General features: G+C 52.3%; 359 protein-coding genes and 1 non-coding gene across 360 annotated transcripts in view; 181 read left to right on the top strand and 179 right to left on the bottom strand.

Moving 5' to 3' along the window:
• Nucleotides 1-965, top strand: part of N0V89_002523 (uncharacterized protein) — a gene marked incomplete at both ends in the record, with an annotated part of 3,054 nt that extends 2,089 nt beyond the window's left edge. The window contains one exon of the mRNA XM_056211332.1: nt 730-965. Coding sequence (XP_056074805.1) covers nt 730-965 — 236 coding nt within the window. The remainder of the gene's footprint in view (nt 1-729) is intronic.
• Nucleotides 966-1,968: 1,003 nt separating this feature from the next.
• Nucleotides 1,969-2,860, top strand: N0V89_002522 (uncharacterized protein; the record flags this gene model as incomplete). The annotated part of the gene is made up of 4 exons (XM_056211331.1): nt 1,969-2,008; nt 2,063-2,128; nt 2,182-2,481; nt 2,532-2,860. The coding sequence occupies 4 exons, from the start codon at nt 1,969-1,971 to the stop codon at nt 2,858-2,860; spliced, it is 735 nt and encodes a 244-aa protein (XP_056074804.1).
• A 1,295-nt stretch (nt 2,861-4,155) lies between these two features.
• Nucleotides 4,156-5,355, bottom strand: N0V89_002521 (uncharacterized protein; the record flags this gene model as incomplete). Its single annotated transcript, XM_056211330.1, has 2 exons — nt 4,156-5,180; nt 5,331-5,355. The coding sequence occupies 2 exons, from the start codon at nt 5,353-5,355 to the stop codon at nt 4,156-4,158; spliced, it is 1,050 nt and encodes a 349-aa protein (XP_056074803.1).
• A 1,390-nt stretch (nt 5,356-6,745) lies between these two features.
• On the top strand, nt 6,746-7,733 carry N0V89_002520 (uncharacterized protein; the record flags this gene model as incomplete). Its single annotated transcript, XM_056211329.1, has 3 exons — nt 6,746-6,826; nt 6,893-7,096; nt 7,155-7,733. The coding sequence occupies 3 exons, from the start codon at nt 6,746-6,748 to the stop codon at nt 7,731-7,733; spliced, it is 864 nt and encodes a 287-aa protein (XP_056074802.1).
• Nucleotides 7,734-7,965: 232 nt separating this feature from the next.
• On the bottom strand, nt 7,966-10,322 carry N0V89_002519 (uncharacterized protein; the record flags this gene model as incomplete). Its single annotated transcript, XM_056211328.1, has 4 exons — nt 7,966-8,136; nt 9,256-9,621; nt 9,671-10,122; nt 10,316-10,322. 4 exons carry the CDS (start codon nt 10,320-10,322, stop codon nt 7,966-7,968), a joined length of 996 nt encoding a protein of 331 aa, XP_056074801.1.
• A 1,693-nt stretch (nt 10,323-12,015) lies between these two features.
• N0V89_002518 (uncharacterized protein) lies at nt 12,016-12,669 on the top strand (the record flags this gene model as incomplete). The annotated part of the gene is made up of 1 exon (XM_056211327.1): nt 12,016-12,669. One exon carries the CDS (start codon nt 12,016-12,018, stop codon nt 12,667-12,669), a length of 654 nt encoding a protein of 217 aa, XP_056074800.1.
• A 186-nt stretch (nt 12,670-12,855) lies between these two features.
• Nucleotides 12,856-13,905, bottom strand: N0V89_002517 (uncharacterized protein; the record flags this gene model as incomplete). Its single annotated transcript, XM_056211326.1, has 1 exon — nt 12,856-13,905. One exon carries the CDS (start codon nt 13,903-13,905, stop codon nt 12,856-12,858), a length of 1,050 nt encoding a protein of 349 aa, XP_056074799.1.
• Nucleotides 13,906-15,761: 1,856 nt separating this feature from the next.
• N0V89_002516 (uncharacterized protein) lies at nt 15,762-16,070 on the bottom strand (the record flags this gene model as incomplete). Its single annotated transcript, XM_056211325.1, has 1 exon — nt 15,762-16,070. One exon carries the CDS (start codon nt 16,068-16,070, stop codon nt 15,762-15,764), a length of 309 nt encoding a protein of 102 aa, XP_056074798.1.
• Nucleotides 16,071-27,472: 11,402 nt separating this feature from the next.
• Nucleotides 27,473-29,750, top strand: N0V89_002515 (uncharacterized protein; the record flags this gene model as incomplete). Its single annotated transcript, XM_056211324.1, has 2 exons — nt 27,473-29,626; nt 29,685-29,750. 2 exons carry the CDS (start codon nt 27,473-27,475, stop codon nt 29,748-29,750), a joined length of 2,220 nt encoding a protein of 739 aa, XP_056074797.1.
• A 4,729-nt stretch (nt 29,751-34,479) lies between these two features.
• On the top strand, nt 34,480-36,072 carry N0V89_002514 (uncharacterized protein; the record flags this gene model as incomplete). The annotated part of the gene is made up of 1 exon (XM_056211323.1): nt 34,480-36,072. The coding sequence occupies one exon, from the start codon at nt 34,480-34,482 to the stop codon at nt 36,070-36,072; it is 1,593 nt and encodes a 530-aa protein (XP_056074796.1).
• Nucleotides 36,073-36,253: 181 nt separating this feature from the next.
• Nucleotides 36,254-38,398, bottom strand: N0V89_002513 (uncharacterized protein; the record flags this gene model as incomplete). The annotated part of the gene is made up of 2 exons (XM_056211322.1): nt 36,254-37,376; nt 37,425-38,398. 2 exons carry the CDS (start codon nt 38,396-38,398, stop codon nt 36,254-36,256), a joined length of 2,097 nt encoding a protein of 698 aa, XP_056074795.1.
• Nucleotides 38,399-44,581: 6,183 nt separating this feature from the next.
• On the bottom strand, nt 44,582-46,616 carry N0V89_002512 (uncharacterized protein; the record flags this gene model as incomplete). Its single annotated transcript, XM_056211321.1, has 5 exons — nt 44,582-45,202; nt 45,252-45,440; nt 45,491-46,036; nt 46,097-46,239; nt 46,574-46,616. 5 exons carry the CDS (start codon nt 46,614-46,616, stop codon nt 44,582-44,584), a joined length of 1,542 nt encoding a protein of 513 aa, XP_056074794.1.
• A 251-nt stretch (nt 46,617-46,867) lies between these two features.
• On the top strand, nt 46,868-47,989 carry N0V89_002511 (uncharacterized protein; the record flags this gene model as incomplete). The annotated part of the gene is made up of 2 exons (XM_056211320.1): nt 46,868-46,932; nt 46,984-47,989. 2 exons carry the CDS (start codon nt 46,868-46,870, stop codon nt 47,987-47,989), a joined length of 1,071 nt encoding a protein of 356 aa, XP_056074793.1.
• A 475-nt stretch (nt 47,990-48,464) lies between these two features.
• N0V89_002510 (uncharacterized protein) lies at nt 48,465-49,790 on the bottom strand (the record flags this gene model as incomplete). Its single annotated transcript, XM_056211319.1, has 6 exons — nt 48,465-48,652; nt 48,728-48,830; nt 48,879-48,979; nt 49,040-49,250; nt 49,324-49,587; nt 49,650-49,790. 6 exons carry the CDS (start codon nt 49,788-49,790, stop codon nt 48,465-48,467), a joined length of 1,008 nt encoding a protein of 335 aa, XP_056074792.1.
• A 1,028-nt stretch (nt 49,791-50,818) lies between these two features.
• On the bottom strand, nt 50,819-52,496 carry MUQ1 (choline phosphate cytidylyltransferase; the record flags this gene model as incomplete). The annotated part of the gene is made up of 5 exons (XM_056211318.1): nt 50,819-51,175; nt 51,231-52,086; nt 52,143-52,260; nt 52,308-52,416; nt 52,473-52,496. The coding sequence occupies 5 exons, from the start codon at nt 52,494-52,496 to the stop codon at nt 50,819-50,821; spliced, it is 1,464 nt and encodes a 487-aa protein (XP_056074791.1).
• A 518-nt stretch (nt 52,497-53,014) lies between these two features.
• N0V89_002508 (uncharacterized protein) lies at nt 53,015-54,655 on the top strand (the record flags this gene model as incomplete). Its single annotated transcript, XM_056211317.1, has 3 exons — nt 53,015-53,038; nt 53,098-53,870; nt 53,917-54,655. The coding sequence occupies 3 exons, from the start codon at nt 53,015-53,017 to the stop codon at nt 54,653-54,655; spliced, it is 1,536 nt and encodes a 511-aa protein (XP_056074790.1).
• Nucleotides 54,656-56,939: 2,284 nt separating this feature from the next.
• Nucleotides 56,940-59,182, top strand: ARD1 (N-terminal acetyltransferase A complex catalytic subunit ard1; the record flags this gene model as incomplete). The annotated part of the gene is made up of 3 exons (XM_056211316.1): nt 56,940-57,080; nt 57,357-57,862; nt 58,414-59,182. The coding sequence occupies 3 exons, from the start codon at nt 56,940-56,942 to the stop codon at nt 59,180-59,182; spliced, it is 1,416 nt and encodes a 471-aa protein (XP_056074789.1).
• A 3,554-nt stretch (nt 59,183-62,736) lies between these two features.
• N0V89_002506 (uncharacterized protein) lies at nt 62,737-63,712 on the bottom strand (the record flags this gene model as incomplete). The annotated part of the gene is made up of 2 exons (XM_056211315.1): nt 62,737-63,120; nt 63,176-63,712. 2 exons carry the CDS (start codon nt 63,710-63,712, stop codon nt 62,737-62,739), a joined length of 921 nt encoding a protein of 306 aa, XP_056074788.1.
• A 546-nt stretch (nt 63,713-64,258) lies between these two features.
• Nucleotides 64,259-65,035, top strand: N0V89_002505 (uncharacterized protein; the record flags this gene model as incomplete). The annotated part of the gene is made up of 1 exon (XM_056211314.1): nt 64,259-65,035. The coding sequence occupies one exon, from the start codon at nt 64,259-64,261 to the stop codon at nt 65,033-65,035; it is 777 nt and encodes a 258-aa protein (XP_056074787.1).
• A 2,355-nt stretch (nt 65,036-67,390) lies between these two features.
• Nucleotides 67,391-68,194, top strand: EFM6 (Protein-lysine N-methyltransferase efm6; the record flags this gene model as incomplete). The annotated part of the gene is made up of 3 exons (XM_056211313.1): nt 67,391-67,623; nt 67,673-67,705; nt 67,795-68,194. The coding sequence occupies 3 exons, from the start codon at nt 67,391-67,393 to the stop codon at nt 68,192-68,194; spliced, it is 666 nt and encodes a 221-aa protein (XP_056074786.1).
• A 1,668-nt stretch (nt 68,195-69,862) lies between these two features.
• On the bottom strand, nt 69,863-70,721 carry mrpl8 (54S ribosomal protein L8, mitochondrial; the record flags this gene model as incomplete). The annotated part of the gene is made up of 2 exons (XM_056211312.1): nt 69,863-70,456; nt 70,506-70,721. 2 exons carry the CDS (start codon nt 70,719-70,721, stop codon nt 69,863-69,865), a joined length of 810 nt encoding a protein of 269 aa, XP_056074785.1.
• Nucleotides 70,722-71,076: 355 nt separating this feature from the next.
• On the top strand, nt 71,077-73,913 carry RNR1 (ribonucleotide-diphosphate reductase subunit rnr1; the record flags this gene model as incomplete). The annotated part of the gene is made up of 3 exons (XM_056211311.1): nt 71,077-71,095; nt 71,185-71,342; nt 71,394-73,913. 3 exons carry the CDS (start codon nt 71,077-71,079, stop codon nt 73,911-73,913), a joined length of 2,697 nt encoding a protein of 898 aa, XP_056074784.1.
• Nucleotides 73,914-74,687: 774 nt separating this feature from the next.
• Nucleotides 74,688-75,099, top strand: N0V89_002501 (uncharacterized protein; the record flags this gene model as incomplete). Its single annotated transcript, XM_056211310.1, has 2 exons — nt 74,688-74,829; nt 74,906-75,099. 2 exons carry the CDS (start codon nt 74,688-74,690, stop codon nt 75,097-75,099), a joined length of 336 nt encoding a protein of 111 aa, XP_056074783.1.
• A 506-nt stretch (nt 75,100-75,605) lies between these two features.
• N0V89_002500 (uncharacterized protein) lies at nt 75,606-76,421 on the bottom strand (the record flags this gene model as incomplete). Its single annotated transcript, XM_056211309.1, has 1 exon — nt 75,606-76,421. The coding sequence occupies one exon, from the start codon at nt 76,419-76,421 to the stop codon at nt 75,606-75,608; it is 816 nt and encodes a 271-aa protein (XP_056074782.1).
• Nucleotides 76,422-77,022: 601 nt separating this feature from the next.
• Nucleotides 77,023-80,012, bottom strand: MLH3 (DNA mismatch repair protein; the record flags this gene model as incomplete). The annotated part of the gene is made up of 2 exons (XM_056211308.1): nt 77,023-79,712; nt 79,766-80,012. 2 exons carry the CDS (start codon nt 80,010-80,012, stop codon nt 77,023-77,025), a joined length of 2,937 nt encoding a protein of 978 aa, XP_056074781.1.
• Nucleotides 80,013-80,740: 728 nt separating this feature from the next.
• On the top strand, nt 80,741-81,976 carry N0V89_002498 (uncharacterized protein; the record flags this gene model as incomplete). The annotated part of the gene is made up of 1 exon (XM_056211307.1): nt 80,741-81,976. One exon carries the CDS (start codon nt 80,741-80,743, stop codon nt 81,974-81,976), a length of 1,236 nt encoding a protein of 411 aa, XP_056074780.1.
• Nucleotides 81,977-82,599: 623 nt separating this feature from the next.
• On the top strand, nt 82,600-84,254 carry N0V89_002497 (uncharacterized protein; the record flags this gene model as incomplete). Its single annotated transcript, XM_056211306.1, has 5 exons — nt 82,600-82,836; nt 82,888-83,290; nt 83,347-83,800; nt 83,848-83,978; nt 84,031-84,254. The coding sequence occupies 5 exons, from the start codon at nt 82,600-82,602 to the stop codon at nt 84,252-84,254; spliced, it is 1,449 nt and encodes a 482-aa protein (XP_056074779.1).
• A 3,238-nt stretch (nt 84,255-87,492) lies between these two features.
• On the bottom strand, nt 87,493-89,103 carry ADE13 (adenylosuccinase ade13; the record flags this gene model as incomplete). Its single annotated transcript, XM_056211305.1, has 3 exons — nt 87,493-87,959; nt 88,013-88,397; nt 88,501-89,103. The coding sequence occupies 3 exons, from the start codon at nt 89,101-89,103 to the stop codon at nt 87,493-87,495; spliced, it is 1,455 nt and encodes a 484-aa protein (XP_056074778.1).
• A 1,721-nt stretch (nt 89,104-90,824) lies between these two features.
• On the bottom strand, nt 90,825-92,122 carry N0V89_002495 (uncharacterized protein; the record flags this gene model as incomplete). Its single annotated transcript, XM_056211304.1, has 4 exons — nt 90,825-91,072; nt 91,135-91,232; nt 91,290-91,605; nt 91,672-92,122. 4 exons carry the CDS (start codon nt 92,120-92,122, stop codon nt 90,825-90,827), a joined length of 1,113 nt encoding a protein of 370 aa, XP_056074777.1.
• Nucleotides 92,123-93,224: 1,102 nt separating this feature from the next.
• On the bottom strand, nt 93,225-94,371 carry N0V89_002494 (uncharacterized protein; the record flags this gene model as incomplete). Its single annotated transcript, XM_056211303.1, has 2 exons — nt 93,225-93,483; nt 93,536-94,371. 2 exons carry the CDS (start codon nt 94,369-94,371, stop codon nt 93,225-93,227), a joined length of 1,095 nt encoding a protein of 364 aa, XP_056074776.1.
• A 10-nt stretch (nt 94,372-94,381) lies between these two features.
• N0V89_002493 (uncharacterized protein) lies at nt 94,382-95,175 on the bottom strand (the record flags this gene model as incomplete). The annotated part of the gene is made up of 2 exons (XM_056211302.1): nt 94,382-95,052; nt 95,172-95,175. The coding sequence occupies 2 exons, from the start codon at nt 95,173-95,175 to the stop codon at nt 94,382-94,384; spliced, it is 675 nt and encodes a 224-aa protein (XP_056074775.1).
• Nucleotides 95,176-97,214: 2,039 nt separating this feature from the next.
• Nucleotides 97,215-99,914, bottom strand: N0V89_002492 (uncharacterized protein; the record flags this gene model as incomplete). Its single annotated transcript, XM_056211301.1, has 3 exons — nt 97,215-97,733; nt 97,782-97,850; nt 97,908-99,914. 3 exons carry the CDS (start codon nt 99,912-99,914, stop codon nt 97,215-97,217), a joined length of 2,595 nt encoding a protein of 864 aa, XP_056074774.1.
• Nucleotides 99,915-101,407: 1,493 nt separating this feature from the next.
• N0V89_002491 (uncharacterized protein) lies at nt 101,408-102,565 on the bottom strand (the record flags this gene model as incomplete). The annotated part of the gene is made up of 2 exons (XM_056211300.1): nt 101,408-102,150; nt 102,199-102,565. 2 exons carry the CDS (start codon nt 102,563-102,565, stop codon nt 101,408-101,410), a joined length of 1,110 nt encoding a protein of 369 aa, XP_056074773.1.
• Nucleotides 102,566-103,133: 568 nt separating this feature from the next.
• On the top strand, nt 103,134-103,746 carry QCR7 (Cytochrome b-c1 complex subunit 7; the record flags this gene model as incomplete). The annotated part of the gene is made up of 4 exons (XM_056211299.1): nt 103,134-103,249; nt 103,356-103,464; nt 103,521-103,574; nt 103,630-103,746. The coding sequence occupies 4 exons, from the start codon at nt 103,134-103,136 to the stop codon at nt 103,744-103,746; spliced, it is 396 nt and encodes a 131-aa protein (XP_056074772.1).
• Nucleotides 103,747-104,737: 991 nt separating this feature from the next.
• MAG1 (3-methyladenine DNA glycosylase) lies at nt 104,738-106,032 on the top strand (the record flags this gene model as incomplete). Its single annotated transcript, XM_056211298.1, has 3 exons — nt 104,738-105,484; nt 105,575-105,624; nt 105,738-106,032. The coding sequence occupies 3 exons, from the start codon at nt 104,738-104,740 to the stop codon at nt 106,030-106,032; spliced, it is 1,092 nt and encodes a 363-aa protein (XP_056074771.1).
• A 3,430-nt stretch (nt 106,033-109,462) lies between these two features.
• On the top strand, nt 109,463-110,762 carry ecm33_1 (cell wall protein Ecm33; the record flags this gene model as incomplete). Its single annotated transcript, XM_056211297.1, has 3 exons — nt 109,463-109,517; nt 109,571-110,426; nt 110,477-110,762. 3 exons carry the CDS (start codon nt 109,463-109,465, stop codon nt 110,760-110,762), a joined length of 1,197 nt encoding a protein of 398 aa, XP_056074770.1.
• A 1,498-nt stretch (nt 110,763-112,260) lies between these two features.
• N0V89_002487 (uncharacterized protein) lies at nt 112,261-113,166 on the top strand (the record flags this gene model as incomplete). The annotated part of the gene is made up of 2 exons (XM_056211296.1): nt 112,261-112,343; nt 112,392-113,166. The coding sequence occupies 2 exons, from the start codon at nt 112,261-112,263 to the stop codon at nt 113,164-113,166; spliced, it is 858 nt and encodes a 285-aa protein (XP_056074769.1).
• A 3,436-nt stretch (nt 113,167-116,602) lies between these two features.
• N0V89_002486 (uncharacterized protein) lies at nt 116,603-117,766 on the top strand (the record flags this gene model as incomplete). The annotated part of the gene is made up of 2 exons (XM_056211295.1): nt 116,603-116,610; nt 116,704-117,766. 2 exons carry the CDS (start codon nt 116,603-116,605, stop codon nt 117,764-117,766), a joined length of 1,071 nt encoding a protein of 356 aa, XP_056074768.1.
• Nucleotides 117,767-120,670: 2,904 nt separating this feature from the next.
• Nucleotides 120,671-121,943, bottom strand: DES1 (sphingolipid delta-4 desaturase; the record flags this gene model as incomplete). The annotated part of the gene is made up of 3 exons (XM_056211294.1): nt 120,671-121,372; nt 121,427-121,705; nt 121,755-121,943. The coding sequence occupies 3 exons, from the start codon at nt 121,941-121,943 to the stop codon at nt 120,671-120,673; spliced, it is 1,170 nt and encodes a 389-aa protein (XP_056074767.1).
• A 1,232-nt stretch (nt 121,944-123,175) lies between these two features.
• On the top strand, nt 123,176-123,677 carry N0V89_002484 (uncharacterized protein; the record flags this gene model as incomplete). The annotated part of the gene is given in 2 exon segments (XM_056211293.1): nt 123,176-123,181; nt 123,201-123,677. 2 exon segments carry the CDS (start codon nt 123,176-123,178, stop codon nt 123,675-123,677), a joined length of 483 nt encoding a protein of 160 aa, XP_056074766.1.
• Nucleotides 123,678-124,754: 1,077 nt separating this feature from the next.
• Nucleotides 124,755-126,162, bottom strand: GDH3 (NADP-dependent glutamate dehydrogenase; the record flags this gene model as incomplete). Its single annotated transcript, XM_056211292.1, has 2 exons — nt 124,755-126,076; nt 126,129-126,162. The coding sequence occupies 2 exons, from the start codon at nt 126,160-126,162 to the stop codon at nt 124,755-124,757; spliced, it is 1,356 nt and encodes a 451-aa protein (XP_056074765.1).
• A 687-nt stretch (nt 126,163-126,849) lies between these two features.
• On the bottom strand, nt 126,850-128,193 carry N0V89_002482 (uncharacterized protein; the record flags this gene model as incomplete). The annotated part of the gene is made up of 4 exons (XM_056211291.1): nt 126,850-127,332; nt 127,662-127,989; nt 128,046-128,059; nt 128,119-128,193. 4 exons carry the CDS (start codon nt 128,191-128,193, stop codon nt 126,850-126,852), a joined length of 900 nt encoding a protein of 299 aa, XP_056074764.1.
• A 1,652-nt stretch (nt 128,194-129,845) lies between these two features.
• On the top strand, nt 129,846-130,580 carry N0V89_002481 (uncharacterized protein; the record flags this gene model as incomplete). The annotated part of the gene is made up of 1 exon (XM_056211290.1): nt 129,846-130,580. The coding sequence occupies one exon, from the start codon at nt 129,846-129,848 to the stop codon at nt 130,578-130,580; it is 735 nt and encodes a 244-aa protein (XP_056074763.1).
• A 679-nt stretch (nt 130,581-131,259) lies between these two features.
• Nucleotides 131,260-134,720, top strand: NUT1 (mediator complex subunit; the record flags this gene model as incomplete). Its single annotated transcript, XM_056211289.1, has 7 exons — nt 131,260-131,881; nt 131,983-132,233; nt 132,280-132,342; nt 132,388-132,894; nt 132,944-133,115; nt 133,166-133,525; nt 133,579-134,720. 7 exons carry the CDS (start codon nt 131,260-131,262, stop codon nt 134,718-134,720), a joined length of 3,117 nt encoding a protein of 1,038 aa, XP_056074762.1.
• A 370-nt stretch (nt 134,721-135,090) lies between these two features.
• On the top strand, nt 135,091-136,215 carry N0V89_002479 (uncharacterized protein; the record flags this gene model as incomplete). Its single annotated transcript, XM_056211288.1, has 6 exons — nt 135,091-135,140; nt 135,204-135,345; nt 135,431-135,517; nt 135,567-135,629; nt 135,732-135,980; nt 136,045-136,215. 6 exons carry the CDS (start codon nt 135,091-135,093, stop codon nt 136,213-136,215), a joined length of 762 nt encoding a protein of 253 aa, XP_056074761.1.
• Nucleotides 136,216-136,380: 165 nt separating this feature from the next.
• On the bottom strand, nt 136,381-137,598 carry MCT1 ([acyl-carrier-protein] S-malonyltransferase; the record flags this gene model as incomplete). Its single annotated transcript, XM_056211287.1, has 2 exons — nt 136,381-137,102; nt 137,277-137,598. 2 exons carry the CDS (start codon nt 137,596-137,598, stop codon nt 136,381-136,383), a joined length of 1,044 nt encoding a protein of 347 aa, XP_056074760.1.
• Nucleotides 137,599-138,593: 995 nt separating this feature from the next.
• N0V89_002477 (uncharacterized protein) lies at nt 138,594-139,723 on the bottom strand (the record flags this gene model as incomplete). Its single annotated transcript, XM_056211286.1, has 4 exons — nt 138,594-138,907; nt 138,958-139,061; nt 139,131-139,332; nt 139,378-139,723. The coding sequence occupies 4 exons, from the start codon at nt 139,721-139,723 to the stop codon at nt 138,594-138,596; spliced, it is 966 nt and encodes a 321-aa protein (XP_056074759.1).
• A 3,683-nt stretch (nt 139,724-143,406) lies between these two features.
• Nucleotides 143,407-144,102, top strand: N0V89_002476 (uncharacterized protein; the record flags this gene model as incomplete). The annotated part of the gene is made up of 2 exons (XM_056211285.1): nt 143,407-143,506; nt 143,555-144,102. The coding sequence occupies 2 exons, from the start codon at nt 143,407-143,409 to the stop codon at nt 144,100-144,102; spliced, it is 648 nt and encodes a 215-aa protein (XP_056074758.1).
• A 227-nt stretch (nt 144,103-144,329) lies between these two features.
• Nucleotides 144,330-146,673, bottom strand: N0V89_002475 (uncharacterized protein; the record flags this gene model as incomplete). The annotated part of the gene is made up of 4 exons (XM_056211284.1): nt 144,330-145,537; nt 145,587-146,056; nt 146,137-146,514; nt 146,567-146,673. The coding sequence occupies 4 exons, from the start codon at nt 146,671-146,673 to the stop codon at nt 144,330-144,332; spliced, it is 2,163 nt and encodes a 720-aa protein (XP_056074757.1).
• A 283-nt stretch (nt 146,674-146,956) lies between these two features.
• Nucleotides 146,957-147,540, top strand: DAD2 (DASH complex subunit dad2; the record flags this gene model as incomplete). The annotated part of the gene is made up of 2 exons (XM_056211283.1): nt 146,957-147,179; nt 147,404-147,540. The coding sequence occupies 2 exons, from the start codon at nt 146,957-146,959 to the stop codon at nt 147,538-147,540; spliced, it is 360 nt and encodes a 119-aa protein (XP_056074756.1).
• Nucleotides 147,541-151,592: 4,052 nt separating this feature from the next.
• On the bottom strand, nt 151,593-153,179 carry chk1 (Chk1 protein kinase; the record flags this gene model as incomplete). Its single annotated transcript, XM_056211282.1, has 1 exon — nt 151,593-153,179. The coding sequence occupies one exon, from the start codon at nt 153,177-153,179 to the stop codon at nt 151,593-151,595; it is 1,587 nt and encodes a 528-aa protein (XP_056074755.1).
• Nucleotides 153,180-155,842: 2,663 nt separating this feature from the next.
• SST2 (AMSH/STAMBP protein ubiquitin specific-protease) lies at nt 155,843-158,319 on the bottom strand (the record flags this gene model as incomplete). Its single annotated transcript, XM_056211281.1, has 4 exons — nt 155,843-155,956; nt 156,008-156,195; nt 156,243-157,341; nt 157,705-158,319. 4 exons carry the CDS (start codon nt 158,317-158,319, stop codon nt 155,843-155,845), a joined length of 2,016 nt encoding a protein of 671 aa, XP_056074754.1.
• An 8,453-nt stretch (nt 158,320-166,772) lies between these two features.
• On the bottom strand, nt 166,773-167,171 carry N0V89_002471 (uncharacterized protein; the record flags this gene model as incomplete). The annotated part of the gene is made up of 1 exon (XM_056211280.1): nt 166,773-167,171. The coding sequence occupies one exon, from the start codon at nt 167,169-167,171 to the stop codon at nt 166,773-166,775; it is 399 nt and encodes a 132-aa protein (XP_056074753.1).
• Nucleotides 167,172-169,903: 2,732 nt separating this feature from the next.
• N0V89_002470 (uncharacterized protein) lies at nt 169,904-172,279 on the bottom strand (the record flags this gene model as incomplete). The annotated part of the gene is made up of 1 exon (XM_056211279.1): nt 169,904-172,279. The coding sequence occupies one exon, from the start codon at nt 172,277-172,279 to the stop codon at nt 169,904-169,906; it is 2,376 nt and encodes a 791-aa protein (XP_056074752.1).
• Nucleotides 172,280-175,025: 2,746 nt separating this feature from the next.
• On the bottom strand, nt 175,026-175,784 carry N0V89_002469 (uncharacterized protein; the record flags this gene model as incomplete). Its single annotated transcript, XM_056211278.1, has 1 exon — nt 175,026-175,784. One exon carries the CDS (start codon nt 175,782-175,784, stop codon nt 175,026-175,028), a length of 759 nt encoding a protein of 252 aa, XP_056074751.1.
• Nucleotides 175,785-180,966: 5,182 nt separating this feature from the next.
• On the bottom strand, nt 180,967-182,276 carry N0V89_002468 (uncharacterized protein; the record flags this gene model as incomplete). The annotated part of the gene is made up of 2 exons (XM_056211277.1): nt 180,967-181,269; nt 181,314-182,276. 2 exons carry the CDS (start codon nt 182,274-182,276, stop codon nt 180,967-180,969), a joined length of 1,266 nt encoding a protein of 421 aa, XP_056074750.1.
• A 2,958-nt stretch (nt 182,277-185,234) lies between these two features.
• N0V89_002467 (uncharacterized protein) lies at nt 185,235-186,588 on the top strand (the record flags this gene model as incomplete). The annotated part of the gene is made up of 2 exons (XM_056211276.1): nt 185,235-186,204; nt 186,260-186,588. The coding sequence occupies 2 exons, from the start codon at nt 185,235-185,237 to the stop codon at nt 186,586-186,588; spliced, it is 1,299 nt and encodes a 432-aa protein (XP_056074749.1).
• A 1,579-nt stretch (nt 186,589-188,167) lies between these two features.
• On the top strand, nt 188,168-190,197 carry N0V89_002466 (uncharacterized protein; the record flags this gene model as incomplete). The annotated part of the gene is made up of 6 exons (XM_056211275.1): nt 188,168-188,207; nt 188,294-188,481; nt 188,508-188,918; nt 188,989-189,424; nt 189,475-189,861; nt 189,911-190,197. 6 exons carry the CDS (start codon nt 188,168-188,170, stop codon nt 190,195-190,197), a joined length of 1,749 nt encoding a protein of 582 aa, XP_056074748.1.
• Nucleotides 190,198-190,531: 334 nt separating this feature from the next.
• Nucleotides 190,532-191,120, bottom strand: N0V89_002465 (uncharacterized protein; the record flags this gene model as incomplete). Its single annotated transcript, XM_056211274.1, has 2 exons — nt 190,532-190,707; nt 190,766-191,120. 2 exons carry the CDS (start codon nt 191,118-191,120, stop codon nt 190,532-190,534), a joined length of 531 nt encoding a protein of 176 aa, XP_056074747.1.
• A 304-nt stretch (nt 191,121-191,424) lies between these two features.
• CDC10 (cell division control protein) lies at nt 191,425-192,626 on the top strand (the record flags this gene model as incomplete). The annotated part of the gene is made up of 4 exons (XM_056211273.1): nt 191,425-191,554; nt 191,628-192,190; nt 192,241-192,337; nt 192,388-192,626. The coding sequence occupies 4 exons, from the start codon at nt 191,425-191,427 to the stop codon at nt 192,624-192,626; spliced, it is 1,029 nt and encodes a 342-aa protein (XP_056074746.1).
• Nucleotides 192,627-193,943: 1,317 nt separating this feature from the next.
• N0V89_002463 (uncharacterized protein) lies at nt 193,944-194,516 on the bottom strand (the record flags this gene model as incomplete). Its single annotated transcript, XM_056211272.1, has 1 exon — nt 193,944-194,516. The coding sequence occupies one exon, from the start codon at nt 194,514-194,516 to the stop codon at nt 193,944-193,946; it is 573 nt and encodes a 190-aa protein (XP_056074745.1).
• Nucleotides 194,517-194,817: 301 nt separating this feature from the next.
• On the top strand, nt 194,818-196,737 carry RAR1 (putative methionine--tRNA ligase, cytoplasmic protein rar1; the record flags this gene model as incomplete). Its single annotated transcript, XM_056211271.1, has 1 exon — nt 194,818-196,737. One exon carries the CDS (start codon nt 194,818-194,820, stop codon nt 196,735-196,737), a length of 1,920 nt encoding a protein of 639 aa, XP_056074744.1.
• A 7,209-nt stretch (nt 196,738-203,946) lies between these two features.
• N0V89_002461 (uncharacterized protein) lies at nt 203,947-205,056 on the top strand (the record flags this gene model as incomplete). The annotated part of the gene is made up of 3 exons (XM_056211270.1): nt 203,947-204,735; nt 204,780-204,858; nt 204,908-205,056. The coding sequence occupies 3 exons, from the start codon at nt 203,947-203,949 to the stop codon at nt 205,054-205,056; spliced, it is 1,017 nt and encodes a 338-aa protein (XP_056074743.1).
• A 423-nt stretch (nt 205,057-205,479) lies between these two features.
• Nucleotides 205,480-206,211, top strand: N0V89_002460 (uncharacterized protein; the record flags this gene model as incomplete). Its single annotated transcript, XM_056211269.1, has 2 exons — nt 205,480-206,112; nt 206,161-206,211. 2 exons carry the CDS (start codon nt 205,480-205,482, stop codon nt 206,209-206,211), a joined length of 684 nt encoding a protein of 227 aa, XP_056074742.1.
• Nucleotides 206,212-206,677: 466 nt separating this feature from the next.
• Nucleotides 206,678-207,700, top strand: N0V89_002459 (uncharacterized protein; the record flags this gene model as incomplete). The annotated part of the gene is made up of 2 exons (XM_056211268.1): nt 206,678-207,500; nt 207,564-207,700. The coding sequence occupies 2 exons, from the start codon at nt 206,678-206,680 to the stop codon at nt 207,698-207,700; spliced, it is 960 nt and encodes a 319-aa protein (XP_056074741.1).
• A 1,156-nt stretch (nt 207,701-208,856) lies between these two features.
• On the top strand, nt 208,857-209,474 carry N0V89_002458 (uncharacterized protein; the record flags this gene model as incomplete). The annotated part of the gene is made up of 1 exon (XM_056211267.1): nt 208,857-209,474. One exon carries the CDS (start codon nt 208,857-208,859, stop codon nt 209,472-209,474), a length of 618 nt encoding a protein of 205 aa, XP_056074740.1.
• A 2,225-nt stretch (nt 209,475-211,699) lies between these two features.
• On the bottom strand, nt 211,700-214,201 carry N0V89_002457 (uncharacterized protein; the record flags this gene model as incomplete). Its single annotated transcript, XM_056211266.1, has 6 exons — nt 211,700-211,768; nt 211,903-211,920; nt 212,058-212,732; nt 212,781-213,542; nt 213,681-213,826; nt 214,114-214,201. The coding sequence occupies 6 exons, from the start codon at nt 214,199-214,201 to the stop codon at nt 211,700-211,702; spliced, it is 1,758 nt and encodes a 585-aa protein (XP_056074739.1).
• Nucleotides 214,202-215,911: 1,710 nt separating this feature from the next.
• N0V89_002456 (uncharacterized protein) lies at nt 215,912-217,314 on the bottom strand (the record flags this gene model as incomplete). The annotated part of the gene is made up of 3 exons (XM_056211265.1): nt 215,912-216,487; nt 216,583-216,802; nt 217,208-217,314. The coding sequence occupies 3 exons, from the start codon at nt 217,312-217,314 to the stop codon at nt 215,912-215,914; spliced, it is 903 nt and encodes a 300-aa protein (XP_056074738.1).
• Nucleotides 217,315-220,147: 2,833 nt separating this feature from the next.
• On the bottom strand, nt 220,148-220,765 carry N0V89_002455 (uncharacterized protein; the record flags this gene model as incomplete). The annotated part of the gene is made up of 1 exon (XM_056211264.1): nt 220,148-220,765. One exon carries the CDS (start codon nt 220,763-220,765, stop codon nt 220,148-220,150), a length of 618 nt encoding a protein of 205 aa, XP_056074737.1.
• Nucleotides 220,766-222,213: 1,448 nt separating this feature from the next.
• HEM2 (Aminolevulinate dehydratase) lies at nt 222,214-223,392 on the top strand (the record flags this gene model as incomplete). Its single annotated transcript, XM_056211263.1, has 2 exons — nt 222,214-222,423; nt 222,481-223,392. 2 exons carry the CDS (start codon nt 222,214-222,216, stop codon nt 223,390-223,392), a joined length of 1,122 nt encoding a protein of 373 aa, XP_056074736.1.
• Nucleotides 223,393-225,504: 2,112 nt separating this feature from the next.
• Nucleotides 225,505-225,775, top strand: N0V89_002453 (uncharacterized protein; the record flags this gene model as incomplete). Its single annotated transcript, XM_056211262.1, has 2 exons — nt 225,505-225,557; nt 225,613-225,775. The coding sequence occupies 2 exons, from the start codon at nt 225,505-225,507 to the stop codon at nt 225,773-225,775; spliced, it is 216 nt and encodes a 71-aa protein (XP_056074735.1).
• Nucleotides 225,776-226,307: 532 nt separating this feature from the next.
• On the bottom strand, nt 226,308-226,839 carry N0V89_002452 (uncharacterized protein; the record flags this gene model as incomplete). Its single annotated transcript, XM_056211261.1, has 2 exons — nt 226,308-226,622; nt 226,648-226,839. The coding sequence occupies 2 exons, from the start codon at nt 226,837-226,839 to the stop codon at nt 226,308-226,310; spliced, it is 507 nt and encodes a 168-aa protein (XP_056074734.1).
• Nucleotides 226,840-227,057: 218 nt separating this feature from the next.
• Nucleotides 227,058-228,058, bottom strand: N0V89_002451 (uncharacterized protein; the record flags this gene model as incomplete). The annotated part of the gene is made up of 3 exons (XM_056211260.1): nt 227,058-227,235; nt 227,288-227,564; nt 227,665-228,058. 3 exons carry the CDS (start codon nt 228,056-228,058, stop codon nt 227,058-227,060), a joined length of 849 nt encoding a protein of 282 aa, XP_056074733.1.
• Nucleotides 228,059-228,204: 146 nt separating this feature from the next.
• On the top strand, nt 228,205-230,006 carry N0V89_002450 (uncharacterized protein; the record flags this gene model as incomplete). Its single annotated transcript, XM_056211259.1, has 3 exons — nt 228,205-228,507; nt 228,552-229,253; nt 229,566-230,006. 3 exons carry the CDS (start codon nt 228,205-228,207, stop codon nt 230,004-230,006), a joined length of 1,446 nt encoding a protein of 481 aa, XP_056074732.1.
• A 3,826-nt stretch (nt 230,007-233,832) lies between these two features.
• On the top strand, nt 233,833-235,167 carry N0V89_002449 (uncharacterized protein; the record flags this gene model as incomplete). The annotated part of the gene is made up of 1 exon (XM_056211258.1): nt 233,833-235,167. The coding sequence occupies one exon, from the start codon at nt 233,833-233,835 to the stop codon at nt 235,165-235,167; it is 1,335 nt and encodes a 444-aa protein (XP_056074731.1).
• Nucleotides 235,168-235,733: 566 nt separating this feature from the next.
• Nucleotides 235,734-237,068, top strand: CIA1 (Cytosolic iron-sulfur protein assembly protein; the record flags this gene model as incomplete). The annotated part of the gene is made up of 1 exon (XM_056211257.1): nt 235,734-237,068. One exon carries the CDS (start codon nt 235,734-235,736, stop codon nt 237,066-237,068), a length of 1,335 nt encoding a protein of 444 aa, XP_056074730.1.
• Nucleotides 237,069-237,926: 858 nt separating this feature from the next.
• On the top strand, nt 237,927-239,360 carry PCT1 (choline-phosphate cytidylyltransferase; the record flags this gene model as incomplete). Its single annotated transcript, XM_056211256.1, has 3 exons — nt 237,927-238,714; nt 238,765-239,155; nt 239,205-239,360. 3 exons carry the CDS (start codon nt 237,927-237,929, stop codon nt 239,358-239,360), a joined length of 1,335 nt encoding a protein of 444 aa, XP_056074729.1.
• Nucleotides 239,361-243,067: 3,707 nt separating this feature from the next.
• Nucleotides 243,068-245,147, top strand: SOK1 (Protein SOSEKI 1; the record flags this gene model as incomplete). Its single annotated transcript, XM_056211255.1, has 2 exons — nt 243,068-243,991; nt 244,038-245,147. 2 exons carry the CDS (start codon nt 243,068-243,070, stop codon nt 245,145-245,147), a joined length of 2,034 nt encoding a protein of 677 aa, XP_056074728.1.
• A 488-nt stretch (nt 245,148-245,635) lies between these two features.
• N0V89_002445 (uncharacterized protein) lies at nt 245,636-246,127 on the top strand (the record flags this gene model as incomplete). Its single annotated transcript, XM_056211254.1, has 1 exon — nt 245,636-246,127. The coding sequence occupies one exon, from the start codon at nt 245,636-245,638 to the stop codon at nt 246,125-246,127; it is 492 nt and encodes a 163-aa protein (XP_056074727.1).
• A 40-nt stretch (nt 246,128-246,167) lies between these two features.
• Nucleotides 246,168-247,771, top strand: N0V89_002444 (uncharacterized protein; the record flags this gene model as incomplete). The annotated part of the gene is made up of 2 exons (XM_056211253.1): nt 246,168-246,452; nt 247,337-247,771. 2 exons carry the CDS (start codon nt 246,168-246,170, stop codon nt 247,769-247,771), a joined length of 720 nt encoding a protein of 239 aa, XP_056074726.1.
• A 1,122-nt stretch (nt 247,772-248,893) lies between these two features.
• Nucleotides 248,894-249,472, top strand: N0V89_002443 (uncharacterized protein; the record flags this gene model as incomplete). The annotated part of the gene is made up of 1 exon (XM_056211252.1): nt 248,894-249,472. One exon carries the CDS (start codon nt 248,894-248,896, stop codon nt 249,470-249,472), a length of 579 nt encoding a protein of 192 aa, XP_056074725.1.
• A 2,816-nt stretch (nt 249,473-252,288) lies between these two features.
• N0V89_002442 (uncharacterized protein) lies at nt 252,289-253,323 on the top strand (the record flags this gene model as incomplete). The annotated part of the gene is given in 2 exon segments (XM_056211251.1): nt 252,289-252,293; nt 252,306-253,323. The coding sequence occupies 2 exon segments, from the start codon at nt 252,289-252,291 to the stop codon at nt 253,321-253,323; spliced, it is 1,023 nt and encodes a 340-aa protein (XP_056074724.1).
• Nucleotides 253,324-254,553: 1,230 nt separating this feature from the next.
• Nucleotides 254,554-255,657, top strand: N0V89_002441 (uncharacterized protein; the record flags this gene model as incomplete). The annotated part of the gene is made up of 1 exon (XM_056211250.1): nt 254,554-255,657. The coding sequence occupies one exon, from the start codon at nt 254,554-254,556 to the stop codon at nt 255,655-255,657; it is 1,104 nt and encodes a 367-aa protein (XP_056074723.1).
• A 396-nt stretch (nt 255,658-256,053) lies between these two features.
• On the top strand, nt 256,054-256,971 carry N0V89_002440 (uncharacterized protein; the record flags this gene model as incomplete). The annotated part of the gene is made up of 1 exon (XM_056211249.1): nt 256,054-256,971. One exon carries the CDS (start codon nt 256,054-256,056, stop codon nt 256,969-256,971), a length of 918 nt encoding a protein of 305 aa, XP_056074722.1.
• Nucleotides 256,972-257,329: 358 nt separating this feature from the next.
• Nucleotides 257,330-257,997, top strand: N0V89_002439 (uncharacterized protein; the record flags this gene model as incomplete). The annotated part of the gene is made up of 3 exons (XM_056211248.1): nt 257,330-257,414; nt 257,514-257,694; nt 257,745-257,997. 3 exons carry the CDS (start codon nt 257,330-257,332, stop codon nt 257,995-257,997), a joined length of 519 nt encoding a protein of 172 aa, XP_056074721.1.
• A 157-nt stretch (nt 257,998-258,154) lies between these two features.
• Nucleotides 258,155-259,288, bottom strand: N0V89_002438 (uncharacterized protein; the record flags this gene model as incomplete). The annotated part of the gene is made up of 1 exon (XM_056211247.1): nt 258,155-259,288. The coding sequence occupies one exon, from the start codon at nt 259,286-259,288 to the stop codon at nt 258,155-258,157; it is 1,134 nt and encodes a 377-aa protein (XP_056074720.1).
• A 1,179-nt stretch (nt 259,289-260,467) lies between these two features.
• N0V89_002437 (uncharacterized protein) lies at nt 260,468-262,060 on the bottom strand (the record flags this gene model as incomplete). Its single annotated transcript, XM_056211246.1, has 2 exons — nt 260,468-260,572; nt 260,621-262,060. The coding sequence occupies 2 exons, from the start codon at nt 262,058-262,060 to the stop codon at nt 260,468-260,470; spliced, it is 1,545 nt and encodes a 514-aa protein (XP_056074719.1).
• A 399-nt stretch (nt 262,061-262,459) lies between these two features.
• Nucleotides 262,460-264,198, top strand: N0V89_002436 (uncharacterized protein; the record flags this gene model as incomplete). The annotated part of the gene is made up of 4 exons (XM_056211245.1): nt 262,460-262,622; nt 262,658-263,907; nt 263,958-264,047; nt 264,097-264,198. 4 exons carry the CDS (start codon nt 262,460-262,462, stop codon nt 264,196-264,198), a joined length of 1,605 nt encoding a protein of 534 aa, XP_056074718.1.
• An 811-nt stretch (nt 264,199-265,009) lies between these two features.
• On the top strand, nt 265,010-266,455 carry N0V89_002435 (uncharacterized protein; the record flags this gene model as incomplete). Its single annotated transcript, XM_056211244.1, has 1 exon — nt 265,010-266,455. The coding sequence occupies one exon, from the start codon at nt 265,010-265,012 to the stop codon at nt 266,453-266,455; it is 1,446 nt and encodes a 481-aa protein (XP_056074717.1).
• A 763-nt stretch (nt 266,456-267,218) lies between these two features.
• N0V89_002434 (uncharacterized protein) lies at nt 267,219-268,842 on the top strand (the record flags this gene model as incomplete). The annotated part of the gene is made up of 2 exons (XM_056211243.1): nt 267,219-267,792; nt 267,974-268,842. The coding sequence occupies 2 exons, from the start codon at nt 267,219-267,221 to the stop codon at nt 268,840-268,842; spliced, it is 1,443 nt and encodes a 480-aa protein (XP_056074716.1).
• Nucleotides 268,843-269,860: 1,018 nt separating this feature from the next.
• On the bottom strand, nt 269,861-271,406 carry GCD7 (GCD complex subunit gcd7; the record flags this gene model as incomplete). Its single annotated transcript, XM_056211242.1, has 3 exons — nt 269,861-269,933; nt 269,987-271,252; nt 271,309-271,406. The coding sequence occupies 3 exons, from the start codon at nt 271,404-271,406 to the stop codon at nt 269,861-269,863; spliced, it is 1,437 nt and encodes a 478-aa protein (XP_056074715.1).
• A 798-nt stretch (nt 271,407-272,204) lies between these two features.
• Nucleotides 272,205-273,705, top strand: NEM1 (Nuclear envelope morphology protein 1; the record flags this gene model as incomplete). The annotated part of the gene is made up of 3 exons (XM_056211241.1): nt 272,205-273,224; nt 273,277-273,505; nt 273,560-273,705. The coding sequence occupies 3 exons, from the start codon at nt 272,205-272,207 to the stop codon at nt 273,703-273,705; spliced, it is 1,395 nt and encodes a 464-aa protein (XP_056074714.1).
• Nucleotides 273,706-275,619: 1,914 nt separating this feature from the next.
• On the top strand, nt 275,620-277,374 carry N0V89_002431 (uncharacterized protein; the record flags this gene model as incomplete). Its single annotated transcript, XM_056211240.1, has 1 exon — nt 275,620-277,374. The coding sequence occupies one exon, from the start codon at nt 275,620-275,622 to the stop codon at nt 277,372-277,374; it is 1,755 nt and encodes a 584-aa protein (XP_056074713.1).
• A 1,964-nt stretch (nt 277,375-279,338) lies between these two features.
• N0V89_002430 (uncharacterized protein) lies at nt 279,339-280,004 on the bottom strand (the record flags this gene model as incomplete). Its single annotated transcript, XM_056211239.1, has 3 exons — nt 279,339-279,473; nt 279,535-279,839; nt 279,989-280,004. The coding sequence occupies 3 exons, from the start codon at nt 280,002-280,004 to the stop codon at nt 279,339-279,341; spliced, it is 456 nt and encodes a 151-aa protein (XP_056074712.1).
• Nucleotides 280,005-281,717: 1,713 nt separating this feature from the next.
• Nucleotides 281,718-281,810, top strand: N0V89_002429. The gene has a single exon. It is a non-coding gene; the product is annotated as a tRNA-Asn (tRNA).
• A 510-nt stretch (nt 281,811-282,320) lies between these two features.
• N0V89_002428 (uncharacterized protein) lies at nt 282,321-283,484 on the bottom strand (the record flags this gene model as incomplete). Its single annotated transcript, XM_056211238.1, has 4 exons — nt 282,321-282,351; nt 282,406-282,723; nt 282,775-283,239; nt 283,333-283,484. The coding sequence occupies 4 exons, from the start codon at nt 283,482-283,484 to the stop codon at nt 282,321-282,323; spliced, it is 966 nt and encodes a 321-aa protein (XP_056074711.1).
• Nucleotides 283,485-284,682: 1,198 nt separating this feature from the next.
• On the top strand, nt 284,683-287,613 carry N0V89_002427 (uncharacterized protein; the record flags this gene model as incomplete). Its single annotated transcript, XM_056211237.1, has 1 exon — nt 284,683-287,613. The coding sequence occupies one exon, from the start codon at nt 284,683-284,685 to the stop codon at nt 287,611-287,613; it is 2,931 nt and encodes a 976-aa protein (XP_056074710.1).
• A 996-nt stretch (nt 287,614-288,609) lies between these two features.
• Nucleotides 288,610-291,060, top strand: N0V89_002426 (uncharacterized protein; the record flags this gene model as incomplete). The annotated part of the gene is made up of 2 exons (XM_056211236.1): nt 288,610-289,114; nt 289,163-291,060. The coding sequence occupies 2 exons, from the start codon at nt 288,610-288,612 to the stop codon at nt 291,058-291,060; spliced, it is 2,403 nt and encodes an 800-aa protein (XP_056074709.1).
• A 447-nt stretch (nt 291,061-291,507) lies between these two features.
• ARO2 (bifunctional chorismate synthase/riboflavin reductase [NAD(P)H] aro2) lies at nt 291,508-292,857 on the top strand (the record flags this gene model as incomplete). Its single annotated transcript, XM_056211235.1, has 3 exons — nt 291,508-291,542; nt 291,599-291,960; nt 292,019-292,857. The coding sequence occupies 3 exons, from the start codon at nt 291,508-291,510 to the stop codon at nt 292,855-292,857; spliced, it is 1,236 nt and encodes a 411-aa protein (XP_056074708.1).
• A 758-nt stretch (nt 292,858-293,615) lies between these two features.
• Nucleotides 293,616-296,356, top strand: N0V89_002424 (uncharacterized protein; the record flags this gene model as incomplete). The annotated part of the gene is made up of 4 exons (XM_056211234.1): nt 293,616-293,689; nt 293,835-295,199; nt 295,250-295,786; nt 295,834-296,356. 4 exons carry the CDS (start codon nt 293,616-293,618, stop codon nt 296,354-296,356), a joined length of 2,499 nt encoding a protein of 832 aa, XP_056074707.1.
• Nucleotides 296,357-300,951: 4,595 nt separating this feature from the next.
• N0V89_002423 (uncharacterized protein) lies at nt 300,952-302,267 on the bottom strand (the record flags this gene model as incomplete). Its single annotated transcript, XM_056211233.1, has 2 exons — nt 300,952-301,958; nt 302,009-302,267. The coding sequence occupies 2 exons, from the start codon at nt 302,265-302,267 to the stop codon at nt 300,952-300,954; spliced, it is 1,266 nt and encodes a 421-aa protein (XP_056074706.1).
• A 4,065-nt stretch (nt 302,268-306,332) lies between these two features.
• On the bottom strand, nt 306,333-308,322 carry pnk1 (DNA kinase/phosphatase Pnk1; the record flags this gene model as incomplete). Its single annotated transcript, XM_056211232.1, has 4 exons — nt 306,333-306,812; nt 306,949-307,109; nt 307,162-307,211; nt 307,997-308,322. The coding sequence occupies 4 exons, from the start codon at nt 308,320-308,322 to the stop codon at nt 306,333-306,335; spliced, it is 1,017 nt and encodes a 338-aa protein (XP_056074705.1).
• A 37-nt stretch (nt 308,323-308,359) lies between these two features.
• Nucleotides 308,360-308,827, bottom strand: N0V89_002421 (uncharacterized protein; the record flags this gene model as incomplete). Its single annotated transcript, XM_056211231.1, has 1 exon — nt 308,360-308,827. The coding sequence occupies one exon, from the start codon at nt 308,825-308,827 to the stop codon at nt 308,360-308,362; it is 468 nt and encodes a 155-aa protein (XP_056074704.1).
• Nucleotides 308,828-309,777: 950 nt separating this feature from the next.
• N0V89_002420 (uncharacterized protein) lies at nt 309,778-310,194 on the top strand (the record flags this gene model as incomplete). The annotated part of the gene is made up of 2 exons (XM_056211230.1): nt 309,778-309,853; nt 309,908-310,194. 2 exons carry the CDS (start codon nt 309,778-309,780, stop codon nt 310,192-310,194), a joined length of 363 nt encoding a protein of 120 aa, XP_056074703.1.
• Nucleotides 310,195-311,472: 1,278 nt separating this feature from the next.
• N0V89_002419 (uncharacterized protein) lies at nt 311,473-313,280 on the bottom strand (the record flags this gene model as incomplete). Its single annotated transcript, XM_056211229.1, has 4 exons — nt 311,473-311,957; nt 312,201-312,312; nt 312,365-313,112; nt 313,276-313,280. The coding sequence occupies 4 exons, from the start codon at nt 313,278-313,280 to the stop codon at nt 311,473-311,475; spliced, it is 1,350 nt and encodes a 449-aa protein (XP_056074702.1).
• A 1,052-nt stretch (nt 313,281-314,332) lies between these two features.
• Nucleotides 314,333-315,204, bottom strand: N0V89_002418 (uncharacterized protein; the record flags this gene model as incomplete). Its single annotated transcript, XM_056211228.1, has 2 exons — nt 314,333-314,725; nt 314,857-315,204. The coding sequence occupies 2 exons, from the start codon at nt 315,202-315,204 to the stop codon at nt 314,333-314,335; spliced, it is 741 nt and encodes a 246-aa protein (XP_056074701.1).
• Nucleotides 315,205-318,117: 2,913 nt separating this feature from the next.
• On the bottom strand, nt 318,118-319,188 carry N0V89_002417 (uncharacterized protein; the record flags this gene model as incomplete). Its single annotated transcript, XM_056211227.1, has 2 exons — nt 318,118-318,558; nt 318,661-319,188. The coding sequence occupies 2 exons, from the start codon at nt 319,186-319,188 to the stop codon at nt 318,118-318,120; spliced, it is 969 nt and encodes a 322-aa protein (XP_056074700.1).
• A 2,362-nt stretch (nt 319,189-321,550) lies between these two features.
• N0V89_002416 (uncharacterized protein) lies at nt 321,551-322,501 on the top strand (the record flags this gene model as incomplete). The annotated part of the gene is made up of 2 exons (XM_056211226.1): nt 321,551-321,581; nt 321,636-322,501. 2 exons carry the CDS (start codon nt 321,551-321,553, stop codon nt 322,499-322,501), a joined length of 897 nt encoding a protein of 298 aa, XP_056074699.1.
• Nucleotides 322,502-323,493: 992 nt separating this feature from the next.
• N0V89_002415 (uncharacterized protein) lies at nt 323,494-325,241 on the bottom strand (the record flags this gene model as incomplete). Its single annotated transcript, XM_056211225.1, has 6 exons — nt 323,494-323,630; nt 323,682-323,837; nt 323,887-324,388; nt 324,438-325,024; nt 325,073-325,160; nt 325,206-325,241. The coding sequence occupies 6 exons, from the start codon at nt 325,239-325,241 to the stop codon at nt 323,494-323,496; spliced, it is 1,506 nt and encodes a 501-aa protein (XP_056074698.1).
• A 624-nt stretch (nt 325,242-325,865) lies between these two features.
• On the top strand, nt 325,866-326,726 carry N0V89_002414 (uncharacterized protein; the record flags this gene model as incomplete). The annotated part of the gene is made up of 3 exons (XM_056211224.1): nt 325,866-325,902; nt 325,957-326,408; nt 326,460-326,726. The coding sequence occupies 3 exons, from the start codon at nt 325,866-325,868 to the stop codon at nt 326,724-326,726; spliced, it is 756 nt and encodes a 251-aa protein (XP_056074697.1).
• A 443-nt stretch (nt 326,727-327,169) lies between these two features.
• On the top strand, nt 327,170-328,742 carry N0V89_002413 (uncharacterized protein; the record flags this gene model as incomplete). The annotated part of the gene is made up of 4 exons (XM_056211223.1): nt 327,170-327,232; nt 327,288-328,021; nt 328,073-328,319; nt 328,383-328,742. The coding sequence occupies 4 exons, from the start codon at nt 327,170-327,172 to the stop codon at nt 328,740-328,742; spliced, it is 1,404 nt and encodes a 467-aa protein (XP_056074696.1).
• Nucleotides 328,743-331,054: 2,312 nt separating this feature from the next.
• On the bottom strand, nt 331,055-331,885 carry DOT5 (thioredoxin peroxidase dot5; the record flags this gene model as incomplete). Its single annotated transcript, XM_056211222.1, has 2 exons — nt 331,055-331,479; nt 331,537-331,885. The coding sequence occupies 2 exons, from the start codon at nt 331,883-331,885 to the stop codon at nt 331,055-331,057; spliced, it is 774 nt and encodes a 257-aa protein (XP_056074695.1).
• A 1,043-nt stretch (nt 331,886-332,928) lies between these two features.
• On the bottom strand, nt 332,929-336,475 carry N0V89_002411 (uncharacterized protein; the record flags this gene model as incomplete). The annotated part of the gene is made up of 2 exons (XM_056211221.1): nt 332,929-333,096; nt 333,197-336,475. 2 exons carry the CDS (start codon nt 336,473-336,475, stop codon nt 332,929-332,931), a joined length of 3,447 nt encoding a protein of 1,148 aa, XP_056074694.1.
• A 432-nt stretch (nt 336,476-336,907) lies between these two features.
• N0V89_002410 (uncharacterized protein) lies at nt 336,908-337,300 on the bottom strand (the record flags this gene model as incomplete). The annotated part of the gene is made up of 2 exons (XM_056211220.1): nt 336,908-337,222; nt 337,280-337,300. 2 exons carry the CDS (start codon nt 337,298-337,300, stop codon nt 336,908-336,910), a joined length of 336 nt encoding a protein of 111 aa, XP_056074693.1.
• A 1,433-nt stretch (nt 337,301-338,733) lies between these two features.
• Nucleotides 338,734-339,485, bottom strand: N0V89_002409 (uncharacterized protein; the record flags this gene model as incomplete). Its single annotated transcript, XM_056211219.1, has 3 exons — nt 338,734-339,081; nt 339,199-339,431; nt 339,479-339,485. 3 exons carry the CDS (start codon nt 339,483-339,485, stop codon nt 338,734-338,736), a joined length of 588 nt encoding a protein of 195 aa, XP_056074692.1.
• Nucleotides 339,486-341,140: 1,655 nt separating this feature from the next.
• N0V89_002408 (uncharacterized protein) lies at nt 341,141-342,117 on the top strand (the record flags this gene model as incomplete). Its single annotated transcript, XM_056211218.1, has 2 exons — nt 341,141-341,474; nt 341,531-342,117. 2 exons carry the CDS (start codon nt 341,141-341,143, stop codon nt 342,115-342,117), a joined length of 921 nt encoding a protein of 306 aa, XP_056074691.1.
• Nucleotides 342,118-342,569: 452 nt separating this feature from the next.
• Nucleotides 342,570-343,361, top strand: N0V89_002407 (uncharacterized protein; the record flags this gene model as incomplete). Its single annotated transcript, XM_056211217.1, has 1 exon — nt 342,570-343,361. One exon carries the CDS (start codon nt 342,570-342,572, stop codon nt 343,359-343,361), a length of 792 nt encoding a protein of 263 aa, XP_056074690.1.
• A 1,976-nt stretch (nt 343,362-345,337) lies between these two features.
• On the top strand, nt 345,338-346,357 carry N0V89_002406 (uncharacterized protein; the record flags this gene model as incomplete). Its single annotated transcript, XM_056211216.1, has 1 exon — nt 345,338-346,357. The coding sequence occupies one exon, from the start codon at nt 345,338-345,340 to the stop codon at nt 346,355-346,357; it is 1,020 nt and encodes a 339-aa protein (XP_056074689.1).
• A 454-nt stretch (nt 346,358-346,811) lies between these two features.
• On the bottom strand, nt 346,812-347,293 carry ALTA12 (60S acidic ribosomal protein P1; the record flags this gene model as incomplete). The annotated part of the gene is made up of 4 exons (XM_056211215.1): nt 346,812-346,858; nt 346,908-347,046; nt 347,096-347,173; nt 347,225-347,293. 4 exons carry the CDS (start codon nt 347,291-347,293, stop codon nt 346,812-346,814), a joined length of 333 nt encoding a protein of 110 aa, XP_056074688.1.
• An 846-nt stretch (nt 347,294-348,139) lies between these two features.
• On the top strand, nt 348,140-349,936 carry N0V89_002404 (uncharacterized protein; the record flags this gene model as incomplete). The annotated part of the gene is made up of 5 exons (XM_056211214.1): nt 348,140-348,356; nt 348,419-348,500; nt 348,563-348,587; nt 348,770-349,687; nt 349,733-349,936. 5 exons carry the CDS (start codon nt 348,140-348,142, stop codon nt 349,934-349,936), a joined length of 1,446 nt encoding a protein of 481 aa, XP_056074687.1.
• A 1,346-nt stretch (nt 349,937-351,282) lies between these two features.
• On the top strand, nt 351,283-352,185 carry N0V89_002403 (uncharacterized protein; the record flags this gene model as incomplete). Its single annotated transcript, XM_056211213.1, has 1 exon — nt 351,283-352,185. The coding sequence occupies one exon, from the start codon at nt 351,283-351,285 to the stop codon at nt 352,183-352,185; it is 903 nt and encodes a 300-aa protein (XP_056074686.1).
• A 4,929-nt stretch (nt 352,186-357,114) lies between these two features.
• N0V89_002402 (uncharacterized protein) lies at nt 357,115-360,662 on the top strand (the record flags this gene model as incomplete). The annotated part of the gene is made up of 4 exons (XM_056211212.1): nt 357,115-357,769; nt 357,869-360,187; nt 360,236-360,463; nt 360,514-360,662. The coding sequence occupies 4 exons, from the start codon at nt 357,115-357,117 to the stop codon at nt 360,660-360,662; spliced, it is 3,351 nt and encodes a 1,116-aa protein (XP_056074685.1).
• Nucleotides 360,663-361,786: 1,124 nt separating this feature from the next.
• On the top strand, nt 361,787-362,350 carry N0V89_002401 (uncharacterized protein; the record flags this gene model as incomplete). Its single annotated transcript, XM_056211211.1, has 2 exons — nt 361,787-362,024; nt 362,094-362,350. The coding sequence occupies 2 exons, from the start codon at nt 361,787-361,789 to the stop codon at nt 362,348-362,350; spliced, it is 495 nt and encodes a 164-aa protein (XP_056074684.1).
• A 372-nt stretch (nt 362,351-362,722) lies between these two features.
• Nucleotides 362,723-364,479, bottom strand: ALG11 (asparagine-linked glycosylation protein; the record flags this gene model as incomplete). The annotated part of the gene is made up of 3 exons (XM_056211210.1): nt 362,723-362,919; nt 362,980-364,109; nt 364,166-364,479. 3 exons carry the CDS (start codon nt 364,477-364,479, stop codon nt 362,723-362,725), a joined length of 1,641 nt encoding a protein of 546 aa, XP_056074683.1.
• A 207-nt stretch (nt 364,480-364,686) lies between these two features.
• On the top strand, nt 364,687-365,760 carry N0V89_002399 (uncharacterized protein; the record flags this gene model as incomplete). Its single annotated transcript, XM_056211209.1, has 1 exon — nt 364,687-365,760. One exon carries the CDS (start codon nt 364,687-364,689, stop codon nt 365,758-365,760), a length of 1,074 nt encoding a protein of 357 aa, XP_056074682.1.
• Nucleotides 365,761-367,511: 1,751 nt separating this feature from the next.
• Nucleotides 367,512-369,046, bottom strand: N0V89_002398 (uncharacterized protein; the record flags this gene model as incomplete). Its single annotated transcript, XM_056211208.1, has 4 exons — nt 367,512-367,664; nt 367,717-368,167; nt 368,219-368,594; nt 368,653-369,046. 4 exons carry the CDS (start codon nt 369,044-369,046, stop codon nt 367,512-367,514), a joined length of 1,374 nt encoding a protein of 457 aa, XP_056074681.1.
• A 2,900-nt stretch (nt 369,047-371,946) lies between these two features.
• N0V89_002397 (uncharacterized protein) lies at nt 371,947-372,611 on the top strand (the record flags this gene model as incomplete). The annotated part of the gene is made up of 4 exons (XM_056211207.1): nt 371,947-372,044; nt 372,096-372,160; nt 372,211-372,238; nt 372,305-372,611. The coding sequence occupies 4 exons, from the start codon at nt 371,947-371,949 to the stop codon at nt 372,609-372,611; spliced, it is 498 nt and encodes a 165-aa protein (XP_056074680.1).
• Nucleotides 372,612-373,682: 1,071 nt separating this feature from the next.
• N0V89_002396 (uncharacterized protein) lies at nt 373,683-376,037 on the bottom strand (the record flags this gene model as incomplete). The annotated part of the gene is made up of 2 exons (XM_056211206.1): nt 373,683-374,054; nt 374,106-376,037. 2 exons carry the CDS (start codon nt 376,035-376,037, stop codon nt 373,683-373,685), a joined length of 2,304 nt encoding a protein of 767 aa, XP_056074679.1.
• A 4,839-nt stretch (nt 376,038-380,876) lies between these two features.
• Nucleotides 380,877-382,625, bottom strand: N0V89_002395 (uncharacterized protein; the record flags this gene model as incomplete). The annotated part of the gene is made up of 1 exon (XM_056211205.1): nt 380,877-382,625. One exon carries the CDS (start codon nt 382,623-382,625, stop codon nt 380,877-380,879), a length of 1,749 nt encoding a protein of 582 aa, XP_056074678.1.
• Nucleotides 382,626-384,898: 2,273 nt separating this feature from the next.
• N0V89_002394 (uncharacterized protein) lies at nt 384,899-385,777 on the top strand (the record flags this gene model as incomplete). Its single annotated transcript, XM_056211204.1, has 1 exon — nt 384,899-385,777. One exon carries the CDS (start codon nt 384,899-384,901, stop codon nt 385,775-385,777), a length of 879 nt encoding a protein of 292 aa, XP_056074677.1.
• Nucleotides 385,778-389,141: 3,364 nt separating this feature from the next.
• On the bottom strand, nt 389,142-389,979 carry N0V89_002393 (uncharacterized protein; the record flags this gene model as incomplete). Its single annotated transcript, XM_056211203.1, has 3 exons — nt 389,142-389,592; nt 389,679-389,880; nt 389,937-389,979. 3 exons carry the CDS (start codon nt 389,977-389,979, stop codon nt 389,142-389,144), a joined length of 696 nt encoding a protein of 231 aa, XP_056074676.1.
• A 331-nt stretch (nt 389,980-390,310) lies between these two features.
• On the top strand, nt 390,311-390,716 carry N0V89_002392 (uncharacterized protein; the record flags this gene model as incomplete). Its single annotated transcript, XM_056211202.1, has 2 exons — nt 390,311-390,361; nt 390,420-390,716. 2 exons carry the CDS (start codon nt 390,311-390,313, stop codon nt 390,714-390,716), a joined length of 348 nt encoding a protein of 115 aa, XP_056074675.1.
• An 884-nt stretch (nt 390,717-391,600) lies between these two features.
• N0V89_002391 (uncharacterized protein) lies at nt 391,601-393,361 on the top strand (the record flags this gene model as incomplete). Its single annotated transcript, XM_056211201.1, has 1 exon — nt 391,601-393,361. One exon carries the CDS (start codon nt 391,601-391,603, stop codon nt 393,359-393,361), a length of 1,761 nt encoding a protein of 586 aa, XP_056074674.1.
• Nucleotides 393,362-393,851: 490 nt separating this feature from the next.
• Nucleotides 393,852-395,004, bottom strand: ARG3 (ornithine carbamoyltransferase; the record flags this gene model as incomplete). The annotated part of the gene is made up of 2 exons (XM_056211200.1): nt 393,852-394,583; nt 394,642-395,004. The coding sequence occupies 2 exons, from the start codon at nt 395,002-395,004 to the stop codon at nt 393,852-393,854; spliced, it is 1,095 nt and encodes a 364-aa protein (XP_056074673.1).
• A 341-nt stretch (nt 395,005-395,345) lies between these two features.
• N0V89_002389 (uncharacterized protein) lies at nt 395,346-398,206 on the top strand (the record flags this gene model as incomplete). The annotated part of the gene is made up of 4 exons (XM_056211199.1): nt 395,346-396,183; nt 396,251-397,204; nt 397,277-397,621; nt 397,671-398,206. 4 exons carry the CDS (start codon nt 395,346-395,348, stop codon nt 398,204-398,206), a joined length of 2,673 nt encoding a protein of 890 aa, XP_056074672.1.
• Nucleotides 398,207-401,507: 3,301 nt separating this feature from the next.
• YVH1 (tyrosine protein phosphatase yvh1) lies at nt 401,508-402,932 on the bottom strand (the record flags this gene model as incomplete). Its single annotated transcript, XM_056211198.1, has 5 exons — nt 401,508-401,649; nt 401,761-401,889; nt 401,973-402,305; nt 402,595-402,816; nt 402,883-402,932. The coding sequence occupies 5 exons, from the start codon at nt 402,930-402,932 to the stop codon at nt 401,508-401,510; spliced, it is 876 nt and encodes a 291-aa protein (XP_056074671.1).
• A 2,118-nt stretch (nt 402,933-405,050) lies between these two features.
• On the top strand, nt 405,051-407,380 carry N0V89_002387 (uncharacterized protein; the record flags this gene model as incomplete). Its single annotated transcript, XM_056211197.1, has 3 exons — nt 405,051-405,508; nt 405,724-406,818; nt 406,882-407,380. The coding sequence occupies 3 exons, from the start codon at nt 405,051-405,053 to the stop codon at nt 407,378-407,380; spliced, it is 2,052 nt and encodes a 683-aa protein (XP_056074670.1).
• A 4,633-nt stretch (nt 407,381-412,013) lies between these two features.
• Nucleotides 412,014-412,576, bottom strand: N0V89_002386 (uncharacterized protein; the record flags this gene model as incomplete). Its single annotated transcript, XM_056211196.1, has 3 exons — nt 412,014-412,094; nt 412,153-412,419; nt 412,466-412,576. The coding sequence occupies 3 exons, from the start codon at nt 412,574-412,576 to the stop codon at nt 412,014-412,016; spliced, it is 459 nt and encodes a 152-aa protein (XP_056074669.1).
• A 572-nt stretch (nt 412,577-413,148) lies between these two features.
• N0V89_002385 (uncharacterized protein) lies at nt 413,149-414,413 on the top strand (the record flags this gene model as incomplete). The annotated part of the gene is made up of 5 exons (XM_056211195.1): nt 413,149-413,181; nt 413,235-413,412; nt 413,585-414,004; nt 414,058-414,319; nt 414,371-414,413. 5 exons carry the CDS (start codon nt 413,149-413,151, stop codon nt 414,411-414,413), a joined length of 936 nt encoding a protein of 311 aa, XP_056074668.1.
• Nucleotides 414,414-416,392: 1,979 nt separating this feature from the next.
• Nucleotides 416,393-417,836, top strand: N0V89_002384 (uncharacterized protein; the record flags this gene model as incomplete). The annotated part of the gene is made up of 3 exons (XM_056211194.1): nt 416,393-417,047; nt 417,213-417,371; nt 417,565-417,836. The coding sequence occupies 3 exons, from the start codon at nt 416,393-416,395 to the stop codon at nt 417,834-417,836; spliced, it is 1,086 nt and encodes a 361-aa protein (XP_056074667.1).
• A 393-nt stretch (nt 417,837-418,229) lies between these two features.
• On the bottom strand, nt 418,230-419,867 carry N0V89_002383 (uncharacterized protein; the record flags this gene model as incomplete). The annotated part of the gene is made up of 1 exon (XM_056211193.1): nt 418,230-419,867. One exon carries the CDS (start codon nt 419,865-419,867, stop codon nt 418,230-418,232), a length of 1,638 nt encoding a protein of 545 aa, XP_056074666.1.
• A 1,488-nt stretch (nt 419,868-421,355) lies between these two features.
• N0V89_002382 (uncharacterized protein) lies at nt 421,356-421,871 on the top strand (the record flags this gene model as incomplete). The annotated part of the gene is made up of 1 exon (XM_056211192.1): nt 421,356-421,871. One exon carries the CDS (start codon nt 421,356-421,358, stop codon nt 421,869-421,871), a length of 516 nt encoding a protein of 171 aa, XP_056074665.1.
• Nucleotides 421,872-424,279: 2,408 nt separating this feature from the next.
• Nucleotides 424,280-426,940, top strand: N0V89_002381 (uncharacterized protein; the record flags this gene model as incomplete). The annotated part of the gene is made up of 3 exons (XM_056211191.1): nt 424,280-424,339; nt 424,391-425,235; nt 425,287-426,940. The coding sequence occupies 3 exons, from the start codon at nt 424,280-424,282 to the stop codon at nt 426,938-426,940; spliced, it is 2,559 nt and encodes an 852-aa protein (XP_056074664.1).
• Nucleotides 426,941-429,909: 2,969 nt separating this feature from the next.
• Nucleotides 429,910-430,345, bottom strand: N0V89_002380 (uncharacterized protein; the record flags this gene model as incomplete). The annotated part of the gene is made up of 2 exons (XM_056211190.1): nt 429,910-429,946; nt 430,011-430,345. The coding sequence occupies 2 exons, from the start codon at nt 430,343-430,345 to the stop codon at nt 429,910-429,912; spliced, it is 372 nt and encodes a 123-aa protein (XP_056074663.1).
• A 4,520-nt stretch (nt 430,346-434,865) lies between these two features.
• Nucleotides 434,866-435,700, bottom strand: N0V89_002379 (uncharacterized protein; the record flags this gene model as incomplete). The annotated part of the gene is made up of 2 exons (XM_056211189.1): nt 434,866-435,230; nt 435,364-435,700. The coding sequence occupies 2 exons, from the start codon at nt 435,698-435,700 to the stop codon at nt 434,866-434,868; spliced, it is 702 nt and encodes a 233-aa protein (XP_056074662.1).
• A 1,019-nt stretch (nt 435,701-436,719) lies between these two features.
• Nucleotides 436,720-438,036, bottom strand: N0V89_002378 (uncharacterized protein; the record flags this gene model as incomplete). Its single annotated transcript, XM_056211188.1, has 5 exons — nt 436,720-437,152; nt 437,206-437,348; nt 437,403-437,624; nt 437,671-437,769; nt 437,827-438,036. 5 exons carry the CDS (start codon nt 438,034-438,036, stop codon nt 436,720-436,722), a joined length of 1,107 nt encoding a protein of 368 aa, XP_056074661.1.
• A 1,442-nt stretch (nt 438,037-439,478) lies between these two features.
• Nucleotides 439,479-441,118, top strand: N0V89_002377 (uncharacterized protein; the record flags this gene model as incomplete). Its single annotated transcript, XM_056211187.1, has 2 exons — nt 439,479-439,822; nt 439,873-441,118. 2 exons carry the CDS (start codon nt 439,479-439,481, stop codon nt 441,116-441,118), a joined length of 1,590 nt encoding a protein of 529 aa, XP_056074660.1.
• Nucleotides 441,119-443,183: 2,065 nt separating this feature from the next.
• CDC15 (Protein kinase of the Mitotic Exit Network) lies at nt 443,184-447,754 on the bottom strand (the record flags this gene model as incomplete). The annotated part of the gene is made up of 4 exons (XM_056211186.1): nt 443,184-444,309; nt 444,363-444,813; nt 444,887-445,691; nt 445,742-447,754. The coding sequence occupies 4 exons, from the start codon at nt 447,752-447,754 to the stop codon at nt 443,184-443,186; spliced, it is 4,395 nt and encodes a 1,464-aa protein (XP_056074659.1).
• A 3,980-nt stretch (nt 447,755-451,734) lies between these two features.
• Nucleotides 451,735-452,818, bottom strand: N0V89_002375 (uncharacterized protein; the record flags this gene model as incomplete). Its single annotated transcript, XM_056211185.1, has 5 exons — nt 451,735-452,401; nt 452,453-452,516; nt 452,565-452,591; nt 452,650-452,693; nt 452,742-452,818. 5 exons carry the CDS (start codon nt 452,816-452,818, stop codon nt 451,735-451,737), a joined length of 879 nt encoding a protein of 292 aa, XP_056074658.1.
• Nucleotides 452,819-453,161: 343 nt separating this feature from the next.
• On the top strand, nt 453,162-455,381 carry N0V89_002374 (uncharacterized protein; the record flags this gene model as incomplete). The annotated part of the gene is made up of 5 exons (XM_056211184.1): nt 453,162-453,168; nt 453,472-453,858; nt 453,905-453,977; nt 454,099-454,157; nt 454,207-455,381. 5 exons carry the CDS (start codon nt 453,162-453,164, stop codon nt 455,379-455,381), a joined length of 1,701 nt encoding a protein of 566 aa, XP_056074657.1.
• Nucleotides 455,382-456,205: 824 nt separating this feature from the next.
• On the bottom strand, nt 456,206-457,689 carry N0V89_002373 (uncharacterized protein; the record flags this gene model as incomplete). Its single annotated transcript, XM_056211183.1, has 2 exons — nt 456,206-457,371; nt 457,428-457,689. 2 exons carry the CDS (start codon nt 457,687-457,689, stop codon nt 456,206-456,208), a joined length of 1,428 nt encoding a protein of 475 aa, XP_056074656.1.
• A 717-nt stretch (nt 457,690-458,406) lies between these two features.
• N0V89_002372 (uncharacterized protein) lies at nt 458,407-459,963 on the bottom strand (the record flags this gene model as incomplete). The annotated part of the gene is made up of 2 exons (XM_056211182.1): nt 458,407-458,569; nt 458,615-459,963. 2 exons carry the CDS (start codon nt 459,961-459,963, stop codon nt 458,407-458,409), a joined length of 1,512 nt encoding a protein of 503 aa, XP_056074655.1.
• A 397-nt stretch (nt 459,964-460,360) lies between these two features.
• N0V89_002371 (uncharacterized protein) lies at nt 460,361-462,034 on the bottom strand (the record flags this gene model as incomplete). Its single annotated transcript, XM_056211181.1, has 3 exons — nt 460,361-460,700; nt 460,800-461,295; nt 461,344-462,034. 3 exons carry the CDS (start codon nt 462,032-462,034, stop codon nt 460,361-460,363), a joined length of 1,527 nt encoding a protein of 508 aa, XP_056074654.1.
• A 707-nt stretch (nt 462,035-462,741) lies between these two features.
• On the bottom strand, nt 462,742-464,866 carry N0V89_002370 (uncharacterized protein; the record flags this gene model as incomplete). The annotated part of the gene is made up of 4 exons (XM_056211180.1): nt 462,742-463,360; nt 463,414-464,460; nt 464,507-464,771; nt 464,818-464,866. 4 exons carry the CDS (start codon nt 464,864-464,866, stop codon nt 462,742-462,744), a joined length of 1,980 nt encoding a protein of 659 aa, XP_056074653.1.
• Nucleotides 464,867-466,426: 1,560 nt separating this feature from the next.
• Nucleotides 466,427-467,007, bottom strand: N0V89_002369 (uncharacterized protein; the record flags this gene model as incomplete). The annotated part of the gene is made up of 2 exons (XM_056211179.1): nt 466,427-466,687; nt 466,966-467,007. 2 exons carry the CDS (start codon nt 467,005-467,007, stop codon nt 466,427-466,429), a joined length of 303 nt encoding a protein of 100 aa, XP_056074652.1.
• A 7,169-nt stretch (nt 467,008-474,176) lies between these two features.
• N0V89_002368 (uncharacterized protein) lies at nt 474,177-474,578 on the bottom strand (the record flags this gene model as incomplete). The annotated part of the gene is made up of 2 exons (XM_056211178.1): nt 474,177-474,487; nt 474,572-474,578. 2 exons carry the CDS (start codon nt 474,576-474,578, stop codon nt 474,177-474,179), a joined length of 318 nt encoding a protein of 105 aa, XP_056074651.1.
• A 3,663-nt stretch (nt 474,579-478,241) lies between these two features.
• On the top strand, nt 478,242-481,585 carry N0V89_002367 (uncharacterized protein; the record flags this gene model as incomplete). Its single annotated transcript, XM_056211177.1, has 4 exons — nt 478,242-478,867; nt 478,918-479,545; nt 479,628-479,776; nt 480,100-481,585. 4 exons carry the CDS (start codon nt 478,242-478,244, stop codon nt 481,583-481,585), a joined length of 2,889 nt encoding a protein of 962 aa, XP_056074650.1.
• A 2,758-nt stretch (nt 481,586-484,343) lies between these two features.
• nrf1 (GTPase regulator Nrf1) lies at nt 484,344-484,773 on the bottom strand (the record flags this gene model as incomplete). Its single annotated transcript, XM_056211176.1, has 2 exons — nt 484,344-484,690; nt 484,740-484,773. 2 exons carry the CDS (start codon nt 484,771-484,773, stop codon nt 484,344-484,346), a joined length of 381 nt encoding a protein of 126 aa, XP_056074649.1.
• A 504-nt stretch (nt 484,774-485,277) lies between these two features.
• N0V89_002365 (uncharacterized protein) lies at nt 485,278-485,918 on the top strand (the record flags this gene model as incomplete). The annotated part of the gene is made up of 4 exons (XM_056211175.1): nt 485,278-485,283; nt 485,333-485,374; nt 485,424-485,498; nt 485,643-485,918. 4 exons carry the CDS (start codon nt 485,278-485,280, stop codon nt 485,916-485,918), a joined length of 399 nt encoding a protein of 132 aa, XP_056074648.1.
• Nucleotides 485,919-486,637: 719 nt separating this feature from the next.
• On the bottom strand, nt 486,638-489,048 carry MET6 (methionine-synthesizing 5- methyltetrahydropteroyltriglutamate--homocysteine methyltransferase; the record flags this gene model as incomplete). The annotated part of the gene is made up of 3 exons (XM_056211174.1): nt 486,638-488,605; nt 488,666-488,767; nt 488,818-489,048. The coding sequence occupies 3 exons, from the start codon at nt 489,046-489,048 to the stop codon at nt 486,638-486,640; spliced, it is 2,301 nt and encodes a 766-aa protein (XP_056074647.1).
• Nucleotides 489,049-490,345: 1,297 nt separating this feature from the next.
• Nucleotides 490,346-491,300, top strand: N0V89_002363 (uncharacterized protein; the record flags this gene model as incomplete). The annotated part of the gene is made up of 2 exons (XM_056211173.1): nt 490,346-490,454; nt 490,504-491,300. The coding sequence occupies 2 exons, from the start codon at nt 490,346-490,348 to the stop codon at nt 491,298-491,300; spliced, it is 906 nt and encodes a 301-aa protein (XP_056074646.1).
• A 971-nt stretch (nt 491,301-492,271) lies between these two features.
• N0V89_002362 (uncharacterized protein) lies at nt 492,272-495,748 on the top strand (the record flags this gene model as incomplete). The annotated part of the gene is made up of 1 exon (XM_056211172.1): nt 492,272-495,748. The coding sequence occupies one exon, from the start codon at nt 492,272-492,274 to the stop codon at nt 495,746-495,748; it is 3,477 nt and encodes a 1,158-aa protein (XP_056074645.1).
• A 4,017-nt stretch (nt 495,749-499,765) lies between these two features.
• On the top strand, nt 499,766-500,386 carry GRX5 (monothiol glutaredoxin grx5; the record flags this gene model as incomplete). Its single annotated transcript, XM_056211171.1, has 3 exons — nt 499,766-499,792; nt 499,843-500,116; nt 500,214-500,386. The coding sequence occupies 3 exons, from the start codon at nt 499,766-499,768 to the stop codon at nt 500,384-500,386; spliced, it is 474 nt and encodes a 157-aa protein (XP_056074644.1).
• A 572-nt stretch (nt 500,387-500,958) lies between these two features.
• On the top strand, nt 500,959-502,064 carry N0V89_002360 (uncharacterized protein; the record flags this gene model as incomplete). The annotated part of the gene is made up of 2 exons (XM_056211170.1): nt 500,959-501,175; nt 501,307-502,064. The coding sequence occupies 2 exons, from the start codon at nt 500,959-500,961 to the stop codon at nt 502,062-502,064; spliced, it is 975 nt and encodes a 324-aa protein (XP_056074643.1).
• A 595-nt stretch (nt 502,065-502,659) lies between these two features.
• Nucleotides 502,660-503,439, top strand: ALG14 (UDP-N-acetylglucosamine transferase subunit; the record flags this gene model as incomplete). The annotated part of the gene is made up of 1 exon (XM_056211169.1): nt 502,660-503,439. The coding sequence occupies one exon, from the start codon at nt 502,660-502,662 to the stop codon at nt 503,437-503,439; it is 780 nt and encodes a 259-aa protein (XP_056074642.1).
• Nucleotides 503,440-503,669: 230 nt separating this feature from the next.
• Nucleotides 503,670-505,290, bottom strand: N0V89_002358 (uncharacterized protein; the record flags this gene model as incomplete). The annotated part of the gene is made up of 2 exons (XM_056211168.1): nt 503,670-504,692; nt 504,748-505,290. 2 exons carry the CDS (start codon nt 505,288-505,290, stop codon nt 503,670-503,672), a joined length of 1,566 nt encoding a protein of 521 aa, XP_056074641.1.
• A 589-nt stretch (nt 505,291-505,879) lies between these two features.
• Nucleotides 505,880-507,370, top strand: N0V89_002357 (uncharacterized protein; the record flags this gene model as incomplete). The annotated part of the gene is made up of 1 exon (XM_056211167.1): nt 505,880-507,370. One exon carries the CDS (start codon nt 505,880-505,882, stop codon nt 507,368-507,370), a length of 1,491 nt encoding a protein of 496 aa, XP_056074640.1.
• Nucleotides 507,371-508,046: 676 nt separating this feature from the next.
• Nucleotides 508,047-508,666, bottom strand: rps23 (ribosomal protein S23; the record flags this gene model as incomplete). The annotated part of the gene is made up of 3 exons (XM_056211166.1): nt 508,047-508,225; nt 508,308-508,556; nt 508,657-508,666. The coding sequence occupies 3 exons, from the start codon at nt 508,664-508,666 to the stop codon at nt 508,047-508,049; spliced, it is 438 nt and encodes a 145-aa protein (XP_056074639.1).
• Nucleotides 508,667-508,966: 300 nt separating this feature from the next.
• On the top strand, nt 508,967-509,818 carry N0V89_002355 (uncharacterized protein; the record flags this gene model as incomplete). Its single annotated transcript, XM_056211165.1, has 1 exon — nt 508,967-509,818. One exon carries the CDS (start codon nt 508,967-508,969, stop codon nt 509,816-509,818), a length of 852 nt encoding a protein of 283 aa, XP_056074638.1.
• Nucleotides 509,819-510,297: 479 nt separating this feature from the next.
• Nucleotides 510,298-511,663, bottom strand: TNA1_1 (High-affinity nicotinic acid transporter; the record flags this gene model as incomplete). The annotated part of the gene is given in 2 exon segments (XM_056211164.1): nt 510,298-511,608; nt 511,628-511,663. 2 exon segments carry the CDS (start codon nt 511,661-511,663, stop codon nt 510,298-510,300), a joined length of 1,347 nt encoding a protein of 448 aa, XP_056074637.1.
• Nucleotides 511,664-512,909: 1,246 nt separating this feature from the next.
• N0V89_002353 (uncharacterized protein) lies at nt 512,910-514,256 on the top strand (the record flags this gene model as incomplete). The annotated part of the gene is made up of 1 exon (XM_056211163.1): nt 512,910-514,256. One exon carries the CDS (start codon nt 512,910-512,912, stop codon nt 514,254-514,256), a length of 1,347 nt encoding a protein of 448 aa, XP_056074636.1.
• Nucleotides 514,257-515,458: 1,202 nt separating this feature from the next.
• Nucleotides 515,459-516,641, top strand: CCP1 (heme peroxidase; the record flags this gene model as incomplete). Its single annotated transcript, XM_056211162.1, has 2 exons — nt 515,459-515,874; nt 515,930-516,641. 2 exons carry the CDS (start codon nt 515,459-515,461, stop codon nt 516,639-516,641), a joined length of 1,128 nt encoding a protein of 375 aa, XP_056074635.1.
• Nucleotides 516,642-523,779: 7,138 nt separating this feature from the next.
• Nucleotides 523,780-525,960, bottom strand: N0V89_002351 (uncharacterized protein; the record flags this gene model as incomplete). Its single annotated transcript, XM_056211161.1, is given in 2 exon segments — nt 523,780-525,933; nt 525,952-525,960. The coding sequence occupies 2 exon segments, from the start codon at nt 525,958-525,960 to the stop codon at nt 523,780-523,782; spliced, it is 2,163 nt and encodes a 720-aa protein (XP_056074634.1).
• A 70-nt stretch (nt 525,961-526,030) lies between these two features.
• On the bottom strand, nt 526,031-526,309 carry N0V89_002350 (uncharacterized protein; the record flags this gene model as incomplete). The annotated part of the gene is given in 2 exon segments (XM_056211160.1): nt 526,031-526,290; nt 526,306-526,309. 2 exon segments carry the CDS (start codon nt 526,307-526,309, stop codon nt 526,031-526,033), a joined length of 264 nt encoding a protein of 87 aa, XP_056074633.1.
• A 2,179-nt stretch (nt 526,310-528,488) lies between these two features.
• NAT2 (DUF1279 super) lies at nt 528,489-529,290 on the top strand (the record flags this gene model as incomplete). The annotated part of the gene is made up of 2 exons (XM_056211159.1): nt 528,489-529,089; nt 529,145-529,290. 2 exons carry the CDS (start codon nt 528,489-528,491, stop codon nt 529,288-529,290), a joined length of 747 nt encoding a protein of 248 aa, XP_056074632.1.
• A 6,632-nt stretch (nt 529,291-535,922) lies between these two features.
• N0V89_002348 (uncharacterized protein) lies at nt 535,923-538,022 on the top strand (the record flags this gene model as incomplete). Its single annotated transcript, XM_056211158.1, has 5 exons — nt 535,923-536,106; nt 536,161-536,194; nt 536,252-536,513; nt 536,593-536,719; nt 536,782-538,022. 5 exons carry the CDS (start codon nt 535,923-535,925, stop codon nt 538,020-538,022), a joined length of 1,848 nt encoding a protein of 615 aa, XP_056074631.1.
• A 1,746-nt stretch (nt 538,023-539,768) lies between these two features.
• Nucleotides 539,769-540,366, bottom strand: N0V89_002347 (uncharacterized protein; the record flags this gene model as incomplete). Its single annotated transcript, XM_056211157.1, has 2 exons — nt 539,769-540,020; nt 540,364-540,366. The coding sequence occupies 2 exons, from the start codon at nt 540,364-540,366 to the stop codon at nt 539,769-539,771; spliced, it is 255 nt and encodes an 84-aa protein (XP_056074630.1).
• Nucleotides 540,367-542,233: 1,867 nt separating this feature from the next.
• UPS2 (Phospholipid metabolism protein) lies at nt 542,234-542,861 on the bottom strand (the record flags this gene model as incomplete). The annotated part of the gene is made up of 2 exons (XM_056211156.1): nt 542,234-542,653; nt 542,709-542,861. 2 exons carry the CDS (start codon nt 542,859-542,861, stop codon nt 542,234-542,236), a joined length of 573 nt encoding a protein of 190 aa, XP_056074629.1.
• A 1,042-nt stretch (nt 542,862-543,903) lies between these two features.
• Nucleotides 543,904-545,078, bottom strand: N0V89_002345 (uncharacterized protein; the record flags this gene model as incomplete). The annotated part of the gene is made up of 2 exons (XM_056211155.1): nt 543,904-544,323; nt 544,731-545,078. The coding sequence occupies 2 exons, from the start codon at nt 545,076-545,078 to the stop codon at nt 543,904-543,906; spliced, it is 768 nt and encodes a 255-aa protein (XP_056074628.1).
• A 1,234-nt stretch (nt 545,079-546,312) lies between these two features.
• ATX1 (Cytosolic copper metallochaperone) lies at nt 546,313-546,601 on the bottom strand (the record flags this gene model as incomplete). Its single annotated transcript, XM_056211154.1, has 2 exons — nt 546,313-546,464; nt 546,514-546,601. The coding sequence occupies 2 exons, from the start codon at nt 546,599-546,601 to the stop codon at nt 546,313-546,315; spliced, it is 240 nt and encodes a 79-aa protein (XP_056074627.1).
• Nucleotides 546,602-547,250: 649 nt separating this feature from the next.
• On the top strand, nt 547,251-549,864 carry RIM20 (pH-response regulator protein palA/rim20; the record flags this gene model as incomplete). Its single annotated transcript, XM_056211153.1, has 4 exons — nt 547,251-547,258; nt 547,312-549,074; nt 549,122-549,524; nt 549,573-549,864. 4 exons carry the CDS (start codon nt 547,251-547,253, stop codon nt 549,862-549,864), a joined length of 2,466 nt encoding a protein of 821 aa, XP_056074626.1.
• Nucleotides 549,865-551,037: 1,173 nt separating this feature from the next.
• On the top strand, nt 551,038-553,264 carry CRZ1 (DNA-binding transcription factor; the record flags this gene model as incomplete). The annotated part of the gene is made up of 2 exons (XM_056211152.1): nt 551,038-552,244; nt 552,291-553,264. 2 exons carry the CDS (start codon nt 551,038-551,040, stop codon nt 553,262-553,264), a joined length of 2,181 nt encoding a protein of 726 aa, XP_056074625.1.
• Nucleotides 553,265-556,147: 2,883 nt separating this feature from the next.
• On the bottom strand, nt 556,148-557,179 carry N0V89_002341 (uncharacterized protein; the record flags this gene model as incomplete). The annotated part of the gene is made up of 1 exon (XM_056211151.1): nt 556,148-557,179. The coding sequence occupies one exon, from the start codon at nt 557,177-557,179 to the stop codon at nt 556,148-556,150; it is 1,032 nt and encodes a 343-aa protein (XP_056074624.1).
• Nucleotides 557,180-559,292: 2,113 nt separating this feature from the next.
• Nucleotides 559,293-561,135, bottom strand: PHO5_1 (acid phosphatase pho5; the record flags this gene model as incomplete). The annotated part of the gene is made up of 3 exons (XM_056211150.1): nt 559,293-560,545; nt 560,602-560,929; nt 560,983-561,135. 3 exons carry the CDS (start codon nt 561,133-561,135, stop codon nt 559,293-559,295), a joined length of 1,734 nt encoding a protein of 577 aa, XP_056074623.1.
• Nucleotides 561,136-563,177: 2,042 nt separating this feature from the next.
• N0V89_002339 (uncharacterized protein) lies at nt 563,178-563,972 on the bottom strand (the record flags this gene model as incomplete). Its single annotated transcript, XM_056211149.1, has 3 exons — nt 563,178-563,471; nt 563,524-563,620; nt 563,674-563,972. The coding sequence occupies 3 exons, from the start codon at nt 563,970-563,972 to the stop codon at nt 563,178-563,180; spliced, it is 690 nt and encodes a 229-aa protein (XP_056074622.1).
• A 2,248-nt stretch (nt 563,973-566,220) lies between these two features.
• N0V89_002338 (uncharacterized protein) lies at nt 566,221-566,984 on the top strand (the record flags this gene model as incomplete). Its single annotated transcript, XM_056211148.1, has 2 exons — nt 566,221-566,580; nt 566,631-566,984. The coding sequence occupies 2 exons, from the start codon at nt 566,221-566,223 to the stop codon at nt 566,982-566,984; spliced, it is 714 nt and encodes a 237-aa protein (XP_056074621.1).
• A 2,507-nt stretch (nt 566,985-569,491) lies between these two features.
• On the bottom strand, nt 569,492-570,108 carry N0V89_002337 (uncharacterized protein; the record flags this gene model as incomplete). Its single annotated transcript, XM_056211147.1, has 3 exons — nt 569,492-569,596; nt 569,653-570,025; nt 570,086-570,108. 3 exons carry the CDS (start codon nt 570,106-570,108, stop codon nt 569,492-569,494), a joined length of 501 nt encoding a protein of 166 aa, XP_056074620.1.
• Nucleotides 570,109-570,380: 272 nt separating this feature from the next.
• On the bottom strand, nt 570,381-571,076 carry N0V89_002336 (uncharacterized protein; the record flags this gene model as incomplete). The annotated part of the gene is made up of 1 exon (XM_056211146.1): nt 570,381-571,076. One exon carries the CDS (start codon nt 571,074-571,076, stop codon nt 570,381-570,383), a length of 696 nt encoding a protein of 231 aa, XP_056074619.1.
• A 1,043-nt stretch (nt 571,077-572,119) lies between these two features.
• Nucleotides 572,120-573,153, top strand: N0V89_002335 (uncharacterized protein; the record flags this gene model as incomplete). Its single annotated transcript, XM_056211145.1, has 4 exons — nt 572,120-572,352; nt 572,653-572,740; nt 572,775-572,965; nt 573,021-573,153. The coding sequence occupies 4 exons, from the start codon at nt 572,120-572,122 to the stop codon at nt 573,151-573,153; spliced, it is 645 nt and encodes a 214-aa protein (XP_056074618.1).
• A 3,074-nt stretch (nt 573,154-576,227) lies between these two features.
• On the top strand, nt 576,228-580,658 carry N0V89_002334 (uncharacterized protein; the record flags this gene model as incomplete). Its single annotated transcript, XM_056211144.1, has 8 exons — nt 576,228-576,570; nt 576,623-577,456; nt 577,510-578,060; nt 578,111-578,912; nt 578,974-579,158; nt 579,210-579,584; nt 579,694-580,046; nt 580,109-580,658. The coding sequence occupies 8 exons, from the start codon at nt 576,228-576,230 to the stop codon at nt 580,656-580,658; spliced, it is 3,993 nt and encodes a 1,330-aa protein (XP_056074617.1).
• A 989-nt stretch (nt 580,659-581,647) lies between these two features.
• N0V89_002333 (uncharacterized protein) lies at nt 581,648-583,143 on the bottom strand (the record flags this gene model as incomplete). Its single annotated transcript, XM_056211143.1, has 6 exons — nt 581,648-582,131; nt 582,221-582,449; nt 582,501-582,675; nt 582,724-582,791; nt 582,842-582,974; nt 583,024-583,143. 6 exons carry the CDS (start codon nt 583,141-583,143, stop codon nt 581,648-581,650), a joined length of 1,209 nt encoding a protein of 402 aa, XP_056074616.1.
• Nucleotides 583,144-584,992: 1,849 nt separating this feature from the next.
• Nucleotides 584,993-585,370, bottom strand: N0V89_002332 (uncharacterized protein; the record flags this gene model as incomplete). The annotated part of the gene is made up of 1 exon (XM_056211142.1): nt 584,993-585,370. The coding sequence occupies one exon, from the start codon at nt 585,368-585,370 to the stop codon at nt 584,993-584,995; it is 378 nt and encodes a 125-aa protein (XP_056074615.1).
• A 1,239-nt stretch (nt 585,371-586,609) lies between these two features.
• Nucleotides 586,610-587,764, top strand: N0V89_002331 (uncharacterized protein; the record flags this gene model as incomplete). Its single annotated transcript, XM_056211141.1, has 1 exon — nt 586,610-587,764. The coding sequence occupies one exon, from the start codon at nt 586,610-586,612 to the stop codon at nt 587,762-587,764; it is 1,155 nt and encodes a 384-aa protein (XP_056074614.1).
• A 2,403-nt stretch (nt 587,765-590,167) lies between these two features.
• N0V89_002330 (uncharacterized protein) lies at nt 590,168-592,147 on the bottom strand (the record flags this gene model as incomplete). The annotated part of the gene is made up of 3 exons (XM_056211140.1): nt 590,168-591,735; nt 591,783-591,873; nt 591,920-592,147. 3 exons carry the CDS (start codon nt 592,145-592,147, stop codon nt 590,168-590,170), a joined length of 1,887 nt encoding a protein of 628 aa, XP_056074613.1.
• A 1,500-nt stretch (nt 592,148-593,647) lies between these two features.
• On the top strand, nt 593,648-595,553 carry N0V89_002329 (uncharacterized protein; the record flags this gene model as incomplete). The annotated part of the gene is made up of 2 exons (XM_056211139.1): nt 593,648-593,651; nt 593,719-595,553. The coding sequence occupies 2 exons, from the start codon at nt 593,648-593,650 to the stop codon at nt 595,551-595,553; spliced, it is 1,839 nt and encodes a 612-aa protein (XP_056074612.1).
• Nucleotides 595,554-596,373: 820 nt separating this feature from the next.
• On the bottom strand, nt 596,374-597,507 carry N0V89_002328 (uncharacterized protein; the record flags this gene model as incomplete). The annotated part of the gene is made up of 3 exons (XM_056211138.1): nt 596,374-596,510; nt 596,566-596,714; nt 597,053-597,507. 3 exons carry the CDS (start codon nt 597,505-597,507, stop codon nt 596,374-596,376), a joined length of 741 nt encoding a protein of 246 aa, XP_056074611.1.
• Nucleotides 597,508-598,246: 739 nt separating this feature from the next.
• N0V89_002327 (uncharacterized protein) lies at nt 598,247-600,115 on the bottom strand (the record flags this gene model as incomplete). Its single annotated transcript, XM_056211137.1, has 3 exons — nt 598,247-599,289; nt 599,350-599,922; nt 599,968-600,115. 3 exons carry the CDS (start codon nt 600,113-600,115, stop codon nt 598,247-598,249), a joined length of 1,764 nt encoding a protein of 587 aa, XP_056074610.1.
• A 913-nt stretch (nt 600,116-601,028) lies between these two features.
• On the top strand, nt 601,029-602,904 carry N0V89_002326 (uncharacterized protein; the record flags this gene model as incomplete). Its single annotated transcript, XM_056211136.1, has 2 exons — nt 601,029-601,197; nt 601,616-602,904. The coding sequence occupies 2 exons, from the start codon at nt 601,029-601,031 to the stop codon at nt 602,902-602,904; spliced, it is 1,458 nt and encodes a 485-aa protein (XP_056074609.1).
• Nucleotides 602,905-604,593: 1,689 nt separating this feature from the next.
• N0V89_002325 (uncharacterized protein) lies at nt 604,594-605,088 on the bottom strand (the record flags this gene model as incomplete). Its single annotated transcript, XM_056211135.1, has 2 exons — nt 604,594-604,933; nt 605,000-605,088. 2 exons carry the CDS (start codon nt 605,086-605,088, stop codon nt 604,594-604,596), a joined length of 429 nt encoding a protein of 142 aa, XP_056074608.1.
• Nucleotides 605,089-605,748: 660 nt separating this feature from the next.
• N0V89_002324 (uncharacterized protein) lies at nt 605,749-607,523 on the bottom strand (the record flags this gene model as incomplete). The annotated part of the gene is made up of 3 exons (XM_056211134.1): nt 605,749-606,181; nt 606,404-606,854; nt 606,908-607,523. The coding sequence occupies 3 exons, from the start codon at nt 607,521-607,523 to the stop codon at nt 605,749-605,751; spliced, it is 1,500 nt and encodes a 499-aa protein (XP_056074607.1).
• A 2,923-nt stretch (nt 607,524-610,446) lies between these two features.
• N0V89_002323 (uncharacterized protein) lies at nt 610,447-611,121 on the top strand (the record flags this gene model as incomplete). Its single annotated transcript, XM_056211133.1, has 1 exon — nt 610,447-611,121. One exon carries the CDS (start codon nt 610,447-610,449, stop codon nt 611,119-611,121), a length of 675 nt encoding a protein of 224 aa, XP_056074606.1.
• Nucleotides 611,122-611,819: 698 nt separating this feature from the next.
• On the top strand, nt 611,820-612,612 carry N0V89_002322 (uncharacterized protein; the record flags this gene model as incomplete). The annotated part of the gene is made up of 2 exons (XM_056211132.1): nt 611,820-612,040; nt 612,093-612,612. The coding sequence occupies 2 exons, from the start codon at nt 611,820-611,822 to the stop codon at nt 612,610-612,612; spliced, it is 741 nt and encodes a 246-aa protein (XP_056074605.1).
• Nucleotides 612,613-613,364: 752 nt separating this feature from the next.
• Nucleotides 613,365-614,276, bottom strand: N0V89_002321 (uncharacterized protein; the record flags this gene model as incomplete). Its single annotated transcript, XM_056211131.1, has 1 exon — nt 613,365-614,276. The coding sequence occupies one exon, from the start codon at nt 614,274-614,276 to the stop codon at nt 613,365-613,367; it is 912 nt and encodes a 303-aa protein (XP_056074604.1).
• A 1,614-nt stretch (nt 614,277-615,890) lies between these two features.
• N0V89_002320 (uncharacterized protein) lies at nt 615,891-617,146 on the bottom strand (the record flags this gene model as incomplete). The annotated part of the gene is made up of 5 exons (XM_056211130.1): nt 615,891-616,330; nt 616,383-616,680; nt 616,727-616,780; nt 616,829-616,972; nt 617,042-617,146. 5 exons carry the CDS (start codon nt 617,144-617,146, stop codon nt 615,891-615,893), a joined length of 1,041 nt encoding a protein of 346 aa, XP_056074603.1.
• Nucleotides 617,147-617,855: 709 nt separating this feature from the next.
• N0V89_002319 (uncharacterized protein) lies at nt 617,856-618,614 on the bottom strand (the record flags this gene model as incomplete). Its single annotated transcript, XM_056211129.1, has 1 exon — nt 617,856-618,614. One exon carries the CDS (start codon nt 618,612-618,614, stop codon nt 617,856-617,858), a length of 759 nt encoding a protein of 252 aa, XP_056074602.1.
• A 1,515-nt stretch (nt 618,615-620,129) lies between these two features.
• N0V89_002318 (uncharacterized protein) lies at nt 620,130-621,798 on the bottom strand (the record flags this gene model as incomplete). Its single annotated transcript, XM_056211128.1, has 3 exons — nt 620,130-621,026; nt 621,074-621,676; nt 621,724-621,798. The coding sequence occupies 3 exons, from the start codon at nt 621,796-621,798 to the stop codon at nt 620,130-620,132; spliced, it is 1,575 nt and encodes a 524-aa protein (XP_056074601.1).
• A 742-nt stretch (nt 621,799-622,540) lies between these two features.
• Nucleotides 622,541-622,861, bottom strand: N0V89_002317 (uncharacterized protein; the record flags this gene model as incomplete). Its single annotated transcript, XM_056211127.1, has 1 exon — nt 622,541-622,861. The coding sequence occupies one exon, from the start codon at nt 622,859-622,861 to the stop codon at nt 622,541-622,543; it is 321 nt and encodes a 106-aa protein (XP_056074600.1).
• A 1,796-nt stretch (nt 622,862-624,657) lies between these two features.
• Nucleotides 624,658-626,027, top strand: N0V89_002316 (uncharacterized protein; the record flags this gene model as incomplete). The annotated part of the gene is made up of 2 exons (XM_056211126.1): nt 624,658-624,921; nt 624,975-626,027. The coding sequence occupies 2 exons, from the start codon at nt 624,658-624,660 to the stop codon at nt 626,025-626,027; spliced, it is 1,317 nt and encodes a 438-aa protein (XP_056074599.1).
• Nucleotides 626,028-626,502: 475 nt separating this feature from the next.
• Nucleotides 626,503-627,829, top strand: N0V89_002315 (uncharacterized protein; the record flags this gene model as incomplete). Its single annotated transcript, XM_056211125.1, has 3 exons — nt 626,503-626,511; nt 626,592-626,709; nt 626,913-627,829. 3 exons carry the CDS (start codon nt 626,503-626,505, stop codon nt 627,827-627,829), a joined length of 1,044 nt encoding a protein of 347 aa, XP_056074598.1.
• An 838-nt stretch (nt 627,830-628,667) lies between these two features.
• Nucleotides 628,668-629,280, top strand: N0V89_002314 (uncharacterized protein; the record flags this gene model as incomplete). The annotated part of the gene is made up of 2 exons (XM_056211124.1): nt 628,668-628,819; nt 628,866-629,280. 2 exons carry the CDS (start codon nt 628,668-628,670, stop codon nt 629,278-629,280), a joined length of 567 nt encoding a protein of 188 aa, XP_056074597.1.
• A 710-nt stretch (nt 629,281-629,990) lies between these two features.
• Nucleotides 629,991-634,686, bottom strand: N0V89_002313 (uncharacterized protein; the record flags this gene model as incomplete). The annotated part of the gene is made up of 6 exons (XM_056211123.1): nt 629,991-630,763; nt 630,818-630,974; nt 632,709-633,795; nt 633,844-634,103; nt 634,153-634,355; nt 634,410-634,686. 6 exons carry the CDS (start codon nt 634,684-634,686, stop codon nt 629,991-629,993), a joined length of 2,757 nt encoding a protein of 918 aa, XP_056074596.1.
• A 579-nt stretch (nt 634,687-635,265) lies between these two features.
• Nucleotides 635,266-635,902, bottom strand: N0V89_002312 (uncharacterized protein; the record flags this gene model as incomplete). The annotated part of the gene is made up of 2 exons (XM_056211122.1): nt 635,266-635,766; nt 635,870-635,902. The coding sequence occupies 2 exons, from the start codon at nt 635,900-635,902 to the stop codon at nt 635,266-635,268; spliced, it is 534 nt and encodes a 177-aa protein (XP_056074595.1).
• Nucleotides 635,903-636,486: 584 nt separating this feature from the next.
• N0V89_002311 (uncharacterized protein) lies at nt 636,487-638,088 on the bottom strand (the record flags this gene model as incomplete). The annotated part of the gene is made up of 1 exon (XM_056211121.1): nt 636,487-638,088. The coding sequence occupies one exon, from the start codon at nt 638,086-638,088 to the stop codon at nt 636,487-636,489; it is 1,602 nt and encodes a 533-aa protein (XP_056074594.1).
• Nucleotides 638,089-638,989: 901 nt separating this feature from the next.
• N0V89_002310 (uncharacterized protein) lies at nt 638,990-640,793 on the top strand (the record flags this gene model as incomplete). Its single annotated transcript, XM_056211120.1, has 3 exons — nt 638,990-639,399; nt 639,456-640,386; nt 640,524-640,793. 3 exons carry the CDS (start codon nt 638,990-638,992, stop codon nt 640,791-640,793), a joined length of 1,611 nt encoding a protein of 536 aa, XP_056074593.1.
• Nucleotides 640,794-642,837: 2,044 nt separating this feature from the next.
• UTP25 (rRNA-binding ribosome biosynthesis protein utp25) lies at nt 642,838-645,153 on the bottom strand (the record flags this gene model as incomplete). The annotated part of the gene is made up of 2 exons (XM_056211119.1): nt 642,838-644,938; nt 644,984-645,153. The coding sequence occupies 2 exons, from the start codon at nt 645,151-645,153 to the stop codon at nt 642,838-642,840; spliced, it is 2,271 nt and encodes a 756-aa protein (XP_056074592.1).
• A 227-nt stretch (nt 645,154-645,380) lies between these two features.
• On the top strand, nt 645,381-646,421 carry N0V89_002308 (uncharacterized protein; the record flags this gene model as incomplete). Its single annotated transcript, XM_056211118.1, has 1 exon — nt 645,381-646,421. The coding sequence occupies one exon, from the start codon at nt 645,381-645,383 to the stop codon at nt 646,419-646,421; it is 1,041 nt and encodes a 346-aa protein (XP_056074591.1).
• A 712-nt stretch (nt 646,422-647,133) lies between these two features.
• On the bottom strand, nt 647,134-647,670 carry N0V89_002307 (uncharacterized protein; the record flags this gene model as incomplete). Its single annotated transcript, XM_056211117.1, has 1 exon — nt 647,134-647,670. One exon carries the CDS (start codon nt 647,668-647,670, stop codon nt 647,134-647,136), a length of 537 nt encoding a protein of 178 aa, XP_056074590.1.
• A 723-nt stretch (nt 647,671-648,393) lies between these two features.
• KSH1 (Essential protein suggested to function early in the secretory pathway) lies at nt 648,394-648,658 on the top strand (the record flags this gene model as incomplete). The annotated part of the gene is made up of 2 exons (XM_056211116.1): nt 648,394-648,396; nt 648,449-648,658. 2 exons carry the CDS (start codon nt 648,394-648,396, stop codon nt 648,656-648,658), a joined length of 213 nt encoding a protein of 70 aa, XP_056074589.1.
• An 890-nt stretch (nt 648,659-649,548) lies between these two features.
• N0V89_002305 (uncharacterized protein) lies at nt 649,549-651,447 on the bottom strand (the record flags this gene model as incomplete). The annotated part of the gene is made up of 1 exon (XM_056211115.1): nt 649,549-651,447. The coding sequence occupies one exon, from the start codon at nt 651,445-651,447 to the stop codon at nt 649,549-649,551; it is 1,899 nt and encodes a 632-aa protein (XP_056074588.1).
• Nucleotides 651,448-652,975: 1,528 nt separating this feature from the next.
• Nucleotides 652,976-653,686, bottom strand: N0V89_002304 (uncharacterized protein; the record flags this gene model as incomplete). Its single annotated transcript, XM_056211114.1, has 2 exons — nt 652,976-653,579; nt 653,637-653,686. The coding sequence occupies 2 exons, from the start codon at nt 653,684-653,686 to the stop codon at nt 652,976-652,978; spliced, it is 654 nt and encodes a 217-aa protein (XP_056074587.1).
• Nucleotides 653,687-658,330: 4,644 nt separating this feature from the next.
• N0V89_002303 (uncharacterized protein) lies at nt 658,331-659,125 on the bottom strand (the record flags this gene model as incomplete). The annotated part of the gene is made up of 1 exon (XM_056211113.1): nt 658,331-659,125. The coding sequence occupies one exon, from the start codon at nt 659,123-659,125 to the stop codon at nt 658,331-658,333; it is 795 nt and encodes a 264-aa protein (XP_056074586.1).
• Nucleotides 659,126-659,191: 66 nt separating this feature from the next.
• On the bottom strand, nt 659,192-659,713 carry N0V89_002302 (uncharacterized protein; the record flags this gene model as incomplete). The annotated part of the gene is made up of 1 exon (XM_056211112.1): nt 659,192-659,713. One exon carries the CDS (start codon nt 659,711-659,713, stop codon nt 659,192-659,194), a length of 522 nt encoding a protein of 173 aa, XP_056074585.1.
• Nucleotides 659,714-660,318: 605 nt separating this feature from the next.
• On the bottom strand, nt 660,319-662,065 carry N0V89_002301 (uncharacterized protein; the record flags this gene model as incomplete). The annotated part of the gene is made up of 2 exons (XM_056211111.1): nt 660,319-661,985; nt 662,059-662,065. The coding sequence occupies 2 exons, from the start codon at nt 662,063-662,065 to the stop codon at nt 660,319-660,321; spliced, it is 1,674 nt and encodes a 557-aa protein (XP_056074584.1).
• A 413-nt stretch (nt 662,066-662,478) lies between these two features.
• RSM25 (mitochondrial ribosomal small subunit component) lies at nt 662,479-663,294 on the top strand (the record flags this gene model as incomplete). Its single annotated transcript, XM_056211110.1, has 2 exons — nt 662,479-662,837; nt 662,889-663,294. The coding sequence occupies 2 exons, from the start codon at nt 662,479-662,481 to the stop codon at nt 663,292-663,294; spliced, it is 765 nt and encodes a 254-aa protein (XP_056074583.1).
• A 2,333-nt stretch (nt 663,295-665,627) lies between these two features.
• N0V89_002299 (uncharacterized protein) lies at nt 665,628-666,734 on the bottom strand (the record flags this gene model as incomplete). The annotated part of the gene is made up of 1 exon (XM_056211109.1): nt 665,628-666,734. The coding sequence occupies one exon, from the start codon at nt 666,732-666,734 to the stop codon at nt 665,628-665,630; it is 1,107 nt and encodes a 368-aa protein (XP_056074582.1).
• Nucleotides 666,735-666,997: 263 nt separating this feature from the next.
• Nucleotides 666,998-667,812, top strand: GET1 (GET complex subunit get1; the record flags this gene model as incomplete). Its single annotated transcript, XM_056211108.1, has 3 exons — nt 666,998-667,084; nt 667,155-667,341; nt 667,427-667,812. 3 exons carry the CDS (start codon nt 666,998-667,000, stop codon nt 667,810-667,812), a joined length of 660 nt encoding a protein of 219 aa, XP_056074581.1.
• Nucleotides 667,813-668,897: 1,085 nt separating this feature from the next.
• N0V89_002297 (uncharacterized protein) lies at nt 668,898-670,745 on the bottom strand (the record flags this gene model as incomplete). The annotated part of the gene is made up of 4 exons (XM_056211107.1): nt 668,898-669,480; nt 669,506-670,246; nt 670,298-670,397; nt 670,460-670,745. The coding sequence occupies 4 exons, from the start codon at nt 670,743-670,745 to the stop codon at nt 668,898-668,900; spliced, it is 1,710 nt and encodes a 569-aa protein (XP_056074580.1).
• Nucleotides 670,746-673,945: 3,200 nt separating this feature from the next.
• On the bottom strand, nt 673,946-675,608 carry N0V89_002296 (uncharacterized protein; the record flags this gene model as incomplete). Its single annotated transcript, XM_056211106.1, has 2 exons — nt 673,946-674,124; nt 674,180-675,608. The coding sequence occupies 2 exons, from the start codon at nt 675,606-675,608 to the stop codon at nt 673,946-673,948; spliced, it is 1,608 nt and encodes a 535-aa protein (XP_056074579.1).
• A 713-nt stretch (nt 675,609-676,321) lies between these two features.
• N0V89_002295 (uncharacterized protein) lies at nt 676,322-678,155 on the top strand (the record flags this gene model as incomplete). The annotated part of the gene is made up of 4 exons (XM_056211105.1): nt 676,322-676,821; nt 676,891-677,106; nt 677,156-677,342; nt 677,391-678,155. The coding sequence occupies 4 exons, from the start codon at nt 676,322-676,324 to the stop codon at nt 678,153-678,155; spliced, it is 1,668 nt and encodes a 555-aa protein (XP_056074578.1).
• Nucleotides 678,156-678,932: 777 nt separating this feature from the next.
• On the top strand, nt 678,933-679,393 carry N0V89_002294 (uncharacterized protein; the record flags this gene model as incomplete). The annotated part of the gene is made up of 2 exons (XM_056211104.1): nt 678,933-678,951; nt 679,044-679,393. 2 exons carry the CDS (start codon nt 678,933-678,935, stop codon nt 679,391-679,393), a joined length of 369 nt encoding a protein of 122 aa, XP_056074577.1.
• A 657-nt stretch (nt 679,394-680,050) lies between these two features.
• N0V89_002293 (uncharacterized protein) lies at nt 680,051-681,199 on the top strand (the record flags this gene model as incomplete). The annotated part of the gene is made up of 1 exon (XM_056211103.1): nt 680,051-681,199. One exon carries the CDS (start codon nt 680,051-680,053, stop codon nt 681,197-681,199), a length of 1,149 nt encoding a protein of 382 aa, XP_056074576.1.
• Nucleotides 681,200-687,178: 5,979 nt separating this feature from the next.
• Nucleotides 687,179-687,793, top strand: N0V89_002292 (uncharacterized protein; the record flags this gene model as incomplete). Its single annotated transcript, XM_056211102.1, has 1 exon — nt 687,179-687,793. One exon carries the CDS (start codon nt 687,179-687,181, stop codon nt 687,791-687,793), a length of 615 nt encoding a protein of 204 aa, XP_056074575.1.
• Nucleotides 687,794-697,516: 9,723 nt separating this feature from the next.
• Nucleotides 697,517-699,229, top strand: N0V89_002291 (uncharacterized protein; the record flags this gene model as incomplete). Its single annotated transcript, XM_056211101.1, has 1 exon — nt 697,517-699,229. One exon carries the CDS (start codon nt 697,517-697,519, stop codon nt 699,227-699,229), a length of 1,713 nt encoding a protein of 570 aa, XP_056074574.1.
• A 43-nt stretch (nt 699,230-699,272) lies between these two features.
• N0V89_002290 (uncharacterized protein) lies at nt 699,273-700,374 on the bottom strand (the record flags this gene model as incomplete). The annotated part of the gene is made up of 3 exons (XM_056211100.1): nt 699,273-699,308; nt 699,367-699,932; nt 699,978-700,374. 3 exons carry the CDS (start codon nt 700,372-700,374, stop codon nt 699,273-699,275), a joined length of 999 nt encoding a protein of 332 aa, XP_056074573.1.
• Nucleotides 700,375-701,290: 916 nt separating this feature from the next.
• N0V89_002289 (uncharacterized protein) lies at nt 701,291-703,164 on the top strand (the record flags this gene model as incomplete). The annotated part of the gene is made up of 6 exons (XM_056211099.1): nt 701,291-701,510; nt 701,558-701,944; nt 702,045-702,423; nt 702,477-702,709; nt 702,759-703,000; nt 703,054-703,164. 6 exons carry the CDS (start codon nt 701,291-701,293, stop codon nt 703,162-703,164), a joined length of 1,572 nt encoding a protein of 523 aa, XP_056074572.1.
• A 389-nt stretch (nt 703,165-703,553) lies between these two features.
• Nucleotides 703,554-704,090, bottom strand: N0V89_002288 (uncharacterized protein; the record flags this gene model as incomplete). The annotated part of the gene is made up of 1 exon (XM_056211098.1): nt 703,554-704,090. One exon carries the CDS (start codon nt 704,088-704,090, stop codon nt 703,554-703,556), a length of 537 nt encoding a protein of 178 aa, XP_056074571.1.
• Nucleotides 704,091-705,266: 1,176 nt separating this feature from the next.
• On the top strand, nt 705,267-706,186 carry N0V89_002287 (uncharacterized protein; the record flags this gene model as incomplete). Its single annotated transcript, XM_056211097.1, has 3 exons — nt 705,267-705,703; nt 705,757-705,924; nt 705,973-706,186. The coding sequence occupies 3 exons, from the start codon at nt 705,267-705,269 to the stop codon at nt 706,184-706,186; spliced, it is 819 nt and encodes a 272-aa protein (XP_056074570.1).
• Nucleotides 706,187-707,678: 1,492 nt separating this feature from the next.
• On the bottom strand, nt 707,679-708,904 carry AQY1_2 (Aquaporin-1; the record flags this gene model as incomplete). Its single annotated transcript, XM_056211096.1, has 2 exons — nt 707,679-708,452; nt 708,503-708,904. 2 exons carry the CDS (start codon nt 708,902-708,904, stop codon nt 707,679-707,681), a joined length of 1,176 nt encoding a protein of 391 aa, XP_056074569.1.
• Nucleotides 708,905-710,798: 1,894 nt separating this feature from the next.
• On the bottom strand, nt 710,799-712,968 carry N0V89_002285 (uncharacterized protein; the record flags this gene model as incomplete). Its single annotated transcript, XM_056211095.1, has 2 exons — nt 710,799-712,830; nt 712,964-712,968. 2 exons carry the CDS (start codon nt 712,966-712,968, stop codon nt 710,799-710,801), a joined length of 2,037 nt encoding a protein of 678 aa, XP_056074568.1.
• Nucleotides 712,969-713,496: 528 nt separating this feature from the next.
• On the bottom strand, nt 713,497-714,941 carry N0V89_002284 (uncharacterized protein; the record flags this gene model as incomplete). Its single annotated transcript, XM_056211094.1, has 4 exons — nt 713,497-714,044; nt 714,094-714,441; nt 714,489-714,803; nt 714,860-714,941. The coding sequence occupies 4 exons, from the start codon at nt 714,939-714,941 to the stop codon at nt 713,497-713,499; spliced, it is 1,293 nt and encodes a 430-aa protein (XP_056074567.1).
• Nucleotides 714,942-716,442: 1,501 nt separating this feature from the next.
• On the top strand, nt 716,443-717,315 carry N0V89_002283 (uncharacterized protein; the record flags this gene model as incomplete). The annotated part of the gene is made up of 2 exons (XM_056211093.1): nt 716,443-716,832; nt 716,884-717,315. The coding sequence occupies 2 exons, from the start codon at nt 716,443-716,445 to the stop codon at nt 717,313-717,315; spliced, it is 822 nt and encodes a 273-aa protein (XP_056074566.1).
• A 4,783-nt stretch (nt 717,316-722,098) lies between these two features.
• On the top strand, nt 722,099-723,347 carry N0V89_002282 (uncharacterized protein; the record flags this gene model as incomplete). Its single annotated transcript, XM_056211092.1, has 2 exons — nt 722,099-723,155; nt 723,205-723,347. 2 exons carry the CDS (start codon nt 722,099-722,101, stop codon nt 723,345-723,347), a joined length of 1,200 nt encoding a protein of 399 aa, XP_056074565.1.
• Nucleotides 723,348-724,247: 900 nt separating this feature from the next.
• On the top strand, nt 724,248-725,457 carry N0V89_002281 (uncharacterized protein; the record flags this gene model as incomplete). The annotated part of the gene is made up of 4 exons (XM_056211091.1): nt 724,248-724,336; nt 724,386-724,848; nt 724,897-725,091; nt 725,143-725,457. 4 exons carry the CDS (start codon nt 724,248-724,250, stop codon nt 725,455-725,457), a joined length of 1,062 nt encoding a protein of 353 aa, XP_056074564.1.
• A 970-nt stretch (nt 725,458-726,427) lies between these two features.
• On the bottom strand, nt 726,428-726,813 carry N0V89_002280 (uncharacterized protein; the record flags this gene model as incomplete). Its single annotated transcript, XM_056211090.1, has 2 exons — nt 726,428-726,539; nt 726,653-726,813. 2 exons carry the CDS (start codon nt 726,811-726,813, stop codon nt 726,428-726,430), a joined length of 273 nt encoding a protein of 90 aa, XP_056074563.1.
• An 884-nt stretch (nt 726,814-727,697) lies between these two features.
• On the bottom strand, nt 727,698-728,519 carry N0V89_002279 (uncharacterized protein; the record flags this gene model as incomplete). Its single annotated transcript, XM_056211089.1, has 3 exons — nt 727,698-727,817; nt 727,872-728,150; nt 728,205-728,519. The coding sequence occupies 3 exons, from the start codon at nt 728,517-728,519 to the stop codon at nt 727,698-727,700; spliced, it is 714 nt and encodes a 237-aa protein (XP_056074562.1).
• A 1,981-nt stretch (nt 728,520-730,500) lies between these two features.
• Nucleotides 730,501-731,356, bottom strand: AQY1_1 (Aquaporin-1; the record flags this gene model as incomplete). Its single annotated transcript, XM_056211088.1, has 2 exons — nt 730,501-730,950; nt 731,015-731,356. 2 exons carry the CDS (start codon nt 731,354-731,356, stop codon nt 730,501-730,503), a joined length of 792 nt encoding a protein of 263 aa, XP_056074561.1.
• Nucleotides 731,357-734,350: 2,994 nt separating this feature from the next.
• On the top strand, nt 734,351-736,138 carry N0V89_002277 (uncharacterized protein; the record flags this gene model as incomplete). The annotated part of the gene is made up of 4 exons (XM_056211087.1): nt 734,351-735,041; nt 735,099-735,223; nt 735,273-735,724; nt 735,772-736,138. The coding sequence occupies 4 exons, from the start codon at nt 734,351-734,353 to the stop codon at nt 736,136-736,138; spliced, it is 1,635 nt and encodes a 544-aa protein (XP_056074560.1).
• Nucleotides 736,139-737,445: 1,307 nt separating this feature from the next.
• Nucleotides 737,446-739,607, bottom strand: N0V89_002276 (uncharacterized protein; the record flags this gene model as incomplete). Its single annotated transcript, XM_056211086.1, has 5 exons — nt 737,446-737,729; nt 737,785-738,092; nt 738,141-739,006; nt 739,121-739,470; nt 739,529-739,607. 5 exons carry the CDS (start codon nt 739,605-739,607, stop codon nt 737,446-737,448), a joined length of 1,887 nt encoding a protein of 628 aa, XP_056074559.1.
• A 2,144-nt stretch (nt 739,608-741,751) lies between these two features.
• N0V89_002275 (uncharacterized protein) lies at nt 741,752-743,169 on the top strand (the record flags this gene model as incomplete). The annotated part of the gene is made up of 2 exons (XM_056211085.1): nt 741,752-741,950; nt 742,004-743,169. 2 exons carry the CDS (start codon nt 741,752-741,754, stop codon nt 743,167-743,169), a joined length of 1,365 nt encoding a protein of 454 aa, XP_056074558.1.
• A 961-nt stretch (nt 743,170-744,130) lies between these two features.
• N0V89_002274 (uncharacterized protein) lies at nt 744,131-745,159 on the top strand (the record flags this gene model as incomplete). The annotated part of the gene is made up of 3 exons (XM_056211084.1): nt 744,131-744,462; nt 744,510-744,640; nt 744,957-745,159. 3 exons carry the CDS (start codon nt 744,131-744,133, stop codon nt 745,157-745,159), a joined length of 666 nt encoding a protein of 221 aa, XP_056074557.1.
• A 179-nt stretch (nt 745,160-745,338) lies between these two features.
• Nucleotides 745,339-746,701, bottom strand: N0V89_002273 (uncharacterized protein; the record flags this gene model as incomplete). The annotated part of the gene is made up of 5 exons (XM_056211083.1): nt 745,339-745,531; nt 745,591-745,785; nt 745,834-746,015; nt 746,065-746,618; nt 746,665-746,701. 5 exons carry the CDS (start codon nt 746,699-746,701, stop codon nt 745,339-745,341), a joined length of 1,161 nt encoding a protein of 386 aa, XP_056074556.1.
• Nucleotides 746,702-748,059: 1,358 nt separating this feature from the next.
• On the bottom strand, nt 748,060-749,196 carry N0V89_002272 (uncharacterized protein; the record flags this gene model as incomplete). Its single annotated transcript, XM_056211082.1, has 3 exons — nt 748,060-748,365; nt 748,674-748,870; nt 748,923-749,196. The coding sequence occupies 3 exons, from the start codon at nt 749,194-749,196 to the stop codon at nt 748,060-748,062; spliced, it is 777 nt and encodes a 258-aa protein (XP_056074555.1).
• A 3,143-nt stretch (nt 749,197-752,339) lies between these two features.
• Nucleotides 752,340-754,112, top strand: NMNAT2 (Nicotinamide/nicotinic acid mononucleotide adenylyltransferase 2; the record flags this gene model as incomplete). The annotated part of the gene is made up of 2 exons (XM_056211081.1): nt 752,340-752,412; nt 752,461-754,112. The coding sequence occupies 2 exons, from the start codon at nt 752,340-752,342 to the stop codon at nt 754,110-754,112; spliced, it is 1,725 nt and encodes a 574-aa protein (XP_056074554.1).
• A 451-nt stretch (nt 754,113-754,563) lies between these two features.
• Nucleotides 754,564-755,544, top strand: N0V89_002270 (uncharacterized protein; the record flags this gene model as incomplete). The annotated part of the gene is made up of 2 exons (XM_056211080.1): nt 754,564-755,171; nt 755,265-755,544. 2 exons carry the CDS (start codon nt 754,564-754,566, stop codon nt 755,542-755,544), a joined length of 888 nt encoding a protein of 295 aa, XP_056074553.1.
• Nucleotides 755,545-756,093: 549 nt separating this feature from the next.
• Nucleotides 756,094-756,475, top strand: N0V89_002269 (uncharacterized protein; the record flags this gene model as incomplete). Its single annotated transcript, XM_056211079.1, has 2 exons — nt 756,094-756,097; nt 756,258-756,475. The coding sequence occupies 2 exons, from the start codon at nt 756,094-756,096 to the stop codon at nt 756,473-756,475; spliced, it is 222 nt and encodes a 73-aa protein (XP_056074552.1).
• Nucleotides 756,476-759,431: 2,956 nt separating this feature from the next.
• N0V89_002268 (uncharacterized protein) lies at nt 759,432-760,838 on the bottom strand (the record flags this gene model as incomplete). Its single annotated transcript, XM_056211078.1, has 1 exon — nt 759,432-760,838. One exon carries the CDS (start codon nt 760,836-760,838, stop codon nt 759,432-759,434), a length of 1,407 nt encoding a protein of 468 aa, XP_056074551.1.
• Nucleotides 760,839-763,031: 2,193 nt separating this feature from the next.
• On the bottom strand, nt 763,032-763,880 carry N0V89_002267 (uncharacterized protein; the record flags this gene model as incomplete). Its single annotated transcript, XM_056211077.1, has 1 exon — nt 763,032-763,880. One exon carries the CDS (start codon nt 763,878-763,880, stop codon nt 763,032-763,034), a length of 849 nt encoding a protein of 282 aa, XP_056074550.1.
• A 761-nt stretch (nt 763,881-764,641) lies between these two features.
• On the top strand, nt 764,642-765,716 carry N0V89_002266 (uncharacterized protein; the record flags this gene model as incomplete). Its single annotated transcript, XM_056211076.1, has 2 exons — nt 764,642-764,743; nt 764,865-765,716. The coding sequence occupies 2 exons, from the start codon at nt 764,642-764,644 to the stop codon at nt 765,714-765,716; spliced, it is 954 nt and encodes a 317-aa protein (XP_056074549.1).
• Nucleotides 765,717-766,151: 435 nt separating this feature from the next.
• ASN1 (asparagine synthetase) lies at nt 766,152-768,266 on the bottom strand (the record flags this gene model as incomplete). Its single annotated transcript, XM_056211075.1, has 9 exons — nt 766,152-766,194; nt 766,244-766,851; nt 766,901-767,436; nt 767,465-767,657; nt 767,714-767,862; nt 767,915-767,950; nt 768,001-768,053; nt 768,108-768,158; nt 768,241-768,266. 9 exons carry the CDS (start codon nt 768,264-768,266, stop codon nt 766,152-766,154), a joined length of 1,695 nt encoding a protein of 564 aa, XP_056074548.1.
• Nucleotides 768,267-769,178: 912 nt separating this feature from the next.
• Nucleotides 769,179-770,344, bottom strand: SCS2 (phosphatidylinositol-binding protein scs2; the record flags this gene model as incomplete). The annotated part of the gene is made up of 6 exons (XM_056211074.1): nt 769,179-769,748; nt 769,801-769,916; nt 769,968-770,026; nt 770,083-770,105; nt 770,182-770,252; nt 770,305-770,344. 6 exons carry the CDS (start codon nt 770,342-770,344, stop codon nt 769,179-769,181), a joined length of 879 nt encoding a protein of 292 aa, XP_056074547.1.
• A 632-nt stretch (nt 770,345-770,976) lies between these two features.
• N0V89_002263 (uncharacterized protein) lies at nt 770,977-771,906 on the top strand (the record flags this gene model as incomplete). The annotated part of the gene is made up of 1 exon (XM_056211073.1): nt 770,977-771,906. One exon carries the CDS (start codon nt 770,977-770,979, stop codon nt 771,904-771,906), a length of 930 nt encoding a protein of 309 aa, XP_056074546.1.
• Nucleotides 771,907-776,725: 4,819 nt separating this feature from the next.
• On the top strand, nt 776,726-780,451 carry AXL2 (polarity establishment/cellular polarization; the record flags this gene model as incomplete). The annotated part of the gene is made up of 1 exon (XM_056211072.1): nt 776,726-780,451. One exon carries the CDS (start codon nt 776,726-776,728, stop codon nt 780,449-780,451), a length of 3,726 nt encoding a protein of 1,241 aa, XP_056074545.1.
• A 375-nt stretch (nt 780,452-780,826) lies between these two features.
• DRE2 (electron carrier) lies at nt 780,827-781,823 on the bottom strand (the record flags this gene model as incomplete). Its single annotated transcript, XM_056211071.1, has 2 exons — nt 780,827-781,134; nt 781,187-781,823. 2 exons carry the CDS (start codon nt 781,821-781,823, stop codon nt 780,827-780,829), a joined length of 945 nt encoding a protein of 314 aa, XP_056074544.1.
• A 278-nt stretch (nt 781,824-782,101) lies between these two features.
• On the top strand, nt 782,102-783,573 carry N0V89_002260 (uncharacterized protein; the record flags this gene model as incomplete). Its single annotated transcript, XM_056211070.1, has 4 exons — nt 782,102-782,257; nt 782,606-782,738; nt 783,032-783,188; nt 783,339-783,573. The coding sequence occupies 4 exons, from the start codon at nt 782,102-782,104 to the stop codon at nt 783,571-783,573; spliced, it is 681 nt and encodes a 226-aa protein (XP_056074543.1).
• A 636-nt stretch (nt 783,574-784,209) lies between these two features.
• N0V89_002259 (uncharacterized protein) lies at nt 784,210-788,462 on the top strand (the record flags this gene model as incomplete). The annotated part of the gene is made up of 5 exons (XM_056211069.1): nt 784,210-784,515; nt 784,572-784,638; nt 784,695-786,482; nt 786,526-788,025; nt 788,080-788,462. 5 exons carry the CDS (start codon nt 784,210-784,212, stop codon nt 788,460-788,462), a joined length of 4,044 nt encoding a protein of 1,347 aa, XP_056074542.1.
• A 1,443-nt stretch (nt 788,463-789,905) lies between these two features.
• Nucleotides 789,906-791,594, top strand: YCK2 (Palmitoylated plasma membrane-bound casein kinase; the record flags this gene model as incomplete). Its single annotated transcript, XM_056211068.1, has 4 exons — nt 789,906-790,110; nt 790,344-790,492; nt 790,541-790,946; nt 790,993-791,594. 4 exons carry the CDS (start codon nt 789,906-789,908, stop codon nt 791,592-791,594), a joined length of 1,362 nt encoding a protein of 453 aa, XP_056074541.1.
• Nucleotides 791,595-792,835: 1,241 nt separating this feature from the next.
• On the bottom strand, nt 792,836-794,809 carry SWC4 (swr complex subunit; the record flags this gene model as incomplete). Its single annotated transcript, XM_056211067.1, has 3 exons — nt 792,836-794,453; nt 794,511-794,628; nt 794,698-794,809. 3 exons carry the CDS (start codon nt 794,807-794,809, stop codon nt 792,836-792,838), a joined length of 1,848 nt encoding a protein of 615 aa, XP_056074540.1.
• A 786-nt stretch (nt 794,810-795,595) lies between these two features.
• N0V89_002256 (uncharacterized protein) lies at nt 795,596-796,491 on the top strand (the record flags this gene model as incomplete). Its single annotated transcript, XM_056211066.1, has 2 exons — nt 795,596-795,650; nt 795,719-796,491. 2 exons carry the CDS (start codon nt 795,596-795,598, stop codon nt 796,489-796,491), a joined length of 828 nt encoding a protein of 275 aa, XP_056074539.1.
• A 1,017-nt stretch (nt 796,492-797,508) lies between these two features.
• On the top strand, nt 797,509-798,364 carry N0V89_002255 (uncharacterized protein; the record flags this gene model as incomplete). Its single annotated transcript, XM_056211065.1, has 2 exons — nt 797,509-798,298; nt 798,345-798,364. 2 exons carry the CDS (start codon nt 797,509-797,511, stop codon nt 798,362-798,364), a joined length of 810 nt encoding a protein of 269 aa, XP_056074538.1.
• Nucleotides 798,365-799,468: 1,104 nt separating this feature from the next.
• ERP1 (emp24p/erv25p- protein) lies at nt 799,469-800,237 on the bottom strand (the record flags this gene model as incomplete). Its single annotated transcript, XM_056211064.1, has 3 exons — nt 799,469-799,618; nt 799,672-800,057; nt 800,111-800,237. The coding sequence occupies 3 exons, from the start codon at nt 800,235-800,237 to the stop codon at nt 799,469-799,471; spliced, it is 663 nt and encodes a 220-aa protein (XP_056074537.1).
• A 2,921-nt stretch (nt 800,238-803,158) lies between these two features.
• Nucleotides 803,159-804,187, top strand: N0V89_002253 (uncharacterized protein; the record flags this gene model as incomplete). Its single annotated transcript, XM_056211063.1, has 1 exon — nt 803,159-804,187. One exon carries the CDS (start codon nt 803,159-803,161, stop codon nt 804,185-804,187), a length of 1,029 nt encoding a protein of 342 aa, XP_056074536.1.
• Nucleotides 804,188-806,283: 2,096 nt separating this feature from the next.
• N0V89_002252 (uncharacterized protein) lies at nt 806,284-808,680 on the bottom strand (the record flags this gene model as incomplete). Its single annotated transcript, XM_056211062.1, has 1 exon — nt 806,284-808,680. One exon carries the CDS (start codon nt 808,678-808,680, stop codon nt 806,284-806,286), a length of 2,397 nt encoding a protein of 798 aa, XP_056074535.1.
• Nucleotides 808,681-815,636: 6,956 nt separating this feature from the next.
• N0V89_002251 (uncharacterized protein) lies at nt 815,637-816,362 on the bottom strand (the record flags this gene model as incomplete). The annotated part of the gene is made up of 2 exons (XM_056211061.1): nt 815,637-816,274; nt 816,326-816,362. 2 exons carry the CDS (start codon nt 816,360-816,362, stop codon nt 815,637-815,639), a joined length of 675 nt encoding a protein of 224 aa, XP_056074534.1.
• A 1,455-nt stretch (nt 816,363-817,817) lies between these two features.
• N0V89_002250 (uncharacterized protein) lies at nt 817,818-818,969 on the bottom strand (the record flags this gene model as incomplete). Its single annotated transcript, XM_056211060.1, has 2 exons — nt 817,818-818,444; nt 818,493-818,969. The coding sequence occupies 2 exons, from the start codon at nt 818,967-818,969 to the stop codon at nt 817,818-817,820; spliced, it is 1,104 nt and encodes a 367-aa protein (XP_056074533.1).
• Nucleotides 818,970-821,775: 2,806 nt separating this feature from the next.
• N0V89_002249 (uncharacterized protein) lies at nt 821,776-822,927 on the top strand (the record flags this gene model as incomplete). The annotated part of the gene is made up of 2 exons (XM_056211059.1): nt 821,776-822,035; nt 822,180-822,927. 2 exons carry the CDS (start codon nt 821,776-821,778, stop codon nt 822,925-822,927), a joined length of 1,008 nt encoding a protein of 335 aa, XP_056074532.1.
• Nucleotides 822,928-823,133: 206 nt separating this feature from the next.
• CHL4 (chromosome loss- protein) lies at nt 823,134-824,666 on the bottom strand (the record flags this gene model as incomplete). The annotated part of the gene is made up of 1 exon (XM_056211058.1): nt 823,134-824,666. The coding sequence occupies one exon, from the start codon at nt 824,664-824,666 to the stop codon at nt 823,134-823,136; it is 1,533 nt and encodes a 510-aa protein (XP_056074531.1).
• Nucleotides 824,667-825,646: 980 nt separating this feature from the next.
• N0V89_002247 (uncharacterized protein) lies at nt 825,647-826,851 on the top strand (the record flags this gene model as incomplete). The annotated part of the gene is made up of 2 exons (XM_056211057.1): nt 825,647-825,923; nt 826,307-826,851. 2 exons carry the CDS (start codon nt 825,647-825,649, stop codon nt 826,849-826,851), a joined length of 822 nt encoding a protein of 273 aa, XP_056074530.1.
• Nucleotides 826,852-829,477: 2,626 nt separating this feature from the next.
• N0V89_002246 (uncharacterized protein) lies at nt 829,478-829,889 on the top strand (the record flags this gene model as incomplete). Its single annotated transcript, XM_056211056.1, has 2 exons — nt 829,478-829,483; nt 829,566-829,889. The coding sequence occupies 2 exons, from the start codon at nt 829,478-829,480 to the stop codon at nt 829,887-829,889; spliced, it is 330 nt and encodes a 109-aa protein (XP_056074529.1).
• A 773-nt stretch (nt 829,890-830,662) lies between these two features.
• N0V89_002245 (uncharacterized protein) lies at nt 830,663-833,080 on the top strand (the record flags this gene model as incomplete). Its single annotated transcript, XM_056211055.1, has 1 exon — nt 830,663-833,080. The coding sequence occupies one exon, from the start codon at nt 830,663-830,665 to the stop codon at nt 833,078-833,080; it is 2,418 nt and encodes an 805-aa protein (XP_056074528.1).
• Nucleotides 833,081-833,615: 535 nt separating this feature from the next.
• On the top strand, nt 833,616-834,587 carry N0V89_002244 (uncharacterized protein; the record flags this gene model as incomplete). The annotated part of the gene is made up of 2 exons (XM_056211054.1): nt 833,616-834,198; nt 834,253-834,587. 2 exons carry the CDS (start codon nt 833,616-833,618, stop codon nt 834,585-834,587), a joined length of 918 nt encoding a protein of 305 aa, XP_056074527.1.
• Nucleotides 834,588-835,997: 1,410 nt separating this feature from the next.
• Nucleotides 835,998-836,639, top strand: N0V89_002243 (uncharacterized protein; the record flags this gene model as incomplete). The annotated part of the gene is made up of 1 exon (XM_056211053.1): nt 835,998-836,639. One exon carries the CDS (start codon nt 835,998-836,000, stop codon nt 836,637-836,639), a length of 642 nt encoding a protein of 213 aa, XP_056074526.1.
• A 347-nt stretch (nt 836,640-836,986) lies between these two features.
• Nucleotides 836,987-837,993, bottom strand: N0V89_002242 (uncharacterized protein; the record flags this gene model as incomplete). The annotated part of the gene is made up of 2 exons (XM_056211052.1): nt 836,987-837,778; nt 837,823-837,993. The coding sequence occupies 2 exons, from the start codon at nt 837,991-837,993 to the stop codon at nt 836,987-836,989; spliced, it is 963 nt and encodes a 320-aa protein (XP_056074525.1).
• A 968-nt stretch (nt 837,994-838,961) lies between these two features.
• On the top strand, nt 838,962-840,602 carry VAMP8 (Vesicle-Associated Membrane Protein 8; the record flags this gene model as incomplete). Its single annotated transcript, XM_056211051.1, has 1 exon — nt 838,962-840,602. The coding sequence occupies one exon, from the start codon at nt 838,962-838,964 to the stop codon at nt 840,600-840,602; it is 1,641 nt and encodes a 546-aa protein (XP_056074524.1).
• Nucleotides 840,603-840,633: 31 nt separating this feature from the next.
• N0V89_002240 (uncharacterized protein) lies at nt 840,634-841,155 on the top strand (the record flags this gene model as incomplete). Its single annotated transcript, XM_056211050.1, has 1 exon — nt 840,634-841,155. The coding sequence occupies one exon, from the start codon at nt 840,634-840,636 to the stop codon at nt 841,153-841,155; it is 522 nt and encodes a 173-aa protein (XP_056074523.1).
• Nucleotides 841,156-841,385: 230 nt separating this feature from the next.
• On the bottom strand, nt 841,386-842,617 carry N0V89_002239 (uncharacterized protein; the record flags this gene model as incomplete). The annotated part of the gene is made up of 3 exons (XM_056211049.1): nt 841,386-842,028; nt 842,134-842,380; nt 842,458-842,617. The coding sequence occupies 3 exons, from the start codon at nt 842,615-842,617 to the stop codon at nt 841,386-841,388; spliced, it is 1,050 nt and encodes a 349-aa protein (XP_056074522.1).
• Nucleotides 842,618-845,606: 2,989 nt separating this feature from the next.
• N0V89_002238 (uncharacterized protein) lies at nt 845,607-849,504 on the bottom strand (the record flags this gene model as incomplete). Its single annotated transcript, XM_056211048.1, has 2 exons — nt 845,607-849,184; nt 849,237-849,504. 2 exons carry the CDS (start codon nt 849,502-849,504, stop codon nt 845,607-845,609), a joined length of 3,846 nt encoding a protein of 1,281 aa, XP_056074521.1.
• Nucleotides 849,505-850,457: 953 nt separating this feature from the next.
• COQ2 (Para-hydroxybenzoate--polyprenyltransferase, mitochondrial precursor (PHB:polyprenyltransferase)) lies at nt 850,458-851,303 on the top strand (the record flags this gene model as incomplete). The annotated part of the gene is made up of 1 exon (XM_056211047.1): nt 850,458-851,303. The coding sequence occupies one exon, from the start codon at nt 850,458-850,460 to the stop codon at nt 851,301-851,303; it is 846 nt and encodes a 281-aa protein (XP_056074520.1).
• Nucleotides 851,304-852,123: 820 nt separating this feature from the next.
• N0V89_002236 (uncharacterized protein) lies at nt 852,124-853,128 on the top strand (the record flags this gene model as incomplete). Its single annotated transcript, XM_056211046.1, has 3 exons — nt 852,124-852,191; nt 852,242-852,645; nt 852,761-853,128. The coding sequence occupies 3 exons, from the start codon at nt 852,124-852,126 to the stop codon at nt 853,126-853,128; spliced, it is 840 nt and encodes a 279-aa protein (XP_056074519.1).
• Nucleotides 853,129-854,554: 1,426 nt separating this feature from the next.
• On the bottom strand, nt 854,555-855,163 carry RPL31B (60S ribosomal protein L31B; the record flags this gene model as incomplete). Its single annotated transcript, XM_056211045.1, has 3 exons — nt 854,555-854,761; nt 854,858-854,932; nt 855,056-855,163. 3 exons carry the CDS (start codon nt 855,161-855,163, stop codon nt 854,555-854,557), a joined length of 390 nt encoding a protein of 129 aa, XP_056074518.1.
• Nucleotides 855,164-855,684: 521 nt separating this feature from the next.
• N0V89_002234 (uncharacterized protein) lies at nt 855,685-856,735 on the bottom strand (the record flags this gene model as incomplete). Its single annotated transcript, XM_056211044.1, has 2 exons — nt 855,685-856,657; nt 856,731-856,735. The coding sequence occupies 2 exons, from the start codon at nt 856,733-856,735 to the stop codon at nt 855,685-855,687; spliced, it is 978 nt and encodes a 325-aa protein (XP_056074517.1).
• Nucleotides 856,736-856,882: 147 nt separating this feature from the next.
• Nucleotides 856,883-858,124, bottom strand: N0V89_002233 (uncharacterized protein; the record flags this gene model as incomplete). The annotated part of the gene is made up of 2 exons (XM_056211043.1): nt 856,883-858,090; nt 858,121-858,124. The coding sequence occupies 2 exons, from the start codon at nt 858,122-858,124 to the stop codon at nt 856,883-856,885; spliced, it is 1,212 nt and encodes a 403-aa protein (XP_056074516.1).
• Nucleotides 858,125-858,916: 792 nt separating this feature from the next.
• On the bottom strand, nt 858,917-862,678 carry BUD5 (Ras guanine nucleotide exchange factor bud5; the record flags this gene model as incomplete). Its single annotated transcript, XM_056211042.1, has 1 exon — nt 858,917-862,678. One exon carries the CDS (start codon nt 862,676-862,678, stop codon nt 858,917-858,919), a length of 3,762 nt encoding a protein of 1,253 aa, XP_056074515.1.
• A 7,208-nt stretch (nt 862,679-869,886) lies between these two features.
• ALG10 (glucosyltransferase) lies at nt 869,887-871,675 on the bottom strand (the record flags this gene model as incomplete). The annotated part of the gene is made up of 4 exons (XM_056211041.1): nt 869,887-870,623; nt 870,669-870,809; nt 870,857-871,265; nt 871,565-871,675. The coding sequence occupies 4 exons, from the start codon at nt 871,673-871,675 to the stop codon at nt 869,887-869,889; spliced, it is 1,398 nt and encodes a 465-aa protein (XP_056074514.1).
• A 218-nt stretch (nt 871,676-871,893) lies between these two features.
• Nucleotides 871,894-872,690, top strand: PSF2 (DNA replication protein psf2; the record flags this gene model as incomplete). Its single annotated transcript, XM_056211040.1, has 2 exons — nt 871,894-872,007; nt 872,085-872,690. 2 exons carry the CDS (start codon nt 871,894-871,896, stop codon nt 872,688-872,690), a joined length of 720 nt encoding a protein of 239 aa, XP_056074513.1.
• A 758-nt stretch (nt 872,691-873,448) lies between these two features.
• On the top strand, nt 873,449-874,007 carry N0V89_002229 (uncharacterized protein; the record flags this gene model as incomplete). Its single annotated transcript, XM_056211039.1, has 2 exons — nt 873,449-873,520; nt 873,567-874,007. 2 exons carry the CDS (start codon nt 873,449-873,451, stop codon nt 874,005-874,007), a joined length of 513 nt encoding a protein of 170 aa, XP_056074512.1.
• A 2,289-nt stretch (nt 874,008-876,296) lies between these two features.
• On the top strand, nt 876,297-877,000 carry N0V89_002228 (uncharacterized protein; the record flags this gene model as incomplete). Its single annotated transcript, XM_056211038.1, has 2 exons — nt 876,297-876,575; nt 876,626-877,000. The coding sequence occupies 2 exons, from the start codon at nt 876,297-876,299 to the stop codon at nt 876,998-877,000; spliced, it is 654 nt and encodes a 217-aa protein (XP_056074511.1).
• Nucleotides 877,001-877,155: 155 nt separating this feature from the next.
• On the bottom strand, nt 877,156-878,339 carry PEX19 (Peroxisome chaperone and import receptor; the record flags this gene model as incomplete). Its single annotated transcript, XM_056211037.1, has 3 exons — nt 877,156-877,254; nt 877,306-878,060; nt 878,111-878,339. The coding sequence occupies 3 exons, from the start codon at nt 878,337-878,339 to the stop codon at nt 877,156-877,158; spliced, it is 1,083 nt and encodes a 360-aa protein (XP_056074510.1).
• Nucleotides 878,340-878,650: 311 nt separating this feature from the next.
• On the top strand, nt 878,651-879,227 carry hus5 (SUMO conjugating enzyme Hus5; the record flags this gene model as incomplete). The annotated part of the gene is made up of 3 exons (XM_056211036.1): nt 878,651-878,685; nt 878,738-878,898; nt 878,950-879,227. 3 exons carry the CDS (start codon nt 878,651-878,653, stop codon nt 879,225-879,227), a joined length of 474 nt encoding a protein of 157 aa, XP_056074509.1.
• Nucleotides 879,228-879,923: 696 nt separating this feature from the next.
• On the bottom strand, nt 879,924-880,996 carry N0V89_002225 (uncharacterized protein; the record flags this gene model as incomplete). The annotated part of the gene is made up of 4 exons (XM_056211035.1): nt 879,924-880,127; nt 880,196-880,283; nt 880,492-880,745; nt 880,862-880,996. 4 exons carry the CDS (start codon nt 880,994-880,996, stop codon nt 879,924-879,926), a joined length of 681 nt encoding a protein of 226 aa, XP_056074508.1.
• A 790-nt stretch (nt 880,997-881,786) lies between these two features.
• Nucleotides 881,787-882,150, top strand: N0V89_002224 (uncharacterized protein; the record flags this gene model as incomplete). Its single annotated transcript, XM_056211034.1, has 2 exons — nt 881,787-881,827; nt 881,883-882,150. 2 exons carry the CDS (start codon nt 881,787-881,789, stop codon nt 882,148-882,150), a joined length of 309 nt encoding a protein of 102 aa, XP_056074507.1.
• A 795-nt stretch (nt 882,151-882,945) lies between these two features.
• Nucleotides 882,946-885,548, top strand: CEX1 (Nuclear aminoacylation-dependent tRNA export pathway component; the record flags this gene model as incomplete). Its single annotated transcript, XM_056211033.1, has 6 exons — nt 882,946-883,068; nt 883,121-883,258; nt 883,306-883,937; nt 883,987-884,281; nt 884,328-884,531; nt 884,580-885,548. The coding sequence occupies 6 exons, from the start codon at nt 882,946-882,948 to the stop codon at nt 885,546-885,548; spliced, it is 2,361 nt and encodes a 786-aa protein (XP_056074506.1).
• Nucleotides 885,549-886,995: 1,447 nt separating this feature from the next.
• N0V89_002222 (uncharacterized protein) lies at nt 886,996-889,551 on the bottom strand (the record flags this gene model as incomplete). Its single annotated transcript, XM_056211032.1, has 3 exons — nt 886,996-887,169; nt 887,591-889,347; nt 889,404-889,551. The coding sequence occupies 3 exons, from the start codon at nt 889,549-889,551 to the stop codon at nt 886,996-886,998; spliced, it is 2,079 nt and encodes a 692-aa protein (XP_056074505.1).
• Nucleotides 889,552-889,955: 404 nt separating this feature from the next.
• On the top strand, nt 889,956-890,814 carry PEP12 (SNAP receptor; the record flags this gene model as incomplete). The annotated part of the gene is made up of 2 exons (XM_056211031.1): nt 889,956-890,252; nt 890,302-890,814. The coding sequence occupies 2 exons, from the start codon at nt 889,956-889,958 to the stop codon at nt 890,812-890,814; spliced, it is 810 nt and encodes a 269-aa protein (XP_056074504.1).
• Nucleotides 890,815-893,938: 3,124 nt separating this feature from the next.
• MVD1 (diphosphomevalonate decarboxylase) lies at nt 893,939-895,129 on the bottom strand (the record flags this gene model as incomplete). Its single annotated transcript, XM_056211030.1, has 1 exon — nt 893,939-895,129. The coding sequence occupies one exon, from the start codon at nt 895,127-895,129 to the stop codon at nt 893,939-893,941; it is 1,191 nt and encodes a 396-aa protein (XP_056074503.1).
• Nucleotides 895,130-895,511: 382 nt separating this feature from the next.
• CYT2 (Cytochrome c1 heme lyase) lies at nt 895,512-896,282 on the top strand (the record flags this gene model as incomplete). The annotated part of the gene is made up of 1 exon (XM_056211029.1): nt 895,512-896,282. The coding sequence occupies one exon, from the start codon at nt 895,512-895,514 to the stop codon at nt 896,280-896,282; it is 771 nt and encodes a 256-aa protein (XP_056074502.1).
• A 421-nt stretch (nt 896,283-896,703) lies between these two features.
• On the bottom strand, nt 896,704-899,222 carry SEC23 (GTPase-activating protein S23; the record flags this gene model as incomplete). Its single annotated transcript, XM_056211028.1, has 4 exons — nt 896,704-897,515; nt 897,569-898,556; nt 898,604-899,023; nt 899,127-899,222. The coding sequence occupies 4 exons, from the start codon at nt 899,220-899,222 to the stop codon at nt 896,704-896,706; spliced, it is 2,316 nt and encodes a 771-aa protein (XP_056074501.1).
• A 4,662-nt stretch (nt 899,223-903,884) lies between these two features.
• N0V89_002217 (uncharacterized protein) lies at nt 903,885-904,797 on the top strand (the record flags this gene model as incomplete). Its single annotated transcript, XM_056211027.1, has 3 exons — nt 903,885-903,906; nt 904,034-904,360; nt 904,646-904,797. The coding sequence occupies 3 exons, from the start codon at nt 903,885-903,887 to the stop codon at nt 904,795-904,797; spliced, it is 501 nt and encodes a 166-aa protein (XP_056074500.1).
• A 1,721-nt stretch (nt 904,798-906,518) lies between these two features.
• Nucleotides 906,519-908,257, bottom strand: NOP15 (nucleolar protein; the record flags this gene model as incomplete). The annotated part of the gene is made up of 4 exons (XM_056211026.1): nt 906,519-906,776; nt 906,832-907,333; nt 907,408-908,122; nt 908,221-908,257. The coding sequence occupies 4 exons, from the start codon at nt 908,255-908,257 to the stop codon at nt 906,519-906,521; spliced, it is 1,512 nt and encodes a 503-aa protein (XP_056074499.1).
• A 303-nt stretch (nt 908,258-908,560) lies between these two features.
• Nucleotides 908,561-908,967, top strand: N0V89_002215 (uncharacterized protein; the record flags this gene model as incomplete). Its single annotated transcript, XM_056211025.1, has 3 exons — nt 908,561-908,650; nt 908,702-908,778; nt 908,823-908,967. The coding sequence occupies 3 exons, from the start codon at nt 908,561-908,563 to the stop codon at nt 908,965-908,967; spliced, it is 312 nt and encodes a 103-aa protein (XP_056074498.1).
• A 1,181-nt stretch (nt 908,968-910,148) lies between these two features.
• On the top strand, nt 910,149-910,994 carry N0V89_002214 (uncharacterized protein; the record flags this gene model as incomplete). Its single annotated transcript, XM_056211024.1, has 1 exon — nt 910,149-910,994. One exon carries the CDS (start codon nt 910,149-910,151, stop codon nt 910,992-910,994), a length of 846 nt encoding a protein of 281 aa, XP_056074497.1.
• Nucleotides 910,995-913,611: 2,617 nt separating this feature from the next.
• On the top strand, nt 913,612-914,740 carry N0V89_002213 (uncharacterized protein; the record flags this gene model as incomplete). Its single annotated transcript, XM_056211023.1, has 3 exons — nt 913,612-913,752; nt 913,802-913,850; nt 913,905-914,740. The coding sequence occupies 3 exons, from the start codon at nt 913,612-913,614 to the stop codon at nt 914,738-914,740; spliced, it is 1,026 nt and encodes a 341-aa protein (XP_056074496.1).
• Nucleotides 914,741-916,640: 1,900 nt separating this feature from the next.
• HLJ1 (Chaperone protein dnaJ) lies at nt 916,641-917,853 on the bottom strand (the record flags this gene model as incomplete). Its single annotated transcript, XM_056211022.1, has 3 exons — nt 916,641-917,206; nt 917,291-917,527; nt 917,574-917,853. The coding sequence occupies 3 exons, from the start codon at nt 917,851-917,853 to the stop codon at nt 916,641-916,643; spliced, it is 1,083 nt and encodes a 360-aa protein (XP_056074495.1).
• A 1,067-nt stretch (nt 917,854-918,920) lies between these two features.
• UFD2 (Ubiquitin conjugation factor E4) lies at nt 918,921-922,366 on the bottom strand (the record flags this gene model as incomplete). The annotated part of the gene is made up of 3 exons (XM_056211021.1): nt 918,921-919,648; nt 919,700-922,130; nt 922,361-922,366. 3 exons carry the CDS (start codon nt 922,364-922,366, stop codon nt 918,921-918,923), a joined length of 3,165 nt encoding a protein of 1,054 aa, XP_056074494.1.
• A 463-nt stretch (nt 922,367-922,829) lies between these two features.
• On the bottom strand, nt 922,830-924,368 carry N0V89_002210 (uncharacterized protein; the record flags this gene model as incomplete). The annotated part of the gene is made up of 2 exons (XM_056211020.1): nt 922,830-924,342; nt 924,364-924,368. 2 exons carry the CDS (start codon nt 924,366-924,368, stop codon nt 922,830-922,832), a joined length of 1,518 nt encoding a protein of 505 aa, XP_056074493.1.
• A 1,783-nt stretch (nt 924,369-926,151) lies between these two features.
• RHO1 (GTP-binding protein Rho1) lies at nt 926,152-927,039 on the top strand (the record flags this gene model as incomplete). The annotated part of the gene is made up of 5 exons (XM_056211019.1): nt 926,152-926,219; nt 926,299-926,326; nt 926,451-926,648; nt 926,699-926,833; nt 926,887-927,039. 5 exons carry the CDS (start codon nt 926,152-926,154, stop codon nt 927,037-927,039), a joined length of 582 nt encoding a protein of 193 aa, XP_056074492.1.
• A 1,390-nt stretch (nt 927,040-928,429) lies between these two features.
• N0V89_002208 (uncharacterized protein) lies at nt 928,430-930,044 on the bottom strand (the record flags this gene model as incomplete). The annotated part of the gene is made up of 2 exons (XM_056211018.1): nt 928,430-929,569; nt 929,625-930,044. The coding sequence occupies 2 exons, from the start codon at nt 930,042-930,044 to the stop codon at nt 928,430-928,432; spliced, it is 1,560 nt and encodes a 519-aa protein (XP_056074491.1).
• Nucleotides 930,045-930,824: 780 nt separating this feature from the next.
• N0V89_002207 (uncharacterized protein) lies at nt 930,825-933,447 on the bottom strand (the record flags this gene model as incomplete). The annotated part of the gene is made up of 3 exons (XM_056211017.1): nt 930,825-931,382; nt 931,647-933,002; nt 933,217-933,447. The coding sequence occupies 3 exons, from the start codon at nt 933,445-933,447 to the stop codon at nt 930,825-930,827; spliced, it is 2,145 nt and encodes a 714-aa protein (XP_056074490.1).
• A 327-nt stretch (nt 933,448-933,774) lies between these two features.
• Nucleotides 933,775-934,808, top strand: FMT1 (Methionyl-tRNA formyltransferase; the record flags this gene model as incomplete). The annotated part of the gene is made up of 2 exons (XM_056211016.1): nt 933,775-934,021; nt 934,072-934,808. The coding sequence occupies 2 exons, from the start codon at nt 933,775-933,777 to the stop codon at nt 934,806-934,808; spliced, it is 984 nt and encodes a 327-aa protein (XP_056074489.1).
• A 450-nt stretch (nt 934,809-935,258) lies between these two features.
• Nucleotides 935,259-936,683, bottom strand: N0V89_002205 (uncharacterized protein; the record flags this gene model as incomplete). Its single annotated transcript, XM_056211015.1, has 3 exons — nt 935,259-936,063; nt 936,134-936,371; nt 936,431-936,683. The coding sequence occupies 3 exons, from the start codon at nt 936,681-936,683 to the stop codon at nt 935,259-935,261; spliced, it is 1,296 nt and encodes a 431-aa protein (XP_056074488.1).
• Nucleotides 936,684-937,208: 525 nt separating this feature from the next.
• PTC5 ([Pyruvate dehydrogenase [acetyl-transferring]]-phosphatase 1, mitochondrial) lies at nt 937,209-938,933 on the bottom strand (the record flags this gene model as incomplete). The annotated part of the gene is made up of 3 exons (XM_056211014.1): nt 937,209-937,320; nt 937,376-938,398; nt 938,446-938,933. 3 exons carry the CDS (start codon nt 938,931-938,933, stop codon nt 937,209-937,211), a joined length of 1,623 nt encoding a protein of 540 aa, XP_056074487.1.
• A 387-nt stretch (nt 938,934-939,320) lies between these two features.
• On the top strand, nt 939,321-941,372 carry N0V89_002203 (uncharacterized protein; the record flags this gene model as incomplete). Its single annotated transcript, XM_056211013.1, has 1 exon — nt 939,321-941,372. One exon carries the CDS (start codon nt 939,321-939,323, stop codon nt 941,370-941,372), a length of 2,052 nt encoding a protein of 683 aa, XP_056074486.1.
• A 449-nt stretch (nt 941,373-941,821) lies between these two features.
• On the bottom strand, nt 941,822-942,527 carry N0V89_002202 (uncharacterized protein; the record flags this gene model as incomplete). The annotated part of the gene is made up of 2 exons (XM_056211012.1): nt 941,822-942,039; nt 942,089-942,527. 2 exons carry the CDS (start codon nt 942,525-942,527, stop codon nt 941,822-941,824), a joined length of 657 nt encoding a protein of 218 aa, XP_056074485.1.
• An 82-nt stretch (nt 942,528-942,609) lies between these two features.
• On the bottom strand, nt 942,610-942,886 carry N0V89_002201 (uncharacterized protein; the record flags this gene model as incomplete). The annotated part of the gene is given in 2 exon segments (XM_056211011.1): nt 942,610-942,863; nt 942,880-942,886. The coding sequence occupies 2 exon segments, from the start codon at nt 942,884-942,886 to the stop codon at nt 942,610-942,612; spliced, it is 261 nt and encodes an 86-aa protein (XP_056074484.1).
• Nucleotides 942,887-944,341: 1,455 nt separating this feature from the next.
• N0V89_002200 (uncharacterized protein) lies at nt 944,342-944,971 on the top strand (the record flags this gene model as incomplete). The annotated part of the gene is made up of 1 exon (XM_056211010.1): nt 944,342-944,971. The coding sequence occupies one exon, from the start codon at nt 944,342-944,344 to the stop codon at nt 944,969-944,971; it is 630 nt and encodes a 209-aa protein (XP_056074483.1).
• Nucleotides 944,972-945,605: 634 nt separating this feature from the next.
• N0V89_002199 (uncharacterized protein) lies at nt 945,606-947,067 on the bottom strand (the record flags this gene model as incomplete). The annotated part of the gene is made up of 3 exons (XM_056211009.1): nt 945,606-946,328; nt 946,408-946,917; nt 947,065-947,067. The coding sequence occupies 3 exons, from the start codon at nt 947,065-947,067 to the stop codon at nt 945,606-945,608; spliced, it is 1,236 nt and encodes a 411-aa protein (XP_056074482.1).
• Nucleotides 947,068-948,746: 1,679 nt separating this feature from the next.
• N0V89_002198 (uncharacterized protein) lies at nt 948,747-949,602 on the bottom strand (the record flags this gene model as incomplete). The annotated part of the gene is made up of 2 exons (XM_056211008.1): nt 948,747-949,173; nt 949,226-949,602. The coding sequence occupies 2 exons, from the start codon at nt 949,600-949,602 to the stop codon at nt 948,747-948,749; spliced, it is 804 nt and encodes a 267-aa protein (XP_056074481.1).
• Nucleotides 949,603-949,819: 217 nt separating this feature from the next.
• N0V89_002197 (uncharacterized protein) lies at nt 949,820-950,926 on the top strand (the record flags this gene model as incomplete). Its single annotated transcript, XM_056211007.1, has 2 exons — nt 949,820-949,880; nt 949,932-950,926. The coding sequence occupies 2 exons, from the start codon at nt 949,820-949,822 to the stop codon at nt 950,924-950,926; spliced, it is 1,056 nt and encodes a 351-aa protein (XP_056074480.1).
• A 2,532-nt stretch (nt 950,927-953,458) lies between these two features.
• On the top strand, nt 953,459-956,662 carry N0V89_002196 (uncharacterized protein; the record flags this gene model as incomplete). The annotated part of the gene is made up of 2 exons (XM_056211006.1): nt 953,459-954,795; nt 955,264-956,662. 2 exons carry the CDS (start codon nt 953,459-953,461, stop codon nt 956,660-956,662), a joined length of 2,736 nt encoding a protein of 911 aa, XP_056074479.1.
• A 126-nt stretch (nt 956,663-956,788) lies between these two features.
• On the bottom strand, nt 956,789-958,463 carry N0V89_002195 (uncharacterized protein; the record flags this gene model as incomplete). Its single annotated transcript, XM_056211005.1, has 5 exons — nt 956,789-957,352; nt 957,400-957,435; nt 957,475-957,631; nt 957,685-958,216; nt 958,295-958,463. 5 exons carry the CDS (start codon nt 958,461-958,463, stop codon nt 956,789-956,791), a joined length of 1,458 nt encoding a protein of 485 aa, XP_056074478.1.
• Nucleotides 958,464-959,415: 952 nt separating this feature from the next.
• N0V89_002194 (uncharacterized protein) lies at nt 959,416-960,624 on the bottom strand (the record flags this gene model as incomplete). Its single annotated transcript, XM_056211004.1, has 6 exons — nt 959,416-959,575; nt 959,630-959,688; nt 959,742-959,870; nt 959,919-960,135; nt 960,190-960,516; nt 960,569-960,624. The coding sequence occupies 6 exons, from the start codon at nt 960,622-960,624 to the stop codon at nt 959,416-959,418; spliced, it is 948 nt and encodes a 315-aa protein (XP_056074477.1).
• Nucleotides 960,625-961,546: 922 nt separating this feature from the next.
• N0V89_002193 (uncharacterized protein) lies at nt 961,547-964,492 on the top strand (the record flags this gene model as incomplete). The annotated part of the gene is made up of 7 exons (XM_056211003.1): nt 961,547-961,564; nt 961,621-961,683; nt 961,729-962,298; nt 962,664-962,731; nt 962,785-963,413; nt 963,472-963,493; nt 963,544-964,492. The coding sequence occupies 7 exons, from the start codon at nt 961,547-961,549 to the stop codon at nt 964,490-964,492; spliced, it is 2,319 nt and encodes a 772-aa protein (XP_056074476.1).
• A 4,803-nt stretch (nt 964,493-969,295) lies between these two features.
• Nucleotides 969,296-971,917, top strand: N0V89_002192 (uncharacterized protein; the record flags this gene model as incomplete). The annotated part of the gene is made up of 2 exons (XM_056211002.1): nt 969,296-970,458; nt 970,558-971,917. The coding sequence occupies 2 exons, from the start codon at nt 969,296-969,298 to the stop codon at nt 971,915-971,917; spliced, it is 2,523 nt and encodes an 840-aa protein (XP_056074475.1).
• A 211-nt stretch (nt 971,918-972,128) lies between these two features.
• On the bottom strand, nt 972,129-973,913 carry N0V89_002191 (uncharacterized protein; the record flags this gene model as incomplete). The annotated part of the gene is made up of 1 exon (XM_056211001.1): nt 972,129-973,913. One exon carries the CDS (start codon nt 973,911-973,913, stop codon nt 972,129-972,131), a length of 1,785 nt encoding a protein of 594 aa, XP_056074474.1.
• A 543-nt stretch (nt 973,914-974,456) lies between these two features.
• Nucleotides 974,457-976,198, bottom strand: NPR2 (Nitrogen permease regulator 2; the record flags this gene model as incomplete). The annotated part of the gene is made up of 3 exons (XM_056211000.1): nt 974,457-975,511; nt 975,572-976,051; nt 976,144-976,198. The coding sequence occupies 3 exons, from the start codon at nt 976,196-976,198 to the stop codon at nt 974,457-974,459; spliced, it is 1,590 nt and encodes a 529-aa protein (XP_056074473.1).
• Nucleotides 976,199-976,511: 313 nt separating this feature from the next.
• N0V89_002189 (uncharacterized protein) lies at nt 976,512-978,377 on the bottom strand (the record flags this gene model as incomplete). Its single annotated transcript, XM_056210999.1, has 5 exons — nt 976,512-976,933; nt 977,001-977,234; nt 977,285-977,389; nt 977,431-978,162; nt 978,218-978,377. 5 exons carry the CDS (start codon nt 978,375-978,377, stop codon nt 976,512-976,514), a joined length of 1,653 nt encoding a protein of 550 aa, XP_056074472.1.
• Nucleotides 978,378-978,956: 579 nt separating this feature from the next.
• ATG2 (autophagy- protein 2) lies at nt 978,957-985,620 on the top strand (the record flags this gene model as incomplete). The annotated part of the gene is made up of 2 exons (XM_056210998.1): nt 978,957-979,118; nt 979,174-985,620. The coding sequence occupies 2 exons, from the start codon at nt 978,957-978,959 to the stop codon at nt 985,618-985,620; spliced, it is 6,609 nt and encodes a 2,202-aa protein (XP_056074471.1).
• Nucleotides 985,621-990,027: 4,407 nt separating this feature from the next.
• BGL1 (beta-glucosidase) lies at nt 990,028-992,116 on the bottom strand (the record flags this gene model as incomplete). Its single annotated transcript, XM_056210997.1, has 2 exons — nt 990,028-991,846; nt 991,896-992,116. 2 exons carry the CDS (start codon nt 992,114-992,116, stop codon nt 990,028-990,030), a joined length of 2,040 nt encoding a protein of 679 aa, XP_056074470.1.
• Nucleotides 992,117-992,969: 853 nt separating this feature from the next.
• Nucleotides 992,970-993,860, top strand: N0V89_002186 (uncharacterized protein; the record flags this gene model as incomplete). The annotated part of the gene is made up of 1 exon (XM_056210996.1): nt 992,970-993,860. One exon carries the CDS (start codon nt 992,970-992,972, stop codon nt 993,858-993,860), a length of 891 nt encoding a protein of 296 aa, XP_056074469.1.
• A 1,081-nt stretch (nt 993,861-994,941) lies between these two features.
• On the top strand, nt 994,942-995,913 carry N0V89_002185 (uncharacterized protein; the record flags this gene model as incomplete). The annotated part of the gene is made up of 3 exons (XM_056210995.1): nt 994,942-995,308; nt 995,359-995,461; nt 995,511-995,913. The coding sequence occupies 3 exons, from the start codon at nt 994,942-994,944 to the stop codon at nt 995,911-995,913; spliced, it is 873 nt and encodes a 290-aa protein (XP_056074468.1).
• Nucleotides 995,914-999,459: 3,546 nt separating this feature from the next.
• Nucleotides 999,460-1,001,428, bottom strand: N0V89_002184 (uncharacterized protein; the record flags this gene model as incomplete). The annotated part of the gene is made up of 4 exons (XM_056210994.1): nt 999,460-1,000,109; nt 1,000,161-1,000,402; nt 1,000,982-1,001,205; nt 1,001,366-1,001,428. The coding sequence occupies 4 exons, from the start codon at nt 1,001,426-1,001,428 to the stop codon at nt 999,460-999,462; spliced, it is 1,179 nt and encodes a 392-aa protein (XP_056074467.1).
• A 638-nt stretch (nt 1,001,429-1,002,066) lies between these two features.
• N0V89_002183 (uncharacterized protein) lies at nt 1,002,067-1,003,647 on the bottom strand (the record flags this gene model as incomplete). The annotated part of the gene is made up of 2 exons (XM_056210993.1): nt 1,002,067-1,003,164; nt 1,003,225-1,003,647. The coding sequence occupies 2 exons, from the start codon at nt 1,003,645-1,003,647 to the stop codon at nt 1,002,067-1,002,069; spliced, it is 1,521 nt and encodes a 506-aa protein (XP_056074466.1).
• A 2,196-nt stretch (nt 1,003,648-1,005,843) lies between these two features.
• Nucleotides 1,005,844-1,006,743, bottom strand: N0V89_002182 (uncharacterized protein; the record flags this gene model as incomplete). The annotated part of the gene is made up of 1 exon (XM_056210992.1): nt 1,005,844-1,006,743. One exon carries the CDS (start codon nt 1,006,741-1,006,743, stop codon nt 1,005,844-1,005,846), a length of 900 nt encoding a protein of 299 aa, XP_056074465.1.
• A 7,912-nt stretch (nt 1,006,744-1,014,655) lies between these two features.
• On the top strand, nt 1,014,656-1,015,832 carry N0V89_002181 (uncharacterized protein; the record flags this gene model as incomplete). Its single annotated transcript, XM_056210991.1, has 2 exons — nt 1,014,656-1,015,485; nt 1,015,535-1,015,832. 2 exons carry the CDS (start codon nt 1,014,656-1,014,658, stop codon nt 1,015,830-1,015,832), a joined length of 1,128 nt encoding a protein of 375 aa, XP_056074464.1.
• A 695-nt stretch (nt 1,015,833-1,016,527) lies between these two features.
• On the top strand, nt 1,016,528-1,017,766 carry N0V89_002180 (uncharacterized protein; the record flags this gene model as incomplete). The annotated part of the gene is made up of 1 exon (XM_056210990.1): nt 1,016,528-1,017,766. The coding sequence occupies one exon, from the start codon at nt 1,016,528-1,016,530 to the stop codon at nt 1,017,764-1,017,766; it is 1,239 nt and encodes a 412-aa protein (XP_056074463.1).
• Nucleotides 1,017,767-1,018,447: 681 nt separating this feature from the next.
• Nucleotides 1,018,448-1,021,741, top strand: N0V89_002179 (uncharacterized protein; the record flags this gene model as incomplete). The annotated part of the gene is made up of 1 exon (XM_056210989.1): nt 1,018,448-1,021,741. One exon carries the CDS (start codon nt 1,018,448-1,018,450, stop codon nt 1,021,739-1,021,741), a length of 3,294 nt encoding a protein of 1,097 aa, XP_056074462.1.
• A 1,984-nt stretch (nt 1,021,742-1,023,725) lies between these two features.
• On the bottom strand, nt 1,023,726-1,024,664 carry N0V89_002178 (uncharacterized protein; the record flags this gene model as incomplete). Its single annotated transcript, XM_056210988.1, has 1 exon — nt 1,023,726-1,024,664. The coding sequence occupies one exon, from the start codon at nt 1,024,662-1,024,664 to the stop codon at nt 1,023,726-1,023,728; it is 939 nt and encodes a 312-aa protein (XP_056074461.1).
• A 993-nt stretch (nt 1,024,665-1,025,657) lies between these two features.
• Nucleotides 1,025,658-1,026,578, bottom strand: NIT3 (Omega-amidase nit3; the record flags this gene model as incomplete). Its single annotated transcript, XM_056210987.1, has 1 exon — nt 1,025,658-1,026,578. The coding sequence occupies one exon, from the start codon at nt 1,026,576-1,026,578 to the stop codon at nt 1,025,658-1,025,660; it is 921 nt and encodes a 306-aa protein (XP_056074460.1).
• A 913-nt stretch (nt 1,026,579-1,027,491) lies between these two features.
• Nucleotides 1,027,492-1,028,265, top strand: N0V89_002176 (uncharacterized protein; the record flags this gene model as incomplete). The annotated part of the gene is made up of 1 exon (XM_056210986.1): nt 1,027,492-1,028,265. The coding sequence occupies one exon, from the start codon at nt 1,027,492-1,027,494 to the stop codon at nt 1,028,263-1,028,265; it is 774 nt and encodes a 257-aa protein (XP_056074459.1).
• A 93-nt stretch (nt 1,028,266-1,028,358) lies between these two features.
• N0V89_002175 (uncharacterized protein) lies at nt 1,028,359-1,029,549 on the top strand (the record flags this gene model as incomplete). The annotated part of the gene is made up of 1 exon (XM_056210985.1): nt 1,028,359-1,029,549. The coding sequence occupies one exon, from the start codon at nt 1,028,359-1,028,361 to the stop codon at nt 1,029,547-1,029,549; it is 1,191 nt and encodes a 396-aa protein (XP_056074458.1).
• Nucleotides 1,029,550-1,030,543: 994 nt separating this feature from the next.
• On the top strand, nt 1,030,544-1,033,829 carry N0V89_002174 (uncharacterized protein; the record flags this gene model as incomplete). Its single annotated transcript, XM_056210984.1, has 6 exons — nt 1,030,544-1,030,672; nt 1,030,722-1,030,798; nt 1,030,848-1,031,034; nt 1,031,085-1,031,711; nt 1,031,760-1,032,022; nt 1,032,068-1,033,829. 6 exons carry the CDS (start codon nt 1,030,544-1,030,546, stop codon nt 1,033,827-1,033,829), a joined length of 3,045 nt encoding a protein of 1,014 aa, XP_056074457.1.
• A 623-nt stretch (nt 1,033,830-1,034,452) lies between these two features.
• Nucleotides 1,034,453-1,038,760, bottom strand: N0V89_002173 (uncharacterized protein; the record flags this gene model as incomplete). Its single annotated transcript, XM_056210983.1, has 2 exons — nt 1,034,453-1,038,322; nt 1,038,461-1,038,760. The coding sequence occupies 2 exons, from the start codon at nt 1,038,758-1,038,760 to the stop codon at nt 1,034,453-1,034,455; spliced, it is 4,170 nt and encodes a 1,389-aa protein (XP_056074456.1).
• Nucleotides 1,038,761-1,040,950: 2,190 nt separating this feature from the next.
• N0V89_002172 (uncharacterized protein) lies at nt 1,040,951-1,042,453 on the bottom strand (the record flags this gene model as incomplete). The annotated part of the gene is made up of 1 exon (XM_056210982.1): nt 1,040,951-1,042,453. One exon carries the CDS (start codon nt 1,042,451-1,042,453, stop codon nt 1,040,951-1,040,953), a length of 1,503 nt encoding a protein of 500 aa, XP_056074455.1.
• A 624-nt stretch (nt 1,042,454-1,043,077) lies between these two features.
• Nucleotides 1,043,078-1,045,913, top strand: URE1 (Urease; the record flags this gene model as incomplete). Its single annotated transcript, XM_056210981.1, has 7 exons — nt 1,043,078-1,043,098; nt 1,043,179-1,043,265; nt 1,043,316-1,043,342; nt 1,043,392-1,043,775; nt 1,043,825-1,044,606; nt 1,044,654-1,045,545; nt 1,045,593-1,045,913. The coding sequence occupies 7 exons, from the start codon at nt 1,043,078-1,043,080 to the stop codon at nt 1,045,911-1,045,913; spliced, it is 2,514 nt and encodes an 837-aa protein (XP_056074454.1).
• Nucleotides 1,045,914-1,046,781: 868 nt separating this feature from the next.
• Nucleotides 1,046,782-1,048,382, top strand: N0V89_002170 (uncharacterized protein; the record flags this gene model as incomplete). Its single annotated transcript, XM_056210980.1, has 3 exons — nt 1,046,782-1,046,856; nt 1,047,044-1,047,646; nt 1,047,795-1,048,382. 3 exons carry the CDS (start codon nt 1,046,782-1,046,784, stop codon nt 1,048,380-1,048,382), a joined length of 1,266 nt encoding a protein of 421 aa, XP_056074453.1.
• A 1,215-nt stretch (nt 1,048,383-1,049,597) lies between these two features.
• On the bottom strand, nt 1,049,598-1,051,053 carry N0V89_002169 (uncharacterized protein; the record flags this gene model as incomplete). The annotated part of the gene is made up of 2 exons (XM_056210979.1): nt 1,049,598-1,050,316; nt 1,050,366-1,051,053. 2 exons carry the CDS (start codon nt 1,051,051-1,051,053, stop codon nt 1,049,598-1,049,600), a joined length of 1,407 nt encoding a protein of 468 aa, XP_056074452.1.
• A 1,116-nt stretch (nt 1,051,054-1,052,169) lies between these two features.
• N0V89_002168 (uncharacterized protein) lies at nt 1,052,170-1,055,379 on the bottom strand (the record flags this gene model as incomplete). Its single annotated transcript, XM_056210978.1, has 4 exons — nt 1,052,170-1,053,947; nt 1,053,997-1,054,173; nt 1,054,229-1,054,509; nt 1,055,222-1,055,379. The coding sequence occupies 4 exons, from the start codon at nt 1,055,377-1,055,379 to the stop codon at nt 1,052,170-1,052,172; spliced, it is 2,394 nt and encodes a 797-aa protein (XP_056074451.1).
• Nucleotides 1,055,380-1,055,448: 69 nt separating this feature from the next.
• Nucleotides 1,055,449-1,058,204, bottom strand: MRD1 (Multiple RNA-binding domain-containing protein 1; the record flags this gene model as incomplete). Its single annotated transcript, XM_056210977.1, has 4 exons — nt 1,055,449-1,055,787; nt 1,055,844-1,056,983; nt 1,057,174-1,057,929; nt 1,057,980-1,058,204. 4 exons carry the CDS (start codon nt 1,058,202-1,058,204, stop codon nt 1,055,449-1,055,451), a joined length of 2,460 nt encoding a protein of 819 aa, XP_056074450.1.
• A 279-nt stretch (nt 1,058,205-1,058,483) lies between these two features.
• On the top strand, nt 1,058,484-1,060,420 carry N0V89_002166 (uncharacterized protein; the record flags this gene model as incomplete). Its single annotated transcript, XM_056210976.1, has 7 exons — nt 1,058,484-1,058,520; nt 1,058,579-1,058,601; nt 1,058,653-1,058,686; nt 1,058,740-1,058,774; nt 1,058,825-1,058,851; nt 1,058,902-1,058,971; nt 1,060,086-1,060,420. The coding sequence occupies 7 exons, from the start codon at nt 1,058,484-1,058,486 to the stop codon at nt 1,060,418-1,060,420; spliced, it is 561 nt and encodes a 186-aa protein (XP_056074449.1).
• Nucleotides 1,060,421-1,063,391: 2,971 nt separating this feature from the next.
• Nucleotides 1,063,392-1,063,837, top strand: N0V89_002165 (uncharacterized protein; the record flags this gene model as incomplete). Its single annotated transcript, XM_056210975.1, has 2 exons — nt 1,063,392-1,063,394; nt 1,063,457-1,063,837. 2 exons carry the CDS (start codon nt 1,063,392-1,063,394, stop codon nt 1,063,835-1,063,837), a joined length of 384 nt encoding a protein of 127 aa, XP_056074448.1.
• A 503-nt stretch (nt 1,063,838-1,064,340) lies between these two features.
• cat1 (catalase 1) lies at nt 1,064,341-1,066,790 on the bottom strand (the record flags this gene model as incomplete). Its single annotated transcript, XM_056210974.1, has 4 exons — nt 1,064,341-1,065,981; nt 1,066,030-1,066,096; nt 1,066,267-1,066,553; nt 1,066,605-1,066,790. 4 exons carry the CDS (start codon nt 1,066,788-1,066,790, stop codon nt 1,064,341-1,064,343), a joined length of 2,181 nt encoding a protein of 726 aa, XP_056074447.1.
• Between the last annotated feature and the right edge of the window lie 7,166 nt (nt 1,066,791-1,073,956).

Genomic DNA, 1,073,956 nt, shown 5'->3' with positions numbered 1-1,073,956 from the left:
CTCATCATTGTGTGTCCGGCACTACCCTGCGCTTGAGGACGCGTAGTCGTACATGCGAAGGATTGAGACTGGTGTGGATTTGGTGACGTGAAGGTTCTACGCAATACTCCCTCTGAACGCAAATGGAGAAAAGGTTTGTTCCATTCAAAGCCTATAGATGCTGACAATGTTACCAGGAAGTTGCCATGCTGCTTTGTTGTTGCCGACGTTCGAAAAGATGCAGAGCCTGTAGTCGAATTGCTCGCGTATTTGATGCGGAAATCTACGGATCGAGCGCACGCAGCACGAGCACACTTGCGCACCAAGCCTATAAAATCCTGCTTTATGACTGCGTGTCCGAGGCTCTTGGTTCCGTGACTCCAGCCAGGCGCCAAGCGTATGGCCCAAGTGCAGGCATGAATGCAGTAACACGCGGCCACCAAGAGAGACCCGGACTCGTGAGTGTAAACGCCTCATCCTTCCTAATTTGGGACATCCCCTGGTCCTTTTGTACGTACTTTGCTTCCTAATGTGCGAGATCATGAAGCGTCATTGCGTGTTTCGTGGCCAAAAAGCGGTCTGATAGTCCAGAGCCGCAACAGACGAGGTCATGGCGAGCTCTTCCGCACGGTGGATGACAGTATAAGAACTCCTGATGTCTCGCAAGATGGATCGTATCAAGCTCGCACCTGACTATTCCAAATATCACTTGTTCTCGGTTCTCGACGATGCGCTTCACTCTTGTGTCAGTCCTGGCTGCCCTTGCCGCCGTCGAGGCTGCTCCGATCGGCGACGAACCAACTGCTACAATCATGGCCTCTTGGGTCGGTGACGAGTCGATTGCCACAGTCATTGCATCTGGGGTCGAAGCGACGGGCTACTATACGGGATACACCGGATACACTGCGACTGTGGACGCATCAGCAGTAGCAGAGGAGACAGCTCTAGTCAGATACCGTTTTACCCCTGGTGGCAACATTGTGTGAGTTGTGACTCGAAATGAAGTTATGGAGGCGCGAGTTGACGTGTAGCAGCGTGGATCAGGTGTAAGGATGTCAATTGATGCTTGAGGGAAGGGGGAAGCGCTTCGACAACATCTTGGGTAACCATGTGCGCAAGTTTCATTGATCGTAGTGGCATAAAGGTACCGTAATATCGGCGAAGGGTTTCGGTGGAAGTAGAAAACTGGGAGGCCATCTAGGGAACTGACGCGGAGTTGATATCGTGGTCCAACAGTCACTCATTTGGAAATACATTCGTTGGAAGCTTTGTTTCACTCGCGCTCACTATCTCTCGTTTCCGTTGTCAGTCTTACCGTGTCCGCTTCAGACTACACACACTCTTATTCCCAACGAGCTCGCGCATGGCGTGCGTGGATGGCGGAATTGCCTTTGCGGTGACGTGGGTTTGCATCAATGAAGGCTCTATGTGATGCAATACTCGGTGGCAGGTAGCTCAGTGTCAAAAGCTGTGACTGGGATAGAAAGGTCCACGGTAGGAGCTGTTGGCAGGCAGTTTGCAGATTCAGCAGCACATGTGCGCAATAACGAACCCTTGACCGAACCCGCCTATTATTGGCCAGCCTCCGCCCATGCCACGGTCGCTACTTAACGCTTTGGGCAACATGAAGACGCCTCCTCTCGTCAAGTCTACTCATCCCCAACCTGAATGTGACGTTGATTGAAGGCCAGAGTACTTTACTCGAGGCGGGTCACGTGTGCTCTTATTATCCCCCGCAATTCGACGTCATCGGGCCGTGCCAGCCAACACCATGGCCGGATCTCACGATCTGCAGCTCGCCCGCGGCAGGCTTATCCGAAAAGCAAAATAGGATAGCCTCTGCACTCTGCACCCGTGGAAAAATCTTGTTTTGAACGAAGCCTCTCCTCTTGCCTTGCTACACGAATACATAAGATCGTGTACGGCACTATTGGAAAAGAGCGCTAGGACGCGCCATCCGCACACTACAAGTACCTACAAGCACGCGATATGGAGGAGCAAGTCGATCGTCTCGTAAAGAAGGCCTGGGGTGAGTCCTTGCCCCTCCCCACGTTGCATGGCACGACACACTAACACACGAAAGAAACATATCAGAACGTTCCGCCCTCAAAGCGCCTCCTCATCGCCGTATCAGGGATACCGGGCTCAGGTACGCCAGGTGTTCTACTCACCCCTAGGAAAACCTCTTATGCCTCGACGCAGGCAAGACCACTCTCGCAGCCATAGTGTCCAACCGCCTCAACGAGCTGCATGCTCAACACTCCCCTGGCACTTCCAACAGCAACCCGCTTTCAGCCTTCCTCCCTATGGATGGCTACCACCTCTCGAGGCGGCAGCTCGATGCCTTACCTGATCCTGTCTCGGCGCACGCTCGCCGTGGGGCCGAGTTCACGTTCGATGGCGACTCGTTCCTGAAACTTGTCAAGAAGCTGAGGGAGCCTCTGTGTCCCGAGACGCAGACCCTGTTCGCGCCGTCGTTCGACCATGCGATCAAAGATCCGGGCAAGTGTGACTAAAGTGGGTGTATGTCGTTCACTAACCTGTCCTCTTAGTCGCTGATGACATTGCCATTGCACCTTCGATCCACATCATCATTTTCGAAGGCAACTATCTTTCTCTCGACAAGGCGCCCTGGAGCGATGCCGCAGCACTGATGAATGAATTATGGTTTGTAGACGTTGACATGGAAGTCGCTAGGAAGCGTCTGATCCATCGTCACGTCAAAGCAGGCATCGCGGAGGATGCAGGAAGCGCCGCTAGAAGGGCAGACGAGAGTGATCTTGTGAACGGTAAGGAGATCATAGAAAATAGGTTGAAGGTGCACGAAATCGTTATCAGCGAAGATGATGACGGATGGAAGCCGGAGGAACAAGATCGGTGAGAGAAGACATATCGTCCGCATAGTCAAGTCATTAGATAACTGCGGCTTGTTAGTGGAATTCTGGTAGCGAAGGCATTGCAAGGCTGTTCCGGGGACAGTAGAAAAGATTCACTCGGCTGCACACACCGTCCCGTAATACGAGGTTTCTCAACTCCAGCCTTTTTCAAATCCCCAGTCACCTAGAAACCCTACTTGTTGCTTCTGCATGGCGTAGCTTGGCTAAGACTGGGACGCAACCTGGCTCCTTAATGCTGGTCAGCAGAAAGCCATTGTTTGAACGTTCGAAGGATGTATCATAACCTTTTCAAACATAATAAATCTGTAGGGCAATACATCTCCTTGCGGTTCATTTGTATTCCGTCCATTGGTTTCCTGAAGGAAGAATGAATGTTGTGATTTATACATAAGGTGACGATGAGGAGCTGCCCGTGGACGATGGTGGGAGGCAGCCGGGTTGGAAAAGCAGATGCTGGAATAGCCGCATGGCATTGTACATCTTGCGGATCATCGATGGATCTCGTTCGCTATCACTGCCATCCAGATCCGCACCGTCTGCACGTCTCACACCAGGCTCAACCTCAGCGTACGACGAGGCAATTGAACTTTGATCCATTACAAGGTATATATATCCGCTCGCACCTCTCACTCTACTCTCGCGGCAAAGCCCGCTTCGTTCCGAAAACCTAGTAACAAACTCTAAGAAAACCTTCAGTCCAAGTGAATGCCGCACTTTTCTTGTACCACCTACACGCACGTGTGTACACATATATACGTCGCCGCCCTCGCACAAACACGGGGTCTTCCGCTTTCCGTTGCACCCGTCACACGGTACAACACAGTACAGCATACTGCCATCAAACCACCCCTTCAAGAGCCGATACCCGCGCTCGATGCAGGTGAAAAGGAAAAAACAGGGACGATAGGACCAAACTCATCTCGAAGAAGTGCTGCAAAATCGCCGACTAACGCCACCGTGGATATTTAATCGAGATGCTGTTGACAGAAATAGGAAAGACATCAAGAGGTCTTGTGGTCAATCAGTGACCTAAAAGTTCTGTGCGATGCCGCTGTTTCCTTGTTGAGGGAACACGGACGGATTCTCGATCCTCGTGTTCCGCCGCGCAGACACGTCTCTTATGATGGGCTGTTGGTTTCCACCGTACGAATTATCATACGGGCCGGAGGAGGGATAATAGTTACCATTGTTGTCGTAGTACTCCTGCGGATGGTTCATGGGGAGGGGAAAGTCGCCCGAGTTGTCTGATCGGTCGGCGGCAGAATAGGATGAAGAGGCGTTAGACGGACCGCGATGGACACCGTCTTTGTTCTGGCTGGCAGCGGGGAGCGGCACCCAGGGCGCCAATGCCATCTGAGTCCATCGTCTCCCTTCGGCCGTTGACCAGAGGGTCGCCAGAATGGGCGTCAGAATACGCGTTCGTAGGCGATCCGGGGTTGGCGAAGACGTCCCCAGGGTTGCTGTTGCTGTCCGAGTAGGTCATGCCGCTGGTGAGGGTGGTAGAGGCCTTGCGGTTGGAGCTCGTGGTGGTGTTGCCCCATCCTCTGTATCCGCTCTGATCCTCGGCCATCTCCGACTGCATGCCGACTGCAGGAAGAGTGGGGTCCTCGTTGGGGTTGAAGCCATACTCTTCCACCTCTTTCCTGCGCGCCTCCTCTGCACTCTTCTTCGACTTGCGCTTCCGCCAGAACCAGATTCCGGCGAGCAGCAGCAGTGCGACGACAACGACAGGAATGACGACGGCGATGGCCGTCTTCCCGGCGGGGCTTAGCCCGCCAGTTTCATGCTTATTCGATGGGTTTTGGAGTGATGCGGGGTCTGTTGAGACGGTTCCCGAGCTCGTCGGCGATGCAGCATCTGTCGTAGGATCCGGCGTGCTCGACTTGACGATGGTTTGAACGACGGTGATGGGTGTCGGGGTTTCATCGGGTCTCGTCGCGCTGGGAGTGACGACGGAAGTGACAACCTGGGTCGACGTGGGTGTCGGTTTGGCGGTGACAGTGGACGTCGTGTCTTGCGGGTCGGACGAGGGTGCAGCGGACGATGGTTGCGCTGAAGAGGCTGGTGCATCGGTTGAGGACGGCTCTGGTGCCGACGACTGGGTTGCTTCGGTCGACTGAGGTTGTTCGGTCGACGCGGGCGGTTCGCTGGTCGGGAGCGACACAGGCGATGAGGTTGCCGGCTCGCTGGTCGGCGCTGAAGAAGGCTCAGTTACGGAATCGGACGAAAGTGGTGGCTGCGATGAGGGCTGCGAGGGTGCGGCCGAAGGCGACGGGCTCACAGAGGGCTCAGCTGTGGAGGAGGCTGCAGAAGGCGATGTTGGAACAAGGCTCGGTTGCGACTGAGAGGGAGAGGGCTGTGAAGGAGAGGATTGCGCAGCAGAAGGCTCGGGCGAAGCAGTAGAAGGAGAAGGAGAAGAAGAAGGTGTCGGAGAATCAACGAAAGGAGACGTACCGGCCGTGCCGTTGTTGGCAGACATCGCGGTAGGTGGTGAGGAAGAAAGGGTGGGATGCGGTGAGGTGGCCCTGTGCTAGGCAATTGAGGCCTGAGTGGCAGTGGTTGCTGTGTCAGAGAAGCGATACGAGCGGCTTCCTAGTCGTGGAACGTGTCAGGCAGGAGCGATGAGCAACGCTTCTCGGCACACGAGTGGACGGGAGCTCGCGAGTGAGATGGTGTCGCTTGTTGACGAGTGATTTGTGGAGAATGGCGGCGAATCCAGCAGCGCGAACTGGGACGGTCGACAGCGCGCGCAGAGGAGTGGAGAAAGCAGCGAGGAGGAGGCGACGATCGCAGGAGCAGCCTGCCCGTGCTTCGTGTTGACCCTGGCGAGCTTGGAACACGCGGGACCGGGACCCGGCAAACAAGGCCTCACGTCAAGCCTTCAAGGCACGCACCGCAACGGGGGGGCTCGACGGTCAGGATGGCGGAACCACACGATGCATGCGACGAGGGCGACGAGAATGAGGGCGAGGACGAGGACGATTGCAGCGAGGGCAGCGTGGTGGTTTTCCTCTTCACGGGGCAAGGGAAGCGCCGCGCGGGCGACGCCTCCAGGCCAACTCCGCTCCTCGTGTGGGCAGTGCTGACGGCGCCAAAAGACCCATCTCCTCAACTGTTGCCCATCTGCACGGCACCACCGCGTTGCTGAGTCGCATGTTCGCAATTGCATCACGTCGCGCTCCTCCACTTGCAGGGCAACCCACCGGGCCCGGCGTCATACTCCACGTCTCGTCGTCAAACAACATTGTGAACCCTTGCTATTAATACCAGCGTTTCCTCGGCACGTTACACCCCCATCCATGCAACTGCTGTATTGGACTTGCTGCAATCGGCTGTCTGTTGTAGTCATCACCATCAGGGCACATCTAGCTCAGGGGACCCGAGGCTGGCTGAAGAGCGCCACACGGTGAGGTGTTTGGCACTGAATGGTAGCGTACCAAGCAGCACCAACATCGGACGACTATGCCCATCGCCATACACACTTGACGCCGCAAACACGATCGGGTGAGCGTTGGGTCGTGTTGCCGACGGCGGGCGGCTGGCAGCCAAGACGCTTGCATGGCGGCGCGGTTGCCCATGCGAGCATTTGGACGTCTTCCTTCCCGTCGGCTTGGTCTCTTCGTTCCATGTGCTACCGAATTGCGAACTCTTCTCTTTGAATCTGCGAAAAAAGAAGGCTACCCTGTGCTCAGCGGGCACGGAGCTCACCCAGCAAGCCAACCCTCCCAATAGGCTTGGCGCGGCCGCGAGGTTGTCTGTGACATGACCTCATCATTTCGCGCCCATCTCCCATTCATGGGTTACATGCCACTCTCTCAACAGCACATCGCACACAACAGCTGCACCTCAGTGGAGAACTTTGAATCCCAATGGTCCTCATCCCAGGCGTCCTGCCGCCATCGCGCAGCACATGGCAAGCCGCGTGCACACTGTTCCAGTACTTCCCCGTGGTATGTTAGGATTTGAGCATATTGTGCGCAAGACCGTTGCGACAACATGGCTCACTTGCTGTGCAGGTGACATCTCTCCAGTGGGTACTGGACTGGTATCCAATGGGCAAAACGTCGAATAAGTCGCGCCTCAACATCCCCGGCAAATGGGGCTGGGCCATCACCGAGTCTACGGGCTTCGCTACCCTCTTGTACATCATGTACACGCTACCTGAGCAACAAGGCATCAAGACGCTGCCGTGGGGCAATTGGACAATGGCGGGCTGTTTCGTGCGTCCCCCTCGCGCATCCACTTCCCCTGCTGTGCACTAACCAAGATTCGATACAGACAATTCACTACGTCTACCGCGCCGTCCTCTCTCCGCTTGTCCTCAACCCAAGCATGTCCCCTATGCACCCCATCCTCTGCCTCGGCATGGCCGCCTTCCAAATCTTCAATGCCATCTCCATCGGCGGCTGGCTGGCCGGCTACGGGCCTGTCACTCAAACCGACTGGCAAGGTCGCTACTGGTCCATGGAAATTGGGCTTATCATCTGGGCGTGGGGTCTCCTCGGCAATGCCTTCCACGACGACGACCTCCGTGAGATTCGCCGTTCCGCAGACCGCAAGCAGCGCAAGGAAGCTGAGATGACTGGCAAGCCCGTCGAAGGCGTGGAGAAGGTGTATATGATTCCGAAGAATGGTCTGTTTGGCTATGTGCTGTATGCGCATTACTTTTGTGAGTGGGTTGAGTGGGCGGGATTCTGGGCGGTGGGCGGTTGGAGGTGTCACCCCGCGAGGACCTTCTTGGTTAATGAGATTGCGACCATGCTGCCGAGGGCATTGCAGGGGAAGAGGTGGTACGAGGAGAAGTTTGGAAAGGATAAAGTGGGAAATAGGAAGGCGGTTATACCTGGGTTAATATGATTCGCCCGTGTCTACTGGCTATTGAAGACGACTCGCTGCCATTCCGCGTCCCACGTCATGTCCACAACGATGCTGAACATCTAAGAAACAGGAAGTATATGAGTACATCGGAGATTTTGTTGGGCCAACATGTCCAGCAAGCGGAAGCACTTTCGACATATGAAAGTACAATCGTATGCTAATAGTAAAGAAGCGCCCATCCAGATGGCTTGAAGAGCTTATCAAGTTAAGACTAGAACTTGTCGCCGTCATTTTCCCGGACCTTTTTGTCTTCCTCGTGCTGCCAGTCCTTCGTGGTGCTGAGCCAGTCAGCTCGATACGTTCCGGTCTCTGACACGAGATCGAACTCGAAGCCAGCGGCATGGAAGAAGTCACGTAGGTGGAGGGCTCCAGTAACAGAGGCCTACGACGTTAGATCTAGCCTCTACTTGTGGAGGTTGTGTGAACCAAAGTGACGGCGATAAGAGCTTTGCAGGGAGCCACATAATTTATCAGCGTAGTTTGGTAGTACTTTAAATACTTCGTTACCATCACAGAGACTTTGATGACTCTATTCAACCTCCCTGAACGTCTCTAACTCGTCCGCGAGATGTGCTGATACTATTACCAATTGGCGAAATTATATTTCCTTATTATAGCATAGATATCCTTTACTATGCCCTTATTATATAACAGCTCGCTTACTATACTATTCTAGTATAGATCTCTCGTGTAGTTATTATAGATCTACCAATCTATTTACTAAAAGAGTATGGGATCTCTATTTGTACTATGTCTCTATCTTGAAACAGCAAATTGAGCTAGTTTCTATACTATAATAGACATCCTTTGGTCTATAGTGTTTTACTCAGCATCTTCGTCGTTTCGTGTAGTCTTTCCGTGATCTGTACACGACCAAGCTAGCTGCGACTGGAATAATCTACTGCCGAAGCATCTGGCCGCAGCCGCTGTGAAATTTGTCACGCAGGCGACGGACTGTAATGCCTTAGGGCGTAGAAAATAGGAAAATTTGTTGTTTGGTGGATGTAAAATGAAGTGGGATTACTGTCTTCTCTAGGGGACCGATTGCTTGGGGTTAAAGGTGGGCATTCTGTTATACACTCTAGGAAGGAAGTCTATGGCGTATAAGGGATTTTGAACCATAGCATTACTTGTAGATGGCTGCGCCCTGAGGATCTTAGCGCACAATTGCACTATGTTAGCCGCCTAGGACTATTGGTCTTACTTTGCGTCTGAGTTTTGCTTAGTGTTGATCGAAACGAGTAATAAGTAGATGCCAGGGAGATAGCATTGAAGCGCCTGATTCAACCATCCCCCCACATGCAGTTCTAACCAAAAAAAAAAGGTAAACGGTACCGTAAACAGTGAAGCAAGTGTCCTACCAGAAAATAAAAGTAGGCAAATTAATCATGACCTGTAGCCCTCTTGAATTAGCGCATCTATCCTAAGTTGAATGGGACCAGCCTATATGCGCTTATGCTGAACCTAAACATATTCCTCACTAGCATTGTCCACCTAATACATCCAGGCCCATCGGCTTGAGCACTGTCGAGAGATTGATAGGAGGATCAGTAGGATCCTTGCAGTAAATGTTCTTGTCGTTGTGGTACTTGATGTTGAAGACTGCTTTCCCTGCTTGAGTGAATGTTGCGTAGTCTGGGTAGTCCCAATTGCTCTCCTTGTCGTTTGGGTCTGTTTCGTGGCACTGTTCGTTGACAGCAAATTCGATAACGTTGAGGGCATTATTGGAGATCTTAAGTGCGTTTTTCAGACCTGTGGAAAGGTTGTACTTGGTTGCGGTTGCGGAAAGCCACCTGACGTAGTCGATATACACCTGATTGTCGTAGCTGAATCTATCTTGGTGTGGCTTCCCTTTGCTGTCATTGCTCTGCTAAGGGTCAACATGGCACGATGAGTTTTTATGCCACGTCACTTACGTAGCTATTGATGTTGTCAGGATCAATAGCATGACATCTAGCCTCGGCAGCTCTCTTATTCCTAGTCTCTATGATTGTCTTCACGTTGGCACTCTTCAGATCAAGCCACCACTTATCCCACTTATCCATCTTCTTCCTATAATCCGCTGGCTTGAACAACTCCTGGTCTTCACGCCAAGGTTCGTACGTACCAGCGCTAAAGTAGCAGACCACCGTCTTCGTCTTCGCAAGCTCTTTGATCCAGCCCTTTGTCTTCTTCAGCTCTGAGTCATTGTCCTCAAAATCGATATCGAGAACAGCTCCTGTTGCCGCCTTTAACTGCGCCAATGGGATGACCGTGCCGTTGCCATCATTTTCCTTACCTTGGAGGACAATATCCCAGACAGTGCCCGCTGTGAAACGGTCGTCTTTGCGGCGGAAAAGCGATGTTGCGCTAGCCAAGGTGCTGAGCACTAGAAAGGTGAAGTAGCGCATACTGTATAGGGATTGTAGGTAGATAAGATGGATCAAAAATTGAAGGTGTTGAGGCTGTAGGTGGATATTGTAAAATTCGAAGCGAGTGTTGTGATGAGTGTGAGATTGAGGGTACGAAGTTCATTTCTATAAATCCCTCCATCGTGAGCTTCGAAGGCTCATAGGATACACGAGCCATGATCGAATGGAGAATACGCATTGCGTGGGGCGAAGCATAGAAGGATTGAAACAAACATGCGCATAAGTCTTTGACCCTTTTGCGATCCTTCTTTGTAGGATGTAGGCCGAAGCCAATCGCAAAACGTAAGCCCATTATACCCGGTTTAGTAATCTTCGAGAACGTTGTGCCTACGTGCCAGCTCTGCATAACCGGTACTCGACCAAGCTTGCCCTTGATCATCTTGATTGTAGCATAATCGCTTATGGGGCGGTGGCTGAAGGCACGCAGTGGCTCTAGAGCGAGAGGGCTGACCTTTCTATAGCCCGCGTATTATATTATATGCATGGGACCATCGCTAGGCTTTACTGTAGCTGTAAACCTAACTGGTACGTCTACTTCCAGTTCAATGCCTTTGGAATTGGGAAGCAGTATCCATGAGAGTGTTGCAACTATGCGATAACATTATGTATCCATTCTTCCATGCTAATGTTCCGATGTTCAGTGAGCTTGATCTTCGCCGTCGATGAGTGGGCTGATCCTTTCCTCTTGCTTTTGTGTTTTTTGAATCGCGAACTTCATTCCATTGCTATCAATCATTTGCGCTTGTAGAAAATGACAGGGGTGGTTCCGTATTCATTCGCGCGATAGGATTATGAACATTCGTGCTCGTTCGTCAGACATTCCAGGAACTGTGTCCGTGCAACACGAGATTTTGTGACCACTAGTCAATGCTGTCAGCACTTGTACTAATCTTAGAAGATTGGATTCTTCCCGTAGCGCAATGATCTTGTCAAGGCCTAGCTAGTGAAGGCGACAACGTCTTCTTGCGGCTTATGGGTTCATTTTGTTTGACGTGAGGATCGAAGTCTGCGCATCCAACACCATGTGTCAGAGCTTTCGTGTGGACTGACTCCTACTCCAGTCGCCCAGCACCTGTGCTGTCTATTCCGGTCATCCTTCCCAGGTTGCAATGTATCAGTGCCTCCACGCTCACTTGACCACGACCGCCAACTTACAGTCACTGTGTTCCTTATAGTGTGCGCTGCACGGCTACCTAAACGTTCATTAGTAGCGACTCATTTAGCCAAGAAGTATGAAGCAAACAGCCTGGAGATGCTATAGTTCTCTTTAAAGGTCTGACGCCGACCAATGTTCTCTTTCGGCACTTCTTATCTCGTGTTTTTAGGCAACGTTCGTGGGAATAGCTTTGATATGACGTGTTAGTGTTATGATAAGTGGCGATACCTAGGATAGAACCGTGGTCTGTAATGTTGCTACTTAGTAGCACTAAGAGCACAGTCAACCTCTATATCCCCTACTTCACCGCCATTCTCCTATCTTCCACGCCCTTGTCCATATACGAGCCGATCATGCTTGCGCCGCTGATCGGTGACGCCAGGGAGTGACCAGTGTTGATTATGATTTGGCCGTGATGAGCGCGATTGACCAATCTTCAAGAGATGATTAAGGATGGTCGTCAGAGTCCGTTTATACTGCCTAGAATGTCCCTTCAACACCATGAAGAAGCTGTTGGTATTTTCAGTGTATGCTCGAGTCACAAGTGCTATGACGTCATCATGAGAAGCCCACCCAAGGCTACCTACATAGGACAGTAGCACTTGTGCTGTCCGGCTCTGAATAACCACGGATCCAAAAGACACAAGCAACTATTAACTCCAAATTTTATCAAACACACTTTCCACACATTGCAATGGCTTCCACAAATCAGCCATTCCTCGACCGTGTCTTTGCAGCTAAGAGCAAGGATGAGTCGCGCAAACTCTACGACCAGTGGGCGGCGAGCTACGATGCGGACATGCAGACATACAGTTTCACAGCGCATCGTATTGTTGCCGAGATGATCCCGAAATACCTCAAAGTTGCTCCGGCGGACACAAGCATAGTCGATGCAGGCTGCGGTAGCGGTCTTGTTGGGGTCACTCTTCAGGAACTAGGTTTCAAGACAATTGACGGACTAGATTTGAGTGAGGGCATGCTCAAGGTCGCGGACAAAACTGGCGCGTACCGGAAGCTGGAGGTTACAGACCTGACACAAAAGCTCGATATCGAGGATGGTACTTACGATGCACTTACGTGCAGTGGGACGTTCACGCATGGTCACATAGGGCCGGAGCCATTGCCGGAACTCACGCGAATTATAAAATCGGGTGGTATACTCGTTGCTACCGTTCTAGAAATCTTCTGGAAAGAGGGGGGTTTCGAGAAGGTCGTGAAAAGACTGGTGGACAATGGCACGGTCGAGGTATTGGAGAAGGACGTGCACAACTATAGAAAGCTCGGGAATGAGTCAAGTGGCGGCGTAGTGTTGGTGTTGAGGAAGTTACAACATGTTCAGTCTGTTTGATAGACCAGGTCAGACAAGGAGAAAATTTAACGAAGTTTCAGCGCAGGCACACTGAGTAGTCATTCCAATGCATTAGGTGTATCGAACTCTTAGGTGGATGCAAACGGTAAATTCGCTCTTGACGACGTTGCCATACGTATGGACCGTAGAAATAACTTCTAGACCATCCAAACCGAATCTGAGCCTCTACACTACCCCTAGGCGCTTCCCAACCCAACTGATGCTTGCAAATGACGCGGTGATACCGGAAAAGATTATCATTTTTCCATATCCACTGCCGTATGCGAACCCTAGCTGACCCTTCCAGGTATCGGCTTCGACCAGTGCTCCACTCACAGGTCCAGAAATAACGGATGCTATGCCCTTGCCTGCTGTGAACAGTGCGACAATCATGCCATTCTCCACAGGATAACTCCGACGCACCGGGTTGGCGCAGCCAGACCACGTGGCGGGGAAGCCACCGGCAAAGACCCCATAGGTAATAGCAAATATAAATAGCATAGGCTGATAGACCGAGAAACTCCAGAAGATGAAAACTGCCACCATAGTGCCAATGCAGGAGATCATAATGGCTGTAGTAACATGGTATCGATCAACGATCCATCCAGTCGCAGTTGCACCGACGACAAGGGATACATTGCACAGAGAAACTGCGATAGTGCCAGTGATGTTAGGCCAGCCCCGTTCAGCAGCGAAAGAAGGCATGTACAGAATGGGCATGAAGTAGCCAAGTCCCTGGCAGATATTTCCGGTCTGGAGGATCCAGAAAGCTGGGCTCTTGAGAAATCTCATGTCAAAACCGCGGGAGACTGGCCCAACGGCATTTCGAGCTTTCGGGCGAGGCTTCAAGCAGACGAGCGATGCCGACAAGAAGAGGAAGCTGATGATAGCCCAAGCGCGCATCGCGGTTCGAAACCCCCATTTATCAAGCATCCACTGGCTTAATAAAGGGATGACAACGCCTCCTGTGCCATCCCCAGCAATGAGCACCCCGAATGCTAGGCCGCGCCGCTTTATGAACCAATCATCAAGGTAAGAATATACTGGAAAGAAGAGTAATGAGCCTCCTAGGCCATAGAGAATTCCCTGTGTTGCGAGTAATTCTGCGACCGAGTTGGCGAACGAAGCGCCCACCATGCCTAACAACATGATGGCAAAGCCTATCAAGCTGACGGTCGTACGCCATTCTGGGTACCACTGAAAGAAGCCGTACACGATGGGTGAGGTCAGATACATTATGCCCTATGACGGATTAGCTCGAAACTGAGTATCTGATGGAAAAACGAACCGAACCCGTTGTACCAATAGCCGCAAGACCCGATGTGTTACCAGCGAACTGCGGTTGCCGTGAATAGTATTCTTGGAAAACGCCGAACCCATACACGAACCCTGGATAGATGTTAGCCTGAGTGCTGCACCTGTCGCACTAGATCGTTGCATACCCCAGATCAAAGCTCCTTGAACGAATACAGATGCCAGGACCAGATACGCATCCTTGCCTCCATCTACCGGTGGGAGATATCGTTCGGTTGGGTCAGACACGGCTTCAACCTCGGGAAGGTTGGTCACTTGCAACTCATGCTCATCCATGACCAAGCTATCGGACCTCGAATAGGTAGGGTAGAAGTGATTGGATTGACCAAAATTGAGGTGTTGTTCAGGAATCACTTCAAATATTGCCTCTTGTCAGACGCGCGAGATACATATGTATATACCGTACTCTACTGTAGTGTTCGTAGCTGATTCCGTGCCGGTCAGAAGCCGCCTTCGGAGTAAAATTGTGATAATGGAGCAATCGGCTTTCAATGTGCGGCCCACCACACTACTTCAATTTGTACGTTGTGGGCACGTGGGTCAAGCCGAAGTGGGGAACTAGGGAACGTGGCTTACTAACGTGGCTCCCGTTGACGAACAGGTAAGGGTCAGCCTCGCTTTTTTCTTGCCCGACTTCTACATCAAAAATTACCCCATCCAGGCTGAGATGCAGTGGATATTTTAGCACATCGGCCTATCCAGAGCTCCTAGATCTAATTAGCCTCCTAGCTTAAGTAAACGCAGCGTTAGAGTAAGAGAGTATTTTATCGTACTTCTCTTCGAAAGGAGAAATACAAAATTGAGCAACTTTGTTGGGAGCGGTAGCGACGAATCCTCGCCAGGCCACCGCGTCCGACACTGGAAAGTTGAATTATTCAGCGCCAGACCCTAGCTTATATGTTCACACGAAATTCAATGCAAGCTAGCTAATGAAGCGATTGCAACGGGAGTAATCAACAATTACACTAGTGTAACCACTTGATCATGTGTGGATGAGCAATTAGCTTGATAGCGCATGGCAAAGATCTTGGGAGAAGTTCGGTTTTTGTTTTAGTCAATGTGGACCTGAAGCCCTCTGGATTGAAAGCAAGAAAGGAATACAAGCGACCAATATAGTAACCCGTAATCAGATGTGCGGGCTTGGAATCAAAGGAAGCAGAAACCAAGATCCAGACATCATTGATGCGATCTGAAAAACCAGTACAGGGTTGTTTCGTTTTGTTAGAACTTAGATGGTACTTGCCTTACTAAACTGGAGCCTCACTCTGTCCATGCTAGTTGCCTAAGAGTTCGGACTCAGTCGAACTCGTCGAAGAGATTACGAAATAGAGGATATTCCAGCTATGCGCAATCACTTGCACCAATCCAGAAGGAGAATTGACTAAACATCGTGCAAGGGTACTCAAAACGTATTGACCAAGTACGTCGCCTTTAGCATAGGTACTCAAGCATCGTTTCAGCGCTCTCCCTCTTCTGAGAGCGTACCCTTGTGCACATCGTTGAGATTGCCTTCCATCTCGATAACGCGCTCAGAAGTTTAACGTACTGTGCGAGACCCTTGATGGTGCGTCGCCCATACTTTAGGATGCGATATTGATCTTTGCGTCAAGGACGCTAAAGGATGCTTGAAGGTTTAGTCGAGTCCGCCTATTCTCGTTGTGATCCAAGTTCACAGGAAGATTGCACATCTTTTCTCCAGTCCCAGTGCTTTGCCAACTTCTGCGTTCGTCTTATGTGCATGCTTATCTCGAATCTTTGCTCTGTCGCTCGCTTTTTTGCTATTGTTGAACGGTAAGAATATCTGCGACAAGGTTCAACAGAGAGTCATTTTTGATGTCCTTGACTGTGATCTTCACAGTAATAGAGTCCGGACCATCCTGCTTATATCTGGTCTGGAACACAAGGTAACCAAGGACATCCTTGATTTCTTCCTTGATCTTCTGGTGCAGAAGAGTGAACTGGCTATCGGTAGCACGCAAAAGGGCGGGCCGATTTTCCCTAAATGATGTGACAACCACATTTCCAGCTATCGATTGCTCTATGGCAGCATCCTGTTGAACTGTGAAGCCCGGGAGAAATGTCATCATTGTCCGACTTCTCGAAGCTCGCCAAAGCCAAAGATTTAGATCTATAGGAGTAATAACAATGTACTCAGCAGAAACGGTGAGGGTGCTCTGGGATCGCCCTCACTGTCTGGAATTGCTGACTGGCTAGCCCGAGATAGTTTGTAACTCGATTTTAGCTCGGTCCACATAGAGCTTGTGGAATGACACGGCAGTATGTGCACATTACCTCCTTTTTAGCTCCCCGGCCCACTTGCTATATCATCCACTTCCACTGTCATAAGGACTATTTCTGTCTGATTAGCTTTCTCGTCGAAACATCTTCGCATTATGCTGTACCGTCAATCCTAGCGGTTTGATGCTGAGGGCCTTCATTTTGAACCAGTGGTGTGCTTGGATATGGTCGTAGTGGTGGCTGCGGAGCAATTGATAAGGGGCTTGACCAAGGCGTGGGCGATTAGACGCTGCTGCAGATAGAGGTAATTGCATTGAACAGACTGTCAACGCTTGTTTGACACGGCACATCCTGCAATCACCTCCCGTGATAGTTCATTCGTACACCACCGATAAGCAATCTCCACATGGCGGACAAGCAATTGAATTCATCAAGCAAAGCATAGCGTGATTCAATAGCAACCCATCTCTTTTTGCAACGCCGCGGTGATACCCCGGTTCTACAACTACGTTATTCGGAGAATTGTGCTCGGAGAATTGCACACGCCTAAGCGTAGCGTTCCTTACACTTTCGAATTCTGTAAAGTTCGGATGGGCCGAACGTAGAAGACTGTCTGATACTGTATCCTCGCAGACGAGCAAATAACTGGGGGTGGCGTGTTCGGAACAAGGATGTGTTTGGTGACCGCAGAGGTACTGACAAAGGATCTGGAGAATGACTCGATGGAGAAAGCGGAGTCGAAGTACTACACGCAGTGATACCTCCGCGGAGCGGAAGCTTCTTCCTGCATAGGTTTTTGGACCTCCGTTACCAGCTGGTCCCTCCGGGAAGAGCGGGGTCTTCGTTCCCTGAGTGATTGCGGCTGAAGAATTCTCCTCAGACAAGAAGCTAAAATACTACGTCAACAGCAGCCTCCAAGATCAAGTGTCTAGATAGAACTGATTACGTCATCACCGTTGATGTTATCGAATTTGGAGGTGAAAAGTGGGAGTTGATGACTGTAGTTACGACCCTGGGAAAGTTGCGAAGGATGTAACATGAAAGGCGAAAATTCAAATTAAGGTGGTAGGGTAGCATTTGGAGATTGCATGGAACTGGCGAGTTGACCTAAAGGAGGAGACAGCATAACGTGCGTAATAGGAGTGGGCTCTGGAGGAATGGGAGCTTTCGCCATCTTGCATTGATGTATCGAGACGCGGATACCAAGTGATGAACAATTGACTTGAATGTGCACGATTGATGTGGTGATCCGTCCTGAGCGTTTGCAAGTGAAGCAGCACACCATGGTCTTTTTATTTTTGGATGATCTTGGTCTGGACGCGGACTATGGTGGTAGGAGGTGAGAAAAATAATCCCTGCCTTTGTAGAACCTGAGACGATGTAGTCTAAAGTTGTTCGCATCCACCTAGCGTTATTGGATCATGTTGTGTAACACGCACATGTTCGTCCTGTCTACAAGAATATGCATGGAGGATGTTGTTGTTAAATCCAGAAAGGGTAGCTAGTCCTAAATAGGTTAAGGTTAGTTCTTGGGCAAGACTTACTAAGGGGAGGAAGAAGGGGTTCTTATTAATATAGAAGTATCTTGTAAAGTGTAATAAGTTAATAAGGGAGGCCTAAGTAAATCTAAATAATAGATTAAAACTTAGGTTAAATATAAGTATAAAGGTTTATCCTTATATTCCTATATAGGGATCTTACTTAGTTACTTAGGGGCCCTAAATAACTAAGTAGGTTACGTAATAGCTCTTAGCTACTTAGGTATTTAGGAACCCTAAGTAGCTAAGTAAGTTATATAACTACTATCTAAGTAACTTAGCATGTCTTTATCTTATTATAACTCTAGCTATTATATCTTCTACCTTTATAAGCGCCTAAACTTCCCTACTATTATTTAGTTTATAATATTATCCCTCCCCTTCTTATTCTTTACCCTTAAAGAATTATGCCTACTAACTATTATCCTATAAAGCGTTATTACGACCTTATTTTTACTATTAAAAACTATAGTATTATTATAGTATTAAAGTGCTTATTCTATTAGTTATACGCCTATGTTTATAAGGTCCATATTAGTTTAGGAAAGTATAGTAAGTGTTAGAAGTAAGGTTTAAGGTATAATATTACTATTACTTAGAATAAGTTTTCTTAGTTAGTTACTAAGAAGAGGAAGTTAGAAGCGTAGTTAGATAAAGTATAAAAGGAGTAGAATACTACTTTTAAAGCTATATATATAGCTTAAGTAAAAGAGGATTAGTTAAAGAAGTAGTTATTATAGAATAAGAAGTATACTAGTAAAGTTATTATAGTAGAAAGTATAGTATTAGTAGAGTTAGATAAAGATTCTATTTAGCCTACTTAGCCTACTAGTCCTATAGAGCTTCGCCCCTTAATTTAGTTAGTAATAGATAATCTTTCTTCTAATTTCTAGGAAAATGTTCCTTTTATCTCTAGTAACTAGGTATATTTTCTATATTTTCTATTATACGACTAGTTCTATTAGTTTTACTTATATTTTTTAACCGCTTATTAATAGTTATCTAGATTACTTCTTAGTTTCTAAGTATTTTTACTATCTAGGTATCCTTTCTATTTAATAAGGTACTATTAGCTTCCTTTATAGGTTCTTACGTGTATAATACTTTTAATTTTAAATTTAGTTTCTTCTTTAGCTCTATAATAGAAGGTAGTTTTAACTAGTGTCTTAGGGTCTACTAGTTCTAATAGTAATATATAGAATATAGGGTGTATTCTTATATCTAGTAGTAATTCTAATCTATAGTTTACTAGTAATATTTATTTGGAAATGTAAAATAGTCTAACCTTAATATAATCTAGTTTCTTATGCTTTTTCTTTTAAGTTTAAAGGTTCTTTATAAGTAGATATGCTTTATCCCTTTCTTTAGCTAAGGTACTATTTTTCGTTTCTAGTTTATATATAAAATACTTTACTATTAAGCTTTCTTAAGGTTTCCTTAGAGTTTATTATATATTTTTTTTATATTATCTACTATATCTATGGCTTCTTTTGCGTTAATATTCGTTAGTAGTTATTAATTAAAGAAATTTAGATATTTTCTATATATAGTATAGTAAGGTGTTTACTTTATTACTATTAATACCTTATTATTATACACTAATTATGCCATAGGTAGTAGTAAAACCTAGTTATTTTTCTATTTATTATAGTATATTTATAGATATATTTCTATGGTTTAATTTATTCTTTCTATTTTTCTATCTATCTATAGATAATATGCTGTAGATAGTTTTTATTTTATTCTAATAAGTGCTATAAATATTATCTAAAAGTTTAATATAAAGAGCTTATCTCTATTACTAATAATTATCTTTAGAATACTATGGTGTCTAACCCACTTATCTTAAAAAAGGTAAGCTAGTTCTTTAGCTATTATATTCTTTAGACATGGAATTAATTCGATATAGCTTATAAATTAATATATAATTACCAAAATGCTATTATACGAGGTTTTCGTGGCTAGGTTAATTAAGTCTAGTATTTCTATAATAAAGTCTATAGTAATATCTTTAAAAGGTGCCATTAGTATTCTAATTAGTTATATTTCTCTATACTTAAGGTATGTGCCATATTTATTTCTCTAGTAGTCTATATATTTATAGATATATACTATTACAGCTTCCTTAATTCCTCTAAACGTATAGTTCCTCTAAATTAATTCTAATATTTTCGTAATGCCTAGGTGTCCATATGTTAGGTTATTATAGTATTATCTAATAATCTCGGTTTATAGTTACTTTGGTACTTCTTAGTTTATAACTAAAAGTTAGTTAAGTTCTGCTATTAGTTTAAGAGATCTATTTTTATTTTTATAAAGAATTACTAAGTAGGTCTTAACCTTTTCTCCTACTAGATTACTTTATCTACTAAGTGCGTCTACTTATCCATTTTTCTTTTCTACTATATAGATAATTTTAAACTTATATTATCTAGTAGTCTACAACCATCTTTACTATTATAGTGTTAGTTCTTTTATTATTATAAACCTAAGTAGGTTTTTATAATCCGTATAGATTTCTAGTGTTAAATAGCTAAGAGTGTATATTCTCTAGTGCTTTAAGGCTTTAATAATAGCGTAGAGTTCTTTATTATATATGTTATATTATATTTCTATGTTATTAAATTTACATAAGTAGTAGGCTATTAGGTGCCATTTACTATTTTATTCTTATTTTACATATACTCCTAGTGTGAGATTGCTTACGTTAGTTTTAAATTATAGTGGTTTATTATTCCTAAAATAAATAAGAACTAGTTCTATAATATATACTATCTTAAGGAGTTAGAATAATATTCTACACTTATCTATCTATTTAAAAGGCGTGTCCTTTCTAGTAAGATTTATTAATGGTATTATAACCTTTACGTAATCCTTAATAAATTATTAATTAAATCTATAGAATTCTAAGAATTCTTAGATATTTTTTATAGTTTTTAGTATAGGCTAGTTTCTAATACTCTCTATCTTACTTAGTGCTATCTTAATTCCTTCTATAGTAATAATGTGTCCTAGGAATTTAAGTTATTTAATATTAAATTAGTATTTCTTAAGTTTAATCCTTAAGTATATCTTATCTAGTGCTTTTAGTACTATCTATACATATTTAGTATAGTTAGATTTATTTTTAGAGAAGATAAGAATATCGTCTATATATATAATAATAAATATATCTAAATATTTATAGAGTACATTATTAATAAGTGCTTAAAAGGTTACTAGTGCGTTAGTAAGTCTAAAAGGTATTACTAGGTACTTAAAAAGTCTATAGTATAATTAAAATGCTATCTTCTATTCTTTACCTTTCTTTATTCTAATTAGGTGGTATCTATCTCTTAAGTCTATTATTATAAAGACTTTTACTTATAAGAGTCTATCTCTAAGTTCTAAGATATTAGGTAATAGGTATCTATTTTTAATTATTATATTATTAATTACTTAGTAGTTAACGCATAGTCTATCTAATCTATCCTTTTTCTTAATAAATATAAAAGGACTTACTACTAGTAACTTTAATAGTTTAATATATTCTTTTACTAGGTTTATCTTAATAAATTTATATTCTTTCTAGAGTTCTTCTCCTATTTTACTATATAGTGGTCTAAAGGGTGGCGTCTTCCCTTCTTCTAGGTTAATTATATAATCCTAGGGTTAATATTCTAGTAGGTTTACCTTTCCTTCCTTCTCTATAAATATATATATCTATACTTTATACTTTCTTAGTACTTCTAAGGGTATACTCTCTTCCTTCTTCTTATACTTTATAACCTAGTAGTTCCTACTAGCGTCTACTAAGGGTAATTTCTATTTTTTAACTTTCTATTATAAGTCTATATTATTAATAATACTCTTATCCGCTATTAATCTCTATTATTATATAGGCTTAGCTTATAATATACATTTATAGCGTTCTAAGGATAGCGTTCTTAAACCCTAGTTAATATATAGGTTATACTTCCTTAACTAGGGTAATCCTAATATAATATTATACCTAGATCTATCTAGTATATTAAGTGTAATTATCTCCCTGTGTCTATAGATCTAAAGTATAGTAGTAACTTTATAAGTAATATATAGCGTGTTTAGTATTTAGCTTCTATTTATAATATAGATAGGATAAGCTTTATTCTTAAGTATTAGCTAGAGTCCTACTTATAGTACTACTTCTTAGGATATAAAGTTTTCTAATATACCTAAATCTAATAGTACCTTAATCTATATTTCCTTAAGCTAAACTAGTAGCTTAATTAATACCTTACTATTAATAGCATTTAACTCTCTAATAGTGTCTTCTTACCTATCTATAGGTCTTTAAGGGTTTCTTAGGCCTTAGGGGCTAGGATTTAGTCTAAAAAAGAATTATTCTTAGGAGCTAGATAGTCTATATTCCCTTTTTATTATTTTTTTTACTCCTACCCTTCTCTTCTTCTACTATAGTTATTCTTCTACTATAGTTTCTCTTTAGAAGCTTTACCTTTCTATACTATACTTATTTCTATATAAATATTAATAACTATTCTTAGTTAGTTAGGGTTCTTACTAAATCTATAGATATACTTATTATCCTAGTATCTACTATAATTAATATTTAGGTAAGTTTACTATCTGTCTTAGGTATATATTCTATTATAGAGTATACTAGTTACTATATTTTATATATTATTTATGCTTAGAAAGTATAATCTTTCTTACTTATTCTATAAATATTTATTGCATTTATTAATTAGGTAATTATACCATTCCTAATAGTATTATTATTTATTTAGTAGTTAATTACCTCTATATAGTTCCTTAGCTCTATAGTAGGTTAGGCACTAGTTATATCTATATTTAATCTATTAGATATTCGAGTGCTATAGGTTTTAGTAGTCTAGGTAGTACTTTTATAAATAGTCTAGGTTCTTATTATAGAAGTGTTTACTAGGGTCTTATTATATATATCTATAATCTACCTATTATCTATCTTTCTTTATAATAATTTCTAGTCGGCGTTTATTATAAGCTTCTAGTAGTATAGAGAATAATAGTAAGATTATTATAGGTAATAATAATATATCTCTATCTTATAGTTAGATTAGTGGTTTATCTAAGTATTCCTATATATTTACTCTATTAGTAAAGATTACTTCTTTACCTTTAAACTATAGGTAAGGTATTAGTATCTACTTAACTTTCTTATCTACTATTTTAGATTATTCTTCTTCTATATCCTCGTAGAGTCGTGAATTGGTTAATAACTCTAATCTAGATTTATTATTAAGTATAAGGTTATTAATAGCATTTATAATAGTCTATTCTTTGTCCTTAATCTCCTTTATTAGGATAGTAAGTATATTTAACTACCTAATAACCTTATTCTTAGATCTATAGTTCCTAGCGATATGGCCTAGTTTACTATATATAAAATATGTGTAAGTCTTAGTTCCTTAGTGTTAGGTTCCATCTAAGATATACATATTAGGCTTATAAAAGCCTAGTCCTTTTCCTTTTTTTTTTACCTAAGTAGTTAAACTAGATATCTTCTATTAGCTAGTATCTATAGGAGTCTTATAATTAGTATTAAGGTCCTTTTAGTAGTACCCTATAAACTATAGGTACTAGTTATCTAAAACTAATATTCCTTAGGTTACATTAAAATTCCTATTATAGTGCGAACTATTCTCTATTAATCCTAATTAATTTATTATATAATTTGTTAAGGGTTCTAATAATTTCTCTACTACGTAGAAGTTCTTCTTATAGAGGTTTCTTAAGACCTTATTTATATATTATTATTAGTAACTTATTATTCTAGTTAAGTTATATAGTATTCTTACGGAACTCTACTATATACTTAGCTACTAATTATTATTATATTATGGTTTAAATATTTTATACTATAATAGGTACTTTATTAGCAATTCTAAATATCTATTTAAGGTATTTCTTAAAATTAGTATAGTCTTTAATAATATTAACCACGTTTATATAGTTATCTACATATTCCTTGTCTTTATTATTATAATCCATTTCTAGATACTTAGTTATATAGGGTTAAATCTATTCTCTAGTATTACCTCGCATATAAGTAGCTATAAAGATAACCTTTTATTTATCTTTAGGTTATTTATTAAGTTTAAAGAAATAGAGGTCTAACTAAAGAAGCTAGATATTAGTATACTTTCTATTACTATAATATAAATTAGGTTTATATACTTTACTCTTAGAGTTACCTATTAGAGTAATAGTATTATTATCTAAAGCTATAGAAAAAGTAGGAGTCCTTATAGTTATATTAAGGGTGTTTAAGATATTAAATTTAGAAAGAGTAGCTAGTTCTAAATAGGTTAAGGTTAGTTCTTAGGTAAGACTTACTAAGGGAAGGAAGAAGGGGTTCTTATTAATATAGAAGTATCTTATAAAGTGTAATAAGTTAATAAGGGAGGCCTAAGTAAATCTAAATAATAGATTAAAACTTAGGTTAAATATAAGTATAAAGGTTTATCCTTATATTCCTATATAGGGATCTTGCTTAGTTACTTAGGGGCCCTAAATAACTAAGTAGGTTATATAATAGCTCTTAGCTACTTAGGTGTTTAGGAACCCTAAGTAGCTAAGTAAGTTATATAACTACTATCTAAGTGACTTAGCGTATCTTTATCTTATTATAACCCTAGCTATTACATCTTCTGCCTTTATAAGCGCCTGAACTTCCCCACCATTATCTAGTTCGTAACAGTTATACTGAAGATTAGTAATGCCAAAGATGTAACTCTTCGTTTACCCTGGACAGGATTGATAACCGAGCAGTCTATATTTACTCATCAGCTCGTACGATCAGACTACGCGTACATGTCGCCGCATGCTCACCGCCCTTAAATCAGTGGTGACTAAGATGCGCCGGTGAGATGGCTGGCACTTGTTTCCACGTGGCACGACGGGAGCCCGGGAAGAGCTGACGCCTCAGACGCCCTACCCCACATTCCCGTAGATTTCAGATTCGCCGCCTTCGCTTACCTAGTTTACGTTTACGATTTTGCTGCTCGGGTCGCGAAGGCAGCGCCGGAAGCTGGGTGTTGCGAAAGGTCTGCGATTAGTGCTCGGTTTAGGTCAGCCTCACGCAAAGCTTCGATGTGGATCGACTACTTGTGTCGGTGGTCGTTTGTAAGATGATCGGAGTCGGAGTAGAGGCCGTGGGTTGTGAGCGTTCAGATTCGTGGGAAGTAAGCGGAAGAGATTGACGAGTAAGGCTATGTTTCTGTGGGGGCACGGCCCGAGCTTCTCCTACAGCCCTACCCGACGCCAACAGAATATTGCATGAGTGAGCGCTAAGCATTTCACGAAGATGGGCTACAGCCAATATCCGAGCGTGCGCGGCGTATGCACCGTATGGATACTCGGAGGTACGGGGCTATACGAGGGAGGGCATGGACCAAAGCACTCTTTCGGAGGAGAGCAACGATGTCGGCCGATAGATTGCGCCGGGGTGTTGATTTCCAAACAGACGTCCATTCCGTACGACAGCAACATTCCTCGGTAGGTTTGATTTTGGAGACCAAGGTGAAGATGTGACGGAGGCGAGGTTCGCCGGGCTGAAGATACGAACGCTCGCTCATAAAAGTGCCGACCCTACACCGGCTGCGCGACTGGGAACGGATGCTGACGTCGAGTGAAACAAGCCACGCAGAATGTTGAGTTGGGTTGCAAGATTTTCCTGTTGCCCTGCATATGCGGACCGCAAGACGCATCGGCAGTAGTGCGCGGCAGGCTGGGTTCCCATACCGCACCGGAACGGTAAAAGGGACAGTGAGAAGAGGAATCAGGACCGAGTGAGGATTGGTCATGATTTGCGAATGCAATGTGCCGACTGCAGCACGAGTCGAGGAACGAGGCAGCGAGCGTCATGATCGACATTCCAAATTCCCCAGACCAACTTAAGCGGAAAGAGAGTTCGCTGGGTCGACGCAGGGCAAGCATGCTTGGATGCTTTGGGGTCTCCAGCCCCGCACCGCCCTGGCATCTCTGACTACCCGTCTTCTCGGATTGGGGCACCGTGACGCTAGGGCGACTGGCGCCCGCTGAGGGGCCCACGGCCGTTGATCTCCAATATTGATATGCGACAACAGCAGCACCCAGATAAGTGGCATGTTCAGACGTGTTTGAGCCACCAAAATAGAATGCAGACGACGGGAGCGTGGCTGATAAGCATGCGGTTATTCCCGAACTGTAGGACCGTAGGACCAAGATGATGTCATGGCGTTTAGCCGACGCCCACCACGACCTTGGCGGCTTCACCCACGGCGCAAGAGGGCCAACGACGCTGCTGCGTTCTTCTGACTCGGGACGTTCCTGTCCATGTTGTATCGGCAGCAGCGCATCCGCTGCACCGGCGCGTCTGGTCGGCAGTCGCTGCATCGCGTCGAGACCGGATGTGGCTTCGCTCGGAGCACTGCCACAGACCCTGCCAAGACGGCGTCTCCGCAGCCAATCGTCGAGGGCGTGGCTCGTGGCCGCAGAATCTTCTCCCAGCACGTTGGCGGCACCCGCTCTGGCTCGACAACGGCTAAACGGCGGCCACACGCTGCACCTGTTACGCCCTAGGTGCTGTGTCCAGAACGCAGAATTTTCCGTGCTCCCCGGTGAATGCTACCGGCCCGGAGACACCGCAGTGTCCAGTGTCCATGTTGCGCTACCACAGCGTCTCTGGCGGGCACCCTGTAGGCACTGCTCCAGTAGACCCGGCTGCGGAGATGCTGTCTACACAGTAGTGTCACGAACCATTGTAGACGACCATCTATTGTACTGCCTCAGCTAACGCATCCCAAGACGTCTGCATGGCCCATCTCGGACCATTTGCATTGCGCGTCACGGTTCCAGAGGAGCTGAGAGGAACGTGTCAGTACCACGAGGCCCTCGCACCGCAGAGGAGGGACAGGTCACGCGCCGTGGCAGGTGACTGCAGAAGCCCGCATCTGTGGCGTTGTCACCTCGCAAGAGGCTCCGTCCCCGTAGAAGGTAGGCCTCCACGGCATGTCGACCACGCTGTCCTGACGATGCTAGCGACGAGTGGCCTGCGGCTCGCGTATCTTGCCGAAGCACTGGCTGTGGCCGTGTACTGCAGCAGTTTGGCTCCTCCGGGTCGTCGACGTCCAGCACCGTCTCCGCACGCCGTTCGCTTGCTAATCGATACCGCGATGCACGACAGGGCTGCATCGCGCCGCCCTACGCCTATTGCTCGTTATATTTGGTGCAGCGCAACGACACGCTATCGGGTGCAGCATCGAGGACTCGGATGGCAGCCGAAGACGTGCACAGCCCTCTATCGATTTTTGCCGGGGTCGTATGCAGGGCCATTAGCGTGCATGCGGGCTCGCGGGCTCATCGTTCCAGAAGGGTTGGTGTGGATGCCGAGCGCCGATCGTGCCTCCAATCGCGGGCGACCCCGGTCTCGTTGCGTCATACGCTGTGGATATGAAAGAAGTCATGGTCCGCGCAGGTTCAGCACCAGCACAAAGGCCGAACACGTTCGCTCAGCATTTTACAATCGTTCCGGCCCAAGGTACAAATCTTCTTAGCCCCGAGTTTCCGAGCGTAGCCGGCTTCTCAGCATTCCACTGCGTTCCATACTAGATCACATCATCAAGGACCGGCCTACTCTCGCCGAGTCATCACTTGGTCATCCGGTATAAAGCATCTCGCCACCCGCCGTGGTCCCTTACTTTTTCTCCGAAAATATGTTAGCACTACCACAGAGACGTCAACACCTCCCACAGACCCACCCTTCCGCTACTCTTCCTTCACCTACATCACCGCAACAGCTTTCCTTCGACCAGCTGTCGCAACAACTCTCGGCACAACAGCTCTACGACCAGAAACTGCTCAACGACTATCTCGAGTCACAGCGGACCTTCGCAGACTCTGCCATCGCCGTCGACGAGGCGTCCAACTCGTTCATGACGAGCGCCTACGACTTCAACCCGTCCATCAGAATCCAGCAGTCGACCCCTACACCGCAGCTACCTGCAGCTTTCCCCCAGTCCTCGATGCACGCCACCGGCGCAACCATCAACAACTGGCACGCATACCAGAACTTGTCTGGCAACGGCCAGTCGCTGCAGACTCCCGCACAAAGTCGGACGGGCAGGACGCATCAGCGCGCGTCCTCTTCGTCATCGGTAGGCTCTGCAGGCTCACAGTACCAGCCTGTTGGTCCGACCGCCAGTTACCCGTACGTCGCGCTCTCCGACAATTTGCCATCGAGCTCAGCTCTACTCGAGTTTGAGTCATGGAACAAAGCTGACCAACATTCAAGAGCCTTCTCGAACGCCTCGAACCATCTTCCGACACCGACGCACACCCCTACACAAGATTCCTTCATGGGATCCAACAACTTCAACAACTACACACCGACCTCGTCTGGCATGGACCCCACCATGGCTGCACACATGTCCATGAAGCAGGCACTCATGGATCAGCATGTACCTGAAGAGGATGTCCCAGGCTTCGTACACTCGGCGCGACATTCAGTATCGAGTTACGGCCACGACTCTCCAGCCACACCTCACACGAGCCATGGCGATGACATGGACTTCAAGATTCCCCCCAACGGTGAGACTCTCCGCAAGGTTGAATCCTGGCTGTTTAATCAGTTCATTGCTTACGATGACGAACCAGAATTGCGACCTGTTCCAAAGTTCGAAAGAACATATACCGACGTTGCTGCCGACTACTCGTTTGACCCCAGCAGTGTAGCGCAAACACAGTCAATACCCCCAACCAAGCCAGCGGCAAACACGCTTCTGTCGCCCTGGCGCAGCAGCAACCCCAACGACATTGTCCAGCGTAGCCTTCAGGCAGCACAGATGGCGCGATCCCAGTCTCCTTCGAGTTCGGCATCGCGTGGTGACTCACCGTTCCGGAGAGGGTCGCCATACAGGCAACCTACCAATTCATTCAACTCTCCTCGCGTCGCCGTCGCAACCGCAGCAGCAGCACGTGAGCAGAAGGTTGAGGCTGATGCAGCTTACGCAATGAAGTCGCAAATGCAGTCAAACGAGGATGCGGTCAAGACAATCTCACCAAAGGACGCGTTACTGGACTACCGAGAAGCCGATGATGATTCCAAGGTGCCATTGTTCCCGGATGGTGGCGCAAGCGAGTACGACCACCAATACAACGGTGGCGACCAATACAGAAACGCCACCCAATCCACCTTTGACACAACATCTGGACAGTCTTACCGAAGAGACAGTTGGGCGACACCTCAGTTTTCACCAAACTTCCCATCGTCTTCGGCTGGCACTTCGCAACCTTCGTCGACTTTTGCATTTGCAGCCCCCTCGATACCAACCAACTACAACGAAGTGTCCAACTTTGCGCCCACCTCGCAGTATCGCACTGCTACCAGCATGGCATCTGCACCGGACGCCAATCCTGAGTTCCCGGCGCATCTTACGTCCATGGAGTCAAGCGCCAGCGAGGCGGGCCTCGAACCGGGTAGTCAGTCGAGCGACCGCCTGGTGAAGCCCGCGGATTCTAGCGCCGACAGTGGGACGTACACATGCACCTATCACGGATGCACGCAGCGCTTCGAAACCCCGCAAAAGCTGCAAAAGCACAAGCGCGAGGGTCATCGCAGCTCTGCGACGACGATGGGGTCCAGCATGACATCAGCGGCTTTGTTGGAACGCAACTCGCAAGCGGGGCCTCACAAGTGCGAGCGAATCAACCCCACGACGGGCAAGCCCTGCAACACCATCTTCTCACGGCCCTACGATCTCACCAGGCACGAGGACACGATCCACAACGCGCGCAAGCAAAAGGTCCGATGCGCACTGTGCGTCGAGGAGAAGACCTTCTCCCGCAATGACGCATTGACCCGCCACATGGTAAGAGTCCACCGTCAGGACACACGTCACAAGCGCAGCGCATACTGACTCCAGACAGCGCGTTGTTCACCCTGAAGTCGACTTTCCCGGCAAGCACAGGCGCCGCGGAGGTAACCACGATTAATCCTTGATTGCTCCTCGGACGTTGTTTATTAGCCTGGCCCCGCGGCCACCAGCCCGATGACGTCTCTGGTATGCGCCTGATCCTGCGACACGGCACCACCTCGCATTGCATCAACGGGCGTTTCTGCTCAGTCCAACGTCGAGGCCGCTTCCGCACCGAGCTGATTCGAATTACGAATCTGATCCTTTGCCACGATGGCCTCATGGTGGGCGGCTTTTCGCCTAAAATTCCTTCGTATCACTCTTGACCTTGGTCGTGCGACATTTCCGCTCCGCCCGACAGTCCGGTCCGTAGGCGTTCACCAGTCGGTTCTCGCAGGTCGGGACCGGACACGGTCTGGCTACTCTTCGGACTCACAGTCCGTTTGCACGGCGTGAGACCTCGTCTTTTCTTATTTGCTTTTTAAGCTGGTTGTAATCAAACTTTGGCTTCTTCGGTTTCGCGTTCAGCGACGGAGTAATGATTTATGAGTACGAAAAGAGCCGGAGATTGATTGAACGCGAAATGCTACGACTATCTAGACAGCACGGCGGCCTTGTTTATCCTGTTTGTTTGGGGGCACGACGCGTGTCCGTCCTATTGTTTTGTTCCTCAGTACTTTGTCGTAATACCTCGTCGCTAATCGCGGCCCTTCTACTGTACATTTACTTTCTGTCTATCAAAAGTCAACTTTCCCGTCACTTTCCCATCGCTCAAATTGCCTGTCTCCCCTTGTACACCAATTCCGAAAGCACTTCGATGTTGTTCCCAGCAATTGCTTGTACAACAAAGCACTTCGTCCTCACAATGTATCACCGCCCTGCACGACCTTCACGCGCACATGATACCCCGAAAGCAAGGGAAGCTTGGTTGTACCATGGTTGGTCATCCGCCACGCACACTCTAGAATCAATCTTCAGTCCATCACACTGTGCGCGCACCATCAAGCTGATTCAGTGACTTCGCGCGCTCCGTGAATAACATGGTACCATCTAGACTCTCGCAAAGCTATGCTGTGCTGTGCACGTATCCTATCCTAGGTACAGCGGTTTCTCTTACTCGCATCTGTACGATGCCTGGCCCCGACAACGCGGCTAACCTAGCCTGATGCTCTCCTCCCTACGCCGTAGACTACTACCTACCCTCATACTCGGTGCACAACGCAACGTACACTAACGCTATAGACGCCCGCCTTGCAGCACCGCGACCCTTGCGCAGCTGAGCCTCGCAGCCGCATCTGGCCCGGGGGGCTCGCATGCTCATACCGCATCGGCGGGCGATGGCATTGTTGGTGTTGTACTGGCGCCTTGTCGGTCAGCACTTTATTCGTGCATCTGGATCTGGACGGTTGAGGCGCGTGTCAGGCCAGATGTGTGTGGGAGAGTGGGCCGCAGCACAGCCACACCCTCGCTCGGTTTTCCTCGGATGGGACGCTGCGATTCTACCATGCAGCTCCCTAGGCCTTCTGAGACAATTTTTTTCCACGGCCGAATGCTACCCGTGGTGTGATGAGATGGTATCGAGATGGATGATTTCGACGTTGCGTGTCGGCGGACATTCGGCGCGCGATGATTGGCGTCATCACCAGACAGGCTTATCGATGGATACTACACCACCAATATCGTCTTCTGTCGCTAAGATTATTGCCCGTGGAAATCTCTTCACGTCACGCCCACCTCCGCGGTCGCTAGAGGGCCTTCGTTCCTGCTGAAACGCACAAGTCCAAGCGCTGCGGGATGCTGCTTGCGCAGACGCCGCCCACGAAACGTCCGCATCGTGACATCTGGGGCAGACTCAAGCGCACACCATCGTCATGCCTTATCAGCCGCCAGACTGCAGCCTCCAGCCTCCAGCATTTACGAGCACTTGGCGCACGTCTTCCCTTTGCTCCCCTCGTTTCATCTTGTCCGCGATCCAAGCGCACAATGACACTGCTACGGATCACTGATTACGCACCAACGTCACGGAACGCAGCCGGCGGATGATGTCGCTTCCTATCGCTAGCCAGGAAGAAACGTTGCGCTGATCGTGACGCTATTGTCGCGTGACTGCGCGCGCTGATTCGTTGGCGGGCCAAGGTGGAGGGATCGGCGTAAGGCGACTATCACGATCATGTTGGACGATGCATCGAGATGGTGACCGCTTGTCGTGAGGAGTTGGCTTGTGTCGGTTGGTACGATCTTCGTGACGAATGAACGAGAGAGCCAGAGAGCGTCTCGACAACCTCGGTGGATTGGGGACGAGGGGACGTTTCGATCTTGACGTGCCTCGCCGCAGACCAGACGAGAACGTGTCGGTAGGTGCATGCGTTTGCTGCATCAAGTTACCCACGGCACCCGCGTGTCTTTCGGTAAAGTGGGGTGCCTTGAGGTTGACGTTCGGCTGTTAAGACTTTTATGTCTCGATCTTTGAGGTCTCCGAATTCCAGAGGTTATGGTCGAACCACGTAACCTCGGATTCGTCGTCGGCTGTTGCAGACAGATTACTGTCTTCTCACACGCATGGAATCGTCCTGTCCACACACTCAAATATTTCTCTTCTCGCAATGTCCTGATATAGACACCACTAGTGTTCATTCTTACCTGTCTATGCGCAGATCTTGATCTAGGCATGAGCAAGCGCTTCTAGCAGAATCTCTGAGCTACTTGGAACACATTCTTCAGAGCCCGGGAAGACCTGTTGCAGGCGCAGATATCTTGACGGCCTACACAGCCTCAGCGCAAGACCAAGCACCAGCAGCTCCTGCCCGCCCATCCTGACAGTAAACTCCAGGCTACCAATCAACAGGCGTCGAGCAGAGGCCAAGATGACCACCGTGTCGCAACGGCATCGGTAACGGGCCTCTTCAGACCGCCACGCGAGTTTCGCGATATGGTATACGCAGAAATTTGGAAAGGCTCAGCAGCGATTGATTTAGATCACGTCATCCAATACTCATATGATGGTCCAGACACATACGTGACCGCTACATACCGTGGAGACTCAACGATATTTCGTGATCAGCGCGCCAACGGTTTCCCCACGATGGATTAAGCCTTCACCATGAGTTTCGAGAGGAGCATTTAGATCGATACTACGAACGTACCCTGTCTGACGTGCGGACGACATTACGAGATGCACCTTTTCGCTCACCGCCTATTAGATTGTACGATCGCAGCCCATTCTCTCTCGTTGAAAATCAGTTCGCCTGCAGCAAACGGAACATTCGTGCACGAGCAGACTACCATCTAATTTTCCAAGCACAACACGTCAATTTCCAATGCCCAACCGCCCTGCCGCATATGCTGAAAGATTATTCGGTTGACTTTCCAGCACTCTCGGGCTTTGTAGGCCACTCGCCAAGCATTGAAACGGTAGAGTTCCAAATGTACAATGTTGACTGCGAATCCCCCATCCGTTCAACTTGCTAGAGACTTCACTACTCAAGGAAGGTCTAAAGTGGCTTCCTATATATGTGATTGCAAGGTGCACATCAGATGTAGTCTCCGATGGTAGCACGACTATCGAATTTCGCGGCGGACCGATACTTGGCCTCTAGCCCTGGCGACAGCTATCCTTTACGAAGGCCACACGATGACGACATATGAAGAACAACAAAAGGTCAACGGAAAGCGAGTCCACTATTGCGAATTTATGTATAAAAATCGCGAGGCTGTTCGCTTAAGTCCATGAGAGAGATTTTTGCCCGATATGAGATGATGTGTACGATTGAGGCTTGCTCGAAGGATAAAACACAATAGATGATATCAATGCAACTACCTACTGGAACGATGATTACAGAGGATTTCGTGGCCGTGCTTGTGGAGTACGGAGAGCCCAGCGCAACACCGAATTTGGAGCTCGGGCACGAAAAGAGTCCCAACAAGTTATGGACGAGTGCCGAATCAGCAGTGCAATCAGTTGGAGAACAAGCTAATGTGATTTTTCTGGACGGGCCCTGCAACGAATGGACAGGATAGTGTACACACTTGGCATTGTGAAGCGGACCGCAGGGGCTCGAGATATTCTACCTAGCCTAGCTTGGTGGAAAGCCATATTTGGCAGTGTATCCAAGACTTAAATACTAGTTTGAACGGTTCATTGCGTGGGCTTTGGCAACGCATGCATTCACGCATCTGCCCTGTGTATATGAGATACCTACGCTTCATGCCACGAGTAGCGTATTTTCAACATCTGGTGTCTGAAACCGTCGTGCCTTGATAAGTTCTCTTCGCTATACTGTCGCAGTAGCAACGACATGTAGACTGATAACAAAGTGATAGGCAAAAGAAAAAGAAATGCCGGGCTGCGGCCGACGTCAATTTGAGGAAACTCGAAGGTGGAACATAGTGAAACAACGATCTGCTGTTCACCTAACCCTTTACAATAAGTGCAACCGAGACTGGGCAAACCACATGTCTCGACCCTGAGGAACTCTCTTGGAAATGCAAAAGTATCCGCGAGGCCACCTGCTGACATTGCAGCCCTGGAGCTCTTAAAGACGCGGGCGGGATGCAATCCGTTGATGGCATTTTAGCGTCCACGGGTGCCAAGAGCTCACGTGAAGGATCCGGACGCGGCGGAAGCTACGGTGGAGCGATGACGATCCCGCTAGCCCCCCAAAACATTCAGCGGGACGAGATCCTACTCATATCAGGTCTCAGGCACACCTCATCCCCCTGTATGGTTCGCAATCCCAGGCCTACCGCTATGCAGCTCTTATCGGCGCTTTGTTTATTCGACTGTTAAGGAGACACTCAGACATCCAACCATGGCGGAGGCTGCGCCAAAACCATCGAGCTTCCGATCGAAGTTCGGATTCGGCCGAAACAAAGATGCAGCGCCTCGCGGCAAGCTCAGGAAGAAGAACGCCGCGCGTGTGGATTTCGACGTCAACAGTGTAAACTCGCATGATACGTCAACCAGCGACGGAAAAGTACTGCTTAACCCTCATAATACTCGCCGCTCAAGTAGCATCACGAGCACGTTGTCGAGACTGAGCACTGATTTCACACCATGGAGGGCCAGCTCGGAAGGACGTTCACAGTCTGTTGTCTCGAAGAAAGGTCCGCGCAAACTCAAAAAGCCCGCCCACCAGGCTCCCGGGCGCATAGAGCTCGATAAAGATACTGGCGAGCGCAAAGACTTGACAGAGATGATGCATGCCTTTGGGTTTACTGAGAACGCAGACGACACGGAGGAGCTTGTGCAAGTGGAAGAGTGGGAATACGACCCTTCACAACCGGACGGTGCCACTTTGCTATCGACAATGGTCCCCGAACTATGGGGATTGGTCAGCGACCATCTCACCCCTCTCGACATTGCCAATCTAGCTTCAACATGCCGTGCCATGCATAACCGACTGGGTGAAGTGTCCTACGAATTGCTGCGCAATCCGATGCACCTACCGCACCGCGTTGCTTTTCTACTTTCAATGGACAAGAAACTTCCGAACCATCTGTTCTGCTTCCCTTGTGCGAGATGGCACATACGCGCGACTCCAGGCTTGGAGAAACTCAAACCACCAAAAGTGCTGAACCCCGTATATAACTGTCCAAACAGCACGAACAACCTTATGCCACCACCTCGGCTACGCATCAGTGACTATCGCTGGTTACCATTCACGTTCGTCCAGCTCTATAAGCGTGCTTGGGAGCATGGGCCGGATTATGGCATCCACGTTAACTCGCTGGCTCGGAGATTCAAAGACCTTGAATCAAAGTGGACTCACGAAAGCATGTTCCACATCAACCCAAGTAATGGCCACGTCTTGATGCGAGTCAAATCGCAGGTCTTTGTAGAAGGCGGACTGCAACCAGCAGCGAAACGCATGCTCCTCTTCAGTAGAAGTGACTACACTCCTTATTTCAGCGTATGCGCACACTGGCGCAAGGGTATATTGACTTCGATACCCAAGTGCGCCCTGGATCACATCCCCATTCCGGAAGAGAATGTTTACGTGGCCACGTTCAATAAAATGCGACATGCGAAACTATCTGGCCCTACTGCGCTATGTGGCCACTGCCAACCCATGCGCCGATGCGTCGACTGCCCAACGGAGTACCTCTTCGAGTTGAAGCTTGTTGAAGACAAAACAGTACAGAAGATGGGTCCAGAAAGGTTCAGACAGGTGCTACTCGTGACGCGGTGGAGCGACTTGGGCCCAGCGCGCAGCCCTCTAGACCCGGAATGGGCTTCCGTGGTAGGCGAGCACGATGAGTACAACAGTTTCGAAGAAATTGGAAAGCGAGCTGTGAGCGGCATTTTTGAGAGTGCGTTTACAGATACAACTCCTGGGCAGCGCATCCTGAGTCTCAATCCTGATGGGCTCGAAGATGACGAGGATCACGGTGATTGGTATTGAGCATCTTTCAGCGGCGCTTTGCAGACTTGAGTATGCACGTATCATTTCAGGCAATTGCACTGTACCAGGCATTCCAACCGTCCTAACGGTCCCATGGAAATTCACCACAAGGAAGTTTTTACCAATACTCATTGATCATCACAGTTTTTTTAGTCCACTTCCGCGGGCTGAAGCTCAGTATCTAATCATCCTGTTCATCCTCAAACCCCTTCTCGATCGCTAACACCATGTCGACATGCTCTTTAGTCAAGGATTTTTGGTCTTCAAGCGCCAAAAGCTGCGCCGTCTTCACCAAGTTCTTAATCTGCCTTCCATTCAGAGGCACTTCCGCAAGTTCGTCAAGGTCCGACGCGTTGAGGTGTGACGGCATTCGACCGACAAAAGAGCTCCAAACTCGGCGCCTCGACTTGCTCGTCAAGTCGGCATACTTCATGTGAACGTGTATTCTAGATTGAAATGCCGCATCCATGTTGTCCACTCGGTTGGTCGTCAGGAAAAGGGTGCCTTTATAATACTCCAACAAGCGCAAGAAGATCGATACTAGTCTATTCCTGCTCAGATCGTGTACAGACCGTGCTTCTAGGAAGACATCGCACTCATCTATTAGCAGGATGGCTTTCCACTTGGCCACAATTTCCAGAATGTTGTTCAAGTTGTACTCCACATCGTCAGGGCGAGTGCCGAGATCTCCAGCGGACAGCATGTACAACGGAACCTTCATATTCTCGGATACCGCCTCGGCGGTCAATGTTTTGCCAACTCCTGGCGGACCCGAAAGCAAGAGAATCATACCCTTGCCCTTGCCAGCAATAACGTCATCGAAGTGGTTGGCAGTGGCAGCCTGACTTTTGGACAGCGCCAACACAAGCTTCTTCTGGGCTGCTGGTAGGACGAGGTTGTCGAACGCCTCGGTGTTCCATTTGATAGGTTGGACGTGGTCGATATAGAATGAAAGCCACTTTTTGACCGTCAACGAATATCCGCGCAAGATCGGCGTGCACAGCATATACTGATAGTCTGAGAGTTTCACAGGTTCCGGATCAGACTTCTCTTTCGCCGATAGAGCCGTGTTCCGCTCTGTTGGTGGGTCCCAGTATGGATCGTCATCGCAGTCGTAGTCGTCCACTTGGTCACCATCGTCATGCGTGGTGACCTTGGCCTTCACCTTGCTTTTCAAAGGCACGGTATAAACCTTGCACTGGTACGGTTGCTTGCAGAAGCTGTCCGTGTCTATGATGATGCGGCCTTTGTTCTGCACAAGGATATTTCCGTCATCGGTACGTTCGATTGCAGGGCCATCGTAGCTGAGTGGAGTTAGTCTCCGTCCGATTCCAGGGAGGCGCGTCACTTACCCTCTGTAGTGGTAGCCGGACAAGGCGGCAAACCGCTTCCCGCGTTCAATAAGCGCATGTTTCAGTTGCTCCTTCTTGGGGTGGAATGCCAGAGGAAGGATACGCAACTCACTGATCGGTTGGATCCCCTCAAACTCTGGCAGCTTCACAGACTCGGATGACCAGCCAAAGGACTTGCCGTTCCAGTCGACAGACTGGCATTTTACGTTGAAGAAATTTCCTTCGTCCGTTTCTTGATAGGAAGCACTCTTGAGTCTGAATGCAATCTGCTCGCCCAAGCCGATCGATGACAAGACAACAGAATCAGGCTGGAATATCGTCCATGCATGCTCGTATGTCACGACACCATGGTCTACGTAGTCTTCCAAGGCTTTGATCGTTTCGGCACATTCTTTCTGTAGAATATCGCGCAGCAACTTCATGTGATCTCGAGTAACCTCCTCGAGCTTATCGTTTTCTAGGTACTTGCGGATGGCTCCCCATCGGTGAATGAACGGTGCGAATGGAGCCTTGAAGACTAGCCGGTCCAGGTTGCAGTAGACGCCGGGATATCCGTCAAGGATCTCTGCCAACGCAGTCTTGAGGACCTGGGACTGAATTACAATAGAATGGATTTCGTATCCCTTGCGGCTGTCTTTGCTCTTTTGTTGACGAAGGACGACCGCATGACTAATTGTGTCCTTGCCTTCTGCAGGCTCTGTATCTTCAGGTTCCTTCGCTGTCCAGCTATCTTCCGGCGAGCCACGATAGATGTTGGCGGACGATGTCAGTGAGCCGGGCGGGACGTCGTTTTCAGATGACTCTTTCTCAGCTCCTTGATCCTCAGTTGAGCTTGTCTCCGGATTACCGGGTTCAGCTGCTAAGTCGCCGGCATTGCTACTAGTAGAAGAGGACGTATCTTTCTTCACAAAAGTATATCCTAGATGGTTTGCAAGAGCTTCGAGCCCTGGAGGAGTCTCTGTATCTGGCGACATGGTGAAGGAATTGATATTGAGTAGGTCTGGGTTTAGCAGCTGGTCGCAACGCTCAGGCTTCCTTATATGCCTATGCGCCGCCCTACTTGATACACCACAATATGCATCGAAACTCACCTTGGGCCGCAGCTCCGTAGACCACTATTGGCGAGCGTTGCGGTTGCCTGCTTGTTGCCTATGGCGGTGTGACTTGCATTGAGTATTGAGGGTCTCTGCCCCCACCTTCGCCAGCTGGAGCCTTCCACTAACCTCGAATAGGCTTGATTCTGGCGCTCCGCCCCAACACTTGCGCACAGCCACGAGTCGCATGTATTACACTCACATTTACAAAGTACGAGAGCGTGAACTATATTGGGGTACGGTTGAAGCTCTAGTTCATTCCCCCGACAGCTCTTTGGAGTTGTATGTCGTCCGCGTTCTGACTTGTTTAGCGAAGTCTCTTCGGTCTCAGCAATTGCCCTATAATTTGACATGGGCGTGTATCGTTACAGACCTATAGATCTGGAGACTCAGTCTCGACTCCAGAGACTGGTAGCTAGAGCCAGTCGCGATCACTCGCCTATCATTCGCTCGCTGGTAGAGACGAGACTTGCTTCTCCCTTGCCATACGATGCCCTCTCACACGTTTGGCACAACTCTATAACCGGACCACTCACCAATCTTGAACTCGACGAAATGGGGTATGGCTGAGCCATGAGCCCCCTAGAGGTGTCTCAGTTAGAATGAAAATTAGTGTGAAGGATCTGGTGCACCACCGCGATGGTTTACCTGCTATGTGCGCTGCTGGAATTTGAAGGCCAAAGGCGACCATGCCCTTCGATGTAGTGGAGGCAGAGGTTGCAGGAGAGCTATACACCGCCCTGCAGCGCCTAGGCTGCTTGTATGTGGAAGAAAAGAGCAAGCAAGTCAAAGAATTGGGGCATATCTACAAAAATCGAAACCAATGCGTATTTGGCTGGGCGATGTAGCTTCGGATGTTGGAAGATTAGCCTCTATGGCGCTCCATGGAATGACCGACCTTTTCTCGAGCTTACGTCTGAATGGAAACCCAGATAACCCCCTGTCTGACCGGCATCAGTCCCTCGCGGATCCGGCCATGCAAGACGTCAATCGGAGCTGTGTCAGCGCTTTGCATCGCCGGATCTAGGCAAGTGCTCTGTTCACGTCCGGGGTAATGAGTGTGCTTCGAAAATTGGACCTCTAACAACATCTCTGGGCCGACGCCGATTTCACCGCCGACGCGACTGTCGGTCTGATAAATCAACGGCGTTAGACAGAATTTGAGCAAAAAAGTGACGAGGAGGTCTACCCCACGGAAACTTTCGTCGTAGATATTCTGCAGCGACTTCGAGCCTAAGTGCACGGTAGTTCACGACAAGATGTGTGTGTACTGAACCTGGCCACCGACGCTCGTAGTTACGCCGCACCAGAATATTTCCTCGATGCCAACAACGTCTTCAGTATTTTATGTCAAGACATATGTCAGGGCTCGTTGAATTAAAGGGTCCTGGATCATTGCACCTAAAGTGCTGATGTACCTGGGATACTACTTCCATCGTGGTCCCAGACTGGACTCGAAGATGCTACCATAACCCGTTCTATCTGAACACGCTGCGGTGCAATGCAGCCGGCCCGTCGAAACTTTGCATCCCAAGTCTCTCAACGCGACTCTGCTCTCAATATACGCGGGCGTATATTGGACACCGTCCACCAAGTCGATCGTACCCGTGACAATCCTCGCAACACCGTCCAGATTCCGAGCCACGGACAACACAAAGATATGGAGTGGGCCGGGCCTCCTGAATGAGCACCGGAACAATCTCCGCCATTGGGTCGATAATGGCATGGTCATCGCAGCCGACTTCGAAGCACTATGGCGCACATTTGTCTACAACCAGGCGCCAGGAGGCGAGGTTCCTCCCCTAAGCTGGGATTCACAGTCCGCAAGATTTGTAGCGGGTACCAGAAGGGGTTACACAGAGTATGAAGAGCTGTAGATGGAAGGAGTCCTACGTTCGTCATCGTTCATGAGACACAATTACAGGAAGTGGGATTCGTCCGAAAAGTTCGATACAGTCACAGCGTTGCAGCTAAATACGTGGACTTTTTAAGGGCAAATGACACGTGAGGCTACAACCGCCATCTTTTAAGAACGGATGCTGGACGATTTGGATGGGTACCTAAGGATTTTCGGCAAGGAGCTGTGCTAACAATCATCGATGGACTAGATGTCCCTCTTAGAATTGGGTCTGTTAAGGGTGGTTCCGAAGTATTAGTAGAGTTTTATGCGCACAGCGTCATGTATGGTGAAAGATTGGTCGAAGGAATAGAAAGCACTGAATCCGCCTGGTTTGAAGGACTTATCATAGGCGATGTTGCTTTATGCGAAGCGCTATCATGGAGCGGATAAATCGCGTTACAATCACTGTTGGGGATGCTTATGTATCTTCAAGCTCTTCTTTTGCTGCCATTGTTCTACTACCACGGGCTAGCCATTCACCTAACCCAGCGTAAGCTGGCTACTACGATCGGTGATATTTTAATTGACACAGATCAAACCAGCACAACCTCAAAGGCTCAGACCACCACACAAGTCACGAAGTTAAATCCATAATCGCTCTGGAGGCGATCCCTCGCCTCCAATGCTTCAAGTCGAGAAGCATCTCCCAGGTTGGATAGTATACTGCATGCCATGGTCGCAGTACGCCGCTCTATAATATCACTAACTATCACTCACTGCAGCATCCATAACCTCCAGTGTGCAAGGTCATGATACTTATTCCATACAAGCTTTCCATGGATATTTCCAAATTTCTGATCGACGTCTGCGTAGGATATGTGCCACGATCCGTCGACGGCTTTACGGTTTCATCTGAGCCAGCGGCCGAGGTTATGCGCCTGAGATTCGTCATAGATGGTCCAGTCTTTTCAGGAGCCTAGATAGTCACCGCTAGGCCCGAGGGTGGCAAAGGTGACGACCAGCAGGGCATTGAACTGTGTATTGGTCAGTCTGGACGAGCGTTGGAAGGACTGGTCACGGCTTCTCACCAGCTATTCTAAATGCGATACTGATACAGCTTCATCTCATCTCAAGCTCATACTAAGGGGCCTCACTCATTCCACGGCTTTTCGATCCATCAGGAGGTATGCTCACGGTGATCTCGATCCACTAGATCCCGTTCGTCGTGGAATCTTTCCTATTGTGAAGTGATTCGCTCACCCACATGAGAAAGATCCAGCTCCATCGATGCAAGAGAAGAAGCTCGCATGCCGTCCATCTCGCATAGCTGTGTGGCACTTCCAAGATCAGATGCTCATCAATTCTGCTGTCAAGATAGGCCTTTCTATTGGCATATTATACCACCGTCCCATGCATCAGTTTGCCAAGAATGGATCATTTCGAACACAGACTGAGTTGACATGCTATGTAGACTGAGAACGACACTCCATTTAGTGAAGCTCGTGGACTCGAAGTCCGGTCGGGGTACGAGGAACTCGTTTTTAAATGAGGAATAGCCGAGAAAGCTCCGCGTTGACACTGCAACACCAAGTGGATGCTGCGCCTCGAACGTCCCGCAAGAAAGCGTATTATATTCCGAGATTGCACTTGCGAGTTCCCTGCGCCCACGTTCGTGCGAGTACCAGTCAGGTATGATGTGTAGGGACTGACCTTGGAATACGCGCGTCTCATATACTGTACCAATTTCTCACCTTAAGATACTGGAGCGAAGTATCCTTCAGCAGTACGAAGTTCTCCTCTATTGCTGGAGGACCAAAGATGACGCCGACACCAAAGCGAAGATCTTTGTCTAGAACTTCAAACTTGGCGCGATTACATTTTCGTTCAAAATCGGTCAAGTCGTTGGAATATCGCGCCGTAACATTGGAATATCTAGCCTCAAAGCGTGCACGAGAATAGGCAGGGCCTTCGGACATATCATCGCAGCGTCGACGTTTGACTAAATCGTAGGCGACGAAATATTCCTGAGCCAATTCTCGGTTAAAGAGGCTACAAGGATAGTTGTGGTCGATCCAGGCTTTTACCTCTATATATTGAGAATTTCCGTCTTCCAGCGTAATGGCTAAAGTGACGATTCGCTCGTGGTGTGCTCCTTTAGTGTCTATGGCGATGTAGATCAGCTCTTATGACCGTTGAGAATTAAGAGGAGTAGAAAGGCCTTCGAACTCTACGCTCCTGGTAATGATGCCATCTTCCTGACCCATGAGAGATATGCTGAGCAGTCTACAGCCTTGCTTGGTAGTGTCAACGCATTTTAAAGGCATGATAACTTTGCCATTCGACCTGTAAAGTAAGGTCCTGATGTTCAGTCCTTTGTTCGTGACCTTGAATTCCGGATTCCGGCTAATAGGATTCTGCGATCAGAAACCTACCTAGGTAGTGAACGTGAGAAGCAACCCGGATGCGAAGCAAGAATACTTGTGACACCATTGAATTGGGGACCCGCTCGGATGCTGTCCTCAAAGACTTGCATCCGGGCATGATAGAAGCAATTTACAAGCCCGAAGACAAGTACCCGGGGGTACGTTTTCTCAGACCACAAGATAGCATCCTGGAAAATATTGTTAAGCCGTTGGTCTTCTTGATCATCTCCTTTTTAGTTGTTCGAAAGCACGCACGCCGTCTTCGCAGTACAATAGGGGCGCGTTAATCTGGAAGAGCACAAGTAAACAATACGCCATGTCTTCTTCGCGGGTTGTTTCATGCTTAGCAGCCCAGGCCAATTTCTTTTTACCACACAGAACTCTTCCACTTCTCTGCTGCCATCCAAGACTTCCCCGGGAATCCTTGTGATGATTGATAGGGTGCAGGCGAGAAATTTACAGGTGCCGAAATAAGACCAATTCTTGTCGTAGAAGTGGACATAATCGGGGGGAAGCATCTCCTGAAGTGTCCAACCACGTGTGAACCATCAACACTCTGCGAGGTTGCTAATAACAAAAGCTTCTAAAGACATGCTTTCAGAGCTTGCATCAAAATCACTAAGAAAAGTATAACAGATCTGCGCTTTCGAATACCGGCTATACATGCTGTTGGTCGCTTCGCTGGGCTCAGCAGAACTACCTTTACCGATACAACAGCTGTCAATCCATACGTAATTCAATTCGTCTTCAAGTCCTCAATCGCAAGTGTCATGGATCTTTCGAGAGGCCACTGGATATGATGCATAGATCTGAAGATTCTCAAATTCTTTGAAGGGAATCTCATATAATCCCAACGTGTGAGAAAGAATAGCGTATCGGGTGGGCGGTCCCCGGGGAACCTCGAAACGCTTCGTGTAGGCGTTAATCAACCTCATTTTTGGGCCGAGTTCATGAGCTGGCGGCAAGCTACCTAGGTAGGGAGTAGGTGCACGACGTTCAGTCGACTGCATATTTTTCCAGCAACGTAGCTTCAAACAAAGTGTTGTAGCTTATCGTGTGCTTCGTTGTGCAATGTTTGAGTGTCAAGAGCAAGTGACGGTAGCAAGGCTGCGGCTGAGGAGATTGCTTCTTCGCGCTAACAGATTTGGCTCATACGATGAGAGGCAATTGACAATGAAAACCTACCGTATGATGTCGCCAATAAGAGCTTTTGCCAACAGTTTCCGACAGGCAGCAAAGCAGGGCAGGTCGGCGCTAAGCAGGTCGAATATAGATATCTCGACGTACTAAATCAATTGGGGAGGATATCATAAAACGTCACCACACACCCAGAAAAGAGTTCGTAGAATACCCTTCTGATGAGATTACCGCTACATCCGACGGGAAATCGCTTGTGCAGTGCGAAATGAAGGACGGATAGCTTACTTTACCCAGTAGCCTATCCTACCACCACCCCCTGGTGGCTCGATCAATGCACTTTGGCTCATTGGTTTGGGCGTATCCGACTTCACTGTTCGAGGCAGTCGGCCGCTGATCGATTTGCATGTACAACATGGACATGATTTCTTATTCTTAAAGATGTATGCACACCAGACTTTTCTGGTTCTCCTAAACCACACTTACCAAGTTCAAATTCCGGGTATCTGAAAGTCGTGCTCGAATGTAAAGACAAATGTAAATGTATCAAACGACGCCTCAACCTGGGCTCTGTCCTTCCGTCCATATCGTTCCTGCTGCAATCCTTCCTGGTATGTACCGTCACAACCCTATCGTTCGACTTTTGTCGTAGGGCTTCCTTCTTCAATCTGTCTTCCAGTGTTGCGTGAGCCGACCATCGTCGTCTTCTTTGCTCATCTTCAATTCGATGGCATAAATAGCCATGGTGATCCCTAGGTTCACCCATCGCCAGAGATTCCCACCAGTCTCACCGCCTTGGTTCTTCCACCACTCGCCCTGCACAGCACTACCGTTGGCATCTCCGTTTCCGCTCGCGAAATGCTGCATTAGTAAACTCGTGTAAACTGCTATTATGATACTTGGGCTGAACCAAGTAAGGAATCCTAGAATTTTGGTTGTATCGTCGTCGTCATCGAGGCTTGGTTCTTCGGATAGTGCTCGGGCACCAGATTCCCGTATCGCGGGTATGATGCGAGCGGCGGCGTAAAGAACGAAGACGCGGTAGGCGAGCGAGATGATGACGGACAGGGAGATGGTCATTACGGCGCCGACCATGAGGTTGAAAGCTGTGTGCATGATGGTTGGGAGAGAGCCCAAGGCATGGAGAAGCGTCGTGTAAGAAGCCATTATGATTGGAGGCAGTGGAGGTAAGGCAGGGTCAGAAGGCGCATCCGCAGCGGCCGAGCCCGGCGCGGGCTGGTAATCTGTGAAGATTTGGTAGATGCAGAGTGTAACGTAGGCGAACTGTGGAGAGCATTAGCTGGAAAGCGAGGCAGATGTGTGAGCGACGTACGAGGAGGGATGATTCCACCGGATTGCCTTTGCCACTGACGATGCCCCATGCGCATAGGAATATGGCGGTGGTGATAGCTACACCGATGAGAATGGCATCTACGTTACTAATCTCTGGAAATGTCGTGATCCGCCAGAGAAAGTAGACGGACGATGAGATGATAGAAGCGGAGGTAATTAGGAGGCCAATCTACACAAGGTCAGAAAGGCTCTCATAGACGCTACAATCTTTCTTCTTACCATCCAGCTGTCCCCCCGCTCTCCGTTCACAACCCATCGTGTAACCTGACCTGAGGCCTGTATGACCAACAAGCTGCAGAAGCCTTCGAGGATCTGGAAGACCGGCGTGCTATACCTCAGGACGCTGTCCCAGGCGCCGATTGTTGCCGATTGCAACAGCCCTTCAGGGCCGAATATCCACTCATAGAGACTGGTCTCCTGCGACCTCTTCCCGCCAAACGTCCGCTCCACCCATCCTGAGTTGTTGTCCGAGTCGACAGAAAACTTGTTTAGACTCCAGATCAACAGCGTTCCAATCATCAACCACTGTGTCCAAGCAAATAGTTGACATAATGCCCACCTGAATCGGGAGGTGGCCGGCGTTGCCAGGCGCAAGGCCGAATACACAAAGTAGTATGCACTAAGGGACAGCGAGAAGGCGAGTCCGCATGTCCGGCCGCCTATGTCGAAGGCCAGCGGTATGGTGAATATTATGGCGCCGAGGAAGCATGTCGAGGAGAGGACCCGGGTGAGCCACATCTGCACGTCTTCTCCGCCAAGCTCGTTCTGTACGAGCTTGGTCTCTGACGTGCACTACGGCTTGAGAAGGGAGCGACGCGCGCGTACGACGCGCAGCCAGCGCGCAAGATTGCGGAGGCGGTCGAGCGAGGCACCGTGAGGGCGGGCGGGCGTGGACCGAGTCGGTCGAGGCAGAGGTACCGTGTCGGGTCGGGTGTCTGGCGACTGCTCGTGCTTGGCGGCCTGAGTGGCTATCTTCACGTGTCAGAAGGCGGTCAACGAGAGCTCCACAGCGGTCTCGCGTGTCGAACGGCTGCGGGGGATGGCGGGAGGTGATGTTTGGCACAGGCGACCGAGGAAGCTGGCCTTCTTGAAGTCCAAGGCAGGCTTCCAGACAGGCACGCAAGGACGATTGGCTCAAAACGCTGGATGATGTCGCGTGCGGGAGCCGGGATCGCTGCACCGCACTCGCAGCGTGCGCCCGGTGCTGGCGGTCAAAGTGGAGATTGCCGGCGGGATCACTCACAAATAGAGGCAAGTCGCAGGAGTATCACGGGCGTGCGCAGGTCCTCGCAGCGCTCGAACTGCGGGCAAGAAATTCAAAAGGACAAGTTTCTGGTGTCGACATGGCGTGGGTGGAGGGCTCGCTTGCCTGATTCTGCATAGCGCCTGCCGCTGGCGATCCAAGCGGACGCCACATCTGGCCCGCCATGCTGCTGACCGCCCGTGGATTTTCCGGCCTCACGTCTTCCCTGTTGGTGAATGTCTGCGCTGAGAACCCCCTTGACCCGCGCCGTACCCCACGCCCGCCTTGCCGTAGTGCCTCAAGTCCTACCTAGCGGTGCTCTACGACCCCCGCCTCTCTCACGACTACGCTCAATGGCAACGGAGAGCCCCGCCAAAAAGCTCAAGATGGACGGCCCCCCATTGATTGGCACTCACAGGTACGTCTCCAGGATTCGTTTGGCAGGTACAACTCTGATCGGTGGGTGCAGTGGCCACTTCCATGCTGACGAGGCTCTTGCTGTCTCTATGCTCCGTCTCCTTCCTACCTACGCCAACTCGCCTCTCGTCCGCACCCGCGACCCTGACGTCTTGAAGACATGCCACACCGTTGTCGACGTAGGCGCCGCATATGACGAGAACGCAAGGCACTTCGACCACCACCAGCGCGAATTCGCCACCACGTTCCCCGGTCACTCAACCAAGCTATCCTCCGCTGGACTTGTATACATGCACTTCGGCAAGGATATCATCTCAGTCGTTACTGGTCTACCACGTGGCGCTGACCTCGACATCCTCTACGAGAAGATCTACACCGACTTTATTGAGGCCTTTGACGCCAATGACAATGGTGTGAATGCGTTTGACCCCAAGGCTGTGGAAGCCGCAGGTCTCACCAAGCAATTTGAAGACCGTGGGTTCAGCATTGCCAGCGTGGTCAACCGCTACAACTACTCCGTCTCCAAGGCTAAAGATGAGAGCAAGAGCAAAGAACTGTTGCAACAAGAGGAAGACGCCCGTTTCGCAAAGGCCTCTGCGTTCGTCGGCGAGCAGTTCATCATCGAGCTGACCGACCGTGCTACTGCCTGGCTCCCCGCTCGCAATACCGTCAAGCTCGCATACGAAGGACGTCTCCAGTATGATCCTCAAGGCCGCATTTTGGTCCTTCCCGATGGCATGCCCTGGGCGGATCACCTCTACACTCTCGAGAAGGAATCGCCAATTCCTGACGGTATCGCTCCGCAAGTGCTCTATGTCCTCTTCCCGGAAACCAAGGAGCCAGATAGCAAGTGGCGCATCCGTGCCGTCAGCAAAGAGAATGGTGGCTTCCAGAACCGCAAGGACCTGCCTGACCCATGGAAGGGCGTTCGTGACGAGCAGCTTTCCGAAGTGTCAGGTGTTCCAGGCGGTGTCTTCGTGCATGCCGCTGGTTTCATCGGCGGTAACAAGACATTCAAAGGCGCCTTGGACATGGCTAAGAAGGCTTGTGAGTTTTAGATAATCTTCCAAGTCAAATAGCTGGGGGCAAGAGGAAGAAATATGGCTTGACCATCCCATCAAAAAGTCTGTTTAGATTACCTGCATAAAGCATGGTTTGGCGTTTGGGCATGGCATGGCTGGCACGATACCACATGAATGTCATGGTTAGATACCACCTTTTAGGTAAAAGGTAATCGTCGCATCGACGATCGTTTCTTTGTCCTGGTTCCGCATTGCCGTGTTGCTCTCTGAATGCTTCATCCTTATCCCCTGACCCGAGTCACTCTCTACTGTGAACTTGATGAGCGCGGACGGAGATGGATAGGACAGCGCTGATTAAGTTTCAGTTTCTTCTTCATTTATCGCAATCAAAGATATGCTGAGTGCGCATCACTATAACAAAACGAGTGGATTCAGCTACCTAATAATCTCACGCCAGCGTCAAATCAGTCTAGCAACCCCAAGCGCCTTCCTACATATTGCAGACAGCGAACTAAGCAGTCATACCCGGCAAAGCCTTCAACCACCCCTCATGGTCCTCATTCACAAACTCCTTCGCCTTGCAGGCGTTCATCTGCGCCACGCTCTGGCTCTTGAGTGGCTTGCCGTTCTCACACGCGTTGAACATGCAGCTGCTGTCCATGGCGCGCTGGAGCGCATCACCTTTCCAGCCGAACATGTCTGTCCCCTTTGATGAGCTGGCATCCCCAAGACGAATACAAATGAGTGGAGGGAAGGGGGTATGGGACAACTTACAATCGGCGTGTGTGCCGTATGCGTGGCCTTCTTGGTCGCCATAGCTGAAGACGAAGGGATTGGAGCCGTCTTTCGGCCACATATCTTTGAACTCGGCGGTATCCTGGCACAGTGTCAGGCTGCAAAGTGTGAGGGGCAGGGGCAAACGAACCCAGAGCGTCTCATACGCAAGCTGCGGCACTCTCACTGGATGGCTCGAGGGGCACGCACCCCCTGCAGCAAAGCCTGTGGGTTGGGTGTCGTACATGTGCGCTGTGTCGTGTCAGTAAATACTCCTCGTATTGTTTCCCTGCCCCTGAAGGGTAAGCTTACCCTGATGGTCAGGAGAATCAAGGTTCTTTCCATCCCAACAACTTGGGAAATGGTGCTCTGTCATCAGACCGCCCTTGCAAGGCTTCTTGGGAAAGTCGTCAATTTCGGGGAAGCGAGTCGACTTTGTGTCGAGGCAGGTGAAGCGGAGGCCTTTGTGCTTTGTTAGGCCGTCTTTGCCTTGCGTGGGGCTACCGACAGTCATGCGGAATCCCTGTATATCTCGTTAGCAACTCTTCAATCCTGAGAGCCTCTTACATAGGCCCCGAAGGAGAGGGTCCACGTGCGGGCGGGAACGCAGTGATCTTCTTGTTTCCGTTGGAATTGAAGTCCTGTTGGGTGTAGTAAATGGTCATGCCGCCATTGATACCCGCGGGCAGAGCGTCGTTCTCCATGATCTTGACGCGCTTGTAGCTACCGTTTGTGTGCTTGAAAAACAGCACTGCGGTCCAGTAGTTGCTGAAGTCTTCGCTGAAGGTGCACGTCGTGCAGGTACCCTGGTTGCCGATGTCGCCGGTCATGTTGGGGCTGAATGCATTGCCGCCAACGACCTTTCTTGAGGTCAGCATAGGAAGAGATAGTTGGCAGATGGGTCATAGAGAGGAGGCCGTACCTGGTGCAGATGTGCTGAAGGCGACACGTTCGATTGTACCACAGGGTCGAGCCTTTGAATAGTAACAGTACCGCATCCAAAGCGAAGCGCGGCCTGCGACTGCTTGAGCAGCGCGACCAGAGCGAAGGGAGACCACCTCATTGTCAAAGTGGTGTCTTCGATCAAACCCTAACCTGTAAGTAAAAGTCTCTGAAGCAGGGACGGGAGGCGATGCCAAGGAGGGAAACGCAAAGCTTATAGGAAAGCTTCGGCTCAGCAGCGTGCAGCGAAACGAAGTGAAGGGAGGATGTGTAATTGCCACGCTTCTCGCCCATCGCGGTTCGGAAGCTTGATGTTGGGAGGAATGCTGGGATGTCGTGGTGCCGGATATTGGGACATCGTTTAAACAGAGTGCGGGTGAAGCTTCACCCCGCATTTCAACCTGGATCATCAAGGTGGATCTGGGGGACTGATACGTCAGGAGCAGTGTAATTTCGGACGGTAGGCCCACGTCCAGGTGCGATGGTAGGCTCGTAAACAGATGAGTGCCGAACCTTGCATTTACCGTTTGTCATCTGCCGGAGCTTCTAAGGCGCTGAGCGGTCATCTATACAAATTGGCTAGGGTGGTTGGATGGCTGCATCGTTGGCTCTGTGTGACTATCTCGTTAGCACGAGCGCAACGGCAGCTAAAGTTCCGTTACCCCTAAGATAAGATGAAGTCCATCGATCAAATCAAAGCTACTATGCGCTGGAAGGCGGTATTGTTCTCGCCAATGGCGTGCAGCCTGGAAGTAAACTTTATGCCCGACGGTCCAGGTTGGAGCGCCTGAACAGAGGCGATGTGTATGTGGTGCCTTTCCTTCCAAGTTTTAGCACTCAGCATCGTCATCAACCCTCCACCAGATACTTCAAAGTATATGATGGTCATTCCATGATTGCGTGTGATAAACTCAAGAGAGCATCTCGTCAGTGTAGTAGGCGTCTGCATGGTCGAAGATAGTCGCCCTAAACCCAGGAGTCATGGGAAACGTGTTGAACGTTTCAATCCTCTCGCTCAGGTGCTGCGGTATCTTCTTTTCGGTCTCGGTCCGATGCGTCAGGCTGATACAATGGATGAATGACCGTCGACTTCCTTTCTCGGCTGCCCCTTTGCTAGCTTTTCCCTGCGTTCCAAACCGCTTTCGTGATCTATAGCCCAAACTGTCCTTCAACTTCCTTTCTCCTCTGCTCCCTCTCCAACTCTTGTCTCCGCTTCTCTGCCTCCTCAGTGATGCCCTTCTCGCCCTTGGTACGTTGTCTCTCTTCGTACGCCGCCCTGCTCTTCATGATCCTCTGTACAATCTCGCCGGCATTGACGTTCTGGAAGTTGTGGTTTGCGATTTCTTGGTAAATCTTGAGATGTTTGGCCGGAGCATAAGGATCGTAGGTAAGAGGCATGAAGGATGTTATTCCGTGGTAAACAGCGGTAGGCGTTCCGTAGGGCATGGTAGTCAGGAAGGCTTTTGAAAGCGAAAACGGCGAGCCGAAGACGACTGCGTCGATATACTGCATTGATCTTAGTCTCATCAAGCTTCAGAAGGGAAAAGGAGTGACTGCGTACCTTGCATTGTAGAACGCACAATCCGCGCTCGAAGATGTTCATAATGGGGTAGTTGATGCCTTTCCAGTGATTGATGACTTCATCGTCGTGAATGCCAGCAATGAGGAAAAGGGGGCCGTAGTCGCCTCCGTGCTCATCTATGCGCTGCTGGCGGGCCTCATCGGAATACCATCCTCGTTCCTTAGCGGCATCTTCCTCTGTCTGGGTTACGATCCGCAGAAACTCGATGTGTCCTGAGGAAAACAGATCCCAACCACCATCGGCGTATACGATTCTCTGGCCTGGCCGCACGCCCTTTCCTTCTACGAGTTGGCGGAATTTCCCCTTCTCTTCCTTGACGGGGTGATGGTGCGAGTTTAGGTTCGAGTCGACACGAGCTGCGCCTGGCCGCTGGGGATCTGCAGACGAGCTCTGTGTCGTGCGTCGGTACTTGGCCGGCCGTGAAGCATGCCAGTACCATACATCGCACCCCGGCGCCAAACCCGTCGCGTCCGTCGCGTAGTCCTTGATCCGCTGCAGCATTGCCGCTCCTGTCTCTTTACGCTCACTTTCGCCGCCAGGTCCTTCCTCGCCAGCGAGCCTCTTCTCCAGCGATTGTATGAAGTGTGTCTTGGTGCAAAGCAGCATACGGCCAACCAAGTCGGTCGTTGAGATTCCCGGCGTCCGCTTGACGACCTTGAAGCGCCCGGCTGCCTTGACATAGCGGTAGCAGTCTTGGCCGCTGCTGTCGGACGTGATGTCGTCGCCGTGCACGACGTACCAGCAGCCGTAGTGGGAGATCCAGGGTAGCGAGGTGACGTAGGGCGCGTTGGGTATGGCACGCGTGGCCCAGCGGCAGGCTTCGACGGCTGTGATGCTTTGCAAGAGTCAGCAAACGTACCATGGGTCCTCATGCACGAGGGGGGAGTGTACCGCTCGTCGAGACGCATCACCGTGGGGCCCTTGTTCTCGAGGATGGCTTCGTCGGAGTGGACGCCGACAAGGAGCTCACTGCCCAGTTGGCGGGCCTGCAGCATGGCACCAGCATGGCCTAGGATGGTGTTCAGCAATGTCCAGGGTGAAGAGCAGTTCGCGCACCATGATGGCTGAAGTCGAAGCAGCCGTCGACCCAGATGCGGGCCTTGTCGACGTCGACGTCTTCCTGCGGGCCAACAGGCCACTGACCCTCGGAGGGGATCCATTCACCCTGCGCGTCTTGGTCAGCGAGAGGATGCGGCGAGAGAGGTTGGGGGCTGTATGGACCTTTGCGCTCTGCCTGCGTATCATGGCGGGGTCGGTCTGCGGGGTATGTCGGACAGGCAGGAATTGGAACTCGCGGCGAGATGCTCGAGCTAGCGACTGCACGTGGAGATGAATGTCTTGGTATGGCGCTCGGCGGGATACGTAATGCTTCCGAACAGCATGCGAGAGGCGGCAAGCGCAGGGTCCCAAGCCGTCGTCCCAGGCCGGCTCAGCGCTTGTTCCTGCAGCCGTCTGGGGTCGTGGCTGTCCCTGAAGCAGCCCGTAGTAGCGTGTAGCAGCCATCAACGCGTACAGTCGCGCGCGTGGGGGGCGTGTACATGTTCGCAACCGCGGACCCCCTCGACAAGTCCGACGGCTCCCTGCAAAGGGTGGCTTCAACGTCGGCCTCGCGCGGTCGCACACCTCCCGCTCCGCGCTCTCCAGAACCCACCGTCTGCACTGTCTCCCCGTCAATGGTGCCAACATCTAGCATTAGCCCCTGATCGTCTCCCACCGCCCGGGTCTAGAGGAACGCAGGAAGCTTAAGCGCACCGTCCCATACCATGGCCGAAGAGCCGCTCCCAGGCGTGCCTGCCACGCTCCAGCAGAGCATATTCTCGCGCAGACCCTCCTTTTTCGGCGGCAGACACAAGCACAATCCTCCAAAGACACCCACCGCATCCCAGCTGCCGCCGCCCACGCGCACCGCCGCCTCGCCGCCGACCATCAATCTCCCGCCCGTGTCCCCATCGGCGACGCTGATGCCCTGCTCCCCAGCCAATACGAGTTCCCGCCGAAACCCCCCTCGACGCCGCCCCGCCGCAAGCACGCATCGCGCCATAGCATTTCGTCGACACTAGGAGACATTGGCACGACCCTGCAGCGCTCACGAAGTGCGAGCCTGCGCACAAACGACTCAAGCGGCACCACGAGCAACGCTTCCACATCGCGCACGTCCTCGCACAAGAGGACGCCCTCCGCCAACCTGGCCACCTCCTTGTCCCCCGAGAAACCTTCCTCCCAGCCTACCAATCCCGCCGCCTCTTCAGCACGCCCGGCCTTGTCCATATCAACCTTCTCACGCAGTACTAAGCAACGCTCGGCGGAGAATGTAAGGCCAGACACTGCCGTGGGGGCGGGTAGCAGGCAGGGGTACGACAAGGAGCCGCTGTCAGCAGTGGACAAGCCGAAGACGCCCTTTGGTCGCGCGAGGTTTCCGTCAAATAACAATGACCCTCCGCCCTTGCGACGCCAGGACACCGGAACGTATGGAGGCAGCACTATGAACTACAATGCCGGCGGATTAGGCCCTGCGGCGCCCATACCGCTACCAACGGGCGCAAATCCGAATATCATATTCCAGCATATACAGGAGATGGCTTCGAAACGAATCTCAACATTAGATTACCTTCGGAAAGCGTATGCTGCCCTTCATCCGACCAGAATCATAGCTAACAATCTCTAGACACGAAGGCCGTATCTACTGGTTCAACACGCTCCTCTTCTCCCGTCCAGACCTCACGCGCCTCCCCTCCTTCACACCCCGCAACCTCGCCCGCCGCGCAACACACTACCTCCTCCTGGGCTTCTCCCTCCCCACCATCCTCGACCTCAACTCCTCAAACCCCACCGACTACCTCAAAGCTCTCCTCTCTCTTCTCATGGAATTCGAACAATACCAAAGTATACACCCAGCGGATGGTTCTGCACCTGCCAGTCTCGGCAGAGGAAGGATACCGGGCATGCAGATGTTCAAGCGGGTGAATGCCAGCGTAGGCGGAAAGGGCCGGCGCAGTAGTTCTGCTGCTGGCATAGACTTCACCGGTCTGAATTCCAACGAGCCGTCAGCAGGTATGGATTCGCCGCCTGAAAACGACCTACTGCTGCCGAACGAGTCGTACTTGTATCTCCAGACGCCGAGTCTGCCTTTTGATCCCGATTTCTTCAGCACGTTTGCGACTCTCTGTGATGTCTTGATTGATTGCTACACGAAGATTCTGAATCTCTTGAGCACGCCCGAAAGCATCGTGCTTGCGGGCGGCGGCGTGCCTAGCACGGTGGGGGAACTGTTTAACAAGGCAGATGCGAAGGTGCGGAAAGTCATACTGGCAGGTGTGGTAAGGGAGTTTGAGGAAGGGTGCCGCAGCGGTGTGCGCGCGGAAGTTGGTGGCGTCGGTAAAGTGGTGCTTGGAGGGCTGATGTGAGCGCTTTCCTAGCGAAGCATTTGTGATGACGGTTATGACATGATAGCATGATATCCGGGTGTGCATTGTCTATGGCGTTGTTTTGTTTCTCCTACATGTGTTGGTAGAGCTAGCATACCTGGCGAGTTGCTTCCTCGAGTGAGTGGGCGGGCGGGCGAGCTGTAATCGATCGACTCTTAAGTGTTGGGCATGTGCAGTCATACAGTGATGTACGGTCTTATCGATGCCACAGAGTGAACGGAAGAGGGGGAGGCAAAGTCTATTAAGGTCGCCACTCCGTGCTTGCGATTGCAGGGGCTATGTTGATTTCTCCGTTGCTACATTGAACGCAGTCGTATTTTTCGAGACTCAGAGATTGTAGTTGAAGGTCAGGTTCAGAAGCAAGCGGTGAGCTCCGAGTAGGCACTGTTAGCTGCAATTTTCAAAGGCCGAAGATGTCAAGGTGACAGCTGGCCTGTTGGACTTCTAATTGGGCCCGGGACGAACACCCACGATCTCAGCGGCTGAGGGTGGGATTGGAAGAATGTTAAATGTCCTTCTCAGGCTTCTGATGAAGTCTATTATCGCTGCGGTCACAGTTGAGAGGGCTGGACAGCGGATGTACAGACAGGAGTTTAAGTTGAGGAAGCGAGGTTTTGAACTTCCTACCTATGGTAATCAAGTATCTGATGAAGACCATCAATTGCAGTGGAGGAAGTTGAGATTAACATTGATCCACCCCGACCCATACTCGTCTTCCGCCGCCTTTTAAGGCAGCTCACCAATGCGTCACCGTGAAGACCTGGGCAATATGCTATTTACCAGTCAGCCCTCACGCTCGCACATCCCGCACGCACACACATACGCGCTTGCTCTTCTCTTACAGAGTAGCTTGTGCAGTCACACCGTCACCATCACCTTCTTATAAAAGTGGTATTACTGTGATCTGATGTCACTTAGAAATAGCGAGTATAAGAGAAGTAACACACGGGGCAGCCAAAGACATTGTGCATGCACAGCATCATCCACAGCTTGTAGACGGGACCGAAGAGCCGGATGACGTGGCGTACAATGACGACGATGCCATTTCTTCGATACAACTCGACCGACGATTACGACCGCTTTGTCAAATGGGAGAATTCACGCAGCGGCCACAGGAAGAGGAGGAACAAAACTATTCACAACATGTCGCGATACTACTATCTGCTACTAGCCACTAATGCTATAGATCAGCGTGAAATAGCCTGTAGAAGCTAGGTAAAGCAAAGAATATCATACAATAGTACCCTGCTAGGCCGCCATCTAAGCAGATGTACATATGTATATTTCATCATTCCTGCTGTATAGCGTTATAGCTACCCATGACAATTAGGCCTTGAACTCGAGCGCGCAGCTCCGTTCTACTTCAGACTTCGTACTTACGGCACGCTCGCTTTAAGTGAAGAGCTCATGAAGCAACATCCTGAGGCCTACCAGGGTCAGCGGTTATTACGTATATTCAAGTGAGGTAGATACTTTAGCGTATATGAGGGAGAATGTCCATGAATAAAACCTTCCCTGTTTCATTTTCGAACGTGCTATACTACCGACATACACCGTCACCATCAGAGAAGGGCTCCATCCCTGCACATGGCCGGTCAACCTCATGAAAAAGTGCAACATGCGCAGAGATTGCCGGAAGCTAGGACAGAAGATAGAAAACAGAAACGCCATCACACCGTGCTCGTATCACCAGGGCCAGTTGGAGAGCTTGAGATCAAACTGTGCTGCTGTCTTGGATCGAACGAACATTGCCATATGGGAGCTGCCCTTCCTTGAGTGGCTGTCGAATATTGAGATAAGGGCCAGCCATCTCCAAGAGACGGCAGTCCAAGAGGTGGCAGTCATGATACAAAAGATGAGATGAGAGGGCACGAGCAGCGTAGACAAATCGTTGCGATGGACGCAGTGACCCAGTTGGGCAGAAGTATTGCGCAGCAATGTCGCTACAGTCTTAGCTGGCGGATATGGACGTTGAAGGCTAAAGATCCTCTAAAGACCTAGAAGTCAAAATGCGCATTTGGGCAGCGCCCATCGACGAAGCCAGGGTACTCTTACCTAATTGGCCCACCCCACAGCCTGCACGAGCCACTTTTTCTTGAGAGAGCTCATCCACAATCGATTACGCCCACCACAACGCGCCAGACCACCAAATCTACCTTCTCAACGCCATTACTCCGGCAGCTTCACTCGAAATACTTTGGGGCAATCGAACAAGGCTTGGTCGAATCAAAACCTTTAGATTGGGGTCAAAGAGCCAGGCAAAATGGATATTCGTGTGTTGAGGCCAGACGACATCCCGCACGTGCAGCTGGCGAATATCACGAATCTGCCGGAGAATTACTTCTGCAAGTACTACTTGTACCATGCGATGAGCTGGCCGCAGTTGAGCTATGTGGCTGTTGATGTAAGTTACATTTCGCCTGCTATCCCACCTGCGGTCGAGAACCTTGCTTGAACTTTGTTTCGAGGAAAATAGTGAGTGTCATTGTGGTTCTTGACGGAGATGCCGCGAAATCGGAGCATTAAACAGATGGATCTTTGTAGAGGCGTCTGACGAAGTGCTGTGGGACGTGCCGAACACCGAAAAGGATATTTTCGCAACATAAATACAACCTTCGCTTCGATCATGGCTCATTACCTTCACATAGAACCAAATTGTGCACATCGCTAATGATTATAGGTCTCTCGTCCTCCGAAAACCCCTTACGATCCCCCAAAGATTGTTGGCTACGTTCTTGCTAAGATGGAAGAAGACCCCGCTGACGGCATCCCCCACGGTCACATCACCTCTCTCTCCGTAATGCGCACGCACAGGCGCCTTGGATTGGCCGAGAAGTTGATGCGCCAGTCTCAGCGTGCCATGGCAGAAACCTTTGCCGCGCACTACGTCTCTCTGCATGTGCGTGTGTCAAACCAGGCCGCGCTACATCTGTACAGAGACACGCTAGGCTTCAAGGTAGACAAGATTGAGGAGAAGTACTACGCAGATGGAGAGAATGCTTATAGTATGCGGATGGACTTGGGCGATATGAAGGCGGAACTGAGGTTGAAGGAGGATGGGGAAGAGAGCGTTGGCAAAGATGAGGGGGAAGCAGTGGGTGATGAGAAGGGTGAGCCCGAGAAGAAGGAGAAAAAGAGACTGGTTAAGGTGGGGAGGCAGTTGGGAGTCGCAGATCTAGTGGAAAGGTGAGGCTGCTGCCGCGTAAAGTGAATCCAGGAGAAGGCTGTAGGCGAAGTGGACTATCTCCAAGGATGGAATATGTGTGCTAGTATACCTGCGAGATTTACCACAAATGTAGAGTAGGGCGTAAAGCACCCGGCATGGAGGATCGACTGCCCGGTGATGGGCGTACAGCACCAGAGGTATATGTACGACTCAGCACATGAAACATGAGCATCATACAAGAGTTTGTTCGCGATGTTCGTTGCTCTTTCGTTGTTGTGTACCATAAGTAGTCTGCCGAAGTAATTGCACTTGGGCCTCGCATGTAGGGTCATGTGATTCGGCGTTTAGAGGCACGCGTTTCTTAACCCCGCCTCAGCGGTCCAAATTTCGACGCGTCGCTCCACATCACCAAACACATTCGACTATCGCAAACAGCGACCCTTGCAACAACGGTTTAGACCGTCCGCTGATCTTGGCCCGCCCAAGGTGGTCTTCCAGATTACGTCTCACGCAACATAATTATCCGGAAACAATCCGGAAATCTTCTACCTTACTTGCACGTGTCGATGAGCTCCGCACTTCCCTCTTCAGGCGCAGACCGCGTGGGCGATACCACTCTGTTCATTGCAACGGCAGCTTCCTACACTAGCGATGGACCTACTTTGCCAATCATTGGAGGTGCAGGAGAGCATCTGGACTGGGTGGCTCCCAACCCAAAGGATCGACCAATAGAAGATGGAACGGTATCCAGGCCAACAAGAAAGCAACGAACAAATGGCGACCTTCCGACTGATTCAGCAGGTCCAGGAAGTGGAGCCCAGAAGACAAAGGCCGAGGCCGAGGGATTGTATAGGCCATGGAATTTACTGCCCGTTGAAGTGTTGCAGCAGATGGGGGAAAAACTAACCGGGAAGTGGGAAGAAAAGGTTGAGGTGGTGGTGTGGACGAAGAACCAGAACGTCAAGAGTGGGATTAACTGCCTTAGGAGCTTGCTGGGTTTCGAAGTGAACACAGAAGCTGACGAAAAGTATGGACGTGAGTTGAAGGAAAACAAGGACGATGGACTTGTCGCAGTCTCAGCGTACGGCGAGGGTACGACAAAATTAGTGGGCATCGTGGAGGTAATGAAACGAGTCGTTGGTGGAGTTAAGCAGGATGTACGGGACGGGAGTGGAGAGGCGTGGTTCACGTACACATGTCTTAGCAGCACGAGCGAGAAGGACGTCAAGAACAAGGTGCCGGTGCTTACAATATGGTTCAGCCGAAGGTGTATCCCAGAGCTCAAGGGCGCGTTTGGAGAGCAGACGCTCAAGATCAATCGTACGCCTGCCACAGATTGAGATCACTGCTCACAGCAAGTACGACCACTGCCTACTCAACCACCCTCATTCCCTCAACCCACCATACGTACCAGATTAGAAGGCCCTTATTCCTGGCCGTTCGCGATGTTAACACGAGAATTCCTCAGTCCAACCGCCCATTCACCAAAATCTACGCGTGTTCGACACGCACTTCGGTCCCAAGTCGGGCAGCCCATCCCACCTTAAGGCGCAGTTCAAGCAACACTCGTGCTTCGTTCTCTTATACCATAGTAAGTTCGCCTATTGGCGTGTAGGTCCCGAACCTATCTTACAATAACAACCTACTCCAGCCAGTAGACCATTTTGCTCTTCATAAAGTCATGTTCCTCGACCGCGAGCACCGACTACGACTCTTACCGCACATTGGGTCTGGCTTCTCAGTAAGATCGCTGTTTTATTTACAATCGTTATCTGGCACGCACCGAATTTATGGCTTTCCTTTCTAACACGCCGCGAGCCGTAACCACCAACGCGTCTACCATGAACATGTCGCCTCTCAGCCTTCCGACCGAGGCTTTGTAGTCTGTGAACCGCGTGCGCACGTGGACGAAGTAGTGGTCCGGGCCTGGCATGGATGGTGTAGCTGTGGGAAATAGGCTGCTTTTACGCGTTGACTTGTGTTGCGGGCTGCTTATTAAGTGGTAGACCTGGTTGCTGTAACGTATTGAGTGATTGGGAGAAGCACGTTAGAACGTAATCGCGCTTTATGTGAAAGCGAAGGATTTTCTACAGTGGTCGTCGAATTGACATGACAAATTTGATTCCACGAACGGGGTATGAGTCTGCGTAGCGACTTAAGGCAATCTTCTGCGACCAAAGCAGGATGATTGTATAAGGATTATGCTTGCGAGAAAGCCGAGATAACCCTCCAGAAGCTCAATATACCGCTCGTGAGCCCTCTCGTCGATATCACTGTTGACTTCCATCTTCACACATTCCACTGTTTCACAAGTCACTTCCGAAAATGGTCGTAGATGGGAAATAAGCAAAATTGCACAGGTATAGCTGCGTAATCGCCTTTTTCTGACCAGAAATCGGCCTCGATGGCGAGTATGTGTCCATGCTACTTATACCATCTAATTTCTTGTGTCATTTCCCGTGGCTCTACCAGGTGATTGGGTCTTATCTCTTCAGTCGATAACAATCTAATAGGGGGGAAGTTGTTGAGTGAGGACACCAAGATAGTCGGTAAGAATTTCATAATTGACTCTTGAGTAGTCTAGTTGGCGTTGGTGGTATGCGCATGGTTCAATGGTTTCTGCGCCTCTTGACCACCATGTTGTATCTAAGCTTCCGCCCAACAATTCCGTAGCAGATTACACTTCTGCCTCATGTTCACCTGGCCGAACACTGGGGTAGGGACATTGTCTTCAGGGAGTGAGAGCGTATAATGGTCCAGTCTCAAGGTCGTGAATGGAACAAGAGGGGATGTCTTCGTCAGGGAGAGATTGAAGGCGTGCTTCTTCATGTAGGCCATCGTATCCGCTACCTTCGAGAATACGTGATGTTCTCTTACTCTTGTAGGATTCAGGTAGGTTGTATTGAGAGTCCGTGCTGGCGGACGGTCCTTGCTAGATGCGCTTTGATACCTTTCTTTATACCGTGCTGGATTAGCCAAATATCGGCGTACTATTTAGGCTCTTTTGAAAGGCTGACCTTTTTCCAGCTGACCCTCTGGCTGTCCTTCCCCGGGTAAAATTCCCACTCGGGACAACTGTGGGTGATGTAATAGGTCTCTTGGGTGCTTGCCATGCATATTGGTGATGCATTGCTGTAGGCGCCTTGATGGCAGTCGACCAGCGTGTAGTGTAGGAATACCAGATCTCGTGAGTGATGCTACCAGATGCCCCTTCAATGTGTCAATCGAATAGGCTTGGCGCATACGGGACGTAACGCTATGTATTGCCCAGCTGTCGTGGTGAGGTCGAGGTGAGTCAAATGCCATGTATCATGCGAGCACTAGTAAAGACACACATGTAAAAGAATGGCTACAATAGGGTGGTAAGATAAAAGGGTGAGTCACAGGGCTGCATACAGTGTGAATTTCTCCCCCCGTCGAATACTAAACTGAATGCCAATGTAAATCTTGTTACTCAGCCCAAGCTGGTTGACCAACAAATAATCGTAAGTGCCAGAAACACTTCTACAGCTCCTGTGTAAACGGTTCTCCGGAACACAAAATAGGGTCGCTCTGTGGGCAACTTTTAGACGATATATAAATTGGTTCCTGTCACGCGACACAGGTAGGCTGTATTCTGTACGTTGGAAAAATTCGGTTGGACACCCCATCATCGCGATGAATGGATACTTGAAAAGCATCCCAATACGTCCAAATGATGGTAGCGCAGAAGATGAACTGAAAAAGGATGGCCAGAAAGCGATCGATGGAGCAACATGCCAGGGTAGTGCATCAGCCCAGGCTTGACGTTTGACATCTGCGGTAAGTCGAGGCCTCTCATTCCCCACATCGACCAGCAGGCACAAAAGTTCATAAATTCCCCTTGAGTTATGACTGTCATGTTAGCGGTTGTAAGTGCAGCAATTATGTCTTTGCAATACATTGCCCAGAATAGGTCTTGAGGCAGCCACAGCTCCAAGCCGCGTTCGAGTAGGGAAATGCCGAGCCCGAAGGCGTGCCTTGATTTATTGGTCAGCAGCAATAAATTGGTAGTATGTTTTACATGACTGTTTGCGGGATGTGACGACAGTTCAGGCCCGTGAAGGAACAAAGCTTGACAAGACGATGGCAGTAAGCAAGCTAGCACCGAGAGCTACCAAAGCTGCCGTAACGAGAGATGACATATTTCGATTGCTGACATTTAGTGATTGTTGGCGATTGCTTCATTCCTCGGTCTCCAGTTGTTCAGGCCTCCACGAACTGCGCATGATCTATTCCTGTCTTCCACCAACCACTTCCTTCTCGACCAGTCGCAGAATAGCGTCGGAAAAGCTGTCCTTGAACCTGAGTAGGCTCGCCTTCAAAGGTTTGTAACAGGCGTGGAATTGATCCCTCATTCTGTGAAGCGCCAATCACGGAACCAAGCACTACTGCCGAGGTGACCCAGAGGTATATGCCCGAAAATGTAACGCTATGCTCCTTCACGTTCTGCCAATTGTTTGAGCTCGGGTCGAATACTAAGAGTATTGAGCCAGCCGCCGATGAAGAATACTTCAGCCACGAATACTGGAAGGGCCTCGGCAGTCCTGCCGGTGCCAAACAGTTCGCCATTTCCTCATGTGGTACATGACGAATCTCGCTCTCAAATGCAGGATGTGTTCGTAAGTTTATACTAGGACTTCTGTTAGCATATGGTAATATCAGTGATGCTATCCACATACTAATTGCTACAGAAGCCCTGCATTTGGTCGGGTTCCCGCATTCATCGTACGAAACCATGAGCGAGCGCTACCAGCCTGCCTGCATATTCGCCTTCTTAGTCCGACTATCTAAATATTGCAACATTTCCCCATGACTTTCGAGCTGACATCAGTGGATGTGTTTTTGACCTTCGAAGCCATCGTGCTACGTCCTCTCACAGTTCGTCGTGCTGCCTTGCCTCACGCTGCGCCTCCGCCTTCGCCTCCACGTACTCGGGCGCGTCGCTCCCGAAAACTTGTCCCGAAGCCGCTTTGCCTTGCAGGATTGTAAGCAGCATATGTTCGACCACATCTGCGATGATCTTTCTGCCTTGTAAATAAGTAAAGACATTGTCATTCATCGGTGCATGCACAGCTAGTGCCGGGATTCCGCCATTTACAAGACCGAAGTTTGTCGCCATAGGTCCGTATTCAACTGAATCCGCGATTCCAAAAGTAACATACTGCTCGTATTTCTTTGCTATGGGCGTGAGCTCGTGACGCAATGACGTGGCTTCGTCCTTCGTGGTGGCGAATATATAGGCAGAAAGCTTGCCAGGCTGACGAGGTTAGAGAAATCTCGATATATGTATGAGGGTGCTTGATGCAACTCACTGCCATGTAAGCTTCCACACTGCGTTCGCTAAAGTCTCCTATCACCATCTTCGGAGCCGTTGCTAAGAAAGCCACCACGTCTTCTTCGGTAAAATTCCCTTCGAAAACTTTGTGGTCGCCATCACCATTCTTGTAGCATACAATGGTTGGCATAGTGACGCCTTCTGTATCAGCAATTGCTTTGTCATGCGTAAAGCCGAAGACGAAATCTTCATAGAATCTTTCTGCAATGGAGTTTAAGACTCTCTTTGGTTTATCCGACTCTGCAGACATGAACGCGACGAGTACAACATCATCAACCTTTTTTAAGTTGCTCAACTCTTCGCCATCTCTAATAGCCGATATTATGGCGTACTCGTATTTGATCAAGAAAGACCTGATGGCATGCTCCGTCTTCCGGCCACGATATCTTCTCAAACTTGTCTCTCCACTTATGAAACGATTCGTGGCTGTACCTCCTAGGAACAAGCGTATTGCAGGGTACTCGTTTACATCGTACCTTCGACACAGCTCCACATCGATGTCGCAGTCTATCATAATGACTCTTGCGTGCAAGCGTTGGTCCATGTGCAGCTTTTCGAGAAAACCGTAGTGGTTCTTTCCGGATTCAAACGATCGCGATGTGAAAACCAATAGGACCCGACTACTATGTCCAATCTGAGATTTGAGATCGGAACTCGTAAAGTCTGCCCATAGGCTTTGTGGGAAGGCGGTCGCCGAATGAAATGAAATGCTAAGCAACAGAAGGCATATAATAAAAAACATTCTGGTTGTACTGTGGCCGGACAATAACCAGGTAGGAGGGAGGAGTAATTGATGATTCCTAGCAATTCCGAGAAAGCTTTGGGGGTCATTGTGTTACAAGGGCCCCACCCCTCGGGGCGCAGATCAGGCACAGCCAACACATTGCGAGGTGCTGGAACCCACTTCGTTTCAGAACTGTGACGAACAACATCAGCCTGAGAAATAGTCCACCATGTTCGCAGCGATAGTCCGAACGTCAACTCTCCAACTTCCTTCAAGTTTCATCTCAAGCAATTCATCGGACGGAAATCGTTCGCAAGCGCACACACAAAGAATAGAATGTTTACTCGGTTGCTCCCTCTACCTCTTATAGCTCTTGTAACAGCAATCTCAGCCAAGAACTACACATGTCCCTACCACTTGTACAGCGTTCAAATATTCTCCGAGGACCCGCTCGTCATTTACATACCTGGTTTCTTGACAGAAAGCGAAGCCCGACACCTTGAGTCTGCGTCCGTAGGACGTTTTACCTCCTCGAAAATTGCCGATCAATCTGGTCAACAGCAGCTCGCCTCAACTCGCACATCAAAGTCTGCATCACTACATAGCGATGAAGTAGTTCGATGCATCGAGGAGCGCGCTTTGCAATTCCAAGGCTACGATATCCCGCGCACACATCTGGAACCGTTGCAAGCAGTGCAATATACCCTGGGAGAAAAATATGCGCCGCATACGGACTGGTTTACTTCTTCGCTCCAAACGACCTCGGAGTTTGGCGGTAATCGTCTTTCGTCATTCTTTGTGTACATCAGCACATCTGATGACATTGTTGGCGGTGGAACACAATTTCCATTGCTCGATGCACCGAACGATGAGCGGTGGTGCGAATTTGTGAACTGCGATGCTGGCTGGGAGGACGGCGTTACATTCCGGCCAATCTCTCGAAACGCAGTGTACTGGCGCAACCTTCGAGGTGGGAAAGCTGGAAAGGGGAGGATGGGAGACCGGAGGACATTACATTCTGGACAGCCCGTGCAAAGAGGCACGAAGCTCGGGATGAATATATGGACGAGGGAGGCGGAATTGGATGGTGTCTATCGGAGTGAGATCATTTGATGAGATGAGGAAAGATAAGATTCCGTACCAGAGTAATGTCTAAGAAGTCGTAGTCATCGCAATGTTTTCAGAGTAATTTAAAGTCATCATATATTGACATGTCTCATAGCATAATCATCGCAAGCCCAATAGCAATCGCGCCAGTCATCATGGTCCGAATGGGAACCGTCGAGGGTATTGTAGCTGCTGTACTTGGAGCCACTTTTTCCGTGGCGCTCGTACCAGATGTCGCTGTGCACTGATCCCCACAAGAGTAGCCGTTCGGGCAGCAGTCGCCACCCAAGCTTGCAGCACAGCTAAACCACGCACTTGGGCAATTTCCACCCTGTGGAGCGACACTGGCACCACTCGGCGCGACAACGACTACTCCGTTGGTATTGACAACCGTAGTACTCGCGGTGGGTACACAAGAACCAGTCGTTTGGCAATCGTGACCGACGCGACAGCAGCCGGAAGGATAATATGCACTACATACGTAAAAACCTGTAGGACATACAGAACCGGTGGGTGAAGAGGATACGGCTGGCGCAGTTGTGATTCCAGGATCACTTGTCGGCCGGACAGGCGCAGAGGGAGCCATGGTACTCGATGTGTCATCGCCGAGACAGGAAGCGCCGGTCGCACAAGTCCTTCCATTCTGACAGCATCCTCCTCCGACAGATGCTGGACACGAGAACCACCCTGTACTGCATGTATGTGACGTTGCCGGTGTCGGTGTAGGCGTGGCGGATGTGGAAGACGAGGACTGCGTAGTGGGGACTACAACGACGCTGGTCGAGGAGGCAGCGCTAGATGCTAATGTGGATTTTGGAGGCTGGACGTAAGTCACAGATGTAGCGATCGCAACGCCTGTTAAGAGGTCAGTCCAAACGCCGCGCTCTCGGTCGTGCGCCACTTACACCCAACACCCGAGCAGCCGAATCCAGGGAGACAGCAACCTCCGTTCGGAGACTCTGGACAGCTGGTGTAACCTTCATCGGTATTACAGCTTATGCCTCCACTACAACTTTGTCCACTCGGGCAACAACCGACAGGCCCAAATCCTTGATCAGATATCTTCACGCAGCTCGTCCCCGTGCCGCAGCAACTATCCGGTTGTCCGATAGATGAGCAGTCGTTCGTGCCATTAGGGCACTTGAAGCCACGCTTCAAAAGCGTATTTCTCGTCCGAAATCGTAGATACGAGTCGAGGTGCAGGCTTTCCTCGACTGGTCGCAAAGTTACCTCAAACTGTCCTGTTATGTTCGCTAGATCCCCTAGAACGATGTCTGCGCGCTTCTTTCGCTCCTCTTCTTTTACGTCGGTGGCGAATATCCAATTGTCAAACATGAACATTTCACCTGCATTGCTGCTCATTTTCTTGACACCAATAGGTTTTTCCTTTCTTATTTTCTCTTGAACTTCCAAACTGCGCTTCACATGGATCTCGTCTTCCGGAAAGTACTTCATGTGCTTCGGTAGGTTGTGCGGCCATTGTGGTTCGGCGGTGGCAGACGTAGCGCAGAGGAGTAAGATGGTAGGTGGAAGCGCGAGCAGGCTACGTAGCTTCATGGCTAATCTCGAAAGCTCCAACGCCAAAGTGGTGGCACAAAAGTTCCGGTTGCCGAGAGGTAAGGTATGCAGGTGAACAAACAGTGGTAGGTACAAGGACTCGATCCCGCTGCGATGAGATCACTTCGGTGGTTGGGCGGTAGCCTTGAGAAATTGACGAGGCTGGGATGCGTTGGCAGCAACACGATGTCTGTGCCGCGGCAACGTGCACAGGGTACACCCTGAGACCTTAGTTCGAGTCACTCGAGAATTGCAGGGAAGGAAGATTCTTGAAGCGGACGATGCAATGGACCAAAGTGAGGAAAGCCGACGTTGAAGATGTCATTCCGTTCCGTTCCGTTCATTCCGAGCCCTCGACAGGTGGGTACAGTAAAGCAGTTAGCCTCTCAACTTGCGGCAAGCCGGGGGAGGCAGAGATATATTCTAAAGACCTGTTGTTTGCCCTAGAACACCGTGTCTCAGATTTGATAAGAGTTCATAGTTCTGCGTGTCTGCCTTAAGTATGCCAGTTTCGAGGTAAGACTACATTGGAGGGTCATCAGGGTTGCTTCACCATTGCTGCGCTAGTATTCGACAGGGCCGTCTCTCGTAATATCCTGGGATAGGATTGAATGCAGTACAGATGTATCTGAAACAACCAGTTAAGTGCAATGTTCTCTATGCGTGCGTCACAAGTAAGAGAGAACCGCACCGAGGGCGCGCTTGCTCCTGCCCTATAACATCAGGTTATACCAAATGCGGCTAGTCATCCTAAACTTTCCCCTCCAAAGTTGTCCTCCATCACTTTGTTCGAACAGCTCAACTATGTCCGAGAGCGAAGACAACGGCGTCTTCGGGGTGAGCGAAGATCTCGTCCCGCCTGCCGTGATCAAGTCCGCAATCGTTTCAGAAGTGGACTTTGACGGACTGTTGTCCCCACCACTGAAGCTTCAACAAGATTTGAAGAATGGATGTGGCGGACAATTATGGCCGGCGGGCATGGTGCTCAGCAAATACATGCTGAGGAAGCATAAGAGTGATTTGGAGGGAAAAGAAACGTAGCCTTCCCCGGTGATTCATAAGTAACGTGCAGCTAACTTGACGTAGCATTGAGTTGGGTGCTGGTGGTGGTCTTGTAGGGTACGTCTAATTAACGCTCTGTCTTGGCCTTCAAATCTTATATGAGGATGTTACATCTCCGCGACTGAGCTGCGAACTGATGATTATAGCTTGGCCGTGGCCCTCGGCTGCAAAATTACAACAACCCTCCATATCACCGATCAAGAACCTATGTTCGAGTTGATGAAGCAAAACATTACCCTCAACAGCCTCACCTCGAAGGTCTCCGCCACAATCTATGACTGGGGTACACCTACCCCCGTGCGCCTACCGAAACACCCAGACATCATCTTAGCCGCCGACTGCGTTTATTTCGAGCCAGCGTTTCCACTGCTGCAAGAGACGCTCATGGATCTGATTGGAGAGAACACGGTTTGCTATTTCTGCTTCAAGAAGAGGAGAAGAGCAGACTTGCATTTCATGAAGGTTGCGAAAAAGATGTTCGATGTGAAGGAAATAGAGGACGACCCAGATAAGGAGGTTTATTCAAGACAAAGTCTGTTCCTGTGAGACTACCTCAGCTGTCATGGATTCCCGGAGATATCGCTAATCTCACACAGGTATCGCATCACGAAGAAGGCTGGAAAGGGCCTGATCATCGGCAATGAGGTAACATAATGCAGAGTTTGGCTGCTACTACCATACATAATTCATCATCTGGTAGTTAGCTGCTTCTTTCCCTTGTCCGCGCCGCTTGATCGTGGAATCCATGCGTGATAACAGCTACACACGCGTATACCAAGCGCGCGCGCCAGATTTCATGGTATGCTGCAGTGCGTATACCCTTGTTCACTAAAGCGCTTAGGTACTTCCAGTCCCCTTGATTGTCGCGTGGCTGATCGATTGATGTCAGGGCCACCGTATCAGAATATGCCGCCAGTATACAAAAGTAAGCTTCGGGGTCAAAAGTTTTCCCATATTTCATGTAGAGGCGGGCAGTATTTGAAACATGTGTAGCTGATGGCGCGTGCCACAGGATGACAGCTTATTTATTGTTATCTCAAAGTATCCGAGAACTGCTATCCAGCCTGTCCCTTTCCTCAATACTGGGCTGCTTTGATATACACACTCCTGTTGAATGTCTTCCGGTAATCCACCTAGGCAACTCCTGTTGTGGATGTTTGCAGCATATTTACAAAAGCTAGGAATATTCCCGCCTACGCCCCTTCAGCTAGATGTCAACATGTTGAGACAGCGCACGCCCAGCGTTGCACCTCGATGCTTGGTTCAGAGCATCGAAATTGCTGGAGCAAAATTTGGAACAGTTTGATGTTCTCGACCTCTATACTTGACGAGCAGACAATCAAAGACTTGGCACTAGAAGCTCGAACAGCCGAGCTTACAGCATTCGCAACTGATCGAGAACGCGTAAGCGCTAGTAATAGAGAAACAAACGAGCACTGCTTAGAGAAGAAATCGATAGCTGCACGACCTCAAAGAGAGAGCTTCAGATCGAAGAGACAGCCTACAAATCCAGAACAGCATCTTGGTCGACCAAGCTGAGAAATCGAGAGTATATATTGGTGAGGTATTGGATTGACTCCGCAACCAGCATACCTCGCCGCCTAGGAGAGATTCGGTGTGCAAAACAACAGACAAGCAGGCGAGACTTATCAACACGATAGATGCCGCCAATATACAAGAGGTCGCGATGCACGACGACAATGCCGTTCACCCTTTCCGTAGTCAGGGATCTTGAAGAGGACGTCAACATCTTCCAAGCCCGACTCCTATTCTCTCAAGCCGTGACAGAAAACCTAGAGGCACAGCTTTCTTTAGCCATCAACGCAAAAGAGCACCTTCAACGCAATTCCTGAAGTTGCGCGCGAAGCTCGACGGCGGAGCGGAACGCAATGCAACATTCTTGTCGGAAGTATCTTTCGAGCTGCGATACTGCCGGAGAGTCATGGGCCTTTCGAAGACTGAGAGTGTGGGCGATGGCTCGCCACTGGGAGTGGTTCTACCGAGGATCTAGGACCTGCTCTGTTAGTGTATAATAAGAAGTATTTCGTTTGTAGTCGCTGAGGGAATATTAGCGAGGAATGGGCTTACATTGACCCTCCTATCCATAGGGCATGCTAATTAGTCTCCAGGAACGGTCTGCACTGAGCAATGAAGTGTTGCATATAGAATATTGAAGTCTACTATGAAGACAGTATAGTACAGGGAATCCTCGCTCTAATCCAACTGAAGAACTTCAGATATCTTCCTTTGCTTCGACTGTGCCTTCTCCTCTCTTGACCGCGCAACCTCCTTGGCCTTGTTTTTGTTTCGTTCCACAATATTTCGTACGTTCCAAATCTTTGTGCCTCGCTGAAGCACACCGCCGTGTAATAGCTTAACAGGGTTCGGAAGCTCGCCATCGTTGATCGCTTCGGGGAAATGCATATCTCTCTTATTCCTCTCTTCTAGCAGGTATACCCTCTTCGGGCCCAACAGTGTCCTATCGTCCCACTTTTTCTTCTTGCCTTCCCTCATTCGTTCGACCATGTCCCGCAGATGCTCTACGCCTTCTTTCCGGAACTGTGTGACCTTCTTGACGTTCCTAGCTGTAAGCTCGTTCATGCGCATACTCTCCGGTAGATTTGACAATGTCTTCGCTGTCATGGCAAAGCGCATATCTTTGGGACCGTCCACTAGTTCTAGAATGGCAGATTCGGCTTGATCTTCCTTTGTAGGTTCAATGCGGAGGACACGTGTATAACCGCCAGGACGCTCGAGGTAGCGTTCCCTTATGGGCCCGAAGAGCTTGGGGACTAGTTCTGTAGGTTCCTGGCAATGGTTTAGCTCAGAGTCAAGAGAGCTGCATCAATTGCCGTACGAAGAATATCTGATGCGCTCTCCGCCGCGTCGCTTCCGTGTTCTTCTTTCCCAACGTAATCAACTTCTCCGCCAATCTTTGTGCCTCCTTCGCCTTGTGCCATGTCGTCGTTATCGATTCCTGTTTGAAGAGCGATGTGACGAGATTTCGGAGGAGAGCTTCTCGATGCGACGACGACCGGCTGAGGTGACGGTATTTCATGTGCCCGCCCGCCATGATGGGCAATTGAGGTTATCAACGACAGGAAAAGAAGAAAATCGAAATGGTCCCAGCTGCAGATGACGCGCAGCTCCCCAGTTGCCCACCGTTCGATGCCCTGGCGGTGTCCTGAAAAGATTCGGCGAAATGCGCCGCCTAGCGCGAGGGCACGTGCGCTGACCAAGCAACCACTTTCCACTCTAAGTGGCAAGGAAGGCGCGTCGTGACCGTGTAACCGTGCGTGTACCGCGCGTGTTTTGCTTCGACGCGTCTTGATTTAAAAGCCTCTCACCCCTCTTCCCGAATCCGCTTCCACTCCCATTCTCCACGCGTTGAGATACCCATATACAGCTAATTACTTTACGCTTCCAAGATGTTTGTTCACAAGCGCGGTATGTACAACCTGCATGCATGATTTCATTGCTGTTTCTACCCCTGCTGCCACCTGCATGTCGTTGACAGAACTGATATGGTACTTCAGATGGACGTAAAGAACGCGTTCAGTTCGACAAAATCACAGCTCGTGTGTCGAGGCTATGTTATGGCCTCGACCCGGACCATGTTGACCCTGCTGCCATCACAATGAAGGTCATCTCGGGCGTGTACCACGGTGTCACGACGGTCGAGCTGGATAACTTGGTACGTTGGATGTTCCCCACTTGCGATGGCATTCCCACTAATAACTCCAAGGCCGCTGAGACAGCAGCATACATGACTGTCACCCATCCAGACTATGCTATCCTCGCCGCACGTATCGCCGTGTCGAACCTCCACAAGCAGACAAAGAAGCAATTCTCGTCTGTGATCCATGACCTTTTTAGCTATATCAACCCAAAAAATGATAAGCACCAACCTATGATATCGAAGTCCGTCTACGACATTATACAAGAGCACGCTGAAGAGCTCAACTCGGCTATTGTATACGACCGCGATTTTAACTATCAATTCTTTGGATTCAAGACCCTCGAGCGATCATACCTACTTCGCATCAATGGCAAAGTAGCCGAGCGTCCTCAGCACATGCTGATGCGTGTAGCTGTGGGTATTCACGGCGAGGACATTGAGAAGGCTATAGAGACCTACGACATGATGTCGCAGAAGTTCTTCACACACGCGTCACCCACTCTTTTCAATGCGGGTACACCTCAGCCTCAGATGTCCTCTTGTTTCCTTATCGACATCAAGGACGACAGCATCGAGGGCATCTACGATACACTGAAGACCTGTGCCATGATCTCCAAGACTGCTGGCGGTATTGGTCTGAATGTGCACTGCATCCGTGCCACTGGCTCGTACATTGGAGGAACCAACGGTACTTCGAACGGTCTCATCCCTATGCTCCGTGTCTACAACAACACTGCTAGATACGTTGACCAGGGTGGCAATAAGCGTCCGGGCGCCTTTGCCATTTACCTGGAGCCTTGGCATGCGGACGTGTTCAGCTTCCTTGACTTGCGAAAGAACCACGGCAAGGAGGAGGTACGTGCGCGTGATCTGTTCTATGCCCTTTGGGTACCGGACCTATTCATGAAGAGAGTCCAAGAGAACGGCGACTGGACTCTGTTCTGCCCCAACGAAGCTCCTGGCCTCGCAGATGTCTACGGTGACGAGTTTGAGGCTCTGTATGCCAGGTACGAGGCTGAAGGTCGTGGACGTGAGACTGTCCGCGCCCAGAAGTTGTGGTATGCTATCCTCGAGGCTCAGACGGAGACTGGAAACCCCTACATGCTTTACAAGGACGCCTGCAACCGCAAGAGCAATCAGAAGAACCTCGGAACCATCCGCAGCTCTAACCTCTGCACTGAGATCATTGAGTACACTGCCCCTGATGAGGTAGCTGTGTGCAACCTTGCCTCCCTCGCCCTTCCTAGGTTTGTTGATGAGAAGCAAGGCAAGTTTGACTTCCAGAAGCTCCACGAGGTTACGGAGATTGTTACTCGTAACTTGAACAAGATCATTGACGTCAACCACTATCCTGTTCCGGAGGCTCGCAAGAGCAACTTCAGGCACAGGCCTATTGGTCTCGGTGTACAGGGTCTTGCTGATACTTTCCTGGCTCTCCGCATGCCTTTCGATTCTCCGGAGGCCAAGAAGCTCAACACCCAAGTTTTCGAAACCATCTACCACGCAGCATTGACCTCGTCCTGTGATTTGGCCAAGGAGCTCGGTCCTTACGAGACATACGAAGGATCTCCTGTTTCTCAGGGTATCCTGCAGTATGACATGTGGAATGTCACCCCTACCAAACTGTGGGATTGGGCGCCGTTGAAGGAGAAGATCGCTCAGTATGGTGTCCGCAACTCTTTGCTCGTTGCGCCCATGCCGACAGCCTCCACTTCTCAGATTCTTGGATACAACGAGTGCTTCGAGCCCTACACTTCAAACATCTACTCTCGTCGTGTTCTGGCCGGTGAATTCCAGGTCGTCAATCCTTGGTTGCTTAAGGATCTCGTGGACATGGGCCTATGGTCCGACAACATGAAGAACCGTATCATCGCTGATGGTGGCTCCATCCAGCGCATCCCCAACATTCCAGACGAAATCAAAGCCCTGTACAAGACTGTCTGGGAAATTTCACAGCGAACCATCCTTCAGATGGCCGCTGATCGTGGTGCTTTCATCGACCAGTCTCAGTCGCTCAACATCCACATGAAGGAGCCTACCATGGGCAAGATCACCTCCATGCACTTTGCTGGCTGGAAGCTTGGCTTGAAGACTGGGTTGTACTACCTCCGAACCATGGCTGCGTCTGCTCCTATCCAGTTCACTGTGGACCAGGAGGCTTTGCTGGTCGAGGACACCAACGTCGCTCGTGCCCTTCCAACAAAGCGACGAGGCCTTGGTGTCAGCACCTCGCCATCGCCGACTCCTGTTCCTCGACCAATGTTCGCAACCAAGACGCCAAATGGTGTTCCCACTCCAGGGGCAACACCGCCTATCGGCTCTGAAAACATGCAGCTGAACGGCGCGACCAAGGATGCTCTCGCCTCCAAGCCTTTCAAGGCTGATGTGCCCGAGGGTGAGAGCCCGAAGGTCATTGCAGCCGAGTCAACTGGCAAGCTTCCTGACGACGAGGCTCTTCCCGAAGCTGCCTCCAGCCAGGAAGAAGATGGAAAGGAGAGCGCTGATCGCGAAGGAGACATCTACTCTGACGCAGCCCTTGCTTGCTCGATAGAGAACAAGGAGGCCTGCATCATGTGCAGCGGTTAGATACGAGGATTTACGATGTGACGTGTACAGATAGATATCTTACGGGAATGAGGGCAGACGACTGCCTTGTATGATTCCCACATGTGTATGGTCATGGCGTTCATGGGTTCTTGATTCACGCGGAGGATATGGTTCCATCTACGAAGTTGGCTCCTTGTTTAGGTTAGGCATTACTTAATCCAGCAAGCATTCTTTACACAACGTACAGTGCCTCAACAAGTATCTGAATACCCTGAATTGTATTGGATGAGCTTTGCGATACTCAGACTTTTGACCTAGTACTACTCGGTTAATGTGTGGTCAACAGAATCAGTTAAGCAGTTGCAACCTCGGGGCTTCCTGTTCCGTCACCCCGCATCGTGCTCCGCGGCGCCCACGCCCTACCGTACGCGTTTACGCCTTTCAGGTGACAACTTGGACATACACCCTGCATCCGGTTCTGAAACAGCCTTCGGCGTTCTAGTCTCGAAGGCATGTAGGTCTAGCGCATCCTCTATTGTCCCTCAGTTCGTGCAATCGCTCACCAGCACAACACAGCATCAACATCAGCATCAGCATCAGCAGTGGTACCGACGGCCACTTCTCCAAGCTCCCCACCTACCCCAAGTCAAGACCCCACTCCAGTCGTCCGCCCGCATGCCACCTCACTCAATCCTCCGACCCTCTACCCGCATACCATCGTCCACAGCAGCACCACTCAGACTCCTTGCCTGTCGCGCAGGACCTCGACTCGTGCAACGACCGAACACACAACTTAAAAAAGAACTAAGGACAATGGCATCTTCAACAGCGCCGCTGCAGGAATGGCTCGTCATAGCGCCCGACTTCGAAGGTGTGCTGAATAAGCGACTCGCCGTGAGAAATGAGCACCTTGGCGGGCTGAAGGCGGACCCTGAGGACTTCTGGCTGTGGGGTGGTGCGTTTCTCCCGTCATTCCACTTACTCTCCACTCTCCGCACAATATATAGGGAGTGGGTGCTGATATTGAGCAGGCGCAATGCTAGAAGAACCCGTGACGGAAGGCCAGACGCCGAAGATGAAGGGATCTACGATGCTGATAGGTGCGAAGACGAAGGAGGAGGTCATGGAGCGGTTGAAGCAGGATGTTTATGTCAAGGAGGGGGTGTGGGACTGGAGCAAGGTGCAGATCATCCCGTTTAAGAGTGCGTTGAGAAAGGCGTTGTAGAGTGAGACTCGTAATAAGAGTGCATATGAGCAACGCGGTGCCTACAAGAGCTTGCACAGCAGGAGCGCACATGCGCAGTCCTAAATGATTAGCGCGTGGCGACCGAGCAGAGTCATGTATCATAGCTAGCATTATAGCTCGATGCTTCCTGTGCTCTTGTGGTCGCTCTGTCCCATGCGTGAGCATCTACATGGGATGGGAACATCCATAACAGCTGCGAGCCTTTCTAAGAGCTGCACACTGACGACCCTGTAAATCTCTACGAGATATTATCACTAGTGGCGTCGTAAGTCCCGGTATGTCGGGCCTGTGTTCTGCATGGATGGCGGGTTCGCACATCGCTCCCTCCACGAGGTCCACTGCACAGGTGGCCGCCTTCTCGTCTCCCGAGTCTTCAACACTTCAAATCACCAGCTCGCTGTGCCTTCAACCAACCTCGCGCGTACAGCCGTCCTCCGCGGAAGGAATCATGTAGACCTTGGATACCTTCTGTGATTGCGACCGTTTCACCCCCCTTCAGCCGCGTTCCTTTCCTTCTCCGCCTGCTCCAACAGCCCCGACACAGTCGTAATCGTCCACCCCTTCCTCTTCATTTCAGGCACAACCTTTCTCAGCATGGGAACCGTCCAGCTCCTCCTATCATGACATATAACAATCCCACCGGGCTTCAGCATACTCAGCACATGCTTCGCATTGACCCTCCAATACGGTATCTGCGGATCATGCGGATAGATATCACCCAGTACCAATCTGTACCCCAACTCCTTCGATAGGCCGCGCATGCGCACGGAAAAGAAGCCCGACCCGGGGCGGAAGTACCGTGCCGGTTTTTCAAGCTTCGCTGAGGCATAGGCGTCATCAGTCATTTTCTCCACAGTTCGAATCTGCGACTTCAATTCAGCGTTAGAAAGCGAGCGCGACGCTTCATCATGCATGGCGTGATTCCCCAGCTCCATGCCCGCCTCCACCAATCTTTTCAACTCCTCTTCCCTTCCTCGAACCTGCCCACCGATCACAAAGAACGTAGCTTTTGCATCATTTTCCTTCAAAATGTCCAGGACCTGGGCGGTATAGTAGCTTGGCGCGTCGTCGATTGTTAATGCGATGACTTTCTTTTTGACATCCGCATGGAACAGGACATCCGGCCAGCGGGATTGGAAATATTGAATTAGCAGTGATGGCGGCTTGTAGATGATGTAGAAGGGGATTATGAAAGTTAGGATGGTGAGGAGGGCGATGAGCATGGTCATGAGGCGGAAGCGACGTGCGCGCCGGGAGAGGGTTGTAGGGTACCGAAAGAGGCGGATTGAGGGGCGTGGCATGTTGCAGGTGACATCTTAAGGAGCAAAGACTGGGCGAGACATGTTCATGTTGTTATGTTGGCTGCACGGCTGCGGTGGAGGAGTTATACGGCGCCCCTGTTTAGGGTTTAGGGGCAAGGAACCCCTGGAGCGCAGTACGCCACGTGACGCTCCGCTTAAATATTCTCCGACGTCGAAACTTCGGTTGCATTGTTAAAATCTCGAGATCCATCTCTCTTCGACATCTAAGCATGCGCGAAGCTCTGTTGAACACTGTCATCGACTTTCTGAGATGGCTAAGAAAGTTGCGTTCCAGATGCCTCTTGTGCGTATGTGTAGACAAGATGCAGAATTTTGCGCTTCCAGCCTCCTTCCGGGTTGAAACTCTTACAGGTCTTGCTTGCGCACGAGTATCGGCCTCATCACGGAATAATTTGTCACGCTTGTTCGAAATCTTCCACTTCGACACAGGCCCTCTATGGACGTTCCAAGAGCAACTGAGCGTTTAATTGACCTGGCGGCCTCGACTATGTGGCTATTCAGGTCTCATTGCGTTCATACATGTTCTCATTATCTAATATTCCATGTAATCCACGTATGCGAAAATGTGTGTTTGGGTATCCTACTTCATTTGCCGTCGCTTCCAAATAGTGATAAAGTCACCAGCTCCTTCGGTGTCTGTCGCGCTGTCCGAGCCCAGCGCCGAAGCAATGTCCACCAGAGGGACCATACTAGGCCGACCATGGGCGCACATGAATGGAAACACGCATTTACATAGCTTCCGCACCAGTTCTCTGCATTCTTCCATGCTGAGCTCATCGTTGAACATAATGGCCGACCGGCAGGCGCGCGAATTAACCAGATCGATCAGACCCTCCGGACAGCTAGCAATACGTCTAACCCATGCTGCTCGGTCGTTCGAAGGTCCACCTCGTCTCTCCCACTCGTCTGCAGGCAGAGGAAGGCGGACAGCATCTGCGTACTTCCAAACAGTGGTGCGGAGAAAGGCGATAAGAACTTGCGGATCTGCTTTGCATCGCTCGGATATCACTGGTGGCAAGGCTGTCACGGAGAGGGTCGATTGACTCTTCATCGATGAAGTTGTTGAGGTTCCCACATCGTATAAGATACCCCAAGTTGCGAATTTTGCAGCATGTCTCTTGAATTGCCCCTGTTCTAGGGCAGATAGCGCAAAATGGATTGGCTTACCCAGAATAGAACAAGCTATATGCGACTCATGGCCCAGCTTGGTACGGTAGTTTTGGATACCCTTCGACAATGGCGCACACATCTCTGTGAGCAAGGATTCCACACGCGTGCGTTCGTCCGCCGCGTGTTGGTCAATTAGAACCAGTATATGCCCATTAGCACCCAACACTTCGGTGTTACCTTCACATGACCCCATCTTGACGAGAATAAACTTCCTATCAAGCTGAGCCATGACTTCGGCATTCTCAAGACCGGCCCTAGATAGCTTACTCGCATTAGACGTCGACAATGCATGGATAGTTTCGTCATTGTGACTCCGTCTGCCGAAGTGATTGCTATGATTGCTATGATTGCAGTCATGGCCGTTTCCATCTTTGTGAAGGAGGGCTTGCTGAATCTTTGTTTCAGCAGGCTTGAAAACTGGATTATCCCACGTTCTCAGGAAGCCATTGAGCCAAGTGTTTGACTCGATACTTGGTGTGGTCGATGTCGGACATAAGCGTAGGGACTTGTTAAAATCGCTGAGTGTGCTTCCGCGGACATGTGGAGAAAGGTCGGTCTGAGGCCTAGCCAGAGGGCGTGGGAGCACGCAGCCCGTTCGAGTGTTCAGGAAGTACGTTTGCTTGGTTATCGGGTCTGTCCAGGGAACCGCTTCGTCGTATTTGCCCTCGTCTACACAGCGAACTTCTGTTGCTGAGATATCAGGCCTTGTAACGCCGTCTGAGAACCCCGCAGGTACTGGAATAACATTGAATTTGGCGAAGTACGGAGCGGTAGAATCTTGAACATTTGAGCTCGGATGGTTCGTTACCTGTTGTGACGTCCAAACGTCTCTCTTTATACCTAAATTGCCCAGATGAGTAGCGTTGCCGCTCTTGATGCGAGACCAATCACGGAAAGCTAAGTGATGATCTCGTTCCGCGCCTTTCTTGTTGAAAGGTGCTTGTGACCGTTTTCTCTTGCGGCTGTCTGTCTCTGCTAATTTAGACATTGGTGGGGTCGATACAGTACAAGTTCGAGAGATAGGCCCGACTGGGCGTGTTTGGTGACCTGATAACGCAGTCTCATCGTGCTCGGCATGCTTGGAAGACGTGCCCGAACTTGATCGATGAGCATGCTTTGACGACGCTTTGCGAGGTTGAAAGTGATGGACAGCTAGCCACTCAGTGATCATAGCTTTCAAAACCTCCATGACGATGCTAAGGTTTGCTTGATCTTCACTGAAGAGAGTGTCGGTTCGGTTCGAGTGGTTTTGGTGTGGAAAGGACATGCGCAAATGGAACATGGGGTATCGGTCAACGCCCTTTCGCGCTTTCACTTGCTTATTTGCGTACCCGTCATGCTTGAAGCGATTGTCGTCTTGTCTTTGAATTTTCTCATCCTCGTCCACAGCTAAGCCGTTCTCGACAATGCCGAAGCTAGACAGAGCGAATAAGCGATTGACCTCGTCATAAAGTTCATTGCGCCCGGTGTCGGCACTCAATGGAGTAACACCGAGTGAGATGAATTGGACACGCTTGCTAGGCGCAGGATCGCGCGAAATAGCGCCCTCTATACAGATGGTAGAAGTGGACGCAGATACAGGAACCCATGAGGGCCACTCGTCGTGATGGATGTAGCTCGCTTGCGTGAGGACATTGAGCACAGAATGAAGCCGGGAAGGGCGTCTCCTTGTGCCGTGTTTATTCTGACCTGCAGTAGAGAGGCTGAGGGACGTTTTACCGCCCGCATCTCGGACCCGCAGAGAAACGGGCTTGTGCCAGCTGAGCATCAAACCCGTAATTTCCCGTTTCAGGATCTCCCACAAACGATCGTACTCTGTCCTCTGTTCTGCCGCAAGGCCTCTCTGCTTGACCCTCACAGGGAGGTTCCCGAATAGATTACGCACTGTCACGCGGGTGCCATGTTTTCCGTGAAGCTCGTGTACTGACGAAGCTGGTAGTTGCCGATCGATGATTGTAGAATGATGCAGCGACAATGAGTTATGCGATCGATGCTCGTGGTGACGAGAGGCAATGGTCAGAAGGGACATGGCACCGAGGGATGCGAGAAAGGTGCCGTTGCGGCCGAGGCATTCATCCTCAGAGAAATATCTGGAGGTGCCTGGAGTGGGTCAGTATATATGTTTGATTCTCTTGAGCAGCATCAAGACGTACAGTACAACTTCCCCAAGCCCCCTTCCTCACGAAACTCGGAGGGGGCAATACCGAGACCATTGTCCTCGACGAAGCATCCTCCACGAGCAAAGTCAACCGTTGCCTCTACTTTGGAAGCTTTTGCGTCCAGAGCGTTCCCCAACAGTCCCAGTACGACGTCAGTTAAAGAAACAATAGCGGTCGACGATTTGATCTGAGCGACCACCTCCTGTGGCAGCGGCAGAATGACAGTCTGGCGGGCAGACATGCAAGGCGTTTCCCCCGAAACGTCCTTCAACGCATGGTGGTCAATAGAGCTCATCCCCCTCGGAACTGGAATCTTAAGCCAGAAATGGCCATGAGGCTCATGCAGCTGTGCGGAGCGTGGCAGACGCTTGGATGAATTTTGACCCCAGGATTAAAACACAGGCAAGGCGCTGGCTCGTCACGGCGGTTGGCTGGTGCGGTACCATCAGTGATCGCTGGTGCATGAGTGGAGAAGAGAAGAGCTCCAGGCTGCAGCTTCGTCGCTCAAGCGAAGGCGCGGCCCGCGCTTCAAAGGACCCTGGCCCCAACGCATCTGGAATAGTCGACCGCCGCCTCCGCAATCCAGTGAACCCCAAGCCTCAACACCGAACGCTCTGCAAGCACACCCGCGCAGCCTCAGGGACATCGCAGCAACCTCGCGCCCAAGGTGTCATCCTTAAACTACATTCAGATTCTGCAGCTGAAGTGCATCGGCCCTTCTTTCATTGCGCCACTTACTCTACCAGCCCCTCGTCACCTCGTCATTGCCCAATCTGTTACACGTGGAGGCGATCCAGCCTGTGAATATTTACCCATCGGGATGGCCACCGCTGAGCCAGCGTCGAGGCCTCATGGTATGTCGACTGGCTTGAAATCGAGCACAACCATTGCCATGTTAATAGCCCTTCCGACCTAACGTTCTCCCCCTTCGGTCTTCACCGCGTCTGAATTGTGACGGGACTAACACACATGACAAAAGACCGACAAGCGCGCAAGCGGCCCTTCGCGGGCTTCATGAAGCGCCTCGCCAACCTCAAATCCTCGTCCGACTCGCCCAGCGCCTCGAGTAAGAAGAGTTCGGGCAGCACACCGTCCAAGTCGAAGAAGGCAGCAGCAAAGAACAACCCGTACCCAGAGTCGGGCCACGGAAACGGTAACGGGAACGGTAACGGCAACGGCAACGGCAACAGCAACGCGAATGGAGATCGCCTCTCCTTTTCCAGCCCCGTCACCCCACGCTCGGCCGAGAGCTTCACTTCAGTGGATGAGAGCAATGACGCCAACCAGCATCGCGCGCTCGCGAAGAGCAACAAGTCTACTGCGCCGACTGTAGCCACGAACCCCGAGACGGTCCACTCAGGAAGGTCCAAGGCAGACACAGGCTTCAGCAATCTGGGCAACAACAGCACCTTTTCGTCGCCGAACCACTCCGAGCGTTCCCTCACCACTACCTTGACGACTATACAATCGACCGCTCCTTCAAATGCATTGGGAGGGAGCAATGCGCAGAACGCACAGCCTGCAAATGGACTGCCTGTGCAGTTCTCACACCAGTTCCCAACTTCGCCACCTCCTTCAGCTATTCCTCCCCATCTGAACCCGCAACAGCCACAGCCGCACTCTTACCAGGCTGCGACCGCAAACAATATCTTAACAGACAATGCATCTATCCTGACGCTAGCATCCTCTTCCAAGCGCCGACGTCGAAACTCGCTTGACACAAATGCTTCCGTCCGCGCCCTAGCACCGTCCTCGGTTTGGGGTGGAAGTCGAGAATCGCTTCCCTTGAGTGTCCTGTCCGGCACGGCCGACACCATCTACAGCCCAGCTAACAGGCCTGGTGGTGTTAGTGGCTTCGCCAACGCGGAACGCGCAAGCGTGTATTCGTCTTCAGGGGTTGCGGCACCCGCTTTGCCCAGCGAGCGCAACAGCTATTATGCAAACAAGCAAAACACGGACGGAATGAGCGTTCGCAGCGGACTGTTAGGCCATGGCCGGACCGATAGTATCAACGGCAGCATTGGACCGAACCCTGCAAGCCCTCTCGCTAGCCCCAGGGAGACGGCGGTACCGGCCAAGATGAGTCGACGAAGCTCAGACTGGCAAGATGCGGGTGAGGGTAGCGTTGCGGGAGATGAGGCAGATGTTCCAGCGAGTCCTGTCTCAGTCGAGCATAATGATAAGGGAAAAAGCCAAGTGATATGAGAGAACGGCGTAGAAAGAAGGGCATAACGGTGGGGCTGAGTTTCTACTTGTGATGATACCAGTTGGGTGGGTTGGAACAGGACCAGGTGTAACAGGAACCAGGCCTGGGTGGTAGTAAACAGGTCGGCCATCGACTGGCGTTATGGGTAACTTCCGGAGGCTGGGCCAAGTTCGTTTTATGATTTCATGCAGTTATACCCTGAGTGCCTTGAGTGCGTTAGTCCTAAGGACTGGACGTTACGTCGATCGGACACTACTAGCAGTACTGCAGACCCTCAAGCTCCCTTCTTTCGTGTTCGTTTCGTTTCTCGTATCTTTTCCTGTTCATCATCATTGTGTCCATGCTTCGCCAAAGAAAGAGCTATACGTACCGTGGTGGCAGTGTGCCGAGCCAATTGAGATCACACGCAGTACCAATGAAGTGGGACTAGGACATTCGTTCATCTTCACCTTCACTGCTCTCTGCCTAACTCACGGCTTCTCTCCCGCTTTGTCATCTCCACGTGGTGCGCCTTCCTCGTGCGCTCGTCGCCTTCTTATCTCCCGTTTGTGCCACCTCGCCCTCCACGACGACACCATCACACTCCTTTGCCACCCACAACAAATCGAACCTCGCGACAGCCATGGACGTCTCTACTTGTGCACCCGCGACCCCCGTCGCCGGCGGCTCACTGCAGATCACTGTTGTTGCCGACAGTGACTTCGTCATCCAGCTCACACCAGCTGCCAAACCGCTCGTGGAGAAGACCACCAATGCCGCGCCGAAGCGCACGAGGGTGGTGCAGTTCCGCGTCTCGAGGGCGGTGCTTCAGCAGCATTCGGCATTCTTTCAGACGATCTTGGGAAGTCGTCCTAACTTGGTATGACAGTATTTCCATTCATGCGTGAGCCATCGTGCTAATACGCACCAGGCCAACGTCACATTCGAAAACAAGGGCAATGGCTTTGGCTACGCTCTCGAGATCTGGCTTCGCGCTCTTCACAACGGAGCTCATACGCTCCCCAACAACCTCAAGGCGACTCACATTGAGCGCGCTTGGGTCGCCATTGGCGTTGGAGAGCAATTTGGCTTTGCTCCTCACCATATCGACAAGATCAAGCCGTGGTTCCTAGAGTGCTACCAAATTGCGCTCAACAACGGCGGCCTCACACCTTTTATTGCTTGTTGCCTCGCCTTCCCTTGCAACGTCTTCAATCATGCCGAGGGCTTCATGAAATTGACCAAGTATCTCGCGTATCACACTAATGGCAACATATTCACAATCAACCCGTCCAGCTTCCATGGACTCAACCAGGATGCGCGTACTCTTGACGGTGAGACTTAAAGATTCGTGAGCTTGCGCAGTGCGGAGTAAACTAAATGACACTAGGCCCTCTTACTACGGCTCGAGCCCACATCCAATCCATACTTGACAAAGAGCTCAACTTCGCACTTGACAAGCTTCACCAGGCCACTTGCTCTTGCCGCAAGGAGACCGCGTTCGACTACGTTGACGCTTTGAGGGCACTCGACTGCTGGCCGATCGACCGCGCGGTGCAGAAGTATCCGCTCGCAGAAATTATTGATGAGCTCGAGAAGTTCGAGTTCACACCGAAGAGCATCAATTGCGAGTCCGGTGCCTGCGCTCATGACTTCAAGGACTCCGTCAACATCGCTATTCGTAAGGCGAAGTTTGCATTCGACGGACTTTGCCTGGACTGCATGGAACGCAGCCAGATTGAGCATGTCGACGCTCAGACGCGCCAAGCTTTCCTTGACAAGAACTCCCCGTTCAAGGGCTGTTGGGACATTGACTGTCGCTTCGGCCACGGTCGCGCTTCTTGGTAAGCTTGCATACGCAGATATGAGCTGCCAAGCTCACTATCCATAGGTATTACTCTTGGATGGGACCCTCTTCTGTGCGCCGTGATATTCTTAGCAGGTACCGCGAGGAGAAGAAGGCGCTTGGCATTACCAAGGGCGGCCGACGTTCTCGACGTGGCCCTCGTGTCACCAAGGATAGTGAGTCATATCAGGCCAATTCTACTATCGAGGCGTTTACCGAATGAAGCAGATAGTGTTGTCCCTAGTGCTCGCCTCGCAGCCATGTCCGTCAAGACACAGGCATCAGGAGGCATGAAGAACACGACTAGCGAACAGGAGAACAATGACCATGAGGATAAGTACGACCACGATGCGGACGAAGATGATGAGTTCTTCGATGCTGAGGACGCTTCTGTTGGAGGCCACACTGTTACTGACGATGCTGATGTGCTTGATCACGACGACGTGAACTGAACCTCGCGCAATACGGCCTCTTCTACGGTATTGCTTCTACAACTGCTGGCTCAAGTTTCAAAACTGGTGTTACTTGAAGTACTACTATTTGTTTGGGATGGAACATGCCATGGAACAGCCACGGATCAGGAAGTGGAGCATGTCAGAGGCTTACTTGACCGGTCTCAATGTATTGAAGTTCGCACGTAACTGTCACATTTCGAGACTCTATCTTATGCGACTAATGTAGCATATGACGCAGACGAGCTCTATGTGAGGTGTTTCGGGAATACACATCGTAAGATGTCGCACCGGCGTGGCGTCTTAACGATTAGCATAGTATACTACTTCAAAAGAATGAAATCGAGATCATTGAAACTAGCTTCGCCAATGTCACGTTTTGGAGTGCACTCGACACTGCCCAGTATATACCTCACAATGACTCGCCGTTGCAGTTTGTCGATCAAGCTTAATTTGTGATGATCGAGCCTCTTTTGCAGATATTTGTTCACAGGGGAATATACTAACTTCAGCGTGGCATGGCGACGTTACCAAAGTGGAAGTGCATAACTCAGAACTAGTCGCCCTCCAAGTAGAGGTGAGAAAAACATACGACCTAAGTCTCGATCACATTAAACAAGAGTTGGTCTTGCCCACAACGCCATCCTCCTTAACATGCATCCACTCCATTGGCGGGCTCGGGCAGCGCTGACAACAATCGGTTTTACGGCTCAATGGTGCCTAATACAATTACGCATGCTTAGAACGCTTCTTTGAAGTAGATGGTATACTGTAGAGATTAGTTTAAAGCTTATATAGCTTGTAATACAGATACGTCTCCTAGACATAAAGGAGGCTAAAGATTTAGGATCCTCGGTAATCTCTTTTGGTAACCTTTTAGTATTCTGGCTGTAATAAAGCTCTAAAGCTACTATAGTATAGTCGCTAGTATGATTGAAATTGTATCTTTAGTATAGTACGTGTAGATAAAAACCTCGTACGGGCCGCATATTAAGGCGAGTAATGTGGACTGTTGTCAGCGCTGGGTCTGGGAGCTTGATTACCAACAGAAGCTTGATGGCGAGGCCTTCCTTCCAGATGCCGGCATAGGTGTCAAACTAATCCTTAGGTTTCTCTCCGCGGTATGCTGCTCTTCCTGCGAGGCCTCGTCACAGTGGCCTTGGCTATCACTAACTCAGCGTTGCTCATAGGTAGGGGCGTTTTTGAAAAAACCCTTCCCGTCATCCATACCTACGTATTGGACGTGTCCATGAAAGGTCAAGGAGTGCATAAGTATGACAGATAAGTGTACGTACTACCTTGAACGGTTGGAGCGCACGGCGGACTCGGTACAGACGTCTGTATGCTCACTTACGGACGGAGATGCCACCCAGGTATCGAAGGATTAATAAGATGGTAGTCGATTTGGCTGGTACTGGACCGATTCATGGAGTATACAGGCCGGGCTTGCGGTAGGTGTTTGAGATCCCTGGGTCTTATTGTGTTGTGCAGTCTCATTGATAAGATAGCGAGGTTAAGTTACGCATAATCAACAGAGGTCCCATGACCAGCTATGCTCAATCCAATTTTTTTTAACAAAGGTCCAAGGTCAGCACAGCTCCAATTAGCAGAGGTCCGATAAGTGATCACCATTTCTAAAACAGAGAGCATGATTGCGTCATAGGTCAGTCGTCATCAAGTTTAGTGTCGTGTCATTTAACTGTATGCATTTTGCTCACTGTTCGAGATATTATCAGTCTCACCCGCCATCAGTCTCCATCACACTTCAAAAGGTCGTTATACTTCTCGATGATCCAACATCATGTGAGAATGCAGCATATATTCGTAGTACATCCTCCAACATCTGTGTAGGTGTTGACACGCCTATAATAGAATTCCAGAGTGATTTACGAAACACATGCATGCCTTCGATATATAATAATCCACACCACTTAGCCAACTCACAATAGCTTAACTTCAATATGATATATGCTTACTCACCAAACATCCATTTTAGGGATTGACTTAGCACCTAATAAGCATCCAATCTCCGCCATGCTGCAGACAGAGACCTGGACAGGAAATTTCCGATCGCAACGCCAACTTCTTTGATTATAACCATGGAGGGTGGTAATTCTTCCAAAGGAACCCTAGCAACATAATGTAATCAATACGTCAACATCCATCTCGAGGACTGCAGGTTGTAGGATTGCATTCTGAAGATTACCAATACCAATTCTTACACCAAGCTTTTAGCCATACATGATTCATGAGGAGACAACGAGTCTCGTGCAGATTTATCTTCTTCCCATTGCTACCCAACAGGATCACGAGCCTCGCTCGCAGACCAGAGCCTACTGCATAATGGTACTTAGTCAGCAACTCTGGCATCTATCTAGAGGAGAGTACTTTACTTACCGTTTCTCCGCAACCTCAACCGCGTGTGGGTTGGAGACATGAACCATCGCATCACCACTGGCATCAGAAGTTACGTCGGTTTCTGCATCGATGGCCTCAATGTCACTGGCGGATAGACCTGAGACCCAAATTCCGCGAATGTGATCTCGATCGGCATGGAGAGTCTCGTCGTTGGGAGTGGCTGGGGGCGGTGAGCTGCGACGGCGTCGAGCGATAGAAGCCAATGCCCTGATATGCCGGGGTGTACTAGCCCTGAGCCTGCCATTGCGCTTGGTCTTCTTCTTCTCGCGCCTGTTTTCATAGTGAGAGGCGTCGGGAGAGTTTTGGTTGTCTACCATGTCTACGTTAGAGACGTGGTTATCTCTTAGGCAGATATGGAGAAGTAGAGCGAGGACTGAACTCAGTGTCTACTTGGTGTTCCGCTTGGTTCGTCTAAAGAAGCTGTCTTGCTCGGTTGGCGAGCCATTCGGTGGAGTGGAAGGGCGGTGGTCGGCGTCACCGGTATTTTTTCCAGCGTTGAGAACTGGAGCTTTGCGTTTGGTGGCTGTCATTCCGAGAGGAGGTGAATGGGCTAGATTGCTCGCCGTTGAGCGAGGGTATCGGGGCTCGGTAGATTGCGATAGCTTGAGATCTTCGGATGTTCTAGTATGATGTTGTAATGGAAGTAACGGTGGATAGCGACATATTTAATTTTTACAGAAGGCATGGTGTCTGCGTCAAGGACGTGCAGCATCATGGTGTCTCCCTGAGCAAACACCGTTGTCTGATTCATTAAGCTACTCGTAAGTAAGACATCTGGTTTCTTGTTTCGAAGGCATCCCAGAATATCTGTCCCATATTTTTAGACATGCAGCTCGGCCGCCTCTCCAAGCTTCAGCTGTCCCGCATCAACATACTTTTTCAACGCAATCTTGACTTCGCGGTCATAGAATGCCTCCACCTGCTGCGGACTCCGTCCGATGAACGTGCTCGGATCCAGCAGGTTGTCCAGCTCACCAAGAATAGGCTTGAAGAACTCTGTCCGCTTGATCCTCTCTATCAAATCGTTGTCCCTACCATACTGCTTGACCTCTGCGCCGGCCTCGTGAGACAGCACACGGATCTCCTCGTGGGCATCTTGTCGGGAAACACCCTTCTTGACAAGAGCCATGATGACGTTCTCGGTGGCCATAAAGGGCAACTCTGCGTCGACGCGCTTGCGGATCATGGCGGGGTAGACGACGAGGCCCGAGGCGATGTTGTTAAGGAGGATGAGGGAGGCATCGGCGGAGAGGAAGGATTGCGGGAGGGCCATCCGCCTGATTGCGCCTGAAAAGGTTAGCGTGTCACATCTTAGAGTTGCTGTACGTGGTAAAGCTTACTGTCATCCAGCGTCCGCTCCATCCACTGTGCCGCATATGTCGCGCTTGCATCCGCGTTCAAATTTCGCAGCTTACGGCCGAGCGAGCACAAGCGCTCGCTCCGCATAGGATTTCGCTTGTAGGCCATTGCGGAAGAACCGATCTGTGTTGACTCAAAGGGCTCCTCTAGCTCCTTGAAGGAAGCGAGCAGGCGGATAGCCTGGCCGATGTTCTCGCAGGTGGATCCGAAAGATGCAAGTGCGTTGAGCACGTCGACATCGACTTTGCGGGTGTATGTTTGGCTGGAGATGATGTAGGCGGAGGAGAAGCCTGCCTTCGTTGTTACAAGCTCGTCGAGCTTCTCGACCTTGTCGTGATCGCCTTCAAAGATTTGAAGGAAGGAAGCCTATCGCCATGTTAGTTCCGTGTTGCGACAGAGTAGGCAACACAAAGCCTCGATACCCAAGCTTGGTCTCTTCGCTGTGCTGTCTTGTAAGGCACAGACGTACCTGTGTGCCAGTGGTTCCCTTCACACCACGGAATCTCAGATCATCCCTTGCGCGCTCCAGGTTCTTCAAGTCCTTCAGCAGGTCCTGAATCCACAGACACGCGCGCTTGCCCACAGTCGTCAGTTGCGCCGGCTGCAGATGCGTATATCCCAGACACGGCAGGCTCTTGTGCTCCTTTGCGAATGTCGACAGTTTCTCAATGACCGTGGCCAACTTGGGAAGAAGGAGGTCCAATCCATCGCGGAGGAAGATGAGGTCCGCATTGTCCGTGCAGTAACAGCTTGTAGCTCCCCAGTGAATGATTCCCCGCGCGGCCGGTGCCTTCTCTCCAAACGCAAACACATGTGCCATAACGTCGTGCCTCCGCTTCTTCTCTTCTTCCGCCGCAATCTTGAATTCCTCGTCCTGTATGATCTGGTGTTGCTTCATTTGCGCGATCGCTTCGTCGGAAATGTCGAGCCCGAGCTCCTTCTCCGACTCCGCGAGCCAGATCCAGAGATTTCGCCATGTGCTGAAGCGATTACGCGGGCTGAAGAGGTACTTCATCTCCTGCGAGGAGTACCTCGAGTTGAGGGGATCTTGATAAGTATCGTTGGGAGACATGACTGCTGAAGACGTGAGTCAGTGACGTGATCTGGGGCGTACTAGATGCAAAACGCAGTGTCCAAAGTCTGAATGCTCTGTGCTGCTCAGCAATTGGCAATGCAAACGCCAATAGAGGGCAGCTCGCACTCCTCAACACGGAGTGTATGCGAAGTGTGGTGACGCGGTCCTTCACAGCTTCATATGCCGCCCACGAGACCCCAAGAAACACGCGACAGACGTCCCTTCACCCGGGATCTTCGGCCGCAGGATTCCATAGCCAAGCAAGCGACGCGCACACATGAAAAACACGCAAGCACATCAGGTAAGATCTCACGCGCAAAGTCACATAGCACAGAAAATGGAAAGAAAACACACCTCAATGGCCTCTCGCGGTCGGGTCGGGCCTCGAAAACTTTTGGTCGGAAGTGAAGATGGATGCGCAAACCGTGAGCCGTGCAATTGAGTGTTTATGAACGGGTGGAGCTCCGTCTGGGGAAAGATTTGGGCGTGTTGGGCGTTGACGAGGCTCCCCACCAGCCCACCTTCACGCGTCGCGCAGAAAAAGTTGTGCGGTAGGGCGGGACAATAGCCGCCGACAACCGGAGCCAAGAATGTGCAGATCGACTGATGGAGAGGTTCGAGACCGATGAGTGTCTATCCCGCGGAAGCACGTTTTGAATAATTGCAACGAATGATCTCGAGCATGTTTGCGGCTTGGAGGGGAAATTACGTCATCAAGGTTGGGATGGTAGCACTACTTCACATGCTGCCGTGTTGTACAGCGTCATGTTCAGCTTCCTAGCAGGCGATGCTTATTTAGCTGCCAGCCCAAGTTTATCGACTTCAACCCAGCATCTTGGTGGGGAGTTGGCATTAATTCTCAAGCGATTGATGTCTCTTCCAGGAACGGTTCACGGTGACGGGTGAGCACACAATCGAAGAATACTGCAAGGAACGATTGCCATAGGTAGAGCTACCTCGCCGACCCGCACTCAATCTCCTTATCATAGTTTCCTTCACAGGCCATCGATCACCCTGAGCATTTGCTCTCACACTTTGTGCCTAGCAGTTGACTCTGCCTTCTGATGCCTTGACTTTGAACTTCCCGATTAGACATCTCGCACAACATGTTGCTTGCGGTGATAGTTTTGTTCGAGCGACCAACTTTACACTTCTGGATGGTATGATGGCGATTCTATATCGAAGAAACAGTGGTGAAGAGGAACGTGTTAGAAGTGGTTCGTCTATTATGTGCTCAGAGTGGGTAACATCATAGTTAGATCCTACAGGTGCAGACTCCGCCAAAGGGCTTGCTGGTGGAAGTATGTCGTGCGAAAGAATCCTCCTAGGGCTTTGTAGCTGGGTACTTGCTAGAGGTAGTTTAGTAAGTAGCACAAGGAGAGCTTGGCCCTGCTCTTTGAGAGGTGAGGAGGGAAATAGTAGACAGGTAGGATGGGCATATGCTTACTGTAAGACCTATTTCCAAAGTCCTTGCTGTGGATATCCCTCTGAGTGACAGAAGCCCGAATGTTGGGTCAACACCCAACCAAAGTTCTCCGCAACCCGATCTATAACTTTCGACGTCTTGACATTACTTTATCATTAAAAATGCTTCAAGGCCATTCGTGGAGGTTAGATCCAAACAGGTAGTTATAACAGAACAGTCCGCGCAATGTAAAGATCCAAATGCCAAACCCAAATGCTTCCCATATATACGCCATCCTCTGCATTCCAACATCTTACTTGTCCAGAGCCTGAAATTCAATTAGCTCCACAGTTGCACCCTCTTGGTATGGCTCGGACCATAGCGTAGGTCGGGTATGTAACCACTGCATGCGTGGCATCCGCCGATTCGATTGCACCGTCCACGCAGGGTAGTCTGACTCGGAGTGCGATAGCCAGATTCGCGGCCAACGTTCAGCGACGAACGCATCGTCCAGTGCGCTCTGCTCGCGGCGCAGTCTCCGCCGTAAACGTCTCAGGAAGCCTGGCCATTCCGTCTTCCGAATCTGAATCTTCGTTTCCCTGCCGACTTCCCCTGCGACGCACCATTAGCACTTCTCATCATGACCCCATCCGTCGCCGCATTGCCCGGCATCTGGTACGCCTTCTCACTGCCCTTCTTCCTCCCCGTCTTCACATCCCGTCTGCTCGCACAGCAGCAGCACAAACCTGTTTGAACTAGCCACGCAAAGATGGCGAACGCGGACGCTGTCCACATAAATCCGAACAAGTAGCTACCAATCGAGGACGAGATGTTGAGCTCGGAGACAGAGGAGATGACGTTGCGGAAGATGACGAACATGACGGTTGCGATGACGGAGGCGGCGGTGCAGAGGAGCGCGTTGATGAAGGTGAGGATGGCGACGGGGAGGGTCCACCAGCGAGAGAGGATCGAAATGGGCATTAGGAAGATGAGAACGAAGGAGAGGCAGGTCGAGGTGAGGAAGAAGCCAAACATGACTCGGGAGACGATCTTGATGAGGTCGAGGATGTCGTTGATATCGGAGGGGAGGTTGACTATGTGCAATTGTCAGTCCATCGACATGCCTAGCTAGACAAGTTGGGTGGGTGTGCTAGACGTACTCGAAGCTCCGGCCAACAGCTCACTACTCAAGATTTCCACGGGATCGAACCAGTACAGGGTCTTGGGCGGACTGCAATACGTGACCCCTTGGTTCACATAGCCCTCGCAGAATCCCCACAATCCAACCTGGTAGAAATCATGCAGTCCCAGCGTTTGCGCAATTGTGTTGATGAGCGCAAAATTGGGTACGCTCGCCGGGATGATATTGCTAACATCGATGCGAATGAAATACCAATCTCGTAGAATAGATTTGTTCTTGATGCCGCCGATCTCGACAAGGATGAGGAAGATGACGGTGACGAAGAGGAAGAAGGACGTGAGGAGAGCCCATATCTTGCGCGTGCGGGTTGCGCGCTTGACTTGGGCTTTGGAGAGCTCGGGGATGATGGTAGGGGTGGAATCGGAGGATGCAGTTACGGAGTTGTTGCGGCGGCGACCAAAGATGCCCATGGTGTCGAAGGAGCGAGCCCCAGGCTCAGGCTCGTGGGTGGATAGGACAACAAAGAAAGAATATGGATACAGAAAAGAAAGGCGAATAGAACATGGAGTCCAAGCCAGACATCTAGGGCCGTAACGCGCGGCCGTCAGAGCTGTCGATGGTTTATGGAGAAGTCCCCAAGGCCGCTTCTGGCTATGACATCAGCATGGCCTGGCCGTTCTTTCCATTTTGCGCCGCGCCATCCCGGCGAGCGACCCGCTAACGACACATGGAAGGCCGGACGCTGCTCGAAGAACAGCAATTGGCAGGAAATAGGCCGGCTGGCTTTGCTGTGCGATAGCCCCTGCGTCTGCGTCAACGATTGAGGCCAAGCAAAGATGACGTTGATCCTCATTGTCTTCTGGTGCCAGGTCTCGAAGGCTTGGTGTTTTGTGGACTTGTTGTTTGCAACAAGTTAGGCTGAGCGGATGATCGATGGGTCCTCTGCCGTGCCGCTGCTTGGTGTTCCGATCAGCCGCATGAGGTTTCGACCATGGCTGGAATGCCAAGCCCAAGAGACTCGGGTCTCGACGGACCCTCAAACCCTTCGGACATGGCCATTCACTGCTCTCACACATCTTCACAGTTGTGAAAAGTTGTTGCACGGAAGATGCCTCTATTTTGCCCTACTCAACTCAGATTCCTTCAACTTCTTTTACAACACTTCGTTTACAACATCGCCGCTGCCACCACTCCTCTCACGGAGCCGCCCATTGCGTCCTCAGTCCGCCAGTGATTCGCTTTCCAAAGTAGAATAATATAAATTACAGATAGTGAACGCCTTCGATCGCCGTCCTCCGCTGTATAAGCCCTACAGGCGCTGTCGGTCGTGTACACTACGGAACCGCTCGCAAATAAGAAGTGAGATCACAAAAGATATGTACCCAAGAAGAGAACATCGGTGTTGCTGTCGCTGTGAGATCAAAAGAAAGCCGCGCTGTCTATGCCATTGACGTCGTCATGTCCACGAGAAGGAAATCGATGAGCTTGTGAGAGCCGAAACAGGAAAATTCAGCCAGTGAGGCGGGTACTTGTCTTAAAAGGCGCATCAAAGTCACAGTAGTCGAGCCTTCACTATGCTGGTGCTACCATGTTGAGGGTGGGCCGCAAGCTCATGGCCATGTCATCCTGGGTGCCAACCATCTCCTTGGGTATCCTGCTAACGCGGTAGGCACCGTTACGGACGGCCAGTCTTGCGGTACCCGACATCCCTGAGCGATTCGAACGGATAGAACCAGCGTCAGACGCATTCGAGCCGCCATACGGGTCGCGGATTTTCGGTGGAGGTGCAAAATCCAAAGCAGTGAAGTTGCCTGATTTGCGGAGCATGTGTCTGTGACGATTAGCTTTGGAATGAGTGATAACAAGAGCGAGGGGATACGTACGGGCTAGGGAGAACGGCAATGTCATCGAAAGAGCTTGCCAGCGGGGTGTGGGGCCTCACTGAGGGACTGTACGGCCTGGGGGTTCCGAGCGGGCTGTCTGGCCTCATCCCGTTCTGTCGCTCTCTGAACGAGACCGGAGGCGCAAAATCAGCGGCATTGAAGATTCCGAAGTCGTCCTGTAGCTTTCCGGGGGTGGGCAGAGAAGCGAGAGGCGCAGGAGGAGGCATGGGCTTCCTGGGAGCTGGTAGACGACCGCTCATGGAAGACATGTTGCGCGGCGGGAGATATGATGAGCCCAGTGAGCTCTGAGACATGTGTGGTCCAGGTCCACCGCGTGACTGGTTAGTGTTGCTGCGGAACCGTGGTGGTGCCCGCGGAGGCGGTGTCATTGCACGACGAGTGACAGGCTGCGCGAACGGAGCTGTGGGCTGAGCGACGATGAAATTCCCAGTCTGCGGGTCAAAGACACTACCGTCAAGGTACTCTGAAGTATAGTCATCGTAGTAATCGTTGTAGATCTGGGGACCTGCGGGCTCGGGCTTCGAGTCATCGAAGTACTCCTTGTAGAACGATCGGATGCGGTTTGCGCGTTGCTCGGGGTCTTCGTTGGGATCATCGTTAGCCGGGGGCAAGGGACGCAGGCTCATCGACAGGCGGTTGGTGTTGTGGCCGAAGTCATCGACCCCGAGGCCACCATTTCCTCCATTCTGGACGATGGAAACTGGACGGCGCGGTTGAGGGGCCAAAGGAGCGGGCTGCTCAGTTTGAGACTCGCGAGGTGAAGGTGGAGTAATCTGAAAGCCTTCACCGTAACTTGAATCACTCAACATGCTCATCGTGTTGCTCTCAATGACCAAAGCGTTCTGTGACTGGACGCGCGGAGGTGGGCTGGGGGGTGGTGGTTGCGCGAGCCTTGTTGTCTCGAACAGGAGGAGCAGGAGGCGGAGGCGGGTTGGCGGCAGTCGGAGGAGCGTACGCGACATAGGCATTGGCAGGTTGCTCGATGACAGGGTCATTCTTAACCGGAGGAGCAGGTGCAGCAGGGAGCGGGTCCTCGTAGTGCGGGTTCAACGGGCTCAAAGGTGAGACTGCCTGCTCGGGATACTTGATCTCAGGAACGGACTTTTCGATTGAGCGCTCAGGCGATGGCGAGGTGCGCAAGGGCATGGATTGAGACATCCTCTGTGCGTTCTTCAGCAGACTGTTCTTCATCTTGTCACTCTGGTTAGTCGAAGACGAGTAGATGGAGCCGTTGCCGTTGCCGTTACGGCCGGTGCGGCTACCGCTGCGGATGCTGGCATCGTCACCGAAAGTCACCGGGCCGTAAGGGTCGTACGAATCCTTGGTAGACCGTGAGAGGGAGTGAAAAGATTCGCGCGAGCTGTGCAGGCCAGCAGGTAGCAGGTAAGGGCTTGAGAGATCCGGTTCCAGGGACAATCCTCTTCCATGCGACTTTTCAACATCCAGGCCATTCAGCTTCATCTCAGGGCCCTTCTTCCCCTTGCTAACAGCAGGGTCTATCCCGAAGTCCAATGACTTGTACTTGTCCTCCTTGTCCTCAGCGCGCAATTTTTTTTACATTTCTCCGGTGCAGGAAGACGAGTACGACTGCAGCGATTACGACAGGCAAGCTGACACATGTTAGCATGATGAAGATGCCGACGACATGGCTCGACCTACGTTACGGCAAGCACGATGAACAAGGTCGGGGTCTGTGTGGGCTTGTGGCAGCCGTCGTCCGAATCGTTCGTGCATGATGCACGCGGCACCAGCCTGGCTCGCGTGGCTTCTTCCACCAGCGCCGTGGTACTTCTGGCAATCTGTCCGACATCCATGCCTCCTTCTCTCCTTGTATGGCGGTGGAAGTGCATGTGATTGTGGTGTGCCATGGTGGCGATGCTCGTTTGATACGTGTGCGAATCGTCGCCTCTTGATCCGAAATCAGGTGCTTTGTTCTGATCGTGTAGTGTTCGAGTTGATTCGAGTTAGGGATTAACAGGGTTAGGTCGTTAAGCGGTCGTATAGCGATCGACTGTGTGAATGTGTATGTTGGTTTGGGCAGTATGTAAGGAGTGACGGTGACTGGCAAAACACAACGCTCTCGAGAACCCAAAAAAGAATGACTGGGGTAAGATACGGACGCCGGGCTCGCGAGGGCGAAGGGCAGAATTAGTAAAAGAGCGGCTCTCACAGTGTGAGGTGAGGAGGAGGAGCACAGTCGGGCACGAGGAGAAGAAGAAGAGGCGCCCCAGGCAAGCTCATCCGGCGAGGGCGTTTGATTGGCCAGGGGGTCCGTGGCCACAAGGTGCGCCCCTGCACGGGAGCTAGAAGGCCTCTCCGTTTGACGTCGGGGTGTTTGTTTGGAGGCGCTGACTCGGGCGCATTCCGCGTCCCTCTGTCCAGCCACGCAGCCGGCCTCTATGCTTCGTGTGCGCGACCCTCGACGGCCATGCGCTCGCGGTGCTCCTGGTGCGAATCTCACCGGGCTGCACAACCGTCCAGGAGATCGCGCACGGCGGGTTATTCTTGCATCACCCCAGGCGGCGTATGCAAGGTACGAGGCCGTCGGGGCTGCTGATTGGCCGGTCCGAGGAAGCCAGACATGCCCCCGAGCAACCCTGGACGCCTCCACGCCGACTCGCCATGGCCAGCGACACCACCGCCATGCTCTTGCCCGCCGCCCTGCTCTTCGCCGCCCTGGAGAGACGCTCGACAGCGCCGCCACTGTTGCTGCATCGCACCAGCTTCCCTTCTGCATCCCAAGACCCCCTGGCGGCAGTGCATCTGTGCTCGCGTCTCCGAACAGCTCAGCAGCCGCCGCGCCCAGTCCGCGCAGGCCTCATTTCCCGTAGCCTCGCCCAGTTGGCCCCGGAGCGGAAATGGCCTGCCCCATGCGGGAGGTGCTGCGGCCCATCATTCGTTCTCGAGCTTATCCACCGCATGCCAGCCTTGCCGTTCCCTATCGTGCACAAACACCACGCTCGCCGGCCATGCTCCATCCGGCCTCGACCATGGCCTCGCCCCAATCTCAGCAAATTGTGCACTCTACGATTCAGCAGAGCTGATGTCATCCTCTAATCCGCGCTCGACCGCGCGCTGGCCAAGCCCTCACCACACCGCTTGTCCTACCGAAGCTTCCACGGCCCGTCTCTCGTATTTTTGGAGCAGAACCCACGCGGTCAAGGGTGGCATAAGATTCACAAGCTGCCCGGACGACGCGGCTCGCTTTGGCTTCCAATTTGCTGTGCAGATGAAGGGGCATCGGGAGCAATGGCTGGATCCGAGAGATTGCTCGCTGATCCTTCGCTTCTTTCGCGCGAACCAAACTCGGTCGCGGCCTTGACTTTGTGGCTATGTTTCACATCGCTCTTGACATAGAACGGTCACGAACATGGCTTGCATACGAGAGCATCAATTGGTGGCCTGTTCAGTGCGCCGTCGCGCCTAGGTGTCACCACCCTCACATTTGCACTCACGATTTAGCATCTCAATCCATGCTTTCTTCAGTCGAACGGTCGCTCGAAGTAAGCGCGAATTGCTTGTGAGCAGACTGAACCAATGCAACATATCTGCCAATCTCATACAATGTTTCAAGAATAGCAGTCGCTGTGACAGAGACTGAGAGTGTCAAACCCAGACTTGTACAGCATGCCTGTCATCCAACCTGCGCATGCTATGCTTATCGCCCGCCACCTGCCTGCGACTGCGTCGGCCAGCCAGTCTCGCTCGATGCCACAGACGGTCCATTGTCCACCTTTTCAGCTTTACCTTGTGCAGAGGTAGCCTGCGAACTGTATCCCAGAGTTGCGAAGCTCGGCTGACGCAAGGCTTGCGCGTTTACAAGAGGATTGGGAGCGAAATGAAGTTGTCTGTGTTGTTTGGGTGAAAGAAGTATGCCTCCCTCTTCTTGTCGATGGTATCGATTCCGTGCATTCAATGTTGTGGATCGAGATGGTTGTGAGCTGGTCGCATTCGTCGCTCTTCTCTGGAGGCTGGACGGTGCTGCGTCCAACTTGGAGTACTGAAGCCCACGCCTGCGACTGGACCACGTCTTCAGTTTTGGATCGTCCGGCACCGCCAGAAACCACTTCATGACCTTGTTCGCCTTCCTGAGGATTGAGGGTGTCGTCGATGTTTTTGCGCGTACTCCAAACATGTTTCTGACGAACTCGTCCTTCTGCCAGGGCTCGTGCAATTGCTGTATTCAGTCAATCCACAAGCTCGGCGCATCAGGGCGTTAACTCACCTCAAATCCCGTATCAGTCGATGCTTGGCTAATCAGGAGTTCCAAGATTCTATGCTCTTCCCTGGCTGCCTGCAGGTGTTCTAGTCAGTGAATGCTCAAGGCTTGGCATCGCTCGTGACTTCTCACCCATTCTTTCTCCTCGGGCGGTTTTCCCACGTCTTCGTTGATCATCCTCATCCTGGTCTGATAATTGCCCCACGCAATGCGGATCTCCTCGCGGAACCGCTCCTCTGACTTCTCCTTCGCTTCTTCCTCGGTCTCATGACTTTCTCCGACCTCTGTGAGAGCTTCTCCTGGAAAGAGCTTTGCTTCTCTACCTCGATGCGGTTTCGAGCCTGTTTGCGCTCTCAGTTGTGCTCTTGCCCCTGCTTCACTTGCCGAATCTTCTGGAGCTATCGATAAGTGGCTTCCGCCCTGCCACACGGAGCGATTCGATGGCGCCCGAGTGTCCGGCGGGAGAGCAATATCGGAAGAAAGCGCGCTACCTGGCGGGAATAGATACGGTCTTCCATTCTGCCCATCCGTCACTCGTAGAGGAGGATTAGCTACTTGGCTCTGCTCAATCGGTCGCCGATGCTTCCGCAGCGATCCCTCGATGCTCTTCCTGAGATCTCCACGGGTTGGTGTGACAACCAACTCTGTCTGGGGAACCTGTATGTACCCTGACGGTGGAGGTTGTGATCCGCTTTGGTGGCTAGGCGAGCTAGGACTCTCGACCTCTGGGTTGCCGGGACTATCTGACGCAACTGACCAAGCTTGAGGCTTGCCCAACTCCTGAGGATACCTGTTCCAACTATCTGCACTCCAATCGTCTGCAAAAATCCTATCCCGAATATCTCGAATCGGTGACTGCAAAGGAGACCCAAGCTTTCGCACCGTGCTAGTTTCTTCGCCTCTCCTTTCATTGGTAGAATCCTCGTCGGCATATATCCCGCGTACTCCACCGCGCAAGGGTTTAAAGCTAGGGCTGCCGCTATTCCACTGTTCTTGCAAGTTAGTTGTTGGTATTTCCACCGTTGAAGACGAATAGCGGACTGTGCTTTCAGATCGATCGGACCCGGTTGTAGAAAGCTTTCTAGGGTATGGTTCGTTGTGACCTCCTGTACTTGATGGAGGCGGTGACGGGAAGTTGTTAACGGACACTCGTGAATCACGGCTATCCGAGGATGCATGCAGTGTTCCCCGACGCGTTTGTGAGCCCACATAAAAGCTCGCGATAGAGCCTTCGGGTACAATAGACGCCGTTTTCCCAGAGTCAGCCGTTTCGCTCAACCCGTCACTTGAGAAGAGCGAGGGTGGCGCCAGCTTTTCCATTCGCTGTACACGCAGCAATTGAGAGTCGCGCGGTCGTACCAGCGTAGCCTGTGGTCCTTCAAAGCAGCGCGGGCCAGGGATAGTGGCAGCTCCATTGGGCCTTTCTGTCTGATCAAAGGCGTCTGAAGGTCTGCTGATAATTTCCGGGCGTTGTGGCAAACTCTTCGCATCGCTCGGCCTCTTCAGCCCAAAGAACTCCTGCATCCCGCCACCACGCATATGAACAATAGTCGCCTCGCTCACCTCACTCCCACTTCTGACTCCATTCGTCGGGCTCTCCATTTGTCCCTCACCATCTTCGATCCTCCAAGATACCCTCCCCAGCTGCTCCTCAGAAGGCCTCCATCTATACGCATTATCTTTCCCTTCTTCTTCCCTAACTTCCTCGATCTGATCTCCCAACTCACCAGGATCATACAAACACCTCATCAAAGCATCATGCGTCTCCCTCAGGTCCCCACTCACCTCCACCATTGCCCCTCTCGTGTTCGGACTGTGCGTCCTTCGTGTCCGCCACTCAAGGTCTGTCTCGTGGAGCTGACGGTTAAAGGCGCGTTTGCTGGCTGCAATGGAACAGCGAGCGAGGATTTTGTCGATATTATAGTGAGTAGAGGTTTCGGTCTTGGGAGAGAGGACGGTAGAGGGCCCAGTAGAGCTGGTCGTGGTAGTAAAGGTTCGGGACCTAGCGTGATCCTCGGCAAGGAAGCCTGCGAGACTGAGGTATGAGTCGGGTTCGTCGAGGGGGACGGCTTCATCGACGGGAATGAATGGAAGAGACGGCGTGGATGAGAGGACGGGACGGTGGTTGTCAGAGGGCATAGTAAGATCGAGCTCGCTGGTTGATGTAAATCGTAGCTAGGTTTGAGTAAGAACGAGAAAAACAATTTTGCATAGCCGGAAGACGATCATGCATCGGTGCGAACGAGGCACAGTCGCTTTGTTTGCTCAGAGGCGACATTGTGAAAGCGGTGTCTTCGAGACGTGAAGTCTGAGTGGCTCGTCTATCGGAAGAGTGTTTGCCATGCGGATATGCCGCTTTAAAAGGTGCGGAGTCGTAGATGGAGACGAACGTAGATGAGTAGGGCAGAGCGCTCATACTGTTCGAATTTGATAATACCAATCAACCCCCCTTGCGTGATTATATTCCGTAGCCCTCATGATACTCCAATGCTGTGACCACAGATCATGAGATGAAAACGCCGATGACGGTCATGATGAAGATGATCAACAGCATCAAGAGGGCACCATCAGGGTGTAGGCCGTACTCTATAATCTTGCCTTCCCTTACACAGCTCCACCTGTGGCTCACTACTCACATGCATGTTTCTTGAAACACTCCTGATCTGAGCCTTTATCTTTCGAACTATGATTTCGATCTCAAGTACCAAGTCTGTTCCGATAGCACGATTCGTAAGAGAAACACGACCGATAGACACCAAGCCCAAACTCTCCTCTTTTCAAGCGAGCTGATCGCGTGACAACAAAGAAAGGCCCAACTCAGCGCACTCCTACATTGATGAAGAAGATGTTATCCACAATAGCACGGTGTTCAACGTTTTTATCAAAGGCGTTAAGAGGAAGGCTTATATCTTAGATCAATATCTGTCACATTTGAACAACGAAGCTGAGGAAGCGTACATTATCCCACACAAAAACCATGAAATCGGACAGATGATAGCCGTGTCTTTGTCTAAGATGGTAGGACGAAACATGGAATGTAGCAGAAGGCGTTGATAAACTTCTGTCGATCCGTATTTGTCGTATATTACATTGAGCAAGTCTGGAAAGCTCTGCAGAGCGTGAGCAAGTTAACGTGGAGCACAACGGGTATACCAAGTTGGCGGAAAGGGCTTGGGATGGCTCGCTGAGCAATACATGACCCGTGTTAATCACTTTACAGGGATGCTAGGATCAGTCATCCAGTAATGCAAGTTATTTTCACATGTGCTGTGTCCTGCACTGTCGAGTGAGCCCCTGCACTCGTTCACGGAATTATAAGACCACGGTGAGCCTACAAAGTCGAGATAAGACCAAGAATTGGTATACATTGCCGTAAAACGTGCCCAAAGCAAAGAGAAGGTACTCGGATGCCTCTGAACGCCGATGCCGTCGTGCCGCCCAAATGCTGTATATACACGAAGACGCAGAACGTAATAACAAACCAGGCAATGCTCACTCGGGATATCGCGCTCCCAAACACAACGCCTCAGAACAGGCCCAAAATATGTGGTGTTACTAGTCGACTTCGAGATATGACTTTCCTTTGCACTCATCGCCAGGGCTTATTGCCCATCATTGAAAAGTGGTCAAGCCTAAGCTTGCATCTCCAGCCCTTCCTGCTTGAGCTTTTGATGCATCGACCGCAGTGTCTCGTATGTCATCATCGTAGTGACAGCTGCCGGTACCGCTCGAACCATATTCGTGCCCATGCCGTTGTAGAACGCTCTCCAACCCTCTTCGTGCAGTATTGTGGTAATGGTCCGCATCATACCGCGATACCGAGGGATGTTAATCATGCCGTCAGAAGAAGCTGTGCCTGGACCCCTTGTTAGGTATCGAGCTTCTTGGTGACTTCCTCGGAAGGCTACATCCTCGTGTGAGGCGGAGGGAATCGTACGCTGTTGTGTCTGCAATCTGGTGCGAAGAACCTCATGGGGATATGTCGCAGAGGTTGCGCAGATTTTGCTTAGGATCGTTGCTCCTAGTATACCCGACCAATGCATGTCGTTGTCGGACGAGGTCGTTTGACCCATCTCCAGACCAGTGAACTTCATCTTGAAGAACTCATACAGCGGAAATTGAATGGCGACGTGAGTGAGACCAAGTAACGCGGGTGTTAGGCCCGAGTAGAATGCTCGCATGCCTTCGTTGGCGTACATTTTGCGGAAGGCATCGAGCGTGTTCCTGTAGTGCCATGGCGGGCGATGTTCGTCAGAGGCGCGCGCACTCACTTGGGACATCAACCTCGTCTTGATGACCCAAATAGGGTTTGTCGCTAGCGTCGAACATGCACCGGCGGCAACCGAAGCTGATACTCGTGAAAGCCATTTGTTCTCTGCACACTATCAACAGAGTTCCAATTCTGCTAGGTGTTCACACAGACCTATTCGCGTATAGAAGAAGTCCTTTGACCAGTCGTACACGCTCATATAAACGGCCCAGGTGGGCACATAACCGAGCAGCATCGGCCCGAGCCCTCTGTACATGCCCCGAATGCCATCCTGAGTCCAGATGACTCGCGCAGTGCCTAACAGACCCTGGTATACGATGCGCGTGGCCTTGCCGTGGTGTCGTGGGCGCCAGGAACCCTGGGCTTGCAGGCGAGTTTTTATGACGTCGAGCGGGCAGGTTACGATGCCAGAAGCAATACCGGCGACAGCACCACAGGCTGCATTCACCGAGGAGTTGGGCAGGGCAGCGCACTTGAGAGCCAAGCTAGAGTAGGGTGAGCTCCAGTTTTGATCGTGCATAGAGGAGCGGTCGCGGGAGGAAAGAGCGGTCGGCGGCGCATACCGTTCTCGCGCACTGTTTGGGGACGGCGGCGGCGCGGGATCGTCGGCAGACATTGCAAGGGCTGGCCATTGGGGAGCAGTTAGAAGACACTCGATAGCGACGTTTTGCAGAGAGCGCCTACAGGCCGTCGTCCCCTTCTAAGTGCCTCAGTGTGCGGAAGCCCCGCAGCACTCGGTGACACAATAGCTAGCGATTGACCAGCTCCATTGACCACCGGATCCCGGGTAAGTGTCGTATGGCGGGGGTTCGGAGGGTGCGCTGCCGAGAATGAATGGAGCGTCGCAGCGAGCGGTTGCGAATGCGGTTGCGGTGGGAAGGGTACTCGGCGGCGTCAGCAGGGTCGTAGCTGTGAAAGGCGGACGGGTGGGGGCTTGCATGCTCGCAAAAGCTTCCGGGCCTTGGCGCGCTGGGTCCAATTCGCTTCCTCGCTTTGAAGACCTCACCACTGCAACAACTCGCACCCCCCATTGAACCGCCGCCACTGCCCGCCGAACTCGCAACGGAACCGAAAGACACTCCTTCGCCATGTCTGCGCCGTCTCTCGCCCCTTTCATCCTCAAACGCCCGTGGCTGCAGCGCTGGGTGGCGCCGCTCGCCAAGTGGTACGGCAACGCCGCTGGCTATAGGCAGCTCGGTCTGAGGTACGGAAGCCCTTTCTGCGAGCCAGTCCGGGCTGGAGACTCTGAAAATACTTGACTTGGTTCTCTGTTGAGTTGGAGCGATGCGCTGACGCTGGTTGTTCCGCAGGGCCGATGATATTCTCCCCGAGGAGAACGACGTAGTCCAGCTTGCCCTCAAGCGCCTGCCTCCTAAGGAGGCCTACGACCGCGTGTTCCGCATTCGTCGAGCTTTCCAGGTAACATATACCACGTAGCCAATGCTCTGGGATGCGCTGTTAACCGAATGCCGCAGTGCTCCGTATCCCACCAGCTCCTGCCCAAGAGCGAGTGGACCAAGCAGGAAGATGTGAGAAGGACTCGAAGCCGAAGTGGCACTGGAGACTTTGCTAAAGTGTATGCAGGACACTCCTTACCTGAGCAACATCATCAAGGAGATCGAGGTTGAGATGGCGGAGCGTGAGGATTTGGAGGCCATGGTCGTGCAGAAGAGGGCAGCGAACGCCAGCAGCGGACATTAGACGGACGGGAAGAAGTGTATATACGACAACTGACACTGACAAGGGGCGTGGAGGTATCGAGCTGTGCATTTAGAGTGTACTATCAAGAAATTTCCTATTGTCATGTATTGAATGTTCCTAGAGCCCATCAACTCTGTCACCGCTACAGGAATCACTTCAATGGGCTCTTCATGTGATTGTTATCGGAATCAGAAGGTGAAGTGATGCTAGCTGCGGTTTTGAAATGCTTTTGAATGCTTCTCTGGGAGACATGCGCGCTGCGAAACCTCGGAAGCTCTGAGCCAATCATATGAAAGACAGATGTCAGAAATCCTTTTCGAGAATTTCATGACGGCTCTTCTCTTTGACATGGAAAAGTCTACTGTTGAACTCATTGGTTCATAGCTATGAAGCCGTTCATATTGTGGATTTTGTGTAGAACTTGGACTCGGTCAATCATAAACCTTATGTAAAGCTGGCTATGTAATCGTCAACGGCGGAATATACGTGTCGGAAGCCTGCAACGACGGTTGGATCGCAGCCAAACGTGCCTGGTACAATTTCAGGGCAATATGTTGTCTGGTAAGATACGTCCGGTGCTTCATTCACGCCCAAGCTTAGCTTTGCCCTCCTCACTGCAATAGGGAACTGAAAATTGGTTCATGAAGAGGACGAAGTCACCATTCGAGGTCAGCAGAAATGAATATGCCTTGGTCCCAAAAGACTTATCATCCATTACCAAGACACAATGCAATTCGTCAATACGAGGTCGCATTGACTATCTATGATATTGGTCAGCACGAAGTCAGGTGCTTCCGCGACCGACCAACTTCAAGGCCCCGCGACCGCGTCAGACATCCGTCACCCGAGAAACTTCATGCTCAGCCGCACAACACTTCAAAGAATACACACATCTCAAGACGCGCATTCGTCGCTTTCGTGGTAAAGGTCAAATGCTAGGTTACTAAAGTCATATTATTCATCGCTTGCACCTCAATATCACTGTTTCACAATGGCTCTACGGCGCTCAGCCCGCATCTCCACAGCTTCCGCGGTACCAAAGCCAGTGGCATACAGAAAGATAACCCCTACACCATCCACAGAACCCAAAGAAGCCACCAAAAAGCGAAAAAACCGAGCTTCAAACACCGCTACGTCACCGCCCGAAGTATCTGAGGTGAAAGCGGCAGAGTCCATCTTCGCACCAGACCGTCAACCTATCTTTGCAGTCCCAGAGCTCCCTTCTACACCTCTCACGAAACGACGGAAAGTCGCCTTGGAATCACCTTCCAAACCTCCGCCATTCACGCCGACTCCGTCTGGCGTGGGCTTGCTCGCTCACACACATGCTTCGGAATCGGACCACCCCTTGGAAGACCTTGGCAACCTCAAGCCTCGTCCCGCAGAACCCCACGCCACCAACGCGCCCTTGTCAACCCCAGGCGGATCACGCGTGACAGCATACACCTCATCACCAGCGAAACCTTCCACACCATCAGCGTCGCAAGAAGCAGCCGAACCCTCGCCAACGAAGAAGCGTAAGGCGAAGGAGACTGTGCCGCCAGATGTCGGCGTGCTGAACAAGCCGACCGCGACGATTGACACGCTGCTTAAAGATGCGGAGAAGTCTTTGTGTAGTGTGGATCCAAAGTTGAGGCTCTTGGTGGAAAGACATAAGTGTAAGATATTTAGTCCGGAGGGATTGAGGGAGGTGGTGGATCCATTTACGGCGTTGAGCAGTGGGATCATGGGACAGCAGGTATGCTTTTATTATTCCAGTTTCACTAGAAATTGTGTCAATGACAGAGCACGTTCACTTAGATGTTAAACTGCTAACACTATTACACAGGTCTCAGGACAGGCTGCTGCCTCGATACGCAAAAAGTTCACTGCACGTATGTCATAGTCTGCGTAACTGACACATCGCCTTCCTTCACAAGAATGGAATATTCACAAAGCGATGCTACCAGTGACAAGCTCACAAACGCCCATGGACTAACGAATGTCTACAGTATTCCCGAAAGCCACCCTTCCTTCCCCAACCCCTCCCAAGTCGTTGCTAAAGACCTCCCCACCCTCCGCACAGCCGGCCTCTCCCAACGCAAAGCCGAATACATCAGCGGCCTCGCCGAGAAGTTCGTCTCTGGAGAACTAAGCGCCGCCATGCTTATTAGCGCGTCCGACGAAGAGCTCATCGAGAAGCTCGTTGCCGTGCGCGGCCTCGGCAGGTGGAGCGTCGAGATGTTCGCTTGCTTCGGGCTCAAGCGCATGGACGTGTTCAGCACGGGCGACTTGGGCGTGCAGTAAGTGAAAGGTCCTCGCCCCCTGAGGCGAAACACACCGCAAGATCTATCAGAAGTTTACTGACGGGGGTAAACAATGTAGGCGCGGGATGGCCACGTACATGGGCCGCGACACATCGAAGCTCAAAAACAAGGGCGGCAAATGGAAATACATGAGTGAGGCAGAGATGCTGTCCATAGCGTCTAGGTTCTCGCCTTACCGGTGCGTTCATCTCCGTGTCCTTCCTTGTTCATCTGCAGTGATTTCGTGCTACGAGGGTGGTTTAGTCGAGGGGCGCGATGCTGATCTCACTTAGATCGCTGTTTATGTGGTATATGTGGAGAATCGAGGACGTTGACATCAGTGTCATGCACACGACTTGAGTCGAGCACGCAAGTAAGGTTATAATACATGACATAGGCGAGGATGCATAAGCGGTGGCCGATGAGAGGGTCATTGTGTGTTGTGACTCGGTTGTGAAGTGCGTAGGTAGTGGAGCTCTTGAGCCGAACGAATGGCTGAAGAAACAAACGATCAAATACAAGTGCAAGTACGCACCGACCGCACCTGTCAATCATGTTGTGTGCGGAGCGTCATCTGCAGCGCGTACGAATTCGTATTTCTGTGTCATGGCCCCGGAAGTCGGTGCACGCAGGTCATCCTCACGTAGTACGGCTCCGCTTCAAGATCGCTCGTGAAGGAGCAAAGCCTAACGCGGATAGCCATCGTCTTTCTCTCGTAGTTGACTGCTCTCATCCTTGATTGGTATACAGTGATGCATGTGCAGCGAGCGATGTGACGTCCGATGAGCGCACGTATGGAGTAGTGTGCGCAGCCAGATCTTGTGTGGTACAGATAAAGCCTTCTTGAAGCTAATATGAAAGATTTGCTGATACTCGGGGATGTCGGCTGTGTTCCCTTAGTCAAGGCTATTGGTGGGATGCATTAGCGATGCACGCACGAGTCACTGCGAGGGTCTTTTATCATGGTTGTATTCGTCGCAAGAATTACTGTCATCGAGAGCTCGTCTCAATGTCATGATGTACCACCAGACGTGGGACGGGACGGGCCGATAACACCACTGTCTTGTGCGATTATGTGAGAGGGATTTGCCAAAGGTCATCATGGGTTGCGAGGTTACTTCGTTAGTAGTTGCGAGTGCTATTGTTAGTGGACCACCTGGTGTACATCTATGGCAACTACTCGACAACAGCGGCCATGGATGACAGCCCATCAACATTCCACACACATTAAGCATGCCGCATCGGCGATCTCGTCCCGCGGGGAGCTCGGCGCGCGTGGTACAAGACCAGCCGAGAATGGACATTGTGAGACTGGCCTTCACCTTACCGCATCCTACCGTTCAGACCATGTCCATCTCGTACTCGTCTTTCCGCGGCTGCACACATGATCCGATCCTTCTCGATCCGAGATGCTGCTGGCAGCCGTTGCAGAAGACCAGGTCTCTAACGGCGTGGCGACGGGTTGTTTACAGGGCATTTAGTGGTAGCGAGTGTTTTGAATGTGAGATGTGGATGTGACCGGGGTAGCAACCGTGGTTCGAGCAACGTAGGGGAGCGTCAATGGCACTGTGCGACTTCGACTTGACAGAAGGGGAGTAATGTGCGAGGCAAAGGATTGCTTGCATCTCATCCACTCGGAGCGTAAGACTCTGTAGAAAAACAACAAGGCTCAGTCTGATGAGCAGGACTGCAGTAATGGTGGTACAAGGAGTGGTGGAAAAGGTCGACGCAAAATGCTACGTTGGAGGGCCGGAGAAGCGCATCTCGAGGGCATGAGCAGTGATGGTCACACGGGAATATTGGCGTTCCATTCCCCTAATGCACCCCACCCTCTCCCATGGCAAGTGTGACCGCCATGTGCAAGGCTGGTGTAATCACCAGCGCGGGTACAAGGTATTGTCTTACGACGTTGCCGAACGAGGTACTGCAGGGCGTTGGCAGAAAAGATCAACGTCAAAGCTACAGTGATGTTCTCTCAGTAAAGACAATCAGAGTGTTATCGGGCAAAAGCGTCCGATTTTCGGTGCTGTATCTTCGCACTTTGGTTGTTGATTCTGATGTTGTCACAGAGTGGGGAGGGTTTTCCAGCATAGAGGTCGTCCCGAGGGCTAAAGGTGCGATTGGTAGATCAAAGCTGGGTCTGAAAGTTCACCACGGCGGATATCCGACTCCCTATGATGGCATACCTTCTCAAGCCGAAGCCAGACCCCAGCTTCACAAGTATCTTGCAGTGTAAAGCCGGAAAGAGATTGGGAGCAACATGATTAGCCCCAAGATTGCGTTTCATGCACAGTACGGAAGTGCCGGCGACTGGTTTCGGAGAATTTCCACAGCGTCCTGTGCAAAGTGTTGGATGGTGAATGTGAGGGCTCTGAACAGCTGGCCAAGCGGGAATTGGCACTGGCAGTGGTCAGTGGGAGTGCTCTTCCCTGGTCTCGTCACGGTCGGGCACGCGAAGCTGCAAGCGACAGAGATTAATCGGCTGGCGATGATGACAACAATGAGATTGCGCAAGTGCATCCGTCTAGCGTGCTGGGCGATGTCAGGGAGTGATGTTGATAGCAAGGCCACGCCGTGCTTGATTGGAGGTGCAGGCGAGGCGAGACCAGGCGACGGTCGAGGGCAGAATACTGGATGACGGCAGCGAGGAGACCATCCGGCCCACTCGCAAACGGGCTGAAACGCGGACGGAGTGCAACTGTCGACACGCTGCTGATGTCCGACACAGACGACGGGGCCTGCCTCAGCATCGCCGTCCATGGGCGTGCGAGGTGGCGGGACATGGGCTCGTGGAGCGTCGGGCATTCAGCCGGGGCATGATGCGACTTCTCGTCGACCACCTTGAATGAATTGTGAGCTGTGGCTGGACGTGCTCGAGCCTAATCAGGATCTGCACACGCCGAGTGGGGAGCGTCGCACGCCCCGGTCGTCTCATGCCGTCGCCGTCTTCATTCCTGGATGCGCGACTCCACGTAAACAGGCACCGCCGGGCGCGCGCTCCACTCGGCGTGGATGCAGGCAGCGCCAGCGCGATGGCGAGCGCGCAGCAGACAAGGCCAGCGCGGCGCGGACACGACGACGACGAGTCTGTCGGCGCGGCGCGAGACGAGATGACCTGGAGGCCGAGCGTGCGCCAGTGTGAACCGGCTGGTCGCGCCCGCCCGATGCGGCTAGCCCGAGCATGGTCCGCGCCTCCTTTTCAAACACACTCTCTCCTGCCTTCTGCCTCGTCGTCGTTCCTCATCCACATTCGCTTTCTTGCGACTTCCCCTGCCAACCGTCCTGTGGGGTCTTTATTAATTCTTCCAGTTTCTTCCTTTCCTCGTCAATCGCTCAGCATCTTCAGTGTTTTGGAATTGGACCATATAGCCCGTCCTCGTCGAGAGCAGTCTTAATATCGCACAATCCGTCTCGCTTTTCGTTCCGCCGACATGTCTCTCTTCAAGGTTGCGCTGCCTGTCCTGGCAGTCGCCGGCTCTGCCTACGGTATGTCTTTGCCGCCTCGCTGTCCACCCACCTCCTGCTGACCTGCTCGACAGCCGCCTCCTGCAGCAACTCCGCTACCACAACCATCCAGAACGGCGGCGATGCCACCGCCATCGCCGCCTGCACAACTTACTCCGGCAGCGTGGCTGTCGCCACCGGTGTGACTGATGACATCTCCTTCGATGGCAACTTGAAGACCATCGACGGTGACTTGGTCATCGAAGCCAACTCCGGCATCCAGCGCTTCGGAAGCTCCAGCCTCGAGTCCATCTCTGGCAAGCTCACCCTGAACGACGTCTCGCAGCTCGCAGCTCTGTCTTTCCCCCAGCTGACCGAGGTCGATGAGCTCACTCTCAAGGGTCTTCCCAACCTCCGATCCTTGGAGTTCACAAAGGGTATCACAAAGGCCGACAAGCTCGACATTGAGAACACGAAGCTCCAGGACTTGGCCGGTATCGATCTGGAGGAAGTGTCCTCCATCTTCATTGCCAACAACGACGACATCAACAGCATCGAAATGAAGGTCACCAACATCACCGAGTTCATTACCCTTTCTTTCAACAACGCCGAGGTCAACGTGTCGTTCCCCAACCTTGAGTCGGCCAACAACATCTCCTTCCGTGCAATCGGTTCCTTGAGCATTCCCTCATTGTCCAAGATCAACAGCGGAAGCTTCGGAGTTTTCGAGAGCGACAATCTCGCAAGCCTTTCGGCCCCCAACCTCACCAAGATCGACGGTGCTCTCGTCATCGATAACAACAAGGGCTTGAAGAACGTCTCCTTCGCCTCCCTCACTGATGTTGGCGCCAACCTCCAGATCGCCAACAACACCAACCTTCACGAGATTGACGGCTTGCCCAAGCTCAAGAACGTCCAGGCTGCGCTCGACATGAGTGGCAACTTCTCCAAGTGAGTACATGCGGACAACAGACCGCCAACGCGACACTAACAGTCATCAGGGTCGAGACGCCTTCGCTGGACTTCGTCAAGGGTGTTTTCAACCTGCAGTCTACTGGCGACATTGGCACCATCTGCACCGACTTCTACGACCCCCTCAAGTCCAAGGGCAGGCTCCAGAAGGGCAAGTATGTCTGCGAGGGCAAGCTTGACGAGGCCAGCACCGCAGGCAGCACTCCCAAGAGCGGCTCGAGCAGCGGCGACGACAAGACGGGCGCCGCTGTTGGACTTGCCGTCCCCAGCATCTCTCTTGGCCTTGTTGGCCTGGTTGCCGTCCTGTTCTTGTAAATCAATCAGCATCCGGGACGAACGGCCCACAAAACCGCTTGGAAACCATCCTATCATCCATGTTCCTTTGGCAGCATGTTAGCGTCCAGCGCGCGAGCGCCCTGGTAGGCGACCGGACTTCGAGTCGTGGATGTAATCGGGGAGAGGAGTAATGGGCAACATGCATCAGGTGTCGGGCTTGATGGCGAGAGCTTACTAGATTTTAATACGTCACGCACTTTTGACATGACTTCGAGACCGATTGTGTGGAGCGTGCAGTTGACGGTTCGGGTACGAATGGCATTCCACGAAAAGTGCACTCCTTTCCTTTCGTGTGTATAGGTTCTGGCGTCTCACTGTTGTATGCTACTGCGGGAATACATTGCATGGTTATTTTTTCATCTAAAACTCACTCCATTGTTCAGCGCATAGTGACGTCTTGGCGCACGTCCTCTCCTGGTCTCTCCCCTCGATCTCGCGCTCATCATCTGATGCAACATTGCTCGAGCCACCGGGGAAACGGCGTGCCTCCCATGCGCCTGTTGCCCATGTTCAAGCGCCTGCACGTATGGTGTCACCTGCTTCTGTTCTAGGCCATCCTGGTTTACAGGCCGCGCATGTCTCCCCACTGTGGTCACCCTGAGCAGTCGACACCCGAACCAGAGTCCTGCTGGTCATGCATCTCGAATGGGGTGTGTGCAGCCGTCCGCGAGCCTGGTGAGAGGGTACGGGCCCGGGTTTCCTTTTGTCTGATCGATTCAGCCACGATCCTACCCAACGCTCGAATCGAGACCGGGTGGCAGCCTGCATCTACAAACAGCCCGAGAACGGACAAAATGGGAGCCTGCATCAAGAAAAATCTCATGGGACACAGTATACCTGCAAATGCACGTTCTGGTCTGTCAATGTCGCTCTACGTCCCTTCGCATGACGGCGCCCGTTTACTGTCAACATGTAGCGCCGTTACCGGAAGCGCACACTGGAGCACATCTGGCGGTGAAAGCATCCTTGCGTTTCTTTGGCTCGCCAGAGCGTCGTTCCCGATATCTCATTCAAGGGATACCCGGCTTGCGGGGCACCTGTTGAGCAGACCGTATTGTTTCATCGCTGCGGCATTCGGGTCCTGCAAGGGAGACGCAGTGGCGCACCCGCGAGATTCACGCCTCTCCACATTCGGTACCTTTCTTGGCAGTCGCTGTTGATGGCTGTGAGCGCTCGACTCTATGTTTGTATGCAGGCTGCGCGGGGAAATATGCCCATGGTACCGCAACCGCGCAATTTACATGGAGGGTTGCAACGACCTGGTCAACTTCCGGCTTCCGCGCAATGCAGCTAATGCTTGCTGCATAAGGATGGAGCAATGGCCTTCTTCGCAGTACATAAAAGGCGCTGAATCCGGCGTCGTCCCGTTATTGTGCTCCATCTTCCTAGCTTTTCGTGGACGGCCACTTTGCTTTTCGAACTTGTTGCTTTCACCTTTCTCTCCATCAAACCCTAGAACACCATCACGGCTTTTCAAATGGCACACCACTTCAACGTCGAAGGCGATAACATCAAATCGGAGCCTTCGACAAGTGAGCACTCGCTATGGCCTCCTACTCGGTGAGTTTCTCTACCTTCATCGCAGCATGCAATCACTTACTGTGTCAGGAATCGAACAGGACCGTTACCACCGATTAGCGAGTGGTACAACGACGGCAACGACACCAGGCGGTCGTCGACAAGTTCACTTGCATCTTCGACAGCATTGATCAGCGAAGCACAGTCTCCAGTGGACCCTATCGGCGACAATCATCTCAACGAACGAGCCACACGACGGCTATATCAACTATCTGGACACATGCTTCCATCTCTCTACCAACCTAGCGAGCACGACTCCAGCCAGCAGCAACGCTGGAACCCATCATCGTCATCTTCTTCTTACCCTTCCCCAGGTTCAACTCCTGGACCCGAGGATCACGTTGTCCAGAGGTCCAAGGCCAAAGCCAAGGCCAGGTCTGCAAGAGGAGTGACCCAGGCACCAGACGCCACCTCCATCAAAGACCTCACGCCGGAGTTGATTGGTCAGAAGAAGGTGAAAGCCGATCGTGAAACGGTTGCTCGATTCGAGCAGAGTCAAGCCCTTGCGAGAGCTTGGGAGGAGTGCTTGATCCACAATCCGGACATGCTACACGAAGGCGTGACCAGGGATGGCAAAAAGGGCCTCAAGAAACTCAAACGCAACAACATCGACGACAGGATCGTAAAAGCTGGCTTACTACCGAACCAGATCAATAAAGATCTTCTTATTGATCTCATCACGATCATGCTCCGCAACCACCGTGCAACAGCCATTCGCGAAATCGACAATCACCGGAAGCACGGTCGCTACGACGATGCCCTGAGGCTAGAGAGGGAACTTAGGGCGGTTGGCACCCATCTTTGAAATCACAAAACACGACAATGGATGATTTTCTTTTGTCAGTGCGACAGCATAGGTGGTTTCCTCACCCAACGGATTGTGTTCGCATACCGATGACAGCAGCTCAGTGTGGTTTTGTTCAGCAGCAGTCGCTGCTTTCTCGCAGCATTATCAGCGTCTTTCCACTCGACGCTGAAGTTCGGTGGTTTTTTCTCTCAAAAGCTTTACTTCATCCTTACTACAACATCCATCAAGCTGGTACATCTCCTACATACTGTGTTTCTCATTGTTACGATTGGCATGATTTGGCGAGCATACCGTCTGTCCTTCCCAACACACGATTTCTTTATTTTGGTACGAGCATCACTGCAGCGTTTAACGGCCCTTGTTCGCATTCAGATCAACCATTTTATACCTTAACGTCTAGTATGTAGCGTAGCTTACTCTTTGGAGGAGCACAAAATCGGACTACCTACAGCCACTCGTGGCCATGCAGGTGCGGCAGAAATGAACGTTGATTCATGACAACTTCCGTAAACCATCTTTGCAACTTGCTGATCATCGTGTTCAGGGTCGCTTTCTGAGCAGTGGCTGTTTTTTTGGCATTCACTCCTTCACGATGAACCGCTGTTCCCACAAGGTGCCCAGGTGAGGGTCCCGGCATGTGACATAAATTCCCGCAGTTCCATACATCCCAGCGTGACATCTGTATATACAGCTGATCTCATCTACCCAAATCATTCCAGTGATCAGCCGTCTAAAATTGACACGATTTCTCGCCAAGTTAGACCCCTCAGCCTACCGCTCGTTTATCGCTTACCATCACCAAAAAGCATCTATTCCTGCAATAGCGTGGATTTGCTTTTTGCGGCCAAGGCGGAGCAACTGCAAGGCTGACTTCATTCGTAGCACACACCGATCACTGTCGGATGCTTCTTCTGGTCAGCGCTGACTCGCGCAGCGCGAGCGCTGACCGATGATGGAGGGCGAGGCTGGCGTATGCGGGAGGAGCTTCCGATCGGAGGGACGAGGGGATGTATGGTTGAGTTGCCGCGACCAATGAGGTTGAAGGAGGTGGAGAGTGGTGTGACTGTACTTTTCGTTGGAGAAGATGGATTTCGACGTTGTTTCTTGCTGTCTCAAGACGTCAGGCCTCCAATGACCTTGCGCAGCCAGTTCTTTCTCGATGCCATTGTAAAGATTACTTGGGCCAGTTCGAGCTACTCTCGTCACCTTGTTTATCGTGGCTAGGTAGGGGAAGTGGAGACAGAAGAGGGAATAGATGGGAGAAGATGCACGTCAAAGGCGCTACGCCTTCGCTACACTGACATCCGCGAATCCCGCGCGCCTTTCTCGGAAAAAAGATGTGGCTGCAGCTCCCCTCAAGTTCCTAAAGCCTCGAATTCTCTCGTCCACCACTTCCGTCTCTCACCGACTCTGACCGCTTCGTAAAACTGTCACAGATCCCTGATACTCGCTCTTCCAACTATACGGGTGCCAACGCTATCCTTGAACAGATGGTGATGATTCGCGGGCCAGCGTTACACATCGCGGAGCTGTCCTCGTCCAGTCATCTGGAAGTAGATGCGCAGGTGATCAGCACGGACACTCGACTTGAGCGGAAAGAGTTTGGGACGGACATTGAAGGTCGAGCTTCCTCGCTACTGGTGTTACACGGTGCTGTGCAGGCTTGCGGGATGCTATAAAGGACACTGTCGTGGTGATTGATTGGGATCCTGGCCTTGACTCGGTACCGCTCGTCGATAGGATACTGCTTCGGATGACGAGAGCACAAAGACAGGCCTGGAAGGCTCGAGATTGGTCGACGAGTTACAGGACGATCAGGGACGGAGTGGCAAAATGCTCAAGCGCTGTGCCACTACTTAATATTTGGGCGGCTGCCGCGCGGAAGAAGAAGATGCACAGCACAGACGAAGCGGATATGCGCGCACGTTGAAGTGAAATGAGGCTGGTGAAACAATTCACTGCAGTGGCCTGTCGTGTAGTCTGCGAAAGACAGTCTGCGCTCTTAGACAGGACGAGAGCGCGACTTCGAAGGCTGGTGTTAGTCTTCTGGGTGAAACAGAGGCCGAGATTGCATCTGCAACGAGACCAGTCACGTACGTCGTGTATTTAGCGTCATGTTGGCTTGTCCATGAACGCATGCATAAGGATCGACTGCTTTCAGGTCGGCGATGGCCTTCGTATCTAGAGCCGAAAAGATCTCGCAAAGGTAACACAAAGGACAACTCGCCTTGGCCATGATATCCGAGATGAGGATATACACTTGCCGTGGGTAAGTGCGCCCATCTCTTGAATGATTTACGATCTGTCGTTCTCATTGTGATGCAATGAGTTCATGGGCTTGTACGCCAGGGTCTTGTGCGATCCAGCAACGGGGACAGGCAACGGCAGCGAGGCCTGTCCCGGCCCGTCTTTGTGCTCAGAAGTCCCCGAAAGGTGACAATTCAAAATGCTTGGTAAAGTGAGCTTGGTTGGACACGGCGAAAAGTGTTTGTGACTGCCAGAAAAGCGCTTCCTTGGTCAACAGGGTGGTAAATTCACGAATGAGCTATACTTCACGGTAGATGCTGATAATCTGCACCGTACCGAAAGGCTCATCAACACAAAGATCGGCGCGGTGTGGCGGCCGGTAGGTGTTTGATTTGCAATCGATGTAGCACGAGACGAACGTGTCATCGGTCACTTGGAATCGCGTTCGTAAGGAATTCGACAGCGCGTGTGACACATTGAAGAAGCACCTCCAATTGACCTCACGAAACCCGGGGCTGCCAAATGTCGAAGCTTCTGAATCGTCACTGCAGGACGGCTGAGCACCGTCGTCATCGGCGGGCCGAGGAACGATTCCTTTAGCGCGCGGGATGGTTTACGAGGTGCAATGTAAACACGCTCGCGACAACAGCAATCCCGCATTCGATACGATCACCCGTCGAGTTTCGCTTGGCCGGTAGCTCGTTCTGTATCTTGCGAAGACCTTCGTTCAGCCGGAAGTTTGAGATCCAAATCGTTCCTTCCTCACGTTGCACCGCACCTTCCTTGCAAACGGCCGCTGGCCTACGCACCGCGCAGTACCATTCACTCGCCCTTCCCCGTTACGACTACGCAAGTCGAACCCGCAGTCAAGCTGGATCCATTTCGCCTCTCACCCATTCGCAAGAAGCGCGACGGGGACCAGACGCAAAACATACGGCCACGCATCAGTTCTGTCCGCGTATCGCAGAGCAGGGGCGACGAGGAAGAGGAGAAGATCATTTCGGGTGCCGAAACGACTGGAAACATGCTCGTGCCCAAGGGCTACTCCTGGAAGGCTACCAGAGCGAGGCTGCTGCCGAGCAGACCGGCGTGGCATACCCTGCGGAATCCGAAGACATGGGCGCTGTTAGGCGTCGTCGCTGTGTTAATATTGCTATGGAGGTCCATGAGATCGACCGCTGGGAAAATGCAGAGGTATGGACGCAAATATTTATGCGATCTGGAGGCTCACATTCAATGGCACATACGGAGTGCGCAAGAGGGCGGAAATAGCTGACTGAAGATCAGGTTCTACTGCTGGGGACCCGCGAAATCGCCCATGCACATGACGGCAAATGAAAACGAAGAGTGGTACAGACACCGCCAGACGCCCGTCATATTCAATCCACACAAGCCCATCGTAATCAACGATACCTCGATTAATTACGTGAACCTCAACGGAATATATTCAACGGTCGATGCGATCAAGAAGCAGGAGAGAGTGCTCATCCTCACGCCAATGCGCGAGGCATCTAAACACCTCCCTCAGCATTTCGATCTACTCAGCTCCCTGACGTACCCGCACGAGCTTATAGACCTCGCATTTCTGGTTGGCGACAGCGAAGATGATACAATGGCAGCGTTGGCGAAGGAATTAGAAAGGGTGCAAGGCAATCCGGAGGTTGCTTTTCACTCGACAATGATTGTGGCAAAAGACTTCGGTGTCAGGTCGTCTCAAGAAGTGCACGACAGGCACAGCTTCGAGGCGCAAGGCCCACGTAGAAAAGCTCTAGCGAGGGCAAGGAACTACCTGCTCGCCACAGCGTTAAGATCGGAGCACAGCTGGGTGTACTGGAGGGACGTGGACATCCACGACAGCCCGCCGGAGATCATTGAAGACTTCATCCTACATGACAGAGACATTCTCGTACCAAATGTCTGGTTCCACAGGTACAGGGAAGTCGGCGGTAAGATGGTCGACGTCGAGGGCCGTTTTGACTATAACTCCTGGCAAGAAACCCCCGAATCGCTCAAAGTTGTTGCCAACGTGGAGAAAGACAAAGACTTCATTCTTGCAGAAGGCTACAAGAATCTCAAAATCTTCGGTCTCCGCAACCACATGGCACTCCAAGGCGACTGGCGAGAAGACAAAGATGTTGAAATCCCGCTCGACGGTATCGGTGGCGTCAATATTATTGTTAAAGCCGATGTTCATCGTTCCGGCATCAATTTCCCTTGCTATGCGTTCGAGAACCAGGCTGAGACGGAGGGCTTCGCTAAGATGGCGAAGAGGGCTGGGTATGGCGTCTATGGCCTGCCGAATTACGTGGTGTGGCATGTTGACACGGATGAAAAGCCGGGCAACGCGTGAAGGGTCGGTGTTACTATGAATGATTCGCTGTTGAACGGATACTATCTCGGTGTTGAAATCCGAAAGGGAAGAGCGAGAGGAAAACATATCTACGGAAGCGCTCCACGATATTGCATATAGAGGGCGTTTGTTGTCATGCATTCGCATGTTCACAGGGAAGCGTTAGAATAAGCGTTTGTTTTGGATCATAAGGCCATGCACTGCTCAGGTCTAGCTTGCCCATGCATGATGGTCTGGGTGTGGCATTAATGATCAATGGTTGTTGTGGCTTGTTCGTGATGAGCATCATCGTGGATCCTGTTTGGGCCACCATTGCCCTAGTTGACCCATAGATGGTCGATACATTCATAGAACCTTTACCTCGCTACACGGACCTCGATAGTCTTTCAGTTGCCGCAGACGCAAGCTTCATGGTCATTTTGATGGAAGGTGTGTCCGCGTGGAAACGCTCGGGCTATCACACAATTGCACTCTTCGTTTGATAACCCCGCTTCTTCGGCACGCCATATGAACTTAGTCATTGCAATTTACGATTGTGATAGACCTTCAAACGCTTGGTTGATCTTGGAACCTGCTTGTATCTCCTTCCGCAGCTTTCTCTTCCTCCAATTTCACGACCCGACCCCGACCTACACAAACTCGCCAACGTCGCGGCCCACTTCATGCACATGAGTACGATCCTCTACTTTATCACAGCCCTCGCGCTGTGCCTCTCCACCGCCGGCGCGCCTTATCCTTCACAGCTGCCGCCCAACGTGCACCTTGACGCCATCCCGCCGCATGCCCATAGTAGTCTCAAAGTTCGCGAACAGCGCGGCGGGGTTTACCTCTGCCTTGGTGAGAACTGGGGTCCGCCTTGCACCTACCACCGTCCGTCTTTTTATCCTAACTACCCTCTTTGCTGGACGTCTTGGGGTCTCGACCAGCAACTCCCCCGAAAGCCCATCGGGTATGCTAAACAACAAACTTCCCTCCACAATGTCCAGACATGCTAAGCTAAAGATTAGCTCCATCGGTCCAAATATAGACACCAAATGCTACGCCTTCTATAGTATCCATGAAAACAATAACACCGACTGCACGAGGGGATTCGACTCGGAGCACAGTGGATACGATATATTGTGGTACCCCGGGAAATCGAGCAACTTTCCTACTGGCCATTGGGGTGTCAAATGTGTGTTCGACGGAAACGTTATGGATGATTGGAATGCTACGGATGAAAACTTCAGGCAGTATGCACCGGAGCCGGAGGGTTAGGTTTGAGTCGGGAGCTGCGAGGCAATGTTTGGAGTGCGATATCAGGATGTGCGTCTACTTGAAATGATGATCTATTTTCCAAGGCACGAATAACTAATGTGCTACTTTCTTGTCCGATGGTACTTAATACGTAACGCGCTTAGATGTTAAAGGACGCATCGACAATGCGTGAATATAAAAGAGTTTAAGAGCTTACAAAGGGCCGTCTCTTGTATCAAAGGCCCTGGTAACGACAAGCAATTCACTCGCATGAGTTCGTTCTCGTTCTACTTCCTTGGACTTCCACGTACCCGCTGTGAAGTATCTACACGTGCAATTCAACCGGTGCTAACGGCCAAGGCATGCTCACCTTTGCGATGTACTTCGACGCCTTGACCATGTTCCTCGCCTTCTTCATTCTGCTATAGCGCAGTTTTATGACGCTCTTAGGTACGTGCATTCCTAGTTCAGACCTGACAGCATAAATCCCCCCGCAGTTTCTTCAGCAGAAGCGACAAAACCGCGCTCTACCACCCACGCACGTTCGCTAAGCAAGTCTGCCTCCAGGTGCGCGTGTGCCAGAACTCACTATGACCAATGATGCGAATAGACTTATGTTTTCAAAAAGCGCTACACCCCGATCAATCTCGATGATACCTACTTCGCCACGTACAAGACTTTATTTCGGTCAAGACGCCCAGTTCGAGGCATCAAGTGCATGACCTTTCAAGGACGATGGGTTCAACCAGGACAATAGGTCCCATGGTATGGTGTATGATCTCGCTGAGCTATCCTCCTGGAGACTAGAAGCTTTTTGTGAGAGAAGCTGGAGTAGATGGTGGGCTGGCGTGACTTCTCATGATTATCGGTTTAACGGGCCTCAATATGAAGTGAGTAAGAACCTAATTCAGCTTCTTAGTGTTTTACAAGTCAAGGGGAGACGACCAAATACTGTTCTAGATATACCAAGTGTGCATAAAGCAAATGTATGTTGAAGAGCGTTCCGTTCGCCAAAACAGTATAACGTATAATTGGAGCTGCAAACTCGACAAAGAGTTTAGGGTTATAGACATTTGAGAGATTGGAGATGACACATTCTGAACCAAGGACAATCCAAATGGCGAAAAAGGGAATGTATTGCAGCCGCATCTGACCTTTTGACTCGAGATCACTGGACGCGTTCGCTTCTAGTACATGAGGTTGTCTGCGCTTGAAAGCTTTTTTTGGGCGGTATAGCGTTGATCCGTGGAACGGGTTGATGGACTCTTCTGCGCTGTGAGCTTGACCCGGGGACAGGATGGACTGGACTGGGATGGATGTCGTCATGCTGTGCGTACCGATGGGCAGTTTACGAGTGAACTTAGTAGTAGATGATACTCGAAAGGACACAACTCTAAAACTGCGTGCGGTCGCTTAATGGCTAATCAAAGTTATGTGATCCCTTACATATTGCGACGCTCCACATAACAGCCTATGCTCACAGATCCTAGTGCACCTACATTAGAAGCCGGTCTTCCAAACCGTGTCGCGATCTTGCGGATGACTCAGCCTGGGAAGCAGCACACCATACACCAAAGAAATTGGGAGATGGAGAATGTGCTCTTGAAAACCGTTTCATTCTTGCATCAGTGTAACGCCTACAAATGCTACCATAAGCTCGAATCGAGTTTACAAGACGCCCGGGATGGGCCCATTCTTCTCGTTGGCACCCAGCTCTTCCTCGTTCCAACCGCTGCCACCACCGACCCTCCTTCCACCTTCCTCCCTCTTCACACGGCACCACAGGCTAACATCCTTATCCCAGATGAACTGCCATATGACATTCACCCAGCTCTTATGCACGGGCAAATCGTCGTAGAACTCGTGCGCGATCTTGTTCAGCTTTGGGAGGCGCGTCCACGGTACAGCTGGGAAGTCATGGTGCTCGTTGTGCAGACCAACATTGTACGTGAAGAAGTTGAGCACGCCGTAGTACGAGTACGTCTCCGGAATCGGGATCTTGTTCGCTGCGTTTAGGGCATCCTTGCTCGGCTTCTCGAAAACGTAATGCTCTGCTATGAAGTGTCCTGCGCAGGGGTGCAGGGAGCCTGCCAAGAAGCTGCTCAAGATCATGTATCCGAGTGCCTTTCCGCCGATGAGTTGTACGAGCGCGTAGTCGAAGACAACTTGGGTAATGACGTTGAAGAGGTGGATTTTGGTCAGCGGGAGCTGATAGATGAACATGGGGCGCAGGGCGTAGAAGAGGATCTGGAAGGTGCAGAAGAAGGCTTTTCCGCCGACGGAGTCGAGGAAGAGGGCTTCGAAGGCGGTGGGGAGGTCGGTGTCGAGGCCATTGACGCCGAGTGATTTGTGATGGGTAAGGTGGTATGGCTACTCCGCGTCAGTCTCCTTGCGAATGCTACCTGCAATAAAAGCAATGCATACCCTGAAAGATGCGCTATATGGTATTCCAATTGGGAGGTTGGCAAACACAGCAAATATTCTATTCGCTAGCGGGTTCTTGAAGGCCAGATTGTGTGAAATCTCGTGTATGGCGAGGAAGAGGTTTTGGTTCGCTGTGGCGCCGATAATGTAGGCGGTGAGGAATGTGGGCCATGATAGAAAGGGCTTATCGCGAAGGAGGATTGCGCAAAGTATCTGCAGAAAGACGACGAAGGCGACGACATACTTGGTGAGGGGTTCGGGACCGCAAAGCTTTGTTACCTGCAAGGCTTAGCAAAGCGCGTTATAAGCGAGTAAAAGCATTATTAACCTCTGGATGAGCTTTAATGATAGCTTGTCTCCTCGTCCGGTGAGGCTCCTCCGTGTATGTCCAAAAAAAGTGGTCGTGTTCATTCTGGGTAGCGGTTTGCACGTTTTCCTGTGTCCCGGCCTTGACCGTCAAGCTCCTCTTCGCCGGCTTCCTGGGCTGCTGGGTAGCTGTAGTGACCGACGACTTCATTGTGCCTCTGGAAAAGACTGTAGTTGGGTGGAGGGAGGAAGTGTGTAGACAGCAGCCGTCTTGTAGTGGTGCCACCAGCTGTGGTCCCTGAGCCGCGAACCGAGCGAGGGGATCAGCAGCGGTGTGGGCCGATCATGGCGCGGTGATTGGCTGATTCAGTCGCCACTCCGCTGCGCCCCACGCTAGCCCAAGGAACCTTGGAACATGTCCGACGTTCTCGCCTTTCGAATGCGCTGTAATCTTATCAGATCGTCTTAGCCGTCCAATGTATGATTTGTATGATTGTGCTGAGGTCGAGAAGCAGCCCCATCGATGCTGTTGCTCCATTGGTGCGATCCGAGTTCCATATCCACGGCGACGATGCTGAAAGGATGTGATGTGGGTGTCAAAGAAAGACTGCATGTATCTGTGGATATTCGAATGCCACGCGGAAGTCCTCGAAGGAGTACTGCGTGTATGAGCAAGTTGCTGGATGCAAGGGAAAGGAGTTGCCTTTGGCTGGGTGGCGATATCAAGCCACCCCGAGTGTAGGACCTCATCACCATCGAAGTAGGACATGCATGATGATATAGAGCCTGGTATCTGTAACAGGAACGGACTGCAAAAACATATGGTTGACCTGACAAGCAGTCGATGTATTTTTCTTGTACGTCTACAGCAACGAGCCTCCTCCACAGTCTCTGTACGGATCTCGCTACTGAGCTTGAACACTTCGACACCCATGATCAAGAGAGGCGCAGTTGCGAGGTTGATCTGGCCCACGTCAAGGCCAATCGTCTTGCTGAGCACCTCGTATCATCCGGTCTAAAGAAAATCTTGCACAACGGTTTTGTGCCTTGTTTGCCCAAGTTAGTCATATACGCGTTCGAGCATCTTTCGAGTGATCTACTCCTTCAAGCAATATTGACACACACACTCGCTCCTGGTATAGGGAAGACCATACGAAGGAGGATCTGCAGCAAACTTCCCTACGAATCTCTGTTGGGAGCCATGGCGAAGCTCGCCGAATTCAGAGACGACAAGCCAGCCAGGAAGCTCTGTTACTGCAGCTACCATATCCGCTACGATCGTGGCAGAATGCTGAGGGACGCAGGGTCATCCTCGAGGATGGTAAGTCGAAAGGCAACCTCCAGTTTATCTGAGTCTGACATGATGAGTCCAGTCGAGCCTACGACATGTAAAATTTCCGGTTCATTGAATGCCCTCCTCCACTTGTACGTCAGGGCAAGCTAATGTTTGTCAGTCAACATCGTCTAGAGCTGGCTCTACACCGGAAAGATCCCTAAGGATAATGATGGCTGGCTGCACGTTGCAGAAGTGAAAGGAATGTCCGAAGATCATGGATCGCAAGACGAAGCAGTTGAGCTTGCACAATTGAAAGCAATTGTATTCGGCGACCGCTTTCTCGCCTTCAGCTTTCAGGCAGCCGTCCAGAAGCGACTCGTGAAGGCGCTCGTCAACATCAATAACCCTGCGTGGTACGCATCTGTCTTGTACACCTATGCGAACATGACCAAAGATAATCCGACCCTCGATCTGCTTGCAGGATTACAATTTCGATTTTGGGATGAAGAGACAGATGATGCCCACCCCAAGGAGCTAACATTGAGGCCGGGGCTACCCAATGATCTTCTAGTGCGTGTGATGAAGAAGTTTGCCGCACACCGAGGAAAATCTAGATCTAGATCGCAGGATTTGGATCATTCGGATTATCATGTTCGTTCTCGCGATTAGACGAGAACCTTGGTGAGATTGGTGGAGGAAGATAATAAGAGGAATGCGTGGTTGTGACTTGACTGGATTTGTGAGGAGTGGTAGATTTTCGAGGTCGAGTTGTTATAAGATAGGGACGATGGATTTGTGGTACGAATACTTCGGCGAAGAAACGTAAGTTGCTGAAAATGCTTTAAGAGACGAAGACGACGGATGTGGACCCAAGGGAGACGTGCTTCAGCTGTAGTACCATAATATTGAAACGATGTATCTAAAGGCGGGCGCAATTGTGACAACGCACCACGGTGAACGAAGAGCTTGCAAGCGAAAATCATTCCCACACCACAGACATCGGATTTGCCGTCTTGCCTCACTGCCTCAGCACCCTCAGCGAAGTCGCATGTCCAACTCCCGCGCACACTCCCGACCCGATCCCACCCGGCCTTCATCTCCCCCCTCCGATATCGTCCACCCCTCTGCATCCCTCTGCCTTTCGCTCTCCGCCAGGACTTCGCCTTACACTATACTACGTTTAGCGCCCGCCGCTAATTGGTCTCCCTTATCGCCCCACAGCCGGGCACCAGTTACTCGATACGCGCACGCGATCAAATTGCCGCATGTGGGAACTTCAGCGCCAAGGTACCGGAGGTAGAGCAAAAGTGCTGTCATGGCGTGGCCCTGGCGTGGGATACGAGCCTCGGCTGGATGTTCTGGGGGGTCGTTTCTCCGCGATGAGAAAAGAACGTTTTGCTTTTGCTTTTGCTTTTGCGAGGGGTTGGTGAGGATTGCGGGGCTGCTCGTGGTGGCATTTTGTTTTGTTCAAGATACCTTAGTTTTGTACAAGGGAACGAGTGGGCATAGTATCCTATGTTGCGCTTGGAATGTCTTATCTGGTTCGCTATAGAGTTTCTTGGTGCAATCAGGTTTCACACTACGTACGTAGGCAAAGGAGAAACGTTCGTATATCATGCCGTAAGATTCATCAATGGTATCTAATATGTACAAAAGCCGTGACTTTTATTTCCTCCTCGCTAGAAAATGTGGTATCCCATTCGCCATGCTCCTCAATATGATACAAGGAAAAGCGCACGCTCATATTCAAGCAGTGCCCCACCAGTCGCCCTGGTCGTGCATAGCAGCAGCAACCTTCTTGAAGCCAGCAACGTTGGCACCAGCGACGAGGGACGGGAACTCGCCCTCAGCAGGGGTGATGTACTCCTTAGCGGTCTGAAGGCAGTTCTCGAAGCAGTCCTTCATGATGCCAGCAAGCTTGGCGTCAACCTCCTCGGTGGTCCAGGACAGGCGCTGGGAATTCTGAGCCATCTCAAGACCGGAGACAGCAACACCACCGGCATTGGCTGCCTTTCCAGGAGCGTACCAGATAGCGTTGCCCTGGTTACTCTTGCGGTGGGCCTCAAAAGAGTCGATGGCCTCCTGGGTGCAGCCCATGTTGGAACCTTCGGCGATGAACTTGCAGCCAGCGGCGATGAGAGCCTCGGCCTCGTCCTGCGACACCTCATTCTGGGTCGCTGAGGGAAGAGCGACGTCGACATTGCCAACGTGCTTCCAGGGGCGCGCACCCTCAATGTAGTTGTAGGAGTGGCCCTCGAGGGCAGTGAGAGCCTCGCGCTTGAGCTTCAGAGCAGCGATCTTGGAGATGTCCTCGGGGGTGAAGCCCTTGCCCTCAGTAGCGATTAAGGAGCCCTTGCTGTCGGAGAGCGAGACCACAGTACCGCCTAGCTCAATGACCTTGAGAGCGGCGTACTGGGCAACGTTTCCAGAGCCAGAGATGGCGACCTTCTTGCCAGAGAACGACTCCTTGCCGCCGGAGGCATAGTTGATCATGTGCTCGACGTAGTAGACGAGACCGTATCCAGTAGCCTCGGGGCGGATCAAAGAGCCACCCCAATTGAGTCCCTTGCCGGTAAGAACGCCCTCCCACTGGTTGCGAAGGCGCCGGTATTGGCCGAACATGTAGCCGATCTCGCGGCCGCCGACGTTGATGTCGCCGGCAGGAACATCGGTGTCGGCACCGATGTGCTTGGAGAGCTCAGTCATGAAGGCAACGCAGAACTTGCGGATCTCGTTGTCGCTCCTTCCCTTGGGGTCGAAGTCGGCACCACCCTTGCCACCGCCCATGTTCAGGCCGGTAAGAGCATTCTTGAAGATCTGCTCGAAGCCGAGGAACTTGAGAATGGAGAGATTGACGGTGGGATGAAGGCGGAGACCGCCCTTGTATGGACCGAGGGCAGAATTGAATTGCACACGGTAGCCCTTGTTGACCTGGCACTTGCCGGAGTCGTCCTCCCAGACAACGCGGAACTGGATGACACGCTCGGGGATGGAGACGACCTCGAGGGCCTTCTTGTACTCGGGGTTCTTCTCGAAGAGGGTGGAGGACTCAAGGGTGGAGACGAGCTCTGTGGCCAAGTTAGGATCATATTCGTGGCGGTTGGTGCAAAGTGTACCCACCCTTGTAGGCTTGCTCAAACTCAGGCTCGGCCATTGTGTATGTGTATCGACGGAGTGGGTATCTCAAGAAGTAAAGTGGTTTGAGACCGAGTTTGAGAAGATGAGTAGCTGGAGAAGGTGCGAAGGGCAAGCCGTATATATACACACTCAACAGCTCAGGCTCCAAGCTCCGTCTTTTACCTAGCCGGTCCGTGGCAGAGCGCCATTCTCAGTGACAGCAGAAAATGAACATGATCAAAGCAACGTCAGCGGCCTGGGCGATCAAAGTACGGCTCGCGCTCTCAGTGGCCAATTGCCGGATGTAGGGCGGCATCATGTTTCTGGTATGCAAACCATGGTGTACATGTCAAAGATAAGGAAGCGGCGGGCCAATGAGAGCGAGGCGGCGACGAAAGCACATGACTTGGCCGCGTCTGGACGAGCGGCGGCGCTGTCATTCCCTTGACCGTTCTCGGCGCCGCAAACGAATCTTTACGTGTGGGTTTCAGGGTCCATGGGACGCAGTGCCAGACGGCCGCGGGGTTGCAGCGCGCCGTCATGGGCCGACAACGGCGTGGGCTCGAGCCAATCACACCCATATTCCTGCTACGAACGCCTGATCCCTGCCACACCTGGGCAGCCTCCATCCCAAACCCACAACCCCCCGCCTGCACCACAGCAGACACTGCCCACGCATCCCGCGCCCGAAGTCGCGTCTGCCTGCCTGCGCATCCCGCCGATATCACGCTGTGTCGGTGGGGTCCCTTGGAGCGTCAGCACCCGGATATATTGGAGACAATTTGGCCACCGAAGTCGCTTCCCTCCTTCGTGGGCGCTGCCCGACGGGAAGTACGTACCAGTCAGTGACAAGATACTCGTCCAGCGCGTCCATCTTCTTCATGTCGCTGTCGTCGATGGAGAAACCCTGCACCTCACCGTTCTCGACCATCCTCGTCTTGTTCACGCTCTTGGGCAGCGGCACGTACCCATGCTGCAGGCTCCATCGGACGAGCAGCTGGCCCGGCGTGCACGAGTACTTCTTCGACAGGGACGCAATGACGGCGTGCTTCATCTTCAGGGCCCTGACGAGCGGAGCGTAAGCTTCCACCACGATGTCGTGCTCCTGGCAGAAGTCGGCAATGTCGAAGCGTGTGTTGAACGGATGGATCTCAATCTGGTTGACTGCCGGAAGGATTCTGGGCTTAGAGTCCAAAAGCTCTTGCAACTGTAATCCATCAGTGATCCGCTCGTAGGTCCGGATCATGCACGCCGCCGTATCTGAGACTCGCAAAGCCACACAGCCTCGCGCGTAGGACCTTGCAACTGAGAATCCTGCTTGCAGTCGGAGAAACGCGACTACAAGTCAGATGTTCCAATCACTCAGCAGCTGCCCACGATGAGAAAGGTAGCTACTGTTAGTAGCTAAAGGCTCTCTGTTGCTTGGGCTCTCCGGGACCACTGCCAAACATTTGTCATGAGACTGCGGCTGTAGGCTCTGCAAGCTCATGTTTCACATACATAGTCCCAAGTAGGACACCATGGGAAAGTACTAACATGCTTGACTCCGTAGTTTGAGACGCCACCAATTCTGATCTCGCCGTCGTCGATTGCATCCTCGACTGCTCTCCAGCTTTCGAGGCGCGCCTTCTTGCCCCCATACGGAGAGTGGAGCAGGAATAGATCGATGTAGCCAAGCCCGCATTCCTTTACGGACCGCGTGATTGCTTTGCGGGCGGCATCGTACGATGAGTTGGATGCCAGCTTGGAGGTGAAATGGATGTCTTCGCGCTTGAGCGAGTCTGTGTTGTCGCTGCTGGAAAGAAAGTCGGAGACTGCATGCCCGCTTTCCTTCTCGTTGTGGTACATTTGGGCACTGTCAATGCTGTGCACGTCTATTGTCAGTTGCTCTACAGTGGCTATGAAGCGACGTTGGCCTACCCTCGATAGCCGGCCTGCAAGCATATGAGCGCATGATACAAGCGCTGCATCCATCAGCAAGGAGGGCTCATACCTCCAAAGCCCATCGGCACGCTTGATAGGTCTCAGAGCCGGAAGTCAAGTAGACACCGAGATGAATGGCAGGCATGGTTAGCCCATTGGCGAGCTGCTACGGCGTCAATAGGGAGGTTTGTGCAACGATGATATCACTATCCTTTGTGCGCGAGGCCAGCGAGTAGGACATGGTGGAGTGTGCGGTCTAGGAACAGGCAAGATAGACGAATATGCAAGTCGGACGCCACGATGCTGCGGCTGTGCGATGGAGGGTGAATGAGTCGCAGATGTTCGGATTGCGTGCAGGACCAGCGTAGCACCGAGATCGCGCTTCCCAGGCTGTCGGGATGCGCCCGTGGAAAAACTCGCCTCCGGGCAGCCATTGCCGTCGATGACGCCCGCTCGGCGGCCCGCGGATGCCATTGGACGGCTGCGGGTGCGGGCCTGAGTGAATCTCACGTCACCTGAGCTGGCGAGCGCGGTGTGGCTGTGCAGCTCCCGTGTCGACTGCTCGAGACTCGGCTCCAGACAAGCAAAGCGCGCGTCTCGCGCCTGGAAACGCAGCGCTGCGACAAGCCAAACACCAAGCCATGGAGGCTGCGTGACGCACAGGTCGACCGTGACAGCTGCCAGAGAATATTGCCTTCCGCATTCAGGCTGCGCTGAGCAGCACGCCGCATTGGTCGGCGACGAAGACAGCCAACCGCGCCCGCAGCCATGCCTCCAGCTCGCCGGGCGTGTCTGCAACGAGAAAGCCTGCATTCGCGACGGCACACGGGCGCACGTCGCCGTGATGGAAATCCTCCGAAAAGCACGGAGCAGAGCTTGCAACGTCTGGCCGTGCAGCGGGGGCCGCCGGGGTGGAGGGCAGCCAGGCCTACCGCAGCAGAGAGGCGTTTGGCGGCGCATTGTCGATTCCAGTCGGTCGGCGACCCTGATTGCACGCGTTCCTGGGGGGTGCATGACAAAAGCAGGAGTCGACGTTGACATGCGTCCAGAACGCGGCGGCGCCGGGCTCGCCGCTTTGGTTGTGCTGGCCGCTGGCTGGCGGTGCCGACGCATGGCAGCGTGTCCGCGGGCGCAGACGGCCAGCCGCGACGGCACCAAGGAGAGCAGCGCTGTTGGTGTTGACGCGCAGCCCACACAACCCACGCCCAGGCATCGCAGCGGCAGCCAACAGCCACAGCACCGCACCGCACGCGCGGCATCTCCGCCGCCCGACCTGGATGGCCCGCCGCGATTGGGGCCGGGCTACCAGACGCAAGATCCGCCGGATCAGATCGCAGCCAGGGTCAGCAGAGCCGAGCACGCCTCGACTGGATTCGACTTGATGTTCACCAGGGATTATTTTGGAATAGAGTGAACCGCACCGGGGCTTCAATATTCGACTATAGGAGGCGCCCGAAGCCACACCTTAACTCTCAACCTCAAGGCCGAGATCGAGATATAAGGGCCCATGGTTCGCCAGGTACTGCCCTGGTTCCTGCAACGCCCGCCAGCCTCTCGACTCGTCGCGCCTGCCGCTCCAGCACTGCAAGCGCACCCTGTCGTCATCCTCGGGGTCGCCAATTCTAGACCCTCTCTCCTCACCACCCCCTCGGCAGTGCACGATACCAGCGGCCGTTCACTGTGCGTTTTGGGTGAGTGCTGAAACACATAAACTGGTGTTCCCGCTCGCTGGCCAACCAGACGTGCTGATCCCCTTCGTCCCTGCAGTAGTCCCGTATACCCGATATCACAACCACCATGTCCAACCTCCACGGTTTTGCAACCCACTTTCCAGCCGGCTACCCATCCTTCCCTCCAAGAGGCGGTCCTTTTCCCGGCGCTGCGAGCTCGTCTTCTGGAGATTCAGGGCCCGCCAATGCGGGGCAACCGCAGTTCGACATCTTCGAGTGGCATCCCGCGTACCAGAGCTGCCAGCGATACTTTCTCGACCACGCACAACACGACAACGGCGTCCAGGCCGTCGCCGCGCTCATCAACATCTGCCTACCGTTCCAATGGACATCCACACCCATTGTGAACTCTGCCGGCCCCATGCCAAACGCATCAGGACCTGGCGCTTACAACCATCCGTGGCCAAGGCAAGCTCCAGTGAACAACGTCCGGGCTCAGCCACCTCCTACGTGGGTTTCCCTCGTTCCCTACATACGCCGACTTGTCATTACCGGCATGGACAAAGACGGCATCATGCATGGCTTCTTCGGCGAGGACTGGCGGAAGGGAGTCGGTCCAGTGCACGAGTGCGAGCGCCGCAACTATCTTTTCACAGCCAAGAGCACCGAATGGGCTGAGGTCAAGCATCATTACGACATGTCTCCGCATGAATCAGTCCCCTTTCTCAAGCCATTGCAGGACGCTCACCTGGCAGAGATTGAGGGTGCCGAACAGACGTGGAGTCAGTGGCTGGCAATGCAGGACTGGATGGTGGGTCCTCGGGCGCCCAACCTGGATGGGGAAGCCAAAGGCGAGGCTTGATCGCGAACCGACCGGACGGCGCTGAATGGCGGCTGTCACTTCGGCCTAGTCGACGATCGGGTCCGGGTCCGGATACGAAGCATGGCATTGTGTGGGATCTAATTGCATGGCGTTGGACAAGGGTTTGGGCAGGCATAGCGACCATCCCGTCTCTCAGGGACTGCTCTCGGTTTCGTTATATGTACGACAGCTTCATCTTCTAATGACAACACGTCAGATCAGATCTGCCATGTGCCGCGTGCCAGCCTGATGGTGTGCTCGTGTAGGACAAGGCGCAAGGCAACGATCTGCATGTCCACGCTTTTTGTACTACCAGAAGCCACAGCCGTTTTCTATCGCCTGCGGAAGCTGCGTGGTGGATGCAGAATAACGAATGGGGCGGCTGCGGTGATTCCTCCATCTGTGCGACACACACCCTTCCCATTTCCAATTTCAGCATCGTCCAATTATCCTCATTGATGGTGCATCTTTGCACGCGAGCTCATCGACCTGACTCGTCTGGCGCCGCGGTTCGCGTGGTGCCAAGGTCGGCGTGCAGTGGACCCTGGCAGCGATCTGCACTCCTCAAGCTCTCTATTGTCGCCAGGCTTGTCCTTATTTCTACAACACACCACGCCTCAATATTCCTAGTACACCAGCCGAAAGCCCGGCGCCCCGTCCCGTCGCCCCCTCATGGACGATGGATTCCTTAGTCAAGGAGTGGGTTTTGTTTCTTGACAAGTGCCTGGAAACCCGGATCCCAATCGACCTATTCGCTGCCGCAGCGACTCAGCTGCACACGCGGTCGCCCCTCCCCGGACGCAAGCTTGCAGCATTACTAGTGAAGCCCCGAGCTGCTGGGGCGAACAGTGTTGATCCGCGCGTAATCGTCTATGCTGAGCGCCTGCTCGCTCTCAACAAGGTTGACGCGTCCGATATCCTTTCCGCGGCTTTCCAATTCTCAAAGGATCGGACTCTCCAAGCAAGCGACAACACCAGTCCCAGGGATCCATCAGGATGGCAGAATCCGCCGGAGCTGGACGAGATATTATTCCATCGCCTGCACAAGTCTTTCTCGGGAGAACGACCCGAACGACCAGTTACCAATGCGGAAGGAGTTCGAACCCTAAAAGCAGTGACGAGATGGATGTCAGCAATGGTCACGTCGCATACAAACGATTCGATGCTACAGGCTATGACCGGCATCCAGCAGCAGCCTCAGCAGCAGTCGATCAATGTTCGCGAGGGCCTTGGCATGCTTGTGGTGGGGCTGATCGAGAATGGCAAGATCCTGCAGTTGCTGAACCGGGGTGAGCTTAAAGGTGGGTCGCTTCCCTCAGCTGAACACGGGACAAAGCCCCTGCCCGTGAACCCGCTTGGAGGTTGAATCCGTTGCTTGTACACGTACTCACATGCCGTGCAGATGTGCGAAAGGGGTTTGCCCAAGCGCTCACGACCTTTATTCCGTTCCTTGCACAGACTTCCATTCAGATCTCGAATCGCCTCGAGATCTATCAGAAAGAACATGACTTCAATGATAAGTCAAGTGTTGGGCCCAATGGGGAGACGAACGAGAACTCCGGGCTCGAAGTTGCGGCGCTGCAGCTTGAGGCTGTGATCGATCTTCCTCAGATCAACACAAGAGCTGGACTCTACATATTCCTCAATTCATTGGTAAGTGCGCTGTTTGCAGATAGCTCCGATATATTGACCTGGATAGCTTGTTGCACGTCCACTGACTGACGACATTACTATCAATAACTACTTGCATTCGTTTTACAAGGTAACACTGGCTGGTCTCATGAGCGAATGCAGTTGACAACAGTAGATGGACGCTCAAAGTATGGCGACGGATCTGGTCACCGCGTCCTTCGACATACTGGCCAACGCTATGTATCGGAGTGAATCAACCCAGACGATGACTGGTCTGAAGTCGTTCCTTGTCAACAAAATTCCTGTTCTATTGACACAACTCACTGCTCCGCTATACGCTATGAATCCACAAATATGCATAACGCAGGCTCTCAGTCGAATAGACCCGAACGCTTTCCCCGCCTTCTCCCAGGGATTTGACGACATGTTGGGTAACAATAGCTCTCTTGCAGATGTGCGGCAAGACTTTTTGAATGCATGTGCTCTGCACAACCTTATTCCAGCGAATACAGTGGAGCGTTTACTTGGGGAAGCTCCGATGCAGGGCCCACCAGCAACGAGATACATCAAACAAGATCTATTGAAGCAGTGTAAAGACAATGGCGACAAGGTGGTCACATACATTGAAGAATTGGAAAACTTGGACGGCAATGCTGGCGCCATAGTAGCCGCTCTCGCTGATGTAGGTTGGATCGCTACTACAATGAGGTTCCTTTGCTGACATTGAATAGTTTGTAGCGCACCTCTGCGAGACGCAAATGTCCATGTACCTCAAAACGCTGTGCAATGCGCTTTCGAAGAAGACGACAGCACTCGATGTAATCTTGCAATTCACATCACCTGCCAGCATACTACAACCGCTCTGTCAATTCTTGGATGAGTGGCATTATGAAACTGATCAAGGTAGGCTTGTGTGTTCGACAGCATCGACAGACGACTTACAACGCAGATAGAGTATCAACCAGTGTACGACGAATTCAGTGCCATTCTTGTCCTTGTCCTAGCCTTCGTATATAGGTACGAGCTCACTCACGATGATCTGGGGATCGGGCACGACTCTTTTGTCGCTCAATTTCTGGAACGTGGGCACCGCAGTATTGCTCCGAACGAGTTGACTGAAGAGCAAGGCAAGCATCTAGGTGGCTGGCTCCGTGGTCTATTTGATGCCGACAAGGAAGGACTCAGTAATGATGTGTTCGCATCCTGTCGGCCTCAAGAGTTTTACCTCATAGTGCCTACACTCTTCAACCAGACTGTAATGGCATGTTCTGCGGACGTTTTATCTTTGGATTCAGTTAAGGGCGGCCTAGAGTGTAAGTGATTGGCTATCGAATACGAAGATAGAGGATCGTTAATTGCTTTTCAGACCTACACGAGACCTTTCTTCTGCCATCCCTCGTGGGAGGCCTAACGTGGATGGCCTCGCACGCGCTTACGCAGACACACCAGGAGCACGATGCGCTAGTGCAGATATTCCACAAGCTGATCAGGTCGGCCCCCACATCGGGGGATGCACAGGCTATGCATTCCACGATCCTCTCGATCGTATCGGCTCGGCTTGAGAGATGCTTCCGCACCCTAAAGCAGCGCTACCCCGGGTATAGCACGGATATTGACCAGCTTCTACAGGCTATCAAGCCTAACCTACACTACACTCGCTCAATTTTCTCACCTGCACCCCAACTGGAACAGTGGACTACTGCGACGAACAACACACTCGCTTCTTCGCTACGTCATACCGTGCAGCAGCTCTCCCAATGGGCCACGAATGCTTCCATTCAATTTAACCCGCCTAGCTACACCCATCGCCAAATCTATGCCTCTGTAGAGCTGCTTGGCCCATCCAAAACTCTCGGTATTATCGTCGACGAAGTCAAAGCTCAGACTGACGCAGGCAATGGCGCGGCAGCACTCAATATCGGCGTCACTCTTATCTGTGCACCAATGATCAAGAACAGTGTCTTGCCGGTTGACTGGGTGGGCAGCTCTGCTCCTGTGACTCAGCCTCCACGATCACGATTAAACCTACGTGAAGTGCTCAAATTCGAATTCGACAATGCCGCGAGCCTGGTATCCACAGATCAGTTAGCCGCCGAGACAATTGTGCGCCTGCATCGCCGTGTCGAAGCTCAACTCGCAATTATCGCGCAAGCTGGGCTCTCAACTGCCAACGCGGATCTCACCAACGTCGGCATAGTGCAAGCGCCAGGTCTAACCTCTGAATTTGACAAGGCCATGAATGACGCTGCCGCTGCCTCAATCGCGGCAGCGGGAGCAGATATGACCGATATCAACAAACAATTGCAACAGAACATCGACCAGTCATTGGACCTTGGCGGTGTTGGTGCGGGCTTGGATTTGAGCGCCATGGGAGTCGATGCAGGCGCAGGCAATATGAGCGCCGACCTGGGGAACTTGCCAGACTTAGATTTGGATATGGGCGACATGGGCATGGGCATGAACATGGAAGGAGACGATGATTGGGGCCTGGACTTTGACAACATGTAGACTTCGCAGCCAGAATTTGCGCGGTGAGTTTGCATGTTGGCGTTGAGCGTGTTTTGCGAGCAAACATAGACACATATGAGGAGTTGCCGTCATTTCAACCTTTGGTCAGTATGGAAATGATGTAGCAAGCATGATAAACTAGCGTGGTGCATTGCCGAGGTAACTCTTGCTCCTTTTGGTGCGGCTCTCGAAGGAGGTACACCCCGCCATCCATAGTAAGCCGGAAGCTATGCCCCACATCCTGGACCTTGACAATAACATCCACGCACCCCGTCTGATGACAGGAGATGTCCGTATTGTATACTCGTACATGCCACGTCTCTGATTCGATCGCCAACAAACACTACAACCACACATCCACAGACTAACTATGCCGTACGACCTTAAAGGCAGGAACGTACTCGTCACGGGCGGCTCTGCGTGAGCTTCATTCTTTCCAGTTCATGGTCACGGATGATCAGTTTACTAACAAATGGGTTGTAGCGGTCTCGGCGAAATCATCAGCATATCATTCGCGAAAGAAGGCGCCAACGTTGCAGTAAATTACTTCAACCGACTCGAGCCTGCGCAGAACGTAGTAAAGGAATGCGAGAAGCAGGGAGTCAAGGCTGTAGCTCTGAAAGGCGTACGTAGCGACAAATCCCCGTTCTCCTGACCTCTTCAAGAGCTTCGTGGAGAGGCGGATGAAGCGGCGAGCCTAACTGGAACAGGACATGTCCAACACATCAGAATGTAGGAGAGTCGTCGACGAGACGATCAAGCAGCTCGGCGGCATCGACATCGTGATTGCGAATGCGGTAAATCCAAACACCCTGTGACCCTACGACCACGTCCTAAGAGAAACAGGGTTGGACGCGCTTCAGCAATTTCACCGATCTCGATTCCATGTCTGAAGATGAGTGGGACAAAGTAAGCGCCCCTCTTCCTTCACCTCTCCCTGTCCTCAGACTCATCCCTCTCACTTTATCACCTCACACCACCTAAACTTTGCTTGTAGCTAATTAGCAACAGTGCTGGGCCGCTAATGTCAAAGCGCCCCTCGCCCTCCTCAAAGCGGCAAAGCCCACCTTCGAATCCAACCCTGACGGCGGCGCCTTCATCAGCACGGGATCCATCGCCGCCGTCTCCCAGTCCGGCTCTTCGATGCCTTACGCCGTGACCAAAGCGGCGCAACTGCAGCTCATCAAGTGCCTAGGCGCGACGCAGGGGCCCAAGATTCGGGTGAATACCGTGTTGCCTGGGTTGCTGTTGACGGAGTGGGTATGCGGTCTCCCGTTTCCATGACTTTCCTGAGGGGTGCAATTGGGCTAACGCGTGGGTGCAGGGTAAGAAGTATTCGGACGAAAAGATTCAGTGGGCCAAGGATACAGCTGCGCTGAAGCATGAGACTGATCTCCAGGATTGTGCGGATGCGTTCATTATGTTGGCGAAGAATACGAGTATTACGGGTGCGAGAATCCAGGTAGATGCAGGACTTAACGTGCAGGGGACGTAGAGTGGTTTTCCGGAGGAGATGTCTTCCGTCATCCAGTAAGCGCAGGGATGTTGGAGACGGTATGTATGTCATGATATACTTCATCACACTGGCAATGGTTCGACCATGTTCCCTTTTCTTCTGACCTTGTCTCGAATCGACAGCGACCGTTGCCATCCCACTCACTCACTCTTCTTCGCATATTTCCGTGTCGTCCAGTGCTCTTACAATTTCCTCTATGTCTTGAGGGCTCGTGATACCCCACACACCGCCGCCCTTAACGGCGCCTTTCATACCAACTTCTTTTCCAACCAGATTTCTTCCGACCTTGCCAGGTCCAATGCCGATCCACCGCTTCACTTTCTCGTCCTCGTGCAAAAACTTGATCGATCGCCACCACTGCACCGTCTCAACGCAGCTTCTTGCCAACAGATCCTTGAGCTGATCCTTGTTCTGGAACGGCCTTCCGGACACATTCGAAATGCAAGGCATGATTCCGGGCCACGTTACGATATCGCTCCCGTCCGGCCTCTCCTTGTACAGTATCCTCTTCATTGTTTCTTGCGCCGGCTTCATCAACGGGCTGTGGAATGGCGAATCGCTCTTCAATCGCACTGCCCTAGGGTCATGGCCGCCGAACTGCCGCAAGTTTGTCAACAGCGTCTGCATCCTCTCAATGCTTCCGCTCAGTACAATCTGGTTCTTGCTATTAATGTTCGCGATGAGGACCTGTTCAACGGCCGGGATATCTTTGGAATCGTTTTTGTAGTTCGGCGACGATAGTTCGAGGAACTCGCGGAGACCGGCGACCAGTGCTTTCATGTGCGCTTCCGATTCGCATACCAGCGCGATCATACCGAACTCGCCGCCTTCTTGTTCGACTGCCTCTTGAGTACAGCGTAACATGACTACAGATGGGGGTAAAAAGTCAGTGTAATGTTCAGCAATCAGGAAGGTGGGTGAAGTAGGTGTTCTGGCCAGCTGCTAATGTCTGAGGCTTTCAGGCTTTTAGAGGTGTAACGCTCGGAGTCTTAGACAATCGCCCAGCTTGAACACCCACATTGTACCCCGACATTGCGTACCCTCTGCGCGTTTCCGCACCATGCGCAGCGCATCATGGAATGTGAGATATCCGCCTGCTACCAGGGCCGCAAACTCGCCGAGCGAGTGGCCCAATGTGATGTCTACCCTTTCACTAGTTTTGAAGCCGAATTCTTGTTCCAGAATGCGCAGGATCAGGATTGAGGTGGCCATGATGGCGGGCTGCGAGTTCTGGGTAAGATTCAGCTGAGCGTTGGTGCCGCCTTCTATGATCTTAGTGAGGGGCACATTGAGCGTGGCATCGATCTCCTCGAGGATGGGTTTTGCGGTCCGAGGGAAGGCTTCAAGCCAGGGTGTGGCCATCCCGACGCGCTGCACACCTTGGCCTGGCTTTTGTTAGCATTGTTAAGGTTGAGAGTGCGCTATATATGCCGGGAGATGATGATAGTATACCTGGAAAGAAAATGGCCGTCTTAGGCCTCTTCGAAGTTGTTTGGGTGCTGCCCATCCCACGCCGTGCTCTTCCGCTTGGGCGGACTCCTCCACAACGCGAACATCGCGTTGCAGCTGAGGAGAGCCTGTTCACTGTGCCAAGAGTGCTAAACATTGTTCGCGGGGTTCGTGCTATGAGAAATCAGGCGGCATTGTTCAAATGTATGAGTAATGGAAGCTTTAAGAGCTGTGCAAGATGAGTGGAGCAAGCGTGGGTTGAGGGTTGGTGAGGGTACCGGTAAGCTGGGGTTAGCGCGGGCCCAGCTGTCAGGGATCGTTCCACTGCCGAGGTCACGCTTTTCCGAAATCCCCCTTACACAATATTCCGCGCCACGTACCCTTCGCAACTCAGGAGAACAGTCGCCGATGGAAGTTTCAAATATCGTGGACATCAAGAGCCTCGTGCACAATACATCAATATCACAGAGTACCTAAAGGAGGGAAGACTACGGATATCTCGAGCAAGATGTCCAACAACATTCAGGAACAAGCAGATTGAGGAAGAATGTGGCGTTGTGAACTGTACCAGAATATGAAGAATATCTCGCACGATCATGTGAAGGCGGGAGAGATACGTTCAATACCTGTTATTGCCCCCTAGAGACCCTCGTAGATGGATCAAATGCTGTAACTGTGCGCTTAATAGCAGACAGGTACCTCCCCACTGGACCCCTCTCATTGTTAGAACATCCACCAAGATGATATCCTACGGTATCCCCCACTCTTCGCAAAAGTTACATCGTACTGCAGACCGAGCCTATCGAAAGACTATGCACACTGGGACGGCGTGAGATGGCCAATCCATGACCTGATAATACCAAGTTCGTCTCTAGTGGTTGCGGATGTTTCGACAAATTTAGTATACCTCAGTCGATCATGATGATTTCATCTTCTTGTGTAAGCTTGCGTCGGTTGCGTCGCTGCTTTCTCAGATCGATTGCGCCAAGCACCTCTACATCATTGTCAGCGTTACTAACTAATACCTCATCATCTCCGACCACAGTTACGGACTCTGAGCGTTCGCGCTTGAGCCGCTGACGGATATCTTCTTCACGCCTCCAGTGCGCGACCATGCGCCGAAGCGCCTCTGGGCTGGAACTCTGGAGAACATCATCATCGCAATCGATCAGTCCCTTGGGTTCGGGGGTATGCTTGACAACGTGAAGGTCTTTGAGAGCCTCTTCGGAGAATTAGACAGACCAACATGGTCCCAGAGCGAGCAGGACTTACTCAACGAGCGATAGTAAAAGTGGAAGACAGCGAAGGCCTCTCCGTTCTTGGCGTACTCGGCATCAAAATACTCGATTTCGTCGGTCGCCTCGGCATTCTCCAAACTATATTTGTTCGTTAGCTGCGATTTTGTGAACTTGAAGGTCTTGGGGCTCAGCCCAGAAAGGACATACCTCATCGTATGTGACAGTGCACCACCTTTCAGAGCCTTCTCGTGGACAGTACCCGGATCCTGCACCTTTCTCTCTGTGATCTCGAAAGACTTGTTCAAACGTGTAGTCTGAATCTGGTACATATGAAGCGATATCGTGCCGGTGTCAGCGAGTCGTTTCTTCTGCGCTTTGACTGATGCGGCCGGTACATCTTCGCCTGCTGCTGCGTGTTAGTGAGACGTGTGTCTGAGCATAAAGCTGCACTTACTGATGTCGAGCTCTGCAAAGCGATACTTCTGCCGGCGAAACTCTTTCCTGGTATTCGAGATTGGACCCTCGCTTACATGACCTTCCTGATCGTAGATCTCCGCTTGCCGAATGAGAGGTTCGTCTAGGTCATTACCGTCGATGGTGATGACTACTGAAACTGGCAGATCATTGGGGGATGGGTGGGAGAATCGGAAGTGGACCTCAAAAGTTGCACCAGACTCTGCAATAATATAACGCTCAATGTTGTTACGGGCGACCGGTCCGCGGTCGTCATGTTCTTCGCAAGGCTGTCCGTTGACCACGATCGACGCTTCAACCCCAGGCACGTCGTGGTGCTTGGGCATGGTGGATGGTGCGTAGGTGGCGGAAACAGTGGTGGAGTTGGAAGAAAGAAGGCAAAAAGGAAGGAGCGAAATCCGAAATCACGAGCTTGAAACGTCATTTCCATGAAGGCTACACAGTGCGATATTAGCGGTGAAGGCAGCAAAGCACAGAGCGAGGTGAGTGAGAGACGAACAATTGTCTCGTAAAGCAAGGTGCTGCGAGCTATCGATTGGGAAGTAGCGAGTACTCATGATATCCGATACGACTGTATCTCAGCTTCATGGTTACCTGCTTACTATGCACATCGGCTGGATTTGCACTTGTACGGATCATTTAAGGACTATGCTAGTAGGCCTTTATGGTGCTGATAGCTTTAAGATAATCGGAAGGGATCGACGATCTCGAACGATCGAAGATGAACAACGCAATGACCGAGTGCAGATCTAAACCTACCAGACTTTCACATCTCATTTTGACCCAGAAAACTATCGGCTTTGATGGTCCACTTTCACATCTCGACTTCTAGAGAATTGTAAATTCGCAAGAATACCACTCTCACGGCTCACTCCAGAGACCATGTTGTAAAAATCCACGTGCTCAGGTACAAAGTCTGAGGTGGGCTCAGGCGTGGACAGCAATTCCTCAATCGGATGTCGTCCTGCCCACATTAGCTCTAGATCACAAGGAGGGTGGATAAATTTTACTGGTAGGGTTCAAGTCCGATTCCTCCACGAGGATATTTAGTACGCGGGGTCGGGACGTAGTTCAAGTGTCAGTAACATCACAAAGACTGTGGCTGATGTCTAGAGAGATCTCAAAGAAACCGGAATCTGTGCCAGAGGTATCTATTCTGGAGGTACTAGCAGACGTCCGGTACAGTCGGTGTAGCTCATGTTGTTCCAGTTTATTGAGTGTTATACATGCGACAGCACGCTTCGAAAATACGACTTGACCTTGCGAGAGATACTCGCCAAGATAGTAATCAACTGAGTTATTAACAGCTTGCTCGATGTCTTCGTAAAAGCTTTCAGTGGGTCAATAGCGGAATTGGACGTTTGATTAGGTAGCCGCGATCTATCCACGATCAGGATATGGGTACTATATTCGAATGAGGGGGCCTGTCTTCAGCACTTTGGTGAATCGCGCGCTGAATCGCGAATTTCAATGAATTAGACCACGACACCAGGCCATTCCCGTTTTCATCGCAAGTGGAGTTTTTGCATCTCGACAGCTTCTTCATCGGATCGACTGAAATGTCCTCGTAATTACCTGACCACGGCTCACAGGAAGCCTCTGACTTAGCGAGATCTTTGGCCGTCAGGCCTTAGAAGCAGGAGCATATGTCCGAACGAAATATCTCGAATCGGCTTTTTCGAAGCCGAGGGATGTTGGAGGCGGTAGTGTAACCGGTCAGGGTTTTGGAAGGCTGCGGAACGCATGTTGTGCTTGGTCGTTTCGTTCCCAGGGGTGTTGTAAACTGGTCTGATAGGAGCACGGATTTGCTCGCGTTTATATATATTGGGGAAGTGCGCAAGTCTGATCAGGTTAAGACGACAACACTTGGGACAAGCAGATGAGCTGGTATGAACTGACGTATCGAATTGGAATATGTGGACATCCCTTGAAATGAACCGCATATTTGTGTGTCTGCAGGGCAAGGTAGTATTACGGGATCTTCCTACAAAGCGTAATACATCGGTGCACCATCAGAATGATACAATTTGATAGAGGACTGAAATTTGAATCACGTAATCGCCGCGAGAACGAATTGCAGAGCATGTAAGGATAGACTGTGAGCAGGATCAGGATGAGCTGCATAGTGTTGAAATAGTGATGAAGCGAAAGGTAAAAACCTCTAGACTTCGATTAGAGGCTGTTTATCGCAACGATTAGTCATACCATATAAGATTTCGCAGCACAGTCGCCTGTTCGAGACAGAGCACGTTCTTAGTCCTACTCGTATCACTTCCACCAAGCCAACATGCTATCACCTTTGAGGAGAAGGCTGATTGTTGATGATGCTCTCCACCTGCAATGTATTGATGCCCCAACTAGCAGATTCTGACATAGCTTTCACTGTCAGTCTGTATCCCAATGGACAGTGCTGAAGCGAAGATTCACCTGGCAGAGCAGTGGATACATCCGGGTGGTCAAAAAACTCTTCAGCAGCAGTCGGTTTTCCAGATCGTCTTGGATTCTTGTCATCGCACGCCTTTCGATTTTTTCGTCTGCTATTTGTCGTTGTAGCTCGGCATGACCATCACTCAGCAGCCCAGTAAATTGTTCGTACTACGGGACATCCGATGCTGAAGCTTCGAAAACAGTTCCAGGTGATGCTCAGACATTGGTCCTGAGTGCACGTCGAATCCTATTGAACGTCAGCGTTGAGCCTGTGCGAGATGCTCAATGCTTGCCATCGAAGTCCTTGCACGTCGCCAGCATTTTTGGCTCAAAGCGACAGCGTTACTTCAGAGACAACAGCATGGACATGGCTATTTGCTGGAAATGCGTGTCAAACAAGCTCCAGAAAACCTCGCAGCTGCTCCCAACTTCTCTATACTGGGTATCCCGGGTGTTTGGGAGAATTTCCGGCGGAGCTCATGAACCATGAACACAATGGCAGAGATAGTCCCGTTACACGTTATCGGCAAGTTCGGGATATAGCGTGTACAAACTAGACCGGACTAGTTCCCCAACAGAAGTGATAGAAGCAGCATTGGTCGGAATCTTCACGCTGACCGAGAAAGCTAGTCGCCGTGATAACGATCGTATCTAGACCGCCTGCACTCTCGAAGCCTTGAAATCCGATAAGAGCAACAGCTGGAAGAAAGTTCCCATCACACAATCTTCGCGTGTCTATGAAGACAAGTCTTATTGAATCCATCAAGGGCGAGCCGTAATCGGTAGCATACCGACGTATCGCATGTTGTATCGCAGATATCAAGGAGCTCGTCCAAGATACTAGGTTTGTAGGGGTGTTTCTCCAGAGCAACTGATCTTTCAGCTTGTTTGTCGCATAGGAGCATCCCGGCTGAGGAGGTCTTATTGACTTCTGCCGCAAGAAGCTGCAGCGGAACCAAGCCCCATGTCGTTCGTGATACCACCAGATATTCATGATGCCGTGCGAATCAGGTAGTTTGGGATGCGGTTGAATTCTTCCTAAAGACGTCGAAACCGTCCCCAAGAGCTGAGGACAACTGGATGCCCTCGATCGCTCGGTCGCCCGCCATCTTCGCTTCGTGCGATATCAGGAAGTTACGAAACGATGGACACCACTAGGGGTGAGAGCCTGGTCATATATATCTCGACTCATCTGAGCCACGATCGCAGTAGCGCACAACAGGTCGTTTGTGATCAAGGTTGTTATGGGCTGGCATGTATAGGCATAGAAAAATCACTAAAAAGGCTCCAAGGATACAAATGGAGAACATCAGAGCATTAACATAAACCCCACATGCAGGTATGTCAGTTCTAGCGCGATTCGTTCTCCATCAGATCGTGTCGAGAAGATGTTGTGTTGATAGTTCATGCGGGTGAGACGCTAACCCAACCGAAAAACCAGGGTCCAACAACGTCATCTGTCCCCGTGCGATAACTTTCATGCACGGTTGTCTATACGTCGCCAGAAAGTCGCGGGTTACAAGGCATTCCTTATTCGTGCAAGGCCACCACTACACACCAGGACACTCACTCAACGCGTATCATGTCTGCACAAGCAGCAGCAACCCGCCTCCGCCGCACCTTCCAATACCCCTCCGAATCCGACGATGAAGACGCCGTAGAAGCGGGCATGGATGAGCAAGGTACCTGGCTCTTTCCCATCACTCTCTCTAATATTAACACCTATACAGACCAAGCCGACCTCCTCACCAATCTTACAACCCACGACACGCGCACAACCTCTACCTACACACATCTTTTGCTCGTTCTCCCATTTCTTCCAATCGCGCTGTACATACCACTGCTATTTCGGTTCTCCACCCTTCCCGCCACCGCCCTCGCAATACTCTCCTTCCTCGCATCCGCATACATCCTCTACTTCCTCCCACTCCCACCCCTCCGCATCTCCGTTTCGCATGTGCTCGACCTCCAGTCATCCAAGCCACAGTCCCGATCAAACCCAACCGAGACGAAAGCACAGACACGGTCTATGCCATATATCTCTGACTCGACGGCGGAGTTGGTAGCACAGTGGATTGTTGTAGCAAATGGGAGTTTGTGCGCGGTACTGGCAATCGCAGAAGTACTACAGGACCGGCCGTGGGGCGAGGGAATGACGGTGGGGGGTGGGTATCTGCCCGGATTGGTATTGGCGGTGGTGCTGTTTGCACGGAGGGAGTTGAGGGCTGTGGATATGACTGAGTTGGAGAGGTTAATGTATTCGAGCAAGAACACGTGATATGAGCTGAAATAAAGAACGGCCGGCAATGATGAGGCGATTTGCTTTAGGCAGCAACAATACCCAGATATGAATTGCAGAAACGATTTAGAGGATGGGGAGTGGAGGCATTGATGCCGTGAAGGTATAATGCATCCAACGCCACCGCTATGGTAAACGCAACAAACAACATCCACAAGATCAAGCAGAGCGACAGGTATGCAAAAGCAGCTTTGTATTCAAAACCTTCAGACCATCATGCTCGCCCTCCTGCTAGTCGCCCGCTCCGACCGGCCTTCCCTTACGCCGTCCTCTCTGCTCCCCAGTCGTGAATTACTCCTACTCGACGGTAAAGTACCGGCCTTCCTCTCCTTTTCTTTTTGTGACGACCGCGCAGCCGCCGTGCTTCTAGCTAAACCCGCCGCAGGCGCGCCCGTCTTCGTTGCCCCGCTACCGGCCCGCTTGTGTACCGCCGGCAGCCCACCGTTAAACCTTGCACTGGGCTCCGTGCGGTCTTCGGATTCTGGCGCAGAGACCAGAACTGAGGAATGTCTGCGACGTTCACGAGCTGCGCTTGCAAGACTGACATTGGGGCGTAAATCCGTTCTTGTGAGAGCACCGGCAGCCGGAGACGACTCGTTGAAATCGAAGATGGCCATGTCGCTTTCCGGTCCTACCGTCATCTCTGATAGCTTACTTTCCTTCTTTTCCTGTGATGTCTGCTCTGCTGCCTCCTTCACTGATAGCATGCCTGATGAGGTGAGCGACTTCCGCTTTGCTGTACTCGTCTCCTCGATCATCTTCTCAATCGCCCGCTCAACGGCTACGGAATTCAACTTCGGTCGTTCGGGTTTCGCGTCCTGAGACCCCTCTTTGCGATCGAGTTTTTGACGAAGTGGACTCCCCATCTCTGCACCGTCACCGCCTCTCGTCTCAACTACGGCGCCGTGGGGCTTCCATGGAGAACCTTCAGGCTCTTCCTTGATAATGACGTGTGCTGAGCTCGGTGCAGACTTTGGTGGCTCCACACTCGTTCGGCGGTCCACTACAGCATCCACCAACTCTTTACTCGGACGGCGCATCTTGGTGGCTAGGCTGGGCTCTTTGTAGCTTACTTGCGGTCGTGCGCGGCGGGACGGGCGACTGACAATTCCTAACTCACTCATCGAAGAAAGATCACCTGGCGGCGGCGTGTCTTTGGATTCTGTCTGCGACGTAGAAGGTTCCACGGATGGCGGAAAGTAGACAGATTCGGCGGCAGGGGTCTTAGGTAGCAAAGATTCGAGGTGAACTTCAGCAGTAGCGATGGGGTCGGGCGCCTCTTGCGGGATCATGTCGGGGAGGGTATTCCGACTAATTGTCACCCGAGGACGAGCTGATTTTTTCTTTTCGGGCTTCTCGGGGGCTGAAGAGCGTTTTTTCTTTGGAGAGACCATGGGATCGGTGTTGACAGGTTCTGGAAAGAGTCAGTCTTACTATTCTATGCTTCATCACATTGTACTTACTACTCGAAAGGATTGGCCTTGTGAGAGCTAGAGGTCGCTCCCCGTCCGTGTTGTCCTCATCAGTAGAAGCTGGCGTGCCGCGTCGGCTGAACTGGAAGGGTTCCGCTTGAGGCTGGCTTTTGTCATCATCTTCTTGCACGCTAAATTTGCGTTTCGCTCCGGTTCTGACTGGCTTCTCTGGCACTTCTTCAGACTTCTCCTTGGGCTTCTCTTCAGGCTCCTCTCTAGGTGACTCAAATAGAGACATTCGTCGAATCCTTGGCCCACTCTCTCGTCGTTTCCGTCGCGGTTCGATGTTCATCGGCAGTACCACCTCTTCGCCATCGCAAGCAATATCAGATTGTACATCATCAGATGGACTATGCTTGAACGCGATGGGCTCCTCGATGTCGAAGTGCGAAACTGGTGGGGGTCCTATGTCTGGTGACTGGCTGTCCGGAGCATCGAGGATGTCTTGGAGTTCTTCCGCGCTGTTCATGGTTAGCTTCTTTTTATCGACCAGCGTCGTGACCTGTCGGACGGTGCCATGGTTGATCAAGTGTAAACGTACTTCATAGTCACCCGCGGATACGCCTTGTACTCCGTGATTGTCGGCAGCATGGCATTCTCAACTTCCTGCAGCCCCAGGGCGCTTCGCCACTGCCTCTCTTCCGGATTCTTTTTCGTCGCAGTTTTGACGTTGCATGGCGCACTGCTTCCTCTTTGTTTCAATTGTCCCAGCCCCGCTACCAACCCTCCGAGCTCTTGTATCTTTGTCTCTAGCTGGTTCTTTAGAGCATCGATGGTAGAGAATGAGGGTGAACGGGGTCGTGCCTCGAGTGTGTTCTGAAGATGTAGCACTTGCTGTGCGAGCGAGCAGTTCTCTGCGACAAGGCGCGAGCGATCGTTTTCGAGTTGGCGAATATGGACTTGTTGTTGCGAATTAATCCTGTTACCTATTAGTATTTTTCCATTTTCGCCTGCTATGCGTGTAGACGTACTTCGCCAACTCGCGGTTTGTTCTTAGAAACTTGCGCTTTATCGCATCGAGGTCCCCGTTCGACAGCGCAGGCGCAGGCGCAACAGGTGGCTCATTTAAGCGCGCCATACGCTAATGTCTAATGTAAGGTTATTTTGCGAAAGTAATGCGTGTTAGGCATTGATGTTGCGCGTGGTGATTTTTGGATGTACTGCGTCGTTCGTTGTTGCCGCAGCGTCATGCGAGGCGAGTGTTTGTTTACCGTAGCAACAAAGCGCTAGCCCGGAGTGATATCCCTGCAACTGTCCCCACGCACTGCGGGACGCGTGCGACCGTTGAATACACCGAAGACAGATATCGACTGCACGAATATATCTCATACTTGGACGGATGTTTTGGAAGTGATAATACAATGGCATACCCTACGCGCACACTCCCCTCGCACATTCGCAGCCAGTCCAGCTCCCTCGGCGGATCACAGCCCCCCGGTCAATCGCCCGTTCTTCTCGCCCGCATCGCAGAGAAGAAAGCCGAGCTTGCCTCTCTCAAAGACCTGCAAGCTCTCAGCGCAGGCCTCGCCGACCAGATGCAGACGCTGGCCGAGAAATTGTCGACGCTGTCCGACGGCACAGAAGGTTCGTCTTGTCGCATCCCACCCTCACCCTGCCGCGGGGCAGGCCGTTACAGGAACCGCGTGTTCTGGCTTGGCTGTAGTACAGTACAGTACTGACGTGTTGGCCCTTTAGCCGTCGCAGCGGTGTTATCGAACTGGCATAATGTGCTTAGAGCGATAAATATGGCGTCCAGTAAGTTCCCCTACTCGAAAGATGCTATGCGCGCAGAGAGCTGATTTGAGCAGCCAAACTCCCCAAGCCGAAAGAGGAAGACGATGCAGAGAAGAAGACCGAAACGGAGCTGCCGCTTCCCCAGACGCTCGTCAGAATTCCCACGCAGCATGCGCCCGCAGTGTTGCCCCACCCGACTCCAGAAGATTGAGAATCGGATCAAAGGGATACTCGACGCCGACGTGTCGTCTGCATTACAAACCCGAGGTGGACGAAGTGGACGATGAGTGGACTTGGAATGCTTGTACACATTTCTCGGACCGACGACGCATTTTGCAACGCTGAGGCGGCTAGTACCTATTGAAGTCAGGCCGCGATGCAGCGGGATTATGCACATCAGCCACATAGCATATGCTTATTGGCTATGGTCAAGTAGGCTTTTGTTACAGGCGAAGAGGACCATCCAGCCCGGAACGGAAGAGGAAAATGTGTCGAAGAGTAGAGAGAGTAGCAGGCTTAGTGCTTCACGACCTCGGCGAGCTCGCAACCCTTGAGCTATTGGTCACCGATGCGGCTTTGCTGTACTATATCACATTCTCAGACGAAGTTCTTCAGGCTATGTATAAGCTGCTTCCATGCTCTGCTGAGAATAGGTGCTCAATAACAAAGTGTTATTCATACTTCTGATGTCGTCTATTGTGGAATTTCGCTCTCATTATGCAAGCAGTGTTTCTCCGCTCACACGTCCCTCCGCTTATGCAGTCGTGAATCGTTACGAAAACGCCAGACGCCACGCTAAATTTCGTAAAACATCATCGTAGCCTTCTGTGCGTGCTTCAAACCCACGCGCTCCCTGGTTTCAGCAGACAATTGCCTCATCCAACGTGTTCAAGACTATCATGTCAACCTCCTAGGCTATTTGTTCTGCTTGGGCATCTTCTCATACGCATTCGGACTTGGTCGCCTCCTTGCTACCTTCCGGGGCTGTCCTGATGAGCCTCCATTTGGCTTATCATGATCATGTTCGCCATGGTCATGGTCATGACTATGCTGTCTCCGTGCCCTCCTACCATTCCCACCTTTCCTCCCACCAGCAGGCCTCGCCTCCCCATTATCCGGCCCGCTACTCGAATCCGAATCGCTGCTTGAATCGCTCGACGACTCATCCGAGGACTCGCCTACCTCGCGTTGCGGGTGGTAAATGCAACAGACTAGAGCCCACAAGTAAGTACGTGTGTAGCGAATATGCGATGACGCGCGAACCTTTCGATGACTTCTTCCCCATCCCCTCATTGTCTACAACGTCCTCTGCCCATTGAATGTGCCTTTGCTCAGCTGGCTCTGCGCGCAAACGTAGGGTGCCTGAGGGTGTGTTCAGGCGGAGAACGGGTTGCGTGATGATTACGCTGCCGTTGGTCCGATTGGGTTGTGCGGGTTGTACGCCCATGTTGTTTGTGTTTGACAAGTTGTTTGACATGTCGGAGGTGAATGCCTCGAGGCCGTGGGGAAGTGGAGATTTATGTGTTAAGGGCCGCGTGGGTGGCGTTGGTGAGATCTTTGGTAGTCGAATCGCAGATTGGCTCGCGTGCTCGGCTGTAGGCGACGGTGGGCGGTTTCAGGGAGTATCCAGGCGCACCGCGATCTAGTGGATGTGGCAAGGGCCGAAGAGGAGAGAACCGGGGCTGGGTTTAGGGTATGGGAGGGTGAATGGGTGTCTGTGTTGGAGGGTTGTGATTGAGCGATTGCTTTACTGGTCTGTGCGTCATCGCTCGGCACCGCTTGCCTCGCTGCAACCGCTATTTAGATCGATCAAACACAATGGCATCATTAGCATTCAAGTGCAACATATTGCTAGCTCTGCTTAGTTATCCTATTATATGACCCCTTTCGTTAGCCCCATAGTAGTGCGCACACTAAGTAGACAAAAACTTAGCTACACGCACCTTAGTAAATCAATTGATTTGAATATTCTCTGATCCTTGCCTCTAGCCATTACATATTGTGGTGATCACTTCGCCTGCATGGCGCTGAAAGATGTCGTCCCGCTCTCTCTTCGACGCAAAGCATCGCACCGGGACCTGCTTTGCACCATGTCAATGCTATAATCAAGTACCTGAGGTATACTCACTGTGGAAAGCTCATGAGACTCCAACGCTATCGCTGCGACATGAACCGCCGAGAGCTCACACATTGTCCGCCTTCGTCGGCATTCCCTTGCCCGTCTGTGTTGGTACCACAATGGAAGCGTGACAGCGATGCCACTCTCTCCGTCTTCTTTGGGCGTCCAAAACCGTTGTTTCCACAAGCAACGCAGCAAGCCTATGGAATGAAAACATTCATGGATCGTCCCTCCGCACACTTCTTGTTGTTGGCTTCTGCGCTTTCCATCAGCCAACAGTGAGCAGTGGCATCTCAACCTATCATAACCGCAGGCTTTGTTGCCGACGTAGTCAACTTTTATGCCAGCAAGACCACGGCCACGTTTCCAGGCAACGGGGAGAAGTGCAGAGCGCTGAACCCGTGCGACTATCACGATCACAATAGTGGGCAGCAGCGAGAAAGCTGCTTCAAAAGGGTGCGTTTTGACAAAGGCGACGAGTTGTGGAACTCTCAGCCTCAGCGAAGTGGGATGACAAGAAGTTTTTTTAAGACTCACGATCCCTTCACGTTTGTGAACAGACCAGGCGCAAAAATAATCTCCTTGGGAAGTATCACTGGCAAGACGAACAAAGAATCAAGTTTCACTCTTCAACAAAAGTATTCAAGACATTATCCCTGGTAAAGTATAGCACGGCAGTAATGGTGGTACCTCTTTCCTTCGGGTAAAGTGTTCTGTACGAATAAGGAGTAGCGATCGATCAACGAAATACTCAAGTTCTACCTTACTTTCTTGCACTTGCTCCATACGTTACTCCTAAAAGCAATTCCCTTCCCAAGCTCGCGATCGCCTGGCCTGCTGTCTTCACCGCCAACTCGTCAAAGCTAACGCCAGATCCCACTGCGTTCACTATCACTATTAGTGCAAGATTAATCTGCGAACGAAGCGTCCTACGGCCGCAACAACAGCACCGGGATGACGATGAACAATGAGGCCGCAATGAGTGCCCGTGAGTCGCTTAGAAGGTAAGCATCCGCAAGAATTACGCGCCAGCACACGCTCGAGGAGTTGTCGGTCACCGCACTATCAAAAGATACGTGCATATACTCACACCACTTTCCAGATATTTTAGACATGAACTGTCGACGTCGTCGTGTTGACTGTTGACCAAGCTCCTGTTCGAGTAAACCTGTCTCGAATTCTTTGGGGCCCTTGCGAGGTAATATGCGCCCACGCTGCCCGCTGCTGACGCCAGCACGACAGGCTATCTCAAAAGCGAAGACCTCAGTGTGGCTCTTTGGTTCAGAGATTGGCTGGCGAGCTGCTGGAAATAAGATGAAAGGACGAGGGAGGACCTCTGGCTGGGGTATACTCACCGGGACCCAGAGAACGGTGGACTGCAATGGATATACTTGAACAAAACCGCATGCCGATCTGCTCTCGAGCCCTTGTTCTGGGATACGCACGTCCATCGTGGGTTGTACTTACAAGTCAAAGACCAACTGGAACGGTTGATTTGCCTGTACTCATTCGCCAATAAACATGATATTCCTCTTCTACGGAAGAATGCTCTGGACCGTATCAGTTGGTCCTTTCATCACGAACGAATCGATCCGCTGATGGCAACTATGGACGGCGCCAAGAGCTCTCCCTACCTCCACTTGTAGAGTACGCTTACAATTGCATTCGCACTGACTCTCCTCTCCGCAGTATCCTAGTCCGTGAATTCTTGTCAAGACCCAGTACGCCACAGTCCCTCTACGCTGTCCGACGTGTCCCAGGCCTTCATCATTGATGTAGCGACCTTCTACTCCGACTGCTTCGGCAAGGGCGTGCACATCAAAGATTGTTCGCCATGCGACTTCATGGCTACACGACTAAGAAGGAAAGGGACTGTTGTAGATCATGTGTCACGTTCTCATCGTGCTGTTGGGCATTCTTCATCTCAAGCGATTGGGCACTGTTAAGATCTGCTCATTGAGGCGAACGAAAGTGGAGTACAGTGCTAGGTCATAGACATTGAACGAGCTTGATTTGATCAGCGTGCACTGGGCAACAGCTAGAGGACATTGTATCCTGTATCGTGAGTAAGATTAGAGTTTATCCACGCCCCTTAAGGGTATGTTTACACGATCCTGGATCTCCCCGTGTTTTTTAATGACTCTCTAATCAGGTCTCAGCACAGCATCCCCAACGCACCTCACCACGTTCTTAAAGAACCTCCTCCACTCCAATGGATCCCCACTGGCTTTCACAAACCTCACCTCACTTACCTTTTCCCCCATTATGGTCACCCTTTCCACAACAATATGCCCATTAAGGCCCTGCCGTCGACCATCCGCCATTTTCACGCGCACACTCGCCTTCCCTGCGCGGTTTATCTCTACTAGGTGTTCATCGGAGATAGGGGCAGCGGGAACGCCGAGGCGGTGCAGCGCTTCGATGAGGAGAGGAACGAGTAGGGATACAGCGAGCGGAGAGAGGAAGCGCGAAAGCGAGTACGAGGGCATGATGTCGCCGAATTTGCGCGCCATTTGGGTGAGCGTCATAGGTATGGATGGTGTGGGGTGGAATTGCGACATTGAGGGGTCCTGCGAGAGGATGTCTTGGGTTGAAGGCGAGAGCTGGGAGAGATATGATGGGCCGCCAATCATGCTTGAAGCAGGTGCTTGATTGCACATATTGGGTTGTGATGCTGGTACGCCGTCCTGAGAATATGTGCGCGCTGGACGCTCCCAGTCGAATGGCGTATCTGCTAATGGGGTCTCTGGCTGTGTGGACGAGAGACCGTTGATATTCGCTGGGTTGGCACGTGAGCGATGCGGGTCTGAGTCGATGTCCATGGCGTCTGGATCTTGTGAGAAGCCGCGCTGAGACCGCACTGGCGGGCGGTCGACGCCGATGTGTAGTTGGGAGAGCATCTGCGAAGCCAAGCCGATCTGATTGGTGGTCCTCCCGTTTGATGCAAGGAATGGGTTCTTCCGCGTGTACCAGGGGTGTGTGCGTATCTCGTCGAGCTTCATCCTCTCATCAGGATTCAGCTTGAGCATACCCCTCAGCAGCGAGAGCAAATCTGATGGAATTTTGTCCCAGAGCTCGTCCTTTGTCCTCCCTTCCGTCTCCACATACTGTCTAAACTCATCGCTCCGCATCGTCGGCTCTTCCCACGGGGTGTTACCCACCAGCAGCACGAATAGTACGACGCCACAACTCCAGATATCGCAGATATTCGCCTGATAACCAACATCCAAAATATCCTTCCTCTTGCTCCGGCGTCCGCTGACGATCTCAGGCGCGATATACGGCGGACTCCCACAGACGGTATTACACAACCTCTTCACCCCATCCTTCTCGAAAAGTGCCGCCAGCCCAAAATCCGCGATCTTCAGATCTCCATCAGCGCTCAACAGCACGTTCTCTGGTTTGATGTCCCGGTGTGCAATACCTTTTGAATGCATATACCCCAATGCATCGATCAGTTGATGAAAATACACGTGAGCGACGTCCTCGCCCACACCCTCATCCGCCTCGATTTTGTCGAAAAGATCGCCGCCATCGGCGAGTTCCATGGCGATCCAATGCCAGTAGTGGTCTTCACCGTTGGCAAGACACTGGATGATGTGTGCGTGCTTGCCGAGGTGCTTGTGGATGGCGACCTCCATCTTGATGTGTTTTTCTGAGAGGCGGCCATGTTTTAGGGCGTGCTCTTTGTTGATGAATTTGACAGCTATGACGGGGTTGGGTGCGTCCATGGGGGTTGCCTTGCGGATGCTGTGTCGTCACTATGAGCATGACGCTTCAAGAGCGAGCGTGCGTACTTACGATGCATATGCGCCCATTCCTATCGTCTTGCTGACGATTCGAAACGGGAGGTTCCCTGGGAGCGGGGCAAGCTGGCTCTATCCTATGTTAGTTGGCTTTCCCCTCGAACGACGACAATGGTTCATGAGGGTGGATATCATCCGGAAGCATTGGTGCCCCACGTGGGGTCGAAACAGCCCTGGAGTGACCTGGAAGGGGAATATAGATACTTACGTTGGGCGGGGCCGGGGCCGCCATTGTGCACTTGTGGCGGGAGCTGAGCACTGAGGGGATTTCAGAGGTGTGTTGTATCAGATTGTCGATGCTGTCGTCCAACTGGACTGGGATGCGGAACTGCTGCCTGGTGCCTGGGTTGCTCATAAAGCCGTCGCGTCCGAAAACACGCGCCTCAGCAACTATCGATAAGACGCCTGGTCACATGACCGACTTTTCACCTGCACCGCTAATCTCGAATCTCAGATCTCACGATCTCATCGAAGATGCCACGTGTGCATCGATCCAGTTGTCCCCATGGTGGTCATATCCGACACGCAGCACAAAGTTCCATCTAAACTGCCTTTCCCCATCGGCTAGCAACGACCCAGTACTCCGGACCCGAGGCCAACTGGTCAAACGACGGCCGCGAAATGCAGCACCAGTCCAGCAGTGCGCCACAGGGGGGGATCTTTTCCTACACCGACACCATGACACGACCGACCCACCAACCCCGTTGGAACCTTCCAAATACTGCGTGTGAAAAAGTTTTCGCGCGATACCCGCCACCCGGGACGTGGAGAGCGCGCTCCTCCAACAAAAGCTTCGCAAATGTTGAAGCATGGCGAGAAACATGTAGAGTTGTTTTTGACGGGGCTTCCTCTCCCATCCTGTACCCTCGCGCAAAAATCCCATCTCAGCGACTTACTACACCGACCAAACGTGCCGTGTACAGTACCCGCTAAACACATTCCGCATCCGTGGTACAATCGGTCCATCTCGAACTCTGACTCCCACCAAAGCCTCGGCGCAAACATAGACGCTAATCGAATTCCATTGTCTTGTCCACGACTCAGTAGAACAGCCCATCGCTCCATGGACTCGTATGCTACGTAAGTTGGAATGAAAGAACAACGTGCGCCGCGCTTGTCGCGTCATGTCCCACGTGCGAACGAACGCGCTTGCAGGTGGCAGGGACGCAGTTCCGAGTCCACGGGCTAGAAGGCTCATCCGCATCATCCTTCTTACTCTGCTACTATGTACGCAAGCTACCTAGCTATACAGTCTGTACTTCCCCGCTGCTCCGTAGATCCAGCACGAAACCATCCTTTCCACTGGCGCGCAAATCCTACTCTACGGAGCCAACGCGTATCGGTGCTACTTCCCCTCCAATTCGCTCCTCATTGAACCGTCAGTCTAGTATCGTCAACTAAAGCAGAGCCATCTGCAAACTGTATTTGCACACGTGCGAACTCCGATCCATCTCCTAGAAGGGTACTAGATAAGCGCCAGCACGCAGTACCGCGCCCATTAGTACAGCGTGGCCCTCAAGACTACCGCACGAAGTAGCAGGCGGCATAGGCGTGCGGAAGCGCGCGCAGGGCACTGTCGCCATCTCAGATCTAGTCTAATCTCACCCGCGAATTCGAGTAAATCACCCAGACGGATACACGATGTGGCTAAAACGTAGGGCGTGCAATGCAACGCGCCCCGGGTCGGCCATCCGTGCAGGCCGCGAACGGAGAGTATGATAGCTGGTGCAGCAGAGTGGATTGGTACATGTTGGCTCAAGGCATGTGAATAGTGCATGTCGGAAGGGTACAGTGTATCGAAAGCGTAGTGGTGACGATGATGCTCGAGCCCGGACGTAACTCCCGTCGCACGCTGATAGGTAGCAGCTGGATCAAGTCGACGCATGTGAACATGGTTGATCGTTGACGTGCAAGAACGAACAAAGACAACACCACACCGTGTTACGCCAGTGAAGTAGAAGCTGTGGAAGCCATCTATTGCCCTAGTATTAAACTACACGCGTCAACGCTGTCCAACCCTTATCCATAGCCCCCTTTCTCAAGCCTACTCCATCCCGCTACTAATGCAGCAAATACAAAGTCAATGTGGGTCGAAGCCAAGAATGACTTTTCAAGAAAGATATATTCGATGAGCCGAAACCGAACGTCGAGATCGGGTATCCAATCCAATCACGCAACATCTTTTAGCCAACTTCAATTGGTGCCCATGTCGTATGCCCAAGCAAATGGAACTAGAAATCCCACAGAAACCTCAATGGACTCATAACGTAAGGCGGATTTCCGTACAACAGGACTTCGTCGACCGTATAAATGGTTGATCCGGGAGAAGTTTGGCCAAAAGGCGGCGAGCCGTGAATCGGGTGCATAATATGCTTCAAGGAAGGGAAGGAAAAGCAAGAATATCCGCCGCCGCCCAGATGCTGATGTTTTGACCTGTCCGCAACGCCAATGTCTAAATTCAAGAATTTCGAAGAAAACATAATATGCAATCGAAGAGCAGTGAGGGGGAATAATGCATCCGCTGCTAACACTTGCCGAAGATGATCATAGATGGCGGTCGTGAAACGGAAAATCGTAGTCCTGCATGTTTATGCTCGAGCGGATGTTCCTGATGTGGCTGCGTAGGCGGCAGCTGCGGCCGCATCGAGTCCACGCAATTGCGGGCCATACTTGGGGTGCTTGATGAATTTGGGAACAGAATCCTACAGACACGTTAGTAAGGTGTCCGATTTCTTTGGTGGCAAGATGCTTACGCTGGACATCAGCTTGAATATCGAGTTCTGCGCCTTTTCGAATAGCGACGCAACCTCTACCAAGCTTTGCATCATAGCGGTATCGTCGCCAACGGCGCGGGTCATGCGGGTGGCTAGTTGCGTGCGGAGGGCGTGGTCGATGTTGAGCTCGTTCGGTGAGCCTGGGGCAAGGAAAGCGTTGTATAGACCTATGAGGTTAGCATCTAGAAGAAGTTGTAGAGGTAGAGCAGCTTACCATATGCAGCAGCCAAAGTTTCGCGAATTGTCTCGATCTTGTTGTCACCCGTGGCATTCACGGCTGCTCGATACTGCGAGTTGAAGTCCTGTACCTCGATATAGAAAGACAGATTTTCTTCACACATAGTCTCCTTCAGAAACTCGCGGTACAACAGGCGCCAAGACGGGTTGCGGATGATGACGTTCGTCCGGTTGCTGTTGGAGTCACGAGCAGCGCCGTCTCGAGCTTTGGCAGCATTCAAATCTGCCGGCGCTGTCGTGTCTTCACTGAGGTTCCACCCAGCAATACGCTCGCCATGCTGTGTGATGTAATACTGCACTTGCTTCGCAGGCTGGAATTTCTCAGACGAGTTGCGTGCGTCGACCGGAGCGATCAGTCCTAATTGAAGAAACATGGAACAAATCTCAATAGCTTCGCGACGGTCGACCATGGTGGAACAGTCCATAAGCCACTCAGCTGCGCTCCTCCCGTTGAACGTGTGCTCATACGGCCGGCTTTGTGTCGGCTTGTGCTTGATAGTCCGTACGCCTACGTCGCACTTGCCAAACTCATGAATCGAATCGGAATCCGACGAGGTTTCGTTTGCGCTGTTTCCGACGAAGCGACGGAAGATGATCTCGACCGTCTGCTCATCGTGGTGCAACTTGTCGGTGTCCGTGCTGCGCTCGAGAATGACAAGCTGGTGCGGATTGCGATTGGATTCAATGACAGACTTCACATGAGTGGACTGGATGCCGTTGCGTGCACAGAAGCGTTCTAGGATGTGGATGCCTTTCGGTGTAAGTTGCCACACTGAGCTCTTGTTGTTGAAGTCAAATTTGCCCTCAACCGACTCGATGAATTTCGCCTCATAGAATCTCGTGCAAACTGAGCGGGCCATCTCTTTAGCCATGGAGAACGTGGTAGTTGTAGTCGTAGTAACAACACGAGAAGCATCTTTGGGATCCGGCATGCGGTTGGACTGCGAGAACTTCAGGGAGCCCAGGTTCGTTATAGCCTCGTCAGAAGTGAAGGTGAAGTCGATCATCCTGAATCGCACGCGATGCGGGGTGAGCGGCAATGACACCATCAGCGTGGAGAAGAGATCCTTGAAATCCTACATGAAGGTCAGTAATTTCCGATACGCTCGGTGCTTGAGTTGTATGTCGAAATTTCCCACAACCCCAATGGTGCTCTCTTCGACATGAGCTTGCTGTGTCACCTTGCACATCGCACGTGACGAGATTGAACCTCCGCTTGGGAGACATGCCATTCCGATTGGCGTCGTTAAACAAGAGAGTCACTCTTGCTGCCAGTCGGCCCTTTTGGCTCCGCTGCTGGGGCCCGGACTGGAAATCGGTTGCAGGGGTCATTTGGGAGATGCCAATGAGGCCGGAATGGGCCAAATTCCAGAACAATGACAGAATTGACCGTGTCCATTGTCTGTGCTCGAAGTTGGAAGGAAATATTGTTCACTTACCCTGGTGTATGGGCGCTCATCGTCCGTCATGCGGAGGAGCCGTGAGGAGGTTTGATGCATCTTCTTGTCGCCTGCTTTGGCTGCCTTTGTGGGCTGTGGGAGCTTGTCCAGCTTGCCGGTGGGCTCGCTGTCGAGAGACGTGTTCGGGATCGAGGCTGCGGAGAGGGCAGACCTAGAGCGATCGCTGGCAGTGCTGTCGGGCTCGCGGCTAGACCTGATGCTGGCGCTGGTAGAAGACTCGCGGGAACGGAGGTCTGGTGTGGGCGTGTCGATGCGGCCACGAGAAGAGGACGTCGAGGCACGCGGGGCAGCCGGGGCGAGGAAAGAGGTTGGAAGGGCGTGCGAGCTGCTGGTGGTGCGGACGTGGGAGCCGCTCGACTTGCGTAGGAGCGGAAAGCGCGAGGCGAGAGTCGACCGGCGAGTGACGGGCTGTTTTTGAGCAGTGGCAGGCGCTGTGGACGAGCTGGCTTGGGCAGCAGCGGCTCTGTCAGACGAGGCGGGCGTCGTGGGGTGCGGGACGGCGGCCTGGGGTTCAGGGCGGGCGTTGGCGTTTGGGGGTAGGGTGGCGGCGGCGGAGGAGCGTGTGTGAGGAAGCAGAGCTGTGTTCGTAGACATCTAGCAACCGGGGCAGAGGCATAGAAGTCGCAGACTGGAAGGGAGTGGGACTAGCCAGGGTAGCCCGTCAAGCTCGAGGTGTGCGTGCGCTGGGCCAGCAGAAGAGCGCGGGCCAGCGACGAATTCGACGGCGCGGGGCTAGGCCCAAAACGATTAGGGAGCACGACGGCATTCCACGAGGACAATCCCTGCCAACACGCGCGTGAGCCTGAGCCTGAGCGGCCAAGACGTTTCACGCCACGGAGCGCCGCCGCGCAACAACGAGCAGCACAGCACGGCGCGGCACAGCGCACAAAGCAGCCGTCGACGAGGCGGGCGCGTGTGTTGTTGCCGTGCGGTGCGCGTCCAAGGTCGACGGGCAGCGCCCATGGCCGTCACCACCCACCGCGCTGTATCACTCTTACTCAGACACCAGCGCCTCCGATGGCGCCGGGCCCAACGCAGCCTGTCTTGCTCCGTGGCTCGCATGCAGGCGCGTCCGCGAGCAGCGCGGCCGTCGCTGCGACGAGCAAGGTGTGGTTACGCCGCCTTTGGCCTCCGACGTCGCCTCCAGACGGCCCCGTTGCCGTGTAACTGTTTGCTGCTTGCGGAGTCGGACAGGGTGACGTCCAACCACCTCAACCATCCGCCGTGGAACAACAAGCCCTGTTCCGAGAGGTGCGGAGGATTGCTGATGTCCTGCCAAAACGTGGCAACCCACGTTTTCCTCTCCCCGGCCCGGCTAGCTGCGCACGCAGCGACCCCCATTCTGACGGCGGCCATGCGCAGAGCGTCCTTGTCCTGTGGTAAGCAATCCCCTCGGGTGGCCCCAGCCAGCCCCCGACCAGCCCACCAGCGTCGGTGACAAGTGATGCATCTGCTGGATGGCAAAGCGCTTCGGGGCTCACCAGGTGCTGATCGCTGACCACGTGTACGACCCACGGCCTGGATGCGAGACATGTTCAGGCTTGCCGGGGCCCGCCGCACCCGATCTGCTGGAGACCCTTTCGCACGCCGCCCTCGCGCCTGGCCCGTTGCAGCATGGCGCCAATCTTCTCTTCTTCACCTGGCCGCTCTGCAGGGGCTCTGCGCGAATGGGCGTCGACGGAGCGTTTCACGGGAGCGCAGATCGCCTCTAAATCCCTTGAGCTCTTGCCGTCTGCAAAAATAGCCAATCCTCCTCTCCCAGAGACGTCGCCAGCATCGCTGGACTCTCCGAACAGAAGACGCGAAAAAGGCTGTGGAAAAGCAAGCACCCCCACGTTTCAGATCCGGGGCACACGGCCAAGGGGCTCCCCGCATGCTATTCCCGGGCGTCGCCATGCCGTCTCCTGCCGTGGCGAATGCTGCATGTTTTCCGTCGCGTGCATTGCGCAATATGGCCGCTCCACGTTCACATTCGACTTGCCCCTTGTGCATCGGTGCTATTCCCGCGAGTAGCCCTACCGCCCGCCAAGCAAAGACCGTGACACTCGCATGTAGAAGAGTGTACTTTGCTCCCTTCATGGAACATTCTGCGGGTGCGTGCTCCAAGAACACAAACAACAGTCCAGACTCGTCCGAGGCTGGGAACGGCCACGGAGCGACCTCTGGTCGTTGATGAACATTCCTCACGTGCAGCAAGCAAGGCGTCTGCTGCCGCATTGCCGCTACCACCACAGCAAGAGTTGCCGCTGTGCATTGCCGTTGCTGCAAAATCAGCTGTTGTCAATCCCTTTCATGGACCGACTTTGTTGAGGGGACCTTCCAGGATGGCTTCTCGTGTGGCCTATCGCACCCCGCCCACCGGACCCTGCGCCCAGGCGGCAAAAACTAGCAGCCCGCTTATTGAGTCATGGGCTGCTCTCGTGGCGCCAGGATCCGACACGTGGAAGCCCTCCTTTACGGGCCGCTGGCGTGAACGCTCAATCGCCGTGCGACGTCGTCCTGCAGTTTCTGAATCGTTCCTACCATCATGTGTCACTCCCAAAAAACCCAGCGTAGCGCCTCTACGAGCATACCATAGTAGCATCGTGGGTCGCTTGGCCGAAGAGGCGGGCCAGACGTGCGACGCTTTAGCCGAGGAAGAAGCCAGCGACCTCATCTGCAAGGGACACATGGTGCTGTGTACCTGTCATCGGTGTAATCTATACTGTTTATCGATGCTCGTAAGGGCTTCTGCATGATTCACTCGCTGTAGTCTTCCATTCTGCGTTTGGGAGCGGGGCACATGTTAGCGTACATGTACACGCTGCTCGAGTCAGAAATGTCGGTGAGCACTCGACGAACATGGAGGGGGCGGTGGATTGGCGGAATCGTGGTGAGGGCAAGGTCTTACTCGCAAAGCCGACTTGTTTTCCGTGTCCTGGCCTGAGCCTTGATGCCTCAGGCAGCCCCGCCTGTCGAACAGGCATCGGGTGTGGGGCGGGCATCAACATGTGTGTCATGGTGAACGGAGTCCTGCGACAGAGCCTGGGCGGCAGTGGAAGAAAAAAAAAAGACATTGAAAATCTAAAGGCCTTCCAGAAGAGCACCTTGCGGTGAACATGAGCCTGCCAATGCTCGGTCGGACTACTCGGAGGGGGCTTTCCCAAGTGCAATCAGCCCTGCTTTACGCGTCAGATACAGTGCAGATCTTCCGCGTTTCTACATGCGCGCTGGTGACCCCGCCAAAGTGAAGCGGCATCCGTTTGTTGTAAAGCTGGGCCGAAGGTAGGAGCGGCAGGCGATCCTTGTGCCGCCACCTACGGCTGCCTCTTGCTGAGAGCGAGGGACCAGGCCGAAGTTCGCCGAAATTGCTGCACACCGCGCTAGCGGATTGTGACATGTTGCAGGCTGCGCCTGGAGATCTTCGGAACGGGGTTTGATGCAGGACAAGGTGTGAAATTATTGATGCTTCAGGGTTGGTTGGTGCATCTGTCGGCGGCAAAAAATGCCTCCGAAGGGGCCCTTGAGCGAAAGAAGGCACGCTACGCAAGCGTCGTGTCTGTCTCTAGAGTACTTTTAGCTTTGTGTGCTTGTCTCTATAGTCGGTTCTATCTCCACTGCATCGCTAACAACCTATACATAAATCGTACGTCCTGTTGACTAACGATACCCACTTGAACCAAGCGACATGCGACATCGCCTACAACCCGCGGGAGATCAGCGTGCTCCTCAACCCAACGCCCAGACTTGCCAATGTACGAGAAAACGCGCAGGCCTGTTCCGCGGACGCTCCCAGCTATCTGACTGCTGGCAAGGCTTTGGAGACACTTCGCAGACGCATGCCCGAAACCGACCGTTGGTGCCTCTGGACGACACCAAATTACCGCCCTCTACATGCAGTAGTACGTTGCAGCCATCTACGGAGATTGAACCCCATTTCGCGAAGAAGCTCGCTCTCGCGTCCCTCTTTGGGTCTATGTCATCGTGCTCCAAATGGCACATAATGACTTTGAACCCCATCGCAACTTTACCTGTCATCACTCATACATGTCCAACACAATCCCACGTGGCAGATGCTTCCCTTTGTCACGGAGTGACCGACCGAAACTTGAGGTAGCTGATCCAGCCCAGAGGTAAAGCCTGTGCACCACGCAATCCCTTGAATCCTACAGATCCTGCCAACGTGCCACTGACGCAGGGGCACACGACATTGCATTCTCGATCAAGGCTCCGAATTCCCGGTCGCAATTCCCCGTGGCTCGCTCGGGACATTCGCTGGGATACGAAAGTCTTCCACCGTTTGGTCGCCAGTTATAGAAGGTGTTCTGGAGAGTCGGATGCGGAGATGCTAAGCGAAATGAGGGAATGGACGTCCGGGTTGGTAAAGGGGCGTTTATGTCAGCGCAAGGGTATTACACAGTGTGGTAGAGTCTGGAGCGTGCCCAGACGTTGATGTCAATATGCGAATCTTGCATGGTGTAGATGGAACAAGCAGCGCGTTCACTTCGGTGGAAAAGCGGCTTTGCGATGATTCGAGTAGGTAGGAAACACAATGAACGGCATCACAGTGACAAATGGTTGTGTCCAAATTTCTATCCCAGTAGCAGGGTCATCCTCTCCCGTACAAGCTACCCCAGGAAGCGTCTAAACGCAACTGTGCAACGCACTCACATTATATGAATAAAGGCCCGAATATCCGAGAAACACCGCGACTTGCATGCCAAACCCAAAAATCGCGGAGGCATGTCCGCGATTTTCGCACCGAGATACCCCTTTGGAAAGCACATGTGTATCAACAGACGAGTCGATGCGAATTCTAGCCTTTACAATACCCCGGGTGTGGCCGTCGGCGTGGCCATCCTGACACAGATAGGCATAGTTTCATGACTCTGTCGCTCATTTACACAGTAGTAGCAATCGCAACCGTTTCCGCAACGATCCGTATGGTCCTCCGTACTTGCGGTGAAGAGCCGCAACCCAACGGTACATGTCAACTAGACACACGACTCAAAACTTGCAACAGGAACTAGCGCCAAGTATACCCAAGGCATTGGTCGTGTACGAACGGCAAATCGCGTAGTCTCGGTCACGGCCGTGCGTCCTGAGAGTGTGGATCATGTATCGTAGTATATCGAGCGCTGGTCCTGGAGAATTTGGCATCTAAACCTTGGAAACATCCAGGATGCAACTATGCCATCCGCCGCGACTATTGAGGCGTCAATACAAGACCACAGCCATACCCGTAGCTGTAGCTGCCGTGGGAACCGAGACGATGGGTTATACATAGGGTACGTAATCGTTGCAAGGGTCTAGGTAGTAGTGTGGCTTGAACGACGACCCATCATGAGGGAACTGGTGGGCGAGCGGACCCAGACTGGGTAGCTGCTGCGGAAGAATTAAGGATTATAGCAATAATCCTTCACGCCGTTGATCGAAACGTCGAGTGGATGCTGTCTGCGAAGACAATCTGTGTTGGTGAAAAAAGCGGGCGATCACGTCCACTTCTAGCATTTGACCTAAATTGAGCGCAGCAACTTTGCGCAATGAGACCTAGGGCACCTGCAGCACAGTACCCGCCTCCGGCTCATGATAGAGGCGTCGATCAGTCCCATGCTACTAGTATTGAGGATAGACCCCACCAATATTTTGACGCTCAGCAGGCAATCTGAAGGGCATTGGCTTGAAGTACTCTTGTGATTGCATGTTACCGCTATGCCGAGGCAGCCTCTCCATGTAGTTCCACAGCTTGATCAAGGATGCTGACTAGACCTTGATAGGCGGTACGCACCATGTCTTCAACAGATTGGCGGTATTGGTTTTCACCTACCTCGTGACCTCAACAAAAGATGCTTCGAGGTAGTCCGGCGATCCGTGCTTAGAAGGAGGGCAAGCCTGCCCTCGATGTCATCTTCGAAGTCTCACAAAAGCCTCAAAATACATTCATGACCAATCTGTCCTTCGGAACATTACCTAAGCAGAAACTAGTATTGTCCGCCTGAAGCTTGATTTGTAGCAAACGGATGTAGGGAAATGTCTTCGACCAAGAATGAGGATCGGGGCTGCCAGGCTATTCGAGTACGGAGGATTAGACCTAGATAAAACACCGTGTCAATCCAATATCTGGTCAGATGACGGGTGTCTTGGACATGTGGTGGCGAAGGATTATATATGGCAAGTGCATACGTGAGCCGAGGAGGTGCAGCTGATGTACGCTTACTTGCAGCATGTTATCGTTTCCAGAAAGAAGTGACCTACGCCCTAAGGTTTATTCAGTAGGAAAGTAGAGAGATTTTACTCTTCGTGTACGTGCAATTACTTACTTGTCTTTAACAGAGGTAGTTGTAGTAAGAGGAGCTGTCAACTAGCGTTGAAATGGCTAATGAGATATTCGAGTGACCAATAAGATCTTCCAGATAGGAAAGCCCTTCTACCTTTCCATTGAATGAACCTTGAGGCGCGCGCTACGTCTTTGTGGAGAGCACCGACAACAACGGTACCAGGAGACACATCGTGGAAGCCCGCTGTAAGCGGTGATTAGAGATCTAACACAGCGTAGGGTAATATTTGCCCTGAAGAAGTGAAGATGAGCAGCTTACAAGAGCGAGATGTCACGAGCGCTCTGAAAAGAGTTAACAAATCGAGCGGCAAAGCCTCCTGATTGGTTTCATTGCTGGATGGGTGCAATGCGCTCCGGCATTGTACCAAACTCGATTATCTTGAATTTACCCAGAGACGCAGACATTCGCCCACTTGGCTCTTACAAACGCTTTCGCGCAGCCGGCGCATGGCAATTCTGTTATGAGCGAATGCTCAATATCACTGCCTTATCCTTAATACATGCAATAGAACCGTATGAGATATGGAGAGCCAGAAGGATCTCAGCATATATGAGCCTCTTCAATGTTCCCGTTCATTCCCGCCACGGTTAGCCAACCATCCAGCCACGAGCCAGATGATACCTGGTCAGTCCGTACACAAGAACTGTATTCTGAGAGCTTTGGCGATTATACTAGCAACATGAAGGCCGTGTCTATCGCGCGAGAAATATGGGGCGGAGCCCAGGATACTCAGGGTCTACTTCGTTCCTCGACGCAAGCATACTCGCGGTTCTTCGATCATACACCCACAAAAGCGAGACGGTGGATTTCTTCAAAACCCTGCTCTCATCGTTGCGGGAGGTAACAAGAGGCGAACTGCGGACTCATGTACCATGGCTTCATATCCACCGAAGGCGATCGATGACCTGCAAATGCCTTTGCGCAGTGGGGACAAAACAACGGACGAGGGACCAGATGCACTCAAGCACGCGCTTGGGTTGGACAAGATGCCGCGTAGCTTAAAAGAGCATCTTCATCAGCGCTTCAATATTACTGGCTTGATGAAATTCTATGGGGTGTAGAGATCACTGTCGACTACGAAGAGAGCAAGAAGCTGAACCTTAAAACAGCCAGCTAGAAGCTTAGCAAGATCCTATCGCAGGAGAAACTCGACTGTGTATGGTTGAGACTCTGGTCTCGTTCGCCCAAACACTCGGATCCTCCGCGGACGGAGATCAATGGACAATAACTATAAGGATTCAGAGAGGGTCGTATTTTCGGCAGACAGTGCTGCGAATGTCCATGTCCCGATGTCGGCTCTTAAACCAATCGAAAGCGTACTGGATCAATATCGTTATCGTTAGTTTTGCGGTCACCTTACCACGGAATAACATGTGGAACGGCTTCCCGTAGTAGGATAGGTTCTTATTGATAGATATTCATCACCCTGATAGATCTACTAAGGTTATTTGACCAATCACCTACAGGCCGATAGTCATACATCTTATGAGAGCCCACTTTCCCACATATTTCTTTGGTGGTAAGGTGGCCACAAAATTTGTGACAAGCAACGATAGGAGTAATCGAGGTCTGGTAGAGGCCAGCGCTACAGACTTGGCAGCCTCTTTCCCTCTTCTGCGTACACATGGTTCTAGGAATACATTTCTAGAAAGCTCCTGTGCTGGATAAGATCCCTGCAGTAGGAAGAGTAGCAGCTGTTCCTCTCCGCTGCCCGTGGCTTAGCTCTAATGCGAACATTTAACCCGATTTCTAGGGTACCTGGACGATTGCTCCTTGCCCGCGTTAGACTACTTCGCATAAAGCCATTCCGTGTCTACAGAGGAGAGGGACAGCCCAAGACTACCGTGGTAACCGAAGAGAGACCCAAGCAAGAATTGAACCTATAGTCCGTACATCGCTGCGACCTTAGTGAATTACGCATCGCCTATCGAAAAGCAGTGCAAATATCACTGTTGGCTCAACACCATGGCAAGGAACAAGAAGAGTCGATCAATCTCTCGTATCATTCGGACTAAGCTAGCACACAGCCAAATAAGTTTCACACTTCAACACCGTCAAACTTTACGAAGTCGAGGGAGCGTCGATCTGACCAATGGCGCTCTTCTCTTTCAAAACAAGCCGTATCTGCCAGGAGCGAAGTCCAAAAGACCAAGGGAAATGCTGACAATCGACGAGTGCAGTTGATACCTTCGGAACATCCTGCGTCCATCTGAAAGAGGCCGTTTTCCAGCGCCTTTTGAAAACGGCAGGCGAAGCACGACGGCCTTCCACCCCCAAGCTTCGGATTCCGCTGCTCCTCGTGAGAGGGCGCTATGATTTCGCAGAAGCTATTCTCCGCCGTCGCTGTAGATGGCGTTTACCTTCTTCCCTGGTGTTGATCTGGGTGCTTCAGGCTTCACGAGCCATCGGTGCCAGATGTTATCGCATGAGGTAGGCCACGTGTTTCGCGTGCTTTCTCCTCTGATATTAATCTGGGTGCTTCAGGCTTCACGAGCCAGCGGTGCCAGGTATAGTCAATGGTCCGGAATCGCTCAGACTACGGAGATGTACTGAGAGGAGCAACAAGTGCAATCTGCATTTGGATGGGAAAGCCGAGACAAAAAGAGGGCATGGTAGGACAAGAGGAGAGGGTATATTGCTTGATGATGCGGCGATGAAAAGTAAATGATTGCCAGGTCGCTTCAGGCTCGAAAGCCAACGGTGCTTGGCGTTGGCGATGGCTGAGGCTGCTCAGCGTACCTGCTGTCTCTTGATTCGCTCGAGCGACTCCTGGTCAAAGGTGATTTTGGTCGGTCGCCCATTTGCCATCCAAGGCTGAATGTGACAATATTCTATCCAGAATTGGCCGTCCTCAAACTTGTCGTAGAAGTTGACGTAGGACGGCTTGGTGAACTTGTCTGAGCCAGGCTCGAGTGTCAACAAGCGGGTGGAAATACCGAGCACGCCCGGGTGTGGTCTGACACCCTGAATCGGTGCGATACCCTCCTTGGAGGTTGCTGACTTCTTGGCGAACGTATCGCCGTTTTGGAACGAAGTAACTAGTTGACACTTGACCATCTCTGAGGAAGCCACTTCCTTCTCAAGGATCACCACTGGGTGCCCCCAGGGCTTGTCGTCTCGTTTCGCCATCCTCTGGTGTAGGATTGAGGTTTTTGGCACCTGTGCTTCGTCGGGAAGGTGCAAAACTTGTCCTGGACGGAGGTCGTCAAATGTCGGCTTGGCATTGCGACTAGGTGAGGGAGTTTTGGATGTTGATTCCCTCCAGTTGGGACGCTCCCTCCAACTCTTACTGGCAGCTCCGCTCCCGTAGGTAGGCGGCGAGGAGCTGTAAGAGCTTGTTGAACTGCACGATGAAGAGCTCAATCCACTAGAAGCTGAACCCCCTGCGCGAGCTGGGCGCTGAAGAAGGAGGGGAAGGAGGAGTGGAAGGGAAAACTCTTTTCTCGGAGAAGCCTAGATCTTGCTTTGATCTCCAGGAGTCTTGCGAGAGACGAGCACCGGGTCTCCTGGGTGGAGGAACATACTTGGCGGTGGCAGCATCGGAGGCTGGCTCACCCGAAGAGAGAGGAAGCGAGCTGGTGGCGTTGATACCCATGCTGAGGGATGGAAAAATGAATAATTATGGCAGATGGGCAATGAATCGTGCTTGGATTTGGTCTCCAGAGAGTGTGATCAAGGCTATGGAGGAACACACAAGGAAAGAAGAAAAGACTGCTTTATTAAGAGCACCTTCCTTGCGGCAAGAGGTACAGAGACTTCAACAAGACAGGAAGAGATATGCTTCGATATCTACTCAACAGGTTCCTACCAGATACACGACTGCCAAGTTCCAAAGAAAGCGGTGGATCGGTAAAGAGTGCTTATGGGTTTTACTACCAGATCCAGGAGCCTCACACGTTGAAAAAAGACGGCTGAGGCTACCAAGTACCGTGGAGTTCGGTAAGAGCAATGTGTCTGTGGCAAACATTGGAATCCAACGGTGCGGCCGGAGCTTGGATGAGAGCGAGAAAGCGATCAGAACAGCACGATAGGCGTCCACAAGAAGCGAAGAAGTTGAACGTACCATGTCTCGGTGTGGTAGCGGCAGTAGTAAGTGCGTGGTCATACCATCGTGTCCACGGGGACATGCAATGCCATTACACCGCTCTAAGACTTTGCAACTCGCACTTCACTTGGCCTTGTACCGGTTTGAAAGGCTGAAAAAGCGAGCGGGGGGAGGGACGAAGTTGATGCTACCATGTGCACGGCTTTGCGTTGCTTGTTTCAACAATCTCTGCGAGCCTGATCGGATCGTTGACCATGCGCAGGAATCCGGTTGAGGCTGGACCCTGAAGCCATATCACCAATCCCGCTCCCCATTCCCTGAAACTATATTCGCTGTGGTATCGGTATCGTTACTCGAAATAGGCTTGCTGACGTGCATCGGTGGTCCGATGCTATGGTAACCACCCCCGGTTCCGACGGTTTTATGTTAGTCAACGGTCGCGTGTCGGGTGGGTTCCGTGGGACCACAGCATCGCACGCGACCAGCGGCTCAGTAACCCATCGTCTCAACGCAACGCCGCACACACTGTTCTGTTGAAGGAACCTTGGAGTCGCGGACGGACATTCAACACAGCGCATTTTTCTTATTGCTTGTTACCATCTCTTATTGCCGGGCCTGATCTGCCGACGCGGGTGCCGGCGGCTCGCTGGAACTGGCCTAGACGTGCATCACATCTTTGCCGGTGCTTCGTGCATTACACATAATCATGGCGACGTCTCTCGTACTTCTGTATCTTTCTGCCACTTTTTGCACCCTTCGAAAGACCCAATCCGGTGACCATGACCGAGGCTCGCGACTTGGCCGGTGCACCCGACCAAAAGCAACTGCCACCCGAATCGAACCAACAAGCCGGCGTCGTCGCTGATCGTCCCGCCCAAGCAGCAGTCAGCAGCCATGTACCAGTGGGAGGGAGGGCCGCATGGAGCGTCGTCGTTGGCGGGTGGTGCGCCACTTTGGTGAGCGTTAGGTGGAACAAGGCCGCTGGTGTCTTCTAAACAGGGTTTGAGAAGGATTACCTACAGAACTATTCGCCTAGCGCAATAGGATGGAGTATTTCGTTGCAAACATTCTTCATGTTCGTCAGCGCCCCATAACTGGTACAGCATTCGACTCCTCCGGTCCACGATGCATCATCGCCACCGGCAGCTTCCTACAGCTTCTCGGCGTCATGGCGAGTCTTCCGTGTATATCAACCCGGAACATTCATCGCCTTGAACGCGCAGCGTGAGGGCGTACCCACCAACATCACCAACTACCTATTATCAATGTTAAACGCTTCGAGCGTAATTGGTCGAGTAGTAGCCGGATGGGTAGCAGATCGCGCAGGCCGCTTCAATACCATGATTATCACTACTTTCCTCTCCGCATTATTTTTTCTTACGGCCTGGATTCCGCATATTCAACAGCGCCGTTCATAGTGTTTGCTGTGCTCGTCGGCTTCACCAATGGAGCTTATGTTGCACTTACAAGCTCATTGGTCGCTCAGATCTCGGACATCAAAAGGATCGGGACGAGGAACGGAACGAATTGGTTCATGTATGGGATTGGCGCTCTGATTGGGACGCCAATTGCCGCTGCTTTGATTCAAAGAAACAACGGCGGATATGTGCACGTGCAGATCTTCGCTGGCTTGGCTACGTTCGTGAGTGGATGTCTATCTGTTGGATCACGATACGTTCAGATTGGCTTTGCATGGAAATGAATCTCAATCTTCAATAGGACAGGATGTGGTATCAGACGGCATGTTAATTTTTGAATTGTGCGCATGCCAAACCTTTGGTCCACCATCCTGCTTCACTTCTTACACCATGGCTATCTACGCTTTTGGAATCTCCACCTCAACCTTATATGTCTTTCCACCCTGTATCCCCTTGATAACCCCACCATGCACCACCTCCCCCTCCGAAATCACCTTTACGTCCTCTCCGTCGCCTCTCTTGACACTAACCTCAAACGTTGCGCCCCTGAATGATCTCGTAACCTTGATGCCATCCCACGCTTTCGGCAACAACGGCTTTACGCTCAATCCATCCTTTACTCCCCTCAGCCCACACAAGCCCTCCACAAGACTCCTGTACACCCAGCTTACCGTGCCAGTGTTGAAAAGTTGACTACTCCGTCCAGCAGTGCGAGGATATAGCCTGTATCCTCCACGGTAGTAGTTGGGAATATACACGGGTAACTGTCCGCGCTGGATGTAGTCCTCCTCGCCAGGACCGGGTATCATCTGGCGAAGGACGGTAAACGCGCGGTCGGATTGCGCGATGCTGTACAGGGCCCAGACGTAGAAGGCTCCTGCGTGGTTGTATACGCTACCGTTCTCGCCTTGGCCGGGATACTTCTGCGTGACACGGCCGACGTCCTCACGCATAGCCGTGAAAGGTGGAGCGAACATTACGACGCCATAGGGTGTGCTGAGCTGTTCATCAACCTGGGTGAGCATCTTGGAGATCTTTTCATGCGAGGCGGCGCCACCGAGGATGGACCATGCTTGCGGATTGAGCCAGATGCGGCCCTCCTTGTCATCCTTGATCCCAAAAGTTACGTTATCGTCGGTTATGCCACGGGCGTACCAGTTGCCGTCCCAGAAGTGTTTGTTGGCACAGTTGTTTACCTCTTCAGCGCCGGTTCTATACTTATCTGCCACGGAACCTTGCCCAGCTGCTTCGCAGACTTCAGCCCAGAGGTTGAGAGCGTAGGCAGTGGCTACGGTGAGCCAGCCCGAAACACCGATGCCCTTGGGTCCGACCATGTTCATGGGATCGCACCAGTCGCCTTGAGCAATGTAGCTGAGGCCACGGCGGTCTCGGGCCGAGAGTAACCAGTCCATTGCGCGGCTGAAGCGCTCGAAGACAGTATACGTGTCACCGTGCATGCCGGGGACTTCCTCGTCGAGAAGCGCGTAGTCGCCCGTTTCGTTGAGATAGATCTCCAGAGCTATGGGTAGCCAAATACAATGGTCTGTGTGCGGGATCTGGTTGATGTATTTCAGTTCTGCGTCTTCGGCCAGTAGGATACCGTCAGGCATGGCGCCAGTTTTTTCCTGCTGCGAGATTGCCCTAAAGATAGCTGCACGTGCTACTTCGGGCTTGATGAAGCTCATTCCCATGTTATCTTGAAGGTAATTTCGCGTTTGAGGATCAGTCGTAAGACGGTTCACATCGCCATGGTAGTAGACCTGTCGTGGGAGCCAATTGTTGACGAAATTGTCGAGATCCTTATCAGGTGTTTCAATCTTGAGGGCTCCACTTCCTCTTGCGATGTAGTCTTCGTATTCCTTTGCAGTCTGTGCAAATTGCTCTTTGCCCAAATACGTGCTCTTCATGTTCATAATTTCTTTCTCATCGTAAGCTGGGCCAAACAGAAACCTGTACTCTCGCTTTTCATTCCCCTTAAGCGCAACTCGGTACTGCACAACGGCCGTAGGTGTTTCGTAACGAGAATCGCTGTTGCTCAGCTGTTCTTCCTTGATGGCCTCTGGATACTGTAAGTTGCCTTCGCGCTCGAAAGCCCATTGCCTGGATTCCCATGCAACGGGTCGTTCTTCGCAAAGGAAATATGTCTTGTCCTTGAGGTACTTCGTCTTGGGGTAGTCTGCTGCTTTCTGGTAGGGCGTCTTACAACTTCCCACGATACCTCCAACTTTCTCGTTGTACTCCGCTTCCTGATTCATCCATGACATGTAGCCGAGCGGGAAGTAAGGGTAAATGCTGAGCTTGCGCTCGCGGTTCGAAATATTGGTGACTTTGATAGACCACAGCTCAGCCACGTCATTAGTAGGAATATGAAATGACATCTCGACACGGATCCCAAAAGTTTCCAGAGTCCAGGAAATGTCGCTCTTTCCTGCAGAGAATATGAACCTGTCGCCCTCGTCCAGCTTGCGGCGCACAGGCTCATAAGGCGCCGAGAAGACGTAGCCGGTTTCTTCATCCTTGATGTACACAAAACGGCCAGGATGATGGTCGTAGTAAGGTTGCTCCGGCTGCATGAAGGTCTTTGCTTCCAACGTTGGCGCATACGCATATTTTGCAGGTTCCGGCTGCATATACTGTGCAGTTGCGTATCCCCGACAAGTCACTTGGATCATCATCTTTTGATTCCATAGAAAGGCACCGGCTTTCGGCATTGCCGTTGGGCTGGTGAGCTCATATCGGTCGCCATCGGCCGTTGCTTGGAGGAGAGGAGCCATCTGTGATGTGCAAACAACCTGCACAAGGTCTCAGAGAAGCTGCTTTGTAGCCAATACGTGGCATTACGTTCGACGGGACAATGGTCGGTATGGCATAGCAAGGGCTTTGGCTTACTAAGGATTTAGTAGGTGCGGTGGAACATTGATTGACGCAACGTCGGTTTCGTACAGACGCAATATGTGAGAAGAATTGCTTGCGTTGTTGGATGACGAAGCGGAAGTTATGCACTGCTCGTCTGACAGCGAGAGTAGTGAATGGTGCGCTGAAAACGAACAGCGTCCCACAACAACACGCAATCTACATAAGAGGAATGCAACCACGAATGGAAAGATAATTAGAGTCACCTGGACGTTCTTTATACCGTTGTTTTGTCGGTGAAGACGAAAAGCCCGCGTGGGGCTTAGCGAGTGGGGCGAATCCTAGAAAAGTAATTGTCCAAGACGGAGGCGGCATCCCGGACCGTAACTCCTCTGCCGATTTGTTAGCGATTTTTGGTCTGCGGATTGAGCCACCGGCAAATCAGTCATGTCACCATTGCTTCGAAGTTTCGTGAGGTTGAGAAACAAGGATCAGCGACTCTCAACGGCATTGCTATGTGCTATTGTGTCACGTCTCACATAGCAACAATGACGTGAGGTTATTTTCTTTTTGTGCGACATTAGTAGTCAAAATGTAGTAGAGACTGAAGAGGGTATGTGAATGTAGTCCGCTTTGACCAGATAGAAGCGACGCGCCTGACAGCATGCCTCCCACGTGGCTCGGAGGTTTAGTCAACGTGTGAGTCGTTCGCGAAACATGCAATACAAGATCAAGCCTCTATGTAACAGGGGATAGAGATCAAAGCCCAGGTTGTACCGGGGGAAGCGATACTGATCGAGCGTATACGAGGTCTTCAGGGGGCTCCCAGACTCGGTATTCATCATCTAGGGAGCTGTCAGTCTAAGTGCGCCTGCATGTTGGTGACTTATATGTGATTATAGCTCACTGCTACCACCTCTTTTGTACCACTCATTTGGAAGAGAAAACGGATGTGTGAGGTTGAAACGAGCACCAATTCTACCGGTATTACCCTCCCATCGCCACTTTCGTGAAGAGGATGAGTAACAAGAAAAGGCACCAGAGAGGCTCACGAGTTTGATCTAGGGCGCTGCCTTTGTCCAAAAGCCATTCATCGAACCATGAGGCAAGATGTTGACCGGAGCCGGCTGGATAGACCCACAGATGAAGTCCGAAGACGACGTCTGCGAAGCGCCCAGTATTTGGGAAACCATTCGGTACTGTTCATGGAGGTACTGAACTCGGAGTTGATAGACGATGATACCAAGGTGAAGTCGAGTAGACGCGGAATTCAATCATTTGTCACCGTCTATCTGTCAGTGAGCGAGACAGAAACGCCTGACGTGGAAGAGAGTGCTCGTTCACAGGTGCCAGATGCAGGGCCGACCGAGTGACGGCCAATGCGTCCGTTGCAAAGAGCCGGCGCTGCAAGACAAACGTGCCTCGAGATACCGTGATGCGATTGCATAGGTAGATCTGTTCGCAGATAATATCAAAGTTGATGGCAGAGTGATGGAGACGAGGACAACGCCCACTCGGTTCACAAAGTGTTAGAACGGTCCATTAGCGCGTCAACGACCCGTGCGCGACGCGTCCTATTCTAGACTAGCGGAATCTGCTTGCCTTATCCCTGATCTCCTGGGTCGGCGCGTTACAATCCTGACAGATGTGCCAACGAGACACGATATCGCAGTGCTGCTCTTAGGAAAGATGGTCTGGTAAACCTACCTTCCAAAAATATGTCAGTCCCGGTTCCTACTCGCTTCGCCCAGTCGAGCGCGAGCTTGCCAAAGCGTTCCACGGCTCCTCTCTGGATCGCTGCTCAAGCCAGAGGCATAGGCTGGAACCACATGGCCTGTTCCAGGACGAGGGTTGGTCCCGTGTCGGCGGTATCGACGATGTCTGTGGCGTTGTACAATTGACGCGGATGTCCATCCCCGCGGTTCGTTTGAATGTTAGACGGTATGGCAGATCTCGGCGCTGCATGTAGGTTTTAGGGATGCTTGAAATAAGGAAGTGACCAATAACCATACCCTTATCTCAGTCATCGTACTGGAGCGGTGTCGTGCGAAGGAAAATGTAAAGTTGTGTAAAAGATGGTCAAACCGGTGGGGAGGATGCTCTCTGGGTGCTTCCTCGACTCTCATTAACCTAACATGACCGTATAAATTCGATTTTCTCATACCGCTGCTCCATTTGCGATCCTTTCGCCAACCTTCACCTGAAGTTGCCAAACCCGTTCATCCAACAACACGTCACCGCTCCAGAGACCTTGAGCCATTCAACGAAGAGCTCCACTGCCTTGTATTTTCGCCACTTCTGATCAGATCGTGCCGATATGCAGCTAGCGTTTCAGGTGAACTCCTGCTCATGTTAAGCCTAGTTCTACCCCGATTCAGAAGTATTTCCGCCAAACCGGTCAGTACCCCCGTCCTTGTACGCCCGTCAGATCTCCAGGCACGCGACAGAAACAGATCACGCAGAAAAATATTGAAAATGCAGGTTCACCTGCAAAGGGACCATTGTGAGCCCCGTATTTCTCTTGAGTATAGTGTGTAGTAGTACAGACTGGAGCCAATCAATGGCTTCCGGTCCGTATCATAAAATTTTCTGAGCCGCCACGCTCCAGGCGTACTATCGGGCCTAGCGTTCGCATTATGCTTTGCCTTGATTACATTAAATGGAAGTCTAGAATTGGCCAGGGTGGTTGTAAGAGTGGCTGAACGCAGCATTGAGGGCATCGTAGTCGAGCGTGACAACGTTTGCTGGCTGAAAAGGGTCTTCAGGAATGGTGCCCAAGAGGGGGTTCCAGGCAGGCATGTCGGTCATGGGATCGTAGATGGCGGCAAAAAGCGGGGCAGCATGCTGGCTCTGAGGAAATGTTGACTGCTGAGGTGGCTGTTGAGGATACCGATCCTTTTCTGGCACAGGCGGAGGTATGCTTGGAAGCTTTTTTTCGCGCAGGCCGGTCTCGAAAGCCAGTCTTGCGATGGCGGCCGCGTCTTCGGACGATGTGTAGAATTCGAGAAGGTCTTGTAAATGAGGTTGCGTGTTCGTGTCTGGATAGCCTTCTGATCGGCCAGTAGTTGACGCTTTCCAAGCAAAAGGGTTTTTGGTGCGGTGCTTGGTCTCTAGTAGACGGCACCATTCTTGCAGTATCTCTGGGCGCTGAAGGAGGGACCATATCACCCTTGAATGCTTCCAGTCTGCCATGGTATTCCCTCTCCTCTCAAAATGCTCGCTAATATGGTTACACCTCTCCGACCAACTCTTGCTGAAATGGACACAGAATCCGCAGCCCCAGCCTGTCCGTGCCACTCGTTTCCTCCTTGCCATCTCCACGTGTCTTTTGGGCACGCAGACCTGACAACGATGACTCCCTTGATGGTGGTGAATGAAGTCCTTGTCGAGAAAGTAGATGTTGAGGCATAGTTCACACTCAAACATCTCTGTGCGTTCTTGGTAGGTTTCCTCATGTCGCTTCCAGTCATACTTCTGCTGGAAGCCTTCGCTGCACGCTGTACACTGGTACTTAGGCTCCTTTGCAGAACGCCGAGATCTCTTGTTCCGTGACACGCACGTCAGGAAAGGCTCCCTGTCTTGGGAAGGTTGGCGTTCGTGCGCTCGCTTAGGGGTTGTAGGTACCAGGGCCCCTTCCGGCGGTGGCGGCGAAGCGACAGGAGAACGCGCTTCTAACCTCTGTTCTATTTGAGCATTGTAATTCTCCGAGGAAAGTTCAGAGAAACGCGACCAAGTCGTGTTCGTGGACGCGACAGAGCTGCGAGGTTGCCATGACGAAAAAGCGCTACCGTCCGAGGACCGGTGGACTGAGGAGTGGCTGGACTGAGCGGAAGCAGATTGATGTCGTTGGTGCGAGCGAAACGACTGATCTTGAAGGCCTATGGAAGGGTAGTTCGCCGAGAAACCGAATGGGAAGGCTGCATCCAAGTCAGTACGATCCTTTACGATTCACCCCCGACTCACCATAAGCGTTCTGGTCGCCGTACAGCGGCTGATGTCTAGAGATGTGCTGATGCGGTTGTGCTTCGAAATACGCGCCAGGCGGATCTGTCTCGAAATCCATCTCTTCGCTCGAAGCTTCTCTTCCAAACGCAAAGGGCGAATACGGGCCTGAAGACTGGCGCTCCATCAATCAAACAGAAATTAAGGAGAGGTAGGCAGATGATCAAGGTGGGAGAAATGGTCAAAGAAGGCAATGATATCAGTTGCCTCAGGGAGGAAAAGGCGGACTGGTTAACAACACACAATCTGGTTCGCGTAAAGGGTGCTTGCGGCTGAGGCCAAAGCCTCGCTCGAGGTAAGGGTAAGCATGCATCTTCACCTGAAACGTTGATCGCACGAACGCGCTTGTTTGGCGGCCGCGTTTCGTTTCAAGACTTAGGCACCGAGCCAGTGGGATGACGTGCGGGCAGGTGTGGAATGCACTGACGGCGCAAAAGCCTCTGCAAGACAGCGGCAAGGTCCGCCGTACTACATACATGGTTGTTTCTGTGGAGCTTTTTGTGCTAGGGCCCGACAAGTTGTGAGAAACGAAGGAGGCGCTGTCGGGGCTGTTGGGTGTGTCCAGCTGGATTGGCGAACAGGCTGTGGGGAAGGCTGAAACGAAAGGCAGACCCCACGCCGGACGTTCGCCAAGATGTCACTCCGCCATCCCAGTAGGATTAGGTCATCGGCAAAGTCCACACACGACCGAATTACGAGTGATGAGCGGAGTCATTCTTGACTGCTACAAAGTCTCAGCAAGCTGCCTAATGATGCAGCAATGATAGATCGTTTACTCCTACCATATACAAACACCTAGCCTTGATGTGCTTCTCCACGAGTGTCATCCCAGCAATGTCATATTTTTGGAAAGTATGCAGTCCGTGACCACTGTCTGTTAGTCAGCAGTCGTTCAATGTGCCGTTGCGATATTGGATATACTGTTGTTGAGTCCTTGCCTTGGAACCCATGTCCGTCACACGTAGGTGGCAGTACCATTTGCTCGCATTGTCTTTTACACATGGTACTTTCAAAGTCGTGTAGTGATGGTCTTGTAAACCTATATCTTGTCTTCACCAGTCGGTTGGGTGCAACGGGTGACCCTTAGTACTGGCGAGCTTTCAGACCACGATGGAACATATCAACATGATCGGTGTAGTTGCTCGAAACCGAAGCTTTTCAGGACGCTTCTGAAACGGCCCTGTTCACGCGCCAGTCAAGTGGCATTAGAGTGTCGGCGTTACCGACGATGATATCGCTTGTACGAGCGATGTGAGAGCGTCTCGAAGCAGCACGCGTATGGGTGGCGGTGTACTGGATGGGCATAAAACCTGCGCGAGCAATCGCATAGCTCTACCCCAATTCTTGCGTTCCCTGATGCCCGTCTAGGTGTGGTTCAGCACTCCAAAAGACCTCAGCGCTAAGTTCCAACCCGGCGTCCGTCTCATCTTCAATTGTATCATCACAGTTCGTCGGACCGCGGCTGCTCCGTGTCCTTGTCGCGTACGGGTGGAAAGAGCTTGAAGTGCGTGTAAAGCGCTGCGGGATGAACTATCTTAGCCGGCGCCTGATGGGGCATCGTTGATGTCTTTGAGCGTCTTGTCACCAGATGAGCGGAAGTGCAGGAAGGTATGTTCAACGGGAACAAAGCCGTCATCGGACAACGAAGAGCGTAGCCGGAGGCCAGGCGAGCCGGAGGTATGGCTAGCCTCAGCTGAGACCCCGCTTAGGCAATGCTTAGGCAATGTTCGAAGGGGCTGTAGGATCAAAAGTATCGCCGGGTAGCAATCTTGCCATGAAAGGAGACAGTTGGCCGGAAGCCTGGCGCCCTGCATTCATGAGTGGTATTGCGGTTGATAGCAGAAAAGCGAAAGCAGTTGAGATAGGCAGAAGCAGGCAGGGTCAATTCGTGCGCTCTTTTGTTCACATAAGCCACGCTATTCCCTTTCTCAAGCTTTGGTGAATTCGCGTGCAGGCCACTGTCGCCTACTCAACAACACTCACTTGACTTCGCTGGGTGCCTCCGGCTCTTGCCCTCCTCCCTTTGCTCTCCTCCCTTTGCTCTCCTCACTTTGCTCTCCTCCCTTTGCTTTCCTCTCTTTGCTCTCCTCCCCTTCTTTGCATCTGCAGCAAGGCTCGATGGGAATGCCCTTGCGCGCATTTGGGCATGACCCTTCGGATATGACTGGTACAACACGTGAGGGAGTATGGCCATGGACAAGTCTTTTACCCACCGACGCAGGCTCATCACGAAGAAGGTTTGGATGGCGGCTTGAAAGCTTTGGTGTTTCGAAGAGATGCTGCAGGTGCTGCAGGACCATGGCGACAGGGCACAGGCTGCCCACGCCGCAGCTCTTGCTTCCAAGTACGTCGGGCATTTTGCAATCGCTAACCTCCGCCCCTACTTAAGACCTTGCAGAGAGAACACGAATGTGACCTTCCACCTCTACACGGGGGTCCACGGGAGATCGCAGATCGCACCTTTCGTTCAACGACATTCGCAGCGCACAACGCCTTCGCCACCAAGAAGACGAAACGAGCCTGTCTCCTTCCTTCAAAACAGCACCTCAACAAGCCTCGAAGCCAAGCATGGCGACTTCCGCGACAATATTCCTTGTTGATGCGCATGCCTCTCTAAAAGTCTTGGTTACTTATAAGCGGAGCCTATTACTCTTACGACTTGCTCTTCACCATACGAGGACCACGGCTCATGCAGCGTCTAGCGCAATTAGACCTAACAGAAGAGCTCTAGAGAGACAGCTTACCCCTGTCGTAGCAGCAGCGATAGCCAAGTCGCTTTATTACCATGACGGCAGGTGCAGACGTGGCAGCCATTTCACGTAGCCTGTCGAGACCATAGCAGGTATCCATTCACCACTTGGTCCCCGTCGAAGGGCTTCAACCCGCGAGCCACTGCACACCAGAGCAGCCAGATTGCTACATCGAGCGACGTTGTACTGGCCGCACACGCAAGGAACGAGTGATATTTCAGGCACATGCGCTATGCAGAGAGCATGCACGTGTGACACACATACCCGCCGGCTCCAGACCCACACATCGACAAACGCTCCAGATAGACCATTGGAGACGTGAGCCTCGATACCTTATATTCACAGGCCGCACCAATCCGGTCGTCTTACTTCTTCCGGTGCTCCGGAGGGTTCAAGAGGGAACTGAATTGAGCCATTCCTTCTTCGCAATTCCCCCTGTTAGTGAACGCTGTGATACCGACGGGATCCCACCACACATACAAACGACAGGTCGCTGCGAGGATGGACGCTGAAACGAGCCCACATATTCTCTCTTCACATTTGGACGGGCTCTGCCACACGGATCCGCAATGTGTGGAAGTTGTAGACAGCTTAACAAGTGAGATTCCAGAGTTGGTGGAGATGAACAACTGCCAGCCTCAGACCCAGTGGTGTTCCCGCCCAGCTGCATCCTTGAATACATAAGTGGCCCACGAGAGCATCGCAAAGGAACCGTTGCAATTCTTAGCCAGTCCTGTTATGCGAGCTAGTGCGTGATAGGGCCGTCCACCTTCGGACCCCGCATTCCATGTGACGGCTCGAATGCTCGTTCTCAGAATGCGAAGACTAGCAGATGCCTTAAAGTAACAATGACATGGAAAAAGCACTCAGCTCTCGTCCCTTCCGAGTGCGTTGTGAGTGCACAGAGCTCTTGGCCACTCCGACGGAGCTATCCTGATAGCGGAGCCTCGCACATATCTTGGTCTACGAAGAAATCGAAACCAAGCGCGCAGGCAGAGGATCAAAGCCGTTCCCTAAGCGCTCACAGATTTGGCATTTGCCGTTCGAGTCCACGCATGGGTTCTGCAAATATCGTGGAAGGTGGAGCTATCCGTCGAGGAAGGAACCGTAAAACTTCCCTGTTCCCTGCAGCTTGCAGTGAATTCATAGAATGATAACAAAGGTCATACCGTTGATTAAAATCCAGCGAAATTCGCAATCTTATAGGGAGCAGCTAAGGATCGCGGATAGCGACAGCGCTGGTTGACTACACCTTCGATTATAGCAGCTGCACAAGAAGTAGCAGGTCCTGGATCTTTCTTGAGCTTCCAGATATCCACAAAGCCGAGCGCAAGCAAAATTTCAAGATTCTCTGGTACGATTTACTTCCGTTCGCACGGTTCACAGACTAGGCTCTCATCCTCTCGATTCAAATCGAACAGACAAGATCTGCGAAATCGAAGCAGAACAATCATTACCCGGCAGTTCAGTGACGGTGCGTTGTGCATGATTGAACAAGGAAGACTCGATGAGCATGGCTATCAATTGTCGTAGCTCCTCTCAATCTATAGATATCGGTATTTAGGCACGCAGGCAAACCTCGAAGTAAGATGTCGCGGGTGCCATAGGTTTGGAATACCGCATAGCAGATGCCGTGTAATGCTTCTTACGCGAAATGGCGCAGTGCGAGTAGGTCATGAGCAGATCAGCCAGATCTTCGTCAAGGCCGCCTGCTGACGGTGCGTTCATCAAGTGTCCGCTTGCTGTCGGCAATCCAGAAGGGGGAGTTCCACGGTCCAGGGTCTTCACACAGACGACAACCGATTTCCTTGACCATCTCTTAATGTCGCTTTCCCCGAAGATCTTGAGTGAAATGCTCAAGGGCCACCAAGCTGTGGCACGGGAAGGAGAGTCTCCAAGCGGTCTGCGATGACGCCATAATCGCTATGCCACGGCTCGATGCGACTTTGCAGAAATTGAGTCCAATCCCCAATGTGCCGCAACTTCTGGCCAATTAGAGCCATCCGAAGTTCCTCAAGCATCTTGGCTGGAACACGGTCGCCCTTTGTTTCTATGGCCTGTATTATGCCGTGGCGTACGTCGACTTCGATCTCGGTGCGAGCTGGGCCCTCAAGAAGGAGGGTGAACTGTGGTGTTTGCGACCACATCCAATCATGTGTCTATGCTTATCAGCGCCGCTTTTATGCACAATGGGCTCACGTACCTTCAGCTCGTCGTAGCCCTTCTTGATCTCTGGGATCTTCAAGTGTTCTTCACCTAAAACTTCGATAATGGGCGATTTTCCTTGATGACGGTACATGACCGAAAATTCTTGCTGAAGCCGCGTCTGGAACATCTCAACATCTAAGCCGATGTTACTGACCGGCGAGCTGACGCTTTCAACCCCTTTCGCCTGGATGGAACTCTTCGCGGGCGAATGTAGATATTGCGGGATGATGTGTAAATTGGGAGATGCAAGGAGCAATGTCGCATGGTGTAAAGCTCTTGCCCGAGTCAGCTTGTACGCAGAGCCAGACACTTTCAACGGCCTAGGGCCTTCTTCATCGATGGTGTATGCCGTCTGATGGGTATCCTGAGGATCGGCTGCGTGTCTCTTATGGCCCTGGTCCAGCACGATGTCATGCCGCTCATTGACTCGGGCGCGCTCTACACCGACCTCGCGGAGCGCACGAACGACCATCTCAGCGTGCTTGTCCCTTGTGAAAACGGTGCGCGGACACGTAATGCTCCAATTGAGGTTGCCCTCGTCGTGGAAGACAGCGCCGCCACCAGAGCGCCTCCGCACAAGATCTACATCACCAATAGCAGGCGGCTCCGTGTTCTTGGCTGTCCTGCCTGGCGATGTTGCTGCTTTCAATATGCCCAGATTGACCTCCGACCATGGATTCTGATTTCTGCCGATGACGACGCAAGGCCGATTTGTGTAGAGGAAAAGCACGGTAGAGTCGGGCGGCGAGGTGCGCAGAATGTAGTCCTCGATAGAGAGATTGACGAAGGGGTCTCTACTGCGAGAAATGTAGCTCTGCACTCGGTTTGCGGGATTCGCAAGCTGCTCAGCGAACGAAATGTAGGCGCGGTGGCGGATGGACATGTCTCTCGAGTGTAAGGCCGTGTTAACGAAGATGGATCGAAGCAGTCGGCATCCTAGCCCTCGAGACGGAGCCATGGTGAGCGTTTGTACATGGCGTTCGTTAGTGGTGATGGAGGATGCAGGCGTCCAACCAAAGGATCGGCCGTCATAGCTCCCGGTCATTTCGGGAATAGCGGGGCGCAATCTCTCCGAACGTCAAGCGTCGACGACGATGCGGCTCCTCGATGTCTACCATCCTCATGCGCGCGTGCCCGTGAGGCTGTTCGAATGCGTGGTGGAGTCTTGAGAAAGGGAGTCGGGCGGGGTATCGCCCAAGAACCATGGCTCGGCTGAACCCTACGAAAACGACGCACAACATGTCAAACGTGGAACGCACACGTTGCCGCTACGTCGTCCACGTGCAAAGAGGGGGCCCAGGTGATACTGAAAACGCTTGTCAATCTGTACATATCATCTTTAATAAGAATTTTCGGATGCATATGCGGCCCCTCCTATCCTGGTATCGAACTCGAGGAGAGCATGAGACGAACACCGAGCGACAACCCCATTGATATGCCACGCGTCATCACTGTTGTAAAGAGCTATCCATTCGAGTATATGCGGGATGGCGCATCTTTCAAGTACTTGCCCTCTGCCTTATGAAGAGGATGTCCTGTCAAAACCTGGAGACGGATCTCCACATCAGATATACGCATTCTGCTTGGACAACTGCACACCCCTTTCATTCGATATTGCTCCTTTGCGGTTGTTTGGCATGCGAACTGCAGTTATCGCAGCTGTATAGCCCCAAGGACGAGCTAGGCAATACTGAGCATTCTGATGAACAACATATCTACCACTGCTCGCCCTCTTTGGTAACACGGACATCTGCGCCTGCTCGATACACATTGTGAACGTGCTCGAAAGTCTTGCCGGCCTATGTCGTGTTTGCTTGATTAGGTCCCTCATCAATCAACGACAAGAAGCCCCACCTTCCTTGAGATACTGCGAAAGACGCTGCTGTCTTGCTATTGCTCGATATCTGAATAAGCTTTCCAGTATGGTCATCTCGCAAGACGGAATCTCTTCCGACGAACATGCCGACATTGATCGGGTTCGATGTTGTGAGGAAATTGCCTTCCCGGGTTCTGATGCTGATCTTTCATGTAGACAGATGTTTGTTCGCACCATCCAGCAGCTGTTGTTCTCGCAGGTGTTGCTGCTACCAGATGGATTGAGGGCTATCCAACTGAACAGCGGCCTTGCGGTTGGCTGCAGACTCACCGTGACAGGGCAATCCTCGCATAGTAGAAGCCCTCAAGCCTACCGTTCCTCGCCAGGCCCACAAAGTTCCCCAGGTTGATGCTTTAACGACAACACAAAATTGCTCTGCTCTCGCCGTTGCCTGGCACCCAGCTCCAACAATACTTCCTATTTCGTGTCCGTATATCAAAACTACCAAAGCCGCCAGAATACCAGCATCTACAGAGTTTTGTGTCAGAAAAACCGCTCATTTCGCTACGTTTCATTAATCAAACTCAGTGCTCAGCATTGATAGCTCAATATCGTTTTCACAAACGCTACCGGTCCGAATCCAGGACCCGACAATCATTTGGCATTTGGCCCGACTAACAATCTAAGCTTCATAAGCGCAGCGTACATTACATAGCTAAATCGCCTCCATTGCGCCTGATATAGAGGAGATGAGCGGCACAACAATTTGAGCATTCTTTCTACCTCTTTCTTGACCTTAGAGATTACCCACTGAGGTGAGGTACATTTTGGTTCAAATTAAAGCCCAAAAGCTGAATCTACTATAGCAGCTTCAAGTGGCTATCAAGCGCTTCGAGACGCAGGGAGAAGATTATCTGGCACAAGCATCAGCATACCAGGTCGCCCTTGTTCAGTGGGTCTGTTCAGCGTCCAGGGGATATGCAGCGGTGGATTCCTAGCGGAGCCCAACAACTTCCCCGCTCGCTAAGTATCGCTCGTGATATTGCTCTGATGTTGCGACTACTTGTGCGCTTGGCAAGTTGTTTCCCGTCTCCTTCCTCGCACCTTACCTACCACTCGACAAAACCCCTCCTGTGCCCAATCTCGCGCCATCCTCTTCTGCCGACCATACTCGGTTACCTCGCGCTCCTCGCTATGCTCGCGCTGCTTTGCGGCATCCTTGGGCGCCCCGGTGGCTCCGATGGCCACGACATCGTCTTCTCTGTCGTCATCACCCTGCCCTCGCGCTTCTCACGGCCTCGAGCCTATCCACTCATGGCCATCGTAAGGTCCACAGATTTGCCCACGGCTTACCGCCACTACAAGTTCGCCCTCGCAGGTTCGTGCGCCCTCCGCCGTGAAGCCAATCGCGTGATGATCACAAGGGCTTACACAAACGCCTGCTCACTCAGCGTTGTGCCAATCTGGGTCCATACCGGTCAGACACTCTAGCAGCCATCCTGGAGATATTGACCATCCGGTCTACGTTCAAAATCTACCTGACGAAGAGCCAACTGGCGAGTCCAGGGATACTAGGCTTTTGGAAGTGGTCTAATGTACGAAGAGGCTTGAGAGAGCTGATCGCTCTTGGAAGCTTGTGGGGTGTGATGTCCGACGAAGCTATGGACATGGTTCACGTTCTCCCCTATTAAAAAAATCGACAGATCCGTGACCATTATAATAGCTACTTCAAGGAGTTGCAATACAGAGGCTAATAATGAACATGTTACCTGACTATGTGCAGCCGTGCTACTTGAAAGACATTCAATTAAGCTTTTCGGCCCGCTGGTGTGGCACCGGCCGATGTGTCGGACATGACTCGGTTCCCCACATTCCGCTGCAGGATAGCACCATTTCGGACACCAGCATCGGAGGTCCATTGTCATGGCTCGATTGTGTCAATTGGGCATGGGAATATTGTCGGAAACGTGGATGCGGCCCGCTGACTGAATGCAGGGCGAGAGATCGGACCTGGGTTCGTCTCAAGATGTTTGGTTCGGTATATCTACGCTCACGCCCGTCTCAAAGACGCTGTGACGGACGAGGGCACGACACGACAGCATGGCAGCGCCGATCGGAATAACTAGACACAACGGCACTCCGCCCTCACCTCTACCCATCGTAGTAGCAGGCGGCGGTTGCGTGGGCCTCCTCCTCGCGCATCTTCTCACACAGTCAAGCGTACCCAATCGTGTGATCGCAAGTATTGCCCTCTTCCATCAAAATATCCCTACTAACCCATCACTTCCAAAGGTCATCGAACCCGAGCATCCTGATCCAGCCTCCACCCGCGCAATGGTTCATCAACCCCTCATGTTCCCACTTTTCGCACGCATAGGCCTCATGCCTGAACTTTCTCGCCACGGCAGCTTCTCCTCCGGTCTCTGCTTCCGCACCAGTGCTAAGAACGGATCGAAGTTCATCGCAGGCAAGCAATTTAGAGAGGGCGATAAATCACAATTGCTGCTTCCGCAGGGCAAATTTAAGGAAATTTTGATGTGGAAAATGGAGGAGGTGGGACATTCAGAAGTACGACTAGGCTCACGCGTCGTGGGATTCGAGGAAAAGTCGGGCAGCATCGAGGTCCGGATCCATCATGAAGGAGGGAAAGAGGAGACTATAGAAGCCGAATACCTCATCGGAGCAGACGGCGCAAAGTCTACCATCCGGAAAACACTAGGCCTCACATTCGACGGCGAAACTCTTCCCAACCAACTCGTCGCGACTGACATAATATATGATTTCCACGCCCACGGCTTCTTCGATGCCAACTTTATCGTAGACCCTGATAATTACGGGCTCATTGGGCGCATAGACGATAAGGGGCTGTGGAGAGTAAGCTACGGTGTTCCGAACGAGTTTTCAGAGGAAGAGGTTCGCAGAGATGCAGAGGACAAGTTAAGAAAGATGCTGCCGGACGGTGGAAAGAGCGGGTTCGAAGTGAAGAGGATAGCGCCGTATAAAGCGCAGCAGCTATGCGTGGAAAAGTTTTGGACGGGTAGGGTAGGGCTATGTGGGGATGCAGCACATCGTGAGTTCCCCTTCTCCAATAAACCCAGAACAGATAAGAATCCAATACCAGTCAGTAACAAACCCCTACGCCGGCCTGGGTCTTGCGTCCGGCATCGCAGATGCGTCCTCCCTCGCCGAAGTTCTCATCCGTGTTCTCAGTCATCAATCCTCTAATCCTCACAAACTACTTTCTTCGTGGTCTGATGCACGACGGCAGAAGTTCTACACGGTGATAGACAAGCCTTCGCGCATGGCGTACGCGAGGGTGAAGAATAAGGTGGATACGGAGGATGAGATTGTGGCGCTGTTGGCGAGGGATCCGATGGTGGGCGCATTGAAGAAGGGGATGCCTGCGATTCCGCCGCCTATTGAGACGAGGGGGGAGGAGTTGGTGGGGTGGTGAGGTTGTCATGTAGAATGCATGCTATGTTATCAACATTGAATATTATGCTCCTCTATGATTCTTGTGGCTCCACATATGAGTTGACGGACGATGACGGAAAGACTCAGTTAATTATACACTAATCGATAAGCAAGACGGTTGAGTGGCGAGGGTTTGCAAACGAGTCACATCTGCCGAACAAGTCGCTAGCGAAAACGTGCAAAGGGGGTACATCTTAGCCTATCCTTAATGCAATTTGAGATATTCTACGTACCAATCCAATTGAGCTTTAGACCAGAATGTACACTAATCGGCACATAGCGACTCTTTCTATCACGCAAGACCCTGCTGGTTCATAGTCAAGTAACACAGTCCCAGTTCTTATCTCATTCAACCATGAACCAAAGCAGTTGAAGTTGGGCTGGTAAGCCCCGTCCGCTGAGGGCTTTGGATGTACAGCTTGACTCAAAGTCTACGACCTTTATCCAAGGATAGGAAGAGCCGATGAGTACTCCTGGCGGACACCGTGGATAAAGTCAGACAACTTACTCGCGAAGTCCACGTGAAACATGTGGAGAATGAAAGGCGAGTCAGAAGGAGACGTGAAAAGTTCTAGAAAGTCGTTTTGAGCCTGCTCCAACTTTTAGGGGTTTCCCCCATCCCTACATGAAAGACGCATGCCTTTGTAAGAATGGATCGCTTAAATGTATTTCGTGCGTCACCATGTCCTACCGGAAGTGCTACGATCGAAGCCTTCAAAGCCGTACTCAGCGAGAGCTTCGTGATATCTATGGCTCCAGACAGAAGTAAGTCTGAAAGTGAGACATACGACAATGGAAGTAGGGATGATGAAATTAGTGGTGCTGAAGCAGCGACGTCGAAAGCTGCGATGATGAGGAGGTCTAAAGAACTCAGCGATGATAGAGAACACACTGGTGGCGGTGAATCTGGATGCGGACATAAGAACATGACTCTTGGCTTACGGCGAATATAATACCTTCAGACGGTTTCAGTGATCCGGACTGCAGTCTGTCAGCATAGATGGGTTATATGGTTGGACGGCTTGAAGGCCGTTGCAGTAAGCTAGATGCCATACCTGCTTCCAAACGCCATGTATGAGCTTTCTCCCAGTCCCATGGTTGCATTTATCCTTACCAGCTCAGCTTTTACTTGTACCGACATCTCTAGTAACATAGCAGAAGCAGGAACGAAATAACGAACCCGAACAAGAGGTAGATGATGGAGACAGCAGAGGCGAAAAGTGGCTTGTAGAACCGCATATCGAAGACTTGAGCTATGACGAGTGTCTGAGATTGAGGTCTGCCAGTGTATGGCCGACAATCACATTTACGTGGAAGGGTGTCGGGCTCGGCAGAGAGTCGTCTCCACAAGATAGACTTTGAGGTAGTCATCGTGGCTAGTGCCAAGTGGCTCGACTAGCGCCACAGGTGCCGAACTGTCGTTATGGACACGATGTGCCAAGTCGAAACATTGTCAACGCCGAAACACCAATACGCCTCACTTGCCTCTTTCCCGATGCGCCTGTCCTCGGATACAACCCTCCTTTTTTCTTCCTACCGATAGCTGCGCGCCATTAAGCATGTCCGCTCCCTCGACATCGGACCCGCTGAAAGAAAGTGGTACGTGAGCCGACCCTTCCGTTTACCAAGGGTCGATCCGGCGAGATTTAAGCAGTAAACGTTAGTCTAAACTGACCAAACTGCAGGCGCCGCCTCCAGGTCCAAAAAGAAGAAGACCAAAAAGAAGGGCGGAGCACATGCGAATAAACCCGAGGAAGTCGCGACTGCGAATGGGCATTACGAGAAGCAAGAGGAGCAGGATGATGATCCGGACGACGAGGATGAACATTCCGTACGATACCACCTCAACCTGCTGGATGCCCAGGCTCGATCAGTAAGAATGCAGCTAACATCTCACAGAAGCCAGCTGTTCAGTCGCATGAGGGCGACGTTGACGATGAGCAACCGCTCTCGCCCACAACCGCACAAGCAAATGGCGCCAACCCGCACTCCATATCCTCTGCCGTAGCTCTCGGACTGTCACGGTCACGGTCACAGCAAGGGCTCCCGCCCTCTCCCCCACCATCCGACACCAGCGCCCGCCTAGACGCAATCGCGAAGGAACGAGACGCGCTACGACAGGAGGTGACAGAGCTAAGGAAGAGCTTAGAGAGCATACAAGAGAAGCACGAGGAAGAGATCGGCACTCTGCAGGGTGAACTGGAAGAGGCGAACGAGAACAAGGATCACTTCGAGACGCAGTACAAGAATTTGCTGGGAAGGGTGAATACCATTAAGACATCACTGGGAGACCGATTGAAGGCCGACGCGGTAAGTGCGAGATGGGCTTCAAACTAAACCAAGGTTGGGCATAGTCGGGGTGGTTACTGACAGTGACCAGGCGAGAATCGAAGAGTACCAGACCCATGTCACGGAGCTTGAGGAACAGAATCGCGAATTGCAAGAGGGTAATACTTCGTTGACAGAGCAGCTTCACAAATTGCGGAAGGACAACGAAGCGCAGGCGGCTGAAGCTGCAACTTTGCGTAGCCGATCGAGTCTCTCACAGCAGAATTGGATCAAAGAGCGCGACGAACTTATCTCTAGAGAGGCCTTCGCGAGAGAAGAGTTTGAGAACGCGAAACAGGCCATGCAGGACTGGGAGGTCTTGGCTATGAACGAGCGATCGATAAGAGAAAATCTCACAGAAAAAGAGACCGAACTGAAGGAGCAGATAGAGTCATTACGTGAGGCTTATGAGAAAGCAGCGCGGGACCGTGACACTAACAACGAGGCGGTTGAGGGCCTTCAGAAAGCACTTCAGGAGGTTCAGAATTGTAAGTATATGCGCCTCGCCTCGACCTCCAGCGCTAATTGGCTGTTGCAGTACGCAAGAGCGAACTGCGGAGATCGGTGGAGAACTATGAATCGCAGATAGATGAGCTCCGTAAACAGGTGCAGGCCGCACAACAAGCTGCCAAAGCATCTAAAACGACACTTGATACCACCCAGAAAGAGCTTGAGAGAGCTGTACCTTTCGAAAAGGAAGTCAAGGAGAAGAACCTGCTGATAGGAAAGCTCCGACACGAGGCGGTGACGCTCAATGAGCACCTTACCAAAGCCCTCCGCATACTAAAGAAGGGCCGTCCAGAAGACAATGTGGACAGGCAGATCGTGACGAATTACTTTCTCCATTTCCTGTCCATTGACCGTTCGGATCCGAAGAAATTTGAGGCCTTACAGCTCATTTCTGCATTGCTTGGCTGGACCGATGGTGAGTTTTAGGCTGAGAATAAGATTATACAGTAGCTGACCCTTCCCAGAACAAAAAGAACAGGCTGGTCTCGCCCGCCCTGGCACCTCGAATAGCAGTTTGCGGATCCCCATGTCACCCTTCCGCCGGACACCATCCACGCCATCTCTTACTAGTGGCATCAACGACCCCATGCTCATGGCCAGCAGCTCCAGCAACAAGGAATCATTAGCGGAGCTGTGGTCTGACTTCCTGGAACGTGAGTCCGACTCTCGCAGAGGCAGTGAACCCATATCTCCACCACCGAGAAGCGATACGGGTAGCGGATTAGGCATCACTGAAGCCGAGAAGAGATGAAGAAGGCGGGGTCGATTCTTGAAATGACGGCGATTTCTTGTATTTACATAGGGTACCTTCTAAACGCATGTATTGCATTGAGCATCTCAACACATGTCAGGGCAAGCCGTCGTGGTATTGCCGGGGTGGACTCGAAGCGTTCTGGGATTACAATTGCGCCATGCGTCAGAGCATGTTTGATTGCCTAAATGGCTATGATACATTTGGACTACAAATCTCTACCTGAATGGTTACAGATTTTTTCCCGTTCTTCCCGTCCCATAGCGCCAGGTTTGCCAGGTATGCCAGATATGCTAGGAAGTACACTAATGTACAGTATCAAAGATTACTCTCATCATCTCTTAATCCAGTTCGTGTGCTGCACAATGGGCTTATCGTCCCTTGGATCGGGCTGGACCATGCGTGCCCTCTTCAGCTCCTCACGTTTCTCGCGCTTCAACTGCTTCTCTTGCTTCCTTGTCGGCATCCGTACGGACCACCAATTCTGGCCGAAAATGTTGGATTTGATCGCTGCATTGACAGTTAGTTATGACTGACTACGGTAAGACATAACAGCCGCAACACCTACCATCCACACAGTAGGGACACAGAAAATGTGCCCGTTTTACTCTCCCGCACGCAGAACACTTATTAAGATTCGTGAGGTCTTTCAGGCCCTTGCCGGCCATGAACCGCGTTCGCTTCTTCATGTACGATGTCTTCTTCTTCGGCACCGCCTTCAAAACTCCCTCCCAGATATCTGATAACGACGGTATCGATGGCAGCGAGAGGGGTATGGCGAGTGTAGCGAAAGGTGTGGGTAACGTGCGGAATGGCTGTGCTAGGCGCTGCAACAGCGGCAAGTTCAGGACGGGGCGCGCGGGGCCATTGAGTGCGGGCAGCAGCGTCTGCCACAGCGGCGGCAGCGGGCGGGCAAGAGCCATGGCGATGGAGTGGACCGGATGGAGATAGCGCGTGTTTTTCCGTTGCCGGCGATAAGTTTTTGGTGTTGAGAATTGCCAATGCACCCCAGTCCCAAGCTCCCTCACCCTAGCCACGTCTAGGGCTAGTGCGCTTTCGCTTCGTGGCTGCCCCCTTTCCGCGCCAGCAGGTGCGCCAGAAAGTCCACCGTGACTGCCCTGCATTGTTGATACACACGCCCGCCCTCACTCCAGTCTCACAGCCTCATATCATCTCCCCAGGCCACCCGCACACGAAGCCGCCGCCTCGAGGCCCACATTACCCGCAATGGCTGCCGCATATGGAGCACCGCAGCAGTCGGTCTACCCTGAGAGCTATGTCGGTTTCGACAGCATCACCAAGCAGATTGAGAAGAAGCTCGTCAAGAGGGGCTTCCAGTTCAACATCATCTGCGTCGGTAAGCTTCACGCGCGCGCAGCAGCATCTTGTAGTGAGGCTCTCGGAGAATTGTTGGGCTAACGGCTGCGCAGGACAGACTGGCCTCGGCAAGTCGACCCTCATCAACACCATTTTCGCCTCGCACCTCATAGACAGCAAGGGTCGCATGCTGCCCGACGAGCCCATCCGCCAGACCACCGAGATCCAGGCTGTCTCGCACACCATCGAGGAGAATGGCGTTCGTCTGCGCCTCAACATCGTCGACACCCCCGGCTATGGTGACCTGATCAACAACGAGCGCTGCTGGGACCCCATTGTCAAGTATATCAAGGATCAGCACAGTGCCTATCTGCGCAAGGAACTCACTGCTCAGCGTGAGCGCTATCTCCAGGACACGCGCATCCACTGCTGCCTGTTCTTCATCAACCCCTCCGGCCACGGCCTCAAGCCCATCGACATTGTCGTCCTCAAGAAGCTGAGCGAGTTCGTCAACGTTGTTCCCGTCATCGCCAAGAGCGACAGCTTGACGCTTGAGGAGCGTGCCGCTTTCAAGGAGAGGATAAAGGAGGAGTTCGCCTTCCACAACCTGCGCATGTACCCCTATGACAACGAGGAGCACGACCAGGAGGAAGTTGCACTCAACACCTCTATCAAGGTAAGCACCTCCACAATATCTGAAGTGGTTCACAAATTAATTCTGCATAGAGCATCATTCCCTTCGCTGTCGTGGGCTCCGAGAAAAACATCGTTGTGGAAGGCAAGCAAGTTCGGGGTCGCCAAAATCGTTGGGGCTTCATCAATGGTATGTCCATTCCACTTCCCCTAGCTTCATACTTACTAACGGCTTTGCAGTTGAGGATGAGAATCACTGCGAATTCGTATACCTCCGCAACTTCCTTACCCGTACCCACTTGCAGGACCTGATCGAGACCACATCGCAAATCCACTATGAGTCCTTCCGTGCTAAGCAGCTCCTCGCGCTCAAGGAGAGCTCCGCCGTTGGTGGTGGTCACGGCTCGCGTCCCATCTCACCTGCCGCAGACCGCGAACTCAGCAGGAACAGCCAGCGGATGACCATGAATGGGTACTAGGAGTTCCCTACTCATAGTCGGGTCGACAGCGTTGGGGCCAAGACGGCGGGACTTCCTGGGCCAAGAGTCGCCCCGATGATCGATCCGATCAGTTGAGGGGTTCGAGGGCAAGGCGCAGGAAAGAGAGAGGGTGGTTTGCGGTATGATACCAGTGCAGGTCTTAGCACGTTGACTTAGCCGAAGGGGCGTTCGTTGTGGATTGCAAAGCGCTATACATTCTAATAACTTCTTTAGTAAAGCATGGATTATTCTTCACTTCGATCTTTCTCCTATGTTCAGCAGAGGTGGGGGTGGTGGATTTGGTAGACCAAGGCTTAGCTGGTTATACCTGGGTTGAGCTCTAGGATAGCGGTGGTAATTGAGACAAAAGTGCATTACGAGGATGTTATGGTGTCTCAATGTGCAGCATTGGTCGTCTTCACCTTTCACCCTGCTATATCGGCTTCTACACGGTCTCGTGTGACAGCGTAGTTCTTTCCTTCACAGCACCCTGCACGCGGGACGTCAGACCATTTCCCTAGGGCTCGTTTATGTCGCGTGACCAGATCGCCTGGAGGGGAAGTTGCGATCTAAGCTTTAAGCAACGGAGCCGCACCGGAAAGTGTTCGACCTACATTGATACTGTAAAATTAAATGGGTTTCACTGCAGGCACATCACATCAAAACGCTTCCCGCGAAGGCGCAGAATCAAGAGCACGATAATACAAGCACAGAGAACATCCGATCCACTGGGCACCACCCGAAGAATAACGCATGCATGGCTTCAAACACGGAGCAGCGTGTCGCCAAAGATCTTGACATTTTGTAAACGTTGATTGGACCAAGATGGGCGACACAGTGAGCCAAGCTCTACCGAGGACATCATGTGTAGTTACCAATGCCTCGTACTAGACTCACAACGGAAGCTCGCATTATTCCGTATCAGTAGCGGCTTATCGGTTCGGACCTGCGGTTGTTAGACACAATCATCGGAGGAATGCAAGTCCATAATGGCTGCATGATGAAGAAGGATTATGCTGGGTCTGCTGGCCATTGTGTTATGATGAATGCCTGCAGTCTTCATTGGCGACCTCCCTTCGTCCCTGTCTGTAGGGTGATATGATACTGAGCGTTTGATTAGGCTGGCGCTGGCAGTACAAGACCACCAGGACCACACTGGTACGGGAGCGAGGTCGTTCCAACGGCATGCAAAGAACGGAGGTAGGCTCTGTACCAGGGCACAAAGAGTCGCTGCCCTACGTGGGTACGTGGAGCTCCAGTGGCGAGTGCTTGTGCGTCTCCGTCTTCATCTTCGTCTTGCCTCGCTTCCGGCAGCCTTCAGCTCAAGAACCTGGACCCAACAAAGTCCTCGATGCTGTCATCCCCCTTCTTCTGCTTCGCAGCACTGATGCGGATATTCCCGGCCGCAGTCTCTGGCGCCTCTCCATCCGGCGATGATGGGCTTCCTGTCTCGCCAACGATGCGCTCAATGATCTTAGCCTTCGCCCGCCCGCGCTTTGACCGGTCGTCAAAGTCGGCAACTGCATCCTCGGTGTTCAGCGTGCTGAAAGTCGCGGGGTCGGTCAGGGCGTGCAGCATCTGGATGTGTTTTTTTAACCGCTCGTTGACGCTTAACGTTGGTAAAGCCGCTTCATTCTCGCCATTGACGAGGTCGTTCTTTTCGGTGGTGATGGTAGTGGCAGAAGGTAACCGAGCTCCCCAGACGGCAGCTCTTCCGTGCAGCTGGCCCAAGGCCGCGAACTTGTCGAAGCCTTTTTCGAGACCGAAGATCCGGCCTTCGATACGGCCGGCGTGGGAGCCGTCGGCGGCGCCTTGGGCGTAGGCGGTGGTGTAGAGGTCATCCTCCAACGTAAGGAGGAAGTCAAAAGGGTCCGGGTTCAAGTGAGCCATGGCTGCCGAATGATTCCACGGACGGGACGTTGGCAATCCACGGAGCCAGAGGGTGTCGCGTGCTAGCGCGGAAGTGAGTCAGCAGGGTCTGTGGCGGTGGTGGCGTGGCGGGGTAACACTGCGTTTTCGAGGTGTTGGTGGGGCAGGTGCAGCTGCGCCTGTGTTGGAACGCCCAAAGTTCGGGGACTAACAATTTATGAATCACACTCAGCTTCTTCCCATATAGCTGACTCCCGCCCCCGCTCGGTCTCTTTGTCCTGGCCTTCCACACATACACTATATACCCCTGATCTCGCTCTCCATGGCTGATCCAAAGAAGAAGATCCTGCCCATCGATGGCGAGCGCAATGTGCTCATCACCAGCGCACTTCCCTACGTAAACAACGTCCCGCACCTGGGCAACATTGTGGGCTCCGTGCTCTCCGCCGACGTCTTCGCTCGCTATTCACGCGCCCGAGGTTACAACACGCTCTACATCTGCGGCACCGACGAGTACGGCACCGCCACTGAAACAAAGGCCATTGAAGAGAAGGTCACGCCCGAACAGCTGTGCGCCAAGTACAATGCGCTGCATGCCGATGTGTACAAGTGGTTCAACATTGGCTTTGACCACTTCGGTCGGACTCCGACGCAGCAGCAGACAGACATCGCCCAAGACATCTTCACCAAGCTGCACAAGAACGGATACCTCGAGGAGCAGACCACAACACAGCCATACTGCGAGACCCACAACAGCTTCCTGGCAGATCGTTTCGTTGAAGGTACCTGTCCCCTGTGTAATTACGACGATGCCCGAGGTGACCAGTGCGACAAGTGTGGGCATCTTCTCGACCCGCTAGAGCTCATCAAGCCTCGCTGCAAGCTGGACGGTGCGACGCCTGTGCCGAAAGAGACAAAGCATGTATACCTCTTGTTAGACAAACTCCAGCCCTTGGAGGAGGAATGGTTCGCAAAGGCCAGCAAGGAGGGCAACTGGAGCTCCAACGGTGTTCAGATCACATCTAGCTGGTTGAAGGAGGGTTTGAAGCCGCGAGGCATCACCCGCGACCTCAAGTGGGGTACTGCCGTCCCGCTTGAGGGTTATGAGAACAAGGTCATGTATGTGTGGTTCGACGCATGCATCGGTTACGTTTCGATAACGGCTACCTACACGGACGAGTGGGAAAAGTGGTGGCGCAACCCGGAGAATGTGAAACTCTACCAGTTCATGGGCAAGGACAACGTGCCCTTCCACACCGTGGTCTTCCCCTGCTCCCAGATCGGTACTGGAGACAAATGGACCATGCTGAACACCATCTCCACCACCGAGTACCTTAACTACGAGCACGGAAAGTTCTCCAAGTCAAGAGGAATCGGTGTCTTCGGTAATAATGCGAAAGAAACCGGTATTCCTTCTGACGTCTGGCGCTACTACCTCCTCTCTCATCGCCCGGAGACTGGTGACACGGAATTCGAATGGAAAGGCTTCATCGACTCGAACAACAACGAGCTGCTGAAAAATCTGGGTAACTTCGTCAACCGTGTCATAAAGTTCGTGAACTCCAAGATCTACAACTCTGTCGTACCAGACTATACCAAGTTCACAAGCGAGTACTTGGGCGAGCACAAGAAAAAAGTCAACGAATCGCTGAAGCGATACATTGCAGAGTCGGAGGACGTCAAGATCAGGGCCGCCCTCTCGACAGCGCTCCACATCTCGAGCTTGGGCAACACGCTCTTGCAAGATAACAAGCTCGACAACGCCTTGGCCACAAACGAACCGGACAGGTGTGCTGCCGTGGTCGGTCTGGCACTTAGCCACATCCATTTGCTCTCCTCCCTAATCCACCCGTACATGCCCGACACCACGACGTCCATCCTCGCCCAGCTAAATGCCTCCTTCCTCACCATTCCCGATGATTGGGAAGCTCGCTCACTGCCTGTCGGCCACAAGATCGGCAAAGCGGCTTACCTCTTTTCGCAGATCAAGCCGGAGCGTGAACAGGAGTGGAGGGAACAATTTGGTGGCGAGGAGGCACGGAAAGCAAAGGAGGAGAAGGCCGCCAAAGCTGCGGCGAAGAAGGCAGAGAAGGAACGCAAAAAGGCGAAAAAGGCTGCGGCTAAGGTTGGAGAGGGTGTTGAGGCCAGCGAGAAGGGTGGAAAGGGAGAGATACCCGCTGAGAAGACGGCTGTTGAAGAGGTCGCGGAAGGCGTCAAGCAGACGAGTCTACAAAGCTCGTAGTATGGAATTCAATATTTTGGGCGCGTTGGTTCGTCTGTTTTTCTGGTTTGTATTAGTTGTATTAGTTACGAAGGAGCGGTTCGGGCTGGTGGTGGGACAGATAGGCATAGTAAAAGCGGGGTCTGAGGAGTTTGAAACGGCGATCAACAAAGGGAAGGGGAATGAGCGGGTTGTTATATCGCTCAGCTAGTGAAGTCGCATCTCGAACACGACAAGCATTTCTGGTATTGCAATCCATTGCCATATGGCCAAGTGGCTTATGATAGGTCCGATTCTACCTCTTTTGCACATGCCCAATGCAGTGATCGTTGCTGTACTTCGACTACTTAATAGCGTTAGATTGTGCAATCTATGTATCGCGAATCCCTACCACAACCTCCGTCCGGAGCCAATACCACGGCTATGCACGGTGGCATTGTTTGTCAAGTGTAAATTAAATTAGATTAAAACACAGAAGCATCTACCTACGATAGTAGATACAACTCCGATTGCGTCAACATCGACCTTCGAGACACTACGTTGTTTTATCCCTTAACTTCAGCTCCTTTCCGATCAAACTACAGAATCGCAAGGAATCCACAACATTAGCAACGCAATACTCGTGTGTTTGAGATTGCAGCGAAGAAAGAAGGACCACCTTCACCGTCCTTACCACCGCAGCACAATGCGCGCGTTTCTTCTGCCACCGCTCATCGCCCTCGTCGCCGCGCGAACAGTAGCGCAAATACCTACACCACCCATACCGCCGCCTCCACCATCTGAACTTCCCTCACCTCCTTCAGGTGCTCCTACAACTCCACCATCTCAACTCCCTACACATGGTCCACCACCAGCATCGCTTTCCATACCCACACCTCCGCCAGTGCCATCACCATCGGTACCCTCGTTTCCTGGGAATGTCAAGCCATCTACGCCTGCAACACCGTCTGCGGCCACGGTGAGCCTGGCGACGCCAACTCCAGCAACGCCGACGCATACCAGTCCATCCACGCCCTCGATCTCGTCAGCGGCAAGTCCTTCGCCTGCGGGAACTGGGGCAGGTGTGAAGAGGGGATCGTATGGGTGGGGACTAGGAGGGATGGTGGTGATTGGGGCGGTTAGAGCGTTGCTGTAAGGTTCTCAATACCAGCAGATGTTTCAAGGTGGATGTTAACATGGATGTGAGAATTGCGTAGAAGCATGTGAAGCAACATTTCAAAAAATAAGAGTGTACATAAAAAAACTACCATGAGCTTGGGATAGTCTCGCCTCTCCTGAGGATGATATGGAGGTTGAGAATACATTTCAAAGTAGAGAGGTGTCGCACGCTTAACGTATGTGATGACTAGATCAGCGATGGACAAGAGACTACAGATCCGCAAGTACGCGGTGTTGTCGTTAAGTGGCCATCATCTTCCAAAAATAACTTTCGTCATGGTGGAAACACTCCTGCCAGGAACGAAGTATTACGAAGGAATGTTGTAGAACTTTTTAACCCCCCATGTACTGTTCCTCTGATGCATTCATGCCCAGCATGATAGACGGAAAGCAGTGAACAAGCGAACTTTCCGAAGTAAGATATCGAAAAGCGGGTGGAGGTAAACATCCCGAGCAAACGCAACCTATGGCCTAAACTCGCATTGTTCTCGAAACTTGTAATTCTTGCAAACACCCTTTTCTTCTCTAATAAGTTAAAAATTTGCCATCCGTTCTTGCTACTCACGCGTTAGCAAAAGAAGCATACTGACATATACGCTTTTCAGACCCTCACGATGTCCAATCTTCTGCGCGAGCATGAGATGGGGAAAGAGGAAACGCGATTCGAAGACTACGACAGATCACAATGACTACAATGATGACGCTGGCTCCAAAAGATCTCAGAGTCGCCCGATGAAGAGGGAATCCTAGGGGTTCCACGTGGTGACTCTGGTGAGCTGGTGGATGACGCTGCACATAGCGTACATTCTGAATGCATGTGGTCAAATGCATTGCTCGGGTTTCAGGATCCACATGCGTTAAACTACTGGAGATGTCCTGCAGGACCGCTTTCATGGTGCTATATAATAATGGTGTCAAGTATGCTGCTATCGACTTGAACCTGCGGAAGGATACCATCATCCCTGTCGGCAAGAAACGTAACAAGCATGTAGAAGTCTGAAAATCATTGCTTAGACACTACGATACCTGCGTCTCAATAGTCTCCTCGTCTACATCATCTCGCACAATAATTCCCAATGGCTGTCGCCTTGGAAGGAAACTGTAGTCGACCTGTGACATCCAGAACATTAACTCCGCTGTCGAGCTTCGCGCCGTTCCCCATGCCTCCAGTGTCGTACAACCCCCTAATAGTAGTAATCTGAAATTGAGCGTCAGCATGGAGTGCCCTCATAGCACTTGAAATGTCCGCCATCACGCTTGAGAAGCTAGTGTACGCCATTGTGCCTAGGAAGCCTCCATCTAGAGCAACAGCCAGTGAATCAAGCCTCGCCGTCTGCTACACTCACGAGTACCACCGTGAATAATTCAGGGCGTACTAGGTCTGGTCTGGTCGCCACGCGAGTCCTCGAGGCGATGGCTTGACGACTATATGTTTGCCCGAGCTCTGAATGCGCTGTGAAGCGCCGGAACTTCTTGGATCTCAGACCTTCCACCCAGCTGCGACACTTTAGCCTGCATGAAGCAATAGCTGTGGAGCTCAAATATCACAATATGAATTGCATATTTTAGGGGCCCTGTGCCGCCTTTCTCGACTTAGACTGCAAGACTGTAAGTGCAAGTGATCATGCGGGTGGGCGGTGCTGAACGAAAACGCTCTAAGTTCACCCAGGTATATAGTGAACTCTATCAAACAGCCTCATCGACACCACTCAGCCATGTTCAGGATCTTTGAATGCCCTCTAGAAAGGTGCACTCTTGGAAAGAACTGCAGTACATGCATCCTAGGTGGCAAGGGATGTGCGGGGAATACGGGGGACGGTTGATGTTGCAGCTGCTCTCCTTTCTAAAGTGCATTACATGGATACGCGGCACCAGAGAGGAAGTTCGGCTACGTATAGCAGGTGCCTAGCCGCAGGCGTCACAGCCACGTCGTCGCCAACGCATGCGTAGGCGTGGTGTACACACATCCGAGATGCGGCACAGTCGCGAGCAAAATGGCCCCAAGAGCCGTGAGACTATGAACCCCGGTACTCGGCAGCTACTGGCCTGTTCACAAATTCCGGTTTCTGTGTAGGGCGCGTCTGGTCGCTGAAAGGATGCGGCGAGTAAGTTTGCTTGCCAACAGTAAGTTTAAAGTCTAGATGTTGGTGGTCGGTATCGTGATATCGTTCGCTTGACGACGCTTTGGCGGCGCAGTCATCCCGCCGATGCCGTAGGCAGTAATTCCTTGGATGTTTGGACTGACACATTGCTGTCAGGCGTGACATGCGATGCACACCGACTTGGCAAAGAGAATGAGCTCAAAGGCGTTAATTTTGGATAATGCGGCAGAACAATGGGAGTCTGTTGTGGCCTGCAGCTTTGTACTACCAAGCAGGTAACCTGTCCAGCCTTCGGGGATGCGACTGGGTGTGCGTCGACGGAATTAGGCCACGTTTTGACGGTCTGCGTGCGGTGGAAAAGTGCGTCAGGCCTCGTCATAGCTGAACTGATCAACACTTTCTCGGTCAGATTCCTGGCATGCATGGTGCTGAATCTAGTACTTGGTGAAAATACCAGGGATAGCGAAGGTGTTCGCTCATGTACGCGAAACCGCATGATGTCGGATTGAGGCTGCGGAAGCAATCACCTTGACCTCGCTTTCAAGAACAATGTGGACGTTCCTTCCTATGTGCAGCCATTTCACCGATGGAAGGAGAATTTATGCGCGCTTATGCTGGAATACATAGCTGCCTTAGCCGCGTCGAGCGCCATGGAGAGCCATGTTTAAGCGTTTAGTCCTAGTGCATGTGCTGAGAACGAATGGCGGTCAGCTACAGCCCATCGTAACCGGCATGGTTTGTGTGAGACCCCGCAACGTCGGTTCGATAAGTTGCACAGCGCATGGGAACGATGGAGCTTTCGAGGATATGGTGGACATGCTACGCACATAGGCGACAGGGCATGATCAAACAGCGCGCCGCCTGCCCTCGCTCGCCTCTAACAATTGTAGTGTTCGGTTGAGACGAATTCCATATGCATCATGGGATTGCATTTTGCAAGTGGCTGTCTGCGGCGGAGTGGCACAGCTCTCTCAGGGTCGTTGCTAATCCGCTTTGAACTTTTGCTGACTGCACCAGAGATTATTGTTGATCGTTTGGACAAAGACTGAGTGGGTCGGACCAGGTTTCTAGGTCAAGACATACTGAGGAGCGTGCTGAACCGAGGCAACCGGCGTTCTCCGCTAGTCGATGAAGGCATGCCGCATCGATGCATTCGAGAAGCCGTGTAGTCCTTAATCTCAACACAGCCCTAGAAATGTGGTCACAAGAGCTTCAGCCTCCCCTGTAAGTCTGGGGCGTTTGGAAATATCGATTTCCGCCAAGCGCTGCGTCGACCAGTAATCGGCCCAGGACGACCAACATGACAGGTACGGAGACTTACTTGCTGCCAGGGCCCTGGATCGCGGCAAGGGAACAAATCCGATACTTTTGCGGCACAGGTTCGTTGACGAGATCAGAGTTGATGTAATAAACAACAATCCCTTCTGGAAAGGGAATGATGAAAGATGGGACGCAGACTGGTGAAAGTCAGCAACTCTTGGCTTCGTGGGCGAGAAATCCATCGATCGGGGACGCGAAGTTAAGCGCGATTCAAGTTAGAGTCAACGGGCAGACTGCTCGGTAGGCAGATCAGGCGCGAGCATGTACATAAGCGCAGAATCCTTCGCGTTCCCTGCTGACTGATCCTTCATCAAGCGAACGGCGGATGACGACAGTAGCGGTAGAGAGCGCATGCATCCTAGTACGGACTCGGTATCCAACGCGGGAAGGAGGACGGCCACCATTTCATGCCGGTGTGAAGTACATCCGGCGTCTTGCGGAAGTACAGACGTGGAGTCTTGCTGTACTGCCACCGTCCCAAAGACTCGACTCGCTCGGGAGCGGCCCGGGCCCAGGACGCAGGATGCATAAAGGAAGGGTGGCAGACTGAGTGCAAGCCGACGCAGGCGGTAGAGAAGATGGAGCTGCGCCGCAGATTGTTGTTACGATGGACATAGACTACCCTGGCCCACGGTACATGGGTACATGTGGCAGAGTACTAGAACAGGGTATAGGGCCACAAGGCACTCTGTCTTGGACGCAGGACCGGCGCTGGGGTGCGCTTCAAAGCGAGTCTATAAGCAGAGCATACTGTATAGCCCCCCGGTTAAGTTGCGACCGTTTAGCCGAGCACTTGGCCAGCTGCGTCGACGGCGCGGCCGTGGGATTGGGAGGGTGAGCGTGTGAAGGGGCGCGTAGGGGTGGAGTGGAGCGGCTGCAAGGTTGCTCGCGGGCGCTCGTACCGGCAGACCGACGAAGGCTGATTACACACGGTAGACGCGAGCTGGCACGCATGCGTCGAGAGCGAGACAAGGCAGCCAGCGGAGACATTGGGAGGACGTGCGCGGCGCGGCAGCGTGCTCACACAAGGCACAGGGGCGATGACAAGACGGGGATGGCGCAGGAGGCGAGGCGTGTGAGTGAGTGCTTCGAGGCTGCAGGGGGACACAGGGTCATGGTGTGACTTGGATGCGCGCGTAACGGAGAGACAAGACGGCTCGAGGAGGGCTGGCCGGCGGTCCCCCATACGCTACCAGGGCGCTAGAACAACGGGCCCCAGGTCGAGCGAACGGGCGGAAGGGCCCTTTCTGCGCGCGACGAGTGCGGAGGCGATGAAACAGGCTGGCTGCGGGCGGCTAGCGGTGGTGGTGGTGCCGGCGGCGGTGCCGCGGAGGTCGACGTTGGCGCCCGCAGGCAGGAGCGACGCAGCGACGCAGCGACGCAGCGACGCAGCAACGGGCGCAGAGGCTGCTGCGGAACGGGCACAGGCACGGGCGCAGGCACACGCGGGGGCTGGCGGGCGTCGGCGGTGGGCGGTGGACGAGGGCTTGGGAGGCGTCCGAGGTGCAGTTGGACGGTGGGCGTGAGATAGGCGCGCGTCGCGGTTGCTCAAAAATAGGGCCTGTCTCACCCGCACGGCAGCCGGCTGCGCGGGCCAATGGGGGCGGCCCACGGCCCTACTCTGCTCGAGACACTCTCGACGAGATGCGCCGCGACCCGCGCTGGGCTGCCGCTAACGCCCATCCTCGCCTCCGGTCGCTCCTGCCACCTTGCCGGGCCCGTGCGGCCTGTGCGCGCAGCTGCTAGCGCTCTTTCGACCCCTGTCGGCCCACAGGCAAACAACCCTCCTCCACAAAAGAATCCCCTCCGTAGGGCTCAAACGTGCGTTTTTCGCGAAAAAAACGTGGGCGAATGTCTTACAGATGCAGGTCCGTGCGGACCCTTTTTTTCGCGCGTCCGCACACGCTCTTAAGCGCATTTGGCGCGGTCCAGCCGCGGCCGCTGAATGGCGGATAAGCGCCACGCTAGAGCACCCCTGCGGCTGTCGCCCAATCACCACCACCCCGCGCGCTCGTCTGCATGAGGGCGTGCAGGGCCCCATCGCATCGCAGGGAGCCTCGAGTAGATCTCCGCCTGGTGTGGCCGCCCCTCGTGCCCGAGCTGTACTCGAGCCTGCTGCCGCCCTTATACACCGCTCTCGCCATCGGCGTGCGTGCGTGCGTGAAGCTGTCGCCGTTGCCGTTGCCGTTGTTGCTCAAGTCCAAGTCCAAGTTCAAGCTCTCCACCATCAGTGATTGCGTCGGCTGCGTCACCCGACCTCGGATTCCAGCAGCCTCACCAACATTCCGTCGCCCGGACAGAGCACCCTCATCTTGCTGCCTGCCTTGCCCGCACCCACCGGATTGCACCGCAGCGCGGGAAAAGAGCCGGACACCAGCCATTTCACCACTCCAAGACCACTCCACCACCGTTCCGTGGCCATCTCCATCCGCCTGTAAGCGCGAAAGCCGCCTCCCCAGAGTAGGACAAGGAGACACCCCGCTGGCGTGTTACTTTCCTGCCCTTAGAGACACATTCCCTCTTCTGAGAAACAGCCCAGACCTGGCGGGGACGGTCACTGCAATCCAGCACTGAGTATAGACGTCATCACCCAACGAACGCGGTTGTGAAGACTGCCCTCTGTGCTGCTCCTGCTTTCCACCAGCCCACCATGCCGTCCATGGTGCATGCACCATTGATCAACCCTGGTTTCTTCAAAGACAAGACCGGAGAGCACCTAGCCTCTGCCTTCACTGCCGTGAATGGAAGGAACTCCCCGCCTTCACCACCGCCCAGACTAAATGCTTCGCACGGCATGACCACAAACACCCAGCCGCGACCCGTATCTCGGCATAGCCCCGACCACCCACAGGAGCTGAAGCCCCGCATGCCTGGTAGGGACAATTGGAGCCCTCCGCGACCTACAGTTGCAGCTGTTCAGCAGAACGGCCACCAGAACGGCCACCAGAACGGACACCAAAACGGACATCGGAACGGAAACAGTTCGAAATCACCAAATCTATCCAATCACGACAGTCCACCTCTGAGTCCCGGCAAGAGGAAGAGATCGACCTCAACCGAGGGCGACCGCTCACATCCTTCTCCAAACGGCGCTACAGGGCAGCGTCGCCGCTTAGACTCACATGCTCCCATGGGCAGGAGCGACTCACCTAATACCATCGCCCAAGTTCAACAGCTGGTAATGGATCATCCACAGGCCCGCACTCTGCCTCCTTCTGACAGGATCGATACCGAAAGGTCTTGGGCCCCCTACGATGGATATTCAGAGCCCCATCCCCAACACCGCGATCTACTACGCACTACGGATTCAGACTCGCATCAAAATTCCGCTAGCCAGGCGCAAATGAGTGCAGCAGATGCCCAAAATGGCCTTGAACGAATCAGCACGACTGAGATCACAAAAGCGGGCGTTCAAGTGGACCACAAGAAGCGGAAGAGGGTAAGCGCAACCCACCAGGATCAAGATGTATCTAATTGGGATAGCAATTCGCCAACCGAACCAAGACCGGCTGTGGGACATGCCGGCGGCGCAAGAAGAAATGTGACGAAACGAAGCCCGAATGTGCGTTTACTACTACGTTGCCGCTAAACTAGATGCTGATCTAATCAAGGCAATAACTGCCAACGCGGTGGCTTCATCTGCGAAGGCTATGCCAACAAGGTGCCGTGGCCCAAGAACGGTACACCGAGACCGGCTGCCCCCCTAGTAGCCAAGGATCGGTTTCCCCCTGACCCGACACAGCAGCTCTATCATAGGTGAGCTCCCCATGCCTCCTGCGAATATCACTCATCTGACCGCCTCAGTCATGGCACCCCTCGGGAAGGCTACACCGATTCCACTTCTCCAAATGGGACTGATGGCGGCCGCGGTCGCCCAATTGTTGTAGAAGAGCACGACCACCCATCTGCAAGAAGTAATTGGACGAATGGATGGAATGACACACCCCGCCCAGCATACTCGCAGGAACAGCACCCTCATGCTGAATACGCGCCTGCACCCCCGCCTTCCAACTATGGACGGCCTCCGTCAAGTGAGCATCATGTACCTTCATCCACTTCTGCGCCACCACCTCCACGACAACACACCGCTCGCAATTACCACCATACTCAAGAATCGATGGCAAAGCACCTCAACAACAAAGGCACTCCTATAGCGAATGAACTTCATTTATCGCAGCCGCCGATGATGGTTTCCCACAATGCTTCTGCTGGTCCACCGCCGCCCCAGCACTATGCACCGCCTCCACCGAGGCATGAGAAGAGCGAAAAGGCAAAAATGTTGAATGAGGAGCCCTTCCACCCTTTCGATAGAGAACTCGTTGCGGAGCGCGAGAAGTGCAAGAGCGCTGTGTATCGCTTCAACAACACGAACAACCCTCATCTAAAGATATCTCCCGATGAAGTGGAGCGGAACTTTCGGTCGATCCTGGCAGCAAGCTGGACCCAGACTTTTGGTGGCAACGCACCTACAGGGCATTTAGGTAAACCAGTCGTCGTCGAAACACCGTTCTATTGCGACTACGGCTATAACATTCATATTGGCAGCAATGTGGCCATAGGAATGGACTGCAAGTTTCTGGATTCGGGTGATATCACGATTGGCGACAATACGACCATTTGTGCGAACGTGACGATCGATACAGTGAAGACACCAAATGACCCAAGAAGTGTCAAGGGTTGCGGCCCGTATCGCACCTCGACGGCCGCAAAAGTCCACATTGGCAGAAATGTATGGATTGGAACAAACTGCCTCATCCTTGCTGGCGTCAGTATCGGTGAGAACGCCACAGTCCACCCCGGGTCTGTCGTCGTCCGAGTAAGTGTAAAGAAGTGTCACTCTGAAAACGGCAACTGACATAAGCAGGATATTCCCGCCGAACGCCATGCGCGCGGCCCTCCCGCTGACTATGTTTAATTCTTATATACCTTTTGCGCATCATTTGTTCTAGTAACCCTGTGTGGGCATCAAGGCTTTGTGGTGTTTTGTATTTTTGGCGGATACCCTGTTTTTTTGTAACTACTTTTTAGAGGTTTAGGGACTGGTGAACGATCAAAAGAGAGGCAACCCTGTGTAGGATAGGATAGAACTGGCAAGCCCACGAACTGGACAAAGGAACGCCTGGAAACACGCTTTAGCGCGATTCGGAATCATCAATCTTTGTTCTGCTTTACCATCATTGCCAACATATGAGACGAAAACTTTTGCTAAAGATATCTCTCAAACGGCCCCTGGGACGACATGTTCATGTATGGAGCCCTGGAGTAGAGGGCTACACGTGACCTACCACTATGGATAGCGCGCAACGCTCGGGCCAGCCTTTCCCAAAAATCTCCCGGATCCATCACCACTCCAATCCATCAAATCACTTCCGACCACAACGATGCGGCCCATGGCGCCTCTCAATTGGGGCCTTTTGCCCCCGTCGTTTCTTCTGCCGTCGTCAACGCGCTCCTTACTTTCTCTGATATCGCTCTCCGCAGCACCCTCACATACGACCATCCGCACCATCAAATCAGTCAATACCCCCCGGCCCGACCGCTTCGCCCACCACCCCAAGAAGCCTGCCTTGAACAGCACATCCCGCGCGGCGCTTGCCCGGAAAGTAGCGACCACCCCCCTCCGCACCGGCCTTCTTGCACAGAAATGCGGCATGACCGCCGTCTTCGATCCCGAGACCGGAAAACGCACTGCTTGCACGGTGCTGCAGCTCGACCGCAATGAGATTGTTGCGCACAAAACGAGGGAGAAGAACGGGTACTGGGCTGTGCAGATCGGAGCCGGATCTAAGCTCATCGAGAACACGAGTAAGCCTATGCTGGGCCATTTCGCTGTCGCGGGAGTCGAGCCGAAGAGATGGATCATGGAATTCAAGGTCAGAGGAAAGGAGGGGCTGGGGCTTCCCGTTGGGCAGACAGTAGGCGCGAGCTGGTTTAGTGTGGGGCAGTGGGTGGACGTCAAGGGCATAAGTAGGGGGATGGGATTTGAGGGTGGCATGAAGAGGCATGGATTCAGCGGTCAGCCTGCGTCCCACGGTCAGTCGCTTATGCACCGTGGAATGGGTTCCGCAGGAGGTTCGCAGGGCTCCGGTTCTCGAGTGCTGCCTGGGAAGCGCATGGCGGGCAATATGGGCAATGAGAGTGTCACGGTGAAGAATTTGAAGGTGCTGCAGGTCGATGAGGTGAATGGGATCGTGGTTGTCAATGGTATGGACACTTATTCCATCACAGACTCTGAGGAGAGAAATCCTTACTAACGATATCATGTAGGCTGCGTTCCCGGTCCCAAGAACCAGATCATCAAGGTCCAAGATGCGATAGGCAAGCCGTGGCCTGCAGGTCCAATGAAGCTCGACGAGATAATACCAGCTTCAATTGGCCCAGCTGCGGCAGCTTCTCCTGCATAGAATAGGCTAGCCGATGTTGTACATATATGGACTGTATCATACCACATCTTGTAATACCACAAGAAGGAGTTCTAGGAGGGGACAGACATATGTTCGCATGGCGGCGAACTACCTATTGGATTGCATCTGTAGCATATGTACCACCATCTCGCAATGTAGAAGTGGAATATCAGGAAAGTACCACCCATGTATCTAGCGTAACTCATCGCAGTTAACCGGATGGGCGCTGCAACTCCACTCGGAACTTCGCCACCTAGACCGTCAGGCTGCGAGTGACAATCCATCGTGCCATCTCAGCACCATGAGGCTCCTCAACTGCGCAACTCTAAAGTTTGAGGAATCCATTAACAAACGCATACCCCAATATATGATCTCAAGTCATACGTGGGAGACGTGGGAGACGTGGGAGACATGCTACAAAGACTATTGCACCATAGACGGAGTTGAAGGTGGTGGAGAAGTGGATGACGGTGGATATGCTCAGCCATTGCTCAACAGTGGCCTCGGAGCTCCGATGCACCTTCAACGTTCTTTCGTTGATCGAGGGAGGTATATGGCTAACCTCTGTGGGGTCGGGTACTGGATAGGGAAGGTTCGTTGGACGAACACGTGGCGGTGCAGCGACGGTGGGTGCCTTCCTTCCGACTTTGGGCCACAGAGCCTGAGCCCAGGAAAGCAAATGCAGGCGTACGCACCTTGCTTCCCTTACTTACTCCAACTTTGCTTCTACTTCGGCTTTCCAACTGGCTCTATTATATGCGCCAGGGTTTGGGAGCTTGAGATAGCGACGTGAGTCGGGGTTTGCGAGATACGCAGAATGGCTTTCCCACGACGTGCATACCGCCTTCATGTGAGCGGTTGGAACATTAAATATGACAGTGGAAATAGCAATGGGTACGATGATCGATTATGCGACTTCGCTTCCTCAGCGAACAATCACCGAGAACCCCACGTCTTCCTTGGCCTTCGAAACTACCATTCAACGGAAGAGTCGCAGTACGACAACCACTCAGCCTATGATCGGCACAGTCACCACCAAGAATGGTGTTACTCGCGAAGTTCAGATTACATATGTCCTCCTTCAGCAGCCCGTTCCAGCCGATCGGATTACATTTCTCCCGCCCCCAATTTCGAACGATGCGACTCTTCGTACCCAATGGACACAAAAGTCACAACTGATGCCGCAGCTTTCGACAGAGCTAAGTGCACCTCTGCCTGGGAGAAAGCGGACTACCAAACGATCAAAGAAGGTGGTTATAGAGAGGTCTTCATTAAAGGCCACTGCCTCAGCATATACGAACCTGGCGATTTTAACAAGGCTAAAAACCTACTTGATGGGTATCAACGAATCGACGCGGAGACTGCAGGCGAATGCATGCCGGTATCGGATTACGGTTTCTACCGTGTAAACGGATGCAGCAGAAGACGCCAGAAAAGCATTAGATCCTATCACAACGACGGCGATAATAACGATTTCGTGAGCGATCATGAAGATGACAGGCGTGTCCTGGGCGGTCGAGCATCCAATTCGGCATCTCGAGCATCCGGACAGAGGTATGTTGCCTACGAAGAGAGCTTCGTCAGCGGAAATGGCGACGAGCGAGACAGCTTCGAAGTGTCGGATGATGGTAGTCATTCTCCAGACTGTGGCAGCACGGATGCTATTGACCATTACAGCGAGTCAGGCGCGGACGACAACAATGATGAGATAGGTGGTGACGACCTCGTGGATAACGAGACCATCGACGACTACGATGACGATGACTATGATTGATCAGGACTCTTGGGTAGAGCAATCAGGCTGGAATGGGATGGACACGTGGTAACACCGATGCACGAGCGTACAAAAGGGCGGTTAATACTTCTCAATTTTACTCCAGTCAAGTTCAGCGACATCGAACCTAATGCACTGGCCTTCACTGTATCTGATCACAGAATAATGTATACCTTAAATCCAGTCTAACGCTCCCTCGATATATCAACAGCGGCTTTCCATTTGTATGACATCTGTGAGCCGCTCGACAACATCTAGTCTCGCATCCACCGGCTACCATCGATCATGCACTACAAATCGACCCACCTGTATCTCTCCGACATTTACGCGCACGGTGGCAGATTCTCACGAGCCCGACCCTTCCAACGACACAACCGAACAGTCCCCGAGCTCCATACAACAACCATTTCGCTTCCTTGATCTCCCTAACGAGCTGCGCGTTATAGTTCACAAGGTATTTGAGGTTAAGGTAAAGCGCCACGATGTTTATAGCCCAGACCTTAAGACGCCCGCACAGCTAGACGGCACAATAATTTTGAGCAATTTCCCTAGAAAAAGCCTGCTCTAAGCTAACAGGCAGATATACTTAGAAGTGTAAGATATCTTTAATGCGTAGTTAGCTACTAGAAGCATCAACGCCTCGAATTATTATATACAATATCGAACGCTTTACGAATTTCCTAGCGATGGTAGTAATATCTCTCAGCCACAGCGAGAAAGAATGTCCAGTCAATGATACCAAAGATGCTAATTCACCTGCTTGCCACGCTTTGCATTAATGGCACCGCAATCTAGGAGGTCATAAGGAAGCCCACAGATTGCTCGTTATAAGGCCCCAGCGAAACAATTTGAACTTGGGAACACGTGGATAGTAGAACAGATCCATACAAGGCTGCAGCAGAACGCTACCGACAACCCAGGTAATATCATCGAGCACAATTTAGACGAGTTCTCCTATCCTTCCAACCTATCACTCATAGCCCAAGACTGCAAGACAGCCATAACAATCGAGGTTTATTTACATTTGTCGACAATGTCCAGTGTCAACCCCGCTGAGAATTTAGATGCTATATGCTATCAGTACTCCGATTTCCGTCTGAGCCGTGCCTTATTGCTGGATAAGCAAGACTAATCATACTGTGCATGCATAGCTTATGACGAAGGTAAACAGAGAGTGCTCAGATTGTTTTACAACGCAGACATCTTCGCCTTGTAAGGTGTGGAAATAGTCTTATGAATATCGGAGTTGGGAGGCAGTCAAGCTTAAGGCGCTTTAGAACTGTCCGAAACGGGGAAAGACGAAACGCTTTAGCTAGGGTGCCTCTATAAACAGGTAAGGGCTATCCGGAAGCTAAACATAAGAGAACATAATTGGGAGCTATGGAAAGAAGAGGCTTTCGTGTTTACGAGCTTGAGCAATGAAGATGAACCCTGGCGTTATATCTCTTCTTTCCAGTAATTCTGAATGCACCAGAAGACTCAGTGCACCCACATTAACGGAAGCTATTCTTGTCCTGATAGTGTGAAGGCGACACTACCGCTTTGGCCTCCTCTACACTACATAGGCAATCCGGCAAGGCAGAGACCTGGCGCACCCAGGCTCTTGACGAGACGAGGGCCTCCATAGCTTAAATTAGCAACAGAACGAAGTGTGCCAAACTTCTACCAATACTCCTAATCAGGTTCGAGCAGTTTATGTTTTCGAGTTATCCGACTCGCTATTCTATAGAGCGCCTCGATGACAATGTCCTAACTCAAGAATGGATTCGTAAAATCATTAGGAGATTGGACAGAATGATCTATCAACCCCTAACGCTATTCGGGTACGACCGATGAAACTATACGTAAAGAGCTTAACGTTATGCCTAAGCTATGAGAGTATAATCTGAAACACCTAATCTATATGCGTATGTCACTCTGATGACTGAATTGTACACACTATAAGCTTCTCAGAGTCTGTTCCTAAAACACGCTCAAGCGACAGGCCGCGGCTTATGTATAAGCTAGACGAACCAAACAGGGAGATAATTTACACTACAAAAATTGTGTCTACATAGAAATTGTGCAACTTGTGCGACGATTGCCACATACCAGGCTCGGACACCCGGAGGGAGTTGGTTGGTAAGCTGAAAGACGAACAACGCTCGATTACTGACGCGGAATCTGCACCTCACTACAGTACCTCAAAGACTGATTGTGGACACTTGGAGCAAGAGGTAAGAGAGCTAACTTCCCCCCAGGATTGCCGCAGCTTGCTTCTCTGCCAGCGCATACACTGTCGCCATCGGGTGGCCCTAATGCGCGGGTACAAAGTCAGTATGAGTTAAGACGGTGTGGCGAGTGCCTTGTGCATGTCTCAGCCTAGCGAGAAAGGAATCTTTCTTCTAGCACAAAGACACATTCACTTTGTACCTGGTGGTGTGCTTACCGGTGGCAGAAACGGTACCTACGGCGGGCGTACAAAGTCAGTGTGATTCGAGACAGGCTGGACTGATACCTCGTGTATGTCTCACGTAGGCAAGGAAGTAATGTTTCATCTGCCCCAGAAAGACGCATCCACTTTGTACCGATGGGTTCACTTACTGCGCTCAAATCGACCACCCTCAGCCTCTCGATGCCAAACACCCTGCCTTGAGAATCCACAACCGCGTTCGGATCCCCATTCTTACCCATTTTGCAGGTACTACTCGCGTGGAAGAAGATTTGGGCCGACTTGTGGATATACGACAGGATATCCTCGTCCGTCTGCGTTGCATTACCCGGCGCGACCTCTTCGCCGACAAGGACTGCTTCAAGACTCTTGTCAGCAAAGATCTCTCGCGCGCGTCTGACTGCGGCAATGAGGATTTCCTGGTCGCGGGAGTCGCTGAGGAAGTTGATGTGGATGATTGGCGGGTCGAGCGCCGATGCACTCGAAATCGACACTGTTCCCCGAGAGAAGGTGTTCACGAGCGCGATGTCGATGCCGACGTAATCACTGTCGTCTGGTGGTACAGGACCAGGGTAACCTTCTGTAGCGAGAATCTCGAGGTCAGGCCAGTCTTTTGGCACGGCGGCATCGAGGTCTGCGGCTGTCTTGTTTGAAATCAGCCGACGCGGGACTTTTTCCCACCCGATGATCTCGCCTCCCGTGCCGGAGAGGGGACCAGTACCATCACGGAGGAAGGAGGCATCGGCAGCGGCGCGCTTGGCCACAGTGTTGAACTGCGTGGAGCTGGGGGTTTTGACCTTGTGGACGACAAGGGCGGCGGGATGGTCCTACTATAATCAGTGGTGGAGAAAGTCAACGACAGGAGGGTGGCTTACGTGCAGATTCTGGCCAACTCCCGGCAAGTCAGCAATCACCGGGATGCCGTACTTGCTCAGCGTGGCCTTCGGTCCAATCCCACTAATCATCAGCAACTGCGGACTCTGGAAGACTCCCGCGCTGAGGATGACCTCCTTTTTCGCACTCAGCTTCGTGACCTTACCCAACGTATTTAATTGAACGCCCACGGCCTTTGTACCCTCGAATAGAACCTTCGTCGCCATGGTGTTAGGATACACAACCAGGTTTTGGCGCTTCAGAGCCGGCCGCAAGAACGCCGTCTCCGCTGAGTCCCGCACCATTGTTTTGGGGTCTACGGAACGCATGTCCCAGCTGCTCCCAATCAATTCGCCGCCTATGTACCCTGAGATGGCCTTCATCCCCAGCGCCCTCACCGCCTTCAGGGCCCAGCTCGTGAAAGGACCAACATAGTTAGTGTAACTAACGCTCACCTCGCCGCTCGTTGCACTTTGCCCAGCAGGGTCATTTGGAGGCGTGGAGTTTGAGCTCCTCTTCGACGTATCCACTTTGTGGAAGGTGATCGATTTGTCGAAGAACTTGCGGAGATTGTTCCATGCGAACCCGTCATCGCCCACGTCTTCAGCCCATTTGTCGTATGAGCCTTTGGTGCCGCGCTGGTAGCCGATGTGGTTCCTCGCTGAGCTTCCACCCAGCGCACGACCACGAGCGTAGTGGATGGATTGGTTGCCGAAGCCAACTTCGGGCTCGGTGGTAAACATCCAGTCTACGAGAGGGTTTGCCTGAGTTGCGGGTAGTGTTAGTGTTGATAAAAGCTGAGGGTGATTGCGCGTATGCAACCCTACGCTCCATGACAGACTACTTCAAAGGCAGGCACAAGGCGACAGGGTAAAGCTGGGTGCAGTCAAAGGAGCGCTCACATCATCGAGAGTCATGCCCGTGCCGGTCCAAACATATCGCGGTATGTTGCTGACGTTGCCGTTGGAGATCTCGTAGAAAGTACCGGCTTCGATGACGGCGACGGTGTTGGCTAGGGAGGAGGAGAGACGGTTGGCGAGGAGCAGACCTGTCATCAAAACGATTAGCCACCAGAATATCAAGTAATGTCTGTGTTCTCCGGAAAGTTTAAGCGATCGGAGAGAATTGCGCGTGGTCGTGTCTGAGGGGATCGAGCGGGTCATGCTAGGGATTTCGCTCACCCGCAGTGCCGCCGCCTACGATCACATAGTCGTACGATGTATTGACGCCAGGCACGCCAAAAGATTGCCCAAGGAGCCTAAAGGCGGGGGTACAAGGTCAGTGTAATGTTCAGTGATCAGGGAAGTGGGTGAAGTAGGTGTTCTAGCCAGCTACTAGTGTCTGAAAGCTCCAGACGTAGAGGTGTAAGGCCTAGAGTCTTAAAAAATCGCTCAGCCTGAACACCCACTTGGTACCCCGACATTGCGTACTGTTGACCGGATATAGGGTCTGTAGGGGAGGATAAAATAGGGTTAGTGAAGAGTGAAGCAAGTAGGACAGGAAGACAAGTCTTAGTATGTCTGGAAATCATGCTGTAAAGGTAAGACGAAAGGGCAAAAGAGGCTTGAAGCTGTACAAAACAAAGAAGTTACTCGAAGAACAGCGTGGCCTTGATGCAAGAAACTGCTTGGCTCCCTGGATCTTTATGCATCGAGAACACTACCGAGCAGTAAGGAGCCTTATATACAGTGGTGGAAGGGGACCGCGGCCAGAGCTCATGGATCCTTTGAATCCGGTCTGCGTAGCTGCCTTTGGTCAGTCGATTCCACATGGCGTCGTTTACGAACCGGTCTGTTCCGGAGTGACAGCCTCCAGCAGGCGGAAGTGAACGAAGGAGCCTCAACGCAATGTGGCAAGACCACTACGCATCCTACACCGCATTTACTGACCATCCATTGGTGTGTAGCTGAGATCACTTCCGGTGCGAACGTCCTCAGCAGCTGTGTGGCTTGCCACGCGTTCCACCACCAACACCGCCCCTGTGAGAAAAATGACTTTTGTCTCACACGTTCATACAAGAGATCTAGAAGCCGCGAGAATACATAGATGCACAAATAAGTCTTCGCAGTTCACTTCTCATCCTGTTGTATGTGCTTTGGACTCTGGTTACTGCAAGGGCAAAGACAAGCAAAGTGGACACGAACAAGCCGTCGACCAACCTCTAGGCACAAAGCTTGAACGGACGCTTGTGTATGCGCGATTCCTAAAACTCCGGTCCGCATGTATCCGTCAGGGAAACATTTGCTGCCACGTGCGGATCGTGTTTCCAAGGTTTTCTGACAATGTTTTCCAGATCCCCGGAACGCGAAATGCAGGCACAGATGCATGTGCGAGATTTCTGACATTGCTGGGATCCGATCTCAGCAAATCCGAAAGGATTAGCCTCAGAGTAAGCATGCAAGAATTTACCAGCGTTTATTTATTTGTGATGGAGTTGCTGTTTCGCTCTTTCGCTGTTTCGCTCTTTCGCTGTTTCGCTCTTTCGCTGTTTCGCTCTTTCGCTGTTTCGCTCTTTCGCTGTTTCGCAGTGTCGCAGTGTCGCAGAGTAAAGGATGCGACTACTTGTCTCGGATTCGCCACATTTGCACTTGGCCAACACGAGCGCACTCGAAAGCAACCAACACAAGTAACTCGACCGAGTTAGGCGCCTCGATACAGGCAGATATTGTAGGGTTGACGCGATTGTCGAACAATCATATTTAGGAATCCTTGTGTAACGTATACGACGGCGACCGAGTGCTTACGCTTACATCCCCAACCTAAGCTCGTGTAGTTCGCAAAAAGCGGGCGGATCGCAGTATTTGCTACAGTCGAAGATTGGTCGAGAACGATGTTGATTTGCTACCGGACTTAGTAAGACGTACGTCTGAAGCGAGACCCGTAGCTGCGGCTTTCCCATGCTATTATTGTATCCTTGTGGTGAGCAAAAGACAGTCTGAATGAGTGATATCAGACTGTGTTCGGTCTAAGCATTTCAAGAAATTACACCAGTAGGCCTCGCACCTATGCCCATATCTACCCAAGATATTCGGGCATAAAGCTGGTGCTAGTTATTGGAATCGGCGCTTTCAGCCCTAACGGAGTTCCGTCCGGATCGAAGGGCAAAAGTCAACATCATGCTCAGTGGTCGGGATTACATCTTCCCGGCGGCGATCTCATGTTCAGTCAGTGACTGATCGAAGCTTTCGGTAGCCATGTCAGTGTCCAGCTGCTCACCAACCCTAACTAACTGGTTTGCTGGAAAGTCAAAGTCGCTTTCGAAAGATAAGAGTTGTGTGAAGCCCTCGTCTTGGTATTCAGGCTTCTGGCATATCAGACACAGTCCAGCCTGGTCCACCTCGGTCCATAACGTTCCGCAGGATGAGCACTTGAGCAAGTCCCCGTCCTCGGTGAACATGGCGACATCGTTGAACTCTGATAGGTCGACGTCGATGCTGCTGAGTGACTCGTCTTCGGATGATGATATAATCCAGTTGGCTAAAGGTTCTATACGGTAGTGCATCTCTAAGCCCTGGTTGCAATTCCAGGTGAAAGCTGCAGGCTTGTTCCATGGTGTTCTCCATCTATCAAGCAAGGTGCTCTCCTCGCTTGAGCTTTCCAATAGTGCTGTAGCTTTCCCGATGTATATCAAGTAGTGGCACAAGAGCCGCAGCAACGCTTCTTGCTTGGACTCCTGCTTACGCCATCGCGATACAGTCTGATCGAATACCTGGACGATCTGTCAGTTCTATGAGGTCACGTGTTTAGTGCTAGGCGCGGGGATCGTTCACCCACGTCTGAACAGGTATATCTCATTCCTACAACAGTGCCCAAAAGCAGCAGGAACACGGACCGTAGCTTTGAGAGCTTGTCTTCAGACGCTTCGATCTCGGTTGGGCGGACTAAGGGGTCCAGTGCCCGCAACAGTCTGTCCCCTACACAGTCGCGCACCGAGCGTATTTCTTCGTCCGTGTAAACGTCGTAACCGGCCTGCATACCGGTAGTGTAGAGATGCGTGGTCAAATGCACAAACAGTCGTAGGTATCTAGCGAGATTAGGGTCAAGTGCATTATGCAGCAAGCTCGCGTTTGAGCTGCAAGCAAAGACGCCAACGACGCTGAATGAAGGTGACGAGTCGTCCTCCGATAGCCATCGGGCAAGATGAGAAGTGGCCGCATCGACGTTAAGAGCGAATGGAATGTGGAAATCCAGGTACACATCGTCCATTGAAAGATGGTCTATGATGCTCTCAATTCGAGATTGATTCACATTAGGAGTACCTAAGTTTTCTCAGCCGACAGCGCCTGTCACCAGTCAAGCGTGGAACATACCCTCGTAGTGCCTTCGAGTTCGTGGCGGCTCGAGCAGCTGTCACGCATGTTGTACAAGGGTCGTCACCCGAGCACTGGTAGCGGTCAGCGTGATGTCCGGATGCATGTAAGAGACTTACAGCTCGTTTGAGGAGTCGACATCGTAAACAAGCACCTTTTCTTCTGATTCCCTTGACTTCTGCTTTCCTCTTGGGAGAGAATGCCGATCGTCGATGGAGACTGACATGGTTGCCGTCGATTGTGAAGCAAGAGAAGCCCCCTCGAGTGGTCAAGGCTTGGGATGGTTTCCGTCTCTTCGGAGGCGGCTCTCCTACGGGCGAACCACTGCAACCCTTTCTGGAGGGGTTGCGGGGCCCCATGTTGTATCAAGTCCCGGATGCCGTGCAAATTACGAACGTAGATGAGCCAAAGTTTGCACCGCGCAGAGATCGTCGTAGCCTCGTTACGTCAAAGTGAACAGCAGCTGTAGATGTACGAAGCAAGAGAGGAGACGAGGGAGGTGCCGTTGAGTGCAGCGATATTGAAGCGTGAATGATGGTTCCGGAACGTTGTCTGAGGAGCGCAGGATGCAGGATGCAGGATGCTCTGATTGGTGGTCGGCTCATCTTCGAACCTCTTACCGCACCCCGGATACGGCTAGCGGGATCTATTGCCCAGGGCAGAGGTTAGCCGAGGGGTCCCCAACGAGTGCCCATTGTTGAGCCGTCAGTTTCCTCGAGACCGAGCATGTTCGTCAACATTTTGAATGGATTGTACAGCAATCTAACGTGGCGTAGATTGAATCCTTGACTCCTCTATAGTAGTTTGCAACCAAAACCCGAGAGTCGTTCCGCCCTTCGCTGAGCAACTATAGTACCTCAGCTGTGGAAATCAAAGAAATCATAGAAATCATACCGGATTCGACACCGATAGGAAGTCGCCGGTCTACGCAGTGTATCAATCAAACCAACTCTCAATACTCACCAAAACAGACGACGGTTCGCGTTTGCCCCATTACACGTCGAGAGTAATCGCTTGAATCAGCGAGATCGTTCTACACTCCTTACCATGTACGCTCGTTGCGAAAGATCAGCAACCACGAGCAGCAACACCCCACCCAGATCACTCCATTTCCCTAAGCGCAAAAGGCTGCGAAGCCGGAGTTCAACCCACATCCGGGAGCCAATTCCCAACGTGCGCCAATCGCGCACATCGCCAGCCCTCTAGACATTCCAGCTCCACGTACAGCGACAATTTCCTTCGCGTGTATATCTGATCCAGAAGTGGGGATGCAGATGACTGTATGTGGTGTGGTGCACGTGTGTGGTTGGTATGCCGATGGCGGGGCGTACGAAGGCGTGCATCTGACGGTCTTGTCCAGGCCAAAGCCTCGGTATACGAAGCACGGCGAATTACAGCTGGACATGCATAACCACACAGTTTGCAGGCTTCCTTATTGGCTTGCAGGTTTGCGACGTGCTCTTGATTGCCAGGGTTACTCCTCCTGAACGCGCCCTCCACAAGGCTTACGATAGCAACAACAGGCGAGCCTCAGCGATCGTCAACTTTGGATATTGTGACCAGGATAGGGCTGATGCAGATGGTCAGCACTATACTCGGTCTGGGGGAACACCTAACCAACGTCGACCTAGCCAACATGCCCGAACTAGGGAAGCTTCTCCTTACCTCGAACGTCTTCTACTTCCTCTGCAACTGGGCCATCAAACACGCCCTCCTGCTTCTCTATTCCGGATTCACACGTGAGCGCACACACCGAATCTCCATGTACATTATGCACGTTGTAGCTTTCAGCTTTGGCCTTTCTAGCGTAGGCGTCGACCTCTTCCGCTGCCGTCCTTTCAACAAAACCTTTTATCCTGAGATACGAGTGTACTGCTTCAATATGCATGTGTTGTACTACTATAACTCAAGCATGATGCTGGCGACTAATGTGGTGCTATATGCGATGCCGGTGGTGTTTACAAGGGTTTTGATGTTGAGAAGGACACAGAGGATGGGATTGAATTGTTTGTTCGGGCTGGGTGGGCTACAAGTGCATGGCGACATCATACCTTGATGCTTGCATTTGCGTGGGGAGACAAGAAGGCTGACGAGTGTGGCAGAGTCTTAGCAGCAAGCGCTGCACGCGTGTGGGCTATCCACATAGCTGCCGTCAAGCCTGACTTTACTTGTGACTTCTCCTCCGCGTCTTCATACGCTCAACCTTTCTTCGGACATGCCTTGTGGATATCTGGTTAACAGCCATACAGTCCGCTTCGCGACCATGATGTTCTTCTCCGTGATTAGAATCACCTTGCTATCCTCGTCGCCTGCGCCCCCTCCATCAAAAACATTGCCCTCCTCATCTTCCCAAAACTCACCTCCTCCCACGGCAAAATCACCTCACGTATCACGCCGCCCACACCGTCCTTCCCTTCCTGGTCTACGCGCTCGAAATCCCGGGCATCCATCCCGCTTGGTGCTGTCGACCTCGAGGGCGGACAGTCGCAATCTCCGAGCAAAAACCAAGCGATGAAGACCTCGATTGTTAGCAAAGAGGACAATATTGGTGTATTGAGGGTGGCGCCGGGTGAGCCAAATGAAATGCATAGCAGAGATGGAGAGAGGAGAGCGAGTAGATGGTTCGCGAGGTGGTATGAGAAGAAGGAGAAGCAACGTGCGGTGGACAGCACGGAGGATATGGGCTTGTAAACAAGGAGCATAGCTCTACTGTTAAGCGGGAGGAAAAGACGCCTTGCAGATAGTGTGTTGTATTGCTAGATACACATGATGGTTTTGAAGTAATACGAGACGCCGGACATCAGCGTGAATGAAGAGTATAACAGATGCGTGAGAATGGTAGAACGCCGAGGGATATAGGATTAGCAAGAACGCCATGTGAACGCCCTATTATCGTGTGGCCGCGGAACCAAACAGTCAAATCTTCGGCGGTGTTTTACCCGTCCTACAGTGGGACAAAGGTATCAAATTCAGTGGGGGAAATGTAGGACGCTGGGAAACTGTCAGCCACCTGAAGCATGTTAGGACGAGGATACTACGTACAGAAAGAGGGTGAGAAGCTAGTGGAGGAAAGACTCGGAAGCACGAACGGTAGACTCAGAAGGGCGCATGGTCTCCCAGTCGCCTGAGGTGTCTCCCTCATCGTCTTCGATCTGAGGTGCAGGTTGGCTAGGTAGGCAAGCGGTGCCAGTCTTGATGTGCTTAAAGTCGGTTGGTCCGCCTATGACCAGCTCCCTCGGCTTCTCAACCGGTTCTTTCTCCTTGCGGAAGGGCTTCTTGAGCGCCTCAAATAGACGTCGCCATACAGATTCCTTCCTCTTCTCATCACCGGCCTCCACATCGCCACCCTCCAGGTCGCCCATGCTCCTAGAGCACCTAAGCGCCTGATGTGGGGCGTCCTCTGGATTCTCGGCTGCGCCTTGCACCCTCACTGTGGAGGGTACTAGCTCTTGCGTATTTGGCTTGCGGGGAATGGGTTTAGCCGGCGCGGGTGGAGGTGGGAGGGCGGTGAGTTCTTCATCTGGCTCTTCTATGGGATTGTGTGCAAGGGTGGTCGTCGACTTGGCAAAGATATTGCGCTGGTTGGTCGAAGGTAAGTTGGTGGACGACTTTGACTTGAAGATCGTGCTGTTGAGTGGGAGAAGGTAATGAGACTTCTGGTGTTGGAGTGCGGGCATGGTGGCGGTTGATAGAAAAGCTGGGTGTAACACCAAACGACACACGGGTGGATGGACGGTTTGCGGACTGCGCATCAAAGCTTGCAGAGACAACAGCTCTCGAGTGTCTGCGGGAGAAGCAATGGGACGGGCGGCGCGTTGGCAGCGTGGAGTGGCCGTCAAGTGGAGCAAAGACAAGAACTGAGCAGTGGGGTGGTTGGCCGCAAAGGCAAGGGTTGAAGGACACCCAAATTTGCCGTGAATATTGCACCATTTCCCGTGCGTGTGCAAGCGAAATGAGACGTGATTGTAAAGATCGGGGAGGCAGTTGATATGGTAGTGAACGAGGGTGCCTGATCAGAAGACAAGATGAACATCGAACTTACAGCAGCAAACGTGCGGATTGACTGTACACTTGCTATGATGTCCGCATCGGTCTCACACTTGACCATGACGGGTGTGCAGATGTCTTTTGAGATGTCTTTTGAGCCGTCTCGCAACGAATCATGGCGACGTAGCGATCCATGGCGGCGCAACGAGCCATGGCGAGACAACGATGCAGGATTTGCGGTTTCCGAAGCCATGTTTGCATTGTCTTCGAAACAGCAAAGTTACGAGCTCTACTATATACAACCTCGTCTGTAAGTGCCATGTCCATCGAGCCGTCGAGAAATTCTTCTACATGGAGCTGCACGCTTCCGCTGTGTACCATGGAAGCCGTTACGCTAGGAGAGCGTTCCTGGCGGCCGAGACGAGAAGTCGAAGCCGGGAAAAAGCCCTTCGAGCTACTGTGGGTTAGTGTAATAACATTACCAGTGCCGTCTTTGCGGGCTCCCGCAACAAGCACACGGGCGTGCCGTGGAGATGTTGCGCCGTCGTAGAGGGGGTACAGTCCGGCGGACGATGGCGTACTCTAGGCCTGGTGTTTGACGTGGGACGACAGCTGCCTGGGTCACCATTATTGGACAAGCACGAAGAAATTCCATCGGGTACGCAGAGCAGGACTTCGATCCGACTCTTCTCGTCGTTGACATGCGTGAAGTGCCGTATGAAGCCTTGCGATGCTAATCAGCCGTACTAGGTCACGACCAGCGCAGCCAATCAGCGGCTGCTTATACAACGGCGGCGAAGGCTTTTTGCGGTTGCGCAACCCACGCGTCTCTTGTAAGGCCCTGCTCACTTACGAGGATTTGATCTTCAGCTCCTCTTCTTCTATCCCTCGCTAGTAGTATTGACTTGAGGTGCGTGGGTGCCTCACAAGCAGCTCGGAGTGAAACGTCCAAGACCCGTCTCGGCTCGCGGCATCCTTGCAACGGCTCTAAATCCGCCACCTCGTGCCCTCACATTTACTGCGACACCTCCGCAACCTTCCAATCCACCTTACAACCCCACGTCCCGCCCATTGATATTGCCTCGGCGCCTGTATTCCGACTTGGAAAATCTACCACCTGCCTCGGTACCCTCGCGCAATGTCTTTCTCATCGTTGGTCTCAGATATTGCGTACCGCAAAGATGCGGAGCGCGGTGACGACAAGCAGTCACAGATCTCGCGGGCCCGGTCCTACGCCAGCACCGCAGCGACAAGCGTCAGCATCACTGGGGACATCAAGAGCCAGCTTCACGGAGGATATAGCCACCCTCTTGCTCGCGCGTGGCAGGCAGAACGGCAATTGACAAAGGTCAGAGCTTCGGAATGAGCTCAGTTCCGCGCTCGCGGGAGCTAACATTTTCCACAGTCTATGCTCATCTACCCTCTCTTCATATCCGACCAGCCTGACGAAGAGACCGTTATTCCCGCCCTGCCGAACCAGCACCGTCGTGGACTGAACAAGCTCGTGCCGTATCTGCGACCGCTCGTAGAGAAGGGTCTAAAGTCGGTCATACTGTTCGGTGTGCCTCTTGCACCGGGAGCGAAGGATGCATTAGGAACCAGCGCTGATGACCCCAAGGGTCCGGTCATAAAGGCCATTCGATTACTCCGCCGCACATTCCCCGACCTGTTCGTGGTCGCCGATGTCTGCCTTTGCGAGTACACCTCACACGGTCATTGCGGTATTCTGCGCGACGACGGCAGCCTTAATAATGCCTTGTCGGTAGACAGAATCAGCGATGTCGCCATGGCATACGCTGAGGCAGGTGCTCACTGCGTCGCTCCTTCCGATATGAATGATGGCCGCATTCGAGCCATCAAGCTCAAGTTGATCGAGGCGGGCATTGCCCACCAAGTCGTGCTGATGTCTTACTCGGCCAAGTTCTCTGGTGTTCTATACGGACCATTCCGCGATGCGGCAGGCTCATGCCCGTCATTCGGCGACCGCAGATGCTACCAACTTCCTCCTGGCGGCCGTGGTCTCGCCCGAAGGGCCATTGTCCGTGACATCAACGAGGGTGCCGATATTATCATGGTGAAGCCCGCTAGCCAATATCTCGACATTATCAGCGATGCCAAAGACCTTGGCAAGGACATGCCCATCGCTGCGTACCAGGTGTCGGGCGAGTACGCTATGATACACGCCGCAGCCAAGGCCGGTGTATTTGACTTGAGAGCGATGGCCGAAGAGGCAACTCAGGGTATCTTGCGAGCGGGTGCTTCCATTGTTGTGAGCTACTTCACGCCCGAGTTCCTTGACTGGCTGAGCGAAAACTAGGCCCCTATTCCTTTTCTTAACTGCATGGTTGAATTACATTTCGTTCCAAAAAGGCTTCACAGAGCATGGCGTTACATATCCAGGGTTGTTCATGGTGGGTTTTCCTTATGATCATCATGTTGGATGGTCCGTCCACGTAGACGACTCTCCATTTATTGGGGCCACAAAAGGTTTATGTTGAAAACGAAGTTGCAGAGTATCTCACGATAGATAGGTAACTCTTTGGTTGATAGTCCAAGCGAAGACATGCTGGGTTTGACATACTTGGATCCCCTACTCAGATGCTGTGGTCACGTTTAGAAGTGTCATCGGTCTAGCACAAGGCCGAGAATATAGGCATTCCTTCTCGATGCTGGTTAGCTACTTCCGGGAGCAATTGTTTTTATTCTTGCTTCGGAGTAAAGTAGTTCGGTTGAGCCCAGACATTGTTACCGATCCGGCTCGACTGCTTCAATGGGCACTGCGCCACGCGACTCTTGAGACTCATGTTGCGTATCAGAACGGGTTCAGCAGAGCATCGTCATCAATTGCACCGGCGATGGCGACAATTCTTACTCGCCTCACTCATCCTCCACCAACCGGGGAATAAAGGACTTTCTCCAATTCGAATCATCTCGATCGGGAAGAGATGAGGCTGCTTGGGAACGATCGGCATGGTGGCATTTTCTTACCTAAGCACGCTGCCTCTTCACCCACCCTTTGCTGTCGGCAACCCTCTTCCTAGTTCGGTAAAACTCCAATGTTCAATTGGCCACGCTCACTTGATAGTCTGGGCGCAAGGCGGTGAGGGCGAGGGTCGGCTTGTGCAGGGGAAACTGCAGCAAGGCATTGACTGCGGCTTCTAATGGATAACCTTATTGGCGGACGTCTTCGGAAGTGATCAATCGATTATCATCGTCGACCGGAGTATCGTGGAGCGCACGTGTGTTCTGGACACAACTCGAGCTCAAAAGCAGCCCAAGACTGCAACAGTATCGGCGCCTCAGTTAAGGTCTGACAAGCAACTTGGAGTTGACATTTCCTATCTATGGGCTACACAACGCAAGTCTTTCACCGGTTCACGCGAGCGAATAATACGCGAGTCAGCTGCTCTAGGCCTTCTACATTCCGCTTCGAGCCGCGTAGCTGGGTGTTTCGCGGCCCTGAACACGACGCTCGCTGTTGGTTGGTGTCCCAATTGAATCAAACGATATGCAGGGTCAATGCAGGGTCCAGCCCACTTTTTGCCGGTAGTCGGAGACATGCAGACGACCCGGGGTTTACCAACGCTCTTGAGAGCCACGGAAGCATCCCGGAACAGGACTCTCTTCGCAAAAACCAGATAAATTCGAGCAGGGCTTGAAGAGAATATACAATTTGCCTTCGTAGCACTCAAGATCCGGTGCGCATTGGGACCAGAGACGCGAGGCAATGTCCACCGCCGAGAACCATAGCTCACGCGTTGCATGTATTCCGCGACAGGCCCTAGATGTGGGTCCTGGTATCTCGGCTGGTCCGCTTCACGTCTATCAAACTTATCAGAGTGCAGCTATTCCGGGAAGCACCCTGCCCTCGGCGTGGGCTCAGCGGTCCGAGCTGACGAGGAGTCAGACACATTGGCGCATGTATAAAGCTGCCTTTGTGCCCTCGTGGGAACGGACAAAGACGTTTTGTTATCGTTCAATTTCTGTCTTGGCTTGCTGAGTGGTTTCGGTGTGTAGAGATCTAAGGATTGGGCGGAAGATAAGGGCGTACATGCCGTCTCGGACTTTTACGGACGAATCGCAACACTGAGCATCTTTCGTCGGTGTTTCTGGCAAAGGGAGCATCCAAGAGCATTTCGCATATCTCAAGAGTTAAAGGTGAGTACTCTCCTGTTTCCAATTCCCGCTCAGCCATGTTGCGCCGAGAGGCCCTGAGTCGCGACGTCCACATCTTACATCTGGCACTTTAGCGAAACGGTCATGAGCAATGCAGCGCAGCGGTTGCGCGGTATACACAGTAAGAAGGACCTGCAACTGACAGGTATCTCAGCAATACGTCGATTTCGATCTCCGGCGGCGTATCCTCAGCTCGCTGATCGACACGCGACACACCGTTTAAGCGGCAAACCGACCCTACCAGCTCACCAAGATGTGCTCCTACACCTACTCGTGGTACTACTGCAACCACGACTACTATATCTGGTAAGCTTCATTCCTCCCAGCCTTTACAATCCTACCATTGCTAACACCCTCCCAGGGCCAACAGCATCGAGATCTGCCACAACCGCCTCCTCTCAGGCTACTCCTATGACGCCTGGAGCATAGACATGTGCAAAAACACGACCGTCGAATGTGGCGGCTTTTCCAACTATACTACTGCCACGAGTGCAGCGAAGACATCAGCCTTGAGTTCGAACTAAGCGAATGTTAGGCGCGTGGTCGACGCTGGCTGGTCGGACAGACCAGAGAGGGTCTAGGTCCGTCTAGGGGACACACCGCTAGATTCACCGCCTTTCACACCACGCAAGTGTAAGGAAAGGGTAAGTGCGAAGGCCTACCGGGAGGCACGGCACGACGAGAATCTGCGAGAATGTTGCGCGCTTGCAACCATGGCTTTTGCGTTGGCTGTTGGATACCATATTCTTTCTCGCGGCTTTAGCGAGCATTCAACGCGCGGGTACTACTTAGCGACTTTTTGATTTTTGGGTTGGCACTGGGCAGGGGCGTTTAGATGAATTTGCTTCGCTTCAATATACCATAGTTCGCGTTTTAGTTGCGCGGTAGATATTCCTGCGCAGATGAATGCAGTATGCAATATTTCTCAAAATCTGCTCGGTCTCGATAAAGCCTGGGATGACTCGCCCTACGATGTGTGACAAGACTCTGATGCAAATATTCATCACCTATCTTGTCGTTGGGACTTCGGTGTAATATACAACATGTACAAGATCGCTACTCGGTAACGCTCTGCTCCGCCGACTTGGGGCTCAGGCCTACACCCTCCTCCTGCAGCGTCTCCTTCACCTGTTCTGCTCTTCTCCTCGCGTCAAGATACAGCATAAATTCCTGGTATGTCCTTGGCACGACCCTGATGTTCTTCTTCACAGTGAAGGTATAGTTGAATGTTCCCGTGGGTTTGGATCGACCGTGCTCAACGTCCCGCACTTTACTGTCCACGCGCACTTGCACCCTCGAGTATTCGCTTTCAGGGTCGAACTGCTCGCCGGGGGGCCCCAATAAGCGGAGGATCCGTGTAAACGACCGTTGCTGTCATGTATAATATGGAGCCGACAGGCACCGGATTCTGAAACGTGGACGGGTCGAGCGATACGAACGTCGGGCGAGCGTGTGCGAATGCAGCGGCGGTCGTGAATGCCAACTCGAACGTCTGCTTCAGCAGGAAGCCACCAAAGATCATGAATTGATGCCTATTCCTGTTCTGGGGCTGCATTATGGTGGCGTTGCGGAGGATCGTCGTGTCCATGAAGTGGGCGTTGTCGGGCTTGCGGAGCTCGTCGTAGGGGTCGTGACTAAAAGTGGGGGTACAAACTCAGTGTAATGTTCAGCAATCAGGGAAGTGGGTGAGGTAGGTGTTCTGGCCAGCTGCTAATGTCTGACACTTTCAGCCTTAATGGGTGTAACGCTCCGAGCCTTAGACAATCGCCCAGCATGAACACCCACTTTGTACCCTGACATTGCGTACTATTGAAGCTGTTTCTGCCAGAAGGCGTGTATGAGGTCGGATTCGAGGTCGTTGGGACTATGTTTCGTCAAGGCGATCTCTTTGCGCTGCTTGCGGACCTTGGAGTTGCGTTCGCCGAGCGCATAGAGGCGCTTTTCTTCGGGGGTGGAGATTACGAGTGGGTTTACATTGACCGGCCTAGCATGTCAGTTGTCATGCCAATTGCAACTTGGAACTGGGAGTGTTATACTTCTTTGTAGAAGGGTCTAGAGCCACCATGGTCATTGTGCAGTGAATAAGGGTGTCTTCGTTCTTGATGGGTTGGCCGTCTTGCGGCGCCTTTGCTACTTGCATGGTGATCTCCATACTGCTCCTACCAGTTGCATAGGTGACCTTCCCAGACAGTTCCAGATCGCAGATCTCGGTTAACGGATGGTTGATCACGATGCGATCGCAGCTCGCGGTCACGGTGGTTACATCGTCGCCTGTATGCTTGTACGCGATGACCCCGGAAAGCGCATCGAGGTCTAGACGCGCAGGTACGAAGTCAGCTAAGTCATCAAAGTGGAGATGGTACGAAGTGTTTATGTCTAAGACAGATCGACTTCGTGCCCGGGCATTGCGTACCCATGAATATCGTTCCCAGGCGTATATGCCCCGAAGAGTTGAGGTACGTATCGAGCAGCCATGGGTCTCTTGCAAGCGGAAGAACAACTTTGTGATGGCTGTCGTTCATACGCTTCGGTTCCAGTTCACGTTCCTTGGGTGACTGAGCCGTGGCAGAAGCCTCGGCGCTGCTCTTGCCTTTCGCTTGTTGTTCTCGCAATGCTTCGATCCATGGTGTCTGTAATCGTTGTGCCGTGAGCTCGCGGAAGACGCCGTCGGTCCGGCCGGAAGAGGTATTGCTGAAGGCGCGAATTGCCAATGGTACAGTAAAAGCTCGCTCGGAGAGTTGCTGGGTGCAATTGCCCTCGAGACCCAGGCTCAGACGACGCAGTGTTGTCCTGTAGAGGTGCGCCATGGGTGGTGGGTGGAGGGGTTCTGTGGAGCAGGCATGAGTCGGGTGCACCTGCCGTGCATTAGGTCTTGGCCTGAGCATCGGTCGTCGCCCACCTCATCACCTTCATTAACCACACATGAAGCCGGGCGTGCACTCGTTACGGCATTATGAACAGCGCGCGGACTGTGGAGTTAGGACGCGCAGTCATTGCATTGCAATCGGCAAACATCGAGCTTTGGCTCACAACATTGATCACTCTCTCACCAGACACGATTAGACCTCCAGCGCAGCAGAACAGCGTCGATCTTCAAAACTTCGAAGCTACTGACCTGCTGGAGCACCTGTCATTAGGCAATGTTTGGGTCAGACGGGGCAACGATATGCACATGTTTCTCGACTGCACGAAGCTTGGAAGACCTTTGGACAGCCACCATCTTCAGCAGCTTGGAGACAGCATTGTGAATGCTCCAGTGAGTGATGATAGCTTGTATGAGCCCACTTACTAACAGGGCAGGCGTGGAAGCGGTTCGGTCTTTGTTTGTCATTGCCTCTCAACTATGAGCCGACCTATGGAAAACTGCGCGTGAACATTGACCATTATGATCCAATTGAAAAGCCACTTACAAACGCGGACAATAGCAGTGCAAGCGCATTTGGCACAGACATACGACCTCCAGAAGGAATTCCAATCCTTCATTTGGAATCGATTGAGATCATCATGGCGATCTGCGAGACCAAGAATCGTGCGATGGCACGAAAACGTCCCAAGCGGAAAGCGGCAAAACCGGTATCTGATTTCGGCGAAGTGGAAGTATTTTTTGAGGATGCGAATCCCAATGCAGAGTCCTCGTGCAAATCAGATCTACTGCGGGGTCCTGGTTTTCAGAGCAAACCTGCGGATCAGGGTGATTATACTCGTGTTCAAGCGCGCTCGTCGGAGACACCAAGCAATCTAAACTTTGAAATGAAACCCGGCTCCCCAAATCGTGGCAAAAGGAAGGGGCATACAACTAGCTCTGAGCTTGCTGCCATCGAAATCCCAGACCCCGCATTGTCACAATCAGAACGCATCATGGTTCTGACCGATGCCGGTCTACGTTATTCGATATGCCTCCACCTGAGGGGTTCCACAGCTAATCTCAGAGTCAAGGCCAATACTTTCATCTATGGGCTGTCAAACGTCGCTCCAGCTTTGTGGCGGGCCGGATATATTTCTGTATGTTAGTGTTTGAACCGAATGAAACGTCAGCCGCATACGCTGGTTGCTGACCCTATGCAGACATGCGCGCATGTGATGTATACTGCGCCAACTCTTACTCGCTCACTCGATCGTATAGGCTTATCAGCAAGATCTACAGCCCTGAAAGGCAAAATCGCAGCACTTAAAACATCTCCTACTGGGAAACACCACGAACAGGGTTTAAGCGTCCGTAATCTAGTCGGTGATGTGACATCGGCTATCACTGATCGGTTATGGTGCCACGTCCAGAGAACTCAATTGCTCAAACTAACATTGGGCTCTATTCAGGCCCTGTGCGACCCCGAGTTTCAAGCCACTTCGGCCGAGGCAGCAGTAGAGATTCTAGAAGAATACAGAAACCTCGGCACACGACATCCAGACGAGAGTGGTGAACGGATGCACGGTTTGACGCGCAATGATCTGTTCGATTTGGAACAGTCCTTTGTACAAGGCCGCACGAATCGTACTGATAGCAATCACGCCGTCGAACCGAACACTATGAACAGTCAATGTGGAAACAGCCTCTGTTCAGTGTCGACGATCAGTCAACCCTTGGACGACGGAGTAGCTGGAGAGGAAGGTTTGTATTTCGAGTGTGACGAGTCAGTCAAGCAAAACTTACAGCAAGCCGATCGGAATTCTTGCGAAGTCGCCGGTGCAGAAGTTACATGGACGAGCGAATTGGCTATCCCACGCACAGACGATGAAAACATGCTGTTCGGTTTCTAAAGTCGCTCACCCAAGCAGCAGATGATGGAAATGATTTGCATTGGTATTGCCAGGCGGAAGAAATCTCGAAGAGGAAGGCTGGAACAAAACCTTGTGAGGTCAAGTGACTCAGCGCCTTCATATGTACATGAAAAGCAAAAGGAGATAAGTCCGTGCTCTGAAGTGCCTCGCTACGGCCCAAAGATACCGTGCATGATCACGCAATTCCACGTTAGCGGTCTTCTTTCCGCGGGACGGCGACTGTGTCAAGAACATGGCATGTAAGTCGTTGGCTTGCATCGAGACACACTATCTAAGGACCTGGAAAGAGTTCACGTTACGCCCGGTATGAGTAATTCGTCGACACGGTTCTACTGCTTCCGATTACGATCCGTTGGGAGACCAAAATATGTCTTCTCTACGTCTCTCAACCTTTTGAGAGACAGAGCTCAGACCGCTCAAGTGGTCTATAGCGGCAGATGGAAGGGTTCCCTCTATAATCACTGACTCATAGCGATCCTGGCACACTTCAACGTGTGGCCCCAGGGATCGTCGAGCTTCTTCACGTGACGTCCAGCTGATTTCTGGGGTCCCTCGATTTTACGATCTCTAGTGTCGTTAATGCGATCCGGCCCCACCTTCAACCACCTGCAAGCTGTTGGGCGAAACAGTGTTGCAATCCTAAGCTTGTCCTGCTAGAAACCTAAGGCGACCCAATAGGCTTGATGGTGCCTTGTGACAGCCTAGTCTTCCTCGTGTGCCGGCAAAGTCACTGTTCTAAGGATCATACTCTACCAATGTTGATCGATTCTGGTGCACATCAAAGAAACCTTTTCCCAGCGCACGTCGAATGCAGGGCAATTCATGATGTCGCAATCTACAATCGGGAATAAGACTGCCCGGATGATATTGGACGCGTTCCTGGATCTCGATCGACGGCAGGGACCCTGGCCGTTCGGCACACGGCAGAGGCTCGCGTAAAGCGAAGCAGATCAATCCTTCGCGAATTAACACAGGCCAACAATTGACAAGCGCCAACGACCTTGCAGCTGAGACAAGCGAAACAGGTTCTTGTTCTGGAGCGATAGTTTCAATTATCCCCATCACTCTTACTGGGAGGTTGTCGTATGCGTACATACAAGTCAGCCTGTACCTGTGAACAGATTATCCGTGGCTCTTGAGTCGAACGCCCTGTGAGCAGATACTATGGTGCAACACCCGCATATTCAAGAGTGCGCGGGTCTTCGTTGAACATCAAATCCACAGAAGGGCAATCGAAGCCTAGATACAGAGACTAGAGACTGGTGCAATTGCTCTCATGTCCACCATGTTGGCTACCCTTGTTGCTGCCGCACATATGGTAGCGAGCTCGTGCGTTCAGGAGCTTACACAGTCTGAAGCCGCCAGTCCGGACCAGCGTTCGGGCTAGGGAAGATTAGTCGCGGGGTAATCGCACGAAGATCTCTTCCCAAAGACTCGGAACACCGCGGTGTGCGATGGCTTCCACTATTGCTATGTATCCATTGCACGCCTTACATTCGTACGCGATCTTTCTGATTGACGACAACCTGAGCCTGTTTTCTCGCGGAGTAAATAGGACTCGGGGAGTGGCTGCTCGCCCACAGTGAGTGCACGTTACTGCGAGGACCTCGGTGAAGTCTGCGGATTTGGTTGGCTCTGAGGGATTAACTTTGACAGACTGTACTAGCTGAGAACCTATGCTGGTCAGGCGGTTTTCATCGTGGCCCGGAAAATTCTAGTATCTGTCCGAAATGACGCGCTTTCAGCTCGATCCGAGATGCGGGTAAGCCACACGACGGGGTAGAACTGCTGCAGCCGTGAGGCGGCGACTCTTCCTGGTATGCTCTGCCCGGGCTTCTGTCGACACTTTCGACTGGCTATGGTGAGCCCTAGCCTCGAACTCCACCTGCCGCCTGGCGTAACAAGCAAACCCCGTCATGGATAGGGATAGATTGGCGTGGTGTCCGAAACACGGCTTGCCTAACCTGTCGCTGACTTGAGGTGTATAGAGCGGGACGGCATAGAAGGCATGAAGTAGCGGCAACAGGCTATCTGCGACATGCAGAGATAAACTAATCGGTAGTATTAGGGACATTTTTGGCCAGGCCAGTCCTCGTATATACAAGGAAGCGACGCCCAACCTGCATGGTTCGCATATTTCTGCAAGCTGCCAGACTACTTGTGACGGTAGAGGCTTGCGCATCTCAGCACCTCGCGCCTTCGGAAAGTGTACCTGAGGTCCCACATCGCGAATCCCCTTTCAAGTTCTGGATATCTGCGGTAAACCGTATCCGTCTCGTTTACAATCGTGCGCTGTCGAAGTACTGGCTCTGCTTGATCAATGCGCCCATTATCGCCTCGGTATCACACTGTCAAGCCACTCGGAACACAGCACAGTTCGGCAAGCCAGCTTGTACAATTGGAAAGAGGCGAGTCAACCTGATATCTACATGTACGTCTTTTGATTTATTGTGATGGTATACTTGCTAAGTATGGCCGAAGCGCTTGATCGAAGTCATCTCAACGATATGGTTTCAACTGTCGAAGAGCAGTACCCAATTGGATCGAGGCCGGGAATTCATTATCTACCCTATCTGATTTTTATCTCATACATCGTGAGCTTGGTAGGAGCGTTCACAACGGTTGAGCTTCTCCATCGACGAGTCTCTGGGTCAGGATGGCGCAGCTGGTAAGTGTACTTCATGTAGTGCAATCATGCAACTCTGGCTCAGTCCTAATTCCGCTGCAGGATCCAGCTGGGTGCTTGCGCAGTTTCGTTCGGCTTAGTGGCAATCTGGTGCATGCACTTTATCGGTAACCGTGCAATTATCCTCGGGGAAGGCGAAAGTGAGATTCAGCTCTACTACAATGCGACATACACGACCGTCTCGGCGATTCTACCAATTGTCGTCATTTTTCTAGGTCTCCTGGCCGCCGATGGATTCTACAAAAGCAACAAGAATGCAACGACACGCTATGTGGCATTGTTGGTTTGTGGCATTATGTGTGGAGCCTCTGTGACAGAGATGCATTACCTGGGCAACCAAGGAACGACTAACTACCGACTGAAGCCAGTACCTGAGTACATCGTTGGAGCTGCCGCAATAGCGATTGGTGCTTGCCTAATCGCATTCAGCCTGTTTTTTCACTGGAACGGACACTGGGTGAACAACATTTGGCGCCGACTCGTCGTTGCGTGCTTCTTGGCTGTTGCGATTTGTGGAATGCACTGGACCGCTGCAGCAGGAACATACTACGAGCTTCGCGGATATCATCAGGGGCCCGGAAATGCGCGCAACATCAATGTCATTATTGCAGTGTGCTTGGTAAGTAAAAAGTCGATCAGGTCAGTTGATAAGACTGACAGCTCTAGTGCTTGGGAGCGTGCGGTATATGCTTTGCAATGGGCTTCATTAAGCAGAGGCAACAAAGAAAACAACGAGACCGTGCGAAGCAGGTTGTACTTGCAGTCGCAACCTTTGATTCGGAGGGCAGACTCCTCGTTACGCCCGGGGGGTTGTTGCCTTGCCAGACAATCACCCGGCAATTCCACCAGAGGGTAAGCAGCACCTTACTATCCGTACTGTTATATCCCGCTCAAATAATACAGACCTTTGATGAAGAATTCAACACGCGACATCCTGTGTTTCAGTGGCTCTTCCGGGTATCTCGACACTGGGGAGGTATCGTCGACCTCATCCCTGCGATGCGCGACCACCTCCAACACACCGGTTATTTGCAGATAAATACACCTCTGGGAAGCCATAGCCGAGACTCTATGGGCACTGAAGAGGGTGACCCCACCTACTCTGCAATATTCCGCCAAATGTTCTGCGTTACTGCCCAGGATATCGCAAGAAGCATGGAGACTAGACTACAAGATCTTGGTCAGCTATACGAAGATGTTCTCACCACAGGCACGTTGCTCTCGAGGGCCATATTTAAGGATGGTCAGGGGAAAATAATTATCGCAAGCGACGTCGGAGTGCCGCAGAAAGATGTCGAGGCTGGGAACAACAATCCCGTCCTCTTTGGCAGAGGACAGCTCCTCGTCCTAACGCGCAAGGTTAATAAGGAGGAATCCAATCGACTCCAGGACATTGGTTATCGTTTTGCTAGCACCAATCAGATCGGAGACCATCTCGCTGGAAGCATGCAGATTTCACGCCATGATCTCAACGGTCTCATCGTACGCCTGCAGACTTACTGCGAGAAACGGGTAACTATTCCTCAGGCTGGAACCTATATTGCCTCATTCCTGCTTCAGCCATCTCCAATCTTGAGGGGGCTGGATGTTATTGTGTCAAAGGTGTCCCCTGACAGGCTTCCCATGGTGAAGTTTTTGTCACACGAACCAACCCCAAGACAACTAAGAATTTTATCGACGTTCAACGGTCTTACCCTGGACGAGTGTCTGGCTCGCATCAGCTCAGTCTCCGGCTCAGTCAGTGAAGACGAAAGTTTCACTGAAAAGTTCCGTAATCACATTCAAGAACTGTTCGCCCAAGTGCCCGAGCCGGCACTCCGCCACGCTACCTTCTCATCTCAGCAATTGGACATTGCGCATGGGGTTTCCGGGCAGAATGAGGCATTAAAAGCTACACTATTCGCCTTTTGTGGAATCAAAGAAGTGTACAGCCAATCTCTGCAGAGCGAAAAGCTCCAGTACATTCCGCTGTCGTTCTTCAAGACGAACTTGAGGAGTTACCCTGGCTGTCCTGACCATGCCATATTGGCGCACGAAAATCATAAAGAGTTCAGCTCGCTTTTCGCCCCTGTAGACGAGAGTTCGGTCTCGGGATCGAACGCAGGCGCAAAGTGGGCCAGCATCTTCCATCCCAAACGCAGGAGTACGTCCGAAACTACCATTCCCACCGACAATAGCTCAGAGAAAGGCTTGGTACATATTTCGCAAACAAGCCTGGATTCTCCAATCAACGCAGGCACTCCCTTTGGAGGTATCATGGTCAGCCAGGAGGTTGTAATCAGCCAGGACGCAGACGCTTCCCAGATAGAGCTGCAAGATATGGGAGTGCGATCTCAAGCGGGTGTGGGCGATTGCGAGCAGCTCACCATGGCGGATCGCCTGCTATCGATCACGACATCTTTCCGCGATCCTCATGCCAGGATGCTGGCAAAGGAGCACGCTGTACGGCGGTAAGCTTCGGCTCCGCAACTGCCTATACGCATCTTCCCTTAATGTGCTTGGCGTCTTTGGCCTAATATCTGATATCTGATATCCTATACCCAGGGAGGTCTTCTGCATTTGTTACATTGGTTCACCTGGCATGGTGAGAAGGGGAAGATCAGACGAGCACAGATGGCGGTGTTGGGCGGAGTTGGAACGCAAGGTGTAACGGGCCTGATGTTATACGATTTGATGTGAAAAAATATCTCCTCACGCACAAACTCTATATTCTCGAAAATGACAATGGTACAGTTTGTACAGACGCTTAGCGTGATAAGCATCGATGTGATTTGCGAGAGGGGCAGACAAGTTTTAGCGAGGCCGACGTCAACACGAAGCTTCGTTGCCCCACGCACGGTATAACCAGCAGCTTCAACTTCCTCGATAGCTCTGAACCCCACCACAAGCTTGAAAAAGCCCCATCTCACACACCGCGTGCTCATGTGGCCTCCTCTCCCCCTTGTACCTGCACACTTGTCTTGCCCTACTGCGTTCACCTACGACCTAATCACACCCTCTGTGCTGTCCTCCGCACCCTAATGGCCTCCCCACCCTCCACCGACGATGCGTCCACGCCGAGACATGCATCTGCACCCAGCCACACCATCCGCGCGCTCGCAACGCTGACCCCTCCCTCCAATTCGCGCACCTGGCAAACGGCGCCCCATCCATCGTCGCCCATTGTCGCAACAGCATGTTCCGACCGCACCGTGCGCGTTTACAGTCTCACCTCCTTCACACTCCTCCACAGCATCACCGGCGGGCACAAACGCAGCGTACGCAGCGTGTCTTGGAAGCCGCATGTGCGGGGGCAGGACGTGCTTGCGACGGGGAGCTTCGATGCTAGCGCGGGGATCTGGCGGCGACAACAAAACCGCCTCGAGACGGAGATCACTGGAGAGGGCGGCGATGACGAAGAAGAGGAAGATGAATACCAATTCGCCTGTATACTTGACGGTCACGAGTCCGAGATTAAAAGCTTGAACTGGAGTCCCAGCGGCCAGTATCTTGCTACTTGCAGCAGGGACAAGAGCGTGTGGTTATGGGAGGAGCTCGAGGAGGATAATTTCGAGACTGTGGCTGTGCTGCAGGAGCATGATGGCGATGTCAAATGTGTCGCGTGGCATCCCGAGGAGGATCTGCTGGTCAGTGCGAGTTACGATGACACGGTGAGGCTGTATAGGGAGGATGCGGATGATTGGGTGCAGGTATCGTGTATCACGGGGCATAAGAAGACGGTGTGGTGGGCGGAGTTCGAGGGGAGTGCTCTGTCGAAGAAAGATTTCCGGGCACAGCGAGATAAGTTGGCTGAGGAACAGACAAGACATATGGAGGAGCTGGAAAAGTCGGGGCCAAGGTTGGCTACGTGCTCAGATGACTGCACAGTCCGGATATGGAGGCGGAAAGCGAGAGAAAGAGGGCACGGTACGAATGATGGGATACCGAGTATCATCCGCAGCTCTGCTATCGACGAGGACTGGTATGAAGAAGCTGTACTTCCCCAGAGGCATGAGCGCGCCGTCTACTCCGTCTCATGGTCGCAGCGAACTGGCATGATTGTATCTGCTGGCAGCGATGGGAAGATCATTGTGTACAAGGAGAAGTGGAAGACACCTTCACCAGGCAAATTAGATGCAACGAAGGTCAATGGCGACGGCAATACTACGGTCCCGGACGTTGATGCGCCGCTTACGGAGTGGGTTGTTGTTGCGGAGTTGTTCTCGGCGCACGATGTTTTCGAGGTTAATCATGTTGTTTGGGCGGACAGGGCGGACAAGGGAAAGAGAGAAGGCGAAGAGGTTATCTTAAGTACTGGTGATGATGGCGAGGTCAGAGTTTGGGTGCTGGATGAGCAGCAAGAAGTTGCACCATAAGTTACGTAGGCTGACTGGAAATTAACGTCTCCAGAGGTCACTTCGCAGATGCTACGTGCTCAAAGTATCAAGTGAAACCGAGCCTTTAGTAGAGGCCACTCAATGCTTTCACTGCAAGGTCACTGTCGTCATGTAACTCTGACGTTCAGTCGGACTAGCATTCATACACAGCTGGCAATGCGTTCTGCGGAGAGTGCCGTTCGCTGTGCCATGTCCGTAATTGGGATGCATGCGGCTCTTCTGCATCGCTTGAGTTGGCAGAAGGGAGCAGGAAGTCGCGTGCTGGTTGCCAGGGTCCTGCATAGCAATTGTGCCGTCATACACATACATAGCCCTATGAAAATAGATGCACATCAACACGAGGCATGTCCGCCATCACGCGGAAGCTGAAGTTGTCGTTGAGGTGGCCGCACGTGCTTGAGTGATGAGTTTCAACTGTTCAGCCGGGGCCCGGATGACGCTGGGCCAGCTTGCGGCCTCCGTCACTGCCAAGGAATGATCGAATCAGGGAATGGGGTTTCGCGAAATTTATGGACTGATTATGGGATCGCGTCTCCTTGCGATATCGCGACATATCCATCATCTCTTTGCCTTATCTCCTTTCATCCTATCACCTGCTGCTGTGTCGCAAGCTTCGGCTCCATTGACGCTTCACCCACCGCGTCCACTAACGTCATCGCACGCGCCGGTTTCTGCGACCTCAACGCTTTACCAGCGCCAGCTGTCCTCACCAAGCTGAAGTGCAAGCTTGGTCAACGCGAAACTTCACAGTGTTGGAAGTGCACCCACCCGCCGACGTAGTCTTCCGCAGCCGCACCTATCCCAAAGCGTCGCACTCGTACACACGCCCCGCAGTCAATGCCGCCAAAACGAAAGAGGACCAACACCGTTTCTTCTGTTAAGAACGTAGCCATGGACGTCCCCCTCACGCAGCCATCGTCGCGCGACGCGTCCGACGAGGGCGCCGAAGACTCAATCCTCCAAGAAGTCACCTCCAAGAAGGAGCGACAGGCGGATTCGCATGTGTCCTCGAAGCGAACGCGTGCCGATAAAAACGGCGACGGCGAGAACGGAGACATTGAAGGCCATTCGGATCGAGCGAGTAAGAAGAGCAAGATCAGCAATCCTGGGGACCCAGATGACCACGGCGTGAATGGCGAGGCAGGGACCATGAGAATGGCACCTCCGCCCAAGGCCGGCCTGGTTGATCCTGTGGGCTACAAGACGAACCCGCCGCCGACAGGACGTCCCGTCAGAGTGTATGCGGATGGTGTGTTTGATCTCTTCCATCTTGGCCATGCGCGAGCGCTCCAGCAAGCCAAGACGGCCTTCCCAGACACCCATCTCATTGTTGGTGTTACCGGAAATGAGGAGACACACCGCAGGAAGGGACTTACTGTGCTTTCTGCTGCGGAACGCGCCGAGAGTGTGCGACACTGCAAGTGGGTAGACGAGGTCATCGAAGACTGTCCCTGGATCGTGACTGCAGACTTTCTCGAGAAGCATGGTATTGACTACGTTGCCCACGACGATCTGCCTTACGGCGCAGACGAGGGAGACGATATATACAAGCCGATCAAGGAGAAAGGGATGTTCCTGGTAACCCAGCGAACCGAGGGCCTAAGCACTACCGGCATCATCACGAAGTTAGGCTACCTACGAGTTGCCCGCGGAAGCTATGCTAATTCTCGCACAGGATTGTTCGAGACTACGACCAGTACATCGACCGACAACTCAAGCGCGGTACTTCACGCAAGGAGCTCAACGTCTCCTGGTTGAAGAAGAACGAACTTGACTTCAAGCGCAACATGGTTGAACTGCGCGATAGCATCAAGGCGAACTGGGCTACAACCGGTCAAGAACTTACAAAAGACTTCCGCCAATTCTGGCAGTCTAGCAGACCGGCGAGTCCCGCCAGGACCCCGACCCGTGAGCGAACAGAACGGGACCTGGCCGCAAGTGCTACTTCGCCCTCTGCCTTGTCGCATCTCAGCCATCTGGAGATACCTGGCCGCGCCACAGAGCGTGGATCATCAGAATTTGCTGCAGGTTACAATCTTGGTCTGATTGGTGGTGTACGGGCCTGGGTGAGTACTAGATGCTATTTTGGGAAGGAATGGTGTTAATATACAATAGATGGCTCGCAGTCGTCGCAACCTTAACGACAGTCGCCCGCCAAGCCCTTCCGATGAAGACCAAGATAGTCCGGACGAGCACATGGACGCAGGCACAAAGGAAACGCCACGTGGTCGCACTGGCAAACAATCGTCAGAACTGAACGCGAGGTTGTAGCATCCGAACGACCCCCAGCGTATGGAAAGTTGTTTTCGACATTTTAGCTTTTGCACGTGGGTTTTCCAGCATTTACATTTCGTGCTAGCAAGTTTGACCTCAAAGTTCTGATGCATCTGGGCAGTGAAGAGACGCATCCCCGGCTTGAAGGGGAGAACACTGCTTCGCCGTACGATATACGTCATTCACACGTGGCTCGCCTATGGTTCAGGAAATTGCAGCTGCGCTGGCAACTGAGGCGGATGGGTTGCACATCTCATTCGGTTCGGCAATCTTGCTTGGCCCTACTGCACCTTCTACTTGTAATAACGGTTTCCTACGATAGACTGAACGTAAAGTGTTTCCTATCTGTGCTCTGCTTGCGCTGCAGATACACACACTGCGTCGCTTGCTCTCAACGGAGCGTGTTGTAACTAATACATAGACTTACACACACGATTCTGATCGCCTCCGATTTGAACATGTGAAAAGTCTAACCGGTGAAGTCGTAGATTTGGCGATGAATTGTCGTGGTACAGCAATCGCAAGGATTGCGATTGCTCCCGTTGGGTTGGACTGCGGGAGGAGAAGTAGGCAGTGTATGTTGTTTCCCTCAGACGTTCTTTATATGATGTTTCCCCCCACGCAAAGAGCAACTAAACGCGCACTTAGTTTCGCAATTTGCAAAGCGGAATGGATTGCTCATGATTCTGTTGTTGTCTGACACCCTATAAGATATCGTAGGATCTTCACGAGAATTAATCGAAGTCACTGACCGCCAGCATCTACACCAGATCACCGCATCTAGACATCCCAGCCAAGAACACAGCATCGTCGACATACCTCCTTCCGCAGAAACGATATCGACATCCCCACTACTGACGTCCGGTCCCAAGATCCCCCATCCGCGAGCACTTCGCCAAACATCCCATACAACGGTGCATTAACAACACCGCCACTTCCCGCAGCATCGACTCCTCCCCACCCAACGTACCACCACCAATCGATGTGCCTCGTCATCTACGTTCACTCCACTTGCGGCTGTCCGCCCACACCCGTTCACCCGTACTTGGAGTTCTGTCCATCCGCAAGATCAAGCGAGCGGGCTTGTCCGCCGAGGGCACGGAGAGCGAGAAATTTGTTTAGGCCCGGGGCGTGTGCATGGTGTAGGGAGGTGAAGAGGGGGGAGCTCATCAGGGAGAGGATCGAGGCAAGGAGGAGGGGGTGGTGGCGGTAGGCGCTAGGGTGGCAGAAGGTTTAGGGATGAATGTAGAGGAGAGAGCGGGGGAGTAACTCGGCATCACATCAGCATGGGCAAGATGAGAAGGCGGACTGGAACGACTTATGACATTGCACAGCGTGGCGGTAAACTGCCTTAACGTTTGGAGAAGTTGTGCAGGGCAGTGTCAGAGTTAGCAACATTTGGGTGTTGCTGCGGTGTTCTTCTGGACTGGGCCATGCACTATCGCGTGCAGGATTATTGTATGCCGAAGCGACTTAGAATATGCTTCCCACGAACCAAGCCAAACAGAAGCAAACATAGGGAAATGGAGTGTATCAGCTCCATCGCTTACTCTGTGACAACTCACATGGGCGCTTAGCTTTGTACGTGTCTCACGGTGATGAGGTGCAGTCTGTCTAGCACGAATCTATCGACTTTCTTCAACTACCGAAGAGACACGGCAGGTCGGTACAGAAATCAGCAAGGTTGCCTCCTCTTGGGACGAAGAATTCGTGAGGCGTCCAGCCCGGTCGTCGTGGAGACTGCTAAGCTTGGCTTAGGAGGTCGCTGCCTGGGAGGAAAGGTGCGATGCTCAGCCCTACGTGTACTACAAATATGGGGCACCTCTCCACCACTCCAGCACACTTGTTCCACTTGTTCCGCTGTCCGCTTAACTTTGAGCGGGCAAGATTCACGACGTCTGCGCAACGAAGGTACAAAAGCCGGCATGCCCCAGGCATGATGCTTACGCAGCGTACAATGCCGGGACAGCATCGTCTCACAGGCTCGATGTGAGTCGTCGCCCTGTACCTCAGGTTTCGCAACGCCGGGAAGTGGCCCTGGAAGACGCTGGCGGTGGGTCATGCTATCTTTTGCACACAGCAGCTGCGAGTCATCAGACGGGCATTGGCCAGGCGATCCGCCAGCCATTGCGAGGCAACAGAAGACCGAGGAGCTGCGTGCCGGCGGCATATAACGCACCATGGAGACCGCGAGACGGCAGACGGGGCCGCGTACTGGGCATGTTTGACGACGGCATGCTTTTGAGTGAAGCTGTTCGTACGCTCAGCGGACGCAGCACTGGAGCCTCTCCCCCGGCAGCCGGCAGCACGTCGGACGACTCCCTTGCCTCAACCTCGAGGCGATGCAGCATGATCGTCTTGCGGGACCGCGTCTCGTCCAGGACGGAACCCTTCTGACGCGAATGTGTACATGATGAGCAACGGGACGAGCAACAGCAGTCGAATCGAAGACGACGGACAAGGCGCGCAACGCAGGCGCTGGCTGCAGTTTGTTTTGCCTTGGGGCGCCCATCACCGCCCTGTTTTGCGCGCCGTTCCCGGGAGTCGAAAAAGTGAGGCTGTTGGCGGATGCGGCTGCGGCTGCAGTGAGCAGCCAGCCAATCTCGCTTTCCTGACGGCTCGCCTAGCCCAAACCGGGCCCGGAATTCACTCTCGTCGAAGCCTCCATGATCCCCTCGCTGCGTGTGACAGCTGCCGTCGTGGGTCCACCAGCTCCTGCGACGCTCTCTGGCGGGCGGAGCGGCGAATGGGTAGCGGTGTGGGCACTGGGAAGGCCTGCCTGCACGCTTCACAAAAGGACTCAGCAGGCCGACGTCGCGCAACGGCCACGAGAGCCCCAGCGCCGTCACCCCAGTGGCGATCCGCCTCCGCGCTGCATTATCGAAAGCACGGCCGCATCGTCGCATGTCCTTTAAACAGGACGCAAGGGCCCCGTCCTTCGCTGCCTGGACGTTGGAACCCGCGCCGTCCGCTTTCACCGACACATCGCACCAGCAGCCAAACCATCGCAGGAACGAACGAGTCAGCGCCCGCTTTGAATTCCGCAACACACACCTTGCAGCGTCGCATTCTAGTGAAGCGTGCCAGCTAGAATAACACGTTTAGTATTCCTATCTGCCTTCTCTGTCTTCTCTCGCTTTGCTTTTCGCGGCAAAGCCTTTTCGTCCAGAAGTTCTCACGTAGAACTTCGTTCCGCAAACGTCCTGTCTCCCTTCCGCAAACGTTCTGTACATCTCCCTTTGAGCACTTCGCCATCTCACCGCTTGCCTCGACCATGTTAACAGTGCACAAGCCCTGATCTCGCGCCCCAGACCTCACAGGCCTGAGCACATGCGAAAGGTACATCTTTCCACAAGCGTGAAACAGACACTTTGCCGCGTATCGCAGCTTGTCTGTCTGACTCGGCACGCCTGGCACCTATGCGGCTCCCCGATCACTCAGTCAAACAGCCCGCGAACACGTCTCGATTGTGTCTTCGCAAACCGCGTGCCTTCTTGTACCGTTTGGTGGCTGACATAGTCGCAGTTGAGGAGCAACGCTTGCACTTTGCTTTATTTTACATTACCGCTCGCTTCCCCAAGCATACCAAGTCTCCTCTCTCCCACCCTTGCAGCTCCGCCGTTGGTCCCTCACACGGTCGTTGCGAGCCCATGAAGACACGCCCATCCAGGAAGAGCTGTGACGGCTTGCGTCGTCGCCAAGCCATGAACGCGCAGACTCCCGCCGGAAGTAGGGCCGCTGACACCTTCTTACCGTTGTCTACAGATGTGGAAGGCACGTCAGTTGGCATACCAGCCAACGGGGCGACGTGGGACACCACTATGGTGTCCTCAGAGGGTGTTACACGCGATGGAAACCGACACCACCCAGAAACAACGTCACCTATCGACGAGTATCAACGACCCCGAACCCTTTCCATGGCTGAAAGAGATATTGCAGAAGAACTCGTCGAGTTAGTTAGGAGTCATGTCATAGGGATGAAGGGGTATGAGAGTGAGGCGCAACGCGACGAGCTCGTGGCCGCCTTCAGACATGCAACAACGCTACCTCCTGTTACAAAACAGTCTTTAAGCGAGCTCGACATACAAAACATCATCAGCAACATCAAACTACGCCACGACGTCAACTTTGACAAAGACTTGAGCTTCCGACCAAACAACGAGGGGCCCAGAGGTCAACAGAAAGTACGATACTCGGACAGGTATTGGCTAGCGTTGGAAGCTGAATTGCACTTGTATACACGCCTCTTTCAGGGTACGCCACCATTTCGACCTTCGGGGCAGGTAAGCGCGTCTGTATTCTTCCAACGTGCACAAAAGAGGGTACCGAAAGTGTTTGAGACGATACACGAGGTTTTGAAGAGCTTGGTGCCTGATAGAGACCACCAGAGAGTAGACGAGCATTTGGATGTACGGATGTTGATGCAGGAGATTGAGAGAGGTGTATGTGATATGGTCGCCTTGGTAGAGTGGACCGCACGTCTTCTGAAAGAGCACTGTGCTCCTATGCGGGACGAATGGGTCGACAAAATGGTGGGGCTGATGCGTGACGGTGCTGCAAACAACAACCTGAAGACCATTGTTGCGAGCCTTCAAGATTTGGTAGGGATGCTCGAAACGATGAAGCTTGTAGGTGTACTTCCTCGCTCCGCGTGTTGAGAGCTAACAAGGATAGGATGTGGCGAACCATCAGATACGGAATCTCAAGCCGTTGCTCATCGAAGATACCATCAACTATGAAAAGCACTACCATTTGGACCGGATCGTGAATAAACGCTCAAAGATCAACTTTGAAGCAGCTCAAAGGTGGTGGGCTGGTGTTATACAGGGCCTTCAAGTACAGCACTCATCCGCAACCAAAGATGTAACCCGGACAAGATTGGAAATGTTCTCGCAAGCAGTCGTTTCCAGTTTGTTTTCCCAGGACATTCAGCAAGAGCTTCCGGACACATTCTACCTCGACACCGATAGGCTGCGAGCCTTGAAGTCGGAAGTTGAAGACTTGGTTCAATTCGAGATCTGTTTCAGCATGTTCAACCAGTTGCGGAAGGGCTTTGGTCATAATGGAGCAATACCGAACGCGACCAGAGACCACGTTCGCTCCTCATTGTCTGCAATTATGGGGGAGTCCATGGGCCACGGCTCGCAAGCTTGGATCTACAACTCAGAGTCACTGTCGCTCGAGATATATCGCCAAGCGCAAGTCATTGCCGGACGATCTCCAATCTTCGACCATCACAATCTGCAGGCCACGAATGAGTGCCTTCGCTCACTCTTCTACAGCACCTTTACATGTCATGCCTCGACACTGGAAGCTGTCCTCCTCGTGCAGGTTCTCGATCACATCAACAAGCATATCAACTCCTCACCTACCGAGCTCTACAACAGCCTTGTCGCATCGCCACCACCAACCTCTACACCTTTCATTACCGCACCACCCACTATTGATACGTTACCCTTCTACAACACGCCACAGGATAGGCTGAGCGATATCTCCAAGCGTATTTCACACATTGTTCTTTTGCACTGGCGTATCTGGGCACCCATCGCATACGTTCAAGACAACGCATCAGGCGCCACCACCCATCTCCCTCCTCCACCGCAACCAGCGGTCACACCATCCGCACCATCACAGTCCGCATCCCCGCCACCACCCGCACCCATGTGTCCTGCACCGGCCCCTGAGCATGACGTACCGGTAGTTGGCATGATGAAGACAGGCGAACCGCCAGACCCAGGATCAGGCTACGAGAGCAGCGTCTCTGACCAGACGAGACTGCCTTGATACGTTCATTTTCTTTTGTACTATACCCCTATTTTTTTTCTCTGGCACGGACTTCCGAGATATTGCATCTTTGATTGCATATGCATAGCGGCGTGTTATGGTTCAACATTAGCTTGGGAGTTAATCATGGGGTTCTTATAGGGTAGGTTCCGATAGGTCAGCATAAAATAGGACAAGATAGGAACATCAATGTAGGCTTTACTCATCAACTCTCCGTGGGTCGGTCTTTTCGTTCATTTGTCTCAAGAACTAGCCGCTAAGACTATCGCGGCCGTTCCCGATCCACCTAGAGGTACGCTATCCTAGAAGTGGTAGTGATGAAGCTCGTTCGGATAAGCTAATCCGTGTGCGGAGTAAGCAGGGCCACAGCACTGCTATGAATAACCTCTAGTTCACCATATATCCAGCGATATAGCAAGTCGTGGTATAGCCCATCCTTCTTCTCCCGCTGATTTGTTCTTCGCAATTCTCTACATTACCCCTCCACAATGTCGGCATCAAGTCCAACAAGCGGCAACTCTCAATCATGGTCCGGTCCAGGAATCATACAGTCCTACATAAAACTACGGGACGACTCCAAAATCTCGCAAGAGACTCTCGAGAAATGGGTTTACGACGTGTATCTTCCCGCCGTCTTGAAGACTGGTATCGTCAAAGCGATCACATCGTGGAGAGCCGCGAGTGCGAAGTACGAAAGGGGGTGGCTGATAGTGTTCGATGTTGAAGATCTGGAGTTAGTGCAGTATGGGAATAGGAAGCATGTGGGTGGGGGCTTGCATGTAATTTCAAGGACTAGCGACATGTTTTGGACGAATGGGCCGGTGGACGATGTTATCGATTTCGAGTCGAGGATCTTGGAGAAGGTGGAGCTGTATGGGGATGGTCGGGATTCGGCAGGTGCGTCTCAATGCTTTGCCAAGAAGGGATCCTCTCTTCTCCTGGATGCTTGCTCAACGTCTACCGTCGTCAACCTTGGCTGACCAGGAGCTAGATGATGTGACTACCATGATTTACGCAGCCATGCAGCCGGCACCTGGTGGTGAGAAAGATCTCGATGCTTGGTATAGGGAAGAACATAACGAGCAAATGTCTAAAGAACCGGGATACAAACGGACGACACGATATAGCCCGCTCTTCCAAACACGTAATATTGGGAAGCCGAGTGGCTTGGATTTTGTTGCTTTCCATCAATTTGGGGAGGGTCACAAGATCGGTACAGAAGTAGAGCCATTGGAACCTATGTCGAATTGGACGAAGAGGGCCATGAACAATTGCACGTCGATTGATGCGGCGGTCTATCGTAAGGTAAAGACTTTCACGCTATGAACGGTGTATTGTAGTCAATGCCTGAGGAAGTTCTCTCGGCAGACTGTGTAACCCTCCTCATCAGAAAAACTGGATCAAAGCGTGGAATGCCTTTGAGCGCGTTCATCACTTTGATTTCTGCCAAAGAAGGCCAATACAACGCCTTACCGGCCGAATAACCCGTACTTTTTGGTACACTGACCATAGTACTATGTGCAGCTAAAAGCTATGTTACTGGATCATCCCTATGGTTGCCTGACGTAGGGCAATGCAGGCAGATCCTCTGTACCACCAAAATGCTGACTTTGACTTAAACCTAGCGATAAACAGGCGCCTTCAGACATGGAATGATTCAAGCAGACGTTCGTGGTGTCCAACAGGAACAATGCGGAGGGACACCGGCGGTCTAACCGATTCGGGTTTGGCGGACGTGACGTGCCACTTACGTTCTCTGGTGTCGAGTTTCTCAATAAAGAGGCACCTTTCCCCTGCTGTGTGCGACTTTTGTCTGCTATATAATTCAATTGATCCACTTATTTCCCTAAACTCAACGCGATCATGGACAATAACTCGCTAGCCGCGTTCAGAGATGGAAGGTGACCAACGCTCACCCACACATAGAGGTTCAACACGATTGATCCATTGCCATTAGGTCTGGACAGCTTCGGAAGCTCGCCGAAGAGCACCTGCAGCATGAGTATATGGACCATTGCGATTGCAACATGATCAAAATTTGACGTTTCATAGCTTGAACCAGTCCGACCGCGACATCCTGAAGAGTGCAGGCAGCAAAGTATCGACCCACGCTAAGGTGGGCTCTCTCCTGGGCCTGGGATTTGGTATCTATTGCGCCTTCAGGTTGCGATCGATGCGCATGTAAGTAGAAGCCCAGGGATGGACAATCTAATGACGTTGACTCCCAACCTAGGGCGTATTTCAACGCTTTTAGGGCAATGGAGAAGCCCGTGGAAGTTCGATTCGCTGATGGTCGAACCGGTACGAAACAACGGTCATGCGCGCGGGAGAACTTGGATACTGACGACGGCACAGAGCCTATCCCAGATATTACCAACCAACTTGCGCCATCGAAGTGGAGTGATGCAGCCACGTACTTCTTCTTCTCCCTTGGAGGTCTATTCCTGGGCGGCGAAGCGGGTTTCTTGAGCGGCACCGCGTCCGCGTCGCGAACCATCACTAAGGATCCCGAAGCCAAGGAGCGGATAGAGAAGGCATTCAAAAACTATCGCATTGACGCGATGAAGCAAGAGATCCAGCAGCTCGAAGGAAAGAGCAAGTTCGAACAACTGTTCAGCTCATAAAGCGGCGCTTTGTAGATTTCCGAAGAGAGCATGGAAGGGACTCCATTTCGACAATGACCTCTAGCGTTGAGAATCACCTTGTATATAATGTATGCTCATGTCAATAATCCATGACCCATCAACCACCAACTACGCAGACTCGTGCGAAATGTCACGGTCCCAAGACAAGCCGGTATCCGATCGGCCGCGCGGCTCCTGGAAAGATTTGGTAGGACCTCCAGAAGCTGAAAGCTTGACCCCTGGGGTTGTGGGGCGCCGCCGCACCAACGACGTCATGTTTCTTCACGCGCGAATCTACGATAGCCACAATCGCGTATTGTTTCTATTCGACCTGCACGTGCTCCCCTCCGTCGTTTTCCCTGTATGTCCACGTCGTTTCCGTGATACCCCTTCCCTTCCTGTACAGTGTTCGTGCAAGCCTGCGATCGCGAGGCAAAAGTAGAGCGGACGGCTTGGCAAAGGCTCAGCAATCTTTTGCGAACATTGGCGCCAGGAGATATCGAGTGGACTTTTCCCGTACTTGTTGGAAACCTACGAGCGACAATCTCAACGTGAGATAGTATGACGGGGCTGTTGCTCCGCTTTCTATGGCTTGCGAGCCTTGCTACAGCGCAATTAGAGAGCACCTCTATCGAGATCGTTACAATCACGGGAAGCAGTGCTAGAGTATCCAGTGGAGAGGCCCCAGCCGCCACAGTACCTTTGGACTTCGATGGGAGCACAATAGCAACCACCGGCTTAACCAGTATCGTCTCAGGAAGTACAGGCGCAATGAACACTACAGCGTCCGGAATGTCGTCGGAGGCTCCATACACACAAATCGTGGGTGGAACGAGATCACCTGCATCAACCGTATTGAGCGGAAACGCAACAGCTACGACTTCGACAGCCGCCGCACCCGTGAATACTCAGCCCTGCAATAACTACCCAGAATTCTGTAACCGAAAGTACAGCAACATCACTGAGGTCTGCGCACACAACAGCCCTTTCGTTCGAGCAAGGAATGCCGCAGCCAACCAGGAATTGACAGTGACCCAGCAGCTCAATGATGGTGTTCGAGTGTTGCAAGGACAGGCACATTATATCAACGACACTCTCTATTATTGTCACACTTCTTGCGACATGCTCAATGCAGGCACTGTGGAAGACTATCTTCGCACAGTCACGGAATGGGTCGCGGCGCATCCTTTCGATGTCATCACCATCATCTTCGGTAATTACGATTGGCAAGATACGGACGAAAACGGAAATCGAACTGTTACCTCTAAGCAGTTTGCGGAACCTATCCAAGCTTCTGGCCTCAAACAGTATGTCTATCAGCCGCCCAAGACAGCCATGGCCCTGGATGACTGGCCAACACTCGGAGAGCTCATCATCTCTGGCAAACGCGTCATCACGTTTATCGACTATAATTCCGATACCAGTGCGGTACCATATCTATTGTGGGAATTCTATAACATCTGGGAGACCCCCTTCAGTCCCACAGACGATGACTTCACATGCGAGATCCAGCGCCCGGATGGCCTTGCCGAGAACAAATCAAGGGAGATGATGTATATGGCCAATCATAATTCAAATGTGCAAGTCAGTATCGCGGGGCTGAATCTCCTGATACCAAACACAGCGGAGCTTAACAAGACCAATGGTGCGAACGGGTCAGGCAGCCTGGGTGAAATGTCGGACAATTGTACATGTCAGTAAGCATTGTTCAAGGATGTTTCCATCGAAGCTGATGTTGATGTAGACATGTGGGATCGCCCACCCAACTTCCTTCTCGTCGACTACTATAATTACGGATCCCCGATCAACGGCTCGGTCTTCGAAGTTGCTGCGCGTGCCAATAATGTGACGTATAATCGCGAGTGCTGCGGCAAAGTAATCAGCTTAGGTGCGATACTCGAGATGTCTTCGTCTACTTATTTGGCCTGGCTCATTGCACTCGTAGCTATATTATTGCTATGAACTTGACAAGGGCATGCATGACAAATCGCTCGCGAGGCGCAAGCAACATACTATGTTATATAGATAACGATGTCCGTGTGGTCGTCTTGATCGGGTATTGGTAGGCTTTCTCGTTTGTAGTCCCTTTGCATAGCGATTTGGCTGGGAAAAGGGATGTTCAGTATGTGATCGAGGCCTCATCATCTGTGTAGAGGCAAGGTCGTACGAAAACCTGTATATTGATAGGATAAGCTCAAGTACAGCATGCACTTGACACGTTCTGGGAGGTGCTACGACGATTGGACGGGGTCGCTTATAGCTCGCTAGACAAGGGTCAGGACAGTGTAACGGGAAAATTTCCACCACTCGGTTACCATTTCTGGATAAAGTCATTGTAGCTATTGGCAACCTCTTTGGGATTATTCAGGGCGTGCGGCATACCCTGCGTTCCCCGCACGCATCGTTTCCACTGCTGGGAATAGAGCTTTACTAGAGGAACTGTTAGTTTCATTCAGGACCGTCACAATTCGCAGTTGGGCCCTTTGACACTTGATAGGTCTATCCTGCTAAGCTGCAAAGCTATGTCTCTTCTATATGGCTTCGGAAATGGAATTGCCAACGGGCTATCCTTCAGCTTGGTAGTTTAGAACATGTACCCGCAATATCTCACTCAACTGTACAATAGTAAGTTCTAATACATATCATAGAAAGATCCTATGCACAATCCGTACGTCATCTACTACCCTTTTAGGAGAACACTGTCCATACGAAGATGCGTGAATAAGCCATTGATAATCCTTCGGCAATCGGATGCTGCACTGATCCACTCAACGGCTATATACTGTACAGCATGGAATTGCGGAGCCTCGTCCTTGTTTCATCAAACGTCTTGGTCTACCTTGTTCTAGCAAGTGCGCCGAAGAGCCTCCGCATAATGCAAGTGCTGCGTCGATGCCGCCCTTCTGCTAATCGACTCTTCCACTAGATGCGGCTTGTAATCGGTCCGACGGTTTGAAGTGATCTGTATAAGAAGTGTAACATTGCACCTATTCCAGGGCACCACGCGCAACAAAGCCTCGCAACTGATATATCCTAACATAAGCATCTTTAGCTGACAGGATGCAATTCTCGGCCATCTTCGCCTTCGTTGCCGCCTTCGGGCTCGCCTCTGCTTCGGCCCTCCCTCAAACCGCTCAGAAGTCCGGAACGTGCGGCCTCGACACATATAACAACCAGTACTTCTGCATCATCGAGGGAGTGGTAAGTATGTTCCGTGATAGTGACTCCCAATACTGACGAAGCGTGCAGTCCTACGGATGCGAAACAGGGTCATGTGCTGATCGCAGCGGGGCGGAGTTTCCCTGCAGCGGCGGTGATGGTCATTACACTTGCCCTGCGTAAGAAGGGCCAACGAATGAAGTTGAAGAGGTTGTCGAGACGAGCTTTTGGTTTCATTTCATTTGTGGGGAAAGCTCTACGTACACAAGGCTCGCGGGAGCTTCATCTTCACTTTCTCGTCGATGCCATATACAACTGTCTCGCACCTTCCTCCGGGAACGTGTAACGTGCAAGTCGCAAATTTATCAAAAGCGATCATTTAGTACGTCAGCCCAGCCAAAGTGATCGAACCACGAGCTGTACATGTACGGCAGCCGAAGCATGTGTGAGGTTTCATTCACGAAGCTGCGTGCTCTGCAGTAGTTGTCGATCGGCTGTGGATGTCCAAAAAAGTAGATGTCCAAAACCGACAAAGGCCGCAGCTGCGAATGCCGCGTATTTGCATACAGCACATCAGAAAACAACTGCCATGCTTGACGGTGGAAGTCACAGTGCACGACTTCCCTCTCACTGGGGCACCTTTCCGCATACAGTTTAGCGTGATGTCCCGAACGAAATCATGATTTGCCTTCATTGAACTCCGCCACACTCCTCGCAAGCATCTCACCACCTTCAACGCGATTTGACACCAACATGTATGTTTGATGATCTTATAACCGATTGCGCTAGAGGCACACCGCTTTTCGTATTGGCTCATCAATTGCTGCAAGGTCAGCACCTCAAACGCATACGTGTTTGCCCTCACACGTGGGCTCAAACTGGCACTTGTCCTCCTCCTACCTGAGCGACTCTGAAACGCTGAAGCGCAACTGCGCATTCCAGCCTTTTCGTGTACTAAATATACCTGGACATCGTCGGTAGTCGTCGGCAAAGAGGCAACATCGCGTACTGTGGGCTGTGCTGAAGGCAACTTCGTCGCTTGCAAGCTAGCCGCCTTGAGTAATCGGGCACACGTTTATACTGACCCCGCGCTTCCAGTACTCTTTCGACGTTCAACCTCACTCGTTTCGAGGCCTTTAGCAGTCCTCTTCGTTCGCTTCTCAATCCGCTTCACGTCCACGGCAGACTGCAAGTGTTACAGCCTCATCCTACTCCACCGCTCAGACCCCACACCGTCACTTGCGGGGGCGGAATAGCAACACCTCTGAAAATCCTGGTTCACCTCACACTCCGATCTCAACTCGTCGCTCGCTCACGGAAGCTCACCATCACTTTTCAGACGATCGCTAAACATCACAATGACGTCTTGCTGTAGGACGTGCGACCATCGACAGCATGCGGTCCAAGACTTCTCAAGCACAAGGCCCCCTCTTGAGGTCATTCTAATACTCTTGAAATTCAAGGCCGCCGTTGTTCCCACGAATATGGCAGCATATACGGCTCTCAATATACTGTTGAACAGCATCACCGATGCAGCCGAAACCACTTCACATCCGACGACCTTTACCACATGGTCGCCCTGTTTGTCGAACCCGAGCGCAGTTGCCATTCTCACCACAGCAAGTGAGACTTGTTCGGAGAGTACCTCGGTGGTCTTTGCAACCGTGCTCAGGCACTTGTCGTCACCCCCGAGTGTTCAGCACGTGTATCTAGACTTCTCCGTCGTATCACTTGCTGCATCATCGCCCGATGAGAGGATACCATGCGATGTTATCGTGCTGCAAGCACCGAACCCTGGCGTGGCGAGTGCCATCGGGAAGCACTTTGGTTGGGATCCGACAAGGTCCTCACTGTCAACCCAATTGGGCGCTTGTGGCCCGGCCGCCTTCAGTAGACCAGGAGATCTTATTCATGATTTCTGGGCCTGGGCTGAGCTCCACTCCGGTGCTCCGACATCTCCGTCGAGCTCAATCGGAAGTGGATACGATAGTTTCGATGGCAGACCAACGCTGCGAGCACAGAACTCTGATGAGAAGAATATGTCCTTGTTCTATGCCGAGGACGAAGAGCGGAGCAACATGGATGACGAGACACTCGTGATGATCTTCCAATGGAGCAGTCACGCCGATGCTGATAGATTCAAGCATCCCTTGCAGAAGAGCCACGGCCAGAATGGGCAGGAAGTCAGCAATGACATGTGGGATAGACATGTCGCACACCCTTTGCGGCAGGCAACAAGCATCGGTGCAAAGGCGGACATGTTCAAGCTCGAACTAAGAGGTGTGGAGCCGAGGATGGGTAAAGCCGCGGCTCGGGAGCGTAGCGGGAGCAGGAGGTTCAGCACCATGGCTTCGGGCTTTGGCGAGAAGGTTAGCGGATTATGGGGTCGATAAATTCAGTATCGATAAGTCGTAGTCGATAAGGGGAGGAAGGAGGCTACCGTGGGCGAGAAGGAGGGAGGATGGACCGAGATGAGGAACCGAGGAAGTAGAGGTCGGAGTGGCCGCGTTATATGCCCACAGTGGTGGCCTTGCAGGACGAAGTAATACTGAATGGGGAGGTAATGTTGACGACCATTGGGGGTCTGATGGAACGGGGCTACATACACCCCACATAACAACCTAATGCAGCAGCTGTGGCTTGGGATCATGAAGATCTCTCAACGGTTGTTCGTCATGGCAAAGACTTACCAGGTACTCGGATCCAAGCATCGGCGCTCCTTTTTCATCGGGGGCCTGGGACGACGGAACAGTTAGGCGTGCACGGGGACAGCGGACGGGCGTGCCTGAAATGTGGCGCCCAGCACGAGAGGTTACCCTACAGCGCACACGTACAACTTCGCTCACCACCCACAGCCACACGGCGAAAAACTCTGCACCGTGATTCCTCGATGCGTACAAGAATGTGGATATGTGCACGAATCACAGCAGGACAATTTGAAAATGTGCGTTCACATAAGCCGCGAGGGAGCGTTATTTGCACGAAGTCCGTAGGCTACGACGGATGCATTGGAACGTTACTGCTACGGAGCGTCTATTCGTGAGCGAGTCAGCCTCGTAGGTCCATCCCACTGTGAAGTCATGCCTCTGGCTTGCTCACGCGCCAATCTCCGCGGCGCCAATTTCGAGCCGCAGTACCTGCCCAAGTGAGGCTCTGCACGAAGCTCAGCTACTCCCTTGGTCCAGGTGGTCTAGCGATGGGGCTGCTGCACTGGAGTGCAGGGATGATGCAGCCGTGCACCGCAGCCACAGGTGCCGTTTGTGGCGCATGAAGGATCTATTGGATGGGCGCTCGGCTTAGGCGATCAGCCGGACCGGACTATCCTTGCATATCGTGCTACCTTGTGCTGAGACCAGAAAAGAAAGAGGTAACGAGGGCGAGTGTAAGGCACTGTACTCGAGTAAGGCTTGAATGCGAGTAGGGTGCGGCACCGACCGCACCGACCGAATCGGATGTGCGTGCGATATCCACCATGACTCTGGCCCCAATACTGCTCAGCTGCGTGGCAGATGAGTAGTCTTTATGCGGCGCCGGTGTGGCTAGTATATATGACTTCTTGAGCCGCGGAATGGGAAGTCAGTGCAGGAAGGTCGCCTCAAGATTCGGTCTGAAAGATTGTGACCATGGCCAACTATTCTTACCCTTATCCTGATGAGGCCTACGGAGCGTATACGCACGCTCATGCCGGATATGGGAACGCCTCTCCCACAGCTCCCCGGAGAGCATCGACACAGAAAGAGCTCCGAAGAGTTGATGAAGCAGAAGTGGTCATTGGGCGTGTTTTCTGGCTTCCTCCTCAGGAAGAATTGCCTCCAAGAGCAGTGCGGCGGGCACATGGAAAGGGCGCCGTCGAAGAGGGCATATACAACCACCCTGTGGTCGTCGTATCCCGACCGGCAGAAGAGCCGCAAGTCGTGCACTTCCATATAGTCAGCCAGTCCCTGCCCTTGTTCCGCAGGAACATCCTGCTTACCAACCCCCAGGTCACCTCCTTCCAGGGCAAACGCCTGCATGAAATATATTCCAAAGACAATGAGTTCCACGCTTCGCGGCGATCATGGTATCTTCCCATATCGCCGTCCCCAACTCATCCACATGTCAATTCCAAGAAGATGCAAAAGCGGTATCCCACCTTGGAATTGCAGCATGGCGCTACACTGCGCTGGGACTCTTACGTTAACATCCGCCACGTCTACAAGATAGACTGGACGCTGCTGAAACCATATGCGAACCCGGATACGCCATATGTGCAATCTTTCCGCTTCGACCGGGAATCCTGCGACAAAATGCTAGCCAAGACCAAGTTTCTTACGAACTACGAGCCCGAAGTACAACATCCCGTTCAGTCCTTTCCTCATATTGAAAGACCACCTTATCGACAATCTGGGCGCGTGATGATGTCGCATCTGCCGTTGCGCATTCCGGAGACGCAAGCGTACTCCAGAGGCCAGGATTATAGCCCTCATAGTCCTAGAGCACCGTCGCTGTACTCACCTAAGTCTTACTCGGATGAAGGCAGTGTGGTCGGATCGGAGTACTCGGGTCTCTCTCCGATCCTGCAGCCGGATTTTGGCGGGCCTCAAACTGAGTTCGAAATGAGTACTCCGGTGCCAAAGAAGAGACCGCCTGATCGGAAGCTGAGGAGAGCTTGGCATATCATGATTTGGATTCTGAAATGGCTTTGGAAGACGCTTTGTAAGATACGAGAGAGGTTCCTCGGGCGATAAGCTTTGTTGTCGGAGTAGGAGTTGCCGATTTTCTGGGTGTAAATGGCGCCATTGCTCTGACCATTCCGTTGTCGGCTAGTGCATATACCCCTGCGTCACAGTTCTAGAGTAACACCACGCTTTGTTGGATTCTACATACTTTTTGTAATGTATTTTCGTCTTGATTACACTTATCCATCATTTCGCAGTCAAGAGGATCAAGTACCCGCTCCAAGGTTCATCGCTTGAGCAAGAGAAGAAAACGTTCGTGAAGCTACGGGGAGCCTATTGCGGGGTACTCCACAGTCAAACTCGACAATAACACCCTACGGCCGGAGCGCAATTTCAAGCTATCTTGTTATAAGCTGCACCGACTCTCCATTAATTCATCCAGTCATCATTTTCTCTACGCGTACAATGTCAATCAAGAATGTCGGCCTCGTAGGCGGAACCGGCACGATCGGTGAACCCATCCTCGAAGCACTCAAGACGTCCTCCTTCAACCTCAGCGTGATCAACCGGGCAGGCTCCAAGTCAACATATCCTGGGACTCACGTCGTTACCGTACCCGACGATCTCAACGTCCCAGATCTCACGCGCCTATTGAAGGAGAACAGCATCGACGCCCTCATCCTAGCCATCAAGCCCGCTCAAGTAGCCCAGAACAAGCGCCTCATCGAAGCCGCCTTCAAGTCCGGAGTGAAGCGCGTCATCCCCGCCGAGTTTGGCAGCGTCGACTCGGCAGACGCCAAGACGCGGGAGGTCTACCCTATCGCGGATTGCAAGAAGGAAGCGCGCGACTACCTCATCTCGCTGCAAGACCAAGAGCGAGGTGAAGGACAGGGAAAGCTGAGCTGGACAGGCCTCGTGCCTGCGCACTTCTTCGACTGGGGACTTGGCAATAGCTTACTTTGCTTCGACGTTGCGAAGCGTAAGGCGTATATTCAGGATGGCGGCGATATCAAGTTCAGCGCCTCTAACCTACCATTCATTGCGAAGGCTGTAGTGAGGGTCCTCGAGAGGCCAGAGGAGACAGCGAATAAGCTCCTGTATATTCAGAGCTTTCATGTGACGCAGAACGAGGTGTTGGCTGTGCTCGAGAAGATCACAGGTAAAAAGTTTGAGATTATCAACCAGAAAAGTGAGGAGAGGTTGAAGGAGTTGAGGCCGAAGATGTTGGAGGGTGATTTCCACGCTACAGAAGAGACGGTCGGCATCTGGGGCCTTGTGGCGAGTGATTGGGAAGGTAAGACTGCGAATGGTATGCTGGGCCTGGAGGAAGAGAGTCTTGAGAAAACGGTTAGGGAGGTGTTGGCGAAGCAGTGGAGGTCTTAAAGGGCGGGCGGGGTACGCCTGAGTTCAGAGCAGGTGCGAATTGCGTGCGCAGCGATACAGATTAGCATACGCGTGCATTGCCTAGGCATAGACAAAATTGTGATCATGGCGATTAATATTCGGGGCAACCACAGTAGCTCGGTAGATGGCGGTGTGCCCAAAAGTTCAAGATTACTGAACTGTGCTTGATTAGTTTCATAACCCTGCGGAGCAGAGGTCTAATCACTGGCCACCACATCAAATTCTATAATCATATAGCCATCGATAAACGACAGCAGAAAGAGTTAACTTTGCCTACACTTGTGCATTTGAGTGCTAAAACATCGAAATACTTCACGCTTCGACAACTGCTTTCGCGATGCCTCTTTGGATAATCTACCACCCACGCTCGACCTTCAAGTCCGAAGACGAGAAAGCGACTCTGGCGAAAGACATCACGAAAAGTATGATACACCCACATGCCACTCTATATCGACAGACCTGTGACAAATCGACGCGCTTCATGCGTGTTTTGTAGCCACCTTCTCACAAGTATGGTATAGTCTACACAGCCGTCCCACTCCCGGCCTTTTACGTGAACGTGCTTTTCGTCCCCCTCGACGCAACCAGCATCTACGTTGGCGGCGTCGCCCGTCCTTCATCCCACACCGCTGCCAACGGCCCGGGTCAAGACTCGAACGTGCCTTTCATCAGAGTCACCATTCAGAACATCGCACGCAAGATGTAAGCCCTCACATCTACTATCCTTTTTGCTCGTATTCTCACTTTCGCAGCTCCGACCTCAAGCTAATCCCGCAAAGCCGATCCGACGAAGTCCGTGACAGGTTCCTGAAGAGGGTCGATGAAGCCCTCAAGCCGCATATTGCGGATAAAGGATACGACTGGGAGTATAGCATCGAGGAGACGAGTCGTGATCTGTGGAAGATACAGGGGTTCGTGCCGCCGATGCCGGGGAGCGAGGCGGAGTCGGAGTGGGCGAAAAACAATAGGGCGACGGAGTTCGATCCTGTAAAGGGTAATCTCTAAGATAAGAAGCAGGAAGTGCAGGTAAAAAAAGATTTGGAGAAGGGGAGAAGAGGACCGAGCAGTCATCACGGTTGTCATCCGTTCATCAATTGTACGTCTACCACGACTGCGATGCCAACTCATACGCCAAACATGCAATCAGCCGCCATAGGTAGTATTACATTACAACACAAACATCAAGCTTCATCAGCCTCTTACTCTTCTTCTCTTTGGCCGTCTGCTCTGGTTGCACCTCGCCCGCAGGCTCTCTCCCCATCTCCTCCCTGACTATCCTCTCTTGTGCGTTTTCCCAGAATTCGATTTCCATATCCCTGTCCTTTGCCACTTGTACATACCACTCTCCCCACTCTGGCCCGACCAATCCACCCACGTCTCTCCTCCTCCCATCAATCTTCTCTTCTGCGTTCTCTACATCGTCTTTTGCACAACTAGGACACAGCGTACTCAGCGGAACCATGCCCGATGGCCGTGGCGTGTTGTAAAAAAGGTACAGTCTGTTGTCGAAAGGTGAGTACCAACCTTCCTCACACCCCTTCTTCGTACACGGCCTCAAGGAAAATCGCCAATCCCATTCCTCTCCCCACGCCTCTTTTCCTTCCTTTCCCTTCGTACTCCCCGACAATGCAGAAGGAAGCACGCGCTGCTTCTGCCACACCTTCATACGCTTCGACTCCTCTGCCCTCTCTTCCCTCACCTGCTGCACATAGACCTCGAACTCCGCTGCGATCGCACCCAGTGTTTTACGCCCGCAGTTCTGCCGCATGGACTCGTATGTGATTTTGACGCGCTGGTTTGCGAGTTTGAGGTCTTGGTGGGCGTGGAGGGGACAGAGACCGCGCTTGCGGATGAGCTGGTAGGGGGGCTGGAGGAAGTAGAACGTGGGACCTAGGAGTATGGGAGTGTAGTGATTTTTGCAGTCGGGAGCGAGGCAGGGCAGATAGTGCTGAAGTGGGTTGTACTGGGATGGAGGGTCGGATGGTGTGGGTGGGGATTGCAGGACTGTGGGTGCAGAGGCGACAGACTGGAAGGAGGTAACGCGGGTGGTAGAGCGGCCGATTTGGAGCGAATATCTTCTAGAGTCGAAGGGTGAGGGTGGTGGAAGTGGTGCATTGAAAGTCTGGCTTTGCCTGCGAGATATGGGTGCTGGTGCTGAAAGGCGCTTGTGTATCCTCATTTTGGCTGGCGGTCTGGCGAGGAGGTCCAGTGATGCTCGAGGTTGAGGCTGGTATTCGAGGGATAATGAGCCATCTTTACGTGGCGGGAGTGGCGCATCTAACTCGAGTGCAGGCATGGCAGGCGGAGGTTCGGGAACCGAGAAGCGTACCACACGAAGAGAAGTAGTAGACTTGAACGTCTTCAAGATTGACTTCGGCGATGACCTTCTTATCTTATGGTCTGATATGTGGGAGGCTGAATTGACAGACGAGCTGCTCGACTGCGGTGCTGTCGACGCAGGAGTTGTACCCAAGGTATCTTAGAACCAGAGAGTTAGCGCGTCATTGCTGTTCGCGGAATAAGGGATGATATACTCTCAGGCGCGGAATGGCGCATGACGGTCAACGTAAATTACGCCTGTTGTTTGAAACGTAGTGGGTGGATTAAACGGGGGTTATGCTGGTTGAAACGCGCTTCCTATATTCGGAAATAGGGGAGCCTCAACTACGGTGGATAGCCACTTGATGATCTGGTGGCGATTCACACCCTCAACATAACGAGGAGGGATACATGTGTTCTTGTGACATGCCTTGGAGGGACACCGCAGGCCTCGTCTCACTTATGAGGTGTCGGTTGGGGGCCGATATGAAACGTTGAAAGCACGTAGGGGCGGCAACACTAGCGATTCGTTCGAACGGTTACTGCTGTGCGATGCGTCTACGTAGCTAGACAGGTAGAGTCAGTCATTTGTTCTGCTCGCAACGAAAATTGTTCAGCGAGTGTAATCATAGAAAAGTTAAAGTCGAGAGAAAGCAAGTGTGCAGAACGTAGAAAAGCACTGAAGAAAATGGCTTGACAAGACATCTTCGGAAAAACAAGCACACGAAACTAGAGGCTGAGGGTATTGCCCCATGGGGCGTTCAGCTTAGTTGCGAATGGGCGCGTACGCGAAGCCACGCCGGCGTAGACAAGGAACGATTCGTCTTCCATGTGGGGTCATTCGTATTCTCCTCCAGCACTTTGCTTCAGGCTCACCGGAATCCAATGGGGAGCGCGAGTCGTTACGGCACTACAAATTGCGCCATGTCATCGAGTTTCCCTGCGCCCAAGTTTAGTAATCGCCGCCGCCCAGGATGCGGCTATAGCGCCATCGTTGCACTAGAAAAATAAGTAGAAGGAAAGCGATGAACAAATGAATCGTATAGTCTAACGGTCTATTCAGCGCGCTGTATGTTCTTGCGGTACTTCTGATACATTCAGAATGAGGTTCGCTAAATATTACAAGCAGTACAAGCCAGACAAAAGCGGAAGGATTCTAAAGCTTAGCACTGAACTTCTCTTTCTTCAGCATGGCCTCGGCAACAAGCCTGCGCTGGATTTTGCCCGTGGCGGTCTTGGGCATAATATCGGTGAAGAAGATCTGTCGCATTTAGTGTTGGATTTGCAATCGCATGTGATTCAACTTTACCTTCTTCGGGAGCTTGAATTTGGCGACGCGCTCTGCCATCCAAGTCTTCAGCTCGCTAGCGTTCAGCTTCTGCCCTTCTTTCACGACGACAGCTAGGCCGACATCTTGCCCATAAATCTCGTCTTCTAGAGCAAAGCTGACAGCCTCCGAAACAGCTGAATTTTGAGCGATGACGTTATCAAGCTCGATTGGGCTAATCTTTTCTCCGCCTTTGTTGATGAGCTCCTTGATGCGGCCAGTGATGATTACATAGCCATCAGGGTCCTTCTTGCCCTGGTCGCCGGTGCGGAAGAAGCCATCCTTGGTGAAGGAAGATGCGTTCGCTGCCGGGTTGTTGAGGTAGCCTTTGGTCACATTCTCGCCTCGAATGCAGATCTCAGCCTCCTTGCCCTGGGCTACCTCGTACCCGGCATCATCCAAGATGACGATCTCGACGCCTTGGCCCACACCCACGCTACCGGGTTGTCGCTTGCCAGGCGGCAGTGGGTTACTAGTCATTTGATGAGCGGCCTCGGTCATCGCGTATGCTTCGAGAACAGGAGCGCCGAATGTCTTCTCAAGCTCATGGAAAACCTTGGGTGACAGAGGTGAGGAGCATGAGCGAATGAACCTGATCCTCGGCAACGGGCTGGGAGCCTTGTTCCTGAGTAGGATCTGGTGGATCGTAGGAACAGCCGTGTACCAGTTGGCCTGGTGCTCGACAAAGTCTTTCCAAAAGTCGGAAGCAGAGAACTTCGGAGGCACAACAACTGATCCACCGGATGCTAGTGGCGCAAGGAAACCGGCGAGCAGGCCGTGAACGTGGAACAATGGCATGACCAGCATGGTTCGGTCCTTGGGCGTAAGCTGGTATGTCGCCTGGATGTTCTTCATGGTGCGCAACAAGTTTCGGTGAGTCAGTGGCACCGCCTTGGGACGGCCCGTAGTGCCAGAGGTGTGCAGCACAAGGGCAACGTCATCTGGCTGTGCAGTCTCGACCAAGGCGCGCTTTCCAGCCAGCTTGCCCATCTCCTTGATATCCAAGACCACCTCATGGCCGTTGTAGTAGCACTCAGCAATGGCCGCATTGTATCTGCGCGCGGCACGTACCGCCGCCGCATCCTGAGCGAATGCGCCTTTCGGCACAAGGGCGATGGCCGAACTCAAGTCATCGATGTAAAACTCAAACTCAGACTGTTTGTATGCGGGGTTCAACGGCGCGGCAATGGCGCGCTGCCACGAGGCGGCAATGAAGGATACGATGAATTCGTACGTGTTCGGCAGAGCAATGGACACTGCTGCTTCCGCGGAAATGCCAACATGTGCGAGCTTCTGCTGGAAAGTCTTCACGTCGGATGAAAGCTTCTGGTAGGAGACGGTCAGAGCAGGTTTGCCAGGGACGATGATAGCGGTGGACGTAGAGTCCTTCGAGAAGGCACTCTCAAGAGTTGCGGGAGCCATTGAGTCTATTAGTGTACAACGATAAGGGGAATGTCCTACGTCTGTGGTCAATCGATGGGCACGCCATAGGCGCAATAGCACTTACTATAGTCTAAGAAACGGTCAGGTCACAAGGAACGTCTGGAGAGGAAGCACGCGAGCCAGCTCGTATGCATTAGAGATATGGACTGATCTAAACTGCCGACAATATCTCTGTGACGATAGTTCCCGACCCGAGGACGGGAATCGTCACTACACGTGACTCAGGGTCCGGGCTTGCGGCGCCGCTAGCTCCCAACGTGGGCGCGGTCCATTCAACCGCAACCACTCCACACGAAGCTGAAGCTGAAGCTTCACATTGCGATTTCTGACCAGACCACATAGCTATCTCGGCCAGCGCAGGAGAAGGACACCGCTACCATGGCATCGCAGCTACCCAATCCCTATGGCGCTGGCGCGAAAGGCCTTCCTAATCCATACGCGGCAGCTACCGTCGCGGAGTCTGCGCCTGTCAAGTTCTCAGAAGAGCAGGCAAAGGCCGAGCAGAAGAAAACACCTGGTATCTACTTAGAACGCACGCTCTGTACATGAACGTCGAAGACTTATGTCAATCTACAGCCTTTCACAACCCGCACCACATTAGACGCCCCCAGGCGAAGGGTGCCGTTGTCAAAAAGCCTGCCATAGCAAGACCCGTCATGTCTGCTTCATCTTCCTCGGACCCTCCGCCCGAATCCGCGACCACAACAAGCCAGCAGCCGGGTCTCGACTGGTGGCGCAGTACGGCTGATGACGATGCCGCGGCTCTCGAATATAAGAGAGAGATGGATAGGCAACAGAGGGAGAAAAAGAAGCAGGAGAAGAAGTTCGCGAAGCAGTTTGGCTGGTGGAAGGGGGACGCCCCCTACAGGCCAGATCGACCGTCGAATCTTCGCGCGTACAGGGCGAGCGGAGCCTATCGCTTGAAGGTGGAAGCCTTCGCAGACTTTTTAAAAACGCAGGCCAGACCTGACAAGAGCAGCGAAGCGTCTCCCGATGTTACCTCTGCATCCTTTAGGACCCTCGACACTGCGTCCGCTGCGTCCAAGCCTTCGTTTGTGCCACCGGCCAGCTACGATCAAGACCGCACATCGAACTCGCCCATTGCTTCGGATGTACAGAGCGAGGAAGATCCTTACGCTCGGCGAGTGCGTCTTTCGCGGGCATCCGCACTTGACGCGCAACCACCGCCACCGCCTCCGCCTCCGCCTCCGCCACCAGCACCCACTGCCTACGCAGCTGTCCCACCTCTTCCTCCTCCACCGAGTGAAGCTCCTACGAACATCCCACCTCCTCCACCGCCAACGTCCGCGCCGTACAATCCAACAATATCCGCGTCTCCTGCTCGCTACAATCCCACCATCTCTGCGCCTCCAGTGCGTTACGAGCACGCTACCATCTCGGCACCGCCCGTCCGCTATAATGTACCCGATCCGGCAGATGGGCCGCCACAAGAAGAACGACCGGCAAAACGACCGAAGCTCAGCAAAGCAGAGCAAATGATGGCGAAGATGGGCTACAAAAAGGGTGAAGGTTTGGGCAAGAACAGCGATGGAATCACAACGCACCTGGAAGTGAAGGCGCGCAAGGCAGATAAAAGAGTGGCTGAACCCGACGAGTACGATGAAAATGGAAAAGTCATCAAAAGCCAACAGGTCTTTGACATCCTTGGTGGCCATACATCCAAGCGGAAAGAGCCGGACAGATTCGGACAAGAATCGAAGGTTATTGTTGCCTGGGGATGTGTGGACGGCATCAACTGGAGAACTGATGCCGATCGCGACGATGGCGGTGTACGACAAGAGATGGGCCAGACGTTTGATGACAAGGTCAGTAGTGCCTCATCAAACCATGTCAGACTTTTACTGACAATGAATAGTTTGGTAGAATCGAGCGCATCTATGTGAACTTGAGCAGCGATTCTCAGCCGGTGTACATCAAGTTTGCGTCTGAGTTGAGTGCTTTGAACGTAAGTGTTTTCTTCCATAATGTGATGGATGTCTCTCTGACAGACGCAGGCCGTTAATCGCTTCCACGAAGGCTACCAGTTCCGCGGTCGCAACATACGGGCACATTACTACAACGAAGCCAAGTTCGAAGCATCAGTCTTCGATCACTAAATTTCCGCCTAGTCCACCGTCATGGCTTTGCATCCTGACGGTCGTTCATTCTCACGTATCTGTTATCCTTAGGATGCTTCTTAGTTTCTTTGATACGTACGGTTCGCAAGACGGTAGCTAGTACTTATTATTATGAGCAGCTATTGGTCGCGTTCAGGCCATCAGTGACCCCCGAGTATATATCCGTGTCCATGCACGTTTTTCAGCGTAGTGTTGCTTTCACCTTCTCCCACGCCTCGCTTTGGCTCTACTTATGCGCAACTTGATCTAAGCTCGCTTGCCGTTTCGTCCCGATGATTCATAGCTGTCTGCTGGTTGGCGTTTCCGCACATGACGTACAAGGCTGGCCGTGCATACATATGTTACACTCTGCTGTTCATGTTCGCATCGTGACTTCGATTGATCGGTTAGTTGTAGCCAGACCGGCACGTTTATTTAGGTAGCTGCTATTTCTCGCCTACAAGAACACTTGCGCCGAAAGCAGCCAAGGCTTCGGCGTTCGAACTCTGCCGCTCATTGTCGGATAATGTGCATCTTCGGCCGCCTTTGCCGACACTACTTTCCCCCACCACTCAACGCAATTGGCTGGATGCCGGCGCTGCTGATGCTAAAGTCGCAGATCGCATTGGACATGCACGAGAGCGGTTCCAGTGTTTGTAATAGATTCATGACTCTGCCCGGGAACAACGAGCTTTTCCTTTTTTTGCGTTTTCCCAGCCCTTCTAAGAGTAATCGCCTTAGCCTCCTCCTACAGCCTGGCACTTGCTTCCCGGGGTAGGTAGTGGACGCCTTCAGGTACGTTCAAGAAAGAATGCCTTTAGCTAGCGAGGACGTCCGCGACGCAGAGAAAAACCCGACCAATACCGACAACGTCATTCCAGAAGATGCAAGCCGCGGATTAAGAGCATGGCCCAGCACGCGCGACGACGAGATACAAGAAGCTGAAGAGGCACAAGAAGAGGATGTTGAACCCCACGAAAAGGCAATGGAGCAACCGAGTGGCATCTCAAAGGTCCTGTCGAGGAGGTCTGCAGCGTCGAGTTGGAGAGACCCTGGGCCTGCGCCAGACGGTGGGTCAGCCTGGATCCAGGTCCTTTGCACCCACATTACCGTCTTCAATACTTTTGGTTTCTTCACATCCTTTGGTGTGTTCCAGACGTACTATCAGACAACGTTGGGCATTTCTCCATCCACTATTTCCTGGATTGGCTCGTTACAGGTCTTCCTACTCTTTGGCATTGGCACATTTACCGGCAGAGCGACAGATGCAGGCTTTTTCCGCCATTCATACATTGCTGGCGCTGTGTTCCAAATCATCGGAGTCTTCACAATGGCTGAAAGTACGAAGCTTTGGCATCTGTTCTTATCGCAAGCCATCTGTCTTGGTATATCGAATGGTCTGCAATTTTGCCCAGCCATGGCTCTCGTATCGACGTACTTCGTGAAGAGAAGGGCTTTCGCGATGGGCTTGACAGCGCTAGGATCCTGCACGGGAGGCGTCATCATGCCCGTCATTGTCCAACAGTGTCTCCCACGCCTCGGCTTTCCATGGACAATCCGTATCATCGGCTTTATCATGCTCGCTCTCAACGTCGTCGCCATTACCCTCTTTCGTACACGTCTCCCACCACGCAAGAGCGGCGAAATCGTGGACTGGGCTTCCTTCCGTGAGCTACCCTACTCGCTCTTCTGCGCAGCAATGTTCTTCAATTTCTGGGGGTTGTACTTCGCTTTCTTCTACGTCGGCGCATACGGTCGTAACGTCTTGGGCGTGTCGTACCAGTCTTCTATCAATCTCTTGCTGGTCACCGTCTGCATGGGCTTCGTCTTCCGCCTCCTTCCCACCTACTACGCCGACAAAATCGGCTCTCTCAACGTGCTCATCCCATTTGCCTTTCTCTGTAGCATCATGATGTACTCCTGGATCGGGATCCACAGCATTGGCGGACTGTACACCTTTGCCGCCATCTACGGTTCCGGATCCGCCGTCATCCAAGCGCTGTGGCCTGCCATCATCGGTAAGTGCAGCAAAGTGCAGGATTTGAAGAGAGCTGGTGTGAGAATGGGCATGGCGTTTACGATTGTGAGCTTTGCGAGCTTGACGGGACCGCCGCTTGCCGGGGCGCTGATTCAGTCTGCGGGCGGGAGTTACACGTATGCGAATATCTGGGCGGGGACGAGTTTTTTGATTGGAGGGTGCTTGTTGATTGCGACGAGATGGGCGCTTGTGGGTATGGATTGGAAGGCTAATATTTAACGTCTTGGAAGGAGGCATTGCTCTACAAAGGTACCACTGATCTTTCGACATGAACTTCAGATATCCAGGAATTCAGAGCTCACTAAAGTTGGATCAGACTTGCTACCAAGCCACTGTCCACCTCAGCATGATGTTGCCTAGTTGATCCAAATTTACACGCCCAACGCTTGCTTACGACACAAATGTATACGCAACGCCCGCGCAATGCGAGCCTGGTAAATTCTTGTTCTGAGGCGCGTCGCAATGAAGAATCACGTTCTACCTTCTTTGAATGGAGACTCCCCAATTCTTTTGTAAGATAGCAAGTTCGCGTCTTTCCGACCAACCAATATCGGAAGCTTCTGTGTTGATAGTCCGGAACCACAATATGCGAAATCGTCTCCACGGGCTGTGACGCGCTTAGCTGCCCACAAAATCCTTGCTGCGACCGAATAGCAGCTTTCGACGTGTGTTCTTTCAATATGTGACTTGCTATTCTTGTTATAGAGGGGAAATGTTCTGAGACTCCACTTAAGTGCCCCCGCCTGCCCCATGCGGGCTACTGTTATGTACGCCACCCCGGAAAACTCGGAGCGAGATGGAACTTCTACGCGCCTACTCGTCGCTTCCCGACGCCGCCATGACGAAAATCCACATAGTGCAGTTGAGTCATGGGCGTAGTTGCAGGTGCTGTGCCCCTCCCCCAGTGCTCTACAAGTAGTTGGAGTGCTGCTGCCTTCGTGACCTCTTCATCCTTTCTTGATCACTTCTCCAATGCATCGCCATGCGTGTTCCGCCGCCCAAGGCTCCAGTCGACGACAACGACCGTACTGCTAAGTTCGTACACTCGGCTACCGAGCCTGAGATAGAAGTCTCCGTTAAGTCCGGGACAAAGCCGGAAGATGCCCTGACCGTCACCTTTACTGGAGGTATTCGCGCGCCTTCGCCAAACCCATCGTTATTGTCGGTCGAGGATTTCGGCCTTTTGGGACGTGGAGCGGATATGGGCCATGGTCGTAGACGTACTTCAAGATCACCTGTGCCGCCAGCGAAAACTTTGAGGGAGAAGCTGAAAGCGTTCTGGCTTGAAAACCTTGGGCTTATTCTGGTTTTGGTCTCTCAGTTGTTCGGCACTCTCATGAATGTAACAACACGAATGCTAGAGGTCGAAGGGAATAATGGTAAAGGCTATCATCCGTTCCAGATCCTGTTCGCTCGAATGAGTATAACAGCCGTGTGCTCGACGTGGTACATGTGGTGGGCAAAGACGAAGGACTTCCCTTTTGGAATTAGAGAAGTGAGATGGTTGCTCGTCGCGAGAGGCTTGTTTGGTTTCTTCGGCGTCTTTGGCATGTATTGTAAGTATACGATATTTTCATTGCTTGGCATACATTGAGGACCACTCAATGCTTAGGTATAATTGGTTGCATCATCACTACGTTCGGTGGAAGCATGTATACCACACTCGGGTAGGTTCAGGTATAGCTTACATTACTAGCATTCAACTTCCTACACGAACTACGAGCTAACTTCTCGCAGACTCTCTCCTCTACCTCCCACTGGCAGACGCCACCGTTATCACCTTCCTAGCGCCCTCCCTCGCCTGCTGGGCGTGCTCGTACCTCATCCACGAACCTTTCACCCGCATGGAGCAAATCGCAGCCTACATCTCTCTCTTCGGCGTTGTTCTCATCGCTCGCCCCGTCACCCTCTTCACCTCCCTCCACAGCAACATCGACCCCGTAACTCCTGCCAGCGGAGACGCGGATGTCGAATTCATCCCCACGAACGGTACCGACCCTAGTCATCGCCTTGCCTCATCCTACGAAAATGTAACACCAGCACAACGTGCATCAGCAGTAGGCATAGCCATGCTTGGAGTTATTGGTGCGGCAGGTGCCTATACAACTATTCGATGGATTGGAAGACGAGCTCATCCGCTCATATCTGTGAACTACTTCGCAATGTGGTGCACGCTCGTTAGCATCGTAATGATGTATGTCCTCCCGGACGTTGGTTTCCTCCTCCCACAAAGCTGGGTCGACCTCTCCTACCTTACTTTCCTCGGCGTGTGCGGCTTCATCATGCAATTCCTCCTCGCTGCCGGCTTGCAATACGAGAAATCTTCTCGCGCGACTAACATGGTATACGTGCAGATGCTGTTTGCGCTATCATTTGACAAGCTAGTATTTGGGACGACGCCAAGTGCGTTGTCTATTGTTGGGTCGTCGTTGATTTTAGGGTCGGCGATATATGTTGCTACTCACAAAGAGGATCCGAATAAGAATGAGGACAGGAGGGAGAGGGCTAGTGGGGAAGAAGAGACGGGCTTGATAGATATGGAGGCGGAAGGCGAGAGAATGTCTTATGACAACGACAACGAGATTCAGATGAGGACGCTGAGATGATGATGACGGTTTGGGGAGACGGCATTTGTTTGACGCATTGAGGTAAAGTGTACACAGTGGAGTTGCATTTGAATACGCGCATATGGAGAATAGCATGCTTAACCTCACCTGCATTCGATCGTGATAGGAATAGGAACAATTTGGGCCTGAACCTTCTTTGGATACTTGCAGTATGAGGAAAAATGACAAGACTTGCAACAATTCCGGGAGAGTGCGGTATACTGCGGTATACAATGCCCAGATTAGCAAATTTGGGAAGTGTCAATCACAGTCGGCTACTGAGACCCGACTTTAGATGTCGCACGAAGAAGATTGCGGCTGCTCTAAACCACCACCACAACCCACAATGGCCCTAGGCCTGACCCACATTGTCTCCCTTCGCCCTCCCTCGCCCTCGTGCATCCCGTCCTAATCTGCCCAACCCACTCACCCTCCCCATCGCCCTCTCCTGATCTCTCTCCCCCTCAGCAGGGCCAACCTTCCGCATCCGGCAATCGTTCGCCGGAGAAGCAAACCTCATCGAAAACTGCGGGCTTGTCGCCCTTCCACTAGCCCTGTCCTGCACCAATCAGGTAGCTTAGACTAGACCACTTGCGGGCTCGCGCAGCATCGCAGCAAATCAGAGCGGGCATGTGAGGTGAGGGCATTAGTTGGAGGGCGACGGGCGAATATGCCACGGAATGACAAAAGGGAATGTGTAGGGCGAGGGAGGAAGGCAATGTGGTGGGCTGAGGGCGCGGGTGACTTGGGTAAGCGGGTAGGGTGGCGGAACGGGTGGGGAAGTTTGCAAGAAGCTGGAGCATGCTAGAAACATTGCCATCATAGTTGGCTGAAGCTCACCGCTTGGCACTGTCGACGCTACACGTAAAGACTACTTTGATATGGGTATAATCTGGTTGCAAAGATCCACCTACAGGCTACAGCTAGCCGAGCCTGCCGGAACAGGAGGCCAAGACCTATCGTACGAACAACGGAGAAAACTCAGGTTACCGGTGATGTTGCTTTTGCGAGTATGCACTCATAGGGTGATGTCTTCCGTACGGTAATGGTCTGCGACGATCCGGTAAAGGTACGAGGGCGCATGTCCGCCGCTATGATGGTCAGCACCAGTTCTATGAAGCAAGATCCACAAGCTGAAACTTACAGGTTAGTAATGTAAAGGTTGACGAGGTCTGCCGGGACGTAGTCATACAGCGGGTGCTCTACGTCGACCTTGTCTACGAATTCGCCGTCCTCATATGGCACAACTCTTCCAGCATCCCCATATTCGATGAGCTCATCTATGTCGAAGGGATATACGGGGCTTAACTTGTAGACGCCGCTCAAGACGACCACAGGCGTTTGATGCTCCTTGGCAGCCTTTGCAATCATGTGGGCACCCGCGGCTGCGACGAGACCGCCATTAGCTAGGACGGTATGCGTCGCCAAGATGACCTTGTTGACGCGGGACATGATGGCGAAAACGTGGGAGTCTGGGATAACGTAAACTGGTATGCCAGTAGCCGTGAGAGGCTTCCATGGATCTTCATCCTCATCCAGTCGCGTTTCTCGCTTTCGGCCTGTAAGTAATATCCCGTGTGTTGCGGTGTTGTCGTGCGGGTACGTCTCGGCGTGGACAACAGTAAACTTGCGCTTCTTCGCGGCACTGAGCAAAAACTTTTGAACGGTCGTTGACGCAGTATGTGTGAGTATGATCTCGTTCGAATGGATGTGTTCCAGCGCAACACCGGCGATTTGCTCGTCCGACTGCTCTAGCTCGTCTTGCAGCTCCCGAATGCCATCCATGACTTCACTCTTCAAATCGATGTTCGTACTTCTGCTAAGGTCTGCCAATCGTTCTAGATTCAGGCTATTTGCAGTCTTTCCATCAGGGGATGTTGCACCTGTTGGTGTGCTGGCATTGGAATCTTCAGGCTGCGAGAACAAGCCGAAGAGAGAGTTGACCAAAGGCGCGGCCGAAGTAGGAGCATATGAGGTATGGGAGGTGAGGAGCGGTGGTCTCCTAGACATTTCAGAGGAGTCAGACATATCGGACGTCATGCTCGCATCCATGGGCTCTGCCGCTGCATGCCTGAGGGGACTGAAGGTCGATATGCTGGAAGAGAGGGTTGGTCGGGTCATGGAGTCGTGTTGCGCTGGCGAGTGGTGACCGGCGTCGCTCCCGGCATGGCTGTCGCCGCCCGTATTGTCGTCGAGCACCTCGCGCACCAGACCCAGCACGCGCCGTACGATATTGCCTACAACCACCTCACGCGGTTGGGCTGCTGTGAGTCGCCGGCCGACCTGGCGTATGCGCTCCACAAGCTTCGCTGCGTCCCGTCCTTTGAACTCGCCCACCACTCGGAGCATGAGGGCTGTTGTAGCAATGGCGCATGGTCGGGAGTTACGGATCTGTCGTCGCTTGAGAAGGCTGCGAGGTATTAGCGAACCGTCGCGCTACAAGAGGAAGCTGCGACTGTGACTGACGATATGAGGTGCTCCACCGAGGGGTCGGCGGGGGTGGTCTTTAGTGATTTGAGAAAGGACGTGAGTCCTGGGGCCAGCGGCGCTATGCCCTGTGCCATGATTGCAGAATGCGCAGGCGGCGCGCTGGCGGGTTTGAATCGCGTGTGTGGGAAGCTTCAAAGGCGGGCTCTGGTGTAGATAGCTGTTCGTTTGGGTGCACTATAAGCGGGGTGCAATTGGCGGCTGTTCGAGTGTGCGCAGGGTTCGAAAGCAAAGGCGTAGGCTTGTCACTGGACCCTTTGTTTTAACTGGGTTATTTTGAACGCACGTGGCGAGACAGGAGGAAGCTTAAGAGTGGTTGCGGGCGCAAAAGTTACGAGTATGAGTCTTTAGAAAGTTGGGCGGATGTGCAAGTGGCCGATTTCCGATGTCTCCATTTTCGGATGTCTGCAGGTGCCTCTGACATCGTCATTGCTTTGGGTGGTCCGCGCATCCCTCTTTCCACCTCAAAGCCATCGCGCTCACTCTCTTACAGGCCCTCGGGTCGCTCTTCCTGCTCTTCTCTGCTCCGCGCCCCCGACAATCGCTCTCCCAGCTGCTTCGTCGGTGGCCGCTGTGCTGCCTGTCTAGCTAGCTCAGAACGCCTCTCGGCCCCCCTGCAAACACCGCGGTCATACGTGCCGCGTGCGCTGAAGTCTGAATAGCCAGAGAGCACAGGGACATCAGTCTTGGTTTATGGCTGTGAGCGGAGCATGAACGTTCTAGCACACATCGGCAGCACCCCGCCAGCGAATCCTCCACGTTCACGAGCCTCGTCAGAGAGCAGCATCTTCCACGCCCAACCTCGGCTAAGACCGCTTGTTCAATCGAATGATGCGGGCGCAGGACCCGTAACATCGACAGACGTATCGGAAAACATGGTTGCTAGACGGCAGGACGGTGCTAGCTATACCCAAACAGACGCGACGCCGTCCGACTTCGATGAGAAGACGCCGCTCCTCCACAACGCACAAGAGCCCTTTCCTGCGACGCAGAAATCTAAAAGGTGGCTGATACCTCAAAGGATAACAGACGTGTTTGTCGGTGGCGTCAAGCTGCTCCTCACGCCCATTGTTGTTACCGGGCACTACTTGGTTGCGTGTTTTCACTATGAAGACGGGCGTTTCTCCCTGATTGCGCCTGTATACCACCTCAGTCATCCTTTCACAAGAGCTCGTCGGAAGAAGCGGATTGCCGTGACAATGCAAGGATCAGACTCATCCGACACCCAAGAGAAAGGGAAGCGCAAGGGCAGAAGCATCACCGCCACGCAGAAGGTCAAGCAGCCTCTCAAACGCTCGCCCTCAAACGTCTCAACATCAACGGCAATCACATCAGACTCGGAGGTGGAGAGCGAGCGACCTTCATCGAGAGATGGCGACTACGACGCGCCTTCTCGCCATACGCGATCAAAGTCGACGACTTCTGCGAGCGAAGAGATAGCACCCGCAAAGCGTCAGATACGAATCAAGCTACACAATGATGAGGCACTGAGACAGCGCAAGGCAGCGAAGAAGGCCAGCGTAAAAGGAAGCCCTACTCTGGTGTCGGTCGAAGCTGCAAACGCACTGAAGTCGCCTGCTAGCCCTATAACCTCGAAGCAGCTGACAAAGTTCCCTCGAGCGCCACAACCCCCACGCCCCCTTGTTCCACGGCGCCAGCCGTCGTATTCTGCAGCTACTACCACCTCGGTCGGGCCACACCAGAAAACGTTGATTCTAGATCTCGATGAGACGCTGATCCACAGCATGGCCAAAGGCGGCCGATATACAACCGGCCACATGGTCGAGGTGAAGCTGCAGCAGCCAGTAGGAGCGGGCGGCCAGATCATCGGCCCGCAGGTCCCAATCTTGTATTATGTGCATAAACGACCACATTGCGACGAGTTTCTGAAAAAGGTAACTTATAATCTAGAGGGTAGGCGACGTCCGCTAATTCAGCTCGCCACAGGTGTGTAAATGGTACAACTTGGTAATCTTCACCGCTTCAGTGCAGGAGTACGCAGACCCAGTCATCGACTGGTTGGAGACGGAGCGCAAGTATTTCGCGGGAAGGTACTACCGGCAGCACTGCACGTTTCGCAATGGGGCTTACATCAAGGATCTGGCTCAGGTCGAGCCTGACCTCAGCAGGGTCATGATCATTGATAACAGCCCTATGTGCTACGTTTTTCACGAGGGTAAGGCGATTCCCGCGGACACACCGAGCAACGTGGGCTAACGATCGACATTAGACAATGCCATTCCTATCGAAGGATGGATCAATGACCCTACGGATCATGGACTTCTGCATCTGATACCGCTCCTTGAAGGCCTTCAGTATGTCACCGATGTTCGCGCCTTGCTTGCTCTGCGGTTAGGTCAGCCGCAAACTGCCTGAGGAAATCGTACTGCAGGCAATTTTCGCTGCACGACTTTCAGCATTCTGTACACGCGGCTTTTTAATTTCTATTGTATTATAGAAGCGGCACCGTTGGTTACAACGGAACAGTCGCAGGTTGGAGAGAAGAAGATACCCAAGATACCTTTCATGAACGCACGCGTACGCGTTCCTGCTCCACACTTTGATACGGCGCCGTCGCCCATTCTGCGCTTGCTTTTGCGTCCGACAGGCGTTCCGTCGTGCCGGTCAGAGCATGTCAATCCGCGGATTGAGACTCTCCGATTCGGCCCATACCCTGTTTTCACCCACGCTTCTGCTTGGCGCCCCCATGCTTCGTTCTTCTCTTTGCTAAGCCATTTTACATCAACTCATTCGGCTTTTGTCGCTAACCTGTACGTACATCGCCCGCTTATCGTCCGTTCAGTATCCGCTGCCACGCGCCCACGTGTACCGCTTTTCGGTAACCGTCTGTGCAGTTGGTGTGGTTGCATGCAACCTACCCCGAATCACGACATGGCCTGGTTCAGCTCTGAATGCGAAATTTCATGTCCCACAGTACTATGCTCGTACCGACTCCCTTTATCTCACAGATTTCGATCTTCGATCTGGGCCCATCTATGAATGTGTGTCAATGCATCTCCTGAATCGGTTTTCAAATTACAAATTCAGAGTATTTATTACTCAGGGTATTACGAGGCGGTGTCGTGGCCGACTGACTTCGCAGCCATGGACTTAACAATGGTGGGAGTTGATCAACTTGGTCTTCAATGTCTGACTAAGCGACCCCGGCCATGTATGCAACTCTAACCTAGTTCAGACTGCAAGCAGGTATGTTCTATTGCTTGGGAAAGTTGCAGAACTGCTTGAAAGCATAACCCATTCATTGCCGAACTACGAACCCTTCTTGCAGCTCGCAGAAGGTCTTCACGTTTTCGCGGGCGGCATGGGTACGAGCAACGTGTGGAGCCGTTGTCGTATGCTTTCACAGACATCGCGCAGTTCCTTCTAGAGCTCCATCAGAGTTTTACCAGGACGTCCCACGGTATGTGACATTTACGTATACATTTCTCCTCGGGATGCGCGTTCGTAAATTCCCATCTCAAAATCATCCGGTGGGCATTACCACATCGGGCACGCTCAATGTGGCGTTTACGTGAATGGACGACCAATAATTGGCGCACGTGAACAAGGGTTTCACGTTGCAAAAGTCGTACAGCTTATTGCGATTTCCACGCATGTTTCGCGTTGACCCAGCGATCAGGCAGGAATGTAAATTCTCAAGTAACAGTTTGCAGGGGGGGGGCAATACGCCATAATCGCTTGTTTTCGCCTACATACCTGTGGCGGTCGCTCGACTCTCGATTTGCGCAGCTTGAGACAAGACTTGTGAAGAACAAAGCATGGCTGGAAAAAGAGCTTGGGAGTACGGAAACAGAGTACGCGACAATAGAAAACTGCCGCGCCGAGTACAGAGAGTTCCTTGACAAGCAAAGTGAGGCGGAGAGCGAAGAGCTTAGGCAGCAGAAGATGGCGAAGCGAAGTACGTCATTCAATCTTGAACGAAGTTTATACTGATGTTTGCACAGTGAGAAGAATTGATCGGTTCAAGGCGTGGCTAGACAGCAACTGCTCTTATCGAGGAGTCTACGAACATCGACTTAGACAACGACATCCCAGTACTTGTGTGTGGTTTCTCAAGAATGAGGAGTATTGTCGCTGGAAGAACGTTCCATTTGATAATGATGATTCTGCCAATGGTGCAGAACGCCTTGAGAATGACTGGCAACATAGAGTGCTCTTCGTACAAGGTAAGCCATTATTTGGTGATCATATCTTGACTAGGTTTGCACCGTCATGCGATGATAATCACCGGCACGCTATATATCCCATTACGCAACATAATCCAGGCTAATGAATCCAGCTGAAGCAGGCTTCGGCAAAAGCGTCCTTTCTGGTACAGTAATTGAGGATCTCAGCATCGAAGCAGGCAATCTAAGCATTGACGACGAGCTTGAGTCGCCCTACACCGCATTCTATCATTTCAACGCAGCTCACTCGTATTGTATTCACCCCGACGATGCTTTCCGAGCGCTGACAAACCAGCTCCTACATACGCATCGCCATGACCGATCCACGATGGATGCTGTGTCCTTACTCATACGCAAACTTCCACCTCAAGCAAAAGCAACCTCGGACGACGTTCTTTCCGTCCTTGCACTTCTTCTTCGACAACACCCAACCTTTCTTGTCATTGACGGTGTTGATGAGTGTAGTGATATCGACCTATTGCTTCGATCCATTCCAGAGCTTTGCCGCAAGTCTGATACACGCGTTATCCTGTTCGGCAGACCGCACATCAAGATTCCAAACGAGTATCACAAGTGGGCTTCAGATGCGCCTCACATCATATTACTCAACGACAACAGCAACAATCACGATGTAACAGCTTATATCATCGATAACCTCCATGAGCTTGCCGACCAAGGCTACTTTGGTATATCCGTGGACAGGTCATTGATCACAGCTATTGCGAAAAAATGCAAAGGCAACTTTCTCTGGGCGAGCTCGCTTCTGAGATTCCTACGATCGGACGTCATGACTCCCGACGAACGCTGTGCGAAGCTGGAAAAGCCTTATGAATTGAATGGTTTGGAAGCTATATACGCCCACATTCTAATATTGCTCGAGTTGAGACCAGACGCACAAAGACGCTTCACCGCCAGCGTTTTCCGATTGCTGGCGTTGGGGGTTCACCGGCCGTGCATGCGAGGATTCCAAAAAGCTGTCAATGTCACTCCCGGCGAACGTACTATCGACTCTGGCCCCAATTTTGTCATCAACGAAGCCATTCCTTTCCTTACATGCGGCCTAGTGGAAGTCACACCCTGCAACATGATATTCACGCACAAGTCCTTCAAAGAGCACCTTCAGGCTGTTGACGCTCAGACAAGTTCGTTCAGTCTCCAAGATGAGAGTCTTGCGCACGCACAGCTGGCTGCCACCTGCATCTCGTTCCTTGCATTCGACATCCCTAAACGACCATTAGGAGATAACAACCCCCATGTGTCTCAGCTGTTGCTATCGACACAGCAGGTACGAAGTAGTGGTACAAGCATGCAGACGAATAAATCTGGCGATAGCGGATACAAATCTATGTCGTCTGCTCCTTCAAGCTCGCAACACCAACTCGCAGTCCCGGGATCGTCGACTACACCTCTCTCCTCGCTACAAGCACCATGCCAGCCAGATTGGGACGCCGACCTCCCCTTCCTCCGCTATGCCTCCCTCTGCTGGCCCATCCACCTAACCCGCGCCCTTACCTCCCCTCCTCCCTCTTCCTATCTTCCGCCCGGGCCACCTCAGTATCCCTGGCTCACACCACTCTCAACCTTCCTCACCGACCGCGCCGCAGTGACCACCTGGGTCGAAGCCTCCTGGCGCTACAAACTCCCACCCAACCTTTCGAGACTAGTGCCGTTGTTAGAAGTCGTGAAGAGTAAGACGCCGACGGCTACGGCGGAGGGAAGGGAACTGAGGTGGGTGGTGCATGGGGTGAGAGAGCTGAGTGAGGGATTGAATGCGGTGAGAGAGGGCTGGGGCACAAGGGTCAAGGAGAATCCAGGGTTGGTCTGGGGTGGAGAGGCGGACGGGGCATGGTGTAATTAGAGGGTAGGTGGGGGGAGTGAAGAGGCTCGTGATATTAATTGAGGTGCGTTGTATTTAGTAAAATGAGTGAAAAAAGTGTCTACGGCGTGTGGCCGCATGACGTTAAAAGCCAACGAGAAAGGAAGCCGCGGCCTATCTCGACCTCCACTTTACTCATTCACAGCCTCGCACCACCACCACAACACTCACCCGCATTGGCGCCGCGCTGGTGACAAACACGTAGGGGCCGCAAGGCGGCTGCTGAGAGTTCGCAAGGCTCGTCATCGCTTCACGATCCAACTTCTACCACCGCCACATCCTCTGCGATGGACGACACCGTGATAATAACAACACGCAGACGCCGCACAGCAACTTCTGAGAGTCCGCCAGACTCATCACTTCTCCTTACGCTAGCGGCTGAGTTTTTGCACCATATTACTTATGGGGGTTCACTTAAAGAAGATCACGAAGCGCATCACAACCTATACATGATATCGAAGGTTCTGAGAGATGTGGCGCAGCTGGCTTTGTTTGATCTGTTTAGAATTTCAGAGCCTAAGTGGGACTTGGAGATATTAATTCTTAAATCTTGTCTAATGGAACAGATACGGTTTACTAGAGCAGTACTTTAGCGACAGGACCTTGCAGCAAGTATCAAAGCCATCATTCTCAATTTCCAGAGTCTAGCTTAAATTCACGAACCTTCGCTGAACACCGAAGATAACCTACTCCTTTACAAAGCTTATGGCGACATCTTTCCAGGAGCTAAGTTCGAGAAGCTGATAAGGAAGGTCAAATAGTGGGAATCTATGAATAGTAAAACAGTGACGTTGCTCCTCTAGCAATCTTGTCTAGCTGACCTTAGAATCTTCGGAGTCTGATTTATAGTCCAGTTCTTATTTGTTTATATATACAGCCTTCTCGATCCAATTTGAAGCCCTTACTACGAGCATCCAGGACTCTTTCCTAGTTCTAGAAGATATTTCTATTTCCCGACCACCTTCTGCAAACGATATCTTTGGGTATACACAGCTATTAGGTTCCACTTTCCACCTCGCTCTCCCGACTCTGCGAACGTTTTTATTGCCTTCTTTATCCTCAACTAGTGACTTGAAACTATTCTGTACTAGTACGCCTCTGTTTGTTAAACCGCACTTACGTTAATACTGAAGGATCTTTTGGGCTGCTAACACCATGCTCCAAGATCAAGGTTTTTGAATTCGGCACAGACTAGTCTAGCGATACTAGTGGGTATAAGGGGTACGATGGTGTCTCGCTAGAAGACTTTATAGCTACTAGAGAGAGTCGAAGCCCTTCGTTGAAGGGGCTAGACATTAATCTCACGAAAATACAACGACAGAGTTCTCTTTGGCTACTAGAAGACCAAGGCCGAGGATGAATAACCAACGATGTTGACTTCCCCAAGTTCGGTTCCTGCCACCAGTACAGGGAGGAGTCTTGAGTCTTTCAGTATGGATGCCCTCCGACTCGGTCCAATCGGCAATTTACCTCCGAGTATATTCTGAAAGTAATTTCCGCGGTTTTCATGGTCCGGAGCTGCACAAGACCTTCGGTCGTTACCTATGTATGTAGCTATGAATTATTCGGATGCCTTAAATGTACGAGGACAGATACTAGAGCGATGGATACCTTCAATGTTCATGTATCGAGATGGTCCGTGATTACGCTGGCTAACAATGCGAAGCAGAATTTGGCCGTCAGTAGCCATGCAGTCGTCTTAACTCTGCGTCCAATTCGCCATGGCACTGCAGTGCGCGCATGGCCATAATGTGGAGACAGTACCTTCACCAGAGAGACAGCACATAGTTAAACAATATTGGATTATGCATTTCATTTGAGTGATATTGTTACAATCATGCTTGAATCAGGCCTCATAAGGCTCTTCATAATCTCATCGAAACCGGCACATCAATCTATGACCCAGGAAGACAAGCTTGTCCTAACACCGCTAACAAAGGAGACATTTAGTCGAAGGGGTTGGTCCTGGTGCCCCAGTAGGTGAGGAACAGGGAGAGACCGACGGTCTCGAAGACGCGGGCAAGAGCACCGACGGCGATAGTGTCAAGGGGACGCTTCTCGGTGAGGACCTGGGAGACAATCTACTTCGATGTTAGTCTAATTCTTTCTTACATTTCATGATTTGAATCAGAACAGACGTACCGAAGGGGCAGCAGAAGCGAAGAAGACAAGGGAACCGAGGTATGCAGCGCCCTTGTAGGTAAGGGTTCCGGTAGCGTTGATGAGAGCACCAACACCGTAGGCCTGGATAGCAGAGCCAGCGAGGGAAGATCCCCACGAGGCGGCGGCGGTGGCAGCCTCCTTGGAGTGGAAGAACTCCTCCTTGGTGTTCGCAGCCTGGGCGCGGCGGTAGGAGTCGCCGAAGACGGGGCCGAGGACGGCGAGGGAGACGGCATGGTTGAAAGCGGTGCCGAGGGCGATGGCCGACGGCTTAACAGGGGGAAGGTCTAAAGGGTGGCATGTTAGAGACGCTTCTAGGACTGTTGTTGATGCGATGTGCGAATCGGAGCTGTGGCAGAGCTCGCGCAATCGGCGATGGTGGCCTCTCGCGCTGTTGTTTGCGCGCAACGCTCGCAGAACATAGAGGGAAGCTTACAGTGGAGAGTGGCCATTGTGATGGATTAGAAAGTGATGAAGTGTGTTAGGGTGATAGATTGGTGATGGAAAAGCGTCAGGTGTAGTAAGAAGGTCGAGGGACCAGGAACACGCCCAGCTTTTGTACCCCCAATGCGTGACGGCCCTTCACCTGACCCCATTGATTCGTTACGTCATAACGACGCTCCTCAGTGGTGCCAAGGCCACAACAACGCGCTTCCAATGGCAGCCAGCCCCAATCGCGTCACCGATGCGGCTTAGTGGCATCTGTGCGTACCGCAAGCTGCTCCAGATTGTCCATGATGAAATTGCAAAGGCCATGGCGAGATCGGTCGGTAGATGGACGTCATTCCTGTTTTCGAGGAAGGATGTGGCCCAAGCTTCTTAGAGCTCCTCTCAACCGAGGTCAAGCGCGCCGGTTTGAGTTAGGGCAACACGTGTGCTGTTTGAGAGAGACAATCTTGGAATTCCTACGAACGAGTGGGAGCTTATGTGCGAGGCTGGCGACCCTTGCAAAACCATTGTGCACATTTCAGTCCATCTGCATTGCGATGAGGGGTTACGCCTCTGGTCGTTCCCAATGATGTTCAGAAACCAGTCACTTCTGGGCGCAGCACTGTGCCTCCTCGCTCTCATCATCTTCTTACTCACGCATGTGCATACGAATGCGTTTGTCTCAATCCTTGAAACATCAACGTTCAGGAAGGAGCCACAGATCGCGGTCACACCCCCTGACTACGCACATTGTTTTGTTCAAATTCAACGATGGTGTAACCTCCGTCGATCTCAAAGATGTAAAGACCTTCTTCCTGAACCAACTCATAGAACTAACAGCATGGGAAGATCACCCTGCAGATGCTTGGCCTCCAAAAGTCGTGCATCCATCCTATAACTGGGGCACCGTACATAAAGTCAATCACGGGCGGGAAGGATAACTCACCCGAGGGCTTGCAGGTACTGCGCTAATCTTGTGGACATTTCAAGATGACTTTGCTGATGATTGTGATAGGAGGGTTTGAGCCATGCATTCATCGTGCAATTTTCTTCCAACGAGGACCGTGATTATTACGTCAACCAGGACCCTACACATGATGCATTCAAGAAGGCTGGGCCTTTCATCGAGAAGGCGGTCGTTGTGGACTTTCAAAATAGTGTATTCATGCGGTCGGAATGACGAATTTAGCACATGAACCTTACTATATTATCTGGACGGGAGACGATGCTCAAACTGACACAGAAATTGGTAATTTATGAGAGAGCAATCGCGTAACAGTCTGAAGACTCGCTGTAGCTTGTACGACCTCGAAGTACCCAAAGCCGTATCCGAGGTGTGACAAAGGACTACCTAGGTATCAATGGATCAAGTCGATATACAGCAAGCTTGCTGTCCTTTCAAACTCGTTCCATGCAAGTTTGCGCTGGGCGTGCGCTCATATGACTACATCTCGGCTCGAACATTTCTGAGGGTCTTGTAGAACCATCTCATCTCGAGAACACCAAAAAGCATCCCCATCCCATGCCCAGGTGAGATCGTTAAAACGTGGCGCTAGCTCCTCGCTACCGCCGCCAATCATTCCACAGTTCTTCTCACATTAGCCCCTCCTAATCGAGATACATCCAAAAGAATTCTTGCAGCGTCCTTTTCTCCACTCGTTCACCGTCTCCTCTAGATTAAAACTCCAATATATTTTGATAAAGAAGTCAGATCTTCATCAAACAGCAAATCAACATCCTCCGTGGCGCAATTGGCTAGCGCGTCTGACTGTTAAACTAGTCTTGGTTCGGCGATCAGGAGGTTCGTGGTTCGAGCCCACGCGGGGGAGCTGCTCATACTTTTAATTTCTTTTTGCGTTCAATCTTCCTTTGGAAGGAGTGATGACGGTGTTGTGGTGGGTTAGAGGGGGGTTGAATGCGGGAAGGTTATTCTTTTACGCTGGAGAGAAAATAACAGTTCTAGGGATCGTAGTAGGTTGTGTGGAATTTGACTCTTTTCCGCAACATCTACTCCTAAGGTGTGTGAGGGTCTATCCTGAGCGAGCTGTCCTAGCTTCGGACCAAGGCGGGGGAAATCGGAGGGTTTGTAACAACAAAATTTATATGAGTTGGCCACTGCCAACCTGGACATCATTCGTACTGAACAGCGTCATTATTTGGGAACTTCTTCGTGTTCGTGCGATAGTCAGGCGGCTATACAAGTAGTATGCAGCGCTCTATTATGGCCCATCATGGGCTCCAATATTTTCCAAGATCAGTAACAGCTCCAAGTATTCAACCTGCAAGAGCACTCGGAGCGGTGCTGGGGTGATGTAGCAGGTATTAACTTCATCCGTCGCTCACTTTGCAATCCCCACCATCGAGTCCTGCCTGCACATGTAAACATGCGCAACCGTGTTGTCATTGACCCCAACATCAATAGACTGAGAAAGCATAGTCGCCTGACTGTCGATCCTATTCATGTCGCCTTGCTGTTCAGCCTGGTCCCCTCTACTCTTTCCCATGTGTCGCATTTTATAGGAGTTATAGGGTCGTCCTTCGCTCTCACAGTGCGCCATTTCCCCGCTTAGGCAAGGCAAGTAGCGCAGTAGCGGACGCAGAGTCGCGATGCACGCCGCCGCGATTCCGAGCGCGATCTCGAAGTTAGAGTAGTAAGCGATGGGCGCAAGATTATAGAGGAAGTCGTCCCGATTCTGGTACTGGAAGAGGAATTTGACCCGGATCATGGTGGCGATCGAGGCGCTGTATCGCTACTTAGCATTGTCAATCTGCTAGAAGAGGTGGGTTTCGTACATTACGCCGAGACCGAGCATGATGCCGATGCAGATCTTCTGCTTCAAACACAGAGATAGCTTGTAGACGATGACAGCCGGAACGATGGCGCAGACAAGATCGGTGGTAATGCAAATGACGCTGAAAAAGATGCTGACCTGCGTCAAGAGCGCCGGCGAGCCACATGATCCAGCCTTGCCGGCGCGAGCGTTGTCTCTCCAATTATCCCCCAAGTTCTTGCAGCGGGCAACCCAGACGATGATGCGGATGAAGGCAGCTATGACTGAGACGTGGATGACGCCTTTGAAAATCCAGCGGTGGACCCTCTCTCGGGCAATACGGAGCATGAAGCAGCAGATCGAACACTTGACGATGGTGGTGTTGACCGTGTATAGCAAGCCAATAAAGAAATGCCACTTCATGCCATCTTCGTATTCCGCGACGTTCAGGCTCTTGTGGGCATCCACGGGGTCGTGAGAGTGGTGACTGCCGACCCGCGAGAATGGGATTACAATTGGCTGAGTCAAGAAAAGAGCCCTTGGAGGTCAGCATTGTATCGTAGATGCTCAGGTCACTTACCATCCGGCAAGCATCAGCCAATCATCAACACCCCATGCTCGGATGAGCAGACGTGCCCATACGCGCAATCCGAAAGCGATCGTGGCAGCGGCGACAAATACTGCTGTCGCGATGAACACCTTTAAGCCGGTGCCTTCGAGCTGGGGGACCATTGCGACCAGCGAGTGCGAGGTGGGGAAGCAGCAGGGATCGAGGAGGGTCAGAGATTGTTTGTTTCGGTAGAGCTCCGCTCCAAAGATTGTCTTCCATGGTTGGGGAAGTGGATTCACCTGCGATTGTAGCGAAGTGCACGCGACGCCAGACATCCGACATCTGCGACCGCAGCCATGACATAGGGACGCTCCTGCTAAGACAAAGTGCTGGTCATTACCGGTATATCTACTAGTATTGGTGCGCTCGTATGCGGCGACCTTTGGCGGAGTACCTGCCCATGCCTGATGTGGGGGTTTGCATGGCCAGTCGCTGGACTCTAAACAGTACCTCGATGCCGTTCACGACCAAAGCTCTCGTATATTCAGGATCATTCGCGGCGGTGATCCATGCAGCAAGCGAAAGGGTTGAGCAAGTGCCTGTTGTCACAGCTAACGTGTCGTCGATTCGGGCGAACTATCTCTTGTTGTGCATTGTAGCACTGGACGAAGCGTATGGCGTTAAGAAGCTGTGAGCACGAAGCCGTCCGCGTGCCTGCATGATTGCTACGCTGGGTTTTCCCTTGAACAGCGCATGGGGATGCAGTAGGTCTCGCAAGGAGGAGCGTCGGTCGCGGTCCCGCCGCACTATCTACGGACGGGCGGCCGTGCACAATCTCTGCAGGAGTGATGCAATGCTTACTAGACGGAGGCAGGGGGGCCAGATTGTTTTGACCGAGCCAACACATCGAGAGGCCTGGAGGGACTTTGGTGCAGAGAGCCGTGGCTGGACGCAGGCAAGCGGCGGTGTGCGTAAGGCTGAAGCTTGAGCGGGAGCGTTGTCGATCCCCTTCGACGCGTTTCCTCGAGCTGCATGTCATCCAGCAACACTAGCTTGTGTCCAAACTCCAGTCAGCACAAGCTGGGAAGGCATGGCCGACCCTCCCCAGCCACCAACAACAACCGCCCTCGCCCTCCTCCCTCTACCTGATGCAGCGCACAGAGAGCTCTCGTCCCTACCCCTCGCTTCTGTATTCTTCCGCCGCCGTTCCACGCCTTTCACTTGCGCGACCGCTTGCGGACGCAGACAACCCTCCGTGACGTGCTGCGGCCGTGCTTTGTTTCACTCCAAGATTATACACGGAACTGCTACAACACCAACAACTCGACACACTCGCGCGACTCGATTACCCGACAGCTGAAGATCACGAAGCAGCCTTACATGTTCATCATGGACGGCTCGTTCTCCGACCCCGAGCTCGACCTGAGCGACGTCCAGATGCCTCCCAACGACGACATACCAGAGGAGGCTGAGATGATACTTTCAGACGGCGCCGAGAGCAGCCATCCTTTCTCTCCTCCCCCGCGCATTGCTGCCCGCTTCTATCGCCCATCCAACACCCGCCGGAAGTCGTCCGCAACCTCGTCCCGTCGCAACTCGATATCTTCCACACATTCACACACGTCCACTCGCTCCTTCCGCAACAGCTGTCAGAGCCACCATATAGCTCAGCATCTACGGCGCGCCTCCATTCTCGAGACCCGCAAGGCCAGACTGGCAGATCGAGCTGCCCACGCAGAGCAGGTCCGACTGAGGGCTGCGTTGGCAAAAGCCACGCCCCGCAACTCCAACATTGAAGAGAAAGCGTTGGCAGCACAGCAAGCTCGCGAACGTCATTTGGCCCAGGTAGCTGCAGCATGTGCCGAAGAAGTTCGTCGCGCAAAGAAAGTCGCAGAGGATATGAAGGAACGTAAGGCCGCCGAAGAACGGAGGACCCGCCAGGAGATGCAAGACAGGCTCGCCGAGGCTGAAAAGAGGAGGCTGGAGTATAAACGCAACACTCGCAGGCCGAGGACTGCCAGCTCACCCCCAGCCGATGCGAAGAAGGCCGTCACCCCTCGTGCAGTCAGTGCCGAAGAGGCCGCGAAGCGCATCCAGGCAGCTTGGAGAGCCAGAACTAGGAAAAACATCGTCGATGCATGGTTGGCGTTTGGCTTGTCCATCGACAAAGTTCACGACCACGGGTTCGAGGAGGTGACAGCCTTGCTGAACGAGGATAAGGTACTGGCAGCTACGGAACAAATCATGACCCTTTTCGGGCTACTTTCTGGCGAAGACACGACTTCACGTGGTTCGTCCGTACGGACCTTCCTAGCTGCCTTTTTGATCCTCGGCCATCCTGCACAAGTACTCAGTCGCGACGGCGACCAGGAGCAGGACCTTATCCAAAAGGCTAAAGACCTCATCATGGCATTTGAAGCTGCACTCAGCAAGTTGACTACGTTTAACTATTATACCCCTTCGCCAACACGCCTCGAGACGGTCGCACTTGCGCATGGTGCGTTTATGACAGCGTTCAACCTATGGAAGGCACGAGACTCGTCCGCGCTCATCGAGACTATGGTGGCATCCTTCGTAAGCCTTGATGCAATCTGGCAAAGCGTGAAGGACGAGACGGTAGAAGTCGTTGCTGAGGAGTACAAGAGTGGTATACGAGATAACCAAGCGATCTTGCTGAGCAAGATAAAGCGCCTTGCAGGCCCCGATCGTGCCTTGCAGCTGATCAGGAAAGCTATTCGCGAGTCTAGACGGGCGCGCCCTAAACGAGGCCCCAGCGGCGAAGTTGCACGTCCACGCGTTGCTTCGCCTACGCCAGCGTCTACCATATCGGAGGATCAGGTTTCGACGCAGGCGCAAGCGGCATCGCAGCTGGTGGCGTCGGACGTTACGCAGGCCTCTGAAGGGCATCAAGCCAACTCGCTTTCCAAGCTTTTTACCTCTGTTCCAACCAACAGGATCCTTGTCCACGAATTATCCATTGACAAGGAATACCGCATCGACGCCTCACCAACTGCTGATCTCCGCGATGCGCTAAACCGCGAACTCTGCGATGCCATGCGCCAGGGCATCGAGCATGGGGAAGGAACGGTATGGACAGCGGCCATGGCGGAAAACATTCGCGCAAAGCTTCTACGTCTCCTGAAGCCGGGCAACACCATGCATGCCTTGATATCTGAATCCTTGGACGCCGACCTCATCAGCCAACAGTCTAGCCAAGGGATGTTCTCCTACGGGAAGTTCTTTGGCTTCATGGCGAATATCCTCCCCAAACTTTGCGCGCCTTTCCGTGATGTTGAGGTCAAGGCTTTAGCAGATGAGCTACAAGAGGAAGGAACGTTGCCTGAGATGATCGAGAAATTGTTCAAGCTCCTTCATACCATCGACCTCCTTTCGTTGGACTACTCCAATTTCCTTCTTATGCAATCAGCTCCAATCCTGATCAAGGAAGCTCCAACGTACGAACAGCGAGAGTTTACTGAAGATCTAGAACAAGGGAGGATTACGCTGAAGAGGACACGGCGTTGGTGGAGAAGTGCCGCTGTCAACGTGCACACGGAAGCTGACAGACGGGATCCGTGGAGCGAACCGTTGCCCATGAACAGACCGACACCTCAAAAGATCTATGCTCGTGGCTTGATCGACCTCGCCATAGCTACACCTCCGTTGAGGGATTCTGAGGTCCCCGAGACGCTCGAGCTTGACCGAGGTCGCCTCGCTCGTATACGTGAAGAGGCTCTTCGCATCACAACTATTGGTGGCATCTTGCTCACGGCCAAAAATCTCTTGAAGCGCGACGTGCGCTCCCAGTGGAAGAACGAAGCGAATCGTATGTGGGAGACCCTGAAAGACGGTTATCTGAAGGATCCAACAACGCCATCCAAGATCTCTTCGCTGCTTGAGTCATCGCACGCTATGCCACCTTCCACCCGCGCCCAGCTCGCCTCGACCATCACACGCCTCCTTACGCAAGCTGACTCGGGGCGACTTTCTGATCCTGTCATGAAAGTTCTGTTCCAGCGTTTGAAGACACACATCTTCAACCGCGTATCAGCCAGCAGCTCTAGCGAGCGTGTCCGGGCCGCAAGCACAGCTACTGAAGGCCTTGCCACCACTGGTCTTCCAGAATTTGTGTCGCAGGTTGGCGACATCTGCGAGCAGCTGAGCAAGGTTAGTGACGTCGACCGGAAGGCGCATGGCAAGTGGTACGAGGAGATTGCGGAAGAGTTAGAGAGACTTGGTGCTGAGGGTGTAGACCTTGCGGGCACATCCAGCGCGGAGTCGGAGGCTTCTGCTGGCAGCTCGTTCGAGTAAGCACTCTTGGAGGCTTGAACTCGACGTTTTCCCATAGAGGACGATATCCTGCGTTGCTTAGGGCAGGTACCATAATCTTGGACGTTGTCTCGCCTTGGTCGTTTCTTCGTTACCTTTCATTGTTCATGCCTTTCCTGTTCTGTTTTGGTCTGTCCATGTTACCGCTTGTGTCCATCTTTGGATTCGTTTCTGCTTTTGGTCATCCGGCATTTTGGGGCTTTCTTTCTGTATATGTCCTGGGTTTGGATAGCCTCTTTGTATGGCTTCGTGATATCAACCTGGATTCATTGGCTGGCGAGCATATGGAGATGACCAGCCGGCGTTGGCTTATGAAGCATACGATGCAAATCACATACATCTTTTCCTCTGCAGTGGCAATCTGCTCTAGCTATTGTGTCTTCTGCAAGTGATTGCAGCGGTTCGATGATACGTGCAAGGCATACGCTTGTGACTGTTGCCCACGCTTCTGGATTGTGCCGAGACTGGTAAGCTACAGAACCACGGAGCTCTAGGTTAATCTGGATTACAGCGCAGCACCATAGCCTACTCTATTAAAGAATAGATCTGGTGCTGCGCTGTAATCTAGATTAAACTGGGATCGATCCATTAATCCTTTGATGAGTGCTCTTCGGACCCGGGTAATCGAGCAGCTATGTCATTACGAGCTACTATCTGAGCGAGTCTAGATTCGATACAGACGCACGCAACGCGTCTCGCAACAGTACACTAAACGAGATACGATAGAACAAAAGCAGCCATATGGGAGAAAGATTTAGTGCAGCTTACGTGCTTCTATAGACCAGACGCGGGCGTGTGAACCGTGCGCACGAAGCCATCCCTGGCCCTGACGTAGCTAGTGTTACTCGTCTGCACCCCTGTCATGCCTGCCTCTTATATTGCTCTCCGCACCACCACTTCAGCTGCCTGTACATGTCTTGATAACGCTCCCGAGCGTTGCAACACTTTTACTACTGACTTCAACGCTCATATTTAGGTATGAGCGGTCTACGCGCCCATATTGCCGGTCGTTTGCGCAGCTCATCGCAGTCGCTTTCCGCGGTCCCTCCGAAACAAGAATCGCCGGACTACTCCCACGAGCTCGCCAAACATGCCGCCTCCATACTCTTTCGATCGCCCATCCCGTCGCGGGAGAATAGGCCTGTATACATTCTCAATGCCGCTGCTCTACCCGACACCAGAGAAGAAAACTTCGATTCCCTCTTGCCGTACGTGCTAGCGCGACTCCCCGAAGAGGATGAGCTGGTGAGGGGTTTCGAATATGAGGTTGTATTCTTTGCTGGCGATTCAGACGGCTCCGCTACTTCGAAGAAGAACAGGCCGGGCTGGGGCTGGTTCATACAGGCATATCATGTCTTGTCAAGAGCCATGCGGAAGCGCCTACAGAAGTTATACATCGTGCACGAGAAGACGTGGGTTAGGATCCTCACCGAAGTATTCTCTACGATTGTAAGCCCCAAATTCAGGAGGAAGATCATACATGGTACGTCTATATCCCTTCAAGTACATGTCTGCCGCTCATGTTGTGCAGCATCTGACCTGACCAATCTTGCACTGCACATTCCCATCGAAGACCTGTTGATCCCTCCCTCTACCTACCTCTACGACCGACGAGTATCCGATGACATTTACGCTCCGTATGCAAGCGGCCGCCGGGCCTTTGGTGCTCGCCAGCCTCTGCCCATCAGCAGTAAGGGCACACCACGATTACCACGAGTTTTGCGAGAGACCACAACTTTCCTTCTCTTGGAGCAGAACATCAAAGCTGAAGGACTATTCCGTGTGCCACCGCACTCCAAGCTTCGAGATGTGCTCAAAGAAGCTTACGATAGAGGCCAGAAATACATCGTTTGGAAAGATAACGGTGCCGTATTGCAGCTACCGCCCTACCCGCATGCTGAACATCAAGACGAAATCATAGCCGAAATCGACCCCAGAGATGCCTATTCGGTATTTATGGCCGCTGCACTTGTCAAGGCTTGGTATGCGGATCTCCGCCAGCCTGTCTTCCCGCAGTCCTGTTACCATGAGCTAAAGCGGCTTCATGGCAATCCTGATGATATCCTTGACCTCGAGCGACTTAAGGAGCTCTTTTCTCCTTCCTCCGAATGGTCATTCCTCCCCGCCATCTCCCGCGAGATTCTGGTCAAACATCTGCTGCCTACTTTGAGTGCAGTCGCAGCTCGCGAGGAACAAAACAAGATGACACCGGAGAATTTGGCGGTGTGCATCGCCCCCGCTCTTTTACATGGTCCGGATCAACTCGAAGATGCTAAGATGTCCTCCATCGTACGGAGAATATTCACAGAGGCGATCGAGTCATGGGCGCAAGGGCTGCGAGAAGCTTGTGGTGAGAATGAAGCCGCTTTTAGAGCCGCTTTAGAATTACCGCAGTCTCAGAGCGATTGGGAGGATCCTCTCGAGCAGGCGCAGGGGACGGAAGAAAGAAGGTGGGATGAAAACCACTCAACTGGAATCGTTCTGCAAGACAACGAGAAACCAACGGAGGAACCGCCTGCCCTGCCACCGCGTGCTGGCATAGTATCTGGTCGGGCTCCTCACGACAACGCTACGAAACGTAAACCAGCTCCTCCACTTGAAGTTCCTCCTCGCTACTCTACGGTTGTTACCGACAGTCCTATAGATGCTTCTCCTGTAACATACGGTGCGACTATAGACGGTTTCGCACCGCGACGCAACGAGCCCAACCACAACACACACTTACCCGACGTAAAAAAATCCGGTACGAGTTCTGGCGATTCTTACGCTCCTCAACTTATACTTCCCAAGAGGAAAACCCTGACAGCAGAGCAGATTGATAATGCTGAAACTGCGATCGCGCTAGTAGATGCACGAAAAGCGTCAGAAGAGATGGATGCAGAAATAAGGGTTCCAAAACCGTCCGAACTCAAGGGGTCTGCCATGCCTCTACCAGGTCTGCTGAACCTTTCCATCGGTAGAGCGGGAGCGGGACCTGCAGTGCCTGTGAAGCGCAAGGCCGTTTCTGGCACGTACACTGCATCACAAGATTCGTCACCAACAAGTGCGACATCAAACGAGTCGCTTTCAAAGGCACTTCCTACATCCTACAATGACTTTCGTCGGCCCAGTCTTCCAGCGAGCGCGAACCGCACCCTGCAGATAAACACGCTGGCACGTCCAATATTTCCTACAAACCCCGTCACCAACCGACCTGCATCCAAGTCAACTTCGCTTCCGGTACCTGCTCCAAAGCCAAGGACTCCGTCGCCATCCTTGTTGCAACGAATGCCATCTTTCGAGACCTCAAAGCAAGAGCAAAGCCTAGCACCACCTAGCATTCCTCGTAGGCTCAATATGAAGAAGCAGTCGGTGGATGACTTGAGGCGGCTGTATGAGGAGAGGGCTGGAACTGCGAGCGTGCTAGTGGAGGCAGGTCGGAAGCAATAATTAGTACCCCTTCTTTCTATCACGGATACCCCAGAACAGGCATGATACATCTTTAATGTTTCTTTGTAAGACCAATAGCGAGACTTCATCATCGGTTTTTTTTAATATTCTTATGGACATTTCTGCAGTGCCCACCCCACCGACGCATCCTGATTCGCCTGTGGATGGGATGGTCAATGAAACAATCAGACAAACAGTAGTCTGATTTAGCTCAGAATGTATGAGTGGATAACTAATTCATGAAAACCTTCCCATCTAGCTGTCTGCTTCTTCATGCAAGCGACCCCGCCATTGGCCCATGCGGGCAATCCCTGCTCCCGACGTCGGCGCCGAACCCAGTGCCCGCAGTCAGCCCACCGAGTGACGCTACAACAACCCTGCCTCTCGCAGATAAAATTATCGACTAAATCGTGACTCTTCGACCCGCACCAGCGCATACCCACAGCCATGTCGACTTTTGGCAACTACTTCAAAGTCACCACGTGCGTTGATATGCTCGCCCTTGGCGTTCAGCGCAATTGACTGATATTGTGCACAGCTACGGCGAGTCCCACTGCCTATCGGTCGGATGCATAGTCGATGGCTGCCCGCCGGGCATGGCTCTCTCCGAGGCAGATATTCAGCCCCAGATGACGCGACGACGACCAGGACAGAGCGCAATCACCACGCCGCGTGATGAGAAGGACAGGGTGGAGATTCAGTCCGGTACAGAGTTTGGCATTACGCTAGGCACGCCGATTGGCATGCGCGTCATGAATGAGAACCAGAGGAAGCAGGACTATGGGAACAAGACCATGGACATCTATCCAAGACCGAGCCACGCAGATTGGACGTATTTGGAGAAGTATGGGGTAAAGGCTAGTTCGGGCGGGGGAAGGAGCAGTGCGCGCGAAACGATCGGTATGTGGCCTGCACGGCAGTGCGACTTGACACGGTGCACGATACTGATGGTGCGTAGGACGAGTCGCCGCGGGCGCAATAGCAGAGAAATACCTCCGCGAAGCCTACGGCGTCGAGATCGTGGCCTTTACGAACTCAATAGGCAACGAATTCCTCTTCCCACCCTCAGCCGAACACCCTACATGCGCCACAAACCCCGAGTACCTCAAGCTTATCGAAGTCATAACGCGTGAGAAAGTCGACGAATTCCTGCCGGTACGGTGTCCCGACGATGAAGTCACAAAGCGCATGGAGAAGCTGGTTGCAGATTACAAGGAGAAGGAGGACAGCATCGGCGGCACGGTGACGTGCGTCATCAGGAATTGCCCAAGCGGACTAGGCGAGCCGTGCTTCGACAAGTTGGAGGCGACGCTGGGACACGCCATGCTGAGCATACCCGCGACGAAGGGCTTCGAGATTGGCAGCGGATTTGGAGGCTGCCAGGTGCCCGGCTCAATTCACAACGACGCCTTCATCAAAGCGCCGGCTATCCCCGCGGGTACCGGCCACGCATCTGTACAACGCCCACGTCTGACAACGAAGACGAACAACTCGGGCGGTATCCAGGGAGGCATCTCCAATGGTGCGCCTATCTACTTCACGGTTGCGTTCAAGCCCCCGGCAACCATTGGCCAGGCACAGACAACCGCAACCTACGACACTTCGGAGGGAGTGCTGGAGGCGAAGGGGCGGCACGATCCGTGTGTGGTGCCCCGTGCGGTGCCCATTGTAGAGTCCATGGCGGCGTTGGTGATGATGGATGCGGTGTTGGCACAGCAGGCGAGGTCTGCGGCGAGAAGTCTGCTGCCGGCGCTGAAGGGGGTGGTACCGGTTCAGCAGACGCAGAATGGAGTCTAGACGTAGATACGCGAGGGGGATGAGTACAAAGTGGTCGCTTGTTCAAGCGGAGACGTGGGCGAAGAAATCAAAGATGCACGTCAACGAAGGTCGGAGATGGGTCTTCCGACCTGCTGGGGTCTCGCGCGGATATGTATGCAGTTTTATCTCCGGACAGTGTTTTTGATCGATCGATTGTCTGTACCACCATGGTTGCCGTGCATGATGCCGATCGGCAAAACTCAATTTTATTGCTAGCGCGCCTCAACGACGACCTTGGAAGGCGGAAGCGGGACGAGACAGGCGTGGAGTCGGGCCAGTGTGGACACGGCGACGAGACGACAGCACAGAGGCGGTGCGAGGGTGCAAGGAGAGTCGGGGAGCTCGCGTCGCTGCGACCAGGGTAGGGCGAGATTGTCACAGCAAGAGACATGGCAATTGGGACAATGTGCATGTATTAATCAGCAGATGCTCGATACGAAGTGCCCGCGACGGCAGAGTGCTTGGCAAACCCTCTCCGCAGACCCGCTTCCGGGCACGCGGCGAATCAGAGGCGTGTGCAGACGGACGGGCACCCGCGCATGGGCCCTGAATACCTTCGTCCGCGCTGCGCTCGGCTGGTCTGGTCTGGAGGGTGGCATTTCGCCTTACCGTAGCTGGACGTCACTAATACGTTTGTCGCGGTCCAGTGGCCAAAGCCGCATTTCCCATTGTCTCTAATGTAGGCATGAGGCGACCCTGGCGACGCTCCTACGTGCCCTCTGCCTCCGCGCAACACCATGGCCCGCGGCACAGCCATCAAGGAAGAGGATGCCACCGGGTCCGCGGGAGAGCCCAAGGCCAGCAAACGGCGGTGCGTGCAGTCGGCCTGTGTGCCCTGCAGAAAGCGGAAGTCCAAGGTAGGCAGTCCAAGCATCTGGTGACCTGACCTTCGTTCCGCGGACGCGTGCTGCATCCTGCATCCGCTGCCGCCGCCATCTTGCTCGCCATCACAACAGAGACACGCTCTCGCAGGCTGACCCGCGACCACAGTGCGACGGCGGCACCCCCGTGTGCGCAACCTGCACCGCCGTCTACAAAACACCATGCCACTACGACGTCGAAAGCGAGAGCCGCCGCACAAAGGCAGGCACCAAGCGCGATGCCTCCGTCGTCGCCTCGTCGTCCACGCCCACGCCCACCAACGACAACGCCGAATTCCTGCTCCATTCCATCCGCACCCTGCCCGAAGCCGACGTTAACGAGCTGATCCAGCACATCCGCAAGGACGCCCGCCTCGATGTCGCCTCGCTCGCCGACACCTGGCGCAAGACCGCCGTCCTCCCGTCGAGCACCCCCGTCGGCGAGCCACAGTCGTTTGTGAGCGAGTTGTCCATGTTGCTGGGAAAGCCTGCCATGACCCGGTCGGGCGAAAGCAGGTACTTTGGCCACACCAGCAACATGTCACTCGTCCCAGAAGATGAAGACGATTCGTGCGCCATGCCTCGTGCCTCGAGCCTCGCGCGCAAGTCGCCAACCTGGACTACCATTACCGACGATATCGGCTTGGTCGAGCGCCTGCTGGACCTTTATTTCCGCTGGTCGCACTCCTTCTACGTCGTCTTCTCGCGCGAATGCTTCTACAAGGACTTCCGGAGCGGGCGGGAGAAATACTGCAGCTCGCTGCTCGTGAACGCCATGTTGGCGTATGGATGCCATTTCACGGATGATCCAGCAGGAAGAATCGATCCCGACAACTTCCGCACCGCCGGCGACCATTTCTTCGAGGAGGCTAGAAGGTTACTCTATGAGAATGAAGCCTCCTCGCTCACCACTGTACAGGCGCTCTGCGTCATGGCCATGCGTGAGCCGTCGGCCGGACGGGACTCGTCAGGTTTTGCCTACATGGGGAGATGCATGCGCATGGCCATTGAAATGGGGCTGCATCTGAAGAATTCGGCAGCGCCTGCCATGGGACTCACACCTTCCGAGATTGAAGTGCGCAAAGTCACCTTCTGGGGCATCTTCACCGTGGACACTGTTTGGTCGATTTGCATAGGTCGGATATCTCAACTCCCTCGAGTCGCCATCACTCTCGACAAGCCCATATTGGACGAGCCACCAGGCGGTCTTCATGCCGAAGCCTATCCAGGCTCATTGCAGGTGCCACCTGGCACTGTCACCAGCCGCATGTTTCTCCAGGAGTTCAGTTCTCTCTCAGAGCTGATCAATGATAACAACTACATGTTCTACGCTCCTAGTGCTCGTTTGACAGATATCAAATTGATAAATTGTCATAACAAATACTTGGAATGGTTCAGAAATCTGCCGGCACCGCTGAGACTCGATGATGCACAACCGCAACCTCATATACTTGTACTTCAGTATGTGTGCAGCAAATTTTAACATGGGAAGATCCACTAACATTCGCTAGTATGCTGTACCACACAGCCATTGGCCAATTGTTTCGTCCTATGCTCAAGATCGATCTCATCAACTTCAGGTTAAAACCCCGCGATGCGTGTATAGAAGCCACGAACAGTGTGTCTGAACTCCTCCGCCGGTACCGTTCACACTATCCCATGCGTACCTCTCAATTGGTACTCACGCACATCCTGTTATCGAATTGTATCGTACATCTCACCTTCTCGAAAGACGCCCAGTTTGCTTCGAGCTCGTACCGCTATCTCGTTGAAGGCCTTCAAGCGTTGGAGGACATGAGCGTTTGTCATTGGTTTGGAGGCCGAGCCTGGAAGATCATCTATGAAACCTCCAAGGCTTGGGATCTAGGTTTCCCGGAAGAGTTGAGGAACAGCAAGCTGATTCCGAAGGCTGGCACTGTGGCGGGAACGTCGGAATCCTCTATAGTGGTTCCGCGAGTGAACACTGAGGCGGCCAAAACGAGCCCCAGCGCAAGATACAACTCTATACCTTCGTCGGCTCAGCCCACGAGGAGGGAAAGCCTGAGCATGTTCGCCCGTCCTAACCGCAAGAGCTTACAGCTACCCTCTCATCCAGCCTCATCTCAAGGAGATGGTGTGCTCCGCAGCCAGACTCCACATCGAGGGTCTCTCCCGCATATCGTGCCTTCGTACTCTCCGATTTCTCCTACCCCCCAAAACGACCCCTCATCGAACTCACAACAGCCCCCTCCACCACCGCCGGCTCAGCTGAGACCCTCTTCTGGAACCCTCTTCCCCACTTCGGCATGGGCGTACCCATCCTCCCTCGCAATGACTACCCTGTCGGTCCTATGGCTCTCGACAATATGCTCGGCAACTCCAATGAGTGGGACCGGTTCTCGCGTGACGGTTTCAAGATGAGTGAGACGTGGAATCACGACCAGGCGAATGCGTTTGGAGGGAGTGGCGAAGAGGGGTATCCGCAGGTCAGTGGGGACAGTGACGGGTTTACGAATGCGGAGGTGGCGCAGTTTAATGGCGCGAGGCGTATGCCGGGGCATGTGAGTGAGGTGCACCAAGGGGGTGGGCAGGCTTTTGATGCTAGTTGGTGGGGCGAGCAGGGGAGTATGGATCGATGACAAGAGGGTAGGAGGGCGAAGATTCGACTGAGGGGGTTTGGACGTTGGTGGGAGTGATGTTGGTAAGAAGGGGGAAAGCAATCGAGCAGCCGCTTGCGCAGCAAGCACTGCGACGAGAACGTTGGGAGAGGTAGTTCTGCATTTGTGGTGTACTGTCCGCTTTGTGCGATCATAAGGGGGTACACACGGAGTCCGGCGCTTTGTTTGGTCAAGCATGGGCGGGTGTTCTCTATTCGCGATGTATATATCTACAGCGTGGGATATGAAGGCCAGAGGATAAGGCAATTCTGGGTCATGTACATCAGGCTTAGGGATTCTGCGGTGTATGCTGTATATATCAAAGCATGTGCCCTACTTCCATCAAGGTTTGCCTACATAATCTATTCAACTCATTGGAGTGTGAAAGTATATATCTCACCCGGCAGCCTTTCAAATTGAATTACCGCCTGTGAAGCTGTCGCTTGCTGAGGTTGTCTGAAGAGCATCAGGCGCTGGTTGGGACAAGCTCCACGAAGAGGAACTTAGAGTAGCTAATCGTCTCTCGTAAAGAGGAGTAAGTCCTGTTAGGACATATTCTAAGCTCGATGGCAATCAAGAGTTGGTTCTACAGGTGAGGAAAAAAGTATCAAATCGCAAATCACCCGCCTAGGAGGTAATGGGCACTGAAGCATACTAGGCTTGACATTTGGGTGCGAGCAATAAACCCATACTACTCCACTGAGTTGGGTGTTCTATCCTGGCATCGCAATCGGGCCGTCGTAAATCATACGAGCAATAGTCGAATAGGGTGTCTGTCTAGTGTGTTATTGGTGGCTCAACAGGCGCTATTTTCTCAACTGTAGTCGCCACAACAATGAGCCGACTGCCCGTTCTCTCACCTTACCAGCTATCTTCCACTATCGTATATTACTACAGCAACCTTTTGAGTTGACGATCTCTACGAGGACCCACCCCACGAGCCGAACATGTCTGATCATGCTACTAAGATTGCGGAGCTCATGAAGTTGTACGATATCCTGCCACTATACAGCCCAGCAGCTGAGATCCTGGTCAAGTTGGGCGAAAGTATGTGATATAAATGTCAAATACATCGAAGGCACGGTCATATTCGCCTTCGAGAGACTACTGCTAAGCTTTATAGCATTGCACGCGGAACTAAATTGCCGCCGTCGACACGAGCGAGCCTGAAAAATCCTAAACGCAAACATCGAGTTCTTCGTCAAAAAGCTCGGGCAATTGCAGAGCGAGTGCAATGGGCACACCGAGTTGCAAGCGAGAGTGGGTGAGATGGCCCGAGCCAAGCAAGAGCTAGAGCAACATGCTGGATATTACACGAAGAGATCGCCGAATTGCAGAAACATTTCGAGCGAATGACAAGCGAAAAGGTGAACGAAAAGATCAGGAAGTTACAAGGCTCCGCTTGAGGAGAGGCATGGGCAGTCGACTGTGCACACTGACATCGAATGAAGAAATCAGATTGGACATGTCCTGAACTTCAGCGAGGTGTCTGCGAGCATGATGGAGATCCGCATATACATTGATATCAAGAGAAGAGTCCGAAATGGACCTCCCCTAAACTAACCCGTGGGGTTGCAGCGAGAGAGTATGGATGATCAGGTATAAAGTAGAGTCACGAGCGCGCAGTATCCTATCTGCCGTCTTGAGATGACTAAGTATAGTGAAGATTGCGAATAGAGTTGTAGGTGACCGCAACATCTAATATTACAGTGATTAGTCTAGGCCCAGGTTTTCTTTTGTCAGTTCGCTTGAGACAAGTGGCCATGAAGAAGTACCATAGAGGTACCATAGGGGGTTGGGTACTTAGGAGAGTAGGCGGGTATGTTGAAGAAAGAAGGGACTGTGAAAGACAATTTCAAGCAAGATGGTAGTTTTCATAAGAAGAGATGAGTGGACGTAAGTTCTGTAAAATATGTCAAGGTGATTGGCTTACTAAATTGAGAAGTTCTGTCCTCTATTGAATCCAAACGAGCCTTTGGTTGACCAAGGTGTTTAAGAACATAGAATGATCCAGCGTCTTAGTCAGGTTGAACCCGAAACTAGTAAACCCAGAGACTGGCGCAGGAAGGTGCCGGTGATGCTGCAATGAATTCGCAACTACGAAAGTCGGTGAGCATTCTACGCACAACGACAACGCTCTCCTGTATCACTGCCTGATCTAAGGGACAACTTCACCCCAATAACCCCCTCCCCCAACCACCTCATCCTGCTACACACATCCCACTTGCGCCATCAACCCACAGAACCCTCAAAGTCACACGTCTCTCTTCCTCGACCCATGCACCCCGTTCTATTTTCTAGCCCCCTCTCTTGACCCAATGCACCACTATTCACCTCTCAAATGCGCCACCAATTCCCAACTCGTGCCTTCAGTAACTCCCGAGCGCCTGACACCGCCTCACAGGCCGGCTCCCGATCGTGATGGGCATCTTGCTTGCTCTCCCTAACCACCACCGTACCTCCGCATTTCCATCATTTTCTAGACGCATCGCCCTTCCTTGCCGTGCCCGCATCTCCAGAGTACTGTACGTCTTTGATATGGAGGAGGGGAACAGGCCCTGCTTCTCAACAGTTACAGCTGCACTCCCCGCCTCGCTTGGAGGTGTGTGTTTCAGCCACGGGTGCACAGCAGGAAGGCAGGTCGTTTAGAAGGTACGGATCCGGCATAGTGAGGAAGTGGTGATCAGTGGTGGAAGATCAGGCGGACGCGTACCGGGCGGAGGGGCGGGTGTAGGCGAGGGACATGCGGTGCGAGGATGGGCCGGTGTTCGGTTATGCACTGAGGTTGGGATGTGTGAGGGGAGTGGTGGGATGGTGGAGGCGGTGCTTTTCTGGTAGCTCGGTGGCAGGTCGTGCGTGAGAAGCTAAGGCGTCTAGGAATGCCAGAGAGGGAGTGACATTCCCGAAGCTGAGCTCTTAGGTGTCGTTCTTGTAGATAGTAGGCGAGTTCTGAGTGGTCCTGTCAAGACGAACACAGCAATTACAGTACCGAACCGGCACGAGCAACGAAAACACTCACATATGTCTACGCCTTTCACCTGCAAGCAATTCCCCATGTACACCCACCACCACCACAATTGCACCGCCGATCACAAAGTCTAGATGTTCTCCATCGCAAAACCCTGCACAGAATACGCAAGAATCCTAGTAATCACTGTAGCACAAGATCCTTATCCCGGTCTGCTCGAACCCAACCGCCCAAAAGCACTCCAACGCCTGCATCCAGGCATTTGGTCGACCTGAGACATGGCTTCTCAGACTCCTCCAGATTACGTGTCTACAGCGTGAAGTTGATTGAGTCGTCCAAATCGAGACCTCGAATGGTAGGTGTGTGGGTGGAGACAGGCCCATGGCAGCGGTCAAGACGAGACACGGCGGTGCCGCGTAGTATAGGAACAGAGGCCTCAAAGACACGGCATGGCATGACATGACGTGACATGTGGAGTAGCTATTTCACCGATCATCAAGATGGAAGTGCGCACCTGCGATAGATGAACGAGAGCGCAGCAAGCGTACGAGTGCGAGATGCTGCGCCCGCTTTTGGAGGCGCCAGGCCAGCAGTCACATGTGCGCGCTGCCACGTCGCTGTGGGTGCCAGCTAGCTCGAAGCATACACAGGCGGATGACAGCGCTATCGAAACATCACCGAACAAGTAGGCAGGACCAGGAAAGTGAGTGTGATCTCTTCGAATTCTTGATTTCTCCCCATGCTTCCAGGAATTGAACACGAGGATAGCAGGCCACCCCGATTGTCCCACCTGACACATTAGGCTTGACAATGTCGTCCACATCTATGTACTCATCGTAAGATAGTCATACAGGAAGCCATGGAAACAGTTGCTTTTTCAATTGGGTCCGCTCATCACCCTCGAGACCCAGGCTGCGCTTGCCACTGAGTCCCAGACAAGGACGAGGGGTATAGCCGCCAAAACTAGTGAAAAGAAAATCCCCCTTGCCCTTCACTTTGCTTCCGCAAAAGTAGACAACAGAGATTAAAGACTAAACAGCATACATAGCGCTTTGGAATAGAAACCCTTGGCTGACGAGCCTTTGTGCCGTCGCTGCGTGAACATGCCGTTATTGTAAACGCTCGATCCACCAACCATGCATTCTCGTGATTAAAAACGCCAGACTGCTCCCTACGAGGGAGGTGATCCAAACCCGGACCAGTCCGCAAAGACAAACCCTCTAAAACCGTGGAAATGTGAACAAAGGAGATTCGTGATAAGGAGCGGTCGTGGCTCAATGAGCTACCAAAGACAAGGTCATACAAGTCGTACCTCGTGTGCCGTTGGCGAAAAGGGTATTGTTACAAACATCAAACAGAAGCTTAATGGAACACGAATATAAACAGGGAATGTATCGTTCAGTGGCCGCGCATCCCGGTGGACGACCTGCCGAGGAGCGCACCTGGAAATCTGAGATCGCTGAGGAATTTGAAGAAGGCGCGCTTGCGGGGTGGCGTGCGTTGGAGAAGTGGTGAGGCGGCGATCTGAACCATAGGACCAACAATGTCCTCGTCGCCGAGCTTTGGAAATTTGCCCGCGCTCTTTGGGTCGTTCAGCGTGGGCATCTTACTAAGCGGGGCTGGCTCCATGGGGGGACGTCGGCTCGGGATCCTCACCCAGCTCGGTCGCACGGGAGTTGGCCAGATCATTGTTCTTCTTCCACAGGGCGTCGATCTCCGACCACTTCTTCTCGCATAGCAGGTAGGCTTTTGACGTAGGACCATTGTGCTCAGCCATGCGCACCTGGTGCTTGGTGAAGTTGCAGCGCGCTTGTTCCCAATCAGCAAACAACTGCCGGAGGGCAGCCGCATCGCAAACTTCAGGTACGTAGGGTTCTGGGTGGATGGTAAAGTTGTTGTGCCCAAGGACCAAGGCCCATTTGTCATCAGGGACGGCCAACGCGAGCGACGGGATCTCGTTGGAGGGCACCATGGGACTGATGCGGGATGTCTTGAAAGATGCGATGGAGGCCTTTGTCGAAAGTGGTGGAGTGGGATAAGCGCGAGCTGCAGGTGTGTCCACGGGGGTAGAGACTAGAGACTGCATGGGGTCGACCGTCGCGATGGTAGGAGATTGAAGGGGCGAGTGGGCAGGTGCGTCATCAAAGCGAGTCTTGACCAGCAGTGGTGGTAGAAGAGGGGTGGTTGCGTAACGCTCAGAATCGATTTCGTCAGCGTCCATGTTGAATGCGTTGGCCTTTGCAATGTCGATGGGAGAGGAAGCAATGGACTCAGCGAGCTGCTCTCGGCTGGTTGACGCTGACATGGACTTGGGTGGGAAAAGTTCCATCGGATCGTGACCTTGGGCCTGGTGGATGGAGCTGGTGATTGACGATGCCCGCGTCGATGGCGCTCTGGAGGGAGTTGCGCTCCTTGACTTGCCATTGAGGGTCGACGCTCTCTTGCGCTCCCGCATCTTGCGTGAGAAGGAAGGAAAGCTACGCTCAAGCTTGTGGGTGACACTATGCGCCGAAGCTTCGGCGGATCGCCTGCGCTTCGAGTTGGGCGACTCGTAGCCAGAGCCTGCAAAGTCGTAAGCATCTGCGACGGCAGGATGCTCAGAGAGATCTGTGTCATCTGATGATCGAATTAATAGTGCGCGAATCGATAATGACGCTTCAACTTACAGTGGCATGGAGAAATGGTCACGTAGTCTTCCTCACGCTCAACGTCTTCGGTGAGCTGGGGGAGCTTCCCCGATGCATTAGGGCCAAGAACATCGGCGGGCTCATACGACGGTGGACTTGACGACAGTGACGAGGTAGAGCTTGGGAAGCGGAGATGGCCGCGGTAGAAGCTCGGGGTGGGCGGCGTGGAGCATTCGGAGGCAGAGTAGAATCCAGAGTCGGTACTCGAGTGTACTGACGAGGCGGGGTCGTGAGACATGTCGAGAGAGCTTTTGGAAGACTTTCGCTGGGCTACCAGCTTGGGGAGGATCAGAGGTTTCATGTCGCGCATTTTGAAGGACGTGATTTTTTTTCGGGGCGACGTTGGCGCTCAGGCCATGACCGGGGTGAAGTAGAGCAGCGCAGGCAGGGTATCAGGCGGTCGGCGACTGCAGTGGTGTGAACCGGTGCTGGGTGGGAGGAGTGGCGGTCCGGGAGGTCTCAGAGCGGTGCCACGACAGAGGACCGAAAACACGTAGGTACCGCTGGGTGTTTATCCTCGCGAGAGCGTCAGCGCGCAGGCGTCGGCTATTGCGCTGCTTTGGGCAGGGCACGTGAGGCGAGGGCGGCAAGTGGAGCAGAGCAGGAGCAATGCAATGCAGGCAAGCGCAACAGCTCACCGGCGGTTGGCAGCCGCAGCAGCAGCGAAGAGAGCGGTGATGGTAGTTGGACAGCGCAAGGTCAACAAGGAGCGTGGGCGCGCAAGAGAGGGTTGTCGAGCAGGCTCGGGGTGGGCGGCGCATTTGTGTGGGCGACGTGTGGTGCTGGCGTTGGGGTTGCAAGGGTCGGGCAGCTGGAGCTAGCCCGTGAGAAGAAAAACCGAGTCGGGCGTGCGCTAGGCCCGAACGGTGCTGGTGGCTCTGGCGGCGGCTTCGCCCAAGAGCTCCCCGGCGCGGCCTCAGTCCCAGCGACTCAGCGGCCCGCGGCCGTCGCACCTGCTGTCGTGTGCAACGGCAGCCTCCAGACGACGCCGCCGCCGCACTCCACGGCACCATGCACCATGGCCTCTCCTGCTCGAGTTCGCCCGCACGTCGCACTGCGCTCGTCCGTGTTGCTTACTTTTGTGTTTTTTTCTTCTTGTTGGAGGCATCCAGGATGCGTTGGTGGGCCGATTTGCGCGCTCCACCCCCGGCCCACCCTCTGCTGAGGACGACGCTGCCCTGAGTAAGCCATGCAGGAACAGCTGGATCCTGAAGACACGGCAAGCCGAGGCCTCTCGTGGTGACGAGACCCGGGGAGTTGGTCTGGAGGACGGCTGGCGGATCGTCACTGGCCAGCTGGGCGCCTTGGGGGGAGAGTGCCTGGCATCTGCCGTCCCTACGCATGCTTTGGCTCCAAACAAACAAACAAGTCCTTGTTCCGACCACCAGCGTCCCAACACTGACTCGACCTGTCCAGACAGTCTTGCGGTGCCAAAAGAGGAGGCTGGCAAGCAAAGGCGAGCCAAAAAGCCTTCGGCCGGGCGGCGAATCGGAGCAGACGCTGCAGCAAAAGCAGCCGTTGCACCCGCGCTGATTGGCCTTCGCTCCTGTGCGCCCGACTCCCCTGCAAGAGGCACCGTGAGAGCCCTGCTGTCACCAGTCTGCCATCGACGCCAGGCACAGGCTGCCAGATTGCCTCGCCTCGCGCTGTATCGGCACGCGCAGCCAGCACATGGACGCGCATGTCGCCGGCCAGCCAGACGTCTCGACACCGCACTTCCTGCCGTCCACGTCGTCAGGCTGCTGGCCAGCAACCCGTGGCAGAGGGCTCCCGATTCGTGGGCGCCCAGGACCGTGCCGCGCTGCGAAGGGCATGCGATCGGCATCCCTGTGGTCCGGAACCGAGCCCAAAGCTTCCTGCTGGGAACAAGGATGCGCTGGTCGTTTGACGTCGCTCACATCATGACGAAAGCTGACCTCACTCTCACCACCAACGGTTGGCCACGGAGCAACCGCTAGCCACGGGAAGGGAAGCATGCCTCTCGCCTCGCACGCCGTGAGCGGGCCGGCACAACAACGTCGCCAACGCCCAGGCTAGCAAACCATAAACGGCTGGCAACGCCCACCTGCATGCTGATCAAAGCATGCTTCGCAGACCGCTCACAGACTCTCTCAGGTACCGTTCCCCCTCTCACCAGCAGGAAACCCACATGAATCCGTCAGCGTGGCATTGCCTCAGCAGCCCACGCCAAACAACCTACGGCCATCGGCGTCGCTTGCATTGCCCAGAAGCAGACAACGTGCCAATGTGTCAGTCCGTCCCAAACGTCACAAATATTCTGTGTCAGTAGTAGAAACTAAAAGCACCGGAGCCCAATCACGGTATCCACCGCCACGGTCGAGAACGTGGTCAGTCACTGGTAACAATTCTTCCATTAGCCTACCGGCGTGCTCTGCAGACCCCCACATGCCGAAGGCCACACTCGTCAGTCTTTCCCGTGCTCTAGCCATGAGTAGATATCTAGTCAGACATAGTCAAGCTTCTAGACGCCATCGTGCCGTCAACGTGCGTTCCGCCAGCGTGCAGTTTTACACTAACCTAGCATCCAATCGAAGCCCGCCATCGACGTCAAGCTCGTCCACCTTTGGAAAGCTACATCGTTCTCCATCCGACGGCAAAGAAAGGCTCCTTTTCCAGTTTCACGTCATTACTCAGAGCAGCAAGTCGGTCTCTGCGTTATGTGATGCAATCTTTGAAGTACTAGATAAGCTTTGGGACACTGGATCGGTTCTGCACCTAGGCCCAATGCGGACGCTGTGGACATTGATGGGGCTGGCTGCGGTAAGGCAGTACGGTCGGTGCAGGAACGTCGGAAATAATGTCACTCCTGCCGTACCTTATTGAATCGTTGATGTTGGGAGAACGAGTGCATCTCGATATCGCGTGCTCGCTTCTTGCTAGCCAACTACTGGTCTGTGTTCCCCTCCCGTCTGCACCCCACCAACACCTTTTACACCAACATGTCGATCAAACTAAGTTTCGAGTCACTGATCGTGTGTAGAAATTACTCGGTCCGATAGCTGGACTTTCAGATAGACTGATCATGGCCACGATTATTCTGCAGCATGCAGGGAGTTTCGTTCCCATCCCGTCCCGCTGACGACAACCACGGTTCAGCTCAGCACCGTCGCATGTGGCCACATGTGACTCCGGCGCCGTCGCCAGCCTACTCAGAGCCAGAACATGCTCCATAGTCTCTTTTGTTCTTCGGACCCCTCGAACTAGTGAGCCAATCGTCAGTGCCGTATCACACAGTACACAAGACTTTACACAGCCCCTCGGAAGCACGTACTCGAAAGTCAACTTTGACGATGTCTTGAAATCCTTCCGAAGCTGTGATTTCTTGGTACTTCTTCTTGAAGCTCGCAAAGGCAATCTTAGGCAGAAGTAGCCGCTGCTCGGGATTGGTCTATGCAGGATCGAATTAGCAGAAGTGGTCTCGGAGGTACTTTACAGCCGTGCCGTGTGTTGGGAGTGCTCATGTACTTTTCCCGTACTCGCTTAGCCGGGAAAGTCCACATTACCACTCGGTGTAGATCGCCGGCTACTCCCAAGACACAGTAGGGAACGACGCGCGAACGCTGTTTACCATTGAGTACTTACGTCAGGACCAACATTCAGCGCGCGGACCGTGTTGTTGTGCTCGCACAGTTCGCTTGAGGCAGTGAATACAATGCAGCGGATGGGAAGTTTCAATCGCTTGGCCAGGGCGGTCCAATGTGCCCTTGTTTCTCGGTCGGCATTTGTGTTATCTGTGTACCGTGATCAGGTCGTGCACGCGCGCTACAACTAACTGTAGGGCGTAAACTCTCTTACCGATGACTACACTCGTACCCTCTCCAATCAGCTCTTCAGCTGCCTTGATACATTTCTCACGCTGTGTAGACAAGGTTACTCAGAAGTTTGTGGGCAATGTGGGGACCCGGATTAGCTTGTTGAAGAACTTACAGTTTTGAGGATATCCTGATTGACGCGTGCATATCCTAGTGGTTGCAAATGCCTCCAGTAGAATGAAGACTTGCCTGCACCTGGACTGCCGCACAAGAGAACAATCTCGAGTGAGTTGGCCTTCGAAAATGGCTCGGAGGCTACAAGGCTAGAATTTAGCATATGAACGGTACACCAGATTTCATGTGGCTTGGAATCCTGGACTTACTCGCGTCTGTTGATATTGCAGCTGCCTCTTGGAGAATGACCGTTGGGTCGAAATCTCTGGTGAATGGGCTGGGGTCTTCGTCCAGGAAGTACTCTTCAGGCGTATAGAAATGTATTTCCACGTTAGCGGCGAAGTTTCTGTGCACTCTTAGCACTTTCGCGAACCGAGATACCGTCCGAAAGTTTCAACTGACCTGTCACCGCAGGAGAAGTCCTTCGCTCTGCTTCCAGATGCCTTGCGGCCGGCCGCGTCACCGACGAAAAACGAATTGTCGAGATCCACGGCTCCTGCTCTTTCGAGATCATAGTCCTCGAGCAGCTCTCCCCACATGCCTAGTCGAGGCTTGCGGTACCGGTCGTGACTAGTGGCTGCATACACCGAGATCGGTAAATCGAGCTGCGTGAACACTGCCGAGACCTTCGCTTTGAAATCTGCCAGTCGTTTCTGATCACTCTTGATCGTTTTTGGGTCTGATTTTAGGCTGATTCCCGCTTGGTTGCTCAACACAGTGACGAGATACCTATTGAACGGCAGAATGGAAGTTAACACGAATGGCCTAATAAAGGCAGGAAATGCAATTCCAGATCGTACCCGTCTGCGTGAAGCTTCCGTAACTTCTGCGGAATGCTATGGTACCACCATTTCCAATCAGTGGCATCGCGCCCAAATTTCTTTCCCGAAGCAGATGTGATCAATGTTGAGTCCTACGACGTACATGATTAGCAAGCTGTCGCGATCAGCCTAGCAAAGATTGGCAGCATACAAAATCGAACGCGGCTATTTTCCGCTTTGCTGTAATGGTCTTGGGCAGCTGCGTAGCAGCCTTGTACCGCCCGATGAGCAGGCTGTCATTGATGATGCGCCATGTCATCCCATCAGGCTCTTTCTTCGAAAATGGCGTGAAGAAGTTTGCGACGGCTTTGCCTGCCCTTGTGTTAACCTGTGCGCTATTGCGCTATGCTGCATCAACACTCACTTGTGGTCAAGGATTGCTGCTTTCGCTTGGCGGGCGGTGGAGAAACACCTCTATCGCTGGAGCTCGGCCGCTTTCCCAATCCTGGACGTTCGGGCATATTCAACACAAGGCGTAGTCTCTAGCGCATAGTGGTTGTCATAACGTTTCGTGAGGCTGACGAGGTTTGCTGAGTTGGAAAGTTTGTGGGAACGTGGTCCGAGTCGCGACTGGCGCAAACACGCTTTCGCGATGGCACGTGCATCCCTAGGTACCTACTAAACCTCGAACAATGTGATGAACCTGCAGCAGGAGTTCACTCCGCAACAGTCACAAGTGATAGGGCTGATTTTGAGACAAGGATTCACACGTAGTCTGAAAGAACCATGCTTAGGCTCGCACCGTTGAAATATAGAGTTTCTCTAATGAGCAGACTTTCAAAGCCCGACCTCGATAACTGCCTCAGCGTTGCGACTGACTTTGAGGCTCTTGTCTTTCACATCTTGCATTGATCATGAACGTTTGAAGTACTGCTACAAGGTTGTCAAACTTTACACACTCTGTTCGTGCAAGGCACAGCGTGTGGTAACTCATAGTACCATGCATTGTACGATCCACCTACTTCTTTGGCCACTCACACAGTAAACAGACATGAAAATGCGGTAGTCGACATGATGAACATGTATGACTAGTGTAAGGGGTATCATAAGATCCGTGACCATACTTTATGCTCTGCCTTGCCGCGCAGGCCCTTGAAAATTTGTGCGATTGGAGACGACCTTGGGACACACTGTTCTCGATGTGTAACCTGCCGGTTCAACGAGGCCTTTGAGCAGCCCGAAGATGCGGAGGGCGGTACCTAACCCGCGTATCGAGCGAAAGCCTGTCTGGAATGTCCAACTCCACGCAGCCTCTCATCTGCTTCTGGAACTCTTTCAGCTCGTTCACACCGTCCTCCAGCACAGCCTGGTTGTTGTAGTCCTGGACGCGAACCTTGGCTTCCAGAATGTATGCGCCGCTCGGGTCGAAGGGTTTGAGGGCATCAAAGGCCGGCGGGTCCACCTTCGGCGTAGTTTCTAAAGACCGAACACCGGGCTCGTGAAGGATGCGGTGCAGGAAGATGACGACGTTACCGTGGACAAAGCGGTGCCCTTCTACGTAATACTCGGAGACAAATCCATGCATGGTCAGCTATGCCAGTGCGAAAGGGAGTGCATTCTGCTTACTGATGAGGACCTGTCGCGACCATCCAGGCGTGAGGGTCACCCGAAAGAAGGTCGGTCGACGAAGTGAGACGGGCAGAAACGCCTCTATCCCCAGTATCTGGCAGGTCTTGGAATTCGAAGGACCATATTGCCTCTTCGCCGGACTCAACGTTGGCCGACAAATGCTTGTTGTCGGCCGGTTTGTCGTTTGCGCGTCCCAGGTCCCCCTCGTCCAGCTTCTGCACAAGCTTGGTGTAGAAGAGATTTTTGACAGTGCCCTGCTTTGCTGGCTTGCCTCCTACAGTCTGGGACCCTCCTCCACGACCGAGATGGGCGCCTGGCTCCTCTGGCTCGCGTGTCGGTTTGTATATGATGTGCCGCTCCAGGACGCGGCGGGGCTGCATGGCAGCATGCCCGGCGAGGATCTTCAAGACTTGGTCATGGCGAGGCGACGGGAGCTGCCCGTACAGTAGCAGCTCGTGCATGGAGGTTTGTGTACCTTGTGCTGCCGCGGGATGGGCAATACACAGGCCGACAGTCCGGGATGTGGGTTGTGGGTGCTTCGTGGGGTTGAGAGGCGCGTGATTGGCGGCGAGCAGCTGTAGGACCGAAGCTCGCAAACGCCGTCACGGATAGACTCGGTCCAGCGTCCATAAGATGGGTGACTTTGGCGTAATGTAGTCAATGTCAAGTTACAATTTCATGTGTACTACAGACAGATTGTATTCACTCGAACATGAACAGCTGTTCTGTAACCTGCGTTGTGGTAACACACAGTGGCAATCTGGTCTTCCCGCGGCAAGTTGCCATCCGGCCCTCCCTGCTGACGGGCGCCTCCAATTACTTTGCCGTGTGGGCTAGACACGCAGCGAACGGTCAGAGGAGCTTCTCCGCTTGCGGAGTTCGGTAGAGGGTAGAGGCAAAAAAGTGTCTCGCGACTGTGTCTGCGAAGGCAGCGCTCATCCGACCATCAGTCGACCCCGCGGGAACGTATCACAGATCCATGACTGCGCTGCCCAAATGCTCGTGACAGAGGGCGACAACCGACAAAAGAAGTAAGACTTCACCAAGCGTCACCAATGACTACATGATTCGTCCGTGGGAGCCCCGGAATCTCGCTTTTGTTGGCCTGATGCAGGCCGTGGGCACATGGGGCGAGGGCGAGGGCGAGGGCGGACGGCGTGCCTCGGTGCTAGCGGGCCTGCTTGCATAACGTGAATTATTTATCGGCCGCTTCCTTGGTGTACTGCGCGGCTCCCCTCCACGATAACCAAGACTACTTCTTTCACCCCGCCCCAACGCCATCCTCTCCTTCTCTGTCCGATCCATCGCATCTACCTACGACTCGTCTCCAGCTTCCCCTCCCGTAAAACCCTTCATAACTGCAACACCGCATTTCCGTTCGGCTCCGACACCGCTCCATCACGCCATCACAATGAATGCTACCAAGATCCTTCAGCAGGGTCGTCAGCCCATGATCCGCTTCCTGGGCAAGCGCACTACTCCTAGCAGTGAGCTGTTCCCTCGATAAGTGCCAATGGCGCGCATAGCTAATGCGCATATAGAGATCGACCACACTCCTCAGGTCCATCCGGCATCGCCCACCCACTCCCTTCCAGAGTCGTTCGCAAGCTACCGCCAGAAGGCACAGCAACACGGCCCTCTGAACCAGACGAACAAATTTTCGACTAGCCACATCGGCGCTTCTCCGGGCTCCTCTCTTGGACCTGTTGAGGCTGGAAAGGGCACCTTCTTCGACCGCTCCGAGCTTCCTCAGCGCTTCCAGCGGATGGCTTGGTCCGAAGCCGAGATTGAGGCTATTGAGTCTGGTGGTGCAAGCCTCCACGCATGAGCGGTCAGCGATTGACCGACGATATCCGCTGCGCCGGGACGTAATGGATGAAAATTTCTTGTACACACAACAATCACGATTCAAGGTGAATCACGACTAGGAAGTAGGCGGCTCAACACCCGCCACGGAAATGAGATACGGGATGCATTTCATAGCGGAGGTAGACTGAGCACGTCATGGCGTCTTATACCCTGTAGATCGGTTTGAGGGAGGCAGCATTGAACAGCGTCCTGGAGAGGACCTTCAACGAAGGCATTGGACAACTCTCTACTTTTTCAGTATGTCAATGAATACATTGAAATTTGATTGTTGGATTCCTTCGAGTTTCTCCATTGATGTCGCTAGCTACTGTCCAATGAGACGAATTCCGAGCATCCGGGTTCACATGCGGACCTGAAGCACTGCACAAATGAACAGCATCAGAACAGCTGCGATGACTACCACAGTCCGGCATCATCGCTTTGAAGGCTTGCTTACAGTGCGTCGCAGTGCTCATCGCGCTGTCTGACACTGACTTCAACTTCGCCTACGGTTCTCCCGAGCTCGGCGCACTCAGACTCCAAAAATCGCACCTTTGCCCGACGTTCCGAGTCCCCAACACGATTCCAGACCCCACGAGCTCTAGTGCGGAGATTGTTTCCATACAGCCTTACAGTCACAGGAATTACCTCTTATCAATGCCATCTCTCCGCCTAACCTTCCCCATCGGCCGATCGCGTGCTCACCTGTTCTCCGCTAGAACACTTAGTGTGAATTCCGCTAGAGTACCATCGGCCAGCGCTGTGCTCCGCCGCTTGTTAAGCCGAGTGGGTCGGCTTTTGTGCTATTGCATGCATGGCTGGAGCTTGGCGCTGGCGTTGGTGTTGGCACAATGTTTTCCGTCGCGACAGTCGAACAGGCGTGTGCTGGTCATTGTTCTGGATGCCTATAGCGATGTAAGTATGGATGTGAAATACAATTAATTGTTGTTAACAAACCTTAAGTAGTATGCAGCTAATGATGTAGATCATCTTCTAAAGGGCTTTGATGTGAATAACATTCAAGTCAAGCCTGGGCTCTTTATGCTCGACATTCCGCGAGGATTGCGTCATCAGCCGCCTATTGTGTTTCTTCGTCTTCAGTGTCTAAATTAGTAGTAGGATCGTCATCTAGGTTATTATCTTCGGTCAGCACAGCTTCTTCCTCTTCAGAGTCGCTGACAACATGACGACGGCTCGATGCTGATTTAAAGGCTGCTGGCTAACCATTCTTTATAATCCAATGGAGACATTATTCGTGTTAGTTATAACCCCCAAACCTGTTGACTAGATTGCCCTGGTCGGACATCTGCTCCATCCAACAGCAATTGAGAACAGTGCAGCGCTTGATAAGGTTGACAAAGTCATAGCCAGCGTGCTTTGATACTTCGTCTGATAGAGGCCCTGGTAGGCGTAAATCGAACTCATCGTTCCATAGCCGTCCAAACGGGACAACTGGTATAGCGCTGGGCCCTTTCCACTCCATACGTGGAATCTGCTTCTTGAGGAATTTGAGGGCCTTGTCGATGCGCGAGAACGGGAAGACACCCTGATACTCTGATACACGTGAGAATACCGACTCTGGACCACGGTGCCTTCGATGCGTGCCTGCAGCCAATCGTAACCAATGGAGCTTGTCCTCTGGCTGTAGGGAGCTCTTGATGAAACAGACGCTGGCGTATTGTCGTGGTGTGAACGGAGCGTCCTCTCTGATACTGCTAGGGGCACGGGAGACGTGCGCATTGCCTAAAATTGGAATAACGTCCGTAATACAAATGACAGGGCAATTCTGGAACTTTCGCTGTGCGTCAACGTCGTTGTTGCCGAAGGGAACGTGCATTGTTGAAAATAGCCCATGACTAAATATCATTCGATGTACCAAACGCGTGCTGCCCATGGCTGTGAGCGATACTGGCAACAGGTACCCAGTCGGGGGTTCGTTCTTCCACCGCAGAAGCAGGACGATCTGGGGGACTGTGCATTTGGAACCTGTAAAGTCCTCATCACCAGTTAGGTAACTGAACTTTGCGCTGCGGTTGCACGCCGGTGTCCTAGGCTCATTGATCCGATATGGTGTGGCGCGGTGAAGGTCGACATCAGCCTATAACACTGTAAGTATGGATGTGAAATACAATGAATTGTTGTTAATAAACCTCAAGTAGTACGCGGTAGATGATGTAGATCATCTTCTGAAGGGCTTTGATGTGAATAACATTCAAGTTAAGCCTGGACTCTTTATGCTCACATAATGCTTTGGCGTAAATAACATTCAAGCCAAGCCTGGGCTCTTCATGCTCGACATAATGACTTCTCATTCTCTGGCGCCGACCGTCTGGACAAAGCCAGGACTCTGATCCAGTATACCCTTCGCTGCCTCGACATTGGTATAGTACCTTGGACAACTCAAGGACACTCAACAATTGGTCGTAACTTGTCGCTGTTTTGGGGCTGCAAAGGTAGGCGCTTGGGTCGTAGAGGTCTGCGGGTTCCTCAATAGTTGAGTGCACAATCTCCTCGTCTCTAGGCTTGACATCATCAAGCCGATGCGTGATGGCGGGAATGTCTGCTATCATCTTGTACAAGGGCGGAAACTCATTCCAATTTTTATTTACAAATGTGAGCTTTTGTAGGTATAACAAGGGATTCGGATCATCTGCAGACAGGAGCAGTGCCACCTTGGCTGGCCATATGGAGGTAGGCAACGTGGTGCCTGGTTGGTGGCGTGCTGCACGGCCTAGTCGGCGGATGCCTGCGTCTGGATCGTATTCATCCGTCTCTTCTGCGAGGATTGCGTCATCAGCCTCCCACTGTGTTGCTTCGTCTTCAGTATCTGAATCGCCAAGGGGATCGTGATCCAGGTCATTATCTTCGGTCAGCACAGCTTCTTCGTCTTCAGAGTCGCTGACAACATGACGACGGCTCAACTGTCAACGCTTGGCGACCGGTTCGCAGACATCGTCTTCATCCTCGTCGCCAGCATCGGCGGTGCCATGTAAGCATGCGGATGCTAGTAGCCTCAATTGGTATTTGTGGAAGATGCCCTCCGCTTCTACGTATATTGTACTGCATGTCTGAAGAATGTTGACGCCAGGGAAAGTTCGAAGCACGAGAGTACCCGTATTCCCATGGATAGGTTCAGTGGATATGCACACGTTGCCGAATACGGAGGTGCTCTGGCCTATCCTTCGTTGATTTCCGATCGAGACTGGATGGTCTCGATCGGAAATCAATCACGAAACCACCGTCAAAGGATCGAAGGCAGAGGCTGGCCCTGCCTCTTCGTCGTTCGAAAAATGTGCTCTGTGAAACGTCGCGCCAGTTAGCGCGAACGTTGAAGGTCGACCCGCAGCAGGTGGGTCAAACACCGTCGGAGTCGGCTGCACGAAACGAAACGGTGGATAGCTAAAGTTTATTGTGATGGATTATTCATGAAAGGAGTGGATTGCTATGGCAACATTGGGGGCGTTGTCGGGAGGGAGCGCTCTGTTGTGGGAGGGCATGAGGGTACGACCACCACAAGATGCCGTCGCGCTTGGCCACACTTTTGGTCTACCACACTTACAAGCGACAAAGACTGACTACCACAAAGAACGGTCGTAGGGTACCAGATAGGCCTGCATACAAAGAGAGCACCATCGTCGCATGAAGCGATGGCGCCTTTCCAAGGTCTCGTGTTTGCATCGCTAGCATAGACCATACATAGACCTCAACATGACAAGCGCACAACGACAGACATTGGAGTAGTAGTGTAAAGCACGATAAGATTTTATAGGTTAAAGGTTATGCGTAACCCGACCGCGAGTCCCATATCTAAAACCAAGGCTTATCCCAACCCCGATCCCTAAGGTGGTATACAAAGAAGTGAAGGTCAAAAGTCGCGACCAAGGATTGAAAGAGCGAGCGACGAGAAGTCAAAAGAGGTAGTACATGTTCTTCAGGTGTCTTGTCTTTCAAATCAGACTCCCCAAAAGGTTATTGGTCCGCTTACATAGCTCGTGTCTCGTGAAAAGCTGAAAAGCGCTGATCCTGCCTGCGCCAGAAATGGGTATAAGATTGAGGGGCTGCGCTTAAAAGGACGGGCAGGACGTGGAGTCCTATTGTGGAGAAGGGACTGTAGTACTCTAGTTGATGAGGGTGAAGGACATGCCGGACTCGAGGCGGTCTCCAGAAGCACCGCCCTGGCCACCGGTGAGGGCTTCCCAGAGGGCGGGAGTGGCGTCGAGACCTCCCTCGCCAGTGCAGCCGGAGCAGCGGTCTTTGATGGTGGCGTCGGCGCTCTTGCCGTTGTAGGTTACGCGGATCCTCTGGCCGCACCACTTGTTGGTAGGGTTGCCAGTGGCGGTGTCGTAGGTAGAGTCACCGAAGCCGGCGACAGCGAGGGCTGCGATCATTTTGGTATCATCAATGGCGTCACCGCAAGCACCAGTACCACCGCCGTAGTAGTTCATGGTGAGGGAACCAGTGTAGGTCTCGCCGCTGCCGCTGCCGCTGGAGGGGTCTTGAGTTGGTGCAGCCTCAGCAGGAGCAGTGGACGAAGGAGCAGGAGCCTCGGAGGTAGGTGCCGGCGAAGAGACTGGCTCAGGAGAGGGAGATGGGGTGGGCTCCGGGAAGGAGTGGGAGAGGGGAAGGGAGTCTCAGCAACAACGGGCACTGCGGAGCTTGACGGGACCTCAGGCGCAGGCTCGGAGGTAGGAGAAGAGGCAACGGGTTCGGGAGTAGGAGAAGATACAACGGGCTCAGGAGTAGAGCTGGAGACCTCTGGGGCGGCCTCAGAAGAAGTGACAGCAGCGGCGGAGCTGGGCTGCTCGAAGAAGAGGGCCGGAGAAGAGGTGGCAGCGGGGGCCTCGGTGGCCTGCTGGCCGTCCCAGACAGTGGTGTAGACAACGACGGTCTCAACGACAGTGTGGGTCTGGGTGGCATAGGCACGCTTGTCCACGGGAGCAGCGAGGGCCAAAGAGGCCATGAGGGCGGAAGCGATGATGGCGGACTTCATTTTGACGTGTAGGTGGATTTTTGAGTGTGCTAGATAGCAATGTGGTTGGATAAGATGTCCAGAGAGGGTGAGGATCGGCTAGCAATCCAAAAGTGTGGTTGATGAAGGTGATTTTGTCCTGTTGCAGGCGATTCTGCGGTGTGGTCGTCTGTGACTGGGAGTCGTGGACGGAGTGATAGGGACTGGACGAGATGCTGGATCTCGGCGATTCACAATGAATGTGTGGGAAAGAACGAAGTGGACAAATGCAAGACCTCAAGCCTGTAGAGAGTGGACAGGAGGAGGGCAGCGAGTGTCTTTTAAAGAATGACGGGGAAGGTGGGTGAGATGGGGGAAGTCAAGGCAGCGGACAAAGGCTAAGGCGGTGCGGACGTGGACACAGACGGCGTCTTTCAGCGCCAACAAGCAGGGGTGGCACGGCTGGACCGACACGAACAGCCGCCACGCAGGGCCGACGGCCATTGGCGTGCGCTGTCCGGGGCCCCTGTTTGTGTCGTCGGTCCTTCTGCGCGGCGGGCCCGGGTGCGCTGCGCTGCGTGAAGGCGACTCAGCAACGGCAGGCTCTTCTGCCCGTCTCGCGCGTCTGCAATGCTCCTGGGTCGCAGCGCATCCGTGGCGGGCGATCCATTCCGCTGCCATGTCCGCCGCGGGGCTGCATGTGGTGTCTCGCGGCGCCCAGTGCAGCTGATGTGGGCGGCCAGCGCAATTTGCGTGCTGCTGACGAGTTTCACGCACCCAGTTGCAGCTAGGCGCGCCTCCGTCCGGCAGGCACGCAGCCACTCAGCGCGCGGTTTCAGCGGGATCGCCAGGCACAGTTTGCTAGCGGCCCGAGTCGCCAGGGGCAAAGCAGAAGCAGACGCCAGCCGCCGAGGTCCTCACGAGGAGCCCCCGGGCCACGTCGAGCGCTCGCTGGCGTTGCGCCGTCCCACTCGTCGTTTGTCGTCGACAGCAGCCAGCATGCGCTTGAGATGAAATGCGGGCCGCCCGCTGCCCGTGGCCAGTGGGAAGCCGTCGCGCCTGTGCAGCTGCACCTGCTCCTGCAGCCCTCTGCGCCGCCAGGAAATCTCTTATCCGCTTATCGATAGCGATTGCGCGACCACTCCACCTGTGCTCTGGACCACCACTGCACACCGCTGCCACGACCGACGACGAAAAGTCTGCTGGCCGCAAAGGGCCTCGTCGTCGCCAGCGAGCACTTCTGCCTGGCCACCACTACCCGAAGCGCACCACGGCGTTGCTGGCCCTACCCGGTTGGGAATTCCAGAAACCATACTCGACAGCTCCACGCGGGGTGCGCGTTGTATCTACCATGCTTTGCCATGCTTTGCCATGAGCCTTGGGCCTCGTGGCTCCAAGGTGCGGCTGGGAGATCGGTGGGACTACGGGAACCCGCTACCGGCTTCGACGTTGGTCCCGCTTTGCTGGGTGAATGCCGTCACGCCCGATCCATCTGCGCATGCTCACCAACCGACCATCTGCTCATCGGCACATGTAAAAGAAATCCACTAGAAACCCACTACGGGATCATCACCCACGGTCCAGACTCTTTGACCTTCATCGGCGGCGTGTGGTAGCGCTTCGTCCCTCATGCGCCGTGGTCGACTGGTGACCGTCTACATTCCTCGTCTCGGCACATGTCTATGCGCCTGGGGTCGCACGGTAACACCGTGCCAAATGTACTTCATGTGCCAATTTCTCTATCTGGAATGTGTATCGAAGTAAAGAAGAGAGGGTGACCACTACATCTCATACGACGCCATGGTCAATGGTGTAACTGGCAGACGACTTGTCCTACCTCGCTTCTGCGCACGTCTCTGTCGAAAACAAGATGCGCTACCCGGAAAGAGCTGCCGAGGAGGAGTTTCCACAGTGTTCTCGTACCAGTGTAGACTCCTTCTGCCTGTGCACACACTAGGCTTGTTGACGCCAGCCATCTTCCGATGCAAACTCAACAACTTTACGCGAACAAGTCACACGGGAGAACGGGGCCGAGCACGTACGGTATGCGACTAAACGGCTTTGCTTCTTTGCCTCGTCCATTCATTTGTCGTGGTGGGCAAGCATACTTCGTTCGCACGTACGAGTGAACTAATGCCCAGATTCTACGTAAGACTATCCGCATCATACATAACAGTAATGCGTACAGCACCCCTTCTACGCGAGTAGCATACCTCCTCATCCTTTTTCGTTGCGCAGGTGATCGCCACTGCAGCCGCCTTGCAAGGCAAGCCAGGATCTGCACCACGCAGTAGGCTCGTTCATCTCACATAACTGAGAATCTGAGGCACAGTCGCACCGCACTGCAACAACACATTTTCCGATGCAAAATAACATCCAATTTGAACACGCCTGCAAGTTGCGTCATGATCATGCCTCACGTTGAGTGGTCGGGCCCACCGAGTACGCCCAGCCATTGTCCGGAGCTTCATCTCCGTATCACTACGGCCGCTGGGAGCTTTGTCGATATCTGACAAACTTGGAGACAAGCGCGAAGTGGCTGTGTAGTTGTCAATAAGGCCTTGTAACGGTCTTGATTTGCGGTGTGGTGTGATGTGCTTTGTTGGAAATTGACATGTTTGATCGCTTGTGTATTAATGCGCTCCAACTTCGATCTGTGACTCGATCGCTCTGTTCGATTCTCTTCCTTCGAGACAACTCTTTCTGTATTTGGTCACCAAGAGAGCGAGTCCGCAGAAGAAAGATGCTTGTTATGCACTACGAATCGCCTGTCCTACCCCAGCGACATCAACATGGCGGCCACTACTGATCCCTTGCTGATCATGCTCCACGTTTTGGTCTTTGGCCAGCTTTACTTCAATTCAATCCCGCAACTTTCCTGATTTTCAGTTTGACAACTTACACATCTTCCTGAGCTCAATCAAATCACCTTCTCAACAAAACTACTGCTGTCATTTACTCCAAGAACGCTAACCATTCTCCCCCATCATAATACTTTTCCACACCGTCTGGATGCTTCTGCCACGAAAGACTCGCATTCTTCTCCTGACCCCACGGCCCCTGCACCCACACATAATTACTGCCATTCTGATAATACCAGCGTCCATGTTTGTCACTCCACTTGAAGGGTGGCAAGGTAGGTGAGGATGGCTCTGCTGGTGCAGGTGTGGCCGCATCTGTTGTTGGTGTCTGGGACGGCGTAGCCGCAAGTGATGGCGTACTCTGAGTGCCCAATAACCGCGGACCGTTCCCAAGGAGCACCATGTTGTTCCAGTCATCGCCGGTCAGATCCTCGAAATTCTGTGTGCCCTCTTCGAACTTAATGGTCACGGGATTCTTGACCTTGAGCTTCTTGTTGTGCGGTGTCCAGCTCCAGCCCATAGGGGTTGTCCACGGCTACATTCCATTCTCGTCAGCGCAGTTCCTTCTTCGATTGAATAAACACGAAACCACGTGTAAAAACTCGCACTATCCTCTTCAAAGCAAGGAACTACTCACCTTCTCCGCACTGACCACAAAATCACCCTCACTCAACACCACCGCCGCCGCCCTACTAATCTTAAACACCCCCGACTTCGCCCTCCCATCCTCCTCCATCTGCCAACTCAACTTATTCAGCACCTGACTCCCCTTCTGCAATCCGCGATGTCCCTGCATCTTCCCACTATGCAACTGCGTCCAACTACTCTGCCTCTCCGCGCCGACACTTGTCTCCACGCCCTCCACCATCGGCATGCTCACCGCAACCTGCCCGGTACTTTTATTAACATGCTCTTCGGAAGTGGGGTTGGATTCGACGTGGACGGGGCCGTAGTCTGTGATTTCAGGATCGGCGTGGGAGGCAGAAGAAGTGAAGAAGAGGGTGAGCGCTGCTTCCATGAAGCGCTGGTCGCGCCCGTACTGGATGTCGAATTGGAAGCGGAGGAGACAGGCGGGTTTTGCGCCGAGCTTGCCCCAGGTGTGGGACGTGAGTGTTATCGTTACGCCGCGTTGGTCGCCGTCGGGGCGATAGTATAGGACGGGCATGGTGGCTTTGGTCTATTCACGTTGTCTTACTGCGCTTCTCCTCTACCAATATCTCTTTCGTCATTACCAGTCGACTCGTGTATGAGGTCTTGGAAGGCTTTCTGGGACATTCGGATGTGATTGCGTGTTGCATGTTTTGTGTTTCGAAAGGGCTAGCGCATGGGGCGGATTGACGAAATGCTGACCGAACACGTTGGTCCGTTGACGGCCATTTTCTTCATTCGTCTACGCAAGCAAAACCGCATGTCGCGCAGGTATACCAGAAGAGTCTCCGCTGGCCATAACTTGACTCGGTTCCTCAACAGAGAGCCTTGTGTGGCGGCGCAATCGCGGAGTTACCCGTAGTCTTCGACTTACACGACTACTGGGACCATTATGTGGCATGGTGCGTGGGCGTCCAGAATAACACTGACCGTTGATATATATATATATACATGGCAGTCATATTGTCTAGACAGTCTCGTCGTGGTAAGATCATTTGTTAATCCTATCAGTTGATGCGCCTAACGTATCGCCGGTGCGTGATCATTAACAGTACACATCAGTCATCACATCACTAGTAGAGCAGTGTCATCAAACTCATCTCATTCAAGAGCATTAACTCGTAGGCGGGGTATCATCAAACAGTATCATACAACCGATCTTGTCCGCATCTCCACGGAATCCATTATGCAAGACAATGCAAAATATGCCTGTCTTCTCTCTGCAATTGTTTTTGTCGACTTGCACCACTCTAGTAGACACGACGAGCGTTGCGCCCGTCAGTGCCATGCATGCGGCGAGTGCCAGCAGCCTGGAAAGATCGTTAGACGTGTACCGTTACGTTACTGACAAGATCGAAAGCTTACCTTGAGGCCAGGACGACGTGTCAAAGATCCCCTGAGCTTCATCAAAGCACCAGAGACCTTGTCTCCCATCGTAGCGTGGCGCTTGTGGTGATGACCAGTGGTAGCGCCATGGGGACCAGCGCCGTGGGTGGTGCGAGTGGTCTTGGTCGTGGTCGTGGTTGTGGTGGTCGCTGCAGGAGCACGACGAGTGCTGGTACGAGTACCAGTAGTGCGAGGGCCCATGAGCCTAGTCTTGAGGCTGGGCTTGGTGCGGGTCGTCCTTGTGGTGCGGGGAGCGGTAGTGTTGTGGGTGCGGCGCGAGTGTGTCAACGGCATGGTGGTCGATAGATGGTAGGTTGATGGAGTTGGCTGAGGTGGTCTGAACTTTGGATAAGTATGCTTGAGTTGTGGCGAGTTGAGCTGTACTTGTGTAGAGCAGATAGTTGTGTAGTGAAGTGACGATAGAGTTGAGGCGATACAGGTGATTCTTTATACACCTCGTCCTCATCAGCTCTCTTGACGAAAACAAGATACCTTGTGCTGCGCACCGTAGACGGAAGCGATCACCCAGCCTGCGCACTGCCCTGCGTCATTGCCAATGTCTCACACCGTGGCGCATGACGAACGCAGCGGCTTTCGTGAGTCGTGTGGCTGGTCCCCTGCTGAAGGTATCTTCCATTGCATTGCCTGATTCGGCGTCCAGGGCCAATATACTGCATTTTGATTGATGGACATTCGCTGGGAGTTCGGGATCGGGAGCGCATCCTTTGTTCTGGACCCGTCATAGCGTTAGAGGGTTGTTGCTGGACCCTGATTTCGGAGGTGGGTCTACGTCATACTCCATCCCCATCGATAACGGCCGCTTGCGAACTTGGTAATCTGGAGCTGCGAAAGGCTGGAGATTGTTGGACGGGAGATGAGGGCACTGTGAACGTGCCGCATGACCGATGGAATGTAGGGCACACCCTGCTATCAATAGAACACGGTCGATGGCGTAGCACGCAACGCTCGGGTCGGGAGGAAGGGGTGCGGGGTACTCACCTCTGGCCATTCTACCCATCTCCTACCCATCTCCTACCCATCTCCTACCCATCTCCTACCCATCTCCTACCCCTCAACACCAACTTGCTATCTACAGCGAGCCGTGTCGTCGGATATTCAATGCCTCTGGATGGTCCATATACTACAGAGCGAAGGCCTGTTGGACACTCCTCTCGCTCTCCATGTGTCGGAGACTGACTGAGCTTCCATCGCACGTCTTCGACGGCCACGCATCATCCTTGCCGTCTGCGAAGTGGCACGCGTAGGACATCACGGTAGAGAAGCCCGAGAAGCAATAGGTGGTCGTCACTTCTCATGCAAAGGGCCCACAGTTCGCAGGCCAAAAGACGTAGAGTGACAATTAGGCTACGTCACCAAGAAATCATCGATCTGAATAAAACTTCCACCTCGCGCACTCACTGCACGCTTCACACAGATCTCCACACGATTTCCCTTCAAGAAATATCGAATTTCAAGTTTCGCAACCCATCACAATGTCTTCTAGCAAGGGCCAATTCGAGTCGGGTAAGTAACATGGAGTACCACGCGGTAACAGCACCCAAAGGCTGACACGAGCAGGCTTTCAGCCCGAAGTGCAACACCAACCCGTTCCGGGTCTGGAAAAGAATATGGACCCGCAGCCGCTTTACGACCAACTCCCTACCGCCGACGGAGGCAAGCAACCCTACAGAGCCGCCGGCAAGCTGGAGGGCAAGAAGGCCATTGTATCGGGAGGGGACTCCGGGATCGGGAGAGCCATTTGCGTGCTCTACGCCATGGAAGGCGCCGATGTCTTCATTGCTTACCTTCCCCAAGAAGAAGACGACGCACAAGAGACTAAGAAGCTTGTCGAGCAAAACGGACGAAAATGCTACCTCCACGCGACCGACCTGACGGACCGCGGAAACTGCGAGAAGCTGGTGGCTGAAGCCGTCAAGCAGCTTGGCGGTCTGGACATCCTCGTAAATAATGCAGCGTACCAGATGGTGGTCGATGATATCAAGGACCTGAAGGAGGAGCAGTGGATCCACACCTTTAACACAAACATCCACCCCTACTTCTACCTTGCTAAGTACTCGCTTCCCCACATGAAGGCCGGATCTACCATCATCAACAATGCCTCCATCAACGCGTACATCGGCCGTCCTGATCTCCTCGACTACACTTCCACCAAGGGCGCTATCGTTGCTTTCACCCGCGGCTTGTCGAACCAATACGTTGGCAGGGGTATCCGCGTCAACGCCGTCGCACCGGGTCCGGTCTGGACTCCACTCATCCCAGCTACCATGGGCGACGAACAGATCAAGCAGTTCACCGCGCCTATCGGCAGGCCGTCGCAGCCTAGCGAGATCGCAACGTGTTTCGTGTTCCTGGCGAGTGCGGACAGTAGCTCTATCAGTGGACAGACGATCCACGCCAACGGTGGAACCATTGTCAACGGCTGATTGTGCATTTTATAAGCGAGGTTTTATGTTAGTCAATGCTTGAATATGAATCTAATGATCCCACTACACCCTTCATTGTTTATCACAAGTTGACGTGTTGAGCTACTTGGTAATTGCACATGAACGGGCGTAGTGACGCATGGGTACATAAAGTGCTGCTGGTGATCCGGAACAAGACTTCCAGATGCACTTGTGACATCAAGGTAAACCCGAATCCATGATTCTTAACGTCACTCGAGGCTCTTGTATATTCGATAAGCGCCGTGTCCATACTGCACCATGTGTTCTACGTCGCATCTTTTCGCCCGTGGCAGCTCTGGTGAGCCATCACGCTGGTTTCCTAGACCTGTCGCCCGCAACGTTATACTGGCAGCTGCACAATCCGTGACACCTTCGTTGGACCAAATCACAACATTTTAGTCTTCATCTTCCTCCACGCTCACCCCCCTCAACAGTTTCTGCCTCACGTCATCGCGGCCGAGCCGGAGCAGGTACCATGGGGCCTGTTTGTGCGGCACACGACAGCGTGATTCCAACAGATTCTTGACATTGGAGTTGATCCTCCAATACTCATCATCTGAATCTTTGCCCTTGGGCCTCGAGCGATCCATGCAATCCAAGCAGAGACCGTCAAAATGATTCAGAGCAGCTTGTCGCGTCATCTGAACGGCATATACCCAATCTATGCTCCGGCACCAGCGGCAATTGGAGTTATAGCTGAATGTGGATTCTATCATTCGGTCGAGGATGTCTTGGAAAGATGAACGCTGTAGAGCATCGTCGATCGTGAACCACTGGGAATCTGGGCGAGAAAGAACCTTTGGTAACGTAAAGAACGGATGCGCGCCTCAAGGGCATACCTGTTCAACGACCTGAAGGAAAGACGATCAAGGTGATAGGGCGAAGACAACTACTTCTGAAGCCCGCCAACAGAATGTCATGATCAGCATCGACCTATGATTACTACTCACACAGTGTCACTTCATAGTAAGCTAGGACTGCCCTTCAAGCGTGAAAGTTCCCGTCTTGCTGATGAGATACTCAGCCACAGCGACGTCTTTGCCAGATTCCTTTCCGTAACCTGATTGCTTGATGCCACCGAATGGCGACTCGGCGGCTGAAGAATTACCTGATCCTTAGTGAGCAGCGCCCTCGAACCCTTTTTGGGGGTTTCACTTACCAGTGTTCAAACCGATCATACCTGCTTCGAGATTCTCGAACAACCTCCACAGCCGATCAACATTCTTGGTGAAACAGTACGATGCCAAACCCATGCTTGTATCGTTGGCAGCTTTGACAACCTCTTCTTCTGTCTCGAACTTGAGAAAGCTACAAACTGTGACGTGGTAAGCTCACGTCCCTGTGACATCCTCCGACAGACTCACGTGGTGCAAAGATCTCCTCGCTGGCGATGTCCATGTCTGGAGTGACACCCGTGATCACAGTAGGCTCGAAGAAGTAGCCGCCTTTACCGGAGACCTTATGGCCACCAGTATGGATTTTTGCTCCCTTGGACTTAGCATCGCTTACCAGAGCTAGTGCTTTCTCAATGCCTCGCGGCGTGGTGACTGGCCCCATAGTAGTCTCCTTCTCTGAGCCATGGCCCACAACGATCTTCTGAGTCTCAGCATTCCATCGTTCGAGGAAATTGTCGAAGATGCCGGACTGCACATATATACGGTTCGCAGTGATACATGCTTGGCCGGCGTGACGGTACTTCAATGCGAAAATCTGGCTCATAGCTTGGTCGATGTTCGCGTCGTCGAATATGAGGACCGGACAATTACCACCCAGCTCGAGAGTGACCTTCTTCAAATTGTCTGAGCATATTCTCGCGACAAGCTTTCCAACACGGGTGCTCCCGGTGAATGAGACCTTCTTGACCAGCTATTGGGAGTTAGCACAGGAATAACCATGTTTGAGATTTTCTGCTCACCTCATGCCGACATAAAGCCTCACTAAGTTCAGGAGTCTTGTCTAAATCGGTGGTCAACACGTTCAATGCCCCCTTGGGGAATCCGGCCTTATCTGCAAGGTACGCTAGTGTGAGAATTGTGATGGGTGTTTCTGGACTAGGTTTCACAATCATCGTACATCCGGCCGCAAGTGCAGCTCCGGCCTTCCTCAAGATCATAGCAATTGGAAAATTCCAGGGTACCAGCGCTGCAGCGACTCCAAGCGGTTGCTTGATTGTGAAAACACGTCGATCGGGCAAAGCAGGCGTAAAAACGGACCCTTGAATACGCTCTGCCTCCCCAGCAAACCACCAGGTGAAACCGGTTGAGTAGTCGATTTCCCCATAAGCTTCGGCGCGCGGCTTGCCGGTTTCGTACACAAGAATCGTGGCGATATCTTCCTTGTTTTCACGAATGAGCGAATCCCATTTGAACAGCATCTGCGCTCGTGCTCGGGGACTGATCTTTCTGTATTCCTCAAAACAATTCTGTGAACTTTGCACAGCTTCATCTACATCCGACGCATCGTTGGTCGGGCACTCTGTCCATGCCTTTCCAGTACCAGGGTCTTAAGATCGTTAACGAGATAATTGATTGTTCGGCATGGGGGACCCACCGACTACCTCGAATGTCTTGCCGGACTTCGACTTCCTCCATTCTCCATGCACGAAAGAGAGGTTGTGCAGGAGATCGGGGTTATTGAGCTGTTTGATCAGCCGCGAATCTCCTTACGACACTTACTTGCATACCTTGCAAGGTAGCTCATAGTTCTGTGCTGAACCCATCTTTCCGTGCGCTTAGTGCCGGTATTGTCTTCCGAACAGATCGTCACAGATTATATGAGCGAAAACGGCTCCGAAATTTGACAGTGCAGAGGAATTGTAGTTTGAGGGGTGGCTGATCAGTTCAGATTCTCAAACCTTCCGTTTGAGTTTCCAGTTGAGGGGTGGACCCTCTTTAATGTATCGGAAGGCGCTCTGCTCATGTTTCGGAGGGTGCAGCTACGACATCTATTTGACCCCACCTTGTCCGCACCCGAGCTACCATCGTCATTCGTCAGCACCGCACAAGACCGGAGATCCGGAGTGGAGGTGGGATGCACTTGCATTCAAAAAGGATATATGGTCGTATGAATGGATACGCTTACTCCAACGACGTCAGTGGTTCCCCTCACTACGAGGCACGCCAATAATGTAACCGGCCTCGGTAAGTGCCTCCTGATGAGCAGATTGTGGGGATAGAAAGGCGCGGAGAAGACCACGCCTTCTGCTACTGATCATTAGCGTGACACTGCACCTCCTCTGTCCCTGACCCACGCCAAACCTCTTCGTGAAGACGCTGTCGATTATTCTCGTTTCGCATCCTCGAACGACTATCAGACGACACCTTCTAACCTCATCATCGTCAGAATGGGTCGACTCGACGGAAAAGTTGCTCTCGTCACTGGTAAAAGGGTACCGGGTTGCGAGTCCCTCACATGATGCTAATGAAATTCAACAGGAGCTGGATCTGGATTTGGAAAGGGTATATCTGAAGCTTTCGCCGCAGAGGGTGCCAAGGTACTGGTTTGCGATATCAATCAAGACGGCGGTAACGCAACAGTTCAAACCAACCCCTTAGCCATGGCCTTCCACAAGATGGACGTGACGAAAGCGTCAGACTGGAAATCCGCCGTCAATGCAGCAGTCCAGAAGTTCGGGAAATGTGACGTACTTGTCAACAATGCTGGAACAAGCTACAGAAACAAACCCACGGTTGATGTCACAGAAGAAGAATTCCAAAAGGTCTTCGACGTCAACGTCAAGGGAATATTCCTCGGATGCAACGCGTGGGTTTCGCAGGCAATTGAGAAGAAAGAGGGTGGCGTGATCATCAATATAGCCAGTGTTGGGGCATCTCGACCACGACCGGGTCTGGTCTGGTATAACGCGTCCAAGGGCGCCGTCGCGAACGTATGAATTGGCAGTCTATGCACAGTAAACTCACACTGACTTTACATTCAGGTCACGAAAGGCCTTGCAGCGGAGTATGGACCGCATCAGATCAGAGTTGTCTCCATCTGCCCGCTGGTCACCAGTACAGGACTATTCTCGCATTTCACAGGCGTTCCGGATACACCTGAGAACCGAAAGAACTTCATATCCAACGTTCCCATGGGTCGTATAGGGGAGGTCGAGGATGTTAGCTCCACGGCAGTTTTCCTGGCAAGCTCTGATGCGAAGTTCATCACAGGTGTCAATCTTGACGTAGATGGAGGTCGTTGTATCTAGTAGCGGACGCATATGCGTATACCAATACCTATCATGATGACACCCGCTGTGACAGCTGAACTTTTCTTCACCTAGATTCGATTTCGAAATGGTAAGACACTGATAATGTTTGGAACTGAATTCTGGTTATTGACTGCGCTGGGATGTGGACAAGGCATCAAGTGAGGCACCGAATAGTGAATACGATAAAACCTTCCCGGTGGCGCATATTATTTGAAGAACAAAGTCTACACTGAACCAGATCTGTGTCCGCATGAGGTTTGCTTCGCATAGATTGTCGAACGCTTTTGGCACCTTGTCTTCGAACTTGGAGAAAGGCGCGGGTCGAGTGGTCCGTGCGACCGTAACCGCGTTGCTCTTGGAGCTTGAGACATCTTTAACCCCACTCGCAAACACCTGTATTGCGCGCCCTCACCCCCCGAAGTCGCTGCACAGTCTTCAAGATGGATATTGACATGGACATAGACTACGACGCAAGTGCGCAGCATGCGACGGAAACCACGCAGGTACCTAAGCCCAGCGCGCCTGGGCTGACTCGAGAACCTAATTGTATGCGCTCAGCAGATAAATGAGACAATTGCGAACGATGCGTCTTTGCCTGCCGCGTACTACGAGAACCTCGATGAGCGACCAGGCCGGCAAGTCGAGCAATGGCCTGAAAGCCTTAATCTCCAAGGCGTGGACAACTTCGATCCCTCGGACGCCATTTACTACCTTATAGAATCAGGCGTGCCACAAAAGATCAAGCAGCAACGCTGGGTTAACGACTCGTCTCTCAACCTCCAGTTTCACAGCGCCGAAGACGCCTCGCTAGCTTTGCAGCAACTCACCGACCCGGAAGCCGGAGACCCTGCATCCATACCGGCGGACGCTCCCCGTAAAGCGAAACCGTACAAAGACCGCACACTTATCATACGCCAAGCGAACTCTGGGGATCAGAAGCTACGGGGCGCTGCTAATCAAAGCAAGTACTACGAGAGGAACCCAGATGTTCGAGGCGGAGAGAGGCGTGGAGACCGCGGCCGCGAGCGAGAGCCGCGACGCCGTGCACCCCCTCGCAGAGACTTTCTAGACTACGGCGAAGAAGAGCCTGCAAGGGACAATATGCGAAGGTATAGCGGTAATTATCATCCTGCTGGAAACGTGCTGACACTTCATGGCCGTAGTGGCGACGAGCAGATGCGCGATGGCTCCGACTACGAGAACCGAAGAAACCGAAGAAACGGCAATCGCAATCGCGATGATGGTCGACTTAGAGCCTCGGACGTCGACTCTTATCGGCCAGGTTCCAAGAGGTACGCGTCAACGTGCTGGTTCAGATACGGACTCTCACTAACTGGCTATAGTCCACGAGAGTCACGGTTTGGACGCCTGCGGGGCCGCAGTGCTTCGCCAGCATCAGGCGACGAAGGTGACGGGCGATATGGTTTCACGGAAGCAGGAACATCCACGCGCCGTCAGTACAGAAGTCGAAGTCGCAGCCGGAACAACCGCCGACGGAAGGAGCCTAGCGTTGAGCGGTGGACACACGACCGTGCAAACTACGACCGCGAGCAGGGCCCACCTGCCCGCTGGGCGAAGGACACGTCTACGGTATGTCGTTCCAACCGTTTAAATTCGTTGCTTTGAGCGATCGTCGCTGATTGGGGTGATTAGCCGCGATATGGTGATGCTTTTTCCAGTGAGAGCAAGCACCGTCGGTCAGACGCATTTGACGAGACCGCGAACAGGAGCGGAGGATCACTTCTGTCGCGCATGACCAAAGATGGCCAGCCCCTCGCTGCACAAGGTCGATCCCTCGCATCTCGTATCACACGCGATACGGATGACTCTTCATACGGACGACTTAAAGATGATGACAGCACACCCTCATACGCTGATTTCCCGGAACCAGCACCAAGACGAGGCTTGGCCAGTCGCATCACTCGAGACGACGACGATTTGGAAGGCATCAACATCCGGGGAACCGCGTCACAAGGTGGCTTCTCCATTCGAGGCGTCGCTGGCGGTGCGTAATACACCACCAAAGCATCGATACCTGATCACTTTGATTCCCGTCGGTTGCAAGTCCAGTCCGTTTGTGGTGTACTGGAGCTTACGTACTTCAGAGGAGAAGACCGTCTTCGAAATACCTGTTGGCCAAACACTGCGCGTGACGGACTGGAAATTACATGTACCAGGAGCAGCCCATGGTTTGGATAGAATCATAGTGAACATCAATATCAGCCCATTCTTCAGCATCCTGTTTACGATATCCTCTCTGGCGTAAGGAGCATGGGATTGAGCATATGGATTTATGCATGAGAGGGTGGGTGGCGACGGCGTCTACAGTAGTAGAGCGGCTTCTGTGACTTTGTTTTTGGGTGGGAGTAAGGACAGCGACGGTTCCTATTAGTCAATGAAGACTTGATATAATACTCTTATGTGCACCACTCACTGTGGGAAACCTCGTCCCGTTTTGTGTGTTACTGATCGATGCTCGGGTGAGCTACATCTCTAAGCCATCATTCCACCATGACGACTATGACCATTACTGACGTCTCTTATACAGCATATGGAGGAGTTCAAGTTGGCTCCGATACTAAAGGATATATCGAAAGACAGACCGACAAGACTTAACGTTTGGACAAGAAGTGACGTGTGTGAGATTTGGCTTCATATAGACATCTGAACAAGTACCATGCAGATGGGCATGTGCTTAAAGACAGACGTTGTACTCGTTATTCTGCGAAGATTTTGGATGTCTTCTCCATACATATGCGCCCGATTTTCTTGAGCATGCCATAACGTCCACCGTGATAGGGGCCATGGAGTCACCCTTATGCCCCCGATCCCCGTGCCTGACGTTTCGCGCGATCTGTAGCCAACACCTTGCCCCAGGAGTTGTTTAAAGGATAAGAGGACCCGCGAAAATGGGTGGGCTGTACATAGAGCGCCAAGTGAGGTCGGCGTTATATCCGATTGGGGTTGAGCTCGAGGAGATAGACGACATTCGGTACAATGAACGACAATTCTAGACGAGACCTCCATGGCATCAAATCAGCACTGTTTTGATCTACCACCTCCTCCGCCGAATCTAGAGCCATAAGCCTGGACTATCTGGGTTCCGGCTCATGTTACGTGTCTGTGGCAAGTTCCAATCAATGTCTGCCTGCGACTTACGTATAGCAGAATAGAAGGTGCGGACAAGGTTGGGCCTCATATGGCTGTCAGATTAGTGTCCCAGGTTCCACTGGGTTATCCGCCGAGTATTGCCTTTAGGGACGGGCGGAAAACATCCGGTCGTTGTGGATTTTGGACGCACCCTCTATGGCGAGAAGTTGGCTTTTGTTTGGACATGTTACAATCTCGATCGAAACAAGTGCCATAGTGAATATAAGCGCGATCAGAACCCCTCCATCCTGTTTTCGGATGCTCCAGCTCCTCGTATACAAACGCAACAGACATAATATGATGTTGCGGTCCTCTGTCTTTATGTGATCCCATGGACCATGCTCCAGCTTACTTTTGAGAAGAGAAAGGCCGAGAAAAGAGCGAGTGAAGAAGGTGGAGAACTGTGTTCTCTGCCTCCGAAATGTTGTAGCACAGCGCACAGGAGCCATACATCATTCCAGTGGTCTTTCGGAACACTCCATACGACTCCATGGGCTCGTGGGTTGGCCATTGTCAAACCGCCGAGTTGCACCTCTCACTGCGCAAGAGCCACAAAGCATTCACAGTGTTCTTCTTGGATCACTCCGCGAGACTGGATCGAGAGCGCTGCGTAATATCGGAAGGATTAAGCCGTACACCTACCGAAAGTATGCCCGCGCTGGGTTCGAACTCTTGATACCCATGCAAACGCTATCGATGTCAGTCTTCGATGAGTACGTGCTGAATGGCGGGAAGAGAGCAGCGTCAAGCATTACGTGTGCCATACGTTGTAGTGGAGAGAACAGAGCATGTTAATAATAGGTAGTACTTTCGAAACATCCCACGCGACTTCATCTTCGCCTTGTATTCCTTGGAGCTATTGCATTGTACAACTCCCATGCGTACCCCGGTATCAAAGTGAGTCATTTGCTACCCATCAAGCCGCTGAAGATCCGAATAGGTTGACAGAGCGGGTTGCCATATATCACGAGTCATCTGTACAATCCTGCGATGCTCGTTAACAGGACCGTGTGGCATGGTATTCAGTGACAATTGATGATGATGTAGACGATTTTCAATTGATTGCAGGATCAAGCAGCCTACGAAGCCCAATTACCGAACACATCTAACGCCAAACGGGATTCGTATCCGAACAGTCTTAAGGAAAACGCGCGACCAGCAGGATGATCGAGCGCTTAAGCATCGACCTTTGCGGCGGTATCTGCGACTTCGCTGGCTGTCTTCGCGATCTCTGCGTCTTCACCGTCCTTGACCGCACCATCTGTGACTGGAGGCGCGTTCGGCCCATCAGCAGTAGTGCTCCCATCCACGATCTTCTTAACCACGGCAAATGTTCCGTCAGGGCTTCCTGGCTCGGCCGCAAGAACCTTGCCAGTCTTGTCCACCACGAACACACCACGTTTAGCACTCTTTGGTCCCTTCAAGCCAATGGCCGAGATGAGCGACTGGGAAGGATCGCAGAGAAGCGGGTAAGGCAGGTTCTGCTTGGTCTTGAAGGTAGTGTTCGACTTTGGGCTGTCGGTGGACAGTCCGTAAATTGAGAGACCGCCGACGGTCAAGGGCTCGTACGAATTGCGGAAGAGGCATGCCTGCTTAGTACCTGCGTAACAACCCGTCAGCGCGACGCGCAATCAACGTGCTCGAGGTGCGCACTCACATCCAGTTGTGGAAGCCTTAGGGTACGTAAAGAGCACGACACCGCTCTTGCTCTCATCCACCAGCTTCGCGAGCGTGGTCTTGGTTCCCTCATGCGTCTCGACATCGCCACCGAAGCTGGTGAGCGTGATGGTGTCACCAACCTTGGGCGCAATTGCGCCCTTCGCAGGGACAACGGAGTCTCCGGAGGGCTCGCCGTTGGACTTGCCGGAGAAGTCCTTCACGGCTCCGACCTTATCCTTGATGGCTTCCTTGACCTTCTCCACCTTGGACTTGGGCGCCTTCTTCTCCTTCTTCGCTGGACGCACGGGCGCGGGAGGGGGCGTCTTGCGCTTGCGCAGCTCAACCATGATGGTGGATTGCGAATAGAGTCGCGTAGCTTTCCGGTGGTCAGAAATGCGGTCGCGACGATGTACACGCGTCGACGATGGTGCAGAAGGGAAAAAGGACAAACAGCGCGGAGGTGGTTGGTATCAGGTCTGATGGCTGCACGAGGGCCTGGCGCTTACTCTGCGGCGGTAACACGACGAGCTATCAAGCTGCGGCGTACAAGGAGGCAAGCGCGAACAGCTGCGACGGAAGGGGCTCTGGTGTATCAGCAGACGGGAGGAAGCATGTCAGTCCGGAGCACGTCTTCAGGGCTAAGAGGTGGGTGGGAATGAGGACAGCCTCGCTCCTTGGCAGAGGTCCATTCCATTTCGATATTAGGCAGATTGCTCTGCCGGGTTTGCTTCAGCTGCGGGAGCACTTGTGGAGGCGCGATGCAAGCTGATTGGATTGAAGAGCCATCCGGGGTGGAGGTGAGAGTGAACTGCAGGAGCTCAAACCGCCGGGAGCCAGGACGGAAGTAGCGCCGCTGACCAACCACTTTCGGAGACGAGCATGGCCTCCGCCGCGTCCACTTCATCTCCAACTCTCTATGAACCCGTGCGACGATCCGCTTGCCCTCGCTACCAAAGCTGCAGTGGCCGTCGACGACGCTGTGCTGCCCCACCATGATCAGCTTTCGCAGGCCTGTCTCCCTTCACAATCTGCCTCGGTCAATATCCAGCTTCTGGAAGCCATCATGGACGTCACTCATCTTGGAATCATCCGTTAGTCGCGGAAAGCATTGCATAAGTCGGACTGCATGCACAACCGCAAACTTCCTGTTCGGCTAACTATCGAAGTGCGTGGAACATGCATCCGACCTCCAGCATCTGCATCATGACTCGCGGCTCTAGAACCCAGAACATGCGCCGCCGAGAGGCCCACTACAGACTACACAGCGTAGCTACCAAGGTTCAAGTAAGGCCTAACCCAAACGTGCCACGCTGAGATGCTCCATCACGTTCTTCGTGCCAATTCCGAGACCTCAATCCTTGCTGTTATCCGCCATCTCAAGTGGAGAGGACTACCTTCGCTCCTCAATCTCTTCGCCCTCGTCACTAACATCCTCTTCCTCCTCAGCAAGTATCTCATCAATCTCGCGCCTCCTCCTCTCTTTCTCCGCCATCTCTTCCTCGGAAAGTCCAAACCCTCTCCTACCATCCAAACTCTTCTGAACGATCGCCCCAGGACCCTGCCTCTCCTCGTACCCCATATCCACAGCCGTATCCACGTAACACCCCACCCTCCCACACACTTCCCCTCTCTCTCACGGTCATCGGCCCAGGACTTACCCTCCACCTCTTCGTAACTTCCTCCTCCCTCACCGCGCACCCTGTCATCAGCCCGAAAACCTGCGACACCTTGTCGTACACGAACTTATGCGGGCCGTCCACATCATCTGGATTCCTCAATATTCCCTTCCCAGCAGCGTAGCGCGGGTGGTTTGGTGGCGGGCCGTACGTTTCGAGGACGACGGCGTGCGAGCGTTGGACGCGGCGGAGCATGTTCTCCCAGATGGAGGTCGGGAAGAAGATTGCTTTTGACAGTTTAAGAACTCCTGTCCCTTTATGTGTGTAACCTAGGATCAGACAGTCTGTAGCGCCTGCGAAGTTGCTGTCGTGGCCTATCACGATTTGTGGGAGGTAGATCTGAATCGGTATGCCGTGGGGAGAGGTCGCTTGAAGGGAACCAGCTTGGGGCGATGTTGCCTGGAAAGTGCCGCTTTGAGGAGAGGCGAGCGAGAGGTTACCCGTGAGGCCGGCTAGGGGTGTCATGAGCGAAGCACAACTGTGATTGAGCCCTGCTGAAGGAGGCGTGAGATGACGAGGTTGAGACAGTTGTAAGGCTAGATTGGGAGGTGGGGGAGCGCGGTTGGATCCCTGCATCTCAAGTGCGAACGAAGTTACGGCTGGACTTCGAGGAGAAGCGTACTCGTTCGGAAACGGTAGCAATCGCGAGGCTGGAGAACTTGGTGCGGGCTGAGGTATACTGGATGGTCCTTGATCTTGACCTGGTGAGATTTGACCTAGTGAGATTTGACCTAGTGAGATTTGACCTTGTGAGATTTGACCTTGTGCAGGCATTGTAGTTGGCGCAATGTTCCGACTAGATTGGAGAAGGGCTTGCAGCGCAGGTGAAATTGCTCGCGGGCCACCATTTCCCTGCACTGAACTTCCAGTCTGCGGCTGTGTGACCGTAATCGCTGGGATGTTGCCTGAAGCAGACAATGAAGAGTTTAGTAAATGTCCGTCTTCCCGATGGTCGTGAATTGGTGCGTTCTGGGCTTGAATATGTTGAGTGCCAAGAAGATATCCAGCCATTGCGTTGGTTCCTTGTGCATCTTGACAATCCCAAATGGCTTGCTGCACAAAAGGTGTTACGATCATATTAGGTAGCGAACGCTGCTGGGATAAGCTACTCGTAGCTTGTGCCCCGCCAGAAGGAACAGCAGTCTGCTGCGTTTGCGGTTGCGACAGTCCCATACCTAGTGTGTACGCGCTGGAGAGTGGTGGTCCAATGTATCCAGACGATGGGTTCGACTGCGCAGCAGCTTGCATTGCAGCTTCCATTGGAAATGGAGGCGGAGGGCGTGCCTGTGATTGTATCTGCGCTTGCTGCAAGCCGATCTGCGCCTGGAACTGCGAACTCATCAAAGGATAAGCGGCACTACCGTGGGCAGCCGCAGGAAGATGAGGCGACTGCATCTGCGCCAGTCTCTGCCAGAGAAGCTGTTGCTGTGACTGTGGGATCGACGGAGGAAGAGCTGCGTCAAGGTTTGGAGGAAATGGGGGTTGAAATCCCACTTCTGTAGACGTTCCATTGGTGGGACCAGTCGCTGAAGACTGTATTCCCCCACCTATTGTAGGCTGCTGTGGTTGTGGTACCTGATTATGCGTAAACAATTCCGGGTTGTTTCTACGGATAGCTGCTTGCGCCTGTGGGTTCAACAGTGGCATAAGGTTGGCTAATTGGGTAGGATTAAGACTTCGCAAGTAAACTGCAATGTTTGGGAACGCAACAGGACCAGGCTGTGACAGTGGGGTCGGTTGAATAGGGATTGGCGGAGCTTGTGGAGGAGTTAAACCAGAAGTTGCATCCATGGCATCGTTGCTCTCTGGTTCACGCTCATCTGGGTCGATGTCGTCCGAATTACTATAGTTATCCTCGTCTTCGTCGTCATTGTCCGTATCTTCATCACCGGGAACTTCCCAACGAGTACGCGTTGGCATAGGACGTGCGATAGCATGCTTAAAAACCTTCGACTTCGGTTTTCCCAACATTGGAGGAGGAACGGCCTTCACAGGAGGGTCACGGTCCTTGTTGACCATACCCTTCACTCTGGCTAGCCATGCAGCGACCTGGTCCGGACGGCCTGAGGTTACTGGGGGTGGCAGTCCTGGAGTTGGTGGGATAAGAGCTGGTGGAAGAAGGGAATTCGGATTCACTGTATTGGTCGTTGCAGCTATCCTTGCTTCCTCTGCTAGCTGATTACTGATGGCGATCTCGCGTTGCTTCTCACGAAGCTCCTTCATGCGCTGGTTGTCTAAAAATGCCGCGTGAGCGCAAGGCTCCTCTTTGTAGTAATTGAGCCAGCCATCTCCGTTCATGTCTTCAGGAGTATTCATCGGGCTCATGGGCTGTAGCTTCTTATAGTTCGCAATCTGTGTCGCCGTGACGCCAGCCTCCTGCAACAGCCAGAACGCGCGTTGTCGATTCTTGAAACACGCTGCATAGTACTGCTGGCGCTTTTGATAATCGTGGGGAACATTAATTAGCGGTGGGAGAGGTTCGTCGTTCAGATTGATCGGTCGTTGAATGCCAAACTTGACCTCCCGATACTCCAGGCGCTCACTCTGTTCCGTCAATCGCTCCATATCTTCCAAGGCTAGTGGCTTTTTTCGCTTCGTGAACCTTTCGCCCATCTCTTCTGCAGCTTTTTCAAGACCGTACTCTTCCATGTCGTCGCTGTCGTTATCGAACAGCGGAAGCGGGTGGTACTCGAACAGCCACAGGCTCGGGATCTCCATGCGTAGCGCAGCTTTCAGCGCCCGACCGCCGCCTTCGTAGTAGTCGACCCATTGGTAGAGGAACTCAATGTAGTTGGGCACAAGCTTGCTGTCGACCTGCACGATATCGATGAGGATCCGTAACATATCTTCCTCTTGGAACATGTCCGGGTGGAGCAAACGACGCTCGATTCTGGTGTACGCAGGTGGCTTTCGCTGTGTCAGCTCATTGGTTTGCGCCGCAGAAGATAGGGGGTCTAATCGTGGTTTCTTCGCCGCAGGCGTACAGGGCGCATCTGCGTTTGGTTTGTCCACCTCCCATTGCACACACCAGGTCCAGGCCTCTTTGTGCTCAAGCTGTGCGCTCCGTGCGTAACGGTCGGTGAAATCCTGAAGCAGCGCCATATAAACCTCATGATTGGTGTCGACTTGGTAAACAAGTATGCTTCGGACGTACTGCTCGTATGGCACGAGCGAGGGAAACGGCTCCACATTGCCAAGTACATCCTGCAGATTGAGGTAGCGGTCGTCAAATAAGTCGAGAACCTTGCCGTGTGACGCCATCGCGGGGAGAGCGAGAGCGGGGCGAAGTGGTGTTGCGACGGTAGAAAGGTGGTGTTACTTATAGTGGTGGATAGTACGGCGGCGGGGCAAGTCGACCGTGACAAACGCGGAGTGGTGGGCGGCTGCAAACGAGTCTATTGTGACAGAAGCAATAATATCTGCGTTGTCAAGGAGACGTAGAAAGGAAGTGAAAGTGACGGATAAACAGGCACGTGGAAGGGAAGAGCACGTACGAAGTTGCAAAGGATCAATAGGAAACGCGCAAATCCAGCCAAAAGCCATGAGAAAGCCATGCAGTCGAATACAGCACACACAGCACACAGCATCTACCATTCGGCCTCGTAACTCAGCGTCGCTAAGAAGGGTATCGCCACCCACTTGCCCACACTCTATACCCATGATCGCGTCCACAGTAGCAGTAGCCATTCACGTCTATTTCTGTTCCTTGATCTTGTGCACAACTGCACCCATCCTATCCTCTGCATTCTCTCTGACTCTTCTCCAATCGGTCTCGTAGACGCCCTTCAAGCTTGTCTCGAGAGCTCTATTCCACTTGTCCTTCGCCATCTCTGCCAATCCTGCGGGAACAACACGCGCTACCGGTTCCGGTGCTGGCGGTTCGGGTTCGACTACGTTCTTCAGCACGTTTTGTTGTTGACGCAGGAGTGCGGCTTGTGTGATGCGGTTTCTCGTGTGGAGCGATATGGTAAGGTAGAGGACTGAGGCAGTCAGGGTGAAGCCCCCGAGCTATACAATGCGTTAGGAAGATCTCTTGGCGTCGAAAATGTGACCGCAGGCACTTACAAAGCCAGTTGTGAAGCCCATAGTGGTCGTGTGGGCGTGTGTTGAAAGGTTATTGAGCGGCGAGCGCGTAGCGACGCCAGGTACTGCGCGCAAGGCCAATGAGTGGGGAGAAGAGACCGGATGAATTCAGCCGGTGAAGGCCAGTACGAGCAAAGGGAAATAGCGGATGCGCGTCGCAGTCAATGAGGGCCGATCTCGCGATCAGGTTCAGCGTGCAGTGAGGTCAGACGTCCGTAATGATACGGAGCGGGTTGGTTCGGAGCTTTTGTTCAGACTCCCCATCCGGGCATGTGCCCCAGGGTTTCATGCCTCAGTTACGGAGCGAATTCATTCGGAACACTTTCAAACTTCCCTAGAATTGCAGGTGTGAAGAGTGTCCTACATCGGTAGTGATTACTACTTGGTGAGATAATTTCATGATCAAAGCCCAGCACGGCCACAAGTATTTACCTGAGGAAGTACGGCAGTACCGTAAGTAGCTGTTGTATATGACTCAAAAATTCACTTGACTGTTAAGAAACTGGCCATGCCTCTGAACTGTCCGTGATTAGGAGAAGAAATCGGTAGACCACGAACGCGTGCTACGGTGTAAAGACCTGAGGCCGCCAGCATGTACGTAAGGAACCTTGGAAGGCGTGAAGTCACGACCCGTAACGGTCGACGACGATTCATAGGGTACCAGAATTTGTATAAGTTATGTCCGTTCATAGACTACGGGCAACTACTCCACACTTATCACAACTGCGCTATAATCACAGCAACCGTCACGCGCAGCACCATAACGGACGCACCCATCCTACTTCCCGCTCCTTCATACTCCGTAGGCTTTGGACCCTTCTGCGCTGCCGCCTCACTCATTCCATACGTCTCTTTCCCTCGTGGCACAGGGAAGTCCTCAGTTTTCAGCGCCTAAGGCCCATACGGCTCAAAGCCCCCACTAATACCTACCATTCTTATGCCCCGTAGAGCCTTTCACACACTTATCCTCAAGCTGTAGGAACGCATCCCTTGCCTGATCCATGCGGTATCCGGATCCGAAAAGCTCCTATGCGTATAGAAGATCCTGCAGTCGGCAGCTTCGTAGATGTACTGGAGCGGCGTAGAAGTTTTGTCTCCCTTTCGCATCTCGAGTTGCACTTGGGATCGCGTCATGCCGTCGCCGGCGCGCTTTTGCAGTCTGACACAGTTTGAAAAACTGGGAAATGACTCCTGAAACTCGATACTGTACTCTTCGTTTTTGGGGTCGAATGTGATGATCTTGAGGACGGCGATGTCGTCGTAGCCCTCGCCTTCCAGAAAGTATCCGGCGACAGCACCGCTAGTGGCATAAACAATTGGTTCTGGGAAGCGTGCAGGCACACCTCGCGCTTGTGTAGTCGGCAGCTGTGGTACTCGCCCTTTGAAATGACAGCCGCTTCTCCAAGCTTGCTCTTGTACTGCGGCTCCCAGATATCCTAGTCGTTGTCACCGGCACGCGCACCAAAGATGTCTCCCTGACAGAATTTTTCGTGGAAGGGCTTGCCTTCCTTCACGTCTGTAAAATCTTCATTTGTCCACGCCGTGTTTATAAGTTCGATAGTTGTCCCGTTGGCGAAGGTAATGTTGGTCTCAGCACCATCAAACCGAGACTGGACCATAAATGCCCCGGGTGTAAGAGTATCACCCTTAGCCCACAGGCTGTTGATTCGACCATCGGTGTCACGGTATTGCTCCCATTGCGCGAGGTTCTCGAGGTATTGCCAAGCGTCGTTATCGTTGATCTTCGCGACATCTGAGATTTTTGTCCTCGGTGATGTTTCCATCTGCGACCTTCAGTGCATCGAAAGTCACGTAGAGCTTCGGCACTGCCACACCATCGTCCGGCAATGCTACGAGACTGACATCCCACCGCCAGTGGAATATCTGCAGGGGTCTGGAACGTAGTTGAGATGGTAGTCACCGGAGCGCACCGTGATCTTTTTGATGGCCACTTGCACCTGGGACTCACTCTCGAATATCTCTAGATTGATCTTGATCTGGTCCAGCTCAGTGATGAGATCTAGTGAGCCGTTTTCCCGATCGGCAGGCGGGTTCTTGAGCCAGGTGATGTCGTAATGCCATTGCCATGCGATCTTCAATTCGTCGATAAGCCTTTTGTCGCCTTCCACGTCCACTGATATTCATTTCAAGCAGTGGAACCCCGATCTTGCAGGGAATGACAAGACATCCTGGGTCCGTAGAGTTGCAATGTATGCGCAAAGGTTCGGCGTTGTTCACCCCTGGGTTGCTACATGCACCAACAATGGCCATTGAGCCCAGCAGCAGACTTCTCCGCATGATGCTGAAATTGACAAAGAAAGAGACGAGAAACTGAACAATACTTCATAAAGTCAGAACGATCTTCAAAATGAGTGACGAAAAGAGACGAGTGAATGCAAGGCGGCAGTATTGTGACCGAGAGCACGCGATCAATGGTACGCCACGCAGCATATGTTCGAAGGGTCCTCTCTATCCTATAATTAAACAGCAGTTGCATCCTACCTCCAGATGGCAGCCGAGCATCGTCTTGACATAAGTGAAAGTGGGTTTACCCGGCCCCAAGGATCGTGTTCCCGCGAATAGGATGCATCTAACCCCTAGCGACAAACGAGCCTCATTTGTAGAAGGCTGAGCGAAGCAGCTGCCATTGGAAAAGAAAATGCGCCGTATTACGCCAGAGCACGATAGAAGGTCCATGCGTGCGGCTTGTCGTGCGATAGATTGGCGATGTGAGTGGTTTCAGTGAGCGCTGGCAAGCCACGAGTTTCTTCCGAGACAGTCATGCTGTACACCCTTCATCAGATCAGTGCAGAGGCAATCTATAGCAATAGCGTCGCAGTGCTCTCATGATGCTCCGAGTTGTTGATGAGGATGCGCTTCATCTGGAGTCCAGAGGTAAAGCATGGGGCCAGTACGAGGCCTGCGGGGCTGAGGACCAAACATTTGGCGGAGGTGCTCTCTATGCCACAGAAAAGATTATCCTTACTAACAGTAAGTTTAGACTGCACATCCCTTTCGACGGTGCATCGCCGTTTTGCTCCTTGAGTGTTCACCACCTGGATGATATACATGTGTTATCATCGATTACGAAAGTTCCTTCCCGACCTTATCATGGCTCTTGGTAGCTTTTCACAAGATCTCAGCTAATCTAGATGCTATAGCAGACTATTTATTGGCCAGATTCTGTTGAAACTATATTTTTAGGCCTGGTAGACGTTAGAATAGGGCACCAAGCTGTCAAAAAGCCAAGTAGGCCAATGATCAGCCTCCTATAGTATCTAGGTTGGCTGAGATCTTGTGGAAAAAGTTGCCCAGAGCCATGATAAGGTGGGGAAGGAACTTTCGGAAAGCACCGATAGGCAGACCCATGGTTGTGACTCCCATCTGATCGTTCACCGGGACTGTTCGGGGTCAGGGCTGCTTCGCTCGAGTATATCGTGTCGTATAGTGAGACATGACAGCAACCGATACCGAATCAAACGGCGTAAAAGGCAGACTATCCTTGAAGCTGACCGTGAAGCTGCTGAGGAACATCTTGGCGAATCGTGGTACTAGTTGAGAGACGTAAGCGGGCACAGCAAGTTGGCGAAAGCTTCGCGCAACACCTATCTTGAGTGTTTCAAAGGCTTGGCGAAATGCGCGAGTCAGGCCAAGCTGTTCCTCCTACTATTGCAACTCAAATAGGATTTGCACCGCCTCATCTAGTGGGATTGCTTTCTGATTCGGCGCGGAAGCGGGGACAAATGGTTCCTCACGGGATCTGTGGTTCCGAAAGAATTTAAATGGTGTGTATATTTCCTGATTATTTAAAGTGACCGCTGGACGGTCGATGTAGCAGTAACGATGGCTTCCACGGATCCTTTCCCAGTCGTGGTACATCGCATTGCCTCAGGGACGCCCAATATCGTCGCGTACGAGAGAGCAGTCTGGACGCAGAGGAATGCACTCGTCTTCATTGGAGGCTTTACAGAAGGCCCCCATACCAATCTTGTGGTCGATGCGATCGTACGCAAGTTGAATGGTTCAGCATTCAGTGTTTGGGACCTGCGCATGCGAAGCTCGTACACTGGATTTGGGTATTCCAGTCTGTCCAACGATGTGCAGGATATATCTGCTCTGGTCTCATACCTTCGTACGCTTGGCAAGCAGAAGATCGTCCTTTGTGGAGCGTCTACAGGTCTGTACCTTTTCTTTCATGTCTCACATATAGCTGGAGTGTCTTACAACATGCAGGATGCCAGGACTGCCTCGAGTATGCGGACCGCGAGAAGCATAAGAGCGCTCCAGTAGACGGCTACATCCTTTTGAGTCCCGTCTCAGACAGACAAACAGCGGGCCTTTTGATGCCTCCAGACGACTTAGAGAGGGCCAACCAGCACGCCCAGGAAATGATCGCCGAGGGCAAACCAAACGATGTTATGCCGACTTCCTTTATTCCTTTCATCTTCACATCCCCAATCACGGCATATAGATGGAACTCGCTCGCAGCCAAGGGAGGCGATGACGATTCCTTCTCCGCGGATCTCGATGATGCCACCGTCAGTGCCAAATTTGGTCGAATTGATAGTCCTATACTCATGCTTCCTGGCAAAGAAGACGAACTCGTTCCACCTTCTGTGGACAAGAAGGAGCTGCTGAGTCGATGGATCCAGGCCTGCCCGAAGGGAACTGTGAGCAAATTGTCGGTTTTGGTTCCCGAGGCTGACCACGTCATCTCCCATCCTGAGGCGCAAGAATGGGTTAGTAATTCAGTTCTGCGTTTCCTCGAGGCCCTGCTAGAGCAGTTCAGTTTGGAGCAAGGAGAAAGGCAGTCATCTTAATCAAAGTAGATCAGCTGGAAGTTAGATCAGTATGCGTCAGATAAGCTACGCTTAGCTTTGTGCCCAGATTGTCGGTCATGGTCAATCCGGCAATAACTCAATCGATCGCACCAGAGAAGCGTCGAGGTCGACTTCCGAGTGATCTACCGCAATATAACATGGTGATATCCAACGATATGCATAAATATCTTCACGAAGAGAGTTTGAGTGCGGTCTATTAGTTTGTGTTGTGAGTTGTTCGGCCGGCCTTCACGTGCATAAAAATTACGTAATCGCCACGTGCGTACCTTTATGTAGGTGGTCTCGCCGTTCATAAATCCAACACAACTCGCCTCCACCACGATTGATTAGAAGATTTGAATGCGTAGAATTCAGCATTTCTATCACCCTAAAAAGTTGCATCTCACCGGTGCTAAGCTTACTGAACGCTGTTCGTGCCACAACACCACAGCATGTCCGCTGTTATAGAAAACCTCAAACCACTGCATCTAAAGCCGGTGCGCAATCTGGATCCAAATGCGCTACCCCTTGAGGATTCGAAATTGCATCTTCTACTATGCGCTACCGGCTCAGTGGCCACTATCAAGATCCCGAATATGGTGCAGGCATTGTCGAGGCACGCAAATATCTCGATTCGCCTCGTCTTTACCAAAGCCGCCAAAAACTTCCTCCGGGGGCAAAGCGCGGAACAGCCAACATTAGAGGAAATAGAAGCTCTACCGAGTGTAGACGGCATATATGTCGATGAGCATGAATGGAGTGAGCCATGGGTGCGCGGCAACAAGATTCTCCACATCGAACTACGGCGCTGGGCCGACATCATGGTCATTGCGCCACTCAGTGCAGGTACACTCGCGAAGATCACACAGGGCTGGTCAGATAACTTGTTACTCTCTGTTATACGCGCTTGGGACACGACTGGCGAGGTGGACCCCGTGCGCAACCTTCAAGGCGACAACGGCGATCCGGAGGGAGCACGGCAGAAGAAGAAGATTCTGGTTGCGCCATCGATGAACACCGCCATGTGGAAGCAGCCTATCACGAAGAAGCAGGTGGACATATTGGACGAAGAGTGGGGTGCAAAGAATGGCGGATGGTTTGAGGTGCTCCTACCCATGGAGAAGCAACTTGCATGTGGAGATGTAGGAGCGGGCGCTATGAAAGACTGGAGAGAGATCGTGGAGGTCATCGAAGACAGACTGGGATTGAACATTGGTCACGAAGCTGACGCGCGCTCGGTTTGAAAGACCCATCTACCAAAGACGATGTTCAAGCACCGGCATCTCGATCTCATTTTCCGCCACAAGACGTGGACAGTTATCAACACCGATCAACACCTCTACTGTGCCTCAAAGTCACCTGCGCCGTTTCGGGACTAGCCAATACTCCATTTGAGATAAAGCATGCATGTCATTACTTATCTGGCGTCATATTTTGACGGAGGAGGGTATGGACAGCCGTTCTCAATGCTGGCAATCGATAGTTTGCAAAATCAACGTGGAACGATGGCGTAAGAACTTTTGCAATGCACTGATGCATACCAGGATAGGCCTGCACGAAACTCGGTGCCAAGATGGCACGTGGATGAATTGAGGTGAATGAGGTGAAGTCACCTTAGCCTGACCCGCATCGCACTGCGCCGCATGGAGCTGGAGTCTTTGCATCTGACACTAGACTCCATGCCCTAGAAGAGCAAAAATGTTCACACCTTAATGGTCGTTCATTTCAAGACTCTATCCCCCAAGCCTGAACACACTTAACAGGATGGACGATCTACCTCAGGGATTGGACGACCGCATCAGCGATCTCCTCAATCACAGTAATCTGAAAACATTGACAGTCTTGCGCAGAAACTAACACACTGCTGAGCGCGCTGCAGGGGTGTACAATCGCTTCACGCTCTATTGGTTCGACGAATCAAGACAACGATTTCATGATCTGCATGAGAAACATTCACGTCGACTCATTCTTTTACGCCATCTTGACGACCACACCGCGCTGTCAGGTCTGCGTCTCAGGAAAATAGAGAAAAGGAAGAAGAACGACGTAGTATGCTCCATGCGAAGTTACGGAAGACGGTGAGGAGTGGCATCGTTACGATGTCTACATGGACATGGCCATTTGACCAACAATCAGCGGCCTGGGCATCGTTCCGAGTCGCGGCGTTCGAAGAAACACTTACGCCATTCCTTGCTGCCTTCGCTAAAGCAGCGGCCCAAATGGCGAAGGTGGAGGAAGGGAGGTTGTGGGCACGCTTGGAATGGAATGTCGATGAGATCGAGCCCCTGGTGGATTTTGATCAGTATGTGGCAGAAGATCCTATCGAGCCTCTAGCATGAGATGTTGCGTATGTTGCACCGGGTATGAAAGCATTGACACACAGCCCGGTGTGGAGGTCTCCACGTTACGGCAGATGTGGGGAAAGACGGCGAAGTGGCGACCTGGCCGCGAGTTGCATGGTGTTTTCAAACGATCGGAGAACATGACGTGTTAGAATTGATAAACAGAGCAGTGGGGTGATAATGAGTATGGGAATGGCCTCGTGGCTCGCAGAGTTTTCGAGCGCCGAACGATTGTGGTATGGCTCGAGTCGTTGCCTATCCTTGTCGCGACATCAATTGATGTACGGCGACGTCGAGAATGGCACCGTGTACGAAGTTCTACCAAAAACAGGCCTATCCGTCCTATATACATAGTATGTTCCAACAATCCTTAACTCCTTCAATGTCCGAAATTCTCTAGTGAGCTTCGCCCGCACCGGAAATACCCGGTATGTCCGCTGCGCCTTCAATTGATCGTACTGAGTCCCAGCATTCAACCACTATCCTTGTGCTCACTAATTCCCTCGCGGAACGTCCCGTAAGCACAAGAAGCCAAGCCAGGACTCCGGGGAAGGTCCCGGACATACAATAATTCTTCAATCCGGAGACACCTCTAGCGGGGCAGCTGTAAAACATGATGTAGTGAACATCCCCGGTAGAATTGATTCGGCTATAAAAGCCCATGAACGCAACCATGTCGTCACCTCATTAAGTTTCAGCACCTCTACCTCCAATACTCCTCCAATACTCCTCCAATACTCCTCCAATACTCCTCCAATACTCCTCCAATACTCCTCCAATACTCCTCCAATACTCCTCCAATACTCCTCCAATACTCCTCCAATACTCCTCCAATACTCCTCCAATACTCCTCCAATACTCCCTTTCCACTACACGCCATGTCTCTCAAAACAGCTCCCCTAGGCAAAAATGGTCCTCAAGTAAATCGCCTTGGCTTCGGCCTTATGGGTCTCTCCGTCTTTTACGGCAAGCCCAAGCCCGACTCCGAACGTCTCGCCCTTCTCGACGCCGCGTATGAGATGGGGGAACGTTTCTGGGACACGGCTGACATGTACGGTGACAACGAAGATCTTCTAGGCAAATGGTTCAAAGCCAACCCCAAGAAGCGCGAGCACATCTTCCTCGCTACAAAGTTCGCCAATCGGAAAATGGACGATGGATCTTTCAAGATTGATTCAACACCGGAATACGCCAAACAAGCTTGCTACAAGAGTCTGGAGAGACTGGGCCTGCCAAACGTGGATTTGTACTACGTGCACCGTCTGGATAGAGTGACGCCTATTGAGAAGACGGTCCGAGCGATGGTGGAATTAAAGAACGAGGGTAAGTTCAAGCATTTAGGGATTAGCGAGTGCAGCGCCGAATCTCTCCGCCGCGCGCACGCCGTGCATCCTATTACGGCCGTGCAAGTCGAATATCACCCGTTCGCATTGGACATAGAATCGGAGCAGATCGACCTGTTGCGCACTGCGCGCGAGCTTGGCGTTGCCATTGTTGCCTACTCACCACTGAGCCGTGGAATGTTCACAGGGGCTTATAAGTCTCCTGATGACTTCGAAGAGGGCGACTTCCGTAAGAAGGCACCGCGCTTCTCGAAGGAGAACTTCCCGAAAAACTTGAAGCTTGTTGACCAATTTGCTGAGCTCGCGAATAAGAAGGGTGTTGCGACAGGGCAATTGGTGCTCGCTTGGGAACTCGCGCAGGGTGAAGATGTCTTTCCTATCCCAGGCACTCAGAGGTTAGAGAGGCTTAAGGAGAATGTGGATGCGTTGAAAGTGACTTTAAGCAAAGAGGAAGAGCAGGAGCTGCGGAAGGTCATGAACGCTGCGGATGTTGCGGGTAACAGGTACATGGACTCTTACATGTCACTCACCTATGCAGACACCCCGCCACTGTAGAATATTCTTGGGAAGGTCTGGTGGTAGTAAATGTTGATAAGGCGAAGTCTCGACCAAGTGCAAGAGTGGCCCGCTTTTCGACTAGCTGTTGCTACTGTGGTGCCATGTTCGCAGGTGAAAGACTGATGGAGATGTTCGACGGAGGCAAAGGAAACCAAAACCGACATTCGTGGTTGGTCCTGTTCAAGTGATCCGTTATATTAGTGTCCCACATCACATTTTGCCATCACATTTTGCCAAAACGTATTTTGCACTTTCGAAGTTGTTCATTGAAACCCCACCACCTTAACATATCTCATGACGCCGTCATATATTCTCCCAGGTGATATGCCAGTATAACAGACAGCCGATGCTTGTCTGCCCCAAGGTTGGGAATATGCGTGATAACATCCGCTGACCCGTTTTGAAAACCCCGACGAAGGCAAATGGCGAAGGAAACGTGAAGAGAAGGCGCTTAGTCGAAGAGACCGAAACCCATATCCTCGTCGGACTCCTCCTTCTCTGTGATTTGTTAGCGTCCGCGCATTGCTCCTATAGTGTTGTGACGTACCCTCCTCCTTCTCGGCAGCCTTCTCCTCGGCTGGTGCGTCACCGCCGGCAGCGGCGGCAGCACCACCGGCAGCGGGAGCAGCACCGCCGCCTGAGCCGACGTTCAGGAGCAGGTCCTTGACGTCCTTGCCCTCGAGAGCCTGTACCATATCAGAACCATCTATCTTGCGATTTTACGATTGTGCGCACCTTGGCGAACAGCGATGTCCAGATGGGCTCGACATCTTCGATCTTGGCGGCCTTGATGAGAGACTGGAGCTTGTCGGCCTGCGCATATTAGCATCTGCAATCCCGCTGCGATTGCGCGGCAGCCCGTACAGTGATGTCGACACCGTCATCCGCGAGGATGAGGGCGGCGTAGGAAGAGGCGAGCTCGGCGTTAGACATTGCGACTGTGGTCGGTTTTTGTCGAGAGTGGTGATGCCGGAACGAGGTGTGTGAGTGGTGTTCGACGAGGTGTTTTTGTGTGGTGTAGACGTTTGTGGAGGTCTGCTTAAGCGAGAGCCAATCGGCGAAACCAAAGCGACTCCGCCGAACATCTTGGCTTTACAGCGACCGAGGCCGTGTTATAGATCTGCATCCTTTGAATATCCCGAAAGATGTCATCCCGATACCGCGGTTCGCCCAGCGCTTTGCAAGTATACCTAATGAGCTGTAGCGAATACGCACTTCCGGAGTCCAAGTACCTTTAGTCCTCGAGGTGTTGGAATTAGCCCACGCAAAGAATCCGCGCCCTGGAAAGTACATAAGGGACCGTTATTGCGTCCTCTAGCTAATGTGCATCAGTGGCAGCAATTACGGGCAGGAGTTGAAATTACAATTCTAACCCAGAAAAGGTAGATGTGATGCCTATGCGCCTAAAGGGTGCGATGCCCAGGAGCTATGCTCGGATGTGGTGCCCAGAACCTCGTATCAGCATAAAGAAACCTGTCCGATTCTTTGTTTTTGCGATATCAGGAAGCCGGACAGCGGAATGCTTTGAATTTCTCGTAACCCGCTTTCTATCGTTGGCTGTGATCAAGTGGAACCTTGGAAATGGTGTGTTTTCGTGACTACGAGCTATTCCGGGTCCGCGCGGAAGCAGGCGCCGAGACGCCGACGGGGCGACGTCACTTCCCCTCATGCAACTTTCCCAAACGGTCCACTGTGACACCTGACCGCTGCTACATCTTTTGTTTAATTCCAGTCTACAACACTTCTGCAGATCCACCCCACACAAAACCTGCAGCCAGCATGACGGACTCACCTGCGCCGCGCATTCCGTTGGACCCGAAAGAACAGCCCATCCTAGACAAGTTGCTCGCCGTGCGGACAAACCTGGAATTGTTGAAACAGGACCGCTCAACCTATGTAAAGAGCCAGGATGTCATCGGCCTCTACGACCAAGTCATCGAGCAGGTAGAAATTTTGAATCAGATCCGAACAACGAAGCGGCTCGAGCAGAACAGAGGTTGGTCATAAGATTAAGATTCTGTTGAGAGGCAATATGCTTACGAACCCGACTTCCCATAGTCGACACCGTCCTCGACGACTGCTTCCAACTCGTTTCGCTGGCCTATATGACGATAGGGAAGAATCATGAAGCTCCCGCAGTGTATGTACTTCCGAACGGTCACTCTAGACCCTCCTTGTGGTCACGTGCTCATGAATGAATAGGTATTCAGTCATCTCAACAGTCAAAGTAAGCTACGCGCGTATATCTTGGACATTTCACCCCACCTCAAACCTTTTGTTGCTTTATCATAATTCAGAAGCGACTTTTGTAACTTCCTCTCTGTCCGATGGGTCTGCGTTGTCTTGGGATGTCGATCACTCCAACCTGATGCTGCATGACACCTAGGCGGTTCTGCTAACGGTCTACAGCGTTTACTGGACCACCTTGAGGAAGCCCACTTCTACTCCGCAAAAGATCTTGGAGCTATCGGTCAGATGCTGCAGAATGCGCGGCGCTACATGGACCGGGGCAAGGACACATATACTCCTTCGCTGTTGACATTGCTCGAGGCACGAATCCAAGTCTGCGAAGAAACGATAGCTAGGCTGGAACTGGCGCATTCCCACCTTACGCCAGACTTGAGCCCGAAGTATGAGAAGCTTGTTTCCATTCTCAGGTCATTGTGTGCATGTAATACTAGATCAAAGTTTCCCGAATCCGAGGTCGACGAATTCTTAGTACAACTCAAAGAACTTCAGACAGAGCTTCGACCATATGGAATTCACGCCTTCTCTGAGGAACGCGAAACGAAGGAGGAGAAGCTTACGGAAATGATCGAAAAGCTCACCTTCACCCAAGAACACCCAGAACCTGCTCCAGCAGCAAAGGATCTCATCGAAACACTTCTGCGACGGAACTTTTTATGGACCAATCTAATGAAAGAGAGGAAAGGCCGAATCGCACCAGCCTTCCAGGAGATATACGACAAGCTTTTGGGCATCCGTAACAAGTTGGAGAAACTCTCTCTAACTCAGGCGTGGTCCCTCCGTGAGACGGATCTATGGAATTTCCAACGGCAGCTGGACAGAATTGATGAGGCACGAATCGATGGCAACTTCATCGACGCGCTCGGCCGTCCATCGGAGCTGTACGAACAAAGGACCTTACTCTATCTATTGCGCAAGAGCTATGCCATGATCTTTCAGTTGATCGCCTCCTCAGAGCCCGTTTCGGAAGCGCTTTTGCCCATCTACAACCAACTCACAACGCTCCGGAAGTGTCTTTTGGAGGTGAAGAAACTCGGAGGTGTCTCTTCCCCACGGGAGCTGTATCCTTATAGCATGAAGGTCGGACGCTGGATTCACATAGTGAGCTCTGCTAACGTCAGACAGTTAAACTCCATCGATAACATGCGCGTGGACGGGAAATTCGTGGTTGGTGATGACATTCCAGACGGACAAGGAAGCGTAACGCAGCTCCTTGAAGAATGCTTTGAACTAGCGTACGAGCTCCGCAACGATGCAGAGGACAGCAGCTCGGCTGGAGAACAGACCCCAGCGAGTGAAAGTGGTCCCGAAGGTGTGACTGCGGCATGATCGCCAGACTTTACAGGCGCACAACGCTATGCTTGATCCTGAAGCGATGAGGCTTCTCTTCGTCCATTCGCCAGGACGCTTTTGCACTTTGAGGTACCTTTGGATGATGTTTGTTGATCTTCGCGTCGGACCGTCCCTACCATTATTACATTCTTACGATGTGAATGCAACCTGGGCGAAAGGCTAGAATGTTTCACGTTGCATCCTTTCTTGGGTTTTTCGCTGGGTGGCTGTTTGTTGGTGGACCGGTTTCATTATACTGTTTGTATCCATAGCTGATATGTCGTCTAGTCTAGCTGTATTTGATTAAGCTGTTCTATCTCGTTTTCAGGCCGAGGTGGAGGTGGAGCGTCTGCATCTTTGAAAGTCAGATGGTCGCCATACGATATGCCTTTTTGTATACGTCAGTAACCCGAGTCTTGAACCTGAGGCTTTTGATCGGTCTCACAAAGCTCTTCACCAGCTGGTATGTCCCGTAATGCGCGATACGTGATGATCTGGCGCAAGAGATCGCGTTCCCAAACTACATTCTGCTCTTGGGAGGAGTGGTTAAACATGGAGCCGAGGCCAAATATTATTGCCTGGGTTTTCTGCTTCTTGCCCTCCCTATGTCCTAGGGGCCAGTTGCTTGGAAAGCGGTCAACGACTGCGTTCGTTCCCACCGGGATGTACCTACTAGGTGTAATGATATACAGATGTATGCTCTATATGCTTCACATTTTCTTCTATCCCAAGTAGCAAGACTGGACATGTATCTATCACAGTTTTGGCGGGTATGTTCTTAGTTGCAAATACACCTCTCCCTGTAAGCTTGTCAACCCTCGTTTCGGAGGCATGCGGTATTCAAGTCACCTGGGCAGACCTTTGGGAGTGTCTGTTACTATTTCGAGATTTGGACAGCGTTGAAGCGGGATGCGCGCAGAGCCCATCTTGCAATGGGGCATGACTGACAACAAGGAAATGAAAGCAATTGACGATTAGATTAGGGTTTATGTGAAGGATTGTTTTCGGAAGAAAAGAGCTAATTTTCAACTATAGCGCGGATGCATGGCTTAGTGCCGGGGATCGCAGGCGAACCAAGGATCCACAGCACCTCAACTGCAGGCAGGGATCTGAGAGCTTACGATGACCTCACAGCTCCTCGACGTCGCGACACAACATCATACATAATCTTTAGAGTTACAGAGCATATTCCACGATCGCCATGCGCTGTGTTTAGTGCAGCTGTATCCTCTAGTACGCGATGGCTCACCAACACCACGCCTCCACCACCGATGCGCTCAAGACTCCGCACTCGGTGAGCTTGAAAGTCCTACGGTAATTCTACTACCTGTGTTCTGCGCTGCATGTCTCTACTGATATACACAAGCCTCTCCCGCCCTTCTCTTACAACACAATACCCGCTGCCCGCCTCGGAGGCATTGGGCATTGCACCCACAGCATCGCTGGCGTACCCCTCCTCGCGCACCGACGCCAAATTCATCCTCTCGCCCGTCCTTAATCTCCCTGAAGCCTTCGGCAGCGCCTATGTCGGCGAAACATTCTCCTGTACACTATGCGCGAACAACGAGATCGAGGCAGGGAACACAAGTAAAGCGGTTAGTGGGGTGCGAATACAAGCAGACATGCAAACACCCTCTGTGCCTAAGGGCACTTCACTCGAACTCTTCGGCCATGATAGAAACGAAGATTCCCTGACCAAGAGCAACGAGGAAGACATCGGCCCAGGCTCAAGTCTGCAGAAGATATTACGCTTCGAATTGAAGGAGGAGGGCAACCACGTCCTCGCCGTGACGGTCACATATACGGAGACTGCGCTCGCAGGCGAGGGCAGACCGACCGGCGGCAAAGTCCGCACATTCCGCAAGCTATACCAATTCGTCGCGCAGCAGCTCCTCTCTGTGCGGACGAAGGCGGGAGAACTCGCGCCCGGGCGGCACCTCCTCGAAGCACAACTGGAGAATATGGGGGAGGGTGCGGTGAGTCTGGAAGATGTCAGCGTGAATCCGAATGAGATATACAAGGCCACGAGCTTGAATTGGGATCTCGATTTGAAGGAGGGGAAAGAGGATGTGATGAAGCCGGTGCTGATGGCGAGAGAGGTCATTCAGGTTGCGTTTTTGCTTGAGGAGAAGGCCAGAGAGAAAGTATTGGAGGATGGAACGAAGGCTCAGTTGGTAGATAACAAGAAGGTTCTGGGGCAGTTGGCGATACAATGGCGGACGGGGTTGGGGGATCGGGAACGTTGAGTACGGGGTGGTTGACTGCTAGGCGTTGATGAGCATGCGCGCATAATCATCCGGAAAACGAGATTTCCGATAGGCAGTGAGCGCAGGCGCCAAGTAAGAGATCGTGCCGAAGAGAGCACTAGAGAATTGGGCTGGTTCTGGAACTGAACGATCCTGATCCGTACTCGCCAATGCAGGTCAGGTAATGAGCTCAGCAAAACGAATCCCATGGTAAATTGCACGAGTTTAACGAAGCTATCCATGGCATTCTTCAAGATGGGGGCCGCCTACGTAGCCTGCGGTGGCTTGCAAACTATGCCGTGGCACCAAAAGCAAGCACGCACGCTGCAAGTCGGAGAAAAAATATCTAGGCGATCACAACCTCGGGCGCTGGGAAATTCAGACTCTTCTAGTGGGATCGATTGAAAAGCAGTGTGAGCTTTCATTGCCCCCCTGCGGAATACTCATTTACGCTTTCTGCGCATCAGTCACATCTTCCACTTCACTTCCCTCCCTTCTTATCCCTTATCCACAAAAATCCCATGCCTAACGTCAGCCTCCGCCTGGTACACCGTAACCTCATTTTCGAAACCAACACTAGGCGCAATGTCCTCCAGTGTTCGGTCAGTGGAACTCTGCGCTTGGATCAGAGGGGAACTCTGCACTAATGAATTCGGTTTTCGGATCGCTAGGGTCGGCGTGTAGACGGTCGAGGATGATGCGCGCTTCATCGATGCGGTCTTTCTTTATGAGCCAACGGGCTGTTTCGTGAAACCAACAGAGGCCTGCGAGGAGCAGAAGAGCCATACGAATTGGACAGCGATAGGTGATCGCCATGTGCTCTAGCCGCCTGTGTACACTCGATCATATTTCTATTGTTAACCTTCAACTAGGACTGACAGCCCTTCCAGGAGTAGCCTTGGAGTATCATAAGCCACGTGAGCCAATTCAGCCTTCAGCCGTGTATCCGAAAACAAGACCAACAGCGTGCATGTCGACCAGGCCTGCACGCACCTTTACAGGACCAACTTCGTTTATCCATATCTAGACAATCACTTGATAGATGCTACAAGGAAAGATCGTCGCTAACTGGAACAGCAGCCAGCACCGTAAATGCCGAGGCACCAGCGCAAAGTTGAAAGGCGATAAGAACACCTATATGCGTACTCCCAACCAGCAAGGCGCCAAGAACAATCGCTAGGACTGTGCTCTATCAACAAGTATCAGCAGTATCAGCATAAGTGCGCGCAAAGTCTATGTACAGTGTGGACTGCTCACAATAGCAATGCCCCAATTTTGTCCATATCTGTCGGAGATGTTTGGCAGGAGCAGAGCACCAATGACATCTGCTTGGAAACAGTTCATTGGTAACTGCTGTCGTTTCCGTAGCATTTCTTCGCTGCCTTGAGTCGAGTTCAAGGTGGTCGATGAAAAAAAGTTGACCTAAGCATTATTGAGAGCTGGAGTGAAGTATAGATTATCGGGGCAGAATGGAGAACACTAATATTAAACGATAACGGAAGTAGTGTAGCCATATGACATGGGCCTAAACTCGACGAGAAGAGATAGGAAGATGTTGTACGCATTGATGTGTTGTGTATGATGTCAAAATACCGTGGTTCGACAAGTTTCAAGCCGGACTAGAGCTATAAAACGAGATCGACCTTTCACTGGATTGTGCATTGCTTCTTGGAAGCTGTAGCTGCTTGCCGTGTACTCGCATCAGCTTGCATGACCCATTCTGCGCTTCGTTGTAGCAGTCGCCACGCGCTTACAGCTGTAGACCTGGTAATGCCTTGTTAATAAACACGTTGTTATGGTATTGTTTGATCAAGACTTCTTCGGTTTTTTCTTTCGCTGTTCATGAGATGGAAGAATTTCCGAGTTCAAATAGAATGCAGGGTAAAACTCTCCGAGCAGATAAAGTTGGCTTTGAGATGGCAATAACGTCCCGCCTTAGGCCAGATCTTAAAATTTATCTGAGCGCATAATGTCCTATTCTTGGGGTTCGACATTTTGATCTGGTTTTATTAGCCACGCTGATTGACCTTCTACACAAGGATATGGTCCAACTGCGCACTATCATGACCTGTTTACCCTAGGACCACATCAGGATTAGCACTATCCCGCATGTTGTACTGTATGTACCACTACGGTATGGTAGGTGAAAAGTGCATAAAGCACATTGAGAGGCCTACACTGGGTGATTACAGAGCTTACCACGATTTTGCACCCCCCAGCAGGGCAATTGGGTCATCTCCTGCGAACAACTGGACCGTAGGGTAAGTTTATGGAGGCTCATGTAAAACATCGATACATCGGTCGGTGTTGCGTCTGACAACGTTGGATAAATCTTACGACTGTACGCGCGTCTTAGATAGAACAGTGATACCATGTTGGTGATAACGAGATAAATTTTGGTTCAAGTCTATACATAGACAGCTCTCATGCAATCACCGTTCCTCTTCGAATCCGAGTCAGTGTCGTCCCGACGATTTGTCACACGGGAGGATCATACGTAGAACAGGTCGTCGGCGCTGGAACTGACTCTGGGTTTTAGTTTTGTTGCTGGTATCAAGGGTGACCCTTTCCTGGAAAAATTTTGACATATGTAGGCCCGACTATACCTTGTTAATATGAACATGGTGGAAGGTGGTCTAAGCGTTCTATGTGTACTCTGCGTGTTTCTTTCATGTATGCTTTCCCATTTGTTGTAAGATTAATGTACCAGCAAGTAGACGTCTTCCGATGCGTAGACACAACGACAGAGTACAGTTCAGTGATATACGAAGTAGTGTTGAGAGCCGTCATAACAAATCTGTCCGCGAATCAATGCAGAATTCGAGCTTTATCTTCATGTTTCAGATGAATATTGGATCTGACATCCGGGCACGTCCAGTGCGACACTTGCCTTTCGATACAGCAATACTGTCCTGCATGCAAGCGACACGGTAAACGGAGTCACCCTCGGCTGGGCAGATCGAGACCAACGCCTGTACGCGTATGGCATCCCGCAGGGCCTTAGTATACACCCGTCACGATAAGAGTTGTTTGTGAGCCGATGCATGATGGCTGCAGAACCTACGCCTCCAATACATGCAATTTGTACCTGCATACAAGGCAGCGGTTCCTGGACCGCATACCCGGGCCGTAACGAACGTTTCACCCGATATCGCGGAAGAAGCTTCGATGGTCGCCATGAGAGAATGCAATGCTCGTCGGAATTTGCTGGATTCATTCCAGCGCGATAGTTGACAACAAGAACGACGTGTCGTTCTGATGACCAGGGATACGGCTGGATGGTTCGGGCCGCGGCTAGCATGCTGTGTATGTACGAGGACGCAGACGCACACGGAAGATTAATTGCGTAATCAGCGAGTAGATTAACGCTGCTGCTGCTGCAGTCAGCCGGAAGCGCAGTGCAAACGTGGAGACGGACATGGCATCGGCCTTTTCTGACCGGGCGGACTCGTCTCGACGGCATTCCAACGTGGCAGAGCATCAGGCGAGCTTGTTTGGCAGCAAAGCAGAGGGTTGAAACACAGGCAACGGGGAGGAGCCCGGTGGGGCAAATTGGACGATGGCTCGAGGGATTGGAGGAGGAGGCGAGACTAGAGCAAATCGCGAGGACCAGGATGTCCCCAGACGGAGCGCGGTGCAGGCGGACCGTGCTCTTGCGGGACCGTCTTGGCCAGCCCGCCCTCGATGCCGAGATGCGAGAGACGAACGGGTTGAGGGTCTCTGTAGGTGGATGAAATGAGGTGGGCGATCAGCGCGGAAGTTGGTTGTTCCAGAGGGCGCGCTCGGCGAGGTGGAGGCGGGATGGATTGCGATGGTCAGGATCGTCGGTGGTGAGGCGTGACAGTCGTCGTGGACACACACGTCTCAAGCCTGGAGCAGCATGGCGGATGGAATCGATATCCAGCCAGCCCACAATTGCACGCAGGGCCCCTCATCTACCCCTGCGCCCAAGACGTCCTATCGTGCGGTGTCATTGTCGTGTGCGACGAGTGACAGTTGACAGGCTGCTGCTCGGGTCGCACCCCCTATCCGTGCCCTGGCAGAAGTGCCTCTCGGTGCCGGACCTCGTCTGATGCACACTGCATGCTACATAGCATAGTATGCTACTATATATTGGCATAGCGGCGGGCGCGAGGGGGTTCGGCGGCCCCTGTCGCGCTTGCCCAGGGGAGCGTCCTGTTTCGGCAGGCAGTAGGGAGCACCCGTCTCGATCGGGGGCAGTTGCGGACTCAGGGCTCAGGGTCGCGCCTGCCGCTGCCGTCCACGCCGCTGGGTGAATGCCATCTTCACGCGTCGGCGCGGCGGGCACACGGGGCCTTGCTGGACGACGACAGCAGAGCGGCGCGTGGCCGTCGTCCAAGGGCTCGTCCAAAGGCTCGTCCTGCGTGTCCGGGCAGCAGCCAACGACGCGCCATCCCGCCGCGTCGTGCCTTTTCCAAATGCTGGCTGCCCGCTTGCAGACGACCCGCCCTGTGCTTTGGCGGCGATAAGCAGCTAATCAGTAGAGGAGTCGTGCCCTAACCGCGGGCTTGGGCCAGCACCGTCCTCGCTGGTCCAAAATCTCGCCGCCAACCCCAACGCTCTCCTGCACCGAACTCCTCCGCATCCAATCCTCCTCCGTTCCTGCACAAGCCGCCTGAATCTGCGCCCGCCTCGCAACCCGCACGCCCATCTGTATTCCCAACAACCTTCGCCGGCGCCCGTGTTACGCGATAACGGCTGCGACCAAGCCTGTCACCGTCGTACAGTCTCAAGCTTTCCCCGTGCATAACCTGCACGCCGCACGCACAAACCGTGCGAACGAGCGTCCAATTCCAGATGCCTTGATCGCCTGGCCGCAACCTCGACCTCGACCTCGACCTCACCACGACCTTCTTGCTGCCTTGTCCTTCGCCCTCGTCTTGGATATCACATGTCCCAACATCTACAATGGCTCCCGCTCCCGCTCCCGCTGCAGATGTCACACCGCCGCTCGCCGACTATTTCTTCATATCTGGAATTGAGTCCTCGCAAGTCTACGACGAACGCACACAGCCCAAGCCAAACAGCCTCAGCACCATTCCCTCGCCGCTGTCGTCGCCCCCACCGCTAGACGTAGACGAGACCATTGAAGAAGACCGCGCTCTGGAGACCGATTCGATCCGCCCAAAGTCACAGGAGGGTTTGTCTCTGTCCAATGGCGACACCAGCAGACGCGCATCTGCCCGTCTGAGTTTTGAGAATCGCAAGTCTACTGGCACCATTGTTGGGCCGGATTCCAAGCAGACCGCCAGCAATCGAAGTAGCGCGACAATCAAGGGCGTGCAGCTGGGAGGGTCAGGGCTTAGCGATCAGGACTTTGAGAATGCGTTGAGGAAATTCGCCTCGGAACGCGACACGTTTCTCGAAGAGATACAATTTACAGCAGGTGTTGCACAGCAGAACAGGGCGACTCCCACCAAACCGCCGCGACCGCGGCCGCAGCGGATCCAGCAACAGCAGGAAGATGGTGTTGGAAATCTTAGATCTGGCGTGGGCAGCATTCGGCGGCGCCTTTCGACTATGCAGAGCAGCCTCAAGAGAACATCCTCCGTGGCACGCCAGGGTAAGTCCAAGCGTAGGGCGCGATGCGCCGATCCCGGGCGATTGAAATCGGGCGTTTTGTTTGCTTGTGAGATCGGAAACATTACTGACATGGGTCCAGCATCGGTCCGCACGTCAAAACGAATGTCTGGTTACAATTCAGTCATCCCAGCCCCACAACCCTTCAACCCGGAGCCGAACATGCATCCCCTGCTACGTCGTTATGAGCCCGTACTACTGGATCGCTACCCGCCCAAGAACATGGTCGAGGAACTGAAGCGCAGGAATCCCTTCCCGGATTACGTTCCAATGTTTGCTTTTCCCAACGATGTCACGGTGGTTTCAGCAGATGAACGACCGAAGACTGGGTGGCATGGATTTGCTATGACGAATTCAGACGGTTCCAAATTATATGGTATCTGCATGATCGTCTGGCAGCCGCTGAATGCTGAGGCGGCTGAAGGGCTGGAACGACAGTGCGAAGAATGGCGGCGATTGCACATGAACCAAGAAGAGCGCGAACTAGCCGCCAGTCTGGGAGAGCGATTAGCACTGGAGAGAGCAAAGCTATCAAGACTCTTAGCAAAGCTGCCTACTGTAGCATCCGAATCTGAGGACCGCGAAGCTCTCGAGGATGAGATCAGTTCGGTAGAAGAGAAGATTGGCCTGATGACAGATCTCCTGCGGCCAGTGAGGCATGGTGCAGCTTCCAAGATTGAAGGCCTCACAGACGGTGAAACTGGACTCTGGATCCCGCGCGCGTACGGAGTTATGGGCCGAGATGCCAGTCTGACACCCTTCTGGAAAGAATGGCTCAAGGCCGTTGTTGTACCCATGACGAATGGCGTCGTACAGCGAGTGCCGCCTAGCTCTCCACGAATTGGCATGTGGCAGCCCCTCGAGCGTTATGTTGTCAACTTGTGCGCAGAGGCTCTTAGTCCGATCAACTCTATCACACAAGTCGAGATTGCGATCCGCGAGCTTCGTCTATACGCCAGGAAAGAGGCCGTCAACGAGATTCCCGGGTCTCGGAACATCGACATCTACGCTCTTTTCAGATGCTTGTCCATTCCAAACATCGTCTCTTTGTTCGAGTATGTTTTGGCCGAATCAAAGATCATCCTTCTCTCCTCGCATACTGCCATGCTTCACCTTGCAAGCATGGCAATAGCCAATCTGATATACCCTTTTAAATGGGCTGGTGTATTCATCCCGGTCCTACCTGCACGTCTAGTCCAGACCATCGAAGCACCTTGTCCGTACATTGTTGGAATCGAACGAAGATATGAACCCGCGGACTACCCTGAAGATGACTATGTTCTGGTCGATTTGGACAACGACATGATTGGTACAAACGGTGGACAAGCTCCGCCGCTTCCGCGACAACAGCGGCGTAAACTTACATCTCTACTGCAACACTCTGCGCCACATCACACAAGATATGGTGTACCAACAGGACCTCCCGCCTACGCTGTTGAATCATTTCCGTACGATACCTTTTGCTCCGAAAACCCAGGTATCTTCTCGCATCGGGCTTATACGCTGTCCGTACAGCAATATATTGGAATGAACTCAACTTCATTTGGTTCAGGTCCTCTGCCATCTAACCCCCGGCCCTTGATATACAACGCTTTCTTGCAATCAAGTGTTTCGAGTCGAGGAAATGACAGACCATCTACAGCAAGTACAGTCAAGACTAGCCAACATTCTCCCCCTTCACCTAAAATATCCCCGGTATCGACAACCTTCCCTCCTCTACCTAGTACGCCTATCTCACGCAGTGACTCTGGCTATGCTCTTCAAGCCAACTTGCGAGATCTACGCGAAAAGCGGTCCGGACATTTCGATACGGCCTCTCGTAGGAGCTCATCATTCGGCTTCGAGCGGGTACCTCCAAATCTGAGGAGACCCAGTCAGACCTTTCTTGGGCATGCTCCCAGTGCATCAACTTCGTCCTTGAGCCATGAGCTCCGTGCGCCATCTTCGTACGCCCCATCTGTATATGCACAATCAACCCTAGCAGCATCTACCATAATGCCTGGCTTGGCGATGCAACCGGTTCGGAATACGGATACAACACGATGGCAAGAAGGACACTGTATGCAGTGGAGACCAATGGAGCAGAAAGCAACATGCTCCATCTGCGATGAAAAGTCTGATGAAGGTTTATACCGTTGCTCTGGCTGCAGCACTTACGCACACGGGAGATGTGTAGACACAATCTGCATGGTATGCCCCTCCGCTTTCCGCCCCGATCAGGTTCGAGCCTCGTTCGTAAGATGTTTTGCGAGCCTTTTGTATACATACCGGAGGTACATGACTCCAGCAACCGGTGACCAGAAAAGGTCCGGTTTGATCTATCACTTCAAGATGGATGAGTTTGTTAAGAGTCTACCACACGAGAACGTGCAGTACGTCCAGATGCTCCAACAAACGCAAGGTACGTTAGGTGCTTCATAAATACGAGTCGAACACTAATCGAACCCAGGCTTCAACGAGTTCATTCATGAACGCGAGAGTACGCGTTCTGATGATCCTTCGGTCAAACTGTTCGATGAAGTCATCCTTTCCAAACGAAACCGCGGAAAGGCATCATTCTTCCACAAATCGAAGATAGATTTCCTCTCCGACAACAGCGATCACCTCTGGCGCACAGCTGCGGCAACTCCGCCGAACTCACGATTTCCGGGAGACTACCGCGAAATCATCACGCGCAGTAAGCCACTTCTCCATGCAGTCGGCCCTCAAATACTAACGGCCATACAGTTCCCGCCAAACTAGATCCTACCCTTATGAAAGAACCGCGCGTCATACAGGGTATCCCGCGCATACCCATGGCGAAAGCACGACGAAAACCCATACCCTCGATGCTCGGTCCTAACGGCGTCAAACACCCCATAACCCCACCATCATGATTCTTATTTATGCTACGACCGCACGAAAGTATCTAATACCCACTCACTACGCCTCTCATCTTTCGTTCCCAGATCTTGTACACTATTCTCAGCGACGGTGCCCCAGGAGTCCGCTTGGTCGATAACCTAGGCGATTGGTTTCTGGTTCAAATCAATCGTTGCGTCGGAGGTTACTAGCGGTGTTTTTTGTGTAATTCTGATTGCCTGCATTCGCTTTTGGTGTCGGCTTTTGGCCAATTATGTTGTGTTCTGTTGTGCTTTGGATACCCCATCACGTTGCTCAGGGGCAGTGCTGGCAGCTCATTCTGATGCGCACGAGAACTTTGTCTTGGCTCGCTTGTTTGGTCTTCTACACTGCTCGCTTTTGAGTACCTTCTGCGCTTGGTCGTGGTGAGAGAGACTACGATGGTTGTCTGTATATCTTATAATAAGTGCAGTCTGCTTTATGGAGGGAGCCTAAGGCTAGGATGAGAGCCTGGCAGAATCAACGAATGCGCTCTCAGTATTCGTGTCTAAAGATCCTGTGACTCCAACGTCTCGGTAATATCCTCGCCCACAACACGCGCAGCCTTCGCATGTAGTAAATCTAGCGGACGCAGTACTACTTTCGAAGTCCACAGAAAGTATGTCAGAGGTATCGGATCGGAGTCGTTTCACGGACTTTGCGCGCACCTCGTAGAACCCTGGTCAACCGGGTTGAACTCAGCTCTCAACACATCGTGCAACTTCTCTCAACCATGCCTAGTCTCCATCCAATGTATCTGTATCTTAGTTTTGCGCCGATGATTTCAATCACGAGATCGTGGTTTCCCAATATCTCTCGAAGACACGGGAAAAACGCGGTTCCTGGCACCCTGGCTAGCCGCTAGCGCGTTTTACCCCGAGAATAGCACCCATGCCCAGTCCGCCGGCCCGTGCTTTCCCCTGATGCTGGCCGCCTCGCCGCGCCGCACTCAACGTCTTCTCACCAACAAACGCCGTCACAGTCACTCACTCAATTCTTGCACATTCTTTTCTTGAGGCCGTCACTCATTACGCGGTTTGCTAATACCCTACCTACTACGACCTTTGCACGCTCTCTGCGCCACACTTTCGATACCCGATCGACCATTTGATAATCCAACATGTTCACCAAGACCCTCTTCGCCGTCGCTTTTGCCGCCGTCGCTTCCGTCGCCAGCGCTGCCTCCCCCCCAGGCTGCCTCCTCGGCGCCGTAAACACTTACGACACGCCTTCTGACATCAAGGCCGTGTGCTCCGCCAAGGACATCACCACGCAGATCAGCAAGAAGTGCGGCGACAAGGCCGAGGACGCGCTCTCTGCGCTTGCGGACATCTGCAATGATGCTGGTGTGAAAGTTTGTAAGTTTCGCTTTCGCCAGAGAGGGAGAGTAGCAGGATGTGAGGGTGGAAAGCTAATTAAATAAACAGCGACCAAGCTCCCGACCAGCGCGTCCGGGACCGCAACCCCCACCGGTACAGGTGCCAGCAGCAAGAGCAGCGGTAGCGCGGATAGCACCGTCTCTGCGTCTCCTTCGTCTTCGTCTTCCTCTGGCTCGACCGAGAACGCCGCCGCTTCGGGCACGACGTCCGGTAGCCCGGCCGAGAGTACTGGATCCGCAGGTACATTGGAGATCAGTGCCGCGGCGCTGTTGGCCGGTTTAGGCGTCGTTGTTGCGGCCTTGTAGGAGTCTGGGCTTGGTGGTGATGGGTGACATGTAGTGGAGGTGGTGGATTTTCAACATGGCTGTGAATATCTGAGAGCCGGCGGGCACACTGCCGGATCTGCTTTTCGCTGGCTATATTATACCTAAGTGTCAATATGGAGTTCATTTGGCTTGGAAATGCGTCTTTTGTCAACGTACGCCATATGCTGTGGTCTCATTTCTTGCACCGTGACATAGCACTCGACTAACACCGATTGTACTTCATCTGTCGCGGGCTCTAACAAAGATCTTTGTGCCGCATGCGTGGAAATTCTCTCTCCCCCTCTATCTTACCAAGGCTATTCAGCGTACAGTCCAATTCGAAAAAACATTTGTTTTCATTGGGTATGACGGCTACTTAGGGTTCCTAGCAACCTGCAGCATTACTAACCGATCCATATTCGACAACCATTTTTCTGCGAAGCCGCGATCGGTAAATCTCTCTGCCGACTTTCTCGCTCGTTTCCGCATCGCCAATGTCTCCCCTCTGCTCAACGACAGCGCCTTGCAGAAGCCTTCGGCGTATTCTTCAGCAGTAGAAGCGTGGAACCCTGTCACGGAGTCATGATACCATACTTAGACATATGGAAGGAAAGGGCAGGGTATCTTACCAGTAGGTTGACCATCGATCGGAACTACAATGTCCAGCTTTGGGCCTCCAGAGTTGTTGACCACGGAGAGTAAGCCTGCGGCTTGGTACTCGACTACGCCAATGCCAAAGTGCTCGTTCCACATGCTGTTGACGCCGACGCTGGCTTTGCGCATCCATTCCAGCATCTGCGGCCACGTCGCATCACACACGAACTCGACATCGTCTTTGACATGCAGCTCGTGTGCTAGTAACCTCAGCTTATACACGCGAGTCGCGTCATCAGAGTCGCGCACAGAGCCTATCAAGACGAGCTTTGGGCGCTGCCCGGGGTACGAAGGCATGTCCGGGTTCGAGCTGGCGAATTTGGCAAAGGCGTTTAAGATGAGCGTGTGGTTTTTCTCTGGGCGGAACTGCGCGATGTAGAGCAGGTAAGGGCCGCGCTGGTTCTCGCTTTCGACTGAAACTTCGACCTCAGTTTCTAATTCTTCCACGGCAACGGGCGGGAACACGACGTCGATGTCGTGGTCGGTGGTCTTGTTCCTTCGGTTGCGGTACGGGCCCCAGAGGGACTTGATGTGGGTTTGGGTCCAGGTAGAGTTTGTCATTACAACGTTGATGAGACTACCTACCTTGCTGTAGAGCGCGGCGAAGAGGTTCCAGTACTGGCGCTTTACTAGACCGCGGTATCCTTGGCCTGCTCCTGCGTTTACGCCTTGGCCTCCTACGTTGAGGGAGTCCAGCATGTCGGTGGATATAGTGGGGTAGTGGACGTATGCGCCTGTGGGTACTGACGGGAAGAGGAGGCTGGAGAAGGCTAGTGAGAAGGCGTAACCCATTGTGTCGATGAATATGTCGGGAACAAGCAGCGTGAAGGCATCATAGGCGAGAATTACGGAGCCTATCGACTGGCCCAGCAGCGTAAACCGCGGCCAGGTGCTGGCGAGGACATAGTGGCGTGTAGTAAGGTAAAGGAAGTGTACGGTCGGAGGATGGAGACGGATATTGAAGCGGTCTTTGACACGCTTGAGTATTGCGGCCTTGTCGACATCGTGGTCGCCCGTATATACTATGCAAACAGCTTCCGGCCAGCGCTTCTGGGTTGCGCGGATGGCGGCCCAGAGGACCCGCTCGCCGCCGCCTCCTGCATTGCTGTGCACCAGTATGTAAGCTACCGTGTTCTTCTGATTTGCCGCAGCAACGCCTACCAGAATGGGTGGAAGAAGCCCACGATACCACTCCAGTCCTTATCCGCCTTTCCGCCGTTCACCGCGCTCCCCACCATGGAAGTCTCCACCTCTTCCCACTCGTCATCTCCCCTGCTCTTCTCGTTCTTGTGCTTCGCGTCGTAGTCTTGCTGTTCTCTGGCTACCCGAGCTAGCAGAAGTTCTCGTCTGGTTTGGGATGACCGGCGGAGGTAGCTGCCCAGCAACTGACCGACGTTGCGCAGCACGGAGGGGAATAAGTAAAGACCAACAGCGAGAGAAAGCAGGATAAGAGAAAGAGAGGGTAGGAGAGCCATCACAGGCAACGCCGGGGGTATCACAGACGGAGGAAAAGCAAAGAAGAAAAAGAGACATGTGACGAGTTTCAAGGGACAGCTGGAGGTGGGATGGGGCCTGGCCGTGCTTTTGCGTTGCGCCAACCCGACAGCCTGGTTCCGCCGCCGCAAGCTTCCGCCGAAGTGCCATTGCGAGACTTTTGCAACATTGAACACTTCCATCACACCATGCTATCTTCGCGGATATCGCAATCGCCCGGCCGTCAATTGCTCTCTAGAGCTCCGATTGTTCCACCTACAGCCTTTTACAACCACCGAATCCGCGCCTTCCACGCTACAGCTCCCCGCAAAGATGCCGCCGTCGACGCACTCCTCTACCTCCCCCACGAAATGATATCCTTGATACACGCCTACGTCCCTTGGTATGCCACGCTCCCGCTATCTGCCTTCATAATCCGCGGCCTCCTCGTCACCACCGCCGGCTCGTACGCGCACGCCCTGACCGCCCGCTACATCGGCACGCACCCAGTGCGACAGGCACTCGCCTACCAGAAGCGCCAAGAGCTCATGCTCCGTGGCGGGTACAGCAACCCTAAGCAAGCCAGAACCGCCATAGCCAAAGCCGTGAAGGAGGAAGTGTCCGCGCTAGATAAACGCTGGAACTGCACCATCTGGGGCCAAGCTAGTTGGACGATAGCACAGATACCGATATTCTTCACCATGGCCGAGATCATACGGCAAATGTGCGGGACAAGGGATGGGCTGCTGGGTATAGGCTTGAGTACATTGGGGTTGAAGAGCGGGACAGGAACGGTGCATGGGGTTGCGTTGGATCCGAATCCGTGGTTCCAACCTTCGCTCGCAGACGAGGGCATGCTGTGGTTTCCGGACCTGCTTGCTGCCGACCCGTTTCTACCGTTTTGTGTATCCGCACTTATGTTTACCAACGTGTACATGTCCAAGCAGGGGCTCAGCGCGGACCCGGACGCAGCGCCTACATTCTCTAAGATGGTGAGGAGAGGCCTGATGGGTGCGAGTCTCTTGGTTGGGCCCTTGTGTCAGGATCTTCCTGCCGCTTTGATGCTGTATTGGGCCGGCAGTACGTCGAGCGTCATCCTGTGGAACTTCTGGCTCGACTGGAGATACCCAGCACCACGAGGCTTCATGGCCTGCAAGCGACCGCTGACGATGCTGGGATCACCGGGATCAAATGCGAAAATAACGCCTGGCCTGGGGTTGCCAATGACTAAATCGAAAACCATGATCCCGCAGATGCAAGGAAAGAGGCGGCAGCGCATCTAAACTTGTATATTGTAGAGATACCCGTATGCTATGACTTTGTGTAAGATACTGTGGCCACATCCGTGCAGTGGTCGCTTGAGGCACGGCACCATTCAGGGAAACATCAGGAATGATTGTAGAGTATGCAACCCAAGTGGATCCCTGAGAAACCTGACAATTGATCGAACGTCTTGTGAGCATTTATGGCAACCTGGTACGAGACCTTCCTGTCCGTACAATTCTCCGCAAGCAGCATGTACCCACGTTACAATAGAGTGGCTAGGTAATTCTAGCGGAAGCTGGTGAAGTACAAGAGGATGTCTTTCCAGTTAAATACGCATGTTACACGGTCGCCGCACAACGAGGCTTACTGAGTCTGCTAATATCCCAATCATGAGTCAAAACATGAAAGCATGAGCAACTCGATATCGCTTTGAATTGAGTTACGCCACCGACCCACACCCAGAATGAAACAGCGGAGACGTATCCACACGGCCTCTATCCTGTTCCACAACATGCGCAAAAAGTTAGGCAATAACATACAACAGCAGGGATTCTCGCATCCTCACGGACCGCAGTACTAATCCGCCGGTGCATTGCTTGTATATGGCTGAGCGAACGGGAAGCCTTTTTCAATGCCCTATGGTCGTATGTGGTAGCTACAGAAGATTTGGATATGTCTCGCAATTTTTCTTTTACTTGCTGTGCTTTGCAAAACTTCTGCACCCACCTCTCCATGGTTCTAGCATACTTTCTCGTACATTTCAGCCAATCTATGTGCTATAGAACTCTAACCATTGGCTGAACTATGTTAGCTCTATACTTTTGGGCCTGGTAGACGTTAAATAGGGCACTAAGCTGTTAAAATTAGCTTACTAAAGTGATTAGGCCAATAATCAGCCTTCTATAGTACATAGATTGGCTGAAATGTACGAGGAGGTATGCTAGAACCATAGAGAGGTGGGTGCAAAACTTTTGTAAGGCACCGATATGTCATTGTCTATCTCGATGCTCGCGTCGTTGATATAGGCCATGCGATCATGAGCCCCTTAATCGCTACTAAATACGTCAAAATAAGGCAGCAGGCGGGCGGCGCCGCGTGACGCGGATGACTTTACAGCCATCTAGGCTCAGGTACACTTGACTAGGAAGTGCGTGAGTATCGTAGCCTAGAGCCATAATTCACGCCGAAAGGTTCGTTGAGGTGCCTCGTGTGCTTTGAAGACGATATCAAGAGGAATGCATCGTTCGACAGATCGCTTTTGAATTCTCGGCAATGCATGCTCTAGAGTAACACAACAAACTTAGTCTGTTTAGACATTAGGGGTTGACCAACTCTTTCTGTGAGTTACCGTATCTTAGCAGCCAACGCGCACCTTGTTACCAGTAAAAGGTTTCCTCAGTATTACTAGTTAGTAGTATAACTATATTTATAAGGCAAGTAGATAAATAGATAAGAACAAGGTCATATAAGATGTAAGTGAACAGAAGTAAGATACGCAATATAGAGTTTGACCACGCAGCTCTTTCTACTATCAAGAACCTTTTATGTATTCCATCGTTCTACCAAAGATATTACTGGTTCACAATTTTATACATAACTTTTGCTATGAATGCTTCCTCAGAGCAGGTAATAAAGTGCCATAGGAGAATCTTCTGGCTCCCGAATCAATGACCGATATTCTCTGAAGGCGCACGCATCGCGTACGCATATTCCCTATTTTAAGCTCGCCGCGAGAAACATTGCTGAAGCTGCTCAGATTGCTTTCTAATCAAGCCAGCTGTCTCCGCTTTAAATTACAGATGACATCGTACTGACCGCGGAAACCAGCATTATAAGTCTGCCACAATCGGTCGTGCGCCATTTCGAACGTGAACTCACGAATAATGGTAGCAGAGACTTTATATGCCTGAGCAAGTGCCAACTACAATCATGTTAAAATATTTCAAAGCATTTGTCCGGCACTTGGGGCTTACATTTCGTCCAATGCATGTCCTTGTCCCAGCGCCGAAGTTGATCATCGCCTTATCCATAGCGTGGTTCCTCGTTTCACTCTCCTGCCACCTCTCTGGCTTGAACTCCCTTGCATCCTGGCCAAATATTTCCTCGTTGAAGAGCACAACGGCGGGGTTCATGCCGGCGCGGTATCCGGCTGGGATGTGGTAGCCGCACAGCTCGAATCCTTCAGCAGGAGCATGACGCGGCATGGTGACTTGGAAGCTAGGGAAGATACGGGTACACTCTTTGATAACTGCTGACAGATATTTAAGTTCGTCTAGGGCGCCGTATTGGACGGGGTGGGAGAGGGCGCCGCTTTCGAAGGCGGCATCGATTTCGACACGGAGCTTTTCAAGGACGCGAGGATTCTGCATGAGTTTGTAAAATACTGTTCGGAGAAGGATAGAGGTCGAGTCTGCGCCAGCGGTGCTGATGGTGCTTTAGATGACTATGGTCACTTTGAAGCTTTCCAAAACTTACATTGCAACCCAAGCCTCCGAACTAACTTCCTTGTTAGTAAAGTTAACCTTCTCCCCCCTGTCATGAACAATGTGAAGAAACTGTGACATGAAGTCATTACGCCTAGAGGTATCCTCTTCGGTCCTCTTAATCGCATCATCCAATTCCTTCATGGCCGTCACACGGATGCCATCAAAAGCCATGATGGCTTTCAACAACTTCGGTATAAGAGGCGCAGCTAACCCTACAAGTGGCCTCATATAAGTAGGAGTAACTGTAATGATACCCAGAAATGGAGTAGCAGTGTGTACGGCGTTGATATAGCCGCCGTGATCGTGCCTGTGTTCCAGAAAACCAAATTGCTTGCCAAAGATGCAAGTGCCGACATTCTCGAATGCTGGACATACTTTGTGAGTAACAAGCGTGTCAATCACCACGAAGATGGCCGGACTTACCAAACATCTCTAGCCAATTGCCGAAATCGAAAGCCTCTTTCCGGTCGGCGAACTCCCCGACCCTCTGCAGAAAGAGACTCAGCACGCCATCGATGGACTCCTCATTCTTCAGTACGCTAGTCAACCCATACACGCTTCCCACGATACGCCTGTACTGTGTATGAGTCTTCTCATCGAGCTCCGTGAACAAGTCCGTTCGCGAGTCCAGAGTAGAAGGGCGCCAAGCAGTGTACCAATCCGATTTTGAGTTCGGCTTCTGAAGCGGGTAGATCTTGGAAACAGCTGTCGGATCGGCTACGGCTACTTCGTTTGGCGCGATCCGGATGATCGGTCCGTACTTCTCGTGATAGTAGCGCTGGTATTTCTGAATGTCTCCGGTGTACATGCGGTACATGATCCATGTTCGGGAGACGGATGGCCAAAACGGGCCGGGTATCTTAGCCAGAGGGTGAAGGGTTCGTGCATAGATGATCCAAAGTGCCCAGTACGCAACGAACGCCACGGGTAGATAGTTCGTAAAACAAGTTTTCAGGCCAACGCCTAAAAGGAGGTCTTGTAGGAATGCCATCGTTCAGTCCGAGTAGAATTAAGGAAAAGGGAGCCAAAGGTGTATGGCCTCAAGTAGAGGTTACCAAGCGCTGGAAATACTTCGTGCGAGACCCCGCCATGCAAGTCGTGTACGGACTACGGACTGTGGGATCTGTCATGCATGATGGTGTGAGGTTGTGCGCAACGCGAGGCGTTGTTGCACAGGTCAAATTACTAGATCGGCGGGTGTTATTGGTCCCGAGGCGCTGTTAGCATAAGATGGTCCAGGAACTGCATTGGGGCCGTTGGCCAGTGTTTCCCACACACAGCGAGAAGATTGGTCGCAGTGGGATCCATCGTAGATACTTTGCAATCATCATGTGTCAGAAACCTGACTGGAAGGCGTAGCGTATCGGGGACCGTCTCGTATTGGCAAAAATTTGACACGGTTCGAACTTGGTGAGCGAGGCCTACCGATCGTCGACCTATTGATTCAAAGCGCCAGTTTTACACCCCGACTGTGAGAGATGCCATCGCAATTGAGGGCACTCAAAAGCATAATCGGCCAAAAATGAGTTCGTTGTAGACATCTTCCCACCCGTGGTAACGCTGGAAAACGCGAACAAAGCGTACATTTCAACGAAGACGCAAGAAGATGATACAACGGAATATGTAGAGGAAAAGGACGAGAAAAATTGGGGATTGAAACAAATCATGGAAAATAAGGCCTAGCTGCGGAAACTGGCTGACTACCCGTGAGATGACTACTCGTGAGGTGACAAGAATTCTGACCTCGCATACTTAGTCTTGTGTCAGAACTTGTGCACCATTGATAAAACACAACACAACCCGACTTAGGCAATCTAACGGCGACTTGTGTTCCTCGGTGCGTCTTCTGCAAGAGTCCACGCACGTGACGGTTGTAGATCCTCGTCCCCGTTGGCATGTAATCAAGGCGCAACACTGTGCGCCCTTGGCTGCCCTCATCCTTCAGCACGCGCCGGAGCTTGGAGCATGATGATTACTTGTAGTCATGTTCGAACTAAGAAGAGGGTATAGGTCTGATTGCTGCCATTGTATCGTTTCGGGGTATGTAGCTGATGACGATCGGTTCGGGCCGCAACAACGATGAACTACATTAGTGCTTCGGTACCAGTGTCCCGTTATCGATTTAATACACCTATGCCGTAACGTCTATCCCGATGAAAGCTATCTGGCCAAGTTCGACAGGCTCCTAGAGATCGCCTACGCGCGACAGGAGCCCAACATGCGATGGTGGCTTTGACTCCTTCCCGTGCCGACATAGCGCAATGCAGCGTACGCACGGAGAGGCTTACGGAGCTGTCTCAGGCATGATCAGGTTGGATCCTGGCTTAGAATCGATTGCATATTCGAGGCCCAGGGGACTAGTACGATTCCCATCTGAGATGCAGCGTGTATCTCTTGGACTGCAGGATAGGATCAATGACGCGAAAAAGGTTTCAGGATTTCTATGCAGGCACAGAGATTGCTTGCGCTATGTCAATCTAATCTGGTAGTCAGCCGCTTGAGCCCGAAGCCCGTGGCCGTGAATTCCATATCCAATGAGAGGTGCTCGGAGTAAATGTCAGAACTCGTCTCAACAATGGTAGCGTAACGCGTGCGCATATATCCTACCGAGGGATTGCTTGTAAGGTGTAGCACCCCTTCCCCAAAGCCTTGTGGTATGTCACTAGTCGTTTTTGGTGAATATTCCAGCAGCATCCAGTGATACGACAATACCTTTCCCGTCGCTCTAATACCGATTGATTTCTACCAGAATGAGGTGCGGAAGGGTTTTGGGGGCAGGGCAGGCTCTTATGAGTTGGTTAGCATCACCAGTAATGGCACAAGCTGGGCTACCACAATGCGTAGTGAGTGCATCGATGGTGCTCGAATAGACAATACGCTCACTGACCTCAGGAAGTCAACGTGTGTTCAAGCGGCACGTGCGAACCAAATCGACTGCCAATTGAGTGACACAGTATGCATCTGCTCCAACGAGTCGATCAATGCCGCAGTCTATGCCTGTGTCAAAAGCAGTTGCACAGTCAGAGAAGGTTTACGTAGGTACTCCGGCCACGTGGTTTTTCGCATGATATGTCTGATCCGGGGCTAGTCGCCATCAAGTCGCAGAACATCCAGTGCAACACTCCAATACGCGATCGCTCGAAGGCATTGCTCATAATTTCCATCGTCATTGGCGCCACTGCGCTGATTTCCGTCTGTATGCGCATGTCTGTCGCAGTCAGACAAGGAAACTTCGGCTGGGATGATATGGCCGGTCTTGCCGCATATGCTGCTTCCATTCCTGTAACAGTAGTGTGCTGTGTGACGTCAGTACATGGATTTGGGAAAGATACATGGACTTCTCCTGTGGAAGATATCTTCTTGACGCTGAGGGTAAGCTGCTCAATTGACGAGCGACCTGTTTTGGAAGTATCACTGATGTTGTACAAGCTCGTCTACGCAAGCCAAGTATCATATTTTCCGGCATCTGGCTTCACCAAGCTTTGCTTTCTGTTCTTTTTTCTACGCATATTCCCAGGGAGACGAATTCAGAGAGGAATACGCACACTCATTTGGGCCACAGTCGTATATATTGTCGTCTTCATGATAACCATGATTTTTGCCTGTAAGCCCATATCAGCTGTGTGGACATCATGGACTAAGGAATCGACGCCGGAATACTGCATCAATCAAAAAGCGTTTTATTACGCGGCAGCCGGCTGCAACATCGCGCTTGACATGTTGGTCGTTGTAATTCCAATTCCGGAACTCTTGAAACTGAAGCTCAGCCGGAGAAAGAAGGTGCTCCTGGTCGCCATTTTCGGCGTCGGTGCAGTGTAAGTGCGTGCAGCTCATCCAAGTATCTTGAAGGCTAATAATACTCACAGTACTGTTGTCATCTCGTGCATTCGACTCTGGGCGCTGGCGACGTACGACACTGAGGTCAATCCCAGTAGGTCATCGAACCCTTTCTATAACTGCGCGGTTTACTTACCTATTTAGTGTACAACAACGTCCTCTCTGGGGTATGGTCAGTCCTAGAGATCAACGTGGGGATTATATGTATTTGTATGCCGTCATTTCCGCGCTTCTTGAGCCAAATAGTACCGCAAGTCTTCGGGACAACTCAGCGCGACTCCCGCTTGTATGGGGATGCTGGGACGCCCAACGCATACGGGCGTAGCGGAAGGAAGAGAAACGCGACGCATGCCAACATGTTCGATATGTCAATAGTCAAGACTGTTGATATGACCGTGGAAGCTCAACGCGCATCCGATGAAGAGGTCCGCTTGATTGTGCTTCAACAGAACGAGAAGGTTGCGCAGAGCTCAACGGGTAGTGCTGATGGTATCTGGGAGACACCAATGCAGCCGCCGGATCACATCTATGACGGCCGTTCGTAGATACGATCGTATGTACTTGTACGTCTCACTGGAATACAAAGGCTTTCGATATCGAGATTGATTTCCTACTCCATTGTAGGACTGATACGTTATGCATGACATCATCGTATCCTGGTTTCAGCTCCTTCTCGGTCGCATCAAACAGAGACGATGGCCAAACCTCTAAAATTTTAGAACATGATGATTCAGCACAGATATGGGCAAACCGAGTCGACCCAGCATGGATCGTGAAGGAATAGCGCGACGGATGTGTCGATCGGTGATTGCACAATCTACAGTCTTGACAGAAGTCTCCGGCAGCCCCAGCTCAAAAGCGATGGATTTTGAAGATTGCTGAGACGCAGAGACTTAGCTACGTTCTCTGCGACTAATCTAGAGGAGAAGGTTCTCTTATCGTCGCGTGCGTGCTTAGAGAAATTGAACAGGCAGATGCACCAGGACCACCAAAGAGTGATTCAAACGCCCTCACCAGCATCGACATCACTAAGAAAATAACTGCGCATTTTAGCACTGGCCCCCTTTTTTTGTTTTAAGAAGAAAAAAAGATTGTTAATAAAAAAATTATTTCTGGTAAAGAGCATGGTCGTCAGTCACAGTCGATCAAGACCAACGGCAACGAAACACAAGTCATCCACCTCTCAAGGGTTGCAGCATGATGGTCGTACGGAGCGCACCGACTGAGCAGATTGCGTGACAAAGGTTTGCAGCATTGATCGGACATGGTCCTGAGCGGCGAGCCTTTCGACCTCAGACTTTCATCCGCTGCTAAAGTAGGAAGGTAGAACTCATTCTGGCGTTTTAATGGTTGAGGTGGGACGGTACCGATGCGCAGCGGCCCGTGCCGAGACATGTCACGTTGCAAACGCCACTCGTCAATTGCGAAACCGCTATACAAATGAATTCGCTGATAAGATCACCGATCGTGTTTAGTTGCCATAGGTCCTTAGCCAATGCAACAGGTAAAGATATATACAAGAACGAAGTTTTAAGGCACAGTGGCCGTCGCCAGAGAGCTATCGAAGACGCAGATCACCTTCCACTTTCGATAAGCTATCGCACGTCAAGGCTCGCTTAGTACGAGCCGTGAACGGGGATGGCGGGAGCCGCAGAAGATGAGGCAGCTGAGGTAGAAGCAGCAGCCTCAGTTGCAAGTTTAGTCTGCGTGAGGAAACCGCTGGGGGCAGGGAATCCGCCCGTGGGGCGACCACCAAAGCCGCCCGTGGGACGAGGACGACCGCTGAATCCGCCGCTAGGGAACGGGAACCAACTGCTGGGGAAAACGCCAGTGGGATATGGGCGGTGAGGATGGCGGCCAGTGCCTGAGGAAAGGGGGTATGGGACGTTGCTGGAGCCTGCCTCGGAGGTGGCTGCAGGTGAAGATGATGCCTCAGAAGCGGGAGTGCTGGGCTCGACAGGTTGGACAGCAGAGGAGGGGCTCACGGTCTAACAATATTAGCCTTTTCCTTTTCATAGACTGGAACATAATGTACTTACCACAGTGACGACCTCCTTCTGAACAACGGTCGTAGTGGCGACAGGTGCACAGACATCGAAGCTCGAGCTGATGATAGGTGCCGGCGCTGCGGAGTTGATTACGGAAGCCGGAAGCGAGACTGTAGCAACGGAAGACGTAGGCTGATCGGAAGCTGTGCTAGACTGGATGAGGATTGAGCTCTGGAAAGCGGCGTTGTTGGTGGTGGTGGGCGCCGGAGCGATACCAGTCGTGCTGGCAGAGGCGGCAGGAGCACCGGAGCTTTCGAGGACTAGGGAGGGAAGGGCACTGTCAGCATCTCCTGCGGCAGCGGTGGAGGATGCGATAGGGGCGGCAGCGGAGGTCTCGGTAATGGGGGCGGCGGTGGAGATAGCGACCTCATCGACGCCAGTGGCTGCGGCCGAAGACTGAACAGCCGATGTAGCGGGAGCCTTGCTCGAGGCGGCAGGGGTGGCAGAGCTAGTGGGGGCAGAGGAAGGGGCAACGGAAGTAGAGCTGCTGGAGTCAGAGACAGAGCCACTGTTGCTCATGCAGGCAAAGCTGATTTCGGAAACGCTGTCAGCCCTCTTAAACCAGCCCCCCTGGCTGGCAGCATTGAGGCTCCAGTCCATGTCGACGTAAGGCCAACAGATCCTGCCATCGCTCATCGTCACCATATCACCAGCAACGTAGACGTTGGTGCTCTTAACGGCCTCGCCAACCTTCTCGCCGTTGTTGACAAGCTGGAAGTAAGAACCGGTGAAAGTGCCCTCGCAACCGAAAGCAACGAGCGGGCAGTTGGGCTCAGCAATTTCCTCCCAGGTAACAAGCGCATTGCTTTTGTCAAAAGCGGCGACATGGGCGTTAGAGTGATCAGCAGTACCAGTTGTAATCCAGTTGACTTGGTCATCGCCGGAACCACCAAGCTCCTGGGTAGCCTGCTCGCCGATGAGGGTCTTCTTGTCCGAGAAGCGAGCGATGGCAACGTTACGGTTGGCGGTGCGATTGACGGAATGGGTGTAAGGGGCACCAAGCCAGTCATTAGTGGTGAGGTCCTTCGCACCCTTGGAGACCCAGGTGAAGATGTATTCGTCGCTGTCGACAAATCGGGCGAGATTGCTGTACGATCCGCTCATTCCACCCATGGCCTCGTTGGACGCACCGTTGGTGACATTTTCGTTCGAAACGCGCACTCCAGACATGTACTGAGTCTCGGTGTTCAACCAGATGTTTCCCTGGTCTTCGGCGCAGATACTGGCGAAAGGAGCCTCGTCGGCAGCCTCAAAAGCAATACCGGTGTTGTGCGAACATCCGAATCCGTTGCTCGTAGCACCGGCAATGTTCTTCAGGGTACCATCATCGGAGACGTACTGGATAGTGTCGCCAAAGTGGCCACTGGCGGATCCATCGTAAGCAGTGACGACAAAGTAAGCACCATATGTCTTCGCGGTCTCAGAGTATGCAAGGTCACCATTCAGATCAGGAGAGGCAGTGTGGCCGCTGCTGTTCTCAACATCTGGGCCACCGAGAAAGGTCTTCCAGGATTGTTTGCCGGAAGTGTAGCGGTAGAGCACAGCGACCGGATCTGTGACACCGGAAACCGCCTCGTTGGTTAGAAGAGCGAAACCATCGTTGTGAGCTACAAGTCCACCAGCCTCCTTACCAGTGCTCACAGACACCGCGGTACCGACGGAAGCAAAGGTGGAAGGGTCGACCTCCTGAATGTGAACACCAGTATCGCTGGAGTCTAGGTAGGCGAGGTATGCAGACTTTCCATCCGGTGAAACGGCAAAAGGCGTGCGGCGATGGTGAGGGTAGCCAGTCCAGTAAGCATCCTTCACTGGGTTGAAGCTAGACGAGAGCGACAGAGATCCAACGTGGGTCTTGAGACTGCTCTCAGAAAGCGCCGACACTACGGCCGTGAAGAGAGAAAGAGTGAAAGTCGAGTGCAACATGGTGCAGTAGGGTCAAATATGCAAAAAGAATGACAAGAAACGAACGACCAGCGATCCCAAATGAGTGACAGAAAACGGAATGATTCAAAAGCCCGTAGAGAGAGGATATAGACAGGCTTCGGACAACAATCATCTTATAGCTACCCAGTATTGAAATGACGCATCGCGCCATGCAGTTCTAGACCCAGGGGCTTCTCGGCTGACCACAGTTGGCATGGCGGACACGGTGCCGTGTGTTTATTGAACAGGTGGAGCTGGAAGTTCCTATTTCCACATTGCGGGAAGCACCGCCGAAGATCAATGGTGGAAAGTTCTGCAGGATGATTGCATTTGTTTCATAACGTTTCGCTAGAGGGAGATCCCACGTGACGTACCATTTTAGGTTAGCTCATTGCCGTGATAAGTGTCTTGTCTCGTTTCAAGTGGCGCTTTCATGCAATCTGCACTTCCTCCTCATGTGCACGTTGAAAGACATCGCTACCCGCCGCGAAGGTGCCTAAGCGAGTCCAGCAGCCTGGCTTTAGACCTGCAAGCCCGAGAACGAGACCTGATATCCATGTGTCATACCGTGCGACGCCCAAGCAAAGCACAGACGCTTTGAAATCCTGGGGAACATCGCCGCATTGCGCTCTTCGGACCGTTTGTGCCGTGTGGTCCCCTGCGATGTCTTCCACAAGTAGACAATCGTTTTGGATGGTGATCGCACTGGTACCCTTCAGGAGCAAGACATATTCCCACATACCTCCTCTTTGCGTAGAGAGCAGGGTTGCATACACGACGGGCCCACGCACATGGATTGATGCATCTGATAGAGCACCTAGGGGATTCAGACCGGTGATGGAGACAGATGAAGAGACCAGGGTGATCGCTGGCACAACAAATCGGCGTTCGTCTTGATCTAGGGGTGCGAAGGCCACAGGGGTGTCTAAGCTAGCCCAAGAGAAAGATGGGGCTCGATATTTGTCCAAGGAGAAATAATGCGCCACGGTGGCTGTAGATGTCGACCAAAGAAGGTCAAATGCCAAGTTTGCTTCCCATAGTCCAGCAATATATCTTGACGACGTAGCTTTCTGAATTTTCCCAGCGATGCCCGATATTGCTGGTAACTTATCGTATCGGTGTGTCAAGTTTCTCCGGGAATACCGTTCCACGACGCGATGCCAGGCATCCCATACCGCCTCAGGGGCCTTGTTCAGTTTCTCCATTGCCTTCGGAATCAGTGCAGGTGTGGTAGGCAGTGATTTTCGCGATGGTGAGCATTCGCAGCGGAAAGATGTTTTGCACTCGAAGAGCAACTCTGTTTTCGTGTAGTGGAGGATCCTCGTGCTGAGGACGTGCTCCTGCAGTGCCCAAGCTCTTGTGGACAGTGGTCCCACCAAAGTTGCTGGTCCTTCTTGACTATTTGGGTGGTGGTCTTCCATCCTTCTCGCGCGGATCTCCATCTGATCACCTGCCGAACTCTCCAACCTGAGCTTCACGGGCTTCGCTCGATCTCGTAAAGAGCGGTAACTTGCATCAGGCGAAGCAGCCGCCGATATCGTAAAATAACTGTTCTCGTAGATATTTCCCATCTTGAAAGATTCGGTCTCCCAATCACGAGCGGAGTCTTGAACGATGCAGAGTGAATCGATCCAAATATAGCGTAGGCCCATCTGTCTTGTGATGATGATGGCATCTTGGAACAGGGGTGGTAAAGAGTCGAAAGGAATATCGACAGACAATTTCCTCCAGTTTGCCTTCGTAGTCGTAAGTGGCGAGCCTGTTCCCCAACAGTGAGAGAGAGCCGCATAGTCCATTGTCTTCCCTTGAGTGTCAATCAGACGGATGGGTGCGGTTGCGCGCCCGACGTCAAGTAGTCGCTTTGGCGTGGATGCGGACGACTTTCGAGGTAGGTGGCATGCTCCGTGTTTTGGATTTGTAAGGCAGTCCTGAATGCATCTTCGTGCAAAGTCGAATGTATCATCAGAACCAGAATTTGAAGGGATGCGGCGAGCGGTACCCAAAGTTGACCAACTGCGAGATGCTAAAACTTTTCAGTCACATGCGATCTAGCTAGAGCAAATCGGGGTCGGCCCCAATCGTGATAGTTGCTTTTACTATGGGCTCAAAAGTACACTTACGTTTGGTCGTGTAGATACTTACCACTTCACCTCTCCACTTCTCTTGATCGAGTCCTACTTCAATGGTTCCTTTCTCCTTGATGTCGACGTTGACTCTTTGCCTGCTTCCTCTCCAGCTGTCAAAGAATGCATCTAGGGCTTGGCATAGAGCATTGCAGAAGCGGCACCCGCCTTCCCTTGGACGTCTGATCTTTGACAAAGCGAACGCATCCAAGACGAGAGACAAAGTCGCAAGGGCTCCTGTCGTACGTTCCGTGAGGTAGACAGAGCTATTGTGATCGCGCGGGTTTAGATTATGGCAAGTTGGACATATATTGCGGCGTGGTTGGGTCAATGCTCTCCGGAGGGGTTTCTTGGGTGGCATCGCACCAGTTGAGCGAACGACACACCGAACCAGCCAAGGCGCGCAACTATCTCATGCCGAATGAACAAGCGAGAAACCGCGATGAATGAAGGAGAAGAAGGCGTCGTCCGATGAACGCTCAGTAGGTGCGAGACAGACGGCGGCGTGTGCCTTGATCTGCGCCGCAAACTAGTGCTCCAGTAAGCTTAGCGCAGCCGTTAAGGCGGAACAAGGACTGGCAGCACCGTTTCCTCTCCACGACCACACCAAAGGCACACGAGCTAGCATACGACGAGACTCGCGCCCCAAAATTTGCCTTCATCGTTTGTTCAGGAGTTTCGAATGCGCATACTTTGCGCCTACAATGATAGGTGTGGCTGAGCAGCTCCAACATCGCACATCGTCTCATCATGCGCGCATACGGCAAAGTTCCCAATTGATATCTCTACTTTTCGTCAAAAGAATTGCCTACGTGCTGCTAAGCAAATGCATTGAGAGCGTTACGCCTACAGGAACCCGCAATCCGCAATAATAGTATCCCGAGCATCCTTTCCAAGAGCATCATCCTGGTCACTCAAGCGTTCCTCCACATGATTGGCCACCATCACTTTCGGCTGAGTCGGCGCTTCGCATCTATCAGCTAAGAAAGTAAGGCACGAAAGTCACTGTGGCTCGTGCGAGCTGAGTCGGTCGTCTAAGGAACCCAAAAAGGCACTGGATGTTTTAGACGCGGCGGCTGCGTGGTCGGCGCGACGTAAGACTTGCTTCTTGGCGCAGTCCGTGTAGCTTCACGACCTTGATGCGTGGATCCGACCCTCTAATGGCTAGAGACGCCGGGTCAACACCCTCGCTGGTTGGCCGGTTGGTTTGAGGCTGGAGTTTCGAAGCTTTATGACGCTTTGGAGGCCGTGTCATCCAACACTGACCGATCGCGTACAAAAGGTATTCAGTATCTGCTGGTAAATGTCGTTTCACCAGCAGCTTTCCATTCTTCTTCGATATATTTGTTCATCTTTCCAGTCGCCTTTTGACAAGCACGGTTTTTTTTTTATTACATTCATTCCATTGGCAATCTAATTCTCTCGTTCACCATGTACACGAATTTCTTTGCCTTTGCTCTCCTCTCGTCCTCGGTGTTCGGAATCGAATTTTCTCAAATTGCCACCCATGAATTCGGCGCAATGCTCAGGCGCGGCAATGCCCTTGTAAAACGTCAAGGCTACTATCCTTCCTCGACACCCTGTGGTTCTGGAACCACGTGCGCAGAAGCGTGCGGAGCAGGACAAGTAGAATGCCCTGCCGAAGCTGGTCGCGGAGTCTGTTTCGATCCTTCATTATCTCAATGCTGCCCTGATGGGTCTGGATGTAAGCCGCTCACCACCTCGAATAATTTACATGCATCCTGACCCCTTGCCCAGACTCATGCGACAGCGGCTACTTCTGCTCTTCCGACGGACAAAGGAATACCTACTGCTGCCCCAACGGCATGGATCTGGGTACCTGCGCTCAAGCATACTCACTTACCGTCTCGCTCATCAGTCAAACGGGAACCATAGCTATTCCTTCAGAAACGGGGATGGCCAGCCAATCTGCTTCCGCTGCCGTACCAACTTCCACAACGCCGATACACATTACCCGCATACGTTCGTCCTCTTCTTCGCCAGTAGAGGAAATTAGCATTCCGACTACGACCGTATCTGCTGTTGTTACTGGGAGTGGGAACGGTACATACGCTACGGGCTCTCCTTCGGTGGAGTTTCCCGGCGTTGCTACGAAGGCGGAGCTGGCTAGTATTGTGATCTTCGCCGGCTGTGCGGTATTTGTGGGTGTGTTTATGATATCATCTATTTAGTTTGGGTCATCGGTCAGAAGAGGCAGCCGTCGCACTTCTCTCCCACTTTGATGCAGTTCTTAGCCCGAAAGAACTCGTAAATATACTCATAATGATCTAGCACATGGGCCTGCACAGATATGGAGCTCCTTCGTTTGATAAGCAGTACGCTCTAGTGTAAAACAAGGCACACCGTTTTCCTCCACGTTTCAGGTTGTTTGCAGTGACCTCAATAGAAGCTCAATCACGTCAGCCCAAGGGCGCGTTGCGAGCTCACCACGATTGTGTCTGGTCCCGAAGTAGGCTGTGTTTCTCGAAGCAGCGGCCTCGAGGTCTCGTTCTTACACAATGCGCTATACCCAGCTCACCTTGATTGACTCGGAGTGAGGTCACTAGAACTGAGCTCCAGCGGATCGAGGATAAGTATCAACATGTTTCATCGGCGTAGCGTCTTCCACAATTTTTGAAGCAAGCATTAAATTATCATTACATTATCGTATCGATGCATGAATCGTAGTAGCCATCTGACAGCAACAATGCAACATCTATATCATCACATAAGCAGCACCAAGCACGGCAATCAGCGTCTTGCTCCATCCCATCTTCGCCGCAGCACCAGGGAACTCTACTTCACCAGTCTCAGACGGACTGAGGCCAGCGCCGGTTGCGGTGAGGCTGCCCGAACCATCCTCAGTGGTTGCATCCGCATGGCTTGAAGCATCCAGCGTGACCGGAATGGTGGAAGTCCTTCCGTTGCCGACTATGATGAGAGCGGTCGAATCAACGGAGAACACGGTGTCGGAGATGGTGATTGCAAGGTCGCCGGGGCCAAGAATGGTACCAGGGCCAAGCACAATGCCGCCATTCGTAATGGGGAACGCCTCGGTGCCAGCGGTGACGGCGGCAAGAGTGGCTCGCGTCGTGGGAATAGCAATGGTCGAAGTGCTCGAAGGTCCAGCGACCACCACACCTGAAGATCCTACGCTTAGGATGGTGTCGTCGACGGTGATAGGAGCTCCACCCAGTGTCAAGGTCGTTCCGCCGATGACAATAGTGCTCGCTTCGGGGTCGAGGACTACTGGCACGCTGCTGGGGCCAATGTGGACGGTGACAGGCTCGGTGCCGAAGGGTACCTCGGTGCTTGTTTCGGGAGAGACAATAGTGAGTCCTCCGGTTCCAATGTTGAATGTCGAGGACGAAATAAGCACGGATGCACCTCCGCTAGACAAAGTAGTGCCTGGTTCAACGACAACACCGCCGGTCGGGTTTATGGGGAGCACAGTCGAACCGATGGTGACAGCTGGCGGCGTAGGATTGCTTGCACCATTGTTTGCGGTACCGGTGGGGTTCGCGCTAGGGTTGGTCGCTGGGTTCTGGCCAGTAACAGGGTCCTGAGGATCATTTGGCGATGGAGTTTGGGTGTTCCCGGGAATAGGGCTTGCAGGGTTGTTTGGCGAAAAGCCCTCAGTATTACTTGCGGCGGGGTCCTGAGGGTCGTTTGAAGAAGAACCCTGGGAGCTGCTTGGAGTAGGGTCCTGAGGATCGTTTGGAGCCACCGCTGACGACGAAGGTTCTTGCGGGTCGTTGGGTGAAAGGTCCTGAGTAGCGGATGGCGCAGTGCCCTGAGAGTCGCTCAGAGACGGCTCTTGAGGGGTGCTCGGCTCGGATACTTGGGGCTCTGCGGGAACCGGCGTGCTGCTTGGCGCAGAATCTTGAGGTTGGCTAGAAGTCTGGGGGTCGCCCGGGGTAGGATCCTGTGGATCAGGGCCTCCAGTGTTGCTTGGAGCGGGCTCTTGCGGATCTGTCGGTGTCTGTGATGAACTTGGAGCGGGGTCCTGCGGCGCGGCAGAAGCGGTAGGATCCTCGGGTTCTCTGGAGCTCTCTGTTGGTTGTGGTGCAGAAGTGGCAGTGGGGATGTCGCCATTGCTAGATTGTCCGGGAGCAGCGGATACCACAGGTTCAGCGGAGGTTGGCGTGGGGTCTGCAGCAGCGGAAGTAGAGGTCAGGAAGTTCGGAACACCGTGAAGAGCGATCGGAGGATCAAAGAGGCCATAGTTATCGAACTCGCAGCTGGCCCAATTAGGATCCAGCTGACGAATTTGACCTGGCATTGACATGGCGGGCTGGTAGCTGCCCGGAATGACCTCCGTACAGGCAACCCTATTATTGGCGCAATACGATTGACCCACATATGCGCTCCATGGCACTGGGTCCTGGAAATCCGCCCATTCGATACTGTACGGGATAATATTGTGAGGGTACCCACGAACACTGTAAAGATCCGACGATGCCATGGTGATGATGCGAGGCTTGTTGAACTTCGGCGCAACAGAATTACGGCAGCTATCCAACACAAACGGGTCCGCCAAGGATATGTACAAGTTTCCCTCATACATGGTAACACCATTGACAACGGTGTAAGATCCGGTTGTGACTTCCGTGTAAGCTGAGCAAGGTGAGTACACTTCTTGCATTTGACGAATTGCCTCTCACTTACTGCTGTCTGGGTCTGCCGTGATCGTGGCCGAATTTTCCCAACCACCTGCTGGCTCGTCGGTACACATTTCACGACTCACGTTCTTGGTAACGGGGTAGTAGTAGAGGTCTATGCTACCGTACTGGAAGGTACAGCCAGTTGCTACACAGGATGAACATGCAGGGCTTTCGGGAAACGGCATCGATGTAGTGCGGTTCTCGTACTCAGCCAAAGCAGAGGACCAGCTTGTAATTAATGGAGAACAATCGCTGCTCGCGATTGTGCAGTTCGGTTCATGGGTCGGGAAAGGTGCGTTCGTAATCGTACTCGTTACATATTCTGTGCTGACATGTGTTGTTTCGATGATATCTGTAGCGGAACCGCAATACGAAATTGCACCGGGAGTGGTGCCGCATGAGCTGGTACAGGTGTACTGTTTCGTCGAAAAAGTTGTATTGTCATATTCGGTGGTTGTGGTGAAGGTCTTATAATACTGAGTGGCGGAGACCCATGAACGAGACGCGCTGCTCCAGTCCTCCGACGACTGAATGCAGACTAAGGCAGGGTTGGTTGCGGCTGTATCAGTTAGCTCCTGCTTGTCTTGGTCATACCTGCGCCCATGTACGAACCAGAGGTTGTCACGTTCAGATCGACGCTGCCAGACGGCGTGATGGAACTGCTAGCGAGCTTAGAGCCTGAAGAAGTCGTAGGCGGAGCGGTTGAGTTTTGCAAGCCTGCGAAAGTCAGCTCACATTCTGTATCTTCTGATGTGACGACATGCCGGTCTGGCTCACAAGGCTCAGAAAAATCGTCTTCACTAAGGTACCCGACATGCTTGACCACAAGTAGCACTCGGGAAGGACTTGTATAGAGCAGAGCACAAAGCTAGACCTGCAGATGGTGCAGAGCCGCTATTCATTAGAAGACTGGAACCACTGATCCCAGCGTTGCTGCGTACGTACCACACCACCGATATTGCCTAGACACACTTGAGCAGAAAAAAGGCCTAGCTCTAGTATCGGAGGCCTAAGTGCGGATGCGGTGGCGTCTCGGTGAGGCTTCTGTGCGCTGGCTGATCATGACCCTGGGGATCGTAGGGCTGATCATACGAGGGATGCATTTGATTTGCTAATGAATTGCAAAGAAGCAAAAATCACATGGGCCGCACGAGAGCCTGCCGGCAGCCAGCGCCAAAACTGGTCGCCGGGAGTCTGTGCAGCCAGACACCTGGATCGTGTTTGGGGTCCAAAAAAACCCCGAGCCAGTCATCTCACCAGGCGTAATGGTCCTTGACATGTTTTAGGAAGTAGACTTGTAAGCGCGGTCACTAAGGAAGCTTATGTGATCGTTGTGCGACTCATCGAGGAATGGACAGGCACGACTTTGCGATTGGCGGAAAGATGGACCCGGGAGATGAGAAGCACATGAGTACCTTCACATATGGGCAAGTGCCATCAGATTGGCGTCGAAACCTTCGCGGAGTGGCCCGGAAGGGGTTTGGTTCGGGAGGGCCTGTGGGAACTCGAGTCGACAACTCACCTCTTTGCTGATCCGCCGGACATGCTCGAGTCAATTTCTTCGACTTCTTCGCGAAGACTTTGTGCGCGAACACGTCGATCCCTTCGGCGAGCTGCACTGAAGCGGCAAGCGCTAGCCGTCAAGCTTCATGAGGACTGGTCCAAGATGACGCCACAGTCACATGATGTACCAGCCACAAAGCCACACCATCGGCGTCCGGAAACACCGATGTCATGACGGAACATTCTCGCAACGTCGCGACCGCTCGAGCACTCTCTTGTAATCGAACTACCACGAACCTCAGAGAGTCGCCTCCACGCTTCCAGATTGCTCCACGCCCCTTACGAATCCAGCGATTTCTCATGCTCGCACACGCAAGCAGCCGCTGCCTCGAGCCGTCATTATGTCTATAAAAGCGGGTTCCGTGCTCCCCAGATCGACCATCATCAGATTCTCAGATCGACAGTTCAGATCTGCACCACCATCTACCGCTACTCTTGAGCCTCTTTGATATCCTTGCAAATATAACGTCAAACAACTTTACACCAACACTACTAGGGAACTCACCGCCCAATGGCCTTCTTCCTTACCCCACGCTTTGCGCCAGCCTACACTGCTCAGCAGTGCAATCCATGGGCCTGCGCCCCACGACCACAGCACTCCTACCGCCGCGCTACGCGCCCATCGTTCCCTTCATTCGCGCCATTCCTAAGCGAGGTGGATGAATTGATGAGCGCACTCGATGAAGAGACTCGACGGGAAGCGGCCCGCCGCGAAGCACTTCGTCAGCGCCAACAGCGCAAGCGCATCGTCCGAGCGCATTTCAACGTGCATGAGAACCAGGGAGGATACCAAGTCGATGCTGAGATTCCCGGCTTCGAGCAGGAGCACATCGAAATTGAAGTGACGGACGACAACACCCTGAGACTCTCAGGCAATACCGAGAGGAAGGTTGAGCAGCAGCAGCCACAGCCCGCCGAGACATCTACCAAGATATCAACAAATGAGGTTGACGCTCCTCATGACGCCATGGACGGCATGACCCTCAACAAACCCGAAGAGGCCACCGCTTCCGGTGCAGCTACTCCCGCGCATTCCGACACCGAGTCGCATAGGTCTTACCAGGCCACCGTAGAAGACGACTTCGAAGACCTTGGTGCTGAGACTTCATCCACCATATCTGCTCATATGGACTCTGACGCACCCAAAGAGTCCAAGGGCAAGGAGAAAGCTGTTGATCAGCCCGCCACTACCAATACCGAGACCGCTGTGCAGCAGCAACAGCAGCAAGAGAACGAGGAGCGGCGTTTCCACGGCTCCTTCGAGCGAACGTTCCGCTTCCCGGAGAGGATCGATGCTGTTAATGTGACGGCCAGCCTTAGGAATGGTCTGCTTAGCATCACTGTCCCAAAGGCCAAGGCTCCGGAGGTCAGGAGGATAATAATTCAGTAGATCGATGGACTAGTTGCGGAGGAAGACGGCAATATAATAATGGTATCTGGACATGTTTCGATAGGGCTTTGGGCTTGTTGTACGATACTTTAGGTATCGGTAATGGAATGGATCATGAATAATGCAAACTCAATACTGTCTATAAATCTACGTGATGTTCTGCTCTCGTGCGAATCTTCGTCGTTCTTTCAGACATGCGTAATGGTGACCGTGCGCTTTCGCAGCTTTTGCGAGTGTTGCGGCCCATGGTCCAGGATACTGTAATAAACCGTTGGAAAAAGAAATCCCGACATTTTAGAGCTTAGTTCATTATTGGTGTAGTTGAGGAGGTTCAGCCAAGATTTCCAACCCCAATCTTCAGTGTACCTTCCCTACACCACTTGCTTCGACTTCATATAGGACGCGGCTCACACAACATGTGCCATGGCAATGCTCTTGCCTTTGCCCTCACCGTTGTACAGCGAACACAAATCTAGAACAAATGAGACTGGATTTGAGCCGGCGCCGCGTGCGACCGCCGCTTGAGGTCGACGATGGCATCTCGGATGCAAAGATAGGAGCACGATTTTGAGACCTTCAAGACGAATGGCGCGCAGAATTGTGGGTTGGCCGATGGAGTTGGCCATCTTCATTGGATTACGTGTAAATGTGCTTATGATGGTGGCACTGACACATGATTAGCTCCTTGCGACCGGGCGTGCTAAGTATTTCAATCGCTATGCATAGGCTTTGGTGCGGTCGGTGGAACGTTCAGTGTAGTCGGCTGGGGCGCTGTGACAGTCTTTTACTATTTAAAGGCACTCATAGGCGCGCTGTGTTTTGCGCCGATAGCGATTACTGCTTCTGCCTGGCTGTGGTTGTACGATTATAGTGAGTGGAGGAGGGGAGGTGCTGTGAAGATGGCGGTCTATGCTGGGCATTGGATGATGGTTTCCATCAGTGCGTTTGTTTTATTGGGGGGAGTTGTGGGATTTTTGAGCATGTTAAGATGGCGTGCGCGGATGGGACGCTTGGTAGACCGTTTAATTGTGCGGATACCTACATAGTAGTTTGGGGTTACATGGGTAGCGTGTGGGGGCGGGAATATAGCTTAGAAAGCGCTCTGATATACATCGCACAGACTGGTCTCGAGCATGGTATGGACGGGTTGCAATATAGTATCGATGAATCCGCGAGAAACATATGGGACGAATGACATGCTTCCAGGGCGGCCAAGTCCAATCTCCCTTTTCTTCCTTCCAGGCTGCCGACTTCCTTTTTCGGTAACGAGTCTTCAATCTAGCCCCTGATAATTGAAATCTTGAGCCTTAGGGTGTCCTGCTCCGATCGCGCACGCCGAACATATACGAGAATCCTTCAGCTGGTGCCTACCATAGTTCAATAAGCCAATTCATGCTGTGACAATTCCAAGTCTAGTGCAATTGCGACCCCGAGTAGCCGTGAAAATATATGAAACAAGGCTTCTTCTGCAGTCGTACATCAGCTTCATCGACATCACGATTATCTCGAAAACCAATACACAAACCAAAACAGCTGCACGATGATGCACCCCTTTACGCTCGCCCTCGCCCTCTTGCCCATCCTCAGCACTGCCTACATCGTCGACCCACCCACAACCACAGCTCCCGATACCATAGAGGACTGTACATATTGGGCCATCGCCAACGAAACCTCTAGCTGTGACTCGTTAGTAGCCGAGAACACGTATCTTCCACTCACCCTCGAGCAATTCAAAATCTACGTAGGCAACTCCCTGATTGATCCTTACCTGAAAATTAAGCATTCCAGAACCCAAGTCTGGCTGATAGCTGCGACCTCATCGTCGGCAACTCGTACTGCATCGAGCAAAACTTTGGCATACCCCCTACCACTCCCACTCCCACTTCTTCTTCAGCAAGCAGCACCAGTGCAGCTCCTACTGCGACCCCAACGTCAGTGTTAGAGATATGCCAGGCGCAGGGTAGTTATTCACGGTACTGCGACCGCTGTCTTTCGCGCTGCGCGAATGAGACGAAATATATTGCGGAGTGTTTCAACAGCGTCTTTTCCACAATCAATTACTACGACAGCCAGTGCTGGCAGCATGGAGGGATTGATTGCACGAATAAAGCGGTTGATATCGTGTGTCCGAGGCAGTAGGGGGTGGAGGCGGGAGATGGAAGGCGGAAACGTAAAGGGGTGGCGATGAGTAGAGTATTGTATATAATGTGAGATACAAGAGCAAACGCGGCTGGTGAGGAATAGCAGCTTTTTAATCCACGAGACTGATGCGCTTACGATTGCACGATCGTTGACCACTGAAGGTGGAAGTCCGTCGCAGGTTCATGGCTAGGAGCGGCGTACTTTTTCATAACTAGTGACTATTTGCGGTGAATGATTATCGCTTTCTCAGGCACCTGTTACGCTTGCAATATCCGTCTATTGCATCACTCGACAGCATCGATCAATTGGCGTTCCATACGCTTCTACGAAAAGCGTCCCATCGACTGCGATAGGCTGCAAACCGGCTATCTAGATATTGTATCTGACCTCAACGCATGCACCTGCGCCTCTAACGAAGTTTAGGAAACGTCTTCCGTGTCGGCCTCATTATTGTTATCGTCAATGGCGGAGGCTTCGTCGCTGTCTTATTGTGTGTGGCGTCCGAAGGTTTTGGTTCGACTTGCACGGCCGAACCAGGGGTTTTGTGGAGAGACTGCAGGAGCCAGAATACGAAGATGATAACAACCGCCACTGGCAGCAAGCTTGCCAGTGGTACAGCGACTCCAATGGCTATTGCAACTTTCTGAATGCATACTGTAACTGTAACCTTGACATGCTAAACTTACGAACATCGGTTATCTCCATCCTCATTGTTCCAGAAGACTTGCGCCGGCTCGAATTTGACCGGCCGATTAAACCCCCGGATCGGGCTGCCATACCTTAGAAACTTGCAGATACCGGACGTACCAATTTAGCGCTGAGCCTATCCAATCACGATACACAGCAATAAAAGTGGGATTTACAGCCTTTTACTGGCCCAAATTACTTTTAGTACGTCCGTTATCTGCGAGACAAACTACTCACTGCAACACTAGGGCTACTCTCCTCAACTGAAAGCGCCATCACTATCCTGGCACTATGCGAGGCATTCCGGTCCACGTTTTTTGTTCATACTGCTAGAGCCATGGCTATGCGTGTGGTGCGGCGTGCCAGTGAGTACTGTGTCATTAGCATAGATTCAGACAGGTTGGGGTTGAGAAGGGATGTCTGCTGATCGCTTGTTCATGTGATGTTCATTTTGTACAGTAGTGGGTCCCTCTATTGCCCGCGCGCAAGCTATTGCAAGAACATAACAGTAAGGAAACAGAAAAGGACAGTTCGATCACTTCCTGTACCACATTCTTGTAATCTTGGTGTGCCTCATCTTCTTCTGCAGCTGGAAAATGCCGTACATCAGGGCTTCTGCCGTAGGCGGACATCCAGGGACGTAGATATCCACGGGCACGATCCTGTCGCACCCTCTTGTGACTGAGTAGCTGTAGTGGTAGTAACCTCCTCCATTTGCGCAACTACCCATGGAGATGACCCACCGAGGGTCGGGCATCTGATCATACACCTGTCGCAGGGCCGGAGCCATCTTGTTGGTGAGTGTACCGGCTACTATCATGACGTCGGACTGGCGCGGCGAGGCACGGAAAATGATACCGAGACGATCCTGGTCGTAGCGGGGTGCGGACAAATGCATCATCTCGACGGCGCAACAGGCAAGACCGAAGGTCATAGGCCAGAGCGAGCTCTGTCGAGCCCAGTTGGCAATCTGGTCGAGTGTGGTACTATCCGATGTCAGTTTTGCTTCCCTCCAGGCGATAGCCCGCCTCTTCAAAAAGCGACCGGAAGGAGCGGGGATAAAAACACATACAGCGCGTATTGCATGGCGCCCTTCTTTCCTTCCTGACTCGGCAGCGGGACTTCTCGCCGTGCCTGCTTCATCGGGGGCGGTGTTCCGGGCGCTCCAGCAACGAGACCCGGCTTCTGCATGGTCGTCGCATTGTTCGAAGACGTGTTTGAGAGGAAGGCGACGCTCCCGGCGCGGTAGGGCAGCAGCGCACTCGTCGGTTTGGCTGTCCACTTGGTTAGCTCCTGGCTGGCGGCGCGCTTTGGCGGCGGTGGGACGCACCTCGGAGGACCATTGAGGCGGCAGACCTCGTAGACGACAACATGTTGGCTGTCGAAACAAAGGAAAGGGCCCGAAGAAGGAGTGGAGAGCAATCGGTCGTGGTGGCGATGGCCGAGAAAGATGCAGTGGTGAGGTCAAATCGTCAAGCTTGGGCTTGGCAAGAGCGTCCGATTAGCTTGCCGAATCAAGTCGACGCTGGTTGGTCGGTGCAGCAGGCGCGAACCACTACACCTCCGCCATCACTGTTTCGGACACCATCGGCGACACCATCTCCTTCATTCGTTTGTAGAAGCCGGACTCAACTTGAACGCCTAACAGTTCTAAGGGCACGCGAGGGACGAGGCGGTGCTTGTATATACCTCTGGGCAAACATCATGTCGAGCAGAGTGCCATCAATAGCATGCATAGGGGTCATCGGCAGACACGTGAGCATATACACTTTGTCATAGTCTTCACAAATACATGATACTGATCCCGTTACAGAACAACCCGCTTCACATCTCATTGTTTCCACCGGAGGAGCGAGCACCGTTGGAATTCCAGTTCCTCCTGTCATCATGTCTAGACATCTTCGAAGCCCGCCTGCCCCACAAGACTGTCGACCAAGACTTTGGACTTCTCCAAGCCGTCGATGAGCGGTTAGCTATGTACGGTTGGCTGACCAACACCGGTGTAAAGTTCGTTGTGGTTGTGGACATGGAGGGACGGCCAGCGAATCCGTTAGATACCAAGTCTTCGACAGCAGTTGGGCTGCGAGATGCGGATCTCAAACCAGTATGAGCACATCCATCCAGACTCGCATCAATATCTGACAATCCCAGGCTTTTAGAGCGTTGCAAACAGCATACATTGTGCTCTTGCGCAATCCATTTTACAACCCGGACGAGCATTCACCGGTCACAGCGAACGGCGAACAGAGATATGGCTCGACTCAGATCACCAGTAAGATGTTTATTCAGGAAATCAAAAGAGTAGGCGATGCATGGGCACCTGGAGTCAGCGTGATTTGATCCGGGGGTCGATTGAAGATCTCGCTGAAAGCTGCAGCATTTTCAGGCGTTCTGGGCTCGTTCAATATTTTCTCTTCATCATTCATGACTACGATGTCAAGAGCTCCTTCATTCGAACCTTTGCTGAACATTTTTTCGCGACGCATGCGCAACCCGGCCGATCTTCGGATCTAATGCCCAACCAAATGTTGCTTAGTGCCGATCTCATGAACGACGACCCTTAGCCATCTACTACAGACAACCATTCTTAACTCTTCAAGCTCCAAATGCCACCCAGAGCGTCAAGCCTAACAATCACCAATCCTCTCGTTCTATACAGGAGTCTTATAGCGACCAATCGCATCCAGCCTGACCCTGCACAACATCGCCTCGGTACAGTGCATGACATCAACACCGTGGCCGCCAAGACAAAATCTAATATTACCTGCAGCCCTTCATCTTCAAAAGCTCTACGAAAATCTCATAGACTATGAACCCAACATCGAATATTCAGATCGTCTAAAACAATTAAGTCGTGCCGTTGGTGCCAGTCGAGATGCCCCTCCAGAACGCGCACCGCTTGGCACAAGGGGGATATGGACATCTCTCCTTGCGCAGAAAGAAAAAAGGGATTCTCTCGCTTTAACACGCACTCTTACCAGTCACGAAGCTGCCATGGCGCTGCAAACCCCGAAAGGCTTAATGTTACACGGCGACGTTGGGACGGGGAAGAGTTTGCTTATCGACCTGTTCGCCGATTGTCTGCCCAATCGCAAAAAGCGAAGATGGCATTTTAACACATTCATGCTGGGAACTCTTTCGCGTCTGGAGGAACTCCGCATGTCAAGATCTTCTCCACCCTTGGACGGAGTCGCTCAAGACGAGTACAGCTTGTTATGGCTAGCTCGCGACCTTATTGAGGAATCGCCCGTCCTTTTCCTCGATGAGTTTCAGCTTCCAGACCGCGTGGCATCCAAGATTCTATCAAACCTTATGACTAGTTTCTTTCAGCTTGGTGGCGTCTTGATAACGACGAGTAACCGCATGCCAGAAGAATTAGCTAAGGCTGCGGGAATGGAATTTGCGAGGCCGATTTCAAGACTAGGTCGTTTGGGATGGAGGATGGGTATGCAGGGCGTGGTGGGAAGAGACGATGGACCGGGGCAGAAAGGCGAGTTCGCGCAATTCTTGGAAGTACTGCGGACGAGGTGTGAGGTTTGGGAGATGGAAGGCAAGCAAGATTATCGGAGGATTACAGGCATGGAGGGATCTTCTGTCCGGTCGGTAGAGACCACGTCGAGGACCAACTCGCGAGGCCCAGGCCAACAAAGTGCTATCACCGAAACCGACGTTGCTTCCGCGCCAACAAACTCGGAAGTCACCCTCCCAAAACACTACCTTCTTACACCCTCTCCCACCGCCACAGAGGCCGAGGTCATTTCATACCACCAATCCCTGACTGCAAGCGCCCATAACGCAACATCTACACCAACCTTACAACGGATAGCGTGGACTTCCTTCGCCCTAAGAGTCTACGGTCGACCCTTGCACATCCCTCTGCAATGCAACGGTGTTGCCCTTTTCAGCTTCGACCAGATCTGCGGCACCCCTCTGGGACCCGCAGACTACATTACCCTCGCCTCAACTTACTCCACGATCATCATAACCTCTGTCCCGGTACTCACCCTCCTGCAAAAGAACGAAGCCCGCCGCTTCATCACCCTCCTAGACGCCATGTACGAAGCGCGATGCCGCCTCCTTATCGCTGCTGCTGCTGCGCCGGATGACATTTTCTTTCCCACCTCGCCCTCGACGGAGAGTACCGCAGAGGAGATAGTGGACGACGCAGTGCACCCAGAAACCTACTCAGAAGTTCACCAAGACCTGACCAGCCCCTTCCGGCCTAATATCTCCTCCTACAATCTCTCTAGCTCTCTGCCGATGGACAGCCTAGAAGACGACCCACCCAACCGCTTCCGCCGCGCAGGCTCCTCTTGCACCGACGAGTGCCGCGCAGGCACCCACGGCCCAGACTTCGCCAACATCGCCGGGCTGACGGGCGAGGACGAGCGCTTCGCTGTCAAGCGCGCGGAGAGTAGGATATGGGAGATGTGCTCGCAGATTTGGTGGGAGAAGGAGGATCGCTGGCGGCCTTTACCGATGGATTCGAGACATTGGGAAAAGGCGAAACCTGCGAGTGGGGACGTGACGCCTGTAGCGGAGCTGCAAGAGCGGGCGGGCGCACCAAACGAAATGATTCCACATGGTGCGAGCCCATTTCGGACACGTGAGGATGCGCCGCCGAAGATTGCGTGGACGCATGTTTGGGGGACAGTGAAATGGGGGAAGAGAGCTGGTGCGTGGGGCAAAGGCGTTGAGGGCTTGGAGGAGCGGAAACGAGAGGCTGAGGTTGGGAAGGCCGAGCGGAAGCAATGAGCTCATTGCGGTGACATGCAGGTTTTTTTCCTTTCTAGAGTCATGAGCTCGTATCATATGTAGTAAATGAGCATGTGTACCCTGTGCTACCTACCCCAGGCTGAACAAAACGGCACCCGAACTTTTGACCCAGTTGCAAGAAAAAATCCATTTCACCCGTAGGCCCCGGCTCAAAGTGTTTTGATTCGGCTTCCAACCGATGCACCGTCAATGAGTACTGACGCAATGATTCTAGTCTCTGTGCTAGTCTTTCCATGTGTCGGTCGAAGGATGAATATTGTTTGAAGTAGTGCAAGTATTTGGCACCAGATCATTCAGACAAGGCTACTTATGAGACCAAGTTTTCTCGGGGAGATAGAGAGTGCGTGGTGGGCGTGGACGGTGGTCTGGCGGGTGAGGTGAAAGACGAAGTCAACATTTCTTTGCTTTAGTCATGATGAGATGTTGCTCTCTGTACTGGGGTCCATTTGACTTGATCTTGTCAAGCGCTTCACTGTATCTTTCCCTTGTTCACCACAAATGACTCCATCACAGAGATGGCAGACCACAGCCTATTCTCCGCTTCCCGGAACACCACGGATCGCGGACCGTAGAATACCTCATCGCTGACCTCCTCAGGATGTCGAGGCAGGCAGTGCATGAACGACCAGCTCTCCTTCGCGCCGCCCCGCTTCGCTAGCTCAGATGTGATCTGGAAGCCTGAGAAGGCTTTGAGTCGCTTAGCGGACTCCTCCTCCTGACCCATCGACACCCACGTATCCGTCACTAGGATATCCGCATCCTTGATCGCCTCTTCTGGCACCGTAGTCTCAATCAACTTCCCTGCCTTACCCTGGGGTGGGGTCGCAGCAGCCTGCTCGATGACACTTCGCATCGCCTTAGGGATTTCATACCCCTTTGGCGTCGCAACGGCGATGTCCACACCTAGCTTCGTAGCGCCGATAGCGAGGTCGAAGAGGACGTTGTTTGCGTCGCCGACCCATGCGATCTTCATGCCCTCTAAACCTAGCGAGGTTGTCGAGGTAGATGGGTTGATCTCGGTGATTGTGAGAAAATCGGCAATGGTCTGCATGGGGTGGTACAGGTCGGAGAGGGCATTGATGACGGGGACGGAGGAGTGCTTCGCGAGGTCTGCGACGTCGGAGTGGGGGCCAACGCGGGCGACGATGGCGGCGGTCATGCTAGAGAGGACGAGAGAGGTGTCGTAGAGGGACTCGTTGACCTGTTCACGACTGTTAGCGATTGCGATAAAAGAAGCAATGAAGGAGGCGAATGCGTACCCCCAATTGAATGTCGTCTTTACCCAAGAACATGGGACTTCCTCCAAATGCCGCAATTGCACCTTCGGTCGACACCCTCGTGCGCGTACTCCGCTTGCTGAAGGTCATGGCTATTGTCTTGCCTGCGAGCGCACTTGAGAGGTGGGGCCAGCCATTGCCAGACTTGATGTCTGTCTTATGCTTTCCAGCATTGCGAACGAGCGTTGTGAGTTCAGCCGGTGTGAGATCCGCTATTGAAAGCAGATGTCGGGGTGCGAAGGGTGATGTGTGTGGAGCAGCCGGGGAGCTGGAGCTGGCGTAGGAGCGGTGCTGCGTCCGGACTAAGCTTCGGAGGGTGCCTGTTGCTGGGCGAAGGGGAGGCATGTTGCTCAGACGAATGCACTCGAAAACGTTGAGTCCAATTGAAGCTTTATACAGCCAGAGGAATCAATGTTTGAGTCACACGCCCTGGCGGTGTTTTTTTGATGGAGAGGCTAGCATGCCTCACGAATCTGGGGTCGTTATCGCTACACTTGGATCTACCCCTGCTAGCGCGCCTCGGCACGGCCCTCCAAGTCAAAGCCCAGTTGATGACGCCTCAACATGCAGCAGCCCTTCGTACCTGAAATATTGTGCTCCACCCAGGCCCTCTTTCCTACGAAACCGTATGAGTCGCATCACCTAGCAGCTGGCCTCTGCGCATCGCTACCAGACGCCCTTCCGCCATGGACACGCCCGACTACGGTGGTGCCTGGGGCGACTCGACCCGCACCAACTCGCGCCCAGCTTCTCAGAGATCAGGCAAATCGTCACGCACAGCACGCTCGCATACCTCAGAGAGGAACCCAGATGAGGTTTCGCCGCTATTAGCAAGACCACAGGGTGATGAACATGAAGAGGGTGGAGATGATGAGGAGCACGCAACCGCCACCACGTCGCTGCTTCGATCGCTCAGCAGCGGCTCGTCAAGTGGGAAGAAGGACGATGATAAGAGGCCGTTCTGGAAGAAGAGATGGCCTAGCATTGTAGCGCTCGTTATATTGGTCATCGCGGTGGTGTTCATAATGCTTGGATTCCTGGCGACCGAAGGCATAGAGGAGTATGCTATGCAGGCCGCTGACTTCAAGCCCACAAAGCTATCCCTAGACTCGTTGACGGACACCGGTGTGCGGGTGCAGGTAGAAGGATACTTCAGCATGGATGCTTCGAAGGTGGAGAAGCAGAGCGTGCGTAATCTCGGTCGCTTTGGCACTTGGATCGCAAGAGAGGTCGAGACGGGGCCGACCGAAGTCTACGTCCACCTGCCCGATTATGACATGGTCCGTGTAGGCACAGCCAAAGTCCCTGGTATCAAGGTGAACATTCGCAATGGCCATACCACACACGTCTCGTTCTTCGCCCACCTCGAGCCGGGCAGGTTCGATAAACTCCGCAACGTTGCCAATGATTGGATGGACGGTCGATTGGGTCAGATTCGCCTGAAGGGCAAGGCCGACGTGCCCCTGAGGTCTGGTCTCATACGACTTGGTTCGCAAACCATCGTAGAATCCTTTACATTTCAAGGTACGCGGTCCCCCTGGGGACGTGGCGTTGCTGATACGAACGCGTGCTAATAGTACCCCGGTTGCAGGAGACAAGCTTCCTGGAGTCCCTCGGTACAATATCACAAGGCTCAATCTTCGAGAACAACGAGAAGGACGGAAAGGAATGGGTGCAGATGTTTCCATCATGGTGACCAACGACTTCCCTGTCCAGCTCACCATTCCTTCTGTTGCTGTTGATGTGCTCGTTGACGGTTGTCTGGAGTCCGACAAGCACATCATGGTTGGCACTGCCGAAACTGCGCAGCTACAAGTAGAACCGAAGCGTGACGTCGAAGTTAACGTTACTGGGCGTGTGGACACGCTGCCAGAGGCTCTGACCGAGACATGTCCTGGTTCTTCTAAATCACCACTCGACGCGCTCCTTGGAGACTATATGCATGGTCAAGACGCCAAACTTTACGTGCAATGCTGCAACTTCCCCGATCCGGAGACTCCCGCCTGGGCGCACAATCTTCTCAAGGATATTACCGTCCCTATTCCTCTGCCTGGCCACGAGATGGGAAAACTCATTAGGAATTTCTCCCTGGCCGACGTTCACTTCGACCTTCCAGACCCCTTCGCCGAGCCAGGCACTCCGGATGCTGCCCCTAAGATATCCGCTGTGGTCAAGGTTGACATCAACATCCCCAACGAGATGAACTTCCCCTTGAACGTGGACCGCGTCAAGGCTGACGCAGATATATTCTACCATGGAAAACTGCTTGGAACTCTTGATCTCAAGAAATGGCAAGATGCCAACTCCACCCGGATCGATGCACACGGAAGCGACGGTCCTTCCCTACTAGTACAATCTGATGTCCAGAAAGCTCCGATCAACATCAAGGATGATGACCTGTTGAGCGAAGTCGTCCAAGCACTTATTCTCGGGAGAAAGGGCGTTACAATGAAAGTCAAGGCCGCGGTCAGCGTCAAGGTGGATACCCCCATGGGCGGATTTGCAGTGCGGGAGATACCCGCGGAAGGTGTCGTCCCGGTCAAACGTTCGTGACCCACCCAGTTCGTGCTCCAGGTCGAATTTCCCTTCGGGGCAATCGCTAACACCCCCTGACCAGCAATTGGAAGCGGAAATGGCAACGGCAGTGGAGGAGCTCACAATATCAGCTCACTTGCGCCTAAGATCGGAAATCTTTCGATTGTTGACACCTCGCGGACTTCTATCACTCTCCAAGCAAGCGTTAATATCACTAACCCGACTAATTACTCGGCCACCGTGCCATACCTCAACATCAATATCCTCGTCAACAAGACGGTCGTAGGACAAGCCGTAGCAAAAGACGTCTACGTATATCCTGGCAACAACACGAACCTCCTCGTAACCGCCGTGTGGGACCCCTACACGCACAGCGGCGCAAAAGGAAAAAAAATCGGGAGACAGCTCCTCTCGCAGTACATCTCCGGTACGTCTCCCTCCTCGCTCCTTCTGAACCAAAAGGGTAACAATACAAGGTTGCAACGTCTCCCTCACCCTCCAGGCCCACAACGGTACCATCCCAACCCAGCCTGCCCTCGGCGCCATCCTCTCCCGATTTCCCATCATCCTTCCCGCCCCCCACCTCTCCACACCAAAGGACCCCGGAGAATTACCTCCCGACGAAGGCGATCCCCCCGACGACGGCAAAACTCACTTCATCCGCTCCGCAACCATGCACCTCCTCACCTCGACTGCTCTCTTCACCCTCGCGTCACCCTTCTCCAGCACTACAATGTACATCACCACCCTCAATGCAACCGCGTTCTACGACGGACAGCCCAGTGGGAAGATACTATACGAGCTGCCGTTTGCGGTGCCGCCGGGGCTGAGCGAGACGCCCCGCTTGCCGGTGGACTGGAGCATTGGGAGCGTGGGATATGATGCTATTCGGAAGGCGTTGGGGGGCACGTTGAGGTTGAGTGCGTTTGCAGAGGTGGGGATAAGGATCGGGGCTTGGAGGGAGCAAGTGTGGTATAGAGGGGGCAGTATTGGAGCGAGTGTGAGACTATGAGGATGTTGTCAGGACATGTGTGGAAGCGCGCCGAGATTGAGACGCAGGCGGAATTGTTTGCATACGTGTACAAGACTTTTTTTTATTGTATTCTTTGGGATGGTTGGGAGAGAACACAATGGCGTCGCTTGCGCTATTGCTACACAATTTCAAGTAGATTTTTATAGAAGAAACGATCTGTACGAAAGTTTTCTGTGTCTACGTTTTATCTATGCTTGCTTCAAGCGAATCTCGCTCTAGGGACTAACCAGCCAAGAATCATGTGCAAAGAGATATGCCAACACCGCTGAAATTATTCACACTCGCAAACAGAGCCTTGCGTGGTGAGGTCGCCGGAAACAATAGCAGACGTTCAAGAGTGGAACGCTTTATCCTTTGATCGCCACCTGTATCGACTTTGTCTTTGCTCTTCCACAATTTTGCGTCAGCCTTCCACTGGAGCAGAGCTTAACAATAGCGGGGTTGGAAGACTAACGCACAAGTCGACAGATGGTTCTGGACGTTACTGCGAAGCGAGTTTATTGCGTTCTGTATGTGGTCGATGCGGTTTCGGAGACATTGATCCGGGTCTATGCTGGTATGAGGTGACACCTGCGCCTTATCTCGGCAATAACCCCACGGCAGTGCAGACTTCGATAGAAACAGCCTATAATGAAGTAGATGCAGAAGGGTTACAGGTCGTTCTGGCCCAGATACGTTGGCAATGCATGTGACTCAGTTCTTTCTATGAAGGACATGCGTGCGTTATGCATTAGATAGGCACATGGCCGAGACATCAGGCACGAAAAAAATAAGTCAAGGAGCATTTTTGGAGCCGTTTTTAAGCGCATCGTATTTCTTGCAGAATCACAACTCACGGCTACGATGTTGTATTCACAGTCTTGCGCCCTGATGCGGTGAGCAAGGCGTAGACACCGAGCAAGGTAGAATCGCCCAAGAAAGTCGGTAACCTTCCAGCTTGCCCGTACCAGGAGACCTGCCATAGGTTGATCCTTCTACGACAAGATTACCAGGGAGCCATCGTGCAGGTGAAACCTGCAGCACACTAGCCTGACAGGCAACAGTGCATGTCCATCACGCATTGAAGTGTGATATAACAGCACGTGAATGTTGGCGATTGGTGTTGTTTCATAGGGGACTGCTGTGGGACAAGGTAGCCGCTTGCCACCTTCCTTTCCAATACCAACAGCATCCACATAGGAGAATAAGCGCGAGCCGCGTCCGTCATGCAGACTTGTGGCAGAAAACAGTGACAAGCCTTCTTGAAAGAAAAATTTGTGGTTGTGCGCGGTCTGCCTTCGTCCGTATGATCGGCCGAGAGGTGGATGGGCTCGGAGCTCGTGTTGAAACGCGACGCTTTCAAATCTGCCTTGGGCCTGTATTCTAGTAAACACAACACCAACGCTAGAGCTAGATAGACTGCAAATCGGAGCGCCACTTCGAGCGTGTGATAGTCAGCTCATGGCCTGCGCAGATATTGTTGCCTCCACTCAGCACGAAATTGTCTCGCATCAATTAACACCGCTCAAGATTTTCGCCTGCCGCCTCATGTACAAGCTCATAGCTCGTCAAGGGTGATGTCCTGCCGACCGCCCAAAGCTGACCCCAGTGCAACGAACGGGAGAAACGCGGCACCCAAGCGCGTGAGGCGTTCCCTATACAAGCAGGGTGCACGGCGTGTTGTACAACATGAAAGCGGGTCGGCTCGTACGCAGGCGTAATCCATCTCCATGCAGCTGATCTGTTGTTCCGTTATGCGTTCGCCAGTTTGGGACGGCCGCATCGGAGGAAGAGAGGTTATCGGGCGTGCTATTCCTTCGCTTACAGCCGCATTCGGAGAATGGCTTGATCCTGCGATCGACCGTGCGGCAGATTGATGTAGTAGCCATCGAAGACGTGTTGGCACCCGCAGTCAGGATCATCTTCATTGGGGTTGCGTTCATGGTAAAGTACGAACGATATTCATGTCGCCCGTTAATGCCGTCAGCATCTTGGTAGGGCGCTCTGGCTGCCTGTTCTCATCTGGTGTGTTGTCGGTACCAATCGCTAAAACAAGGGAGTCACGGGTGCGGAAGGAAGGAGCACTTACGCCCTGAACAAGTCGGCTGTGCATGCCCACCCTGACGGGGTCTGTCAATGTTCGTAGTAACACATACAGCTTGGGTGATCATATGCTGAGTTGTTCAAGAGTAGTGGGAGGAGAGAATCATTGGAAAAAGTCAATGCAGGACGCGGTCGCGCTTTGGGTTTTGCAGGCGCGAGGGAGCCACGTGCTTGGAAAGAGGAAGGTGCACACGAATTCACGATGGAGAAGACGCGAGCAGACGAAACGACACCATCCTGTGCCAACGAGGATTTCCGTGTGAGCTTACAGGGCCGCAATGCGGACACATTGGCCCTGTTGACAAGGTAAACATGAGGCGCGCAGTCCCTGCTCCGAGGAGCTAGGAATCGCCTGTTCGAACATCGCAATGCCGAAACAGTTCGGGTCTCGAACACCAGTACATGTCAAGTGTAGACATAGTACTGCAGAAGAGCATAGACATATTGTAGGAAAGAGAGTGCAAACTAATCGTTGATAGTGAGCGACGTGACTGAGCTTGAAATTAGTAAATGGGACTGGACCAAGGCGAAAGTGGAAGATACCTCCATTACTCCGGAGTATTTCAAATGTCTCAAGCGATCAGGACCGGAGTGGAGACTCTGTACGTACTTTACCACATGTCGATGAGCAGTAAGCCACAAGTAGTGCGAACTTAACGTTGATTAGGAAGCACGCAACCGACAAAGTCCGATGTAAACAGCCGAGCAACCATACGATGGAAAGCTAGTGGTAGTGTAAGGCAAAGACGCATGAGTGCCTAGGCATGAACTTCGACGCGAAAGTAGTTCCACTATCTCAATGTAGCTGCTCGATTCGGTAGCGTTGTGGTGGCTTAGTCGCTCCATTGGGCAGCTAGGAACTGCGCGGAAGCACGGAAGCTACACATCTCTCTGCCGAAGAACTTTACCCAAAGATCATCAGTGGATTCGGCAATGCATCCAGAGTTCCGGGTTGTACGAGGCAGACTGCAGCTGTGTCGTACATGTGCATAGTGCAACCGGTCCGGGACCACGCCTCGTGTCAACCTCTCGAGCCCTGGAAACATTGCGGTCACGTGCGAACCCGACGTCCACGAATAATCACTCGTTGTATCATGTCGGGTTCCACAGAATCCTGTGTACTCTGCAAACCCGGGTAAATGCATCTGAGGCCTCGTGTGTCGAATATGCGTAATGAAAGCAAAGTCTGGCTGCCTATCTATAGATTCTGCCTTGGGGTGTTGGCATTGGCTGGCGACGACACTGCGAACCCAGGAGGACGACGAATTTCAGAAACCGTGGTCTTCTTCACTTCGTCGATACGACTCTTCGAGAGGCTGATTCCAGGCACAATCCACTCGCTACAGCTGCATTGCATGCCTTGCCAGGCATATTTTCCTACGTTAGTACGGCATTTGGGGCATTCAAGACGCCCGTCCAGTTTGCCTTGTTCGAGCTCTGAACGCATCCACGACAGCGGATCCAAGAAGTAGTGAGCACAATCGCGAGATGTTTCTACGGTAGATGGTGTTTGGCTTTGATCGTTGGCACTCTTGGATGAGCCGTGAGCGACTAGATATTGTGACGTTGCGAGAGGCCGCCTGCAGATGGGTGAGCGTTGAGCCAAAACCGGTGGCAACGTCGATGATGGTCAATCCGTGTTGATTGAAGAGATTTCACTGACCTGCATTTGCGACATCTCAGCTCGAAGTTCGCAGCCTGATCGGTAACGTGCTCATCCTCGAAGCGAATCTTCTCTGCTTCAGGAGCTTGACCGACCGCTCGACTCAGCTCGATTTCGTGTTGGTATACCCACCGTTGATAGGCAGGCGTGTCCTCGACGTTTTCTGGCGTGCGCATCTGACCGTAGAGCTCCAATTGCTTCATGAATCCATCGTTTGGCTCCACAATCGACCGGGCTTGTCGTACTTGCAATAGCGCTTCGGAGACGCTGATGTGGTGCTTTTGCATCAGATAAGCGACGACACATGTGGCCGATCGCGATTTGCCCATGGCACTAGAAAAGTGAAAATGGTTGGCATCTCGAAGTCTTGTGCGTAGTGGCTGGAAACAAGTGTGGCAAAGAGGCAACGCGCACTGGATCTCATGACAAGAAATATGAAGCAGGGAACATGACAGAGATTGCGGTGCAGGACGCGCGTGCAGACGTGCAATGTCAATAAACGGGAGGCAAAAGTGCAACCATGCAGCCCCCCTTGGATGTTGATGTTGTATTTGTACCAGAAGGGGATTCGTTGTGGATGGTCGAACATGCAGGTCTCAGCTGCACTAGGATCTAAACTTACCAGTGTACAAGCACCCCGCCACCGCCATCGAGACCTTCCTGGATGAAACGATTGGTGGCGGGGAAGTGCTCGAGCAGGTTCTCGTCTTCGACATCGTCAACCTGGACGGCATGGTGCCTGAACGGGGTGAACAGGTCGTCGTCGAGTGGCATGCGCAGCACGGAGAGCACGTGAGTAATGTTAGCCTCCTCGAGAGCGTCACGCTGCGCCGGCGTGAAGATGCTATCGATTCGTCAGCCTCTCAGACTCGCGAAACGCACAGCGGAGGAAGATGACCGGGGTCCGTACCCGCCGATGTAGAGCTTCAACTCGCCCGGGACTTTGTCGAGGAGAGGCATGGCTTCCGGTTGGCAGGCCGACGATGTTCGGAAGGCGTCCACAGGCTGTGTGCGTAATGAGGATACTTGACATAAGCTGGCGTGGGCGTAGGCGTGAAGGTTGCTGGTTGCGGCTCAGGAATTTTGCACCGAGGCTCACCCAAGGTGCGCGCGCTTGGTTGACCAGTGACAGAGGCAGGCGCCACGGTGTAGAGGCCTGCTTGGGAACAGCGCAGCAAAAGGCAAAACGGTTGCTCAGTATCACGTCGGCGAGGTCAAGGGGACGGACGCGTTTAGAATCAGCTGGCGCGCTTTTAACTTGCGGCACGGCGTGCGATTCTGAGGAGCGCCACGCTCAGCCCTACGCGCTTGATGGCTCCGGCGGCAGTAGCCTTCTCCAGCTCGTGGGACCAGCTCACACTGCACGGTAGCGAACGAAGCGAACGACAGCGGAGCGCTGGGCAGGAGGCGGATGGAACGGAGTGTATCTGTCCATGTCACGGCAACCCCACACTCGCCCATGGCCCAGCGTGCCGGAGAAGCAAGCGCTACAGAAGACGCTGACTCCCACGACTCTGTCGGGCGTGCCACCATCATCGAGTGCTGGCCAGCGCTGCACGGCGCGCTCGGCAGAAGGTGACGGTCATGGTGGATGCCAATCGTGGCCCGGGAGGGCAGGCAGTGGACATGCAAAACGGATCGTCGGTCAGATCAGCGCCCGGATGGGGTGGTGCACAGAGGGAGAGGGGAGCGGAGGTCAGCAACGGACATGATCGATGGTCAGCGGCTGCACATGTAGCATCACAGCCCTACGTGCTGCGTGCTTTGCTTCTTCGGTCCGTAGCGAGCACGCCCGGACCCCTTCCCGTCCAGCTACCCGCTTCGTCTTGGCCGCTCTTCCGCCGGCGCCTGGAGAGAGCGAGAGACGTTGGCTTGCGATGCGGACGAGAGCCTGCCACGCTGCGTGCGTGCGGGTGAGCGGGCAGCACCCGCGCTGTAGATAGATTGAGTGCTCTGGCCCGGGCGCGAGTGAGCTCTCGTCCCACGCTGCCGGGCAGCACGTCTCTGCCGCCATGCCACGGATGAAACCCTCCCCTCTGCAGCAGCAGACGGCGCAGAGCAGCCAGCAGTGGTCGGCTCGCCTGCTGCTTTCTGGAAACCGACGGCGTGGTACTTTGAGCATGCGGTCGACTACGGGCTGCAGGCAAGTCTCTCCATCCATACCATGCGCACCCCCTGCATCTCCACCACGCCTACCCAGTCCGCTGAACCATCCGTGCCAGAATGGCTGGTCCGCCGCCAATCGCCTGGCCCGGCTACTGAGCAACGGTGCGTCCGGGATGAGTGCACAGGCAAGGCCATGGCTTTATGCTGAGAGGGCCCCCGTGGGATGCGGGCTCTCAGTCGTCTTTCCTGCTGCAACCTCTGACCAGAACCTTCGTCCTGCCAACAAGCCCCTGAGCCTCGTCACCCTCCTGGACCTGACCGTCGATGCTAGCGTTGCTGTAGCGGCCTGCTGTTGCTACCCAGCGCCCTGCCCGCTCGCTGCTGCGGCCGTCTGAAGCATTCCTGCTTGGAGCCCGCCTGCGAATGGCACCCGTCGACACACCGACGACACGCTTCGCATCGACTGAACGGCTGAGAGCCGCCGGAGCGCACTCTCGTCAGCTCACCACGCTGCATCACGCCAGCCAGAGCCGCACTCTGTATTGTAGGGTCCGCATCCGTCCGCAAGGCTCTACCTAGCTTTAGCCTTTAGCCCTACGCCGCCGTAGGGCTGCCGCCGCCTCGTCTGGACTGCATTGGCCGCGCTGACTGGCCCATCCGCCTCATCCCCCCAAAAGCCCTCCACGCTCCCTGCGCTGCCTGTCGTTGCGTCGTCGCCGCCGTCAACCTGCGTCTGTCGCCCGACGTCTGCCCCTGGGTCGGCCGTCCCGGCGCAGGTAGGTGTCGCAAGCACGCACTCTACTTATAGCCTGGGCCTGTGCACCCTCCCGCCTAGGGCTGCTCGACGAGCACTTCACAGACCGCGCTCGCCACACTTGCGGCATTCCTGTGGCGACGGCCACGCTTCAGCTGCCCAGTGTTGACGAGTGCGCGCCCCTGGCTCCCAAGACGACGTCAGACCTCACCGCCATCATGACCATGTCGCCCTCGACCCCGAGCATACGTATTTCTGGCTCCTCGCTGCACCGCTACCCGCTCCCCCACCACCACCGTCCCTCCTATCCGAGCCCTCCAGGAGCCATGGCCATTCCTCGGGCGCGGCAAGATGTGCCGCCTCCGTTGCCGCCGCCGCGTTACATTGGCGAGGAGCTGCGCGAGAGCGGTGTGGATCCAGGCTGGACATGGGGCAACAACACAAACTATTCGAGGGACACTGCCTTCAAGGGAAACCGACATGGCGCCATCAAGCCGGGCTCGAGTCTGCTGAGTGGAGCTGGCAGTGATGTCGCGTCCTCGCACGAGCATCCGGCAGAACACCTTTTTGCTGCAAGGGAGTCGCCTAGCGACCGATCTTTTGACGACGCGGACAGCTTGGAGCAGAGTGACGAGGACTACGGCGGGAAACCTCGGCAGAGACCCTCGAACCATAGGTACGTTTCAAATTTTGCCTTGTCGCTTCAGTTGCCCTTTCCCTTTACGTGCGCATGCTCTGTCCACCTCAGGGAACAATGACCCCAGACGACGGACCAACCGCGCCCGTTGTTGTGCCGTACGTTGCAATAGAGCCCTCAGACATGCGTGCGCAATGCATGTCTGGCATCATCCCACATTCCCATGACACAATGGCTAACAGAGCATCGCGCAGGTTCACTAGCGAGCGACAGCTGGGACAAGGACTTCTCGAAACATCGTCTCACGCTTACGACAAGCAGCTCCTGTCCAAGATAGGCGGCCCCAACACTCCCACGAGGACCACGGCGCCCTCGCTCCCAGCCACCTCTCAAGAACCTGCACCTAATGCGCACACCTCCTTCAACAAGCTGAACGGCCGACTGAAACCTCTCTCGGTGCCCGATCGCCTGCAACAAACGTCGCTCGAATCGCCCGTGTCCCGGTGGCCTCCTTCAGGTGCCGTGTCACCTGGCTTTTCCGGCTTCCGCAGCCCTGTGTTCGACTCTGGCTCCGCGGACGCTCATCAGCGGAGATTCGGCAGCATATCGACGCCCGGGCTGGACGACACTAGCTCCGTGCACCGCGGCAGTTACGACCATAGCATGTTTACGGAATCCGAATTTGGCGTGGAAGAGAACGGCATGCGGGATTTGAACATCAACGATCGCAGCCCTGCAGGGTCCGACGAATATCACCAGGGGCTAAAAGGCGGTCTAAAGCGACGCGCTTCGTCCCCTCCCTCGGAAGCTGCGCGTGAGGATCGGCCCACAGCTGGTGGCAACACTGACTTGTATCACCGCCGTTCTGCACAAATGCTCGTCAGCCGCAATGCGCCGCCTACAACGAACACAGCACGTTACCCGACGATTTCTCACGGGTCACAAAATCAAGGGTCGCTGTCCTCCGTGTCAAGTCTCGGTCAACGCACGGCTTCGTTCGCTTCTTCCTTTGGGTTTTCTGCAGCCAGTAGTTTGACCAGTTATAGCGGGGATCAACGTCTCTCGCCTAGTGCGCTGTCCCCCTCGGCGGAAGCGGAATTAGGCCCCGTCTCGCCATATGCAGCTAGCAGGTCACTAAACCCTAGCCCGCGTGGTTCGCTATCGAGACCGCACCACCAGCGAGGCCTCTCCGAGAACGAACATCCCCAGATTCACAGCGTGCGGAAGATGTCCACGGACAGTATTCTACACTCACGACAGAATTCGATTGGGGGTCGTATCGTGGGCTCGTACATCTGCGAATGCTGCCCCAAGAAGCCGAAGAAGTTCGATAGCGAAGAGGAGCTGCGGTAAGTCATGCCCGGCACTTGCCCACCGCCATTTCATCAAAACATTGCTGACATAACCCGCAGTGTCCATGAGCTCGAGAAGCAATACACGTGCCAGTTTTGTCCAAACCGTTTCAAGAACAAGAACGAGGCCGAGCGACACCAAAATTCGCTCCACTTGCGCCGTCACTCTTGGTCGTGCGCCGCGCTTGCAGGCGTCCATGCGGCCTTTCACCCATCTTCAACCCACTCTGGCGTGGCTGATGTGTGCGGATATTGCGGTGAGGAATTCCCATTACCTCCGAATTGGGACGCCAGGACCGAGCATTTGAATCACGTGCACAAGTTTGGAGAATGCAATCAGGCTAAGAAGTTTTTCCGAGCGGACCACTTCCGACAACATCTGAAGCATAGCCATGCTGGGACAAGTGGAAAGTGGACCAACATGCTCGAGAATGCGTGCATGAAGGACGAGCCCCCACCAAAAGAGCGCGTTGGCTCCATAGGATCAATTGTGGGGCAATCTTCTGCCCCGCTCGCCCCAAAACCAGGCACTATTAACGAAGTACACGAAGAATCATGAGGCGTTGGACGGCTCTGCTTGATTTGCGTTCAGCGTAGCATCTAAGCATACGGGTCGATGGCTGCATTTGCTGCATTTGTGTTACAAAGTTTCCACTACGCTACTGAGGAGCGTTCCTTTTCCATCACGGCTTGCTATGGCCACTAGCTGCCGCTCTCTACCTCGCATCGGCGATATTTACTGATACTCACCTCGATCAAAATCACCGGCGTCTCCTAAATGATCTGTTATGTCAGTTCAGCATTATTACTTTTCGGTATAACGACCTCACGACTGTTTTTACTCTGCTTTTGGTCGCCAAGTAGTCGCTCGCGACTCTTACGACGTTTGCTTGGTGCATTGGTAGGAGTTTTGATGGTGCGATGCTCCTGGTCGGTGTGTTTTGGCGCACATAGATAGTTCCACACCGATCACTTGCTTGTCGCTTGTATCTTTCTTTTTGAATTGGCCGGCAGCAGCAGCAGCAGCAGCATCATCATCATCATCATCATCATCATCATCATCACGTAATGAACATTGTCAGAATACCATTTCCCCGATATCGAGCGGCTTTGTGGGACGCATTGAAGGTTGCCATTGAATAAGTCCATCAGGCATAGATACGCATGGGATGAAAAGATCACTTTCACATTCATTGATGCCTTCGGTACCCTTCAGTCTCGTTCTCTATCTCCTTAACATTTTACCACTTCGGAGCACCAATCTATCTCCCGCAGCAAGACCAGAACAATGTACACAGTATCCAACCAACTTGCTCCAAACCATCATCAGGTCATCATCGTCTCTCCCCGCGTCTTCGCTCATGCGCAAGGGCGCATTCGTGGCTTACGCTACGATACAGCTGCGCCAAGCCATTGTGTCTCGGGGAAGCGTGACAGGCAGCCCGGAGGACGCAAACTCTATGCAACAAGTGTTTATCGATTGGAATGCAACGCTTACTCCAGAGTCTGTGTAGTGCGTGGGGGCCCGTGCTCACCGCAGCTTGAACGCTCGTGGCTGCTGCTGCATTTAACGCGCTTTCGCGCACCTGTTGGCCAATGGAGTAGGTCCATCCACAACGCCTTGACTCCGCGTGCATTCTTCAAAGGATCCGAGGAGTGAAGCACAGACTCGTCAGAACGCTCGTCTTCGCGGGATCCTTGCGGGCATCCAAACTTGTCCATACAGACAGGGACGTCAGCATCGCCATCAATCGATATCGGTGTCGTGTCACATTTTGCGCGGCCCCCTAGCCTGTATCGCCTAGCCATACCTAGTAGCCGCGCGCCATACTGTAAGATGGCATAGTGATACAGGACTGTACATGTGCATGGAGGACGGGAGTGAGCGTGGCCTTGCTTGCACGCACCTTGCGAGTTTGCTAGCGCTTACGTGTGGTGCGCGGACGACTTCGTGCCTTACGTCGTGATGGTGAGAGTGACGACGAGTCGAATGTAAGATGGTCCTTTTCGGGTCAAGCTGCCGAACATCGGTGTGTTATGAGTATGCGTATCGCAAATGGGGCGTAGGGCGTATCGGTTGGATGGTAGAGTTGCGTGATCTGTTGATCGGTGCGAACCTTGCGCGTTATTGACACTTGCTCGTTATCGTCAACGAAGGCGTTGCCAAGGTATTGTGCATGTCTTCGATTTACTGGTGCTCGTGATAACAAATGGTCTCCTATCGGGAAAGAATACTGCGATATGGGGAGTGCAGAAGTAACTCGCGTTTTGCGAAACGGAGACATAGCGGAGGCATCCGCGTTGACCCTGGCCGAGCTGGACGCCTTTTTCTCGCTGTGCGTACTCGCTGAGACTTCACGATTATAATTACTCCACAACTGTGTGTTGACGGAAAGAAGCCGGTATTCATCACCGTGGTGGACGAGATGCGACCCAATTCGTTCCCGCGGCCTCCATTACCTACTCTGCTCCCTCAAACAAAACTGATGAGTGTCTACAAGCGAGTCAACGGACGCATCTGATTCGTCTCTCGATGGTTGACTACCGCCTAACCTTCAAGCAGTCATAAGCTCTACGAGCAAGAAGCTCATAGATCACAGATGGCGTCACGGAACGCACCGTTGTACGTAAATAGTAAGGCTATGGGAGAGTTGCTTTATCGGGCCTTTTCCAGCGGTGTGTACGGTTTCTATCGGTGGAGAGCGATGGATTGGTGAAGATACTCGTACCTTGGTTCTTTCAGGAATGTTTCTCCGAGTTATGTCGATAATCGTCGAAGCTTTGATAACATGTTGCGCACCGGTATCTCTAGCGAAGATCCCGGAGGCCGCTGGCAGAGAAGATCTATTGGATCGTCGTGATCATTCGATGGTCGGTCGCCTTCATAACGACCGGCCGTACCGAAATCGCTATTTTACATGCATGCCGCAGCTTCAATTTGCGTTCACGAAATCCACGCGTAAACACGAAAACACCATCCCGCTGCTTCCCGATTCCCGCACCATCTCGTATTCGAAACAAGCCCGCCGTCAACGTCCTGGCCACTTCCAGCCCTAGAAACAACGTTTGTGGGGCCGCGGTCTCCTGCAGCCCTGCTTATTGTTGGACGCTCCGAGGACCATCGACGGATTGCTTTGTTTGTAATGTCTTAAATGAAACATGAGGCTCTTGCCTTAATTGTACTTCACCAGTACGTGTCGGTTATGTTCCAGGGCGCGTTGCAGCATCCACAGTACCCGTGGGGCTGATATGAGTTTTCGTTCTTCTCGCTTAAGATTGCTGACGTTCCGAAGATGCACGTTTGCGAAATATGGGGAGTGATTTTTGTGTATTGTTCGGCGTAAGCAACGCGCGGGGTAATGCAGGTGTATCTGGATAGCCGGCCGGGCGCAAGTTGTTCCGCAAGTATAGACGCAAGCTGACCGAGAGAAAGACGGGATAACGAGGCAGATGCAGGTTCGCGCAAATCTTTGCTAGCAGGTCACGGACCAGTCGTATTCTCCGAAGGATGCGCAGGTTTGGTGCTGGCATATTGATCCTACAACCGTTGGGTGCTAAACGCACACATTGTTGAAGTTCTGGGACAGAGCGGCAGAAACAACAGCCTCTTACGTTCCTCGATATCTAGTTTCAGGGCAATCCATGTAGTAAATCCTTGGTGTGTACTCAGACTGGGCTTAGGGAAAGCCACACCCTTGAGGGCATGGCTGTTTACGTTGAACATTGTGTCGGCTGTCACATGCGGCACCCGGTGGGAAGATTGAGATCAGGGCTCGACTCGCGAAATAGGGAAACAAGCGAGCAAGCGCGCTTCTGTCCTGAGGTATGGCGGCCTAAGGTTGCAAGGGTACTTCGAGCCGCCCCAAGGAAAGCATCATCGTCAAGGTATACGGAAGCATGACTCCGAGAAGTTACCATCGATCCATCCTGCAGGCCAGCTCCAAATCAGACAAAGGTGTCCATGCAGACCCAGGTATCGCGTCACGCTGGCAGCTCTACGCGAGATCTAGCCCTATGGAAGGGGAGCACGTCTTCAGCTTCCAAGCTATCGCAAGGCCTGTTACACGCAAGGCTTAGCGTTGGGGGCCTGAGCGGGATGCATGAATCTGCTGCCGAGAGACAAGTACATGATGATTGGACTGTATGTCCGATCAAGCACTCTTTGCTCACGTAGTAGTATCAAGCGGTGAGAGCAGGTAAAGTGCTGGCAGTTCAGCGGACGGCCAAGAAAGAGAGTGATACCGCAGCTTATCTGGTGTAGGGGAGCAGTATCTGTCTGCGCTGATGTTTATTATCTCGTAAAGAGCGCTAATTCATTCGTGCAGACTCGCAAGAGGCTGGTGATCCTAGATTTTGTATGCTTGGCTGATCCTGTTCGCTCCTTGATGACGCTGACAGACCACAATCTTGTAGAGAAGGTGTTTAGTTTATCTCAGTGTTAAGGGACACGCCTAGGGCCCCGAATGACAAAGTACTCTGCCATGCGTCCCGCCGCGAAAGGGCAACCTCGGGCCCATCGCGTTTAGGTGTTAGACGTTCGTCCGCCAAGGCTATCTTTGCATGTATTTGCGAGAAACGAGAGGAGCGAACCATCGTGCGTAATTTGCGAACGCAGAAAGCGAGATTAACTTTGTTTCATCCATCCAGATCAAAACTATGTACGTAAGCTTCGAGATGTTTCGTTGCACTTGCGATAGCTGTCTCATATGTCCTTTATGTTCATTTCGAGCTGATGCGCAGGAGCTGTAGTCAGAAGTCACAGTAAAGCGAGCCCCACATGTTTTATATACTCTGTCTGTTGTTTTGTAGCTTTCATAACTGACCGCGAAGCACGTGTTGTGCATGACTGCTAAATGCTGACTGCAGTAAACAAACGTGAATGGACCCGGGCATTTGTCGCAAGCGAGTACTGACTAGCTTATACGTGATGAGCTCGCATATGCCAAGAAAGGTTGCCCCGCTCGAAGGCTTTCATGCGATAGGGATTAAAGACGAGCTAGCGGTTTTCAGATGCCATCGCGCAATGTTGGCGGTCATGGTATGCCGCTAGGTGGAGAAGGAAAATTCGCGGGATTGCTTAACCGTTCTCGATTACGTTTTGCGGCTTCTGCGTTACGTATCCTGTCAATCCGCATCTGATGAAAGTTTCTGTAGTATATCAGCAGGCCTGTAGGAGGACAGTGGGACGGGAACTAGCTGTACTTGCTCAAGGTGAAGATGCGGGGGCCAAGATTGACCTGGGCCTGGTCTTTGGACTTCGAAAGCTCGTTGATCTGCAACGCCAGTCAGTGATCAAGGTCATAGTTTTACGTGCAGTGAACGCAATCGAACCTTGTCGTCTTTCGCTTTTTCATCTGTCTTGTTCTCCTCGTCTGTCTTCTTAGCATCTTTGTCTTTAGCTTTTTCCTCATCCTCTACTTTTTCTTTGCGTTTTTCACGCTTTATTCGTTGCTTCTCTTCATACTCTCTCTTCACTTTCTCGATTTCAAGGTCAAGCTCTTCCTTTTTTTTGCGAGCTGCAGCTGCCGCGACTTCGTCTGCATCAGGCTGGCAGAACCCACGATCTGACAGGTGCCCAACGCAAATGTAGAAGAAGTCCTAGCATCGTGAGCGCGTTCCAGAATGCTGCGTGGGAGCTCGTCACCTTGTTATCCGGCGTGATCAACACACTAGTCGAGGGCTTGTAGCAGACCCAACAAGCTTTAGCTGCGCCATCGGCCACCTTGCGATGATGCCACAGGTTCTTCAGTGACATTTTGAAGGGTGGCTTGCGAGTGCAGCGACTAAAGTCCCCTCCACTGGGTGCAGGCAGCTAGTCCAGATGTCTAGGGATCTATCAGGCACTCTGTAGGCGTACCCTTTCGAGACTTGTGGACAGGAGCGAATGGGGTAGTCAAGAATATGTGTGAGAAAGTCGATCGTGGTACGGCGAGATTGCACGGATGCGTCAAACGACAGCCACGTCGCGCAAGCAGGTGGCCTGTCGTTGACTTAGTGTGGCGCTGTGAGGCTAACCCTAGTCCCAACGCGGCCTAGCGTATCCAATCACACCAATGTCAGTGTGACGGCTTTTTGTAACACCCTTCCTTCATTACATTGCACATGTCTCTAGCCAAGGCATCGAAAGCGTTCACGAATATTCACTTCTCTACAAGAATATCTTGTGCAATCTTCCAGTCTCGTACTGGCAGCCTCGAAACCGCCAAGCCGTTGCAGGATCGAATTTTTCGTGCGCCTTACTTGCATGCTCGGAATGTTGCCGCAGGTATTGACATTATCGCAGGCTTTTTACCCTATCACAATTTGAGGTTTGGCAGCTCGTTCGCTATGGAAAACGAACCACAATTCAAGTACATCGATGTTGGTCCGCGGAACCCCAATCTGCCCTATAACATTCCGCTAATTAGTCGAAGATTGGCATCAACCTCACAGATCCTATATTTCGCGGTGTGCATCATGGAGCCCAAAGACACGAAGATGACTTCGAGGACGTCATCCAGCGTGGTTTAGACGCAGGTTGCAAAAAGTTCATGGTCACAGGTTCGGACCTAAAAGAGTCGGAAAACGCTCTCGAGATAGCCAAAGCACATCGTAAGTTGACCGATGGGCTATGCAGCTACACCTTCGTTCTTGCTTCTACAACTATGCTTAACAGCAGGCTCGATCTTTTAGACACCGCTCATATCTGTGTACTTCTCTTCCCTGATCGTTATTCTTCTGCCTAAGCTAAATCTACCCGAGCTGTTATCGCTGACATCATCAGCCGGTCTTTGCTACGCAACTGTGGGAGTTCATCCCTGCTCGGCAAAACACTTCGATTCTCACCCTGAAGGTGCCGACGCCCTCCTGGCCTCACTGAAAAACCTTGCCCTATCAGGTAAACAGACTGGTCATGCTGTCGCTTTCGGCGAATTTGGCCTTGACTACGACCGCCTTTTTCTGACGTCAAAAGAGCAGCAGCTCAAATATTTCGAAGCGCAGCTCCAAATTGCCGTCGAAGTCCAGCTCCCGCTATTCTTACATTCTCGCGCAGCAGCTGAAGATTTTGCGCGATTGCTAGGTGCCCGGTTGGAGGAGCTGCCGAAGAGGGGCCTTGTACACTCTTTTACGGGCACGGTGGAGGAAATGCAGAGGATTGTAGACATGGGATTCGACGTTGGTGTGAATGGGTGTAGCATGAAAAGTAAAGTTCGAACTACCGTTTTCTAACGGCATGAGGTTGACCTAAATATCTAGCGGAGAAGAACATCGAAGTAGTTCGCGCCGTGCCGTTGTCGCATCTACAAATCGAGACGGATGGACCGTGGTGCGAAATGCGGCCCTCTCACGCTTCAGCGAAGTATCTCAAGGATGCACCACCGCTCCCGAAGGCGGTCAAGAAGGACAAATTCGTCAAGGGCGCTATGGTCAAGGGGAGGAATGAGCCTGCTACTATTCCGCACGTAGCATACGCGATTGCAAAGATCAAGGACGTTAGTGTGGAGGAGGTTTGCGAAGCGTAAGTGTCAGGTCTATCGGTTTGCAATGACAGTAACTAACGTATCTGCAGGGCCTGGCGCAATTCCATCGAGATGTTTGGATTGGGGGAGTAACAGGAGCGAAGTCTCGGGTCAATCAGCGGATTCCAGCCACTGATTGAGATTCGCAATATGTAAGGAACAAAGTAGACCTGCAGGTATAGAATACAACTACTATTGAATTTGACCTTATTGATGTTCCGAATTTGCTGAGTTCATAGAGGACAATATCTGAAGAAACGATGACCAGGGCTACAGGCCGTAGATTTATATACACCAACAGTGCTCATGCGCCAGGTCTTACAAAGTCGTAAAATACAACGACGAGCACTATTAGGGCAAGATCATGCTGTTTTATTCTTATATTCGTAAAACAGTGCTATTGTCTTGGGGTTATCTAACCTATGTCATATTGCGGTTAAGAACTGTCTGCCGGTGACAGGGCCAGCGAGCAGAGTGTCCGCTGTACCGGCAAATGGAGTGGTCGAAGCAAAAGCGCCCGACTTAGTCGCCGAAGCGGTAGAAGAACCAGAAGGTGTCTCAGACCGAGAAGCTGTGGAATTGGCCTCGCTTGTAGATTGGGCAGAACTGGAATTTGAACTCCCCATATTGGCATTGGATGTTTCCTTTTCAAACGTTTGAACCATTTGGGCTGTCACTTACTCTTCACTCTGCGTTGCCCAATTAATGCTGCCAGTCAGACTGGAGTTTTGCTCATCTTCCAATAACTCGCAGCCCTTGATGCTGGATGCAACCGAAGCTTGTTACACGATACGTGCCGTATCGGCATACGCATCGATGTTATTTTCGCTTGTTGGCGCATTCAAGGCTCCTACTATGCCGGTTCTGCAGTGTTCCTGTACGGCGCAGTAGTACCACACCTACATTCAAAGCCACTAACATTAAGATTTTCAGTGGGATAGTGCCCTTATGTATGCGTACCAGATCCTCGCATGTGGCATCGACTACGAACCATACGCCCTAAGGGAGGTCTATCATCTTAAGTACGCGCACGATCAGTTTGGTATCACGAACGTTCAGCCGCACAATTGGGCTTTTCTTTATGTTATTGTCGGAAGAGCATGAGGGAAGAACAATGTTCCGCATGAGCGCCCAGAAGGCGAGGTAAGCTAGGCTGGAGGGGGAAGCGACAATGCAGAGGCGCTATAAAGATACTGGGCAGGCGGTACCTCAGCCTTGTGCATTACAGATCGCTACCTTCCTCTCAATCCCATATTCGTCTCTATCCATTCGCAGACTCTGGCCAGCCCTAGGAAATGGAGCAAAATCAATCTCGCTCTCAATGAGAACTCCAGCTTCCGAAGGGGACCACGCACAGCTTGTCACCTCGCTTCTCCCTCTTCACATCTATCAACGATTCGAGCTGTGGTAGATATCCAAGCTATCTATACATAGCGCAAGGGATGGTACTGGAAACTACGTGCCCTTGTCGCTGGACCTTAAACGTTGGACATATAGATGCAGCATTTGAGCTCATCTCGCGACGACAAAGCTTCCTCAGATCAGGCTAAAGACCCGACAACTATTGTCATGGACCGACCAGACATCGACTGGCGGCACTCGCCATAAGGATTGACATCGGAGAAATTAATGCGGTTAGCAAAGTGAGCAAAATCAGGAGTCATCGCACATGGCCGGCTCATGATTAGGGCATTCTGTACATTGATAGACGCCGCAAGTCTGCTGCCTAGTCGACACGTGTACAATACATAATTTGCAGAGTCTGTGGTGTGGCTCACCGCAGAATGGCACGCGAAGAAGGGTTGCTTCTACCTTCTATGCTTTAGTTTCACGTCCAGGTCTGGCGGGGACGAATAAACTAGACAGCAGAAGAGCTAGCGTACGTCCAGGATCCTGGAAATTCACTGTCCCAGGTACCATTTGAGGAATAGTCCGTGGAGAAATGACCCAAATCGTGCTATATGAACCCTTTGGACTTTCCGTGTTCTTGTTGCGCACCTTCCACCTAACACACTTGACGGTAACAACTCTCTCGACTTTGTAACCTTTTCCAAGCAAGCGCAGTGAGAGCGATGAGCAACATGCGAATCTGGGCCTTTCTCCTCGCCGTGCTACCCTCGTGCTGTCTAGTGAGCACGCTCTCATTCAGTCATGACTTCAACGGCACCGTCCCCTCGATTCCCGGCATCACGAACTTTTCTTATCCGACTGCCTCTAGCCACATAGAATCCGGCTTCGCAGACGGCCTCGTCAATACTGCCATCCACCAGCCCTGGCCTTTCTTAAGGGGTTTGAAGTACAGCACACGCACCATCCGCTACTGCTATGCGGACCAAGCCTCCCAAGATGCAATTGAGTGCAAGGTAAATGCAGCGATGAATCTCTGGTTTGAAGTCCTCGGCGGGAAACCAGGCCCAGATACCGGGTTCAACTTTTACTTCTCGCGGGCCTTTGCTCAGGGCAATGTCCAGTTCTGTTATGCGAAAGACTCGTACAATTCAAAGACAGCACAGGGGCAGTGGAATGCGGCGCTGCATGATAAACAGGATGCTCTCGTAGTGTCATATCGGCCCGTCGACGAGAACGGAAACAAGCCGGCAACGTCGGCGAGTCTGGGCTACACGCCAGATAATGCCATGTTCCCGTGGCAGAGCCGACAGGCGAGACATTACATGCAGATCGCCGACAAGGACGATGTGCCTAGGATTGCGCATGAGCTGGGCCACGGTGAGTAGTACAGCATGTTCGACGTTTATCTCTGCTAACGTCACCATTAGTCTTTGGGCTTATACATGAGCACCAACGCTCTGATCGTACGTCATTCCATCTTTACCTGCCCTTCACTGTGTCAGTAAGAATCACTCGCTAACTTGCCTATGCACCGAAAAGGAGACACGGTGATTGAATACCGCCCCCAAAACATCGCAGGCTACGCCGATGCCCTCGCCGCAGCCATCAAAGACGGAGTGCCCGAAGCTGAAGCCCGCAACAAGCTCCGTGACGATGTCGCGTTTTGCCAGAAGTACAACTTCCGTGGGTCTGCCTATGTCAGTAAGTCTCGCTCAATTCCGTGACATGTGCAAATATAACCTATGCACAATACCATAGCATGTTCACAGCCACTCCACTCATCCACACCCATTACATATCGACACATTCACAGCCACATCCCGCCCCGCCCCGCTGTCCGCCACCTCATGACCATCCACTCCCTCTCCCCTTCACACCACTAACCCACACCCAGAAGGCAGCGACCAGCCCGGCATCATCCAGGGCGACCCCACCCAGGGCCCCCTCGACTTCGACTTCGACTCCATCATGATCTACCCATCCGACGCGGAAACCGACACAGCCGCGTGCCGCAACGATATCGCCAAGTGCCCAATGGTGCGGCGTGTAGGCCAGGACCAGAATGGGAACGCAAAGTTTGAGTACTTTCCCGCCAAGTACAAGCCGAGCGCGAAGGATGCTGAGTTTATAAGGAAGCATTATCCATGGGAGCAGACGGAGAACTAGACGGAGGTGAAGAGAGAAGCGGCAGAGGGAAGATAGAGGATGGGGATTGGAAGAGTGATACACGCGTAGAGGCATGTTGAAGTTACAGGAAGGTGCTGATAGCTAGAGCAGCATATTTCCCACATCGTCCTGAAGTATATGAAGGGCTTGTGACAAACCGCGATAAGCTAATGGCGTGTAATGTTACAGTCATACAAACGATTATAACGTCGCTTGGGAATGCAACATGATACCCGGGGGATGTCGAATGTGCGATATGACTAGAGTATGGTACAGTTGCGGATGTAGTAGATACAGCAACCCAATAATGCGGTGATATACAACGCCAGAACGCCTGCTGAGTGATTATCGAGCGCAGCGTCGAAGCCTCGATCGTCGAAGCGCGAAAGAGTACTACTTCAACACATCTCTAAACCTCAAACTCGGCTTGGAACCAGGGTCAAACAACGGCTTGATAACCAGCCCAACCTTATCGCCCGCCTCCTCTTCCTTAGCCTCAATCAGCGGCGCAAACTTCGGCGGTGCCCACTTGAGCTTCTCCCTCTGCTCTTTGGCCTTGGCTTCCATCTCCCTCCATTGCTCCCTCCTGATATTCGCCTTCTCCAACGCCAACAGCACCCTCCGTTGATCGTGCACCCTCGCCAGGTCCCTCAACAGTTTCGGGTCAACCTGCTTCTCTTTCGCAACATGCTCCATGACCTCACCAATCTTACGCACGTGCTGCGCTCTTGCATAACCCCTGAGCATGACCTCGTGCGTAAATTGATCGGGTTCAATTCCGCGGCTGCGCATGATGTCAAAAACACGTTCTGCGGCGAGTATCTGTTGGGATTTGAAGAACCCTTGCATTAAGATGTTCCAGGTATACACATTGGGGTTCGTGCGGTGTTCGGACATGTCCTGGACGACTTGGGAAGCGTGCTCGAAGTTTTGAGCACGGCAGAAGGAGAGGAGGAAGGTGTTCCATATAATGGGATCCTTAGCGAGCTTGGAGAGGGTGGGGTCGTGGTTGGTCTGAACTAGCTCAGTGAAGTTCTGGTATAGAGCCCACATATGGTTTTTGTTGATATTGGTAGAAGTAGCTTTCAGAATCTCGAGCTGGAGCATGATGTAGAGGGCCATGGGTGGAGGGTCCATAAATGCGGACTCATTGAGAATATTACGCGATGATGTTAGTGAACTTGCGCGAGAAAATGTAGAGTTGGCAGACCAGAAAGGTTCCAGCGGGCGTGGAGAGAAGAAGCGAAGGTAGGTTTCTAGGAGCTGTTCAGAACGGGCCAACGACTCTTCTGGCTGGTGAGATTCGCGGTGAAGCCGAACGAATTGGAAATATAGATAATCCGCCGCAAGCCAAGGATCCCTCACCTCTTTCGCAGTCTCGGCACAGTAATCCGCAAAACCATTGAACTTGGAAGGGTCGGCTGTCATGGTGCATCCATGGAGTAAGGTTGAGAAAGTGACCTTGTCGGGTTTTAGACCGTTGTCATCGAGCGTGTTATACACCTTAAAGGCGGTCGTATGGTCGCTCGCTTCCATGGCGTTATGGATGATGACGTTGTAGAGAAGAATGTCGAGCTTGACGCCAAAATCCACAAGGGTTGCGACAATGCCGGTTGTCTCGTGGTAGCTTTCCTTGTTCATCATGCTTCTGTGGAGAGTCAAAGCACACGACCAACGAAATCTTAGCTCGTTCGCTGTCTTCACCCTGATCTTCTCAGTTCTTGCCTCTTCAATGATACTGCCAAGGCATGAAAGGGCCTGCCTGAAGTTGCCAGCCTTAGCGAAGGTGTTGGCATAGTGCAGGAGCACGTGGTGACCAATATATGTACCCGACTCCTTCATAGTATCAAAGACACGCCGAAAATCTTCAGTGCTGGCAAGCTTTGCCACACAGAACAATAAGTCCTGTGAGCAGATACGTTTGTGGGGCGCCAGATGCTCGTTGAAGGTGTGGTAGAAGGTAGGAATGAACTGGGCTTCGTTCTGCTTCAGCTGTTTCTTCTGGGCGATTGACTTCCAGGACATGTTCATGTAGACTCGTGCTAGATGCTCGAAAGCATCTGCTATGATCCAAGGACTTAGACTTTCGACGCAAGGACGGTGCGTCAAAGCTTGTAGAAAGGGCAGGGCCCGATGCGGAAACTTGTCAAGAAGATATATGAGCAAATGAGGCCAGTATTGCTCTCTCGTCTCAGTGTCAAAGGCGTTCCAGTTTCTCCAAACTTGACCGGCACCGGTTGCAGCTTCGTTACTAAACAAGCTAGCTGTCCATGAAGCACATTCTGGATGATGCCGGAGGACGATTGGATAGGAGCGCCTGTTCAATCTCGCATAGACGTTTCGGTCTAATGCGGCAAAAGCCATCATGATATATTCCCCGAGCGAGGTATTCAAGAAATCCATTGGTTTGTGAAGGTTCAAGATCTGTGCTTCCTTGGCTGAATGAGCAAGAATTCGACGGCGCAGTGACCTATATCGACCGTCCATTTTCTTTGGAGTGTCTCCATGCTTGGATAATTCATGGAACCGGTAAGCTCTGAAGCTACTGCGAAGAAAATCCAATCGTCTCTGACGACGCCTTTCGGATATGACGACAAGTTTCAGCCGGGCTGGTCGTTTATTCAAGCCTTCAGATGTTGGCTGCGTACGGCCGGTAAAGCGTTGGAGACCTGCATTACTCCATGGAACGACTTTACCCCATACGGAGACCACTTTTCGGATTCTTCGGCGTGGGACTGCTCTTTTGCCCCTGCTCCGAACTAGTTTGGCATCAGCTTCCAGACGCTTCCCGTCTCTCCGATCAAAAAAGCGCCCTCCGATTCCTCGTATCCTCCCATCTGTGCCTGCCGTACTGTAGCTCCGCAGCTGTTGCTTTGCAAAGCTAAAGATTTCGGCATAGCGTGCACCAAGCGTCGCTCTCTCCTTTGTGTTCCCTGCTAGCACAATTCCTCTTGCGTTGCACCTCTTCTCCTCTTGTATTTTCTGCGACCTCCTATCATCTTGGTGGGTGTGAAGCTGAGCGTCGGCGAAGGCTCGAGGTGCGAGGAAGGGAAGGAGAGGTGACGTGGCGCTGGTGGGAGGCCTGGCATTTCGAAAACAGGCGGAGCGCATGGGCAGAGGGAAGAGATGTGGCCTTCATCGAGCCATGACGCGCGGGACAAGATATATGCTGAAGGGAGATGGTCGCGCGAAAAAGTTTAGGAGGGTGCACGGACGCGAAAGTCGAAGCTCACCTTCGAAAGCGACCACCACCCTGACTGTTTGATTGACGACACCAACTTCAGCTTCTGTGAGTTACAGATATAGGGAGGACATCAAAATCGCGCGATCTCAAAAATCAGCATACCAGATTCCGACAGCGCAAAACGTGCGTTGCGCCTGCCACAGACCATTGCGCAACTGCATCTTCGATTCGCGATCGCGATCGCAACCACGACACCTTGCGACAAGGTCCTTGCGCTTTCTTCAATCTAGGGCACACCTCTTTCCCGTGTGCCTCAAAGCTCAAGGCGACCCAAAATGTCCTCACACGAGAAACTCTCCGCCGCCGCCAACGACCGCAAAGCCCGCCTCGCGCAACTCAAATCCCTCAAGCGCAAACAAGCTCCCACTGACGACGCCTCCACCGAAGATGACTCTGCAGCCCTCACGAGAATATCAATGGAGCCCACATCAACAGATCTCGCAATTGTCGAAGAGCTCTCAGTATCATCCACCTACCTCTCCGGCCGCAACTACGACCCCACCACGCGCAACGTAAAACTCGGCTTCGACGCCCTCCCCATCTCAGACCCTACTTCTACCCTCGAATACAAAGCCGAGCAGCTCGCGCTCGACATCAAGACCGCACAGCAAAAAGAGCTTGCCGAAGACAAAGGGCTTGACCTGTTCAAACTGCAGCCGAAGAAGCCGAACTGGGATTTGAAAAGGGACCTAGGTGAAAAGATAAGGGGGCTAGAGGTGCAGACTGAGAATGCGATTGCGAGATTGGTAAGGAAGAGGGTGGAAGCGCAAAAGAGGGGGCAATGGGAGTGAGGGCGGGGGCGAGAAGGTCGGGATGGAAGGGAGGAGTTGGTGGAGGCAATGCATCTTAAAGAGCAAGAAGAAGAGGCGGACAGGAGGAGGGAGAAAGAGGACGAGGATGTGAGTTGAAGGGTGACAGACGGAGGGACACATGTTGACAATGATTCGAGAGGCACAGCGACGTGTCCGGCTCTACTTTGATAAAAGTAGATGGACGTGACGGCATTAGCTGCACAAAATAGATGCTGCAAGATGTTACAGTGGAAAGATTCTGAGACGGGACCGAGTGTAATGCCATGTTTGGCCATTATCGCAGTACCGAGGGTATCTAGCTACTACAGCCGACTGAGAGTCTAAATCCAAAAGCTGTTGGCTCCGAGCCATCTGATCTACACGAAGCGCCAATGATGACTGTTTAAAGACATCATAATACTACGATGAGAAAGGTTTCTCTGCACGCCACCCTTCAGTCTCCCCCGTCTAATGGCTCTGTCAGAAGGACTCGCGTCCTGCATAGGCGAGTTCTTGCATGACACCTATTCAGCGTCCGCCCTGCATCTGCCTCGTCAAAGCAACCCGCTTGCTGTAGGGACTTAGACTACGCTCTCTTGATGGTGCCGGCTGTGGTGCCGGCTGTGATGCCGGTGCTCTTATGGGCCCAGGGTGCCGAACATCGGTATCAAATCGATAGCGTCCACCGCCATGCGCATTGTCGCCGTTCATGCCTCCATTGCGATTCTTGTAAGGGCTTGGGGACCTTGACATGCGCCGTTTTAAGTATGGACTTGGGCTTCGTCGACGGTACGGGGATCTTGACCTAGATCTGAATGAACGAATTGGGCCTCCTCGTGGAGAAAGCCGGTTCTGAGGTGGAGTACGATCGCCGGAGGTGTCCATACGGTCCAAACGGTTTGGGCTCCGAGACGGCGGCCGAGACAGTGAAGGCTCCGGAGTTGACTGCTTCCCGTGTGCCTTTCTGCTCCCGCTACGAGTTCGACGTCCTCTGCCCCTCGTATAACTGTGACTTCGCGAATAGTATTTTCGAGGGGGCTTTCCGTCGTGAACCCTCGTCATACGACATGTCCATGGGGCTTGAGCGCGATCGCGACCTTCTCCGACCTCTTTCGTTTTCTGGGCTCATGGAACTTAGTCTCCGCCGTGTGTTGCGTTCCGCCCCGTCTAACGAGTGGTGCGACTCGGATGAGATAGACCTGCGACCTCTTTTGCCTAATAACTCTCCACCACGAAGCGACGCGCTCCCATCCTTGATATGCCTAGGTGACCGCGACCGCAACCGTGACCGGTCTGTGGAGATCGTAGATATGGAGTCAGAATCAGACACGGAGGATGCCGATCGCGAGCGTCTTCCTGAAGTTTTGCGGCGTTCCTCCTCTTTATCTGCCAGTATCTTGTCGGCTAAGCCCTTCTTGCGTAGCAAGTCACTTGGTACGTCTTCAGTTAGCTTCGGCTTGAGCGATGGGTTCAGAAGCTGCTGGGTGCGCGAGGGTCGTGGTTTGTATGGGCGTTCTTGCGCCGAAACGGTGCACTCGTATGAATAATGGCCTTTCTGCAGGCATTTCTGGCAGGTAGTGTTTGGCGTCGCTTTGGAGCGGCCTCCATAGCCACCACGGCGGCTGAACATGGCTTGCCAGGTGGAAATACTGGCGCGGGTGCGCGGTACCGTAGTTAGTTGAAGATATAACGATTTGTATTGGAGATCTGGAGCGAAACGTTGGACGATGAGCTTCCAAGCTGACTGCCTGGTGCGTAGTACGGTGCGGCGCAAAGTTCGCGCAAGTATTCGTCCGGCTCTTACGGTGGAAGAAAAGGGCCTAGGACCGACGCAAGGTGAAAGGCATTACCAAGGAGATCTCAGGATTATGTCGGCGGGCGAGGCGACGCTTGGTGCCAGCACAAGCAGCAAGCTGGAGTAGTTGCTAGTCGCGCGAAAGCGAGCAAAGTCGTAGCACGTGAATTGCGCCTGCCGCCAAGGACAGCGCACGGTTCAATTTGGGACAACGTCGAGGCTCTATCATTCCTCTGGCTCCACACGCCCTCACCCCACCCTGCCAGCCCTGCGACCCCCGCTGCGACGCCTCGAACTGCCACCGAGCTCTTCATCGCAGACACGGGCTCTGCGCGCTGCCTGCTGCTTCTATACCTGCCGACTACCCTACGCTGGATCGAATGTCGACTGTCCACGATGTGCAACTCTCTGGCCATTGCAGTCACTTTCCTTGAACAGCCTATTTCCTGAGACCTTTTACAAAAACTTCGAACACGTTCCTTTTGGTCGACTCGACCACCTTGCGGCTTTCCGGCGTTGGGTTTGGGTAAATTTCAGCGGGGCTTTACAACTTTTTCCCCGGTGCCTTCTGGCCTTCAACTTTGAGCAGATTCCTTCCGGAGTCCTTTCAATAATGACGTCCGCCGTGCCAATTTCTCAAGGACAGACCTCGGCTCGGCCCTCATTTGCAAAAGTGAGTAACATGACTACTGTTTGATCTGGAATGTATAACTAATTCTCTTAGGTCGCTGCGCAAACGTACAAGCCACAAATGCCCAAAGAACAGGCGCCTAGCGTCAAGCCTTCCATTGCAAGCCCGCAACCCGCGATCTCTGCGAACGTCATCAAGCCTCCGACTGTCGGCAGCGCAGCGTCCGCCGTTCGCGCTGAAACAAAAATCGAGTTGAGCGAAGCGAACGGAAATGCTGGTGACACAGCTTCGCGCGCTGGAGAGTCGGCTGGTGCGAGTGGAGAATCGGCGGTGGTTTTGCCGAGTCTCAAAGAGGAGGATGCAGCAAGGCTGCGCCCATCCATTGCTCTGGTGAAGTTTTCGACCATCGAGGACAGTAACACGCAACTGTCTTCGTCTGATGGCTCAGCAAAGCCTCCGAGCCTTGATGGGAAGAGTGTTGCGTCAGGCACCACTTTCGCGCTGGACGAAAAAGAGTCGCTTCGTCCCGACGACAGTGCAAGTCTCAGAGCTGTTGAAGAGGAAGACGTGACGTCACCGCCTGAATCCAACGCTGCTGGCTCCCGTGTAGGGTCTGACAGCGAGGCTCGCGCTTTCCGCGCCCAGTTGCATGAGATTGCGGTCATGGGCCCGCAGCCCCAGCGAGGAGTGCCACCCGGTCGCTTCCCAGTTCCGACTCCTAATGGTTCGCACACGCTCTATGATCCAAATCAACCCCCGAATGCCATTGGACGTTCACTTTCTCAGCCTATCGTTACCGGTATGCCCCAGGGCGCCGGCCCTCAAACTCTTCCAGCTATACCAGACGAAAAATTGATCGAGGCGTTGCAGTCGCCCAGAGACCGGCTATTCGTCGTGAAGATTGAACAAGACTTCATCGACTTCATCAAAGACTCTCGGTAAGTAGACATGATCAGCTCCCGTGGCGTGCAATTACTCATCGTTTCTAGGGAGAGCGAGTACTGCCTTCCCAACTGCAACACCTTCTATCGGATGCTTGCGCACCGACTTGCGGATTATTACTTGCTCGGTCATGTGGTCGACAATACTATGACTGGCGTGAGGATCACAAGGACACCTTATTGCAGAATACCGCCCCCACTTTCGCAAATGGTCGATGCTACTAAGAGCACGAACACTCCTCCTGTCGACCTTCCGGCTCGCAAAATAATGCGCCGCGGCGACGACACAAGATCTGGTACTAACACAGGAGCCAACTCTGAGAATCCGTCCAAGGCTGCATCTGAGGTAGATGGCAGTGATGGAGGGAACGACAAGACCGACGGTAAGAGAGACAAGTCATCAATGACACGAGAAGAGCGCGAAGCAAGGTATCGAGAGGCTCGACAGCGAATCTTTGGAAGTGCGGAGAGTGAAGAAGCTGATTCTTCAGACGTCATTGCACAGCCTGAAGAGAAGGATGCTTCCAGATCAAGCTCTGCTTCCGGGAAGAAAAAGAATAAGAAGCAGCGCAACCAAGATGATGACGATGGCTTCGAAGCGCGCTCTCGTTTCAACGCCTACTACCCTGGCCAGTATGCTGTTCCTGGCTATACTGGAGACGGTACTCTGTACTATAGCGGCTATCCCACGCCAATGACCAACGCTCAGTATTCCCCCATGGGCCCCAACGCGTCTCCGCCTTCGAACTACGGCAGCCCATACCCAGCCGTGCCACAGGATCCTCAGGGTCAATACTGGTCTAGTCAGCAATTCCCACAAGCGAACGGGCCCATGATGTATCCAAACTATGGCCAAATGCAAAACGGTCAAGACTTGTCCAGCGATTTCCAACGAGGCATGCAGTCGTTCCAAAATGCCGGAATGCCCAGCCAAGTGACCCCTAAGATGGCGACTGCTTCAATGGCTGGCTACCCTGACCCTTACGCTCAGCAGCCTCCGAACTCTGCGATGAGTCAAGGTTGGTCGCCCATGAGCCAACAGCCTTCGTATCCAATATCTCAAGGCTATGCTTCGAACGGTCCGAACAATCGACCCATGACTGCACCAATGCAAGGTGCGGTTCCAGGCGCTTATCCTTACGGACAATTTCCAGCTCCTACATTCAATGGGAAACCCAACCGGAATCAGCATCCGATCCCCGGCAGCTACCAACGTCCACAGTTCAATCCTCAGAGTCAAGCCTTCATACCCGGCGGGCGTAATATGCCTTATCAGATGGGCATACACAATGGCCCTCAAATGATGAATGGTTACGGCAACTACCAAATGGGCCCCCCACAGATGGCGCATCAGATGCCTAGGCCCAGCCCGCCCACCGCTAACAGTGCGACATTCGGTCCTACATTCGGTCCTACATTCGGCATGATACATTCTGTGTCGAACAATGTCAACTCGTCGCCACCTAACCAGTCTAACTTCTCGTCTCAGAATGCAACGCAATTGCGGGGTGGCGAGGTGCAAGATTCTGGGTTGTCGAGTCAAAGTAGTATTGCAAAGTATGGTACACCTTCGAACCTCCCGGCTAGACCTCCTCCAACTCAACAGCAACCACCGAAATTCACGCTTCCCGGACACAGTATTCCACCAGGATCTCGGTTGCCAAGCAACCCACCGCCTCCTTTTGGGGCCAATGCTTCTTAATTGGTATTCCATGGTTGTTACAGATGCGATGAAGACGCACTTTGCCTGATGACTCCACGATTGTGTAGTCTTAGCATCGCGACGGTGCTCCGAGTCGGCTTTCTCTTTCACATTGTTTGCTCGGTTGCGGTTCTCTTGCAGAGTGCTGGCGTTCATAGGCGGATAGGCATACCTCTAGCACTTGCATCTCATAGGTATGGCGGAGTCACCGATACGCTCTTAAACTTGGATGGAATGTTCGGCTCGGCGGTGAAGGTAATGTAGCTTTCATATCATACATAGCTATGAAATTTCCCCGTCCATGACCTTTATGGTACCGTTCCAACTCATGACGCAGCCTATTGTATGTGCGATAGTGGATGCTCTAGAGCATTACCTTAGGTCTGGATCTACGACGCCGCTCCGACAGAAATTCTAGGGCAATGAGGTTGCTTACACAGCGAAGACGGTGATCGAATGACTCACCCGGTAGGTAGACTCAGGGTTCAGCCATTGTTCTATGTCTAGACAGTCATCGAGTTCCTGCCCGAGGTCCTGTTTTCGCGGCATAGAAAAAGACTTCTCTGAAGCAAGCAACGTCCTGTACACGTCCTCGTCAGAATATTGTCCATGACAGCGAATATGGCTTAGAGAGAACGTACTGCAAGTGCCGAAGCACGTGATTAGCTTTTGCATAGAGCGGACTACGATCCTGTAGCCCTCGAACCTCGCCACAGCGGCATTGAAAAGCGGTGGGGACGGAGGAGATCCTCGGTAGAGACATGTTCCAACAGACATGATGCGAGCATGATTGAACCGTGGACAGCACAGGTCCCCTTAACACCCTTCTCGCAAGCCACCGGTGATGCTGCATTCGCGGAGTCTCGAGAAGCTGTCTGTGGATATCAATTAGTGTCGCGGTGGAAGTGGTATATTCTATTCTAGACGTTGGGCGGTATTGTCCACTTGCCGGAAAATTGGGCGGTCAGGTCCGAGCTAGAGTTGGTGAGCGCGGAGCTGTAGTACGCACCAGTGCGCGTAATACCCGTATCGAGTAGACTCGGCGCGCCGTTGGGAACGAACGCCGCGTCCCAGAGTTTCTGCTCAGCCGCGTTGGTGCCGTTGGCGGCATCTAGTGCCTTTATACGGGTCTCATCTAGATCCCCAGTCTCTTTAGAAAAGTGGCCGTAGATGGGGGCGGAGAGCTTGAAGAGGCCGATTTTGAACTTCATGTCTTACATCTGCGTAGGCGCCGTTGTAGTTGAATGGGATGGCGATAGGATAGTGTGGGACAAGATGGCGCTGTCATTGACGTCGATAGGCACTGTAGCGGCTGTGTTGAGACATGTTGATGTCGTGGTAGAGCGTGGCTTGGTAGGTGTGCAGCATTTGGAGGTCGGCCAATCACCACCGCCGGCGGTACTCGATTTGGACGTAGTCGAGGTCTGTGGATAGTATGCGTGACATCGTGGGGTGATGCTGATGTTGAGTGCCATACCTAATAGTGGCTAGCATCGCTCTGCGCCTTCGTTGTGAGCGATCGTCCATTTCAGGAGCAGTAGAGCTTCGAGTGACCGAGTCGGTGGTGAACGAGAGAGTTGTCTTTGCACATACGGGCCACAGCCATAAGACGGTACTCGTACGATGTGGCCTCAGCGTCTCGCATAGAGGTCTTCGGCGGCGAGAAGCTTGTAAGCACAGCAACGTCATATGCATTGTCTTGGAAGCAATGGAATAGCCCAGGAAAATCAGAGCAAGCCATGACAGAGTTCCCCGTTCGGAGAACTCTCGAGTACCTACTGGATAACTCCGAAGATTGAGATTGAAGGTATGTCCGTGCGACAGCAAAGACACTGCACGTTATATACGATGGCACGAGGCCAAAGGAAGTTCGTGATTGCATAGTAACTTCGATCACCTGCAGGGCTCGCAACCGATGGGCTGCCGGTAGCGTTGTTGTCTCCTGTCAGCTCTCACATCGCTCTTTCTCGTACCGTTACTAGACTGAGAGGCCTGACATCAGAGAGAGAAAAAAGGATCGGAGAGGAAGGAGAGGAAGGAGAGGAAGGAGACATAAGTTGAGATGTAAACGACTTTGGACTTTGTTACAAAGCTTGTGGGAGATAACCGTTAATTGATATCGGAGATCTTGGAGATAACCACCTAGCCTACTAGTAGTCTAATTATGTACCACTATTGTCCGCTAGCACTCTATATTAATGCCACTTTTACGATCGTCGTCAGATTATGCTTAATTAAGTATGTATTAAGAGTCTAAGCGGAAGATACGGTACGAAAGAAGAGTTGGGTATTTTGGGTGGATACAGCTCTATGTACTTCTTGGAATTTACAGAGTCTATATATGGGTGATCTATCAGTGTCTCTTCCTTGGGAATATTATAAGAAAGAGATACTATAAGGCAAACTCGGTAGGTAGTTCCTCAAGCTACCTATAGCGCTGTGACGACATCTTATACAAAGGCATGTTACTGCAGGATTTTTGTATCTTCAAATTGAAGATGTAATGGGCACTGGTTTTCAATTGAATGACGTCTTCGTAAGGCAGGATCCATGCAGTAGATACTATAGGTATGGAGTGAAAGCTCACGGGATCGCAAAACTATGAGGCATCCATCGCGCATATCGTAAGTGAAGTCAGAATGTGCACCGCTGATTGCATCGAAGTTTCCGGATTGCTACTAGGGGGACAACACCATCATTAAGAGATCCATGAATGTTTTGGATGCCAACTTCACCAGCATGAGCAAATGGCTCTGGGATCTACTGCTTTCAACTTGCTAGATTCCTAGCCCCGGTGGTACACTTCTCATCACGACACTTACTCACAGTGCCTCAAAGATATGATCTTCATTCGAGTATCGGGATTGACTACGGTAAAGACGGGGACTCTGAAGAGTAGGTGAGATTCATACTACAGAAGTATAACGGGCCAACAGATCAGGATGGTTCACCATCTCCTAGCTTCCACATTACTTAACAAGAGCACCCACAGTCTTTGCAGTCACCCTTTGCGCACGGGTCATTGCTCGAGCACTGCGCATCGCTCGAGCATGTCTTCCACGGGCCCCACCCCTCAGCAAGCGCAATCCAGCACCACTGGTGGCCACCACCGCATTCCTTCCAGCAGTATCCGTTCTTCGAGCATCCCTTGGATTTTCCGGAGTCGTTGCATTCGCGCTTGAAAATGCTGGGAGTTCCGTCATGCTTCCTCTTGTTCACACTGGTGGTTTCGGGGTGATCGCGGCAAGTGCGGACATCGTTGAGGTGGACGTTCTCAGGGAGATCACCGGGCTTGATGTTCATGCGACCAAGCTCGCCGCATTCGAGTGTTTCAGGGTCGGGGATGGCAGTGGAGTAGACGGAAGCCAGAGAAGCGGAAAAGATAAGGATGGAGGTGAATTTCATGTTGTTGATTGCGTGTGGAGTTTGTAGGTGCTTAAAGAGACAATCTGTTTCTTTGGCAGAGTAGAAGTGAATATCGAGATACGAAGACGAAGTGATGATGGCTGATGATGTTGCTACTGACACAGCATTCACAGCGATACTTATAATCTTCCAGTGCGCCAAGATTTCGGTCTATGTTCGTTTCTTCCTCGTGTAAATGAAGGGATCTTCTGCTTAGCTGAGACCTTGCCCGCCAGATTTCTCGACGTTGTTGGGCTGTTGTGGGACAGAGCATGACGATCTACATTCACGAATGTTTCCATAATAAACACGTATAGTGGGTCATACCTAGGTAGCAAATGAATACGATGACCGAAGCCCGAGCCTGCAAATGTATATCTTGATGGGGTAGACTACGTGTGGCATGTACTAGGCCGGCCTAACCAATTCGGGGGCGTAAGTGAAAGATTATGCACGCCTAACGGCTCGGCACGTTTAGCGAGAGCGTAGTCCAGCCTTGGAACTCTATATTCGGCAATCAGTCACGTACAAAGGAATTGGCTTACAACATGGTAGACTTGAGCACTTCGGTCTGAGCCACTTGTAGAACGTCCGGCTAGAAAGTACAAATTACGTAAAAGCAGGCCTGATGGACGATACACCTTCACTCATTGGTCAATGCCCCTCACCTAGCTTAGGTAGGAAGTGGAGAAGGGTACGGTTTGCTCACTTAGTAGTTCGAAAGAGGCTTTGACAGTCGAGGAGTACTCTGGAAGAGTGGAGACTGCGTCTGGGGTCGGGGCCGGTGAACCCACTGTTAGTACATTCTACGGTGGCTCAAGCATAATAGTACGTAGAATTTTGTCTCCCAAAATCGAGATCATCTATTAACATGAGGCACCAGGCCTTTCTGAAGCTCCAGTGTTTGCATAGAGGATTCCAGCATCCCTGCATGACTTGTCGCACATTGGTAAGCCTTAGGCCAAAGCTGCCAAATACTGCATGATCCTTTAGCGGTCCTGACTTATGTTTGACAGTACACAATCTCACGTTATTTTGATGTAACTGTAGACCGCCATTTGACGCGCGTAACAGATCCTTAGTCTTTGGAGTGGTTGGCCCATAAGAGCAAGGCGTCCCAACTGTCGCTTCGATGAATGAGAGGATGCGCGTATCCATGTCCAAACACCGGAACTTCAAAAAGGTCTGTTGCCCCATGTCGACAAGATGATGCTGTGGTCCCTGAGCTGGTACGATCGATTGCTCTACTATTGATGAAGCCTTCAATCAAGCCTTCGGCACTGATGAAGGCGTCCGGACCTCAGACGGGAAAGCCACCGTCAGACCATCACAAGAAGGCGAAGCCGAACGTGAAGATGATAGTATCATAAGACCCCGAAAAGAATATGCGGGCGAGATTTGGTGAGACTTTTCAACGCTCTCTGCTAAAGGAGTGATACCAGAGTGGTGATCGATGCCGTAACACCGAGACATTCCTTAGCATGTATCTGCAGGTCTGAGAGCTGTAGTCAATGTACGGATGAATATAACGTGAGAACCCCAATTTCCGAGCGTTGATCCCACATGTATCGCGGGGCTATCCCTGGTCTTCCTGGAAACCTTCCCACCGGAAAAGTCCTCTTATCGAACAGACCCAATATAGCTCACACCGTGTGACCCAAAAGATCCTCCGTTGACACTGGATGCGTGTAGAACGCAGGTGCAGGTGGAGAGATCACGGCACCGTTTTGATCAACATGTTATGCAATTGATCACCACTCAATGGACAATCTCTCATCGTTAAGACGAGTCGATGCCGCTCCTTTAGAACTACGTCGGCTGCCCGGGATAATGAATCATTGTAGTGGCTAGTGCTTGTCGCGGAGAGCGTCACCATGCTGCAAGGTACTAACACCACTCCACCGACACGAGATGAGCCACTTGCAATGGGTGCTGCCATGTTGTGACTGCTGTAGATGTGGTCGGTGAGACCCCTCAATTTGATGTTGTCAAGTCCTTTTCGTAGTTCAGGGTGATTCCCGCCCATTCGCTCATGAGTTGGATCTCGACATCAGGCGCTGGAGATCAACGGGGGCTTTGATTCCGAGTATTGAGCCTGTGGCTCTAGTCAATACCACGATGATGCGTTTTCGTCTTCTCAGTGGCGCCGCTTGGGGAGAAACCTATGAAGGTCGGTCGTAAAGTTGATTGCATATGTTGTTTTTCCACACCACCCACGGGTCTAGACAGCTCTTTGCAAATTTTAGCTGGTCTGTCTACTGAGGACGGGTAGTTGAAGTGCTAGCCCTTTAACTTTCTAATGATTTAATGCCTTATTCTAGCGTTTATTAGGCTTAGAAATCTATTTTTTTAATAGAATTTAGCTTTTAACTAGTCTCCTATAGTACACAGACTGATTGAAATGTTGCGAAAAGGTACTTAGAGCCTAGAGAGGTGGGAGAGAAACTTTTGCAAAGCACTGATAATGAGTCTGAAATATGTTGTGATGATGTATCTGAGCGAAATTGTTTTTGTTATTACGTAAAAGCCCTTTTGGTTTTGGGAGAAGAAAGCTAGATTACATAGAGTAATTTAGACTTCGATAGGTTCTACTTCCTATGTAACATTGGGTGGTGCATCAGAGATACCTAGGTAGATCAGCGCTGTATCGGAGACGTGATATGATCGCTCACACGTAAGCTGTAGGTTGCGGCATACCTGATGAGGGGTCCGAGGTATGTCTCCGATTATTTGCATTGAGCTCACACTATGGGTCGGGTCGACCGTCTATTGACGGCTACAGACATGTAAACGTCAGTTGCCACTTCTCTTTAGTATAAAGCAACCAAGACCTTCGCAGATTGTCTTAAAGTGCGAATCTTATTTTCCAATGGAAATACATATTCCAAACCAATTGCACGAAGACGCAAGTCATCGGCGCAGAGTTCCGCCGCTTCGTCCAAGAACTTCACTAGCAGTATGACCTCATCTCCGTCTCCACGAAAGTCGGACCCGACCTCAAAGTTGCCGCTATCATGCGCGGAGTGCATGAAACCGACAAGAATTGCTGTCGAAATGGTCTGGAGCTCATTCGAATCTCACTGCCGCCGGTTCGTGGTGCAAGTCAACAGGCAGAAACCGAGGCCCCTCAAGACAAACATGAAAAACTTTCAGCGCGCAGGTTGGCCATACTATCTTCGGCTTCAAAACCTGGATTGCATATCCCAACAGTGTACTTGGTGGGAGACGACATTGATTCTACCAATATCTGGACCATTTCTGGCCGTTGCCAACTCCGTGATGGCGAATACTTCTTCGATGAACACCCTAGCATTGGCCTCGTTCCTTACGTGTCTCAAGGCGAAAAGTTTGGCCAGTTTCACACCCAGGTGGTGCGATGCTGTCTGTTTGCATTTGTGTTCGAAAAGCAGACGCTATGCCAGGTAGCCTTGTCCAAGGGAGATCATCCAAAGGAGCTTCTTGACAAGGTCCTGAGCCGCTGGGAAGAGTATGGGTTTTAGTATGGGTTTTAGAGGGCTTTCATAGATATGCCTGTTAGCAAGCATCAAGCAAGGAAAGTACGGTTCAAGATCACTGTCCTTACTGATCTTGTGCTGCTAGGATATACGTAGGCTTCAAACTCAATTTGGTAAAATCGCGGCTCGGATTGGTGCTTGATGCCGGTCGATGCTATGAGGTTGGACCAATCTCATTTGTACATTTCCTGCCGCTTGTGGTCCAAAGACTGTGTATGTATCAGCGATAGGGTATTTCTCCGGATAGATGGGACCTTCCTGGGGCAAAGCAAGCTCAAGCAAGGCCTTACAGGCAACTGTCTGCTGAGGTGTCATGTTTCATCTCTGTCGGACCGGTAGACCTGTTCATAACGCACCGAACGATGGGGCATGTCAAACGTCTCATCTATCTTTCGGCACGCGATCGATCTCGGAACGACTCCGATCGTTGATATCGTGGAAGCATCCAATCAGGAAACGCAACCACAGACCCAAAGATCTTGCGCGTTCGGTAGGGATTCTTCCGAACCGTCTCTTATGCACGCACACATTATTGCCGTATGCGAAAGCGACCCGCGACCTTCCACGCGCGGCACGTATTCAGCATGCGCAAGGCAGGAGGTCGATCAACTTCTTCTTCCACAATCTCGCTCAGGTCCCTGTCATTGATGGATCCCGCAGGAACGTCCCTGTAATCCCAACCATTCCACCTGCACGGGCGGGGCTCTATTGGGGGCGTTCGGCCCTCAAGGTGCAACGATGGCATGAAGAGCGGGTCCGATCACACAATAATCATGTCGATCCTAAGAGCTGATTCTGGCCTTTACATTACCTTCTGAAGGGCACGGTTCGTCGAGGCTGTACTTCTGAAGTCTGATCTCGCTACCAAATCAACACAGCTTTGATCAACACAGCTTTTAGATCAGCGCTCGCGCAAAAACCCTCTCAAGGTCTTACGGGACCACGTGCACTAGTCTGAGACGTGATACAAAGGCTTGCACAGATGTGTGCGCTCTTGGACGTTGATTACTTAGTAAACAATGCAATACCATTCTCACTTGCACCAACCTGTACAGTCAGACCACCCTTCCCGTAGAACCCACGGTTCTTTTCGCCGCATAGCACACTTGCCACGACATTTTCGCCCTCAGATTTGGCCTGCTCTACACCCCACTGCACCAGCAGTTTGCCTAGACCCCTGCCTTGGAAGTCGGGATGCACACCGCAAACATGCAGGTCCCAGCACTCGGCACGGTCGCCGGACCAGTACTTTTCCGAGTTTGCTACAGCGGCCGTGAGCCATTCGGCATTCTTAGGGTCCGCAGCGCGATTTGGGAAAAGGCGCAGCGAAAGGGAGTGGTAGAGGTTCAGTGCCGGACTGATCAGGTTGCCTGATGGAGGGCGATGGTCAGTCGAAAAGCACTGACAGGCGGTATGTGGATGGCAGTGGGCCGGTGGGTTGAGCATGGACACTGTCAAAGTGTCTGGGTGCGCAACGGAGTGACAAAGCGTAACAGGACTCACGGGGGTCCACTTTGGCCAACTCCCTCCTCTGTCCACCCTCGCCTAACCTCCGCCAATCAGCAGCGCCCGCAATCCTTTCTTTCCCATGTTCGTGTACGGTGACAAGGACGAATTGGTGTCGCCACTCCCAGAACCGTTCACGCAAGCCGCGAAGTAGAAACCAATACACGTCCTCGGGATGCTCGTTGCGGTTTGGGTGCATCAGATGTCCTATGATGTCGTCGTCGAAGAAGGCGGCGTGCCATACACGAGCCATGGCCGGTAGGTCTGACAGCTGGGCCGTGCGAAGCTGCAAATTAGGACGGGGGTTGGCTGATTTCGATGTGTCTGAGGCCATGGTGGTTGGAGGCAAGGAGCCGTCTGAGGCTTAGCTTTGGGCAGGTAGTATACGTCGAACAGTGGATGTATGAAGCGTGGCAGTGGTGATGGCCTGCAGATGGCGGGAAGTCTTGTTGCTGAAGCTTCACGGAGCGAATACGATGGCGAAGGCGGCTTGACGACGACGCACGGGAAAGGGAACGTTGGGCGATTCTAGACTGGCAGCCCTGTCAAGAGTGGCGTTCGCTAGGCTGTCTCGAGGTCTTTGGCGCAACTCTGACAGGCGATAACGGAAAGCTGGTCGCGGTTCGTAAGAGAGGCTGCATCCTACACATGCGCTACTCTGCGCAGGGCAAAGCTCCGGCGCGGACGCTACCGCGTACGGGCGATTGAGTTTGTGCCAAGACCAGCAACGGCGGAATCGGGACGGGAGATGTACGACTGACTCGGGGACGAGGGATTTCTGAAGCGGGACCTTGATGCAGACTAACATTCGATGCGGCGTAGCAGGGAGCAAATCGAAGCGTCGCCTCGGCGCGCATGGCACGTCCCGCCCGCCCCGACGGTGTGGGGGGCACTGGGGGCTACTGAGGTACCCTGCGCGTCGGTTGATTAGAGGCAACCGAGTGCACATGCGAAGGAGACGCGAGGATGCGAGACGAAAGGCAGCCCCAAGTCAACGAATGTGGAATCGCAGGTTCAACAACGAAAGGGGAATTGCAGGCTCAAGAACAAAAGTGGGATTGTAGGCTTAAGAACGAAGGTGGAATTTAAAAACCGAGGTAGAATGGCAGGCTCAAGAACGAAGGTGCAATGGCAGGCTCAAGAGCCCACGTGCAATGGCAGGCTCAAGGACCCACGTGCAATGGCAGGCTCAAGAACCAACTCGACACCGAACGCGACAACGCTCCTCGCAACGCTGAGCTGAGCCAAGCCGTCGACCTGCCCCGAAGAGATGGCGTCGCGGGGCCGAGGGAAGGATGCCGGCCCGTCCAAGGCGTGCCGCGATTGGTCGATGCGAAACCCCTCTGGTGGCCCTTACGATCGCACCACGGTCCATACGGTTTCCTTGCGAATGATCATATCCTGGCTTCCACCACTGCCGAGCGAGCTTCTCTCGCCGGCCTGGCCCGTCTGAATCTGTGTTTCGAATTTGGTGTCCATGTCGGTGGCAGCCTCGGTGCCTGCGCCTGAAGCCATTGCCCGGCTTCTCGACTCGGTGCCCATGTTCTTCATTTCGAAGGTTCCATTGCCGTACGCCTTGGCCGTGTAGCCCCAGTCGGCTCCCCCCCAGTTCGCAGACAGCGAATGCAGGAAAGCCTTCAGGTTCGGTATCGTCGTCGAGATGAGGGACCATGCAAGTAAAGTTTGGTGCCACATGAGCGTCGACACCACGTCGAATGGGGACGGCTGTGCCTTGTCTGTGTACTTGATCCGCGCGCTCAGATGGAACATCGAGAAGATGATCACCCTGCAACGAGTCAGCCCTGGTCCCAACCACCTGGGACTGCCGCCATCACCTACAAGATCCTGAAGCAGAACGCTGCAATGACGCGCAGTTTGTAGCTCGCCTTCATCTGCAGCTGCCATACTAGAAATGCTGGCAGCACCAGCAGAATGACTTCGGTCACAACATCCAGCGCTGTGATTGCACTCCATCGCGTCTTCTGCAAAACACTAAGTCTATCAAGTCTCGTTGCTTTGGGGAACGTCCATCATACCTGGTTGTTGCAGTGTCTTGTGAAGGAGCCCGAGGAAGGGCAACCGGCACTGCTTAGCATCACCGTCGCAACCCCGCAAAGAACCGTGAATCCCAGCGCAATGTCGCACAGCCGGCTAATGCTCTTGTGGTCTCGCACAAAAAGACGTCGTAGTAGCAGGATGCCAGAGCATTTTGCAAGGTACAGCGCCATCAGTAACAAAATCTGCGCTGCGAAAGACAACTGGCGGGCTTTAGCTTAGAGCTTCGGTCATGACTGGCTGACTCACGCTTGCTGTCGTGCTGAGGTTTGGAACATTCTCTGCTATTTGACCTAGACCACTCTTGAGCGCCTTGAAGAATACGATGGCTTGTGCGAGTCCGAGCAACTGCACCGAGAGGTTAGCGACAAGGTCTACATTGAGAACGCTGCTTCTGCTACTCACTGTGCCCGCGACAATCAACGAGTCATCCCAACCAAACACTCTTCTCTTGATGAACACTCGAATCGTCAACACGCCCACCGCGTAGATCAACCCAAGAAGTGAAGTAATCCACAAGGGCGCACTGTGGTTCTCGGGGCCGTAGGGCGCAAACCGGTTTCCTACCGATGTGTCCATGGGATCGATCGTGGTTGCATCTGCTAGGGGGTCCATTTTCACAAAGTCGACCACTTCCAGAAGTGATCAACGGTAAGAAGGTCTGTCCCTGACTCCTTATATCAAGTCGTTCGTTCCTCTGTGTAGAGACTTGGCCTGCTAAGTCTGCTAATGAATACTTCAATACTTTCCCGCTGCAGCGGCCGGTCTCAGCCTAGAATCCTCCACCTGCATGTGTCCTGTTCCTGTGCACAACTGACGGGACCGTGCCGAATCGCTTCCCCGTCGCCGGATCTGCTGATGCATAAAGCGTTGGCAAGACGAGTGACCTTCCGTCCGCTATCGCTACACGCTTCAGGCTGATGCTTGGGAAGACGGACGGCTCCTTCTTCTCGCAGGGTTGATATCGAATGAGCATCTTGTCGCCCGCATGGATGCTCCTTTCGTATTTGACATGCCTGATATAGGAGGGTTTGTTATCAGCATGTTCGTTCCTCTAGCACCTCCCAGCGCCCCGGCCGCCCGCAGTAGCTCTGGATTCCATCGTTCCAGACGAGATGACCTGGTTTCGAAGGAAGTCTCAAGGACCCGCGCACGGGGGAGGCCTCCAGCCTGGTTGGTTGCTCATGGATGCGATGACATGTTGGTGCACTCCACCGTGAAGAGACTACAGCGTGGCGTGCAATCCCAAGCCGTGAAGCACGCAGTCCTCAGCCGTCCACGCCGTCGTACCATGACGGCACCATATTGCGGCCGTCAAGGGCTGCTCCGAGGCGGTCCCGTACCGTGCTGATGGTAACGATGCCTTTACGATTGGCCAATCATGGACCCCGGGACCGCGTTAATCATGGGAGAGAGCGCCGCAAGTACAAGGGTCGGAGTTGCCTCGAAATGGTACGAGAATTCATCCGCTTGCGCTAGAAAGACCATGGATGAAGACTTTTTCCACTATTGACAGGCCCGAATGCAGACACATAGACGCGCTTGTGCATACGTGCAATGTAGGTTGCGGCACAGTCGAAATAACATCTTCTCCACTCTGCACGGTGGCACCGAACGGCTCGCCTGATGATTGCGCAAAATGAATACACTGCGAACTGGAGGAGCACATGTTGTGGGTACGGCAGGTCTCAGATACGGGAGCAGCCAATAAACACACCCCTCGGTTAGAGGCGCCCTGATCCTGCAGCAACAGGACGCGAAGGGATTTGGTCTCGACGGGCCCACTCCCAAAACCCACAGCGACATGCTCCCATCGCGCTAATCCCCATGTCGGCACTTTGGGTCTCGCAATGGGAGTGGCCGCGAAGCTCCTTCTGTACCGGCACTTGACGAGGATGCGTCCCTTGCACCGAAGCGCATAAGTCGGCAGGCGTCTGGACATCCGCGTTTGACTCGTCCTCCGTTATAAAGCTGTGCTTCGTGCCTCGCGAGACGTTGGCAGCAGGCATCTTCTCTCGATACGCTCAATCTCCTCCTTCTACCTTCTCACTGCAACAATGGCAAGTGTGGAGGAACACAAAGCTCCCATGACGAACGTCGACAGCGACCCCTCCCTTTCGGAGAGGGGTGAGCCCAACCATCTGGTTTCTGAGAAAGATGGAACCAGCGCCGATGTGCAGGACATGGCTCGTATGGGCAAGCGACAAGAGACACGACGAAACTTCAGACAGGTGACCATCCTTGGCTTCACTATGGTTGTTTTGTCGTCTTGGGAAGCCATCCTGGCTACCTCTGTGTTCGCTCTAGGTAATGGTGGAACCGCCGGTCTTATTTGGGGTTACTTCATCATTTTCATTGGTTTTGGCTTCGTTACTGCTTCCCTGGCCGAGATGGCATCCATGTAAGTCGGAGATAAACCTTCCATCGAGAACGGCAACTGAATAGGAACAGGGCTCCCACCTCTGGTGGACAGTACCACTGGGTTTCCGAGTTTGCACCACGCAGCTGCCAAAAGTTCATCAGTTACATCGTTGGATGGCTGGGAGTCTTGGGCTGGCAATCCGCTGCCGCCATCACCATATATCTTTCCAGCAACCAGATCGTCGGTCTTATCATCATGCACAATCCTAGCTACATCCCGAAAACATGGCACGGCATGATGGTCATGTGGGCTATCCTCATGGTCTGCTACCTCTTCAACACTTTTTTCTCCAGGAAGCTGCCGCTAGTCGAAGGTCTTATCGTTATACTCCACGTTGCTGGATTTTTCGCCGTCATCATCCCTCTCTGGGTCATGGCTGACCGCAGCTCCGCCTCCGACAACTTCACGCTCTTCGTCGATAACATGGGATGGAACAACGTGCCTCTGTCGACCTTCATTGGTCTGGTTGGCGCTGCCAGCTGCTTTGTCGGTGTCGAGTCCGGTGCACACATGTCTGAGGAAGTCCGCAATGCTTCCGAGGTCATTCCTCGTGCTATGATGTGGACCTGGCTCGGTAACGGCCTGTTCGGTTGGATCATGGCTATCACCTTCTGCTTTTGTGTGACAGACACCATGTCCATCCTTACGACACCCCTCGGAGTCGGTTTCATGCAAGTCTTCCTCAACACCACTGGATCCACAACCGGCGCTACCGTCTTGACCGTCATGATGCTTACTATCGGTGTCTTCGCCTGCGTTGCCGTAATGGCCACCAACTCGCGCCAGCTCTTCTCCTTCGCCCGTGACAAGGGCCTCCCTTTCTCCTCCGTCCTCGGCCAGGTGTCGCCTCGCTTCGAGATTCCCATCAACGCCGTCTACGTGACCGTTGCGTTCGTCACGATCCTCTCGCTCGTCCAACTCGGATCTACCGTGGCGTACATGCAGATCGTCTCCCTCGGTACCGCATCCATGATCACAACTTACATCATCTCCATCTCCTGCATGGCCCTCAAGCGCATCCGTGGCGAGCCTCTTCTCCCCTCCAAGTTCGATTTGGGCAAAGCTGGGCTGGCCGTCAACATTATTGCATTGATCTTCCTCATTGTCCTTTGGATCTTCGCCTTCTGGCCTACCTCGCCCAATCCGACCGTGGAAACAATGAACTGGGCCGTCTTGGGATACGGTATCGTCATCATCTTCGCCGCTGTGTACTACTTCATTCGCGGCCGCCACACATATTCCGGCCCTGTCGAATACGTCCGCAAAAGTGCGTAGACAGGTGCTAGCCTGTAGGTCGATATACTAAAAGCGTTTCCCTGTCGTACATATTTTAATAGACTGAATCAGAGCGTTTACCTCCAATATCGCCGCAGCTGGTGGTCCTTTGCCGATGTTGTGAACGTCGTGAGGTCGTTGAGAAGTTGGGACGCTACTGTCACGGTTCGCGCCGGCTCCTGTGGGGTTCGCGCTTTCCGCGGGGTGGATATGTCAGCGCTCCATCACCTCTCTACCATAATGCTTTGAGTTTCTTCGTACTTCTCCTGCGGGATTAGAGCAGCCATTAGAGCGAAGACACTTGTAGTATACGCTTCAGTGGACTCAATGTGAAGTACGACTTGGAGATTACGACCTCCGAATGTGAAAGCCGTCAGGCGGACGAAGCCATGGGCTATACGTGGTCTAGGGCTATCTCCTAGGGTATCACTCTGGCTCTCTGCAACCTTTGCTACACTTCGTAGAAGCCGAGCGTTTGAGCCAAACCTCATTCTCGAACCCAGTCCAATACTCCGAAGGCATTGACGACCTTCAACCGACTTATTAAATGTATTCAAGGATCAAATTTGACATGATACTCAAGCGCATCCCCAACAAGCTAGCCTAAGCACAAAAGCAGACACCCATCTTGTGCAATTCGCGAAGCTACATACCCACACGTGTCTCCTACAGCGGCTTCTCTACAGCGTCATTGATCGCACTAGAACTGTACCCAGACTTGCTGGCATGTGAGAGTACCGCCGTAATGCAAAGACCTCGATGCGCTAACACAGACGGCGGAACGAGATGTCTTCCCCGTTAAGCCACCATGTCGATCACGACCGTAGCCATAGCAGAGCTAGCAAGCTCGGTTTTATATCTCCGCATGACTGACTTGACGGCAGTACCTACGGATCGTTTCTCGTACTCGACAACAGTGGCGCCTCGGGCTGCCTCCATGCCCCTATCGCTTGCTCGAGGTCCCAACGGGACCTCCAAGATTACGTGGTACACCAACGGCTCTGGTTCTCGGCTCAATCTTAGTGCACATCCGTTGGGTTTGTCGATCCCAACTCTCCTCGTTTGCTGCACCAGTACTTTACCATATCGCCGGTGTACGTCGTTTTATGGACAAACAATGGATAATATCTCGCTTTCGCCAAATGTCCTCTTCATTCAAAAGCAGACGCACTGTTCTACAGCTCAGTCTTCGATACCGTCACCAGTAATCGTTTACAACAAATGGATTGAATTGTCTTCGTTCTAGAGCTCCGTGAGTCCGTATGCTAGGAACAGCTCCCAGTACACTGTATGATCTAGGTTCAGTCTTTCACAGTGCAAGCTATCCTTTAGCAAGCACTCAAAATAAATGAACCGTCGTTGCGCTGTGTTCATCATCTGTTCATTGCGTGCTGCAGACGCTACGCTGGGTCCGGTAGTAGGACATTTTCGTCGAAGACAGAGCGGTGCTGCTGTCGTTGAATCTTACTCAGAAGACCGGCGACGCACCCCGCTCGTTTCATCTCTTCTTTCGAGATTTGAACATTATTCGAACCTTTACCATTCGCCCAACATTAAACATCACCCATCCCAGCTCGTTCTACTCTAACTCGTCTTTCCTCACAATCCGATCTCCCATGAAAGCAAATGTCAGGTTCAACCAGACAACTGGACATCACTTCTCACAACAACCCCGCAACGATATATGATGCAGAATTCGCATCGTCAGTTCTCGATGCCATAAGTACGCCCGTCCCTCAGTCCTACTCTACCATAACCCCTCATGGCACATAATAACCCCAAGAACGCCTAGGCTATGCAATACCCCAATAAAGATGCCATGCCATGCCGTGCAAACAACCTCCCAATATTTGACAAAGGAAAAAAAAAGTCAAGTCAAACTCCACGACCAATCCCCATAAGACTCTCTTCACTCTCTAACGCTCCTCAGAGTGTCAAAATCGCTGTGACCGCGCCTACGCCTGCTTCCCCACCAGCGGGTATCATACTTGGACGCCTAGTCCTGGCCCGCGCCTCTCCTGCTTCTTACGTCTGGCATAAACATCGACATTTCCCTGTTGGAGTCCTACTCCTGCCCACCCCTCCTACTGTTTGGCCTCCCGCCCGCCCCATCCGGCCCAAAAGTGCTCAATTCCCCACCACTGGTCTCCCTTCTGCGCCTCACAATCTGCAGTCTGGGGAGGGGCGTTGCATTTGCACTACCACTGCCCGTCGGCGTCACATTTTCCTCGCCCGTGCCACCGCCCTGGCTAGCTTGACTCTGGCGTCGGCGACTCACGGCTTCAGACAATCTCCCTTGTCGCGCTTTTGGTAGGCGTGACTTCCCTGACCCGTTGGCAGTGGAGGGAGTAAGCGGACTGTCTCTTTCGCTTTGATTTGAGGCGATGCGCGAGAGGGATGTGGTGTCGCGGGACGGTGGGCGGCTGGTGTGCGGCGTGCGTGACGAAGTTAATGTGATCGGTGAAGACGCCATAGTAGGGCTGAGGACATTGACAGCCGTCGACGCGCGGACTAGTGATGGCGCTTTTGGGGAAGGTTCTTCCTGGAGATCCCAGATCCCGGCTGTGGAATGGCTTCGGGTGATGCGCTCGCGGCCGCTGCCGAGTAGAGTTGGGGTAGGCGGCATAGGCGGCACTGGTGGGATCGCGAATGCGGATTTCAGACTGTTTGGGGTGGGCGGCGTCATGCCTGACACAAGAGTAGAGCCGGTACTTGAGCCTGAGCCTGCGCGGGTGCCTGAGCTTGACGCGGGGCGGCGGAAACCCGAGGCGCGGGAGGTGCTGCGCTTGGATACTGAGTCGCATGCTCGGACAAGCTCTCCAGCCATCTGTCTTACAAGCACAGCGTGGTCATGCTCGGAAAGATGGACGATGGTGTCGTAGACGCCAAATTGGCGGATGAGAGTGCACTCATCTTCCGTGGAATCGCATATGTCCCTGAGAATACGGAGGAGGTTCAAGCGAGTAACAGCGTCTTTGTGACCGAGCTTTTGCACTGTGCGCGTGAAGATCTCGGGGACAGCTAGCGATGCTGCGATTGGAGGCGAGAGACGAATGAGCTTCTGAAGGGGCTCGAGCATATTCTCGAAGTTTGATTGCGAGAGCTCGGGCGAGGTGTAAGAGCTTATGATCGCAATGCTGAAGTTGGACGAGAGAAGATATTGCTCTACACGAGCGGTCTCTTCCTGAAGCCTGGTGCTGTGTTAGTGCCAGGTTGTAAAAGCGTCAAGATGAAATGAACGTACCAAACGAAAATCGCATCCAATGCCGTGACCTGCCAATTGCGATCAGACAGCATGCTGATGTAGAACTGCAACCCCTTCGCATCCCACAACATCTTGCGCGCTACCTTCCCGCTATGTGCCAGCTCACACAGTATAGGCAGAGCAAATTCTTTCAATGGGCCGCCACCATTCACAACCTCCTTGAGCAGAGGTATGATGTCTGACAATGCGGCTTCTTCCTGTCTGCTCTTGTTGTGGCGGCAAAGGTTGTACATGGTATTCAAGACTTGGTTTGAGATCTCCCGATGGTTCAACTGGTTTTGCGTATTCCTAAACAGCTCGATAAGGGTGTCGATTGCGTTCGAGTTCTGCAGCGCCTCGTGGGTTGAAGAAAGCATGCTGAGGTTTTTGATGAATTTGAGCATAGTCACTTGGTGCACCGGAAGCATTTTTGGGAGGTCTTTCAGTACCCCTGCGATTTGTTAGTGATCTGTACTTGGGAAATGTTTCAACTCTGGGGTTGGAAGAGAGGGCGGGGCACTTGCGCTTCAGGATCATGCGGTCCGCTACTAATTCTTTCACGAAGCTCTCGGCTTGTGAGAAAATCAGAAATATGCTGACAATGCGACCCTGGATGAGCTGTGCGACCTCATCTCGCTCGTTGATGACCCTGTTCAACACCAGCGAAAGTGGATAGAGAACGGAGTTGCGCGACAACAGCCGACAGAAGTCATTCTTCGGCGCGGAGCCCTGCAACTCAAACACGTTCCACACACCATTAACGCCGATGAGCACCAAATCTCTTTCTTCGTCTATGTCCTCCTCTAGAAAATCAACCAGAACGTTTATACCGCCACAGCCAACAAAGATCTGTAGTGTAAGTGTACTGGTCTGGTACATCTGTCGCACAAAAGCTGCAGCCTCTTTCCGGATCTCGCTAGGATATTTCTTCGATGCAAATGTACAAATAGTAGGAATTCCACCAAGCATGGACAGCGACTCTTGCGATTCGGCATCCTCATGAATGATCAAGTTGATGATTTTCAACAATGGCAAAACTAGTTCGTTAGGTGGTATCTCTCTAAGGATCTCCAGTATAGGTAGCATGCCATGGGATCGGAGGACGATAGAACGCTTCTCAGGTGATTCATACAAAACCTCTAAAAGCTGGTCGGCGATCTTGAGCAAGTCGACGTCAGGTTGGTTGATCTTCAGATCACCTACAAGCATCTCCGTCTGCTTTGTCAGTCGGTCATCACGGTCGCGGGCAACATTGTTTTCCATGTTGATGTTCTCCAGGCCCTCGTCCATGTTGGCAAACGGGTCCAGATCGTCGTCGTCGGCAAGCATCTATTCCTATTAATGCACACATACTTTACGACATTTAGTAGAGGACATACAAAAGATGACGACATCTTGGAAGTGATCATGGCCAAACTACTATGCTCTGAGCCACTATCACTTTCAGCTCTGCTCGGCTTGATGTCGCCGAAGACGTCCGAAAAGTCGTCACGATCGTCCTCCGCATATCTTAGCATCTCAATTTCTGACTGTGACCGCTGCATCTTGCGCGAAGAAGTTGACGAGACAGAACGCTGGTGTGCGCCGTTGGCCCTGGCATCTCTTGTTGATTTCGGCGCTGTCTTCAGATCGTTGGGATGAAATAGCTTTGGAGAGAAAGTATCTGCTGGTGATGGTACCCTACTGACTTCCCTAGGAAACATAGAAGGCGGATTGGCGATCTGCATAGCTTTTAGCTTCAGCTCGAATGCGCTCTCATCAGCTACTGTCAGATCCGAGTAGTCTTCGATCGAATTCTCACGGAACATCTGCGATGGCCGGGCGAAGGCGGCCGCTTGTGCTCGCGGTGCTTGCAACACCTTGGGTACACCACGGAGGAACGCTGTTTTGGGTTGACCTTCCTGACGCTCTAGCGGTTCTTCCGTGATAGTCGATGTGGATGTCGATCTTGAAGTTGATGATCGGGCTCTTGTTGACGGGGGTCGCCCAACGTCACTTTGAGCGAATACACTCGGGGAACCTCTCAAGTGCTGCAGATTGAGCGGACTCTTCACCGTGGCTTCACCATCGAATTGTGACGGCTCTTCCATTACACTGGCAATCGCCTTCAGCTTGTCGCTTGAGAAGAGACCGCCAAAGTTGTCCTGAGGTTTTAAGTGAGGCTGGTGGAAGGCGCGAGGCGATATGCTCTCAGCAAAGTCGTCGTCCCAGTTATCATCTTTGTCGATCTCTGGTGAACGGAAGGACTCAGCGGTAGGCCTTTGCCTCGGGATGTTCAGGTTCACATTCACCGGGACTCTGCGCGGCAGTGGAGCGGCGGCCGACGTCCGACGCAGCGCAGGTTCCGAATCGAGCCTCTCGTTGTACTGCTGGATCTGGTTCACCGCTTGGTTGAACTCGGGGCTTGTTGAAGCGACGTCAGGTGCAGTCCGCTTCGTGCTCAAGATCCACTTGTGCTGGAGCAGACGTCTGGCATCGATACGTAGATTGGCATTCTTCTGGAAGCACTCCATGAGGAAGTCTCGCAAAGCATTAGAGACGCTGCCAGGAATCGGTGGATGGTCGTCATTAACGATACGGAAGAGGGCTTGCATAGGCTGCAGGTGGTGGTAGGGCGGTTTCCCATCTATCAGCTCGATGATGGTGCAGCCCACACTCCATATATCGGCGGCCGTGGTTGCGCCAGACATTTCGATGACCTCCGGTGCCATCCAGTATGGGGTTCCCACAACGCTCGGATCGTCGAGCCCTGACTGCTTGGTGGCCACGCCGAAGTCTGCCAGTTTGACCAGCCCCTCCTTTGTAGTCAAGATGTTCGCACCCTTGATGTCGCGGTGGATGACACCCTGCTCGTGCAGGTACAGTAGACCTTGCAGCACTTGCGACATGAAGAGGCCCACCAGCGGTTCCGGAAACTTGCCGAACTTCTTGCAGACGCTATGCAGGGAGCCGTTCTCGCAGAACTCGAGGATGATGTACAAACTTTCGGCACTCTTGACAGACCCCTTGTACTTGACGATGTTGGGATGGGTCAGGCTCTTGAGCAGGTCGATCTCGAGCATGATGGTCTTGAGGTCCGCCTGGCCGAGCGTCTCCAGCTTGACCTGCTTTATGGCCACCGTCTCGCCTGTGCCCCAATTGAGGGCGCGGAAGACACTGCCATGGGCGCCTTTGCCCAGCAGCTCGCCGAGCTGGTAGTCCTTGAGCCCCGCGACATCCTGTGCGGCCCGTTGCGCTGTCCCCTCCCTCCGATTGCCGTCTCTGCTCGGGGCGCGGCCATTGGACGATGAGGAGGCCTTCTTGTGGTGGCCAGACGAGCCATTGGAGCTGTGCTGGGATGAGCGCGAGCCTGAGTGTGCGTGGGCCGCCCTGTTGCTCGGATGTGAGACCATGGTGGTGGCCTGCCTGCTGTGTGCGTCCCAAGCCCTTCCAGCTGCCTCTTCCTACGCAATTCTAGGTTCGCGGTCGTATCGCTCGGCGGTTCTGGGTTCGTTGGCGACGGGATTTTGTCGTCTGCGCATCGAGCTTCGGCAGACCACAGAATCTGCGCACAGGCGCTGGCTGTTGATGTTTACGGGTGCTCGCACGGCCCTGGGGCGGTCTGCGGGGAGCCCCCTCGCCTGCTAAGGAGGTGGTATAGGCGTCGCGTCCTGGGGATCCTGGCTGCCAAAGGTTCTGGTCAATTGCGAACCGCTACTCTGCGACGTTCGGAGGGGCAGCACGCGTCGCATCGGCGAGGCCTAGGCCTGACCATGCAGGGTGGCGGTAAATTGCCCTGGTGGGAGTAGAGGTCGTAAGAGGAAAGCCGTCCAATGCCAGGGTCGCCGTCGAGATTCGAGGGTTCGAAGGTTCGAGGGTTCGACTACACATCGCTTGGCATCACTGACAGCGCATCACATCGTTGCTACGTCACAATTGACCTGTCTATCCATTCCCATGCTGATAAGAATTCAAAAGCGACAAACAGGTCGCCCCAACATATGCTGGGCTATCTATACGCGTCTGAGACGACTTTTGCGGCAGGCTGCCGAATCGAGTATGCTCGCGGCCGAGCGGGAGGCACGCCATCTCTCCAAGGCTACGTGCATGTGCATTCACTGGTCGACGATTGATCGAGTCCTTGAACATGATGCACGCCTAGGCGAGTCCGGGATATCTCCCATAGGCCATGGGCAAAGGAGCAATCGCGATAGGTATGCTATGCGGGGGATGCGGAGATCGGAATGCAGCCCACATCAGCATGGCGTGGCATGGCATGGCGCAGGTACACAACGGGAAAGACCCCACGCGACCAATCACACTCGGAACATTAAGGAATACCATTACTACGGCTAGTTCTGGACACACTCACCGGGGTGTCATCGGGGTGAGTTGCCTTCAAAGAAAAACGACGTCCGCAATGGGCTATACTGCAAAGGCTTGAGCGACCACATCCGAAGTGTCCCATCAGGATTCCTGTCCTGCCTACCCATCGCCTCATGCACAATTGCTTCTGCGCACACCATGCTTTCTTCGTCATCGGACCTGACACTGTATATACCAGACCCCCATTGCATGAAATCGTCTATGCGCATGTGCCGGCTAGGAGCTCGTCCGATCGTTGGTACCATGTCTCTTGCCGATGACTTCTTGGTCAGGGCTGGTCGCTCGATGATAGGCGTGCTCGGTGTTTTTGGCATTGAAGGGCCGTTAGGAGAGAAGGGCTCCGTAGCCGACTTTGGCGTAGACATGATTATCGGCATTTGGCTGAAGAAGCGTCGAATCATTGGCCTTAGCGTAGGGACTGTAGCTCCCATTAGATGGACACCAGGCTCGATTATTGACCAGTTGGTTGTGACTACGGAGTGGTAGGTGATGTCTTGGAATAGATCGGTGCGAAGGAAGATCACAAAGCGTAGCACAGCGGTGACGATGCCCCTGCGTATATGTTAACGTCACCCTCAAACCCGGCAATAGCCTTACAAGGTGCTAACAACGAACGTCAGACCGACGCCGAATCTTGCCCATATCCCACCGTTAAGCTTGAGAAGTGCCGGCAGAGGTATCAAAAGCAGAGCTGCATCCGTGACAATATTGGGAATGCTGAAAAAACGCATAGCAGTTGTGGGATCCATAGCACATTGAGCCGGATGCGTGAGATCCCATGAGGAAGCGAAAGGCCGGCAATTGGTGAAAGCTGTCACGACCCCAAAGACTGACGTCCCTACGATAGCTGCAGCGGTCGCATACAAAACGTATCTGGCAATCTTCTCGTCGAAAAGTCGAAAGTATAAGCAGAGAATTGCGAGCTTCGGAAATGGAACCGATAGCACGTAGACAAACTCGTGAGCTTTGATGAGCTTGAACATCCTTTCGACTGTTTGAGGCCGCAACGTATGAACATGTCTTCCAGCTCCGCCCATGGTGAGCTTGACTGCACAATCTTAGAAGTGGGCTGCTCTATGTAGATATACTTACATATACCCATGACCACTCCACCAAAACAGAACGCATAACCGAGGAGGATCAGAATATACACCCCCTTGGTGTTATTCTTGTTGTTGCATTTGTTGTAGTGCCATGAAAAGACGAAGGCGATAACGAAGAGCGTTTCCAGAATGGCGAAGGCAATGCAGACATTCAATAGAGGCTGACTAGCCTGTCCCGCGGTCATATCGATTCCCCACGTAGATGTGGTGCTCATAATGACGCTGCGGATGATGTCCTCCCCTTGACAAGACAAACTTAGGATGCTTGGGAAGACATCCCAGTGCAGGAGTGAAGAAATAATTCGCTCAGAAATAGACTCTAGACGGAGAGGAGTTTGCAAGTCACACAGGGCGCCCTCTGATTGCGTGTTTTCCGAATCCTTCGCTCGTATCAAGTTGATCAGCAAGCTCGCGGCGTAAGATGATGTGCGCTCCCAGTGGCACTGAGGTCTAGGGCGGGGCGTATATTCACAGTCGTTGAGGCGGTCCTTGATAAGCGCCTATTGTTACCCAACACCTTCAATCAGTCTGCATAGGTATGTGATCGAGGATTGAATGAAATAACCAGTAGCCCAGCTATTGAGTCCTTGGTGCGAGTGGTGATATCGTGGGGCTAATCGAATCGGGAGATGATCATTAGACAATGGCCACATTTGCGTACGGCGTACACATACTGAGACAAGGTCCGTAGCATCGGATGGGAGGCGTCATTGGGGCTTGCTTGTGAGGCACCGCGCAGGCGCCGCGCAAGGCGTGTCCCGAAGTGGCAAGGTTCGGTGCCCGAGACCTGCACGATATGTTCTAGAATGGACAGTATGTTCTGCTCCAACTCTGGTAGGTCAGCAACGAAGGCCGGAAGCAAGTGTTTGGGCCCGAAAAAGGCGACTGAAACGCTCATTTAAAGACACTGAGGACTCCACATGAACGGCAGATGCACGTGTGACCATCGTGGTGTAGTTGCAGCCTTGGTTACACCAAATCACCTATTCGCTGGCCAGATTGAACGGGTGGCCAAGTCGCAGGGCTGATTCGACGTCAGTGACGGATGCGCTCGGTGCGGACCGCAACCCGCCTTACTATCATACTCCTTGTCCGGCGCGTCTTCGAGGCGAGCCGCTTGACTGACCGGATGAGGAGACATGGTCGTAAGGTACGCTACTATTCGTGTCATGTGCAATATTGTTGTCTGTTTATGTTTGAGGTGATGCGCATACAATACTGAGCTACATAGGGTACATTCGTCGAAGGTAGTGCCGACTCTTCTCGGATGAACAGAGACATCGGAGCCTTCCATCAGAACTATGTCTTAGCCGAACGGTGTCCAGAGAGGCTCGATCCAAGCACTGACGATACAATCATCTGGCGGACAATCTGGACATTCAAGGGTTCGGGTGGACGATGATCATCTTGCGAGGATGGTGGTGGCGGAACTTTGCCCTGGGGCTGCCGTAGCTGCATGCAGGCGCAGCGGGTAAGCGCCGGACATACAGAGGGACCGTCAATCGCAGGGCTGTCACATCGAAATAGCACACCACGCAGGCTCTGATAGATTGGAAGACGAAATCTGCGTGAAGTGGTTATGCGGGACGCAGCGTGTACTCGCGGCTCGATGTGGTGGGTAGGGATACGGCCGTTGAGGCTGATTGCATTCGTAGTAGGATTATGTACCAAGAACCTTGGTCATCTGACCGCGCGTCGGACTTACTGAATTTGTCATGCACGGTTGCAACTCTCGCAAACAACCCCAGCTACCGAGAAAGGCAGTGAGACAGCGAGACACACAGAACGCAGTCAGAGCCACATTTGTGGCGTCTAGTGAGATGTTCACCTCGGTGTCTCTGGGCACGTATCATTTTGATGATCCCTTTCAATCCTCCTAACGCAATGCACACAGCGCCATTGTCCTACCTTCCAGCGACAACGTTCAGAACACCTCCATCGACGGCAATAATCTCCCCGTTCACGTAAGCGTTCTTCGTCAGGAACAATACCGCCTGTGCCATCTCCTCATCCGCTCCGGCTCTTCCCATTGGCACATGGCCCTTCTCCTGGATCTTCTCATCAGGCATATGGCTCTTCTGATGCTCGTCGCTCTCTTTCACCGTCATCTCGCTTGGGAAGTAGCCCGGTGCGATGCTGTTGACTCTGATCCTCGCCTTTTGAAATTCTGCTGACATCAACTTGGTCAAATGTACGGTGGCGCCCTTCGCAGCGTTATAGCTAAAGTGACCCTGCGCGTGCCTCATGATGCCCGACATTGACGAGATGACTATGACGGAAGCGGCGAGGTGGCCATGCGTCTCTGTGCCGGCTTGTAACAGCGGAAGCAAAGCAACGACGGAGAAATATACGGAGGTCACGTCGGTGTTGTAGGTCTGGTTCCAGCCTTCGAACGTCTCATTGTTCCAAAGCTTGGCCTTGAGATCGGTGGCTTTTTCGGCGTCGGGCTCTGCCTTCTCGCCGGAAATGCCCGCAGCAGCGACCAACAAGTTGATGTACTTTTCACGTTTTGACAACTCCTGGTAGAGATTCTCAAGGTCGTCTTTTTTGGTAACGTCGCAGGGGCCAAGACTGCTTGACTATCAGACGCTGTGATTTGGTGCGGGCTGGGATGGTACATACGGGATAATTTGGCCTCCTCCATTCGGGTCATGCGACTTCGCTGCAGCCTCGAGAGCTTCCTTGCCTGTTCGGGTGTCAGTCTACGCGAAGCTGCGATATCCTTTTGACTCACGTCGACCGGTGATGTAGACCTTAGCGCCTAACGTCATTCGTCAGCCTAAGGCACCATTCCAGGATCATGTTCTAGGCAGATTTACCGTTGGCTGCTAACGCTTGAGCAGACATCAAGCCGATGCCAGATCTGAATGGGTCAGTCAGTTGCACGCCACGGTGAATGATTGCTGCTCACCCTCCTCCTGTGATGACGCAAACATAGTCTTTCACCGAGAAAAGCTTCTCAGCTCTCATGTCGTGAGTTCCGGCCATGGCGAGGTATGTGATGGTGCGAAATCCCACGAAGCTGTTTCGTGTATTGCCAATGGACCTGGTGAGTTCCGGTGAGATTGCAGATGGGAAAGTGGAATTTTCGATTACATAGTGATGGCGATTTGTAGTATGACGTACTGTTAGCGACAGCAGAGCTAGACCATCCCAAAAGTAGCTGGCACGGCGCTAGCCACAGCAGCGAGTGCGAACGCTTGTGAAGGTTGCACGACCCGGATGAAAGTGCACTTGTTGAATGCATCCGCTCCAGAAGAGCCCTCTTGGGCCAGACTGCGCTGTTACACCGCCGATGCCGGCCACGTGCGCGAGGCAGACATGCGCAGAAATGGCAGGTACGCCACATCTGGTCTTTCCCCTCGGCCTCTTCACGCGGTGAAGGCAGCCGCCCACGTGAGGCGAACATGCAATAAAACACCACGCCTGCTGCGACAGCCGCCCGACTCGCAACCGCGCGCGGCGCGTCTCAACCGACAGGTACTTTGGCTTCTGTGTCACGCCCGAATAGCCAATACAAAGCCCCAAATCCCGGCTCCCGTCGCACTCGAGGCTGCCATGGCTTCCATATCACCCACGCCAGCCAAAGACGTTGCCATGGCTCCAGCGCATGGGAAACAGCGCCGGGTCGAGCTGTACAGGGGAGCCTGTCACCACTCCGGGCCTTGTCCCAAGTCACCTCAAACGAGCAACCGCGGATGCAAATCCTCTCATCGAAGTTATACAACGGTTTCTGGCTCATGTCCAACCTGGCAGCGGGGCCAATATCGAGAGGATTGTCGCTCTGGTTGCGCTTTACAAGGTGGTCTCGCCCGTGTGGCGCTACGCGAAGGACCTCTTTCTTCGCTCTCTCACGAGCCGCATCTCAATCCCGGAATACGACCCGGTTGCTCAGGACATCATCCAATGGGTTTCCGCAGAGGTCATCAACAAGAACCCTCTGAGTACCAGCGCGACAGTCATGACCGGAGACATGGGACGATTTGGGGCAGACATGTACGGAGGCTATTTTCCGGGTGGTAGGTTACGTACGTCGTTGATGCCGGAGATTCCTAGCCGCTAATTGGTCCTTAGAGATACGAGGCCAGCCAAAGCGGCAATCCGATGAAGTGAACTGCCTACCGCCAGTGGGGAAGAAGTTCTTCTGGTGAGTAGACGACACAATTCATACGCTACTAGCAGCAGGAATGCGTTTCAGCCAAAAAGCGATCAGTACCTCACCGGGGTTCTGGGCGCTGTGAATGGCAATCAGTGCTAATTAATTCTAGGGTCGGCTTTCGCCCGTTCCTATTCGCTCGTACTGGCGCCGCCATCAGTTCAAAACACCGTATGTTCCTCCTCCCCCAAGTGCAACCTCACAACTAATGTTGCATCAGACGGCGGACGCGCGCTGATCGATTACCAAGGAACACAGCAAAACTCGGTCGTTCTCTTCACTCCTGGGTGGAGTCTACACCCATTGATGGAATTCGTCAAGCACTGTCATGATTACAAGCTCGTTAACAGGGCTGGTACAACGAACATCTACTTTTCTAGCGGAAAGATGGATGCTTACAGCGGCCACCTTTGGTCTACCGTCGTCAAAGCGAGGCGTAAGCTCGATACCATTGATATGGATGACGCATCGAAGGCCGAGCTGGTATCTGATGCCGAGTACTACTACAGCGAGGAATCAAAGAAGTTCTTCGCAGATTGCGGTATACCTTATCGTCGTGGTTACCTCTTCTATGGCCCACCGGGTACGGGAAAGACGAGCTTCAGCGCCGCCCTTGCCGGTCACCTTAGCTGCGATCTTTATCTCATCAATCTCGCGACGGGCGATGTTAGCGACGGATACCTCCACCGCCTCTTTCTAGCATTGCCTCGCAAGTGCATAGTCGTTATCGAAGACATTGATAGCTGCGGCATCGGTCGCGAGCAAGGTCCCGCGTCGAGCGAGCCGAAGCACCTACGCAAGTCGTCAGCTCCAGGAGCACCCTCAACCGTGTCTAATGGTTTGGTGTTCTCTGGTCAGACTCCCGTGCCGCAAAAGCGGAACATGGTGACTTTGTCCGGCCTCCTCAACGCCATCGACGGGAACGCCTCAGCCGAAGGGCGACTGCTGATCATGACCTCGAACAACCCGGATATTCTAGACGAAGCCCTTACACGTCCTGGTCGTATTGATATGAAAGTTTGTTTTGGGAAGATGATGGCCAAAGCCCTTCGGGACATCTTCAAGCGCCTAATCGGTCGCGCCGCGATTGCGAGCAAGAAGTATACGGAATACCAGATCGAAGAGTACGCGTCAGAATTCAGCGCGAAAGTCCCTCCGGATACCTTCACGCCAGCACAAGTTCAAAACTTTCTTCAGAACTGTCGAGGCGACCCCATCAAAGCGATGCAAGGAGTCGACGCATGGGTCAAGAAGACCCGTAATCAGGCACCGGAGGAGGCCATGAAGGACAGTGCGTCGCTCAATCCGCCGCCTGCGGTGGCCGAGGTGAGTCCGCAGCATACCGTGCTGCCGGCCGCGTTCGAATCCCTTGTCACTAGCCTCCACGCCAGTTGACTGATGAATGGAAGTCCCTCCAGGAAGATTTGAGAGATACATGGATCACAGAGGAGGAGGAGGAGGAGTACCTTTGTTAGCGCGACAAAGCCTGCTTGACCTACGACTATGAGCCATGCGGTACCCGTCCTTAAAATTTCGGGCTTTATGGGATACTCGGCGGTGATGATAACTTGGCAGTTGTACACAAAGATACTGATGCAGTGTGCAGGAAGTGGATAGATAGGTTCATGTCGAATATAAGATTCTGTTGATCCGTAAACGTTGTCACCAGACAGGGATCACCCCTAGTTTGCAATGTATCCTGCTCTAATCGTCTCGTGCAATAATTACTACCTACGAAGGAGCGAGTACGCTTCTATTGTTGCCTCACTTAATCACGCCCTCCTCTTCCTTGGTCCCTGCATTCGTGGAATTGCCGAACCGTCTACTTTCTTGTGAGTTCGACCGTTAAATGCTTATGTTATGTGGGATATCACAATGGACGAACATGGAGATATAACGATGCCAATGCAGATGGGACATGAATGGTCTATTTGATCCAAATATATACAGAAAACAACAACAGAACGAATGAAAGAGATAACTCCTCCAATGCAGTGCGAGAACAGTACTGTGGGCGGTAACTGTAATACAGAACAGCGCAATTCGATGCAGGCTCCTAGCCTCCCTGTCCTGTAACGAGGCTAGGAGGGTTGGTGCGAGAACAGTCCAGTGAAGGGGCAGTGTAATACAGAACAGCGCGTCGATCGTAAGTTCCTAGCCTACCTGTTCTGTGACGAGGCTAGGTCTACTGAAGCTAGCATGCTCTAAGCGGTGCTAGCCTACTGATGCTGGTTCTTCTGCTGCTTCTGAGCCTGGCCCTGGCCTTGCTGCTGCTGACCCTGAGCCTGCTGACCCTGCTGGTTACCACCTTGCTGACCTTGGACGTTGGAAGGCTTGCCAGACTGCTTAGCAGCACGAGAAGGCGCAGCAACCGACGAGGAAGCAGCGCCAGAGACAGTGGTCAACGTAGTGCCAGCAGCGCTAGACACAATAGTCACAGCAGCATCCGAAGCGGCATCAGAGCCAGTAGCAGAGGCAAGGTCGGAGGAAATAGCACCAGAGGGAGGAGCACCAGAAGGCATGGTTCCGTTGCCAGTTCCGTTACCGGGCGCGCCACTTCCACCTGCGAACGAGCTGTCACCGTTGGCAACACCACCGTCCTCGTAGTAAGTAGCAGCAACAGCGTAGTACTCGTCGTCGGAGTGATCAGCGCTAGCATTAATACCAATCTGGATCCAAGCAAGCAGACCATCCGCCGCGCTGTCGCCGAGGTAGACAAATTCCGGGAAGGGATCGTATGTAGCGTCCGCCTGGACGATGCTCCACATGTCCTCGTCGTTGGTGGTACGTTCGACAGTGTTGGTGTTGTACGGCTCGAAGGTCTCGACATCGGTGATGAGGTCTTCAGGGTAGAAGAGCTGGCCGATGTGGGTGACGGCGCCGCCCTCGGTGGTGCCGTTCTCGCGAACGGTCACATTGGACTTGGTGAGCAAGTGGGTGTGGGTAGCGCGGCCTTCGTAGTGGCCGGGAAAGATGGTTTCGAAGGCTACAACACCATCTTCGTCCGTTGCTTGGATGCCGCGGAGGAAAGTACTGTCGAGGCCTCCTTGGCCGGACTCGACGCCGGAGTAGACACCAGTGGAGTTGCAGTTCCAGACGTCGACGTAAAGCCCGCTGACGGGCTCGCAGGTGTTGATGTCGATGTATTGGACGTCGAGGTAAAGATCAACACCAGCTTGGTCCTCCTTGACATCCGAGCGGACGAGCTCGCCGAGGACGTAATAAGGTCCGGCGGTGTTTTCGGGAGCAAGGATGCACGAAGTGTTGGCGGAGAAAATGGTGGCGGGGTCGGTGTTGAGGGAGTAGTCGAGCTCTCCAGTCATGTTATGGTTCACAGTCTCGAAGCTTTGGAGGTCCGAGAGATCACGACGCAGCTTCTTGGAGTCTTGATGAAGAGTCAATTTTCGGCCCCAGCAACGGTTTTGGGGTCTTTAAACTTACTGACAGAGATGCCGCGCTTCTCACGAAGGCTGTCGAGAGCGTTGGCACGACGCTGGACGGACCTGGCCATCAAGTCACGGTGCTTGAGAGAGTTCTCGCACGCTCCCAAGGAGCGCTTGGCGGCAGCAGCACGCAACTGACGAGCGTCAATCTGGCGCTTGATGTGAACATGATCATGCTTCTCGCCGGGGTGGGCAGCGGCAAGGCTGAGAAGAGAGGCGGCAGCCAGCGCACTGCTAACGGTGGAAGCGAAGTTCACCATTGTGGAAGCGAATGAAGATATGCAAGACGAAGCGTCGAAAGCGAATGGCAAATGCAAAGGCGATGAAGAAGCGAATGGAACGATGTGTTGATCGTGATGATATTATCGAGTGAATGTCGAGACGGTCTTATTATAGCCAAATGCAGCCCTCCACCACCCGCCTCTGTGCTCAGATCTGTATTGCAGACTCGTCATCTCGAATGACGCGGCAGTTGCCCCTCTGTCGATGGGTGTTGGACGAACTCGGGTGTGCGGCCGTGACTCGTGGCGTAGGAAAGCCACTGCCGCGGTGGAGAATCGACCGAGCTCATCCACAGCGGAGCATCGTTTCAACGGCTGTCCTATGACAGGAGATAGAAATGGTACGCGTCATTGCAATTTTGCACGTCGAGAGGCGTGTTCTACGAGGCTGTCGAAACAACGGACGAGGCCAGTGCTCGGACCGAGACGCGTTGGCGTTAAGTTTAGCTCTGGAGCTATGCCACTTTTGCCGTCTTTCTGGGGCCGTTGACAACAAAGCAGATGTGATTGGCACGTTGGAATCTCCTTCACTTCTTGGCGCTTGAAAGTCGTCGCAAGCTTTCACCAAGCTCATGCTGCACGCTGGTGCCAAGGTGTTCGTGAGCCTCGCCACCGGCGGATTGATGCTAAAAGAGGAGTAATCATCCGCATTCGAGAGCGCGTCATTGGCTGAGCGCAACATCGACGCATGCTCGTTCAGACAATTGCAACTTTGGGGGCACCTTCAGTCGCCGACTGCAAGCGCTGCAGTCTTTCTGGCGTCATCTCGTAGACATCGGGCAGACCTGTCGCAGCCCAAGACTCGCCATTCATGACCTTGACAAGTCCTGGGGCGGCAGTAAAAATCCGTGCCATGCCACTTCTCCTGTTAGCTACCCATCCGTTACACGAAAGGGATACTTACTGTCCATGATGACCAGCACAGATCCACTGCCCTGGCTTTCCAGGCAACTCACCCACGAACGGCACTCCGTCTGCGCTCAAACCGATAATGCCACTCCAGCTATAATCGAAGCCTTCACCAGGCCCGAGTTCTGCTTCCTTCCAGCCCTCCAAGTTACTCTCGACGAACTCGCGCACACATTCGGTGACAGTGTCCACCCTTGCGAGACCATCATCGATGCAGTGCTCTGGATGCTGCTCCACCCATTTATCGACTTGTTTCTGTCCTGGATTCGATCCACCAACCATCACGACGCCGTCGGCGGTACATCGAGGATTGATGCTGAAGAGGCCGCCATCTGGAAGCAGAACACCGTAAGAGTTCTGGAGAGCCTTGGAGCCACTCAAAGCTCGAGGCGGCACGACTTTGTTGCACATGTGCGGTTTTGGCGTGATGACACCTTTCAGTGAGCGCTCCAGAGCTGCGCTGTAGGCATTGGTCGCGTACACCACGGTATCGCACGCGATATCTCCTCGCTCTGTATTGACGACCCATTTTCGCCTTCCTAGTGAGTCCTCTGCAACATTCTTTGCTAACGTGTATGTCTGGAGATGTATGCCGTTCTTAAGATTCTCCCGCATAATGTGTGCGGTAAGTTTCCACGGCTGCAGCGTCGAGGCATGCCAAGCATAGCAAGCCTTTGCCTTTTTGATTCGGGATATCCTCACGGCTTCTGCTGGGTCATGTGTCACCTTAATGTGTTCGACCCTGCCCCCTAGGTCCCTATACCTCTCGAAGCATTCTTTCGCGACTTTGGCGACATCGTCATCCAGTGGGACATCGTAGGTATCACCTACCCAAAGATCACAATCGACATGATTCTCCTTGACGTATGCAACCAGAGCCCTCCACGTCGCAGCCTCATTGTTCATAATCTTGATAGCTTGCTTTTGCCCATACGCTTTCTCGAATTTTGCGAAATGCCGCCACTGGTCTGGTTTGCAGTGACCTGCATTTCTTCCTGTCGCACCAGAGCAGAATTCTCGAGCTTCTAGTACAAGGACAGATTTCTCCGGCCAAGTTTCCAGGTGATGCTTTGCGATAAGCGTACCCGAGATTCCAGAACCGATGATGACGGTATCCGTTTCCTTGGGTAGTTGCTTGGTAGTACGATGATCAAGCAATGGGTCTGATCGAACTTGCTGGAGCCAGTACGAAAGCGATTGTCCACTTTGCTTTGGGAATCCGGTCCTGCCAGGCGATAAGGGCGTTGGTGCGTGTTCATCTACGTTAAGCACGGCTGGGTTATCTGGCAAAGTAACTTCGGCTGCGCTACCGGTTCTCGGGCTTGAAGATGCACTTTCCTTCATGACGCTGATTAAATGGGATGTGAAATTGAGAAAAATCGCTTCGACGTCGCGAACATTGAAGGTGGACGAGGTTGCTAGGCAGCTGCGACGAGAAACGGATTGCGCGATCGGGTATAGAGCAATCGCGCTTGTTATATCCGCGAGCGACCGCGGTGCCTCAAAGCGTTGAGCTCTTCGGAGTACTCGTACAAATCTATTTGGCGATAAACGGATCGAACTGTTGCACTCCGATCATTCCGATATTGCACCTTCCCAATTTGTGAACTGCGAATAAATATTAGAATCCTTGGAACAACTCCGTAAGCCCACACAAGCTAAGAACGCGGTTTACTAAATGAGAACCTTGCCCTATACCTACTATCTTGGAAGTTACGCTACGTTTCCAATCACACGTTATTTATGTGGCTACTCTCCCAAATTCCAACCCATCCTCCAAATTCGCCCTGTTCGCAGCCCAACTGTCGAAGAAATAGTTCTCCCGGGGTTTCCATGGCCCTGTCTTCCCAGCGTGCGGCACCTTGCTACTCCCCGCCTTGATATATGTCGACTTGAGATTGAGCACTTGCACCGGATCCTTCTTCTCCTCTTCGCTGATCTGTGGAGTGGCGTTCGAGTACTTGCTGTCCTCCAGATACTTGTATAGACGAACAATGAGACGAGAAGAAGTGTCTGCCCCAAGCGTCCATGATGCGTTGATGTATCCAATGATGAGAGCGAGATTTGGCACATTACTGAGCCTAGACGCGCAGGTACGAAGTCAGTTAAGTCAGAAAGGTGGGGATAGTACGAAGTGTTTATGTCTAAGACATATCGACTTCGCACCGGGCAATACTTGCATTGTAGCCCGCCAGGTGTAGCAGTCCGGGAGATGAACGGGATTGCCGTCAAGGGTAATAGGGATTCCACCGCAGACCTGCAGGTTGAGGCCTGTTGCTGTGACAATGATATCCGCTTCTAGCTTCTCGCCGCTGTTCAGTTCAATGCCATCTTCTGTGACGGTTTTGATTGTGTCTGTTACTATGCGAGCTTTGCCTGTATGGAAGGCACTGAAGAAGTCATTGTCAGGTACGAAGCAGAGTCGCTGGTCCCAGGGATTGTATTTTGGCTGGAGGCTCGGATCCATTGGAAAATCTTTAGGTAAGGCCTTCTTTGCCTCGCTACGTATAAACCAGCGCATGAAGTTCGGGAATGTCTGGCATAGTAGGTAGAGAATGTACGGTACGAGGACGAATTCGAAACGGAGCCATTTGAGTACCATCCATCGCGGGAGTACCCGTTGGTAGTACGGAAGAGGATCTTCAGGTTTTTGCTGGGGCATATTGAAAATGTATCCTTAAAAAGATTGTTAGCACTTTCCAGGCTCTCACAAAGCTAACTTACCAGGGCTTCTCTGAAGTTGCGTCACTGAACCGACACCATTTTCCACGACAGCCGGGAGTATCGTGATGGCGGTTGCACCACTGCCGATGATCACCATTTTCCGCCCCTTGTAATCAAGATCCTCGGGCCAGAATTGGGGATGCACTCTAGATCCTTGAAAGCGCTCCAAGCCTTGAATATCTGCATTAAGTGGTTTCTCATAGTTGTAATATCCCGTCCCCATGATGACGAACTTCGCCCAATACACCTTTCTCCGGCCCTCATTGTCGATCTCCAGCCTCCATCGTTGCTCATCTGACCGCCAGTCTGCGGCCGTGACTTTATGTTGGAACGAGATGTTTTTGTCGATACCGAACTTGCGTGTGGTTGACCGCATGTACTTGGTGATGCTCTCGCCTGTCGCAATTGGATTGGGCTTATCCCACGGATTAAAGGGGAACCCGTATGTATGGAGATCTGAGTCCGAGCGGATGCCGGGGTACTTGAAAAGAGACCATGTTCCGCCGATCTCGTGGCGGCCTTCGAGGATAGTGTAGGTCACATGGGGCAAGGAGTGTTGTACGTGATACGCGGCAGTGATTCCGGAAACGCCAGCACCGACTATAACAATGTCAACGTTGTGAGTATTAGATTCCGCATGCCCATTGGCATGTTCGTTGCCAAGTTGACTGTTGAGGAAGTCTCCGTCCATGATGGCCGGTGAACTGGTGATGAAACAGAGCGTGAAAATCAGCGAGAAGAGAGACACGGCTCAAGGCAGAAGTGTCGCACAACAGGACTAGAGTATATGTGGAAGTGGCGTTCGGCTTCCCCGCTGATAGAAGGTAGCTAAACAAAGGCAGTATTTGTGGAGAGCCGAGCACTGAGCATACACCTCTTCGGCGTGCAATGCACACGCGGCTGCCCTCACAGTTTATATACCCAACCCTTAGCACCATGCAGACCATCATGAACCAAGTTGCCCTGCCGCGGAGCAAAGTGCCTTGCGAGCTCTGCGACTGGGTTGGAGGCCAAGGTCGTGTCGAGTGAGCGCTTGCGACTCAACAATCTCCCGGAATGCGATTGGTCCCCACACTTCGTGTCTGCAATGAGGTCACCACCCATAGATACCTCGGCAACGTTATTATAGTATGCTTTGCTACGCCTTTCTTCGGACAGGACTACGCCGTGTATGCATGTCTGTTACGACTTCGAACGTTGCTTGACGGTTTCGTTGGTTTGGACTGCCTACATGCAGCCTGCCAAGCTCTCCTCGGGCATCATTCTTGCAACCCACAGATCTTGACTTAACTTTTCCATGAAACTATTATGGTGCCAACGATACAGACCTAGCGGGTAAGGCCTGGATTCTAATGCTAGCCGATATCATCTCAACACCGCATTCGACGTCATCCTGCTCTACGCTCTGCCTAGCAGCAATAGCTCGCCTTCTGTTCCGCTGTCACTCGTAACATACATGCGCTCAAACCGATCCTTTGCAATTGACACGGGCCTGAAGCACTGCGTCGTTGAGCAATGCTCGACCTCCGGATTCCACAAGATGTCCGTATAGCCCGTAACATTACTCTGCGCAATAATACTCTGCGGCACGAACCCGTTTGGGCCTTTAACAAATGGTACTTGGACTACTTTGAATCCAGTTGGCGGGTTACGATTCCACGATCCATGGAAGCTGACATACAAATGCGTGAAATTCTTGTCGAAGACAGCGTCTAAGGGTGCAGAATGCGCTTGTATAGCGAGTTTTGCAGGCACACTCTTGGTGTTGCATGTTGCATCTGCGAAGGTCGCGTTGGGCGTGAGGACGAATTGGTCGCCGATGGCAAACTTGTGGTCCGTGATAAGGTCTGGTGCCCAGACTGTGTAGCAGGTAGGGTAGCCGTACCACTGAGTGTTCTCTTTCGATGGGTCACCGATGTAGTTGATCTCGTCAGCTGGGTTATCAGCATGAATATCGACGCTTGCGCCATCCACTGTCCGGAGGATCTCATCGGATGCGTTTTCGACTTCCCATAGCCTGCGGGCTGATCAGTACCGACGTTCATCGATGGTGGAAGCATGAGCTCTTACCCCCCATCAGCATCAAAGGCCATCCCCACGCCATTTCGCAGTCCGTACCCCAATTGATATCCTCCAGTAGGATAGTTATAGCCATCAGTAGGTGTCAAGGTTATATCGAAAGCCTTGATGCAAGATCGACCAACTTTGACATTGCCTGCATCATAGTCAAAGTTGTCGTTTGACCCGTGGGAGACAACGAGCAAGTTCGGATGCTTGGGTGGGAATGCCAACGTCCGCGTCACATGTCCCTTGTTGTCCATTCCGGAGATCACGATGCGTGACGAATTCCCCACACTGCTTGTCGCGGCGTCGTAATCCCAAGCATATACTTGAGTGGCTGAGCTTGCATACAGCGTTTTGCCGTCTTGGCTAAGCACGATGCCGTGATTAAGATTTCGCTGGGCAAGGACAGTTTTTTCAACAATAAAACAGCCGTCATTCCCAACCGTATGCGCAGTGATACCCAATCCGTTCTGAATTACCAATAGACGACCGGCAGTGTCGAAAATTAAACCCCTAGGCTGCACCAAGTTTCCGGCGACTTTGACAGCCTTCCATCCGTTAGCGGTCAACACCGGGGAACGAAAGGTCGAAACTCCAGCGCATGAGCTCGGAATCCCGGTCTGGACGGGACCTGGTGAAGATGAAGGAAATACACTCGTGCTAAGTGTACTCGGGCTCGCGCTGATAGACGAGGTGGGAGCTGGGGTACTTGTAGTGGCTGGCGGCGCGTCCGGAATCAGATTCGCTGCGACGAGTTTGTCGAAGTCCACGTTCTTGCCTTGAGTGAGGTCCAGTGACCAGTGACCGAACGAAGAGTGTACGTTGAATACTGAAGTATTCTTCGCGGGCTGAATAGGTGCCTTGTTCGATAGGCCGTGCGCAAAGGGTGATGCTGCACTGCTGGAATCCAACGAGACTATCTTGCCCTCTGTATCTTCCCATTGAGAACAGCCTCGACACCGCACGTTCAATGTCCAATGTGTGTCATTGTAACCAGTCCCCTTCAGGTATGTGTACTCTGCACCAGTATACGCTTGCGGCATACTGAGTCCACTAGAGGCTGTAAGCTCAACGATCTATCGACATATGTAATACTTACAATGCCATCCGTGAGGAATAAATCACTGTATTTGCAGCCTTGTTGACCCACCCAATGGTGAGTGGAACATATGGCATTGTCCCGCCCCACGAGAACCCAACCCATCCATTAGCGACTGGCGAAACAATCTGAAGCACGGTATCAAAGTTCGGGGAGCTTTTGTCAGGCAGAGCAATGCCAATTGTAACGCCATTGCCGCCTGTCCACCCTGAGTAGCATATCGAGCTGGCTGCATCGCAGTATCGCTTCGATGTCTGACCGAGCGCTACATGTACTCAGTATCTGTACGTAAAAACAGCTGGTGGACGTACCTGAGCCTGCAAACACGAGGGAGCTTGCTAAAAATGTGTGAAGTTTCATAATGAATGGAGAAAGTGAGCCTTCAGTAGAAAGAACATCACGGCGAAAGGTACCTGCGAACTTTATCGCTCAGTCCATGCACCGAATACAAGCGACCGGACATGTGATTCTGGAAAATTAATCTACGGTCACAAGCAGACAATACATATGACGGTCGACGGGGACAAGGGGATATAAAGCGCAGTAGCCAATCCCGGTTACGCGATTGCACATCTTCGCTATCACTGCAATTTTGTCGAACACCGCCAAAAGCGCAGTTCGCAAACGATCATTTCCTTGTAATGGACGTTGGGACGGCTTCCGGGGATGGCGGAGTGTCGGGGTCTGCTCTGTGCTAAGCCTCAGATTCGCCAAATATCCTGGCGATAGACGTGAGGCCATGACCGGTGACAGCAACTGTTGAATAAAGGCGCAAACCGAGTGGAAAATGATCGGAAGCGACGTCACCAGGACACTATTCGATGTGAAAAAAAGATAGCTCGTGATCGCTGGCCTCTGAACTGTGGGAAAAAGCCTCTCGTTGCTGGTAGGTATGTCGGCAGGGGCAATGTTTTCGAGCGGTTCGCGCAACTTGAGGTGATTGCCCACAGATGAAATCGCGGGCGATGGTTTGATGCAAGCCTGACCCTATGCGATCATGATGGCGTGTCCGTGGTTTGGGCGCGGCCACGTTCTCCTAAGCCTCCCAGATTGATGGGGCTGAGACTATATAGATTGACGACTTTAACCTTGAAACGTCAGCAGAAGATTAATTGAGGATGCGGCTCCCGGTGTTCCGATGTAATAAAGCCTACATCCCGAGCTTTGTCCCTTTGTATGTCAATCAGACCGAACGCTAATAATTGAGATGATGTGATGGTCGTTGCGAGAGGAAGGATGAACGCGTCGTGCGCGCGCCCCTGCTGCTCACAGGTACCGACTTCGCTATCAATCGATTGCGTTCATTTTGCTGCATTGGACGATGTTCTCTAGCGTCATCTCCACGACGTGATGATGGGCTTATGTTGGCATAAATGGAGATGGTCGAACGACGGTGTTGATGTAGGAGGGATCGGCAGCTGACGAATCGAGGTGATGCGGTGCGCACAGACCTTTGCCATTACCACGGAGGTTTTCTTTCAGGCGCCTCAACATGTGCTGTTAGGCAACGTTCGTGGGAATAGCTTCAATGTGATTTGCTTTTTGGTTAGTGTCCTATTACGCCGTGATGCCCAGGATAGAAACATAGTACGTGATATAGCTGCTACATACCTATGTAAATAGCACTGAGAGCGTACCTAAGTCAAAATCTACATTCCCACCTCACTTCCATCCTCATCTTCCACGCCCTTGTCCACATACGAGCCGATCATGCTTGTGCCGCTGATCAGTGGCGCCAAGGAGAGCTTCCGCCTCTCACCATGGAGGCGCGAGCTCGACTGGAGTGCAATAGACGAGGCAGCATTGGCATATATACAATTTCTTTGGGAGAGATTCGTCATCTGTCTGGGCTCGCCTCAACGATTGAGTTCAACGGGAGAGCTGACACGACCGCTGCTTTCTAGACCAGAGATCCAATGACTAGATCTTGGCCTTCAGAGGCGGGTTCGTAACTTTCCCATGTACGTAGCTAATCTTCAGGAACGCTTCTGACGCCTCACCCCGGCGCTCGTTTCTCAACAGCCTATAAACGCCCATCTTTGCTCTACCTTGGATCTCCTTAGCCTTCTTCGACGTGACGTCAAGCATCTCGCTCGGCTGTGCAATCTCGCCGACAATCCCGTCTGCTAATGCCTCATTCCCAGATCGCTTGTGAGCATCAAGCAGCATCTTCCGTGCAAACTGACAATGGAGCTTTAGCCGCGGAAGCAAGGCTACTCCGGGCAAGTGAGGACCAGGGTTGACGGGCAGCATGCAGAAGTAGCCGCGCTCTGACTTCATGATTCGATGGTCGTGAGATAGAGCAAAGGACATGCACCGCCAGATGTGTGGCCGGTTATTAGGATCATTGTTGGGAAAGGGTAGTCGAGGAGTGTTGCAAGTAGCTATGTGTCGTCAATTACAGTTATCAAAATAGTTTTGCAGGTATTTAGGGGGGAAATAGAAATTTGACAACATACTGGAAAGAAACCATCAGCGTTGGCAAGGGGATTCGCTTCCATTTCATCGAGGTCTAGTCCAGTGCACCAGAACTTCTCTTCGATTCCTCTGATGATGAGGCACCTGTGCGACTCTGATCTAAGCTCATGTTCTATATCTCGTAAAGCTTTGATTTCCTGCGCGTACCGATGATGGATTTTGAGGTGGCTTCTGCATCTTAATGACATGGGCCTTATCCCGGCGGTCAACGTCGAGGTTCTAGTACCATTCTACCGCCATGCAGTCATCGCCGCGCTCAATGCGGTCTCGAAGTCAACTTTGCGTAAATAGTTCGTTGATACACGGCCTCGAAGTATCGAAGTATAATGCCGTAGCACCCCGCATGAGATGGGGAATGGCGGGATACGTAGTGGATTAGCGTAACCCGGGGAGAATTGGTGATTTCTTCACACTATCCCCGCGCTCACACTCGACGACCTGACGCGCAATAATCTCTCTCTCTCTCTTCCATGTTGTCTTCCATGGCTCCAGCGCTACATTGCTCGCCAACATAGGAATCTATAATCTAGATAACCGGACAAAGTAGCAGCAAGCTGCTTAGGAGGAAGGAGAAATCAACGTATATGGCAATGGGACGTAGTACTAGAATGATCAATTGTACCCAACAAGGGACATTATGGAAGAGATATCGAAACTTGGAGTCACGTGAATCTTTGAGGGATCCAAGGCGCCCGCTCGCTTGCATAGTGTCACTTTTGGCTTACTGTTTGCAGGTTTGCACCATCGACGACGCACGCCCGTTAGTCATCATTGTAGGCGAATATGTAGCACATGCTAGGTGTAATTGCAATGTATGGGGCTTGCGGTGAGTTAACGAGAACATTGTTGAAGCGAATAGTGCTATAAGGAACCACGGGTCCCCTATGGGGGGGGCATGCGCACCGCCTGTACGAAGCAGGATAAGGCTGATGACCACAGCATCGCATGAGCGAAGAGACACGATCGGTGGTGTCGAGAACGTTGGAATCGATTGGAATCGATTGCAGTACAGGACAAGGCGAGAGATTTGTGGGCGAATTTCCGTGATGGGTATCTGGGTCCTATCCACATGGGAATAGCAGTCGCCATTCCTACTCTGTGCGGTAATTGCGAAGCCCATAGCGCGTAGCAAACGGATGGCGACTGTCAAATTCACCTGCGCACTTGCTGCATTCGATATGGACGACCGGCCAGAGCAGGGATGTACTTGCGGTAGGCTTGGCCATTCCATACCAATTTCTTCTGACCGTGTGTAGCTTAGTGTGGATCTATTCAGCGAACTTCATGGTGAGAGGGAACAGTGTGCGTGGTAGGGAAGGCGCAGGTGAAAGAATCTGCTCCCCTCGACCACCACTACCAGAGTGAAGGCGACTTTCACCCAACCACACTCTGACACATAAAGCTCCCCAGGCTCCCATTCGCTGAATCCGACCTCGTGCCCCACTGTAACCCGCTGCAGCCCCAACAAGCCACGATGCATGATAGACTTGAGATGCGGTGCGCTGCACGTGGCCGGCAGGTATCACCCACCATGTCCGACACCTCAGAGTTGTCCGTACTGTCGCGATCACCAACTCAGCCGTCTGCTACCAGTGGCCGAGAGCCCCCACCCGCCCTTTCGGACTCTTCCAACTTGTCGGTGTTATCGTGCTCGCCGTCGCCGCCGCCAGGCCTTCTCGAGAAGATTGCGTCTTCAACGAATTCGCCAACATCAAGACCCCCCAGGCGCGGACCAAAAGATCACTTCTTGTCCAAGAAAGCTAAGCGAGGGGTATCGCCTAATCCTCCAACTCTGTCAGTTGTCTTTGTCTTTGCATTGTTTCCTGTGCTGATCGAAGTAGCTCGTCGAAACGGTTGCGTGTCTGGCCATCGAGTCCTAAGAAGGTCGTCCGGAAGAAAGCACCTGCTAGTCCTCGTTCCCCACGAAGCCCACGGAGCCCACGGAGCCCAGTCACACCCACAGATCCAGTCCCGACCAGTGAGCCCAACGGCACCGGCTGCCTTGATCGTCTGCCCAAGGAAATTCGACAAGCAATCTATGCCTACTGCCTGGATATCGATGGGCCAGTCTTGATAAAGGAGTGTTGCGGTCCAACTTCAACCCGCCGAGCACGAGCTAGTTGTAAAAAGCACGGGGACCACTGCAGCAAGATCGGCAGGGGAAACGGCCTAACACTATACGAAGAAGACGAAGGAGCGAAAAAAATTTATGGTCGATTCTCAATCCTCTCTGCGTCGCGCTCAGTCAACGAGGAAGCGTCCTGGGTACTGTACACCCAAGGCAAGCTCATCGTTCGGTCGACCTCGACCTTGCAGGCGTATCTTAGCAAGAAGCAATGTACCTTCTTCCGGCTGCCTAATCTTCCCGCAGGTGAGTGCGTTGAAAGCATGTGGCTGTCGGCAGCACGCTTTCGCAAAGTGTGCTTCGAGCTTCCGTGGTCGAAGATGACAGTGGATGATCCGGTCGAATGCGTATATCGCCTATACGAAGCCAGCGCGTTCTTAATGAAAGCCTGGGACCTTGCGAAGGAAGCAGCAACATCTCTGCGTACCGTCGATGTTCAGCTCCATGCGCTCTATACGGCTAACCTTCCCTTTAACTCCGGGACCTCCTTCAAGACGGCCTACGAATGGACCGCATACCATCAACCACACTTGCGCAATGGTTACATTGCAGACTTCGAAGTGATTGGAGAAGAGGCTGTAAGTATCCTCGAACGCCTGGTCTATCTTGTGGGCCGTCACGGCGGAGAGTCCCAATGGAGTGTCATCGCACAGGCTCCTCGCGGATATGACAAGGTGGGCTTGGCTAAGGAAAACGACGCTTCAACAGACTTAGACTGCGGAGGAATCGCCGCACTGCGTTCGCTAGAGAGTTGCTGTCGCTTGAATGACATCGACTTTCAGGCCACCAGTTGAGCATCATGATGTAGGCTCAAGAAGCCAAATCACCACGAGTGCTTACCGATACACCCCTAAGCTTCTCAAAGGCTTCCTTCATATCGACAAGCTGCTTCAACTCTCTAAATTTACAAGATTCAGCCCTTGTATGGGCCATTAATCTATTTTTCATAATATTTATCTCGGCGCTGAGTACAGGTGGATGGCTCCATTCGATTAACCGGTACTATTTGGATCGATCTTTCCCATTTGGATATCTGTGGCTTCCTTGGGTACGCGTCCTTATTCATACTATTTTCAGTCATCTTAGGCTAAATGCAATCATCTTTATCACCATTACTGCGAACGTGATGTGAATTTCTTCGTGGTACCATGGGTAATGCGTTCGTTGCGGGGAGGAAATGAACGGTCCAGGTCTAGGGGCGCACCGTACTGAGTGCTCTGATGCAGATAAGTCAAGCTGCTTGAATATTGACGCGCAAATGAAGCGTACCAGGCCGACCCCTATCCGAGGGATCCTCGGATTTCTTAAGCTCGGGCAACACTAGGGAGACATCAATGCTTTAACGAATTGACGAATAGTTGCTGTTCGTCCTCACCACTATCCGTAAACACCGTCGTTCTCTTCATTACTCCGTCGGAATAGACACATTTGCAGCCATGAATTTGCTTTCATTGTCGCTGCAGGGCTACCATGTCTTCTTCCATAGCTCGCCCTCCTCTATCCTATGCTTCCGTTGCAATGTCCTTTCTTTACGCCATGAACGAGCTTCCTTCACCGTCTGAACCGACTATCAGTCGAGGAAACGCCGATGTCTACCCCCTGTTGCGGCCTTTTACTCAATCACCGGGATACCTGCGGCCGTCTGTCCCTAACAGTAGTCCCTTCACTTCCAAAACTCTTGACAAATCGTCGGCATCCGCTGGCCGACCTCGTTACTTGAGTCGATAGCCAAGCTGACGGTGAACGTCCATATGGCTTTCGCTACCACCTAAGCCATGAAGTCCACCGAGTGCTCAAGTCTTTTCCAACAATTCTCCAACAATCGCGCCAGCTTCTCCGTAATCTGGGGATTTTCTAGCTTGGCGAGTTTAAACGGCCGGTAATTGTTGAACATTCTGCCAAGGAGTATCTTGACCTCTCGGACCGTTCTTGTGCACGTATGGATGTGTGTGAATCTTCCACTTATAGAAGTTATAGTATATACAACAGTACAAGCTCGCGATGCACTGTTTGTGTTTGCTAAACTGGATAGCACCGCAAGGGATGATGAGCTCAATGAGATGGTGTCGAGATATCGAATGTCACATACGTTCAATGCCTCTGAAGTGGGCCATAGTATGCCGGGAGGGTACTCGTAAAACAGTATGAGACTCGGCACTCCCGCGTAGACTTTCGTCCTGTTGTATACCACCGTAGAGCATCATGCCGTGTATCTCGTGATGCTGTAAGGAGGACGAACGAGCGCGATTGAGCATACTGGAAATCTCTAGGATTCGCGCTTCAAAAGAGACACAGCTTCTCTATCCGACCAAGAAGTCCGCAGCACTTTCGCGCTGTGTTTGGGCGATCGATTTCGAGGGCGACTCGAAGGTTTTCAGGCGGGTCTCAGCTGGGACCACTTCCAAAAGACCAAGGCTAAGATCCTGTTTTCTTTGCTCTGCTTTGTCACGCCTTTTTCGACGACTGGAATGCGATGAACCCAATGCAATCTCCCCATCGATGTGTTCGATCTATGGAGCGAACGTTAAGAAATCAAGCGGACCTCAGGTATGAGTTTCGAGCCTTCTCCCTCGTGCCCTTCAACGGGTCGAGATCGCGAAGGCATGGAGTCCACGATGCCTAGGTATCGGCCTCCTGTGACGCACCACCATAACACCAACTTCCCAGGACTACAACAGGTTCACCTAGCGGGTGATAGGTGTCTTTGATGCTAACCCCGCTCCCTGGAGTTGGAGAGACAACCCCCACGTGGAATGTTCCGTCTCGAAGGATCAAAGGATCAAGCCATCCTGGATGGACCAATTACACGCCTGCAACACAAGCCTACGAGAACCTGATCTGGAAAAGGAGCAGATTGCGACTCGCAAATCGCGGTTGGTAGCTTTGTGCACGATCAGAAATGCGCAAGCTGAAGGACTTTGGCCCTGAGCTAGAATATGCTGTCATCTTAAGTTTGGGTCAGATCCAAGAACCAAGCGGCGTCGGTACAACCATCTGTTCTTTCTCCCACTGCTATGGAGTTGAAGCAATTGCAAGTGCCTGTCATCTTGGTGTGCGTTCTTGCAGCGTTGATTGCGACGTTTGCGATCGTGTGTCGCGTGTGGGCACGCGCTCTCACCCGCAAGAATTGGGAAGCCAACGACTGGCTGATGGTGGTCGCATATGTAAGAAGCCTCAGATGTCGCTGGAACATTGTGCATGTGAACATGATTTAATCAAGTAAACATAGATCGGACTACTTGGCGAGCTTGTCGATGCGGTCGTCTTTGTATTCGTTCAGTACTATGGCGTTCACATCAAGGACGTACCAACAGCTGCTATTATGCAAATGAAAAGGCATCCTGAAGTCAGCAGCCGATGACCCGCCCTGATACTACCGCTAAACGAAACAGAGCCGCTATATACTTACGAGCATGGCTTTGACAGCAAGCGTGTTCTGCAACTTATCAATCACACAACTGTACACGACACTCTTCCCTTACACACGTTTTCGCATTGTCTGTCGCGTGCTCCTTGCCTTGACAATAGCCTACTACATCAGCTTCATGACTGTGCAGTTCTTCTCGTGCCCCCAGAACATGAACAACGCACTGGCAATGGCCAAGAAATGCGCGGAAAACAGCAAGACTGTCTGGGTGGGTGCTAGTGCAGGTGCCATTTGTATAGACTTGGGGAATGTGATCTTGCCAATGCCTCTACTCTGGCGCCTGAACGTTGAGTTCGAGAAGAAAATCCGCTTGACGCTGCTGTTCGGGCTGGGCTTTTTGTGAGTGGACCAACAGTCTATGAACCGACCTTCCTTGTTAATTAGATGTCAGCATTCTCTCCATTTCGGTAGTACGAATGTACTTGTACCGGCATATGGATTCGACCGACTGGACGTATCACACTGGACGCATCATTCTGTTTAACGGACCGGAGCCTGCCCTGGGTATACTGGCAGGCTGTTTGCCAGTCATGTCGCCTTGTCTGCGCATAATATCGGATAAGCTCAAGAGCTACCGCCCCTGCAAAGTCACAAATGAGGAGAGTTTAGAAGTGCGTCACTCGGAGCACCCACCAACTATCGGACATGCGAAGAGGATTTCCTTGAGAGCGATGGGGCTTGGTAGCGCGGCTGGTGAAGGCTTCGACCGACTTGAAAGTCAACTCAATATTGTTCCGCAGGCAAGCGATACAATTACGGCGGCAGAGAAGGAAGAGGAACATAGTGTACCTATTAGAAGACAATAGCCGTGGAAGATATAGCAAATTCAAGACAAAACACGAACTATCATCGCTGAAGAAGCCAAAGAGAAACTCATGCCTAGTTTAGCGTGTCAGAATCACTTTCATACCACTACAGGCTGTAACCTGGTTTAATTTACCTTCGCATGTGCAGGCCGAGGCACCTGGTATCTTCCCGGCACGAGCTCCCGAACCAACTCTTCAACGAGGAACTTGATTCCCTCGTGGCTCATCTCCGCGAAAGGCTTGCCCCTCACCAAGTCGCTCATCTGGGTAGACCTATCAAGGGATGAGTAGTCACGTCTTTCTAGGATGCATTCGGTGTTGATGGAACATGTCAAGATCAAAAAGCCAGTACTTACCATGGTGTGGCATCACCACCTGCCGCCTTCGCACGTATAACGCCCAATAGGGCTTCCTCATAGAGCGCGTAATCGCGCTTCAGTTCAGCGCGAATGGCCTCGAGGGCAACGTCAAAGCTTTTCTTTCTTGCCTCCTTAGTGGTGCGGGGCTTGCTTCGCTTGCTGGTATTATTTCTTGGTGGCATCCTGGTGGGTGTTGCTTGCGGCGAGTTGGCGTAGAAAGATTTGATTAAGAAAGTGGAAATAGGAGAAAGCAATAGCTGTTCAGAGATACAACACTTTTTAGGTCAATCCCTATATACTAGAAGTTGTAGGCAGACATACCTGGACTTTGCTATTGTGGGATAGCTACAATAGCAAACGCGTGCAAGTGCCAGCTCTTGTGATGCGGCATACAGTCACCCCACTATGATCGGTAAATATATTGGAACATGGTTCACCCCCAGGACATACGAAGGAAGAGCTCTATTAACATGCTTTAGTTGAACCAGTTCACTCCTCTGACCCAGTAATCACACAGGTAGCCTGTCACAATCGCATAGAACCCCTTGTGTAGCACGTCAATAACCTGCTCGTTTATCGGCCATGTCCATGGCAAAGCGCTCGTTCCCGCCGTATTCTCAACGACCTGATCCATCATGATCCGGATTCCCGCGTGCACAAAGCTTGCGACGGGTCCGATGATCCCATAGTACGAAAGCACACCGCGGACGCCACCAGCAAGTATGCCCATACCATGGTGATGGATATGATTCAGCAGATCGATGTGACGGTCGTAGAAGGCGGAGTCTACGCCGAAATGGTTACCGATTGTGCGGGCCGGGACGTAAGAGTTTGGGCGATGAGTAATGAGTTGCTCGAGGACGTTCGTACCGGCCATGCTGATGTCTGTTAGCCCTTCAGGTTTACTGATATTTTTCGGAGTCGAGTGCGTTTTGTCTCTATCAGATCGTTGGAGATATGCGCTGACTTACGCAAATGCACCAATGAAGCCGGCCCCTAGCCCGATGGCCACAGCTGAACCGAAGCCGACTCTTGGAAACGTCGGGTAAGCTGATTTGTGGTCGACATAGGCTCAAGGGACGTGTGTCAGCTCATATCTGGTGGGTGAACGCATGTTGTCAAGTCAAATACAATTACTTACAATAGGTACCTGTAGCAGAGTGGTATTGAGGCATTGCGAAGGCGGTTTGGAGGGCTTTTGGAGAAACAGCTTAGACGATATGAGTGACCGATACAGACTCAACGGGCACCCAACCGTATATGTCGCGCCGCGATTGCCGTGACGTGAAAGTTGCGACGCGCCAACACGAAGGTATTTGATCAACCTGACGTCACTGGTAGCACATATAACTTTGTGTGAATCGACAACATTATCTATCATCTTCTGAACCAAAGAAATCTAGAGTCAGCCTGTTGGAACTATGTATAGTAAGTGAGGGTTTCCAGGGTCGACGGTATGCATGTAATTGGCGGCTAATGGATCTTTGATCATCTCACGCATGAAGTAGAACAAGTCACAGAAATGGGGTCCTCGGTAGGACCAAGGACCACATCTTCACCCGCTGTCCGTTGTGATCGGTGATAATGAAATGACATATTGTAAAGGAAAGGCATGCAGGTGCATGCTGAGGCTGGTATTCAGTTTGGACACAGGTATGATGCCACATGGTCGATCGATCCGTTCGATAAGCCTTTGAGCGTAGCCCTAATTGTTCACTGACAGATGGATTGCAGAGCGAGTGGCTACCCGAGGGAGACTTGAGCGACGCAGAGAAAGTGATATGTCGATGTGAGAGAGCGGTGTATGAGGGCAAACGAGTTGTGGAACCTCAACCTTGGAACCTTGGAACCTTGGCGATAACGGCACGTGACATACTAAGCGACATTCTAGCTTAGCGGGTTTTGAACTCGGCTTGGCAAGTTTGCGTCGTGGTGCTTCTTCCCATGCCCTATTGCCGGTATAGTTCATGTACTTCTGCAACGTCTTTCTGCGGCGCGAAATTCAATTTCTAGCTTTAAGTCGCCGTCATTGAAGTATCGACTAGGCGTAGAGTTCGGATCCTGGTCCGAAGCATGAGGCGGCACTGGAGCCGTCGCAACGTAAACCGCGGTTCCGGTGGAAAACTATCACACAGCTTCGTGCCGCGCGCACGACAGGTCCTCTGGCTGTCGATGTAGCTGACTCCTATATCTAGTCTCATGATCAGGCCCAGTCAGGAACCTGGGTTCTCCAGCGATGACACTGGTATAGTTCCAATGTCTGTAAAGCCACCCACGTCGCAGTCCCATTCAAACATCATGTCCCCGAGAGAGGACCGTAAATCATTGTCTCTGCACGACGTCAGCTCCAAGACTCTTCCTGTACCTGTACTTCGGCCGCCACCGCCTACGCGCGTTGGTCAACAGGGATCGGTCTGCATGACGCCCATAACAGCCCTCGTCCGCGTGCTCGCCCATGGAAGCTTCAACTCGTGGCGTTTCTACACGCGACCCTTCGTACCGTGGAACTGCTACCGCAATCGACACTTTACACCCCTAATTGCCGTCCTAGGAAGGTAGCAGGATTGCATTGACCCATGTCGCAATTGACGAGCCCACGTCAGGCTGCAACGGTGCGCGTTGATTCTCTGGTAGCGAGGCGTGGGTGGAAAATGAATGCGCGTGGACTGGTGACTATTAATAGCCCTTTGTGTCACTAGGTCTATGTTTGGACTTTCAGGGATTCAGCGACTTGGGACTCTGGCATCGACGTCACAGGTCGCCCGAGGCTTGATGGAGTGCCTCCTGAACGAAAGAGTGGTAATTAACGTCGGAGAGATTGCCGACTCATTACCATCGCCGGTAGGCTGATCATTTTGCGGGGTAAGGGGCCATATAACCGAGCCTCGTCCTCGTCTCGAGGACAGGATAAGTTCGGCGTCGAGACACTTAATGTTGTCCAACATGATGCTGATCGTGGGTAACAAACGCGATTTTCGGGACAGAACACAGATAAGCAGGATGACTGGCCTTTCAGCGAATCACCGCTCTCGTTCAATTTGACGTTATCGGCGCCGGGACGTTTGGATCGACGTAGTACGTGCAGCACCTGATTTTAATCTTGAAGAGAGCATATACAGGGGACGTAGTTACCTAGGGAACTAGTTATCCAAGTCACTGAGCTGCTATCGCTGACTAGGCCCAGTGTATCACAAACACATCATATAAAATGCGTCCGCCTGGCTATCTTACAGACCTCTCTCTAGAACGAGCCATATCTTCTCTACAAAGAACAAGCTTTCCCTCGTTCAGACTCGATACTAACTGTCTCCTGATCGATGGCCTCAAGCAAGATAAGACTTCTGACTCGGCAGCCATCATAGCCACCCCAGGAATCGACGTCATCTTAGAGGTGACTGGTAATTCTGCCGTTGGAGTCCGCGATGCATTGTTGTGCTGCGAACATAAAAGCACAATTGTTTTGATCAAAGTCGAGGTCGACGTACTTGCCAGGACCCCCCACTCATACGCAAAGCAACAGAGGTGGGGATCATTTACTCGAACCACGTATGGTGGCCAGCCCGCCCTCATTACCGAATTGGCGGACTGGGCACGCACAGCAGGCTTTGATGTCGTTTGCGCGGGGAAGGGCACAAAACACTTACGTCACTATCACTACTATACCCCCTGACACTGTATGGGACTACTACGGCTTCACAAAAGAGTGGCTCGCGAGCGACGACTTTAACGCCCTTATGTTCAACTCCTTCCTCGACGGTATGAAATAAGCGCTGGAGATGCGGCTGTGGCGAACAGCTGTGCTCTCACGCCTCCTTTGCATGGACTTGCGTTCCCACCCTGCGAAGCTCATGACCTACTCCAAGCGCTCAAACCACGTAACGTAGGTAGTCAGCTCGAAGAGAAAAAGATAGTAGAAGTAGTTAGCTGCGCTGAGGAAGAGGGTCGAGCTGTATTTGGCGATCTACGCTGGGGTATTTATGTCGTCATTGAAGTACCAGCGCGAGTGCTTCGCGCAGTATGGTGTCAAGACTGACGATAGTGGATGGTATGCTGTGAAATGTAAGCCGTATCACCTTATTGGGTCTGAGTTGGAAAGACGTCGAGCTTAGTGAGAAGAGCCAAGCCGTCGCCGTGAGGAGAAAGATGGAAAGTATTCATAGGAAAGAGCTTTAGACGGTTGGTAAGCTCAACGGGGCCCTGGAAACGAACGGGGTATAGTACAAATTCGAGGGAGAAACAGCTTCCTTCGTGCCGTCTCTCTATCTTCGCGGTGGGCCACGTGACGTGACCTATTTCAGGTTCTGCAGTGTCCAGACAACGAGGACCGCACTCTCATTACGCACTTTCTATTGTTCTGCTTTCTTAGGGTTTACTCCGCGTCGCTAGATCTCGTATATTTTTCAGTCATTTGCGTCAGGCGCTCCTGACGGCTCGCTCCTTCCTGCTCAACCGAGCAGGGACTACACGTCCTCGGAAATTCGAGTAAAGAACATCCAGAACCCCAAACAATGCTCCCACACCTTGCCACCACACCCAAAACATGGCGTCCAAGCTATGTTGCACGACGGAGCAGGAAGGACACCCAGACTCGCCAGAACTTCCAAATGGTCGCATGACGGAAGCTCCTACACCTGCCCGCCTACCACTCTTGCCAAAGCCGGTTGGATCTGTGAACTCACGTTTCACCAGCGCTCGAACGGAAGACCTTCACGAATTACGGCAAATATTCGACAATGCGAAGGACAACGAGCCGACCCGGTTGTCTCCGACGAAGGCGGCTGCTCGCGCACGCTTCACAAAGCCGTCAATATACAGTTTGCACTCGATTCACAGAATGAAGAGCATGCGATCACTTATTAGGCGGAAGTTTTCCCGAGACCTCGCCAAAAAGCCCTTTGGAGACCTGGCTCAGTCAAACGAGGGAAAGAAAGCTGCGAAATCAGCTCCTGAGACCGTCATCAAGCAACACAAAAGTAGACATGATGTGCAACTCCAGATCACCAAAGACGACCTGAGGAAGGACCTCTTGAGTGACAAGCGGCGTGATGAAGGCGGCTACGACTCTGACGCCCAGGTGCTCGACGACATTGCAAAGAATATCGGGAAGAAGACACCGAATAAGAGACCGAGCATCCACAGTATCGATTGGACGCCCTCTACAACGAGGTAGGATGTGACCTCCCAGAGTGCCCCCATGTACATCGCTGACCCTCCAGCAAACCGACACCCGGCTCATCACCCAAGAGCCGCCAAAGCTCCGACCGCGCCAGAGATCTGCAACCGTACCACATCAAGCCAACTCATTCAGTATCACTCACGACCAGACTCGGTCAGGTGTTCAGTTCTCCCAACCTGCAAGCCGATACTTCAAAGGCACAAGAACGCAGAATGCGGCGCTCCCACTCGGCCACCTCGATCAGACTCCCTGAATACTCCCCGTCACCACTGAGACTACCTAGTCTGAGGACACACGATCCAGATGGCATACCTTGGTCGGTGGCCTTGAATGAAAGTCTACGGCTATCACACTCTCCTATTCCGCCACGACCCCTTACGCCACAACAGTCGCGCGCTTCACTCAAAGTGTTCTTGAGTAACAAGCGATCAATCACAAAGGTCGGAACACAGGAGATTAGCGTTCCTAAAGAGGCTTCATACGACAAGGAAGCAGAGCAACCAACGCCTTCAACGGTGGTGCAAATCCACGTGCAGGAACCAAACGCGCTGCCTACGCCTCGTCAATCTGGTTCCCTTGGAGTGTTCACGCGAGGCAACCCTACGTCCATTGCGCAGGAGTCAGCAAAAGAACCAGATGCGATCGAAGAAGATCAGCCACGTCGATCTGTTCACCTTTACAGTATGCGGATCTCGCACCATCTGCGATCAGGCTCATTGCTTTCTTGGAACACTTTGACAGATGGATCAGAGCTTCCGAGTCCAACCAGTCCGTTTCGCGATCGTTCCTTTTCTGATCTCAGCAGAATCTCCAAGTCCCAGCGGCAGCCCAGCCGACACGAGCGACAGACATCTAGCTCAGGTTTTACAAGTTCTCGAGTACCTACCAAGTGGGGTAAGGTCTTGACTAACGACATACGGGAAGACAAGTCGTCCATCTATTCTAGCAGACCGCAAAGCCCCCCTGAAAGCCCCCTTGAAAGTTTCGGTGGGTCGATGATCAACGTTTCACAGACACCTAAACATGCGATCTCGACTGCGCGCTCATCGCTAGACCTTGATAGATTGAGACGGTCCAATTCCTACCCGACTGATAACGACGAGACTCCGAAGCCTGTACACAGGCGTGGTCTTACAAATCTTCGCGATGTTACTAGCTATTCCACACTGACACGGCGTTCGAACGAAACATCACGACTAGCACGTGGCAACAGTGTGGCAAGCACGAAGAAATCAAAGTTTCGCGAGGAATTCAGCCCTTCGCCACCCAAGAAGAAGTTGATTCCGTCAGCTTCGATTATGAGATTCTTCACCCCGAAGCGTAACAGTTTGCACAGCCAGAGTGAAGCCAGAGTGAAGCCAGGCGGCCACCTTCTCGAGGTAGACGGATCGCTCGAAGTACCGGGTGCAGCTACGCAACGTGAGCGCCGACAATCAAAATCAGCGGTCAGCCTCGAAGCTGAGCAGAAAGCGTTGGGTAAGGATAAAAAGGCGAGTCCAATGTGGGAACGAGCCTTGCAGAACTATCAGGATGAGAAAGCTGCAATGTTACTACCCAAAAACAAGGAGCTTGCTACTCATACAAGTCCATTCCGAGAGAGGAGCGGAAGCGTATCACAGCCCAGGGTCAGTGAGGAGTCGAATAACGCGAAGTTGAGCGCTTCCAAGCGGTTTTCCGCGCCGCTACTTGGCCCTCCGTCACCAGGTGCCGCAGAGTTCGAAGACTCGCCGTCGCTTTATGTTAGACGTACAGCATTCCTCGGAACGGACCCCAATGCTCTCGACCCTGATCAGAAAGCTCATTTACACTTTACACAGCAGACTGACACTATTGAAACTGTCGGTGCGTGGGGTCGTTACCCGTCTCACACTCGTGCGGACCGTACCTTTTCTGCTAGTCATCAAGATCAAGTCGAGACGCGCGACTTTGCATTAGAGGCAGCCATCAAGTTTGCATTGGATAAAACCAACGTTGGCGATGACGGTGATGACGGCGAAGAAGAAATTGATCCCGCAACACGTCCGATCACGCCACCCCTTCTACCAGGTCAAAAGAAACGGAAGAAGAAGAAGATCGGTAACACACGCATGGCAAAGAGTCGATCCATGACCTTTGGTAAATCGTTTCTCAAGAACTATGCCAAGATCTTCAGAAGCCAGAGCATTGAGTTTCACAGACATGGCCAAGGCCATCGGAGCTCCATTGCTACAGGTGGCACGCTGGAATACCCGGAGCTTGAGATCATACCAGATTTGTGGAAGCGCGGAATCATCAAAGAGACAAGTCAAGAGTCGAGCCACGGTAATGAAGAGGCTTGTACCGCTCAAGAAGAATACGGTCCAGGCGACAAGAAGGGGAAGGGGAAGATGAAAGAAGAGGATTCTACGGCGACGCTTCGGCCACTTCCTACCAGTTCCCGGCCGACCACGAGCAACCAATTGCAGGCGGGTCTCGATGGGACAAAAGACATTGCACGGGTGTGGTCTGCATACTACGAAAATTGCCTACCGAGTTTCCCGCGTGCTAGCACCGAGCTAGACTTCAGTGCCGAGGACTTCGGAGCAACGACTCGTCGCTCGCTCGAGAACAGGCGCGCTTCTATGCACTCTCGCACCATGCCTGTGCGTTATGTCAAGCACTCTCGTAATGCGAGCCGCATGAGCCACCTCAGTAGGGTTTCCTGGCACATGATATGCGATGTATGCTGATCACATCCCAACTTCTAGGTATTGTAAGTCATGGAAGTGGGAGGCCAAGCTTTGTGACTATGGGTGAGAACGACGTGGGTGAGCTGGAACATGATCCGAACTTGCCCGGGCACGTGCTGACACCGCAGGCATTGACGAACAAAGTATGGTTAGCGTGCGGCGGAGTACGATGGATTTGATCTCCATGTACAAAGAGCAGGAGGACACCGAGATGGAGAGAGTCTTGAAGATAGTGCGGACGGAAAGTAGGGGCGGTACGACTTCGAAGAGTTTGTGAATGACGAGTAATGTGTAATCGCACGGTTTACGCAGAGCCCTGGAGACGACGGGGTCAGGTGCACCGGTGCATGAATGAGGGCTGCAAGGGGGAAGAGTAAGTGGTTGTCGTTCTAGGAGTAGAATTATGGGATAGAATATCATGTAAATTGGTTGACCTGGCGGTGATTCTCGAAGCGCTTACTGTGTGCAGGTGTCTAGGTTCCTTCCAGATAATGTAGTGTGGAATGGGAAAACCGTAACAATTTATCGCAGGTACTAGCTCTGTATACATATATCAGTGATCAGAGTGACGATCAAAAGAAGCAGTGCACAATGTAGGGTTTAGCCTCAAAATCTAATTGTGAGCGGGTGAAATCAGCGGCAGAAGTGCTAAGACGCAGTAATTCGAGTCCCCAATGGCATACTGATGCATCTGGTGTTAAAACTGCAGGTGGTAGTGCTGCATGAGACCAGTCAGTCGAATTGATTTAATTTCAAAGAAGGTATCTGTTATTGTCCGTCGTCCTTGCATCGCATACGTTGCCCACTCTGCAGAATGGCCCGTGCCCCTGTGCCCCTTTCAGACGCATACGCATCTTAAGGAAGGCTATTGGGAGACCGAGCACATAGAAGCCCAAACAACGCTTTCAATCAAGTTGACATATGGTTTTATTCCTTTTCAACCCAAGGTCCGACTGTATTCTCCTTCCCAATCACCCTTGCTGTTCAGATTCCTTGGTGGATCCGTTCCTATATGCCAGGCATGGGTGAGATAGTCTAGTTATTTGGAAAAGTAAAAACTAGGATCTTAGAATTGACGGATGCAAGCACAACCTTCAGCATCTTCATCGTGGTCATCGTAAGTACGAAGTTCCAATGGTTCATCTTTTGGGTAGCACAGTAGAGAATAGCATAAGTCATAGATGGTGGTGTCGCGAGGAGACTACTGCCAATGCAGAGTGTACAAACGTGTCGAGGAGTTCCGTGAGCTGCAAGGATTAAAAGCCGCAGGCTTCGCAATGATTTCGTTCGGAAAAGACACAAGTCAATCCAAAGAGCGAATTGGGGGGTACCTTTCTTAGAGCTTGTGGCGGAAGGCTCGACGGAGAAGGTGCTGAGGGGGCAATTGACTTGCTGCGTGCGAGCCGGCTTTGCGTAGAATCGGAGATCCAAGGAGAAGAGTTCGCAGACTAATGGCATCCATATTTCTTCGACTTGAGTGTTGAATAAGTCGTCTCGCCGCTACGTATGCCACGGTAGAATCTGCGGAAGATCCACTCCCCTGTTTGCCACTCTGTAGCCCACGCTAATCAATGTGACACGCCGTCCACAAGCGCCCAAATAAACGTTTCAGACCCGAGGTGCCCGAGGTGCCCGACAGATGAAGAAATGTGAAGACGTGGTGACATGTAGAGGAAGGAACGCGTGGAGGGCAGGGCGCGGCAAGAGCGAACAAGAGGCAAATAATTGTCTGGAACGGAATCCGAATTCCACGCCTACTCCAGTCGCCTCATCGTCGGCAGCTTACTCGAGTCCTTGTACAACCTAAGAATGAACGCCAGTGCATCGTCCACAAGCGTCTCCCTACATCGAGGCTGATCCCCATGTTGTATAAGTGGATGGGTATGCGTTCTTCAGCATCGTCGTAGTGCGGTGGGACGCCTAGCCCTTGGATGATGTCGCTCGTATTTAGCTCGTACAGCCAAAAAAAGAAGCCCAGCATAGTCCAGCGCGAATAATGGAAGTAACCGTGCGGACAAGTCGCGCAGGTAGGGTCTGCGTCCTAGGGCAAGTGATGGTTCACTTCGAATGTCCAGCCGCGGCAGTGGCAGTCGAGGAGGGCTTCGTGAACGAGGAATTCCTGCCATTGATAATGAAATAGACAATCTTGTCGGTTGATCCGCTACGAATCGCCAGTCTGTTAGCCTAGTCGATGTTCGGGATTCCTTACAAGACGCCGTAATTTGATTCGTGATTGACCGCGGCGCGTATGCCCGTTTCCAAAGCCATCTTCGCACGATGTGGATGAGGCAAACGAGTTGCCCAGGCCAATAAGATCTCAGCGGAAGAGACCCTCGCTCAATGAAAGAGCAGACACTAGTTACTCCAGTGAGAAAGCCTGGTGGACGAGAGCGGTGAGGTAATGGAGGATTGCCTAAGACCTGTAGAATGGGAGGCTTCCAAAGAAGACCGATAGTGAGTATCAATGAGATAATTGAATGCTAATGTCCACCAATAATAAACATGGCCGGACGATATGCCCTGACAATGTCAGTATAACAGTTCTGTAACAATAATACCCCGTCTTCACACTTCCCAGCAATCATTGTCTTGGTTTTTCAACGTTCCAATTCGTAGCGAAAGCAAAAGCCATACGCGTATACAATCGTCCCACAGCTCTGATCTCACAAGCCTCGCCTAACGTCCGTCTCATCCTCTCTTCTCCTCAAACTACTAATACGCTCTTCACAATCTCCGCCTTGACGCCATCGTAGTCTCTCTATTTCTTGTTCTCACTCACGACCCTCAACACGAAGTTTACTACTACCGCCGCAAACAAGGCAATCGTCAATACCGTCGGGCCAAACCGATCATCGAACCCACCCTGTCCCCTCTGCCTGATGCTCTTCGCGCGCCAATGGAACGTAACCAGCGCATACGCCATGGCGGCCATAGCAACGAGGGTGAACAGGCCAGCGCTAATCTGCCCGATCTTGTCGCCGAAATTGAGAAGACCGACGGCGAGACCGCCCAGGATAACGGTAAAGTTGAGCCATGAGAGGAAGGTGCGCTCGTTGGCGAAGAAGACTTTGGGCTCGACACGGGTGGGGAGGGCGATGCGTTTGCCTACAACTAGGTTAGGAATTGGAAGTTTTTGGGAGGGGAGCATGCGTACCCGGGGCGGTTTGGAGGAGCGGTTGGGTGGACATGACGGCTGGGTGACCCCGCTAGCGGTGCTCGACGGATGCTCGACGGAAGTTGCTGCACGCGGTTTTCTGCGTGTGATATTCCCTCTCTAACGATAGACAGACAACAATGCGCCTCGACAGCGGAAATGGCGTGCGGAAGGAAGAATTGCGTAGACCGGGGTGGATGAAAGATTCAAGCTTTCAAAGCGGAGACGTGCGCAAGCTCGTCCTTTGATCAGTGACGGAAGCTGCCAGCTCCCCTGCCCGCGCTGTCCAATCAGGGCGCCCACGTGATGGCCCTCCGTGAGGCTGCGCTAGCGACTGACCCATGCTTTTTGGGAGGCTCGTGCGCCGCTGTCTTGCATTGTTTGCACTAGAACTGTCTCGGCGGGCTTTGCTGGCAAAAACATCCCGAGTAAACACCAACACCGGCCTTCGCATACATTAACGTGCACTTTATTGCGACGTTTCCCAAGCTTACGCTGCATTTCTAGATACCCTACATTACGCTACACACACATCACAATGGCTGTGAGTCGATTAAGGGGATGATGGGAAGCAAAGACGCTGACCAACACAGTCCCCCCTCCCCACAGAAGAGCTCACCGAGATCGTCAAGAGCGTACGCACCTCTTGCTCCACACCCACCAATATACTGACTTGGATACCAGACCGTCGAGGCAGCGCTCGCTTCAGCAGAGAAGTACGAGCATGAGAAAGTAGCAGACTGGAACACCGCCATCATCGTACGTCCCCTATCCTTCAACCCCATCCCGCCTCACGCGACACTTTCACCTCACGCCTCCCCCAACCCCCAACCCCCAACAAGCTTAAGCTCCCGCAACAGCCAGCCATCCATGCATGCCTTGCGCTGACATGCCCACCAACAGAACAACCTCCTCAAGACCTTAATCGAGAAGACCACCCCCACCTCCGAGGACGCCTCCAAGCCGTCACAACCCACCTACAAGTACATTGCCCACAGCACAATCATCCAGCACCCGGGCGCGCCCTCGGATGGTGGCGCCGCCGGCCGCCGCGGCATGCACAGCGCAGTCGGCGCCTTCTGGAACACAGAGAAGGATGGAACGCTGAGCTACAAGTGGGACGGCGCGGAGAAGAAGGGCATGGACGTCGTGGTCAGTGTGAACTGGGTCGGTATCTAAATAGGAGGAAGGGAGAGGAAGGGAGAGGGGAGGGTTTGAGGAACGAAGAGGATACATCCAATGTAAAGGCGGTAAGAGAAACTATTCTTGCATGCTGGGGGTGTTACGGAGCACTTGAGGACTGCACATAGGCGAGTTGGATTCAGTAATTACTCACTACTAAGCCCAATTGCGGGGTTGCACAAGAAGCTCTACGTCTCGGAATCTATCCTGGTCGTTGCAGTTAAAGTCCAGATAGGACGATGACAATGGTTAGAGAACCGCGATGCGCACATCGCCATCACCAATGCCACCACAAAGAAGAGTTTGAATGAAGGTGCTGATTCCATTGATTCGCGTGCGTGTGTTCCGCAACCGCTTCCTATCAGCTACCAACTGCTTATAGCAGTCTTATCTTTTCTAAACCACCGAGTAGATTTAGATTTGAAAGAACCCGAATGCCAAAGTAGGCCGTCAAATCATCCCAAATATTACGCCAATATCCATCCAGATCTCTATGAGTTCTCGACCCGCCTGCTCATGAACGCCGATGTTGAAGGCGCTCATATAAGTACATCTCCATAATGACCCCTCCACAATGCAGGTTGAACAGGTTGAACTACTTTTTGGTATCATAAACACATTAGACACATTACACCCGGCCACCTAGATGATAGGCAGCCGGCGGAGAAAAGTCTGAGTAGTGGTTAAAGTACTCAGAACTTGATGCAGAATCCCGCTTAAGCAGCGTGCTTCTCGCGGTAGAACTTGGCCGAGTTGACCATGTTGGTAAGGGCGGCCTTGGTCTCCTTCCACTGGCGGGTCTTGAGACCGCAGTCGGGGTTGATCCACAGCTGCTCGGGCTTGAGCCACTGGAGCATCTCGCCGATGCGGTCCTTCATCTCCTGCTCGGACGGGACACGAGGAGAGTGGATGTCGTAAACACCGGGGCCGATGTGACGGGGGTACTCCTTGTCTTCGAAGACCTTGAGGAGCTTAGCGTCAGACTTGGAGTTCTCGATCGACAGAACGTCAGCGTCGAGAGCAGCGATGGCGTGGAAGAAGTCCTGGAACTCGGAGTAGCAGAAGTGAGAGTGGATCTGGGTAGAGTCCTTGACTCCAGCGGCGGACAGCTTGAAGGAGTCAACAGCCCAGGAGAGGTACTTCTCGCGCTCCTCGCCGGCACGAAGGGGCAGACCCTCACGGAGAGCAGGCTCATCGATCTGGATGACGTAGACGCCAGCAGACTCGAGGTCAACGACTTCGTCACGGATGGCAAGAGCGAGCTGCTGTGCCTGGACGGACTGGTGGACATCGTCACGGGGGAAAGACCATCGGAGGCAGGTGATGGGACCCGTAAGCATACCCTTCATGGGCTTCTTGGAGATGGAAGCGGCGTATTTGGACTCCTTGACAGTCATAGCAGCAGGGCGGGAAATGTCACCAACAACAATCGGGGGACGGACGCAGCGGGATCCGTAAGACTGGACCCAACCGTTGGTGGTGAAGGCATAACCGTCAAGACGCTCACCGAAGTACTGCACCATGTCGTTACGCTCGGGCTCACCGTGGACAAGAACGTCGAGGTCGAGCTCCTCCTGGATGCGGACAACATCCTCAATCTCCTTCTCGATGAATCGCTCGTACTCCTCAGCGGTGATCTCACCCTTGGTGAACTTGTTACGCTGGATACGGATCTCCTTGGTCTGGGGAAAGGAACCAATGGTGGTGGTGGGGAAGATGGGGAGCTTGAGGTGGGTCTTCTGGGCGGCAAGACGTTGGGGGAAGGGAGACTGACGCTCGTGATCCGCGGTCTTGACGCTGGCCTGTCGGTCCTTGACGGCCTTGTTGTTGGTGCGCTTGGAGGTAGCGCGAGACTCCATGGACTTGGCGTTGGCCTCAAGAGCCTCACGAACAGCAGCAGGGCCCTCAGTGACAGCCTTCGCGATCACGGTGACCTCAGACACCTTCTGGACGGCGAAGGAGAACCAATCCTTGACCTCAGCGTCGAGCTTCTTCTCGGCCTCGAGGGAGTGGGGAGTGTGCAGGAGAGAGCTGGAGGTGGCGACGATGACACGGTCCTTGCCGAGCTTCTGGATGGCGGACTCAACAGTCTCGATGGCACGCTTGAAGTTAGTCTTCCAGATGTTACGGCCGTCGACAACACCGGCGGAGAGGATCTGGTTGGAGCCGAGCTTGCCAACGACGGCCTCGAGTTGCTCAGGGTTGCGGACAAGGTCGACATGGATAGCCGAGACACCCTGGAGAGCGGGGAAAACATCGAAGTTGTGGACAACGTCACCGAAGTAGGTGGCAAGGACGATCTTGGGGAGACCGCTGGCGGTGAGGGCCTCGTAGGCGGGCTTGAAAGCATCCTTCACCTTCTGGGGAAGGTCCTGGACGAGGATAGGCTCGTCGATCTGGACGGTCTCGGCACCAGCCTCCTTGAGCTTCTTGAGGAGCTCAACGTATACGGGGACGAGCTTGGAGATGAGGGAGATGGGGTCGACGGACTGGTTACGGTCGGCCTTGCCGAGGTGGAGGAAGGAGACGGGACCGACGAGGACGGGGCGGGTGTTGATGCCAGCCTCCTTCGCCTCGAGGAACTCGCGGACGGGCTTGGGGTCGGAGGAGAGAGAGAAGGTCTGGTTGTCCTGAAGAGTGGGCTTGACGTAGTGGTAGTTGGAGTCGAACCACTTGACCATTTCCTGTGCCGTGTGTCAATGACCGGCCGAGGAAAGTATGCGGAGGGTATTCCGGCGACTTACGAGCGAGGGAACATCGACACCATCCTTCTGGTGGCCACGGCCCATGGCGAAGTACTCATCGAGAGTGTCGAGCTTAGCGCTGGAGTATCGCTCCGGGATGGCCTGGTAGTTGTCAGCAGAGTGGATGCATATCTGGGAGTGGTAGCACGCACGTTGAAGAGCTGAATGTGGTCGAGGAGGTGGTCGTAGAAGGCGAAGTCGTTGCTGGGGATGACATCGACACCGGCATCCTTCTGGATCTGCCAGTGAGCAAGACGAAGACGCTTGGCCTCCTTGATCAGCTCATCGCGAGAGAGCTTGTCCGCCCAGTATGCTTCGTTGGCCTTCTTCAGGTCACGGTTCGCACCCATGCGGGGGAAACCGAGCACCGATGACTGCACCATGGTGGGGGTTGTGTGAGGGAAGGAGGGGTATCTAGAAGTGGTGTGCCTGGTCTGAAGAGCAATGGAAAGGAAAGGAGCTCGTCAGAGGAAGTGGTGTAAGAGTGAGGGAGGACAAGAGAGGCGGACCCAGGATGAGCACAATATTTGTAGGGCGGTGTCGTGCTTTTCTATCTTTTTCGCTGGCGTATGAGGGGTGGTGGTGCTAATGGCCGCATTAGGGTTAGGCAAGGGAAGGAACCTCGAGTGGCCCCTGCTTGCCCCGACCTTTGCTTCGGCTTCCGGCCCATTCTGTAGCTCTCGTTTCCAACACGTCCACGGTCGGGCTTTGCATTTCTAGTGCTGTGACGATGCAGAGGGCTTCACACGCCGGCCATGTCGAAGAACCGACCTCTGCTGGCCGACTGCCCTTCTTCGGCCGTCCAGGAAAGACGGCACGGCGACTTCGCGCAGACTTTGTTCAGGTCGGAGCTCCGACAAAGAGCTCGCTTTGGCGCGGGAGACTTTCCGCCGATTTCGGAAAGATGCCCCTCCAGATGCGACAATGTGCGTAGCGCGACACTACGATCGACGACTCAGGCCCGTCGTCTGAAGCGCTGGTGTCGTTGGTGTCGGTGGCGTCGGTGCTTCTCTCACGGGCACCCACGCACCAACAGCAGCCTGGGGACACCGTCACGTTGGAGGGGCATTGGGGGCTCGCCGCCGCTGGTCAGCCACGCTGTCCAACGCTGCGTGAGGAGTCAGCGAAGCACTCGGACTCCGTGCAGTCGCCCTGCAGGACCACGTTCATTGGTCGTGGGCCATCAGTACGTCCAAAGGAGACGCGCAGTTGCAGACGATTGTGATATCGGTCTTGTCCACAGGCCCATTTCCAACCTTTGGGGTCATGCATGGCGCGACAACCGGATTTTCCTCGCACTTCCCACTCAGCCTGTCTGGTCTTCATCGGAGAGTTTAGGGATATGCTCTTAAACCTGACCCAGTTCCCGTGCTTCTCAAAGCCGGCCTCTGTCATTCTTCAAGACCGACGAGTCTCGACTCCAGCATGGTGAACCCATCGTCCCCTCGACCACCTTAGCTTCTATTAGGATGCCTCGTGCATCAGTATTCAATCCATCATGTGCTTGCAACTTGAACAGGCTGGCTGCGGAAAAACTGTTCGGACAGTCTAGACCCGGACTCCACAAGTGCCCCTCCAGGACGCTACCCCGCCATGGTGGGAGGTAGCAGCAGACCCTCTGAAGACGCGAGCACTCACTGTAATTTCTGACTCCTATCTGTTCCTACCCCGAGCATCATCATGTCCAGACCCGAGCATTCGCGAACCTTCTCTGCCACGAACCTGAGCAGCGGCTCGGGTTCGCGTGCACTGCAAGGACGAGTCGGCATTGTTACTGGAGCAAGCAGAGGTATGCAGACGATCCTGGTCGGTGATTGCCATTCTCATTGATGATACAGGCATTGGCGCCGCTATTGCGCGCAACCTTGCCAGCAAGGGCCTGAACCTCGTCTTGAACTATACGTCCGATTCCTCCGAGAAGATCACCCAGGAGCTCGCCGAAGAGCTGCAATCCCGGCATGGCGTCAAGGCCATCATCGTCCAGGCGAACATGGGCGATGAAAACGGTCCGAAGCACATTGTAGAAGTTGCGAAGAACAACCTTTCTCATCAAAAAACTGGCAAATTCCAGATCGATGTCATCATCAACAACGCTGGTGTCGCGGGTAATAATAGGATCGAGACAATAAACTGCGAGGACTTTGCACGGCAGTACAACATTAATGTGCGAGGACCGTTACTCTTGCTGCAGGCCGCCTTGCCATATCTGCCCAACGATCGATCCGGCCGCATCGTGAACCTTTCATCTGTCAGTTCTTCGCTTGGATACGTCAGCCAGAGTGTCTACGGTGGCACGAAAGCTGCCCTCGAGGCCATGACACGGACATGGTCCCGCGAGCTTGCTGAACGCGCAACCGTGAACTCAGTCAACCCTGGGCCAGTCGCTACCGACATGTACGGTACCAATGACGAATCGTTCATCAATTTCAACCGGCCGTTCCTGCAAAGCACCCCCTTGGCCACACCCAGGAAGGAGTTTGAGGGCGACAAGACGGAGTACTACGGATCTGTAGGCGGAAGACCAGCTTATAGCGAAGAGGTAGCTGGCGTTGTCGGTATGCTTTGCCTACCGGAAGCAGCATGGACCACGGGCAGCGTGATCTGCGCGAATGGAGGCATGAGGTTTAGTTTCTAGAGAGGCAGTTTCGACAATCACGACAGGTAGCACAATCTAGAATCAGATAGTCGGTCGAACGGGCGATCTCGGTAGGACAGCACGTTACGACGTACAGCATTCGAGAGACACCAGCATGATTCGAGACATGAGAACACATGGAAATACTGCAAACCCGCAACTTCGTAGTCTAGCAACGCGCTGGCGCTCTCGTGTGCGATGGGACGATGCTCGCTAGCACTTATTGCCCCCTGCAAAACCTGAAACCTTTACCAAGAGCATTAGCAGCGTCAACAAGAGACCCAGCAAGCTGTCTTGGGGAGGAGCACATGCGTCGTTCTCTTGTTCCGCTGGAGATCGTTGGAAAGGGTCCACTTGGCACGCGCAGGTGTAACCACCCCAGCCTCCCTACCTAGCTGCTCTACCACTTTCCGCCTCAGCACTGCGGAGATGAAATTACCGTCTCTTATCGTCCGAAGAACCGTCAAGCGTAGCGGTCTTGCGACGCATGGCCATGGCTGGGCTCGGGCAGGATGCTCGATCGGCTCGGGGCGCAACGCCAAGCGAACGGTTGCTCCGGGCAACTCGTGTTTGCCCGTGCGGCATGTGCGGGACCACCTCGTCTGGTCGCTGCCATTGGGGCTGGCTACGCCCGCTGCATTCCTGGACGGTGTTCCGTGTCACGGCGATTGGCTTGGACATCCTTTTGCGGCGGATCACAGGCTGGCTCGGCGCCCGGGTGGTGGTGCGCGTAATGGGTGGCTGGACCTGTTTACTGACCCAACGACCCGCCTCCCTTCGCAACCGTGCATGAACTGCGCATCTATGATACCACTCGACTCTTGCCAGTCTCTTCCCCAGTACCGTATCTACATCGAGCTTTGTGCTACCCTTTCCTGCAACCCTCACCAGCGTGTGTGTTCGATGGAGGGGAAAAGAAGAGCAACGGACTGAAGGTCCCTCACGATCGCGAACCCAAAGACCCCACCACCATGCGTCGACTAACCGCACCGGTGCCGACCACACTCTCCCGGCCACCTTTCGCATCGTTGCGAACTACCCTACTATGGGCCGCGCTTTTCCTGGCGAACATTGATGCTCAAGCGTATAACCCGACGAGATTACTCCTCAATGGCTCTCGTGTCTACGTCTTCCAGCCGTCATCCAGCTCGTCCTCACAGTTCGGGCTCGGTACTATCGATATAACCTCCCGTATCGACTCGTCCCATCTTACCGTCACCACCCTCTATCCCACGTTGCCCTTCCTCGACTCGGACAAACAGCGACCGTTCAACCCCGTGCTGGACGATGGAGGGAATATTACAGTGTATACGGGCGACTGCACGTCTGGGGCAAGAGGAGGCGAGGTGTGGAGCTTTGTTCCAGAAACGTCAGAGAAAAGTGGGAATGGAAGCTGGAGGCAGGAAGACATCACCTTCGCCCAGAATGACAAGCATGTCTCTGACATAGGGCCAAGCTACCTCAGCGCGGGCATTTCCTTCTCGGCCATCGTCGATGGAGATGCCACCAATACACAGGCCTACTTTTTTGGTGGAATGTGTCCATCGCAGGAGAGAAACAACGCAGACTGGCAAGCGAACGCCAATTACTCCAATTACATGGTTACCCTTGAGCCATCGAAGATCACCGCAAAATCGCTAGAATATCGGTTGGGCGCATCCACTAGCCGAGGACCGCCAATTGCAGAAGCTGGCTTCACACTGACTGGCTTGTCGCCAAGTTATTCTAATCGCAGTGATGGTACTCAAACACAGCAACAGAACTTCGTCCTGGTAGGAGGCCATACCAGCGCCGCCTTTATCAACACTTCACAAGTTGCCCTGTTCTCGCTGCCTCAGCAAGGATGGACATTCGTTCCTGTCGATCAACCGGATACAACACAAACAGATCTTGCGATTCGGGCAGACGTTTCAGCGGTGGACTCTCGATCCGGACATAGTGCTGTTCTAAGTGATGATGGTCAACACCTGGTCGTTTTCGGTGGCTGGATTGGAGACATCAACACGCCCGCGAATCCTCAACTGGCTGTACTGAACGTTGGTGATGGGTATGGTGGAGAAGGCAATTGGGAGTGGACTGTACCATCGACGTCTGGCTCAGGCCTGTCTACTTCGACAGGCATCTACGGTCACGGTGCCGCTATGCTTCCAGGTGGTGTTATGATGATTATGGGCGGATATTCTATATCCGCTTCGAGTTCACGCAGGCGAAGGGCATCCACCAATGACAACCAACGACCGATGTTTCTCAACATTTCCTCGTACACATGGACAACCGATTACTCGCCTCCACCTGAGATGAGGACCGAGCAGCCAGCGAAGAGCGGACCTCTTGCTACTACCGGCCAGAAAGCAGGATTAGGTATAGGCTTGGGAATTGGCATGGCCGCTGTACTCAGCTTGATGGCCTTTTACATCTTCTATACGCGCAAGTTGAGGAGGCAGCGCGAGTTCCGGGAGAGTCAACTCCATGAGCTAGCAATGGGTGCGCACCGATTCACTTTGTCGCCTAGCTTTGACGGTCAAGGTGGACAGGCGCGCTATCTCCCAGGCGGGGAGGACTCACATTACTATGCATCTGCTTCCTCTCAAGATAACTCCGTTTGGGGACGAAATAAAGCCCACGACGCGGAGCGAACAGGGCTGCTCGTTGAAATTCCCAGCCCAACACGCGGATTGCGCCGCGGTCTGAGTGGGAGAGCTAGCCATGGCGGTGCCCGTTATGATGATAAAAGAGTCAGGGGTTCTGGTCATATCCATCCAATCGACGAGGAAGAGGAGCAAGAGCATGAAGCCGCCAACGAGAACACCCGGTTGACGTCTCCACCAGAGATGAGTGAGCGGTCCACCGATCGGGGCCACTCCATTTTCGACCATGCGCCTAACTTGGATCCTTTCGTGCAACAACATCCCCTGCGTGAAGATGACGGCGCCTTCCATTCTGCACCTGGTTCTCCGGTGCGAGATGAACCCGATGGTCACCATAGCTGGCAAGCTGTCGCCGGCGCCCACCTTCCTCGACGTTCCAGCCCTACTAACCATGGTCGTGTATCTCCCTCAAAGTCCTCAGAACGTACTGGCTCGAACCTAAGTGAGCGAAGTACATACTCCAACCTCTCTTCGTACTCGAATACCGGAAGCTTCGGACGCAGTGCTTCTATGCGCTCTACAGCTGTTCTCAACGCTGTTGCCCACGTCAATCCTTTCAAAACTCCAGATGCCAGCCCCACAACGGATAACATGCACCGTGGCAGTAACGCCTGGCAAGCCTCAACTGACCCTCGCACACATTCGTTCACTAGTATACGGAGCAATGGACGGACAACTAAGGAAGATGCAGACTCGTTCACGACCGCGCGATCTTCATTCATGGTTCTGCAGGCGGAAGGCGAAGCTCTCTTGGGAGGAAACCCAGAGCAACGCACAAGACCCAATACCTCGTCAACATCAAATGGCTCGAATAGTCAATCAAATCATACGGAGAGTGGTATGAGTCGCGCGGGCACCGTCACCGCAGCGACGTCCGCCACAGAAGGCTTCACACGTAGAAGGAAGAGCTGGCTAGGCAGTGTACGTCGCGCACTCGCAAGATCAACATCCTCAGCCGATCGAACACGATCTCTGACTGCCGCAACAATGCACTTCGAATCCTACACAGACAACCCCTCCCCCGAACCCGTCGAACAACGAGCGACGATTGAAAACAGAAGATCTATGCCCGCCTCCACACTCCCCCGCCGCGCCGCCTCCGACGCTTCCTTCTGGCGCAACAAACGCGGACGACAAGACTGGCTCGAAGAAGAAATAGCACAGGACCCAAACGACCCACGCGCCAAGTGGAAGCGGCATCCTGGTGACGATTGGGGCGCCCCTGAGGACTTTGCTCTCGCAGAGCGCGAACGGCTCCGCCGCGAGTGGCGCGAACGAGGAAACCTCCTCGTCAATTTGACAGACGAGGATAGGCTCCCTACGCCTACCACGCCCATTGAACCGGGCCAGCTCGGCGTACCAGGGCACTTTGGTGAGAGGGAGCGGGATCGGCCGCGCACGCCGGCTGACGAGGACGAGTGGGACGTTGAGGCTGCGGTTGAGAGGAGGGTTGTGCAGGTTATGTTTACGGTGCCAAAGAGTAAACTTCGCGTCGTCAACGCGGATATTGAGACTTCTTCACTGTTTTCTTTGCCGAGAGAGAACTCGAAGGAGAGTATAAATGATGCGATTGCGGGGGGGAGTGTTGGTGGTGGTCCCCGGGGTTCGGGCTCGCCGAGTCGCGTGAGGGATCTAGCGGGGAGATTTGAGCAATTGAGTAGTCCGCCGAGGACGAGTCCGCGACCGTCGCCAGCGCCTTCAATCAAGTCGGTAAAACTAAGAGGGAGGAGTAGCGTGGCGAGCTTGGGGAAGAGAAATGGGAGTGCAGAGAGTAAGGGGAAGGGGAAGGCGCTCGACTAACAGGAGAGTGTCGGAAAAGAAAGCGCTTGATGAATGATGAGTTTTTGCTTTCCCGGGGGAGATGTAGTTTAGGATATGCTTGAGGACGCTCGCTCTGCATGTGTGATGAAGCGATGTTTGGATTTGCTTTAGCGTTTGGCGTCGGGATGGCGTAATGTTACGATAAAGGGGTATCGAAACGCCTTTTTGGGCCAGAGGAATGGGTATATAGACGAGAACCTTGACGTATGAACCTTTACTGGGTGAGAAGATTGAGAGTGCGAATGTGCTGTATGAGTGTGAGGCGGGCTTGATGCGAGTAGAGCGAGTGGGTGGATTGACTTTGTTGACGTATGCTTTATGCAAATGAGCCTGTGATGTTCTGCTTTTGTATTGCAGGTGAGGGTTCGTTATCAACTGAATGGAAACCCAAAAACATACTCTAAACGCCCACTGGAAGTTCAAGACACGCAGGATGCAAAAATTGACAGGCGAGCTAGGGAGAGGTGGGGTAGAGGGTCTACACACGAGTCGGAGACCCCGGTGGGTGGTTACAAAGTGTGAATTCGATGATGGGATGAAACTTCCCGCATATGAGCATCCTAGGCGAGTTGTGAGATAAAAGCGTGGTGTGATTATCCTGTGATATTGGATTGCACAGATCGTAGCCAGGTCGTCTATGTCCAAATGAGGGAAAATGGGAGCCAAAGTCAAAGCAAGGTTTAGTAAGTTCTTCAAAGTCATATCGAACAGAGCTGCGGGTAGTGGTGTCTACGGTTTCAGAGAGACAGACATTTGCTTACCTGACAAGAGCTCTATGCTGGTAGCGTATTTGGATCTAGTAATTTGCCGTGATTATGCACATACGGGTGCAAAAAGGTAATGAACCATAAACAAAAATGTGTAACTCATTTTGTAAAGCTCTGTTTCAAGTAGGAATCGTATATGCAACATCGATGCTTTCGCTAAGTATCTCAATCATCTCAACCCTGATGCTACATGCAAGTCGTCCTGGTTTTATCTTTTCGGATATGTTTCACACTGCTTGAGAATGTCCTGTACAGAGCTTAGTCTTGAACGGCACGCACGAGAGACGAAGTGCAGGCTAAACAACGTCTTGTACACGACGTACCTCACCGATTAATTCAGGTGCTTGAAGGTAATATCGCTCGTTCTGTAACAGTATGAGATATAGTCTTAGAGCAGATGGAGAAAGTGAATTGACCTTCAGTCGACAATTTTCCACTCCATACCGCGCTTGACATATCGCGAGCAGTTTGTCTCCGTCTAGGATGACCTGCGGTTCTTGAGGAGCTTCCTGTACCGGCTCAGGTCTAGGGAATCGAGCGATTTCTGTCGGCGGTGGGGTATGCAAAGATCTTGGAGGTATCGAGATATGTGAGGAAGTTGGAAACTTGAGGACAATCCGGAAGATAGATAGCTTTACATACTTCGTGGCGTGGTCAGGCGCACAATTTAGCACCTTTGTGCTGCTCCTTGCCATACGTGGGCAATGTGGCTTGCAAAGCTAGAATTTTCTATCACTATAGATGATAGATGCTACTATAATTCATATTAAAGCCTGAGGCAGTCTTGCCTTAACATTTGAATCTGGTGATTATGGAAGCTCTAAAAGACCTATAAGTTGGCTCTAGCAAGTCGACAGCACTTGTTGGCATTCTCTGATGCACGACCCGATGATCGCCCATGGCTTTCTTATCTTAACTCGGCAACAGCAAGATACAGGGCTAGAGCTACCCTTGCAGATGATGTCTGCATTGGCGGGTGCTGAATCCACGACGCACTATGAGGAATCATTGGTCTTCGAAGATTTTCATTCTACAATCATCTCTACGAAACGAGTACAGGGCAGCAGAATCTGGCTTTTGTTGGTCCAAAGCGATGGTAGGATACCCTACTATGCGTAAAAAGAAACATGCGGAACGTTACATACAGTAATTAGGTCGGTCTTGATCAATGGCGACCTGAAGTTTCGCAACTTTGTTGGGTGGACAACAGGGGTGACTAGACATTTTAGTACATCTGGCATCGATTGATAGTAACGATTAACGAGACCTATCGCTCATCCAGAGACCGAAGACATGCCATATGCAGCAATGGACTGGGCTGGAGCAATGCCGGCTGGCATTGTTATCGAGCGAAAAGTCACCTCTCCCTCTAGCAAAATCGTCGGAGTTGACGGTAGCTTCGTATAGGGCACCAGAGCCACGGCAGCATACATCAAAGATTCTGCATAACCATCATCAGAGCGAGGGTGGCTGGCACGTGGCGCCAGCGCTTCGCTGCATCTTACCCTAAGTCAGACTGTTTAGAAGCGTTACGATACCTTCAACAACACCGATGCGAACTTGTCGAAGTTCAAATCTCTTGGAATACTCGATGGACCCGATGCAGCCGCACTAGCTTTGAAGAAAAGAAACAACATGAAGTATGTCGTTATCTGAGAGTCCATATCACACACGGACAAGGTGACGTTTTCTTCAACTGACGTCGAAGTGGGAGCTGACCAACCGATCGAACCGTCATGAGAAAGCAAAGAAGCTTACAAAACAAGTTGGTCTTCCAGACCTGAACAAGACTTGAGCAAATCTTCGATTGAGCATTGGAACAGGCAACCACTCATACTACTAAACAGATAGCAATGCCTTTCAAAAGCCGATTGCAAGATTTCGAACGCATGGTCCTGGTGTCCGGGAAGCACGCATTAAGACCCCGCATCATCAACTTGAAATACAATAGCAAATTCTGGGCCGACTCTTTTGGACAGGTCAATGCAATCATTGTTTGGTCAAGGTTTTGGCAATCTGTACAAATTAGTAGAAACAGTAGGAGATAAACTCTGCGAAGGCGGGATGATAGTTTCACCAGGTCATGGATGCCATACCATGCTATGTCGCTTCTTAACCGGTACAAGGAGTACAAGTGGAAAGAGGGCGATGTTAATAAGGAGACGGCTGAAGTTGCTCATGGCCTTTGATGGGATCTCATCACCATATAACCGTATCTCGTGGACCGAGATGCAAGCAAGCATTTTTGAGTCGTGAATAAATCCTCTGTCCCAAGGGCAAGAATGTCAATGGTTCCACTTGTAGGTAGCGACCTCGTCATGATTGCATCTGACCACGCTCACGAGAGTGCGATAGGGCGTACACGCGTATTCGCACATGGAAACGGCGCAGTGAGATTTAGTGAGATTAGCTACTTGGACCAGAGCATGTTGGATGCCCAGCATATTTCGGAGATGTCGAATCCTGTGAACAGGATTCAAGACAGCGGGCTAGGATCGAATCTTGCAGCGTCCCCGGATCCTGGTAGCTCTGCTCGCGTCGCAACATCTAGTGCGATTGAGAGGGCGACGACTCGATCGCAACTACTATGTAATAAGAAATTGCTGGAGCAAGTGCAGTATATCTAGTGGACGTCGGCTCTGTCGCAACAGCGAATACGCAGCAAGCACCTCCTTTGCGTCAAATGACAGCTCAAGAACCATCCCAGACCAGCGCACTTCGGGTCGAGGGAAGCTCTTCTACCATTGCCAGCGTTTAGCAGGCCAATTCGTCGCCCGACCCGAAGTTGGGAAACCATTCTGTTAAGCCGGGCCGTGCCTTTCCAAAGGCACCCAGACCATCAAAAGAAAGATTAAAAAAGAATGCGCGGAAAGTTATTATCGCGCAGCTCAAAGTGAACAAATCATTGGCGCTACTATGCGCTGTGTGCCTTCGTTTGGTCGGTTTGGTACTACGTTGGAGACAGGGATGTGTATGTCGCCCTGCGCCGTCATAAGAGAGACTGAAGAGCGAGTTCTTTGTCGTTTCATCAATACTATGATGAGCATTTTGAATTTTTCGTAAACTTTGGGTATTCGAAGTGGTAATTTGATGATGTGCAATTAGCGATTAGTGATATCACCTCACCTCTTGGCGTCTGACCTCATCCAAACAATTTGCGGCGAACGCTCGGAGGTTTACCAATCCACCATCTTTTATCCCTCCAACACCAGCTTCTGCAACGTTAACCATGTTCTCAAGACGAGCTTTTGCACCGGTAAATCATTCACCATCACCCAATCAACACAACTGATCAATTGCGAACAGGCCTTCCGCGCCGCAACAAGGGCGACCCGCCTCCCCTCCGCCACAGCTCCCCGCTTCCTCACGCCTATGCAGATGCGCATGCTCTCCGATGATATGCGCCAGGCAATCGACAAGGCTGTTGCGTCAGCACCCGTAGTTCTGTTCATGAAGGGCACACCAGAAACTCCGCAATGCGGCTTCTCGCGAGCAAGCATACAGATTCTGGGCATGCAGGGGGTGGACCCGGAGAAGTTTACGGCATTCAACGTGCTCGAGGATAATGAACTGAGGTCAGGTACGTTGGCAGCGATGAGCAAATCCTGCACTCCCCGCAAGTTGAAGGCGAAGCAGTGGGCTAGGGTTTGGGAGAGGTCGCTAAAGGAAAGCTACAGGCATCAAAGAATACTCAGAGTGGCCGACAATACCCCAACTTTACGTCGACAAGGAGTTTGTCGGAGGATGCGATATCCTTATGACCATGCATCAGGATGGCTCGTTGGCCAAGATGCTAGAAGAGAAGGGTGTTCTGGTACCGCCGGAGAACGACGCTGAGACGCCGAAATAGGGGTCATAACGAAATAAATAGAAGAGTGGGAGACACGTCTGCATTCATTTCTTCGGCGTGCAACATGCGACGGACGACCGAGGATGATCAGCGGCAGACTCGATGTAAGATTGATGTATCTATAAGCTGTATAGGAAGTGTTGCCGAAGACTAAAATTGGATCGTGGGTATAGATTGATACAACCAGCTCCATACCCATTCGACGCGTATAATTCGACTGTTCGGAGCACCTACATTTGTTACGCTTGTTCTTAGATTGGAATAACATCCAGTCATCTACGGCTCTCCTTAATAAATGTCATGCTTCCTTATTCGTTGGTGGTCGTTGCACAGTTCCGGAGGCCGATGTCTCGTGATAGCGTGTTATCTAGGCCGCACCTTCCTCTTTCTCGATTACAGGTCGTCCCTGAATTTCTCACCTTCATACTTCACCTCACAACTTCAACAATCCAACTGACACTGCACCTTCTCCGATACCTGCGTTCTACGCTCTATCTTAGATGGCGACGACACGTGAATACACAGCTCTGCGCTCAGGTCGAACGGCAAACGCGGTAAAAGTGAAAGACACCATGCCTCCATCCTCGAAGCAAACAGTATCAGCAGCGAGCATCTTCAAACAGCACCCAAAAGTCGTGATAAAGTCGAAGGCTACTCCGATTCTCCACGCGTCCAAAGTGCAGAAGCCGGTCCGCGCAAAACCGGGATCAAGCAGCAGCCCAAGAAAGGCGGGAAAGAATGGCTGGAGGAGGCAGGATGAGCTGCACCCTCTTGCAGCAGCTTTTAACGGTAAGGCTGCCTCCGTCTCCCGTTCTATTCGTGATGCTATAATTTGCATTTTCACAGGGCTCTGCGGGACAACACTTTGCACGGAGATCAATGGCTTTCTGTTGTACCATCTCACAGCTGACCTGCTATAGACACAACGCGCGCATATCGCCAGGCCCTACGTGATAACACCACGAAGAAGCTTGACGACACGTTCTCTCACCTTCTCAATCAATTGCACGATTTCAACATCACAACCTCATCGTCCCCTCCCCGGGCCTCCGACCCGAACGCCTCACCCCAGAGAATCACGATAGCGGACAAGGCCGATCGTACTGCTCAGAAGCTCTTCATGCCGATCGGCTTATATGAGGTGATGGTGGCCAGGAACGACTTGAATGGGACAGAGTATAGAACGAAGCAGACAGTGGAGGACGGGCTCGCGGACTTTCGGGTCAGACACAAAAACAGGATGGGCGAGATTCGCGATTTGGAAAAGAAATGGGAAACTGTGGTTGGTGAGGTTTGGAAGGTCGGCATCAGCTGCCTCGGCGAAGACGCTATGTCTGCCTTGCTGCTCACGCAGTCAACATCTCCATCACCGCCACCTGCCCAAGTGGAGAGACACAGCCTGATGCTTGCCGATATCGATTCAAAGCCTGTGCGGAAAAAGGTCAAATTCGAAGAGCCAGCCGCCAAGCTGCCGAGGTTCCTCTCCGCTGCTTCTAGGTATCTGGTCATACCTGTCTCGGAACAGGTCTCGAAAACGGATGTCAAAACGCTCAAGGAGAAGGTCAATGAATTTGGCACTGAGGATATTGACGCACTCGCGAAGGTCAAGAAGGATGGAGATAAATGGTGGGAGAAGAAGCAGGCGCAGATGATAGTTGCTCTGCAGAAGGAGGACTGATGCTCATCTTGATGCTTTTTCCGAATGATGACAGCTACGTCGAGATGAGACAGATCAAGAACCCTCGAAGCCGAAGACGAATCATCTATAAAGAACGGTATATGGGATGATCTTCGTAACGTAGGGCGAGCATAGCATGTATCTTTAATTTTCAAAAGACTGAATGGCAATGTACAGCAGATAGTTTTACTTCGGTATATCGTATGGGTCACATTCAATGTGAGCAGTCAATGATACTTCAAATACAAGGATCAATATGACCATGCTTGTATGAGGCTCTAATATGCATCTACGAGCGAAATCGGTGTCACCATCCTGGGAACACTTGTGCCCGCGCCCGCCCGCGATATGGTCCACACGTGATAGCGCGTGCTCCAGGGCTACCCCATGGTGACGTGCCATTGGCTGTATCAACCCCGCCACAAACACGCACTCCAAAGCTCCCGTTAGCTCTCACGCTCACTCTCACTACTGCAACAACCAACAATCGTGCAAATGCAATGTACGAACCGATTCTGCGATAACGCGTCCATCGTTTTTGGTTTTGTTTTTCCAAACTCAATTCTGACACTTATCGCGCCTTTACGGCAGCACAATGGCACCACCGTCTGCCGCCCTCTACACACCGACCTTCTTCCTCGCTCTTCTCACCACCCTCCTCCTCTGTGCCTCACTGCGTCTCCTTGCAATACTCCCAGATACTCGTTTCAGCTCTCCACCCCCGCGCCGGAAATCCGGCTCTTCTACGAGAATCTTGATCGTTCTCGGCTCCGGCGGCCACACCCAAGAGATGCTGTATCTACTCAAAGACCTGGATCCACGGAAGTACACGCACAGAACATGGGTAGTCAGCAGTGGTGATGCGTTTAGTGTCGGCAGGGCGGTGGCCTTTGAGAAGGCGCTTGAAGAGAAGGCGGAAGGCGAGGGGGAGCAGGTTAGGGGATGGAACATTGGGTCTGCACACTACGACATAGCAATCGTACCGCGCGCACGCAAGATACATCAATCCCTCATTACGACCCCTTTCTCCTCGCTGTACTGCTTGTGGGCGTGCTTTAGACCGCTCCTAATCCCCACCACTTCTTCCTCCACCTCGTCCATCACCGACGCAGATCTTCCGGACCTCATCATCACCAATGGCCCCGCCACCGCATGTATACTCATCCTGGCCTCGCTCATTTTGAAATTCTTCAACGTACAAGGGGCGAGTAGCAGAGGCAAATGTAAAACGATTTATGCAGAGAGCTTTGCACGGGTGAAAACGCTAAGCCTGAGTGGGAAACTGTTAGTGCGGGTTGTGGACCGGTTTTTGGTGCAGTGGGACGGGCTGGATGGGGTGGGGGGACGGGCGGAGTTTGTGGGTATATTGGTGTGAAGTTGTGGAGGGATGGAGGGATGGAGGGAAACAAGGTGCTGGACCATGTTTAGAAGCTATAGTGCAGGCGTTGAAGAAGTACGTGCAGAGATTTACAAAAATCATACCGGGTCGTGCTATGCGATCAATCGATGTCTTCTATCTTCGCTTTACATACTTTACTCTACCTTGCCTATCATACAAGCTGAATATTTACAATATGCTACATTTCAACGTACATGCATCAATGTCTAATCCAGCTCCGCCACGGCTTCACCCTTCGCCGGACTCCTCGCCGCCCTCTTAGCCTCCATATGCCTTCCCAACGCAATCATTAACGCCTCCCTATCCACCTTGCTCTTCTCCTTCGCCTCCAGCTTATTCTTCCGCTCAACCTCCCACCTCAGCTGCAACGGCGTCTTCATGCTCTCAGGCACGCCCTTCCGCCTGAGCTTCTCCACCTTCGCCGCCTTGCGCTCTGCTCGCTCCTCCGGCGTGACCTCCTTCGCGTCTGCGTACCAGTCTTGCTTATCGTTGCGCTCAGCTGTATCGACTTCCTTGGCGTGCTCCTGGATTTCGGAGGTGAGCTCGGACGGGAATGGCGGGTAGACGAGCGTCGGGTAGAAGGAGGAGGTGTGGGGCGAGGGCTCGGCTTTGTTGCGGCCGGTGTCGTCGTCGTAGTCTGGGGGGAGATTTGCGGGCGAGCTGCGTGGGAGCTCTGGGACCTGGTTGACTTGGTCGAGCTTGGATTGCAGCTTTTCGGCTTCTATTTGATCTTCGGTCTGAGAGGTCGTTGCGGTTTGGTCTGATTCTTTGCGCTTGGCGAGCGTGGATCTGAGGGTCTTGATGGGAGATTTGAGCTTTCCGATGAGAGATGTGTTGTCTTCTTTGCTGCTGGTTGACTGGGCGACTTCTTCTGTTTCTGGGAGGACAGTCTCCCAAGGCCATTGAATGCGTTGGCGGGTGCCGGCGATGTAGCGGTTGAAGATGGCAAGCCCGGTTTCAGGGTCGAAGCGGTGCTCTTCTGGAAATTCTTGAGTGCCGTAATCGATGTCCGTGAATGGGTCTCTACCCGTGGTGTGGCGCTCCATGACGATCTTATCGACGACAACATCGTTCCAGGTATGTACCTCGTTGCCGTCTGCATCCTGACTTATCATCCGGTAGGGAATTACAAGGCGAACATCCTCTAACGGCAGCGGGACTTCAATTTCGCGTTTCGATTCGGGGATCTCGCCTTCGGGGGTGAAGAATATCCGACCATCGGTGTAGTGCTGTGCATTCATGTCAGATCAGATGGAACATTTCGGGAAAACAAAGCCGCAATACCTTGTTGATGTCTTTGATCAGAATCTCGTGCGACTCGGCAAGAACATCCTGAACAACACCAATTTTGCCTTGCTCTCTGCCCTTCAAGACCATTACACGGTCATCGACAGCGACGGGGAAATATTTTTTGTCGTCCACCACAAGCGGATATTCAGGCTCCACACCCTTAGCTTCTCTGGCCTCGTTCTTGCGCCTCCACGTGTCGACGGCGATAGGTGGTCTCCTCAGCTGCTCCATGCTCAAGACACCATATTTGTCTGCTCCGGGACCAACGGCGCGATTCGGTCGCAGCGGGCCCAGCTCGTAGTCTTCCCTAAGATTCCTCTTCGCTTCTTTGATGGGCTTAACGACGTTATCTTGTCTCCATTTCCTGACTTCATTGAAGACCCGTCTGTCGTCGAAGCGCTCCTTTACGATTTTGTGGCGCTGTTCGCGGGCGCGTTCGTGCCATCGGATGGCGCCTTTGACCTTCCTTACTTCTCTGATCTTTGCCAATTGCCTTGCGGTCTTCGTCGACCTAGTGGCGGCCGTCATTTGGGCCATTATCGATGTACCGGTTTCGGGGTGGTGCTTTCAGAGCGGCGCTATCGAGACATTGGCGACGACAAAGGACGCGCTGTAGAAGGAATGGAGGGACGAAAGGATATGAGACGTCCGAATACCTCTCAATTACCCTTCCTTGCCTACGTATTGGAGTCGAATCGATCGTCGTGTGAGAGCATGAGCTCCAGCGGAACAACCATTTTTCGCGTAGTTCCCGGCGGTGAAACGCGGCAGAACTTCCCAGGCGTGACGGTGCACCGTCCCGAGCGCGCATTCCGCCGCAACGATTTCAGTCCCTTGCTTCTTACCATGGTGAAGCTATTGCGCCGCAGGCTACGATGCCATGGCTGCGGCGAAACTTCATCAAATGAGCGATCAGGCATCGCGAGAGCCTGGGTCTGCTCGTACTGTGAAGCAGTCAACCACGTGGACAAGGTACAAACGCCCGCGTTAAGTACAATGTAAACATAAAAGATCCACAATCTAACGTGCCCTGCAGCGTGGACAGATTACCGACCCACCCGTCGAGTTGACTGCTCAAATCCAACCGTTATACAGCCACCCCGTGCGCACGCCGACCCCCGACATCATGCCCGCACCCGTAGAGTCGCCCTTTTGCGAGCGCTGCGAGAAGAACCAGTTGATAGTGAACCGATCCCTAGCTGAATACCTGCCCGAGGAGGAAGATCCGCATTACTCAAAATACGAGAAGGCACTCCCGCAATATCAAGCTCAGCTTGAGGAGCGATACCCACCCGTCTGCGAGAATTGTATCGAGAGGGTCCAGGTACGCATTCGGCAAGCTGGCTACGCGACCAAGGCAGAAGAGCTCCGGCGCAAACTGGATCAATCCAAAAGGTATCAGAAAGAGACGCCAACTGTACGGCAGACCTGGACGCTTGCGATCATATGGCTGGGGAAGTGGGTATACATTACCAGCGTCATCGCCGCCGTCGTCTGGCACGGTTTCGGCGCGATCGCGTACTTTGACTTCTCGGAGCGGAACTTTGACTGGGCACTTTGCCTTTCGGAAGCGGCATATATGAGGGAGGCTCACCAGAGCTGCGCTGTATCATCGCCGATTCGGCGAATGGTGTTTTACGCTCTTGTTGCGGACCTACTCACCATCTGGTGGAACCCCAAGCTGGGACAAAAGATGAAGCATGCCAACGGGCGTATGCGCGGACTCTTCACTACGTGGATGATCCGTTTGATTGTTCTTACACTGGACTCAGTCACCTATCTACTTCTCAAGGAGGCCTCCGTCGAACAGGGCGGCTTCATTTTAAACGAGCGCGTCGACTTCTTCCATTACACACATCTCATACTGTTAGCGGTCAATATCCTTGCCACTGCCATCGGCTGGAAAACAGTCAGTATCAAATACGTCTCCACAAAAGAACTCCTCCGCCCGCTCGACGCGCACCTCCCCACCGCACCTCGCAGCAATCAGACCACACCCCGTAAACAACACACGACCCCCCTCCCCAACAACACCAGCTTTGACTCCATGGCCGCCGGCTTCGCCTCCAGCTTCCCATCCGAGCTCAACGCATACCCGTCTTCGCCCACCCTAACCGCCACCTCTTACGCAGCGACCGAAGACAGCGACTTCACCCCTTGGTCCAATCGCAAAGCATCTATTGCTTCCTTAAACAGCCAAGCCGACGCCATGGATTGGACACCCACACATTCGCGCTTCTCCTCCCACGCTCCGTCCCTCATTCCCTTCAATCCCCCGCCAGAACAGCCATCCCCAACCAAGACCCAACCCGTCAACATCCTCAAGCACGGCGCAGACGCGAACCCCTTCAGCCGTCGGATCCCCGGCGCGCCCGGCTCATGGCATAAACCCGCCTTACCACCGCATCCTGAAGAACGCAAGCGGAATTTCTTCGAGGAGGATAGGGAGAAGAACAGGGAGGCGGGTATGGGATTGAGGGACAGGGGCGTGCCGAGGAGGGTAGAGAGGGAGGCGGAATTGTTTAAGGCGCCGCAGTTCAAGTATGATGCTCAGGGGTATACGAGGGCGAGGGAGACGGGGTTGGAAGAGGGTTTTAATGATTTGTTTTCGAAGTGAGATGGTGGGAAGGTGAGGAGACGTGGAGTGGAAGAGGGAAAGAAGGAATGGGTTTGGCATTGGGCGGCGTTTTGTTTGAGATACCCTCTCTTGTACTGATTGATTGTCTAGCCAAATGGCGGATCACCGTGCGTTACAGCTTCGTTTGACACGATTCGAAGCGCTTTGGCGTGATTGGATATTTTTTATTAGAATCGTGCAATGCTGCTTGTAGTATGCGAAAATCAGTAACCTAGTATACTATCAGGTTATATCTGGAGATTTGAAGAAAAGGCTAGTGGTGGTGTGAGAGTAGACCAAGCATCGTAGGATAATTCCGGGCAAGTAGCTTGTATGTGTCTAAAATATGTGTGACGTCGCGGAGTGCGTAGTGGAGACCAGGTCGTTTGTGTCGGCGGTGCGCCCTACGACAACAATCAATGACCTCTCAGTGCCAATGTCAATAACGAACGGGTGAAGCGAGGGAGTGGTGATGGGCGCTTGATAAGATAGGATTTTCTACCTAACCTCAAGCCAAATCATGATCTTTTCACATGCCGATATAGTGCGGGAAGAAGCCCAGAAGATCCCCAAATGCTAAGACTCCGTTGTCCTTCCTTGATGTCCGCAGATCCGCAATTCATCGCTGGTCGTTTCCCGTCCCCGATATCCCATTTCCTTGCTGCTGGCGAGCCGCTTATGACCTAGGCTTCTCCTTCTTCTCCTTCCACAGAGCCGACAGACCAACACCGGACACCTTGACAACCTTGAAACGCACACCGGGAATATCACCCTTGGCCTTGCCCTTGCGACCGAAACCGGCGAGCAGGACTTCGTCGTTCTCGTCCACGAAGTTGAGGCAACCGTCGTTGGGGACTGTTGTGCGTTAGCCGAGCTCACGCCACACAACTCTTGGCACCATGTTCATCCTCTGAACGTGACTGCGGTGGGCACGTACCGAAAGCTGTGACCTTCTTTCCGTTCTTGATCAACTGTACCCTGACGCACTTTCGGATAGCGGAGTTGGGCTGCTTGGCCTCGACACCGACCTTCTCGAGGACGATACCCTTGGCGTGAGAGGAACCACCGAAGGGAGATGACTTGTAGGCGGTGCCGAGGAGACGCTTCTTGTAGTGGAGATCGGCCCATTTGCCCTCACGGCGGGTGTTCTGAAGCTTGCGCGCAGCATTGAGACCTCTCGGCTGTCCTGTACATAATTGTAAGCTTTGGCGTCGATATAGCGGGCGCAGTATGCGAGCCGGCAGGGTCTCGTGCAGGAGAGCGTGTAAAAAGCTGCGGATGCGTACCTTTACCCATGATGGCGGTATTGTCGATGCAATCGCTGGGTGGGGTGGATGGTTAGTATGGCGGACTGAAGAAGTTGAAGGTCGCGGGACGCTCTCGCGAAATCGTTTGTGTGGGCTTGGCAAGAACGGAAAGCGCTAACGCTGGAAGGCACTAGTGCGAAACGTCCCTGCCCCACTGCGAGGCTCCATCATCACGCGTCCCTTGTAGGTGCGAACAACATGTTGCGCGACGCTGGTATGTTGCACTGAGTGTACTCGTGCATGCATTGTTACGTGCTATCTCCATACGTTTTTGAATTGGTACTCCACAATGTCTACCAACAAGATCACCAAAGTCCCCTCCCGGCTCCCAGCGCCTGCTCTATTCGTCGGTCCGCCTTCCCACAATGCCTCTGCTACATCTCTCCTCCCAGGCACAGGGGCTGATAAAACCTCACGTGTTCCTCTGACCCGACAACGTTCTCTGCTGTCACCAGACGCCAAGCGACCACCCCCGCCAACTACGTCCGCATCCACCTACGACGGCGACCCTCTCAAACTCACCTCCTCGAACCCCAATGCACCCTTTGTCCGCCATCAGAAATTGCAGAATGAAGCTGCAGACGCCGAAGCGTCATCGCGCGCGGAAGCCATATGGGCAGAGATGCAGAACACACTGGAGGAGGTGGAATTGAGCGCCATCAAGGGACCAGGCATGACCGTGTTCGGCAGCGAGCACAGCCGTGCTTTAGAAGACCTTCGCAGAGCACAGATTGACCTTGCGAAGGCATGGGCACGCTCAGAAGCTGAAGAGCTAGACCAGTCTTCGGAGGAACGTAAATCTGCTAGCGACGCTACAAACCACGTAACTGATCTGCTTAATATTCCCGAACGCTCCATGGAGAAACCGAGTCAGGGCTCTCCGAAGGCGGGTAGCAACCTTGGCGGCACGTTCGAGAAGAGCAAGCTAGAAGAAGAAACAGAAAAGGACATTGAGCTTAGCCGGAAGAGGAGAGAGGCAAACGACCGGTACTTCGAGAAAGTGAACAGAGGAGTGTTGGAGGTCGTCAACAGACTGGAGGAAGTCGCAAAAGCGATGAAGACGGTTGAGAGCGAGAGCAAAGAGATCTGGAGCGACAGTCAGAGTGCAGAGACAGCGAGTGAGACAGCACCAAGCGTATGATGATGATGATGGATGCCATCGAGAAGCACATGTGAGTGCAAGAAAAGAACGCCGGGTCTGATCAAATTGGATGGTATTGTTCGCTCTCTGTCTGCTCTTGCGATTTTTGCAAATGCTGAACATGCTCAACATCGAGTTGTTTTCACAGCAAGTACCTATAATCCGGATTCAGATCGCCCATCTCCGTCTTCTCATACTCAGTCAATCCCACATCGCTGACGCTCTTATCCCGGCTCCGATTCGCCCATTGGCACATGAAAAAGTACACCATGCAGCTGAGCGCGCTCAGTGACACAAACGCAATACAGATGGAGTATCCCGGAATATACTTTGGCGCATCCTTGTCCAAGAATGCATACACGGCGATAATACCACCTGCCAAACCCGAAGGTACAAAGTCAGTGTATGTCTCCAAGAAGTGGGGATAGTACCTTGGCTCGTGTCTCAGCTAAGTGAACAAAAGACTCTTTACTTGTGTATTAGATACACAGACAAGAGGGGTTTTCCCCGGCTTTGCTGGGAGACACATCCACTTTGTACCTGAGAGACTTGCCTATGTTTCCGAAACCGACTTGCCAAGCCGATCCTATAGCCCTTCGATGATGCCCACCAAGGTTCATATTGAACCAACATACGATGACAGGCATAGCTGTGTAACAACCCATGGCGACAAGGAACAGTGCTGCATACTGCAATTCGCGGTTGTTGTGTACGGATATGAGGATCGCGAACCCCGCGATAGCGACGCAAATGGGGAAGATGCAGAAGAGAAATCGGTGCTTCAACCGGTCCGAGAACCACGCAACGGTCATTGCGAACCCGAAAGCTGCTGCCCACGGTGGAACAGAATGCAGCTGCGTCTGGATCTTGCTGTATCCGTAGCTTTGGATGATGGCAGGCGAGAAATACGCGTATCCGTATGCCGGGACGATAAGACCGAAGTACATGAATCCACCAACAATGATCTTCGGGTCCTTGAAAACGCGTCCGACGTCTGCGAGCTTGATGGGTCGTTCTCGCGCACTCCTGCCTTGGTCGATGCGCAGCCGGGCCTGGACAAAGTCGCGCTCCTCATCTGTCAGCCATTTGACTTCCTCGGGAAAGTTGGGCAGCAGAAAGAAGAAGAAAAACGAGACCACGCAGGTAAGCGTTCCCTCCAAAATAAAGATCCAACGCCAGCCGGCGTATCCACGCATACCGTCCATCTTACCGATAGCGCTAGCGAGCAGACCACCAAATGCACCAGCCAAGGTAGTGCTGCTGAAGAAGAAGCTGTACCGCTTTTGCGCCTCTTTTCTTCGATACCACATGCCAATCAGATAGAAGGCGCCCGGGAACATGCCCGTCTCAAACACACCAAGAAAGAATCGTGTCGCCAGCAATCCCGAATAGTCTTGCACGAGACCCTGGAGCATGGTAACAAGCCCGAATCCAAACATGCATATCGAAAGCCACACCCTGGGCTTCAGCTTCTTCAGTACGATGTTCGAGGGAATCTCGAATAGGATATACGGCACAAAGAATATGACGAGGGCGTTGTTGTACTTCGTTTTGACGAGGCCGAGTTCCGTAGAGAGACCAAAGACATTGGCATTGGCGATGTTGACGCGGTCCAAGAAGGCCAGTAGGTACATGATGCAGAGGAAGGGTATGACATGCAGATCGATTTTGGTGATCAACTTGCGCTCCGTCGTGTGCGGCGGGCACACGACCAGGTCTGGGGCGTCATCGTCGTAGTTGGCATCGTATGGCGGGACCCCCCGCGTTGTCGGACAGATTGGGGTGTTCTTCTACGCACAATGAGCATACCGTACTAGGTGAAAGCGCGTCAAGCCATTGGCTCATTGTTGCTTACTCTCTTTGTGCGAAAACATGGTTGCGGTTCCAATGTGTGGAGCAGCACGGTGTGGAGCTCCCTCGCTTTATCACAATGCCGCACCCTGAAGATTAGCACCTCACCCCTAGAGTCAGCCTTCGTTCCTCGCAGCGCGCCAGATGGTGCGTAATATAAGAAGCTCCCTTGTCCTCGGAGCTCGGATGCAGACAACAGCGCAGCTCTTAAGGCCGACGTCGGTCGCTTGTTCTGAGCGGCCCTGTCGGCACGCCCCGCATCTGCTTGCCGCGCTGGGCAGAGGCAGCCGCTTCTTTGTGGGCTTCAGGAAGAAGCTTGTGCAGAAGAGGAAGCTATCAATCCTTCCCCAGACGGGTGGGCCAATCACACGAGTGGCGGTCCCCAGCTACGATGAACGAAGCCAGCGTTGCCGAGTCGTGCGGCAACAAACACGAGCGTGAGCAGCGTCACGCTGTCAGTTTCTGACGCTGCCGATTGGCGTCCCTGCAGAGAAATTGTCTGGAGGCGTCCGCGGTGAACGAACGATGGTCACGTAGGATGGGGCCAGCCCCTGCTGCACTGCTGACCAGCATAGAAGACTGTGTGGCATCGTGGTCCCGCAACGTCCATGGCCAGCAAATTTTCCCTTTGTCCTTTGCGGTTGCCGCACACATGGTGGACACAAGCTAACAATGCTCGCTGCAAACTTGATCGTCATCCGGCCGTCGGACCGACAGCCAACAGGGATTTCTCTCGTCGGATGTTTGACGGGGAGATCGACGCCGATGTGGCGTGGGCTCAGGCAGCTAGCGCGAGGCCTGTGCGGCATGGAATCATGGTGATGCGAAAGTCGCATCGCGCTCCTTGAGCCTCAACAGCCCTGCGTGATGCACTCGGCGACTCGCCATCCGTGGTTACCACCCATACACCCACAGGCTGATGTCCACGCGCGCCCTTGGGCCGGCAAATGCGGCGGATATATTTCTCGCTTAGTCTAGGTCTGGTCTGTTCCGGAGCCACCAGACCTGGAGCGGGAGCCAAGTGTCAGAGCTGCAACTTCCAAAACCGACGTCGACCGTCCTAGCCTTCCACTCTCCTTCCGCTCGCCTCGCTGTCTCTCCCCTTCGCCTCGCTGTCTCTCCCCTTCGCCATCCGCGCTGTGAACGCTCCCGCGAATCTATGCTGCTGCCACCGACGTCGCCCCAAGTGCTGCATCGCTCGTCTCTCGCAACCCCTCAGCGGCTGGTCTGCTGACCAGAAATGGTTAATTCCAAGGATTTCGCCTTCAGAGTCAACAAGCAAACGCCAGCAAACGGTTCGTTACCGCCGGCCTATGGCACCGTCATCGACTGTCGCCCGGCGCACGGAAGGCGGGGGAGAAGTGAGAAGGAGGTCAAGTCCCGCCCAGTGAGGCTAACCAGAGTCCCGGGCCCGCATGGCGTGGAATGCAAAAAGCGCAAACGAGATGGCAAGGATTTCAAGAACGACGATGGAACCGCCACAGCCAGTAAGGAGTCCAGTGTCGACACCATGTCCACCGCATCCGTATCCACAGCATCAACCGAGCGGCCGCTTGTTGTACGAAAGTCGCAGCCTGCGCCTACCAGGTTTCGCAGAGGTACCGTTCTAAAGAAGCAAGTCGATCTGGACAGCTGGTTTACCATTCTGAGGTTTTCGGATCCGGCGCAGTTGCTGGAGATGCGCACCAGGATTGCGTCATGTTACCGTTTCTTAAGAGATAATCCTATGCTATGGAAGCACAGCAGAGATCATTCCTACGACGACAGTCTTCCGGACCCACCTTCCGTACTTTCAGAATTCCAATACGCCCATCTGCGGCACGGCCATGGGTGCATGAGCTGCCACAAGCCTTCGACGCGCAAAACATACTGGGCGTTCCTTCGTCGATGGTGCAAGACCTGCCTCCACTCCAAGATTGTTAAAGAGCACGAAGTTATAGCCATGCTGAAGGAGGCGAGCGAAGAGCATGTGCTAGAGCTTCTGAAGTGCTTACCTGTGGCCATCTTCGACTCGTGGGAAAATTACGTGGGCGTTGGACCGGGAAACACGCATCCGCAAAAGAACGTCTACATACTTCAAGACGTGGAAAATCTTCTCGCTGAGCATGGCAGAGAACGGGACGAGAACCCTGCAACGTGGCACGCCGAGTGTAGAGTGTGGATGAGCGAGAAGGAGAAGGTCATTCAGGAGCGTCACGACTTTGCGCGTAAGATGGAATTTTGGGAAGACCACGCGAGGCAGGTCAAGTCGTCCGACTTTCAGGAAAAGAAGATGGCACGGAAGAAGTACTTCAAGGAGAGGGCTGCCGAGCTGACGCCTCCGATTACCGAAAAAGAACTGCAACTGTGCCCATCCTATCGGCGAGCCGTCGTTATCCCCAAGATGCCGAACATGCTCTCTTGGTCTCAGCTCAAACCCAAGGTAGAAAAGGAGGCGGCAGATGTCAGGAAGCGATGCTCGACCCCAGATCCGCGCCGTTTGCCTGACCCGATGTCACTGGCTCGTGAGCGGGTACAGCACGGCCTGCCCTTTTTCTCACATCCTAGCAGCAGGACTACGACACCGAGTACGGATCCTTTCTTCTGACGACCATTCAGTGGGGCATGACGAATCACCGGGAGATAGACACTTGACGATCTCATGACCATGACAGATATGCATACCCCTTCCGTTGCATGGTATGGAGTTTATATGGGAAGAGGGATATAGTTGAGTTCACTAGGCATTGCTCATATTGTTTTTGTTGATTCGCATTAATGGTATACGTACGGAGGCCTTGTCGTTATCTCGGGACATGGTCACTGTTTGGCGCAACGGCATAGACGTGTAACCTTTGTTGGTTCATGAGCATGATTCTGTTTTTTCACTGTTGATGATACTTTACAAGCTACTTTATAATGCAGGAGACGCGACTGGTAGCCTAAATATAACTTTGATACCCATCTTGATAATGCGCTCGTCGTGATACGGCATGGGCGGGAGGTGGAGTGATCGGCCCACTTGCCGCTATTGTGGGCCGAGGGCTGGCTGACGCTGCTTAGCAAGGGATGCCGCGAGCAAACGCATCGGATTACACCATCAGGCAGCATCTAGACGCTGTGACTTTGGACTCCACAGACATGGCCTTGCGAATACCCTCGGCGTCTGTATCGCAGTAAGTAGGAAGTGTTTCGGAGAGCTGAATCAATGCCTCCATAGATGCGGCCAATGTAGCGGGCCGTAGCCAATCACAATGTGCGGAAGTGCGATGACACAGGCGCATGCGCGTGAGGGGAACATGAGGCTCTGCGAGAGACGCTTCCAATAAAGACGTGTCTCGCCCGCGGCGACGTCCCAAGTGTTTCCGAAGACCTCGCCGTGCCCTCGCCGTGCCCTTCCACGTTGGCTAAACACATGGCGAAACCATCGGCGGAATGAGGCAGGCCCTGATTATCAGACCGGCTTAGAGAGCAGCATGATTCTAGAAAGAAGGGTCAAGCGGAGAATAGCGATTGGCCGCGGCACGCGTGTCGACCCACTTGGATAACGTGCCGGGTCGGTTTTTGGTCAAGAGGATGGAATTTCCAGCGTCTTTGCCTCTCCGTTTGGCGAGATAAGTACCGTTCGCATCCGCTCCGACCGTCTTGCCTTTTGTCTCTCGCACACTCTCGCCGCCAATTGAGCCCCGGAAGCCACGACAACCTGACCATCGTCACTGTCCTCTCTTATCGTGAGACACTGCGCGACTGACACAGATACCGGGACCCGAGCCGAGACACTCCTTTCGATATTGCTTGTAGCCCAACACAATGGCATCCGCTTCGCGAAGCTTCACCCGCGCTCTGCGCACCGCCGCGCCCACCTTCCGCACCACCTCGACGCGCTCTGCCCGCTTCGTTGCGCCTCAGCAAGCTTTCCGTCAGCAGCACCAGCGCCGCGGCTATGCTTCCGAGGAATCGGCAAAGGACAAATACGAGGGCAATCCCAATGGCATGCTCTACGGTGCCGGTGCTCTCGCCGCCGCCGCCGCAGGTTATGGCATCTACCTCATGAACCCTGAGCTATTCGGCCAGTCGAAGAAGACTCCTGCTATCATTTCCCCGAAATTCGAGGACTACCAGAATGTGTACAACGCGATTGCAAAGAGGCTGGAGGAGCACGACGACTACGATGATGGCAGCTATGGCCCGGTTGTCCTCCGTCTGGCATGGCACGCCTCTGGAACGTGAGTATCGATCCTTCCCCACGGCGTAGCAAACCCATCATTGACCACTTCGCAGCTACGACAAAGAAACTGGCACCGGCGGCTCCAACGGCGCGACCATGCGCTTCGCCCCTGAAGGCGACCACGGCGCCAACGCCGGCCTCAAGGCTGCTCGCGACTTTTTGCAGCCTGTAAAGGAGCAGTTCCCCTGGATCACCTACTCCGACCTGTGGATCCTCGCCGGCGTCGCCGCAATCCAAGAAATGCAGGGGCCTAAGATTCCCTACCGGCCCGGTCGCGCTGACCGCGATGTTTCCTTCTGCACGCCCGACGGCCGTCTTCCCGATGCTTCCCAGGGTGCTTCCCACATCCGCGCCATCTTCGGACGCATGGGTTTTGGGGATAAGGAGATGGTTGCCCTGTCTGGCGCACACGCTCTTGGCCGCTGCCACACCGACCGATCTGGTTTCGATGGACCATGGACCTTCTCTCCTACCACTTTGACGAATGACTACTACAAGTTGCTGCTCGAGGAGAAGTGGAGCTGGAAGAAGTGGAACGGCCCGAAGCAGTTTGAGGATGTGAAGACGAAGAGTCTGATGATGCTGCCGACCGACATGGAGCTTATCAAGGACAAGTCATTCCGCTCGTACACTGAGAAGTATGCGAGGGATAACGACGCTTTCTTCAAGGACTTTTCTGAAGCTGTGACCACCCTGTTCGAGCTCGGTGTGCCGTTCACACAGAGCGAGGACCAGAGGTGGGTGTTCAAGAGCTCATTCGATTAAGCACTGGCATTTTGAGTGGGGCTGGTGTGGGAAATAAAGAGATGATTGCATTTGGGAGAATGATATCCTACTAGACCGTGTTTAGAGCGCGTAGACTAGACGCATGTGGGCGCACCATAGTTTTCCTTCATCTTGACGTCCTGTCTTCTTTTAGATGTACTTTATATGTGCATTAGCATTGAATGAGAGTGGCGGTTGAAAGTTCAGATGTCCTCCTGCATTGCTTGCTGTATTGGTACCACGAATGGCCGCTCACTAAGGACCAGAGCTGCCTCGCGCCAACCCCCGCTTTTCACGATCATCCATCCCCTCCTCATCCAGATCATGTCAAATGCAGCTGAAATGGCTCCGCAGTTCCTATCAGATATCGTTTTAATTTTAGGAGACTGTCGTTTCGTAGCACCCGCCAGCAACTCCCGTGTATGCAACACAAGCCGTGAAAGAGGGACGAATACACGTTACGCGGTACTCGGGCAGTTTTCCCAAACTACATTGAGTATTGCCATCTCGTATACTCACATCTCCGTCGCAATCTAACCTTTAAAGAAGACATTCTCATATCTTTCCAAGGCATCTTGAATAACCTGAGCTCTACTTTCAGCACCTTCACTCAAAGCATGCCTGATCTCTTTTTCACCCTGGCGCTTCTCTGACATTACGAGGAATTCTGCAGGAGAAGAAAGCCAAAGAAGGGTTCCGTGGGTCTGCTAGATGCAGACAAAGCTTCGTGGGTGTGGACGGGCTGGGTGTGCGAGACGGAGTGTAGTCCTGAACTGCGGGGTATGACTTCCAACAAAACGATGACATACAGGTAAGCGACCGGACTGTTCCTGGTACCGACTTTACGGTGGTCGATGATAATATGCAAACCGGGGAACAAGTGGGACACTAGATTGACAAATCTTGGGCTCAGCATCAGAGCACTGAGACCCGCCTGAGACGGATTGGGACGACGCTCTATTCATGGGATTGTTGAGAAAGCACAACGCTTTTGGACCGCGGCAGGCAACGCTACTACGAGTTCCTCGTGCGGCAGGACCCCTCACTACTCTTCTTCTGCCAAATCCCACTGCCTGCGTCTCTGCCCTCTCTCCTTCCTAGCAAGCTTGCGTCGGATTCTCGAAGATTACTCCTTTCGCACCGAAATACCACCTTCAAAATCTCTACCGCAGCTTTGAGCTATTCAGACCGGCGCAAGGCAATCCCGATACTCAAATCGGAAGGTCGTTCGCGTGGTAGGTCATACCGGTACAGTGCTTGCATGGAGAGTCGTGTCTTCCCGGAGAAGTCGTATGTCATTTCAAGGGATTTCTATAGGTTTATCAATGTGATGATGACGAAGAAGGTAAAGGAACTACGCATGAGGGTGGGGATTGGGAGGGTGGTGCGGGCCGCTTGGGCGCGGGCAGAACGTAGAGAAGAGAATGTGCTTCTGGAGTGATGGTTGGTCTTTTGTGCAAGCCTCTCTCTCGTAGGAAAAGTTTAGTTGGCATTGAATACGTGTCGAATCTGTAGTAGATGTGGCGTTCGTATACTCTAACCTCGCGCAACACATGGTTCCGGAGCTGTTTCTTGAGGATAGCATAGGTTTGCCTAAGCATTTACTCCGGTCCGCACTTTTAGACTCGAGACAAGAGATGATGCTAAGACTGAAGAGCCTAGAAGCAATAGAGAAGCTCGGTCGCGAAGAGTCTATTCAGTCAATGTCCTACGCTATAGAGTATTTGCGTGTAGATTTCGGATGACTTGGACTGGAACAGTACAAGATACACTCTCTGCGAGGGCAGCTGCCAACTAGGCTCCTACGTATAGAGAATTTAGATGCAACAAGAGATTCTTATTGGGGGGTTCATACCTAATGTATGCAGGTCAATGGCTCGGCTCTAGCGTATAGAAACCTCTGTTCTAACATATGAATCTGACTGAATAGACATAATGCCTACACGGGAACTGCGTACAGTCCTCCCTCCGCCCTCGGCTCGGAGCCCCAGTGTCGGGTCTGTCTACGAAAATCTCCAGGTCGGCAGTGGCTAACTCTCATATACAAACAATATCGTCGTTGCAATCCCTTCAACCCTCCCGCCTTGGTCCGAAGCTAGGCCTCCGAGCTGGGGGGAGGCTGTAGTCGAGCCCTGTTCTACGGTTTGCTTCCTTGACTGACCAGGCTCTGATGTCCTCGAGTTCGTATAGAAATGCGGGGTACATGTATAGCCGGATCGGCAATGCAGGTACCAGTCTCCAGCACCAGCACTTGAGCGGCGACTTTGTTCGCCCCGCATAAGAATGCGAGATCCATAACTTGTCTGTCTTAGCCTTGTAAATGATGGTGTTCCGTAATCTTACGTTGGCGCTGCCACTTCTACAGTCGACTATAGCTGCTACTTCCTCATTCCGCGAGTCATGTCTAGGCTTCGACGCAACATCCTTCCAAAACAACTTCTACGCTTCGCTTTCATGAATATGTGCCAGCAAACACCACCATCCCGCTCGATGGCATGGACTCGACCTGCAGTCGGCCTAATCAGCTCTTTTCCGTAGAAGCGTGCCACGTAGCCCTTACGATACCAACCACCAATCGCTCTTCAGTTATTGTCGAGCTATTTCTTCCGCACCCCACTGCTTGGACTGGGCTTGATGTGTGGGTTAGTGAAATTCTTTGATGCTAAGCTCGTACTTGTAGCTAACGTAATATAAAATCCCAAAGACGCATTTTAACAGGATTAGAACCTGTCGCATGCCGTCCAAAGTTCAAGTTCTTCACCTCTTCTTCTAGAGATCTCTTCATAAGTAGCCCCACCGTGATCAGTCACCGACAACCAATTCCGTCGACGCTTTGATACGGAGAGGCGGTATAGTCATCTTCCACTGGGGATGAAAGAGAGATGTGGAGAGCTGGATAAGTGGATGAGGTTCTTCCGTGTACCCGGTAAGGAACATTGTTCTGGGGTGTAGGTGTGTGGCAGATTGGTCAAAGCGGAACAGTAGCACAGGGAATCGATTATACGCCGAGGGATAATGTTCTGGCTGCTATCGTGGAGTGGGTTGAGGAAGGGACAGCGCCAGATGAAATAGTCGGTACGCGTTTCGTCAAGGATACGGTGGTGAGTGGTGTGGATTTCCAGAGAGCGCATTGTAGGTATCCGTTGATGAGTACGTATGTGGCTGGCGATGAGGGGGCATTGGAGAGTTGGGAGTGCAGGTAAAGGTCGACAGAAAAGGGAGTGGTTCGTTTGTTGCATTAATCACGTCGACGATCAACGATCAACAGACAATGTGTGACTCTACCCTCTCTCAAGAATGCCAAGCAATCTATTTTTTTGGCGTCTCTAATTGTTTGCAAACTGGCACGACACACGCATGATGCGGCGAGGTCTGAAGATAGCTAAGCCATTCGAATCTTTCCAATTGAGTACACTCTGCCTGGACCATTTCATCAACAATACATGCAATGTCTGCTGATCGATGCAGACTTGACCAATCTGAAATAGGAACCTCGTGACGGAGTTGCAGTCAGCAGCAGGAGGGGAGGTTCGAGTAAATCTCCGAAGGATAGGAGGAAGGTTGAAGACCATACTGGATGAGCAACCTCTGAGCGACGGCTCTTGGGATGTTTGTTGATCCCCAAGGGTCGTCACGAAAGCCGAGCTGTCGGTTTCAGATGCACACTGCCTACGACAGCCATTCCAGGGTTCTGCACCGATATCCTTCGGACCAAACATCTCGTACCAGATCTACCAGGACTGATCCGTTTCCCCGCCAAGCACACCCCTGACCCTCGCTTATACCCACCTCGGCACGGTAAACATCAATTCTCCCTCGGTAGCCAGCTACTCGCTACACTCTGAATGATGCTGCTCTCGTCCAATACCGGGACCACGATACATAGGTACATGCGCCCACACTATCGGAAGCGTACAGACGAGACCTCGAGCCAGGTTACTCTCATGCATTAACGGGCCTATCCGCTCCTCGTTTGCATGCAGCGGAGCACATGCCGGAGGGCCGACTGCTCGCGGTTTCTACGCTGTTTGGTGGGTAGCGGATGCAGCAATGTACCGATGGTAGGGAACGTTTCGCGCTGGTGCTGCGCCATGACTGCCAAAGGCGAAATTGGGTTTGAGAGGCTGGATGGGGACATGGTCAGAGTGCATGTGGGAAATGCTCCGGCGAGGGGAGGCCTGAGCGGATCGTGGGCGGACCTGCAGGGAAGGCCGCGGTCCGTACTCAACGTCGGCTGTCTGAGAGTCATGTTCAACAGGTGAGCACCTGTTCCGGCCCTCATCATTGGAGTTGAAGGCGCGCTCTGGACTCTCCCCTCCTGTAAGCAAACTGATCGCACGACGATGAAACAACGTCGGTCCCGCCGTCCCATTGTAAACGGCCTGCAAACGGCCCTTCTACAACGAGAAGGCCGCTGCCATGCCTCCGATACGGTAGCGGTGCGTCCACTACACACGATGGTAGCGGATGGCACAAGGTCAATTCCGTAGAAGCTTTGTTGGGCGGCGACAGACTTTCGGCGCATCTGCATTCGACGCGGTGCGCCGGGGAAGCGCAGGTACCCCACACGTCATTGCCGTCAGTCGCCGGGACGTTGAGCGCACTGCAGCGGGGAAACGGCAGGGCCCGTTGTACGAGGCTCGCTACACAAGCACACAGACTCGGCCGAAACTCCAGCTTTGGTGCAAAGGCTGCGAGGCGAGGGGTGGTGGTGGTGGAAAAGAGAGCTCTTTGGCAGAGAACAGCCATCCTTCGGCGCCACCAACGGAAACTTCGTCGTACACGCCACCGCCAGCATGCTGGTGCGAAGTTATCCCGGGAAATGTCAGGACAGATCAGCATGCTCTGCGGCCGTGTACGAGGCGCATGATGTGCGAGCCGTCAAAGGCACACGACTCATGTATCTCTGGCACGGCCCGTCACATCTGTCTGCGAACGACGTTTGCCAGCCATGGCCGTGGTCTTTTCCTGACCCCTGGCCATGACCCACCTACGCCACGTGTGATGCACGCAAAGGCAATCGCGCATAGCAATGTGTGAGGAGCCTGCTACGCGTGGCAAAAAATTGGGTCGCGCATTGGCGACATCTCCCAGCCGACTTTGTCGCCGCCATAAACGCAAACTTCTTCCTTGTTATAAGTGGACTGAGTCGGCTTGCGGACGGGCGGACGGGCGGACTAGTGGTGCACGCCGTGATATCAATTCGAAGGCTGCCGTATCGTGTTACACCCAGCTGGCAGCTATTGATGACAGGGACAAGGTTGCGAAACATTGATGCCCATGATCGCCCATGGATGATGCCGCGAGTCAGGGCGGCATGCACGCTCGCCCATACGGCCTACCCAGGATTGCCTGTCGCCAAACATGGTCCTAAGGAATACAATAACAGGAAGGAGGGTGCTTAGGAGTGGCCACATGCCGTGGTTCTATCGAATTGCATGCCGTGCCAGCATCGAAATGACACTTCTCGACGGCGCCGTCTTCCCCGCACCACACGTCCGGAATCCATGGCGAAGAGACATCATGCTGTGCTCTCGTCGGAAATCCTGGTCTACCGGTCTGGTTCCATCCCCCTTCTGGTCTGTAAGCTTTGATTCTTCGTAGCGACCTGTGGTGCGTTTGATTAAACTCTGTATACGAGAAGCTGTGGAACGTCATGCAGCTGGAAGCATGCCCAGTGAACCCAATTTACTTGTCATAGCACGTTTGCGACTACTGTTCGCCAGGCGATACCTATTTCAGTTTGACAGCCAGGTATGACAGCTCTAGCTCGAGGCCGTGTTCGGGGAACGCAACGGTAGTCTGTTCATCTCCCGAGAATGTGAGCCAATCATCATGCATGATTTTGATCGTCCTTGGAAAGCTGCACTCAATGTTGAGCTCAACGCGGCGGATAGAACTAGTCGACGTTTGGATTGACGGTGCGTCGACTCTCGACGTGGGTGACCCGCTGATCAAACTTGTAACATCTTTGGGGTCCACATATGCATCGCGTCCGTTATCGTTGAGGTCGCACATGAAAGACACAAGTTGCGCCACGCTTGGCAGATCTTCTCCTTCGACGCGAGATCTCACGGTTACGGGGTAGACAATGTCGCTTGCAAAGGTGGAAAAAAAAATCGAGGGAACCATTCAGGGGGGCGGTGGTGGATGGATCGAGCGCCAACACTGTCAGTGCAAACATGTCGCCAAGATGAATGTGTTGCTTGCAGGCGAAGGTTATGCTATGCCTGTCTGTTTCCGAAAGGCTGATCTCATGCACCGCTTTCAATTGACGCAGCCCTGGAAACTGTCAGTAACCGCACAGGCGGCATAAGTGTAACCTGTATCCTCAGAGAGTTTGATCACGTCAAGTGCACAAAGACTGCGGCAAGACTGGTAGGTTACCTCTTCCGTAAGATTTGGTAATATGCATATGGTCACCAATGCGTTCCAGGGCTTGCTTGCCGGCGTGGTCTTCAAGTTGAAGCTCGCTGGGCGTGGGGTGTCGGACAGGCCGGCACAGCCTCCGTTCCTGTTGTGGCTGCTGTGGTAGCGGATAATGCCCGGGGCACACATATACATTAGACCATCATTCCCTGGGCGCACATATATATTAGACCGTCATGGACGGAGGAGCGTCATGATGCTGGCATTGAACATGTTAGTAACAGTGATATAGGGCGGGGCAATGGACTGACTGGACATCCAGTGGTGGCGCATGACCTAAGAGCCAGCACACTGGCAACGTCGTCCTAATCTACCGGCGCGAGCTGACGTATGAAGTCAGTTTGCTAGAGCGATTCTGCGTGTCTGTTTATGCAAGCGACCCGTAAATACCGGATACGGATTGATTGAAGACGCTGTGTCACCAAAGGTTACAAGGCGAGTCGTTGTAGGTACATATCGGGAAAGCCGACAATGAGATGAAATGAAATGGCAGGGAGGGTGGATACATGATTTGATGTAGGATGTATGCGTTGACTATATTTAGCGACGTGAAACATTTGGCCGATCGGTAGAGAAGGCGAGAATCCTGCGGCGCGCAGACGCGCCGCAAGCGACAATAAGTATTTGTTGTAGACGGAACACGGCATCTAGCCAGAAAATTGATCAGGTGCCACTTAAGACACCTAAAATGTCATCTCCATCCATGCCTCTAATATTGTCGGAGTGGACCACGGCCAAGCATTGCTTTGATTCCAAGCTTCGCGTACGTCTGCTTGCCTGCTTGTTGTGGCGTGGGTGGGTCGTTTCGGACCACAAAGGTATCGCTTCCAACGCTTTCCGAGTCATATACGATAGAGTCATTCGCGGCAAGAATGTGACGACGATAAAGACTCGTACTTGGACTCCCAGAAGCAGGCACGCCAGCCAACGAGTAGGACTGTTCAGTGCTTCCGGATCCAAACGATTTCTTGAGAGCTGGAGCACCAAGATAGTGGGCAGTCCCATTCTGGTTATTGCTGATCTGTGCGCCTGCAAACCAAGACGTATAGCCCGGTATCTGACTATAATCAAAGGTGTCCGCTTCTGTCGGGAAGGCGAGGTGGCCCAACTTCTGCACGTTTTTGGCGCGACTCATCGTTGCATCGATGGTGAAGTTGCCGCCTTCCAAGACGTTATAGGAGGACGATACCCTGAGGGGATAGCTGAAGCTCCGGGAATAACCACCAAGAGATTCATGCTTGCCTTTTGTGGTTTGGGACGTGTTTTGGTCATTGCCACCATTGAATAGTTTGCCCTTGATCGCGAAGCTGACATTTTGAACCCAAGTGACGTTCCGCGAGCCTTCTGATGTGATAACTGTAGACTTGACCGAAAAGGATCTTGAGGCGTTTACCGAGTAGTCTAGAGCTTGGACCGATCCATTTGTTCCCTTCATGACTGACGAGGACACGCCAAGAATAGGCTCGGGCGCTTCGATTGTAGAGACGGTGCCTTGCGTGATGCTGTCGATCTTGTCCAACCACAAAAACACCTTCCCTGTCACTACCCAATTCGAGCCCACCGTTTCCGTCAAGTATGCGTTCCCATACTCATCCTGGTTGATTCCTGCTACCTTGATTTCAAATGTATGCTCCTGGCCGTCGCAGAGACTTGGAAGGAAAGCCGATATGTCGATCTCATCCTCTTGAAGGTCAAAGGCATCAATGCCGACCACGGGCCGCCAGAAGCCAGGGACAACGCCACCGGTGAAGATCACAGGAAAAGGCCACGCTACCCCAACTAAAGTTCCATCGATAAGAAGCTGCAACTCTCGGAAAGGTGAGTATCCGTAGAGGGTGGTCTCATTGCCGAATACGGTAGTGTCAGAGGAAAGAACATTAGCCCACCAGAACTCTTCGGTTGCTTGACCAACTGCCGAAAGACTGACAACAGCCTTTTTGACGTTGCGTGGTAGAGTGAGAGTATCGACAGCTTTGGAATCAGGCACAACGAAAGCGCTAGATTTGTCCAGAGAGGACTGGTGTGCAGAGATTGGAATGATAACATTCGCTGCATCGATAGTGTCTTCTGCGGAAAAGAAGGTAGCCGTCAATGTGGTTTCCCACTTCCCAGTATAGGTGTCATCGATCAGATTCCCCAGGTCGAAGATGATCTTTTGCGGCTCCCGGAAAAGCGACAAGTAGTTGCTCATGTCTTTGACATATGTCCAGACGATTCCGTTTTGCGTTGGCTCGGCGGTTGATGTTCTCCAAACTTCGGTGTCGTTGAAAAACATAAGCGCGAGGCGGTCGAACTGTCTCCCTGCAGAAGTAACGGTGAAGTTGATTGTGACTCTATTGAACTCGCATTCGGGCGGAGTGTAGTTTCCTACAAAAGGGATTCCGTAGGAGTAGGCAAATTCGTGAACCATGAGGGACCTCTCGCAGCTCTTCGGACTCAAGACAGGCGGTGATACTTGTAGACATTCTAACAAAGGCGCAGTTTCATTCGGCGCGCGGCCGGTCAAGGCAGAGCCGATGCGACTCAGCTGAGACTGCGGCAAGGCCAGAGAAGCTGTGACGGAATGCGAAAGGATCATTAGCATTAGGAAGAAAGATATGGAGGACAGTGCCGCTCGATGTTGACATGCTCGTTTTCCCTTCCACCCTAGCCAATTCTGCTCACCGATTCCCAGCGACGCCGGGAGCTCGAACGCGCCCATCTTTTGAAAATAACCAATCCGAACTTTCCCTCCGGTCTTCTCGAGCAGGTTCGCTGATTTGTGTACACTCCGATGGCGCCGTACTGAGGTATCTCTGTAATGAAAGCCAGGTACAGGTTCCGCGGACGCCGCGCAGACCTTGATAATGTGGAGATATGATAACTGCGAACGCATCAGCACCGGGAGCATGCGAGTTTAATGGAGGAAAGCACACAAACCTCGCTAAATAACAGATGCAAGAAAGAAGTAGGCGATGCGATCAGCTTCGGCCACGATGGTTGTCCCAAAACCGTTTTGTTGCGCTCTTGATGATTTCTGAATCGCCGAACCGTGAACGATAGTAGTTGATGAGGGCGAATTCGTCTTGTGGGAGGACGTATGAATTGGGATGCGCTTTTAACTTAGCGTGAACCTCGGCCAGCTTCCTCTCGAGATGCTGGGCGAGACGTTGGTCGACACCGCCAGGAGAGTTTTGTGCGAGGAGAACAGCCTGTCCCAGGGTCAGACTCCCCATGCCCGCTATATATTCTGCACCCATGGTGGACAACGATAGTCGATTGCTGGAATAAAGTAGGTGCGAGCGGGGTGTGTACAAGAAAGGAAGGCGCGATTAGATAGTGGGAAAGAACTTAGGCACAATGTGGGAAGGGCGGGCAACCACAGGAGATAGGGTCGAAATATAAATATACGTACCAGACAAGACGCACGTGGAGGACAGAGCCCAAGTCAGGTCAACGAGCTTAGTTTGAAGCTGTAACCCACTGGCGACGGATGTGCTCCGTTTCGGGAGCTGTCAACGCTGCAGCTGCAAGCCTACCCGCGCAATGAACGCATGTGCCAGCAGCCCCGGTCCTGCAAGGAAGCGATAATGCCTGAGCAGTCGCAGGGATGGACAAGAGTCAGCGGAGCTCGGTGGGGGTGCACGACGCTGTTCCTGGCGAGGACACGCCTTTCCACCGTGCCGGAACGCTGAAGCAGCCCAGTGCAGACGATGAGCGCGCAGGCCAATAGGGGGCTAGGGCGGGTCGCTTTAGGGTATTTAAGATGGAATTTTGAATTTTAAGAACAAGGTTCTTTGCACTCGTCAGATTGTCGATTCGTAGGCTTTGGGTTGCGACTGGTGCCGAAACAGGGCCAAAACTTTAATGAACCTTCGCGGCCGTGTCGCCGACCCGCGCAGGGAATACTTCGGGGAGCGTTGGGTAGCGGACGCGGCGAATTCGACAGCCCATGGTCTTGTCAGGACTCAGGAGGGAGCGTGCAGACCTCCTGGACTGGCGATGATGCGCGAGGTTGATGCCAGGATCGGCAGTGGAGACGAAGACGACACGGCGGCGGGGATGTGTCGTCGCAAGACACTGACCAAGTGCTACCGACCGAGTGCCACCATGCCGCGGTCGAATTAGACTGCTGGAGCGTTTGCGAACGGCTGCACTGCTGCAGGCCCGTCGGCGTCAAACGTTGCTCATCCCGGGCGCTGCGTCGTGCCCGTGTGCGGTGCCATTAATCATGGCCCCACCCTTGTCCCGAGGGTCGCAGATCGACCGTTGACGGCTGATTGAAATGGCGAGCGACGGTCAAAGATTGGGCGCGGCCAAGTGCTACGTCAAGCACTCGGTGGTCCCACGAGCTACGACGCAGTCGCACGACGAAGTCCTCATGGCCGCACCGTGTGGAATCAGACGTCGGGTTCATGCAGCATGCCCCGCAGTTTAGCGTTTGCGGTGGGTGAACTGCCCACGCGAGCAAGAATACGGCATTTATGCGGCCTTTGCGACGCTGCCGCCAGCGCCTATCGTGGCGGGACCATCATGGGCTAGCATTCTGTAACGGCGAGATCCACGGCGGCTTCTGGCAGTGCTTCGGCAATTTCAAAGCGAAAGCATCAGACGAGGACGACTCGCGTGACCGGCCGTGCTGCGAGACAAGTCACCTTCTGCAGTCGAGATGAAGACACGAATCCGTCTCCTGGCCGGCCGACTTGAAATAGATGGGGCGGCTTGTGCGGATCTCTTAGCTCCAGCCCAAGTCGTTGATGGTCGCAGGGGTATCGTGCTCTTCACGCGTGCCCGTGCAGGCCCACAGACTGCCGTGTCGCTTCCCAATGCTCAGCGACGGTGCGCTGGTGGTGTGTTTGTCGAGCGCACTCCTCACTTCATTTCCGCGACCCTCGGTCTCGTCAAACGGCGAAGCGCCTCCCATTTGCAAATGAGGCGGAAAAGCTACGTTGCCCCTCGCCCTCTACGGCGACCGGCGACCGGCGACGTCTGAAGAAAGGCAGCTAGCCGGGCGTCGCATTTGCAGGGACGCTCCGCCTGGTACTCGACCGCTCTGGCGAGCAACAACAGACATCCCGATGCCGTGTCGTGACCGCAACGAAACGCCCATGATCCGGGGCAGCAACGTGGTGGGACGGGTTTCTGGAACTGCGGTAGAAGCATGCACGCGCCTGCAGAAAGGGACGAGGAAGAGCCGATACAACGCCGCGCCGTGGTCATGGACTGGACTGCAACGCGTTCCTGAGCGGGGAGAGCTGCTTGACCTTGCATCGGAGCGTCGGCGCTCCGAGCGCCAAGTCCGATGGACCCCTGCTCGAAAAAGACGACAGCGTCGTCACGGTCGCGTTACCCTCACAAGACAAGTCGCGCGCAGCAGAATACAAGCAGTTCCCAAGGCGCCATCCCCGAATTTACACACTGCAGTCTCCGCCGATTTCGATGAATGCGCCTGCCGTCCGCTTCTGGACGGAGCAGCTCCTGTTTCGGGGGGCTTTCTCACGGCCAGCCGCCGCCAGCCGCCCCCAGACATTCACTCGCGCCTTCTCCCACCTCCACCTGCGAGCCCCGCACGCAGTATCTAAACGCAATCCCGTCAGTCTCCTCCGCAATGTGCGTGTACAGGTGAACCCACGCTTCAGGGGCTTGCGCTTCAAGAGCGATAAACCGCCACACACTCCCGATCCAACGCCACATCTTGGCAGCCCCGAGCCCGCACCGTCGCTCTCACAACGTCTGAAGAGGCTCTCCAAACAGTATGGATGGTTGGCAGTGGGCGTCTATCTCGGCCTATCAGCTGTGGACTTGCCCTTCTGCTACTTGGCCGTGCGGATGCTGGGTACCGAACGAGTGGGCCATTACGAACATGTGGTCGTAGAGGGGGTTAAGTCCCTGGTACGGATACCGTTTCCCAACCTATTCCAGGGCTCTCGGGACCTTGAAGGTCCCATTGCGGAAGAGATTCGGGAAGCTGCCGAGAGGGAAGAAGCACTCGGACACGACGGAGCCCAGGTCGTGGGGGCGAATGGAGGTGCTGAAGCATGTATGAGACCTTTCGGTTGAGATAAGTCCTGCTGAATACACTAACAAGTCCGCAGCGCTCTGGACCCAGTTTGCTCTAGCCTATGCTGTCCACAAATCTCTCATCTTTTTCCGAATCCCATTGACCGCAGCCGTTCTTCCCAAAGTCGCAAAGACACTCAGAAAATGGGGCTGGAACGTTGGCAAACCAAAGCCAACTTAAGCTTCAAGTCCCCCTCCGATCGCCACCATACCGTCGGTCACGTATAGTCTACTCGAGCATCGTTCATGGCATTGGTAACGGTGCTCAAGGATCGCACAGTGGCTCCCACATGGGCAGTGTAAGAATATGTAAGATATGTGTACATGGACCTCACGATAGTCCCATTCAGCATAGCGTTTACCCTTCCAGGCGAGACCATCTTCAATATACTGAGTGGTTAGCCTTCGTTCAGGATATTTCTCTTACCAATCGACATTCATGTTTGTTCGTTCTCTGCACGCATTACCCAATAATGCTTTTCATTTTCTACGGAAATATTGCTTGCTTGATGTGACACGATTACGGAGACAACCGCAAGTTTGCCATTGCGCTTGAGGATCACCATGCGAAGGAACCAGATCTCTGGTTCTCGCTTATCGTATCGTTGACCTTTTATACTAGTGCGACGCGTGGCTTTTGGACTATGTCAGGTTTCTCAGATGTCTAGATGCAAACTCTACATGAGCGGACAGCACCATACCGAACAGTGGGTGCCAGAAACCCGACACTACAGCTATGCATCGTGTCACACGTAGTCGCGTTCGTTCCACGCGCAACTCCAAAGCCAAGGACAAGCAAGGTCTTCGCATCGAAGTGTACCTCTTCGAATATCTTTCGAAGGCTACTTAGTCGATCCCTCCAGGTACTCATCATCGACGACCGCTCGACGCCAGACCACGTGGCGAGTCTAACATTCGGCCATGCTTTTGCCTCGAACTAACCAACGCAGGATGCCACATTGAACAGATGCGCATAACCGTCTTATCCAGGAAAAGCAACTGAGACTACAACACGTCGCCAAAACCCGCTCAACGTGTAAGCTTTGCAAGGCCTTCCGGGACCAGAAGGGTTGCATCAGATTGGCTTCCAGGCAGAAGGGCCTCGGCTATGAGGTAGTGCAGCAATGGTGGAGACACAATGGACGAATGACCAGCCGTGCCGCCCGATGCCCGTAGATCGCTTTTCAAACGCATCGTCTGTTCGACGCTCTTTCAAAGATGGAAGCGCGCATCCATCAGACCACCCAATTGAACTCATAGCCCAACCTACGATCTGAGTACATTCTTGACAAGGACGAGATTTGTAATTTAGGCTCAGGGCACGTCGCCCTTATCTTTTTCAAGACCTGCGCGGAGCCTCCCCAGGGGACCCTTCGACACTCCGTCTCAAAGCTGTCAAAATAAAGTTTGTACCGGCGCTGCAGGTGATCTGCGTTCCTTTTGCATGGTCTGAGCTAGCCATCCCTAGCGCAGCCCTATTGTAAGACATCGGCCGCACTGACAAGAAAAGCTGAACAACACGCTGAGCTTGTCTTCTGTCTCGCAACATGTAGTGGGGTTACCAGACGTTCTTGGGCGGGATCTTGTCCGCTCGAACCGCGTGTGCATGGGCTGGTTGCTGTTAATCTCCGCACCGGAAGTCTGACCTCGAGATGAAGTTGCTTATGAGATGATTATGGGGAGACGATGGGCTTGGACAAAGGAGAAGTGAGACGGGTTTGCCGTTAATGCGGGTGTCATACGACATTGACATGGTGGTTTGTCCTCGAAAAGCATATCAGAGTATACTGTGTTGCAGTGGGTCCATTTTCGTCGGGTTTCTGAAGCTCCCTAGCTCAGGCTGCTAGAACTCTCTACTAAAGTAAATTCTATTTCTTATAGCTAGACCTTACCGATCTACATCTAAAGGGATATTTAATTACTACCTTCTAATTTTACGTCATCCCTGGTCTCAAGGACCCACTCTGATTGATTATTTACCGCTACAACCACAGTAGTTTCGAGGCGTACCATCCAGTGAGGCTAACCATCCGGCGAGGCTTACCTTCCAGCGTGTAAAGTATTCGGCACACACCGAGCGTTGCTCAGGCATACGACACAGTACGAAGTAGGTTACCAGAATGTGCTCAAACGCGATTCATGGTCACTGCGAAGCTACGTCAGTGACTTCACGGCACTTCTAGCGTTGGTCCGATCCGATCGGGCGCCAAGGCACTCATGATTCGGCTTCCCTTCGAAGAAACGTACACTATACGAATTCCACGCCAGCGAAACCTTGCTTTGGTTTTCAGTTACGCCGTGTCCGCTCTTGGAATGCGATTCCGCGATATATGATTGCCCTATCTGAACGTTCGCAGGGTTTAGAGGGCGAGTTTCGGAGCAGTGCTTCGGCGGGGTCTAACGCACTTCCGATTCGAAAGTAGATACCCTAGCGTCAGCAGTGCTGCCAAACCTCTGCCCGCGTTGGGCTCTGTTGTATGGAGCAGCAAATCGACTGCGAACATAGCTGCTCAGGAGCATTGTCAACATAGCTGCTCAGGAGTAGCTTCAGAAACGATCCGCTCAGAAGCGACTACTCCCCCATCAGCTCGCAGTTTAGACCCCGTCCGCTTAGGCACCTACGGATTCAACCCGCTCGCCTTAGAGCCGCGACGCCGCTGTCTAACCACGCTCGAACCTATCCTGGCCTGACTTGCGCTTCCCAGCAGAGTGTCAGCGCACGACTAAGCCGACCATCCTTTTTCTTACTACTTTTGTTGTACCATCGGAGCTACTTGTATCCCCGCCTTGAAGTCAAATTGTGTTCCCCTCTTGTAATTGGAAACAGATCGCATTCGCTTTGCACCCATGATTTACCGGTTGTTTGGTACCTTTGTAGACATGCTTTAGGCGAATGCCTCCGTAAACGGCTAGTGATGCAGGGGATGCGTCTGCAGGAACTACTTCGGTGAACCCCGCCTTCTGCGGGCTTTGCAGCTGCTACAACAATGCTCATGGAACCACGTAGATACTGTACACATGGTGCTGAATGAGGTTCGACTGTAGCACCTTGAGGTTTGTTTGCCAACCTTCCAAGGTTGGGTCTGTGTCATGTGACCCTATATTCGAGTAAACACCGGGCTTCCACTACGTTGTCTATACTCCTCGAGACGAAGAACAGTCTTTCTGTTTCCGAGGTGACGAATCGCTGGCCTTCAGTCCTGCACTGTTGTTAGTGTACCTTGACACAACTGGTAGCCATGCCCACCGCTTCAAAATCGACCCTCAGCCGCGTCAGTAATGCACTGGAGTTTTATTGGCAGAAATTCTGAGCAACACGTGTCTATGTCGCTCACCTTCCTGGCCTAGAATTTCCAAATACCTTGCAGAGCGTTTTCCGCGTGGACAATGCTTACCAGTTGCTCAACAACTTTCAAACTTCCACTAGTTATGCTCGTGAATTAAGTTCCAATATCGCAGGCCTCATTATATCAGACGAACAGCCAAGCATTCGATCCACAAATTACATGTTTGGTTTCGGCGTCGCCGCATCCTTCACTTTTCCGCAATCCCACTTTTCCAGAGCGTCTGAACTGCCAGTCTTTATTCCCGGCCGTCTCTACCTTCCTATCTCCGGAATGCTGCTCCACCTTTTCATCAGGTCTAGATCTTAAGGTCAGATCGCACATTCTCGAGATTCCTCGGACGTTGCGAATGTCCTATGCACTGCATAAGAGTGCACATTCTGTGGATGCTCCCAACCCCACGTTCATGTCTTTGCCTGTCACACAGGCAATTGTTGCAAACGTCCGACGTGTTTATTTTTTTCCCTCTAACGTTCCTCTTGGTCGCAAAACACAAGCCGCCCAGTAAAACGTCGACGCATCAAGGTATCCATTCTGCCAGACATTAGACCAATTGAAGAGTACTGTGTGAGGAGAATCCCCGGCCAGGGATTGACCTGGGGCTCTTGGCTTCTAAATAGCGGCCCATGATGGTTTGCTTCTGACTTTTTTTAATCAATGCTTCCAGATGTCCATGTTGTAATATGCAGAGCAAGAAAGAGAACACAGAGCCTTTTATACACGTTTACCTTCTCGTACTCACCTCCTCTCGTCACTTCCTTGTGATGTTATCTACCGTTATCACCCTGCCCAAATGTTGTCTGCCATCTACGTCGGGAAGCACTTCCAGACCGCGAGCACATCAATTCTAGCCGGCTACCTTCTTTAAATACAACAGGTAAACGAAATTGCAGATCGCCACCATAGCTTTTCGACAGTCTCCACATGGCGGATCCTCTCGGAGATCCTTCGAACTGTGATTTTCGAGTGAAGTGTGAGGAACAAACGGTCTCGGACGGAAATCATTTACACTCCGCTGCGTGATCTCCTAGCTTCTTTCCAAACTCCTTAGAGAATGGTACCCGTCATCCGCATCAAAATCTCAGTGGCTGCTGTCTAGAAAGACGATTCGCGAGAAGCTCAGACACCAGGAAAATACATGAATTTAACCGATCATGCTTTTAAAAAAAATCACTGGGGATCATCGTGGTCATTGATGTCGTAATGTCCTATAACAGCTTCCAGCCATCGCATAGCGAACTTTCTGAGCAGTTTGAGCACCGGTCACAGCGGTAGTGTGAGGAACAAAAAGTCTGCAAAAGAGAGCGTCTTGGTATCTCCCAAACTATTAGATTAATTAATATTCTCAGCGTCAGTCCCTTGAGGGCGGTGCTGGATACTATCACATGTCCCTGCCACTGTGATCTGCTATCTGAGATTCGAGCAAACTCAAAGAGTGAGGAAGACCTAATGCCCGCACCTGATGTCTTTGATGATAATTCCAGACAGCCACGGAGGGTATATGGAGACTTCGATTGATATTTTTCAGAAACCCGTCAGAGCACATAGTACGGCAAACACTACTTTTTAGAGGGCTATTAGAAGGTAGTGAGCAATGTAATGAAGAGTGAAGGTAAGGGCATTGCATATCGCGGACTGCCGGTTTTCGTAGCCTGCCCTGGATCTGGATCAATTTACACAGGTGGTGCTCGGTATTGTCGTTTTCTCTACAGTCTTTGCGTGGTACTAACGATTCGGAGTATGGCTACACAGCGATCAAAACCAGAAGCTCACACACTCCTCCATCCCCGCTGTTTCTAGAGAGCCATCAACGCACTGCGTGACGGAGTTCGAGGGCAGGTTTCGGCATTTATTGTCGCGCATGAAAACACCACGCGGTTCGCTTTTTAGTTATTAAGTACTGTGTGCCTTGAAATTAGAGTGGAGTTGAGAGCTTTGTACGCAATCTCTATCCGGTTTCTACTATCCCTACTTTTCTTTGGCACCAGTGTTCTCCACCATCATCATTTTTCTCTGCCCGTTCATTATAATATCCGACATGCGTTCAAGCCACGGTCGCGAGTCCTTATCTAGAACTTCGACTCGGATCCTGAACACTCACTTGTTTAAAACATGTCGGATAAAAACTTTTCTTTTCGTGTATCCGGAAGAGGCACATGATTCGTGTTATTGTTGTATTTAGGCTACGGTGATCAAAGACTGTGTTGTGCAGACACGGACATCCTATATAAGAAGATTTCGAATACATTGCCTTACACAGTCTCCTGCTGCTAACAAGTAGCGCTTATCCTCGTTAGCTTCACCTCTACCGCCGCTTCATGTTGCTCAAATGTGCACAAAAAAAAGAGCCATATGTAAAAGCCGAGGACATCTTGCGAGTATTAATAGACACCTGTGTCACTTTGTGAACTTTTTCTAACAAAGCACCAAGGAATCTCATGAAGCGTTAAACCATCGAATTCCAAGACTGCGACGAGAGAACATCATCCTAATCCCTCTTCTTTCAAGGCCGTGGTCTGCCAAAGTGTGTACGGCCCATCGGCCAATAGTTATCCAATATGCAACGACAACCGAAGGCACACAATCTACTAGCAGCTGTTTCGAAATTAAAAATCTAAGAATGAAGAGGGTACGAGATTAGATTAAAGTTACGTTTTCCTTTAGGAATAGCCGGTTTCATTTGCTGTTCATGGCCATTATGATCTCAAGGTTCACTTGGTCTGATATCGTGGGATTCAAGATTCTCCCAGCAACCAGAAATAGGTGCATCTTGGTAAGTCAGCGCATGTCAACGCACATAAAAAGGCGAAATTTGTAGGTTACGTTGGGTTGGGAAGATATGAGCTGTACAGATGAGTGCACAGGTGGGTAATGCAAATTCGCATATGCATGTGCATACCATACCTACGATGGGCTGGAAGAGAGGCAAATAAAACTATCATACAGAGTCTAGTATCTAACACGGTTCTCTTGCTCTGGTCAAGAGAATAGATCGCGCCTTCGACAGTACCTTGGTAGACATAGTGTCTACATCCGCAAGCGAGACTGGCCATCGGATTCATGACTCCGACACATGTGAGCACGTTTGTAAACACGCGCTAGCTATCGCATGGAGAAATGACCTAAACAGGAAGGAACACCACCTTTATCGAGGTTGACAAAAGGCCTCGGGTACGCGAATGTGTGGGCGATCACGTGCAAAAAGGACCGAGAGGGGCTTGGATGTGGAGGCTCAGCCCCTGGAAACCTTGGATTGCGCCCGAGTGCCATCACCAATTCCCTTTTTAATCTATATGCCGGAAACGATCACCGGCACTTTGCACAGTTGCTGCGATCGAAGCCGCCACGGTCGAAATGATGGCATGCGGGCGCGATATATTAATCGTGGACGTGGGGACTGATTTGGTTCTCCACATGTTGCTGGCGTAGGATCTTGGCCTCCATTCTTTTTTTCCACTCGTTTACCAATATGGTCGCTTTTTCACGATTAAGCGTTGCGTGGGCAGTCATCACAATTGGTGCTCATGCGCATCCGCTGTTCGAGGGTACGTTGGTGCAGCGAGCGGAGAGTCTGAGCAAGGAGTACGATTATGTGGTGGTTGGCGCCGGCGCGTCGGGCCTAACGGTTGCGAACCGATTGTCGGAGGATCCCGGTACGTTCGAGTCGCGTACCTGCATGCGCTGGTAGACTAACGATTGGCTTGCAGCTGTCACTGTGCTTGTTATTGAAGCTGGGCAATTGTAAGTTGTGAAATAACAGCATGTTTTGTCCGGAAGTCGACTGACAGTATCTGCCAGCGACCAGAATGAAGACTTCGTCACCGTCCCAGGGCTTGCAGGCGGCGCTGTAGGAACAAAGTATGACTGGAACACGTCGTACACTGCAAATGAAGCTTTGGGTGGCCGTGTAGTGTCGATTCCTCAGGGGAAGATCGTTGGCGGCTCGACGAAGCTGAACCGGATGGTTTTTGATAGAGGGTCGAAGTCGGATTACAATGCCTGGGAAACATTCGGCAATACTGGGTGGAACTTCGAAACTATATTGCCATACTTCAGGAAGGTGCGTCCGGTCAATTTTCCATCTGTTGATGACATATCGGGAAGAAAGCTGTCATAATCAGTGTCTAACGGCTTCACAGAACGAAAAGTTTACGCCGCCGACGAAAGAGATCTTGGCTGAATACGACATCAAATGGGATCTTGCGTTCCACGGCGACAATGGATATATGGATGTCTCATATTCCCCCTTTTTCTGGCCAACGACCAGTAAGTGCTGGCCGTGCAGCCTATCGATTGAAATCAAAGAGCAGCACTTACAGCGTCCATAGAAAACTTGATCAACGCAACGAAGGAAACTGGAATCTACATCCCTAGTGACCCAGCCAACGGGAACGCCTTTGGTGGCTACTACTGCCCTCACAACTTGGACCCTGTCAATATTACGCGGGACTCTGCTGAAGAAGCTTATTACGACAGCACTACCGCGCGCAAGAACTTTCAAGTCATTACTGGGCAGCAAGTTACGCGGATCATTACTAAGACGGAAAACGGGACCGTAAGAGTTACTGGCGTTGAGTTTGCCAGCTCCTCAAACGCGACACGCCAGACTGTCAGCGTTTTCCAAGAGGCTATCCTCGCTGCTGGAGCGCTACACACGCCTCAGCTGCTTCAGGTATCCGGCATCGGAGACTCAGCGCATCTGAAGAGCATCGGTGTGAAAACCGTAGTTGATCTCCCAGCTGTCGGACAGAACCTGCACGATCACGTCTCAGTTACAGTCGTAAACACGCTCAACACCACACTCCTGACCCAAAGCGCCCTTCAAAACGCCACCTTCGCCGCCCAAGCCCGCCAACAATACGACACGCAAAAGCGCGGCCCATACTCCTCTCCCACGGCCGACTTTCTCCTCTTCCTCCCCGTCCCCGTCTATTCCAACGCCACAGCCTCTATTCACGCCCAAGCCACCGCTGGAAAACCCTCAGCATCCCTACCATCTGACGCTACTGTAGAAGTACTCAAAGGTTACCAAGCCCAGTACGATTCCCTCACTTCTCGTCTCCTCGCCAATGACTCCGGAAATCTCGAAATCATCTGGGCAGACGGCGTCATGGTGCTTGGACTCCAGCACCCCTACTCGCGTGGCAGCGTCAAGGCGTCTTCATCGAGCATTTTCAATCCACCTGTTGCTGACTCTGGCTTCTTGCGCAATCCGTTGGACGTCCTTCTCCTCCGAGAAGGTATCCTTTTCGCGCGTCGCTTTATCACTGCTCCATCGCTTGCTGCGCTACACCCCTTCGAGGCCGCGCCCGGAGCAAATGTCACTAGTGACGCCGACTTAGACGAGTACATCCGCAGCGGGGCATCTACTCTGTATCATCCAGCTGGTTCTTGTAAGATGGGGCCGAGAGAGGAGGGTGGTGTAGTGGATGGGGAGTTAAAGGTTTATGGGGTAAAGGGATTGAGGATCGTGGATCAGAGCGTATTCCCGCAGTTGCCGGCGAGTCACACGATGACGACGGTGTACTCCATTGCCGAGAGGGCAGCGGATATTATCCGTGGAATATAGGGTCATGTTGAGAAGAGGAGGATAGCATTCGAGCATACGTGAAGACTTGTTCATGTCATGCCAAAGCCAACTACAGCTTCGGGCGTTGTGCAACTTGGAGTTCGTAACAATTTTCTCTAATTGCGAACCATGGCAATCCTACTTATAGATCTGCAGGAATCATATTTCTCGCTCTGTTATTTGTACGCACATTTCAGAAATAGTAACGAATCTAAGTCAATCTCGAGCATCTTAGGGTTTGGTCGGGTTGATGAGGACGATGTCAAAGTTACGCATCAGCTGTGTGGACGCAGTCAGCATATGGTCCATGAATGACAACTACATCGAGGAAACATCATCAAAGTACCTCGAATACATTTTTCTCCAGCTCAAGCTGGGCCACTGGCCTGCTTAAGCACTGGAATCTCCCCGTGCCCGGAAACGAGTTCGTTCGTACGGATCATGGCGACCAGCTTGTCAGGGACCGAGTTCAACCATCGCTCGGGTCTGAACATCTTTGCGTCGTTATGAATACGCGCAATACCCAATGGACACACCACCCGGCAAGAATATACCTTCACCCTTGACAGCAACAATACTTGTCACCTAGAGGTGTGTCACGCGAGAAGATATTGACAGCTGGTGGCCAGACTCGCAAAGCCTCTCGGATAGCCGCCTGGAGATATGGGAGCTGTTTCGCTTCTAGAAGCGTGATGATGCCTTTGCCAGAAGCCGGGGCTTTGCCATCGCGAACGATCTCATCAACTTCCTGCTGCAGCTTCCTAATATACACGCGAGTTTGTCATGATGTATAAGAGGGCTCCAGGAATACCACTCGACGTTGAATCAGTGCCCGCAATAAGCTGCTCCAGGGCTGCTGACCACAATTCGTCGGCTGACAAGCCATGTCGGGTGAAGGAGGCTAGCATCCCTATAGACTAAAGGATGTCTATGACTGTATAGAAAGTAGCTCGATTTGCTGCGTTAGTATAGAAACATAGTATAGAGAGAGATTCTATACTATTCTAGTGAATATACCGATAACACTATGATGGCTAGAAGAGAGATCTATACTATCCTAGCATATTGTAGGAGCTATCACATAACGGTAAAAGTCTTTATTACATAACAGGTCATGGTGAAGGATATGTTGATGTTCTTGCACATGACTTACTCAGTGAAGTAACTTAGTGCTGCAGCAGCTCTATGAGCGACTACACCACCTACTGAAGGACCTCAAAATCAAGCGGATTAGGAAAAAGCAAAGTTCATACGCGTAGGTATTGTTTTAGTAGCTGTGCCTATGTGGGTGAATTGGCTGTGGGTGTTAGGGATAGGTCACGGAGTTGACGATAAAGGAGCGTTGATGGATGTTAGCTTTGATGCAAGACTTTTTTCCGAAGCTTCAATATACCTAGCTAATCACGGAGACCTCTCTGTTAGCTAATAGGACTCCTTAGTGAGCTATCTATTATAGTATAGATTTGTAAAGTGGCTAGATAACTTTTTCCTGTACTAGTATTTTGTATAGAAAAACCATACTACGGCATTATCAAGATTCTCTACTATCATAGTACCAAACGTTCATACTATCATAATTTGTAAGTTAGTTTGTAGTGATATCGGATCGTTGATCAGTCGAATTAGCCGCGCGCTTGTTAACATAGCGGAAGCATGCCGCGATCACCTTGCCAAACCCGTTATCGTCGGTGGGCGACGGTGCAACAAACTCGCCAATGAAAGGGGCATGGGCGAGCCAGCTAACGCCTAATGCAAGGGCAGTATTCCCAGCGGCCAGACCCCCCTCCCTAGGTCTGAGATACGGTAGTCATCAACATCCGAGTTTTTCTGTAGCATGCCAAATGTCTTCCCGAAAGCGAGGCCGCTGGTGACATCCAAAGTCAAGTACTGGATCTTTTCGACGAGGTCTACAAGAATGGCTCCAGCTTCCGAAGAGAGATACTTGGTACGGATGAGGTCAACGAATTCTTCAACCCTCAAGTGCTCTGGTCGACGGAGCTTTCGATATGCAGATTTTCTCTTCCGGAATACTAGAGCCCACAGTAAGTACCTGTGTTATCCTATGATCGAGCTATAGTAGCTTATTCCTGGTGCCACCTGCTTCCGTCTTTGCTCATATTTCGCATTATCTGTCTAGCTAAAGACATGTCCCTCCGATACTCGAGACGGCGTGCATTGTACTACCATTCGGAGCGCTTGTATTCAGGTTCGCTGTTCACATGAATCCAGACTTCATGTGAGGGCGTGACCAGGGTGTTGGTTGCCACTCACACAATGGGACCTGCCGGTATTGCCTATCAGTGAACGAACGTATCGTGAAGGACCTGCATTCGGGTCTTACCATGTTTCCGGTTAGCATCCTCGCAGAATTCGTGGCAACGACCCTGGAGCATTGCCCAGCTATAGGCCAGTCGCTTATGCCGGTCCAGCGGGAACCACCAAACTGGCGAAGCTTACAGTAGATGATGGACTTCCTAACGACAAAAAGCCGCAAATTCTTATTTCGTCGACGATCTACTAAGCAACAAATACACCGGAAAAGGTCACAGAGGTACTTCTGATACCTTTCGAGCCACCCTTTTATCACTAATAGTTCCTAATGGGAGCTCAGACAATCCGAATGAGACCAAATCGAAAACGATTGATGGCCCCCCTCGTAATTCTCGCTTTTTCTTTCTACGGAGCAATCGAGACTCGGTTTGAACTGGAGTCAATCACTGACTGACGTTGTAGTAGAGGGGAGAATGCATATTTGGACACCAGCGAAGTCATCTGAGTATAGATGTGTGTAAAACCACTTGTAGTATAAAAGTCTCAAGACGCTATCGGTTCCAGATTTGATATTCAACTAGTCAGACATTGGCCGCTGTTGGACAGACTAATATACAACATGAAGTCCCAACCTCGACCCTTCAGAGCTCAACCTATCTTGTGCATGGACATTGTATCAGTGAAATTCTGAACAACATACAGGTATCCATGGCCTACCCACGTATAGTGCTTTTGGAGACCCAACGAAGCAGCACAAGTAGGCTGGTAGTTAGTCTTCTAGACGATCATTCAAGCTCACATATGAGTGTTCAAAGCTCTTTTGAGACAACCAACGAAGTTCACCTAAGATCTGCTGGGAAATTCTAATTAGACCGTGGTCGCCGCCAACGTGAAGGAATAATTCACGGTAGGAAACGTGGCTTATGTATGCGCCTTCACATGGTTTCCGATTGTCTCAGTGGTGCGCGCCAACACCATTAACCCCACAGCCACACCCTGCAGCGCTTAAAGGAGCATGAATAGAAAGTAGACTACCACTGGAAGCACATGGAACATTCGCTTTTCATTTCTAACACTAGATACCTACATTAAAACTATCCATGGTACATTTCTGCTAATAACTATAAGACAAGTATATGGGGTCAATCCACGGAGTGTCTGATGTGACCACCGGACATGCACATGGAGTCGTCATTGCAATGATCTTAGGTCATCCGTGCAGCACGTAGAAGTGGATCAGTGATGGTTTCACACCAAGATTGCAAAGTTGTCCATGTCTTTGCTTCTCTTCTAGACCGGTAGTGTTCACGTGTATCGTGCAGAGCAAGACCCAGCGCGGGATCCAAGGCTTTATATACCACGAGCCATCCCATGCCTCGCCCTGTCGAGGTGGTGATCACCATGACCAACACTTGCCAAGTAAACTGGTTGCTAGGGACTTGCATACCCCGGACAGGAGACCGGTCTACTCGCCCTACGTCGACATCCCAGCCATCCTTACCCCACCTGCCAGGGTTAACGTGTAGGGCGAATACACAATACTCGTGGGCGAGCAATGACGGTGAGTCACACAAACTTCTCACCAGTGCAAACAAACAACGACCGCGCAATGCATGCGTGGGTTACGTTCTAATGCGTGAATATCAAGGACTTGCACAGCGCCAAATGCCAAGATCTAGACGCGAATGATAACATAACTTCATAAATTACTCGCCAATCGAGCGTATCTATCGTGTCTGCGAGGCCGGGGGTCTACTCTATTCCCAGGCCGAGAGCGGGTATTACTTCTATAACGCCATGCCCGAAATGCTTTTGTAGATGGAGAGACGCGCTAATTGATGGACTTTTGAGAGGAATGACGAGAGATCTGACAGGGAGGAGAGACTCGCTCGCTGAGACGCAACGTAAAGCAAGAAACGCAGCAGGAGCTAAATACCCCCTTATATTCTTGCCTCCCGCAGTATAGGCGACTTCTGTTCTTGGAAGGCTCGTCGCGACATCTCAAGCACCATCTCAAAGCCCTCGCGTCCCTTCGCCGCATTCTGCTGGAACCGCTCCACCGTGACTTCCTCCAGCTTGTTCTTGATCTTTGCCCAGCCGCCGCACAGTGCCGTGACCTCTGCTCGTTGCTGGAACTTCGTCTTCTTGCCAGGGTCACTCGAAGACGGGGAGTAGATACATGTTTCCCGCACGTTGAGCAGGTCCGACCATGTCATGTTCATCGAGCAGAGGGTCACGGACCGCTGCGAGGGGTCGACGTAAGAGGTTTCGTACACGAGGGAGGTGTCTTGGCCGCCGAGAAGGGAGAGGACCCATTTTGGGGCGGATTGCTTGCAGGTTATTAGACGTTCTGTTCGGAGCTGGGCATTGCGTTAGTGATGTGAACATGGGAGGAAGTGACGGGTGAAGGCTTACGATGCCAGTGGATGGATCCACAGTCCGGGACAAAGTGTCCACCGCGATAACGTGCTTGCAGCTCTCGTTCCAAGGCCCGTATTTCCGCCAGTTGCTCGTGCTGACCTCTTCCCATGAGTAGTCGAACTCGGTGTTTTGCTGGAAGATCTTCATTGTGTGGGTTGGCGCGCGGAGCGCGGAGCGGTGATAAGGAGTGTACTCGCGGTGGCGGTCGTGTGCGAGATGAGAGCCGCGATCGGAGATGTTGAGAAGCGACTTGGCGCGATAGGATCCGGTGATGCAGTCGTTGGATGTGGATGGAGGCCGGTGATGGCGTTGTAGTCGTGAAGGAGGGTGTTCGCAGGCAAAAGATGGAAAAACGCTCGTCTCGGCAAGGAGCAAGGGCCACGCGAAAGCCGGAGTGGTGGATCCGTGCGGTGTCGGGGGCTCGGCGTGGGTTCCGCAATGATTCTAGAACGTCAAACAAAGGCTGCAACGCTCTTGTTTTTATCTGCGTTGTTGCAAAGTTTCAGTGACGATATGCACAGAGAATAAGGATGCAAAAGTGCACGCGAGCAGTGTGATAAGAGACTTCGGTTGTTGTTAGGCCCTGGATGGAAAGCGGCGGCCCTGGATCTTCACAAGCCAGTAAAATCAGCCAATGACGGCCTGCATAGTCAGCCTCTGAGCACATCCCACTCGTGTGCTTCGCCCGAGATCTTCCGATGACGTCGCATTGCCGGAACTGCTCGCCTTTCGTTGGACCGATGCGACGAGAAACTTCGGGCGTGGGGAACTGTGGATTCGTGCGAGCATTTGTGGGTTTCGTGAATGTCCATCCCCGGATTTCAATCTTCTCATATGCGTCATAGCGAAGATCGACTCGTCGTATTCTGTCTTGAAGGCCGATCTAAGGAATTCACGGCGTCCGGACGCTCTCAACAATTGCGGACAGGCTACCGGGAGATGATTCAAAACAGACGAAGTATCGGGCAATGTAAAATATTTGCCGTTTATTATACAATAACGTACAAGTACATGGTCCGAAGAGCTGTCCATCCGGACGCTACGATCCAGATCCTAATCTTACATATCGTTGAGCTCACAACGCCGTGTGCGACTCATTCACCGGCGCTGTACGTGCCTCGCCGCACCAGAGGGGGGTATAAAGAGGAGAGGTACAAAAACGCCTGAAATGCCTGATACCCAAGTCTCATTATTCGTCGTCTTCATCAAGCGGAGCAATGCCCGCCGCCGTCAGGCCAAATTGCACAGCATCCCTGCGGTCCCAGAAGTACTCTCGCATCCATGCTGCTACCATGTCCAGAGCCGAGATCGCCGAAGTGCTGCTCCAGAGGTGGTCGTGTCGCGTCCATGGCATGTTCTGCCATATCGTGTCAGGATATCTCTGTCGAAGCGTCCGGAGTAGACTTGGTGGGCCTGTTGCGCGTTTCTGGTAGAGGACGCCTGATTGAGCCAACCTGAGAATTCCTGAAGAGACGCAGAACACTGCCGTCATGCCCGGACTGGCCGACTGGGTGGTGAGGAAGGCGGTAGCGGAGACTGGCAGTTCGCTTGCTGAAAATGAACCAGGTATGACCAGGATGTCGAACTGAGGCGCATCGTCGAAGGAATTCTATGCGGTCGTTAGTCTGCGAACCTTTTGACTCAGAGATAGCAACGTAGTGAGGGGAAGGGTAACCTTTCTCCTTGCCAGATTCTCTCAGCAAGCCGAGGAAGCAAAACCATGGGAATCCGGCGCGACCAAGGAAGGCTCATTGGCCAGGAGTAATGGCTCGTGGGTGCTCGCAATGGATAAGCAACCTGGATCAACCTCGCCCATACAGTTCTACATCTGTTACTCCAGGTTCAACTCCAGGAAGGCTGCTGCATTAAGGTTCGCACCTGGATGCTGCATAGTTTCTTTAGGTGGGCGTATGGTGGATCCGAAAGTAACATGCAGCAGAACTCATGTGCGAGGTGTCCGGCTTGTTTCGTCACCCATTGTGGCTCGTGATCACTAGCTGATACAGTCTAGCTCACCGTCACTGGCATTCGAGCGCCGGAGGTGATAGCAAAAGATCCCTCTCCGCTCTCGTTCACATATCGAATATCGAGCTCGTCCACGGCTTGGTCTTGAGCTGCGGCCGGTGCATTTAGTCGAGTGAGTCCATTCCTTCCAATCTTGGCCAAGAGGTCGACCACGGCAAGATCCATCATTTGGATTTGCTCATTACCGAAGATCAACACGCCGATCTTCAAGGAGGACTTCGATGGTGGTGCATAGTGGATGTTCAGATCCTCTTCAGATGTGGAGGACGTTGTGCAGAAGTAGAAGAGGTCTGCAGAAGATGGAAATGATGTATATCCTCTTGATGATGGGGAAGGCATGAGGACATATATAGCGAATACTAAAAGAGAGTTGTCGGAAACACAGACGATGATGCAGAAGTGTGGTGACGGAGGACTGACAGTGGTGTGATAACCTTACTTTGCAGCCTGACGGTGGTTCTTATACCACGACAATGGAGCGGATTAGTACCTCCCCACGTCTAGGAACCGGAAGTGACTCTGGATCCTGACACATTACGCCAACATAGTCACACGCCTTTCTGCCTGCTCAAAAATATACGAGTGGCTGCCCGTGCAGATCCAGCGGGTAGTTCAGCCCCAGGGCAGGAGTGGGTTTGACCGCTGCAGTCGCTAGCGGGATGACCGAAGCGACACCTACCAAGCATCGTGAACGGCCCGGGAGCGCCACAAACTGCGCGTACAAGTGCTATGGGCGACGCGACTGTTCAAGGTGTCCTTTTGCATAAGATTGCGTTGCGTATACTAGTGCGTCACTATGGTGGTAGGAAGGCTGGCGGCTTGAGAGGCTCGCAGGCAGCAGAATTCGCTGACGTCTGGTTGGAATAAGCTCCACCGGGACACGGAACAAGTGGCAGGATCCCTGAGGGCTGAACCAGAGTTTGGGTCAGCGGAATGCCTCCAATCTGATTAGATGGAGGCTGTGTGAAGGCTCGCGAGGACAAAGTCGGGACGCTTACGGCTACTTGTCCCTCTGAGGAAGTCGATGGGGGAGGCCCGGTATTCCAGGCACGAATTCTGCTGGTCATCCGCCTCTGTGACGGCAGCTTTCGGGGCAGCAAGCCCAAGGAGATAAAGCTGTGCGAGGGTGAGTCAAGGTACTGTCCTGGACGGAGCTCCGACTTCTCCCGCCGCACGCGACCGAAGCAAGTCTCCTTCCAGAAGGCGCGCTCGACAGGACACCGAGACGCCGAAGGGCAGGCACGCTGGGTGACTTCATGCTTCATGCTTCACGGAGAAATGGCTGCGAAAACGGCTTGGCTTGTACGGTTTACCTAATGATTTGGCCATCTCCCTTGTTCTTAAAACGCAGGGTCCTCCACGAAGGTCTCTCTTCCTGCTTCACGGACCAGTTGCAAGCTTATGGGACGGTTCGAAGTATTTCATTCAGATCTATAACTCCAAGGCCTATCCAACACTGCAACGCAATGTGAGGCTCGCAGAAGCCTACCATATGCAGATAACCCATCGCTCGCTGAAGAAAACCTGGTATACCGAAGATGCAACCCAACAACCCAAGACATGCAGTGCGGGACTAGACATCCCTCGTCTCGCCGTCGGCGGTGCCCGACTTGACGGTCTTTCCAGTCTTCTTGATCTTCTCGAGAACGGCGTCGTAGCTGAGCGAGTCTTCGGTAACGATCTCGGCGGTCTGGCTCTCTAAAGACACGTTGTAGGACTTGACACCTGGAACAGTGTTAGCCTATGCAGTCACGACCACGGGCTGTGTGCGCACCATCGAGCTTCTTCAGCACGCGCTCCACGGCGCCGGAGCAGCCGCCGCAGCTCATGGCGACCTCGAACTTGTAGTTGTGTTCAGACATGGCGTGGATGTATGTTGTGTGTTTCGGTGCAGGTATGGTATGAGCGAAGTGGGCTGGCGGGGTAGGATATGTAGCTATGTCGATATTGAGGCTAACTTTGGGCAGCGGGCCGCTTTATATGTTGGTGTCCGGCTTGAATAAGGGAGTTTCGTGACCGTGTTGCAATCGGCTAGATTACAATATACTGGGGCTCCGCTGCTGACAATTCACTCTCTGCCCGGAGAGTTGACACCTGCGGCGATTCACCACCGTAGCGGCCCCTCGCTTCCAAACGGAAAGGTGTCAACAGCCGCCATGAGCACCCAAAGGGTGGCGCGAAACGTGCTCATTGCTTAGTGAGTGCGAATGCGGATGCGCCACAGGTGCGGCTCGTTGTGCAGGTTACAGGTGGATTATGCCTGTAGAGGCATCCTGCAAAGCATGGCGTATGGCGTGCGACCTCTGTCAAACCACGACTGCACAAGACCATGACCGTAGTCCACTGTTCAGAGAAAAGACGAAGATGATCGCGTGTGCGTGCTTGCCTGCAGCTGTGCCCCGCGTGCCCAGGCCCGGCGCCACTTTCAGGGCCCTGCCGACGTCACACTCTTGCACAGCTCCTCTACCACCGCAGTAAACAATCGCAGCGCACCTCTGTATATAGCCAGTGATGGCTTCGTAAGTCCTCAGACCACTCGGCTCGGCTGTCCGAATCTAACCCTCATGCGTAGCAATATACTGTTCCTGCCATTTCGGCGCTCGCACTCTGTGAACCTTTCCGAAGCCATCAAGCAGTACATTTCGTCCAAATATGACCAGCACCCCGACATGTTCACGAAGGACCTAGAAGCTATCGAGAAGATGCGCTCTGTGGCCGTACACGCGCAGGAACCCCATCCTAGTAATATTCCAAAGCTTCAGACGTACGCAGCCCAGCTCGTGTGGATAAGTGGAAAGTTTCCAATCGACATCGGCGTCGAATTTCCATGGTATCCCGCCTTGGGATACAACACAAATCGTCCTATTTCTAGGAACAACATCCGATTCGAGCTAGCGAACATTGTCTTCAACATCGCGGCCATGTACTCGCAGCTCGCCATGTCATCGAACCGAAGCACTCCGGACGGATTGAAGGCCGCGGCCAACAACTTCTGTTTGGCTGCGGGCACCCTCGTCCATCTACGCGATATCGTTCTTCCGGAGCTGCGCACCACACCACCTGAAGACATGGATACAATGACGTTGGAGTGCTTGGAGAAGCTTGTGCTGGCGCAGGGACAGGAGTGCTTTTGGCAGAAGGCTGTCAAGGATGGTCTCAAGGACGCAACAATCGCGAAGCTCGCAGCCCGAGTGTCGGACCTCTACAACGAAGCTAGCGAGGCAGGCATACAGTCGGATGCGATTAGCAGCGAGTGGATACACCACATGTCGGCAAAGCATCACCACTTCGCTGCTGCTGCCCAATTCCGCGCTGCATGCGATTGCTTGGAGAAGCGGAAATACGGAGAAGAGGTAGCAAGGCTACAGGATAGTTTGGCATGCGTCAATGAGGCCCTCAAAGAGCAGCGCTACATCAACAAGATTGTGCAGGGAGATCTGAACGGACTGAAAAATAGGGTGACAGAAGACCTGAAGCGTGCAGAGAAGGATAATGACATGATATACCTGTTACCGGTTCCCCCCAAAGCAGAGCTGAAGATCCTTGATCGAGCCAATATGGTGGTTGCACGAGTGCCGAAAGAGGTGGCTGATTCGAACTCGCTGCTAGGAGATCACGGCGAACTTGGTCCCGCACTCTTCTCGAAGCTTGTGCCTTACTCTGTTCATTTGGCGGCCAGCATATACGCCGATCGACGAGATCGACTGGTCAATAGCAATATCGTCGAAGAGCTGGAAAAGCTGACGGCCGAATTACACGACATCTTAAGGAGCTTGAACCTGCCTGGCTCACTTCAAGCGCTGGAAAAGCCCCTTGGAATACCTCCTGGTCTCATGGCTCACGCGGAGGAAATTCGACAACAAGATGGGCTGAACCGACTGCACCGCTCGATGAAAGATACCAAGAAGCTTAAGGAGAATGACGCGGCTATCTTCCGTGAAGGGTACGATATGCTACATTCAGAAGCTGCAGAGGACGACGCAGCTCGACTCAAATACGGAACCGACCGATGGTCACGGCCACCAGCACGGCAAGCGGCCCCGAAGTTGTACGCACAGATTGATGAGATAAACGGCTACTTCAAGGCCGCCGAAGGTAGCGATTCGATTGTGGGGACCAAATTGACCGAAAACGAAAAGCTTATTGCCCTCCTCAATGGCTCCGACTATGACATCGAGAACTATGTACCTAGTGGACGGCGACCAGCTATCACTGGCGATGTCGAGAGGGAAGCTGGCAAGCTCCGGGGAAGCTTCAACGAAGTCAGCCGTCTCGAAAGCAGGAGGAGACGGAAGGTCGAAGCGCTGCGGACGAAGGCGAAACAAGACGAAATCAGTACGTAGCCCGCGTTTTATCGATGATGCATGCTTACGGCCTTACAGATCCCGAGCTACTGCGCGAAGCCGCTCGCTTAGAGCGGGAGTACCCTATGCAGAACATCGAAGCTGCACAATTCGAGGCGCTGTTCGATAAGCGGCTGCAAATGTACGACGTTGATCTGGAAATGGTCAAGGAGGAAGCGAGGGAGCAACAAGACGCGATACAACGACTACAAAACGCTAATGCGGCTTTTGTAAATGCTCGGAGAGGTGACCAGTCCACCAAGCAGCGTGAACAGGCTCTTCAAAGCCTGGAAAACGCATACTACAAGTACAAGGAGATCATTGCGAACTTGGACACTGGACGCAAGTTCTATAATGATCTCTCCAAGATTGTCTCCAGGTTCCGGGACGATTGTCGAAGCTTCGTCTACCAACGAAAGCAAGAAGCTTCGCAGGTCGAGGGGTACGCTCCTGCTTCACCACTTTTCGAACACATGCTAACGAAAATTAGTGACATCGCAAATTCAATGAGCGCGCTTAGTCTCCAGCAAGCCAACGCGAGCTCATTACAGCAACAACGCCAGGAGGATGCCCAGAATCCACAATACGGTGCAGCAGCTCGAGCCGACGAGCCATTGACAGCCCCCACACCTACACGGGCCAGCGTAGGACCCGGCATGTGGACACCAGAAATGCCCATTCGATTTGCTGCAGTGCCGACGGCGTCTGGCGGCGCGCGCCCTGCAAATGGACCTGCGCAGGATGGACGATGGGATCCTACCAAAGGTCTGAAGTTTGGGTAAATCTCCGGTAGCACGAGCGGGTGTCTCGTGTGGACGCAAGACAGCCTCACGCACGATAGATGCTGTAGCCGCAGTGTAGCGATGATTTCTGCTGGAACTCAAAGCTACATCAACACCGGCCGGGCATAACAGCGCACAAATAATCTATTAATAAAGCAGCGGCTGATGATGTAATAAAGCCGTTGGAAAGAAAATCCCGATGCTGGTGGGTGTCGCATGTGGAGTGGGTTGGACATGATGTGGAAGTGGGAAATCTGCCTCGTGGGGAGTTGCGCCTTGCACAGCCCCCCGAAGCGGAACGATGCACGGTGGTGGGCCGTGATTTGTTATCGCGGGCATGATGCGGTCGCTTACGGGGATCCCAAGAGCCTGACATAATGGGAGCAATTGGATGGACTTCAATATTATTGAATATGATCGAAGTTACCGGGCGGTTAGGCATGGCATGAGCGTGTGATGCGGGTGCAAGTGTTTGCGACACATGCGACTGTTCAATTCAATATTGCCGGAGATCAAGAGGGTGTGATGGTCTTGCGCTTGGGAGATATTGAAATTGACCGGCGAATCGAGGACACAGTCAAGACGAACAGCGTGCGGACTGACGACTAGCTCGTCTAGTGCTGATGAGGGTCCCGCGAAAGTACACTCTGTCGACCACACGCAGGGAGCCCCCTTTCATCACCCGAGTGATATTGAACGGCAAAGACACCAGCGTCGCAGCGAAGCTTGTTCTTTAAGCAATCCCCATCTTTCATGCGATCCTGTGCACGTTACCGATCCTTCCTACTCGGTCGCCCACGCGGTATTGCTAGGCGAATCGTCTCGTTGAGCACTCGGCGCGCCGTTCACCGCGGGATCATCGCGGGCAATCCAGTCGCCCGCCTCGCCTTGAGCGTTTCAGTGCTGAAACCAGGCCCCGCTGGCACATGTTGACGTCGTGTTGTTACTTTTAGCAGCTCGCGCCTGGAGGCTAGTGTGGTGGGCTGTGTCGACGCCGCGAACTCCCCAACGCAAAGGTCAAAAGGCCACAGCCACCGTTCACCAGCCGCACCACCCCAGGGGCTAGTGACGGACCACTCAGAACGAGGCGCACGAGGCTTGTGCGAAGAGCGTCCTCGCAGTCGCATCACCCCAGGAATAGACACACGCGCACCTCACGCCCGCCAATCCACCATGGATCGCGGCCGCTCTCGCTCCCCGTCTCATATAAGGCACCCGTCCGCCAGTCCTGCCGGCCACCCACCGTTCGGTACGTCTGGTCTCGGCCTCGATCAATCGCTCTCGCAAGACCCGGGCTCCAGCTTCCACCAGGTCACCACTGCGGGGCAGCCCTACGACCAGTCGCAGTACCTCACCACCACGCAGCCGCAGCAGTTCGCGCACCCCGCCGCCCTCGACCAGAGCTTCCTGCAGACCAATAACTCCTCCCACCACGGCACCCCGAGCCCGCACTTCGGGCCCCAAGGCAACAGCATCGCGCCCGACCCGCTCAACATCAACAGCAGCAGCAACAGCAGCAACATCGACTTCAGCCTCTTCCCCGACGCCAACGCCCACTCGCTCAATCAGAACCAAGCCATTGACCCCTCCTTCCTCAGCAACTCGCTCGACCCGCAGCTGCTCGACTCGACTCAGCCGCAGAATCAGTCCGTCAACCCCTCCGATCTGATGAACCAGATGGCCACCACGCAGGCGCACTCACCCACGCCACCTCACCTGCTGCCCGGCATGAACCAGCGCAGTCCCAGCCCGCACGCATCGCCGAACATCAACCAGGGCGCATTCTCCTCGCCAGGGCACTCTCGTCATGCCTCGCTAGACCCCAGCGCGGCATACGGACAAGCGAACGAGTGGGGCAACATGGCAGCTTTCAGAGGACACCGACGAACACCTTCAGAGACCTACAGCGATGTTTCGTCGGCACACGCGTCGCCGTATCTGGGCAACCAGGACAGCTTCGACGAGGGAAACCCATCGCCGCTGCTCAACGCTCAGAATGACCCCTCCCTGTTCCAGGAGGTCATGCAGTTCGGCCAGTTCAACCTCAACGATGCTCAATCGCACATCAGTCCCGGCCACAGCCCTCACATCTCTCCGCGACTGATGCCGCAGCAGCAAGCACTCCCGCAGTTCCAGCCCGGCACCTTTGGCTTGGACCCCAATCTGCAGAATCAATATGCACAACAAAGCATGGGCGCATACCAGGGACAGGAGCCATTCCCGTCGATTAATCAAGTTGGTCCCGTGCCTGAATTTGGCCAGGCCGACACCATGTCACCGCCGGAGATCAACATTGATTTCGCGCCACCCTCGCGGCAAGCGAGCTTTGAGCCTCCAAAGCCGGAGCTGCAGACCGATGCGCTTAGCCCGCCCGACAGATGTAAGGACTTCGAGTGGTATTCATTTCGATAACTAACAACAAGCAGCACGCAGCCGCAACCGAATACGCGCCAAATCGGACCCGTTCAGCAGTGCTAGCTCCCGTGCCTCAACTCCTGGCCTTGATCCGCTCGAAGCAAATAGGTCACTGTCGCCCGGTGCCGCCAAGGGCTCCCGCTCACCGTCACCTGGTTCTACGAAATCCTCACGTCGCTCCTCCACCTCTAGTGTGCCTCACCGTGATTACATTCTTGATCTCGCCGATCCATCCCGACCAACTTCGAATGCGCCCGACGGCTCGAGTGCGAAACGGACACAGAAACACCCTGCAACCTTCCAATGCAACCTTTGCCCCAAGCGTTTCACACGTGCCTACAACCTCCGATCACATTTGCGCACTCACACTGATGAGCGTCCTTTTGTCTGCAGCGTTTGCGGCAAGGCTTTTGCTCGCCAACACGATCGTAAGCGACACGAGGGTCTGCACTCGGGAGAGAAGAAATTCATTTGCCGTGGTAATTTGAAGGACGGTAACAATTGGGGATGCGGTCGACGCTTCGCTCGTGCGGACGCTCTTGGCCGACATTTCCGCTCAGAAGCCGGTCGCGTATGCATACGTCCACTCCTCGAAGAAGAAGCCCAGGAAAAGGGCCACTGGGACGGCCAAAATCAGGCCATGGATAACTCCAACGGCATGTTCGCGCCCATGCCCCACCAAGGCTACCCAGGCATGATGGCCCCACAGCCCGGCTACGAAGCTTTTCCCCCTGTTAGCGGCGGCCTAGAGCCCGGCCCCGTCCCGCAATATGGTCTTCCCGCCGCGCTTCTTGCACAGTATCCTGCGCTTGCAGGTCTAAACTGGAATGAACTGTCTGCTGGGGCGCCAGAGGATGTTGACGATGTTAGTGGCAGGAGTAGCTTTGATGCTAGCAGTGGAGGTGAGATGTTTGACGACGACGGAGAGTCGTATCCTGCGCAGCAGTATGGCTGGGCGAGCGACTATGAGGCTAACGCGAGGTAAAGGGCTTGGGATTTCTTACATGTGATCTTCTCCTTTTCACTCACGGCTCGCTTAGTCGCCTGTATGTGACCTGAGGTGCGATTTCTTGACGACTGATTTTACGATGTACGGACGATTCTGATCTTCACTTTATTTTCTCGGATACCACTGTCATTGCTGGTTGGCTAGGCGGCTTTTATGAGGTGTTTGTTTGCGTGCGCGCAGTTGGGGTTGCTATACCCGGATGGTTCACGAATATGAGTGCGCGGATTTGGAGTTCTTCTGCCTTTGGGCACGCGCCGTCTGATGCTATATAGAAATAGAGCGCTGGATCTAATGCGAATATTCTGCCACTTCACTATTATTCCGTATTGAAACCAGCTTTTTCGAGCCCATGGCCATCCATTGGCGGCTGGGTACGTCCCCACCAGATCCCATCGTCCAAGATGCTCCCTCTATGCCCAAGGACCATGTAACAGGTCCACGGACGTCACGATAAGCTCACTCACCCGCCACCGGTGTAAGACTGACGCCAACGGGCAGCCTTATCTGACCCATACCAGGACAGGTAGACGGGTGGCGCAGGTTAACGTGGCGGTGGTGGCGCGTAAGCTGGGTGGCAATGAGTTGGGTTGGGGGCCGAGGCGGACTTGGTGAGTTGGAGGGTGGACTTGGGACCTGGGGAGAGGACTGGATGTTGGGTTGAGTGGAACAATAAGAGAAGCACGTGTAGGGCCAATGCCGCCGTGTCGGTGGGTTGAGCGTGGGTGAGGTACATTATGTGCGGGTGATTGTACGGGACGGTTGGTGGGACAAATATCCATGTATAGGCCGGAGATTCCGCGAGGATGTTTGTGTGCCGATTCGAGACTTATGAGAACTGCTGTGAGTACGACGGTGGGTGGTCGACGGTATTTCATCGTTGTAGGGAGTGGACGGACGAAGAGTGCGCAAGCGGAGCTGGTGTAGTGGCTATGCACGTCCACGTATAAGATTTGGGGTTTGGAATTCAATTTCGAGCTTAGGGTTTTGGATGTGAGGGTGAACATGCGGGTTCGAGGCTGATGTGTAGGGAACGCATTGGGCTCTATGTACGTCTGGGATAGGATCGGGACTATGCTGTTGGCTGGAGGAGTTGATTAGAAAATTGTAAGGAGCGTCTGAGCCACGAACTCGATTGGTGAGCAGCAACGTAGTGTGGGATGGAGGAAATGGGGTAACATGATTATGCGAATGGTATTCAAAATATTGCCGTGCTTGAAAGGTATGAGAGACTGGAGTGTTAGTACGTTGGATACTTGGAGTGTAGCGTGGGAAGAGTGAGCACTCAATTTGAACGCTGTGTTGTGTGTAGTGTGTCGAAACAGTCCAAGAGTGATCAGTGAGGAATAGTAAGGTCAAACAAAAGTTCTACATCGTGAGCTTATATTCCACCCTAAGAGTATGTTTTTCCACGCCGCGCCCAAATTCGACTATACTGATAATACAGACTGTGTTGTCTTCCCCAGGCCTGTCCGCTCAGCAATTCCGTCTATTGATTCGATTGACATTGAATCCAATTTCAGACGAATCATCCTTGTTGTTCCCGTATTTCGTCTCCAGCCACCGGCCTCGCAGATAGCAATATGAGTTCCTGAAAACTGTCTTTGCCCTGCGTTGATTTGCAGTCCAATTTTATCAGGGAGTACCTAGCCTACCATTCCTTTGTCGTTGGCGCAAATTTGGAACTCGCGAATTCCATTTCTCGCATTTCCAGGCTCCAGGTTGCTTTATAATGACACGGCGGACTTGTCTATTCTGATCCTCAACCCGACCGAGAACGTTCAGAATTATGTACCGAAAATCCTTTCGTCGAGCTAGGAGAGATATGAGTCGTTCTTTCATAAGTAAAGGCCTTGATCGCGTCATTTTCAACGGGGAGGCGAGCGATGAATTCGCATAGTTGGGTTCAGATCCGCATCAAAGGGGTGGGCCCTCTTCAAATAAGCCTGCTGAGTCGCAAATGGCCCCGGAGGTACTCGATAGTGTCATAGATAATCCAACAACAACAAAATTTCTGCCAGTCCTTCATTGTCACCACGTCCGATTCGGCGTCAGTATCCGGTGGCTCTGGAATGTGTACTATAGAGCGGGACCCGGTACAACTTACTAAAACCACCCGTCCACGACCTGCTATGACAACTTTGCCTTCGCTGTAATGGTGTCGTCGGCTGCTAAAGCAGCGCGATATCGAAATTGAGAGTGGGAGGCCGTCTACATACAAACTATCACAAACAGTTTTCAGGAGTCCGGAAAAGGCATCCCAAGCATCATCCGCATGTTCTGACAGCCTCCCCCTCTCAATTCCAGTCTTCGACTGTTTACATAATCCGAGAGCGTAATATTCGTTCCACGACCGTACGACAATCTATGCAATCCCGTCGTAGCCTGGGAGCCAATCACATTAGCCCGAGAATACCAAGGACGGAACGTAGTATGAGAGAGCTGACATGCGAGATGTTTGGTAAAGATTCAAATGCTGTGATGACAGGAAAAAGCACGAACGGAAGGCTCACGAAATGGGCACCTGAGTGGACATGAAAAGCCCAAAAGGACGATACAGCGCCTAGGTGGGGAGTTGCATTTACATGTCTGAAATGCTGCTAAAGATGAAGCCATATAATTCATCAGAAGTCAAAAAATTGCTCGTGTAGGCCAATTCAAGAAGAACGCGTTAGCTGTTGTAATCGAGAACGAGAATTGTGACATTATGATTCGGAAAGACGGAACAGACGACAAGAATTTCCTGTTTTGGCTGAATCACCGCTATTGCAACTTTATGCAACTAAGTTATGAAATCGTAGTGACGTCCGGAACCGACGATCTCGTCGAGGTCCTCGTCTTGTAGAATTCCATCGAAATTGCTCAGAACTCCAGCGACACCTTACCAATGGCCTTGCCACCCTCAATGATATCGTGCGCTTTCCTTACGCCTGCTTCGTCAAGCGTTAATTTTTGTGTGTTATGGCACTTCACTTCCTTATCGTCCAATAGATCTCTTAGACGCTCTAGGATCTTGCCATGACTCTCCGGCTGCACGCCATAGTACGGCTTGGTGCCTAGCAGCGCCCAAACGAAGGTCAAGCTCTTAGCCATGAACTCAGTCCCATACATTGGCATCTCTTTGTCTTGCACAATTGAGCAAACTTTCCCGAAAGGCGTCAGTATCTTAGCAGCAGGCCCAAGGTAGCCCGAAGTTGGAGTATGCGTGATGAACACATACTTAATCGGAAGGTTCAGCTTCAATTGCTCAACTTGCTTCACCAGATCCTCGCGATGATTAACGATATGTGTGGCACCTCCAACCTCTTTCGAAAACTTGACGGTCTCCTCCCTTGAGGCTGTCGTCACCACAACAGGTAGTTTCAGAACGTGTCGCGCAATCTGGCTCGCTACACTGCCAACGCCTCCTGCTCCATTCACGATGAGGATGCCAGCGTCTTCTCCTTCCTGGATCTCCATACGCTCTACTAGCGCCTCCCACGCTGTGATCCACGTCAACGGCATACTAGCAGCTTGTCCCCAGTCTAAGCTCTTCGGTTTGAATGATACACTCCGCGAGTCAACGATTTGAAGTTCTGCGTTACTGCCATGTCGAATGGGTGAGCCAGCGTAGAAGACCTCGTCGCCAGCTTTGTATTTTCTGACATCTGGACCAGCACTTTCGACCACACCAGCGGCGTCGAACCCAAGGATCTGAGGAAGTCTAGGCGCCCGGTCGTAATAGTCTGGGTAGTCGTCGTAGACACCTGCTCGGACTTTTGTGTCGACCGGATTCACCGAGCAGGCTTTGATGCGAACGAGGATGTCGTGGCCTTTCGGATTTGAGGGTTTCGACATTTCGATGTTCTGAATGTTGTTGACGTCACCGTACTTTGTGACAGCTATAGCACGCATTTTCGACGTATCGGGAGACATAATCGGCATGTGCAAATACTCAGCGTTTGAAACTCCACGTTTGCAGATTGACCGCATTGCATTTCTTTCGACGATTATCATATACGCTGCTGGTCCTATCTGCCGATACACGTCAAGATGACTATAATCTTCTTGACGTCATGCCGGCAGACCCACAACAGCTCGTGAAATTTTGTACTGTGTGTTCCAATCTCCCACATGAGGTAGGCCAGATGTTCCCATGCTTGGCTACGCTGCCTGCACGTAGCCGAAAGCCTCTATGCCAAGCTGACATGTCAACGTTTGGGACCGACGAACAAGGATCCTCAACATCAGCCATTAGCGCGCAAGTAACAGAGCCTAGCGTGGTTAGGTAATCAGCCCTGGTGAATCCCGCACACCGATCACAAGTCCGTCAGTGATCAATACCTTGCATAGAATGTGTATTGTCAGCAAAGCAATAGCCACCAATAACGGTTCTAAGAAAACCTTTACGGCTTCCATGCCACGGGTCCACTATCTGATAGACTTTGTTCAGAACAGCATCAATCTTTGATCCCTTGTACTGCGATGATACAATATGGATAGATGTAGCATGCGACTAATCACTTTCGCACGTGTCGATCTCCCATAGCCCCGCCCCCGCAAACCTCAGAGACGTGCTCGCTCTGTCCGGTCCATGCAATAGTGGCTCATCAAGTGATCCATCACCCTCGTCTGTCTCATGCCACAGATGATCTCGACGTGCTCAGACATGGATCTTGCAGTACCTTTCAGAGCACCGAGTTCGCCGGTGCTGCAGATAATCGGGCCATGTGTCACACAGCGCTTAACGCCTGTTGGCGAATTTCACGGAGACGTGCTGCGACTTCTATATCGATTATTAAAGCGGAAGGTGACGTTGTATCAAGGCATTTTGTTAACTTTAGCGTATCCGTGTGCGGCAATAGGTTAATTTCGACTTCCCAACGTAGTACAAGGAGCGACTTCGAATCATTCCAGTAGCCCTAATTAGGAAGAAAGCTTACATCTTGTCGATCTCAACCGAAATTTGCTCTTCAGCTTGAAGCACGGCTACACAGTCAAAGTGTTACATAACAGCGGATAGTAAGCGCTCTATAACCGCGCCTTACCTAGGTAATGCCTGAACCTGGGAGTTGCAGATCCAAGGCGCCTGTCACAATAAAATCAGAATCTACACGACCTCGGTGGAATGGATTGGATCCTACGTGTACCACACCGCCCCAGGGTGATCTTCTATGTCACGGTGTTAAGTTTTGCTGGAGAGCTGTAGCCAAAGATCAGAGATCGTAACGCGTTACAAAAACAGGCTTGCTCACCGCCGTAGAAGCTCAAGCTGATTAGCAGGTCGTCGTACCACCCTGCCATCTTGAAATACCTAGGTAGTTGCGCTGGGCTAACAACGGTTGTCAAAGAGAAGCATGTGACTCGGGTCAGCTGAATACCTTGCATGCCAGGGACGGGTGTCAAAATGATTAGGGAAGTTGCGCTTGTGTGCCTTTGCGAACGAATTATTTCTAACTTGTTAGTAATTGACTACAGGTGAGAGTAAGAGACACCAATAAATAGTGGGTTAACACCTAGTATACGAAAGAATTTGAACGCTCAAAGCGCCTGCCTGACAACCCGTCGTAAGCTTTCAGCGCGTTGTCGTGTATAATTCAATTGGCGAGTACACATGGCTAAGCCGTTGAGCCTTCATCCCGTGTAGTGTACCAAGATCTGGGAACTCACAAGCACTAGACCAAATTAGGGAAGAAGAGATGTAGGGGAATCTTGATTCGGAATTAGCACAGATCACGGAAGTAAGACGGATTTATCTGATTGAGTCTGTTACAAACCGCTCAGACTGTAAATGATGAAAAATCAAGAATTATTTGTTTCGACAGCGCATATAGACAATGAAAGGGTCGAATACGAAATATGTGTAGTATTGACATTGAAGCGACTGATGGTAATTACAATCTGGTCTAACGGGGTATGCAGATGATTAGGTTAACACAAGGACATGGCCAACACCATGCCCTTCAACAGAGGCGACCGGAAAAGCAGCTACGCCTGCGCTCCACTCGCTCCACGACGCTCCATACTTTTAGACAGTCTTGTGCTCGTTCTCGTCGCTGTTGGCATCCGTAGCCTTGTTGGCGACAGGCCCGCCCGTAATGCTCTCACCACCCATGTCCCAGTCCATGGCGAGGTCCTCAAGCGTCCTGCGCTTGGTCTCAGGAATGAGCAGCGTGGTGAAAACACCTGCGAACATGAAGGCAGAGAAGATCTGCATGACGTGGTTGAGCCATGGGCTGGTGTCCTTAGCACCTGTCACGTAGCCGCGGGTACGCAGAGGAGCGATGGCACCCTGAGCAATGATCGAACCGATCTTTCCAGAGCCGGCAGAGATACCGTGGGAGGTGGAACGGTAGCGGGTAGGGAAGCACTCTCCGGGAACAATGAAAGTGGTAGTGTTGGGACCCCAGTTGAAGAAGAGCTGGATGAGGACGTAGATGGCAAGCATAGCATGGCTGGACAGGTGGTGGTAGGCGAAACCCCAAACGATGAAGAGGATTGTGAGGAAAGCGAACCCAATCAGCTGGAGGGGCTTGCGGCCAACGACGTCGATAGTAGCAACAGCAAGCCAGTATCCAGGGATGGCACCGGCGCAAGTAAGAATGGCGTTACCGGCAGCAAGGTTGTACAGCTGCTGATAAGCATTAGAACCACTGCCATAGCCGATAGCCTGGAGGACGGTAGAAGCGTTCAGACCGAGACCGTAGAAGGCAACATCGAGCAATAGCCAAGACATGGCAGTGCCGAACAGGATCTTTCCGTTGCGGAGCTTGCTGTAGAAGCTGAAGAAGTCGGACCATGAGGCCTTGGGCACCTCGAGCTGCTCAACCGAAGCACGACGGGCGGCAATAGCCTGAATCTCATCGGGGTGACCCTCACCGTGCTTGCCGGAGAGGTACTTCTCAGTATCAGCGTTGGCCTTTTCGATGTCACGAGCAACATCGAAGGTGTAACGCGGGGTCTCGGGGATAGTGAGACGGTAGTAGAGAGCGATAGCGGCGGGAACGACGCCGATACCGATAAGAGCCCTCCACATCTTGTCAACCGAGACGGCGCAGTCACCGACGCAGTTCTGGTAGTTGGTGGTCTTGGGGGTGGTGGTAGCGACAGCGCTAGAAAGGGAGTCCTTGAAACCGGCAGTCAAGCAGAGCATGACCAGAGCACCAGCGAGCTGTCCAAGACCTTGCATGGAGAAGACAGCGGCCATCATGGCACCACGCCACTTGGTGGTAGCAAACTCGGAAGTGATGATACTTGAGAGCGGGTAGTCACCACCGATACCTATTTTCGGTAAGTTTCGGGGTTAAGTGCGAGGGGAGCGTTTGGAAATAGCATACCAATACCCATGAGTACACGCCAGAAAATGATCAGACCAACAATGCTAGTGCCCGGACCAGGGCCGGTGAGGGACTGAGCCAATGTAGCGACAATGATGAGGATCAGCTCAAGACCGTACATCTTCTTGCGACCGACGATGTCGGCAAGAGCACCGAAGCCAACCTGACCGATGACAGTACCAGCCGAGGTGGACAGCTTGATGGCGGTATCCTGAGGAGTCAACAAGACACCCTTGTTGTCGTGCTTGTAGACGATGCCCAACATGATACATAGCAGCGAGACACAGAAGATGTCGTAGCTGTCTGTGAAGAAACCGGTGCCGGCTACCTGGGAGCAAATCAGCAAAAGCGGGTGGGTAGTGAGGGTGCGGCGCAACGTACGAGGATAGCGCGGACGTGATACCAGCCAAAGGGCGCCTTGTCAATCTCGGCGAGGGCCAGGCGGCGACGCTCGTTGGGGTCCTCGATGTGGGCGAAGTCATTGTTGAAGTTGTGGAACGCGTTGTTCCCGCCAGAGGTCTTGTTGGCGGCCATGTCGAAGCTTTTTGGCGAGCTTGGTCCCAAGCGCCCAGATGGAGACAAGGAAGGACAAGAGTTGCGAAGAAGATAGCCAAGGAGCTCCGGGCTGGGTTCAACTTCACACCTTATATATGGGACACGAGAGAGGGTAGTATGCCGAGGAGGCGCACTTGGCAGCAAACTGCGTGCGCGGCAGCGAATGAGAGCAGTCCGGACAGGGCACGGGGGGAGTCGACGTGAAAGCTCGGAGCGGCCGCGAGCGAGCGTCGATGCGTGTTTCGATGCCGGGGCTTCGATGTCTCGACGCTCGTCGGGTGCCACTACATCTGACTGGGAAGGCGCGACCGACGCTGGATGCTCGCGCACGAGGGTTGCGCCTTCCTGGGGCCAATCAAGCGCCCCACGTGTTGCTACCCTGCCAAGACATCCCCACGCTACCCCGAAACGAGCGCGCAGTCGAGCGCGGCGAGCTACGCCTCCACGGCGCTGATTGCTTGTCGACGCTTGCTTCAGCTGGGCATCTCTTGCCCTCGTGTTACCATGCTCGCTCGTTGCGTCCAGCACCCTCGCACCGTCGAGGCTGTCACTCATCACCGCTCCGCCGTCTGTCGACGCCACGGCTGCCCATCACCACTGCTGCTCACCAACCATGCACGCTGGAACAGCCTCGCGGAGGCGTCCCACGCGCCTGGTCCGTCCAAGGGTTCCACTTCTGCAGGCACCGGCATCCGCGGTCGGTTCTTCCTAGGGTCTCATGAAAGTTTTTTCAGGGACCCTTTCTGCTGTCCAAGGCGCCTGAATAGTCTACGCGCGGCTCCCGAGCGCCCTTTCTGGACCAGCGTTCCACAACATCCCGCGTTGGTACCGCGACTGAGCGCCGTCACCTCGACCTCGCACCATTCCAACGCTGCGAGTCCCATGGCATCCCTGGACTGGGACTCCCTGAGACTCCCTGTTTGGAAGCAGAACAGCAATGCGAAACCTCGCGCTCATCTCCCAAGAGTAATACGAAGGGGCCACTCACAGCATCCAAAAGCCAACTATACCATACACAGTCGTCCGGCGGGGCGAGCTCACCATTGGCCGTTCGCTACGACTCGACATTCACACGGGTGACGAATCCGCGGGCCTATCTGGGATCGTCGAATTTCCGAACGGCGACACTGCCAACGACTAGCACGGCAATACTAGCAATTGCACACCATGCAGCAAACAAGAGGGCCCCCCCATGACTTGACGGAATTAGTATGACAGAAGGCATCACATCTTGATATTGGCAGCCTCGGTTTCCTGAAGCTAAGCCCCGCTTCCCGCTTTATGCGTTCTGCAACACGACTAGAGTTTCCGGTGACTTGGGACCGGTGTATGCGAGGCAGATCTCGATGCTGCGACCAGCCTCTTTCCAGAAGGCTCTGACTTCAGCCCAGACGTCAATCTCAAGAAGCGGCACCTGCACGTCAAACTGGCGCATGCGCATCCGTCAGTCGGCTTTTTGCTCGACGACGAAAAGGTTTTCAACGCGGCCGGAGTCCAGATCAGGTGTGACTGTGACCACTCAGGAACTGTTCTGCAACACGTGGGACGCTACACTAGCCTAGGTGTTCATACCACAGCCACCTAGCGTCATAGCCCCCTCAACCCTATCATCGCACTTCAGATCTACAAGATATCATGGCGATTGCAACTCTTTCCATGTTCTGCGTGTGATATTATTGCTTCACAGTTACCCCAGTATAAGCGTTCCGCGGATGATCTACGGCATCCCCACAACACATCACTGATACGATCTACATTGATTCCAATAGCTCCATGCTTGCCATCGTCTACTTTACCTCGGGATCGGATCGACATACACCATCATGATGCGACTTTCGCCGAGCGATAAAGGCCCCTCGAAACGGTGAATCACCATGCCGCGATTGTCCTTGATATCATCATACATTTGCCACAAATTTTTAACACGAGTTCGAAGTTGCTTATCGATTCTTAGGCTACGAGTGTCAACACGACCTTCTCAAACCCAACGCCTTCTCTCTTCCATACATTCCCCTCAAACGTTACCCCAAGTTGACCGGCGGCCGTCCAATCGGAGTCCCACCCATTCCTCCTCCAGTCTTCCCATCGCACTTCTGCCACTGCACATAGTACTTCTGGTTGAACTTGGCATCGACCGTATCCACGGTCAACAAATTCAGCCCTTTGGCCGTCATCGGCACGATACGCACTTCGGACTTGATGTTCAGCATGCCCTGCTCGCCGCAGGGAGACCACACGGTGGAGCCGGCGTCGACTTCGTCGTGTTTGAGGTAGTTGCCTTCCATGGGGCCTTTGAAGGTTGTGGGAATGACCGTCTATGGAAGGTGTCAGTCGAGGACGAAGGGAATATAGATGGGGCAAGGGTACCTGGTTCTGCTGTCCGGAGAAATAATACGTGCTTTGAGCCGTGCCCGTGACATCTTTCTCCAGACTAGCATATCCACGGTAATCGGCGCCGAATACACTAATCCGCGTTAGCTCGTCCCCCTTCATCCATCGCAACCCCACGTTTCTCACCTATATTGAAATCCGGCTGGATATTTCAACTTCAATTGCAGCTGGCAGAATTTTCTACGCTCGGTGGCCGGGATATCGGGGCCAGATTGCACGGTGTACTGGTCGAAGGACAGTGTGATGGTGGTTTTGTCATCGGAGAGGAGACCCTGAACGGTCTTGTCAGGGCACCCAGTGCCGCCGTAGGTGACAGCAGTAATCTCGACTTCATGGCCAGAGGGCTTGTCTTGGGGTTTTGGTGCTGGTATTGGCCCTGACGTCGCGAGAACAGAAAGAGTGAGAAGGGCCGCGAGGCACTTCATTTTGAGGTTGCGGTTGGAGGTTGGAGAGATAAGAGATGCGATCGGTGGAAGATGCTAATGATGCTTCTGCGTGGGATGATGAGATATTTATTTTACTCCACCCTCGATAAGTTTTTGTGATATTGGACCGACGAATTGCCATAGATTCAGCCATTTGCTCGTAGGTTGCTCATTGAGGTGAGCCTGATATGAATGTAAAGTTCACACATATGAAATAAAAAGTGATCAAAGAGTCGCCAAGACTTGGCTCTGCTGATGCTGAGCAGCTGACTTTGAATGATGGGTTGAGAGAATTCTTTGGTTGGGGTTGTGCTGAGGGGTGAGGTGAAATTGTGCCACGATGATTTCCTCTTTGGGCGATTTACAACGTACCTAAAACGGGATTCCGGCTATGTTGGTGTGTGGTGAGCTTTGCTTCATCTATCGGTTCATATCGATGACATTTGCCCGTGGTCGTAGGCGAACAACTAACATCATGGGGTGCAATTGAGCGCATTGCGCGCAAGAGTCGGATCACACGGGTGGGATTCGGAGTCTCGTCTGGCTAGGCCTGCACATCGTACAGCAGATTAAGTCCTATCTAGCAAGTCACCCGGAAGCTGAGTCGGCATCTCAAGGGCTGGTTTCTTAAAAGATCCTGTTCGAGCTTTTGGAATATTGTTGTCCAGACAAACTCGGTAGCGAAATGCTGGAAAGTACCATCGCCTCGTGTCCAATATGCTCACCAAATCATATGTCCTCGGGTCCCGAGCGAACAATATACGAAGAGAGATGTCAGCCTTGAACTGTGGGTCGGAGTCATGTCGCATGGCGAGAGTGCAATTTGATACGCGCAGAGTTGCGTGAGATCCATATTACGGAGGTAATAAAAATATCCCTGGTATTATCATTGCGGCTCAGCGCAGATCAGGGCAGCAGTTCCGATGGTTTGGTCCTACATCAATCTTCATCGCCCTGTTCCAGACGGGCGGTCGTCCAAATCGTCGATTTTTATGAGCATAGGTGATTCGTTGTCGTGTACGAACCCTGCATGCCGTCCAATGTAGTAACGCATCCGTGTAGTACAATTCCACAGAGGTCTCGACACTCCGGTAAATCCTACGGAGACTAACATCTAGTAGGTCTCAGTGAATATGTCGCAGGCAGTTGCATATAATCGCCGGAAATACCGAAATCGTTGTTTGAATACCGTGAGTTCCACTGCTTGTGGAGCGACGGGTCCGCGTTGCTCCACACGTTACTGTAAATGTTGCAAAACTCGACAATGTGTTACATACCCATATTCTCTGCATGGCTCCCGTGGCACTGTTGATTTATATCTCATCACAGCTGACAATCGACTTGCTGGGAATGGGTACCTCGCTACCTAACGCAGATCTGGACGGTCATGTATGCATACTGATTCAGAAGGTAACAATGACGGGTCGTCTATCCGCGGATGCCCAGTGCGAGAAAGAACTAAATGTATTCGCGGGCGCGCGTTGCATCAGCGATGTTGATGTGGGAAACAGAGTGTTGAGGTGCTGGCATCCGTGACGTGGTACCTCGGGATGGTTGCGGATTGAGCTAGGGCGTTCTGGACACTAGCTTAGGGCGTCATCTACGCGGGCGGTCGCTAGTTGCCAGCATTGCATCCAAGTATTTCATCCTAAACCAACCAGCATTTATCACAGCCCATGATCGAAAAATGGCCCCCTTGTCGGACCTTCCTGTTGAGCTTCTTCAACGCATTGCTGGATTCTTAAGCTGCTCCTCGGCACTCAGCTTGGCTCGTGTCAGCCGCAAGCTACACAACGCCTGCTATCATCGACTGGTTTTCAGAGACATCGCCTTGTTTTCGCTTGCGCACGAGTCCAACGACCCGCAGGGAGAAACATTCCTCTGGCCGGAAGGGTACGATATCCTACAGAGCGCTTCCATATCAGACACCGTCCGTGTGGCCTACGCTGTTGAGCGAGCTGTGAGAAGAGCAGGCGGGGAGTGCGGTTCCTCGTCAAGTGCACAAGAGTGGTCAGGAACATTTGGGGATGCTGTTCACCCAGATATTGATGAGTGGCTGCCACAGCTGCTGGCTTGGCACCACCCCAGTTGCAGATACTTGCTCTCTACCTCACTATTACCGGCACACCTCCAATTGGGCAAGAGACTCGAAGCCTCGAGGCAGATCACTGAGGTCCAGCAGAGCAGAGCCAGTTTCGTCAACGTCGGATTCTGTCTGGCCTTTTTCGCCCTGCAAAACCTCTCCAAAATGGACGGCGAGAGCGAGGGCATTTACACGCCATTCGAAATCGAAGATTCTATAGCGAAGATGTCGACCGAATACATGTTTTCTTTGTGCTGGGGTCTAAAACCGCCGGATGTCGGTCAAAACTGCCATGCTCTCGACAGCTTTGATCTGACACAAGGGTCTACCTGTATCGTGCCCTTTCTGTATAGCATCTTGGGGAGTGGCCTGTTCGGACGGATACCGTTTCCTATGCCGTCAAAGATACCCTTTTCTTCTTTTATGGACGTTCCATGGGTGTTCCGAGGTAATGCCGAGGTGTTTGCAGAATGTCATGTTCAGAAGATGACGGAACCCGATTTCTTGACCGGAACCTGGATGGGCGTAAGTGTCATATGAGTACCTCGAGAGACGGCTACTGACACATTTCACAGTACTATACAGATCAACGACCGGTGAACCATCGACACTTTGCCCTTGTCGGTCCTCCCATGAACGACATCAATATCGTTGCTGAACCCTCCAGTGCATTGGACCAAAAGGGACACATACACTGCTCAAGAAGCTCTGGGTTCGACTCGCATGGCCCATTTACTGTTTGCGGAGATTTTCATCCCGATGGCCGGGTTGAGTTCGTGAAATCATACACTTTGCATTCTTGGGAATGGCAATACAACGGCGTTGTCGTCCCTTTTGGAATCGTGGGCCGTTGGTCTGACCTAGAGGGTAATTTTGGTGGCCACTTCTGGATCTGGAAGAAAGATTGGTGCGACACGCAGACGCCGTGAAATTGTAACCTGTCTTGGAAATGAATTCAATCGGCAACAAAATCCAGGCTTTGTTTCGCTTGTACCGTAGAAACTTGCAGATACCGGACGTACTAATGCAGGGCTGAGCCTATCCAATCACGAAACACAGCAATTCAAGTGGGATTTACAGCCTCTTACTGGCTCAGATCACTTTTAGTACGTCCGTTATCCGCAAGTTTTTACGGTATGCTCATGGTCGCCATGGCGAGCCGAGAAGAGCGGGTTGTAAAATGCATCTGCACATATTTTGTTCACATGCCTTTCAGAAGCTATTTTCCAGTACGTCACACCGACTCGAATTGCTGCCAAGGCTCGCAGTTGCAGATCTTCAGGCTCACCCATGCAATTCCAGCACGTACTCCTACGCACGAAGTAAAAGTTCGCACTTCGACAACCTCGCGACCCCAGACCCAGCCTCAGACTTTTGAGGCGTGTAAGCCTTATCGGTCATTGCGTGTCGCAAGCGCGTATCACATGCACAACCATTCACATCGGGGCGAATTTGTCTGGCGGTCCCTGGAAGGAGCTTGCTAGTGCTTATATACGTGCGAAGGAGCTCCACAAGAGGCTGAAGGGGATACTCGTGCCGTCTTGGGAGCACCTGTGGGGTGGTGGGCCCAAGAAACCCGAGTATCCACCCCGGCCCCTTTTAGTGATTCATCCTTGGCGCGAACACCAACTTGATATCTTTCGCACCACAGCATACTTTCATGCCCCGAAACAACATCGCATTTTCATTTTAGTTAACTCGAGCCATCAGTCTTAATACTATGATAAGAAGCTAGGCTTAAACTATCGTCTCATGAATTAGCGATACGCTTGTATGGCATACGTGTGGGAGTTGTAGGCTGAGTTCAAGCGGCGTATGCAAGACCATCTCCTTCCAGTGTCGTACGTATGTAGGCAAATCTCGGCACCTCGGCACTCCACTTGGCAAAGCATCAACGTTCAATTCGCACATGAACCCTAGACTTTTGCATCATTCCCATCCAGGTAAGGTATTCACCGACTTCCTTGATGCGCATCTTCCTGTCGACCCACTTTGCGCTCTTCACCATTGTTTTGATTAGATCGCTTCCTAGTAGCTTACAGCCTTGGATTGAAAAAGCCCACGATACGCAGACACAGCGCGACGTCACAACATCTTGACTTGGCCTAACCGTCTTGGGTGAATTCCGGTCGTCGCAAAGTCGTGCGTGTATATAGGATCCCAATTGCTGCTGTGCTTGTTGTTCTTTCGTGCGTCGCCAGGTAGTTCCATTATCTCTCTAGGACGTTTCTTCCTACCGTAGCTTCATTGCTTCACACAATGCAATACTCCGCAGTCGCATTCGCGGCCTTGGCTGCGTTGGCTGCCGCCCCAAGACCGTTGCGACGACCCCCAAAGCACTATATACTGCAGCGACGTCCCCGAAATCATGGCCTATCGCACTATCGACTGCACCCCCTACCATATCTTCGTCACGCGAGGCACCGATGAGGTAAAGCCCGGCCGCCTAGGCAACATCACCCGGCTCGTCTGCGACTCTCTTGGCGGTGCCGAGCAGTGCGGTTGGGAAGACGTAGAATATCCCGCAGCCAACCGATATATCTCCAATAGCTCGTGGTGCGAGTCCGCAGCCACAGGCGTGAGGCATGGCCAGGCGCAGTTGAAAGAGTATGTGGAGAGGTGTCCGGAGAGTAAGCTGGTGCTATTTGGATTTTCGCAGGGTGCGACAGTGACTCAGGATCTGCTCGGTGGTGGAGGAGGGCCGTTGTTTGATATGTGTACGCAAGAATCAAATGCAGGGTTGGATCGAGCGCAGGTCCCAGGTGCAAATGGTAAGAAGAATTGCCCTCCTGTAAAAGAGTGCAGTGAGCTGATGATACCAGTCGCAGCCGTAGTCACCTTCGGCACGGTCCGCCGCTCCCCCAAGCGAACCCTACTCCGTTGGCCTCGGCAAAGACTTCCAACCCGAGGCGCTGCGGGAAGGGGAGCAAAAAGTGGGTATAGATCGGTATGCCAGTGTGCTCCGCGATTATTGCAATGAAGGCGATCAGTATTGCGCGAAGTCGAGCAGCCCGCTGGCTCTGGAGAACCATCTTAAGTACTTTGTGCAGTACCAGCATGATGTGGTGGACTGGGTGGTGGAGACTGTGGGAGAAGTGCAAAGAGTGAGAGAGTAGCAAGCGGGGTGAGTAAGGGATCGAGGAAGGCGATATGCGCGAAGCATGGGGTAGGTGCTTCGAGGTCGATAGTCGATGAGCTAGTATTATAAGAGTACAGTGGTGCTGCTTCGGCTTCTAGCGTTTCAAAAACTCCCAGTAACGACACACCAACTTGACTGCGTGCTTGGCAAGATGCAATCGTCGGTCAAGGTGAAGCAGTTGATCAGACGCACCTATGATATAGAACGTTCGGTATTCCCCTTAGAATGCTCTTCATACAGCTTCAGACTTGCTGTCCTGAATCGTATACCCCTCCGTGTCGAGGTCCGCTTCTCCCTCTAGAACGCCAACGTCTCGCTCGGCGCTAGTTTACGCGACCTTCCCTGGACGAAAATGATTGAGGGTGTGCGGAACACCGCATCGATTCGTTCCAGTGCAAGACCCTACGGGTAAAAATCAGTGAGTTGTTCTTGCACGAAGCGTGGAACAAGCTACTTACCTTCGTCTCTGGCAGGAATATGAACATGTACACCAGCGCCACAGCGAAAACGCTATCAAAGACCCATCCAACACTGAAATGCATGTCGATAATGATATAAGGAATGCTGAAGTTGGTCACGAAGGCCCAAAGAACATTCCAGGAAGTACCAAATGCCTGCGTCTTCTCACGAAGGGCTGCATTTGGAAGCTCTGTACCAAGGAGGTACGGAATCGAAGCGCCACCAATATTGTAGAAGACGCCGTACAGCATGAACGAGGAGACAACCATGTTCGATTCTGTGGCAGTTTTGTTGGCTTTCGCACCCAGGCCAGCTAGGAGGAACATCCATAGGCACTGGAATGCGTAGAAGAACATGAGCGTGTTGCGACGCCTGTTTAAAGGTTCTAGTCAGCGTGTCTGATGTATAAGCTCGTCCACACTACGAACTTACCCGAATTTATCACCCATGAACATGGCAGGTGGTAGTGCGAATATCTGGGCAGCAGCACCAATTAGAGGATAGTTAAAAGCTTGGTCAACATACCCGTTGGTTTTGTAAAATGTTGTTTTATTGTGTCGAAACAAAGCCCTGCCCAGTTGCCTGTCCAACCCATTAGAAATCTGGACATGCAATGGGAATGGTCCATTTGCCTGCTGGAAGAAATAGAAGACTATAACGAGCATCGTTCTTCGGAAGTTGTTCCCGCGGACCATATCAGACCAGGGCGCTTTGTGGATATGCTCGCTCAAAGCCTCGCGAATGCCTGAATTTCCGCTTCGCTCAAACCGTTCTCCACCTCCTGTTTGGACCTAAGGCGGCGAAGAGCGACTATGGCCTCTTCAGCGCGATCCATAGATAAAAGCCAACGCGGCCAGTTAGGAATGAAGAAGGTGAAGCAAACAATTAACATGGGGAAGATGAATTGAATGCCTGTGGCCGCTTTCCATCCAACCCCTGATGTGTATGTCGAAAAAGCCTTGTTGACGCCCGTTGCAATGAAGCTCCCGACATCAAGGAAGAGTTGTAGAAAGATGACGACTAAGCCACGGAAAGCAGCCGGTACGATTTCATGCTGGTATGTGGTCACAGTAACTTCCACGAGACCGACAGAGGCGTAGACAACGATGCGACCGATGACGAATTGCGCGTATCGTCCAGTTCCTATTCCAGAATTCGCAGCTGTAGCCTCGATGATGATGCCAATTACAGAGATGACAGAGAGGCCATAGAAGACTATACGATGTCCAAATCGTTCAATAGCAGGTCCTGACATGAAGCAACCGAAGAGCTTGCCAATAAACGCGAGCGAAGAGAGGAGGGAGGTATGTAGCGAGTCGAGAGCGTCGGTCTTCTTTGCGGGGTGGTAAGATCCGAATTGTCTCAGAAATCCGGGATTAGCGAGGATACCACCGTACCTGCCTGTGTCGTAGCCGACGAGCATGTCGCCCAAAAGCAGACAAAAACAAAAGAAGAGGAGCATAGGCGTCACTCGAGACCATGCTGAGTGGAAGGAACCCATCCTGTACAGCAGCGATATGACCGCGTACTCAGTGAGTGTAGAAATTCGCCTTGGGTATAGCCAGTATACGATATGATGAAATTCTGTCCGGATTTTTTTTTGTAGTCGAGATGATTCTTGAAATGCGCCAACCACATGAGTGCTACTCACGAATTGACCAGGTGTCCAGGAAATCGGAAAAGTTCCGGCAAGTCTCCGTCTGGGGCCCCGCAGCTGATCGGTCGCGCTCGGTCGTCGCCATCGCGCTATTGTTGCGCAGGTGGGGCAACATCGACGGCGAAGCACGGAGAAAACGAATTGCGTTCTTCTCCTTCCGAGGTATGAGCGGGCAGCGGACGTGATCTGAGCCCCCCTCAACATCCCGCGCTCCACCGTCATTACAATCATACATCAAGAATCATCCCCATATATACCGTGGTAAATTCATTGCCAGCCACGAAAGTACACCCTCATCACGAAGGGTAAGAGTAGCACGGCATACAGGAGCCATGCGAGGAAGTCTTGATAATTCTGGAGGTACAATGGCAGACAAAACCCCCAACTTCTTGTTTATATTGGCGGACGATTTGGTGAGTTAGATCCCCCTAAGACGCTCAAACCTGGGAAGAAATTGGGCTGATGCGATAATACAGGGTTTTTCCGATATTGGCTGCTATGGCGCTGAGATCTAGACGCCTAATATTGATCGCCTAGCCAGCGAAGGCGTTCGCATGCTCAATCAGCATGCGGTTGCAGCTTGCTCCCCTACCCGTGCCATGCTTATGAGCGACACAGACGCGCATCTTGGCGGACTGGGAACCCTCATTGAAAAGGAGATCAAGCCCGGCTGGCGCCAAACGATGGTCTGGCAAAGCAGGGTACGAAGGCTATCTCAATCAAGAGGTGGCTACTATACCCGAGATCTTGGGAGATAATAACTACTTCCCTATAATGTTAGCGAAGGTAGGTAGTTCGCCTGTTTCACCATGATCACCGCTTCCCAGCTCCACCTGGGCATCTGCAAGTTCAAAGATCACGTGGGTTGTTGCAGTGGCATTTGGGAATGGGGACCAGTCAAGGTTCATGGGCTCGTGGATTCCAAAAGGCCTTTGCGATGCTTCCAGGATGTTGCAATCATTATGGTTGGGAACCTGTGCAAGAAAACTTCCCTATCGGCGGACGCCCTAGCCACGCCCGAGGAACGGAGAAAGGTCGATATGTGAGTTTGAATTGTATATAAATGATTATGCCTAATCCTTATTCGCATTTAGAAAACCAAACAAGAATGACGACCCTAACGGCTTCTACTTGACTGACTATTACACCGATCGACTGATTCAATTCTTCGAAGGCAGATCTGACGATGAAAAATCTAAACCTTTCTTCTCATTCCTGCCTTCCACTGCCTCACACTGGCCCTTACAGTGCTCCAAGGTCTAACGCAATAAGTGAGTAGAGAGGCGAGCATATGTCTAGATGTCTCCGAGTTGCAAACTCTAGGCTAACAGGTAAACCCTAGATATAAGGGTATGTACGACGACGGCCCGCGCGCTCTTCGTGAGTGGCGCCTGAAGAAGCTCGCCGAGATAGGCATCATTGATAAATCCGTAATTCCCCCACGAGGTGGAATCAACGACTTAGGGAGCTGGAGAATGGACGGAATTCACTCCAGAGCAGAAGAAACAGTCTAGTGGTGCCATGGAAGCTTGCGCTGGAATGGTCGATTCTTTGGATGTCAATATTGGCAAAGTGGTTGATTACTTGAAATCAACTGGAGAGTACGACATCACATTCATCGTGTTCATGAGTGACAACGGCGCCGAGGGCGCAGCGTAAGTTCGCGTCCTCCTTTGCGAGTCGATTGGTTTTCCCAACTAATGTGTTCAGGCTGGAAGCCATCCCCGTTATAGACGACAAGATTACGCGTGCCATCCATCAATATTCCGACAACTCATACGATAACATCAGCGCATATAATTCCTACACATGGAACGTGCTGCTCGAAGCCACTGACAAGTAGTCTATGCTTGGTTTCTAATGATAGAGGGGGTGACCCATGCTCCAGTAGCAAGGATAAGAGGTCCAGTACTCGTTGCTCATGCGTTTTTTCAGTCAACCCTACACCTTGGAGCCTAAAAAGCGAGGAGCTCGCTTCGAGACTCAACTTGCAAAGCTGTAGCGAATGCTTAGACTTCTATTATAGAAATCACATTTTGCAACCTGTTGAAATTTCTCCAATCTTACAAACATTGTTGTACTGTGATATGTGTGTGATATGTAAAGGAAGCCCTTGGCGGTGAAGGAGCCTCACGCTAGTCGTCCGACGACCCACAAAAGACCACGCAAAATTTTCGAACAAAAAAATTAATAAAACATACAACAGCGGGTATTCGCTGCTGGTCACCCACGCAACTACTAATCCGCCGGTACACTGCTTATATATGGCTGAGCGGACGGGAAGCCTAGTTTTCAGTGTCCTATGGTCGTATGTGATAATTAGGCCCATTGTGCTCATACAAAATGGCATTTACATTACATGTTTACCTCAATGATCCTCTATGACATCTCGAAGGAGTTGCTAACCTCCTTATTCCTCGGGAAGGGTAAAATGCTTCCACCAGATGTCCGACTCAATTGTGACCACCGCCCTGCAAAAATGGAAAGAAAGCTGCCAGATTCCCCGTCGCTAAGAATAAATCTAGCGTATATAACATCATGCGTCATGAAGCGTTTGTCTTGGTGTACTCGATGCTCTAGCACTGGATCAAGTGTCAAATTACCTTCCAAGGGAGCAATGGCACAATGCGCGAAGGCTCCACCCCTAGTCATGGCTGGGTTTACGGTCCCATGGATTGTCACTCACGGTCATCCTTTGTTCCCAACGAGAGTTTATCGGGTTAAAATTCCGCATATGAATACATGTCCTTGAGACCCGGCGATTGCTCTTCGTCACCGTTTGCTAACAGCACCCTAGTGTACGGATGGATTCCTACGCATTACCTATCAATAGCTCGCAGCGCTCGCCCAGAATGCCGAGAGCCTGATCATGAGATACCTAGCTTGAAGAGAACTACAACTAGAGAGTTCTATTTTGGCACAAAAACATGCCGCATTACTTTCACAAGCTCTGGCATCACAGACTGAGCTTGCGTATACAAGAGAGCTACTCTCATGGTACAGAAAATTTCGAAACGCTACTTACAATCTTACGGCCCTCCATAGTGCATATATACATTTAAATCGATATTTGAGCGACATGGTCAGAGAGCATTTCTAGACCCTTTTCCAGACGTTAATGTTATTGTGCTTTGCAAAAGTTCTAGCATACCTTCTCGTACATTTTACCCAATCTATGTATTATAGAAGGCTGATTATTGGCCTAATCACTTTAGTGAACTAATTTTACCAGCTTAGTGCCCTATTTCAACGTCTACCAGGCCTAAAAGTATAGATTCAACAGAATTCAGCCAATAGTTAGACTTCTATAGTACATAGATTGGCTGAAATCTACGAGAAGGTATGCTAGAACTATGGAGAGGTGGGTGCAAATCTTTTGCGAGGCGCCGATATTACTCTTCAGGAAAGATTATTTCTTGAGGAACGCAAGCGGAGCGCCGACGGCGAATGTACCCTTCCAGACCACAATCGTCCATGTCTACTCCCCAGTCTGTCAACTGACGCGTTCTTTAGGGTGTTGCCATAGGCTTCAATTTGATGACCGTTTCATCTGGACTTAGGTTCTTTGTGCCTATATTATGCATCATATAGAGAAACCGGCTCTCCACTATAATGCGGACGACATGTATAACGGATAGATGTAGCCGAACTGATTGGGTGGACGGTGCTGGTGCACCCCATCTACCGAGACACCTCGCGCAATCCTGACTCGGGGCTGGCGTGCTTTCAGCACAACGACATAGTCTGTTCAAATTCTCAAAGGTCGCGACAAGAAACGTCGATGCGATCGAGCAGTTTCTTATACTGCGTGTCGAGTATAGCAAGTTGGTGGCCACAATGTTTTGTTCACAACTTGAGCCGCTGGATGGTTGGCATGATGTATCCCGTTGGTTTTCCGGTACAACGCTAGCGGGTCCATTGGTCGACTCATGTGTTCGCGTGTGAAGTCGACGTAGCATACTTTGAGCACCGATTGACCCACTCGCTAAATCAGACGTGCATCAAGGGGTCGTAAGCGCGAGAATACCGTAAAAACTTGCAAATAACGGACGTACTAAAACTAATTTGGGCCAGTAAGAGGCTGTGAATTCCACTTTTATTGCTGTGTATCGTGATTGGATAGGCTCAGCTCTAAATTAGTACGTCAGGTATCTGCAAGTTTTTACAATGTGCAATTTTTTAATTCACATGCTAGGCAGCAACCGCATTCACTGTGAGAATATTGCATTGCTCCTGGTTCGTGTAGTTCAGAGGGTCGCGCAAAGTCTACTGCCCTAGGACAGGTTTGGTTGAGTGGTTCTATCGCGCGCTTCCCAAGTTGTTGTGGACATTTGGCCCCCAAAGGAAATTGTACGGGAGACAGAGTCGTATAGCTGCCGCTGACATTTGAAAGGATTGACCTTCGAGCCGCATCAATTGCGGATCTAAGCAATGGCTGTACGAAATTGGCGTTCTGGATTTTCACGCTTGTTGGCGCTTAGGGGTGTTCAAGCCCGCCCTAGACACGGTCACGCAACCTCGCGTATCTGCCTATGCCCTTTTCAAGTAAATGCAATCTTCTGATAAGGAAAAGCTGTCAGCAGATTTACCACATCACGAGGTCGCCCTGTTGAAGAGCTTCGATGTATGTGCGGCGCTCGCCACATGAGGAACTCCCACCGGAGCAAGTGGGCTGATACGCCAGTGCTAATCCAATGATGGATGCCAGTTGCGTCCATTGTTCAGCGATGGATTCAATGTGCAAAATATTGAATACTACTCTACAGCGTATAAAGACAGTGATTTCACCGTCGCTCATCATCATCTTTGCATACGCAGTCGCTCGTGCGGCTTCGATTCTCTCTACTTCCTCACTTGGTCGCAACTGCCACTCAGTTTGCTCACATGGTCAGCTGCCGCCTCAGCTCATAGTCAGCCATGCGGCCTTCATTCGTAACTTTCTCGTCTCTAATACTCAATTTGTTATCCCTCGATTGGGCTGTCGCCGCTTCCATAGGAGTTATTGCTCGGACGCCGACTCTGGACAATGACACCTCTCCGGTCGACCTTCCTAGTTCTGCGGCCTCAACACTCCTTACAACCTTGGCCGAGAATGAAACATTGTCTGATGAGGATCGAAATCCATATGTCGTCCATTCCGATCAGATCCCCATGTTCAACGAAACCAAATACAGTGCCCCTAACATCAGTGTCCTTGACACAAATGAAACTTCATCAAAGGGAAAACGCCAAAATCCCAATAACGTTTCTCTACGAATTAGTGAGCTACCTTCATGAAAACGAATCTCTCCGACGGAGCTAACGCACGCCAGTGCCTCTTGGTGCTTCCATCACTCAAGGCTTGAACACAGTGGAGCACCCCGATGCGTCCACTGATATCGGTTACCGTTTGCCATTAAGGCAATGGCTGAGGAATAGGGCTTACGAAGTCAATTACATTGGAAGCAAGAAGAACGGAAATTTTGCTGACAACGAGAACGAGGGACATCCAGGTCTTCAGATTCACGCAGTCCATGAAGTCATGAACCCTGTGTTAACGAACCAGAAGCCCAATCTTGTGCTTTTGAACGCGGGTACCAATGACTGCGTGCAGGCCGATGACTCAACTTTAACGCCAGTGGACACCGGCATCACTTGGGTCACGAAAATTCCGGATCGAATGAGGAGCATGCTTAACGACATCTACGACCAAAGCGAGGGAGTGACTGTTATCCTTTCGACACTACTTCCTAACTTCACTCCAGGCACTACTGGCGGATACATCACGCTTGCCAACTCAGGCATCCGCGATCTGTACAATGAACAGAAGGCGTTAGGTCGTCGCATCATACTCGCTGATATGGACATGGATGGCTATTGGAATCAAGCTGCGGATTACAGTGATGTTACCCATCCCAACGACGCCGGGTACAAGAAGATGGCAGGCATTTGGGCTGCAGCTTTCCTTGAATTAGAGCAAGCCTCCTTTCTGGTTGAGCCTGTCGAAACAGGACTCGGTGATGATGACTCCTCGGGCGAATGCATGCCGAGCAGTGGTAGCTTTGGCTCAGCCGTGACCTCTGTCGACTTCGATTGGGGTGCAAACGATGGCGCCTATTCGCACTCTTCAACGTTGAAGATGACCGAGACTTGGAGTGTGGGACCCTGTATGTGAAGATACCCTGTCAGGGGCGCGTATATGTGCTGACTCTGTACCCAGTTAACGAGTCCCTTCTGAGCTACAACCAGTTCCACTTTGCTCAACTTGTCAGTTTCGATGACACGGATCTCCTCGCGCATGACGAGTTGGTTGTCATCCTCGATCCGGAACAAAGAGCCTACAATTCGAAGAAAAGCTCCAAGACTCTTCCCAAGGCTTATCTCCAATATAAGTACAATTACGGAAATGGAGAGCTTGACGAAAATTGGACCGAGGTCGATATTGTCGGCCAAGGAACGCCAGAATGCCTAAGTCGCGGTGTGCGCTTTGGCGACGTGAATGGAGATGGCCTTGACGACTTCATCTGCGTCAACTCCGAGGGATCACCGTTTGTATCTCTAAACCGTGGAGGAAGTCCGCCTGAATTCGAATATATCGGCCAGATATATAGCGACCGATTCACTCAAGCGCAAAGTCGACTAGCCGATATTGATGGAGACGGGCGTCTTGACTATTGTGGTATGGACGTGAGTGGTGACGCTTGGTGCCATCGCAATGGTGGCACGGGCGATGCTCCGACTGCCAAGTACAAAGGATATTGGCAAGGAATGGTAAGTTATCAGTCAGGCATACTCCCACAGCAATTAACGTTCTTTATTAGCTACTGGGTGCAGGTGGGCCGACCTGGGATAGTCTTCAGACGGACATTGCAGGCGTTCGCTTCCTAGACATCAATGGTGACGGTCGCGCCGATTACGTCTTTGTCAACGATGATGGCTCAACAACCATTTACATCAACCAACGCGGTGACCGGGATGATGGTCCTGGTCTCAAGCCACACTGGCGCCAGGCTTCAGTCTCCCACAAAGGCTTTCCTGGAGATGATACCATGTCCCGGAACAGGATCCTCTTTGGAAGGGTCTACGGCTCCGGGCGTCAAGATTACATTCAGATCATTGAGAGCAAATCCGGTAAAGAATACTCGTACAAATTCTCTGTGTGGGAGAACACTGGCTCTGGTGGCACCAAACTTAACGGCGATGGCGTTCGTTTTTGCGATCTCGATGGAGATGGCTTAGACGATCTTGTCAACATTTGGGGTGGCGGAATGGTCGACGCACAGAAACGTGTCGATAATGGTGATGGCAGCTTTTCTTGGAAAGACTGGGGCCGTATTGCTGAACTGGCTATCGACAGAAAATTCGTCCATCTCGCTGATTGGGATGGGGACGGACGTTGCGATTTGCTCACGGTCGACAAGTCCACTGGCAACGTCGTTCTCCACACGAACAATTATGCGATAGGACGATTCGAGAATGGCGACGGTACTTACGAAGATCTCAGCCCTCATATTGCTGCAGGCACATCGGTCGTTGGTGGTGGATTGTGCCCGCAAGGGTTCTCTCCCGCTGCCAATAATCTCGCTGTTCACTTTGGAGACTTGGATGGTGACGGAAGAGCCGGTAAGTTGACCTTCCATACTTATGTTGTTTATGAATGACGAGGGACTAATACGGTGTGCAGACTATCTTTGTATGGATCCTGATGGTCGGACCGTTGGCTGGCTGAACCTGAAAAGTGGTCTCTCCGCCCTGAACCAAATCAAGGTCAGCGTTGGTTTCGACCGCGCTAACCATCGCTGGGCCGATGTCGATGGTGACGGCAAGGTCGACTTCATCTGGGTTGATAAACACACGGGCAATGTCCAGGTATGTCATCACAAATGCGGGCAATTACACTGCAGTAGTTGATGCATCTAGTTCTGGAAAAACAATGGCTTCATCCCCTCCATTGGCAGCTCAATGAATTGGGTTGGGTACTCGAGCTCTTGGATGACTGGCCAAGAACGCGGCGAGAATATCTTGTTTCCTTCCATGGTCAAAGACTCCAAGAGAGCTGATTACCACGTAGTTCACCCAAGGACAGGCCGTGGCACCACCTACCTCAACAACTGCAGCGGTGACGGCGGCGTTGGCCCAGGCCCAGATGACGGTGCAGGCCCCGCGGATCCAGGTCTTTCTATTCCAAGTTTGCCAGACCCTAACGGCGGAAGCGACAGTGGTGACTCCAGCTGTGTGTACGATAAACGAAGTCTCGGCCGGCGTGCAACTTGCATTTCGCCTGATGCTGCCGTGGTAAGTGGACGATTGATCGGTCCTCTGTGCCACCTCTATAGATGCTCGATGCGTGTTACAGGGCCCTATCACTTCACTTTGCCCGGAATACTGTGCTAACTTTACTTAGATTGCAGCAGCATCGTCGAAACTCCCAGGCGTTGACTGGGTAACGACAGCCAAAACGTGCAACGAACCCGCCTTTTCGGATCTTGTGGATACGCACGCCAAGGCAATAGAGATGATGGAGTTCACTCCTGATCTCAAACTAGCCTGGGAAACACCAGGGTTCAATCGCTATTTCGTCGCATCTACGCTTTGGCAAGAGACCGCTGCCTGGGATGCGCAGAGTGGAAAGTATGCAGCGGTCCTGGACTGGGCGCGAAGGACCCCAGGCGTTCCCATCACTCCGCAAAAGCAAACGACATACTACTGCGGAAATCCATCATGGGCGAAACCCGCAGACTATTGTTCCGCCTACACGTAAGCTACACGCGGCCCTCACTATCTTCGCCTTCTTTATAGATGACTGACCTTGATCTTAGTGGAGCGAAAACGTTTACACCGACGTACAACCCTGACTGTCAAAATTGCAATCAAATTGCTCTCTGCCAGAAGTATTTCGACACCAAACGCGTGGATGAGATCACCGCAACGAAGCAACGAGTAGAAGACCTTCCCTATGGGCAACAATGGGCGTCGCGCGAACACATGCTGATTCACGAATGGTTCCACAATTACATGAACGACGCTGTTCCGAGCGCAAGATGGCATGTTGAGGACGTTCAGGACACTATTGACGGACAGAAACTCCCCATATATGGCGCGGGCAGAGCGGCCCATTACGCGTGGCAAGGAGTTGGGAGCGGGTCTGTCCTTGACGGAACTATCATGGAGAAGACGATGGAAAATGCTGATAGCTTTGCTTGGATGATCTCATACAACTGGTACGACGAGGTGTGGGTATGGGCTGATGATGGCCGGTGGAGGGGAACCACGACCAAGCGTGATATGGATGAGGATAATCTGGTTGTGCGGAAGGAAGGCTTGTGGGAGAGGTCTGTAAATAGACTCAAGAGCTGGCTTCTCCATTAGTGAAGACCATCAAGCTCTTGCTTTTACAAATCGAACGATGCTTTGTTAGTACCCTTGTGCTAGAGATGGGTGCTGACCTTCACACCACTGTTGTTCATTCATGTGCGGATGTAATGTGTGATTTATATGTTTCGCAAAGATTTACACAACTTGGCAGGCATGATGGTAGGAGCGGCATACATCTTGGTTAGCGCTTGAAAGGGTATGAACAAATATTTCGAGGGAAGAAAAAAGACTTAGGCGTTGATTTGAAACCTAAGAAATGTTGATTACAGATAGCTGTATCCCCCATGATCCTTTACTCTGAACAAGCCCTTCCGAAACAATCCGTAATCGTCTGTGTACACGAGCCGAGGGCCTCAAGTGAGGCTATGGCTGAGCGCAGAGCAGCAGCGTGTCCAGTATTTGCCCCTCCCGGCCCGTTTACCCTCCGGCTGGCCTCCTTGCAGTCCGTCGCAAAGTCGGGGTGACCCTAGGTATGCATTATGCCATCGTCGTTTTCCCTGGTCGATACTGTCTATATGGGTAATCCATCCTGTTCCGGAAACAGAAAAATCTCTGCTTGCTCTTATCAGTCGTTGCAAAGTCGAAGCGCTTGTGAATCTTGCGCTTGGTTCCCCTCTATCTCTTTCTTGAGCTCGTTCCAAAGTTTTCTTCATAGTCCTTTCTTGGCAAGAATGCAACAGCCTGTGCTGCGTCATTGATGTGCCGAACAGCTTCTGATGGTCTTCACTGAGTTAATCATTGGTATGAGCGGTTTTCTTGGCTGGCGCCGCCATTCCTCCCAACTTGCATGGCGCACCTATTCTGCCACGGAGCGCTGAATCGGTATACACATCCAGTGTGAGTCTTATTACGGCTCTTTTCCACAGCCCAGCTATCAGGTATTCCCAGTCCCCAAAACGCCGTGTCCTCAGACCAGATCGCCGCCCAGGGTATCGGACTCAAAATCCATCAAAACGATTACACCAACAACTTCTGCTATTTCTTCACAACACCCACTTGTCCTTCTTCTTCGCCTCAACATCCGTCTTGACCGCCACCTCCTGCGCAATGTTTCGAAATGGATCCACCTGCGCCGCCAAATACGGATCTTTATAATGCTCTTCGACATTCTTCCCACTCTCCAGCCTCGTGATAACCAGACTCTCCCTACTCGTACTCTGCGTCTTCACACTGGCTTGCCGGCGCATAGTATCGCTGTGCTCAAGTTCGTACGCGAGGCCGCGGTCGGCGAAGGAGTAGCGGCGTTGCTCGGTGATCTGGACTTCGCGGGTAACGAAAATGGCGGCGAAGGATTCTTCGATGACGGGCCAGAAGATGGGCATCGAGGCGCACATAATGGCGAGGTCGATTTCGAGGCACGATAGGATGATGCTGATGGGGGTCCACCAGGTGAAGTCGATGTAGGGGGAGGTGGCGGCGCGGTTATCGACGATGGAGTAGAGGCGCCAGACGGAGGTGAAGACGACGCTGGTGAAGTTAATATTGTAGCATGCAGGTAGTGTACTCGTTGCCTCGCACCAAAAGTTGGGAAGCGCGGCAGTCGGAAGGATACTCACACTGCGCCAAGGATGAAGATACCCGCCATGGCGAAAAGGTTCTTCATTTTGAGATTGGGTTTCGTAAATAGAATCATTGGCGTGACAAAGACAGTGACATCAAAGGCCATGTTCAGGGCAGTATGGCTCTCAAACAGGCCGATGAAGTCTTGGTCGTTCACGAAGCCAAATCCATAGCACTTGGCATTCGGGTAAGCGTTCTTCTCGTAGAAGGCTTGAGGCGGAAAACCTGCAAATATTAGCGATATTCTGTATGGCTTGCTTTGAAGCAAAGACATACAGGGAAACCAAGCCATAAAACCGTAAGTAAAGCCCCATGCTCCAATGATTACAATCAAACATTTGCAGATCCAGTGCATCATCCCAGCTTTGAAGATGCGTAGATACTGTGTCAATAGTGATATCTTGATCACGGCAGTGTTCGTTATGTAGATGGCGTTTGCGAAGTAAAACATCTGTCATGGTCAGCATGCGTGCATGTCTTGCTTGTTGTTCAGGCAAACCTTGATGAAGCTTTGCATTTCTGGAATGCCAATGTACAAGAAGTGTCGGCCGAGCCCGTATTTGATACCTGTCATATTAGGTTAGTCTCAGGATATAGTGAAGCACTTGTACACGTACAAAGTAATACGAAGATGGTCGCAGCCGTGTTCAAAAGGGCAGCTAGCAGTACGAGGGCATCATCCCAACCTGGCTCACGCATAACCCGAAAACGCACCCAACAGCGCAACCCGACGGCGAGCCATGTTAAGATCTACTTTGCGTCAGGATCAGTTTGAAATGGTAGATTAAGCGATGATTACCAAAAAGGGCATTGTAGTACACCATATGGTCTCTGGGCGATTTGCAACCGGTAGTTTCTCCTTAGGATCCGGGGCATTCATCAACATCTGCCCTATCAACTCTTCGAAAGTGACACCCATCTTGCCGGCGGGGGAAGTCGACGGCCCCGTTTCGCATTCGTCGTTGATAAGAAGTGTCACTCGTGCTTCCCCGACTCCGCCATGAACAGCCACTGGGGGTTCCGCTCTATAACAGTGCTCCCAGGGTTCGGCGCATGCACGACGGGTGCTAAGCTAGATTTTAGTGTGGTGACGAGCACGTAACGGCAGCAAGGCTGGTGCAGGGCAGGGTATGTGAGGGCCCGACAAGGAACAAGCATGACGTTTAGACGCTACGATTTGCGGGTCTTGAGTGGATGGGACGGGACATGACGCATGGAAGGATTGTGCGTCTAACCCAAGAGCGTGCGTGCGACATGGCTGGATGCTGGAGAAGATGGCTTTTATGTACTTGTTCATGCGGGCTGCAAGGATGTAGCGGTAAGCGGTCGACTTTGGCTGCCTGATGCTTGACCATTGCTGTAACCATGAAGTCAATATGCGGACTCGACATGGCATTGCGCACCTATCTTATGCCTCGTGCAAGGATTTGCGACAGACTGGCACTTCGCTTCGCAAGGCGGAGGACCTTCTGCGTTCACGCTGGCTCGCCTGTTGCGGCTTCGGTGGATGACGCTAAGCAATGGCGTACATTCGCGGTCCCACGTGGATGGATGATGCCTGCCGTCTTTCAAAGTTAATGAGACCGCAACTGTGTGATTCGTCTCTCGGAGAGCCCGACTGTTGGTCTGGAGGGGGAGAGGTCCAGCTCATCGTCAGAGAGGTGGGCGACGGGCCAATACAGAGGCAGGATGACGGGCACTAACGTAGCGTCCTCCCCGTGTCAAGATGCACGGCACGACTCCTCAGACCATTCGTGTGCGGATGCAGGTACGCGGTGCTGGGCAGGAACAAGACTGGGTAAACGACTCCCTCGCGCGCAAGACGTTTGTTCCTTTTGCTCCTTCGCTTCCATGTGAAGGCGAAAGCGATGAGAAATGGCCGCATCTTGCAACCCTGTTCCCCAGCCGTCCATGACTCGTCACAGGTGCGGAGCCCGAGAGAATGGGCCAGGCTCTGCGATCAGTGTGTACACAGTAGCAGTAGCCATCGAGTAGACGGTCTGTTATCGCATATCGAACGCTCTGGATCTGTCGGCGACGGAAAAGCGCGCTCTTTGAGGCATCGTGACCCTGGCACACTCGTCCCCGGGCCCACAACGCAAAACTCCCGGCATCGTGGTCAAACGTGTGCGAGTCGTGGGCCATCAACTTGTGTTTCGCAATTCGAAGCCAACATTCCGTCACACTGCCGAAGCGCTCGCGACTCATTGATAGCAGTTGACAGCTAACGGCTCGAATCAAGAAGACTTTGCACATGGCGAATCCGAAGGTGGGGCAGATAGCGTGTCTGATGCTGTTCTATGACAAAAAGGAGGCATCGCTGCTCCAAGTAACGAACAACGCCTCACTCCGTCGTTACTGCCATCAACTGTAATAGGTCCGCCTTCCGGACCTACGCATCAGGACTTTTCGTCAACTATAGAACCTCTGCTCACTTGACCGAGCAGCCGCCTCACTCCGTCGCATTATCACAATAGCTTCTGCATGAGCTGGAAAATGTGACTGCAAATAAGTAAAAATTCGGAAGTCATGTTCAATTTATGATTTCGGTTTACTTGCTCTGTCAACGCTGTTGCAAGGAAAGTGAAGACCACTGGGTTACACAACGTGCCGCCGCCCCAAGGATACATCTCTTTCTGCCCAATGTCCTTCCTTTTCCATGGTCCTCGCAGGACTGCAGTGGATATCCACCACTGTTCATCCAGGTTAACCAAAGTAGTTTCTGTCTACGGCTTCCGTAACTCCGCCGTGACTTCCTCAAGAGCACGTCACCATTCACCACTGTAATCCAACTCTAAGTACGCACTCCACTCCTCTTCATATCTCTTTTCATTCTTCTCCTCTTCAATCTTCCCGTTCGAGGACGTGCTTGGCTTCTTTTCGTTCCTCTGGTCCTTCAAGACAAACCCCCATTCATCCTCAAGTCCCAAATACAAGCGCCACTCCGCCTCATACTCGCTATTTTCCTCTGCGCCCCGACGCAGATCAAAGGCGTCGTCTCTAGGAAGAGAGATTGCGCTGTCCGTGCGCTTAGACTGAGGAGGCGATGGAGGCGCGTTCAATACGTTTCGGAGAGATTCCTTCGCGGAGAGATCTGGGATGCCATCATATGCCGTCTGCGGAGTGGTGAGGGCGGCAGTGATCATGCTTGCTCAGGTGGTAAGATGCTGCTTGAAATCGCCTGTGAAATGTATAGTGATCTGAAGCGATCGTCGTGCTTGGGGATTTGCTCAAGTAGGGTTACTGAACGGCAACGGAGGATACTCCACAGGTGAGGCCTGAGTTGTGAAGTAATGTGGTCCGAGTCATACTTTCGTCGCTGGAACGTACGCTACTACGTGTATGTTGTAAGTCGAATCGAATGGCTCCCCACGCCGAACGGACTTGAACTTTCTGACCGCCCCCGCCCCGCTTCAGCTCTCTGAATTTCCAAATTTGCAAACATTCTCCTAATCATGTGCGACAATGCTTTGAGGCTCCCAAGTGATGAAGTGTCAGCTTTGTGGCCTTGCCACCCACAGTTTCGCAGCTTCGCACGCAACAGTAGTCTGTTCCACCATGTCTATTGTGCTCGCTCTCCTCCGATCGAACGTGGCTTCCACCTGGAGTATAAGAGCCATGGGACTTGATGTGTGCTGATCCAAACCTTGGAGTTTTACGGGCAGCCGCTATCATCGGGCCCTGATTGGCCTGTCATCACAACCACAACCGTCACACTGAACATCAGCTTCCGGACTTCGGATTCCACCCCATCACACATAGTCCACACGAACGCATGGCGTTGGTTGACGGATAGCACGTTTCGAGGTGGATTAGAGGCCATCTCATATGTCATGCGGAGAAATCTGCAGAGTGACAGTCCTGAACTCCGCCATCATATGGGATCGGCTTCACATGCCGTAGGAAATTCACGTGCATGAGCTGACATGCGGAGCTGATTTAGACGTACGTGAAAGAACGGTGTTGATCTGAGCACTACGTCATTGCCTTCCCAGCTCAAAAAAGGCTCGACATGAACGTTCTTCCATATGCAATCGGCCACAAGATTGGGTGCAGACACCATGAGGACTGTAGACAGGCTTGATTGGGACATGCGAAACCTATGCTGTAGTGAAACCTATCGACGAGGCAAGAGACCGTAGCCTTTTGGAAATAGCTGCAGTTAGTAAGATGTTTTATGGTCGAATGAATTCTGGAACATGGACTGGAGTGCAGTATGAACCGGACCCCACCATATACGCCAAGCGAGACCCTGCAGCGGGCCGCCGAGGTCAACTTGCCGGCACGCGCATCTTCACACGTCACCTTCTTCACACTTTCTAAATCAGGCCAGCGCGGCATTCTTCCCCGTTGCCAGACTCCATGTGCCGCTCAAATCCGTCAGCATGTTCAATTGGCAGAACATCGTCCTGCTCGTCCTCTCCTACGTCGTAATACCGCGCCTCACCTTCCTTCCCTCCTCGCTGCACACGCTCCTCATCGTCTTTGGCCCGTTCCTCCTACCGCGCGTGATAAACCTACTCAATACGAGCCGCGCAGCTTCACGAAGCGTCCCCGTCCGCCCGGTACCTACGAAGGTACAGCGCGCGCTGAATCTGCTACTCCTGAGCACCATCGTCTGTCTAGCGCTCAGCTTGCCACGATTCGCAGAGGAGAACATATTCCTCCGCACGCAGAGCAGATGGCAGATCGAGCCGAACGTGCTCTTCACGCGGCTCGGCCTGCTGCGGGAGCTTACGCCCGAGGATGAGATGTTAAGAGAAAAGTTCACAATAAACAGCGCGAACAAGATGCTGTACTTTGCATTTGGCCCAGATACGCTGCTCAACTGCCTCTGGTGCAATTCCGCCGCTTCCTCCAACCCCAACAGAAACTACTTCTTCTACGCGCTCCCAAAGTTGCTCACGCCGCACATCACGCACCTCGCTGTTCTTGGGATCGCCACTTCTTCGATGATCGGCCCAGAAGGCAATCGTTTCCGAACACACGCTACAATCGCGGGACTCGCACTATTAGTGACAGAAACTTGGTATTTGGGCACATACGACCCGGCCTCCAACAAGCGTGCGAAGGTCCTCCAAGAAGTAGATTTTGCGCACTGGCGCGTCCGCGTCCTACGTTACCTCGCCTTCGCTCTCGTCGACGCCGCACTCACCGCAACCCTTTACCTCACGTCCACGAACCGCTGGCTCGCGCGACCCGAACCCATCGCCAACCGCCTCGAATCTACCACTAAGACCGCGGAAGAAACACTGCATAAGCTGCGCGCGCTAGGTCTGCTGGAAAATAGCATCAACCGAGATCCTGGGCTAAGGCTGGTGAGGGAGGAGTACTGGCGCACCGAAGGACAGGTCATGTCTGAGGCAGTGGCGGAGCCAGAAGTCACAGAGAAGATCAATGCGGCCATTGGGAACATGGATCTCACTGCTTTAGAAGGCAAGGTTGGGGAGGTTGCGGACGGGATTCTATCTGCTATCGATGGGCTGAGGTCGAGCCAAGTGTTGGCGAGCAGTGGGACGAGTGAAGGTGCCATGACATAATGGGTATCGGAAGGGAAACCATGATCTCGGTGTTTACTTAGACGGTTGGCTATGCATTGGCATGGAGTTTTGCAGATTAAATATATGTACAAGGGCTCGACGTTGTCCGCTTCTATCCAGGGGCACCACTAGACCACCTAATAAAAGTCTATAAAGTTGTGCCTACTTTACACTTAACACGATTGACCGTATTGCTCCTTAAAAATAATTACCGCCTATCTACTTTAACAGCTTTCCCTTTCTAACTGAGAAACCCCCACCGCGGCCTCGGTACCCTAACCTCACTTAAATTCTTGACAGCCTCCACAAAGTGCAGCTCCAGCGTGTCTATCTATAGTGAGCCCTGAATTGTGCCTGAGTGCTTGTTGAGAAACAGTGCGTTGATGGACTTTCTTGCGGCGTCGATACCCTGAGTAAGCTTGTCCTTGTGGACTTGGCAGATGCGGTGAATAAGGGCTTCAATATGCTCTGTACCTTCCCGGAGTAAAGAGAAGGTTCCGAGCGTAGTGGTGGTACGCATGTTGCTAGATTTGATGGCGTAATAGCTTGGGGGAACTGTAGGTGGATAGGTTAGTGACGGAGGACCTTGAGGTGGATGGCATGATGATAAGAGAGGACGATGTTACTCGACGGTGTGTTGCTTTCTCGATCGAATGATCTGTGGAGTGTGTATTTCAGGCAAAGCATGAGCGTGTTTGACTCCCTTATACTTCTTGTCTTGTTAACGTGCTTAGAAATGCTGTGAAGTGGGTGTGATCGTTGTTCGCATTGTCAAGCAGCGATGCAACCGCTGCTAATCGTGAAATCTTCACAAATTCCTTCGAGCTGCATGAAGGTGCAGGCTACATGATGTCGCAATTCTTCACGGCAAATGCTTTGCGCGTATAGATGTTGCTTGCTAATGTTGCAAGATCTCGACGAGGACGCTCGATCCATTCGAATATTGTGACCATTGCGGCCTGTCAGATTCGAATTAAGGTAGGAAAATTAGTGGAGTCTGTTCTGTAAATAGAGAATATGGAGTAGATGCAGCGGGAGGTATCGCGGCAGGGGACAGTATGGTGGCATAGAGGGAAAGGATAAGATGAAGACGGACGATGGACAAGATAGCACGAAGATAAGAGTTGAATCTTCTTGACATGTCCATACAAGACCATGTTTTTATGTAAAGGTACTAAGATCTACAAATGTTGCTGTCGTGAGCAAGGGTCCCGATTAGCGATAGCTTCTGAGGGACTAATTATCATGGTAATACCATTTGACGACCTTGGCCTTAAGCATGCCGAGTCGCTGTGTGCTCTACTCTGCCACCGTGGATACCGCGCCCGAATCCACTTCCCGCTACCGCTCCCCAGACATCTGCGGTGGGCGTTCCTGAAGTTGTCTTTCTGTCCTGCCAGACTCATTCACCGTGGACGTTTGCGTCACGTTCGTAATGAAGTCCGTGGCCTTGGCTAACTTAATTTACCTCCTCCTCTGTCATGCCCTCACTCGCTCGAACACTTTTTCGAAGTGCCTGCTGGCTTTCATGCACGAAACGCATGTGCGAAGGGCATGTGTGTCTGCGGAAGTAGTTGTGACATCCCCTCTACTGAGCTTAATGGGGTAATACTTCTCCGTCTCAGGAACCGAGGGTTTCACAATCAGAGCGAAGTTCGGAGAGGATACATGGGACATCCATACAACCCCACAATATGTCGCTGTGTGGCCAGAAGAGCTCTACCCCGTCTGGTTGGGCGACGGATAGCGCCCCGTGATGTTGTAATGCTCTTTTATTTGATTCCCGATCTCAATGAAACAGCTTCGTGCTTCTGCAAACGTGGCGGAGGTGGCAATGCGGGCGAGCTGGGCTATTCTGGGCGATGAGTTTAGTTCGACGGCGTGATCGACGTATGGGTCTGAATGGGGTGGCATTCGTTTGGTGCTGGGGCGAGGGGCTGGAGGTGTGGAGACTGGAGAGACTGCAGGTGTAGTCCTTGGTGTAGAAATGCGGTGCCAAAGCCGTGGGAGGCATAGAGATGGGAAATGATTATACAGTCTTGTTGTGTGATATTCCGTTGACGAATGTGATATATGAAGTGTAATTTTAGAATGTGTGCGGGTGTTCGACGCTACTTATACTGCATGTCCGATGCTCGCGTGTGAACATGAAGTGAAGTAAGGAATCATTCTTCATCCAGGTCAGTAGCATTAAATGATTGTCGAAGAGGCAAAACTGGTTGAGCAACAGGATGCCGATAAGCCTGCGCACGCGTGTAGCAATTTTCAAGAGTCCTTCCCGTCCGTTCTCGAATGTTGCGTGAATATGGGGCAAGGGACATTCCTCCCGACCACTGGCAAGATGGTGTGTGTAATCGCTTTCGCCAGCGATTATACGACGCTAACAAGTTTCGACTGCCGGGCTCATTGAAACCTGTTGCTGTTTGTGTCGTCGTTCAATAGTCCAAAGTCGAGGTTCAGACCGTCCCAGTCGAATACGACCTCCATGCCCCCAATATCCAGATTCGATGAGCTGTCGAAAGGATTCTGCGCCAGAAACTGGTCCACGTCAAAAGCAAGGTCGTCAGTAGTCGCCATCTCCGGAATAGGCACATGGTTGTACGTATTCGGTACCATTTTCGGTTTTGGCTCAATAATCGGGGCTGTGGTCACAGGAAATGGTTGCTCTGATAAGGGCGTCCTCACCTCTGACGATGATTGGCTAGAACCCATACTTTGCAGTGTTCGTTGCCGCTTGGTAATTGGAGCGTATTGCGACAACACGGGTGCAGCCTGCACAAGCTTGAACAAGAACCAGTAAGAGGATGCGCCGAGCCTTGTGGTGAGGCTGAGCTGTTGGAGCATATCCAGCGCGCCTTCGACCGCGTCCATAACTCTTTCGCGATGAGGTAGTACGCTGTCAACATCGTGAATGATGGCCGAGCAAAGGATCGTCGCAGTGTCGAAGATACAGAAGATAACCATGTGAAACTTAGCGTTGATCGGGAATTCATGGTCGAACAGCAGCCGCGCTATATCAAGCATCTTTAACGCAGTTTCCACGCCTGTCTTGCGCAATCTTGCATCCCGCGACGTCTTTGGATTGTTCGGGTCGCGAGTAAGGTACGGCTTCAGTAAATCGAGCATGGCCATGTGAATGACGACATGCAGCTGGTGACGCTGGAAAACATAATAGGGATGTTGTTCGTCCAAGGACAGGTCGGGATCTTCTATCCGAAAAACCGGAGGAAGTTCATCGATGAAATCGCGGATTTCATCGAGAGCTATGAACACTTGATCTGGACTGATCACCTGAACATCGCCCATCAGTAGCGCTATGCGTCGTCCTATCCTGGCTTGGAGGACTATGTGAGCGAACGGAGAGAGGAGATTAGGCTCGGATGCTGATTGGTCGAGCCGCAAACTGGGAAATTCGAAAGATAAGTCCTTTTGATTAATCAAATGCGGTCTGCCTAGCCATGCGGACATCTGCCAGTCCCAAATGTACAGCAGGGTCCATAGGCGTCTTCGTATTTCGACATCGAATTCAGGCAGTCCTTCGTTTGAGGTCTCTTTGTCGAGGCCAAGCTCCTGGGCCTCACGAATAGTGCATCCCAAAGAGTGCCACGACTCCACAATTCTCGATTCGGACTTAAGCCAAGCACCTTTATAGAAGAGTTCTTGTACTCTCTCAATGCAAGTGCTGGAGACCGAAAAGCTCTTGCTCAGCTGTTCAGCAGCGTTGTGAAAACGATCTGTCATGACCTGCGGGCTGCAAGCCAGTTCAAACTCGATCATTTTTCGAAGTTCGGGAGTAAGATATTGCACGGAGTAGGAGAGTACTCTGAGAAGCAAGCAAGTGAATTCGGGTGAAAGTGAACGACCGTTGACGCGATCTGACCACCACTGCACATACTGGTCGGTAAATGTTGGAGCGTATATGGCGCTGTACCGACAATTGACAACGGATAGGAAATGGTTGACGATAGCATCTACAAGAAATAAGTCATGTTATTCAAACGAGGATTAGTGGTCATACCTGCGATGGATCTTGGTGGTATCGCGTGCAGCACGCCCTCGACGGCGTCTGACTTGTCGGAGGTTTCAGAAGTGTCCTTCCTGAGGAGTTGCTGCGTACTGTCAGACTGGCTCCTCCCAAGGATATGAGATAGCTACCTCGCCACTGTTCCGGCCTAGATTGAAATGTACGTGCCCTGGCATATAACCCCATATTTTCAACCCATCCTCAGGTTCGTCAAGCTCACCGTTCAGGCCATTCGAAGACACCTCTGACGGTTCAGGCTGACTTCGCTTTCGTCCTCGTGTTTCACCGATTTTCTCACTGTTCCACTGCCACGTTACTATGTCGAAGGCTAAGGTATCCTCGCGAAAGAAGTTCGGCATACCGGGAAGTAGAATCTGGAGGCGAAGGCTGCTGAGCTTTCTTCGACCCGAATTGACAAAGATGAGGAACTTTCCTCGCTTGACAATGATTGCAAGGCCATTCCCGCGAACACTGTGACGTGATTAGCCGCGAATGCGAACGAGTACGGGCGCTCCCGTGCGTGTCCGATGACTTTCGGACGCACCTTTTGTTTCCGACGTTGACATTCTGTGCACGATGCCGTAGCACGGCTTTCTTTATTAGCTGACTGCATGGTGTCGAAGTTGCTTCGCAGAAGACAGAGGTGTCAAAGTTTTGCACGCCTGAACAGTCGTCGAAACGGTCTTTGGTACCTTTCGGAGTTAAAGTAAAGTGCGTAAAAAACCCCCGCTTCAGCCGCCAAGAGACTATGGCACGTGATTAAGCCTGTGATTAGGTACTTAGGTACCTAAGGTGCTAAGTAACACCGCGCAGAGGCGAGGGCTGCGGCGAGAATGCTTCGCGTGTCGCCTCTCAGCTCCGACGGTGTATTGGCAGCATTGCAAAGTCTGTCGTTGGTGTTACAGAGTGGGGCTCCCAAGGACCCTTTTTCTGGGGTGTGGGTCCAGACTTGCACGTATCCACTCGACGCCGCCACCTCGTCAGAAAGCTGCGAGGATTCCAAATGGTTTCCGAGACCATTTTTGCTTTTCGAGCTGGTCGAGAGAACAGGCCCGAAGAGCCGGCTTTGACGTTGACTCCAGCAACAAGCCTTGTTCCAGAGCGAAGCGAGAACCCAAGCTTGAAGCGGCTTTTTCGAGAGATTACAGGACAGGCTATCGCTACAGTGGTTGAGACCGTAACGGATTGTCAGTTCTGGTGGACGGACGAATACTTCAGGTCAGCAGTCTGCTTGTCTCGGAGTATGCCACGGCGACCTAAGATGCACAAAATCACACGTACGAACGAGCTGTTGAAGAGAGCAATGCTGAGAAAATGAAAAGGTTGGACCGTGTCCTGAGGAGGACACGGGGGGCAAGTGTTGTTAGCGTGATTGTACGGTGGCGGCGAAGGCTCTCAGGGGAGCACATACGAGATGCTACCATGTGAGCCTAGCAAACGGTCTCGCAAGCAAGACAAGAGACGATGGAGTAGTGCATACGCAGGTACGAGCAAGGAAGCAGACGGCGGAAGGAACAGACGGCCGGAGATAGTGTCGGAGTTTGTCGGTTGCGGTAAGCGCGAACCACAAACGGTGGACCCGAACAACTTCACTGTGAGGCAACACTCCGCTTTACACAGCCATGCACACATGCCGATCAACCGAGGAGAAAGAGATGAGTGATTCTCAGCCTCAGCAACGCCACGTCCCTCCGAGCCGGCGGCGCGATAAGCCCATCCTCTCGTGCACCCTCTGTCGTCGGCGCAAGTAGGTCTTTCCAGCCTCCGCTCCAGGGTTCCAGCGTTCCAACGTTGGCGAAGCATCACGTGCTGACTTGACTTACAAGATTGAAATGCGACCGTCAACAGCCATGCAAAACATGTGTGGATCGCGGTCTGTCGCTCGCATGCACATACTCCCGCAATGTTTCCACCTCTTCAGCATCACCAGCAATAAATGGTGGGTCCAATGTCCACGACCGCGTTGACCAGTTGGAGAAGTTGGTAACCACTCTGATGGCTGAGAAGACTGGTGGGGACCGCAAGAGAAAGAACACGCTCCCTAGCGTAGCTTCACCGCTTCGCCTTGACCTCAACGACGAGAGCGCAAACATTGAGGCTCCGAAGACCCCTGTGCATATGACTCTCGACAGCGACGAAACACATTACACTGATAGTGGTCATTGGATGAGTATACTTGACAGTATTTCCGAGCTCAAAGATGAGCTTGACCAGATAGCTTCCGAACCACAGCCATATAGTCACGCGGATGACGATGTTGGGCCAGAATTGTTACTCGGTATCAAAACCCATGCAACCCGGCAAGAAATCATAGCAGGGCTTCCTGCCAAAGCTGAAGCCGACCATCTTCTCGAGAGATATTACAACTTTGTGGACGTCGCACCTACTATTATGCACAGGCCGAAGTTCAAACGAGAATACAACGAATTCTGGAGGAATCCGACCGAAACTCCGGTCATGTGGATTGGGATGCTGTATGGAATCTTCGCCATTGCCATACGCATACAATCACTTATTGAGGAGCATGATAACGGCATTACCGATCCGTCCCAACGAACATTCTCGCAAGCTCGACAGGACCTGTATCGACAAAAGATCGCACAGTGCCTTGTCTTGGCAAATTACACAAAATGTCCGCCTTTCACCATGGAAACCTTCCTCTCATACTTCGTCGTCGAATATCTTCGAACGCGAGATACACAGCATGGTATCTGGCTCCTGATGGGTATGCTCGTGCGAACTGCTTTCCGCATGGGTCTTCACAGAGAACCAACAAAAATAACTAACAACAGTCTCACCCCGTTCGAAGCTGAGATGAGGCGTAGAATGTGGTCCATGGTCGTTCGACTAGATCTCATGTCGTCTGGGCAAATAGGACTACCCCGAATGATCCACCCAGCAATGACTGATACACTCGAACCTCGCAATCTTATCGACGAGGATCTCCAAGAGGACATGGCTGAACTCCCGCCTTCAAGACCGGATACGGAGTTCACCCCAATGCTTTACACTATAATTCGAAACCGCGTTTTGGGAGTTTTCGCGCGTATCGTGGATCTAGTCGGTGCGAGCGAGCCACCCACATACCGAGAAGTCCTTGAATTAGACAAGGTCCTACGCGATACATACGAAAAAGTACCCGCGTCGCTCAAAGGTCTGAATATGCAGGACTTTGATCCTTTCGCAGAAGGCGCAATGTCGATTGTGATCCTTGGTTTAACATTCTTGAAAGCGCTGGAGATACTTCATCGCCCATTCCTATTTCTAGCACATGACGATTCCAGACATGAGTACTCCAGAACAGCTTGCATAGATGCCGCGCTTGAGATTCTCGATATCCAACACATGCTGGAAGTTAAGTCCCGAGATAACAAAGACCTTTGGGGAGCACAATCAATGTGGTGGACATCGAGCTGGCGCCTATCGTCGTTGATGAGCCACGACTTCCTTTTGGCTACCACTATGCTGGTTATCGATCTGAATCGAGACCTAGCGAATCCAATGCCAGCTAGTCAAGTACCCAGAGAACGCTTTAAGAGCGGACAGCCAACACGCGATGAAATAATTCCTGCCTTGATAAGAGCCCATGCGTTCTGGGCCCGGCTGAGCCCAAAGTCAAGAGAAGCTCGAAGAGTGGCCGCCGGTGCCAAGCATGTGCTCGGAAAAGCAGGTATTAGTGGGTTCACTCCCAGCTGTAAGAGACCCACACTCCTGAATGTACGCGGCGCATCAGAGCCTCGGAGGCAGTATATCCCTCTGGGTTAAGTTGTCTTTTGATCGGCCTGGTCACATAGATCGCCATGCGATGCGATGTGCTGACCTACCTCACTCCGGCTAATGGTGTACTGACTTCTGCCAACAGCGACCGTCGAAAACACTCCTCGACAGCCGGACCTCACGTTTCCGCCAGAACAGCCGCTTTCGAACGCGCCGTTCTTTTTCGATCTCCAGAATATACAAGAACCGCTATTCCCCTTACCAATGGATGACGTGCCAATGGATTTTGGTGAAAGCGGTGATGCCTTTGATTGGGTAAGTATGCGAACCATATTTCCGTTTTTTTTCGAATCTCACTATCGTGTAGGCGGATTTTGAGACGACTTTTCCGATGGCATCGTTTGGTGACCCTAATATGCGGAAATATTTCGATTAGTGTAATCGAATGCAGGTGATATGATAATAGGTAACGCGCATGTGGTTGTACGTTAGTGATACACGGCTTTGTCACAATGATACCTCGTTCATCAGATCATGTGGTCGTTTTAACGTCATCACGCATAAGGCTCGGTTCGTTCCGGTGGAGTGACGTCCAACGTTGTGCGCTCTGTCTCTCCCATGCTCGCGCTCCCCCGGTATCACACCGTCCAGCTTGACTCGGGTGTTTCCCGACTCGCCTGTTTTTCAATTCTAAATGCTCAGGCCGATCATCGGTACGGACCATCGGGCCATGTCCGTGTTCAAAGTATTATGAAAGAGCCTTGCGGATACTTGTAGGCAACACGAAACGGGCCTTTGCCGTCCCTTCACGAACGAATACCGAACGATACGATCCTTCGACCCCTCTCGGTATTTGCTAACAGATACTCTAGATCTTACCGAGCCCGGCACCAGCCTTGACCGCATTTTTCACGTCGCCTAACGCAGTGAGAGTGTACGCATACGGCGCCTCGGTAAAAGCACCTGTCCTCGTGATGTTGACGCTTGCAGGGCCCCAATCGTTTTCTAAGTTCATGTTAGCATCGAGCTCTGTTCGCTACAAGGAAGAGTCTCGTCTTACTCGCACCCAAATTTGCGAACCCATCGAGCTCGGAATCGCCATCAGGGCTTGTGTTTGGGCTATCGTTCGGGATGACTAGTCCGTATGTCGACAGCGCCTCGGCTGTATTCCCGCTAAAAACGTTCCCTTCGACGAGCACCTCGTTGTCGCTGCGGCTGTGTATCGCCTGATACAAATAGTCCTCGTACAAGTTATTGTAAATGTGCTGATGGCCAAAGCGACCAGCTGGACCGCGCGTGCCTTCGTTGCGCCAATAATTATGACTACCCAAGTCAGCACTTGTCTCCTCTCTAACCTTCCTTTCCACTTTTGAGAAGAGAGAATGACAAGACAAACTCACTGATACGTAACATGCAAATGCCCGCTATCCTCCCCCCTTAACGCATCACTATTCCCCACCAAGCTACTTTTCCAATGATCATGAAAATAATTCCAGCTCACTGTAATCCAATCACTCGCCCTCACGATATCACACTGCCCGTCGAACTTGTCCGGGCCACTCGCGGGGAACCCACCGCTCTCAAACTCATTGTGATCAATCCAGACTCGAGTGCTATTTTGTATTGTAATACCGTCGTTGCCGATATCGCCTCGTATGCCGAGGTTGCGGATGATGACGTTCGAGACGGACTTGATGTTGAAGCCGTTCGAGAGGATGTTTGCGCCGGTGCCGGTGCCGATTAGGGATTTGTCAGGGCCGATGGAAAGGCGAGATGTCAAAGTGAAATTGCCGGAAAGGAATATGATGCGAGGCGTTGCGTCTGTTGCGGCAGATTTAAGGGCTGAGGGCGTGGACACGATTACGGTTTCGCCGCCTGCGCCGCCTGTTGTTGCGCCTACAGGGTTGTCTTTGGCGAAGCCGACGAGGCCTGAGTCTGCTGCTGCTGGGTACGCAGAAGCGCCGAGGAGAGAGGGACTGAGTGCGAAGATGGTCAGCTTCATTGTGGTTTGAAGATGCAGCAGAAAATTGGGATTGCGGTGACGCGACAAACTTCTCGGGTCTTATACTGCGCCAACAACAGAAGCCGACTTCTGAATCGCTACATTGTTTTGAACTTTAAACATCGGCTATTCATCCGGAAACATGGGCTCTGCGCCGTTGATTGCAAGGTGCAAAAGGTAAGTACGCGAGGGTAATGCGACTCGTACTACAATTGTGGCGGGCATCGATCCGCATTGCCTAAGGTGTTCCTGGGTAGCATGCAGTGTGACGATTGGCGAGGCGAGTGATCTGGGTGTTGAGTGGCGGAGAATTATGTTCCCCAGATTCGCTCAAGGGAGATCGGCTGCTTGGCTGCAGTGTGGAGGACGCGATATGGATCGCTTTGCCAGAATACAATGTTTCGTTCTTCGCAACTTCGCTGTACGAAGCAAGAGTGCAAATCATGCTATCCATGGTGTGATGTTGATGACGTTGGCCATGCGCAGCTCACAGAGCAGCGTAGCTTGAGCATGTTGGCAGAGGACGAAGAGCCAAAAGTCGCGCAGCCGCACTCGAACGAGCCAGTAAACAGGAAAAACTGCAGGATACGTTGAAGAAGCGAAGCGAACAATGTTTCTGATGCTGTCGGAAATGACTACAGTGGTTACAGTATCATCACCTGAACCTGCTGCAAAGCGTCGTCGATGGAGTACACCAAAACATAGTAGGTCTCGCTTTCAGCCCTTGTCTTCGCGAGGCTTACAGCTTCGCTCCCTTCTCCCTCTTCGCCAACGCCCTCAAGTCCTTCCTCAAAATCTTTCCACTCGGACTCTTTGGCACCGTGTCGAGAAACACAACCCCGCCCCTTAGCTGCTTGTGATTCGCCACAATCCCCTTCACGTACTCAATTATCTGCTGTCCCGAGGTCTTCTTCTGATCAGCAACAATATACGCCCTGGGCACCTCACTCGTGCCCTCCTCACCCTCAACATCGACCCCAATAACCGCCGCATCCATCACATTCGGATGGCTAAGCAACAGTGCTTCCAGTTCCGCAGGTGCAACTTGCAGTCCCTTGTATTTGATGAGTTCCTTCTTGCGATCGACGATATAGAACAGCCCATCCCGAAACTCTGCAATATCCCCCGTACAAAACCACCCGTCTACGAATGCCTCCTTGTTCGCGGCTCCATTTTGGTAGTATCCTTTACACACAACCGGTCCTTTGACCAGGACTTCGCCTGGTTTTCCGGGCTCGACATCCGCGCCTGCATCGTCGACAAGGCGTGCAAGCATGTTAGGGATCAGAGGGGAGACAGAACCCGTGTCGTCGGTCATCTGCATGGGCATAATAGTCGCGGAACCAGTAGTCTCGCTGAGGCCCCAGGTTTGGCTAATGAAACAATTTGGGCCGCCGAGTTTCTGGCTCGCAGCGTGTTGTAAGTCCTTGCCCAGTGGCGCGGCACCGGATATGGCGATCTCAAGGGACTTGAATTGGTCTGTGACGAGGGGACTCTTGGCGATGAGAAGATAGATGGGGGGAACGGTGAAGAAGAACGTTATCCTGTACTTTGCGTTGTACTCGAGGAATTGCGTAAAGTCGAAGCGAGGCATCCAGTACACGGGACCGCCCATGTAGAAGGGGTTGATGAGGTAGCCTTGGATGCCTGCGATGTGGGCGATGGGAAGGTGGGCAATGGTGCGGTATGAGAAGTCTGGGCGTGAGGACGAGATCCAGGATTTGAACATGTCACCGGGAATGACAGCTTCCGCGACAAGGTTGCGGTGAGACAGTTTGACGCCTGCAAATGTCAGTCAAGCGACTGTTCCTCACGGGAGACCAATCTTGGTGGAAAGCTTACCCTTGGGCAGGCCAGTCGTCCCGCTGGAGTATATCAGAACTACCAAGCTATTCTCCAATTCATCCGGATCCGTTATCTTCTGCCATGCCAATTTCTGGCTCTTGTCAATCAGGTTCTCACCCAACGACTCATCGCCCTGAACGATCCTGAGCTCCCATTCCGCGCCCTCACTCATCAATAGCACTCTCCCCCCTCCATTCTTGCCCCATCCAGCGTCTTCAGCCGCTCGTACCGCAATATCTCTTGTTGTCTCACATGTGACTAGTACCTTGCTCTTCGCGCCTATGATCTGCTTGCTCAATTCGCTTGCGGTAGATGCAGCAGAAGCCGCACTCAAAACACCCTCGGCGCCTATGATACCGTATGCGAGAACAGGGAGGAGGTAATGCCCTGTCGATATGACTGAGCAGATGTCACGTCCTGGACCGGAAGCTCCTATGGAGAAGTGGTTCCGCAGGGCGGCAGCAGTGGAACGCGTAAGTGAGCGAGCGCGAGCGACTGTCAGAACATGGTTTGGGTTCGCGGCGGAGATGTGTATGGGTGTCTCTTCCTTGACGAGAGAGTGTTCAGAGTCTGTGCAACGTCAGATGCAAGCGAGACGGATTGAGAACCAGAAACACATTGGGGGCGCGAGATCACGTGGAATTGTGGAGACTTTGGGTGGTGTACCGAAGAGGAGGGTGAGGATGTCGAGGTCTGGGATAGGATAGGTCTTCGCAGCGCGGTAGATTATGCCGTTGGGCGTTCTGTCCACTATCGTTGTCATATTGGCGAAAGAGTATGAATCGCCCAACGAGCAGATAACATATACTATGGGAGGATCTCAATTCTATGCTCGTGAGACAAAGCAGCAATCAATCGCAGCTGAAGACGTTGAAATCGTGCAGACTGTCTGTATTGTTCCGTTTTTTAGGCGACCAAGAGCAAGGCCGCGGTCTATGCACCTGATCCTTCGTGAAGATGAAGTTCCTCGGCTCTTAGTAGCTTGAGGTTGATGAGCATTTGCCCGTGTGGGGCGATGGTACATTCGGCTACCCTCGGTAACTTCTCAGTAGTCAGCGAAGACGAGTAAGCGGGGTATTCGGGGTAACATCGACAATGCGCAACTTGTAACATAACTGTAGGCAATGGCGGTCTGCGTCGGATTTAGGGCGAGATCACTGAACTGTTCTGAATTAACGACATGAACACATGAGAATATAGGTGACCGGAGACTTCTCGAATGCAGTCGTTGATTCCACCAGGTCGATACCGCCTCTCACGTTGGCGAACAGCGTCCGTGCTATTCCGATCAATGCATTGCAATTCGTCCCAAACCTCGCATTGAGCTGCAGCCCTTTTGTTGGATATTGGCGACATAGGTCGCTGGTAGCCTATATCGTATTCATTTACGCGTCTGAGGGTGTTCGGCCGACACGATGGTACAGCAACAGATTCATGGCAAAAGTAGTTAGCCTGCACGTGCTGCCGTGGCTACCGCTAGCGTGTTTTGTTAATCTGGTGCGGGTCCCGATGCTCAACGCTCAGCCTGCCCTTTCCTTCACATTTCGACCAGCATTTGCTGCTAGCCCTTCCAAATTCTCACCGCGTGTATTTATTGCGGCAGGTTTGACGTAGCGCAGCCTTCTGATCCGCGATAGCTCTGGGTTATTGCACGTGCGGGGGCGGCCACCGACATCATGGACGTTCATGTCCCGCGGAAGAGAGGCCGACCCAAGAAGTACTTTACTGTAGAAGAACGAAGAGAGGCGACTCGGGCGTCTGCAAAGAAGAGTTTCCAGAAGAAGAAGGAGCAGGAACGTCTCGCTGCAAACGGGTCAAAAGATTCATCACATAGTACCCCCACTGGTACGCGGAACGTCTCCATCCATTCCAGAATACTAAAGGACGACAGCTACACCAAAGCGTGTCCACCAGTCAAAACCTCATGGGGAGGATGGCCAGAATAAGACCACGACTGACGCTGTGCACTTTACCTTCCAACCACCACCCTCCCCCCAAGATACCAGACCTACCCCAAGCCAGTTTACAGCGCCCTTGGATTCTCTTAGACCCCCACCGGCCTATAGTTTTTCCATTGGAAATGCCCCTTCTAAAGCTGCTGTAATTCCTGATGCTTCTGGCTATGCACCATGGCGCACAGGAGAATATATACGTGAACCAATCGTTGCGCAAAACACAGAGGCCATATTTAGTCCAGGATATCATATACAGACTACGACACACTATAACATCGTTCCCAATCACGATAAACCCACAATGGCAGCCTCCAACAAATCCCATTCGATGATACGCCCTCCGAGAGAGGAACCCAGAGCGGGCGTTCCTTCCACATTGCATTCTTCACTCGAGAAAGGAGACTCATCCTACCCTTCAGACAACCTTCGGACGGTAGACGGGATACTATCATCGTGCGAAGTGGAGATCCTTGCAGCAGAACTAAAAAGGAACCCAAAACGACATCAAGACCTGCGCCAAGACACTTTCAACAACCGTAAAGGTGAGAAGGAAGCGCATGCGGAACGTCGGACACATGGGGATAGTGATGAGCATTCGCACCAGCCAGAGACAAGAAGCCTCGACACTGTGCGCGAACTTGAGATCCTCGCGAAGAAGATCAAACGAAAACCCGAAAGGTATCGTCGCATACTCGAGGAAAATTTGCAGCGTGACCCGGGTCAATATCGAGACGTGCTAGATGACATACGCGCCCGCCAAGCCCTGAGAGAAGCAGAGGCACCAGAGAGAGCTCGGGCTTTGATGGAGCAATGGGAGGAGGGCCAGCGTGCTCGAACAGAAGGGAAGGCCTGGCAGGAGGTGAGTTATGGTCAATGGGCGACTAGAGGTGCCGAGACGGCACAGGAACATGTTCTGAGACAGGCCGAAGCCAGGAGGGCAGAAGAGCGCGCCAGACAATTAGTGAAAGCACACGAAGACTCGAGGAAAGCTAAGCAAGAACGACTACGAAAGGCGGCACCAGAAGAAGTACGGCAAAATAAAAGAGCACTCGAGCAGGTACAGGATCTATCCGAACGACCTGAAGACGACTTTGACCGCCACGTACGCTGTATCTCTGATTGGCTCCAGGCCACATCCTACGGACAGCACCACACGTTTCCAACCAATGGCCAAGCAATCTTCATCAACAAAATCAAACCACGTATCCACCAGATCGAACGAAGTGCCATGAGCAATATAGCCTCCTTTGCTATACAGTATGTCGCACTGATGGCTCTGACGCACATAATACGCCTCATATACGTTCACAGAGTCGGCAAGATTGGTGCAGAGGTTCTGCGGTACTACGAAGCTGGCGCCAAATTGAACGGTGTCGATCAGCTTACGTCGGCCATGTTAGAGATTATTGAGAAGAAGGTGCACCACGAAGACAAGGCCTGGTTGAAGACGCACCAAGGAGCTGCAGGTGTTTTGATGCGAGAGATGCTAGAGGTCTGGCCCATGGTGTGCTCCTACGGCCCGGTGCAAGTTCAGCAGAATCTGGGAGGCGTACTCTGGAGGGGGTTCGGATATCGGCCTGTTCCGAGCTTCCGCTAGGCTTCTGAACACACACGCTCAGCATTTCCAATAGACGAGGCAGAAACACTTGACACGACGTTGGTTCTACAACAGTCACTAGAACGATCTATTACTACCTCGCGACCATCCACTCAACCTAAACTCCTCACAAACAAAAGCCTCGTCACTGCCCGATGCGTCTGCGGCGAGAAAGACTTTGACGTCACGGAGGTAGCGCTTGAGGAGCCCCTCCGCGGGATCCTGCGGTGCGAAGGTCACGTTCTGCACGCAGACGGTCATTTTCTTGATCAGACAAGCGGCGTCCAATTGTCGCCTTGGACAGTCGGCTTGGAAAGGGTAACTGCACACTCGCGTCAACGTCGTCTCATCTCATCTCATCTGTACACGCCACATTCAGATCCGATCTCCCATGTGCAAAATGCATCCCATCCGTTTCGGGATACGAGAAGCCCTGCGCAACCCTGCAGGCTCACGCAACAACGAGGCGACAGAAGAAGGAAACAAAATAGTGACTCACTCGGCATCCAGACCCACCAATTAGCTGCCGCCTCCAAATCCATGCCCGCCCATCGCCCGCCGACACGTCTCGATACCGTCGTCAGCCGCAATCGTCGTGCACAGGCTCTTCAACCCGCTGCTGGCACGGTGCAGTGTGGTCACCCCCTTCTCCATCGTGCCTGTGCTGTCGTGATACAAGTTGTACATATTTTCGCTTGTATAGTGTAGCGCGAACGTGTCCGCCAGCAATGGCAGAATCCGGATCTGGACGGTCGGGTAGTCGAGGACTTCGTCTTCGCGTGGGGGCCGCGACGTCGCTGTCGGCAATAGCGTACGGCCACAGTCACGGCTCGCGCCAATACCAACCTACACTGTAGCCGTCAAGTCAACTCGTCACTCGATATCAGATAGAAGCTCAGCACATGCCTTGCATGCATGATGATTTGCCCGCGCACAAAGGTCAAGCTCCCATAGACGGCCGCCGGATGGCCCCTCCGCATCAGCGCACCCATCTCGTCCGAGACCTGTGCATATCGCGACAGCACGGCCGACCCAGGCGCCCGAACATGATCGAACAGCACATACCCATTGTCCATGCTAGCGTAGCCGTACTTCGGGCCGATGTCACCTACGGATGGCTCTGTTCATCCCGAATCTGCACGATGAACACCGGCGGGCCGTGAGAGACGTATTCCGACGTGGTATGAGGTCTCGTGGGTGTATCGGAATCGGCAGTGCTAGACTAGTCGGTGCTACGAGCAGCTGCGCACCGACGACCTGCGCGTGCGATTGATTAGCAGACCCTGCGCAAGGTTTGAGACGTTACACATGGCGTCTGCATAGACGTGGGTGTAGGCCGAAATGAGATTAACGAGGGACGATTGAGAAAAGTAACGGGAGGCAACGGATGGCGTGCGTGGCAGTCCTTCCCATGCCGCCGTTCCACCATTTACTCGCTGTGGATCTCGAACTCTTGCGCCACGGGATCCCAATTGGCAACCGTCTCGAGGCCCTTCACATTTGCCCCGTGCCCGAGGTCGCTTCGCGCATTGCTAGCACCCTATGACGTCGTAGTTGAGTATGCGCGGCATCCAGCGTATGTCTTGAGCGGGCGAGCCCTGCTCGCGTATCGTCGTCACTACACGAAGGACCAGGATTAGTCAGTCGGTCGGTCAGTCAGTCAGACAGACGCCTGGCCTAACGCCCTGGTTACACAGCGTTGAGCTCAACTTCGAGTTGCGCCTGCGTACGGAACATGGTCATGTGGAGGTGAAACGGGCTGATTTCGTCATCAAGATAGTCTGCCATCTTGTGGTCCTCATGATCCCAGCCGTCTCGCCGCACCCAGCCGCTGGATTGCTTCGGGTACCGCCCTGGTCGCGAAAGATCCGACTGCTGCTCCTTGTCGAACAGCTTCTCTTTCCGCAGCACCTTGAGGATCCCCTGGCGTTTGAGGAAATCATCGCGCGAGAGAAGATGCTCGGAAAGCTTGTCTATGACGAGAGCTGAAGCGCTGCGCTCGGCTTGGAGGACGGTTGCTCCGCGGAAGCTACCATCGTGTGCGTGTTCGACGCAACTGACGAAAACCACCGTGGGAACGACTGAAGCTGCTCACGTCTGGAGAAGCCGGCCTGAATCCGGACTTGTCTCAAGAGTGATCCCGGCGTAACCTTGGAAACCTCTGTTGACGTCGATGAAGGGCATCTAGTCGCGCGTAGCTACGCGTCTGTTGTTAGCGTGTCAGCCCCGCACGGCGCGGCAACTCTCGGTAATAAAGCATCCCAGGCGTGCTAGGAGCACTAATGTGCAGGCAGCTACGCCACACGATGCGAGACGCTGGGTTCGGGGGAATTCTGGGCTGGGGGTCTGTGTAGCTGACGTTGGCGGACATGATGACAGCCCTATAGACATGGAGCAAGGATTCATGGACAGGGTAGATGGCACCGGTGTCGTCGTAAGACTGGGCCCGTGCCGCTCCCCCAGTTAGCTGACCGTCTTGCTTGACAATGTAATGCGGGCTACAGTTCCCGATGCATAGTTTTTGTTGTCTTAGGAGACGAGGCCAGCTCGAAGTAGACAGCAAGTCTGTCAGGATAAAACTCAAAACTCAGTGTAATTGTACAGGATATCAGATGCCGGCCCCAAGAAAAAGCATAACAACCCAAATCCTCCGAGATGCATATGCCCCTAGAGAACGCCGTGCAGATGTTGCCAGAAAACAAAGTTACGCCCGGTTCGAGACATGTACAAGATCCGGGACTCCAGAGTCTGTGTATGCATATGTCCAGGATGTACCATGCGGCTTTGCGGCGTGAATGTCGTTGTGAATGCGTGCACTCAGCTGTTGTGCCTGCCAACAGTTCGCTAGATAATGCGCTCTGCCCATTTGGACAGCCCGCCCTTCTCCTGTAAGAGACGCTCCATGTCGACTGTTGCAAGTCTAACCATGACTTCATACGGCGCATCTTCACCATTCATTTGGTGGCGGCGGCGAGGCATGATCATCATGCCTCCATCCGCAACACCATAGGATCGTCTTATAAACTCGGGACGTCCGCCGAGAGACTGCTCGTCCAAATCGGTGCCCGGTATGCCCCACTGCAGATCTGCACCGAAGTTCATCCAGGACGTGATATAGATATCCATACCGAAGCGGAATCCGAGGCCGAGTTCAGTGTCTGTGATCGTGTTGATGGACTTGAAGAACCCGAGATGTTTCGACACCCAATCATTGTCGACCTTTGCGATCGTACGTCGTATTTCCTTGATCGTGTGAACGATAGTCGCTTCGGTTACCCTGTGCGACCTGTCAGTAAACTTTGTGCAACGTGGTAATCTAGATGAGATGTGACGTTTGAGCCCGAGCTGAGAACGAGTGCAAGTGTGGCCTACGAAGGGCGGTGACACGATCCTCTTTCTAGAAGAGTCTTCGCTTGGCACTATCATCGCAAATGTAACGAGCGACAGTGTCGAGTAGCAGCGCAGCGGGGCGAATGGGAGTCGACTGGAAAGCACTTACTCTTCATCAGCAGTAAAATCCTGAACCTCAAGGGATCCTGTCGCGAAGATCGCCATGTTGCCCGTGTAGGTGTCCTGCAGAGGGGGACTCATCCGCTTGCGGAGATCGGTGGCGATGCCAATCTTGGACTTCTCATGCCCGTAATCACCTCTTCGGTGCGCCCTCGCTCGTGTGACATGGATCCACAGCAACGCAGCAAGCACATTGCAGATCGTCGGTGGTGGTTCTCCGGGAAAGTATTTGTGTAGGCCGTCCCGATAGTTGCGGATGACGGCCGCGGGGATGACCAGGTACTTCATCATACATTCAGTATCATCTGGAAGAGACTTCTCGTACTTGTAGGTGCCTTCAACGTAGGCTTCTGCGGAGGGTGACTCTCCGTAAGCATGAGTAGGGGCCCGCTGGTCTAATTGATGTCGCATGGACCGTTGGTCGGCACGGTAGTCTATTGCTAGGAGACCTAATCAGTGCTTTGCAGTGAATGGAAGTGAGAGCCACTATTACCTGGTGTGCCACTCATACGTCCCTTCGATAACGGACAGGAGACGTTCTCTGCGAAACGCTGCCAGAAGACGTTGATCCCAGCGAAGTCCATTACTGTGTGGTGTACATATGTGCTTAAGACAAGGCCTCCCGGAATAAAATCTGCTTGGACTCGCATGACGGGTGCCTGATTACCATTGCTGAAGTTCACGATGCCTTCGCCATCCGAAGGGATACCTGGGTATTTATGGAAGTCGTCTGGTCGAAGTCTACTCCCAGGGAAGGCGTCTGGTGGCATGCCTCCTCTTTTGAGCTCTTCGTAGGTGCGAAAGGATTCGTTGGCTTTCCAAGCAAAGACGCCAGATGCTCCCAAGTCGGGCACCGTCGTTGGAAAGGTGAGCACGAGTTTGCCGGAAGAATCATCAGCGAGACGGAGCTTGCCAGCGAGGAAAGTGAAGTCCTGAAGAGTCACACGTAGTCCGCGCTCCAGAGCCTGGATTGCGTTCTCACGTTGGTTGGCATCGGGAAACGGGAAGACCAAGAACACCTGTGTGTAAACGCGCACGATGTTCTGGTCCAAGGCCGATAGATGCAGTTTTTCCTCGGCGAGGCCAGGCGTTGGAGACTTCAGTATCATCCTGGGAAGAGAACGCAGCCTCGAAGAAAGGGTGTCCAATAGAGTTGTGGCAGGTCCTGGAGCCATTTCGCATGTGTGGGTGTATTTGTACCCCAAAAGTTGAAGAGTCGCACATAGCTGGATGCGGTGGGCAAACACCAGGTATATGAACCAAGACGCTGCCAGCCTGGATTCACCGCCGTATAGGCAGTGCTTGTGTAACCGCTACCCTGCGCTGCCCTCTGTGATGTTTGGCGGCCCGGCAGCTCTGACCAACGCGAGGCCTCCGTAAACGGTTAGTGGCTTACTTGCCCGGCTGAGCACCCGCTTCCCCGGCGAAGCTTCTATGGATACGGTTGCACCCGCGTCACCGCAGAGGCGGTTTTACGCTTCCGTGTTCCCCGACGGCGATGTGCTTCGTTCCTCAGGAGTTCGCAAGCCTTGCGCATGCACTCGACGGCTACACCCGCTTGCAACGTGCACCCAGTACCTACAACCTGGTTGAAGTTGGGTAACTCGTCCAGTAGCTCTTTCGGACCACCGTTCAAAGCCCCGTTCGAAGGACGTTTTGAGCAACAAGCAAAGCTCCTATGACTGGCGGATGCAATGGGAGACGTAACCGGTGGCGGTGAAGCAGGGGTGCTGGGGAAGACAGGTGTATTTGTTTGCTTTTTAGACCTTCTCCACAGTGGGCCCCGTAGGTAGATCATAGCGCGGGTACATACACCGCGCTAGGTATTGAGCAATTCTGAAACAGAAGGGGCAGAGTGCTCGTCGACACCAATGGGAACGAGACATGTCGCTCAACAGTCATGTAATGCTGGAGTCCACATGCGCTGAGTGCATCGTGCGCTTCCTGAGGCGGTGATTGATGACAGCTCACCACGAGACGGCATCAGTGCTGCATCGAGTAAGCCCGCGCCGTGAGCACGATGGATCCCACGGTCCCGCGGTCCAGGTCCAAGGAGTCACAGAGTCATCTGAAGCCAGAATTGGTGCGTATTGATAGCCAGTGTGCCAATCCCATAGTTCGCGAGCTCAAGGAAAGGGAAATAGTGTGCCACGCAGCAGCTGGAGCTGACACGTAGCTAGCGACGATCTTGTATTGCACGTTCTCAGTCATCGCATGGGAGGTCTACGTTCGTGAAACGATTCCTTGCCGCGTGGATAGATCACCAGGCATCCGCTAACGAAGTTTAGTGGCGTGGCACTTTGTTCCGCTGCTAATGTTGTCCCAATTAACATGATAAGCAAGGATCCGGCTCCTACAAGGCGTAGACTCTGTGACTATGTATTTTTGGGACGAGCCAGTGCGACATATGCAAGAAACTCACAGCTCTCTCACCGATCTCGTCAACATCGGTACTGTAAGCGGCCACGGCCCCGTTCATTGCAACCCCACCGGTAAGCCGAACCGAGCACGCGTTCAAGGAGTGTTGTGCGCTGTAAGACGAACTCAGGGCGAAAGGGCTGCTTGATTTCAAACCGGGGACGGCATCAGGATTTTATTGCCTGCGGTATCACCCCTTTGTGTAGCGGTCGTCAGTCCGGGAAGAATACCATTCGTCGACATGCACAGCCAGACCGACACCTGTAGCGCAAAGCATCAGGCGAAAGTTTATCGATTCGGGAAAAGAAAGTTACCACAATCCCTCGTTGAAGCTCGGCACCCGCGGATGGCTTGGACTTGATTTTCTTCAGGGAACGTGCGAGAATAGTGATGTTCAGAAGTATCTTCGGATTTGAGTACGGTGCCGTCCGATCCAAGGTCAATGTGCAACGAGACTGTGCGGAACATGATGCGGGCTGAAGAGCCTCCGGCGTCGTTCAGTGCTCGCTAGGCGACTTTGGGTGGCTGCGTCTGTCCCCTGCGTTACCAAAGTAGTAATCGCTTCGACCGAAGGACTTCGTCTTAAATAACTCAACAGCCTCTGTAGTGCCAAGCGTCTGTGGTACCTCCGTGCGAATTGACTCTTTTCAAGTCGAATGGACGATGCCAACCCTCAGCGGACCTCGCGCGAAGATGCACTTGGAACTCGGCACGCCCCGCTTCCGTTAGCGGATACCGATGACGCCTCTCTCGAGACTACAAAAAGACAGGGTACATGCTCATTGCGCGAGACGTATCGCTTCAACTCGGTCGTATGAAACTGATTCCATCGCATGTCAGCTGGAATGTTCGTCGGTAGTCGGTAGCCTTGATGCGGGGCAATCGATCAAAACTATGTGTGGATCGTCAAAGATACCGACATTGACCGATAACATAACATGACACTTACCAGGTGACGCGTAGCCTTTTGCCATGCATATCGCAGCCCCGCGGGTGCGTTGTTGTGAGACTGTGTCGAAATCTCGGGATGATAAGGAGTTTTGGTCATTTCTCGTTCGTTTTCGATCCATGTCTACTATAATATCGATAGTCCCTTAACATGCGGGACCACATGCTGCCGCACTCAGTGAGCATCCTCTGATGTTCGTCCGCTATAAACTTATGAGACTCGACTGATGGAGCAAAGCTGCTCTGCTTCGCAGGACGATCGCAGGCACGTGTTGCCATTGCGGATGCACGCTTTGAATATCAACATACATACCTCGGCTCCTCTCCGATGTACTGGCCCTGCGCGAGACGATTCTGAACAGCTTAGGATGTTGCACCGCTTCAGCACTTCAGAGTGTGTCGATTGCGCCCTGCACCTTCACTCCGACTCTCAGTGCAGCCGCAATACAAATTTTCTTCGGGTCGAACTCTGAGGAGGTTCGACTGGATGACGGTAAGGCACCCGATGGTTCAGTTGGCGAATGCGTGAGCGGGGTTGATGTCAAACTCTCCGCGGGTGACGAAGGCGAGGTGCTCGTTCACAGCCCGGTATACTTCTGTGACATAGATACGTCGTGTGCGTTACTAACAAGCCAATCCAGCACATGTTCAGTGCGTATCTCCGCGATGTCAAAGATACGGCGCAAGGCCACGAAGAAGGCTACTTTGGTACTGGGGACATTGCGGGACGGGAGGAGACAGGAGACGAGCGGAACGTCGTACTACTCTGTTGTCGGAAGAGTGTTGCTCGACATAATCAAGTCAGGTGGCTATAGGATTTCTGCGCTTGACGTCGAGCGTGAGCTGCTGGCCTTGCGGTACATCCCCGAAGCTACGGTCGTGGATGTATCCGATGAGAAGATTGGCCAGAGGGTCGCGGCGCATGTGTCGCTGCAGGATAAGAAGTTGACTGACGCATTCCTGGAATCGCACGGTAACAAGGAGCGTGTGTTGACCATTGCCGGTCTTTGCAATGATCCAAGGCCGCGGCTGGTCGGCTGCAAGGTGCCCACTCTGCTGCTGTGCATTGTGATGTGTAAGAGACGAGGAGTGAATCCGGACAGTGTGGAGCAGGTGGACGAGAGCGGAGGAAGGTGCAAGGAGCGGGTCCTTGTTAGGCCACGAAGCCTACGGGACCGACAATATCAAACCCAAACGTACGAAACGTTTGTTGCAAAGATCGTGAACGAGGAACCACCACAGATGACAGGGACGGTGACGGTTGGGTGTGGCGCGTGGGATTCGTGCGTGCCGAGGTCTGCCGTCTTGCATCGGGCACCAACCGTCCTCCTCCGAGCCTGACAATGTCTCACTTGGTCTACACCTGCCTTCCCATACAAACACAACGCACCATCACATTGTCTCACGCCGCCGTGGTTGGATAGCCCAAGAGTGCACGAGGGAAGGAATCTCACACTTCCACGTGAGGCTGGACCTCCACGGCTGTACACAGGTCAGTGTATGGTGAAAGCCATGCACTGTACTCCCAATGCCCACCGTTTTTTAAGACGCAACGGTCGCATAGCGGACAGCAAAGTACTTGCACTTGTCAATCGTTCACTCTCAAGGGTATGCCATGCAAGACGGCAACCATGAGCGGATAAGTTTCATCCGCAGCGGCGGAAGCGTACCACCCAAAGAGGTAATGTCCTCTAGTGTGAGGGGCTCATGCAGTGGACACGATGTGATTGGCCAATTGCACGTGATGCCGTGATCCCTCTCGGCCCCGAAGACATGTCAGTCAGCGGCAGTATGCATGCGGAGGGTGCGATAGTAAGTACAACAAACGGCCGATCGGGTATTACGCCTCGCGCAACGATCCAAAACCCGGGCTCGCTAACCATCGTCCCTGCAGCTAGCAACCTTGCCTGCATTGGATCTATTGCCCCACCTACGCCCTCATCACGTCAATACTATAAAGCCAAGCTTCAGCGACATCGACTTCCTTCGCAATCCCTTCACTCTCAGTCTTGCCTCGCTTCCTCACAATACTGTCTACAATGTCGTCCTGCTGCAAATCCGGCTTCAATTGGCACGGCACTCCAACCGGATCCGAGTCCAAGGTGGGAAACACAAACACCAAAGCCTACGTAACCGGCGACAATAAAGATGCCGCCGTTATGATCATCCACGACATCTACGGATGGACATTTCCCAACCTCAGATTACTGGCGGACCACTTCGCGAAAGAGGCAAACGTCACCGTCTACCTGCCCGACTTGTAGGTGCACTATCGTCTCACACCATCACGTGCTAATCGCCTGGACATGCAGCTTCGACGGCGAGGTCATTCCTCCAGATACACTCACCGACCCTGAAAAACGCGCAAAGTTCGACACCATGGCCTTCATCGGCAGGCACAGTAAGGACAAACGCTGGGACCAGATTCTGGAGGCTGCCAAAGCCTTGAAAGCGAATTACAAAAAGACTGCCGCCATCGGATACTGCTATGGTGCCTGGGCCTGTTTCAGACTCGGCGCCGACCCCTCTGTTATCGATGCTATCAGCATGGCGCACCCGTCGCTTGTCGAGAAGACGGAGATTGATAATGTGAAGGTGCCGGTGCAGATTCTGGCTCCCGAGCACGATCCGATGTTTACACCTGAACTGAAGGAGCACGCGAATAAGGTTATTCCCACCATTGGTGTCCCGTATGAGTACGTTTACTTCCCAGGTCTGACGCATGGCTTCGCGGCCAAGGGTGATGAGAAGGACCAGAAGCAGAAGGATGGCTTGGAAAGGGCGAAGAACTCGGCTGTCGGCTTCTTTAAAGAGTTTTTGCATTCTTCGTAGATGGCCATCACGAAGAGAATAGACGTTTCTTGTTGCAGCAAGGATGACGCGAAGAAAGACGCTCAAGAGTGGAGGGCTTGGTTAGCTGGCACCCACCGTGAGCACTCAGCTTCCTTCTTGTCTTATTCTTGATTACAAACGCAAAGCGAATGTTAGAGCTTGCCATCATGTTGCTTTTCAGAACTCTTTAAATCCCGCGTTTGTGAAGGTGCACCTCCGCGAAGGGAGCCCCGGGTAGGGCCGATCCATTCACATGTTTGACTAAATAATTATTCGTGCCCAGATCTAATCGGGTCTCAATGAGTACTTGTATACTACAAATTTCCAGGGTACCTTCGCCTACTGGTTCCTTGCTCATCTTCTTGTCTAGTGAGTTCAATTGGAAACGGCAATTTTTGATGTATCAATGTGTTTGTTCCAGTCGGGACCTTATGACTCCAACAAATGAGACCTTAGTGAGTCAGAAAACGCGTGGTATTGCTGAAGGTGGGGTACAACTTTGCGTGCCGCAGGCAGGAAATGGTAAGGCATGCTTATCCTCCAGCAGTATTCGAATTGAGGTCGAGCGGGTTGGATTCCTGCTCGAAGCCCGCCCCACTCGTTCCATCCACAGATGCCCTGTACAAGGTCCTGGATCTTCGGCGCATACTGTTGAGTTCTTGTTGGAGATCTCGAAGGCTATAGAACTCCGAACAGGTGCATCCTTATGCCATATTCAGATCTGATTTCGTAATTCGCGCTGATGATGCCCATCAACCCATCATCTTCTTCCCACTCGCATCCTCTTTGTATAGCTCCTGGTCCTTTATCCAAGCCGCAACGCCTTCCGTGCACAGCGCCTCCACCTCATCCCACCTCCCCTCCTTCGCAGCATTCCTCACCCTCGTCGAACTGATTCCCATTCCCGTTCCCTGAACCATATCAATATTGCCCCTCCAACTTGCTTCAAACCCTTCTTTCTCCAGTCCACCTTCCTTGATGTGCTGTAAATACTTCTCTTGTTCCTCCACAGTGCCAAACTCTTTCGACGAGGTGTCATTAGGATCAAATGGTCTTTGTGTGACGCGAAGCTTGTGTCCTGCGTCGAAGAACGGCTTGAGCGCGGATAACGGTGGCGTGTATTTCGGGTAGTATTTCGGATTGCAGAAGCGTATCAACGTATCGTAGCCGACGAGGTGGACATGTATGGGTTTCGAGGCGTAGACTTCCGGTGCTTCGGACGCGATTGCGACGGATTTGTCGGTGTAGTAGGGCTCTTTTGTTAGGCCTATGTCGATGCTGACATTTGAAACGTCTTTGTCGCTTTTCAAGGTTTGTAGTACGTCTTGGGCGAAGACTGTCATCAGCGCGATGCGCTGTACGAAGCTTGCCGGACTGGGCGCTTTGTCCGCATTGTGTGTGCTGAACAGCAGTAACAGCCTCGTCGGTCTCTCTTCGCCCGGTTTTTGGTGTCTTAAAGCGGATGTAGCGAGCGAAAGGTGTGCGCGGGAGGGTGGGTTGAAAGAGGAGTCGAGAATGTAGAGCGTGCGGGGTTGCGTGGGGGATGGGTTTATCGTTCGAACGATGTGGAACTTCGACTGGGAGGCATTGAACGTTTCAAGAGTGGACTGGAGAGAGGGGAGGAGCGATCGGAGGGTGGAGAGACGCGTTGACATATCGTCCATTGTGGTCGTGATTGATCTCAGACACGGAGCGCTGAATAATGCATAGCATGACAACGAGCTAAATCATGTGTTGTTGCATGGGTGTCAGTCACGAGTCATGCGACCATAGCCTTAAATCTATCGCTCATCTTAGGATTAATCACTGCCAAATGAATACGAGTCGCGCCTTAAAAAAATCGTGGTCGAGGACATTGTTGGTTGCATCTAATCCCACCAAGGAGGTTGCCTCACTTTCGACTCGTCCGTCCGCCTTCCAAACTGCATTTACCAGCAACGGAATTTGCCCTTCACATGGCCGTTTCTGCCTCAACATAGCACTCTTACAATCACTTTCCTCCAGGTCATTTCCGGAGAGTCCAGTTCCTGGGCGGGATACGCTCTGATAGCCCAGAGCAAACATCAGTCGCTTGCCTCCATCCTCCTCATCCTCGCCCCCAGGAAAGCTCCACTCTGACGAAGAGCGGTAATCGCGTTCGTGAAGTTGCGCTTCTCAATCTCGTGCAATAAATGAGAAACTTGCTCAGTTAATTGTTTTCGCGCGTTTGTCAACGAACTCCTCCCAATTGTGTTGCACTAAGGAACATCCACGGTAGGTTGCCTTGATTGACGAGGACACGGCGGCAAATTCTTGGGCGATTGGTTAGATAGTGTTGATGGAAGATATGCGAGACAGTAGCGGAAGCCATCGCTCGGTAGCTAACACTGTGAACGCGCTATTGTAAGTGTGACATTACGATTAATCGTATTTGAAGTGACACAGTTGCCCGCGTCATAACCACATCACCTTTGAAGAAGGTATATGCACTCTACAAATGCCCTAGGCTGCCAAAGAGAGCATCGGAATATAATCAGGTCAACACTACCACGCGGCATTTGCTTACAGAATAGATCAAGGATCTAAATCTGAAAGGGCATACTTTCCAGCAAACATATCTAAGTTGTTATCTTGTCCAATACAAGCACACTCCAACATATGATTCCTTAGCCTTCCCAATCCCGCGGCCTCAGTCTTGTTCCATTCGACCACCTCCGTTGCAGCCGCCTTCAAGCCAATCGAACTAACTCAGCCTCTTATTTGGGTCACTGATTCGAATCTCTTCCCTGAAAACGTCATCGCGGGCGATAATGCTAATCTGACAGATTTCAATGCCACCACTTGGGGTACACATGCTCTCGCAGCGTGTACGAGCTTTACAGCCTGTACTAGCGCGCTTGCTTTCTAAGGTATGATCCTCAAAACAGGAAGATCATATATGACCAGTCCATGGTCAGTCTTGAACTTGATGCAGCAACCAATAGCGGCAGCACGGCAGGAGGGTTTTGGTTCGGATATGCCTTTCGCGGTGGCCCGACGGATGAGTCGTTCTATGAGCGGGATGATGACCCACACTATCGTGTGAGATACTCGGCTGCCTGGACGATTGTTCATTGATATCGACCAGTAAAATTGGCATGGATTAAACAGATAGGTTCGTGATGAGAGTATGCTTATGCTATAACGCTTATGTTGAAAATGCAGATCAATCTAAACCGATAACTCTATGCGCCTTTTTTGTCTTGACGCCAATGCTATCCTGGATGCTCTCGAGCCTGATCGGCCTGGCGAATACAGTTTTATCCCATGATACGCCGCCGTCTCCCACTGTCAACGCTCACTGTATTGTCTGGTCCGATTGAGATACTCAGACTCGAGTTCTCGTCTTCCGACTGGTTCCGTCTTCGCAGCGCACCGCCCTGAGACTTGCTCCTCTCGGGGTTGATCACCAGCCAAGTTGCGCCACCCTCAGTATCTTCTTGCTGCATGAGCTGCAATTGTGCTCCGTTGCGCCCTCGTGGTCGTGGTGATTTGGGTGATGGCGGAGGCGGGAACAGTGTCGTAAATTTGGTAATCTTGATAGGAAGCGTGGTGAGGGCTGTTGGCAGCGGCATCGACTCTACCAGCGTGACTTTCTCCAGCGGCATGTTCGATAGAAGCGAGGCGGGCAAGTCCGCAGGTGAGCACGCCACGATGACATGGCGGAGATGCACGCTTGATGTGTAAAAGGATAGATTCTCTGCAGGCTGGTGAGCTTGATGACATCAGACAGGCACTGGAGTTGTCCGTACCTCGAAGCTTACGTCCTGAACTGCCCTCTTTACCGACGCCAATATCGATGAAGTCGAAACTCGAGATCCGCCCGCAGAAGCCCGTCGACATAGCGCGGAGGGCACCCAGGTTCCTCACCTTGTCTTGCCGTACAAGGTAGTTCGCCATGCCTTCAAGGTTGGCATACACTCGTACGAGGATATCAATGCTATCTGCATCGTCGAATTGTGGCCTAAGATATTCCCTTATCCGTATCAGGAGCTCATCTGCCAACTGCTCGCCGCCTTGTGCTTTCCTTGTCAGATACTTGTCTTGGAACTACTTGCATTAGCTGGGTACCTCCAGACAAAGGAAAATGACGCACTAAGAATCCGTCCGCATCGGCGTCAATAAGGACAAGCGCAAATGGTCGTCGTGCCTAAATCGCATGAGAGACGAACGTGTTGAGGCCCGAAGCAAAGCGGACCTGTCTCTGTGCCATCGCACTCTCCTTCTCTCTTGCCTCCACGACCTCAGCCTGCAGTGTGCGTCGGACATTTTGCTCTGAATTAAGGTCGAGCTCGGTCTGTGCAAGCTTCGCTTCGGTTTTCTCGAGCTTTTCCAGCAATTCCTACCCAACGTGAAGATCAGCAACGCGTCTTAGCCCGATTGACACCTAAACCCTGACAAGGAGTCATACATCAATCAATTCAAATCTCTTCTCTTCCAAGATACGAAATTGTGCAAGTCGCTCGCGATACGTCGTCGGGACGGGTGGAGCTGCTGGAGCTGGTGTGTCGGCCATTGTGCTGCTTGCAACGTTGAGATCTGGGGCAACCTTGCATTTAAACAAACCCAGTGCGCGTTTTAGGATTCGCGCGTCATGTCGGGCCTAGGTGGCTCTGCATGCAGGTAAAGTGCGGTGACCCGGCGACGATTGGGATGTTAAACGTAGCGAGCGCTGATTGGCTCGCGAAGTGGAGGCCGGAAGCGTGATTCGATGCTTCGCGCCTAGAGTTGACCGGATGAGGAGGCGGATGCACTGGCGGGATTGCTGGCGGGCGCTCGCGGAGTTGGTGTCGCGGGGCGGGCTATGCATCTGTGGTGCTGTGTTGTTGATGGGCGGAGGCTGCAGCATCTCGGTGGCAATTTCCTACCTGCTGTGCTGCACAGCTATCAATGACAGCAACTGCTGCTGTAATTGTACATTCTTCTTGATACATGAGATCATGGATACGATAGATTGCGGCGATGGTTAAGAGAAGCTTGTCTGGTCATTCGCCGTTCGCAAGTGTTTTGAATCGGGTGCATTGTACAGACACCCCGACCATTCGATCCCGAATAAGGAATGAGACCTCCACCACGCTAATTTCCAAATGCTACAATATGACTGATACAGACTATGATACACAGCTCTGAGACTGCAGAGTGCCGAACAATGCTGGAATGTTTCACGTGGAATCCCGCTATAATACACTGCTTCCTCCAAAGATTCCCTCCTCGTTGCCCTAGGTTCACTCCGCTGCTGTCTCCACCGTCTCGTATTTCGAGCGATAAGCACGCTTGTGAGGTGGCCTGGTCTTATCCTGCCAATTCCGGTGACGGTCAAAGTTCATTGGGTCCTTCTTTGCGGATTTTGATACCCAATCTGGGTGAATCTCTGAATCCGGTGGCGCCAGGCCCTTTTCTTGCAGTTCAACCAACAAGCCCTTGTCCACCTTTCCGATCTGGAACGCTTTGGTCGAGTCGACCTCGGAGCGCTTCGCCCAGACGAGCACGCCCTCAATTTCTGTATCATGGATCGCGCGGATGGCCTCATCGGCGCCTTCCTTGGTAGTGAAGTCGATGTGGCAGAAGAACTTGGGTTGGTAGGTCGTGTGTCCGAACTGGGGGGTTAGCCGACTGATCGACTCGATGCCAAACCGATCGAAGGCACGCTCTAGGGCTTTCAAATCTGTGTCACGGCGCTGAGTTGGCGACTCGCCTTTGTTGCCCCAAGCAGGTGATTTGACAGCGATGCGAACACGACGGCCTTCGATAAAGGGTTGGACTGCTTTCCTAGTTCCAGCTTCGTCTTCGCGGACAAAGCGGGAGTAGGTGCGATCCGCTGTGTGGAAAGCGTCCCAATCGAATTCCGGGTTCAAGGGCCTCAGATACACCGGGCTGCCGAGGGAGTCGTTGCCGTTGAGTACCTGGACAGCTTTCTGGGCTTGCTGTTCATCTGTCAACTCTACTGACGCAGACGTATCACCGTCATATCTAAAGCGATCCATGTTCTTATGTATATCAACACTAGAGTGAACGAGTCAGTATAGGTCACGTGATGTTTTGAAGCGTTTCGTGTCCGGGAAAGTATTGTTCAAACGTACACCTTGAATCCTGCGTTGGTGAAGATTGATTCCACTTGACTCCTAACAGCACGCCTTGGTACTTTGAGTACTTTGACTGAACGGGCGTTTTTCTTTCGCTGTCCTTCGGGTATTGAGGCCTGATGAGAAGCCGGAGATGTTGGAGTTGCAGAGCCACTTGTAGTATTCTGGATAGCCTCCTGTAGGTAGCGAGATGTCGAGACAAATGAACGATGTGGGATTGTGATGCGCTCGGACAGGAGAACAGAGTTCGCAACGCGTGTTGCAAAACCCCTGGAGACAAGGCCGCGTCCCAACGAGCCGACGCGGGGCAAAGCCATGGTGGACAAGTATCGAAGTTCTACCGTGAGATGTATCGGAATGTCGCACGAGAGAAGGGTGGCAGATGTTGTCGCAATTGATTCGTTCGTGATGGGAGCGCGCCCAAGAAAAGTTCAATTGGAAATGCCAAGAAATATCACATGCTCCTATCGATAGCGTTAATTGGCACTGCCTTGCGATCGCTAGTACCATTGACTTGCATCCTTCGTTTTCCCACCAGCATCATTGGTAGTGCGCAGGAACTGTGGAATATTTGCGTACCATGCCGCCATGGATTAAGCCTTCAATGCAGCAGCCCTGGTTGTATCCGAATATCCTCTGATCAACGGCTTTTTCGCGACTTGGATGCCTTCAACGTGCATTTCAGGTCAATGCAAGTCTCTCATCTCCATTTTCCCATCAGGCAGGCGACATCACACATTTAGCTTCACAGCCGATGTCGCCCCCTACCTTGGACAAGTAGAATGTCACTAAATGAGCACGTCAATGACCTCAGAGGCACTGTTTGCGGAGCTGGATCAACCGCGTAAATCTTGATTGATTCTGCATATGGAGATTGCAGGAACACATCGTTGAAGTCATATTGGCCAGTGGAAAAAATCACATGACGTAGGAAGGGTTCCGAGGACTTCACCTCCAGTTTTATGTACAGTTTCAAATGCGAGCCAGCCCCAAAAGGCCGAACAAGTACTTCGAAACTATACTCTATTTGGTTAACCACTTCGGTGTCAGCCTGCCGAACTGGTATCAGGGTACATCCAATCAACAAAGGGAATCTTACTTGCAAATTGATTCATAGAGGCTGGTATGCGCAAACGTCAACAAACACCACGTGGGAATTAGTTTCCCGAGCCTTTGTTTTCTCCTTCAGAGGAAATTACTTACTGGTTCTGTTCGCAGGACTACGTATGAGCAATGGATCAAATGGCATTGGGTCGGCGAAGGAAGCAATCTTAAGTATGTGAGGAGGACGAGTTGAGGATGAAGATACTTTAACGTGATAGATCCGCATGTCAGTCCCAGACTCTGTTGTTGGTACAAGGAAATGGAACTAGTATCGCCTCAAGGAGGTTGCCAATGAACTAACCGAGAAACGGATCACGAGTTCCTTGGTCGGAACTGCAACAAGGGCCCATCCTTCGTGCTGGCAAACCGGTCCTCGATTTGGTACTCCGTCGCCCGCGTCCTTCCGTCTTCCAAATCCTTGCGCCCTGCGCCCAACGTCGAGCCAGGTGCCAACTTCAGATCATACATGAACAGTACTCGTGCAATGGTAATACTCAACTCTACATACGCCAACCCCTTGCCAATGCACCCTCTTGGGCCTATGCTGAAAGGACAGAACGCAGCATGGGCGTCTGAAAGTTTATTATGCAATGGGTTCGCGGCCGGATCTGAAAGCCATCGCTCGGGCACGTAATCGAAAGGACGAGGGAAGTAGTCGGCATTATGGTGAACCGCGTAATGCGGAACGCCCACATCGACTCCAGCGGGAATATGGTGACCGTCGATATCGATGCCACCTGAAAGGACTTGCCGTGGAAGAGCACCAGCAACTGGAGGTGTCATGCGCATGGACTCGTCGATGCATGCACGCAGATATGCGCACCTACTGAGCTTCGGCCCTGAAACAATCTCCTCAACATCAGAGAATGTATTACGTACTTCCTGGCACAATTTCTGGAGCGTCATCAGGTTGTGGGCCAGGTAGAAGAACGTGGCAGCCATGGCGGTAGATGTCGTGTCCGAGCCAGCAATGATCAATAGATTCGACTCGCCCCACAGCTCGTCCATGCTGAATCCGTTACCGGTCTCGGAATCCTTCGCGTTCAACAGATGGTAGAAGAAATCTCTGCGGTCTACATCGAGCCCCATTTTCGTTCTTTCCATTGCCTGGGCCTTGCTGTATTGCATGTACTGCCCTCGCTGAGCTGCAATTTTCCGGAAAAGGATCTTATCCAAGTGCCAATTGTGTATCGTCAAATGCGTTCCACACTGCTCACATCAGCATCCGCTCCACTACCTCTAGAAACAGAACTTACGATCAAATGCCTATGCGCCGCATTCCCGACCAAATCCACGGCAAACCGGTTTACGGGACTTTCCAACATCCCGAACGTCTTACCAAACACCAAATCACCCATGATGTCGAACACCAACCAATTACACCAGTCCGCCGCATTCCACGGGTCGTTCCACCCCTTCTCTCCGCCCTTCTTCTCCCCCAACAACCGGCAGGCAGTCCTTACATTCGCCAAAATATACTTTTCCAGACTCTTGATTGCTTGATCGCTAAAGGCATGGCTCATCACTCTCCTCTTCCGCGCATGCTGCATCTTATCGATGCTGCTGTGGACATTGACGGTATTTTTGTTCGCTGGGAATGCGGTGTAGAAGTCTGCTTTTCGCACATTGGCGCGGAACCCGTAGATGGTTTTGAGGGCCGTGGAGGTGTTGCATGAGAGCGTGTTGGGTCCGAGACGCACATAGGGCCCATATTGTTCGTGGGCGCGCTGGAAGGCGAGATGTCGGGAGCCACGGTAGGCGTAGTAGGTTAGGTAGATGTCGGTTATGGCAGCGAGTTTTGGGCCGGGATAGCGGGCGAGGGGGTGGAGGGTCAGGCGGTATACTGTTGATCCGAAGATCTATGGACTGTCAAAGACTGGGTACGAAGACGGGAAGCGATACGTACATAGAGGAAGACGAGGCCAAAGACGGAGGCTAGGAGGAGGGGTGGAGAGGTGAGAAGGCTGAGGAGGAACTCCATGATGGATCACTGAAGGATCTGCTACAGTCCGACCATCAACACAAAGACACGTCGAGATCTCTAGTCTACTCTAACGTTTGTCTGTGTTTCGACGAATCCCTTTTCAAGAAGCAAAGCAAACCGGACTTTCCCATCACTCTTTATACCCCGTCATCCCCACCGCCATCCGGCCTCCTTGAAATGCCACTACACAATCAGCCATGATTTCATTGTCAGCAACTTTGCTGGCGTTTTATCGGTGGATACGGGTTATCTAGGGGTTTTCAGCGAGCAAACTGGTCATGTGCAGGTTTTCAAATGCGGGAGGTCGTGTACATATCTAGCGGGCTGTGGCGGGTATTCGCGGGTATTGGTGTCTGAGACAAGTGTGCGATAATGCATTGCGCTAGCGTGGCGGATATTCCAGTTTGGCGCGGATACTCAGGTTCAAGGTTTAGCGTCGGAATGGGAGGGGAGCGTGTAGGGTTTCTCAAGGTGGATGGGACCGGATATTGGGTTCGCGATTCTTTCTATCTCGGTATAGCACGATAGCAAGGCCTGAACCGAGGTGCTCGGTGTCACAGTATGGTGCAAGTACACAAAGGTGAAGTCAATCATTCTTGAACGGTACAATTACATTAACGATACGGTTTCCACGGCGATTATGTTCCCTCTGCTTCATTACTTCTGTTCCTACATCCACTTCTCGCAATCTTGTTTCCTCATGACCTGCTTCCCGAATTATTCGCCTTCATTTTCTCTTCTAAGCACCACCTTCCCTCTTCGCATACTCGTCCTCGATCCTCTCCTCATACTCCCTATTCCTCTGTTCCTGCTCTTCCTTGTCTGTCACGTCCTCGATCCTGCCCCTTGCACCCGCGTCCTCAATCCGCCTTCCAGCGTTGTCATACTCCAATTTCTCTATGCGCGCCGCTTGGCCCGGGTCTTGAGAAGAACGGTGGACTTTAGTACCAGAGGGGTCGCTGTAGGTCGCTTCGCTGCGGGAGCGGGTCTCTCCGTTGACGGTAGACGAGGAAAAGGAGTAGGAGGCGGATTGGAAGGTTGAGGAGTGTTGGTTGGACATTGTGGTTGTACGGTGTGTCGTTTCTTATGCTTCAATTGATGTATATGTCGGTTTTGCGTCCAGCTAGAGATGTGGAGGCGTTTGCACTTGTTATAGGTTCCTGAGAGATGCGTGGGCTGAGAGTGACGACAATGACGTCATGTTCCACAACCACGACGGGCGATCAGGAACCATCACGAATTCGGATCCTTGTATTCACATATCCCTTTCAGATTACTCACGACTTTCCTTGTGAATGATGATGTTATTCATTGTTGCCGACTGCGCTCGTTCGCCACTTGCAAACTACTGCGACACTGTCGCAGCACGTAGTCACTGGAAAGTCTATGCCTGCTCAAGGATAGTTGCGAGTTGATCCACAGTCAAGAACATCAACAAATTGGTGATGGGAATACCTGGGGGGCGCACTAACTTGTGTCACCATTGCTGCTGTCCGCGTCGTTCATTCATGCGATGAGCCCGCGCCGTAAAAGCACCACGAGCCCAGCATGACTGCAGATTGTTATGATGCATCACTACCTGACGGTACTACTTACACCATGTGGCCACAAGCTGCACTATCTGCGTGATGCCCCTTGTACCGACATTCGATACGGCTGGGGCGCTCCCGGGAATCATAATGCCGCCCGACGAGTCGAGCTAACGAATTTACTCCCACTTATTCAATTGCGGCAGCCCCAATGTTCAGTCATTGTTATTGCTCAGCCGTGCTTCTGCTCTAAGTTCAGGGTCAGGCGTTGGACGCATCGTCATAGACGTATAATACTTCTCTCTCTGGTGCTGTTTCCCATTCACTTCTACCTTCCAACAATAAGCTCCATACACTGTTACACTTGGAGTGCAACAAACCCTCCGCTGATCCAACTCAGACGCTGTTCACTTGTCCTTCACGAATATGTCCTCCCACCCGTGGGATACCACCGAACAATCCCGAAGGCCTGCAAGAAATTCATTGATGATCTACCAGAGCAGTACAGCGTCTACAAGAAGGAATTTAGGGACCAGCATTACGGAGGCCGCATGGTTGGCAAGGTGGAGTTCTATCATCCAGATATCAACCCAATCTGGAACTGCGGCGTTCAAATCACGCTATTTGACCATGGGACCGAGACACGGACGGAGCCATTTACCATGGATCCACGTGAGGAGTTGAAACATCAGCTCTTACAGATGTACACCGAGTGGAAGATCGAACCCAACGTGGACGCGACATTTCTCAGGAAACATGGTGAGGAGAAGAGTGCTAATATCGGCGATTATCAAGTGGGATTCGAGTATTCCGGGCTGAATAGACATCCTACGCTGTCGAAGGAAGAATTTGATGAAGGGGGCTCGCAGTATTTTGGTTCGAGCTCGAAGAATTTCCAGCCCGGATTCTGTCACACCTTTAGGGAGAGCTACGATGATGTTATGAAGATCCGATCCGAAAGCAAGCGATTCTATATGACTACTAGCATGATCTTTCATTGGCGGCAACGAGTATTGGGATCTCGGGAAATGGTACTCGGTAGGTGAGCTAGATGTCTTTCATCGTCCTTGGCTGCCTGCCCAGGTGCTGCGTAGAGGCTTTCACTATTTGTTTTCCTTCTTTGTAAACCTATACGGTCAATCATACGAGTACAAGGTGCGATAGCAGGATTATACAATTTACATAAGGTGACTCTTAAGAGCTCGCAGGTACTGTCAACAATCATAGACACCTGTGAGACAGCTGCACCCCCACGCCAAGAACCGAGAGGTGGTCCGCTCCTCAACGGCGATCGTCCCGCTGTCGCTGCCCTTCCGAACCACCAAACATGCGTTCGCTGCCATATGCTCTACCGTTACTTTCGTTGTTCTTCGCACATGTCGCCTATGGTATCCCGGAGCTGTCGCTCGACTGCGCCAGCCACGATGGCAGAATGAATGTCGAGTGCAGCCGACCCATGAAGCCTGTCACGACTGTTACCCCTGGTGCATACTACATCGCGAAAATAGCCTGCCCGGACTGTGCTGTGCAAGAGTTCTCTGGCGAGCGCGAGAACAGAACGTACAATCTTACGGAGAAGGAGAACGATCTAGTGAGCATCGACTTCTCCGAGAGGAGTGCAAGCTGACCAGTGCTGCGCCGCAGTTCTTCAACATTTCCCTTACGCGCGACCACGGTACGCTACTGCTGAATGGCAAGCCAATATTTCCGTCGCTGTCTACAAATCCGCATCCACCGTACATATCGACGCCGCAGATACCACCGAACTTCACGCGCAGCGAGCTCGCGGATACCCTGGCATGTGCCCGCAAATGCCGAGACGAGAGCCACGATTGCGACTGCATTGAATCAGTCACATCAAATACCGATCTGGATTTCGATTACTACTCAAAATGGTTGGAGTCGCACCCCGAGACTCAGACTGAGAAATGGGAAATTACGTTCGACGCAATTGGAGGCACCAATGGGCCACCCAAAGATACGGGACGTGTATTTGGGAGCGATGACCAGTCAGTGCTGCGCATCATAATGCAAGGTAAAGAACTACAAGAAGAGAATTCAGGTGGTCACAATCAGGCAGCAAGTCCTTTATCCGGCGGCTACCAGGAGGCGGAAACACAGTATGAATATGAGATCGCCAGCATCGAATTTTCACAAAGACGTGCTGAGGTACCGCGAATTGAGAAGCTTGGGTTGTGGGATAAGTTGCGCCGCTTCTTTGGAAACGACATCGTACGCTCGGATGGCCACATCGTCTACCTTGCCGAAGAATGGGGTGGCTACGGGAAGAATGGCTCATTGCGCCAAGGCTTCGGCGTCGTGGTCCATGAATGGCGCTGGGACATTGTCTTCACCGTCTTAGGCTTCGTCGCTCTTGGCCTTGCCTGCTTATGGTTCTCCTGGTGGCTATTCTTTGCGGTTAAGAGCCAGAGAGAGCTCGCGCGATGGGACGGTATGGACCAAGTCTGGGCACGCATGCGGCGGGATGGAGGTGACGAGGAGGATGCACAGTTGCTAGCCGGTGGATATACAGACGAGAACGCCTACAGGGACAGAGAGAGCAGAGACGAAGGGTATCGAGATGAGCCTGAGGACAGTCCGCCTTCGTACTCGGATGAGATTCAGACGAACAAGCCCCTGCCGAGCAAGCCGTTGCCTGAGAAGCCGCTGCCTGCTGTACCGCTCATCGATCCATAGACTGTGGAGTTCTATGAAATGTGTATGTTGTGTGTCTCTTGCGAAAGTGGATGAGTCATACCAGGGTACAATGTGCGCATGAGTTCTTTCCCTACCGAGCTCCATCACCTACATGCACGATACCATCATGAGCGACTTTGCACATGAACTTGGCAAGAGCCAAGCTCTCCATGAATGTGCACACGGAGTTAAGACATTTATGTTACAGAGCCTATGCTTCCTCAGTCAGCACTTAGAGGGGCTTTGTATAACATCGAATCACTGCACAGTTATACTTTCCGCGAAGCCATTCTGAAGTTCCGAAGTTCAACAAACTTGTGGTCCACATACATCCTGGCCTGCTTGGGGAGCAAACACACGAAAACACAGGATCCATCCCACTTCGGGCCGCCACTTCGGGCCGTCTCTAGCCCCGCCAAAGTCCGGCATGGAGCATATGAAGCATGACGCAAGAAACCATGTGGTTCCACTTCACATGAGTAAGGTTAGCTGTACAAAGCAAGACTGCTCCTGTCCGAAGCTTAGCCTCAACGTCCGAAGCGCTCGAAGGGTTCGACAACGTAGCCCGACTGTGAAATAGTCTGGTCGCATAAGAACACTATCCGAAACCCTCTACCTCCATTACTGCAAATCATACTCAAGGACGCCGAGATCGATAGGCCAAGTAACAAGGAAAAAGATGGTACGCATCGCTGTTGCCGGTGGTACAGGCAGTACGTTCCTCTTTCCCTTGTTGAAACTACACTCCATGGGTCCACCTGGGTGCTGGCCAGAGCTTTATTTGAGAGGGTAGCTCCAATACTCGTAAACTCCAGCACCTTTACAATCACTTTCACATACTCTGTCGAGCGCCCCTCCCACACGCCCATGCTCACACCTAGACAGATGTTGCCACAGAAATCCTTCGCAGGCCCATTGGGTCGGGAAACCATGAAATTACCATCTTCACGCGCTCAAGCCCCACAACCCTCACTCCAGGCGTCTCCTACAAGAAAGTCGATTACACCGACCGCGCCTCCCTCACATCCGCTCTTCAAGGCTTCGACATCTGCCTCTCCTTCCTCGTAGTCCACCTCGACACCAATTGCACCGTCCAGAAGAACCTTATCCACGCATGCATCGCCGCCGGCGTGAAGCGTTTCGCGCCCTCAGAATGGGGGATTAAGAATAATAACGGGTGTCCGCCCTACGCTAACAAGGACGCTATTGCCGAGTACCTCGCGGAACTTAAGGGAAAGGGAGAGCTGGGGCAGATGGGGTACTGTCTCTTCCAGCCGAGTATCTTCATGGATTATTTTGCGCATCCGAACCCCCTGAGTCCAAACCTCATCACGTGGCCATTTTTCATTGATTTCGAGAAGCGACGCGCCATGATCTTGGATAACGGGAACCAGCCCATTGTCGTGACTGCTATAGCGGACATTTCGGATGTGCTCAACCTCGCGCTCGACTCCCCTGAACCCTGGCCCACCATCGGTGGTATGCAAGGCGCGCGCACCACGATTAATGAACTCGTCGCGCTGGGTAAGCAGCTACGAGGTGGTGAGTGGACGGTGGAGCACGTCAAGGGCGAAGAAATCGAGAACGATGTGCTAACCGCGAGCTGGGTGCCGCAGATGAGCCATCCGGTGATTCCGAACGAGAGCAGAGATGCGTTCTCGAAGGAGTTTGTTATCATGTTCTTCAAAGGTATTTTGCGGGGTGCGTGGGATGTGAGTGATGAGTGGAACAAGAGGTTTCCGGAGTATAAGTTTACGGGGTTGGAGGAGTATCTCGGGAAGGCTTGGGAGGGGAAGCCGTAAAGGGATGATTAGTTGTATGTAGAGCTGTCTGATGTTTGGCGCGCCCGGTCAGAAATGCTTGACCAGCCATGCTAGCGTCCGAAATTCGAGTGAATTGTTCTATAGTTCACGTCAGCCCAGGTCTCTTCGGCCGCAAAACGTTCGCTTCGCCGTCCCTGCAGGAATCGACATGGCGTGTACGAAGACCCAGCAGGAAACAGGTACCGGGTCATAGACGTTGACACAATTGGTTGGCTTGGTCTGTCGATGAAGCCGTTGGGGCTAAAAAGTAGCGCAGGGCGGGGTACCAAGCACCCAAGTCCGGGGCATATCTTGGTACATTTGCGCCTTCCGTAACACCTACAATGACTGCCACTTTTCGACCTCTGTGAAGACATCCCGATTCCTCCTTTGCACCGACCCGTGACCGTGAACTCCAACCGCTCTGGCATTGTTGCTTGCATCATTGATGAGCTTCGGCTGCGAGTCTACGGCGTTTCTTCACGGCGTTTCTTGAGATTACCGTGCTCATGGCGCTATTTCGGAGATGCGTCTACTTTGCATGAAACCTTTCGCGACCTTACGGATACGGACGGATCCCGGTGCACGAACATCACGGATTGGTCACCGCGCCATCGCCATCCTTTGTTTCCATGATCCAGATTTGGCCGGAGGCGTCGTCTGGAAGCGAGCAGTTGATCTGTGGGTAAGCAGGGCTTGCGGTACAAATAGTCAGGTACAGCCCTGAGCTATGAAAGAGCCACGAGACCCGGCCAATCTCTAAAGTCTTGACCAAAGAGAGGAGTCGTCCAAAGAGCATCTTTGACAACCCCAGGCCACAAGCTGTTGGTGCGTGAAGATGCACCTCCACACAATCCTCGCGGCCCTCGCGAGCGCGTCGCTCACCACCGCTCTCCCAAGCGCAAATACACCGCCGAGATCTAAGCCAGTAAAAACACAAGACATCATCAACGCACTAGCAGGAACATACACCCTCGTCAACACTAGCAGGTCCGTCGCCTCCCTCTCTTTCCCCACCATCACCTAACCTCCCCAGCACTCTAAACAACGTCCCCGTCCCCGACGCCGCCTATGGAGAGGCCCCAGTCGGCATCCTCACCTATTCAAAATCCGGCTACATGTCCGCCACGATTGTCGCCACTGAGCCCGCCTTCCGTCCCAACCTGACATTTCCCTACCAAGAGAACGACTCCGACGCTGACTGGGCGCTCATTGGAAAACACAGCCTTGGATATGCAGGCCCATTCAGCGTGAATGAGGCGTTGCCGGCAAACAAGACGGGTGGACAGTTATTCCACGGGCCGCTGGTGGTGGCTAATGTGCCGACGTGGGTGGGTACCCAGCAGAAGAGGAACTACACGGTCATCAAGGAGGGAAGGGATACGCTATTGCGGATCGGGAGCGAGAGGGGTGGGGGTATAGGGGTGCTTTGGTGGAAAAGAGTTGATTAGGAGGTTGGGTCTGGAGTTTCAATAGGAAGCATCAACAAGATTTACACGCCCCATTCAGCACAATGTAACCCTTTTGGACACAACGGGTGTTGTCTTCCATCTCTTGTCTGGATGTATTCGCATCAAGCTCATTGATAAACTCATCGCGAATCGAGCCAACCCAGGCACCAGCAACGCCGCCGACTCAGAAAGCACCCCATCCACCTCCGTTGAAACTCTCTCAATACATCGCAGGCCATGTTTCGTTCTCAGAACGCATGAATCCACATGGCGCGTGATCTCACCTACCTAATCTAGAAACAGCGCATCTCTGGCAATTACCTCCCGAATCACCTTTAACTCCTTCGGGCAATATAAAAGTTAATTTCGCTCTACGGGGAACGTTGACTCTCGGCTTCCTGTTTTCCTCTACTACGGCATCATCCTAGAGCCTCGCGTCACCATGTTCAAGCCGACTGAACTGCGCCTGAAATGCTTCCTGAGAGTACGTCAGCGCAGGCGAATGGGTGATGCCGCTTCTCGCGCACTTTTCGCGTACTTTCCGGGACATAGTCACTAACGATGAACAGACTCGCGTCCGCCTGCTGGATTTTTTTTCTGTCAGTGAAAGGAAGGGTACACGGAATGATGGACATGATGTAGTTTCATAACGAAGTTGATAAATCTATGCACACGAATCGAAGCTTCTCCTTTTCCATCTTCCTGTCCGCCTAAGACACAAAATAGCTCTTAATCTTGGGCAGCACAATATTCCATGCGGTTCCACTGGTAGGTTCCATGCTGAAAATGTAGTCTGACCACCACGGGCCCGCAGCCCACCAGAGTGCGCCGTACCAGACATCAGAATTTTGGTCGAGGTAGTTGAGACCATCTTGGAGAGCGGTAATACACTGAGTGTTGTTTCCGCCGGCATATTCGCCGATGACGCCGACCTTCTTGTTGTCCTTGAGCCACTGCGTCGCAGCCTGCAGACGCTCCTTGAAAATGGTCGCGCTGACGCATTCAGCGTGGGTACCCGAGCCGTCCGTGTCGAGGTACTGGTGCATCTGGTAGACAAGCTTATTCTGGGGATCCTTCAGATTGACGAGTGAGGCGCCGTTGCCGGAGGAAACCCACGTCCACGCGCCGGACCAGCTGTTGCCCTCAGGAGTGATGTACTGCTTAGTGGCACCGGCAGCACGGACACCATCAATAGCAGCCTGGTTAAGGTCGAAGACGAGGGTTTGAGGTAGGTCATGATACTCGTTATTAGTGTCGAATACAACCAGCTCGTTGTCCTTAAACTTAGCGGCGACATTCTGCCACCAGGTCTTGAAGCCGGCAGTGTCAGTGATGATGTTGGAGTAGAAACGGCCGTAATTATGGGGTTGAATCATGGCGTAAGCGCCTTTCTGGGTGATGTAGTTTACTTGCTCGGTGAGGTTGCCGAGGTAGTATTGGTCGAAGGCGCCGGTAAGGTTGTTGGGTGTGAGGCGTTCCATGGCTGGTACATGTTAGTTCTCTTGGCCTTGTTTTTGAGCGATGAAGGATGTCTCACCGAAATTCAGACGAAACATGTTCATGCCCTGGGCAATGAACTGATCGATCGTGTTGAAATCGTACCAGATGAAGTGCTTGCCATATGTTCCAGGGTATGTCCCTTCGCCGAACTCAGCACCCGACTCATTGATGCCAAACCATTTCAACTTGCGAGTCTGCGCAAGTGCACTTGAGGCCAAAGCCAAAGTTGCAAGTAGTTCGAAACGCATAGCTGTTTCTTTTTTCCGAGTACCAAGAGAATGTCCCAGTCGAAGGAATCGCAGAGCCTACCAAACATCTGCATGAGGGCAAACATCATCTTTATACTCCTGTATCCATGCTCAGGTACTACACCCACCCCTTTCCGGTACGGATCGAATCCATCCGCTCTCCAAATGAACCGCTCCAAACTAGACCGGTCCCTCAGTCTACTATGAACATTGCGGCTCAACGCCGCTCCAGCCCTCATCTAGCTAGACACAGCCGAGGATAAATTGCTTGTCCAGATTAAAGGCCAGCTTAGGTAACACGAGTGGTGGGGAATTACGAGTTGACAACGCGGGGAGACCGGGGATCCTATTCGCGGAAACGCCCAAACGTGCTAAAACATGCGATTCGAAACAAAATTCCCTCTCGTGATGTCGTGCTAAATCTTGCGGCTGGTGGCGGGTGACTTCTGAAACGCCGCCGCTAGCATGTAAAATTTGGGTTGCGTAGATTAAATGCCGGCAATCTAAAAGTTCCTGCATATTGCATGCGGCATTCTCTTGCATGATAATTTCGCCGAAATCCAAGCTTGCGCAACGATCGACCTGGTTTCTGGGATACCCTTAGTAAACGTGAAGACATACGGAAGCGCTGCCCCGCGCCTAAAGCAGCATTGTTGTCAGCGTACGCTCAAATTGCTGAAGGAGGTGCAGTGAAAGCTTGGTAATCAAGATACAGAAGCGCTAATAGTTACTGGTGACGATCAAGTTTTGGTTAAAAGGGCATCCGTCCCGAGATCTCCGGGTACAGTTGACGTGGATCGCACGCGCTGATTCACTTTGCGTACGTGTTGGATGGAACGACCACCGAGGTTGTTGACCTGGATATCGCACGATCACAGGAGATGATGGCCTTGGCCTCTGAAAGGAACGGTCCATTTCTCCGAGAGATATAGGAAGCAAGCTAGACGCAGATGTTTCTTCAACATGCAGTCCAGAGATGGGCAAGCTATCGCATTTGGAACTCCATTGATTGACATGACCACATACATAGCATCAAAATATTCATCGCCGAATGACGCGTCGCCTCGCACTCGAATAGGCCGGTCTCGCCGGACTTACAGATGCATAATCAGGTATGTGTGACCGTGGATGATGGCTGCTTCTTACACCAGGTAACCCAAAATTGCCCGTCTGTGTTCTCCGGCGTGGAGAAGAGCCAGGAACCATGGACGGCATTGCCGATGGAAGTCGAGTAGCCCGTGTATGCGAAGAACGACCGGAAGATGATAACAAAGTTGCAGAATGATCTTGAGTTTGCATTGGCAATAATGAAGACTGGTCGAGAGGTCTGTACGATCTGTACGATCCACCTTGTCCACTTGGCGAGCATTCTGTATCCGGCCTCATCAGGAAACCTTGAGCGCTGATATTTTGATGCTGATGTTGTGGTAGAGCCATTGCATAAACCTTCTGTCTTGGCTCTCTTCTCCAATCAATACACTCATTTCTCTCGTTCATGGGCGAGTCGAAGAAGGAGAGACCATTCAAATTGCGCGGCTCACGCCAGTCCGTGTCCGTAGAGGGCTTGTGGTGGCGCGATTGATAGGTTGCGGAGCGACGTGAACTAATGTCGGGTTCAGCGAACTGGGACCTCGAGAATGGCTTCGAACGATGACTGCTGCTTCCAAAGAAAGGACTTACCACGTGGTCAACCTCGTCTGGAGGTCGTTGCGACCGTGCGGGTGCTGGTGTGATCGGGCTCACTAATGTGCGATCCCGAGGATTGTTAATCATGGCATCGTTATTCTTGTAATGATTTAGGCCAGACTGATAGTAAGCCGAGGTCGATTTAGCATTAGTCTGTGACTGCTGTAAGAAAGCATGACCGGAGTTCCATTGCTTCTGCTGGTTTTGTGTCTGGATTCCTGTCGGGTTTGAACGCAGCTTGTATCGCTCGGGTGAGTGATTCATAGCACCGTCTCCATGGTTTCGATGCCGCGGATCCTCCAGCCCCAGATCAAGACCTGTATGTTGGCCAAGCCCATCAAGCAGGCGAATGTACGACGAGTCAGTAGGCAGCTTGCCTGGCCGTTGATTAAGCACCTTCAGAACTGAAGGCGACTCGAAAGTAAAGTCCGATTCGTTACTGTGTATACCGAGGCCTGAAAGAAACCCTGATTGTGGCGGCATATTGGGACGATTATCCGCCGGCAGCGCGCCTGTCATGTACGGCGCATCCGATAGAATACCGTGACGTGTGGGCGATCGCTCATCGACTTCACTCGGCTGCGAAGAGTCGTCGACGACCTCCCGTTGGCCGTTGTCGTACATTCTTATATCTGTACCAGAGGGAGACTTATGAGCCGGCGCTTCGGAAGAACGTCCGTTGGTGAACCTGTTACGAAGATTGGGAATTATCTTTCGGATCGATTTCATCTTGGAGAGTGGTTTAGAGGGTGGTGGCATCACGTCGCGGCTCGAAGGCGCTGCGTGGATATTGTTCGCTCTTGCAGGAGAATCAATCCTTGATCGCTTGAGCGGGCGCTGATGTTGAGCGCTTGTAGACATATCCTCTTCCATCTCTTTGCCGAAGCCTGTAGTATGCGCAGAACGCCCGACCGTATGACTGGAGCCAGTCTTCCTGAAGTCCGTAGGCAGATCGCCTTCCATGCTTTCAACATACTCATCGACCTCGTCGAAAGCGAAGGGCTCATTGAAGCTCGGCATACGCTCCAAGCTCATCGCAAATCCCAGAGAAGCCAAGCGTTGCTGCATCCGAGTGTTTTGCCTGCATTTTGTTAGCTATGCAGATCTGCACCGTTAGCACCTCACATACTCGATCAGCTTTGGAATTAGACCGAGATAGTGTCGAGTAGCGGGTAATCTCGCTTCAAGTCTATGCAATTTCTGCACTTCACCTTCGAGTGGACGAAGCCGCTCCAGCTCCTTCTGAACGCTCTTGGCCTTCTCGTGTTCTTCCGCTGCTAGAAGCAGCATGTTCCGGATTTTGGCTTCAGTCTCGGCGCTACTCTTTACGGTCTGCCGGTAGGAAGTGGCGATATTCTTGCTGAATCGTATTAGAGCGAGGTACTGGAACTGGGTTTCGTCAGTTGCTGAATCACGGTAAAAACGTAGGTGTACAGACCCGCAAAGCCTCAATTTCCTGGTCTTTACCATCCAGCTTCATGGGCGGAGCTTTGAACCAAAACTTGGGTATCGCAGGATCATGTTCGTCCTCGTTGAAGCCACGCACCGAGAACAGCTGTCTTGCCGTGTCGTCGCCGCTCTCTTTCACGCATACGGGGCAGGGTGCTTGCGGCTGCTGGTTAGCTTGATGGAATGCAGGACCTGCATTTGCAAGCGCATTAGCGGGCGAATTGAACGAGGCTTTAGCGAACTTACCACTGCCGCCTTCAATGTGCTTGATGCAGATGACATGACAGCAACTTGTAACGTAAAGACGAGTCACAATCCGGTCTTTGGGATTGATGCCGTCGGAGAGGCCGTGCACCGTATCATGCTGTTTATAAATGTCGGAAAAGACGTCACCGCAGACTGAGCATGCAAAGATACAGTCCAATGGAGATATGCCCTCGCTTTCAGGCGGCGCCTTCGAGCCCATTGCAAGAGCTTTGAGTGACTTCTTCGCTCGGATGGCGGAAGAAAGGAAAGAAGGCATGGTAGACGCGAGGTTGACGCCGACTTAGCGGGTGAAGCGTGACTAGACAGGAGGCAGGCACGACCACAACCCCGCCAAGACCGATGAGTATGGCAGGCAGGCGGACCGCCGGCTGTGCAGCGACTGCAGTGAAGTGATAGGTAATGTTGCAACCCACATTTAACAGCAACTAGTGGGGGTAGATTGAGTACCAAGGGGCCAGTATCCTGGTGTAGAGTGGGTAGGCTAGCTTTTGCCTCGTTGCCCCGTGCATTGCAGGAGCAGCGGCTTTTCTTACTTCTGTTGCTGGAGCTTGCTGTGCCCGTGATAGAATGGAGACGGTGCGCCGGGCTTTAACGATTTGGGCAGCTATTCCCCATGCAGAGGTTGACAGAACGTGGAGATATTGAAAGGCGCGGAGAATATCTCTGCACATTAAAAAGGGCGGGAATACAGGCAAGGAAACTAGTGGTCATATTGACACGATATATAGGAGCTCTATCTTAGGAATCGTGCACCGGCTCACTGGAATTGCCGGCAAGGATATCTTCGTCTCAATTAGCATGTCGACGATTCCTTAGAAATGTTGCGAATCGCTACTTACTGCTCGGGAAAACCGTGTGTTGAGTCGATCTCATATCGCTTCTCTCCTAGCGCGGCGCTGCTCATGCCACTCGGCAGCGGAGGCATTCCACCGGGTCCCAGCACATCTTTCGCAAGCCCAGTGTTCTTCTCGAAAGCCACAGCCAAGCCCTTCACACCCTCCTCTTGCGCAGCGACCAGCTGCTTCGAGCCTGCCTCGCCGACCAATTCCTGCTTCGGCGCCGCCGCGCTTCCAAGTTCCAGCAACGCTACAGCATCAGCCTGGGTAACGGTTGAGAGCTGCGGGTAGCGGCGTCGCACGTCGCGCTTCCAGTATGGGTTCTCAGCGATATCAGCAGCTGGCATGGTAACAGGGTCGTCGTAGGCCATAGGATCGACACCTGCGGGAGCTGGGTTGCGGTATGAAACGTTCAGTGGGATACCCGAAGACCGGCCGGGGTCGATGGCGAGGAAGCGCTTGATTCTGGCATATATGCCTTGGGGTTCGAGTGTGTATTTCTGTACGCGTACATGTGAGCAACATCGTCCTGAAGGTGTGGGCGGGCATGGTAAGGGAAGGGGCAACGGCCAAGGAAGATCGCAATGTGCGTGCTAGACGTACCACGAAGCGCTGAGCCCCGGTTCTGGCTGCCATTGTGGGCACCCTGTTCGCAAAAGCGCAATTGGCACCGGGAAGGTCGATTCACAGCGTCGTCGGGAGTAGCGTTCGGAGGAATGTGACCTGCAGCTGTGAAAGTCGTCGGAGCTTGCTGCACGCCAAGGCCACAGCGCACAGACTACGTATGGTTCTAGTCAACTCCATCAACATGATTGGTCTACGACAGAGGCCGCCCGTTTATCGTTGCGAACGACTCGAAATACATTCAATCTTGTATCTTCTACCTCTAGATATCTCAACTCGCCATTATGCAAGCTCTCGAGACTTTGGTCGATGTAGAGACGCAGTGCGCTGTCCCACTCTCAAAAGGCGGTTCTTGCATAGGAAGCCTGGCGTGCAAAAGGCACAGCATGGCCTCAAAGAGGGCCGTAGCTGGAAGAAGTGCACCTTACGATCAATTATTATCCCAACACCAGAACGACAGACGGGCGGCGCAACAACAAGAAGCGGAGAACTAAATCAACCCTGAACCTCTATCATCTACTGGAGCATTCTATACAACAATCGATCCCAAATTTTGTCATACTGACCACCACTACCTTAGGTTCACTCAGGTCCCATCATGGAAAAGCATTGTAGTCTCCGAGCCCCTGACACACACCATCTACCTCGAGGCTATTCACATAATCAATGGCCTTTCCACCTGTGCCAAATCGAATCAATGTTCCGTTCTGAGGATTTCTGGCATCTACAGCTCTCCAACCGAGCTTCTGGGGACCGGAAAATGGATCTCTTATGAAAGCAAGAACATGTTCTTGCATCGCCCGGCTAGTTTCGGCCTCAAGTAGTGGAACTTCGCCCACCTCATTGACAAAATCATATGTTGCAAATACCATCGGAATGTCTTCGCCATGGTACGCACCCGTCCACGCTAACGGATTGAGATTCGGATATGTGCCCGCATACTGATAGCGATACACCGGGACGGAGACGTTGTTGCGTTCCAATGTCGAGATGTATGTCGGACAGATGAACCCTGCCAGTTCAACTCCGAGGACGACTTCCTGTGGATAACCTGCCGTTGGATCATCTGCCGGAAACGGGACGAGCGAGCTGGCTTCGTTGGCTGTGCTCGAAAGGATCACTGGCAGGCGTGCGACCTTGCCAGCACTCGCTCTTGCAGCGTAGTCGGAGAAGATGATACGGTCATCCACCACCGGCAGGAAGGACAAGGCGGGAGACGCGCCGCTGTCTCCATATCTCCCGACAAAGTTCGTTATGTTCTCGAATGGGACTTTGCGCATGCAATCGAGTACAGCCACGCTGCTGTTTCCTTCGCCGCCCTCGCATGCAAAGCGCTGCGCAACGAACGTGAAATTCGAAAACATTGTATCGGTAATCGCGGTACCGCTAAACACGGTACCAGACATCAAAAAGTACGCGCGAGCGATGGGATCCTCATGGAAGGCATGCGCATGAATGTCGCTCGACATCGATCCTGCCGACTGACCCCACTGTGTGACAGCAGCAGGATCACCACCAAACCCTGCAATGTTGTCGCGCACCCATTCCAGCGCCATCCTCTGATCCAGGATACCCAGGTTCTGTTCCTTCAAACCCAGGGCATTTGGGAACCCGAAGATATTGACGCGGTAGTTGACAGTGACGACGATATGCGACTGCGAGCGCTCGATCCAGGAGGTGGGGTTATAATACCCCGAGTTGATCCCGCCGTTTTGGAAACCACCGCCGGGCAGGAAAACAAGAACTGGGAGCTTCGAGTTTATGGTCGCGTTTGCGGGCGTCCAGATGGCGAGGTAGAGACAGTCTTCGGATGTGGCTGCGCCCACGAACCCGGAGGTATGGTTTTGAGCCCCATTATAGATCAGGGCTCCCTCGGCGAAGTACGTGCTCAAGAGTGACGGGACTGAGGATACAAACTGTGGGCACGAGAGCGGAAGCTCGAAAGCGTTGCGATTTTCATCAGAGGGTGGGAGTCTCTGTGGTGGAAGCCATCGGCGTGCCTGGATTGGCGGTTCGGCGAATGCGATGGAGCGGAACTGTCTCGTCTTAGGGAAGTTGAGATCGATCAGTCCTGTATAGGTCCCCGTGAGTGTCTTGACAGAGAGATGACTCGAGTCGTTGACATGGACGTTGTGGTGGGCATAATCAGCACCGACGAACTTCGTCAGGAAAACAACTGACAAGAGCGGGAATCTCATTGCGCCTTAAAACTGGTGGACCCGAACAATCAAGACAGGTTGCTGCAGCACTATATACAGATTTCATCCTAGTACTCAACACTAGAAGGTCGATACATCACCTATTGCCGATACAGTATTGCTGTTCCAGGCCGCTAGCCTAGAATGGAAATTTACGAGCAGGACGGGAGATTGGCCGGCCGTGCATACTGCGAGCCAGGGCGTGCAAGACGATACTGACATTGGTCAATAACTCAACGATCCGAATGTCCTTCTTTTCCGACCCACCCCTTCTTTACAAGCTTTTAGCCAAGCACCAAGCAGAGCCATGCTCCACTTTCAAAATCACAAGTCGACGCTCGAGCCAATTTCCGGCGCACCTATATATCCGCACCTTGATACTCATATGAAAGGAACCTGAGAGGGAAGCAATGCTTTAGGCTGTGAGTTTGGCAAGACCAAAGGCTAACACATTCTCGCGACTATGATTGCGAAGATCTCATTTGCGGGGAAATTGTGGGGTTGAAGCTACCCGTGGGATCTGGGGATAACCAACTCTACGTCACGGGCATCTCTAAAAACTCGCGTTGAATAACATAAAGAAACCCAAAAATAAACCACGTTGTGATGAACTCCTGCTCCCTAAATCTCCACGACACAGCCTTCTTTGTATCCATAATCCAGGTTACTGTTCCTCGCTTCTCTCCGCCTTGAACCTGCCTGCTTCCCCAAGTTACTTTCAATGATCCGCAAATCTTCCGGTCATTGGTGGATTTTGCAACGCGTCCACGCCACCTCGTATGCTCTACGTCGACATCAACCTCCGGGGTTGATCTGGGGAGGGTACCCCAAAGCCATAAATATGTAGTCGCGCTGTCAAGGTTGCTTTCGCGTCGCACGTGGTACTGGATCAGTCGACAGAATGCGATTTCCTTCCTTACTTGCAGCGTGTCTTTTTGCCACATCGTCTGCCTCCCAATCCCCAATCGTACACTCAAAAGCAGGTATTTTCCACGGTCGCCATCTGCCTACCTTTGACCAGGATGTCTTTCTCGGTATCAAGTTTGCGCCAAAACCGGAGCGCTTTTCGCCTGCGAGACTGAGTGATGATGCTCCGTTAACGCATTTCAATGCTACGCGATATGGTGTAGATTGCACGGCGTACGGTTCGGATACGAATACGCTTGTTGCCGGAGCATGGACTACGCTCGGTGAAGATTGTCTCCATTTGAACATCATTAGACCGAAAGCCAATGAAAGAAATGAAAGTCTACCTGTATTGCTGTGGATATATGGTGGTGGGTGGCAGCAGGGTGCTACAAGCGATCCTAGGTACGCCAATTTGCAGGTCATGTTAAGTAACGAGCTCCTCTGACAGACATCTGCAGGTATAACCTGAGCTATGTCATTCAGCAATCAGCACTAAACGACAAGCCTGTCATCGGTATATCGATCAACTACCGCATGGCAGCTTTCGGCTTCATCTACAGTAAAGAGGTTGAAGAGACCAGAAACCAAAATCTCGGTCTACGCGACCAGCGTCTAGCACTCAAATGGGTGAATAAGCACATCTCGGCATTCGGCGGCGATCCCACCAAAGTCACTATCTGGGGCGAGTCAGCGGGCGCGTATTCTGTCGGCGACCATATCAACGCTTACGACGGCGACACCGAAGGCTTGTTCCGCGCCGCTATCATGGAAAGTGGCGGCGCTGTAGGCGCACCGCTCAATGGCACGGACTGGTACCAGCACATGTATGACAACCTAACTGCATCAGTGGGTTGCGCAGACTCCAACGACACTCTGCAGTGCATGCGCGACGTGCCGTACGAAACGATTGTGCCGTATGGCTATCTCGGCCTCGAATGGTTCCACGTCATCGACGGCAGCTTCATTCCGCGGTACGGTCAGCAATCTTTGGTGCAAGGCAAGTTTGCCAAAATCCCGATCATTGTCGGCACAAACACGGACGAGGGGTTCGGCGTCAACGGCGTCAACACCGACGAGCAAGCTATTGAGCAGCTCACTCATTCGAAGCGCTGGAACGTGAATGCAACGGAAGCAGAACGGATATTGGAGCTGTATCCAAATGATCCTACAGTTGGCGCTCCGTATGGCTGGGAAAATCGCACGTGGCCTCAGTATGGGCTGCAGTATAAGCGATATACGAGCATTGCAACGGATCTGACGATGTTTGCACCGAGGAGGCTGGTGGCGGAGACCATGAGCAATTTTGTCGACAACGTATACTCGTACCGGTGGGATGCGCCAAAGTTTAATAATACACCGACGACGATTGGGATCAATCATTTTTCGGAGGTAAGCGACATGACTTGAAGCACCATATTGGGCTATGTTCAATCGAGCTACTTGTTCCCTGATACTAATTAGACTTGGAAAGTTATCCAAGTTAACTCATCATCATCCCAATCAATGTTATCTAACATCAATTCCAGATTCCCTTTGTATTTGGCAATCCAGAACAGAATATCACTCCGCTGGGCAACAGTACCGAGAATATCGCTCTCTCTCATCTAGTCGGAAGAATGTGGACGTCTTTCGCATACGACCTGGATCCTAATGACCACGGCGTGTCCGGCATCGCAACTTGGCCACAGTACGGCAAGAGCGTGTCGAATTTTGTATTCCGAGCTGATAAGAGTTATATCGAGGAGGACGATGATAGGGAAGAGGGCGTTGCGTACATAAACAGTTTAGTTAGATAGACGAATACAAGTCTTAGATATCAACACTACGGCGTGCAGAGTTAAGCTTCTCATGATGAGAATGTATGCATTGACCAAGTCAAGTCCTGCTTTGTGAGGTGAAAGGTAGGTATGGTTGCGGTCTTGCATTATAGCGTTGGCGTGAGGTGACTTGCCTATTCGCCACCAACACTTTAGACGCAGGTACAGATCCTCCACGGGACCTGTTCCATCGGCCGAACTCCCTCCGACCTCGTACCGCTACCCTACACCCAGGTGGTTATGTCTTTAGCCGAAGTGTATGTTAAATGCCGCACTAGGTTGCAGCTAGCATTTAACATGCAAAAAAGTGGCGTTTCCTAGAAGGAAATGACAGATTATTTCACATCCTTGTGCGCCTACGCCGCATCGGATTCGCATGCGCGCGGCAGGCATCTGGCCGCTCGATTGGTGAGGAGAATTACGCGCCACCAATGCGGATTTGATATCTACAGCGCAGACGGAACGTCTACCTAGAATCTACATGATAGTTACCTGAGCTCTTGATAATTCCACATCTTATTTGGTTCGCCCGCGCTTGTTCGAGCTATGACACGTACGAGAATGATATATGCTCCACAAACATTCGCTACAAGTGCAACGTACGAATAAATCCCGTCATAATGTGATGAGCTTTGCAGGAGGCAATCCTGATAGCTGAAAAAGTCCCAGAAGCATGATGTCTACCATCTACTCTGCTATCGTGCAATAATAAATGCAGTAATCCAATCAAGTCGAAGACCTTTGCAGGATGTACCTTTAAAGCCCTCGAATCCATCCACGCTCTATCGTCAAGTTTTGTGCGTGAAGTGGAAATTGTAACGAGACGTGATGCATGTTGCCTTCTTAGATGACTTGCAAAGGCGGTGGATGTGTAATTCGAGCACTTGGTCGGAGTGAGGCTTTGAGAGAGGATGGCAAGATCAACATTCCAACGAGGCGTACCGTCCCAGGAATTAAGCTTCGCGCACGATAAGACTCCCATAGCAGGTAGCAAATTCAAGCGACGCAGACTGTACGCAGCCCTTGAGCATTTCCGACTATTGCATATTGAACCGGGGGTCTTGGGAAACGTGATGCCTTGCATTGTACCGGCAGCAATGGAGCAAGCAGACCGTATCTTTTAGTACATAGATGGGGTTGTTTCTATCTACTTGTACAATCTATTGTTTGAGTCAACACTGAAGACAACTTTTCCTCTCGCCTAATAGGTTATTTTTTTTTTTTAGAATATGTAGCGAAGAGGACGGTGCAGTCGATGTGTGAAGGCATTAGGGAAGCCCAATCCTCTAATTATACAAGTGGAGAACATTGCATGTAACTGTTTTTTTATGCGGTATTCCTAAATGTCATCTTTAATAACGTTCAAATAAAGTGAAGGCGATATTACTGTGCATTGATTACTACTAAAGTTATGCTACGCGATGTTCGAAAGATTCATTCTTCTGAAATTCCGACACTGGATGCAATGTCCTAGTAGAACTTGAAGAGGTGTAATGAAATATCATGGGCGCTCTTATGCCCCGAGTAGGGTAGGCATAACATTAGGTTCTTCCGATCTTTAGGACAGCTTCGCTTTCCCCAGCACTTGAAGCATAATTAGGGCGGTTAGTATGCCCGCAGAGAAGAGGAAACGAGTTTTGGATCCATAGACACATCGTTGTATATAGAGGAGCTTGGGATCATCAAGCTTACTTGGACTTGGGATGATGGGCAGGCCTGATAGTACTTGAGATCGTCTAAGCCTGGTGTGACCTAAGATGGTAAGAAAGCTTGATCTGCCTTAGGAAGGTGTGGGACCTTGATTGAATTTGGATGGGTGAGCCTGGTTGGACTTGTGAAGTAATGAAATACACCAATTGAGAAGGGAGCGGATTACGAGAGTGAACTTGATTGCAGAGGCAGCGAGCACTTCTTGTACCCAGACTTCACTCGATTGCGGATGCGCACTTGTATTGACACACAGTAGTGAGTGCGTGGCTGGACTTGATGGGTAAGCGCACTTGTTGAATAGGACACCCATCGATTACACAAAGTCAAAAACGTCGCCTTTATCCACCACCATCCGGCCCACCCTTTTACTTCCTACCACTCTCTCCAATTCCAGCCTCTCCCACTTCGAAAATACAACCCTAATACTCGCTTCACTCCTTGATATCTCGCCTCTCTCAACCGTCTTTCCCGCAAACCCGACAATCTCCTCATAGAATTTCGGATTCTCTGGCACGCCGTAGAATACCACCCTCTTCACACCACGAATATTGTACCGATGAAAGTGGTGCGCGCGCCCAGTATACAGGAGCAATGAGTGCCGGCCGCTCATGAAATGGGACCGTGCGCGCCGCACATCCGTTGTGTCCGTGTACTCAGATATCGACGCGTACGAGATGTCTATATCGACGAGGGCGTTGCGCACGCGTACGAAGTCTAAATACGAAGGGATGAAGAGTAGGACGCCGATGGACCCCTCCGGCGGTTTCGGCGTCTTCAATATCTTAGGGAGCACGCTGGAGCTGAAGTATTTGAAGCGGGTGTCAGGGTCGGTTAGGTATGAGGGAGAGTCGAAGCGCGAGAACGTCTGCTTGATGCCGTAGGACAGGATTTGGATGATGCCAGAGTCGTAGGAGGGTGTGTACTTCAGGCGCCCGGCAAAGTTGCGCATGTGTTTGTTGTACAGGGTGTTGATCTTGGGAGCGAGGTATGCGGAGAGCACGATAGTCTGGCGGATATGCGGCGCGTGGCCGTCCAGGTACCATGATCGTACGCGAGAGAAGTCGCAGCCGTGGGTCTCTTTAGGTTGGAGATTGAGGTGTTGAAATACGAACTCTGCGTGTTCCCAATTTTGCATTAGAGTTGCGTCTGCTTGTTCCATGATGACCAACTCGATGGAGGAGAGGAAGTCGTAGTCTTTTTTCTTTTTCTCATCGGACTCGATGGCGCGCCGTAGACCGAGCGTGGAGGCAAAGATTATGTCTGAGGCGTAGAACTTGGAGTAGTACTTCATTGTTTTGCGGGTTAGCTTCACGCCGATACGAAACTCGTTCTCGTCGTTGCCTTCGAAAAGCTCGCGGAAGTCTTCTGGCTTATCGTCGGAGAAGATGTGTTCGGGTGCTGAAAAATTCTCCAAGAAGCGCTTCTTGTTTTCTTGTTGTTCGAATTCGTGCAGCTTGGTGAGAGTCTCTAGCATGCGAACGCATGCTTCCTTTGTCTCGAGAAGAAACAATATCTTCGGTCGTGTAAAACCTTGGTCGCGATATTCCGCGTCGTGGTCCTCTGAGGTCGCCGCTAGCTTGGAGTTGTTCTTCAATATGCGATCCCTCGTCTTAAGGATGTGGTTCAGCGCGTGCAAGCAGCACAAGTCGCGTATCCTCCCAGCGTTCTGAACGGTCCTCGCACCGAACAAGACATCCTGGTAGTCAAAAAGGGAAGGCGCGATGGTTTGCTCAACCGCGTTGAAGTTTCCCAGAGCCTTCTCTGCATTTTCTACGAGTCGCGGCTTCAGCCGCAAATCTCGGACGCTCTTTACTTTCCGTCGCGCCGCATACTCTTCTGATGCGCCGGGTGTCTGAAACAAACCTCTGCCTCCATCTTCAATATCCAACTTCTTCGTTATCCATTGATTTGCTGATATGGCCTTTACTCGCGTTGCTAAGTCATTCTCATCCGGTCGGTCGAAATGACTAACGAAGGGATCGATCTCACTCTGCTCGTCTGCATTCTCATCAAGCTCTGCATCCAAATCTATATCTCGATGCACAGGTTCATTATCCGAGAGCTCCGATTCGGCCTCTTCCAGCTCATCCACTTCAGGCTGCTCGACGCTCCCCAGAGAGCCCGCCTCGCTGAGGGCTTCCAGCTGGTGGTCGTCATTCGACTTTTCCTCTTCTTTTGCATCAACTAGTGGTTTGGCGCAGTCCTTCAACGAACTCGGGCTGTGGTCAAGCTTCCGTCGCTTCCTCCGTGGTTCGCCCTGGTTTGTATTCACATTCTTCGTTGAGGCGGCGAAAGAGGCCAGTAGAGAGTGGTAGGCGTTCGAGACGGGCTGCGCTTCTTCTTCTCCTTCGCTGGAATAACCGTCGCTGTATTCCGGTTCGCTTTCAGAATCGGACGCGGAGACTTGCTCATTTCTACGGCCGTCAGCTTAGCTTTCATGCACTTCCATCTATTCTTACTCCTCTGCAACGGGGTCGTGCACTCTCGCAGCGACAGTGTCGTTTCTCTTCCCACCGCGTCCGCCGCGTCCGCCGCCTCGTCCACCTCGTCCGCCTCGTCCGCCTCGTCCGCCTCTGAAACCACCCCGGCCACGACCGCGCATTCCACCTCTTCCACGGAACGGCGCCATGATATGGGTATTTCCTGTTGCGATTGTTACAAGCTCAGATTCTAGCTGCAGTCCAAGAAATAATTCACGGCGGTCCGTGCGCAGGCGAGTCGCCCACCGAAATCTTGGCCTTTGAACAAATTGTTCAGAGCCCCGCCAAACCTTCGCTTCGACACCCCACGGCCACACTCAGCACCGCTACAACACCGTCCTCCCGTGCCCCGTCCGCACAACTCGCTGCCGCCAACATGGCAGACAAAGACTCCTTCCTCCACTTGGCCCGCCCGCTCGGTCCTGCCCCCGTGGGTGCCCAGCCGTCGACCGCTCCATTGAATGTTGTCGTCCAACCCCAGGCCATCTTCTCAATTCTCGACCATGCCCTCCGCCGTCCTGCTGACCAAGATCGCGTCATTGGTACTCTCCTAGGTACCCGAAGCGAAGACGGCACCGAAGTCGAGATCCGCAACTGCTATGCTGTCCCGCACACCGAAACTGCCGAGCAAGTCGAGGTCGACATGGACTACCAGAAGCAGATGCTCCAACTACACCTCCGCGCGAACCCCAGAGAAGTTCTCGTTGGCTGGTATGCTACGAGCAGCGACCTGAACACATTTTCTGCTCTCATCCAAAATTTCTACGGTCAGCAGGGCGATGGTACTTGGCCGCACCCCGCCGTCCACCTCACAGTCAGCACCGTCCCTGGCCAAGAGATCGAGAGCCGGACCTACATCAGCGCACCCATTGGTGTCACCGCAGAGCGCGCAGCAGACTCATGTTTATTCATCCCAGTACCGCACGAGCTCAAGTACGGCGAGGCCGAGAAGTCTGGTCTCGAGCTCATTTCGTCAGCCAAGGACCGCGAGGACCGCTCGCAACCTATCATCACCGATCTCGAGGCCCTTGAGCGCGCCATTCAACACGTCCTTGAAATGCTCGAGCGCGTGTCCAACTACGTTAACAACGTGCTGGACGAGGAAGCCGAGCCCTCATCCGCCCTCGGCCAATATCTCATGAACGCGCTGAGCCTCGCACCCAAGGTCGACGCCGCCGACATCGAGCGCGACTTCAACAACCACATCCAGGACGTCCTCGTCGTCTCCTATCTCGCGAACACCATCCGCACACAGATCGACCTCTCCAACCGTCTCGCTACCGCAGCACTTACCCTCGGCACTGGCGATGCGCTCGCAGGCGAAGGTGAACAACAGCGCGGCGGCGACAGGCAAAGGGGCGGACGCGGTGGACGCGGCGGAGGCCAAGGTAGGCAGCAAAGACAACAGGAAGCATGAAAAACTACCCATTCATATTCTTGATGCTGCCCTACTTTTACCTCCCGCTGTTCTACTGTTTGGTGTTTGACTAATGCATTTTGTGATAGTGACGACGGCAAAGAAGGCGGCGATGGGGAGGACGAGTGCGACGCTGGTCGAGGTGAAGAACGGGGAAAGATCGCCCGACAAGGAGAACGAGATGGCGGTTAGCTGGCGACATGAGGGATGAGGCGACGCAGGGCACGAATATCATGACTTGAGAGGGATGCGGGTCTAACATAGAAGGTCAATCCAAAAAAGCCGCAGGATACCCAGACGGGTGCCACATTTGTGTGGCCATTGTTCGATTAGCTCAATGAAGCGATCATGAAAGCCCAATGCCAATGCCGGTTCATAATGCTGCCTGTGAATGCCTAATACTCCCCAGCTTTCCTTCAAACGCCATGAAGATGCCTAGTAAAACTTATGGTCGGTTGAGCTCTAAGTGATGACTCGCCAACCAGACGAAAGATGAGGTGAAGAATCCGCTACGAGGATATAACCCTAGGTTTTTGACAGTGAAGGCTGTCGTGTTGAAGATCCTCCGCTGGAAACCAAAGACGAAAGCATGTGCCGTGGCGAGTAGTCGACTCAGTGTGGATGTAATACACCGGGTACCGCCAATCGTCGTCGAATCATCTGCACCGGCATCGCAACTCCGTGTCCACGAGTTCAAACGCGGTCTGCTCGTTCAACCGCTCATCACCGTACTCGCATCGTCCCCCTTCCCACCCTTCTTCTTCCTTTTCTTCTTGCGCTCCTCCTCCGCACCACCTTCAGCATCCTTCCCCTTCTTCGCCCGCCCCTTCTCACCTGGCACCTCCTCAACCGTATCCACCACCGCCCCCTCATCCGTGTCAAACGCCTTCCTCTTCCTCTTCAACTCCTTATCCGTCTCAAGCAACTCGCTCACCCTACCCAACTTCGCCGTATCCCTCCTCAGCATGAACTTGAAATCATCGAGCTTGATTTTCTGGCGCCGCGCGTGGGTCGCGACAGCCGCGGCTTCGTGACATGTCTCGATGATGTAGTCTGTGATGATTTCGTCGAGGGTAAGGACCGTGGCTTTGAGTGGGGGCGCGGTGTCGCCGTAGGCGACGAGAAAGGATTCTACTACAAGGGCGTCAGAAGAGGTGAATTGATAGCCAGGGTTGCGCGAGCGGTCGGTCCGGCGGGAGTTGGGGACGCGCGGGAGGATGCGGTGGCGGTGGCGGGCGGTGGCGGCCATGGTGTTGACTTTGTGCAGAGGTGGTGAAAAGCGCGGGGTGAGGGGAGAGCTTGACGGTGTCTATGTGCGCACTGGAGCTCGAGGGAAGGCGCGTGGGGTGGAATTGAAAGTGACAAAGCGGAAGGCACAAAGGTGAGTACTCACAGTCTCGCTGCTCCCACTGCGGGCCCTTGCCGCGCTGCCTCATGCGTGGTTCCGTCATTATGTGCAGTTTCTATGCGTCTACCTCCTTCTTGCTCTTCCCGCGTAAAGCGACAAGCAGTCCTGCTCTTGCCCGTTCCCACCGCGAGTGTGGATGTTTGCGCGCGCAAGTGAGCGACCGACCGATAGACAGTTTTGGTGTAGCGCGAGCACTGTAAGAGTCCGATATAATCGACGATCGATGATGAGCCTGGAGTAGGTGTATGTCATTTCTCCGTAGAAGGTTGCAGTTTGAATGTAGTCGGAGCTCTAGCTGCGGGAACGACGATCACCCTGCACAGACGCTTGCGCACCCGCCCGCTTGACGTCGGCCTCAATAATTTTCCACGCCCCGATGAACATCTGGCCATACCATGCCAATGAACATCTGGCCGTACCATCACAACACTCGCAAGTAGACCCCAGATTGCCTCTCGCTTGGCTTGTTTATACCTTGCGGTTCCTACTTCGCGCACCTCCGCTCATAATTCACATATCGCCGTAAGCCAACAACCTCAGCGACAGAACAGCACCTGCGCCAAAATGGTACACCCCTCCCCGTCTTCCCCCCTCTCCTACCCAGCTAATACTCACCTAGACCGCGCTCTTCAACTTCCAATCTCTTATCGTCGTCATCCTCCTCACCATCTGCACCTCCACTTACGCACACTACTACTTCCCAGCCTTCATGGACCGCAACGGGCACAACTACTTCATGGGGCTGTTCTGGAAGTGCGCACGCATCGGCGAGCGTCTGAGTCCCTATATTGCCCTTGCGCTAGTGTTCATGGCAGTAAGTGTTGATTAAGCTCTGGAAGAGAAGGGAGAAAGTCAGATGGGAGTGGGGCTGACGAGTGTAGATCTTGGAGATGATGGGCTAGGAGTTATGTAAGTGGATTGAAAGGCGGATTTTGGGACAACATCGGCGCGTAGGACTGGAGTGAACATTTCAGCATGCATGGCGTTCGGCGTTGGCGTTATCAGGTCTACGACACAGTGAAGATATGGCGGGCAAGACAGTGATGTTCTGAATTTGACTATGCATGTGTGATATAACTGAACCAATTCAGACTCCATGGTCTTATGTCACTTCGAACCTCACAATCAAGAGCACCACGTAGATACCCTCAGAAGCACAATATCGCTAGCATTAAAATATATACAGCAGGCCCAGCCGCCCGCATTTTTGGTGTTTGATCCCTGGATCCAAAACCTAAACGTAGATTCTAGCCCAGACACTCACGCCCTATCCTGTCTAACCCCCCGATATCCAAAGCCCACCCAATCCATACAAGATAAAATACACAGACGAACCCAGCGCCTAGGGGGTGGTAGACACCGTTCAGGCGTGCATTCATGAGTAGTTTTGAGAAGAGATTCTGCGAGATTGCAGGCCATGATGAGTGGCCACATGATGATGAAACAACGAAATGTGAAAAAGAGTATGAGAGGGAGATAGCGAGCTCGTCACGAAAAACGTGAAAAAGCTCATCCAGCAAACCGCCCGATCCATTGCTGGCAACCGTGTATATCCGCCCTCGAAACGTAACGACCGCCCGCTAACGTATCTGTTGAAGAAGGGTAAGGATAGAAAGCGGGGAAATTCTATAACACGGAGGTAGGGACAAGGAAACAGGGAAAGCAAAACACTATCTTTTCAGAAAGGCGACGAAGAGCCCGAGTCAACTGGCCCAACATCTAATGCTTGCGACTTCCTTCTCCCTTGGCGAAGCAGCAGCTGTCCAAGCCTTGGCGTGACCCAGTACGCTCCGCACCTTCGACATCGCTGGCATCCTCGACCATTACATCGTCGTTCATGATGAAGTCGGGTTGGCTGTGCGCATCGTCGGCGTCCTCGTCGTCATCGTCGTCGTGGTCGGATACTAAACCCGGGTTAGACTCAACTGCATGAGGGCTGAGGTCTACCGGAGATAGTGGCATGTGATGATTTTGACCATGGGAAACGTGCGTTGAGAAAGTCAGCGGAAGACGCGCATGGCCGTTGGGTTGTCCCTTCTTGCTGCCTGGTCGGGCGGATGGAGCCTTGCTTGCAGGGGCCGCGTTGGGGGCGCTGACCGGGAGGCGCGCCAGCTGGTTCGGCTTAGCAACAACAGGCGTCTGCAAGGCGCTGTCGGCGAGGTCGTCGTCCGAGGTTTCCATGACGTCCAGATCTACCTTCGTGCGTGCAGTGTCAACCAGACCCTTGAGATCACCGTTGAAACCGCGCTGGTGCAGCAAAGCAGTCAGATGCGGTGTCGATGCTGATGTAGTCATGCCGGACTTGGCTGGTGGCGCTGGCTTGACTACGTCACGTGGTGTGCTGAAGTCGCGGTGCACTTCCTTGGCCAACTCTGGAGGATTGGAGCGGACAAGCGGGTGCACATTTCCAGGATTCGTGCTCGCTGGGAAGCTGATTGTCGGTGTGGCGGCTGGGGTATTCGTCGGCTCAGTGGCTGGGACTGGGTTGCCGCCTTCACTGGTATCAACGGGAACACCGCAAGCTATGGCGGCTGCATCATGGCTCTTGAAGACTTGGTTGTGCTTGATCCTGCAATGGTTCAGGAACCCTTGCGTATTGGAAAAGTTGCTGTGTCCGCAGGCTGCGCAGTACAGTCGGACCCACTGACCGTTGTCGGAGCGCTTGTGCAGCAAAGGATCGATCTTTGGTGCGGGGGCTGGATTTTCACCGAGGGCCGGGAGCTTCAACGTTCCAGTCGAAGTTCGCGACGTGCGCGCCTTGCCAGTTGCACCGAACTCGGCAAAGCTACCGCGCGTCGCTCGGCCCTCACCCATACCAAAGTAACCGTGAGCTTGCTGCGCCAGAGCGCGCTCAGACACAGAGTCGAACTTGACATCCGAGATCAACCACTTCGCGTAATGGCGAGTGTATGGACCATCGGTGACTCCCCAGGGGGCGGCGTAAGCGGGTTCCGTGTAGCCAGATTGCGGGTGCAGAGAAGCTCCAATGCCCATGCTGAGATTTTCGGAGGGCCCGTCGGTACCCGGGAAAGGAATCAACGAACAGCGCCTCAGCTGTTCCAGCGACACCTGGCACTTGGCCAACTCTTGCTCGATCAGGCGCAGCTCGTTGTGCTTGAGCAGGATCTCGTAGTTGATTTGCGCCTCGATCGACTGCTGCAGCGCCGACAGGCTGGAAGCCATGGCGGGCGCAGGAGTGTCGGTAGAAGAAGCCTCGATTTTGGCAGCTTGCTTTTGGGCCTTGCTCTTGCTCGCTCCTTCTCTTTTGACGGGCTGCGCCTTTGGCCGCGCTTCCAGAACCTCTGCAGTCGCAATCCCCGATGCTTGCTGGGGCTCCATTGGTGACTGAAGTACCATTCCGGTCGCGAAGTTGCCATGGTTGAAGTTATCAGGGGTACCAGTTGACGGTCTTACTTCCCCTTCAGCGTCCTTCCACTTCTTCACGACATGCGCCGGTGCCGGCTCAGGGCTATCCGTCCTCTTCCGCTTGATTTGCTTTAAGAAAGAAGGGATCTCGACGACTGGCATCGGTTTTGACTTGTGCAGTGCTGACTTCTCCATGATCTTGTCGCCTGGTGATTCCGTACTCCATGATGCGAGGCGGAACATGGACTGCATTGTGATAGAAGTGGAGGTCTAGTACAAACAGCGCTCATCTGCCGTGGCAAAAATCGTGCGCATAGGAGTAGAAGAGCTGACAGGCTGCGGAGTCGGAGGCGAGCAGAATGTGCAGCAAGAATTACAGGCGCGAAAAAGGCAAAAAATTACAATGTATAGGGGGTATAGTTGGTGCGCGAAGGAGTGAGAGAAGAGAAGGCTACCTAAGGTAGAGTGGTGACGTGTTGGGAGCTGTGCAAGGTGTCCGCGAGGATGGGCCGAGCGGGGCCAGTAACGGAAAGTACAGGCGCAACAAGGCAAGCTACAAAATGCGCGAGGGTGAATACAAAGGAGACGGCTGCGCAGCTAGTTGCAGCGCAAAGAAACCGGGTCCTGAGGGTGTGGTGGTGGAGAGGTGGGTGGTGGGAGGATGATGGGTTGGTGATGTTGCGAGCGAAGGCAGCGGCGGGCGAGAGTTCGGGGGGAGTCGCACCTTCCTGAGAAGCTCTGACCCGGCGTGACGGGGCAGCGGCAGCGGCACTAGCCTGGATGCGAGCCACAATCTCGCGCAAGTGGGCAGGAGCGACCGGGGGCCTGCGTCGACGCCAATCAGGGGCGGCGTGGCCTCGTCGACGACTGTTGCGCACCGTCTTGTGCTCTCGCCGGCCATCTGCAAGAGCAGCGGAATGCACCTTGGCGCAGCGCTCCCGCGACATTTGCTGGACGTCGTGGACGTGTGCTCCCGCGGCTGTCTCCAGCTGTGCGACGGGAGCGATGCCGGCCTCCGCCCAACACAGTCCCTCCCTCGCCCAGCGTCATAAGTGGGCCACACCCAGGGGATGGATGCTCTAGCTCACGCCTCGCGCAACTCTAACCCCAGTGTAGCTGTCCTCTTGGACAGCGCAAGACGTCTCACGATGCCATGTCATGCTGTCGCGGGCGCTGTTACAGCGGCATCCCTTGGAAGAAACACCACAGCGCATACCAAACGCTTCCAGGGCGACGTATCACCTTGACGACCCGCCGCGCACATCCGTGGAGGGCCGCGCACAGGCCAAGCCCATCCATCCACCCATGCTCCACGACGCCTCTGGGCCGGCTCCGCTACTGCTAGGCCCACGCAAGCCACAGCGCCGCCTGAAACATCGCGAATCTCAACACCACGATGGAATCGCTCGTATACTTGCACGTGATGTGTGTCGCGAGTTCCAGACGAGCGTGGAGGGTCACTTGTTCGCTATTGTTCGATCGCATGGCTCGTGACATTTGGAGTTGGATTTCATTGCGCGACTTTCTGCAAGCGAGCTGCGAAAACAACATGTCGCCCCCGATGCTGCCGAGGAAATGGGTGCCTCTCATCCGGAACCTTCCGAAGCACCGCCAAACGACAAAACACCACCAACGCCGCCAAGATGCGTCCCCATACCCAGATTTCCCCTTTATGCCAAAATTACAAAGCGAAAAAGTCGTGCTCCAAATGTTACTTCCCCAGGTTTTCGTGCAGCTGCTTGTACACGAACCCCTCGCAGCCTATGCACTGTGGAGTCCCCTACGCACTCCCTGCCACCGGTCGCGGTATCGCACTCAGCGATATCGTCGGTGATGCTGGTGGAATGGGACTCGGTGAAAGGTGGTCCGTGGTCTCGCTATCCGGCGCACCGTTCGCTGACAACTCTTCGTTCAAGCTCATGCGTTTGAAATGCGGGCTCAGCGGGCTCTTTGGTGTCGACTTCACCCTTGGGCAACTCGCCACAGGCGTCGCCAAATTCTTGAACGGACACGATCCCGTCGCCATGTCGGCGTCTTCGATCTCACTCTCGCTGTCGCTGCCACTTCGTAGTATCTTCTTTCCGTGAAGATAGCCCTCTGGCTCGATTTCGGGAACGAGTCGTTCTTCGGAAAATTCATCTCCGTCGCGCACATACCACTTCGCGAAGAGGTCGTTCTGGATCCATATGACTTTGGAAAGGGCCTTGACGAGGCCGATCTTGCGGTCCATCTTCAACCGTGGGTGCGAAAGAATTGCTTCGGTGAGGACGTCCTGGATGAAGGATAGCGTGACGCCAATGTGAACGTATTCTACATGCAGAGGGTGCGCGCGCCCTTGTCCAACGTGCATCATTCCGACCTTGTCCAAATATTCCCAGTACTCCCTGTTGGCGGTCAGCATGCGCCTTGCAATCGCTCACAGGGTGTTCGAGGAGGCTTACATCTTGCTCGGATCGCTGCAGAGCCTCGTCAAATACGCCCGCAGGAACATCTTCCGATGTAGGATTTGAGGCGAGCTCTCGTTCAAGTTCATATCCACCGGGCCCTCGTACGATGTCGACCTTGTCTCGAAGGCGCGCGCTGTGATGTCGTATTGCAGTAACTTCTTGTATACGATGTTGACCAGCGCGGGAATGAGTGCTTTGATGTACTTCGCTCCCGATATGAGTGCTTCGATGTCGCCTGGTCATGTCAATTGTCAAACCTTCGGATTTGGGTGCAGAGGCGAACGTACGACTGCTGAAATCCAAGAACGAATGCAGATACCGTACCCTCGTCTCCAAGTCGGTGTACAGCTCCCTCCTGTCAAAGTGCATCATCGGGCGGCGGTAAAACTGTGCCATACTTCCTTTCTCGTTTCACTCTTTCCTTTCCCAGACTACAATATGATTCTTGTCGCAGTGAACTTGCAGTTCTCCCAGATATGTGAACAAGCTGTTCTTCGAGGTAGCACAATACGGATAGCGAAAGTGGAATGGCGCTTCCACGCGCTTATATCCCCCCTCATTCGCACTCATCTTCAAGGCGTCCACATCTCCGCCGTATGCTCAAGTATCTGGCGCACATGGTCCGTCGTGAGATGAGGATGGCGTGACTGCCTTCACCACCGTCGTACCACCAGCCAGGATCGCACTTGCCCCTGCGCAGCTTAGCGCTGCCGCTGATTGGACGCTCGCGTTGGGCGACATGTCCTTCTACGATCGATGGCGGCCGCATGGGGAAGTTTGCCTTGCGCACGTAGTAGGGCAGGAGTGCGTATGGCGTGACACGTCGCTTAGGCTTGCTTGCTCGAGGGTGGACGTCTCAGCCCATGCGGTGCTGCTTATCCATGACTTTCCTCGACTCGAAACAACCACATATGGTTATCTAGATACTAATACTGTTCTAGAGCCTGAAACTTCGGCGAGCTAAGTCATGCGATCCTCTTCCCAGACATGCCAATCAGGCCATGTTAAGAAGTAAAGCACAGGTCTGAAGGCTTTGTACAGCAACGATCGCTTTTGGCGAAGTAGTTTGATCATGTCTACATCTCAGTACTGCGTCTGTTCCGGTATCGATCCGCATGTGGGTTTGACACGCGTAGCGCGTCCCCATCCCCGCGAGATGGCGCATGTACTCGATCGCTCGCGCCGTGAGCTGTACACAGGAAGTTCAGTCTTCTCCACATGTCCCTAATTCTTACATCGGGCTTTCTTCATCACATGATCTCTTAAGTCGACTGTGGAGCTCTTCATCAGAAGCCACTCGTTTTGGGTCAAAGTAGTTCCATCATAGCTGTGGTCCCGAGGGTCAGGATAGGGCAGTATCGTCGTGCATAGCAATTCCCCAACTTGATAGTTGTCGTCTCCCCTGATGTAGCCACAGAAGTCGTGAGGATTCTTGTTGCAGAACGTCAAACTGATTAGCAAATCTTATTTATATGGCTCCTCTTAATAACATCTCGAAAAGTAATGCGTTGTTTACCAGTGCATCAGTGCCTGCCAGTAACTCTGGTTTCCTCTGTCTCTAGGACAAGCGAATCTGAACAGCATCTTCGGGTTAATGCTGACGCACGGCCGACTTGTGATATCCTTGTTTTATCTGTCGCTGTGTGCTGCTGTCAAAGACTGCCCGCACTACGCGACATGGATACGTAGCTATATTTGAAAGCTGGATAACTCACTCTCTTGATTCGTCACAGTATCTAGCTAAGCAAACAACTCCACAGCAATGCTGCAGTGCTACCACAGGTACCTAGCCCGCATTTCGATACCACTAACACCACCATTCCTACCTGTGCCCATCTCATAGCGCCACACTCTGTTTCTCTAGCGACGTGCATGGGCGCCATCCTCCAGGATCAATGGTTACCATGACTGGAAATACTGGTACGTCGGCAACTTCACCAGACTTCAAGGCTGATGCATCTAAACGTACGAATAACATGAATTTGCATTGCATTTTCCAGACCCGCACGGATGGATGGAAAATGCTGATGCGCCGACGTCTTTTAGTTTCTATTCGTCTGGAAGAGATGTAGCAAACTCATATGTTACGAGCGCCTTACCGCCGTTGTAAGTATCCCTTCGATTGGCCCATCTACTGTTGCAAAGATCAGCACCGCATAAGTGGATCTGTCAGAGCTGTTTGACGATGCATGCCATACGATAGTGTCACATAATCCTTATGAATGGATTATGCACCACACCGTACGTGCTTCCCGCGATCACTATGTCCCGAAAGGATCAGGTTCGCCGTACGGAAGACTTACTTGTTGCGTCCTTACACGTGGTGTACTACCGCCCCAATTCAGTCACTGCACCGGTCACTCTTTGAAAGACTAATTCTCAACCATGGCGGATGGTGTAGCTCCGGAGGCTGCCATTATATGTATCCTGTGACTCCTCACTTGCGCTTGTCGTGCTGACAAGCGACAACAAAGCCTCCTGAGGCCACTATAATGGCTATAATTATATTGCTAGCCTCTGGCCGTCTGGTCCCACGCATTTTGCAGCTCATGCATCTGACCGCGAGCGATAGCTTTCTGGTAGCTTCGATTCTGAATATGCTAGCACTTCTCATTACCGATGTAATAACCTACCAACTAGGCGGCATGTGCGATAGACCGGAGCCTTCAGAAGTAACTCTGGTCATACTCAAGAAAGTATGGAATACTGTGAGATCCAGTCATAAGAGAAGCGATACTGACGTTAGGTGCAGTTGCGGGGAACTACTTCTACGATACAGGCATCTATCTGCCTGATTTAGCGATCTTAGCGCTCTACTATAGACTTATCCCACCTACCGTGCCTTGGTTGCGAAAAGCCCTCTACGCAGTGAGTGCCTTCGTAGGAGCAACTATGGTGACTACCTGCTCCTTGGATACAATTTGGTAAAGTCGCAAAGTATCCGTGAACTAGTCTGTAGAAGAAGCAGTATGCTCTACATTTAGCTCAAAGGAAGTTTTTAGAACAGACTGGACGCTCAATGTTATATCAGACGTATCGAGTGAGTGTTGGAGTCTTCAGCTTAACAGCCAGAGTTAACACCGTCCACAGTTTGCGCACTTCCATTCCCGCTTCTTCACAAGCTACAGCTTGGCCGGCGCCAGATTTGGGGTCTTGTAGCAACTTTTGGCCTCGGTATTATCATCACATCCGTTAGCATCGTGCGATTCCCAAACATGGAATTCATCCATGCGTGGACCAATGTTTGTAAGTGAGCGTCTTGAGCAGACGGTATGCGACCACCAGTATTGGCACTTATGCAGGTGTGCTTTCCATGGCTGGAATGTCCGTCTCCATCATGGTCGTGGCTTAACCAGCGATGAGACCTTTTCTCCACCGCGGTACCCTGTTCTCCTCCAAAGAGAACCCACAGCTCCTCGACTTACGAACAGGATACAGAGTCCAAGCTACAATAGTGACCTTCGGAAACTCAACCAGAAAGAAAGGACGACTGGACGACCTTTTGGACGAATCAGGGAGCGAGGTGGAGCTCAATACAATGGCAAGAAAGGACGTCATCTATGGGACAAAACAGGTCAGCATGTAATCTTCGAACTTGCTGGAAGAGACAAATTCTTCGAAAGGAAAACTCCCATGAAGATTCAGGTGACGTCCCACACATGCATAATGCTGGCCTGAAGATGTCAAAACGGAAGGTGTTATTGTGCTTTGCAAAAGTTTTGCGCCACCTTCCGCGGTACTGATACTGATCCGTATATTTTCAGCCAGTCTATGTAGTACAGGAGGCTGATTATTAGTCTAATTACTTTAGTAAGCTAAATTCAACTGGCAGCTTAGTGCCCTATATTGACGTCTACTAGGCCTAGCAATAAATAGTCAATAGATTCTCGCCTAATCAAAAGATCTTGGCGAATGCTCAGCCTCCTATAATACACTGGTTGGTTGAAATGTGCAGAAATCAACCGCGTAAGGTGAGGGCAGAACTTTTGCAAAGCACCGATATCCTAAAACGATACATGAACTGATCGTCAGGACGGTAAGACTGAGATCGTTGGCCTATGTAGCATCTCCTAAATGATAATCTAGAAAGACGGGGCGAAAGACGCCATACTGAATGTGATGTCGTTAGGAGAGAGGGTCGTTGGGTCCTAAAAAGCGCTATCAGTGCTCGATGTATTTCCTCTTCATGTCGCGCGCATACCAGACCTCCAATATCTACGAAAATAGGCACGTGTATCTTCTGGACACACTCTTGCTCTCCTTCCAGGAAGATGAAAGCCCGGCAGATGGAAGTGACAGACCGAGGGCGATCAGACGATCCCAAGCGCAATAGGTTAACCGGGGATGTCTTGGTTTCCGGCTACGCCACAAAGCACGGAACGGCAACCATTGCGACAGGTTCCACTGCATAACGCAGATCAGACGCAGTGTAAACGAGCCTTCTACTTCGCCCTTGTTAAGAACATCTCGAACCACTCGATGCACACAACAACTCGACGTTCATTTGTTATAGGTGTTGGCACACTTAACGCATTGCACAGGGACTCGTACCTTACATTCCTCAAGGACCCGACTGTTTTGATCCTACGAAAAAGCATATACTGTGAACCGACAGACAGCTCCTCACCACGCATCTGGCAATGTCATTGAATCACTGTCAGTAAGCAAAACATCCATTGTAGTTCTGCCTAGCTCCGCCTAGCCCCTCGACTTCTCAGCTTCTCCAGCAGTTTATTCAGGCTCTTCTGGTCTGCCTCCAAATTCTCCTTATGCATATTAGTCGGGAATCCGTCAGCGAGCCATGAATGCATATCGCCATTATCTTCCGCTTCCGGCCAGTGCGTTGGCAGGATTCCATCATCGAAGCAGATATACCTCTGAGGGAAGATCCTATTACCGCAACTGTCACGGTGATTTACGCCGTACTGAGGCCTATCCTTGTCAGCGTACGTCGGCGCCTGATCGAACCGGAAGTCAACTAAGTTTGGTAAGGCTCCGGCAATACGATCTAGATAATGACTCCACTTTCCACTGTACGCGAATGTTTTGCTCCAGCTGTCCTCGCGCTCGTCGAGTAGCTCCGTCCAATCATGTGTCCAGACTTTCCACTTGCCCATGTGGGAGGGGTCGATACGTATCCAGGATAAAATCATGCAATTTTGCAGGATGACTTTGCGTAGTGACTTGATAGAAACGATCCAGTCGAGGTCATGGTCATGCGCAAGCGTGTAATAACCCAAAGCCAGTGTCTCGAGCTTCGGAAAGGAGATGCCGCTGGGGTTGAAGTAGCCGGGGAAGGGACCCCACTTGTCGGTCCCACTATATATGGACAACGCCCTCAGGTTTGCGGATATAGGTTTCAGCCAGTCCGAGCAAAAGTACGCTGGGAAGGTCTGCAACTCGATCTTGGTGTAGTCATGGTCAGGCCCATGCTCGTTATATTCCTGGGTGAGAGATATATGCAGCTCGTCCAACTGACCCATGACGTCACGAAAGAGGTCGGAGCCAGTGAAGTCCGGTATAGGACAATTTTGGAGGTTGATTATAGTTCACTTGCGGATTGTCCTGTTGTTCTCGTCCGCCGCCCTATCCTTGATGGCTTGGAAGACGAGCCTCAATCTGTCCTGGCGCTCCGACACCTCCTCCGGCACTTCTTGGTAATGCCTCTTGTCGACACCTACACATTCTGGAGTGAAGCCAATCTCCACGGGATCTAAGTTAGGGAACCTTGACAACGCAGCGACGGCGCCCTCAAACTCCTCATCAACCTCCTCTTTCTCTCTATAGCAGCCGAGGCCGTGGTCCTCGATATCTGATTGCGTGTGAATGATCGCGTGACGAGGTAGCTGCCGAATAAGATGATCCTGGCTGATACTGTTCCAAGTGCTCATGTGCTCTTTCAACGGTGAGACAAACACATCTTTGAAGAGCTCCTTCGCGGCATGCTTGTCTAAAGTCTTGCAAGCCAGCCGCGCGTTTGATAGATCTCGCCTCACGCTGACTTGCTTGATGACATTCTCGACTATCTCTGGTGCGAGGCCGAGGAGCTGAGGACCGGGTTTCGATGACATGTTGCTGTATGCTGGTCGGACGCCGGATCGGCAGGCAAGACGTCTTGCCTGCAGCCAGAGGGGAGCGAGGCGAATTTTAAGCCTGAGAGTAATCATCAGAAAACATAGGGTGAGCACTGTGAACACTGACGCCTAGCGTCTGCCTGGATGTTTCAGTCAACAACGGACGCTAATCCCAATTATGGCTGGATGCCTAAGACGCTCTAGGCACTGTGAAATTGGATACAAAATCACAGCTGAGGCCAATGGGAAGGCCAACGGGCAACATCCGCGTCGTCGAGAAGTCGGAAAAGGAGACATTGACCGATCACATCATTGCGACGGCGGGCGCGCATCGATGGATGAGAGGTGATGAAGGAGACATGGTCGCGGATTACCAGTAGCGTGTCAGTTTCGCGTCTAGACGTAGGCACCCCTCAGTACCGTACCTGCTGCATATGTGCCGAATATTCCCACTTCGTGCATCACACACCAACTTAGTAGGGTCATGACACTCCCTAGCCAGATGAGCAGACACAAATGGAACCTGGTACACTTCAAGCGCCGACACAGCGTCTTGTTCTCCTGTGTGAATACACGTGCTATAGATGTACAACAAACATGTATTATACAAACCCATCCCTCTTCCCATCAAAGAAGCCCCTTTGAGGTACCAGATGCCTTAACGTTTTTAACACGCTGTCCTCTTCCTCTCCGCTCGGCTGCCAGAGTGCCCTGACCTCCCACCACGCGTCCATCGTCCTCTGCGCATCCGCACACTTCTTAAACGCCTTGAGCGCCGCAACAACACTCGTCTGACTTATCCATGTACGATCAAGCCCATCCTTTACCGCCTGCAAGTACTCCGTCCACGTCTGCTCAAGCTTGCTTCTTGTCCAGGAAGAGTAGCGCACACCGCCGAATCTAGAAAAGCCATGGAAAATGACGACGAAGATGGAGCCTTCGAGGGGAACGCCATTGTATCCCATTTCGCGGAGAAGCTCGTTAACGCGGTCGATGTTGCCGGTTACGGTGGCCTGGTACCGGATGAGCAGGCTGTACGTCCGTGAGTTGGGCGAGATGGGGGCCCATTCCTGGAGACGCTTGAGACCGTCTCTGTCGCAGTCCCAGGCAAGGCGGCGCCCTTCGTAGGTGAGGTCAAGTCCGAGCTTGCGCCGGCCGCGCCATGAGCGGTCTGTTTTCGTGATGGTCGGACCGCCAGGGGCGGTAAAGGGAGAGGTGCTGCCCGCGGCACGGCCGGTGGCTGCGAGCCGCTTCATGCGTTCGAAGACGTGCTCTGCGGCGGAGGGCTCGCCGGCGCGGATTAGGGCGGCGATGACGGCGTTCATCACAACGACGTCAACAATGTCACCAGCTTCTACCATTTGCTGGTAGACACGTCTAACGCCGTTGCCGTTTTGCATTACGCCGTGGTAGTATATCAGTGACACCCGGAAGTGGCGGTGGAACGTCAGTCGTCGGGATTTCATCTCTTTGAGGAGGAGCTCGGCGAGAGTGAATTTGCCAGCTTTGACTGCAATGTCAAAGAGGATATTGAAAGTTACGTGACTGCCTCTAACGTTGGCGCGTTGTTCCATGTCGCGCCAGAGGTAGAGGGCGGATTGGAGGTCATCGGAGGAGACAGCGCCTTTGTAGCGGCCTGCGAGATGGGTAGCGGTGGTCCATTCATGGCGTCGGACATGGATGTGTGCGTTTTTCATATCGTCGAGGATGGATAGATAGCGCTGCATGGCGACAAGGGTCGGGCGTTCGACGATGGACAGTTCATGGAGCATATCATGTATGGTACTCGCAGGAAGGTAGACTATCCGCGGCTCTGATAGCTGCCTGTAGGCGTTCCAAATCTCATCGTGCGAAGGTACGTCGAGCTTGACGAGAGCTTTGAGCTTCTCTACGATCTCCGCGTCCTTGGGTTCCTTCGGCGGCCAGGGTTCGTGCTCGTCGCCCACATTCCACACCAGTGAGTCACCGTCCTCCACTGCCTCTTCCCAATCTTGCGGTGGATTCGTATCGATGCCATAGTAGTCGACCAACGCTTTGAGCTCCTTCTCGGCGAACTTCTTCGCAATCCTGAAAGGACCCTTGCCGACGGGCTTGGCCGATGCGTACTCCCGCCTCACGATGGATTCAATGCTCTTCCGCGACTTCTTGTGATGTGGTCCAGTGAAGGGTAATCCGTCTCGCAGCGTCGATATCTGCTTCGCATGCTCCGGACACGAGCCCGCCCGCGCCAACGCCTGGATGAACAAGTTCTCCATGGGCTGGTTGTTGGCTGCTCTTATTTTTGGCGGACGGTTTACAGCACTCTTGCTGAAGCTTCTCCTCGAGGCATCTTTGTGAAGGACAGGACATAGGAAGGAGAGGTTTGGTCGAACTGGTTGCGGGCATGAGACGGCGGAGGTCCGATTGAGAGTGCGGAAGAGGGACATGAGAGGGCGAGCATTGTGTCAGCGGCGGCCGGATCGAGAGGTTTCCATTGACATCGGGGGATGTGCGAGATCAAGCGACGTCCATTGGCATCTGTCAAGTGTCTAAGATGGCTCAAAGAGGGAAGCTGCACGAAGGTGCTCCCTTCGCGTCGCCAACAATTTGTTAGCTCCCGCGGCAAGTTCCGTCTCCGATCTTTTCTCCGCGCAACCTCACGAGCATTGCAACACCACACCAATCCATTGCACGCGCCCGCCCTGTCACTTGTCCACGCCGTATCCGGACAATAGATGCGATAATTCAGGCCCCGCAGCTGGCACACACCTCCCCCGCCCACCATGGGCCGCTACGACTTCCGCCCAATGCGCGTCCGCCAGACGGCAAAGGCCCTCTTCGACACCAAACGCAACGCCGACCTGCCCCAATGGTACAACATCGTCGGCGACATTCCCCCTAGCGAGACCCTTGCACGACCGCTCCAACGGGCACCTACACCGAAGAAAGCGCGGAAGCCCAGCAGAATGTTCCAGCCGCTGCCCATCGTGTACCCAGAAGATAAGCTCCGTTCAGACTTCTTCGGCGACCACCCCTGGGAATTGGCCCGTCCGAGGATAATAGTGGAGGATAGTGGAAATGATGCAAAGGGCTATGACTGGAGTATGATTGTGCAGCCGGGGAAGCAGCTGGATGGAGAGAGGTTTGTTCCCTCATGCGATTGAAATACCACAATGCTAATTCGGCATGACAGCGTCATCCAGCGCCAAATGTGGCTCATGAAGCACCGCGCCATGTCCAAGCCCATGGCCTACGACGTCGCCCGCCGCGAGTTCTACTTCCACCGCCACCGCGAGGACATCCGGCGGCGCGTTGCCAAAGAAGAAGCCCTGCACGTCGGCGCCTACTTCAGCAAGGGCCCGCTAGAGATTGGTATGGAGCTTGAAGACAAGACCTGGGAGAACTGGAAGAGGTGGGCACGTGAGCAAATTGACGATGAAGAGGCCGCACGCGCACAGCTGTTCTCGGGTGCTCAGTCAGCCGAGGCCGAAACCATGGATGCTGATGAATTCGATGCTGCGCTAGAGGAGGTACAGTCCTCGGTGCCGCAGAGCAGGACGGGACAGCCCGCTCTAGGTGGGGTTGCGGCGCATCCGTGAGTAAGTATGCATGTTGTATGATAGTGTAACTTCCTGTAGACTTGTACATGATATGACCTGCCCAGGTCTTCGATAATAGTCTCGAGCATACTTGGAAACGCCAGCTATACTTCTAAAATGTCAGCTGCTCATCAACACATTGCCAGCACATAGTGGATCCCATCTACTCCCCATACAACAACGTCCCCACCATCGTGCACATCAACCCCACAATTTGTGAAAACCCTCTCACATGTTTCCTCAGCTCCTAATACTCGACTCGAACACTTATCGTTATCATGCACCACTGCGGACGCATCGGGGTCAGCTTCCCCACCACAACGTGCTTTAGATTCCAAACCTCCTCCCAATCCCAGAATCGAGAAGCTCGCTGCTTATAGTCTCGCCGGTGCGCTGGAAACACAGCTTCTCAAAAAAACTTCCCCCTTGAAGGCGGAGTTTGCTTTCGCTCTTGCAGAAGTTGCTCTGTCCGACGATGCAGGAGTGCGTATGCAGACACGCCCTGTACGACCACTGGCCAAACCCTGCGCCGTCTGGTGTCCGCTGTGACTTTCGCGCTTCCGCCATCCGCGTCCACTCAATTATCGATACCATAATATGGGCCTTGCATGTAAACTTGGTTCTGTCAACCATAGTTTACAGTAACGAACCCGTGGTGGAGACCTTATCCAGAGTCCACCCCCCCCGCCAACGTAAACCTTGCAGTACAACCAACGGATGATCCCTTCGCAACATCATACGTTTCATTCAGTTGCTCTTTCTGCAGACCTTGACGTTGGAACATCATTCCAAAACCCCGCCATACTTGTTCATCAAGACTGCAGGTGCATAGAAAACTTTGTCCTCCACGGTCCCGACTGAAGTCCAAACAGCAACACTCCGGCAGTCAGCTCATGACGTCCTTCGTTCCAGAGATCATGCGCTTTTCACTATATTTCAGCGCGCTGCTTGCGCTCGTCTATACTACAGCTGCAGCAGTCGACTCGCCGCCACCTTCAAAGTTCACCTTCAAAGCTGCACAGAAGCCGGGCATTGTAAGTACACTTCTATACCACTCACATATGACTACTCTTCAAAGGTGTTGGTGGCTCTGACATCTAGCTTTGAAGGGTGCAGGTATAGGGTAGATGTGCGAAATTGCACGTATCAATGTCCCAAACAGTGCAGACGACTGCCCAGGTGTAAAACGAGCATCTCTTCAATGGTGAGACTCCTGTCTATAGTAGCTATAAAGAATGCAACCATGTTACAGAGTGGACTAGTCCGTCTAGTTACTTCTTGAAACATATGAAAGGACTATCTATCTACTCCATGCGGAAATTTTTATTTTAGGACATCGACACGTCTGATGCGGGTAATATGAAAGCAGCCATACCTTACGATCAAGACTTCTGCAGTTATACGTATCATTGAATAGGAGTGACCTTGCCACTCGGTGCGAACTGACCTTCGGATCTCTAAACAAGTGGATCTGCCGTTGCGGTGCTTTCTCCGCTCTTTGACACGCTGAACTGCTCCAGGATGAGCAATGCAGAAGCCAAGATCTTGGCCTACTACTGTGCTGCAAAATTATCTCTCACGGTTGCGGCTAACGTGAACAGGTTTGAGCAGGCAAGCCTATCTACACCATGGCATCTGTTCTAGCAGACTGAGTGTGCTTCGCCTGCTTCATCTGCCACCACCACAATTCCGGCAAGCCAGATAACAAGCTCAACTGCTCTTCCTCGCTCGCCGCGGCGAAGCCAGGCGCTACGAAGGTGACGGCGCTGTGAGTTCCAGAATCAGTCTACCTTTAACGTTACCTTGCACGGCATGCTTACCTCAAACACACAGCGTGTGCTACCTAGGTAATGTTCCCTGAGAATGCGGATCCAGTCTTATCTTCGTTCCAGTATCACCAGGCTAACAAAGCAAGCCTGTAATGACACGATGCCATTAAGTAACAATTCGTTCTGGTCCCAGATGCTTTATGGGTTAGACCCATGGTGCGCGCGCTGCATACGCTGAGGAAAACATTGAAAGATTGACTGCCGCTTACAACAAGCCCTTGCAACCGATCATCTGACAAGTGAGTCCATCTTGGATGCGCTGTCTCTTCTCCATCGCCCTTGCCTTGTATCTTAAGCACCAGGCACATGCAAACTGCGCAGTCTTCAAGCACCCAGTATACATATGTACAATCGCGCTCCCCAATACGCGCTCAACTCCAATCTTTCCCGCCCGCCCTACTCTCTCTCTACTACTAAAATCGGATGACTTGAGTGTGTCACAGCCTGTAAAAGTGTAGCGATTGATACGGTAGACTAGGATACCTCGAAATAGATGTCTTTGGATTACTCTAACCCGGCATCCTGTTTGAATGACGCACTCGGAACATCATTTTGGCCTCCTTCTCTTGCAACCCAGTCCCGCGTCTCTCTCACCCGCTCCAAGAATGCCCCACCTCCATCTGCCTTTTCCCACGTGGCAACGTATTCATTCAAAGACCGCAGTATCTTTTCTTTGGAGCCACTTCGCACAGGACACCTCACCAATGATATCCTTACAAAAGTCCACAACGATTCGTTCGCCAATCTTATATTCATCGCATACTCGACGACCGACTCTACTACCCTTGCTACCTCTGGCTCGCCATCCACAAGTGGGATCAGCCACTCCAGGAACGAGAAACCAGAGATGTCGCTCGGGTGCGCTTTGCACCACGCCATCACCTTGTCGGCAGCTACGCTGGCGAACGCGTGCCCCCTGACCTCACCAACTCTGCTCATCTCCATTCTCACAGCCTTCCTCGCATACAGCCACGCATAGTAATTCTTTGGATGCCTCTCTCCAGACTTCATCACTGCCTCCAGCTCCGCCATGAAGAAGGCCGATACATCGTCACAAGACTGAGGCAGCATCGAGAAGGCACACTCAAGCCACCATGCACGGTGTGCCCACAGCGTAGGCGACTTAGATTGCCGATGAAGTGGGGACGTGAGAATGCTATTCATGAAGCGGAGTTCGTCCCAGACAGCGTTGACGAAGCACTCGTTGAGTTCTTCACGACGCTGGAACTGCCATCTGCGGTGGTCGGCAGCTGGGAGATTCTCAGAGTTAAACAGGAAGTGGCTTTTTCGAAAGTTGGCGGCTGTAAGGTGCTCAGGATCGAACAAGAGCATGATTCTCGTGGCTTGGTGGGCACAACGTCGTTCCTCAATTACTTCCGAGTTCTTATACAAAAAGAACCGGTGTCGTGCGTGTGCGAATGCTAAGGCAAGGGTTTTCTTTGGGACGCCGAGATTTGCGCCATCCTCGAGGATGAGAGAGTGTTCGGGCAAGAGTGCTGGTGGAAGGATCTCGATTTCCAGGGTCTCGTGGGAGTGGTTAGTGAAATAGTTGTTCAGCGTGCTGTAGGCGAGTTCTTGCAGCTGGGACTGCTGCGTGGGCGGAAAGGACATTGTGGCATTTTGCGTCTTCTCTTTTCGAACAGTCTAGACTACCTCTTTCAAGTCCGCAGCTCCTGATTTGATCCTCCAAGTTTCATCTCATAATCGTTCTGTAGGCATGGTGAAAGCAGCAGCGGCCACGAGGCATGGGGGAAACTGTAGTCAGCGCACAGACCAGCAACACCACGCGGTGAAATTCAAGATGACGCACCGCGGCCCTACCTCAGCGCACCCATCAAGCCCAGCGCTTGACGGAACACCTGCCACCGCCAACCATGCCGTCCCTTCTCCTGGTTATGTTCGTCCTGCAGACGTTGCTGCACATCATCAACACCGTTGGTGCAAACACAATCAACGAGCTGGTGCGTGATGCCCCGCCTTCCCCCTCTCCATCACAACCAGGTGGCAGGGCTTTTGCTAACAAGCATCCAGCTATGGATTCTCTACAACAAATTCCCCACGCCCACGTCCTCCTCCGCGCAGCGAGCCGAGCATCTGAAGCGTGAAATTGTTCGTCTAAAGCGCGAATTAGCTACTACGTCGCCGCAAGACAACTTCTCGACATGGGCGAAGCTAGACAGACAGCACAACAAAGCTACGGCTGAGTATCAGAAGCTCGGTATGCCTTTTTTCCCCTCTCTCCCATGTCCACTATCTATCCTTCCTGACCACCAGAGGTACTCTGCTAACACCCCTCCTCCCAGACGCATCCCTCCGCACCCACCAATCCACCTTCACCTCCACCATTTCAACCCTCCGCTGGCTCGGTACTCAGGGCGCGCGCTTCCTCCTGCAAATGTACTTCGCCAAGTCCCCCATGTTCTGGATTCCAGCGGGCTGGGTCCCATACTATGTCGAGTGGATACTATCGTTCCCCCGCGCGCCGCTGGGCAGCGTGAGCATAAACGTGTGGGGAATTGCGTGCGCGAGTACGTTGGTACTGGCGTCGGAGGCGGTTGCAGCAACCTACGTACTGATCACGAAGAAGCCTGTGCCAGTTCCTACGAAGGAAGAACCCATGGTTTTTGAGGCGAACCCTAGTGCACGAGAGGGCACGGCGAAGAACTCGATGAGAGAGAAGGAGCTATAGATCCTTCACATATAACACGCATGCATCTACAATATCCCTCACCATCCAGCATAGCAATAACTTCTTCCACATTCATCCGCAATTTGCAAGTGTGATTCCAGAGTCCAATTTGGATGTCCATCGCGTTTCCGTAACAAGAAGAATAGATCTTTGTGTATGCTGTGTAATGTTTCCCAAGCAATAGACGCAATACCGTCCTGGGCGTGACCCTCAGATACTGCAACACGAGTGGGATGGACCTTGGCAGGTCGTTGGATTTGCTCTGGGCCACCAATTTGAACTCGTGATCGTGTGATCGAAATCGCCGAGTCTTCGAATGGGCCGGGTACTATCTGTGGACTACAGAAACTTCACTGTCGAAACTGAAGGTCTAGGCGATGAGCAGCGAACATTGTACTGCGCATCGCCTAGGAGCTTGAATGCTGTGATAGCATGGTGAAGGTTGATGTTTTGGCGGGCTTGGGATGCGAGAAAAGTTGTTGAACGCCAAGATAACGGGCCGAAGGTTCTCCCGGGACTGTCACGTGGTCCTGCACACCTCGGGCCCCCGGGGCTCATAAATGTCAGCTGGGTACTTGCGTAGCCCTGCCGAACACACAAGGATTCAACTGTAGCTGCTGATTCTCGGAGCGTTTGGGCCAAGTTGTAGTATTCACAAGACCTCAAAGTTCTGGTTTCCCTACTACACGGCCGACGACTAGAAATACATACATTCAATTAATGGAAACTACATATCTTGCGTGCTTTCACCTGCCATCCCATATTCGTCCGGATCCTATAGCCCACAGAGTCATCATTGTCAGCCCATCACCCACTTCGAAAACCGTTATGGCTTGCTTTTAGCGCCATATCACGATTCTACATTCATTACTGACAACCATGATGCTGAAGAACATCTTCTCATTGATGGGGTATCTAGGAACGCGTATAATGGGTGGAATGCTCTTCTGGGATCGTATCGTCCCCCCTTTCTCTCATCATGTATGTATCCACCGCCCTTGTCTTTTTCCGTCCACTCCTACTCTCGCTTGGCAAGCCACCCGTGGCAAAACGGGCAGAAAGCTTGGCCCAACCTCAACCGGACTCTACAAGATCTGCTTGCCCTGCGTCTCAATCGGCAAGAAAATCATGCTCACGAATGCAGCCAGGATCAAGCCGCCGGAGGCATAGATGGGAGCCTTCGGGTTCGCGCTCCCAGCATTGACTGCGACGATAGGCGCGCAGAGACCAGCAAGACGGTTCAGAAAACTGCTAATACCCGAGCCAGTCCCGCGATTGGGTGCGGGAATGACCTCAGGCGTGTAGGCGAAGAGAATACCGTACATGACTTGCTGGAAGCAGGCTTCGAGGCAGGAGAAAGCGAGCTGGAAGTCGGGGTCGCCGGAGATGGTGAACAAGAAGACGAAGACACCGGTGAGAGCAGTGCCGACAATCATGGTCTTCTTGCGGCCGAGGAACGGGATGTTGACCAGGTAGTAGGCGAGGAAAGAGCCGGGGACACCACAGATGGAGGTGATGGCGTAGTTGCGGTACGTGACTGAGACGGAAGTAGGCTGCGAGCTGCCGGAATTGGCGAGATACTGTGGGAGGAAAGCATTGAAGAGCGGGTAGCCCATTCCGATCGTCGTCCACTGGAACCAGAGCAAGATCATGGTGAGGCCCATTTTTCTATCCTTAAAGAGAGGACCAATACGCTGGGTAGAGAACTTGCCGAGGGAATTCTTCACGATCTGGATCGTACTCAATTTCGTGCTGACCACTTCTTCTGAAACTCCCCCCAATCGTGTCGAGAATGTCTTCAGTGAGCCAGGTCTTGGTCTTGTTGAAGTAGGCAATGCCATGAACGACGGCCACAGCCTCGCGTTGTCGACCGCGCGATAGTAGGTACTTGGGGGATTCGAAGAGGTGGAAGAGGAAAAAGCGGCACAGGAACATGACGAAGGTGATGGCACCCAAGGTGAGAATCAAATATCGCCAGCCCCAGTTTTGGTCTTTTGTGCAGGCATCTGCAGCAGCCGGGCAAGAAAAGTTGGGGATAAAAGCCCAGGCGAAGAGTGAAGCGATCAATTGACCGAACGACCAAAAAGCGGAAAGCAGTGTAAGGAGGTTGTTGTTGGCCCCGGGGAGAAACTCGAGAAACAGGGCTCCGTCGATGGGGAGGTTACCACCGACACCGAGACCCAGACAGGCGTACAGTGCGCAGACGCCAATCCAACTGGGACCACCGCCAGCGGCAAGACCAAAGATGCCTGCAAACATCAAGGTGAAGTTGAAAGCCAGGCGACGACCAACAACGTCAGATGCGACTCCCCAAAAGCTCGCTCCGATGCAGAGACCCAAAAGAGAAAGGGTAGTGTAACGGACTTCGTTCTCGCTGACGCCAAATTCGGCAGACAGAGACGGGAGCGTAAGAGCAACACCTTGGAGCCACAGGCTAGGATTAATTAGCACATGGGACAGAGCAGGTCGAAGGCAGTGCACTCACTTGTCCGCCATCCAACCGCAGCCGCACAGAGCGAAGAGCTGCCATTGATATTTCCCCATACCCATGTCGGCGATGGCTCGGTTAATGACCTTGGATTTTGCTGCGTTGATAGTCAACATCAGTGGCAATATGAATGCCACCACGGCGAGCCGCAAGACTTACTATCATATGCCGACTGGCTATCGTTGGCGCCAACATCATGACCAACCTCTTCGCGCAATTCGGCTAACGTGAGTCCTCGAGTAGTCCCAGCGCGGATACTAGCACCGCCGCTGTGAGCGTCACTATCTTTACCTGAGTCGGTGCCATCCTTTTCAGCATTCTGTTGACTGAGTGATTGGCGACGTGCATCTACTATCGAGTTGCGGTGTTCAACGTCTGCGAGGTCGATATGGGTGTTGGGAAATTCAGAAATATCGTGGTTCTTGAACGGGTTGAGGAAGAACATTTTGGCGCAAGGGAGGTTGTCGCTATGTGGTATTTCTAGGGCATGTACTGGAGAAAAGTTGCAGTGGGGTTTGTCGCTAGGGACGTCGTCGAGCCTTCGGGGGCAATTGTTGCTTGGAGTGTTGCCGAAAGTCGCTCGGGGTATCGAACCGTCACTGGGTCACTGCAAAGAGATGCTCGTGAAGATGTGAGGCTTGGTGAAGCTTGGTATAGCTTGTAATTGGGTGAAATATCGCACGCACAAATGAATGTGCAGTGCTGTGTCGAAGTTGAACCAAAGGATGCACAAGTCGGGAGATTGGGGGCCCCAGGCTATTGATATAGTGTCGAGGCACGCGGCCAGCCGGTGGATAACAATTATGGGCACCATGAATGGAGTGGCATGGGCGGCGGAGGTAGGCCTCGCCAAGACGTCCTCCAGTCCATGACGTAGATCGCCCGCACCTGTTGAAAAGCTCTTCGATGCAAGTGCGCGGTGCGAGTAGACCAGCACGCGCTGCATGCCGGCACGAAGCACAGCGAAATCATGTCGCTGCAGTTCCTATTCGCCAGGAGATTCTGTTACCCTATTGCGCTTGGCGGCTCAGGTACGCCTTGTGTGCGTTAAGCTTCTTTCGGCCCACTTGCTCTTGAACGTTGCCGTCCTCCGACGGGCAGTCTTGTTCTGAATCTCTAGTAGCGACCATCTCGAAGGTGCTCGCGTGACTTGGGCCGGACAGCTTTGCCAAATGGGTCTTTTCACACTGTACGACGCCGTTTGAGACGGTTGCTCATGCCGCCGCCTGCTAATACTTCCCCAGCACATGCAAAAATTTGCGAAGGCAATTTCTCACTCGCCTCGTCCCACTCATTACGTTTTCGACGCCAATGAGCGGGTGGCTGGACTGGACATCGCATGGGGCGCGATGCTCCACATCTATGCTGTCGCCAATACCAGTTTGCACCGTATCTGCTCTCTCCAGATAGAACCCTGGCGCTGGGACGGAAGCGGGGTGGCAAACCTGCAAATTATGGCTGTTTGGGGAAACAATAAGCATACTAATCAACAGGAGAAGATCAGCCTCATCCCAGGAATTCTCCAGTCTCCCACTCAGCTTTACCGGGAGTCTCCAAAAGCCATCCCGATCGTCGCCGACTCAAGATGCCCCGATGTAGCGGACCGGGGCGATTCAGGCCATCGCCCTTGGTCTGCGGGTACAAGCGGCTTGATGCGACCTCAGGCCTGAATGGTGAACGTTCCCTGCCAGTGGGGCCTGGCATTCCAGTCCGAGATTCTCGCTATGGAGCCATGCTCACGCAATAATGCCACGCGATACCCACCAGCAGTGTCCGCTAACTCTACCGATTGGATCTTAGTGCTATGCGGACTCCGTCGTTTCTTCTCCCAACAAGAGCCTCTCGACTGGCCCCTGTGCGAAATTACAGATTCTTCGAGCCGTCTCACAGGCAGGTAGAATCTCGGCATCGGAGCAGAAGCAGGTGAATGTAAGTGCACGTGTCCACGATCCGAGCCCGTCTATACTACAAAGATGCACCGCGCCCTCGATCTGACCCTGTGGGCCACGTAGCCGCAGAACATGGAACGATTTGTTCACGCCTTGGACCTGAGATTGGCATGATTGCAACTCTTTGCCCACGATCGAGGTCAACCTTCAACCTCGTTTTCCCACTGTCTTCTTTTTGAAATGGACCGCTCAAACTAGAACACAGGAAAACTATATACTCATCGCTTACTGCGAGGCATCAATGCTTGGCGTGAGACACATACTTTTAGACTATGTGCCTTGCCTCCACCCAAGCCACAAATTGCATATGTCCATGTCAATAATCTTAGCGATGCAAACTGCTCGTATTGATCTCGAAGTAACTCTCCTCAGGAATTGTGATACTACCTAGTACGGTCCCCACAATGCGGTGTTGTACTCTCGGCCCCATCATGCGAGGATGACTCATACGTCACACAGCCCCTCACTTCTCCTTATCCTCCCTTTCGGACATGCGAGGGAGCGTTACTTTGCATATACAAGTCTCCTATATAGTGTTTGTATTCATTTCTGACTAATATGATTTTCTTCAAGACGATTGGCTTCATGGTCTAGTGGTGTAAGTTGGGTTCATAAGCCAAGACTTGAACGCAGACTGATAGGAATTTAGATGATTCCTGCTTTGTAAGTTTACCACGGAATTCAAAACTTGGATGTGGACTAATAGTAACTCAGGGGAAACACTCAAATCTGCAGGAGGCCCCGCGTTCGAATCGCGGTGGAGCCCCTCTTTTTCTCTTGGTTCGCTTGATGATTCGTTTTTGCTTCGTGTGCCCCCAATCCGAGATCGCGCACTAGACAAAGACCCCATACCATGGCACACTCTCTAAACCGCATATCATCAACTTTATATACCTAATTTTGGTCCATATACAAACCTTCCGTACTCCAACACGATTTGGGGGGATCGGCGCAATGGTCAGTACTCCGATCCATTCCCTCGGTCTATTACATACTGACAATCACCAGGTAGCGCGTTGGTTTCCAGTCTTTCTGAAATACAAGAAAGGTTGTCAATCTTTTCGGCTATGGAGCTGAAGGAAAACATTTTTCTTTTCCTCAATGCTTTTTACAGTGTGCTGAAGATGCAGATTCTGTACTGGACCATAGCCTATCTCGTGTGCTCACCGTGCGGCGCATATTGTTTCACATAAGGATGAATTCATGTGCTTCCGCATCACTTAAACTCATAGCTCTCATCCTGCTGCTGACTGATTTGAGGGCGATTTTGAACCGGAGAGGGCGTTGGACGTTGAGGCGTAGAGGTGGCCGACCATGTTGATGCCATAGAGGGGGAAGTTCACTCTTTGAGGGTGTGGGGTGGCCATGGTGTTGGGTGACTTGTGATTGCACTGGACGTGCCCCGCAGTTTGGTTGTTGTAGGCGTGAAGTGTTTGGTCATGTAGACATTGAAGCGCATCCGATTGATTATGCAGCCTTCTTCACATATATCTGCCGTGGACTGTTGTGACTGCTCATTGAATGGTCTGAACGTAAAACGTAAGAGCATGCACGTGTAGGCCGAAATAAGTAGGGCTGAAAGTCTTCTCCCAATGCACTAAATCATGGCAAGCTGTAATGCACGCCGTAGGGAATGCTTCTATCTATGCAAAATTGCACGGTGTGAGACAGCACAGTGGGCCGTGGTGATCCGTAATCATTCGCAGTGATAGTTCTCCCAATCGTCAGGGTTCTCGCCAACTAAATGTGCCGTTTCCGGCCAAGGACAAAGTTTTCTTGTCCGCTCACTTCCATCAGGAGGATTCGATGAGACAAGCTGCCCCGGCGGTGTGCCAGTCTCGACCCATTCGATGAGAGGTTCAAGATAATGGTACTCTGCAGGAACATGCGGCGAGTGCTGCGCCGCACCACAGTGTCCTCCTCCGGGAACCATAAATAGCCGATAGAAGTCGCTTACGTCCCCCCTCGAAGAATGATTCGATTTTCTCCATATGCAAGACTGGCAGTTTTCCGGCATTGTATGGGTCGGCCCAGCCCTGCGAGGTCAGGAACTTGCAGCCTGTTCGTCGATAGGTTGATAGATTCGTGCTGATGGAATCGATCAAGACGGAAGCACGACTATTGACGAGGTCGACATCTGAAGACCAATCGAACGTCGCCGGGTCCCAATCCAGATCATCAAAGACCATGTTTCGTAATAATGGCACGGCGTATTCGTTGCCTAGAGACCCCTCCTGCAGTAGCCATTCGCTCTCGCTGCCGAAGCTGAAGCCTGGGTAGAGGCTTACTTCGTTATCTGCTCGTCCCGGTCCAAGATAGACGAGCTTTGCAGCTTCGATCTGATCAGGCGTGAGGCATCGATCAGGGTGTGCAGAGCCTCCACATGCCAGCGAATTGATGCTGAAACTGCATTGCAGTGGGTTCTCGATCAGCCTGTCTTGGACACCGTCCAATGCATCGCAGGCGTCCAGAACTGCTTGGTTGGTGAGATTGAGCTGCGTTTGAGTCAGGTTGGTCGCCGTCGTCTTTTGCGCACTGTCAGCTTCTTGAGGTACCGCGTCTAAGAACCAACAACCATCACTCACATTTGTCCTTTGCGTGTTCCACAAGAACGACAGCATCAGATGGCTGTACCAGAATCCGGGAGATCCAGCATAAATGCCATCAAACAAGTGAGGATGGTACTGCGCCAACGCATACCCCTGCGCACCACCTGTAGAGCATCCCACATAATACGATCGTTTTGCTGCAGTGCCATAATATGCCTCGACTATGTGTTTCGCTGCATGAGTGAAAATGCTGATACCATTGTGAATCCATGCGCGAATCTGGTCAGGATCATGCATGAACGGAAGATATCCCGTTCCAGTGTTCGGACCAGCTTCGTGACCACCGTTTCCCCCAGCCACTGCGAGCGCCAGACCGGCGTTGAATTGCTTCATCATCGATACCGTGTCTAGGGTCCCTGCGAAACCGCCATTGCCAACGGCTAGAAAACGGTGCTGATAGTCAAACTCATCCGGCATCCATACGGCGAACGAGAGGGAACTCCCGGTCCCGTAAGAGATCTGGGCCTGCAGTTCACAGAAGGGGATATCATTGAACGTGGCGGAAACGTTAAACGACTTGGTTGCGTGGTACGTTGCGTTGATGACGGACGCGTTGAACTGCTTGAGAGAAACATAATTCAGCGTGGAGCAGCGTGCAATAGAGGGAGAAGTTGCTGGATTGGCAATCGCTGTGATGGCTTGGACCAGTAGCATGGTCGCAAGACCACAGAGGAGAACCATGACTCGAGGAGTCTTCACGCTCTTGCAAAGTTGGCTGTAGGACACGAACCCATCTGGAGAAATGCCCATTATATTAGCTTCCCTCCAACGCAGGCCGCGGTATAACGATACCCGACCATCCCAATCTAAACGCTCGGTGCGGGGACCCTTGTAGAGAGAACGTTGTTAGCTGCATTCACTTGGGCCAAAGCGGCATATTGTTGTCGTTGGCGTCGGAGCCACCTCGGTACTGCGCATCTGGAAAGATGCCACGGAGACGTGGACGTCATCGCGGGCGACTCGCCGGGTAATGAACATCGCCAGGAGCGCCATGAGCAAGTCGAGGACCTAGGTCAAGGCTACGGCATTCGAACCAGCCCTCAGTATGATACCAGTCCAGTAGTATATCGATTCGCGACTTTGTTCGGTCTTAGTGAAGCCATTGCTGCGTGCTATAACCCAACACGTTACGATGCTTTGATTGTCCCTCGAACGAATCTGAGGTTCATTCGCGAATCCGCACAGGAGCATTGAGACAAGGCGTCATTCAGATCCAGGGCCAACACTAAAGCGAGCAGAAGTATATGCACGCTAGATGAGACATCCGCATGCGCAGTATAGAACGAGGTGGTCGGAGGTTGCAGAGGGCCTCGGCGTGGGGGCTCCCTCGCTTGCGGCGAAACACCTTTGCCCTTTCCTGATCCAGCTAGCCGAATACGGGGATGTACTTTCTGAAATGCTGACAACTGGAGCATCCGACACACGACATCTGCACTCTTCTCAGCTTTCCTTACAATGCCATGATGAGCGAGTCGCAGAAGCTCCTGTACGAGCACCACGACGATTCCGACTCGGATCCCGGTCACGACATACAGCCCTTCCCGGCCCGCCGCCCGTCTCCCACGAGTGTATCACGGTCGCGCTCACGCCAGTCGTCCGCATCGCCAGCGCCTGGCGCCGAACCAAATGGCCGTTTCGGTCCGCCCAAGCGGCAGTCGTCATTTGCACAGCATCGGCCAGATGGCACACCACGGACACCGAATCGCGTGCGCTTCGAGGAGCCACGGCGAAGCATGAACGGAGATGCACAAGGCGGGGAGTGGGTGGAGCTGGATGGGGATGACTATCTGGAGGCTGGCGAACAAGGAAGAGAAAGGACACAACGTCTGCCGCTCCTGACAGGCATTGAGGCGCCGAGCGTAACGGTCGCCGAGGAGGCGTTCAATCCTGAAGACCACCTCGAGAGCGCACGACCAAGGAGCAACATGCGGAACGCCTTTATGAACATGGCGAACAGTATAATGTGAGCCTTAATTTCCTGAATGGTGCACTGGGCAGCTTTCGTAGTATGAATGGAGCTGATAGGACGCAGAGGCGCGGGTATCATCGGCCAGCCCTATGCTTTTCACAACGCTGGCCTCATCACAGGCACCCTCCTTCTGATCGGCCTCACCATAACCGTCGACTGGACTATCCAGCTCATAGTCATCAATTCGAAGCTCAGCGGCACCGATTCATTTCAGGCGACCGTCGAATACTGCTTTGGGAAGTCGGGGCTGGTGGCCATTTCGTTGGCGCAATGGGTATTGTACGTATACCTAGATATCTTGTATGTCAGGCGGTTAATGATTCCACAGTGCGTTCGGTGGCATGATGGCCTTCTGCGTCATTGTAGGGGACACGATACCAAAGGTGTTGGACGCTTTCTTCCCTTCCTTGTCCGATACGTCGTTCTTGTGGCTCCTCACCAATCGCCGAGCCGTCATTATCCTCTTGGTCCTTGGCATTTCGTACCCTCTGTCCCTCTACCGGGACATCGCAAAGGCATATACACCCTCTTCCAGCGTGCCTTTTTAGACTAACAGCTTGCAGCTCGCCAAAGCAAGTGGCCTTGCCATGATCGGCATGGTCATAATCATCTTCACTGTAGTCACTCAGTCTTTCCGCGTCCCCCCTGAGTCCCGCGGCAAAATAGAAGGCTCAATCGTAATTCGTCCAGGCATTTTCGAAGCCGTAGGTGTGATATCTTTTGCCTTCGTCTGCCACCACAATTCCCTCCTCATCTACGGCTCCCTACGCACACCCACCATCGACCGTTTCGCCCGCGTCACGCACTACAGTACTGGCATATCCCTCGTTGCGTGCCTTGTTATGGCATACTTCGGCTACCTTACCTTCGGCGACAAGACCCTAGGCAACGTTCTCAACAACTTCCCCAACGACAACACGCTTGTAAACATCGCGCGCCTCTGCTTCGGACTGAACATGTTGACTACCCTTCCGCTTGAGGCTTTTGTCTGTCGGGAAGTAATGAACAACTACTGGTTCCCGGATGAGCCGTACCAACCGAATCGCCACATGATCTTCACCACCTCGCTCGTCGTTTCAGCCATGGTGCTCTCTCTTGTCACTTGCGATCTGGGCGTCATTTTTGAACTGTTTGGTGCCACTTCTGCGTGCGCTCTGGCGTACATATTACCGCCGCTATGCTACATTAAACTGAGCAAGAAGCGCACCTCGCAGACCTATCTCGCGATGGCAGTCATGGCGTTAGGGTGCGCTGTCATGGCCATTTCTTTGATCAAGACGATGGGGAGAATGTCGAGTGGGACGGAAAGTCAGGCGCAGTGCTCGTAAAGTCGGTGTTTTGTCCTTTTCTTGAATCTTGCATACATCGGCGCTCTGGGAAAGATACATGGCATTGGGTGCGTTAGCATATTCATACACCGAGGGACAGCGGGTGTTGTATCATAAGGTGGCCATGATATAGTATATACAATACTTTTAGCCATTGGACGTTGTTGGTGGGCGATGCGCGCATACCGATCACGCTTCTGATCGCACTGCGACGTCGACATCCGGCTGAGCTGTAACATGACAATATGTCGATACAGCGACGAGTTTGGGGAGACAAAGTACATGTACTCTCACTCGGAACTCGGCGCGGTGCCCTGCGCCAGAGGTGCGCGAATAAGCTACACTACAGTAGCTCTCGCCCACTTCCTGGGCACCGGACCCTTACTTTGACCCACATGGCCCTGCATCGCCATGTCCATTTCTACACATTGTATCAATCGATTCAATCCTTTGAAATGAGTATTCCGCGCGACATAACGATGGTTCAGCCGTGCGACAATGACCTCACACTCGCGGTGGTACGCGCCGATCGGCTGACGTCACACACCGACCCCACGACCTCGAACCTGATTCTTGCCGGTGCATCGACCAGGCGTCACGTACATCACACACCCACGGCATTCATATATAAACAACGAACGGGAAACCCTTGACAGATCATCTTCGAACGACCAACTCCACAATCGATCCACTTCCGATCTACTTTCGATCCACTGCTACTAGCAGCCTACCCCAAGTGGACCTTCTATACACCACACTACACTTAGCACAACTATAATGCCTCTCTTTGGATCCCGTCGCGAGCCCTCCCCGGAGCCCGCTCCCGTCCAGAAATCTGGCTTCTTCTCGAAAAACACCTCCCCACCACCAACCACCACCTCACCCCAGCCCGCAACCGCTCCCTCTTCAACCGCCGACGCTCCTCGTCGCCCTCTATCACCAAAGCCCAGACCCACTCCACCTCGCCACAGAAGCGGCACTCCCTCTTGCACAAGTCCGGCTCCGAAGATGCTAGCATCGTTGCTGCTCGCGAGCGTGTCATGAGTGCCGAGGCGGCAGAGCGCGAGGCGGATAGGGCCTTGTTCGCGGCGAAGGCGGCGGTCAGAGAGGCGAGGGAGCATGTCAAGGCGTTGGAGAGGGAGGCTGCGGAGCAGGCGAGATTGGCGAAGGCTAAGCAGCAGGCGGCGAGGGGTCTGGGGAAGAGGGGGAAGGCTTTGGGCCGTCACGACCACATTTAGGAAGCGTGGAAAGCTTGACGACTCAAGTGCGAGTGAGGGGTGTATGAGCTTGTTCGATTGCGATTACGATGACGATGCTTGTACGATTAGCGATGTTCACTTGAGCGCTTTAAGCTGGGAGTTTTTTTCCGGGGGAAGTTTTCGAGAATAAGGTGCCAATACCCAATTATACTGTCAATGTTACTTCTTCGATCAGCACGCATAAACATCTACTCTTACGAGGCCGCTGTCATGACTGGCTTGTTGGTTGGATCAGTCCTTGCATTGGACGACATATATGTAGCTCCACTTGTGAAATACCCAAATAGGCTAGGCTATAGCTCCTCACACTTCCCCGCACGCTTCTATCTGCCGAACGTACACTAGTGTACTTACATCGTGCTAATCTCAATTATACACGAAATCACCGCGCCCTCTGACCATGATGTTGGCACGCTGCGAGCTGCTATGATAGATCCGAGGTTCGACACCCCGACTTATGTCCGATGCAGCAACCCGCATTTCATCTAATTTCCAGAGCACCTTCAAGCACTTCCCCAACCCTTTCAATCACTCCCTGCTCTGGACTTCGGGCTCCCCAGGTCTCCTACCTGAAAGGTATTTTGCTCGTGTAATACACCACGCGGAAGATCAAATCCTTCTCTCCGTACGCTCAAGATGCTCTACAAGATTGCCTTGGAAGAAGCCTGGAACTTCCCTAAAGGCGAGTCACTAGGTGGCTTCCAATCCGCTTCTCTTGCTCCAAAGGGCGTCATTGGTGGCGATCTAGGCGCCAACCTCCTCGATGTGCACGAGCAACGCTTGCAACAGATGGACGAGAACGGCGTGGAGTTTATGGCCCTATCGCTCGTCTCAGCTGGTCCACAGAAGGTCCCAAATCGCGAAGGCGCGGAGAAGCTCGCACTCGAAGCCAACAACGCCCTCAGCGCAGACGTTATGAAGAGGTCGGAGAGGTTTGGGGGTCTATGTAGTGTGAGCATGCATGATCCGGTTCAAGCAGCGCAGGAATTGGAAAGGTGTTTCACCGAGCTACAAGGCTTCATCGGCTGCATCCTCAACGACTACCAATCCGCGGGCCCTGACGGGAACACAATGCTCTTCTACGACGGGCCCTCCTACGATACCTTCTGGGCCGCCGCCGAAACGCTCGATTGTCCCGTGTACCTCCACCCCCGCGAAGCCACGCCGGAGATCTTCGACAAGATGTGGAAAGGCCGCGAGCACCTCGCCTTCAGCGCGCTCGGGTACGCAAACCGCCTCAACATGCATTTACTAGGCATCATCACAGCCGGCGTTCTGGACCGCTTTCCGAAATTGAAGCTGGTGGTCGGGCATATGGGCGAGCATATCCCATACGATCTCTATCGCATTGATCATAAGCTCAACCGCGCAAGGTTTCCGGACATGAAGATGCGAAAAGATAAGCTTGTGAGAGACTACTTTGGAAGCCAGGTCTTCATCACCACTTCCGGGCACTTCAGCACTAACGCCCTGTTATGTGCGGTCGCAGAGATAGGGGTTGACTCGTGTATGTTTAGTATCGACTATCCATTTGAGAGTATAGCCAACGGATGTGTATGGTTTGATGAGTACGTAGAGGCTAGCATCAACGCAAGAGACTTGGTGAAAATTGGAAGAGGAAATGCGTTGAAGGTGTTTGAGAGACTTGCGGCAGGCATACATGGGTTAGAGGATAAGAGTCCTGCGCAATGTGAGGTGGGCGGGTTGAAGAATGGAGAGGGCGAAGTTGAGTTTGGCATGTACAACAAGAGCTTTGAGAAGAGAGAAGTTAGAAAGGTTTTATGAGGAGACGAGAAATAAAGAACCTACGTCCGCGATTGTGACCATCCAAGGTCTTGCTTTTTCTAGTTCTAAGATAATTGCTGTTCGTGAAACAGGACAGATAGGAGGTTATGTTTACGACAGCTCCGTTTCAAGTCTTGGAAGCAACCTCGGGGACATTCCAATCAGTCCAAAGACGCCGAAATGAAGCCAGGCTAACTGGAAAACGTCCGCTCTACGCCGTGTCAAGACCCATTTCCGACTACAACCGTGATGATTGCACACTCATCCCGTTCCTTTCCCCAAGTAAGACCCCTCTTGATGCAAAAGTACCCAGGCAAGCAATATACCGCCTCCAACCACTACCACCGCAAATACGAAGAATAAGTAGACCACCGAGCACGCATCCCACTGCTCGAACCTCCTGCTCTCCCACAGCTGCTCACCTTCCCCACCAGTGTTTCTCAATCCAAGATCCCACCGCCTCCGCGGCCGGCGTCCGCCGAATATGTCCAGACCATCGTAGCTGCTGTCTGACGGCGCGAATCCGGGTTCGATATCTGGAGAGAGGGAGGGGAAGGGCTCGGGATGCTGGTTGGAGTGCGGGGAGAGGAAGCCGGTGACTAGCGGGGAGACTTGGGGTGAGATACTAGGGAGGAGGGGCCGGCGCTCAGCGTCTTGCTGGGATGCTGGGGGCGTATCTGAGAGGATGTGTGTTCGGTCCGGCGAGTTGAGTAATTCGGGGCTCGTGATAGTGTCTTCAGATTCTGTGGAGTACTGGCTCAAGTTGCTTTCTGAGCGTGTGGGTGGATGGTCGTGCTGTGCTGTATCAGAGCTGATTCCCGAACGGCTGCTTCCAAAAGATTGGTCGGTCTGCGGGAAAGCGCTCGCAGTAAATTGCTCCTGACGGGCTGCGTAGATGCGCTGCATAGCTTCGAGGGCTTTGCGGCCATGGTGGGTGCTGTTGTTGGAGGAGCTACTGGACGCGCTGCTTCCTGAACTGGTTGGTTCGCTGCAGTTGCGCCACATGATCGCTTGTACTGGCGTTGTAGAGGCACTAGGTGCTAGAGTCGGTGAGGAATTGGACTTGAGTTGAAGGTGTGCGTTTATGCGCGAGGACGGAGCGCTTTCGGTGCGTTGGTATGCTCGTTTGTTGTGCAAGTGAGAATGCGCAGTTCCTGGCTGCGGATTCTGTGGCTGTGCGTATATTAGGTCGAAGGTCGTGAAAAACGGTCCGAGCTGTCGCTGTGATTGCGTGAGTGAGACAGTGGCTCGTTGTCACGCTGAAACTGTTGCGTTGGCTCGTGCGAGACTTTGAGAACTGTGTCATAGCCTCCATGCGTGTGGATGTCCTCATGGTGAGTCATCTGATAAGGTTGACTTCCAGGAGCGAAGAGTGCTCAGTCCGCAGAGAGGCCGTCCTAGACGCTTTTGAGTGAATTAAATGTTGGCATGAGGTTGGGTTGATAACAGTGTTGAAAGGTGTGAGTAAGTGGAGAAGGAAACAGCGTCTTCAATATCGTCACGGTGGGCTGAAGGTCTGCGCAGCAGTGCAGTGTTCTCTTGCGGCACATTGCATCACGGGTTGTTAGGAAATCCGGGGGAATATCTTTGATGTGACTTGTTAGTGTTTTGTTGAGTGGTGATGCCTAATATGGAACCGTGGTACGCGACGTAGCTGCGTAGTGAAGAGTGTTTGCATTAGTAATGCAAGCTAGAATATGATACTATAACAAATTCTCAATCAAAGATAGTGCATCGCGCAAAAGTGACTGATGCACTTGTCTCGTTCCGTTAGACATATCCTCGGTGTTGACGCATGCTTTGGCAAACTTCCTCTCTAACTTTTTGTGCTGCTCATAGTGTGAAGAAGCGGCGTCTCGTCTAGCATGGTGGGTATGATGTAATTGTAGATTTTATCACGCAGTCCTCTACTTGGATCAATTACTAAGATGCGGTCTGCGCTCGACAGGATATCTCACCTCTGAAAGGCCTAAGCAAAGGTGTCGTGCACTGAAATAACTCTCGACTCTGCCCACCGCTTGTTTCTTGCGCCATGATGTATGGAAGTTGAGGTACGGTGGCCTTCAGTTGCCGAGAGAAGTGTCTGATGGAGAGGTGAAAATACCAGGAAAAGGGACATGCTATTAGTGTAAAACCTGTCTGTGCGTCAAGGCAATACTTTGAGTTGGTCCCAAACTAACTTCTACGGCGAAAATTGATGGAAAGCATGGTACTATTCTACGATGTTCTATGGAATTTCGGCTGTGACGCGGGTTGACACAGTTTTGATATGCCAACAGAGAGTCGAGCCGCTCAAGAGCTGTTAAACCACCAGTTCGCACATTGGTATCCGGGCCCACGCGCCCGTCTTTCGTCAAACACGATTGCATGAATGACAACCTGTTCACGTGACATTCTGAATACTATTGTTCTTCTGCCGATATATAGCGTATCCTATAGTGAGGCGGTAGATCTTGATTTACTGGAGTCGTAGAAATCGAGGCATCTTCCATAGTTTTAAAATCAACAGCCCTTCATCCCTACCTACCTGTAGCTGCCCAATACCCTATAGTACATAGATTGGCTGAAATTCTACGAGGAAGCCATTTGTGCCATGGAAAGGTGGCTTGAAACTTTTGTATAGCACCGATATTGGAAGCGGCGGCACGTCTAAGAAATCTCTTTGTAAGAATACATTGTATCAATGCCCCATGGGGTCCCTAATCGCGTGCAGCTGCAGAATGGCGCCCTTACACTTTGCGATGGTCTCTTGTATGGATTCCGACTGCACTTTCGTTGTTACTTGGGATCGCTGTCGGTCTTCTTTATTGGCGGTCTCACAAGGATGATGGGCTCTGCTCGGCATCGTCCGCCGTTGTTGGTTGGCGATTCGCTCCTACGCTCATTGCGGTTTCGTGGGCCCAGCTCGTCACGCCTGTTTAACGACATTCAACGCACGGAACCTTTCGCACGTCTCGCACGACCTCCTGACAGCGTGCCGCCAGCATCAAGGACCATTTTAGAAGGCCCCAGGCAGGTGTGGACCACGTTTGTTCATGCTTTCAATAAGAAGCACAACGGAGGTAAAAGAAGTTGGATCATCATTTGCGCCTCAGCTGTGCTCGTCATGTCGTCGGTCATCATCTCATTATCTTCTGCGCTTCTCGCTTCCGAAGAGACCAAGATGTGGCATCCATCAGAGATGAGGAGACTGATTCCGAACAAAGTTTCAGCTCTGGAGCCGTCTGTGAATCGCGACACGTATTTTCGGACCACGGGCGAGATCCTACAAAATGTCACTACAACATGTCTTGGAATGAGTTTCGTTATCATCCATCTGGAGGATGATGCAGGGTGCAAATACAATCTATCCTCCAGTCCCAGCGATTACTCTGATTTCAACAGCTGGGAAGTTGGTTCATGGTCCGGTTTGGATACCTTCACATCGCAATGATTAGTGGTTAACCATGTAATCAATTATGGTGTTCTCTTTATGAACTCACTTCTCCGAGCCTCACGGTTAAATAATTTGGTCACCTCTGGTTCCAATCACGGCCCAGCATCGAGTGAAGACCTCACCAATGATGTGCTCAATATCAGAGACAATGTGAACGGACTTCCCCAGTTCCATGTCATATGCTGCGTACGTGCAAGCAGGAAGAGATCCTGAAGCATTGCTTGATCTGGACTACATGTTGGAGAGTACCAAGAAGATCTTCACGCTCTTTTTCTAGCATTATGTGAGCAGCACATACTCGTTGAAGACAGGTGGCTGGGCTTACCAGCCTATCGGCGCGAATCTGGACGGCATTGGTGCCGTTCCCAACGGAACGTTCCCACAGTTCAACCCCGACGGAACACGTGCGAAGAAGATTAGTGAGCGTCCTGCGCAAAATACAAACCGTACGGCGGGTGCGAAAAAGTCGACGCGCGTAGAAGTTTTGCACATGAATCCGAAAGCGGTGTGGTTGTGCGTGGCCTTGCTCGTCTGGCTGGCACTCACTACCATCGTCATTTGTGCGCTGCAACGATGATTCTTTGGCAATCTGCGTCGCAATTTCGAGTCTAGCGCGGATGTTCTTGTCCTTGTTGCTGGAAGTGAGAGACTTCTGGCTGCGGTCGAGAAGTATGGTGTAGAAGGGCTTCTCGGGAGCGATGTAAAGACGCCCCTAGGATGGTTCCGCACAAAAGATGGAAGGATGAGATGGGGCATTGGAATAGTAGAAGATGGAGAAATACTAATGAACTAATCGCTGACTGCCTTGCAGCATTCTGAAGATGGAGAAGTATCCATAGATTTGGATACATTCGCATATATACACCGCAACTTGCATCCATTCATGGGTCCAGATTCATGGGTCCCTTAAGCAGCCGGTATCGGCGGCGTTGGTGTCGGCGTTGTCCCCGAATCCACACTCGGACAGTAGTACGCCGCCGTACACGTATACGCGTCTCCCTCATAGTTCGCCCTGAACTTCGTGCTGCCATCTTTGAAGCAAATGAACGGCTCAGCATCCGCCGCGCCGGTCCTCGCCGTCAGTGTGGCGCTCCCTGCGATCTCGCCCTTTGCCAAACTCCCTGCTTTAGCGTCGATACTCGTCTTTAAAGTGCCATATTGCGACAAAGCCACGCTACGTGAGACACCTTCCCAACGAGTGGCGGAAGCTCTGGCGAATGCGGTTGCGGAAGAGGTTGTGCCGGTGGGAGGGCCATTGATGAAGTAGGCTGCGCCAGCGATATTGACTGAATGAAGGTCAGTATATCGTAACGAGCAATACAGTTTCCAACAGATTCAGGTAACGGTAAACACACAATCATCAGGATCGCACAAGCCAATGGGACATTCTGACGGCGTGCAGCTTGCCAGGAAGGCAGTGTGTTTCGAGCCCAGTGTCTCTATCGGTTTTGCTGAGGCAATCGATGGTAGGAGGGCGAACGCGCCCAAGATGAAGGTTTGGACGATCATTATCAAGGTTTTGGATCAACGATGGAGGTGCGAGGGCGATCAATCAAATCGATCGGGTCAGACCCTAGATCTTATACCTCATCCAGGGAAGGTCACCCACCTGTGCATACATATGTAGCCCAGTGCACCGGACTCCCAGAGAAACACGTATCTGCAATGCCGCTTCCAGCTCACATAATACAATCAATAGATATGTTGATTGCGTCTGGACTCTGCTATATACCATCCGGCCCCGATATGTACCGGACGCCGCGCCGTTTGCTCGTAGAGGACAAGGTAATGTTGTCATGAGCCGGCCGCATAAATGCGAGTGCCGGTGCAAGGATGTGCTGTTATTGACTTCCCCGCAATCCACGTCTGTGAACGAACGTGTTGACGCGATGCGTATTAGCCGGATATTGGGATATACTTGGGATCTTGGGCAACGGAACGTGGATTTCGATGGAACGGCGAACGTACTAGGTATAACCATGGCGTCCGCGATGGACGTATCCTTGGAAGAGACATTCCAGCGTACCTGGATTAGGATGTTCGTCTCGAGTATCATCGTCAAGTCCTCGAGAAGATTGCCACCGCTTTTCGGTTATGTTGACCGACCGTGACTGCGTTCGGCTAACGAGTCAGCACAGCGAACCTACACATGGCGGTAACAGATCTGTAGCGTCGCGTCGAGCTTTGTTTGCACATGTGTGCGAACAGCGAGGGGTTCCTTCGCACAGCTTTGTACCGATCTGGCAGCCATGACTCTTTTCGTACTAGCGTTACATCTCTCCAACCTCTTCACCATTTCGAGTCCAAGATAGACTCTCGACATGGCAATCATAACTTGGCAAGTAGGACTCTTTGTCCCAGTACGAAGCCTGAACCGCGTGATTTCGGTGCCACCGAACAAAGGAAGGTTTCCTGGCCGACCTCACGATAGGAAGGCGCGCTATGCCCAAAATGACCAACAATACACTCGCCTGTATATGAGAAGTCGTCATAAGACATACTAAGTCCTGAAGTCTCACTACCCTGCCGAGCCTCAACCCACAATGATAACATACGAAGACCGCCCTCCAAATCTGAACGACGGAGCCAAAGCCGGCGACTACTCGCCCCTCCCATCATCGAGCGACTTCCATGATGAGGACGAAAAGTTACTGCACCCAGGCCGCATTGCAAGACTGCAGAACAAGTGGACACGCGCCTCGAAATGGCTTCGCATCTCCCTCGAGATCGTCGGCCTGCTCCTGCTTCTCTCCAACTTTTTCATGCTCCTCAATTACTCGCAACCCGTCACCGGCCCCGACCCCCGTGTATCCTCAGGTCCTGCGAACAAACACATGATGTACGGCTCTGACCCACGTTACATGTCCTTCAATCATAAGTACGACTACCTCTGGAACGACGCCTTCACAGAAACTTGGGGCGCCATAGCTCTTCCTCCGTTCAAGGACGCAGCCAGCCTGTACAGCAAAGACTCGTTACACGATGAAGGCGGTATCGGCATGTTTCATGCGTTCCACTGTCTCGCGTCTATGCGTGCGGCGTTTCAGAAGATGAACGAAAGCACGGTGACGCTGGAACAGCTGCAGAAGGGGGATCATGTGGCGCATTGTTTCGACTATCTGAGGAACGTGATACTGTGTATGGCGGATGGTGAGTAGTGCTCTAATTTGAACATAAAAAGGATCTTGGCTGATCATGTCGGTGTAGATACTTTCGAGATCGCGCGCAACCGTTCAGGACATCCGTGGGGAACCATTATTGAGGGTCAGTGGGACCTACGCACTTGTCGAGACCACACAAGGCTCCAAGAGCTTTACAACAGGTATGGGAAATGGAGGCGACATGATAAGTTGGTCTATCATGATGAGGTCGGTGTGCCGAACAACGATCCAGCGGAGGCTTAGGGAGCCTGAGCATTGTGAGCAAGTGCGCGAGCAGCGGCTCGTAATATGGCATGTTGTAGTTTGAGCTTTTCTCTCCTCTTTGTCATTTATTTGTCCTTGCTACACCATGTGCATATCCAAGCAGATCCAGCTTATCCTTGAAGAAAAGAGGAATGAAAGCATCATTCGCCTGACCACATGCACAACCAAAGCGCTGACGATCCAGGGTACATGAGTCTAGATCGCGCTCCCGACTCCACATGTTTTTCTGAATTGTGTTGCTATCATAAAGCTGGCGTTGTGGTGCTGTTTCTTTTGGATTGCAAGTCACCGTTTTAAGCGCTTGAGATAGGTAGCGTCGGGAACTGATGTTACAATCGCATTACTTGAGCAAGTTGATTGCGTAACAGGTTCCTCCAAAAAGCCATAACAGACCATGGTACGGCATAACACACAAAATAAAAGGCAAAAGCACATTGTGGAAAACACAATCAGCAAAGAAGGACCGCCACGCAGGCCACTGTTATTCACTGGGTATCTAACTATACATAACGAAAGGAGCTCCCACCCCAACAGTGGTAGAAGTCGAACTCATGCGGGTGACTTCAGCCAGACTCCACCAAGGGACCGGGAAGAGGGTTCTGGTTGCAGTCGCCGTGGTCTGGGAAGAAGCGAATGTGGTGACGCCTGCTCGCAATCATCACACAGAAGTTTGGCGACTTCTTGCAGCCAAGCTTCGCGAAGACGGCCTTCAGTCCTTGTTGAAGGATGAGGCGGTCTAGATATCAGAGGTTAGTAACGTTATTTCACATCCATGTCATGTACGTACGATGTTGTACCAGTGAGGAGGAAGGGCCCCCGAAATGTTCACCCAGTCGTGAACGACCACGCCGGCCTGGCTCGCCAGGTCTTGTCCCCGTTGCTCGACGGGAGTCGGCGGGCGGGCGGGGAGGCCGTGCGGGAGACGCACTCCCGTGCGCGCGAAGCACTCGGCCTCCTGCTCCAGGGTGAGGGGAGGAGGGCGGGCAGGAAGCCCTCGTGGTGAGGGGCGGCGGCGGGAGCAGCGCGAGCTCAGCGGAGCTCATTGCGGTGGTGGTGTTGGTGGTGATGATGGAGGTGTGGTGTGGTTGTTGGTGGGCAGTAGCAGAATAGGAGTAGAAGTGGACTGGGAGTGGTGTCCTGAGGAGGAAAGAGTCACTAAGTGCCAGTATTTATATAAATACAACCTGTCGAGGAGAGCACGGACAAAAAGTGAGAGTTACTGCCCACCCTCTTGCCTTCACCACTACCCTGTAGGCCAGGCAGCGCTGATCGCAACACCTGCTATTCCTGACTTAGTGGGTACACCGTGGGAGCCGAAGAAACCGTGCAGGAACGTAAAAGTACATGAGGCCGAGGTAAGTCAAGGGGATGTTGCATGCTGAAGTCGAATGAGCTCATAGACAACGATATTGAACGAGACGGGGTGTGCTGTAGCTTTTCAGAACAGCATTGCAACAGGAACACCTGAATGTGCCCTCGAGCCCAAGTACAAGTCATCTCTGAAGATATTGCTTGGGATTTTCCATGTAGAAATGAGGACGCCGTTGCGGTAGCGTAGCATGGAAACTCCCACAGGGCGTACCAGAGCATGAACATCCGGCAGTGGTGGAGTGTCTCCTTGAAATCTCGTCGAACTATCAAATCTCGAAAGAAAAAGCGATAGGTTTATCCGGATGACTTTTGCGAGTTACGCCAACCCGCCACACGCTTTCTAGCTCGGCGAGGATGTCCGCACCGTGCAGCAGAGCGTTTGAGTAGACTGGATGCAGTCTTGGGGTCGGTATGCTTCAGCTGCACACCGCTCTCGAGAGACGAGAGACCCCACCCTGTTTCTTCTCTGTCCCTTCTTCTTCATTTAGCTGACTCGATGCCCCGAGAAGCCTGTGCTCTGCCCCTCTCATACACGCGGAGCAGCGCATGCAGAGGACCGATGGCCTCAGTAACCCCGAACAATTGAGCGACACAAGAGCACCATTAGGCCATCTTGAGTGTATTGCTCTTCTAATACCGTAATTGATACTCGGTAGTCCGGGTTTGTCGTGTGGTTTGCTACTGCCCTGCCCCTCCCTTCACCGCGGACTAGCACAGTCGAACGACAACAGCGTCACTGCCTCAGCTGTTCTAGGAGCATGGAACATCCGGAAAGTGCGTTTTTACAGTACGACATGCCTGCTATCTTCTTCGGCAATGGATAGCTTGGACTTGTTGCGCCAATTGTTGCTGTATCTTCTAGTTTGGCTGACTCTCCTCTTCAGAGCCCCTCGCAGATTTCGCACACGATTCCCAGCTCGATCGGCTACTGCGACCTTTACGAGTGTCCCGTAGCGCCAAATGGCACTCCCAACGTCCCTACCGATCGCGCGCCCCTTCAGTGCTCCTCGCCGCCAGCCAAACGTCCCGAAAGACCGCATACCGAGAGCACACATAGCACACACAGGCATCGCATCCAGAAGAACCGCCATAGTGAGAGCCCGTTGAGACCCTGTAATGGGGCAGGGGGGCCTCTTGTTCTCAGTTTCCGGACAGCACGTGTTCAAAGTGCCGAAAGAAAACACCTCTTGTACCCAGTGTCCGGTGGCGGCCTCGCTTTGGAGGTCCTGCAAAATTAAAAGCTTCGAAGCACCTGGAAGGCTTCAGAGAGCTTCCAACTCATAGAGAAAACTTCCAACGTATCGCCAAGGAAGCCACAATCTGGGCAAGCAGACCTGAGAGGCTACGCGATGATCCGTGGGGGGAGAGACCCTTCTGGCAACAGGGAGAACTCCGGTAGAGTAGTGGCCATATCCGGCTTCAGAGATGCGTTGACACGCCCACGCCTCCGCGCAATGATTATTCGACAGACCCAAAGCGCATACCGCAAGCCTGGGAGGCCTCACAGTGCGTCAAGCCGTGTGGCGACAAGCGGAAAGAATCGTGATACCGCTTCCGCGACCTTCGTCGACATGCCAGACGATACATGAGTTGCTATATGGACTCGAGAACCACAATCGGAGAGACACAACTTTGAGAGACGGAAGGATGTTTGAATAAGGTTCCGGGAATGCCGATCGTCCGCACCGAGGCTTCGTGGCGCCTGAATGTGGGGCAGGGCCTGACACTACCATAGGCCTCCACCTGAACTTGGGCTCGACAACACGTCTCAGGGAACCACTCCATCCACAGCTTCAATTGGTTAGATCCGAAAAAGCAGTGCATGTGCATGAAGCCCTTCAAAGGCTCCGAGTACTAATGTCAGCATGTGTGCAGTCGCGGCTTTCTCAACAAACATACCTCGATGGCATCGAACTGATCATTCCCAACATCACAACCGCGATTGGAGACGCACACCGGAATCCCGGGGCTACAATTTTACAATATTATTGCAATACCTAGGGGACAGTAGACATTGGCTTTCGCGACGATCTATGTCCAAACACCTCTAACAAGACCTCCTAGGCTTTATCAGCAGCGACCCTCTCGTGGAGCCTCTACCTACTTTTCAGCGCACAGTGCATTCTACTAGCTCACGCTCGCGGTGCTCCTCATCTTGGAGCGGCGTGATGCTCCAAGACAACGATGCCGTCAAAATGGTCGAGCCAAATCCTCGGCTGGGTCTCCCTCGTCCTCCAAAACCTCTCTGGGTGATGAACCGAGGTCCAAGCCATGAGTGAGCTATATTTTCCATTCCGGTGCTTCCCATTGTAGTGATGGTCCTGTATGGTAGTACTCTTGAGATCAGCTGGCGACTCTGAGGATTCATGCTGACGAGCGCGCAATGTTCGCGATGAAAGTCTTCATGGACGGGCTTGGGAGGCAGTCGGACGAGCAATGACAGCGGTAAGAATAACAGCAAAGCGATGGCGGACCGTTGTCGAGATGAAGCTGCCGGGATAATAATGTGCTCGAACGTGGCCTGACCTGAGCAGGCAAGACGAAACTGGGCATGGAAAAGCTGCTCAATCAAGCTCTTTGAGTGCTCCGAGAAGCTTCTGGAAATAGGCAGGGGACCTTACTGGTCGTGCATAAATACCATGTCACGAGGACATGAATAAGAATTACGGCAAAGCGAGGGCGAAGGGGTCCAAGATGCTCTTCGCTAGACCACTCGGTCACTGCGCTTCGCGGCCGCAAATGAACGAGGATTTTCTAGGCGCTAAATCAACGCTGAGATCTCAGCGGGAGCTCTGGTCTTATCTTGTGAGAGAATGTCGACGTCCTTGTACCGTTTCCAAGCGCAAAGAGGCGGTTGCTTTCTCCTCTTCTTATCTTTAAGACTTGAGCTGACGCCGATCAACCGCGGGCAGGCTCGCTCGAACACGGTTGGCATTCTCCACTGTGGAGAATGCTCGAAGCGAAAGACAAAGTGCATGCTGCTGTGAGGAGCGGACCTGTGAACAAAGTCACGGATAGGACCAGAATGGAATGACGCAGCCTATCACAGTGCTTCGTGGAGTCAGCTGAACGCGGAGATCGAATCTGCGAGCGTTGCACCTCCACACTTGAGATTCTGGGCAGGAAGTTCTCTTGTGTGAAGCAAGTTATCGAAGCGGCTTTATCGCATCTTCAAACAACACCGGCACATCGAAGCGGTTCTATCGCCTCTTGGAGCGTACCGGCGTCATTTTTCACTGTTCATCTTTTCCATCAGAGATGATCGCACAGTGAAACGAACAAGAACGCATGAACGTTAGTTGTGGGCTTGTAGAGTATGACCGGCCGTACGTATCACCGGGCAGATGTTCGATTTCGTCTTTGGCCAACCCATCTCGTCTCATCCCAGATCACCAAGAAGGGTTTTGCCCGCCATGTCTAGAAGAGGCTAAGTCTGTCTCATCACCTGGTTGAGCTTCCTGACAGCGATTTGCCTCTGTAGCTGCCATTTGAACCATATGATCTTCCTGCAATGAGATAGAGCGAGAAGGGTCGCTTGGAGCTAACGCGCGGGTGAGGGCTGGATTCTGCCCCGAGGCTCACCGGAGTCAGATGCCTTGACATGAAGAGAGTTCAAGCCCCTAGGCTACTTGGCGTTGGAATCGCTGTTCGCACCAGTAATGGCACCATTTATAGCAGCACCGAGCTAGTGTTGCCAGCAGCAGGTTTTGCTCCGCTAAGGTCAAGGATTCCATAACAGCCATCATATCAGGATCAAAAAAAAGCAGCCGTATGACGCTTGAGAATTATCTCTACGCTGGTTCCGGACGTTATTGTTGCTGCCGAGGCGGAGTGGGTTAAACCGAGGTCGGCGTGTTGGTCTGCGCGCAGTTGGCTGAGGCCGACGGCTGATTCTCATCTTTGCTTACATGCAGACTCGGTTTCTACAATCGGTGGTGGAGAGCTAATCTCATGTGCGAAGTGGGTTTGCCAATCTTTTCTTGGCTGAGAGTGTAAATGCATCTGCTCTCGGGACTTGGAGGTAGGTCTGGAGGAGAGGGTCCTTTTTGTCGGCGCTGTGGAGCAGTGAGCCTTGGGTACGAAGAAGAATGCAAGACCGGTCCGCCTGCGGGAGCCGGAGACAAGACTACTCACATTGTCACTGCGGTCATCGTGCCCCGCTCCTGCAATTTGCTAGACCATGGTCGACATGCCTTCGATGCGGACCATGCCTTCGCATAGTTACCCACCAACGTCATTGCCAGCGCCTGGGTTCGGAGGTGTACCCCTGGTGGTGGCAGACCGAACCTCAGCCCGCATACCTGCCGGATTCACGACGGACACTGGATTCATGACGGTCCAAAGCTGGGTCTTGTAGTGCTTGAAGAGCTCGGTCAATAAGATCTTGAATCCTACGTACGACTCGGCGTAGTAGAAGACCAAAATCTTGTGGTGATCTTATTGGGAGTCTGCGTCGAGGATTCCCGATGGGAGGCTGTGGCTAAGTGCCTTGTTCTCGCCATTCGCCGCTTGGCCGTCATGGCCGATGGTGCTGGTGAGCTTCTTTTGGCCCTGCTGTTGGTATTTCCAGCTTTTTTCGCTCAGGAAAAGTTAAGGCTTGCCATGGCAGCCATCATGTCGGGATCAAATACAACGAAAGGAGCAGCTCCAGTCGTCGAGAAGAGGAATATTCGGCCTGCGCGTTGGAGGTGGTGCCATAGGCGCTAGCAGCCACAGCGGTCGACGCAGAGGACATGGACGAAGGAATTCTTTGGCAACATCTAGGAACAAAGTCAGAAGCTAAGGTCAAGAGGGTTAGGAAGTCAACTTGCCGAAGTTAGCTTCCCAGTAACGTTGCCAGACCTGATGATGGGGTCGATATTGTCGCCCTGCTGCGTGGGTCGTTTGGCCGAGGCATGGCTATGATCACCAGCATACTTTAGGTATATTTGACCTTCTACCCCAAGCATCCCAGATCTTGGATGCGAGGCAAAGCTTTGATGCTGCGTGTTGACCTAGGAGGTCGAGCTATAGGCACGCAAGAGCTGGGAAAGTCGAAGGACACCATCACTTACGAGGTAGTTGTGGGAGTCTGGTGCCCCTGAAGCAACGCCTTGCCAACGCCCACATTGATCTTACCGTACGCGACTGCCAAAGAGCTCCGCAAGGACGCGGCGAACAGTAAGAGGCCTCTCGATAGTCAGAGGTGACGCTCAAGCAGCCAAAGCTCGTGCAGGCCGAAGAGAGACGCGCGAAGCCCATGTCAAAAGGAGAGTAACTGTGGCGTTGAGGATACGGAGAGGAAGGCGGGGTAGGCGGACTCAGCCCGGCCTCTATCAAGCTGCCCGCCCGTGCTCTTGGTGAACGAAGAAGGGGATCAACCTCACCGACCCTACCACTGACTCACGATCCCAAGGCTCAACACCGGAAGAACTCACTATAGCTGCTCGAGAACATTTTCGTTGTCCATGCAGTCCAGCTCGAGCAACTCCCTTCTCGAGATCTGTTTTCGTTGTGGAAATACGGCACTGTGAGGACAAACGCAGCGAAAGCGAACTTCGCAACACCAAGAAAAACCGCGTTGACGCGTGGAACAGTACGCCTGGTGCAAGCAAGATTAATCTTCCCCACCAGCCGATTGCAGGCCATAAGGGTGTCGCACTCTACTACCTGCTGTCCTGCTGTGTATACATGGGTTTCGAGAAGCTACTGAGCCCCCGCCTGGCCTCATGTCGCTGGCCCACGCTCATGATGTTTCCGGGCGGCCATAGAAATCTCTGGCCCGATCATGCGAGAGCCACTGACCCGATGCACACATTTCGCTTCAAAGCCTCGTATGTGCTCATTATATCGCCTCGTTACGCTACTAAGAGGGTTAATTCACATCCAACGGTGCCGTTGACAGCAAGGCAATCTGCTGGCAACACCTCTTGCCTGATGAATTTGGGCCTGACGGACACTCGACAATTTTCCTCTCTTCAGCTTATATCCTTTTGTATGCCTCCTATATAGTTCGTCCCACGGTATTTAGACCGATTGCTCCCGATCCGATCTGCGGCGCGCAATAAGCGCATGGTGCGCGGGTATACGAACGGTCGAATGAGCTATAGACACGGTTCGTGGATGGGTCGGCGGATCCGAAGGAAGCAATATGAGGCTAAGATAGAGATAGGAATGCGCATATATCTCGACTTCCTATGTAAAAGTTCAAGGAAGCGGAGAAAAGCTTGGGCGCTCTGGGTTGAACTGGGCGTGGCGGGCGAGCATTCGAGGCGGCATATCGCGCGGGGGGTAACGCACTTGGGCAATTACTTATGGCGGAGGACTACAAGAAAGGGCGCTACTACCTCCATTGTTCTGACAGAAATCGGGCAGACAGGAAATACGACTGAACACCCGTATCAGGCATACGTCTGCATGTGCACGCTGCTAATGACCCAATAGGTAGAGAGGATAGAGGCGGCCGAGTACCATATCGACTTCGAACAGCACGCTCATACTGCCGCAAAGCACTATATCGTAGCAGCAGTGACTCCCGCGTTGCGCCCATTTGGATTGTCAGGGCGTGTCGCCCGAGTTGGCTGTGCTCGAGTGCTGTTCTCCCACCTCTGCTGGTACTGTCAGCCACCCACAAACGCGATCCATATGGCCCGTGCCCATGTGTTCTGCTTCTCGACGTCGCCGATTCACTCATTCTTTGCCCTAAATTCTGAGACATGACCGACATGCGCGACACCCATACATCGAAGCGCTCCTCACCGCGTGGGGAGGACTGTGAGAAAGATAGGCGCGTATCCTTCCTCGATCTGGCAGGAGGTTAGTTCAAAGTCCCGCTGGATAGCTTTGCCATTCACGTTCTTCGCTTAGAGCTCCGCAACTACGTATACGAACTCGTGGTCGCTGGTGAGAAGGGACACGAGCTTATACTTAGACACGACCCTGACGGAAGCTATCGCGCATCCTGCGGTACACCTGATGGCACAAGTCGAGCCAGCGTGGCTCTGGCCCAGATATGCAAGCAGGTACGACGCGAGTTCCGGTATTGTTTCCGTTGCTGAGTCTTCTCACGCAATTTCCCTGGGCTAACGTTGGCTTTCACATTTAGACCCCTTAGCATGAAAATGATCTACGCTGTAGTGCCGCTGCATAGCTATGCTTTATTCCTGCAGACTTTCTTGTTCACCGGTCTGCCGCTTCGCCGCATCATCATCTACGTACCTTACTGGACCGAAGGTTTTAGGTCTGCGACCTCTCATCGTAGCCGCTTCTACTAATGCCTTTTCGGTGAGAGTCTTGAATACCACGCTCAATACCCTTTGCGGCCGATGGCCAGAATGGAAGAAGCTTCTCCTTTTTGGTTATCTCTGCAATATCTCTTTTCAAATGTCATGGGAATGTGGTCCTGTGTTCATATGCACCATCAGCAAAGAGTTGGGGGGACTTTGGGACAAGCATGGATATGCGGCGATCCATGATGGACTGCCAGACATCAGATACTTGTGCACTGAGTATTCGGTCTTCAAGAGCGAAACCTGGACCTTTGGCGAGGTCAGGAAGGCTCCGAAGCCATTCCATAACAACATCCTCAAGTACCATGGCGAGTGAAGTGGTGACAAGGACTATCATTGACGCTCGCTGTTCGCCGTCTCATAAATCTTCGAGTAGCAATGCTAAGGCATTGATCTGGTTTCGCAATGAATACATGTGGACTGAAGAGCATGTAATTGAGTGTGCTCCCAATCAGCTTCGATAGAATGGACTGCCGCAATTACGGACAAGTACCGAGCCTGGAAGACCATGTTCGGCAAGCCTCCTGACTCCGAGACGAGGTTCCCCGGGTCTAATCTGGTCATGTGGCCTATTTTTCCGATAATTTTGCGTGCACCCCGCTTTCCCCCACACCAAGTGGAGACGACTCAGAGACAATGCATGTTGCTGTCTAAGCAGTACAAACAAAAGTGCGAGCAAAGCCTGAATCATGGTGCAGTTTTATCTACATACGGACGGTTCCTTCGCCGCCTTCGACGATTTGAGCATTGCTTTTTCTTTTCATCCTCTCCCCTACATCGCGGAGCTATTGTACATACTGCTGGACAATCGCCCATCATGACAGCCACACAAATACCACATCTTCGCAAGACCAAGACGTCCTCACAACTGGTTGTCAACGGCGAGCCTTTCCTCATGCTCAGCGCTGAGCTCCACAATTCGACACTCAGTTCGGCGAAATACATGCGGGATGACAAGATTTGGGAGAACATGCGCGCGATGCATTGCAATACGCTTCTTGGATCTGTGACTTGGGAGCAGATTGAGCCTATAGAAGGCCAATTCGACTTTAGCAACATCGACGAGATCATTCTAGATGCCCGGAAACACGACATGAAGCTAGTCCTGTTGTGGTTCGGCACTTATAAGAATGCGCTTAGTACCTACGTGCCAGCGTGGGTAAAGAAGGATGTCAAGCGGTTCCCAAGAGCGCATGTCAGCGAAGCGGGCGCAAAAATTAGAACTGAGGAGTATGTCAGCCCATTCTGCGAAGCAGGTTGGACAGCCGATGCGAAGGCCTTCGGGACGTTGATGCGACATCTAAAGGAGTTCGACGGCGCGCATAGCACTATCATTATGGTGCAGGTCGAGAACGAGACTGGCATTTTGGGAGACTCTAGAGACCGAAGCAAGCTTGCGAACCAGAGGTTCGCCCAAGCCGTACCGAAGGACTTGGTTGAAGGTCTGCAATCGCGCAAGAACCCACATCCCGATTTCGTGAAACGATTTCCCAGCATCAAGGAGGCGAAGGCAGGAGAACACTCATGGAAGGAAGTTTTTGGCGTGGACGACGTGATCAACGCCGATGAGATGTTCATGGCGGACGCCATCTCTCGCTATGTTGAGAAGGTCGCTGCAGCAGGCAAGGCGGAATACCCCATCCCACTCTACGCGAATGTATGGTTAAACTTCGACGACCCATCGGCTCTCGACCTCACAGATCTACCCGTTGTCGTCGGTGGCGGAGCCACAGCAGGCATTTACCCGTCCGGTGGGCCCTGTCCGCACACAATGGATGTCTGGAAGCATAACGCACCTTCTCTAGACTTCATCGCTCCTGACCTCTACTTCCACGACTACGAGAGCACGTGCAAGAACTACCGACACGATGATCAAGTCTTCTTCATACCAGAGCAGAGGCGGGATGAGAAAGGGGTGCGGAGAGTATGGTTAGCATATGGCACATACCTAGCACTTGGATGCTCGCCATTCGGTGCAGACTCCGAATCAGCAGAGGCCAGCGCTATAACCAAGCATTACAAGCTCATCTACTCGGTACGAAAGCAAATACTCGATGCGCAGGCCAATAGGCCTGAAGACATCATGGGATTCTTCTTCGACGAGTGGAAAGAGGGCGAGAAGGTGAAGGAGCACAGCTGGACCAAGAAGATGGGTGGATTCGACGTCATTGTGGACCGCGCCTTTGTCTTCGGTAAGCCGGGCCCTGGCGCTGGTATGGTCATTCATCAGGGCGACGGCAAGTTCTTGTGCGTTGGTTGGGGCTTCAATGTGTACTTCAAGAGCACCAACCCTAAGTCCACGTTCACGGGTATTTTGCACGCAGAGGAGAAGGAAGTCAACCCTAAGACTTGTGAATTAAGTACTTTGAAGGTGCTTGGTGGTGATGAGACGCGTAGTGGGGAGTTCTTGATAATGCCGAATGAGGAACCGGACTACGGCGGCTTCCCGATTGCGGTGACCATTCCTTCACGGACAATGATCGCTGAGTGCTGGGCTTATAGCGTTGAAGAGGTGGAGGATGACTTTTAGATAGTTTGTCCATCATAGATTCTCGCATTCAGAGATAAAGCTTCTAATTGCTGGTCTTGACACCGGACATCGAGTTCTTCTAGCTTTGCGAGTAGCCGGTCCAGATTCAGTGTCGCTTGTTGGTTTGCACCAAAAACCCCGGTCCTTACTTCATCGAGCAGCGCGCCACCAATATCGCGAATTTTTGGGACGACGCTGTAGCCGTTCGCGTCGAAGACTTCGTTGGGCATGTGATACAAAATGTCAAGTAGCTCGTCGACTACGCGGTGCCGCTCCTCGGATATGAAAGTCGGTGTAAGTAATACATTCTGAGCGCGAGCCAGCCCGTTCATCTGCTCTAGTAGGTTCGCACGGATATGCAATTGCGTGACTTTAAGATTGACTGTTTGCACGTCAGTCCCAAAATCTCCCCCGATCACGCGCTCTTCTCCGCTCAGCGGACTGCCCGGCCGACTTCTCCACTTCAGCTGGGGTGGCAAGTCGGCTAACGCTTGCTGGGCTTGTTTCATGCTCTCTTGCAGGTGCTCCATGGTCTTGATGGGAACAGACTGGCTCGCTTGCCAGATCAAGAACAGACGTGCAAGTGCATTCAGACCAGGAATGTATGATCGTGAAGGAGAAGAGTGCAATGCCTGGGAAATGCCCGCGAGCAAGCTCTCGTCGGATGCATCAAGCGGTATTAGCGCGTTGACCTGTTCATGCGCTTGACGCAGAACAAGTAATGGCCATCCATGCATATCGCACGTACATTGGCCCGCATAGATGAGCCAGTACAGTCTCTTCAAGATCTGTTGGTCCAGAAATGTCATCTGATCGAAGTCATGATAGAGAAGATATTTGACACCCATGGCGGCCTCTGCGCTTAATCGGTGGGCAAGTGGTGATCCAATACCGTGTTCGTGGTGCGTAGCACTGGAAAAATTGTACATTGCTAGCACCCAGTCCAGGGAAATGAGCCTGTTCCGGTCCCATAGCCCTAGACGCTCGGCTATATCGAAAGAGCCATCTACGGTTACTGCACCGTAAAGGCCGCGTCTTCGCCGCAGACTAGCTACGACTGCTGCGCAAAGTGACGCCACCAGGATAAGAAACGAGCCATCGGAGTTGTTGTTCGCAGTCTGTGCCTGGGTTATGCGTTCTAGCATTTGGGTCCGTTGGAAGATTGGAGCGACAGGGTGGATCCATCCAAACCAATCCTCTACAATCTGTTGAAGGGTTCCAAGTGGTGCTATGTGTTCGATGTCGCACGATACTGATTGAGGTGACGTAGCTGGTAGACTTGGAGATGACAGATCAGGACTGTCCACTGATGGTGATCCGATTCCTGATGTTTCAGCATCGAGGCGTGATCGCAGCGCCGCAACGTAGCTGTACCTAACAATCAGCGAACGCAGTGGGGTATCGGACATCGAGCATCTTGACCACGCACCGGTTCTTAGGTCCGCGCTTCTTCCGAGGTCGAACTTGAGTACAGTCTATGTTAAGCTCTGTGCATACGGAACATCTCGCCTTGTCTGGCAAATAGATGCACTGATTAAGTCAGCGTAGTCTAATGGAGCCCAGCAGCAACACTCACCTTGACTTTCCTAGCTCTGCACGCATCGCAGGCAGCTGTCGATCGGACCCGACCTGTGTGGTTGCCGTCATTTTGGCGAGATTTCTCCTTCTCGTTCATATTTTCCATTACCCATGCGAGCAGTCGTGCGCCATATATGGAGAATCGTCGGAAAAATCCTGCCACTCGCTACCGCCTCGTGGCGATGGGTTCGTGGATGATTCTGGCTGGGCGTTTTCCCGACAATTTTGCGGTGGTTCGTTCCCCAGAGACTAGACCGTGAGCGAGTCATGATTTGACCTAATCGGACCGAGACTTACCCACCTCCGCTTTCGCACTTGAGGTCTCTCCAGGTTCTCTCCGCAGTTTTGTAAAGGACGCTAGCCATCATGCTCATGTTATTCGATGCCGCTGCGGCGGAACATATAAGGTAGCTGTATTCCCATTTGGAAATCACGCTCGGGCGAAAGTGCTTGACGATCTCATCATCTTCTCATACTCTGACCATGGAGGGCACCAAGGATACCAAGGAAGGCGTTGAGGTGATGCACCATGAAGATATTGCTGTAAACCTCCCCCATGGCGAGGATGAGAGGCCATGGTACCAGCAGCCAGAGCTACGGAAATTGTATTTGCTCATGCCATTCCTTTTCCTCGGCTCCACAACGCTCGGCTACGATGGAAGTCTTCTGAATGGACTTCAGACGATGCCTGCGTGGCAATCTTGTACGAGTATTCCTCCCTACAAAAATTCTCTGTTAATTTCTATGTAGTCTTCAATCACCCGACTGGCTCTCATCTTGGGCTCCTCGGTGCATTTCCCGGGTTTGGCGGTTTCGCGGTGCTTCTGTTCACCCCATACATAGCCGACTACTGCGGTCGCCGTCTCGGAACAGGCATCGGTTGCTGTCTGGTTATCCTCGGTTCCGCAATCCAGGCATGTCCACAACCAAGCAACCCTGATGCCATGTTCCTTGCCGGTCGATTCATCATGGGAATGGGCAGCAATATCAGCAATGCAACATGTCCCCTTCTCATCACGGAAGTTGCACATCCAAGACATCGTGGCAGAGTTACTACGATCTACAACACTGTCTGGTATGTGGGGGCCATACTGGCTGCTTGGACGACGTTCGGCACACTCAATCACGTTGTTGGGGGTACGTAATGCCCGGGTACGAAGTCGATCTGTCTTAGACATAAACACTTCGTACCATCTCCACTTTGATGACTTAGCTGACTTCGTACCTGCGCGTCTAGACCTCTCGTGGCGCCTCCCTGTCGGCCTCCAGTGCGCTATGCCTGGTATCCAGCTCCTTGCCCTCTGGATGCTGCCTGAAAGCCCTCGATGGCTGATTGCGAAGGGAAAATATGCAAACGCAAAGAAAATCTTAACAAAGTATCACGGAAATGGGACCGAAACGGATTTCGTCAACTGGGAGTTCAGTGAGATCAGCCAGACAATTGAGCTCGAGGAATCTGTGGCGGCGAGCAGTGGCTGGTACGAACTTGTTCGGACCCCCGGAAACAGAAAGCGATGCCTTCTGATCATCTTAACTGCCATATTTAGCCAGTGTTCTGGTAATGGCCTGGTTTCGTACTATTTGGCGTCAGTCTTGAACACGATTGGCATAACAAAGTGAGTTCATATTATCGGGATCCCGCACGTCCTCAACTGACTGATGCACTTAGTCCATCGAACCAAGCAGCTATCAACGGTGGTTTGACAATCTGGTGCTGGCTCGTGTCCTTGGGCTGTGCATTCCTTGTGGATCGCGTCGGACGCCGTGTTCTCTTCCTCATCGCTGGCGTGGGCATGTTGATCGCTTTCAGCATTTGGACAGCTTGCAGTGCGGTGTATGCAAAGACTGGAGACTCAGGCGCTGGTTCAGCTGTTCTTGCCATGATCTTTTTGTTCTATGGTGGTATGTGTCTCTCGTTCACTGTTAAACCTTCTTATATTGACAAATCTAGCTGCCGGCTTTGCCTGGCCCGGATTGACAGTATCCTACACCGTCGAAATCCTGCCTTTCAAGATCCGTGCGAAGGGATTGACCCTATGCTTCGTCGGTACCAGTCTTGCCGGTATCTTCAACCAATATGTCAATCCCATCGGACTGGAGGCATTGGCCTGGAAGTTCTATCTTGTCTATATTGTGGTCCTGGTCCTGGAGTGCTTGGCCATCTATTTCTTGTACGTGGAAACACGAGGCCCAGTAAGTTTTATATCATACTAAAAATGTGGTTTGTTGCTGATCCGGTACATCAGACGCTTGAGGAAATCGCTGTGCTATTCGATGGCCCCGACGCGAATGTTGCCGGTACCACTGTGCCCATGGAGCGGAAGCGATCGATTGAAGTTTCTGACGACAAGGCTTAAGTTCGGGTAGAGTCCGAGGGTATGGGCAGGTGATTTGAGAATATGATAGAACGTGATCGACGTAGTCGTGTCGACTCCAAATCTTATCACTAATTCACAACAAATGTTAGTACCATGTTATTGCTTATTACCATGTGCATTAGTCTCATACAGACTGCATTTCACTATGAGTCTTCGACGCCACCAATAAATGCCAAAAATAAAACGCTGCAGAGTGGAAAATTCAAGTGTACGTGGTTTCTCCCGTCGTGGAGGGGGAGTATTCCTAAGGTGTAGGCTCCACAAGCTCTTGACTTACGTCAATCTCGACGATCTGTAACTGGCAAGTAGAAAATTGAATCGCGTCATTGGTATAAAACTATGTATAAGAAACGTCCTTGCAGCCCACTCTACATACCATCGTTAAGCATAGCTTGCATCATCTGCACATGTCGGTTCGCATTTGTTTCGCTCATCTCAGTTTCGTAATTCAATCCGTAGGGCCAAAAGTGCGATCCACCACAGCTGATCTTCGCGCTAGACCCATCGAAGCTCCTCAGCAGGGGCAGTGCCGTCTTCCAGCTTCCAGATGCGCACAACGAGTCGAAATTTGCTGTTTGGCCAACGCCAAGGGTGTGTGAGATCTCGTGCATTGCGGTACGCTCAGTCATGTAGGAGCGGTTGGAGCCGAATCTCATGTTGCCGGCGTAGTTGGCATCCGCGGTGGGCACGCTGGGCTCGTATTGAACGGTGATCTTCTTTGTGCATTTCGCATTGCAATATTTGCCGTAGCGGGCGATGGCGAGCTTCATAGCGGCATCGATCTTGTTGTATGCGTCTGTTTGATCCGCCGTTGGGTTGGATGCCTTTTGGATGGTGTATGTGATAGCGGCGCACGAGGCTGTGGAGGCGTAGACCAGTGCCGCGGCGAGGAGAGAGAGCTTCATGATGGGCGACAGTGTGAAATCGGGAGCGCTATTCGAACGGCGTAGGATTGAAATCAAGTATCAGACGCACCTGTTCACATTGCTTGACGATAGCGTTTGGCTTAAGCGGAGGCTGCCGTTACTTATATACCCACCCAGTCAGTAATTGGTACTCCGCATGGTTTAAATGCCCCTTGATCATTTGTGGGTAGAGCGTATCCATTCAAGACGGGATGAAGGCTCTGCCAAGCTATGAGAGGAACGACTAGCTTGTTTCCATGAGTGGGGACACGGTTCTTCGCCATGAAGAGTAACCTGAAACTCGCGCGTTGCAGCTTGCGGAAAGCAACAATCTCGACAAAGTATCACTGCCGGGGTCTGCATTGAATCTTGTTTCGACCATTGTTTATCGTATATTGCCTTGGCACGTTATCCTAGCGAATAAGCATGAAACACCCAGTGCACTTTCACCACCTGGTAGCGGAGTCTGTACTATCGTAGGCCTACTTCCGAGAATGAACGGAAGACCTAGATAAGCAATTTCTCCTCTACACATTGTCAGATAGCCTGTCCAATCGCTTATGAACGGGCATCGTTATAATTCAAAGCGTCCAACCCACCTTCCTCAATGCTCCATCTCTACTGATAGCACCGTCACAGAGAATCGGCTATCGGCCTACATAAGCTTTGGCTAGCAGAGAATGCATCTGGCTCATAATGCCCATCACTCTGGAGTATTCAATACTTCAGCTATAGCACACGCGAGAAGGCAGTCTATACTTGTTCGAAGCCCCTGCCTTTGGCGAGCAACGCGATTGGGCGTCCGGGTACGCAGGTTTCAGCATGAATGCGCATACTTGATCACGGCGTAAGCTTCGCCTGGTGTCCTACAACACCTGCCAGTAGGACATCTTGATGGCTTCTCAGTTTTCAATAAGACAGTCCTCTCAAGTTGCAAAAGTGGCGACTTCATTTCAGGGTTACCGGAGAATTTGGAGGTTTTCGGTTGCAGTTCACCCGATGCCCACCGGATCTTCTACTCCAGAGTGCGGGGCCCCACGATGCTAAACCTACGCGTCAACAGTAGTTGACAATTAATCCGTGTTATAGAATACATCACGGGCGCCGAGCAGTTGCGTGTACAGACGGCATCCAGTCCGGGTCTCCAAGCCATCCCCTGTCGTGAGACGATACAATATGCAGATCTCACCACTGCTAAGCCTTCTCTTGCCCCTTGCGGTTGCCTCGGCACTGCCCGGACGATTCCAGGCTTCATCTTCGACGTCTTCAGGTTCCAAAGCTATACCGACGATATGGGTGGCAGGCGATTCGACGACTGCACCGGATGGAGGCCACAATGGAACTGAAGGATGGGGGCAGTACCTCAAATACTCATTTGGTGACAGTGCTTTTATCAACAACTCTGCGTACGCGGGCCGCTCAGCGCGTTCATTTACACGCGAAGGGCGCTTTGAACGCATAGCTGCTGCGATGAAGCCAGGAGATTTCGTTGTCATCGAATTTGGAATCAATGATGGAGGTACACCTCTCAATGGTTCCACGAGCACCACGGGTGACAAGGGAAGAGCGGACTGCCCTGGTGCAGGAAATGAGACTTGCACTGTAATATTCAAGTACGCAATGTCGAGATGGACTAGATTGTGATCAGCAAACTGACAGCAGCCAGCAATGTCACCGAGACCGTGCAAACGTTCCCAACCTATATCGAAGCTGCGGCTAGAAAGTTTTTATCTCTGGGAGCAGCCAGCGTCATCATCTCCGAGCAGCTTCCTAATAACGTCTGGGAGACTGGATCATACTCGTACAAGCCATCGCTCTTTTCATACTACGATCTGTATGTTCTCTTCTCGAAGAATGTCAAAATATACACTAACTTCTGAAGATTGGTCGCAGAAAGACTTGGAGGACCTTCCGGTAAGGCGTATCTTGTACAACATGGGAGCTACGCGGCGCAGGCCCAAAAGCTGCTAGGAGCGGAAGTCGTCAATGCCAATTATCCGATGGATCATACTCATACCGCGCCGTTCCTTGCTGATGTGGTACGTATCATCGAGAAGTCGCGCTTGAAGAATGCCACTGAGAACTATACAGCATAGCCAGGCTTTTGTACTGGGACTGAAATGCGGAACAAGCCCACTTGCCAATCTCATCGTAAACGCTACAGCTCGTATCGAAGCGTTGCGCGGGCCATGCCTACCAGCAAACAGCACGCTTCCCATATAGATGAAACTAGACATATCTGATAGAGTTTTAAAAAAAAAGTCAGATGTGTTCATTAGGCGTGCACGAGGTGATACGTTTTGTTGTTCAGGAGGCTAGTGCTTACGATTTCTTACATGGCCCAAGCCTCACAAACCCCCGACCTCACATCTTCCACCTCCATAAAATTTACTCTTATGCGATCAGTCGTTTTATTGCAAGGTCTTTTCGCCGTATTTTAGTCGACCGGCCGATATGCTTGCGGTGCTCTTTCGCGTAGGCCTCCAGGGTGTCCTCTACTACGGCGCCTTCAGTCGCTTCACACACGGAAAATATACTCCAGCTTTCCATCAATATCAGGTCGACCGAGCACCAAACACCGAATACACGCAGTTCATTCCTGTCTTTGATGTCGCTCTCGGCGCGCTGCTCTTTTCTCCGCGGGCGCGACCGTGGGCTGCTCTATTCTTCGCTCTTGCTCAGGGCGGCGGGATAGTCAAGTTAGTGCAGGAAGGAAAGAATGTTACCCCAGATATTGGACTTTTCACGGTCGCGATGGTTGTGTTCTTGACTTCCTGGCTTGGAGATCGGTGGAAGCGTTGGATGCATTAGGAACGATCAGGCTCGGATGGAGGTATGATGCGCTACGGAGTTGTTAGGCGACATCTCTTTAGTGGTCGGGACTACGATATGCCCACGCCATTATCTCTAGGGATGATCAGGAACGTTGAATTATTGATGTGCAGAAAGAGACGGGATGATCGAATGGTGAAAGGCGGCCGCGACCCGTTGAACGCTATATTTCACACTATAACATATATAGAAAAGCCTCCTTCGCTCTTCGCGTGCACCTTCTACTTTACGCCTTTGCCACCTCTCTGCGCTCCTCCTTGCCTTTCTTATTGTCCAGCCTATCTAGGCACTTGTTGTTCTTCATATGATTATCCGCAATCTTCATCTCTAATCGGTAATGTCGTGATAGGGACCAAGAATAGGTCCTTGGCGGTTAGAAGATGGTATAGTACTTCGTCTTCTGGTGTGTCGCTCAGTTGCGTAGAACACGGTAATAACATTAGCAATTTGTGATTGACTCTTCCACAACGCTCGCACTGGACGGAGAGCGCACCGCACGAAGCTATAATCAACATATACATGGGTTTTCGACAACTGCGCAGGCGTTGGTATGATAATATAGATACAATAGATGAAGAAGATGCCGTTATAGATGTATATACCCAACTGTGCCCTATGGGTATCATGATGAACGCTTGCTGAGACACTACCCAAGAAATGAGCGTAGAACGCCGACGCAACTTTTGAAATCGACTGTTCACATACCCGTACCTGCACTCATCGTGCACTTCCATGAGCATCAAACGAACGATTTTCCTACGCAACATTTCCAGCATGACCCGTACGTCCAAGGTACGAGTTCCCCTGTACCTCGTGGCTCCTCCTCGGCACATGGTTCTCGTAGCCAGGGTGTATATCTCCTGATATCGTCCTCTCCATACCATCATACCGTTCCGAGCGCCTGTCAGTCGACTGACTCGTAACTCTAACCGCCTCTTGGACCGCCTCTTGAGTCGCAATAGCCGCCACATTCGGCCTCTCTACCTGCTCCTTGCTCTCTGGATCATCGGGTGGGTGGAACAGCGCTGCCTCGTGGTCGTCGAAGTCCTGTCCAGGGTTCACAGTCTGATACTCCACGCTCTTCACGATCCTATACATGCCCCACGCCAAAAGCGTGCCCATCAGCGGGCCGAACCAATAGATGTAGTGGTACCCTGGGAACTCATGCGTGACGACGCATGGGCCAAATGACCTGGTGGGATTCAAGGAGCCGCCTGTGAAGTAGACACCGACGAGTTCGGCGACGAAGAGCGCAAGGCCAATACCGACAGGGGCGAGGAATGTGGATTTGTGCTTCTCGGCAGCGAGCATAAAGATAGTGAAGACCAGGAGAGAGGTAAGGAACATCTCGAGAAAGACGCCTTGCGTGATAGAAGTGCCGGAGCCGAGCGTCGTGCCGACGTTCAAGGGGCCGGGGAGGAGGGCGGAGATGACGGCTGCGGCACAAATGCCGGCGAGCATTTGGGAGATGAAGCAGAGAATAGCGCGGGTTACGGTGAGGGCGCCCACCATGTAGAGACCTAGTGTTACCTGGGAGGAGCCATTAGTATATGGCATCGTTGCAGCTGGTTGTGACCTACGGCAGGATTGAACAGCCCTCCACTGACTCTGAAGAAGACCCATACATTAACCATCAAGCTGAACCCAAAGATCAAGCTGATATATAGCAGCACACTTGTATTTGGCACCTGAGTGATACTGTTGTTCTGCTGCCCAGCGGTCGCAGCATTGTCAGCAGAAGCCGCCGAGTTGGCAACCTGTGTGCCTCCGAATGCAAAGAACAGGAACATGAAGGTCCCTGCAAATTCGGCCGCAGCGGCTACCAACTCGTTGCGCCATTTGTTGGATATGCCCCATCGTGAAGCCGTCTTCTGGGCTTCGCTGGGATCGTTCGTTCGTTTGTGCCTCGCGTTCGGAATGTGACCGTTTGCACGCCGGGGCGGCCCGTCCTTCTTGTGCAGTGGGAGAAGATTGCGAGCCATCGAGGATAGGCTTCGCCAATGTAGCGGTACGCGGAATGCAGGAAGAGAGAGCTAGCCGCTCAGGTACCAGTGCGCTTCTTTGCAAGTTGATGGAGGAGGCAGAAGCAAGCTACAAAACTTGGAATGGGCAGAGATAGCCCACGCTATGAAGTAGTGGACGTTGGAACTAGAGCTACGATGCATCCGCCGACGAAGGTGGCGTTAATGGAGCGAAAAGCAGGCGGGCAGCTTACGGGCCGCATTCGTCGACGCAAGCCATTCGTAAGGTTACCGCACCAGCTTTTCACAAGCCAACAATGACCTCACCACTGATCGCCCAGCTGGGGCCCAGTCGTGGCATACGCGTCTGGCGGTTCGCGGCGTCCCATCAGCCGCGCAGAGCTCCACATGGTGAAAAGTCCATGGAGAAGGCCGGTCTGACGTTTGTGGAGATGGGCACTGGTGCGGTAAAAACGAAATGTGAGTGGTGAAAAGGGATGATCAGCAGGCTCACTGTTGTAGCTCGATCGGCACAGGGAGCAATTAAGGTTATCGATACGCGAGACGACGCGAGGTGACGTCACGACCCGCAGGTAGCGTGAAGAAAGCGTGTCTCATCAATCAATCGATGCCGCGGCGGGATGCGGATATAATGCAGCTGGTCCGCCTTGAAGTCTGGAAGCCCTGTCGAATCGAGGGGGCGAGAGCATTGCGCGGCGCGCTTCTTCCTCCGCGGGTGCGCTGACAATGGCACAACACCTCAATATTACTGGCACAAAATCTGTGGTGAGGAAACGGGTTGCTCCGTCAGCCTTAGGTCGTTCTCATGCACCCTCTTCTCAGAACACACTAATATTCTCCGGTATACCAAGAGCATGCAGTTTTAAGAATGCTGCAACGCTCGGGGTGCTTGTCCACCACCGCGATGAGACGGTCTGGTAGACTTCGAAGCACGCCCTCGACTTACGCACTCTCACCGCCCACAGAGACAAATACGCATATCTCCACCCCGCAGTAAACTCTTCCTCACTTCACCCAAACGCGCTTCCGTTTTGTGTACCACGAACCACGCCATACAGTGTGCAACCAGTATCGCGAAGGCGAAGACGAAAATGATGAAGGCGAGGACCAAAACGATAGTCTGCACAAGCGAAAAAGACCATCCTCTCCGTGTTGTACCAGAGAGAGAGTTATGTGCGGATTCAGTTGGCGGATCTGGCACTTCCACCTTCGGTTGTCCAGTAGTCTGCGGTTGTCGGGGAGGACGAGGAGAACGCATTGTAGGCAGCGTAGGTGCATTGTACGAAGGCGGATCGGGGACGGGTAGATGGCCTATAGTCACGACTTCATCCTTCTCCTCCCCGTCGGACGGTACTGGAGACATCCACCTCCTTTCCCTTTCTTTTCCCTTTCCTTTACCCTTCGTATCATCTTCTCTTTCTTCTACCCGTGGCAAGGCAAGGTACGGCCCTCTCACCGACCACGCTCTCATTGGAAACGGTGGCTCCCATGGCCTTCTGCTCTCTCTCCTTTCGTATCCGCTCGTTGTCGCTGCCCGCCCGGGACGCGGATTTGAAGGGCCTTCGGAAACGGTGTCGGATGCTGCGCCATCGAAACTTGCGTTTCGCCTCTTGTGTGCTAGTCGCTGTTGGGTTGGTAGGTTTCGAGGTTCGTCGTTCGGATCGGTGGGTGGGAGGGACGAATGGAAGCGCTGGTATTGCACGAGGAAGATGGGCAATATAACAAGGACCGCGGATGAGAGAAGGACGATAAACATTCGGAGTGGGAAATGGAGGCGGCTTCGACGGGTCTAGGATCGCCAGCGTTGCGGTTATCGTCGGTGTGGATCTGTAGGAATATGATGTGTAATATGGGTTCATGGGCGCACGAAGAGGACATGGGCGGGCTCGACCGGCTAGGAGGTTGTGCCGTGGTTGCTCCTTTCATCACCACCGAGGGCACGCCGCTCTCCTTCCACAAACAAATCGCCGACCCAACCCATAGTATGCCGCTTCGCATCCACGACGCGCCTGTATTCCAGCAACAAGCGATACGTATAGATCAAGATATCGTCTCTTCTAAGGACTTGATGTGCCCACTGCTGGCCTGCTTCGGCGATTCTTTGGGCTTGCGCATCGTGTCCATTGCCGCTGCCTGATTGTACCTCTTGCACATCGACCGACCTCCTGCCATGCTTCTCATGATCTTCTTCACCGCCGTCGACCTTTTCGGCCTCCTCGTCCCAATGCGGTGTCTGAAAGTGATGCTCATGCTTCTCAAGTTCGACATGAGCGTGTGCGAACGTTTGAGGTGAGGATGGGACACCAGTGCCGAGGAAGTACTCCATAATACCATACAGGTCGACAAAGGTATTATCCAATGGCACGAAATGTAGCCAAGGAACAAGCCGAGCATCGAACCACTGCTTATATACGCTGGCTCTAAGGACTACTCTGCCCTCGACAAGACGTTGCACAAACTCTCCGCCGTCATCGCCAGCGGTACCGTCGAGTACCGCAGCGTACTTGTATTGACCTTTCACATCGCCTGGTTCTTCCTTCACGGAGAAAAATTCGTCGGTATACGGGCAAGTGCCGTCCTCACCAGGCTCATCGCACTGCAAGTCAGTGAAGCCTACGTCCGCCCATCCACTCACCCACTCCGCCATTCTCGCACCTTTTTGTGTATCCAAATGATACGCGTTTGCGGGCAATAGTCGGAAGTTGCCCGCATACCCAAGCCCTACGGCCGTTTCATTCCCAACATGCAACATGGCCTCTGCTATCTCGACGTGCGTCGCGTTGAGCATGCTCGCAAACCTATGCCGATGCATACGCCGCCAGCTCAATTTCGAAAATGTGCCTCCTGAGGCGCTCCCACGCCAGTGAAGCTTCGTTTCTGTTTCGTTCCATGGAAGCCGGGAAGCCGTAGTGGAGGTATTGAACGATGAGAAAGTGGGAAGCAAGATTTCGTTCGATCCGGATATCTTCGAAGCCGAGAACAGTGGGAAAAGCTTCTGAGTCACGCTCATTGACTTGGGCGCGACGAAATTCCCATACAGACCTTGCAATTCTGGTCTCTCGCATATATCGCTAGCCACCGTCCAGTTCGCCACATAACCCTCTGATGAATTTGCTGGTAATTTGAGGGGCAGCAGCGCGGCAACACTGTGCTCAACCTTCGTGTGTCCCTCAGGTTGCCAAATATCTGCCATAAGGTCTCCTTGCGCCGTTGCCGAATTCGGAGGGCACGCAGGCTTTACTAGAGACCACAGTGGCCGTAGACCAAGATAAGGCCTGCCAGCTTTATGGTGCATGCGATCGTCGAGCCATTCGGGATCGAAAGTACCCTCTTCTATACCGTCGTCTTCCAGTGCAGTGAAAGTACCCACGACGTCCTGCGGAGGAGGCATGAACGTCCTCGCGAACTCTACCGCCGTTTCCATCGTCTCCCACGGTACTAGCATAGCAATCTCATCGTTGACATTGAGCGGAAGGTTTATATCAGGCACCTCCACACCCTCCTTCCTCAGCTCCTCAAGCATAGCCATCAGGCCGTTCACTCGCTCATAGGACCCCTTCACATCGGAGTCAACGACTCCCCCGCGCACTGTAACCTTGGGACCGAAGCCACGTACACTGCGCTGCACATCGTTTACAGGTATTCCCCAAAACGGACCTAAATCGTGGTATATCTGGTCGAAGAAGGTTTCAGGTACCAGCGCATCTTTTGCCTTCGCATAAGCAAACCATTTGTCAAAGCCTGGGGGCGGATGTCGGCTTCTCTTCTCTCTGTATCGATGTGCTGCGTCTGACAGTTTCGTGGGGTTGGACGCTACGAGCATGGCGAGGTGCGACTCTGCTACGCGCATCAACTTCGTGATTGCATGTGCACTGCTTCCACCAGGTCCCTTTGCTACATTACCACTATTGTCCCCCGCAACTGGTCTGGGGGCTGTGTGATTCCATCCCCAGCCCGCCACCACGCGCGGAAAATAGCCATCAGCGCGCCCCCACGTCACGGTGTGCACGACGAGTAGACATAGTAGCACTGAGGGCAGAGTGAGCATCTGCACCCGACGCCATGATGGACGCGCCAGAGCCATGGCTGGTGTGTTGCGCATGGCGGACGCAGAGTTTCGGGGTGTGGTGATGAGATTTAGCCGGTTAGGGCATTGTGGTGGGGAGTTTCGGACGTGGTCGGTGTAGACGCGTGCGAAAGGGCAGAAATTGGAAACCGAAGGGAAGGAGCTGGAATGAAGAGATTAGGACAGTGGATGAGATGGAGCGCAAGTACAGTAGGACTTCTTCATGATGTCGAGACATGAGATGTTTTGGGAAGATAGATGAATGATGATCTTGAATGTGAACATAGATTGCTTGTGCATAGCGGCAAATCGTAGACGCTTGGCAAATATGGGGATATAAAATTTCCGAGCTGGGGTATACAAGTATGTAGTAGAGAAGAACGGTGAAGAGTAGATATGCGACCCTCCACTACCGGCCCAATATGGTACTTGGACGCATCGGACACGCCATGCATGGGCGGGGAAAATCTAAGCTTTGGTGCCGTGAGGGCAGATGCACGCTTTTGAAAGCTCAATACTCGTTGTCTTAGCTCTCCATCTCTTCGCCTTCCTCGCCTTCACCTTCCTCGTAACCCTCTTCATGTTCTTCGCCCTCGGCACCCTCATACCCTTCTCCGTCTTCATCTTCGCTGTCTGAACCACTGCCCTCGGATTCGCCCTCGCTGCCTGGGTCGTAGTCCTCCTCGTCTTCGTCCTCTTCATCCTCCATATTTTGAAGCTGCTGCTCCGCTCTCTGGAGTTCCGTCAAGCCATCATCCGGCTCAGCAGCAGCACCATTCGTGCCATTATCCTTCTTTTCAGCGGGAGGGTTCACGTTGAGCTTCTGCGCTCTTCTTGTCGCCGCCATACTAGCATCTTGCAGACCGTGCTTCTGCACGTATTCGTTGATACCGTTGTAGTCAGCCTGGTCGATCATGCCAAACTCAATGTCGCCTGTTTGGGTGGTGATGACGAGATTAAAGGTGTTGCGGAGGACGTTTGTGTAGGAGACGGAGGTGACGGACGCGAAATCGAAGAAGGCGAGGGGTTTTTTGAAGCCCCATACGATGCCGGCTGACGTGAAGAACATGTAGCCTGTGTGAATTAGCGTGCTTTGAGAGCAACAACGTTGATAGAAGCACACCTTCTTTGCTGCCCCTATGACCCTTGACGTGGTATGCCTTCTCGCCCTTGCGATGGCTTTGCGGGATTGCGCTCTCAAACTGGTCTGCGTCAGGGAAGATTACCATCTTGCCAGTGCTGGCTTGTATCAAGCAGTGGTGTATAGCCTCTGCCATTGGGGAGGGCCCGGGGTCTTCGCCCTCGACGATGTTTTTGCCCGTCGCTTCCTCGAAGGTCCATACTATTGGCTCTGGTGGGGAGCTCTTTAGATGGTCGGGGACCGGGTTCACGCCATCGCCATGCACGGGCAATACGATAAAGTTGTGTTGCCGCTTCGCTTTCTCGGGCACCGGTAAGCAAAATACTTGGTCTATAGTCGCGTCAGCTCAGCACAGACTGTTCCTACGTGAAGCGTACCAACGTCTCTCCAGGGAATGCTAAATTCGACGCTACCATCCGCGCCTACCGCTCGTACGCCACCGTCCCTCTTGTCAACCAACTCCAAGGTGAATTTCTTCCTCTGGGGAAGGGAAAAGCTGACTCCGGGGTATTGTCGCCATGCCTTTGTCGCCGCGCTTGTAAGACTCGATGCTACCCCAGAGCCGTTCTGCGCTCCATTACTGTCCTCAAGCTTGCGCTTCTTTGCCGATGGCTCGTTCGAGGGCTGCGATGCCTGTCCGAGTATATACGCCGATATGTCGCGAAAAAGGGTGGTTTGTGTGGGGTTCTGATCTGCGACAGCTGTTTAGCTATTGTGGTGGGAAGGTGCAACGTGCGCTGCAGCGTACCAATCGCAGCATGCACACGCTTGCGCAATTCGTGATTGCCTGCAAAGGCAAGATCTATTTCCTGGGGATGTGCGCCGGCCATGATTGTGATCACCGTTCGCTGAAGGATGGCGCTGTGGTGTTGATGGAAGTTTGGTGTCGCAGTTGCGGCGACGCGGCGCGACCCGTGTTCGGCGCGCGTCTAATTAGGAGGAACGACTGATGTCACTCTTGCTTGAGACACCTGACAGACGCCGTTATCGAACTTCCCCCAACGTCTCGAGCTTTCTTCGCTTTCAATGAATCCGAAATGAAGCATGAGGTGCATTGTCGACGATTTGTTGCATTGCGCTTCTCTACTACCATGATCGAAAGGCGAACACGGACGTCGCGACACCGCACCGTTGGTGCCTAGAAAGTATCTCGCAAATTATCATACAGCTCGGTTGACGCGGCTTCCAACAACAAAATACGACGGCTATTATGAACACCTCAAGTACTTGCTGTCACAACAGCATATCCTGTTGCACCTTGCCACTGGGCCTCCTGCAGCGCCTCCCTAGACCCGGCGTATCTTAACCTCCTACTTGCTATCAAACCTTCCCGCTCTTATGGCATTGAAGCGATCTATGCCAGTTCTTCTTCACCCAGGCGCCCGGAAATGACTATTCCTTCAGCATTCGTGGGGGTGTGGGACGCGTCAGATCAACTCACCATCAAGAGTCTCGCAAGGTCCGTTCCAAACGCCTGCCTGTCACCCAACCAGCTTTCAGCCGAGACAAACCTTTCATGCCTTGAAACCTAGTGAGGTCTTCTGTAGGGCTGCCTCGGAATGTCCTTTGGCACGTTTGAGACGTCCACTGATCCATGGATAGGGTCTATGCACGTGACTTATGAAACTTCTCTCGGTACCTCTGCAGTTCTATCGATGCGCTGAACTGTCCGATGAATCAAGGGACGCCTTCAGAACGAGGTCAAGGCTGACTCTGACATTACTGGCAGCTCATATTGCGACTTACTCTTCGAAAAGCGAGCATTGCATGGTCAGTGCGCGTAACGAACCTCATACACCACCCGTCTCGCATCGCAAGGCTGACCACTCTCGTTGCGCAATGACCCCCATCGCATTGTCGAGCCATCTCGAAAGGCCAAATATCAATCATGACTTTAAAGCGTGGAACAGATTGGCACCATGCCGGTAACACAGCATTAAAAGCCGGGTGCTGGTCTTCCTTGCCGGTACCAGTCCAAGCCTTCCCTCACCGCCAAACGTGTTCGAGGATGACAGTTGCGGAGCAATATCCACGCATGTTGTGCGATGCTATTCCTTGACCGCTGTCGATGCCAACTTCAATTGTGAATATCAATCCGACTCGTGTGCCACCTAGCTTCAACAGGCGTGTTTCTTCCCACCATTTTCTTTCCTTATCCGTGTCACGGTAGCTCTACTTCCTACTTCAACTCCACTTTGCTTCTATTTTCGTGGGCGGATGTAAACTCTATTCATCTTATTTTCTAATTGTGAGCTGCCAGCCGACCTGACATCCCGCCGGATCTTCCACGGACGCCTCAGCGCCTGACAGAGAAAGAGTAGGATCAGCAAGATGAAGATACCCGAATTCAAGATACCCTCGGTGCTGGGAAAGGTGTCAGCCAAGTTCGTCAAGAAGCCTATCTTCAACCAGCCGGTCCACACGGAGACGCGGTACCATGTTACTCGAATGCTCTACACTGTCCTCCTCTCACTGCTCATCATGATCGCGGCCTCCATTATTGGACTTAAAGCGATGACCGTCAACTTTACCGAGGACAACCGCGACACGGGCTTCGAATTCGAGACCGAAGACCCCAATGACTCAGTGATACTGGCCGCCCTCCCAAGGATGCTGTACACCGCGCCTGCAAAATTAGCCCTAGTCGCAGGTGCGATTTCCATCTTCGTCGGCGCCACTCATCTCGCTTTTGTTATCATGGACTGGAAAGCAGGCAAGAAGGTAGACACACCCTCTCCTCCCTCACAGGCCATCATACTGACATAGTGAAAGACCCAAGCCTACGCTTTCCGCCGCAACATGATGTTCCTTCATTTCGGAAACACCGTCCTCATTCTCTTTGCCCTCATCTCCACCTTCGTGACGCACAAGTCCACCAGCCACGTCAAAGTAAAGTACATCACCAACAAGGCTGAGCGGCCGTCCGCCGCAGACGGCATGCGCTACAATATCGGAACCTTTGACCTGGAGACCTGGTCCTGCGAGTGGAAAACTATCCCCGGCGCCGAGATGGTGTGGGATGACTATGCTGCTCAATGTCACATCGAGGTCGCCGGCCGCAGTATGATGATCCTCTTCTTGATCGTGGGAATTGGACTTGCAGGCTTGAGTATCTGGGGTATGATAGGGCGACGGGACTCGAGCGGCGAGCGCATCAAGACGGAGCAGGTTGAGTTGGAGATGGATAAGATGAACGCCGTATAACTTTCAGCCTTTCCATTGGCATCCGACTGTCGGCACTTTCCCTCTTCATGTTCGCCTTCGGGCCATTTGCTTTTCTTTCGGCATCTTGTATTCTTCCTTCACCTTCATCTTTGCTGCGAAGCGATCATAGCGATGATACCCCACTCTCGTTACCGCTAGGCTAGACTATAGACGCGCTCGTGGGGCTGGCTTCAAGGGTTTTGTCTTAGTCGGGGTGAATGCCAACGGGTGCATTATTCTAGATAGGAGATAGCGTCCAAGTGTTGGAGCTGTCATTTGACTTCGGTTCGGCTTGGAGTTGTATTACTGTATCAAGTGGAGGCCGGGAGCGGGGCGTTGGGGTTAAGCAGCTGTAATGGATTTTGGTTGGCTGGATTAGGTTACTGTAATTAATGCGTCATTGATTAAGCAAATCATTGGTCTCCACCATCGCGATCGAGCTGTTTTGTTCGAAGTGATGTGTGTATGCTGTGGACTTGGCGGTAGGATGTGAAGCTAGGAACGCGCGTCGCCAGTAAAGGTGCATGCGTTAGCCATAAGTCCATCACGGAGACACAAGCCAGTGTTTTTCAGGCGACTGTGATAATCTACACGATCCACGCTTAGGCCATGAGCTCGCTAAGAAGAATGTTGAAGGCCTGGATCACATGGATGCATGGATGACTCAGAACCGCGCAATGGAGAGAGTGACCTTAAAGACTTTCGTGGGCGTATTGTCTCGTTGTCACCCTTCATGAATCTCTAGTACAAGCCATATCAGCAGTAAGATTCAGCGCGAAAACCATGGATTCTGATGCATACGGAGACTAAGTGTAAGGAGGTCTGAATAGCAAGATTGAAGGGCGCCGAGGTGGGCGGAAAGGTTTGGAAGGAGGCGGCAAGTGTTGGGGATTATTGTCACGTACAAGAGAGAATGTCTTACCAAGAAATTGAGTAGACATCAAGGTGATTAGCCGAGACTTGTGAGTTGCAGTGTGACAACATCCACGCCTGATCACTACCCGTTATTCGAACCAATCTTGCATAGACAAACGTTCATGAATATTTGACAGCTGCTTCGAAGTTACTCTCAAACGACTCGCAAAAGCTGTTTGGTGGTGCTTGTTCAAGAAGGTTTCCACGATGAAGTGCAATTGCCTTCGCAGCATGCAAAAAAAAAGGTTACCTGAGCCGTAATTTTTCATTCATTTCCACGAAAATGAAGAAAAGTACCCGGGGCCCCAAACAATCCCCTTATGAACCTTTGTCTCTTGACGTCCTCAAAAAGCACTTCCTCAAATTGGATCCCTACGGCCAGCGCTCCTCCCTCCATTACTCCCGTAGTGCGCATACATACTGAATGTACCCCATGGTCTACGGGGATCGCGCCGCCCACCCATAGGAGGCGCATTCCGGACATCATGGTAACAATCGGTCAAGCCACGGAGGTGTCTGGCAGTCCGTCTGGCTTGGTAGTCAGGTTGGTGTCCGTTAGCGTGCGCCCAGGCAACATTGCCGCCGTGGAAGCCGTCGTCCCAGCTGGCAATGCGGTTGCGATTCCAGTATGGCATAGCTATGGTAGGTTGTATGTACTTGAAATGGTTTTATCAACAGTATAGTGGTTTGCTATAAGTTTTGACTGGATGCAATGTTCGAACTTGGTTGTCGGTGTGCTATCTAAAACATATTGTTAGGTACATATAGGAAGTAAAGGCGTCGTCGACACGCTGCAAGTCTACGTAATGAGCACTGATCCTGAGGACACGCACTGATGTTCGTTGTCTGTGGATGCATGTGTGCACTGAAATGTAGAGCTGTGGAGGGCTTGCCTCTAGTGATGATTGTCGTTGTAGGAGTGGTCTGTAATGTTACTGTCGGCATGAAGAGCTAAACAAGACAGTGTGTCTATGTGGAGTGATACTTCAGAGGAAGCCACGGTGGCAGATAGCCAACAATTGTATCGTGATTCGGTGTTCTGCGATCCTGTGTGGGAAGTGTTCGAGAGCTGCGTCTCTACGTCCTATTTCGGGGCCTTGAAATAGTTCGAAGGTATTTGACTCTTGTGAATACCTCCATAGAATAGCATGGTCGCGGATCTGGAGAACGACCTACATTCGGCCTATAAGCGGCAACACAGCGGTCTCTCGCAGCCAGTGTCCCTATCATATTTCCACTAGCCCTATAGTCCTCCGTTCGATTGAGATGACCCGTTGACACTTCGCGTGGTCCGCCTTTCGTGAGCTTGTCATGATTTCGAACAAGGCCACGCTGTCACTTCTCTGGGTATATTCACGCAGTCGTCATTCGCAATAAGGCAAGTCACACTTGAAGTGAACTAGTGATCGTAGGGGAATCGTAGTTACTCTTATAGGGTTTTAATGAGAAGAAATTGAAGAAACCATCTAGGTATCTGTAGTGTGTTACCACCATCTCCTTGATACAACCGGACCTCTTATCGCGACACCGCCTGAACAGTTCCTGCTATCTCTCTGTTGGGTCGAATATGCTCGGTAATCATTATTGGGTTAGAGAATTGATGTTCTCTCGCAGCACCTGCTCCACGTGTAATTGACTGTGTTTTGGCTGTGCTTGAAACCTTTTCTGCACTGGAGTAGCTGTTGATGGGCATCTCACTTTCCGCGCTGAGGGGAACGATGTCACCAACAACCGAAAAGAGGACGTCTAAGCCGTTCCCGAGCTCGTGGATTACCCTCACAATACCAAGTTCGACGTCGTTGCGAATATGAACCTAGCAAATCGAGACTGTTCTATCTTTGATAAGCAGCGAAGGCCTGTAAGGCAGCGGCGCTTGTTCTCTCCCATTCGCTGAATGTAATCTTGGAATCGCTCGCTAGTGGTCCCACGACTGTGTTCCAGTCGTAACGGCGCTCTACATGATTGCAGGAGATGTCCATGTCTATATGGCTGTGACTACCATTAGGACCTTTCTTGCTCCTTTGATGACCCTATCATCAACTTTGAGTCTGTGCCGGATCCTATATGCCTCAGTAATGCTTGACTTGGTGCCTGTCGGGACCCCGCATTGCTCTTGTACCAGTGCCAAATTTGTCAAACGAATCGTTCGGTCAATATCTGATGTCGATATCCCATCGATCGCATCAGGAGAGCTTGCGGTGTCGAAGCAAGGGCTCCATAAGCGGTGGTGCAGGGACGGCGTTTGGACTAAGCTCCTGCCTACTCCTTTGCATGCATAGCAGGGCAAGAATCTTGTCCCGCTAAGAGTCAGATGCTTTGTGAATCCGAAATAGGTCAATGAGCTCCGCCATTACCCACCTACGGGTAAACCATAAACATCACAGCAAGGTTAGGAGCAGCTCGTCAATGCGCCTCTACGTTCGGGTTGGGTCACACTAGCTACGCTCAGATAAGATTCCCACGTTGCCCTGGTTTTCCAGTGCCAGCTCGGACAAGCCTTCTGAATCGTAGTTCAGACGACGGGCATTGACGGATACCCACTGGTGGCATGGCCTGCATTCCTTCGTTTTAGGTATAGTCTCTGCCTTCGCTCCCTCTGCTACGAGACCTGTCGTTGCGGAGATCATTCTAGTCAGATTGAGAATGCTGGAGCTGCGGTCCTGTTTGTCTCAGCCAGACCAGAACGCGTTCAGCCGAGGCGTAGATGTCCGCCGACTGTGGAAGCAATTACTAAAACCAATCGTCCTTGCGTTCCTGATTTGGTACCGTGATGTGAGATCTGTTGGGAGATGCCCTTTCAAGCAGCCCCGCAGATCTGCGCCACTTGCCTCGGGGCCACTCGTTAGTGTGGCCAATTGTACGCCCGATCACCTTTCACAGCAGCACGCTAGCAGTTAGTGCCCGCAAAGCCATCTGAGCGGTCATCCAACAACTCATGCCCTCCTCTTCACCACATTCTTTTTTCATCATCCCAATTACAAAGAAGTACTTCCAAACTACCCCATTCTGTCAATGTCTGGCTCATAGCCATTACAGTCCTCGCCTCCAGACTCCTTGCGTTTGCCGAGTATTCGAGGGGGGCAAAGGATGGAGATGCGGCTTACGGCGATCGTAATCATGTTACATGCGTAATGCGCGCCCACACTGCGGTGCGACGAAGATCCGCACGCGGATCTACCCGGCTGAGGGGCAATTTCAGCTTCCTATGCACTGTTTCTGCACGCAGGTCTAGGCTTCCGTAACCGTGCTTTAGCAGAAAGTCTCGCAGTTTTGAGGCTTTTCACACCGGCGCACAAACTTCTTTCAAGTCCACACGACTACTTATCAAGTCTTCAAAGAACGACGCTCGCAGAATAATGAGACATAGCGTGCGTTCGTACAATGTACGCAAAAGACGTAGGTTGCGGCGGTTGTAGCATATCGAGGTTCTGCTCAATCGCTTTCAAGGTGCGGTAGGCGCGAATCAAGGACAAAGGACAGGCTATCCTGTTTGTGGAGCTTTGTAAGGACTGGATCTGCATGCGTGCATGCAAAGCAATATTGGGTGTGCAACTATATGTAACGTTCATTCAGGATGACATGGCGTCATTGAGCATTGCTCACCTTTGGGCTCTGCTTGCTTATGTCGTGTATCCATATTGGACATACTCAGCTATTAAGGTCCCAATGGGTATTGGCAATTTCCGGAACTCCGGACGGACACGAATCAACGAAGACTTATTTGAGCATTCTGTGTGTGGCATCTCCCGCTATCTTGACGTGTACGTTTCGGTCAATCCAAAGAGGCTCCCTCATACCTCTTCTAATCTCGCTCATTCCATCTTTGATCAGCACAACCACTTGAATCCACGATAAAAACCAGTCCAAAATGATTTTTCTCAGCCTACTACGCATTTGCCTGCTCATAGCTCCGGCAGTCCACTCAGCACCCTTTCTTGAACCAGCCGTCCAGGCCGACTACGACGCCATTGTCATAGGGGGAGGTCCAGCTGGATTAGCAGCGACAAGCGGGCTCGCGCGAGTCCGGCGTAACGTTCTTCTGATCGATTCTGGAGAATACCGGAATGACCCAACCAGACATGCACACGACATTCTAGGATTTGACGGTGTAACACCGGCCTGGCTACGTTTCGCAGCAAGAAGGCAAATCAGCGACTATGGAACGGTTGACCTGGTCAATGGGACAGTGACAGAGGTCCAGCCCCAAAAGAATAACACCTTCTTCAAAGTGCTGGCCGACTACCCAGGCAATAAGTCGGTTTCGTTTACCACTCGCAAAGTGGTTCTAGCAACAGGCATGCGAGATATTCTGCCCACTACGACTGGACTTGCCGAGAGTTGGGGCAAGGGCATATACTGGTGTCCTTGGTGCGACGGCCATGAGCATGCGGATCAAGATCTCGGCATCCTCGCGCGCCTAGACAGTGCGGTGACAAGTGTCCGCGAGATTCTCACATTGAATACGGACATCGTCCTCTTCGTTAACGGCACTGACACACCCGCAAACCGCGCAATCACGGAGGGGAAATTCCCAGGATGGGAGACGTACCTGAAACTGCTCAATGTAAAGATTGAGAACCGCACGCTGGCCTCTATCACGAGGCTCAGAGACGGTGCAACGCCCTATGCGGATCCGAGCTTACCCACACATCCTGAGCATGATCTCTTCGAGGTTAATTTCACAGATAAGAAGAACCCCATCTTGCGAAATGCGTTCTTTGCAGACTTCCCGTCTGAGCAAAGATCCAAGGTCGGCGAAAACGCAGGTGTTCAACTCTATGGTAACAAACTTGCTGCGGATGGTGCCGGAGGGCTGGTAACCAACGTCCCTGGAATCTTTGCTATCGGCGATGCCAATTCGGACAATGTGACGAATGTACCACACGCTTTTTTCAGCGGGAAACGCACTGCAGTTTATCTTCATGGTAAGTATAATAATTATCATGACAAGACCAAGTCACTAATAGGAAGTAGTCCAGATTGAGCGTGAAAATTCTCTTGCGCAGATTGCAGCGGCAGGCAAGCGAGATGTTGGGGAAGATGAGCTGCAGAAGCTCTGGGCGAGGATGAATGTACCCAGTGATGTCACTCACGCAAGGGAAAGATTTGAGGTATAATAATGGCTCTTCAACTGAGGGCTCGTAAGGGATATCTGCAGGGCAAGTTTTAAGCTGATTGGCTCATGCAATCTGCTGATATAGGTCCACTTTCCTAATCCAAGTGTACGAGTGCGATTATTATTGTTCGTACGGGAACGTTGCTTCGAGAACATGTGTACACAACGGTAGAGTTAGGCCTAGTGTCTAAACCTATTCCGTGGAGTGCGTTGTAATTACGGGGACTGGGGAGTGTGCAGGTGATCGATTGTCAAGAAGACAAGCGTTCTTGAAGATGAGGCCACAAGGCAAAGGCCAATGCCGGAGTCGCTTCGTGAACATGGCAGCCTCTACATGCAGTCGCTGGCCCCAATAGGAGGGGCACACGAGAACCAGTAATGTAGGGAGTCTCATCACCACTATCAGAGAACCTGTAGCACTTCGCCAATTAAGACGAAGCAATACACAGAAAACATCAGCTTCAACAAACGATCGAGAATACGAATTAACAAAACAGGTAAGAAAAACCTTGCGAGGCATTGTGAGAGGGTTTCTTGAACTCGACAGAGTCGACGGCACCAGCGAGATATTACTAGGCTTATATCATCGAATGGTCGAGTTCATGGATCCGCTCCTCTCAGATTCGGTCCTTTTCGGCAAAAACCAACCGGGACAATCTCAATGGCGATTCTTCGGCTGACGATCGGTGGCGCAGTGCCTCAGCCTCGTGCACCAGCACCCAAATGCGGTAAAGCTGCACGAACACTTTTCTGGACTGGTGATGCTGGGCTGCTCCTGAAGAGGATGTTCTCGCAACCCTCACAATGACCGCTCAGCAACGAGCGTCAGCAATTCGATTTTTCTCATCAACGCACGTCGCATGGAAATTCTCATACAAACGAACCGTTCTATTGTGAAGACATGCCTTCGTGGGTCCCACGTTCGAAGTTGGAATGGGCCTATTTCGGGTCGACAGCTACGCAAGCTGTCGTGATTACTCCTGTTCAGGTGTAAGTGCTGTCCTCCGCAAAAATTCATCAGCTGACGAACCTACCACAGCACGGTGCTGGTTGTGTATCTGGAATGGGTGAATTCGGTTGTTTACCAGGTGCCGCTCGCATACGTGACGCCTCTCTCGCTTGGCACTACGACATTAGGAGCGCTTTACCAGTTGGTCCTCACCCTAGATGCATACCGAATCAAGAACAACATCCAGCTCTTCGTGCAATGCATCTGCAACATATGCTTGTCCATAGCAACAGTCATGCAGTATGGTCAAATCAGAAACGCCAATGCCAGAATCCTGATTAATCACGACATGTACGGAACGCCGTTCGCTAAATATGACTGGAAGTTTTGGGATCATGTGTCTCCCGCACTGATCACTTGTATTGTCATATCGTGTCTTTCCAGCGTTGCTATGTGTGGACTTGCATATGGTTTATACCGAGAATTTTCCTGGGCATTGTATGAGCAAGTTAGTCCTGACCGGAAGATGCGCCTACGATACGTCGCGTATCAAGTGAGTCGAGTTTTCATCGCAATTGACCGGTCCATTAACCATGCGCAGGTGTACCTGGTCATCCTTAAGTTTACGCCATTCTTCATCATCGCTTTTATACTCCTGTATGATCTCGTTGATGTACACTACGAGGAGCCAGAGTTCTCCTTGACAATGGCTATCATACCGGCCGCCCTCATACATGTCGGTCTTGCCATATATTTTGTACGGATTGAAACCGGCGTTGGCATGATTTTTGTGCTTGTAAGTTCTCGTTCCGTAATCACACGCACATAGACTGATTGTCTTCCTCAGCTTGGGCATGCGGCCGAGATGGTCTATCTTGTGAGCAGAATCATCGTCCTTAACAGCTCTTCGATGCTTGCGCGGACATTGCTCAAAGACGAAATGGTCTTCCTCGCTTCCATTGCAGTGGGCTTTTCTGCAATCGCTTTCTTGGCCGGATCAATTTGCTTCGCCAATTTCCGAAAGGGGTTGAAACCGCTCGTTTTGAGCCAGGTTCAACATAAGAGGCCTAACAATGAGTTTGAAAACGACTACCATTTTCAACGCCTGAATCACAACGTAGTAGCTGCGCCCGAGCAAGCCCGACGCTTCGCTATAGATTGAGAGCACCTCACAGTTGCCATATCCGATTTGTCACGAGCTTTTCTTTATTTGAAACTGCATCAAGAGCGCGCATGCGTAAGCGTCCAATGCTTCCCTGGGCACAGTAGGTGTTGCAGCATAATCTGGAGCCACATCCGGCGCGACAAGAAATAGGTGCCTTGCAATCGGGGTGTTGACCATCGTGTCCAAATCACCCGTGCATCTTTGCAGCCAGACATCACGCTACAGACAACAGCATGACGGAAGGTAACAAGACGAGAAAATGTCGTTTGCGCATGGAGGAAGCGCTGCGAGTCGACCATGAAAAGACACAGCAGTGACCTGAACGACTTCAGACACGGGCCGTATTCACTGGCAGACCCTGTTGCGGACCATGCCACATTATTCGAGTACATTATCTGACTCAATCGGAGCATAGAAAGTGTGATTATGATTTTCGACGCAGAGTGGAAAGATTTGGAAACATAATTCGCACCGGCACAGCACCTCAAGAGAAGTCTTCGCGGACGCGATTGGACGACACATCAATCTGCAATGGCATTTGCGGATCAGCGTGGATACGGATAACGACTAGAGTGTCGCCACGTTGACGAATTTTGCAGTTCAGCCGAGTATTAGGCTCCATGTCATGTATTTACAAACGATGATGAAATCGAGTCGTGAGTGTTGAGAGAGATCATGTTTTATGCCAGAGTCTTTGCTTTGCTCTGACCTTACAGTCATATCAAGAATTGGGAATGTTTTCGCACCCTGCCGAAATGTCTTTTCAATGGTTTCATCTCCCGTATTCGACTCCTGTCTCTTTACGTTCCACGCTTCTTGCATATGCAATCTGTGACTTCAATTTGTTGATTCCGCGCTTCTATCCTCACATGTTATCGCCTTCATCATCCCGCCGTTTCTTTTTCGTCGTATATCTCATGGTTTTACATGTTCCTCATCCCCATATTCCTTCCCTGCCACCTCATCGTCATCCCCCCTTCCCCTCTTGCGCATCTCTCTCAAACATCCGAATCATCGCCCCCAACTTCTCCTTCACCACCTTATCCTTTCTCGCCTTCTCCGATTCCTTATCCTCAGCCCTTTACATTCTTCAGCGAAGCTCACCGAAGCCAAGCCAACGTCAACCACATTCACGCACTCCAGGTTTTCGCAAATTCACGGTGGCAGGTAAGGGCAGGAAAACTCGACTTACCAGTCCTTGGTAGAGCGCACGCACGAGTAGTCTCCCGGGTAGTTTGGGAAACGGCCTGGGACGCCGGCGAAGCGGTCTTCTGAACGCATGGCGGCCTTGGACTTCGCGCGCGTGGACTTCGAAGCGGATTTGGGGAGGCTCGGGGACTTCTTCGGAGGCATGGCGGTAGCTGGGTATGACTTGCGACGGTTTGTATGAAATGATCGGAAGGATGATATTGTGTCGTGTGTCGCCGAGATGATGGGCGCTGCGTGCTGAAGTTGAGCAGGCAGATGAGCGGTGCGGTAGGGACGGTACTAGCAACGGGATTATATAACTTTGCAGTGCAGCCAAAGCATGGGTGAAGGAGCTCTCGTACAGTCGGTGAAGTCTACGCTTCGTCCCTGGTTGAAGGAGCTTCTGGAGAGTCAACCGCCCGTCACCCAATAATACCAACAACCGCAAATTAACGCTAATTGTCGTTTCCAACACCAGACTAACACAATGCCAACTCTCGATGTTGCTACGTATAACGTGCAAGAGCGGTTGAGGGATAGACGCATTCGATGCGCATGAAGGGAAAGAGCCGACGAGGTAGAGTGTCTCGGATGCGTTTGTATCGTCAAGAGCTTTGATTGACGTAGAAAAGCATTATGTGACAACGGTAGCGGTTTCGCATGGTAAGGACAGCGGACACCTAGACGATGCGTATCAGTGTGTACGCGAATCGGCCGTCTAGGCTGTGACGACTTGTCGCGATGAACATGCAAATTGGAGTTGAAATTCTTTCATTACCGAGCGAACAGCTATCCAGCCTGCTGATGCATGACACGCAGTTTCCGCCCCTATATGGCCCCAAACACCTTGTAGCATAGCTGCCAGCCGTCTATTAATAGTATCGCGAGGGAGCATCGTCGCCTCGCTCCACCCAGGAATCCTCTTCTTACTTCGGTTGTGCCCGTGGGTTCACACCGTCTTCGCCCTTTTACGTGCACACCAAGACGACCATTCGTCGTCTGCACGTTGACATGTTCATTGATATGTCCGAGTATATTCGCCGCCCTTTCTATAGACCCTTGGATGCTGGTGATCGGGTCTTCCTCCTTACTCCCGCCTGCGCAGCGAACATGGCGATGACGAGAGCCGCATTGAGGATAAGAACGACTTGCAACCACTTCACGGCGATCTGCCTTTAGTCAGCACAGGTCCTCCCAACGGTCCAACCGGGAAAGAGACTCACCGCCTCATTGCAAGCAATAGTCACAGCCCATCTATTCACATTGGGGATGGATCCCGCCTTGTCATAGACCGGGCCCATGAACCTGCACGTCGCAAACTCGCGCGAGCACATCATGTTGGTGAAGGGCACACCGCCGTCTGAGGTCTTTCCGGTGGTTGTGGTGCAGCCGTAATCGTCATCCCCCTTGTCGGTGAAGTGCGTGATGAGGGCGGCGAGAGCGGAACACAAGCCGACGACTGTCATGCCGATGGCGCTTCCGACCCAGAATCTCCTTAGAGGCTACAATCCCATCAGCATCGCATACCCTCAGTATCGTGGAGGGTAAAAGCATACCGAGTGGTAATCCAAATCCATGGCGTTAGGCTTGAGCTTGCAGTACGCAATGATGCAGTTTACCGCAGCCGCCAGACACAAGCAACCTGACGCTATCGTGACATTGGTCGACGACTCGGTGTAGTCGACAATGACATCGTCCCATGCAAATTTGTTCTTTTCGGGAAACTGGCTCTTGCGCTTCAACCAGCGGCCGACGAAGTAGTCGGTCAGGATCCAGTAGTGTGTGGTGAGAATGATTGAGATGAAGGAGAGGAGCGCGAAGATCACGGCGGGTACGAGCGAAAGTGTAAGGAGCTTCTGGAAGCCCACCATGGTGGCGAATTGTCGATGTGGTAGCAAAGAGGCGAGCGAAGGTGAAGGTCAAAGGAAGGCGTACGAAGGTAGAGTCAGCGCAGCGCAGGGAGTATACCGGGTGGTCGCGGCAGTCGCAGCCTGGTCGAATCGCAGCTGTTCTACGCTTTGTGTGCAAGGCAGTCGCGTGGGCGTGGTTCCCGGTGATAACGAGCGTGGTAGGCACGACCGTTGACGTCTTCCAAAGTCGAGCAGGGCAGACGCTGAGCGGCAGCAGGATCAGCAGCACGTCTCCAGCAGGCGTCCGGCTCCTGTATATGCGTGCCGCTGCGCTGCTTACCCGCGTCCCTTGGCAGAAAGCCGATTTTCCAGTCTGAACAGCAGTCGATCCGCAACGGGCAGGCCCCTGCACAACGATTGGCAGCCGGACGTCAAGCTCACGTTGTGTGGCTTCCTAATTGGGGGCTGAATGCTTGAGAGGAATCAAGCACGAGGCGCATTGTGTGAAACGTAGCGCTTGGTAAGTCTTCGTAGGTACAACTATCGGCGGTTGAACAGCCGTGCCTCCGTGTTCTCGAATGGGAATGAGGTCTCGAAATGAAAGGACCCTCGAAGAATGGAGTCTGCGGTTCACCGGCTGCGCTGGAGACGCAGATCGCTGCACGGCTGGCGATTGGATGCGCCGTCGTTGCGCGTACCCCTGGACCGGAGTACGGTCAGCTGCTATCCCCGTATATAAGGAGAGCACATCCTCGCTGATCCCGGGAAAGAGACGTGTGGGTTAGATACCTAGGTAGCAGAGCGCGTCGCTTGCCGTTCCCGTGGCCTGTGTTTCCGAATGCGCAAGTCGAACACGAGAGTCGACATGGTGCTCGTGGGAGTTTCACAAAGTCCACGGACGAAGTACTTCACAGTGCCAATCCCAAGCACATTGCATGAAGAGGGCATTCTACCGACGCGCTAGACGATGGCTCTTGCGGCAGTACAACGCGACAGCGTGGTGTTCCTTCACCCCGCCTTCGACACAGCCACGACCAGCTCCTTCTGATGAGGTCACTGGTCGGCCCCGGGCTTCTCGAGCCTCCGAATGCACGGTGAAATTTGGCCCGGACGCTGGCTCGGTGTTGCACGACCGGACGAGCAGATGAGTTGTGGAGGTCGCCAAGGAGGCTGCCCCTGAGGACGATCCGAAGCGTCGATCAGGTTACCACAAATAGCCTAGTGTCTGTACCAAAATAAGTCCGACACGGCACGCACCTCACCACTTCAGGGTCGACTACATGACTGGTACTCTCGCGACTACTTCCCTACACTCCATCTGCAATCTTGAATTGCAATACTCACGCTAAAACTTCGAGACTTCAAGCTTCCATACTGAAAGCCCCTGATGCATCACCCATCTCTCAAAGTCCTGTTCCCGCCCGGCCCGGCACCCGGCTCCTCCCGCCCATGAGGAAGACATCCAGTAGAACTTGTCGCCACCTGATCTTGGTACATATCTGAGTTGAAGCTCCCTGCCTTGTCCCCAGAAGTCGAGGGCTGGGGGAAGCGAGTCCGGAGTGTGGTCAGTCTTTGCGTTGCGCGTCTACCTACCTATGGTACATCGAAAGTAAGAAGCGAGCATTGATCGTATAGCACCGATCAACCAAGGACACATGGAATAGCATATGAACATTATGCGACATACATGTGTATTTTGTTTCTAAAAAGCATCGGATGGTCGTGACTCGTTGCGGCTGGCGATTCCCCGATCGCTCAGCTTGCCAAAGGAATGTGAGCCGACCCAGATGACGTGCTGGTCAAACGGATGGCGGAAGTTGGATATCGAAAACGAGATGACTCCTGATGGAGCCACTTGCAAGAGACAGAAGGAAAAATGCCATGCTCTTAGGGCGAAAGAACGTACGAGACCCATGCGTGAGGCACGACATGAAGCGTGGCCAGGTCAGCATAGAAGTCGTACCCGGCGTGCGTAGTATAATGCAAAAGAGAAAGTTGTCTCTTATTCGTCTTGGAGGAACTTGATCAAGCTGAACGTTCCACCACCAAGCCCGGCACCCATCATAGGTCCCAGCCAGTAGATCCAGTCGTAGCTCTGGAAGCCAACAACGACAGCAGGTCCGAAGCTCCTCGCAGGGTTCAAAGAGCCACCTGTAAAGAAAACGCCAGCCATCTCTGCACTGAACAGAGCCATGCCAATGTAGAGCGGCTTAGCGCCTCCTGAAGGAAGCATGAGGATCGTGAGAACAAGCTGCGCAGTGAGGAACATTTCCAGAAAAAGTCCACGAGGGATTGACGCAGTTGGATCTAGGACCGTATTGAAGGGAACGGGGCCTGGCAGGAGAGCCGAGATGACGAGGGAGGAACAGACGGAGGCAAAGAGTTGGGCGGCAATCGAGTAGAGAGCCCGGTCCCATCGAATTAGACCAACGATCCACAGCGCAGTGGTCACCTGCTCCAAGCATCAGTTACAAGCTCCCTAGTATCGGGTGTGGATGCGCATCGTGGTAACATACCGCGGGGTTGAACATGCCACCACTGACATCCGCAAAGATTGCAACATTGACTGCTAGGGCACAACCGAAAGCGAACGCAATGTAGAGCAGCTTCTGCACCTCCGGCGGCTTGGTCGCATCTGTCGGCGTGAAAGGGTTGATGGTAGCGGCCTCGAGAGCGATCTGGGTGCCGGCGAACGCGAAGAACAGGAACAGGAAGGTACCGACGAACTCGCCCAACGCGACAGTCGCCTCCTTTCGCAGGGCCTTGGGCTTCGATCGGGTGGCAATGGATGGTGCTCCGCTGGAGCTCTCCGACATTGCGAGGATGACATCCTGGTTCTTCTCCAAATCCTTCTCCATGTTGAAGGTGACTGGGTCTTCAGAAGAATGGCCCCGTCTGCTGCGAAGAAAGAAGAAAGAGACTCCGAGCCTGCAGAAGTGAAGAACCACTCCTGAACGATTAGTCCTTAATGTATGTCACTATGGTTCACGCTGTTGCCGCTGCTTCGGAGCTCAATGCGCCATCGCAGGATCGAGAGTTGCATGGTCTAGACGAGCAGTTGGTCCTTGAAGCTGACGCCGAAACGTAGCTTCAAAACCACCGTCTCCTCTTTTCTGAGCATCATTTGAAGCACCACAAGGGAGGACCATGACTTCTCAGTCCGTGTCCTCAGGCTAGCGGCGAATGAACCACCCAGAGAAACTCAATGCGCGAGGGCACATGTATGGGAAGACAGCATCCGATCGCAACCGAAGCTCACCCACGAAACAGAATGGGGGAGTGCAACGTCATCCTAGTGTGCGCCTCGTCCACTCTCAGGTACGAAGTTGTGCTGCGCGAACTGTCAGCACATTGTGGACCAATCCTGGCAGACCAGAGCGGGAGCTGCCGATTTGTAGTGAAGCTGATAGAGGTGCGAGAGCAGACTTTATGCGATGTGCGGATGCAGCCAACTGCTGTTCTGGATTTCGCCTAGAAGTGTTGGCATGGTAAGCCAGTGCGCGACAGAAGGCGAAGCATGACTTCTCCTGCGTTGAAGCACAAATTGCTGGTCGGCCAAACCGGACGGTGGAGGCGTGATGGCCGCCAGACGTGCATAGAGTTGTCATTAAAAACAGTTTCGAGACGTTGGGTTGGAACAGTGGTGGCCGTGGTTACAAGGATGACCGTGGGGACGGGAACCGGCAGCCTGGGCTCTCAGGCTCCACGGGCGCTGCCGCCGCTACCCCACGGCTCCACTGATGCGAGCATGAGAACGATGACGACAACGCATCTATCCGAAGCGAGTCCTACTGTGTATACATCTGCTCTTGGTGGGTCATGATCGGTGGGTCGTGATCGAGCCTAGCAGTCGTATTGCCTTCCGGCCATACCGGTGGTGCCTTCTGGGGCACATGGGAGTGTCGATAGACCGATAAGAGGTTTATCCCGCAAGACAATCATGCACCCGAGGCCAGATTGTGCGTAATCCGCAGGCGCGTGCCGTGCAGTTGCTCCTCAAGCTTGGACCCGACCTTCACGTAAACCACCTCATGCTGGGGTTTCACTGTCAAAGTTTGTTGCATGTGGACCAGGGTGGGCATGTCGGCCGAAGACGCTCGGGTCATCGCAGACGCGGAGTAGCAAACGGAAAAGTCTTGTTCCGGCTGTAGTCACTTTTCGTCTGCAACTCTGGCAGTTCGTCGAGGTCGGAAGTGTAAAAGATGCAGTTCATGGCTAGAAAATGGTGAGATTCAAATCGCGCATGTCAACGTGGGTTTGATTGTAGCAGGCTGGTGCTTTTGAAGCGGGGCAGGTGTATCCTATGGACACAGTCAAAACAACAGAATGATCTGGGAGCCGTGGATAGAGTCAATCATTGTTTTCGTTGGCTGCGCTCCCAACGCGCCAGGGCTGGCGAAGCTGGTGGGAAGCAGCGCTCCGTCAGGGTCGCTCTCGACCGCTAAGCACCCACCACGCACAGTGTCGGTTCGCGAGACCGTCGCGCTAGAGTTGAAGCGATTGCCACTATGCCTGTACATGCGGGCATGCTGCGTAGTGACTGCAAAGCAAAGAATTCGAGGACTGTGAGACGAAACCGACGCGGGTGCACGTACCACCTGGGCGGTACCAGATGCATGCGCACGTCTCTGCGCTTCCCCTACCATGACCCACTTCCCACCACACCTTCATCACCTTTCATTCCCATTAGCTGCGTCGCTATCGATCTCGTGGTTTTACCATTTCGAGCGTCCGAAAGTCTTAGCATGGAGCACCAGTCTCACGAATTGCGGCTCTCTCACCTCAGACGCGTCCAACAGATTGCTCCACAGATGGCATCCTCAAAATTGGGAAAAGGAACTATTTTCCTTATCCGGGATTGGAGACGCGTGCTTGTGGGCAATTTGCCTGCTCAGCGTCGACTCTTTTGACCAGTGGAGTTTGCCTCCGTTGGAAACACTCACGCTTGGGCATAATACGAGACTCGAAGATAGGTAAAACAGTCAAGCTCGTGGGCTAATATCAATTGCCATGGAATCGTCTGTACGCTTTCGGCTGCTTCTTGATCGGTGATTTCTCATCTCAATCCTTGAGACTGGCATCAAGAACAGGAGATATTAGCACCCTTACCAGCCCCAAGGACGGTGACCGCCCCTACGCGTCTCGTTTACCACACGGCCATCGCGACTCCTCGGCCAATTTCCTTTACACGTGGAAGATGTCCAAACTGCTCGAAGTCGTTGCAACCATATACACGTGGTGCTACACTAAGTGCAACACTAAGTGCACACATTCTGATAGTGCCATGTCTCTACTGACAAATATTCCGTCCGACATATTAGGACCTGAATATACGGCAATGCCATCCGCCTGCAAGCTCAACGCGGTAGAGAAGAGCACATGCGCAAGCGCTTTATGCCACAGTAAAGCTGCCACGCGTACGCTGACTTGGAACACTATATATTTCCTCCGGTCGGTAAGAGACATCGCGGGGATCTGTAATAGACTGTACAGCCGCGCGGATGCGGTTTTCGTCGCCCCAAAATCCGTCAATCAGACTAGCCTCGGAAAATTTAATGTTTAATGTAATGCTGCCCTCCTTGGCATGTGGCCGGAGATCACCAACCTCAGGATAGCTCAGAACGAAGGTAGCAGAACGCATCACACGAAGCTCTAATGCTAGTCTCGGGGTGCTGTGCAAAGACTTCCACAGGACGGAAATGTGTTTCAATCAAGGGTACGGTGTACACTCTACCGAACGCCATCCTTCGATTCCGAGCTTTCCTTTGTCCCTAGAACACGGCACTCTCTACACTTATATAATGACATGCTTCGTCCTCGTTATCGTGTCAACACACGGATAATTTGCTAATATGCTGCTCCGCGCTATACTACCGTTCCTTTCTTTCGTCCCTGCAGCGTTCGCTGCGTGGGGTTACAGCGACGATGGCTCTAATTATGTGATCGATACAGGGGCCTCTCTTGTCGTGAAAGTTAGCAAGTCGAACGGTGACATGACATCGATCGTCTACAACAGTGTTCAATACAACGGACAAAGCGGAAAAAACAGCCAGGTCGAATCAGGTCTCGGGAGCAGCACGGTTTCGATTTCGCAGTACTCAAGCCCGGCGGCGATCAAGGTGTCCGTCGTTCACGGCACGCTGAAACATTGGCTCGTGTTCCGCCAAAACCTGCCCCATGTGTACATCTTTGTGAACAAGAAGGACGACAGCGTTACGGTGCAACGATACATCGTACGTATTCCGGACGGCATATTCACTAGGCAAAGTACCGATACCGACTGGATCCCTGATGGCGCAGCTACGATTGAATCTGGCGATGTCAACGGTGACTCCGACGGATATACTTACAGCAAACACTACACTGGACTCAAGTACGGTCGCACGGTCGACTACGATTACGTTGGATACACCAAGTCGGGTGTGGGTGCTTTCATGATCCGATGCAACCGTGAGAAAGCTTCTGGTGGACCGTTCTTTCGTTCGCTTCAACGACGAGGTGGTGGCGGTGTCGATCTATATGACATCTACTGGTACAGCATGGGTATGTTTATACGGAACAGCCAGCCTGTTGGAATAGCTCTGCTAATATCACGCGTAGGTCACACTGATCCTATGCGTTATGGTCTTCATGGTTATAGCACACTTGCATTCACGACCGGAAGCGCTCCCGATTCGAGTCTCTTTGCAAGGAACACCGACACCACTTGGGTGAACAATCTCGGCGTAAGAACTCTACTGTCTCTCTTGGGTAATATTCGCTGATACGCAATAGATTGATGGCTGGGTTCCTATCTCCGGGCGCGGTTCAGTTGCCGCAGTGGGGATCAAGAACATGAAGTCAGGCTTCCAGTATGTCGCCGGTTTAAGCAACACCGATGCGCAATACTGGAGCGTTGCCGACAGCAGCTCTGGCTACTTCAAGATCAAAGACGTTCTTCCCGGTACCTACACACTCACAATCTACAAAGGCGAGCTTGAGGTTGCGACACAGTCAGTGACTGTAACGGCAGGCAATGCCCTTGCCTTAAACAGCGTTACCGCTAGTGACCCGCAAGATACCACCGCTATCTGGAGGATCGGTGATTGGGATGGGACTCCTAAAGGCTTCCTCAACTTCGAAGATACGCCCATGAAGCCGACGTATATGCATCCCTCGGACACTCGCCTCAAGTCCTGGAATCCTGCAAACTTCATTGTGGGCACGACAGCTACTAATGGGTTTCCGTAAGCTTCTCCTTCCACAATCTTCGCATACACTGACAATTCAGCAGCGGCTATCTCTGGCAGGACATCAACAACGACCACCTCATCTACTTCCGTCTCACCGCCGCGCAAATCGCGGCCTCCGCTACGCTCCGCATCGGCATGACAGAAGGCTTTATTGGCGGTCGCCCCATGGTTAGCGTCAACTCGTGGACGCCTTCCCTCACGCCCGCGCAGAGCCAGGGTAGCACACGCAGCTTGACGGTTGGGACTTACAGAGGGAACAATAAGATGTTGACGTGGACGGTTCCGGCGAGTGCGTGGTTGACGGGTACGAGTGATTGGCAGATATTGAAGTTGAGCGTTATTACAGGCAGCACGGGTAGCGGCTATCTGAGCGGTGGGGTTTCGATTGATGCTATTGATTTGATCTAGAGTTTGCATCCGAATAAGAAGGTTTTCTGGTTGGGGATACGAAGACCAGCAACGACCTCGAGTGTCTTTAGATCAGAGCATGCTAGAGCTCGCCTAGTGTAATTGATGTTTGTAGTAGCATACACAAGTGCGCAGACGGTGCAGGTGTAAGATGAGCGTACTCTAGTCGCGCCTTCCTGTTTAGCTGGTGTGTTGCAAATACAAAGAGACCTCGAGTCTCACTCGCACTCACAGCCACAACTTCTACTCGCTCTCACACACAACACACACGTGGAAACCCCATCCAGGTTTGGCGTTTATTCCGGCGTTCTTATGGCAGCCTCTGCAGCATCTCAGCAACTCACCTTTTCTATTACTTGCATACGTAGCTGTATCAGTTACATTACCGCAGGTGGCAACGTCGGTTGTGCGAAGAGTTGATGAGCGTCAACCGTGCTAGCTTCTAGGGGCAAGGCAAGTACAAATCCGGGAGCTAACGGCTCGGCATCACGACTGATTCCTGCTCGAACAAAGTTTCCAGTGGGCACTTACTACATGCTGTTTCCGCCTCAGAGCTTGAAAAGAATTATGTATCTTCCTCGAGCGAGCTCAGCAAGCTAACATCCAATGAAAATCTTCTAGACGCACAACAAGGCCTGTGAATCCTTTGCGATCAGCCCATGATAAGACCGAGGATCAACAGTAACCCTGTCACGAACATAGTTTCCACCCATGCTGACTCGACACTCTTATGATATGTCACATATCACCCTTAAACCGAACAAGCCGGGAGTGGGAAGTCTGTCTGCCGGTGTCCTCTCACCGCGACCTCTTTCCCAATGCTCCGAAGCGGTCCCTGACCGAGACCCCTGCGGTATGCCCACCCAGTCTAGGGCACACCAAGCCTGGCTCTCGGTTATTGACGCACGATTAAGATTGCATCTAGAGGAGGCACCCGGTGCAATTATAATCAACCGGGTAGTGACGCCGGAGCATTCGCCACGCTCGTAGGCATTGGGAGTGGGAAGTGCGGCGTGAAGGGGCGCTTGATGGTGACTTGGGGTCTTCACGTCTTCCAAGACAGTACGCCAAAAGCCGAAACGTGCCTTTGGTGACTACGAACGCAACGTTTGTGAATGCTAAAGGAGGAAGCACAAGTTTTTAGGTAAGAAAGGTAAAGGATGATATATGATGATGAGAGCCGTGCAGGTACGAGTGACGCGGAACTCCCGAGTCGAGTAGAGAATATGAGCGTCGATCTCAGCCTCTAATTACAACATAATAGTAATGGTACAGGAGCCAGTCTATGAGTATCATTCGTCATTCTTTCACCAGCTTGGAGTGTTGAGAGCAAGACCCATCAGACCACCACCGATGAGTCCGGCGATAGGGATGGTCATAACCCAGGAGAAAAACAGCAGACCAACTCGTTGCCAGTTAACAGCGCGGAAAGTACCGTTGCAGAGGCCAACACCGACGGTCGCACCAGTGATGCACATGGAAGTGGATACAGGCAACTTGTACTGCGAGAAAATGAGGATGGTGATGGAAGCACCGAGCTCCATAGACGATCCTCGAGATGGGGAGTGGTACGTAAGCTTATTGCCCATGACTGTCGAACCGTTAGCGTCTGTATTTCAACGCCAGAGAAGCAAATTCCAACTTACCCTTCATGATGTTATAACCGTATGTGATGAAACCGAAACAGATTGTCAGGGCCACGACAGCGATCTGCCAGAGCGGGACCTCCTCTTTAGACTTGGCAGTGTTGCCAGTGCTCCAGGCAGCGTACATACCAGCCCAGACACCGACAGCGTTACCAACATCGTTGGCACCGTGGGCGAAGGAGGCAGTACAGGCGGTGATGACTTGGACGAAGGAGTACAGGTATTCAGTCTCGTTGGCATACTTGGGAGCATGGGAGTACACGCGATCCATGCGGCGGCCTTCAGGAGTGCCGAGAACACCAACCTGTCTAAAAGCAAATTAGTGAGATACCAATTGAAAAATAAGATTGACTTACGCCTTGTGAATATCGTAGTGAAGACCATATGTCAGCGCGATTACAACATACGCGGGCAATCGAGTCATGAGAGCCTTGAGATTGTGCACTTCGTAGATAGAGCCTGCGCCCATGGGGTTTGCGTGCAAGGTACGCATGGCCCATCCAAGAGGACCCTTCTTGGTCCTGAGCTCCGCATGGTGCTGTTGGCGGGCCTTTTCAAGGAGCGATTTGTAGTGTGCGTTGGCATCCTGGTACTGGGCGTTCTCGCCTTGATCAACGCGTGCAAGAGCCTTCTCACCGTGGTCGGGACTGGGAGAACTATTGTCGGAATCGGCATCGATAGCATCCACGTCGGCAGATTTAGCGAACTTCTCGGCGACGTCTCCATGGCTGTGGCTGTGATGGTGGCTGGGAGGAGCGAGCTCGCCGTTGTCCTCTTCTTCACCACCGTGCTGGATGACGTTGTAGTTGGGAACCTTAGCCAGTGCAGCATCCGCAGGAGCCGGTCTCTTGAAAAGCAACGGCCCCTGGAAGATATCCCAAATCTTGAGCGTGTAATCTTTCTTTAGGACCTTGGCATGTACGTAAGGCAGGAAGAAGAGACCAGACAGGATGAAGAGCCCGAAGCCAACACCAAGAGTGACAGACGCAATGTACCAGGCGGGCTTCTTGTCCAAACCCAAGTTGGGAGAACCCTTGTAAACGATCGAAAGGGTGCAGACCGTTCCAGCGATCAGAAAGAAAAATGGTGACGTCCACACTGCCCACTTCACTGGGTCTGCGCGTTTGTGAACGGTATATTTGATGAGTAAGAAGGTGATCGCGCCAAAGCAACCGGAGATGAAAGGAGCCATGCAAAGACCTGCAAAGATGGCGCCCAGACCCTAAAAAAGTAGTCAGCATACAGTATGAAGCTAATTTCGAGCTCTTCTATGGTGCTCTCCTCAAGATAACGACATGTTTCGACAACAGGAGCAAAGAGCTTGGGGCGCACTTACTGAGCCACCACTCCATCCCCACTGTACTTTGCTAGCACCGACGGTGGCGACACCTACACCAGCGATGGAGGATACCAAAGAGTATGTGGATGAGACGTGGGCAGAGTTGCGAGTACACCACATGACCCAGATAGATGCACCAGCAGAAGCGCAAGCGAAAGCGAGCAGTTGAACACCAGCATTGTCTCCGAAGGCCGAATTTGGGATGATTCCATTTTTGATCGTCGACGCAGTTCGAGCACCCACGGCGAGTGCACCAGTCATTTCAAAGACCAGGCAAAGTAACATAGCCTGGCGGTACGTCACTGAGCGAGACGACACACTCGTAGCCCAAGCGTTCGCAACATCATCTGGAGGCCAATCAGTATGCGCATTGACAACCACTTTCGGGTATGTTGCTCAACGTACTAGCACCGTTGTTGAATGCCTCTAGCAAGGCAAACATTGTGCCAAAGGCGAATACATAGGTGTAGTCGGACAACACCATGTTGGGCAATGAGATTTTGCCGGGTACACTTCAGCAAGGGTGAGAGGTGATGTGCTGGTATGCACTCATCTTCCCTGGGCTACATTATATGTTCGTGATAGGGATTTCTGGGAGACAATTGCCCGTACAATCTGCATACATCTTCAACCAGCGACAGAGCAGCTCGGGCACACGTGGGTCTCGAAGCAACCCATGCCGGCGGTATTAGACGGAGGCAGTGCATGAGTGCCAAATGCCAGGACTCTGGGCAAATATGGCGTCTTGCTTACTGGGCGGAGCGGAACTGCGACTGGGCTGTCAGGTATGTACAAGACTCTCGGCGACAACTATTTTCTTGGCCCGCGCGGCACTGTAGCGAAAAAGCCCTACCAAGTCGCAAGCCCAGACATAAGCGCAGAAAATGTTTTCAGAGTTAGGAAGCTGAATCCAAAATGGGGAACATCTAGGCCACGGAATCGCCGTAGATTCGTACCACTGGTCTCTTGTCACATTCATCTCCGAATGCAGAACGCTTGACAGAGCTCGTGGGGTGCGCAATCGTGTTCTGGGCCAATGTGATCCTCACACGGAGCGCACCGAAATTGTCCAAGACTTTGAGCCAGCTACCGTGCGAAAGCGACACTGGCACGTGCTTGATAGGCTTGTTCACGTCGAGGGGGTTTGGGAGCAGTGAGAAGACGATCGGACTGTGCCGAGCCTCTTACCTAGGTAGGCTGTTGTGTAAGGCTACTAGAGCCCGTTGCTTGCTGGATGAACAACCAGAGTTTCGGGCACAATTGTGGAGAGCAGGGTGTGTGCTGATGCGCAATGCAGGGCGCATCGTGGGTCATGGTCCGAGGTGAAGGGAAATGCCAAGGTCATGGCGCCAAGGACACCCAATGGGATGGTTGAGGGGACGGAAACTACCCAATTAGGTTACGTCTAGCACGTGTAGCCGTCCATGGAATAGATATCATAGGGTAGACATCTTCTAGATCGATTCGGCCGTCTTCTAGGCGCATAAGAAGCAGTTAATCCTTTTCATCTGGGTAGATCGATCAACCCCACGGAAAGTCACCCATCGCTCAGATGAGGAGGCACGGCCCGGCCGCAACGCAGTCATCAATAGACAGTGACGATCATGAGTAGCAAGATAAACTTGAGAATACGATCTTTCTCACTTCAACCTTTGCCTTTGGCTTCCATAGAATGAAGCCGGATATCTAGGTAGGGACAACTAGATTTGCCGTACTACTTGCCTCTGCACTCCAGATGTCACAGTGCATCTGGCTTCCCCGAAGTTCTGATACCCTGTGTTACCCCAGTGTGAGCAATGCAGTACACAACACAGGTCACAGTACTGCAGCGTGAATTATCTCAGTAACGCAATCGTTACCAGTCGCTGCCTTCGCCAGACTCCCTGTTTCGCACAAACAGAACCCGAGTAACGTTTTCGCAACCCGCACCTACTCAGGCCATGCGCCTGTGGCTGTAATGTGGCTAGTTCGTCACTTCCCTTTTCCCGGACGGATGGTCATGACAATGGAAGGCGTGTGCCTCATCCTACGCCTCGATGCGGATTACCTTACCCTTCACCTCTCGCGCGAACTTGCCGTCTCGGCAGCCTTCGACCCAACACATGACACCCTTTTTTCTGCTCCAGTTCGAATTGGCACCAAAAGGCACTACTCGCTACCCTCGACATTTTACGACATGCCGATCGTGTTCGTGATATGCGGCTCGCAAGGACCTCCTTTTTACATCCTAGCGCCAAGGAGCTGTTGGGGGCTGAGTACCATAATACAACTCGCATTACGAACGCAATAATCTGTTTGATTCCGGGACGCAAGGCGTAAGTCAGCCCTTGTTGTGTTGACGTTATGCGGGGTACTTCTCCCAAGACTCATCGCTGGATTGACCAATCAGAACTCTAATAACCCACTCTTTTCTCAACAGAGCAATACTCCGACCACTCCGTATATGTATATCTGCTTGGTCAGCTCACAAATGATGTCGTTGCATTGTTCCTTCACCGCTGGCAATGACGTCTGTATTTCAGGGTAGAGCTCTTATATGCTGTGGGTTTGAGACGTTGTCTTGTTAGGACTGTGTTCCATCGTCAGCAACCTCTATCACGACAGTCCTGTCTTCAGAAAGAAAAACATATGGCTACAACCTCTGTCAAGCTCCAGCCTGTAGGTTCGGATATGATCAGGAATACTGAACGACAGCAACAAGTATCGGATAACAGGTCTGAGCCCCAAACTCCGATCAACGAATTTTCTTCGCTCCCGCCAGTGGACACAGGCAAGGAGGCATGGCTCTTCCTGGCTGCCTGCTGGGGCGTTGAAGCCGTCACATTCGGTAACTTTGCATCTATTTCCGATGCCGTTGACAGTCTTGCTTACGAGATCCAGGCTTTGGCTTCTCTTTTGGTGTTTTCCAAGACTACTACACATCTCATGAGCCATTCGCTGGTTCGGGTAGCACAGCAGCTATCGGTACCACGACGACTGGAATTCTGTACCTGGGCGCCCCATTCGTGGTCACAGTCTGCAAGATGTACCCTCGACAGGCTCGCTGGTTCACGCTCGTTGGTCTCTTCATCGCTTCCCTAGGCCTCGCCATGAGCTCCTTCTGCACAAGCGTGCCTCAACTCATCATCACACAAGGAGTAGTTTTTGGCTTCGGAGGTTGCATCTCCTATTGTCCTTGCACCTTGTATATCGATGAGTGGTTTGTCCGACGCAAAGGTCTTGCATACGGTATCGTCTGGAGTGCCGCTGGTTTCGGTGGTGCGGTCCTTCCACTCGTCCTCGAAGCACTCCTTCAAAACGTTGGATTCGCCAAAACCACCCAAATCTGCGCAGGTATGCTGTTCGCAATTTCGGCTCCGCTGTCATTCTGGGTGAAGCCTCGACTGCCTTATTCAGCGAGTGTGCAGAAGAAGCCACTGAACATGGGTTTCGCTACGACAAAGGTATTTATCCTGTATCAACTGGCCAACATTGTCGAAGCAACGGGCTACTTTTTACCTGCCATTTACCTACCGACATACGCTCGCACGACCCTCGGTGTATCCAATTTCCTAGGTGCACTGTCCACAATCCTCGTCAACATTTCCGCAACTGTCGGCCTCGTACTCATGGGTCACTTCAGTGACAAACTGCACGTCACAACCTGCATGCTTATCTCCGCCGGCGGTGTTGCGACATCAGTCCTCACGATCTGGGGTCTCGCCTCCAATTTAGCGACTCTGTATGTGTTCTGCATTTTCTACGGTTTATTTGCAGGATGCTGGCCAGCGATCTGGCCGGGTATCATGAAAGAGATTGCCAAGCGGGAAGGCGGTGAGACAGGTGGCGCTGCAAATCCGATGGTCCTTACGCACTTGTGCTTTGGCAAAGGCATTGGGAACGTCGTATCTGGGCCGCTTAGCGATGCGCTTATCAAGGGGAGACCCTGGCAAGGGAAGGTCATGGGCGGGTATGGCAGCGGCTTTGGTGTTTTGATCGTGTATACGGGGGTGACAGGGTTGCTGAGCGGCGCGAACTATCTACTGCAGCATCTGCAGCTGCTTTAGATGCCGCTGAGGATCGCGTTAGACATCCATAGGTGAGATGAGGCGCGGGAGGTACATTCTCACTACTAGGAAAAGAAGGCAACATTGCGCGCAATATCAGCCTTGCTACTTCCGAGTGCATTACTATTGTGCTGCGCTAATCAAAACCCATTTGGTATGCAATTATAGCCGTGAGCTTTGACAAGTCAACTTGCGGCAACACGTCATGTTCGTAATTGTCACGTGCCCAGATGTTGTCGCGTTACCCGAATCGCAGTTCGCATGCAACCGCAACCGAGCCACCCACATCCACTTTTCTTCGACATCCCCCCTCTTCTGGTCGCCAAATTATCCGCGTCTTCAATCTACATCACTTCAATCCCAGTCATGGAACTTCAGCGCAAACGCGCCAGAGCATGATAGAAAATCGACATTTCTGTATAAGGTGGAGGAACACGTTGAGCTGACAGAAGATTACCGCATGTACGTGGGCTTGGGGGCGTCGTTGATTTGATGACGAGGAATATGGAGGAAACAGAGGAAGCCAACGGGATTCCGAGCGAGGACGAGACCCAGGGGCGTAGATGGCAATTTGGCCACAGTGTTGACTCAGATACAGCATTGGGGTTCTTGGATGGGTTTGATTCCGTGGTAGTGTACAAAATTGGGGCAACGGAGCAGGTAAACGCAGGTACAGTCAAGTGGCAGCCATTCAAATTTTTCAAGGAGAGCTCGACTGGAATTTTTGGCTCCGCAATTTTTTTTTAGTCTAACCACCGATGTCCGTACACAACATCCGTGTACGTTCTACTCCAACGCCAGTTCCCCACACCATCCATCCATGTGGGGCTTTAGCCTTGTTACTCCAGACCCCGCACACGCTCCATCAGAGACATTGGAAACTAGTACCGACTATTAGATATATGTATAGAATAACACACACTCTTCTTCCAGCACCATTTGTACACAAAGTGTGTCGATCATGGACCCCAGTGAATTCGGCACCTCGACCATTCCCCTCCAGCATGCACCATATGGCCCAATCACCGCGGAAGCACTTACAAATAAGAATGCTGGAAAGGTCGCAGTAGTGACGGGCGCAGCGCAAGGCATAGGCGCAGCGATCGCAGAAGCTCTTACGATATCGGGAGCCACCGTTGCTATCCTAGACTTGTCGGTCGAGAAGCAACAAAAGACGCAAGAAGCGTGCGAGTTCCACGGCGGGAAAATAAGAGCTTATGCATGCGATGTATCGAACCAAGACGCTGTGATGAAGACATTCGATGAGGTCGAGAAAGACTTTGGCCCTATAGAGTGTGTTCGAAATCACGGTAGTCATACGAGTATTGACGATTGAGCAGTATACTCGTGAATAACGCAGGCGTCCTCGTCCAGCGACCTTTGATCATGTCAGACTTCGATTCATTCTGGAAGCAGATTGAGGTCAATTTCAAAGGTGTACGTCTTCTACTGAATCTCTACCTTTTCAAGAGTTGTTCTAATAACTCTTAATTAGCCCCTTCTTACCATACACACTCTACTTCCACGCATGCGCGACCGTGGTCACGGCTGTATCATCAACATTGCATCCCGCAGCGCAACAGTCGACGTACCCATGACATTGGGCTATGTTACCTCGAAGGCGGCGCTGACGCGGGCGACCCACACGCTACAGCGCGAAATGGCGTTGGACGGACTGGATCCGGCCATCCATCTGTACGCTTTGCATCCCGGCGGCGTGCTGACGGGAATGGGAGCTTGTAAGTGGGTCTATGGACGGTATTACGTGTAGTGCTGACAAGCGGGAGCTGGGGCTCCCAAAGATGTCCAGGAAAAGTACGGCAGTCCGAAAGACGAAGAGTATTTCAAAGGGCTATTCAAGGATCCGCCGATTCTGTGCGGGCAGACGTGCGCATGGCTCGCTACAGGACAAGGGAAGGATCTGAGGGGATTGTATATTGGTGAGAAGCGCCACTTAGCTGTGATTATCAAGTTTCTAACGAATGTGTAGATTGTCGGCAAGATGTCACCGTTTTGTTGAAGAAAGGGAGGGAGGCTTTGCTGAAGGAAAAACGTAACGTGCTGACGGTCAACTTCTTAGATGGGTACGAGAATGAGCCCTAAAACAGCTTGTAGGTTTTGTTTTCAAGTCTGCATCCCGTCAGGCCTGTGGAAACGTGTCTTGCATCTCTAAACAGCCTCTTTCGTCTCCGCAAACTCGCTCTTTCCACCAACCTCCTTACTCTCTTCAGCCTGTGCAATGGCAATCCGTTCATCAGCCTCAATATACTCAGCGGGTCTGTGCAGCTGTACGGCCAGCTTGTTGCGATGGACGAAGAGGCCTGGGCTGGTCTCGAAGAAACGGTCGATGTCCTCAAGGGTACTAAATCAATAAGCGCCTGTTTACTTAAGCCATGGAGAGGGATTTGCAGTGATGCTTACCGATTCGCAGTCTCTGGGTAAAAGAAATATGTGATTGGAATGAACGAGAAACAGATCACCGCCCAAATGATCCAAAACTTCCATCCGATGTTCTGGATCCCAGGAAGTGTGACTTGCACGACTGCGTAATTCATGATCCAATTGGTACTCATAGCCAATGAGGCACCTTTCGTTCGCATCTCGAGGGCATTGATCCTGCGTCTATGAATAAACATGATTGGGACTAACATTCTCGAGACTCACTCAGTAGGGTACAACCATGGTACACCGAGGACTCCCATGCCGAAGCTGGCGAAAAAGACGAAGAAGAATGACACTGCTACAATTCCAAGCTTGTACTCATTGCCACCGTTGGCAGAGAAACCCAGAGCAATTGCGATGACGATCCAACAAGTGGAACATGCCGCTGCAGAGACCATCATGACCTTATCCTCATCAGCTTTTGCGACGTTGTGTTCACATAGAACGACTTACTTTGCGTCGCCCATACCTTTCAATCACAAAGTAGGCCAGACATGCAAAGACTAGATAGTCCACTGATCCCGCGGCAGCTAAGATTCGACTGAGCAGCTCTGAGATGCCCAACGCGTTGATAAAGATGTAGGACATATAGTAGCTCGTCACATTGATCCCGGAAATCTGGTTCATCGCCTGCATCCAAGCGCCTAGTATCATGCGTCTTAGCACGCCACTTGGGCCCTTGCCAGATAGCAGTTGCCACCAAGTGTAAGTGTTCATGTGCTCGCGATCTAGAATGTCTTTGATGATGTTGTACTGTGTGCGTACTGATGCCGATTCCGGAGTGGCGCCATGACCCTCGAGGACTGCCAGAACTTCGAGTGCTTCTTCGTGCTTGCCTTTGCGAATTAGTAGACGAGGTGAGTCTGGCAGAAAAGGACATAGTGCGTAGATGCAGAAGGTGAAGAAGAGCTGGAAGGCAAGTGGAAAACGCCATGCGACGTCGCGCGGTGCGAAGGAGAAAGCCAGCGTCAGCCAGTTACTGATCGAGAAACCAGTAATGCAATTTGCTATCGCGAGTTAGCACGCGTTTTCAGGTTAGACAGCTAAACACACCCATCTGAATGATGACGAGTTTGCCTCTGCTGCTCATTTTGCTCGTCTCGGCTTGCCAGACTCCTGCTGTTGCAGTATTCATCCCAGTGCCAATCCCCGCTACGATCCTGCCGATCATCATTTGCGGAACGCCATAGCTTGCCGTTTGGATGATGGCACCAATTCCGATCACGGTTGATCCTATGATGATCTGTCGTGGGCGTCCGAATAAGTCACCGGTCCAAATAGTTGATGTAGCTCCCGCAAAGCATCCTATATTATATATGGACGTGATGACACTCTATCAAAGGGTCAGCCACCGTTTTCCACTATGGAGACTCGCAACCTCACCTGCATGTTGGCAGAAGGGTGCCCGAAGGTGTGAAGAAAGTTGTCGTTAATTATTACGTTGCCATACACTCCTTGATCATATCCGTAGAAACTCAATATGGTCAGATTGGTCTGACGTTCAGTGTGCGATTCTTACATCAAAACAGTGCTTGCTGCGATGCTAATCCAGATCGTGAGTCTCTCTCCGGACCCGCCAAGGTATTTGCGTGCCATGATCAAGTGTGCCCGGGTGGCAGTGGGCTCTGTAGGTTTTGTGTTGTGAGAAGTGACGGGTGTTGTTGAAGGCCTGCGGTAACGCGGAGCCGGTATGGTACCACCACGGATCGGCCTACCGGTACCCTGCTACCTTATCGACCTCTTATATGCAGCTCAAAACTACCATAGGTACTGCCTCGGATACCTTGTTCCTCGCCTTCTTGCTGTTCATCTATCCCGTGGATACCAGGAGACGAGTCAGATGGCGCGTGTTACATTTTCTTGCCCTGCTTCTCGATCAAGTGCCCCAGAGAATCCACCTCTCATTCCTTGTTACCCCAGAGGCCCACAGCGGCTCCCACGGTGATTGGTGTTGGGGCATGATCCGATGTCGCCTGCATATCGGTTGCGGAAACGATTTTCAGGTTGCGAAGCCCCAAGCCCTGCCGTTGAGGCTAATTCACAGATGACGATGCTTGCCGCCTTGGTGAGGCTTGGGCGGGAATGATACAATACGGGATGCCCAACTAGGCAAGGAAGCGTTGGCGCGGGGTTGCGGGGTTGGTGTTTCTGCCGGCCTGCTGCGAAGGTTACGCGAGTGCGGGGCTGTTGGGGCACTCTTCGTGTCTTCCTACCATTCCTCCATCTACACATGTGTAGGGAACATCTCAAACACCACGCACCTTCCATATTACTCTCAACGAATGGTGTTGCACATCTGAAGAAATCACTGACCCGTTGTTACTGACATAGAATAGTCGACATGCATATCATCATGAATTGATAGGGCGTAACGATCTGCTTCCCAGTGAGGTGCAACACAGCTCTGCGCAAAGAATCTACCATCCTCATCATACTCTGGGCGGGTTGCTATTCGTACCGCACCACTGGCATCTGGAATCTCTTTCGGCCATTTAAGAACCAGTCCAAGAGAGCACCCACAATGACGGCGCCGAAAACAGGGCCAGCATAGTTCATGTTGTCTTTAGTAACTGGAAGCGTCTGTGGGAAAGGCATCCACATGCCGACATACGCAAGGAAGCACAAGCTGAAGATGTTCAACGGTACGCCCAGAGCTCCTAGTCTGAAAGGACCATACGGGGGCTTTGGACCACCGAGACGGCGAATGAGCATGAACAGGATTGGCAGGAAGTAGGATACATGAAGGGCCAGTGTCTGCAAAGAAATCAAAGCGTTGAAAGCTGTAGCGCTGGCTATGTAGATGAGCGATAAGCAGATTACGATGAAGCCGACGAGCACCAGGGCGTTAATAGGAAGTTTTAGTATCGGGTGCACCTGGCAACTACGATCAGCCTGTACTCTGTGCTCTCTTGCAAAACATTCGAAAGCATACTTACATACGCGAGAGAGCTTGAAAAAGGCAGACCGTTGTCCCGGGCGAATACCCACATCAAGCGCGATACAGACGCAAATATGTTGAAGAGACAAATGAAGTAAACTACAGCAATCAAACCTATAAGTACGTTTGTTGCTGTTTTGGATCCTGTCGCATTGAAGAGCACATTGAGGATCGGCAGCGGTGCGGCCTCTGGAATGGCTTCCAGGGGTCCCATGAAGAAGAGCAAGATGATAATGAATGCCATCAAGAAGACCGAGTTCAACACGCAGGCGAAAATGATGGACCGAGGAATTCGGTTCTTCGCCTGTTTGACCTCGTCACCTGTTTACAGTCAGAAGATCAGTCGGGAGACGAAGGTTTCTAGAATGCGTACTCATATGCAGGACGCTATCACAGCCAGTCAATGCAAAAGTAGCAGGCAGTATACCGAGCCCAAATGATACGCCTTTGCTATTCCAGCCGCTCAATCCCCAGATCAGGGTTTCGAACACGAAGTCATCACCACTCCGCGAGCCAAAGACTATGAGAATGACAACAAATATGACAAACAAGCAGATGTGAAGCACTCCTCCCGTGATCTCCATGACGTTGAGAATCTTACGGAACCAAAGGTTGAAGGTAAAAGGGACCACGAGCGTAGCGATCATTATCAGACTGGTATGCCATCGTTCAGGAACGTAGCCTTCGCTATTGAAGATCGCGAGAGATGTGAGGATATTGGAGAGAAGCAAAGGTGGCCCGGCGCAAGCAAAACACCATGCAAATACGGTAATCCACCCTACACCGGTCATGAGCTACATCAGATTTCAACGATACGTAAAGCAGTATTCACCTTGAAGGAGGCCCCAGAACCGCGGATATATGGGCGCAAGGTTGGCAGACCATCGATATTGCGCGCCGACTGTTGGATCACTGTAGAATATCAGAGAATACTCATGTTAGGAATTCAGAGTTGCGCACATGGAGGCCAGCTCGGCTAGCGAGAACCCGACCGCGCTCTCTCCAATGCAGGCCAGGATTGCCCCGTAGAACATAGAGGCAGGACCTCCATTGAGTAGCGCAATTTGGAAGCTGGTCGCAAATGACTCCCAGGAACCTAGGATGATGAATCCGAAGAACATTACACTGGACAAATTGATATAACGCTCCAGGCCCTTGGTGTCAGTGCCACGGTGACTTTCGTGAAAGCTCGGATTATGATGTGGAGGGCTCCACTTACCTCGAGTGCATACCGACGGGTCCCGGACTCATTCCAACGCTCATTTGCACGATCCGGCAGGGTTACATTCTTGCATGTCTGGCTTTCGACTCCCAGAGCATCAACCGTAGCCATCAAATGAACCTCTTTGTTCGACATGATGATTGAGAAGTCGAACCGCTATGGAAGACGGCATCCGGACGCGGGGAAAACTGCAGCTTATATGCCTAGGCATATGCACAAATAACGGTGAGCATTTTACGCCCCGTGGTGCCATGCAGAGTACACGGGCGAAATTGTGCGACATCGTTTAGCGATACGCATGTGATTCGTCGTGTCGCGCTGCAGCGGCCATACTGAATGGTCGACCGCGGTCTCGGTAGGCGCATACATCTTCGCAGCGGCTCGCTGTTATTGGCGGCTACCTTATCTGTTACCCTTTAAGTGTATGCACTGCGAGCTTCCAATGCAGAAGAATTTGACCCCAAGACTTGCAACCTTGATACCCATAGCACAGTGTCTGCGCTTTATAAGGTTAATCGAAGCGTCATCGTCATCAGAATACTATCGCAGGATCTCAGGATGACTATGAGGCTGAGCCGCGGTCCCACGTCCAAAGAACCCAATGTATATGAGGCATATCTGAATTGTCCCAAGTACCAATAGATAGGACCCAGCCAAATCCATGCAAGCGACAACTAGGCAATCTGCTGCTCTATCTTCAAATACATGTCGCAGCTCCCTGATTTGATGTCTGTATGCCCAGCATGTCCATTGACTGACTGAGCCTTGCATCAAGGGTATCCAATAATGTTAAAGGAATACCGACCATGTTGGGAAACGCGATCTTCCGTGTGCAATGATACGTGCAACTCATCATACATCTCCCCGTCACATATCTGACATCATCCCGTGCAATTTTTTCCCAATCATAGTCATTGCTACACTGCCATACCATAATCTCTGTACCCATAATTGAGCTAGTTTCGCGTGTAGTGGGAATGCTTGTGTGCTTGTGTCGTATGTCAAGAGCGTACTTAATCATGCTGATCCTTACACACTCCACCTGCAATTCTATTCCGCCTTCTTCCTTTTTCCAACGAGCAACCAGGTCATCCTTCTTAGTTATATTTCTGTGCCTAATGAAGACGCATATCTGATTGTTGCCTAGCTCTGGGCTTGCTAAAAGCTTGAAAGCTGCCCCACGAACATTAGGCTCATGTTTCCACAGCCATGTGATAAATGCGAACTCTAAATGCTAAACATCCCTCGGCCACTTATCACCATGTCTATAGTTGAGAGTGTTGATACATTTGGTTCGATCATATATGGAGAGGGGCATAAGGAAGAGAATCAGTATAGGTACGGACAAAGAAACAATGTGAGGAGATTAAGAAGTTCTGTTGTGTAGGGACAGGTATATTGGATAGTGGTTTCGAAGTCCGAGTGAAGATGTGCCTGAGAATCCATGCGCGCATTAACCATGTGAACGTGGAAATTGTGGCTATTCGACGGATTACTAGAATCAGACAGTGGCCTGAACATGGCTCAAAATTCTCTGAGATAAACCTGCAGATCGGTAATTGAGAATTCTGCTTATCTTTTTCCTTGAATGTCCTGGGGAAAACATGCCCTGAACATGCTACAAGCGTCTGATGGGTGGCTTGAACACTGGAAAGAAAGTCGGGAACACAACAATGATATGAACATATATGTACAGCAACATATATTCTATAGAACAGAAGAACAAAAGAAATCATAGACAGCGGACTTCTGCATCATATTCCTCGTAGTCAAGCGTGCTAAGAACTATCCAAGCTTCTTGGCCGTCTCCTTGACCTAGAAGTTATGTGAGCACTTTCACATGTGCGCGTTCAAGCCGGGTTTTGCAAGGGATGTCTCTACCATAAAGTGCACCCTGTCACAACTGCTGACCATGATACAGTACCCAAGTTCAATTTCACCCTCTCACCCAAGCTGCTTGCACATCGGGTTGTGAAAATTTAACGTGCTGCACTGTTGTGCTTCACAAAAGCCCCTCCCCCATTGATGGCTCTGGGTACATCTTTTGTTCATTTTGACGAATATATGTACTAAATGAGGCTTATCATTAGCCTACCTGGCTTTTAACAGCTTAGTTTATTTTTATTTTTTACCATTTGCTAGGCCTAGGAAACATAATTTCGGAGGAGCTGGGCTAATGATCTGCCTTCCATGGTACGTAGACTGGCTGGAATCTATAAGAAAGATACCTAGATCCCTAAAAAGGTGGGGGCGGAACTTTTGTAAGACACCGATGAAAGTCTCGGGAGCATACCAGGTAAGATGAGCGAGAGTGGATACCTAACACACAAAGGGACTATACGCGAAGACATATTAAGACGTTGATTTAATGGGCCGTTATTGTGCGCTAAACGGGGATCGCATGCGAAGCTGACTCATGTGTGACACAGGCAAGCATGGGGCTGTTGCCTTGCGACTTGGCAATAACACAACCTTGGGTAGGCTTGAGAACACTGCAACGTGCTTCCTATAATTTATACAGTTGATTTAGCCAAGCGCAAGCTGGATTTTACTGGCATCCACTAGGCCATGATGATCAGCCTTGATGATGACGACAATAGTCTTACCATTACCAATGGAATTGCAACCCCTGCATTTGCAGGTGAGTTCTGTTTTCAAACTGTAGCAAATCATCCTAACGTTTGTTCAGAAGATTACAATTTCGATCCAAGATGGTGGACTGGCCCTATCGATAAGATACAAACGCGCCTCGCTCAAATCCCAGAGGATACCGACGGGCTGGCCGTCCTCGTCACAACGGGCGCGTTTTGTCCAATCCACAAAGGACACGTGCAGCTACTTGAAACTGCCAAAATGGAACTTGAATCGCGTGGTATGACCGTCTTGGGCGGTTACATCTGTCCAGACCACGATCAATACGTCTCATCGAAGATCCAGTCCGGCTCACTATCTGCGGTCCAACGTTTAGAGTTATGCGAGATTGCTGTGGAAGACAACGATTGGCTCATGGTCGACCGATGGGCAGCGATCTACGCTTCTGGATCCGTTGGGTTTACTACAATCGTGAGCCACATCGATAAAATGGTCAAACATCACATTAAGACTACTAAGCCCATCCACATAGTATATACTTTTGGTGGGGATAATGCGATGTTTGCATTCTCGTTTGTGGCTAGATGGTCATGCATTTGCGTGCTGAGACCGGGCAGTTTGGACTTTTTCAATGAGATGACTTCATACGATTCCCTTCGCCGGAACCCGAGAATCATCTTCAGTGAAGATACTACCGCCCCGCTGGACTCGACCTCTGTACGCAAGGGTGATTTGTCCGGACTCCTACCGAAAGTCAAGAACAGATGGCTATCTTTACAACAGTCGAAGGGAGAGACCTTAAAAAGCGATCCGAGCATTCTGCCCTCCATTGATACATTTTACATCAGAAATGAAGGAAAATGGGCTGTGCAGCCGTTTCTAAAGCATTCAAATTGCAGCCTCGATCACTCGCTTCAAGCCTACAACATGTTCTGCAAAAAGCTACAATATGTGTTCCAATTAGCTTTTGACTTTCGGCATACAGTCCAAGTGCTAAAGTTGCAAGGCCAAGAGATTAAACTCAGGCAATTACTCTCTGCGGGAAAAAACATCATCAGTCTGGATCCCTGTCTTTCTGGAAGTCATAACCTAGGCGTCTGGCATGTTTCGAGACCATTAGTTAAAGCATCGACCGCGATTGTTGCACATACAGAACAGACTCCGCCTGGAGAGCACATCGGCCAAGCGAAGGCTGGTGAATACCTTCTGCTGGCTGAACAGCTTCCTTTGGACGCCGAGACGGAAGGTTTGATTGCACAACGACTGCCAGCTGGCTGCACTATTTCACAACATCTGTCACACTCGGACCTCAGAACGTCAACAAGTGAAGATATTGCAAACACTTCACAAATTCAAGGCATTCCTCTCAACGCTAGAGACTTCCTCGCAGGATCTCACGAGGCTGGCACAGTGTTACAGCTGGGCGAAGCCCAATTCGTCCGTGCACCGAATATCCTACCGTATGTCCGACCATCGCATCGGACACATGTAGATGTGACGGTAGAAGTTGGATTCTCGAAGGCCATATGGGAATTGAATCGTCAATTCTACCAAGCTGTCGGGGGTGGCCTGATGGTGAAGGATACGGCGCTCGAGTTCCAGGCGCTGTGTAAGGCTCAAGGGTTCCCGACGGACATGCAAATGATGGATCTGTGTGATTGGCATCTAACGGCATTCGAGTACATGGACTTCATTGAGCTCAAGACACGAAAGGAGGACAAAGTGGAGCCAACATACGAGAGTGCATAAGTCATTAGTGTACATCGCCATCAGTAGGCTGGCCTCGCAGCTGTTCACGACCGGGAAGGGTGAGAAGAATGGTGCTAGCCTCATCGCTTATCAGAACCCAAGCCCTTCAATGTCTTAGAACTGTCCCCGGAAGTCCCACTTATTACCATTTTGGGATAAATCTCTCTGATTGGTCAGTGCTCCTCATTGGACGAAAGAGCGTGATGCTTGCTTAGATGGGGGGAATCATCATCCCTCGGACGAAAAGAAACATGGGAAAATGGACATTATTGATATGGGGACAGCAAATCATGTCTATATAAAGCCCCTACTGGAGCGCACCCAAGATGCTCACACCATAGCCACTTCAGCCACTACTGGAAACCTACAGCTGAGATCACGACGAGCCTATCGTCCATCAGCCCAACTGCATACACACCAAGACTCAAATCATTGTTACAGTCAATCGAAAATGCCAGGCGCTATCTCCTTGATCAGAGACCAATACACCACCCTCCACCTGCCCACACCTCCACCCAACATCACGGATTCATGCTACATCGTTACGGGCGCGAACACCGGTCTCGGCTACGAGTGCACCAAGCACCTCCTTCTCATGGGTGTGAGACGCATCATCCTTGCCGTACGCACTCCATCCAAAGGTGAGGCTGCACTCGCCACCCTCCGTCGCGAGACTGGCCGCTCCGCTGCCGGCGAAGTCTGGGAGCTCGACCTTACGTCCCTGGACTCTGTGGAGGCGTTTTCCAAAAGGCTAGCCAATCTAGACAGATTGGACGCACTCATATGTAATGCGGGCGTCATCATGAGTCAGTACAGGGCTGTAGAGGGACACGAGACAACGCTACAAGTAAACGTGGTGGCAACGATGTTGCTTGCGTTTCGAGCGATGCCAAAGCTTCAGGAGTCGGCGAAGAAAGTTGGGATTCAGCCACGCTTGACAATCGTATCGAGTGATCAGGCGTTCAGCGATAACGTCAAGTTGTGTGTAGAGAAGATCGCAGGCGAGGGGAATGTTTTTGAGGTTCTGAGTGAAGAGCAGAATTTCGACGCAATTGCTACGTACGTGTGTCTGCTTACCTACTTGGTTTCTATTCAACCCCTGAAGAGAAGAGAAGATCGTCCAAATCTCTGAAACATGCTGACGAGGACAAGGTACCCCAGGACCAAACTCTTGGAAATCTACATCGTCCGTGAATTGGCAGGACTCCTTCCTCTATCATCCACAGGCGTCATTGTTAATACCGTGAGCCCTGGCCTCTGCTACTCAGAGCTCGATCGCAATCAAGGCTTTCTCATGAAGATCATGGTGAAAGTGTTCAGGGCGCTACTTGCGAGGTCGACAGAGAAGGGTAGTCGAACTTTGCTGCAAGCTGGTTTTGCGGGGGCCAATAGCCATGGAAAGTATTGTTCCGAGTGCAAGATTAGAGAGTAGGTCTCCCGCCCTTTGTTCCCGTGGCCTCTTGCCTTGTGATTCTGAACATTACGCTGCGAGAGTCGGACGCGGATCGAGCTGCTGGATCAACAGGGCTCACTCAGGGCTCCGGATTCTGAGCTAACGCTTCGTAGTGAAAATGTCCCGTTGTGGATCACAAATTCCAGTGGCAAGCGTACACAAGAGCGTGTTTTGCACGATTTACTCAATACACTCATCTCCAGCGGCCACAACGTTGATATCGAGGCTCTCAAGAGCGGGGGAAACAGTGGAACGGTACGCTGATCTATGGGTCTATTCAAAGTTGGTGGATCAGAGCTGTCCCCATTCCTGTACACATCCACTAGCTTCGAATACCATAGCCCTCGGGTCTGCGCGCTGTCCAGCAAACCCATCGACAATTGGTTGGGCTAGCTATGGATGGGTTCCAGCTTCTCCCGAAAACTTTAGCACAAATTGATTCATCGCTATAATTCCATGTCGCCCCTACTTCATTTTTCTAGTTGTCATTTGGCTATTAAAACGTGATGTTTGGATTTACTCGCCATCATGCGTAGGCTATACTGTTCCAGAGCTTACTACCCGCCTCATCGTGAAATTCCGCAATCCATGCGTACGTGCATAGACATCTCTTAACGTCTTCCCAACCTTGGATCTCAAGCTCTTGAATTAGTAAGTTAACCCGTGGCGCAAAACTTGACATTTCATCGCAGAATACGTCATACTGCTCCACCGAGATTGCATAGACGAAGAGAAGCCACAGTTGCAAGGCTTGGAACTCTTCTCTTTCCTCTGTCTCATCTGTAAAGCGATCAAGTCCAACTCTCAGCGTCTCCGACAGCAACGTAGAACAAACCGGCCTCTGCTCGCCATGGTGAAGAATCGTACTCATGAAAGCAAGAAAACCAAGCTGACAAACTTTGTTCAGTAAGGACTGCGGTTTCTTGTCAGAGAGGGGCGCATAATCGGCTAATCGTTGTGTAATCGAAATCACAAGGTCCTGATACTGGAACCCGTCTAGATGCCTGCTCCCAGAATAGCTACACAGCGCTAAAACATCCCTAAGACCTGCTTGCAGAGCTTGTGCTGTCTTGCTCAGTGGATGCGGCATTTCAATGAAAAGCTTTCCTTTGCGCAAAGGAACCACGTGAAGCGTTGCTGGTAGCGGTCCCAATTGTGACCCAAATAGAGTAGGTGTCCCCGCTGAAAGTGCAAGATGCAGATCCGCGCGTCTAACTTTATTGCCTATTTCCGGCTCGCTCTTACACAGCGCTGCGAAACCGCCAGGTTTTGTATTGATGATATGCTTGAGAGCTACAAGGTGCGTCCGGCTCTCATGCAAAGTATCGGTAAGATTAGCGTGGATAGCAAGTGAAACCATGACAGTGAGACTAGATAGTGTTGGCGGGGTACTGGAACTGAGTTCGTAGCGAAGAAGCCGCATAGCTTCCACGAAGTGGCGAATCGAATCGACAGTGGTGTCGGGCTGATTGATTTGACGGGAAATGTGCGCACTAGTCATGGCCATGCCACAATGGAAGACTTGATTCATGCGTCAGAATGATGTTAGGATTAGGTGGCGGGGCTTGCGTATTACCGCACGGGTTACCCATCATGAGGATGAACCAGGAGGTCTCCGTTTTTTGGGACGTGCGGCAGAAGTTGATGGGGTACAGTGTTTGTGATAAAGCGTGATGGACTGGGTTTGATGTTAGTAAACCGAGCTGCATGAGTCATTGAATAGGGTGGGTCTCACGTACATTCATGAATCAAATACTGGCTTGATGGAGTAAGATTATCCGATGTTACGAAATAGGAGAGCTCGGTGCCACAGAAGTAGGTCCAAGGCGAATTATTGGGCTTGATGTACGCTGGGTCGTGGTCAAAGCTATCCTTCGAGGGTTTTGGGAGAAGAAGTCTTCCGTAGTTTCCGTAAGCATTGTCATGGGACGTTGCTTTCTTCTGAAGTAGACGCTCCGCTTCTGTCTCGCATTGTCGCCGTCTATGACCTCTAGCTGGAATGACTTTCCCCAAATTCTTGCCCTTTAGCGCATGGGCGCGGATACGCTTACGCGCAAGCTGACCAAGCGGTGCGTTGTTATCGATGAAGCAGAAATCGTTTGTTGCAATACTCATGATCGAGAAGCCATAGAAGGTTCTAAGTGTCCTTGAGTGTTCAGATGTGTGCCAACTTGGAGTCTCGGAAGGATCGCGGAGCTAGTGTTGGTCCGCGCACCGAGTCCTGCAGCCACGGACGAGTTCGGAGTACGAGCTCTCGCAGAGGTTTTGGATTTACGACAATTGTCAAGCTCTTTGGACTGTAACAGACAAAGTTCTTTTTATGTAAACGTCCAGAATAGGATATGTCGTCGCATGCACTGACATCTCCTCTTCCTGTTACTGATAGCAAAAAGCCATGTCTTTGAGATTCAAGTATCCCCAGGCAGCTCCTCACACCTAGCTACTTCTTCCGCTCCAGTATCTGCATTTCTGAGGCGCATCATCACCCCGTGGACTGATCAAATTATTCACTAGCCCTGCCCCACCACAATCATCGTCGGCCAGTCAGGCGAGATGTGCATAAAAGCCCTCCTTCGCGTTTCCCAGCACCGAAATCGGCTACGCTAAGTTCTATGGCTGTCTGAAGGCCGTATACACATCGTACATGGAGTGCTGGAGCATGTCGCGAGAAGTCCACACTTCCTTAACACATGGGAGAGCTTGGACTTATGCTTCCAAAACATGGAAACCCTTGTCGCATGGGTGAAGAGAGTTGTTTGCAGCCAAAGAGGACTGAAAGCCATATGGTTTAAATCCTTAAAGTTTCGAGTCGCTGAAGCTATGGACCCATTGCAGTCGAGCTTTGTGGTAGAGGACCATTTTCACGCGTCCTTGCCCTTCACAGCACTATGTGAAGATGACCGATACCATGTTCAGTCCACTATTCAAAGCTCTCACACCAGAGTTGGATGCATCGGTATAAAATGCCACACGAAGACGACTGGTCTTTTTCTTCTTCACACAACTCTGAATTCGGCTCTGAAAGAAGAGTCGACAATGTCATGTCTGCGCGCCTTGTAGGTGCCGAAAAACCCTTTAAGGCGATATCAAGTGTGGAGACTTTTGTGGTACTCGAGATTCGAGAGTCGCGCCTTTTTGGAGATCCAGGAATGGGCGTGGACACCGCTACGCGACGAAAACGCTCACGAACGATCTCAGTGTGGCGACATGTGATCCACCTCTTGGTGACAATGATCCTCTTCATCGTATTCGAAGAAACAGCGTACCTCTGCATCCATTATTCTTGGACTAGCAAACGTAGAAATACACTTTTTAATGCCACCATCTTGCTTCTTCACAACGGGGCCTCCAAGTGGAAACCTCGACAACATACGTAGAGTGGTCTGCGGGCGTTTCCAATATTGGACCAGGTTCATCGCCGTGTTTGGTGAGCCGTGGAGAATCTACTAAAACCGTTGGCCAGCGCGATATGGCGTGCATTGAGCGTGACTTAGTGTCAATGTTGCGCGTGCTCAGTGGCCACAAGGGATCTGTGTTTGAAGCTGGACTGCGCAGCTCGTTGCGTTGGAGGCGTTGGTAGGAATTGGTGACAAGGATAGTGGCGGAAAACATCGCGACTGCGTGAATGGCATGAGACGTTGCCGATCTACAACAAGAACTCTACTGCCTTTCCGACAATCACACTATTATCCTGGGATGATGATGATGATGAAAGCAATCTACAGGATAGAATCATCCTTATCATCGAGTGACCTTGTTCAGGCATGGCAAAGGAGCTACCGGAATCAGGCTATTGCGAAGCTCAGCCGCTGTGTAAGACTACGCCGACCTGGATGCACATTCTGTGGTTTTCATGCTTTGCTGGATCATCGATTGGCTTTGTTCTTGGCCTTTGTCTGTTTGTTCAGCGTCGCCATCGACGCTGCCCCTTTGGTCTTCAACATCTTTGTCTTTCTAGCGTTTGATGTTTTCTTCACGACCTCCCCGTCTGGCCCATTCGTCTCTGGACCCTTTTCCTGCAGCTCCTTCACAGCATCCGCCAAATGCCAGGGCACATTCATCTTCCGCCCAAGCTTTCCCTCAACCTGCGCCTTCAACTCATTCACCTCCGGTCTTAGATTCCTCAGATTCTCTCCCCAAGCGACCCACGCCGCGGCTTGCAGGAAGCAATCAGTTATGTCGTCTACCTTGCTCACGTAAGCCTTGTAGTATGCGGTTCTTCTCGCCCTTTCAAAAGGTTTGTCGGTTGCGTAGAGCAGAGCTTGTCGCGTGGCGTCAGCGCCGTAGCCTGTTGGGGACGCCATCCGTTCCTTGTGGGAGAATGTGAAGGATATGTTGGGATAGGCGTTTTCGGAATTTGCGAGGTTGCTGCTAGCGGACAACGTGGTGGATGGGTTGTCTGAGTCGAGCCAGGAGCGTAGAAGCTGGATCTTTGCTTTCTTCTCCGCTTTTCCGCGGGTGAGCTTCTTGGTGCTTCCTGCTTCTTCATCTTCGGATTTCCCAATATCTTCTTCATCCTCCTCAGATTTGGTGGAAGACTTCGAGGCCTTCTTCTTACTCGCTCGCGCAGACTTCGGCTCCGCTGCCGGCGTCACACCATTGAGCCAGAAGTGTCCCACGCGCTTGGGGTCTACAGCATACATCTGCCATTCCAAGAACTTCATGCGTTCGCTCTTCAACGTCTCCATCACCGCCCACATAGTGGCCTCCAGCGTGTTAACTCGTACCGTCCATTGCTGTATCGTAGGGCTCCCCGAGCTACGCCACCTTTGTCGCTCAATGAGAATGATATCGGGACTCCAGTCAGACAAGATCTTGCGCAAAAACCAATACGCCATTCGCGATAAGCTTTGCGGCGTATAAAGGTCCTCATCTTCCCGACCTTCCAAAGCTGCTTCTTTCGCAAGACTCTTCTGATCCCCACCCAGCGAGTAGTCCCGAAATGCTTCACTGAGATCTAGCCGACACCAGGTGCGGATATTCATGTGCGTGCTGTCACGGGTGGGTGTAGGCTTCTCGACATCTGCCACGCAATAGGCAAGATTTTTGATTCCCATGTCGATGGACAAGATCCTAGGTTTCTTATCCCTGCCGTCGCGTAAGATTGAACATGGCATCTTGTTGCACAAAGCCTTGGCGAGGAGACGGTTTTGCACCACGTCTTTGGTGCCTGTTGTAGCTTCTCCAATGCGCTGGAGCACCTCTTGCATTGCCCTGACGGTTGGGCCCTTCTTCGTCAGGAACAGCGGGAAGAAGCTATTCGCGGGAGACATAGTTGCAAGATCCGGAGTTTACAATCAGCTAATGGTTTGAACGAGCGGAAAGGGGGTTTCAAGCATTGAGCTTCATTGTCGTATGGCTTGAACACGTACAAAACGCGTCATTTAATGCCCCGGACTTCACGTATACCATATATCAACAAATGAATACAGACGCCTGAGCCAGAGGAAGCGAGAAAGATACCCTGTGACAGATGCTTTTCGATGTCGGGATTGTGATGTAGGAGTGGTGGAGGTAGAAGGGTCACGATTGCAATTACTCAATTGAGCACTGGCCATGGCGCTAGTCTTGAACAACACACACTGCACTCTGAGCATGCAGTGTGATCATTCTTTCTCGTGTATCTCTGTTCCACTCTCACCTTTCGGTAGCAGGCGACTCTGATCATCGTCCCGAAGCTGGAAGCCCTTCAACATCTCGAACGGTTCACTGGACCCTTCCGTTCCCCCGTCTGGCCTTCGTAACCTTAGGTCTCTCTGTACCTCTGAGTGCCGCTAACGTCGGATCTGAGGCGTGTCATCTGGCTCCTCAATCTCACAGGCTCCTGCGGTGTGACTTCTCTTGTCACAATAGGCCAGTACAGTTCCACCAGCTGAGGCGCACTTTGCCTTCCTCTCGCAGATAGAGCTCTTCCGTGATCACCCACTATTTGTTTCTTCCTCGGTCTCCCTTTCCTGCAACCTACGCATCACAAATGAGATCAAAATCCGGGAAGTCTGGATCAGGTCCAATATTCGTGCTCGCAACCCCGGTCTGAAAGTCCTTCACCGTCGCGATCTTCTGCGCATCCGTACACTGTCCTGTTCTCTTGTCAGCCCCTCAGCTCCGTCCTCCCGTCCCTCTCCCACATGTAATTTACCTTTCTGCGTATCACACTGGCTAACAGTGAGGTCGCCTTTATTCCCCTTCTCGTTCGCCGCCTTACTACAGCTCTGAAATTGATTATCGCAGCTCCTCTGACTCGCAGTATCAAAGTCGGGAAACGTATCCCCATCGACCTTGAACGGTCTCTTTGAGTCTCCAGAGTTTTCGATTGGGGACGCGGAAAAGCCGCCCAAAGCGCTAGTAAAGGATTGCAGGTTTGTGGACTGGCGGAAGAAAAGCGTGTGCCGAGGGATTAGGTGTGTGAAGTCATCGCCGACCAGGTAGGGTGGGGATGGCGAAGAATAGGTGAGGGTGGGGAGCGCGAAAGCGACGAGCGTCCACAGCGAAGGTGGAAGCATGGTTGTGTCGCGATTGATCGATAAGAATTATGGTGATGATGAAGGTAGGCGTCCAGCGCAGGATAGCAGAGGTCAAGGTGGAGGAGGTCGGAACCACATCCTCAGTGCGCTTAGCGACGTTCATATGGTTGCGAACCGCATGATCTACAGGACAGCGCCTTGACGCGCATATTGTTTTGTCGCGTCGAAGCTCACATGAATGTTACTCGACGTGCTGTCGCTTAGGCGCGTTGAAACGGTGCTGAAACATGAGGGTGACGGTGCCCGTTGCTCCGTGGCAGAACGTCATCCGAGAAGCGACTCCACTCAACAGAGACATTGTAGCCGTGCCACCGCAAGGTCCGGAGATGGTGTGCGCTGCGCCACCATCGTATTTGGTCTTGGTGTGAATGAGGTGGTGGGCATGTTCCTGCATCTGGCATGACGGCGAAGTATTCTTGGGTATTATAGGGAGTCCTTTGGTACTGTTAGGGGATGTAGTCTGGGAGGTATCTGGACCCATACAGGCGCTCAGGAGTCATCCACAAGAGCACGACTTTGATGATTTTACACGACTGAATTACTTTTGATCTTATAACATCCATCCATCCATCTCAATTTGTCCAGCAAAGGAATGACATGAACAACGTCGTCCCATTACATAGGATATATAACTGCTAGTGCAAGCCCCATTCTAACACCGTTCTCCCTGGCATGCCATGCTGATGCCGGAGATCAAAGGAAAATCAGTAGAGAGTAAAAGATAGCACCTACTCCTGCAATGCAAAAGATATCACAAAACTATGACTGAGCCAGCCCATCCTGCAGTACAAGTAGTAGACATCCCACGATACAGAGCATAGCCTATGTACGAGTACAGGACAGTCGCGCTCGCGCCAATCTCGAAAAGGGTCGTCTAAGTCGTCAAACAGTCGTCCGAGGATAGCGACTGTGTATGTACACATTCTGCGACCAATCGTCCCACTAAAAATTGGCAGCCGCGTTTGGTCGGCCACCAGGGTTGTGGTACTGCTCGAGGTTGGACTGGAAAGGGCTTGCGTTGCTGTGCGGTTTGTCGCCAAGGGCGGAGCCTGTGCCGGCCATCAGGTCTGCGTCGTCTTCGGTGACACGCTTCTTCTTTCCCCACATGCGCCAGCATACGATAGCAATACCACCGAGAAGGATGGCGCCACCGACGCCACCCACAACACCGCCGATAATGGACTTGTTGGTGGAGCTGAGGCCGCCGCCGCCACTACTACTGGCTCCCGTTGTTGGCAGTGACGACTCGACAGTGGTGCCGGTGGTGTGTTCAACGGTCCTTGATCCAACGCTTGTCTGTACTGCAGTCTGTCCGTTGCTAACGAAGGTAATGACGGTGGTAGTCGGCGCGACTTCTGTGGATACAAGGACTTTGGTCGTGAAGCTGGGGGTGGTGACCTTTGCAGACGACTTGGAAGCAGCAGGCGCGTCGGTTGTGGTGGCAGCTGCGGCCGATGAGCGCTCGGTCTGCGACGTTGGGGCCGCATCGGAAGACGATGGAGCCTCTTCGGACGACGAAGGGTCCGCTGCTGGAGAAGTGGGTGTGGCGGTGGACGAGGGCGCTGCTGCTGTCGACGACGGCGCGTCCTCTGTGGATGATGGCTCCTCAGTCGTGGAGGGTGCGGCAGAAGACGAGGCGCCGGTGCCCTGTGCCTGGCGCTTCTCGCCGTGGTGGAGGTAGGCGTTGATGCCGTCGACGTTGAGGGCGTCCTCGACGCTGAAGGCGGTCGACAGGGCGACGAGAGCCAGCAGCGCGAACAGAAGCCACGACGACCGCATCGTGCTTAGCATGTTTGGCAGAGGAAGGAAACGAAAGAGTGGGTGAGCGGGTGGAGCGAAGGGAGGCTATGTATACGCCTAAAGCGGGTGTTTCACGGGGGTGTATTGATTAAACGAGTAGTATGGCCCGGCGTATCGGCTGGCCGTGGTGAAGGTGGGCAAAACGATGGTTCAGAAGTGGTTGCAAATGAGGGACGAAGGTGCGGGATGGAGCGAGCAAAGCAGGCGGCACGACCGGGAGCTGACAGAAGGAGCCCAGAGAGGCGAAGGTCGTGTGTGGGCCTGCGTCGCACTCGAAGGGCATGGGGGGGAGAAAAAGACAAGGGATTGACGCCAAATTTAGGCGCGTGCGCTACAACTGCAGGCGGCCCAGCAGAAGAGTCGGCCGCCCGTTTCAGTGCATTCTAGACCCCCAACAGCGCGACGCGGCAGAGCGAGGCGCGCAGAGACTTCAGGTGTGCGTGAGTGCCTGAGTGCGTGAATGCGTGAATGCGTGCCTTGTGTCGTGTGCGTTCTTTCGTTCCCCTGGCCAGACAACGCAGCGGCTCCACCAGACCCTGGCGTTGCTTTCACACTGCCTGCCGCCTACTCGCCAATCCGCCCGGAGCCCACCGACCAGGCTGCGTCATACACAGTGCCTCGTACCCCGTCTCCAGCTTTTTTAAACGCCTGGCTGCGTGAACACGACGGCCCTGGACATCAATCCCCACACCTCTCCAATCAACCATCAATTGGTGCAGGTACCTGGGGGCACCGCACACCTGCACAGTACCATGAACGTGACCATCGCTGGCCACGGCCAGCACCTGACCACCCACGAGGCGCTGTCGGGTGTCTTCGGCAGCATCTCGCTCGCATCATGGATCTTCTTGTTGGTGAGTAATATCCTAAAATTATCCCGCGTACCTGCATGTAGATGCGAATCATCCGACTCGGCACGGCATCGCCACTACCTACCACGCAGTTCCAAGAATCAGTGACTGATGAAGAGCACAGGTCCCCCAACTCATCGAAAATTACCGCCAATCCTCCGCCGACGGCATCTCCCTCGCCTTCCTCACCGTCTGGTTCATCGGCGACGTTACCAACCTCGCCGGCGCCCTCTGGGCCCAGCTCGTCCCCACCGTCATCGCCCTCGCAGTCTACTTTTGCTTCGCAGACCTGATCCTCATCACCCAATGCGTCTACTACAACGCCAAGAACGCCCGCAAAGCTGCCCGCAAGGCGTCCACCCGGAGCGAAGACAGCGTTGAGCAGCCGCTCCTTGGACGCAGGGATAGTTCAAATGTCGGACTGCCAGGGAGCCATACGAGAAGGAGGAGCAGTGCGGCGAGTGCGAGGGAGAGGAGGAGGAGGGCGAGTAGTTTGCCGAGTTTGGTGGAGGAGGACGAGGAGGCATCCCAATCCGCATGGCTCAAAAACACCCTGAGTATCTTCGGTGTGTGCGCTGTCGGTGCAGCGGGATGGGCAATCGCATGGCGGACAGGTGTCTGGGTTCCTACACCCGAGAACGATGGCTCCTCCTCGGACCCGGAGACACCTCTGGGTGCCTCGATCCTGGGTTACGCCAGCGCGATATGCTACCTAGGAGCGCGCATCCCGCAGATTGTCAAAAACCAGAAGGACCGCTCGTGTGAGGGACTTTCGCTGCTATTCTTCATCCTGTCGCTGTTGGGCAATGCGACCTACGGCGCGGGCATTCTGTTCCATTCCATCGAGAAGGACTATTTCCTCACGAATCTGCCGTGGTTGATCGGCTCCCTTGGTACGATTGTCGAAGATGTCATCATCTTCATCCAATTCCGTGTATTTGGCATCGGCGAGCACTCTTCTGCAGTGGAAGCGTAACCACGCGGGACGATGACCGCCACCTTGTATATGCCAGAACGTATAGAACGGCGCTATCATTACAAGCTAGATGGGCAACAAAAGTGTTTTCCGGCGTTATGGAACACGGTCTTCTCTAAGGTCTTTGATACCCAGCGTTTTACGCGGAAGTTATCATTACTATCACTAGTTGGGTGTAAGTATGTACGATGTATAGCGTTCAGACGGAATCATGTAAATAGGGCACTTGAAGTGCTTAGATGGCTCATAATCGTGTAAATGACATTTCATATACAAGAATCAAATCCGCCATTATTAGACGCGGATAACTCTGGTATTCGCACAGATTCAGAAGACATTCTACCATTTCAACTCCCCATACCATGCCCACTCCTACATCGTCTTGTTGGTCTCCTTCCTCGTGACATCGAGGCTCGCATGCTTTCTGCAGAACGCTTACTGCGCGGTGTCATACTTTTGCTCGTGCACGGCGATAGCACTGTAATCATTAGTATCTCTCCCGTCTCGTGCCCGAAATATTAACATACCGTCCACTAGGATCCGTTTGTGTACTCCACGTCGGCGTCCACCGCATAACGGTACTCGCGCAATAACTCGGGAAATGCTCATCGAACATGGTCCTGTACCAGTACGCCTCTTTGCTATCCGGCACATCGCTTCCCCACTCGGGCTTGGGATTCTTCATCATCTCATCAGTAACCTTCTTCTCCGCCTCGTCCTTCAGCGCATCGATCCAGCCGTAGCCTACACCGTCGGAGAACTGCTCCTTTTGTCTCCAAAGGATCTTATCGGGCAGGTAGGCGGGTGTCTCAGGCTCGTCGGTGGTGTCAAACGCCTTGCGGAGAATGTACTTCTCTATGCGCTCAGGTTTCTTGATCATCTTCTCCTCGGGGTCGATGGACATGGCGACGTTGAGGAACTGCTTGTCGAGGAACGGAACGCGGGCTTCCACACCCCACGCAGACGTGCTCTTGTTAGCCCTCAAGCAATCAGCGAGATGCAGGTTCTCAATGCGGCGGATGGTTTCGCCATGGAGAGCGGCCTTGTCGGGCGCGTTGTGGAAGTACAAATATCCGCCGAAGATCTCGTCTGAGCCCTCGCCGGAAAGCACCATCTTGACGCCCATGGCTTTGATCTTGCGAGAAAGCAGGAACATGGGGGGTGGAGGCGCGGATGGTAGTTACATCAAACGTCTCAAGGTGGAAGATGACGTCTGAGAGGGCGTCGAGACCTTCTTCGAGCGTGAAGGTGAAGGTGTGGTGTCGCGTGCCGAGGAAGTCTGCTACTTCTTGCGCAGCAACGCCGTCAGGAGACCCAGGAAGACCAATGGAGAAGGAGTTGAGTTCGGGGAGCATCTGCACGGTTGCGAGCTCGTTGGTATCGTCGATGCCGACCAGGCCACCGGGAGCATGGCCGTCGATGGCGTACCCGTTGAGCTTGCCGTTCTTTTCTTTCTGTTCCGCGGCACGTTTCCGTGCGGCCTCGTTGAGGCGCTGGGTTTCGCGCTGGGCAATCGAGGCCACGAGACTGGAGTCCAGACCACCAGACAGGAGCACACCGTATGGCACCTCGGCCATCAACCGCTTGCGCACCGAGGTTTCTAGTGCTGCTCGCAGCTCCTTGTAATCTACGGGCTTTGTGGGGATGTTGTCGGGCTCGACGAGCCACTTCGGGTTGTAGTAACGTGTGAGCTTGTCCGTGTTCGAATCGTAGACATGGCCTGGGGGGGAACGAAATGATGTTGTCACAGACGGGGTGCAAGCACTTCAATTCAGAAGCGAAGAAGACGGCGCCGGGCGTCTGACTTGAACGGCCCATGTAGAAGGTGGTGACACCGATGGGGTCTCGCGCAGCGATGACTCGGTCCTGGACCTTGTCGTGCAGGATCCAGGAGAACATGCCATCAAGCTTCTTGGGAGCATCGACACCATGTTCTAGGTACTGTTCCCAGTCAGGTTTCCCGCTTGCGTGCCAAATGTGGATGTAGACGTTCTTACCAACGGAATGATGACCTCGCAGTCAGAGTGTGTCTTGAAGTTGTACGGGTTCTTGAGGCCTTTGCGGAGGATACGGTGGTTGTATATTTCGCCGTTGACAGCGAGGGAGACTGTCTTCTCATCGTTGACCAGTGGCTGCGCGCCCGTGTCTGTGCCAGTGTAAGCCTTCCGCCTCTGGTGTGCTCGTGTGACTTCGCCTACCAACACCGACGATACTCAGGCGCTCGTGGACGAGAACTACACAATGTCAGTTCTCCATTTCAGGTGCACTGTTTTCCGTAGCATACTCGTATCGTTCGCAATCCAGTTGCCGCTCCAATCAGGCCCTCTGTGCCTTATGCTGTCGCAAATGTGTCAATGGCCACGCACAGCAAAAAACCGGTGGCGAACTCACGCCTTGCCCATCTTCAGGGCCGTGGGCTTGAATTGCTGCACATCGGGGTGCCTATTCTTGCGTTAGTCACTTATCAACACAACAGCAGCGACGTCGGAGGGGCACCCGAGGGGCAAAAGGTGTCTGGACATACCTGTAGCACGCAAAAATACCACACATCTTGCTTCGTTTCCGGTCAGTCAAGGAAGGAAGGAAAGAAGGCAGGAAGGGGTGGGTCGTTTATGTAGAGGGGTGATTCAATGTGATGCTGGGCTCAAAGAAATTCGACTGAGTCAACCAAACCGCGCGCCCGTTCGTCGGCGTCGGCACGCGCTTTTGGTGGGGCACACGACGTTGGACGCCACTGGTCAAGTGTTCTCGAACGCTATCAGCGCAGCGCAGATAGCTAAAACCTTTTCGCGTCGGTAAAGCGCGGCAGCCATGGCATGGGGAAAGCATCCACTGACGCTGCGGAGGGCGTGGCTGCAAGCTGTGCGCTCCAATGACGATGTTGTCTTCGTCAACCCCACAAAAATTGTCGTCTGCATCGCAAGCCCCTCCATTGGCCTGCCCGCGTGACTAAGAGCATGCGTAAAGCGATATCGCGTATCTTCATCTCCTACCAATGATGAAACAGCACAGGCGCATAGGGCGTGGTGAATAGTCCGAGTCACTCTTTGATGCCTTATCCGCATACCATAGGGCGCATCAACTGTGGGATCCAAAAAGCTTCTGCAAGAATCGTATTACGGAGTGTGTTGATACAGGTAGGGCCCATAGTCGTGAATTATGCCAATCGAATCCGTCCACAGCCACCCCTTCCACGTCTCTTCTCCGGGTACAGGTATATGCCCAAAGAAGACAACTGCCAGCCTCCACGGGAATATGTAAAAGCGCCAGGGCGGGGAATTAGGACAACGTCTCCTCCACTTCGCCTTCCATCTCATCACGTACCTTCAGGTTGCTTTCATGACCGTTATCGAGACAGTATGCTGCGGTCTTCTGCGACCCTCTTTCTGTCCGCTATCGGAGCCATTGCCATATCCCAGCGAGCTCGCCTAGATCGACATGGGATGTTGCGGGGAAGCAAGATCAGAACAAGAAATACGCGAGAAGAAAGCTGAACAGGGCCAGGAGGGCCGCAATGTGGATGGGTACGCCGCCAGGCGCTTGCTGGGTGCTCACAGCAGTTTGCAACTGTTCCTTGGAGTCTCGCGTGGGCTCGGTCTTGCGCTGGCGCAGGCCCGTAGATGTCTCGAGCTGTTGCCTTAGATTCGAGATCGTGGCTTTCGCATCGGCGAGCTGGGCTTGAAGTTCTTCGGAAGTGGTAGGGATAGCATTTGCTACACCCGCTGCGGCCGCACTGACGGTAGCCGCTACACCAGAAGAAGTGGCTGGGTTGTAAGCCGATTCGCGAGCCTCTCCCAGATTCTTGCTCTCCGCGGGACGAGATTCTGGGCGCGAAACGGATCCAACGGGCTGCTCGGTGGAACCTCGCTGGGGCGTGACAGCCTCGGGTGAGGGCGACGAAAGCAAGGACTCGCGGTGGGAGGCGGCGCCGTTGGTCTGGGGTGTCGAAATGTTGCCGTCGGCAGGGAGGAAGATGACCCTGATCTTTTTCTCTTGGATTGAGGACTTGGCTGTCTGTTCGATGTTTGACCACTATCTCCATATCAGTCGCGATCCATCCATTATACCCTAGGGGTTGACTTACAAGGGAGGCAACGTTAGTGAACTCCTTATCTGCAGTAACAAGAACCGACTGCACGAGAAACTTGTCGCGGCACTTCGCATCTGGTGGCGGGTCTTCCTTCATTGCCTGGAGGAGGACTGCGACATACGTCAGTGGCTACATAAAGACACATAAGGACCATAGCGTACTTGACACTTCGACATGGTCGCCTGGCTCAATACGGCCAGAGTTTGGTCGCACGCAGTATCTATAGTATTCAGTATCAGCGAGGTGGGGGCCACGGCATGGAGAGGCGGCGCGTACTGCTTGGGAGCGGTAGTTTTGACCTGCGTGCGTTAACCAATGTTCGTAGCGCATATGTTCGGGGTTCACGTTATCCATAGAGATTGTATGAATGCTCACCTTGAATGCCACCGGGTCCGAGTGGTTGTTCCTCAGCTTGAGCGTCTGCGTGACCTCCTGTTGGAAGGGACCTGTACTGGATTCAGCTTCCTTAAGCTAAACGATGGTGTAGCGCGAACTAACGCTTGAAGCCCAGCTCCGGCGGGTCGAGTTCGACAGACATGGTTTGGGCACGAGTGCAGTGTGCGCGGTTGGGTTGGTAATCAACAGGTGAATGTCAACAAGCGTGTGCGACAGCTCGGGAGCAGACGGTAGGGATGTTGTGGTCGCGATACCTTCGAGTGTTTTCGAGGGCAAGTCGAGGGAGTGATATGGAGGTTTGCGCGGGGTGGGTGAAAGCGTTAAGCTGTGAGCGTGGGTGCGAACAGTGTACGTAGCCGGGGGGTTTCCTCTTCGGCTGTTACGGCCTGTGCACAATGACGATGCGAGGGCTTAGCGCCACTTCTGGACCTACGATCCAATAGCTCCAGCTTCCATCGCACCATAGCTTGCTTATACCCTGCCTTTCTTTCTCATTACGCTAGGACATTTGCTTTCCTTTGACCTCTGTAGTCTGCACGGGCAACTAAACTCTCACCACCTGTCGCGCTCTCAGCAAAAGTACGGATTATAACCCCGCTGCTGCCTCCCCTCCAAATATAACACCCAACGTCTGCGCTTGTACCGTGGATCCTATAAACGCAGCGTCTCAACAACAACCCAGTCGCCTTAGCCACAAGACTTCGGATATAGATCCACAAGTCTACACCGTCTACAAAACTCAGAACACAAACTCTCATCCACACGCCCATCACAATGCCTTCAGACCTTGACCAGCTGCTCGACATGGGCTTCGACAAGGAGCGTGCCTCCCTCGCCTCCAAAGCAACCGGCAGCCTGCAAGACGCCATCGACTGGCTAGAGAAAAACCAGGACACGCCCATCGACGAGCTACAAGCTGCGCAGGCCTCCGCCGCCGACGAACCGCCCGCCGACCCCAAAGAGGGTGAGGAAGCCCGCTCACTCGTCTGCGACGACTGCGGCAAGCGCTTCCGCTCCACCGCGCAAGCCGAGTTCCACGCCACCAAGTCCGGCCACGACAATTTCTCCGAGTCGACCGAGGAAATCAAACCACTCACCGAGGAAGAGAAGAAGCAGAAGCTCGAGGACCTGCGGCAGAAGCTTGCTGCGAAGCGCGCGGGCCAGGCAGACCAGGACAAGATTGATCGGAAGAAGAATGAACAGATTCGCATGAAGGCAACGAAGGAGAGCCAGGATATAAAGGAGGACCTTGCAAAGAAAGAGCAATTGAAGGAGGCCCAGAAGAAGAAGCGCGAGAAGGAGGAGGATGCAGCAGCGCGTAGGCGCGTGCTGGAGAAATTGGAAGCGGACAAGCAGGAACGGAAGCGCAAGGCGGAAGTGGAGAAGGCGGCGCGAGAGGGTAGAGCGGCTCCTCCGCCGGTTGCTGAACCCGCTGCGCCGACATCGTCTGGTCCTACAACGTCGAAGCCTGCGTCGGCCTATACCGAGAGTCGTCTTGCGCTGCAGACACCTACCGGTCGAGTCATGAAGTCGTTCCCCGTCGAGACAACGCTTTTTGAGGTCGCACACTCATTGGAAGAGCAGGGTCTCTCTGTCAACTCGTTCTCGACAACCTTCCCCAAGAGGATCTTCGAGAGGACGGACTTTGGCATGACGTTGAAGGAGGCGGGCATGATTCCTAGCGCTGCCCTCATCGTCAAATAGATGGATGAGGCACGTTGAAGTTGGAGTTTAATGGGAGTTTACGGTGAGAAATGAGTTGCGCGACGACGATGGCATGATGGCGATGGGTACACGAGTTCACGATTTACAAAAGCATATAAACATCTTGTGCTGCATGCATTTAGCATAGTGCGGTAGATAACAGCTTCAAGGAGTTGTGAAGCTCTTTGCTCTTCATATCGACGAATTCATGATGAGAACGATATCCGCTGGCTTCCCTTCGTCGTGGGCCAGAACTCCAAATACACGGCAATGCTTCCGTTCACTCGTACTCATCAACATCGTATCGACCCAATTCCCTCTGCGTGCCAACCCACTCCTCACTCGCTAGCCCTACCTCTTTCCTCCTCACCAAACCCTTCGCGTCCCTGCACCAATCGCAAGCCATCCCGCACGACGTCTCTCCATCATCGGCAAAGTACTTCGCGATCACTTTATGTCGGCATTTCATCGTACCCTCACAGTAATCAACTAACGCCTGCATACTCTTGAACCGATGCCTCAACTGCGCTTGCTGCGCATTCACACCACTTCCCTTCTGAGGCTGTCGCTGTTGATCGCGAGCCAACATAGTCAAAGCGCGATCTCGATCCTCACGACTGTAATACAATATACAGGCGGAGGCTTTACCGTCTCGTCCAGCGCGTCCAGCTTCCTGGTAGAATCCTTCGAAAGATTTGGGGATCTGCCAGTGGACCACGAAGCGCACGTTTTCCTTGTCGATGCCCATGCCAAACGCAGTCGTTGCGACTACAACATCATAGCCCTCCTTGTTATCAACCCAGCCTGCGAGAGCGTCGGCGCGTTCCGTGTGAGGCAAACCTGCATGGTAGGGTCTTGCGCCTATGCCGTCGTTGCGTAGGCGAGCGGCGAGCGATTCGCAGTCTTTGCGGAACAGCGTATAGATGATGCCTGGCCAATTATCCGGGCGCTGGTTCTGGGAGGCTAATTGGGATGCTCGTTCAGGGGCGGCGCGTTTTCCGTGGATGTGTTTGAGCCATTTGACGAAGTCATCATAGTGGTCTTCCTCGTCATTTTTAAAGCGGACTTCATAGTGGAGATTGGGCCGGCTGGTGCTCATGCGGAACATCTTCAGCTTGGAGGCATCGAGACCAAGGGTCGTGATGATGTCGTCTCGGACCCGTGCTGTTGCCGTTGCAGTGAGACAGATGATGGGTACATTTGGGAATTCGAACTTGAACCAGGAGAGCTGTTGGAAAGAAGGGCGGAAGTCGTGGCCCCATTCGCTGACGCAGTGGGCTTCGTCTACTGCGATGCGGGCAAGTTCTCGTTGGGAGTGCACAACGCGGAGCAATCTGCGGAAGGAATCGAGTTGACAGTATTCTGGAGTGACATATAGCAAGCGAGTGAGGGGGTGACCGCATTGGAGGTCTTCATTGATTCTCTTCTTGTTGGCGGCCGTTGTGGTGCTGTTGATTGTCTCTACACGTACGTTTGCTTTCCTCATCGACGCCACTTGATTGTTCATCAGAGCAAGAAGCGGCGAGATTACAATGGTGATGCCGATATCGACAACAGCAGGCAGCTGATAACATAAGCTCTTTCCGAAAGAAGTCGCAGCTTGTAGGAAGACATCTTCGCCATCCAGCGTCGCGGTGATAACCTCTCGTTGTACAGGCCTAAATAAACTCATCAGAGTGTGACTCTAGCCAGTCAGGCAATGAAGGCTCACCGAAAGTCCCGCTTGCCAAATACTCTTCTCAATGTGAATTCCAGGTCATAGTGGGGGCGTTTCTTAGTTCCTGGCATCACGGTTGATAATGTCCAAGCCAAGCATGCAAAGGTGAAGTGTGTGCCGAGTAGAGTCAGTTCAGATATTCATCGGTTGGCAACGAACTGAGGAGTAACGGAACTCGCAGGTGTGTCATGATGGTCTCAGACAAAAGCATCAGGCGGGTTGTCACGTCGAGTTCAAGAAAGTGCAAGAAAGTGCAAGAGAGTGCAAGCGCGACGCGTTGTGGACACCTGCAGTGGCGTGATCACGTGCACTAGCGGGGCCCGGGCCCGCGGGCGCGCCTTATTAACTCCAAAACCTGGAACAGTGGGAGTCTCCTTCTCGATCACACATCGTGCAGAGCTCCAAGGATCTTACAAACATATATTCAAACTCGCAAATTGGCGGCGATATCATGTCGCACTAATACCTACGGGCGGCGAACGTATTCATTGTCGTATGTGCGCTTTCACCAATAATACAAGTATCTCCTCCCCTTCGCATCCGTGTACAGTGTCTTCTGCTCATCTGAGAGTGTACTTCTTTACATTTGCATGCTTCTTGTTCGCAATTTTCCAGTCTAGTACCTGCAACATCACCACCGCAAACTAGACAGCTCCAAGACTTAAGCATATAATCCATGCTTTTCGGTACAGAGATGCGTCGCTCCCTCTGGAAATCTGGCATCCGTACGTACCGCCCAGATTCGAGCGTCTAATGTACACAGCATATGCGATCGCTCGAGCCGACCGCGTACTCTCGAACTGTTCGTTTCGCACGAAGTGGACTAATAGTTCTATTGCTAGTAATTTGCGTAGCATGCGCAAATCTAACGCCGTTGTCCTTATATCGATCAATCTGTTCATTCACCTACCGCAAGTCCAGCAATTTTGTCGTCTATCGAGAACAGCAAGGCCCTACGAGCTTATTTTATGCGTCATGCATGGGAGATCTTTCCAGACAACAATTGCGAGCTCCGGAGCGTCTTTGATGCGGCCAGTCATACTCGTAGACGTACGGATGGGGCTCATGGAATTCATTGATGGAGTCATGCTAATCCTCTCAGTTTTGTTTAGAATTGTAGAAACATGTATGTACAAGGATGGGGTGGTGCACTTCACATTCACTATGCGCTTTCAGTCATAGCTAAGGGACTTATGGGGCAGATGTCTACTTTCGCTCACCCCTAGGACCTTGAATCTCGTTGGCTAAGACATGACCGCTGAAGATGATGGCAGTCTTTGGGCGAGGTGAAAGCGCAAGGACTTCTTGGCCTGAAATGTAGATTTTCCCCAGATAAGTGAAGAACATTATACTTCGGCATCCGCAAACTCGAGATTTGGCTGTTGAGTTGCAGCAAGATATATTTTTCTTGTACGTTATTGGCTGAGAACACATCCGGTTCCACTTATTTAGAAACTTGCAGATAACGGACGTCCTAAAAGTAATTTGGGCCAGTAAGAGGCTGTAAATCCCACTTTTATTGATGTGTATCATGATTGGATAGGATCAGCGCTGAATTAGTACGTCCGGTATCTGCAAGTTTCTACGGTACACATTCCTGCGTGCGTATTACACGAGTTTTGGGATGGCTTGAGTGCTCTCCAGGGCTTGCATGAACCGCTCATTGTGGCATCAACACGCTTAGATATGCATCAATGTTGACGAAAACCTGTAAAACACTTTACCCAGTTCAGCGCTCTCATTGCGCAGATAATGAAAACTTCCAAACGTGAAGGGACAGCTCCGCAAGGTATAGTTGCAGCAGTCGGGTATGCGCTCGACGCGCGTGTATGACTGGGATTTAGTCCCCGCGGGATGGCGTGGTCCTCCACTCTCATTTGCTGTAACACCTTGACCTGCCTTGCTTTGAAATCTTACAGGTTTTCTCAAGCAGGTCTTTGTTGCCTTTCTCGAGCTCCAATGGCATGTTATCATTATGTCGTCCATGCACCCAAAGTGTGATTAAGCTGTTCACTTGAGGACAATTTCAAGCAGTAATTATATAGGAGAAGATTAGCAACTGTGTAGGTGGGTTGCGGAGCTCCTGACCTCCCAAGAGACTGTCTCCTGGATATGTGTTTCTGTTTCGGGCTAGCGCATTCTGCTGTCATGTGCAGCACCACGACCTTCCGGCAGACTTCCGGATGGGCAATCAGCACGCACGAGCAGGACACGATTCCCACGTCTCAAATTCAAAAGCAGATGACAAACACGTCTCGCTCTCAACCGTCATCCGGCTCCATAGGAAGCTACCCGCGGATGCAAGCACCTCATATCACCGTCTTATGCTTAGCGACTGTTCGTCCGCCCCCACGAAACACATGTGCACTCATCGCGATCGTGGAAGGAATTTCTACACTTCAAACAGAAGAAAGAAACTGGCGCCCGGGATCCCCTAAGCCACAAGAGCTCTAATCACGGAATAACAGAGAAACCTGTACCATGGTGGCTGGCAATTTCATCTCTCAGGTTGAGGATGCCGTTTACAAATCCGCTTTATCGAGAAACCCAGTCGCGACTAGGTATTCTCTATCGGTTTCTGTCTCCTGATAGGATGAGCGGGAGAGGTGCCGGGCCTGACGAGTGAAGGTATTCACGAAGCATCCCACGCCGGAGTAGTTTAATCAGTTTTCGGCAATTCGATCCTCAAACTCAACGACAACCGGGTTCGCTTTGACCTTTTGACTGGTAGAATGCGTAAGGTGACGTATACATATATCCATGGTTGGTGTGGCATCAGAGGTGGTACACTTCGGTCTCCCTTGCTCACGCTTGTCGGCCGAGCACCGTCCACCCACCTGAGCATTCCTTTGCCTTTCACGAGCGTGAAGGGCAAGGTCCTTCCCCGACGCGAGAGCGCGTTTGAGACGCGATCCGGATGAATTCCAGCAGTCCAAGGAAAAGATGGCTGCATCGGAGTGAAGGTATTCATCGCCGTCGCTCCCTTCTATCCTTGCGATCACCTTTCATGCGATTGTGCGCGTTAACGTAGCTGTGGTAAGCAGAAACTCCACTGAAACTCCAACGGGCATGCTTTGCTAAAGAATCACAGTAGTTACCATCATGCGGTTGGCGGCCCTCCTCTGCCTCCTGGCCACTGTAGTTGCAACATCGCCTGAAGTCAATTTTCCTCTGAACTTGCAATTACCACCTGTCGCACGGGTTGGCAAACCGTACAATTTCCAATTCTCCGCGAACACATTTCAACCAGATCCAGACCAACTCGTCTACTCAATAGCTGGTGGTCCTTCGTGGCTACATATTCATAGCGAGAACAGAACGCTTTGGGGTACTCCAGGAGCACAAGATGCTGGAACGGCGAAATTCACGATCGTTGCAGCCGGTGAAGCTGGTCTAGTAGCCAATATGGATACGCAACTGCCTATCGAGAAAGATGACGGGCCCAGGGCGGATGGGGACATCTCGCAAGCACTCTCGAAGTTAGGTCAACTTTCGGGACCCCAAAACATTACTCTTTTGCCTTCGAAGCCATTCGAGTTCGTCCTAGGTCAGGATCTTTTCGAGGCGAATGGCAAAAAGTTATTTTACTACGCCACTCTTGCGGACCACACGCCGCTACCCTCTTGGATCAGCTTCGATGCGCAAAGATTGCGCTTTGCAGGAACAACACCTTCATCAGTTAACCCGCAGACATTCGAGGTCCTTCTCATCGCTTCTGATACACCCGACTTTGCGGCCGCGTCCACATCTTTCACTATAGTCGTGAGCAACCACCTGTTACTTTTCAAGCCGTTAATGCAGACCTTGAATGTGACAAAGGGGCAAGGTGTCGATGTCACAGGTTTGAAAGGCATGTTGTATTTGGACAATGCGCCTATTCGCGATGACGATATCCAATCCGCCAGTGTCAATGGACCGAAATGGTTGTCATTCGATGACCACTCCTTCGACATCAGCGGAACTCCTCCTTCTGGTCTCATGTCCCAAGACATCTCAGTCGTAGTGAAAGACAAATTTGGAGGCTCCGCGGAGCATACAATCCATCTCGCGTTCACTTCTCAATTGTTCATGGGAGAGATTGGCCACTTGAACGTCACCCCTGGTGTCTACTTCGACCATCAAATATCGAAATCGATCTTGTCACTGGACAATGAGACAGCTTCAATGGAATTCGGTAAACTCAACAAGTGGCTCAGTTTTGATTCAGGTAATTTGATTGTGTCGGGCATTTTACCAGAGGATACCGCAGCCTGTACGGTGGAAGGATACCTAACGGCAACATCATCAGATGGCAAAACAAAAGACACGCAAGCGTTTCAGATTGATGTGTTAGGTACCGATGCGGGTAACCCCTCCAATTCTCTGAATTCGGACACTGAGGATAACAAATCTGGTGGCACGGACACTAAGGGCTCCTCGAAGAAGAAGACTGGTATAATCGTCGGTGCTGTCCTATCGTCACTGTTTGCCGCAGCTATATTCATCCTTCTCTTCTTGTCATTCTGTCGCCGGCGGAAAAACAACGAGCAGGGTTACATCAGCCCCGGTGCTCCCGGCAGTCCGCGCAAGAAAGACATCTCGCGTCCGATTCCCATCGCTACAGGGATAGGAGACATTGACAGAGCAGAGTATGAGGATCTCGAGAAAGGGAAAATGGAAGACTCTCCTCCTCGAACTCTTGAGCGTCCTCCTCAACTTCACCTTCTCCCGCTGCCCCTGATGAAGAGAGGCGTTTACGCTCACTCACGCGACACATCTCTGAATGATCGGGACGACAATCTCCTCACGACGTTGCACGAATCGTTCAACTTCAAGGCGGAAAATGAGCCTATACACCATCCCGCAACCTCAATGCAGATACCAACCGACATGTTACGAAGGAAATCGGCAGGTTCACCCGATCTACAGCGAAAAAGTACACATGACGCTTCAAAAGCAAAACGCCGTAGCTCTGGTTTCCCAGTCACTCAACGCTCTACACGTCGAAGTCACGCGCAATCAGCATCGCGCGGGACAGATGCCTCTGCCGCACAGCGGACTTTAAGTTCATGTTCGCAGACTACCGCATTGTCAACTGTTCCATCTGCATTCCCTCAGCCATCGAAAGCGCGTCATACCATGCAATTCACGACCCCACTTGAGAAGCGCCAGAGCATCCGACCAGTCGTTCCATCCATTTACGAAAGTCCTGAGCGAGTGGATCGCTTGCTCGACCGTCGAACAATCGACGAAAAGCGCCATAGCTACATTCGAAAACGCGCTTCCGCTCAGCAGTCTCCCCTCTTCGCCGGCTCCCGCGTCTCATCATCCAATTACAATTCTCCTCCTGGCTTCATTGGTGATCCGGATATGGCGCAAAAGACTCCCTTGAAGGCGATGTCTCCTAATATATTTAAGGCGAATGACACTGTTCGCGGCCCGGACAGCGACCTCCCCGAAAGCCTCCGCATTCGAAAGCCCGCCGATACGCCGTCGCCAGCTACGATCCACTTCGACATTTCGAAAAGTCTGAGGAAGAATAGACCATCGAACGGTTTCGGGCGAAGACATACAGACATTTCCTCGGCGAAAAGTAGTGATGTAATTGAGCCCCCGCCGCGGTCTAAACTTCGACCAGGAACCGCTGTGTATCAGCCAACAGGCATGAGCAGTCAAACATCCACACAGTCAAGCCTGCATGGTCCAATGATCAGAGACAAGTTGAACAAGACGCTGGGCGAACAAGTCTTCAAGGATGCCGAACTGAGTGAGAGCAACTACTCCAGCGAAGAAGACGACATAATAGACGCGGAGCGGCGTCACACACTCAAGCCAAGCAACTCGGTCAGGAACTGGATCGGTCCACTGAAGATTGAGAAGATCGATGGGAAGGTTGAACGCGACAGCAAGCGCAAAAGCAAAAGAAACAGTAAGAGGAACAGCAAAGCTCTCAAACGCGCAAGTGAACGCGATCCCACACCCTTCTACCGCCCCGATCGCCTCGAACACGGCGGTAAGGAGAACATCGACTCCTCCCTATACAGCCTGGCCGACAAGTCTGTAAAGACATCTACAACAGCGGAGTCTAGACATGAACGAACATCGGCCTCATCCCCAACCCGCCCGAAAACCTCCATAGGCAACCGCTCCAAGATACGCTCTGGTAACCTCTACCGCACGGTCACCCGCTCTCCATCCAACCGCACCAGCACCGCCTCCTCTCACCCTCTCCCATCTTCGACCAACGAACGCCACTCCCGCAAGTCTCTGCACTCACGCTCCCAGTCCCAACAATCCGCCTCCCACCGCCCTAAACGGCACTCCCGCTCGCGCACGCAATCAGGCGCCTACCCCCGCTGGGCAGATATCCGGGAGTCTGCCAAGGCAACCTCGTGCAGCAGCACGAGTACCACGCGCCTGCGGCGCGACGGCGACACCATGGAGTCCACCACTACCGGACGAGACGGTGCCAGAAACGTCGGGTATGGCGAGGACGAGGCGCCGTGCATCGAAGAGCTGCGAAGGGAAAGCATTGGGATAGGCATTGGCGGGCCGGCTTCACCGCGGCATTCTAGACTCGTACACATGCAGTCCTCGCCGTTTTACCATTCTAAAAGGGATACCGCTACCCGTCCTTCAACGCCTGTGCAGTCTACCGCTGTGGGACTGGGGCTGTCGCTGTTGGAAGGAGGGCATGCCGCGGAGGATGCGACGCCGGGGCCTGAAAGCGCGATCAAAGAAGGTAGGATTATGAGAGAGAGTGTGGTGGGTGGGATGGGATGGGAGAGGAGTCCGGAAAGGCTGAGGGTGGTGGAGGGGAAGGGAAGAGGCCGATTGGTGTGGAGGTAGACGAGGAGACGCAGCGGAAGAAGGGTTTTGGGAGTTTAAAGGGGGTGTTAGGCAGAGGGTCGAGTATTTGGAAGAGTAGGGAGAGCAAGGCTTTTCTATGATTCTATAGAAGCTCGGGCGAGGATCGGGGACGATTAAATTGCTTGTTCTCTTGGAGCGTCGACCTCAGAGGATGGGGCTTCTGGTCAACAGGCGAAGAACGAAGCGTTTGCATCTGTTTCCTTTCCACAAGCATATGCAAAGATATTTTTCGTTCCCTATAGTTAGATACACCGTAGCTTTCGTAGCTTGTGATATGCAAATCCCAATCCTACCTTCTATCTGAAACGCCCTTACATGCAATACCAACTGCTTCCCATAGATGGAAGACCTTCTTTACAACTGGATATCATTGTTGAGCAACCGTACCTCTTCGCCTGGCTTGAAAGCTGGCAAGCCAATGTACGGGCATCCGTCGCACCTGAAGGCATCACCTAGTGCGCAGTTTCCACAACTACCGACCTTGCCTTGTACGGTGAAGTCTACCTCTGTAAGATCGTCGGCTCCTAGCTTCATCGTGTTGAGGGCTTTGTCGGCGTTGGCACGCTTCGCGGCGTCCTCGGCTTCGATCTTCTCCTTCATGCCGCAAGTGCAGTCTTTGCAGGCGCGACGCCGCTTTCCGGCTTTGGGTCGGCACTCGGGCGCTGAGGATCGTTAGCATACTGGCGAGCGAACGTGATGTTGCAATCGACTTACGTTGGATGATCGGGCGAGCCATGTCTTCCTCTGTGATCAAGTCGTCCTCGTCGATCAAATCGTCATCCTCCCCAGTTATGATCTCAGCATCGAGGTCATCGCTGAAATCGACAAAGCCCACGCCGAAGGGCTGTGCGGGCTGTACAGGCTGTACAGATGGCGCTTGCTCGCGCTTGCCGTTGAGGTTGAGGGGTACTGTGCCATTCACTCCGTTTGCGCCGCTTGTCTTCTTCCTCAACTTGAGAGGTATAGATACACTCTCCACCTGCCCCGGCTTCATCATACCGTCTACACCGTCGACCAGACCAGCAAGGATAGCCTCAGTCTTCTCAGCGCCACCAGCCGCGCCAAATACACCATCTTGACTCTTGAGTACACCTCCAGCTTTGAGTGCGCCGACAACCTTGTTCATGACATCTCGGTCCAGCAGCTTGTGACTCTCGCGCGTTGTGCCGTCGGCGTCGGTGAGCAGTAGTACGACATCGTACGTGGAGGATGGCAGCTGTACTAATCCTGCTGCGAGGCGATCTAGCATCTGCAAATCGGTAGAGGAGCGGTCGTGGATTTCGTAGACCTTATCGAGCACTTCAGGATGCGCCGCGATAGAGGGACCTGCGAGGAGAAGCGTGCGGGCCATGGTGGGGTTGGTTGCCTCGCGAAAACCAAGTCGATGTGGCGAGGGAGTTTGCAGAAACGTGCGCTGGCGAGGGGCGGTACAGTGAGAAGAGGGAAAGCAGAGTCAAAGGTCGGTCTGTTGTATTAGCAAGCAGCTCCGACCACGCTGTCGTACCTTCGCACTTTTTTAGGACTTGCTCTGCGGCGCCCGGAGAAGCGCAACCTGCCAATCACCCCACCTGCGACGCATGCCGATGCGTAAGCAGCAATGTCAGGTGATGCATTCGGCGCCCGCTCGGCATGAGTGGGGACGCTCGCAGCGCCGACCACGCCCAGCTTCAGGACAGACCCACTTCGAAAGTCTGGGGTAAAAGCGCCACCAAAGCTACTCAGCTTGCGGACGAGCTCCGACAGCTGTTCGGCACAGCTGCAATTCTTGTGTTGAGAGTGGTAGAGGTTCCTGCAAGCTTTCCGATGGCTGCCGGGGCGCTCTTGCCAGTCTGTGAGGCATTGTTTATCGTCGCATTGCTCACACGAGCATCACACGTCTAGTGTGACGTAGCGACCCATTCTGAGCAGTGCCCAGGGACCGCAGATCGCCTCACAGCATTCTCAATTGCGAGCGCAATGCATCTCTCGGGCCGCAGGGAGGGATCCAGGGTGCAGGGAGCTTTGCAGATAGCTGCATCCAACATATATAAGGGAGGCTGTTGCATCAGGAGCGGGGTCTCTCCTGCAATTGCTCGTTCGCGTGCGTCGTCTTTGTCCGAGCTTCACCATCATCATCCCACCACCGGACCCCAGACACTCCAAGCAAGAGCCCAGGTCAACCCAGAACTCATCACTCTGCTTCACATCCAACAAGCGGAGCTGCAAGGTACGGAAGTCGACGCCCGCGCCCCTCGACCGTGGCTTCAGGATCGGACCGACATCTGCTGTCATTGGTCCGAGCTAATGTGTCTCGTGATGGCAACTGACTACCTTCTAGAGCTCTCCACTGGTGCTAACTACTTGACTCCCAACATCCCCTCACCAGCTCCAATCTTCACACTCCTGTCTTCGCCTCACCACTCCTCTCAAACAATCAGTACGTGCTGCCGTTCCTTCCGCAGACCGCCGCTTCCCTAGCAACTCCCGACAACGGCTTGGACAGATGCGTACATCTCAATGCCTCCCGGACATAGCCGTTGCATGCTGCAACCGCGAGCTTCAATGCTAACCAATGTCCAGTGACGCGCTCCCACAAGTACACTGACCGCGACCATGCTGGCCTTGCCGACGGGTCCGCTCACCCTGAGGAGCACCTTCCTCGATACTTCGCCAAGTCAGGTCATGCCAATGAGGACCCCAACAAGACCAAGAAGAACGGCGGTGGTAAAGGCAATTGGTAAGTGGAGCGTTCATTCTCACACTCACTACAATCCCAAGCTTTCGGGTCCATGTTGAGCACGACTCTATGGCGAGACCCAGGGTCCCACATTACCTCAAACTATCCCCTCACCTATTGTGTATATATACTGACTGCTTCTTCTCATAGGGGTCAAGCTGGTGATGAGGTTGAGGATATGAGCTACAACATAGCCAATGCTCGTCGCCGAAGCAACTCCAGCACGAACCCCACTCGGGACTTCAAGACCAAGTTTGAGACCATCGAGCCTGAGCCTGTCTTTGAGGAGGAGCTCCATGGCCCCATGGGCGCTGAGCTGGACAAGGAGAGCACCACGTCTAGCTCCAACACCGTCGAGGAAGAGGATGCCGTGAAGAAGATCTAAGATAATACTCGAAAGAGACTGCTAGGAACGGGACGGACCTGAAACACATCTATGACGGCATGAGCATCGTTCACTGCGGGTCAGCTGGCACGTTCACTCGTCGGAAGTTGACGAAGCCCATGTTCCGGGTATGGTGGGTTGTAGGGCAAACTGTCGATTGCCGGGCAAACAGTTACAATATTCTGTACTATGTTTTCTGCCTGGGCGAGCTGGTGGCACAGCGCCTATGGTGTTTAGGAATCGGCGTCGTCTCATCTCTCTTTACTACGATTCTCTTCGGTTGGGCATGGGTATCATGAAAGTATGTTAAATGACCTACAATGTAAAATAAATCAATGGATGTATGATCTCCACCACATGAGGATGTCGATGTCGTGGGGCATAACAACGTGAACGCACGAAGTAGATGTTCTGAGATAACACGAAGCCGATCTGACGTCGACTTCGTTCACTGCTATGGTGAGGTGGTGAGTCGCGCTTGCCCCGTGCCCCGTTAACCCCGTGCCAGGACCACATCCCTGTCCGAGCTTTCCAATGGTCGAAAACATACAGCGCATACAAATCAATCAATACATACCGCAAACGCACCACGCGATCGGCGGCGCATCGCGCAACTCTCGACCTTGTTTGCGCATCATGTTCTCCCCAGAGGCTTCAATGCAGAGTGTGCGCAGCTCGCAACGAAACCCGCGTCGGCGCCCGCGCAACTCGACTGAACCGCAACAACAGCAGCCCCGACGGAAGCGTAGCAAGTTGGGCGATGAGACTTTTGTGTCCGTGGGAGACGAACCATTCGACGATAATGGCAAGGGGATTATGAGTTCAAATGGGCATGCAAGCCACGGCAGCGTCGAGTCGAGCTTGGTGTTGTTAGACATGCCGGTTCGCGAAAAGAAGGGAGCTGTGAAGCGCGTATTCAAGGAAGACATCGCTTTATATCTGGTGGGTGCAACTACACGATGAACATGGAATAGTCCTGCTGATTCTTGCATGTATAGAATAAATGCGAAAATTACAGCGTCAAGAGGCTGCCTAGCTTCCCGTCAGCCCTCGCCGGCGGATCCAGTACGTTAAAATCGCCTTCTTGTTCCCATTCTTCTCCTCCGCTGACATTTGTGTAGCTCCATTTCGCGCTTCTGCTCTACCTGTAGCTGGCCTCGCGCTCGCGTTAACGTCCGACCAAGCGCTCGTATGGGACTACGCCGGTGCGACTGGCGTCTCCAAGATCCTCGCTCTCCCCCTACCACCCGCTTTGAAGTCCATCGAGCCTCTACCACTGGGGCAAATCGTACGCAATGGTCCGACAAACGACTTTGGTGTCGTTGCTGTCGCACCATCCACCGGAAAGATCGTGTTCTGGGAGAACATCGACAGCGCCGAGACACGCAGCCTCTTTACTCAGCGCAGGCAGGGCATAGAAGGTGCATTGAAACTTTACTCTGGAGAACGAATCACAAATATCGTGGACGTGGATCATGCGGGTTATATCCTCGTCTTGAGCAGCGGTAGACTTGCGCAACTCACGCTGAGGGATGCTCAAGGTCGACCGAGCATCACCACCAACGTGCTCAACAGTCCCAACGGGTCCTCCGGCAGCTTGTTCAGCTTAAAAGGCCTACTCGGCGGCGCCATTCGGAAGACGATCGCATCAGTAAAGGCACATCCATCCGAATCCAAAGGTCAAATGGAAGTCATCGCCGCCACTAGGAACGGACTGTTCCAATTATGGGACTTGAGTTGGTCCGGGCAGCAGATTTTCAAGCGCGAAATCGATGCGCGAGAGAAGATACTGGGCACGGTACAACAAGGGAGCCCGCCAGAGATGCGCGGGCAACAAGACATTCAGATTTTGGATTTCTCAGTCCGAGGTCGTTCCCAAGAACCCGGTGTGACGGATGTACTGGTTCTTGTGACACTTTCTGGACACAACATGTTGGATCATTTCCTCTTGGAGGTGGACATAACGGAAGAAAATGCGATAGTCAGCCTCGCGATTCCGTTAAGCAACTACCACCCAGCGCAACTACCAAAAGAATCCACCGGAACGCTCCTCTTGCCTGAGCCTGGCCATACTGCACTCGTACAATTTCCAGATGCTGTAGTTGTAGCTTCGCTTGCCCAACCGGAGGAAAGCCCGGAAGCCCAACTTGTCGCCGACTCTGGCGTACCCGTCCTACCATACCAAGATTGTATCTACTTCAAATCTGACGCCCATGTGCAATCCGTAGGACACGCTTTGGAGCCAGCCGGACGAAAGAACCAAACCAGCAGTGCCATAGTCTTCATCCAAGACTTTGGTATCCTTCAGGTAAACGCCTACGGCGACGAGTCAAAGGCACGTTCCAAAGTTAGTGCTAGGAGCAAACTACAGCAAGCGACCTTTTTCAGTACGGTGCCTGGAACGATTCTGGACTTTGCTACTAAGGGAAGGTACTCTTTCAGCCAGAGTGCAGTAGAAAGCGCCGCAATCAGGATTAGCCAAGGTGTCTTGGCTTCAGCCTTTGAACAGCTCGAAGGGAATTCGTTGATGTTGGAAGATCAGCTTCGCAAGCGAGCCCTTGCTCTCCAAACGTTGAATTCACATCTACGAACACAGTTCCCCGATTTGTCCTTCTTGGGTAGGTGGCAATTGTTGTGGCATGCTGAGAAGCTTGCTGCTGCCATAAACATCTGGGATTGGTACCAGAAGCAGCTGCGGAAACAAGAGACACATCCCGACCTTTTTCCCGAGAGGAACATCATGGTTGACATTATCAAGGCGCTGCACGAAAAGTTTAAGACACCGATCGATGAGAGCAAGGGCGAGAAGGACCCGGTTCGGCAATTTTTCCTCAAAGATATCGAATCGCTAGACATTCTGCTACCTTGGACATGGAATTATTTCAGGCTCTTTTATATCGCTCCAGATCGTACAACGTCCCCTCAAATCAATCATGCAACGCTTACGCGAAGCTGACGAGGTCATGCTTACTGCTTTCGAGACGGCCTTTAGCTTTCGAAAGGAGAACATTGAGCAGTACGGCCTGGATGCGGAGTCCCTGGACAGCGATGGCATCTTGCGACCAGGGCAGGGTTATGACAAGATCCCACAGAACGTTTGGACCTCCACTCACAACCTCACGGCTTCCGTTCGGAGCATCGTGGATGCAGGTCGCAAATATGCAGATGACTGCTACGAGAAACGCGAGGAAGAAGCTGTTGCCGGGGAGGTTGCCCAACACAATCCGCGCCTGGTACGGATAAGCTGCCAAACTCATATCGAACGCTTCCGATGGGCGCTCGATCAGAGCGAGAAGAAGCGGTCGACAGGCATGAGCTTAAGGGATGAGTGGAATACAAACGTTCGGCCGAAGCAGATCTATCACCTAGCGGGCATCGGTCTGGCTACGGAAGGTATGAATCTTGCCGAGCACTATCACGATATGCCGACTTTGGTGGACCTTGTTTGGGAGGAGACATTGTATCTCGAGGAAGCAAAGGCCGAAAATCATAGCAAGATGATGGAAACTGAAATCAACTTGAAGCTTCAACGGATTAAGGACCGTGTGGCTTCTTGCTTCAAGCGATACAACGAACAGTTTGCCGATGCATATTTCTCGAAGTATATCGCCATGGGACAATCAGGACTACTATTAAAAAAGGCACGGGAGGAAGACGAGGACTTACAGAAGTCACTTTCAAAGTTTTTGGGTGCTGACCCTTCGCGGTCTAAGCTGAGCTGGATCAACAACATCTGTGGCGATGATTCATACAGCATGGCCGCAACGGATCTACAAAGTGCTAGTCAGCAAGAGTCCAATAGCTGGTGTAATACTGTGGAGTTGTCCATAGCCAAGCTATCCGCACTCGCGCAGCAAGAACAGGACGCCGAAGATTTCGAGTCGGATTTGACAAGCGAGAGCAGGCGCGCGAAGCTCCACAAGAGCCTCCAGAAAGGCCAGAAGTTCCAGTATCAAATCGAAAACGACCTGGAAGTGGCAAGTATCCAAGCTCAGCTCTACGAATATGTCCACCCTACCATCATCGCAGCAATGGACGACGAATCTGCTGTGCAACTGCTTATGACCGAATACGGGCAAGGACGCCTATCCGAGCGACCTACTCTCCAGCGTCTTCTCCAACAAGGGTTCGAACAACTAGTTCAACATCAAGTGCTGGAGCCATGCCTGTTCATCGACGTTTTGACTCTGATGAACTTCAATGATGCGACTGATGCCGATGCCGAGGCGTGGAATCCCTTCGCGCTGGCTCTGAGGTTCCTTGCCATGAACAATCTTCAGCGAACAGTTGGTAAAGGCCTACCTGGCTTAATTTGGAAGAGAGTTCTGCTACAGGATGACTGGGCCGAAATCGACCGAACCCAGAATCTGTCAGGCGAGTCAATGACCGAATATCTTGGCCAAACCATTGCGGGATCAACTATCAGGACATTGACTGAGTGGACACTACACGGTAAGCACGCCTTATTTTTGCATCTGGAGGAAGTACGGCGCTGACACAAGGCAGATGAGGCAGGGATATTCCGGAATGTTCGACCTCGACGAGTACGTGACATGTTTGGCTCGGGCTGCACCGACGGTGAATTTTGTCTGCGGTTTCCCGAGGAAGATCTACGGAGACCTATCATCCAGGACAACCTGTCGGACGAAAACATCCTTGACGAGCTTATTGAAAAGCACCGCTTGGAAGAATGGTTTGATAGAACTGTAGCGGCGGGAACGTCCCTCGCTCACGCAGAACATGAATATGGTGAGCGCGATCCGATCCTGCAGGAACCGACCGGGGCAGAGCCGATATCCGAGGGTGTGGAGCCGGTAGTCGGAGCGTTGGGCACTGCAGAGCAACGCGAACAGGACGTGGATCGAGATGTGGAGATGCAGGGTTCGTAGAGCGAACTGATCTGGATCATTTTTTGTTCGTGCCAGGAATTTTATTAAGATTGCGCTTCGGGACAGATCGTGGGTTTTGGTTCGGCATCGGGGTCAGTATTAGCATTGGGCTGGCGTTTGCTACAGTAGCCGCGCCAGAATATTGCACGCGCGGCAGTTTTGACGAGCGAATAGCTCACCACCATCTTGTCGTTCATCTCCTTTGTACAATAGTAGAAGCTATCCAAGAGACTTTGGCTGGATTGAACTTGGCTCGATGAGGTGGAAGAATCTGTTCATGCACGAGTGTACATGCTTGTGTTCTTCGGTGAAAGTAATTCGGCGGACTCGCGTCACTGAGGTCTGGAACCTGCGATCAACGTTGCGAAATATGGGGCGTTAGGAGACGGTGTGGCTGGGATGATAGGCCCGCGAGGAGTACCGAGACATTGAGTGCGGTTCGTACCTTCATGCGGCACGTGTAGGGGGGCCTTTCTCACAATTCTTGCCGTAAACAAAAGCTAGACAGCTGCCATGATGTCAATTCGTAGGGATCCTCATTGTCGAGCTGTCAGGCACATCGAGGATGACGGAGCTAGAAGAGCAGTTCTCGACGGTTGCGAGCGGAAAACCGAGAGAGCGCTACAGAGCAACGGCGCGATTGCGGCTGGCGAGCGGACAACATGGCAGAAGCTGTCGCACCAGCAGGGGCGAGTGCGCTGTGCCTGGCGGGCGTGTACACTGGGACGCCAGCACATGGAGCGGTACCGACGATGGCGGCGTCCGACGCGACAACGCAACGCATACACAGCGGAGCGGAGCCGCCATGTCAAAACTGCAATTGTAACCTTGGAAGACTGCACGTCACGTGGCTCAGTCGTCCAAAATAGACGATAGCACCTTCCTCATTGCGTCTGGGGAGCGCTTGCCGCCAATTACGCGCAGCCTCGATGCGTGTAGCTGGGTGCGCGTCGGCGTGGTTGCTCAGCAGCGAATTCAGATTGTCTGGAGAAAGAGAATGCTGGCCGGCACATCGAGGTGAAACAGCCAACTGCGAGTCTAAGATGCTGTCCGTCCGCCTCTGACCAGACTCGGGTCGTTCACCCTGCGTGAATGCCAATGCGATTCGTGCCCGTGCGCTGACCTTAGCGCCTTGACCCTCGCATCCCAGCCCGCCCCTTCTGCCAAACTTCCTACACCGACCCCATCGCCAACGACACTCTCATTCTCACTCCCGCCGCATTCTTCACGCACGCAGCGCTCCTAGAGTCGACAGCCTCGTAGCTGCACTCGCATTCTTGCCTTGCCGCCCAACGCTGCTGCTTCCTACCCCCCGGATCCAGCGACCGCACCCTCTTCATCTCCGCCGTGTCGCCTGCTTAGCCCCCAAGCCTCTCTCACGGCCGCGGCCCGACACCGTCGTCGACACCTCTTCTCAGCTGAAGACATCACACGACCGGCACAATGGCATCCGGCAGCAGCTCGTCCAACGTTGTGGGCGTGCACTACCGCGTCGGCAAGAAGATTGGCGAGGGCTCCTTCGGCGTCATCTTCGAAGGCACCAACCTGCTCAACCAGCAGCAGGTCGCCATCAAGTTCGAGCCGCGCAAGAGCGATGCTCCCCAGCTGCGCGATGAGTACCGCACGTACAAGATCCTTGTGGGGTGCCGTAAGTAACCCCCTTTCCGTTTCCTTTGATGCACGCGATGCTTCTTTGGAAACGTCCCAGCTGGCCACTTCACATGGCATCTGGCTGTCTCTGTGCGTCTTCGCAAACACATCGGTTGCCGTACGATGATCCTGGCATTGGCATACCATACACATCGTTATGGTCTAGCTGTTCGCTCATGACATTCCCAAAGACCTGGTTCGACCGCTTGACATGAGCTAACGATGTTACAGCCGGCATTCCCAATGTCTACTACTTCGGACAGGAGGGTCTTCACAACATATTGGTCATTGATCTGCTAGGCCCCAGCTTGGAGGACCTTTTCGACCACTGCAACCGGAAGTTCTCCATCAAGACCGTGGTCATGGTAGCCAAGCAAATGGTCGGCACCCCTTCTTTCTACCGCCCTCCTTCATCTAACTCTGCCTAGTTGTCCCGTGTACAAACCATCCACGAGAAGAACCTCATCTACCGAGACATCAAGCCCGACAACTTCCTCATCGGCCGACCTGGCTCCAAGGCCGCTAACGTCATTCACGTTGTCGACTTCGGCATGGCCAAGCAGTACCGCGATCCCAAGACGAAGCAGCACATCCCGTACAGAGAACGCAAGTCACTCTCCGGAACCGCACGATACATGAGTATCAACACTCATCTCGGAAGAGAGCAGTCGCGACGAGATGATTTGGAGGCGCTTGGCCACGTTTTCATGTACTTCCTCCGAGGCGGACTCCCGTGGCAGGGCCTCAAGGCTGCCACGAACAAACAAAAATATGAGAAGATTGGTGAAAAGAAGCAGACCACGCCGATCAAGGATCTGTGCGATAGCTTCCCTGGTATGTCAATTTGAGGATCCAGTTGAATGTCTACTAATCTTCACAGAGGAGTTCAACAAGTACCTCAGCTATGTTCGCAATCTCGGTTTCGAGGATACACCCGACTACGACTACCTGCGCGAGCTGTTCACACAGGCGCTCAAGAGCACTGGTGAAGTCGAAGACGGCGAGTACGACTGGATGAAGCTCAACAACGGCAAGGGCTGGGAACAGATGAAGTCGCACCCATCAGCCGTCCAGCAACTGCACCACAGCAACGTTAACCCAAACTCGTCGACCGCGGTCAACGTTCACGGCCAGCCCCACGCCAGGCAACAGAAGACGCACCTGCCCATCGACCACCACCGATTGAATGCGGATCTCCCAAAGCCCGGAGCGACCCGAGGCCCGCCCGGAAGAAGCCCAAGAGATCTCCAGCAACGTGGAGGTCACCCCGACGCAGTCAAGCGGAAGAGCGCAGCCGAGCTGGCACCACCGGAAGGCTCTACGCAAGCCCAGTTCCAGCACAGCCAGCCGAACCTGACGAGCAATCGTGCAACACCCGTACAGAGTCCCAACGCTCAGCCACCCCGGCAACAGCAGGCTGACAAGCCGAGTTTTGGAAAGAAGCTCATGAACGTGCTTTGCTGCGGTGGAGGCGGGGCCTAGGTGGTCTTGATGCCGTTGCAGTCTAATCTGCATGCGAAGTCTGATATGCGTGCGTACCAAGCACAAGCGCGAAGACAGCGTTAATCTCCGACATCACATTTTCTTGCGGTCATATTGCATTCTGGAGTTCCGTCCTTGAGCGAAGTGACGGCCGCCCCCCATCATATTGGTTTTTGCGTTCCTTGAAGCTACTGTATAGGTATTTTGTAATGATTGGGCTTGCTATAGACGGATGAGGATCACCGCAAAACCTTCCTCTTTCTTTGGGGAGACACTGTTAGTAATGGAACGATGGACGACACCTTGAACCGCCCCTCCTGGACAAAGCATACATCTATCTGTGTTTTTCTTTTCCTGTTGCCTTGTTGTGAATGAAGCTATGGCGCTGGATCTGTAGGGTTCTTTTTCGAGAGGGTGCATAGGTGTTGTGGCGTGTAGGACGGGGTCAAGGATTTCTTTGCTTTCTTTTGTATGGCGGAGTGGAGGATAGGATAGGAGAGAGGGGAAGGAGGGGGATGGTGACTTGTGGGGAGGAAGGAGATAGATTGGAGAATAGAGAGGGTGAAAATTTCCAGAAAATGCCTGTGGCTTTGCCTGTGACGACTGGGCGTTGGGTTCCTTAGTCCTTGTGTGTCTGAGATACATCAAGCCTATCGAAGTGGTTTCATATACGTTGCCCAATTGGCTGCATTGAATGAGTGTTACATAGCGCCTGTGGCATTATGTCACCGCTGCTGTCGCCTCGTGTTAAAAGCTTGCAGTGCAATTACACGACGTCGATGTCGCGGCGCTGTCATCCTACCTGACGATGCAGCGTTGCCTCTCCAGGTGGTGCAGGACCGAGGGGTTTAAGGAAGTGGAACATAGTCGGGGAATGAAGAGAAGCGTGATGAAGGGAGCAAGGATGTCCTTCTATGTATGATGGCTCGTAACAGTAGGGATGCGTGTCTATGTGTCTCTAGAAGAAGGGCCTGGTCTGGGTCAGATTCAATGATTGAGTGTATGTTGGACTCACCGGTATTGAAGCGCTTGACGACATGAGGTTTATATGCGAACGGGCCTTTTTATTGAAATGGGAAGCAGGAGAAGGCTCGTGCTGGTAATGGACTTGGGATGGTAGCGAGCAGGACTGGGGAGTGATATTTAAGCCTATGATACGGCCCATTCTAAATGACTACAATGACCCTCCTTTGAACGCCGACGCTATGCTCCCAAAGCTCATGACCCTTTAAGGAGAGAGATTACTTCCTCGCCCGTTTCGAGCTCTGAATACTACCCTGGCTCAAGACACTGGCGCTCCTCTTGTGTGCGGTGCTCGCTGCCCGACTAAGTGTCTCGCTTGGCACCCTGCTATCCTCCTCACCCTCCGCGTCCTCGTCGTCTTCCTCGCCCTCAGCATCAGCGTCGACTTCGCCATCTCCATCCCCATGCGCGTCCCCGTCTCCGTCGTTGTCGTTATCATCATCGTCTGCTTCCCCTTCGCCGTCCAGACCAGGCGTCTGCTCCTGCGAGTCAGGAACCTCATGCTTTGCCTGCGGCTCCACCGATGTCCCATTCGACATAGATGCATCGCCGTTCTGTACTTCGGAACTGCGACGCTGCTTCATTTGCTCCAGAACGCGGCTTTCTCCTTCCTCCTTCTCGCGTACTTTTCGCACGTCGAGCAGCTTACCCACTTTGCCGATGAGCTGCTCAAACACCTCGGCGACCTTGATTGTGGGCAGACTGATAACTTCACTGACGCCCAATTCTGCGAGCGCAGCAGCGATCTTCTGCGTTTGCACATTGCTTTTTGCTTGCCGCATTTTAAGAAGCTTGTCTGAGCCGAAAGTGACGCCTGAGGTGAGACGATCGTGGGTGGAGACGTTGTAGCGGTATTCTTGCTGTGGTGAGAGTGTGCGGACGGGTGTTTGTGCGGACTGATTGGTTGCCATTGACTGGCGGCGCGCGGCAGCGGACAGTTGAGCGTTGGCTGAGGATGGGGTTTGGATGAGATCGTTGGTGTTGAGGCTGATGCGCGAAGGACCGGTGGCTCCGCCCGAAGCGCGCTTTTTGCTCCTATCTTGCGCGAAGAGTTGTGAGAACAGTGCCTGCAAAGCCTGTGATGATGTGAAAGAGGCCAAGCCTGCGGAAACCTGCTGGTTTGCGGAGGGATGCTCGAGACGTGCGCGTAGCTCTTCGCGTTCTGCGTCCAGGCGGTTGGCGGCCATGTTGATGCGCTGTAGTTCTGCAAGCAAAAACTCCTCCTCTTTAACTTCGTCCATGCTTCGGTTCATCAACGCAGCCGCCAGGAGCTTTCGATTACCCTCGAGCTCGGGATTGAATTTAGAGAGCGTCTCGTAGAGTGTGTACTGTTCCGCATCCATCTGCATCTCCGGTATCCGTAACTTCATCAGCTTCGCCGAGATGTGATAAAATCGTGCCTTCAGGTCTTCCACGGTCCGTTGCTTGGGCGGTGCAAAGGGCAGTGTAGCCAGCGCTTGGCTCGCATCCCCATTCACCGTCTCTTGCGTCAGATGTGACTTATTTGCAGGCTGATAGTCGTAGCGATCCCATATCACGGCCCACCGATATGAGTAGTCCTTCACGACCTCGAAAAGGTAGTCCGTCTCTTCCCGGCTCCAGTCGTCGCTTCGCAGATACGCATCGTATTCTTCGTCGGTAAAAGTGGGTAGGTCGACCTGTATGCTATACTTGAGGAAGTCACCACTGTTCTCAATGTAAGGCTCCACGTTATCGCCTTCTTCCATAGGAGCATCTTCGCCGTCTTGTACGGGTGGGGCGATTGTGGGTTTCCGTCTCCAGTGCTTGAGGATGAGGCCGTCGACGCGCGCTTGGTTTACGAAGGGCTGCTGTACCCTGATTCCTATATATTAGCACTTGTAGGATCCAGTCTGCAGCGCCCAATACGCGTACCATTTCTTCGCCGGCCCTTGATTCTGTCGCTTCGCCCGATACGCCTTCTTTTCCTCGTAGACTGCAACCGGCGGTGGTCGTTCACCGTACAGCGCCGCGACTTCACGCGCAACGCCCTCTATTAACGTCCAGTTAGCCAAATCAAGCCTGGAAATATTGCGCAGCCTTAAAGATGCCCCCAACGTACGTATTCTTCTTACGGGCGCCGCAGCCTTTGCCCGCTTCTGCACGGCGCTCTTCTGCGCATCAACGCCCATCGGCAGCCCAAGCATGTCGCGCACATCGCGACCAGACGCCATCGTGTCGTATTTCGGTATCGGTTCGGCGGTGAGCGAGGGTCGTGAAGGGTGCACGCGGATGGATTTGCAGGGGTGCGCAAAGATGTTGGAAGTCGTGAGGTCGCGTACGGAAATCGCGAACGGTAGGCGCCAAGCGTGTCGCACCACTCCTCCGAAGAATCGCCCCCACCTCCCCACACCAGAGCAAATCGACGTTAGTCCGCATTGGCGTTCGGCTGAATCTTGCATGCGCAATCTGTCAGACGATTGTAGACGCTATAGACATGAGATAGAGAAGAACCAAGACCAAAGTCGAAAACAGCCAAAGGGTTATAGTAGTTACGGAACGTACAAGCATCAGGCTGGACTCGCCCATGGCGGTGATTTTGACGTACATTCCCTTGGTCGTCCACAGTCACCAGATGGGGCTCCTGCCGTCATGGTAGTGATGACCGATGGAGCCATCTTCATCAGGTCTAACGCTGGATCCGGACTTGCGATGAACAGCATGCCGAAAATGAATATCTATCACGGATCCGTGGGCTCGTTTCATAAACCATGTGCATGAACTCGCACTCCAGAAATATGCATACAGAGTCGAATACCACCACTACGGATAGTCTCTGAGTGGAGATACATTTCCCGCTGCCTTCGTGATACTACTTGCATCCTCTCGGGTCGGGCTATCCTGGAACGGCAAGACTATACGAGCATCGTATACCAGACCCCTCACCTACGACGAAAACCAACCGTCCTTTGAGATTGCCCTCTATTCAAAGCAATGGTTTCGAGTTTACACTATTCATAATGGCTTCCTACAAACGTGTTGACGGCGCTGCACTTGTAACCGGCTCAGGATCAGGTATGCTCATACTGCCTTAAATTTTTATTGTCAGTCCGTCATATACTTCGGTCAGCTGACCAACCCAGGTATGGGAAGGGCCGTCTCGGTCGTCCTATCTGTAGCCGGTATCACCCGCCTCTACCTAACTGATCTGAATCGCACGGGTCTCGAGGAAACCAAGTCCACCATCACATCGCTTAACCTACCCTCGCCCCCGACCATATCCCTCATACCTGGCGACATATCCTCGCCAGCCTTCATCTCATCGCTATTTAGCCAGATCCCACAGCTCGACTACGCCGTGAACTGCGCTGGCATCATGGGTGAAACAGCACTCACTACTGAAGCCACCCTCGAAGGATTCGACAAGCTTAACGCGGTTAATTATCGGGGATTGTGGATGTGCGTTAAAGAAGAACTCAAACTGATGCTCAAAAACGACATCACACCCTACACCGGTTTCACCTTCTCCCCCTCCGAAAGCCAGCGCCGCGGCCAACGCGGCTCCATCATCAACATCGCCTCTCAACTCGGGCTTGTTGGGAAAACGCAAGCAGCTATCTACACTGCGACAAAAGCGGCCGTTCTATCTCTTACGAGGTCAGATGCTATCGACTACAGTGGGCCGCCGCATCATATCAGGATCAACAGTGTGTGCCCTGGGGTGATTGAGACGCCGTTGACGATGAACTCATATGAGGGGACGGATGGGTTGGAGAAGGCGGTGGGCTTGACGCCGATGGGGAGGATTGGGCTGCCGAGTGAGGTTGCGGACACGGTGGTTTGGCTGTGCTCGGGGGAAAGTAGCTTTGTTACGGGGAGCGGAGTTGTTGTTGATGGGGGATATGTTATTCATTAGGGGGAGGTTATCAAGGCGTCTCGACCAATCAAGGTATATCGTCATGTTGATGCCGAATTAGCTCCTCCCATCCGGCATCAACAAGGTCTGCATCCGGAGACCTGCACTCAGAGAGAGACATTTGGCGATTGTGTCATCAATACCCATCCCATCAAACCACGTTACGAAGGTAATCACCAGATTCTAATCCGATACTTCTCTCCCGACGTCTTCACACTTATCGTCCGTTTCTTCGTCTTAATAGCCCTGGATTACTGTAGTTGCTCTCTGGCCATGGAAGTCTGTGGTTAGGAATTTGATGCAGAGCGTATGATGATCAATGAGATTAGTGAAAGAGCGAAGGCAAGTCTTGCCCACGAACAAGCAGTGGGTCCACCTGGGAGCCATACAACCGAACGGGTGATATTCATCCGAGTATCTATAATTGCCCCGTAGCTTCGCGTGAATTTCTCTTCACCGCCCCATTTTTCTAGCTTCTAAATGCGTGGCTTCAGGTCCATAACCCAGGCACGAAGGGCGTCCCGTACGATATGCAAATCAGCACTCGCATATTTCTTTTCATCCTCGATGATAGTGAGCCCGTAGGGGCCAAAAAAAATCGTAACCAACATATCCCACTGAGCGTTCGCTGTCACTCAAGCCCGCGACGATGCGATCGGTATCGCTGTCGGTATCGTAGACAATGCGAAAGAATACAAAGGCCACAGTGAAGCCTGTCTTACCGGGATTGCCTAAGTGTACACAACGCCTTTGCTACGGACTTCAACGATATACACGACTTCCAAAAGTGTTTTAGCCTAAGTTTGTTATTGCGTAACGACACTCGTGGAAGGCAAGCCAAATTAATGTCGATGCCACAATACAGCCATTTCAAAGACCCCGCCGACTCCAATTTCTCTCCATAAAGTTCCTTAAGCTGTATTACAGAAGCAGACCCGACATACGCGACAGTTTCCCGAGTTCAAGTATTCGCTTATCGCAGCTGCCTTCTCGGACTGCCTCTGAAATCGCAACACCATGGACAACTTACCACAGGAGCTAGTCGATCATATCAGCAGCTATCTCGGTACTGAAGACCTCAAACAGACGCTCATCGTGTTACCTGCGTTCCAAGTCGCAGCCGAAAAGTACTCAGGCGTTTTCAGTGATTTCGAGCTGAATAAAGGGACCGCCCGCCGGTTTGTGAACACGTTTGGGGGCCGGCGCCTTGGCTATCTCCAGCATCTCACCTTCAGGATAGCTATCCCGGCATTGGATGAAAAGGTTGATTGGGAAGCCCACCCTGATGGCCATCCAGTACGCAACTTTGAGGAGGATTTACGGGAGGCCGATGAAAGCTTTACGGACCAGATTAAGTTCTTTTTTTCGATTGTTAAGGAGATGGAAGATATTGCACGTTCCGAAAAAGCGCATGGCAAGGTCAAGCTTACACTCTATACACCGACTCGTTACATCGATCGAGAGAATTATTCCATCCAACGAGCCTACGTTAGCTGGAGAGCTCATCTCCTTGAACCTGAGTCTCTGCCTAATCCCACATCGGTATATGCGCTCCGTATTGAGAATGGCATGAAAGTCTCCTTTGATATTGAATACGGCCCCGAGTCCCTTCGAAAAATTGATTTGCGCATGATGGTTGATCTGTCCAATAAATTTCCCAACCTTGCAGCTTTGCATTGCAGTATTGGCGGTGACGAATGGCTGGATTGCAACGAGGACTATCGGCAGCGATCTATCACGAAGGACTGGGCTGCCCCCCGGCGAGACTCACGCCATGACTTTGCTCGGATCCTCGATGTTGCACATGGTATGGTTAGTATATTAGTTTGTCACCTTGCGCTAAAGAACTGTAGAACTGTCTATGCAGTCTTAGAGTAGTTACGCAAGTAGTTATAAAATAATTTCACTCCGTACACTTTGGCTTAGATTAAGTGTAGTATCTATTCTTTTCTAGTTTGATCGCTAAAAGTGAGTGCCCTTCTTCAACATTTGCTAGCTTTTGCTAACAAGCTTTTCAGCAAGACTACGGACTCATTTAAGATTATCCCTAATTTTGACCACAGGCCTCCTCTCACTGGGCTTGCTCACAGTTAAGGCCACAGTGACGCCTCTCTTGCACTACTGGAGGCTGTCGCGAACGTTTTCATTAAGCTGCTCCAGCGTTGCTGAGCACTTGAGGAAGATGTTGATGAGCGTAGAGCTGTTGAGCACTGCGACGTTGCTGTGTAGAGGCAAGATGCTGCGTCTGCGTCGTCTCGGGGAGTGTCGTAGGGCGAAGAGTTCCGTATCTGTGTCAGCTTGTGCGTCCAACTTGTCGAAAGTGCTAGCTTACGTAGCTTGAGATCGCCGAGCTTCTTGCGGTGACTTCGTGCGGCTACTCTGCTGCTGCTGCTGCACGAGTGCCTGTCCCGTTCAACAGGCGGCGCTCAGCTCCAAGACAGCTCGGCGCCCACGAACAGCGCCTCAACATACGTACTCGCGTCAAAGTCGGTCCTCCCAGAGGCGTGCCCGCGGAATAGCATTGAGCGTTGCAATCAGTATGACGTGCGTGCGATTCGCTGGAGAAACGGACGTCGGCTCGCAATAGCCTGGCCGTGGCGAGAGTACGCGGAATGAATACAAACAGTTGTCGGAGCAAGAAATCCATGCTTAGACGCACTGGAAGATCGGCCATTGCTGCAGAACGTCAACACGAGATATGCTCAAGGAATGAGAACAGCGGCTCAACTGTGGGCAGCGCCCTCGTAAACCATACCTCTTAATGCTGGCTGGGAACCTCACCAACATTGCAATTATCCATCTGATAAGATAACGTGTTTCAATTCTGTCGCCGTCGCTAATCGAGACCCAGGTAACAACGCCAGATCCTACAGTACAGACCACCAATGCACCCAAAAGCCCACAAGCGCTGCTTGAACGTTTTCCCAGCCATAACATGATATTGCCCCGCCCATTCCCGACTCGCAATTGACACTTCTTATGTAAGCTTCTGCTTGATGAAGAAAGCGCGCAGATGCGACAGCTGCCATGCGCAGGTGATACCAAGGACGGCAAGCTGGATGAGCGTCCATCGAACGACACGGGCGTTGGTGTGCTCGGATTGGTCGCGGAATTCGGCTTCACGCTCCTGCGTTGGTTATTAGCATCCTTGCCCTCGATGTGCTCATTGAAGTCACGTACTCGCTGAAACACTTGCTCCCTCCTCACGTCCTGCAGCCTGCTGTTCAAGTCCCTGACCTTCTGCGACAAATCATCAAGCTTGGTCTTGTCCGTGCTCTCAATCTTGCTCGTCTCTCCAATTGCCAGATCCAGCGTGAACTTCACGCTCGCGTGGATGCCACTGCCAAACCACGCACCACCCTGTTGCACATTCTGAGGTACCACGCATAGTCGGTGCTCGCCGCTGTCAGCAGCGCTGAAGGTGAATTTGCCATTGCCCGAGCCACGCTGGGCTACCACGCGGTGGTTGTTATCGAAGGTCTCCTCGACGGTGATGAAGACGCCCACTTCGGGTTTTGAGATGTAATTCTTTGCGGCGTCGTCCCAGACTTTGGCGTCGTAGTGGCCTGCATCGATTAGTTATAGTGCTCCAAGAAGTTTGGTGGTTTGGTGCGCATACCAACGACCAGCGTGTCCTTCGGCAGCTCCTCGAAGAAGCACTTCTGGACTGCGCCGTCGATAAAGAAGTGGAGTGCCTGCGATGGAACCGCGAGAACGGCGGCGAGGAACGTGGACGGTCGCCACATGGTGAGGAATTGAGCGTGGGGTGATTGCTGCGGCGTTCGACATGTCGAAGTCGAGAAACCGTGTCGCCAAGTCGGGTGCGTAAGCGGCTAGCGCGAAACAAGGGAGGGTCCAACACCCCTGCTCCTACAGCTACCATAGTACATCATGATCTCCTTGGCTTCTGCAAGTTCTCTCGGCAACTTGGTTGAGAAAAACTCTCGTCGTATTCACATCGATGGCCTTCAAGCTGACGTGAAGCGTCAAAGTTTCCAATAATTGACCATCAACTTGCACGAAACTACGTCCGGTTTTTGACGTGGTATATCGCTACATTGATCTCACTGTGCGACATCAATTGCAAGCTGTTTGAACTACGCTGACTGTTAGCGTACTCGTTCGCTTCGTTCCCAAAGAAACCATTCGTTACCAATTTGAATGTCGTGATATCGTAAGCTTGGTATCTCCAGGCAAATATCTATTGGCGATAGTACTTTAGCTGCCAGCGCTGCAGCGCTCCTCGGACAGCCCCAACACAAAGTCTCAGCATCCACTTTTGTCCTTGTTCATCCCAGTGCTAACTTGCATTGAGGAACTATTTCGGGCACGAACAGGGCGACTCTTGCCTGCCAGCTCCGAATAGTGGGCAAATGCGACGAACGCAACTGTAGTCGTCGGCGGTGGAGTCATCGGGCTTTCAACAGTATATCAACTGACTTTCGAGCAAAATCGATCAGGCGAAATACGATCAATCATAGTCATCGACATCAATGACGGCGTTTTCGCACGAGCATCCCAATACAACTGCGAGTGTCTGATTCCAACAGAAACGGATGAAAAATTCGCCCATTAGCCGAGTACTCATATAACACACGTAAAGCTCGCAACGAATGAAGGGTTCACATCAAAAACTGGGTTTCGAGAGTGGTCCTTGTTCAGTGTCGTCGAGGGAAGTGGCCAGGAGCAGGACATCCTTCCCTACTGGCTGAAAACAGGACTTCAGTGGGATGCTCATATCGAAATATAAAGGGGTCATTCAGCACTAATGTAAGCAAAATCTACCGTTCAAGATGGTTCTCACTCAAGTCTTCTAGGATTCTGGTGGCTCTCGGAATATAGATGAAATCTCGCTGTAAGGAAATAAGGATTAAGATTGAGATATCCACCGATTTGCGCTCAATTGAGTTATCTGTAAAGAGCACAATCAAATTCGTAAGATAACACAGTAAATCACAAGGAGAAGCTAATATTAAAGGCAAAGACCCGATCCTGGTGGCTGGTCCATGGACAGCCAATTTAGACTTTTCCTGGGATCGCAAGTGGACTTGGAGATTGCAAGGGATTATGTACTCTTTAAAAGCCCAGCACAAAATACCTAAGGACTCACTTTTAGTGGTATTTATGGATTCCATTGTGGGTTACAAGCTTGAACTCAGCGCTAGGAACGACTACACAATATAGGTTAATACGCAAATCGACTAACCAGCGCCTCTTCCCGAACCAACAGCCAATCGAAGTCCTGATCCGAGGAAGATCCACGAAGTACTTCAATCTGCGCAGCGTTTTGTTAACTTCTCTGAAGAAACCTGAAACGAGAAAAACGCTCAGGATGTTGACGTTGTTGGCCAAGGTAGAGGATCTCGTCCTTCCACTGTTTCCAATCTTCCTGTCATTGCTGCAGTGCCGCACCAAGCTATAGCGCGGTTCGGTGTAGGATGACGCCTCCGATGAGTCTTCCGGCATTTTTATTTGTTCAGGTCATGGATCTTATGGTGTTGCACTCGCAATGGGTAGCGCAAAGCTCTTGGTCCAAGTGATTATGGGACAATACCCTGACGTTTGGTTCTCAGAATTTGGCTTACACTACGCTCGCGAACACCACAACGCCACGTAGTTATCTCTCAACACTATGACCAACATGCATTGCAAGCCTCCGTCAGCTCTGGGGACTGCAAGGTAGCACCCGTCCAAAGCGAACTGGCTGTTATACGAAGATAGAGGGAGTTCCAACCTGCGACGTTGAACGTCTTGCTTCAGTGCACCTCGATCCGTTTCAACCGGATCTTCGCCAGTGCAGCTTTGCTGATTTTAAAAATCGCGGGTGCCAGTGTTGTGTTCTTTCTGATCATTCTTCCGCATGCTATCACGATCCTTAGGATCGCTTCGGCTATCATTCCCAATATATCGATTTGAAAATACTTCGAGTCAAATTCATCATCTTGACCATCGGCGCAACGCGTATTGGACTGGCCAAAAAGGCCCACTATCTCATTGCCGGTAAGGTTCCTGCGCGCTTCAAGTCGTTTTTGCTAAAGCCAAATAGGTGTCATCCTTTTCGCAATAGGCTTTGGAAGTCGAACGTCAGTCGTGGCTATGTCCACTTGTGGGTACCCCAGAGTCTTCGCGCTCGATTCTTCGGATCATTCAGGTCTTTGAAAACATGGTGATGTGGATCTCAGAGCATCTTTGCTGCTGCGCTGCGGCTTCCGTCATTCTGGCTTGCTCTTCCTTTCTTCGTCGTGTTAGGGATATACCCAAATGGAGTTATTTGTTCTCTGTTGCTCTAGTCACCACATGAGCATGCATTACGTTAGATGGGAGGAGCCGTCAGTCTTCGTTCTTCATAAGGAGAGGGGGTTGTATGGCCTCATGCACGATCCGGTTAAAGTAACCTTCTCAAAAATCTATGTCCGACCGAAACAATATGTCCGTCAGGCTCTATGAATGGAGGCTATGCATAGGTGCAATCATCACGTGTGATCGCTCCAGTGGACTAGCGCGTCCAATCTTATCCCCGCGTTCCCGTCTACACCAGTGTTGGACCCGCCCAAGCTGTCGCCACAGCCGTGTCAACGCTCCACCTCCACAATCAACCATTCCTACAACAATTTGACGCTTCTCGCACCATTGCGCAAACCCATTGAAGGCAACAACGAGCTGCGATATGTTTACTGCTCCTTCGGTTTCCGCCCGAGGCGCGCGCACCGCTGCATCACGGTCGTTGCGCAAGCGCAACCAAGCTTCATATTGTGATGACAGCGATGAAGAAAACTATGCCCTTTACGAACGAACTTCCAACTTCAAGAAGCGCAAACCTACCGTAAAGTCTTCCGCAAGGCACGAAATAATCGACCTGACTGCTGACGACACCAACGACGAGCGTACGAACTCTCCCAAGAAGAAAGCAAAAGGCGACAAGGGCAAGGACGAAGAGAAACGCCTGCGTCGCTTCCGATCACATCCTCCGCAGTCCTATCTCGACATCAAAGCTCGCGCATTGAGTCAGCGCCTCACCATCATATCTCGCGAGCGCGTCGGTACCGATGACGTACCAGAGGAGAGAGTAGTAATGGCTGGTTCGACAGGCAATGTGTATACGCAGCAAATTGGGCACGTTCCAAGTTGCGATTGTCCACATGCGAAGAAAGGAAATCAATGCAAGCATATCGTCTACGTCATGCTACGCGTTCTTAAGGCGCCGGAGAATATTGGCTACCAGCTCGCGCTCACATCGTCCGAGTTACGAGATCTCTTTCGAAACGCCGCACCTTTACCGAATGCAGATTCGGGCGACGACGACCAACATGAGACCGAACTGGATAAAAACCGAAAGAAGATTGAGGGCGAATGCCCGATCTGTTATTGCGACTTCGAGCCTGGGATGGAAGCCATCGTCTACTGCAAGGCTGCGTGCGGAAACAACGTACACAAGGGCTGCATGCAAACTTGGATCGCTGCGAAGGGCGCGGGCAGGGCTACTTGTCCCTACTGCCGAGCGAAGTGGGAGGACGATGATATTGGTGGTGGTTTTAGTGGGAAGGTGAATCTGAAGGGAGCTGCGAGGTCTGACGAGGGATACATGAATATTGCGAGCCAGCTGGGACTGTCGGGCGAGAGGGATTACTCGTCATATCACCAGCCATGGGCCCAACGGCAAGGCTACGGTGGGTATCATCATGGCAGGAGATGGTGAGGGGAGCGATCCTTGGGCGTTCAATGCTGACTTCACGACTTCACGACTACGAAACACTCTCCAAGGTTGACAGTGCTACCCCATATGGCATTCGATAGGACTACGCACCAAGAAAGTGCGATCATTGCCCAAGGGACTGCGCTGGTTCTATGGGTACCGTTTCACGGTATACCACAAAATGGCGTTTACAACATCCCTTCTAAAATAACATTCAGCCAACATCCTCACATTCAGTACGCTCTACTCGACTCTGATAGAGTATCATAAACTCCGCACGTTATAGTTCTCGCCTTCCATGCCAAACGGCCTTCGTATTGCGCTTAGCTAGTCCCCTAGGTCGTACAACGGTACAGCATGTCCTCCTTCATTATCTTATCACCACGTTCCAGAACGCTAAGACGGCTCCATTTCACCACATGTCTTATTGTTGTGTTCTGTCAAGCCACAAAATTCCTTCCATCCGCGCGATTCCGTATGTTATCGTCGTACAACCTCGGAACCCTCTCAGCTCCACCCATCCTATCTCCGCCCGTCAAACGTAACACAACATTAAAGCCTAATTGAGCAGCACCCGCAGAAACACGCTGTTGCGTTCATTTCGCGTGCCGCGGGTGTGCCATGAGCGGCTGAGACAGTGTCTTAGCTATGGCACAGATATCATTCCAAGTCAACAAGTTGACTTTATGCCCATTCGTTCACCGGCCCCTTGGGGATGGCTACGTATGCTCGAGCAGGACCTGCACCATAATTATGCAGCACACGAGGGTCCAAGATCAGCGTTGCAGCACAGCCGCACCGTACCTTACAGCGCCGCGCATTGCAGACCGCCACATCGTGTCGTGGCACCGCATGCGTATCGATAGACGTTGTGCGCCTCGATTCTCGTCGCCTCACGTCACCTCACCCGCGGTGGATCTCAGCCCATTCATTCCGTGCCGAATCAATTCGGATTCTGGCGGGAAACATTTTCGCTGCAAGGTATACCTAAGTAGAACACTGAACTCATACGTGTACAATTGGTGTAGCCCACTGTATGATTAGATCCTAGAAACTGACCTTTACGGAGAATTCACATGTCCATGTTGGACTCGTACAACAAAATTTCTTCCAGGCATTTTAAGCTCTAATTCAATCATGCCTAGCCCGTCCACATGGAAGATCGCCTGCTCCACAGACAAGATTCGACCCTCGTGTTTCGAAACGCTCAGCACAACCACCATCTCCCGACGTCATCAAACCGGTGATGAGCCCAACACCGGCTCCCACCGCCACAGGCGAGCGGGCGAACATGGTCCTTGCCCGCTGTCAGCAATCCTACTGGTACTGGGATCATGAGCAAGACGCCTAAACCGAGGCTGGGCGTTCTAGAACCCAGCACTGAGAAGTTTTCGGACATCTTGCTGCAATCCGCGCGAAAAGGCAACTTGCGCCGCGCATGAAGCGCACTGCCTCGTTCCTTCGTGAGCGCATCGTGACAGCAGTATCGGAAGAGCCATAAAGAGACAGCTGTCAAGAGGCGCGGTACTCTGCACAAGGAAACATGTCTACAGTGTCAGAAGCGGCACGAAGAACCAAAGGTAGATCTAGCTCCTGCCAGTGAAGCACTGTAGGACGATCCAAAGATAGAACAGTGCCGTGTCAAGTTGAGCACATCAAGCATCGCATGAAGAAATATGTTTCCACGTCTCAATGTCAAAGGCCATCTCGATATGAAGCGTTTTAGATTCCCTCTAAACTGTACAAAAGCACAAACTCCGGCACCATGCCAGATGGGTCTAGTGAAACATGGAACAAAGGAAACAAGATTGGAATATCTCCAACTCCAAGCCAACGCCATCATGAATAAACACAGACGTGAAAGAATGAGCCAAAGTAAAGTGAAAAAAGACAGTCAATTGTCAGACGTTTCCTATCGTACTACTGTCTTTCCTCCCCCACTTTTCCCGAGCCAGCTCACCCCATTTCCGAACCCAATGAAAGAAGACGGCCATGCGGCCCATGCGATAAACAGATGCTATGTGCAAGAGCCACAGGCTACTTCACAAAATGTGTACAGAAGTGAATGTTCATGACCCTTTTATATCAGGACAAGGCGCTTAGAAGAGGCCAAAGAAGCGCTTGTAGCTGCCGCCAGTGCTGTAGCCGTTGCCGTACTCGCCAGCCGGGGGAGCGGCAGACGGGGTAGGGGTGGAGGCAGCAGCAGAGGAGCTCTCCTCACCAACGGGAGCGGCGGTCGTCTCGGGGACAGCCGAGCTCTCGGTGGGCAGGACGAAGGTAGGGAGAGGAGTGGTCTCAGACGAAGGGACCGGGGCGACCGGGACTCCAGTGCCAGAAGGCATGGGGTAGCTGAAGCCGCCGGAGGGAGCCGAGGGAGCACCACCGACAGGGCGGGTTTGGGTCAAGAAGCCAGAGCTGGCGCCCGAGGGGACGGTGCCGTTGCCTACCGGGTAGGGAGCAGGAACATCGGTGGGGACGGGCGAGTTGTCAGTGGCGGGAGTAGACTCAGCGGGGGCGTAGGCGGAAGAGCTGACATCCTCACCCTGGGCAGGCACATCAGAGGTAGGAGCCTCCTGGCCAGCGGTGACAGTGACGGTCTCCTGCGAGGTGACGGTAACAGTGGTAGGAGGAGCGCACTCGCCAGTGGCAGCACCACCAGTAGGGGCAACCTGAGAGCCAGCACCCTCGACAGGGACGTCAGTGTTTGAGCCAGTGCCGTAGCCGTTTCCGGGAACAGACGCAGCAGGAGCAGAGCCAGAAGCCGAGGGGTAGACAGTGACAAGCTTGGTGGTGGTGGAGGTAGACTCCATCGTGGTGTAGGTGGTGGCCTCAGCGTTGCCGCCAGTAGGAGCAGCCTCAGAAGTGACACCGACGGTCTCGCCCTCCTTGGATACGGAAGCGACACCAGTCTCCTGGCCGGGGCGGGTAACGTAGACGGTTTGGTAGATGGTCTCGGTGGAAGTAGTAGCGACCTCAGTGGTGACAGCGTGGGCAGACGAGCCAGTGCCGACGGTGTAGACGAGGGTCTCGGTGGAGACGTGGACCTTCTCGGTCACGGGCGTGCTGACAGCCTCAACGACGGCAGAGGTGGTCTCGCCAGTACCGTAGCCGTTGCCAGGAGCAGAGCCAACAGGGGCGGCCGAGGTGGAAGCCTCAGGAGTGGCAGTGACATCAGATCCCTCCGACGCGGGGGTAGCAGTCTTCTCGCAGACGGTAGTGGTGAGCGGGATGGTGCTGGTGATCAAGATGGTCGAGGAGGCAGGGCAGTCAGTGACGGTCTGGGGGCAGCCAGTCGAGGTGAAGATCTGAGTGGTGTAGATGACCGAGGTGATGAGCTCGGGGACACCAGTGGAGCTGGCAACGTCAGTCACGGGGAAAGAGAAGCCGCTGGTAGGGAAGCTCGGGACACCAGTTCCCGGGGCGGTAGGCATAGGAGCAGTGCCGGTGCCGGGGAAAGATGGGACACCGGAAGGAGACTCAGCAGCGGCCGAAGTGGCCGGAGTAGAGGCGCCAGGAGTCGAGAGACCGGTGGCCGGGAAGCTAGGCACACCAGCGCTGGGGATCTGGTAGCCGCCAGTGGGGATTGAAGGAGCCGGAGCAGAGCCAGTGCCAGGGAACGAAGGAGCTGGCATCGAACCGGTGCCAGGGAAAGTTGGCATGGGGGCAGAGCCAGTTCCCGGGAAGCTGGGCACGGGAGCCGAGGAGGGAATCTCAGCTACAGAGGAGCTGGAGGGCAGCTCAGGAGAGACCTCAGTCGTCTCACCAGCGGGGGTGGACGAAGAGGGGGTGCCGTAGCCACCGCCCGGGACAGAGACGGCGGGCGCGGAGGGAGCTGGCGAGCTGGAAGGAGCCTCGGCGGGAGCGGAGCTGGAAGGCTGCTCAGGAGAAGCAGAGGTCTCAACAGCGGGAGCGCTGGAAGAAGGAACCTCAGCAACCGAGCTGGACGAGGGGGTCTCAGGAGTGCCATAGCCACCACCGGGGACGGAGACAGCAGGTGCAGAGGGAGCAGGCGAGCTGGAAGGAACCTCAACAGCGGAGCTGGACGGCTGCTCGGGGGAGGCAGAAGTCTCAACAGCGGGGGCGCTGGAAGAAGGAACCTCAGCAGCAGGGCTGGAGGAGGGTGTCTCGGGAGTGCCGTAGCCACCGCCCGGGACGGAGACAGCTGGAGCAGAGGGAGCAGGTGCGCTGCTGGAGGGCTGCTCGGGCGATGCCTCGGACGAAGGAGCGGGAGTCTCAACGACAGCGCTGGAGACCGGGGCAGAGGGAGTCTCGCCGGTGCCGTAGCCGTTGCCGGGGATGGAAGCAGCCGGAGCAGAGGCAACGGGAGCAGAGACGGGCAGAGCGGTGCTGCTCACAACCGGGACGGCGGAGGAGACGGGGCCGACCTGGTAACCATCACCACCGTAGTTCTGGCGACGGGCGTAGCGGGAGCCACGAGCCTGGGCGGCATCGGCAGCGGCCAGCGAGGCGAGGAAAGCAACAGTAAGCTTCATCATTTTGGCGAAAGGAAGATGCTTGTTCTATTCTTTGGGATTTAGGTGCTAAGGCGTCACAGTTTCCTGGATGTTTGGACGAGAGCGATTCGTTTTTTGCCGGATATTGATACTGCAAAGGAAAGCGGGCAGAAATCAATTCTGCGATGAGCGACCGGTCCTGTAAGGAATGACTGGAGTTTGTTCAAAGAGAGACAGCGTCTACGAGAGACGAAAGCGAATGTCTGGGGAAGGAACGTGAGCCTTGCGGTGAGGAGCAAGTAGGACGGCGGCGGCGAGAGCGCTATATAGCGGGCGGGATGATTGCAGGAAGACGTGCCAAGAGCAAAGGCCTGCCGCCATCTGTTTGCCCCTGGCTGCAGTAATTTCAGCAGGGGCATGTTGTTGCAGGGACCAGTGAGGGTTGTGCTGCCAGGCCATGTTTCTGGGGCTCCTGCGCACACGGCCACTCAGGGTCCGTCGCTGGGTGCGCTACGCACGGTGACGGTGCGCTTGAGCCGCTCGCCTGCGGGCGAAGCGCTGCGGGTTGGGAGCCTCTCGTCCAGCGGGCCTCGCGATGGCTTCTAGTGCCCGCGTGCTGGCGCCGTGCTGGACGTCGTCGTGCTTGCAGTGGCGGGCGCCCCCCATTGTCCGCCTCTTCTCTGCTTGTCGCGGACAAGGTGACAAGCGGTGGCAGCCGGCTGGCCTGCACCCTCGACCTCGCCAGATTGCGTTTCACTGCGCTTCGCCGAAAGCAAATTGGCCCTGCGGCGATCCTCCTGGGTCTAAAACAGAAGCGGCGGGTACCTGGCAGCGATGCAGCGCGGGCGAATCACCGGCCCATGTTCCTGCAGCACCGCGCGCTGCGGCTGACGGGAGCCGCTCCCATGGACGTCGACGGCGAGGGCAGCGCTCGGAACGGCGTCGGTCGTGGTGTCGTGCTCGAGGCCTGCGCTGGGCCGTGGGTGGTGCTGGCTTGCGGGCGCTGTGTCGGCTGGCTTGGAGCGTTGCTCGCCGCGGTTTCACCTCGTAGCCACAGCGCACCTTCCACAGGCTCCGTCCGAGCGCCTTCCGCACTTGCTGCTTCGGGCCTCGTGCGACATGGCCCCGCTGCCCACCGGCCTCCGTACAATCTGCACAACCAGCGCACCCCTCCAGCACGCCCGCATCGTCACATCGTCTTGTGCTTGAACTTGCCGCCCACACCCAGCATGACGCCGGTGGGTCGCCGATGGGCTCGAATCATCACCGCCTCAAGCCATCGAGCCGCAGCCGCCCCGACTGACGGTTCCTTCGTCCGTGCCGGACCCCATCCAAGCCCTCGCCTGCCGATGCTTGTTTTCTGCTGCATGATACACAGCCTCAGTCGCCCACGTCGCTGTCTCATCACTTCCCAGACCTCAACGTCTGGACGTGCCTCGGATCCCACCGTCCCAAGAACCACACACCGAGCACAGAGCCTCATCTATACAACGTGGCGTCGCTTGCTTGAGTGATCCGGCTGTGCCAAGTGGGCTCGCCCCAGAAACAATCTCGCGCCGTCGCTTCCAAAATTGACTGCGGAACAACGCGCGCAGCCAGCTTGCATGACGTCTTATATTCATCTGTCTTGTCAACAGCTCTCTTCTTTTCTGGTCTCACTCTATTCAGAGCAGTTTTCTTTCGGTCTACGAAAACGCAATTCCATATTGGTCACACATCATGCGGGCTGACTACAGCTCACAAACAACCCCGGCACCACGCTACGGAATTCGCATCTACGCGCTCCTACCCACTGCTCTTCGCGGATCGACAGCAGCTCCCTTCATAGTTCGCACTCTCCGTGTCGAGGCTTTGTTCGCATGCAGGAAAATTCTCCGCTGACATCTTGCGTGCTTGTGGAATGCTTGATGCTCTCTGTCTCGCCGGTCATGAAGTCTCACCATTCCATATTTTTCTCGACGTGGTATACCGATCCACAGTGCTAGTGAATGTGTCTTAGCGAGTGCGCGAGACCGCTGCCGTGACAGTCGTCGATCCTCAATAGTCGGCCCAGCAAGCGCAGCAAATGAGCGCACACTGAGTACCTTGTTCACCACATCCTTTCTGGGATATCGATGCTGCCGTTTCGAGCGCACGCATCAACAATGCGAAAACAAGTCTCCTGTCATGTCCTCTCTGACTCCACATTCTCTGGGCGACCGGGGCTGTCGTCTCCACTCTCGCCTCGTTGTTTTAAAACCCTCGCCTGAAACAAAACATATAAATCACCATGGTCGCCAGGGACATGGTTCGTCGCCATTAACGTCGGTTCCTGTAGATCATTGCAGAGCGGGGAAGTGTGCAGACTCTCGTTCCACTGGGAACAAAAACTGTCTTTCTCCCCGCTCAATATACTCTGGGTGAAACCAGCTCTTTGCGATCGACTAAGATGCTTACCAACGCATAACTTTTCCACGACTATAACGAAAACAACTCACTTGGGCTCCCAGAAGATCGCACTTAGTCCTTCTTTGCCGTGAGCAAAACCCCACGACGTCACTCTAACCACTCCAATGTCATCGAGGCCCTAAACCACATGAGCTTGGATGACATACGAGCTGAGGACCTAAGAGTGCCGATTGTTTTAGCTACTTGGTGTAAGGGCTACCTTCTATGCTGATGGCCTTCAGAATCCCTCGGGCATTGTATCGCGCGTGTGCTGCCCGGAAGCTGCAAGCCCCTACTGATCTCATGCTCACTTCATCAAACATATACACTTCTTCATGGCCAAGGCAAGGCTCGAGATATTCATTTCCGATGAGAACAACTTCAGGAATAGATATTTGAGCTCGAACCTGCAAGTTCAGCCTTGTGGTAAGGCTACCGATCGGAAATCAACGAGTCTCTACACCATAGACCTCGCTTTTTGTAGCGGAAATGATACTGAAAACATGGTCCAAGCCCATTATCGTCCTCACAGGACTCTATTGTGATGGCGAGATCATAGAAAGATGCAGCAAGGTTGCAGGCGGACTTCGCGTACAGCAACATCATCTCCGATCACCTGCATACTCAATCTGTACAACCAATCTATGACACCCACAAGCGGCTCGCACGAGCTCACTACTACTCCGTGCCTTCTTGATGGGGATGTAGGACTCGCAGCCTTGCCGAAGGCGGATAACGTCGCTAGGCCTTCGATGACATGCTTGCACACACCTCGATGGCAAAGGACCGAGTGATTCTGGTTCCTGAACATACTAGCATAGTATCGCGCTTCTTGCGCGAGCTTAAGTACTGATGAAGCATTTCTTACCTCTGGCCGATGAATGGCCGTGTTGGAAGCGTTCCCGAACAGGCTTTCACCTTTTCTCCCATCTCATCTCTGATATGGATACAGAGTGACCTCATCAATCCTCTCGCCTCTGGCGTATTTTCAGAATGAACATATCAAAATGAAGAAAGCGCTCTAATCTTTCCAATCTCCACAATCACAGCCACGCGCGAGAAGTGCGCGACTGACATCTACTCCCCGCGAACAGTATGATCGAGGCTCCGTCGTCTCTCATAATGGTAGGAAAGACGTCACTCGCCGTACCAGCTTCGAAACTCCCACCATCATGATATTTGGCTACCCAGGGCGCCGCGGCATCATCACACTAGAAGACGCGTCGCTCACGGACAATCGAATCCTAGACTTGAAACGCATATATCCCCATATGCTCAAGCATGAAGTCTCGGAGGGTGAAGATGCGTTTTGTCAAAGGCTGCTATTGCTAGGCGCGAAGTGATGTGGTTCGACGGCACGAATACTGCTTTTGAACGGAGAAGACGGCGATATTTATGCACTGGGTGACGGCGACGAGCCGGGGCTGACGCAAAGGAAACGGCATTGGGTCATTGTTGCGTGGTCTAGTATTCGGAGTCTTGTAGTCGTCGAGTTCGACACGAGTATGGGTATTGAGGTTGGTGAGAAGGAACTTGTTCCCCACGATGTGGCAAGATTGCGGCTGTGTACGAGCATGGATAAGAAGGGGCAGATGCTCAAAGATAAGTGTCAAGCGAAGGCATGGGAATGTGCGGAAGGGTATGGCGGCAATGCATTTATAGGCTGCTGGGAGACGAAGAAACTTGGTGAGGTTAGAGAGTTCCAGCAGACATGGTTGGAAGATCCAGCCGATCTGTGGAATCGTTGAGCACATGCTGATTTTCAAAGGGTACACGCCTGATGTCAATCATGTTTCAATGTAGTAGTATGTTTCTTTAAGCAACCCCATCTTATAGAAGACAATGCACGCATATAGTGCAATTCTACTGGAGTAGCCAGGCAAAATCTCGTACAGAAGACAACTTAATATTGGCTCGTACAGCAGCCAACAGATCCAAATAAAGAACATGGGAAGTGCTGTTGCACACAAACACATGCCGCTGAACAGTATACTTTCCGATCCGTGACGAAAACCCTGAGATTTCAAAGACATCAAGTTCAAACTCGACCGGGCCCCTAACAAGTCTTCCAATCCCACAAACTGCTATATCAATTGTGAAACTGCTTTTGCCATGTTTGACAGTGCAAGTGGTAAATTATAAGGGAACTGTAGGAGGATTTCTTTTCGTTTCGATTGTTGTGATTATCATATCGGTCGGCTCGTCTTGCTGTGGTTCTATGAACTTTTTCTTCTTCCTTTTTCTTCTTCCTTTCTTTCCTACTTTCTTTCCTACTTTCTTTCCTCCACTGTCGTTGCTTTATGGTACTAGCACATCTCATAGTCCACATGAATAGTATTTCTGCATGGCGTGGTATACATAAAGGCACGGGAGATCGAAGCATTGCTTAACTTTGAGTGTATGTTATACAAATGGAGATAGTGGAAGCGTATGTGAGTCTCGAACAGAACTCTTACGGGATGCCACATATAGACTCAAAAGTCGTGCCATACAGGGTCATAGTATGTACATATTGTCGCACTAGACTAGGGGTGATTGTACATGTACGCACCTAGGTGCAGCCGATCTCAATGCGTACCGTCTTCTAAGATTCTAGCAACAATACACCCTACAATCACGAATCAAGGAAACGACATGATACTCCGACCTCCTGTCATCCACTTATCGTAAAAGATGCATACTGTTCTTGACTGTGGCGTATGCTTCTTCAACAAAGCCCCCTGAGCAATAAATAACAGACACGAACATAAATGCGACAATACCATGGTATATCGTATTATAGAACGCGTCACGGAACGGATTAGCGTGTATCAAGATGGTATAAGCGGCGGTATGAAGTGTGCTTGCGTACATGATCCAAAGTTCAAGGCCATCTTTCGTCGGATGCGAAGATTTGCGCAGTACAGGCGTTGTTGAACGTAAAGGGTCCCAGGGCGCGAAAACACGGCTGAATCCCATGATGCAGATTGTTGAGATTTGAGCGAATTTGGCGCCCTCGATTGCGTGATGAATGGTATCGAGGAAGTACCGACCAAACCATCTGCGAAATCGGGCATTGTACGATATCAGGTTTTTCGATATTGAATGTATCAATGTAGCTTGTTTGTCTAGCACAGTGCTCATTGTGGCGGCGCGGAATGTCTCACGTTCCGATGAATGTAACTATCCAATGTGGCTAGTCGATTGTTGTTCAGGCTGTAGCGGAAACTGCGCGGACGCAGTGTCATCAGGGACGTATCGCCATTGCAAATAGAACGCTGCGAGCAAGATGCTATTGACCACGTCCACGATAACTCCAAGAGCCAGATCAATTTTTCGTCCGTCGATGTTGCCATCAATGCGAAAATGGTCGAAGACGTACAAATAGCGATACCAGATTCCAAGGCTGCCAATTTATTGAGCAAGCAACAGCGACAACATAGTGCACCGCACTAGCCATATCTCGTTCTACTTCTCGTGGACGAAACGGAGTTGATCTATATCCATATTGCCTAGAGATGCCGATTTTTCATCAACATCAACTAAAACGTAACTTCCGATGTATCTCGCAATCCATTAACGGTAAGGAATGGTTTAATCCTTGGTGCTTGACTGATAGTGGTTTCCGTCCGCGAGAGCCATTGTGCAACTGATGATTCAGGGGATATGAAATATACCAGGAGTAGAGTGCAAGCTTGCCTGGTTTTCGCAGAAGTGAGCCCTTGCATGCTCATCAGGTGGCCGTACAAGACCAGTGAAATAACATGGACGCCTGAAGTACGGAGAGGCGTCTCGCGCAAATTTCGAGGCAAACCACCGGTTACTCCTAGAATTATTGCAGGCAATCGAGTACTTTGTCACCATGGAGTTCGCCGCAGTCGCGAAGCGCTTGACGAAAGACGTTGGGTCTGGGGTCGAATGACATATTACTATCTGTCATGAACGGATCATTCGATTCTACAGCGAGAACAATGCTTCGTAGCTGCAAAATGCACGGATAGACTGAAAGATTGTTGTGAGTTGCGCTGCGAAGTAGGTGCCAGCACTGTCCTAAAGCTGATCTTTGATTGGCCAAACACGGACACACTGCATTGTGAAACTAGGCCCGGACCGAATGCAACCCGAGAAACAAATAAGAATATTGGCATACATCTATAGTGAAGATGGAAGGGAGACACATGAGAAAGAAGTGCAGGAGTGCTAAACCGATGTATGACGTCATGTTGTGTGAGCATCTCGGTCGGCCTCGAATAGATCGACAGAGCCAACATTCATCTCGAGGTATGCGCTCGCGTGCAGATTTATATCAAAATCTGTAGTACTCATATGTCTTTCGTTACGGTTTCTGCATTAGATGTGCAAGCTTTGAAATAATAGCTGAGTATAACCCCTAACGCTAGGCCTCTGTCCGAAAAATCAGAACGCCTCAAATTTTTCCACTCTATCATACATGTGACCTGCTCAGAATCTATTGAACAGCTGATATTGCCTCAGACGGACCCCACAGCTACCAAACTTCACCTCTTCTAGCACCAAAGGCACCTTACGCCATTGGCGCCTTTCATGTTGTTGCTCCTCAGTTCCGTCACTTCTCAACAAAGCCCAGCGCTGTGCTGCTTGTACCCCTGCAGCTCATTTGGGTACCAGTAGTAGAATACTCCCATGACTGCGAGCATAAGGACTGAGTCGAAGACGTACAGTGGCCACTCATGTGCGAGCAAGTATCCGTTAGAACCGCCAGCATACTCGATGATGCGGAAGACAGACCTGATGAGGATGAGAGCTGACGTCACATAGAGCATCGTCATGATGTTTTCCCATTCAAACCCGGCATGCGCACTTAGTCTCGCAAGGTAGCGCTTGTGAAAGGTGATTGCTGACACCACGAACAGTCCAAAAAAGGCGATTTGGATGATAAGACCGAAGATGACAATGATCTCGCCCGTCTTTGTGCCGCTTCCCGCCGCCATATAACCTGCGCCGCTACTTTGTACAAGGAATGCGAAGGCGTCGCCGATAACGAAGGTCTTGGTGAGCCAACCAATGCGGATGATGGAAAGCTGTTCAGCAGCAGGTCCTAAACCGCGCATGACACGACCGAGTGTCATGTAGATGGATGCGGCGAATAAAGAGGGCGGCACCAAGAGGAAAACAGATTGGACAATGTAAGGCATGAGTTTGTCCGTAGCGTTGTTGGCGGCGATGCGTCCACCGTAACCGATAACTTCGACTAAAGCAAAGTGTTAGAGACAAGACTCGGACCGATGATTGAGGAACTCACGGTAACCTCCGATAACAAAGGGCAGACAGAACCACATCCGTGTTTTCCACATCCTCCAAGTATGCACTGCTGGCGCGACAAGATACAGTATGAGAAAGATCACCGCAGCCGCCATTGAAGGCACGTACTTCCACAGATAAAAATCACCCTTATACGGCAAGAGCTCGCCCCTTTTAGCCATAGGTACTGCGGTAAACGCCATGACATGTAAAATTGAATGCAAGTAAATGAGTATGCCTTAGTCTTGTGAGAACGCAGAGAGACAACAGATAGGCGGACGGAAACTGGAATGCAAAGTAGGAAGAATGCTGAAGTGGAAAGAAGTAGTAAGGTTGCAAGGAGTCATATAAGGTCTTCCAATGTGCGCGTCTCCTTTTCGTAGGACATTGAGATTGTGAGGCACTGAATCGTAAAGAGACGAGCTCGGCAGGATCTTATTCGCGAATGATTTCAGAATGTTGCCGTCGTTCAACAGGTTCACAGATGAGCCCGCCTAGCCCAGGTCGGTGATGCTTGCGAGAAGTTTGATCAGACCAGAGCATGAAAAATTATGTGGGCGCACTTCCTACGCAGACCCGTGCGTTAGTGTACGAGTACGAGGAGCTCGTTCCTCGTAAGCAACATGAGCGTACACGCTAACAGCTTGGCCTAACGCAACGCAATAAAAGCCCTCTACTACTATAGAATATAGTTCAAGATGGAGAGGATAACAGCGCTGAAGTTCTATTTTTAGATCTTACTATTAGGAACTATTAGTATTAGATATTATAGTTATACTGTTGCAGTGTTAAGTCAGGTACATTCGGCTATTCTTATGAGGAACCAATTCCTCCCACGCTTTACCGGTACGAGGGAACTTCTCTCCAGCGCACTGACCTTCAGATTTTCTGGTGTACGAGGCTGTACGATAAAAGAATCCGCAAATTGGCGGTTTGCACGGTCCACCGTTGCTGATTCGGCTTTACTACACAAATGGATAGACGTGTCCGGCCGAGGCAACCTTCCGATGAAGATCCTTGCACGCTAAAAGATATCTTCAGGTTCGCGCAGAGTGCATCCGGAACGCGGACTGAGCACTAAAGGAACGGTAGGGCGTAAAAATGGCTTTGCGTGAAAACGGGAAGTGAAAGGGTAGCTTTTCACAGGATTCGACTGCTGGAAGTCCTCGATTATCAGGTTTCGTTACGCACCGTGCGGCAATGCCATGTCTGACAGTTCCTATGTATGTCGGATTGAATCTGCTATTTCTTACCGAGTATATTCTGTGTCGGGAATCCTCAAGGCGGAAGGAAGTTTTGGAAGAAAGAATTGGGTTTATTGATTAAAAGTAATACAAGATATACACAACCATACATGCCTCCAAGACACGCCTCCACGACACGCCTCCACGACCGCGGATGGGTTGTCCAATTTGGTAGATTTTCCAGTCTGCATTCCACAAAGACCGATTTTACACAAAAAGTAAAGAAGCACTGCCTATGGCAGAGTGCATTCAATAGTCGGCAGGTGTGTAGTCATTAACAATACCGAAGATGAACTCCTCGTAATGAGCGCGGCCTTGAAATGTCTCCTCCCCAATAATGCCCCCTTTCAACACGCCATTGGCACGCTGATACGCACCCGACTCATCCCTCACGATGATGTCGGTCGTGACATCGATGGCCAAGATTTTTCCATCAGGGAGCGTATAATTGATTGCTATTCCCTCTGTCTCAAGCAGGCCAGTGATAGGAGGCCAAGCAGCCTTGCCACCTTTTTGTCGCACAACGAGAGAATCAGAAGAGCAGCTCACGAGCAGCGCTTCGCCGTCCTTTACGACGTAGGATCTGCGCGCCTCGTTGCCGCTGTAGTCGAGTAGATTGTACCAGACGACTGAGAAGGGACCGAGGCGTCCATGACCCCAGTCCCAATAACGAGGTACATCAATGATAGACTTGTTGCCCCAATTCTTGTCATGATAACCGACACCGTCGGTAAATTTGATGGCGATGTCACCAACTTGCAAGTCCACAACTGTGTTGGCGTCTGGAACGGCGTTGGCCCAGTATAAATCGGGAAGTAGGTTTTGATTGGCACCAATAGCTCCTTCTAGCTCACACGGATAGTGTGCGGGGGCCGTCTATTGTTTTCAGTTACCAGGCAATAACGTGGGCCCTCCAAGACTAACCAATTTGTAGGTTATAGAACCATGAATCTTCATCTCGGGAGAGTCAATGCTAATGGAATATTCAACATTGGGTTCATCCAAGGGAGATCCTTTGAAAGAGCCGACGCCCTTCCAATCACCCGCAATGCCGTCCGGGCCGTTGGTGAGAGAAACGCCTAAATCAGCCATAGCCTCAAAGTAGAAGTCTGTGCCGTTGGGATAGAGACCGCCGACTTGGACGGCAAGTGGATGAGGGTAATTGGCGAACTCTCCGGTATTGAAGAAAACGATGTTGAGTGTCTGGTTGGTTGTGTTGGAGAATACGTCGAAGTACCAAAAGTCGGCACTTTTACGGGCGGCAGGCGTGAGCATCTTGAACCCATCAAGGTTGCCGGCTACGGAAAGGTGCTCTACGCTGATGGAGCCGTTGGTGTAGACGGGCTCAAGGTCAAGCGTACGAAGAGTGTCGTTAGAAGGAGCACTTAAGGCGAGACCCATCATAAATGCTACAAAAGCAAGCCTGGTAGAAGACATTGAAACGATTTTGGGAACGACTACGATGTGTTAAGGCGACATGACGGGACTTGCATGTTTTATACCTCGTGCTCGGTCGGAGCGTCAATATGCAAATTGCGCATCTGCATACATTTCGACTCAAAGGAGAAGTTGTCAAAACGCTCGAATGATTGTAGTGGGGGGCTCCCGCATCTAGTGTCGTATAGCTACTTTAGTGTACGAGGCCTACCGAGCACAGATCCCTGTTCAAACTTGTGTCCTGCTTCACCAAATTAGGCTAGATCCCGTTTCATCTTGCCAGCCCCGACCAAGCTAGCAGCAGCTATCTGGACATCGCGATTACGCCCCTGCTGTAGTCCTCCTTGTCCCAGTGGCACAATGCCCTCCAGAAAGCATCATCGCAAGACCAAGAATGGCTGCCTTACCTGTAAGAAGAGACACGTCAAGGTGCGTCACGATAGATTTCCCTCCCTCTCAACGAATATGTTTAACTCACCAACTGGACCACTAAGCTAAGAGAATACCGCAGTGTGACGAAGGTAAACCGGAGTGTCTCAACTGTTCGAGGCGGACCCTTGCTTGCTTTTATGGAGTCGATGCTACGCGCCAAACAACGCCCTCAAATCTCCCACCTGCCGATGCACACCACAACCTCACTTACAGCGCTCATGATCTGGACTTACTACATCACTACTGCGTCAGCGCCAATCATTCTGCCGCTCTCTCACTTGGTCTTGGACCGGAGGGCTGTCTGTTCGCCCTGCCTAGATTGGCCTTTAAATTCGACTTCTTACTGCATGCTATCCTTGCATTGGCCGCTTTGCATCGTGGACATGGACAACAGGAAGAGAGTTCCTACCAGGAAGCTGTTCTGAAGCTATCGCTGCAGGTCACATCAACGCCGCATTACCTTCATATCGGTTGGCATTACAGGAACCTACCGAAGTAAACTGCACTGCATTGATGATGTTCTCCTCTCTGCTGACTGTTTACATACTTGCCACGTCAAGGAAAGAGATGAGCCCTTTCTGTAGAAAATCTGAAGATACAGAATTAGGCACTGGTACTCCACCTATGGAGTTGGTTTCGTGGCTTCGTCTACTTGTAGGTGGCATGGCTGCAATAAAACCCTGGTATTTCCATATTCTTGAAGATCCCGACTTCGGTCCATGTATGAATGCAGAGCTATGGGAAATCCAGAAAACGCCAGAGACGCCGGGTCAAATCCAACGAGACAAGATCTTGGCTGAGCTAGAGCATCTCTGGATGACCGATAGAGAAGGCGCCTCATCATGTCCAAGGCCCGCAGATTCGCCACATCGGTACACATCTACACTTTCTAGAACGCTGCGGGAACTACGTAGAGCATACCTTTGGGTCGGCTTTATCTCTGATATCTCTTCGCAATCCGCAACTAGTCTCGAGTCACCGCCTGACCAAGAGGTGCCTTTACAACCCACCGGGGTTCGATCCGTATTGCCATTGTTCATCGCTTCGGCACCGAATCGCCCCGCTCAAAAATCATATTCACGACAGCAGCATCTGCCACAAACTCGGCCAATAGAGTTCAGTGCTATCTTACAATTTCTGCACACGCTCGACGAAAACTTTCTGAACTTGATTCATAACAAACATCCGCATGCATTGGTTTTATTGGCGTACTATTCAGTTTTAGTAAAGCAGAAGGATGTGTGGTGGTTGAAAGATTTTGCTGCCGATATGATAGACTGGGTTAGCCACGAACTTTGCGATCAGTCCACAGACCTAGACCAAGAAGACCTCGAAGCCCAAAGTAGCCCCCAGGAAGGAGCAAGATGTGGTGTCAACCCACCAGAATATGTCCACTCAGATTCAACCGAGATGCTTGGCGCCTTAAATATCCGCTGCAGGAGTGTAGTTCGTCAAGACTGGATGAAGTGGATCGAATGGCCACTGGAAGCCTTCCGGGCTTCAAGACCGAATGGCGTTGACACAGGTTAACGGATAAGGATCGAAGGATCGGTACTTTACGACAGCTTATGGAACCATATGAATGGCAGCCCTTGCAACTCACTGGAATTTCCAAGCGAAGACAGGAGCCTGCCATGGCCATCAGGATAAGCCAGGCAACGGGGTAGTGGTCGTTCGGCACATTTTTCAACGGCGGGTATATTCCCATGCTCAAGAACGTCGTGCTATCTGCCCATCGACTGACCGTATTCTTAGTGCATCCTCTCAAAGGACTGTATTATCCACATGTTGGTGGTATCCCGAGAATTATAAGGTTGGAAAGAACCGTGGTACGCGTGGAAGGATTTGCGCTCTGTGTCATCTACCGTTACGAACCAGCTTTCTTGAGTAGTGTGTGAGAGCAAAATAGATAGAGGGGGTAAGAAACGTCACACTACCACGAAATTGTAAGGTCGAGCTTGAGTAGGATGGCCAAGACGCAAGGAGGTGAGGTGAGGCGGCAGAAGCTGACATGCTGATTGGCTCGCTTAAGTAGAATGACACCGTCCCCTCCCAAATGACAGCTCACCTCTTTCCAATGGTTACTGTTTGGTATTAAATGCGATATTCTCCTCAACAGCTAAGATAGATTTCCTAACGCTCGCGTTTGTGAATTGTACGCTACCCTAGTCGTAATTATTAATATGACATTGACCGTGTGATGTCGCAACGCACATAGCAACCTGGAGTAGACGAGCACCTGGGCACCTGGGCAACACTAGAAAACGTGCCGATGTATAACGCGTCTCTACGCGTACTCGACTACACCTTTCGGCCACCAATGCAACAGGATACCGCCATGCCACCCGCTCAGAAGACCCTGAAGTATACCCAGATATCGAAAGAGACTTTCAAAGCTGTTCTCTCTCGCTATCCATCTACCGTGCCTGAAAACCTACGCGAACTCGATGCGCTGCGCTACGACACCATCCCGGCCACCGTCACCTCGCGCAAAAAGAAGGGCGCGTATCTAACCAAAGATGAAGCCGAGAAGCTCGTAGAATGGAAATTGTACGTTGATTCTGATTCGTTCAATGGGACCGTCCACAAGTTTCCCATGTGTATAAATAATCAATCCTCATAAATCATGAGAGATGCACTTCGAAGGAATGTTTACTATCCTTGCAATGTTCAGAATATGAGTCGCAACCAATATGCTTACCACTGTCGGTTTGCTCTACACATCCAGCTAAAGCCCCCTAGGAAACACGGCACATTCCGCCCCAAACTCCTTCAATTAGTCCAGTCCAATGCTCCCAAAGACATCGAGCAGAAAACACGAAATGCATTCTCCGACACGCCCGGCGAAAATGACGAGTGGATGCATCTCCACCGCAACTCACCCTTGAACGCACTCGAAATGATCTCCCTCAAAGTCCTCACTAAATTGAAAGGTATCGGTCCAGCAACAGCATCCCTCCTCCTCTCCACCAACGATCCCACACTCAACCCCTTCCTTTCTGATGAGCTCTTCCGCTGGCTAATGTGGGATATCCCCGGCAAACCCGGCGGCTGGAACCGCGTAATCAGGTACAACGTTAAAGAGTACCAAGAGCTGCTGGGCCATGTAAACAAGATGAGAACACGGCTGGGCGTGACGGCGGTGGACATGGAGAAGGTGGCTTGGGTGTTGGGGAAGGAGGGTGTTGATGTTGGGAAGGATGAGCAGGTGTTTTTGAGCAGATTGGGTGAGAGGGACGATGTCAATGGCGGGGAGGTGGCGGAGAATAAAGACGAGGAGGCAGAGGAGGGGAGTGGGGAGGCAATGGTGGAGGATTCTGTGCCAGCGAAGAAGGACGGAAAGAGGAAGTTTGCAGGGTCGAAGGAAGTTAGTGGTGGAGAAAAGGATGTCAGTGGAAAGGTAAAGAAAGGCGCGAAGAGGAAGGTTGTTGAGACGGAAGCGCCCGCTGAGGGTGTGCGGAGAAGTAGTCGGAGGAAGACAGCCCCATAAGCTATGCACGTCAAACAGCAATATAACAACTTGATGTGTGTTGTTGAAGTAGCTACGTCATCTTGCATCCGTCGTGCAGTCATACCAGACCACCCTCATCGCGATGATACTCAAAGGCTCAGCCAGAAACGCCAGAACACCATGCCAAAGACCGGGGTATTAACGCTGCTCCAACGCCCAACAAACTCAGCAATACAGTTTCGATGTCAGACACCTGGAATTTGCCCGCTCTTAGTTCGAATCCTTCCCTCCTTGACGGCACCAATCGTTACGCCTGCTTCGCCCGTCATCCAACCGGGCATGTTCTCTCCATCCACGACACCCTGTTCGACCAGCTGCCTAACGCCAGCGAACACATGGCTGCCTTGAAACACCACGCGCACATCAGGGACCCACGAGTCTCCGCCCTCTAACTCTTCGATCTCATCTTGTGAGCGGTCTAGCATTGACGGGCGACCTCTCCGATTGTGATTCGCCGGTTGCGCACTGATATTTGACGTTTCCGCATCGTCTGCTTGCTCGGATGAGTCAGGCACAGGCGGGAAGGGATCGTCAATGCGGACTTCGACGCGCTCGAGGCCTTGCCCATCGTTGGGTTGCGCAGATGAGCCAAATCGACCAGCTGCTACTTCGCGTCTTCTCTTTGCTTCCGATGTTTCCTTGTCCTCGAGCGTCCGCTTCGGTCGACCTGGACCGGCTTTCGCTGTGCCTGTTGCATTGTCTCTGCCCATTCGGTTCTTCTCGTGTCCATCACCCCTCTGGCTTGTTATGAAATCTAGAGCATTTTGACTGAAGCTGTGATCCTGGAAGATGCTCCAGCCGCCTGATGCCGCGTTGCTCTTCCCCGGTCCTCTGTATGCGAGCAGTGCGTCTAGAGACTTTGTCGTGAAATTTGTGCTTGCAAGCTGATATCTCGCTGACGGTCGCGAGAAAGCTTTCGGTATGGCTTGCTGGACGATGTCGCGCAGATGGCGACCATCATCACTGATGACTTGGCCGAAGTGGTTCGCTATCGAGGAGTAGACAAACGGAGAGCCATTGGGCCAAATGAAGAAGACTGCTCTTGCGCTGTCCACGTTTCCATTATCTACGGCGAGAGAGGCCTCGGTACTATACGGCGAGTCATGTATATAGACCCTCAGTATTGTCATGGGCATGGTTTTGATCTTGATCAACAGGTAATGCGCCTTCATAAGCGGCGTCAGCTCCCTCGCGAGGTTCGCCATGAAAGTTTGCGCCTGGAATCGCGGTAGATGCTCCGAGTCATTTGTGACTTCCATATCCAATGAGACGCTCTTAGCATTCGGTATCCGTGCAAGCCGTTTCGCGGTCCAGCGCAGACTGTTTGGGTGATCTAGCAGGTACTGTATCTCGGCCGTGGCCAATTGATACATGGAGACGCCTGTTCTCCAGTCGCCCTCTAGTATGCGATCCTGTATCTCGCGCTTCCCGCCCTTGCGCGCCGCCAGCTCTTTGTATATCTCCTGGAGCTCTTCATAGCTCTGCGCGGGCGTATACTGCTCGTCCTCGTCTTCCTCGTCGGCGTCGCGGTCGCCGAGCAAATAGGGGCGGCAGAAATCGCGGTTCTTCTTTGCGAGCCACTGGTGTGCAAGGGACACGAGGGACTGGCGCGAGAGCTTGGTGAAGGTGCGCTGGACTTCGCGGTGGGTGGTGGGCAGGCGGTGGGAATGCGGGACGTTTTTGCAATCGGGCACGGTAGTCTTTGCTTTCGGCGCCATGGTGGGCTACATGGGTGGTTATGCTGAGACGTATCAACTGTTTATGCTTGTTATCGATATCAGCGCGCCGGAGGAGACGCGTTCGTAGCGTGCTAAGCGGCCCCCGGGGAACGCTCGTCACGTGATGCCGTCGCGCCCCTGCCCGTGTGCATTCCAGTGCTGTTCCATCCTAGCCAGCAGCAGCAGCCAAGATGCGGGAGCGCAGCTGACGAGCGATTGCAAATGATGGCCTGCAGCATCAGCACCCACGTTGCGTAGAGAGAGGCCCCCAGGCTGCCCATCACCATGGCGCTACGGGCAGTGCTTCCGCCGCTCGCTCAAGCCTCGGGCGCACTCGGGCTTGTTTGCCTTATCTGGAGGCGGGCCTTTGATTACAAACCGCCACGGTCACTGCCGCAGACTCGTCGAACGAGTGGTGAGGCGGGGTCAGACAGCTCGTGCTGCACAAAGAGATACAAAGGCTGCAGCGCTCCATCTGCACGAAGAGATTCGAAGGCTGCAGCGCTCCGTCTGCACACCAAGGGCTACTGTGTACGCACTGTCTCAGCCGGGCGGACATTGCTGAGGTCGCGCCTTCTCCCTCCGGTGGTGGGGTGCTAGTGCGCCTTCCGAGTGATCCGTCATTCACGGCAGTCGCAACCCCGTGGGCGGCCGAACTCGCTGACGATCAAAATCCTTTCTCCACCAGCGATACACTACCGTCTCAACGTCACCACTTCACCTCTTCACCACTCTCCCACTACCCTTTCCGACCTGCCTGCTCTCTCACCGTGAGCCGGCTGTTTTGCGCATCATTTCGCCTTCCTGCACGCCGGTTGCAGTCGACGCATTGCACATCCGCCTGGTCGGCACCACCGCGGGATCCGAATTACTCATCTTGACGCAACCGTGAATCGACGTCTGAACGGGCCCTCGACACAGACATTCCGAACACCCTCAAAACAGCACTTGATCCGTACCATCACACAGCGCACACTTCAATGTCCGGCTACAACGGCCGTCGCGGGCCAAACGTCTCCGCGTACGTCGCCAACCTCAACACCATCGTCCCCGACGAGGTCCACGAGCCGAATCCGGATTTTTCCATGTTCTTGGACACCGATCTCTTCGATCAGTACGACACCGGCAACCTTGGCTTGAATCCATCGCTCGACGTAGATTTGAACAACATCGAGACACCAGCACCGGCCACGCAAGCGAGTCGCACAGTGCCCCCGCTTACCGCGACCGACGCCAAAATGCCTTTCGACCTCAATGGTACGTACGCACTTCTATCTTTACTGTCTGCATGGTCATTCATTGGCTTGGCCCCATCACGGCGACGTCGGTTGCCGCCGTGTTCTGGGACTCGATGTTCGTTTCAAGGGTACACTGCAGACCCCGCCAAACGCGCTTCGCCAACCAGTTCACCCCACGCATCCTGCAGCCTTGCAGCCACTCACGCGCACGCGCTCTAAACAAGCGGCCGGGGTGTCCAGCGCCTCGAGCGCTGGCTTGCAACGACGCATCGCGGTGCTCCAATCACGCAATACCTGTGCTGCCTCGCGCTGCCCACTGAAGACGGCGGCCAGCGACTGCACCTTGCACTCTATCGTCCCTTTGACCCTCAGTCAACATGGCTAACTTCGATCTTTTTACAGACGACTTCCAGTTTGCCGACTTCTCCAATTTCTCGCAGCCTCTTTCCATCGATCCTTCTCTCTCGAATCCGCTCCCCGCGTCACGTACTTACTCTGTAGGCAATGCTTACACGTCCCCCACCTCAACAGCCGTATCACCTATCGTCCCTGGTTTCGATGCCGCCGCTGGTAAGAAGCGTAAGCACGAAAGTGCTGCGGATACGCCGAGCCAACCCCCTACAGATGAGAACGCCCGTCACGCCGCCGAGGAGGACAAGCGGCGCCGTAACACAGCCGCGAGCGCCCGCTTCCGCATCAAGAAGAAGCAGCGCGAGCAGGCGCTCGAGCAGACAGCCAAGGACATGACGGATCGTGTCAGTGTGCTCGAGACGCGCATCCAGCAGCTCGAGACGGAGAACACTTGGCTCAAGAGCCTCATCACCGAGAAGAACGGCGGCAAGGCGTCGCCCTCCGAGATCCAGGCCCGCCTCTCCAAGCGCGAGGAGAGTGAGCGAAGTAACGGCAACAGGACCGATGGCGTCGGCACGAAGGCCTCCAAGGCTTAAAGGCTTCGACCAAAATTCTTCTAGCTTCTCTTCTTGTATCTGGATAGTGACCGACTGCTGGGCTTCGGATTTCGCAGGCTCGACAAGAGTCGGGTCGGCGCGCACACTGTATGTTCGCCTTGTGCTATAGATTAGGGGGTAGGATGGCCACCCTCACGAGGATGCGTTACGGATTAGGTGTGCGATACTCATGAAACAATGAGTTGATGGGGAAGCCCAGTGCATGATCCACTAATACGATTATTACTTTCACGTTAATTTGTCGGCTTTCCATGTGCTATCTTGCGTTGAGTGTCTGTACTAGACCTTCCTTTCATACTTCCGTCCCTAGCAATATCCATATCTACCCAAAAGTCCACGCGTTCACCCACGTACAAAACCCATTGCAACCCCGAGACCTCCACCGTCCAACCGCTAGGCCTCCTACGCCACACCCTCCTGGAGTCGCTTAGTCTGGTCTCACCAATGTTCAAATTTTCCCCAGGTCCGCAAACGCCAGTTCTGGTCCACATTACGCAACTTCAGAATCCGATCAAGCACCCACGCACTTGTTCTGCACTGTACCTAGTTTCCCGGCCTGCCCATGCTACCCGCTTTGGTACTTTCGCATACATATGTATGGCAACGCTTGTCCCACCGCGACGCGATATTGTGGTGATGTGCAGGGTATCGACGCGGGAATAGTAGCCTAGGTAGGGCACCGACCTCGGAAGGGCCGGGATTAGAGAGGCAATTAATGCGGCGAATTACACGAGGCGGGATGAGGTGGGGGGAGTGGGATTGAGAAGATGACGCGGTGGGGAAATCGATTGGGTGGCTGGTTGGTGAAGTATGGCGAGAGTTAGCTGATGGGATGGAGAAAAGGAAGTGTGGTGTATGGTGGGTAGTACAGAGCACATGTTGGACGACGTAGATGACCGCTGGCCAGCATACTTCCAGTACGGGACTTTGACGAACTGGATAGCATTAGGCTTTACTGAGATGATCTGGTAACTCTACATCGATGCCCACTGGGCAGTGCATACCGTTGGCGCAGTGGTATCCCAAATTACCTCCTATCGTGTGGCCAGCGAGCAGGCGCGTTACATGCACCGCGCAGCTTGCAGGGAGGCGCTTGTTCTTCGTGTATACGGGAGCCAGGCGAATCCAATTGCACCTTGGGCAGCTAGGTAGCGGTTAGGTGAGGCGGCAAGCGCACCGCGTACTCTAGATGAGTCGTCGATGGGTTTCTTTCGGAATCGAATCGACGGATGTGTGTAGCGGTGCATTTGGGTCCACGATCCGCTTCTGTATTTCGAAATGCGAAGTTCCTTTGTTTTTCACGCCAGTCAGTGATATAAAAAGTTACTGGTGTCCGAGTATGCCTAATAATTGGGGCTGTAGAGTTGTTTGCTTATACCAAGCATGCTAAGAGCCTCGTTACATGTCGCTGCTCCGTAGTCGATCTATTCCCCGCGTCAAGCTTCATCTCCATGGGTTCTGGGCGCTCCCTTACGGCCAGGAGCGGATAGTTGCATTGCGGTAAGCTTACGTTGCATACCAGAATGCTTGGGAGAAGGTCCCATACAGTGACGTGGGTATCCGACCGGAGCTACTGGTAGGTACAAGTGGTCACGCAACTCTTGCCGGTCTGTCAAACGCACGTGGAAAGATGAGGCGCTCTTTTTCGCGCCACCACAGTAGGGCTGAGACTGTAGCACGCGGGTAGTAGTGGTAGTTACACGCGCACATTGAACATGTGGGGCATGCAATCAGAAAGTAGACGGATAGTAGGCGGAGCGAACGGGTGGCAGACGAGATTACCGAACGGTAAGTCTTTGCAAGACAGTGTATACTGACGTTTCGATTTTCGGGAACCATATACCAGCTTTGCGAATGGAATGGAGGTACGCGGAATGCTGGCTGATGGGGAAACAGACACCGTCGATTAGCAATGTGGTGAGACAACGTGGTTGTAAAGTTCATATAAAAGAATGTCTCGTATTGTGGTGTGGAATTTGAACGTATCTCCGTGCTAGCATCAAATCATTTGCATTTAGTCACCCACGTTTTGATTCATGTCCATACCTTTCGTTGATCCGGAGACCTATATGATGTCATGCATCAATCAATTCGACCATGACCGTATTTCTGGGACAGACTCCGAAAATCAGATCGACGTAGGGAGGACTTTTCCGTTGGAAGGGTTCGGTGACGAGGTAGACAATGCGACTGCTGTATTACCGTCATCGGATAGCATTCGCTCAACGAAATCGAATGACAGTGTGTCTTCATGGCGAACTTCGGGCTCAGGATCTACGCTCGCGACCTCGATCACATCTTCGCTAGGTAAATCTACGTCCAAGATATTGAGCGGGTTTAGCGATGTTGCTAGATCGAACAGGTCCGCCATATTGGCGCGATGGAGACAATGTCGATCACGGCCACAGCCTTACGAAGAGAGTATCGACTTGGAAGCTGGCGCTTCTTTGCCACTTCAGCCACTCAGCGAGTACGGAACGTATGCCGAATGTGATCAGATAGGTTCGCCATGTCCTGAGGGAATGGAAGCCACATCTATACGCTTTACGTTCGATTTCGGATGCAGAACTCACACATATGATCTGGAGTACGCTGTCTTCCGCCAATGGAAGTACGTTTCACTCCTCGTTGGTGCCGTTCAAGAAGATGGCGTGAATTGCGTCTTGTTATGGGACGAGTCCGAAGGACTGCAGGTAATGGCCGGCGACTGGGAAGCAAGAGCAACGCCAGGTTGGCACGTTACTATTTTCTGCCAGGATGACAATGTCAACCATGATGACGACAACCACAGCGAAGGAGATGATGCAAAAGATGAGCACTGGGATGTTGAGAAAGACTATGGTGAGGAATGGTGGTTCAAACGTTGGAAGGCAAGAGTCGAGAAGAAGAGAGAGGGACAAATCGAAAAGCAGAATTCGTGGAAAATTGGTGTCGTGGCGGTCATCGGTGTTGCTATAGCGTTCTGTATAATTTCCTGGTTTCCGTTTAGAAAACATCATACGATAATGATGGATTGAGACGAGGTGTTAGATCCCAGGGCAAGGCAGAACCTCGTTGCTCTTCATGCTGCAATGAGCGGAGCGTGTTGATACTATAGCCAGGGTGTCAAAAACCGAGTCGCCTGCCTTTGCAATCCGTGGCACGGGACAAGACGGTATGCTCGCACTGTATGTAAATGAAGGGATGACAAACCGCGGGAGGACGACTGTCTCGGATCGTTTCCGCGGAGACGTGACGGTCGAATATGCCGTACTAGGAAATGATTGAGAAATCTGTTGATTGCAGCGATTTTCCCCGGCCAGATTCCGGTATATTTCACCGCGACTTCCGCATCCTAGTGGGCCTCCGAACGCACCTTCGAACGAAGACACCGCAGAGATCAATAAATAATGATGCCGTCGTGAATGCGCGCAGCGTGGTGGAACGCAAAGAAGGGTTCAATGTCGTGATCACGTTGGAGGTTGCAATGCGGGATGTTCAGATGAGCTAAGTCAGGTGGCAGCTGCCGGGGCAACGGCTGTCGTGTTTTGGTCTTGGCGCCCTGGAGCACTTGCCCGCTCAGCAGTTCGTCATACGCGATACTTTACGACGCGAGACGCTCTCACCTACAAACTGTTACGCGCTTTTCTACTGTAGCATTTCCACCCCATCCAAGTTGAACATATAATCGGACCAGGAACGTCGACGTCATTTCCGTGGCATTCCTCGCGCAGACCTAAACCCTCGCACCACATCTCCCCCACATACCGCATGAGATAGCGTCTGTACGACGGCCGACCACTTCAAAGCCATGCTAGGCTTTCGCCCACTCCAGGTGGGGAAGCGGAAGCAACACTCCTACAATGAAGTCCCATCCCACGACGTCGAAGACCTCGACTACGAGAAATACATGAGTAGCGACGATGAAAGCTACAACTCTTCCGCCACATCGTCTCCGCCCTCGTCTCGGTCGTCGTCGGCTGCACATGCCCCGCCGAAGCGAATACCGCGTGCTCTATCAAGGCCGTCCGTGAGCGCCTATAGCTACAAGAACCCGCGAATGTTCACAAGATACTTTGGGCTGGCAATAGCATCGACACTACTTCTGTTCGTGTTTTTCTTGCTGAACCGGAGCTGGGCGTCAATGCGAAGTGCTGAGCTGGGATTGCACAACGAACCCCCTCCGAGACCAGTATGGGAGAGCTTTCCTTTCTTGAAGAGATATCATGGCGGAATACGGACACTGGTCAGCAGAGGGAAGAACACTCCTGAGTACCCGAAGAAGGAAGACATAGACCCGGACATGCCACCGCAGGAAGTCAAGGAAGTCGCACCCAAAAACAAACGCATGGAGGGCGGGAACTTACCCGAGTCTGTGCCTTTTAACCCATATCCTGACTACCAGAGCCAGAAGTACATCGACGAGTATGGGCCGGTAGAAACGTGCTATCTGGATGCAGAGGGAAAAACGCAATTGCCATCAATGAGGGTATACAACGGGGTGACGGAGGGTACCCCGGAGAACGTCATTGGTTCATACGACTTGCTTGGTCTACGAAAAGACATGTGCTTCGAGCGCTTCGGACGTCTAGGTCCGTACGGTCTTGGCTACTCGAAGAAGCAAGGTGGCACTGGTGCCGCTATGGAAGGAGATCGCGAAGGTAGTGAGAAGGTTTGGGAGCAGACCTCTGAGGTCGACTTCCGCAAGGTTAATTGGGGCGAGGCGCTCGATCGCTGCTTAGAGAAGAATAAGAAGCGTTTCAAGCCCAGTCCTGGTAATGGTCAAAACAAGTTCCAGACCATTAGCACCAGAGACGCCGGATTACAGAAGAGCAATAGCACAATCGTTGAGCAAGCGAAAAAGAAGCACAAGAAACTTCTCCCTCGTACCGCGGTTCTTATCAGGACCTGGTCGGACTACGAGTACGATGACGAGGATATTATGTATCTCCGATCCCTCATTTCCGAGCTCAGCATCGGTTCCGGCGGCGAGTATCAGGTGCATTTCCTGATCCACGTCAAGGATGACAACAAGCAGATCTGGGCTGTGGACGAAGTGTATCAAGAGGTCCTTAACGCGTCTCTGCCTGCCGAATTCGCCGGCATGGGCACGCTTTGGTCCGAACGTCAAATGGGTCTTATCTACGGTGGCGTTCACGACTCCATGTTCCGTGACCTGCCCGTCCATGGTGCATACCGCTCTACCTATATGCCGGTCACCTATTTCGCTCATCAACACCCCGAATTTGAATTCTTCTGGCACTGGGAAATGGACGTTCGGTACACTGGTCATTACTACCACTTGTTCAAGCAAATCAGCGAATGGACAGATAAGCAGCCACGCAAAGGTCTTTGGGAACGTAACGCGCGCTTCTACGTTCCTGCTGTGCATGATTCTTGGGAAGACTTCTCACAGATGGTTCGTGTCCAAACCGAGCATGGAACAAACAGCAAAGCGAACGCTTGGTCCTCACACCTTCCTCCGAACCCTCATGTACCCGAGCTTGAAAGTCAGAACAAGGAGAAGCCAGTCTGGGGTCCAGAACCACCCCTCGACTACCTCGACATCGAGATCGATGAAGCTGTCAAACCACCGCGGACCTTGATCGAAGACAAGTATCAGTGGGGCGTAGGAGAACCTGCTGACCTGGTTGTCCTCAACCCGCTTTTTGACCCTGACGGAACGAACTGGCTCCTCGCTGAAGACTTCACGGGCTACAACACAACGCAACGTCCTCCACCCCGCCGTGTAGCGATAAACACTTCTGGCCGCCTTTCACGTCGGTTGCTGGAGACTATGCATCGCGAGCAGTCCCTTCACCGACACACAATGTTTTCGGAGATGTGGCCCGCTTCCTGCGCGTTGCACCATGGACTGAAGGCTGTCTACGCCCCGCATCCCGTGTACATCGACCGGAAATGGCCGGTGCAATACCTTGCCGCTATATTCAACAATGGTCGCAACGGAGCGAGCGGTGGCTCGAGGCTGAGTGTATTCAGCGACGACAGGCAGCATAACTTCTTGGGAACGACATGGTACTACCATGCGGGACACGCACCCAATTTGTGGAAGCGATGGCTCGGCTACAAAGTCGATAATGACGGTGGAGAGCAGGAAGAATTGGCCGGCGAGGGAAGGATGTGCCTGCCTGCTATGCTTTTGCATCCCGTCAAGCAAGTCGACTTGATACAGGAGCGGTTGGAGGATCCTGAGGCGGTTACGACCTAAGGGACGCGAAGCAACCGGCATTGACATGGAGTTATGGGTTTCGCGAGCATGCGTGCGAGGCGTTGCAGGAGTGCGTGATTAGCCTGCCCACAGTGGCTGAATATCGCTTTTATATCCCTGGATGTCGGCATGTTTCCACGCTGGCATATTGTACGTATGTTTGTTTTATATATGATACGAATCATGGCTTTTGCATCCACAATGTTGTATGTGGCGGCTCTAAGGACCTCCTTAGTCCTTTACCTTAAGCCACTGTCCGGATTATTCATAGTGAAGATAGGAGATAAGTACCTCTATCCCGATATGAGCTAGACTATCAATAATTTATTCGGCAATAAGCGTCGTCTTTGATCTAGCCGTAGCGACTAGCGTGATCATGAAATCTTGCACCTCGGGCATCCTTGCTATCAAGTTCACAATCAAATCGTATCCTAAGCCTATGTGCTCGGAACGTGCGCAAAACCAGGGTCGTTATCGTTGGTTTCATCGTTTGAGTAGCTTCACCCAATTTCTCCTTTCTTCAAGCGGATGCAATATGCCGGTACCTATGGTATACAGCGAAAGCGAGGAGACGCCGCTGCTAGCAAACACGCGATGGAACTCCAAGGATATCCATCAACAGTTCTGTCGCCTAGCTGGAATTCCACCGTCTAATGTCCCAAAAGATGAGCTCAGAGAGCCTACCGCCAGAAGATCACTTTACGGGCGCGCCGTGCACAAGCGGAATGTTCAGAACAGGACGTACATGTTCGCCGCCACGTTGACAAACACACTTCTCCTTTCGCAAGTTGTGTTAGGCGCAGCTCTCACGGGCTTAGGAGCGTCAGAATCCTCGCACATTCTGATTACGGTCTTTGGCGCTCTGAACACCATCATTGCCGGGCTCGTCGCGTACCTCAAGTCAAGAGGCCAGCCGATGCGAGCACGCATGTTCCGAGATGACCTTGATCGTGTCGTCGATGAGATGGAGAATTCCGAGGTGATGTGGCTAGGCATCCAAAGCGGGGCTCATGGATATGATGAAATAGCTATTGATGATTCAGTCAGCGTCAGGAGTGAGGTAGCCCGCTTGACGCGCTTGTATGACAAGGTTGTAAGGAATAATACGATGAACGACCGTAAGCCCCACTCCCTATGAAAAACTACAAAACAATGTCTCATGATCGTCACAGCGGATATGTACATCAACGCAACCACCGATGCAGCGAATGCCGCTCTTCGAGCTCGACCGGGTCCTTCTTTGTCGACTTCTCTTGGATCTACCACCCCTGGCGCTGGTGCGGTCGACACGACGGCTCCTATCGGACTTGTTGTACCGCCAACGGGAACACCTGATGATCCTGATGCTGCTCCGGCTTCTGCACCGCCGAAATCGAGAACACCACCACCGCTGAAAGATCTACCGAAGCCGGACGACTCCTCGGCTGATGATGAGCCAGGGCCTGTGGAAGGCGCTGAGTCAGTCCTGCTTAATGGTAACGCGGCGCAGAAACAATCTGACAACTGAGGATATCGGTGCCTTGGAAGAGTTCTGCACCCACCTCTCCATGGTTCTAGCAACCTTCTCGTAGATTTCAGCAAATCTATGTACTATAAAAGTCTAACCATTGGCTGAAGTCTTTTGAGTCTATACTCTTAGGCCTGGTAGACATTAAGATAGGGCACCAAGCTGTCAAAATTAGTATGCTAAAGTGAAAAGTCCAATGACCAGCCTCATAGTGTATAGATTGGCTGAAAATCCATACAAAGGTATTTCTTCCATGGAAAGGTGGGTGCAGAATTTTTGCAAAGCACACTATAGCGATCAGAGCCGGACACGGCGGGAGGGTTTTAGAAGTGTAACATATATCATAGGCTCGAGAAAGATAAATTCGCCAATGTTATCATATTCCCGGGTCTTGTATGGTGAATAACACTGATGGCAGCAATACGCGCGACACAATCGTGCTCTGGGGTTGCACATTAGCCTTGGAAGGCTGTCACGTGCGATGATTAGACGCAGGTACGTCTTCATGGTGACCGACATATCCGTAACGACTACCGCTTCATCGGGATCATTATTGAAACTCACTTGAATTACTTAGGCCTTGTTAACAAGCTCCCCATCCAAAATTAGAGATGACGAACGGCAACCGTACTTGAAAATTGTTGGCTTTCACCAGCCTTCTGAAGACGATTTACTTCTCTTTCGACACTTTTATTACGTGACGTTAGGCAAGGTTCGTGGGGAAATATTGTGATCCGACTTACTCTGTACGTTATCCTTGAGTGGTGATGCCTAGGATGCAACCATGGAACGCGAAAGGCGCTTGCTAGCACTCAAAACTGCGCAGTCAACCTCTTCGACACCTAGCAGACAACCTAATTGGCCCCCACACCCGATACTGACCCTTCTTGCAGTGGTTTCAACTGATACGACCTTGACAGCGCTTGTCTGCTGGTTGCCATATGCTCACCTCTTCGCAGAGACTATCTTATTTGATTAGTCTTGGTTTGAAGATGACTTGCGTTCAATTAGGCAAGAGTTTCACCGTAGCCTAAAACCTCCCAAGAAGCGCCGTCGGGTAATAGCTCCCACCGTACAATCTGTAGACTTTGACACGTCTCAAGCACAACTCACAATGAATGTTAAAATATTGCACGATGGTCAAAAATGTCACGATCCCTAGTACCCTCAGTCTTGTAGCATTCTTTGGTCGCATAGGTACTGTTACACTGCTTTCGCTGGAATTCCCCCTATCCCCGCAGACACCATCGCACAGCTGCAGCCGTCTTGTACCGCGCCATCACTTATCTTATCAGCAGTCTGCTTTCCGTTTGACGGGCTCCCGCATTCAAAGAAGACGTTTCTTCTGCGCTTCGTTCCGGTTGCGACGTCATCACAATTGCGCACAGCAGGTTCTTGATGCCATCGACGATGGAGCAATACCACAAGTTCTGCGCCACGAACAAGATCTCGCCTCGCCCCCTCGAGGTACCCCTACCAAACTCTGACGATGTGGTCTCAGCGCACTGGATAGGCGATCCAGATGCGGACGCTGTGGTGTTGTACTTCCACGGCGGTGGCTACGCGCAAGCCGGCACGGAGGGCTATCTACGCTACTGGACACGCACAGTCGACGACCTCAACAGTGGTGCTAAAAAAATCGCCGTGCTGCAGCTCGCGTACAGTCTTGCCCCTGAAGCGCCGTATCCAAGACAACTCCGGGAAGCAGCTGCTGTGTTAGCGCATCTCATCGCCTCCGGACGGCGATCGTCAGATATCATTCTCGCGGACGACTCTGCAGGTGGGAATCGCTTGCTGGGGCTGTTTTCGTATGTGCTGCATCAACATTCTGGATTGAATGTACTGAAGATTGAGGGGAGACTGAGAGGCGCCCTGTTGATCAGTCCGTGGGTGACATTTCGCCAGGATCACGAGAGCTTCAAGAGAAACTACCAGACGGACCTAATGGCGCCGCGCAAGCTGCGGCGGTATGCGGGAATTTATCTCTCTCCCTCTGCTGATCCAGAAGCGTATCCCGGCCGTGTGCAAGGCGATGCGTATCAGAGCCTCTGATCAATGACGCATCTTGGTGGAAAGGACTTGATCGTGTTGTTAGCGGCGTGCTTGTGTGTTACGGCGACAATGAAGTTTTCGCGAATGCGATTGCAGACTTCGAGGCAGTGTTCCGTAAAGGGTGGCGCAACGGAGCGGTCGAGGACGATAAGATTGTATTGGTGAGGAGCCCCGGGAGGGCCGATGTGGAGCCTGTTATGAGCTGCATGTTAGGGCCAGGGACAAAGGCACAGCATCAAATTGTCTTAGAAGAGTGGTCCAAGGCTAGGCAGGGTATAAGAATTCTCGTGCGCAGAAGCAGCGATATGCAGAATTCAAGATCATAAAGCAAGTGTAGCAACCAGTGTCTATGCTAGCCACTGACTTTCGACCCACTCCAACTCTTGCTTCAACCACGGCTCCTCTTTCTCTTTCAATGCAGTATCAAACCCATGATCACCTTCCTTCGCATATGCAAGCCTAATGTGTAGGTCAGGAATAGCACTCCTCGCCTTCTCAACAAAGTCTACACTGTCTTGGAAATCCACAGCACTGTCCCCCGTAGCGTGGAAAATGGTCGTAGGCGGCAAAGATTCCACATCTTCTACCGCAGTAATAGGCCACAATCGTTTACCCTCGCCAAAGAACTCGTTGAAACGTCCATGGCCATTGAGAGCCATAGAAAGTGCAAAGCGATCAGTCGTCAAGGGATTGGCAGAGGATATGATAGCGCCAGGCTTGATCAAAGTAGCGAGCTTCTTGTCGAGCCAGTCTGTGGACGGAACCTGCATCCCAAGCATCGTGTCTGCCGGAGAGCGACGAGCGTGGTTCGTCATAGGGTATTGTGCGAGCACAGCTTTGATCTCACCCTTTGGCCTGGTAAGGCCGGACTGCAGAGCCATGTAGCCGCCGGCCGAGTCCCCAGAGACAAGCAAACGTTTATAATCGAGGTCGAGATGGATATTCTGAGACGCAAAATATGTGTCGACGCCCTTATCATAGAACCACGTCCAGAAGTCTGCGAGGTCATCGAGGATGTCGGCTCCGCTGGCTTCTGGAGAAAGACGATAGTTGGGAAGGACTGTGATAGCATTGTTACGGTGCATGAAGGGAACCCAGAATGCGGCAATCCAATCCGGAAACAACGCATCGCCCACAACCTTGTATTATTAGCTTCGAATTAGTAATGGGGAAGTATACTCACGAGGCCCCCGCCGTGAAATTTAACAGCGAGAGGAACCTTGCCAGGCTTGAGGTTATTTGGTACTAGGATGCCGACTCGTATCTTGTGGTCGCCGATCTGTTTGAAGTGCGTCTCGTATATTTGGAAGGAATCAAAGCGCGTGGCCGCCGTGGTGTCGTCGTAAGGTGCCATGGCGAGATTTGTTGGTTTGATACAAAGGCTTGGCTTGGCTCAACAGAGAATAGAAGAATATCGTACGTAGAGTTGCGCTGAGCTTGTCGTGAGAAGCGTCTCCAGCTTGTAACGACAATTATCATAAAGCTTGCCAGCTCCTACTTATACCTCCGTGACGCCCTTTCTGTGAAGTCAGTTGGAACTCGTACTCGTCAGCATTCCAAATCACTACATCTCGCAACTCGCATTATCACACCTCGTTAAGACCACGCTGCGTCTCTTCTGCACTATTCCTTGGACATGATGTTGAAAGAAGTAATTTCAGTCTGTGCGTTTGATACACCAAAACTACACCTTGCCAAGACTGGAGATTGAGGTCGTGCGTTGGTGCAGTAGCGTAGAGCCCAATTATTATAGCGCGGTGTGAGAAGGGCGGTGGTGCCGGGGTTGCAGTCCTGCTTTTCGCCCGGACGTGTCAGCTGAGAACGAAATGTGAGAGAGCGTGGAGGTCATTGATTGGGAGGTCGGTAACGCGCTTCTACTCGTAGCCCTGGAGCGAGTCGAGTCACGTGAATTGCTACTAGCTACGAAGAGTAAGCCGAGGTTCTCCTTCCAGTTCCAAACGCCACACTCCTACACTCCACAGATTCTCACCCTGAATCCACATCACGCCTTCCAAAGCTCGTCGTGAGGTCCTCTGGTGGAAGAGACATCTGTATGCTAATCTACGCCTCTTGGCGCATTGTTGCCTGCAACCGGGTACGGCTAGATACCATGGTGGATGCATCAGGCTGTGCTGCATTGCAGACGCGCCTCACTGGACCGGTGAACCATCCTTACTGCCGAAGGGAACGCGACTGGTTACAAATTATTGTTCCGTGAAATCGTGGGTGCATGTTGACGCGCGGGACCCAGGAATACTTAATCTCAGCCAACCCGTTCACTCTGCAGCGCCTCGCAGGCTTCTAGTCAATCTTCACATTTCAATGGCCGAGTTTGTCGCTTCGCTCATAGGTATCGCCGGCCTAGGCGCAAAAGTGTCGATCACCCTACACAAGGTAGTGAGCACGTTAAATTCAGCTCAGAACGACGCACGTCTCATTGCAGCGGACATATCTATCTTCACTTGCACCCTTACTCAGCTGAGCAAGACGATCTCTGATTGCAATGTTCCAGAAGCAGCACAACTGTTCGAAATCGCTCAGGTCCTTGTCCCTGCCTGCTCAACTCTTGTCCATGAGCTCCAGAGGCTTATTGGGAATACCGAGTTGTATCAGATGAAAGGAGCGTTCTCGGTGCACCTCTTGGCTTTACGATTTAAATGGCTGCTGAACGGACCGAAAGTCACATTTGTGAAGAGCCTGTTGGAGTCATTCAAATCAACGCTGGTGCTTCTCATCTCGACAATGGACCTGGCGGTTGTGATGCATCAAGATGCTCAATCTGACGTCAAGTATGTTGCTAGGCGATCGTACATTGCGATCAGACTATTAAGAAACATGAAAGCCGGACTTGATATGCTGATGCCTTATAGAGAAAGTCTAAAGTCGCAAGTCCGGACCAATCTTCACTTAGCCGAGGACGCAAAAGCAAATTTGCTGCTCTTTCAGGACCCGAAATACAACAGCGACCCTTCGACCATACTCGATGTTCCAGATAGCCAAAGTACTAACTCCGATACGGCTTCGAGTGCTGTAACTGTTGTGGATCCTTCAATTAAGTCACTTGTTCCGTATGATATGGACGGGCCGAACGCGACGCAGAGTGGGGATCTGAGGCAAATCACCATGGACGGCGAGACAGACGAATTGACATGTCTGAGTGAATGTCCGCAGGAACTCAGCGGCATTCTCATAGCTCAAGAAAGCACCGTGAAACTGGCCGAAGACTTACTGAAGATAGCTCATGTGCCAACGTGGACGTGGGGAACTTCAGCTGCAGTCAGGCCCTCGGAACAACAGATGCATGTTCCGATCGTACACAAAGACAACTCTCCCAATCAGGTGAACGAGAGCGCAACTACGAGCCGGCCTGGGCTTCCAAACCCCGGTGCTAAGACTAAAAGCAGCCAGAATGACGTCTTGAATCCTGGAAGCCAAATCGACGACAGAGCATCCGCCGAATCGCTCAACCCCCTGCAATATCTTGATAAGGAAGAAGAGAGTCAAAACAACCCCTTAAGGTCGCCTAGTTCCGACAATTTAGATCTTCAGACAATGATCAAGAAGATCTTAGAGGAGACTCTCGCCTCGCACAATAGTGAGCATGCTTCACAGCCACGAACGGAACCCGAAAAGACTGCGCAGCTCCAAAAGCCAACGGCTCCAGAGATATCGTTTAAATCAGACGTGCAGGACGGCACCGAACGATTGAGCAAGCTCGAGAGGATCATGCTGGCCGAGCGTGATGAAATGATCCGCAAAAAAGCTATCGCTGAAGCCGAGCGTCAAGTCCAGAAGAAAATAAGTGACGCGGATAAATTAGAGAAACTTGAAGGACTCATTCTGGCCCAGAAAGAGGAGCAGTTCAAAAGGGAAGAGGCGGTAGAGGCCACTCGTAAAGCAGATCGGGCTGAGGCTGATGCAAAGGTCGCAAAAAGAGGCTGCCGAAGCAACAGCACGGGCTGAGGCAGCGGCAAAACTTCTTGAAGCAGCAAAGATGGCACGGCAAGAGGCTGAGATTCAGGCTGCTAGAGAAGCTGCGGACACCAAAGCAGCTCATGAAAAGGCTTTATCAGAAGCAAAAGTAGCTGCAGAAGAGCTCGAAAAGGTGAAAAAGGCTGCAGAGGAAGAAGCCGCGAAGCTCAAACCATCGGATGACCCAAAGCCTCCTATCAAGTTCAAGGATGCTGTTGGCAGGAAATTCAGTTTTCCATGGCATCTGTGTAAAACATGGAAAGGTATGGAGGAGTTGATCAAGCAAGCCTTCCTCCATGTCGACGTGATTGGGCCCCATGTACACGAGGGTCATTACGACCTAGTCGGTCCGGATGGGGAGATTATACTACCACAGGTTTGGGAGACAGTTGTACAACCTGACTGGGCGATTACGATGCACATGTGGCCAATGCCTGAGCCACCGCCTAAACCCGGGGTGCCAGTCAAATCACAGAGGCTGATAGCAGGGATAAGTAAGCTTTTTGAGCGGCGCTCTGTCAGTCAAGATAGCAGCAGATCGTAAATTCGAAGCTGGCTTTAAGCAGTAGGGGCGGAACGGATCGAATTAGGGATCGCAGGTTTCCCAAGGGATCCATTGACACACGATCTCTATCCTAGGTAGCCACCGCCGCGACTAAGCAATCCATTGCGGAGCTCTGCGTAGACGCATTTGCAGAAGATACGAAAGGCCCTGCCCAAACAATCGACAACTCATTCCTCCTATTTCGATCATTTTCCCAAATACTTTTCGCGTTACGCTTGAAGAAGTCTTTGTATAGGTCCCTTGGGCTTGCTTTGTGCAGGACAAGCAAATTCCTGACGAAGATTCCTTTGAATTGCGAGCCATCCGCGCCACAATTCGGCTCGCAAGAATCCCCTCAAGATGCCGGACGGAGCAAGCGTAGCGATGGCTGCGTTGGCAATGTTGTGGGCTGTATCAATGTAGAACTTGTCGCTAGTCGCTTTGCTGAGCTCGACTAGACCACCGAGGATGACACCTTGATTGTAGGTCCAGATAGTACCTCCGTTGTTTCGACAGGTCTGCTGGTCCAGACCATCGTTAATGGTGAAATTACTTTGGATCATGCCTGTGCCTCTGAACCAGGCCAGTTGCTTCTTCGCTATATCCAGGTACGATAGCCCGCCGGATGAACTTCCCGCACGGTTGGCGAGCGAGGCAGCGGTGCTGAAAAAGAGTTCGTTGGCGATGGCGTTCACGTATGTATGGTTCTTATCCCACCAGATCCCGCCGACGCCTGCGTTGTTTCTGCTGCAATTTATTTTCCCGAAAACGGAATACATGTCTCTAAAAATGATCTGCGCTTGGGTGAGGTAACGATGGTCTTGAGTAAGATCGTACGCAGCTATCCAGCCGAGAGCCCACCATCCCTCATCACTAAAGCCCTATCAGTACCGTAACATACGTCAGTCGTTCGTACTGACTCGTAATAGCTAGGGAAGCGTGAGTGAGTGATAGCCATACAGTTACTTCCTTACTTACTCGTTTATGAAGTTCTTGAAGGTGTGTCGATGCGGTCTACCATGCTGCTGCACATACCATGGAGGAAGAAAAGGCCATCGGTCTCCATAGAATGTTTGCATCAGATACCTTTCATTTTCCATATCTACGACTTTCGCCATCTCCGGACTGTAATGCGGCGCTTTCACAAAAGTCTCTGCAATCACACCTGCTATCTGTTGTTTCATACTAGTGTCTACGGTAGCTACCCCAGTGAGGACAGTAAGGCCTGTGTGCATATTAGTATGCTTGGTGGGTTGTGGACAAGAGCAAGCAAACAATTAGCGCTGTTCCACCATCCTGTACTTGGTATCCAGAGACCATTGGAGTGATTATACCATTGCTGCAAGGCGCCATAGGCAGCTTCGAGATTGGCCTTGGAGACCTCTCGAGAGAAGATCGCGCCATCGGAAGGGGCTATCAGCCCTGCTAAGAGAACTAGATTGAGAGAAGCTTTGGAGAGCATATCTGTAGGGCTGAATCTTCGTTTTTTAGATTATGCGCATACGAGATCTCCAAAGCCTGGCTTTATAGCATCGGAAGCAGACCCGAATAGTGACCATGACTGCAGGTATGCAAGTCATGAGGAGTCACGCCGCATCACGTGGTATGTAAGCATCCCCGCAATCGATACATTTTTTCTGTGGGTAGATCTATTCCGGAAGGTGTCTGAACTATTCAAGAGACCTGAAAGCCATTCGGGTCCCAGAAATGTCGTGATCGTCGTGAGCCCGACTTCGACACGTACGAAAGGTTCCGATGTTACCTTGGGGTACGGCTCGGCTAACTGTAATTTGGCAAGCTCGTGCTGCAGAGTTTCAGCCCACCAGCCTCATGTATACATGGTATGCGCCACTCTATTGGAAGTCTTTGAAGATGGATACTTGCAACCATGAGAGAGACGATAGTCTGCTGCAAGGACCGAACATGTCCGCTCTGCGAATGATAATGCCAGAGAGAGCACGCATCTGTGCGATAGGATAGATGGCGGGGAGGTAAATTGGAAGAACTTATAGATTGTGGACGGAATGGACAACTTTCGACTCGTACATGGTGCAGAGTCAGTCTCCATTGGTTTGAACGTGGGGCACAAGGGTCCAAAGATCACACTTGGGCAGTAAGGTGCTCGAATGCCTGCAAAATGCAGGCGCATCCAACGCACCCTCTTAGAGCATGCGTCACGGTTGTAGCCTGACGAACTACTCCATCGGAGTAGCATGTGCAGAATCCGTAACTACCGAGCACGCGACCACTGCTCCCGGTAGAGACGCGCCTAGATCTGGCCCCCACACAGAGCCGGCTTAATCAACTGCCGATGGTTGAACCAAGACACCGCGTTATCTCCATACAAATCAAGACTAGGTGGTTATTCCCTACATTCCAACAATACGCAGGCGGCTACCTGTGGCACAGTGGTCAAAGGATAGCCTCGTGCCACTATGGAGGGTCGAGGATCCAACCAACACGTTGCGCAACAGCCTCGTAGGGAAAACGTCTCGACATCCTGTACTATTTGACGTGATATTGTTGGAATCTGGAGTTAATTCAGGACGTCTCGGACTTTCACGGCCCACTTGACAGTCTGCGTGTTGTTCGTTGTGTCGCGATAGAATGGGTTGACGGTCGCAACTTCCGCCCAAGCACACCTCCTTCCTCGATATACGAGGTCGACCGACCGCTCTGTCAAAACATTAAGAACAATACATCGGGCCGTTGAGAGGAAAAGTCTACACTATAACGCTTGTTGTGGCTAGCGAAGCTGCGGCTATATGTTACCATCTCGCAACGTATGGGTGGCATTGAGGACGACTGGGTGGCTTCTGTGGCAGTGAATCTGCTGTCTGGAATCGAAAGCTGCCGTAACACTCGATCATACCAAATCGTGGCTAGATAAGACGCCATCTCTAAACGACTGCACGACTATGGTGTTGAGATTGGCTTGCCACGCGGCGTGGAGTTTAGCAATGGATCTGGTATCATAAACTATCAATGATTAACCTCTACGAGGACACAAAAGGCAGTGCTAGCGATGGGTAATGAAGAAGTACCTAATGTTTGTCAAAGAGGAGTTGTCTTCGTAGATGAAGCTGGTAATGAGATACAATGAAGCTAGGGGGTTCAAGATAGCTGACAAAATTCTCGTTTCCATGTCCGGTTTGAATTTTGCACGTGAACGCAATATTGATCCGCGCTATTGCGAACTCAGATTCGTTACTGAGTCATCAAAGCGATGCAGGTGTAAACTTGAGTGGGATGAAATATTTTATATTGTCAAAGAATCTATTGTACGACGAAGCCATGGTGTTGGCCATGGCCCCGCTCTCATGAAAAGCCATTCCCTCTGCTGCCGAAAACTTCAACGGTAGAAAGACGCAGCCGTAGTATGTAACCGGTAAAACTAATGTCATGACGTCGTAATTCAATATCAATGTTCCCAATCATGCACTCTTTCCCCAGACGATCAATACCCACCCCCGATGCTGGCCCCTCGGTTTCCGATGACGTCCATGGATGCTCCCCTGGATCTGCTTCGTCCGCTTTGGCCTGGGACGCTCAGAGGTTGGCGGCCACGGCTCGCGCTAACGCTTGTTCGTTGCGATGGTGCGGTGCTGACTTTGCGGGCTGGTGCGTCTCCATATGGGATGCCGGCGATGTGCTTGCGGGAGAAGATGTTGCAACCCATTGTAATGTTTGCGGGGTTGAAGTATATGTGGATTGGTATCGATGAGCTTGTGTCAGAATCGTAGTGCGTTTGACTTTGAGGCTTTCTTCGGTTGTTGATTCGGTTGGTTGGTGAGAGTTGGATATTCCGTGTGACTAGAAGACGTGCATTGGTGTTAATTGGGGAGGATTGGCGCTCCTTAAATATTCTTGCTCCCATGCCCTCCGCCCTCTCCCGTGGCTGGGTCCTTGGCTAGTCAATGTGTGCTGTGGTAGGTCCCAAGCACATGATATGGGCCAACGCAGGCTAGCGTCTCAGCAGTGATATTGGTGGCATGACAAGAGAGCGTGCTCCAAAGTTCTAGATGTTACAGCGGGCCAGCCCAGCAAATCTGGTGGCTTGGGAGGGTGCATTAGCGCCGTTTTACCGGGCGGAGCAACTTGGCACTAGCGGAGCGGAGACGTCGGCTTGGTGTAAACATCACGTCACCCATCGCCTGGGGTCGGTACATGTGACGTGGGCCATGCACGAGATAAGTTTTCTGTCCCACCCCCAAGCTGCCACGTCGGTAAGCCGGCGACATTGTTGACCTGCATGCGGCGAACTTTCCAGCAGCACTTTGCATGGACATCGTTCCGCCTGTGTTCGGGGACATTCTTGGCTAAGGCAGCTGACTAGTCATTCCCTCACGCTAGGTATTTCCATGCTATCTGAAAGCCCCCGATATACCAACACCGCATCACAATGAACCCACGGGAGCGCTATCCAACACATGTCATACGGCACAACGCCATCAGCCCGACTTCCTCGGCCTACCGCGCGGTCGACCCCTCCCACGGCCCGAGCTAGATCCCCTCGTGGGAACCAACGGCGGGCGGCCGCGACGTCTACCAACCGCTTCCTTAGTCACTGGCGCCGTGGCTGGAATTTCATCCTCGCTATCAGACTCCGACTCGGAAACGTTGATGCTCTTGGACGGCTTCTTATTGATGGCCGTAAAACCCGCAAGCGGCGCCTTGATCGTCGTCGTGGTAGTCGTCTTGGAAGCTCCGTCAGCACTGCGCTTAGACACAATCTTGATCTTCTTGCCCTCCATGCCAGGTTTCGAGAGGAGGGAATTCGTTGACTGCAGACGCGGTCCGTTGGCGGCGGATGACGAGGAAGGTTCAGCGACGCGCTCGTGAGCGAGAGGCTCGTCTTCGGCGGCGAGTGTGTCGATGAAGCCGTTTAGAGACTCGTTCTCGTTCTCCGATAGGAACTCCTCTGCGATACCCATTTTCGCACGAAGGTTTTCTTGAGCTTCCTTCTCAGCGGCAGCGGTACGCCTCTTTTCCTCTTCGGCTTTACGCTGGGCATAGAGAGCGGAGGCGGCAGTTTGTGCGAGCAAGATGGTCTCGCCAGACTGGTCCTTTTCTTCGCCAACACCGTCCTCATCCGCACCGGCTTGGTCCGGGAGGCCACTCGTGCTTTTGCGTGGCCGACCTGCTCCAGGTGGGCGAACTTTGGCGATTGGTTTTGATGGCATTGACTTCCTTCGTTCGGCCAACTCTTGATTTCGTAGTCGACTTCGCTCGATGTTCTTTTCGCGGTTGGGGTTGATTAGACCATCCCTGAAGTCTTCAGGCAGCTCTGTGGGCAGGTCTTCCTCACCTTCGTTCTTCCGTGCCAGCCAGTTGGACGTTCTACCAGTCGACCGGCCGGCATCCAGTGCGCCAAGTCCAGTCGTAATATCGTCATCTTCGTCTTCAGAATCGATGGTGATCTCTTCGAAGCGTGAACGTCTCTGACCGGGACGGCCGGGCTTACTGGGCAAGCTGACCTCTGGGTTACGCTTCCTCGTAGAGTACGTCTCATCCTGGTTCACACGGACTCGGAAAGTCTTCTGGGCCTTCTCTTTTTGAGCAGGGGTGACTGCCGGTTTCCTAGCTGCCATGATATCAGACTGAAGAATATGTCCTGTAGCGTCCAGCGGTTCTTCACTGGTTTCGCGTTCGTGCTCAGGTGCTGGGCGCTCAAGAACAGGCCTGTTCTGTATTGCCTCAAGAAGGTCTGGGTCCAGTCGCAATCTCACTATCTTGGACTTTCCCTTCATTCTTGCGGCTACAAGGATGTAACGATCTTTACGCTTAGCTTCTTCAAGAAGCTTCCGTTGCACTTCCTTCTGATATTGCTTCCCCGATGTACTCTTCGGCTCAAGGCGTTGTGGCGTATCGTCCTTGGTTCTCTTCTGCTTCTTTTTCTTCTTCCGACGACTCGCATTCTCTTCTTCGTCCTCGTCTTCGCGATTGCGTTTTCCAAGGCGCGGGATCTCACCGTTCGGGTCTGGATCTGGATGCAGAGGTTTCTTACCGAAGGGGTCATCCAGGGCTGGTGGTAGTCCATTACCGTTAGCTCCATTTGTGTGATCATCAAAGCCATTTTCATCCACTGGTGAGTAGGCGATGCCATTACGACTTGGCTCATGACCAAGATCGATATAACGATCGTCGAGCTCCGGATTTGCCAGTTTTTCCTGCTCAGCAGCTGCGCGTCGATTCGCCATAGCCACATCCTCTTCTCGCACCCAGTTCAAGTTCGAGATGCCAAAGTCCACCAGGCATTCCACTGATCGCGGATCTGCTACCTTTTTCGTGTCATGTCCCAACAAGGTGCCCTTGGGCTCGTACGAGTTCTGTCGAGGATCGCTTCGACACTTGCCTGTGTTGCAAACTCGCCTACAATGTGGGCATTTCCAGGCAGGATCTTCCATGATGACTAAGGGCATCGTATCGTGTGCACGGAACAGGGTGCCGTAGCAGTAGGCATAATCGCAATTACTGCAGAAAGCCATCTTCCATTTAGCATGTCGTTTCAGACAGACATGGCAGGACTTGTGTTTACTGAGCCACTGCTTAGACTTCTTCTTCGCCGGTTTCGGATACCCATTCGCGTCAATCTGCGGATCGTCTTCTTCTGACTCCTCGTTCACAGGATGGGGATTCCTAATGTCTACGAAGGGCCGCAACTTGAGCTGCTCTTGACACACTTGGGCAAGGGTTTTCTTGCTGAAGTACCGCCTTTCTTCTGGTAACGGTAGCGGCGTTGTTTCCGTAATGCTTCCATCGATTTCGACTATTTGAGCCCGCCACTCCTCGTACCTATGCATAAGATCTTTCCACTTCCATTGCTCAACCCATGTATATCCCGATTGGCAACCACAGCTTCGGCCCATGCAGTAGCAATCCATGCAAACATCGTAAGGCTCCTCTATTTCTTTACTGTAGAGATTCTTGCATGATTTGCAAGTCAGGAAACGGTTGAAGATGTTGCATCTGCAGTAAGCGCACGTTACATTGCCATCGAAGGACAGGAAATCGGGATGTTCGCGGGCATGCTGCGCTTCAGGTGCGAACATTTCTGAAAGAAGTATGTTCTTATAGAGATCAAACAACCTCTTGAAATCGCGCTGAACATGTCGGATCTTGAGCGACCGGTGAATAAGTTCTTCTTGGTCACCTCCTAATTCACTCCGCGCTCGAGCGATCTTGATCAGATCAGAGTATTTCAAAAGCGTGTAATAAATAATTGCTTTATTCTTGTACTGCTCGTCTCGACAAACGATGCGTGAGGCTGGCAACGCTTCCGACATAGCCATTTCCAGGGTTTCAACGGTTGTTCGGTTCCAGGCTACCTTCATAGTGCGAGTGCCACGGTTCCAGACCTGATGAGGGGCCAACGGCGGAATTAGGATGAAATCACCGGGTCGCTGCTCGACAACATACGTCTTGAACGGAGCTTTTCTCCACGCAATAAGTTGAGCAAAGTGGTTCTCTACCTCGATATCGTGCCCGAGAGTCGATAACCAGTATTCAGATACGAGATGTCGATCTTTCATTTCCGTCATGAACCACAAAGAAGAGCCTGGTCGCTCAGGATTTCCGTCTTCGCTGACTGTGGTAGAGGCGTTCACCATGATATTTTGGCCGAGCGATGCGCACATCTCTCGATGGGCTGGCGTGTACGTTCCTTCGTGGCCGATGTAGCACATAAGATTCTCGGCTCGCATTTCCGGTGGTAGACTGCTCATCAGATCACCTGCGCGACCGATTCCTCGGCCTTTGCGACCGCCAGGCTCATCGAGAGCTCCTGGTCCACCTATCTCACCGGTGCTCTCGTTGAGGTAAAATAGGCCCGACGGGATGTGCTCTTCAACTTTGTTGCGCCAGACATTCGGGCAGTCGATGTCCTTCAGGTAGACGCGCTGCCGAGTCTTGTCGCGATAGCGCTCGGCGTCCTCAAAGAATTGTTCAGTAAGCTTGCCCATGTTCTTGAGGTAGTGTTTAATCGTGAGGGGGATATTTTCTTTTGTGGTGAGATTGCGCGCATTCTCAGCTGTGAACTTGTTAGTATCGTTGCCCAACGCTCGTGGTAGAATTCCACCTACGCTTGTCGCCCATGTTATCGCGGAGCCATGACGGCGTGAACGTCCACGGGTCCAACACTTCCTCAAAGCCGTCTATGACAAGTGGTTTTCCTCCTATTACGACATGCAGCAGCACAAGCTTCTCGAACTGCTCCATGCCATTATTGGCGATCATCTCATACGAGATTCTGTCCGCATACTGGAAGTTGTCTGCCGTCTCGACGAAAGTTCGAACGTCGAAATCCGGTGGTATGGGTTCAAACGAAGCCCTCGGTCTCGCAGCCGGCATGGCGGGCGTTGAGTGCGGGCATACACGAGCGTTGGTCAAGTGGGGGAGCTATGGCGCGTCGTGAAGCTGCTCTTGCAGGGTGTTTGTTGGTCGCACGAGGTGCGCAGCGTGTTCGAGTCCCAGGGAACGTCTCGTGGGAAGCTTTGGCGACAGACAGTGAGTATGCGCGGGCACCACAACGGGTGGCGACGCTCGTCGACGAGGTGTGGGCTGGCAACTGCGCGAGACGCTAAAGTCCAAAGGTTGGGGAAGTTGTGACCGCGATTGGGACACGGCACGTGATTTGGCGAGAAAACCGCGCACGGACGACGCGACCTTCATCTCTCACACTCACCGCTAGTGACCTGCCACTCATTTCTATCTCTGCCCGGCTAGCGGGAACTCGTTGAAGTATTATGAGCCGATTCTCACGATGGGCTTTTGATCTTTGATTTGCACCAGAAAAAGACGTTCGAGCGCGGCTTAGCAAAAGACCTTCGAGGGTACAATTACGCATTGCCGTCCTCGTAGCAAGTCAAACAATGGCGTTGCTTCGATGTTCACGACTCCAAGGCTCCCCAAACTGCCTGCAGAACTTATGCCACCCTCCAAGGGTACAGTGGACGTCACCCTACCCATCAATTAACATCTGGATACGACACAATGTCTCGCTCACCTCACTAAAGACGAGGCGACAGCCAGGTTTCATATCGACAAATCCCATCCGTGGGGCCTTACTTCTCAACATAAACAAGGCTAGCCCATTCTCTTCCGGAATCCTCTCCGCGGACGTAGCAACAGCAACCCAAGAATCCCCCAGAACTCGGCCAGAATACAAGCCACCTACAACGGGCCTGCTTTCCTACCTACCAAAATCTATAGTTCCATATGCAGAGCTTATTAGACTCGATAAACCAACCGGGACTTACTATCTATTCTTCCCATGTGTTTTCAGCACACTCATCGCCGCAACCATGGCAACACCAATGGCGTCACCCTCAGCAGTTGCCGGCACAACTGCTCTCTTCTTCACCGGTGCACTGGTCATGCGCGGTGCCGGATGTACCATAAATGACCTTTGGGACCGGAATCTCGATCCACATGTTGAGCGCACGTATCTGCGTCCCATCGCAAGAAAAGCCGTCAGCCCTCAAGCTGCCATTGTGTTTACCGGTGCTCAGCTTCTAACTGGTTTGGCTGTCTTGCTTTCGTTGCCCTTTGAGTGCTTCTGGTATGCAACACCATCATTGCTGCTTGTGGCTACATATCCCCTAGCGAAGCGGGTCACAAATTATCCGCAATTCGTCCTCGGACTCACGTTCTCCTGGGGTGCCATGATGGGCTTCCCCGCGCTTGGAGTTGATCTACTTTCCAACACAGTTGCTCTGACAGCAGCCGCGTGCCTTTATGCGAGCAACGTCGCGTGGACCGTCCTCTATGATATGATCTATGCTCACATGGATATCAAGGACGACGCAAAGGCTGGCATTAAGAGCATTGCATTGAAGCATGAGAAAGAAACAAAGGCTGTTCTAACCGGCCTTGCCGCCGTGCAGCTCGGCCTCTTAGCCGCCACGGGTGTTGCCGCAGGTATGGGACCCGTTTTCTTCACTGGTGCTTGCGGAAGCGCCGCCGCCACACTTGGGACAATGATCTGGAGAGTTCAGCTCCAAGACGTAAAGAATTGCTGGTGGTGGTTCAAGAACGGTGCCTGGTTTACAGGAGGTGGAATCGCGCTCGGCCTGACCGGCGAATACCTTGCGCAATACCTGGGCTGGTACGACGATGAGGAAAAGAACGACGAAAAGAGTAGGGAATAGTGAAGTCACAAGCCGATTCCGCACCGAATGACCGAGACGTCTCGGTGTGTATTAATTGCAATCCGCGCCTCACGCCACACCTCACGAGGCTAGGGCTCGCCTGGCGTAAATTAACCGCGCCACGATGTAGAATACCATCAATGTACACCACCTACCGAATGTAATATCCCTGCTAACGCCCAAAACAAATGCAGCATTTTCAAAATACTTTAGCACAGCACAACCCCTTCACCACCACTTCCCTTTTCGCACAGCTAATTTCTGAAGTACTTCGGAAGCAAGCTACTGCCGCGAACTAATACGGACCGAGGCCGGTCCAGGCACACTTGCCGAGCGCCTCATCGCTTATCCAGCCAGCCCTCTCGCGTCGAGGAAACGACAGACCGATTCAATATCGCCTATTTCAGCCATGGATGACTCGCAATCAATCAGCAACAATATCTATTGGCTGAATCAGACGTGTTCCAGTCCAAAGCAGCGCCCACGATCTCGTCCACGCGTACCACATGGCGGGCGCCCCGTAAGGGGTCAGCAAGATGCTTGATCATGGGCTTGAGAGGGCTGATTGTCTGCAGATGTACCTGCATTAGTGGCTGTCGTGCTCCAGATATACATCTGTCAGTCCTTATCTCTGGGTCGTAGAGCATTGCTTTCTGATATAACGCAACATTGCACAGTCGCGAGAAGCACTTTGAGCTTACTCGCAGCCATTCCTTACCTGTACCTACCTTCGTAATATACCATTATGCATTTCCAGAACGTTCTTTACTTGGCCCTTCCAGGCGCCTCAGCAGCAGCATACACTCTCCAGGACTACTGTATGGGTGCCTCCTTCCAGAACTGCTTCAACTTCTACTCTGGTGCGGACCCTACTAATGGCTTTGTCCGGTAAGCAACCCGGGCTTTCTCTTCATTCCGAACAGTACTCATCCATACAGCTACCTCAACCAAACCGACGCCTTGTCGCAAGGCCTCTACCAGGTATCCGGCAACAACGTCTATCTCAATGTCGACAGCAAGAACGTCGCGCCCAACGGGCGTGCCAGCTTACGATTAGAGAGCAAGAAGCTCTACAATCGCGGCCTCTTCATCTTGGATGTGATGCACATGCCTGCCAGCACTTGCGGGAGCTGGCCGAGTTTTTGGTCCTTCGGTCCAGAGAAGACGTGGCCTGCGAACGGCGAGATCGACATCATCGAAGGCATCCACGACTCTACTAGAAACGCTATGTCACTACACACATCCGATGGATGCACCATAACTGGGACTGGCAGCACGGGCACGGTCAAGACGAAGAACTGCTACGTCAATGCTGCGGGCCAGACGAGTAATGCTGGGTGCGGTATCGATGATAAGTCGGCGTCTTCTTTCGGTCAGCAATATTCCCCGATGAAGCATTGCAGCCTTCACCTACCTATGCCACTGTTCCACATGACAACCACTAACCTTAACCCCAGGTACCCCCCTCAACCCCAAATTCGGCGGTATATACGCTATGCAGTGGACCTCCACCAGCATAAAGATGTGGTTCTTCCCACGCGACTCGATCCCTTACAATCTATACGGCAACAATCCCGACCCCACGCTCTGGGGTACGCCCAGCGCCAACTTCGCCGGCAGCGCCTGCGACTTCAATAAACACTTCATCAACCACAAACTTGTCATCGACACCACGTTCTGCGGAGACTGGGGCAACGCGGTATGGGCGAGTAACGCAGTGTGCAGCAAGAAGGCGACGACATGTAATGAGTTTGTGGCGAATAATCCGAGTGCGTTTGCGGAGAGTTATTGGAGGATTAACTATCTCAAGGTATTCAAGGAGTAGAAGGGCAAGGAATAGTGGATGTAGATTATACCCGAAGGCAGCAGAGCTGAGAAGTGTGTACAATTGAAGTTGTGTTGCATATCCCCGAGCGATCCCCGCTGCTTTGTAACATGGACCCTGATTACCGATGCCAAATAACTACCTTATCGCTGCAGCTGTTCTGTATGCTGCGACGAGTAGGAGTTATGCCCTGACTAATCTACGAGTAGAATGTTTCCACACTTGAGCGAAGCGGAGTGACGTCGCAAATCCTTACAAATGTTGTCCGATAGACAGAACCACTCAGCGCAGGATGTATCGCGACGCGGATCTTGATTGGCTTGTTCGCGTACTTCTTCCGAGATATGGACGACTATAGTGGCGTGTGTATACTCGCGTCGAAAGACTATAAAGCCTACGCAAGGTTGCTCTCACGTCTTGAATACACTCCTCCAAGTTCAGCAGCATTTACTCACGTATACGTAAACGCATATCGACATCTCCCTGCCCAATTACTCAGCACAATGGCTGCCAAACACACGCCGCAAACCCACCCAGCCGACTTCCCACTTGCAGGCCTCGCTCGCGACGGTTGGTCTACTGACACCGAAGCCACAGCGACATGTTTCTGCGGCGCGGTACAATTGCAAGTCCCGCTGACTGAACCGGGGTTAGTAGCCTCGTTCGTCTGCAACTGCGCCGATTGTCACAAGATCACGGCGAGCATGTTTGCGTCGAACTTCACGGTGGATGATGATTATGTCGTCCATCTGCGCGGGAAAGAGAATCTGAAGAAGTTTGGGCAGAAGGACACGATCGGACGGGGGCACTTGATGACGAGTAGGCTCGCCCTCTTCCTTTCTTTTCCCTCTCAAGTTGTTGGAGGAGCGATGAGGCTGACACGAATGGGTTTAGATTATTTCTGCAACACGTGCGGCACGCTGATGTATCGCGTGGGCGAGGGGTTCCCAGGTAAGAGTATTCTGAGGATCGGAACGGTGGATGATTTCAGGGTGATGGAGGGGGCGTTGAGGCCGAGGGTCGAGCAGTTTGTTGAGCAGCGGGTTAGCTGGTTGCCGGGGGTGGAAGAGGTGGTGAAGAGTGAAGGAATGGGTGTGTGAGGGGATATGGGGTATAACAGGGTGATAGGATGGTATGAAACGACGAAGGAGGGGGTCGGCAGTTGCGGGATGGGGAGAATGGTTCAAAGTTGGTAGAGCAGAGCAGAATGCGGGGTGGTACAATGACAGACACACTGCCGCATATCAGCTTCATCTTCAAATCACGGTGATGAACTTCGACATGGCGGGTATGAACCTTCAGTGGATATCATTCAAGCTTTTCGCTCATGGTACGGATGAAAAAAAGCTACTCAGCACCCGCCAGAACGCCATCCTTTTATGCATGCCATGCCTCATCACGTTCGTCCTCCGCGCTCTGGGCGAGCTTATGCGTCCTCGACGATAGTGGTCTGGAGACCCTTAGGGTCCTTGACGTTGACGGCCTGGACGTACGAGTACAGCTTCTCCTTAGCGCCCTCCTCATCGTTACGCTTACGGGAGATGCGCACGCGTAGGCGGAACGGAACGCCCTTGATGCCGGATTCCCACACCTTCTTGTTAAGCTGGGGGTCTAGGCGGACATCCTTGGTGCCCTGTATTACTTGTTAGCGCAGTGCATTTGAAAACGAACAATTGGAACACAAGTCTCGGCTAAGCGCTCAGTTCCAACCCAAAAGGTGCCCACGTACCATAGCCTTCTCAGCGAAAGCGCGGATCTCCTTGATAGCCCTGGGGGCCCTCTTCTTGAACGACACACCATGAACCTGTTACCGCCCCATGTATTAGCCATCCATTGTATATCTCGAACAGTCTTCCGCCCTACCCACGCACTCCTTTCACAGAGTGCGCGGTATCCGGTGGACTTCACAAAACTGAACTCAACATACTCGCTTGTGCAGGTGGATCGTGTATTCGCGCGCGACGACGTCAGCGATGGCGCTGCGCTGAGTCTTGCCGGCGGGCTTCTTGCCGCTGTTCTTGGCTGCGGTGGACATGTCTGCAGGCGGTGGTCAGCAGGGTCCACAGGTAGAAGTGCACAATTGGATTGCTTGCGCACTGTTCAAAGATGACTTGAGAGAGAGTAGGGTCTTACTGAGAGGTTCCGCTGTGTGGTTAGTGGTGGTGAGGAGGACGGAAGCTGAAGTTCGTGAAGCGAAGCGACGATTTTCGCAGCGTGTGGGAATTTTAGATTTGCCAAGCCGCCAACTAGCCGAGCGCTTAGTCACCTTCCAAGCGTTAAACCTTGGAAGCCGTCAAGTAGATGTTGAGAAGAGAGCACGAGAGGCATAACTTTTCGAGAGTTTTCATGGTGATCGAGACTACAATGTCGCTTCGGCACTTGTGGCGACACTGCTATTCCGGAGCTACAACAACATTTGCTGCCTGACTTTCTTATACTTATCAACGTGCAATGCCACTATGTAGGGTATATCTGCCATCCAAGAATGCTTGTTTCATGCCATTTTTGAACGCCTGCAATGCAAAATTTTAATAGTCATTCGTCCCAAACCCAGCGTTATCGATGCCCAGGTAAATCGATGTCGTTGTCATCATCGTCATCGTCGTCGCCCTCGCAATCATCTTCCTCATGCTCGTCTTCGCTCTCATCGCTGCTGCTCTCATCATCATCTCTTTCCTCGGAACCAGACAGGAATCGATCAAATCGTCCACCGTCCTCGCCCCAGAATTGCATCCCATCGGCATCGTGATCCTCAGACAAATCTAAGTTAGGAATCTGGTCGATAGCAGGGTTCAAATAGTTACGCAAAGGGAGGATTGAGCGGTTGAAGCGCTCGAGGACGTATTGTGGGAGAGCCGGCAGCTGAACCGTGGTGCCATCTGTGGCGCGCGTTTCGCGGCGCTCTTCGTCTAGGTCGATGATAGGTACGGCTTCGTTGGGGATCTCGCCAGTGGGATTGAGGTAGTAGTCGAAGGAACGGCGAACGCGATCCAGCAGTTCAGATGGGTCCGGCATCTGAGGCATCTGAGGCATTTCAGGCATTCGAGGCATTCCTGCGAATTGGGGCATGCCCCGAAATTGTGGCATCTGAAAGGGAAAAGATGGTAGCTGCCCTGACGGCATGCCGGGAAACTGTGGCATTTGGAAAGGGAAAGACGGAAGTTGACCGGGAAGCCATGTCTGCTCCGGTTCGTCGGGCTGGAAGTAGTAGCGTGGTGAGCGAAGAGGTAGAGACGCAGGGGAGCTGATGCTGATTGGTGATCGAGCCCCGGATGTCTCATCCTCGTCTGCATCGAGAATCGCATTGGCAGTCTCTTCGCTCTCCGGACCGTTCAGGATACGGAGCTCGTTGGTGTTGTATGAATCGCAACTATTACACTTGTTGCCGAGCCAATGGTACTTGACAGATGACTTCGCGGCGCAATCGTTACATTGAATGATGGCTCGAGTGTTGATGAATTGCTCAGGCATCGGTTGGCTCTCGATCGCTTGTGTCAACTTTTGCCACTGAAGTTCCATGTTGACAGCGCTCTTCTTACACGTGGGGCACTTGTATGCGGTCTCCATGTACTGATTGTAACATTCCTTGTGTAAGTAATGACCACATGGCATGGACACAACGGCCGTGGAAGAATTGAACAGATATTCTCCACATATAGGGCAATCGCAGTCAGTGGCGCGCTCGATGCACTTGTGCGTCGTGGCAAAGGCTATCGATATGCACACGTTACAATTCTGACATATGTTAGATGAATCACGGCAACTTCAGTACGTAACTCACTTTGCAATGCACATAATCTTTGCCTAAACCTTCGCCTCGTCTGCAGATACCGCAATCAGCACAGTGGTAGATCTTTTTGCTGCTGTTGTTATCCCACAGCTTGCAAATGTCGCAATAGTAGCATGCTGACTGTCTCCCACAGTTTTTACAGTACTCAGTAGCCTTCTGCGGGGTGCCGCAAGCCATGCAGAGCATGTTCTGGGTCTTCTTCCGGTCCAAATTGTGGCCTTCAATCGCGTCATGACAGTGCCTGCAAGTGTACCACCGCCGGCATTCATAGCATTGAACTTTGACATTACGTTTGTAGTGCTGACAGCCAAGTGAGGGTTCCTCTTCCAACAGCTCCGCCTCGTCGTCTTCAACGACGGCGTCCGGACTGGGATGCGTTGGTCGAGGCCGGTATGTAGGCTCTGTGTCACCAGGTCGAAGGTTGAAAGGATTGTCCAGGTCGATGTCGGAAGAAGCGGAAACGGGCGACGAGTATTGGACTTCTGAGAAGACGGACTGATTCGACGTGGGCGTAAAAGGACGGTCGTGTGAGACAAAGCTGCTGGGCGACGTAGGGCGTAAATAATTGTAGCGTTCCGTCATGAGGCCATGCATCATGCGAGCTTTGTCCACATCGCCAACTCGCAAAGCCCTAATCTCGTGTATGCGCGCCCGCAGATGGCGCATGCCATCGTCTGCGGGCAGTGATTCGGACATGGACGGTGCATTCTGCCCGTCTGCGATCGATGCTGGGCTGGCGATGTCGCGTGCAGGCGTTACAGCGAGTGATGGATCGAGGTTCAGACGGCGAAACTGTACGTCTAGAGTATGTGAGGGGTTCGCAGACATTTCTCCATCGCCAGGAATATCGACGGGTGCGCTCGGAGCGGTTATGCGGCGCGACAACATGCCTAGCGGGGGATGCACGGTGCCGTCATAGTCGTGCCGTTGCTCGTCGCGAACCGCAAAGAGAGGACCGCGAGTGGATGGTTCATGCTGGTGAAGATCTCCTTCTAGCGCAGAAGAGTTGTTGCTGCTAGCCTGCGCATCTTCTTGGGGCGTTATTGCGCGGGCATCATGAGGGACAGACAACGTTGCAGGAGAGTCGACATTTCTGGCATGTGAAGATGGGCGCTCGCCATCGTTGGCGGCATTTGGAGCAGCGCTCGAGAAGCGGCGTGCCTGGCGGACAACTGGATCAATAATGAACGATGAGAACAAACTCATGAGGACACGCTTGGCAGGAGAGGGGTTGAAGCAGCAAAAATAAAGGTCTCGTGCAAAAAGGCTGCACGTGGGAGCCCCGGAACTAGAACTGTCACGAAACCGGCTGTTCGCTCTCACAACGCCACACCCTTCAGCCACCACCGCTGTGAACAAGGTGCCAGCAAGAGGCTCGTGATCTCGACCTTACCTAGGTAGCCAGATCAGCGATCTGCGAGAGGCAGCGGTTGATCTCAGCTGCCAGTGGTTTACGTGTTCAACCATCACCAGATTTGACAGAGTACAATTAACTGGATAGAGCTCACTTCCATTAACTTGGGTCCTATGTCCCGATATGCACATGCCACTAAGATTATACACTGGATATCGTCAAACACACTCGTCCCATGCTTTTTGCCTTTCCCTCTGTACAGAAGAGCCCCTGCCCTGAGTTCGCAAGTCAAGCGAACTCGATCATGCATGTCTCCATTCGGTACCCAAACGCCATCACCCAGACAACCTTGGAGAGCGTGGGTTGCAAATTGCAGCCCGCAAACCATGCATTGCCCAGTACACAGGAAACAGAAATCGCTAATAGTGGTATCTGAAGAAAACAAAATAGGAAATCGAGCGTTAATGTCGTAAAAAGGCCGTTGCAATAGACAGAAAACAGAACCGAGGCGCGTAGTCAGCTTGTTGCTGACTCGTCTCCACTCCAAAGAGAGAGTGAAGCAAGGTCGTGTATTTGGAGAAGAGTATACACCGGATATCCAAATGAAGCGAGCTGCATGGTAGTCAGGTCAAAAGGTAGCGGATTTACCGGTCCTTGGCGTTGTTGGTGAAGTAATTCGACAAACTCAACATGTCGAAACGATCTTTGGCGGTCATCGTGCTGGCTGCGCTACTGCTAACTGGAGGAGGGGCGGCTTTGACGACCCGCGGAGGCTCTCGAGGCTCCAAAAGTAAAGATTGTCGGTGAAAGCTCTGCGGGTTGGCTTCCTTGTTCGAATGCATCCGTTGTATTTGGGACTCCATCCACTCCTGCATTTCTGGAACTGCTGCTAGGCGATAGGGTACCTGGCATGACTGCAGTTGCCCAATAATCTTGGCAGTCTTCATGTGTTTGTCGAAATTGATAACAGAGATCCCATCTTCTCCAGATTCACCAGGTAGCTGGCGTGTGGGTTCATTCCCAGCGTCCACGAATGTAAGGTCAGTGAGGTACATGCCGACGAAGGGAATGCAGGGCGACACATGATCGTGAAGACGCTGACGAAGGGCCGCGTAATTTTTACTGATGTCAGTAACTGTTTTAAGCTCGTCGAAGCGAGCCTTCGTTTTGGCAGAGACCAGCTCCCAGGTTCTCTTGAGTCGAAGAACTGTGGTAGAGTTCAACGAAGCCAGAATGGCCATCAGCGAATCGTAATTGTTGAGTTCTAGGCATTTGCCCGCAATCTTCACCCATTGTTTGATGACGATAGCCCTTCTCTTCACATCCTCTACCTGTAGGATCGTATCTGTGACCAAATTGGTCAGATCATTCGAGAGTGTAGCCATCGCCTTGACATTGACGCCTTTCCCAGCTTTCTTCATCCATTCCAATGCAAGTAGCTCCTCAGGTTGTATCGTGCAAAACAGTTTCGATTCAATGATGGTGAACTGTCTTGCCATCTCCAGCGGATCGAAATCGAGAATGCTGCATTGCGTCCTGCCTTCCTTCCACGCCCTCAGAGTGTTTATCTGACTTCTGTTCATGTTCGAACTAGGCGCTGTATTGTCCGCCGGGATGAACACGGAGCCAGAGACACCAGTCTTGCCCAGAGATGACGCAAGACGAGGAACTAAAGCTCCAGCGCGGATCTCAGTGGCTTTGGACGTCAACTCTGCAAGGCGTTTCCCTGCGGCTGGCAGAGTTGATCGAAGCTTCCCCGTTGCGAACGAGAAGATGATGCCGAGAGCCGCAGAGTCAGATTCAACCACCCAGTGGCTTTCTAGCCAGCCCTTGAACACGTTGTAGATTCGTAGACGGACAGGTATGCCTACCGACTGACTGTCGCCAATGAGGTCGAATCGATTAATCAGGCATTGCGATAGCTCAACCGGAGTGGTGAACAATCGGAACGTGAGATAGAACGCGGTGACAAAGCTTGTGTCAGGCGTAGAATCGTGTAAGGTCAGCTGCTCTACCAGGGCCGGAAGAGAACCTCCGGAGACCTGGCCGTCTTTATTGTAGAGAAGTTCATGAGAATACGTCGTTTCGAGTAGATGCTCTTCAACCGCTTCAACATCTTCGCTAGCGACAGATCGAAGCTCTGATGAGCTGCCAAAGCTGCTAACAAGTGTCTGCGCACTGTACTTCTTCGCGGGAGATTGGTCGGGTGTCGTCGCCCGGGTTGAGGTCTGCGATACTATGCTAGCAGTTTCGCCTCGCATACTATACCTGCACGTGCTACTAGAATCAGCAACGGAAGCATTGACACTATCGGCTCGAATTGATTTCCCAAAGAATCGCTGTGTTGCACTGGCAGGACTTTGGGAGTAATCCGAGGCGCTCGGTTGCGGAAGTTGCGGAAGGTTGTGCTGGACCGAAGAGTGTGGTAAAGAAGACATGGACGACCGAACCGAGGTGGCGACCGGGCTTTCAGCGCAAGGATTCTGAGAAGGTCGAAGCGACGCGTTCTGATTGCTTGTTGATGGTGAATGTGGGACGTCGGGAAGTGGCTTCGATTCTGAGATGACCAGTGGTGGCAGCAACTTGCGGTCATCAGTCGGTGGCGGAGGGAGCGGTTTCTCGATTTCGAGCATGCGTTCTGGCTGACTTGGTACTTCGACTTGAAACGCGGCCTGTGGTTGATCGAGACCAAGTCGGTTCTGGTTGAGTTGATCGAAGACAGAGTGCGACAGGCCTTGTTCGTCGTACTCAAACTCGAAGTCCCCTATGCGCTCAATCACCAGCCTTGCTTTCGTAACGCATTCTCCGGCCGAGCGAACACAGCTCGTGGCTGCAATGACAAGCTGTTTGCCCTGGTCCGGCATGATCACCTCGTCACCCATCCCCGCCTCGGAGCTGCTGAACATGTCTTTGGTCGCCTGGACGAGTTCTGCGAGTCGCGTGTACATCATCTCCCTTGCCTGCTCCAGTTGTTCGGATCTTCGAGAATCGCGTTCCCATACTTCCTCGACGACAGCGAGGAGGTTTCGACACGCTATGACAGATTCCTGTGTGGTCACTGCGAGCTCTTCGGAGGAGCGCGACTGCAGGTGCAGTCCAATAAACGAGCCTATAAAGCCCAAGAAAGAATCGTGTGCAGCGTTCAGCCGCTCCGAGGCAAGATTATGTTTTCGCGTGCTTTGAGACTTTCCGGTGTACGACAACCGATGCGTAACAGATAGTCGTTTTGCCTGAGCTTGGGGCTGAGGAGGTAACAAAGGTGATTGGAGCGCGTCCGAGTCTGAAGGAATCGAGAAGGCAACGGAGAGACGGGCGAGGTTGCGTGGTTGCGTTGCTTCGTGGTCCAATAACTCGCGCGTTACACACGCGCTCGCTTGTGATACAGAAGCTGCTTCGTCATTCGCTTGCACACTACCTACGTCGTCGTGATTCGACGTTGCGGGCGGTTGCACTGCGAGATCAGCGGAGTCAGATGGAGGGGTCAGCGGTCTATTATTGCCCTCCCCCATGTCAAATGACAGCGACACTGCATCTTGCGCCCATATATCAAGGAAGCGAACGGCCCTAGTCACGAGCTTGAAGGCTTTGAGCACAAGTTCATCCAGGCGCCCAAAAACCAGACCCGGTGAGTCATTCGACTGCAGCACCTCCTGCAATTTTTTAGCGGTCTTGACGAGAGAAGAGAGATCGCCTAGTAACCCTTTACGCATTCGTCGGAGACCAACGTGAGCTACGACAAGTGGCGATTCCCTCGTCAGACAATCCGTTTTTTCCTTGATCACAATCAGCGACATTCTGTACGCGGTCAGGTAGGGTTGCTTTTGACTCACCAGGAAAAAGCGGACGCCGGCGATCAAGGTTCTGATATAATCCTGCTTCATGAAGACTACCAAGTCACCATTTTCACCATCGCGAACAAGGTCCCACAGATTAGTGAGTGCACTCAGCAGGGTTCTTATGGTTGGATGATCATATGGCTCGCAGTAATTTGTCGGAAGCCATCCACGAGCTCCGGATGCCAACAATGTCCCATCAGCCCAGCCATTCGGATGGACCGAGTGCACGAGAATCACGTCTCCTTGGTTGATAGGCACGGTAATAGAGGATTCATCGGTCGACGAGGACACAGTGGAGCTAGGGTGGAAGTGGTAGAAGGCGCGCAAGTAGTTGTGAAAGACTGGTTGTGAAGGTTGCTCTGCAAGGGAGTCTCTCGAGGTTCGTGGTGTTAACGGTGGAGACATATGCGACTGAGATGTAGCCGACTGTCCTCCTCTTGATGATGACTGACGAGAATGGCCAGGACCTCTACTTCGCGATCGCTTGGGCGACTTGTGTATGTTCAATGGCGCTACTAAGGCACTCGCGTGCTTGTTTGTGTCGTCTGTTTCTAAGATGAGGTCGGCCATTGCGGGCTGCAGGTGTGGGGAATGATGTTCGCAGAGGCTGGGGGGAGCGCGCTCCAAGAGTGATGCGCTAGGTAGGCGACTCAACCTTGGTGAGGCATCGAATCGGGCCAATGCTGGTTCTCTATGAACGACGAGCTTTGCAGTTCCTGACGGATGCGGAGTTCTTGGTAAGATTGGGGAAGAGGGTCTGAGCGTATCGATAGATGTTGTTTGGCTGATGACGGTGTCGGTGTTGGCTTGTGTACGATTGTTGTGATTAGGGCAGGAGGAATGGTTCCGCAAGAATGGTCCGATTCGAAGAATGTGACGCTCGACAACGGCAAGAGACGTACCCGTGGGCCGAAGATTGCGAGTTCGCAGTCAAGCGAAGCTGCAGAGCGTTTCAAAGCGCAAGTGGGAGCGGTCGGCCGGCGGGTTGCAGCACGTTCGCAGAGCAACGTGCGACCGAGAGCTCGAGCTGCCCAGGTTTCCTTTTCGGGCACTCGGTTGGTGTAGCAGGATGACGAATTGGAAAACGGGCGGGATGGGTGCCGTGAAACACGGTGTTAGACGCCAATCGCGGACGGTTGCACCTGTAGAGTGCTGTAACGGCGCGGGTTTCTGTCCAGCGTTGTCTGCCGCAAAGCGAACGGGGCGACACAATAGCAGAGAATCGAGGCAGCCAGGCGGGATGCCGTCGACGGTCCGGGGAGGGCAGGCAGGAGATGGCTAGACGGTGACGAAAGCTGGCCGAGGGAGGAGGGGCTGCTGGTCAGGCAAGTGCGCTGTGTCGTGCGCCGTGGTACTGCAAGGGTGGTGCCTGGCGGTCGCAACGGTCGCGATTGCGGAGCAAGCTCGAGCAGTGGAGGGGAGGAAGGAGCAGTCGGCCGTCGCAACGCGGTGCAACTGCAGGTGAGGTCGAAGACAGCCCTGGCGACGACGCGAAGAGGACGATCGTCTTTGATATGATTCATTCACCCTGGCGAGGGCACCCGTCCAAAGTCTGCAGAGCTCTGCAGGTGCCCTGCACCGCACAGGGCCGGGGACGCTGTCAGTGCTCCTCGACAGGGGCGACGTGCACGCTCGTTCGCGCGGGCCCAAAACGGATGCCAGCGCGGGCGTGCAGTGGAGCCTCCTCCCTGGTCGCCGTTCTGTTCCTCCTTGCACCTGTGCGTGCTATTCACCCAGCCAATTGCACCCCCATCGCGCACTGAGGGCGACTCCAGATGGGCACCACTATCGTCGAGCGGGTCCCGGCCTTCCTAAAGCAACGCTCCGGATGCCGCGCCCCCAGGACTCGACGCGAAGGTTTGCACGAGGGAGCCTCGATCGCATCCGCGTCAGGAGAGAGGACGGCACGACGTCGACGGTGGACGCGGCCGCCTGCATAAGACCCGCAGACGCACATGCCGGACGCGAACCAAGAGCGCGCTGGGCTGCAGGCGAGGCTTCGACCCCCAGCCTGCCGCCGTCGCGCCAACGACACGACGCCAAGGCCGCGAAAGAGGTCAGGATGCACGCTGATCGTCGCGTTGCGACACCTTTGTGGGCGGCTTCGGCCAGCCCCCCACCCCATTGGCCACGGCTTGGGCTCTATGTCAACACCAGCAACCGCTCCTTCATCCCACCGTGCTCGATGCGGAACCGAAGCCTTTCGAGCGGCTACCCAATAACGGCAATCGCCCCAGGTGCCCAGCCGTCCTGCAGCTCTCCGTAAGCTGTCCCACCCCACCCCACCCCGTCCCCCACCAGCCATGGTAGCGACGAGGCCTCGTCGACGGACTGCATCTCACCAGCAACCAGGGACCACAGTCGCTGCCTCCATTGCTACGCCTCCACTCTGTGAGCAACCCCCAGATCTCGAGTACTCGCCGCATCTGGCCGCGTTGCATCCACGATCCCACCTCATATCGACCGTCACGGCGATCCTCATATGTCGTGCCGAATCTTCCAAATGTACCGGCAGTCCGGTAGGCCATGCTCAAGCGTTTCCTCTACACCCACCTCATTCTAGTGGGACATCCTACACTCCCCATTCACGACTACTGTGGACATTGTGGTGGACCAGTCCCGTGCAATGCCAACATCACATCGCAGTACCGAGCAATCGGTCACTGTATTGTACATGCGCAATGGGTCATTCGCTGGCACTCTCTGCAACTATCCACAGTGCAATGCAGTCTACGGCTGATCGTCTCGAAGCGAGCGGATGCAGAAAGCGGACACCCTACACCTCCACCAGAGCCGGCCTTTCGGGAACGGGTGCAGAGATGGCCAAAAAAGCATCCAATACCGATCACATACGTGTGAAATCATATTGTCGAGCCACCACGAATACGAATATCGAGCGACGTAATAGCACGAAGACGTGCACTTTAAGGTTTCACAACGGTTCCGTACCCTCACGGGGCTACCGGGTGCGCTCGTATTGTCATCCAAGCCGGCCTTAGCTGGAGGCATCGTCCCGTTCCGGCGTCTGTTAGTGGGCTCACCCACATTTTGCTGTGGTCGCATTCATTTGAAGCAGGTCGGTCCAAGGAGTAGCCATTCTCGTGCGATCAGTAAAGCCGCTGCCGACGGACGATAAGAAAACTCAGCATCCAACTAACAATCCAGGTCTGTTGGACAAGGGACCCGAGTGAGATTAGCAAAATATTTGAGGTACGAGTATTGAGATTTGCTTCCTACAACAAGTTTTATTGCCTACTTTGCCAGTGCGCGTACTTCGAGCAACGGAACGAAGTCCGCCTGTCCAAGTTTGAGGCTACTTTGCAGCTACTCGACCCCGAACGTGTTCGCTTATGGTCCTTCAGCAACGCAATCAGTAGGATAATGCGACCTTTGCGCAGCTGCGGAGAGAGTTGAACAAGGCCTCTCAGTAGGCATGACAATCTCTCATATTTACATCTCCTCCCTACCTGCGCACACGGAATCCGACGTATCTTGGCATAGGAGACAATGATCAATCAACCTATGGTATCATGCCAAGTTGAATGCTCAAATTTTCGGTTGTCGCGATGAGACGAGAAACCGTTGCAGCCGTGTGCTTGAACAGTAAGCCGCCATTGCGCAGTACTGTGTAGACTTGAAGTGGGTCGCGCACGCGACGAACTGGATTTTGGCACAGCTGTACACACAATCTACACAAGTTACTGACTCTATAACAACCAGCAGGCCTCGTGGCATGAGACGATTAATTGGAATGTAGGCGCTATCGCCTCTCGAAGGAATAAGGAATTGCCGGTAGAGGATTGCGATCAGCACAACGCCATTTGTCCCTATCAGTCCTAACTACTATTACTATCTGAGGCTCAGCTGGATCATGACTGTTGCCACTTCCTACACCGTCTTCCTGCTTCATGATCAATGAGCATCGCACCGTGCCAGACAGTGAAACATCCACGGGCAACCATATCGAATATTGTATGTTCTAGAGGCCGGCAGACTGGTCGATTTCGCCGACTTTGTCTATTATTCACCTCTGTCACGGTACCTCGCGATCCCAAACCCCGGTTGCAGACATGTCTAGTCGTGAGTTCGGAGGCCTGATCTGTATGAGGTCCTTGCAGCTCGGGGAACCATGCTCGCTCTTCCGGGACGCCGCTGCAACGCTCCGACGGCTGTCGCCAAGCATTGCAAAGCCGTAGCCTCATTTCTCGTGGTCCGCAAACTCACACTCCTCCCGGGACGCTAGCGACGCCGATGGACTATCAGATCTTAGGGTGTTCGCATACCCTGGCTTTTATTTCGGTATAGGGCTTGTACTCTCGGTCAACTGCCTGACTGCGGGTAGTGCTCTCGAGTGGAACCCGCCATTTCCGCACGCGCGACTCGTCGTCACAGCTACTGTGCCGCATTTTACAAAGAAACCGTCGTCACCGCGGTGGGCTACGCAGGTCTCATCTGGTAATATTACATGCGCCGATCGCCACACTGATGCTCCTATCTCATTAAAAGGATGCGCGGATTGCGGCTCGCGAGTGCCCTCGTGAGCTTCCCAAACATCCTCAGAGGATCGAGAAGAGGCGCACCACATAAGTCGAATCCTGTGCAGCATCGATCATTGCCACTACCGTATACAACACGTGTTGGATTTTCCACAAAGCCGAGTTCTACACGGCTCCAATAGTAAGAGCATTTGAACAATAAATCCAGCATCCAGGATTACGAACCCCATCAGCCACGCCGCGTCCAGAGCCCCACCGACTGAGATAATTTTTCCATTAAGTGATCTGTCCCGTTTGCGCGCAAGCTCGCCCATGCCGACATTTCTACGGTATCTAGGCGAGGTTAGGGCTGTTGTTAGGCATCCCATCGACTGCACGAGCCGTGGGCAATCCTTAGCAATGTTCCATATATTGGGCAGCGACCATCTCGCGAGATCAAGACACCGAAGATGGAGGATGGCACATTCCGTATCGCAAAGTGCGATCGAATACGAGACAACCCGTCAAACTTTCCCTACGGTAATCACGGCCACTGCTTTGGCACAGACAGCAGACCATAATGTTCGATTACGTGTGCGCATGAAGACTCTAGGCTGTAATTTTGATACCGATACCTGATCAGTAAGATCTATTGTCTTTCACCTCGGTTATGGATACATACTCTTCACTATCTTATCTGGATGATGAGAAATAGCATTCATTACTCCATGCTCTGAGTCGGTGCGGAGACACCTCTTGCTGTCAAGGAAATGCCTGTCTTGTTGCGGCATCATGCGCATGCTTACTAGCGACGGGCCGAAATCATTCCCACGTGGCTACAGAGCTCCATTCATGGTGGGTCCGATGTCAGGTCTTGACACAATGGATCACATCTTTGTTGGTTACTCTCGTAGCTACTCAAATCCGGAAAGTCGTATGTATGCTGTATGCACACTGCAGGAGCAGAAACGCCAAACCCGATATCCAATTTTCTAGGCCTACCACATGCATTGTGGCCTGTCATTCCACGTTACACACGACCACCCTATCGGGACGCCACAACACGCCTATCCAGACATCATATCCACTATCACACATTTACGATACGCAGCATACAAAAGTAACTTTCAACACAACACGCACAATTGACTGTTGTCTTTCTTGTCTAGGCCGCACGCATACTCTCGTACACGAGGTGGTTCGAAACTGTACATCACCCTCGCTTCCGTTTCACCCCCATCCCCCGCAACGACACCCAATTCGCGGAAAATACGCCACTCGCGCATCCCGCGCCCAGAGCTCCGGTACACACCTCTCACGCCTCTGTGCATAGCATCAATGGCTGCAGGTTGCGGCTAGAGCTGTCATTCCTCCATGTCCTGAATCTCGTTAGAGTTCTTGCTGCGGGTATCGACGTAAGTGATGCTTCCTTCTGCAGGCTTGGACGTGCGTAGTGCAGGCTTTGAGGGCCAAAGGGTTTGGAAGTATTGCAGTGTTAGGAAAGTAGAGGGGGGTCGTTGATTGCTGTTATGACGACCCTGGTATGATAGTTCTTGATGAAGGTAAGAGGCTGGGGCGAGGTGAGTGTGGGCATTGAGTTTGCATGCATGAATGTGGGATGCGTATCTGTGGATGATGGATGTCATGGTGCGGCAGGGTTCTTGTTGACCTCAACGTCAATATTGACAATGAGGATTGTTGCATGACGTATTCGGCTACATGTGAATTGATTTGCCTGATAAGTGTACAGCAAATACGCCTCCCATGCGAGGACCACGAGCACATTTGCCGGTTAGAGTACAGCCACTCACATGGCGAAGAATGTCATGCTCGGATTGGCTCTCAACAATCATTCTCAACGGTACCTGGCGTCCGACACCGGACGTTACACAACGCTCCGTATGCTTCCTTTGGATTGCGGGAAACACGCCACCCTTCAAAGCCTACTGCAAGCCACCATCACATTTGCACAACAGCGTCTCCACTCCATTAATTCTTTGAAGACAGCATAATCCAGTGATGCGTCTTGAATCCCGACTTCGTACGCCTCACTACGCCTCATCCGCAAATCTTCCTCCGCCGATTATGATCTATTGATCTGTCAACGGGGATCACTCGGGCGGCGCAGCGACGCTCCCGTTCCTCAACCCTGGATATTGGGTCCGAAGCAAAGATATGTGTCTGCTAGCAAGCAGTGTGAACTGAAAGGTGCTTCTCCATACGTATGACATACGTATGGCATAATCGAGTCCTACTTGTCATGGCATTGTTCTGGCTGAGCATTACGGCTGTTACGCTTCTTCATGTCTGGCTGTATAGTGGCTGAATGACTACAACTGCCCAAACCCGGCCTCCATGGCACAGCAGACTCGACATGGGCCTCTCGGGGCCCTGCGTGTGGGTGGCGTTGGTGACGTTTTCCAATCGAGAGCACAATATGAGGTCTGCAACAGTGTATAAATTGCGCATGTCAAGACCAGTCTAGCTCGGGGCAAATCAGCAGCGACGATATCCGCCTTGTTTGTCTTCATGTGGACTTAAAGTTCTGCTCCCTTTTTATACTGTCTTGTGATTTCACCGTTCTCGCGGTGTTGTGTTGGGCTGCGATTGGCTTTACAAGCCTCAGGTTGATGTTCCCGGTTTGTGCGGGCTGTTGTTAAGCCCGATGTATGTTTGACGAGCTCTCTCGGTACGTGCACATTTAGAAATATCCTTATTTTGCAAAAGTTTTGTGCGTCGTTTTATCCAAGGCCGAACATCGATAGTTCAAGATTCGCATAAAAGTCGCGCAGTTTGCCGGCTTCCGATGAAACTCTATTGCTTAGTTTGGTGTAGATCAGAACTCAAACACCCAAGTGAGTAAGAGGCTCAACGGCGAAGGAATACATCGATCGAGACTATCGAGAACGAACTTTATGCGTAGGTCATACTCAGTCGTCTTTACTGTCTTCAAAAGCTACATCTCGACGGCGGAGATAGTATTGTGGAAAAGGGCCGAAGAGACAAAGCTTACTCAAGGCATTTACTCTGGAATAGATGGAGAATAGCTACAACCGACGAAGACATAACGGCTCCATCGTCTCCCACGAAGTTCAACGCTTTCGTGTGCGAGACTGCGACAAGCGTAAAATTGCGCGCGTAGCGCACACAGTAAAACCTAGGTACCTTATACGACGGCAGACCTTGAAGACGCGCAATGTTGCGTAACACTACCTATCCTTGCATGAACCGTCTTTGCACTCCCTACTCTATGTAGCCACTTTGCACACCCACGAGTATGTCTAGCTATGCAAAACATGTACACTACCAAAGGAACCTCTGCACCTTGCCCGGCTCGTTCGGCCATTCAAAACCTTTGTTCAAGAACATGTATCCCACCCCAACATTCACAGCAAGCAACCACACTGTCTCCAGCGCCAGCTGCGAGGTCGTCGCTTTACTCTTTGACGCTGGTACGTGCAATCTCCATAAAACCCATGGAATGATGAAATACCGCGGTTCGACGAGTGGAGCAGTAATAACGGAAAGGGTGGTCGCAGCGGTCCAGACAATGACGAAGCTAATCTGGACGGAGTCACTCTTGACAGAGTCAACTCGTTGCTGCTTCTTCGGTGTCCTCTTCGTGGATCCGACATATGCGGGGGGTGATGCACCAAGAGTTCTGATGGTAAGAAGTGCGCAGATGTAGTACACAGGTATGGCTATGTACCTCACAGCTGGGTACCGTAGCAGGATGCGGAACACGTAGAAGACGTAGTGGCGATTGTCCGCTAGGGTGTATGGATGAACGATAGTGTTGAAGTGGACAGCAACGAACGCGAAACCGTTGAAGAGGGTTGCCGCGATAATGCTAGGCGCGGTGGGCGTGAAGGGTCCTGTGAGGTTCGTTTCGATCAGGGATCGGAATTGCTTCGGTAATACTGCGAGGATCGGCTGGAGCAGGGATGGCAACGTCAGCGGAAGGGAAAAGAATACCAAGTAGGGCCATATGTAAAGCATTTGTGGTAGGTGGATGGTCGCTACGTGGGCGGATTTGTCCCCTGGCTGGGTCAGTTTGGGATGGAGGGGGACGGGAAGGGAGTTACCTAGCACGACACCGCCGTTCCAGAGGACGAAACCCGCGAACAAAACTAGTAAGACGACGTACGGGATGATAGCCTTGACTACCGCTACTGGTCTCAACAGGAGAACATTTCGCGGAAGGTACAAGAGAAGGGCAAAGTAGTCTATAATTTGGTCAGTTCAGGCTCTACCTGAATTTGTATAGACGTACGTTTCGGCCCGGCGTCTTCAACTGAAGTATCGAGGATTTCATTATAGCGCTTCAGTGTATCGACAACCGTTAGCCCCGCTGGAAAAACAGCGACCCAGAAGATGTTCGTCTGTCGGAACAAGAGGGCGATTACGCCAACATTGATGGTAAGCCAGCCCGATACGAGGTAGTTAGTACTCCCTCGCTGACTCAAGTACGTATAGTACGCGGCGAGAACGACGAGGGTAGATAGTACATCGGTATAGTAAAGCCCAGAGAAGAAGAAGAGTGGAGGAAATAGGCTAGTGTTCAGGGCCGTGTGGGCATCTAGTAGAGATGTTGGTGTCTCTTCGTCTTTCACTTGAGGACTGGATGAGAGCCCCTTTCGACCAGGCCGAGGAGGAAGCGGCTGGCGAAGAGCTCGGCGAATCTGATATGACAGAACACAAATTAGGCATACAGCTCCTACATTCAGCGCTCGTAAAGTTGATGTGTCACACCCTACTATCGGCTTGAATGCTAATGAAGCAAGGTATCTGCAAACATCAGCAAGTCGTCCAATGCAGTAAGCAATTGGCTGTCCTACAGTCCTGGTGGTGTAGTAATCTTGGGATCCCATGTATAGTCTTTTTGACAGTACCTCTGCGCCTGTGGGACGTGAAAGAACTCATCCTACAAGAGATTACTGTTTGTCTGGTTCGAATTGGATTTTCTCGTGGGCATCCTTACCAGATAGGGTTCGGGTACTCGTTCAGACACGAGTTTATACCAGGTGGCCGAAAGGTTCGCAATGACTAGAAGAGCCGCAGGCAGCGCCCACACCTGGGCCAACGAATACATTTTGTTTCCTCGACTATCTTGTTCTTCCAAATCTAGAAGTTGGTTGATGTGGCCGTCATTAAGGGTGAACGTGCGGCCACACGTGGTCGAATTGGAGCTGGAGGACACTCGCGGACCCTGAAGAAGCTAAAGCGAATCAAGTAACGCTTCAGCCGCCTCAACGCGTCCCCAATCGCGTCACAACTTATTGCCTACCCACGAACGATAAACCTCCTGCCATGGCATTGCCGCTTCCACCGGGGCTAACGCCCCCAGAGATAGCATTCATATGCGAAATGGAGCTTGTCACAATCATACCACGCCAGCGTCTCGAAGGCCTCGAATTACTCGGAGTACGACTGCCCCGCTACTCCACCATCTTTCCCTTCCGCTCTTCAGGAACATGAGACGATGGCTGATGAGTATGCAGGGTCCCCTAAAACCACTGAACCCACCGCAACGAGCCTCCTTACCACTATGGCTCGCTTTACTACTCAAGCGCCAGCGGCGCGCGAACATTATCCCTCCACCCTGGCTTTCGCCCGATTCATTAGCCGCCATATTACAGTTTGAGACCGAGTCTTCACCTGATGCCTTCTCACCACCGCCTCGATTACCCCCGCCGCCCTCCAGTACCACGATCCCGCTCTCCTCGCCCTTCCTCCCTTCCTCGACCGCCGACGCCCCAGCCGACGCGCTGCCTTACCACTGGCTTGAACTGGGTTCTATGCTGCTTGAAGCCGCGCCGGATGATTTTGACGATGCGGATGAGGTGCGGAAACTTTTACGAGGATTGAGGGAGGCGCGCATGGCGAAGCTGAGACAGGGCGTGGAGGTTTTGGACGCTGGAGGCGGGTTCAAGATGAATGGCGTAGGTGGGATGGAATTGGGGGAGGCAAGGAGCTTCATTACGGGAGTGGTCGATGGGTTGAGGAAGATTGGGAAAAGCAGGGAAGAGGCAAGGCGGGAGAGGGAAAGGGAGAATGGGTACTCGCCAAGTCAGAATTATGAAGACGACGAGATGGATATGCGGTGATCCCGACGGGATGCGCATCGACCCTGCTAGCGAAGATGGCTCTGACTCAGGGCTCCACCACCTATATCATATGTCGCGCTGAAACCCATGGATTATAATCGAACTCTGCTCTTCTGGAGCCTCGCGGAACTGGAACCGTCCATTATCGACATATAGAGGCTGCACAGGCTCCTTACTTAGAATGACGATCGGTACTGAGTACCCAGCCAGGCGTCCGAGGCTTTTGCGACAAGCGAGTGACCTTCAATGCTGCCTAACTGAAGTAAAATCCCTATCGCCGAGATTCCCAAGTCCCTTGATGGAAGGCTGTGGACCTATGCTCAGCTTATCGCTATGATACTTCAAGCCAAGGTAAACACGACTTACTGGATACTTGGAGGAAGCCACTGTCGGAACTGCCTTCCCTTTCGACGTTACATCATATAGTACTTCTATCGCTCAACGTCCCACCTGTAACATGGCACTCTTCTCGCGTCATTGCGCCCGTGTCTAGTATGACTAGAGGACTTATCGGCAGGCCTGCCGCTATTCCGCTTGCTGAAAAGCTCATATGCATTGTCTGGTGCTGGGCGCCTTCGACTATCTCGATAGATCGTTTGCCGTGCGGCAATATAGCAAATAGATTGCATCGCACTTCACCCAGCACGGGCAAGTCCCAATCATATGTCAATAGCTAAAAGCACGCTCGCCGAATCCTGCTGTTTCCCTTTCTGTCCTTCGTCCCGTTCATTGCCTTGCTTCGGAGTTGCTCCACGAAGATGTTGTCTCGCACACCGCTCCTCGTACTCTCTCTGCTCGGCAGCCATACCATCGCACACACATTCATATGGGTACTGCCATCCACTTCCATCCTGAACATTCAACTAAAACCATCAGGGCGTCTTCGTTAACGGCATAGACCAAGGCCTCTTCACCGGCATCCGCACACCACCTTACAACGCCGCCCCCAACGCCGGCGGTTACGCCAACTCGCCCGTCAAAGACCTCGACTCCATAGATTTGCGTTGCAACGTTATGGGCGACATCCAAGCGCCTGACACCATCAAAGTGTCCCCAGGCGACAACCTGACCTTCGACTGGCATCACGACTACCGCAATGACAGCGATGATATTATTGCTTCAAGCCATCATGGTCCAAGTATCGTATACATTAGCCCGGATCCGCCGGGCGAGAGCAGCTTCGTGAAGATCTGGGAAGAGGGGCTGTTCGAGAGCAATCCGTGGCCGCAGCCGGGGAGGTGGAGTACCACGGGGGATATTAGGGAGAAGCATGGGAAGATGAATGTGCGGGTACCGAAGGACTTGAAGGCCGGGTAGTAAGTTGGTTGGCAGTTTTGACGTTTGGTTGTGTGTTGACGAATGCTTTTTAGTTACCTTATTCGTGCAGAGATGATCGCATTTCACGAGGGCGAGGTTGCGTATAATAAGAACCCCCCGGAGAGGCACACAGTTCTATCCGAACTGTGTGCAGATTGAAGTCGTCGGCAATGGGATGGTCAAGTTGCCTGAGGGTGTGTCCTTTCCGGGAGCATACTCTTATGAAGACCCAGGAATTGTGTACGATGTATGTAACCTCTCGTTGTCTATGTATCGCATTTCTGACAGCGAGATGATCTACTGCTCGACCGAAACGAAGACACGCACCACCGCCTGTACTACTACATTTCCTATCCCTGGGCCAACTGTGTGGTCTGGCGCGTGGGCGCAGACGACAGCAGTCCTTCTCAGTCCCGTCACGGGCGGTACAACATCTACACCGTGGTCTACGTGGATTCAAAGATCTGTGGTAACATCGGCGAGTTATTCGGATGAGAAGCCGATTACGGTCGTGGGCACTTCTACGTACGAGGCAAAGTGGTCGACCACGTATCAAACGCCAGCCTCGGGTACGAGAAGGTGGTAAGTGGGCTAGCGATCAATTAGAGCTTTGAAAACAGTGTCCCTCATTCAAAAAAAAAAAAAGGCGGATGCGTGCAGCGCATAAAACCCTACGCTCGTCATATACTGGTGGTATGAGAGAACAAGGTATATCACAGAGAATTGAATTACGGTAAGCGCTACAAGGAGACCTGAAACAAGCCGCATTCTATAAATTCAGGGATCAACTAAGCTGTGATCCATGAAGCAAGACGGATTACCAAGATGTCTCTGTGACACGTTTTTCATTTCGTCATCCGCCGCTGCAAAGTGGACGAGGGCGCTCCAAGAATCCTTTTTCTCCAGCTTACGGTGTTCCCGAATCTTCTATATTATTGACGGAGATCCTGTCTAAAGGTAGTTCGGTAATGCTGTTGAACGTCTTTACTTTGGACGCGATATCTTCAAGTGGCAGAACGATATCAAGGACAGAAATGACGTTAAACTGCTCTCACTACCGCTAGAGGCAATGAGTGGGTAGCTTTTCCCTTCATTAGTCGGCGCGTCTGATATTAGTCCGCCAGCTCGGTGCGTCAACGGTAGGCTCGGACGGGCGTTTGATATTTGGACGAAAGACATATGGATTGATCCGTGAATGAGTGACAGGATGAGCAACGCATTCTTGATTTTTGGGGCTGCCACCTTCATTATGGCCTGGAGTTGATGTTGATGGGACCATCACAATTTTGCGATGTGCATCTTCGACTCCCAGGTGTTTGCCTTTGTATCTTGCCACGGGTTGTTGCGTATTCTAGAGGTAGCATGTGGACTAACAGCCTTCCTCATCCCTCATCCCTCTTCCCCCATTTACTGATGACCGTGAGATACAGAATGGCTCTACTTTCGTCTCGCTTCCACCATCAAATCTCTTTTACGGACCTAGGCGCCGTTTTTGTGCAGGTTGGCACTGCCATTGTGTGCACATAGCTGAGCAAGAGATATATCCTCTTCTTCCCAAGTGCTGACGATGGAACGTTCAACTATAAAGAACGTTTCCTTCAGCAAGTATTTTCGTCAAGCGATGACGTACATATTGACGCTGTTGATCGAAACTTCTTCTCACTAGGTATCCTGCTGCTCGAGCTATGGCTTGGAGGCAAGAACAATCAAGGATGGAAGATCCCGTAAAAAGCTGCCAATCGGTGACAATGCACCAACGAAGCAGGCTTCAGACCTGGTGCCGCTCTCAAATGGTATGATCCGCATCTTTAAGTTGGTCTGTGATAAATGAACTAGGGCAAGAGGTGTGAGTGGCGAAGAAGGCCTAGACTACGACGTCGCTGTGAAATGGTGCTTAATCCTGGTCGTGACTAGAGTAAGAATTGGCCGACAGACATTAAGGATGTCTTCAATCCTTTGGAAGAATGCTAACGCTAGTTCAAAGTTATCGCTGCAATGTAGTTAGCATCCCCCGAATGATAGACCTCCAGAAAAATGTTCTTTTCGACCGATCGGTCGACGTTTGCAACCTATATTGATGATATGTGATTCCGCGTGGTGGTGCAGTAGACATGAGCTAATGACGTTATAGCTCTGATTATATAATGAGCCTATCGATAAGAACGCGTCTCGCGAACGGAGCGCGACTTGCGCTTTTCCTCCCAACCATCCACACGACACAACCGCACAACCATCGCACCCTCTAGACAATCCGCTCATACACCATTGCCGTGACTACACACGACCATCATGCTCGCCACCAGCACCTTCTATCCTCAACATCTCTACATGCCCCCGCGGCCTTCGCCACTGTCCGAGCGCTCCGCGAATGCGGTCCCGCGCCCTTTCCAACTCAGCATGCCCCTACCGGTGCAGGACGAAAATAAACCCTTGGTGCCGCAGCGTGCGTACAAGCCGAACCCAGTCGTGCAGACGCGTGATGCCGCGACAAAACGGCGACGCGATATGTTCTTCAAGCGGGTGCAGAAGGGTCGGGACGACAAGAAGTGGGATGCGAGGAGCGATCAGGTACGCGTGAGCAAATGGAAGCCAAACATGCACCCACTGACTATCCATAGATTCAACGTCTAGATCATATTTCCGAGCAGAAGCGCTGGGAGGCCGAGAAGGCGCGTCAGGCTCCGCAGATTCACGACGATCTAATCGAGGAAGACATCGAAGAGTTCACATCATCACTACCGGAGCAGGAGCTGGAGGAAGTGGACTATGTTCTCGCGCAAGAAGAGCGCGAGATGCAGGAGTTGGTTGCCTCGATGGAGGAAGAGCAGGACGCGTCCCAGCACTATGGCAGCGATGACGAGGACTACGATCAGCTCTTTATAGAGTACACGTCGGCGTCCGCATTACATCAACAACAGCAGCAGCAGTCTCACCACGCTGCGAGCGCGAACTTCGAGAGTCTACCCGACGCAGACGCGATGGATTTGAGCTGAGATGAGGCGAGCGCGGGGGCTTTCTGCGTTATCGTAAGAAGATGTCACGAACGACCATGCTGATCAAAGTCTTTTGACGACAGATGAAGATTGAAGCTTGGCGCATGTGTATTTGCTGGGTATCATGAAGGACAGACAACCTTGTTTATGAGCTTTCACTGCGTAGGGCAGCCTTGGTCCATTTCTGAGAAAGCTTCCTGCGCCGCATTCATATCGCCGACAAGATCGGGCGGTGGTGAGCCAGCTGCTTGCATCTACTTGATGTCAGCAATTGTAATTTTGATTGTTCTTTACCATCAACTTACCTTCTGCATCCTTTCGACAATGTACTCTCGGTCCTCCGCATTCTCGTCCGAGTAACCGTTCCTCTCAAATCTGTCCGTGATCTCTTTCACCAGTGTTTGCTGCTCTTCGTACCGCTTCCAGTCGACTGCGTCTACCTTGCCCTTGTTCTTCTCCATCCAATCCGGGAACTTATCGTTCAGTTCCTTCATCGGCTCATACAAGATCTCCTTATTTGTCAATTGCTCCATCATTCCCATCAAAATCTTACTAAAGTCCTCTTCACCACCTTCGCCACCCAGATTGCCCGACTCCATCTCCTTCAGCATTTGTGCAAGGATATCGTCATCAGATGATTTGGCTGCAGCGGCGCCCGCAGCATCTCCAGATTCCCGCATACGCTCCATCGTTTTACGTATTGACTCCTGGAACGTCTGCTCCCCTTTTGCCTCAGCTTCACCCTCAGCCTTGCTGGAGCTTGCGATAGGTGCTGCTGCGCCTGCTACTCCTGCGCCTGCTACCAAATCGTCCTCGCCCACCGCATTCCCCATCTCTTTCATTAGATCCTGAAACTCCTTTGGAAATCCTTCCTGACCAAGCAGCTGCTCCATCTGCTTCTGCAGTTCCTTCTCAAACTCATTTTGATCTTCTACCAGAGCTTCCGCGGGGTCGAGTGCGGGGGCTTCTGGCCTGCCAGGGCCGGAGGATGCTGGAGCTGGCGCGGAGGGAACTTTGGATTCACTTCTGAGGTTGACATTTGAGAATTCATCCAGAACATCTGATATCTCCGTTAGAGGGATGAGTATTGGGCGACGGCGTGCGACAAACCGTCCAAGTCTGAGAGGTCGTCTTCCTCGGGATCAGATGCGATGTCATCTTTCGCCTGCTGCGGAGCCTTGGGCGCTTCTTCTGCCTTTACCACATTGCTCTTTTTATCCAGAGCTTCCGCCATCTTGGACTGCGCGTACACAAGAGCAAATGTGAGAAAATTTGAATGACTGAGGATCAACAGACTTGCTTGTGAGTCGCATGCATCTCCGTGCCAAACCTCGGCCATTATGCGGGGCTGCCCTCTAGTGGGGCACGCGCTTGCCTGCGGCAGGGCAGCAGCGATCGGCGTTCTAGCCACCTGTGGCGCGAAACCGAACGTCACGTGCGTCTCGACGACAGCTTCACTCCGACTTTGTTACGCGTGTTTCGCCGCCTCTCACCTTCAACACGCTCGCTGTCTTATAGATCTCACGTCCGCTGCGCGACCGACTTGCTTTATACCCCACCCGCTCGGTCAACATAAAGCCTGTGCGAGTGCGATTCGCATCTAGATAACCGCTCCACAGAAAAGCTTGTGCTGCGCGCGTCCTTACAAAAATGTCGCTGTGCATGAATAGGCTCTCTGAGGAGAGGTGAGTGACACTACAGGAGCCTATTAGAGGTGCGGTATTAATAGCGCCCCAGGAAGCAGTGGCGACGCGACCATCCGTTTGGCTTCTTCGCCAAACCCGTGCGCAACTCACAAGGCATGATGGATCTCAAGAAGTGGGAAGTAGGCGTACCCGGCAAAGAGAAGACTATATGGGAGGGCGGACTGTTTAAGCTTGAAGTCACATTTCCCGAAGGTATATGCCCCCAAATCTGCTGGCAAAGACCCCGGCTAACCTTTGCGACAGAGTACCCCACGAAGCCGCCAAAGTGCAAGTTCAACCCCCCGCTCTTCCACCCCAACGTTTACCCCTCCGGCACCGTCTGCCTTTCGATTTTGAATGAGGAAGAAGGCTGGAAGCCTGCGATCACCATCAAGGAGATCCTGCTGGGTATTCAGTCGCTGCTTGACGAGCCAAATCCCGAGTCGCCCGCACAGGCCGATGCGTTCAATCTATTCAAGAAGGATAAGGTCGCGTATGAGAAGAAGATTCGGACGATTGTCAAGGAGAATCCTGCGCCGTAGCCGGACGCCTGGGATGGGCAGTGTCTCGGCGCTAGTCATTTGGAGTGCATGAAAAGAGACGGAGAGTCTATGGGTGATGAAACAGCGGTTTTGGTGATTGGTGATTCTTCATTTCTTTTGCACGATCTACACGGCGATACGGAGTCCTGGCATGGCGCCAGAAGACGGGGTTTGGCGTTTAATGGCGGCAACATATGCCGGTTTCACGAGATGCCTTCTCACCATCATCGGAGGAAGCAGTGACACCGATCTGCACTCACCAAGGCCTCTACTTTCACATGATAGATCCCACATACACAAAATCCTTTCGTGTGCCAACCCGATAAGTTTCCGTGTCGGGAGTAATAAGTGATCTCCTTTGAGGAATTAACACATGCCTCTAAAGCCTAAGCCCTCAAAAGCCTAAGCCCTCAAAAGCCTAAGCCCTCAAAAGCCTAAGCCCACAATTTCTCCCATCCTAATCTCGCCCGTGATAGGATCCGCGTGAAACAATGTCTTCTCCCCAATCCAGGATACATGCTGAGGCAAGAACACCATAGGAACAGTGTTTTTGCTGATATAATACACGCCCATAACCATTCAGTGATACCGGCTCCGTGAAGATCCTCAAATCAGTCTGACCGCTCGCCCTTACACTCCGGTGCCCTTGACAAAATAGATATCGATACATGTGATGGCCTTGTTCAGCGTCAATGCCTAGTAGGGACGGTATCCGGATGCCCTGGGGCGGTATCCACCCCGGTAGCCGCCGCCTCGAGGAGGACCGTAGCCGCCGCCGCCACCGCCGCGTCCGCCATAGGGAGAGCCGCGACCGCCGTAGCCTCCTCCGCCGCGCCCACCTCCACCACGACCGCCACGCCCCCGAGACATGCCGGGTAGGTTGGTGCGCTTTGGTACAACCTAAGGAGACTTTAGTTATTGTTCGCCATACGATTGGATCCCTGGAAGGAAGTGGTGTTGTGACGTACCTTGAGGTTGCGGCCGCGGAATATGCTGTCGTTTAGAACGAGCGCCTGCTCGACGAGATTGGGTTCAGTGAACTCCACATACGCATACCTGCATACGCTCATTAGCGTTTGTCCGAATCTTTCCGCCAAACTCTTGCCAGGTAGCGAAAAGATCCCAGCGACGCAGAACAGTGATGTAAATCATGAGTGAGTCAGGGTTGGCTGGACATGTGCAACCGCTTGTGCGCCTGCCAGGCTTGCGCACCGGACATTGGAAGGATCAAGGAAAAACCACCTCTTGGAATGGGAAGACTGACCCTTTAGGATGCCCCGTGAACTTGTCCAGTAGAATGGTAACGCGATTAATGCTGCCACACTCTTGGAAGTGCGCCTGTATCTCCTCGGGCGATGCTTCGTAATCCACGTTTCCTACGAAGACGCTTCGCGCGTCAACGTCCTCTCTGTTTTCGCGTAGGTCGTGGCGTTCCATGTCGGAACTCTGTTGCATTTGGCGCAACTTCGCGGCTTCTTCCTCCATCTCGAGAACTCGGCGCTTCATTGCGTCAATTTCCTGATGCTTGTTAGCCTGACTCAACGAAGGAGGGTGTCGCAGTCGCAATGCGCGGGCCGAAGAACAGTTGTAGCCGCCATCCTTCTGGGAGGGACCTTTTTGCCATGGCTCCATACCTCGTCGTTTTGCTCACCCTCGGGTGCTCTGTCGGTGCGGTCGTCAACGGGGTCATCTAGTCGGTCCTCGAGACGATCATCGTCGTAGCGGCGCTCATCTTCCTCGCGGGGTATATCATGTTCGCGGTCGGACATCTCCGCAAACGAAGGTGAAGGTGCCTGCGCTGGAGTCAGAAGTGAAGGCAGCACCAGGCAATTGGCGCGACCTACGAGGCTGGTGTTGCGGCTAGTAATAGCAATGAGCGATGTAGTGCGCAGTGGATTCAATGACGCGCGCCTAGCTTCAGTCGCGTCACAATTTACGATCTTAGGAAGTCCAACTTAATGTGTCGCCGGAAAGGAATGGTACCAATATAAGGTTGAGAGGTTCACAGAAAGTAAATGATGCAAGCTTCCCTGGGCCGTGCGGCGTTTATGTAAGCTTTGCTCCACAAACCCAGGCACCGCGAGGCTGCAGCAAACCGCGGGAGCCCTGCGGAGTGCCCAACGGTTTCCTGCATCGTTCTCCAAATGTCCATGCCGGTACTTCCGGGCACGTGCATGAGCTCGATATTTCCTTGACAGTACACGCTTTACTTCGTACTTGAACTCGATCATGTCTTCCTCGCCAATGCTCCGGCCGCAGGGACCGTCGCACGAGCCCTTAAGTGATTCTGACACTGATGTGGCGGGTCTGCGTGGCAAACTCCTCCGCTTCTTCTCCACGAGGACATTTCACTATTCAGTTTTGCTGCTTGTAGCTCTTGATGTAGGATGCATGTTTGCTGGTACGCGCGAACCAACCGTCGAGTTGTGAACACCCGCAAGCTCATTGTACATCGTAGACATCGTGATAAACCTTGAAACATGTGATCGCAAGACACCCGGAGCAGACACTGCATTAGAAGCACTCAAACGCGTCAGTCTAGCATTCTCGGCGCTCTTCATGGTCGAGTTGCTCGCTTCGATATGGGCATTCAGAACAGCGTGAGTCCATCGACTCTGGATGCCACTGTCATCAACGCTAACCACCAATCTCCAGGTACTTTAAGTCCAAGTTTCACATCTTCGACGCTACTATTATCGTCGTCTCTTTCATCTTCGAAGTCAGTCTGCAAGGCGTCGAGGAGGAAGTAGCATCCCTCATCGTAGTCCTGCGGCTGCTGCGCGTGGTAAAGATTGTCGACGAACTCAGCGTTGGTGCAGAGGCCCATATGTCAGATCTAGAGCAACGGCTTGAATCGATTGAAAAGGAGAACAGAGAGTTAAGAGAGGTGCTTCGTGCTAGAAGGTCTGCAGTGCAAGCATAAAGCCCTTTCGTTGTGAAGGGGGATAGGTCATCTTCGGTAGACTCACAATGCTATGCAAAGGTGCAAGACCAACGCATTTCTACTGTTGCAAATTAGCGAGCGCCTAACAAGCATATGCGAATTGGAGTAGGTGAAGTGCATCGTTTCAGTAGACTTTTGATCTCGTTGATTGTACAGCACATCGCTATACTGAGGCTTCTTGCGAAACCATCAGTACGATTTGACCTTTTACCAGAAAGATCATCATGTATGCTGGGAGGTTGTGGTAGACTGCAAGCTTTACGTACCTTTGGTGTATCCAGCTTAACCGTGCCTCTCAAGGTCAATATACTGTCGTACAGCGCTTGATTCCTCCAGCTCGTTTGCACGTGCTGTAGGTAGTAGCGACCGTGGAGAATAAAGTGATTTGACGGAAGGTGATGTTGGGTGGTGGTGCCCGGGACAAAACCATGGAACGCGCCAGGCCAGCACTCGGTCGTTTCCAAGGTTACAAAATATGTCGCCGCAGACATTGTTTGGCAACTCAGATATCGTACAAGCGCATAACGCGTCGAGGCCGCTGATTTACACGCAGACGCAGTAGTGGTGCGCAAGTGACGACGGTGGTTGAGAGAAGACGCGATAGTCGCGCGTATGCCAGTGACGGGCTGCGGGAGCTTGGAGCTTGCCCCGCGTGTCCCAAAATAGAAAGCGCAGAGCGTGGCCATATGGAGACAGGCGCCAGTGGGTTTGAGATTAATCCTCAGCAACGCTCTTCGCCTCGTGTACGTGCAGCTTCTCTTCTGCTCCGGAGCCATGGACTTCCTCAAGTCTGCCGTTGCATCGGCTATTTCCAAGGGCCCTGCGTTTGGGTACACGTTCGGCGACCGTGTAGACATTGACGACTCTATCTGGACCTTGTACAACGGCATAAAGCGAGTATGGCCTAGGCTGTCTTACACAACTAAGCTTGCGGCTAACAATGTATCAGGAAGATGGGTCCAAGTGCAGTATATTCTCGTTCGACGCGACGGGGAGTAAGTCTCGGTTACCCCTCGCTCGCAATGCGCTCCGCAAGCTACGCACCCTGCGCCACCCGGGCGTTGTGAAAGTGTTGGATACGGTAGAGGTAGAATTGACTTGGTCCATCTTGGAGATCGGGCTAAGGATACGCAGACAGACGCATACATTTACATTGCGACCGAGAGACTTAGTCCGCTCAGCTGGCATGTCAAGCGCAAGAGTCTTACCGAGGAGACGATAAAATGGGGATTGCATAACGTCGCAAAGACCTTGAAGTTTGTGAACACGGAAGCTACATCGATCCATGGTTGCATACGGCCAGCATCTATATTCTTCAGCGAAAGCGGCGAGTGGAAGCTCGGAGGATTCGACGCCCTAAGCTCGGTAAAAGAGGATGATTCAGTATTGCCTAGATATGGAAGCGCTATTCCGGATGCACGCCGATACATGCCTCCAGAGGTGTCGAAGGGTGGATGGGAGGTCATAAAGCAGAACCCCACACATGCGGTCGACTCGTACAACTTTGGAACACTCATCTTCGAAGTGTTCAATGGCAGCTTCCAAGGAAGCGATCAGCTAGGACAGATGAAGAGTATACCTCCAAGCATACAACAAGCCTACAAACGCTTACTGAACGCCAATCCGAAGTCGAGAATGAGCGTTGGTCAGTTCCTCGACCAGGGAAAACGATTAGGCGGATTCTTTCAGACACCACTAATTCAAGTGACCGAAGATATTGAAAACATAGGTCTTAAGTCCGAAGACGAGAGAAATGAAGTTCTTGGGTCTGTAAACCACGTACCCGATCATACCCATATACTAACGCAGGCATAGCAAACTCGACGAAGTCGCTGATGACTTTCCCGCCGACTTTTTCAAGATGAAAGTCCTGCCCGAACTGCTTAAGTCCGTAGAATTTGGAGGTGGTGGCGCAAAGGTCTTTGGCACCGTCATGCAGATAGGCGCCAAGCTATCTGACGAAGAGTACGAAACGCAAATCACACCTGTCGTTGTGCGGTTGTTCGCGAACCCTGATCGTGCGATCCGCGTATGCCTGCTGAACAATCTTCCTCTGATGATCGATCATTTACCGCAGAAGATTGTCAATAATCAGATCTTCCCGCAACTGGTTCGTGACTGTTACGCTCCCGCTAATCATTGCTAATTGCTCGCAGGTCACTGGCTTCACCGATGTTGCGCCTGTTGTACGAGAAGAGACTGTTAAGGCTGTTTTAGTCATTGTACCGAAGCTATCAGACCGCGTTGTGAACGGCGAATTGTTAAGACATCTGGCCAAAACCGCAAATGATGAACAAGCTGGTATCCGTACGAACACAACTATCTGTCTCGGAAAGATCGCACGAAATCTTGGAGCAAATGTATATTCGAGTTACAGTAGTCCTCTTACACAAGCTAACAGTACACAGAACCGAGCCAAGGTCCTCTCAGCTGCCTTCGCACGTTCACTCCGAGACCCTTTCGTCCACGCCCGTAACGCCGCACTAATGGCCCTCTCCGCAACCGCTGACCTTTTCAGCGAAGAAGACTGTGCCTCAAAGTTACTTCCCGTCATGTGCCCGTCCTTGGTGGACAAAGAGAAGATGATCCGTGACCAAGCTCAGAAAACAGTTGACATATACATAACCCGCATCCGCAAATACACTGCCACAATGCCCGACACCGTTCTCCCATCCCCCTCGATTACCTCTGCAAGCGGTGGTAATGCGGTGCCCCGCATGGGCACCCCTGCGAATGATAGCACATGGACCGGCTGGGCCATATCCTCGTTCACGAACAAGCTCGCAGCTGCAAGCGGCCAGATGCAAGCTGGCGCTGCTACGAATGGCAGTGCTGATCAGCGGTCGCACTCTGTACCCCCACCCGCTGTACCTACCGCAAGCAAGCCTACACTTACCCCCTCATCGAGGCCTGGCATGACGCTCACCAAGTCTGCCGCGTCGATCCCAACAATGGCGAGCCCAGATCCGGTCGATGCATTCAATGACGAAACGGAGGACTTTGATGGCGACTGGGGTGGCTTTGGAGATGACGATGCGTTTGGCACCAGTAGCAGCGCAAGCAAGAAGCAGGAGGAGGAAGATGATCCGTGGGGTGCACCGAATGTCAATTCAGCGCCTGCAAATTTTGACGACAAGGGTGAACCAGATTTCGCGGGTTGGCTCGCCGCCCAGAATCAGTCGAAGAAGACGGTCACCAAGACATTGCCGAAGGGGCTCGCGAAGTCAGGGACGGCTACTAAGAAGCCTGTTGTGGCCAGGACAGCAGGTGCACCGAATGTGAAGAGAGTTGTTGTCGCGCAGCCGAAGAAGGAGGTTAAGACGCCGGAGCCGCACAAAAATGAAGAGGAGGATGAGGGGTGGGGTGATGCGTGGTGAGTCATTTTGTGGCTAGTGGGAGGCGTATATACCCTTGGGCTAGCACTGCTTTTTTGGATGTATACGAGCATTGCGGCGGCGTTTGGATAGACTGGATTGGGTTGGATTGGATAGTGAGGGCATTGGAAGAGAGCGAATTTATGGTGGTTCTACAGCAACGGTTACGCTGCCCATATCAGGCCTTAGGCATCTCCATGACGCTTGGCTCATAAGATGAATTAACATAATAGTGCAGTTCACCCACAGGAAAGAAGATCCACCTTGCCCACCCTCTTGCTCTATGCGTGTGTACTGTGAAGGCGCTTAGAGGTGCGCCCACGCTAACCTCATCAGGTCCCGAAGCCGTACCTTGCCGTAGTATGGAAGGATTACGTACCCCATGAACTACCCCACTGCCAACAATGAGCTCCAACACCAAATGATTCTACACTAATCATCATATACTTGATCAATAGCTACCAAATTGAGCACATCACCATCTTCACGTGCGTCAAATATATCGTTCATTGGGTTCCTTATGCTTCAAATATACTGTCCTCCTGCCACATCGGGAAGGTCTCCATCCACACGTGGACTAACGGCTGGCAGATGTCCCACGCTCATGGCGCGTCGATATAGTGTAGTGTGAATCCGAGGTTTGTATGTGGAGAGGATATATAGATCGTTGACCGTCGTAACTGAGGGGCCCCCTCGTTGCGAATAGTTACCACCCTTAAGCCTGTCCAAGATGCATCTCTCTCACTTGCTACTCTACCCCGTTGTCGCTTCAGCGGCCAATATCCTTCTATCAAACGATGACGGCTGGGCAGAGCTGAACATCAGAACCTTTTACAATGCTCTCACCTCCTCCGGCAACTCGGTCGTTATATCGGCGCCGGCAGAGAACGAGAGCGGAACGGGTAAAAACAATGATCCTTATTATCGTCAATACCACGACAGAATTAACAAGAAGCAGGCTCCAGCGACTCCAGGCCAACCACTGTAGGCTCCTCCGGCTGCGAATTCAACAGCTGCCCCGCCGGTTCCCCCGCAACGGGCACCAACTCCTCAAACACGCACTTCAACTACGTAAACTCCTATCCCGTGACCTCTGTAAAATACGGTCTTTCCACGCTCTCCCCAAAATTCTTCTCCGGGAACCCAGCCATCGTTGTAGCAGGCCCCAACGTGGGCTCAAACCTTGGCTCCACCACACTGATCTCCGGAACGGTGGGGGCGGCGTCCTATGCTGCTTCTACGGGGGGCGTGCCCGCTATTGCGTTCTCAGGAAGTAGCGGGAGCCAGGTGGCGTGGACGACGAGTCCGGTGCCGGCGTACTCGACCATCTAGTACTTCTCCTAATCCTCTTCATTGCAAGAAATCATGCTCACCCATACAGCGCATCCTTGTCTACAACCGTTACGAACACGATATTGGCTTCGGGCGCGCCATATCTACCAACTGGTGTCTACCTTAACGTGAACTTCCCCTCCGCCGGCTCCGGCTCTTGCACTAGCTCCTCATCCTTCAAATACGTCCTTAGTCGCGTGAACAGCGCGTCCAGTGGCACGGCGGCGGACGTCTCAACCTGCGGATCTACGAGACTGCCGACGGAATCTAAAGTCGTTGGAACGAGTGGATGCTATGTTAGCATTTCGGTGGGGAATGCGAGCACGAAAGGAGATAGTACGGCTGCAAATCAGGCGGTTGTGCTGGGGAAGCTGAAGGGTATTTTGAGTTGTTTGCCGTAAGTCTCAGGATCGGACGGGCATGCGCGGAGTAAGTATGGTTGGATGACTGACTATGCATTGCCGAGGCAGAAATTCCACGGAGGGATACGAGGCACCCCAATCGGATGGCTCAACTGGTGATACGTCAAGATTTCATATGTTTGAATTGTGTTGGATCTGGGTATTCTGTCACCTGTACAGCTTCTCTCTGTGACTTCGAATCAAAGAACCTTGGCAAAGTAAGCTTGGAGACGAAACAATGAGCATATTCCTTCATAATCCAGCTTTTTTATATCTCCATCGTAGATGCCAAGTTAACCATTCTTATCGTACATAAGCCATCTCAGGCCCGTTAGAAGCCACCTTCTTCGCCTCCGTTATCTCTAGCCTCGACATTTTCAAGCCCGTCAAATACTCGCCGAAGCTCCTGAGAATCTTTTCTAGTCCAGCTCTCAAAGTCTCCCTCACTTGTTCCGCCTCGGCAACTTTCTTCCGCTCCGCCTCAGGCTTTGCCAGCGCGTCGAAATCGGTCCAGTGAACGTTCAGCTTCGCGATGTACTCGTCCAGCTTATTCAATGCCACAGTAAACACGCGAATGATCTGCGGTACTTCGTCCTGCATGCGTCCATACTCGTCCTCTAAGATACTGGATACGGTGAGGTTCGTCAGCGCGGTGATGGCGTTGCACAGGATGGAGAGGCGCGAGTATGGCGCGCCAGCAACAACAACGTTGGTGGTGCGGCGAAGGCTATGGCGGAAGGGATATCCAAAAGGCGAAGCCATGAACTGCGAGTACAAGCCTGAAGAGCGGGCTTCGACTTCGTTGACACTCTTTTGGAGATGTTGCTGAACCTCTGCGGTACTCTTTTTGAGATACTCGCGAGTCTTTACGCCGTTCTGCGGTGAGGAAAGCGATTTAGCGAAGTCACCAGCCACGTCAACGAGTTTCTCCCTCGTAGTAGTTGGGGGAAGGCCAGGAGCTTTGACTGGTGCGTCATAGAGACCAGGAGCGATCTGTGGTACTAGAGAAACCGTTTGGAGTTGCTTGTTCTTTTCAGCCTCGTCATGGGGGCGATAGTGCGGATCCAGGCCCACGTTAAGGCGAGTGATGAGGAGGCTAACTTCCGAGAGGCAAATATCGACGACCTGCTTCAGAGTAGTACCGTTCTTGCGGCTTAGCTCTCCATAAACAGTCTTGCGGCGTTCCGGGAAATACTCTGTGATCAAAGCCAGTTCCCAGAGAGCTACAGCCTTGATGGTGTCTTTCTTAGCTTTCAAGCCTTTAAGAAGGCTGCCGTTCGGATCCTTTGAATCATTCGTGATAGGTTTGTCGTTCTTCAGTGGAGGCTGTGACATGAAGAGGTCGAAGGTTGTGTTGATAAACTGCCACATAAACAAGAGCAAAGCACCTTCCGCAAGGAACATGCCAATCAAAGGGGCGAAAGGTGGTAGAGTATTAGGTAATGGCCGCGACTTGGAAAGGCTGATCATAAGCACGTTCCTCGCCCACGCATAATACGAAGGCCAGATGACATAGCGGAAGCCAAAAATGTATATCAAAGCACCTACGAGCGATACGGCACCCGAACCAATGGCAGCGGTTTGAGCGAGGGACGATAGTTTCTGAATAAGGACTTGTCGAGGGTTTGGTGCCAGTGAAGTCGCAGCAGCATCTTGTTCGGCCTTCACTTTGGTCGCATGAAAAACGATCTTGTCGTAATCGCACCACAAATGAACCCCACTCTGGACCAACGCCAGGACAACGAACATGTAGCGAAGGAACATTGGTCGTTCATTGAGCCGAAGTCGCTCATAGTTCTTCCCTTGGTCGGTGTAGCCGAGCTTCTTGCTCTCGGGTTGAGTCCAGATGTAAATCTCGCCGAAAAGAAATGCTGAGAGTACGTAGGATGCTACGGTCATAATGGTCCTGCCTGTAAAGGCATACTTTTTAAAAGTATCCCAACCGGCTTCTGTGTTTCTCTCGCCAACGTGATACTGCGCAATGCGGCCGATAAATATTATCATGGCGGATACGAAGAGTAGGAGCGCCCGAATGCCAACGGGTCCGATTAGGAACCACGACCAGAGATCTAGTAGTACATTTCCATGTTAGCAAAGTTGAGTGTGGCTTGGAAACTTTACGTACAGTGTGTCCACGTTCCTTGCCACACCGAGATCAGCCAGCAAAGAAAAGCCGTGTATACCGCAGCACTTGTGAAGCGCTTGTGCAGGACCGGGGTGACGAAGTCTCGATACGGTCGTATAGGCGCCTGTACTGGCATCGCGGGAGGCATAGTTGTGGAGTCGGAGCGGTCGGGCGGTGTGTCGATCGAAAAGGAGCCCTATATCATCGCATGGGCAGAGCAAAGAAACAACTTGCAATTGCAAGAGAAAGAAGAAGCGGCTATAAAAGCTTGCAGCCTCGCGTTGAAGCTCGTTTACTTGAACTTTGAACAAAACACTCGAGGTCGGAGCTCTCCTGCGCCGACGCCTGGCTTATTAAAGAAGGAGCGGCTGCAGGGATGGCACGTGCGCACTTCGTCATTGCCCAGGAACGCCTGCTGCCAACCTCCAGGTAACGAAACACTACCACGCACAGCTTACGGCGCACCAGGCAGCAGGCCAGCTATACATCGCTGCATTCACTGAGGTGCTTATATCGATCATTTCTCACTGCTGAACCGTATCCCCCTGCGAAATGTCCTTCCAGCACTCGTCGGCCCTCGAGTCGCAACCAACGACATGGCGAAGAGAGGACGACCCACAGTATGCTGACGACCCTGAGTTTCGCGATTTCGCCTCGAAGCTTGGAGACGATTTATTTGCGTTGACGAGCGACGTCGCCCGCCTCTCACAGGAGACTGCGAAGCTTGGAACATCGCGTGAGACACCTAGAGTTCGGGAGCGGGTCAGAACGACGTCGGAGGAGACGTCGGACAAGTTTAAGGACATTGGAGAACGACTGAAGAAGCTCACAACCTGGCCAGATGTCGGGGTATGGAGATCATGTTATGTTCATTACAGAGCACCGCTAATCAAGATAGCCCTCGCAACGCTTCACCCAGTCAAAGCTTAGCCGCGAGTTCAAAGCAACCCTCACCGAGTTCCAGCAGCTACAGCGACAAGCTATCGAGAAAGAGAAGGCATCCAACTCAGCCGCACGAGCAGCTCTGCAGGATCAGACCTCGCCGACGGAAGAGCGAAGCGGGTTCGGACAGGAACAAGAGCAAGAACAGCTGCGCCTGGCGAACCAAGACGACGTCGACTTCCAGGAGCAACTCATCATCGAGCGCGAATCTGAAATCCGCAACATCGAGCAGTCCGTCGGCGAACTGAACGAGCTCTTTCGCGATGTGGCGCACATGGTGCACGAGCAGGGAGCACAGCTTGATATTATCGAGGAGAACGTCGAGACCACACATGACGCATCCCGCGGAGCTCACGTAAACCTGAAGCAAGCGAGCAACTACCAGAAGGGTGCAAGGAGCAAGGCCTGCATCCTATTGCTCATTCTCGCTATTGTCTTGGTCATCATCATTTTGGCTGTTCTCTTGTAAAGCGGAGTTTCGTACGTTGCATGAGCATTCTCTTTTGTTAGACACCGATACCACGGCGTTTGGGGTGTTGCTTGCGCAGCTTCTTCTGGTGAAGATCGCAACAGAAGCTCTTTCAGTACGATTGCGGTAGTCAAACGTGCAATAATAACGGCTACGCTTGTACATCTCATCTTCATTAGTCAGAGTACACTCGTCATGACCGAAGGAATTGCTGACACCAGAACAACATCACAAAGTTCACCAGTGATCAAGGGACGACAGTGGGGAGATTGAGTATGATACTAAAGTCGACTACTCTTTACGGCTACGGTAGGGTGCCGCGATACATGCAAAGCGACAAAACACCATGAACGATCCTGCCCGCTCCTGCCCGTTCCATATCCCAATCCACGACCAAGCCTCTAAGACTTTCCCCTCTCAAAGTACGCCATCCGCAGTTGAAAGACCAACCTCTCCACACCCCCTTCAATCAGCACAATCAAAGTACCCCCCAACCTCCCTACAACCTCCTCCTCCGCAAAAACCGCACGCTCCTGCTTAAACCAATCACAAACCTCCACCAACCCAATGTTGTCGTGCCACTCCCATTGCATGCCATCCATTCTAACCTTACCCTGTTCACGATCGTGCGCCTGCACAATTTCAACCGTCTCAGAATCCGGCATCTGTCTCAGGTACGAATGTAACAGCAAGTACGGTAATCGCCTACGTACGTTGGGGGAGATGTGGCCCCACTGCGCGACGTACTTTGTGACCAGGTACATCCAAACGGGATCGTCCTCACTATTCCAAATGTCGTCGTATTCACTGAGTTTCTCGCAGGCGTATGCAACAGCCGGGATAGACTCAGCGGTGTCTACGTTGATACATTGATTGTGGATGTGATGGTGAGAAAAGCTTCTTGAGAAGACGCGCCACTTTATACCCGCGCGCGAATACGTAGAGCTGCAATGCGTACATGGTCACAGTGCTCTTCTCTTCAACGGCACTGAAGAGCGCCGGTGGACTCACCGTGGTAGCGCGCCGCCAGCCCCTACTTGTCATACTTACATATGTTTCGCGGAAAACCAGCTATAGTAGTCAGGATTGTCTTTCACTAACTTACCACAGTTCTTTGGATATCTTTACAACGATAAACCATTCGGCCTTTTATATGCCTGACCATGGTAAGATCACTACTTTTCGGGTCTCTATTTAGATACTAATTCATTAATTATTAATAATTGGATTATCCAGGCAAATTATATAATATTAACGTCTAATCTTAGAAAACCATGTATTATCTACACATAGGGTTAAACGTGCTCAATAATGCGTAGGCACACTCACATCAACTTCAAGCTTTATTCGCCCTCTTTACCCGTAGGATGAAGATGTCCGGTCTTAGCATTGCCGTCCTTGTCGTAAAATCTCGCAGTAATATGCGACAGGGGCTCTCTCGCGCTAGAATGGAGGTTCTCCCTATAAATCACCTGGGCACTGTAAGCTCTGAGTATGAGAAGCGTACAAACAGGCTTGGTGGCAACGACATTCTTGGTGCCCTTAGGAATCTGTTAGGGATAACCTATAGTAGGCTTTGATCATCTTCAAAGTGTCTTAAGCCGCCTTCTGGGCAATCTTAGGAGGACGTTTCCAGCGCTCAGTCACTACGGCGGCGCCAACAACGACCTTGTTGCCATTCACAGTGCCTGTGCCCACGATCAAGTCCTCAATAATCTTATTCCCTACACTACAAGATATGTTTCGACGGAATGCACCTTCCATGGTGTTGAATGTACTATTCTGGTTCAGATCAGGCAACAGAAAGGCCGATTACCCTTAGACATACAACTTCTTACTATAATCAGGGGTATGGAGACGGTCTTGAAAGGTATTCTCTGTTTGATTTAGTACATGAGAGAGGTATGTCTCCATTTCGATCATGTGCCTGGCGCCTCTGGCTGTCCTCATTGGCGCGCAGGCAGCAGGTGATGTAAATACCGAAGAGATCTCTCATGTTCCATTATTGGTGAAGGTGTAGAATGTCACCTATTGCCATGGTTCGTTGACTTCTCACATTGAATGCGTTTGACATTATGATGGCTGTTGAAGCACGCGAAGCTAAAAGCCAGATCATATTACCTTTGCAGATCATACAACTTTTCGAGAATATGACTTGCATGAGTACACTATAAATTTGGCGCACCCAAACCTCATACTCCCAACACTTGCTTACATCGCCTCAATACATAAAACTATGTTAATGATAAATCTGCGGTTTACCTCCATGGTGTACTCCCTGGAGTGAAGGGAGCCCTTCACAGCGAGCCTGATGCGCCCTCAGCACATACGCTACCTTGCCAACGTTCCTATCGATGAGTTCCAGGTGAGCCTACTACACCCGTTTCTCAACTTTCTGAACATCTGCTGATTTTCGCGAAGGACTAAGTACACTCCAGACCCATCATCCTTTTCCTCATGCAGACCTGACCACTAGCTTGCTGCTGAGCAAGATAATCGACTAACGTTCAAGTGCTCGTAAATGCATTTGAGAACACATAGTCGCCTCCTTAAAAAATCAATTTTCTCCCTACGCAAACGGTAATCTGCTATAAGTCCAAGATCCGAGTCCACTTGCAACACTAGTCTCCGCGCGAATATCCAGCACTTATATACGGGATTTGGAGTAAACGTGAATTAGCGCCACGACACTCAAGTGCTGTACAATGATACAGCAACTTATGTTGTGCATTAGACTTTGCTCAAAAGAAACATCAAGAACTACAAAGCTCTATTCCTCTCGATACGAGGGTTCAAAGCTTGCGCCACTCCGGATGACACCCATAGTTTCTGTCGGCTCGCATAAGCCGATTAAGTGCACAACTAGAGGATTTTCATCGTCTTGAACGCCAGGCTGAGTGCTACCCCGATATATCATAACACTACAGGTCTGTTCACATATCGGGCAACCAGAAAAACATGGTCGGAAGCAGTCGTTCCTGTCCCTAGCAGATTAGACATTATGTAGGACTTAACGGAGATAGAATCATAGGCGTCGCCAGGCACGGCATGCCATTCTACTTCGTACCGTGGGTATCTCAATACGGTGCGTACATGTAGACAAACCGCCCCAGCCCCCCTTGCTCTACAAGATAGGCTCACCCTTCTCATCGATGAGAGTCTCCCCCGTTTTTACGGGTCCTTCTCCTACGCCAGTCAGAATGACCCTGCTCACACCGTCCTTCAACAGCTCCACGGCAACACCAGCCTCCTCCTTAATCTTCTCCAGGTTTGCACCATTAGCCTCAACCTTCTCACCCCTCTCACACTTCCAGCCATCCTTCTCCCCAATCGCAGCCTTAAACAAGCCCGCAACCTCCTTCTCGTTCTCCTCCAGGTAATACACCACCGCATTCGGTCCCGCATCAAACGTATACGCCGCGATGATCTTGCCCGCCGCCGCGTTGATGCTCTCAACAACCTTAATCGCCGCGCGGGACACATCGTTGAGGTAGAAAATCGGGGGATACGTGTCCAGGCACGTGGCGTGGAAGCTGTTACTGTCCATCATAGTGACCTTACCGAAAGCCTCGAAGTCCTTCTCCTGGATCGCCTTCTGCATCTCTGCCATACGGCGTGGGACAGTTTCGTTCGCTCGTGCAGCGAAGAGGGAGGAGGTGGCGACGGTGGTCTGCATGCCTGTCGTGGAAGACACGCCTTTCTTAGCCGCCGACACAACAAGGATGACGGCGCGCATGTTGGGCCAGTGTGAGGCGGGCGCGACTTGGAAGGCTACGCTGTCGCTGCCATCAGTGGCGGAACCTTGTTCCCAGCCGACGTAGCCGCCGAAGAGACTCCTGCAAGCGGAGCCGGAGCCCTGGCGAGCGATGCGGGAGAGATCAGTGGGGGAGGAGGGGAGCTCGTAAAGGTTCGCGATAGCCCTGACAAGGGCAGCGAATCCTGCGGCAGAACTAGCGAGACCCGCCGCGGTGGGGAAGTTGTTCTCGCTCACGATCCTGAGGGGAAGTTCGGAAAGCCTGGAGAGCGAAGAGTTGGAGTCTTCGAGCTGCTTGCGGAGGGCGCGCAGTTCTCTGAAGCAGGCTTGCGTTCGGGCGCCTGAGACGTCTTGTGGGCTGCCATTGAGGAGCAGGGTATCCTCTTTCGGGTATGTTGAGGAGCAGGAGGCGGTGGTGTGGGTGCGGAGATCGGCTTGCGAGAGGGTGACGGAGAGGGAGGAGTTAGTGGGAAGGTTGAGCTTGGGGTCGCGCTTTCCCCAGTATTTGATTACAGCGATGTTTACCGGAGCGGTCGTACTGGCGCGGTAGATCTCCGACATTGTGGTGGTTTGGTGGTGTTTGTTAAAGGATAAGTAGAGGATCTGTTGTTGGTGGGGTTCAATGGATTTTTGTTTATGCAGGGTCTCGGTGGGATGGTCCTGGGGCTGGGAGACCTGACAAAACAGGCAATTCCCGAGTCTTTCGAATTTAAGAGAAACTTTCAAGTGACGAGGAAATCAGAAGAACTTTAACCCCTTACATGAGTAATTGCCCAATATGTACCCTCCGAAGCGGTGAACTGGCGTTCTCCTCCCGCAACAAGCTTAACCAATCACAACCCACCTAACTCCCGACCTCCGTGGCCCAAGCTCAACTTTTCTTATGCTCCATCGCCAACCATTTACATCCGGAGGTCCGCAACAACAATCGAACACATCCACAATGGCAGCGCAAGACTCCCCAGACCCGGCAGCTGCCTGCCCCGTCGACCACAAGACCCGCGAAGCATGGCTCGCCCATGCCAAAAAAGCGAACCCCTCACAACCACCAATACCACCGCACGCCGCGCCCCTCGCAACACCTGGTTGCGACTCCTCCGCTATGCAACAATCCCAATCCGCACATACACCCGGAGTCATGGACTCAATACGCAAACTTCGTACCGACCGCGAGATAAGCACCATTCCGCGCGCACTACCCGGCGATGCGCCAGTCGCTGGCGCCAGGCCCGCGAATAGCGAGGAAGATACCGGCGTTGACAAGAAGTCCGGCAATTGGATATATCCCAGCGAGCAGATGTTCTTTGATGCGATGAAGCGGAAGGCGTATAGTCCTGAGGAGACTGATATGCACACTATTGTACCGATTCACAACGCGGTCAATGAGCGGGCGTGGAAGGAGATCAAGGAATGGGAGAAGGGGAGGGGGAGTGAGGCGTGCGGTGGGCCAAAATTGTCTTCGTTTTCGGGGCTTTCTTCGTCTCTTACGCCCCGCGCAAGGCTTAATACACTCATGGGGTACAAGCCGCCCTTCGATAGGCATGACTGGGTCGTCGATCGGTGCGGGACAAAGGTAGAATACGTGATCGACTTCTATGCTGGCAAGGATGAGGGGAGATCAGGGAAGGAGTTGAACTTCTACCTGGATGTGAGACCGAAGCTGAACAGTTGGGAAGGTGTGAAATTACGGGCTTTCAAATTTGTTGGATTATAAGATGTTTTGTGTATTATACTGTATGATACGGTGTTTTGATATCGCCTTTCTATTCGGGTATGTAGACTGTATATGCAGGAGAGGGAGATATCAGGCCGGCACGCTGTAGGAGCGCCTCCACTCAGACATTAGCTTCTGTAAGAATTATGGGGTGCATGGAGCTCAATAAGTGGCTCTCATCTGCATATGTATTCTGAGTTATAAAGTACTCTTACAACTCCGAAGGGAGACTTGCACTTGGAAACATGAGAGCTATGGTAGTAAATGGGATGTTTTGGCTAAAGTCAAAGGGCATGTTCAACACCCGCACATCATGTCAGAACCATCATAAAATGTCCCCCTTGCCTTGCTAGGCGCAACTCTAGTAACCATCAGTCCTGCCGCCGACTAACCCTCAAAGACCTTCCATCACGCTAATCTATTAGCTCGTCCCAGATACAGCCAGCTTCATCAGATGGTCCATGAATGTCTGCAGGCTGACATCATCCGTGAAGATAGTCTGCGCCGTCGCACCACCATACTGACCCTGGCTGGTATGCGTTGTTGATGGATTGAGCTTCGAGAGCAAGAAACGCGCTTGCGAACCACCGGCGTCGCAAACGATGAATCGGGGCAGTGGGAAGCGATCCTGAATGAGATCCCTGGCATCGCCCTTTGGTGCATCAAGCAAGGCGGCAAAGTTTTCGTAGCCTTCCTGCTCATGGTAGCCCGCTTTGCGCCATTCCGCCATCGTCTCGCCGTGGAAGATGAGGATGTGGAAGAATGTGTCCAGGAGAAGGACGGTCTCGGCCTGAATCGAGGACGAATCGAGCAGAACTGGTTGGCCACCCTCGTGGTCGAAACCATAGCTATCGAGGGTGGGCTGGATCATGATGAGCGAGTTGCTGACGTCCTCGTGGTTCAAAACATGTCGGTAGAAAGCGGTCTCATCGGGCGAGTTGTTGAAGACCTGGAGGAACTGTGATCGACGCAGGTGGAACATGAACTGTGGGTAGAGCGTGAAGTTCTTCTCGAGACGGAACGATGAAGGGTCGTCTTTCCTGTACTCTGCAAACCGAGCGCATAACCGGATCAACATTCGGTCTACCCATCGGAGGACGTCTGGTCCGTCGTCAACCTCTGCTTTGAAGACTGCTATCCTTGACATGAGGACAGCGGCAGCTTCTTGATCGAATGATTGGGCGATGGCTGGGTCGCCCGAAGGCCCACTTAGGTTACGTGCAACGGTCGTAACTAAGAGATATTAGCATTGGCGTTCTACAGCAGAACCCGGCATTGATACTTACCCCTCACATGATAAGTGCCAGCAGAATGCTGGTAGTAAGTCAAGAACTGTATCATGCCCTTCTGTGGCCCTGCCGCAAGCTGGTTTGGTCCACCTTGGCCGGCAATCTCGAAATAAACACCGTAGCTAGATTCGGGACTAATACCGCACATTTTCCACAAGCATGTGTTTCCGATACCGCACTCGGTCTCGCCCACAGATGGCGACTTCTTGTTGCTGGAGATCGCATGACCGATCAAGCCAGTAACCTTCAATTCTTTTGTCGTTAGGACCTCGAAGTCAGCGTTGAACCCCATGAGCAGGTTATCATCTTCGTCCTTGTTGAAAACGCGGGCAAAGGATTGCTTGTACATAGAAGATGTGAAGCTGTCCGTCAGAACCATATGTCCACCGGTGGAATTGACGAGGCCCTTCATTTCAAGGAGACCAACCTGGTCCAAGCAACCAGCGAAAATGTCGACAATGTGGCCGTTATGTGCGATGCGCTTTGCCAGAGTTTCGTAAAACTTCAGCGCCTTCTTGTAGTATTTGATGTTATCACGGTCAATATCGTGATGCGATCGAATGGGCTCCCTCAGCTCAGGACCAACTACCATACCCGGACCCTCAGTAGCAGGGCCACCGCTGAAAAGCATGATTCTGCTTCCCATGTTCTTGAAAGAGGTCTCCAAAAGTCCAGCCGCTACGCTGAGTGCGACGCCAGTACACCTCAGCGCTCGCTTGTCGTTGGCCACAGGCCATGGGTCCTTCTGGAGCTGCTCCAAAGCGTTCGTGAGCTGGAATTCGCACTGCGCAACAGGGAGGAGGAAGCGTGCACCTGGGCCACCAATGGGCATCGGAGGTCGTCCGGGCTGCTGCTGCATGTTGGGGCGGGGCGCGATCTGGCCGAGGCCGAGCATTTCCTGGACCTGCTGCGATGTATAGTCCTTATTGCCCCGGAAGACGTACGACTTGGCGCATTCGGTGTAGCCGAGCTCATGCACTTGGGTCTGCAAAAGATCAGTCGCATCCCAACCGAGAACTGACTTCAACCTACCATGGTTCCAAATGTGACCAAACCAACCAATGCGTACTGCGGCAGCAGACTCAGACTCATGATGATGGAGTCTTTGAGTGCCTTCAAGCTGTCCTCCTCTTGACAAGTATCGACAACGAAGAGGAAGATTGGCGGTGACGGCGCCGGTCGGCGAAGCTGGTACTCGATGGTGGTATTGCTCGGGTGGAGCTCTGGAGGGATCTGTTCTGCCGAGATGTCTTTGTAATGCTGTGGGAGGCCGTTTCGCTGCATACAGAAAGGACACTGCCAGACCTTGGCGCGCATGTCGACCTGACAGAAGGGGTTGAGGGCGGCGCGGCAAGGCGCCTTACAAATGATCGGATCATACTGAAGTAGCGGACTTGAGGTCTCCTTCAGTGGGGTGTAGAGGGCTCCGATGGGCACTACGCGTGTCAGTCGCTGACATCTTTTGCTCATGCATCCCTCTTACCAACTAGCCGCGATGCTTCCTGCCCAAGGTGTTAGCATTCCGTATTATCAACACGTATTCGCAATGTCATACCATGCGCGAGCTGGGGAAAGTGTTCCAACTGAGTCTGATGCCATCCTTGTCCTCAATGTCGCTCCACTGGTCCTTCAGTGCCTCGTAGTCGGCCATGGTGTCTGATGTAGAGTGTCTCTAGGAAGTGCGGTGGGCTGTGGTGGGACCAAGCGGCGCCCACAATTCGATTTCGCGGGGCAGGCGTGGAGGTGCGGAGAGAGTCGTAGGATGCGAGTTGAGGGAGAGAAGATGAATATTCAAAGTACCGCCTGGAGTCCGGACAGGCTGCAGCAAGGTTCGGAAAGTTGCAACGTGCCCCAAAGCCAAACCACAAGTCGAGTGGATTCGACGACCAGAGCCCATGCGGCCAGATTGAGGTTCGGCAAGCTCCAGACCCAATGCGGGCTAGCTCGTGGTCCAAGCTCCGACGTCGACCAAAACTCCAATTTTTCCTGGCCCCCTCTTCTCTCTTCAGACAGAACGCCAGCAAACAAACACTACTTACGGCAGCCTCAAGTATCAGTCATGAGGCTGTTTTCGCGCTGAGCGTAGAGAAGATTAGGCCCATGGCTGGGCGCCCGGTCTGGAGATCCCTTTTTGGGCTCCTGTGATATTCTGGGAATCAGCAGAGGTTACATTATCCTTCGTAGAAACCGTTCTCCAATTGTAGTCGTCAGTCAGCATGTTTCCTACTCTTCTTGGAGTTGGGAACAAACGACGCACGAGCAATATGTGCGTGAACACCGCCGGCTTACGGTCGACTGGCACGCAACGTCCGAACCGGTCGCAGTGGTCTGGAATTGGTGCAACATGTCATTGCAGTAGTTCCTCCATCGGACATAAGGGCAATGAATCTCTTATGTACTGTCCTGTCCCATCACATTTTCCCATGCTCTTTTTACACCTTACACGCTCCTTCACTTACAATCTGGATTCCTTTCTTTTGCAGTTTCAGTCACATTGACAATCGAAGTTTTACTACCCTGCGCCATATTGTCAACTATCACGCTCGTTAAGCATGGTGGTGGTCCGTCAGATGAACTTGACATTTTAAGGTGAAGGTTCCTATTACTAGGGAGGTGTAAGGGTACCATAGGTAGGTGTAAGGGTACAAACAGAATGCGATGTCAGATTCAACGAAGTTGATAAAAAACGCTAGAAGTTCGCCTGCTATCAGACTAAACGTGCGTGTGTTATGCTGGAGAACGGTAGAAAAGCCGGACAAGCGCAGCGGTCACACCGTCTTCACTCTGACTTTGACCGGCCCCTCGCCTAGCCACCTCTTCGCTGCAACCAACGGCTGGCTCTCGCCATCATCTTAAACCCGCTTCCCGCACAACACAACGAAACGGCATCATGGAAGCCGCAAAGCAAGACTCCGAGCCCCCCAGCATCAGGTACTTCTTCTCCTCACAAGACGTTCCGTGATCTGTAGCTCACCTGCACAGCGACATATTCTGCGGCCCTGCTGCGGTCGTCGTCAAGCTTGGTGCTGAGGAAAAATCGTGCCGCATCTCTAAAGCCCTCATTATGTCCCTCTCTAGCTACTTTTGCTGTGCATTCGGGTAACAAATGTTCGAGCACGGCGTCTCTAGCGAGGTGAGTATTCCCAGCACACCCGGTTCTGCGCAATCCAGGAAGACTAACCATTCGATATCCTAGACACACATGACGACTCTCCATAAGGTTTAGCAAGCAGGTACCGACGACATCTTCTAATAAGGTAACCCTAAAAAGACGTCATTCTGACCGTGTTCGAACTTTTCAACGCCCAAATGCACTCCCATGCCTTCGCGAAGGTCCACTGCACCGAGTGGTATACGGACTATGACAGGACCGTGTCCGAGCATGTTGGTCGCGAGCTTGTGGACCTCTACATCTTCGCTAATCGGAACGGAGTCAATGGTTCCAAGACCTACCATGTCCTCGAAGCTCTCATTACTCGTTGTTTGCAGTACTTTCGTGCTACATTTGTTGCTGATACCTTCGAACAGGGTGGAACTGACGAGGTAACTCATCAAGGTCAAGCTAGCTCGCGTGCAACAGTACTCCGTATGCACATGAAGTAAGCCACGAAAGTAACCGTGTTGGTCGCATTAGGTCAAATTCCCGGACTTCGAGCCTGCGGATATCGAACCATCCATCGACAGGCTATACACTCAGCACCTTCCGGACATCTACCATGATTGTCAAAACAAATCCGATGGTGCGCGTGAAGCTTCAATGGCTTTGTGCATCAAATGGTTATGTTCTTGCCGATCGGTTCTTTGTCTTGACATTGAAAAAGACATTTAGAGATGCTCGTTCCCGCGCTCGAAAACGGCCTTGTACCCTGTTTCGACACAATTGTATCTGCATTCGCCTTGCTTCCGGAACGCGATCGGACCCTAAAGCGTCTCGTCGACGAACACTGACTGTATTGGAGCCAGGATTCGAGCGTCGGGCTGGCATGAAAACAGAATATCAAGGAGAGGAAGAGGTGTTGCGTAGGCTTCTGCAACAATCCTGGGTCAAGGCGATGCAGAAACAATCTCAGATAAGGGACCGTTGAAAGACACTGGCTTGAAGACTATATCAATGGCGGCGATGGATCAGAGCGGTAATTAGTCCACCAAAGCATGTTCATACTCATGTTGCATGTAGCATCGATAAAAAGAAAGGCGCAGAGACTTTGTATGCTTCGCGTAGACCGCAAGCAGGTAGCTTCGCCCTCAATAGCAAGTTGTTGAGCGGAGACATGGTTCATACAGCTCATCACGTAGTCACCCAGCAGAAGTCTACTCAGACAGGTTGTCTAAAGTCCTGCGCACATACATGAATTGGCTTAGGATGTTCCTTTCATAAACATGGATAGGGTGAGTATGTCCGCGTACCTCACCTCGCGAATCATAAACGCGCTGATTAGTACCCCAAGAAGAGGAATGGACAAGTCAGGGACGAGGAGGAGGAGAGGCTGTTTGAGCTTGTTGACTTATTGGCGGGGTGACAATTCTTCATACAGGTGATGAAAATAGTACTCTTAAACGATGACGAAAGACATTTCTCTAATTCTAGAGCGATGTCTCAATGATGATCACGGGTCGGAGCACCCAGAGTATGACCAAAGGCTCTTCAGGTGTCGCACACAGATAGACAACAGAGACGCCAAAGGATCAGGTACCATTATGAATTGTAATGCTAATTACTGCTATGTTATTCAAGATCTCGTTGATACTATCGACCACTACAACAACAATCTATGAGAAGCAGCTAGACTTGAATCGACAAGGCCACAAAAATAAGATCTCAGCACCATAACTAAAGCCCATAAATTCCTGTCCTGAAGAGCATTCTCACCGATGTCAATCATATTCTATGTGTCTCCTGAAGCTCAATTCTCAACATATGAATCGTTCCCGTTATCAGTAGCTCATGTGACTTCATACCTACAGTGGTATTCAACATCATGGTGATGACGTCAGGGTGACCACCATAATACACTTTACATACATCCACGCAAACTTTAGAATTGTCGAAGGCGTTGTGCCTCCGTCTTTCACAGTCCATTCCAACCCAATCCTCAAAAATGTCGTTCTCAAAATCAGCAGCAAGCAATCCCACCATCATACCAGACCCTTGCCAAAACGGCTCCACCATTCGTAAAGCATTTCTCCTCGAGGCCATCGCGAACCTCTTCACCATCCCACTCATAACCAACACACGCTTCATACTATCTCTTCTGATTCTGCGCCCGTCTGATATCAACCCAGCTTCTGTTTTGTTCGCCCGACTCTTCGGAGGCATCATCGTTGGAGGTCTGACTTCTGCGCTGCTAGCTGGCGCGACTAATACTCGGAATGGCATCGAATCTCGTAGGCCGACGTATCTGTCATTGGGTATTGGAGAGGCAGTGTTGATTCCGATCCTGGCTTTGGAGGCAGCGAAGGGAGACGCGGCGCTGAGTACGAAGCTCGCGCTTGGGAGCATTGGGTTGCTGCTATCGCCGTTGGTGTGGAGGTGCTATGTATTGTTCGTGCGGCCGGACTTGTTGGGGAGGTACAGGGAAGTCGCAGGTGGAGGTAGCGATGCGGCTGCCGGCGTCGGCGGGAGCGGGACAAAATGTGAGTAGTGTTTATACATGGTCAAGGGATATGCATTGATGGGGAGTTTCAGATGGGTCAACGTAAACTCCAAAACTCAATCTGTATGTATTTAGGTATGTCGATCAGGTAGCAGCCAAGACTTCAACAATTCAATGTTCATAGATACATCAGAGATTCGGCTGCTTGTCATCTGATTGAGTAGCTAGCCATACCCGCAAACGAATCGCGCAAACAGCAAGTATACTCAGGCTAGATAACAAACTACTTTGTTTGCTCTTACTGATCCGTCAAACGGCGTGAATTTATAAATTGAGCCCAAACCACCCCACTCGGTCTGAACCCTCGCAATATCAGACTTCCAGCTTGAACGGCGGGTGACAGAGTCTGAAGCCGATGAGGGGCCCTCCGATAACGTGAAGAGCGCCATCTTGACGCCCTAGTGAGTCGAGGTGCATGTCTAGCTGTTTGCTGGTCCAACACTAACAGTATAGTGAAATCTACTCGCAGCGCATTATATGCGTCAAGATTGGGCAGGAAGAGGACGCGCCAGGTTTTCGTTTTCACAGGGCGCTTGCGATGCACCACTCCGAATGGTTTCGTAGCAAATTTGCAGGCCACACTCCCGCAGATCAAAACCGCCATGCCGATAACTTCGTACTGGATGATGTCAACCAAGGCGGCTTCATTATCTTTCTCAATGGATGTACAAGCAGACGCTGGTATGTTGTCTCATGAACGGCGTACTTAAAGGCTTCCTGCTGATTCAACTGTGACAGGCACCAATCATCGAGTGGAGGACTGTGTACAATGTCACGTCTAACAAATACTTTGATGACGACGTTACAGCCGTGTATATCTTTGCCCACGAATATTCTGTCCCGGCGCTGGAGTCACTCCTACTGAAGCTGTCTGTTGATTTCTGTAAAGTCTCAGCGCCACGGCACACAGCTATCACCAAGGCCTTCGCTCGTCTACCGGAGACATCACCCTTTCTTCAACTCCTCGTTGATGCGGCCTGTATCAATGGTGACCTTGAGGGCTACGAACCTGGCTCTGATTTCGAGCCTCTCCCGGATGACGATACGTCGGTAGCTCTTCCGACCAACTTCCTGATTCGCGTGGCAAAGAAATACGCAAACCTCGCGAAGAACACGGTGAGGGAGATGGAATTGCGTTATCGGTGCTATACAAAAGTTCCGAGCCACCTTTCCACGGCACTGAAGCTGATTTCCACACTTCACAGCCAACCTATGTACTATAGGAGGCTGGTTATTGGGCTTATAGCTCTGGTAAGCTAATTCTGACAGCTTGGTGCCCTATTTTAACGTTTACCAGGCCCAGGAATACAGATTCAACAGATTCTACCCAATACCCAGCCTCCTATAGTACATAGGTTGGGTGTTAAATGCGAAAATCAGCTTCAGTGCCGTGGAAAGGTGGCTCGGAACTTTTGTATAGCACAATACTTCGACTACAATACCGATACCGACGCTGCGGTCGACGATGCGGTCGACGATGCGGTCGAAGATGCGGTCGAAGATGCGGTCGAAGATGCGGTCGAAGATGCGGTCGACGAACGACTAGCTAAACGACGGAAGACGGCTCGCTAGAGTAGTTCGAGGACATTCGCTCAGCCGACGTTGATTTTTAGCCCGCAGAGCATACACTTTGAAACTTGGTTGTCTTTTGTGGTGCACTGGTGTAGAGCACTGCAATGCCTCATCGACGATATCGACACATTGTGTTACCCCAGGGTGGGCAATACGGTGCCCAAGCTTGAAGTTCAACAGAAATCTGATCGGGGTAGATGCAGTTCATGCATAAAGAGATTTGGTAGTGGTTGAGGGGAAAGAGTAGGTGGATAGTGATGTCACTGGTCCAAGGAAGAAAGAATAATTAGTGCCTAAAGAAGTCTATAGCGGAATAACGATGAGTGTGAAGCTCTCCTATGTGTGGATGATCCTTCCTGCACTACTCGAGACTTGGCGTACACAATAGACTACATGTATCTCAGCATGAGCTTTTACGATAGCAGTACGCTACATATCTGATACGTTTGACTTATCAAGGACGTATCGCAGCGTACTATAAGCATATCCGAGAACGAGAAGAGCAACTTGATCTTAGCATCGATTCCCGTCGTGGAGCGCGTTCATCGTTCATCGTTCTTCACCTTCCAGTCTTCAAGTGTGCCCAAGACAGAGTGGTAGAACTCAAGGATACGTTGACAGGTACGTCGATCTAAGTTCACATGACAGTAATTATCACAGATACATGCTAACAAAATGTTACCTAGAGTTCTTTGATGTCTTTGCTTATGGCTCTATCTAGAAGAGCTTTCGGAAGCTTCGCAATGGGACAAGCTATTCCTTGCCGAGGACGACGATTAAGAGGTCCTCTGGCAGTCTCGTGTTATCAAAGTTGTCCGATCGTACGTTCTTGCCGGCCGGCTACTCGTGCCGGCCCCGAAGAAAGGATGCCTGGACGTCGTGCAGAATCTATTCCGTGCAAAGGGGCCTTCGTACACCACCATCATCTATGCCTGGGCCAACCTTCCCGAGAGTAATATGATGCTACAGCTCCTAGTCGAGGCACAGTGGTTCATTGGATTGACAGGGATATGGAGAAAGATGTGCAGCCAGAATACATCGACTCCCTTCCGATCAACTTTCTATAACGAGCTATGTATAAGTTTTATTGGGCTTAGGATAGAGGTATCCCCTTCACTCTCTGAAGCCTGGATGAGATGGAAGCCGATATGGAGCAGGGCGCGCGCACCATCACGCCTACGCGTTTAAAGATGCCCAACTGGTCCCGAACTCACCCTATAAAGGACTTTTTGCGATGGAGGTGAAAGAGTTGCCTTGAGATGGCGCTCTTTGCATACGGTGCGTGACCTTGAAACGGAGCGAGAACAGAAGTTGAAACGAAGCAGGTGCACAAGTTGATTCAAACTCCCTTGTTTCCAGCTCTAGTGGCAAACTTCGTGTCGTGTACACATGTAAGAGCGTGTACTGAAGTGGGTTCGATAGTGTATTTGAAGTTAGTGTACGTTGATAGCAATTGGTTTTCTCCTCGAATGAAGTGATGGCGTATTTGAGATGATTTTGGGACAAACTAGACACGAACAAGCGACATGAACATATCTTCAATAATAATTGCGCCGTCTGCGCCTGTAGTTATGTCATCCTGTATTTTGAAGTGCCGACCACAGAGCACGGCCAGATTTCTTGGCCAATAAATCAGAGTTGAGGCTGAACTGACAGAGCCAGACCGTCCTGGAATCACACAAAGTACTTTGGTGTTCGTATCGCTAAGGAACTAAATTATTCTACGCCTTGGCCTTCTTCACCTTCTTGGTGCTGGTGCCATTTTGAGACACCTTGCGCTTCTTCTCTGCGACGACCTCGGTCTGGGGCTGCGATTCCTTCTTCGCCTTCTTGGACTTGGGCGCTGGAACCTCAGGCTCCTCGATAGCCTCGGGTACGACATCGGACTTGCGCTTCTTGTTCTTGGGAGCCTTCTTGCTCTTCTTCTCAGCAGCCTCATCTGTAGCAAGAACGGTATCAGCCTCGGGTTCGGCATCGGCCTGCAATTGAACTATCAGTCTCTTGGTCGCATATTCACGCTCTGGGGTGACTTACCTCTCCCTGAGTCAATAAGGCCTGGGCAGGAGCATCCTCTACGGCAGCGGTCTTCTTAGGCACCGAATCCACGGATTTTGCAGGAGGTGCATTTAACTCATAATCGAACTCTTCCAGCAACGCCTTAGCCTTGCCAGTGCGCTTCTTGTTCTCACGCTGCACTCGCTTTTCCCAAACATCGCGTGTTGCACCCCGAGCCAGGGCAGCGCGCTCCTTCTGGTTTCGCGGGTCGACCTTGAAGCGCTCGTTTGCACCCTTGAACAGCTCTGCATGAACCTGTTCGGATGGAATCACGCGACATTGCAGGATATGTCCAAACATGAGGTAGTTGTGCATGGTTTTGGCGACGATATCGGCGACTTCACCGTTCGCGAACTCGATAAAGGCGTAGTGCTTAGATGCCCCAGTCCTTTTGTTACGGGAGAGGCGCAGACGAAGGACCGTACCGAACTGGCTAAAGTATTTCTTCATTTGGGGTTCGAAGAAACCGTGGGGAATGCGACTGTAGGAGATTAGCAGCTCGAAACACAGTTGACGGCCGGTGTATGGCCTATGCGGAGTGACAGGGGAACTCACCCAAGGTAAATGACACCTGGCTCAGCATCTCTTCGTGCCTTTTCCAGATCCTTGCGCTTCTTCTTGCTGATTTCTTTGCCTGTTTCAGCTAGAGCATCCTCATCGAATTCTTCGTCTTCCTTCTCCAGATCACTCTCGTCGCGATCACTTTCGAAGCCAGCGAGCAGAGCAGCCGTCTGATCGTCCAAAGCCTCCTCGTCCTCTGCGTCGTTGTCTTCTGCAACAGCAATCTCTTCATCCTCTGTTACAGGTGCCTCTTCCTGCTTCTTTGATTTCTTTCCCTTGTTCGGTTTCTTCTCCTCTACTACCACGCTGACTTCTTCAAGTACGGGCTCTGCCGCTGGCTCTTCGTCAATTTCTGCTTTCTTGGGTTTCTTGGGCTTCTTCTCCTTTCGCTTCTGTTCCTCCGCACCAGCAAGTACGTCCTGAATGTCCTCCTCTGTCACAGCAATCTCGACCTCGTCCACCTTTTTGCCTTTCTTTGCCTTCTTCTTTGGCTTTTCGCTTACAACAGTTTCTTCTACTTTGGCGATTTCGGCATCGGCAGGTTCGGTGGCCTTGCTTTTTTTGGACTTCTTGGACTTAGGAGCCTTCACCGGTGCGGAGGTTTCGTCCTCGGAGACAATGTCAGTGGCTTGCTTAGGCGTGGACTTTGCGGCAGTGATATCATCGGATTTGCGCGCCTTCTTCGCCTTAGGTTGGGAATCGGTTGCGCCTATGTGAATTAGCACTGGTTGCAGGTGTCGCACTGGGGGAAAATGTATTGCGTAGCCAGATGTGCCACAAATACAATTGATGGGCAATAATCCATACCCTTGCGCTTCTTGCCTTGCACGTCTGAGGCAGCCATTGTGGTCAGTGTAGCTGGTCGTGTGGTGGTGTTGCAGCTGGACGTTCACTGCACGAAAAAGTTCGGTGGAGGAAGCTCGAGCCGCCAACTTTTTTGGCGCGCTAAAATCCGCTAGTGCCGAGGATCCACCGAATGTGGAAGGCAGTCACCATCATCACAAGGCCATGCAACACATCTGAAAACTACTCGACGTTAATCTGGAATAAAGATTTCGCACAGATCTGGGATAAACAAACGCGGCTTCTCGACACGTAACGAGGCATTCATAACAGCGCCAATACCGGCTTCATCCTCTGCGACGCCATGGCGCCTGGTATCAACCTCGACGACCGGAGTGCTTGGGACGACTCCGCCCTGATCAATTCATGGGACGACGCGGTAGCCGAGTATCAGGTTCGTGTTTTGTAGTTAAGACCAGTTGAATACTGGGTTAATGAAGGGCAGAAATATCATAGCATTTCCAAATCAGGCCAGCGACTGGAGGATGCGTTAACGGAGGAAGAGCTGGAGAGATTGCGAGGGTAAGATGCCCGTCGTACGTTTGAACGTCAGCTGATCAGTATAGGGACTATGGAGATCTGTTGCAAGAGGAGACTGAGCCCGGTGTTGATCCGATCACCAACCCGGATGCCACCGATGCCGCACTACCACAGGTACAGACCAATGGCGAAGAGCCGAGCGGACTGGGCGATGCAAACGTAAAGGTGTGATTTGACATATTGACAAGCTTGACTGCCATGCCGATCGGTAACTGACCAGGAACAGGACCGAGCTACACCAGTCACCCGAGGAAGCGCAAAAGCGACGGGAACAGAGCGTCCGCATGACGGGCCTTTCTCAGCTTCGATGCCGCAGGCTCTTCTCGGATCAGGTAAGTGACAGAGCCGACTACCCGGCACGTCTCCTGCCTAGAAGATTCTGCTTGGCAAGAAACCTTTCTCACATCCTTACAGTGCGAGACGAGAATACGAAAAACCTGATGATGTCCTGGTACTATGCCGGCTACTACACCGGCTTGGTCGCTGGGCAGGAGCAACCCGCGCCGAACAACGGGTCGCAGGAAAACCAGAAGTAATGACAAGGCTGGAGCCAAAACATCCTATCACGGGAACCTGAAGATTTGATACCTGGCAGCCGTTTCGACAAGGTCGTAGTCCGTACAGAATAGAACACTGTAAATGTCGGGGCCAATCAGGAGGTGAGGTCCCGATTTGTATATCTTCGCCTTGCTGACGGGGAACAGCTCGTGCCTCACGACTTCGGGAACTCAGGCTGCGAGATTCATTATGCCTCAGCAGGTTATGCAGGTGGAGCATCCGGGTGCCTTTCCGTCCAGGCTTCTCCATTGAGTTGCCTTGTAGTGCGAGCTTGTCAAAAGCTTAGCGTTGCCATGTTGGGTATGGGGGCGCGCAAGCGAGACCGTTCTGCGACACTGTCGCGACAACCTCGAACCCATCTCACACAGCACGAGCGTCAGGCACGGACGCCACGCCCGCTATGCCTCACTGCCTCAGCAGAATCAGTTCATTTTCGCAGGTGGCTTTCGCGCACTTACCGGCTTGCGCCAAGCCGAAGGGGCGTGATGTTTCGGCGCGTCTGCAGCAGGTTCGCGACCCCCAGCATCCCAATTTCATGCGGCGATAAAGGCAATGGATAGTCCTGACCCGTTCCCTCTTTTCTGCCTTCTATCCTCCCTTAACTGTGTCGGACCGGTGCCTAACCATTTCATTCCCTTCGCTTCTGGTTTTCGCTTCATACTCACAACTCTTGAGCCGGCCCTCATCGTGTGCCTTTCAGTCTTTCTCTTCGACTTCGTCAATTTAGTACATTTGTCTGCAGTGCAGGCGCTTCCTTCTTTCGCCCTTCTACAACAACCAGAAGTTTAGTCATAATGAAGTACATTTCGGCACTACCGCTGGCAGCCAGTCTCGCTGCTGCTCAAATGCAGGTCATGAGTTTGGCACCGCAAGCCTCCGGTCCTATGGTACATACGGTACGCAAGCAACTTGATGCCTCCTGGATCACAACTAACAACGATCAGGTTACCGTTGGTGGATTGAAGGCCGTCGAGACCGGAATGGCACCAGTATTAGGATACTCTCCCGAGTCCATCACCGCCAACGTAGGCGACATGGTCCAGTTTGTCTTCATGCAGAAGAACCACACTGCCACGCAATCGACATTCGCCGAACCCTGCAAGGCAATGGAGGGAGGAAAGGATTCCGGCTTCATGCCCAATGCAGAAGGAAAGGCGGGAGTGACCTGGAACGTGACCGTCGAAACCGCGGACCCGCAATGTAAGCAACGCACCATCAATCACACATGCAAGCTCGCCGCTAACAATCGCAAAGGGTTCTACTGCAAGCAATCCACCCACTGCGGTGTCGGCATGGTCTTCGCAATCAACGCTGCCACAACCGGTGACAAGACAATGGCTGTCTTCAAGAACAACGCCATCAACAAGAACAGCACCAAATCCGCAAACCTTGGTCTCGCTCCCATTCAGTCTGTCAACGCTGGTGCCGCAGCCGCAGCCTCTACCGTGACCGTCGCAGCTGGCGGCGCCGCCGCCGCCACTGGTACGGGAGCCGCCGGCGCAGCTGCAACTGTCGTCGCTGGCCAGGGTACCGACTCCGCCGGTAACGCCTGCGGCTGCCAATGTCTCTGCGGTGTCAACTCCTTCCCGCAAGCAGCCGCTGTCAACAACTTCGGTGGCTTCGCTGGTATGCTGCCATAGATGCGACGCATCAAAAAAGGACGGTTGTGGATGGTAATGTTGGGGAGACTGTGATGTATGATTCAGGGGGTTCATGATGGGTTTGATGGCTTCTGGACGGCTTCACCCTTATACCATTTTGCTGTTTCTTGGAGGTGGGCGTTTCGCATTATACCGTATGTAATCCATGACCGCGCGGCACGTGGATGGTTGCCTTGTAAAGCTTAAACATAGAACCTTCAATGAAGCTCTCCGAGAGATGAAACTTGAATTACCGATTCCTGTCGAGCACACGTGAACGAGTGTCTACCTAGGTATTGGGTCCACGAGCATGAAACGGCGCAGTTGGGCAATGGAGCATCACAGCAGATCAAGTCATAAACGATTCATTGAGTATCCAAGGCAAACCCCAGCACCAAAACTATGCGTTCCCAACCGGTTCCCGCCGCGTCACAAAATGTTGGGCCCGAGCAATGCAAGTCGGTCGCAGTTCAAGTTGCGCAATCAGTCCCACGGTCGACAACCTACTTCTTCTCCCCTTTCTTGGCATCAGCTGCACGCGTGTCAGCACACGGCGTTCACAATGCATCAAGTCCTTTGCAGAGCGCGCAGTTTAGTTGGGAAGAAGTAACGCACCAGCAGCCTGTTTGGCGCGCATGATAGCCGCCGTGTCCTCCTTCGCCTTTGCAAATTCCGTGCCGGTCAACTGCACTCGTTAGAACAATACCGTGCCCCTCTCTGACCCTTCGCCTACGGACGTACGTTGGTTCCCTTTTTCTGCGCACCGCGTCAGCATGATATCCACTCCAATAACCCCCGTGCAGTGCGATGGGGTCGATAAGAGGGCGCCAAACGTACCTTGCCAGCTTGCTCCTTGAGGTTCTTCTCGCGGGCTTTCTCGCGCTGGTTGCCGCGGGCCATGGCTCCTTTGTGTCTGCAGACGACTTTGGACAATTTCGAGGCTTGAGTCGAGAGATGGGCCGTGAGCAGTGTGTTGTGGCGGTCAAGATAACTGGAATCTGGCTGTCAGCGCGCGGTGAGGTCTGACAAAATTAGCGCCGCGCCCTTCGTTGGTCTGGAAGCGTAAGGGTGGGTCCTCCCTCCACCCCTCGCCGCCACGTGCAGGGCCAACATCAACGTTTGACCGTGGAATCAGGGCGCGCACAGTGCTTCTTCCTTCCATGTCTCATTGATTTCTAGCTTGACATCAACTTTGGCATTGTTCACTCGCCACAGGGCTCACGAACCGACGTAGAGAAGTAGTTTTCACCAGTCCGCAATCGATAAGTGCTTTCTGTGTTGAAACTGTCCATGTCGATAGCTCTCTTCCCATGGTATCAATCGTCGAGCATTGGTAGGTAGTAAGATGATTCCTTCGATTGATGTTCTGGCCTCTTTGGCATGGCTTGGAGTATGCCAACCAAGATATCTGGTACAGCCCACGAGTTGACCTTCCAAGCTTGGTTTTGTAGGAAATTGGTAGCCTTGTCAGTCAAAAGTCTACGCTTTCCCGGTAGACAATCGGAGATTTGCTTGATCGCCACGGGACGATATTGCTACTTACCCAAGCGGAACCACAATGGCGGTACCCCGAAATTTGCAATCAGTAGACGTTCACTTGTTGTAAGACGTTATTGACGTTCGCGGGTACGGCATGGGCAACCTGATGACAGGTTCTCTGCTTAGGACCGAGCGCCATGCGTCATGAAAAGCGAGGTCCGCAACGTTTTTGCACTTCAGAGAAATTGAAGACTGTTTCTGACGTGATGAAGGGTGTCGCGACAGAAGCAACGTCTGATTGGACGTCCTCAAGAACCGCTTAGCGCCCGCTTGTCGACCGCCTCGCGCTCAGTGCTTCGACGACTGTTCACTCCATCACAACCCCAAGCGCATCGCTTTTGCCCCGCCGTCGCGCGACGTTGATGGCATGTTGAAATCCAACGATGAAAGGGTCGTGTAAATCTAACCGCCCGGCCGCTGATCCGGGGCCCTGGCCCGTTTTAGATCCTGAAACTTCGTCCCGCTGTCGCCTCAAACGCGCAGAGCCAATCAGTACGTGACTGCCGCGCGACCTTCATACTCGCCTCATGAGCCTCGAAGCCCAACTACGAGGATGCTTGACATTGGCTGCAGGCTCTTCTCGGCGAGCGGACAGATCCAGTCATCCATTTCATGAGCATCTAGTTCGATATGGACGTCGCTAAGCTGCTCCGAGGGCGCGTTTCGCTTCATACTGTAGCACAGTCTGCGGTGAATCCATGTGGAGCAATCCTGGCCACTCGATCTCGACCAAGTGAAGTACGCCAGCGCGACGGGTCGCGGCGCCTCTCTTAGGCTATTGTGAGGTTCGCGACAGTGGTGTCCGCTTCAGGACTGGGGGCCTAGCTCATCTGCCCTTCACCTCAAGTGCTCCCACTTTCTTTCTATTTTTTCGTCGTCCTTCCTGTTGTCCGCCATTGAGATTCTTGCTGAGCGAGAAAGCATTGCCTCACGGCGTGGGATCTTTTCCCTTTCATCCTTCGTCTCCTCTACTTTCTAACTTTTAACTTACGACACGTCTGACGCGCTTTTGACTGCCGGACAGCTCAGATTGCTATCACTCAGCCTTCCCACAATCGATTCTCTCTCGTTCGAAGTAATGGCGCTCCTTTCAGCAGAGCATCTGGCCGGTCCAGGCTACATCATCCTCAACATCCTGCGGGTGATCAACATCATTACTCTCTCGTCTGTGGTCGCAAGCAGCGTCGTCATGCTTGTGAAGACCTTCATCGTCTCCAAGGTAAGATTCCCGCTAGTGTACGTTTCGAATCACGGCTCACGCTCCGCAGTTTTTCTTCTTTGACGCTACAAGTCACGTCGTGACCGCGTTAGCCGGCAGTACGTCTCTACCGCTCGCTGAAACCATCCCACCAGATGTCTAACAAATCGCAGTGTTTCTTGTCGTTTCCGAGTGCTCGCTTTTCCGAGGCTACTTTGCTCGTAGCTGGCCGCTGCTCAGCCCTAGCCACGGCTTCGTTGCTCTGGGGTGTTCCATGGCAGTGCTTGGGCTCAACATGCTCGGCAACATGAACAAGGAGGCCACGAGCCAGAAGTCACTGGGTCTGCCGTTCTGGCGTCTCCTTCTTGCTTCTGGTATCCTTGCCATCGTCATTGGCTTCTTCAACGTCGTGGCGAGCTTCGTTTTCCGCGACAAGGCCCGCCACATCACTGCCCGTCGCGTTCGGTCTAAAGGCGCAATCACCCTCACGGAAGAGCCTCCAATGGATTGGGAGACTGACTCTAAGCTCAAGGCTTTCACCATCAGCACGCACCACACGGGTACCACCAACCGCACTTGCTCTCCCATGATGCGCACCGGCACTCCCCCGCGCATTGGCACACCACCCGTGGACATGGGCTCTCCCCAGCCTAACGTTGCCTCGCCCCAGAATGACCATCGTTTCTCGCAGTTCGACTTCAACCCGATCCGCGCGTTCCGCAACGCTCGCCAGTCTATTCTGCCTTCTTATCACAGCACGTCTCCTGCAAAGCCCACCTTACAAGGCCACCACCGCCGCTCGTCCAGCCTGTACTCGCGATCCACGAGCGGTCAGACAAAGCGGAGTTTTTGGCTCAAGCGTAGGGACAGCGATGTCCCAGACGTCCCACACGTGCCCGAGATCTCCGCCCCACTCAACGTGAACCCACAATTCGCACACCTCGTCAAGCCGAATCTTGCGCATCATCCTAGCGTGCGACGCCCGGAGGCTGACTTCGACAAGATCTAAGATAGTACGCGGAGTGCGGTGTGATCAAGATGTACCAGAGGCTGGACGAATGCATATACCCCAATGATACCACTTTCTTTTCTACTGTTTTACTTCTTACGACATGGCTAGCAAGGTCTGTTGAATATATATACTAGGGCATCTTTAGGCGCGGGGGAAAAGTGGAGGATACTCGCTCCTTATGGCTGAGCTGGCGTTGGTTTTATGACTGAGTGTGAATATACGTATGGATGGAAGCTTCCATATCGTACGAAATAAAATCGAATGGATTGTATTCGTACGCGAGGACGCGAGTCGTGAGTTGATCACTACAGATGCAGATGTCCCATGCGACTATTTCAGTACACGAAGCATATCAACAGATAACAAGAAGCGTCATTCATCGTAAACAGTGTCCGCGCCCTGGGTTGCATAGCGCCTAACTTGTTACGAACTCTTTGAGTGCGGAGAAGCCGGAAGTCCAGCATGTAAGAGGTGTCATAAGTACGCCGCTTACGGCACTTCTGCTTATATCGTACATTAGTATACATAATGTACACATGTTTACAGCGCTTCCTTTCCAAGTCGCTATTGTCGATCTCTCCACAAAGTAAATATCTTCCAACAAACTCACTCCGGGCTCCCAGTTTTGGCATCCACACTCCGCTTGCTTTCCCTAACACCACCCTACCCATCCACTGGATCAATCCCCGCAAAAGGATCAATAGCATTCCCTTCCGGATCATACAACTCCATCCTCGTCCCGTCCTCCATGGTCAGACTCCACTCCCTCGTAACATACAACCCATCCCTTCCCCTCCTCTTACACCTCAGCCTCACCTCCCCCTCCCTCTTCGTCCCCTTCACCCAAAACCTGATATCAATGCGTCCATGCACTTGATTGATTTCGCCCCTAATCCAAGGGTACTTGGACGCAAAGTAGATCTCGTCGCCGAGGACGTCGCGCACGGCGGGGTTGGTGCGCAAGGAGTATAACGTGGAGGTTACCACGGAAGACTCGGTCTTTTGGTAGTTGAAGAAAACAACGGTGGCAATTGTCATGGAAATTATGAAGATGGGGAGGGTACGGACGATGGAGGGATGAATGAGGGGTGGGACTCTGTGTTCATGTTAGAATCCTGTGTCTGGGACGAGGAGGGAAGTAGCGTACGGAGGCAGTTCACGATTGGGCTTCCTTTCCAACAAAATTTCTCCTTCTTTGGGCGGCGGTATAAGATATGCCGGTGGCCATTGTTCTATACTGTGCGGTGTCTTCCAAGGTAGCGCGCTGGGCGGGGGAGTTGGCTCGGTGGATGCGTGTCGCATGACGGGCGTTCTACGGAGGCATTGGTATGATGGTTGTAGTCGAGAGCGCAAGAGCGGCGACAGTAGCCTGGGAGGAGGCATGGCCGTGAAGTGTGCAGTCGGAGCACAATTGCGGCGGCAAGTTGTGGTCGAAGTTCGATGACCTGATGCTTAGCGCGACGTCGGAAGGTTCCAAGGTTCCACTTCCAGGGTTCCAACGAGAGCACGTGATATGGTTCGGCTGCACTTGCTAAACAACGCTACTGGCGCGTCGAACGCCAGGTCTCCCACCGGTCAGAGCAGAATAAATAATTGAGATGGGGGATTGTCTTAGCATTACTGTTCGTCGTTCAGTGGAGTACGCTATGTAGGTAGGAAGGTGTATGAAAATATGAGCAACGAAGAAAATGTAGGCAACCTAACATGAGACATGGCATAATGCCCTTGGGAATATTCAGATATGCTGCAGATCGTAGGCACAGAGTAGCGTCATATCCAAAATGCTCTAGTCGCCGCAGCCTTCATGACTGATCCGCTCCTTACACTCCATACGCACGACACCCGTCCCATAATTACACGTCTAATAGAAATCATGCCGAAGCTCTTGAACAACTCCCTAATAATAAACTTGAAAGCCCATGTCCTTCATCTTCTTACAATTCGGCATGGGCATACTCCTGGCCTTCGTTAGCTTGTCCTTGTCTGGACCAAACCAGCCGTATGCATCTTGCTCCGCCTGACTCCTCTTGTACTTCTCCGTGTCGCACCGCGAATTTGTAATCTGTATGAACTTCGATTCCGCTTGCTTGTGTATGTTTTTCAACTCTTTCTTGCTGAGGCCTTCGAGGTCGCGCTTGTTCACCCAGTAGGGCACTTGAAGATTTTCTGAGTAGAGGGGGTGTGTTTGTGCGCCGCGGGGTCCATCGAACACTATGCTAGGGCCCTTGGGTGTAGAGTCGCCGCCGAATATCGAGGAAAGGAGGGGAAGTAGGAAGAGGAAGAAGAGCGGAAGTAGCGAAGATAACGTGCTGCCGATGCTGGGCGCCGGTTCTGAGCCCGCGGGTCGCGCGGTGCCGGGTCGTCTTCGTGGTTGACCGCCGCCAAATTGGTGTACGCGGATTCCAGGACCGCCTCCTCCAAGGTTGAAAACGAAGCCGGGGCCGGTATCGAAGATGCCGCCGCCTGTACACGCATTAACTTATACTCTATCTTTGGCCATAAACGCTCGCAGCCGCTGGTATCGCATTTGAGAGCGCGCGGACATACCGAAAGGCCCGCCAAACGGCCCTCCTCCGCCAAAGAATTGTCTGAACATCTCCTCGGGTGATATTTCCTCTTCGAACATGGGGCCTGGCCGGCCGCCACCTTGCGAGCGCGCAAAATTGCTGAAGCCTGATGCACCGCCGCCAGGTGGTTGAAATCGAGCATCCGGATCGCCGCCAAACTTGTCGTACTTGGCCTTCTTGTCCGCATCGGAGAGCACCTGAAAGGCTCTTGATACCACTATCTGCGCGTTAGCATATGCTTCCCACTCTTTGCTTCAACGCACTTTTGAAAGCCTCGTCTGCGCCCTCATAACCATTCTTGTCCGGATGCGTTAACAAGCTCAGTTTCCGATATGCCTTCTTGATCTCGCCCTCGCTGCACGTCGTCTTAACCTCCTCCAATCCCAGAATCTCATAGAAGGCTGTGGGCGCACATCGCTTTATTCGTATTACTGCGGCCTTTTGTTCGACTGTATATGCGCGGCCTGAGCTACCGTCATGGTGTTGGCGGTGTTTTGCGTCGCCGTTGGAGCGGGCGTCCGAGCCGCTGGCTTTGGCGGACATGGCCAAACGTGGCCTTCACGATAAGGCGCACGAGGACAGCCGGAGTAGAGAAGGACGGTTCGAGTCGATTGTGCCAACGGAATATCCAGGTGGAGGCGGAGGAGCGGCTTGTTGATTAGAGGGGCTGTGATTGTCTGGCCTCTAGTGCTGCCGGGTGCCCTCCAGAAAACAAGCGCACGGACCAAAACGTCATCCATGTCTGGTGAACCTCGAACTGCATGGCATTCACCAACCCCGACCCTAGTTTCTGTATCAACCATCCCAATTCTTGTGTCTCACATCCTCGTAATGGCAGACACAGAAGCAAAAGTAGGAGCCTTGCGCTCCTTGCGCAACTGGGGAGGTACGTCCTCTGCCACTGCATACGTCCTGCAACGGCTTGCAACTCTCACGTGCTCCGATGTTCACAATCAATGTAGAGAACTCCGTCCCCCCGACTCTCCTGGCAACGCTCATCACAGCACAACACTTCCGTCCCTTTCAAGGTCTGCCTATGATGTTCCCACCCGTTCTCCTCTTCTCGAGTTACCTCAATTTGAGCGGATACAAGAAGGATTCTGCTGGCATAACGGCGGCATGGAGTGGACTGTATGCCTTGCTAGCGATGCGGAAAAAACATGTAAGCACAACAGCTTTGACAAATTCTCATGTCGCTTTGAGAGATATTGATCTAGATTTCTAGCAACTAAAGCAAAAGTTTGGAGCACGAGGAATCGTCCGAGGCGCATCGTTAGGTCTTTGCGCTGTCAATATTACGGGATGCGGGCTAGCTTATGTCTTCGGTAAAAGAGAGGAGGATGAGCCGTGAAGGAATTGGCGCAGCAAGTCTTGTAACATATTGTACATAATCGAGTGTAGCATTCATTGAAGAACACGTTGGGTCAAATGCCGGGCTAAGCAAATAGCTCTGCGATTTCTATTCATGATCTCGTAGCCCGCTACCCAAGATGTCTCCATGGGTCGAGATGCAGTGACCTTTGGGTCCCACATGGACGCCAGAACGCCTTCAGTGCATGTCGTCTATCATACTGCGGTAGTAATCTATTACGTTATCAAACGAGAGCTCACTACGACTCGTCCATTGCCGAGGCCTCTGTGCCACTGACAGCGGCATTGCGTTCTGCCCTTTTCTCAGCGAGCCGGGCTGACTTCCACGCCTGAATCTCTTCCCTTAGCGCGTCATTAGGTATAACTTCCTCAATGCTCAGAGGAGTACGGTTGAAGGGATCGATAGGATCGCTCAACAACATGCCGCGAACCGTAGTGCGGTCGACGGTTTGTCTACTCCTCGGCAAGATGACAGGGTCTTCCATCAGAGTCGCCATCAATGGGTCCGTATATTCCTCGGGGATCTCACCAAGGTCCGCATCCTCGGCTTCGATCTCCTCCTTCGTCTTTCTGATAATGTCGGCAAGCTGGCTCCACTCAGTCAGTTGCTCTGGGGACTTGAGAGCAAAACGTTTGAGAATGGTTTCCGCAGTTTCCCAATACTCAGCTCGATAAGATCGCTCGTCTGTGGCGACGGCATCGATGAAGGTCTTCTTTTCCTGCAGATTTAGATACACATCGGAAATGTCCGCAAGCATGGCCCTTGGGTCCCAACCATACTCCTGCATGTTCTCCACCTTCAACTTCGACTTGTTGGGGCCGACCAGGAGGGCAAGATTGTAGTCCAGCATGTGCGCAAGACGGACGACGACCTCTTTCTTTGTGAACGAGTCGCTGAGCGTTTCGGTGAACAGCTTCAACATCGCCACAGTCTCGTTGGTAATCATCATGTAGTTCTTCGCTTTGTCTAAACACTGGCGTCAGAAAGGCTCTTCATGCAAGTACAACAAGTACGTACCTTTAGCAGCCGCAAGCTTATCCTCCTTTTCCTGGCGAGCGTTCGCATCTCCTTCCGACTGTGGATCCTTCAGCTCAAAGGAAAGGTCGTGAATCTGTGTAAAAGCCGTGAAGGACTCATCCAGTACATAGGTAACATCATTGAGCAGTAAGTTGACGAACTGGACGAAGAAATCCAGGTTTACTTGAGCTTCGGTCGCCAAATTCTCGCGGTAGGTGGGGTTAGGCCAGATACACTTGATGACTTGGAAGATCTCGTATCGAATCGATAGCTTGTCATACGCTCGTTCGCACTCAGAAAAGAACTTCATCAGCGCGTGAAGCAAGTGCTTCGTAGCGAACTTATGAGCGAACAAAGCGTCTCCGAGCGTACCTTTTGACCTGCCTGGAACAGGGAAGATACCATTGAACAGTATGCGAACAAGTTGGGCTTTGAGGCCGGGATTGCGGATGTACTCGGAGTTCCGGAGGAACGTTATGCAGTAAATCATCAGCTCTTCAGACTGAGTGGATGTGATGATGTGAGGCATCCAGCGCGTAATGAATTTGAAGTTATCGCCAATGTCTTCAATGAAATATTCAGGTAAGCACTTGAAATTCTCAGGCTGTTCCTGTGCTAGGGGAAGTTGTACAGTGCCTTGGGGATATTTTGTGCCAGGTGACACCAAACGGAGCATCCAGACGATCACATATCGCATAAACTGCATGGATCGAGCCTGGAGGGTGTCGTCCTGTAAAACTCCTTGGGTTGCGAACACGGCGCAATGGCCCTTTTCAATTCGGTCTTTCATCCGCCTGATGTGTGCTTCAAATATAGAAAGCTGCATAGCGTTGGAGACATATTTGTGTCTCTCGGTCTCCATCTGGGCGAGCTGTTTCTCGAGGTGCTTGAGCTCCTTTTGCAGCTCGGAGAGCTTCATGTTCGCCGCTTCCAAGCCATAGTGATGTGACGCAACGGTCAAGAAGAAGACCTCGGTAATAAAATTGTTCGTTCCCTCCACCTTGGTCTCATAGAATGTATCGGATTCTTGTTGGTCTGCATTGATTTTCGTTTCATCTTTGATATCCACCCGAGGGGATCGGCGCAAATAGTTGATATCGATCCTATCGACTTTGGAGAAAGTTGCGTCCATGAAAGGCTCACACAACCTGTCAAGAATGACGGTTATGTTTACCATGAAGGCATCTGAAGAGGTGAGCTTCGGATCAGCGCGCATCGCACGTCGCTTGTGGTTCCTGTTCAAGGTTAGCGCAAACCAGTCCAGAATCTTCTCCCGGGATTCCTTTGTCTTGATGAAACAATTGGCGATGTCGAAAAGCTCATCTTGGTGCGTCTGCAACGCCAGCCGTAAAGATCGCTGGGAGTTGTTAATATACCCCTTGTCCCGCGTGGTAGGGCTCGAGAAGTAGTTCATTGCTACTTCACCCTGTAAAGGAGAAATGCTGAAAAACGGCCCGAGAAGACTGATCCTTTCGATATGCGGGGCTTCGATGTCAGTCGGTAGAAAAAAGTCGGATTGCGCCATAGCAACGAGTAATGGATTGTAGCGAACAAAATTGCGCATGGTCAGCATGTACGGCCGATAGTCATCGTTCATGGTCATCTTCGATAAGCGCCGACTGAGCTCTTCTATCGCTCCGACTAGCAAATCCTTGACGCTGTCATCGTCTTCAAAACGTGAGACAGCCTCGCTAAGAAAATCGTGGCAGATACCGCTGTCGTTTTCCGGATCTACAAGTAAATGCTCCGCCAACGGGTTGCTGGTAGAAGGCTCCTCATTAAACATTACGTCAGGCATCGTGGCGGCGAAGATGCAATAGTTGAAGCACAGTCTTCGGCATTCCTGAGCAACCCCGTACCTGGGATCTTCCCGATTATGCATGCCGCGAAGCAGCCTACAGATGCGCTTCCAGCACCCTAGCAGGTAGCGTAATGCTTTGCCCTCTGTGCCACTTTGTGCTGACTCGATAATGGCGCTGTCTAGCATCTCGAGGGTAAATTGGAGTGGAGCGCCCGCGTCCTCAAGGTCCCGCCGCACGCCTGAGACGAGGGTTAACCGGTGACCATGTGCATCCTTTGTGCGTTCGGGATCGAGCGTTATCCGGAATGTTTGGCTAATGGTGCGGTCCGTCCAGGCATCCAGGCTGACTTCTTGGCCCTTCGGTGTTGCGCTGCGGCCGTTTAATGGCTCTGTAGGTTTAGGCTTAATGTTTATCTTTGGTGCGCCCGCAGGCTTCTCCGCTGCTTTCATTCCAAGTTGCGAAAAGGGATTTGATGTGGTGGTGGGCTGCGCGGTGGGCGTTGGTTGCTTCTGTACAGGCGGAGGCGTCGAACTGCTCGAGGCCGGGGCTGTGGAAGGCGTTGAGATCGCGTTAGAGGATGCACTCGCGGGAGATGGGCCTCCGAGCTTCGCAAGCCGCTTTGCGCGAATCTAGTTTCCGTCAGCACCTGTTCAGAGGTTCCCAAGAAGCTCTACTTGCCTTGTCCGCATCGGACATAGCATCAGGCATCGGCGTGTCGTTGGGGGGTTGTTCGTCCGCCATGATGCGTTGGTGCGGGAGCCAGCTGGGGAGGAGAGCAGCTGGACTGGGAAGGCGCGAGGTCGTTTAGATGTAAGGAAAGAGAGACGTGGGCGCCTGCGTGGACTCAACGGCGGTTTACGACCATTGCTCGCCGCGGGTGAGGTCAATAAAGGTGGGTCCATGCCCCAAATCCGCCCCGCGCGAGGGCACGTGCTCTGGAAGACTATGGAAACCACCTTAGTAATCTCATCCTTTCTCGGACAATCGCTTTTCAACGACATGCCTGGTGATTCATATCGGGCATTCAACCTCGCTGCTGTCCTAAATATTCGATGACAGGGAATGGTATTCTTCTTCTGCTGGATATACAAGTCCAGGATAAGGCTATTGTATGGCAACACATAGTTCAAGCACTGTCCCAGCGCAAGCTATGCTTGTCACTAAGTTGAGGATCTGTACCATGACTTTTGAGTTCTATGAAGGCTGTTAAGATGTTGTTCAGAGGCAGTAAAAGCAAACATGACTTGTATTAACTATCTATTAGCATCAACAACCCACGACGCGTACCTAGCAGCTGACACCAAAAGACCATTCGAGACAAGCTCTGTCTACAGGTAGTGATATACCTCACCCTCGATATCATGACGAAATCGATCGATTTCGGCCTGAGATACCGGATTCCCAATGCTGTCATTATAACTTGTTATAACGAGCAGATCTAATGCAGCCTGCCCCCTATTGCCCGCTCGCAAGGCGGACGCTTTGAACCATTTCTGGGCTGCGACCCAAAAGAGGTGGGCATCGTTCTCACTAGTTTGAAGCCCTACCGTCCAAACAAGGTCGATTTCGACCCGCTCCAGGTTCGGCAGGAAAGCGAGACAATCGAAGAAATCCTCTCTTTGCTTATGCAATATTACGTATTGGGTCCGGATCCGGCGTATCTGCTGCGCTCGTGAAGCGGACCTCATGATGAAGCTCTGTCCGACGTTTAGATCTTCGAATTGGAACGTATTCTCGCCCCAGAGGAAATTTACGACTTCTGAGTTGATCCGTTTACATACTTGAAGAAGCTGCGGGCAGAATCTTTCTGGGTGTTTGTTTCTGTTTATAGCGTGGGTACGCGATGATGGCCATCTTATCCGCTCCAGGAGAAGATTGTCATCGGCTATCAGCACGTCCTTGTAGATTCGATTCCTCAGTTCTGCGGGAAGCTTGAACCAATAAGAACCTAACTGAACCTTGTATGACAAGTTGACAAAGTTCTCGTGAGCTGCAAGAGCTAGCCATCTTTTTGCGAGATCCTTTTCTCGCGCGGCAAGATCCTTTTCCCGTATGTCAAGAGCCTCTTTTAACTCTGCGGCTGTTGGTTCAACGTTTTCCACGTGCAATTTCACCATGTGCTTATGATTCTCTTCCTGAACGCTCTGTTGAAACACTTCCCATTCAAATCCTGTAGGTCGCTGCCCCGAAGTTCTTCTGCTTGGAGCCTCGTTGTCTTCGACTGGCGTGTCGGAGTTTTGATGTATGAACGATTTTTCTTCTCTTGCGACGTTTTTTTCCGCAATACCTTCCATAACTTCTTGAGCGAGCTCATTCGGGACATCTCCCCGAGATGGAGCCGCAAGAGCCTCTTCTCTTCCCGCGATCATTTCTCCTGCAGACTGGTCTCTAGGCTCGTTCACAGCTTTATTTCCATTCTCTTCCTTCTTTGTCTTGTTGCTAGCTTTCGTCTTATTGGATCCAGAAGTGATTCTGGGCTGACTGGGCTTCTGGACAGCTTGATCGTTGGGATTTTGATTGTCATTGCTGTTCCCTTCGATGAAACCGTTGTCTTGAACAACATCGGCTTCTTGGTTGCCATTTTCGTATACTACTGGATCGTCACCTTCAATTTCTTCTCGATCAATGTCTTCATGATCGCGCTGGTCATCATGCCGATTGTCATCTAGCATGTCATCATCTACATTATCCGCATCATCATTCACAGGCTTCTTCCCGCTCTTTTTCTTAGCAGGGGTCTTCTTGCGGCCTGTACCGGTTTTGGCCCGTTTAGGCGCCACCCTAGCAAATGCATCGTCAAGTAGTTGTTCGACGTTATAGTTGAAATTTCTTTTCTGTACTCTATCAGGTATGCGAAGAGACCGCATTACGATGCTCGGGGCTAAAGCTGGATAATGTGTTCTTTCCAATGACTTACCCTTGATGCTCTATCGCCTCTCATCAAGGGCCTATCTTGGTCGCTCATGATGAGTATTGGCAGTATAAGAAGGAGGCGGACGGTAATATGGTCGGATGGTGAAACGGAACTGTACAGGAAGAACGGCTCACGATGTCGATGTATCCCACTGTCATCTAGCATCAGCACTCTAAGCCCGGCGCTTTGTCGAATACTTTCTTGAAAGATCATAAGTCGGGCGCCACGAAACGCCCTTTGCGGACTTCGCCTTTGTGTTCCTTGTGCGTTCATGTTGTGGACAGAAGCCACATGCTCTCACACATGCATTTCTTTGTCTTTATAGCATTGCTATCGCCATAATTCCTCCACAGCCACCCAGACATGATGCGAGCGCAGAAAAGCGGCAGGAAGGGAAAGGTTGCAATCCAACGTATTCCTTCAGTACGGGAAGCTTCTTTGTTGTCATCCTGGCAGTAGCTATTGTGCTGGTGCATAAGACGAGGATATAGATACGTGAACGGGTATCCGCCGAGACTTGAAGAGAGTGAGTTGACAGGGATGTGCGACGATAATGACGGTTGGCTGGTGAGATTTGTGCAAAATGAAGGAGCATTGACAGACTATTCCTGTATCACCATGACAACCATCTTGATAACGACGCGCGGCTCGATAATACGAGACTCAAGGTAGACAGACTTTGTACGATGGATAAGAAAGAAGCACAGACGGAGCAATACCAACACACAAACGTGGGCATCTCGTCGAGCAGCTCGACGGTACATTGACCGTAAGAGATACGCAGCATGCATACCGTGGCCAGATACGCTACGACCGATCAGGCTAGGCAGACGGGCGACTCCTGAAACGCGCTTGAGGAGTGCCACGCACTGATGTCATGCCCGATAGATAATGGAGCAATCAACATCTGTGGCCAGCAAAGCCAAAGGACGCCAGGCTTGTTGACCGGTCGTGTGTCTCTCCGAGCAAGACGGCGGTGAGGCGTGCCAAGCGCGGGAACGGCCGTCGAGCATAAATGCAGCATAACGAAAGACGGGAGGCCGCCTTCACCGAGACCCCGCATCTGGACGGTCGATAGGGGCGGAGCGTGGGTGGTTCGGGCAAGCAGCGACCATGGCAGCTGAGGGTGCGCGTCTGCCAATGCCGCCGTGGTCCTTGAACCTGTCCAGTTTTCGGGAGGACGGGAGGACAGGCTGCTGCTGAAACCACGACGCCCGCCTGTCCACCCCCGGTTGAGAGGCAGCGCGAGTGCAGCGCCAGAGCCGTGTCTTGGAACTGACTCTGGCGGCGATTGCAAAGGCGTGTCCCGGGACGAAGAGCACGTCACGAGGGAGATTGGGCGTGGCTTCATCGGGCCCATGGCAACGCTCGACGTGACTGCCATCAAACCGGCCCCTTGATTTGCCATCTGCGGCGCTCAGCACCAGCAACCGCGCTCGCAAACAGCATCTTGACTCTGCCGTGCGCTGCACAATACCTGCGCCCTCTTGCTCTGCCTTTGTCCTCGCGTGCAGCTGCCGGCGGGCCAATCACACGCGCACCAGCCACCGCGATAGCCAGCAGTGCGGCTGTGTCTGGCGTCTGTGCACGGACGGTCCTGAGAAGCAGGTGCCTTCCAGCAGCACTCTTGTTACTTACACCAGACCTCTCCCAACATCACCACCTTTGCCTCCCATTCCGCCTCCCAGCGACCCATCCGCCCCCCGATACCCTAGATACCCCCAGTCCTCGATACCATGGCGGAGATTCGTCGCAAGCTCGTTATCGTCGGCGACGGCGCCTGTGGAAAGACCTGTCTGCTCATGTAAGTCGTGGCCCAGCGTCCAAATCCCGGCGATCCAGGCCGCTATCGACGAGCACAACCTCTAATACGCGCGCTACAGTGTCTTCTCCAAGGGCACCTTCCCTGAGGTCAGTTCCAGCTCCCCAGCTCTGTACATCCCCTACCAGCGTCAGCCGGGCTGCACCGCTCAGTCGCTGCCATGCCAGCCCTCCGCCCATTGTTACACATGCACTGACATCATGCCTCTTCCAGGTCTACGTGCCTACTGTCTTCGAGAACTATGTTGCCGACGTAGAGGTTGACGGCAAGCACGTCGAGCTCGCCCTCTGGGATACCGCTGGCCAGGAAGATTACGACCGTCTGCGCCCGCTCTCCTACCCCGACTCGCACGTTATCCTCATCTGCTTCGCCATCGACTCGCCCGACTCGCTCGACAATGTTCAGGAGAAGGTACACCGCTTGCCGTATCCTTGTGCACGGGCATCGCTAATGAGGCACAGTGGATTTCCGAGGTTCTGCACTTCTGCCAGGGCCTGCCCATCATCCTCGTCGGCTGCAAGAAGGATCTTCGCTTCGACCAGAAGACGATTGAGGAGCTGCACAAGACTTCCCAGAAGCCTGTTACCCCCGAGCAGGTCAGTCGTCATCCACGCGTCTACTTATCCCAACCGCGCTAATGCACGCATAGGCCGAGGATGTCCGTAAGAAGATCGGTGCTCTCAAGTACCTCGAGTGCTCGGCAAAGACGAACGAGGGTGTGCGGGAAGTATTTGAGCACGCCACCCGGGCCGCCCTCACCACCCGGAAAGACACCAAGAAGAAGAAGTGCCTGATCTTGTAAGATCGACACTACGTAAAGGCGGTGGCCGCCGCACCCCGGCGTGGCTACACAGGGACAACCAACATGCCTGCGGCGGTCCGTGTGCGTACGGCGGTTGATATGAAGACACATGTGAATGGTGGGTTGTGGATAGCGCGCATCTACCTACCTCTGGCCAGCTAGAGCGTTCTCCGCGGCACCACGGGCGTTACTGCGCTGGATTTTGAGCACATCATCTTGGGGTAGTTCATAACAGGGTTTCTTCGGGCGGGACGAGGAGGAGCAGTCTACCGGAATCAGCAAATGGCAGGACTTCTTGCACATATGCTCACGTGCCATCTACGACCCGGACTCCGTTCTCCAAAGCTTCTCCTGTTCTTGTTCGCATCCCTCTTTGTTAGCTGCTTGTTGTTCCTCTTTTCCCTCTTCTTTTCCTCGAGATGGCTTGCGCCTCTAGTTGTAATAACTGTTCATCATCCTATCTACCTACCTACCTACCTACTACCTACCTATCTGCTTACTCTTTGGCGTCGAATGGATATCGTACAACATGTGTTGCTCGTTTCGAGTCTATGCTTTTGATCTCTATCGCACAATGCTTTCTGTTTTGGTTTACATCTCTTTGGTGTAGGCTCTACGTCATTTCTCCTATCGAAGGCGACAAGCACCTCCTTTTCCCCGCCCATGCCAGAGTCAACTGGATCACTCGCCCTGGATGTCTAGCACATCTGGCAATTATGCTTGACCGGAATTCAGGACTCCAGCTCCCGTGACATACACCGGTGCCTAGATGCATGCAGGGCGTATGGATGCCTCCGCTATCACTGCACTGCCCTAATTCCCAAGCGCACTATATACGCAGATCTCTTCTATTCGTGCAGCCGTGAGTATGTTGGTCCATGGTGAAGTTGCCTTCTATGTTGTCTCGTGTGGTGGTTTGAGTGTGCAATTGGCGTGAGACTGACAGCAGCGCTATCTGTCATCGCAGTTCACGAGCGCACTCACTTTGAGACCATGTACAGCCCGCCCGTGAGACATGCACTGGCTCCAGATCTAAAACTTGTCTACTGCTAGCACGGGCACATGTCAGTGTAAGTCAGTATAATGGGGACGAACACCGCATGTATGCCACTATCCAGTGAAAGAGTAACCCTTTTCCTCCCGTCAAGAGGATGGCTCCACTAGACAGCCGAAGTGTCATAATGTACTGCTTTTCTGGACAACTGGCGCGTTGATAATACGGTTTGGCAATGTTCAGTCAACATATCAACATGTTTCTTTCAGAAATCATACTACTCATCCAGATACCCAGGACGCCAGGATGCTGCGCTATGCTAACCAATGCTAGAGATAACGCCGATGTTGAAAACGCCTATATACAACCATCGCTCATGCACGCTAGACCGCGATACTATACAAACAAAGATATAATTCCGAACGCAATACACGATGCAAATGCCGACGCAGGAACTATGCTTGGAGAATCACCTGTCTGGCCTTGTGAGGAAGACGCCGATTCGGATGCCGCATCTGGCGACGCCGAAGTTGCCGTCGCCGAAGCGCCAGGTGGGAGTAATGGCGCGGCAGATGTTGGGGATGAAGACGAGGAGCCTGTAGGAGAAGGAGAGTCAACAGCTGTCGAAGTATCCTCGGACGACGTCGTGGAAGATGTAGGTATAGATGCAGGTGAGGTCGACTCACCACTCGAAGACGCCGTCGCGGACGCGCTGGTACTTGGGCTCGTCGAAGAAGAGCTTTCACTCTCGTCCTCCCCACTCTTCATCCCAAACCCAATCTTGTTGTTGTCCAAGTCAAATGCCGTGTATACGTTCTTGAGAAACACATCACCCAGCAGCCACTGGTTGTCACCAAACGTCTGCCTTCCAAAGACGTTACTCCTGCACAGCCCGCTATCCGTCTTCCCGCCAATCCAGTCCTTCGTCGAGATCGAATATGTCTTGTCTCCAAGCTTGATCTCAAGCTCCTTGGTCGTGGAGCACGGCACGCTGAACGTTTCGCCAGACTGCGTGTATCCATCAATGAGCTTATGCAGCGCGACCGCATCGTCCTCAGGCATAAAACAGTATGATGTCCCCGTGTCGATGATGCCTGATTTGCCCTCCAGGCCGGTCATGGTACCGTCGGCGCCTGCATCCGCGACGGCAACTTCCCAAAATCCGTCGTCATTGTCCACGGAATCCAGCCAGTTGAGGTCGCCGTCAAACAAGTCTTTGTTCACCTCTCCCAGGTTCAGTTCGCCGTCATTCGATCCATCCGCTGCGCGGCTGAGATGTATACCGTATAGTTTGGCAGAGATAAGGTCAGAGGAGGCGAGCGTTTCGACAAGCTGAGGTGTCTCGAGGGAGCTAGCTTGACCGCGACCGAGGCCTAGGATGCCATCCATGGAGTAGGCATTGAACTCTTGAGAAACGTTGGTCGCGAGACCGAAGGTCAGCTGTGTAGATACTCCGCCTATCTGTATCGTATCTTCGGCCGTGGTACCTGAGACAGAGCCCGTGCCGTACGTTATCGAGAAGGTCTTGCTGTTCGTCTGGTACTGTGTCAGCATACCTCTTCTCCCGGGTAGTCCATGAAGGATGTCATACCTTCAGCGTATCCGAGTCACCCTCTCCAAAAGTATTATGCTTCCCACACGCGTCCGCTGTACAGTCCTGACCCATAACCCACGTGTTACTCGCCGCTGAATCGAGTAGCAAGTGATACTCCTCCTTCGAGCTGCCGAATGTCACCGCAGCCATATAGCTCAGATCCGAACCATCTTGATCCACTGCTACGCTGTTCTTCTGCTTCGGATCATTGCTATTGAGAATATCGTAGGTGTTGTCCCGACGTACGCGTCGTAGAGGCAGTGTAAGCGCTCCTCGGGGCGCATCTCGCACCTTTGGAGTGGTTCGTCGCGTCTGCATGGTCTTTCCAGTGCCGGATGCTGGGTCGTAAGGATAAAAAGCCGTGGCAACCGGTAGTATTGTGCACGCCGCTGTCCATGCTGTCCAGGGAATAAGCATTATGATTACCTTCCTCCTATCTTTCTCTCTTTCGAAACCAAGTCTACCCCTCGTAGATCAAACGCGATGCAATGCGATGCTCAAGGAAAGAAATGCCAGGTGCACATCAATTAAGACGACCCGGTCGTGGAAAGCGTGTCGAGACAGCTGCTGTTCGCAGGTGTCTAAGGACGTAGATCCAGGTACAATGCCAATAACGATCAGCGTCCAGATGCGTGCAGCGACGTCAGAGATGTCCGTCCGAATCTCCGTTGTCTTCTTCTCTGTCCTCACTTCTTTTGTCTGCGTCCGGGAAACAAAGACAAGCCTGCAAACAGAGAAGTTGAAGACGCAAAAAGGTAGGAGGAAAGCGGAGGAGCCATGATGCCGGCCGGTCCGTTCTCGAGGTGCATGGGCACCGATACTCCAGGCTTGACATCTGCGACAGTGGCTCGATGTCGAGCCGTGAGCAGGTGGGGCGCTTGCGGGCTCGCGTAGGGCGACCCCTGAATGTCGCTCGTAGCCTATCAAGCTTTTGGGAAGGTGCGTGTGGAACGACCAACCCGTTTTGGTGAGCCTGGTCACGCTGTCCAAGATGATTGGAATCTAGACAATGGGAAATGTGTAGCCAAGAGAGCAACCGACGATGCGCACTCTAAGATGGCTCTGCTCTCTTCGGAGACAGTTGATGGAGCTACTACCCTATATGAAGGAGCGCTACACTATGCCACCGATAATCAATCACTCGACGGGCATCCATGGTCTTTGCGTAGCGCTCCACTTCTGGCCCTCCGTACACCGTCATCTATTCAAGCTGAGTAGCCCCTCAACATACCTCCTCGCGTCAATCCCAATACCTTCAGCTAACCCTTTGGGCCCCCATCCTGCCGATGCACCACCCATCATCTCACCCGCAGGCTTCCAGATGCCGCTCGCAAACCTGCTGCCTGAGCTCTTGATAGAGGGTGCTGGTGCGTCGCGCGCTCTTCGAATCAGAATCGCTTCCCGTAGTTGATTGGTGAGGAATTCCGTCTGCTCTTGCTCTGGTTCTTGTTCTTGACCCGCCTCTGATTTCGTGCTTTCTGGCGGAGTGGCTTGGGAGGGAGGAAGTCTCATCCAAACTACCCACCAGCTGCGACTCGTCTTGCACGTTCTCTCGATCTCGGAGAGTGTACGGCGGGTGCTTGTTACAGTGGCGAGGATTTGAGAGTGCACGTTGAGCGCTTCAACGCGGCTCCATCCTGCCAGCGATGCATCGCTGCTTAGGCCTTCCGCAATGAGTGTCCCAGGGTCTGGTATGTTTGGAATGCTGGAATGCACCGTGAGTGTTCGAGGGTCGTACACTAGGTCGTAAATTGGCTGTGCGTTGGGGCCTGAGCCTCTCTGAGACGAGATGGTTGTGTAAGGGTGAGAGGAACCGGATATGCGCGTGAATACTTTGCTTGGGCATGTGCTGGCTGACAAGGGTCGGTGTAAAGGTGCGAAGTAGGTGTGCAGGTTCCGGTAAAATGGTGCTATCGTAAGAGATTCTGTCCGATGGCGGAACAGAAAGGTATAGATGAAGGGTCGATGCTGGACTGTGAGTTAGGACATGTACTGTATACAGGGACAGGCTTTCCTTACTACGTAGATGACGGGACGGAGTCTCCGCAGCCTAGCGACTTCTGTGTTCTTGAGGTTGAGTTCTTTCTCGAACTGCGGTGTGTCGTCGTCACCAGTACCAGGCGTCCCAGGCATGCCCTCGTCCGTTAACTCAACATGCACAGTACGTAGGAGCGTGCGATTGTTCCAGTCGCCTTCTCCATTGGAGTCGTCCGCGTCTCCATCTCCTAGATCACCTTTCAGACCTATGGCGAAGTAGCCAATGTTTTCAAGCTGAATCTGGGCTTTCAACTTCTCGGCTGCATGGTCGATGTCTGGTTCAGGATCGACAAAACGCATGGGAGCTTCTGATGGGGCGTTCCCTAAGGGCTCTTCCTGTGTGGGAGTAGCCTCATCCGGTGCGGCTTTCTTAGAGCCCCATGCGGTCCCATAACCGAGAGTCAGATACTTCATCCAGGTCTCAGTGTCGGCCAAAGACGCTAGTAGCGGTTCTTGGTTATCTATCGTTTTCCCCTCCGATGCATCGACAGCATTGGAGGCTTGATGGAGGGAAGTTTCTACGTTCTTGATCAGATCGGGAGGAATACCAGGGGGCGGAGCAGGCACAGTTGGATCACTGCGATCAGGTTTATTGCTCAACCTTGCTGTTCGGGCAGCTGGTTCGGGCGAAGATGTTGATGGAGGATTCCGCCGCCGTCTTTTCCTGCGATCAGTTGTTGGATTATCTCTAAGTCCGTACGCGTGCTCGCCGTTTGAGTAGATGGTTTCGACCCAGTGTGACAAATCTCGCAGCGACTTTCTGGTGAGAGCTCCTACTCCAGAGAAGACGATTCCATCTGCAGCAGTAGGTGTTCTTCCGCTCCCAATCCAGGGTTCTGTATCTGGAACTTCAACCGGATCTTTCGAGTTGGAATATTTTTTGGGGTCCTGGAGAGGCGAAGGTTCGCCGAATCGAGACACCATAAAGTCCACCAGACCGTGTGTCTTTTGCACGAAGTCCTCCAGCACCAGACGCTCTCCGCTTCCCCACTCTTCTTCGCCCACACCCATGCCCAGCTCGCCACCTGCTGCAAGCTTGATACCATTGTAGATGCCCACCGCAGGACTACCGTGCAGGAGCACGTCCCAGTTGCCTGCAAATCGCGACCAGTATTTCTCCAGTATATTGCAGAACTTGGTGCGATCGTGCTTGTCGAGCAAGCCGTCGAGGGTTATGCCATGGTGAAGAAGGAAGATGTTGTGCGCGCGTACGAGCTGCTGGATCAGGAGGGCCGGTCGGCTCACTTCGCGGGAGGAGTATTCAACTGAGGGCTCCGAACTGTCTCCGTTGATGGCGCTCGAGTGGTTTTGGGCTGGAAGTTGGGTAAGGTCGATGGACTGCACATGGTCAACAAGCACACATGTAGCGTGATATGGATGCTCTTACTGCAAGTATCCACCACCCTTCTTCCAGCTCATGCAAGACTATGCGCGACTTGTGTGTTTCTACGGAGTCGACAGCGGCGCCGTTAGAGAAGCTCCTGCCGAATCAATCAGCCCCACCATCGCAGGTGCTCTGCAGCGCGACACATGTATACCGTGCGAATCCCACCAGACCCTGCGCGAGGCCAACTTGGCGCAGTTTCTCATTCTCTTGCTCGCGCAAGTCATGTTCGGCCTGTGTGTCGTTTCCATGGAGTCTGGACCGCGCCTTTGCAGCCTTGGAGTAATAGAAGACGATCTGTTTGTGGAACGTCTCGTCCGACCTCCCCAGATCAGGATTGTAGATGGCAAGGAAGGACAGTTGTGCGGGCACAACCTTGGGGATGGCCGTAGAAGACATGCTCCGTGTTGTTTCCGCGGTCGCTGTGTCGTATCGAGGCGGATCAGTGCTGAATATGCCTCTTGCGTCACCGCGGAGGTGTCGACGACTCCGCAACGCGCGCACCGGCCGCTGAAGCGCTGAAGTCCACGAAGCCGCGCTTGAAACCCGGGGAGAGCATGTATTTGTATGACCCTACACAGAGACATGGCCCAGACCGACCGCCACCAGCACGCCGCAAGGATGCCGTCCGCAAAAAGATGCGCTTGAATCCGGCGCCAAGCCCAGATCGCAGATCTCATGCAGCAGAGGCGCCTGCCGAACAACCTCACATCGCCGTCTTGCGCCATGCTGTGGAGGCTGCCAGCTTCCGTCCGCTCATTGCTTGTCCCAAGCTATCGCCGTTTCGGTTCCTCCTCCGCGGCGACTGTCCCTCCGCTCAGAATCCTGTTTTGCGGCTCCGACGACTTCAGCATCGCATCGTTGCGCGCATTGTCCCAGGCCCAAAAGGAGGTACCCAAGCTCATTGAATCGATTGATGTGGTCCACCGTCCGGGGAAACGAACTGGACGGGGCCTGAAAACCCTACGCAACGGTAGCCGTACCAAGATCTAGCAAAGAGATTGAGATTGACAAAGTAAACAGTGCCAATCAAATTAGCAGCAGCAGAAGAGCTCTGTGTCACCCACACCATTGACACATTTACCGGCTGGACACCGCCCTCCCGAGTCGACCTTATCATCGCTGTGTCCTTCGGCCTCTTCGTCCCACCACGCATTTTGAATCTCGCTAAATATGGAGGACTTAACGTCCATCCTTCGCTCCTTCCCGATCTGAAAGGCCCAGCGCCTATCCAACACGCCTTGCTGAAACGCAGGCAGTATACAGGCGTTTCCGTGCAAACACTACATCCATCGCAGTTCGATGGAGGAACAATCCTGGCTCAGACGCCGTCGCCTGGCGTGACAATCCCGGACTTGGCGACTGCGGATGATCTGACTAGGAGGCTAGCTTTTGAAGGAGCAGACATGCTAGTCAACGTTCTGAAAACTCGAGCCTTTGTACCTCCGCTGAAAGACATTGGGTGGTACAAGGATTCTGGCGGACCAATAGATCATGCCGGCAAGGTCATGAAAGGGGACCAGCAGGTGGACTTTTCCAAAACGACGTTGGAAGATGTCTTCGCCATCAAGCGTGCGATTGGCGATCCTTGGTGCTGGCTTCCCAACGGTGAGAGGCTCATGTTGAATGAATTTAGTGAGGCCAAGGGCCCTGGAAAAGACAGCGACGAGCGCATATGGATCTCTGAAGGGGGGGAATACAGGTGTGAAACAAGGCACTCCCCTGGTGCGAATGGCTTGTGGACGTGTCTTAATAATTGACAAAAGCACCATAGCAGGTCGACCCGTTGGCGGCGGAAACCAACGATTAGTTCACATGCTGCCAGAGCGACGAGCGACACCGTGACAATGGACTAGTACTATATAAGGAACTTACTAAGTACTTAGATAGGAGGTTCATGAGAGTGAGTAAATCTAGGACTATAGCGCTAGTCCTCTTTATAAAGAAACCTAGGGGAGTACTCCAATTCTATATAGGCTACAGATAGTTATATCCTTCTTGTAGATGGATTCGTTCTATAAAAAAAACGCGTAGATCCATCAACTACACTGTCATCCCAGGAATCAGGCTTGCACCAATCGATAGTGCGCCGCAGTGTTCCTATGCGATCGCACGTAGACGGAATACGAAGAAAGTTGCAAGCTGTCCTCAAGCTGCTCGTTCGATGCTCGACGTGTCGCTTGCTACAACCCCCAGCTCTCCACCACCGCTCACACCGTCGCTCCAGTAATCTGCACAGAATACGTCAACCCTTTATTCAAGTCCGCAGGAATACTAAACGGATCATACAACACCAACGCCGGCGTATTCGCAACCACAAGACTGACCTCCTCCCCACTCGCCAGCGTAACGCTCCCACTCCCGTTCACCACATCCACATATCTCACCCTACTGCCCCCCTTCACCGCTAGCGTCGCAGTGTACGTGCTTGCGCTCGCGGTAATCGCTACCGTCACCGTAAGCCCAGATGCCTTCAACGGCACGATATTCGCACCCATATACCTCGGCGCCCTAGTAGCCTTAACGGTGTATTTCCCGCCTCCCTTGTTGTCGAGATTCGCATAGTCCAGACTCTTTCTCTGTGCTGCAAACGCCGCAGCCGCCTTCTGATGCCCGATATCCACGTACGCCATCCTTGCCCAGTACCTGCCGACCACCTTCTGCATGTTTACACCCCCTGAGCCGAGCAGTCTGCTCAACGTGTGTAGCGGCGTCTCATTACTCCCCAACTGATACTTGCGTATCATATCCAGCAGAATTGTCTTGCCCAGCCCGGGATAGGCATCGGGGTTGTTGGTGATGTAGGATAGGAAGGGCCACGCTTGGTAGTAATTCCCTGACCCGGACGTACCGTCGACGAGGACCTGAAAGCTATCGCCAATGATCTTTTTGAGCTCGATTATGGAGTCACCTTGCGCTGGAAGGCCAGCAGAGGCTTTTGCAGCAACACAGAGAGGCGTAGAGATGTAGAGGTCTGCGACAAAATTCGCAATTGTTTCCCACCATGCGCCTGTTCTTTTCGCATGAACACATGTCAGCGGTGTCAAGGAGATGGAAAGGAATAGGAGGGGAAAGGGATCTTTACCGGGTCTGATCAACCCAGTTCTTCTCACTATAATGCATCGCATGGCCAAACTCATGCACCACAACGCCAGGCTCAGCGATGTACTTTGGCACTACCTTCAGGAACTCGAGACCGGCGTTGCTATCCGTCCATGTCTGTGCCGCTGCCCCAGGTATATCACTCTCTTTCACGCCGTAAATGTTCATCTTGTACCACGGTCCTACTTCCTTGCCTATGCCGCCTGTTTTCGTTGAAAGCCCTGGCATCATTGTTAAATCCAACCGACGGAGAAAGCTAGAGTTCGACTATGGTACGTACCAGGTGTTCGCCAGCCCTGCTCAACGACAAAGCACTGGTGCGCAGCCTCCATAATCTTGAGGCCCTTCGCTGCGTCGCTCGAGGTGACGGCCGTGCCGTAGACGCGGAAATGCGCCGATTCTGCGACGAAGCTTGCGCCGCCGCCGATGCTGGGATTCGAAGTGTATGTGGCAGGTGCGGTGGCCTGGCGGGGGGAAGGCAGAGGATGCGCGAGTACGCATTGCGCTGTGAGGAGTGCGGTGAAGTATTTCATGTTGGGCGAGTGAGTTTGCGCTGGATGCAACTGTATACTACAGAAAGTTTGTAGAGCAGCATTATGTAGAATGTAAGCATTTGGGTTGGAGAATTGCTGATGCGGAATTCCGGGGTAGAATTGGACTTAGATGAAGGCATCTTGGTGAACTGCCGGTCCTCCTAGGACAATTAGAAGAAGTGTTTTTGATTGGTCTGGTAACACATGTAGAAGGGAGCATGGCTGTGTTGCACCGGCGGGTAATCGGGTATAACATAAGATAGGGACCAACTCTAACGAGAAGTAGAAGAAGTAGTGATGTCAAGCCCAGAAAGTGTACATTTGACGAACTAAGACGCTGAAAGCATGATAGAGATGGAGGCTGCATTGGAAAAGTGGTATCTACTAGGTGAGACTCTCTACCAGATGTACCAGTCGTAACGCCGTGAACCTAGATAGTGAGCACGAACGACCAAAAACGCCGTGCTTGACGCAATACCTGCTAAGGATGCTGGGAAGTGATTTTGGTATCTGCACACGCCACTACTATAGCTTGGCCTTGACTTCAGGCTCGGGAGCGCTTGCTTCCTTGTTCAGAGTGACGTTGCCGTTCGCGGGGCTGTCACCGAAGAAAATAACTTCCACGGTCAAGTCATCCCTACAAAGTGTTAGCAAAATGCATTATGCGGCGATGTGGTATCATATCCTCTTACCTGTATCGCCTGGAGAAAGGGCTGGGAAGAGTCAATAGAGCCGAAAGCTGGTCCTGATCTTTTCCACCAAGCGCATTTCGGACAAGGTGCGTAGCCGCATTCTTGTCTTCGACAACGAATCGCTCATTAAGGGACGTCTTCGTGCCCCACTGCTGCTGTCGAATCGGTGCTCGTTGCCCCTCCTGTTTCGAGGAGTTCTTGTCCTCTACGGGTAGAGTCTTCTGTCCTCCCATCCAGCTCTTCAGCCATGATTGAGTCTGGGCATTTTGGCTGCCATTGGCTCCACCTTGGGCATCCAACCACTGTCCGACAAGTCCGACAACTTCTTCGTTGGTCAGCATTTCCCACAGCCCGTCGGTAGCCATGACAACGAAGTCACCCTTGTCGGGCTCTACCTTGGTGGTCGTGATGATGGGTTCGGCGGTAACATAAGGAGGGGTTTTCAAAAGAGGCGATGGACTGCGAGCGAAGTATGACTTTTTCAGCTCTTGGGTTGTTTGAAGTGACCACTTATAGGAAGCATCGCCAAAAGCACGAGACGGCTCAAGACCACCCAAGATACGGCCATTTCTGACCACATTGGGCTCACCAGGGTGTTCTGCGCGTAATCTCTCAGCCTCGCTGACAGTGCCACCCGTCTGATCCTCTGACAGTGGCGTGGCAGTCCATTTACCGTTGGGGCCACGGCGTCCCAGCACAGCACGAGAATCACCGGTGCATGCTACCCTGAGGAGCTTTGACCTGCTGTCGTAGAACGAAAGCAAAGCGCAAGATCCAGACAGGGCAGGCGCCAAAAGCTCCGCAGCAGCAACCTTGGATTGAGCCTTCTGGAGTTTCTTGACGGACTCGTGCACAATCTCGTCGTCTAGGCGCACGAAGCCAGTCTTGATAGCCTTGTCGATGGCTTCCGGGGTCGGGAAGTGGTTCGCAGGGTCTTGAATGGCGGATTTGTAGGTGGTGTTGAGCTCACGTGCAACGAAAGAGATGAGCGTCTGGCGAAGTTTTGCCGATGTTACCCAGCCGCTATTAATGTGAGCAAAGACCTTTCATATCGGGGATAGAGTATGCACCTGTGACCATCAAAGACACCCCAGAACATCCAGTCGGTCGACGAAGCGCCACTGTCGGTTGCCGCAAGATTCTGTGGCACCTCAATAATTTTCTCTGCGTGATCGTCCTCTATGGGGTCGTTGCTTGGAATTTGTACGACATCATAGCGAACAACGCCCTGACCCCTTCCAACTATCCATGACTCCTCGGTCTTCCTTAGCTTCGCGGTTGCCTGCTCTGGTGTGAGCATCTCGATAACCTTTCTTCCGAGATCGTCTGTGTCCTTGGATAGTGGAGCGTCCCCGCTGATGGTTCCTGTATATAGTGATCCGACCTGGTCGACCACCAATGCCCTCCGCGTTGTCTCGGCTGCAACGTCTGAAGTAATGCTGCGTATCTGGTCTGCGGTGGTCGAGACACCAGGCGGCTGGTGGCCACGATACCAGTAGTAGGCGCTTGAGGCGACACCAGCAGCGACCAGAGCGCCCACAGTTCCCCGGAGTTGCATCGACGAAGTGAGCAGCGCGGTCGAGGGACGCTGGCGCGAGAGATAGCGTTGGCCTAGGGCATTGTTCGGCGCGAAGGAGACTTGACGACTGCGAGCGACCTTTCGCAGGGTCGGGCGACGGGCGGAACGAATGACTTGAACAGCCGCCCGACGCATTTGCAGAGGCCTAAAGGGCGGATGGGATTGAGTAAGGAGTGTTCGAATGACGATCTGAAGAGCCGCGGTTTCGGTTGCGTCAAGCGCCTTCCCCGTGCTGTAGCGTAGCGTAGCGCACGGGCCGGCCTTCCAATCCGGCTTCAGCCTTACAAACGTAAAATTGGAGCCTCCAAGTTCTCAAAGAGTCAACGTCACCACGCCACTCTCGCGTTTCAAAAATAAACCACCAAAATGTCATCACGAGCTTTGCGACGGACGCAGCGCGAGCTGGAAGAGAAGAAACAGCTGGAATTGTTGGAGCAAGAAAATATAAACGAACAAGAGTCTGACGAGGAAAATGAGCCCGTACTTGCACCGAAGCCAGCAGCAAAACCCAGTTTGTTTGCTATGCTGGGTGACGCAGGAGACGGCGACGATGATGAGGAAGATGAGGAAGACGATGTAGAAGAGGAGGAGAAGCCCGCAGATACCGTAGAAAAGAAAGAGATTCAAGTTACGCCGGCACCAAAGCCTTCCAAAAAGGGAAAGAAGAAGAAAAAGAAGGGTAAAGGCAAGAACAACACGCCAGCGCCTCAAAAGGCAGCCACGTCGCAGGATACTGTGCACGGGCTGGATGAGATTGATCAAGCTCTACTTGCATTGAACTTGACCTCAGGTACGAAGTCAAGCAGTGATGATCAGCCTACATCAGCTGCCAGTGCGGAGATGCAACAACTGTTCTCTGCACTAGCTGTTGACACTACACATCTTCACGCCGCAAATGAGATGCGCAAACTCTTTGGACGTGCAGCCGTACAAGGCACTGATGACGACGAGCCACGAGCGCGGAATCGACGCCAGCAAGGTGGTATAGCGGCTGCAGCTGCTGGTCGTAATCAGCCAGGTAGTCGTAATTTGGCGTCTTTAGGTCTCCGTCGCAACATCTTTATTCAAGGAAAAGAAGAATGGCCACGTGCAACCTTAGGCGGTCTCGGTATGGAGCTGGTTGAGAAACGGGACGATGGCACGGTTGAATATCGCTTTGTCCACAACACTTCGTATCAGGATGTACAACAGCAATTCGAGACTTGCGTTACCGGCATGGACCCAGAACGCATGGTCCAACTCATGCAATTCAACCCCTATCACATCTCAACTCTGCTCCAAGTCTCCGAAATCGCCAAGCAGCAACGGGATAATGCGACATCTGGTGAGCTACTAGAGCGCGCACTTTTCGCTTTCGGCCGAGCCGTGCATTCCACGTTCTCTCACAATCTTTCCCAAGGCAAGGCTCGCCTGGACTTCCGCCGCCCTGAGAATCGCGAATTTTGGCTCGCGGTATGGCGCTACATCGCCACGTTAGGCATTCGAGCCACCTGGCGAACAGCTTTCGAATGGTCAAAGCTTCTCATCAGTCTGTCTCCAGAAGATGATCCATACTGCATGCGTCTCACCATCGATCAGCTAGCCCTTAGGGGCCGGGAACCTCAGGCTTTGGTCGATCTGGTTGAAGCTGACCATCTTCAGCGCGCCTGGAAGATCCCACCAAACCTCGCATACTCCGTCGCCCTCGCTCACGACCGCCTGAAGAACCCTACAAAAGCGCGTGTAGCGCTCCGTTCAGCTATCAAAGAGTACCCCTGGATAGCATCCCGCATCTGTAAAGAACTCGAGATCTCGCCCATACCGAAGTCCGTATGGGGTAAGGAGCCAAACAGCGATCACCAAGAACTTCTTACCCAGATCTACGTACCACATGCGAAGGATCTCTGGAACACCACAGAAGGAACGAGTCTCTTAGTCGAAGTATGCTACTCCATCGACGAGTCGCTCGGCGCTGGCGAAGACCCGTACTGGCTCGCCCCCATCAACGAAACCGACCTCGCGCGGCACGTCATCCTCTCCGACTCCCCGCCCCTCCTCGCGCTTCTCGATCCTGCTATCAAGAATAAGTATACATCGACCTCCGACCCTCTTCCACCCGACGACAGCATCTCCTCATACTCGACCACACCTAGCACTGTTGCCCCAATGGCCGCCCTCGGACGCACGGATGCCCTTTCCGAACTCGAATCTCTCAGGCAGTACTTCCAGAACGTAGACCTAGGGGGCATCATGAACGAGAACGGAGACATGACAGAGAATGGTCTGCTAGGTGCGCTGGAGCGGGCGGGCACTAGCTATGCGGAGTTTCGGCGCAATACAGATAGGGTGCAGGCGATACGGCAGAGACTACAAGATCTAGGCGTACAAGTCATATTTGAGGGACAGGGAGGGGAGAACGACTCGGACACTGATGATTGAGGTAATGGGCGGACGCCTCATGCTGGGTTCCCCTGACGAGGGTGGTGTTGTTAGTGGAACTTTTGACGATGCTCATGTTCCTGACCGACTATTTGGGACTTACGCATCTCAGTGTCATGACGAGGAAGATATATCAGGGAATTAGACCGTCTGCATGTTGACCTTCCTTGGATTTCTACATTTTTCTGAAGTGAAGTTTCTGATTGCGTTGCTACTGAGCGTAGAACTCGTTTTCCGTTATCTGACACGCGCCCGAATACTGACCATATGCGATCCTTTTCTGGCTCGATATTTCCCGTCCTACTATTGGTCAGATAGATCCTGATCTCCTGATGAAGGTGGCTCCAATCGACGTCAAAGTCTGCTGGAATGCCACTAACGTTGGTGTCGGATCTTGAGATGATGTTTTGCAAAGTGAGATGACTGGACCTACCACCGTGTACGAAATATCAATGTTTTAGCCGCTTGGGCCGACCCACAGGTCGGTAGGACGAATGAAACCCATCCCCCTTCTGGTGCACTAAATCTGCATCCTTCAATTGCTGCTCCAAGATTCTCTTCTCTTCATCGGTGGCGTCGTTGATATGTACAGCGACATCGTCGCCGAATTGCTTGCCAATCTCCTCCAAGCTCAGACGAGCAGTCTCTGGCCAGAAGAAGTATACCACTAGTACACCTTAGCAACATAAAGCCTGCACTGCCACGGGGACACCTACTCGGGATATAGAAGATACACCACACAATAACGACAAGGTAGTACTTCCAGCCAACCTCGGAAAAGCCTATTGGAGCAGTCTGCAGTAACACCAGACTGGCAGCGAATTGCCCGAACAGACTGAAACCCATGCCCATGGGCCTAAGCTCCGTAGGAAAGATCTCTGATACATAGAGATACATTGTGGTATCGCAACACGTTCCTTGGAAGGCAAGGTACAGAAAGATGAAGAAGATACCCATCCCGTTACCTGCACGGTTTGCTGTGCCGGAGAACTCGGCGGTCATGGCTGCGAGCAGCGAAGTTGTGAGGAGACAGCCGAAGAGTCCGAAAATGTACATGCCACGACGCGAGTTAACCTTGTCGTGCAACCAGGCACCGAGTGGGTTGTAAATGAGGCCCGCAGTCGTGAGCCAGAGAGCAGAGAGCAGGAGTGGCATATGGCCTGTTGCGCCGAGATTGGTGTAAAGTATGACGGCGTAGTTGTTGATGATGAGTGGACCTGCGAATTCGGCACCCCTATCACAGCCGGTCAGAAAGTGTTTGGAGAGAGCCGGAATCTACTTGCCATTGAGTCAGAAATCCAATGACCATGCGCTTCCGGTAACTTTTCTTCTTCCATGCAGCAATCCATATGCTTTGTCTAAGCGCATTCAGCTTCGTAGAATCGAGCTGCCACTGCTCCTTGGTCTGATAGAACTCTTCCTTGGCGACTAGATGGTCCGGATCAGCAGCGCTCAATCTCATCTTTTTGATGACATCAAACGCTTCGTCGTCTAAACCCTTGCTCACCAACCATCTAGGAGATCGAGGAAGCCAAGGTGACCCTAAAAGAAGGATAGATGGACCAAATACTTGGAAGCACAACGGGAAGCGCCATGCAAATGACGCATTTGCGGATGTTGCGAAGTAACAGCCATAACCAATCCAGGAAGAGAACATATACCCAAACACGAGGAATATGGCATGGTGGCCAACGAGCCAGCCACGACGGAAAGGTGATGACATCTCAGAGAGATACATAGGGCATATGGTCACAAGTACACCAATGCCCACACCTGAAATGAAGCGGCCGGCCTGAAACATTCTACACTGCGTCAACAGGTTCACTCGGCGATCACATCATAGGGAACCTGGTTACTTACGCTAAAGTAGCAGCACCGCCCTGCAGTACCCCTCCCAACACAGACAAGGCGCAGCCAAACTGAATGTTCCTCTTCCTTCCAAAGTACTCGGCAGACCACATGATAAATAGCGACCCAACTGCTCCGCCAGCGCTAAACAGTCCGTTCGCGGTAGCGATAGTGTGCGTTGTTTTGCCTTCGTATCCTGGCTCTCCTTGGAGCGGAAGGTTGAAGTATTTATACCATCCCGGTTGGCCTATCGTAGATCCGATGATACTTGCGCAGTACCCGTATGTCTCAAGCGGCAGTCAGATCATTGTTTGTATTAGTTGTATATGCATACTTACGAAGGATCCCAATGCAACGAAGACTGTCACCAGCCGATTGTAACGGCTCGTTTGGTAACCGGACTGGGGTCTATCCACGCCAGCCATATTCGTGTCTCAGTTCACGGATGCTTCACTACGATTTCTTACGGAAGGGCGATTTTGGGATGAAAGCCACGACCCTGATCGTGATGAGATGTTGAAAATCTTAGAGCACCTGCAGAGCAATTGGACCGCGTCCGTCTTTGGCGAGTAGAGTAGTCGCAAAAGACGGCGCCATTGCAACGGCTGTATGTCACCCTTTTTGTATTGAGACCGGGCTTGAAAGTTCGGCGAGGCTGTTGATCAAGCATGCCGGTACAGTCATCCCAGCATGGGTCGTACAACATCAAGAACTTCTTCGTGCAGGGCGATCGACACAAGGCCTGCCAAAAACAAGGTTGTTCTCTAGCAGTAAGTTCGTCTAGGTGCATTTGGTTGGTGTTGCTTCATGCAGCTGCAAGTGGGAGTCCCGGTAGCGCCCGATCGTCACCACCCCGCACCACAGCGACCCACACTTGAACTTCCCGAACGGTGAAAGAGCCCCCTCACGGGTGTAATGATGTGTGAAGCGGCACCTGAGAGCTTCGCACGCTAAGGAGCGGAACCGCCAAGGAAGAACATATGCTTGCATTGATTTTGATTTTGATCTTGATCTTACAATGGATATCACAACAACTCGATTGAATATTACTAAAGATCAGTCGTGCTAAGCTCGCATGTGATTCCCGAGCCTCTTCTTCCGTTACTGTCCCTATTATCACCATGGAGAGCATTTACAACACACCATTTGACTCTCTTCCGGATCAGAAGCGTGTCTGGGCAGGCCAGCCAGGCAGTCGCGAGGAGGGTTTGGGCAGGCTCACTCTCCTCACACCCGAGGTAGTCGCTTCAGCTGCAAGCGAGATACGTACAGGAAGGCGCATATCTCTAGGCTGGGAACTTACAAAACTGGAGAACGCCGGCCTGGGGCGCCAACAGTGTGAACACAGGATTGTACCGTTGCTGGACGGTGTTGCATTCGATGATGTGTACACGTTCAATCCGCAGCAGAGCAGCCAATGGGATGGTTTGAGGCACTTCTCGCAACCTATACCTGGAACCGAAGGAAAGAGAGTAGAAGACAGGGTCTTCTATGGCGGCACGACTGCGAAAGAGATTCAAAATCGGGCAAGTGATCGGATTGGGATGCAGCACTGGGCAAGAGAGGGAATCGCGGGGAGAGGCGTCCTCATTGATTACGCAAGCTGGGCTGAGAAGAAAGGTTTGAAGTACACGACGTTCAGCCAGCACGAGATTAAGTTAGATGACATTAAGCAAATAGCACAAGAGTCAGAGATAATGTTTCAGCGAAGAGATATTCTCTTCATCCGGATTAGTTTGACAAAGGAGTGAGACATCACCATGACAACCGAGCAGAAGAAAGCGTACGCAGCGCAGTCGTCGCCGAAACACGCGGGTGTAGAAGCAACAAAAGACGTGTTGCGGTGGATATGGGACAACAAAATCTCGGCCGTTGCAGGTGACGCGATCTCGTGGGAAGTTTACCCGCCTACGGGAGAGCTTTTCCTGCATGAGTACCTTTTGGCAGGATGGGGTATGCCTATAGGAGAATTGTTTGATCTGGAATATTTGAGTAGGATTTGCGCAGAGGAGAAGAGATGGACCTTTTTCGTGGCGAGTACGCCACTCAATATGCCTGGCGGCGTTTCAAGTCCCACAAATTGTATGGCAATATTCTGAGTCGCAGAAGATTACGAGATTACCTCCATTTATCGAAGAAGTTTCTACAGGGGCCTCTGACACTGAGTCGGCTGCGCATTCACGGTCTTGCCCCCACGCCTTTCCAAAAGGGATTGCATGGTGTAAATTGATAGCGTTCCAAGTACAGCGCTCGTTTAAGATTCTACCGGTTGCATGTTGACCTTCAACTCAGCATCGTAATAGTAAGGAAGGAAGGTCTCCCTAAACGCCAGCTGGGGTTTTCTACGGTAGTCAGCACAACACAAACTCAACTTCAAGCGCAAGCTTACAGCGGATGCGCAGGAACCAGATCGAATTTCCGATACACATGTGCAAAACCAAGGCGCAATTCTGCCCAAGCAAGATTGATGCCAAGACACATCCTCGGACCACGGGAGAAGGCGACGAGCCAGTCATCTAGATGGGTGGATTCGAGCCAGCGTTCTGGAACGAATTTATCTGGCTCGGGGTGAATGGCGGCATTGTAATGGACGAAGGTACTGCCTATCGATACAACTGTCTGTGAACCCATTAGCGTGAGTATGTATTCGGTGAGGTTGTGTAGATTTACCCCAGGTGGTACATCAATGCCTGCGATCCTCGCGCCCGTGGGTGGCACCACTCGCAAAAGACCTGAGATCACACCCGACGACAGTCGCAGAGACTCTTTGATGACTGCATTCAGGTATGGTAAGCTCTCGAGATCTCGTACTCTCGGCTCTGGTCCATTCAAAGATGGCCAGATGGATAAAAGTTCCTTCTTGAGCGTTTGTTGCTTTTCTGGATTCTGAAGCAAGTAGTAAGCCCCCACCATAAGGGTATTGCCGACAGTGTCTGCGCCGCCGAACATTAGTGCTTGTGCCTCCTCGTACAAGCTGCCAGCAGAAGGGGTTGTCTTGTCGCGATAGGCGTCGGCATCCAACAGTCGATGATAGATCGTCATGTTGTGTGGAAGAGCCTTGAGCTTCTCTGGATCGTTGGTCAGGTCGTCAATTTGATGGAGGAGCAACTGTAAAGTATCAGCGCAGTATCCGCGTAGCGGGTCCGTATCCCCATGACGGAAACAGCGAGCCACGCAGTAAGCATACCTGCTGGAGGTCGACGAGTCCCGAAGTGGCCGGACTAAGAACCTTAGACAATTTCGGCGGGCACTTCAAGATCATGTTCTTGAACAGGTCGGAATATTTAAACCCCACGAAAACGGGTAGTGATGCGTCCATAGCCATGACGATTGGAGCCTGAAAACCAGGTGCGTCCACAGCATAAATCGGCTTGCCAAAACAAAAAGTTGTGATAACATCCATGCTCATGCAGCGGAAAGCATATAACAGATCCGAGCTTTTTCCAGCTTTGGTCTGCCGTTCGAAGGCCTCACAGAGCGCTTTCGTTTGCTTGACAACCAGGGGCTCAGCACCTTCGATTGCTGTCTGTGAGAACGATCGACCTAGCACATCTTTGCGGTTTTTGGCTTCGGCGTAGGTGAGGAAGCCGAAGCTGGACCTGTCCTCGTTGAAGCTTTTGTAGAGACGCGACTCTTTGTCCCAGCGGTTCCTGTTGTTGTAGATGTCGTGGTATGCTTCAGGATCAGCGAAGTGAAGCTGCCAGTCATTGTTAGCATCTGATTCCAACGCCTGGAATCCGATTGGACATGTTTCGCACCTCATTCGGTCCAACACGAACGACATCTCCTGGTTGATACAAATATTGTCAACGAACGGTGCTTCATTGTGTGCGAAGAGTCTTACCATACTGAGCGTGTAGCTCACGTAGAACGTCGCAAAATGATTTCTTCAAGATACACTCAACGTAGGCTTTCCAGTAGATGGTCGTTCGGGCTATTGGTGGGCCTGGAAACTTGGCCAGTGGGTGAAAGTAGACATTGTAGACAGCAGTGTACACTGCGTACGCCGAAAAAGTTATGAGCGCAGCTAGTAAGGCGGCCCAAAGGTCATTCTCGAGGAGATGCATTGACTGAATTCTAGGTGCGAGTGGTGGAAAACATGGCAGTATCTTGACGTCTATCGAAGTGTCGCGTCCTGATAGTCTGGGCTTGATTCCGTGGCATCTCCATTCTTCTGTCCACTCACGGCTTCACAAGAGACCAGGGATGCTGTTGTTTGCGGCGACTAAATCTTGGAGCGAATCGTGTGCCTTTAACTGAAGCGGCACTTGGAGGAGGGGCACACGCTAGGCTTGAGATAGCGAGGCGCGCTATGTGTGTCGTACGGGACGCTCTCGACGATGCTCCACACCGCCCGTCGTTGATACCGTACGAGGTAAGAGGGCCGCCATCATTATTCAATTGAACTTAAGGTCAGTTATGCATAAGTGCGAATCGTTCCATCCCAACCCATGTTCCCTAGGTGACTCGAAATCGAGGCGAACACTGACCGCGGTAAATGCGTGCTAGGTCTCGCCGTCATAGTAGTTGTATACAACGAGAGAACCATACTTCAAGCGCTATAACCGAAAGAGATATCTTCAGCGATGGGATCACCGGATGCAACCGACGCTCATGCAATCCCCACGCCCAGCGAGCTTCAAGATGCACTGGGCGTCCAAGTCTACGATCGCGAGGGGATAACGCACACCCTCGGTGACTTAACTAGGGAGAAGCGAAGTGTCTTGATCTTTACGCGGCATTACTGTGGGTAGCCCGGCACATCAATCACCACAACGTTGACAACAAAGGGTGCCTAAACTGTCAAGCCTACGTACGCGCCATCAGCCAGTCAATCCCGCCTTCGAAGTTACCTCCTAACACTCAAAGTACGTTTAGTCCGTAGATGGTCTTCTACGTTCCGTCTGAACATATCCAGTACTCATCGTGGGCAACGGCTCATACCAACCCATCGACACCTATGCTCAGACATCGTCCTCGGCCTACCCGATCTACACAGATCCAACATGTCGCATCCATGCCATCCTGAAGTTCAAATCGGGACTTAAAGAAGAAAGCAGCGGAACCGAGAAAAGAGATTACATGAAAGATGCGGGAGGGACGGTTAGTAGGATTTTGGGTGGGGTCAAGGGTGCGCTGGGGAATCTGCAGCATACGGCGTACATTGGGCCGAAGAGCTTGAATGGAGGAGAGATGGTTGTTGGAGCTGGTGAGTTGACCTTTGGTGGATGTGTGGAAGGGGAACGACGGCTAATAGGTGCGTAGATGGGAAGTGCGAGTATATGTATAGGATGCAGAATACAGTCGACCATACTAATGTTGCTGAGTTGGCTAGGATTATTGGCGTTGAGAAAGTGTCGGAGGAGCACGACTGAGTGGCAGACATCTGAAAGCTTTTCCTAGTTCGGTGAGCTTTCTCGATAACGAATTGATGAGCCGTTCATGAACCATAATCGTACGAGGGGATGCGGTGTCTACGACGATCCCTATACTTCGAAGCACGTCTACCCATGGTCCTCTTACTCCTCAGGCATATTTGTCGTGGCTGGTCTTCACCTTGTACGCCAGCGAAACCTCATGGAAGTTACCCTCCCTCCTCGCTTTCCTTAGCTTCTTCACCTCGTCATCTTCTAGTCTTCGGCCGATGAGATCCTCCAGCTCCTTCTTGCTAATCTTCTCCAACGCCTTCTCCGCCTTCGCGACCTTGTGCCTCGGCTTAAAGCGGGCCTGCATCCTTATCCGGAATGTAGTATTGAACGTTATGCCCTCCGCATCGCCGCGCACATCTGGACCGCTGGCCTTGGAGTCGTCGATAGTGAGGAAGGTATCCCGTGCAGTCTGTAGCCCGAACGTGGAGGGGTTGTCTGGTATGGGGATCACCGTGAACGACTCGGCGGGTGAGACAGCCGTGGATGTCGCGCTCAGTATGCCGTACTTATCACAGCCCAGATACCTGTCCGCCCAAGATTAGCTCATGTACCGCATATCCTCAGAAGGATACGTACCGGCCATGGTGACCTTTTAAACTGAAAGATTCCGTTCCCGCGACTCTCGTCGCAACCCAGACTTGCCGCACATCATGCGGCTCGCTCGTCGCCGGGTCGCCCTCGACACAGTTTTCGATCTGACTGCAAAAGACCTTGCCGTTGGCATCACACGCCAGGCACGTCACCGGCTCTGTAGGCAGAACTACGATAATGGGGCCCGAGACATCGGTCGGCGCATCGGCGTTCACCCACGAGTCGTCGTCCGTGGCGGCATCCGTGGTGGAGGTGGTCGTGGTCAGCGCCTTGGAAGCGGGCGCGTCGGTGTCGGTGTCGTCGGCGACGCGCTTGCGCTTCTTGACTTTCTTGTCGCCTTTGAAGGAGAGCGGCTTGACCATGATGAGCGCGTGTGGGCGCGTCGCGTAGAGAGCTTGCCGATGAGGTAACGCGGGATGCGCCGGCGGAGATGCACGGCAGAATGCACGCTAGCCGAGGTGGGCAGGTGCAGGTGTGAATTCACACCCTGCGTAGAGCAATGAGGGTACAAATAAAGTGTGACACTGTGTAATCCGCAGGAGTGTGTGGATTGGATATTTTATCTAGTGATTCGACGCCATGAGTGATCCTACAGTCCAGCAGAGCGCCGTTACGGTGAGTCTGGAAGATTTAAAGCATGGTGCGCCCAATATCATCTTGATCTTTTTCCGCTCATGCTAATATTAAATAGATAAAGTAGACTTTTTGTCTCTGGAAGAAGCGTTTGGAGCCTCCTCTCTCGGCATAATCGTTGTGAAAGACCTTCCCGCAAAGTTTCACTCTCTTAGGCACCGCCTCCTCTCCTATTCCTCAGCACTTGCCAGCCTGCCCAAAGAAGAGCTGGAAAAGCTTGAATCTCCAGCAGCAAAATGGCTGGTCGGCTGGTCTCTAGGAAAAGAAACTCTCAAAGACGGCCGCTACGACACACTCAAGGGATCTTATTACGTCAATTGTTCTCCGCTCTTTCCCGGTCAACAGGCTACCGTGGCTGAAAAGTACCCTTCTTTCCCCGAGTACACGGCCCCCAATGTATGGCCATCTAGAGACCTTCTACCGGATTTCGAAGCCACCTTTAACGAGCTATGTGCTTTGATCATTGACATCGCCGCCCTGGTAGCACGCGCCTGTGACAAGTATGCCGAAGCCAACATCCCAGACTATAAAAAGGGCTTCCTGGAGCACGTTGTGAAAACGAGCGTAAGCACCAAGGCGCGGCTACTACATTACTTTCCCAAGGAAGGCGACGCCAAAGAAGGGGGCGATGAAGACGACTGGTGCGCCACGCATCTGGACCACGGATGCCTCACCGGCCTAACATCTGCCATGTTCGTGGACGAGGCAGCACACCCGCCGCAGGCTGGCTCATCTTTTGCTCCACTAAAGGAGCTCGAGCGCTCACCCGATCCGAAGGCGGGACTGTACATCCACTCGCGGACGGGCGCTGTTACGAAGGTCGGTATACCGCGTGATTGCTTGGGTTTCCAGACAGGAGAGGCACTAGAGATTATCACCAAGGGGAAGTTCAAGGCTGTTCCACATTTCGTTCGGGGTGCAGGCGCGGGAATCGGAGGAAAGGTAGCCAGGAATACTCTAGCTGTGTTCACGCAGCCAAATCTATGGGAGATGGTGGACGGGAAGAGGGACTTTGCGGCGTTTGCGAAGGAAATCGTTGAGAAGAACCATTAATATTGCGGCACAGATAGAGCAGTCTTCCTTAAATTCTTCGCAACGATTGCTCAACACCTCAAGTCACCAGCGCCACCAGAATGTCCACAGACTTTATCCGCTGCGAACCACGACAATGTCACCAAGAGAAATATCAAACAGGTCGCAATTTCCATCTCAATAGAGCCACGAAGGTGGCCACCTATTGTGACACGACGTGATCGTCCAGCTGTAGACCCGTCCAACGCCTTAGATGTGGCGCGCATAGCGTCAGGGGCTGTCTCTTCTCTCCACGTGCCTGACATCGCGAACTACCTCGCTAGCGGCTGCTCTATAAGGCGGACAGCGCATAGTAGTGCGAGAGGGTATCGAAACATGTCGCTGTTCACACAACTCTCGGTGTCACTCATCTGATTAACGGACGCCAATCATAACAATAGCAAGGGGATAGGGTCGATCATGCAGAAAGAGTCCGCCCGTGCCAAGGCAGCTTGTGTGATTATGCTCCTCTCGGCATCTCGCTGTCGTTCGAGCTGTTCTTGGATTGAGATTCATTTCAAAGGCAGCTTGATTTAGCTTGGGCCCTACGAAACGTTAATCAGCAGTTCTATCATTACCGTCTCGTTCTTCCGTCGCTTCCAGACTACTCTTTGGTCTACACCCTTTCAGTCACACTGCGACTCACCCTGGATCCGAGACTACAGTGAAAGTCGAACCTACACTTCAAATGGAAATTTCGAGATTTCCGCACGAATGGCGCAAGATGTGGCTCTCGCCCGGCCCGGACCCCGCTTACGACGAGCACACCTGGGCTCTGGAGCCTTTGCTGCGTAGTGAAATGATGGTGTACGTCGTTCTCGCCGCAATCGCGTTCATGAAGAGCTATGCACGCATTCTCACGCTGCTAGTACTCTGGGCGTGGTACTGGACAAGCCATGCGTGGAAAGCGGAAACATTCGAAACTAGCATCCTCTGGGGCATGCTCTGCGCCATGGGGTCTGAAGATTCGGTCCAGGAGTTCTTGTCCAGGCATACCAAAGCCCGTCGTTTTACTCAAACGATATCGCGGTGCCGTTATGGTTTAGCATCGTATATGTGGTAGCGCATGTGTGGACGACTTATGTGGACGGGTGGTGTGCGAGGGTGATGAGGGTATTGGAGGAGAGGATGTTTGAAAAGGATGAAACTATCGAGAAGACATTGTTGGTATAAGGTATAGGTTTTGTAGCGACGAATTGATCCTAATATTTTCTCTGGATTCTTCGAGAGACTTGGTCGATGACATTTCGTGGTAAGTTGTGATCACAGCCCCTGCACGCTCACATGAGTGCTTCAGAGTTGAAGGATTCGACTCGCGTGGCTGTGGCGTAGCACGACCCACTTCCGGCGAGGCGCAACCTCACGTTCCATACCTCCGGAGAACAAAATCTTCGGGGTATGGAAAGTGATGGATCGCACGCCCGATGATGGATGAGGCTGTGAAAGGGTGGCCCGATTGTCGCTAGAATCCCGCGCACTCTACCAACATCGAGTCTCGTCAGGGTACATAAGCTTCGCCATCCCTGTGGCGACGCACTTTCTTGCCAATCTGCTTGTTTCCACTGAAAACCGAACCCATATTTAGCGTTCCAAGCCAAGAACTCTCTCCATCGAGCTAGGATCATACTGAGGTCTTCATTAGTCTGGCACGACAGTCTGAAGAAATTCAAAGCCTACGGTGCAGACTCTTATTCGCAAGTCCAAATTTCCGAGGAGCCACCCGATACCCTGGACTACACGCGCTCCAAATTTCACGACATGAACGTTCCCGGAACACATATTAGTCAACCAGGCAACCTTTCTACATGTCTGGACACCAGGCTGCCTTCGGGACAAACATCAGAATCACGACCACACTCAAACGAGATGCTGAAGGAACTCAGCCTCACAAGAAGAACCCCATTACGCTACCAAAGAATACACACCGAGCCCCGACGACGCAAATCTTTACACGACGAACAGGACTCACGAGATGTGCATTGCGAGTCTGAACGACGTATTCTTGAATTGAGGTCGCATAGAAGCGAATCTGCGAAAAGAGCGATGGAAAAGAGGAACACGGAAAGCAGGAGTGAAGCGGACAGCCAAGAGAGGATATTAGTACCGATGGCTGAGGAAAAAGGTTGTGGAGTAAGGAGACAGAGAACGATCATTCAGGCACTCAGTCAGGTCGCTGCTCGTGGATGATCAATGTGCGTATTTATCACATAGTGTACGGTGACACAGGTTGCAAATTTAATGAAGGACACATCACGAACACAATATGTCACCTGCATAAGGTGTTACCGACGAGGATCATTGATGACTAGGCCTTGGCCTCCCTGAACAACTGACTAGAGGATATGTGCTATGTGCAGGCGGCGGACCTTCTTGCAAAGCAATCAGGAAGGAGCAAGGATATGGCATCAATGTGGCGCAGCCTTTCCAAACCCCTCGTCTGACGTGGGGTCACCCCGGTTGCTTCCTCACAGAAAACCACCCACGCCTATTTTCACCTAGGATACCAAAATTGTCATGAGACATGGACGCGTTGGAAACGGCCATACAGACTATCCAGCGATCGCTGTATGGGGCGGTCGCAGTGTGTTGGACATCGCAGAGGATCCAGCGCACACGTTCCAAGAGTTAGAGCAGGCTGTGCGAAAAGAAGCCAACGCCCACCGCGAGCGGGACAAGACACTCTCATTATCGAAAGCCGCAAGGAATGGCAATTTGAGCGCGGTGAGACGCCTTGTCGAAGCAGGTGCAGAGATTCATATCAACGACGATGGTGATTACGAGACTCGTTCGGCAATCCGAGTGGCGGCCCGATATCAACAAAGCGACGTGATCCAGTATATTCTCGAGGTCGAGCGTGATCGAACCGAGTGTCAGGCGTACCTACAAGAAGCTCTTGAACAGATGATCAACGAGTTCCGGTACGTGGAAGCAGATCGCCTGGCCCGGAATAAGATATCCATCGAGAGGGCCATCATCAACAATACCAAAGCCCTAAGCCAAGCTTGCCGGAGTGACAATCTGAGTCTGTTGAAAGTTCTGATCGCCCACGGTGCGAGGATTGAAGATCAGGAGATATTTGCTCAACACCGAACACCATTGGAGGCTGCTGCTAAATACGGTCATGTAGACACAGTGGCATACCTGCTATCTAAAGGTGTCACTGCTCGGCCTGTTTCTGCCAAGAACAAACAAGCAGCTCTAAGATATGCTCACGCAAACGGTCATATTCAAGTCGCCGATTTGTTAATACAAGCGGGTGCCGATCTTAAAGACCCAAGTATTCATTGTTCGCTGAGGTCTGCGGCTGCTCAAGGCCATATGGATGCCTTGGAACGTCTTCTGGACATTGGAGTAAGCATGGGTTCTGCGTATGGAGCATTGCAAGAGGCAGCAGGCAACGGCCATATCGATGCAGTCCACAGGCTACTGCAATCAGGGGTCCATGTCAATGCACAATACGAAGGGTTCACAGCACTCCAAAGAGCGGTTGCGGGACATCATTCTAGCATCGTTCAATTATTACTAGAAGTAGGCGCCAATACGAGCGTGCTATCTCGCGAAGGAAGCACGGTAGAAGATTGCGCTGATATAGATGGAAAAGCCGAGTTGACCCAGTCTGTCAACGCTAATTCTATTTTGCGATTTTCCGAGAGCCGTGCAGGCGTTGAGAAGGGCATATGCCTTGACTGTCACTCATTAGTTACGGAGCTCTACACGGACGAGTTTACGTCACGCGTTTTCGATCCTGACAGCTACCATGGATTCGACCCAATGAGTCTTGATATCCTTGATCTTGATACATTGCCCCACCCTACCGAATTCGTACATCTTTCGACACAGTTCCTGCAGGAGTATGCTCAGAATGGCTGCCAAATGTGCCATTTCTTTTGTCAACAGATAACTGCTTCAAAAGTGCCATTAACACAATCAGCAAAGCTTTCGATAGTAGTTGGTCGTGATGGTATACCTGCGTGGGTATTAAGGAAGCCAAGCGTCTACAAGAGACCTTACAGACACCTGATCGGCTCCTATTTCCACATAGTTATAGAGTCTCTGTGCGATACTCAAAACCCTTCCGGATTAGAGTGCCTTCGTAGAGCACTTCCAGGGAACACAGGCTCGTCCAAAACCTTTAATTGCATCTCTCTGTGGCTTCAGGAGTGTCTCGACAACCATAGGGCCTGCCAGAAGAAATACGATAATGAGTTTTTACCAAGCCGACTTGTAGACCTCAGTGAGTGGCGTCATCAACAGAAACTGCGTCTTGTTGATAGCGGAACACTGGAGGGGCATCCACGATACATGACCTTGAGTCATAGATGGGACAAACAAGTACTAGAAGCCTCAACACTTACCACAAATATACAATTTCGATTGCAAGACCTCGACGCACACGAAATCCCCAAAACACTCCAGGAGGCCATCCAGACGGCGCACAACCTCAATGTAGACTATATCTGGATCGACTGTCTGTGCATCGTCCAAGACAGTCCCGACGACTGGGCCGCTGAAGCTGCTCTGATGAACAAAGTTTACCGAAACTCGTACTGCACGATCGCGGCCAACCGTTCACATCCCGGTAGCCTCTTCTCGGTATACAATGTCGACGGTGACTACGCTGAATTTGAGTTGCCATTAAAGAACGCAAAAGCTGCCAAAGTGCGAGTTTTCAAGAAGCTGACAAGGTGGGACTCTTTGATCCGCACAGGGCAACTAGCAAGGAGGGGTTGGTGCTTCCAGGAGCGAGAGCTTTCGCCACGTATACTGCACTGGACAGATGAGCAAGTTCTTTGGGAGTGCCGCAACAGTTCTTTGTCTGAAGCTGGCGCTCTTCGAACGCAAGACTACTATGACCGTGACATCAAGATGTATCAGCGCATGCAGAGGATCTTGGACGGTATAGAACACAAGAGTGTCGAAGAAATATACGAATCATGGTACACCACAGTCGCGGATTACGCGGCCAGAGATCTCACGAAGCGAGGAGATACTTTGCCAGCCATTGGAGGCCTCGCTCGTGTTCTGAACGAGCGTCTGAGGACGCAATATTTAGCCGGTCTTTGGTATGAAGACATCTCTAGAAGCCTGGCTTGGCGATGTCATCGTGGGACCCGCCACGACACATGTACCGCACCTAGTTGGTCATGGGCTTCAGTAGGTAGGCATGGCGGCTACGGTAATCACTACCAGAGTTACCACTTCCGTGATGGAAAAACTACGGCATGCACAGTTGGAGAAGGGCTCTCGAGTATCCATGGCCACAACATCCGACTGGCGACTGCAGACCCTTACGGAAACGTTATTTCGGGCCAACTACTTGTCTCTGGTCCGGCAATTTGGGCCACACTGGAAAGGAAAGCATACAACGATACTGAAATCGTTCTGAGGGGTCTTGATTCAGTTACTTCACATCGTACTAACGAAGTAACCGAACATTGCAAGGGACATGCATATGAAAGATCCAGACACAGACCCTCACGGAATTATCGCGGTGTGCTCGAAATTGATGTTGAAAGTGATGCACATCTGTACTGCAGCGTCATCTGCATCGCGCTCTTTTACTACGACGATGAGAAGCCTCAAAGGAGAGAGGCGGTGGGATTGGGCTTGGTGCCTGTGGAGGGAGAAAGCAACACCTATCGGAGGATCGGCCGTGTGTCAGACATGTCACTGGACGACCTGATGATTGCACCAGTCCATAATCTGATCATCATTTAGACACCATTAGCATTGCCCTTGTACCCAGTTCAAAACCATAGTACGACGAATGAGAAGCGGACAGATCGAAGAAAACACAAAAGTCCGTGCATTTGTTCTTGAAGTATAGCTAATGGTATTATCTGATTAAGATGAGTTGCTGTTATCCGCGCAGGAAAATGCTGAGTCAATGCTTCCATCCTTGTAAGCATCCATGATCTGGACAATGACTCCATACGTTCCACCAACGCATAGGAAGAGCGAAAGGATAATCATAAGAACATGCAGCCCGTACAGAACCTTCTGCACGACTGAGCCCTTCCAGTAGTCCTTGTGGTCATAGATCCACAACCACCCAGGTAGACCAACCGCAAGAGGCGCGAAAGCAAGACTACCTGCAAGACTGAGGAGGTAGTTAAAGATGGGTACACCAGAGGCAATCAGGAAAGCGACGACATTGACTGCGGCCAGGGTACCAAGCCAGACTCCCCAGTGGACGAAAGAGTTGGCTTGAAGGTGTTTTGAGTCTCGGAGGACTCGGACAAAGATGTACTTCGCACTGACGTGGTTGAAGAGCGCCCCAGAAACCATCAGACCAAGAATGCCGATGCCATATGCGATCTTCTTGATCAAAGGTCCGGCGCTACCGAGCGATGGAGAAGCCACCCATTTGCCGCAATACCAGTAAACGACAATACTGAAGGTTAGGTACTAGAGCTTGTTAGCGACGTCGATCCAGTCACCACCAACAGACTTACAGCAGCGGTCACGAAACCCATGCACCAGTTCACGGCCTTCTTATAGTCTCTGGGGTTCTTCATCTCGCTCATGACGGGCAAGAAAGCACCTGTTCCGGCACCGGAGCAGAAGATAGTTGACGCAGCGACCATGCCGGCGGCAAATGTAGGGTGGCCGATTACGTGGTAGCCGAAGTCGAAGTCGCCCGTTTGAGGAGCCGCTGCTGGGCGTTCAAGTGTAGTAACGCCAACACTACGAATATATTAGCTTTCTGGGTTCTGAGGTTCAAAGCGTGAGCCACTTACACAACGATAAAGATGGCCGTGAAGACCGAGAGGAATCCAGCCCAGGTGACCCAAGCGATTTTCTCAAACTTTCTTGGGCTTCCAGCGACGAAGACCATGACAGTCGCGATGATCGAGAAGTAGTTCGTGCAGAGGGAGTGGTTGGAAAGAGCGTTGAGTGCAGTGGATGTGCCCACGATTCCTGAAGCTCCGACGAGAATGAAAGCAACCAGGAAAAGGATGCCCGTGATCTCTCTCACTATCTTTCCACCAACGAGATTGCCCATATCGGCGATACTGTGGCAACCGGCGTGGTTGTGGCGGAATTGTCCCTGGACTTGGGCGCAGTAGGTATTAATGAACTGCCACCCGAGAACCTGCACGTTGCGCCTCGTCAGCCAATGCATCGACGGCAACGCAGAACGGTGATTTTTACATTGATCGCGCCAGGGAAAGCACCAAGTGTGTACATAGCTGATGGAATTGTTAAGACACCGGTTGCGAAGATGACTATACAAGGCAGTGGTCAGCAAAGTTTTGGGAATGGCATTGCCTAATCCTGGGGTAACACAAGGCACCCAAAGTAGGACGGAAAATTGTAGTGATTCAACGCATTTAGCAGGAGACATACTCTTTGTGAAGATTATTGTTGTCTGTATCCATCCCACCGTGCGAAAGTCTTCGTAGCCTTCTCCACGCTTGAAGATCTCTCCATCGTTCTCAAGGTCGACCTTCTCGATGGAAACGTTGTCACTGCTGGGAGCAGGTTCAATGATGTCGTGGGACTTCTCAGTCAACATGATGGCGAATCTAAAACTCTGCAGCGAGGTGTAGAAGAGTAGGAGGCGATGTTGCCGAGCTGGTGATCGACAAGGTACGTCAAAGTCGATATATATATGCACCCGCCTCCATGATATCTCAGGTTATATTACGTTCATGAGTTGCAAGGCCTGTGGCCTTGGCCTGATAACACGCGGTATCTTGGAATCTGGGGATGCATGGTTCCGACCCACAGCCCCATTGTGTTGGAGTAGCCTTAGTCCACTCGCTAGCGTCAAGATAGGATCGTCTCACGACTCCAACTCTGCCGTGACCCATGCGAACGTATAGCTCCAACCGATTGCCCCGCGTAACAAAGGGTCTATGTCCGTTCGGTTCCGGCTTGCCGTCTGAGTTCGATGTCAATCCGGATAGCTGGGCCAATCTTATTTTCTGTGGTGCGCCTAAAACCGCATACAGTGCATTATCGACATACCATGGTCGCTTAGAAGTGGTGATAAGCATGAGAGTTTAATCCGGACAGCAATCCGGACACAGTTGGAGATGATAATTTCCCGACATGCGATAAGAATTTGAAGCTATTTGCTTTGAAATCCGTGAAATATCGTGAGCAGGAGGGTCTCATACCCCAATGCCACTCCTCTGTGTCACTTCGAGATCAGATTCGTATTGGTGAACCATAAGCAGGTTGATAAATTGTAACACCATGGTTTCTCCGACATTAGCTCCATTATGATGAGTTCCGAGGTCATATGGTTGGGAAATGTGATGGTCTAAGTCTTGGGAAGCTTCATCGACCTGCTGTCGCTCATGGTGCTGTTTCGGTGCACTTCAGGGCCTGTGAAAACTAAATCACAGCGATCAACATGTAGTAGAACGGTTATCTCCTAGGGAACTGCTGATGAATGTGACCTGAAATGTTCTTGCACGGCCCGCTGAGATTGGAGACATTACATTTAACTACAAGCGGATCTAAGTTGAGCTGTTCACTGGTGGCTCTTTCAGTTTTGTACCGGCCTCGGCCGGCATTAAGGCCCCTTCTGGCGGGGGGTTCTTGCTCTTGAATTCGTCACACATCTGCTCCATGGTGACAAACTCTACACCTTCATGCTTCTTGAAGTGTTCGATAAGCCTGAAGAAAGTTAGTATACATTATTTAGACGGATAGTCCGGTTTCCATTCTTACCTCTCATGCATCAGCAGGGCATGTGGTCGACCGGATACATCGGGGTGGATTGTGATGGGCTGGGAAATTAGTATAACTCACAACATAGCTGAACGGGTGTCTCATGACCTACAAAAATGAACTCGTCGTACTCCCGGTAGAAATAGTCAAAGTGGTCTCTCCAGATGTCTTCAATATCGCGCGCGTTGACAAAACCATGGCTATTCGCGGAACCTTTGATGAACATCATAGGTGGCAAGTCCTGTGTCAGGTAAGATATGCATACCAATTAGCTGTCTGAGGACCTTACATCGATATACCAGTTCGCGGGAATCTCAACAAGACCAGTTTCTTGGCCTTTGACAAGTGGTTTCATCCAGTCTGCTGCTTTCTTGGAGTAGTCAATCTTGGTCCATGAATCCCCCGTGCGCAGATAATAAGCTTGACAGTCATGATGGCTCATACTGTGGTCGTATTCGATTCCATATGAGAGCAAAAGCTCAGCACCCTCTTGGCTTGTCTCCCACCTAGTATGTCCCCATATCAGCGCTCTTCGGAGAGTCAGGGGATTCTGTTCTTACCAAGGTGCAACACTTCCCCTCGGAGGCTTCCCGGCAAATTCTGTCAGCTGACGGTACGTCTTATCTAAAACATCCCTTTGTTGTTCTAGCGTCATATCGACAGGGTTTTCGTGGCTGTAGCCATGTAGACCAATCTCGTGACCTGCGTCCCGAACGGCAGCCATATCCTCAGGAAATGTTTCTAGGCTGTGGCCAGGTATGAACCACGTTGTTTTGATGTTGTGTTTGGCGAACAACTTCAAGAGGCGCCGGGTCCCGACAGTGCCGGCCCAAAGTCCACGGCTGATGTCGCTGGTGCTGTCCTCGCCTCCATAAGAGCCTAGCCACCTAATGGACAATTACAATTGTTCTTCTTGGGTCTATGGTTAAGATGACTCACCCTGCAACCGCATCTACATCGACACCGTATGAGATAAGTACGCGCTTTTTGCCCATCGTGGGAGATCGTATCCTGCTACAGAACTCGACGTCGGTTTAGTGATCTTGCAATGCGAAGGCTGGCAGCTGGGAGTGACAGAGCTTTGGGTCTTCTTCTCCGATGGAGAAACACCTTCAGAAGTCGTTGCGGGGAAAGTGCACAATCAAAGTATCATGCAGCCGACGGCCTTGGGCAAAGTTGCCGATTCGGACGGTTCAGGGTCCAGATCCCTACCTAATTTGCTCCACCCCGCGCGCTTGTGCCTTATCATGCATCGCGGTCTCCAACTTGCTCCAACCACGGTATCGATACTATCTCCAGGTCACAATGATGGGAAGAGTGCCACAGGTGCACGTCAAATGAAACCCAGAGGAGCAGAAATTCATGTCTGACCATAGAGTACTCATCACACTTGTGAGAGTCATGTACCCAACCTGCCATCTTCCTCACTGAATCGTTCCCTAGCTATCGACATTTACGCGCAACGATGACATCACAGCAAATGCGCGCTGCCCAGATCGCAGAGGTAACGTGAACGGCAACTCGTGTCAAGCCAAAACTGACACGGCAAAGTTCAATAAACCGTACCAGCTGCTGAGCTCACACCCCGTACCACAGTGCGGCGACGATGACCTGCTTATTCAGGTTCATGCCGCAGGATTTTGCCATTCAGACCTTCAGGTCTGGGAGGCTCAGTTCCAAGCAAAGCTACCAATGATCCCTTCCCATGAACCTGCCGGCAAGATCGTGCAGATTGGCGCACGCGTGAAAGGTTCATGGAAAGTAGGTGATCGCGTGGGTGTGTTGAATTTTAAAAAAGCTTGCGGGGAGTGTGTCGGTTGCCGGCAGTACATTCGAAGAAAAGGTTGCACTGATCCTCGGTTTTGTGAGAGGAGAGAAATGGCTGGCTTTAAGCACGATGGAGCCTTTGCAGAATACATGATCGCTGATCCAGCGGTACGTACTCCTTTGCTCGAGCGAGCTGGCTTCACTGACGGGTGACATGCATCTAGACCACTGTTCATCTTCCAGGAAGGGTGTCTTTTGAACAAGGTGCACCGCTTATGTGTGCAGGCGTAAGTTCCCGCATCCTATAAGTTCCGGATTGCTGATGCATGAAGGCCACGGTATGGGGCGCACTCCAGAAGCTAAAGCCGGACGTTCAACCAGGAGAAACAGTCGCAATCGTGGGCATAGGTGGTCTTGGACAGCTCGGAATCCAATTTGCAAAAGCTATGGGTTACAAGACGGTAGCCATCGACAACCGATCAGAAGGCCGTCGGCTGGCAACTGAAGTATCTTCCAACTTGAAGCCCGATCTTGTTGTCGATTCTTCAGCCTCGGATGCTTCAAATAAGATTCTAAACTTCACAGCGGGCGAAGGACTTGCAGGCATTGTGGTCTGTACAGATTCTATTGCAGCAAACACCTGGAGTCTACAACAACTAGGCAATGGAGGCGTGATGGTACCAGTGGGCCTACCGAAGGACAAATGGCAATTCGACACAGAACCTATCGTCTTCCGTGAACTGACTATTCGAGGTGTATATGTAGCTGGGAGGGAACAAGTGGAAGAGATGTTGAAAATTGTGGCCGAACACAACATTGCATCTCATGTCACTACCATTCCCTTCGACCAAATACCAAGTCTGGTCGCGAAGTACACAGACCCGGCTATGAAGGGACGACTGGTGGTCAAAATTACACAATAAGAGCTAAAAGTATTATATCTCACCGGCTGTTACGTACAACTCCTGCATCCTAAAAAAAGAACAGATCAAACACGTTCTTTTCTCGTTATGTTTTCATTACGGGGTCTCTTCCCACGTTCCGGAATCCCCACCACGTGGTATAATTGTACTGAATCCTTCGGTGGGGAAGACTTTCCGACGCGTAACGCGGATTCGCCACGTTGTTGGAGTCGGTTGGAGACGGAGCTCGCCGACTCCAATGCAAAGTTCCCTTTGAAGCAAGGCGCATGATTGGTCACACCATACGCGACATCTCACACGCTTGAGACTCTCTTTGGTATATCAATCTAACCACCGGACAATAGAGAGTCTTGATCGTCACAGCAAACATCAAAGCCTATATCATGTCAGTGTTCTTTGATTCTCCATTGAGGTTCGTGAACAGAACATCCACGTCGCACAAGGAGAAGCTAATTTAACAATAAGCGACGATGCTATACCCGAAGGCGAGGCTGAGTTGCTTCTAGCCAATATTGGTATCACAGAAGGGTTGTCAATAAGAGAGTCAGGTGAATATCGACAATTGTTAGCCGCAGTGCACGACGTTGCCGAGCATGTCCTTGCTCTACCAGACTACACTGCACGGGCGAATACCGAAAGGTATCCACGAAAGAACATAATACGCCCTTCTCCTGAAGATCAAGATTATGGCGCTGCCTGGGCGCATAAGTTTTCGATTAAGGGTAATCCAAGAGGGACGTTGTTAAAGGGCAAAACGGTTTGTCTGAAAGACAATATAGCCGTAGCCGGCGTTCCTCAATTCTTTGGCACTGATGCTATTCCGGCATGGACTTCTGGTGCAGACGCCACGGTTGTCACGCGTGCATTGGAAGCAGGCGCAGATATCGTCGGCACAACGATCTGTGAAAATTTCTGTAACTCGACATCTTCATACACAAGTGCACAAGGAACTGTCCACAACCCTTATGCAGAAGGCTATTCCGCCGGTGGCAGTACATCCGGTGGTTCAGCATTGGTTGGAGGAGGCTTGGTAGATATCGCTATCGGTGCCGATCAAGGAGGCAGCATTCGTGTGCCATCGTCGTTCTGTGGCTGTACGTACTGCTTTCGTGAAACATTTTTCAAATTGGCTAGGGCTGACTTACGTCTCAGGTGTCGGGTTGAAGCCAACACAGTAGGTTTTACGCAAGCAGCTTGCTGTTTTAAACACTGACTTCATCTCAGCGGACTTGTTCCCTACACTGGGATCAGCTCCTCAGACGCCATCAATGACCATGCTGGTCCAATTGCGAGGAATGTGAGAGATGTTGCAGTTTGTCTAGATGCCATCAGTGGACGAGACGATTACGACGACCGGACACTCGGAGCTCCTCTTTACGGGTCAACAACATTTTCCAAATCCCTACGGAGCTCGGTTGAAGGTTTCAAGATAGGCATACTAATTGAAGGATTCGAGCATCGGTTGGTGGACCCTCTCGTGAAGCAGACAGTTCTAGACGCCAGCTACGCTTTCCAAAACCTCGGTGCTAAAGTTGAAGAAGTATCTCTGCCTCTACACCTGGAAGGTCCCGCTATCTGGACGATCCAGGCAAGAATCGCCGGTACTCTCGGCTTGATGGGATTTGCGCACGGTCGACGCGGGCTTTTCTCCACCGAATACGAAGCTGCTCGCCAACCATGGACAAGTGCAAGCTTCCAGAAGCTCTTCCCATCAACCAAGAATACCATGATCAACGGTCTCTCGCTCATGAAGAGCTATCCCGGCCTGTATGCCAAAACTATGAACATAGCACAGCAAATCCGCGACTCCTACGAGAAACTGTTCCAGGAGTATGACCTCATCGTTATGCCTACAACTCCCTTCGTCGCGCCTTCAAATATAGAGTGGAAGCAGGGAGACTCACCCATGGCTGCACTCAAGCCAAGCATGGGCATTACAATCAACACAGCGATATTTGATGTCACAGGTCATCCGGCAATGTCACTCCCTGTAGGGTTTGCGCCAAGCAGCGAAGATCCTAATGTGAGACTTCCAGTAGGAATGCAACTCGTTGGAGGATTGTGGCAGGAGCAAAAGATACTAGATGCAGCACTCGCGTGGGAGACCGCAAACCAGTGGAGAACGATCGGTACCCAGAACGCCGAAATTCAAAAGCTTCCTGTGAAGCTATAAGGAATAAGGTTGAAAAAAATCTAGGCTTACATAGCATCTGAGGCGCAATATATCCGGCGAAGACTCAAGTTAGATTGAATGTGCAAGAACAGCTATGCGTGCAACGAACGTGTATTACCCACTATTGGTGATATGATGCATCGTGAAAGCAAACGGCAGTCTGAACTTGCTTTACATTTTGAAGATAGGGAGATAACTGAGCACCAACGGCATGTATTCCTTCAACTTGGTTTATGCAATCATCCCGTGAGGAGAGACGAATGAGCTTAAGCACCATGAAACCAACGCTTTATATAATCAAAGCCAGTACCGTTATAGAGTGACGCCACGCCATGCCGTGATTTACTGGAGCATGTGAGAAGCCGTTCATCCATGAAAGAGATTTCATATATGCAATTGGATTGATTAATTTATTGTATATCCACCATCTACCACAAGTGCATGCCCTTGAATGAATGACGCCTGCGGCGAGCATAAGAAAAGGACTGCATCGGCAACCTCGTCTGGAGTGCCCATTCTCTGCATAGGCGCTATGTTGATAGCAGGCTTAAGCGCTTCCACCATCTCAGGAGACGTAGTCGTCATTGGTGTCTCGATCACACCCGGACACACGCAATTCACGCGAATCAAGTTCTCTGAGTAATCAATTGCGTTCGAACGCGTCATGTTGATGATCGCAGCCTTGGAAGCACAATATGCAGCTATCGAATAATGTAAGCTGATGACATTTGTCAGAGGAGGTAACCTACCAGCACCAGGTCGGCCAACTATACCAAGTTGACTGGCTATATTCACAATAGCGCCTCTCTGTTTCGGCTGCTCATCTAAAGGGTCTTGCTTGAGCATGTTTCTTAGTTGTGCGCGACAGCTTAGCCACGACCCGCCTAGCATGAGTCAGTGTCATTCAGAAGAATGCATCCATTCCACCACCTACGGTAATTGATACCGTTCAACCGATCAAATGCGTCCGTCTCCATTTCCACCGCTTTCAGCGTCTTGCTTCCTAATACTCCTGCGCAATTCACCGCATAGTCAAGCCTTGAGAATTCGCTGAAAACTTCTTCATGGAAGGAGTCGATGAAACTCTCGTTGGCAATGTCACCTGTTCTATCAAAGACGTTGATTGAGGGGTTGATGGATAAGATAGCGTCTTTGGTCTGAGAGAGCGTTCTTGGGTTGATGTCGGTTATAGCGATCCTCGTGCACCCGGATCGGGCGAACCCTTTGGCTACAGCTGCGCCAATGCCTTATCATTGTCAGACAAATCATACTTCAAGGCCGTACGCCTTGCTTTCTCACCTGTACCACCTGCACCGGTCACCACAGCTGCACCAAGCAATTGCCTTGCAATGGATGCCATCTGTCCAGTGATGAACACTAATGATAAACACAACGAAAGGGCAAAATAACAAAGATGTCTCGCGTGCCAAGAGTTACAGCGAAGTGGTCGAAATCCTACACTGTCTGCAATTGACACGGAGTAAAGCGCGCAGATCAGCGCGGACTATGACTGTGATGATAAGCCCTTCGGACAGTAAATCTGGTGATGTCAGGCTAATAGATAGCGAGCATGGGACGCCCTCGATGATAGTGCGGAATAAGGCCTGATCGCGGTAGTGATCGCTAGGCGATGCAATTGGAGTCGAGATTGGAGCAGGTTCCTGCAATCGCATACCCCAAAATGTGGGGTAAGCTCAGCAATCGTCCGGTGTGGTACTAGTCAGGCTAGCGCTTGTCTTAAGAAAGCCCTGACTCCACGCACTCCAAACCCACTCCTCCAACACTCCGCAACTCCAAACTCTGACACCATATGCACAGACACAGCCATACGTGCCGTTTTTGCTCGCGGTCATTCAAGCGTGCCGAGCATCTAACCCGCCATCTCCGCACACGTGAGTTGCTCCACTGTGTTGACCCACTCCTTTACTACTCCAGATAGGAATGCTAACTGTTGGATGCAAAGACACGCGGGAGAAGCCCTTCTTGTGTCAATGTGGCGCATCTTTCACCCGTCGAGATCTTCTCACAAGACACTGGCGAATCACTGGTCATAGCGATGCTGGTGTAGGACATCACGACCCACAACACGAGACGCAGACGCAGACGCAAACACCGTCCCAGCACAATGTGTCTTCGAACAACCTGAGCGCGGCCAATGTAGTCATCGAAAATGGGATGCTCGCAACTCCGACTCAGACTCATCGGCCAGAGCTCCCGACACCGGTGGACTCCTTCCACGATACGCAAGGGCACATCGATCCAGCGTTACATCCTGGCCCCTATCAAGATGAAGGATTCGAAGATTTTCGAGACTTCGTGAACTTCATAGATGGTGTAGGCCTATCAGCACAATGGACGCCTGAGTATAATATTGACTGGTTACGGCTCGATAACTATGAAGAGTCCCGACGACCATCAAGAGAGCCGGAACCTCCTCAATCGCCAGGAAATGAGGAGATTGGTACCCCTTTCAGCACTTGGCTACCTTCAGCACCAGCGGAAGATCAGATTCATTTGAGATCCCATTCGGGAGCAGGTGAGTCCACATGTTGCTATGGCCGATCTTCCATTCATATGAGGATTTGGTGGTCCCTGAAAAAGGACTAGTATTGGGGCCCTACGCTTCGCTGTATCAATATCGACTGATAGCTGTCCCAGATGTTCGCGAGAGTCGAGCAAGACATGGAACATATCATGTAACAGAAGACCACAGGAGCTTCCTCATCTCTCTACTCCCCAGCTTTCCGGCTCCCATCTCAGAGTTCGAGATACCTTCGCGCCATGCCCTTACTCGCTACATCACTGCCTTCTTTTCTGGGTTTCATAGCCACTTTCCGTTCATTCACGAACCGACCTACAAGCCATCATGCTCACCCCTGGAGCTCACGTTAGCCATGTGTGCAGCAGGAGCACAGTATTGCTTCGAACGACGAAGTGCAGATCGTCTATTCCGCGTTGCAAAGGCTATTGTTTTCGAGCGACTTCGTCAGGAAGAATCGCATTTCGGCCCACAAACCTTGGCATTTATCGCATCTACTAATATGCTTTCGCCCGCTACGGCACCAATGACAAGGAAAGCAGGTCCATGGGCGCCACTCGATATGGCCAAAACACTATTGATCCTCGTAGGGTTTGCCACATGGGAACGAAAAGACTTGTTACAGCAAGCTTTCGCCCTCCGAGGATTGCTTGTTCAATGTCTCCGTGACAATGGTCTTAGGGAAGAGAGCACTTCCTCTAGCATCCCGGCCGCAGCAAGGTCCGCGTTGTGGGATGAATGGGTCCAACACGAATCTTCCAGACGAACAAAGTTGGTTGGTATGTAATGGCTTGTCTGGTGTATAACATCTTTTTCTGACACTGCACAGCTTTCTGTTATATCAATGTCCACTCTATTGCATACAACATACATCCACTGCTCTGGAGTAGTGAACTACATCTGCGACTGCCTTGCTGCACTCCATACTGGCAAGCGTCCAGCGCCGCACAGTGGGCATCGCTCGAACGTGAGCGCAAAGAAGATCAGATGCCTTTCCAACAAGCCTTATCGGTCCTGCTTCAGGGCACATCGAGCATCAACTCAGTTCATCCCATACCCAGCCCTATTGGCAACTATATATTGCTCCATGCTCTGTTGCAACGTATTCATGTGGTAAGGGAGCTCTCCTTTCCTGCCGCTTCGCCAGCAGCAATTTCAGGATCAGAGCTTCACACGATTGGGTAAGCATGAACATCCAAGGGCATTTTACGATAAATCGCCGCTGAATCATTCACAGTCGTGCGCTTCGCAGTTGGACGAGTCTATGGCAGCAAGCTCCTGAGAGCATACTTGATCCTAACAACGAAAGCGGACCCATTCCCTTCACTTCGAGTGCTTTACTCGTTGTGGCTTACATCCGCCTTTCTCTGGACCTAGGCTCACATCGTCACCTCGAGTCGCGCGATCCGACTCTGATCACTCAGAGCCTGGCTACGCTGCCTGACATTGAGCGCAACGACAACCTCTTATCGGCTTTGTTGTATTCGACTCATGCACTCAGTATACCCGTGCGACTTGGGATCGACAGAGTCGCACGAAGTCAGGCTTTCTTTTGGAGCGTTCAGCATGCTATTTCTAGCTTCGAATGTGCGATATTTCTGGGCAAATGGCTATGTTCGCTGCCTAGCCCGCTGTGTGACGACAGTCTATCTCGTATGCTTTGGTCACATTCTTCAGCTGTCCGTCCTTACTAACGCTATCAGGCTCGGAACACCGTATCGTTCATTGGGTCAAATGCATTGTTGAAGAGGCATATGCAGTTGTCGACTTTGACGAGGAACGCGAACTGACTGTTCCAGACGAGCCGTTTCAGCTCGGCCTTGCCGTTCTGCATATCTGGAGTCGTTTCCTCCAGGGCAACACGCAATGGCAATTCGTCAACAACCTCGGTATCAGTCTCGAGAAATATACAAAAACGCTCACCTGATAAAGTGAGGCAATGCGGCTCTGCTACCGGAGCCCTGAAGTAGGCAACCGCCCGAGGATACGATTTGTACGAGGTGGCGTTCTCGGTTGATGATAAGCCGTGCCCCGCCGCAGCGTCCTCCCCAGTACCAGCAATCCTTCCCGCAATTTTGACCGTGGTATCGATGCCGCGCATCAACTTCACAGAATGCGCCGCCATATACGCCGCCAACACCACTCAAGGACAAGATCTAAGGACAAAGTATGGTTGGCATGGTCCGCTGCTAGGGCTACCCCCGAGTCCGCATACGCAGATCACACGCGAAGGTTGCCTTGCAATATGTGGCCATGGCGCCGATATGTATCCGTGGGGTGATGTTTCAGCAACCATTACTACATGGCTTTTACCAGTCGTTGGTACTCTCCTTCAAGCACCATTTGAAAGCAATGCGTTCAGACGGACTCTACTGGCCATTACGCGATGGGTCGGATCGCCAATCGCATCCCTCAGCTATGTTCTCTGGAACATCAAAGTATCGGCCAAGGGCGCATTGATGGTAGACATGGCCGTACCATACGATCAGGTGCCCGACCGCAAGACCGACTTTGGTAGCGTGAGGGACTCGATGTACCTCCTGCTAGCCATGAATCAGTACACGATGAAGCCCACAGCGATGCTCAGGGAGAAGGAAGCAGAAGGCTTGCTACGCATAGTTCTATTCAGCAAAGACTTGAAGTTGACCGACACCGACAAAACATTGCGACAAATGCGACGCATCCTTGCTCGAGAAGTCCGTGAAATGAGAAGACGTGGGGCTGTTCCGGTTTTCGTGTCCATCATGTGGTTTCTATTCGCATTTGCACTTTCCATTCAAGCAGCGTTCGGAGTGGTCGGCGAGAACCGAACAGCTCACGACCTGGCATTGGGCTGCATGCTCGCATGGTTCCCCATCTTGATCATGGCGACGATCGTAGATCGCAACCCTATTGCGGCAGAAGCTATTCGAAAGAAACTCAACGCGCTGGTGGACCATGTGCGACATGCATTGCGTGATGAACGCCATCGTCAAGAATTTATCGATTCTTTCAGCGATCAGCCAAATTTCAAGCCATTTGCGCATCACATCCACGACATCGCAGCGAAAGCAGAGTACATGGACAATTTTTTCGTCGACTTTGCTGGCCAAGCTCGCGTACGGTGGCATTATGGAGCTGCGCATCCTATTCTTTCGGACATTGAGAACTGCTACATTGCAGAAAAGGGACGAAATTGGCTTGCGAACGAGAGAGAAGCTCGCACTAACCTGGTATTGGGACCTATCAACGATGAAGGGCTGGTCTGGTTCGACATTCGCGAGTTTTGGCAGGTTGCCGCTTCAGTCGCGATTGTTCTGGGCAGTTGTGGTGGCGCTTTCATCCTGAGCTTCTTCACGCCCACTGTTGGCCTGGGATGTCGTAGTGGCGGTTACACTATATTCTTCTGCATATCTCTGGGATTGATGATTATGGAGATGATCGTGTGGTAAGTTCACATTAGATAAGCATTGGGCCCTGTGTTGACCTGAAATACCTAACACGGTGTTTGACAAACTATCTTTAATAAGGCACTGACTCTTTCCAGGTTGATTCTGTCCCCGTACGAAATACAGGAGCTGCCTTGGCTAGCGAGAACCCATTCACGGCTACAGAGCAATGCCTTCGTACACCGGTTGGACGACAGAAGGCATGATCAATGGGGCTACATCAAAAGACGAACCTCCAGCATCGTACGCACGACCGAGAACTATCTTATAAAGATCATCACAAGATTAGTTCTGATATACCCCTTCAAGGATAAGGAGGCCACCAGAGACTTGGTGGAGACACTCCTTGACGAGCGTGCCAAAGCCCTAAGAGACATGAGTCCCCAGCGAAAATGGGAATGGTTTTTCTTTCGCCCAGTCGAAAGCTTTAACACCGTATGGCTGGTGTACATCGTTGTCGCTCAAACTTGGGGCTTCTACAAGACCTGCGACTGCGTCACCAGCACCTGGGGCGGTGCAGGCGGCTACCTCGACTTCGGCGTGCAAGACGTTGCAAGTAAATGGGTGGAGCCGTACTGGCTCACAGGCACACTGCTCACCTCCACAGTCATGGGCCTCTCTATCTTCTATATTACAGTCGAGTGGTGCCAACAGTCTTTCCTATCGACGGAAGACTACGAGGACGCGAGACAGGGCTTGCGCATGACACGGATCTACAGACACTGGACGTTCTTCTTTCGCCGCCTCTCCCGCCTTTTCTCGCGCTTTACGTTCAATCCCATGGAACGTGTTGCTGTAGCCATCGGTCTGATGAAATATCCGCAAAAGACGCTGCTCTGGACAAAGGTGCACACCCACGACCCTGACATCCCGATACCAGGTCCGTCGACACCACGACCGCACGGAAACCCGAGCATAGAACTCTCGGACTTTTCGACGGTGAGAGACGACAGCCAGCACTCGCGCCACGCGTACGACACACCCGCTATGGCGCACTCCCTGTTCCCGCCTGCAATCCCGCAGCGCAGACCGCGACAAGACAGCGACTCCTCGGCCGCGCGGCCCTCGCCGTCACTACTGAGACAAGAATACAGCAGCCCTAGCTCGTCGCTCTCCAATCGTCCGAGTCACGACTCCTCATTCTCCATGTCACCCCTTCTCCAGCGCCCCCTAGAGGCACACCATCACCTGGCCCGCACAGGGTCCACAAACTCTGCCGTCCCGGACCATGACGACCGACGCAGCAGCGGCGAGGAGTACGGGCTTGCGTCACAGGTGAGCCCAGTGAGGGCGGGGGAGCGGAGTCTGTTCTTGGATATGGGGATGAGTGGGATGGTGCAGAGCAGGCAGGGGTATGCGAGGGCGAATTCGGATCCGGGGAGTCCGCCTGGGGTGGATGCATTGGGGATATTCTTGGAAGGCGGTAATGTTGATTTGGAGAGAGGAGAGAGGAGGTGAGTAAGGTGGGGAGGCGGGGGTTGTATTATAGGACGGGAAAGATAGGAGCTGAAATGTGACGCAAATTTGGTGTAGAACGATGGTGGAATCCCATGGCGCTGTTGTATTTCGAAACTCATGCAACGACAGTATGTACTGATTATCACATTAAGCCAAATTGCCTCCCGATAGTCATACAGGTCTCTCCAGATTCGCGTTATATGCCGCCCAATCATCCATACCGCACCTTCCGACCCTTTGCTCCATAAGTCGGCTCAGCCATCGTGTAGCTTACGTGTACGCCCCTCTCCTTCGCATACTCGATCACATCTCTACTACTCAGGTTTCGACAATAATCGGCATTGACGTAGCGTAGTGCAGGCGCTCCGTCGACGAGCTTTTTGATTCCGTAACCAGAAACCTTTGTGTTTGAGATATTGATGGTGGTTAGACTGGTCGATTCGGTGATGATGCTGATGTCGTCGTCTGTGAGAGGCTGTCCAGGAAGTTCCAGGGAAGTCAAGGAGCGTGTTAGGACGCGTGGTGACGTTGATAGAAAAGTGGAGACGAGTGTGCTCGAGGGGATAGAGTCCAAGGCGGAAGGTGTTCCGTCGAAGTTGTTTGTCACGATACTCCCGCTCAGAGAGAGGCGTTGTAAGGGTGCCCCGTCATCGATGGGGATTCTCGAAGCGTTCGCTCCCGCTGCACCGTTCGGCGCCACGTAATAGTCCAGAAGTCTGGGTAGAAAATCGGCAAATAAAACCACCAGGCCGCCCAAATTCAATTGAGTGAGGGAGCGCGAGCATGACATCTCGACGGTTACCATGTCCTGGAATCCAGAATGTGACGGAGAAGCGATTCGCGGGTGGTAGCTGAGGCTCTCTAATGTATGCGGGATGATAGGGAAATGATTGAGGGCAACCTGCGACAACACAAGGTTGGTCAGGCGAGATTCACCGAGGGGGTAGATGCCGCTCGGTGGCATTAGTTGACCCCAGTTCACACATTTCAATGAGCGCAATTCGGGGACTTGTTGTAATAGAGTCGTGATGTGACTGTTTGGCACTCGTCGATCGGAATTGCTGCACAATGAGATGCTTTGTAGTCTGCTGTACGGGCCACCTTTCCAGTTCATTGGTTGTTGGTCCACTGCAACGATATCTCTGAAATCAATGAGCTCTAATTCCGGTCGTCTGCGCAAGATTTGACCCATGGTGTCCGTGCTAATCTCGGTGTATACGGAGAGACGCTTCAGTTTCTGTGCACACTGCACCATCTCAATAAGCGTATCAGATATCTTAAACGGGAATGACAGTATCGTCAGGGTATGAAGGTACTTGCAAGCGGTTGCAATATTACGGAGGATGTCTGTATGCTGTACTCGGTGGACGGTCAATGTGTGCAGCATGTTGCGACTGTAGCGGACAGCATTGCCGAGAAAGCTTCTTGATACAGGCTTCGTAGCGCTAGATAGATCGAGATCAGCCCAAAGCTTGGGGCGGTTGGTGAGATAACCTTTCCAGCCTCTGCAGACACGAAGGCAATTCATCATGTTCTTGAAAGAGAGATAGCCGATGACCATCTCCACAAGCTCCACCGGAAGGATCGTGAAAGGGTCGATGGCTTTGGGTGGGGAAAGCTTGCGCGTAAGTTTGTTGTGCAACTGCTGGAGAAGCTGAAAGTCCTTGTCTTCGACCGGCACATTCTTCATGCCGTACTTGTAGATGTTCAGCGCTGTGTCCAGCTTGCCCATCCTCTGCAGCGCGCTCGCCGTGCGCAAATAGCCCTTCACATTGTGCTTGTGTGTGCGGATCGCAAGACGCCCATCTTTGACGGCTGCGGCGAAGTCGGCGAGTTTCTCGTACGCGGCAGCGCGGTAGTCGTATAGCGTTGTGGAGGGATTCACCGACGCGTCGATGCCGTTCGTGAAGGCTTCCACAGCTTTTTCGTATTGCTTGAGCTTGTAGTAAGATTTGCCGATTTCCTGGTATTCCTCAGGTGAGAGCGTGCGAGCCATGGCTTGGATGTTAAAATCGAGTGAGGAGCACTCTCGCGGTGTGGTTGAGACGCGGGGCGCCAAAATCTGGGGTCGAAACGCGCGACGCGCTGGCACGTGTGTAATTTGGCCTGTGCACCTACACCATCCACTTTCAATTGTATCTCCGCAGGGGTCGCAGAAAAAGGCTACTGTGGCGGATCAAATCAGCAGATGTGCGGGTATCAAACGGTGGAAGCTGTCGGACAATTGAAATCCAAAGTAATGTTTACGTTGACTGATCTGCTGTTAGCCAGCCGGGGTTTAGATGGCAGGTAGTGGAGCTATTAGGGCCGTTTATATATTAAGATGGCAAATACGACTTCCCATTTTAGCAACTATACTACCCAAGGATGTAGAAACACACAGTCCTCCATCCCACTGCACGAAGACTGCTCGTCTTCAACCACTTCAATATCCTTCTCTCAACCTGTAGTGCTTACCGACTAAAAACCTGAGCATCTCCCAACATCTTCACCCTCCCCTCCACCCCTTCTCCCCATTCCCACCTCCGTACAAATCTCATCAAAACAATGCATCCCATCCAAAAACCTCATCAGTCCCCTCCCCACCCATCTCTTCACCACTAATAATACTATCTAACCTCGTGATGTCCTCCAGCCTTCTTTCCCCACCGGGCGCAAATAGACTCGATGCCACAGAAGGCCTGTGCTGAACATGTGATGCGGCACCTGCGGCACTCTCGCGGTGGTGAGGGTAAGCATGATTGCGGATCGTAGACGTGTCTGAGGCGGCGGCGCCGTGCGTGGAGGGCGCTGTGCTGGTCGAGTTGCTTTGCAAGCTTGTTGGCGGCGCAGGCGGTACTGCGACGTTCGTGCTGGTTGCGACGGCGTATTTATGGATTCTGTACAGAAAGCCTTTGATAATGCCGAAAGTGATCAGGCGCCGGACGTCGATGCCGCGGAGGAGATCGAGGTTGTCGAGAACCCATTGGCGGAGAGAGAGACCTTGGCGGAGACTGGTGTATAGTGTGATAAGGGTTTCATGGGGAATGTCATGGGTTCCTTCGTCGGGGGATAGAGGACCGGGGGGGTTGGTGAGGCTGTCGGTGGTGGAGAGGGCGTCGCTTTGGGCTGAGGATGTTGAGGCATTTGATGAGATGGAAGAGCGGGAGTCGCGGGATGATCCTGTTACTGAAGCCTCGCTCCCCATCCGAGTCGTAGTGGTACTCGGACCTTTCCATCGTACACGAGGCACCCGGACGTACCGGACGCACTCCTCTTGAACTGCTTCGTCTACAATAAAACCCCCGATTTCGGCGGTTGGCGCGTAAACCGCCGCAAAGCTGAACACATCTAGCAGTACAAGGCATCCGTAGAAGACTAGATGTTGGAACGCCTTGCGCGTGAGACTGAGGTCCGTGTCGGCAAGCTGCGCGATATGCGCAACGCTGTGAATGCCATTGATGTAAGGCAGGATGCGATTCAGCGTGAGATCAGAGGAAATTGGCGTGTTGAGAGACGATAGACTGATAGTCAAGACAGGGACTTGATGAGCATGAATGGGCGGTGGAGGCGGGCGCGTACGAAAAAGCTTCAAGTTAATCGTATTGGAATCATCTACACCATGGATTAGCATCCCGCCCATGTCAACCATTCACTCGATGCAGGCAAACCTACCAATTGGAATCATACACTCAGCATAGTTATTCAAATCCTCCAGCAACATCTCACACAAGGCGAAAACCTTACTCCCACTCCCCGTCCTCCACGCCCTATCCTCTTTGTCGTCTTCCCAAACACCCATTTCATCCTCCTCTCCACTCACAAAACCACCCTGCTCTTCGAGGCCTCTTAGCAATCGTCCGACCTTCCTCACCACCTCTCCATACGCAACCCAATCCGACAAACTCTCCTCAACAACGATCGACCAATTGAAGATGAACTCATTCCTGGAGTATCTGCCTTCCCGGATGCAGACGGGATACCCAATGACGCGGTAGTGGTTGACACAGAAGGTGAGGAGGCGATCGCAGAACTGTTGGGTGGGAATGAGGTAGGGCGTGGCAGAGTCGAAGGAGAAGAGCGGGGCGCGCAGAGCGGAAGGTGCGGAAGACGGCGTTATACTGCCCTCGGGAATTTGATGGAGGACGCGGGAGCCTGTGCGACGGTTAGCTGGCGGGCGGGCGCGAATGCGAAGGCAAGAGCGATGGTGGGGCAGGCTGTTGGGACAGCGCGGGATTGATGCGCACCTTTCTCGTGGTGAAAGCGCGTGAAGAAGATGGCCTTGATCGCGCGCGTAGGCATTGAGCCTGTGGGTCGTGGTTGTCCAAAGTCGATCTGGATTGGAGCTACATTGTGGGTGTTAGGTTGAAAGCTGTGGGGAAGCTGGTGGAGCTTCACGTTGTTGATGGTCTGTGCATCTGACCTAGCATTCGAGAAGCACGTTGTGTATGCATGTCGGACCTTGACTTGAACGAAATTAGCTAGATTTTGTAGCGTTGAAGCTTCCGTGACTCTATATGCTGTTGACTAGGATCAACAGAATGCCGCCCGTGCTGATGAAGCGTAACGAAAGTCGGCATTCCAGCTGTTGAACAAGCTCTGTAGATCCCCGCAGTTACTCTCCAGGGTTTGTGTTCTCGTCAACACCGTATTCATCCACGATCCATGCACAGAACCTCTCCCACCTCGTAGCCCACTCTTTCAATCTCTGCGCCCGTAGTCCCTTGCCAGTGCTACCGTCCTTGATACTCTGCACCCACTCTTTTTGCGAGTAGTCTTCAAGGCTTGCCCACCGGACGCTGTTCTCTGCTAGCGAGCCCAGACCTTCCAGCCCAAGATTGTCCCAACCCTGAAGTGCCTGCCAAAAATCATGGCTCATGCCACTAACACCTTGCCCCAAGATCGTGGGATCATCGTTGCACAAACTACACGGTACTCCGCGGGCCAGCAAAGCCGGCAGTGGGTGCGACATTATGCTGCCACAGAGACGCAAGACTTCGTTGGAGACGGGGCAGGACTCGATCAGGATTTTCTTCTCTTTGACCATGTCGATGAGGAGCGGGTGCTTGTAGAGGGGAGAAGCCGTGGCCGATGCGGCGAGTACCGAGAAGGATGGCATCGAACAGGTTCTCGTCCACTGAATCCCCATCGCCGAGGGTCTCACCAGCGTGGAAGAAGAACGGAATATCTACGCCGGATTCCGCGCACTTTTTGCGAAAAAAGAAGAGCAAGGGAGAGAGATCGGAGAGCGGGCGGCCAAGATCTTCTTGGCCGACGAAGTCGTAGCCTGCGATAAGCTCGGGAAACTCGATCTTCATCTCGATACATTGCTTCATACCTGCACATGTTAGTTCCCGTACAAGAGAAAGATCTTGGGCAATGGCTTACTGTTGACAACTGTGCGGTTGTCAAAGGCACGAACGGTAGTCCAGATCATGCGTACGCCCCAGAAGTCCTTGCCTTTTTCGGATGCCTTGAACTTTTCGACCTCATCTTCAATGTGTTCGAGCATGTGGAAAAAATCTGCATCCCACTCTTCTTTGCCGAGCCTGCGGTACGGTGTGTAGAGAAGGCCGATCGCAGATCGACATAGTAGGTACCGTCTTCCAATAGCTGCTGGCACATTTTTCGAATGAATTTGCGGAAGATAGGTTCGTAGTAGATTATTGAGCCCAAGATGGGGAAGCAAGACATGAACTTCCGCCACACTTCGTTAGGGCCCTCGTGGTGTTTGACGTGTTCTTCCGGTGTGATGGATGTACGCAGGCGAATCCATTCAATGAACCCTTTCCGTCCGCCATCTGGGAAGCCGTCTGCCGCGGCTACTAGTGGAACTTGTGTGTTTCTGGCATATTCGTCACTCCATATGGAAACATCGCTCTGTGCGCTGGCTTTGCTATAGGTAAATGAGAACCCAGTCTTCAATCGCGCCTGTTCACTTGACAGCGGGGCATCACTCCGCACGCAAACACCTTCGGTAACGAAGGCCTCCTCGAGCACCCAGTCAAGATCCACCATAGCCTCGAGGTGGCAGTGCAGAAGCGCGCCCTTTGGCATCTCACGCACGATTTTCCACAGCTTGCTCTTCTCCATACGCTCCTTGGCAAGATTGAACATCATGCCGGGGAAAATGTCGACGTGGTCGCTGGCGAGGCTGTCCTCATAGTCCTTGCTCCACAGAGTTTGCTGCTCCTCGAAGCGGATCTGGGAAACAATGGCACATGCTTCCTGAGCTGTGGGCGATAGGTTTTCTCGGAAATGGTGGTCTGAAGGCTGTCAGACCTAGATTCGTTCATACTGGCTAAAATGATGTTGACGGACCACTGCGCTGCTTCTTCTCTTGCTGCACCAGGGCATCGCGGCCGGAGAGGTACTTTTGTATGAAGGGGTCGCCAAGGCTGGGGACGCCCTCGGCTTGCTCCCAAGCGCTATCTGTCGGCGATGCCATACTCTGTACGCCAGAAGGCACGGTTGAGGGCATGAGATGGGTGTATGTGTCTAATGTGGCTGCCTGAGAGCCGCGGTAAGCCGTGGTCGCGTAGAGGCTTCCCGATAAGGTGCCTCCGGTGGTCGTTATCGATAGTGGGCCACACCCTGGGCCGAGCCAGCGAGTCGCGGGGAAGTGCACTAACGCCGGGCGCGCTGTGCTGGTGACCACAACTCGTCGACGACAACATCGCATCATCAGACGTCTTCCCTAGATCCCCTGCTGTTGGCCACTTGTGACTGCACACCCGACGAACCTAATCTAATCTCGCCACAGGCTCACTCTTGTCCTCCTCACACCCCCGAATCCGCGCTGCGAACGTCGGTCGTCTGTTGCCTCGACCGCGCTACCCAACCAACAGAAATACCCTACATTCACTCAACTTCCAACATTCCACTGGCCGCCTTTTCATACCATCACGGAACACATCACGAGATTCGCGTCGCTTAGCCCAGCCATCCCGATTGTATATACTCGCGCAGCATCTATGGAGTTGCTGTTGGCGCATCGGTAGGCACTCGACTTGCCTACCCGCCCATTCTTGCCCTCAACCCGCGCCACAGCGCCACAGCCATGGCATTTATTTCGGGCCTTTCTTCTGCCTTCGGGAAGAAGCTGTTGCTGTTCGGCTTGCGGCATATCGACATCCTCGACAAGGATCCCGCCGAGTTTGTGAACGTCGACGTTGGCAAGCGCACCACACTCGTGGTCAGGGATGTCGGTTTGCATATCAAGGTGAGAGCTTCTGCAGACTTACCTTGCTGAGATAGGCTAACCAGGTATTACATAGAAACTTGTGGCCCTTCTCCACCTTAAACTCCCGCCCGAAATCCATCTAGCCACCGCCCGTGCGTCGCTATTCCGCATTACCTTCGTACTCGAACTCGGTCCCCCACGCATCATAATAGAAGTCGATGGCATTCGGATTCGCGCTCGCCTGATAGAGGACACCAGCACTGTCTCCAAGTCACGCGGTACCGAGCGAACATCACCTAGGGCTAGATCTCCGTCACTGCACCGTTCGTCATCCCCACCACCGGACCATCTTGGCGGCGCCCTGTCTGACGATGATGACGACCATATACCGACGGTGGAAGATTTGGCAGACTCGTTTCTTAGGGAAGAGCCGGAAGAGGAAATTAAAGAGCTGGAACAGGAGCTGGAATCTCAGTCGGCATGTCTCCAAGAGTCGGTCTCATCGAACGAGGACGACGATGAAGAGAGCGTTGCGGGAATGGGAGCTCCCATGCCCCTCCCTTACTATCTTCGAAATATTTTGAACACTGCTCTGGATCGCCTGCAGATTGTCGTGAAGGACATTGATATTGACGTTCAAGACCAGATATCGTCATCGCCTCTTACCAGCGAAGATGAGAACGCATATACATCTTTGAATTTCCACGTGGATCGCGTCGCTATCGACTCTGTGACCGCTGAGGAACCCCGTGTTAATATTTCGACCTCAAAGATTCCGCAAGATACGTCGAAATTAGGCAAGCGGCGGTTGCGCATCGATAATATTTGTGGACGACTGATCTCGGATGCGCGCAATTTCGTCTCTGCCTCACGAACATCGGTGCCATCGTCACCGGTCGATACACGCTCCGAAATGACTTCCAGTTTGAAGACACAGAGCGAACCGGCAGCCAGCGAAATTCTTCCCACACCGGAAGCCTCGGCACGGTTGACGGAGGCAGCTTCGCCGGTTTTGACTTCTACAGAGGGCCAAGCGACAGCACTGAGCCCTGTGACTGTGCCCACGGAAGACCCTTCACATGCGCCTACATTGGCACCGGTGTCACCACCTTTACAGCAGCACCCGTTAAGCTCGTCCGTGCACACAACAGACGATGATCGGTTTGCTGATGCCAACTCGGATGACGGCTTAGAGCGCAGCATCGCAAGTCAATCAAGTAGCCGCTCGGGCCCACGCGATCTGGGTGATAGTAGTCGTCTCTACGGCGATGACGAAGGCCTCCTAGACTTTTTGCAAAACAATGTTCTTGACTCGCACTTAGGGACGAGCCAGCTTGAAGATGATCCAGAATTCCGTGCCTCGGACGACTTGTGGAATCTCAATAGAGCAGATTCGAGACATGGGGACGCGCAGCGGTTCTATGAAAGCCAGTATTCGTCGTGTGATTTGCCGACAGTGTCTATGCTTAGACGATCAATCGAGCCGGTCGCAGAAAGAGCATCTTCTCAAGAAAGCGCGTCTCCATCACAATCAATCACTGTGGAACAACCCAGTGCAGAGGACGATCTACATCATAGTCGGCAATCTGTGGGAGTTGAAGCTCCAGAACCAGTACACGATCGCGATTTGGCTAGCTCTACTGTTAGCCAAGCGTCGACTCAAGAAGACTTGATAGAGTCTAGGACGTCTAGTCACGAGGATGCTGGAAGCTTGTACATGAGCGCTATGAGCGCAGCGCCCGGCCAACATGGACACGTGCCTGGAGGTTGGGATTCTTCCTCATCAGCATCCAGCCATGACACTTCGTCGGACACATCGGTAGAGGTACCCGAGGAGATGATCGCAGGTAGTATACTACGTCCTCAGCCAGATACGGATGATGGCTGCGAAACGCCACGACCGAGCAGCCCGCAGAGCATGTCCTCCCCTCAACAGACTCGCCGTGTATCCACTGCAGTGCCAGGCGTCTCGGTAGAAAGCCAGGAGGTGCCTCGGAAGTTGTTAGCAAAAGCCTTTCTGACCATCGACGAGATCACGGTTTGGTTCCCACTAGGCTTGAACGGGGACGAATCTGCAGTCGAGGCATCTAATTGGGACCTGCGTCCTGAAGGGCTCGCCGAGGATTCCATGTACGAAACCATGCCTGGCACCTTCTCCCACCATGCCATTAGGGACTTGCGGAAAAAACCTGCTGCTGATCCCGCAGCTCGGCGGCGTCCAGAGCCTCGAGTGCCTGAGACGGAGAAGAAAACAGCCACTGCAAACGTTTCTTTCGAGATAGGCTCTATCGTTTGCCACGTCGATTTTGCCACAGGCAACATCATGTTCCAGATGCTCACTAAGGCAATGGCCGCCTTAGCTGAAGACATCACTGATAAGCATACGCAAAAGACAACCAAACCGGAGACAGGGAAACTGACGGCGTCTCGATCTAGTGTCGAGCTTTCCGTGAAAGCCGTTTGCATTGCCTGGAAGGAACGATTGCTGAGTGAATCGTTCACAGAAATTAGTGGTTCTAGCCCATTGCTCGAACAAGATCCGTTAGATGCTATTGTCAAGATCACCATGGCTTCTGTTTACGGAGCAAGCCAAACAACGTCAACAGAAGCTCAGACTAAGGTTCAGATTGCCAAGTTCACATTGTCTTCCTTGGATTACGATATTATAACATTCGAGAAGTCTCGCTCAAAGGCTCGTAGATCAGTCAGCAATGCTACGGATCACCTGAAGCATGATGTTCAAGTCGTATACGAACAGAGGCAAGATCGCCGTGTGACCGTTATCACCCGTCCGGTGAAGGTTATCTTCGATCTGGAGAAGGTGGATGAAGCTTTGGGATCTTTCGGAGGTTTTAGCGGTGTTCTAGAGCTGAGTGCCTCCATAAGCTCTAGCAGCCGTGGTAATAGCCCTGTTATGGATCCAGCACCAGCTCGAACTCGTGGTGTGCGCTTCGGCGATACCACACCACCTCCTACGATTGCTCCTTCAACGATGCCCAAGATCCAAGTGCAATTTGGAGACGTTGATTTTGTACTCAAAGGACAAAGCTGTGCTGTACAGCTGCAGACTACTTCCGTCAAGCTTGCTGTCCGGGGAAGCAATGTCCGCTTGAAAGTAGCGGATGCCCAACTCACTGGCCCCTACACGGCAATTATTACGAATGGCGCTCCGCTTGTAGTGAAGATTCAAGACACTACGGTGAATTTCCTGTCATCGCCCGAAGAAATTGATTTGGACAAGTTGATATACATGATCACACCTTCAAAGGACCCATACGAGAACGATGATGACATCCTGATTGAGACTTTGATACGACAACGCAAGAAAGGATCTGTTCTTCGGCTAGACGTGAAGTTAGTGGATGTGCTGGTGACTGAAATCGATGCACTACGCGCATTCGAGGCGCTAGGAGCGGAGATGGCAAAGCTGTCCAGGATTACGAAGTATCTCCCAGATGACGATCGTCCCGGCATCCTTACGCTTGCCAACGTACAGCACATCGGCGCCAGGGTAACGGTAAATGAACGTTTGGGCGATGTGTCGGTCGAGCTGAACGATGCATCCGTGGCACACATCGGCCTTCCTGCGCTTTTTGCCACCCAGATTGGGTCTATGTCTGCTTGGCGAGAAGAGGAGGTGTTGGTTCATGAAGTTGTTAAGCTGGTGGACTCGGACGGGCTGCCAATGGTCATGATGCGTGTCATTGGCGACGAAATGGAGCCCGTCATGAAAGCGAAGCTATTCAACCTTTGCGCCGAATATCATGTCTCTACCGTCATGGCAGCCCTTGGCTTGTCAGAAGATGGGACAATCGACGACATCGCCCTTGGTCTAGCTTCATCAGTCGCCACTATTACGGGGGCAACACCGCCAGCAATCCTGACTAGGCATACATCTTCGGTTAGCTCTCCAGTGACGACGAAAACGAAGCCGCTGCATCTCGACGTTCAGTTCCGGAATTGTGCGCTGGGATTGAACCCTCGAAAGATCCCAGCAAAGAGTCTATTCGTTTTAACGGATGCTCATTTTCTTGGCAAGCAAACGAGCAAAACCGACTACTCGATTGAGATGGAGCTGCGTAAAGCTTCGATTCAGGTCATCGATGACATTTCTCGGCTCGCGGAAGAACAGAGACCCGCCCCATCTTCTAAGGTTCTCGTAAACAATCCCCAGCTTCGTGAGCTGCTCGATCAAGGCTATGTCACACTAAGCTCTATCGCGGCGGCTAAGGTGATTGTTGCTATCACAGGTGATGGTGACGTTCAACCTCAAAAGGTTGACGTGGAGTTTCAGAACGAACTCTTTGTGATAGAGTCGTGTGCGGATTCTACACAAACCCTCATCGCTATCCTGAATGGTCTACAGCCACCAATGCCTCCATCAACTGCTGAACGTTACCGGCCTACAGTGCCACTGCAAGAGATGATGGAATCTTTCACGATGGATGCACTCGCCGCTGATCCGGACGCTATTCCTCTGGACGAAGACGAGGACGCATTCACCCTTGATGAGGACGAGGAATTCTCCATGGAAAACGCCGACCTGATTCTGGATGATATTCCCACGAACAGGGAGTTTGTGGGCAGCTTTTACAATTCGGAGTCCTTGCCAACTGAAGAGGACATGGGAGACAGCATGCTCGAGCAAGATGATCTGGGCGCTCTCGCCACCCCGCCCGTCACTCGTAAGCTTGGTGAACCCGCCATGTTGGAGAGCTTCGAGGAACGCTTCGAGGTCGCGTCCGGGCAGGAACAGTTGAACTTCGATGACAATTATTTTAAGGACTCGGACTCCGATTACAAAGGCAAAGCTCGGAAGTGGGATTCTTCAAACAACAAATACCACCACGTGAACGCGTTCAAAGCCCCCAATGCTCCACTCAAAGTACAGATCCACGATATGAATATCATCTGGAATCTATACGATGGATACGATTGGCCAAAGACTAGAGGTGACCTGGCACAGGCAATCGACGATATCGAAGCTCGCGCAGAAGAACGCCGACGGAGATTTCAAGAAGACGATGAAGATCTTGAGTTCATCGAAGAAGGCCAGCTGTTCAACTCTGTGTGGATCGGAGTGCCCATCAAGGAAGCGAAAGGTGCCTTGGCAAAACAGGTCATTCAGGACATCAATCGCGGCCGCGATGGATCCGATCAGGCTAGCGAGACGGGCAGCTATGCTACATCTACTGCTACGCGAACCACAACAGCCACAGCGCGACCACACTCAAGCGTATCGACCAAACGCCTTCAGAAGTTGGGCCGAGGAAAGCATAAGCGGATCTCGTTCGAGCTCAAGAATGTTGCTGTTGATCTCGTGGTTTTTGAACCTGGTTCTGGCGAGACGGTCAACTCGATCGACGTCCGCATTCAAGACGTAGTCGTCTATGATCGTGTTCCTGGATCTACCTGGAACAAATTCGCTCTATGCGACGTGGAACCCGAGAAACGCGAGATGAACCGGCCAATGATAAACATTGCACTCTTAACAGTCAAACCAGCACCAGACCTCGCCGCCACCGAACTAGTCATTGAAGTCAGCGTTCTACCGCTCCGTCTGCATGTTGACCAATTTGCTCTGGAGTTCATCCAGCGTTTCTTCGCGTTCAAGGACCAGTCCGCTGCCAGCAGCTCCGCTCCATCTGAGCAGCCGTTCATCCAGCGGCTCGCAGTCAACACGGTGAAGATTAGGCTGGACTACAAACCGCGCAAGGTCGACTACCGTAGGCTACGCTCCGGCTCCACCACCGAGCTGATGAATTTTATGACATTAGAGGACACACCAATCCTCCTCCGCCACGCCATTTTGTATGGCATCAAATCATTCGACGAGCTCCACGACACCCTAAACAACGTATGGATGCCCGACGTTCGTGAGAACCAGCTCGCCAAGGTCCTCTCCGGTGTCGCCATAGCCCGTCCCGTCGTCAACGTCGGCTCCGCCGTAGCCGACCTCTTCATCGTCCCTATGCGTGAGTACCGTAAAGACGGCCGCGTCGTGCGCGCCATGCGGAAGGGCATGGTTGCCTTTACTCGCAACACAACGTCCGAAGCCGCCCGCCTCGGCGCCAAAGTCGCCATCGGCGCGCAAACCATACTCGAAACCACAGAGCGCTTCCTCAACCCTGAAACTGCGAATCCGGTCCATCCGTCTTCGTCTCGCACTCCGTCAGGCGGCCACGACTGGGAAGACCTCTCCGCTTCCGACACCGAAGAACCCCGCGCGGTATCCAACTACGCCGACCAGCCCATCACCGTGCGAGCGGGCCTGCGTAGCGCAGCGCGCCACTTCCAGAAGGACTGGGCGTACGCTCGAGACGCAGTCATCGCTATCCCGGGCGAGATCATGGAGGAAGGGACAGGGGCGGGGATGGCTAAGGTGTTGGCTAGGCGGGCGCCGACGGTTGTGTTGAGGCCGTTGGCGGGGACGACGAAGGCCGTTAGTAGGACGTTATTGGGCGTGGGCAATGCGTTGGATAAGGGGGCCAGGCGGAAGATCGACGATGTGAGTACAAGCTGTTATGATGTGCACGAATGAATGCTGATGTCGGGCAGAAATACAAGACCTATTAGCGTTCAAGTGAGCGCTGGAAGTCTAGGCGTCAGATTCAGACGAGGTATCTTGGGGGCTTGTTCTGGGCGAGCCTCGTCGAAGAGGAAGAGTGGGTCCGTGTGGTATCGGCCTGCATGCTGCACGTGTTCCTCTTTACTCTACACCACCTTCTTCTCTCTTTTAATGTTTTTTCTTTGTGTTCTCAGCATTCACTGCCACTTGGTTTGTCTTGAAATTGCATAGCGCTGGTGCTGAGTGTGGCATTGACGTCGACGCTTTTTCTGAGTTATTATTACCTTGCGCTGTTCATGGAGCATGGATGGAGTTTCTATGGTTTCTGAGTCTTCGCTTCCACGAATGAGCGAGTTTGTAAGTTGCAAATGGAGGAAAGGGGCGTTGATGTAGATTGGAGATGAAATGTTATTGAAGTATCTATGAGGAGTGTGAGAATGCCGTGGAGAGTGGAGTGAGATGAGCGGATCTTGACGAGACCAAAGGAGTCACCTTCACAAACATTGAGGGGAGCATGTCTGCTTCTACCGGATAAACACAAGCAATCGGACGAACACCGTCTTGATTGAAGATGTTGGCAGTGGATGATCACAATACAAGGCCTTTGTATGCGTGCGAGCCAGTCGACCACATCTTCGAAGAAAGAGCGAAGGCGAAAGTAGCAAACGGGCACGTGGTCGCTTGCCATTCTTGACAGTCGCGCGCAAACAATCTTCTCTAAGTCACCTTTCTTGACCACGTTGATGTATGGCACAAACTCATTGCCGACCTATTATCTTGCTCTTGCTCCCAAGTGTAACGAGCAGAAAGCGGAGCCCGCAGATGATATGTAGCATGCAATCTTTGTATAAAGTCATAGGGATATTCCCATGGCGCACCGACTCTATTCAGCTCCGTCTTCTTGAAGCCATTGTAAGACTTTGCTACAAGACATTGGGCCGGGCATTGAGTTTCGTTCATGCCAAAGTAAACTTGTAGATATGTCCGCCGGTAATGAATTGAATGACAGGGCTACACTGCCACTCGGCCAATATTCCGTTTCCATACTTCATCCTGGCCAAGCGGAGAAGTTAATGTATAGTAGTGCTGAGATGCGGTGTGCCTTAGAGAACAAGACAATTTGCGAATCGCTATTTATCTTTCATACAATGGTACATACCTGGACCTGAAACCGGTTGTCTTGGTCTTTTGTATGGCTAGCTGGGTAAACTGATAATCCTGCTCGCTTATGTCGCGGCTGGCCTTTGTGCGGGCCGCCTGACATGCCGTAACGCGTGTCATTGCCGTGGGGGCGGTAAACCGAGAGCTGTGAACTTTAGCCAACTCGCATTGACGACGTCGAAACTGCTTATCCTGTAGTTAGCATTTAGTGCGAGGAAAGCTATGCGGTGCGAATTCTTCGCTGAATGAGGCCGCGATTCCATGCATATCGAATGCCGAGATATGATTGGCTCGTTTGTATACGAGGTGTCTAAATAGTCATACTGGACGTTCGAACACACTGAACAACACTGATCCCCTTGACCGACACAGAGACTAGGTGCATAGGGCTCGGCTCGCGGGAATGAGCGAATCCGAGAGCTCAGTTCCTCAGCTCCAATTGATCATACCTACTCACATTGTGCGCCCCAAATGCAGCTTCGGGAAGGCTTAGCAGCCCTACCAGTTCGGGCGATAAACAGCGAGAGCTTATTTGAATCACCACCGGTATGGGGCGGATTGGATGGTTCTGTGCATCGTTAACGGCCCGTAGTACAAACTAAGACCCCATTCGTTCATCCCAATTGGGAACATCTCATGGCCAAGCTTCAGCCCGGCCCACTCTTTCCGCTATCTTAGAACTTAAGGCGCTCCACAAAAGTAAGGCGTCCGACCGAAGCCGGTAGCCACCGCAAAACATGTTGAGTATATACATATCTCGAGAAGAGCAGGTGGGCAATGCGATGGTGGCTTATTCAAGTTGCTTGAGACAGAAGGTAACATACTATGGACCAACATTGTTGGGGCTGCCGCAAACGAAGAGTCGTGTGTGACTTAGGGAAACCAGGGTGCGCAAAGTGCAAAAGAGCAGGGGTTGAGTGCCCGGGATATGGCAAACGAAAACCGCTGCAGTGGCTCGAGGTAGGACGGGTCAAATGCAGGGACAAGAAAAAGAAGCCTCAAGTCGTTGTGAGTGCCGTTGTGGATGGAATCGAAGATGTCGATGAGCCAGCAAAAACCGATTCTTCGACTACCAAATCACCGTCCAAAGGAAAAGAACAGGTTCTTTCACCCCTTTCACTCCGACCGAAAGTCAAAATCCACTTGAAGGTGAAAGCGGATGTTGAAGTCTTCGAGGAAGATGTCCCACGGCTGGGTATCAAGGATGAGACAACAGATGTAGTGCAGGCGGTCTTTTACTGTGAGTTGCTCAGTATACTCGTGTTTGAAGGACGGAAAGTAGCTGACTGATGTTATCCCGCAGATAACAAGACCTTCTATCCCAACCTACATAGCTATTACGAGATGTGTCCCTCCTCTTTCGTAGTGCCGGTCCCTCTAGAGGTGTTGCACCATATGCCTGCTGCGATGCGCCATACCATGGTGACTCTGTCCTTATGCTACCGACTCCATCGGAAAGACATTGCTGGAGAAGTTATCTGGCCAAAGATCCTGGTTCATCGGGGAAGCGCCATACAAGACTTGAACAGGACCATCGGACAGTGCAATTTGCAAGTGAGCAAGAAGCATATGACGCGGGAACAGAGCCGGATGATTGATACGATAATTTCTTCTGTCATCGTATTCGTTTCTGTAGAGGTATTAGTATCTGCTCTAGGTGTATATAAAATTCCTAACACCGAGCAGATACAGTACTGCGCATCGATGGAATGGCGACACCACATAGAAGCAATGTCAGGACTAATTGCGATACGTGGTGGAATGACTTCGCTCTGGGATGAGTCGCCTTCTGTTCGGGCTAGTCTGTTACACTTTGCTTTGTGAGTTACCGACATTGATTCGTCCGCACTTCGCGTTTCACACCTCTGACTGAAAGGTAGGATTCAGAACTTCGCAGCATCAACCAGTCCTGTAACTCAGCAAACGCAAATGAGGCCCTTCAATCAGCTGCTCAGTGTTCCAGAAGAAATGCACGAGGAGATATTCTCATATTGTCTCTGTCCGTTTCTGCTGTTCGAGAGCATTGCGTTCATCAACCGGCTGAGGGTTCAACTGGCGCAAGAGATCACCAATTCTGCAGCTGGGAAAAAAGCAGCGGAGGCAGTGTTTTCGAGGATTGAGTCTTTCTCCACCAGTGACTGGGCAGCCTCTCAGACTGGCTTTGTCGAATCCCTGGGACTTGCTGCAAGCATCTACCAGTGCGCGGTGATGCTATACTGTATGCTGTCTCTGGAGCAATCCTTGGCTTCATCCGTTCCTTTAAGGAAGCTGCATCGAATCTATGGCGATCGGCTGCTCCGATTATTATCGCGAGCACTCTCCGAGAGCTCACCGGTGCCAAGGGTCCACTACTTCATCGTCTGGCCTGTTGCAGTCGCTGGCGTGGAGGCTGCCAGGCGCGGACCTGGGACGCAGTCACTGGTAGACGATTACCTGACACGGATGAGTCGGCAGGCTGGTACCTGCTCGGCGTTCATCGCGCAGACCGCATTACGAGCTTTTTGGGCATCCGGCCGGACCGGATGGGACGAGTGCTTCTGCAAACCATACGCACTGCAGTGTTGAGAGGACAACACCGCAACGGCAACTCCGACCCAAGGCAGATTTTCGCGTGTTGATCAGGTTGCGTGACAAGACGGATCGGTGAGGAAGAAGGGTGGCAAACGGTTCAGGGCTGGGAGACAGGCTATGCGCCTGATGCGCGCTGCGTGAGGCTGAGAGACACGGCACAGCAGTAAAGAAGCACCCGTAGAGGATACTGGTGGAAGATGAGTGGACGCAGATGCGTGGAAGAGGGTGTTGCTGAGTGGCAAATGAGGGCTTGGAACCGTGCTAGCCACTTCCCAATTACCTACGTGCCTACTACCAATCGGGTATGAACTTCATCGATCCCTCCTGGCAACACTCACGAATGGGAGGAGCCCTTGAACACTTACATCATCTCTTACTAGACGTAATGTGCTTCCTTATCCACTACAGTATGTGCAACTTCGTTCTCTCTTTCGTCTTCGTCGATGTCCAGCTAATGAGCTGGCGTGGAGAACCGTCACAGCCCCCATGTCGACTTGCCCCCACATTCGGCTTGTGGGATCCGTAGTACTGCACCTGGGTTCACCACGGCAACGCAAATGACCATGGGTCTCATGAGCATGGTCGCCGCCAGTTCATCAAGATGAGAACGAGGTTTATATCTAGATCATATACTTGTTTCATCTACGTTTAGTGAAGCCCTTTCCACCACGTTGACTTCCCGATCAGGAAAGAGCTGCCCGCAACGACTTTGTCGCTACTTGTTCCTACGACAATGTCGTATGTTCCTTCTTCTGATAACCACTGGTCTCTTTCCTCGTCCCAATAACTTGTTGCGAGCTTCTTATTCAGATCTATGTTGATCTTCACTTTTTCGCGCTTCCTCAGGAAAACCTTTCTGAAGCCTTTGAGTTCCTTTTCTGGTCTGGTCACGGTAGACATTCGCTGGCTGACATATACCTGCACCACTTCTGCCCCGTCTCGTTCCCCAGTGTTATTTAGGTCCAGGGTAACACTGATCGTGTCGTCTTTCGCATCCACCTGCAAGTTCTCTAGCGAGAAGCTTGTGTAGGATAGGCCGTGTCCAAAGGCGAATAAGACATCCCTCTTTGTCTTTTCGTAGAAGCGGTATCCGACGTAGATGTCTTCGCCGTACAACATCCTTCCTCTCTCACTCCTTTGATTAAGAAAAGCAGGGTTGTCCTCATTGCGGATCGGAAAGCTTAGCGGTAGCTTGCCGCTAGGGTTGATATCGCCAAAAAGGATGTCTGCAATCGCGTTGCCGGTCTCGATGCCACCGAACCAAGCTTGAACCAGTGCCGGAACCTCCTGTATCCAAGGCATAGACACTGGTGTCCCAGACTGGTTTACGACAACGGTATTTGAGTTAGCCTTCGTAACAGCGGATACTAGAGCATTGGTATGGCCTGGCAAATCCATGTCCGGTCGGTCAAATCCTTCAGACTCCCAGTCGCCACTGAGGCCTACACAAATAACGACTTGGTCAACTTCCTTGGCCAGCTGCACCGCCTTATCTATCTCTTCTTCCGCATTTGTTTTCAGCGTAGCGCCAACTCGTACCCCGCCGCCTCGCATGGCTGTCGCACCCTTCTTCCTCACGGTTTGCGTCAGGCCGGAGCCAAACTGCAACAGGACCGTGTATGTCTTACCCTGCTCCAAGTGTATTGAAGCCCTTTCTTCACGTGTACCAGCTCCCATGAATGTTCCACCAAGCGTCTGCTTTGTAGCATTGTCCACAATGAGCTCTCCGTCAACAAAGATACGGGCAGTACCACGCACCGAACATCCAAAGAGATATTCACCGGAGACTTCAGGTGTAATTGTACCCTCAAGGTCGATGTAGAAGAGTTCAGGGCTGACATCTGGGTGCACATAATCAGCCAGGAACATGTCAGAGGCGTCGACAAAGATCACATCCTTCTGTGCTCGCTCTTTGACTTCCGGAGGCTCGTTGTAAAATCTTGCTGTCAAGCCTTTTCGTCCGTCGTTCGTTTTCGTCAAATTAGATAGCAGTGGAAGTTGTTTGTACGCATGCGCACCTAGGGTGTACTTGACGTCTTTAGCAGCCGACGATATGCCTTCGAATGGTGCGACTGCGTAGTACGGCTTCAAGTTTGCAGAGCCACCCCCGGAGTATGCAGCAAACTTAGCGTTTGGACCCATGACGGCAATAGATTTACTGCGATCTAGTGGCAAAACTTGGCGTTCGTTTTTCATCAAGACGATTCCGGATGATGCAAGCTTGCGAGCAAAACCTGGGGTTTCAGGCGCATTGAGCTCTTTCTCTTCTGCATCTTGAGGTATTCCCAGCCGCTCGACTCTCTTCACAAGCTTGAGCAAGTTTCGCACTCGGTCATCGACGTCATACTCTGTGACTTTGCGACTTCCAAGCGAGACTGTGATGTTGGGTCCACGCAACCTCGGCGGACCAGGCATTTCGCAGTCCAACCCGGCTTGCACCGACTCCGCGGCTGAGTATACACCGAACCTGCCAACAATTAGTTTTAATCAAAAGGGGATGAAGCTATGGATCTCACCAGTCGCTCATGATGAAGCCGTCAAATCCCCATTCCCCTCTCACCACATCTGTGAGCAATCTTTTGCTCTCGCTTACATGTAGTCCATTGATCTTGTTATAAGAGGACATTAGCGCCCAAGGCCGAGCGTCACGGATCGCAATCGCAAAAGGTGCAAGGTAAATCTCCCTCAGCGCGCGTTCTGAGACCACGCAATTCACGGCTTGACGTTCGTGCTCCATATCGTTGCAAACGAAGTGCTTTATACAGGCGGAAACGCCAGTTCCTTGAATACCTTTAATCACTGCAGCGCCTATCTGGCCACTTAGAATTGGATCTTCGCTGAAGCTCTCAAAGCCTCGGCCGCCCAGAGGAGATCGTTGAATGTTCACTGTTGGACCGAGAAGAACATGTGCTCCCTTAGCTATCGTTTCTCGGCCCATCAATTCGCCTGCCTGCTGAAGAAGAGTTTCGTCCCATGTTGCGCCGAGAGATGTCCCACATGGTAGACAAGCTGCTCGCACGCCATTGAAAAATTTAGTCCCACGAGGTCCATTGGGGCCATCTGTGAGACGGAGCGCAGGAATGTTCAATCTAGGGACATCACGCGTATGCCAAAAGTTCTTGCCTACAAATGTCAGAATCCACTTCTTGGCTGTCGATTTTGGGAATTGATTTACCAGAGAGGAGCGCGATCTTCTCGTCTAAGGTGAGTTGTGCAATGAGGTCGTCGACATCGAACGCTGTAGTGGTATCTTCAGACATGGTCAATAAGAAATTAGATTTTGTGGAGGGCGAACTATGCCTGTGTGCAATAGACCTGAGAGACAATGAGATGAAAAGTGGAAAGGAAAGGTTATGGACACGAATGCCCCACACGCTGGGCGGAGCAGGTCGCTAAGCCAATCGGAGGAATGCCAGCTTTCTTGAGCGGCCACCCGATTCGTCAGCCTGGGTGTCCAAGGCGGTCCGAAGAGAAAACTATCAGAAAGTGTACAAAAGAGCATGTAGGTAGGATTCATGGCATTCTGACTTTATAGAAACACTGCTATGTCGCTCTTTTCTGATCTGCTTTCAGCCGCCAAAACAACAAGAATGTCTTGGAATCGACTCATTCAATTCAAGGCGGAAGATGGCAACCTTCATTATGGAGATCCGGTCATCTCATCACCTTCCGACCTACAGACTCTCCTTGCCAGCGGCCAGCTCAAGGCTCGCGAGCTTGCCGGACCAGATATTACTTCTCTCAAGCCCACTGGACAGGAACTTTTGGTCAAGGAGATCACCGGTCCACTATCACCATCGGATGTGCCAATAGTACGATGCATCGGCCTCAACTACCAAAAGCACATTCAGGAAGGAGGTCGCAAGCCTCCACCGTATCCATCCATCTTCATCAAGAGCTCAGCCACGATCACTTCATGGAACGCTAATGTTACTGTTCCGACGATAGTACATCCAACCGACGAATTGGATTACGAAGGGGAGATGTGTATAGTGATCGGCAAGACTGGATCAAACATTCCAGCCGACAAGGTGGAAGACTACATCTTAGGCTACACAACTGGTAACGATGTCAGTGCACGCAAGTGGCAGCGTGATCCTGCATTCGCCGGTGGCGTACCGCAGTGGTGTTTCGCAAAAGGATTTGATGGTTGGTGTCCTGTTGGACCAATGATCGTCAGCCCCAAAGTCCTGGGCTTCGCAGATAAGCAGAGCTTGAGGACCTGGGTGAACGGTGATTTGAGGCAGGATAGCGATACGAGCGATTTGCTGTTTGGTGTGAAGGAAATAGTGCGGTTTGCAAGCCAGGGAACTACTTTAGAAGCTGGTAGTATAATCATGACGGGTACACCAGCGGGGGTGGCGATGGGTATGGCAGAGCCAAAATATCTCATAGATGGAGATATTGTCGAGATTGAGATCGGTGGGTTGGGAAGGATCCGGAATAGGATGGTCTTTGCGAAGGATCAGGCGCAACCTTAGAAGCCGATCAATGAAATAGCACTGTCTCAAGTCAAATGGATTAATTCATTTGAGGCTGTTCGGACAGCAATCCGCGTGGTGGATATATGTAATAAGCCATATAAGCCCGTCCATCCCGTTCACACGACCGGGGCTCACTGCCTGCGGGTCTTACTTGTAAAAACGATCTCTTTCGCTTCCTACTCACGTCATGAAGTCAATCCCCGCTCATGGAAGCTGCCTTTGCGGCAGTATCTCCTTCTCAATACACGCTGAGCCGGCTAAGGTCCTATCATGCTATTGCACTGATTGTGTGAAGAATGCCGGAGCACCATATCAAGTTGTACGAAACTTCACGACTGAAAAGCAAAAAGTCCCCTGACTTCCTCGTAGATGGCATCATTCACAACCGACAGCATCAAGGTGCAAGATCCCAAGAATCTCCTGAAGATCTACACTATCTACAAAGGGACGGCCAGTGGCTTTCCAAAGGAGAAACACTTCTGTGGGCAATGTGGCTGTACATTGTGGACCGCGCCGCGGAAGTACAACGGCAAGGTTTGGATGGTGCGAGTAGCTTTACTGGATGATGGGTGAGTGCCAGTCCGTCCAAGGACCACCTCATTGCTGAATGGCATTATCACTAGGCTCAATGAGTTCAGACCCACAATCGCGATCTTCCTCAAGCCAGTTGCCCGAGCGGACGACGGGTGACCTCCGACGAGCTAACCCCGACCCTAACCCTGTTTTAGACGCGGCAGTGCTTTTAGAACATGAGTCTAGAAGCCAATCGGGGGGCGTTGCGGAAGTGCTCCGAGAGCCGCTGCGGGGGAGCATATGGTCGAATGGACAATGCGGGGATTGAGATGAGTTCCGCGATCTGTTGTTCTGCGTTCAATCCTCAAATATTACGATAGGTAGCTCCAGAATTCCTCCAGCTTCTCGACCGGCAACAAAGACAATAGCCCGTAGCTTTTCCTATCGACTTTTTACATCTTTGACGTAGGCGCCGACCATGTCTCCTCACAAAACGCAATCCAATGAAACCGCCGCGTACCTTTCCACACTCCCTTCTAAAAATGTCGCACCTCTGTGGACAGTCATGTCCGCAATGGTGCCACCTGCACCAAACCCCAAAGCCACAGTTGCATCATGGAAATATGATGAGATCCGACCAATGCTCCTAGAAGCCGGCCGGCTAGTGGCCGCTGATGAAGCGGAGCGCAGAGTGCTCATGCTCGTTAATCCTAACATGCGTGCGCCCTACACCACAGACACAATATATGCTGGCCTGCAGCTGATATTGCCTGGAGAGACTGCACCAGCTCACCGGCATACGGCATTTGCTTTGAGGTTCATTGTGGAAGGCGAAAGAGGCTTCACAGCTGTAGAAGGGAAAAAGGTTATAATGCGACGCGGCGATGTAATATTGACACCCAGTTGGCAATGGCACGACCATGGTCATGAAGGTGTGCGAAAACTTATCTCGATATCGATGATCGGTCACTGATTGCAGCAGGGGACGGTCCCATGATCTGGCTGGATGGACTAGATTTGCCATTATACCAAGCTTTCCCAACCAACTTCGCCGAGATGTACAAGGACGAGAGATATCCAAGCGAGTGAGTATGCACCAAACTTAGAGTAATCCAATAATTAAGTATGATGCAGGGAAGTAGAGTCTGCTAAGGACATCCAAATCGGATGGGAAGAAGTCCAGAACGATCTGGACGCTCGAACGGGCTCGCACGCGATCTACAACTATCGATCGCCTTCCGGAGGCCCATTGTCGCTGACTATGGGCGGTCAAGCCGAGCGCGTCGATGCCGAAACGAAGTCTCCCCCAATACGCGAAAGCTGTTCCTTTGTATACCATTGTTACGAGGGTTCGGGCAGGAGTGAGCTAAAGCTAGCAAACGGCGAGACCAGGACATTAGAGTGGACCAAAGGTGATACCTTCGCGGTTCCGGCATGGACGGAAAGAGTGCACGTAGCCTCAGAGCTCAGCTACTTATTCGCGGTAAACGATGCACCGCTACTGAACAATTTGGGCATGTATCGCAAAGAGCAATGAAGTAAAGAGGAGGCATCAAAAGGTTCTTTAGCTTTGTGGTGAGTGTTGGCCATGGCTTGCCAACGAACAAATCTTGGCGAGTGACATGTAGGATTATATACCTTGGGTGGGGTGACCCAATCCATATTGAGCGCCCGAAATTACGAATCAATACTACAAGAAGGTATTACCCGCAAGCTGTTCATGCGAAGCACGGGCTGTCGTTGAGAAGTCTAAGTTATACCATGTGCCAATTATAAGGCAGTTGCATCAATTGGCAAAGAGTTCAGCCAGTCTAGACCATTCACTGGCCACCAGTGCTCGACGAAGGCATCTTCATTGAAAATGCCCGTGTACGCGTGAGAAGTGTCAGCGAACGAAGGCTGGCGCATATCGACCTCAGGAAGCAAGGTGGCGGTTGTGGGAGGTGCGTCTTGCACACTATAGCCCTCTGTCCAGAGTTAGCTTTGCATCAACTACACGACGAGGGAGATACTACCTGCTGCATCCCGAGACGACTGCTCTTTCGCAGACTGAAGCATTAATAGACACCGGTTCGCAAATGCGCAATCACTCTTTCGCATGTCCCAAAGACATTGCAAGCATCTCTGCCACGACGTCTCAAGTGAATTGGGTTCCTGGTCGCTGGAGGTTCGTAGTGTTGGTGTAAGTATTGTGGCAAGTATTACTGTGCCGGCGGAGTAAAGGTCTAAAGGACAAATTAGCTGATTCTCTAACCTACGATACGGACACCTACAAAAGACGCTATACCACCAAGGCGGAAGGGTTCCTTTATCTTTCTCCTGACTGATAATAGTGATGAGCTCTTGCGCCGCCCCGATGCATGAGTTGACGCATCCTTGAGACATGCTGTGCTGGAATATTGTTCTCTCACCGTTCGCAGTCGTCTTCAACGCACACGAACGTACGAGTGATACAGTCGTTGGCCGGAAAGATAGTATTTTCAGATGAAGAAACCTGCATCGTAGTGTAATGGCTTGTCTTACATATACCAGCTGTTGCTCATTGGCATGGCCTGCGCTCCACTGAAGAAAGTCGGGGAGTTCCTCCAGCCATTGTCCTAGGCTATGATCTATCACCTGTACATTTGTAAATTGTTCCAGAAGGGGCATTCGGTCTGCGCTTGGAGGAGCGTAGAAGATCTTCAAAACTTCCATCAAGATCTCTGAAAGCTTGAGGGTTTTTACGAACGCGGCAGAAATCGCCTTCTCTTGCGGTGCTATCGGTTGCGAAGAGCTTCCAGGCTCCATGCTCAGATCTTCATCGTTCGTGATCGAAGGGAAAGGTACTACCGATGGCCAGACAACCATCGGTGGTCGACCGAAGGTCATGCTGTGGACTCGATCCATAAGCACACAGCACCACCAAGTTCGCCTGCGCTCTTCTCGTTCTGCTTGGCTCTCGTTGGGCAAGTCTAACTGTACACCAATTCCTTGAGCTACTCGTATCGCGGTACCAATGGTTACCCAACAACGATTGATGTAATCGGAGCTCTGGAGGTATTGAGCGCCGAGTATAAGACCTTGGACCAGGCTCATGCAACCATGGTTGAAGCTTTCGGGGACAATGAGCTCTTGCGAACGCTGAAAGAAGGTTTCCGCACTCTTTCTAGCTTTCTGACCAGTATCTGGTGAGAACGTGCATCCCAGCGCTAGAATCGCATTAAAAGTCGCATAGAATGCCCGTATCGTGTGAATAGATTCTTCGCTCTCGCCCGTTCGAAATTCAGGCATTTCGCCGTGCCATACACGTTCGTATTTGCTCATGAAGCTCGGTTTGTGAAATATTGGCATAAGAGGGTAGGCATGCTCCCAATAATAGTTAAGAAAAGCATCTGCAACTCTCCGTGGGGGAAGAACAATAGTTTCCATGAGCAGCTGAAGTTGTTCCCTCTCTTTCTTCGAACGACTCTGAGATGCTCTAGACACGGTGGGGCTTAATGCGAATCCTATGTCCGAGAGTGTGTGCTTCTTAGCGTTCGTTTGATTGACTTCTTTCATAAAAGCAGCGGCGCTCGATCTACCCAGAAATATTACCCTTCCACCATCGGACGGTGTCTCCTCAGTCGCACCCATTGTGGATGTCATCGCGAGATTTGCATCATTGAAGTCTTCTTTGTCAGGTTGCATAGCGTTTCCGTAAGTTATGTTGTGGGCTGTATTTGATTCAGACTGGTGCCTGGCGATGGAAGGACGGTTGGCGGTTTGGTCAAACAGGAGGGATTGATCCCTTTGCACCATTGTCTGAGCTTCCAATTGAACCAGTTGTGGATCGATCGGATGGAGGTTAGTGGATAAATCTCTGCGGTTTCTGACATGAGTTCCGTCCGCCATGGTATTGCAATCGTGAACTGGAGCAGACAGTGATACATCGGATGCAGGATTTACGTCTGCGCGAGGTGGCAATGCATCAAGATCATGAGATGATCTTTCTTCATTTTGGTAGCGAGATGCTTCTAGCTCCCGTACTCTTCCTTCTAGTTCCTGGATATATTGCGCCTTTTGCTCTGCACTGTCCGCATAAGTACAGTGTTCTGGCCCTAGCCTCTTTTTGGTGCCTACGGCGCGGATACGAAGTCAGCCTGAGCCAAAAAAAGTAAGGTGGACGCAACCTCGTGCATGTCGCAGCCAGGGGAGTAAGTTATCCTTCCTCTGAAGGAAAGACACATCTGCGTTGTACCCACGGATTTGCTTACAGGAATCACAAACAGGTCTAGCTCCGTCACACCGAATTTTGCGCTCGCGGCACTCCTGACATGCAAGTCGCGTCTTAGCTCGTTTGGCCGGTCGCTCACCTAGGTAGTGATCTTTCGGCATGGGTAACGAGAAATTATCTGGGCTACATGAGTTCGGAAGTTGAAGGAGGTGTCGGAGGGAATCCGAGGAGAGCCTGTGCTTGTCTGGAGAACCGGGTGCGCTAAACGCACATGACTCGGCGAAAGCAAGGATCCCCACCCGCACCAGTCTTTAGCGCAAAAGGAAGTCGTTAACCCCAAACCCAGGTTTTACATAAGGTGGAAGTTCCTTCACAAAATTCACCGTCGTATCAAGTGTAAGTATAGGGAGTTGACTTGAACGCGTTCACGTGAGGAATACTGAAATGTGAAACGGCAGTGTATGATTAGCTTGAGGGTAAGAGGAAGGCTTATGGAGCCCTAACAACGTGCGCGACTGACTCCTCTTATTCGGCAGCCTGAAACATTGCAACAAAACATCGCTGTGCAATTTTCACAGTTCTTCCAGGCCTGCTGTGACACTGCAATCCCGCCTACACACTGCATTCCGAGTAATCAGAGGGCTCACTGATACTTCAAACATCGACCGTTTGTTTCCATTTTCCCCACTTCAGAACAATCGCGAACCGCTGTCATCATCATTAAATTGCTGACCGCTATGAATGTGCTGATGAGATGATATAGTCACATTATCTCTCAAAGGAACGACCCATCATGTATTCATTCCGACACTGAACATACAACTAGGCGCGTCGTGCTCCAGAAACGAGCGCCCACAATGGAACGGCTTGTTCTGTCTCTCATCCTTTCTCTTAAATTTTTCCTTCCACTCGCACGTGTTCCATCTTCTCGTCAACTTCTTTGAGGCCCACTTCAGTCATTCCCGCTTTATGGTTCTTTCCATCGAAGACTTCAGCAATCTGCTCCAAGGTTCTGCCCTTAGTCTCCGGAAACAGTACGCAAATCACACCAAAGAGAACAACCAGAATGCAGCAGAAGACGATGTAATATTTCCATCCAATGGCGGTCATGGCAATGGGGTTGACGAACTGTCCGATGATAAGGCCGATGAAGGTGCATGAGAGAGATACTGAGACGCCTTTGCCTCGCAGCGAGTACGGGAAGATCTCTACCGGGTATGCCAGGAGCAAGGGCGACCATGCGATGTTATAGAAGAAGTAGTAGATGAAGATGACGGCGACCACAGCTCTGCCAGCATCCGCATCGTGGGATTTGATGAAGGTGCTCGTGAGGGCGGTCCAAATGGCATACGAAACTGCCATGCCTGCAACGGACGTGAGGAATAGGGGTCTTCGACCAGCGAGATCTACCATCATAGCACCAGCCCCGACGGCAGTAATCCAGTTGAATATTTGTAGCAGTCCGTTGATGAGAGCTTGATCCGCCGTCTCAGTGATACCAATTGAGTTAAGTACCAGTGTAAGATAGTACGAGACCACGCCTGTATTAAATCTGTCAGCAGACGCCTGCCTTTGGCCGACACATAACTCACCTGCACCATTCCACTGAGCGAAGAACCCGACGATGACAGCAATGAGAGTCCGCTTTCGGTTGGGTGCGCTTCGAACGAGGTCTATCCACGAAGTTTCTCCTTGGATCTCCGTCTCGATACGAATGTTTTCTTCGATTTCTTGCAGTTCGTATGCAACAAGAGGAGAGTCCTCGTCACCGGCGGCGTGATACTTTGCGAGGATCCTTCGAGCCTCGCCTTGCTTACCATGAGCGACGAGCCATCTAAGACGGTATGTCAGCGGCGTGTCACAAGGGACCCCTTTGTATACAACATACCTTGGAGATTCCGGCACGAACCAAACGAACGCTAGCTGTACGACGGGCAATGCTCCTTGCAAAAGGGACGGTATCCTCCAGCTCCATGTGCCTAAGGCACATATACATTAGTGTGAATTAAGTCAGGATGGATGGGTACCTCGTGCATCTTTCAGCTAAGCGAGAAAAGAACCTTTATTCTGCCAGACAGATACATCAAGTTCGTACCCAATGGTTCACTCACTTTTGATAGGGAACGTGCCGTAGGTAAACCACGCTGCGAGAATAGCGCCGAAATACTGTTCAATGTTAGGAATGATACTTGTGTATGACATGGTAGATCAGGCATGGATACGTACAAAAAAGGTATTGTAGGTAGCCGTAGCTTTTCCACGGTGCGTCGGGAAGGCCAATTCCGTGATTAGAATAGGCGACGGCTGCACCAAAAACGATGTGCCGAATCCCAGTATGCACCTCGCAGCGATGAACATGCCGACATTTTGACTAGAACCTTGGAGTGCCGCTCCGATGATGCATATGACCAACCCGATCGTTAAGGGGACCTTCCTGCCAAAGCGATCTGCCAGAAAGGTGCAGGGTAGGAGACCAATGACCTTTCCCACAGGATATATTGCATTCAAAAGTCCTAATATGGATGCGTTCGGACTGCCGAAGTATGCTCGCCATTGCTTGACGGTTTGTAAACCATTCATCATCGCGCCTAGCCAGAGTGAGTACGATGCGCGCTGGGGATAGAGCGCGTGTTCGACCTACCATCGAACCCGACCGAGGCAGAAGACAATACGGGAATCAACAACGTCGCATACAAAAGGACCAGATGTTTGGTCCGATACCATGGCTCTGGGTTTTGCGGCAATACCTGTTTGAGGTAAGCACTCAAGTAGGGCAATCAATGGAGAAGAGATGCACAGCAAGAAGCTCAGGCCCGACAGCCTGCTCAGCACCAGCCTTCTTTCGCGAGAGCAGACCCATGGCTGTGAGTAATTCGACTCAGATGGTACAAAGATCGAAAGATGAAGACAGGGGTGATGTGCGAACTGAAGACTTCGCGTTCTCTTATGTATTTCGTTCGAACAAGGTGGCGTAGGGATCTAGATGCTTGGAAAACATCCGTGTCTCTGCGCGCGGTCACTGCCTCCTGCATGTTCACGTGGCATCCCCAGCTTCCCACAGTTCTAGCTGTGGGGACTGTTCCTGGGGTAATTGCTCGGGACTCCTCCGAACTTCGACCTCGGTTACGGATGCATTCCGGCCGCCCAGGCTAGGACCTAGTCATTCACGGAGTTGCCAGGGTCGATCTGGTTCGGACCAATATTTGATTCACATTTGCGGTTCCCGATTATCTAAATCTCTTACTAGCTGCTTGATACTGTATGGGTGGTGGTCAAGATCCCAAGCTATATCTTCGACCACTGCGATTCATGTCCATCTCTTATCGCTCTGAATAATGCATGACCGAGCCTTGCATGTACACATCGATAATCAAAGAGTCAATGGACGTGCTTTCTCTAGGACGCGCCCTATTGATATATGCAGATATCCACGTGCGAGTATGACTACGGAAGTGGGAAGGGTCTTGTGAGCGAGACACGTGTTTGTACTTTGACCCTCTACGAAGCGGTCGGCGCAAGGGCCTCCCATTCCTTCACGCCAATACCTCCATACTGATTGCCACTTACAGACGCAGTTAATACTGCGCGAATCGATGCCGTAGTGATCTGTGTAAACTTGACCTCTGAAGGGTTATCCGTAACCGTCACCGGGTACGCACTCGAGTTCGCCACTACAGTCCATTGCCCCGCAGGATTCAAGTACTCAACCTTCCAGCTCGCAGGTGGAGGTACTCCAATGTTCGATCCTGCCGGCTGGTCAGCGAAGAAAGCCATGCGCACACCGTTCAGTGCGACCGCCCAGCTCCACGTGTAGATAAGAGTGTTCGTCTTTGGCGACGCATCGCCATCGTATGAGCACCAGTAGTCTGGCGGCAGCGGATTCGAAGGAATCTTGCCATCGTGCAAAGCCTCAACCCAGTACTGGATGGGTGTTGCGTTGACGGAGCTCGCCTTTGCTTTCGCGGCAAGGTTCCGTGTTGGAACAGGAGCGGTTACGGCGCGGCGAGTTTGCACAACCTTGTTGATACGCGGGGGCGATTGTGTGTCGAAATTGAGCTCATCCCACGCTACACTTCGGCGGAAGTGGCCGCTGTTGGTTGCATCGGCTGTGTGGTACACGAGGTACCACTTGCCCCTGTACTCCACTGCACCAGGGTGAGAAGTGGTCGAAGAGACGATGTCTAAGATGACGCCGCGGAATGTCCAGGGTCCGAGAGGGGAAGAGGCCGTTCCGTATGCTATGCACGCGTGGTACGATGTTGGAGTGCAGGGTGAATTTGCGCCGGCGTTATTTGCAGCGTAGAGCATGTAGTATGTTCCGGAGCGCTTCATGATCCAGGGCGCTTCAAAGAACCCTGTCAAATTGTTCACGGTAGTGACAGAGCCAACTGTAGTAGCCATATCGCTCGACAATTGGTACCCTCGGAGTGCACCGAATGTACCGTAGTAGATGTACACTTTGCCATCGTCGTCCACAAGTACGGTAGGATCAATGTTCTGAATGTCGTTTCCAGGCGAAGGAATTGATTGCGATAGGATAGGTCCTACAGGGTGTGCATCGGTAAAAGGTCCTAATGGGCTGCTTGACACTGCAACCTGGGTAGGATCAGCAAAGGTCATACATCTCTCCCTTGCTGGTTAATCACAAACACTTACACCAATTGCAAACTTGTCCGCATTGTTGGAGTTCGCTTCCGTAACTGGAGCGTAGAGATAGAACTTCCCATTGACGCCTTTCACAATCTGTGCTGCATATGCCGTGCCAGCAATAGCCCACTTGAAAATGCTCTGAGGAGTTGCGATCGCCGGATAGAGAGTCCATGAGCCGCCTGCTGGAGTTGCTGAAGTAGTACTAAAAATCTCCCATTCGTTCATCACAAAATTGTTCACGTTGGCGGCGGCTTGATCTCGTCCTGCTAGTATGTAAAGTGTGTCGTTTATGACTAATGGCGCTGGATCAGCAGAATAATAGGAGCCGTCTGCAAGGATAGGGTTTCCTGTGGACTGGAAAGTTGTTGCTGCGAGCGCACGCACGCTGGCCGAAGCCAAAATCCACGTGGACCGCGATGTGAACAGCATTTCGGAAGTGCTTGATCGCATGTAAGGCCTGCAATGTTAGTTCCGGAGGCATGTCATCTTTTTTCATTGTTTCGTTGTCTCGGACAAATGCGTCGATCAGTGGGTCAGTATAGAGTATAGGGACATGCTATTAGAGGTGTCATTGGGTCGATTATGCAGTCCACCAATGAGGAGAGGCGACGCTATCACTGCTAAGAAATACTATCTCAATATTAGGAGTGCCACGCGAAAGTAGATGGAGATGGTCAAGTGTAACACGAATAATTCCACTAATGGGTATAGGGCATGGAGTTGTTACGGTCGTGGTCTTTTTGAGACCGTTTCGAAATGAACTTGTGATGCAGATACAAATGCCTACCCGTGATAAGTCTCTCGTGTCCTGTTGCCGGTTACTATTCAAGTGCACTGACCTTGCATTGTCGGCTATCTCGTTAGCTGCCAGCGGAGCAGCACACAAGTATACCTATGCAGCATTGACAGCAACTCTCGCAACATAAAAGCCTCTTCCGCCCCTCCTGCTTGTTGGGCATTTTGCGCGGCCCAGTAGCCGAGACTGAAGATCTATAAGCTGGTGAACCAACTGGCTGTGGCTGTTGCGTCACAGGCTGCTGAAAATTCGGTTGCGGCGCTCCTTTTTCGTTCTCGGGTTGAAGGTACGCCTGTGGTGGCGGGTTCGGCCGGTACTCGTGTGGGTCGTAGGTTTCGGGTTTGGAGTAAAAGCCCATTATGTATGCCTAGTATTCAGTGTAGTAGAACTAGAACAAAGTATGGCTGTTGTAGGATAGGAAGATGTCTATTGCAAATGGTACCCTGCTCGGGGAATAAGCTTTGCTAAGGTTTCGCGGAACAAGCTTTTGTATGTACGCTTAGGAGCATGCTACCAATTATAGCATAAACTACTACCAAATACATACTACGCCATCATGCGTAGCTCTAGGAAGGTGGCTTTGAATCCGCCTCGAAACAAATATGGCTGGCAGATCGGTTATTGTGTCATCGCGCATGAGAAGAGGCATAGCTCACCAAATAACGGAAGACGCTGGCGATCTTTGAATTGTATTTGGCGGTCGCTGGTGCTGATACGCCGTGTTGGTGTTGGGGCCAAAAAGGCGCAGTCAGCAGTCCGTGACGTCATCGCCATTTTCGGTGCAAGAAAGCGCGAGGCAGAGGGGAAGTTGACTCCGGTCCACGGATCCCTAATGCCGTCCTTTGCATGTACATTTTGAGTACAATGTGAAGCCAATTTCGCCCATCTCTAGTAGTTTTTGATTAGTATTCACTCTAAGCCTTAGTGACGATGACAGGCAGACGTTGCTTCATTGGTCGTACTGAAAACAAGAGTAGTGATGGCGATTACGTATGTATTTTCCAAGCCTTGCTTTGGTGTGGCACAGCTCTCTAAACCTGCATGTACAGTATGTCCCACTTCACTAAATCTGCTATTGGGGTAGCTAAAGCAGCACTTCTATAGAACTAAAAGATCTCTTTTTAAATAGAATTTCTATACTTTAGACCTAAACTTACATATTACTTTCGCCTCCGTGACCTAGCAATTTTCTGACTCGTTAGTGCAGCTATGCGGAGTTATGTTCACTTGCAAGCTAACGAGCACCCTGTTGGTTATTCGCGGGCCTACTCACCGAGAAGACAGTCAGTGGTCGAAAAGATGAGAAGAAGGATCTCTTCACAAGGCCGTGTTGACGCTGATCTTGATCTTCAGGGGCGACAATTGTGTATGACATATATGAGGTTTGTTGACAGGGTACAGTGGCCGAAGACTAAATCTATTACTCCCGTCAATGTCAATCTGAGCGATACACTATTAATCTTCGATTTTAGGAACTCATTATACCCTCAGTCACCCTGGGATTTAATTAGAGCTTTAGCATAACATTCTACTAAACCTTTACATTGATGTCCAGAGAACTCGTATAGGTAAGGTTCCTTATCAAGATGTCTGAGTTTGCCCTTCAGCCACTACGGGACCTGTGGACGCGGCGACCAAGAACCCGTTAGCAGTCGCTGACTTCTGAGTGTAGACATGATGCGCATAGAACAGACCATGCATGACACTGGAGCTAGCTAAATTACGCAACCCTTTTCACACTGTACGCGTAGAAAGGGCCAGGACGTATCATCCCCTTCATGGCCGAAGGCGCAATACGTTAGCTCATCCCAAAGATTTCGTACCAACTTTCAAACTTTCCAGGGCCCCTCTCCCTGGACCTCCATCAGCCTATCCGCAGCATGAACCTCGAAGTCAACGTCTGTCTGTAACCCCAACTCTACCATCTTCGCCACCCGTGTCTGCACACCAGACGTACTCAGCAGCGATAATGCAGCCTTCCAATCCTCCGCCTGTTCTTCCACTGTTGGAAACCCTGCCCTCTCATTGATAATCCTCTTCGCCTCCACAATAGCATTCTTGTCAAAACTTGCCACTCTTCTCGCAAACGTATCAACGAAGTCTTCCAACTGCGCATCAGGAACCGCGCGATTAATCCAGCCATACGCAGCTGCAGTATCAGCGTCCAAGTCCTGCGCCCCAAGCACAATCTCTAGCGCCCTGCTCCTTCCAACGAGGCGCGGAAGCAGCGAGATACCACCACCGCCGGGAAGAGATCCGAGGCCGACTTCCAGCTGTCCAAAGACGGCTTTCTCCCTGCTGGCAAAACGTACATCCATTGCAGCAGCAAACTCAGCGCCGCCACCATGTGCGATGCCTCTCACTGCAGCAATGCTCAGTACAGGAAGGTTGGCCAGATGGGTGACATTCGACCACAGGCCATCCACAAGTTCGGAATCGACAGGTTTGAGCAAGTCGAAGTGTGCGATGTAGAAGTCTGGTACGCTGGAGTCGAACACGATGACCTTGACGGCGGGATCGGCAGCGAGGTCGGATATGAGATCGTAGAGGGCGGCGTACCAGGCGTTGGTCTGGATGTTGAAGGGTGGGAAGGAGAAAGTGGCGCGCCAGTAGGAAGGGCTGACCTTTGTCACTGTGATGGGGGTTGTAGTATTTGTATCGATGCTTAGGGCAAGGGAGAGCACCATGAGTGGGGTCGCGAGAAGGGAGAGGAAGACGGTGAGTTTCATCGTGAGCGGTGATTGCTAGGTGAAAGTCTCACAGTTGACCTGTTGGTGTTTGCATAGAAGAGCGACAGATGAAAGGGAAGTCGAGCTTGACGATAGAATATGTATACGTGAGGAACTCTTTTTCTAATAGGATTGGTGATCTAGACTGCCCGAGCCATTATTCCCAAAATACGGTGCTTTCAAGGCTTTCGTCAGCGCTCATCTTGAGAAATATGCGGCGTAGCCCCATTTGCTTTGGTTGTGCCCCCACAGCTTCCCTTGAAGCGGTGACTAGACGATCGTTGATATCGTTTCACGCATAAAGCCGCAACTTCCGAAGCGTCATATGGCCAAGGACGAACGAATTTCGGGCGCCGGCGTAATTGATGTGACAGCGTTTGGTAAGCACCCCATTGCCATGCCTAGTGTTGGATGAACTAAGCTAGCCGGTGCATGGCTTAGGTGAGCGAGGTTGGATTATTGGAGCCACTTCTCCACCTCAAAGCCGACTCTTCAAAAGGCACAAAGATGCACCATTGGCTTTGGCGTTCCATTGACATCTTTCCGCTTCAAGTAGTTTGCTCGCTGTTACAGACCTTGCGTAGACATCGCTTGGACCTCCGCGGGTGCAGAAACAGACACCTTCCAAAAGCAATGATTGAGAAAGCTGGACAGGAGATCGTAACAACGGACTTGTGAAAAGAGCGCGCAAAGTCTGCCTACCATAGTAACTTGCGTTTCTCGACCCACTACCTAGGATGACTCAAATAGATCACTTGCTGTGTAATTCATATTCCTAGTAGTGGAGGAGTGTGGTGTCGAGCGTGCACGAGAGCCCTGTAGGTATCAGTCTCTGAGAGTCGATTATCAGCGGTTCTTTCCTTGAGCGATGTTGATGTGGAAGGAAATATTGTGTCACAGGCTTTCCCAAAACCATGGTTGCGCCTTCTAAGTAGCGCAGGCTGTCCACGGGATCGGATTTAGCCCACGATGCGCAAGGCCTGAAAAGAGCCTCAATGGCATTCCTGCCGCGCCCGACGTTGTGGACGATAAGCTTTGGGGACAACCTTCCACGGCTGACCATCAACACCACGCCTAGGCCTGCCGTTCAGCACCCTTCACATGCACCAAGCACGTCCGCCCAAGCATTTACAGCCCCTTGTTCCGACGAGCTACACGAGCTGCGATCTCTCGCCGAGCTCACGCAAGGCCGGGTCGCGGTATACCCAGCACTGAAGATCTTGCCGCCCTTCCAGCCTTTCCAGTACCTCGCAGCGGATCATACGGCGGAAAAAGAAGTGGTGTGTCCAAAGTTGGTCAGGTACCAGACTGCTGAAGGAATGCGCGCAGTGGAAGAAGCAAGACGTTTTGAACGTGCTAATGAATCGGCGTCGGATGCATAAGGCAAGGTCGCATTGGCCGGTCTCTACCAGCACTGGTGGGCATAGTTTGCACCTCCCTCCCGAATCCACCGAATGGACGAAGAGGTGAAAATTTTGTGTCGCATAAACGGACGTTTGCACACTGCATTCGCGAAACCTGGAGTCGTGCTCAGGCCAAACACACTCTGCCTAACAGAGCGACTTCAGACAACGAAGCCACAGCAACGCTTCCATGCCTGGAGACCGCCAAGACTAGCTCACAAAGTCGAGTCCCATGAGATGAGATGGTGAGTCCGGTGTCCCTCAGGCGCTGGCGACGGCAGTGCAAGCTCAATTTCCTCGAGTCCGATCAGCGGCTGGTGTCTTGCTCTGCTCTGCGCTCGCGCGGACGCTATTCTGGGGTCGGCGGAGAGGATTGGGTGTCCGCGGGAGATGTTAAATCATACTTGACTTACTGTTAAATCATACTTAACCTGTAAGCACTAACCAAATACTTCTAGTAGCTAGTGTAGTGGCCTTAGCTACGTAATTTACGTGTAATATATATTCTATTAGCTATATATAATATAATATCGTCGCCCTACACCTCTTAGGGGTTTAGAGGTTAGTTCTATATGTAGAGGTTACTATATTTCTAGAACTATAAGGTAATTTATGTGCACAGGTGCGTATATTTCTAGGACCTTAAGCCTTACTACTACCTAACTTAATGCGCATAGATCTAATTAATTTAAGGTCCTTAGAGGTACATATTATTAATATAGCTAATTATCTTATAGAATATTAGTAAGACTATTACTACGTGTATAACTTGGTATTACTATATTCCTATGCTACGCGAGCCATGTAAGTAGGCATAAGGCTATATTTATAGCTTAATAACAACGTTATATTTTTAAACTTAGAGAACTAGATCCTTATGCGTATACTATATATAGTTATTTTATTAATAGCTTAATAGATAATAACGTTATTATTACGTTATTTTATTAGCGCGTTAAGTTAACTAATTATATGTATTTTACTTAGTATATATTATTTTAATTCTAATATATGGCACTATTTATTCTTCTCTATCCTATACCTTAACGCTAATATATAGTAATAATATTAATTTATCTCTAATTAAGTTACTATTATTACTAATAAATTTACTAAAGCTAGAAACCCTATTATTATTACTAGTACTATTACTAATGCCTCCCTATAGACGTTTTACCAAATATATATATATATATAGATTAGATAGTACGTATAGATTATATAAGGTTCTAGAAATATATATACCTACGTATGTATACCTATAAATAGGCCTAAATATATACTTATCTACGTACGTAACCCTACTAATAGTCCTAGAAATATACTTATTTATATATAAAATACTAACTTCTAAAGAATTAGAGCCGTTATTATAGAGCTTATACTTATTATATAATAATAATAGTAACCCTATTATCCCTAGTAACCTAAATTCTATATACTTAAGCGCGCTACTACTACCTATATAGTTATATAAATTAAGATATACTACTACTTAGGCCTAGGTTGCCTAGGGACTAGCCTATTACTACTTATATATAATAATAAAGATATAGAAAAACGCTAGTGTAGAAATATATAAGCTTCTTATATAGTATAAGTAGTTTAGTGTATAGAAAAAGCGAGGGATAAAGTAAGAGATAAAGTTAAAAAAGATAGGCTATAAGTATAGCTTCTATACCTACGCCTATAACCCGCGTAACCCTAATAGTAGATAGGAGATTTATTATAGGTAGATAGATAAATTTAATAAGTATAATTATATTCTAAAAGAGGACACTACTCTATTTATAGTAGCGTATAGGGTATAGTAGAAGGAGCTAGGTTTCTATAAGTATTTTATATTAAACTAGAATAATAGTATACTCCCTAATACTTCTATAAGGTTACTATATAATTAGTTTCTATACTCTCTTATATCCTTATAGGATATACGTAATTAATAGAACTAATTATTATAATTAGAAATTAGGCCTAAGGGTAAGGCGAACGCGCTTATATGTTTACTAGTAGCTAGTAGGTATTATATAAAGGTTAAGCTATCTATACGTAATAAGATTAAGTATATTATATAGATTAACCTAGCAGCGCTAACTATCTTTAAGAAGGCACCTTAGGTTTTAGTACTTAACTATATATTTAAAATAAATTACTATAACTAACCTCTTCTATAAATCGTGGCCCTAACTAGTAATAATATAATACTTATACTAAGGTAGGTCCTCCTTAATATATAGAACTAGGAGGCCTTTAAGTAGTACTTTACTACTATTAAGAAAGTTCTTAAGGAGGAGCTAGTGTTAAGAGAACTTAAAATATAGTCCCTAAAATATATATATCTATAGACGTAAACGCCTCTATAGTTCTAGAAATATACCTATCTATATATACTAGGTAGGTATGCGTAGATAGGTGTATTTCTAGGACTAAACCTATTATTATATGCGTAGATAGGTGTATTTCTAGTACTTTCTAATATTATTAGGTAATTATTATTAATTAAGAGTAAGTATGCCTAAACACTATATTAAGGTTATTCTAACCTAATTACCCTAGCAACCTCCTACTTAATCTAGATAATGTATTATTCTAGAATAATATTAATAACGCCGCCGTATTTAATACCCTTAGGTTAGAGTTTAGAGGTGTAAATATTCTTATCTATAGATAGCACCTAAATAAGGATATAATAGCCTACGCCTATATAAAGTGCCTAGAACTTAGTAGATAATTAAATAAGGATAAAGAGGTAGAGGATACTAAGGATATAAAGCTCTTCTAGCACTACTAGTAATAGCTATTAATATTAGAGATAGAGGAAGACTTTAAGTATATATATAACTAGATCTATTCTATATTACCTAAAATAGTAAGCTATCTTAAGCGTATATAGTAGCTATATAAAGAGAAGATTATCTCCTACTAGACGTTATAATTTACCTCCTTTAGTATACTTACTATGTCTATTATTAAAGGCGCCTATGTAATAATTAAGTGCTAGCTAGGTTATAGTAAGTTAGATATCTATACTCTATTTACTTACATAAATTAATTCTAGAAGTACTACGTTAATAAAGTTAAGCTACGTAATATAGAGAGCTTATATAGAATTACTAGTTATACCTATAATAATCTATTATACTAATAGGTTACTAGCGTCGTCTATTTATACGCCCTATAAGAGTTTAGTTAGAACATTTCTAAGGTATAGAAACTACTTACTAAGTAAGACCTATAAAAAATAATTCCACCCTATAAGAAGTAATATATATAAGAGTATAGCTGGCCATACTATTACTAGTGTATTAAACTACTTAAGGGGGGTAATAGCGCCTTTATACTAGTCTTAGAGTTTTACTAATATTAGATGTATAATTATATAAAGGCTAGACGCTAGATAATAAGGCGCTATATTAAGCCTATAATAAAGCTTTAAAAGTATAATAGGTAGAAGGTAAAGGACTCTATTACTAGCACTTAATAATAGGCCTTAATATATAAGCGCCTAGAGGCCTAGTTAGTAGTATCTAACGTAAGGATAATAGCTTCTTAATTACCTATTAGAATACTAGCGTTAACAGCACTACTAGTAATTAGAGTAAAATAAGTATTATTAAATATATAGACCTCTTATAGGAAGAACTCTTAAATAACCTATAAGTAAGTTATAGAGCCTCTACTATAACCTCTAGCCATTCTACTACTATTAAGCTATATATATAGCGCCTATTCTATAGTGCTAGGGTAGCCTAGCACTACTAGTAATATCTATTTTACTAGTGTGCCATATATTTAGGTTTTTAATAATATATATAATATAGCTCCTTATATACCTATAAACTAATTTTACCTATTAGTAGAATATACTACTCCACTAATATTATTTTAGCCCCTAAGAGTTTAATAGAAGTATATCTATAGTAAATAACCTAAGGACTTCTATCCTTATTAACTCCTAAGGTCCTAGGGTTACGCTACCTACTTATATTATAATAAATAAGTAGAATTAGTCCTAGAAATACCTCTATCTATATATGCATAGTTCTAGAAATAGAGTAATCTACGTATAGTAAGGAAACTATATATAGATTACTCTATTTCTAGAACTACTTCTACTTTCTTATTAAGGTCCTAGAAATACACCTATCTACGTACGTTATTACAAAGTATAATATATATAGATAGGTGTATTTCTAGAACCTTATTTATTTTAACTTAGTGCTCCTATCTTATATAAGATTACTATAGTAACCTACTTATAGTTATTATATATATATAGTAAAATACACTCTATAGTTAATAACCTATAGCTATATTATAAGTCTTACACACTATATTATTATTATTAGTTACTTCCTAGGTAAGCGCCTACTTATTTAATAATAAGCTCCTTACCCTTATAGTGCCCTTACGCTCTCCTATGCCTACGCCTATGCCTACGCTAGAGCCTACGCCTACGCTAGAGCTAGAGCTAGAACTAGAACTAGAGCTAGAGCCTGAGCCTGAGCCTGAGCTAGAGAGTGAGCTCTCTAAGCTTAATAATAAGGAGCTTTCTACCCTTACTAATTATAAGTTCCCTATCCTACTCTAGTCCTAGAAATAGGTTAGTCTGCGTATACGACTCTAGACTCTAGGCCTAGTAATATTATAATCTATGTATATTATTCTATATTTAGTCCTAGAAATATAGCTATCTACGTATATTATTCTATATTTAGTCCTAGAAATATAGCTATCTACGTATATTATTCTAGATTTAGTCCTAGAAATATAGTTATCTATACATATTATCCTAGATTTAGTCCTAGAAATATAGTTATCTATGCTTATTACTCTAGACTAAGTCCTAGAAATATAGCTATCTACGTATATTATATAGATATTTACTAATATATTTATAGCTCTAGTAGTAGTAGTTATACTATACTAGTGCCTATACCCTTACCTATACTTACCCCTACCTACCCTCTATCCTGCCCGCCTACTACCTAAGAAGAAGGGTAAGAAGAAGAAGGCGCCTATATACCCCCTAGAGAAGAAGTAGGAGGATAACTTTAAAAGCTTATCTCTCTATATAAACCCCCTAGATATAGGTAAGGTCTAGTATATAGTAGACTAGAGTTAGCTCTCTAAGAGCACTTATCTACGCTATACCTACGCTAAGCTTATTACTAGGGATAAGTATAGTATAGAGGCTAAGAATCTATATAATACTTACTATAAAAGTAGCACCTCTGCTACTACCACTACTAGGCGCTTATAATAGGTTATTATAACCTATTATATATACTAATAGGAAGTAATTCCCTAAGGTTATAAGGTAGGTTTTTAGTGTATAGCGTATTAGCTAAGTAGTAAATAGTGTACGTGTTCTAGTAATACCTATATAGAGTTAAGGAAGGAGAAGGAGAAGAAGAAGGGTATATACTATAGCTATAAGGCTAATACTAAGGAGTAGGCTACTACTGCTCTTAAGTAGTATAATACTCTATAGCATAAGCGCTAGGCGAAGAAGAAGGAGGCCTATAAGTAGTTATATTAATTAAATATATATTATATATAACCTATAGCCTTAACACTTAATTCTATAGTAACCTAAATAATAATAATAATAATATATAATACTAATTTATCTCCTCTAGAATAATTAGCTATATTAAGAATATACACCTCTAAGGACCTTAAATTAATTAGATTTACATATATTAAGTTAGGTAGTAGTAAGGCTTAAGGTCCTAGAAATACACACACCTACGCGCATAAGAAGTAGTTCTAGAAATATAGTAAACTCTACGCACTAAGCCTCCAAACCTCTAATAATAATAGGGCGACGATACTGTATTATATATAGCTATTAGAATGTATTTTATACGCAAATTACGGAGCTAAGGTCACTATGTGGGCTGCTAGTATGACTAGGCCTAGTGCTTACAGGTCGAGTATGATTTAATAGTAAGTCGAGTATGATTTAACACCTCCCGGTGTCCGCATGGAGATGCTTGCCTAGCGTTTCAGGTACAAAAGCTTGTTTCCTTTATCGCATCCCGGCGGCCCGTACCTGCAGTTCGCCTGTCTGTTGTGCAGGCGCCTACCACCGTTGCGAAGCGTCTCTCCAACTCGACAATGGCTCTCCAAACGCGCGCTGGCGAGCCGAATTGTGCGTGCACTGGATAAGACGGCGTTTGCAGGCCCACAACGACTGTGCAGCGTTTATGCCGCCAACGATCGGCGCTGCTAAGGGCAGATTGGCCAATGGCCGCCGTGACACGAGCCAAGCTGGGAATGCCCCCTTACAATCTGCACTCCGTGCACGCCTTTCGCTTGGGCGGCGCATTTCAAAACCAAGACTTGCGCTCCTCGGGCTCTTTCCCTCCTCTTCGCAGCATCAGTCACTCATTCACCACTACTAATCCAGTCATTCCTTGCAGACCACACAATACGGTGCGTCTGGCAACGCCCGCACACTCCTTCCAGCTTCATTTCCCGTCCATATTCCTTTTAACAACAACATGTACTCGTTCGCCCTGTCCGCTGCGGCGCTCCTCGCGAGCAGCTTGCTCCCCACCGCGTTGGCCCAAACCAGCACCACATGTAACCCTCTGAGTGAGAAGAACTGCCCTGACATGGCTGCGCTCGGCGGCAATTCCACCTTTGACTTCAGCAAGACCTGGAATCCGGATGTCTGGGTTCAGAAGAACCAAGGAACGGTGGAACACACGGACAACTACACCGCTTTCACCGTGCAGTACCAGGGTGATTCGCCGACTATCCTATCGTCCTTCTACATCTTCTTCGGCCGCGTCGAGATCGTCATGAAGGCTGCGCCAGGACAAGGTATCGTATCCAGCGCCATCTTGCAGTCCGAGTGCTTGGACGAGATCGACTGGGAGTTCCTAGGCACAAACACCACACATGCCCTCACCAACTACTTCGGCAAGGGCAACACGACCGATTATACGCGCGGCAAGGACTTCAAGATGAAGAGCGCACCTCAAGACGACTACCACAACTACACTATTGACTGGACCAAGGAGCGCATCCAGTGGTATATTGACGACGAAATGGTCCGCGAACTCAAGTACGAGGACGCACTCGGCGGCAAGAACTATCCCCAGACTCCGATGAACGTTCGCTTGGGTGCCTGGTCAGGCGGTGACGTCGATAACAACAACAAGTACACCGTTGACTGGGCTGGTGGTCCCACAGACTTCTCAAAAGCACCTTTCACCATGACTGTACAAACTGTCTACGTCCAGGACTACACTACTGCCAAGGAGTACAACTGGGATAACATGGACTCCTCTGGTGACTGGGAGAAAGTCGGTGTCGTCAAACTAGCGTACGTCAACACCAATGCATGGCGGGTAGACAGCAGCTAATCGAAGCAGGGACAACGAGAAGTCCACTACTATGGAAGAGATTGAGAAGCCGCACGGTGTCACGAACCGCTGGAGCGCGCTCTCGAAAACTGCCAAGATCGCCATCATTGCCTCCGTTGCCGGTGCTGTCGCCATCATTGCTGCCATCATCCTCTTCTGCTGCATCAAGCAGCGCCGTGCTGGTCGCAAAGAATATGCTGCGTACCAAGCTAACGTCGACAAAGAGGCCGTCGACCTCATCCAGCACAGGCAGGACTGGCAAGCCTCGCATACCGCTTCCCGTATGAGCAAATATACGCGCATATAGACTTTTGTCGATTGTCGAAGAAACAACTTTTTATTTGATGGGAAGAGGGGCAAAGATAGACCCATGCGACAAAATTGCCCGAGGTGTCCGTCCCAAGGATGGACCCTGCGTCATACTGCAGGGGAGACATCATTATAGCAGAAAGTGATAGCGAAGGTGTTGGTTGGCATCTGAATAGCTTGCTTGATTCTGGTTCACGTCCGTTCATGACACTTAGAGAGATACCCTCGTGATTTGAGGTTAGGGTGGTAGTATATTTCCTTTAATCCGCGCATGGCTTGACGCCGCGCCTTGGAGCATGGATGTAGTTAGGCTATCACTATAGAGCAATATTCAACAAGTTATAACAAAGTTACTATAGTATATTCAAGGTTTCTATGCTTGGTGATGATCGACAGGTATGAGGAAGGATAATGCCGTCGGGCATTGTGGCGCAGGTGGCTCGGCGCGGCTGCCGAATGTGGGACAACGTCACTGCCTGGTCGGCGGTCCCACTGCACTTCAACCTTCATTCAACGTCTGTTTTACTGCGCGCGGAGAGCGAATGTGAACTGAGTGCTTCTCTGCTCGGCCCACAGCTTATTATTACCCAACATAGAATGCAGCTTGAGCTCCTCAGCTTATTCATAAATCCGCAATCCTTTATCCCACCTTGAGCTATTTCAACCGAACGAAACACCACCGTTACCCCCACCATGCACAGCGTGGCAGGCAAATCGCTCGATGCCGACCGTAATCACGAGACCGTCGACATTGACACGCCCATGGGTGACTCAGAAAGCGATGACGAGATCTTTGAGGATGCTATGCCGCAACACACCGAGGTGAACGAGATACTTGCCGACGTCCACGATATCTCTATCGATGTCGACGCAAATAGGCCTCACGCCCAGAGCTTCAACTATACCGACGATCTTCCCACCCCGCCAGAGTCATCCTTCGCGCCTTCGGTCCAGACCGCGCCCTCGGTGCATAACGCGACGCCGCTACCACGAGCACGTAACCACCCGCTGCCTTCGGGCGGCCAGAAAGAGGCGTCGTTGATATTCTATCTTGACCGGGCGCTAGAAAATGTGGGGAAGAGAGCTACGAACAAGCATGTAAAAGAGCTCTTACCGGGCGAAGTGGCTGGGTATAAGAGCATCGCGGAGGTCGTGAAGGATCTGGATCCGCTTGTTGATGTGGTCTGGGTTAGCAGCACGCCTACACTCCAGCTTCCGTATCTTATCAGCATCACCGTTGCAGCTATCAACTGCGTACCTATGTTCCCACCTTTGCCCCGCATCACACTCAATTTCCTCTCGAAGCTCGATACCGCGTTCGCTGCGCTCATCAGCGGCACCAATCCTGACACCAGTGAACCGCTTCCTGGGTTCAAAAACAACCGCGGTATTTCCACGACCGATAAAGTTCGCGTGAAAGGCATCGTTGAGCGCGCTAGAGCCACCGTCACAAAGCATCTCGTGGGAGAAGAAGACGAAGCGTCACCGGAGATCAACAGAACAGCAGACAACGCGAGCAACAAGGACGAGGGGTTCGTCAAATTCGAAGGGTTCGACAATTCCGATGATAGCGATGATGAGGAAGAAGCCCACAAGAGAGACGAAAGGGAAGTCGGACACGTGTTTGAGAAGACGATTGGGGAGCTAGGGGATTTACTGGGAGGCGATCCCATTGGGATCGTCACGGATGAGGAGCAGGACATGAGGAGGCAGTTTGAGGAGGAAGCTGCAGCCATGAAAGAGAGGGCTGCGTTCGAGGCGGAGGATCAGGGGGTGATGGAATTTGAGGACGAAGAGGAAGCGATGAATGAGCAGCGGAAGCATGTGGAGGATGGAAAGAAAGAGTTCGAGGACGAGGCGAAGTGGTCAGGAGATGGGCACGAGTTTCAAGCACACAGTGCATATGCGGAGAAACGCAAACGAGAGGAGTGATCTGTCCACGTAGGTTTGAAAATCTTTCCACTTTCATTCTAATGCCTTGCGTTGTGCATCTGTTTTCTCACCGTACCGAGAAGGGGCGGTGTTAACGGATCATGATGTTGAACCGTATGCTTGAGTCCGGATGGCTGACCGTGTGAAGCTTGTTTGATGGGATGGCAATTAGCATGAAGCTCCAAGCAATCTTCGAGGCTCCAAACTATGATCATAGACACTTCGTGACCAAGATAGCTCGCGTGTTGAGCACAGTACTCGGCCGCCGTCGGGTTTTGTACATCTTCACCACTACCTCGCACTCCTGATACACGTTACGGTGGCCTAGGATTCGGTAAGCACTTCGCATAGTCTACCTTCGTAATATGTACTTCGTTCAATCGCGGTAGCATACCATGGCGGAGGGGACGGCTGCCGCCGGACTTTCCACTGCTGGTCGCTCCTTCCAAAAGAGAACGCACGATGTTTGACGTCATGCTCCCACACGCTTTTCGTCGGCGACGCGTTAGTAACACGCGATCTCGCTCATGCGTCGCACCTTCTACCCACATGCACACGTCTTGTCTTCTCGCAGCCACTATGCTACCCGTCCTCCGGTAATACGGGTCAGTCACTCACGGCCGGGTCGTGTGTCATTTCTTACTGCACTTGGTCAAACGCCCACGCAAACACTTGTCCGCCATGCCGTCTCTTTATGGCGCGGGCGTGCGCATGCACCTCGCAACACATTCGCTTGCATCTACCCTCACCGAACAGGTTCAATTGAAGAAGGGCTTTGACGCGGCTGCCAGAGCCGAACACGCAGAGAAAGCACTTAGAGAGAGTGAGCGTTCACTGCTGCCCGAAGAACGGGTCCCATTCCCGGGAGATGAAGGCGAATTCGCGGTTAATTGGCTCGGTCGCACGCCGTTCTTGCAAGCTGTTGTGAACCAGCCTTCGGAGAAGTCGCAGCAGCTCGAGGATCTGAAGCAGAAGCTTGCTTTGAGCAGTGTTTATGCAGCCTATCCGGGCAACAGAAGCTCTTTGGAGGGAATCGCCACGAGGAGTGGACGGTTTCTGTCTTTCGATGATGCCGAGGGTAAGAAGAGCAGCCAAATCGGACCACTGCCAACACATGGCTTGCCAATGGCACGTTCGCCATACAGTTCTTTGCCAAACAACCAACAAGAACCTAAGGCGCTCGTCCTCCATGTCATGCTTACCGACAAAACCTTCTTCCACGACCCGCTGGACAAACGCCCACAGCACCTCAAGATCGATGTTCTTTTCAATGGCCAACTGTCAAGCTCTGTACTTATACACACAGGCGATATCCGGAGCGGCGCCAAGTCACTCAATCAGATTTTTGCGGGAACACGCATTGATTACATGGCGGAGCGACCATGGATTCTTCACCCATCTCAGTCAGACATTGACTCTGGATGCTCTTCACCAAGTTCGACCGGAAACGATGCGCACGATCGTTGGGCAGAGATCTGCAAAGCCTTGATGAACGAAGCCGATCAACGTGGAGTTAATGTGGATGGTGAGAGGCCACCAACGGCGGCATACTTTCGAGACCTCGCAAGCATGCAGATGCCGGACATGATCAAAGACATGCAAAGGTCCGGTGGAAGGAGGTTTGGTGTGATTGATATGATCATCACGGTCGGGACTGGCAAGAAAACCATGAACAATGTGGTGTATCTGAAGGCACCAACGCGGTTGGCTGATGATCAGTTCTGTTACGAAGTGAAAGAGGGTCGTGAGTTGACACCAGCTGGCGTAAATAAGCCTGGCCCACGTACGTTCAACACCGATGAGCAAGGTGCCGAGGGTAATTCAGACTTTGAGTCTTCTGTATTGGCACAAGATACTATTTTCCACGGCCGACCAGACCTTCCCAGCCAGGGAATTCCGCTCCTGCCACCACAACCAGCTCTACCATGGAACAACCCCTTCACCGGCTCTCTAATCCCATCGCGGGCATCGTTGGGGCCCTTGACGTCTTCCGTTGAGCAGCCTCTGTCTCAATCAGATGCGGAGGAGCCGCCCCAGAAACGAGGCCGCTTCCCAACTTCAAGCAATGACGAGCACAAGATCATGGAGACAAGCGGATCAAAGTCGCCTCCGCGAAGGCCATATCCCTCTGCTCATGGCCCATCGATTCCTCCGGCAAGATCTTTTCCGCTCTCAGTACCAGACACTGCATTCAATGTGAATCAATATGACAACTTCGAACATGCGAATCCGTATCAACTGCCCTACACCGGCATGATGACTGGCCTAGACTTTGCATCCTTCGATGGTCCAATATCTTCGCCTCTTCGGATTGCCTCTGGCGGCCAGCTCACGCTCCCCTCATTCGTACCAACTCCTGAAGAAGTCATCCCAAGCCCGGCGGCCACCAGCACCTTTTCCAGTCCATATTCGCAACCAAGCGCACCGTTCAGTCATGGATATGGAGTTGTATTCTCTTCGGATAACTCGACCCCGTACAATTCAGTAGGGACCTCCATGGGCTACGGCATCCCGAATGCGGGCCACTTGCTGAATTCAAGCCTTCCTCCCGGCTATGTTTTGCAAGGACCGACTCATTCTGCTCTGTCGCCGCTTGGAGCTGCATCTCGTTCATTCAGCCCATATGCTTCTGTTCCGTATATGCCACCGCTCAGAAGGCCTTCGAACGGTCCACCGCCCCCAATGGGACTCTTTAAGGTGACCGAAAAGCCCAAGAAAGAACAGCAGGCGAATTCTCCTGCATCAGCTTCCAATCTCTCCGGTTCAGGCACTTTAGTGGTCCGTCTGGTGATCCGCATGGGTGGAAGGGTCATTGTTTCCCATCATTTCAAGATACCTCGACAGCTTCCTGCGAAAACAGCCCTCAACAAGAACACATCGGTTGGCCCTGTGCCTCCTGCTAAGGTTCGAAAAGAGTCTCCTGACTTGGCAGAATGGACGGAGCAAGCTATTGTGCAGTGTCGTGGAGCAACTGGAGCAACTGGGACTTCGGATAGTCCGCCGAACACGTCACTGATTGATGTTGCCAACCTTCAGACAACTACGAGCCTGGACAGGAACAAGAGGGACTCTTTCCACGATGGTCTGGCCAGGGTCGAAGTCCCGGACCCGAAGCACAAAACCTCAGCTCCAACAGCGAAAGAATCCGAAATTATCGCCAATACCGTAGCGGTAGAAACTTCAGGCCTTACCAATATTCTTTCTGGATCAGACACATACGCTCAAATGCATAATACAGCTAACACTGGCATCCTCGGCGTGCAAGGCCCCAAAGCGAATCTTTTCGTCTTTGACAACCCCGAGGAGCTTCTCAGGAAGAAGAAGTCGAAGGCTCAGGCTGGATCCCGATCCGTATCACCGTTCAAGGTAGACACGCCATTAAACGAGGCAACTGATGGATCCGCGAAGGGTACAGAGCCTCACAAGCATGCTGTAGAGTCTAAAGATGTGGAGACTGGATCGAGCTCTCCGTTGTCCGAGCTGTCTCAATCACCTCAATTGTCTTTCACAGCTGACATGCCTCCTAAAACCGGCACAAATGCGGAGGCCAGCCTGCCAGTATTGCAACTGCCGAATACTCCAGCAGTGCCCACTATATCGGAGCCCACTGTCACACGAAGTGCCTCATTTCGCATTCCATTGCCCGCAAGCGTACCCCAGGCACCTCCCGTACCCTCAATGCTCCCTTCTTCCCCCATCCCGATCGCTTCTCCCGAAGGAGCTGCTCTCAAGCGGAAGCGCGCACCCGAGCGAACACCCAAGCGCGCTTCCGCAGGCACATACGTCAAGCAGCCGCGCAGTCCCGACCGCCTGGATGCGAAGGACAATCCGCCGCTCAACAGGGACTGCGTGATCCAGTATGCGGTCAGCGAGCGTAAGGGCGGCGCACTAAGGCAGGTGAAGAGTGAGAGGAGAGGCGTGTTCAAGGAGGACAGTGTGGTGGTAGGATGTAGGTTTTTCGTGGGTGGGTGTTGAGGAGAAAGGGTAAGGCAACAATGAGCCCTGATTGTGAGGTGAAGTGCTGCATATGTGAGGGTTCTGGGGAACGTTGCTCTTCGATTGTGTGAGCACTGCAAAAGGTTCAATCTGGGGTAATGTAAAGGAAAAACGTGCCGATAGGACGTGCGGGGGAAAAGCAAATGAAGTTGGTGACATGAGTCGCCCAAGCAGACGGATGAAATGAAAAAATAAGTTCTCAGTATACCATCTTCTTCGACATTTTGTAGAAGGACTTTGAAATACCCGACCCGGGTACTACAAGGTCTAGCCTTATGAAACGCAGGGCACAAAGCCCAGGTCCGTTTCATACACAAACAGACGAGCGACGAGGTAAGGCCCTGGAGTAGGGGGCCATTATCGTAAAGTCTCCGACCCACTTATACGTCAGCAAAGGCAAGCTCCTGCCAACATTCACTTTAATCTCTAATGATATCAGGGGCGAGAAAGACTAGATTAGAAGGAATCTTGATGAGAAGACCAAGCACTGCGGTCCAGCATCCTCGCTAATAGTATCCCGCACGATGTTTTTAAATCCTCATTTGGGGTCCAAAAACCGAAAGGGTTAGCGACGCTTCCAGCCTATCAAATTACTTCATTCGGCATGGATCGACCGTGGACCGTGGGATTTATAATGCCGCGGCGCGATCCTTGAGCTGTCGCTGCGACCCACGCCTGTGTTTGCCCTCGATAAGGCGCGATCATGGCAGTCCGGCAGCCAACAGCGACAATTGCGCTGTCGACGACCTTCACGGCTCCGTCGTCATGCGCTGCCACACACAACATCGACATTCTGCCATCGCCGGGATATCTGATCTATTGGAACGAGCCGTTTCCCGCTCCCAACATTACAGCAAGTGACTGTTACCCCAAAGAATTCCTCAAGAGCTACACCGCAGTCTCGCCGAGCGTGCAGCGCGCACTAGGAAGCTCAATAGTACCCGCCATGAGCCCGCTGATCTGTCCCGAGAACTGGTGCACTGCATTTGCGGCAGCGAGTAATTACATTGCGTGCTGTCCTTCGTAAGTCCTACCATACTTCACGTCCATGGATCCATCCACATGACTCCCGTGATCCACAAGACTAGAGTCTAACCCAAATTCTGCCGCAGTGGTTACAAATTCGACTCAACAACGACTACTTTGGCAGTTGCGTCACGCCCTGCGTACGGCGGGATATGCTACTCCGACATCCCCCTCTCGCAGAGCGAGACGGCCGTCGTGTACAACTCGGACGGCTCGAGCGCGCAGCAGATGTGGTCGCCAAGCACGAGCGGCGCGCAGGCGTATGCGCATCTGATCGATGGGTGGGCGCCGTCTAGCGCTACGGTAGGATGTGCGGTGCGCTCGTCTTTTTCGTCCTCGAGTTTCAAGGCAACGCCGGCTGCTAGCGGTAGTAGTTCTGCGGGATCTGAGGGGAGCGGGAGTGGAACGACGTCTTCAGCGACCTCGAGAAAAAAGGAAAAAAAGAAGGTTTCTGGGGGTGCGATTGCGGGGGCGGTCATTGGCGCGATTGCGGGTTTGATTGCTATCATTGGGGCGATTGTTGTGCTTTTGAGACGGAAGAAGAAGGGGTATGAGAGACAGGTGCCTGATGAAAAGGTGCATGAGGTGGATAGTGAGCGGGACGTGTATGAGACGGGAGCTTTTAATCAGGCACCGCAGATAGGAGGGACGGAAATTCATCAACTCAGAGGTGGATGTGTGGCCGCGGAATTGAGTGCTCCGGCGCCAGTGACGGAGCTGCCGGCTGGGCAGGATACAAGAATGAGAGAATAACACTGTAGTAGTTTTGCATGTAATGAATCGATATTATGGAGGTATTTCCATCAACCATTATCCGCCTGTAATTGCGAGAAGTAAACACCTTTGATGGCACTGACAATAAGCTTGACAGTTTCTCTTCTGGCATCGCAACCATATCCGAATCGAAAACGCTGAGGTGACCCAGGTTTCCTTATTTTCACCATGGCCAACCCCAGGACCTGACCCAGTCCTCAACGGCAAAACGAAGCTCATACCGCCCCATCTCGAACGGATCCCACCAGCTCGTAAGATATAGCCCACTTCGACACTGGCACGCAAAGGGCCACCATCCACGATCTTTCATCTGGAAGTAGGGATCATGCATGACTTCGATCGCTCGCTCCGCTACAGCCCGGGCGGCTGTGAAAGGCGAGTCGTCCACATATGCTTCCTCCGTGAGGTTGGCACCGAGCACGCTCAGGAGCAAAGAGTGCAGAGAAAGATCGCGTGTGGACTCGCCAAATAGGACCAGTTTGTCGATGTGCAACGGTGAGGCGGAATTCCAAAGGTCGTCGTAAGGTGGGCTGGCTATTAGATGTCGAAGGCGGGACTGCAGTGCGGAAAGCTGAGTAAAACCATTTGCGTTTGGAATGACGGTGGGAGACGTAATCGTGCTTCTCACAGGCCCCACGAGATCGTCCTCCACCTGAAATAGCGCGGTGTTGAAACTCGATGGCTCATAATTCACCGCGAGAACTGTCAACGGCTCCTCGTCTCGGAGAAGTTTAGGGAGACGTGCCATAAGTGGCAGTTGCGATCGCACGTAGAAACTTGTGGCTGAGAGGGCGCGGTGCTCGGGGTGTATTTCAACAGGCACGAGACCAATGCTACGGAGTGCGGCGGCGGCGGTGGACTGGTAGAGACCGAAAGGAACATCATCCAGGACGATGGAGGCGAAGCAGATGTTTGTGCCGTAGGAGGATTCCACCGCTTCTTTGAGGGAGGAGAGGAGCGGGCGGACGGCGAGGACGGCGGGTGAGAGGCAGTTCGTGGGCGTAGGGAGGTTGAGCTCTGGGAGTTCGTCCTGAAGCGATGAGAAGGCGTTGCAGAAGTATGTATCTGGGCGGTCATGGGATAATAAAGAAGCGTTAGCCATGAAGGATTGGTAGGGGTGTGGGCCAGCGATGGGTGCGATGTCGACTGTCGTCCCGTTCTGGAAGTATATGGACGCTGCACTACTCTCTATCAGTCACAGTTGTCCTCTTTCAGTTAGTAAGAAAGGAAGCGGGACAAACCCAGATGTGGGCATCAGATGGAATGCTACACTGGATGCGCTCGACCATGGCCCTTCAAGAAGTTTCTTATGTGGAGCTACGCGCACTCATCAGCACGTGAATGCACGCCAGGGGAACCGAAAGCTCCTCGTACTAGTGAGGCAAGAACTCACTGGTACGAGGTGCGTAGAAGAAGAAATGTACCCCTAGTATTATCAACGTAAAGATGATTGCGAATGCGTAGACTTTGTTTGGAGACCATCGGGGTGGGGGCCGAGGGCCGTGTTTGAGCTTGGGAAGTGCGAGGGCGCGAGAAGTGGGGTAGCGCTTTCGAGCCATGATGCGGATAAGTGGAAAGGTGGTGTTGTTTGGACGTGTATAAAGGAAGTTCGAGGCTTTGATTCGATTGGATGAGTTTGTATTGGTATTGCAAAGATAGAACTGCAAGATTGGGGTATTTATGTTGAACGCTGCTAGGCTGCAATGTTTACAAAAGGAATTGCGGGAATCTTCTTGAATTTTCGACTCCTTCATTTGTGCGTTGTCCTTTGTGGTGTGCGTGGTGTTGGTGTTATGTGGCCTCAAGTTGTTAAGGCAGCCAGTCAAGGCTGCCAAATTCTCCCCATGTAAATATGTGGACTGAAGGAACAAGAGTCATAAACTAACACGACAATGGCTTGCGATGGAAGTAACAAATAAGGACGAATAGCCATCAGAAAGGGAGCATGCGCGTGAAACCCGCCGACGTCAGTGCGCGCGGCTGCTCGGTGGGAGCAGTCATACTGTGCGACAAATGCCAAGCCAATACTCTCTCCATCGCATGTATTGCTTTGCATTTGGTCGATAGCTCTTGTCTGCTACCAATGCTGTCTGGATCATTCCTTGAACCTCCCTCCTTCGCTCACATCCGGATATACATCGAATCTTCTTTGCGTGTACAGCGGGATACCCTTCCTGACCTCTTCTATCCTTCCCGCCTTCAGCTCCTGTACAACGATGCCCTCCTTCTCGTCTAGCTCCTCCAATATCTCAGCATTCGGATCGACTATCATGCTATGTCCCCAAGCATTGTAATCGGCCTCCATATCCCGACTTGGACTGCACAGCCCAACGAAGACCTGATTATCCATCGCCCGCGCCCTGGCTTGCAATTCCCAGTGCAGCGCACCCGTCGTCATATTAAACGCTCCAGGGTATAACAGCAAGAACGCGCCCTTGCGCGCAGCGATAGTCGCGAGCTCCGGGAAGCGAATGTCGTAGCAGATGGCGATGGCAATTTTCCCATACTCTGGGATTTCGACAAGCGTGATCTTATTTCCTGGCGAAAGCACGTCGCTTTCTTTGAACTTGATCTTACCCGGGATGTCGATGTCGAAGAGGTGCACTTTGCGGTGCGTGGCCAGCAGCTCTCCGCTCGGCGCAAACGTCAGATTTGTGTTGTACCACTTCTTCCCATCCTTCCCATCTCCACCTTTAGCGCCTTCTTCTTCGACAAGCTCAGGTATACTTCCTCCGACAATGTACACGTTCGCCTCTTTGGCGAGCTTTGATAGCGCGTGGAAGGTGGGTGATTGGGCTTCTGTAGGCGGCGAGGGGAGTAGAGTCTCAGCGTATTGTGGGAAGTACTTTGTGCCGTAGGGGCTGTTGAAGCATTCGGGGAGGACGACGATCTTTGCGCCGCGCTTGGTCGCCTCGAGGACCTTTGAGCGCGCGTGCGAGAGGTTGTGCGCCTTGTCGGCGGTGCAAGCAAGCTGGACGAGGGCGAGCTTGACCGATTGCTTGAGGAGAGACGTCATGATGGTTCGTTTAGGCGAAAAGGAGAGTAAGGAGAGAAGATTGAGTGGCTCACGGGGGCTCAAGGGGGGATGAGGACATGTTTGGCTGCTGGTGGGGATGGAGAGCTACGTGAGGTTGGCCCGATGACGGCAGAGGTCGGGTTCGGCTGCACCTGCCGAACACGATTGCCCCTCAACTCCAACACTACTCCAACGCTATCCCGACGGCTAAATTAGAACAACGCTTCGACGTCTTGCCGATTGTCGGTTCGCTGCTTTCCTATTCACTGCTGAAGATGGTCATGCCATTCGAGCTCAATCAGGGAGATCGCTCCTGCCTACCCTCATACGTTGTTGGGGCAGCAGGCATTCGCTAGCCATATAGACTCGCACACTCGGTGTCATTCAGCCCCATCACGTTATCATGCATACTCAAATACACACAAGATTCGGCTATTAGCTACCTGACAGTCTCGTAGAAGTCCGCAAGCTCCGGGGAAATCCCAAACTGACAGCCTGATTTAATGCAAGTTCTGATTGGGCCGCTAGCCAGCCACTTCAGCGCATCATGCAACACCTACTTGCTCACAGATCACACACTCGACTCCTTCCCTATGCTTACAACTGGCAGAGAGACTTTCTGCCACGAAGCCGTTGCTCGCTATAGTAAGTGTCCGGTATGCCAACCTTGCTGGAATCTTGCTGCCCTTACTGCCCTTGTCACAGATCATCTTGCCTCAGCCTTGCTGTGATCAAGATGATCTTATGAGGTTGGGGCTGTGTAAGACTTGCGGTCCCGATCTACCTGATATATCACTGTTCTCGTACATGGCTATGGGTTGAAATCATGAAATTAATGTCTTCTGACTCTGCGCGTGCAAAGCATAGGGTGAAGGGCCCGTTCCCATCAGCCTGGCCCGTTTTGTAACTTCCAATGGACTCACCAGTATCGCCTGAGGTCTTCCAGAAACTCAGCACATCGCTCTTCCAACGGACCGGCAAAAAGGAATGGCGCGACAACCCTAGACTTTACTTCATATCACGCCAACTGGGGCGAGAGAATGTTTTTCAAGACCTTCTCAACAATAATGTTACCGACCTATGGCTCCCGATCCCGAAGTATGTAGTACTCAGAATCCTAGAGGATGAGAAGGACAAGAAGGCGTTTTTGGAAGCCCAGGAGATGTGCTTGGATGATCGAATGCCCACAAGTCTGAACGGTCAACACCTCTCTCTCATGGATTCGGACTGTTTGGAACTCAACGAACAGAAATTCCTTGGATCAGGCCGTTACGGCGAAGTACATCACGTGGTTGATCCTCGGACGGGGGTCGCCTACGCAAGGAAAACCATGTCTCGACCAAGAAATTTCTTCAAGCATCGTGAATTGATGAAGCTCTTCCAGAGGGAGTTAAGTGGAATGCGGCGTGTGCGGCATGCTCATTGTGTGACCCTCATGGCTACATGCACTGATACGGATTCGGTCATATTCTTATCCTCTCCTGTCGCGGACATGGATTTAGCCTCTTTCCTGGATTCGGACCTCAGCGGTACTCAGCTAGATACGCTTTGCCGTGCCGTGGGATGCATCACATCGGCGCTCACTTACCTCCACCAACTGAACATAAGGTACGACCTGTTTGAGAATGACGTTCACCCTGTTAATGGAAACAAAGGCATGATGACCTCAAACCGAATAACATCTTGATACATGGGTCAAATATTCTCTTAACAGACTTTGGGTTTTGGTGGGCACTCTCAATTTGACGAAAAAACAAATACAGCGCTAACACTCCAATGCATGACCAGCCTCGACTTCTCAGACAGCTCAACCTCCACTACCACCGGTCCTCCGGAGCATGTTACAAGACGCTACTCTGCTCCCGAAGCCTTTGATCACGAGCCTCGAAATCGACTTACCGATATCTGGAGCTTAGGTTGCGTACTCTTTGAAATCTTAGGTCGGCTGTACGGGTACAAGCTGAGCGAGATGAAAGAATTCTGGCGCTCAAACAACACTCGCTACGACAGCTTCGCAGAAAATCCAGACGCTACTGCCTCATGGTTAGATATAGTTACTCAGAATGAACCGAAGGCACAGCATGGATACATTCGAAGGCGCTTGTGGATGATCTCCTTCATATATCATGTACTTCTCCAGCCGAACAGGCTACTACGCCCTACTGCACTGCAGGTAATGGAAAGACTGCAGGATTTAGATGCTGCGTTTCCCGTCAACGTATCGCAGTCTTGGGTTGGAGCATGCTGCGCCACCCGATTAGGCTCATCAGCATCGTCGATCACATTAAGCCAGGACGTACCGCAATGGCCTATGCTGGACCTGGTGATGACGGACAACCATTTGGCCTATCTATGCCTTAATGTGGACCTAGAACCGTTCGCCATGAGCAGTAACCTCTCCTTCTTGGACGATGTGAACGGACCTGGGATACGCAAACTTGAACATCTTTTCACCGCTGGACCCTCTTTAGAGCACATCCAGCGTGAAGCGCGCGCAATTGAGAAAACCGTCAATCCTGGGGACCAAAGACCTATGGACCCTGACACGATTTTTGAACACACGATGAGCAGCATATTTACTTGCCTGCTTCAAGAGACAACTTTCTGGGTAGACTTCTTTGATGTTAAGCTACAGAACGATGTAATCCCCCGTATACGCACCGTACAGATCAGTCTGCATACCTGGGTCATGGAACGCCAGCCGGGCTACGGCGCCCCGTTCATTGTCATGACATTCGACCCCAACGAAGGTGAAGTAACCCGATCCTTTGATCCCGCGCAGGGTATAATCGCGGATTTCTCCTACCGGGAGGGTAGAGATGTCTGGACGGATGGCCTAAGCATTGCGCCTATCCTGTTTCAAGGAGCGAACACGGTGAGATATGCCAGGTTTGTTGCACTTGTATCGAAACGGCGAAGGGATTACAACAGACTTGTAAGCTGGACACGTGCTATATCACGATTCGGATAAAGTTAACCTACCATAGCTCAACGATCGAAGAACAATCACAAAAGTAAATCACGCTCGATTCAGGTTCCGAATACTCTTACTGACACATTGCTCCAGGACATCACAGAGGCCAAGTGCTTCCGCTGCAGGCAATTAAAGCTTGCATGCACTGGGCCTCGAGCAGGCGGGTGCGATCAGTGTAAAGCAACCTCTTCACGTTGCACATTTAGCGCTGAGGCGATTGCGCAGGGAAATGAGCCAACGAGATACATTGACAATAAGGAACATATAGAAGAGCTGATCACATCGCGTTGGGGGAGTTGATGCCACCAATAGCTCGCGATGGCAAGCTATTAGACCAAACAGAAATGCTGAGTTGACGTTTTGATATCGATGTTCCCGTTGGCTAAGGCCAATTTATGTGCACAGCGGAGGAAAAGGTTATCAAGGTCAACAATTGTTCAATAACCGAAATCATATCGATAACTCTACTCCGCATCAAAGGGGAAGACGCGTATAAGGTTGCTTGCTAAGCAGTCTAACGAGCCACTGTTTCGAAAGACAACATGATTCCACCCAAAGATCCGAAAGTGATTAAATGATTGCAGATGACACCGGCGCAAACAGCTTTATCAATGATCTTCATGATACGAAGTCCCGGTAGCGAACGTCGGATCTGTCATGGCCCAGCTGTTATGCTAGCCAATCGCGAGCGATTACTGCAATATATATTGCTCTCACCCAACCCCGCATAACGGAACCAAATTTCTCCGCGTCCAAACCACAAGGAGCAACATTCCGCTTGGCTCATGGACTTGAGCGCACGTAGTATGATGTAGGTACCGATATTTTGCATGCTCGATCTTCTTGAACGGCCTGGAAGTGGCGCAAGACAGGTACGCGGGCCGATCTCGCCTGGCAATTCTGCCCTCAGACCTTTTGCAATGGCGTATATAGAGGTCTTACCCTATAATCCCAAGTCGCAAGTTGCGTTGAGTCGGACTATATCTCCAGCATGAAGGTCAGTCAGCTTCTCTTGCGCTTTGCGCTAGCATTGCTGGGAAGCAATGCCGTTGCAGCGCGGGCCTTGGGCGGGAAACCGACAGACTTCATCATTAACGAGGAACGTGCCCTTCAAGATATTGTAAGCTTTCCAGTGGTATTTGCAGATCGACAACTCTGACCAATACGAGGTTACCTGGGACGAGCACTCCCTCTTCGTCCACGGGAAACGTGTAAACTTCTGGGGTGGGGAATTCCACCCTTTTCGGTCTGTCTAATGCGTCCATTGGTATCCTACCAGAATTAATGAATCCAAGACTGCCGGTTCCAAGCCTCTGGCTCGATGTCTTTCAGAAGATCAGGGCGATGGGGTACAATGGCGTGAGCTTCTACTCTGCGTGGGTTTTGCACGAGCCGAAGCCCGGACACTTCAGTGCGGAAGGATTGTTCGACTGGGAACCGTACTTTGAAGCGGCAAAAAAGGCGGGGATTTATCTCGTCGCTGTGAGTACCTCCACGGATGCTTTTTACTGCTAGGCTAACTGTGATATAAGCGTCCCGGACCGTACATCAACGCGGAAGTCCACGGTGGGGGTTTCCCAGGGTGGCTCCAGAGGATCTCAGGGAACCTGCGCACGCCCGACGCAGACTACCAGGCCGCTTCCAAGCATTACATCGAGTCCATCACTCCGATCCTAGCAAAAGCGCAAATCACCAATGGAGGCCCCATTGTCCTCTTCCAGCCGGAAAACGAGTACTCCATGGGCATGAACAACGTCACCTTCCCCGACGCCTCCTACATGAACGGCCTTATGAAGCAGTTCCGTGATCTCGGTATCGTGGTTCCATTCATCAACAACGTGGCGTGGCCCAGCGGCATCAATGCCCCCGGCACAGACGCACCAGTCGACATCTACGGACATAATTCGTACCCGCTGGGGATGGACTGTTCCGATCCAAAGAATTGGCTTGATGGCGCGTTGCCGACGGATTGGCGAAAGACACATCTGGAGCAAAGCCCAAATACACCGTACTTATTGGTCGAGTACCAGGCCGGTGCGTATCAGCCGTGGGGTGGTGATGGGTTTGACAAGTGCGCTGAATTCACGAATGAGGAGTTCGAGAGGGTGTTTTACAAGAATAACATTGCTGTGGGGGCGACGATCAGCAATTTCTACATGGTAGGTGAGACCTTGGGATTGCTTTGAGTGTTTGCTGACTTGAGAGAGACTTTTGGTGGGACGAATTGGGGTAATCTCGGCCATGCTGATGGATACACTTCGTATGACTACGGGGCTGCTATCACCGAGGAACGTCAAGTTCACCGCGAGAAGTACAGCGAGGCGAAGTTGATCGCAAACTTTGTCGCTGCGTCTGGGGATGCACTAGCATCCGCGACACCTGGTTACAACATAACGGGAGTATACGCAGACAACGGAGCTGTCACCGTGACCCCGCTCATTGGAGAGAAGACCAAGTTCTTCGTCGCACGGTACGTTCTTCCCTTCCTTTAAGCTAGATTCCTGACAACCGCCAGCCAAACAAAGTACAACTCGCTGGACTCTGTATCGTATAAGCTCAGGTTGCCCACCAGCGCAGGCAATATCACCGTCCCCCAGCTCGGCGGAACACTTTCGCTGAATGGCCGCGACTCGAAAATCCACGTTACAGACTACCCGGTCGGAGACTATAACCTCCTTTACTCTTCAGCTGAAGTCTTCACCTGGAAGAAGCACGGCTCTAGAACCACACTCGTCGTATACGGCGGACCGAACGAGCATCACGAGCTAGCGGTATCTAAAACCAGCGGCGCCACTTCCGTCGAAGGCTCCGGCATCAAGTTCTCCAACCGCAATGGGAACACGATCCTCAATTGGGAGTCCTCGCCCAACCGACGGACTGTGCGAATCAGCACTGATCTGTACATCATCGTTCTGGATCGAAACTCCGCATACGACTACTGGACCGTGAGCACAGATGAAGGCAGCTACTCTCACGAGCTCACGCCCTCATCAGAGCTCATCGTCAAAGCCGGTTACCTGCTTCGTACCGCATCCATTTCAGACGGCAAAATCCATCTCACCGGCGACATCAATGCGACCACGACTGTTGAAGTTGTAGCAGGAGCCCACGAAAAGATCAAAGGTCTAACGTTCAATTCTGCCGACGTCAAGGCCACACTCGATCGAAACGGCTTCCTGAAGTCCAGCATCGCCTTCACCGCCCCGAAGATCAACCTCCCAGATCTCTCCACCCTACCGTGGCACTCCATCGACACCTTGCCGGAGCTTCTGCCAGACTATGATGATTCATCGTGGGTAGATGCCGACCACACCAACACGAACAACACCTACTGGCCCCTAACAACCCCCACCGTCCTATGGGGCGCCGAGTACGGTTTCCACGCCGGCTCGCTCCTCACGCGCGGCCACTTCACCGCCACAGGAAACGAATCCGTCATCCACCTTAACGTCTCTGGTGGTTCGGCCTTCGCTTTCTCCGCATGGGTAAATAACACGTTCCTCGGCTCCTGGGACGGCGCCGGCGACGTGAAGATTGCGAACCTCACACTCAACGTCCCGAAACTGGTCACTGGGGAGAAGTACGTGTTGACGGTATTGAGCGACCACATGGGCCACAACGGAAACTGGTTCGTCGGGTACAACGAGATGAAGACGCCGCGCGGGATAATCGGGTACTCGTTCCCCGGGCACACGCCTCCCAGCAGTAATGGCACGTCGCGCGCACCCGACGGCTTAAAGTGGAAAATCACTGGCAATCTGGGCGGTGAAGACTTCCACGGCGGCCCGCGCGGGAGTTTGAACGAAGGCGCGCTGTGGATCGAGAGAAACGGGTTTCATCTCCCTTCCGCGCCGACATCGTCTTGGAAGAAGAGCATAGGACCTACCACCGTGCTGGAGACAGCAGGCGTAGCGTTTTACACTGCGATATTCGACCTGGAAATTCCCTCAGACATCGATCTACCTCTGTCCTTCGCTTTCGATGGCGACGCGTTTGACGGGAAAGGTAAGGGATGGAGAGCCCAGTTGTGGGTAAACGGGTACCAATTTGGGAAATTCGCGAACGGAATTGGCCCGCAGAGGAGGTTTCCAGTGCCGCAAGGGATACTGAACTATAGTGGGGAGAATACCTTGGGTGTGAGTATCTGGGCGCTTGAGGAGGGTGGTGCGAAGCCAGAGGGGTTCGAGATTGTCGCGGGTATGTCGGTTGAAAGTGGGTATGGTGAGGTGAAGTTGAGCCCTATGGATGGGTGGGAGAAGAGAGAGGGGGTTTATTGAGCGTATTCGTTTGAATATCGTCAATGGATTGATTGACATCCGACTTCCGCGATTCCTGCTTTCCACGACAACCCCCTTCAAAATTACCTCTCCATAAACATTACTCCACTTCGAACCTCAATCTCATATCATAGTAAAACAAAAGCAGAACGTATATGCATGTCCAGCTCAGCTGCAAAGCAGACCCAAAGCAGATTCGCCTCAAGATGAAAAGCCCAGCAAACAAACTCCGCGCTTATTCCATGCCCCAATCCGATGTCCATGCCAATTAAGCAAACATTACGTGTGATGGCCCCCAAGAAGGGCCTTCTTCGCCCAGTCCACGAGATTCAACGCCAACTCAATGCAGGATCCCGACAAAGGAAAGTATGAGACAATGTACGCTTTGCGGAGCTATCAGGAAACCAGCCGCTCGCGAGGATCTCGTTCGTTTTTGAGCAAAAGCAACAGTACGCCTGCTTATGCATGACGCGATGGTACCAAGGAAGTTGATACCCGGCTACAGAGTGCGAGGCATAGTAAGATGTATGTTCGAGTTCTTGCGGTTCGATTTCTGTCCTCGTGTAAGCTCTTGTCTTCAGTGCTGCAGCCCTTTTACTTACCATTTACTGCAAACCATCCGCTCACAATGACCCAGCAGCATGTGCAATTAGAATAGGCAGAAGGATGGCTGCGACAATGCTTGCATTGACAGCGATGCCCGCCCCAAGCGCAATACGCTTTGGCTTCGATGACACGTGCGAGAAACGCCCCTTCGTCATGTTGATAATGACTGTGTCACCCATCCAGCGGTACAGAATTAACGTCGGCGGGAGGACGCAGAACATGGCGAAGATGATCCACGATAGCTTGCGTCGCGCCTCTTCTTCTTCCGGGTCCAAGGCACGCTCAGGACAGAGAAGATGCGGTGAGTGTTCATTTGCAAAGACCGTTCGCAAAGTTGGTCGGCTGGCACAATGGCGCAAAGGCGTGTCGGTATTGCTGGTGGACGGTCGGGCACTATGCTCTACTCCAAAAAAGCGCGGGTCGTTTATACTGCGGTCGGACGAGGACAGTGTCTGAGCACTAGAAGCAAGCACCATCTGCCTGAGCTTCGTCTGTCCAGGAACGGCTGCACGGCTGCCCCGACGACGTGGGTCGCGAGGCGTGATTGGAGACCCCCATGACATTCGACTAGCTCGGCGGGGAGGATCTGGAAACGGCGATTCTTGCGGAAATAACGTCGCCTGGGATGGTGCACGCTTGTGCATATCAGGAGGTGTATGTACGCATGGTACGATGCGATTCACGCTACCTCTGCGCTCTAGAGCTTCATAGCACCCGTTGCCCTCACAGTCAACGCTTGAAGTCGAGCTATCGATACCGAATTCGACTTCAGAGTGCATATTGGTATTTCGAGTGGCAGCTGACCTGAAAATCTGATATCCATCTTGGTTGCTTGTAGGAGATGCCAGTGGGCTTGAGTCTAGGATGGCTCCAGGGCTGCTATTGTCAGCTACGCTGCTCCCAGCGTCGTGCATACCCGTTCCTTGAGGCGTGCCAGTCAAGTTTCCCTTGGGCCCGATCATTGTGAGTTTATCAAATGAGTTCTCGCGCTCACGAGTATTTAGATTACTACTCGCTCCATCCGTCGTCGTGCCAGTGGGGATGGTGATTCGCATGGGTTGCATGGGACTGGAGGAACGCTCATGGGACTCGAAGGAGTCATCCTGACCTGCATCATCTTCGTCCACTTCATACAGGATCTCATCGTTCGGGCCCGATGCAAGCAGTTCTTGAGTCTCTTTCTCACTCATCTCGTAGGGAGTCGCCCAAGGCGTGAACGGCAAGAATTCGTGTCGCGGGGTACTGCTGCCATACGTGTCCGGGCTTCTTCCATAAAACGCAGGGACCGTTGACGAAGTTGGAGGGCTCGAATGCAAGTAGGTTTCGATACCACCGAGGGTCGCACCAGGCATACTAACACCGACGGGTAGCAGGGGTGGAGAGGAAGCAAAAGGATTCGAATGGTTGCGCAACGGTGCAGGGTGTCGGTATTGAAACGTGCCAGGCTCGAGGGGCGGTTCTTCGTAGACAGGAAATGATCCAGAGAATCCCATACTGTCTCGGCTGGAGTGGCTTCCTCCTGAGCTGCTGTAATCCGCGAGGCTTTCGCCAACCGAAAAGCGAACGCCACGGCGTGGACTTCCGTTTCCCACGGTTTCCCAATCAGCAGGTCCTTCGTCCTCGTAGCCTGTCAATCCATACGACTCTAGTTCTTCCCAATCTTGAACCTCATCGAGGACGTCGTCGCTTTTGCTACGCAATAGGTTGTGGCTGGATATTCGTTTCGACCATATCGCTGGAATACCTCCATTTCTTGGTTGACTGCCAGCATTTGCGAAAATGTCTTCCGCTTGCTCCAATGCCTCTGAGGGGGTCGACGAAGCGCCTGGCTGAGAGTATTCGGACGAAACCAGCGGCCCCGCCTGCATGGAATCCTTGGGGCTAATAGCTGGTTGCGAAGAGAATTGAAGAAGCTGCCGAGTATCTCCATAAGACGGAGACTTCGACGATATCTCTGAGGGTCCAGACCGTCCCAGTGAATCGAAATCTTCATCATATTGGAACGCGGGTGCTAACGGAGCGGGTATGGGCGGCGGTACGCCTGGATGGGGCGCGAGCGTAACCGGACCGGCGCGGTCTACCTCTACAGAAGAAGGTGGGTTCTCATTCCCACTGCTGAATTCCGGCTGAGCAAATTCGAACTGAAATTGGCCAAGACCAGAAGTGAGCCCTGTAGTCTCTGCTCGCTCAGCTTCGGTTATCTCCTTGTAAAGTTCTGATGGGGCGGGTTGATGTCCGTTTGCCTCTGGCGTACTGATGAGCAGAGATTGTGAGGCGTTAGAACTGTAATTTCCTTCGTACTGATCGATAAACTTGCTGATAGTGTCTGTCTTTTCGCCTCCCTGGAGCAGCGAGCGTTGGAACATCTCTTGTTCAAGTGGTCTCGACACCCGGCGACTCGTACGTTGAGAGCTCGGATATTGCAGCAAAGCATCAGACTTATACTCGCGAGCGAGCGCATCTGCACCTTCGCTCATGCTCCCGTGGTAGGGATTGCTCTTTCTATTCCTCGAAAGGCTCCGTGGAACATTTGATTGACGCCGACTTTCGCTCGTGTAGATTGAGGAACTGGGATATATCGAAGCAAGGTCATCGTAGTACGGTCTCGCTGCAAAGTCGGATTCTAACGCATCTCGGCGTTGATCGCCTGCTCTTCCGATCTCGGCAGATGAATCATCCGGCACCATAGAACTCAAGGGTGCAGAAAAGGCTCGCTGTGCAAAGTTTCGATGTTGCGCGACGGATGCGGGTGAGCTCCGCTGGTCCATGATATGGAACACTTGATCGAGAGGCGAGATAGGCGTGATCGGCTCATCTGGTAAAGTTCCCGACCTGGGGGTCACTGCACGGTAACTTCGCTCAAGCGGCCGTGGGAAGTCGCCCTCGAAGCTTGCCGAGGCAAGACTGACACGAGACTCAGAGAACTCCTGTAGCTCTTCCTCATGCGCCTTCTCTGGGACCTTGGAGAACCTCTGCGTAAGCGACCGGGTGAGTTGCTTCAAGGAGAAACGAGAGTCGCTCGCGGGCCTTCGATCTGTGCAAGGCGAGGCGGTAGCACGAGTTTCCGGGCTCAGGACTGGCGAGTCAAATGCAGAAGGTCCTGGACTATGAGCAACTGGGGTCGGCGGAAGCGGGAGATCGAGGTTCGGTGAGGGGGGGATATTCGTCGCCTCGTCTGGTGATAATAGATGCATAGGCAGAGGAAAGGTCGCCGTAAAGCGCGCGTTTCGGAGCCATCTAGTGCTGTCAGCGTTTGCGGGAAGCGGGGGAGATGTAACTACCTCTGAGAAGACAAGCGGGTCTTCGGACGAGCGCAATGGCAGGTACTCACTCGAATCGATTTCTCGCGACGGCGTAACAATGTTGTCCAAAACAAGGGAGCTGTGTGGGTTGACGAGATCGAACGACGCACCACGGTAGTGAATAACAGCGGGTGTCGCGGGCGGTGTGGCCGGTGCTGTTGACGCGAAGCTGATGGTGTTCACGCGCGGAGGCTCAGTCTCATCGATTGGCGGCGAGAGCGAAGGGTCTGCAAAATTCGGTGGTCGTGGAAATTTCGAAAGGGAAACCGATGAAGGTGTAGGTTGTGAGTCGTCGTTTGGTATCGAAGTTTCGAACGACGGATATGACGTCGTTTGTAGAGGCGATAGTCGCGGTTGATTTGATGTCATGGACGCAAGAGGTGCAGGGGAAATGGGAAGGGGGCCGCGTCCTGAGGACAGCGGCTTTGGCAGCCTTTTGATCGGCTTGAACTCACGTACTTTGGCAGCTGTGGTGCTTCGCCGGCTTGGTTCCGCAGACTGTGACCGAACGAGCTCGTCTGCGGACAAGTCGTCTTGGTGTGGAGGAGATGGCGGGAGCTGTTGGTACGCAAACAATGAGTGTGTCTGTACGGCTGTTAGTTGATACTTCTACAACAGGGTTTGCGAAGAACATCCGAGGAAGATTTGGGGCGAGGTTTAAGAGCAAGGTCTTTGCCGAAGAGGGGAAGGTTTAGAAACATGGATATTGAGAAGCTAACGTACCGACTGAGAAATGTGTAAAGGACGAGGTGGAACTCGGAAAGCCGAAAGCGGCGTCTTCGAGACCAGCGGCACGCGCTCAACCTCCTTCAGCCCAGACGCGGCGGCCTTCCTCCGTAGCGTTCTGCCAGGTGGAGTGGCTTGCGGCGCGGGCGAGTTCTGTTGCTTGCGGTACTCGTGGAGGGTGAGGTCACGGACGGAAAGGCGAGAGGAAGAAGAACTGTGGAAGGAGTGGTGTGGTGAGTGAACTGGATCCGCCGGATTGACCGCATGTACCCGCGGGGAATGGGAATACGCCGTCATGTTCGCGGTTTTGCTGCTGTCGCCGCCGTATGTCGCCGTACACCGCTTCAAACGGATGATCCTTCACCTAAGATCAAGATGGTGTCGTCCAAAGAACACTACCCGCGTCACCTCGGATATCCTTTTTTTATGGTCTCGGCGATGGTCTGGTAAAAGTCTATGTCGTACAAGTACATTGCGGCTCCCAAGCCATGGGCGATTCCGTTGACTGGCGACCGTAGAGTCTAAAGATAGCGGCGTTAGCTCTGCGTCTGCACTTGCCATCCTCGATAGATATGGCTTCGACCGCCGCGCATAGGACGCTGATGTACGCCTCCTACTCACCGATCCAGCTTCGTGATGTATGTTTCCTAGCTATCTCTTGCTGGTTTCGCGGTACTGACGCGGACTCTACCCGCGAACCGTGAAGCTGTTCGACAACAGCAGCCGTAGAATTTCAAAGCTGTAACGAAGCTCCGAAGCCGCGCTGTTCAAGCCGGCCTCGAGAAAGAGAGAAAAGGCGATAGATATAGGGAAAACCCGCGATGTATTACAAGTATGAGATGAGAGGAACATGCGACCCAAGACACTCCAGGAAGCAGCCGCGCCTTACACGAGGAAAGCACCACAACACCAGACCCTTCGAGGAAGGAAGCACCAACGCAACGCTCACCACGATGCGAAGAGAGGTACAAACCGTCCCTCCCAAGCCCAAAATATTCGACAGCCCGGTCCTTTCGCCGCCGCCAGGGCCCATCCACGGTCCCGTACATGCTCCGGTTCTACCACCCACCAGCCCAATAATTCCACAGCATGCGCTCGTGTGTGTGAGGGCAAAGTGCAATGCAGCAACGTGTGTGGTTGTGCGTTTGAGAAGGCGCGGACTAGACCCGAGTGCTGGCAGCCAATCACATCCCTGGAGGGGGTTGCGCGCCGCGACACACCGCGGCCGTCGTGGCCACTCACCTACGCGCAGCCTGCAAGTCATCTCCTCGAGCCTCCGTGCGCTGCGGCCAATCCGCCACCCCTAGTCGCGAGAGCGTGGACCTTCGGTAGCGCGAGGCCTTGGTTCAGCTGGCACGGGGGGGCCGCAGGCGGAGGAGGCTCTTCGGGGGTATGGCTGGAAGGGGAGGGAGCATATGCTGTGTGAGGGGTGTCCACGGCAGCGTCACATTCACGTGGTAACTGCTTCTACTGAACTTCTATGGCACCGACACGTCGATGCCTGTCTGTCAGACTGGTTCGCGCAATGCGGGCATCACGGCTTGGGTGTCGTGTTCAACTCATTTCAAGAGGGGCGTCTTGATGTCAAGACGTCGGCCATCAGCTGACGGAAACATGCACTGTACCTGCATGAAACGGCATCGGAGTGGCGGATCGCTGTCGACCTGCATCCAGTTGAGTGGCACAGCGCCTTGTCGGACTTATACGATGCCTCTATCGAAGGTCTGGCTTTGCATGATTGCCCATGCAGGCGGCAGAGCGCATGTTTCGTTGGTGGCTTTCAGTGTCAATGGTACATCTGAAGGTGCGGAAGCAATACTGCATTGGGGCATCTGGTAGATAGACGCCGAAGACAAGCTCCCGTGCTGGTGATATTCTTGGGAATCGAAACGAGATGAATGCGAACATCAGCTATGCCCTGATTCTGCTATCAAATTCGCAATGTAAGCGGCGTTGAGTCAGCCCCTGACCCGCGGGGCGATGACAATCGACGTTACACAGACTTGTACTGTACACCAAGCTACTTCAGCCCGAGCGAACCATGAGATGCTCCCATGTGTACCAATGGCGAATCAATGTGTGCGACGTTTCGAGAAGTCGCCTCGTTGCCATCCCGCCCTGTCACAGCAACGTGCTGCCACGTTCCCATCCCAAGACCAGGAATCACCTCTGGTGTGTAGAAGAAAGGTTGGCTTAACCCGGCGCAGAACGTGTCTTCAGGTCTTCTCCTGCTAACATGGCTCGGTTTGTTGACAATCGATAGCCATATGACTTGTTGCCAGGCCGACCCGACGATGCAGATGGCCAGTCATGCTACGTGGGTAATCAATTATCGTGAGTGCTCCGGTCGAAGGTCGAAGTCATACTGCTGTGGAATCTTAGCGGTCGAACTATTCCTCCTCACATTACACAGCATACTCGCAAGTCTTTCCAGTAACCCAATCGGTGCCTCTGTGTGGACCATGGTCATCTGACCTTTCTTCTTCCTTACATCTGACCATTGGTTGCAGCCTCTGTAGACCTTGCCCTCACGGTCTTTGCCCCTCGTTTTGGTGTGTCCCCATTTTCCTTCAGCGTATCGCCTGCCAGCGCTTGGAGCGCTTGCTGGACTCCGTACTCCTTAAGTTCGGATCGCGATCTTCTCCTCCGTATCGAGTGCTGCCTCGTAGGATCTTGGCTGTTAGTCGGAGATCCGGAGTAGCGGTACGTAGTTGGGGAACGAGGACTGCTGTGTTCCAGTGTCACTCGAACATTGAGAGTCTCCGGCAAAACGAACTGGCGCTGTGGAGCAGGCGCGGAAGCTGGGGTTGGCGCAGGCTGCTGACCCCGGGCGGTGATTTGCCTTTCAGGAGTCATGGGCTTGGGTGAAGCAATAGGAGAGGCTGCTGATACGCGGTAGTCGTTGGTAGAGCCTCTGGGTTCATATCTACGATACCTGTCCCAGCTGTGGTCCTTGGGCTTCGACTCGTCTGCCTTCGAATCTGTAGTGGGATACATGTTTCCAGGCATGCATACATACTGATCGAGAGCCTGAGGTAGATCCGCGAAGTTGAAGCCGCGCCCAGCCTTTTCGGGCAGAAATTTCTGACCAATGTCCGTTTCCAAATCGAGTGTATAATCCACGTTGGGCATGTATCTCGACAGATTGCTGTACCATTGTGGGTAATCGCCATGCCAGGAGCTAACGGTCGCATCAAGGTCAACACTCAGGTAGACGTTATTGACATCATCCGGCTGGTGCACCAACATTACGAAGTCGAACTCCCGAGGCAATCCAGACCGCTGCGTCAGGTTCTCTTCTAGCGTCCAAACCGCCATTGCGTCGTCTACGTCGAAGTCGGAACCCAATGGGCTCTTCAAAACCCTCAACGATCCTTGGATGCTCATCATATCGTACACCCGATATGTCTTCTTGACGCCACCGCTGGGGTTTAGTGTAGCACTCAGAGGCGCTTGTGAGACGCCGAGGGAACTTGACAAATTAAAGTTCCACTGGAGGTTCTCTGGGGACACGGCTCCGTATATGAGTTCTGGCGCATGCTTCAATATCCGTGGGTGCGAGCGCGGAGGCTTGTATGATCCTTTCTCGGGTTCGAAATCGTACGAGTTGAAGTCCGTATGCACTGACACTTTGATGGTTGCGGCGCGGAAGCGGTGGTAATGGTGGTCTCGAGGATGGAAGACAAAGTGCACCGAAACGAAATACACGTTGTTGAGCGCACCCTCATGCAACGCTTTGCTTTCGTAGTACCCATGCTGAAGGCGATTCACATGTGCGGAAACAAAAGCATTCCCAGGCATGGTCCGTTCGTACAGACACTTTTGGTGCAGTTGCAGTCGTTTGAGCGGTGCATTCGGATCCTTTGGCTTAGACTCTACAGGACGTTGTCGCGGCTTCGCTCTGCTCCGCTCAACCTCACTCGATCGATCGGCATGGTTCTCGTCAGACTCTACATGTTCTCCGCGCAGCCGGTGAAGCCATGAACTCATTGGACTCTGTCGGTGCTGATGAAGGAGAAGTCGTGGCACAGTCGTTCAAGGCTAGTGTGCGATAGTCAAGTCCCAGGCCGGAGAGTATGCCAGAGTAGTAGGCCAGTAATTAAAGGGCGTTTTAGTGAAATGGCCAGTTCGTGCATGGCAGGAAGCCGTGGTGTTGTTGACGCAGAGAAACATGCGCGAGAGGCTGTCGAAGCTCCGGGGGATGAAACTGGAAGCGACGAGGGGTCAAGGCTCGCAACATAAGTACAAGTCAGTCGCAAGAGGTTTATACTTTTACTATTCCACGACCGAGCGTCTAGAGGGGCGCCTTGTAAGCAGCAGCGCTTCCACCTAGTCCCCGAAGGCTGCAGCACACGTTCTCGGTGGCGGTTCTCAGTGGTCAGGCGGCTGGGGGCCACGCCACGAGGCGTCGCCCGCAAGCTGCCCGGATGAGTGATGGTTTTATTAGCGCTTATCTCGTTATCGCGGCTCGCTACCCCACGATTTGCGAAATGGGCGAAGCGCGATGCAAACGGGCGCCATGGGAAGCAGTTCGAGCGGCGTTCTGGAGCTGTTCTCAGTATCCAACGTTTCCTTTCTTCTGAAGACGTGCTCGGACATCTCGAGCGACACAGGATGCAGCTGTGTCCCAAAGAGGTGCGTCGTGGCTTGGCTTCCCTGGGCATTGCTTGTTCGTGACACACAGATGCCCCTCGGTGCTAACCCGTTTCGAACAGCTCGACAAGCTCGTCATCTCGCAGCTGGGGTTGCTTGCACAGCGACGTCTAGCTCGCGGCGTAAAGCTGAATCATGCGGAAGCTACAGTGAGTGGTCATGTACCCTTCGAGACAACCTCAGTACTGACAGTTCCTAGGCGCTGATCGCGAACAACCTCCAAGAAGTATGCTGTTCACCATGGGACGCGCTTCCGCCATGCTGAACCCACCCAGCTCATCCGCGATGGCAACCATACAGTCGCGGACCTTATGTCCATCGGCAAGACCATGCTCGGTCGCCGCCACGTGCTTCCCTCCGTCGTCTCGACCCTCGCCGAATTGATGGTAGAGGGCACCTTCCCCACCGGTACCTACCTCGTCACCGTACACCATCCCGTCAGCTCCGATGACGGCGACCTCGAGAAGGCCTTATACGGTTCCTTCCTCCCCGTTCCCTCGAATGATATGTTTCCTCTCCCCGAAGCGAGCGTTTACGAGAGCACGAACCAGCCCGGCGCCATCGTGGCAGTCAAAGGAGAGGCCGGTACTATCAAGTTGAACGAGGGGCGCAAGAGAATTCGGCTTAAGGTCAAGAGTACTGGAGACAGGCCCATTCAGGTATGTCCTTGAAAATCGAAGCACATGCCAGAGGACTGACCTTATGTAGGTCGGGTCACACTACCACTTTATCGAAACGAATCCGCAACTTCAGTTCGATCGCGTACGAGCGCATGGATACCGTCTGGATATCCCAGCTGGCACCTCTGTACGGTTCGAACCTGGCGACGCCAAAACGGTCACATTGGTACAGATTGCAGGAAACCAGATCATCAAGGGTGGAAACCAGATTGCTTCCGGCTTCATTGGAGATGTGTCGAATAAGATTGTGGAAAACATCAAGACGCGCGGTTTCTTGCACGAGCCGGAGCCAGCCAGAGATGCGGCCCATATTGACATCTGCACCATGGAGCGACAAGCGTACATCAGCATGTTCGGGCCCACAACGGGTGACTTAGTCCGGCTGGGCGCTACAGATCTATGGGTCAAAGTTGAAAAGGACATGACCAGATACGGCGACGAATGCTCTTTTGGAGGCGGAAAGACCTTGCGAGAAGGTATGGGTCAAGCAGGCGGCAGATCTGACAATGAATGCTTGGATACTGTTGTCACCAATGCTCTGATAATAGACTGGACTGGCATCTACAAGGCCGATATCGGTATCAAAGACGGCATAATCACGGGCGTAGGCAAAGCTGGAAATCCAGACGTCATGGAAGGCGTTGATCCTGACCTCGTAATCGGAAACTGCACAGATGTGATTGCGGGCGAACACAGCATTGTTACTGCTGGTGGTTTCGACTCACATATCCACTTCATCTGTCCCCAGCAGGCCTATGAAGCTATTGCTTCAGGTATCACCACCATGCTTGGAGGTGGAACAGGGCCCAGGTATGTCGGTCCAACGCGAATGTTCAGTCTGTTGCTGACTTGTGAAGCACCGGCACGAATGCCACCACTTGCACGCCCGGCAAGACGCACATCAAGCAGATGCTCCAAGCCATAGATGAACTACCACTCAACTACGGCATCACAGGCAAAGGAAACGATGCCGAACTGCGTCCTCTACAGCAGCAAGCTGAAGCTGGTGTCTGCGGCCTCAAATTGCACGAAGATTGGGGTAGCACTCCAGCAGCAATCGATGCCTGTCTGACCGTCTGCGACGAGTACGACATTCAAACTCTCATCCACACCGACACTCTGAATGAAGCCGGCTTTGTCGAGCAGACTATCAAGGCCATCAAGAACCGAACCATCCACACGTACCACACTGAAGGCGCCGGAGGAGGCCACGCACCCGACATCATCAGCGTCGTCGAGCACGACAATATCCTTCCCTCATCCACGAACCCCACCAGACCCTACACCAAGAACACGCTCGACGAGCACCTTGACATGCTGATGATTTGCCACCACCTCTCCCGTAACATCCCAGAGGACGTCGCCTTCGCCGAATCGCGTATTCGCGCCGAGACCATAGCCGCAGAGGACGTCCTCCATGACCTCGGCGCCATATCCATGATGTCCTCTGACTCGCAGGCCATGGGCCGCTGCGGCGAGGTCATTCTGCGGACATGGAACACCGCCCACAAGAACAAAGTCCAGCGCGGCACCTTGAAGGAAGATGAGGGCACTGACGCAGATAATTTCAGAGTGAAGAGGTATATCAGCAAATACACCATCAACCCGGCGATTGCACAAGGGATGGGGCATCTTATCGGGAGTATCGAGGTGGGCAAGGTAGCGGATTTGGTGCTCTGGAAGCCGCAGAACTTTGGCGTCAAGCCCAAACTTGTGGTCAAGAGCGGTTTCTGCTCGTATGCGCAGATGGTGAGTCTTCCTCTGGGCTCCTTCAAATTCGGTCTAATATATTCCAGGGCGACCCCAACGCGTCCATCCCCACCGTTGAACCTATTTTCATGCGCCCCATGTTCGCGCCTCTCGTCCCGTCCAGCAGCATCACGTTCGTGTCGCAGGCCTCGATCTCGTCGGGTGTTGTGAACTCGTATGGCCTGCGCAAGCGCGTAGAGGCGGTTAAGAACTGCAGGAGCATTGGGAAGAAGGATATGAAGTTCAACGACACCAGGCCCAAGATGAAGGTTGACCCGGAGAGGTATACGGTGGAGGCAGATGGGATGGTGTGCGAAGCGGAGCCGGCGGAGAGCTTGCCGCTCACGCAGGGGTATTTTGTGTATTAGGTGAGGAATGGGTGCGGGTTGTGTCGGATGAAAGCAGGATGTGACCCAGAAACTCAGTCGGAATATGGATCGTTGTGGGACTTCGTGATGATTGAGTACTGTTTGGTTCATGCAATCTGAGCGATACAATCTTTGTCAATCGCATGCTTTTGACGGCGTGGGGAGATGGTTGAATTCTAGTCGCTGGAAATCAAACTTGCATGGTGTACAGTGGCCGACACCAGAACTTGAACTGGCTCTTGCGCCAACATGAGATACGGCAATACAATGTCAGGTCACAACTTCGAACACGCATTGTAAAACGAGTCACCTTAGGCGACCCTGTTAGCTGCTAAGCTTGCAGCCGATTGCTCAGCATCTTGATACAGGGACCTGAGAATCTATGTTCAGTTTATTGTGTCGGCCACTGCTCGTTGCGATGTGCTACCTCAAAGACGGGCAGATGGGCAGGAGACAGGCCGAGACGCAGCGCAGCAGGGCCTCGGGGGTGCCTAGAAAATGGCGAGACGAGCGCCATAGGCCGGCACCAACCCTGAGAGAAGATGCGAAATGCGCTGTGTGCCAATCGCAGGGCACCCGGCACCCGCTGCCACAGGCTCTCTCGCGCCGCTTTTACACGCAGTGCAGGCACATGTCTGCGTGGGTGACTGGTCAGGCTGCTGCCGGGAACGAGTTTGGCTCCCCTGGCCTGGCCGCAGGCTTTGGCGGCGACGCGCTATTTGGTGCGCCAAATCTGGGCTGTCAGCAGCCAGCTGGTCGCGCCCATTTAGCGAGTCCACCCCAACCACCCGCCTTTCCTCCTAAACGCCCGCCCGCCCGCTCCCACACCCACCACAACAAGCTCGTCGCGTACGAGACCACTACAACCATGGCCCGCAAGAAGAATGAAGAAGAGATCGAGCTCAACATCTCAAAGGAGCAGTTCAGAGGCACGCGCGACTCGGTAAGTGCGCCTTCTTGTTTCGATGTTGTGGGCGCACCGAGACGCGCTTGTTCAGCTTCGTTCGCGATGCGACGACGCTGCACCACCAGGCTTGCGCCCGGCCGCCGCAACACATGGCGTGACAATTATTCATCTCCCCGACGCGCGCAGACGCCGCGCATTCGCATTGCCGTGATCGCGATATCAGCGCGACTCAATCATGGCGCCGTTGAAGCCACTTCTGCCTCGTCCGTCGGCGCAGAATGCGCCCAAGCCAGCGGCGCGTCGAGTCGCGTCCACAACGCAGAGCACAAATGAAGGAGCTCGGTTGCTTACGTCCAAGCAGGTTCTCATGGCCCTCGCGAGTGTCCAGAAAGGCCTTCACAATGTCTCGAACAACCTCAACGAACTGATGCACGCGTACATCAAGCACACCGCCTCAGTTCTTTCTGGCGAGGACGGCGCTCTAGAGGGCCTTCAGCTCTCCGAGAGCGCGCAGCACATGATCGACGAGGCCGACTTCGCCACCAAGAGCGTCGCGAACCTGACCAAGTCGATCGGAGCCCCTACTGGCGACGCTGGCGACGCTGATGCAGGCAAGTCGAAGAAGCGCAAGCGCGAGAAAAAGGTCAAGGACCCCAATGCGCCCAAGCGTCCTCTTACCGCCGCGTTCCTGTTTGCGCAGAGCGCGAGGCCCATCATCAGGAAGGATCTGGAGAATGAGCTCCCGCCTGGCGCAAAACTTGAACCCAATGCTATCAACCTTGAGGTCAACAAGCGCTGGAACGAGATGGCCGACGAAGACAAGGAGGTAAGTTGTCTCTTCTCCGATGTTGTTTGTGTACAATGGCCGAATACATGGAAATTGAATGCCGGTCTGGGCATCAGTTTGCGCGTATTCGACCTCCATACCAGACTCCACCGCACCATCACCTCGAACCTTACTAACAGCCCCCCAGAAATGGAAAGCCTCCTACCGCGAATCCATGGAAAGCTACAATAAGGAAATGGCCGCCTACAAAGCCTCCAAAGGCGCCGCCCTCGCTGAGGAGCCCGTCGCCGAAGACGACGCTTCAGAGATCGAAGCCGACCCCGCCGTCCTTGACACAGACGTGGAATCAGACGACGACGACGTCTCCGACGAGGAGCCCTCTCCGACCAAGGCTCCCACCCCTCCCCCAGCAAATGGCAAAAACCCGCGCCCAAACAAGCGCCAGAAGACCTCCGCCGCGCCCGCTGTTAATGGCCATGTAGCTATCGCCCCGGCTGCGGGCCACACACCCGTCCCTCCACCAGCTACGCGCGTGCAGACTGCTGTCCCGCCGCCGCATCTAGCGGAGGCCACGCCCGCGAAAAAGGACAAGAAGAAGAAGGTTGCCCCAACGCCTGCTGCTAAAGAGCCTTCCCCAGATGATGGCAAGAAAGACAAGAAGAAGGGGCGATCGACGCGTGCAGCAGAGGCTGAGGAGGAGAAGACGAGCGAAAAGGAGAAGGGCCCCAGGAAGAGGGATAGGAGTAAGCGCAAGAGCGAGGGTGTTGCGGCTTAGGTCGCGAACCCCCCTTCTTCCGACCCTGTTTGGGGATGGTTGATGGGGATTTACTGATGCGCTGCCTTGAGCTAAGTTCTGCTGTAGTGTTTGTAACGCTTCCGCTGGGATCCAGAGTACCACTTGCTTTGAGAGACGGAAACGCCAAAAGGGGACGTGAGGTTTGAGGCGTGGAAAGATTAGTTTATGTTTTGCTGCTATGGAAGGTCTCGATGCTGGACTCTCTAAGGGATGGTGTGGACGTCAGCTTTTTCTGTTCACATAACGGCCACTGTACTGTAGATATTAACCTTGTATCATATGCGTATGTGGGTATCGTATCAATATCGATACATTGAGATTCTTCAATGGACACGGAATGTCTAAACATCCATATTCCATCGTGGTGCTTGATCATCGTATTACCATGCAAGGTGCAGTGTCGCCGTCATCTTCAGTTTCCAAGTTCGTTGGCTATGGGATAACAGCTTGTGTACGAAGAAGTGATCAGCCCTACTTCACCATTGACGCATAGCAGGAGTGTATGTCAAATCTGCGTCGTTTGTCTACTGCTTTCATCTTGACCTGATCAAGACGGAGTGGAGTGAATTAATTTTGCGATCAATCATTTATTCTGTCGATTCGTCAAAGTATATGCTATCAATGAACGATGATGTCACCGTGTTGCATCTCAATCAAGTTGTACATATTTAGATACAGATTTACGGATATTGTGTAAGTATACGCCCCTTCACTAGTCCCAGCGTCACGGCTAGGAAAGTCAGAATGGGCGGGCTCCATGAGCCCGTATCGTCTCATGAAGTCCGGCTATGCATTGCCTAAATGCTGGCCGTACAAGTACATGGCACAATATCGCCATTTACACTGTCAATTTCATAATCGCCGATTGAAGGTGAATATTCAATTTAGGAAATCGAATCAAGCAGCGGAAGCACAGTGAAGATCACCAGGAATGGCAGAGCAGAATCAAAGTCAAGTGTTCACAATGTCTATGTAGGATTCCGCTAAGCAATCAGTGATCGGCGGGTATCATCGTGTTCGCATCAAGTCGTCATCTATCGTTGTATCGTATCATGCCATGCCGTGCCCAAACCCCTATGTCTTACCATAACGTCGCTCATCTTTTGTTCAAAGCAGTGCCAAGATCTGTCTAATATCACAATCGCAAATTCAAGGGCGGAATCCGCCACGAGGTGACCACCGACCAAAGGACGCCTAGTCCATGGCCTCGTTTGCCGTATCGAAGCCCTCGTCTTCGCTGGTCTCTTCGCCGGTTCTAAACTCCACCTCACCTCCGGCCGGCTTGCCAACAGCCCTGCTTGCAACCACCTCAGTGTCCCCCTTCATCCCCGCCATAACCCCCCGCGCATATTCCATCCTCTTCTCCCTGACACCCTTCAAATACTGTAGGACCAACATCCCACACTCCTCCTTCGCCTTCTTCTTCCCAAACACATGTCTCACCTCTCCGATCGGTCCCTCATGCGGTCCCCCATTCTTGAAGAAGCACGATACGGTGTGGAAACCTTGCGCCGCGGCGGGAGAGGGGGCGTAGCGCCACTCTGGAGTGTTGAGACCGAGTTGGGCTGCGATTTGGGCGACGCATTGGGCGTAGGAAGATGCGCCTGCAAGAGTGTCGACAGGGTCTGTGGACGCCAAAGGGGTGGGGGTGTTTGAGTCGGAAAGAGGGGGAGACTTGACTTTCTTGATGCCGCCGAGCTCGGTGTAGGTGTCTGGCCAGAGGCCTTCTGCTTGGAAATGCTTGACTGCGCAGCCGGCAGCGTGCTGGCGGGCAGCTTTCTTGGAGGGGAAGTATGTGGTTCGGTCGCCAAAAGTGGATGGGTGGCCGTCGATGGTCAATTCACAAGAGAAGGATTGACCGAGCTGATAGTCGACGTAAGTGGGTTGAGAAGAGGCAGTTGAGCGTCGGAACTCTGGCGGTAGGTTAGCAGTCATATCTCGCTATATGCCACGTGTATTTACCAAGCAGTTGTCCGATGTAATTGACGACAATCTCCTTCTCCTTCTTTACCACTTCCTGCTGTGTAGTTTGTGTCTTCTGCTTCTTCGCCTTGGGCGCACGCTCCAGCTTTCCTTCCCTTTCCAACTCATCAATTACGCCCATACATATCTCGCTCAGTGTCTCCTTTGCCTCCTGCTTGCTGCCACACGATCCATCCACACGCAGCTCCCTTCCCAAGAAGTCGGTCCTCACGCAGAACCCCACAACACTATCCCCACTAAAAACGAAGTCTGGTCGCGGAATTCCGTATGCCTGGTACTTCTCATGGAGCTCGATGGTGTATCTGGATGAGCGAGGTGCGAGGGCACGAGGCTGTGGAGCTTCCAGTGCGTCTGTGGCGGTGGGAGTGGAGTTCTGGCGGAGGGCTCTGAACTCTTCGATGGAGAGAATCTGGCCAGGCATGTTGGAGGGACCAGAGAATGCGGGAACGCAGGGGGCCGTGTCAGCTTCCATCTCTCGTCTCTTACGGCTGTTCGTTGGAGATTTAGGCTCGTCTTGCAGCTGGCCTAAGGCGCGCCAGTACTCTTCTTGGTGGGAAGAATGTGAGATTGGTGAACTAGGTGGAGACTTGGAGGGAGAGACTGGGAAGTTCCCAGAGGACTTGCCAGGCACAATAAAGTACCGCAGCAGGTCGTCTCCAGCTGGCATGGTTTGGTGGGGACGTCAGACGCGTTTGTGTGAGGTACACCAGATTCGGGCCGTTTGGTGGGGCTTGCCCGCGGGCAGCAGCCGTGCACCTGATTGCGCGACGACGCGTTTGGTTTGTCTGAAAGAATTGAAATCGAGTCTTTGCGTCCACAGGGCTGCTACTTGTTGGACAATGAGTGTACAGTTTGGGAATGATTATTGCGGTCAAACGGGTAACGTTTGTCAAGCGTAGACCGATGATTGACAATTTGTCTTTCGTGTAACGAGACCCTGTCTGCGGCGTAAAGGGCAGTCGCGTCTTGAGAGCTTGAGAGGGGCAGGTGCGACGGTGCGACGGTGCGACGGCGCGACACGCTACCGCCCTGGAGCAAAGTCAAATGAGACACCCGCCCTCACGCAAGCAAAGCATAGTCCTCCTCGCGTTCTCACGTCTCTCACAATTTCCATCGATCACATGTCACGGTGGCTTTATCATGCTCCACATCGACAAATTCGATGCCGAGACACAGTCGAATGACTGAAGTCAACGTGGGTACTCGTGCCGCGCAGTGACTTCGACCCCAATGAAGGTTACTTGGTGTGCTGAAGCCACTTCGTTTTCTTGCTTCTTCCTCATTCATACTTCGAAGGTGACATTTGAGCTCATGTTCATAGGAGAGGCTATCCGTCTACAAGGCTTATTGTCCTGACGCTTCTATTGCAACGCTCGCTTCACTCTTTCCCTCAACCACTTCGTAATCTGCTGGCGTGTCACGTCCTGAAGAAGCTCGTGAATTGCCTTCGCAATTAATTTGATATACAGACACAGCACATCTAGCGCTATGCGTTCTCCACCAGAATCACAGAATGCTCGTCTCTATTCTCTCCCGTGCCTCTTCTCTACCATCTACGACAACTACATGGTGTACAGATCACAGCACAGCCCATTGATATTGAAAAGCTGACCGTCGCCCATGCACTACATTACATTCCATCATTAGCCCAAAATAGGTATCTAGCCAACCCAACCCAGATGCCCTACCATACATGATCGTAACATCATAACTGCGTTAATCCCCTGCTCTATTACCCCATCCATCGATTTCTCTTAGAGTCGTTTTCGGTTAAAGGCGATCCTCAACAGACAATTATCTTCATACCCTCCAAACGCCTCTCTCTCTCCCCCAAAATCCACCTGCATCCCCGATCCCACCTTACTATCCCTCCTCCCCACCCCTTCCGCACCAACCCCGTGTCCTCTGCGAATCCAACCCCGACTGCAATTTCCACAAACCCCATCCCCATCAGCCCGCCATGGTTCCCGTCCTCAGGCAGCATATCCGGCATCCCGAACTGCTCTGCCGCATTTTCCAGTTGCGAGATCAAACTCGGATGATGCCAGCTCGGCTTCGTAGCGTAGCACCCGCCAGGCATGCCCGCGGTGGAGATATGCGCCAAGGAAGCGAGGTCCCCAAAGGCATTTTCCGGGAGCGTGTGCTGGGACTCTAGGCCGGTGATGGAGGATAGATTGGGCAGCGTGTTGTTGTGGTGGTGCATGCCGTTTACGTTGGGGGCGTACGAGTCGTAAGTGCCAAGATGAATGGCTGGTTCCAGTGGCGCTAAACAGCCTGAGATGGTGATGTGTCCGCCGTCGAAGTCAAAGTCGTTTGCGTCGGGGTAGGACCCCGGCTGTTGGGGGACACCGGAGGTGTCTTGGCTATGTGTGAGGGAGGGCAGGGAGTGCGTCTGAGAGTAGTCGTTTGCGAGGCTTGGTGCAGTTGCGGAATTGGAGTTTGAGAAGTCGGTGGATGCAAGGGCATCAAGGGCGTCAAGGTCGATCTGGGGCTGGGTGTTGCCAAAAGGGTGGTTGAAGTCGAGCGGTAGTGTCGGGTACATGGAGTGAGAGGAGGTGGGGATGGAGAGCATAGATAGGGACGAAGAGGTGTGCGAGGGGTGGAGTTCTTTTGCGTTGCGGATGTGCGATAGTTCCTCGTCTTTCATCCACTTCTTCTCCCTCCGGTGCCCGAAGTTAGCGACGCGCCAGGTCATGCGACCTGCTTCGTGGCTGTATCGTGTTTGGCTGAAGCGCCAAAGGATAGTCAGAAGACGGACTTGCTCGCCGTCTTTGATGCCGTAGATGTCTTGTGCGGCGGTCATGTTCTGAAGCTCCCTGCGGACAAGCTCTTCGTAGCGGGTGCGGGCAGGTTGTTCTTCCTGTGCTGATGCCTTTCCTAGCAGATCACCTAGCTTCTGCATCTGGTGAACCCAGAACTTGGAGCCGAAGTGAACGTGCATAAGACCATGCTCTGCGTGATATTCCTCCTGCGTGCGCGTTTCTCTGGCTTTGCCTTGAGCACGGTCTCCATCGGGTTGGTCTGCTACTCTGCCGTTCTCGAAGAAGCGTGTTCGGCATTCTATCGAGTCGTAGACGGAGAGGTCGTCCTGTGAACGCAAGTCAAAGGTTATGCTCAACGTTGCTCCAGCAAGCCGCTCCATCGTCATGACTTTGATGGTGGCGTCACAAATAAGGACATGGTGATCTCTGAAATGTTCCGTCCGGTGAAACTTAAACTCGGGATACTGCTTGTGCCACGAATTTGTATCAGTGATATGTAGATCATCGAGCCGGGCTTTGCTATTGCTAAGTTGGGTGAAGTCATGTGCGTGCCGCTTAGCCACTTCGACGAACATGTCGAAATTGGCTACCGTGTATGGAGACTCTTCGTGGCCAGAGAGAAGTTTCGCAAGAGCCACTGAAGATGGGAGGTATCCAAGGCTCTGTTGTAAGTCTGTGTCGGCTTGTGAGTGATCATACTTTGAAGATGCATGCCGGTGACGGTGGTGGCCGAAGTGTGAGCCGTGGCGTCCTCGACCGCCGCGGCCTCCCATGTCCTCGGTAGACATGTAAACCAAGACTGCTCTCGATGTCAATGGGCGGTACTGTAGGCTTCTCAATACGCTTACTCTGCGGCTGGTCTGATAGCATAGGCTTCAACACCTGGATGTGACTCGAGACTTGCTTCCGCGTGCGGGGCTCGCCGGTGTCCCTATGGATTGAGTCTGCTACCAACTCATTCCGGCCACGCAGCTGCCCGTCCAGCATTTGCTTACGGCGACCCATAGGTGGCCATCGAACAAGCGCTGAGGCTGTTAGTTCTATCATGGTAATTGCGATCCAAAATGTGGGAATGCTCACCTCTAAAGAAGGCTTCCTCGAGATGATCTGGCCATCGTTGCTCCTTGTTATCCTTTGCTGATGTTGTGTCGGAAGGCTGACGATCACGGTACTTCTGATACTTATCGCAAGCCTTTAACAACTTCATGAGCCTCTTCGTCTCCAGATCGATCTGTGCTTCCGACTTGTCGCCATTGAAATGGGAAGCGAGGTTGCCCGTGAAGTAGCCACCCAGCCGACCGGTATAGATGGGAGTAGGTGAGCGTTTACATGATGAGGCATCCTCAGTGTATTCGTGCCGCCTGTTTGCTGATCTTTCTTGCAATACACGGCTTGGTATGTATGTGTCACTCTCTGGTAAGGCTGGGGCATTAGAGGGAAGGACGCATGAACGATGATGTAGTTCCATTAGGAGGGAATGCTTGCAGCTGAAAAGAATAGGAATCTAACAATGTCTGAGGGAAGGAACGTAGAGCGGTCGGAGCGAAGGAATGACTGAAGAGAATGGTATGGACGTGGCGAAGCCGAAGCAACAATGTAGGAGCACATCAAGCGGTGATATACAGCGAGTCTAGACGGCCGTCAGGAGGGCAGGATTCGCCTCTCACAAGGCACATCAGGTTACCACCAAAACGGAGCACACAGTCGATGTGGTGACATAATGTCAAGATGAGATTAGGCTAACACACTATAGAGAGTCAAGCGTCGACCGAACCATTTCGCTTGTCGGCCGTATAATTACACCCACGAGGTTCCTATTGACAGGAATGATAACATTGCTGATTTGGTTGCGATTAGCAAGGCGAGCAAGGGCACGGGCAACTGCCGAAGATCTACTTGATTGGAGCGACCTGGCTCACTCACTCTGTGCGAGGGAGACGAGGCACGGGAATGCTCTGAAGTCGAAGAATGTCAGCAAGCGTAAACAAAACTTCAATGTTACAAGCGTGGCAGTGAGCGTGCGAGACTGACAAATGTCTTTCGCGTCTAAGACATAGGGAGCAAGGCACCAACGCGGTGTGGTGGCCATGCGTTTGATTCAAGCCTGTGCAGGTAGCAAGTTCTCCTGTCGCGGGTAGCGAAATTTCAAGACCGTATGCCAAGAGTACGTGACGCTGGTGTCTTAAGTAGAGCGAAAGGGCGAGCTCTGAAAGCCTCGCGTCCTTAGTCATAACAGCAAGGGGTGGGTCAAGGGACCGCTTGGTGTCGCGATGCACAATTTTACCAGGACGCGCTGCTGGCTAAGCTTCGTCTAGATCGTCGGTACCTGCAACGTTAAACTTTTTCCGTCCGCCTGACGTCAAACGCTGCAGGGCAACTTTGTTCGCCTGTGACCCAACCTTCTGCTGCATCTTCTCCAGCTCCAGTTCAGGGTCATCCGCCTCGGTCTCAGCAAAAGTAAGAACAAGGTGTCTGCCCAGTAAATGCGTGCCACGAAGTTGGTTCATCGCGTTGGCAGCATCTCGTTTCGTCGAAAATTCGGCAAAAGCAAATCCACGAGAGGACGAATCGAACTTCTTCGGCACCCTGACCGAGCGCAAGGATCCGTAAGGGGCAAAGAGCGCGCGAACATCTTTTTTCTAGATGCAGGTTAGAACGTGCAACTTGAGATATCATGAATGGAGGGGTAACTTACGGTAGCTTCGAAAGGCAAGTTCTTGATAAGGATCTTCGTCCCGGCAGCCTTCTTGACGGCGTCCTCCTTTCGTCGCTCTTCGGCGGCATCGGCCCCTCTATGTGAGGCCTGAATCTTCAGTGAATGCCCCTCGAGGCTATAGCCATCCATGGCTCGCAGCGCGGCAGAAGCCGTCTCAGAGCTACTGAAGTCCACAAATCCATAACCGAGCGAGAGTATACCACGCTTGGGATCGGTCTTGGTCCGAACAATCGCGCTGCGGAATCCCGCCAACGGTTTGAATGTCTCAGACAGCTTCTGCGTCGTCGTCGAGAAATTCAGGTTCTTCACGTGTAGTGTGACAGTGTTCGTTGATTCTGGCTCCTCTTCCAGCAGGTCCTGGGCAGACAGTAACGCGCCAGGCTTGTCGGAAACTGCAGTGGGTATCGTTGTGCTAGACACGCCTTCCTTGAAGAGGTCTTTGGGCGCCTTTTCAAGATATAGAATCGAGTCCTTCATCTTTCTGTACGAAAGAGTCATGAACGCAGATTTGGCTTGTGTGGCATTCCCGAACTCCACAATAGCAGTCATGCCAGCAGGAGGCATCAAAAACCTGCGAATTGTGCCATGCTCCTCGAAAAGCTGTCGTATCTCATCGGCCTTGACTCCATGAGGGATGTTCTTGACAAGGATGGCGAGATCGCCTTTCGAACTTCTCTTGAACGCATCAAGATCGACGCCTTGTTTTGCAAAGTAACCCTTGGTCTCTTGGATGATGTGCGTTTCAGCATGGGCTTGCTTGACCGCAGCGTCCGAAGATGTGGGATCCAACAGTTCAGCCTTGCTGATGTTGAGGCGCTCCGCCACCGTTGACAACACGGCATCGGTGTTAAGATACAGCGAGTTCCAGTTGAAGGTTGACGCGGAGGCGTTCTTCTTTCTGAGTACGTCTTTCTGCTTCTTGAGTGGTAGTTTGGATATGGCAAACTCATCAAGTGCATCGTTCCTTTTCGCCTTCCCTGAAATAATGTGCAATAACCTTCCTTGGAAGATGGTACCATCATTCTCACGGAAGGCCTCGACCGCGTGTTCAGGATCTTCAAATTGTATAAAGGCAAATCCTTTACCTTTTCCATCGATTTTCTTCGTGGGGACGTGAACCTTTGTGCTGTTAGCGACCACCTTGACGAGAACAAATGTTGAAGTAAGCCAAGGGTTCGCCAATTTCAGATAAGAGACACATCTACTAAAATAGTCTCCCAGTCAACCTCATTTGCAAAAGCATCAGTTGTCCCTATCTTGGATATTCATCATATGGCGGGGTAGGAACGAAAGTGAGAATTAGACCTACCTCTTCGATTGTGCCAAACTTGGAGAACTGTTCGCGTATGTCATCTTCATTGACATCATAATGAAGATTTCTCAGGAACAGTCGGCCAGTCTGGCGAACCTTGCCTTCCTCGGAAGGCGCTGCGTCTTCTTCCTGGGCTTCTTCGGCTAGTGCAACCCCAAGCTGTGCGGCTTCAGCTTCGGGAAGTTCCTCTCTCATCTCGACCTCTTGCTTGTTCGCTGTCGGCGGAGCAGGATTTTCGTCATCATCCTCCACGAGATCAAGCACTCTGTTCGTGCGTGACCGAAGCCAGTCAGCATCCGAAACAGGGCCAGCCTCATCAGCAGGTGCATCGGGGAGCTCCTCGGACGCATCTTCGTTGGTTTGGGCAACGTTTGTCGCGTGGACAGTCAATTCTGTTCCCACTGCAGACTCCGCTTCAGGCGACGGTATCCGCTGCGCAGTCTTGGGCTTCTTCGACAGTACCTGGTACTCGTCGTCGCTTTCGCCTTCTGGAACAGCAACAGCTTCTTCAGCTGGTTCAGCAGCGGGCGCGGAGCTTGACTCCATTTGTGCCTCTTCGTTGGCCCACGCCTTCTGCTTCGAGGGCGGTTGCATCGCATCAAGGAACTCCTTCAGCTTTTGGTCTTGCTCAACTTCCTCTCGCTTTCGCTTGAGGTGGTTCTCTTTCGGAGGCGGTACGTAATCGTCGTTTCTTGGTACGCTCTTCTCAAATTTCTGTTGTCGTCGCGACTTGGGGAGTTCCTTGTCTGCGATCTGGGACGATCGTTAGCTCAGTCTAATACGTCGCTTCCATGCATACATACAGCTCGTGCTGGCTCGGCAAATATTTTGGACATGCGAATGAAGGATTTGTTGAAGTACTTGATCGCCTTGGAAGCATCCTCTGGCGTCTTGTATCCAATGTACCCAATGCGGCGGGCGGGGAAGTACTTCACGTCCGTGATAGTGAACTTGGAGAAGTGCTTGCGCACATCGTCCTCTGAGAACTTCGGCGGTAGACCGCGTACGAATATGCGTGAAGTCTCCATGGCTGTAGATTGCGAATCGTGACCTGCACGAAGAGTGAATGTATTGTGGAAGATAATGGGCGCAGCTTCCCAAATTTTTTAGCTAGCGGGCCCAAGCGAGACGCTCGGTCGCACCTGCCGCGTTGTTGCGCGCCAAGCCCGCGGTTCTCCTGCGCCAGCCCTGCCACATCAACACTCCACAAAGTCCCCATAAGTTACATACCATTGCTCGCCTAGTCTACTAGCTAGGAATACTCGACACTTGAAACCTCGTATTTCAATCGACACCACTCTCTCACCATGGCGAGCGAGAAGGATCTTCCTATCAAGCAAGAAGGTACGGGTGTACTCATGTTGTGTTGCCAGTGTTCAATCAACCGCTGACACGTGCATAGCCCAGATCAAGTCTGCAGACATGGTAACATACCTTTGAAAACTCTGATCGAACTTTGACTTACACCCTGCCTAGAGCGAGGAGATGCAGCAGGAGGCCATCGAAGTCGGTATGAATCCCCTTCGAGCACTGGCGCCTAAATCACAGACTGACATCTAGCAGCCCAGTCAGCTATGGACCAATTTTCTATCGAGAAGGTGTGATAAGACAAGTCACTAAGTATAGCCGGAGAACTGACCGTTCCCAGGACATTGCCCAGTACATCAAGAAAGAGGTAGGTTTCCATGTTGTGTCTTCCTCTTCACTGTGCTAAAATTGGTGAAGTTCGATAGCCGCAAGGGCGCGACGTGGCATTGCATAGTCGGGAGGAACTTCGGTAGCTTCGTGACCCACGGTACGCCAATCCATTGCGAGTGAGACTGGGCATCCAACTAATTCATGTACAGAGACCAAACACTTCATCTACTTCTACCTTGGGCATTGCGCCATCCTACTCTTCAAAACTCAGTAAGCACATATGCAATGGACCCGGGAACTTGGCCATCTGGACACTGGATACCCTGTTTGCTTTCGACCTCGTTCAACATACGTATACGAGCTCGCACTCACACCGACCGTAGGCTATAGGACGTATCACCATTCGAGGCTTTTTAGTGCTTGAATTGGGGTTATCTGACGCGTGGCGATTGGAGTGATGACGTATTGGATTGCAAAGGGCCTTTTGATATGACTGATACGAGTCTCTTTTTCAAAAGCTGTGTCTACGGGCAGGTATATACCCAATGGGATGATTCTTATACCATGATATCATTTCTCAAAGTACGTTTCTCAAATCATCTCGAAATTGTTGATGTCTTCTCAAATATTTGGAAGAACATGCGACTCTGTTGAGCGCGAAAGCTTTCCAACCGCAGCGTGGAAAGGTCGCACTTCGGACGTGCAGTATATCATTGGTAAAGGAAGCTCGCTAACATCAAGTGACTTGACCCTGCTGCGTGACAGGCTGGACTACATGCATCGTACCACACGCAAGCCAAAGATATATTACCCCTCCATGCCACGCGTAAAGTGCATGCCAAAGGTGTGGCGCCAAGTGTGGCGGAGTTGATGACGCAACTTGGCGCCAATCCACCTCCGCGTTCTAACATTCACATTTACCCAGCTCTCGCCGCAACACTCCTCACACATTATACCACATCCTTCACCCACAGTGGCACGTCTCCCTTCGCGTAATACATATCTCAAGACACGAAAAAAACACGCGCAAACCGACAATCGATCGCGACGACCCTCCGCAAGCTATATCTACCGCGCGCATAGACAGTTGCGCGACAGCTCTACGCTACGCCTTCAACCCGCCACACCCAGAGAACCGCACCGAGCGTTGAATTAGCATTGCCACCTCAAATATGTTTTTCTTTTTCACATGCGGAACGCACAGTATGTCTCTTTCTCAACATTCCTGACCCGGTATGCACCTCCTCTCCACTGTATTAACCCCTTCATAGCATTCAACTCGCATCTCAAAGGCGCCGAAAACCTCACCTTCCAATGCCAAAATTGCGGCAACTTCTCCGCGCGCCCGATGAAGCGCTGGGAATGGTTCACCTTCTGCTTCGTCCCCGTCATCCCGTTCAGCCTGAAACCCTACAAAGAGCTCGGCTGCCACATCTGCAATTTCTGGCAGGACATCAAGTACCGGCCTGACGTGCAGGCGCAGATTGGCGGAGGAGGTGCGCCGCCACAGCACCAGCAGGGATATCAGATGGGAGGTCATGAGCAGGGGACGGGGAAGCCGGGGTATGGACCACCGCCGGCAGGGGTGCCGCATCAGTATCAGTAGTTCCGGCTGCCGGAGAGAATCGTGCTGGTGAAGCATTTCATCTTGGTTACATGCCTGTTCCGGGCAGCACTGGCAGAGAGGCGGAGGGGCAGTGTGAGACCAGGGCTGGGGTATAGATTGAGGCTACGCAGGATGAAAAAGTACCGGGGTGAGTCAATGCGCGGCGAAGGCAACATCTGCGTGGTTTTGTCGCGTAGGTGGATGTAAGCAATGGTGATTTCGGAGAGTCTAATGCAGCGACGCAAACCTACACGATATCCCTTTCGTTCTGTATTTTTACCACCACGCTGGACGGCGGGAGGATCGCGAGCATGGTATGGCGTTAGGGGAACCTTATATACCAGGCTGCTCTTTCTTTGAACACTTTCCTAGGCTCGAGAATATAATATATATTCGCCCAGACCTTGCTCAACACGAACACGATTCCCAGCTCAAGCGCAATCAAGAACAGTCACAAACCCAACCTCCTCTAGCCTCTGGTCAATATTCGACAAAGTCACGCTTCACCCCACACGACGCAGTACCAGAACGCTTGCCCACCGGTCGAGTCTCGCTGCCTGCTTGGCAATAATCGATTTGCATCCTATCCAGGATACTACAGTACCTCGCTCCAGATTCTAAGAACATGCAATTTGTGGGCAGGGCGGAGTCATGCGGCGATGACCAATATAGTATCTTCAAAGGATTGGCCGAGTTAGTATAGGCCCTATCGGCCCCCAACAATAAACTGGCTGAGTTCTAGAATGCACTGGTTTGGGATGCGGAACCTGCATTTGGCGCTCACCTGCTTTTCAGAGTACAGTATGTCGAAGGATTGTCCTTGGCATCAGCCTCCTTCCAAGGCTCCTTCCCACTTTGCTTGCTTTGGGAGAAGCGAAGGAACGAATGGGATGAGGTCATAAAGCTTTGCGCTGATATCCCTATAGATTATCTGTATATGTTCCAGCATCGAATAGGGCTATAAAGAGTTCCATTGCTTTCTGTTTGTACCGCACCTAACCCTCAGCGCACATCATCCTCGTCCAAAGATCAGATCTCCAGAGCATTCCAACCATGCGATCAACCACTATTCCAGCTTCTCTCCTCCTATTTGGAACGGCTATCGCCGTGCCAGAGGTCCAGATCGTCCCAAGTTTTCCCGGACGCTGCACCGCATATCCGAGTATCAATCTCGGCCCTGGTCCCGACCGCGCCCTCCCCTTCCAAATCATATCCGACCAAACCGACGACTCTGCTGCCAATCTTCTGACGCTATATCCCCATGACACACAGCTCAACGGCGAAAACGTTACCTACCTCGCCGTGAACTGATGCACGGATTGCGCTGCCGCGAACACCATCATGCAATGCCGCGACGCCCTCGTGACGACCTACTCATATGAGTCACCCTACATCAGGATATCTAAGGACGCAAATAACGCTATTCCCTGGAGCAAGGATGGCTATACGCCGGGGATATACAGGCACACGATCGACGGTGTGGACCAGGGGCATAATTACTGGGGAGCGCAGAATAGGACGACGTGGGGGTTCAAGGCTGCGAATGATGGCGTTCCGGACCACTACAAGATCAAGTTGATGGGGTTGCCAGAAGACCCAAGCACCCCAGGTACGGAGGCGGATTGGGAGCCTGAGTTTTTAGGCTTTGTTAGAGTGATCCAGCCACATACTCCTTGATTGTTGAACATACTATCTACTAGACATGAGGTTATATTGTTCGACCCTCGTCCTCTTCTTCGTCGCACGGATAGGACCCTCACAATACGGAGTGGAGCATCTTAATTGTAGAGTAGCCTAGTCAGAACCTAGGGCGATTATTCTTGTTCCTCTGTATCGTTTCCTTGGCGAATCGTATTTCCTGGATTTTTAAAATCAAATGAAGGAGACGTAACGTAGCTATCAGATGTGGGTAACGAGTAGTCTGCAGTGAGCTGCTGTTGAAGGAGAAGGACGGTTGAAACCTTGGAAGCTGGGCGCTAAGGTCACTCTACAAAACAACATAGCGGCCGACACTAACAATTGCATCGGTTAGACACTGCCATACGGTGTTAGATCGCAGCTTTCAAACAAGTACTATAGCGTAACGTGCCCCTAATCTCAACAAGAGAGATCGGTTCTGGGAGGGGTTGACGCTGAGCAATTCAATCTCTTGTGTCGACCACTGTACAAGGCAAACGGAATTACCTAATGTGTCAAAGAGTCAAGGGCGATGAAGAAAGGCTACGGAGTCGGTGCACAAACGTGGTACATCGATGTCTGCCTCAGTGAAGGCGCGCAGGCCAATCCTGATAGCTCGTGCTGCAGGAACCTACCGCACCACGTGCTAATCAAGCTACTTGGGTATGACAACAGAGCGAGAGACGTCACGAAACAACGAGCCAGAAACATGTTGTGTACATCATGCAACGACTGATGCACTGGGTACCTATGGTATGCAAGTTGCGCCGCATGGTTTTTTTGGGCGCTAAAATTTCTCGTTCAAGATGCACTTGAGCATTTTGGGCAGGTATTCACGAAACTAGCGATGGTCTAGACGGAGTTCTACGGGTAGAATCGTAGAGCTTTGTAGACTCTGAGTCTACATATGCAGCGCACAGTGTGGCCTAATCCGGTTGAGTACTTTTAGCCTTCTACAGGGTTAGGCTAACTTGCAGCTGCTCAGCTACACTAGTGAAGATCAGGTCGTGCCACATGTGCTCTGGCCCAAATAGTTGATAGACAAAGGCTAAGAAAGGGTAAAGCGTCTCGCTACCGCGAATTGAATCTAACGAGAAGAGCTGTGTGATCCGGCTTGATGATTGTGTTCTGGACTTCTTTAGCGTCGAGCAATCCGCATAAGAAATCCTCGATTGAAGAAAGGACCAACATATCATTGACAGTAGCATATCCCTCAAGACGACGCAATCAGCACGCTTCGAATCCAGTTGCACCAATCTTGCAGATCTCAAGATTTCTGTCCAAAACCGAACGAATGGTACGCCACATTATCCCAGTGGCTCTCGCTACTTCATATGGGCATAGCTAAAGATTATCTAGTTCGCACAAGACCGCCTCCTCCCAGGCGAGGAAATCAACAACTGGTCATCTAGCGAGTTATTACGACGACTCGTTAGCAACAACGATGCGTACAAATGCACCTTTACAGACGATGGCAATCTCGTTCTCACCAACGAACGGTCTGGTTCGACAATCTGGCAATCGAATACTGCTGGCAAAGTGGGCAAGCCAACGCACATCATCATGCAGAAGGATGCAAACCTCGTTATGTATGATGTGGATGGGAAGCCTTACTGGGCGACCAACACAGGCGGTAAGGTCCGGGGAGGTGATATTGTGCTCGTCATGCAGGACGATGGAAACCTGGTCATATATGGAAATGGGAAGCCTATCTGGAAGACGGACACTTCGGGAAAGTAGGATGTTGTGGTCGGCATTCTTCTCGTGGGTTCTACTCTCGAAAATTGTATCACAGTGGGCGACACCAAAAACTGAATTTTATGGTGCCAGATTCTCAGCTCCCTATATTAGTAGGTTAGAGAATCGGCTGTAAGCTTAGTATCTGATGGTACAGCCAAGGATGGCTCGCTTTATAATGTGTGTTCGAAGTTTTACCCTAATAATTTACGGCCGCATCTTATGTTGGCGCAAGAGCTGGTTCAATTTTTTGTGTTGGCCACTGTGTATACGAAATTAACTGAGACCAAGGGAAGACACGCAAGAAGTCCTGAGCTAGGAAGAAAACGATCGTGATGGACTACGAGTTCTACACGCAACGCCCGAATCGTAACAAACAGGACGAGGTAATAGCCTTCCATTCATCAAATTCGTATTCAAACTAATATAATTAATTAACATGAAGACAGTCAATCTTCTGGTATCCATTTAGTATTTTCGATCTTCATCCCTCATCATGCTCGCACTTAGTACGCAACCATAGCGTTCAAGCCCTCCGTCTCACGATCAAAGTTCTTGTGCTGCGAAATGGCAAAAGTATAAGCGTCGACGAAATCCTTCGCGCCCTTTGCCATCTGTATGACCTCCTTGAAGCTCTGCGGGCTAACCTGGCTGGCGGTGACAACGCCGTAGCTGTCGACGACGTCACCGCTGGTAGAGAACGACATGCCGGGCAGATCGACTGCGGTACGGATGAACTGGACAGCCTCGCCAGTCGCACCAATGGCCTTGAGATGACCAAAGGCCTCACGCACCCAGTGAACGGCGCGGCCGTTCTTGCTGAGGGTGGCAATCGATTCGGCACCGCCGGGAACGAAAACGGAATCAAACATGGTCGAGCGCATGCCCTCGAGGTGATGGTCTGCGACAACGCCCTTGCCGGTGTTCTTGTCCTCGCCAGCGGCGAAGATTTTGTTGCGGCGTGGAGAGATAGTGAAGGGAAGGGCGCCGGCTGCACTGAGAGCAGTCTTGATACCATTGTACGCTACAGCATCGTAGCCGTCTGCGATCAGGATGGCGACCATGCGAGTTTCGATGGTCGGCTTCTCCGGTGCGAAATCGAGCTGCGAGAGACCCTTGGCCTTCTTGTTGTGCTTGGGGCGACTCTGCTCCTTCGGCTGCTCACCGCCGACCATCTCGGCCACGGACTTCGCGAGATCTAGATCGATTTCTGCAATGCGGGCAGTCATACGCTCGTAAACGATGGGGTCATCGCAGTGGTCGAGCTCGAACGCGAAGGCGTTCATCATGTGAGTCTTCTCAGGCTCGGACAACGAGTTGTAGAAAAGCTCGGCTTGGTTCTTGTGCTCCTGAAACTTTTTGCTGCGAAGGCGGGTCTTGACACCAGCCATCTTCTCAGCATAGTCAACATAGCCGCCCTCCTTCTCGGTTGCAGGTGGCACGGCCTGGAAACGGTTGGGCCAGTAGTTGACGGTGCCCTTGGTGATAGTGTGTCGCATAGCACCATCACGGTTGTGATTCATCACAGGACAAACAGGCTTATTAATGGGAAGCTCTTCCCAGTTTATGCCAAGACGGCTCAGCTGGGTATCTTGGTAGGAGAAGTTTCGGCCCTGTAGGAGAGGGTCGTCACTGAAACCAATACCGGGCACGATATGGCTAGTACAGAAAGCAACCTGCTCAGTCTGTGTGAAGTACTCGTCCGGGTTTCGGTTGAGCTCAAGCTGGCCAATGTATCGGATAGGTACCAACTCTTCAGGCCAGACCTTAGTAGCATCAAGTATGTCGAATTCAAAGTCATCCTGCTTCGACTCGGGAATGACCTGGATACCGAACTTCCACTTAGGGTATGCGCCGCTCTCGATAGCGGTCCACAAGTCCTTTCGGTGGAAATCGGGATCCTGGCCAGCAATCTTCAAAGCCTCGTCCCAAACGAAACTGTGTACACCCAGCTCGGGCGTAAAGATGAACTTGACGAAATTCCTCTCACCCTTGTCGTTGATGAGTGTGAAGGTATTTACGCCGAAACCCTGCATCATACGGTATGATCGGGGGATGGAACGATCGGACATGGTCCAGAAGTGCATGTGCGTAGTCTCTGGGTGAAGGTACTGGAAATCCCAGAAGTTGTTGTGTGCTGATTGTGCCTAGTGAATGTTAGAAGATGTTGATTTGAGGCGCGTAAGTGAAGGTACCTGAGGGATCTCATTGTGAGGCTCGGGTTTGCCAGCATGTATAACGTCAGGAAATTTCATAGCATCTCTAAAGGTGAGGGTATAGAGTCAGTGTAGTGTTCGAAATTTGGGGAATTGGGCGAAGTGGGTGTTCTAGCCAGCCAAAATGTCTGAAGATCTCAGACTTAGAAGTGCAAGGCCTAGAGTCTTGGACAATCGGCCAACCTGAACACCCACACTGTCCCCTGCCGTACGTACTGGATGAAGAAGACCGGGATATTGTTTCCGACGATGTCCCAGTTGCCCTCTTCAGTGTAAAACTTGACAGCGAATCCACGAACATCGCGGACAGTATCTGCTGAGCCGCGGCTACCTAGGACTGTCGAGAACCGGAGGAATACAGGTGTCTCTCGAGAAGTATCTGTAAGAACGCCTGCAGAAGTAACGTCTGCAGCCGATTCAAACAAGGTGAACTTTCCGTGGGCGCCTGCACCTCTCGCGTGAACGACACGCTCGGGGATTCGTTCGTGGTCAAAGCGGTGGATCTGTCACCATGTCAGTAACCGAGTCTCCAGAGAATACAGGTGGCGACATACCTTTTCACGGCCGAAACCATCTTCCAAAAGCATGGGACCAGTCCTGTCCTCGCTGGCGACCTTCAACCAGTCGTCCGTGTTCGTCTGCTTGGTGCCCCAATCGGAGGTTATCCTCCAGTTCGGGTCGTGGACATCTTTGGTGGCGGCCGACAGGTCCGCAATCTTCTGATTCTTTGCGCTCGTCATTTCTTGAACTTTTTCTGTAGCCTGCGATAGAATTTGAGAGGCCATTATCTTGTCCTTTGGATCGGATGCAAGACAGTCCAGCAAGGTCTCTTAAAGGAATTGGCCGTGGCGGAGATGGGTACATAAGAAAGCGGTGCTGTCGTCGTCATGACGTCAATTTGTTGTATGAACAGCGCCTGCCCGCACCACTACGCGACGTTTTGACACGCGGTCGCCCGAAGACGCACCCCTAGCCGTTCTTTGGCTGCATTTTCGGACGCGCTTCAGGTCTACCGGCCAATAGGCGATTTGATGATGTCGAGCAATGATCGAATAATGCTCGACAATCTGAAATGCGGAGTCGCACTAAGGGCTCATGCGGGTCGCCCATGCCAAATCCTATGGGGTTCGAGAAGTCGATGCTGAGAAATAAGTGCTTTTGGAAGGGCATTCAGAATTTGCCCCTGGAAATGCTGCGTTTCGATGACGAGGTGCGGGTTCAGACTCGGTGAGCTACCGGCGAGCTTCCAGATAGCGACTTGTCCATTGGCCTGCCCACCAGTCCCGCCTCTGTGTGCCGCTTGACGATCGAGAGGGCGAGGAGCACGGCAGCTGTTGTAGAAGATCTGTTACGTCTGCCTGAAGTGCTTGGTTGCCATGTGCACGCACGCGAACCGTCCTATGAGGTGTGGATGAGCCATCGCATTCTCAATACCGAGGTTGGCGGGGTAGTCACGTGATGCGACCCTCCATGCCACGCTTCCAATGTTAAACCTGTGGAGCATTGACAGCCGCACAGGCCTGCTGTCCGATCGAATCCTTCTCCCCTGAACTTTGTGGAGACCTGTAAATGCAAAAGCACATTCACAGGTTGCATTAAGAGCTAGGAAGAGCCGAGTCCATAGCTGTTGAGATGAGAACACGGCTCGCACCGCTTAACGGCGCACCCGGAACCGCCGTTGAAGTTTAAATCATGCCACTCCGTGAGAGCCGTTGAAAAGCATCCGACAACGTTCGGCACTAGATATGACAGCCGGGCGCATGCATATCCGGTCAGTCGAGACCGCCGACGGCGCCCGCGGGGAAAGCTCTCCAATACCTTTTCCCCATTCAGGGCCTCTCCCGCAGCCTTCCGCTACGCTCATGCAACTCCTGTACGAGAAGGCCCGAAGCACGTTGATGATGTCGCGTCCAATGCGTGGAGGCGGAAGGTACCCGTTAGACTTCGTCAATCGCGCAAAAAGCAATTTTGAGTTAGGCTGTCTAGTGCAGAAGAAGCGGCGGTGTGATGCCTTATCTGGACTTTGGCTCGTCTATTTGAGACTTGATTTCACGAAGGCTGAATGCGCGTTGAGTCCTGCCTGCTTACGACATGCATCAAACTACAGACACGACCGCATGGGCAAATGTTGGAACGGTCCAAACTGAGTACCTGTTACGGGGGTCCACAACGTCGAGTACAACAGCACCGGGCAGCAAAGGCTTCGCACGCAACGTTTCCGGTGAGTGTCTTGAACCTGATCCGAGGTCAAAAGGTCGAGATTCGCTTAAAGCTTCGTCTGTGATAGTAAAGGTGAAGGTGCATCTGCACAGCATCAACCTACCGCATTGGAAGCTTGGCGCAGCAGAGGCGAGCGATTAGCGTTAGCTGAACCAGCCTTTCTGAGCTGAGCCAGACCTCTTCATGCAAATCGCGTACACAGGCAAGCGTTGTGTTGGTTTGGACGCGCAGCACCGTCCATACAGACACTGTGCACGGTGTCTCGCGCGGTATATGGGCACTGTAGGATTCTACTTGCGCATGATATGTCAGCATTGCAGATTGCCACGTTCTTTGAGTCGAAGGATTGTCGAGCAACAAGCACTAGGAAACATCTATAGTGCTTCTACGAGGCTGGCAAGGGACCGATTGGAGCAATGCCGAACATGTCCAACTCCGGGACATGTCCAATGAACTGGTACGCATGCAGGTACTCGCGCAAGTTATGAAATCGAACCACTGTCCTGTACACCACGCGTCCTCGATCTTGCTGGAAGTTACTGGGTTCAAACGGGTGTGTGGATCTGCCGTGGTGTATAACGGGGACTCGCCGTTGGGGCGGACACGGTCCATAAATGGACTGAAGGGAACAACAAGGCTTGCGTTCATACAGTACTGCCCGAAGGAGCGCACATCGAACCACTAGTGCACAACACCACGTGGATGCGCCAAGGCTGTTCCTTCAGGATAGTATGCCCCTCGTTCTTTTAGTGTGAAGGAGGATTCAGGTACACGGAATGAGCTGCTGTTTGTCGTTCACTCCCCGAGCATTTGATCAAAGTGCTCCATATTAAAAGGACAGATGATCGATCCACCTCGTGCGGTAGATGCACGGCGACCCGTGAAGTCGCTGGCAATGCCGGCCGCACGAGTGAGAACAGTCGATCGGGAGATATGGCCGTTCGCGAAGATGCAATGACCTGAAAATGATGCGAGATGGCTAGCTGTCCCAGGTGGGGTGGATCTCTCGATCTCGATGGCCTTTGAGGTGTGTACCGGGGATTGCTAGGCACGACGTGTTTCATCAGGCTTCCATCAGCCGGCGATGTCGTGTGGGGACTTGGTAAACGATAAGCTCGCAAATGATGTAGGACGAATGGAAATACGCGTAATAGCCACAGGGCTAGCAATCGGAGATGGTTGACAATTAGAACAGATGACCGGTCTCCACCAGGAATGGAAACACGAGAGGCTTTTCCCATCCTTCGGGTGGAGACCAAAAGCGGATTCGGCTGGATCCGCAGTTCCCGTGCTGCTCTTTAATCCCGCGTGGGAGGGGCCTCATTGATGACTACAATCGCTCGAGGCCAATCTCTTGTTGGAAAAAGCCTTCCTCACAGAGGCATGCGTATATGTCGTGGGTCCATGGTCCGGGTGACGATCCCCAGGGTTGCGGTACTTTCATTACCCACAGTGCATCGCTATGGGTCCATACATGTCGTGATTGAACCAAGTGCTGTCAGAGGCACGACGACTGCTACGAACTATTAGAGCTGTCGACGTTGAAAGAGTGAGAAAGGTGGCAGGCTGGCGAGGCCATAGCGCATGTGACAGGCGTCTACCGAGCCGCTTCTGCGTTATGCTTAAGAGACTGTACATATTGCCCTACTCCCTACTCGGCACCCCGCATTATGCACAATCAGACAGACGAGGATCCAGTGGGGAATGGCGATCAAACCTCAGATTGCGAACCGAGCTTCGATCTGGTAACCAAAAAAGGGCCGAAAGGCGCAACCGCCGAAGATATGTCAATATCTTCGCGGACAGCTGAGACAGTATTCGGAGGCGGTACTCATCCAAAGGGGGCCTGCAACTGTGCCACGAATGGCTATGCTATTGGAGACGACGGCGCAAAGGCTGTGGGGAGTAGCTCCGAGCGAACGAGCGATGAGGCGTCGAATGACGAAGGAGACGAAGATTGAAACGACAGACTCTCCGTAGCTAGCGCCAGAGACGACGTCGAGGGCGTCGCGGAAGACGGGCGCTGCAAACATAAAAGTGGACGCCATGTAAGCGAAGACGGCGTGGGCAGCCTGGCGCATCGCGAGATGGAAGGCACAGTCGATCGACGTGCGCCTTCCTCGGCCCGCCGCGCTAGGTCCCGATGGGGGAAGGTCCCGCCGTTTGATGAGAAGACGCGACTTGTGCGCTCCTGTACAGACGGAATAATTGCTTCCACGATGATCTGCCATCCTTCCATCAGCCATATCCACTTTGCGGCGCGCGCTCACTCTGCAGTCGGTGCGGAAACTCGCGACGACGAGGCGAAGTCATCACCAGCAACCACCCGGCACAGCAGCTGGTAGCAGCGGCGGCGCCCACGAGTTGCGCGTTGGGGACGTGACTCGATGCATCCGGTCCAAACCCGACCAGAGATGGACGTTTTGGGGCATCCTCTCCTCTAAGTTTGGGCGTTGCCGCATCGATGGAGCCGTCTCCGCTCAAGCAAACGAATGCCTTCGCCGTCGTCTCTCTATCAGTGGATGCCAGCGCAAGGGCGGCACTTGGTGCAAGCTCGCGATGTGCCACCCGTCGCTGCACGCTTGCGTTGTGTGTCGTGGATCCCTTCAGGCTCAAAAGGAGGCCGCAGCCCAACCAGGGTGCCATGTGCGGATGCTCAGAAGCAGAGCAGCCACGGTGGGGGGGCGCCGGGCCATGGCACAGTGCGGACAGCCAAGTGGTCATGAGGAGGGCTGGCCATGGCGGAGGGAGCACCTCTCACAACGACAGCAGCACGGTATACGCGGGCGTCCGAGGCTCGGTGCTGTCAATATACCTGCGCTCTGGCACGCGTCGCACAAGGCCGTGTCGCCGTGTACGCAGCACTGTACGTACCAGCGCAGGGCTGACTGCCCTGGGCGCGACTAGAGAGGCGGAGGGCCCAGGATCTGCTATGGCGGTTAATGTGCGCTACTGGCATCGAACCACAGGCTTCGAGCAGCCCAAGAGGTCGCGCGGCGGGCAGGTGACGGTGAGGAGGCGCGCAAGGCCCAGCCCACAGCGCGAGGCACTCATCGCGGTGCAGGGCGTCGACTGCAGCGCCGCTCGAAGCCGCCGCCCGCACACACAGACGGCCATTGGCCTCGCGCCCTAGCGACCCTAGCTCCGTCACCAACACAATTGTCCATGCGCGCTCGACAAGGAACAAGGGACAGGGATCAGGCCCGAGGATTAGCACTTGCAACGGCTGTCCGCAGGTCTTCCATGTTGCAACAAACGGCAGCAGTAATTAACGGCGTGCAAAAGAGGCCCGTCTGCTCGGAGCTTGAGAGCCTTCTGCTGTTATAAAACACCCCACGCCCCCCTCCGCGTCGGCCCTCCCTGCATTCTCCCACTTTTAATTCCTCGCACATCATCGAGCGTGCCTGTCCGCACGTCCTCGCGCATCGTACTCGAGCGTACCTCCGGCTACCTACCATCCCGTACCTGTACCAGCACCACCGCCCGCTGCCTTCACCGTCACCGTCCACCGCTGGACCACCTGCCGGACCAGCACACCGAAGCCGCAAAGAAGCCTCCTTCGACGCCGCACCGCACCTGAAGCCCTCGTGCCCCACCAATCAGCTCGCCCCGCCGTCCGCTATCCTCGTCCACCCGCTGCCCTCGCCAACGCCGGCAGCCATATCACAGCACCGGCTCGTATTCCTCGCCAATCGATAGCAGCACCCGCCAACCAACATGTGCACGAGAATCCACCACACGTACGCCTGCGGTCACGTCGTGTCGGAGAAGGCTCCCTGCGCGGCATCACGGTCTGCGAATTGCGGCGAGAACAAGGTCAAGAACGTCAAGCACGACGAGAAATGTGACCGCTGCGACCACTAGCAGGTACGCGCCCCTCTGTTGTACAACGTGCCACCACTCTCTGACAGACGCCTCAGCGTGCCACCGCAGCCTTTATCCGGACGACATCCCCATGACGGCCGGTGGCACGCAATAGGGTGTCCCCAGCGGGTACGCAGACTGCCTTTGTCGCAGCGTTGCCCGACCTTCTCCTATGCCTCTGGCCAGCTCAGAGCCCCACGGCTCGCGGCCTGCAGGCTGCATTTCACGGCGTCACGGAGACAAAAGCACAGGCGTTGGGTGGCATTGGAATTTACGGGGCCTGGGACCATCGTGAGTCTGGCGTTTTGGACTGGTCCAGCCTTGCATCGCACTTCACGTCTTGTATTACTCATCGCGTTTTCCATTATTTCTACGGATTTTTCAAGCGTTCTGTTCCGAACTGCGGGCAGATGGGCGAAACGGCCGCCTTATTCTCCTTTAACTCTATTTTCCTACTCTGCGACATGTTTCGACACGGCTCCGTGACGCCAAGGCGGGGCAGCGGGATCAGACAGAAAAGCGACTCAATTAATACGTGCGCGCCTGCGACGGTGTCCTGAGAGACCAAGTCAGTACGGCACGCCAATTCCACTTCAGCTGTCCTTGCTTGTTATAGAGTTGAGTGCATTTTGGCTATGTTGGGCCAATCATCTGCTGGTGATCTGCCAATCGGTGACGAATATCTACAGGGCGCGGATGCAGCACCGTTGTTCGCCAATCGGTACGGCAGCGTTGCCCAGGCCGCCTCCAGATGACCATAACCTATGTATTCCAGTCGCCGCGGTCCAGAGCTACACCATACCTCGAATCGGTTGTGCAAGCCATCCGGTCGCGGCGCCAGCCTCATTCGCCGCCGATATTGTTTACCTTGTTCAAATATTGCAGCCGTGAAACTCTGGAGCCAAGGCAAGCGAGATGGTGTATGCCCAGTGGGGTGATAGGCCGCGATAAGTGCGTCTGCAGTAACAGCATTATTCCCCTCACGCTGCCAGGTTGGGTCTCGACAGATGCGTCGCTGTCAACCAGGAAAGCACAGCACGGCTGTCAGACGGCGGCGATTCGTCTCACGCCCCGTGATCCTCCCGCAGTACCCGGGGTCGGCCCGTAAGCCACGTACAGGAAAATGCCCTGTGCTATGCGTTGCCGGCATTATCTTACTGCGAGTCCATGAACTTTGTTGCACCCTGAGACCGGAGGTCTTACTAAACAGGGGTCTACTTACCGTAGTCTCATGGCCGCCGTGCATGCCTCTTTAGCTTTACATGTGATGTCGCGGCGAAGGCCTGTATGTGGAATGGAGGCGATCATCATATAACCGAGTGTCAGTGTAAGTTCATCATCGATGCACTACGGCTTCCACATCCCGTCCCTCACAGCCTTGCATGTTGTCAAACACTCACTCACTTTAATCAGCAGTCAAGACTGCGTCCAAGGCTCAGTGGACTGTGATGTCGTGTTCAGGTGAGTATATATAGATAACTATATGTTGCGCGTAATTTGCGTTAAGCAGCTGCGGACTTGGTCGCGCACACATCGCGCTTCCTCACCCTTGTCCGTCTTGGCTAATATACTCGCCTTACCGTGTATGCACGTGCGTCCACCGCCGTTTAGCCCTGGGCGAGTTTGCAAGGCTTGTTCGCTTGTTGCGAGGGGCTGCTGGACTGTATGCGCTGGACTGTGACGCTTTGCAGAACCGACGCTTCTTTGCTATGGCGTGCATGATCACGCATATGCAACGACGCCATGCGGCTCTGCTCAACGTTCTATTTCGGGCAGGTCTATAACCGTTAAGCATGCTTCCAGATGCTTTCAATACAGCGCT

The sequence above is a fragment of the Didymosphaeria variabile genome (assembly GCF_027946475.1).
Source record: "Didymosphaeria variabile strain IMI 356815 chromosome Unknown scaffold_2, whole genome shotgun sequence".
Lineage (NCBI taxonomy): Eukaryota > Fungi > Ascomycota > Dothideomycetes > Pleosporales > Didymosphaeriaceae > Didymosphaeria > Didymosphaeria variabile.
This window is presented reverse-complemented; position numbering and strand designations above follow the sequence as displayed.